At 45.5% G+C, this 1,153,433-nt stretch overlaps 2 long non-coding RNA genes and 1 pseudogene across 3 annotated transcripts; all 3 read left to right on the top strand.

Moving 5' to 3' along the window:
* The first annotated feature begins 65,066 nt into the window (after positions 1-65,066).
* On the top strand, positions 65,067-82,989 carry LOC138452888 (serine/threonine-protein phosphatase 2A regulatory subunit B'' subunit beta-like; annotated as a pseudogene).
* Positions 82,990-217,841: 134,852 nt separating this feature from the next.
* Positions 217,842-985,400, top strand: LOC138453595 (uncharacterized). 2 transcript variants are annotated; one of them, XR_011260476.1, is made up of 4 exons: positions 217,842-218,243; positions 428,721-428,798; positions 628,519-628,627; positions 985,371-985,400. It is a non-coding gene; the product is annotated as an uncharacterized lncRNA (long non-coding RNA). The 2 variants fall into 2 exon arrangements; XR_011260475.1 differs by lacking the exon at positions 985,371-985,400 and adding an exon at positions 809,280-809,351 and having other exon boundaries at positions 217,844-218,243.
* On the top strand, positions 663,056-672,097 carry LOC138453596 (uncharacterized). The gene is made up of 3 exons (XR_011260477.1): positions 663,056-663,576; positions 671,861-671,933; positions 672,025-672,097. It is a non-coding gene; the product is annotated as an uncharacterized lncRNA (long non-coding RNA).
* Positions 985,401-1,153,433: the final 168,033 nt, after the last annotated feature.

Below are 1,153,433 nucleotides of genomic sequence, written 5' to 3'. Positions count from 1 at the left end.
CTCATGAGTAATTAAGTAATATTTGATCTGTCTAGACTAAGTGCAATTATTCTTCTTCTCCATTGTGCTATTCTGGTGTGCAATGGAAAAACAGACTAATAGTTGTTTTCCATCATCTTTTGCTCATGTGAATGGATTTACAGCAATGCGTTTGAGCTAATTTCAGCTATTTTAGGAAAGTGCAATGGGAATGAATGTGAGTGAAGGATTTGCAGACATGAAAATCATATATTGCAGAATTTGGTAACTGCAGGATCCTGAAAAGCAAAAATGAGAACTTTCCAGCCTGGTTGTTATCGTTTTTTGGTTTAAAACTTTATTTGTCATTGTAGAAACATGCATAGAGCAAAGTGAGAGAAAAAAATGACAATTCATTCAGGGAACCTGTGCAGCAATATTTTTCCAGGTACATGCAGTTATTCTGGCGAAGAGCTACAAAGCAAAGATGAAAATCAGAATAGATACTTTCTACATCTGTCCGAGGGGTCCCATCCCCCACCAGACCACGCCCAAAGTGCCAGGTTGGACCCACTGGGCACCAACAAAGAATGATTATAGTATGCCTGGACGCTGGGACTACAAGCTTGCCATATGCGACCACTTGCTCTTTGCAATATGCTGTATCCTGCAACTTGGGGAGGAAGGCAGGCTCTTCATCCGGGACATGGAACAAAACACCCTGAAGGCATTGTGGAATAGTTGGACACGTTCAAGGCAAGTGGAAGAAGTCAGCATCCTGATAGCCACAATGGCCACAGGATTATGATACATGATCTGCGAGGACTCCGCAGACAGTATGTGGAGTTTGGTGTACTTGAGGCATGAATTTAAAGCAAACCAATTTGAACTTTAAAACGTAAGGCCACCCTTTTAGTAATTTGTCTAATGTAGGCCCATTGGTCATTAGCAACGGGCGTGCCAAGAGTTGCCTCACATTTCCATTTTGAACGTCTGTGGGATTTCCTGTTTTGGCGAGTGATGTCAGCCACATATCGGCTCCCATGACATATTCGAGTGGAGGATATTTATTGGGTTGGGCAGAAAAGTCAGGAAACAGGGACTTAATGGGGTTCTCTAGCCTAAAATAAGGAGAGCCCACTAGTGCTGAGGTAGCTCATTTCTGTTAATAAACATCGCGAGATAAGCTCTACCACAGGGAACTGGCCGCCAAACTTGCTCAATCCCATTTTTTCGATGCAGTAACATTATTTAAAGGAAAAGGAGAGTTTGTACATCCTCTTGCACGGTTTCTGTGAGGAGTATTAGATGAATAACCCAGAAGTCCTGATCAAAGTACTCCAAGCCAGGCAGGGCTGAGAAACCACAACAATAGCTTATATCCTCTTGAGGGGAAACTGTGGGCATTATTGGACGTTCAACCCAGAGGCCCTGGCGAATTCACTCATGCCAGGCAGGGACAAGAAACCATATCCTCTCTTGATGGGAATCTGTGGACATTTGTTATGATGTATTGTGGCCCTTGGGTTCTGGAATGTGGTGTGAAGGAGTTCTTTGTCAGTTGGGCAATTGCTGTGGGGATGAGCTGTACTCTGTAGGCTCCATTAAAGAGACGTACCTTTCGATTTGGCTCTGCACGTCCCTTCACCATTATTGGACGTTCAACTCAGATGCCCTGGCGAAGGTCATCCATGGCAGGCAGTATCACGGATGGCACTCTATTAAGAGTGGTACAGGACACCCAGGAAGGGATTGGGTGGTTGTGCCAAAGTAAAGTGGACAGATAAGTACACACACAGCTGAAAGAAAGGAGAACGAAGAGTGGGCAAGTGTAGTAAGGAAAAAGGTACAGAATGGATTCCCTCTTGGGGTGTATGCAGATATAGGAAAAGAGTATTCCACGAACCTTAGGAAAACTCTAACCTTCTGCACAGTTTGCTATAACAGAGGCCCACGCTGTTTGCTCATGGCTTGGAACAACAGCTATGGATGTCTGTAACTTAGAAACTAGACAAGGGAAGGGGCAGAGGTTGCCTGACGGAAACCAACAGACAAGCTCTGTACAAGGGGTCTACAAACAGTACAAGAAAAGACACTAACAGATAGATCCAGGGAAAAGGAAGTCGAATAGCAAACTAGCAGAAGGAAATGAAGGGAAAGCCGTATAACAGGATTGGATAGGGAGAAAGAACTGAGGGTGGAAAACAGGGAAGAAAGCAAGGGAGCAGCTATCAGGAAACAGGGGAACTGGAATAACTGAAAGTAAATAATGAAGGTAAACTGATGTGGATAGCAGAGGACGGTGGGGTACAAGGTAGAAAGCTCAGAAAAGCAGGGGAGCAATGGGCAAGCCCAAAAGGAACAGGGCTGTAAGGAAGGAAGCCCCGAGGGAAAGGGCTTAGGGCAGCGGAGTGAAGCAGGCTGCACGGCAAGGAGCCCAGAAGGGCCGGGCAGCAAGGAGAGAGCCCAGTGGAGTAGGGCCGCTGACTGTAGAAGGCTGCAGGAGGACTGTAGGCTGTAGAAGGCTGCTAGACTGGAAGACCAGCGGACGAAGACTGTAGGTTGAAGGCAGTGGAGCGTGAACTGCTGTAAGGCAGGAGCCTGGGAGGCAATGGCGGAAGGTAGCAGCGGAGCGTGATCGGCTGCAAGGCAGGAGTCTGGAAGGCAAGGGCGGAAGGTAGCAGCGGAGCGTGATCGGCTGCAAGGCAGGAGCCTGGAAGGCAATGGCCGAAGGTAGCAGTGGAGCAGTGGAGCGTGATCGGCTGCTTGGCTGGAGCCTGGAAGGCAAGGACGGAAGGTAGCAGCGGAGCGTAATCGGCTGCAAGGCTGGATCCTGGAAGGCAAGGACGGAGCAGCGGAGCGTGGTCGGCTGCAATGCTGGATCCTGGAAGGCAAGGGCGGAAGGTAGCAGCGGAGTGTGGTCGGCTGCAAGGCTGGATCCTGGAAGGCAAGGATGGAAGGTAGCAGCGGAGCGTGATCGGCTGCTATGCAGATGAACCGCATACAAAGATACGTAGCTCAAAGCAAAAAGGTGCTGGAAGGACTCTTAATGCAAGAGACTGAGCCCCTGCAGGCAGCAGCTTTTATACTGCCCAGCCCAGCACAGAGGCAGGCTAATTGGTTGCACCTGGCTAAGCACACCTGCAGACAATCGGCCACCTCCCTCTCTGTTCCTGAGCTGGTGGAAGCAGAGCAAATCCCTAGGGCTTCTGGGGATTGTAGTTCCGATGATGACCAATAGGAATAGCCAGGAATAGATGGTTATAGCCAAGTGCATTGTGGTAAGTGAAGTTTGTTGGAAAAAATAGAAAAGTACCAAAGTCTCGAAAATGGGAAATAAGGTCCATATTGATCGCCAATGTATGCACCATGGCACAGGCATGACAGGCAGGAGCAAAAAATCCCATCTATATATCTGTGTTTAACACTCAACCCCTTCAAGTCTACGGAAAGGAGAGAGGCAAGAGCTGCAGTGGACATGCAGCTTGTCAGGAAATGCATGTGCTTATGACACTAGATAATACTCCTCCAGGCCTAGTACTGCAAGACCTCATTTGTCATATGACAGCATGAGAGTATTGTAGTTCACCGGAGTCTGTTTCCCTGCCTCCGGCCCATATATGTGTATTTAGTGTGCTGAGTATTTTAGCAAAGAAAGCCTTTTTCAGGACAACTGTTACTTTGAGAATCCTGCCAATTATCTGAAGTGATAATTTCATCCATTCATCAACTTGAGCTTCAAGTGTAGACGGTGATTCTGCAAATGTAATACATATCCCCCGTGGAGTGAGCCTTCTGTTGACTACACCCAAGTACTTGACTGCATCCGGTGCACTTCAGAAGTCCAGGGACGCTGAGCAGCCCACGGTTCCCTAAGACAAACAGAAGATCTCATACTGTATGTCTTTAAACCTGTGATATACCCAAACGTACTCACTTCCTTCATTAAGGAAAGTGGGTTTGAGTCATATTTCTTACAAAAAGCTTTAGGTCATCTGCATACAGACAAATCCTGTGGGTGGAGAGTAGGAGAGCTCTTTATGCATACACTTCAAGCAGCAATACAGCCAATGGGATTACGGGCAAACCTTCTGGGTACACTATTGCAATGGAAACCATTCGTAACTGACCCACTTGTACAGAACTTAACCACGGACGCAGAGAATAGTAAATTTACCAATGAAAGAAATGAATGTCCTACTCCGAATCTGCACAACCCTGCAACAGGAAGGACTATTCTATTTGGTCAAAGTCCTTCTCTGCTTCCAGTCTTACATAGCTAGGTTGATCTTGCAGAGAAGAGAGAACAACCTCCTCAGACTGTATGTGGTCGAATTGTCTTGAATAAAATCAGACTGATCAGCCAGGACTAGGCGTGGAAACAGGGAATTATCAGTGACCCAGGTGAACATTTTTATATCAAGATTAATTAAGAAAATTGAGCAGTATGACAAGCATTATACCGGCGGTTTACCTAGCCCCAAACCTAATATTTCTAGGGCTCCTGGAGCCTTCAGGAGAAGGAAAGACAGAATCAGCTATTCTGGTGTTTTACCTTACCTTGTTCCTGGCGTGACTGTCTGAGTAAAAGTTGCTGTACTCCACATGTAAAGGGTCTTTACATTCTTAAATTGTGAAATTGTTGGATGCAGGGAAGAAGAAAAGGGTAATAGCATGGTCTTCTTAAACCCCTAGGATTTTGTGGGTAATATTTTCTCTCACAGCACAGTCTTTTAAATTCCTTTTTTAGAGTTGTTTTTTTTTGTAACATCTTTTTATTGCAATATTTTTAGAGTTGGTTTGATTGAGGTGTGGGCTATTCAGAGTTTACCTTGCTTCGAGTCTGAAATCCCCTGGATGAGCGTTTGAATCAGGTGCTCATTTAACTGTGTACCTAAGGTCAGGAGTCTCTTTGTAGCTAAAATCAGCCCAGTCCAGACAATGCTAAGTCTGCTAAGGTTGGTAAGAGGCTTTTGCAAGGTGCCGCTGCCCGCTTCCATTTTAAACTCCACTGTCCATCGAACCACCCAACTCTATAAGAGTTAATATAGTCCTTCCAGATGGTTGCAGGGCCGTTTCTCCAGTAATGGCTACTTTTTCATTCCGGACCAAGTGCTGAATTCTCCAGAAATTGATAAGAATTCCAGTACTTGCACTGGTAACATTCATCGATTTAATCAGCATTCTTCCAGATCCCACACCTGATCAAATCCTTTAACAAAAGGATTATGTATCTCCTCAGTACGGCTTGATTGAAGTTATCAGAATCACGGCAAACCCCCCTGGAAGGATAGCAGGCCCTCCATGGTAGCTCTAATTGCTGTTAAGGCTATTCCTTAATCTCCTGGAAAACAGTGCTTGACTCTTCATCATACACTCAACTCTGGGGCACTAGAAAGAATGGGGAGTTTCGCTTGTTGGCACAATGTTTCCATTCAAGGGCATAGTGTAGTCCTTCGTCTAGTGAGGGACTGCACTTGGAAGGCAGGGGAGAATGTCCTGTGCATTGTTCTCTGCAGACATGGGTGGGGTCACAGGAGCCACTCAGACAAGGACTGCAGGGGGTCTTCATATAAAGTATCCTCCACTGCCCCCCCACAACCCCCGCCGCACCCGAGGGATTATTTCACAACTGCCATGAGGGGCAAGCAAAGCAAGAGAGCATGTCATGTCAGATGTGCTTCCAAATTCAGTCGAGGCCCGTCCACTCACGTTTTGCATTTAGCATGGGAGATTTCAGGAATGGACCCTTGCTAAAATGGAGAAGAGGAAGTGTGTATGGAGGCAAGAAGGAAGATCATTTCCTGTTCAAGCCCCTGGTATTCTGCTTTTGAAAAACCTGAGCTGTGATGGCTGTGCTCAATAGGTTAATGCATCCATTGCCACAAACAGTGTTGGGCCTCATCGTGGTCATCAGTTCTAATCAGGGCAGATCTACTTGTAGCAATACAATGATTATCCTTTCAGCTGAGTAACAATACTTATTTGTTCTGCTGCAGCCAAGATACCGAAGGGTGAATGTGTGCTTTACAAACACACGTTATTATATTTGCTAATGTTCTGGACCTTCGCTTGTAACGCCCACATCTTTTACTATTTGTAAAGTAGCTGCCTAGAGAGACGTCACTGAAACTAAAAGGTAAACCTTGCGATGTTATTCCACGGACTAGGGCGGCAGTGGGTTCAGTTATAACCAAAGGTCAGTTACGCAAGGGGCGCGCCATCATCAGACACTGCTTGCACCAAAGTCCCCTGTAAGGATTTCCTATGCTCTCAAGGGAAGCGTCGCTGACAAGCTGGCACAAGGACAGCATGGCATCTTCAAACTCTTCTTGCACCAACTCCTTATTGAAGACATTTCTATGTATTGTGGCACTGAAAGCAGGAACCTCCCCCACGCCTAGTGAAGAAATTATAGAACGGCATAGAGCATTGGTTGGACACCCTCAGCATGCACTGAGCACCTCCAGTTTGGCCGATCAATAACCATGTCCTAAGGTGTCATTGCCTTGTGGCTCAATCTTTACTATTGACTGGCTAATAACTTGCATCAACTTTGATTAATAGTTCTGCTATTTTTCCACTGGCTATTGTGACAAATCTGGACAATTCGTCCATTCTCCCCACAGAGGAGCCACCCCCTTTAGGCTAGGGAGGTGAGCCCGCTAAGAAAAACCCTCCCTAGGGGTCTGGCCAAGTGGGACCACACTGGGTGGGGTGCCCCTCTTGGGGACAAGGACTCCCATTCCAATAAGAATGTCCCAGTCCAAAACACACTTTCTGCCTATATGGGTGTTGAAAAGACTTTGGTATGACTATAACCAACAAAGACCCTTCTTTCACTCTATTGGCTTTAGGTAATGCTGAACATCATCTGAATGCCATAATCAAAGGAGTCTGACACAATTCTTTTTGTTCTGATGACATGCATAAGAGCAGAGTGGACTGCGAATGGAGGAGATTCCCGACGGAGAGAGGAGAGTCATAGTTATGCAGAGAGGAACCTCTGTAGAGATGACCTCCTGCAGGGGCAGAGCTATACCAAGCAGAGCCGGGCAGTTGCATGGGAGAAGTGTGACTCACGAACGGGAGATTGAGAGGCTGAGAGGCGGGCACTCTGACTGAGCAAGAGGCTCTGGTCAGGAGAGGGACGGTGACGGAAAGAAAACCGTCTTTCCTGGTGGCACGACCACTGGAGAACAATGGTGGGCCTGGCACCTGGCAACTAATGCCGACACCAGAGAAAGGAAAGGAGCCTGGGTCCCCAAACTCCACACGGCAAGTGTCTTTGCCGATGAGATGAGTACCAACAGGTACCAACTGCTCCCAAAGCGAGGACGCCAGTGAGGGCTATAAACTTTGTTTTCCAAGATTTCCCAAACCGTCAAAGGTACAAGAGTCTGAGAGATCAGAATGGGCACAAGACCCAGGTAAAACAGAGTGAAAGATATACCAAAACACTGTATATCAAAGCTGGAGAAGTCCCCAACTGTACGTGTGTCAAAGTATGAGAGCTGCTAAGGGCAGTCGAGGACTGAAGCCCTCCTGTAGACATCGAGACCTGTCTCCTCAAATGCCAAAGAAGAGAGAACTAGAAATTACACTACCCTCTCCGGCAGATCAGGTGAAAGGTGGAAATCAGGATCTGTGAATTTCAGAAAAACTGCAAAACCACAGGTACCAGCACACTATGAGTAGTAAGTCATAAAGGTACACAATCGGGATTAGACATAGAAAAAACATAATTTAACTGCCCCCTGGAGTCCAACACCTTACCTGTTCTCTTCCTGAAGGGGAGAAATGATTCTATTACCAATTACTTCAGTAGAAAAAGGGTAAATAGTCTGCAGACCAGGAAACTGCCCACCGTATAGCCATGAAATTAACAACCAAGCAACAAGTGCCAACGTTCAAATGGACCTCACCCAATAGCATGAGGATGTCTTAGAAAATAGCAGAATCAAAGATGATCAGGGCGATTCAGCAGAAGGAAGACTTCTTGTCCAAAATCCAGTGGACCATGTGTAAATAGTTTTTCTTGAAATACTGGTAAGAAATCGGTGTAACTAGGTGTTGTAAAATAAGAACAAAAAGAATAAGCAATATTCCTAGACAGGCACCAAACGGAGAGTTCACCAGTTTTCCCACTAAACAGACAAACAAACAAACAAGGACTGCAAGAGGGTGCCGAGCAGCATTCCGAGAAAAGGTACAGTACTCAATCCAAAGACGAGTCAGGGATGAAATAGGAGGGTCAAGCACAGGATACAAACAGAGTTGCCAGGAGGTAAACGAGAAAAGCAATCAAGAGACAGGCCAAAGTCAATTAAGCACAGAGGCTGAAGGAACTCTCAGGAATCAGGAAGCACCACAAGAAGTTGTTGAGAAGCTCGGTGTTATGGCAAAAGCCAGCATTATTTCCTCCTTTGCTGGTGCACCGCAAGCCTCAACTGACATTGCCAACATGCATGATGGCAAACCATGTTGCATGTGGGCTGCTGGGAACTGTAGTTACTGCCACCACGCTTCAGATGCCACAGCAAATTGCACCTTGCTAAGGCAGTGAGGGGTCGCTGTTGCGACGGACATCGCCTTACAATGGGAGCCTAAAAGAACCGAACGGGCACACCCTCTATGTAAAAAGTAGTGAAAGGGGTACTTGCACTTTACACAAAGGCTGGGAAAGCTGACGAAGATATGAGGAACTTATAAAGTCGCACAGACAAACGTCTTATGTGGAGCAAATGGAAAGGAGTATGAATGCTCTGCAACAACGCTAGCCAAGCCATCTAGTTCACAGGAACATGTAACACTTGAGTCGGCAGAAACCCTGCATTTATTAATTGAACTGAGAACCAATAATCCTGCCAAATAGCCCCAGGACATTGGGGAGTCCCAGTGCCATGAAGGTGGGATTCAGAGAAGTGTGTTTAAACTGATCCTGGAGGGATTAGACCCCTGATAAATATCTGAGAAAAGTAATATAAGAATTCCTCTTTTACAAAGGGAGAAGACATAACAATACAGAAGATATTTGTATTTTTAACCAACAAACTCTATAAGGACACTGTGAACTGTGTCAATAGATCCCAAGGAACTTGGAGACTGAGAATAAGTCATCGACAAGCTGAGCCAGACAGAAGCCCATTCCGAGGCTATCGTGCAAGTCTCCATTTACCTTTTTACCCTTTTAGTTAGACTTTCTAAAGTGGTAGGGCCAGTTAGGTAACTAGGAGTTGGACTCAGGGCTCTTTATTTTTGGACTTAACGAGCATTTGTTTTAGAAGGTAGGGTACTTCCCTCACAGCGATAGGGTTAGATAGGCATTTTTCTTTGAATTTTAATAAACCACACTGAAACATGACCCACTGTAGTCCATGTCGACGTTCCGGTTCGCCACACCATAAATTTAAATGAGCCCTTCGAATAAATTTCAATTACATATTTTTCTTTCATTTATGATATTCACTTATCTTCACTATGGTGAGAAGCTGCTTCAGAGCCCTTTGAAGAAGAGATGGTGGTGGATTAATGTATGGGGAGGCAGGTGACAAGCAAAGTCTGTAATTAGCGGCAGTCCTCCCTCTAAGCTTTCCTGAAAAGGTGATTTGCCAGTCCTTTGACATATTGTCTGATTTTGTGCTTGAGACACATTCTCCATGGTGTTGATCTTGTTCATAGAATGACCTACCACCAAAACATGCAACTCACTTTGAAGTGGGCGAGTCTCTTTGGGAGTACATCCCCTGGCATCTGGTTGGTTGGTTAGAAAAGCAGCTGTTGCATGCATTGGAAAGGATCATGGCCATGAAGGTGTTTGTGGATGAGGCAGAAGGTTTCCAATTCAACACCCTCTTTTATTTGTAGTCAGTGCAGATATTTAAGAGCTGTTTTTTTCTGTTTGCTTCCACCTAAGAATGATGTCGTTTGATGTCATTGTCCGTGTGAAGAAAGAAGAAAGAAGCTGAAACATTGTTCTCCCTCCAGTTCCCTCCTCCTGCCATCTGGAGCAGCATTGCAATTCATTAAGGTAAGCCCAGTGGGGTTTAGAAATCTGCAGGGGACTTGTTTTACATTTAGTCATCAAGTTCCACATTTATTTGCAAAAGTCACCACTGAGCATACAACATACTTCAAAATGGTCTAGCTGAAGCACGATTGAATGTGCTGCGAAGTGTTTCTTCTCTGGGGGCATCTGTCTCGTTTTACATCGATCGGGGTCACAATCCTCTTTCTTCAATTTACTTGGGTGCTTGTGTGCACTCTCCAAGATGGCCACCCCTTCCTAGGGCAGAGGAGCCATCCACTGCTTACAGACTGCCCGCTCTCCAATTGGCTGCCTTACTTTTACTGAAACCAATCAGGGGCACCGGCAGGCGGAAGCCGGCCCCCCATCCAAGGCCAACCTCTAAGACCCTGTCTGTGTCTGTACCGGCCAAGTAGGGCCTGGGGATCCTTATTCCTTCTTGCCCCCACCCTCCTCCTAAAACTATGATTCAGCCTCCAGACTTATACTCAGCTACCTGATGAACATGGACTCATGGCCTTCTATGTTCCCTGCAGATCTGCCAGTGAGTGGTGGCTTAACTCTTCTATTGCCTCCTCCACTAATCTGTCTGAACCAATTACGATGCCTATGCACTCTGCCTTCCTTGCCTCAACTCACCTACTTCTTCTCTTACTACGATTGAGTCTCTATTTTGAAAATCTAATTTAGGTGTGTGTGTGTGCCCTTACATCTGTGTACCTCTTTGCATTTCATTTGTGCCTCTATTTTGAAAATCGAATTTAGGAGTGTGTGCCTTTACATCTGTGCACCTCTTCGCATTGCACTTGGGCCACTTGGTTCTTGTAATCCAATTTCCTTTCTGGACTGCATTTATGCCTTTGTGATTGCTAGGCCACCTGGTGAGTTTAGCTATAACAGTGCTGTGCAGCCACTCTTCTTTCATTCCTCTACTACCCTCTGCCACCCCTATGGCTCTCACCATCTCACCCATTGTCTCTAACTGCTACACTACCCCCCTCTCTCACGAAGGCCAGAAGGAAAAATCACAAAAAAGACAACCTACTGCAAACCCTGGCCTTCCTATCGCAGACACCTACGTCAGCACTTCTTCCAGAGAGGTCTTCACTGATATCATCTTCTCTGTCCCCTCCCCAGATCTATGGACCCCTCATCTCATCTCTACTCTATCTCATCTCATCTCTACTCTATCTCCTTTCTCGTCCTCTCCCATTAACGGTGGCACCAAGTGGGAAGTCACCTTATCTTCACGTTGCTTTTTTTAAATTTTATTTTTATTTTTTTTAAAATTTATTTTCAAAAAGTTCATAACAGAGAAACAGTATGTACATAATATAACATCATGTGATAATCATAACAAAGCCAACAGAACTATATACACCAGAAAACCCCCCTCCCCCCAGGAGTCACCAAACAATCAATAAACTGGTCTAATATAGTAAAAGAAATTTACCCCAAATCTTGTTAAATAATGCTCTTTTCTTATCTCTCCAATACAGCACCTTCTCCATATCCGCCAAAGAGTGCATCTCCGAAATCCATTCCTCAATAGTAATAGGGTTAGATGCTTTCCAATGTCTCAAAATTAGTTTCTTCCCCACCATTGCCCCTCGAAAAATCAATTTCTTCTGAGAAGTCCTCAGGTCATCCAACAAATCCTCACTACCCAACACTGTTGTCTTAAAATCCATATGAACCTTCTCCTCCAAAATCTTTTCACAGATTTGGTCAAACTCAAACCACAAGCCTCTCACCCTTGAGCATTCCCAAGGTGCCCACCTCATGTAAACATGCCCAACATTCAGAGCTGTCAATCATCCCTCTTTTCATCATTCTCTCAGGTGTCCAGTATGTTCTATTCAAAATCTTTATCTGACGAGACCTATCAGCAAGACTCAAAGAACACAATTTCACATTCTCACAAATACGTGTCCAATCATCCTCCGTAATATCCTCACCAATTCTCCGATTCTAATCCAATCTCAAAGCATCATTAGACCGATAGTTCGACACAACCAGTCTACAAACATAGCTAACCAGGCCACATCCACTCACTTCAGGCACCCAACCAAGCATGTCTATGTTGATTCTCTTTTCCAAATCCACCTCCCCCACCGCCTTCCTGATCTTCCGATAGTCTGTCAAACAAAAAGTAGGAATTTCAAACTTCAACCGTATTTCCGTTGCTTTGTTAATGTCTACCACACAGGCACTATCCTGGTTCAGGTTACTCAACCCAACCTCCTTCCCTTTGACCAAATCCTGCTTGTCTCTCATTAACTTCCTTCCTTCGTCTGCCTCTCCCACCACTACTCTCTCTCTCCCTCTCTCCCTCCCCTTCTGACTGGTGTACCAGCCCCCTGTACCGCACCTCAGAAATCCTTCTGGAAGCTCTTTTTTTTTCTTTTATTTATTGTGCAGTTAGTCACATAAAAGGACATTTTACACATTATTTCATCTAATAATTTAACTAGCAAATCTTTAGTATCAAAAAGCATATGTAAAAACAGGGGGAAAGTACATAGGATCAAAAAGAAGAAAAGCAGAAATACATTAAAAAAAAGAAAATTCCATGCTTACATTCCGTACAACATTTTTCAGTTACAGGGAAATTATTATGAAATTCCATTCATTTAAAAGTTTTAACAGTGCGATGGACAACGGTATCTCCTTTCCAGCTGAGACCCTATGCCAAAAATCTTGGGTAGAGATCAAGTCTATATTGTGAACGAAATAGGAGAAATATTTTTCTCTGAGTACAAGAGTAGATGTACATGATGTCAGCAGGTGTATCATGTCCTGAAGAAACCCTTCACCGCACAGAGTACATTCACCTGCAGAGGATTCTAGTTTTTTCAAAATGCATTGCGTTTCGTTGGTTTTAATCAAATTTAGAAAGAAACACAATAGCTCTGCGCGCCAGGTGGGATTAGGGAATCTTCTAATATACGGAAGGACATATTTACTGGATTTTTCATATAGAGTGACATTTTTAGTGTTCTTGAAGTTACTAAATGAGGTTCTAGTTTTTATCCAGTCAGCACGCATAAGAGCACATTTCACCTTATCTGGATTTTCTATTAAAATCTTACTGGTATATTCACAATTTTTTAAGATCTTTTCAGCATTAATGTATGTTCGTCAAATAGAGATTCTTCTGCATGAGAAGATATTCATGAATATCCTCATACAGAGAATGCTCTTGGGGAATTAGAATTAGTCTATAAAGGGCAAGAACTTCCCAGTTGAAATAGGACTGCAGAGAGTGTAAACCCATCTCATACCTCAACCTTGAAATGGGTAGGGACAGGGGTAGAGATAGTGTCATTTTCCATAGACAACCCTCAAGCCGTTCCCAGTTAATATTGTGGTCACTTTGGTTACATTCCATGACATATAAAGCAGCCAGAATGATTTTTACCTTTATATAATTTTATTAAAGGCATTAGAGGAAATCTACAAAACAAGTTCAAAGGTTTTTTCATTTGACACATAAATTGGTGTGTTTTACTCTAAAGTTCCACTGTTAAGTCCTGCACTGAATGGTTAGATCTATGATTAAATCCCAGATATTTTACTTTTTCTCTATTGGGATTACCTGATGGTCCAGTGTCCAATGTGGTTTTGGTGTCCTTTTAGTTGATTTACCAAATATTATTACACTCGATGTGGCAGGATTAATAGCTAAATCATTTTTTTTGCATATACCTCTGTTGCTTTAATTAGATGTTGTCTACCGCAGTATTATCAATGAGGGCTCTTAGCTCATAACTGTCGCTCAGCCAACAAACACTCTGCTGACATCTGCCTCCTTCTTGAAGACATTGATCTAGACATTCTCACTCTTACTGAGACATGGTCAAATGCCAGCTCGGTCACTGCTTTTGACTCTCTCCTCCCTCCTCCCTGACGGCTTTAAGATAATGTCCAAGCCTAAACCTCACCGTGCCAGAGGTGGGGTTGCCTTAATCTCCCTGAATGGGTTCCCTCTTCCATCCTACCTACCCACCTGTACTCTTTCTTTGAGAGCCTGGTTTGCAAGTTGGTCATCTCTCCCTACTCCACAGTGACCATTGGTACCATCTACCGGTCTTCAGGTGATACCACCCTCTACCTCTCTGAATGGGCTGATTTCTGTTTTTCCTTACTTTGATCCACCTCCAATCTCCTCCTCTTAGGGGATTTCAACATACACTTGGACTCCCCGGTCTCAGTATCCACTCTTTTTATTGACCTGTGAACCTCTCTATCCCTCTCCCTTCTCACTTCTGGTCCAACCAACTCAGCTGGAAACACTCTGGAAGCCCTTATACATTCTGACCTCTCTCTCCCCTCCCCACTAGTCATCCCTCTCTCTTAGTCAGACAATTCTCTCCTCTCCTCCAACCTGGGTCCCTTTGGCCCTCTGACCTCACCCCCAAAAGCCCTGCCAACCTTGTTCGTTAACATCTGCCCAATGAAACGAGTGCCAGCTACTGCCTTTGCTTCCTCCTTTATCCCTCCTTGTCCCCTACCTTAGATTCTACCACTGACTCTGCTATAGGCAACCTCCACTTGTCCATCACCAATACTCTTGACATTCTTGCCCCAGTCATGAGGATCCGGCCTGAAACCTGCCTCTAAATTTAACACCCGGTACGATTCCGAACTTGCAGCCCTGAAATGAAATTGCAGATCGGCAAAATGGAAGTGGCAAATCTCAGGCTCATCCTTTGACAAACTGGCCTGCCGCCTGCTCCAAAGGCAATACAGACTCTCTATCCATGGCAAGAAAAGAGCCCACATACAGATGCAGGTTTCCGGTGCATCCAACAACATAGCTGAACTTTTCAAGATCTGCAAGGAACTAGCCAACCCGTCTGCAGTTTCCTCCTCCCTTCTTCCTTCCCAGGCTCTCTGCAATGCACTGGCCACTCACTTCACCACCAAAACTCAAGACATCCTGAACACCCTTGTTACTCACCCTCCCAACCATTCCCACACACCCTTGTCCCATCACCCTCTACATTCCTCCCTCTGCTCCTTTTCCCCTGTCTCACCTGAAGACGTTACCAGAGTTGTCCACTCCATGAAGGTCTCTTCTAAAAAGGTCTCCCCTTGCTCAACAAGAAACATCAAGGATAACATTGGCTCTCTTGCCCCCACACTCGCTGATTTCTGCAATCATTATTTTGCCACTGGATCTTTCCCCTCCTCCCTTAAGCACTCCCTTGTGTGCCCCCTCCTGAAACCTTCAGCAGATCCTACCTGTCCTGCTAACTACCACCCTATTTCCATCACCCCCTTCCTGGGGAAGCTGCTGGAGAAGCTGGCATTGCCACAACTCAACTCGCACACCGAAGTTGTTGGTAGTCTCCACGACCATCAATATGGATTCCGAGTGGAAACTGCTCTTTGGAACACCTGTGAACAACTGATTGACACTCTAGACTCCAACTCCCCTGCTGTCCTCATCCTTCTTGATCTCTCCTCTGCCTTTCACACGGTCAACCATTCCATCCTCATACAAAGGCTCCACGATACCTTTGGTATCTGATAATGGGCAATGGGCTGGCTGACACCCTTCCCAACTGACCGCTCATCCCATTTCATCCTGGGCACCTTCTGCTCTCCTACTTCCTGCTACACATGTGGTGTCCCCCAGGGTTCTATCCTCCCCGCTTGGCTCTTTAACATCTACCATGCTCAGCTTGCACAACTCATCTCCTCCTTTTCCTGTAACTTCCAGTGTTATGCAGGTGACAAACCACTCTTTTTCAAACTTCCTTCTGACCCTTGTGTACCTTCCATCATCCCTGATTGCCTATATGCGATCCAGTCCTGGTGCACCTCCAACGATCTCTGCCTTAATGCTTGTAAAACTGAGATCCTCCCCATCATGACCCCTGCTCCCTCTTTCTTCCCTTCACTCTGGCCTTCCTCCTTGGGCTCTCCCCCTGCTCCTTCTTCGGAAGCCAGAAACCTTGGAGTCTTCTTCGACTCCTCTCTCTCCTTCCTCCCTCACACTCAAACATTGCCAGGAAGTCCCACTTTCAGTTCTACCTTCTCAATGGAATTCTCCCTTTTCTCACTTTCCCCCAGAGGCTCAATGTTACCCGAGCCCTGGTTCTCTCTAGGCTTGACTATTGCAATAGTCCCCTCCTGAATTTACCTTCTTCCACTCTGTGACCCCAACAAGTTTATACAGAATAGCGCAGCGAGACTTGTCCTTGGCCTTAAGCCCAGGGAACGCTACTCTCCTGCCCTAAAAAGTCTTCACTGACTTCCGGTTGCTACACGTATTAAATTCAAACCCCTCTGCATCATCCACAAGGCTGTCTGGGCCCGAGGACCCCACTATCTTCAACTTTATCTTACTAAATACTCTCCCTCTAGACCTCTACGTTCCTCTGGCACCAACTCTTTGTGTGTAAAGCGTTTTGCTAAACAGAGGATAGGTGGTCGATCACTTTCCTCAGCTGGCTCCCTCCTATGGACCAGCCTCCCCCTCCCACTGCACCTTGAGCAGGACTTTCTTTAATTCCGGAAGCTCCTCAAAACCTTCCTCTTTACCTCCTCCTTCCCTTCTTCTCCCCTTTGCCAATCTCATAGTTGCTGTGATTGGTGACCTGGGCCCTTATGCATCCTGGGCCACTGACCTTTGACACCCAATGCCCCAGCTCCTGTCTACCCTGAGCACTTGCCTGGTCAGGCCCTTCGCCCTGGAAGCTCGCAATTACACCTAACACGGCACCATCCGTGTAGCACTCACCATACCATGCACTTCATCTGTGGCTCACCCATGAGCTCGGACACCCCAGAATTTACCCCCTCTGCCCTCTTCCTTGCTGCACTTGCACATTCTGAATTTCTGAATACTCACTAGGCATAGTAGGTTCATCTTTTTTTTCCTTCTCACATCTACTGCTATTAATATTGTGGTTTTAATGTGTTTTACTCCCTTGTTCCCTCCCTTTGCCCCGTGGGTGCTTTGAAACAGTATTTTACTTGCTGTATAAGCGCTTAACAAGCGAACAATAAAATAAATAAAAAACAGTTTGACAATTGGCAGCACAAAAGACTTGGATCTTGCTACTCTTACCTCTTGTCCCCCTCTATCATCGCATCCCCCAAATCACCATGTTGAATACTGGAACATGTTTGTTTTTGCTGGAAGGCCACATAGAATGGATTAAACTAGTCTGGGGGGAGTGAATTACTGCAATATACATGACAATTTGTTAGTGCAATAGTGAAAGACTTCACCTGAGGCCGCAAACGTGCAGCAATATAGTCTTAGTGATATTAACGTGTAGCATGAATGACAGTTCAATATCAAAGAAGTCTTGTGAGGTCTGATCTCTTTTTGGGTGTTGGCTGGGCAAATGAATGCACGGTGGGGTCACAATAGACGCTGATGTTGCTGCAAAAGGCACCAATTTTACTTGCTGAATTTAGTTTTAGAGCAAGCGAGTGAACCAGTGGAGCGAGTGAACCAGTGGAGGACAGGTTGTCTCAAATCAGCAATGGAGTGTGTTGTGATCCATGGTGTTCAGCACTGCAGATCGATCTAGGAGGCTAAGGGCAGAGACTGTTTATTGTGGAGAAGATCAGTTATTTACCTGCATTTCTAGGGGGCTTTTACTGTCACGTTGTTGGCAGAAACTCAATTGAAGGCCACTGTGGAGGCTGTTTTATCTGAATTGTGAGAGAATTGAGATTTAATTGGGGTTTCCACGATCATTGATAAGCCTTGGAGGTCTGATATTGACTTGTATTTGGCCAGGATGTCTGGATTGGCACTGCATATTTTTAAAGATGCTACCCCAATTGAATATCTGAGGATCTAGGGTACGTCTGGAGCACAGAGTCAGCTATTGTCTTGTGATGAAAGGCGTGTAGACAGGTTTGCAGAATATGTTGAATTCTAAATTAGCATCCGGAGCAGGTACGGCAGCTAATTAGGTTGCTCGAAACCCTGGCTGAATCACACAATCCAAGCTTGGGTTCGGAACAAGAAGCGCACTGCTCACACCCACCCTGCAGCTTCTGACCTGCCCACCACCCCCCAGGGTCTCCTCTCCACCTTCTATCTGCTTCCTAATGCCTGCTCTCTTACCTGTGCGTTTACTCGGCTACTGTGCCACTCCTCAATAGCTTGTGGGCCTATGGCAGCTATCTTGAGTGAGTATTTGTTTGAATTAATGGGTTGCGGCAATAAAGTGACCCGTTGAGCCAAACAAATACATTGCTATCAGCACTCTGGTTTATAAACTCGGCGTGCTAATAGCAATAATCACCCACTGCAGAGCTTCACCAGCCAGTTGTGGCACCAGGACCAGCGTTAAGGCCGTCTCTTTGTTCAGGCCTAAGACTTAGTTTTTGCCAGCCAGAGAAGCCCTGAAAGGGCGTGATTTGTGTTATATTGCAGACGTTGGTAAGTCATGCCACAAAATTAATTTGGTTGTTGATCTGTGTAGTTCTTTTCTTTGAAGCAAGCATGAAGTCTTGAAAGCTAATGGGTTAAGCATGTACATCTGTTCCATTTTCTGGCTAGGTTGCCAGAGCATCCGCAACACAAGCTTACAAATAAGACTTTTTCAGTTTGTTGAGGGCTTGTTTATATCTTGGGCGATGAATATGGCAAATCAACTGTTAAGCCTTAGGTTTGGAAATATCCAATTAATTTTAGGCAATTCTCCATTGGTTTTAGGAGACACATCTCATCAGGGAATCCTTTTTTGTATGCAGGTTTACCTGATTTGTTATTGTCTTTTTTCAGATGAGTCCCTTGGTGGAGGGCAATGGTCTTGGCAGCTTTCAGGAACAAAGCAGTTGAAAATCATGATAGGCACTGACTTTGAAGGATTGGAAGGATGCTTAGGTAGGAATATTGTTGAGCTTTCTGGCCATCAGACTATGCAGGTCACTGCAGGGGAGGTGGGATAGGTGCTTATTTTATTGCATGAAAGTAAGTAATGTGGTATTGTATAACACCTTTTTGCCATTTGTTGTTGGCCTCGCTGCATGGATTGGCACTGGAGAAACTAACATGCATATCCTCAGACCAGAAGAGAGAGATATAGATGATGTGATATTAGGAGTGGTATCGAATCTGGGATGTGAGAAGATCAAAGCAATGCCACATCTCATGGTTGTTGTTATCTTCCAAATGAATGACATGGAGCTGATCCATTTAGTCAATCGATCTTTCAGCATGGGAATTTTTGTGGATCCACAGCTGAGAATATTGAAGAATGTCTTCCCAAGCGGAAGGCTTGCATTGTTGCTGCTAATATATGCATGGAGGAAAGGCTCAAGATGTCTGCAGAGAATGAAGCAATAGGTTTTCTGACAGGGTGTGAGACCATTGCAAATGTAAATGAAGCAGCCATGATGTAGTGAATCTAAATATATAGGTTGATAACACGCCATAAAATGAGTCGTTTCCAATCGTGTGAATTTAATTGTGAAGCACCATCAGAAGAGATAGTACATATTAACAACATTGATGAACATAATTTACTCCAAATAACTTTCTGCAGCGACTGTGTAGGGAATGTCAGTGTAGCCTTCGTTGACCATGGGTTCGGAAGCACCTTCCATAAGGATGAGTCAACAGGGATAGAGAACTATCTATACTTACATGTACTCTTATACTCTGGTCAAGTGTTCATAGTGTTCAATTTCCATCACTTGAGAGCTAACTAATGACTTGCTTTAGGCGCCAGGATTCAAGTAAAACAATGACTTTGTTGTTTTGTATTAAAGAACAAAGGATACCAAATATTCAGCACACCTCTATGGCAATACGAACACCTATAATGAACACATTAAAGAAGTAGAGCAATGCTGTGGATGCAAATGGTTAATTTATTCAGCACAGAAAAAAATATTAAGAATGCAAAGTCCATGTTTCAATGGCTCATGGCAGGGATGCTTATTAAAAGGTTTATGCAAGACTTTTATTATAATTATTGTTAGGGTATTTATTGAGAGTGTACTAAGCTCCGGGAAGACCAACTGAATGAAAGCTGAAACTTGATAAATAGTCATTTTATAAAGGAAAGTCAGAAAAGTGGAACCAAATACATGTCAGTGACAATTGTGTTCCATAGCATCAATTCACTAATGCCAGTCGGTGGATGCACGTATGACTCATCACCATTGTGACATAAAGGACATACTTATTTGGCCTCTAAGCGTCAGCCTAAAAAGGCAGGCCTGTAGACGCTTATTCATGTCATGTTGTGATTTTCAGACCCACACATCGGTTCACTGAAGACCAGTTTGTGGTTCTGCTGATTGTGTGCTGCAGTGCTTAATTTGTAAAAGAAATAAGTGTCAGGGCCCAAAAAATCTTGGCTCACTAATGCTGGCACGGTGGTGTTGCGGTGCTGGTGGCCCGGCTCAGTGCTAGATCAGCCAACCACCAGCCCATCACACTGCTGGTGCTCCATGTCCCATGTTTGGTGCTGCAGCAAGTGCTTGCACAGGCTAGTAGTGGGATGGATGGCGAAGGGACACAAATGGGTTTAGGAAGTAAAATGCTTTCAAGTTGGATAAAACATTTATTATGGTAGGTGTAGTGGTTCCGGCACCCCAGGAGGCAAAAGAGTGCATTTGAACACAATTGAACACACTTCTAGACCATACTTGTTACACGTCTGGACCATACTTGCTGTCCTCGAAGTAATAATGCATTTGATAAAATGGTCGAGAACCACTGGACGTTATCTTTTTTGTCAATTTTGTAAAATGCCCCCCAGTGTCCCAAATGGCTCTTAGGGGAGCTGGAGTCTCTTGTGGGAGGATGTTTTTTTTGTGTGGAGGTAAACTAGGAAAATAATAAACTGTAGTTCAAACAGTATGTTTGCTTGAATGAAAGTTAACAGATGCTGCAGTAATTAAAAATCTGATACATTCTCAAAAACACGTTTTTATTTAACCTCTCACTGATTAAAGAATACATAAACATACTAAGAATAAATGAACACATTGAACATAGAACCAAACAAAAAAGCACAAGGTGTCATGTTTTGTTTTCATTTTAAACTTACAAAAGGAGGCAGTGGTGATAGAAGGCATCATAATCTATGTTAATTAAATAGACTGTCAGATGCTATTTAAATGCTGTGTTTGTTCAAAGTGCTTTACATTCTGCCAGGCAAAGTATTTAGCATAACATGCCAACATATTTTATATAACATTTCACAAAATGCCATAACTCCAGTTACAGATTCCATCACAACTTTAACAACAGCTGTTTGGGGTCACAATGGCTAAAATAAACTGCCATAGTCAAGTGCAAATGGCAATATATGAATAAACAAAACAAGCAAATGCAAAGAGCAGTTCATAAATAAAGTACAAATAACATATTCAATAATTACAAGTGCAATAGTGTTTGCATAGCTGTCTCTGTTCGCTCACAATAGCCGATAAAGTGTCTAAATTTTACCTGGCTGTGAACTCCTTTTTTCGTTCCTTACTTCTAGTGTCATCAGCAGCTCTTTGTCCTTTTGCAACCCATGAATTGACATAGAGGATGGGGTTGAACTTATTTGATTTATTTAGCATTTGTAGAGCGCTCCTAGCCCGGGGGCATCTCTGCGCTAGATACATCAAGGTCATAAAATCACAACAAATGGTCATATAATTGCAAAAATTCAGCATTGTTTTGGTGGCTGGTTTCGCTGGAGTGTGCCCAGACCTGAAGTGCTAATACATACATAGAAGAAAATGAGTGTTGGTGTACACTCCAGGTGATATCCCAGGAATGTATTGGTCTTGTGTAAATAGCCATGTCTTGAGGTTTTTTCGGAAGGGCCAAAGGGATGACTCTGATCTTAGTGCTAGCGGGAGTGTGTTCCAGTGTTTATCTGTTACCACAGGGAAGCTGCGGCCGCTAGAATTTTGTTTGTTTGAATTTGGGGATGGATAAGACGTGGAATTGGGCCATCCTGGTAGGTCTAATGGGTGGGCCAACAAGATTAATGAATAATAAGGACAAAATGGTGTCATGCAGGGATGCTCTTGTTGATGTGCAGACAAGATTAATTTGTGAAAACCCTTGTTCACACTCAGCAGTGGAGATAGCAATAGTGTTCACGGCTGTCAAAAGTTCCTTATAGTGTCTATGCACTTCTTTTCCACCTCCCTATGTTCCCTGTGAGCCCGAATGGTTTGACGAGTGTCACTGATATCACATTTTTCACACAGAGACTCTACCTCACTTTCTCCATATGTAGGTGGTAACTCAGCTGGCCAGTACTGCTTGTACAAAACCTTTACTTCGCTTATTAGTTTCTCATACCCAATTTTACTTCGCGTATTAGTTTCTCATACCCAATTTTATTGTCAGCAGCAGCAGAACCTTGTAGTGGGAGCACCCCCCCACAAGTATATCATCGATGGGACTGACGTCACTCTCTGAAGCAGCCCTACAGACCATTAGCGGATCACATCACCAAAGTAATCATGAAGAGGCGACATGGCTGACCCCACACACACACACACACACTGTGCACAGGGAAATGTTCAAGCTTAAAGAACTGCCCACTCGTTTAACGGGCACTCACCACGTACTGGCAGTGTACTGAGTCCTTGGTAAAAGTTCGTATATGGGGGAACATGTCCCCAAGGTTGTTAGTATGTCTCTTAGTTGTCCTTGGTGGTCTAGTGATGTATGTGGGAGCCCTCACCGGTGCATTCAACTGCGACGTTACTGTCTCTGTAATTGCTCTATATGCTCATGACTTCCAGTTGCTTCTCTCTCTTTTCATGGGGCAGTTTTGCACTGGTTTAGGCTGGCGTGAGAGTTGCCTGATAGGACTCGAGGTTCTGATGTGGGTGATGTTACTGCTGCATTTCACTCGGCTCCGTCAGTTTAATAGTCTGGTTCGCGGTGCATTTCCAAAAGAAGAGAAACACAGGCCAGCATCTTTGGTAAGTGGTATGGTAGGAGACATGGTTCTGCACAGCTACATATGGGCACAGGGGAACATAGGAATTGAAGCCTGCTTTACTGCATTTTTCTCATTATTAATCTTGCCTATGGATCACTCCCTTCACATCCCTGTCCCATGGAGAGGGGTTTACCCCTCTTCCTTAGAAGATCAATTCTTTGACCTTGTCACACACGTCCACCCTTTCTTTTCAGCCCTCCTGATCTAGGTACTGTGCCTGTGGTCCATCTGCCTTCGCGTAACATGACAGGAAATCTACATTTGCTAGCTTGGTGCCTGCTGTATGTTCCACCGAAAATGAAAAAGGTGGTAGTCAGTAACCACCTTAAGACTCAGGGGTTCACATCCTTCTTCCTGCTAATCCATACTTAGGGGGCATGGTCTGGGACTAGCCTGAACATTCTTCCTGTTAAGTAATAACAGAGGCTGTAGACCGGTCACTTGAATACCATCACTTCCAGTTCCGCTAGCGGGTAGTTGAGCTTGGGGGGTTGTAATGTCCGACTGATGTAAAACTTTTTTTTCTTGTCTCCATTTTGTTTTCAGCGATAAAACGTCTCCTAACCCGATACTGAAAGAATCTGTCTGCAGGATGAACTCTTTTCCGAAATTTGACATGATGAGGACAGGACTCTTACAGAAGTCGTCCTTCCGATGCTCAAAGGCCTTTTATGCTTGTTCTTTCCAGATAAGGATATTCAGTTGGGCTTTATTTAATCAGTGGATTAGGGGGCTGCAACATCTGAAAAATGGGGTATGAACCACCAGTAGTATCCTACAAGACCTACTAGGATGATATTGTCATATATAGCTCCAACTGCTGTCTGCACCCAACTCCAAAAGCTAGGCTGACTGCTAACCCCACTAAGTGCCATCTTGTCCAGCCTAGTGTAAATTACCTTGGATTGCAAGGGGCAAATGGGAAATAACGACCCAAAGCATTTAAGTAATCAGTAACGGAAATTAGGAAAATGAGTTTCTGATTTCCATTTGAGAATAGGTAAATATCTGGGACTAACCAATCCGATGGTAAACATTCATAATACATATCAAAATGGATGTTGCTTCTGCATATATTCAAATTCAATGTATTAAAAAAAGGTACATCTTGATGGCTGCTCTGTGGTTTCGGCGTTCATCGTAGTTGCAGGTGCCATTTTGTTTCTATATATCTGATAAATATATGGATGGATGCATTCATCTTTTCAATTGGTAAATTGTAGCCAAGTTCCATATAAAAAATTGATACTTAGAGTGAGTGAACTCCAGGACCAGAAAGTGCGTTCAATGTCTTCAAACTCTTCCACCTCATTACTGTGATGTCACACCATTTCATTCTGTGTCACATATCCTTATTCGTTCCTACGGGATGACCAGAAAAAGCACACATATGACACAACAGTAACAGAAATGATATCAATGAGTTTCTGATTTCCATTTAAGAAGTGATCAATATATGAGACTAACCAATCAACTAGACAACAGTCATAATTCATGTCGCACCTACAGATGTTCAAATTCTATATTTACAAGAAAGAATACAATTCATGATCTTGCTTTAATCCCTGATTCTTTGTTCTAAAATGAAAAATAATCTAAGCTTCTTTTTTACGCAGTTGATTTTCCACATTGTCTCTGCGCTCTCTAGTGACAATTCTTTCAATCCCAACACATTTCGGCTTGTTAATATCTTCATCTTTGTGGTCTGTTTGGTAGGTTGGCGCCAACGGGCTTCTCTGATCTCCTATAATATCTGACCTAAGGTGTTCATAAATGCTTATATGTGTCACGGCTCGCTCCCTTCGCTCCCGTTCCCACCACTTGGGGGCATGATTTGGGGTTTATCCCCTACTGGACTTTCCCTCCGAACCTTATTCTACAGTGCTGTCATGAATTGGGAGCGCTAAATCCCTATTTTCCAAGCTACTTCCCTTCCGGATCCATTCCAGGTTTTTGGCAGCCAGCATGCTTCTTTAATCAAATGACTATGCATCCCAGAATGCCTGGCCCACTGCTTCACCTCCTCCCTTGCAGGACAAGGTTGGGTGGAGGATAGGCAACACCTGTGGCTGCAGGTGCAGCAATCAGCACACCTGAGGCGTGTGCTCGTTTAGCAGCTTTAAAAGCCTCATTTTGCTTCAGTCCAGCGCTGGTCATTGATGCAGTGTTCCCGTTTGTGACTGGTCCCTTGTTCCTGGTTCTTAGCTTTGTGCTTAGTTCCTAGTTTCTATTGTTTGTTCCTTACCCTGGATTTCGAATTGTTGAGCTTAATTGATCTCTGCTTTTCAGATTTCCCTTTCTGTCTTCCTCTGTTTACAGGCAGCATTTCTCTGTGCTTTCCCTTTGATGCAGCCAGTTTGCCTGTGTTCTGTATTTCTTTGAATTTGTCCTTTGCTGCTGTAAGCCTTGATGCTTTAGTCTTTCCTGTTAATAGTTTAGCTTCCAGCCCTTTTCCTTTGATGGGTGGGGGGAAGTTTGCCTTTGTAATTTCGTTTTTTCCCTGCTCCTGCTCCTTTACTTTCTCTTGGAATCCATTCCATGTTTTCCCTTGCACTTCTGCATTTATTTCCCACTGATAATTAGGTGTGGTGTGCTGCTGTAGCTAGCTCCTGTGTGAATGCCTATGTTTTCCTCACTATTCTATCATCACTATTCCTACTTGCCCCTTGTCTTGAGTCTTATGTATTTATTTATCCTCCCATTGCTGTTATAGCCTTTCTGGCTCCCTGTTTGATCAACAGGGTCCGTGGGCTTACTGACATTCAAGTGGTATTTCTCGTCCACGTGAGTACTGTTTTTAAGTTCTTTTATTCAATACCATCAAGAGTGTCAGCTCACAGATCCTGTCCTTGCTTGCCCTCTACGTGGGCTTAGTGCTGTCAGTATCTGTAATAGCATAGTGGGTAAGGAGCTTGCCTCATAAGGAGTGTCTAAGTGCTTACCCCGCATCCCTTTTCATATATTTGTCACACTCTGTTTGCACTCCTGGGTTTTAGTATACATGAGTCTTGGTTCCTATGTGCATGTTGTTTTGATTCAAGGCTATTCGTTGTGTGATTTGTGCACATTTCCCTTGCCATATTTGCTGCCTTAGTCCTCACATGACAGAATGACCAGCCCAATATTCCCATTGAATATGGCAAGTTTAAGAAAGAAAGGCAGCAAGGCCTCTAACAAGTTTGTACAGAAAGCTTCCCCTACATTTACCTGTGACAATCAAATCACTAGTCCTGACTTAAATGAACTCCTTGTCACGAATGGACATTTACGTGCAGAGTATTTTTCCCACAGGATGGCCCATCTTACATTGCCTGATCCTAGTTCTGTCTTTTATTCTGATCCAGATTCCATGTCAGCACAAGCCTTAGCAGCAGAAAACAACACACTGTTAGGCTTATTACACAAGAGTACCTCTGTTGTTGAACCCCATGATTCCAGTTGTGCTTCACCTCAGATTGAACAGTTTCATGATTCTAAAATAAAGAATGGAGGGTTTCCTTGGATAACGTCCGTTTTCTACCCTCAGTCTAAAGCATACTCCTTTGCACAAGTACATACTGTGCTCCCTAATGCCAAGAGGTCTGAGGTCAATAGTTTGCTTAAGGGAAACACAGATCAAGTTGGTAAGAGAAAGTATAAATCACAGAACCTGCAAGCAGTAGATGACAATGTACAATCAGTGAACATCCAGATTGCTAGGGCAGGATCCAGCCTTGATGCCACCATGCCTCCCCCTGTGCCTACTGATAGTGATGTACAGTTAATGCAGGGCATGCTAAAAGCTAAGTTTGAGGAGTTAAGACAAGAATTAATTTCTTTACAAGAGGAGAATAAGACCTTGCAGTCTTTACTGAACACACCTCAGACTTTATCTGTTGATGTTGATGAAGTGAACACTGTTCAGCCCCTGAGTGCAGAGACTTTGGTAAACCCTGATATTTGTCAATATGTAAGATCTATTGGGAGTGAAAGTCTTTCTTCTAGCACAGCTCTTAATCTGAGCACAGTTTCTGACAATTGTCCTGCTGTTTGTCAGGGATTGCAGTTAGCTGAAGATTTACTAGGAACTCCTTTACCTAAGGTTTCCAGTGTAGCAGCTCGTCATAACCCTGAGCTAGCACACATACAAGCTTCTGATTTCCAAACACAATCCACAATGGTGGCATACACATATTCAGTCACTACAGTAGGCTTAGACCCTGCTCTTGATCCAGCTGCTGAGACTGAAGTAGAGGTTCAAGATGATGTGGAAAACGATGTTACCTCTGGGTTCACTCTTCCTTCTGTCAATTCTGATCACAACGAACAGTCAGAGGCAGTACAGAATTCATGTTCTGATGGACTCATTCTACAGTATACAGAACCAAAGACTCGGCAGGCGATTCCTGAACTGTTGATTGTTAATCTGCCACTTTCAGAAGCCAAGACAGAGGAATGGACAATTGACGAAATCCTGATTAACAGAGACTTTACTATGGGGATTCCACTGGTTGATTTTGACTTCTACAAAGAAAGAGGCTCTGTGCCACCCACTAAGGAAAGTGACTGCAAGGGTACAGCTCAGTCTTTGGTTACTGGTGCCAAGGTGTGTACTGCCCTAAAGGTGCCCACCATTCCTGAGCCACAAATGTGTCTGTCAACTTCTGAGATTTCTGTCTGTCCTCCTACAAACATTGACTCTTCTATGATCCAATCCACAGCCCTGCAGTCATCTTTGGCACACGTGTCTTCAATCAATGAACCGCTGCCATGTCTGCTATTTACTCAAGAGCCTCCACCATGCACGTGGTCAGTCCCAAAGACCCTGACATGTTTGGATTCAGCTACCGAGATTGCTCCAGCTTGCATGCCTTCAGCCTCAATGTTTCCTCTGGCCTGCCTGTCTTCAGCTACAGTGACTCATCCAGCAGATCATCCTTCAGCCAGAGAGCCTCCGGTAGTCCATCATAAGTGCATGTCTTCAGTCCCAGAGCCTACTGCTTGTTTGCCTTCAGTTCATGAGACACCAGTATCCTGCTTAGCCTCGCTTCCAATATCAGAGGTATACCTGTCTACACCATCAGATCCTGCTGTATTTTCTACTGCTCCAGAGAGTCCTCCTGAATCCCAACCATTTACTGCCGATGAACGTCCAGCCTGCCTTTCTTATGCTGCAGGGGGATCACCAGAATGCCTGCCTTTTATACAAGACGATTCTCCCAACTGCTCCACTTTAGCATCAGAGCCTCCTGAATATGCAGCATCTGAGTTTGAGACTTTTGCCAGCTCCCGCTTCAGAGTCATCAAGTTGGCCGAAGTGATGGGTCAGAACCACTCACCTGAGTATACACAGGGAGTGGTGCAGACCGGCGTATTACCTGCAGGACTTGTGCAACAGAATTCCGCCAAGAAGCACCAGTCGAGTGCTAGCAGCCAAAGGAAGGGAATGACTGCTGCAGTTCAAAATGTGCCTGTTATTGCTCCTGCTGCGAGTGTGCCTGATGTACCAAGTACTGCGTTTATCACTTCTATCAGTACGCCAAATGTCCCTGCTGTTGTATCCCATGTGCAACAAAGTGGCTACACAACTGTCACCAGGAGTACCAGCCTCGTACAACCCATTGGACTTCCAGGCCTCCAAGGAGTAGAACATGTGCAGGCAAACCTTAATCACTTTCAACCACAAGCCTTTTCCCAGATGGATGACAGAAGAAAATCCAAACCTCTACCTCTGCCGCCACCTTCTTTAATTGCTGAACATAAACATTTCCTGAAACCTCCCGCATGTCCGCTCTCGGCAAAAAGGCTAACAGAGCTTCTACCATTGTCTAATGCATGTTGCACTAGCCTGCCTCTCTCCTCAAAGACTTATAAGTGTCCGCTCCCAGTGACCGAGTTTCCTGGGCCTTGCAACTCGGCTTCAGATCCTGCAAGTCCTTCATGCCTTTCTTCGACCCTTGAATATCTTCCTCACCAGACGCCTGCCTATGACTTTTCTAGACTGCAGCCTGATTCTATGCATTCCAGTCCATCTGCCTTTGCCCACAGGCCACCATTTCCATCAGTGCCACCTCCAAAGAAAAAGCACTCCCATCATGGAAAGAAGATGTCTCGTGCGGGTGGCGGGCGCCCGAAGACGGCCGTGGGAGGGGGTATACTGTCACGGCTCGCTCCCTTCGCTCCCGTTCCCACCACTTGGGGGCATGATTTGGGGTTTATCCCCTACTGGACTTTCTCTCCGAACCTTATTCTACAGTACTGTCATGAATTGGGAGCGCTAAATCCCTATTTTCCAAGCTACTTCCCTTCCGGATCCATTCCAGGTATTTGGCAGCCAGCATGCTTCTTTAATCAAATGACTATGCTTCCCAGAATGCCTGGCCCACTGCTTCATCTCCTCCCTTGCAGGACAAGGTTGGGTGGAGGATAGGTAACACCTGTGGCTGCAGGTGCAGCAATCAGCACACCTGAGGCGTGTGCTCGTTTAGCAGCTTTAAAAGCCTCAGTTTGCTTCAGTCCAGCGCTGGTCATTGATGCAGTGTTCCCGTTTGTGACTGGTCCCTTGTTCCTGGTTCTTAGCTTTGTGCTTAGTTCCTAGTTTCTATTGTTTGTTCCTTACCCTGGATTTCGAATTGTTGAGCTTAATTGATCTCTGCTTTTCAGATTTCCCTTTCTGTCTTCCTCTGTTTACAGGCAGCATTTCTCCGTGCTTTCCCTTTGATGCAGCCAGTTTGCCTGTGTTCTTTATTTCTTTGAATTTGTCCTTTGCTGCTGTAAACCTTGATGCTTTAGTCTTTCCTGTTAATAGTTTAGCTTTCAGCCCTTTTCCTTGGATGGGTGGGGGGAGGTTTGCCTTTGTAATTTCATTTTTTCCCTGCTCCTGCTCCTTTACTTTCTCTTGGAATCCATTCCATGTTTTCCCTTCCACTTCTGCATTTATTTCCCATTGATAATTAGGTGTGGTGTGCTGCTGTAGCTAGCTCCTGTGTGAATGCCTATGTTTTCCTCACTATTCTATCATCACTATTCCTACTTGCCCCTTGTCTTGAGTCTTATGTATTTATTTATCCTCCCATTGCTGTTATAGCCTTTCTGGGTCCCTGTTTGATCAACAGGGTCCGTGGGCTTACTGGCATTCAAGTGGTATTTCTCGTCCACGTGAGTACTGTTTTTAAGTTCTTTTATTCAATACGATCAAGAGTGTCAGCTCACAGATCCTGTCCTTGCTTGCCCTCTACGTGGGCTTAGTGCTGTCAGTATCTGTAATAGCATAGTGGGTAAGGAGCTTGCCTCATAAGGAGTGTCTAAGTGCTTACCCCACATCCCTTTTCATATATTTGTCACACTCTGTTTGCACTCCTGGGTTTTAGTATACATGAGTCTTGGTTCCTATGTGCATGTTGTTTTGATTCAAGGCTATTCGGTGTGTGATTTGTGCACATTTCCCTTGCCATATTCGCTGCCTTAGTCCTCACATGACAATATGTAATTGACGAATGGTACTCCAAACATAGTATACATTGCAAATACATTTAATCATGTATATTACCATTCTACTTTTAGAATTAATTAACTGTTTTACTGTACATGTTTTACCAAATAGGTCAACTGTTTCTATTGGAGTTTATTCAACCATGTCTTTTTATCCTGTGATATTTTGTGGAGAAGATTCAGACTCAATACATTTTGTAATGTTCTGGTTTCTTTGTGGATAATTCTAGATTTCTCTCCATTAAACCTCTTGATTTCTTAATCCATTTTAAGTATTTTTGTAAGGTTTTATATACTATATTGGGATTAGAATTGTATTTTGTTATGAATAATATTGGTTATGAATAATACCTGATCTTCAAGAAACTTGTTTTTTTTCTTTGCAACCATTAAAGCTTAGCGATTGTGTAGTCTTTTGTTTGCCAATGCATGCGAGATACATCTGTGATCATACCTAATGTCTATGAGTCTTTGTTTCAGGAAATTGCACTGAAACTTAGTCTTCCTTTTTACTACAATTTTTGCTGGTGAGAATAAATTAGTCTGAAGGAATATTTCTGGTTGCACTTCTTTTGTGAAAAATACCTATCGATACAGTCAAATTTGCCTCAATGTCCGTATGATGTGTCTTCGTTTCTGATAAGAACTGTCTCATTGGATATGTAAACATAAAAATGTTATTTGTTCTTAACTAAATGTCATTGTAAATTTCATTTTCAATTGATTATAATTCAGAAATTCAATACATTCTAATAAACATTATGTACTCTCTGACCATTCTATTAAAATAGCGTCTATGTATCTGGATCAAAGAATTATTTATTTATTTTCTGTTGGTCTGATATATGCTGCTTCCATTCAGCCCATAAAAGATTTGTCACAGAAGGAGCACATTTGGATCCCATTCCAACTCTTGATTGTACATGCTTATATTAAATAGGAACACATTGCTATCCATAATAAAGTTAAGTAAGTCTGTAACCATTTGTAATTATTGAAAATAACTAGGTGATATTTTAGAATAAAAGTTCTGAATTGGTTCTATTTGAAGGATCATGCCCAGCATGCTGTCTCTGGTGTAAGATGGTAATTGTTGTACAATTGATTTATTAATCCATCTATGAAGTCTGATGTATTCTCAATACCAGATTATATTACATTAATTATGGGTTTTAAATTCTTTATGAACATTGGGAAAGATATAAATAGTTATAATTGTTGGAAATGTATTAATAAGTTGTATGCTAAGCTTTTTAGTAATTAGTTCTTCACAGAACCATGCTTCAATTTCCTGATTCAAGATAGTGTAGAGGAGGAGCTAATTGCCTCTACCGGAAGTCCCACCCCCATTTTGCCTATATGTTGGAAACCGAAAACTGCGACATGCACAACGCCAATAATGGTCCCTATACTGCGAAGAGTCCTCGAAAAAAGGTATTCATTGAGAAAACCCTATGTGATGTACCCACAGAGAAATGGCAGTCTTTTAAAAGAAGAAGTGTGAAGATGAATGAAAGAGAGGACTGGTGACGTCACATGAAGCAGAAATGACGCACCCAGAAGAGATACCAATGAAGAGAGTATATAGATCTTATGGGATCTGATGGCGAAAGTAAAGAATTGAACAACATTTCATGAGCAAAATGACGATTGCACTTGTGGAGAGCACTGAAGAAAATAAAAGCTATTTCATAACTGTACAGATGCTGAAACGCAAATAGACTAAGTAATCATGAGGCTTGCTATACATAGTGAATAAACTGTAGGTGGTGCCGCCATTATATATACGTGTATAGGATCTGGATGTTCCACATCGTATTTTAGCAAACTAGGACCCTATGAACTGAAGGGCTGAAAGTGTGGCGCAGTAACTGAAAACAATTGACGAACGAGGAAAGATCCGAGAGAGGTTGTCTGGCCCAGTGTCAATAGTTGGGGCAGACAAAAAAACTGCCTATCCGTTCAAGAAGAACTATTGAGGTGTAATGGAAAAACACTAGAAGTGCCAGGTTGTATTCATTTAATAGTGTTAAATGCGAAGAAGGAGCTCAAAACACGGTCTCCAAGAGACCTCAAGATAAGATCATGCTCACACTCCCTTCTATTCTCAGGTGCAGTTATACTTGCAAGGCCAATTTCAAAGACTAATTCGAATGGCAGACAGTAGGAGTGATGATGGATATTGGGCTAATTGGGCGGGGAGGCATGGTCAAGTCCAACCCTCCAGCACCTGGGGCACCAGCTTGCATGCTGCTAGCGAGTGGAATATTCCAGAAGGGTATAAGCGCTCCAAGCAATCATAGAGGGCCACATAGTAAAGAGCCCTATTGTTTGAAAGCCAATGAAACATGTATTTTATGACAGCGACGATGACTTGCACTAGGTGTGGGCATAGCTGTCCACTTGACTTTGCAGATCCAATCACAGTCCTAGCCCCCACAGAATGTATACCTAGATGTTCCCCTTGAGCCCATCACAACCTCAAGTAGGTTTTCTTATTTTGCCACATAGTATGATGATTTTATGCTATAAAAGTAATGTTTTTTATGAGATGCAAGGAGGCTTATGATGTGCCATGTCTGTTGACGTCCGTTGTACTCCCTGTTTTAGATACTTATTAATAAAGGAAAACTTCCTACAGCACCTCCTCAGAGGTATTCTGCCTTTTCTCTCCTTCACCCAGAAGCTCACAGTCTCTCAAAGCCCTGGTTGTCTGTAGGTTGGATTATTGCAACAGCCTCTTTCTAAATCTACCTGCTTCTACTCTCCGTCCTTTGCACATTTTCCAGAACAGTGCTGCAAGACTTGTCCTTGGCCTCAAGCCCTGGGATCATATCTCTCTAGCCCTGAAATCTATCCACTAGCTGCCAGTGGCTGAAAGGATTAATTTCAGGACCCTTTGCATTGTCCACAAGGCTTTCTGGGGCCTGGGTCCAAATTACCTTCAGCTGTCCCTCCGTAAATACCTTCCCTCCCGAGCTCTTCACTCCTCCACCTCTAACTCCCTCAGCGTCAGTCGTATTTCAAAGAAACAATCTGGGGGTAGATCTCTGTGTTCGACTGGGGCCTCCCTCTGGAACAGCCTCCATGCCACTCTGAAACTTGAGGAGAACCATCTCTGGTTCCAAAAGCACCTCAAGACCTTCCTCTTTGTTTCTGCCTTCTCTCCTCCTCTCCCCTGCGGATCCGCTCTGTTTTGGCATTGCGCACTTGGTCACCCTCTGACTTTCAGGCCTAGGTATCTGCTCACCCTGCCACCCACCCGCATTGGCTCATGTAAATCCCTTGCACTGGGGTCTGTATCTGTAACCCTACAGACCCCCGCCCTTTTTTCTCTGCACTTATCAGACACACCCTTTCTGTTGTCCTAGCACTTGCCACTTGCTGGCTGCACTACCACTTTTGTTACTTTTTATTATTTATTTATTCATGTTTTCTTTATTTTTATTCCTTTGCTCAGCATTTTCCACTTCTCCCATTCTCCATCTCCCATACAGGTATGCATTCTCAATGTCACTGGGCCTAGTAAGATCGCCGTTTTGTTCTTTCTTGTTCCCCTCCCTTGCCTCTGAAAGACTTGTGTATGAGCGCAATACAATTAAAATATCAATATCAAAACAGCTAAAGGTTTTCTAACTTCCTGAGTCAGTCTGATTATTGGTGTCAGAGTAACTTCTGCATCCCCATCCATCCCAGATAGCGCTACCTCGCTTAAAGGGCCTACGGGTTCATGTGGTAGCATTGATTAGTAGGTCTGAACATTTTCTTATAATCGGACACCCTCCACCATCTAGACGGAGGATCGCAAGGTTTCCTGTGGAGAGCGGCCGATATAGAACTCTTGCAAGAAAAGCGATACAGGTGGGACGGGTCCCTCTTTGATGAAATCCCTTCTGGTTTCGACAGGCATTGAGCGGACTGAAGAGGACGGTGGTTGATTGGAGGAGGGGTCTGTACCGAGGGCCTTGAGCTGAAGAACGAATGGTGATTAGATTGAGGGTACTGGCAAAATAAGGGAATGTGATTGTGGTAATGAAGAAAAGTAACGGGGGTTTGTTTAGTGTATAAACGAGGAGAGTCTGAACGAGGAGTGTTCTATAGAGCTTGGTTTCGTACCTCAAGGCAGTTCTAGAAGTAGTCATTTCAAAACCCCAATGTGGTAAATAGGCGGCACAGAAACAGGTTTACACTAGGGAATGACTCAAACTCCAATCAGTGTGTTTTAGGGGGTAGGCTAGGAGAAAAGGAGAACCATGGTGAAAAAGTGAAAGGTTGACTAGTTTGTCTGTGTATTTTGTAAATGAAAAGAGGTGTTGAAAAGCGACGAGAATAAAATTATGAGGTTAAAGAAGAGATACAAAGTTGTTACCTGTCTTAGTCATTGTCGGCGCCAACTGAACAGATAGGTTGAGATAATTGAGAAGTAGAGGCTTTGAGCAGTGAGTGTTGGAGTGCGCTCATATTTGTTGTTTTTCTGAAACGTATCTGTGTAACTAACGGTAAGTATTGACAGTCAATTGAGACTTGTCACAATGGGAGATGTTACTCCACTGATGCATTTCTGCAAGATGCTGCCAAAACATGCGCCTAAGCTCACACAGTATATGCAGAGTGGGTAAAGGGCACATCAGACAACATTTTCATGCCATGGCCACAAGGGAGATTGCTGTCAAAGGCGGTTTTGTAACACATGACCACATACTTGCATGCTGCATACACAGGGAAGAAATTGTAAAAGAGGTTAGCTATTTTAGATCTTAGGAAAATGAAGCAGGAGGAGCGGGAGGATCCGCCTTCTGAGGATTGGATGCTTAATCTGTGTAGGGAGGAAGGTGTTGATCCTTCTGCTCCCCTTACCTCACCTGAAGTAAACGGCGATAGTATAGAAGATGTAGGATTGTATCCGTTAAAGGAACTAAAAGCAGCGACAGGATATAGTAATCCGATATATGAACCGACTGCCTACAACAGTGACAATACTCTAGAAGAGACTAAAAGGAAGGAGGTGATCTTTAAGGTTTTACAGGACAAGGAGGACAAAAGTGAACAACCGAATATATCAGCATACATAGAACGAGAGATTAAGAAATGGAAAGGAGAAAAGGATAAAGCTGATGAGGTAACACTCATATAGTATGAATGGATGGGTGGACAGATATTGTTCAAGCTCGATGGGAAAAGTATTGAGGAAGTTAGGCAAAGGGAAGATCAAGACGAACAGGAGAGAAAAGAAAGGGAACGAGAGAAAAGATTGAAAGAAGATGAGCACATAACAAAGAATAGGTAGAAACGGGAACAGATGCATCAGGAAGAACAGCAGAGAAAGGAAGAAAGGGCAGAGGAGCAAAGGAAGTATGACAACATGCAGAGAGCAATCGAAGAACGGGATAGGCAAGAATAGAAGAGAGAAGAGGAGGAAGCACAGAAATTACAGGATAAAAGAATACAAAGACGAAGGGAAGAAGAGCATAGGGAGAATGAAAGAAGGGAAGAGAAAAGACAAGAAGAGGAAAGGGTTAGACAGGAAGCGAGAAAGCAAAAGGAATTAGACGAAGAAATGGAGTGAAAAAGAAGACAAAGGGAACGTGATATGAAGAGGCGTGCCCCTAGCTGGAGTGTGTTTACCTAGGATGCGAGGTATCAAACATAGAATCCCGCAGCTGACCTGCGAATAGTATGAGACTCACCCACGGAGGAGTAGATTTACAGTTGATCCAAGGGACAGCTGGTTACACTATATACTAAACATCAGAGACCGCAAGAGGGGATGAATGCCCTTATGCTCTTAATGATATGCGAGAGCAAGAAGTCATCAGATACATCACGCTAAGGCTGTCCATAGTGCGTGAAACAAAAAGTGGTGTGGCGCGCCCTACTGCATGAAATAGGATATATTTAGATTCCCGTTTGCCTGTCCTGACAAAGGTTGCATTATCAAATGGACATGATTTATGGAATCCAACTACGACAACCGAAACACGTGTAGACAACATAGACATACAGATTGCGTTACCTGTTAATGGACTAAAGGGAACCAGAAATTGTAAAAGATTGTGAATCTAAGAAGGTGACCGATATGACACATATGTGTGAAATATAGGAAGTGTGTGAAGATTGAATGAGAATGAGTGAATGGTGGCGATTTTTGTGCGTGAGCCAAGAACTTTTGTATTAATCTGTTTTGTAAATTGATTTACTTTTAATTGATTTATATATAATAAAAACTGAAATTGTTTTGAAGACATTGTTTATCAATATATGTGAAATGATAAACTAAGTGCGAAGTGTCATGCCTCACCCGTGGGTCCATATTGTTGTTTTTGTATATGATGTACAGCCTGAAAGACCAGGGTTTATAATCAGGCACCCCTTTTTGTATGATTCTATAGCCATATACTCCACCAGTCCAAGCCCCCGCCGGTTAGCAAACACATAATCTTTGGTAGAGGCACTACCGCCACTCACACGTGTATAAGCTATGTGTACATCTCCAGGACAATAACCATTAAGTCGTATAAAGCCATACTCATCTAATATATCAGCCCACACCTTTCCTTGACGATTAGTCATAATCTGTCTGGCAGGGGCAGAGTTGGCACTCATGCAAGAGTCTATATTACATTCATCTATATGAGCATTGAAGTTGCCCATTAACCAGACTGGAAAATTGTGCAAATTAAATTCTAAAATACGCCTCACTGTCTCAACATTACTTTCAGTTGCCACCCTACTAGGGGGATCACATATGTTTACTAAGATAACAGATAGTTTGATGGCCTGCACCATTGCAGAGTAGCCCTTTAGATCGCCCTAACTGAAATTAATAATCCTCCCTTAGGATGCCCTCTAGGACCTCGGGTCGCCAGACTCTGCAATGTTTTATGGCCATCGAAATGAATGGGGTCAACTAACCAGGTTTCCTGTAGGACAATGATTGAGAAAATATCCATATGAGATACTAGACCTTCATCACCAAAGAGGTGTATAAAACCATGGGTATTCCAGGAACTTATTAGGTTAACATCATCGACACCGTGAGGCAAAAAGAGGTTTTGCCAATATCCATCTCCTACTATTTCTGGTTCTGCACCCTTTTCATTCCCAAGAGGAACATGGGGACACAGAGGTTTATCACAGTCACATGCCATTGTGATGCCTCTGTTCCCAATTGCTTTAGCGTTACTATTTCTCATTATTGAATTATGGCCACTGGAATGTTTGGAGGCACACCTCATATTTGTTTGCTTGGCGACATTTGCACTATCTTACAGGAGTAACCAATCCTATACAATTCATCTTCATATTTCAGTATATATTACAATGTGACCTCAGATTTAAACCATACATTAGATATGAAATTAGATGTGTGTACAACTTGATCGACGATTTTTATATCGTCTGATGAGATGACTCTCAAAGCTGCAGCGGTATGAAGAATACAGAGTACAGCTGCTCTATTAAGCAGCGGAAGATTCACAGTTGGAGACATGGGCTGCAGTTGTAGTGCCTTAAATAATTCACTATTCGTGGAAGAGGAAATAACATGGTCAATTTTCTTGGGATTAGATACAGTAGCTGCCCAAATATCAGTACGTTTAGCTTGTGTCTGTGGTCCAGGTGGGATATAGCAATTTAATCCCTGAACAGGACAACCACCTGTATAGTTTTCGGTCACACTGGGTCAGCAGGCCGTCCAACAGATATAGCACTGTCACCCGGTGGCAGAACTGCCACTGATAGCATCTTGCACTGAGATGATACAACCTCCAGCCTCTGCACTGGGGCCGGAATTAGGACAGGCAGAGGCAGAGGGGGGTTACCACTTGGGACATCGAGTTCTATCTCATTACCAGACACAGTTTTATCAGTCACTACACAGGCATTCTTACGCAATTTAGTATGTTTAGCATACATAAATGCTTGGGAAGTAACTTTGGTCTTGCGTTTTCCAACTTCTCCTTTCTTTATATTTTCAGCACTAGGTTTCAGAGACACACCTACATCTGCCATTTCTTCCTGTACTTTGGTCTCACTTACCATAATTTCAAAAGCCTCAGTATTTGTACATTGATCTTTGACTACTTTCCGGCTTCGATTTATACTCTTATGTAAGAGGGCAGACGACATCCCATTTGAGGAGATTTTTCAAAAGCCCAAAACATATAATTCGAGGTCATACTAGTATTGATCGTATCATTCCTATTATGAACCATTTCAGGCGGGCAGGCTTAAAACATAATTCTTGTTCACACTTACTTCCAGTTGGGGTGCCATACACTAATAAGGGGCTTCATCACCTACATGGTGATTAGCATTGTCTCGGGTTTCAGCTGAGCGTGACTCAAAAAAAGGTGTGCGGATCAACACTAAAGGGACATGGAGTAGATGAAAGATCCATAATTCCATAATGTCACCCATATATTTAACTTCATTCACCTCGTTAGTAATATCTAAACTATTTGTAGAATCAGGGGCGTTGCCAAAACCATCATTTGCCAACTCATGTATCATCACAGTTACAAGAGCCTTTTCAGGTGACAAGCCATGGGTGACATCTATATTGTTACATGGTTGTTGATGTACCTGTTCCTGTCTAGGTAACCCTAATTGTGGGCTCACTAAGTCAGTACCATTGATAGATACAAGGGTAGAATTTTCCCGAACTTTCACAGTTACTGCACCTTCAACATTCAAGGACTCCTCAGGCAGTGCAATCACTGCTTCACGTAGCTTCAGCCCCATACAGCCCAATGAAGCATTCAATTCCACTACAATTTCATTTGCAGCGGTTTCCTCCTCAATTCGGCTTAGAGGGAACACTTTCGGAAAGAAGGTCATCATTTTTTTTTACTTTACACCAGAGTTAGGTTTAGAAATAATTTTTGGGGGGACAAATCCGGCAACAGCACCGCATTGGTTTTAGCGTACATAACAGTGGGGTGTTATCACAAGTCTATAGGTCTATGATGTCACTACGCTCCACCAGCATTGATCCGGAATTCACTAGCATCGCAAACCTCACAGGAGTACCTGTATATCATCTAAAGTTGGGCGCAAGATCGAACCCCAGACAAGAATACAGCGTACAAGTGAGGGACAGGGGGAGGGAGTGTCCTTAAAACGCTTGCAGCAAAAGAAGTAGGCACAACCGTTTAGAATGCTGAAGGTGTATGTTGGCTAACCATACAATTAAATCACCAAAAAATGCAGCCATATACACAATCTCATACAGACCATCCTCAAGGGTAAATGTATCCCCACACCTTCACTAATCATGTGGCGAGATCAGTTGAAAAAAAGTAAACAAAATGGAGGCGCAAGCATAAAACGTACTTGTATGGTAACAATGACGTTCACACTTAGGCTAACTCACTAACTCAATCAGAGACTACGCTCTTAACCATGGAGTCACAGGGATAACCACCACTCGTGCAGGGGCAGGTAAATATTGATTAAATAATCTAAGACTTCGCTGCGAGCAGCACTTGCACCAAGCACTTCCTCCAATGCGCGCGCGCCAATGTGTGCGCGTTACCCCATAAGTAGATGCATCTGTGTCAAGGGGGCAGGGCTACTCGTGGCTACAAGATCTGTTAAGATAAAAAAGAGGGACAGATTATAGGTAAGTCATTCTAAAAGCTATAATATAGTCAAGGTCCACAAAGTCCTGCGAGGAGCTGATAAGCACCTGTGCAATCTATTTCCCAGTAGCATAGTGGGGTGACAGCATCCACAGCATCCACAGCTAACAGCACTTGTACCAAGCACTTCCTCCAATGCGCACCTTTCAAATATACATCAGAACTAAACTGACACTAGGCTGCGAGCAGTAGCTCTCCTGGATAAAACCAATAGGTGCAAGAAACCTTTATGCCGAGATATGCTTTGCTATATTACCTCTACATTATGTAACTAGAAATTGGTCAACACAATCAAATCCATGTTGCCCGGTGTCTGGAGCTGCGAGGATGAATATCAATTCCTCTTTTTCTGCCCGGTCTTAAGGCAACTCAGATGGCTTGTCCCGACACTAAAGGCAAACAATAACAATACTGTTTTAGGGGCTCTGGAGATTTGTAAAACTCCCAAATGGATGCCTAGACTGTATGTGATCTCCAGTTATTAGTCTGAAACCGCCGGAATAAATATTGTAACTGATCATTTCTATCGCTATTCCTTTTGTGGACTACTTGAGGTTTTTACATGCCATGTTTTTGTTTTTATGTATACCTCATCTCTATGAAATTATGAAATATATAACTTACCTTTACATTTTACTCTCTATTTTATTGTAACATTTTATTCTTTTTATCTCTAACTTGCTTTTAGTTTTTTTTCTTAACCGAAATAAAGTATGTATTCATCCATACTACCACTTCTCTACTGCTACCGCTCCTCTACCACTCCTCAACTACTACCACTTCTCCACAACTACCACTTCTCTACTGCTACCGCTCCTCTATCACTCCTCAACTACTACCACTTCTCCACAACTACCACTTCTCTACTGCTACCACTTCTCCACTACGACCACTTCTCCAATGCTACCACTTCTCCACTGCTACCACTACCTCCCTCTTCTTACTACCACTAGCTTTTTCTAATACTACCTCCTACTACCGCTAATCCACTTCTCTCCTCTCACTACCACTCACGCACATTCCAGCCAAAGTACACCTCTCTCCGACATCAACCGCCACACTCCTTTACGCCATCCTCCTGTTGGTTCCTTGGTCCTCCTCCTTTCACATCTGACCTCGCCCTTCTAACCCACCCTGTATCCTGGTATTTTCTTAAATGCTCCACCTCCCACTGGGGATTGGCTGCTGGCACTAGACAATCTAATTGGCTCAATTCTGCAAGGCATGTGGGAGCAGTGGTCAAAGTGGACGGGAGCAGTTGGGAGCGGTGCTCCACTACTTTTTAAAATGAGGTTTTACTGTTCCCATACTTTTATTTTAAAAAGAAACCGTTCTAAAATGGTTTTGTTTTCAAATAAAAGTGTAGGAAGCCGTTGAAACTTGCACTTCAGTGCACTGAACGTTCCGTTAAAGAGCAAGCACATTTTTTTGGGAGTTCGTATTGTTCGTGGGGGAGGGGGCCGTGGCGATGTGGTTTGTGGGGAGCGGATGCAGGTCAGCAGGGAACATAGTTCTACGTCTTCTTTTCATACACTTGAACTACTTTGTGGGACAGAAAAAATAAACTTTGAATGAAGGTTAGGTCCCGCCCCCTTTGTTTTGTTCTGCTAGCCGAGTTCAGGTCATGAAAATCAACCAGTCTTTCCTGTTGCTACGGCCTTCTTGTGGGCCTTTTTTAAATATTAAATATCCCTGTTGATATAGTGGGGGCGTACCCACAAACTGAGATGCAGTATGAAGCTTGGCTAAACCTGTATGCCGCTGGGGCTCCAGGCTGCGTGCGGCCACTGTGACTCTCCTCTCTTCACTGCCGCCTCTCCTCACCAGCCTCCTGCAGTCTTGGTGTCCTCTGCCCGGCCGTGTTGATCCATCGGCGATCTCTGGAGTACAGCGTTGGGGCCTCGGATCAGATGCGGCTGCTGTTTCTTTCCTCCCTGCCCTCTCTGGGCTCCACCAGGTTAGTGTCACAGCTTTTACTTCCGGGGTAACCCTCCTGTCTCTGTGAACTCCCAGCACTCATGCGCCCTGGGTGAGGAGGGAAGGGCGAGTCGGTATCCTTGCATCCAGGCACGCAGGGAGGCGACAGATGTTGCGCTTCCCACTCCCTCCTTTGACAAGACCTGGAGACAGGCCTTGCCAGAGAACGGAATCGTATTTCAGATAGTTTCTGGGGAATCAGGGCTTCCAATGACTTCTTAGGCTTCCTGAATGTTTATGAGTGGATGTTTATGGTGAAGTGATAACGGTTGCCTTGTAAAACAATGTCTTTCACTAAACAAGAAATCAGAAGATGGTCTGTCCAGTCTAGGTGGTGTATTTCTGACAATTAGGCCGCGGCTTGATTATATTGCTCACTGCCTCAGGGAAAGCAGATAAACAAATAATGACACTGAAGCCAGGGTGGAAAGGAGAGTACTTTATTTGGTACTTCTGTGCGTTTCTTTTACTTTTACAGTGGTACCTGCCTGTTTCTCTCCTGGAACTGAACTGTGCCACCAGGCTTCTCTGTGGGGCCATATAAAATGGTGGGAGAGAGGGAATAATGACAGGTCTCCCCTGTCCAAGGAATGGATGGTACAGGAGAGAAATTTGAAGATGAGTTAAGAAAAAGGCAGTTAGGTTTAACGGTTGGAAAAGGAGAGAGAGCAGTGAAGAAGGAGGTGCCTGATAAGACACCGTGGGGGCATGGCTTTGAGCTGACCCCTGGGGCATGAGGATCTCTGATGCCAGAACACGTATGTCAGGAGAGGCCCGGCATGAACTGTGAGCTCCAGGCTGAGGCCTTGGTGCAGCCTGAAAACCCACAGGGTCTGCTGGCAAGTTGGCCCACCTCGGAGCCAGACCAGTGTGGAGGAACAGACATATACGTCATGAAGAGACCCCGCCCCCTCACCTCCGATATACCAAAGACACAAGACTGTACCATGCCTGACAGTGCCAATACCAAAGTGAGTATTTGGGAGGCGGTTCCCATTGAGAGAACCTTATAGACTGTAAACCTGCAAGAACCAATCTCTGAATGAATATAAGACAGCACCAAGCAGGAGGCCTAGTGACGTCATGAGAAGACGTGATACAAAGAAGCATGAATATCACTGATGTTGCAATAAGATGTTATGCTGAAGACGCAATATGAATATTGAAGAAGTGACAAATCAAAGAAATAAAGTATAAAATTAATGCAAAGAGAAAGGAGCATATGCAAATCGAAGATAAACGACAAGAAGCACAATTGATGTGCATATGCTAAAGTGTAGGTAGATAAAATCACCTTAGAGGCTTGCTAAAGTAGTAAATAGAACGCAGGTGAAGCCGCCATTGTAGGGAAAATGGACGTCGATATTGTGAAAATAATAAGCAAGGAATCATAAAGAGAAAAGCTGACACTGCAGAAGTAGAATACAGATCCAGGGAAGAGACCATGGGAGGATGTCCGGCCTGAAGTCAAGATGGGCACAGCAAGGTCAGCTACCCCTATCAAAGAGGACATGTGCATAGGATACATTCTTTTAGATAATGTGCAAGAAAGAACACTGTTGATGCCAAGTTGTGAACAATTACAGACATGGAAACACGTGCAAAATGGACAAAATCGTGGTTTCTCACCACCTGACCCAAACCCTGAAAATAGGATCTATTCTTAAACTCCAGACAAGATAGTGAGCACCTTCACTCCCATCGAATTCTGAATCAGAGAACATTCTGCAAGGCCGAACTACAAGGAAAAAAGTCTTGGCTTAAGGCAAGGGATATGAGAGATAGTGGGCTAATTGGGTGGCACGGCAGCTGTCTGATGTGTTCTTTCCGCACCTGGTTTCTTAGCTTATGTGCTGCTTACAAACCGAATGTCCCAGGTTGGGTACAAGTGTGCCAAATCAATTATAGGAGTCCATATAATGTGGACTATATAGCTTGAAGGGCCAATCAGCTACTGTTTAACAGGTACTTCTTGTGCTTTGCATATTGAGAGAAAGTCTCAGGCTGCCCACATGATAGGAGGCAGCCACTTGCAGAACTAACACATATGTGATTGTATACCTAGACGTATCTCTTGACCAATCCCAACCCCTGAAAGGTTTTGATATTTGCAACAGTGACGCACATCCAAAGTATAAAGGTTGTTACGGAATTGAAGATTGTTGAGAATGAGCGTGCGTCTGTCGATGTCCATTATTGCTCAGTGTTTTAGAGAATTGTTAATGAAACAGTTAATTTGCCATCTTCTCGAGCCTGTCTGGTTATTTGGACTCATAGTTGTTATATGGTAACCCCGTCCACCACAGAAGTACACTTCCAAGGGCTAGTGCTCACCAGGTAGCTGAGAAGATCAGTCAGGGTGGGCAGGAGGATGATGAAGCCCAGAGTCACATAGGAATGGTGGTCTTGGTGACATTGGGCCACCCAGCCAGAGATGCATGTTTGGTGCAGCCTGGGACCAGACTGCACAGCATTAGGAGCTGATGGCCCACGCCAGAGCCAATTGGGGTGTGTCCAGAAGATCCACGCTCCCATACTTCCTCGGGAGCTTGTTGAGTGCTGCTAGCCTACCCATAGCTAGGCCGGCTGGCTGGCAAAAAATATAAGTCCCAGGCTGCGTCTTTGCGATTACCCCGAGATGAGGTGGTATGTCTCTAGTGTTCGAGCCGTGTACCAGCAATGACTGGTGTGGGCCTGCCCATCAGTGCTGCCCAGGCACAGTGATGGCCGAGTCCCCATGCCAATGGTTTGCTACCAAGGACTTGCTCTCTGACCTCTTTAGAGATCTGTCACTCCCACTCACACACCCAATATAACCCTAGACAAGATATTATTAGAATAATTAGCGCTATAATTCAATTACAATGCACAGATCTTTAGATGAAGATACAGGGAATACATACAGAGCTGACGGGCAGAGGGGCAGACTGAAATGTGGCATGAAAAGTATGAGAAAAGAGGCATATAACAAAAATCAAAGCGTAATTCACGTAAATATGGGATGAAATGGTAAAAGAGAAAAACATAAAAGAAAGAGGGATTGTATAAATAGAAAAATACAAATAGCCACGTGACAGTCTTACCGTCACTGTAAGAACAATGGATTTTATTACAGTCATCGTTTTGATGAGCCCTTTGCACCCAAAAGGCCAAACCCCAGAATGATCCTTTGTCATGTGCGTTACACTGTGTGCATTTGTGTGTGGTTGTGTGTGTCTGGCTATCATGGGTAGTACCATTTCAAAGCTCTACCCCTCTTTAAATTACCCGTCCCACTCCTAACTGCACCGCCACTCTCCTATCGACTTCATTCGCGTGTGCACAATCCCCTGCCAATATAAGCCCTTGGTTGGCACTCTGCGTCTTTCAGAACGTGCTGTGCCTTTAGCTTTTGCCAAAAAAACAGACTCAAATTAGATTTAATTGAAGAAGCTGCACTTATCCTCGGACCTAATAGAAATGGAATTCTGAAAGGCCAGTTGCAAGATAATGAACTTAAATATTTCAAGAGCGCATTTAGACCGCTCAATATGGCTGCTGGTCCCATCGCAAGCAAGAGAGCGCAAAGGGCTCCAAAGCGCCTCATTTATTTATGCGGTTTCACATCTGAAACATCTTGCTGGCTGCACACAGGCCACTCTGCGCGTGGCAGAACTAGGCGATGGCCTTGACTTTCTCATGCTTCTCTTGAATCAGTTCAACATCGTAAAATACAGGCAAAAATAGCATCACGCGGCCTCTGATTGTGTATCTAACGGAAAGAACCACGCAGTCAGAGAATAAGTGTACAACGGTGCATAGCCATTCCTCATCCTGGAGACACTGGGCTTGAAAGTGACTCCATCTTCTCTCGTCGCATACGCTGGATGGCTTCCCTGTTGGGACAGCTCTCCTTGAATAATAGGGCCCGGGGTGCCATTTTGCCCCCGTGGACAAGTATTTGTATGGGGCAACCAAAAACGAAAAAAAAAAAAGCTGGAATGAGTGCCATGCTCTTTAAAATCATTGGGCACTGCAGAGCTCCTAGCTTCTCTCGTGCTAGGCCCAGTCTTGAAGAAGTATCAGCGCCATCTTGCAAAGGTACCAAGTGCTGCTCACTTCAAAGTGGGAAGACTTTCGGGGTGCCAAGCTGGCTCCTGGTCATCATTAGACTAGCTGAGCCTTGATAGTGGGGGGCGGGTTAAAGCTGTATCGCAGGAGAAGTCCTGCGCTCGTTCTGCCGAGTGGTGCCCACTTTCAAATTATCTCCGAAGAGGGCAGCAGGAAGAAGGAGCCGCCGGCAGCTCTGCTGCAGGCAAGAATGGCGGATCAAATAACAGCTTGTGAAAGTGTGTCCCTTATGACTGAGACACAGAAATACAGCGTAGCCCTGGCAGGGTTCCATGTGTTAATATCCCCGCAAAAATATCGCGATACAAAAATATCGCCATATTTTTGCGGCGAGATTGAGCCATGGACCCTGAGGGGGACACCCCCGCAACCCCTGCATTATTTTTAAATGTGTGGGGGACCCGCCTGCAACCCCCGCTCCCACAAATGACCCCCCAAAAATATTGCCTATGGCGAGACAAACGACCATATGTACGGCAATATTTTTGGTGGGGATAATATGTAGGGATACCCCTGGCAGCAGTGGCCAAGGTCTGCATGGCCCAGCTGGATACAGAGAGGCATTTGTGGGAAGGATGCTAGGTCTTAGTAGGGCTGTTTCCAATGGAGATGAAAGATACAGCAGAACAACCTCATATTGGGGTGTATTGTACGCAGAGGTGGATTGGGAACCAAAAGAGTCCCTGGAAATCATTTTCAGCAAGCCCAAACATTTTCCTATGGAAAAAAATGGAAATACCGCACAAAAGAGGCCCAGGGTGCAGAGGCCTACCAGGAAATCTTCAGAGTTCCCCATAGACAGTGCACCCCTGATTGTACGACTCGCGATCTGCTACATCCATACAATCTCTCCATGCCCCTGACAGGACTGGCTAACCACTGGTACACGTTTTTATGTTTGCAAAATGTGTGTGCAACTGTAAATGTAATATATTTAAAGTTGTACAAATGAGGATGGATTTATTTCTAAAATAAATGCCAATTCTAATGACCTACAGCTGAAATGCAGTGGGAAGATAGCACAGTGTGTCAATAAATATCCAGAGAGAGTTATTATGAGAAAAAAAAGACTATTTTTTAAAAGTCTGATCCGGGTTACAGTTAAGTAATGCAGGTTTAGGATGTCTCGAGGAGCATTCTTAGATGTTCACCCTGCGTGTTGGGGGGCACTGCTAATTCAAAGGTCTAGCAGGAGCTTCTGATACCAGGCTTCATGGGTCACACCACAGAGATATCCTAGACAAATAATTGTGAAATCAGGATTCATTCTCCCATAGTAAATAGTGGATGAGACAGATAGGCTTTTCATTGGTTGAGTGGGATACTGGCCCTGATACTAAGCATTCTCCACTGGTATCTGAAAGACCCAAAGTTAAAAATAAACAACAATGTTAACAATACAACTCCTCTTTTGGATCATTTGAGGGCGTTTTGGAAGGAAATCGAAGTTGAGGGTAACGTGCACCTGAGTATCTTCAGTCATCATTGGCCTTCCGAGCAATCAACGCTTGGATCCGTGCTTGGCTCCTTGCATCGTGGGCATGAAAAAGCATAGCAGGTTCCCTGTAGTAGCCCAGGTTCCTATTACAGTATGGGCACAATAGAAAGTGGGGACAAGGAATATTGGGAGATTGGACATTGCCAGTAGATGCTGCTTCTCAAAACAGTGTTCAGGTAGGACTGGTAGTTCATTTAAAATAAAGGAAGGGATACAGTGGGAATGTTCTCTTATATAAAACGAGAGGCAGGTTCGTCCGATGACTCATCAGCAGCAGCGACGAATGTAGAGCGTGGGGAATTGTAGGTCACCCAGGTAACATGGTGAGTAGATAGGCAGCAGGGAAGACTTTGATACTGAACTAAAGGCAAATAGTTCACACCACCGAGCTGTATCACCACAGCCCTAAGAGCTGTATGTCCTCCTGAGATATGGAAATGTGCACCTGGGCTGTGTCTATACGCCAACTTTGGGTTGGCAGCTGATGCCATGTTATATGGGTGGGCAATTAGAAGCAGCAGTTATGAAAGCACAAGAAGCAATGGGAGCGGGCTGAAGGGATGAGGAAGGATTAGGGAGAAAGTATGGGAGATGCATGTGGAGAGTAGGTTAAATGGGGACTGGGAGTAAGAGAAGAAGTAAGGAGAGAACTGAGCAGCAGAATAAGAGCTGACTGCAAGTTTGAAGACATGGCCATGACTGGAGGATAGAGGAGCAAGGGTTGAGATGGACATAGTTTCCTGAAAATTGGACAGCAGGAATGTCTACATCAGTACTAGAAACGATTCAGAACACAAAGTGCAATGGGGACAACGCAGGATAAGGAGTGAAGATGCAGAGAGCATCCTCTCCTTCTACTGGGGCGCTCATAAAGAGAAACCCCTTGCCACTCCCACAGAACAAATCACATTCAAAGGTACTCGGCTAGAGACTTGTTTGCCCCAAACCCCCACTTCGTGCGCCCAACTACACTGAAAGTCCTTGTTTCCCACAAAAGTAATCTGAACTATGTGTTTCTCCTCTGAAACATCCAATGATCCCTCAAGACTTGTCAGTCAGGGCCATCGCACACAAAATCGGACCAGATCTCCCTCCCCTTCAATGTCCCCTAAAAAGGATCACCAGGGAACATATACATCTGTAAATGCAACAACAGCAGAGAGCTGAAGAGCAAAAATGGGTTAAAAGAGAGGGGTGTGTGGTTTACAACCTTTGAGAGTTCACAGACTTATTTTGGAGCTACCCAGCCATCCCCTCTCCGATGTGATCACCAGCCCTCTTCCCCCTGCCCCATGTCTCCAGGCCCTGGGGCCTATCTCTTCCTTTCTACACTACCCCATCTAAATCCTCACATAAACATCACCCCAGACCTAACGCCTGGGGCCTGGCAAAAATAACAGCCAGTTCCAAGACAACCCCCAATTCCATCTCCCACTTGCCTTCCCCAAAATGGCGTTGCACCTTCATAGACCACAAACTTGGTCAGCAACGAAAGGTTTTAAGCTGTGTAAGTGGCGTGTAAGCTAGTCACAATGTCCACAGCAACAGCACCCCATCCCCAAAGGCACAGAAAGGTTTGATCATTGATTTCCTAACTTCTGAGTAATACTCGTCAAAGGTTGCCGCTTGAGGTTTCTCTCAATGCCTTTCGTTAACTGAGCATTTCCTCTTTGCTAGCCAACTTTTTACAAAGGACGACAGTTTAAAAGTTTTCTTCATTACGTTTCATCCATATGCAGTTAAAAACACTGGCTATACAGATGGACAACCCATTTTTGGAGCAATTAGGGTTTTGTGCAGAAGCCCCTCTTAAAGGTGACATTGCTCGCTGGCAAGGTTGAAATGTTTACACGGAGCAAGGTGAATCCACAGTAGGTGATGTAATTTGACCTTTGACCCTTATGACATCACAGGGATGACATTGCTGAAGTAATAAAGTAAATAACTGTAATAGCAATAATGAAATAACAAAATGATTTACTATGGCAATTGACAGGCAATCTTAAGGCACTGCAGTGATATACGAGGAGAGTAGCCCTGATGTGTGCCTGGGACACACTGATAGGTGAACTGTGAATGATACACTCACGTATGGCCAGTTACAGCTAAAACTGCACGGTGGAGCCCCATGAGGACATGTGTAGTGTCACAGATGGCCTTAAGAAGGCACCAACTTCCACAGACAGTTAAAGGGTTGCATCTGTCTCTCTAAAGTATTCATGAGCAGTCCCTCCCTAACCCAGGTTTCCTTCAAGCCCAGGCTGTTTCTAGAGATATTGGTTACCCCGCTCATCTGCAAGTTGTCTGCCTTCTTGTGCGAGCCTAAATCCTATCTAAGGGCCCCTACTTAGCAACATTCCCAAAGGTAAATTCAAGGGTTGTGCCTTCCAGACACTCAGATCTTCCCGCCCTCTGGTCCTTCCAGGCGCTGATATTTATGTCCCAATAATTCTCTGTTTCTCTCCCTTATCTCCTCCTCCTCCTCTCTTCCCTCCTACTGCTCCCACCGTCCCTACTCTTTCTCCCTTACATTTACTCTCCTGTCTCCCCAATATTCTGTTATGCCTTTCTCTCTTTGCTGCTCACCTCCACCCTCCAGTCACCACTACTCTCCACATTTGTACTCCCTTTTCCTCACTACTATTACCCTCTCCTCCCCTCACTACTACTACTCTCTCATCTTCCCAACACCAATACCCTCACCTATCCATACTACGACTACTACTATTACCTTGCCACACCACTACTACTCCCCCACTCCAAACTACTACTACTCCCCTCTCCACACCACTAATGTTCTCCCATCTCCACACAACTACTACCCCTCCCACACCCTTTCCCCCAATCACACTCCACTTCCCCAGTCACCCTTTGAGTCACTCCATACTATCCTATTACCAATCTTGCTCACACACCTTGCATGTTCACTTATACAACATTATTACTCTCTCTCACCAGTCAACCTGTTCTATAAATCACCTCCATGCTCCTCCGCACCATCCTTCCCCTTCTGGTCTCTTGGTCCACCTCTACCTTTTCTGACCTCACCCGAAAAACCCACACCTTCCTGTTCCTTTGCCCTGTTTTATCCACCCCAACCTCTTCATTGGTTCTCCCCTGCTGGTTCCCTGGGCCAATCATTCACTATCTTCCCATCCCCGGGATTTGTTAGAATTGGCAAAATACATATAATGCGGTCTAAGCCTCACCCCTATCTCGGCCCTGGGAATGCTGAAGTCTGTCAATGTGGGAACGCTATGGTAAATGTTCCAATTTGTGCAGGAGTTCCTCAAGTCCTTGAAATTGCACATTGAATCTGGGAGCTGCACCTGTAGCATTAACTGTTCATTATTGGGCAAGAGGTCGGTGAGATATGCATAATCAACGTGTTCCTCTACCCAGACAGGCATCATTTGCCATACAAGTGTTGGGACTGAGGTGTCAGGAGCTCGATCTCCATCAGCTCTTCCTTTGGTTTTTCTGGGCAAAGTCTAGTGATTGTCGTGTTTACGACAGATAAAGCATCTTATGATTTCTGGACATGAGCCTATCCTGGGTTTTCTCACGTCGGTCAGGAGAGGATAATTAGTACTTGTTTTAGTTGGTGGTGTAGCAGAAACTGGATTTCCTCTGACTTGGGCCCTCTTTTCTTCTTGGGGACCGAGTTTTCAATTCACCAAATTTATTAGGTGCTAGGATCAATTGCCATGTGTGCATGGTACTTTGCTGAGCATTACCAATTTTAATTGCTTCCTCCAAACAGGGTTCATGAAGTTGCCAGATGACATTTTGCAGATTCAGGGGCAGGCAGTCGATGAATTGCTCTACATGAAGCCTCTCTTTGACTTTGTTGTAGGCTTGGCTGATTAACCATTTGTTCAGGAAGTCTCGAACTCTGTACAACATTTGGCGTGCGGTTTCTCCCTGTCGTAAGCGTAAATGCCTCAGTTGGATTTGGTAGTGCTCCTGATCAAGTTCCAGTCTCTGTAGGATTCTTTGTTTTAATTATTCATAAGGCATTCTCCACCCCGGACTCAGGCCTGTGCTTCACCTGTTCGTAGTGGGGCTATGTACCAGGCTCATTGATCTTGCTGCCAACCTGCATTGTCGACTACCATTTCAAAATTCATGAGGAAGACCGCTGGGGCCTTTCCGTTACCCAATTTTTGCAAAATGGCTGGTGGCGAATTGGGCTGTTCCCTTCTCTCTGTGGTAGTCCATGTAAGGATGTCAGAGTTTCCTGATGCTGGCAACTGAGAGCCTGATGGTGTCCACAATATCTCTGAATAGATCCTGCAAGGGGTTAGGTACTGCATCTTCTTCCGTTGAACTGATGTTTATGTAGCAGGGACTATTTGTTCTGTCACTGCTATGGCACCATGGGTCCACTGGTGACCACTGGTGACCAGGGTGAAAGAGTGAGAAGCAGACCACAAGCTGAAGCAGAAGCGTGTTTAGGAGGCAGGAATTCTATATGACATAGAGATGGCTGCCAGACCTTTTTAGGCCTGATCTGTAACACTATTGTTCCAAGATGTTTCAGGTTACCAGTTCAGACATGTAAAACAATCAAAAGACCCAAGAGGGAGCCCATTAAGAAATGGTCAATGTAAAGCCATGTTCCATACACAGGCAGACAGAGACAGATAAAAGAGGTTCAAGAAAGGAAGAGGGAATGTAGCAAATTCGTACAACCAGTATCCGCAGCACAAGGAAGGGGAAAGAAGAATGAGAGCATCCAGTTATTGAAGGGTAAGAGCTGTGTGGCTCAACAGCACTGACTGGCCTAAAAAAGCTTTTCGTTGGTCCAAGAGTGCTGACTGGACACTGCTGACTAACCCACAAGTCTTGACTGGTCTAAGAGTTCTGAATGGTCTAACCACTCTAAGACAGCTAAGAGCGCTACCTGCTTCAGAAGACCCGAGAGGCCCAATAGATCTGACTGGCCAAAAAGAGCTACGCGGTTCAGGAGGACTGACTAGTCCAACAAGGAAGAGCAGCCCCAGAGATCTGACTGGCCCATGAGAACAGAGAGGACCTACAGCACTGATTGGTCCAAGAGATCTAAGTGGAACATGAGAAGTGATTGGTCCAAGAGGGTAGAGCACCCCATTAAGTCTGAATGGCCCCAGAGAGTGGAGAGGCCCAAGGGCGCTGACTGACCCACCAGATCTGAGTGGATCAAGAGAACTGAATGGCCCAGTGAAGTTAGAGTCCAAAGAAACCTAATAGAACCAATGATTAAAAAGGGCCAGCAAGAGACGAGTGGCCTGAGAGAGAAAAGACACTCAAAATAGAAACGCATAGTCCAAGAGAGCACAGTGGTACAGGAGAGTACAATGTTCTAAAATTCCTCGCTGGCCCAAGGAAGTTGTGTGACCCAATGACTGTGAGAGACTCAAGCAAGATGCATGGCCTAAGAGAATTGAGAGGTCTGATAGATCTGAGGAAGCTAGGAAATCTAAGAGGATGGAGAGAAGAACAAGAACTGAAAACCAGAGTGTTGCTCAATGTGCAACTCTACCAGAAGATGAGAATATCTAGCCTTTGCTGCGAGAGAGAGCTGAGCACTAGGGAGCCGAGCACCACATCCCTGAGAGTTGCAGATTGCGCACTGTGCAATATATCTTTGAGAGATCCCTAACAGGGATTGATAGTGAGCGGGCTGCTATAACACTGAGACTGTGATCAGAGTGCCAAGAACCATGCTGGGCGATAGGTTCCTGTGAATGCGCCTAAGGACTAGCCCAGTTACTGAGGAAAGGAATCTTTATTGGGGAATAAAACTGAAATGCTGAACGCCATCAGAATTCATGAATTCGACATTTTTAAATCCTGTTAATGGGGGTGGAAGGACACATAATTACAGACCTGTTTTAAGTAAGAAACGAGTTGGTGAAAATGTCATGGGAGGCTACATCATAGAATCAAGCTTAGAGTGTCAAGAAGCATGCTGGGTACTATAGCCCTCAGATTGTGTTGTGTTCAAAGTATCAAGAAGCCTGTTGGGTGCTATATCCGTGAGACTCTATTTAACTTTGTTTAAGGTGTTGAGAAGTGAGCTGGGTGCTATAACCCCCAGATCGTGTTGTGTTCAAGGTATCAAGAAGCCTGTCGGGTGCTTCATCAGTGAGACTCTGTTTAGCTGTGTTTAAGGTGACGAGAAGCGAGCTGGGTGCTATAACTCTCAGATTGTGTTGTGTTCAAGGTATCAAGAAGACTGTCGGGTGCTATATTCTTGAGACTCTATTAAACTGTGTTTAAGGTGACGAGAAGCGATCTAGGTGCTATAACCCTCCGATTGTGTGTGTTCAAGGTATCAAGAAGCCTGTCAGGTGCTACATCAGTGAGACTCTATTTAACTGTGTTTAAGGTGATGAGAAGCTAGCTGGGTGCTATAACCCATCCCTGTTTTAAAATAAATGGCCCTACCCTCAAAAGTAACCTCTGTGTCGATAAGTGATCCATCAGGACTGTCCACCCAATGTTTCACTCATCCTTTTGATCCGGAAGGCTAGTTCCTGCAAACCAGTCAATCATATATTTCTCAATCTAGTAGGCTCAACTAGATCTTTGTGAATCTTAAGGATAGGTTTTTCCTAGCCTCCATGGTTCACAGTTCTGCAATCCTTAATAGGAGTTTCGCTACATGCATCTTATGCATCCTCGGGCTCTAACTTGGGAGCTCACACCTCTGTATCCAAAGCCATATGGTACCTATTGAGGATACATCTCTGCTCACCCCAACCTGGTACAAGAGACCCCACCAATGAGACTCAGACCAAATAAGTCAAGTCATCCATTTATTCAATTTAGGCTTTCGCAAAAGGGCATGACTCCCTGCACATTCAGAAGGACTGCGCAGGAGTGAGCTAAGCATTCAAAGTTCATACAGCTTATATACATTTTGGTTCCATTGCATTCAATAGCTGGCACGTAGTCAAGACAAAAATCTGCATAGTTATTGGCAGCTGGTTGCACGCCCTGTTTCTTCGTTCGTGCAAAGGATTTCTTGCAAACTCATTCCAGTAGCTTAATCGTTATATCTGCAGCTGCAGACACACCACGCCTGCCTTAACCTGAGGCGGCCTAGTAAGGGAAAATCGCTTGTGTGGTTGCATAACTAATGCATATCTTCTGCGACAGACATGCGTCCCACCCCTGCTCTGCTCATCTTCTTGGAATACCAAAGGTCTTAGTCATAAACTATCAGCCCTTCCTCCGAAAGTGTAGAATGCTTCTGAGAAGGGTTTATCTTGCTGAAAATGTGAGCACCAACTGAAGCGATATGGCGAGCCCTCCTATTCAGAATCCACACTATGACTGTGCTCTTCTAGTGCTAGCTAGAAACATTATTGTTTCTAGCTGTCATGGCCACAGGCCCAGAACACAAAAACCACACCATGTAGTGATGGGGGCAATGGGTCACTTGACTCACTTATGTCCCTTTAGGACCTATAAGCACAGGGGCCCTGGCTGGACTCAATCCTGTTGCATTTGGCTCCAGGCGCATAAAGACATGTGAGCAGGAACACTTTATTTCAGTGCAGGAGTGCTTTTACTTTATTTCAGTGCAGGAGTGCTTTTATTTTACAAGAACTTTCCAGGAGCTGAAAGCCTTTATTCCAGAGAACATCCTCATGTGCTGACCCATTGGGTGTGGCTCCCTAGGCCTGGTCCTCATGTGCTGACTCATTGGGTGTGGCAGGGTGTGGTAGGCAGGCTGAGCCTGGTGGGCAAGGCTTCGGAAGCTCAGCTATATAAGCTGCTCCATCTTTAAGGCGGGTGCTTCGCGTCACTGTGCACTCGCGTGCAACGTGACACTCACTGTCGCTTGGACTAGTTTACTTACCTTTGAAACCAGGCGTTCTCCTGCATACTCACCTCCAGGAAACCAGTGCTTCTTCGCTTCATCTGCAGGCTCATCTCCTGACATCCCGTGATCTTGTTCCCGACGCCGCAGCACCGCACTCCACATCCACGAACTCGGACCCTGTGAAGAAGAAGAAAGACAAGGTTAGACCATCCGTCCAAGGGCCGCGCTGCATTTGAACCCAGCGCGCCACCTAGTTAACAATTTACCAGCTACTGTACCGCTGCAGCTTTGTTCCTCATTCCCTCCAGCTGTCGCCTCGAGCCCCGCAGCTTCTGCCGGGCTAGCAACATCACCTGCAAGGGAAGAAAGTAAAAGAGCAAACATCAAAAGTGGAACGGACTGCAATACAAGAGAACGAACTTAACAATACAACAAAAACAGACAAGGAAAGACAAAGGCAAACAGGAACACTTACTTGAAGTATAGTGGCTTAGTCGCAGCAGGACTGGACTACCATGTGCAAGGGACCAGTGAAGGAACTCGGTCTAGATCATACAAGCGCCCCTGCCAGAAGCAGCAGGACGGAGTGCTGGCCAAAACTAATCAACAGGTGAGCTTTCCAGGGACAGCGCATCCCACGGGTACCACGGTTTGGAAGAAGGGATCTGGAAGGGGATCAGGCGCACAAGCTGGCATACTCACGCCCCCTATTCTCCACGCAGGAGCAGTCCCGAGCAGCATCACCTATTACCACCAGTCACCACACAAGCGCAGAGGGTGAAGTCAGACCCGTGCAACCTCTCCCCCGGACGGGCTGTAACCGTGCCCCAATGCCTCCGCAGCGACCAGGTGAGCGTAACACTATCTCAGAGGCACTGTGATTACCCCAGGATATAGCTAAAGCTTGGGTTCTGTGACAAGCTACCCACCCTGTGCTAATAGTGGTGGGTATAGCAACTCACAGTGAAGATCCTAATGCTCTATTCAGAAGAGGTGATTAGGTAGCCAAATTAGGGACAGTGGAGCCAAAGTTTTAGGGCCATCCGGCCACTGAACAATATTGTGATCCTGGACAGAGATTCTTATCTTAGTGAATAGTACTGTGTTGTCTATCATGGGATGGTTTGCCTTCTCACATTCTGAAGGCATTCTTTTTCCTATTACCAGCTCTTTCCTTTCACATGGGCCATTTGAGTCGAAAGACAGTAGTCAATCAAATGTCACAGGCCTTTAAGAAGCTTATTTTAAGGTCTGCTTAATTGCCACAAAACAATTTTCTTTTCCTAAATTTCAAAGGTTTTTCTCCATATCACGAATAAATATCTGCAACATATCTGCAAGGCTAGGTCAAACAATGACTATGAGCAGGTTAACTTATCACAAAAGTTCTTTCACTGGGTACGTTTACATCTTTGAAATAGAACAGACAACCCAGATAAGTTCTTTTAGGTTCACATCACATAGAATTCTTACTTGTATTGCTTCCACTTGTGATGGAGAACATAATGTTACAATCATTCTTCATGTGCATAGCATGTTTTTTCACAGATTCTTAAAAAAATACATTGTCATGTCGATTTATTGTGTGATTTGGTTCTTGTTTATAAAACAGTGAACTAATTTTAGTTCATGAAAGTCAAACATTGTCAAATATGTGTACCGTGCTGTTTGACAGTAATTAGGAAACAATGAGGTCAGGTACCACAATTGCAGATGGGCCCAAATTGTGTGATCCAGGGCAACTCATTCAATTTTATAGTGGAAGACCTGTCAAATTTGGCAGTCCCTAAAAGTACAAAGAAGAGCAGGTGGCAGAATAAGTCAAAGTTATCCACAGCGCTTGCACCGATAATTTTGTTGTGCCCAAGAGGCTGCAGGTTCCTGGGAGGTGTGGGTATACTTCCATATACTAGCACAGGCAATTAACAATTAAGAAGTGAGAGTCCCAGTAAGTCTGCGCCAAAGGGATGCAATAGTTGAATTCCAAATGGTGTTTATTTTTTATAACAGCCTGACACGTGTTTTGAGCTTTCCTAGCTCTTCTTCTGAAGCTGATTAAAACACATAAATTACCAATGTATAAGTAAATTGCCCATAGTAAAGTACAAATTCACAGTTGATAATTTCCATTGTATACATGGTCAACAACAGAAGGGAAAAAGACAAATGGCGGGACACCCAAAAGGACAGTAAAAACAATTGAAAATGAAAATAAACATTTGATATTTCATTGCAAAGACACATTGGTCCAACGCATAAAACAAAATAGTAGTTCAAATTGAAGGCAAACGAAGGAGGAGAGTCAAGATAGGGGCGAGAGAAAATACAAAAAAGAAAAAACGCATAAGTATCAACGTATTTTGACTAACGTAACCAAAAGAAACACTTTACCAAGGTGGGAAACTAGAAGAAATTAGCTGGTAACTTGTATCCTATAGTCATAGAGCCAACTGAATTTAGCAGGGATTTGCCTGTTCTGCAAAAAACCTGAATAACATGTTTGATATTTGATGAAAGGGTTAAAACCTGAAATGCTTAGAAATCGAAAATTGCATCGTTGTAATCGGGTAAACATACCTCTAATGCTTCGCAGTTGCAGTGGATTCTAAGAGTAAAGAAAATCAAATTGTTGCGATTTTAATTTTAAATTGGCTAAGTTGCCATACGAATTATATACGACCAAAGTCTAATTGAATATCCTTAATGAAATGTAAACAAACAAAGTACATCTTGTCAGGGAAAAGCTTTCCAAATTCTGTATTGTAAAGTAAGAAAAGTTGCAGAGCGGGCAAAGGCTACCGTAATTGGAATGTCACGCCACTACTGTTAGAATAGGGCAGCTGTGCCACGGGCCATCAAAAAAGAATTCTACCTTCTGGCGAGTATGGTTTCATCAATGAATATCGGGAGCGCGAGCGATCGCGTTCCCGTAAGCAAAAGATAAAGCAGAAAGCCTCTGAGGGACACAGCAACTAGACCGAATTGGTTGCTAAACGCTATGTGGCTCGATTGGAGCTGCCATATTAGGCGAAGTAATGCTTGACAGAGAGAGTACGGAGTATGTGGCCACACTGATGCGTAACCCAGTGAATATTAAGAAAACCCACTGCAAGGGAAACAAGCAGTGGTATTCAGGTGTTAAAAATGTGAAGAGAATGGACTTAAACAATTGCGGAAGACCGTGGTCAAGACCATACATGAAAGCCCGAGAGGGGCCAAAGTCATTGAAGGTGTACCTGAGCATGAAAAAAAAATAAATTTAAAGAGGAAATAACAATAATTGGATATTGAATTCGATTGACCAGTTATAATTGTATTAAGGAACTGAAATTTGAGATGATTCACTATAGGGATAACAATGAAGATAAAAGATCGAGGTCAATACACCTCCAGTGTTTGAAAGAGTATTATTGTGTAAAGTTTGATCATATGGTCGCGTTAACCAAGTACCTATAAAAATACAATTGTATGGATTCCATATAGATTGATAAGTTAATTTGCAGTACACATAAAAAGGGTGAGGTTACACTGGTTGTGAATTCAAAGGCGTAAATGCACAAAATTGCAATTGTTTATGATAATATAATACAACAAAATGTGAGCTCTGTATATTTACGAACATACAGCAAATTCATGGTCTGAATTCAGGCCATTGAATACAGTCCTGTATTTGCATATAAGTCTAGCCTCAAGTTGGCGCAATTTGAGTGTCAGATTGCCACCTCTTTGTGGCAATGTGACTTTGGCGAGACCCACAAATTTAATGTCATCCTTACAGTCTAATTGGTGCTGAGCTTGCCAATGACTAGCCATTGGGTATTTGGGCTCCTGGCTGCCAATGGTAGTCAAATGTTCTCTAATCTGTGTTTTTAATGGTCTAATTGTGCTACCAATATATTGCAACCCGCAGGTACAGATAATACAATAAACCACAACTTTCAAATTGCAGTTAATAAAAGATTGCATGTGATGGTCGCCTTGTAATCCAAAATGGGCAATGGATGTTTCTAATGCATATTTGCACATCGTGCAAGTCCCACATTTGTGGAACCCTTTTATTTGAGCAGAGTGTAACCAACTACCCGCGAGCGGACCTCGTAATGAGGCGGTAGGGCGTTAACGGGGCTGGCAGCTCTACCGGCCCCGTTAACCCCCTACCACCAGGGTTGTAATGACCCCCTATGTGTCAGAAAGTGAATTGATTAAGTCTAGATTTGCATCAAGAGGATATGCTAACCCTCACCTTGATAAGATTGCACAATAAGTACATCAGCTGAAGAGAACTGAATTGTTAGTACCTAAGTCACGAACTTCGTCACTAGCTTCCCAGAAATTGAGGCTCATTACGAGATACAATTCAGACAGTCACCAGGTATACAATATAGTGAGGAAACACTGGCACCTATTACACTTGGACACAGATATGTCCAAGTGGCTTGATCCCATGCCCATCCTTACATACAGCAAAGGCAAGACACTTAAAAACATGCTATGTCCTTCTTTTATGAACATACCCAAACATCCAACCAGTTGGTTACACTTTGCTCAAATAAAAGGGTTCCACAAATGTGGGAGTTGCACGATGTGCAAATATGCATTAGAAACATCCATTGTCGATTTTGGATTACAAGGCGACCATCACGTGCAATCTTTTATTAACTGCAATTCGAAATTTGTGGTTTATTTTATTATCTGTACCTGCGGGTTGCAATATATTGGTAGCACAATTAGACCATTAAAAACACAGATTAGAGAACATTTGACTACCATTGGCAGCCAGGAGCCCAAATACCCACTGGCTAGTCATTGGCAAGCTCAGCACCAATTAGACTGTAAGGATGACATTAAATGTGTGGGTCTCGCCAAAGTCACATTGCCACAAAGAGGTGGCAATCTGACACTCAAATTGCGCCAACTTGAGGCTAGACTTATATGCAAATACCAGACTGTATTCAATGGCCTGAATTCAGACCATGAATTTGCTGTATTTTTGTAAATATACAGAGCTCACATTTTGTTGTATAATATTATCATAAACAATTGCAATTTTTTTGCATTTACGCCTTTTAACTCACAACCAGTGTAACCTCACCCTTTGTATGTGTACTGCAAATTAATTTATCAATCTATATGGAATCCATACAGTTGTATTTTTATAGGTACTTGGTTAACGCGACCACATGATCAACCTTTACCCAATAATACTCTTTCAAACACTGGAGGTGTATTGACCTCGATCTTTTATCTTCATTGTTATCCCTATAGTGAATCATCTCAAATTTCAGTTCCTTAATACAATTATAACTGGTCAATCGACTTCAATATCCAATTATTGTTATTTCCTCTTTAAATATATCTCTTTTTATACTCAGGTACGCCTTCAATGACTTTGACCCTTCTCGGGCTTTCATATTTGGTTTTGACCACAGCTTCCGCAATTGTTTAAGTCCATTCTTTTGACATTTTTAACACCTGAATACCACTGCTTGTTTCCCTTGCAGTGGGTTTTCTTATTATTCACTGGGTTACGCATCAGTGTGGCCACATACTCCATACTCTCTCTGTCAAGCATTACTTCACCTAATATGGCAGCTCCAATCAAGCCACATAGCGTTTAGCAACCGATTTGGTCTAGTTACTGTGTCCCTCAGAGGCTTTCTGCTTTATCTTTTGCTTACGGGAATGCGCTCGATCGCGCTCCCGATATTCATTGCAGAAACCATACTCGCCAGCAGGTACGACTCTTCTCTTTTTTGATGGCCCCTGGCACAGCTGCCCTGTTCTAACAGTAGTTGTGTGACATTCCAATTACGGCGGCCTTTTCCCGATTTGCAACTTCTCTTACTTTGCAATACAGAATTTGGAAAGCTTTTCCCTGACAAGCTGTACTTTGTTTGTTTACATTTCATTAAGGATATTCAATTAGACTTTGGTCGTATACAATTCGTATGGCAACTTAGCCAATTTAAAATTAAAAAGGCAATAATTTGATTTTATTTACTCTTAGAATCTACCGCAACTGCGAAGCATTAGAAGTATGTTTCCCCAATTACAACAATGCCATTTTTTCGATTTCTAAGCATCTCGGGTTTTAATCCTTTAATCAAATATCAAACATGTTATTCAAGTTTTTTGCAGAACAAGACAATCCCTGCAACATTCAATTGGCTCTATGACTATTGAGTACAAGGTACCAGCTAATTTCTTCTAGTTTCCCACCTTGGTAAAATGTTTCTTTTGGTCGCGTTAGTCAAAATATGTTGATACTAATGTGTTTTTTCTTTTTTGTATTTTCTCTCGCTCCTATCTTGACTCTCCTCCTTTGTTTGCCTTCAATTATTTGAACTACTATTTTGTTTTATGCGTTTCACCAATGTGTCTTTGCAATGACATAACAAATGTTTATTTTCATTTTCAATTGTTTTTATTTGCCTTTTTGGTGTCCCAACCTTTGTCTTTTTCCCTTGTGTTGTTGACCATGTATACAATGGAAATTATCAACTGTGAATTTGTACTTTACTTTGGACAATTTACTTATACATTGGTTATTCATGTGTTTTAATCAGCCTCAGAAGAAGATATAGGAAAGCTCGAAACACGTGTCAGGTTAATATAAACACCATTTGGAATTCAACTATTGCATCCCTTTGGTGCAGATCTACTGGGACTCTCACTTCTTAGTCCCTAAAAGTAGTTAAGCTCGCAGGCTACACTCTTAAGAAAATGCACGCTCGTAGTTTAAATGACTGTAGTGTTACTTCATGTATAATAATGGCATGTGGTATGTTGCACACCACAGTTTGTGTCTTGGCACAATCTTGGCACCACCACCTAAAAAACATGTCCTCGTCTAATCTCAGTCTATGTACCTGTACATGCAGCTTAATGGTAATTTCTGATTTGCAACCTCTCTGTGGGCTATGGTACATAACTCGTTGCTTCCAATCTTTCTCAATCATCCATTTGTCAGCAGTTACAGATTCTAGCATGATGTTAATCTGAGTACCCCATGCTGGGGTATGTTTACCTTTGTCACAGGGCTACTGATCTGTGTTCTGCATCTATGCTAAAGTCTGTATGCCTTCCTTGTGGCTGTTACCGTTAGAATGTGTCTTGTACCTATGCTAGAATACAAGGTGTTTTCATCTTGGACACCGAATCTTGCCCTGGTAATGCCACTTTGTTTATTATTTGCATTCCAGCATGGATGATGGCGGTAGGGGCCTTTGAAGGAGTTACTGCACTTTGAATGGCTGCCAAGGTAACACAGCAACCTATGGGTTGGGACTGTGATGAAGGGGTGGGCGAGTGCAACCAGAGATTTCGGGTCCTTTCAATTATTTGTCTCAGGGGGATTCCACAGGTTCTGTGCCACATGCCCCAAAATACAATAAAATGGCCCTGCATTAAAAGGGTCAGACACAAACTCACAGGGTACAGATGACAGCCCGAGAGAGAAGTACACCACCATAGCCCCATCTTGCCGGGGCTCCGCCTGCTGTTCAGTTAGTTCCATTAGATCCAATAATATAATTTCACCAATGCCTTTGCCTTTCATGTATGCAAACCGAGCCTGGGCACATGTGGGGAAGTATTTCCCTTCTCTGATTTCATAGTGAATTCTGGGATATGTAACCTTGCATTTATAATATGTACAGGAACACAACATGGTTTGCAATACACATGCCAGGACTTTTAGGAAATTATGTTAGATCTCTGTCTTGGCACATTTTTAAGAAACAGGAGTGCGCATGAAGGAATGATGCCAGATGAGAACTGGTGATTGTCCTTTTTCCACATTTCATCAGCTAGTACTTTGCATCATATTTAACTACTTGATGACAATTAAAATAATTGAACTGCAGAACTTGGTACTCTAATTAAACAAGCACTGTACAATCATCAAGGATGATACATGCTAAATGCTTATCGTTTTTCACATGAAAAATATGAACATGATACATATTAAAGGCAAAGGGAAACAGAGAACAAGGTCAGCATTGCTGTGACCCGGCTTAAGGTACTGTGGCCCCAAGCTTTCTATTTATGAATCACAAAGGTTGTTTACATGAGCAAGGAATATCATACACAAGTGTCTACACAATTCGATTTGCATTCTAAAGTGTTTTGGGGTGTATCAGTATTTGGTGGAGGGGGTGAGTGTGAGAAAGGACCAGGGTGTCAGGAATTGCTACAAAGAACCTATCACTTGGATGTGTCAAAATGACACCTAAGTGGCAATCCTTAGGAGACACGCAATCAGGGAGTTAGGGCAGTGCTCCAGAGAGTTGGTGAGTTCTGAGATAGTGTACCGGGAGGAGGGATGATAGTCATAAGGTATGGAGTGACCCATAGAAGACGTAGCATACCCCGGGCTTGGTGAGGATGAAACTCAGCCCATCACCCATGGAAACTATTTCCTACGCTGCTATTTGCTCCTTCCTTGTTTACTCTCTGTACAGTTAAGCTGAGGAGGCTTTCTTATTCTGTTGGTATTCCCCACTATTGCCTTAGGCCGTAATCCAACCCTGTCTGTTGAAAATAAAGGTATTGAACCCTGTGTTCTGCACCCAATGTGTTCTGTTGATCTCCAAACAATGCCAGTACATATTCCTAGAGAGCCCACATTCTTTTGCAATAATTTCCAGAGAGCCTAGTTCCCACTGGAGTCGATGCAGGGCAGAGATAAGTATGAAGGGAGAATCTAACATGGTGGAAAACCTTTTTTCCTGTGCCATAGGAGAGATGCTGCTTTAGCTCCACTTATGTTCTACCTCCCTGAGAATCAAGGGCTTTGCCCACAATTATCTTCTCTTGCCCAGATCAACCCTGCTAAACAGACTCCAATATTTTTATGGGTTCAAGTCCTCTATTGAAGTCCCCACCTTCACATCTAGGTGAAGGATCACAAAAAGCTCCTTGGTATGGGCTAAGACTAACGGGTATCAGTTGAAGTACAACTTTCCAGGTAAATTACTCTCTCTTCTTTAGAACCAGTGAGTGAAATGCAAATTTAGTAAGATTTATTGTCCCGTGGTCATTTTGTACTGATAGGGTCAGAGGTATCAAATATATCTTCATAATATTAGTAAATGTTCCTAGTGCAAATTAGATTTTAAAAGAAGATTGCATGAAAAATGGCTACACAGTTTCCACAGTGTGCACATTTGAAGCTGCATGTCTCTTAAACGTAGCCCTGTCACCTTTTAGCTGCTGGGGAGTTTTTGGACCGTGTAGAGCAGAAATAAATTGTAGTATTGTGTCAGCTGGAGTCAGCTGACAAATGCATAGTATGCATGGACTGTTTGGAGTGTGTGAGGTCATGAATGAGAGTTAAGAATGTTACGGTTCAAGTGGGACTGTTAGGATGTAGCAGTTGTACCCTGCTGCTGGTTGGAGGCTGACGGAGCGGTGTCCGTGAGGTTTCTTTCCATTGTACCTGTACTTTGAGACTTGCAAATAAACACCAAAGAACATCTGGTGTGTCGACTTACTTCATTTGGCGACAAGGTTGGTGGCCATCTTGCTCTCCAAAGTACCCTCTGGCACTGGCGGTTCCCAACTGCCCCCCAGAAGAGGACGGTGCCTCACTCTCTGTAAATTTGCTTCCAGAGTACGGAACATGTTGGTGCCAAGTTACAAGCTACTTGACTGGCACAAAAGTAATGGACGAGCTATAGTACATGGCGGATCCAAGCGCACAGAAGTAAGGGACAAGCTGCAGCGGAAGGCGATCCGAGACCCCACAAGTAAGGACCCGGGGGAGGAAGTTTGGCCGCATTCAGGAAAGTTGTGAACGTGCGCAGTGGCACATACTCCTGTGCATGCGTTCTTCCATGCGCATGCTGCACACGTCAGCGCTACCTTGAAGTAGTCGCATCGTTTCTCTGGCAACGTTTGACGCTTTCCAGATGTGCGGAAAGCACTGCACAACGTCGCATATGTGCAGCGGCCATTTTAAGAACAAGTTAATTTCATAAAGTTACCATGACAGCCAGTCACTATGAACAATTGCACTCCAATCTGAACGAAATTGAAGGTTTATGCTATCAGCAGCTAGGTACACAGTTTAACTATTATAAGACATCCATCAAATCTTACACCAATACTGTGTGACAAATGCAAGGTGTAACTATACCCCCCCAACCATTTTTAGCTATAGCTCGAGATCCCCCAATTTCATGCAGAGAATGTAAGGAGTATTGGGGCAACTACATAGGAAGAATTGAAAATGAAAACTTTATACACCAGCTAAAAAGGAAAAGTTACTTTTGCACTCTTGGGCCCTGAATGATATAGAATTTACAGAGAACTGCCACCACTGAGAATAGGTGAAAGGGATGGATTTGATGAATATGAACAAGTATTAAAAAGTTTGGATATTTACTATTACCCCAAAACAAATGTGGCAGTAAATTGGTACTATGTTTATACCAGAAAGCAGGAAACAGACAAAATAGTGGATAACTATGTTAGTACATTGAGGACATTAGCAGTGACATGTCATTTTGGAAGAAGACTGACGCAAGAAAATCTAAACAGGGATCAAAGCATAATACAAACCAATAGCAATGTGGTGCATGAAAGGGTGTGGGTGTGGGGAGATCCCTCGCTAGAAGAAACAATTGCAATTCCAAAAAAGGTAGAGCACACAGCGATTTGCACTAAAGCCTTGATGGAGAAAGACAAAGAGATGACAAGATCTGGGAAAGTCACAGCCGTCAGGCCCAAAGATGTGAAAGACACATCAGTGAAATACAAGGAGCATAACAATTAGGATTATAGTAAAGTAGGAAAATTGGAAGAAGCTGTACATGGAGAGAAATTGAGATTAACCAATGGAAGATGTTATCGTGGAAGAAAGGTTTACTATGCTAGCTCTCAATTTTGTCCAGCTCTGAACAAGAAATTCTCCAATTGTGGCATCAAAGGTCATTTTGGCATAGTGTACAAGAATAAAAAGCAAGCAGGTCAAGTGAAATGGATTCAAGAAAACGAGGACAATGACAATGCGGAACATGGACAGCAAGTGAAAGTGGTTACCATAGTATGTGGCAACAAGAAAAGTGCTCCAAAAAGCATATTTGAATTTGATGGCATAAATAACAAACTAATGGTACACTCAGGTTCCCCATATACCATCATCACAAAGGGGAAATGGGAAGAACTATGCAGAAAAGGATACAAGTCTGAACTTGTGAAGCCTGCTATAAGGAATCCGGGAGCACAATTAAATTGATGGGTTACCAAATGACTATCATTGAATTTAAAGCTAGACAGGCAGAAGTTAAGGTGTATGTTGCAAGAAAAGGAGTAATGTATTAGGATGGGAAGATCAAGCAAAGTTGAAAATTAAGCTTAGTACTGGAAGTGTAGAACCTGTTCAATTGTATTATCACGTGGAGTAAATACCGTTGAGTATGCTCTAGGTAAAGACATTTTTTTTCCCTGGAGTGTTCACATATATTATTGGAAAACTGAAGGGATACTCACATAAAATTGAGCTTAAATGTGGTGCAAAACCCATGGTACATAAAGTGAGGCATATACCCTTTGCTTTGAGAGGAGACGTTAAGGAAGAGTTGGGTAGACTTTAAAGGGAAAGAGTGATTGAAGAAGTGGAAGCTTCAGAGTGGATTTTTCCCATAGTGGTGGCAAGAAAGGTGAATGGTAAAGTGAGGATTTGCATGGATCTTAGGGAACTTAATACAGGGATCGTGGTGGAAAAATACCCTTTACCAGTTATATCGGAAATGTTAAATCTTGTAGGTAATGCTGACATGTTCTCCACAATTTATTTTAATGCAGCGTATCACCAGATGCAGTTACATGCTGAATCATGAAAGTATGCTATGTTCATAGCACCGTTTGGATTATATCACTATCTACGCATGCCATCTGGTTTTTCATCAGCGGCTGCTGTGTTTCAAAGGGTAATGACGCATCTGTTAGAAGGTATACCAGCTGTACAGGTTTTCCAAGATGATATCTTAGTGTATGGACTGGGTGAACAAGAACACAATGAAAGGTTATAAAAAGTGTTGGGAAAACCTGAGGAAAGAGGTTTGACAGTGGAATAAGGTAAATGTAAATTTGGTAGGAATTAAGTGGATTACTTAGGACACACCTTATCCAAGGGAGGTTATAATCCTATGTTTATGGCCATGGAAGAAATTGAGAAAGCACCTTACCCATGCAACAAGGAAGAGTTGGACTAATTTTTAGGTTTAGCTGAATATTATAATATATTTATTGAGAGGTTTGCGGGAATTATTCACCTTTTGAGAGAACTTATGAATGATTGTGTCAAAAGATGTATATGTGTGTCCCCTTTGTTAGGAGGTTTCGTCCCGGGCAGGAAATAGATAATCACTGTAGATGCAAGCTGCAAGGGCTTAGGTGCCGTGTTATCGGAGACGGATGGTGATCAAGAGAAAATAGTGATGTTCACATCCAGAGCTGAGAATGAGATGAGATAATCTGTGATTGAAAATGAATTGTTAGCATGTTTTTCGGATGCAGAACATTACAGACAGTATGTGTGGGGTGATATGTTTTTAATAAGAACTGACCATAAACCTAGTGAAGGTTTTGACTGTCAATGGTATGACAAGGGCTATGCCAAGAATTGCGCGTTTGAGTTTAAGATTGTTAGAGTACAATTGTGTGGTGGAATATTTGCCAGGCAAAAAGAATTCTGTTGCTGATTTTCTATCTTGTATGCAAAGGAACAAAAGCATGTCTAAGGAGGAGCTTAATGAAGTTGAGGAGCGGGTGTGTAGTGTAACAATGGCTTTGAATGAAGAAGAGTGGAAAATGCAAGTTAAGGAGGATGATTTGTCTCATATGGTAAGGGAGTTTATTGCAAGAGGGTGGCCGGAAAAGGAACATATAGAGGAAAGTTTTGTTGGGTGTTACATGGTTAGGGGTGAATTGTTGATTGAGGATGATTGGATTTCGAGACACTCAAGGGTTGTACCTCCAAAAAATGGAGGTTACAGATTGTGCTATTGGCACATGAAGGTAATCCAGGTATTACAGTGACTAAAAAGGAAAGTGAGAGAAACATTTTGGTGGCCAGCAATGGATGTTCAAATTGAAAGAATTCTTCACCGGTGCGTGCCATGTAACAATTGTGATAAGAATATGACAACTAGAAGGTTACTATTGACACCTATTCTTGTACCAACATAACCATGTTTAAGTATTTATCTTTTTGGCCCGTATGAAGGTTTGGGATATGGCAATTGTTTTCTGATTGTGATGATCGATAGGTACACACGTTGGCCAGAAGTGGCAGTTGTGGACAGAGTGACATCAAAGAAAGTAGTGGAGTTTTTGGAAAAGATTTTCAAAAAGGAAGGTGTGCCGAAGGAAATACTGTGTGACAATGGTCCTCAATTTGATTCATGAGAAATAAAGGATTTTGCTACTAAAATGGGTTTTTGTTGGAAACATTCATCAGTTTATCACCCAGAAACCAATGGCATGGTAGAAAAGGCTGAATAGGGTGATAGTTGAATGTATACAGTTGGCTAATTTTCTTAATTGGAAGGATTGTTTTAGTGGTTTGCTTCGAGTGTGAGAGTTTCACCACATAGTGCCACTGGTGTGTCGCCTTTCCGGCTTATGAGAGGCAGAGAGCCTAACAGTAAGTTATCGCCTTCATGGATGAATGGAAGGATTAGGAATTAATAAGGTGAATTAAGGTTTTGTGGTTGACAAAATGCTGGAAATGCAGAGGAAGAACAAAGAGTATCGTGACAGAAAATGTAAAGGTATTATTAACAAGAAAGGTAAGGCGATGGAAACTATGTTGGTTGGTGATTTTGTAAAGGCGAGGAAGGACAGAGAATGTAGGAAAGGTCTATCTAGGTTTTCTGATCCCATGAGAATGGTGCAATGTTTTGGAGATGCTATTAAGGTGGAGGACGGCACAGTCTGGAATCTGGGTAGAGTTGTTAAATGTGGTAATGGTGAAGAAGTATTAAAAAGGAGAGAGAACAGGAGTGAGAACAGTGAGAGGACATGGGATCTTTGGAACTATGAGTTGTGGAAAGAAGGCAGTGATAATAGGAGTGTAATGAAGCTGGTGGCGGTAGTGGGAGTTCACACTGCGAAGTGTTGAATGAGAGGAGAGAGGGTAGAGAAGGTAGTGAAGTGAGGAAGAGTGGAGGGAATAAGATTTTACCAAAGAAAATGCTGATATTTAGTTGTATACAAAAAATGACGAAATGTTGTGTTGTGGTGTTTGGCGTGGTTGTGATATGTTGCTAATATATGTTACATGGATGCGGTAGCGTCCATGTAGTTATGGTTAAGTTGGTGTTTCCATAGGAAGAGCATTTTTTGGGTGGCTTATAACTTCGCTCCCTCTGGACGAATCCTCACCAAACTTTGCAAGTATATGGCCCACTCTGAATTTTTTTGCAAAGTTTGGTGAGGATTCGTCCAGGGGGGAAAAGCTATAGGGGGGTCCCAAAACTTGTGTTTTTTCCTATAGACATAACAGGCCAAACCGCTGGACGGATTTACACCAAATTTGGGGCTTGGTCCCGAAAGCGTGCTTTTGCAAATTTGGTGTAAATCCGTCCAGTAGTTTTTTATAAAATGACCAAAACGTAAGGCAAAAAAATTAGTGATATCTGTGTTCGCTTCGCGGACGGACTTCCCTGTTCGCTCCGCGGACAGCACCCCGATTGGCCCATGGCCTTGCGTCATGTCCGCGGACATGCAACGTGTTCACTGATTGGACGGCGAGGGGCGTGGAGCGCGTCAGATTTTCTGTCGCGTCCGCCATCTTGTATTCGCCGTTGACCGCGTACAGCGCGGTGAAACGTGGATAAAAAATTGTATTTAGTGCCGTGTGTTGGTGTGTAAGAGTGTTTGGGGAGGGTGGGGGAGTATGAGATAGGTTCAATGTTTTGTTTTTTTATGTGCTAGACGTTTTTGTTGCGTTCGATTTGTCCGTGGAGAACATGGCTGTTCTGACATTTTGTAAATAAACTAAATGGTGGGGTGTTTAGAGGACGGAGTATGTGTCATTTTTGTTCGCAAGGAAGGTAAAAATGAGCTATGAACACTCGCAGTGTACTTAATTGTTCGTATATACACAAACTGGGGGTGTCCTCAGGACGCTGTCCGTATTGTAATCTGTCTAGTTGAATGTGTTCTAAGAACACTCGCGGTGTCCTGAAATGGTTGTAATTTCACAAAATGGGGGTGTTCTGAGAACGTTGTTTGTATTGTTCGTTGTCAGGGTGAAAGTGTTTTAAGACCACTCCTTTTGTCCGCTAATAGTACAATTTCCTATGGGCATCAACCGACTTTTTGTCCACTAAAGAAATGATAAATCCGGCTGGTGTGCGCCGACATTATGTGATAATCCTATGACTGGCGCTATTGACCTGGCTGACTTGCTTTTGCGACACTAAATCATATCTCCCGCCCCTAAGCCTGATATTATCAATGCATTCATATTCCCCGCCTCTCTCCGTGACGTTACAGGGTGTGTCATCAAACGCGCCCAGTCCTCTGCAGTCCTTAGTGACTTTACACAGAACCCGGAAGACAACACATATTATGTCACAACACAGCGCGCCACAATTCAGAATATGCAACAGTGATTTAAAAGCAAACAGCAAGATTGTAAATTTTGTAAAGTACATTTATTTGACATCAAATGTTTAGAGAATATTCAGCAATTTGCATTTGTCTTTGTTGTCGATCCGCAAAAGTTCATGTTTAGGCGCGCGATGTTCCTTTGCGGTACAGAGGGTGTTAGATCAGCTTACAACTCAGTGCACCACAATTCGGAATATGAAACTGTGGTTTAAAAGTAAACAGCAGGATTGTACATTTGGTAAAGTACATTTATTTCACATGAAATGTTTAGTGAATATTCAGCGATTTGCTATTGTCTCAGCTGTCGATCAGCAAAAGTTTATTTAGAGCCACGCGTTGTTCCTTTGCGGTAGATAGGCTGTTGGTTTATGATAAAAGCAGTAAATGGTCGCTCTGATAATCGGAAGGTTGCTCCAACAACGAGCCATTAGACCACCCTATTGGTTGGTATGTTGTTTGTATCCGCTAGTACTGCGTAAGGGCATATTGGTCCTTGGCGATTGTCCCATAAAATGGTGAGGGTCATGAAGTTGCATATTTGGACCTGCACCTGGCAGTTGAAGACCCCATCCGCTGGAGTCTGTAAATCGTGACATAGGCAAAATGGGGCCACATAACTGTTTTAAAAAACATAAATTAGTCTCACCAGCTGATCTTCATTAAAAATCATCATTTTATTTATTAGGGCGTGAAACTATTTGCTATCGAAGATAGTGCAACGGAGTATGTTAATAATAAAATAATAATATTTTCCCATTCATATAGCGCTAAGAACCGTGAGGTATCTAAGTGGTGCTTATTATTAACCACAGTGTGTGGTGCTCATTTATCGACCACAGAAGGATGAAAGGCTGAGTTTGGCCTTGCCGGGATTCGTACTTGCGTTAGCAAGCTGTACACGGATGTCAAAGCGAGCATTGTACTCGCTGTGCCACTTGACAGGCTACAGTGAAGTGGCACAGCGAGTAGAGCGCTTGACCGCCTATAGACCGGTTAAATTATTTGTATTAACCCACCCTGTGTCGTCTGCCTTTTTCAGAGGCCTCTAAACGACAGGGGATCAATTCGGCGGTGATAGTGCGCGGTAGAAAACATTATGCCACTTTCAACGAACAAGTTCAACTTGAGCGGTCTTTAATGCTACGCTATTGTAATTATATTTGGTATAAAATAATCTAAAGGGTTACTTACAGTACAATTGCAATTTCCATTGTCTACGAGTAGTGCAGTCCCAAAATACGACTCCGCGTGTACGAACGATCTTTCGCATAGTGATATAATATATAAAAGTGGTTTCGTTTCAGAAATTTCATCCTTATCTTCTCTTACGTTTTAGCAACATTCCTTCAAGGTCAAAACACAATACAACCTTATAGTCCGCTTCGTGAGCCTCTCCGGGGCCCGAGAAAAAAATGGAAGCAGCTGACCTTCACTGTGAACGAGCATAAATTCTTACTTTGCAACATTCTGTGTAAAGCCATCTGTGAGAAGTTGGTTTTTGCACGCCATGTTTGTATATTGTTTGCGTGATATTAAAAAAAGTTTGTTTAAGGGACGTTATGGTTCTAAGTACAGCCGAAAGACCCCTGAAAATCGCAAGTTATGGTAAGCTATGAAAAATAACTCGCGCCACCACTGTGCACTGCTAAGACTAACACCCAGGACATCAAAGATGACATTGCAAATGTCATTGATGAAATCACTGATGACATCACATGTGTATGTACTTTTCACCAGGGATTTTTATTATAATGTTGCGAAAAAAGTGTCAAGGATATTGCAATAAATATCATACCGTTATTAGTGCTTTGAATGATGCATTGATATAAATAGCATTGTATTATGGGATTCTATCTAGTATACTGAGCTACTAATGGAGAAACACAGCATTGTGTGCAGAGTACAAGATGAAAGTATAATATTTGTAATGTTAATATGTTGAATAATGAAATGATAATTATCCTGAAATGTTCGAAAATTCACAAAATGGGGGTGTTCTCAGGACGTTATTCGTATTGTGTGATTGCTTAGCTGTATGCAATGAGGGAATGGCACAGAGAGCAAAGTGGACGCCGTCCGCGGACACCGCGGCTGTTCGTGGACAGGGCGTGCTACATCCGGGTTTTTCCAGGAAATCCAACATGGAAAGAAGACTGTACGGATCAGCCAATCAGATGTCGAGGTTGTGGATTTGTGTTGAAAGAGACTGTGTGTGGTGAAGATGGCAGAAGTAGAGAAAGTCAGGGTGTTGGTGCTTGGAGATATGTTTGTGTATGGTTTACAACAGTACGCTCAATGCAGGCATGTTGCAAAGAACTTTGATGTGAAAGGAGTGGAGGTGGTGTGGAGCACTGTGCCTGATTGCAATGTAGAGGGAATTGTACAAGTTTGTGACGATATGGCCACAATGAACAGTCTGCATGTGGTAGTTTTGCACTATGGTGCTTTCCATTTGGGCAACGTCAGTGCCCCTACTTTGTTGGCTGATTTGGAACGCTTTGTTCAAGCCGTAATGAAGATCCTTCCAAATGTGAAAGTAATTTTTTCTGGATTACTACCTAGGGCAATATGGGACAATAGTTCAGTTTTTTGTCCTCAGCAAAACATTGCTAGGTGTGTCATCAACCAAGGCATGTGTGCCTTCATGCTTAGAGCTGGTATGTTCTTCTCTAATAATGAGAATATTGATGCCATTAATGCTGTTAATTTTAAAGAAGATGGCATTTCTTTATCTTTTACGGGAAATGCCTTTCTATTTTGGAATGTAAGGGTTGCTTTGGAGAAGGTTATGTGAAGATTTTAGGAGTAAAGTAAGAAAAAAACAAGAAAAAAAATACAAAATAACAGGTGTCTGTCAAGCATCTGTAAAAAAAAACGGCTCTTTTCAGAGCCAACTTCAAAGGGGAAATGGGGCACACTATTTAAATTTACATTCACCACGCTCAGATTTTCGATATGTCCGTGGACAGGGCGGTAGTCCGCAGACATGAAAATCACTACGAGGGGGTTAGTATGTACTATGTTACGTGTATATGAAGTCAGGGATATTATGCTTAAGTTGTGCTACCAAAAACCTATGAAATTCAGTAAAAAAACTTTGTTAAAGGGACGTTATGGTTAAGTTGCACTACTAAAAACCTATGAAATTCAGTGAAAAAAAATTGTTAAAGGGACGTTATGGTTCAAAGTAAAACCGAAAAACCCCTGAAATTCGGCAGTTATGGTAACATAAGCAACCATAACTCGCGCCACCGTGCACTGCTAACACTAACACCCAGGACATCAAAGATGACATCACAAATGTTATTGATGACATCACTGATGACATCACATGGCTGGCTCTCCCTTTTTATCCTTTACTGACATATCGAAGCCACATAGTTTTCTTCAGTAACAGTCAGGAAGTAAAAATTGAAAAGGTACTATATTTGTAGACTTAGGGTCAAGTCACATCATATGAAACATACACAAAGCGGAAGACACAGGTTTGAAAGAGAGCAATCCTTTCTGTGCATGAAGATAATCATTAGGGTTATCAGCACTTTCTCATAGTTTTATTTTTATTACTCTACCTTCCCTGTATATGCTCATATTTGTATACATTGTACTCACTCTCCTTTCCTTTGGGTGCAGTCACATCATGTGATACACATACATATGGTAAGTAGCAGCTTTGAAACAGAGCAATAGTTTCTCTGCATAAAGACAATCAGTTAGGTTATGAACTCTTTCTGCTACTACTTCAGCTTTTTTGTTTACTTCACTGTCCCTGTATATACTCATATTTGTATGTGTTGTTGTCTCTTTGTGTTCTGTCTGTAATAATTATGTATTAAGTGGGTTTTATTATCTACTTATTACATGTTTCACAGTACTCAAAACTCTAATAAGAAAGCAGTTATCATTTCAGTATTCAACATGGCAAGATTATGAATATGGCACCTTCATCATGTATGCTGCACACACTGCCTATGTTTCTGCATGAGTAGCTTAGTATACTGGATAGAACTTCATAATAGAATGCTATTTATATCAATGCATTGCTTAATGCACTAATTAGCTCATGATATTTATCCCAATGATCCTTGATAGTTTTTGGTCAGCATTATAAGAATCCCTTGTACAGAGTTTTTATGAAAAGTAAATGCACATATGATGTCATCAGTAATGTCATCAATGACATTTGTGATGTCATCTTTGATGTCCTGGGTGTTAGTGTTAGCAGTGCACGGTGGTGCGAGTTATGGTTGCTTATGTTACCATAACTGCCGAATTTCAGGGTTTTTTCGGTTTTACTTTGAACCATAACGTCCCTTTAACAAAGTTTTTTCACTGAATTTCCATAGGTTTTTAGTAGCGCAACTTAACCATAACGTCCCTTTAACAAAGTTTTTTTACTGAATTTCATAGGTTTTTAGTAGCGCAACTTAACCATAACGTCCCTTTAACAAAGTTTTTTCACTGAATATATATATATATATATATATATAATAGTTGTTGCCATTCATGCATACTTTTTTAATAGTTTTATTATTTTATTAATTGTACATTTTGGGGGGATGTGTAGTATGGTGTCTGTTGGAGTCAGCTGACAGATGCACAGTATGCATGGAATGTTTGGAGTATGCGAGGTCATGAATAAGGGTTAAGAATGTCACGGTTCAAGTGGGATGGTAAGGATATAGCAGTTGTTCGTGCTGCTGATTGGAGGGTGACGGAGCGGCGTTCATGAGGTTTCTTTCCATTGTACCTGTACTTCGAGACTTGCAAATAAACACTAAAGAACCTCTGGTGTGTCGACGATCACTTCAAAAACATGTATCCAACATATGGATTTAAGTGTTTCTTACCCACCCTCTGAGCCAGAAGTTAGCTCCGGTGTAACCACTGACAGCACTTTTTCACCAAAGAGCAAATATTGAACCTGTGCCTATTTAGCAGAGCACACTTTTTTTTTGTTGTTGCAGAAAACGGCATTCATTTTGTGTTTATAGAAACAAAATCTCAAGGGAGTCCATCTTTGTAGATAGCATTCTGTCACACAGCTATATCAACATTCCTTCTCAGAATGTCACGCATAAGTCTCTGACCCATTCTTTTCAGTGACTGCCAATCGTATCTCCTTGTTTGCTACAATGACATTTCAAATTAGTGAGGTAGGCCATTCACTTTCGATGCTTTCCTGCTCTCCATTCACTTGGGTTACCCTGGAGGAGATTGCCAATGAAGCGCGTTGCGTTCTGGGTAAAGCTGTGGATTGTTTGTGATTGATCCTGAATTGCCCTGTATGCCTTACGACTTGGGATATGTGATCCGAGCTTTGTTATTGACCCGTCTAAAGTATGACCTTAAAAGTCTATAGAAATGAAATAAAATAGGAGAAATGCTGGGACATAGTCTGAGGAACATTCTAATACATATACTGTGGGACAGTCTAGTAATAATAATGTGTTCTTAGATACCACTTGCTATTAGATTCTGTCACAACTATGCCGCTCAAACAGCAGCAGGTACCCATTGCGGACCAGCTGGGGCATGCATTTCATTTCATTGTTACAATTCATGCTGAACTACATCCATTCATATTCCTGACCTTACAGTCCCTTTGGAAGGTATTGGAAGTTCCCTCATTATTCAATTTTGAGGGTCTGAGCACTAGACTCCTCAGATGCCATAAAGGCTAGCTCCAGAGCAGAAGGAGGCAGATTGCTGCGTGTGGTCCAGGTGCTGCTCATGAGTTTGCTTAAGCCCTAGGTGTGTCAGTACATATGCAGCAGCCTGAAGGAACACTTTGTCCCTGCACAGAATGTACGTCCTGCCCCTCTTTCTTTGAGCCATGGTTGTCTGTGTCTTGTTGCTGCGGTTCCCATAACCTACTTCAGTTTCAGTGCCTGTGCCCCCTGCCCTCCATGCCTCCTCCTGCATTACTTTCCTCTCTGCCTGAAGCCCTGTAACCTTTGCCCTGCAATCCTATTATTCCTGCCTTGCGGCAAGGTGCCCTCTGCTATGAAACCATGTATTCTCTGCCTGGAGCTGCTCTGCTCCCCTGCCCTGCACCCCTGCTTTTCTGCTTGCTGCTCTGTGCCCTTTGCCCTAGAGTTCTGTTCGCTTTGCCCTGCAGTCCTGCTTCTCTGCCCATGGTCTTGTTCTCTCTGCCTGCAGCACAGAGTCCTCTTCTCTGCAACCCTGTCTGCTCTGCTTGCAGTTCCCCAGCTCCTCTGGCTGCCGTCCTCTTTCCTCTGCCTGCACCGCCCTGCTTTCTGACACCAGCTCTTGTGTTCCCTGCTTGCAGTTCCTTGCTCTGTGCCTGTAGCTCTTGTTATCTGCCCCTAGTGTACTTGATTCTAGTTCAGAACGCACGTGTTGATAGACTGCAGTTCGTTTTTCGTTCTTCCAGTCCTGCTTCAGTTCCCCATTTTCTTCTTACCAGTCTGCAGTTCAGTCCTTGCTATTCTAGTCCTGAGAGTCAGTCCTGAGTTTCCTTGTTCCTAGTCTGTAGTTCAGTCCACAGTTCATTAATTCCAGACCATACTTTCTAGTCTGCACTTTCCGCCCACTCTACCTTTGGGCTTAGTCTTTAATCCTATTGTGTATGCTCTTACTCATTGTTCTCTGTCGTGTACTATGTTTACTTCGACTTCCTGTTGTTTGCCTGGATAGTACTCTGAAGTTTTATGTTACTGTCCTTGTCCTCATTATGCTTATGTAATTCCATGGTTCAGAGTTTGTCTGCTGGGTTTTCCAGAACCCAATCTGTTCCTTTCATTTATCACGTTGCAGTGTTGTCCCATGTGCCGTATTTGTTGACAGTGTGCTGGTTTCTGTTTCAGGAGCCAGTCATTGTTCCTTTCCTGCTGGACCGGTACAGGCTTCGGTCTTGTGAGTATTGTTTTCTTCCTTGTGCCTTAGGGCACTGGCACAGATGTTCACTCCTGCTGCTCCTTTCCGGGAGCATTCAGAGCGAGGCGCTGTAATAGAAACCCACAGAGAAAGCTAGCGTTTCCCCTCACATATGGGAAACTCTGTGACTATTCTGTGTACGCTGTAAATGGCAACCAAACATGTGTGTCTTAGTTCGACTCCGGGACCTTTTCTGATCACCGTCATTGTTACTAGTATATACTTATATACTATTCTTTTGTGTCTGAAGGGCTCTTTTCTTTATTGTGTCTTGTATGTTGTTATAGCTTCCGCTTTGGCTGTACAGGCCCCACATCAAGCCCCTGGTAGAAAATCAGTTATTACTATTATACCACTCCTTTTATCAGCCTTGGACGGATGAATGGTTGTATCAAAGCTAAATGATGTGATTTTTTTTTTTAATTGGTATAGTTTCAAATTAAACAATCCGGGAGAACTTAAAAAACACACTCATAAACAGCCCTATGTTTTGACATGTAGCAGTGTAAGAGTGTATTTTTCCACCTTCTGGGGTATGTAATGTTTATTATTAAAATATCCTTTCAAAAAGTGTAAATCACATAGTTCACTATCTCACCCTTTCTACTTAAAAGGACTGTGTGCAGCTGGTGCAAGCGGATCTAGGATAAGTGAACTCTGTCCACCCACCTGTCCGTCACTGCTGATCATTTGGTGTCTCTTTCTTGGCTCTCTGTTTCATAACGCTGTCTCTTTCTTTCACAACCTAAGCTGATTTCCAACCTCATTTCCTTGGCGGTAAGTCAGCTGACAATAGTGGATTAAGGTCACGTGACCTCTGCCCAGCCCACCTGCTTAGGAATGCACCCTGCTTTCCGGTCTTAGCTCTTCGATCACAGGGCGTCTTTCACTGGGGTTCAGAAGCAAAGGGCAGATGAAGAAAATGGCAATTCATGCTTATTCCTATTAGTGCCTGGAAAAGCCTGGAATCCCTGCTCCTTTCTTCTCAGGTAAGACCCGGCTCTTCCCAACTGAAAACCATCCATTGCTCACCGTGACCACCTTGGGTTTTTGTTAGGAAACACTAGCGGCATAAGCCGATCCCGCCGACGGTAGCAGACATTTATTTATTTTTTTAATGTTGTTGTTTAAAGCGCTGACATAGCTCGAGAGCAGGAGAGCACTGAACAGGGTGTGGGTAGCTAACTTTTGGGCTGTCATCTTTTAACAGTAGCGCAGGAACATGGTAAGAGCGGGTCCCGTGACCCCACTTCCTTCCTTCTACCTGCCATTCACTGCTGACCATGCCCACCTCTGGCTTTATTTATGGGACATCAATGGCATAAACCGATCCAGCCTGTACAAGCCAATGCATTGAGAGCAGGTTATGTGACATTGCTCTTCCTGGCTTCTACCCACTCTTCACTCCTGACCTCTGCCACCACAAGCCGTTTCCCGTAGGCGTCCTCATCATTGAAGATCCTCAGCAAAGGACGTAGCCATTTGTGCCTGTTTGAGCCGGCAGGGGCAAGGTTGGACCCTCTCCACCTTGCTACTGGTGTGAAATAACCATGCGTTTCTCACAAACCCAGCTCTGCCCCACACTCTCCAGTGACCACTCGGACAAATGCACTCATCCCCATTGCACATCTAACCTGGCCAACCTTCCCCAAATACCCCTTGTCACTGATCTTCCTTCCCCCTCATGCCATACACCCTCTTTAATGCTACTTAACTCCCACTCAGCCTTCCTACATGCACCAGAAATGTTGAACTTGATCAATGGCAATAATCTGAGTGCTATCTTTATTACCAAAACCTGGCTTACACCAACGGCCTCCTTTCTGTGATGTCCATGTCCCACTAATACCCAGCGCCCAACGTGTTGATCGGTTGAGAAAAACAGGGGGAAGAGTGGCAGTCATCCACAAAATCAGCTTGCCATGTACGGTACATAATCAATCACCATTGGATTTAATGGAAACTCTCACTTGCCAAATCCCTCTCTCACAGAAGCACTCAGACACTTTTCATCTCATCTATGGACCACTGTACAGGTGTGCTACCTTCCTACATGAGATTACAGACTTGCTTTCTACAGCTTCAGTCTCTCAACTGACCAAAGTCTTCATGAGAGACTTCAACCTCCCCAGGACCAAAAACTCCAAAATACCGGAGAAGCATTAATGTACCTGGCAGAATTGCTGGACATAACCCAACTTGCAGTAGCCCCCAAGTGTATTATGGGTAATACTTTAGACCTCATCTAATCCTCTCCTCCACTCAGCAGTTGTGTGGACCCTAGCACGTGCAACTGGACAGACCATGCAGCCATTCCATTCTCCCCATCACACATTCCCTGGAAGCCCACATGGGACAAGATAAATGCTTGTGGAATGTCACTCTTTCAAAAACGTTCCAGCGAAGGAGCTGAATAAATAGTATTTTCCACTAGGTTGCCCAAAAGGCAACCTGAACATTGATTCTGTAATCTGAAAAATAGAAACGACCTTCTGTCACAGCCATCAGTCCAGTTTCATGTGCACACACTCAGTCATTGGCTTGCCATTCCCATTATGCTGTTGGACTGCCACCCAGAAAGCATACTTGTGGCGCCACCATAGCCAACCCCCGTGGAATGCAGGGAAAAGCCACCTGGACTCTGTCTTTGCGCCTCTGGCACCAAGTTCATAGTGTGAGTGGAGAATAATAGAAGGAACTGGTAACTTCCCTCAACATGGCTGAGTGATGGGCCATGGTCTTTTCCTACAAGCGGTCCAGCGTATGGGTGTGGCTGAATATATAAGCCACACCCTTGCATTCAACCATTTCTTTGCGTTAATCTGCTTCGTTCAGCGTAATGCTCACTGCATCCCGGCAATCTGAAATTAAAAGAAGAAGAAACCATCAGATCCAGGAACCAGCACGAACAACTCCAGTGTAACAGCATTGCACTTACCTGAATTTCCACTCTGCCATCCCGGCTCGGGCATTCCCCATGTCATTCGGAGCACCTAGTCAGTTGCTCATCTCCGTGGCAGCCGCGTTCGATCCGCAGCTTCGGGACCTGCAGAAACAAGACAAGTGAGTAAGGCGGACATAAAACACTGCACATCAAAGGCAGCGCGAGTCTGCATAACGCATGTATACTCACAGCATCAGCTTGAAGGAAAGACTGGCTCACGGACATAAAACACCACGCATCCAAGGCAGCACGAGTCTGCATAACATACGTGTACTCACAGCATCAGCGTGAAGGGAAGACTGGCTCACAAATGCTGCGCACACTACAATATCTGCTGCACCGTGATAAGGAGGCTTCATCACCGCTGAAAGACCAACTCCTAGCTAGGAGCAACAAGGAAAGAGACTGCCAAATCCAACCAAGGAGTAAGCAAGAACTATAACCGACCAAACACGAGCTGAGACTTTTCTACAGCCAATGCCGCAGCTGGACTGGGCTTGGACTTTCAAAACCTTACGAACCAGTGATGTAACTTGGTTTCACCTAAACACAGAAGAACAGACATTGTGCCCCTGCTGAGAAGAAGCAGGACGGAGAGTTTGCCTGCAAATACTACAAGGTGAGCAGAATCCAAAGGGGCAAAAGAAGGGACAAGACACACTGGGGGGTGGGAAAAATATCAGAAAAACATTAACCCCATTCCCTTGTTGTAGGAATTGACCCATGGTAGGAGCTGATCCTAGGACAGACCAGGCACCCAACGTGCGCCCAGCAGATATCCGTGCTAAGGCTCCAGGCGCTCCTGCAGAGATAAAGTGAGCGTAACTCCTTCTGTCAGTTCCCAAAAGAAAAAGCAACACTAGAAGACATGGAGGTAGTAGCAAAGCCTTGTGGTTGCCCCCTGTGCTGGAAAGATCCTCTGTTTTATGGTGCTGAGGAGAGGGGACAGGCTACATTTCTGTCCACAAATGTATGACAATGTGGGGAACTGTTATGATGACGCAGCAAAGATCCTGCAGCTTCTCGCAATGCCTGGCTGCAACTATTTGGAGCAGGAGGACTTCATTCTGTTTTTGCAGGATTTGATGAACAGCAATCCCCTTATAACATTTTTAAAAGAATCATCTGAATTTCACTCCCGCCACATTACTGCAGTAGCTCAGCTGATATTTTACTGAGTCAATAGATCCTGGTCTGGGAAAACAATGTGTGCAGAACCCTGGAAAAGCAACTTTCTATAAAATATGACACTATTGAAAGAGGAAGATATCAACCAGTCAATGGAATAATTCTCCTATGAACATTTCTATGTCATCTACTGAAGGTTTTGGGAACTGGACACTGACCATGACCTCTGTATTGACCAACAGGATCTAGCTCGGCACAGTAATCATGCTATATCAAATCGAATACTACAGATAATATTCTAGGAGCAGTAACAAGGTGCAAGAAGGCACCAAAAGAAGGGGAAATTAATTATGCTGATTTTGTGTGGTTCTGATATCGGAAGAGGATAAAAAGATCCCTACAAGTATTGAGTACTGGTTTTGTTGCATGCACCTGGATGGAGATGGTGTTTTATCAATGCATGAACTGGAGTACTTTTATGAAGATCAGTACCAGAAAATGAAAAGCATGGACATTGAATGTTTATCATTAGAGGACAGCCTTTGCTAGGCGCTGGATCGTGTGAAACCACAGGTGGAAGATATAATAACCCTAAACCCCTTAAGGAAATGTAAACAAGCAGATCTGTTCTTTGACACCATGTTGAACCTTGAAAAGTACCTGGCCCATGGAACAGAAATATACATTATCTGTTCAAAGTTGATGGACATGAAAACCGAGGATATTTCATGCTGGGAGAGATATGCTGCAGAGGAATATGATATCCCGGAAGCTGAGGATGTAGCTGGTGATAACTAGAAAGATGGTAGTGATGCTGAGCTGAGTTCCCCGGGGGATTCAATTGACTAATGAGGAACATTTGTCAGTGGATAAAAGATCTTTCTTTGAAAAGCCACAGGCAGCTGGCTTAGACTTGGGAGACTAGGAGTATGAAGATGACTTTGCGTGATCATCCAGTGCAGAATTTAAAGGACCATGTGCAACTGGTCTGCTTCTGCCCCCAACACGCCTTTGTGCTCTATCAAGAGAGTTCTGACAAGCACAATGTATTCATCATTTGGTTACTGTATGCAATTACAATTGCGTTTAAATGTTCGTTCTGAACGATAAGGATTGATTGTAACTGTTTTCTTTATTGTTTGGAATACAGGCTGAGAATTGGATGTATAGAAATATGTATTTAAATATGTGCTGCACAAATGTGTAGTGGAAAAAAAAACAATGACAACATTTTCTTTTATACAACGTTGTCCCAGTTTTCGGATCTATTTAAAAGAGGTAATGTTTCTGTTGTGGGAACCATTTGTATGTATGTACTATATTGACTGAAAAGTGAATTTGCATATTTTTCGGTGCACCGTGCGTTAGGAGTCTCGCTTTTGCATTCCGCCCCTTCTCTTTAGAGTGGAGACCGTTTGGTAAATGGCCATGGTAAGGTGAATGAAAAGGGAATGACTTTGCTTTTGGGCTCAAACGATAGCCTAAGATTTAAGTGTAAATTGCAGTTTTAGGAGTTCGATTTTTGATGGCTCAGCTTCCTACTTATGATGTTTACAACAGAGGTCAGTTGATCAATATAGACCTTAATAATGCTGTAAGGTTTGCTAAACTGTATGGATGGATATTTGACGGAATACAACTTTTTTGCGTCTTTTGCAGATGTTACACACACGAGCTGTGATTTCAACTGTCAGTTTCTTGCTGGCCTTCAAAAAATGTTTTAACACATTCCGTTAATATTACATTTGTATTCACAAAATCTTGAATTCCGCTGGGATGCTCTTTTCCTCACTGAGTCCCCTGATTTATGAATATCTCAAGGCTTCCTACTTGAACATTCAAAACCTTTTCCGCTAGCCACACACGAGCATGGATTGTATATATAGTAGGCCTTTGCTTGCCTTCATAAATAACCTCCATCACTTTATCCCTGCGTGTTCCTTTCATGCTCTATACAGGTGTTACTACTTAAAAGTGGTGAATTAATGCTTTGGAATTATTCAAATGAGTTTTCAATGTTGATGTCCATCCGATCAAAAAACGGAAGTTGAACAAATGCTGAAGGTCTCCATGCCATTCTCAATGCATGTTTGGACAGATTCCATTTTTGGTGATTGCAAGTCAAACTTTGTGAAATTATTTGAGCCTGGCAGTGCTTCTCATTTAATTGTTTTTTTTTTTTAGATCGCACCTAATACCGTCCCTGGATTCGAACCTCCTTCTGTTGCTTTGCATGGTCTTGCTTGCAAGACCAGAGCGTTGCCCATGTGTTATCCTCCATTCACAAGGACAGCAAGGATATTCACAGCAAGATCCCATACAGTTACTTTGACTTACTTGCGCTCCATCTTTAGTGACACTGTTCTCATCAATGATTTCACTCATGATAGCCTTTATTTAAGAAAAATAAAAAAGGTGTTCATAGTCTTTTTAAGAGCTGAGGCATATATGTGTGGGATGATTTGGGTTGTCAATTGCTATGGCAATGGAGACAAGATGCTTATGGTGTACGCTAAATATATATTGATGGAATGATGATGCTCCAGTATTGATCAGACCTCATCCTATATACAGTCTCTGGTGGATGTGTGACCTCTTCAGCTCAAAGACAATTTTTCCATTCCTTGAACGGTGGCAAATAAGGGGATCTTTCTCTCTCTCTCTCAGGACATCTTTTCCAAGGAACTAAAATGCTAATGTTAAGACCTCAGTAGCTCTCGTGGGTCCAATCTTGATCTATCAATATCAGATAGAGCAGCATCAGTTACTTCAGGACTGTTCTAAAAGGTTCAGTTGTTTAGGATACGTTGTGGTTAAATTCAGAAGTTGCATTCAGTGAAGAAAAGAAGAACATTATTGGTACTTTTTATCATTCTACATTGATTTCAATGGAGAAAATATTTCTTTAAGGATAAAGTTAATATTTACTGTTACTTCAATTGATTGCACCGTTTATAAGGTTGTATTTAGTGCCTTAAAATACACAAATCTTTATTTGTCGATCAAATGGTAACAATATTTTATTACAATTAAGATTTTCATTTTTTAAATGAAAAGGTGTAAACATTTGCTGTGCAGATCTTTCAACCATCTCAGAAAAAAACATGTTTGTACTTTGAAATGAAAATACTTTCTCCCCCCAAAAAGTTTCTCAAGTTTTTCTATCTCTGTGAGCATCACCTCAATGTTAATTAATTATTAGGCCCTGATTTATAGAATTTGAGCGCAGTCCAAAGTCACTGTGCACTGCCAGCGAACACCCTGATTTACAGAACGGCGCAAAGTGCATTTTTTTTTAATTCGTTTTATTGGTGAATCCACATGGTCAACATACATCTATCTGTGGTTACACATTCACCGATAATACTTCGTACCATGAGAACATTTTACATTTTGTTAGAGAAAAGAAAAATCACCCCAACTTCCCCCCCCTTATTCTACTCTCCCTCCCTCCCCCGCTCAAACAACTTGGTCCTTCGGATGAGACTAGCATTCAGTCCACTGGGGCCCGCACGCGTCGGGCCCAGTTTCGCCTCCTCCTTTCATTATTAGGATTCCACTTCTGTCCTTCTCTGATATCTCTGTCTGTGCTTCCCATTCCAAGGTCTGCTGTGGAGTCTACCCATGTTTATCCTGTACTCAATCTCCCCATACTTTTGCCGTTGTGGCTCTTCCCTCCTCTCATCCCGTTGGTATGGTTACCTACACTTAACTGTACACTCAGACTGAACTTCCTGGGGCTATTAGTTGTCTCTTTATTGGGGTCTATCAGGGTCATATTTTCCCAGGAAGGGAGCCCATTCCATTTCTCTTGAGGGAGTCTGGGTACATCAATGCCAGTCTCGCCGGATCCCATTGCCACCTATAAAGAAGCTCTAACCCGTGCAGTTTATATCAACAGGCCACTAAGGTGCGGCGGGCGTTCTCACACAATTTTCACCATTGGTTGTCTTCCAGCTCTATCTCCAAGTCCTTCTCCCATTTTCTCCTGTATGCCTCAATGTCTCCCCCCTGATCCTCCAACAGGGGCTGATACAACCCAGAGATAAGCCCCCTGTTCCTTTCCCTGTGTCCAACACCCTTTCTGTACGTGTCAATTACCTCTGCAGGTTCTCCTTCCAATCCTCGGACATCAGGACCCCTTGGAGCTGCTGGTATTTAAATAACAAAATCTCTCCCCCTTCCAGCTTTTCTGCGAGTTCTGCGAGTTCGTTCAACCCTATAAACCCATCTTTCTTCAGGATGATTCTTCCGCCCTCTAACCAATCTTGAAAATGTTCATGTCTGAGGATCCGGTCTCTTATGGGGGGTGCCCAGATATGGCTTAGGGGGAGGCGCAAGTCGTCACCCCCGCCATCTCCCTCTTGACTCTCCAAAGCACCAGAGTGGGCCCAGGATCCTATGCCTCTGTACCTTACTCGGGGCTGCCTCTCTTGGTGCCCACAGCCATTCCCCAAGTGTCACTGGGGCGGAAAAGGTAATTTTCGATATCTACCCACTGCTTTTGTTTGTCGCCCCTCAGGTGGGGGATTAAAGCTCTAAACTGGGCTGCCCTATAGTACGTGCGCATTTCATGGAGTCCCACTCCTCCGTTTTCCTTGGGTTGTACCAATAGCCTATAGGCTACCCTGTGTGATTTCCCCTCCCATAGGAATGTTATCATTTTCCTCTTCAGTTCCCCAAAGTACGCATCCGGTAATTCTATTGGGAGTGCCTGATAAAGGTAAAGCAACCTCGGGAGAAGAACCATCTTCAACGCGTTTAAGTGTCCCAACCATGATATGGTTAATTTTGCCCAACTATCTAGATCCCTGAAGAGTCGATGCAGCGGGGGGGGGGGGAGTTTTCCTCATAAACTTTGTCCAGCTCCCTTGGGATCCTGACTCCGAGATACTTAAAGCTACGTTCCTCTATATGTATCCCTAACCCTCCCCCATCCCTCTTTTCTGTCACCTCACCTATTGGGAGGAGGATTGACTTATTTACATTTATCTTGAAACCAGACAAGTTCCCATATCTTTCTATCACCCGGAGCACTCTCGGCACTGATTCCGTTATCTCTGAGAGGTAAATCAATATGTCGTCAGCATACATACTTAGTTTATGGGGTACCTCCCCTACCCTTATTCCCCTCAGCAGCATGTCTTTCCGAATCTCCTCCCTCAGGGGTTCCATCGCCAAGGCGAAGAGGAGTGGGGACAGCGGGCTGCACTACATTGTCTCGGCATGGCCAAGGAGGAGAGGAGGCGAGATGGATGCACCTGTGAACACCTGCGGGCGGGATTCTTCTCCTTCACACTGGTCGTGCTGCACCAATCACTCCGCTCTCTCTGTTTCTTTGTGCCACCAGCCTGGGCTGGGGTCAGCGGCCCAGTTTCTGTCGCCTCTCGGGTGCCTCAGAGTGGCCACGGCAGTCTCGGCCGGTCCCGATCAACTCCGCTGCGGATTCAGCAGGGCTGCGCTCCTCGGGGGGCTTCTCCAGGGTGATTTCCACCGCTGTGGTCAGGCGCAGCTCACGGCCACTTTGTGGGTCTGCAGGGTCTTCGGTATCCCCAGTTAGCCCAAGCCTCTTATCTCTCTGTTGCTGGCCTACTGTTCTGCAGGGCTGCAGCCTTGTTCCATCTCCGCGCCGTTTCTGTACTGCCGTCCGCTCTTCTCTGCTTTTCTTTCCGGCAGCCGCTGCCTGCTGCTCTCCGCTTGCTTTTGGGGAAAAATGAGTGTGTCTGTGCCCGTGATTACGCTCGATCTCTTCACCTCTGTGCCTGAGGGAGTGGGAGCTGCGGAGTCAAGCAGCCATCTTGTCCCGCGCCCCCTGGTGGTCTCGCAAAGTGTATTGTTGCAGTGTACAAAGACCCTGATTTACAGAACAGTGCAAAATGTATTTTTGCAGTGCCAAGTCACTTTGCTCTGCAAAAATACACTTTGCACCGTGCTAAATGGGCCTAATTCATGGTGCAAAGAGTACTTTTGCAGTGCAAAAATACACTTTGCACCGTTCTGTAAATCAGGGTGTCTGTTGGCAGTGCAAAGGGACTTCGCACAGTGCAAACAATTCCATAAATAAGCCCCTTAATCTTTTGTAACATGCTTAATACCGGAGATCAGTCTCGAAGGACTGGGCCAGAGCATCTGAGCTAACCTCCTGTCCCATGGACACCTTTAACCAAAATTCAAAGGAGTTGACAGATACTTTCACTCTGGAAAAATGATGCTGCGCCAGAACCAAACCGTCCACCCACTGGTATATTCAAGAGCTCGTTATCAACATATGGTCCATTACAGCTCTTTCGAAATGCTGGCACAAAGCCCATAATCCATGGGACCGCCTATCCTTCAAGTCCTCATGTCCCAAACGGTGAACCCGGATATCTGAGGCCAAGGCTACTTATTACACTAACACCATTATGGCAAAATCTCTTTTCACAGTAGCCAAGCACTGCTCGAACCCAGCATCATACACATGGGTACCGGAATCCTGGCAGATGTGTGAGGGTATCAACATTTTTTTTATCAACAAGATCAATACAACCAGTCCCCACATCGATATCTCAAACTTTTCTGACTCCCACTTCCTACATCCCCCAATGGCCCATTCAAACCTGGACCAACTTCTCTCTCCTTTTGACTGATGACCTCTCATACATGCTCACATCTTTAAAACCAACTTCTTACAAGGTCAACATTCTCTAGGCCACCATCCTTAAAATACATACAGGTCCTGCCCTTTTGGTTCTTCTTAGGATAGTGAATTCCTCCCTGAGCAAGGATACGTTCCCAGACTTCCTAAAACAGAGTTTATACGTCATCTTCGGAAAAACCCAATCTTGGCCCAGCAGACTTCTCACACTACCAGCAAATCACAAACCTTCCATTTATTGGTCAAGTCATCAAGAAGTAGTTTGCTAACCAACTACTTACAAACATTGAGCAACTGTTTCTGGATTACCCCAAATGCAGCACTGAAAGAGCCACCATCCAGGTGTTCAACAACGCCCTTCAGATTATCCACAAAGGGGACTTGTGGGAGTTTTGAGTTTCTTTTGTTTGCTCCCGGCCGTTACTTTTGAAAAATAAAGTAATAAAGCTGGTTTTTCCTTGCAACTGGTGTGCTCTATTATTTTGTTTCATTGCATTGATTTTGTTGGCAACTATACACCCAGAACATTTTTTATGAATTTATTTTGAATTACTGTCAGGCTGCCACAATTGACATCCGCCCATAATTCAGCCCCGCACAAAGCTCCCTGCCTAGCCTGCAATATATATGCATCTATGGAGACTCTAAATGTCCAATTTCCATCTTAATGGGTAAACCTTGCTATGGTCCACTATATCTTGCCAGGTGAGACAAGCCTGAGCTACAACACAAACAAAAAGGCTCACATTGTTTGGTATCAGATGTCTCTACTTTGCAAGATCAACCCCTTCTTTACACCCCAGAACTTCCAAACAGTGGTGTTGGCCCTTCCTTTCTTACATTTCGATGGGGTAATTCCCTCCTATCAGTGTTACTGGCTGCTCACTTGGCACCCCTCAAAGTGGCTCACCATGTCACAGCTTCATTACTGGCTCTAAGAAATTTGACCACAAAACCTCTACCTTACCCAAATTGCACTGGCTTCCCATCTCAGCTAGGATCTGGATCAAAACTGTGTGCCTCACCTATAATGCAACCACCACCTAACTGATGGAAAAACAGAAAACATTGTGGACACACGGTCACCTCGCAGTAAGACCTTCGCCAGATTGGAAACTAGATTGACTTGCAATGAGAAAACTAGGAAACAGTCCTTCTCAGGCTATGCTGAAATCCTCTGAAGCGCCATCCCGGTGACAATCCACACTACTCCAAGTCTCCTTCAGTGTAGGAAAGAACTGAAGACCTGGCCCTTCCAACAACACCTTGGTGTAACCTGAATTACAGCTATTTGTGCATACCCCATCCATATATTGTACTGTGATATTTATAACTAATGTTTACTTGATGACTTGTTAAATTCTCGCTTAAGTGTTTTGCTCTAGGACCTGTACAGCGCGACGTTGTTCCTGAGCTAAGTGCACACTATAAAATATATAATAATAATATATAACATTGCTGTGTCACCCCAGTTCCGATCAATTAAATTAAATCATTCAATATAATGATCCATCACTAAAACCCATCCAATATGCAAAATACGTTATTAAACAAAGCGTGCCAAGAAAAATTGTCACGTCGTTCCTCTTTTTGGCCCCGCCATTATTTAGACAACTTAATTTTGGACATTCATCACAGACACATATCTCAAAAAAGGAACGGTAATGCTCTTGGTATAAGGTAAAACACTCTTGCGTCTTTGCATGCCTCTTCTTGCCTTCGTAACTGGTGGTGGACCTCTTAACATCAACTGGCAACGTCTGTACTATATTTTGTGTCATTTTATAGTTAAATAATCTTGTTTTTTATTCCCATTTTATGTGTGCCCATGTGCACCCTATTCATGTATCTGCACATTTCTAAGGAGATCCCATCTGGTGCCAAATTAGCGGAATGTTGTGCAAAGAAGTGGAGAAAATTAATTTAGCCCCAATTTTGATGCTTGGATTATACGGAATGGAACAATCGGCTTTAGCTTCAGTCTATATTATCTACAAATGTGAATACTAGGGTAAAAATGAAGCTGAATGTTTTATTTACAATTTTTACTGTGTAACGTAAAAGGAAATGTAGTTAAAACCATTTCTTTTTTTGCCATGCACCAAACATAGTACACACATCAGCCTAATGAACGTTTTCTGTAGTGCAATCGTTTTTCCACAATATGGCTTAAGGTAAAACCTATTTCCACCATTCGTGTTATCTAATCCTTTGTTTAATTGTTAGCACCAGCGCAAATATTAGACACTCTGTAACAGATGTACATTTTTCAGTTTTCCACCCTTTGCACGTCATGTTTTTATCTCTCCACGGATTCAGATCTTGTTCCTTTGACTCCTTTACCCAAAATGCTCTGGCGTCTTTTACCCTCACCATGGAACCCTAACGCTGCATATATATATATATATATATATATATATATATATATATATATATACAGTGAAAAAAACCTTGGTTAGGAGAGAGTTAAGATGATCAGATTTAACGCAACAAAACCCCTGAAATTCAGCAATCGCATTATGAGCAAGGCCACGTTAACAATGCGCCCGCTGTTGCGCAGCGTATGACCCCAATCGTGACATCACTGATAACATCACTGATGGCATCACTGGTGACATCACGAATTACATCATACATGACATCAGCGATGAGATCAATAATTATATCAAGTGTGACATTTCTGATTAAATAAGTTAGAATACTTTTGTTCACCTCATTTAATATATATTTCATTTTATTACACTAACAACAATAATAACAACATACCATGAAACTATAAACTGATGCAGAAGTATGACATGATTACGTGTGGGGCATTCATGAGTAATACTTATCAATTTATAAACTTTAAACTAAAAATATGTAACATTATACAACGGTTTGAATTTCATTTATAAGCAAACAATTACAATACGTCATTGCAGGGAAAGTACCCGATTCTGGTAAATATAATTTAGGTATCTCAAACATAATATAATAAATATTGTATTATATTATGTTTGACACACAATAAATATTCTATGGAGCCTAGAACCTGCCTGAACCAGGCAGGCTCTAAACTCCAATTGAACACTGTGGAATTAAGCTCGGAGACAGGTGGATGCTGAAACAATATTTTAATCACTGGTTGAAGGATAGCGTTATGTTTAAGGGAATTATTCTCAAGTCCTCCCGGTTAACTTCACCGGTGTCTTGGCCTTCCAAAATATAACGACGTTAGTCCTGGTCTGGTCTTATCTTGAGGTGTCCGGATAGGCCCACCACTCTGGTTCTCCCCTCTCTCCTTTCTCCGTGTCCTGTGGAATGAGAGCAACCCATTAGTTTTGTTTGGCGCCCTTTTATCATAACAGGAGGTTTCAAACCCCCTCCAATCACTGGGAGCCTGGGCTAACCCCCTTCTCATTGGTACCTGGGACCTTGTCCCGCCTCCCTTAAAGGTTGCCGCCCCGGGCTGTCGCCCTTCCCGTTTCCCTTGAGGTGGTGAGGGTTCACGTTGGCCATGCAGCCGTGGCCGCGTGGTGTAAGGACGCATCCGGACGATGGGCGTCCTTCTCCAGCCACATGAAGTCCTGGCTCCATCAGAAGGAGCACGGAGGCGGCGATCCGGTCGCTGCTCTCCTGTGTCCCGGCACCACCGCGAGCACGGTTCCCCGGACCGGAGTGGAACCCAGGTGAGTGTTCCGCGGGCCCGCCGCGGCTGTCCGCAGAGGCTTCTCTCACGGCTTCGCCGCGGCTGTCTATAGCGGCTCTTTCCGCAGCGTCGCCGCGGCCGCCAGCAACGCGGCTGTCCGCGGCGGCTTCCCCCTTCCTTGATACACCGGGAAGGGCGGGCATGCCGCCAGGGTGTCCAGCGTCTCCGGGCTCGTGCGGGTTGAGGGCATGCCGCGGCACCACCCGAGGCATGACTCCACAAACACCCATTCCAATGGGAGAAGAAGTGGTAACGAGCAGGTTCCGTGTTACAGTTCTAAACAGTGGGGAAAGAAAAAACGCAATAACCATGGCAGCTGCACAATGTGGCATGTGACAGGCAGAACATTGCACACACACTCAAACTCCAGTGCTCTTGAGATCCTTGAGCCTGCACGTTCCGCGGTTTCTCAGCCAGGCTGCTGCATGCACCAAAACGCCAGAAGTACACAAAGGTCAGCACCCGGGCGTCAGGGATGTCTGCAGGGAAATCATAATTGACCCTCCTAAATGTCTCAGGACTTGGCAGTAATCGGGTCAGGTTGCCAGGATATAGAGAAGCACCTAGGTATGGCACCCAATAATGGATCCGTTCTGTCCTCAGCCCTAAGATCAGCAGCCGAGTCCCTGCCGCCTCAGCTACCATGAGATGGTTTCTCAGGAAAATGCCCCAACTCAAGTCAGCTGCTCCAGTCAAGAGCTGACACAGAACAGTGCCCCCCCCCCCCTTCATAACCTCTGTCAGCATGAACTGGACACATTTCAACAAGCAACATTTTGCCCTTGAACTCATGGTCTCAAACATTCTGTGCCCCACAGGAACACTCCAAGTCCCATGTGAATGGCTGCTACTTTATCCTCCCAGGCAGTTCAATGGGTATCGTTTCTCTATCAGACCTTTATAATACCCTGGCATGGAGGAAGTAGAAGGGCAATAAACCCTTGGCATGGAGGAAGTAAAGGGCAATGAAATCCTGGCATGGAGGAAGTAGAAGTGCAATTAACCCTTGGCATGGAGGAAGTAGAAGGGCAATGAAATCCTGGCATGGAGGAAGTAGAAGGGCAATAAACCCTTGGCATGGGTCAAGTTGAAGGGAACTCTAGCTACACTTTACACCCATTACAGTAATCCCAAACATCCATATCTGCAAACGTGGACTAAGGGCTAAGGGTGCAGTTTCAAATACAGTCTTGTTTACATTTCATGTCACTTTAGATTTAATTGGCGTCCCTCGGCTCCTACACCATCCCTTTATAGACCTCAAACACTGTGCTAGAAACATCATACAGGTAACATAACAATAGTAAAAGTACAATATTGTGGCTGGTGTGAGCAGGCACCAGTAACCGGGGGCTGGTATCAGTAAAAAAAATGCATTTGTCACTCCCTGATTGACTGCCTTATTTCAGCTGTGTGCTGATGAAAATCTGCAACATTAAGGCTAGTATTACATTAGATGTTTGTGGCAGTGCAAAGTTTGTACACCACCTTCTGTGTTTCTCAAGCTCAATATTTGTTTTTACTTTTTGCAATTACAATTCTGCACACCAATGTGTTGCCAAGCATGGAGATTGAGAGTGAATACTGCCATGCACTTAAGCGTGACACATCAGACATGTTCACGGTGCACATGCGCCAACACGCACGTGCACGATATCATACTTATGCACATTTGCGCCACAGAATGGTCTGCGAATGCTTTCCTCTGCAACACAAAGTTTACATAATACAAGCCCAGATTCTAGTCCAGTTGTCAATCATCAATGTGGTGAAATTTTAGGATTATTCTGAAATTACGTCTCATGATGCATTCTCTGAATATTTTACACAAAGTATTCATTGCTTTGAGGGTTATCACATTTGGAAAGGAGAACAAAACCTGTTTTGTTAAGGTTATGGGTGAGTGAAAGGCTCATGTACGTACTGCTAACTTCCTTTCTCCCAGACCGAGCCTTTCGCATCAAAGTCCTTACTTTATGTGGTGAGAACTGTGACTAAGTGCTTTAGGGGTTGAGCACCTCCTGCAGTACACCCTTCCCCCACGCGGCAGAAGCCGCCCGGCATCTTCTTAGTGGGGGGGGGCAAAATTCACCTCCCCTTCTCCATGGTCGACGCTGCCTCCTCCCAGAACCCTCGTCGCCATTGTTGCGACTGGACCTGCGGGCACACAGGCCAGTCCATATCTTGCTGGGGGCACCCACTAGACACGCTAACGTCAGTGTGTGCGGGCTGGCTAACGGGCACATGAGCCAGCTCGGGCAGCGGTGGGGGCACCCACTGGACAAGGTTGAGGGAGTCACCCTGCAAGGGCTGTGATCACACGGACCCTACCAGTGGCCTGGGAGCACCCAAGCCACACGGCGTGGGAGGAACCCAGCAGGGACTTCGGAGCCTGCAGACAGAGTTGCCTGGCAGAGGCTCTGTCCCACTCCAACGACTAGGACATCATGGACGGCGTTGCCCCTCAGGGGCACTGTCCAGGCCCAGGGACCTGCAGCAGAAGGCCCTCTGCATGCTGCACAGGGCCAGCCTCATACTGCACCCAGGGCACATACAGCAGGCAGGAGGCAGGATCACGTCGACTGACTAGCTGGAAATTGGCTAGCCCCTTTTATTATGTAGGTCACATGGTAACCACCATGTGACCATCACACAAGCCCTGGGAGATACCATACTCCCAGGAGGGGTGACACATCACGGGGATTGGGTGACCAAGGTGGCCTGGTACCATCACCTGGGCCTGGCCTACTCCTCCTCCACATTTGAGCTTGTCAGGGACTTGTAAGAAGGGCCCAGCTGTCAGGATGGCCCCTTTACGGTTCAGCGTATAGAACTGCAGAGAAATTCAGGAGTATAACCTGCAGAGAAAGAAACAGCACCAGAAAAACATTCCCAAAGGTCTGCTCCTTGTGGTTGCACCCAGGGGTCAAGTCTTAAAAATAAAAGTGGGGGACTCATCAACAAACGCAATGGGATGTGACTCAGCAGAAATTAGCATATCAAGGAGAAATATGCACATTTCATTAAATTGGCTTTGCATATCCACCCACATTGCACAGGATGAATGGCATTTGTCTTTCATAAAATCAACACACACACAAAACCAAAAGAGGATGTTTTCTTCTAATAGTGTTTTTGAAAACGTTAAAAGGTGTGCATGTTTTAAACTCCAAGAACCAACACAAATGTTCTCCTGGAACATGCAGTACTGATATGAGGCTTTTCACCTTTAGTTGTTTGTTATTTTTCATCAGGTTATATAGTGCAGTGGTGAAGTGTCCGGCCTGTATACCTGACAATTGCGGGTCGTTCCCTGAGGTTGGCTTAAATTCATAAATTCTAGGAAGACTTTGATACCCTGATTCATACATTTTTGCGCCATTCTTCACGAAAATCCCCTTACCTCAAACAGAGATTTTCGGGTAGAAAGTCGCGCAAATGTGCGTTTTACGTGCAAATAATTCCATGAATCAGGCTGTGAATGTTTCTCATTTTAGCTGGGGGGGGCTGAGTCCACCCACGGAACAAAGTGGGTGGACTTCGTTCACCCACGTGTACCCTCGCCTTTATCCCTGGTTGCACCTGAGCCTCATGCCCGAAGCACCTTGTTCGTGGACATGTGTACTCAAGAACCCCATGCCCTATTCGACCATACATCATACATTACTATGCAATTCCAGGAAAGCCAAGAAAAGAATGCACACGACTCACACACAGCCATACGCTCTCCCTATTGCGAGGGCAAAATCCAAGATAATGGACCATGCTAAAAGAATACTTGTTTGAAACTATGAAACGCAATACTAGTAATGTATAGAAATAAGAACTTGAAATGTTTTGTTCCTCTTGAGTTATGCAAGCACTTTGAAGAGATACAGAAAGAGGATCAGGTAGCAGTATTTGCCAAGGCACTAATCAAACTAATTTCAAACTTAGCTCTAGGTTCTGAAAGAGATGAATATCAGAGGTGTTTGGCTGATTTTTGCTGGAAGAATCAAGTCCATGAAATGGCCGCACACAGTACAACACAACAAATCCAACTTAGAGGTAACCCTCAAGGTAATTTGTTGAATCAGAAAAACATGCTGAAGGTGAATTCCAAAATCATTGAAGAATGTGGATGCCATCGACCATAAGAACACATGTTCTGCATGAAATATTCTCCCTCTCCCCTTATATCCTGGCTTTCACCTATCCCGATCCCCACCTATTCGCCCCTGTGCCCCCAAATTGTGATTTTGCTTTGTAGTCATATTGAAATAACAGGGTAGATCTACATAAACAGGTAATTTGGGTTCATACACTTCCTGTAGTAACATGGACCTTGACACACTGATAATGATGCTACATATGATAATCCATTCTTGCATGAAATGTATGTCACATTACAGTGGTACCGTAAACATATTTTTCTTAGTTTTACTGAAGGACGATGCTATGTGATGCCACTTCCTGTGATTTAGATTGGTGAAAGGTTGTGTACCACCACGATCTGTGATGTCATCTTGGGGTGGGGTTAAATGGCATCACTTCCTGTGATGTCACTTGGGGTGGGGTCAAATGAGAGCCTTTTCAGGGATGTCATCCAGGAGGTGAAGGGTCATGTGATGTCACTTCCACTACCCCTGGCATTTTGTTGAAATTACGGGCCTTAATTGTAGGTTCAGTCGGGAGCAATAGCGTGCTGATATGGTGACTGTTTCAGATTGTTTCAGGTTTATATGGAGACATTTTATAACCTGCCTTTGGAACATTTCATGGCATGTTTTAGTTTTTTTTGGCTTAAACATGCTTTAAGAATGTATTGTTTTATTAATTTTATTAGTTATTATTTTTGTGGATTGTAGTTGTATCTCTTCAGTCTGTCCGGGTGACAAACAAATATCTTTAAATGTTCTATACATATTGTTGCTGCATTTGTAAAGTTCTCTTGGGAATATCCATTTCTTTTCCTGAAACCTATTTTTGGAGAGGAGTGTGAGCCATAAATGCATTAGAGTACATTAAAGAACGTATAACCTACATTATACTGTCAGCCAACACCCAATGTGCTCTGTGCCACTATAGAACACCCTGCATCTCAGTGAAACAACTTTGTTCATTTCTTTTTCCCACTTGATACGTCTAAGAGAAAACAAACTGCTCATCTCCACTCTCTCTATAGAGTGCTAATAGGCACAAACCGCACAGAGCAGGTGCATGGTTTTCACAATATCCAACAAGTTGGTGATGTAGTATTCAGCAGTGCCCAGCTTAAAGTATTTAAGCTGGTATGCTTGCATATCCTTCCCAATCAGAGCACTGATGCAGAGGTCAGGACACTCAACTTTGAAAGAGCTGCCTTGAGAGCTGTGTACAAACCTCCCAACCACTACTCTAATATGTTATTTTACAATTATTTTATTTCACCAGTTGGTTATACCTAAATGCTTTTGACTTAAAATGGACTGCAATTTATAAAATAATTATCAGGCCGGGTCCCATATCCTGCATGATCTGTCCGGTTGATGTATTGTCCCAGGTGTGGATGGCATTATGATGATATCTTTCTCCTATGCTATTGAAATATTGACAGGGGCCCATGATGATAATGAATCATGTGTTAACCTCCTACAAAGTGCACAGTAAAGCATTGAGGTTGTCTGGGACTGAGACTCTTGGAGTGTGTGGATTAACACTTTTCAGGTATGTGAAGGTGTTGCGGTTTATTACGCGGTCACACTCAACTCAGGGAGTTCCTTTCCCCCCAATGAATGTGGTGCACAATAACTCACTATTATTTGTTAAGGTTCAGTTTGGTAAGGCCTCCAACCTGTCTCGCGCCCAACCCTACCAAATACCTGGTGCTATAATAGACTAGGAACCAGGCCGGTGAGTAGCAAGAATATAGATCTATTAATTTATTTAAACCAAATTTGACAAATACACTAACATCAGCCACCAATGCTGTGCTAACACAAGAATAAAAATGACTTCCGTAATGGCACCAACACAGAGATAATACTGAGATATACAGTCACAATTTCCTGCAGCTTTCTTTTCAAATCACACACCAATACAGAAAAAGAACAATTCAAAACACATAGTGATTGCTGATTTGGTGATAATACTTTTCTCCCAGCAACCCCCGCCCTCCAAAGATCAATTAGACTTTGCCCCTCTGAATTGAAGGCCAGTGGTAGAGAGTGGGAACACAATGGGATAATAATTTTGGGGTTCTGATAAAAATGCACTCTTTGGAAAGGGATTCAGGGGGAAAAATCTTTTTTTCTACTTATTACCACAGATGGAATATGAGGGAAAGAAAAGCAATGAGAACATTTGTTTTGCCACACCTAAAAAGAACAGGCAGGGCTTTGTGGTTTTGGTCAGAGCACAATGGGAACACAGGGGCACTTTCGTTTTGCACCCTGCACTCTCATGTGGAAACATAGTTTTGGGATTAATTCTTTTGGCAAATCTTTATGTCTATACCGGCTCAAAACACACTGGGAAGAGCTTGTTAGTTTCGAATGCGAACAAAACACATCCCATGATTTTTATAGGGGAATTAATTGATTTACTTTAATTAAATATGCAAGGATCTACACAGACAAACATGATATTTTGCTATGGGGAAATAACTAAAACAATACTTGAAAAATGCAGGGCCTACACAGCTTTGGGGACAGTTTTACTTACAGCAGAGGCATTGTAATGAGCTTCAGGGAACAGCAGGGCACCTCTGGAACAGCAAGGGTGTCAGTCCAGGATAGTCCTCTCTGACTCCTCAAAGGGGTCCCAGTCAGCTTCTATGTCTCCTGGTCCCTGTCTCCAATGCAAAATTTGGGGCCTCTCTGCTTGAATGTTTCTTGCAAGAGTTCAGCAGGAGGTTACCTCCTGGAATAAGTGGAAAAAGCCCAGTTCTGATTTAAACTGGTTTACTTATAGGGCAAATTACATCATAAACTTGTCATGATTACCACGAAAGGGATTGGTTGGTTTTCTTTACCCACTTCCCACCTGTGTGCTAATAGGACAAGGAGATGAGGGATGTGAGTTAGGAAAGCTGTGGGAGGAGAAAGCTTTGTCATCCCAAACTGACATGTGGGCTCGCCCTGCTTAGACTCTGAAAATCTACCAACATGGCAAGTATCCTCATTTTTCAAATCTTTCCATGTATGGATATATTTTTAAGAACAACATGTTAAGGTAAATCAGATGATGCTAATCTGAAGTCGGCACGCCCTTCCTATGCAGAGATACGTTTTTTCTTCATTTACTCAGGAGCCTGTATCAGATAAAAATATGCCACTTCATAGTTCCCATATTAATTTTATCCTTCACCCACACACCAACTTTCAAATCGCTCGGAATGAAGTGAAGACCCAAATCAAATTTTCATTAATAACTTTAGTTATGTTTATCACACCTTTAATAAAAGTCTGGAATGACCATTGTGGCATATACGCCACCCTTTTTATGCAATCATATGTATTTTTCTATTAACTGAACTCAAATTTGTTTTCTTTATTCGCTTTCAGTTTCATTTTCCCTTGAGCATGTGATGTGATCAGCCGCAGGCTGGCTCATGTTTATCTTCGCCTCTCCCTTCAAGACCTGTAATTGCCCTGGCTGCAACTCTAATTGGCATTTTATGGGAATTGTGACCTCAAGGTCACTTCTGCTGAAAGAACAGGCATGGCCTTATCTGTTTCCACCATGGTTTAAATCTAGGCAGTGTATTTCTTTCTATATTTTTAAGCAGTGGCCCGATTGAAGGTTGACAACCAGACCTCCCTCTTCAGGATCAGCAGAGGAAAGTTCTTGGAGGTTAAGTTTCATCTTTAGGAGAAATTACCGGCTGTATGTAAAATTCTGCAAGCAATGACTTTTAAACTCACACACAATACATTTTACATGACATTTTATAGGGTGCCTGGGCCTTATATACATGTGTAACATACTTCTTTAATCTTACAGTTGCAAAATACATGAATATCACTTCTGGATTGTCCATATGTATAGATGTGATAACTGGCAGCCCTAATACCATACGATTCACAAATATAAACACCACCAACCTGGATCAAAGGCCGCAGTCTTGCAGATTGGAGAATCCACCTAGTTACCCTATTCTCCCCTGTGACTAAATGGCCAGGGCAGGATAGGACTTCCAGGGAAACCCTCTGGGGAAGAAACCCTGGTTCCTTGTTCTTGATGGATCTGAGCCCACCTGTGGGCTTGGCTTCGCTGGAGGACTTCTCATAGTGGTAAGTGGTCCGTGTCTCCTACAGGCACTGCAAGTATAATGGGGAGAGTTAGTGGAAGATTGGGCTTTACAGCTATTGGTATATTGGTACTATGAAGGTGTGAGTTACCCTCTGCATGGCTTGTAAGGAGAGAAAGATCAAGTCCAATGATGTGTCACTCTTCAGGGGGAGACTGGAGCGTTCGGTAATGTGAAGGTTTGCTGCATAGAGTGGGTAAAGAATGTAGATCACTGGTGAGCGAATGTCGGAGAACCGGGAAATATAATGTGTTTTATTCCTAAACCTACCAGGATGTGTTCTTGGTAGCAGTGTGAGAAGCTCTGCTGCAGTGAGAGAGAGGGTGAGACGGCTGGCTTCCATGTACACAGGGAGCAAGCACTGTTGCCGTGGGAACGCGGTAACGGCTGAAAGTTTCTTCATGAGAGAGAGATTGTTAGGCATGGAAAAGGTAGGCGGGGAGAGAGGATGGATAGTGAGGGGTACAGGTTCAGGAGGAGATGGACCGAATACTGTGACGTCTCCGCATATTCCGCGCTGAGATTGGATCAGAGATCAAAGCTGAAGGAGCCGCGAAAGGCGGGTGAAGTTGCTAGAATACAAGGAATGAGTACGGAAACATCAGAATAAGTACTTCAAAAGGAATCTCAAAAGATCGGGCACAGTTAGTTGAACTTACGGAGCGTAGCTAGGATGAGAGTAGCGTATAACATCCATCTGGCACAGGGGGCAGAGCCAGGATGGTAGGAGCTTTTGGGCGAGTCTGCAGCGCTGCACACACAAAGCAGCGCCATCCTGGGGGAACAGTAACCCAGTAAACCAATCCACTTCCATCTATGCCACACAGACCATTTGCACTGATGAGGCATGACAATAGAGCAGTTATATGAGAAACCCATGTTTGAACTCTGAAAGTGTAGTAAGCACTTCTGTTAGCATACTGTCATTTGGATGAGGAAAAAGGAAGTTCTTTTATTTGTTAAAATTGCAATGAGCTTGTTTTCACTTCAGATGACTGGAGCACAATCTGGTATTACATTGAAGATAACTTTTTCCCATCCTGAGGAGCAGTGCTCTATTCTGCACCCCACTCTTTTCGGAATTTGGGTTTTTGGTCCTGGACCCCTCCCTTTCCCCTGGCCTGTAGAGTCAAGGAGTTAGATAATCTGCCAACAATAAAAGAGAGGTTAAGTATTTAATACAGTACAAATTTCCCCAGTATGATCGACGTGTGAATTGACAAAAAAACAAACGAGTTACACATTACTTTTCACTTGACGTATACAATTTCAGAAATTATCATTGCTTTTGGTACATTCCTGAGAAGTATAAGTTAATTCACTCCAGGTAAATGTGTGATTTTCTCCATCTGGGTTCCCATTCCTTACTTTTATTCTTCAGATTGTTCCGGGACTCTACCCTCACAAGGTTCTGCAATTGGTCACAAGTGCTGTCTGGGATGACAGCTTTTCAACTGATTGATATGAACCCATTTCTCCTCTCCATTTGTTCTTTTTTTGGGATGCAGATCTTATAGGCGAAGGTGAGATTTTGTCGACAATTTCAAAAGCACCATGCCAAGAGGGGAGGAACATCTGCTCTTTGGTCTGGTTCCTTTGTACAGGCACACCCTGTCTCCTACTTCGTACTCTTTCTTGATGGTCTTTAAGTCGTAGTGAGTTTTCATCCCCTCTGCCGACTTTTCTAAATTTCTCTGAGCATAAGCAAAAGTGTGCTGTAGGTGTTTACATACATTTTGAATGTACTCATGGGTCGGGGACGCGTTGACCAGGGTCTGCTCTTGAGTTCTGTAAAGCAGGTGCTGAGGTAGCACCATTTTTCATCCAGTCATGAGCTCGAATGGAGACATTTTGTCACAGAAGATGGTGTAGACCTGATGGCCCTCAGGACAAGCTGTAATCGGATGTCCCAACTGGGTCCAGAGATCCCCAAGAAATTCTTCAAGATGCTCACAATGATTTTATTGTACCTCTCAACTCCCCCGCTCTTAAGAATTTCAATCAGGCACACACCCAGGTCTCGCCTAGCATGTAATGCACAAATGAAATACTTATTTATTATGTCTATAGGTTCAATATTCTGAGTGATATACCACTCATATCACACCCAACTCAAAATACCCCCCCAGGTCACTCTGGACCAGGAATCAGGCTGGTTGGCAAGGGTAAATATTTATTTATTTAAATTCAAATCAACACCAATTTTAATATATATATATATATATGGGCAGCAATCACCAATGTGGCGACAAAACAATTCAGAAAGTAAGTAAAGCAATTGAATTCACTTTTGAACAACACAGAAGATAAAACACAGGGACAAGACAGTTTTGGTTTGTGAACCGTTAGCACTTAGGTTAATATTTCCCCCTGCAAAGTTCTTAATTCACACATGAGCAATTCTACCCAGATGTAAGTGATCAGCAGGTATTCAGGAATCAACACAAAATACAGTGTTGGAATATTATTTTCCCTCCCCAAACAAGAGAGAAAACGTTTTTGGAACTTTGACACCTTAAAAACTGACAGTTGGAAATGGCTTTGTGAACAATGAAAAGTGTGCAAAAATGTTTAAATTGATAAAAATTCCTATGAGAAAAGACACGTGTAAAACCTTTGCAAAATGCAAATTCGTGGCAAAATTTCACTATGCGATTTTTAATAAAAACGGGTCAAATATACTGTTGCGCAATGCGGTTTTTAGTTGTGGATGTAGCTAAGTCATTCTTGAAAAAATTAGAACAGAGAAAAGTAGACATTTGGTTTTAAAAATGACAGATTGGTTTATTTAAACTATATTAATGACCATGAAAAAGAGAATTTCACCCGTGAATCTCCACAGTTACGCCCAGCCGATTGTAACTCCTCACGTATGATACTCTGGTTTCCGTTCTGTATGGGAATTACTTTATTTAACCCAAATCCCTAATGGGTTATGGTTTAATGAAACAAATGAGAAAAGAAATCAGCGCAAGACTGGTTCTGACAATTTTGGAGGTTCTGAAGTTAAAGATGGGATGGGTTAAGATTGGGTTAGGACATGGCAAATATATACTATCGGTTACTATGATTCCTGTTTATACTTACAGTCCACTGTATATTAAGATTGGACCGTCAGGGTTCTGGTCATCCCGGAATGGGTCTACCGGCAGCAGGGCACCTCTGGCAGGGTGGTCAGCTGGGTAGTTCTGGTCAAATTAGACTGCACCTCAGACTGGATTTGTATTGGCCCTTCTGGTCACTGCACACGGTAGATTAGTGGGATGGCGAGTTCAGTAGGCAAGCATGATGGTAGCAAGCCAGACTGGATCAGAATTAATACCTGAAGTTCTTTTGGAATGGTTCTGGATTTGGGCCTAGCTGAAAAGAGTTCAGCAAATGCTGTGCCTTGGTTTTGGCAAAGAAGTCTAGAAGCAGGACAAGATGAAAAGTTCTGCACATGATGAAGAAGTCAGAAACAAAGCGCTGTGCGGAAATCAGGAGGTAGTCAGGAATCAGTGTGTGTCTGTGTGTGGTAAAGTGGAAGTAAATTTATCATGCCAAGTGACATCACAAAGTTTATGGTAGGGGCAGAATTACAAACCACACCCCCACAGCTGTGAGTGGTGAAAGGCACTTGCCTTGTTCTGGTTGGAAGGAAGAAAAGAGCTGTCATCTTTATGATGTGTTGTGGGAACTCCCACATTGATTTCAACCACAATTGCACAAATGCACATTTCTATAATTATGCCCTCCAATAAAATCGGACACATACATTATATATTTTGTGGGTTATCCTTACGTCCAATTCCAATCTCTGTGAGAGCTGTCTTTGTCGTTCTGTGGAATTTTGTCCATTTTAATCATAACGGTTTGGCCTAACAATTTCTAATTCTATACATATCTGGGCAATTACCCCTAGAACATGGGTATACCAATATCATATTTGCAACATCAATAGTTTTGCCACAATTAGGGTTTTGATGTAACTTTGGGTCCTTATGTAGTACAGTGTTCACTAACGTCGCCACAGAAAGAGCATGAAATTAGATTTACCACTGCCAATTTTTAGATTTGTCCTCCTTCATGTTGCAAAGTTAAAAGTTTTCAAAACTTAATCACAAATATGCATTTTAAACAACAGATTGCTTTGAGCAGTTATTTTTCTCTCCTTTCAACAAACAGCTGTCAAATCCCTTTGATCAGGGTGGGGTGTAAAGGTAAGTTTCATGCCCCTCCCCAGAAGGGATCAATGCTCAGCCTGTCCTTTGTCCTTGGCTTAGCCAATGATGAATGACTAATTAGGTCTTTGTTCTAAATATGCGAGAACCTCCAGCATCAATTAAAACATCCTGCTATCAGCAGAGTGTCAACATGAAGTGTCATCTTTCCCAGGTTGGACACTGTCCAATCAGAATTAACCAGTTAACTCCAAACTGGGTTACTTTAAGATTCACCTACAATCTTTCATTTAAAAGATATAAAATGCACAGAGTTTATAGGGGATTTTGACAATTAAAGGAATTAAGCCCTTCACAAAAATTGCTTTTAAACAGGTGAATTTTGCAATTTCTTCATGGAAAAAGCACCATTAAACTGCGTCTTTTACATCAGAGTTTTATTTGCAGCATACACATCTACTCAGCACCATTTCTATCCTTGAGTGGTGGAATTTGTTTGCAATCTGGAAGTAAATATTCAGCCTTTGCTTGGAGTTTTCTCTGTACAGCTGAAATTGTTATATGTTGCCACTTTTAGCTGCATTTTTCTCGTGTAACTGAAAACAATCTGTTTCTGGACTGGTTTGTCATTAAATACATTTCTTAGCTGCTGTCAGTCAGTGAGGCCCGGTTTCTTCTGAGCCAGCTGGAGGATCTGTGATTTCAGCACACTTTTAATTTCAGTAGTTCACTTGGAAAATGACGGAATTTAGCACCAAAACAGCACTTTGAAGGTTGCCATTGGTTGCGGAAGCTGTATTTTAAAAGGCATCTTCGGTTTTTAGCCCACTTCTGTGGCCTTGCTTCATGTTACATGTAACAGCACCCACTGGCATTCTCCTGCAGTGAGTTCTGTTTTTACACCAACTTTGACTCTGTGTGGCAGGGATGTGCAGCCTTTTGTGATTATGAACCATGCGCAATTTTGACGGTTTTTGCGCGCACAGGGGTTAGCGCATCCATTTTTGGCAGTTTCTTTCCCCATTGGGAAAGGGGTGCAGTGGGGCGCATCGGCATGGGTAAAAATATCCCACGCTGCTTGAGGCTAGGCGGAAGGCAATGTGGAGTTTTCTCTTTACCCCTAGTATCTCCCACATCGTTGTCATCACCTCACTGGTAAAATGACTTCCTCTGTCTGACTCAGTCCTTTGGGGAAGGCCGAAATGAGAGAAGATGTGATTGGTCATTAGAGCGGCAGCTGTTTCCACCTTGCAATTTGGGGCGGAAGACAGTCCACCCACTTGGTAAACAAGCATGACATGGTCAACATGTACTTGTTTCCTATAGAGGAGCGAATCACTGGCCCGATGAAATCGACTTGCAAATCCGACAAAGGCAGTGTCATTCCCCTTTTCTGTGGGGGAGCTCAGTGTGTTTGAGGGAACTTGGCTGAAGCTGAGCACACACAAGACACCCCTTTAAGTATAGGTTGAGGTCCGGACCCATGTGTGGCCAGTATGCAACCTCTCGTAAGATTTCTAAGGTTGTATGAAACCCCCTATGACCGGCAGTGGCTGTGTCATGGGCATTACGTAACATCAGGCTTCAGGAATGAGGTAGGTGCTACCCTCTGGTCATACCCAGATATGGATCTCCGTGCCAACAAACCGTCTTGGATTCATAAAATTTTGGAAAACTTCATCAACACCCGGAAATCCTTTTTCCTGATATAATCGGATTCTGTCAGAGGAAAATTCACAGGATCTTCAATATGTTGATAACATTTCCCAATAATCGGGTGCTCTTTTTGTGTAGTAATCAAATCTGCAACTGGGGTTTCTTTACTCCACTGGCCAGTTGAGAGTTCATTTTGGGCATGTGTTTGGGACCTGCTGACTGCAGCGACCTGGATTACCCCAAACAGGGATTCGGTTTCTATGAGATCCCGTGCATGGCTCTGGTTTTGGCCAACTGGTCAGCCATGTCATTTCCAGTTTTGTCTGGTCCCTCTATTTTGGAGTGACCTATAATCTTTTTCCAATAGGTGGTCATCTCATTAGAGGTGACCAGATCATCAATTGAGTGGCTTAATTTCCTGTGCTTGAGCGGTTTGTTATTTGCACACAGCATGCCTCTATTTTTCCAATTAATCAGGTGCTCCACAAACCCATTTCTAACATAATCTGAATCCATGATTATAACCAGTTCTTTGGGTTGGTGTTGCACAGCAGTGAGGATGGCTTGATATACCACCATCAACTCTGACACCTGACTACTTCTGGGACATATTTTGTACCCAGTAGAGGGGCTCTAGGGCATCATTCGCCCAGGCGTTCCCAAAACCAGCCACTAGTTCTTTTTCCCTGTGATTATCAACAGAGGAGCACCCATACACATTAACTTTGGGTATACCCTGGCATGTGTCTTACTTATAGACTGTGTGCAGGGAAGTAAGATATGCCTCCATATTGTCTTTGGTCTTTAGACTTTCGTCCTCAAGACAGTTTTCTTGAGCACAATCATGTAAGTCAGCCTTACCTTGCACTAGGGACTCTTCTTGTTTTGGCCATATCTGACCTCCACAGGAAACCCTTGCATGGACAGAATTCAGGAAGTAATTTTGGAATTACTCACATTCCCTGTTCATATTCGCTCACTTTGGAGATATTGCAAGGTCTGGTGAGGAGTCCCAACAATGATGTGCTCCCCCAGGAAAATGGATGGTAATTCTTCAACGCCCACACTGTTGCCAGGAATGCCTTTTCACAATTGTTGATTTTTTCCTCCACAGAGGACAAGGTCTTGCTTGGGTACGAGATTACTTTGCTGACCTTGTCGTGCTTTTGGTATAATGCTGCTGTTAACCAAGTATTTGAGAATACTGTCTCCAAGAAGAATTCCTTGTTCTTTATGCAGTAGCCAAACAAGATGCTTAGGAAAGGCATTTCTTTAGTTGTTTTACTGCCTTGGATTGTTCCAGACCCCACTCCCACTTGGCCCCGGCCTTTAATAAATGGACCAATTGTCATATGACCTCTGCGTAGTCCTCTATGATCTTTCTACTATAATTAGTGAGTCAAAGAAGGCTTTGTAGTTCTCGCAGAGTAGTAAGGTCTTTTAATTTCAATAATGCTTCCACTTTTTCACCTGAGGACTGAGACCCTCAGGGGTGATTTCATGCCCTAAGAAGTTCACAGGGGTCTTACACCACTGTGCCTTCTGAAAGGACAGTTTTGCTCCAGCTTCCTGAAACTGGGTCAGAACATAGCGTATTTCAACTATGTGTTCCTCCACAGCTCTTGATTAAGACATTGGGCCTCATTACGCGGTAGGCGGTAGCCATGGTGCTATTACTGCCATGGCTACCCCCTTACCTTATTCCGGGTCCGGGTTACCGAAATAGGGACTTACCGGGTCATTCCAACCTTGGAGGACCCGGTGTCACAGCCTAGGTATGGTATCCCAGTTGCCACAGATACTACTCTCCCAGTTATGGAAAAGTATCCTTCTGTCTTCGAACACGAAAGTCTCTAACGTGATATGCCAAAGACTCCCCCCCCCAAGAGCTCAGCCGACAATGAATCTATTCCACCTGTCAGGCTGAGGGCTTGAGTGAAAAGGCAGGAGCAGACTCAGCAGATTGGAAAAGGTAATGACGCCGGGAGCCGTAAAGGACATAGCAAGGTAAACATGCGAAGACGGAAAACACTCACCCGGGCCTGGGATCATTTGACTCGTCCGGAAGGCCCGGTTCAAGGGTGAGTCCTGGCGTTTCCCGATGACTTAGCGGGTCTTTTAGGACACAGACGGATGTAATGACCTGACTGTCCACAGTAGAAACATAGATTATTCACCACCCGCCTTTCTCGTTCAGTCTTGGACAATGGACCCCTAATTGGCCCGATTTGCATAGGTTCAGCTTCTCCCTGAGAAACAGGTGTGCTTCCATCTGGTCGAGGGGTGTTGCGAATATCGGGATAGCGACGTTCGCCACGTCTTTGCCGGAGTCGAGCATCGACTTGTAAGACTAAGTCTAGCAATTCGGGGAAGCCAGGTGGAAGAGCAGGTACCACTGATAGGGCATCTTTCAGGTCGTCTGACAAACCTTTATAAAACACAGCCGATTTCTTCTGTTCTGGCCATGTGGTTTCAGCCGCTAATTGATTAAAACGGGCAAGATACGTCAAGAGATCCGACTTGCCTTGACTAATAGCCAAGAATTCCAGATCCGAGGACTGTGCTTTATATCTCATATCAAAAACACTGTTCATGGCTTGGATTAATCTATCGAAATCATACAGAGCCGGGTCATCTGCTTCTAGCAATGGATTAGCCCATGCTGCAGCAGTGCCACCCAGATGGGAAAGAACAAATGCCGCCTTTGTAGTAGCATCAGGAAATGCCAAGGGACGACAAAGAAAATGAAGGCGACATTGGTTCACAAAGGTCCGATACATTTTGGGATCACCCAAAAAGCGTTCTGGTGGGGCCAAAGGGAATGGCCCAGGGAGGACTACTGGAGCTGGAGCCGGAGGTGGCACAAGTGGTACAGGAGGAGGCGCCGCAGCCGCGGCGTCACCGAATTCCTCGTCATGGGGTAAGGGCTGCACAAAGCTCTGTAAAACATCCATGCGTTGATGTAATGTCGCATGTGCTGATGCCATATCGGTACGAAGAGCAGAAAAAGCCTGCATGAGGGCTGCCAATGGGTCCGATGCAGCCTCCATAAACGAGAGACGGTTAAAATTGAGGCTCCTAAATCTGTCACAGCCTAGGTATGGTATCCCAGTTGCCACAGATACTACTCTCCCAGTTATGGAAATGTATCCTTCTGTCTTCGAACACGAAAGTCTCTAACGTGATATGCCAAAGACTTCCCCCCCAAGAGCTCAGCCGACAATGAATCTATTCCACCTGTCAGGCTGAGGGCTTGAGTCAAAAGGCAGGAGCAGACTCAGCAGAGCTAAAGGAGGGAAGAACAGAGCAGACGTTCAGAATGCAGCCAGGTATTGCCGAATTAACAGCTAACAACACCCCCCAAGTACCCACTCTTACCTGTTCCGTAGCAAAGGAAAGTTCTTGGAGGTTAAGTTTCATCTTTAGGAGAAATTACCGGCTGTATGTAAAATTCTGCAAGCAATGACTTTTAAACTCACACACAATACATTTTACATGACATTTTATAGGGTGCCTGGGCCTTATATACATGTGTAACATACTTCTTTAATCTTACAGTTGCAAAATACATGAATATCACTTCTGGATTGTCCATATGTATAGATGTGATAACTGGCAGCCCTAATACCATACGATTCACAAATATAAACACCACCAACCTGGATCAAAGGCTGCAGTCTTGCAGATTGGAGAATCCACCTAGTTACCCTATTCTCCCCTGTGACTAAATGGCCAGGGCAGGATAGGACTTCCAGGGAAACCCTCTGGGGAGAAACCCTGGTTCCTTGTTCTTGATGGATCTGAGCCCACCTATGGGCTTGGCTTCGCTGGAGGACTTCTCATAGTGGTAAGTGGTCCGTGTCTCCTACAGGCACTGCAAGTATAATGGGGAGAGTTAGTGGAAGATTGGGCTTTACAGCTATTGGTATATTGGTACTATGAAGGTGTGAGTTACCCTCTGCATGGCTTGTAAGGAGAGAAAGATCAAGTCCAATGATGTGTCAGACTCTTCAGGGGGAGACTGGAGCGTTCGGTAATGTGAAGGTTTGCTGCATAGAGTGGGTAAAGAATGTAGATCACTGGTGAGCGAATGTCGGAGAACCGGGAAATATAATGTGTTTTATTCCTAAACCTACCAGGATGTGTTCTTGGTAGCAGTGTGAGAAGCTCTGCTGCATTGAGAGAGAGGGTGAGACGGCTGGCTTCCATGTACACAGGGAGCAAGCACTGTTGCCGTGGGAACGCAGTAATGGCTGAAAGTTTCTTCATGAGAGAGAGATTGTTAGGCATGGAAAAGGTAGGCGGGGAGAGAGGATGGATAGTGAGGGGTACAGGTTCGGGAGGAGATGGACCGAATACTGTGACGTCTCCGCATATTCCGCGCTGAGATTGGATCAGAGATCAAAGCTGAAGGAGCCGCGAAAGGCGGGTGAAGTTGCTACAATACAAGGAATGAGTACGGAAACATCAGAATAAGTACTTCAAAAGGAATCTGAAAAGATCGGGCACAGTTAGTTGAACTTACGGAGCGTAGCTAGGATGAGAGTAGCGTATAACATCCATCTGGCACAGGGGGCAGAGCCAGGATGGTAGGAGCTTTTGGGCGAGTCTGCAGCGCTGCACACACAAAGCAGCGCCATCCTGGGGGAACAGTAACCCAGTAAACCAATCCACTTCCATCTATGCCACACAGACCATTTGCACTGATGAGGCATGACAATAGAGCAGTTATATGAGAAACCCATGTTTGAACTCTGAGAGTGTATTAAGCACTTCTGTTAGCATACTGTCATTTGGATGAGGAAAAAGGAAGTTCTTTTATTTGTTAAAATTGCAATGAGCTTGTTTTCACTTCAGATGACTGGAGCACAATCTGGTATTACATTGAAGATAACTTTTTCCCATCCTGAGGGAGCAGTGCTCTATTCTGCACCCCACTCTTTTCGGAATTTGGGTTTTTGGTCCTGGACCCCTCCCTTTCCCCTGGCCTGTAGAGTCAAGGAGTTAGATATTCTGCCAACAATAAAAGAGAGGTTAAGTATTTAATACAGTACAAATTTCCCCAGTATGATCGACGTGTAAATTGACAAAAAAACAAACGAGTTACACATTACTTTTCACTTGACGTATACAATTTCAGAAATTATCATTGCTTTTGGTACATTCCTGAGAAGTATAAGTTAATTCACTCCAGGTAAATGTGTGATTTTCTCCATCTGGGTTCCCATTCCTTACTTTTATTCTTCAGATTGTTCCGGGACTCTACCCTCACAGGGTTCTGCAATTGGTCACAAGTGCTGTCTGGGATGACAGCTTTTCAACTGATTGATATGAACCCATTTCTCCTCTCCATTTGTTCTTTTTTTGGGATGCAGATCTTATAGGCGAAGGTGAGATTTTGTCGACAATTTCAAAAGCACCGTGCCAAGAGGGGAGGAACATCTGCTCTTTGGTCTGGTTCCTTTGTACAGGCACACCCTGTCTCCTACTTCGTACTCTTTCTTGGTGGTCTTTAAGTCGTAGTGAGTTTTCATCCCCTCTGCCGACTTTTCTAAATTTCTCTGAGCATAAGCAAAAGTGTGCTGTAGGTGTTTACATAGATTTTGAATGTACTCATGGGTCGTGGACGCGTTGACCAGGGTCTGCTCTTGAGTTCTGTAAAGCAGGTGCTGAGGTAGCACCATTTTTCATCCAGTCATGAGCTCGAATGGAGACATTTTGTCACAGAAGATGGTGTAGACCTGATGGCCCTCAGGACAAGCTGTAATCGGATGTCCCAACTGGGTCCAGAGATCCCCAAGAAATTCTTCAAGATGCTCACAATGATTTTATTGTACCTCTCAACTCCCCCGCTCTTAAGAATTTCAATCAGGCACACACCCAGGTCTCGCCTAGCATGTAATGCACAAATGAAATACTTATTTATTATGTCTATAGGTTCAATATTCTGAGTGATATACCACTCATATCACACCCAACTCAAAATACCCCCCCAGGTCACTCTGGACCAGGAATCAGGCTGGTTGGCAAGGGTAAATATTTATTTATTTAAATTCAAATCAACACCAATTTTAATATATATATATATATATATATATATATATATATATATATATATATATATATATATATATATATGGGCAGCAATCACCAATGTGGCGACAAAACAATTCAGAAAGTAAGTAAAGCAATTGAATTCACTTTTGAACAACACAGAAGATAAAACACAGGGACAAGACAGTTTTGGTTTGTGAACCGTTAGCACTTAGGTTAATATTTCCCCCTGCAAAGTTCTTAATTCACACATGAGCAATTCTACCCAGATGTAAGTGATCAGCAGGTATTCAGGAATCAACACAAAATACAGTGTTGGAATATTATCTTCCCTCCCCAAACAAGAGAGAAAACGTTTTTGGAACTTTGACACCTTAAAAACTGACAGTTGGAAATGGCTTTGTGAACAATGAAAAGTGTGCAAAAATGTTTAAATTGATAAAAATTCCTATGAGAAAAGACACGTGTAAAACCTTTGCAAAATGCAAATTCGTGGCAAAATTTCACTATGCGATTTTTAATAAAAACGGGTTAAATATACTGTTGCGCAATGCGGTTTTTAGTTGTGGATGTAGCTAAGTCATTCTTGAAAAAATTAGAACAGAGAAAAGTAGACATTTGGTTTTAAAAATGACAGATTGGTTTATTTAAACTATATTAATGACCATGAAAAAGAGAATTTCACCCGTGAATCTCCACAGTTACGCCTAGCCGATTGTAACTCCTCACGTATGATACTCTGGTTTCTGTTCTGTATGGGAATTACTTTATTTAACCCAAATCCCTAATGGGTTATGGTTTAATGAAACAAATGAGAAAAGAAATCAGCGCAAGACTGGTTCTGACAATTTTGGAGGTTCTGAAGTTAAAGATGGGATGGGTTAAGATTGGGCTAGGACATGGCAAATATATACTATCGGTTACTATGATTCCTGTTTATACTTACAGTCCACTGTATATTAAGATTGGACCGTCAGGGTTCTGGTCATCCCAGAATGGGTCTACCGGCAGCAGGGCACCTCTGGCAGGGTGGTCAGCTGGGCAGTTCTGGTCAAATTAGACTGCACCTCAGACTGGATTTGTATTGGCCCTTCTGGTCACTGCACATGGTAGATTAGTGGGATTGCGAGTTCAGTAGGCAAGCATGATGGTAGCAAGCCAGACTGGATCAGAATTAATACCTGAAGTTCTTTTGGAATGGTTCCGGATTTGGGCCTAGCTGAAAAGAGTTCAGCAAATGCTGTGCCTTGGTTTTGGCAAAGAAGTCTAGAAGCAGGACAAGATGAAAAGTTCTGGACATGATGAAGAAGTCAGAAACAAAGCGCTGTGCGGAAATCAGGAGGTAGTCAGGAATCAGTGTGTGTCTGTGTGTGGTGAAGTGGAAGTAAATTTATCATGCCAAGTGACATCACAAAGTTTATGGTAGGGGCAGAATTACAAACCACACCCCCACAGCTGTGAGTGGTGAAAGGCACTTGCCTTGTTCTGGTTGGAAGTAAGAAAAGAGCTGTCATCTTTATGATGTGTTGTGGGAACTCCCACATTGATTTCAACCACAATTGCACAAATGCACATTTCTATAATTATGCCCTCCAATAAAATCGGACACATACATTATATATTTTGTGGGTTATCCTTACGTCCAATTCCAATCTCTGTGAGAGCTGTCTTTGTCGTTCTGTGGAATTTTGTCCATTTTAATCATAACGGTTTGGCCTAACAATTTCTAATTCTATACATATCTGGGCAATTACCCCTAGAACATGGGTATACCAATATCATATTTGCAACATCAATAGTTTTGCCACAATTAGGGTTTTGGTGTAACTTTGGGTCCTTATGTAGTACAGTGTTCACTAACGTCGCCACAGAAAGAGCATGAAATTAGATTTACCACTGCCAATTTTTAGATTTGTCCTCCTTCATGTTGCAAAGTTAAAAGTTTTCAAAACTTAATCACAAATATGCATTTTAAACAACAGATTGCTTTAAGCAGTTATTTTTCTCTCCTTTCAACAAACAGCTGTCAAATCCCTTTGATCAGGGTGGGGTGTAAAGGTAAGTTTCATGCCCCTCCCCAGAAGGGATCAATGCTCAGCCTGTCCTTTGTCCTTGGCTTAGCCAAAGATGAATGGCTAATTAGGTCTTTGTTCTAAATATGCGAGAACCTCCAGCATCAATTAAAACATCCTGCTATCAGCAGAGTGTCAACATGAAGTGTCATCTTTCCCAGGTTGGACTCTGTCCAATCAGAATTAACCAGTTAACTCCAAACTGGGTTACTTTAAGATTCACCTACAATCTTTTATTTAAAAGATATAAAATGCACAGAGTTTATAGGGGATTTTGACAATTAAAGGAATTAAGCCCTTCACAAAAATTGCTTTTAAACAGGTGAATTTTGCAATTTCTTCATGGAAAAAGCACCATTAAACTGTGTCTTTTACATCAGAGTTTTATTTGCAGCATACACATCTACTCAGCACCATTTCTATCCTTGAGTGGTGGAATTTGTTTGCAATCTGGAAGTAAATATTCAGCCTTTGCTTGGAGTTTTCTCTGTACAGCTGAAATTGTTATATGTTGCCACTTTTAGCTGCATTTTTCTCGTGTAACTGAAAACAATCTGTTTCTGGACTGGTTTGTCATTAAATACATTTCTTAGCTGCTGTCAGTCAGTGAGGCCCGGTTTCTTCTGAGCCAGCTGGAGGATCTGTGATTTCAGCACACTTTTAATTTCAGTAGTTCACTTGGAAAATGACGGAATTTAGCACCAAAACAGCACTTTGAAGGTTGCCATTGGTTGCGGAAGCTGTATTTTAAAAGGCATTTTCGGTTTTTAGCCCACTTCTGTGGCCTTGCTTCATGTTACATGTAACAGCACCCACTGGCATTCTCCTGCAGTGAGTTCTGTTTTTACACCAACTTTGACTCTGTGTGGCAGGGATGTGCAGCCTTTTGTGATTATGAACCATGCGCAATTTTGCCGGTTTTTGCGCGCACAGGGGTTAGCGCATCCATTTTTGGCAGTTTCTTTCCCCATTGGGAAAGGGGTGCAGTGGGGCGCATCGGCATGGGTAAAAATATCCCACGCTGCTTGAGGCTAGGCGGAAGGCAATGTGGAGTTTTCTCTTTACCCCTAGTATCTCCCACATCGTTGTCATCACCTCACTGGTAAAATGACTTCCTCTGTCTGACTCAGTCCTTTGGGGAAGGCCGAAATGAGAGAAGATGTGATTGGTCATTAGAGCGGCAGCTGTTTCCACCTTGCAATTTGGGGCGGAAGACAGTCCACCCACTTGGTAAACAAGCATGTCATGGTCAACATGTACTTGTTTCCTATAGAGGAGCGAATCACTGGCCCGATGAAATCGACTTGCAAATCCGACAAAGGCAGTGTCATTCCCCTTTTCTGTGGGGGAGCTCAGTGTGTTTGAGGGAACTTGGCTGAAGCTGAGCACACACAAGACACCCCTTTAAGTATAGGTTGAGGTCCGGACCCATGTGTGGCCAGTATGCAACCTCTCGTAAGATTTCTAAGGTTGTATGAAACCCCCTATGACCGGCAGTGGCTGTGTCATGGGCATTACTTAACATCAGGCTTCAGGAATGAGGTAGGTGCTACCCTCTGGTCATACCCAGATATGGATCTCCGTGCCAACAAACCGTCTTGGATTCATAAAATTTTGGAAAACTTCATCAACACCCGAAAATCCTTTTTCCTGATATAATCGGATTCTGTCAGAGGAAAATTCACAGGATCTTCAATATGTTGATAACATTTCCCAATAATCGGGTGCTCTTTTTGTGTAGTAATCAAATCTGCAGCTGGGGTTTCTTTACTCCACTGGCCAGTTGAGAGTTCATTTTGGGCATGTGTTTGGGACCTGCTGACTGCAGCGACCTGGATTACCCCAAACAGGGATTCGGTTTCTATGAGATCCCGTGCATGGCTCTGGTTTTGGCCAACTGGTCAGCCATGTCATTTCCAGTTTTGTCTGGTCCCTCTATTTTGGAGTGACCTATAATCTTTTTCCAATAGGTGGTCATCTCATTAGAGGTGACCAGATCATCAATTGAGTGGCTTAATTTCCTGTGCTTGAGCGGTTTGTTATTTGCACACAGCATGCCTCTATTTTTCCAATTAATCAGGTGCTCCACAAACCCATTTCTAACATAATCTGAATCCGTGATTATAACCAGTTCTTTGGGTTGGTGTTGCACAGCAGTGAGGATGGCTTGATATACCACCATCAACTCTGACACCTGACTACTTCTGGGACATATTTTGTACCCAGTAGAGGGGCTCTAGGGCATCATTCGCCCAGGCGTTCCCAAAACCAGCCACTAGTTCTTTTTCCCTGTGATTATCAACAGAGTAGGAGCACCCATCCACATTAACTTTGGGTATACCCTGGCATGTGTCTTACTTATAGACTGTGTGCAGGGAAGTAAGATATGCCTCCATATTGTCTTTGGTCTTTAGACTTTCGTCCTCAAGACAGTTTTCTTGAGCACAACCATGTAAGTCAGCCTTACCTTGCACTAGGGACTCTTCTTGTTTTGGCCATATCTGACCTCCACAGGAAACCCTTGCATGGACAGAATTCAGGAAGTAATTTTGGAATTACTCACATTCCCTGTTCATATTCGCTCACTTTGGAGATATTGCAAGGTCTGGTGAGGAGTCCCAACAATGATGTGCTCCCCCAGGATGAATGGATGGTAATTCTTCAACGCCCACACTGTTGCCAGGAATGCCTTTTCACAATTGTTGATTTTTTCCTCCACAGAGGACAAGGTCTTGCTTGGGTACGAGATTACTTTTCTGACCTTGTCGTGCTTTTGGTATAATGCTGCTGTTAACCAAGTATTTGAGAATACTGTCTCCAAGAAGAATTCCTTGTTCTTTATGCAGTAGCCAAACGAGGTGCTTAGAAAAGGCATTTCTTTAGTTGTTTTACTGCCTTGGATTGTTCCGGACCCCACTCCCACTTGGCCCTGGCCTTTAATAAATGGACCAATTGTCATATGACCTCTACGTAGTCCTCTATGATCTTTCTACTATAATTAGTGAGTCAAAGAAGGCTTTGTAGTTCTCGCAGAGTAGTAAGGTCTTTTAATTTCAATAATGCTTCCACTTTTTCACCTGAGGACTGAGACCCTCAGGGGTGATTTCATGCCCTAAGAAGTTCACAGGGGTCTTACACCACTGTGCCTTCTGAAAGGACAGTTTTGCTCCAGCTTCCTGAAACTGGGTCAGAACATAGCGTATTTCAACTATGTGTTCCTCCACAGCTCTTGATTAAGACATTGGGCCTCATTACGCGGTAGGCGGTAGCCATGGTGCTATTACTGCCATGGCTACCCCCTTACCTTATTCCGGGTCCGGGTTACCGAAATAGGGACTTACCGGGTCATTCCAACCTTGGAGGACCCGGTGTCACAGCCTAGGTATGGTATCCCAGTTGCCACAGATACTTCTCTCCCAGTTATGGAAAAGTATCCTTCTGTCTTCGAACACGAAAGTCTCTAACGTGATATGCCAAAGACTTCCCCCCCCAAGAGCTCAGCCGACAATGAATCTATTCCACCTGTCAGGCTGAGGGCTTGAGTGAAAAGGCAGGAGCAGACTCAGCAGGGCTAAAGGAGGGAAGAACAGAGCAGACGTTCAGAATGCAGCCAGGTATTGCCGAATTAACAGCAAACAACACCCCCCAAGTACCCACTCTTACCTGTTCCGTAGCAAAAATGTACCAGTAACCTACTAGTAATGGACAAAGAGGGGAATTCTTATATCAACGGTGAAGGAGGAGCGCGCCAGTGCCTCAGGACCTCAGTGCTGCAAAGCGTCCCAAGAAGATATCCACAGTGTTCCAAAGTAGACTCAGCAAAGCGTCCCAAAGAATATCCCAAAGTGATCCAAATCGATTTCAGCAAAGCGTCCTAATATGTCCAAAGCAATCCAATTGTAGATTCAGCAAAGCGTCCAAAAAATACCCAGAAATAACTTAAAGAGAATTCAGCAAAGCGTCCAAATTAAACAGTGTCAAAAAAAATGATTGTTGAAGTAAACAAAATTAAGGGCAAAGGAAATAAGCGTTACTTCACGCTAGTTCCTTTATTATCGTGCTCGAGTGAAAAAAGCGTCACAGCCAGAGGACTTTAACAAGTGGAGGTCGAGATGCAAGCCGAGTTCAAGGATTCCGGGGAAATCAGTCGAAGAGGGGCGGGCGTCGGAAACAGGAAGGAAAGGGCAGGGGCAAAGGCTTGGATTCAGCACAGGATTCAAGATCAAACAGGAGTCAGGAAACAACGCTCGAAACTAACACAGTTTAGGAGCGCTGGGCACTCGAACAGACAGTATTAAATACGGTCTTCAGAAGACACGGGAACGTGGTGCGTGCGTGTCACGTGACTAACATAGTAGGAAGATGGGAATTGTAGTTTAGTGGGTTCTGTGTGTTGAAGAGCGCTCATATAAACGCCATGGCAATTTCCAACAAGAACGGGATGTGACAGTACCCCTCCACAAAGGGCGATTTCTCCAGTGCCCGCGCAAGCGATGCAACCAGAAAGCACGCAACAAACGGGGTGCATTCAGATTAGAGGCTGGTTCCCAGGACCTGTCCTCTGGGCCATACCCCACCCAGTCAATGAAATAGGACCGAACCCCACGGCAGAGGCGGGTGTCTAGAATGGCACGCACCTCGTATTCATCCTCGCCACGGACGGTAAGTGGGGCCGGGATGGGAGGCAATCGGGTGCCAGGTACAAAAGGCCGAAGCAAGGAGACATGAAAGACCGGGTGCACCCTCCAATGTACTGGTATGTCCAGACGAACAGCAACGGGGTTGAGACACCGCAGGATCGTGTAAGGACCCACAAAACATGGTAAAAGTTTCCGTTTACCCCGAATGGCCAGGTGCTTTGTTGAGAGCCATACGCGGTCCCCACAGGAATAAGGAGGAGCCGGAGCACGCCGCTTGTCCGCCTGTATCTTGGTGCGATGTTGTGCAGCTTGTAGATGTGCCAATACGGATTTACGGATGGCAATCAATGAATCCCTAACTGCATTGACTGCAGGAATTTGCCGTAGGGAAGGCAAAACAGGTGGAAGGGTCCTTGGATGCAACCCATATAACGCATAGAACGGAGAACAGCCAACCGATGAGTGCAGGGAGTTGTTATAGGCAAATTCCGCGGCACCTAAGACCGACAGCCAATTTGATTGATGTTGTAGACACAGACATCGAAGAAACTGTTCCATGGTGCCATTGGTACGTTCAGTCTGGCCATCCGTTTGGGGGTGGTAGGCCGAGGACAAGCGGGCATCAACACCCAATGAGGAAGTGAGAACGCGCCAAAAGCGCGAGGTAAACTGAGACCCCCGGTCGGAAATCAGAATCGTAGGTAGACCAAAAAAGCGTACCACATGGTCAAAGAATAAGTTTGCTAATGTGGGAGCAGTTGGTATTCCCGAACATGGTATGAACCGAGCCATCTTGGTAAAGACATCCACTACCACAAGAATTGTGGACATACCCCCGATACAGGGGAGTTCTACCACAAAATCCAGGGTCACCGTGTGCCATGGGTGCGGTGGTAAAGGCATACACATTAGAAGACCAACGGGTTTACCAGGTTGTCTTTTGCATTGTGTACATACGGCACACCTACGGACGTATTGTTCGGTATCTTTCTTCATTCCAGGCCACCAGCACCAACGGTGCAAAAGATCGTAGGTTTTTGCCTGGCCAGGATGGGCTGCTAACGGGAGGTCATGGGACCATTCAAGAGCCTTCCGTCTGGTTTGGTTGTCAGGTAGGTATAGTAGACCTTTAACGTAGGGAAGTCCGGAGATCAGTTCAGGGTCCATTTCCTTCAGGACAGAAACATGATCCCTGGCCCATCTCCGTAAACTGACTACAATTGACGGAGAGACCGAACAAACACTTATAACAGCCCCTGATGGTAATACCGGGGTAGATTGTTTGACAGTTTCCGTGTCAGTACCAATGCGGGATAAGGCATCTGCCTTTCCATGTAATGGACCAGGGCGATACGTCACCGTGAAATCAAACATGGTAAAAAACAAATGGCAACGTATCTGTCTGGCGTTGGTGCATTTCACGTGCGACAAGGCCTGAAGGTTTCGATGATCTGTATACACAGTTATCGGGTGTCTTGCACCTAAGAGATGATGCCTCCACTCCTTGAACGCCACCTTGATTGCAAGGAGTTCTCTTTCCATAATCGTATAATTACGTTCAGCTGGGGTAAGTTTTCGATAGTGGAAAGCCACTGGATGTAGGCGTTGAGTAGCGAGGCAAACCTGCGAAAGGATGGCCCCTACTGCAATAGCAGAGGCATCTGCTTCCACAATGAATGGGAGAGCTGGATTGGGGTGCTGTAATACAGGAGCGGTGGTAAAAGCGTCCTTCAGGTTCTGGAATGCTGTTTGCGCTTCTTCATCCCACAAAAAAGGAACATTAGGACTAGTCAACCGAGTTACTGGGGCTACTATTTCAGAAAATGAGGCGATGAAACGCCTATAAAAATTGGCAAAACCCAAGAAGGAGTGAAGAGCTTTTACTGAGCTGGGAACGGGCCAATCCAAAACTGCCCGAACCTTGGAGGTACACATGAGTACTCCTTTTTGGGAAATCTGAAACCCCAAAAACTCTACAGATGATGCATGGAACACACACTTCTCCAGTTTTGCAAAGAGAGAGTATTCCCTTAGACGAAGTAGAACAGAGCACACATGCTGTATATGTTGGGGCAAAGTGTCTGAATATATTAGAATGTCATCCAAATAGATAACAACATAGCAATCCAGCATATCCCTGAAGATGTCATTTACAAAATGCTGAAATGTCGCCGGGGCATTACAAAGCCCAAAGGGCATCACACAATATTCATAAAGCCCATATTTTGTCTTAAAGGCAGTCTTCCACTCATCTCCCTTTCGCATCCTCACCAAATTGTATGCCCCCCGCAAGTCCAACTTGGTGAAGATAGTGGAGGAGGTCATTTTATCGAGGAGCTCAGTAATAAGTGGCAACGGATACTGGTTCTTCACCGTGACTTTATTAAGGGCGCGGTAGTCCACACAGGGGCGCAGATCCCCTTCTTTCTTTGGCACAAAAAATATTGGGGAGGCCGCTGGTGAACGGGACGGACGTATGTGTCCGAAACGTAAGGCGTTGTCAATATAGCTCCGTAGATGTTCTTCCTCCTTCTGTGTAAGGGAGTACATTCGACCATGGGGAATTGTTGCTCCAGGTATCAGGTCGATGGGGCAGTCATAGCATCTGTGTGGGGGAAGTCTTTCTGAAAGTCCTTTGTTAAACACATCAGAAAATTCCTGGTATTCCAAAGGGAGGACCGAAACGGGGTTAGATGACGTGGCGTTGATAGAAGGGAGGCAATCTACCATCGCCAGACAAGGGGACAATACCGCTACATTACGGGAAGTAAAGCACCTGTGTATACAAAAAGAGGAGGAGAACCGTACGGTTTGTTCAACCCAGTCAACTACAGGATTGTGTTTTTGCAACCAAGAAAGCCCCAGAATGATGCCAAATTGAGGGGCCGTGATAAGGTCAAAAGTGATGGATTCCGAATGTCCTTGTAATGTGGACATTTGTAGTGGACCTGTTTGATCCGTCACATGTCCAGATATTAAACGTGAACCGTCTACCGCATGTATTTCCTCAGGTCTTGCTTTAGGAAATATAGGTAGTCCGTAACGTTTGGCCAACTTAAGGTCCATAGAATTCCCGCTAGCCCCTGAGTCTATCATTACCGGATTGGAAAAGGTAATGACGCCGGGAGCCGTAAAGGACATAGCAAGGTAAACATGCGAAGACGGAAAACACTCACCCGGGCCTGGGATCATTTGACTCGTCCGGAAGGCCCGGTTCAAGGGCGAGTCCTGGCGTTTCCCGATGATTTAGCGGGTCTTTTAGGACACAGACGGATGTAATGACCTGACTGTCCACAGTAGAAACATAGATTATTCACAACCCGCCTTTCTCGTTCAGTCTTGGACAATGGACCCCTAATTGGCCCGATTTGCATAGGTTCAGCTTCTCCCTGAGAAACAGGTGTGCTTCCATCTGGTCGAGGGGTGTTGCGAATATCGGGATAGCGACGTTCGCCACGTCTTTGCCGGAGTCGAGCATCGACTTGTAAGACTAAGTCTAGCAATTCGGGGAAGCCAGGTGGAAGAGCAGGTACCACTGATAGGGCATCTTTCAGGTCGTCTGACAAACCTTTATAAAACACAGCCGATTTCTTCTGTTCTGGCCATGTGGTTTCAGCCGCTAATTGATTAAAACGGGCAAGATACGTCAAGAGATCCGACTTGCCTTGACTAATAGCCAAGAATTCCAGATCCGAGGACTGTGCTTTATATCTCATATCAAAAACAATGTTCATGGCTTGGATTAATCTATCGAAATCATACAGAGCCGGGTCATCTGCTTCTAGCAATGGATTAGCCCATGCTGCAGCAGTGCCACCCAGATGGGAAAGAACAAATGCCGCCTTTGTAGTAGCATCAGGAAATGCCAAGGGACGACAAAGAAAATGAAGGTGACATTGGTTCACAAAGGTCCGATACATTTTGGGATCACCCAAAAAGCGTTCTGGTGGGGCCAAAGGGAATGGCCCAGGGAGGACTACTGGAGCTGGAGCCGGAGGTGGCACAAGTGGTACAGGAGGAGGCGCCGCAGCCGCGGCGTCACCGAATTCCTCGTCATGGGGTAAGGGCTGCACAAAGCTCTGTAAAACATCCATGCGTTGATGTAATGTCGCATGTGCTGATGCCATATCGGTACGAAGAGCAGAAAAAGCCTGCATGAGGGCTGCCAATGGGTCCGATGCAGCCTCCATAAACGAGAGACGGTTAAAATTGAGGCTCCTAAATCTGTCACAGCCTAGGTATGGTATCCCAGTTGCCACAGATACTACTCTCCCAGTTATGGAAAAGTATCCTTCTGTCTTCGAACACGAAAGTCTCTAACGTGATATGCCAAAGACTTCCCCCCCAAGAGCTCAGCCGACAATGAATCTATTCCACCTGTCAGGCTGAGGGCTTGAGTGAAAAGGCAGGAGCAGACTCAGCAGAGCTAAAGGAGGGAAGAACAGAGCAGACGTTCAGAATGCAGCCAGGTATTGCCGAATTAACAGCAAACAACACCCCCCAAGTACCCACTCTTACCTGTTCCGTAGCAAAAATGTACCAGTAACCTACTAGTAATGGACAAAGAGGGGAATTCTTATATCAACGGTGAAGGAGGAGCGCGCCAGTGCCTCAGGACCTCAGTGCTGCAAAGCGTCCCAAGAAGATATCCACAGTGTTCCAAAGTAGACTCAGCAAAGCGTCCCAAAGAATATCCCAAAGTGATCCAAATCGATTTCAGCAAAGCGTCCCAATATGTCCAAAGAAATCCAATTGTAGATTCAGCAAAGCGTCAAAAAAATACCCAGAAATAACTTAAAGAGAATTCATCAAAGCGTCCAAATTAAACAGTGTAAAAAAAAATGATTGTTGAAGTAAACAAAATTAAGGGCAAAGGAAATAAGCGTTACTTCACGCTAGTTCCTTTATTATCGTGCTCGAGTGAAAAAAGCGTCACAGCCAGAGGACTTTAACAAGTGGAGGTCGAGATGCAAGCCGAGTTCAAGGATTCTGGGGAAATCAGTCGAAGAGGGGCGGGCGTCGGAAACAGGAAGGAAAGGGCAGGGGCGAAGGCTTGGATTCAGCACAGGATTCAAGATCAAACAGGAGTCAGGAAACAACGCTCGAAACTAACACAGTTTAGGAGCGCTGGGCACTCGAACAGACAGTATTAAATACGGTCTTCAGAAGACACGGCAACGTGGTGCGTGCGTGTCACGTGACTAACATAGTAGGAAGATGGGAATTGTAGTTTAGTGGGTTCTGTGTGTTGAAGAGCGCTCATATAAACGCCATGGCAATTTCCAACAAGAACGGGATGTGACACCCGGTAAAGCCCCATTCCGGAACCATTCCACATTCCCATTCGAGTCCCCATAGGGCTCAATGGGAATGGGGATGGAGCTAATAATGGTACCGCAATTTGCGGTACCGTTATTAGCTCTGAAGTCCCTTAACGGGTCCCTTCCATAACGCCTGGTTAAACCAGGCGTTATGGAAGGGACCCGCTAAGGCACCTCGGAATAGGGTGGTAAGGGATTACCGGCACCGGTGCCCTTACCGGTGCCGGTAATCTCTTACCGCCTACCGCGTAATGAGGCCCATTGTCTACATAGGCTAGGTTTCCCCTTTCGCCCAAGTCGAGCATGGCCTTATGTAGGAAGATATTAAATGTGTTGCCAGTGTTTATGTATGCAAAGGGGATTCAGGTCTACGTGTATTGCTTCCCCCCAGAGGTAAAGGCAAGCTTGTACTGGTTTTCCCTACTCACAGGTACTGTCCAGTAACCATTGGTCAGGTCAATGGTGGTATACCCTTTGATGCTTGGACTTAGGCCAGTCCCTGATCAATGTAGGGAAGGGGCCATCTTGACATGTGGACCCGTTTATTTAACTCCCTAAGGTCTGTGCAAAGTCTCCATTGGCAATTGGGTTTGAGTATCCCCAGTTCCGGGTTCTTAAAGGTACTGTGGACTGGACAAATTATCCCATGGGATTCTAAGTTTTTAATATTCTCCTCCATGAGTGACTCCATAGACGCGAAAGGCAACCGGTATTGCATCACAAACACGGGAGCCATCTTGGGGTCCATAATTATGTAGGTTTAATGAATCTCTGTGCGTCCACAGTCATACAAATCCACGGCAAAGATATCCTGAAAATCCCAAGACACCTGTTTCAGCTTCTGCTCCTCTGTCTCACAGGCATCAGAGAGATTGCTTCATTCTTTGACCATCTGCTTCAAGCCTGGAAAGATCTTAGGTTTGGCAATTTCGGCGGTATCCTCCAGTTGGGTGGCGAGGTCCCTTGTTATGGTGTTGGCCTGGACATGAGGTTTCAAGGATGGGAGGTAGTCACTGTTGACTTGAAATACCTCCTTGTTCTTCCTAACTTGAAATACCACCTAATTCTTCCTGATGTCACAGGTCACCTTTTCCCCACCATAAGGGCATGAGGAGTACATCAGGAAATTCCACCCTTGGCGGGTGAAAATCTTTTGCGGAGGGATATCGTCATCAAAATTGTAACAGTCATTTGGAATTGGTCTGATGATCTCATTACCTAAGTCAATAGAATAATGTTGGGCATCAACCGCCATTCCAATAAAGTTGTCCGCACCCAAAGTGATACTTCTAGGGTCGCTGTTATCCACCCATATTTGAACGGTGTCATGTTGTAGGTCAACTAGGGGTGTCGGATGTAAATACAAACCTTGCTGTTGGAGGTGATAATTCAAATTTATATAAGCATCCTTGTTTTTGAGGTTCTGTCCTCGCTTAATTTTTAGGGGAATTGTAAATTGTCGTACCTGTCCTGGGATAGTGACCTCTTCTCCCAGTTGAACTTCAATCGCATACGGCAGCGATTGAGCTGACCTAAATGTTTTCTCAGTGTTGTCAAAACTCATGGGGTTAACCCCCGTCGGGACCAGGCTTTGTAATTAATTAGGTCCAAATTAATTGTGAAACGATTTAGAAGGTCACTGCCTAAGTAAGAGTTGGAGGGGGCATCTCTCACCACCCAACAATTATGTTCTATGCTTTTGTCAAGCTCAAAGGATTCCTCCCACCCTTTCTCCTCACCTGGATCCTCAGTGTAGCTGTCTGGTGGTTCTGTCTTCTTTGTTCTGCATGCTCAGCCCTTTCTTCCGTCTTTTTCTTGGTCTTCTTGTCGTGCAAATAGGGGCAAGCTCCTTTGGAGGCCACGCTGTCCGGATGTCAAACCTCCTGACAATGGGGATCCCCGGGAGCAAGCCCCTCTACAGGGAAAAAGTCTCCTTGCTGAAAAAATCCTGATGGATCCGGGCTTGAGTGATGCAGGCACTCCGGAAAGGTATGGCTTTCTTAGAGAGGCTGGATATGGTTGGTTTTGTGCTCAGAGAGGGTAACTGTAGTTGCTCTGTATAGAAATGCTGGTGGAGGTCTGGAAGAACACAGTTGATAAAGTCAATTGTATGCCACCATAGGCTGGCAGTAGGCAACCACAATGGTCTGGAGGAATGGTCTGAAATGTCCTCGAAAGAAACCTCCAGGGTGCAGAGTGATGGAGAAGAACTCCAGAGACCAGAGAAATCCCAAGACGGGGAAGAAGGCAACACGTAGAAGCGAGGAAGCACCCCAGTAGTCCAGCGGGCAGAGAAAGGAAAAACAGATAGTAGAACAGAAGGATGGGAAAAATCTGGAGATGACCTCGCAAGAACGTGAGAGGCAGATGGAACCAAAACGGTAGGTGAAGAACGCCCGGAACAAAACAGAAGGTCAGGAGAGAGACGGGAACACATAGAAGAACAGGAGAAAATGAGAGAGCACAGGCAGAGGGACGCCTGTCAAGAGCGAGTCATAGTGGGTGACAATACTCTGAAGAGGGAATGCTCAGAAGCAGCAAAATACAACAGCAGTACCTTCCGAGAGAATCCGCGAAGGTGCAACGCATCAGCTGCCAAACTGCGTCTCGGTAAATGGATGCAGCGGCTAACACAGAAGAAAAACTAGACTGCTCGAACCAAATGGTGGATAGCGTAATGTCACCTCTAATGAAACGCATGACAGCTTTTATCGCCAATGGACATTTTTAGCATGCACCTGCTAGGCAGGAGATGTTTGGAATTTGGAGTTTCCAGGCCCATTTCCCACTTATCAATCAACATAAATGTGGGGATGGTCTGATCTTTTGGGAGGTTCCTGACTAACGCTTAGCTGATGAAGCTTCTTCTGTTATTCAGGCATACTCTGGCGAGTACAGACCCCCCCGCCCCATTTACCTGAATGGGGAAAAATAGCTGTTCACCCTTCATCTGGATGTCGGTCAAACTTTGAGCTGGTTTTTCATCATCTTTTATCATGGGATTTGTGTTTCCTTCCAGTGTGGAATGGCACTTAAAACTGGGAGGGAGTTTGATTTTTAAAAATAGAGAAAGCTTCCCATCACCAGTTTGTTCTTCTACAGAGATGACAGTGATATTTGGGACTTGATTGTCTCTAAAGTGGAATTCTATGATATGATAGGTTATTTATAACATGCTTAAAACCCAGAGGTTTTTAAGTGCGGACCCGGGGATCGAAGCTGTTGTGCTCCATGTTGTCTTGCTTCTAAGACGAGCATGTTGCCCCTGAGCTATCCTCCCAAGACTATTTGGTCAGACCGTTGGTCAAAAATGTGTCATGTGCCCTTTAAACTTTGTTTTAATTTGATTGGCCGGTTAGTCTGAGTCCAGGGGACCTTGTTCGTGCAGTCAATCAGGGGTGATAACCTCTGAAGGAGGAAATTCCCCAGTAGACAAGGTATGCCCTCTGGAGTGACGACTATCACCGGGTGTTTCACCCTATCTCGCCCAATTTTGATCTCCAGATCCACAGTACCTTCAACGGAAATATTCCCATCGAGGTTTTGGAGTTGTTCCCCCTTCCTGAATTCATTTGGTTAAAGGCTTTTTTGGACAGGAGGGTGACTTGGGATCCAGTTTCCACCAACGCTGATAATGCACATTGACCCTGTACCTTGACAGAGGCATAACATCTTCCTTCTCTCTCTTCAAGGGGACAAACAAAATGTGCATTTTGGGCCAGCTTGGCAGTTAATTTTTTAATTTAGAACTCTGACACTGTGTGATCTTGGACAGTTTTCTGTGTCGGAGTCCGGGTTGGTGTTCAAGAATTGGATGCTCTGGGTCAGTCTTCATACTTACCCAGTCTACGTTAGGGTCTTTTGTGACCAATTTTTCCTTGCGCGCGATCCCTCCATCCCTGAAAGAGAAGATTTTCTTCCTTGAATCCTACAGGGATTCTTCCCCTTCGAATGGGATGATGCAGACTTCCTCCACAAAATGAGTTCTCTTTTTCTCTTGATTTCTCCTACTTACACTCTGTTCCCTAAGTTCCAGCTTTTTGGGGGTAGAAGATTTGTATTCAGGCTCTGAGGTTTCCAGGGGTTTTGTTCTGGTGAGAAAGGAAGCTTCCTCTAGGGCTTTGCATCTCCCTTCCCCCCGGGCCGTCTCCTCCGAAACCTGTTGGTTATCAAAGATTTCTTCCGGTCATTGCTCTGGGGCACCAGAACTGGGTGTTGAGCTGTTCTGGGCAGCAATTTCCATTTGAGGGCTCTGCTGAGCCCTCAACATTCGACCCGGGTCTTGTGTTAAATGTTGGACCTGGTGCTCCAGTTGAGACATCCTTTCTGGTTGGTAGGGGGGTCTGGATTCATACCTTTGCTGCTCCTGGAAAGGGTAGCTGTCCCTTCTCCCAGAGTAGCTTGGGTATTGAGAGTTTCCCTGATAATCCTCCATCCTTGATCTCCCTTCTCCCTGATTTGGGAATCTATTGTCCTGAAAGCGGGGAGAGAGAGGAGAATTGTCCTGGAACTTGGGGTTTGAAGGGTATCTGGGAAAGAAACTTAGGTTGGGGGGTGGAGTATTTCTTTCTTCCTGAGGGATGTTCTGAGGGAAGTTTTGAGGTAGGTTTCCTGGAGCAGTACATACATGATTGGATCCCCCCTTGTGCTGGGGGAGTCCATACATACCCCAAGATGGGTCTGTTACTGTTGTATCTAGGGCTAATATAGGTGGCAGGGTCAGATGGAGCGTTGGTCGGATACCCAGTACCCAGCCTGGCTACCACCAGATTGGGTCAGATCAGAGGCTCTCCTCTGCCTCTCATTCTGCTTATTAGTATTAGCAGGAGGAGTATTTTAGGCACCCCCCCATTTCCAAGTCCAATATGGAGGTTTTTTTCACCCCCACCACCTTTGCAGCAGCGGGTGTGGTTGACGGTTTGGGGTTTTTAGGATTTTATTTTCAGTGGGCTTTTGTACTTCATAAATCCAGGTGGCCTGTTCTATCACCCAATCCAGGGTCCTATGCTCATGGAAGTCCCTTACCATTTGGGTCATAATGTATTTTGTGAGTGCATAGAATTAAGTGTTAATGAACTCCCGGCTATTGGTGGTCACCCACCCAGAGGTCTGAGCAAATGCCCGCTTCAGCTCTTGCACAAACTCTCTAAGTGCTTGATGGTCCCCACCCGGGAGGTTGAAGGCCGCCTTGCGGGCCTCCTGAGGGTTCCATTGAATGGAGAAATGCTTTAAGACAGCCGCCTTATAGGTGGACCATCTTTGGTGATCTTAGTCCTCCAGTCCTGCAAAGAAGCTGGAGTATTTTGGGGAGAATGCCCATTTGATGAACTCCATGGAACTTTGATCATTCTTTGATACCAAATTATGTCATCATTGGTCATTGGTCATAAAGTTCTAGATGCTCTCATACTGAGTATTTGGCATTCTTGTGGTAGGGAGTCATAAATCTCTGTGTGGCCTTTATTTGCCGAATTGGGTCTTTCACAAGACCCCTCTTCTGTTTGGCAGACTTTATTTTCCATTGCACCGGAGTCCACTCACCCTCTGACTCAGAGCTGCTACTATTGGTGGTTCCTATCCTCTCGGCGCTCCATACCTCTATGAGACTGGGAGTCCCTACTAGACTGACAGGGTCTGGTCTCTTCTCCCCGGTGGTGCTCTGGGACCTCAGGGTCACTTCCCTTGTACTCCCCTTTTTGTACCGGGGAGTACTCATCTTCCTCATCCCTTCTTCCGAGTATGGTGGAGAATTCCCCCCACCTCCCTGAATGTATGAAGGTTTTTAAAATACTGTTTTTGAGGCCTGGACTTTGGTTCTTTTCTGTCTGCAAAGTGGACCAAGTGGTCCCTTTGTAACTTAAGTTTCTGCCAGTCTAACTCCCTGATCTTCTCATCATAGGTGCCCTTCTGGTCACTTGGTCAGAAGTACATGCTACAGAATTCTTAAATCCGGGTAGAGATTAATACTTATCAATGTCTGATAAGGACTGGCCTTCCTGATCAGTTGGATTAGGCTTGGTTGAGTCCAGCTGCCTCGTTTTTCCCTGTTCTTGAAAACTGGCAGTCATGAAGTTAGCAGCACCCTGTGCGTATAAAGTGGTTTAGGAGACTTTATAAAAAACCAACCTTATAAAAGACCTCTGACTGAAGGAAGCAGGGATGTGTTGGTGACCAACATGTTAACTTTGCACTCTGTATATTAACCCGACCAGAGCGTTTGTATTATAGAAGATCAGACAGTTGACTTGGAAATAACGGAATCGTCTTGAGCTTCAGAAATTGACTTTGGGCCTCTCAGCCCATGCTCTAGCTTTTTTATTCTTTTGTGGAAGCTGTTATGACCTAAAACGAATTGGCTTTCAATTAAAACCCACAGTTTGCTTCATTGAAACACCCTGCAGGGAAGCCCTAAACATCTGCTTGGAATGCAACAAATGCTCCCATCTGGTGTATGGAAGCAAGCTGAAGGTGGGTGTCAACTTTGGAACTGTCACTGTGCTTAAAGCTGGCCAGAGCATCTGGTGCGATGGAAGGGAGGCGGGAGGAGAGCAGCTCTGTCAGTGATTATGCAAATGCCTGTCACTTTCGAAAGCTGTGGGGAGATCTTCGGCCAGTAGTTATACTTTTAAATGTATTGTGCTTCACCCAGATAGGGTAAAGGCAGAAGAAAATCAAGAGATTACCAGAGATTCTATACAGGAGCCAGTAGAAAGGACCTCCCGTTACTTTACAAGGTACACCCTACTTTTCCATACATGCCAACAAGCCAAGTTCTGTTCTTTAGATTCTTGCCCAACTGCAAATAGTCTAGCAATCCCGATAGCCCAAAGTGTGCAAAGCTCTGGGCAGTCCATATGGAGTGAGGGCGGCGAGATCATGGTGAGCAGTGACTTTTAATATAGGTGCTGTTAAGCAGTCAATATGCAAGATGCCCATATTATTGGGGGCAGACCTAGATGCAATGGAATAATCATTCTCGTCTATTTGGCATGCGATGCAACTAAAGGTACCGTGGATGGTAGCTGTGAAGGAGGCTCATGAAAGCAGCACCTTGACACGTTACTGCCGGTGTAACGTCATTCTTTGATAGCGGTCAAAAAATCTGATTCCTGTTGAGCATGTGTAGTGTGTCTGTGCATACTCAGTAATTAATGAACAGGATAGAATTTGTTGATAGTGGATATACTTTCTAACTTTACAAGCCATAAAGCGTTATACTGCAGACAAGGTATGAGTGTTTTCTGATGCTGTCTACACGTTTACTGTGAACAGGGAGGATCTTGTGGTCCTTGGTGCCGCTGCTTCATCCATTGTTGCCAGGTGCCCTCACTGAACAATCTGAAGGAACTGTGTGCTTTCCCGGGGACCACCCCCACACCTTCACAAGCATATTACGGAGGGCCTTTAACAAGAGCTAATACATGCGTGCTAGCTGCGAGCTCAGTTACTTGTTCAAGGCCAATGGGGCTGGGGCACAGTGGGCCCTATTCTCATCCAGGTGTTAAGTACCGAAAAGGACGTTAAAAGGCTTAACGCCTCGAGGAAGGGCACAGTATCGAATATATATAAAATTTTGAATATCATTAACCTCCCCGAGGGGCGGAGCTTCCGCTCATTCTGTAATGATCTGGCAGGGGAGGTCATCTCAGAGGATGCGTGGTCTAGGGTTTTTAAGATAGCCTTCCACGGGAACCTATTCACCCCGGACATGGAACACAATTTTAAGATTTTGCAGGGATGGCACAGGGACCCGGTGAAACTATCGAAAATGTTCTCAGGCGTGTCACTGAGATGCCCGAGGGGATGTGGCCAGGTGGGGTCAAGGAAACACATGTGGTGGCTTTGCCCGAAGGTTCAGGACTTCTGGGGAAGGGTTCGGTCCTGGATTGCGGAGGTGTCGGACGAGCCTCTCCATATGAACCCGCTGTCAATGCTGCTGGGCCTCCCCCCGGAGGACATGGAAATATATAGACACCCAAGGATGACAGAAACAATGTTGCGGGCGGGAAGGGTTGCCCTGGCACAGAAATGGAAAAGCCTGGAAACCCCCTCCAAGGAGGAATGGTTGTAAAAGGTAAAGAACATGTTTTTGATGGACACACTCACTGCAATGTGAACAATGACTCTGGGATTTCCTGGCAAACTGGTATGGAGTGCAGCAGTCCTAGGGATGGGACGTCCACTGATACCAAGCATGTGACCAAGTCCGGGGGGAGAGGAGGTGGGGATTAGGGAGGGACTGTAGACAGACTGAGTGGCCACGCCCCCGAGGAACGGCAACAGTAATTCAGCTAGTAAAAATGCCACCAACCACATCATCTCCAAAGTATAGGAATCGAAGAGAACATTCAACGTCTCCCGAGTTTGAAGTTTTAGTATGTTTGAGGGGGAGGGGGGAGGGCAAGAGTTGGGGAGGGAGGTATGGGGGGGGAGAGGGTCAAGGGTATGGAACGGATCGATTGATTGTTTTGGATGTACCTCGGCTCTGCCCAGTTTGTACCAATAAGAAAATGCTAATAAAACCAAAGTTTAAAAAATAAATTTAAAAAAAAGGCTTAACAACCTTTTCGGTACTTAAGACCTATTCTGAAGGTGACGCATTCCTCCGAAGTCAGAAGGAATGCGCCGCTTTCGGAATACATGTGGCGGTTGCTGGGATGGGTTGGAAACCAACCTAGCAACCCCCACATTCTTAAATGGGCTTTTTGGAAGCCTATTCTTGTGGCACTCTGCCAGAGTGCCACAAGTAGTATCCTGCAACGTTAAAGCATCCTGCAACGTTAAAGCTGCTCGCTTTGGTGTACATGAAGGTGTTCATATACAACACACGGGTGTATATGAACACTTTCATTTACACCAAACCTAGCAGCTTCAAAGTTGCATCCTGCAAAGTTGAAGCTGCTCGCTTTAAATTAAAGTGTTCATATACACTGCACGGGTGTATATGAACACTTTCATTTAAAGCGAGCAGCTCCAACGTTGCAGCCTGCAACGTTGAAGCTGCTCGCTTTAAATTAAAGTGTTCATATACACCGCACAAACACCGTGCTGTGTATATGAACACTTTCCTATACACCAAAGTAAGCAGCTTCAACATCCTGCAATGTTGAAGCTGCTCACTTTGGTGTATAGGAATGTGTTAATCTGTGTTCTCTGCAGCATTTTTGTAAAATTACGAATATGTCGTTATTTTACAAAAATGCTGCCGAGATTGGTTTGCGCCTGTAACACTTTAAAACAGGCACAATCCACACAGAGCACTGTCGTGCTCTACAAGGGCGCCCAGGCCCACCTGAGAATGCTAGTGGAGCCTGGGCATCCTCTTTTGGTGCAGTGAATCATGCTGTTTAGCACCTTCACTGCGCCAAGTTGAGAATAGGGGCCAGTGTGTCTAGTCTGCTAGGAACTTGTAGGAAGGGAAATCATCCACTTCCCCTCCTTCCTCCGCAGGTGTGCTCCGCATGTTTTACCAGTACATCTGTACCAGCTTTAATGCACATCTTCACTTCATTAGCACTTACTGAGGGGGGTACCTGTCTTTTCAAAGGGGTGAAGCTACGTTGCCTTTTATAATGAGTTGAGCTCTAAACTGTATGATAAGAAAGAAGCCAGGTTGTACTGCAAATTGCCAAGCCATAACTCATTCTTGCCAACCCTACCGATTTAGGCAGTTGGATACTGCGTTTTAAGCATTCCTACCGCCTACCGATTTAGTGGCAACAAATACTGATTTATTTATTTATTTTAAATGTTTTTTTTTTGGCCTGGCTGCCTGAGGCCCGGCACAGCATGATCAGCATTCTCTGGTGGAGAGCCGGCCTTACGAAGGGGCGAGCCTGGCGACCGCCCAGGGCACCATGCCCCCCAGGGTGCCATTAGCCCCCGCCACACCAGTTCAGGGGAGTCTTTCAAGGGCTCCCTGAGCTGGCGTAGTGGTTGAAGGCGCGACATGCAGGCTTTTGATGTAAAAGGCGCCCAAGGCGGCGGGTTAAATGCGCCCCTCCGCCGTGGGTGCTTTTGACAAAGGGCGCCATTAGCCCCGCACCACGCTAGCTCGGGGGAGTCTTTCAAGGGCTCCCTGAGCTGGTGTGGTGGCAGAAGGCATGGTAGGCACCTCATCGTCATTGAATGCACCCGCAGCGGCGGGCTCATTCAATGACAATGGGCTGCTGACGCGCCCTATTCCTATCATTACCTCCTCGCCGGACTATTTTTGAAACTATAAGATTCCTACAGATTTTTGGTCACAGAATGTTGGCATGTATGCATAACTTAGAAAAGATTATTCAGCCAATGCGACGAAAGACTGGTGATATGCTGCATTCATGCCAGGGAATAAGAAATGATGGATGTACGTTTGGGACATTGCTTACCCTGGCGTGCACTTTTAAATGACAGTTTATTCTTACTATTTGCACGGTGCCACCCTTCCTTTGGGGTTATGCTACTGGAGGCAGAGGTCTCTAGAGTGAAGGGAGACGGGAGAAGGGGAGGGAATGGTGAGCATGGTTTGTAGGTGGTGGAAAAATATTGTACAAATTGGTGAAGATGATAATAGTAATATGAACTAAGTTTCAGTGGTTTCTACCTGGATATGGAAAGAACAAGTACAAAATGTATATCAATGTTAATAATTGGTTAGAACAAGTGCGGACCCAGGGATCGAACCCGTGTTGCTCTGCATCATCTTGCTGCAAAGGTGAGTGCCTTGCCCCCTCAGCTATGAATTAAGCTGTGCAGAAAAACCTTTCAACTGAGGGTGTTTGAGGTGTCTTTGTGGGGCATATTCAGGACGAGCTGCACGCTGCTTCCCCTTCCCTCAGTAGCCTCATTGGGCTAATATGTACTGTGGGCCCACGCGCCTGTGTTTTAAATCTGCATTTGTCTGTGCGAAGCCTGCTTTATTATGGCCAAAAAGCCCAGCTAGTTCAACAGTGATAAAAAGATAATGGAGGGGTGTCGATGGTGTGATGTATGTTCCTTTAAGCGCACTGTGACGTACTGAGTCATGGGATCTGTGGAATAAAAGGGGGCCACCCGCGTCACGCAGTTAAGTTTGGTTGTCGCTTTTATTCAATGCTGGCATGCCTCACCAGGACGAGGCCCGGCAAACACAACAACTGGTGACGAGGCGGTTGCAACGTCAGATGGAATCTGCATGGTTGTGATCCCTCTAGCCGCCGGCGACAGGATCGCTGCGGCAAAGTCTTTCTGCCTGCTGGTGCTGGCTCCACACATGATCGGGAAACATCGGGAGCAACACTGATTTCTGCGCACAGCGATGGCGCTCCTCTGAGCACAGTGAGACATGAACCCCCCTGTTCAGAATCCCCGGGCCATTGGCAGTGTATGAGCCTCAGTTGGTCCAGGCTAAAGCTCTCCTGCACGGTTCATGGGCCGGGAGAGTGAAAAAAGAAAAAAACAAGTTCATTGGTTAAGTGAAAGTCGACGTTTACTTAATCCTCCACGGACATTAAGCAGGCCCAGCCTGCTAGTCCTGCGCATGCCTGCTGAGTTGACACACCATAACACATAACAGGGTTGCAGCTCCTCCCTGGAGTGAGTGCGCGCCCCACCATGGATACACCATGGATACACTTACAAGTTTGCTGTGACTATAGGCTGAGTAGTGTGGGTTCACGTTGCTTCTCTTACCAGATCCCTACCTAAGTAATAAATTACAGACAACTTATGTGTATGGAAAAATTGTAGGCCGTAGGCATTTTATTTTCTTACAGAAAATCCAACACAACAAAAATAATTACACAGCCATATGCTTTTGGGCACATTGTGTCCAGTTCCGAAGCTGCTCAAGGCTCTTCCTGAGTCCTTGTTATCCCTGAGCCTTCGTTCCTGGGCACATACCGCCTACGATGTTTCTTGGACCGTGTAGCGAAAGAGTACTCGGCGTTCCTTTCTTCTGCCTGCTCCTTCTTTTCTTGGACCGTGTACCGAAAGAGTACTCGGCGTTCTTACTTCTGCTCGCTCCTTCCTTCTTGGACCGTGTACCGAGAGAGTACTCGGCGTACTGGCTCCTGCCTGCACCCCCTCTTCTTCCATTTTTCTTGTAGGGTGGGTTGGGTGGCAAAACGTTTTTCCTTCCCCTTCTCCAGGTACCAAGAGCCTACACGAGAGAGGTGAGCTCTTACCTGGTTTGTGCCGCCTCTCCTTTTCCAGGCTTACTTATACCCCCCCGGCCTTTTGTTCCTTCCTGGGGGTGGCCGGGTTACCCCCTGACCCCTTGGTGTTACAATTTGCACCTTACCAGGTGCTGTTTCCTGCCCTTCCTGGGCTTTTGTTTCTTGTGGCGCCATTCGGACGCCCCTCCCTAAGCTTCCGCGCCGTTTTCCCCCACCCCGCGCCTAAACTCCCAGACCCTCTATCGTCCCGCATTTCATCCGGCTGGGGCCTGGGTCATAGGCTGAGTAGTGTGGGTTCACTTTGCTTCTCTTACCAGATCCCTACCTAAGTAATAAATTACAGACAACTTATGTGTATGGAGAAATTGTAGGCCGTAGGCATTTTATTTTCTTACAGCAAATCCAACACAACAAAAATAATTACACAGCCATATGCTTTTGGGCACATTGTGTCCAGTTCCGAAGCTGCTCAAGGCTCCTCCTGAGTCCTTGTTATCCCTGAGCCTTCGTTCCTGGGCACATACCGCCACACCTGAGTGGGTGTTCCTTACGCCCGCTCAGGTCCCCCCCAAAAGCACCCTACCTACAACCTCGTTCCTGGAGTGCCCTAAAAATGTTGTCGGAAAAAACCCCCATCCCATCCTTTGATAGGTGCACCCCATCCTGGTGAAACATGTCCGGATTGTTCCGGTGTAAGCCATGTCTTATGAAATGCAGCCCTGTGCTCGTGCAGTACTTTTCTACTTATTTATTTAGTTTCTTTCTGGCTATCTCAATTGCGTGCCTCTTCTGTGCCCCATGCCAAACCCTTCTTGGTATTATCTCCGACATAAAAATCTCGGTTTTCCACTAGCTGCGGGCGATGCTATGCAGTGACTCGCAGATATTCCTTTGCAATTTACCCCTGTTCATGCTCACCAGGTCGTTCTCCCCTAGATGTATAACCAGGTACTCGGGGGGGTTCCCTGAAACCTATCAGGTCCGATAATCTGTCGTGGATGTCCTCCCAGTGCATCCCAGGGAGTCCCCACCATGACGTAATTGTGTTCCTAAAATGTAATCCTTGCTTCACCTCTTCCAGCCACCTGCCTGCCCGGGTCACGAAAGTGTGCCCCACTATCCATGCCGATTTGTATGGTCCGGCCTCTGTAGAAACAGGGGACATAAGTGTCATATCAGTTCCTCCCTTATGTATTTCTTAAAACATTGCGACTTCCATCCCCCAATTTGTCTCACCCCCTTTGCTCCCAGTACCCCCGCCCACGCAGAGGTTGCTGCCCCTATCCTGAAAGAGTGTGTCCCAAACTCGGCTGGATCCCAACCCGCTTTCGCCACCGCCTGTTTTAATACTGCCTGAAACTGGTACCTGCTGAGCGCGCTGCCGTCCCTATGGATCAATAACTGTCCGTCAACCTCTGGTCGCAGATCTAGGAATTCTTGGGTGATGCATCTGGGACAGTGGTCCTTTTCTCTGATGCAATTGAGATCTATTGCTCTTCCCTTCCCCATTTGGTCTGTCTTAGATTTCCTTAGCATTATCGACATCCCCTTGATACCCATGCTAACGTCTTTTCTTGCCAGGCCGTCTCTTGCCACCGTATTCCTGGCCACCAGTTCCCCTATTTTGAAAGCCCCATAGTAAGCTAGTGCAAATGCTGCCCTTAACAGCGTGGTTTCGTACGTGCTGCTGCACGTGTCTTGTAGCACTTTCAGCAGAATTATCAATTTCCCAAAATTTACCGGCCTTCTGGTTTCTTCCCCTCTAACTTCGCCCATCCCCTCATAGCGTATTTTATCTTAGCGCTGTCAGTCGGGTCCGGTATGCCCGCCACTTTTGTGGTATATGCCACCGCCGCCAGGTGCGCTGCTGCCCAGCTTTTCTTTTTCCCTTTGGCAAATGCCCCTTCAAGAAATTCACAAATTTTTCCCGTTGAAATTTTTTCCACCTTTTTTTACACCTGTTTCCATCAACACATCTTTCACATGCTTTTCGTACTGCTTACCCGTCTTGTATGTCAGGGCATTTCTGGTCAGCTTTTCGATGACCCTTTCTTTTCTCCGTTCTTCTCCCACCTCTTTTGAGTCGACCTTGAGGCCAACCGTGCTTTCCTTTCTAGTGCCTCCAACGGGACCCAGGCCTTCCGCGGCATGGGCGTTCTTTCCTTGTCGGCGTCCGGTCTCTGCTCCCTGAATTTCTCCCACTGAAAGCGAGAGATTGCACCAGCCACCACATTTTCTTCCCCAGCGATATGCCTCGCCTTTATGCATGTATTCATTTTTAGGCTTTCCAGGGTGATTGCCCTCATTAATGCCAATACTATGCTGCATGACGCACTTCCCTTGTTTAACACGTGCACCACCGCAATGTTATCTGACCATACCGCCAACTCCTTGTTCCCTAGCTCTTCCCTCCATGCGCATAACGCGACCCATATCGGGAAGAGCTCCAGCAGCGTTATGTTCTTTGTCCATTCCGCCACTTGCCATGATTTTGGCCACTTGTCTGCACACCATTTTTTCCCCAGTATTGCGCCAAAACCAAAGCCACCGGCTGCGTCAGTGAACAACACGCTTTTACCTTCATCGTTCACCGGTGAGCGCCATATTACCGCCCCCTTGAAGTTTTTCAGAAATTCTGCCCATACTTCCAGATCTCTCTTGATTCCCCCTCCTAGCCTGACCCTGTGGTGCCCTTTGGTAGCACCTCTCGTTTTCAGTTTGATCCTTCTCTGGAACACCTTCCCCTGAGGTATGACTCTTCCTGCGAAGTTCAGTTTCCCTGCCAGTGCCTGCAATTCTCTCACTGTTGCATTGTTTCTTCCTTGTAGTTCCTTTATTGTCTGCAGTAGCTCCGTCACCTTGTCCTCTGGGATCCGACACCTCCCCTTGTTTGAGTCAATCTCTATACCTAGGAATTGGATAACCTGTGTTGGCCCCATCGTTTTCTCCTTCGCTAGAGGAAAACCCCACTCGCTCGTTATTTCTACGAATTTGTCCAGGGTTGCCCTGCATATATCCGCACCTTTGGGGCAGACGAATAAAAAATCGTCTAGGTAATGCACCATCATGGACTCCCTCATTTCCTGTGCTACTGCCCATTGTCAGAATGAACTCACCCTCTCGAAATATGCGCATGAGATGGCGCACCCCATCGGAAGGCATTTGTCGATGAAGTATTCCCCCTCCCAATGCATGCATAACCATCTTTGTGATCTGCTGTTGACTGGCAACAGGCGAAATGCCGATTTAATGTCTGCTTTTGCCATCCATGCCCCTTCCCCTGCCTTTCTGACCAGTTCCACTGCCTCCTCGAAGTCTGAATATGATACTGTCGCCTCGCTCTGAGCGATGCCGTCGTTCACCGAGGCACCCGGCGGGTAGGACAGGTGGTGTATCAACCTGTATTCCCCCTCCTCTTTTTTCGGCACCATCCCTAGTGTCGAACATAAGAATTCTTCAAATGGTAGGGCCGTGAACGGGCCCCCTACCCTCCCTAGTTCTACTTCCTTCCTGATCTTACTGGTCACTATCTCCCTGTTTTCGCTTGCTGATTTTAGATTCCTAGGAATGTCTTGCACTCCCTGTCCGGTAAACGGGATGTTGAAACCTTCTCCAAAGCCTTGTCTGATTTGTTCTGCTGCTTCTGGGTTGTGGTATTTCCGGAGCCACCTTTCCATCTCCTCGATTTTCACCGGCGTGGCCCCTTTCCTGCCCCAGTTCTTATCTCCACGTCTCATCTCTTCTGCTGCTTGTCGCCGCGGCCCTTGTGCACTTGGAGCTGCTATGGTCACCCTTGCATCTCTCGCACTTGTGGCTGAATTTGCACTTCCATTCCCAACTGCATGGTACTCCCTTTTCAAAGCTCCTGCATTGCCCTGGTTCCGCTCGTGCCGTCCCCGTGTTCCCACTGCCCCCACCCTGTGTTGTTGGGGGCAGGCTGCTCTGCCATCCTCTCCGTGACCCGTAATTTCTGCTCCGAAAAGTCTGGTCTCTATTCCTGTCATAGCTGGATTCGTACCTTCTGCCACTCGATCTATAATCCATTTTGTAATCATTCTGCCAGTACTACCTTCTCTGCTGTCCCCCTGTGCTCAGCTCCTTGGAATCCCATTTCTCTTTTAGCACGTTAAAAATGTAGAGGTTAAAGTTTTCTTCGTCGCAGCCCATGTCCGGAAAGCAGTCCATCACCTTTCTGAACTCATGGTCATACTCCAGCCATGCGTCCCCTCCAAATGCTGCGTGTACCTTCAGCACCCTCTGTTGATATGCCACTAATGCTACCCCGTCTTCCGGGAATTTTTGTAATATGATTGTAGACATTATGGTGAAGGCCGACATCCAATTGTCAAAGTTCCTAACTACTTGCCCCTTTTTTAGTATGCTTTTTTCATCCTCTTTCATGTCCTCCAGTGCTACATTCATCCCCCTCTTTTGACAATCTAATAATGTAAATATATCGATCAATTCTTTTCCCCAGATTTTTTCCTTTACTTTGTCATTTATGTACCAGGCCATCGCTTTCATTGACCTGCCCTGTGCGTCTTTACCTATGGTTGGCCTGCCACATTTTGTCATGAGGGGCGCCTCGTTTTCCGCCGCTGCCACCGGCGGTACTGCCCCCGGTGGTGTGGCCCCTGCCCCTATGCTTGGCCCTACCGGAACCTCTTGTGGTGTTGATAAAATCGGAGCTCCTTGCGGCACCGGGACTACTGGTGCCCCTTGTGGGGCCGGGCCCGGGGCTTCCCTGGGCTCATCTGGTGCTCCCTGTGGTGTAGGGACCGGGGCCTCTCTGGGTTCTGCCCCTGCCCCCCTACCCCACTCCGTCTTTCTTTGCTCACCACTCCTCTCCATTTTACCCAAGCCTTTAGGTGATCCCTTTCTTCGTCATCACTGCTTGATTCATCTTATGAACTCCCCTACCACTCTTCCCTGCTTTTCTTCCCCCGTCTGCTCTTCTTGTCGTTGGTTCTGGGCGATTTACCCGAAACCGTGACGCAATTTTTTAACATTTTTACTATTTTATTCCCCACATTATTATTCACAGTACCTTTCTTTTTATCTTTCTTCTTTCTCTTGGTCGGTGCCTCCGTCTGTTCCTCTGCTCTTTTCGCCTCCGCTCTCCCCCTTTTCTGTCCTTGTGGTACCTCGTCTTCACCTTTGCTGCTGCTGTGCTCTAGGAACAGCAGAGGTGACGTTGTCTTCGCTCTCTCTACTTTCTGCATTACTTCTAGCACCCATTGTGCTCCATACTCCTTCTCCGCCTTTCTTGCCCATTCTGAGAATTCTCTGGCCCTCTTTGCTCTTCCTTCCGCCATCCTTCTCGTCCAAATTCTGTCGGTCGCGCTTCTGTTTGGCCACTGAACAAGTATCCTTCTCTCCTGCTCCGAAAAGTGTCTTGCGTACCGTTGTGGCCGCCGCGGTAGTCTAAACTTCTAGAGAGGTAGAAAATGCGTGAGCCCGCAAGAGCAAAACGTTTTTCCTTCCCCTTCTCCAGGTACCAAGAGCCTACCCGAGAGAGGTGAGCTCTTACCTGGTTTGTGCCGCCTCTCCTTTTCCAGGCTTACTTATACCCCCCCGGCCTTTTGTTCCTTCCTGGGGGCGGCCGGGTTACCCCCTGACACCTTGGTGTTACAATTCGCACCGTACCAGGTGCTGTTTCCTGCACTTCCTGGGCTTTTGTTTCTTGTGGCGCCATTCGGACGCCCCTCCCTACGCTTTCGCGCCGTTTTCCCCCCACCCCGCGCCTAAACTCCCAGACCATCTATCGTCCCGCATTTCATGCGGCCTGGGGCGTGGGTCACGCCCCCACTAGGCTGAGCTCTCCCATCACAGGAGCAGGGTGCTGCATCGATGCTGAGACAAGGTCGATAGCAGCTCCCCTGAGAGTGCTTGTGCCCCCACCTACAGCCCCACGTCAAGCTCAAGCAACAATCAACTGACCACCCAGACGAGAAGCCACAGACCGTCCCCATCTATGGTGGTTGTGTTCGCAGTACACACGCCTACACACCCGCCGGATATGCAGAATGGCGGATGATTCCTGGGTTGCCCACGCAGGCCCAAGAGTGCAATGCCCTGCAACATATCTTGCGCCACTGCAAGAGTTCGATGTATCAGGAGCAGCGTCGGCTTTGGGCCCCAGATGGTCTGCATGGATAAAACGGTTTCAGATGTTCCTGGCAGCCACTGGTGAAGACAATGATGCCACAAAGAAATCCATCATGCTTTACTCAGCTAGCCCTGCTGTCCATAACATTTTCGAGAGCCTTCAACCTGCTGACGACACGTTTGGCGCAGCCAAGATGGCTCTCCAGGATTACTTTGTACCTATGGCGAACCTGGATTACGAAAGGTTCCTGATGAGGATGGCTAAGCAGAAGGAGGGCGAGTCCCTCGATGCGTTCCACTGCAGACTGTGGAGAATGGCTACAACATGTGCATGGCCAAATGAAGACCGCCAACTGCGACAGCAGTTGATGCAATGTTGTTCTTCTGTAAAGGTAAAACAACAAATACTGTGTGAGCCAGGCATCACCCTAGTGCACATCCTGGAACTTGGATGATCCCACGAGTTGACGGATGTCAGGGCAGACAAAATGTGTGCTGCCATTAAATATACCACACTGGAGGAGGCACGCGCTGGATAGATGACAGCCGTGGAACAAGAAAGAAGGGCGAGTCAGTGAGACATCCCCATGCCCTAACTGTGGCTATGATCACCCACACTCCAAAGACTGCCCACCAAAATGCCACGTCTGTGCGAGATACGGCATGCCAAATCATTTTGCGTGGGTCTGCCGAGCCCCAGCACCATCAACATACTCAAGAGGGTAGGCTCCTCCCAGACAGTTATTTCAAAAGCCAACTCGAAGAGTAGCTCAAGTCGAACAGTCACACCCGGAAGAGAACCAGCCTGCAAAGGAGGAGGATGAAGACCAAGACGACGGATTTCTCATTTCAAGCATGCCGGAGCTGCATTCCCAAAAAGACATCAATCTAAATGTTTAATCGACATCTGTGACTCCCAGATCCCCATGCTGACCGACACTGGAGCGCCAGTGAGTGTCATGGTGGATGAACATTACCGAAAATTGACAAATGCCCCACTTCTGAAAGGTACGAAAGTTCATATCACACATTTGGTGGAGAACACCACTACTCCTGGAGGGGGTCTTTACCGCCTCTGTTCGACATAATGATGTCACCATCAGAGCAAGACTCTTTGTCACCAAAGTGAGCCAAGTGACACTGTTGGAATGTTCAGCAGCAGAGGCACTACACACAGTAAACTTCACGTACGGTGTCTGCTTGGAAGATATTGGGCTTCATTACAATATTGTTCCGGAAACAAGGGTGCTGGTAAGCTCACTGGCCACCCTTGTTTCCGGACTGGAAAACTACAAGTCTGCCTGCGGGAGCCGCTGTGCCCGACAGGTCTGACCCTGCCATGTGCAGTGGTCACGGTAGGCAGACTTGATATTGATATTGATATTTTATTTCTATCGCGCTCGTACACAAGTGTTTCAGAGTGCGACAAGGCAAGGGAGGGGAACAGGGGAGAACAAAACAGCGATCTTACTAGGCTCAGTGACATTGAGAACGCGCAAGTGCATAGGAGAGGGGGAGGGGAAAAGTGCATGGAAGGGGAGAAGTGGAAAGTGTGAAGCAGAGGAGAAACAGATAAATAACAATAAATAAATAATAAAGGCAACAAACAATGGTAGTGCAGCCAGCAATTTGCAAGTGCTAGGTTTAAGGCAGCAGACAGGGTAGGTCTGATAAGTGCAGGAAGAAAAGGGGGGGCTGTATGGGTACAGATACAGACCCCAGTGCAAGGAGTGGCCTGGAGGCAGTGCGGGAGGGTGGCCTGGAGAGGCAGTGCGGCAGGATGGTAGGGTGAGCAGGTACCTGGGCCCGGAGGACAGAGCACAGCCAGTTGCATGGTGCCAAGAGAGAACAGATCAGCAGGGGAGAGGGGGAGCGAAGGCAGAAGAAAAGAGGAAAGTCTTGAGGTGCTTCTGGAACCAGAGATGGTTCTCCTCAAGTTTTATAGTGGCAGATAGGCTGTTCCAGAGGAAGGCCACAGCCGAAGACAGAGATCTACCCCCAGCTTGTTTCTTTGAAAAACGACTGACCCTGAGTGAGTTCGAGGTAGAGCAGCGAAGAGCTCGAGGGGGGAGGTATTTGCGGAGGGATAGCTCAAGGTATTTTGGACTCAGGCCCCATAAAGCCTTGTGGACAATGCAGAGGGTTTTGAATGTATTCCTTGCATCCACTGGGAGCCAATGGAGAGATTTCAGAGCTGGAGAGATACGAACCCAGGGCTTGAGGCCAAGGATAAGACTTGCAGTCCTGTTCTGGATTAGTTGCAGAGGGCGGAGAGTAGAGGCAGGTAGATTTAGAAAGAGGCTGTTACATAGTCCAACCTACAGAGAACCAGAGCTTGGGATACCATGAGCTTCAGGGGGAAGGAGAGGAAAGGCAGAGTACCTCTGAGGAGGTGCAGTAGGAGTATAAGGCAGCAGACAGGGTAGGAAACGGTAACCATTGCTAACGGTGCCGGTGCTCCCGTGTCCCCACTCCCATAGAGTCCCATAGGACTCTGGGGGAATGGGGATTAACAAATATACCGGTGCCGGACTTTGGCACCGTTGGCACCGGGAAGTCAGGCACCAGTAAATTATTACGGGACTGGCAGCAACCCACCGGTAGCACCGGCAGGCTTACCGCCAGACCCGTAATGAGGCCCATTCAATCCCTGATGACCCAATATGCGAGTGGGTGCACAGCATCGGCAAACTCACGGGGGACCCCACAGTCCAACTGACTGCGCTAAAGCACAGGCGGGTGCACTTCTATTTGCCCGAGAAGGTTGAAAAAGAACTGGACATCCTAGTGAAGATGGATATTATAGAGGAAGTAGAAGGGCCAACCCTGTGGTTATCCCCCATCGTAATCTGAAGGTAGCCCAAACAGCCCGATGCTATACACATATGTGTAGACATGCGTCTTCCAAACAGGGCGATAAAAAAGAGAAAGGCACCTCACACCAACGCTTGACGATATCCTAGCAGATTTACAGGGAGCAAGATACTTCTCGGAAGCTTGATTTGAGATCGGGGTACCACCAGCTTGTATTGGACCCAGCCTCACATTTTATCACATTCACTATGCACTGAGGGCTATATAGGTACAAACTTCTCAACTTTGGCATATCGTTAGCCATGGAAGTGTTTCAAAACAAAATCCACTGAGCCTTGGCAGGACTTAAAGGGGCCATCAACATAAGCAACAACATTATGGTTTACGCAAAATTGGAACAGGAGCATCTGAAGAGGTTGGGAGGTGTTCTGAGGCGCATACAACAACTAGGCCTCACCCTGCACGAGGACAAGTGTGCCTTCCTGCAGAAGATGATAGAATTCTTCGGATTCGGATTCCAAGAAGGGGGGGATCTATCCGGACCTCTTGAAGGTGAAGGACAAACAAAACGCAGGCCCCCAGATGAATGCTTCTATGGTGCCCAGCTTCCTCAGAATGGTCACATACTGCATAAGATTCATACAGAACCTGGCCACTCTCTCTGAGCACCTCAGAAATCTTACAAAAAAAGTAAGGAGGTGTACCACCCTAGAACAGAATGCATTAGAGGAAATCAAGAACATGCTTACTGCCAACGAGCCACCTTCATCTTGAGCAGCAAGGCGGAAATCATTGTGGCTGCAAGTCTGTTTGGTTTAGGGGCAGTATTGTTGCAGCCTGACGATGGGGGAAATTATCACCTGGTGGCATATGCAAGCAGAGCCCTGTCCGAGACTGAACAAAGATATTCACAAATAGAGCGAGAAGCTCTGGGGCTGCAGACATTTTCACCTCTATATTTATGGAAAGTCAGTAATGGTGATCACTGATCATAAACCCCTAATCCCGATAATGGGGGGGGGATCATCCTCCAAACCCCCAGCTCGCATCGAGCAGTGGATGCTCGCTCTACAGGAATATGACCGCAAGCTGTTATTCCACCCAGGAAACGCCAACGCAGCAGACTATGTATCTCGCCATCCCGCAGAAGTAGGGCAGAGAGAGGTATCCGAATAGGAAGGAGAAACAAAAGCATTTCTGCAGACCTTGGTAGCGGCTGCGACGCCCTTATGTCGTCAATGTACATTGACGACATAAGGGAGGCCTTGGCGAAAGAGGAGTGTTTCCAAATTTTGCAGTCAGCTGGGACCCAAGGAGAATGGATAAGGGTCCTTGAAAAACTGGATCGGTGCACACGTGAGGCGAATCAAACACTGGAACAAATATGGCATGTAAGGAACAAGCTCACATTTATGGACAATGGACTAATCCTTAGAGGGCCCAGAATGGTCATCCCCACAAGTTTGGTGCCACAAGTGCTAGAACTCGCCCACAGAGGACACCAAGGAGTGGCAAAAACAAAAGCACGACTCTGGATGAAAGTCGGGTTCCCAGGCTTTGAGGACAAGGTAGAGGAGTTTATCCGCACACGCGTGTGATGCCATGCCACAATGCCAGGAAGAGCCCTGCATCAAATGTATGACTAGAAGCAGTATGCCCTGGGAGAAAATACACATGGACTTTGGGTCTACCTGCAGTGAATTACATTTTCTAGTCCTAATAGACCAGTGATCGCGGTATCAAGAAGTGGAATTGGTACAGTCCACCTCGCCCAAAGACATGGTGCCTGTTTTGGAGAAGGTATTCTCCACCTATGGACTTCCCACGGAGCTATGCACAGATTATGGCCCACCATTGCAAAGCGCAGGCTTCTCAGAATATCTGCAGGACCTCAGAGTGAGGCACCGGAAAGTGACACTGGTCTGGCCCAGAGCGAATGGTCATGCAGAAAGGCTAATGCGGACAATTAATAAAGTGTTTATGATTGCACACGGACAAGGTGAATATGAACGGAGGGCCCTGTACCAGCTTTTATCAGAATATCGCAACAAACCCCAGTGCTCGACTGGCATTCCGCCAGCGGAAGCCCTATTCCAGCGATGCCCTAGAGGACTACTCCCTGACAATTCACTCCGCAGCCCACGGAGGATCAATGATGACAACGTGGTGGAACAAAGGAGAAGAGCGAACGAGAGGGAGAATGTCAAGAGGAGATTGCATGAGCAACATCTGGAAGTAGGAGAAAGAGTGTTGATTCGCTCCAGACACCTGAAAGCAAAGATGTCACTACCCCTTGAGCCACCCCACTGGAAGTGGTTTGCACCATGAGATCTATGGTCACTGCTTCTGATGTGTGTTCAACTGTGATGAGGAACTCCAGTTTCTTCTGAAGAATTGCAATATCGCCTGAATCCATGGGCGAGAACAGCAGGGTGGTGGGGAGGGCCCCATGATGGCCAGGGCTGTGTAGCAATGAGTCTGATCCTGATGAACCTCAGTCCAGGGGTGACAAAGGTTACCTAATGGATGAAGGAGGAGGCCCTGCTAGTGAAGGGCATGAGGATTCCATCGAAAGTAGACACTATCCTGTGCAAGAACGCCGCAGACCACCAACATACCTGCAAGACTTTGGGCCTCATCATGAGTTGGGCTGTAGCCCGTAGATGCGGCGTTTAAGGTCTGTGCCTATCACAAGTTGGGCGCTAAATGGGCTGTTTTACCTCCAGATTTTTTCTGGAGGTGAAAACCCATTTAGTGATGTGTATTACTGCCGGCCGGCTGTATTAGTGCCAAAAATACCCCATTGGATTCAATGGACTCAATGGGGAATGGGAATTTACCGTTAATACGCAACCCGTGATCCGGCTGTAATACCATCGGACTGGTGGGTTCTAACGCTATTACAGTTGGGCGGTATTGCAGCCGGGATACCGCCCAACTCGTGATGAGGTCCTTTGAAGTTGGGCCCTCTTGACCCACACACCCATCTATTTCACTCATCTGTCAAGTGGTTTTTGAGGATCAGGCTGAACATTGAGTATTTCCACCCATTGTCATAATGTAGGCTACGTGAGCCAAGTTTTGTTATAATTATGAAAAAGGAGGAGTGTGGTGTATGTTCCTTTAAGCCTACCGTGATGCGCTCTGTCATAGTATCTGTGGAATAAAAGGGGGCCACCAGCATCACACAGGTAGTGCACACGGGGACCCCGAGTTACCAACATGGTTTGGTTGTCCCTTTCATTCAGCGCTGGCAGGCCTCCCAGTACGAGGCCCTGCCAACACAACAGGCGGCTATTGACATGGGTAGGCACCTTTAGAAGTGCAAATGGTGGGTGTTTGGAAGGGGATCCTACGTTAAAGCCACATGCTGTGGGGAACAATAACACACTAATGGTTGTCATTTAAATGCATTTTCTTGCACTGTGTTTTCTTCAGTCTTGCTGGAACTGTTGCAAAACACAGTAGGGTCTCCATCCCTCATGGCCTCAAACCCAAGGACTGCATCGCTCCAGCCCTAAAATCTCCCCACTGGCTCCCGGTGACAGCAATGATTAAATTCAAGACCCTTTGCATCATCCACAAGGCTTTCTGGGGACTGGGACCTCTTTACATCCTGCTTTCCCTCCCTAAATACCTCCTGGCCAGAGTCCTTCGTCCTTCGGTCTTCTGGCTCCAAATTTCTGCAGGTCCAACGCTCCTCCCTCTGGAACGCCCCCCCAACCCCCTCAGAATTCAGCCAGATTGTCTTAAGGTCTGGAAAATTCTCAAGACTTTCCTTTTTTCCTCTTCCTTCCCTCTTCCCTTCCCTTGCTAACTCTCCATCTGCTGCTGCGCCTGCGACCGGGTCTCTTCAAAGTCATACATGGACCAGACCACCCCCTACCATTCCTCCCAGCATCCTCTGCCAGCACTTGTCCTTGGGCTCCCTTCACCGTACTAGCCAAACTGGTCCTCCATGTGCACCACACTCATCCTCCCTCCGCGTGTCAAATCTGCAGAGCCGTTAAAAGCCTTGAAGAATCCTTTGTTAGAAGCCTCTCCTGTCGACTGCTGCTGCCAGTTTCCCTCGAGTGTCCATTTCTTCAGTCTCCAGACTGAGAATCCAGGGCCATGGTCCTCTGCTGCTGAATGGGAAAACAACCATATCCAAGCTCTTCTTCTTAGATGGGGTACTGTGTTGGCTTGGGTAATACATACTGAGTGGGTGATTCGTGTGTTTTGGTAGTTTGCCCATACCATTCTCCCAGGCCTAATGCTGAAACTTCTATAGGAAGCCTTCTGTGAAGTCCCTGAACACGTTTCACTAACTCTGAAGCTGATACTTTCTTGTTTGAAGAGATATGCTCTGGAACTCTGACTTTCCTGCATCTGAACTCTAACCTGACCTGCCTACAGCTGCCTTCTAGACCACTAGGATTCCTCCTCAGCCTCTGAGAAAATGCTTGCCATAGAATGGAGAAGGACTTCAAAAGATAAGGTATCGGTCTTGAAATTATAACATGTATTGAAAGTACCATCCTGTAAATGGGCCGCATTACACGGAAGGCGGTAACCATCGCGCTATTAGCGCCATGGTTGCCTCCGGTATTTTACTGAGTCCGCCATGGTGAATGGCGGAATTACCACCCCATTCCAAGGTGTGCGGGGGCGGTAATTCCCCATTCACCATGGCACTTCCCCATTCCCATTTTTGCCCCCATAGGGCTCAATATAATGGGGAAGGCGGTAATTACCATACGGCAAATTGCGGTACCGTAATTACCTTCTGAGTCCCTTTGCGGGTCGCGTACTTAACGGCTGGTAAAACCAGCCGTTAAGGTAGGGACCCACAAAGGGACTTCGTAGGAAGGCGGTAAGGGATTACCAGTACCGGTACCCTTACTGGTATCGGTAATCCCTTACCGCAATCCGTGTAATGAAGCCCAATGTGTTAGTGTGTAACAGTATCCATTCTTAACAGAACAAGTTACAAAGTGTCCTTAAGTTATTACTTAACTTTGAGTTGCATACAGCCCCTCTAATACTTTGGACTGTGTTTTTACCCTTCTAAAAAAGTAATGCGTTGGTACTGTTTTATCATTTCTAAACTGACTGAGTGTAAAAGCCTACTAATAGGGTTTTCTCACCTTGAATAGCTGGTGGCTCTTCTACAAGTGTACTATTAGGTTTTGCTTCCCGTGATATGCTTTCGGGCATTTCTAAAACAGTCTTGAAGTGTTTACTTGTATTAAGAGTGGCATAATGCCCCTCTAAAAAGTATATAGGGCCTTATTTATCTTGAACTGCTGATTGTCTTTCTTAAAAGTCTTCTAGAGTTCCTATTTAACTTAGAATTGTATCCTACACTTCTGAAAAGTATCCTTGGTTAAACTGTCTATTCTTGTATTAGGAATAGTGTTATAAAGTGTATCTACCAATAGGTTTAACTCACCTTGAATAACTGACGCCATTCTAAAAAGTGAAACTGGGTGTGCTTTGCCTGAATTGCTTTAGAGCACTTCTAAAATAGTTTACTGTGTTCATACGTATGCAATGCATATGGGTACTTCCCACTTTTTTGTTAACAAGGTATCAGTCTTATTAGGGGAAGAATCATGTCAGACTATACGCACAACGAGACAGTTAACCCCTCCCTTTTACACCTTAACTACTATTTGTTACACCTATTGATGGCTGGAATTTGACAAATCATCACCACATGTGCCAGAGGGTTTACTAAAAAAAAAGTAATCATTTGTGTGTTTTTTATACAAAATTGGTAAATAACATGATTCATGTGGAAAACAACAAATATGGGCGCAAACCATCAAACGGTTGGTTAGCGTTGTGAAAACAATAATATAAAACTGTCATGCGCCGCATGCCATGGAGCCTCTGGTCCCGGGTGCGGCTGCATCGTGGCCATTGAAGACTCCATTTCGTTCCCTACACTGTGTCTGCAGCGGTCTAGTGTTGTGGATGCAGCGTCCAGAGAAGCTTACCATCTCTGCCCTCCCTGAACGCTGTGCGTTGCAACCCTGCTTGGTCAGCCTCGCTGCTGCCGTGTGCTTTTCTCCGTTGCTACAATGCTAGTTTACTTTTCTTTTCTCTGCTGTTTTCTGCTTTTCCGCGAATATTTTTCCCACTCTTTCAGCCCTCGGCGCTCCTCCGGTGCGCTGCTCTCTTCTTCTGCACTGTGTAACTTGGGGGGCGCCTGTTCTATAGTTCCGCTCTGTCTTACCTCACACAGGGTGTTTCTTCACTCTCTCACTCTTCCTGCTGTTGCTCTCCCTCACGCTTGCTATTCTTCATCTCATTCCTTTACTCGCTCCTGTTTGTATCACATTCCGGGTTCCACATTTTATGTGGATTTCCACTATACTCTTCATCAGTTGCTTGTTCAAATCCCGTGGTGACTTATCTTGGGTAAAAACTTACCTGCATCTCTCTGGAGCCTGCGGAGCCCATTTCCCACTCTGCTTTGGTTAGGTTGGATCTTCAACACCTGCTACCAGTCTACGTGGGATTTTTTGTGCCGGGACTGGCTTTTTCCCCAACTAGTCCCTTACGGGAGAGGAGCCACAGGTTGTGCTGTCGGACAGCTTTTCACTGTGGCTTCCTTCCGAAAGAGGGACACATTCTACGAAAAAAAAGGAAGAAAGAAGAAGGACTACAGAGCCCGAAGACCCCTGTCGTCTGCAACACCAGACTGTAGTCTGTCAGGTGAGGAGGAGGAGGAAGTTCAGGAACTTTGGGTGGTTCAGCCGCAAGGGGTTGACAAAAACATACAGGGGCGAGAAAACAGTGTTTGCACCCATGGGTTGGTACACCAACTGTGTATCTATATATTGAAGATTTTCCAGAATAACTTTTAGAAAAGTCTTGATTCTATTAGAGACACGAAGGTGAGCATTATGGTTCTCTTTCTTTAATTAACATTAAACATAAATAGCTCAGCAGCAAGATTTCAGCAAAGCAACAGTTCCAAGAAAAGCAAAACTTACATAGGTGCTGAAATCCTTGATGAAAAAGTTCCGATTTAACTGAAAAGGTAGCCTGGAGCTGTCCTGAACTCCATTTCCCAGACGTCCTTGGTAATCTGAAATACAGCCACGAAACATGGGACCCAAACCAACCAATTCTTATGCACATGGTCCCTTAAATGTCTGCAGCTCTTCTTCTACTTCTCCTGTCTTTGCTGCTCAGAGCAAGATACAGATAAGTGACATTTTCACTCATGTAGCTTGTGTGTGGTATTCATAGATATTATGATTGTATATGTTCTATGTGATATACATATTAGAAAGGATGCAGGACAGCACACACCTGCATAGGAAACATTCTAGATGCTGCATTACATTAATATTCAGGATTCAGTGCTTACAGCGTATGGAGAGTTTCTTCGCTAGAGCGCATTAGCTCTATTATTGTTTCCCTGCCAGGAAGCAGGCCCAAGACACTGCCTTGGAGCTCCTGAGCTCCAGGCATGCCCCAACGGTCTCTCGCTTCCTTCCCAGCGTAACAGAAGGGAAACCACCCAGGGGCCCCTCGCAGCAGCCGGCTTCTTTCGGCAGGTGGCATCCGTGCACCCTGTAGGGGGAGCTCTGTTCAGGTCGCGGGTCCTAATATATAATCTTTAGACACCATCACAAAGAAGAAAATTAAACAGAGTTTACAATGATATACATCACATGTGCCACACCTAAAGCACAAAAACCGATACAATAATGTAATGTCTAATGTTGTTCAACTCTTCTCATGGGTAACCGATATTGTCACAGTGCAAGGGTGTGGTGCGTTATGAAAAAGGAATTATTGTTCTTCAAGGAGAAGACTAGCAGGCAGACAATATCTAGTCGAATTGTAGGTCGACACTCTGTGTTTCGGCCCTAATTGCAGGATACGTCTATCCTACAACGTTCTAGCCAGATTTCAGTCGGCCTTCATCAGGACATAGAATGTCTTTATGGTTTCAAGAGTCAATCTGGTGAACCCCATTTTCCTTGTGAGAGGGAAACTACAAACAAAACAGACACAAATACTTAAAAACGTGCCTATAGGCTACTTGAGAGAAATTCTTTAATTGATCTCTATGGAAAGATGTAACAAGGAACTAACCTTTATTTTATTGTGACGTATGCACAGCTATCATTATTATTCACTTCTGAAAATAGATGAAGAGAGCTGTAATCTTCCACTAAATGGGACAAGAGAAAAAAGCCTATCATTGTGGTGTAGAGTCAACCATTAATAGTGTATCTCAACCAATGGAGATATAGTATCCATTGGATACTTCCCAATTATTCCCCTGTTCATGGGAGTTAGGGGGGTATTTAAGTGGCCTGTCCTACAATTGCAGGGTCAGCCCATTCAATTGTCCCCCATGGTGGCAAAACATTGCTGCTCCCCTGGAGGGGCAAGTTGGGGGTATTTTCTACCACTTTGCCACCCCCAGGGAGCAGCAATGGCCACTAGACAACTAGGGATTCCTTTTAGGGGAGCGGGAGCGGTCACTTAGCATATAAGCGCCCCTCTCCTTCTCTCGACGCAAAAGGGATGGGGAATGCAATTTTGCACTCTTTGAGATCTGCTCCTATGGAGGGTACATTTTATATGTGTTTGTTATTGTTGGTGCATGGACATTGCTGGAAAAGGACACAATTTACTCTCACCCCCACCTCCCCCCACCTTGATGGACCAAGCATGCCAAATTGTTCCCTTTGAGAGCAGGGAGGCAGATGGATAGGTCCCCCTGCCCTATGCGTGCTGGTCGGCTGTGGTTCTCTTGTCGGCCAGGCACCCTGCTGCCTGGGAAAAAAATGTTGGCCTCTCAGAATCGCGCCCTCAACAAACGCATTGTGGAGGATGAGCAATCTCGCCCGAATGAGTTATCTTCACCAAGCTGCCATAATTCACCCCTAACAGTTAGGTACATTTGATAGTCTTTTTCTACCGCTGAACAAGGGAGAATAAGGGGGTTATCTACATCTTCCTGTCATGTGTCATTGGAATACGCTCATGAGTAGAGATATTTAACAGTTTATGACAAGAATGTAGAGTGACATGATAGAGCATTGGAATTAAAAACATGTTTTAATTTATTCAGTATTAAACAGGTAAAGTTCCAGGCCATCTCATCCTGTGTGGCGACCAGAATACTAAGCGGATGCTACAGAAATACTTCATGCAAAAAGGTATTTCACATTAACATTCAGTACTAGGGTGGCACTGGAGCAAGAAAGTAATCATATGCAATGTGAATATGTACTGTCACTTTTTTATTTCCACCCTTTTCCCCAATTTCAGTTTCCACTGCAGAACAGTAATGAGCATTTATGCCCATACAATTCTGGAAATCCTTGGAAGATTGTGGTACAGGTTCTTTTTATTTTTGGATAAATTAAGCCAAGAGTGTTCTTTCAACCTGTTACTCTGCATGGCGTGAGTAGGTTCCTAACATGAAATTGTGGGTTTTTTTTAAATGTCAAGATTATTGCATTGAAGGACAAACCTCCTCTTTTAATTGATCCAATGGAGGAAGAGGTTAAGCGCAGTTTCAGGATTCTGCAAAACTGGAGGTATGTCAGCATTACTTATTGTTTGTTAAATAGGTGATGTTTTTAAAACAATTTGTTAAAAGATTAATTCTCAGCCATACTTCTCTACAGCCAGCCACGTCTGATAATGCATTTGCTTCTTGTGTGAGGAAGAACGACATCAGCCTGCTGGGATTTAATTTGTTTATTCACTCCTCTTCATAGTCAAAAAAGGAACATCTCTCTCTTATAATACATACACCATGAGTTGTATACACTGGTAAAAGATTGTGCAACTTTGTATGCTAATGTGGACTTTTCATTTGAATACATTCATATTGGTAATTTTACTAAAAGTTCAAAGTATCTTGTGTGTCCCTGTTGGACAAAAAGCACTTCCTGATCAGGATTGTTGGAATTGAAATGATATTATGCCTCATATCGCAGTATTTGAATGTGTATTGGCCTACGCCAAGTTGTCTAAAATATTGTGTAAATAGACTGTGCGGCAAGGTTTTGACCTTAACGAAAAATTGTGTAAGTTGCCATCTTGGATTTAGCCACCATTTTAGGTTCTCTTGTAAAGTAGAAGTCACCCTGAACATCAAAATGGAGGCCGAATAACATTCTGAGTGAGATTCTGGCCGTTGTGACCTCCGCACACACGAATAATTAATATGCCTGCAGGCCACTTGTCGGGGTCGCGAACTGAGACCTTGTCCTATCACTGACCTATGTGTAAATGAACAACTGTATCAGCGGAACTAATCAAAATGCATACATTATGGGATTGACCTGGCAAGGAACCCTAGGCCTGGTCCCAAGAATGGTTAACCCGCGAGGGGGTTGGCCTAGGGCTGGATAAAGGATATAAAAGCCCAAAGCCCAAGTATTCCAATGTACGGTCTCTCTACTAATGCATCGAACCTTCGTTGAAGTTCGTTACGTTACTCTGAGAGCCGAATAGCTATCCGTTTGTCAATTGACTTTTGGTAACTGTTGTAGCTTTTAAATAAAGCACTTGTATGTCCTTTGTAACCTGTGTTGGTGTGTTTCTTTTGGGCTTCCCAGCCACATATCAATTTTTATGTTTTCACAGTTGGCGCCCCAATAGGGACCCTCAAGATTGATGCCGGATCATTGAAGGTTGACGCAGACTATCGAACCGGGATCGGACGGTGTGATTCTGCGGGCCCGACCGAACGAGACGCGATACCTCAGCAGCGCTGCACGATCCGATCCTTGGACGATACTCGTGTGGTCTGACACGGCATCTTGACGAGGGTCCATTTTTGAGGCGGGCAGATTTGTCGAAACCACCAAACACAAGGTAAAATTGGTTAGGTAAGTTCTTTGATAAACCGTACGGTCCTCCTTAGGTTTGGTCAGGTGCAGTCGTGACCCGGCTCTTAATTTAACCCTGACAACTTGAATTTGGCGTATTGTATCTGCAGACACAATTATTGACCAGGTAACACCAATTTTTTGTGAAATGCCTGGGAAATTGTCTAGCTGCTTTAGGGCTCTGTTCCACAGTGATCGACAATCTTTGGAGTTTAGCCGCACGGCACCACAGGAGGGGTCGCCGGCATGTACTATGTACTGTAAGTATGGCATTGGTAGTATAGTATTTAATGATATTTGGCACAGACAGACCAGACATGCCTCCGAATTTCAGTGGCCAATCAATGGCAGTTTTGAGATCTCCCGTATTGAATACCTAGAATCGGTCTTGCTAAAAAAGAAGGCTAGACCTGCAGCCTTTGATGTTTTACAGAATTAGAAAAAAGAAGCGTTACAGCAGCTTAAACGTAGGGATAAACATGCACGTCGTCATAAAACAAATGCAGAAAAAGCGTTGTTATATGATAAAGAAAAACATTCAGAATCAGTCAAAAATATGGATAGGGCTTTTTCACTTGGAATCCAGAAAATTTACCGCTCTAAAGATTTTCATGTTTCTGAAGAATTTATTGAAAAATTGTTAAACGAACGCAGGCCTGGTGCCTCTGCGCCGCCTCCGTATGTTCCTTTCTTGGGCGCTCTGCCCATTTCTGCTGTTGTTCCTGCTGTTATTCCTGTTCCCCCTGTACAACCTATTGTTCCTAGTCCTCTAGTTGTTGTTCCTCCACCTATCGCACCGCCCCTTCCTTCTGCGCCGATAGTTGCACCTTTATTAAATTTACCTGCACCTCCGCTCCCGAGTGGTCCCGTATTGACTGAAGTTGATCAAGGTGCAGGATCAAAGATAGTCACTCGTAATACTGTTTCTGCAGACAAGAAACAGGAATTGTTTGCATGGGCTAAGCACTGTATGGAGAAAGGTGATCAAATTAATGTTTTTTCCACATCATCTCATTTGAACAGTTTTCCCGAGAAAAATGTTTTTATCGAAGGCTTGGGGACTCATTTATGTGTGATGTGGGGTAGATTACAGAATTCGGATCTTCCACAAGGGGTGAGAGATCTAAATGCTTTGGCACTTTCGAGGGACACAGAGCAGAAAGTACATGGTCATGTTGAAAGATTGTTTGAGTATAGGAGGGACTTTGAGAAAGCACGAGATGAGGATGACGAAGACGACAGTATGTATATACAGAAACGGTTCCTTCCGTGTCGTAGATCGGCACCTGAGGAAGTACGAATTTGTACCAAAGATGCGATTCGATGGATCTCGGATTCATCGATTCCGCCAGATGAAGTATATGACACGTATAGTCAGTATACAGTAGAAATGCAAAGAACGTTATTCAGGTAATGGTACAGTACCTGCAAGAAGAATATGTAAGAAAGAAGGTTAGTTGCCCCATAGAATTGTTGGGGATTTGTAAAAGGGCTTTTTCGCCTGACACTTCTTCGGCTGCCTTAGCGCTCGACCTGGCTCTGTTGCTTAGTAAGCGGCCGGAGGTACCTATATCTCAGTTGCCTATGAGAGAGGTTCCTCCGACCTTTGTCCCAAAGGTTGAGATTCCCGCCAACGCTGGGACTGGTGCACCCGCTGTAGATATCCCTGCACATTATGTATCGCAATTCGTTCACATCCCGTTTTCACGACAGGAAGTGAACACTATTAGACACTCAGTTCCCGATATTAGGAAAAACCCGACAGGGTTTTACAAAGAGATAGAGTCCGTCTTGCAGTCCTCTGTGTTCACCTTAAGTGATATTGACTTGCTATTCCCTGTACTCCTACCCATAGATGTATGGAAGCAGGTTCGGACAATAGACGATGTGCCAGGGTTGGGAAATACGTGAGCTAATATGATTAGGATTGATGGGGAAAGACCAGCAGGTGAGAAACCACCACAGGTAATACTTACTTTGCCTGATAGAATTGTCGCAAAATTAAAAACTATAATTCCAGAGAAAAGAATTATTTGGGACAAGCTTACGGCCTGTGTTCAAGGGAAACCTGAAGGCGCCACCGAATTCTTTAACAGATTCGAGCAGGTATTTTCCGACTTCAGTGGGCAGGATTTGGGTACGGAGTCTGGGAAAAGGTTGTTTGTGGACAAATTTGTGCGTGGATTGTTGCCCGACATCCAGTCACAGATTATGTCCTCTGAGAGCGCTTGGCAGGCAAAATCTCAATCTGAGGTTTTGCACATGGCTCAGTATTATGAGAACCGTGTTAATAATGAGAAGGAGAAAATAGAAAAGAGGAAAGGAGATTTGAAAACCAAAGTATTATTACAACAAATTGTTAGAAACCCCAGGGGAGGCACGACACAGACCAGAGGTCAGTATGTCCCAAAAGGAAATGCTCCTTTGGATTCTGTGAATATTAATCAATGTGCTTATTGCCGCCAGGAAGGTCATTGGCGAGCACAGTGCCCTGTCCTTCGACAAAGGTCAAACAGTGCGTTTGGGAGTATGGGTAGACGACCCAGGGGCCGCCCTGGAGCAGGGGGCCCTGATAGAGGTCAGTTTTTGCAAGATCCTCAGCAACCTTTTTCACGGGAAAATCAGACCTCGAGTGTGGACTCGAGGAACATATTTGATCACCCTTCTCCTGCCTACCTTTCTGAAGAGCTTCCTTCTGACGATACTCTCTTTCATTAGCACTGCCCGAAGCAGGGTTTGGAACCTTCACCTATTCCCGTTAATCAGATAGGCCCCTACGTTGAATTATTAGTAGGGAATAGGAAACACCAGTTTTTGATAGACACTGGAGCACAGAAGTGCTCCATTGATCATTCTCGGGTTCCAAACATTCCACTGTCAGGGCAAACCAATGTTTCCGTAGGGTTTTCTGGTATACCAATTGTTTGTCTGGTTTCTTCACCAGTGTCTGTTTCTTTGGGTCCCTTCACGGACCATTGCCCTTTTCTTCTGACTTCGAACTGTAGAGAGAATTTGCTGGGGTTGAATTTGTTAAAGAAATTGAATGCAGTAATTCATTGTTCCTCTGATGGAGTACGGCTGACAGTTTCACCACAGCAACTTCCTAATTCTCAGTTTCTGATTCGACCTTTACCTCCTGAGTTTAACATTGTCCCGGAATGTTTATGGGCGGTTGACGACAATGATGTCGGGGTACTACAGATTGAGCCCGTTAAGATAGTTTTGAAACATGGAATTAAACTACCACGCATTCCGCAGTATAAAATATCAGTTGAGGGCGAGCGTGCTTTAAAATGCATTGTCTCTGATTTTGTGCATAGTGGGGTGATCGAGGAGATTACAGGTAGTTTGTGTAACAGTCCGATCTTGCCTGTATATAAGAAAGGCGACAATGCAATCCCATAACGGTTCATAATTGATCTTCGTGCTATTAACAGAGTTGTCACCCCACAATTTCCAATTGTGCCTGATGTGACGACAATATTGACAATGATCCCTGCTACGGCTACGCACTTCAGCGTTGTGGATTTAAAAAACGCTTTCTTTAGCATCCCTATACATAAGGAAAGTAGATATTTGTTTGCGTTCACCTTTGGGGGACGCTCATTTACATTTACTAGGGCACTTCAAGGGTATACTGAAAGTCCAAGCATTTATAGTAGAACTTTGAAAGAGCAGCTCGATACCCTTGAATTGCCACCTACTTGTACACTGCTTCAATATGTTGATGATTTGCTTTTGGCTGCAGATTCTGAAAGTGCTTGTAAAGAAGGCACTATACTGTTGCTTGTTCATTTAGCCAAAAATGGTCATAAAGCTTCGCTCAAAAAATGTCAATATTGTTGTCAGGAGGTCGCCTATTTAGGGTACCTCCTGTCAAAGGAGGGGAGAAGATTGACATCTGAAAGAATAAAACACATTTCTGGCATGTCTGTTCCAAATACACAGAAGGAAGTCAGAGCCTTAATAGGTATGGCTTCTTACTGTAGGTTGTGGATCCCGAACTTTTCGCTAGTGATAAAAACGATGTTGGCTTTGACGAAGAAGGGCATTTCTCTGCCACTGCCATGGAAATCGGAACATCAACGATCATTTGAGCTTCTCAAAACCGCGTTATGCTCTGCACCGGTTCTGGGTACTCCAAATTATGACAAGGCCTTTGTGTTGTTTGTGCATGAACGTGATGGATGTGCTTTGGCTGTGTTAACACAGGAACACGGAGGGAAGAATAGGCCGTGCGGCTACTACTCCTCCGCCCTTGATCCTGTCGCATGCGCTTTGCCAAGATGTTTGCGAGCTGTCGCTGCTGCTGCCGCGTCTGTAAAACAGAGTGAGGGAATGGTCCTAGGCCATGATTTGATTTTGATGGTACCTCACTCCGTAGATATCCTATTGAACAAAACCCAAACGCAACACCTCACCTCTGCACGGTTAACAAGGTATGAACTAATTCTGTTTGCTCCGCACATTCAAATTAAGAGGTGTTGTGTTCTTAATCCGGCTGAACACTTACCTTTCCCGCAAAACACTGTTTGCGGTGGCGAAGAATTACACGACTGCCTGTATACCACTGAGCAAGAAACGAAGGGCAGGATAGATCTTATAAATACTCCTTTGGACAATGCAGAAGGGGAGCTGTTTTGTGATGGCTCCTGCTTCAAACTCTCAGATGGTACATCTACAGCTGCTTACGCAGTTACTACATTGAGTAAAGTTGTTGAAACTAAGAGAATTTCGCATAACTCCGCGCAGGCCGCACAGATTATAGCATTGACCCGAGCTTGTGAACTCTCCGAAGGGCGTATAGTAAATATATACACCGATAGCCAGTACGCCTTTGGGGTGGCTCACAACTTTGGTAGGCTCTGGTCAGAAAGAGGGTTCCTGACCTCACATGGGACCAAGATTCAGCATGGCCCCTTGATAGTGCAATTGCTCTCGGCACTCTCACTCCCTAGGCAGTTAGCGATCATGAAGTGTGCAGCCCATCGTAAGGTCATAGATGATGTGAGAAAAAGGGAACGCTTTTGCGGACCTCATAGCCAGGCAAACGGCCACAGACCTTAGCACGGACATGTATGCTTTGAGGGAAATAAAAGATGCTTATATAATGGATGAAGGTATTGGGTCTGTGCGAGATATTCAAACTGATGCCACAGCAGAAGAATCTAAAAGGTGGGCCGAAGGAATGGGGAAACTAGATGATGATGGGTGTTGGGTGGATACATCTGAAGGAAAATGGTTGCTCCCTGATTCATATGTACTGGCAATGGTTACGATGGCACACGGTCCTACACATATGTGTGCCCAGCAGATCACGAAAATGTTAGAACAAGTTTGGGTGAATACCAAGATTCTGGAGACTGCAAAAAGACATGTACGAAATTGCATGATCTGCTTACAGCACAATGTGGGTAAGGGGACGGTAACTCCAAGGGGAAGTTTTGGGCCCCCTTCTGTTCCCTTCGAGGTCATTCACTTTGATTTTATTGAGATGGAACGATGTAACAATCTGAAATATGTTCTTGTAATTATTTGTGCCTTCAGTAAATGTGTCGAGGCTTTCCCCGTTAAAGATGCTACCGCCATGACCACTGCAAAGATTATGGTAAAAGAATTCTTTCCTCGATTTGGGCTCCCAAGGGTAATTTGGTCGGATAATGGTCCTCATTTTGTTGCAGCGGTAATTTTGCAGATATGCACATCCTTACGTATTGAGAAACGATTTCACTCAGCTAGACATCCTCAAAGTGCTGGGTTGGTGGAAAGACACAATGGTATCTTAAAGAATAAGCTTGCAAAAACATGTGCCGATACCAAATTGAAATGGTCAGATGCCTTACCTATTGTATCATTGGCTATGCGTACCACACCTCAAACTAAGACTGGGCTTTCTCCATTTGAGGTAGTGATGGGGAGACCTGCTAACATTTGGGGTCTCCCGAAACCTAAAGCCCTGAGGGAGGTGGAAAATGTATTGCTTGTAGACTACTGTAACCAGTTAACTAAAAACCTGTATTTCATTTATCACCAGGTGCACTCAGCTTTACCTGTAAGGTTCACGGGCCCATGACACGATATACAGCCTGGAAGTTGGGTCCTAGTGAAGGCCTACGAAAGGTCTTCCTGTCTCGCTCCTCTTTCGAAGGGACCCTACCAGGTGCTGTTGGTCACCCGGACAGCAGTGTGGGTGGCGGGGAAGAAACACTGGATCCACGCGACGCATGTCAAGAAACTTCCTCACCCGACGCCCACGTTACAGAAGAAGCAGAACCCCTCGCTGATGCTACAGTCTCTGATCTTGGAGTAGCAAACAGCGCTGTGAGTGCGTCGGAGAATCTCTCTGAGCCCGTGGAGTTTGGGGAACAGTCCATTTCGTCTCCGCACTCTCTTGAAAAATCACTTCCGGAAAACACTGTTTCAAGCTCTGCGACTTCCGTCGCCTCCGATACGTCGCTTCCCTCAGGAAGTGACGACACCTTATTTTCGGACCAAATAATCTTGGGTACCACCAGGTACAACCTTCGACGAAGAAAATAGAACTACGGCACGGGTTTTTCCGTGCATTTGAGAAAGGGAAGTGATCGAAAGTTTTCCTTTGTATAAGAAAGTTTCTGTTGATCAAAAGGAAAAAAAAGGGATTCTGCTGGCTAGGGTTGGGAAGGACTAAGAAATCGCGCGACCGTAGCGTCGCCAGCAACGAACATTGGGGTCGTCGATTGAGGAACTACAATGCCTGCCACCTCCACTGCTGCTCCCCGCACTGGACTTGTGAATAAAGGGGTGACCAACTTGGACAATGAACAATGTGCCTAGGCCCCGAAAATGTACTGCTGTGTATTGATAATGATAATTGTTATTTTTGTAATTACTGCTGTAGGACTTTGGTACTTTGAAGAAATCTATCCTCTAAAACCTCTACTACCGACCGAGATTGTACCAACTGCTTTGACTCCCTCTGTACACCTTCACACTCTGTCCCCTAGAGACTCCCAACATAGACAAAAGTATCATAATAACACTCTGATGATAGTAATGAATGCAACGCATGCCATTTTTAATAAGAGCAATTGTTGGATTTGCACTCATTTACCGTTTTGGTGGCAAAACATTGCTGCTCCCCTGGAGGGGCAAGTTGGGGGTATTTTCTACCACTTTGCCACCCCCAGGGAGCAGCAATGGCCACTAGACAACTAGGGATTCCTTTTAGGGGAGCGGGAGCGGTCACTTAGCATATAAGCGCCCCTCTCCTTCTCTCGACGCAAAAGGGATGGGGAATGCAATTTTGCACTCTTTGAGATCTGCTCCTATGGAGGGTACATTTTATATGTGTTTGTTATTGTTGGTGCATGGACATTGCTGGAAAAGGACACAATTTACTCTCACCCCCACCTCCCCCCACCTTGATGGACCAAGCATGCCAAATTGTTCCCTTTGAGAGCAGGGAGGCAGATGGATAGGTCCCCCTGCCCTATGCGTGCTGGTCGGCTGTGGTTCTCTTGTCGGCCAGGCACCCTGCTGCCTGGGAAAAAAATGTTGGCCTCTCAGAATCGCGCCCTCAACAAACGCATTGTGGAGGATGAGCAATCTCGCCCGAATGAGTTATCTTCACCAAGCTGCCATAATTCACCCCTAACAGTTAGGTACATTTGATAGTCTTTTTCTACCGCTGAACAAGGGAGAATAAGGGGGTTATCTACATCTTCCTATCATGTGTCATTGAAATACGCTCATGAGTAGAGATATTTAACAGTTTATGACAAGAATGTAGAGTGACATGATAGAGCATTGGAATTAAAAACATGTTTTAATTTATTCAGTATTAAACAGGTAAAGTTCCAGGCCATCTCATCCTGTGTGGCGACCAGAATACTAAGCGGATGCTACAGAAATACTTCATGCAAAAAGGTATTTCACATTAACATTCAGTACTAGGGTGGCACTGGAGCAAGAAAGTAATCATATGCAATGTGAATATGTACTGTCACTTTTTTATTTCCACCCTTTTCCCCAATTTCAGTTTCCACTGCAGAACAGTAATGAGCATTTATGCCCATACAATTCTGGAAATCCTTGGAAGATTGTGGTACAGGTCCTTTTTATTTTTGGATAAATTAAGCCAAGAGTGTTCTTTCAACCTGTTACTCTGCATGGCGTGAGTGGGTTCCTAACATGAAATTGTGTTTTTTTTTTAAATGTCAAGATTATTGCATTGAAGGACAAACCTCCTCTTTTAATTGATCCAATGGAGGAAGAGGTTAAGCGCAGTTTCAGGATTCTGCAAAACTGGAGGTATGTCAGCATTACTTATTGTTTGTTAAATAGGTGATGTTTTTAAAACAATTTGTTAAAAGATTAATTCTCAGCCATACTTCTCTACAGCCAGCCACGTCTGATAATGCATTTGCTTCTTGTGTGAGGAAGAACGACATCAGCCTGCTGGGATTTAATTTGTTTATTCACTCCTCTTCATAGTCAAAAAAGGAACATCTCTCTCTTATAATACATACACCATGAGTTGTATACACTGGTAAACGATTGTGCAACTTTGTATGCTAATGTGGACTTTTCATTTGAATACATTCATATTGGTAATTTTACTAAAAGTTCAAAGTATCTTGTGTGTCCCTGTTGGACAAAAAGCACTTCCTGATCAGGATTGTTGGAATTGAAATGATATTATGCCTCATATCGCAGTATTTGAATGTGTATTGGCCTACGCCAAGTTGTCTAAAATATTGTGTAAATAGACTGTGCGGCAAGGTTTTGACCTTAACGAAAAATTTTGTAAGTTGCCATCTTGGATTTAGCCACCATTTTAGGTTCTCTTGTAAAGTAGAAGTCACCCTGAACATCAAAATGGAGGCCGAATAACATTCTGAGTGAGATTCTGGCCGTTGTGACCTCCGCACACACGAATAATTAATATGCCTGCAGGCCACTTGTCGGGGTCGCGAACTGAGACCTTGTCCTATCACTGACCTATGTGTAAATGAACAACTGTATCAGCGGAACTAATCAAAATGCATACATTATGGGATTGACCTGGCAAGGAACCCTAGGCCTGGTCCCAAGAATGGTTAACCCGCGAGGGGGTTGGCCTAGGGCTGGATAAAGGATATAAAAGCCCAAGTATTCCAATGTACGGTCTCTCTACTAATGCATCGAACCTTCGTTGAAGTTCGTTACGTTACTCTGAGAGCCGAATAGCTATCCGTTTGTCAATTGACTTTTGGTAACTGTTGTAGCTTTTAAATAAAGCACTTGTATGTCCTTTGTAACCTGTGTTGGTGTGTTTCTTTTGGGCTTCCCAGCCACATATCAATTTTTATGTTTTCACAGTTGGCGCCCGAATAGGGACCCTCAAGATTGATGCCGGATCATTGAAGGTTGACGCAGACTATCGAACCGGGATCGGACGGTGTGATTCTGCGGGCCCGACCGAACGAGACGCGATACCTCAGCAGCGCTGCACGATCCGATCCTTGGACGATACTCGTGTGGTCTGACACGGCATCTTGACGAGGGTCCATTTTTGAGGCGGGCAGATTTGTCGAAACCACCAAACACAAGGTAAAATTCGTTAGGTAAGTTCTTTGATAAACCGTACGGTCCTCCTTAGGTTTGGTCAGGTGCAGTCGTGACCCGGCTCTTAATTTAACCCTGACAACTTGAATTTGGCGTATTGTATCTGCAGACACAATTATTGACCAGGTAACACCAATTTTTTGTGAAATGCCTGGGAAATTGTCTAGCTGCTTTAGGGCTCTGTTCCACAGTGATCGACAATCTTTGGAGTTTAGCCGCACGGCACCACAGGAGGGGTCGCCGGCATGTACTATGTACTGTAAGTATGGCATTGGTAGTATAGTATTTAATGATATTTGGCACAGACAGACCAGACATGCCTCCGAATTTCAGTGGCCAATCAATGGCAGTTTTGAGATCTCCCGTATTGAATACCTAGAATCGGTCTTGCTAAAAAAGAAGGCTAGACCTGAAGCCTTTGATGTTTTACAGAATTAGAAAAAAGAAGCGTTACAGCAGCTTAAAAGTAGGGATAAACATGCACGTCGTCATAAAACAAATGCAGAAAAAGCGTTGTTATATGATAAAGAAAAACATTCAGAATCAGTCAAAAATATGGATAGGGCTTTTTCACTTGGAATCCAGAAAATTTACCGCTCTAAAGATTTTCATGTTTCTGAAGAATTTATTGAAAAATTGTTAAACGAACGCAGGCCTGGTGCCTCTGCGCCGCCTCCGTATGTTCCTTTCTTGGGCGCTCTGCCCATTTCTGCTGTTGTTCCTGCTGTTATTCCTGTTCCCCCTGTACAACCTATTGTTCCTAGTCCTCTAGTTGTTGTTCCTCCACCTATCGCACCGCCCCTTCCTTCTGCGCCGATAGTTGCACCTTTATTAAATTTACCTGCACCTCCGCTCCCGAGTGGTCCCGTATTGACTGAAGTTGATCAAGGTGCAGGATCAAAGATAGTCACTCGTAATACTGTTTCTGCAGACAAGAAACAGGAATTGTTTGCATGGGCTAAGCACTGTATGGAGAAAGGTGATCAAATTAATGTTTTTTCCACATCATCTCATTTGAACAGTTTTCCCGAGAAAAATGTTTTTATCGAAGGCTTGGGGACTCATTTATGTGTGATGTGGGGTAGATTACAGAATTCGGATCTTCCACAAGGGGTGAGAGATCTAAATGCTTTGGCACTTTCGAGGGACACAGAGCAGAAAGTACATGGTCATGTTGAAAGATTGTTTGAGTATAGGAGGGACTTTGAGAAAGCACGAGATGAGGATGACGAAGACGACAGTATGTATATACAGAAACGGTTCCTTCCGTGTCGTAGATCGGCACCTGAGGAAGTACGAATTTGTACCAAAGATGCGATTCGATGGATCTCGGATTCATCGATTCCGCCAGATGAAGTATATGACACGTATAGTCAGTATACAGTAGAAATGCAAAGAACGTTATTCAGGTAATGGTACAATACCTGCAAGAAGAATATGTAAGAAAGAAGGTTAGTTGCCCCATAGAATTGTTGGGGATTTGTAAAAGGGCTTTTTCGCCTGACACTTCTTCGGCTGCCTTAGCGCTCGACCTGGCTCTGTTGCTTACTAAGCGGCCGGAGGTACCTATATCTCAGTTGCCTATGAGAGAGGTTCCTCCGACCTTTGTCCCAAAGGTTGAGATTCCCGCCAACGCTGGGACTGGTGCACCCGCTGTAGATATCCCTGCACATTATGTATCGCAATTCGTTCACATCCCGTTTTCACGACAGGAAGTGAACACTATTAGACACTCAGTTCCCGATATTAGGAAAAACCCGACAGGGTTTTACAAAGAGCTAGAGTCCGTCTTGCAGTCCTCTGTGTTCACCTTAAGTGATATTGACTTGCTATTCCCTGTACTCCTACCCGTAGATGTATGGAAGCAGGTTCGGACAATAGACGATGTGCCAGGGTTGGGAAATACGTGGGCTAATATGATTAGGATTGATGGGGAAAGACCAGCAGGTGAGAAACCACCACAGGTAATACTTACTTTGCCTGATAGAATTGTCACAAAATTAAAAACTATAATTCCAGAGAAAAGAATTATTTGGGACAAGCTTACGGCCTGTGTTCAAGGGAAACCTGAAGGCGCCACCGAATTCTTTAACAGATTCGAGCAGGTATTTTCCGACTTCAGTGGGCAGGATTTGGGTACAGAGTCTGGGAAAAGGTTGTTTGTGGACAAATTTGTGCGTGGATTGTTGCCCGACATCCAGTCACAGATTATGTCCTCTGAGAGCGCTTGGCAGGCAAAATCTCAATCTGAGGTTTTGCACATGGCTCAGTATTATGAGAACCGTGTTAATAATGAGAAGGAGAAAATAGAAAAGAGGAAAGGAGATTTGAAAACCAAAGTATTATTACAACAAATTGTTAGAAACCCCAGGGGAGGCACGACACAGACCAGAGGTCAGTATGTCCCAAAAGGAAATGCTCCTTTGGGTTCTGTGAATATTAATCAATGTGCTTATTGCCGCCAGGAAGGTCATTGGCGAGCACAGTGCCCTGTCCTTCGACAAAGGTCAAACAGTGCGTTTGGGAGTATGGGTAGACGACCCAGGGGCCGCCCTGGAGCAGGGGGCCCTGATAGAGGTCAGTTTTTGCAAGATCCTCAGCAACCTTTTTCACGGGAAAATCAGACCTCGAGTGTGGACTCGAGGAACATATTTGATCACCCTTCTCCTGCCTACCTTTCTGAAGAGCTTCCTTCTGACGATACTCTCTTTCATTAGCACTGCCAGAATGAGGGTTTGGAACTTTCACCTATTCCCGTTAATCAGATAGGCCCCTACGTTGAATTATTAGTAGGGAATAGGAAACACCAGTTTTTGATAGACACTGGAGCACAGAAGTGCTCCATTGATCATTCTCGGGTTCCAAACATTCCACTGTCAGGGCAAACCAATGTTTCCGTAGGGTTTTCTGGTATACCAATTGTTTGTCTGGTTTCTTCACCGGTGTCTGTTTCTTTGGGTCCCTTCACGGACCATTGCCCTTTTCTTCTGACTTCGAACTGTGGAGAGAATTTGCTGGGGTTGAATTTGTTAAAGAAATTGAATGCAGTAATTCATTGTTCCTCTGATGGAGTATGGCTGACAGTTTCACCACAGCAACTTCCTAATTCTCAGTTTCTGATTCGACCTTTACCTCCTGAGTTTAACATTGTCCCGGAATGTTTATGGGCGGTTGACGACAATGATGTCGGGGTACTACAGATTGAGCCCGTTAAGATAGTTTTGAAACATGGAATTAAACTACCACGCATTCCGCAGTATAAAATATCAGTTGAGGGCGAGCGTGCTTTAAAATGCATTGTCTCTGATTTTGTGCATAGTGGGGTGATCGAGGAGATTACAGGTAGTTTGTGTAACAGTCCGATCTTGCCTGTATATAAGAAAGGCGACAATGCAATCCCATAACGGTTCATAATTGATCTTCGTGCTATTAACAGAGTTGTCACCCCACAATTTCCAATTGTGCCTGATGTGACGACAATATTGACAATGATCCCTGCTACGGCTACGCACTTCAGCGTTGTGGATTTAAAAAACGCTTTCTTTAGCATCCCTATACATAAGGAAAGTAGATATTTGTTTGCGTTCACCTTTGGGGGACGCTCATTTACATTTACTAGGGCACTTCAAGGGTATACTGAAAGTCCAAGCATTTATAGTAGAACTTTGAAAGAGCAGCTCGATACCCTTGAATTGCCACCTACTTGTACACTGCTTCAATATGTTGATGATTTGCTTTTGGCTGCAGATTCTGAAAGTGCTTGTAAAGAAGGCACTATACTGTTGCTTGTTCATTTAGCCAAAAATGGTCATAAAGCTTCGCTCAAAAAATTTCAATATTGTTGTCAGGAGGTCGCCTATTTAGGGTACCTCCTGTCAAAGGAGGGGAGAAGATTGACACCTGAAAGAATAAAACACATTTCTGGCATGTCTGTTCCAAATACACAGAAGGAAGTCAGAGCCTTAATAGGTATGGCTTCTTACTGTAGGTTGTGGATCCCGAACTTTTCGCTAGTGATAAAAACGATGTTGGCTTTGACGAAGAAGGGCATTTCTCTGCCACTGCCATGGAAATCGGAACATCAACGATCATTTGAGCTTCTCAAAACCGCGTTATGCTCTGCACCGGTTCTGGGTACTCCAAATTATGACAAGGCCTTTGTGTTGTTTGTGCATGAACGTGATGGATGTGCTTTGGCTGTGTTAACACAGGAACACGGAGGGAAGAATAGGCCGTGCGGCTACTACTCCTCCGCCCTTGATCCTGTCGCATGCGCTTTGCCAAGATGTTTGCGAGCTGTCGCTGCTGCTGCCGCGTCTGTAAAACAGAGTGAGGGAATGGTCCTAGGCCATGATTTGATTTTGATGGTACCTCACTCCGTAGATATCCTATTGAACAAAACCCAAACGCAACACCTCACCTCTGCACGGTTAACAATGTATGAACTAATTCTGTTTGCTCCGCACATTCAAATTAAGAGGTGTTGTGTTCTTAATCCGGCTGAACACTTACCTTTCCCGCAAAACACTGTTTGCGGTGGCGAAGAATTACACGACTGCCTGTATACCACTGAGCAAGAAACGAAGGGCAGGATAGATCTTATAAATACTCCTTTGGACAATGCAGAAGGGGAGCTGTTTTGTGATGGCTCCTGCTTCAAACTCTCAGATGGTACATCTACAGCTGCTTACGCAGTTACTACATTGAGTAAAGTTGTTGAAACTAAGAGAATTTCGCATAACTCCGCGCAGGCCGCAGAGATTATAGCATTGACCCGAGCTTGTGAACTCTCCGAAGGGCGTATAGTAAATATATACACCGATAGCCAGTACGCCTTTGGGGTGGCTCACAACTTTGGTAGGCTCTGGTCGGAAAGAGGGTTCCTGACCTCACATGGGACCAAGATTCAGCATGGCCCCTTGATAGTGCAATTGCTCTCGGCACTCTCACTCCCTAGGCAGTTAGCGATCATGAAGTGTGCAGCCCATCGTAAGGTCATAGATGATGTGAGAAAAAGGGAACGCTTTTGCGGACCTCATAGCCAGGCAAACGGCCACAGACCTTAGCATGGACATGTATGCTTTGAGGGAAATAAAAGATGCTTATATAATGGATGAAGGTATTGGGTCTGTGCGAGATATTCAAACTGATGCCACAGCAGAAGAATCTAAAAGGTGGGCCGAAGGAATGGGGAAACTAGATGATGATGGGTGTTGGGTGGATACATCTGAAGGAAAATGGTTGCTCCCTGATTCATATGTACTGGCAATGGTTACGATGGCACACGGTCCTACACATATGTGTGCCCAGCAGATCACGAAAATGTTAGAACAAGTTTGGGTGAATAACAAGATTCTGGAGACTGCAAAAAGACATGTACGAAATTGCATGATCTGCTTACAGCACAATGTGGGTAAGGGGACGGTAACTCCAAGGGGAAGTTTTGGGCCCCCTTCTGTTCCCTTCGAGGTCATTCACTTTGATTTTATTGAGATGGAACGATGTAACAATCTGAAATATGTTCTTGTAATTATTTGTGCCTTCAGTAAATGTGTCGAGGCTTTCCCCGATAAAGATGCTACCGCCATGACCACTGCAAAGATTATGGTAAAAGAATTCTTTCCTCGATTTGGGCTCCCAAGGGTAATTTGGTCGGATAATGGTCCTCATTTTGTTGCAGCGGTAATTTTGCAGATATGCACAGCCTTACGTATTGAGAAACGATTTCACTCAGCTAGACATCCTCAAAGTGCTGGGTTGGTGGAAAGACACAATGGTATCTTAAAGAATAAGCTTGCAAAAACATGTGCCGATACCAAATTGAAATGGTCAGATGCCTTACCTATTGTATCATTGGCTATGCGTACCACACCTCAAACTAAGACTGGGCTTTCTCCATTTGAGGTAGTGATGGGGAGACCTGCTAACATTTGGGGTCTCCCGAAACCTAAAGCCCTGAGGGAGGTGGAAAATTTATTGCTTGTAGACTACTGTAACCAGTTAACTAAAAACCTGTATTTCATTTATCACCAGGTGCACTCAGCTTTACCTTTAAGGTTCACGGGCCCATGACACGATATACAGCCTGGAAGTTGGGTCCTAGTGAAGGCCTACGAAAGGTCTTCCTGTCTCGCTCCTCGTTGGAAGGGACCCTACCAGGTGCTGTTGGTCACCCGGACAGCAGTGTGGGTGGCGGGGAAGAAACACTGGATCCACACGACGCATGTCAAGAAACTTCCTCACCCGACGCCCACGTTACAGAAGAAGCAGAACCCCTCGCTGATGCTACAGTCTCTGATCTTGGAGTAGCAAACAGCGCTGTGAGTGCGTCGGAGAATCTCTCTGAGGCCGTGGAGCTTGGGGAACAGTCCATTTCGTCTCCGCACTCTCTTGAAAAATCACTTCCGGAAAACACTGTTTCAAGCTCTGCGACTTCCGTCGCCTCCGATACGTCGCTTCCCCCAGGAAGTGACGACACCTTATTTTCGGACCAAATAATCTTGGGTACCACCAGGTACAACCTTCGACAAAGAAAATAGAACTACGGCACAGGTTTTTCCGTGCATTTGAGAAAGGGAAGTGATCGAAAGTTTTCCTTTGTATAAGAAAGTTTCTGTTGATCAAAAGGAAAAAAAAGGGATTCTGCTGGCTAGGGTTGGGAAGGACTAAGAAATCGCGCGACCGTAGCATCGCCAGCAACGAACATTGGGGTCGTCGATTGAGGAACTACAATGCCTGCCACCTCCACTGCTGCTCCCCGCACTGGACTTGTGAATAAAGGGGTGACCAACTTGGACAATGAACAATGTGCCTGGGCCCCGAAAATGTACTGCTGTGTATTGATAATGATAATTGTTATTTTTGTAATTACTGCTGTAGGACTTTGGTACTTTGAAGAAATCTATCCTCTAAAACCTCTACTACCGACCGAGATTGTACCAACTGCTTTGACTCCCTCTGTACACCTTCACACTCTGTCCCCTAGACACTCCCAACATAGATAAAAGTATCATAATAACACTCTGATGATAGTAATGAATGCAACGCATGCCATTTTTAATAAGAGCAATTGTTGGATTTGCACTCATTTACCGCAACATGGGAACAAGGGACTAGGATGGTATATTCACCCTTTACCTTTAACGACTGCTTGCTATGCTTCTCGTAGAGCACTATTCTTTGGCCGTTGGAATGATAGCATCTCAGGGAATTTTGATGGAACTTATTTGAATGATTTCGAGAAACGTGAATTAACTCCCCTGGGATGCTCGCTTTTTGCAAATAGAAGTAAACCTAATGTCGCTTCTATTAGGCCGTCTGATAAACTGTCTCTTCCTTTTCAAACTTTAATTTCCTTTAAAATGGCTCCGATAGGCAATAAGGACGCCGTGCCTCCTTCCTACTCTATAAATCATAGCCCTGACTCGGTCCCCTTTTGTGTACAAAGAAATGGCACTCGGCCAATGGGAGATTTTGAAGGTTGTATGAACATTGTAAATTTGACTGGAGAAAACAGGCCTCTGTATGTAGAGGGGCCTGTATATTTTGTTTGTGGTAGTTTAGCATTTCCCTGGTTGCCCAAGGATTGGCAGGGAACCTGTTATTTAGGAATCCTGTTACCCGGGGTATTTGTAACTAGTACATTGGAGGTTTCTAAGGCTCGCCCACGGCGGGACAAGAACAGAGATACCCCTGGGCAAGTATTGGGAGATATAGCAAAATCAGTTGTGCCCTTTTGGGGACAAATAACAAACTCTGCGAATATTAGGGGATTAGCAAGGGTACTGGAGAGAACGATCAACCGGACCACGGACATACTCTACAATATGACATTAGAACAAAAAGCAATAAGATTGGTAGCACTCCAAAATCGGATGGCATTAGATGTCATTTTGGCGGAACAAGGTGGAGTATGCAAATTGGTGGGGTCCGCTTGCTGTGTTTTCGTACCAGATTCCTCGCCGACAATTTTTAAAGCAATACAGAACTTGCATATTCTTAGTTCTGAAGTACATATCCCTGTAGGAGATTGGAATCTTAGCACCTGGTTCTGGGATTCTTTACGATCTTGGGGTTGGAAGGTGCTTTCTGTTATTCTAGTTATTTTGGGGATCCTGCTATTCCTTTGTTGCTGTTTTCAATGTCTTCCGAGTATATGTGGAATGCTAGGGGGATGTTGTGCCCAAGCAGTGAGCACAATAGGGCATAGAATATATGCCCCAGATACAGCATCCAAAGAGTTTGTGTTACAAGAAGTTCTGATGAACGACCTAATGGCTATAGATATTACAGACAATGATTCCGGATGTATGGATGACAGCACATGGAGTTATTTGCAAAAGTATTAGAAATGATATTAGCACTTGGCATAGGGCAAAAGTATTTGAATGTGTAGTATTTGAATGTGTATTGGCCTACGCCAAGTTGTCTAAAATATTGTGTAAATAGACTCTGCGGCAAGGTTTTGACCTTAACGAAAAATTGTGTAAGTCGCCATCTTGGATTTAGCCGCCATTTTAGGTTCTCTTGTAAAGTAGAAGTCACCCTGAACATCAAAATGGAGGCCGAATAACATTCTGAGTGAGATTCTGGCTGTTGTGACCTCCGCACACACGAATAATTAATATGCCTGCAAGCCACTTGTCGGGGTCGCGAACTGAGACCTTGTCCTATCACTGACCTATGTGTAAATGAACAACTGTATCAGCAGAACTAATCAAAATGCATACATTATGGGATTGACCTGGCAAGGAACCCTAGGCCTGGTCCCAAGAATGGTTAACCCGCAAGGGGGTTGGCCTAGGGCTGGATAAAGGATATAAAAGCCCAAGTATTCCAATGTACGGTCTCTCTACTAATGCATCAAACCTTCGTTGAAGTTCGTTACGTTACTCTGAGAGCCGAATAGCTATCCGTTTGTCAATTGACTTTTGGTAACTGTTGTAGCTTTTAAATAAAGAACTTGTATGTCCTTTGTAACCTGTGTTGGTGTGTTTCTTTTGGGCTTCCCAGCCTCATATCAATTTTTATGTTTTTACAGGATGACTTGCTATCTTTTGCACTTCCTGGATGACAAGACTCCTTATGCAAATTAGCAAGACCAGGTAGTTTCCCAAATGTCACTTTACCATGCAAAATATTTTGAAATCTTTAGACTAAAGAACAAAACAAGTTTCTGAGAATAACTCATTTCTTCAGTGTTTTAGTACACTCTGTTCGAAATACAAATAAACTGTCTGGCTTTCTAGTAGCTAATTTTCCAGCCTGTCATGCCAGGTTTCACTTCATAGGTCACATCATTGAATGCTGCCATCTCAATATACCCTGGCTTCTATTCAGACAAGTTTGCACACAGCAGTATATTTTCTATGTTCTCAGCATTTTCTAAACACTTTGTGGGATTCGGAGATTTGCAGCCATTTGTACTGAGTTTCCATTTCAAAAGAATGGATTATCTTGTTAATGTACCATGCTCTATTTATTTAGGCACTGCATATTGTAGATACATTATTCATAATACAGCTCTGTAGTATCTATTGAGTGTGTGTGATATTCTCCATTTCTAAACATAGTTTAGCCTACTTTCTGTGTTATGTATATTGTATGAAATGTAAGCATACTTTTTATATCCTATTATAGTGGAGGTGTTAGACCTCACCCCCCTCAACCTGAATGCAGATAACTCGTCAGGCTGACGAATAGTTCCAGTATTGCAAAAATCAGCGCTGTAGAGCTTTTTAGGACAAAAAGCACATTTTAGGTCATTACATATTTTTTAGAGTCAGAATGCCCCATGCAGGTGAGGGTATCTCGGGTATTACATATATATTATGAATATTGAAAATCTAGTCTGAAAACTGAACAGAAACCAAGTTATGCCCAAAACCCCCCATTGGTAGCGGCACAGAACATTCAGGCTAGAGAAAAGTCAACTAAAATTCTAAAAACAGATGCTGGAAAACACGATGATGGAAAAACCCATATTCATGCAAGATAATTAAATAATTATCTAACAGCAGTTCATGGATAGTTCACTGCAACTGGTGTATATATTTAGAATTTCTTGCAAGCAATTCTGACATTGATGGGTCGGGGGCCAGTTAGAGGACTAGAAAAGTGCCAATTAGACAGAACAGCTGTTCAAACTGGCAACAAATGTGCTGAGCTCATGGCAGTTCTCACAGTGTAGCCTGCCAAAAAGACCCAGAGGATCTCATAAGGACTGCTCCTTTCCAAACATAAAGGATTTATAATGAGTTTTCAGTTGAGTCTCACGTAAATTATCAGATCAAGTGACAGTCAAACCATGCATGCCAAATTATGTCATGTGGACTTGGTGACTGACAGCTAAACCAGCCAATCATGAGCCAGGAGGGGTTTGTTTTTAGTTAAAAGAAACAAATCAAAATGTATTGCGTAATGAAATGAAAAGTTTAATGAGCCTTGGAAAAGTATAAAAGGGGCTGTTGTTGGGTGCTCATTGCTGTTGTTTTCCTGGTATCCTGTGATGCATTAAAGATGATTTTGAAACACAGCCCTGGTGTCAGTCTCCCTCTCTGGCTGGTCTCCAGTACCTCAGTCAACCGGTGCCAAAGGCTATGGAGGATGCAGGGCCCTCCTCTTCACTTGGTGACCACAAAGGGACCCTGAAGATTGTCTTGCAGGAGCCAAGAACCCAGAAGAACATGCTGGCCGGACTAGGCGATGGGCCCTGGTAAGAGTGGAAGGGTAAGTAAATTAATCTGCAGTTTGCCCACACCATGCCAGTAGGGGTCTCCTAGGACTGACAGCATGGAGCGTTGACACTTGTGGATTGGGGTATTTATTATAGGGGACTGGGGTAAAGAGGGAGAAAATAAAGACATTTATTTTTCAAGGGGTCTGTGGTAGTGCAGAAGAGTAACTGTGGGTGGGGTATTTAGTTAATGACGAAGAGCATCACATAGAGGTATTTAGTTTATGATGAAGAGCGTCACATAGAGGTATTTAGTTAATGATGAAGAGCGTCACGTAAAGGTGTAATGACGAGGAGCATCACATATTAAGCCCATAATCCTACGTTCAAGTAATGTCTACAAGGAGTTATTTCAAAATCCAAGTGGATAAATAGGCAACAAGCGAACAAGGTTTGCTAAAGGGAATAACTCATACCCCCATTGTGGTATTTTTAGCGGCAAGAACAGCAAGGAGGGCTGGAGAGAAGATATATGTTAAGGGCGGGTTGTCTATGTATCTGTTATGTGTTTGTTGTGAAATTTAATTTTTTGAGAAGCAACAATGAATTGTATAAAGATTGAGACAGTCAAGAAATACATTATTTATTTAAGGTAGAGGGTGTGTAGCACCCAAGAGATAGGCAAGGACTAGTAAAAACAAAATAAAAAAGATAGAGGTTTTTGAGTAAGCCATTAATAAAGGCACTCATGTGTTATTTTTGAAATGCTATGAAGAAAGAATCAGGTAAAAAATGAGTTTCAGCCAAAAAGTGTGGCTACTTCGAACCCCTGTAGTAGGCAGTTGCTGGGAGCCACATGGTTAATTTTTTGTAATTTGACATCTTTAGGAATCCCAAAAATCTTGAACGATAAAAAGCCGCAGTGCGGTTCATGTCAACGAAGGAGAGATAAAGTACGACAGAAATGAAAAAGATTACTTTGGCTTTAAAACAGCCAGCTACGCAGTTACAAACAAAGGAATTTAGAAGGTGTAAAATCAAAGTGAAGCAAAAACTGCCATTAGATCTCCTTTCTCTAGTAAGCAGGGACAGGGATGTGATTTATTATGTCTTAAAAGTAAGATTTCACAGAAATCGAGCTATTTCTTAAAGCGATGTGCATAACTTGGTCGACGGCCAGGGCAGGCACACACAGTAAATGATGTTTGAAGCCATGATAAAAGCAACTACGATGCCTGATTCAAGGACTAAGAGATAAAGAAGTTGGGAGAGTTAAAGAAAGTAATTTATGATTTTAGAAAAAAGCAAGGCTGTTGCATAGGAAGACAGAGATAAGTCTTTGAGTTAATATGACTGAGATAACTTGCAGAGGAGAAACAACAATATGTGGTTGCTAAATGGTTGTAGCAAGACTATGAGAGAATTAGGAAACTATTTGTATGTGCAATCATGTTGAAAAAATAGAGAGAAATTATTTTTTCAAAACCATGGAAAAATGTACGGAAAGATGATTGAAATGAGTAGGATTGACACTAATATATGTGTAAACATGCAAGGAAAGTGTTTAGAAATGTAATTTGTGTAATTTTGAAAAATCTCTTTTTTTGGCTGCATGGCTGGAAGTGACCCAGGGCTCACCAGGATGCATATGGAAATATGGACTTTAACCCGAATGCATTAAATTAATTTATGTTTTGAGATTTGTAAGGTATAGATGTGTAGTGGTTATGGTCCTTAGTGGGGACATTTAGTTAGGGGTTGAAATTACTGATATTTATTGAGCAATTGACAGATAAGCACGTTTTGAAAAAACAGCATTTTGCCCATGGCCTTAGTGTATGGTTATAGAAAATAGATGTGGAGGAAAGCTCTGGCTTTCAATTGATATGTTGCGAGGAAAGTTAACCCCAGGTTATCTACCCAAGCAAGATGTATATTTTGAAACTTGGTTGTGTATGTTAGAAGAGTTATATCTATATCTGAAACCTTGTGTTGAATATATTGTTATTGTATTAAGAGGCTATGCCCAGCTATTGTATATGTGTGAGCTGAGGGGCCCCACTGAGTTATTGTTTAGGATTGCAAAAGGCTATTCCTATTTTTAGGGGGTTGGCTGTTCATTCAATGGGGTGGTGATGGATGCTTCATTGTAAGGCACACACCAGAGCGCCCCTGGGTGGCCAGGAGCCATTCCTTATTGAGGAAGGAAGAGGCCCTTTAGAAAGAGCATGGATGTTGAAACATGCACGGGCCAATTATACAGATACGAAAGAAAGAGGAAGAATGTTTTATTAAGCAGTTTCAGTACACTATGAAAGGAAAATACACATTCCAAAAAGAAAACACAGAAGGGTGCTTTAGGTAACCAGAATGATGAAAATGATGCTAGTTGCGATAGAGAGAAGGTATGGGATAGGTATTACAATACAATGCAGAGGCATGAGGTGAAATACATGGAAGTTTAATATTTGCACCAAAAGTTTGGAGCACAGTAGAAGGGTGCCGAGAAGGGGAACTATGTTTCCCTCACCATACATTATGTCTCTGAAATATGGAGACATTTGGAGAAGAAATTGAAAAAAATTGTGTCCAGGATCACAGGTTGGAAAAAGTGTCGCTGAGATTTAAAATGTAATTATGAGTGCAAATTACAGTAAAAAGTATGCAAAACAGGGGGGGTCTGGGAAACCCTCAACCAGCACGAACACAGCCCATTGACTTGTTCTTGGGTGGATGGCCCTGGGAGAGTCTGAACCAAGTCTTTAGCTCACTGTTCTTTTCACAAAGAAGAAGTTTCCGCACATATCAGTCTTTGTACTGCCCAGGGGCAGTCCAGCACCAAAATGCTAGGCAATTCTCCTCTGAACAAGAGTACCACAGCAACCCCATACACGTGTTTCAACCTTGTTGGGCATCATCAGTGAGGTGAAGCTGTGTCTCTCTAAGAGCAGTGAGCAAGGGGTCCACGTCTTGAGTCCCCTGGTAACTTAGGGTGAGACCCAAAGTTACTTGGTATGCAAAACAGGGGGGGTCTGGGAAACCCTCAACCAGCACAAACACAGCCCATTGACTTGTTCTTGGATGGATGGCCCCTGGGAGAGTCTCAACCAGGTCTTTAGATCACTGTTCTTTTCACAGAGAAGAAATTTCCACACATGTCAGTCTTTGTACTGCCCAGGGGCAGTCCAGCACCGAAATGCTAGGCAATTCTCCTCTGAACAAGAGTACCACAGCAACCCCATACACATGTTTCAACCTTGTTGGGCATCATCAGTGAGGTGAAGCTGTGTCTCTCTAAGAGCAGTGAGCAAGGGGTTCACGTCTGGAGTCCCCTGGTAACTTAGGGTGAGACCCAAAGTTACTTGGTATGCAAAACAGGGGGGGGTCTGGGAAACCCTCAACCAGCACGAACACAGCCCATTGACTTGTTCTTGGGTGGATGGCCCCTGGGAGAGTCTCAACCAAGTCTTTAGCTGTAGGCTTATGTTTTAGTGGCTGATATTGAACTAAGTACAATGAACATTTATGAGGAATGACAAGGATAAATAAGACAAAAACACCTTTTTTGGGAAAACATGAGAAATGCATGAAGAGATGAAAACAATTGCATTTAGCATTAGAAACAGTGAGCAATGAGGGAGAGTTCTCGCAAAGCGCAATGAGACTAAAAGCACACACAGAATGAGTAAAAGACATGATACATTTAAACCAGTTGCATTGAGAAAACATTAGGTTGAAAAGTATTTTCATAGAAGTGCACATCTTGATGGTCTTCCTTCTAAGAATAAGGGAAGCTTGGTACATTTATTAGGGAAAAATAGAGTTGACCATGGATAGGATTGCTGTTATGATATGCTTGCAAGAAGAGGGGGAGTGACACGCCCATGCATACACACATGCATGCACAGGCACGCCCATGCATAAACACACACACAGGTACACATGGTTTTATGGAAGTATAGGCGATCCATAAACTATAGGAAATGCACATAAAAGCAAACACAGGTAGTCAGAAAAAGGAACACACAGAGGATGATTTTGTTTGACATTTAGAGTACTAGATGTGAACCTTATATTATATTTGAAAGGAAATGTAAGGATAGTGGTCTTTTTGAAGAAATATTAATGAAAAGTGAAGATTTGCTTGTTTATATTTAGGAGCACTGGAAGTCTTGCAGTACGAAAGCAGGGGTGAAAAACAGTGGTAGACTTTCACCACAGTTTAAGTCAGAGGCTGTTTGAGTAAGTACAGAGACGCTTGGGAAAGCCTGTGAGAGTAGAAGCAAAGTCATGGGTAAGGATACAGTGATAATTGCGAATTTTTGCAGGATGCTGCAAAAGGAGAATAAACAAGGAAAACTTGAGGAAGTCAAGATAGTTCAAAAAGAAAGTGTCAAAATATGCAATAGGAGGGGCAGTACTGACGAGCGGATGAGAGCTGGGAATTCAAAAACCCATGGATGCATCACAGGCAAATAATCAGTGGCAAGTAAATTAAGGAGGGCAAATTAGAAAAGTGCCTCTTGTATGTTGGTCATGTAGCATGAGAGGCCACATTGCACGCATGTAAAAGTCAAGGAGATGCACAAAATAAAAATTCTCAAGAGGGGGGACAGCTTTCCTTCCAGTATATAGCTCACAAACTAGGGAAGGGTTTGCCCAGGATCAGACATTGTATCAGACATGAGTGCGGAGATTGTAACAAGTACATCAGCTAGAGCAAGTGTAAAATGAATTCACTGCAGGGGCAAGTGTAGTGAGCCCCCATGCAGATTCAGTGATATACAAACACAGGATAGGAGGTGCCACTGCGGTAGGACGAAATTCTTTTACAGGACCATGGGTATGCATGCACCCACAATAAGGCGGCCCACAGGGCTACTTGATATGCTCAGAATTATTAGGGACACTATGCCCCAAAGAAGTGCCATGGGTTAATGTGGCAATAGGAGGTGAAATCTTCGTTCTATTGGTAGACGCTGGACTGCACGTCTTTGAAGGAAGGAAGAAAGGTGTCAAATAATGGGAATTATCAGAAGATTGATGCCACAAGTTGAGTTTCTTTTTGTTGATGAATCAGTCCTTATAGGAGAGTGTGTTATGACTGATTTTTGTTTTGTTTGTGACAGACACTAGTTAAATATTTTTGGGAAGGGATCAGATGACAAAACTTAAACATGATGATTTTATTTATTTTGATCAAGGGATAGTGTGTTCCACTTTTGGAATGCACCATTTGAGCGCAGATGAATTTATATTGGCATGTAAAGGGCAAGTAGCTCTGTGAGGTGTTTAACCAGGATCAGAGGGTTTTTTGTATTATGAAGTGAGCATTGTGCTAAACATGGTTGTTTGACATAGTGAAGAAAATGGTGGGACTACCTGATGAATTCTTGTTCAGACCACGAATACCTATGGATAAAGAGGTGGGACAGATAATCCCTATGGAATTGAAAGCAGCCATAGTGTGAAAGAAAATGAACTTGCTAAAAAAAAGTGACAATAAGAGTGGACCGTGGAGGACAGTGATGGTTCTCAAGGAAGGTTCTAGGTTGATTGACGTCACTCATGGCGGCATATCTAGATAGGGCTCAACAGATGATTAAGGGGTTTTTCTTTAGGATCATCACACACTGAAAAAAGAAAAGGGAAAATCTTATAGCATGTGGCAATAATGTAGCAGTGCTCAGCATGCATTCAGGAAAGCTTGTAGGGAATTCCAAGTGTCCCACCACAGACCCTCATGGCATGGGTCTAGTAAAATTAATAGTGGAACAAAATAAAAATATATGCATGCAAGGGATTATAATATGACAAATATGAACGTGTGTCTTACGATTAAACTAATTAGTGCAAGATAATAATAAACAGTTGACCTTAACAGCATAGTAATAAGGAACTCAAAACTAAAAAAAGATTGATGATAAATTCGGGGATTAAATAAAAATAAATAAATGAATAAAAAAAGAATGAATTATTTTTTTTTTTTAAATCAAAAACTATTTGATTTTAAACATGCATCAACATTGCAATTAACACTTTGCATTACAGGGAGGGAAAGGAAACATAAGAGGGAAAACAACCAGGGGAAAAAGAAATAGGAAAGGGGGAATGGGGCCGCAGCCCCTCGGACCATCAAGTCTTTAGCGAGGGATCACATGAAACAAAATGTTTGTATCGGGCCCGCTGGTGCTGGCTAATACATATTACTCGTGTCGTCTCGTCGGGATTTCAATCGTCGTCTTCCCATCTCTGCCATATTTTGCTTGCTTTTTGCGGGCATCCCCTTGCCGCATACACCCTGCATTCCATTATTGCACAAATGTCCACGTCCGTAACCCATTGGTCGTAACTTGGCGTGCTCTCCGATCCCCATAGCTGCGCAATGTTCCTTCTGAGTACCGCTGTAGCGGTTGACCAGAGCAGTTTTTCTTAACGGGACAGATCACATTCATCGGAAATCCCCAATAGGAGCTGTTTTGGTCCCTTATGTATCGGTTTACGCAAGACTCTGGACAGTTTATCACAGCATTTCCGCCATACCTGCTGTATCTTGTCACATTCCCATATGATATGGAAGAAAGTTCCTTCCTCGCGTTTGCAGCGTAGACATCTTGGGTCTGAGGCTCTACCCCATCGAAAGAGTGCCACCCTTGGATAATATATGCGGTGCAGGATCTTCAGTTGGACCAGATGGAGCTTCGACGAAATGGTTACTTCCTGGGGGTACATCAGCACCTCTGTCCAGTCCAGTTGTAGTGGTTCCACGTCCTGTTCCCATTTGGCTTTCAGGCTGGTCAGTTCAGGCGTGGCAAAGGATGTGATCACACTGTACATAGTTGAGGTGATTTTTTGTTTTATCTGGTCCTGGACTATGTTGTGCTCTAGCGGGGTGCGCTCTGGTATGTCTCTAATGATCTGCCGGTGGGTATGCAGTGCATGTTTCAATTGGATGTAATGGTATTTCTCGGCAACTGGAAGGGCGAATTCAGCGTGCAGTGTTTCAAACGGGGCCAGTTTGTCCTCTCGCAGCACATCTCTGACTCTGGTGATTCCAAGCTGGGTCCATGCGGGCCATTTGGGCAGCTTCTGTATTTTGGGGAGAAGGCTGTTATTCCACAGGGGTTGGGCCAGTGTTAGTTTCGTGTCCCACCCCACATATCGATGTGCTTCTGTCCAGATTCGCCTGATATGTGTTTCCATATCGGGAGTTAATGTGCGACCCAGGCCGCAGTACAGGAGTTCCAGGGGTGGTGTTATGCCGTTGGTGTTGATCCTCCTGATGTGCGCTAGGTTCCTATCCCCATGAAGCATATCATTCACCACCACTATCCCAGTAATAAGTTTGCAGCCTGGACAGCCCTATCCCACCCTCCCAGATAGACCTCTGGAGTGTGGAGAGAGCCATCCGTGGGTGGCCCCCGCACCAAAGTAATTTCCGAAGGATGCGATTGATTTAGAGAAATTCATGATGTGGGACGTGCAGTGGTGCATTTTGCAGGATGTACAGAAACTTGGGGAGGGCGATCATTTTGAACAGGGCGGCTCTGCCTAACAGTGTCAGTGGCAGCGAGATCCAGTGGCGAGTGTCCTCTGTGAATCTTGTCACAATTGGGTGGAGATTCAATGCTGTGTAGTCTGTGAGGTGCTTTGTGATTATTACACCAAGGTATTTGAATTGTTCTGTCACAATTTGCTAGGGGCAGTCTGCAGGGACTGTGGCTGTCATACGGCCTGAGGGAAACAAGGTGGATTTGAGCCAGTTGAAGCGTAGACCAATGAAGGCTCTGTATCTCTTCAGCATTTGTGTGACCCTGTGGCAGGAGTTGCTTGGATCTTTCGAGTAGATGAGTAGGTCATCCGCATAGAGTGAAACTCTGTCCTCCCATGTTTCTGACCAGCGGAAGCCCTCCCATAGTGGTGTGTTCCGTAGGAGAATGGCCAGAGGTTCAATAGCGATTGCGAAGATCATGGCCGATAGGGGGCAGCCCTGCCTTGTGCCTCTGCCCAGTCTGAAGGGGACTGATTGCCAGCCATTGACCTTGGTTCTGGCAGTAGGGCAATTGTATAGAAGTTGCATCCAGCTCATAAAGTTTGCACCGATGCCCATGTGCCTCATTATGTCCCAAATAGCCTCCCATTGGACCAAGTTGAAGGCCTTTTCAAAGTCTATTGCTAATAAGGCTAGTGGGCCTTGTATACTGTCTGCTCTTTCCAGGGCTGAGTGCAGTCTATAAAGGTTCATGCGCGTCGATCTCTGGGGCATGAAGCCGCATTGGTCAGGGTGGACCAGGGAGGGGATAACCCGCTGCAATCTGTCTGCCAGTATCTTTGCTAGTATTTTGGTTTCGCTGCTTATATGTTAAATAGGTCTGTATGAGCTGCAGCTTTCAGAGGGTTTGTCCGGTTATGATAATACTATTATTGTGGCTTCTCTTAAGTCTGGAGATAGGGTGCCCTGTGTCCTTGCATATTGGTACATTTGCAGTAGGTGTGGGGCAATTGTGTTGGTTCCCACCTTACGCCACAACTCGATCGAGAAGCCATTTGGGCCTGGGGCTTTGCCAGCTTGGATGCCAGACATGGCGGTCACCACCTCCTCCTCTGTGATGTCTCTCTCTAGCAGCTCTTGTTGTGCTATGTTCAAAATGGGGAGATTCATTTCCTGCATAATTGAAGTGTTTGCACGGGTGATGGGAGCCTTGTAAAGTTCAGCGTAGTAGTCTGCAAAGCCCTGTGTTATGTCTCGATCCGATACCAGAGGGTTTGTGCCCTCCGTCGTTAGCTGCCGGACATGGCTGCGTCCCTGCTCCCTGCGCTCCAGCCATGCTAGCATCTTACCGGCTTTGTTGCCTGTTTCATATATTCGTGCCCACATTGCCGTGTGTGCATGTCTGACGTTTTCTAGTGCTGTGTTTTGCAGTTGTTTCTGTGCTAAGAGTAGGGCTTGGTTTGTGCCGGGCATGTCTTGGGTTATGTGTGATTCTTCCACCCGCTTTACCTGTTGTTCTGCTTCGTGTACCTTGAGTAGATGTTGTTTTCTGTGTGCAGTCATCCATGAAATAAGTTCACCCCTCAGTACTGCTTTGTAGGCCTCCCAAAGTGACTTGGGGTCTGATGCAGACTCTGTATTCAGCTCGAAATATGATTTGGTTGTCTCTTGGAGCTTGTCCACCAGGTCCGGGTTGCCTAGATAGTAGTTGTTCAGGCGCCAGCAGGGCGGGGGGATCGGCATAATCGTTGTAATTTTTAGCACCAGTGGGGAATGGTCGGAGATGCCTCTGGGGAGCAGGTATGCTTTATCGTGCTCTGTGTAAGTCAGTTGCCAGGAGGAGGAAGTAGTCTAACCTGGAGAGTGAGGCGTGAGCCCCAGAGTGGAAGGAGTATTCCCTGGTGCTGGGATGAAGGTCTTTCCATACGTCGCACAGGCCTAGGGCATTTGCGAAGTTGTGGCAAGTTTGGTGGGTATGCTGGGGTTCCTATTGCATAGGTGTGAACGATCTAGGGTTGTGTCCATGACTTCATTAAAAGTACCCTCCTATTATCGTGATGTTGGAAGTGTCGTTTGTGATCAGGGGGGAAATGTCAGTTAGTAGCGGCATTAGCAGGGTGGGTGGTGCATAGATGGCTAACAGTGTGATGGACTGCTCCCATAGCTTTCCCGTCGCGTATATGTATCTACCTCCGGTGTCTTGGGCAACTGTATTCAGGTGGAAGGGGAGATTTTTATGCATGAGTAACATGACGCCCCGTGAGCCCATTGTGAAGCCAGCATGGAGTGCGAGTCTATAGTTTGTACGTTTAAATAGGGTACACTCCGTGCCCGTGAGGTGCATTTTGGACAGAAAGACCACGTCTGGTACATGTCTATTCAGGTATTGCCTTACCAGTCGGCGCTTGATCGCATTGCCGAGGCCGTTAACGTTCCATGTCATGAGTTTGAGCGATCTGGCCAAGTTGGTGTTAGAGTTACGCGATGTCATGTTTACCTATAGTTGAAGAAGTATGTGCTGCTGGTGATGATGCTAGGCGCCGGGCCACTTTGCGGTCATGTGTTGCTGTCCTCATGTTCGATTTTGGTATGTTTCGTGCTTGCTTGGTCCCTGTTGTAACTAACCATAACAGACCCATAACCCCCCACTCCATACTCCTCCCAACTAGAAGCATCGGTCACCCGAACACTAACTTGTGAGTTGTCAACCGGACAGCTTACATAAGACTAACTGGAACTTAAGGAGAAGGGACTCTCCCCTCAAGAGGTATGTCTAGAGGGAGCTACCACTCGTGATAACGTGGGGTTTATTTAATTATCGGGGGGGGCGCTTGACTTGCGGGCGTGGGGTGTTCCCGCGACCGCATCAAGCAAGTGTGTGTTTCCTTTTGTTGGGTGTGAAGGTGTACTGCAGGTGGTTCAGTAATTCAAATTGTATGCCTTGTCAAGTCTCGGGCTTCTATTGGACATTGAGCAGGGGTCAACCACTTAAGTCTTCCAGCGGGTCTTGTGCTGGTGGCTGTCGGGTGCTCGCTGTTGGTCAGGTAGTGGTCTATGATTCCTTCCCCTATTGGAGGTCGACCAGTCACCATCTATGTTTTGTTCAGCCCAGCGCCATGCCTCTTTGGGGTCATTGAAGTGGACTGTAGCTCCTTTGTGGTAGATCTTGAGCTGTGCGGGGAAGAGCAGACCATATTTCACTCCCATTATTTGTAGTTGTTTTTTGAGGTGGTCAAAGGATTGCTTTGCTTTCTGCACTTCCCTAGTATAGTCAGGGAAAAAGGCGATTTTGGAGCCATTGAAAGTGTTGGAGCCCTTGGCGCGTGCATGTTGCAGTAAGGCATCTTGGTCCCTGTAGTTTAGAAGCTTTGCTATTACTGTGCGTGGGGGCGACCCGGGCGCTAGTCTGCCTGTAGGTACTCTGTGCGCCCTTTCTATAGAGAAGAACTTGGAGAAAGTGTCTGGTTCGAACAGGTCGGTGAGCCACTGTTTTAAAAAAAGCTCCATGCAGGAGCCTTCGGCCTTCTCGGGTATGCCGAGTATGCGCACGTTGTTGCGTCTAGATCTACCTTCTCCATCTTCGATTCTGTCCTCTAGCACCTTAAGTTTGGATGTGACGTTCTGGAGCTGCTGCCGCATGTTTTGTATCCCATCCTCTGCATTGGAAATGCGATGTTCAGCTTCACCAGTGCGTGCAGTTAGTTTTTGGAGATCATGCCTGAGGAGGGACACATCCATGCTTATCCCGTCCATTTTCTGTTCCATTGACGTGCGGGAGTCGGCTATGGCGGCCATAATGTCCTTCAGGGAGATTGCCTGGTCTGTTTCCATCTCTTCCGAGGATAGCGAGTGGTGGTCAGGAGCTTGTGATGGAGGAATGGTGTATTGGTCCATTCTGCTTTGAGTGGGGAGTTTTCTAGGTTTGTCTTTCCCCATGGTTCCAATTTCGCTATGTAACTGTGGCTTTTGCGTGGTGGACCCTTTGTGGTAGTTGGCCAGCTGTGTGTTTCGTCCACGCACTTTTCGTACTCTATAGGCGCCGGGATTGCAGTCGGGCACCTCTGTGGAGTGGGATCTAGTTATGGTCCACGTGTCCCGCCCAACACCAGCAGGCTCTTCTTCTTTGGGTTTGTTTCCTCGTAATTGTGCTTGAGGTGCTTCACCCCTGATCTTAGTCCACTTTTACTGGTGCCTTCGGGGGTTGGGATGATGTATGTTGTTTCTGTGACCTATGAGGGCTTGGCGTTATGCTGGTTGTCGGTATCCTGTAGAGTCTGCCCCGGGAGGCGTTCTGCCGCTTCACGGCCGAGTACGTGGGGCTGCAGCCGCCCGCTAGGTCTGCCTGCAGCTTGAGTTGTATGGGCTGGTGTGTACGTTGGGCCTGCCAGGTGACCGCTCAGGCGCACCAACTCCCCCAGGGCCCAGCCTGCTTGTTTCCTAGGGTCTGGCCCACACCTGCTTTGGGCAGCCCGCCACGGAGCTCTTGTCCCACTACCTTTATCGAGCTGGTAGTCCTTCGATTGCTGCCTTCTAGCCTCGCTCCTGGTGCTGTGTGTATGCTGCTTTCTTTCTTCCGGGCTTTTACAGGGTCAGGCTGTTGGCGAGCCCCTCCTGCACCCCGCGGCGCCACTGCTGTCCTCTGCCGGCCCTCTGGCACATGCCCGAGGTGACACGCCTGTCCCACAGCGGGGGCGCAGGCCTCCAGGCCCCGCTCCCGGGGCCGTGTGTGTGTTGCTTCCCTTTGGATGCCTACAGGGCCAGGCCATAGGCGGGCTCGCGTGTGCCCTGCGGTGCCCCAGCGGCCCTCCCCCAGTCCTCCGCTTCACGCTCGAGCTACCACGCTCGTCGCAACCACAGGAGGGGCAGAGCCATCAGGGGGACACTCGCCAGTGCTCCGTTTACATGCCAGTGTTTCCTTCCCCACAGGCAGCACTCGGGCTTGCCTTTCTCGTAGTGCCGCCCGGGAATGTACGTTCTCTGTCCTTGGATGCTGGCACCACTGCCGGGGCTCTGGGCGTGCCACTCCGGCGGATGTGCGCCATGCCTTCTTGCCCGTGGCGGGCCCGCCAAAGTCCGCCCGCTAGTCGGGGCACTGCCGGAGACCCCACAGGGACGGTGCTCCACTCCTGCTGCGCTCAGTGGGCCAGTGACGGACAGGGCCCCGCTGCAGTGCGGCCCCGTATCTCAGCTTCAGAGCGTTCGTCTGTGCGCGCGCAGACGCCCATCTTGGAGACAGGCTGGTTGGTGCTCGTCCCGAGCTTCTCGTGCTCACCGCTCCGAGAATCAAGCGCGGTTTTCGTTGTCCTTCACCCCATTTGTGCCTAAGGGTGTCAGAAGTGTTTTTAGATCCTATTTTATCAGTAATCAGGCGATTTTGTCAGGATGTGTGTTGCGGTCGCGGGAGCCGAAGAGACCTACGTCTTTCCCATCTCGCGGCTAGCCACCCCCCCATGAATGATTGGATGAATTAATAATTGGATATTAAAGCAGCAAGAAGCAAAAATGAATAGAAAATCCAGATTTACAAAACACAATTGAGTGTGCTGGCTATAATTGAATAGTGAAGTATATTTTAATAAACAAGACAATGTGATTACTGAAGGATCAAAGGGGTATGGTTCGCCAAGATTGACTTGATTATACAAGATAATTTATTTTTATACAACTAATCCAAGGAACATATGAGAGTAAGTAACAAAAACATTATTTTGAATGTATATGATGAATGGGGATTTATGTTTTACAGATGAAAGCTATTGTCCTTTCTTGTGCACAAGAGGAATGTCTACATGGCCTAGTAAAGTAGAATAATATAATGGGTGAAAAACATGATGTCACGACAGAGGTAAGTGCTAGTGGACACGTAGGGCTATAAGAGTTAAGTACTGGTTCACAACCAAAGTCTGTGAACCCATTGTTTTTTTTTATACAACATTTTTTATTGTTTTATATCACAAACGCACAAATCACAAAAACCAAAACAAGGAAATAATCAAAAGGGGACCAGCATGTCCAAACAAGGGCTTATGTTTGTGTCTGCATCACCGATCATCAAATTCTTTTCCCACAGCCCTCTTTGTCTTTGTTCAGAGTCCCATCTCCTGTGTCTCTGGGCTCTAGGCCCTTTCCTCTTCCCACCTCCCCCATATTTTGGAGGCTTTGGTAGGCCAGCCCCTAGCATTGTATATCCTTTGTTCTATCATAGCACATATGTCCATGTCCATTACCCACTGCTCCTGCGTCTGGGACTCCGGGACACCCCATTTTTGTGCAATATTGCACTTTATCAGCCCCGCTGCCGTACACAAAAGTAGCCATTCCCACTTATTAAGTCCGCTCTCATCTTGTATGCCCAGGAGTAGTACTTTTGGGTCTAGTGGTATAGTGTGGCCGAGGAGTCTAGTAAGTTAATTGCAGCATGCATTCCAGAGTGAACACATTGTTGATCATTATTAGGAGTAAGAGGACCCAGGTAAGTGCAGAAGAAAGGTAGTAAGGGATACATTATTTTCAAATATTTAGCCTTTTCCTAAGATAGGTACAAACAGTTGTCAGTATAGAATAGCATGCATAGGCAACTATGGCCTTCACAAAGGACGCAGAAGACTTCCGATAAAAGGTGGAGTAACCTTTTTTAAATTTTGATGAATAGCAAAATGCCAAAAAAGTAGATTTGGCAGAAGTGTAGGAAATGTTCAGAATAGGCAAAATGATGTATATCTTATATGTCCCATTTGTATTTATTTAATAGGAACAGTGCTGGGTTCCAAATAAAGGGTAGGCTAGATTAGTATAGGTGGAGCGGCAAGCCGTCAGCGGCGCGCATTGAAATGTGTCAATTATGTCTCAACAGAATCAAGGAACAGCAAAAAGAAGAAGACCGCGGTCCCACGTGACCATAAGGAAGACTTCAAAAGACACAGAGAAGAATAGTCAGCTAAGCAGGAAGAAGCCAAGTACATGCCTGAGTGCTACGTTACTTAATCATTTTTAGGTGTACAAACGATCGAGAAAAAGCCTATAGTTAAATGGGCTGAGAGTGTCAAGAAGTGACCGCAGTAGATATTTTTGATTAACAGCAAGGAGAAAGGGTCTATGCTAGGGAAAAACCTGACCAACTTGCCAGACTTAAACATGACTTTGCCTCTATTTCGGTTTTCTACAGTAAGCAAGAACTCACACCAGCGTTGTCTTCTTCAGCTACGGATGAGCCAAGAAGACAGAGGAGAGAAAACACAAGAAGACCTCCTTTTTGAAGTGTTTTTAATCTGTTATGTTGTCTGTTTGTTGTTTGGTTTTTTTGACTCTTTAGTCTGAGAACGTCGACCTTAGAAGAAATGTGCCCTTTGAAAGGATATGCAGTTTTCAAGGAAAAAAGAAAATAAGGGCAATACAAGACACAGGTGGGTGTATTTATTGCATAAAGCCAGATCATATGACAGGTCCCGACGTAAGCCAGCATGTATTTAAATATAAGTTAAAGATGAGCGAACAGAAAGAAAGGAGTAGTCATTTTGGTATAGTAAAAATGAAGAAAAATGTACTGGAGATTGTTTAGGAGGCAGGAATGTTTGAAAGAAACACATTTAGCTTTTTAATGGTTGGGTTAAAGAGGAAGTACTAATGCTAGAAATAAAGGAAAAAGAGACGTAGTTAAACGTCCAGGGGCACTACTGTATTTCTCATTGACTTCTTTTTCTTCATGTTTCCAGTGCTTATTAGCTTAGAATAAAATTTTGAGATTTCTGGTGCAAGGGAGTATTGTCTCCTAGCCCATGCAGACCAATTCGGACATATACCAAACTACCCTGTTCTCTCCAACAGGTAACCCCTCTGCACTCTGATGGGTGTCTAATGACCTCCTAGGTCATTTGTCCTGTACTTATTTACAAGTGTATTATGTAATATTTTGGCTCAAAGTAAATCATTACAATTGAATTTTTCGGAATAACAATTGCACAATTCCTTAAGTACATCAAACATTTTTACTGAAGTTTATAACATAAAATAAAAATATTGTAACGCTCACCTGACTCCCACGGAGGCGCTGGTCTGGTCTGGGTTGCTGTGGCCTCTTTGAGCGTGATGCGCAGAACTCGGAACACAGACTGAACAGGACCCTCAAATATTGCTTGTCTGGCCCGTAGGAATATCCTTCTGCAGATGAGAAAGGGGATTAACAGTCTGCAGAATAGTGTGCTTGCTCCCCCCTTCCCCCCTTCGTTCTTCTCTAACTTCCTCCGAAATCCCCGGTTGAAGCTCACCTTATGGTTTGAAACGATGAACTCTCCATCCTGCTTCTGGTGCAGGGGCGCGTGTTTGTCCAGTTACTTCACTGGTTTTCAGAATGGCGCTGGCAAAATCCACTTGACGTTTCCCGAGCGGAACGCCTTAAGTATGAAGATTACAAAAGTTCAAGTGTTGAGCCTCCTTTTCTGTTGCCTTCCTAACCTGTGATCTGTCCTTTATTTCAGGTGCAGAATGAAGGCGATGCGTTGAGGGATTGACTTGCCGATGGTAAACTCAGGTGAGTTAGCGATGGGGGCAATCCCTCTTAATGTCTTTATATCCCTCCAATAATCTCTTTTGTCCTTTCCCCATAGGGGCCGGGGTGCGGTACCTGCCAACGAATCGGCGCCGACCCGAAATGAGGAATGATCCACCAACAAAAGACCCGTAAGTGTTATGGCGGAAAATTAGGCTTTCCTCATATGTTCCTTCTGCTCACCTTTTGTCTCTTCTTCTCTCCCTTAGGCGCAGAGATGTGGCGACCGGTGCAGACAGTCGCGGTGGAGCCAGAAGAACTCCCGAGGACCGGTGAGTGAAACACGGCGCTGCAGCGAGCAACGCAGTGCTTTTAAATGAAACTCTTTTCTCAGGAACGCTGGCGTGAAGGTTCCGGATGCAGGTAAGAAGTTTGATAAAATCCTTGTTTTTCACCTTTCTCTTCTCTTCTTTCCTTACAGGTTTTCCAGGATCGAGGCGGGCGTGGCTGGAGACCAGATGCAGGAGCAGACACGGTGAGCGTTCAGCTGCTTGGATGCAGAACAACGCGAAGCGTGAGCTACTGTCTGGGCGTGGCTTAAATAGCCCCCAAAGTAGTTCCAGGTAAGTATCCTTCCCTGGCCACTCCCGAGTGGCAAAATAGTCCCAATGAAAAAATAGTCCCTTTCAGGTCTCAGGGAGGCCTGAATCTTGCAGCATGGTCTGCATCAGGTAAGTGCACCAAAACACCTTCCTTTATGAGCCTAGCGCCTATGGCGCCAGGACTGATGTCCAACATGAGCCTGGCGCCAAAGGCGCCTGGACAGAGTCTAAAGAGCCCCTATAAGGGGCCGCTGGGCTTTTACCCGGGGGCATGATGCCTGCTCCCGGGGGTGCTGGGCCTGGCCTGGTGGTCCGGGGGTAGGCATCATGACAAATATAGGGTTCAATTTCACCATACAAATTACAACGATTTTCATTACAAAGAGATTTCACAGTATAGGGCTATTTCCGTCCTTATGTACATTTGTAAGAGTACCATAGTTTTCAAGCCAAGTTACTCTCCTTTTGTCCAAATGTCAGTAAGTTAACAGTTACATTTCCAATACTATTATTTCACAATTAGCCGATGCGTTTCGGATATAACATCCATTATCAGGGCTGTTTCAACTTAAAACTCTATCATGCCGGATTCAATTCACTTTCATCGGTGTATATGTAATCAACAATAATATATGTTTAAATTCGGAGTGTTCTATACTGTCTGTTACTATGCTACTAGGGTGAGTCTAAGGAAGACTAACCTTATATGGTGTTTCCTCTTTCAAGCTTTGACTGAATGCTCTTGTCCAGTTTCTTCTCAATTCGAACTGTTTAGGAACCTACATAGATATATTTTTTTATTTTTTATTAGCATGTGGTTTGTTTCAAACCTTTGCCAGAATACGTACTTGTAAAGTGCAACATTATTCAAGACGAAGTCAAAACCATTTAAAATTCTGTTCAATATCAATACTGTGAGCAATAAGATACGCGCTTGTCATCCTAGTAAGTTTGTCATTTTACGATGTTTCACTTAGAAAGCATATTGTCCCAAGTGCCCGTAGAAAATATTTCTGGTAGCAGTTTTCCTAGTGCCACAATTAATTTGCAGTCTTTGCTCTCCCCTATTCTGTGCCACCAGTAATTCCATGAGACGAAAGTCACTTGTGAAAATTCCAAGATGCCTTGTTCTCTGGGGCACTAGCTGCTTGCATTGCAGTACTACGTGTCTTAGCGTTTCATAGTCTTCCTTACATAATCGTCTATCTGTTTTCTGAAAAATAATATTTCTTTAATTCAAAATAAATGTAATCTGAAGCGCTTAAATAGGGATCTGTATATTGGAGACATAAATTTGCTTAAATAGCATGGCAAACTATTCTGGGCTTTTACTTCCGTTGTGACCAGTGACTGCAATGTTATTTTGACTCTAGAGTCTTCAGTTCTAATCCAATCATGAGTCCACATTTTTTTGGGTTGTTTATAAGTAATTCTGTTATTATTCCGGTGTTGGTCATTAGGTTCGTGCAGCATATAGACCATGCTTCTAGTGTCCAGTCATTCTGCTGGCCAGCTTTGTGTTTTAAGATCTTAAATTGAATTTCAGAATCATAAGGCAGTATTTTTCGAAACAATGACAGCGAGTTCCACTGGACAGCTGCGTGTAAGGAGCGCAGTCCCAGTTCATGTTGGATGAGTTGTACTGGAAGGCTCTGTGGAAGATGTCAAAAGAATTTCTAGACGTGCCCCTCGATTGTTGCCCAAATTTTCCATGATAGCCTCAATGCTGATTCTGCTCCATATGTTACGATTGGGCACACTTTCTGCTTGTAGAAGCTTAATATTGGAATTAAAGAGTATTTTCCATACTTTTGGTGTATTATCCTGCCTTGAGTTGTTAGCGCCTGGATTCTTGTTTTGATGGCAGTTTGATGATTTATATCAGTCTTGCTTGAGTTGATTATCACTCCCAGGTATTTCGCTTCGGATACTTGGCACAGATGCTGTTTTGCTAAATGCCATTTTAATTTCTTTTTTTCAGCTCTGCCTGTCAATGATTCAAACACAAAAATCACTGTTTTATCCGTGTTGATTCTGAGGCCATTCTGCTTGGTGTAGATATTTAGCATATTTAGTTTTTGCTGAAGGCCGATTTTAGTCTGGTCTAGTAGTAGTAGGTCATCCGCATATAGTAGGCGTCCCAGTCTTTGCCCTTGTATTTTATGAGAAAACGTTGTTTCTTCATGGACTGTGAGGCTCATGTCTGCTATGAAATGCTTGAACAATTCCGAAGCTAGCGGACAGCCTTGTTTGAGGCCTTTAGATGTTTTTATGTCCTCAGATAACAAGTCCTTACAGTTCAGTTTCACCTGAATTGTTGTCTCTATATACAGGGCCATTATGGGTTCTAGGATGTTCCGCAGGCAGTTGACAAATCTTAATTTCTTTTTAAACAGTTCTTTGGGCTTCACCCTTTTTTGTCGGCTTCCCTCTGCCGGGTTCACCCTTGACAACTTTACAACACGCTGTTCATAGGGACTTCAGCAAATGGAACTCATTTCCCTTAGCTTCTCAGTCATCTGTCCGTCAAAGACTTTCGACGATACAGAGGATTTTACAAGACCCCTGTATTACCACTTTGACCTCTTCTTGCCTCTTCCCAAGGACTTCTGGTTACGGTAGTGTCTACCATCAAGTAATTGCCCACAGTTTCCTGCCTGAGCACCCACGTGTTGCTAGACTCCTATGTTGCTGGTTTTCCCCCTCTCTCGTCAATTGTATCTTTAAGCTTCTCAAAGGTTCAAATTAGCCATTGGCTAATTATCGTTCAACACAGTTCGGTTTTTTATTGGCTCTTCCCTCGACCACCGGCTGTGGTAAACTGCTTGGCTTTCTTCTCCTTTGTGTCAAGGTTGGTACCATGGCTTGGTTACCAGCGGAGGAGGGTCTCATGTACCATAGACATCTGCTTCAACAAACGATGGCTATTGTTCGCAGACTTATAATTCCCTCTGCAGAGGTTTCACAGGTCTTGGTCGGAAAAGGCAAGGTTGCTTCTCTTGTTGTCCTCCACTCATTCTGCGCCGTCTTTCTCCTCCTCTTGAACTGGTGTGATGAGTTAGCTCTCACGTCGTGTGGTCTGCCTTGCTCGTCTTGTGCTCTCGTGCTCCACCTTTTATCCCTTTAGGGAAGGGAAAAGGCCGTCAGGTGTGTGTGATTCTGGTCAATTACCTGACTTCGCCTGACCCTTGTATTGGGACAGGCCAGGTAAACGGGTCTGGTGTTAGTCCGTTGTTTTTTGTGTTGTGCAAAGGTGTTCGTGTGGGAAAAGAGGGGGCAGTGGTTTGGAATATCCTAAGTGGTAGGATGGGTAAAAGTTGTTGGAAGAAGGGGGATACCGCATCTCACTCGTCAGTGTCCCCCTCCCACTCGCAAGGACTCCCCATCCAGGTGATCCTCCCTCACTGGTCCACCCCCAGGAACTGGATCCAATAGCAATGGCTGTGTCCTGGCCACCTGGATGACAGATCCCCAGGGACTAGCTGGGAGACACCTTCAGGTTTCTCACACAGGTACAATGTGAGCAATGCAAAAAATGGGAGCATTTGGATTGTCTTCCTTCAACTACTAATACAAAAGACTTATGGTTGCAGGAAGTCCACTTTGTTTGTTGGAAGTGTACAAAAGTGCATTAACATTTTAAGTGGTATGGACATTTTTTATGTAAACTAATGTTGCGAAATGTGAACAATTATTATACTCAGTTGTATGAACAATGCCAATATTTCAGTATGATTAGTGACATTTGATATGAATTGATAAACATTAAACCCATGATTTATTGTTGCATTAAATAGCCCATTCTGGCACTGGCTTTCGTGCTTTTCACATACCAACATGTCCACACGGGCCTCGGCAATCACTCAGAACCTTAACCACTGCACCTGTCCTAGAATGGGATAGTTAATGCTTTTAGCACCTTGGGGTATCTATTGGGCTCTTAACAGTGTTTGATTTTTCAAGTGAAACCAACTTTGCTCTACAGGTGCAGTGTTTTGCCATGAAAATAATCACCAAAAAAAAAAGGGTGGCCTGGAAATAGCAAAGTGACAATGTCCCATATCCATTTTCATTAAGGAAATTTGATTAGCAGAGGGTGCACTGAGCCGCTCCAGGGCAGGAGTCAGAGACAGAGAGAAGTGGTGGTATGGTGTTGAAATTGGTTGTGGAATTCCAGGGGATGGATATGGCAGCGGCATAAAGGGGGAAAGCCGGCCCGGGTTAATGACACACATGGCAAATGGCGACCCACGGAAGACACTAAGGTAGGTAAAATGAAACACGCGTGCGTTTCATCTGTGTTACTATACTGACAGATGTAGACCACTCTCCTGATCACCTGATTGGCTAATGCCTCTTCGATGGATGCTAAATGGATAAATATAATCCACTCACAGACTCCAAATATTGTACTAGCACATGGGACAGAGAACAAAGGAGAAAGAAAACTGAGAAATGTAGGGAACAGGGTGCAGGGAACACTTAAACTCAGGACTGAGACCTCAGGAGAACAGACCCCAAAAACAGTGAAAATAGGCTCACAATGTATTGTATCATTTGAACATCCATCCCATGGTGCTTACTGTGAGGACATGTACCTTGTAGATTTGAATTTCACACTATTATTGATTTACATACTTTATCTTTTGCTGGCTATTGTATGCATCCCATCCTTTGTTAGGCCTTACGTTTCTTCTCTCTTTACAGTTAGAGAGAAGTCATCCTCAGTGGAGCATTCAGCATTCCTTTGTGTCGGTTTCGCACCAACCTGCTTACGAGTGCCATTGTTTCAGAGTTATCACATAAACAAAACCTTGTTGGCTACACTTGCAATTTCTTTTCTGTTTGTACACCTTTCATTTTAAAGAATTAAAAATTACTTGCTTCTTTCTGTTAACATTGATCAAATCAGCGTACCTTTTCCTGTGACAGTTGGCCATGACCACTCCTGAATGTGGGCCAATAAAGCAACTGGGGCCTTGCTGATCTTTGTTTGCAGACATGAATAACCGAGTGGAAAGGAACGTCACATACTGTTCGGTGGGAACCATCTTGCTGCGCCTTGAAACTTTAGCCTGGAGAACTCCTTGTAGTGCTGAAGAACATATAATACATGATCTATACAGTATATATATTTTGAATGCTTTCTATTTTGGGAGTGTACATTCATGGGGTATGAACAGTAAATCATTGCAACAGTGTATTCTATAGTGAAAACAATACCTGCAATCAGAGCAATTTTAGGTGTGTAGAAACTTTATTTTGAAATTGAGAAGGTAATTTTGGATGATTGCATTGGCGGCTGGTGAATGGTTTTGATTGGAGGGGAGTTGAAACTCCCCATGAATTTGCAGTAGCAAACAAGTATAGTGAGGGAGCCCAAACCAATCAGGGGTAAACAAATTTTAAATAATGGGATAAAATGGTGCATTTTGTAGCACACTATCTGTGAAAGATTGCGTAAAATGACACACACAGATAATGGAACCAGGCCTCTTTGATATATTTCAATAACATGCGTGCATATTAAAGGCAAACAGATTCAAGCCTAACACCCACCTAATTTCTGACTAACTCACTCAAGTACATGTGATTAGTAAACCCAAAATCATACTCTCCAAAATGGGAGACAGTGTCAAAGACACCCAAGTCAGAAGAGAATTATTCAAGAGGCAGTCCACTCATACTACAGAAAACATCCACCCATCCACTGCACAGCTTTCCCTCATAACGCCCAACAACAGTGCCCCAGCTGCCTCCGGGGGAGAAAGGTAGACAAACACATCCTTTATGTCTCACTTTACCTCTTGACCTGCCGACCGGCCCCACAAACCTTAACAGGAGGAGGCGGACAGGAAAGTGACAACTAGGTTGGCAACTGTGATTCTATGAAGGCCACTTGTCTGAGGAACTAATGCAGTTGTGCCCTGCTGCAGACCGGGGATGCCCATGTATTCAATTGGAACCTACAGCTCTCTCTAAGTTTATACTTTGCACCCCCCTCCCCCCCCTAGGTCATTGCCCACAGTCACACCAGCTACACAGGATCATTGTCCACATTACACTACATATCAGGAACATAGCAAACTCCTTTTTGTTTACCCAACGGTTCTTATCAAAACTAAACGGGAACACAACACTGGTGGGTCATGTAGTGATAAATGTTGTCTGCGGGGGTACACATTCATTGAGACAGCTCTGTGTACATCCCTGAGCATTCTCCTTGCTTCCCCACCTTTTAGTACATCTTAACCTATCCCCTAACTATTTGAGCTCCAGCAAGCAAATGTTAGGGGAAACGGTCATGGGTATGATCACTGGCAAGTAAAAGATTTGTGTCCAGAAATGTGTTGTCAGCTATGGGTAACTCTCCAATCACATGGAGTTATGTCTCTGAACATATCTGTTGCTTCCTTGTCCCACCTCATAGTCCACTACCACGTCTTTGTTTCAGCTGAAACAGATGGTCTGGGGTACATTCGTAGGTGTGTATATCACACAGTAGCCCCCCCCCCCAATATATCAGCGTGATTCTTTCAGCGCAAAAGATGTTCTGATGTATAGAGCAAAGTGACAAGATTTTTGCTGTCACATTTCCCTCCCTTTAGATTTGAGATTGATAGAGTTGAGATTTATAGAGCACAATTCCCTAAGGACTGAGCAGACACTGCATCTGGAGGTTTTAAAATCCAAGGACCGAACATGGATACATTTGGAGCCTGTTATTGGAAGAGAGACGTTTTTAATCTCTTTCAGAACTGCGGAAGAGATTCGCTTTTGCGGATATCAGCTGGTAACATATTGCAGGCTTGTGGGCCTGCAATGGTAAAACTTCTGTCACCATGATAGGGAAATTTCGACCGCAAAGTGTACTTTTCTTTTAAGAATGAAGGGGACGATTTGGTTGATAGACAACAATTGTGGATGAGAGATAGTGAGGGGCCAGGTTGTGGGGGCACTTAAAAACCAGACAAAGGGTTTTAAAAAGGATGCTCTGCTGCACAGGGTGCCAGTGAAGATCTCTATAATACTGGGACACCGGAAAACCCTTGGGTATCGAATGAGATGCTTGACAGCCACATTTTGAGCAATCTGTAAATGCTGCAATCGAAAGGAGGGAATGCTCAAAAGGAGGGCATTACAATAGTCTTAGAATTGAATAAGGCTCCAACTATCACTGGGCATTCTTTTGCTGCAATAAGGGGCAGAAGAGGCTTCTGCAAATTAAGATGAAAATACACAGATTTTATGGTTTCACTAATTTGCAGATTACAATTTAGATTGGCTTGACATATACATTCAAATTGTTTCACTTTAGTAGAAAAGGTGGTTGGGACCCCAAAGAGTGCTGGACAATGAAGACCGGGCATCATGTTGGTTATTTTTTGTTTGGCTCAAATATGATTAACTTGGTTTTGGAGGGATTTAACTGCAGCTTGTTTTCCGACATCCAGTTCTTTATCTTGCATGCACACGATAATACACAATCTACTACTTCAAGAGGGTGTCATATGTATTTTGCACATTTTCCTGTATGTAGGTATTTCTGACATGTAGAAAAAAATAACAAGACCTTTGATGTCAGATTTTCCTACCCAGTCAAATTTACCTACATCTGTATTTTGTACATTTTCTAACAGGTAGGAATTTCTGATGGGTAAGAAATAATGACAAGACCTACGCTGTCAAATGTTCCTACATCTATATTTTGCTCATTTTCCTGCAGGTAGGAATTTCTGATCGGTTGGAAAAAACGACAAGACCTTTGCTGTCAAATTTTTATACCCTGTCAAATTGTCCTGCATCTGTATTTTGCACATTGTCCTGGAGGTAGGAATGTATGGTGTGTAGGAACAAATGACAGGACCTTTGCTGTCAGATTTTCATACTATGTCAAATTTTTCAACATCCTTAATTTGTAATTTTTCCCTGCAGGTAGGGATTTCCTACGGGTAGGAAAAAATAACAAGTCCTTTGCTGTCAGATTTTCGTACCCTGTCAAATTTTCCTATATATGTATTGTGTACATTTTCCTGCAGGTAGGAATTTCCTATGGGTAGGAAAAACTGATATGTCCGTTGCTGTCGGATTTTCCTACTGTGTCAAATTTTCATACATCTATATTTTCTTCATTTTCCTGCATGCATGAATTTCTGAAGGGTAGGAAAAAATGACAAGACCTTTGCTGTCAAATTTTGCTACCCTGTCAAATTATCCTACATCTGTATTTTGTACATTTTCCAGCAGGTAGGAATTTCTGATGGGTAGGAAAAAATGACAAGACCATTGCTGCCAGATTTTTCTGCCCTGTCAAATTATCCTACATCTGTATTTTGTACATTTTCTAGCAGGTAGACGGGTAGGAAAAAATGACAAGACCTCGCTGTCAGATTTTCCGACCCTGTCAAATTTTCTTACCTGTAGGATTTTCCAACAGATAGGAAAATGTGACATTACCAATGCTGGTGGTGGGGAGAAAGACAGACATAAAATCACGCGATTGGCTTAGCTACTGAACATGTAGCTGCAAAATAATCTTCTGATCACTGTACTGCTTGTATTCATATATTGGCTCGTGCGACAGAATAAGGAATGGTTTAGCGTAACATCAGAGTCTTGGTTTAGTAATGTATCTAAAGTTAGTTCTTCTGTGAAAATCACGCATTAATGTCATGCAGTGATCATGCGTTTTTCAGACGTGATTAACAGAAGTTAGTTACAATCATAAGAAAATCAAGTAGCACTTAGCTTGCACCAAGGGTTCTCGAATTGCACTGGTCGCTCACGCTGTTCTGCAGTCTGTGCGTCTGCAAAATAATGCTACACGTGAGGAACTATTGCATCATAGCCCCTGTGAAGATTATCAAATCATTTCAACTGATGCTGCCTGTTGGGTTGCCATACCATACATGGAGTTTTCCCATACAGTATTGCCTGGTGGCGTACGGCCACCGCGTCGGCGGGCACCACACCTGTTCGGGGCAAGGCAATCTGCACCTTGCTGTGCTGGCACTGCCTGAGGCTGCAGGACTGCATTCCCCCTCTGATCTGCTGGCCCGGGAACAGGATCAGATGTTGTGGAGTGTGACCCTGCATCCGTAACCGCCAAAGGCGGACTTACCAACACTGACATCCCCATAGAGGGTTCTACCCCTGGTGCAGGTGGGTTGGACAGAACAGAATCCCTGCCAGAAACACTCACCTGCGACAACACATAAGTCTCATCATCCGATTCAGCACCTGAATTGAGGTCTGGGGAGGTGCACCCAGAGGCACCCCTGGACAGTATGGTCTGCAGTAAGATTGGGTTTTCACCCACCACCACACCACATCCCCCACTGGTGCCCGTCGTGCCTGAGATTCCTCCTGGGTCTGCACCATCTCCTCAACCTCAACAGCATCAAGTGCGTCATCAGCTGCAAAAACATGAAAGACAAAAAATGGAAACAGGCATTATCACCATAGCACACACATAGGCCTGACAAGCCAGAGATGCAGTACATGATTTACACATGTCCCACATGGCTATAACCCTGGCATGCATGCACTGTCACTGAGTTGGAAGGGGAGGCAAAAAGCAGACACTGATGACACCAAGATGGAAAAGCAACACATTTGCTGCATGCTGGGTAGCACTGGCATCACACATTAGCCTATGAGTGGCATGTCCAATACACATACATGACACATGCCAGCACACAGATGGCATGTAGCATAGCCATGGTACATTTCAAAAGTACAGCCATATGTCAGTGAATGAGTACTGTCAGCCATCCATGTGAGATGGACATGATGAGATGAAAAATGCTACATAGTGTGACAAAATACGCATGTGCCACTCATTGCAACACATCCAGTTTACAAGAATACAGTGATTGCAGGCAGATGTACACATCAATGGTTGGTCACTTAAACTTGACAGGAAACAACTATCATGTACCACATACAAACAGGTACCAAAATCAATGTGAGCAGGCCAATACTCAATCAGCCTGAATGGTCTAATCGTTCACATAACAAGGTAACAAATGTGGGCCAATGTGGGGTGTAATCAATGACAGAAGCATGTCACATATGTGACCATAGGGCTGAAAAATGAATTGCAAAAGTGGGAGAATTGAAACAATCAGCCTGAATGAACACTGAAAAATTCTAAACAATGTTGCACCCCAAAACCAAAAAATAACGTGCACGCAAGCCCACGTAGACCACGTGCGTGGAAAAATGAACCCGCACTACGCTGTGGCACCCAGAAACACAAAATTAAGCGTACGCGTAATACACGCAGCCTACAATTACCTCTGAAGGGGTACGCGACACACGGGGCAAGCACAGTTGGTAAATACGTGCGCGACTCACCGTCTGCCTGGAAAAAGAACATGAAAAAGACACGCGTGTGCGTGTTGGCAACACCCCTGCCAAAAGAAGAATTGTACGCTGTCTGAGGAGACAGGACAAAAGCAGAAGTGAACGCTGTTTGAGGAAACAGGCCCAATAAAAAAATGTGTCGCTGTCAGAGGTAACAGGGAGTACGAACTTGAAACGCTGTGAAGTAATCGCGTGTGAACTGACAAGAAGTACAGAATTCACCCACTCGCTCTCCACGAAAAGCACGTACAAGGAAATGGCGTCCTACACGTACCTTTTAAACCGGCCCACACGTACAACGTCACTTGCGCGTGTACGTGTAGGCCCTTTCCTCCAATTACACAAGCTGACACTCGGACGTGCAGTTTTTGCACGTGTACCATGAACATGCATCCGTGTTGAGGGAAACGCCCTTGCGCGTCACATCACAGACGCGTAAGCCCTTTCCTCGGATTACATGCATCCACACGCGGACGTGCAGTTTTTTCACACGCCCTGAACCACTATGCCCACGTCACGAGGGAAACGCCCGCGCGCGTAACATCACAGACGCGCTTACGCGCTAAGGGCCTTTCCTCGAATTACACGCAGACACGCAGACATGCAATTTTTTCACGTGCCAAATCACTCCGTAACAAGCTGGCCACGCAACAACACACGGAAGACCACGCTCCTGCCCAGAAGGCCGAATTACTGCCCCCCAGAGCCCTGAGCATGCTCCCACCTGCCATCTGCTGCTGCCTGCCTGCCTGCTGCCCACGTGCCCTGCTATTTGCTGCCTGCACATCAGCCATCTGCAGGGGTGCAGTTGTTGTGACCACCCCTGCTGGAACTGAAGACTCCCGACTGGGATACCATCGCTTCACAGCCCAGCCCCAGGACCCAGTTGCCCACCCACCCTTGTCTCTGGGGTTGCCATATCGGGCACACCACCATCTGGCACCACTGGCAACCCCCAGCCAGAGAGGCAGAGGGCCACCAGCTTCAGTGCCAGGGAAGTTGGTGTCCTGGTGGAGCAAGTCCTGGGGCAGTATGATGCCCTCTTTGGAAGTTCTCGCGCCAACTATGAAGGACGGACCAGGATCTGGATGGACATCGTGACTGCCATCAACGAGGAGGGGGTGGCAGTCTGCGACATCAAACATGTCAAGAAGCGCTGGGAGGACTTCAGGTCCTGGATCCTCGACAAGGCCCGGCGCCTCTTGAAGGCAACTGTCCGACCACCAAATGAGGGTCCTGGAACGCATATGCCCAGTGCTCCACGTCCAGGTCCTTGAGAGGCAGACCCGTCTGGAGTCGAGCAGTAAGTGTACATGCATAGTGATTGGACGCTGTGCGTGTCGTGGTGTGCCAGTAGTGTGCAGGTTGCACATGTGTTTTTGTAGGGCCATGTATGGATGTGTATGTACAGGGGCATGAGGCTGACACATGCGAGTCCTCTCATGTGTGAGACACATGGAGGTGTATGTGTGGGTAAGCATGCAGGCCAAATGCAGATGTGGGAGCACACATGTTTGAATTACTGTGTATGTACGTTGGCATGGTTGTGGTGTCACACATGGATGTTGGTTCCAGCTGCATGTATCTGCACTGTGCACATGTGCATGTGTGTGTATTTGGCAAGTGTGCAACTGTGATGCAACATGGATGCATGTGACACTGATATGTAGAAGGCTGAATGCCAGATGTGACATGGATGGCGATCTCATCACTGCGACAGTTGGTGGAGATGTACACATGCATGTAAGTGTGGTGGCGTGTGTGCATGTCTTGTGCACTCCCTGTGTTTCATGTGATGTCAGGCTCACCTTCGGCTGCTCATGCTGTTGTATGTGTATGGATGGTGTGTGAGTTGAAATGACATGTGTTGTGTGGGGATTGTGATGCCATGTCTGAAGTTTGACACTGCCACTCATATGCAACTGTCATGTGTGTATCAGTCCATTGTACAGTGCCCTGATGCCTGTGTCCTATCTCTCCCTGTCTGCAGCGTCAACTGATGAAGAGGGCGGAGAGGGTGCTGTGGAGCAAGGCGGCAGGGATCGCACCGCCAGCCGGAGATGCAAGGCCCGGCTCCCCTCCCAGGTTGTCATCTCGTCAGGGAGTGAGGAGTCCGGTGCCGCGTCCCAGGCCGCAGCTGCCGAGGGTAGGTCCAAGGGGCGGAGGTCGGAGTTGGACTCCTCGGCAGCAGAAGGGGCAGCTGAGACCCCACAGGGTGTGACGGAGGAAGATGGCACGGAGTCATCCAGGTTGGTGGGGGGTTTGGTGGAGGAGGAGGCCGTAGAAGGGACAGACACGGGGTTTGGAGGTGGGGATTCCACTGGTGCTAGTGGTCCAGTGCAGGGGCAGGGACAGGAGGCAGCACAGGCTGCCGCGGAGGTGCCTGTGTGTAATCCTGTCCCCGATCCTGTAACTGCATCATCCTGCACCAGCAGGGATGCCTACATCCAGACCCGTTTTCAGGGAGGGGATCCGCTTACAACAACTGGCCTTCCTCTCCCTGCGGATGTGGCTATCCGGGACCGGGTTGAGCCTGTCCTGAGTGGGATGGCATTGCGTCAACGGGCATGCGAGGTGACCTTCAGTGTTTTCATGAGGACACTGCACGTCATCTCGAATGCCTCGTTGACCGCGTTGACCTACTGGGACGGGTCACCAGGGCCGGATTCCTCCGTTTGCTGGACCTTGTTCCGACCCCCTCCTCACCTGAACCCCTTATGCGCCAGTCATCCTCCATGCCATCTTCCCACCCATGTATCACCTGGTTACCCTGTGGAGCTGCCTCTGACCCTGCGGCCAGGCTGGTGAAGGACACATCCCTGCCACAGTCGGGAGTCGGACGTCCAGCAGGGGTGGCCACCTCAACAACTGCACCCCAGCCGGAGGAGGACGTGCAGGCAGCAAGAGCCAGGGCACAGGCACAGGCTCAGCAGCAGCAGCAACAAGGTGGGAGCCATGATGGCTCGGGGCCTTCAACATCGGAGGGGCAGGCATCGGCCAGAGGGCAGGAGGACCCAGGATTGGAAATGTCTTCCGTGTGGCAGCGGATGGGCCTGCGCATAGATGCGGAGCGGCAGCGGGCGGAAGAGGCACGGCTCACAATGGTCAGGGCGGAGAACTCCATGCGGATTGCTCTGAGGCGGGCCGAGTGCCTCGAGGCAATTCGCAGGGAGTTGGAGGTCCACATGTCATCGTCCCTGCGAACCCTCGGGGCCCTGGAAGAGGACCGCCTCAGGGACATCAAGCAGGAGTTCGATGATGCCCTTGCCCGGGAAATCGGGAAGTGAGCCGTCGGACTAGCCCGCTGCCATTGTAAATAGTTTTTAGAGTTAGGTTTCCTTTTCCTTTTCCTTTGATTTGTGGGGAATGGACTATGCCACACACATTTGTATATAGTTTTTTTTATTAGGTAGTTTCTCAGGTAGGTTTCATTTCTTTCGTTGGGCTCATGGACCCTTGACAATGGATTGTACATAGTTGGACAATGGATTTAATTGAACTTTTTATTTGATTTTGAACATGGATTAATGGATTTTTCTTTTGGACAATGGATTGTACATAGTTGGACAATTAATTATTTTGAACTTTTTCTTTTGATTTCACCATGGATCAATGGATTTTTCTTTTTACATTTCCTTTGGATTTGCATTGGTGGAGGGAGAGTTTGGACTATTTTTCTTTCGGAATTCTTTGGATTGGTTATACTTTTCATTTACTCATCTTTTGCACATGCTTTTCATTTCATGTTTGCTATTCTGTTATGCTTTCATTTCATTGCTTTATTTTTGTACATAATACATTTTCATATTTTAGTTCCATGTGTGGGATTCGCTCATTGGGTTAATGCATGTGAAAATGTGGGTTTACACAATCAATGCCAACCAGTGTGTGTGTGACGGACATGTGTTGATGTACATAGTTGACTTTTGGTTTGTGTCTTGAGATAGGCATGTCAGTGTGGGGTGGATTGGGAAATCATTGCGTCTCAAGAATGGGGTGGCATGCTGTGGTATTTTGGTGTAGAAGTGGGCCATGATTGTGCATCTTTATTTCATGTGGGGGGGGACATGAGTGGGGGCCTGCTGGCAGGTGCCCCTCACTGCTGGGGGGTGGGGGTGCAAGGGGACATGAGTGGGGGCCTGCTGGCAGGTGCCCCTCACTGCTGGGGTGTGGAGGTGCTGGGGGATATGAGTATGGGCCTGCTGGCAGGTGCCCCTCATTGCTGGGGGGTGGGGGTGCAGGGGGACATGAGTGGGGACCTGCTGGCAGGTGCTCCTCACTGCTGGGGGGTGGGGGTGCAGGGGGACATGAGTGGGGGCCTGCTGGCAGGTGCCCCTCACTGCTGGGGGGTGGGGATGCAGGTGGACATGAGTGGGGGCCTGCTGGTAGGTGCCCCTCACTGCTGGGGGGTGGGGGTGCAGGGGGACATGAGTGGGACATGAGTGGGGGCCTGCTGGCAGGTGCACCTCACTGCTAGGGGGTGGGGGTGCTGGGGGACATGAGTGGGGGCCTGCTGGCAGGTGCCCCTCACTGCTGGGGGGTGGGGGTGAAGGGGGACATGAGTGGGGGCCTGCTGGCAGGTGTTCCTCACTGCTGGGGGTGGGGGTGCTGGGGGACATGAGTGGGGGCCTGTTGGCAGGTGCCCCTCACTGCTGGAGGGTGGGGGTGCAAGGGGACATGAGTGGGGGCCTGCTGGCAGGTGCCCCTCACTGCTGGGGGGTGGGGGTGCAGGGGGACATGAGTGGGGGCCTGCTGGCAGGTGCCCCTCACTGCTGGGGGTTGGGGGTGCTGGGGGACATGAGTGGGGGCCTGCTGGCAGGTGCCCCTCACTGCTGGGGGTGGGGGTGCTGGGGGACATGAGTGGGACATGAGTGGAGGCCTGCTGGCAGGTGCCCCTCACTGCTGGGGGGTGGGGGTGCCGGGGGACATGAGTGGGACATGAATGGGGGCCTGCTGGCAGGTGCCCCTCACTGTTGAGGGATGGGGGTGCTGGGGGACATGAGTGGGGGCCTGCTGGCAGGTGCCCCTCACTGCTGGGGGGTGGGAGTGCAGCAGGACATGAGTTGGTGATCATATTGCAACGTGACATGTGGCTTGGCTGGGGGGCATGCCCATGGTGGATGGGCTGCCTGCGGGACATGTCCAGGGGTGCAGGGTAGTCCCCTGTGGTGTGGGCTGCCTGCAGGGGCCGTGGAGGGGGTAGACGGGACACCTGGGAGGACCCACACTGCCAATTCACATGTAGGACTTCCCGCGCACCACACTGGATACACGTACCCCGCACTGACAGCGAAATCGCGTGTGAAACTTCTGACAGTAAAATCGTGTGTGAAACTTCACGCGCACCCCCGAAATACACGTACCCCGCTCTGACAGCAAAATTGCGTGTGAAACTTCACGCGCACCCCCGAAATACATGTACCCCGCTCTGACAGCAAAATCGCATGTGACACTTCCCGCAAACCCCAGTAATACATGTACCCCGCTCGCACAGGGCCAATCGCGTGTGAAACTTCCCGCGAACCCCAGTAATACATGTACCCCGCTAGCACAGGGCCAATCGCGTGTGAAACTTCCTGCGAACCCCAGTTATACACGTACCCTGCTCGCACAGGGCCAATCGCGTGTGAAACTTCCCACGAGCCCAGTTATACACGTACCCTGCTCGCAAAGGGCCAATCGCGTGTGAAACTTCCCACGAACCCCAGTTATACATGTACCCCACTTGCACCGGGCCAATCGCGTGTGACACTTCCCGCGAACCCCAGTTATACACGTACCCTCCTCACACAGATCCAATCGCGTGTGAAACTTCCCGCGAACCCCAGTAATTCACGTATCCCGCTCGCACAGGGCCAATTGCGTGTGAAACTTCCTGCGAACCCCAGTTATACACGTACCCTGCTCACACAGGGCCAATCGCGTGTGAAACTTCCCGCGAACCCCAGTAATACATGTACCCCGCTCGCACAGGGCCAATCGCGTGTGAAACTCCCCGCGAACCCCAGTAATACACGTACCCCGCTCGTACAGGGCCAATTGCGTGTGAAACTCCCCGCGCCGGGGTGTACATGTATTCGGAGGGGTGTGCAGGGAGTTTTACAGGCATTTTCGTGGCTGGGGGGCCTGTGCACCATGTACGGGATTTGTGCGCTGTGCATGGCGCACGGGGAGGGGTTGGCGGCGTAACTGGCGCTGCTGCAGGGTCGATGCGCCACTCTGCACCACGGCTGGTTTTGGATGTTAAAATCCATGAATACGCTGTGCGCAGAAATGGATTTTAGCGCACGCGGCTGGCGCAGACTGTCACACGCGCACACTGTGCACCAGCCGCGTGCGCCACTTGTGCACTGGATTCTATGAATTACCCCCTTTGTCTCCATCTCTTTCATGGGGGCGAGAGTTGAATATGGGCGAGAGTTGCATAGTCAGCTGGGCATTTGCTAGAGTCACCCACTGGTTAATGACAGCTATGTGACCAGAGAAAAAACAGATATATTGGGTGGGCAAACTGTGCTTTTTTGCATTAAATTTACATATGTATGATCATAAAACACCTAGTAATAGAACATCGCCATAAAAAAAACACCTCCTTAGGAATAAAAGCACATAAAACTAATTACAGCAAAAACTTAATGAGAATAGTATGGTCAATCCATGTCATGATGTAATCCAACAAGAACAGTTTTTCTTCTCAGAGCACAGTATAAAAAACATGCACATTTAAATGACCTCTCAAAATCTTTGGCTGATAACAAAAAGAAGGCACAACGCCATTGCCTATAGTCAGAGCTTTTCAAAGAATCATAACAATGTTTATGCAAATCATTGTATAAAGAACAAAATATCACTAAATGAGCCAGTGTTTGGACAGCACCACGGAAACGGGCAGCATTAGTCAAAGACATTGTCAGGATAGATTTTCATTTTTATGCATAATCTCCTCCAGATGTGAGTACCCCAGCAGTTTTTGCTGGGTTTATGGATTTTTAGTCTGTTTCCCTAAGTGAGTGGGAATCTTTTTCCACACTCACTCATTTTTTTACCCTATCTTTTGGGATAATTTGTATTTCTTTGTGTGACTCTTTCTTGGAGAAATACTTTGCTCCAAGTTTGATGGAATCTGTCTTTTGACTTTTGCTGCATACAGCACAGCCCTCTGTGCAGTGTGTGGGATCCCCTTGGGCTTCCTTTTTTATTTTCTGCTGTTTTCCTTGTGAGGACCAATTTTCTCAAGGACAGGGTGATATTAAGGGCCTGATTCACAGAGCGTTTTCCTATGGAATTGCACCATTGTAAAACGCTTCTGTGAATCAGGCCCTTATTATCCTTGCTAACCTTTATGTGAAGATTAGCATGCATCACATCCATACAGACTTGTGAAGGTTAGCATGCATCACGGCCAGATAGAATTGTGAAGGTTAGCATGCATCACATCCATACAGACTTGTGAAGATTAGCATGCATCACATCCATACAGACTTGTGAAGGTTAGCATGCATCACGGCCAGATAGAATTGTGAAGGTTAGCATGCATCACATCCATACAGACTTGTGAAGATTAGCATGCATCACATCCATACAGACTTGTGAAGGTTAGCATGCATCACATCCATACAGACTTGTGAAGGTTAGCATGCATCACATCCATACAGACTTGTGAAGGTTAGCATGCATCACATCCATACAGACTTGTGAAGGTTAGCATGCATCACATCCATACAGACTTGTGAAGGTTAGCATGCATCACATCCATACAGACTTGTGAAGGTTAGCATGCATCACATCCATACAGACTTGTGAAGGTTAGCATGCATCACATCCATACAGACTTGTGAAGGTTAGCATGCATCACATCCATACAGACTTGTGAAGATTAGCATGCATCACATCCATACAGACTTGTGAAGATTAGCATGCATCACATCCATACAGACTTGTGAAGGTTAGCATGGATCACATCCATACAGACTTGTGAAGATTAGCATGCATCACATCCATACAGACTTGTGAAGGTTAGCATGCATCACATCCATACAGACTTGTGAAGGTTAGCATGCATCACATCCATACAGACTTGTGAAGGTTAGCATGCATCACATCCATACAGACTTGTGAAGGTTAGCATGCATCACATCCATACAGACTTGTGAAGATTAGCATGCATCAGATCCATACAGACTTGTGAAGATTAGCATGCATCACATCCATACAGACTTGTGAAGGTTAGCATGGATCACATCCATACAGACTTGTGAAGATTAGCATGCATCACATCCATACAGACTTGTGAAGGTTAGCATGCATCACATCCATACAGACTTGTGAAGGTTAGCATGCATCACATCCATACAGACTTGTGAAGGTTAGCATGCATCACATCCATACAGACTTGTGAAGATTAGCATGCATCACATCCATACAGACTTGTGAAGGTTAGCATGGATCACATCCATACAGACTTGTGAAGATTAGCATGCATCACATCCATACAGACTTGTGAAGATTAGCATGCATCACATCCATACAGACTTGTGAAGGTTAGCATGCATCACATCCATACAGACTTGTGAAGGTTAGCATGCATCACATCCATACAGACTTGTGAAGATTAGCATGCATCACATCCATACAGACTTGTGAAGGTTAGCATGCATCACGGCCAGATAGAATTGTGAAGTTTGGCATGCGTCACATCTAGATGGAATTGTGGAGATCAACATGCGTCACATCTAGATAGTGATGCCACTAACCAACCTTACTAAAAAATCTCACCCCTCTGTATACACCTCTCAAACTCTGAACTAAACACAACCATACCTCTAAAGCCCAACAAACCGCATGGACTTCACTACACTGTAACAACAAAACAGACCACACATAGCCTTGCATAACAGCACATGACGGCTACCATCCGAAAAACACACCTGTGGCTGTGTGAATGCTCACTTCCCAATACACGGACATCGTAAGAGAATTATATATATATAGGAGGAGATCATTGTGTGAAGGATCCACACTGGCTGCACCTTCTCGGCCGCCAGGTGAGGGTTCCAACCCTTGGTCCACCAATGCTATAGCAATAGTGCATATGAGCATGTGCTCTGTAAAGCGCTTTGGATTAAGGCGCTATATGAATAACACATCATTATCATTATCATCATTATCATACATTTAGGCCGGTACCTCTGCATGCATTGTGGACAGAGCGTGCATGTGCAGGCCCTGTTGAATGACAATGAGATGCCTCGTGATGAAAGGAAAGCCAGCTTTTTGCCCAGCTGTATTGGCTAAGTTCTGGGGATAATTGGGGGTCAAAATAGTGGTAATATGTGGCAACGAAACACTAATTCTCGGTGATGAGAAATAGTGAAATGTCCAAATGTGGCTCTCAGGAACAGCAGTGGAGTAACTTTGCTGAAAATGTTGGGGGAGACATGACATTTGAAGAAAAGGTGCCCCAGCCAAATGAATGGAGACAAAATGGTGTACCATGAAAGTTGGGGGGACAAACACCCCTGCCCCCCCTAAAATTATGCCCATGAGGAACAGTATTTTCTTTCTTTAGTGCAATCTCTTGTGCCTCTACACCCCCATCTTTCACAAGTCCTTTTCTAAATTAATATGGTCTCATTTAAAATAAAATATTTATGGGACCATCTAACCCCCTTCTTGCCCCCCCCCCCGCCTTCATGCTTTATTTGTCTTTAATGTACTCGCCATTGAGAGGATGCAGAGTAATTTGGGCGGGAAAATAACGATCAAGTTTTGTTTCTTTTACTGCATTTGTTTCTGCTTTGTTCCCTGCTTTTGTGAGTGATACATGTTTATCAATGACATTCCGTGTTTAATTCTAACCACGGTTTAGCCTTTATCGTTCTTTTGTGCCCTTGGTCCTTGGAGTGGGGTCCAGCCACTCTGCAGCTTTTTCTTTCTTTGTTTAGTGTTTCTTTTATGTAACATGCGCTGTAGGGTTACTCTGAAAACAACTTCTGAAGCTTTTCCTCAAAGTCTCCAGGAAAGATAACCTACGCAGTTATTTCAACAAAGTAAATGGGTCTCTCACAAAAGAACTGAGTGGGAAGCGGCGCTTTGGCTACGATTTACGTGCTAAGGGCGTGACCCTCCGTGTATACACTTTCTTTATGGAAGGCTCAGGGCGTTACAGTTCACACCCTTGGCCCATTCATTATCCCATTTAGCATTGCAGGAGGAAGTCCGCCAGAACTAAAAGGGTTAACATCACGTTTTTTCCCATGAATCCTAGTTACGCTATTCCTGCCGGAAGCAGGGGCGTAGGCAGGGTAGGGTCTTAACGGGCATGCCCCAACCAAAATGTAAAAATGCCCACTCACCAGCGCTGTGTGGCCATTTCCAGATGTGAATGTCACTGTGGCGGGCCCAACTACATTAGCTTCAGGCCCCACCTGTTAGACAAGCCTGGCTACGCCTCTGGCAGGAAGGAGTGGGAACAGAGTTTAAGAGCTTGCCCGCCACCATGCTATCATTGGCTCCCTAAAAAAGAGGGGCATCACCCCTTCCGCAGAAAGCATCCCACATCACTCCTTGCATTAGGAAAGGTTTTCCCATTGGAATGGAGCAGCATCCTGGTAAGGCTGAGTAAATCAAAGCATCTGGTGTCACATGGTGACCCTTGTGACTACATATGGAAAAAGCGCTGGCAACGCTGATGGGGTTGTCTATTTTTAATGCAACACAAACAACAATAGTATGGGGTACCAAGATAAAGAATGTACAACAAAGTTTCTACACAAATGGATTCTTAACTAAATTAACACAAATGCACACAACTTATAAAAACGCCACTGGGCCACCCGGTAGGGAAAAAACAGACTTTAAAGTGTAGGACACTCTGACTTGTAAGACGGAGGTGTGCAGGCAAAGTTGCCAGTAGCAAAATGTCTTTAAAAAAGTAGACAAGGAGGCTTAAAGTGAATAGGGTCCTTGAGGGCAGGCAAGGGGGACAGGGTCTCTTCAGTTTTTGGTTTTTGAGGCTAAATGGCATTGAGGCAGGCTTTTCGCCTGTGAATTCAGAGTCTGGGTGCATTTGGAACTGAGCTGCAGTCAATTATGGAAGCGGCAGCAATGGATTCTACTGATGCAGAGCTGTTCGGCAGCGACAACGGCTTGCAGATCGAAGACGCGTGGAGCGGAAGGCAATGTCGGATTGGTGGTGCTGGAAGACTCTGCAGCCTCAGGTGCGGAGGATAGAAGCTCAGGGGCTACAACCAAAAGGCTAGCTAGCCCCAAGTTCAGACAGGCCTGACATGAGCGTAGCCCCAGATCTTTTCCAGACCTAGCAACACCCCTGGCAATGAGGTGGTTCAGAGATGCAGAGTCAGGGGTCCCTTCCTTGGTTCTGTGATTGCTCGAAGAACCTGACCAAGGTATCAGGCTAAGGTGAGTTCTTTCTTCTGTCCTTGCCAGCCAAGCAGTTTTGTGGGGTACACTTGCAGGGGTGCAATCACCTCCAGTGTCATGAACTTCAGATCACGCCCCTTTTGGACCTCCTGGTCCTTGTCTCAACGGGGCTTACATTCCGTACTACTTCCAACATGGCCGTCCAGAGCTGAAGCCCTTGCTCGCTCCATGCGCTGATCGCGGAGTGATCTATTTATAGACCACGCCCTCCGCGGCTCCGCGCTTCTCAATGCTATTGCAGAGTAGCCCAGACGTGTGTTCTTAGCTTGCGGTATTGTTTCCTTTGTCCCAGTGCTATTACCCGCTCCTGTCCCTTTCCCCCTTCCTGGCTCCGAGCATTTCCAGCCTTTCCCAGACTCCCGGATTCCTGGACTACGCGCTCCCGGAACTAATCGCAACCTGGAACCAGACGAGACTCGAGCAGCGCTGTTCAAGTCCAGGAGCGTTCGCAAGAAGGCAGCGATCGAAGACATCGGCAAACTCCGGACCCAGGTGAGAAGGGGGGTATTCCTTGACATCCAGTGGGAGGGTCCTGTGTACTAGTGCCTTAGATGCAATAGGCCTCACCCAAACAGCAGTTACATCCCAAAAAGCGCCCTTGGACAGGTAGAGAGTAGAGGTTTCCTCCTCCTTGGAGCCTTCTATCTTCACCTCTATGCCAGAGGACATTCGAATAGACTGTATCCACAACAGAGATCCAGGTGAATCCTTCTCGTCGTGAAGGTCAAAGATGAATCAACTAAGGGGAGGGGTCCCCCACCCCTTCTGATATAGACAAAATGTTTCAGTGGATTGGTACAGAGCAAGCCTTTTAACAAGGGTCTAATCCAGGTAGCTGTAAAATGTGTCCTATGCCTGCTGATGCTACACTCTGAGTCCCTTGTCGTAGGAAGTGGGGAGGGGGACAGATGGTGAGACCCTGTGTGGTCTGAACCTCTCCTCTGGGCTACTCTAACTCCACCCCATTTCCCAGCCTGCCTACTTCAAAAGGACTACAGTACACATCACTCTAGAGTGCCAGGGCCATTGTCATGGCAGGATGTCTTTGGCGCTTAAACAAACAGGGTAAGCTAATAGAAGCTATCGGACACGGACAAGCCGTTGTCGTCCTTTTAACCGTTAACAGGATACAATGCAGTAGGATGTCTTTGGCGGATTCACAGAAGACTTGTGTGGCTTTTAACCACATCTTCCACAGAATGTGTACTGCAAAATGCACTATTTTAACCCCTTATTTGAAACATTTTCTCAGAGCCGGGAGGTGGGGAAAACCGCCCTTGGTTGGTTCGGGCTCCCACACCACGTGTGGTCACTCCCCCATAGTCATGGCAAGTCTTTATGCCCACCTCCACCCAATTAATAAAATCACTGGCTGCCACCGCCTTTGAACATGCCCTACTGCTACTGCAGGGCAGATGCTGGGGATGTCAGGAGATGGCCACCACAAGGTACACGTGTGCATTGTTCCTTTGCGCATAGAGCGCAATGAAGTGGGATCTGCATCATATTGTAATACTAAAAAAAAGAACGCCGTCTATTTCACTCTTGCAAACGGCATGCCACCACACTTGGAGACCCCTAGAGCCAGCCACAAAAGGATGGGGGCTGGAGGAACGTTTTTTAAAGTGGGTTTGGGAGTGGGATCATGAGTGATCACCAAATATCCAATGCCCCTGCAGGTCTCTGCATGCCCACTATCAGGGGTGCCTTTGCTTCGTGCACTCTGGTCTCATGCACCATTATGCACAAATGGCCTCTCTGCTCCCAACTGTCCTGAAAAAAAAGTGACGCGTAGGGGTCCGCGTTGGTAACTTACTTGTGCCAAGAACTCCTCCAGGCAATGCGAGGTGACCACAGGTCCCAACATAGCAAGCACACCTGTATAATTTGCTAATACTGTTGAAGTGGAGGGGTGGCCTTCAGGTTACACATAGATCAATGCAGTAGGTGCATTAACCTAGTGCGCTGTCCACCTCTCTCCAGTTCCCCTGAGATCAGGAGGCAGAATACCTGCACCTCCTGCCTTTGGCTTATTATATCCATATATCACCCCAATTCAGAGGATATTTCATTTGATAAGGAGGTGCTGATCATGGGGGGGGGGGGCAGTTAAAAGCTTAGCAGAGCAATGCAGTCTTTGGCTTCCTGCTGGCTGGGGTGTACTGATATTGGCAAGGCAGGCTTCTGTCCTCCGCCACTGTTCCGCCTGAACAGGTGATAGATTGGACAGGCTCTTGCTACAGAGGCCATTTGCTACTGACAGAATCAAGACAGAGTGCTGCCTTCAACCGCCACCCTTTGGAGGGACCCTCCCAAGCCCTTTGCTGCCTCTGCCAATACGTTCTACAACTCAGACCTATCGAAATAGGCGACAGCACTCTTTCCTGGCAAGAGAGATCGTTTCCTTTTAAGAGCGATTTATGAGATGGCAGGGCTCTAAAATTCCAAAATAAAAACAAATGTAAAGGGCAGGAAAAGCAAATAAAGACAGCAAACACCTAATCCCTCAGCATAGCCCTGCAGTCACTGCCTGGGAAAGGTTTGCAGAGGCCGCCGTTTTCATTCACCTCTGGGTCGGGGTTCAGACCAGCTAGTCTGAAACGAGAGCCCAATTTCAGAGTAGACCAATAGGAAGCCTCGGCGTGACCCCGAGTTATATTATTAATCTGCTCCAGCAGAGGGCACGTGAGCCAATGTGGAACGGGTTTACAGGCTGGGAAGCGTTGCCGTGAAAGGCCCGGATTCCCTGCGAAAACCTCGTTCAGCGTCGGCCACTGTCTGCGAGAGAAGCCGGAGAGGGCTCGGGGCTGGAGCGGGGAGGGGAGAGGAGAAGTTCCGCCTCTGTCCTCTCCCCTTGCTTTCTTCCTTTCCTCCCTCCTCCCTCCCCGAGGGATAAGCACACACACGCACACACACACGCACGCACAGGCGGAGTGATGTCATGGGAGCTCTCCACAGCAGCCGGGCTGCTCAGAGAGCCGGCCGCTCCTGCACACTGCGCGCTCGTAGCATGAGCGGCCCGTCCCCGCTTTGCTCTGGATTTTAAAGGCTGAAAGGGAGCGCGAAGTCCTAAGCGGGCGGGAAGAGGCGAGACGGACGCTGCAGCTTCCCTTGGCGGTCCTGACTGGTGAGTGCTAAGCAGCGCCCGGGTTAACGCGCTCCTCTGGGGCTGTGACCCATAAAACAGAGTTTCCAGTTGCGTTCCGCCGCCTGCGAGTCGCAGGCTCACAGGACGAGGATAGGACTTCAACCAGGCGATCCGAAAAGGCTTGGTTCTCTGAGGAATTCAATAGAAATGCAAAAGGTTCTCTTGCCATGCTGACTCTGCTGCCAGTGTCAGGGACAGGGGGTCTGATTTACAAAAGTTTTTTCAATGGGATGTTCCCATTAAAAAGAAAAAGAAAATCATGTGTAAATCAGACCCACCGAGTCATTTTTGAATGATTTCACTGAGAATGCATGCCAGGGGGAGTTGGGACTTGACCTGCCCAGGGGTATCCCAAACTGCTGCTCAAGCTGGCATCCGTGTACTGTAACTCGTTTGACGGCCTGGGTGTGTGATGTTCTGTTTTCCCTCAATTGCTGTGTTTTTATGTCTTTCTCGTGCCATCGCTGAAAGTCTGCCCGCTGGCACGCTGGCACCACTAAGTGCAAAGTGTGGTTCACCTGTTAGCAGGTCTGTTCTCAAGCGCCCCCTGCATCCTGGCACACCATTTAATTGAATTGGGCGGATTAATCTACGTAGACTGTATTTTTCCCTTTGAAGTTATGTTTTCTTCTTACCTCACATTAACGCGCAGGATACGCGGGCATCAACAAGGCTCTTTTTCGTTTCCTGAAGGAAACATGTGGTTTCTAGTTGGGGAGAGCGGTAGAAGCTTCTCGCGCTGTGTGTGGGAATGGCGATTAGGGGCTGGACACCAGGTGAACGCTGGGCACCTGCACGTTGGAATACTGGGACTGGGGGTCGCCGACTGTGCTTTGTGACAGCTTCAACGCTCTAAGCTCCACTGGGCTGGAGTCTCTGTTGATAAAAGTGCACTCAGAAGACAGCTCCGAAAGAAAGCGTTTGCACGTGGATGTGTTCCAGTGCCGCAGAATGCTTTATGATGACATTTTTAATGTCTACTTTTTTATGCACTGTGGTAACAGCGTTGAACCACTTTCTAAGACAATGGTCTTCTGTGGGGCTGGCCCGCCTGGAAGTGGGGGTGGTGCGAGATTAGGGGGAAATGGCCAGGGGAACATGAAGCTCTTTAAAAAAAAAAAAAGGAGTCCGGGGGTAGGGTGTTGACTACTTTTAATAGAATATATAAGCAGGTATTGTATTTGGTAGCGCCCGCCAAAACTATTTTTACTTCCGCGAGGCTCCGAGTTCAAAGGTTTGGATACCGCTGGGTAAGGGCATCGCGTGCTTCTAGTTGACGTGTTCTGCCCAGGATCACACAGTTTCGTCTTAGCTAAGATCGGCTAGTTTTTTTGTTTTGGGTTCGCTTCTGCCAGTCCTGCAGCTTTGGAATGTGGTAGTGTGATGAAGACAAGGGGAGCGATCCGCGCAGACTCACGCGGAAACAGTTATTGATGGCAGGTTACGGATAATTTGCGGAGCTATTTGCAATTGCTGCTGAGGTCCTTCGAGGTTAAATTCCTGTTTAGATGAAAGATCACCCTTTTCACCTTTTCAGTGTCAGGTTGAATTGCAGGCGCCCACTCTGATCAGATCACTAAATAACATGTGGCTTCTAAACGTTTTTTTTTAAAAAGGCACTTTTTGGGGTGGGGGCAATCCTGATTTGCATATTACCTTTTCCCTTCTGTATTGACTTGACAGCCGAAGAACGAGGGCACAGAGGGTTGCCCAGACCAGTTCCCAGAGATTAAAGATGTTTTCTAAACCTTCCAGCCGTCGCCTGTTTTCTTTTGCAAAGCATACATGGCCATGATCTGTTAACACATGAAGCATAGATTTCCCGATGTGTAGTAATTGCCTTTCCGTGATTGGAAAGATTGTTGTCAGTTTTGCAGCCGGGTCCGATGGACTCTAGCTAGGGAAAGACTCAATGAAGCAAGCATTGTCAAAGTCAATACTTTTGGCATTTGTAGGCTGTTCGTTGCATGTCACATTTAGAGCCATGTATGCCCATGAGTGCCATAAAAAATAAGGCAAGCTCAAAGATGACACAAGCTGAAGGGCAGGACGTAAAGTAGCTAATATTGGGTGTACCGTTAGCCTCTGCTGGCTGATGAAACACTTCTAACATTTTACACCGGCATCTAAGGAACGCTGCATGCACCTTACCGAGCCTGCTATCGGGGCCCATAACATGCTTTTGATCTCCTTACTATCCGGCATGACATCAGTGTTGGGAAGGGGACACGATCTTCCCGCACCCCAGACGCTTTAGAATAAGGCATAGGATGTCATCGTTAATGTAAGAAAACCCCGGGGGCAGGGCGGTGCTCTTACAGTCTTCTACACAATCATATTATTGCATGTTTTGTGGGTGTAATGCACATGCGGGAATAGCAGCCATCTTAGATATTAGCAGCCATATTGTGGCACAAAGCTAAACGAAGTGCCCAGGCCGCGAACATGAGAAAAGGAATAGGTTGTGTCCGACACACTGATGAGAAAGACCAGAGCTGCACAGATCTGTAAAACATTTAATTGTCCTAAAATGTTGCCAACCTTCTTGCCCTGTGAACAATGTGCCCTGCAAGGCCACGGGAGGAGCGCTAAGTGTCTGTGAACAATGCAATCCCATGAGAAGGAGGCCACAGGCCTTCAACCCCCACCAGTCCCAATCCTAAATTATAGCACCCCAACACCCTGGCTTTAGGTCCCCTGAATTCCAATATACCAGATAACCCCAGACCACTGACCATAGACCTGCTGGACTCTCCAGCAATCAAAAGATCAGAACGCAGGGCCTTCCTGCCTTCACTCCCAGGTCACGTGATTTGTGCTGTGAAGTGCAGGGAGGGATGAAATTATAGCCACCGAACAGGGATGGGAGACGTTGGAGAGTCTGGGAGTGTGTGAAGCGTGTGAGTTAGTGTGGCCTCGGCTTTCCCCCCCGGGCCTCTGTCTGTTCATACCAGGTGCACTGATGTGTTTTTCTTAGTAATATAATTGTTATTTGGCCGTCCGCTGACCAATGACGAATGCAACATCGCCCATGTGGAAGATGGACGGACAGAGCTGGGACCAATGGCTTGGCATCCTCTATGGACCAGGTGACTTATGTGTAGGGACTCACCAACCAGCAGCGTTGTTTCTCTCTGTATATCATGATGTCACTGATGACGCTGTAGACCTTATTGTGTTGCTCATGCAGATTTTGGCAGAACGTTCCGCGGCAGCAGAGTTCTTTGTTGGCACTTTTCCTTTTGTATGGAAATAAACATTGTTATCCTTACAAAAGGTGTATTGGGCCTTTTTTACCTAATGAGTTGTATTTTTTCCCACAATAGAGGGATATTAGATGACATGAGCATGTCCTTAGCTGCTAAATATAAGGGTAAACAGCTTCAGAAGAGGAAGGATATACTGGATTTGTGGAAAATGGTAGAGGATGTGGAGGACCCTGATGGGGGTGGAGCTCAGAATATTGAAGTAGCTGCCCTACATACGATGTTTGTAACACCACAGGGAACTAGGGCATTGCCCTTGCACACAGGGCTTTACCCACTCACCACTCGCCCTGTCACAGGGTACACAAACCCGATGTATGTGCCCACCCCAGAGACATAACGACACTGAATGTTGTCCCGCTCCAGGACAGTAAGGTACAGAAGGAGGTAGAAGAGGCATTGAAGGCTATGCAGGTAGAATTGACTCAAATGAGGGCGGCCTAGGACGGAGGAGGGAAGAAGGGGATTGGGTTAGATGAATGGAGAGCAGGAGATATTTTGTTCAGATTAGACAGTTCAGCAATCAAGGATGTGCACATCGAGAAGAAGGGAGGCGGTGACGGGCCAACAGGAAGCACATGGTATGGGACTGTAAGGTCGGAAAGGTGTACGGACAGGGAGTTAAGGGAAGAGGAATGGGATACCATAGATGGGTTCGAGGATGATGAATAAAATGAGCAGACACCAGAGATTGTACCACGGATGGAACGTCTGTGAGGACCGCGGTTAAGGAACAGGTTTGGCCGAATGCAGGACCAAGGAAAAAGGGAAGTGTTCGACAGAAAGAAGGAAGGAATCAAGCTGGAGATGTTTGGGTTAAGGCAGTATTTCCCAGGTAAAGCTAGATGATGACGCTCCTGATGGTGCACCCTTCAACAACATCAGGGCACAGGTGAGGGATGCGCTGTGGCGAACGTACCCCGACATGCCAGACTTACAGTGTATCATGCAGTATACCATGGGGGACCATAAGGACCCCCCGCGCAGTACATTATTAAGGTTCAGGAGATGTGGCGTGTGGAAATGGGTGACCAGTGGGACCAATCAGTTCCTCTTTTTTACTTCGTTATTAAAAGGGTCTGCCCAAAGAAGTTCAGAAGGCACTAGAAACATTTTGGTCATTGAAGCGAAGGGGTGGGCAAAGATACAAAATATCATCATATATCACTGCAAAAGAATAAAAGAGCGAGAAAAGGAAACAGCTCAGTGACTGCAGGCGGAGGAAGCAAAACGAGTGCAGAAGAAACTAGCGAAGATAGCAGTTGAGTGGGCAGTACCATCGAGTGCGTGAACGGGGTGTTGGAGCAGAACCCGGCCCTCCAGATGTCACAATAGCAGCATTCTGGCCAGGAGGGACTACAAGGACAGTGGGGAAGTGGGCTGCAGTGCCCCTACCCAGAGTGGCAACTAGAGGTCAGTAGTGAGGGAGGGGGGTTTAGAGGAGGAAGAGGGGGATTTGAAGGGATGGGACCTCAGGGAGCAAGTATGGGTCCCTCACAATGCTGGAGCTGTGGGAAGTGGGGACATGTCTCAAGGGAGTGTAGGAGCAGGCAGGGGGTGGGATACAACTCATTTAGCAACTACTGTCCACCACCCCTGCCCCAACCACAGCTGCCAACCCGGTGGCCAACTACCATACCCTACAAGAAACATCAGGCCTACACTCAACTACCACCACAACCCCCAGGTGCACAGATACAACATCCACAAAACACACAACCATTAATATCCCAACAGAATGCTATGTATGGGAGTAGCATGCCAATCATTGTTGTACCCTACGGAGGGGTGAATGTGGTGGGAAACAACCCCTTGACGTTTCCTGGTACGAATTACATACCCCAACTAAGACAGCACACAGAGAAGTCTTGCGTGACGAGTCCTGTCCATGACAGTCCACCATGATGAGGAACACTTGGTGGGCTTTGAGACAATCAATTAATCTTCATCTCCAAATTGGCAAAGCTTGTTGGTGGGTGCCATCTGACTTCTTTTTCCGACCTGTGATGTCCCCTGAATTGTGGCAGGAACAATATTGTCCCTAGAATTGCAGGGTCTGGTGGTGGTGTAATTGGAACAGACAGGGATGGATGCAAGTGGTCCACAGTGTTTTGTGTTGACCCTACAATGCCCCTCAAGGGAGTGACAGATGCAGATTTCTTTGAAGATATACCAGGCAATGGGGAGATTGTGCTGGCAATTTCTAACCCATGCGACATTATGGTGCACTATCAGAAAGTGCAGTGTCTATTAATGGCCCTCGTAGCAGCGCCCCTCTTCACTGACACAGATTTAGAACAGGTCCCTCAGAGACTGTGTACGACAAATGCCCACGATGTAGGGCTCTAGCAAGAAATGACCCCAGTTTGGATAACTCTGAAGCCAGGAGTAGTGTTGCCTCGGGTAAGACAGTACCTCTTTTTGAGGGAGGCGGAGGTAGGAATAAGGGACACCATTGTTGCCCTACTAAATCAGGGGATAATTGTTACAGCTTCCCCATGCAACACAGCGATCTACCGGATAAAGAAGGCAAAAGGGGGGAGTTGGAGAATAATTCAGGATTTGGGTCATCTAAATGACATTGTACAGGCAGAATTTCCAGTGGACCCGAACCCCGTGACAATACTTTGCAACATCCCAGAAGAGGCGACCCACTTTACTGTGGTGGACTTTAAAAAAGCCTTCTTCTCTGTTCCCCTGCACCCAGATTCACAGTACCATACTGCGTTTACACATATGGCGATGTGCTTTCAACACACAAGATTGCCTCAAGGGTACTGCAAGTCCCCCAGCATTTTCAACAGAATACTACATGCTGATTTAGGCAATATACATGTGCCCAGTACCATCATTCAGTATGTTGACTACTTACTAGTGTGCAGTGTCGGCGAGCACCAGTGCAGACTGGACTCCATTACACTCCTACAACTTCTGGCCCGAAAGGATATAAGGTTAACAAGGCAACATTACAGTATTGTCTCCATGAAGTACTCTACTTGGCTCAGTTAATTTCTATCAATGGCAAAAGAATAATTCCTGATTGCGTGCCTCTATGCATGCCACCTCAAAGCCCAACACATTAAAGGAAACACAAACATTCTTGGGGCTATGCAATTATTGTAGGGCATGGATACTTGATTACGCAGCATACATGAGGCCACTGTTGCAGGGCTTTAAGGAAGCTCAGAAGGGTGACAGCAAATTCATATGGACAGAAGAGATGTGTACCAATTTCAATGACCTCAAAGAGGTCATTTCAACTGCACCAGTGTTAGCAACCCCAGACTACCCTCAAGAGTTATACCTATTCTCCCACTGTACTGGACAGCTGATGATTGCGGTACTGGTGCAGAAAAGCTCCATTGGCCACAAGCCATTGGCCTATTACAGTGGTATCCGAGATTCAGTGATACAGGGGCAATTCGCCTGTGAGCAAGCTCTTGCTGCAGCGGCATTCTCCATTGAGAAAAGCTTGACTATTGTGATGGGGTGCTCCGTAACATGGTGTGTTGAGCATACAGTGTTTGCCACCTTAGAACGCTCTTAATCCACACTGACCATACATCGACCATTCGCATACAAGATCATTCTATCCAGTTTAAACAGTCACATTGTACGATGTAAAACTGCTAATCCTGCCACTTGCTTAACTGAAATGTGTTCTGATGAAGACTTGGCCAACCATGACTGTGTAACTTTTGAGGGTGAGGAAGATGATATTCCTAAAGCAAATGCAGACCATTTGAGAGGGGGAGGTGCTCTTCGTTGACGGGTCAACAACAGTTGACCAGGACACAGTCTTATGACACACTGGTGTGGCAGTGGTCTGCCTAGTGGATGGGGAATACGAGACACTGGTGCAGAAAAGGTTACCAATGCATTTCTCGGCTCAAACAGCCAAGCTCATAGCCCCTATTGAAACATTATAAGCGCCCTAAGGGTTTCACGTGGCCATTTACTCTGACTCAGCATACGTTACCACCACAGTGCATGTAGGGCTTGCACGGTGGAAGAGAAGGGGATTCAGGAGGGTGGACGGATCCCCCATGCAACACGCTGCATTGTTGGACAAGCTCATCCATGCACTCTCCCAGCCATCTGTAGTGGCGGTTGTAAAATGCACCGCCCATTCTAATCACACAGACAAGGTCACGCTCGGTAATGCTGCTGTGGATGCGGCAACAAAAACAGGGAAATACCTTCAGTACCACAAGTATCGGGGTATCCTGTGTTAACTTCTAACACATAACAGTTGCCTACACCGTACAAAACCTTACCAATTGCGCCGCTGATTGAATTACAGGGATGGGCGCCACAAGAAGAGAAGGAGCTCTGGGTGAAGAGAGGGTATAGACAGTCTCCAAAAGCTCTCTTATCGATACAGGAAATATCAGGGAAAGCTGTGATGCCCCATAAGTTATTACAAGCAGCGTTCGATCAATGACATCATCCATCACACGTTTGCAAACAACACAATGCAGCAGACATTCAGGAACACTGGTTCGTCCTCAACCCACAAGAATAATTGATGAACATGGCCACACATTGCACTACATGCCAAAGTCACAACACAGTTCTCACACTAAGGACTATCAGAGGCTCCCTGACCCGCCCTATTGGGCTGTTCTGCAAACTGCACATTGATTATACAGACATGGGTGAAAGGTGTAATGGATCTCGTTACCTCATTGTGGTCGTGTGTCCCTTGTCATGATGGGTGGGGGTGGGACATTGTGTGCATTCAGATGCTAAACGTGCTGTCAAATTTTTAGTGCCAGAAGTTTTCCCTAGATGGGGTGTGTGCGATGTATTAAGGTCAGATAACGGCACACATGTCTTCAATGACCTCTTCAAAGAGATTTCGACATTACTGGGCATAAGGCATCAGATGTGAACCATTTACCGGCTCCAGGCCAATGGGGTCGTAGAGAGGATAAATGGCCTGCTTAAAGGCAAGCTGTCGAAACTGTGCACCACCTTAAATAAGAACTGAGTGTACTGTCTATACCACTCGCATTATTCAGTTTGCGCCCACAGCCCTGTTAAGACCACCAGTTATAGCCCCACAAAGTGGTCACAGGGCGCAGCATGCATACGCTGCTCTCTCCTGTCAGGTGAGCATCAGAAGCTCATAGAGCATCATCCATTTTAGGGGAGGAATTTAGTAGCTACCTGCCCTCCCTACCAAAGGCAATAAAATGCGTGTCCCAACAAATTGCGCCTCCCTCGACAAATGAAGCAACTGGTGCTGCAGCAGACATGCCTACAATGTCAACCCCTCTGCAGCTCTTCCCCAGTGTACTAATTTATGTTAGGAATCTTATTTGCTGATGGAACCAGCCCAGGTATGACGGTCCATTTTGGGTCATTTATGCCACTCCCCTTGCCGTCAAGGTGAAGGAGCTGCGTTACTGGGTGCACCTGTCTGATGTCTGAAAGGCACCTCTTCCCCAACCTGCACTGGCTGTTTGTATTGCACATTACCCACAATATTGAAATTCCACCCTCCATGACCAACCGAGCAGCCTTTTGTAAAGAATAAAGCAGCATCAGCCAATAGCCCCACAGAACGCTGCTATGTGCTACATTTGCACAGGCATTGCACTCTTGCAGTTTCCCATGCTCTCTCTTTCTCAATGTCTCTCTTGATTCCTCTCTCTCTACCTCTCTCTATTGCTATATCTATTTCTCTGTTATGCTCAATATACCTCCTCTCTTCTGCCTCTTATACTTAAGGATTGCTTTGTAGGTGAACATCGGAATGGACCCGGCGAGCTCCAACAGTTCTCTTCATATTAGGAAAAGTAATGTGTATATGTCAAGGTTTTCCTGTTCATATATATGTGCAATGCATTACATTGCTGGACTATTTGCAATATTTATGTTTGGCTTAGTTATTTATATGGGGTGGCTATATACAAGGTGGGGCTATATACAAGCAAATGCTACCATTCATGGGTATATTCAGCATGCTAACTTCACCAAAAAGGGAATTCAAGATGTAAATGTGACCAGGAAACCTTACACACACAACATTGTGGCCACAGACATCAATGTTGTTGATCAAATGAGAATTGACAGCCCCAATCCTAATACTACTGATTGTAGTGCCCCTTCCACAATACCTTTTGATCTCACAAGGTCTCTTGAAAATGTATATAACATGAGGCAACTCAGAAAATATAGGTATGATAAGTAAAATGGACTAGGCCTACATGCAATAGAAGATGTGTATCATCCAGAATTCTCAAACTGTTGCAGACATGAGCTCGGTGGGAAAGGGAAGTGTGAATGGAAGCTGTTATGTCTGTTCGTTGTTACTGCATGCGTCAGGGGTACCTAAGGTATTGATATGACAAGAACTACCAATTTTAGAGGCTCAATGCCTGGTCCATCAGGCACTGTGTGGGCTGTGAGGCACATTCCAGGTGCAAAAAATCTGCAATTAGAAACAATGGATCCTGATCAGCTGCAATGCAAGCAAACACCCAAAAACAACCAATGTCTGCGCACGCCATACCTTAACGTACGAGGAGTACAATACGTAGAGAGAGGGAGGCAAAAAATATCAATGAGTTGCGCAGCAGGACGGTTACTGGGATTCAGAGATTGATTATTGGCTCAAGTGAATAAAGTATGGGCACACTTCTGGAATGAACATATCTCAAAGCTAACGTGTGTCGAAGCAATGGAAAAGCCAGTAAAAGTGCAGCAGCAAGAAACTCATGAACAGTGCTTTTATAATGAAGGAACTGTTTTTGTGGGGTGGTCATCTCAAATGCAATAAGACATTGTTTATCCCAGACCTCAAAAAAGGCAAAGCTGCAGTAATGGAATACTGGGTGTGTGGACAACAGGCATTCTTGCACCTCCCACTATCATGGAGGGGTTATCGCTCACTGGCCACACTCTACTGAGCAATTCTTGTGATCCCTGAAGAACACCTTGTAGTGGGATAGAAAAAACGCTGCCCGCCCCAATCCCAGCTCAAGATGCAATGGGGCCAACCAGAAACCTGTTAACACGCCCCATCTTCTGCATCTGGCCTGAGAAAGAAAAGAGCAGCAAGTTATGCAGGAAAAGAAGATTCAATTATCTGCTTCACGACTCTCCCAAATTTCTCCAAGAAATACCTGATGAATATAGACCGTTTAGCAAAGAAGTAACATTTTTTGCATCTCTACTTCTGCTAGGGGTCCAAACAGCCACGAATGCCAAGTGGCTGCAAATCGTCAGATGGAAGGTCGTGCAGCTGGCGAACAGTGCAGAACAAGGCCACAACGCAACAAAGGTCGAGATGCGCGCCATAGGTTTGATGACCCTTCAGAACCGATATGTGCTTGACCTGCTCACAGCGATGGAAGGAGGGGTTTGTTGAAAAATCAGCGATTCTTGCTACACATTCGTGCCTCCAAACGACACAGAGAATGGCTCCCTGATGAAAATAATAGGAGCACTACACTCCCTTGGATCACACATGCAAATAGAAGCTGGCATACAAGAAGGTGACTGGTTTGATGGACTTTTCACGTGGGCACCATCCTGAATGGGGGCAATCGTGAACATGCTGGTGCCCATTATCATGTTTATATTTGTCCTTTTTTGTGCCTGCCAATTGGGACTTTGATGTTGTGCCAAAGCAGTACCTGGCAGTGCCATGATAATGGTCTCAATTGGGGTATCAAATACACCTTGTGGTACAAGAGATAGTGCTGTCCAAACAGATGACCCAAACAAACCACACATGGTGGTGATAGTACCGGGAGGATTTAACTGCTGTTCTATCACTACATCCCCACCTGACCCCAAGCATTATACAGAGCATTGAGTTGATTTTGCAGGGGATAGGGGTTGTATATACATGACTTGCACCCCTGAGGAGTACGCCCAACCTGGCCAAAGTTTGCGTCACGTATGCAGAACATGGATTCCAAAGGGGGGATCGCTGCCTTATTTGGAGGTGAAAGGTTAGAAGAGGAACGCTACCGGGGGACTAGCAAAGGTGGGCTTATAAGGGAGTTTGTTAATGTAGAATTAACACATGTGGGAATGCTGGAAATGGTGAGAGTGGGACACAATCTTCCTGCAATCCAGGCTCTTTAGAATAAGGCAAAGGCCGTCATCTGTAATGTAAGAAACCAGGGGGAGGAGGTTGCTCTTACAGTCTATCATATTGTTGCATTTTTTGTAGGTGTAGTGCACATGCCGGAATAGCAGCCATCTTAGATATTAGCAGCCAAATTGTGGCACAAAGCTTAAACATAGCGCAGCAGTCAGCACTCCAGGCCCAGACCGCGAAAATGAGTAAGGGAATAGGCTGTGTTCCACACACTGATGAGAAAGCCAGAGCTGCACAGATCCATAAAACCCTATATTGTCCTAAAATGTTGCTAAACTTTGCGTCCTGGGAATTATGTGTCCTGCAAGGCCACGGGAGGAGGGCTGTGTGACTGTGAACAATGCAATCCCATGAGAAGGAGGGCACAAGCCTTTAACCCCCACCCGCCACAATCCTAAATGATAGCACCCCAATGCTCTGGCATTAGGACCCCTGAATTCCAATCTACCAGATAACCCCAGACCACTGACCATAAACCTGCTGGACCCCCAAGCGATCAAAAGATCAGAAAGCAGGTACTTCCTGCCTTCACTCCTAGGTCATGTGATTTATGCTGCAAGGTGCAGGGAGGGATCAATTATAGCCCACAAACGAGGGTGGGAGACATTGGAGAAGTTCTGGCCTGTCTTGGAGCGAGTGAAGTGGGTGAGTTAGTGTGGCCCCGGCTTTCCCCCTGGGCCCCTGTCTGTTCATACCAGGTGCACTGTTACATAAAGATAGATATGTTTTTCTTAGTAATATAATTGTTACTTGGCTGTCCGCTAACCAATGACGACTGCAACATTGCCCACCTGGAAGATGGATGCACAGCGCTGGGACCAATGGCCTGGCATCCCCTATGGAGCAAGTGACCTATGTGATGGATCTCACTGTATATCATTGTGTCCCTGATGACGCTGAAGACCTTCTTATTGTGTTGCTCATGCAGATTTTGGCAGAACGTTTCCGCGACAGCAGCGTAATAATGTTAAAACACACCTTCAAGCCCCAATACCCAGGCCATGAATGATATCCAACAGAATGATTTAACCCCTTACAATCTGTTTACTACTTGGGCAAAAGTATATCTATACCACTCTAACATAGAATATAGACATAAATGACAGCAGACACTATGTATAGGAAGGCATTTACTGCTTGATAACTATTGTTTGCAGCAAGCTGATAATATTGTGCTATGCCAAGACCAAGCCCCAGCTTAGAAGCAGTAAAGAAGGCATCAACATTCATGTAAACACGCTTTATAACTGATGTAAGGAAAATCTAATAGCCTAAAGGCCATATACCCATTCCTGGCTGAGAGACGTTTGGGAAGTATTCACTCCTTACCATTTACCTCCAGAAGAACTGAAGGGGATGCTTTACTCAGTGCTTCCCTAAAAGTTTCACACTTAATAACAGAGTTTAAGTTCTATGCGTACCTCGAACCTTCCATCCAATAAAGGCTCCCTCTTGTAATATGTAGAAATAACTCATGCAGACCCATATGCAGGCTTACTGAGTGATTGTTTCTGCACAACTGAGATTTTCATGCAGCGCGTTACATCACATTTTATGCATTTAGTGTCCAACCCCCTTACCAATTCTTGGCACCACACCCTCAACATAGAGTGAGGGAAAGAGAGAGCAAGCAGGAGAGAAACAGAACAAAGAGAGAAACGAAGAGGCACAAAGATAGCTTAAGTGATATAGAGAGTGGGGTTGAGAGAGAGACTTGGAGAGACAAAGAGACCGATAGACAGACATTGAGAGAGAGAGAACAAGGACGAGAGAGAGACTATGACAGGGAGACCGGGGGATTGTGACTGTGATTACAGTCAGGGCTCTGACAGCGACTAGGACTGATCAGGACTGTGATGGGTTTGCAAAATGTGACATGGACTTGGACTATGACTAGGACTGTTGGAAGGGCTAGAACTGTGTTGAGGACTGGGACTGTAATGAGGACTTTGACTGTGGCATTGTCTGTAATGAGCACTAAGACTCAGATGACGACTAGGACTGTCATGATGGCTATAGGTAGGACCATGATGAGGGCTCGGGCTAGGACTGATAAGGAGAAGGTCTAGGATTATGATGAGGACTAGGACAGATGAGGACAAGTACTAGGATTGTGACAAAGACTATGACTGTATTGAGAACTAGGACAATGGCAAGGGATAGGTCTATGATTGATGAGAAATAGGTCTAGGACTGTGACAAGGACTGTGACAAGAACTAGGACTGTGACAAGGACTAGCAATGTTATAATGACAAGGACTGTGATGAGGACTAAGTCAAAGTCTACGACAGATACGGATAAAGACTAGAATTGTGACAAAGACTAGGACTGTGATGAGAACTAGGACAGTGAAAAGATTGATGAGAACTAGATCTAGGACTCTAATGAGGATTGTGACAAGAACTAGGTCTGTAATTATGACTGGGACTGTGAGCAGGTGTAGTACCGTTTCGATGAGTAGGTCTTTGAAGAGAACTGGGACTGACCAGGACTAAGTCTGTGACAAGGACTACGACTAGGACTAGATCAATGACGACTAGCAGTGCAAGGAGAAGTAGGACTAGGACTGTGAAAAGGGCTGTGACCGGGATTAGGGCTGAAAAGGATTAGTAGAAGGACTCTAATGTAGACCATGACTGCGATGCCTACTAGGACTGTGAAGAGGAGTGCGATTAGAACTGTGATGGGGACTCTCATGAGGACTGTAGCAAGGCCTATAACTAAAGTGAGTACTAGGACGGTAACTAGGACTGTGATGAAGGTCAGAACTGTGACAAGGATTATGTCTATGTCTGTGATGTGAACTAGAACTATGACTGTCGAGGACTGTCACTGGGACTGTGATGAAGACTAGGACTATGGCAAGGACTAGGATGGCGACAAGGACAATGGCCCTCATTACGACCCTTGCGGAAAGCGACTGACCGGAGCGCCACAGCGTAAATAGCGTTTCCGCCATTGCACGAAGGAGCAAAGTGCGGCCCATTCCGACCCATCGGGCACGAGCACCACGCCACGGCGGAAGTGCAAAGTCTGCGATGGCGGAAATGACCCCAAAACGGCCCACACCGCCGCCGTACGGCGCCCTAGGTGCAATACCGCCACCCCTCTTAGCGGTCACCGCAGTGTGCGCCTACCGGAAAGTACGGTGACCGGAAATATACGGAAACGGAAGTAAAAACATGGGCCCGGAACGGGAAACATCCCGGCGTACACCTATAAAACCACTAAAACCACACAACCACTAAAATCACTACCCTGAAACACACCCCAACCCGTCACCCACCCTAGCGAAACCAAGACAAATGGGAAAAGTAGCGAAGAAAGCGTGCGACCGCAAGCGGCAGGTCCACTTCTCCCGCGAGGAACTCACCGTGCTAACAGAGACCCTCCAGGAGAATGCTGCCGTCGTCTTCTCCACGCAAATGACCAGAACGGCACTTGCAAACAAGAAGACCATATGGGCTCTGGTGGCACAGCGGGTAAGTGCGGTGGGGACCGCACCCCGCACCCCACAGCAATGCCGCAAGCGATGGGACGACCTGCGGATACGCGTCCGCAGCATACTCTCTGCCAACCGCAACATTGCCACAGCCACCGGGGGAGGTCCTGAATCACCCATCAAGTTGACCCCCTGGGAAGAAATCTGTGCCTCCACCATCGGAATGGAGAGCATAGAGGGAGTCGGAGGGATGGAGAAAGGAGTGCAGACATCCGAAGATTCAGGTAGGTGTACCAGATAAAACAATGCCAAATCCACACAGTCCATCCATGTGAAGTACCATGCGTCCACATAGTGCAACAGAAACACATGTCCAGGAGAACGGCCACACACATCGGCCTGATAGCGCACGTTAAAACCCACAATAAATACATAAATAATTAAAAACCCCTAATACACGCACTACACGTGCAGCAGGCACACCCTAACTGCAGGCTGCCAAACAACTGCACCCTCACTCCACACACAAATCAAAGCACCTCCAAGGACCCGACCCAAATCACCCTCAGGTACCACCCCAGAGCATGTGATACAATGCCATTCCAATTCCCACAGACCCATCATTAACCCTCGCCCTCCTTTACTCCACCACAGGGTCCGATCCAAACGACGAGCTACAGGACACCCCTACCAGCACACCTGCAAAGAGGGCCAAGACCAACGGCCAGAGACCCTCCACCTCAGCTGCACGCATCAAGACACGGCAGCAGCACAAATCAGGTGGCAGCACAGAGGAGGGAACATCAACAGGCACCCCAGCAGCCAGCATGCCCACAACACCACCACCACAGGTCCCCCCAATGGATGCCACAGAAGGCACTGCCTCTGGTGGCAGCAGCACCATAGGTGACACCCCATTGATGGCAGCATGCTCCGACACAGAAAACGGGGATGTCGAAGTCAGATCCATCCATGACCTGTCCCAATCCCCCTGTCTGTCCCATCCCGTACAACATGAGGATACCACGCAGGGGCACCCACAAGACAACGACTGGCCATCCCCCCCAAGCCCTGTGGCAAGGCAACATGAGGACAACAGCCCCTCTGTGACACCCCCGCAAATGGGCATGGCCCAGCAGAGGCAACAGTCCCTCGACCAGTTAATCGTGCAACAGCAGCAAATGGCCACGCTCCTCAAGGACCATGCCGATGAATGTGGGGGCACTAAGGCAGACATAGAAACATCAACTGAGACACTTAGGGCAGAAATGGAGAGAGGCACAGAGACGCTGAGGGCACAAATGGAGAGTAGCACCGAGAGCCTGAGAGTCCAAATGGAGAGAAGCACCGAGAGCCTGAGGGGGGAACTGCATGCGACGTCCAAAGACGTATGTGCCGAACTTGCCGCAGTGCGCCGTGTGCTCACTGAGCTCTCGCAAACCCTTAGGGACATGCATGGACGTGAGCAGGCAGACACATCATCCGTTGCAAGTTCCGTCCAGGGCAGCCCCCAACGTAGATCTGGAAGGAACCTGCGCTCCACAGGCAGGGGTGCCCCTGATACCCGCAGAGGGGGCTTGCAATAGCGACAGCCCACTGACAATGAGCATCTTTGGACACTGGGGTTCGTGGGGGAGGTAGCTGGGTGGAGGGGGTGTGTTTGGCTCACTTGGGTGGCGGGTCGATAGGGTGTTCAACATGACATCACATATGCCATAAAAAGTGCACGATCAACCAATGAGATGTGTGGACATTGATTTCTGTGTACTAGGCCATCATAGGCGTACAGTCCATATTGTGCATGTCCCAGACACGCACAGTGCCACGAGTCCCGTGTCCATGTATCAGCCACCAGGCGTGAGTGCTAGAAGCATACATCAATGAGATGCTGACGAATGTCACGGGCCTCCGGTGCCTCGCAGACTCCATGAGGTGCTGCCACATCCCCACCCTCATCATGACCATCATCATGTGCTTGCAGTTCTGCGTCAGGGGGCATGGGCACATTTCTACGTACGCACATGTTGTGGAGCATGACACATGCCATGACCATCTTTGCAACCTTCTCATGGCGGTACAGGAGTGCCCCGCCAGACCTGCTGAGGCAGCGGAAACGAGTCTTCAGTAGGCCGAATGCCTGTTCAATGACTACACGGGTACGTGAGTGGGCATGGTTGTAGTCCTCCTCATGCTGGTCCCGTGGGTTCCGGACTGGTGTGAGGAGCCATCTCTTCAGTGGATATCCAGCATCACCTGTATGTGGACGAGAAACGTATGATGTGGAATGCCATTGCTACGTACGCACACCCCCCCCCCTTCCTGCCAGGTCATTGCCAAATCACATTCCCCACATAATCATGCATGTAATGAGACTCACCGAGTAGCCAGGATCTGTTCCCTGCGTGTCGCTCCATGTAGCGTGGTATTGTAGAGTTCCTCAAGACCATAGAATCATGGGTTGATCCAGGGAATCGGGCACAACAATGTGTAATGATCCTGTTGGAGTCACACACCATTTGTACATTCAGGGAATGAAATTGTTTTCTGTTGCGGTACTGGGCCTCCATGGCATGTGGGACGAACAATTCCACATGGGTGCAGTCGATGGCACCAATGCAACCCGGTATGCCGGCAAGTGCATGGAATCCCACTTTTGTGTTGGTAATTTCCTGCTCCGAGCGTGGTAGAGAGATGTAGTCGTCTGCGTGCTGCAGGAGGGCATCGAGCACTTGCGATAGTGTCCGTGAGAACAGTGGCTGAGAAATGCCATGCAACTGTCCGACTGTGTGCTGGTAGGTGCCTGTGGCCAGGAAGTGGAGTACAGACACCACCTTCAGTAGGGGTGGGATGGCGGTTGGGCTATCTATCATGCTGACAAGGTCAGCCTGTGTCATGTCCACAATGGCGGCTATGGTGTCCCGGTCCAGACGGTAGAGGGTGTGGATCTGCTCATCAGTGAGGTTGAACGGATGTGCTCGGAGGCGTGGGATTGCGGGCTGCCTGCGTGGTGGTAGTGGCTGTGCTGGCGGCCCTTGCTGGCCCTGCCTTGGCCTCCTCCTCCTCCTGCGTCTCCTTCGTGCGGCCGGTAGCAGTTGGTGTTCGTCTTCTTCTTGGAGTTGGAGTAGTTGCAGTGCTATCAGGTCCCCCAGGGCCAACATCGCGAGTCCTGCCGGTAGCATTTCGGTGTGGTTGTGGGAGGAGACTGGCTGTGCAATTTATGTGTTTTCAGGCTGTATGGCCTCCACCTGTGGTGATTAATTCCACCTGTGCAAGCTGCTCTCCCCTTTGGCCGAGCACGTCCCGCGCACAACGCTGCAAATCTGGGAATGGCATCTTGCTATTGCAATCATGTATTTGTACCCGATGGCCGTGTAACATTGGTTGACATGTTCATTCTGCTGTGGTCCCATTGTTGCACATACTATCTGTGCAGTCGCGAACAGACTTGTGAAGGGTCAGTGGAACGTAGTACTCGAGTAACGGTGGGCCCTCATGCATCACTGTACCGAGTTGCAATGACGGGCGGGGCGTCCCATTTGTGGGTGAAGGCAGTTGCCATTTTCACACACAGCCGCACTCGATGGAATAATTAGTGATTTCAAACGGCCACAGATGCCTTTTCGGCGTGATGTTGCAAATGTGGAATTCCAAGGGCGGCGCTTTCGGTTTCCAGCTAGCGGCGAGGAGATGCCCACAGGTCTGACTGCAAATATAACGTTCTGTTGTTCAATGTCCTTGAGACAGGGCCCATGGCGAGGAAGCAATGATTGATATGAATAGTTTGGGATGCGCAATTGCTACGTGGGCGATGAGGCCGGCCGTTCCCACATACATGTTACTTCACAACACTGGAATTACGGGCTGGGGCACTGTGGATTTTGCAGGCTGCATAACGCACAGACTCAATGGATGTTTCTAATGTTATGTGAGTAATTATTCAGGCGTTTTGATTCCGGGATGAGGGAATGATGAATGGATGCATGGGCAGGTGATTTGATACAGAGTTTGCCATGTACAGGGCTTCTTGGGATCTATCCGCCTCCCCTACGCTATGTGATGCAGGGCTGCCATGGTGGGACCATCGTCTATCTGGCCTTGTTGAGCCCTCCCTGTCTCGACGCGCCCTCAGACACTTGTGTCCATGCACGTTACCAATCCCATCTGATGGATTCTGTTTTGACAGACGCATGCACAGGTACACTCGCTTTGTGATGGTGTTTGCACCTCGATATAGATGGTTAGGAGTCGCAAGTGGTTTTGGGGTGGTGATGATCCTTTGGAGTGGGCTAGCATGCATATGGCTGTGGATTTCGTGTGATCATTGAAGTGAGTTGTTGGAATGTAGTTCTGATGGCCATTCTGTTCTTTTTCTTTTCTTTTGGTTGACAGGTATCTCCTCCCCTTTTGCCACTGCCATCTGTATGCCACTCCTGCAGATGGGTTTTACTCCCGACACCTGCTGCTTCGTGTTAATCAGTGGAGCAGCATTACGATCTTATGGGACGATCGCCAATGGCCCACATGCCCTTACGCAGTACTGGTGGCTCGGAGCAACATTTCGGCCTTTCAGCTGGACTAGTGCCTCCCCATTGGGACGGCCCTGCGGTTCTGTGCGCTTCCATGTTGCCTTTTCGTACGTGAATGTGGCCCTGTGTACCATGAGGGAACAGGACGACACACAAGTAGTGGCTGGTCATTTCTTGCGGATGCAGCCCACAATGGTGATTGGTGTTTAGGAGTTCATGGCCTGATGGCTGTATGGGCTTGGTGACTTTGATGTGCATTAAATTTCTATTCTGATTTGGCCCGTGTAGCGTTTTTCTTTGCAAGTGATGTGGCATATGCCTATTTGGGGGGCGATGTATTGTGAGGAGATCTGCATTGGGTTCCAGCTTCGGAGTTTAGTTGCGTGGTACTGTACTGGGCGCGTTTGCCTACTAAGCCCGTGAGGTCAGGGATGGGGGCTGCCAATATGACAGTTTGAATGTTGTCATGCTCAGGGGCGGGGGATTGGGTTTTGTGTAACAGATGCCGGTCAGCCAGGTGGACTGGTGGAATGATGTGATTCTCGGAATATGGCTGGTCACAGGTGCCTGTGTTTGCGTGCGTTTCTTGGTGGGGGACTGTGGTCATGTCCATTGGGATGGCTTCTGTATTCGTGCCATCTGTGCCCTGCAGCTCCCATTGGCCCCTCTTGTGTTTCTTTTGTTCGTTGCCATGCATGGGTGACTTGTACATTTCAATGGTTGCATTGTGGCTTCATTGCACCTACGGGGAGTTGTACTTTGTGGGCAGGGAGCGGTGTACAGGCACTCAGTGGGGCCGTTTACGGTTGATTCGCGATGCCGTACTTCTCACCATGGCGGAATGGTACATTACGCCATGCCTGATGGCGTTAGGTACATGTCCGCTAGGGTCGGAATTGGCGTACCGTTGCGCCATGGTGGTGTTTGCGGTTTCGCATGGCGCGCGCGCGCGTGCTTGGTGCAGTTAGCGTTGGCGTTCACTACGGTGTCGCTAATGGCTTCGTACTTTGCGGTGACGGGTCATAGTCGCACCGAGCGCTATTCGATGGCGGTATTGGATTTCCGCCATCGTTTTCCGATTTCCGCAAGGGTCGTAATGAGGGCCAATGACCGCAACTTTACTGGGATCATGCTCTTCAGTTTTCCTTTATTTACTAGTGCCTGGTCTGGGACATGTTGACAGAAGAAAGCATGCTGACTCACACACAGTTACTACAACAATGCCTTATTTGTTTAAATGTCAGAAAACACAAAACTCGGACTAGAACGAGGGACTAAAAAGAGAATAGGTTTTCAACGAGAGACTAGGATGAGGGATTGGGACTAGGACTGGTCTAGGAACTAGGCCGGGGGACGAAGGACTAGAACAAGGTACTAGGGTGTGAAAGGGCTAGAGACCAGAACTAGATATTACAAGTAGGATGCCAGGAAAGGGGCCTGGTATGCGGGAATATGATGGGAACTAGCATGAGATAACATGTCCTAAGATTGGAGACTAGAGTGAGAGACTTGTAGTAGAGACTAGGAGGAGGGACAAGGTTGAGGGAAGGTGACTAGGATCAGACTATGCCTAGGATGAGACTGGGAATCACATTTAATTACAAGGTTTTGCAGTTGTCTTGTGCTTGCTCATGCTTGCCAGCAGACCACAAAAATAAAACTATCGGATGCAGCTGAGGCATGTGAATAGCATTTCCAGTTGCCATGCCAACCAAGCATTTCACTCCCTCCTCTCTCCTCTTTATATCATTGTTCTGGCCACAAGGTTACAATGGAGCGCCACTATATTGGCCAAAATCAAAAAGGGGCCCATGGAAATGGCTGGGGAAATGCTGCGTAGGCACTGGAATATGTCTGGGTTGCAGCCCATTCTTGTCTGTGCCATTCCAAAAAGGACCAACCATGCACAAATCAGTATTGACCGTGCTCCCAGAGGAGAAGGCATGGAAACACAAGCAACTTTATTTATTTATTTATTTTATTTTATTTATTTGTTACAACTGAGGCACATGCCAGCCTTCCTGGGCTTCACCAGTGAGCTGCAGCCTGGGTCCTTATTCGCAGGGAACACAGGAGTTCGCCTCATGTCTAGTTAACCTGAGCTACTGGAAGCTGTTCAATGAAAAGGTTTTCTGAAACTCTCAGACCAAAGAGGGCACAGGCATCTAAGGAAAATACCAAGCAGACAGCCATGGTCGTCAGTTCAAGGGAGTGCTTTAAGTGGCCTGCCAAATCGAGCCAGGGCTCTTAGGAGGGCATCGCCGAAAGGGGGCATGGCCTGCCAGGGGGTCGGCGTCACAACTAAGAGGCTACACTTGTCTCAGCTGAAAGCCGCCTGTTAGGCCATGCCCCCCATAAAATCCCTGGCTCATTTTTGCAAAAGGGCCGTGGCCTAACAGGAGGTATTAACACGGGGTAAGTGTTGACACCTAATTGCAGCCCCCCACCGACCCCCCTGCCAGGCACCACTTTGCATCGATCATCATCCTTGCACCTTGGGCACAAAGGTGATGAACCTTGTATTTCTAATGAATGAGATGACTTGCAGGGGGTTGTTGCCACAATGAAAAGGCAGACTGGGCTTTATTTCCTAAAGCCTGACGCTCTCACGCATACATGACACAATTGACACAATTGTCAGAGCCGGATGGGACTCTGCCCCAGACAGCCCCGGCCCACTTAAAGACCTGGTTCAAGGGTTCCTTATGAAACATGCAAGGCCGCCACGCGGTATGATTGGTTATTACTTCTTAAATGGCTATCTCTGCTTCTTGAAATAGGGTTGGTTCCTGTGACAGACACTGTTAGACTCGAGAGTCGTTACAGTGAAGGGTGGCTCGGGTCCATGCGATCCACAGGCGCAATGTCATTTGGAATTAGTTCACATTTGTATCCCATTTCCAGCTAGTGTGCCACTGTAAAAGTAATTGAGTCAGCATGTTCTTCCTGAAATCTGCCACTCTATTGTGCAGCACTGGAGCAGGATACCCACAGCATGAAGATGGATAGGAACATGTGAACAACGTCCCATCCACGGTTAAAACAAATCCATTCGAAATGGCGCCCATCCTGGGCAGTACCTCGGCGAGTGTACCTTTCTCGTTTACCACACCACCTCCTTTGGTGAAGCCTGCGCTTCCACTCTGTTTTCTGTGTTTGCTGCGGCAGTATAAACAGCAGCAGCTGCCTGAATCCGGCACCAGACTGTGCGTGGGAGAGTGAGAGAGAGAGCGCGCGCGCGCGCGGCGTTCGGCAGCGAGTTCTTAGGAGGCAGGCAGGGGGTGCTGGAAGAGCCTCGTGCAAGAGTGTCCGAGCTTGGGCTGCTGAGGAGGGCCATAATGTGTGCAGGGAGTCTGGTGGCCACACAGGCAAGGGGGGCGAGGAGTGCCCAACGAATCAGAGCGTATGCGTGAAAGGTATATAGCAAGAGACTGCTGAGCACGGGATCAAGGGTTGTGTCAGCGAGACAGCCATCCCAGCAGTGCCTGATAGACATGCCATGAGTCAGTGGTGTTGATGTAATCGAAGAACCTCTTGGCAGGTTTCCTGTCACGTTAAGATGTTTCTCTGCATGCTAACATACATTTCCTAGCTCATTATAAAAAAAAAGCACCAGTAAACGTGTCAATGGAAGGCTTCTCTGTACTGGCATTGCTGCGACCATGTCTAATGTAGTAGTCATGGGGGCCGACTTTGATTTTCAGTACGGGGCGAAATTTGTTTATTTTGTCTATACTGAATCCTTAACCCTAGTGCATGCGTTTTGCCCATTATTTTCCACTGGTGGAAACAATATTGAAACAAAGGGTCCTTTTGCCCAATCGTGCAAATGGCGGTGGTCCCCTCTGCGCAATTTAGGATTATATAACGACCCCATACTTTGTAATCACCATGTTTCTACAATGATGTACATATTGTCAAGTTGGGTTTTCATGTGAATTGTACACTTTTAAAGTCACCCGTCTAAAATGGAGCCTTATTTTAGGTTTTCAAACCCAAACATGAATACATATTTGTACGAATTTGAGATGGGAAGATACGTGCAAGTGCCGGCATTTCAGATTAATCTCAAATTCCAGCTTCACCACATAGCAAAGTGTGTGATCCTGGGAAAATCATTCAATTTCCATGCGACTTACCTGCCAATATAGGTGCCTCTAGAAAGGATTCGGCTTGCAGTTTACGCTATTCCAGAATAGCCACACTCACAGTTTGTATTGCGCTCATACACAAGTGTTCAGAGCGCGACAAGACAAATGAGAGGAAAAAAAGAGGACAAAAACAACGATCTTACTGGGCCCAGTGACATTGAGAACGCACAAGTGCAGGGGAGAGGGAAGGGGGAAAGTGCAAGGGGGAGGGGAGGAGTGGAAAGTGCTGAACAAGGATAAAAACAACAACAGGTAGTGCAGCCAGCAGGTGGCAAGTGCAAGGTTAAAGCGCAGCCCCGGGGTGTCTAATAAGTGGAGATAAGGGGAATGTAGGGTTGCAGATACAGACCCTACATTCGGTGCGGGTGAGTGGCTGGGTGGGCAGGGACCTGGGCCTGAAATCAGAGGGTAACCAGGTGCCCGGTGCCGAATCAGACAGATCAGAAGTGTTGCTCCATGTATAATACTGGTGACCCTTCATATTCACTATACAAAGTAGCAGATGTTGTTTACAAACATGCATGTCTCCCTAAAGGATATTGTTTACATTTACAATTGCCGTTCTACCCTGCGTCTCTCCTGCATAGTACCAATACCTCACACACTCAACTCAATGAAAAATGTGCTGCATAAAAAAAGTTTTTGAGCTTCAAAATGAGAATCTTTAAGCTACAAAATGTCCCTTTTTATGCTGCAGTACTATAGGCGAAGGAGGGAACTGTCTTTCACAAAAAGATGCCAGGTGCCAATAACCCTACTCCCCGAGCTGCTGGGACTAGCCTCAGTGTTCAGGGAGGCTTTGCTGGAGCGCACTGAAGCTGCGATGGAATAAGGGTTGGCGGCCATATTGATCAGGCCTTGCAGAGGAGAGCAGGCGTCATCCTTGATTCTCCTAGCCAGGCTAAGAAGACATGGTGGGGGTGTGTGTACTGCCTGGGAGTGGTGGTAAATGGGATTGGTGGTAATTATGCAGCAGATGTAAGGTGACTGGGGAGGTCAAAGGGGAGTTGATGGAATAGAAAGGGGACAGTGGAGGGGAAGGGAATCATAATAAGCATATGATGAATAAAAGGTACTTACCTTTTTATTCTAAGGGCATGATTAAATGGGATTCACCTCTCAGGCTCTTGTTCAGGGGTTTGTGGTGTACAGATTTTATTTTTCATGCTATGCCAATAGTTTTCCCTACTCTTCCCTCCTTCCAACTCTCCCACTCACACTCCTCAATGTACTTCCGTCCTTCCTCCCCACTCTCCCTTCTTCTCGTCCCTCCTTCTCTCTCTGCACGCCACTCCTCATTTTCCCAATTTTCCCCCCATTTTTCTGTCCTTGCCCACCTCTGATCCCAGACCCACTTACCTGCACTTTTCCACTTCTCCCACTGAGCCTGCACTTCCTCCCTCCTCCACCTTACACATTTCTGTCTGCCGTCCTCTCCTTGCCTATTTCTCTCCCTGTCATTACCTACATTCCTCGCTCCCTTTTTTCTTTCTCTTCCTCCCTCTGTACATCTTTCCCATGGTCTCTATCCTTTCATTTCTCTCTCCTCCAGTCTCTTAGACAACTGCACCCTATGGTTGCTCCAGGAGTTCCACAGCAGGTGTGTTAACATGCCAATCTATATCATTGTAATTGAAAACTGGGGCTTCGAGCTTACACAGATCCCTGCAAAAGGTACTTATATATATTTAATTACTGATGCTGGCCCCTAATACTTCTAGACAAGGTGCATATCATTGCAGCCTGCTGTAGACGTACCCTCCGTCGTCTTACTGGATGGTAAAGGCTACTGCACACCCTTCCCTGTGCTAGCAGTACATTCTTCCCGTGAAGAGGAGACATATAATGTAAAGTTCGGCTCAGGCCCCATGCCTCACCTCCAGCAAAGCGCAGGACTCGCTGTCCTTGCTAGGGTGGCAGCATCCTCATAGGCGACAGAGGGGCATCCTTCAAGCCCTTGGCTCCTTATAGGGAGCGAGGGCAGGTGAGGTTTCTGGCCCAAAACAAGGATTCCCGATTCATGATGCAAGGGATGATGCACTGCGGCCTGGCAGTGGAGGGAACAGGGGAGTTTGCAGGCTGCAAGGGCAAGGGTTGTGGATGGCACTTAATTATGCTGTACAATAGAAAGAAGTAAATCTATAGACGCACCAATGATCTATATATCAGGGTGACGCCCTACCTCTGCAGATGAACAGCGAGGGCACCAGGAAGGCTCCACAGAGGGGGTGAGGTTTGGGAACAAGGGATGGGCTGTTTGAGAGAGCGAGGGACACAGAGAAATTGATGCAAAATCATGGGAAAGTGGGAGGAGAATGACAGAGGCAAAGAAAAAGGGAGTGTTGCCAGGTGAGATGGACAGAAAATAGCAAGTCAAAATGAAAGTGAATGGGAGGCAAGAAAAAATAAAGTGAATTATAGAAATCCAAAGCACGAAAAAGAAAAAAGAGATAGCGAAAGGAGAGACTGAAGGATCAAACATGGAAACTAAAAAGGAAAACCTTATCAATTATCATAAAAGCAGCAAATAGAAATGTGTAGACTTATTTGAATGTAGCTTATAAAAGACACAAGTTAATTCCTAAAAATAAAAAACCTCAACTAATTTCATATTGCACAACCCCAATGTTCCCTTTCTTCCATGATAAATTGGCAGGGAACACCATTTGCAAGGTAGCTAACCCACTTAGATACAATATACACAATACTGCTCGCTCGTCGTCCAGCCAAATAGCTTTGGCCTGTCCCCCAATCAAGACTCAGGTTGTCCACTGACAATCATTAGTCATCTTGATACCCGGCCTTGCCACTTTGAAGTGAGCAACACTTAGTAATTGCTCAAGATGCGTGCTAACACCTTCAACAAGCCTGCACCCAGCATGAGAGGGCACAAAAGTCCTGCCCCCCTGGCTCAATCCGAATTTGTGTTCGTTTTCGTGAGCGTTAGTAAGCATTGCATACGAAAACAAGCAGATACCCAACAGTGGCAAAAAGACACCATTGCCCTGTTGTTCAAGCAGTGTGGGGCAAGTGCCCCGTTTGCCCCATGTACTCGACACCTATGAATGTAGTAGTGGTTTTATATAAAGCCAGACCTGATTGATTTTGAAATGAAAAACCCTCAAGATTTTTGCTGTTTAAGGCACACGCCTAACACTGCATCTAAATGTTAACACTTTGCCATTTCCTCTCCACAGATCAGGGTAAAACATTTATTATACATATATATATGTACATATATATATATTACAGGGCCTGCGGTAGCGGCCCTGTAGTTATGGTTAAGTTGCTCATCTCGTAGAAAGTGCACTTTTTGGGTGGCTTACAGCTTTGCCCCCCCTGGACGAATCCTCACCAAATATTGCACAGACAGTATATGGCACCCTCAGAATGACCTTGCGAAGTGTGGTGCGGTTTCATACAGGGAGGGCAAAGATATAAGGGGGGGTCCCAAAATTGATGTAAATCCTCCTATACACAATGAAAAAAAAATGTGGCTTGTGTCTACAGCTCAAACCGTTGGACAGATTTTCACCACATTTGCACCAGGAGTGGCGGCTTAGTCCCAAAAGCGTGCTTTTGTAAATTTGTTGTAAATCCGTCAAGTCGTTTTCTTTTTAAAATGGTAAAAAAGTAGGTCAACAAAAATTAGGGATATCTGTGTCCGCGGACACCTCTGGACCAATCAGAAGCAGGCATGACGTCCACGGACATCAAACATGCTTGTTGATTGGATGGTGAAAAAGGTGAGCTGCATCAGATATTTTGAAACGGTCGCCATTTTGGATCCACAGACAGCCACCACACACCACGGACAGTGCGGGGAGTAAAAAGTCTGGAAAACACATTTGGGGTTATTTGGTGGCCGAAAGAGGGCCTGGAAAGGCTGGGGAAGTGGAATAAAGTTGACACAGAGCTGTTTTTATGGGTGAAAAAAGGGTTTGCAGGTGCCACTGACTCTGCAGTCAATTTTGGTGTCCGCGGACATCATTTGGATGGCAGGGGATTCTGGGTGAGTCTTGTTATTTGAAGGTGTATTGTATGTATTTGTTATATTGTTTAATTATATTGTGGTGGTTCGGGCCACTGGCCACACATACTATAGTAAGTAATATGTGTATAGTAATTATAGGTTCTATAGGGGGAGTGGACAGTATTTGTAATGTGGTGGAATTATACAATTGAAGTGTATATCATATTTATGATTGTAGTACAATTGAGGATAGTGCTTATGACATATGTATTTGTTTCTATGTGAAGATAACAAATAGGATAATACTTGGTAGGGTTACTTGGTGCATATGGTAATTGTCATGCCGCGGCAGGGTTGGCGGAAGTGGAATCGCTGGCGGTTCGGTCCGCCGTAGCATTCCGCTCCTCGTCTTCCGTTTACCGCTCTAGTCGTTGTACGCGTCCGTGACCCGGAAGTATAAAAATCCTCACTTCCGGGTCGCATACGCGTTGCAACGTTTCCGGGTTTCCTCCTGTGTTGCTGCCGCTCCATCTCCCGGTGATATTTCTTGACTTTCTGCATTTAGTTTCGCTGTTTTCCACTCAGCTGTTTTCCACCCTGCCCAGTGCTTGGTCTCGTCCTTGTCTAGCCTTTTTCTCCTTATTTTCCTTTTCCTTCCTTTTCTCCTTGCTAATTTTTCCCCTTTTCTTAAATTGAATCTACCGGTTGCCAGACCCCTGCCTGCCTACCGGACTGCCTGTGATTATCCCCGGTATCTTCTTGATTCTACCTTTTGCCAGACCCCTGCCCGCCTACTGGACTGCCTGTGATTATCCCCGGTATCTACTTGATTCTACCTGTTGCCAGACCTTTTGCCTGCCTACTGGACTGCCTGTGATTATCCCCTGAGTCCGTTGGATCTACCTTATTCCAGATTTGGTGCCTGCTCATCGGATTGCACTCTCTTCAGCTAACTCATCTTCTGGGATCCTCCACCTGCAATACTACGTCTAGGGGTTTTTTGTGCCTTCCGGCTTTTTTCCCCCTGTGAGGCGTTCTCGGTAGGATAACCCCCGTTGCCCCTATCTTAGTGGCACGGTGGCATCCTATCGAGGGCGTCCTTATCTTCACAAGAAAAAAGAGAAGCCTCCACGACATAAGGACGGAAGGATTAAGCAGAAAGAGGAAGGTGAGGAGTTGGGGGAAGGGGGAGAACTTGTCATCTCATCAGAAGAAGAAGACATAACCGACAATCGTGACAGTAATAAAGCTGGAATCTCTGGTTTGTTTTCTGTGAAAAAAACACAGTATAATAATTATAATTGTTTTTTTTATAACACACTTAATACCGAAGCGGTTTCGAAGCTCGGACCCGGAATTTGAACCTCTGTTGCTCCGAGTCGTCTTGCTTCCAAAACAAGCACGTTGCCACTGAGCTACACTACCCGTGCCAAATGTGAAGTAGAATAGATTAAAAGCCCTAGTTGCATACAATTTTACATATAGGTATAATTTTTGACCCTCATAAACAGTACATTCTATGTGCTATGTTTGGTACAGCATTAGTGTGTGATACTCTGTTGCTGTATTGACATGGAATAATCATTGGATAAACAAAATCCATAGAGGATTAAAAAAATATATTGTAATTGTGTGAGTGTAAGTGTGATAGTATGTTTGTTTGAAGTGTGTTGTAATTAAAGGAATGTTTAAAGTAGTTAGACTAACTATATTGAACTTTAGAAGAAGTTTTGCAGTAAGAATAAGTGTGATGGCATATTTGAAGTGTATTGTAATGAAAGGTATTTTAGAAATAGTTAGTTACATGTTTGCGTATTCTGACTGTTTCAGGTTTTACAAGTACTATCATAGTATTTTAGATGTAGCTAGATACCATTTGGTGTATTCTAACTATTTATTATACTATAGTTTAGTGAGTAAATTTGGGGTGAATGAATATTAAGTAGGCATTTGTTAGAGTTGGTGCAATGTTTGCGTATTCTAATTATATTAGATTTTATATAAGGTATTGTAGTAACAAGAACTGTGATGGCATATTCGAAGTGTATTACAATGAATGGAATTTTTGAAATAGTTGAATACCTGTTGGCATATTCTTACTGTTTATTGCGCCACAGATTAGTGACTAAATTTGGGTTGAAGGAATATTAAGTAGGCATTCGTTACATTTGCTGGCAACCTATGTTTTGGAGTAACGGTGGTGTTGTTACATTCAAACCAACCACTTTCTTTTGACATATGCAGTATATTGGCCTGAAGTGGTTGTAGCACCTTTGTCATAGATTATGATTACTTTTGTGAAGGTTTTCTTGCCAAGAGATACTTGGCCATGTGTGAAGATAGTAAGCTTACATCTGTTTTTGGTACCATTTGCATTGTATCTTAGAAGCCATAGTATCACATATTAGCCATGTGAGTTTATTTCTATTTTGGACCGATTGAAATACAAAAAGGGCATAATATGCCATGATTTGTATTCTGCAGATGCTGGTGAAATAGAATGGGATCAGAATTTGGTATGGATACATACACAAATCATTCATTAAGGATGTGCCCTTGTGTAGCGTGGTTGCAGAGAGTGCAAGCATGTTTCCATGTGTATAAAATCTGAAAGAGTTCATTTATATGGATGTTTAGGGTTTCCAGTACTTGTAGTAAGTACATTTGGAATTCTTGTGGATCTTCCTGTGTAGTTATGGTGACTTTTACCATTCCTGTGCAGCAGTCCAATTCTTGCCTTACACCGGAGACACTGTAAGTGCTGTCAGGATTATTTGTGGCATTTCTATGAAGGATGAGCATTTGCAAACACCACTGGTCCGAGCCATGTAAGTAAGTGTTGTGAACAATTGGGGGCAATTGAAAGAGAAGACTGATTGCTACATTTGCATAACAATTTACTACAATTGTGTTGCTGAATTTAAATGGACCAGAGAGTTGTGCCTCTGCATCCTTTGATGGGCCTGCAGTTGTTTTTTGAAAAGAGACATTTCTCTCTTTGTATTCTGATGAAGGTGCAGTTGATTTTGTAATAGACAGTTTTGTGGTTGTATTATTTGATGGCGCAACAGTTGGTCTCTGTTTCTTTAGCGGTATTGTTGGGAAATCTGTTGTAGATTCTGTTTGTATTAGTTTTCATTTTAAAGGTTTTCTTTTTTGAGGTACAGGGTACATATCTAGATGGAGGATATAAAGTGCACATAGCCGTTGTATTCTAGGAGGCAAGGAATGTCAGCTTTGACTTTGTTTGCATCAAAGTTAACTAGGAATAGACCATTGAGTGTTTGCAGTTGCAAAAGTGCTACCTAACTCATTCCTTCTTTAAAGAATGTGCTGCCAATGTCAATCAATGCGTGACCTAGGGTTAGATCTTGCGATTTGTGAATAGTGACACCATAAGCAAGAGATAGAGAGAATTTTTCTCTGCGTACGTACATGTCTTTGAAAAGGAGGAAACGTGCTTTTGTGCAGCCTATTTTTCTAACTTCTGCAAGTTTGTCAAAGTGGATGTTGACAAACTGAATGTTTTTGTCATGTGGATATAATTGGAAGCCAACAACTGTACCCATTGCTCCATTGACTAAACCTTGTTCTACGTCAAGGTTAAGTATTCGAATTACTCTGTAGTTTAGACACAGAGTTAATACTTTTTCTAATCCAGCTGTGTTGGAGATACATTTAATACATCTAAGCTAGTTAGTCACGCTTTTGCTGTTGACACACAGGGAGTGTCATACTGTGTTTTTCTAGTTTTTCTGTGGCGCTGATATGTAGTATGGGTTGCGTTACGTTTCTCAACATTGTATTATTGAATTGACTACGGCTTGCAAGGGTTGCCATTAAAGGCATGCATTTTACATTTTGTTGAGTTAATTGTTCCATGACATCAGAAGCAGATGTGTTTTGCCCATATAGCTCATCAGTTAGTCTAATATTTAAGATGGACTTTGCATCTTTATTAAGAAGACCAGTTGTAATGCTTTTTAAAATTTTAGCCTATGGGAGATCTGCAGACTGACGCTTGTTTTGAGTTAGTTCTCTGTAGCAAAAATCTTGCCAGAGATTTACATTTCTAATGCTGCTGAGTGTGTTACAGCATTTTGTGTCTTAATGTTTTCAAAATAGTTTGACTTTTTACTGGTTTTAACTGTAGGAGGTCTCTGAAAACAATACTGTGTTTTCCTCCAAACAGTTCTTGGTAGTTGGTTTTTAGGATTTCCTGCATTCTCAGATTAATTAAAGCCAGCATGAGGTTGGAAACAATGCTTATTTCATTTGTCAGGAGCACTTGTTTCAGAATTCTGTGCACTTCAGTAACAGCTTCTGATGATAATTTTTAGTATTCTAATTTGTTTTGGTGTTCCACTGGGAGGAGCAGTAATCAATGTAAATTTACACCTCTTATGTTGTAGGAAGCTAAACCTGTGGGGGCAGTTACAACAGCTGAAAGGTTGTTGTTTATTAAGGGCCTCATTACGATTTTGGCGATAGCCATGCCGCTATTGGTGGCATGGCTGCCACCAAAATTGGGTCCGGGTTCCCAGAATGGGGAATTACTGGGACATTCCGAGTTTGGAGGGCCCTGTAATTCCTCCCTCCAGGAACCCGGACCTTCCCCATTCCCATTTCAGGCCGCATAGGGCCCATTACGAGCGGCCCGTTGTTTGCTCCCTCTTCCCCTCACGGGACCCGGTAGGCACGCTTGTTTAACCAGGCGTTACTTACCGGGTCCCGTGAGGGGAGCATTGTAATGAGGTGGAACGGGTTTACGGATCTGCCTCCTTTAGCGGGTCCCGTTAACCCGTTCCGCTTCACTTGTAATGAGGCCCTAAGTCTTGTAGAAATTTGCTGATTATTTTAATTAAGAACGTTTTGCCAGAACCAGCTTCACCACTTACATACAGGAGCAGATGTTTGAAATTTTTACAGCTAAAATGTTTAGTTTCATGTTTAAAACCATGTTCAATTTCTTCAGTGAATGCTAGATAAATGGTGAGTTGTTCATCATTTAGCTGTGATTTGAGCACCGACTGACATGTTTCGATTGATAAATGGTATTTTCTGCCTCAGTCATGGCTATTTCTGCTTCATTTAGAATGAGTGGTTCTTGGCTTCCTTTAAGGGAAGGTTGACTGCCCTCAGGACTGTCTTTATCTAACGGAGCTTCAATTTCTTCTTCTTGTAAGCGTTCATTGTCCAACATTTCTTCGTTATGTTTGAAATTGACATTGCTATACTGCTTTCATTTGCTTTGAATGCAGCTTCAAATGAGTCATAGTCACCTAATAATTATTGTTCTTTTCTCCAAAATTGAAACATTTGCAGTAGGGTCATGTAATAAAGTTCTCTATGTTGCAGAGATTTAAATGATAACTTTATATGATTAGTAAGGCTGGGTTTGATAACTTTCACTAGGCTTCCATCACAAGTTGAAACTGAATATTTGCCAGTTGTCTCCTCTGGTGTGACATTGTTTTTGCAGGAGTCGTTTTGGGCTATGTCGTCCAGGCACATGTTTTCCAAAGCAGTACTTCTGTTTGGGTAGTATGTGTCAATTAAATTGTTTTCTAAAATGTCCTGGCTTTTGGGAACATTTGTGGCTATTGTTTCTATCTCTTGGTAGGATTTTAGTACTCTTTTCTCAGGATGAAGCTTGACCAAGGTTTCGCCAGACAATGGGCCTCATTACAAGTCACCTGGTATGGAAATAACGGTGGCGGTAAACCCACCGCCACCGTTATTTCCATACCGGGTGATTCGGAGTCCTGCAGGCAGAGGTGTCATTCCCACCAGGTCTGACCTGACGGGTTTAACACTGCCCGCCTGCAGGCAGACGTGGAAACACCGGCACCATCACAGGATGGTGCCGGTGTTTCCATGGTCCCCATTCCCATTGAGTCCTATTGGACTCAATGGGAATGGAGATTTATCGAATTCCGCCCCCGGAATTCCCAGGTTGTAATACCCCACTAATTCCGGGAATCACGGAGGCGGAATGGTAATTCGAGTCCGGCGGTAACCGAGCCAGAAAAACCGGCAGGTTACCGCCGGACTCGTAATGAGGCCCAATGTGTTCAGATTTGCCATAAAAGGCTATACCTATTAAACGTTCTGCAGCTTTGTAGCACCCGCATTCTCTATGAGAGAGCATTTTCATACAGAAGCTGTACAATTTCTGTGACAGTGTTTTGTCAGATGATATGTCATTCCAGAGGTCTTTTAGCTCTGTTTTCTCAGCTTTAGTGAGATAGGCTTAAACATATCTTGCAATCATTGATGTACTTGGATGCTTCGTCCCTTTTAATGTTGTATGTGTTTTTAGGGGATTTGCCTTTTACACTGTGTCTAATAGAAGACATCAAGCTATTTACTTGTCCTTTTTTGCAAACTGGTCTAGGGAAGTCAAAGCGACATTTGGTATAGTATTTACCTTTGCTTTTATATCTACGTCTGCAGTATTTGCCACACTTATGTTCTAGGAAGCGTAAGATTTGTGTGCGTAGGTCACTATGTGTGGTTTCTGAAGGGATGTCACAGGTAATGTATTTTTCAATAAACTGTAAAACAGTGGCATCTCTGTCATGGCCAAATTTGGGAGCATCTTTTATCCACAAAAGCATGTGGATGTGTGGTGCTCCTCTCGATTGATATTCTTTTCTCCAAAAGAAGTGTTTCGCTTCTCCGAGCGTAGGGGTCGTTTTATTGCAGATAAGGTGCAGCATGGCAATGAAGCAATGTTGAAAGTACCTTGATACATTGACATGGTCAAGAGAACAGAGTTCTCCTGGTTTGTATATCTATTGCCTCTTTATTTTGGTTTGCATTGTGTAAGAAGTCGTGCAAGTCATCCCATGCATATTCTGCACAACTTAAAGTAACAAACCATGTGGGTGGGCCTAGGTTCCTTAGCATACAATGTACATCAGCGTGACGTCGGAGCCAGTATTCTTTTGTACCACGCATGTTTGACAAGAGATTTGTGATACTTGAATGCAAAGCTTCACCTTTGTGTTTTATCTTTTGAAGCAGTTGGGTAGCAGACATGTTTACAAAATGAGAGCCTGTCTTTAATGTGTGTGCAACTCCATAACTTAGAATTGCTATTTCAATTTTGAACCGAACATGGAAAATGTATTCTATATTTTGTCTGAATCTGGGGTCTTCAGAATACATTCTGAAAGAGCGATATTCTGATGCAGTAATTTGTGTGGATCGTTCATCATATCTTCCTCCTTTTACTGTAGGAAAGAGTAGAGGAAAAGAACGTGCCTCTACACTTTTTTCGCATATGCTCATTGGGGATCCTTTGGCTTGATGCATTTGATATGATCTAATGTATGTTCAATTGTGTCTTTAGAGTGTAGTGGATAAATTGTATACTGGTCTAAAATGTTGGCTACAGTAGCAGGATCTACATGTTCAAATTGGCCAGTTGCTGGTGAATCTTGAATTATTTGGGTGGTTTCTCTTAGGTTTTCCTCTATGTTTATATCTTTGTAGTATTCATTGTTTTCTTTCAGATATTGTAGTGCTTGCCTAATTTTAAGTTGACGAGTTGGTGCCACTTATTTTTGTCTTTTGTTGGTACACCATTAACTAGTACAATTAAAGATTGCTTTATTGGCCGTTGTACCCACAAGAGTTTCTACATTTTCTTTACGATCTAATGGCAAATATACTGCGTTGCCACATATGCCTTTTAGTAACTCAGATGGAGGCAATTGGCAGTTTTCGGTTGAAGGCATAGTATAGCTTGAAATGGGTGTACTGTTTGGATATAATGCTCTCATACAAGTTAAGTTGTTGGAGAGCCCTTGGAAGTGTGAATGTTTCTAAGTTATCAGTGACAGCACATGATGGCATTTGATTTGGTTATTGTCAAGCTATGTATGGCGGCATGTGCAAACTATTGAGGGGTCCGTTTTTTTGTATTTATTTTCTACTTTTAGATATAAAGCTAATTCGAACCATTGGGCTTCCGCGTTGTTCTCTATTTTGTAGGCCATATCTACTATTTGTGTGCTCTTTTCATAAAATGTTCTGCGATAACAGACACATACTTTGTCTGTCATTTCAGCAGATGTTTTTTTAAACTTAGCTATTTCATTTTTGTATGTGCTTGTTAGGAGGTTGGTGTTTGTGAGGCTTTCACTAATGTTTTCTGAAATTACTGAATGTTCTAAGTCAACTTGTGTTCCAAAATATTTACGTCGCATATACTCTGTTTTCTCGTAGGAGTTCTTTGGCTGTTCCATGTAGGAGAATGTTATTTAAATTGAGCAGTTCTTGCGTAGTATACTCTATGCACAAGATTCCGTATAGCGTAATGGTGTGTTGCTAAAATTTTGATGTGTTGGAATGTGCTTTTGCAAGCAATTCATGAAAGGCTGGCTAATGAATGTCCTCGTCCAGTGTGGCTGCTGTGAGAAACCAGAGGGTGTCTCCCTAGCTAGTCCCGGGGATCTGTCATCCAGGTGGCTAGGGCACTACTATCGCTATTGGATCTAGTTCCTGGGGGTGAACCAGTGAAAGACGATCACCTGGATGGGGGTCCTTGGGGAGTGGGAGTGGTACACTGACAGATGAGACGCGATATCTCCCTTCTTTCAACACCTTTTCCCCATCCTACCACGTAGAACATTGAAAAACACTGCCCCTCCCCTTTCCGACATGAACACTTTCGCAACAACTCGAAAGACAATGGACTAACACCAGAGCCGTTTACCTGACATTGACCAGAATCACACACACCTGAAGGCCCTTTCCCTTCCCCACAGGGATAAAAGGTGGAGCACGAGAGCACTGAACGAGAAAGGCAGTTTGCACGGTGAGACAGCTATCCGGGCACGGCAGTTCAAGAGGAGGAGAAAAACGGCATGAACAGAGAGGGTGACAAGGAAGGAAGCAACCTTGCCCTTTCTGACCAAGGCCCTGAAACATTTTTTTACAAGGAAGTTACACACACTGCTGTTTGATGTTATAAATGTATACACGCATTTCTTAACTTTAATGAAAATGCTCCTAAAAAGAAACATTTTTAAACGCACAACATTTTCCATTTTTAATTCCATATAAATGTCACACTTTCAAATCTTACAGTGCAGTCCTGTTTATTGTTTGCATTCTGGGACTTATAGTTCGATTTGCGTAATGGGAGAAGTGGTATTACAAGTCACAGAATGCAGAGAAAAAAGTAAGACTTGATAAGCAACTATAGATTGGAATGGGTCATGTTGGCCAGTATTCATGTACTACCAACATATAAAACTTCCATACACCAAGTGCCATTTAAAAATGTTGTACACATCTTTTCAATCTGTTTTTCCTTTCTTTTACAAAAAAGTTACACGTATGCATTTTTTTACTTTCATGAAAATGCTCCTAAACAGAAACATTTTATATTTATTTATTTATTATTCTGCATTTGTAAGGCACTTATACAGGATGTAAATAGTGTTTCAAAACACCCACCCACAGGGCAACAGGGAGGGAACATAGGATTAAAAAATCTGTTAAAACACTGAAGGATAAAGATGGACGTACTAGGCCTTGTGAGCATTCAGAACGTGCAAGTGCAGAGAGAAGAGAGGGGAAGAGGGAGTGGGGGGTATGTGCTAGAAGTGCCAGTGCTCGTGCGTGAGCGGCACATATAAGTGCCAAGTGGAGGAAGTGCTAGGGAGTGTTCAGCTGCCAATAAATAGGTAAGGCTGAAGGTGATTGGCCGTGGGAGGCCAGGGCCCAGGAGGACACCTAAGGGCCCTGGTCACCAATCTCAGCAATTGTGGGATTAGCAGAGGAGGGAGGAGGTGAAAATGAAAGTCTTGAGAAGCTTCCAGAATTTGAGATGATCCGGCTCAAGACGGAGAGGAAGGGGGAGGCTGTTTTATAAGAGGGAGCCCACTGTGGGACCAGATCGGCCCCCAGCCCTCCGTTTAGCGAAGTGCTTGACACACAGAGTTGGTACCGGAGGAGCATAAAGAACTAGAGGGAGAGTATTTAGTAGGAGCAAGTTGTAGGTAGCATGGTCCCTTGGCCCCACACAGTCTTATGGATGATGCAGAGGGATTTAAAATTGACTGTTTGAAGTATGACACGCTCCTCGCGCTACTGCCCGTGGCACTCAAATTCTAAGAAATTCAAAAAGCACAATCATATGTGAATACATGAGTTGTTGTGGAAACAAAACCCTATACTGGGAGTGCACACACCTGATATATATTAAATTTGATGTGCAACGTAATTAGAGAAAAGCTGCAGCCGTGTGGTAAATAGGTGATCTTCCACTATCACCTATAATACATACATGAACTAAGAGGTACTGACCTCACAGACTGCGCTCAAACGAAGTTCTGTAAGACATTATTTCACCGTGCTGATGATTAGTATTGGTTTTATTCAAAAGAGATAAAAGGAATCTTAAGGCAACACAAATAGGTATATTCCTTGTTGGTAATCAAACATATATATGGTTAGATGCACATGGGTCATGTAATTTCTGTCAATATGCATTCTATGATGTGTACATTGATCTTAAAGACCACACCTATTTGACTTTGTTTCTTTTTGTTTTGTTTTCTCTCTCCCTCTTGTTTTTTCTCCTTTCCTTCTTCCGTTACAGGAGGTGTTAAAAAGAAACACATACACACTTCAAAGTATAATTGTAGGTCGCATTTAGCTTTTTTACGCCCTGAGGATGACCTTGTTAGGTTAAAACACATGTTGGCGTGTCGTTGTTAGAAATAATGACTCTTATTCACAAATTATATGAAGTATGAATTTAATACTGTTGTATACGGATGTGATCAGAATTACTCTTTCGTTTCATGATTGATTTATATGTGGTACCAATACCTTCAGATGTTCATCTAACCATATATATGTTTGATTACCAACAAGGAATATACCTATTTGTGTTGCATTAAGATTCCTTTTATCTTTTTTGAATAAAACCAATGCTAATCATCAGCACGGTGAAATTATGTCTTACAGAAGTTTGTTTGAGCGCAGTCTGTGAGGTCAGTACCTCTTAGTTCACATATGTGAATACAGTCAAAGTCTATCTTCACTCTTCTTTATTGATGCACAGTGTTTTGATGTTCGTCGTTATCAAGGGAATCTTCAACTAACTCTAGGACCAAATCCTAGATGCGGGTTTGGGTCAAGGTGCTTATTGTAGAGATTATTCTCAAGACAAAGTCTTCCATTCTGAAGTACTGGCGCTAGGTAGATGCACTGAGAGAAGCTGAGGTCAATAGGTGTGATACAGCGGCTAAAATTATGCTGTCTTGCCATTAAGCATATTGATGAAGTGTGTAACCTAATCAAATGGGCTCAATCCCTGTATGGTGCTTGTCATACTTCAAACAGTTTCTCTGCACTATTAGGTGCTAGTGGTATTCCTAATCTTTGACATTCGCAGCACAGCTCAGCCCCTTTTATATTTATTGAAGTGGGCAAAGCACACAACCACATGCCCTCTACCTACAACTATATACCACAGGATTTAAAATTGATCCTTGCAGCAACCGTGAGCCAGTGGAGAGTTTTTAGGGCTGGAGAGATGCGGTCCCTGGGCTTGAGGCCAAGGATAAGTCTTGCTGCCCTATTCTGGATTAGCTGGAGGCGTCTTAAAGAGGAAGAGCGTAGATTCAGGAAAAAGGCTATTGCAGTACTCAAGGCTAGCGAGAACCAGAGCTCTGGAGACATTGAGTTTCTAGGGGTAAAGTGGGAAAAGGGAGAATTCTTTTGAGAAGGAAGAGTTGAAAATGGGATTTCTTGGCATGGTCCTGAATGTGAGGGAGGAAGGAAAGAGAGGAGTTGAAGATGACTCCAAGGTTTTTGGCTTCGGATGAAGGAGATGGGGTAGAGCCCATAGAGGATGGCCAGAGTGAGGGGAAGAAAGAGGGAGCAGGTGTTCCAATAGGAAGGATCTCAGTCTTACTGGTGTTAAGGCAGAGATTGTTGGAAGTGCACCAGGACTGGATGTCAGATAGGCAGTCTGGAATGATGGAAGAGGCAAGGAGAGAGTCAGATGGAAGTTTGAAGAAGTGTTTTGTGTCTTCTGCATAACACTGGAAGTTAGGAGAAAAGGGGGAAATGAGGTGTGCCAGTGGAGCAAGGTAAGTGTTAAAGAGTCAGGGAGAGAGGTTGGAGCCCCGGGGGACACCACAGGTGGAGCAAAATGTAGGGGAGGAGAAAGTGAGCAGAATAACCTGGGAAGGACAGTCACAGAGGAAGGAGATCAGCCAGTCCAGTGCCTGCTCTGAGATCCCCAGGGTATCATGGAGCCGTGTTATGAGGATGGAGTAGTTGACTGTATCAAAAGCAGAGGAGAGGTCAAGTAGAATGAGGATAGCTGGAGAGTTGGAATCCAGAGATGCAAGCAGTTCCTCAAGGTGTTCAGAAGAGCAGTGTCCGTGCCTCTGGATGCTCGGAATCCAGATTAGTGGTCATGGAGGCAACCAATAAGTTCAGTGTGAGATAAGTTGGGGGAAGGCCAGCTTGTCCAGGAGTTTCCCGATGAAGGGGTTGATAGATATAGGGCAGTAGTTGGCTGGACAAGTGGGGTCTGCTGAAGGGTTTTTCAGGAGGGGGAGCACAAGGGAGTGCCTGAGGGACGAGGGGAAAGAACCAGTGGCAAATGAGTGGTTGCAGAAATCAGCAAGTGCAGGGGCGAGAGAGCCAATATTGTCCTTAATGGTTCAGGAGGAGCAAGGGGAAACCTGTTTGGAGGAGACCATCATGGAGCAGACCACTCTGGTGACCTCATCAGGTGTGGTAGGGGAAAAGGAGGAGAGAAAGGAATAAGGGGGGTGGGAGGCCATAGGAGGCAAAGGGGTGGACGGGGGAGAGACACAGGACTGTCTTATTATTTGATGGTCGTAGCTTGTTCCCATCCTTAGATTTAGGTTTAGATAGGCATTCAACCAACCCATTTGAAGTTCAATAAACACCCTTGAACTGTGATCACTTGTGTCTGTCTTCACTGTTTGATAGCATGCCTTTCTTGCAGAACCCATTGTCTCATTTGGCCAACATGCAGAAAAAACACCCCTCTTCTTTCAAATGAAGGCTCAGAAGCCCGATGCTGGCCGCCGCCCGGCTCTAAACGCCATCCAGAAGATGTCTGTAAAAAATTGCTGTGCCACAACAATTCTAATAACTGCTTCAAACAGTAAGATTCCAACGACAGCTTATGACCGGCTCACCTTACTGCCATACCAACAAAATAAGACTACCAGACTTTCCAAATCTCATTTACCATGAATTACCCCAAACCAGGCAAACTACTACCGCTGCTTTGACACCACAAAGCTGCTGAGAAACCTCCAAACAGTTCAGATCATCCACTTAAGCCCTGATGCTCTCTAGACGGCACTACTACAAATCTGAATATCTCGACATCAGGCTCCCAAACCTTCTGATCTTTCATTCAGTCCAAAACACTGCAGCCAACGGCGTAGCAGACCTGAGTAGGAGAGACCATGTCTATGCCACTCCTCACATACATTGTTGACTCCCCGCCAAATCTCAGATAAAATTCACTGAATCGTATTCTAGATCCATCCTCACCAACACAACTGCACTACATAACCTCCTCAATCAGAAAATATTTTCCCCCATAATAATGTAGGCTTCGTTTCATAATCATCCGTTCCTTTCTGGTACTCTTTGTCCCCTTACAACGAAGCAGCTCACAATCTACACACTTGAAGTAAACAACTAAAACCACTCCTCTCCTAACAAGCCCCCAATGCCCCTGATTAACACTAAAACCACCCCAACTCCCCACAATCATCAATTCTACTGGCCAACACTAAGCCACGTTCACAGGCTCTAACTGCTCACCTAACCCTACTTCACTCTCTCTTGTGTCAAAATAGACGGCATTCCCTTTCAAATACATGCCGGGCACTTGTATCCACTACCGAGCAACTTCATGTATGCCACCCAGCTTGATGTTATGTTTTATATGTCTTATAGAGAGCACTAAGACCACTGAGATGGCTTCCTGTTGCTAAAAAACACCTGTAAAAACATGAACCAGAATTACTGATGAAGTCAACTAAAAAGTGAAGGGTCATTTTGAATGCAAATTGATAGTCATCTTTTATGTATCTCAAGGGCAGGAGTGGACTGGGGACCAAAGGTGGTCTTTGAAATGTTTTACAGAGTGGTCCCATATTTCACTGTGTAAACGGATGTAGCAAGCAGGCCGAACACCCAGCATGTTCTGGGCTTTATTCACCCAAGGAAATGTCTTAAGGTGGGTCAAAATAGTGTATTTTAGAGCACATTTGTCCCCACACAGAGATTTAAAAGTAGTTGAACATAACAATGAACGTACACAATACATTTATTAACAGTGAGGAATGATATACAGGACAGTTTTTGCTTCAAAGGGATGTTGGGGATGAGGAGAGATGGGTTGGTGAGGGTGAAGTGACTGGGAGATAGGATAGGGGGGCAGAAAACCCTGGCAGCCACACTAAAGAGGCCCATGGTGTAGAGGCCCACCAGGAAATCTCCAGGGTTCTTTGTAGGCACTGCTCAAGCAGGAGGGGGGGGCGCGAGAGTTCCGGAGTCGGAATGCGTTTATATCACTTTCTTCAACACAGATGTGTAACTGAAGGCCCATAGTACCCTCCTCACTACCTCATATTCCTGCAAGTACCCCACACCTGTTCTTCCTCTGCAGAGCCCTATGACACCGCCCATGTGTGTGATCCTTTGAATCACCCTGACTTGCTTTTAGTCTAGTAACTATCTTCTATTCCTCTTCCTGCATAAGCCCTTATTTCACGATTCCTGCTGTGGTACAAGCCTTTACTGCATGATTTCTGCTGTGGTATAGGCCCTTACTCCATGATTCCGGATGTGGTATAAGCCCTTACTCCACGATTCCTGCTGTGGTATAAGCCTTACTCCACGATTCCTGCTGTGGTATAAGCCCTTACTCCACGATTCCTGCTGTGGTATACGCCTTACTCCACGATTCCTGCTGTGGTATAAGCCCTTATGTCACGGTTCCTACTGTGGTATAAGCCCTTAGTCCACGATTCCTACTTTGGTATAAGCCCTTACTCCATGATTCCTGCTGTGGTATAAGCCCTTACTGCATGATTCCTGGTGTGGTATAAGCCCTTACTCCACGATTCTTGCTGTGGTGTAAGCCCTTACTCCACGATTCCTGCTGTGGTATAAGCCCTTATTCCATGATTCCATCTGTGGTAGAAGCCCTACTCCATGATTCCTACTTTGGTATAAGCCCTTACTGCATGATTCCTGCTGTGGTATAAGCCCTTACTCCACGATTCCTGCTGTGGTATAAGCCTTACTCCACAATTCCTGCTGTGGTATAAGCCCTTTCTCCACAATTCCTGCTGTGGTATAAGCCCTTACTCCACAATTCCTACTGTGGTATAAGCCTTACTCCACGATTCCTGCTGTGGTATAAGCCCTTATGCCATGATTCCTACTGTGGTATAAGCTCTACTCCATGATTCCTACTTTGGTAAGCCCTTACTCCACGATTCCTGCTGTGGTATAAGCCTTACTCCATGATTCCTGTTGTGGTATAAGCCCTTACTCCACGATTCCTGCTGTGGTATAAGCCCTTACTCCACGATTCCTGCTGTGGTATACACCCTTACTCCACAATTGCTGCTGTGCTAAAAGCCCTTACTCCACCATTCCGGCTGTGGTATAGGTCCTTCCTCCACGATTCCTGCTGTGGTATAGGCCCTTATGTCACGATTCCTACTGTGGTATAAGCCCTTAGTCCATGATTCCTACTTTGGTATATGCCCTTACTCCACGATTCCTGCTGTGGTATAAGCCCTTACTGCATGATTCCTGGTGTGGTATAAGCCCTTACTCCACGATTCCTGCTGTGGTATAAGCCCTTAGTCCATGATTCCTACTTTGGTATAAGCCCTTACTCCACGATTCCTACTTTGGTATAAGCCCTTACTGCATGATTCCTGCTGTGGTATAAGCCCTTACTCCACGATTCCTGCTGTGGTATAAGCCCTTACTCCACGATTCCTGCTGTGGTATACGCCTTACTCCACGATTCCTGCTGTGGTATAAGCCCTTATGTCACGGTTCCTACTGTGGTATAAGCCCTTAGTCCACGATTCCTACTTTGGTATAAGCCCTTACTCCATGATTCCTGCTGTGGTATAAGCCCTTACTGCATGATTCCTGGTGTGGTATAAGCCCTTACTCCACGATTCCTGCTGTGTTATAAGCCCTTACTCCACGATTCCTGCTGTGGTATAAGCCCTTATTCCATGATTCCATCTGTGGTAGAAGCCCTACTCCATGATTCCTACTTTGGTATAAGCCCTTACTGCATGATTCCTGCTGTGGTATAAGCCCTTACTCCACGATTCCTGCTGTGGTATAAGCCTTACTCCACAATTCCTGCTGTGGTATAAGCCCTTTCTCCACAATTCCTGCTGTGGTATAAGCCCTTACTCCACAATTCCTACTGTGGTATAAGCCTTACTCCACGATTCCTGCTGTGGTATAAGCCCTTATGCCATGATTCCTACTGTGGTATAAGCTCTACTCCATGATTCCTACTTTGGTAAGCCCTTACTCCACGATTCCTGCTGTGGTATAAGCCTTACTCCATGATTCCTGTTGTGGTATAAGCCCTTACTCCACGATTCCTGCTGTGGTATAAGCCCTTACTTCACGATTCCTGCTGTGGTATACACCCTTACTCCACAATTGCTGCTGTGCTAAAAGCCCTAACTCCACCATTCCGGCTGTGGTATAGGCCCTTCCTCCACGATTCCTGCTGTGGTATAGGCCCTTATGTCACGATTCCTACTGTGGTATAAGCCCTTAGTCCATGATTCCTACTTTGGTATAAGCCCTTACTCCACGATTCCTGCTGTGGTATAAGCCCTTACTGCATGATTCCTGGTGTGGTATAAGCCCTTACTCCACGATTCCTGCTGTGGTATAAGCCCTTAGTCCATGATTCCTACTTTGGTATAAGCCCTTAGTCCACGATTCCTACTTTGGTATAAGCCCTTACTGCATGATTCCTGCTGTGGTATAAGCCCTTACTCCACGATTCCTGCTGTGGTATAAGCCTTACTCCACAATTCCTGCTGTGGTATAAGCCCTTACTCCACAATTCCTGCTGTGGTATAAGCCTTACTCCACGATTCCTGCGGTGGTATAAGCCCTTATGCCATGATTCCTACTGTGGTATAAGCTCTACTCCATGATTCCTACTTTGGTAAGCCCTTACTCCACGATTCCTGCTGTGGTATAAGCCTTACTCCATGATTCCTGTTGTGGTATAAGCCTTACTCCACGATTCCTGCAGTGGTATAAGCCCTTACTCCACGATTCCTGCTGTGCTATAAACCCTTACTCCACGATTCCTGCTGTGGTATAGACCTTTACTCCACAATTCCTGCTGTGGCATAAGCCTTACTCCACAATTCCTGCTGTGGTATAAGCCCTTACCTCACGATTCCTGCTGTGGTATACGCCTTACTCCACGATTCCTGCTGTGGTATAAGCCCTTATGTCACGATTCCTACTGTGGTATAAGCCCTTAGTCCATGATTCCTACTTTGGTATAAGCCCTTACTCCATGATTCCTGCTGTGGTATAAGCCCTTACTGCATGATTCCTGGTGTGGTATAAGCCCTTACTCCACAATTACTGCTGTGGTGTAAGCCCTTACTCCACGATTCCTGCTGTGGTATAAGCCCTTATTCCATGATTCCGTCTGTGGTAGAAGCCCTATTCCATGATTCCTACTTTGGTATAAGCCCTTACTGCATGATTCCTGCTGTGGTATAAGCCCTTACTCCACAATTCCTGCTGTGGTATAAGCCTTACTCCACGATTCCTGCTGTGGTATAAGCCCTTTCTCCACAATTCCTGCTGTGGTAGAAGCCCTTACTCCACAATTCCTACTGTGGTATAAGCCTTACGCCACGATTCCTGCTGTGGTATAAGCCCTTACTCCACGATTCCTGCTGTGGTATAAGCCTTACTCCACAATTCCTGCTGTGGTATAAGCCCTTACTCCATGATTCTTGCTGTGGTATAAGCCTTACTTCACGATTCCTGCTGTGGTATAAGCCCTTACTCCACGATACCTCATGTGGTATAAGCCCTTAGTTCATGATTCCTACTTTGGTATAAGCCCTTACTCCACGATTCTTGTTGTGGTATAAGCCCTTACTGCATGATTCCTACTGTGGTATAAGCCCTACTCCATGATTCCTACTTTGGTAAAAGCCCTTACTCTACGATTCCTGCTGTGGCATAAGCCTTAGTCCATAATTCCTGCTGTGGTATACACCCTTACTCCACGATTCCTGCTGTGGTATAAGTCCTTATTGCACCATTCCTGCTGTGGTATAGGCCCTTACTCCACCATTCCTGCTGTGGTATAGGCCCGTACTCCACGATTCCTGCTGTGGCATAAGCCTTATTCCACAATTCCTGCTGTGATATACGCCCTTACTCCAGGATTCCTGCTGTGGTATAAGCCCTTACTCCACGATTCCTGCTGTGGTATAAGCCTTACTCCACGATTCCTGCTGTGGTATAAGCCTTTATGCCATGATTCCTACTGTGGTATAAACTCTACTCCATGATTCCTTCTTTGGGATAAGCCCTTACTCCACGATTCCTGCTGTGGTATAAGCCTTACTCCAAGATTCCTGTTGTGGTATAAGCCCTTACCCACGATTCCTGCTGTGGCATAAGCCTTATTCCACGATTCCTGCTGTGATATACGCCCTTACTCCACGATTCCTGCTGTGGTATAAGCCCTTGCTCCACCATTCCTGCTGTGGTATAGGCCCTTACTCCACCATTCCTGCTGTGGTATAGGCCCATACTCCACAATTCCTGCTGTGGTATAGGGCTTTAGTCCATGATTCCTGCTGTGGTATAAGCCCTTACTCCATGATTCCTGCTGTGGTATAGGCCCTTACTCCACTATTCCTGCTGTGGCATAAGCCTTACTCCACAATTCCTGCTGTGGTATACAGCCTTACTCCACGATTCCTGATGTGGTATAAGCCCTTATGCCACGATTCCTGCTGTGGTATAAGCCCTTACTCCATGATTCCTACTTTGGGATAAGCCCCTACTCCACGATTCCTGCTGTGGTATAAACCCTTACTGCATGATTCCTTCTGTGGTATAAGCCCTTACTCCACAAATCCTGCTGTGGTATAAGCCTTACTCCACGATTCCTGCTGTGGTATAAGCCCTTACTCCATGATTCCTGCTGTGGTATAAGCCTTACTCCACGATTCCTGTTGTGGTATAAGCCCTTGCTCCACGATACCTGCTGTGGTATAAGCCCTTACTCCACAATTCCTACTGTGGTATAAGCCTTACTCCACGATTCCTGCTGTGGTATAAGCCCTTTCTCCACAATTCCTGCTGTGGTATAAGCCCTTACTCCACAATTCCTACTGTGGTATAAGCCCTTACTCCACGATTCCTGCTGTGGTATAAGCCTTACTCCACAATTCCTGCTGTGGTATAAGCCCTTACTCCATGATTCTTGCTGTGGTATAAGCCTTACTTCACGATTCCTGCTGTGGTATAAGCCCTTACTCCACGATACCTCATGTGGTATAAGCCCTTAGTTCATGATTCCTACTTTGGTGTAAGCCCTTACTCCACGATTCTTGTTGTGGTATAAGCCCTTACTGCATGATTCGTACTGTGGTATAAGCCCTACTCCATGATTCCTACTTTGGTATAAGCCCTTACTCCACGATTCCTGCTGTGGCATAAGCCTTAGTCCATAATTCCTGCTGTGGTATAAGTGCTTACTGCACCATTCCTGCTGTGGTATAGGCCCTTACTCCACCATTCCTGCTGTGGCATAAGCCTTAGTCCATAATTCCTGCTGTGGTATACACCCTTACTCCACGATTCCTGCTGTGGTATAAGTCCTTATTGCACCATTCCTGCTGTGGTATAGGCCCTTACTCCATCATTCCTGCTGTGGTATAGGCCCGTACTCCACGATTCCTGCTGTGGCATAAGCCTTATTCCACAATTCCTGCTGTGATATACGCCCTTACTCCAGGATTCCTGCTGTGGTATAAGCCCTTACTCCACGATTCCTGCTGTGGTATAAGCCTTACTCCACGATTCCTGCTGTGGTATAAGCCTTTATGCCATGATTCCTACTGTGGTATAAACTCTACTCCATGATTCCTTCTTTGGGATAAGCCCTTACTCCACGATTCCTGCTGTGGTATAAGCCTTACTCCAAGATTCCTGTTGTGGTATAAGCCCTTACCCACGATTCCTGCTGTGGCATAAGCCTTATTCCACGATTCCTGTTGTGATATACGCCCTTACTCCACGATTCCTGCTGTGGTATAAGCCCTTGCTCCACCATTCCTGCTGTGGTATAGGCCCTTACTCCACCATTCCTGCTGTGGTATAGGCCCATACTCCACAATTCCTGCTGTGGTATAGGGCTTTAGTCCATGATTCCTGCTGTGGTATAAGCCCTTACTCCATGATTCCTGCTGTGGTATAGGCCCTTACTCCACTATTCCTGCTGTGGCATAAGCCTTACTCCACAATTCCTGCTGTGGTATACAGCCTTACTCCACGATTCCTGATGTGGTATAAGCCCTTATGCCACGATTCCTGCTGTGGTATAAGCCCTTACTCCATGATTCCTACTTTGGGATAAGCCCCTACTCCACGATTCCTGCTGTGGTATAAACCCTTACTGCATGATTCCTTCTGTGGTATAAGCCCTTACTCCACAAATCCTGCTGTGGTATAAGCCTTACTCCACGATTCCTGCTGTGGTATAAGCCCTTTCTCCACGATTCCTGCTGTGGTATAAGCCCTTACTCCATGATTCCTGCTGTGGTATAAGCCTTACTCCACGATTCCTGTTGTGGTATAAGCCCTTGCTCCGCGATGCCTGCTGTGGTATAAGCCCTTACTGCACGATTCCTGCTGTGGCATGAGCCTAACTCCACGATTCCTGCTGTGCTATAGGCCCTTACTCCACCATTCTTACTGTGGTATAAGCCCTGATGCCATGATTCATACTGTGGTATAAGCCCTACTCCATGATTCCTACTTTGGTATAAGTCCTTACTGCATGATTCCTGCCGTGGTATAAGCCCTTACTCCACGATTCCTGCTGTGGTATAAGCCTTACTCCAAGATTCCTGCTGTGGTATAAACCCTTTCTCCATGATTCCTGCTGTGGTATAAGCCCTTACTCCATGATTCCTGCTGTGGTATAAGCCTTACTCCACGATTCCTGCTGTGGAATAAGCCCTTATGCCATGATTCCTACTGTGGTTTAAGCTCTACTCCATGATTCCTACTTTGGTATAAGCCCTTATGCCACGATTCCTGCTGTGGTATAAGCCTTACTCCACGATTCCTGCTGTGGTATAAGCCCTTATTCCATGATTCCATCTGTGGTAGAAGCCCTACTCCATGATTCCTACTTTGGTATAAGCCCTTACTGCATGATTCCTGCTGTGGTATAAGCCCTTACTCCACGATTCCTGCTGTGGTATAAGCCTTACTCCACGATTCCTGCTGTGGTATAAGCCCTTTCTCCACAATTCCTGCTGTGGTATAAGCCCTTACTCCACAATTCCTACTGTGGTATAAGCCTTACTCCACGATTCCTGCTGTGGTATAAGCCCTTTCTCCACAATTCCTGCTGTGGTATAAGCCCTTACTCCACAATTCCTACTGTGGTATAAGCCCTTACTCCACGATTCCTGCTGTGGTATAAGCCTTACTCCACAATTCCTGCTGTGGTATAAGCCCTTACTCCATGATTCTTGCTGTGGTATAAGCCTTACTTCACGATTCCTGCTGTGGTATAAGCCCTTACTCCACGATACCTCATGTGGTATAAGCCCTTAGTTCATGATTCCTACTTTGGTGTAAGCCCTTACTCCACGATTCTTGTTGTGGTATAAGCCCTTACTGCATGATTCGTACTGTGGTATAAGCCCTACTCCATGATTCCTACTTTGGTATAAGCCCTTACTCCACGATTCCTGCTGTGGCATAAGCCTTAGTCCATAATTCCTGCTGTGGTATAAGTGCTTACTGCACCATTCCTGCTGTGGTATAGGCCCTTACTCCACCATTCCTGCTGTGGTATAGGCCCGTACTCCACGATTCCTGCTGTGGCATAAGCTTTATTCCACAATTCCTGCTGTGATATACGCCCTTACTCCACGATTCCTTCTGTGGTATAAGCCCTTACTCCACGATTCCTGCTGTGGTATAAGCCTTACTCCACGATTCCTGCTGTGGTATAAGCCTTTATGCCACGATTCCTACTGTGGTATAAACTCTACTCCATGATTCCTTCTTTGGGATAAGCCCTTACTCCACGATTCCTGCTGTGGTATAAGCCCATACGCCACAATTCCTGCTGTGGTATAGGGCTTTAGTCCATGATTCCTGCTGTGGTATAAGCACTTACTCCATGATTCCTGCTGTGGTATAGGCCCTTACTCCACTATTCCTGCTGTGGCATAAGCCTTACTCCACAATTCCTGCTGTGGTATACAGCCTTACTCCACCATTCCGGCTGTGGTATAGGCCCTTACTCCACGATTCCTGCTGTGGTATAGGCCCTTATGTCACGATTCCTACTGTGGTATAAGCCCTTAGTCCATGATTCCTACTTTGGTATAAGCCCTTACTCCACGATTCCTGCTGTGGTATAAGCCCTTACTGCATGATTCCTGGTGTGGCATAAGCCCTTACTCCATGATTCCTGCTGTGGTATAAGCCCTTAGTCCATGATTCCTACTTTGGTATAAGCCCTTACTCCACGATTCCTACTTTGGTATAAGCCCTTACTGCATGATTCCTGCTGTGGTATAAGCCCTTACTCCACGATTCCTGCTGTGGTATAAGCCTTACTCCACAATTCCTGCTGTGGTATAAGCCCTTACTCCACGATTCCTGCTGTGGTATAAGCCTTACTCCACGATTCCTGCGGTGGTATAAGCCCTTATGCCATGATTCCTACTGTGGTATAAGCTCTACTCCATGATTCCTACTTTGGTAAGCCCTTACTCCACGATTCCTGCTGTGGTATAAGCCTTACTCCATGATTCCTGTTGTGGTATAAGCCTTACTCCACGATTCCTGCTGTGGTATAAGCCCTTACTCCACGATTCCTGCTGTGCTATAAACCCTTACTCCACGATTCCTGCTGTGGTATAGACCTTTACTCCACAATTCCTGCTGTGGCATAAGCCTTACTCCACAATTCCTGCTGTGGTATAAGCCCTTACCCCACGATTCCTGCTGTGGTATACGCCTTACTCCACGATTCCTGCTGTGGTATAAGCCCTTATGTCACGATTCCTACTGTGGTATAAGCCCTTAGTCCATGATTCCTACTTTGGTATAAGCCCTTACTCCATGATTCCTGCTGTGGTATAAGCCCTGACTGCATGATTCCTGGTGTGGTATAAGCCCTTACTCCACAATTACTGCTGTGGTGTAAGCCCTTGCTCCACGATTCCTGCTGTGGTATAAGCCCTTATTCCATGATTCCGTCTGTGGTAGAAGCCCTATTCCATGATTCCTACTTTGGTATAAGCCCTTACTGCATGATTCCTGCTGTGGTATAAGCCCTTAATCCACGATTCCTGCTGTGGTATAAGCCTTACTCCACGATTCCTGATGTGGTATAAGCCCTTTCTCCACAATTCCTGCTGTGGTAGAAGCCCTTACTCCACAATTCCTACTGTGGTATAAGCCTTACTCCACGATTCCTGCTGTGGTATAAGCCCTTACTCCACGATTCCTGCTGTGGTATAAGCCTTACTCCACAATTCCTGCTGTGGTATAAGCCCTTACTCCATGATTCTTGCTGTGGTATAAGCCTTACTTCACGATTCCTGCTGTGGTATAAGCCCTTACTCCACGATACCTCATGTGGTATAAGCCCTTAGTTCATGATTCCTACTTTGGTATAATCCCTTACTCCACGATTCTTGTTGTGGTATAAGCCCTTACTGCATGATTCCTACTGTGGTATAAGCCCTACTCCATGATTCCTACTTTGGTAAAAGCCCTTACTCCACGATTCCTGCTGTGGCATAAGCCTTAGTCCATAATTCCTGCTGTGGTATACACCCTTACTCCACGATTCCTGCTGTGGTATAAGTCCTTATTGCACCATTCCTGCTGTAGTATAGGCCCTTACTCCACCATTCCTGCTGTGGTATAGGCCCGTACTCCACGATTCCTGCTGCGGCATAAGCCTTAGTCCACAATTCCTGCTGTGATATACGCCCTTACTCCAGGATTCCTGCTGTGGTATAAGCCCTTACTCCACGATTCCTGCTTTGATATAAGCCTTACTCCACGATTCCTGCTGTGGTATAAGCCTTTATGCCATGATTCCTACTGTGGTATAAACTCTACTCCATGATTCCTTCTTTGGGATAAGCCCTTACTCCACGATTCCTGCTGTGGTATAAGCCTTACTCCAAGATTCCTGTTGTGGTATAAGCCCTTACCCACGATTCCTGCTGTGGCATAAGCCTTATTCCACGATTCCTGCTGTGATATACGCCCTTACTCCACGATTCCTGCTGTGGTATAAGCCCTTGCTCCACCATTCCTGCTGTGGTATAGGCCCTTACTCCACCATTCCTGCTGTGGTATAGGCCCATACTCCACAATTCCTGCTGTGGTATAGGGCTTTAGTCCATGATTCCTGCTGTGGTATAAGCCCTTACTCCATGATTCCTGCTGTGGTATAGGCCCTTACTCCACTATTCCTGCTGTGGCATAAGCCTTACTCCACAATTCCTGCTGTGGTATACAGCCTTACTCCACGATTCCTGATGTGGTATAAGCCCTTATGCCACGATTCCTGCTGTGGTATAAGCCCTTACTCCATGATTCCTACTTTGGGATAAGCCCCTACTCCACGATTCCTGCTGTGGTATAAACCCTTACTGCATGATTCCTTCTGTGGTATAAGCCCTTACTCCACAAATCCTGTTGTGGTATAAGCCTTACTCCGCGATTCCTGCTGTGGTATAAGCCCTTTCTCCACGATTCCTGCTGTGGTATAAGCCCTTACTCCATGATTCCTGCTGTGGTATAAGCCTTACTCCACGATTCCTGTTGTGGTATAAGCCCTTGTTCCGCGATACCTGCTGTGGTATAAGCCCTTACTGCACGATTCCTGCTGTGGCATGAGCCTAACTCCACGATTCCTGCTGTGCTATAGGCCCTTACTCCACCATTCTTACTGTGGTATAAGCCCTGATGCCATGATTCATACTGTGGTATAAGCCCTACTCCATGATTCCTACTTTGGTATAAGTCCTTACTGCATGATTCCTGCCGTGGTATAAGCCCTTACTCCACGATTCCTGCTGTGGTATAAGCCTTACTCCAAGATTCCTGCTGTGGTATAAGCCCTTACTCCATGATTCCTGCTGTGGTATAAGCCTTACTCCACGATTCCTGCTGTGGAATAAGCCCTTATGCCATGGTTCCTACTGTGGTTTAAGCTCTACTCCATGATTCCTACTTTGGTATAAGCCCTTATGCCACGATTCCTGCTGTGGTATAAGCCTTACTCACCGATTCCTGTTGTGGTATAAGCCCTTACCCACAATTCCTGCTGTGGTGTAAGCCCTTACTCCACGATTCCTGCTGTGGTATAAGCCCTTATTCCATGATTCCATCTGTGGTAGAAGCCCTACTCCATGATTCCTACTTTGGTATAAGCCCTTACTGCATGATTCCTGCTGTGGTATAAGCCCTTACTCCACGATTCCTGCTGTGGTATAAGCCTTACTCCAAGATTCCTGCTGTGGTATAAGCCCTTTCTCCACAATTCCTGCTGTGGTATAAGCCCTTACTCCACAATTCCTACTGTGGTATAAGCCTTACTCCACGATTCCTGCTGTGGTATAAGCCCTTTCTCCACAATTCCTGCTGTGGTATAAGCCCTTACTCCACAATTCCTACTGTGGTATAAGCCCTTACTCCACGATTCCTGCTGTGGTATAAGCCTTACTCCACAATTCCTGCTGTGGTATAAGCCCTTACTCCATGATTCTTGCTGTGGTATAAGCCTTACTTCACGATTCCTGCTGTGGTATAAGCCCTTACTCCACGATTCTTGTTGTGGTATAAGCCCTTACTGCATGATTCGTACTGTGGTATGAGCCCTACTCCATGATTCCTACTTTGGTATAAGACCTTACTCCACGATTCCTGCTGTGGCATAAGCCTTAGTCCATAATTCCTGCTGTGGTATAAGTCCTTACTGCACCATTCCTGCTGTGGTATAGGCCCTTACTCCACCATTCCTGCTGTGGTATAGGCCCGTACTCCACGATTCCTGCTGTGGCATAAGCTTTATTCCACAATTCCTGCTGTGATATACACCCTTACTCCACGATTCCTGCTGTGGTATAAGCCCTTACTCCACGATTCCTGCTGTGGTATAAGCCTTACTCCACGATTCCTGCTGTGGTATAAGCCTTTATGCCACGATTCCTACTGTGGTATAAACTCTACTCCATGATTCCTTCTTTGGGATAAGCCCTTACTCCACGATTCCTGCTGTGGTATAAGCCCATACGCCACAATTCCTGCTGTGGTATAGGGCTTTAGTCCATGATTCCTGCTGTGGTGTAAGCCCTTACTCCATGATTCCTGCTGTGGTATAGGCCCTTACCCCACTATTCCTGCTGTGGCATAAGCCTTACTCCACAATTCCTGCTGTGGTATACAGCCTTACTCCACGATTCCTGATGTGGTATAAGCCCTTATGCCACGATTCCTGCTGTGGTATAAGCCCTTACTCCATGATTCCTACTTTGGGATAAGCCCCTACTCCATGATTCCTGCTGTGGTATAAGCCCTTACTGCATGATTCCTTCTGTGGTATAAGCCCTTACTCCACAAATCCTGCTGTGGTATAAGCCTTACTCCACGATTCCTGCTGTGGTATAAGCCCTTTCTCCATGATTCCTGCTGTGGTATAAGCCCTTACTCCATGATTCCTGCTGTGGTATAAGCCTTACTCCACGATTCCTGTTGTGGTACAAGCCCTTGCTCCGCGATACCTGCTGTGGTATAAGCCCTTACTGCACGATTCCTGCTGTGGCATGAGCCTAACTCCACAATTCCTGCTGTGCTATAGGCCCTTACTCCACCATTCCTACTGTGGTATAAGCCCTTATGCCATGATTCATACTGTGGCATAAGCCCTACTCCATGATTCCTACTTTGGTATAAGTCCTTACTGCATGATTCCTGCCGTGGTATAAGCCCTTACTCCACGATTCCTGCTGTGGCATAAGCCTTACTCAAAGATTCCTGCTGTGGTATAAGCCCTTTCTCCATGATTCCTGCTGTGGTATAAGCCTTACTCCACGATTCCTGCTGTGGAATAAGCCCTTATGCCATGATTCCTACTGTGGTATAAGCTCTACTCCATGATTCCTACTTTGGTATAAGCCCTTATGCCACGATTCCTGCTGTGGTATAAGCCTTACTCCACGATTCCTGTTGTGGTATAAGCCCTTACCCACGATTCCTGCTGGGGCATAAGCCTTATTCCACGATTCATGCTGTGATATACGCCCTTTCTCCACGATTCCTGCTGTGGTATAAGCCCTTACTCCACGATTCCTGCTGTGGTATAAGCCTTACTCCGCGATTCCTGCTGTGGTATAAGCCCTTATGCCATGACTCCTACTGTGGTATAAGCTCTACTCCATGATTCCTACTTTGGTATAAGCCCTTACTCCACGATTCCTGCTGTGGTATAAGCCTTACTCCACGATTCCTGCTGTGGTATAAGCCTTACTCCACGATTCCTGTTGTGGTATAAGCCCTTACCCACGATTCCTGCTGTGGCATAAGCCTTATTCCACGATTCCTGCTGTGATATACGCCCTTACTCCACGATTCCTGCTGTGCTGTAAGCCCTTACTCCACGATTACTGCTGCGGTATAAGCCTTACTCCACGATTCCTGCTGTGGTATAAGCCTTTATGCCATGATTCCTACTGTGGTATAAGCTCTACTCCATGATTCCTACTTTGGTATAAGCCCTTACTCCACGATTCCTGCTGTGGTATAAGCCTTACTCCACGATTCCTGTTCTGGTATAAGCCCTTACCCACGATTCCTGCTGTGGCATACGCCTTATTCCACGATTCCTGCTGTGATATATGCCCTTACTCCACGATTCCTGCTGTGGTATAAGCCCTTGCTCCACCATTCCTGCTGTGGTATAGGCCCATACTCCATGATTCCTGCTGTGGTATAGAGCTTTATTCCATGATTCCTGCTGTGGTATAAGCCCTTACTCCATGATTCCTGCTGTGGTATAGGCCCTTACTCCAATATTCCTGCTGTGGCATAAGCCTTACTCCACAATTCCTGCTGTGGTATACAGCCTTACTCCACGATTCCTACTGTGGTATAAGCCCTTACTGCATGATTCCTACTTTGGGATAAGCCCTTACTGCATGATTCCTTCTGTGGTATAAGCCCTTACTCCACAATTCCTGCTGTGGTATAAGCCTTACTCCACGATTCCTGCTGTGGTATAAGCCCTTTCTCCACGATTCCTGCTGTGGTATAAGCCCTTAATCCATGATTCCTGCTGTGGTATAAGCCTTACTCCATGATTCCTGCTGTGATATAGGCCCTTACTCCACCATTCCTGCTGTGGTATAGGCCCTTACTCCAAGATTCCTGCTGTGGTATAGGGCTTTATTCCACGATTCCTGCTGTGGTATAAGCCCTTACTCCACGATTCCTGCTGTGGCATAAGCCTTACTCCACAATTCCTGCTGTGGTATACAGCCTTACTCCACGATTCCTGCTGTGGTATTAGCCCTTACTCCACGATTCCTGCTGTGGTATAGGCCCTTACTCAACGATTCCTGCTGTGGCATAAGCCTTACTCTGCAATTCCTGCTGTGGTATACGGCATTACTCCACGATTCCTGCTGTGGTATAGGCCATTACTACACGATTCCTGCTGTCATCTCAGATTTAGTTTCTCAAACAGATTTGTCCAAACACAGTTTTTGTTGTCTGTGTGTGTTTGACTGTAAAGTCTGCCTTTATTGATAGCCTAAGGTGCTTTTTTCAGTTTCTTTTGCTTTTCTTGATCATTTCCCTTAGAATTTCCTAGCACTGCTGAGGATGTCATTGGCCTTTGAGTGAGGACGGTGTGGGCAACGTCACTGGGGTGTATATATAGATCATGTACACTCCAACGCTATTCATAAAGTATCAAAATATTTAGTTTTGTTTTAATTCTGAGATCATTTTTAAAAACGGTTTCGTGGCCACCTTCTTAATTCTTCCTGGGTAGGATTAGTGTGATAAAGGGTCTAGTGCAGGGGTCTGCCACCTTTGACTTTCCTGATGTTTTGGGCTACAACTCCTATCAGCCCTAGCAAGCATAGTCCATGATGAGGTATCATGGTAGTGGCAGTCCAAAGCATATGTCGAGCCACCTGTTACAGACCCCTTCTTTCCATTTTATTTTTATCACATATTCCTTTGATTCCTTATCTTTGCATTTGTTTTTTTAAATTAATTTCCAATTGTCCTATTCATTAGTATTACGACTCCTCTTGACATGAGGGTGATTGCTTTGCATATTTAAACTCTCTTGCAAGGTTTTCACCTCCTCCTTATTGTTTCCTCCATAACATTCCATGTCATCATTCATTTTTAGGTTTTGGCTCCCAGGTATTGATTGGACGGCACAAGCCGCATTACAAACTATTGGAGTGGTTAGTGGTGAATGTTAATTGTGTATGACCAACACATCTGCTTTAGTAATGTGTCATTAATCCCTCTGTTTGTGTGTTTCTGGATTTGTGATTGTCTGAAAGTTGAACATTGTGTGTGTGCCTTAGTTACAACTGGTTGCCTCTAATGTCAATTCAATGGGAAGTGTCTTAGGGACCGAATCTTGCCAGAACGCTTTTTGTTTTGCTTTCATGTTTTGTTTGAAGTGAGGGCCTGTTTCATAGTTTAATTAGTCTGTTGCCACTTGTAATGGTGCAAATATGTTTGCTGTTCTTTAATCGTGAGCTGAGGTTTATTGGGGCATTTGAGGCTTCACCTTACACGTGATGCCCAACTCTATTGGCTTTACCAATTCTTCATAATGTATGCAACAAAGAGTTTCTTTTCTTGTCAACTGGGAAGGCACATCCATGATCATTAACACAACGCCCCCCTTCTTCACCCAAGTCATCATTACCGTGGAGAAATGGCCATCTCTCAATAGAAAGCCTGCTTAACTTGTCCCCTCTCTTTATATTCCTTCCAATAAAGGAGGTGCAAAGGGACTCCCCTTACATCAAATCCATATGTATCTATGTTATGCCATTTAGCAGGGCATGAAGTCTCCGGATTCTGCTGAGCAAGCTCACACCCTTGCGTATACAGCGATATGTGGGGAAAACCTCTGAGGACTGGGGGTTGGTGGGGAGGGACGTGTTCCACTGAGCCCCACAGGCAAGGGTCCACAGTGCAAATGAAATCTGGCAGGGAGGAGCCCTGGGAGTCAGGATCAAGTCGGAGACAGATGGCGCCCCTTCTCCCCCCATTGTGCTTAGCTGAACGGTATGGAGAGACTCCCTGCGGAAGATCATGCTATGAGCGTTCGCAGCAGTAGTGAAACAGACGTGGGTGCTCCTCCACCAGCTATATCCTGGTAAGTGCCCAGGTGGGCACAAGTGGGGCTTCCAGGCAACAGCCACACCTCCACTGAGCCTGTGTGCCTACTCTTTCAATCCGGCCCGGAAGGTGGTTTATATTATATACAGCAGTCTATGAGAAAGAAATCTTTTTTTGACGTTTTGCACAGCTGGTAAGGGTAGAAAGGCATCATCAACTTCCTCTAGCAGGTGGCTACCTCTGGCTATACTTTTGCCCTTTTTCTGTTCTGAGTGTCTGTTGCTCCTGAGGATCCTGGGTATATCCACAAGACAAGGGTGCGGGGGGCAGCGAGAGGTCTTCCTGCACACTTTTTGAGACATTTGACCTCATGCCAAGTTTGCCAGTCTGGGAACAATGGTGCTGGTAAACTCACCGGCACCATTGTTTCCGGACCGGCAAACTACGGGTTTCCCAGCCTTGAGCCACTGTGCAGTGGTCATGGTAGGCAAAGCCGTTACTGAAGCACCGGCACCATTAACAACGGTGCCGGTGCTTCCATGTCACCACTCCCTATAGGACTCTATGGGAATGGGGATTAACAAAATTACCAGCGCCTGACTTCTCGTAAAAAATGTTTTCCTGTCTGGCGGCAACCTGCCGGTTAGCAACGGCAGGGTTACCACTGGACCCGTAATGCGGCCCAGTATCTTCTTCAGACTGAAGGCCCTGAGGCAGACGAATTTGATCCTGGAATTCTCTAGACAGTACCTAGGTGATTGGTCGATTTTGCATACACAAAGTACCAAATATTGTCTCCAATGGGGTGGAGAGATTTTTTGTCTTGTATGGTTTTTGGGGATATTCACAGGCTGATACTCATCTAGCTGTGGTATATATCAAAGGTAATAACTGAGACGAGGAAGAGGGGTGTGAGAATAATGCCTGGTTTAATTAATGGTAATTTTCAATTCCTTGAGCACATTTTCTCATCGTCTCTTCCCAGAGCTTTGTAACACAGGAGTTTGTCCTTTTAAACTCCTTAATTATTTGTACTTGTGCTTGTCTTTGTGCTTATATAGCGTAAGCCTAGTAAAGGAGCACTGCACCATGTTGGCTGAGGTCCACAACAAAAGTGTAAGTCAGCTCGAGAGGGAACACATTTCGGTTTGCGAAGTTGGGCGAACCTGATCCACATTGGAGGTTTTCTCCTGGGAGGGGGAGCTAAGAATCCGAGGTGTTCCCTAGGTACTCCCTGAAGAGCACGGTCTTGATGACTTCCCTAAAATGCAAGAACCTTGCCCCCCGCAGCCCTGCTAAATGGGACCGGAATAGTAGCCTTCTAACAAGAAAAGGCTTGGTTTCTGTTTTTTAATTTGTGCAGCGATTGTTTCCTCGAACCTTGCAATGGTCTTACTCTTGTAGATGTGCATGCCACCCAAGTCTCCACTAGCAGGGGGAGTTTAAAAAAGATGGGGTACGGTAAACAGGCTTCCTCTCTAGTGATGGACATTGCTCAGAAGTAATGACTGTGATGAGGAAGAGTAGGACTGAAGACTGCGGAGTGTAATCGAGCATCATCCTACGTTGTACGACCCACTTGGGTCTGATTTTCTTAGTAATTCAGGGCTATAGTCTTGTATAGAAATATTGTATGACAGTACACTCTTAAAATTGTTTGCCCCAGTGCCACGTAGCATTTCTCACAGTATTATCCCATGCCGCTCGCGCTTGCTCCGCTCTGCAGGTTGAGCTGTGATTCCTCTGATCTTCACATCACTCCAGCTGCAGAAAAGAAGTTACTCACCCCAGCATGGTCTCACATTGTCTTCAGTAAAGAAACCATCTTTTCACTGCACTTTATTTTGCAAACGCAAGACCGGGAAATGACGAAAAAATAGAGCAAATTAAAGCTATAGTTTTGATATTTGTTGGAGTGTGACTTACACTCTTGGGTGAGCGGCCGAGCCGCTCCAGTAATTGCACAGCGCCACAGCAATACGGGAGGCCCACATGGAACACGTCCGGTCTAAACTCCTTCTTTATTTCAACTGCCCTTTCCCTGCCCTTTGTCACTTCCCCTCCCTTGGGTTTCGTCCCCGCACTAGCCTGACTTCCACATAACGACGTGGATGAACTTGAAAGTCTAAACATGAAAACCTTCCCCCTTCATAAATACTGAGTCTGGTGCTAGCTCATCTCTTCAATGAGTCTTATGGGTTTAGTCTTCGCCCGGATGGGGCGGCTTGCCCTTGGCAGTTCTGGGCTGTATTGGGGGCGGGGGGTAAGTGCATAAGCCAATCACTGTCATCATCTGTGACCTCACCACCAGAGACGTCCTCATCTCCCCAGTATGGGTCCTCAGCATCTGTCCATGCCCAAGGGTCTTCTCCTGTTCCCCCGCCAAGGCTTCCCAGGGTGCCACATTCCCCCGGCATTCTTTGAAGTGTGAAACGTTCTTTGTGATTGTCTGTCCTTCCACGTCTTCTGCTGTGACCATGGTGCCTTTTACTTTAGTGACTGTGAGGGGGCTAGGTGCAAAGCGGGAGTCTCCCTACCTTCTTTGGGCCTGACGTACCAACACTCTGTCACCTTCCTCGAAACAGTGTTCTTTGGCTCCCCTCTTTCCATCGGCCGCATTCTTCATTTTCCATTTTCCTTCGGCGTCTTTCGCCCTGATTTCATCATCCTCTGGTGTGGCATTGCCCTCCAGGGTTCTCTGTGGCAGCCGTGTCTGCAATCTGCGACCAAACGGGAGGTCGGCTGGGCATTTGCCCATGGTGTTCTGGCGCGTGTGGCGCTAGTCATGAAGGAGCTGTTTTAACATTTGCTCAAAACGTTTGTGGGACAGGTGCGCCACCTGCAACGCTCTCTTGAGATTGCCCATGAAGCGCTCTGACATGCCATTTGCCTGGGGCCAAAGAGGTGTAATTTTCCAGTGTTTGAAACCCATGTACTGGGCGAAATATGCAAAGTCCAGGCTGGTGAACGGGGGGCCATTGTCTGATTTGATTACTTGAGGGATTCCATAGGCCGTGAGTATGCTGTCCAGAGCAGGGATGACAGCTGTTGCTCCCGTAGATGGCACTATTTGTACCTCTGGGTACTTTGAGTACTCATTGATTACCACTAGGGCATACATGCCGTCTCAAAGGGGTCTGAAGAAGTCGACAGCTAGCTCCTCCCATATGCCCCAAGGGAGTGGTGACATGTGTAGTGGATTTGGGTGTGAGGCTGGCGCTGTGGCGCTGCAGATTGCACAGTTCTTTAGGGTGTCCTCCACTTGTGTGTCCATCCCTGGAAACCAGATTTTCTGTCTCAGATGTTTTTTTGTTGAGACTACACCACTGTGTCTTTTGTGGGCCAGATATTGTGATTATTTGGTCTTCTGTTGTAGTGAGTTCCTCGTGGACCAGCAGCATTGCTTTTATGTCCTCTTGCCATGGTTCCTATCAGTGTTTCGTTTGTTCTATTGCATGCTTCACTCTGCCTTGGCTGATGCACTGGCCGAGGATGGCAAGAACGGGGTAGTTCGAGGATTCTTGTTGCAGCGTCTTCCACACTATCGGGAAAGGTTTTACCTGGTGTATGATGTATTGCAGATATGCATCAGCAATTGAATGTTTCAGGAAAGATGGTCCTGTGGGGTGATGGGAAAGATAGTCGGCAGGATTCTTGTCCTTGCCAGGCCTGTGGCGGATAGAGAATTTGTAGTTCTGGAGGTGGAGTCCCCACCTTTCTATCCACTGGGGCATCCAAGCCTGGGGGTTGCCAAAAATGGTGAGGAGGGCTTTGTGGTCGGTGACCACAGTGAATGCTTTTCTATATAAGAGCAGATGGAAATGCTTGCAGGCCCAGGCGACCGCCAGGCTTTCTTTCTCTGCTTGCGAGTATTTTTGTTCGGTTATGGAGAGGTTGCGGCTGGCATATGAAACCACTTTTTGATATGGGCGGTTCTGGGATCATATTGCCCCAGTATCGCGCCTAATCCTACGAAGCTGGCATCCACTGTCACCTCTGTGTCTTAGACTGAGCTAAAGTAGGCCATGCCTGAGGCAAGGCAATGCGAGCACAGATGTCTATGAAGGCAGCCTCACATTCAGCAGTCCAGATGAATTCCTTGGTCAGTTCTCTCAGTGGGGCACTCACTGTCATGAAGTTTTCCAGGTAACATGAACAGTAATTGGCCAGTCTTAGGAATGACGTTAGGTCCGACACGTCTGTTGGCCGCGGGGTGTCTTGTAGTGCCTTGACCTTCTCCAGGTCCGGCCTCATGCCTTGGTCAGAGAATATGTGGCCAAAGAATTTGACGGTTCGCTTTCCAAATTCGCACTTGTCCTTGTTGAGCGTGACGTTGACTGCTACTAGGGCCCTGCAGATTTTGTATAGATTGTCATTGTGGTCTTGGGTTGATTTTCCGAATACCAGGATGTCGTTGCTGTAGTTTAGATACCCTGGAACGTGTTTGATCATCTAGTGGATCTCCTGGAAGATTTCCACCGCCGACGATATGCCAATGTTCAGGCGCTTATAGCGGTATAGCCACTTGTGGGTTACAAAAGTGGTGATGTATCAGGACTCCGGCGCTAGCTCCAGCTGATGGTAGCCCTTGTTGAGGTCAAGCTTCGAGAATACGGTTTCACCATTGAGGAGGTGGATCATGTCCGTTATTCTCGGGGTCTGGTGTCGCTCTCATTGGATTGTCATGTTGGGGCGTCCGAATGCTGACGTGATGAAGTGGAGGTCTAGTAGGCGTCTCACTCCCTCTTCCACCTGTTTTTGAATGTTTATTGGGATGCCCCTGTAGTGCTGGGCAACCGGCTTGACCTCTGGATCAATGCAGAGTCTCACTTTGCAGCTGCACAGTTTGCCGAGACCCTTGAAGAGGTTAGGGTATGTTTTTGTGACGTGTCCTTCAGGGGCCCTATATTTGCAGGCCATTATGTTGTATAAGATGTGGACAAGTCCCATGTCGACCGCCGTCCTGAAGCTCAAGGTGCATCCGCTGTTGGCCTCTGTGGAGAGGGCATGTAGTTGTATTTGAGCCGTGTGCGATTTGTGTGCACAAACGGTGGGAAAAGTGCCCTTGCACGGCAAAGGTGTGTTGGAGTCATAAGGGAAGATGCCCACTTGCGAGGGCCGCAGTTTCGGCTGGTGAGGCAGGCAATTGTAGGCCTCCTTGCTCAGGACATTGACTATTGCGCCCGTGTCGATGAGGAATTCTGTCTGCGTGTTATGTACTTGGAGTGTTAGGATGGGGCTATGTTCCTTCACTGTCTCGTTCCCTAGTGCCCATACGTATCCGTTTCTCCTTTGAATGTCGTGTGAGGAGGAGGAATCACTCCCTGATGGTGATCGTATCTCTACGTAGTGGATGTTCCTTCGGGGTCTGTCAGTGGTTCTCTCGTCAGGGGACCAGAATGATCTTCTGGGGGTTTGGCGGTTGCTCTCTCCCTCTGTGGGGCGATACCTTCTGCGCTCGCGGTTCTCTCTCCTGTCCTGACAGTGAACGGGATGGCATCTGCTGCTCCTCGGGCATGTTGTCGAGACAGGCGGTGTTGGGGTATTTCTGCAGACCGCTCTAAAATGGTCATCACCCCTGCATGCTTTGCACTTCTGGCCGATTGCTGGGCACATGTCTTCATGGGGGAAATCATAGCCGCACCGGTAGCATGATTTTGTGGATTGTGTGGGTTTGTCGTGCTGAGTTGGTGTCAATTTTTGAATGTCCTCCTGATCTTTGGTGTCCGATGATATCTTCACCCATCCTAGCCCGACCACCTGTTGGGTGACTGCCGAGTCAGTGCGAGCCATCGCTAATATTTCCTTGAGAGTCCTCTGTTTCTGGATTAATTTCTGCTTGAATTCAGCGGATTCGCACCCCAGGATGACATGGGAGCGTAGAGCTTCGTCATATGAATATCGATGGAAAGTACAGTGTTTCATGCGGATGCAAAGCCTCATAACATAGTTGTCCATGGTATCGCATTTGGATTTCATGGTTGTGTGAAAGATGTGTCTCTCGTAGTCCACGTTGGTGTGTGGGGCAAAATAAGTGTGCCTCTCGAATGTCCTGGTATGTCGCCTTTTCCTCGTCAACCAGTTCATAGAGGATGTCTCTGATAGCAACCCCCACTGCCAAAGTAAGGATGTTATTTTTTTCTCACCTCGTCCATAGGGCCCATTGCCCCCACATACACCTTGAAGTATTTCATCCATCGGACCCACCAGGGCCCCAGGTTACCTGTGTCTCTGAGGTCGAATGCCTGAGGTAGTTGCCATGGGGTAGTCTCACCCTGGCCTTGAGAAAATGCTTCCAAAAGTCTTCCAGGCACTGTGTTGGGGATGCCTTCCTCCGACATTCTCCTCCACCGTGTGTCTCTTTGCAAACAGGCCACTGGTTCGTGCTGGCAGCACATGTGTATTTATCCTTTTCACTCTGCTTTTTCTTGCTGGCAGTGCATGTGGGTGGGCCACAGCCAACCTTTTCCTGTGGTGTGTCCCTGTACACGTTGCTTGTGCCAAAGTTTGCTTCACGGAACGTTTGGGCCTTCTCCTCACCTCCTCATGCTTATCACATGCGTGGCCACAAGGGGGCGCTGCGGCAGCCTTTGCAGTCAAGGAAGGTCACTGCTGCGGCCCGAGTGGGTGCCTGCCTTGTGGACTGTGTGTGCTGTGCAGTCTCACGAATGGGCAGAATCATTGCCACAGTGCCCGGGTCTATGTGAGCAGTGGAGGTGGGCCACGCCTCCCACTGCCATGCTGAGTGCGGGAACAATAGCTCAGAGGGACCGCACCGGGTCTGTTATCCTCATCGCCAGTGTTGCAGTTTGACTAACACTCTTGAGTGAGCGGCCAAGCCGCTCCAGTAATTCCACAGCGCAGTAGCAATAAGGGAGACCCACACGGAACACGCCCAGTCTCAACTCTTTCTTTATTTCAACTCCCCTTCCCCTTGCCCCGCATCACTTCCCATCCCTTGGGCCCACCCCTGCCATAGCCCAACTTTCACATAACGATGTGGAAGACCCTGAAAGTCTAAACATGACAATATTTTTTGTATTTATTAAAGCTATATGGGAAGTGCACACCGAGAACTATGCGCCGCGGAGCACAGTAAATATTATCAGGGAGTCGTACATAGGATTGGGCTGAAAGCAGGCGAGATACATGGCATTTGAAATTCCATTTCTATATTTTTTCTTTTTTTATTGAACCTTGCTTTAGGGATGTGGGTAAGAGATTGAGCGCTCAGCTTCAATACCAAGTAGAATTTTTTAATTTGCTACAAAAGAATACATATTGACGATATCCCGTTGTTTCCACAAAATAAATTACTTAGTTGTAATTTACTTTAGTTCCTTTGAAATACTTCGAATTTTGATATGTATTTGTGGGTTAAGAGGTAAAGGTGGGGTGGGCAGGGGTTTGGGATAGGCGTGGTAGTGAAGGGGAAGAAGTAATACTCACGGAGTAAGTTACAGCAAAGTCTTTTAATTCGTTGAAATGACATGGAACCTTTATTGAGCTTGACCCTAGCTTCGGAAAGGAACAGAGTGGTGCACTTCACTAGGGGCCACAGGCACACATTATCAGGGGTCTGCAAGCTGCAATTCTCCAGGTGTTTTTAACTACTGCTCCCATGATGCATCAACATTGACTATGCTCGGGAGGGTTGATGGGAGTTGTAGTCCAAACTTCTAGGGACCCAAAGATGGTTACAGGGGAGAAAAGTCCCTAAAAAACGGAGTTCATTCCTGGAAATCCTGACATTGACCATTAAGAAAAGCAGGGAATAGTTAACTATTACAATTAATAGGGAACGTCTCACAAAGGTGCTCAGTTTATGGGTTGCAGGGTCTCAGCTTGGTAACACCTGGATCAGAATGTGCAAAAGATTGAGAAGTGAGGGAACGATGATAAGATAACATCTTGCTTTGCGGGGACCGCCTACTGAATGAAACAATGCAAATAATAGACCATGTTTGTGCCATCAAACATGCCTCACTTGTTTTCCCAGAAAGTGCTCTGGAGTCCAGGTACGAAGAACCCGCGCGGCGCGCGCTCGCATTAACTCGACCAATTTGCGCTGATGGGCTTAGAGGGCAGACTTAATGGAAGCTTTCCGTGAAACGGGCAACGCGAGCCTCTGTTTCCTGAGGCATTACAAAGGGCGCGCAGGCCCAGGCAATGCTCTTCCCCGCTGCCAGCCATTCTATAAACCTGCCCGCCAAGTTAATGCATCCCGAGCAAGCGAGCATTTGCTCGCAAGAGTCTTTAAACAGACAACAGCAGATCCCGCAACGAAGAAAACACATTTCTTGCCAAAGCAGCACATCACGCCGGATTGTGACCTATTGAACTGATGAGGAAGAAGAACAGCGTAGTTCAGGTAGGTTTATTTTAAGTACACTTAACTAAGCCCACCAGCAGCGCGGCGTCTGCCCATGCAGTCTCTCTCATCTCCAACCTTCACCTCTCCATTCTCAACTCTCTGTACAGCCCACCTTGCACACCGCACACCATCGAGCGCACACGCGCAGCCAGCACACTACAGTTATGTTATGTTATTGAGATTTCTACTGCGCGTCACTTCCGTTTTCACGGTCTCCAGGCGCTGGGGGTGGGGGGGGAGGGGATCTGAAAATGAAGGAGGGTTGGGGAGGGTTAGCAGGACGGAGAGGGATATCGCAAGAGAGCTTTTTGCTGTGCTGTTGGTAGCTACAGTTTGGAAAAAAAACGGTCACTGTGTGTTGGTTTTGCTTCTAGATGGTGTGGGTTAGGTGCTGTTTTGGTGTGTGGGACGATATGTGATTGTTTTGTGTGTCTGTGGCGTATTGCTAGAGATTTAGTGCGTTGGGTTGAGTTAGATTAAAGAGGGGGGGCTGCCATTTGCTGTGTGATTTCCGGTGTGTGCTTTGGTAGGGGTATGTGTGGGTTATATTTGGCATTTCAGTGGTGAGTTTGCAGGAAAGTTGAAGGTTTTTAGTAAGTCTAATGGCGAGCGAGGTTCCTGGAATGCATACCCCCAACACATCAACACAACACATCACCCAAAGCACAACATCGAATTCTAAAAGCAACAGCATTATGTAAGCTGAAACTAACGAGGGGGTGGGGAAAAGCCGGAAGCACAGGCTAGAGGCCAGGGGGCAGATCAGGATAGGCAGTGATGTGGGTATGGGGCTTGTTTTTTTAGGGTTCGGTGACTGTGGGCCACACTTCCCTAGTCCGACGGAGGGGAAGTGAGGTAACGTAGCAGTGTAGGGCTGACATGCAGCACTCGGCCTTCTAGCTGCCAGATCCAATACTTCTGCTTAAGAGTACCCAGAGGAAGTGCGGTTGGCTGCGTGATGGTCTCAAGATTTGCTCAACCAGCTCCAAGTAGTTTCTGACTCGAGATCAGATTGCAATGGATGAATGTTTTATAAGGTTCTTTAGCTGAAAATCAAACACCCTAAGAAGGTGGGAATGGCCTAACAGAAAGTGGGCTACATTTACCTCAGCGCTACTATATATAGCATGTGGACAACAAAGTTCTCCTCTGTGCTAGCCTAGTTTTTTCAACAAAATAGAAAAGAACGAGGTTTGATACATTATATTGTGCTTGCGAACAATATTATTATGAGCTGGAGTAGTGCATGAGCTCTCGAAAGCCACATAGATCTTCTTGATCAGATGGTTAAAAGTCAAGTCATTTGCATTATTCCATCTCAGTGATTATTTCCAGTTAGTCCAATAACCGGGATCAAATTCAAACTTTTGTACCATAGTATGGTAAGATTGGCATACCAAGTTTCAAAAGCCACTCTATGGGCCTCATTACAACCCGGGCGGTAAGGGATTACTGGTATCGGTAAGGGCACTGGTGCCGGTAATCCCTTACCACTCAATTCCGAGGTCCCTTTGCGGGTCCTCCCTTAACCTCCCTTAACAATTACCGCCTTCCCCATTTCCATTGAGCCCTATTAGGGCAAAACTGGGAATGGGGAAGGGCCAATGGTGAATGGGGAATTACCGCCCCGCCAAGCTTGGAATGGGGCGGTAATTCCGCCATTCACCATGGCGGAATTGTTAAGTTACCGGCGTCAACTATGGCGCTAATAGTGCCATGGTTAACGCCTGGGTCGTAATGAGGCCCTATGATTGGCAGAGAGCCCGAACATATCAATTACGTAAGTGGTTTATTGTTATTGCTCTTTGGGGTCTACATGTGAACTGGTATGAAGCTTCAGTTTAATAAGATCCGAAGCAGTTCCAGTCCTGATCTGATTCCGCAGGACATTAACTATGTCAGAAAGAGAGGTTTTGACTTGAAATTTCCGAAAGAAAGCACCAATCACATTTATGAAAAGAAGACAAGGTAGATCACTGTGAGTGATCGTCCTTAATGCCTGTTCTTCGGAGGGTTCAGACATGAACCCATAAACTACTGATTCAGGCAGAGTAAAGTCTTGACCCCCAGTACATCACTTGCTTCAGTCCTACCGTGACAAAATGAGAGCTTTCTATGTCAATCAATAGAGTTTATGTATATCCAGCTTAACCATCATTTGCAAAGAGGTATCAAGCTTTAGGCCCATAGGAATATAACACATCCATCCATACATGAACAGAAATAAATCTAAGGCGGTTTTGAAATGTGTAGTGACGGAAGAGGGAAACAGCCTCGCAAGGTTTCACACTCATACCCCACGAGTGACACCTGAGTTAGTGCACTCAATAACACATCCTGCCCGAAGAAGTGAAGTAGGGCTCATCAGTCAATGTGTGTGGACTATTGCCGTGAGCAAGGCAGTCCAGGATTCTAGTAGTGACGCCGATGTTTACTATTATGTATTGAGCGCGGACCTAGCTTCGAGAAACAACTGAGCTTTTTACAGGGGTATACGCCAATACAGATACATAAAAGAGCGCTTTACACAGGTGTACAACATTACAGATGCATAACAGAGCGCTTTTCAGAGGTCACAACAGAACAGATACACAGATGTGTGAGCTGGGCTTGCAGTTAGTGGGGTCTGCAACAGCAAGGTTTTTTTTGGATGGTAAGTGAATTGGATAGCAACAGTTTATCTTGAACACTAGAAGCAAGTTATGCTCTGAGTGCAGTTCTCTGGTTGGAACAGTAATTTGGGGCAGGGGGGGTGCAAGTCTGAGGTGCTATTTGTTCAGGTGTCAAGAAGGGGAAGGGTCACGATGGAGCATCGATGGCGAGTTCTCTTCTTGTACTATTACCTTTTTGAAGAAGGCTAGACGCCTGATTTGCAAAGCATTTTTCGATGGGAAACCCCCATTAAAAAATGCTTTATAAATCAGGCCCAAGGAGTGGGAAATGAAAGGCACAATTTTTAATCTATGGGGTCTGCAAACTTTGGCGCTCCAGATGTTTGGAAATACAACTCCCATCAGCCCTAGCAAGCATACGGAATGGTGAAGGATCATGGGACTCGTAGACCCCCCACTCTTCCCTCCCTATCTCCTGCACTTTTCTTCACTGCACTTGCATGTCTGATTGCCACAAGGCCTGGTAGGACCTTTACTGTTTTGCTATTTAGCTTTGTGGCGCTTTGAAACACATTTCTCTTGTATAAGGTGCCTAACACATGCTCAGTAAAATAACATAAATAAATAGTTCAAAACATTCAGAGAGCTACTGGATGCAAACCTCTTAAATAATTCATGTCTGAGGCGAGAGGCAGAAAGGTGGTGGCAACACGGTGTAGATTTGCCAGCAGTAATAAATAAGCTGCGGGTTTGGATCTTCAGATGAGTGGACCATGACAAGCTCCACTGATGAGTTCTAATGAGATACTCACTGTAGAAGGGACTCTGACTGCAATGAAAACTAGTGTTTACAATTGAAAAGCAGGTAGCAGGCCTGTGTGTCTGTAGTGCTGGCTGGGTGGGGCATGCCTTTGTGCATTTGCAGAGCAAATCACTGTGAAGTGCAACCCATACCAATCAGTCAAACTAGGGTAATTGAAAAGGTTAAAGGTTGGGGTGCGCAACACAAACAAAATAATGAACACTACCAGTCGAATCTCATAAACTGGTGGTAGCAGCTGAAACGTTGCACCTGATTACCTAACAGGTATGTTTCACTGTTCTTATTTTACACAGATTTACACATGCAGGTCCCTGCTCACATTTGACACACACAGAGCTCCAAAAATCCTTCCACTTGGTCTGAGGTGGTAGGGGAGCCGCTGGGGACCCCCTTGGCTGCTAATCAGTGACAGCCGTCCCCTTCCTACCCGGATAGCTCTTCTGACGGAACAGAAGGAAATAAGGGCAAAAGGCGAGCAAATCGGATGGAGGAAAAGCGAGAGGGAACGAAAGGGAGAAACAATCTTGCAAATTAGGAAAGCTCTCCAAAGAAAAGCGTGCACCTGACGGTGAGGTACCTCAGCGGGTTAAGGCAGTGTTGCTGAGATCTGTGTGTGATCTGCAGGCCTCAGATTCGATTTCCAGCCAGGCCAACTCAGCCTTTCATCTTTCTGAGGTTGTTAGAATGACTGCCAACTTCAGTTTCGTAATAAAGTATATATAAAATATTCATTGTAAAGCACTTTGGTGAAATCACAATATAAATAAATGCATGATTAATAGTATTGTATTATTTTGGGTAATTGGGTGAAGGGCTATACCTCTGGCGCAGCCTAAGAGTACTAAGTAAAACACAGACCCAGTTTTAACGGGGAAAACCCAAGGCCACTGTCGTGCACTACCAGTGCTGTACACATGCGCAAAATGGAAATGCTTGCAGTGAGTAATACATGCTGCCTACATTTTTGTGCAGGCAAACACTTTATGTGTTCTGGAATGGTGCTAAACCACAGAAGAGGTATGTTCTAAATAATGCTGTAATCCCTGCAGTGTGTCTGATAATGCCCCTGCATTGGCAAAGCCAACAGTTGTGGCTTTTCTGGAGGCCTGGGAATGGAACTTGCCAGGCACTACTCGAGTGGTATTAACTGGTTATTGATGTTATTGGCTTTGCAAATGCGTGTTCTAAACAGGACTTCCAGTGAAGGACACGCATAGTGCTTATAAATACAGCTGATGAAGCCAGATTTGGTTAAGACTTTTTTTATGATATCAGTAGAACGTTTCCAACATCAATTAAGTCATTAACACTCAGAAGACTGCTTTGAAAAAGCACTTGCCGACATTTTGAGCGTAAAGTTTGATGGTAAGGCTTTGTTAAAACGAGCTCAAAGCTTTCCCATGAGGAGGCGTTTTCGGCAGGGTTTAGAGGGCAGGTGCTGTGTGGGAATGGCCATAGGGATTAGCATGACCAAGGGCAGTTAATGAGTGAGCAACTACCTAAACGACACCTACTAGCTGTGTCGTTCCTCATGTGCCATTTCTTCTTATCTGTACTCTAATGCAATAGTTTTAGCTCATAGTTGATGCTAAAGCGCCACCTAATGGCCCAAACTAAAAATGGAAAAGGTCATTGATGATGCACAGAATTCATCCAATGTCAAGAAAACTTTGCAAGTACGTAAGTATACACACGTCATGTTCACACAGAGGCAAAACAGGGTAAATACACAGCGGAGCACTCATTCGAAGCGGCGGTGTGGATAACGGTGAAAAGAGGGCTGATACTATGCTGCTCTTTCGCTAAGAGCTTCCTCGCGGGCATTTGGATAACTAGCCATGGCCACGTGTCCCTTCTTACAGATCTAATGAGAAAAGAGAATTAAAATCGCAGAGCAATTATGCAAATGGCCCAGACAATGGCATTCATACATATTGAGCACTAATTGGGGTGAATGATAATCACCAGGAGTATTTAGTCTGAAAGTCAGAAGAACAAAGTGGGCATGCAGGTAGCAATGGTTTACGCTACCTTCCCGCCATTTTAATCGAGCGAGCGAGGGAGGCTTCAAAATGGCTCTTCCCGTGGGCGGCATGTGTCCTTGTACTGGGCCATGTGCACGATTGCAAGCCAAAAAAGAATGACTGGCGTTCTTCAATCGAAATTGAAAATGTGTGTGGACTTGTGTTTGGCAGCACACCGGCTTAGCCTATGGCCTCCAGTTCTCTCTCACGCTCTTCCCATGTCATCTCGTAAATATTTATCATTGCAGCCATTTTGTGTAGACTCAGTTTGGTTGTGGTGTCTGGTTTCTTTGGCAGATCGCTTAATGTCCCCTGTCCACTTTGATTTCATGGATGTTTGCCAAATATGTTGTAAACAACATTGAATGTAATCAAGATGAGGATCTTTAAACAGCCATTCCGTTTTCTTAAGTAAGTGGGCTGTTCATCATGTCTGAAAACATCTTGTAGGAAGATTGCACCGTGGTGTCGGGCAGTGCATCTCCGTACACTTTAATGGTACACACAAAACCCTTTGGCCAGGGGGCAGATGGAGGTCTTAAAGGCCATGTGTGTTTTAGGGCTACATAACTAAATATGCATTGGTTCAATGTGAAAATGTTATTTTTTTAAATGGCTTTACCAATAGTGTTTACTTTGGCCTGATCCTTTTTCCCCCCCTCTTTCTCTTTTATGCGGTGCCCCATGTCCCTGTACTTTCACGTCCTTCCTCCTTTAAACCCCACATTGTTTGGTTCCCATTTTTAAACCTTTAACCCTTTCCCCTATGCGCAATGTTCTTATTAGGCAAATCATTTCTGTTCAGGCTTTTTGACTAATGTGTTTTTCAAACGCTGTTACTGTGTATTACATCCCGCAGGAAAATATCAGTCGAAATTCATAATTTTGACCCAAAAATGGGCAAAGCAGCAAGCTATTTTGTGTCAGCAGAGCAGCCAGGGTTAGACTCTTTAAGCAACCGTTATTTGTGTTGGCAGAGCAGCCAGGGTAAGACTCTATGAGCATGAGCTATTTTGTGTCCGCAAAGCAGCCAGGGTTAGACTCTCTCAACACACTCTATTTTGTGTCAGCAGAGCAGCCAGGGTTAGCCTCTCTAAGCACAAGTTGTTTTGTGTCAGCAAAGCAGCAAGGGTTACACTCTCTCAGCAGGACTTATTTTGGGTCAGCAGAGCAGCCAGGGTTAGACTCTATAAACTGTAGGGAAATCTAATTCAAAGAGAAGATGCAGAGCAAGGCACCATGTTAAAAACAAACATATAAGCTGCGTCCTGCGCACAGCATTTGAAAAACACACGTGACAAGTGTTCAAGTCCCTTCACATCAAAATATAATGACAAGCCCTGAGATGAACATTTCAAGTACCAGAAAATATCCTGTAACATTTGTTAAAATGGGTGAACTGCTTAATCTGAGGAGAAAAAGTGCACACATGGTAAAGTGACAGAGAAAAATGGACTTGGGCTTGCATTTTATGCTGCTCTGTGTGTTTATTTCCTTTATAGAAATCAGGGGTTATGGTTATTAAACCTACAGATGTTAAAAATGTGGACCTTTGATGGGAGTTTTGATAGGCCAGTGCAATGGATAGACTGCTGTGTTTTTTGTTGAAAATACAAAATCTAGGGGTACAGAAGTGGCAATTGGGAGAAACCAACTTGAGTGAAGCCTCAGCTATAGGTTTGGACTCCCACAGCTGCTTTTCTGTTCAATTCACCACCCCAGTAAATAAACAACAGAACTGATATGCTTTGCACTATCAAGTGGATACTGACTGGCCTGAAACTAGGTCACTAAAAAGCTGAAATGGCAATTAATCCTAAGGCAGTGTTTTTATGGGCTGCATCTGTGTATGGCTGGCTTAAAATAATGAACAACTAAAGTGGGTTGAGCTTGGCCAGAGGATCTGTGTTGCCTAATCTGAGATTTCCATCTCACAGGAGGAAAGAAGGAATCTTGATACATGGAATAATAAAGTTATCTGAAAATCTACCAGACCTGGGAGCAGTCTAAGAGGAGCAGGGCAAAAGTTATGAACCCCAGAGGACTACAAACTTCAAAATGTCAAAAGACCTTACCACTGCCAGGCCTATGGGTCATAAATAGTATACTTCTAACACGGAACTAACAACTAAAGAACTAAATACACCAAATGCTCTGTTATTGACTGGAATATGTATAATGAAAAAAATGTCTTTTAAAAGTTACATAAAGACGAACTATTTCACCAATAATTCTGGAACGGAATGTCACAGCAGAATAATTATTTATGTAAAGCATTTGGCTTGAGATGCTCTATTTGATGTTATTTAATTATGCAAATTAGGCACATTTGTATTTTGAAGCACAGAAATGGTGTACACTAGTGAATTATAGCTTATTACATCTGTAGGGATGAGCCTGTTGCTTTGAAATGGGAAAATATTTTGAATATAAATATAAAAGTGAGTTAAATTAAGAAATATATAATTCAGTACCCATTGTCCTATGATGAAAATTGTGTTATTTGATTAGCGCCAAAGAGAGAAATCTGGTGAGCCTATTAGTAAAGTGGCCATATGTGTGGAAATTACAAATTCAGATTGTGCAATAATGGGAGGGAAACTTGGTTTTCAAGTTACTCCCATCAAAATGCCTCTTCATTAATATGCCCAGTGATGGCAGAGGGGTATGTCTAGTGTGATGTCACTTTTGGAACACTGTCTAATCACATACATTGACCAATAATATTTTGGAAATTATACACACCTCAAAAAGGCGGGGTTACTGTTCTACAAAGGATTCAATACACTCTCACTCAAGACAGACACTGACTTAACTCACTCATTGACTGATGGAGAGAAAGTAGAATTGATAACAGGAAGGAGAAGGAATCCATTGCTCTCCTTTTGGACCTGTTTTGGACTATTACCAGTATCCTGAAGGTGAGGCATGGGAGGAGTGAAAGTCTCAGGCCTTATTCAGAGGGAGAGACAGCAGACAGGCTATGGAGGAAAGTTGGTCCCATCTTGCTGACTGATGCCCACTAGTTCCTAGATATGGATAATTTAACCAGTCCTTAAGAGGGCACCCACCTGTCTGTGTTACAGCCAAAATTAAATTCAAATGTGAGTATAATATAAAGGGGAAATAATCCTGAGGGGAGTGATACTATAAATGGAATTAGATTAAATCCTGGCCCTCTGATTTGTCAGTACGGAGGGGTGGGAATATATAAATTGTTGGTGCATTCCCGAGAAGTTGGGGAACATTTCAGAAGTGCTTGTGCTTCTGACAAAAAAATATTTTATATACTAGGTGCCTGTTGTGTCTACAGTGAGATCCCCTAACTCTTTCTCTTTTTAATGACATTTACCACGGAAGAATTCTCGAGAGTTAAATAGACATGTCACTTTGTGCATACCTAGAAAAAGAATATAATTAAAGTAATTCCTGTGTATACCATCAATCAGAATATTGTTTTTAGAGGTAAGTTGTTGCGGACAAAACGGAGAGGGTGATTATTTGCTACCCATTCTCTTTCTGTTTAAGGTGTACATTGAATGTGAGAGAGTTACATTTGTATATGGTAATTAAAAAGAAACATCACTAAAGGTAATCTAGTCTACATACATGTTGAACATACCTTTTCTTTTCTACAAGCCAGCTGCATCCATGAAGGTCTAGTAGTTTGTTTGCAATTGAGTAATTGGGATGCTGCTGAAATTCGAACCTGTCTATTGAGTAAGGGGGGGTGGTATCTAGTTGAATAAAGGGGAAGCAGAGAGAATTGGATAGGCAGGGATGCTTTGAGTTCATTTGCTTTTTAACAAATGAAAGATTCATCTTCATCTCTTGTGCATTCTTTCCATGGTGCATGCGTGCTCAGGGTGAATGAAATGTATAGATACCTATGGTGATGTGTGTGTTACAAACGTTTCTATAACTGTAACATTGTAAACTGAGGTGACCAGTGTGTTGATTATTTGTTATCATTGTCCTTTCATGAGAAAAATCAGTTGTTCATCTTTAAATAGATCTTCTGTGCAACTCTGTGTGTTTCTTGTCCCAAAAGGGGAGGGAAGCTGTAAGGAATCCTCCTATTAAATTTGGGTCCCAAATTCATAAAAAGAACTTGATTAAATGTTGATTAAATGAAAGAAAATCATTTGCGCCTGGTTTGGAGTGGGTGGAAAGTTCTGCTGAATTAGATATTGCCAATTAAAACATACTACAAAACATACGCTATTTTGTGTCGGCAGAGCAGCCAGGCTTAGACTCTCTATGCACAAGTGATTTTGTGTCAGCAGAGCAGCCAGGGTTAGACTCTCTATGCACAAGTGATTTTGTGTCAGCATAGCAGCCAGGGTTTAGACTCTCTAAGTATCAGTTATTTTGTGTTTAACTCCACAGACATCACAGAAGCACTGAGACAAATGGGTAGCAAGCAGATTCGGTTAAGGGTGTGGTCCTGGACACGTTCAAGTGGCAGATAAATGGTGCAATATTCCTTGACCAAAGTTTGCTAATATATAGGCCCTTACATAAGGCGCATCATGTAAAAACTGCTGTGAAGGGTTTTCTACAGAGTTTGGGTTGTAGATGACTTCCAGTTGAAAGGCTTTACAATACAATGGTCAAAGTACTCTGTGACTAGAGAACAGTATGAAACATCTCGGACTGGTAATGTCGGCGAATCCTATAAAGGTTTTTAGGAGAAATTAGCAAATATTGGAAGGAAAATCAATATTGGTTTCTACCAGTATGTAAAATGGTTTGGTCCACACCTTTTCTTTCAGTTGGAGTCTTGAGCGTGTGGATTATTCTAAAAATTAGACAAAGGGTAATATTAAACTTGAAGCAATGAGGTTTGTTTTTTCTAAATGTGCGCATTGGTCAGTGAGGAACTGTGAACACATGCCCACTGCTCTGAATAGTTTTGCTATTAACAGGATTAGTGACCTGGGGTGTGGCGGAAATAAGTGAATTAGCAAGTGAATGTCGAACACATTACCTTCTCAGCCCCTGCTATCACTATGTATGCTTTAAGGTTATTATTTACTTTTCACATTTTCATTTATTATTATTATTAACAATGATAATAATAATAATAATAATAATAATAATAATAATAATAATAATAATAATAATAATAATGATAAGTATTTTATAAACAAATCCATGACAAATTCATCATGCTTCTAAGTGCCGTAACAGCATGTGTTATTATTACCCAATATAATGGTACCAATTTTAACGACCTCTGAAGGATGAAAGGCTGAGTCGGCCCGGACATAAGATTCCACCTTGCAAAGTACAGGCTGGCCGGCTGGCTGGCCCTGTCTGAGATGTGAGCTCTTAGCTCGTGTACTCTCCTACCGGTCAGTGCACAGTGGCTGATGAACAGCCAAACTATTCCTGCAAGCTCTTGCAGCTAGTTGGAATACAGGTTGTCTGCACTGCTATGCCCAAATCTATCTTGGGCCCACCTCCTATTAGATCACAAAGATAAACAGTTACTAACGTGCTATATACCCTAAGGGATCGAAACGTTGTATTGATGAGAAGGACGTAAAAGCTCCTGGACATCGTGTAACGCCCAATTAGCAGGAACCACCTCTTGGCAACAAGAAGTTACTACATAGATGCCACAAATCTAACTACATCTTTTTATCCACGATGTATGACCCACTTTAAATGCCTTGCAGTTGTGTCTTACAGCTTATACCACATGGGCCCGTTTTATTGCAGCAGTTGGCCTGAGAAGAGCTCTTGTTACCCCTTAGTGTCAAGCTAACCAGGCTCTTCTAGTCTACATGCAGGAGCTAAATAGCTCCCAAATCCCACCAATTAGCGAACTCTTGTGCCCACAACATAAACACGCAATTCAGGCAATATGAACAAGTGAGGAAACAGTACTGTATGATTTCAGGAGCTTGCCGTGAAGCTTCGTTGAAACCTGGACCAGTTTACTGGCCGCTGCCAGACAGTGAAGCTCGAAGATGGCTCTAGCTACAAAAGGTACCTTTGAAAAGTACTTTTGAAATGTCCAACAACAATTCCCAGTCTTCAACCAGGCTTCCATAGATAAAAAAAAATCAGCAAAGCTTCTAGCAGGAGTTCTGCACTTTGGCGAGAATACAGGTCGGATGCAGTACATGATTAGTACATTGAAGTTTCCATGTCACAGGGATGCAGGGATGCAAAGCCCTACAAATGAAGTATCCAATTATACAGGAGCACATTTTGCTCCGGGCGTAACGTGAGTGAAAGGTGTAAAAGCCTTGCACACGGCCTTTACACCTTTCATTCACGCCACGCCATGCCACGCCACCTTTCCATTCATTTGTATGGAGGCGAGAAGGGCGGAACGCAACTTACGTTTCCATCGCCTTCCTTCCTGTTTGCTGAACAAATACCACAGCATTTGCACCAGCATGCATTTTCATGGTGGCGCAAATGTTGGGGATCCCTATCGAGCCCGCCAGCTTTATGTGCCAGAATAAAGCAGGCCATCCCCACAGGGATCCATTGTAAATGTTGTCTTCCAATGTGTTTCTTCATTCAGGTTTCACCAAGAGGAACACCGTCTCATTTACTTTTTTGATCAAGTGCCTCGGTGTGGCTCTGCTAGCACCATTGTGCCTCTGGCACTCTATAGCGATGGCCGCCCACAACCAGGCCAATGTCTTCCCCTAATCCACATCGTCCAACCACCATGCCCAGATATGAGAGGCATATGGCTAAACTCCAAGGAATGCATTCTATCCACTTACACAAAGATGCGGTCATGCATAATCCCTTTAGTGACACTGAGCTCCATAATCTTCCGTCGTTTCTCTTCCTATCTTTTAAAGTAGGCGCTGCCCAGTCAGTTGACAATCCCGAATCAGTTGAGGTTCCTTAATTTGCATTTGATAACATCACAGGAAATGACATCCTGTATGCAGCAGTGAAAACCTAGTAATATATATATACATATATATTACACGGAAGTGGCCGTGTAGTTATGGTTAAATTGCTGTTTCCATAGGAAGAGCACTTTTTGGGCGGCTTATAACTTTGCTCCCCCTGGACGATTCCTCACCAAACTTTGCAAAGAAAGTATATGGGCCACTTTGAATTTTTTTTACAAAGTTTGGAGATGTTTGGTCCAGGGGGGCAAAAGTTATAGGGGGTCCCAAAATGTATTTTTTCCCCATAGACTGAATGGGGGAAAAAATGTGCGCACGGCTAGAGTTTAAACCGCTGGACGGATTTTCATCTGCGGCAGGTACAGGTGCTTGGTCCAGAAAGCGTGCTTTTGTAAATTTGGTGATCTTCCGTGCAGTTCTTTTCTATAAAATTATCAAAAAGTAGGTCTGAAAAAATTAGTGATATCTATGTCCGCTTCACGGTCACACTTCCCTTTTCGGTCCACGGACAAGATACTGATTGGCTAAGGGGCTGGCGTCATGACCGTGGACACGCAACGTCCCTGCCCATTGGCTGCTGCGAGACGTGTTCTGCGTCAGATTGTTTGGATGCGCCACTCATCTTGGATCCGCCGAAAGCAGAGCAACAACCAGCGTACATATGCTCTATTTATAAAACTCTTTTGCTGTGTCACAGACCGTTGGGAAAGGTTCAGACAGTAAGACATGGGTGATCAATGCATTTTTTCTGGGGGTCGGTCTTCATGATCTTTCCATGGACAGCTTGTACGCACAGAAAATGAGGGGTGTAATAACGATAGCACTTCAGTCCATGCAGTGCAACATTGAAATTGACAACGTGCCGTGATTGCATTACTTTTCCCGATGGCTATTATTATATTCATTCGTACACCGCCATGGGTGTCACATGCTACAGTGGTTGTGGGCAGAGCCTAGAGTCTTGGATGCATGGCCGTCGGCCAAAGGCCTTACTTCCAAGACTGTAGGCCCTGGCCACAACCACTGCAGCATGTCACACCCATGGATACACCTGTAGTATTGCGTTTCGGTTGGCAAGTTGTGGGGAGCGTGTGCAGTCTTGGGCCATGCACCCAAGAACAAAGTTATAAGTACTGGACGTGCAAGCCACTGCACACCCATCCCATGTAATATCTATGGACATACAGCTAGGAGTGAAGCTTCTGGCCAGAAGCACTGAAGGATACCACACCTATAGAAAAAAACCCACTACCACAAATCACTGAGGTGGTTGTGGAGAGACCCTGCACACATCAGTGAGGTGGGTGTGGAGAGACCCTGCACTCTTGGGGCCAAAGGCCATGCACCCAATAACACAGTAATAATCTCTTCATGATGTATTTCCTATGCCCACCTTGTACGCACAGAAAACGAGGGGTCCAATAAGGGCAGTATTTCAGTCCATGCAGTGGACAGGAAACTTCTAACTGTTGATAGCACACGCGTAGTGGTAGCCAACATTGAAATTGACAACAAGCCGTGATTTCATTACTTTTCCCGATGGCTATTATTATATTCATTAGTACGCCGCCATGGGTGGCACATGCTACGGTGGTTGCGGCCAGGGCATAGAGTCTTGGATGCATGGCTGTCGGCCAAAGGCCGAAGGCCTTACTTCCAAAACTCTAGGCCCTGGCCACCAACACTTCAGCATGTCACACCCATGGATACCCCCTTACTAATGCGTATCGATTGCCTGGTTGTGGGGAGTGTGTGTACTCTTGGGTGCAAGGCTGAAGGCCATGCCCCCAACAACCAAGCTATAACCTCTTCACGTACAAGCCCACATGGGTTTCATGTAGTGCAGTGGTTGTGGACAAGATGTGTACTTTTGGGTGCATGGTTGCAGGCTGTATGCCATACACCCAAGCATGCACCCAACAGGAAACTTGTAAGCACTGGAGTTATAAGACACTTCACAATCATATATTGAAATGTATGGCCATACACCTGAAATTTTAGACCCTGCGCACAAACAGTGCAGCATTTCAGAGCTACAGACACACCCCTAGTATTGAACATCAGTCAGGTGGCTGTGGGGAGAGTCTGCAGTCATGAGTGCATGGCCGCATGCCATGCACCCAACAGCACAGTTATATGTAGTGTACTTACAAGGCACAATGGGTATGATATGGTGTGGTAGTGCATCACTCTGGCGGCTGTGGGGAGGGGCTGCAATCATGGGTGCGTGGCCGAAGGCCATGCCCCCAAAAGTACATTTGTTCGTAGTGTACCTATATGCCACAATGGATGTCATGTGGTGTGGTAATAGTGGCCAGGATGAAGAGTATTTGAACAAAGTAATAAGCACTGCTGTTTTAAGTAACTATGCATTTTAAATACTGTATACCCATACATTCATAAAGCTACGGCCTCAAACTCACCTCTGTAGACTGTGGCTACAAACTACTGCACCATATCACAGCTATTGGTACACTTGTACTATGCAACATCATTAAGATGGTTGTGGGGAGGGCGTAGCGTTTTGGGAGCAAGGCCAAAGGCTATGCTCCCAAAACCAAGTTTGTACATAGTAAAATGCCACGGCACAATGGTTCCAATATGCTGTGGTGTTTCTAGCCAGGACCCAGACTCTTGACTGCATGCCCAAAGGCCATGCACCCAAGACTGAAGTCATAAGCAGTGGAGTTACAAGTGAATATGGGTGTGGTGTAATGCGCTAGTTGTGTGGAAGCCCTAGTGTCTTGCCTGCATGGCTGCTGACGATGGTCCGAAAAGTACATTTATAAGTAGCTAATTTACAAGGACCATGGTTTTGATATGCAGCGATGGTTGTGGCTAGGACCTATACTCCTTGTACCTTGGTCGTAAGGCGTAGATGGTAGGTTACACACCGAAGATGCAAGGGCCAGCCTACAGGCACTGCAGCAGATTAGTACCATAGATTGGATGTGTATATTCGCATATGTAGAAAATGACTGCCAATATACTTACTCCTTACTTTGTTCAGAATCCACATACAATTTGTAAATGGTTATCGTACTTGGCGGAAGTATCCCTTTTTTCATTTCTGTGATAAAAATGATAAAAAAACAGGTATGTAAGTCTTTGCATTTTTTGAAAATGTACTACATTGCTTAATAGACAGTTTACCTTTTTTTTTTACCCTCATATTTAGTTTCCAAACCAGTGTACTTGTGCATTGTGATCAGTTTCTGTGTTTGCTTTTCTAATCCTTGGGTCTGGGGGAACAAAATCCTTGTCGGATTAAAAAAAACCTTCATTTACTATGGTACTAACTACTTCCTTGTTTCCTTTGAGTGTTTCCTTCATGTTTCTGATTAATGTTATGTTTGTTGCCTTCCTGCCGATTTTTGCCAACAGTTAAGATACCTGTAGGCGTATTCTAACTGTGCATTTGTTCCTACAGCTTTGTGATATTCATTCATTTGTGTCGTTGTTATATCCTGTTTCCTTCATCTTTCCCATGAATGTTATGTTTGTTGCCTTCCTGCAATTTTTAACAAAAGTTAGATACCTGTAGGCGTATTCTACCTGTGCATTTGTTCCCAACGATCTGTGATATTCATTTATTTGTGTCATTCTTACATCCTCTTGGGTAGTTAGATACCTGTTGGTGTATTCTAACTGTTTGTAGTCTTTCACATAATTTTATAAAAAAATCTTTAAGTACACATTATTTCGTAAATTTTGGCTTTAAAAACATTAAATACGCATTTGTGAGATTAGCTGGCAATCTCTGCTTTAGAGTAATGGTGCTATCATTACATTCGAACCATCCACAATTCTTTTTAATGTATGCAGTGTAGTGACCTGCATTGGTTGCAGCTACTGGTTGTAGCTACTGTGTAGCATGGTAGATTATACCTACTGTTGTAAAGGTTCTCTTTCCAAGTGACACTTGACCGTGTGTGAATCCAGTCAGTTTGCAGTTGTTTTTGGTGCCATCTGCATTATAACGTAGAAGCATAAGTATTATGTAGGCACTGTGTGATTGTATCAGTAAGGTGGGGCGATTGTCTGAATTGCAAATAGTGCATAATCTGCCATGGTTTGCATTTTGTACAAGTTGCTGAAATGGAATGCTCTCACAATTTGGTATGGAAACATACACAAATCGCTCATTTGGGATTTCTTCCTGTATCACTTTGCTACAGAGAGTACATGTATGTTTCCACATGTACGAAATCTGGAAGATTTCATTTACAGGTATGCTTTTGTTTTCCAATACTAATAATATGTACATTAGAAATTCTTGTGGATCTTCTTGTGAGTTCATAGTGAATCTCACCATTCCAGCACAGTTGTCCAATTGTTGCCTTACTCCATGAACACTGTATGAGTTGTCAGGATTGCTTGTTGCATTTCTATGCAGTACTAACATTTGCAAACACAATTGGTCGGTACTGTGCAGGTAAATATTGTTACCAATTGGTGGCAATGAAATAGAATATTCATTGCTACATTTGCATAGCAACTTACCCCACTTTCATTTGCAAATTTTAATGGTCCAGCAAGTTCTGTATCTGTGTGCATTTTTCAGAATTTCTGTTGCTTCTTTGCCGACGTCCCTGGTTTACATTCCCTAATAGGTTCTTCTATGTTTGCGGTAATTGATGAAACTTTAGCTTCTTTTCTTTTCTTTCCAGAATTTGCTGTTATGTATTCTGTTGCAATTCTGTTTCTTTTACCACGTTTTACTTTATCTGGAACAGGGTATTGTTTCAGATGAGGGGTGTACAGTGAACGCAATCTATTGTATTCTAGAATGCAAGGAATATCAGCTTTGACTTTACTTGCATCAAAGTTCATTAGCAGTAGACTGTCAAGTGTATGTAAGCGTGATAATGCTACGTAGCTCATGCCTTCCTTAAAGACTGTGTTTCCTATATCTATCAATGCTTTGTCTAGGGTAAGACTTTGGGATTTATGAATGGTAACTGCATATGCAAGAGTTAAAGAAAATTGCTCTTTACGTATATACATGTCTTTGAAGAGAAGGAATCGAGCAATTGAGCGCCCTATCCTTTTCACTTCTGAAACTTTATCAAAGCAAATATTGACAAACTGAATGTTGCTATCACATGGGTATGAGTGAAAGCCAACAACTGTGCCCAGTGCTCCATTAACTAGCACTTGCTCTACGTCAAGGTTACGTTTAAGCATTACTCTACAATTTAATGATAATTTCAATATTTTTTCCAACCCAGCTGTGTTGGAGATTGAATTTTCTAAACTATTTAGTCTTGTTGTGGCTTGCTCACACATGAGTACTGTCATACCATGTACGTCAAGTTTGTCTGTGGCGCTAATTTCCAGTATTGGTTGCATTTCTTTATTTAACATTGTTTCATTGAATTTGAAACAGCTTGCAAGAGTTGGCATTAAGGCCATACAATTGACATTTTTGTGTGCTATTTGTTCCATAACATCAGTTGCACATGCATTGTCCCCATAAAGTGCATGTATGTGCCGGTTTTTCAATACAACTTGTGCTTCTTGCGATAATACACCAACTCTAATACCTTTTAAGATGTTGGCATAAGTGAGATCTGCAGATTGCCGCATGTTCTCAGTTAATTCTCTATATTGGAAATGTTGCCAAAGGCTAACATTACCTTTGCTTCCAACAGTTTTCCGGCAGAGTTTGTGGCCTAAGGTTTTAAAAATCAGTTCACCTTTCACTGGTGTCAATTGTAGAAGATCTCCGAAAACGATAATGTGTTTCCCTGCAAAGAGTTCTTCATTGTTACTTTTAAGTACTTCTTGCAATCTGAGATGAATCAAAGCCAACATTAGGTTGGAGACCATGCTCACTTTATCTATTAGTAGCATTTTCATTTGTTTCAATACTCTGCGTAATTCCATAGCAGCTTCTGCAGAAAGTTTGTAGTAGTCTAATTTATTGTGATGCTCTACTGAAAGCAGTAGTAATCGGTGTAAAGTGACACCGCCTATGTTGTAGGCAGCTAAACCTGTAGGTGCCGTTACAACAGCTGACAGTTTGTTGTTTGTCAATTGTTGAAGGAACTTGCTGATGATTTTGATTAAGAATGTTTTCCCTGATCCAGCTTCACCACTGACGTACAGCAGTATAGGTTTGTAATTTTGGCAGGTACATTCTTTATTTTCGTGTTGTACACCATGTACAATTTGTTTTGTTACGTCTTCAAAAATGGTGCGCTGATCGTTGTTAAGTTTTGCTTGTTGTACAGTTAACTCTTCTGTATCTTCTTGATACGGATACATGGAGTTTTATACTTCTGCCATAGCTACTTCAGCCTCATTTGCTATTAGTGGTTGTCCTAGTGGTTCTCGACTTCCTGTTACAGAAGGTTGACTACTGTCGGAAGAGTCCTTATCTAGTTGGGCCTGAAGTTCTTATTCCTGTTGCTGCTCATTGTGTAACATTGTTTTGTACTGCATAAAATTCACATTGGTGATAGCGCTTTCATTTGCTTTGAAAGCATCTTCATAGTAGTCATAGTTATCTAGTATGTCTTCCTCTTTTCTCCATGGTTTGAAAAGTTGTAACAGAGGCATGTAATATAGTCCTTTCTGTTGAGGAGTTTATAATGACAATTTTACATGATTAATTATGCTTTGTTTGGTAAGTTTCACTAAGCTCCCTTCACAATCGGTCACTCTATATCTATGTTTGCTTTCATTGGGTTTTACATTATTTTTGTATGCAAAGTTTTGAGCTATGTGGTACAGACACATGCTTTCCAGAGTTCTACTCCTGTTCGGATAGTATGTGTCCAGTAAATTGTTTATTAGAATGTCTTGGCTGTTGGGATCATTTCTGGCAATTGTTTCTATGTCCTCAAATGATTTTAGCACTCTTTTTCTAGATTTTGCAGGACCAAGACTGAGCCATACTATGTTGTCTGATTTTCCATACAAAGCAGTACCGGTTAAACGATCTGCTACCTCATAGGTACCACATTCTCTATGAGAGAGCATTTTTATGCCTAGGCTGTACAATTTCTGTGATAATGTTTTGTCTGATGCTTGGTCATCCCAGAGGTCTTGAAGCTCTGTTTTTTCTGTTTTTGTTAAGTAGGCTGTAACATATCGTGCAACAGCAGTTGAATTGTCTGCAATGTACTGCACATCTATGTTTGCATTCCATAAGAGGGCAATGATTGCATTGTAATCATTGATATATTTTTATTCTTCCCTTCTTTTTATGTAATACGTGTTCTTAGGTGATTTACCTTTAACACTATGTCGAACTGAAGACATGAAGTTGTTTACTTCACCTGTTTCTGCAACTGGTCTAGGGAAACCAAAGCGGCATTTGGTGTAGTATTTACCTTTGTTTTTGTATTTGCAGCGACAATATTTGCCACATTTGTGTCTTTGAAATTGTAAAATCTGCCCATGCAGCTCACTATGTGTCTGTTTAGAAGGGATTTCACAAGGGATATATTTTTGGATAAACTGCAAAACAGTGCTGTCATTGTCGTGACCAAATTTCGGTGCACCTTTGATCCATAACACCATGTGAATATGTGGTGCTCTTCTCGCTTGATATTCTTTTCTCCAAAAGAAGTGTTGCACTTCTCCAAGGGGAGGAACAGTTTTATTGCAAATAAAGTGTTGCATGGCAATGAAACGAAGATGGAAATATCTTGACACATTAACTGGATCTAGAGAGCAAAGTTCTCCAGGTGTTAATATATCTGTGTTGTTTTTGTTGCTGTTTTCTATGCGTAGGAACTCATGTAAATCTTTCCATGCATATTCAGCACAACTTAGCGTAACAAACCAAGTCGGTGGTCCAAGGTTTCTGATCATACAACGCACGTCTCTGTGCCGTCGGAACCAGTATTCCTTGTAGCTGACATATTTTGAAAGTGGGTACCAGATTTAAGAATGTGTGCAACTCCGTAACATAGTGTTGCTAATTCACTTTCATAGAGTAGGTAGAATATGTATTCCACATTTTGTCTAAATCTGGGATCTTGCGAATACATAATGAACGGTATTCTGATGCCCCAATCTGAGTGGGTCTATCATTGTATCTTCCACCTTTGCCAGTAGGAAATAGCAGTGAAAAGCACGTGCTTCTATACCTTTTTCCCATATACTCATTGGTGACCCTTTGGTTTGTCACATTTGGTAAGTTTCTAGTGCATCATCTATATTTTCATTGGAATGCAATGGATACATTGTGTAATGGTCCAAAAGAGTGGATACTGTAGCAGGATCCAGACGTTCGAATTGTCCAGTTTCTGATGGCTCTTGAATTATTTCAGTTGTTTCCCTTAAGCTTTCATCAATATTTATTTCCTTGTAGTACTCATTATTGTCTTTTAGATATTGCAATGCTTGTCTAACTTTGTGTAAGTCCTCTAATTGTTGCCACATTTTTTTTTCCTTTGTTGGTACTCCATTTACCAAGACTATTAAAGAATGAATGCCCTATTGAAAGTTCCACTCCTAGAGTGTGTACATTTTCTGTTAGATCTAATGGCAAATAAACTACTTTAGAAAAAGGGGATAAGTAGGTGCACACCAAGTGTTTTAATTATAAAGTAAACTTTCTAAATGTGTAACAATGTAGATATTCTTTCCAGGTGCGTGGGAGGAAAAGTGATCCTGTCACAGAATCACTATAACTTGTAAGTGAGGAAAAAAACGAGGAACCAAACGTAGGAGCCCTCCCGTCCCCTGCACTCTTTTCATAATCCATCAATTAATGGTTCATCAATGTCAAATAAATTCAACTTAATCATTCCATTGTATTTAGAGTTACATAAATAATGAGAAAAACCACTTGTAAGTTTTTGTAAAAAGAAACCAAACAGGTTTTTAATTTGTAATTAACAATCAGTTCACACTTAGATTCTGAACCGAAAAAGAGCTAAGATAACTGTCAACAAAGTGATAATTAATGGTAGTCCATGTATACAATTGAGTAATGGCTGACGCGTTTCGGGAACAATATCCCTTCTTCTTGAGCCAAGCAGGTTTAAACTGTAAAAAATACATGAATAGAGAGTGTTTCAATCCTTTCAACTATAATCACGTTGAAGTCACGTACATAAATAGAACATAAATAGAAGAATAAGCAAAGGTCAATCAAGAATTGTACTGCCAAGTCTAAAGGAACTTAAAGGCTGCTAGTCCAGTGTACCCTGATTAGAGGAGCCGCCAAAGTGGCCAGTGCGCATCAACATGCTCAATACACGTCCCAAGAGTGGAAAATTACAATTCAAAGTGTGCTTCCAAACCAAATTACAACCATATTGCCTGCTAAAAATACCTTAAGTGTGAAGTAGGAGAGAACTGTGTCGTCCCCGGCAATGGTTGAGGAGGATGTGTTCCAAATCTTAACACACCAATTTATATCGAGGTTCCTATCCTGAATGCGGAGTAGCTAGCAAGTGTGTTCTGTAGTTGGCATTGACTCTGAATTAATGCTAACATTCAATTCAAAGGCAATCGGACATCTTGCACTTAAAAGGGGGAGCGTTGGTATGTATTGCCTATGCACATTTAGCGGCACTAATTTGTCTAAATTAAATCATAAGGGTTGCACATGTTCTCTGATTACAATAAACATACCTGTATGCTATGCTCATGCATGTGCGCGTGCATGGAGCTGTATGTAGAAATTCGCAATACTTGCACAGTAGCTTGTGAAGTAGGTTCAGAATCATCGACAGTAATTTTAAAGTGCGCAATGTTGATGACGGAGTTAGAATTAGCAATGTTCAGTGTGATTGGTGGATGGTTGTGTGACTGCTTAGTTGTGTCCAATGAGGGACTCGACTTGCTACCGCTGTGGAAAGGGTGGAAGGACTGGGTAAGATTTACGTGCCGCACGTAGGCAATGCTTTTCCGCAGGTAGGGCGTGTCACATACGGGTTTCTACAGCAAATCCTGCATGGAAAGGGGACTGTAGGCATCAGCCAATCAGATGTTCATATTACTCTTTTGTGTCGAAAGACGGTGCGTACACTGAAGATGGTGGAGGTGGTCAGGGTTTTGGTGCTTGGAGACATTTTTGTGCATGGCTTGCAACACTATGCCGAGAGTAGGCATGTGGCACACCATTTCGATGTGAGAGGAGTGGAGGTGGTGTGGAGCGCTGACACTGATGCCAATGCTGCGGTAATTCTGCAAGTTTGCAGAGACATGCGTACAATGACCACTCCTCATGTGGTGATTTTGCACTATGGTGCTTCCCATTTGGGATATGTGAGTTCACATACTTTGTTGGCAGATTTGGCACAGTTGGTTGAAGCACTCATGACCATCTTCCCAACAACAAAAGTAATTTTTTCTGCTTTACTCCCTAGAGTAAAATGGGACAACAATTCTGTTTTCTGTCCAGATCAATGTATTGGGAGGTGTATCATCAATCGCGGCATGCGTGCATTCATGTTACGAGCTGGTATGTTTTTCTGCAGCCACGATAACATTGCTTCAAGCAATGCAGATTATTTTGAAGCAGATGGTGTTGCGCTATCTTCTTTGGGAAATGCGATGTTCTTTTGGAACGTATGGCTTGCTTTAGAGAAGGTTTGGTAATGGTTGTAGGAGTAAAGCAAGGACAAAAATACAAAAAATAAATAAAATAACAGATGTCTGTACGGTATCTGGCCAAAAATAAAAAAAGGCTCTTTTCAGAGCCCATCTTAAAGGGGAAAAAGGGGAATAATACTTTAATGTACCGTTGTCAAGCTCTGATCCTATACATGTCCGCGAACATGGCGGTACTTTGCAGCCATCGCATATCACCAACAGGGATTCAGGGGTGGAGACGCATGCAAATGAGAATGAGCAGAGCTAGGGATTGGTTCATAAAGTTCAGTAGGTGTGTTCTGAACGGCGCACTTTAGTAAGACCGTCTTCTCACTGACAGGAGACCACACAGCCATGGGTTTCCATGCTCTAAAACAGATTATCTGGATTTTGGGACACTCATGGATACAATGGTTGAAGGTGCATGCAGAAAGCTGCAGTTTATCTGTAGATCCCGGATTTCCTCTTGTGGAAGTGCACTGGCATGGCGTGCATGGCATGAGGTGGCTGGACTTAGTACCTCTCTGTGTTACTTTACTGACAGAGCGTCCTCCAGATATACTTATCATTCATTGCGGAGGAAACAGTTTAGGCCATGTCTCTGGAATTTCTTTGCAATTTGCAATGAAGGAAGGACTTGCGAAGCTCATGGACATGTTTCCAAATTGTCAAATACTTTTTTCCTGTATTGCACAAAGACAAATATGGCTGCATTCTTCTGCTTTTGGTCCACAAATGGAGAAAGCTAGACGCAATGTGAATAAGGCTGTTTGTGCCTTTTTAAGAGATGGTGGCGTGTCCTCCTTCCACAATGCAAACATTTTGTTTCGCAGCTCTTTCATTTTCCACAGAGATGTAGTCCACCTCACATATGCTGGCAATCAGATTTTTCTTCGCAATGTACAAAATGCATTGCGACCTCTTTCGAATTCACACTAACCTATTTGACAATCCGTTTTATCCAATGCACAGTTTTTGACTCACAGAACACACCACCGAAAGGCTCTTTTCAGAGCCACCACTTACTCCCAACGTACACTTCATTGTGTTTGCTCCGCTTGCACCCTCCCTTTTTTCCCCTACGACTGTCCGCAAACTTTTCCACCACTCCGCGGGGGTCTACGACCGTCACTTCATAGTTCTATCTTTATACTGAGAAAGGCGGCTCTGAAAAGAGCCTTTTCTGTAATTTTTGATGTTTTCACGTTTATTGCTTCACAGCACACGACACACTAGGAGAAGAGGCCAAAGGAGGGTAAGGAAGGGACATCAGCCACGGGGATAAGAAAGGACAAGTGAACAGAGAAAGATATAGGGTGAGCTTTATTTAGGTAAGGAGCAGATCTTCTGGTGCTCTGTGACGGTAGCCTCAAAAGCACTTCGAAAACTCTCCCCCCTGCAGAGTACTGCGTCACAATACTTACACACTATTGTCACCTTTGAAAGGTAAGGGTCAACAGCATTGCGAATGGCTTGTGAGGCAGCTGGAGCGAGGCGCTCCCCCACAGGAGTGTCTCTTGTGGAGGGAGGATCGGACACAGAGGATGCTGTGGAGGAACTCAATCGACTACGCTCTTCACTTGGCACCACCTTGCGAATGTCCGCAGTGTGGAACGAAGTGAGGTGTCGCTTCATGGTTGTCGTACCAAAGCTGTATGAACCAAGTCTCCCGCGATGCTGCACCACCTCGCACTGGTTACACTTCACCAGGTTTGCACATGCTTTTGGTACATTCCCATAAATGGAAAACAACCGCCACACCCACGACTCCCGGCGAGTGCTCCTAGTGCCGAGTTCCTCCACTTCATTCTCTTCCTCCTCTTCTTCCTCGCTCTCTACATCCTCACCCAAATATCCCTCTGCAGGCCCTTGGGGAGGTGGTGGTGGTGGCGGGTTTGGGGGTGGTTCAGAGGCTAATGAACCAACAGCAGCCATGGAAGCCATACCGATTAGTTTCCTTTTGGTCACTACAGCAGTAAAGGAAGTACACCTCAATCTGCTATAGCTAGAAGGACAATGAAGATGCGCTCGGGGGTGTGGCCATTTGTAGGGGTGGAGGGGTGTGCCTCGTGATCGTCTTCATCACTGCAAAGCGGTACAAAAATTTTACACACCAAGTTCTCAGGTCAGCTATTGTCTGAGATATGTGAAATTATATTTTTACACTGTACAATACTTTGCCTTGTGGCTACAAGTTCTTTTGGTCTGTTGTGGAAGCACACAAACTGCGCAAATTAGTCCACACGCTCAGCGTTGGTGCGGTCACATGATGACGTCCTGGACACATCTGCGCCAGAAATGGGAGTCCGCTGGACAGCAAATGCAGAGTACCAAACGTGCGCATGCTCGCAAGTGTCCTACGGACAGTGTTTGGGTTCTCAAACTAATTCAAAGTGCGACACAAGTGAGACGGACAGTTGGGGACAGGCGCGATGTTCGCTATACTTACGGTTGTACTGCGCATGTGCATACATGATATGTTCACTGTACGGACAGTTCCAGTGTCCTTAGGACAACTCCATTTTGTTTGCCTACGAATTTGCCGGCCGCCGCGCCTGTTCTATGGACGGCACCATTTTGGCTGCACCCAATACAGACAGGTATACTGTCCTTCACACATACCCATTTTGCTCATTTACAGCCATCCCGGACATCTGGTGTGTTCTACAAACATGTTTCATCTCGTTTACAAACATGTTTCATCTCGTTTACAAGCGGTAGGGCGAGGTATAATGTCCTTAGGACGCCCTTTTCTGTTTATGTATGCACAACTTCAACAGATGGTGCGGTCAAACATCAAGTCCATCTTACTTGACATTAGTAAGGGTAGGTGTACTGCCTTTACAGCACCCACATTCCATTCCTTACGGATAGGTCGAACAGGCGCACTGTTCGCAAACATTTTATGTCTTTTAAAAAAAATGTTTTTTTACTCACACTCTTTCACTACAACTACTGTACAAAACATTCCAAACACACACACTTCAACCCAAAGAAATAGCGGCAGAAGCGGACACTGACACAAATATGGGTGAATTAGGATTCAACACGGGCTGGTTATGAGGAGAGGATTTGTGAGGGGAAGAAGGGATGGATATTTCGTCAAAACGTCTATTTTCCTCTTGAAGGTTTGGAGAAGGTTCACTACGGAATGGAGAAGTGGGCCAGGTACAGGTGGGGCAATGGTAACAAACTTTTCCTCTCACACAGTCCTCCACAAACTCCCGTAAACTTTTAAAATTCTCGTTCAATATGTCCATTTTCTGCTCAATCCTTTTTATCCTATCTTCTTCTGTCTCGTTTGTTGCCCTTTCTTCTTTTCTTTCCTGGTCTGTTAAAAAAAAATATACATATGTTAAATGCCTGTAAAATACTGGTCATTATTTTGCATATGGAGAGCAATGTGTACCATTATTGTCGCTGTCTTCAGACATTTCCCCATGCGGAAAATACTCCTCCAGCCACTCCAACATACTAGCCATTTCTGAGTCAAAACAACAGAAAGAAATTATTATTTCTGCACCACATACCAAACAAAAAAAAACACACACATACAAAAAAATGACCTCTACTCACTCTTTTGATGTAATCTCCCTTCTTCCTACTGCGTCCGTCCACTGTCGTTCCAGGCTGCCGAGTTTCTGTGAAGTGATTACGATGGAGGCATCCTTTTTTTTTTATGGTACCATCCATTTCATTCTACCTGCTTATTAAATGTGTCCTTTTCTTTTCACATCTTCAGGTTCCATATTTACTTATTACTACTTATAATATCTTTATGTCCTTCTACATTGTACACTTTTTGTGTAAGACAATAGTACATTTTCAGATACCCCCCGCCTCTTTGGGTAATGTTGATCCTCTCCGCCCCCGTCCGCAAACAGGCGCTCAGTCTGTCCCTTTCTATTATCAATAGGGAGGGGGGTCTGTATGTTCTATGTTAAATGTATATCAAGTACGTAGATTATACTACATATCTCCCAAAATCACATCATCAAAGTGTATATTCCACACAACACCTTAATTGACACACTGGCATGATTAAGTTCCCCTTCCAAAAACCTGTACAATTCACTAGAAAAAAAACTTTGTTAAGGGGACTTTATGGTTAAGTTGCCTTCCCAAAAACCTGTAAAATTCACTACAAAAAAAACTTTGTTGAGGGGACGTTATAGGTTAAGTTGCCCTACCAAAAACCTGTGCAGTTCACTAAAAACATAATTTCAACTTCCCCTTTATGGTTCAAATTAAAACCGAAAATACCCCTGAAATTCGACACTTATGTTAACCTAAGCCCCCAAACCTGCCACCGCCCCGGTGCACTGCTAACATTAACACCCAGACCATGAACGATGTCATCTCAAATGATGTCACTGATGACATCACTGACGACATCACATGTTTAGTCCCTTTGTTTTCGTTCCATGCCATATATATATATGTACATTCAGTAAAAAAACTTGGTTAAAGGAATTTTATACTTCACAGTGAAACCAAAAAACACTGCTCATTCCCCCATTATGGTAAGCTAAGCAACCATACTTGCACCATCTACGTGCATTGCTAAGACTAGGTGTCCAGTTATAATGTCGACTGCAAAAAGTCAAATGCAAAAATGTTGAAAAAAAAATGTTGAAAAAAAAATTCAAATGTGTTTTTTTTATTTGTATGTTTTTTTTGGGTCTAACTAGTAAAAATAAACGGGGGGTTGGGGGAACCCCCATTAAAAAAAGAAATTAAAAAAAACACATTTGACATTTTTTTTTCCGGCATTTTTGCAGTTGACATTTTTGCAGTCGACATTTTCACTATAAACCCTAAGACTAATACCCAGGACATCAAAGATGACATCATAAACATAATTGATGACATCACTCATGACATCACATGTCTGTCTCACTTATTTTTGTGCATTGAAAAATGTAGGCCAGGTGGTTTTATTCACTGACAATCACAATATAAAACTTGAAAAGGTACTGTATATCTAAACGTTACCCTTATCGTGTCTTCTTAAAGTACTTTCCTTAGGGTCTGGTCTCAGCTCATGATGCACATGCATGGGGCAATAGCAGGCCTCAAACACACAATTAATTTGTCTACAGGAAGATAAACTTTCTCATGATGCTGTTTCTTTCTTCCTTACTTCAGTTTCCCTGTATGTGCCTCTGATTTATATGCATTGGGTCTTCATATGTATTGTTTGTACTAGCACAAGTGTGTATTAAGTCATGATTTGTTAGCTAGTTATTACATGTTAACATTACACAATCACCCCTGACATCTTGCTCCCAACATAATAGAAAGCACCACCTGCAGGTAGGGACTTTTCATCAACATTCTTTTCACATGTAATGTCATCAATGATGTTTGTGATGTCATCTTTGATGTCCTGGGTGTTAGTCTTAGCAATGCGCGTAGATGGTGCGAGTTATGTTGCTTAGCTTACCATAATGGGGGAATGAGCAGTGTTTTTGGTTTCGCTGTGAAGTATAACATTCCTTTTAACAAAGTGTTTTTTTACTGAATGTACATATATAAATATATATATATATATGGCAGGGAACGAAAACAAAGGGACTGAACATGTGATGTCATCAGTGATGTCATCAGTGACATCACTGATGACATATTTCATGGTCTGGGTGTTAGTGTTGGCAGTGCACAGGGGCGGTGGCAGGTTTGGGGGCTTAGGTTACCATAACTGTCGAATTTCAGGGGTTTTTCGGTTTTAATTTGAACCATAAAGGGGAAGTTGAAATTATTTTTTTAGTGATCTTCACAGGGTTTTGGTAGGGCAACTTAACCATAACGTCCCCTCAACAAAGTTTTTTTTGTAATATATATATATATATGTATATATATATATATATATAAAATCAGAGACGAAGATTTCCAATAACTACACTAGCAAAGTTTAGACACGGTGGCCACCTTTTAAGCCAAACAATTTATAATGAAATATTCCAAAGAAAACAAAATCCTAACATGAGTTTATGTGTTCTTGTTGGTAAGCGTCTGCATTGGAAACATGACAACCTAATGTGAAGTCCTAGTAGCTGATCACTTGAGCAAGCAAACCTTTTTTAAATGCTGGCCTCAAAAACACAGAACCGAGGTTGTGACTACCCATTGAAAAAAGTGGGCGTATGCTGTCCACCCACATGTATCGACTTGTGCCCTGAAAATCAATACAGGGCCAGAACCAGAGAAAATATCCCCTCCAGTCTCCAGGGTGACAAACTCTCTTGTGACATCCTTGGTAAATATTCATGGCTCACTTGCATGCTTCATATACAATGTGAGGAAAATGTTACATTCTACTTAAATGCTTTTTGGCTTGGTAAATATAAACATGTGTAAAGAAGGCAAATAGCCAAAACAGTTTTGCGCAATATGTTTAATTGTGCTGGAGGAAGGCAGAGATTTTAATCAGCTAACTGCTGCTTTGCATGTGCTTTCAAAATAAAAATGCCCCTTTGTTCTTAAGACAACAATGGTCTCTTAAATAGGCCATCAATAGTACATTGCACTCACTTTAAACGCTCTGCTTTAAGAAAGAAAGTGATCAGCAGTGCCTATGAGGCCTGCAGCACCTATTGGGCCCCTGGGATGGGGCGAGTGGGGGCTTTGTCTCAGGTTGACAGGTGGCAAGTTGTCTCTCCTGAAGAAACAAAAGGGAGCCAAACCTTGAGGGACAGCAGCCGCGTTTGAAAAAGATATTCCGGCAAGCTTCCCCATCATCATACATGCTGCAGCATGTGCCGCCCGTAAGCTAAGAGTCCACTGCAGCAAGACCCTAGGTTGGAGCAAAAAAGAGAACTGCTAGGTAGCAAGGTTAACCTAATTCGAAGTCGCGAAACAGGAGAATTAAAAAAGTAATGAAACATTTCCTGTATGACCTCTATCACTCTGGGGCACAGTACATAGCTCCCTTTGAAGTGTTTTTTAACCGTGCGCCTTAGCAGTTCTCTTTTTTGCTCCAAGTTAGTTAGGGCAAGCCTCTTCATCTATCCCCTAACTCTAGATAAGAGGCACACCACCGCAACCTAGGGTCTAGAGACCACAGGAGGGCATAGTTAGTACGATTGGAGGGCTACGTAGGCTGTACTTATTGACAAGACTGAATGATAACAAATAATATTTAGACTTGTTTACTTTTTTGTGTGAGTACGTTAGGGTACAGTTACAGGTCAGTGACCCACCCCCAGTCCTTTAAATGTGTTTATTGCCAAGTGCAGCCGCATATGCTGCACACGCCTAGCGCCGGCCCTAGTTATAGTTCTAAAAGGTTCGAGAAGCATCCATTGGGAAAAAATAAATAGGTACAAGTGGTCCCCGGTGAAGATGTCATCACCTGGGAAGTTTGACATAACATTGTGTAGGTTGGTGTAGACAGTTTAGTGTAGTTTATTTCATTCTTGTAACGCACAACTCGACCTCAGGCCGCTGTGCTCATAGAGCATGTACAGTCTTTGGCTGGAGCTCCATGCTGTTGTGGACCCAGAAAATCCTGTGGCAGTGTGCAGACCCTGATGACAAATATCTATTTTGCTGGCAGCATTAGTGCAACACAAATAGTGAAATGACAAGTTGTGATTAGAAGTCAATATGAATTGGTAGACAAACATCTCCTTGTGTTTGCAGAATCTACCTTTTTAAGATTCATCCTTTGTATAAAAATCTCTTAGGATTTCTGCGCATTGCGAACTGAGCACGTGCAGAGACAGAGCAAAACTTCTGCAATGGGCTGCATGGCCCGAACACCCTCCTGGAGTGATTCATGTCGCATTATCCTCACATCTGCTTGTGTTGCTGTCCTCTCCAGCATATATGATTACCAAGACAAGTGTGCAAACATGCATTATATTCTTAGTGATTCAAGCATGCAACCCCTTTTTCCAAAGGCATATTTGTCAAATATAAAGGTATGTGGTCATTCTTATGTTCCCAAATTCTCTTTGATTTTATTTAAAGTAGGCTGGGTTCCTCAGTGGTGCTATGTGTCCCCTTCCTCTTTCTCATAGGGTTATTTCTCAAGAGCACAAGTGTGGCAGACTCTCCATCTTAGAATGATAACTTGGTTGTGAATGAGATGTATGAATTGCCCTTTTTCATGATTCTCAGAAAAATTAGCAACATTTCAGAATTTCCTTTTTACGCAATTAGTTTACATTTTTCTTAATGGGGTTTCTACCCCCACATACTGGTCTTCGCCTTTACACTTCTCCCACCTCCTTCCTTTAATTCTCCCCTTTTTTGCACCCGTTTTCTTTCCTTTGACCCTTGTTTAACACGTTTGCTTACCTTCAAACCAACCAGATATGAGTGTGGTCGGCACAGAAAACTGATTAGAATGGGGACAAGTAAATTTGGATCTCAGATTTTTTTTTCTGACTGCAAAACAGATAACCTTCTATCAAAATATAATTGATGTGGTAAATCTAGTTTTGATGATAGGCTTTCCACAGCAAGACAAGTCGTACATTTTTGTTATGACTAAAGTAAATACTGGAAGTGATCATTATAAACAAACATTGTAAAGTTTTAAAAAGAGGCAGTTAATTATAATGTTAGTACAATTAAATAATGACTTTTTTCACTGAGGCTAAACTCTGGCAGAGCAAACGAAGTGGCTGATCAACTGTCTGCTGTCTGTCAAAAGGCTGTGCAGACTAAGAATAGGGGATTGTACATGCTTAATGCAAGACATGCAGAGTTATGGAAAACAAGGTTTTAAGGGGAATGACTGGACAAGATAAATATATGAGTATAATGAGTGAAGTATGGAGCATGAAGGGAAAATGTGTTTATATATAAATGTTCATTAGTAACAAAATTATGAAAAATGAAGCTACAGTATATTCTTGCATAAGCTAGCAATATGTTAAGTAGCATGTTCTAAAACAGACATCACCGGCCATGGAGGAAGGAAGACTTGAGCATCCCTTGTAGGAAAGAAGGAGGCTTTTGGATGGGGCCATGTCCATATCCAGAAATGCCACTGCACCAAGATAAGAGTATAAAAGCTCATGCCTGGTGTCAGTCTGGAGGAGCTTGGAGCGGTTGATGGACAGAATATGCCGTTCAGGGAGCAGAGTTGTTTGCCCCATCCTCATTTCTGTAAAATATTAAACTTGTTATCCTTGCAAGATAAGACTCTTGGTTTTGCTTCCCTGGAGGGGTGCATTTATTGTGGTGTGAGCGTGATTAAGGTTAACCTTATAAGTAATGGGTACACCTGTAAGTTGGGCTACCTTTCACACAGAACCAAGGAAGTGAAATCTGGCTCTCCCTTCTTCTCTGTACTGCCTCAACCTTGGTTAGGGCACCTCTGACACCATGCAAGCTGCTGCATCGGAACTGCCAGAGTCATTCTGACCTCGACACTCTAGGACCTCTGCATCTCTGAGTCACTCGATGATGAAGCTCTGCCATGTCTACATCTGAGAGCCAAATTGTTGTGGATTACCATCTACACAGGCTGCGCTTGGTAACCATCTGAAAACCACTGAATGTGGAGAGTTTGAACAGAATGGATGGGGAAGTAGTCACAAATATATTCAGCTGGTTTATTAATTCAAAGAACAAGGTTGTACATTCACAGGTAAAGTATCTCGCATTCAATGTGTTGAATAAATCAAAACTTAAATAAAGTAAACGTCTGTGTGTACACCGTTGTGTTTATACAATTGTAAACGAAAGTGTTTATACTTAAGACTCAGTATATTTCCATGTAATGTCAAAACACCTTATTTGAAACAGGCTATCTGCCAGGTAGCAATAATCAACTTGTATACAATTGCGAAAAAGTGCTTTGTACTAAAGAAATGCCATAATCGCATGTAAGTCCTGCCATGTAATGCCAAATGATACCAAGTATTTTATACTTAAGAAATGCCTGCCATGTAATGCCAAATGATAACAAGTATTTTATACTAAAGAAATGCCAAGTATTTTATACTAAAGAAATGCCAACACGTGTTTCAACCAAAAAGGCCGTCCTCAGGGCATACAAATACATTTGCCGTTTGAACTAATATATAGTTATTGAACCTTGGCTATTATTAAATAGAAACAACCAAAGTAGGAGGTAGTAGGTCAAAAAAGCACGAAGAAACAGGAGAGAAGAGAAAAATAGAAACATAATGTTAGAATGATACGTGCAATTGGTTATTCTAATTATTGATATATAGATAGATGAATCAATTCATACCTTAATTGTGATTTACTAATTCTTGATTGTGCTTTTGATAGTTGGGGAATTAGTAATTCCTACATGCTTGGCTGGACAGGTCTGTAAGCTGTAAAGCCATAAAGTAAAATGGCGCATATTTAGCTTAAAATTCTGCACTGGTAGTTTATTGTGCAGTAATAACATATAATTTGTAAAAAGTATAGAGGTTATAATTACCAGTCTTGCAATCAAGTCGTAGTTGTTGCTCGACTGGTGTGCCGCTAATGCAGTACAAATAAAGTATAACGCACGTTTTTAGCGTCCTTTCCCTTTAATACCGGCCGTGATCTACAAAATGAACATGACAGCGTGTTTAGACGATTGGAAATATAAAAATGCTGCATCAACTTCGCTTGTGAGAAAAGTAAGGGGCAGCTCTGGCTTACCGGCGTATGCTCCAAATGTTAGTGTGCACAATGGCGGGTTGTTTCTCCAATACTGAAGGCATCGGCAAAGTCTGGGGGTTACTATAGTAACCTCCACGGATTAGGTCAGGTGATGTAGTCACATGACCCAGTTGCTTGGAAACTCCTTCCAAGCCGGAAATACTAGAAACAGACATTTGTAGAGCGCTTGCTTTACAGAGATGCACTCATTTAGTGGAACTACATTCGACAATAGTGTTTCAACAGCTTGATTAAGTACAGATATTTGGTATTGGTGCTAAATACCAACACGGCATAAAAAAATGGAAACGGACATAGTCCGCACAGTTTAGGTGCAGGAACTACGGTAATAAGGCTTGGTGTATGCCTTGCAGGGATGCACTCATTCAGTGAAACTACATTCGCCAATACTTATTCAAAAACTGTATTAGGTTCAGATATTTGGTTATTGGTGCTAAATATCAACACGGCATAAAAAGTCGAAATGGATATTGTCCGCACAGTTAACGTGCAGAAACTGCGATAATAAGGCTTGATGTATGCCTAAATTTGAAAACCTTGGCGGTTCAATGTAGGAATATATGGTAATTTTTCATGCAACATATGAATGATTAAATGAGTGTATATTGATACTAGAGTAGTCAACATTTTTTAGGGCATTGTGTAATTTGAGGTGTGGGAAGTCAATTAATTGCCAGTTGAGAGATGATGATCGGTGGAATCTCAAATAGGTTCACTAGACTATGTATAGTCACCTCGGGCATAGCCGGTAAACCCTCTCATTGTTCATAGGCTTAATAGCGTATGTTTAGCATTAGATTAAACATTTGTCAAAGTTGCCACTAGGTTCCAATAGTAACATGACCAATTAAGGCTGAACTAATGAAGCATGGCCACTGTGGCTAAATAATCGGAGCAAAAGCAAATGCAAAGGTCAAATTAATCAGGCTATTTCTGAGTATTTTTGTTCCATGCTAAGCACTACTTGTCTGTGGTTAGGCCCTGTTTAGCGAATATAGTACGGTAGTTAGAAAGGAAAATTCATACACTTATGGGATAAGTAAAAGAGAGTATCATATGCGATGGGGTTGTTAAGACTACTGAAAAATATAAGCCTATTGGAAGTAATGCTTGAGGGTTGGGACATTGAATGGTATACAACACAAATGAACGACAATATTGGAAAGAAATGGCAAAATATGCTTGCAATTGGTAAGTGATAGTTGTCGTGCAACTGATAACCACAACGTATGAGCTAAGCTTGTAACGGATATGCACATATGGTCGTTGATGTCTGTTACCTATAGGAACCCATGGTATCCGAACAATATGTCAACAGTTGGATTTTCACAAAATTATAGAAACACATTGAGTTCATGGTCTTGGTTCAAGCCAAGTGACAGACAACGTAGTTTACAAATCATTCTTGCTTCCTGCCGTCGTAGGGTCAATTCTCTGTTACCACCTCTCTGATGTTGTTTGATGTGTTTAAGTCCAATGAATTTGATATCTTTGATGTTATCCAGTTGATGATGCTTCTGCCAGTGGGAAGCCAATGGGAGTCTGATATCCTGACTGCTGGCTGCGTCCATGTATCCTGTAAACTTAATATCAAATGTGTTGTCATTGAGATAAAGCATGAATGCTTCAAAATCTTCTTTACTACCTTCCCAAATGGCCAGGACATCATCAATATACCTTTTCCACCTGATAATGTGGTGCTTGAAAGGGTTATTCTGAAAAATATATCTTTCCTCAAAAAAGGCCATAAATAAGTTGGCCAAAGAGGGCGCATATTTTGCCCCCATCGCAATCCCTTTGATTTGCGAATAATAGTCACCATTGAAAAGAAACTGATTGTGCGTAAGAGTGAATTCCAAAAAACCTTTAATCATCTGTACATGTGTATAATGGGAAGCAGAGTAAGTTCTGAAACTGAAATCAATCGTTTCCAGGGCCAGTTGGTGTTGGATTGAAGTATATAGTGCTGCCACATCTAGAGTCACTAAATAGTATGTGGGTTTCCAAGTAATCCCTTGTAGTATTTGCAACGTGTGCGTTGTGTCTTTTAGATATGCTGGGATCTCAGGTACCAAGTGTTTAATACTGCTGTCTATGTAATCAGCAAGTGCTTCGGCAACTCCTCCCTGTCCACTCATAATTGGTTGAACTGTTGGGAGAGTCAGAAACGTTTTATGAACCTTGGGTAAGAAGTAGATCGTTGGCATACGTGGTTTGGAAATCGATAGAAACGCCTTTTCATCATCTGAAAGTAATCCTTGGTTGTACCAGAATTGAAGTAAGGTTTGTAATTCTTGTAACGTTAATAATGTAGGGTTGGTAGTGAGTTTCTCATAACATCCCGGCGTAGTTAGATGTTCCATTGCCATTTTAATGTAATCTGATTTATTCAGAATGACAATGTTGCCACCCTTGTCGGCCTCTTTAATGATGATTGAACTGTCTTCACAGTCCGTTTGAACTAATATATAGTTATTGAACCTTGGCTATTATTAAATAGAAACAACCAAAGTAGGGGGTAGTAGGTCAAAAAAGCACGAAGAAACAGGAGAGAAGAGAAAAATAGAAACATAACGTTAGAATGATACGTGCAGTTGGTTATTCTAATTATTGATATATAGATAGATGAATCAATTCATACCTTCATTGTGATTTACTAATTCTTGATTGTGCTTTTGATAGTTGGGGAATTAGTAATTCCTACATGCTTGGCTGGACAGGTCTGTAAGCTGTAAAGCCATAAAGTAAAATGGCGCATATTTAGCTTAAAATTCTGCACTGGTAGTTTATTTTGCATTAATAACATATAATTTGTAAAAAGTATAGAGGTTAAAATTACCAGTCTTGCAATCAAGTCGTAGTTGTTGCTCGAACGGTGTGCCGCTAATGCAGTACAAATAAAGTATAACGCACGTTTTTAGCGTGCTTTCCCTTTAATACCGGCCGTGTTCTACAAAATGAACATGACAGCGTGTTTAGACGATTGGAAATATAAAAATGCTGCATCAACTTCGCTTGTGAGAAAAGTAAGGGGCAGCTCTGGCTTACCGGCGTATGCTCCAAATGTTAGTGTGCACAATGGCGGGTTGTTTCTCCACAAGTCAATTACCAAGGAAATTCACAAACACTTAGATGGATTCCAACAAAATTGCTGCAGTAGGAAACAGCATTTAACCAAGATGGAACGACAGGCATTACAAGACATATGTGAAGACAGTTCATCATTAAAGAGGCCGACAAGGGTGGCAACATTGTCATTCTGAATAAATCAGATTACATTAAAATGGCAATGGAACATCTAACTACGCCGGGATGTTATGGGAAACTCACTACCAACCCTACATTATTAACTTTACAAGAATTACAAACCTTACTTCAATTCTGGTACAACCAAGGATTACTTTCAGATGATGAAAAGGCGTTTCTATCGATTTCCAAACCACTTATGCCAACGATCTACTTCTTACCCAAGCTTCATAAACCGTTTCTGACTCTCCCAACAGTTCGACCAATTATGAGTGGACAGGGAGGAGTTACCGAAGCACTTGCTGATTATATAGACAGCAGTATTAAACACTTGGTACCTGAGATCCCAGCATATCTAAAAGACACAACGCACACGTTGCAAATACTACAAGGGATTACTTGGAAACCCACATACTATTTAGTGACTCTAGATGTGGCAGCACTATATACTTCAATCCAACACCAACTGGCCCTGGAAACGATTGATTTCAGTTTCAGAACTTACTCTGCTTCCCATTATACACATGTACAGATGATTAAAAGTTTTTTGGAATTCACTCTTACGCAAAATCAGTTTCTTTTCAATGGTGACTATTATTCCCAAATCAAAGGGATTTCGATGGGGGCAAAATATGCGCCCTCTTTGGCCAACTTATTTATGGCCTTTTTTGAGGAAAGATATATTTTTCAGAATAACCCTTTCAAGCACCACATTATCAGGTGGAAAAGGTATATTGATGATGTCCTGGCCATTTGGGAAGGTAGTAAAGAAGATTTTGAAGCATTCATGCTTTATCTCAATGACAACACATTTGATATTAAGTTTACAGGATACATGGACGCAGCCAGCAGTCAGGATATCAGACTCCCATTGGCTTCCCAATGGCAGAAGCATCATCAACTGGATAACATCAAAGATATCAAATTCATTGGACTTAAACACATCAAACAACATCAGAGAGGTGGTAACAGAGAATTGATCCTACGACAGCAGGAAGCAAGAATGATTTGTAAACTATGTTGTCTGTCACTTGGCTTGAACCAAGACCATGAACTCAATGTGTTTCTATAATTTTGTGAAAATCCAACTGTTGACATATTGTTCGGATACCATGGGTTCCTATAGGTAACAGACATCAACGACCATATGTGCATATCCGTTACAAGCTTAGCTCATACGTTGTGGTTATCAGTTGCACGACAACTATCACTTACCAATTGCAAGCATATTTTGCCATTTCTTTCCAATATTGTCGTTCATTTGTGTTGTATACCATTCAATGTCCCAACCCTCAAGCATTACTTCCAATAGGCTTATATTTTTCAGTAGTCTTAACAACCCCATCGCATATGATACTCTCTTTTACTTATCCCATAAGTGTATGAATTTTCCTTTCTAACTACCGTACTATATTCGCTAAACAGGGCCTAACCACAGACAAGTAGTGCTTAGCATGGAACAAAAATACTCAGATATAGCCTGATTAATTTGACCTTTGCATTTGCTTTTGCTCCGATTATTTAGCCACAGTGGCCATGCTTCATTAGTTCAGCCTTAATTGGTCATGTTACCATGGGAACCTAGTGGCAACTTTGACAAATTTTTAAACTAATGCTAAACATACGCTATTAAGCCTATGAACAATGAGAGGGTTTACCGGCTATGCCCGAGGTGCCTATACATAGTCTAGTGAACCTATTTGAGATTCCACCGATCATCATCTCTCAACTGGCAATTAATTGCCTTCCCACACCTCAAATTACACAATGCCCTAAAAAATGTTGACTACTCTAGTATCAATATACGCTCATTTAATCATTCATATGTTGCATGAAAAATTACCATATATTCCTACATTGAACCGCCAAGGTTTTCAAATTTAGGCATACATCAAGCCTTATTATCGCAGTTTCTGCACGTTAACTGTGCGGACAATATCCATTTCGACTTTTTATGCCGTGTTGATATTTAGCACCAATAACCAAATATCTGAACCTAATACAGTTTTTGAATAAGTATTGGCGAATGTAGTTTCACTGAATGAGTGCATCCCTGCAAGGCATACACCAAGCCTTATTACCGTAGTTCCTGCACCTAAACTGTGCGGACTATGTCCGTTTCCATTTTTTTATGCCGTGTTGGTATTTAGCACCAATACCAAATATCTGTACTTAATCAAGCTGTTGAAACACTATTGTTGAATGTAGTTCCACTAAATGAGTGCATCTCTGTAAAGCAAGTGCTCTACAAATGTCTGTTTCTAGTATTTCCGGCTTGGAAGGAGTTTCCAAGCAACTGGGTCATGTGACTACATCATCTGACCTAATCCGTGGAGGTTACTATAGTAACCCCCAGACTTTGCCGATGCCTTCAGTATTGGAGAAACAACCCGCCATTGTGCACACTAACATTTGGAGCATACCCCGGTAAGCCAGAGCTGCCCCTTACTTTTCTCACAAGCGAAGTTGATGCAGCATTTTTATATTTCCAATCGTCTAAACACGCTGTCATGTTCATTTTGTAGATCACGGCCGGTATTAAAGGGAAAGCACGCTAAAAACGTGCGTTATACTTTATTTGTACTGCATTAGCGGCACACCGTTCGAGCAACAACTACGACTTGATTGCAAGACTGGTAATTATAACCTCTATACTTTTTACAAATTATATGTTATTACTGCACAATAAACTACCAGTGCAGAATTTTAAGCTAAATATGCGCCATTTTACTTTATGGCTTTAAAGCTTACAGACCTGTCCAGCCAAGCATGTAGGAATTACTAATTCCCCAACTATCAAAAGCACAATCAAGAATTAGTAAATCACAATCACAATTAAGGTATGAATTGATTCATCTATCTATATATCAATAATTAGAATAACCAACTGCACGTATCATTCTAATGTTATTTTTCTATTTTTCTCTTCTCTCCTGTTTCTTCGTGCTTTTTTGACCTACTACCCCCTACTTTGGTTGTTTCTATTTAATAATAGCCAAGGTTCAATAACTATATATTAGTTCAAACGGCAAATGTATTTGTATGCCCTGAGGACGGCCTTTTTGGTTGAAACACGTGTTGGCATTTCTTTAGTATAAAATACTTGGCATTTCTTTAGTATAAAATACTTGTTATCATTTGGCATTACATGGCAGGCATTTCTTAAGTATAAAATACTTGGTATCATTTGGCATTACATGGCAGGACGTACATGCGATTATGGCATTTCTTTAGTACAAAGCACTTTTTCGCAATTGTATACAAGTTGATTATTGCTACCTGGCAGATAGCCTGTTTCAAATAATGTGTTTTGACATTACATGGAAATATACTGAGTCTTAAGTATAAACACTTTCTTTTACAATTGTATAAACACAACGATGTACACACAGACGTTTACTTTATTTAAGTTTTGATTTATTCAACACATTGAATGCGAGATAATTTACCTGTGAATGTACAACCTTGTTCTTTGAATTAATAAATCAGCTGAATATATTTGTGACTACTTCCCCATCCATTCTGTTCAAACTCTCCACATTCAGTGGTTTTCAGATGGTTACCAAGCGCAGCCTGTGTAGATGGTAATCCACAACAATTTGACTTACTTTAAGGTGATAGTGGTAGATCACCTTACCACCTACACAACAGCAGCTCAACCAACTACTGCCTGGTCTCCGGATTCTTCGAGCTTCAGCCGAACACCACTGGAGTACTCCGATGCTGTGTTGAGCCAGCCAAGCCCACTCACCACGAAAGCCAGTCTATGCATCTCCGTTCCTGAGACTGTATAGTCTTCCAGCACCACCGACCTGACATCACCTGCCATTCTTAGCGTCTCCGACCAGAAAGCCATTGCTACTGCTGAACAGCACTGCATTGTTTGACCCAGCTCTGCTGCTTCTTGACTCAACACCAGCCTGGTGCCGAAAGCACCCAGACTCCTCGTTTGGTGCTGAACAACCTGTTACTCCCCAAAGACAAGAACATAAGGTACTGTGATGAGGCTTTGTTAACTTTTGGGATCATAGTGACTTATAAGCCCCCGCTCCTTCACTATCTTGTTCCTAAAGAAATATCCTTTGAACAGTGACATTATTACAATGTTGGACCTGAAGACCCTTGTTCATCTACCCAAAACCTCCTTTCTGCAAATGCCGGCATTCTCTGGGCCTCATTAGGAGGTTGCCCCCAGGGGCTGGTAAAATGTTAGTCCCCATTCCCATATAGTCCCTTAGGACTCTATGGAAGTGGGGACACGGAAGCGCCATTGCTAATGGTGGCAGTGTTTCTTTGAAGAGTCTGCCTACTGTGGCCGCTGCGTCTAATAGTGTCAGACTTGTCGGGTGCAGCGGCCCCGGCAGGCAAACTCGTAGTTTGCCGGTCTGGAAACAAGAGTGCCGGCCCTTGTTTGCGGACCGGCAGACTTGTAATGAGGCCCAGTGGTTTTTTTCTTAGTGATTTCTGATTAGCTGTTTGCATTTTACTGTTTGATTAGATGTCTACATTTCTATAGAACCTTGATTGGACATTCTTTTATTTTGGACTGTTGTATTTAAGTTGCTTGGTTTGCTACAATTATCAGCTCACCCCTCCCCATCAGAGTATAGCATAACCTCAGCCCACATTACAACAAAGTGAAGGAGATATACATGTCAGGCTGTGTCTCTCTCGACCTTTATGATTGGGATCACTGCTTGTTTGAAAGTAGTGTGGGGCTGGACACCTGCAGAGCAGTAGTCATATTGTTACAGAGGGCTTGTTTAATGTGTATTTTGGAGTTGAATTATTCCATGAGAGAGTTGCATACTGCAACGGATGAGGGCATGCTAAGGATGGATGGTGATTTGTAGGTGACTTGGTGATGTTAAAAGATTTGTTGTTTGCTTGGGGCCGTGTTGGAGCTCATGGAGGTAGTGGACAGATTTGACTGTGTGTATTTTTATTTGTAGCAGCATTCTTTGAGGGTTGTCCTGGTGGACGCACACATGTTATTTTGCCAGGCTCTTTCTAGGTGTCTACTTTGCTATTTGATGGTGAGTAGGGCATTATTGACCCATCGCTTGTGGTGGTGCTTGTGTCAAGTTTCTGTGCTTTGAGGGGTGATATTTGCTTGAGCGCCTGGATGATTGAGGTGTTCTAATTGTTGAGGAGAAGTTGAGGTGGGTCTGAAGGAAGGGGGATTGGTATGAGTGGGGCAAATGCTGTGTTTGTGATGTGTTTTATGTACCTGACTGTGGGACAGAGGGGATTTGTGGCAGGTGGGGGATATTTTATGGCAGTGTGAGCGTGAAGGGGGTGACAAAGTGGTCAGCACGCACTAACCAGACTCAATTTGGCACAGAAACTGAACGTTTGCAGGAAATCAGGCCGAGTGTTGCCACCTACATGTGGGTTGGTGTTGTGTTCGTTGGGTGAGGTCGTAGTGGAAAGGTGGAATGAGGACAACCTTCAGTATGGAGTGGTTTTCGGGGAGGGAACTACCAGGGCTGAAATCTCAAATGTAGGTGTTCATGCAGGAGAAGCTGTAGTGGTTCATAGCGAGGTCAGACCGTTCAATGCAGATATTGCGATTGTATGGTGGGGTGGTAAATGAGGTAGATACATGTGGGGCAGGGGTGAGATGGAGTGGGGCACTTCAAATGGTGTGTATGGTGGGAGTGGGGGTTGCTGAGTGTGAGTGAGTCTTTGTGTATGATGGCAATGCCGCCACTTGTTTGGTGTGGGCCGACTCTGTGGTGGATGAGGTAGAGTGGTGGCATGTTGAAATTATGAATAAAAATGTCATGAGTGTGTGCTCACTCTGAAAGGACAGTATTGTCCTAGTATCGAAACCCTGTTCGGAGGTTCCAGTGTCATCACCATATGGCAACACTGTCGCCACATGGCTCTTGTAAAGCTCAGCAGGCCAGCTAAGAAATGCTGCTACAGCTATTTCCTCATGGCTGCTTGTTAGTGATGCTGAGGGAATGTTCAGTGCTAACCCCTTAGTAGAAGGATGGTGGAGCATGTGAACAGGACCAATGCCAGATTGGTGATTGAAATATGGTCTCCCGTTCCATGCACACACCCTGTGATGAAATGCACAGTACGGGCATTTCTCTGAAGCATTTGTACAGTAGTAGCACTTTCGAACAGGACTTACACACTTGCAATGGCTCAGTACCAGCACTTCTCAGCAGGGCTGCTTTACTTAAAAGAGACAGTGCCATCCTTTCTCTGCAGGGTTTCTATATTTTTAATGGGACAGTCCCAGCACTTCTCTGCGGGGCTGTCCCACTTGTAATGGCTCAGCACCAACATTTCTCAGTGAGGCTGCCACACTTGTAATGGCTCAGTACCAGCACTTCTCAGCGGGGCTGCCACACTTGTAATGGCTCAGTACCAGCACTTCTCTGCGGGGCTGTCCCACTTGTAATGGCTCAGTACCAGCACTTCTCAGTGAGGCTGCCACACTTGTAATGGCTCAGTACCAGCACTTCTCACTGGGCCTGCCACACTTGTAATGACCCAGTATCAGCACTTCTTAGCTTCGCTCCTATACTTAAAAGAGACAGTGCCATCCTTTCTCTGCAGGGTTTCTATATTTTTAATGGGACAGTCCCAGCACTTCTCTGGGGGGCTGTCCCACTTGTAATGGCTCAGTACCAGCACTTCTCAGCGGGGTTGCCACACTTGTAATGGCTCAGTACCAGCACTTCTCACTGGGCCTGCCGCACTTGTAATGACTCAGTACCAGCTCTTCTTAGCTTCGCTCCTATACTTAAAAGAGACAGTGCCAGTCTTTTTCTGCAGGGTTTCTATATTTTTAATGGGACAGTCCTAGCACTTCCTAGCAGGGCTGCCACACTTGTAATGGCTCAGTACCAGCACTTCTCAGCGGGGCTGGCACACTTGTAATGGCTCAGTACCAGCACTTCTCAGCGGGGCTGCCACACTTGTAATGGCTCAGTACCAGCACTTCTCAGCGGGGCTGCCACACCTGTAATGGCTCAGTACCAGCACTTCTCAGCGGGGCTGCCACACTTGTAATGGCTCAGTACCAGCACTTCTCAGCGGGGCGGCCACACCTGTAATGGCTCAGTACCAGCACTTCTCAGCGGGGCTGCCACACTTGTAATGGCTCAGTACCAGCACTTCACTGCTATACTGAAAAGAGACAGTGCCAGCCTTTCTCTGCAGGGTTTCTATATTTTTAACAGGACAGTCCAGCACTTCTCTTCAGAGCTGCCTCCATTGTAGCGGACAGTGCGAGAATTTCCCTGCAACACTTGGACAGTATAGCACTTCTGAACTGGACTAATATTTCAGAGTTTTTTCCACTGAAGGAAAGGGATTCCGACCCCAGAGGGCAGCGACGTGTAGCTAGAAACCATGCATAGAACTATACCTATGAATTGTGGAAAGTAACTAATAATGAGCAAATGTTTCAAAACGCAAATGTACTCACTCATTCCTTTTTGGGGGAGGAGCCAGGACTGAACTGGCCGTATCGGTCCATCGGCCACTGGCCGATGACCTTTGGGACCTGGGGGCCAGTTTTTTCCTGAGGCCACCCTTGGGCCGTTTTTTTTTGGTGTAAAAGTCTATTAAATTATCATTTTTGCGAACGCACAAGACACATAACACGTGTCTGCTCTGCTGCTGTGAGGCTGCAAGCCCAAGCTGGGCCTTTTTTTTTTGTTGTGTGTGCTCAGCTCGCCTCGGACCGGGCCCTCTCTCTCTCTGGGAGGGGGACGGACCACCCAGCCCGGGCCCAGGGGAGCCTCAGCCTGGAGCTGCCGGCAGCCGGGCCTCCTGACCTGGAGGGAGCATATTCATCAAAGCAAGGTAACAGCAACACACACGTTGTTACCTTGCTTTGATGATTTGCAGTGCATGCATCATAATCATGATGCATGCATGCATGATCCATCACAATGTGCATATGTTAGAGGGCCGCCCCCCCGTGAGAACGTACAGTCAATGTTAACACAAACAACTACAGACTGCAGCACACAATAGGAGGTTGCTGGCAGGGCTGCGCTCCTTCCGGGCTCCGGCTCCTACAGGGCTGGGCTGGGGGCGGGGCTGCCCCAGGTTCACACACAACAAGTTGCTTTCAACTTTCAGGAAGTATCAACAATTAATTTGTTGCCCTGCAAAGTTGAAAGCAACTTGTGCCTGTGGGGGGCTGGGGCGGCGACAGTCTCAGACAGACTGTGTGTGCCGCCACAATCGGTGGACACATGGGTGACTCTCTGTTATATAGTGGTCCTCCTCCTGACCCTGGCATTATTTTTTGGCCACGAGTCGAAGAGGCAGCCCACAGAGAGTCAGCCAGCTGAGCCAGCCCAGTGCCCCCATTCCCAAGACTGACGACGAGTGGACTCGACGACGAAGACACTGCAGGCAGCAGCAGCCAGCAGGCAGCAAGCCAGCAGACTAGTGGCTGGGGGCCGCCCACATCCTGCCCTGGCCAGTGGCCCCTGAACCCGGCCCAGCCCCCCCAGCAGCAGCAGCAGGCAGACTGAGGCTGAGCCGCCACTTTGCTGTGTGCGCAGCAGCGCATCGAGACCTGCCACACGTCGGCAATGTCACAGAAGTTTAAGTATGGATGGTGAGTGAGGGCCAGTGGGAAATTACCTTATTATTTATTTATTTTATTCTGCACAAAGTCTCCACTAGAATATGATGTGTTGTTGTTAGAATAGCCTCCTGGCCCTTTCGGGTCGATTTGCACAAGTAGCGTTAGTCTCTGATTATGGAGTCACGTGGGTGGTGTGGTGGGACTGGACTGGAAGCCGGATTTGACAGTAAGAGCAGGTTGTGTTTTTGGAGGGTATGGCATTGGCATTATGATTCAGGGAGTTATGTACTGGAATCGGGATGCTTTACTGCAGTGCAGTGCAATCTTGTGATCCTCATCCTGCGCAAATAGTATTCAGCCGGAGCAAGTATGCATCATCACTCTGTATATAAGGCAGGCGTGTCTGCAGGCAGAGGTTCTGCCACTTTATGGATTTAACCCTTTGTGCTCAGGTTCTGCTGGGACAGCTTGACATGGGGGAGCATTCATGGCCTGTTTAGTTTGCTGTGCATATGTTTCATTAGAAACAGCTGCCAGGCTGCACTGAGTAGAAGTGGGAGTGGGTGAGGGATAGGGTTTGCGGCCAGGATGGCGAGGACCTCACCATACCATATCCCTAATAAAGGTGTTTTTCTTTTGTTATAGTGACTGACCTTATAGCCCCTGCACCCCATCAGCAGTTACACATATGTGTACGTAGGTACACTGCACTTAAAAGTAAGATCCGCCCTGTTACCAGTAATTATATCTTTGAGATCCTAGGGGGAGCGTTGATTTTTACTCTTTATGGCACATGTGCGCAACCAACAGAGCTATCTTTGCAGCGTGTGCTCAGGGCTGATGAAAGAAAGAGGGGAGCTAGGAATACGTTCGGCAAAGAAAAGGGGTGCAGGAACTGGAAGTGTTACATCTCGAGGAAGGCCCTGACATGTCACTGCTGGAACACCTTGCCTGTGTCAGGGAGATTGCAGAAGCATCGCTTGGGGGCTAGAAAGTGGCAGTGACTCTCCCTAGTTTTTGGTTTGTACCCCCTGTGAATTGGCTGGCACCAAATATGGCTTAACCACACTCCCAACTCCTGAACATTGAAAAGAAACTCGGTGAACTGCTGCCTTTAGCACGTTTGTATTCTGTGTTCATTGAAGTTTTGGCATAGCTCATATCCTGCTGGGTGGACTCAACAGTGAGAGAAAATGCAGTGGGTGGATTTTTTGACATTCTTAATTTTTTTTTTTAAACAAATGTATACGCAATGTAATTTGATTTTGCCTGAATGAGAACAAGAGTAAACCTCTCTCTGCTACTAGGGTGATGCAAAGGCTTCTTACATTTCAGAGTTTGTGATGTGTACAATCACAAACAAAATGAATTATAAGAAAGTCAACATCTTGTGTCTTGTAAATAAAGCTTTCTTGCAACATGGCCCCTTTGCTTCAGTGTGACAATGGCATGCAAGGTTCAGTGGGTTTATCTCCTTGTACGCGCCCGCCGGCTGCATTGTATCTACGCGCCCGCTTATCTCCCATATCTGCACGGCATGCAGTTCCTGTGATCACAGTCATGCGCGACGGTCTCTAATCTTCCTCTTCTGTCGCACGTGATTACATCCGTGGACAATGAAGAAACAGCCAGTATTGCAAGGCAACGCCATTCTTCTTCTACTGAAGACCCGAAAGCTACAGTTCTTTTTAGAAGGCAACTGACACCGGGAGAAACGAGGCAGGGGATACTGGCAAGGGACTTGTGCGCAAGATCACACAGGGAGTCAAATGCATATCAAACAACAGGAATTCGGGAACCAAGGCACATGCACTCTAACTCTGGGGTTGTGTATGTAGACAGTCCTGCTGAAATATGAAACGGGATGTGTGGTAGGTATTTAGAAGCTCTTGAAGGTTTCATTGAATGTGGACAAGCTCCTCACTTACAATTCCTGTTACAGGTTCCGTCAGCACTAGGTCCACAAGTAGAACTATCAATGCCCGGGTCAGTAAGTGGAGACCTTTGACAGACTCTTGAGAGACAGCCTAAAGACAATACTCAAATGTCAAGGACCACCGTCCACCACCCATGATGCTGTCTAACTTGGCCAATAAAAGTGGGGCCCTAGAATGCAGCTGGGGGCGGGGATAGCTTAATATACAAGACCCTTGACAAGGGGCAAGTAATAGTAGTGCTTAGAAAACAGGCATTCACAAAGACGCAGGAAAGCTCCAAAAACCAAATACCACAGAAAGACGTTGATTCACTTCAGGGTGCACAACCCTTTCAGGCCAGAGACAGTTGGCAACTGGCTGAGAGTGCAGGGCATCAAATCAAAATATGGACATGAGTGAAGGGCATTACATGACACATAAGCATGCCAGTACGGATAGAGGAACAATAGCAAACACTAACATTCCATTCCCCTCCTTGCACTACATGAGAACATTCACAGCTGCTTATGTCGCTAAATTCTCCATGCACGCTGTTTGTCTCCTATGTCTGGTGTGAAGAGGCAGATTCTTCCGGGTGCGTTTGCATTCACTTCCTGTAGACCTCGCAAGGGAGTGCTCCATAACAGGTTTGCTGCTGTTACCTTCATGTCAATTTTACTCCACACCATACCGCTTGCTGAGACCTCCATGTCTTTCTTATCCGGTAAATAGGCTTTTAACCCGTGACCATCAGGGTAGGCCTTCTTACCCTCATCCAGTCATCGTGTTTAGTAACTACTTTCTTGAACCGTGGCGTGGATCATGGTAACTTGTGTACTTTTTCCTTGTTACCTAGTACATTCTGTACGTCTACTTGTTCTTCGTCACTCTCCCTTTCCATCCGTTCTGGGTTTAAACTGGTCCCAGCCTGGAAGTTGGCATCCCCGCCTCTTGCAAAATGGTGCTAAACCAGTAGGTGAATGAGGGGTCATTAAACACGACTGTGGCCTCCCCACAACCTCTCTCCAAGCAAGGGCTCAGGGCAATTGAATACCCCCTTTTTAAAATCTGTCTGCCCTTTCCATTAGCCCATTGGTGGTCGGATGATGCAGTGCGATCCAACTGTGCTCCATACCCATTTCCCTAAGAAAGATCTGCATTTCCTGTGAGCACAGCTGCATACATGTCAGTCAGCCTCAAATCGGGTATCTCCTCCGTTGAGTGTGTCAACAAATGTAAACCTGCATGGGCTTACCCAATCCATCCACGTAGAGGTGTAGACTATTACCACTAGAATATAAGTGTTGTTGTCGGGCCCCTGTGTTTCAAAGGTCCCATTATGTATAATGAAGCGTTGGTCCAGGGGATGATCCTGGGCAAATAATATGCAGCCGGAGCGCTTGTGTTTTATGTGTGTGCATCACTCTGTATATGTAACACAGCATTGATTGTTAGTAACATGGCCTGTCTTAAAGTGAACCACATTGCAAGCAAAATTGCCTGTTCTGACTAAAGTCCATTTGAGTGGCGTTTTCCAAAGCCACCATGATTTCCTCCGAGCCCCAGGGATGAAGGATAATTTGGCGAACCTTACCTTCCTCTCAAACTTTGCTATAACTTCAAACTTTGCACTTGAAGTTCCTGCCAGTATTTTTGCAAAGCAGTTTTCTGAGAGTTCGTGACTTAAAGGAAGCAGTAAAGAGCTACTAGTGTAATACAAATGTCTTCACCAGGTCTGCCTTCAGCCACTCAAATTCTAAGCACTATGCATGTCCTTCACTGAAGTCCTCTTAAAAACAAGCATTGGCAAAGCCAACAGTTTTGGCTTATATAGAAAAAATTAGGCATTTGCCTGGCGGTGCTATTAGTTGTCTGAGTACTCGCACCATTTTGCACCTGCTATCATCAATGGGCAGTTAAAACTGCCTGGCAAATGCCTTTCCCATATATAAACAAAAGGCCAAACTGTTGGCATTGCCAATGTTTGTTTTTCATTTGGTAGGGCGCTGAACACCACCTTTTGACTGTCTATCCCCAGAGATTTAACCAAAAGGGCTGTTTGATTGCAGTTGTACATTTTGAAGATGGAAGCAGGATTTCCAGGAACTGTGGACCCTGTCACAGAACTGTATGCAAAGTTATGTTATTTTATGAGTTCTGTTGTTACGTTGTCATCATTTGGCTGTACTGCTTATTAAATGCAACTCTATTTTCATTACTGGTGGCAACGAGTAGACATGCCTTGAGTCTGGTTCTGCAAAATAAGTATTTTACTATGTGATGAGGATTTTTTTTAAAAAAAAGAACAAAAGGAATGTTATCACTTTCTCAAGCGTAAAGCCGTGAATTGACGTGATTCACGGATGGTTTGAGGGCCACTATTTGAGGTGAGGGGTGGGCCACTTTTCAGAGGTGAGGGGTGGGCCACTTTCTTTTGGGTGTCCGGCCCTATTTCTTGTCTCAGTCCGACCCTGGGAGGAGCGTTGTCAGTGTATGGTGGATGGATGAATAAATAAATGAATGATTCTACACAAAAAATGGCACAGCTGTATGTAACGGTGTGTAGGAGGGGATTTGGGTGTTGGTGCATTTCTCAGCCACATACAAAGATCATGCAAACACCACAACACATCCACAAATTAGATTTTCCACATGCAGTGTTTGTGTATATGCAGAAAACATTGGGCCTCATGACAAGTTTGGCGGTAATTCTGTCAGAATTACCACCAAACTCAAATACTTTTACCGCCACTTGGTCCCACAGATCTACCTCCAGATTAGAAGTGGGGTATCAGTGGAATTAGTTCCAATTTTGGAGACCAAAGTAATCTATGACGATTTTGGTTGATTTACCGCTAGCGGTAATCCTGGTGCAGTAAATCCGCCTATAGCTATTTGCTGCAGGTGAATCCTGTACTTTACATTAATTCTCAGAATTTGGCAGTGTGTTAAGCGGCAGTAAAAGTGGTGGTAATGGAATTAGTGCTACTTAACTGCAGTTTTTCCCCTGCATCTCTCGATCCCTTGAACCATGGAACTCATAATGATGCCCATTGTTGTTTTTGACAGTGTGTAGGAGGAATGACATGTGTATGTGGATGTATGTGGATGTGTACGTGGACCTAGTTTTGTGGGGCAGGACTAATATCGCACACGGTAGCTGGTCTTTGCATCGAATGCCATTGCATCTAATGCTGTTCCATCGAAATTTTTGCATCTAAAAAATGTCTATCGAATGCACATTTTTGGGGGGTAAAGGGTTAATTTTTGTTCAAGTGCATTTCAAAGGGTAAAAAAACAGAGGTTTTGGGGGGACTCTCAGGGGACCCTCCCCCCAAAAAAGGAAAGAAAAAAACAAGAAAAAAATGCATTTGACGGAAATTTTTTAGATGGAAAAACTTCGATGGAATGGCATTAGATGCAATGGCATTCAATGTAAAGACCATAGACCCTCGCATACACCGCAAAGCCTCTCCTCCCAACATATATGAATATGTATAGTGGGTGTCTGTGTGCAGTATTTAATACTTAAATAAAAAAAGATGTGTGTGTGTAAATGAAAAGTAGCCAATCTATCTGCTCTCTCTCTCTCTCTTTCTCTCTCTCCCTTTCTCTCTCACGCACGCGCACACAGACGCCCCTTAATGTACCCACTATGCCCACAATCGCACCAGCACAGGAGCTCAGTGTGTTTGATTGCTTTCTTTGATCTCTATCCGTCAGCTGTAAACACAGGCTGATCAATGACCTGCGGCCAGGGACGTTATCACTGGCGTTCACGCTCTGCCTTCCTGCAGCACCTCCATAGCACGTCTGTGCAATGATGGATGCAAAGTCGATGGAACCTTTATTGCCTGGCCATTTAGGGCCCTGACGCATTGAAAGGTGATTTTCCTGTGCTACATCCCTTCTTCGCCCACCCTGGGCCAATGTTTCAGCCATCTCTTAAATGTCAGGAAGTCGTTTGTGGCCTGAAGATTCACTGGAAGGTTCGAGATCTAGGGCCTGACAACACGTGTTGTGAACTTGCACGCTTCATATAAAACATTCACACAAGAATGGCTGTTGGGTCAAGCCCTAAAAAAAAAAAAAAGTGGGGGGACTCTTTAACATACCAATTGAATGTGGCGTCACCAGAAATTGTGGCGTCACCAGAAATATCAAGGTGCCCTCTGAAAAAAGTGGGGGCACTCCGTCCACCCGCGTGTACCCTCGACTTCAGTCCTGTGACTTGCTCAATTGGGCGCAAGATATGTAGGGTTTCGCTTAAGTATGGGTGCGCGAGCCGCCCAACCTTGGACTGTGCCCTTGTCTCCAATGAGAGCCTCTAAGGCAGTGGTCTTCAGACTGTGGGGCTGGCCCCACTAGGAAGCCCTGGAAGATGGCGTGGGGTGCGCGAGGCTCTTCAAATCTTCAAAAAGGGAGTGCAGTGAGAGCTTTTACTGGACATTATGAGCATGATATGGGATGAGGGGGGCGGGGGGGGGGGCGCCAATGTTTCTATTGCTGCATACCACAATCCGGGACCCTAAATAACACTTATGACTTTAGGTTGGATGGCACTGTATGTACCACGTTGTTAATCATTATTGGCTTAAATGTTTTTTTTAGTCCTTGTACTTAATGCTCTGTTTGATTTTTTGATATGGTATTTTTGATTTTTCTCTTGTGAATATGTATCGTAATATCATGCACTGGGAAAATCCATGCCCCCTTATTGCATAGTTCTCAAATGTACGACCCTCCGTTACCGAGAACGTAACATTTCTTGCACAAATCACTGGTAGTTTGCATGCAGCTGTGGTCCATATAACGCCCGGGCTCAGGCTTCCTTGCCCTGGCCGGGTTTATAGTGATTCTTTCGAAAAAAGTTTCAAAAATCACTAAACCCTCGAAAACAAAGTTTCAAAAGAAAAAGTTTCGAAAAGCTATATTTAACATGCAAAAATGCATTTCTTTCAAAACCAATCCGTCGACAATAGGCATGGACTGGTTTCAATGGAAATGCACCTTTACATGTTAAAAGTAGCATTTCAATGCTTTTTTTGTAAAGTTAAAACGTTACATGCAGCTGTCCAGCGCTGCAATTTCAGCACTGGCCAGCCCCTTCTAACGTTTTAAAGTTTTTGTGTATATTGTGGAGGGGTCCCCCCCAAAACCCCCAACCCTCACGCCATCCCCCCACCCCCAACCCTAACCCTGGCCCCAGCCCTAACCCCAACCCTAGCCCTAACCCTAATTTAACCCCTAAACTAACCCAGGCCCCAACCCTAACCCTATTTTAACACTTAAACTAACCCTAGCCCCAATCCTAACCCCAACCTAACCCTAACCCTAGCCCCAGCCCCAACCCTAACCCTAACCCTAATTTAACCCCGAAACTACCCAAGCCCAAACCCTAACCCTGGCCCCAGCTCTGCACTAATACCATTACACGTCGATGGCACCTTCGAATTTTTTTCAACTAAATGTTCATTCAAAGGAATTGCATTTCGACAAAAAAAAAATTGATGGTTTGCCATTCAAATCTTTTACATTCATAAGAATGACCGGATACCCCCATGGCCGTGCTCTGTGCCGCCATCTTAGTTCAGGCCCTTAAAAACAGGCTTCATTGGTAAATGGAGGTCTTCATTGTTTGGCCCATTGGATCATAAGGCATTTTTGGCGTGAAAGGAAATGATGAGTAAACCGTTATCTTCAGATTCCCTGAGACCAAGTGGATTGTTGTTTCTATACAAGTCACTGGTAACTGTCCCTTCTGTAGGTGACTATGGAATACCAGGGATTCCTACATCCAGAAAAAACTCAGGAGTTTCAAAGATTGATGCTTAAAGACAGACCAAATATTCTGCAAGCTGTTCAAAGGCTTGTAAAGGCAAATCCAGCGATTTGTGGGGAGTAGCTGGTGTGACAGACGATTTGCAATCCCCTTCCAGTATGCATAATGAGATCTCTAGCTTGACATCCAGGCATATCCCTCAGTCCCTTCTGGTATCTCCTCACTAGTCCCACTGACTTCCCCAAAAGCCAAGGGTCTGGTACCGACTAAAATATTGAAGGGTACAAATCTAAGAAATTATTGCCCCGTTATCTGGGGTTCTGTGAGGAGCTATCTTTGCTGCACATCAAGGTGATAAAGAACACTTCCAGTATGCAGCAGGAAGAAAAGGTTTCCCATGATGCATAGGCAGGCCGTCACCATGGTAACAAAGGCCCAGATCTTCATTTTGATTGTTTTCATTCCCAGGCAGGGTTTAATGGAGGGATCAGGCAGAGCACAGCTCAGGGGTTTTTAGCCCTGTCCTGGGACACTCTGCGCTTGGGCAAGCATTGGAACGGGCATCCTTGGACAAGGCTGAGTAGTACATTCCTTTTTTAATATGAGCTGGTCAGGACCTGTCCATGCCCATGCCTGTACCCAATGATGTATCAGAACTGGTGGTCTTTGACATTTGTACAGTCATCAGGCTTCTGTCTCTGGTGATACCCCATCACAGTTCATTCTTTTATCTTGGAATTCCCTCACCCTTTTTTACTGGGCACTGGCATTTCTGATGTCATTACCAATATAATCTTTGGCTACTGCTTTACGGCTATTGGTCACTAATTGTTGTGGCTGCTCATTCGAAGATGGTACAGATGGGCACCCCCTACCATTTCGCAAGGTTTGAATCACCGGCGTTAGGGTTCCAAGCCTAACAGTTGGGTATGGACCCTGATGTTACACCAGAGGAGTGCTAATGCTTTCACCGTATACCTGATAAGATCATGATACGGATGGAACTGGTGCCAGAAGACGCTGTGGTCACTGAGGCATACATGTTGGTTCCCATTTGTCATCCGAAGGCCGAGAAGGTAACACATCCCTACCCAAAGGGATGTACTTGGGGTATCTTCTGAAATCTGGAAGAAGCCAGCCTCCTTCCCCGTCACCAACAAAAAGCTAACAATGAAATACACGCTAACATCTCTCTCTCTTCCCTCAGCCCGAGCCACCCCCCACACTGCCACCCACCTTCTCGGTCATTTGACCCATGAAGTGTGTGTCATGTGAGGCTTTCGCCGCCACTTTCTCTCCTCCTACACCTCTGGCTGACTCACATCCTGACACAGCCCTTTCCATACTCCACTTTTCTATCTCTGATACTCTTGATGTACTTGCCCCTGTCATGAGGATCCGCTTGAAGCCCATAGCCAAGTGCAACTCCTGGTACGACTCAGTCCTTGTCACCAGTAAAGGCAAGTGTAGGATGGCTGAGAGGAAATGTCTTGCTTGCTGTGCATCCTCTGACAAACTGGCTTGCCGCCTGCTCCAAAGGCAATACCGACTCTCTGTCCCCACCAAGAAGAGAGCTCATATCCAAGCCTGCGTCTCTGCAGCATCTAACAATTCGGCTGAACTCTTTAAAATCTACAAGGAGCTGGCCAATCCTACTGCAGTCTCTACCTCTCCTGTGCCCTCCCAGGCATTTTGCACGGCCGTGGCTTCTCATTTCATCTCTAAAACCCAGGGCATCCTGTCCACCCTCTCCTCCTCTCCTCCTTCTCCCTCTACTTTCTCCTCTACCTCTGGCCACTTCTTCTCTACCTTTCCTCTGTTCACCCCTGACAAGGTTTCTAGATAAGTCAGATCTATGAAAGTCTCATCAAAACAGGTTCTTTCCTGTTCTTCCAAAACCATCAAAGACCACACTGACACCCTCACTCCAGCTTTAACCAACTTCTACAACCACTCTTTCACCACTGGAACCTTCCCCTCCCCCCTGAAGCATGCTCTTGTGCACCCTCTTCTCAAGAAACCCTCAGCCGACTCCTTCTGTCTGGCTAACTATTGCCTGATCTCCATTACTCCTTTCCTAGGCAAACTCTTGGAAAAGCTGGCAATCTCCGAGCTTAATCTTCAAACTGAATCTGTTGGTTGTCTCCATGACCATCCATATGGCTTCTGAGCAGTCAGAAGCACAGAAACTGCTTTACTGAACATATGTGAAGACCTGCTCGCTAACCTTGATGCTAATCACCTCTCTGTCCGCACCTTACTTGATCTCTCTTCTGCTTTTGACGCGGTCAACCATTCCATTCTGCTCAACCGGCTCTGTGATAACCTGGGTATCACTGATCAGGCCCTGGCCTGGCTGACATCTTTCCTCTCGGTCCGACCCTCTCAGGTCCAACTTGGGTCCCTCCTCTCCTCTATCTCACTCTCTACCAATGGTGTTCTCCAGGGGTCTAACCTTTCTCCCTGGCTGTTCAACCAATACCTGGCACCTCTCGCCCACAGCATTGCTGCTCTCTGCTCCAACTTTCAGTGCTATGCGGATGACACTTACCTTGCTTTCAGGCTCCTATGCCGCCTCTTCTCCCTCTCTCATCCCGGATAGTCTCTCTGAAATCCAGGAGTGGTGTGCCACCAATGATCTCTGCCTCAATGCCAGTAAGACAGAGATCCTCCTCATTGGCTAACCTGCACCTTCCTTTTCTGTCACTCTCTGGTCGTCCACTCTTGGCCCTCTTCCTGCTCCCACCTGTGAGGCTAAGAACCTCGGGGTCATCTTCAACTCCACACTCTCCTTCTCTCCTCACATCTCTGACATCTCTAAGAAGTCAAACTACCAGCTGCACCTCCTTAGAAGTACTCTTCCTTTCCTCACCTTCCCCAAGGAGCTCACTGTCTCCAGAGCTCTGGTTCTCTCTAGGCTGGACTACTGCAAAAGCCTCTTTTTAAATCTGCCTGCCTCTACTCTCCGCCTCTACAACTCACCCATAACAGGACTGTGAGACTTGTCCTTGGCCTCAAGCCCAGGGATCTTATCTCTCCATTGGCTCCCAGTGGCTGCATGGATCAAGTCCAAGACCCTCTGCATTGTCCGCAAGGCCTTCTGGGGCCTGGGACCTCAATACCTCCAACTCTTTCTTCAGAAATATCTTCCTACTCGAGCTCTTCGCTCCTCCACCTCCAACTCCTTGAGGGTCAGTCGCTTCTCCAAGCAATGAGTTGGGGGTAGATCTCTTTCTTTGGCTGGTGCCTCCCTGCCTCTCTGAAACTTGAGCAGAACCATCTTGGTTCTGGAAGCACCTCAAAACCTTCTTTTTTGCTTCTGCCTCCTCTCTTCCTCTCCCCTGCTGATCTCCTGTCTGATACTGCACTGATCTCCTGGTTACAGTCTGAATTCGGCTCCAGGTCCCTGTCCGCCCAGTTGCACCCCTGCACTGCCTCCTGGCAACCCTTGCACTTTTCTCTGTATTTTCAACCCTACAGTCCCCTTATCTGCACTTATTAGACACCTGCTGTCTGCACTTTAACCCTTGCACTTGCCACTTGCTGGCCGCACTACTTGTGGTTTTTATCCCATGCTCGGCACTTGCCCATCCTCCCCTCCCCCCTGGCACTTTTCCCCCTCCCCTCCCCCCTGCACTAGCTCAATCTCAATGTCACTAGGCCTAGTAAGATCGTTGTCTTTGTCCTCCCTCTGTTTTCCCTCCCTTGCCTCGTCGTGCATTGAAACACTTATAGGCGCGCTACATATGCCATATGCCATATCATATCATATCACTTTATAAAGCCCAAAGCCTCACGTTCAAGCCACCCAAAATACTCCTCTGTGGTTACTATGGCCCACTACTAAGAGAGGAGCATGGAAGATCCTAAGGGTGATCGCCAGGATATGCAAAATTAGCAGATGGATGCTATTGGTTAAAGAATTACAAGAACTCCTCTCTTCACTTACTGTAAGCAAATTGTGATACAATCCATGCAGGGTGTGATGTCTGCATGTGGACAGACTTCAGATTCTTTGCATATGTCCTGCATCCAAATAGCGAGTAAGAGTTTGCATCCATTATTGGGGCGGAGAAACAGATATCCATTGCCTTCATGGAGGCACCCAAAAACTTGTGGATACAGCACCCAGTGGATGGAACCTTGGAATGAATGTATTTCGGCAAGTCTGGCTTATGTCTACCCATCTCCTCCAGGAGGCTAACATTTGAATCCATCCTTGTATGGGAGCGAGCTCTTTGGCACTGAGATGGATGAACAGTTGGCCAAATACAAGAAACGTACAGCTGCTGCTCAATCCCTGGACATACTATCCCTGTCTCTGGGGAACCCATTGAATCATTATCAATGCATGGTGGTGCCCTTTCATTTTTGGATATTTAATGACTAAGCTGCATGGTCCTCACTGATTATTTTGTAGGACCAAGAATGAATATTGAGATTTAGTCTAAATACAACATTTTAATGGAACTGCCGCCTAACAACTCTAACACCTTAAACAGCTACTCCTCGGAACACATGTAGGTGAGCTGAACTTCATGATTAATAAAGACTTTGGCTGGGAATATTTCTTAAAGAAGTATTATATTTTCATAACACAGACGAAACAGCAGTAATTTCAAAATGCAAGATAGCTCCAATGCTAACATAGCATAAGCATACTTTATTCAAGAGAAAAAGCATCTATCAACCCAGGGAAAGTAAGATCAGTGGTCAAGAAAGCTTTTTGATGGCTTTATTCCCCAAATCTGTCCTTGGAGGCAGAGAGAGCTTTGCATCATATTGATGTATAGGGGGCTCCAAATGTTTATATCAAAGAAGGGTGTCAGACTGCCAGATTAGTTTGTGGTGTGAAATACGTTGGCCTTTACTGGAACTGTCCTTCCATGCCTTCTGTGGCACAGTGGGTAGTGGGTTGTTTCTTACATCCATGAGGCATACACCATTCCGAAGACTCCTTCTCTGGAAGGGATACACATAGGCAGCACTAGTGGCATTCCAACTAAACTTTGGCTCTCCAGAAGTTTTGTACAGCTCCCTTCGGTCCTAGCCAGCATAGTCAATGGATTTATCGTCCAAAACATCTCGAGAGACGCAGGTTGCAGACCACTGCTGAGTGTTATTAAGGATATACCACCTGCTTTCTGTAACAATCCTTGGGTCCAAGCTTCACATCTGATACTCTTTGGGCCAGGCTTTACTCAAGAACACTTTTTGGAAAAAAGAGTAGCTTGCTGCCACCTTAACTAATATGTCTTGATGACAGGGTTCGAAATTGAGGGTAGCTGGGAGTTATTTAGCTCGGCTTGTTGCCTAGTAGGGCCTGGTTAGCTTGACGCCAACATCTACCAGGAGCTACTTTTAGCTCCCCAAGCCAACTGATGCCGAACACACCAGAGTTAATTAAACTTGCTTTTGGGACAAACTATAAATAAGCTTTAGGACACATCTGTATGACATTTAATGCATAAGGGGTCATAAATGATTGGCCAAAATTATGTGTTTCCATCTTATGCAGAAGTTAGATTGGTAGAACGTGACCTATTAGCACCTTGTTCCCCAATGGTAGCTCCTGGTCACTGGTGAATGCTGGATACCCAATACCTGCTTTTTGCTTGTGTTTACCCAATGTTAATTTCGAGCCCTGTGTTGATATATCCCAGAAGTCTGGTGGAATGATGTGAGAACATACCAGTAAGTACAAATTGCTCACTGCAGTGTCTCTTGTACACATAGTTCTTGCCCCTTTTTCCAACAGCGGCCCAACCAGTGTCCCCCATTCTCTCAGTTGTGCCATTCACAGAGATAGTGCAACTGGGGTATGAATGCTGGTGTTTGCTTGAGGAGGTTGTGACTGGCATGTGGGTAGAAACCCGCTTTGGCACAGACTTCCATTGTTTTTTCAATGCTTTTTAAGGCAGGCTCTATCCTTGGCACTGAGGGATTACATTATTTCATGAGTCTTTAGGAAGTGGAAAATCGACAAGCAGTACAAGTCACTAGGGTGCGTAGCATGTACTGTAGTATTCACTTAAGTCTTTCTTTTGTACCACAACAGTGACATGAACCTACCATGGTGGAAATTCCAGTTGCCCAGTTGAAATTGGTTACACTTCGATCTAGTTGTTTGCATATTGAGTTTTAAACATCAACTGAATGGAGACTGAAAAAAGTGTGGATTTTGATTGCATGCTTGCATAGGGTATTGGTGTCAAATGGTGATCCCAGTTGATATTTTTAAGTAACCATTAACATTTCAGCTGCTTCTTCTTCCCAAATATAATGCAGTGCTCAAAAACCCTGATACTGCACTGGATCCAGTATAAACCATTTATTATTGGTAAAATGTAATATACAAGAGGACGATGAGAAATGCGGTGGACAGATGCACTACATGAATGCTATTTGGTTGTGCTAGGTGAAAATTGCATTGCAAGACAAGACATGGTGGCAATCATGGTCAGGATTTGTTGTAATGGTCTGTAGTTCCTCTTGGGTTAATCTACTTCCCAATTGTTTCTCTAATCCAGGGATCTTCAACCTTTGGATTAACAGATTCTTTAGACCTGAACTCCCACCAGCTTTAGCCAACACAGTCAGTCATGAGGGATAATATATAATCATATACATAAGGCAAAACTATTGCATTACAGTATAGATACGGAGAAAAGGTATATGAGGGACACACCGCTTGTAGCCATTGTGTGGCTATTTGCTCACCCATTGATTGCCCATGGCCATGCTAATACCTATGGCCATTACCACCGTTTCTACCCCTCTGCGCCCAAAACACATCCTAATGGGAATTCTTACAACTAGCTTTAATCAAGTGTTACCATCAAACATTGCACTCAAAATACATGCCAGTGTTTTTTCAAAGCAGTCTTCTGAGAGTTGGCCCTCATTACGAGTTAGCCGTAAAATCGCCAGTGATTCCCTCATCCCAGTAGCACCGTTTCGGGCTACCGCAGTGACGGAATCTCCAGCACATTACAACCTCGCAGGAGCACCCAATACCGCATTGCCGGAATCAGTGTTACCAACATGATAGAAACACCAGCGAAACCATGAAATGTCAGTGTTTCTGTGTAGAAAACTTATGTTAACAGCAATTCTGGCATGCTAAATCACAGAAACACCGGCAAAAGACCAATCGTTGCCAGCAACAGAATCAGCGGAACCGGAAACAGCGTCATTGCAGGAACTGGATGCTCGCTAGTGGCCATTTTTAAAAGAGTCAATCCATATGTAATCGGGCACTTCCTGTAGCCATCCAGTCACGGAAATACCGGCAACATGGCAGGAACAGCAAAATCACATGTCCCTGAGATCTGTCAATGGAAGTCGCGGTTCTTGGAGCCTGAACTAACTGCATTGACTGATATTATAGTGGCCAGTGTGGACAACTATTTGGGTCAGACAACCGGTGAACTAGCCAGGCAAGAAGTCTGCAATATGTGAGAAGGTGGTCCAGAAGGTCACGGTATTGGACCCTGTCCCCTGCACTCCAAGAGACTCTCGTAAAAGGTGGGATAACCTTCGACACCGAGTAAGGAACCTATTCTCGGCACACTGGAGGGAATGCCTTTTCACTGGAGGCGGGACGGCCTCCCCACTGAAATTGATATGTGGGAGGAGACATGCAGCAGGGTGCTGCACATGGAGGGGATCGAGGGAGTAGGAGTGGCAAAGGCCAGAGCTGGGACTCAACCAGAGGCCAGTTAGTACAACAAGCCATATCAAAATCCAAAACATGAGATGCCTCTCAAATGTAACGCACACATCCTGGAGTTATGTCCAAGTGCATGCCAATGATACATGACTGCAACATGAATATGGGCCATGCACAGACAGATGCCAGGGTCATGGGCGAGGGTAATATATGCACAAGAATTGCACCCAAAATGCATGCACACACACATATGGGCACATGAGTGCCGGTCATGTGCTCAAAGGGACAACATGGCAATAGCACATACACAATACACACACCAGTACAGGGCAGTATGGCAGGACTAAGACCAAAGTGCATCTATACCACACACACATGCATGCACACATCAGAGCAGTCCTGACAACCAGAAACCATGTACAGGCAAGGTCACACACAATGATGTATCTCCCTATAGCAACTTTGTTGAGGTGAAACACAGGTGAATAACTCCATGCCCATCTCATCTTGACATGCACATCCTCTGAAAGTGACCACGCTGGACCCTCCACAGCCCAGTTAGCCACACGGAGGAAAGGGACAACACCACGCGGCACCACATCACAGCTGACTCTGACTAGCAGCACAGCCCTCGGGCCCTGTGCCCAACCACCTGCCCCTGTGCCCCAACCAACTGTCCCAGCAGTGCAGTCCTCGGGCCTCATACCCCAACCACCTGTCCCGGCACCGCAGCCCTCCAGCCCCAACCATCTGCCCCGGGGGCAACAGCTATTGGGCCACCAACATGTCCAGGGCCCACCCAACACCAGCCATAGTCACATCCCTGCACACCAACAGACGATGATGTGGTGTTTGAAGCAGGGGAAAGAAAGGATGGCTCCCCAGACCACAACCCATACCACAGGCCGAGCTTCAGCCCCTCAGACCTGCACAGCCCCCCTCCACCGTTATACCTCCTATGCCAAACATCCGGGAGATGGATGCAAGCATCCGCAGAATCGAGGGAAGGCATGAAGAGATGGCGGATATGGTCAGGCAGCAAATGATGCAGGAATGTGTGCAAGCCAGCAGCCGATGCTGTGCCTGTGCACTGGTCTGCACAACCTCGGCCATGGTGGTCTTAGCAGAGAGGGTCCGGGAGGGGAACAAAGGTTTGTCTGCTCTTGCTGAGTCCCTCGCTCATACCCTGCTGACGGCCCTGAAATGCATGGATGTCCAAGAATCAGACCCCCTCCAGTGTCACCACACCAGCACAATCCCACCATGGCAGCCCAAGGCACCACTCCCAGGGGCTGTCAGGATCACTGGCACATGCCGAGGCCCGTGACGTCAAAAAACATAAGAGTTGACTTTGAACCACACCATTAATGACACTTTGATTTGTGGGGGTGTTTGGTGAGGAGGGTGTTGCGGAGGGAGTGTTTGGGAATGGAGCGGTTGGAGAGAGGGAAGGGGGCACAAGGGCGTTGGTTGTACATAGTTCCATCTTAAAAATACATCTTGTTAAGCACGTATCACACCTGGACATTCCTTATTGGTGTGGTCTGATTTATTGGTTGTGCGCATCACATGCTGTGAGGGGAATGGATCGTGTGCAGTGGATGGGGAGTCAAAAGAAGTTGTCAATTATTTCCTGACGGGCTACACGCCCATCCCTGGCATCCATGCGCACGTGCTGGTGCATGGCTGGACCTGCCTTCCCATCTTCATCATCTTCACCTTCTGATGGTGTCATGTCCATATCCTGGGGTAGGGGTGTGTTGCATCTGACACATATATTGTGCAACATTGCACAGGCCAGGACTATCTTCCCACCTTCTCTGGCCTGTACATGAGTGTACCCCCAGACCGGTGTAGCCATCGGAAATGGGCCTTCAATAATATGCTCAATAGTTGTCCGCGTTCTCACATGTGCATGATTGTAGGCCACTTGCTGCTGTGTCTGGGGATATCTCAGAGGGGCCATCAACCATGGCAGTAGAGCATAGTCAGAATCACTTGCAAGGGTTAGGGCATGAGGTGAGCCATGACATGTATGTGGCTAGACAGAGCTTTTCACAATGACTGTCTGTGTGTGTGTCTAATACATGCATCTGGTACTGTGGACTGGCAGACCCTCGGGAGCCCTGCTGCACCCTGGGACAGCCACTGCTGAACATGCTGTCTGTGCAGGGTTTGGGTACCTGGGATGGGCTGCTGGGAGAAGGGCAGGAATGGCCATTGACTGGCCTTAGTGGGAGTCACTCATACGCCTGTGTGTTCACATTGTCTGGGTTGGACGTTGACGTGCCCCTGCCACAGCTGCGATTGTACATAGTGCATGGCACCCGCAATGCAGATTGGACAGTAAATGACTTGCATGTACAACACATGACAGCTCACATGCATGGAGGGCCAGGAAGGCCAATCTGCACTTTGGACGCTCTTTTATTTTATTTTGTTTATTTGTAACACACTGTAGCTCGAAGTCATCAGAGCACAAGTATACACATAAGACAACAACAATCACATGATACAGGAGGCTGGTATAAATGATGGGGGCAAAGATTACTTGAAGAGGAATGTCTTTAGTGTTTTTTGGCAGTTCTGATGTTCGTATCCGAGCGCATGGTTGCAGGGGGACCATTCCAAATGTTGGCTGAGCAGCTTACAAAGGACTTACTAAGTCCTTTTGATCTTTTGAAATGGGGGTGAGTAGCAAGCTTGGTGTTTGTCGATCTAAGAGATGATAAGCGTTATACCACGAGATAGTTGATATCAGGTAGCTTGGGGAGTTCCCAGAGAGACACTTGTGTAGGCACTTGTGTAGTAGAGTGGCCACTTTAAATTGACATCTAGCTGAGACAGAGAGTCAATGTAGGCGCTGCCGGTAGGTCGAGATGTGGTAACTTCTCAGGACTTCTTTGTGAATCCGAAAGTGTCATTCTGGATGGTTTGTAGTCTCTGGATACTTCTTTTATCAGCACCCACCAATAGCACACTACAATAATCTATTCTAGATGGAATGGTTGCCTGGGCGATTGTGGCGGGGTTGTCCTCATTAAGGTACGGGAAAATGTTCCTGAGCAATTTTAGGTGATATGTGCCGTTTTTTGTAATCAGGCGTACGTGGGATTTTTCACTCAAGGCACAGTCGGTTTACACAAGTGTTTTCATTTTCTCTTTTACTTGGATGTTACAATCCTGGATGGAAAAAGACTGGCAGCAGTCGGTGAGTTTAGCCTTTGCTTGGGAGGAACCAAAGATGAGTAACTCAGTTTTGCCCTTGTTAAGGCACATCCAGCTATCTACCATCCAGGACTCTACTAGATTGTAGATGTTTTGAAGATTTAGGCTGGCAGTTGCGTAGTGCCCAGAGAGCTCCAAGACCAACTGAGTGTCATCTGTGTAGTTGGTCCAAAACACTCTAGATTCCTCTGGGAGACTGCATAAGGATATGATATGTAGATTGAACAATATCGGGGACATGAAAACGTCTTGCGGCAGCCCACAGGTGGACAGAGTGGGGTCTGCGGAGGCATCCCCCGAGCAGAATCTTGATTGTCTCCCAGTCAGGAAGGAGTGGGTCCACCTGCATGTCATTTTAGAGCATTGGCAGATATTCTTTAAGGTGTGTAAGAGTCGCTTGTGGTCCAGTAAATCAAATGCGACCGAAAGGTCTAGTAGGACCAGGAGGCCGGACTTGCCCTGGTCCATAATGCTCAGCATGTGGTTTTGGAGATCAATAAGGGCCGTCTCTGTACTATGAGCGGGGCAGAAACCGGATTGTCTCTGGTGTAATATATTGATAGATTTGATGTCAGTTTGTATCTGGTGGGTGGCCTTGTTAACTAAAACCTTCAGGAAGTAATTGCAGTTGGTGATGGATCTTAGATTTGCTCCATCGTTGAGATCCAGTCCTGTTTTTTTAAGAGGAGTGTTATGGTGACATTTTTTTTGATGCAATCTGGAGTTGTAGTCATGCAGAAGGAAGCATTAATGAATCTTGCGAGAAATGGAGAGAAGATTACCTAAGATCATTTTCAGAGGGTTCACGTTATCTGGACCAGATGATGGGCGCATAATGCTCATGGTTGTTAGCAGTTCAAGGCTGGTCACTTGGGTAAAATTGAAGGTAGTGCGATTTTCCGTTAGAAGCGTAATTGGGAGGGAGGGATAATTTGAAAGGGCAGGGTCAGTGCGTTTAATCGCGAAGTGATCAGGTCTTGAATTGTGTCCCTTGCTTTAAGTATTTTTTTCTTGAAAAGCTAGTTGTATTCTGGTACAATCTGTGTTAGAGGGTGTGAACGGCGTCAGTTGGGCTTTGGGTTTTTCAAGGAGCTTTAATATTTCAAACAGTTTCTTTGGTTTATTATTGGCCTCCAAAATAAGTTTATTGTAGAAATTATTTTTCAACTCAGTGATCATATTCTTGTAGGCTTTCTCAAGGGTCTTCCATGCATTCCTATTGTCAGACGATGAACATTTAAGCCAGCTCTGAAGCCGTTCATGGCACAGCGTGGACATGCTGCCCCGCTCCCTTCGGTTCCCACTGAGATCCAACTTAACTTTGACATTGACATTTGATGTGTATGAGTGATGGTGCACGATAGTGGTGTTGCCTGTGACTATGGATTCTACGCAGTCATGGTGTTTGCATGCATGCACCTTGTCTCATCAGGGTATGTCTTACATGGGCCTAGGTGGGACGATGTACAGGTACGGTTGAATTGGTGAAGTGGCAGTGTTGCATTCTGGTACCTGATGTGCATTGCATGTGCATGTCCATATTCTCAAAATGGAATGGCCTGTCAATGGTACCACTCATGTCTCGTGTTGTTAAAGTGAGTCGTGGGCACACAATCGGGCATGCCGTTGATGGACCTGCATTTGCATGGTGGCTGTGGGACATGCATTGGTGCCAAGCCCCCCCGCCCCATCCCCTTGGCCTATGGCCATGCAGCAATGTGTGTGTGGTTGTACATTTACTCACCCAATATACAGGTCCTCTGTCCCCCATAACGCGCCATGTACGCCGGCAGGACCATGGAGTCGTGGGTTGAGTATGGGAAGCGGGCCCAGCAGTGAGTGATGGTCAAGTCAGCAACACGGGTCATCTGGATGTTTAGTAAATGGTACTGTATACAGTTCTTGTACATCTCCTCTCCTCTGTGGCATGGGAGCCACCAGCTCTACATGTGTGCAGTCCATAGCTGCCAACACATTGGGAATGCCTGCAATTGCATGGTAGCGGGCCATGGTGGCATTTACCTGTACCCTGCTGGTTAGGAGGGCAATGTGCTGGGCCACATGGGTGCACGAGGGCATCCAGGACCTGCACCAGCACTCTGGAGAATGCAGGCTGCGCTATGCCATGCAGCTCGCTCTCAGAGTGCTGGAACGTGACTGTAGCGAGGAAGTGCTGGACTGACACCAGCTTCAACAGGGGTGGTATAGCTGTCCGGGTGCCTATACTGCGCCCAATGTCATCCTGGATGATCTCCACCAGTACAGGATAGTTTCCCTGTTTAGACGGTACAAGGTGTGAATTTGGCCATCTGTCAGGGCCCAGTGTGTTGCCCTTGTGCAGGGAATCACTGCATGCCTCTGCATCGCCACTTGCATGTCATTAATCCTCCTCATCATCATTCTTCAACTCCTCTTCCACTCCCTGTCCTCCTGTTGCCACTTATACAGCTCCAGTTCATACAGCTGGACTCCAGCGTTCAGCAACTCCATGTCCATTACTACAACTATGAGTGGCAGCATGGTTGTGTTGGGCAGTGTTTTTTATGTGGGTGTGGTCCATGTGTGCTGTTTCTGCGTTTATTGGGTGCACCTGGTTCCATTGGGTGCACCTGTGGCCTGTTCTTCCTCACCTGGACCCGTTTTCCGGTTGCTCTGCGGTGCTGGCATTTGTGACACGGATTTGCCCGTAGTACTGGCATGTTTATGCCGGTATTTCCGGCGAATTAATTCTCATAATGACGGCGTATTTTTGTGGTGCTGGTGTTTCCGACATGTGTCCGGGTAGGTGTTGCAACTACCGTTGCCTGTGCTACGGCAACAGTGGCACAGTGTGCAGTGTTACCAGCATTGGTGTTACTGGTGATACAACTCAGAATACTATGGTCTGGAAAAAGTGCTGCTAAACGGAATTACTGGCACTTTATTTCCAGAACAGCACACTTGTAATGCCCCCCAATGACTTAATTGAAGTTGTAAATCCGCTACTAGTGTAATAACATTTTCTTAACCAGGTCTGCCTTCAGCCACTGGATTTAAAAGCACTATATGTGTCTTTCACTGAAGTCCTGTAAAAAACAAGCATTGGCAAAGAGAACAGTTTTGGCTTGTAAGTATTAGGCATTTTCCAGGGACTGCTATTAGATGCCCAGTTACTCACACCACTTTGCACCTGCTACCATCAATGGCCAGTTAAAACCACTACGGCTGTGCCTTTCCCATGCCTACACAAAAGCCCAAGCTCAACTGTTGGCATTGCCAAGGCTTGTTTCACCTTTTAATGAGCTGTGAAAAAAGTTTGCAAATGTGTTTTTTATTGTTTTATAGTTCCTGGGGATTACCACTAAATGGGAGTGAAAGGACTGATCGCTGGCCATGATATTTCCATGAATATTGGCTTATCAAAAGGGAACATTTTATACTGGGCTCTAAGAAAAGAAATGACAGCTTTGATCAAGTATATTCTATCCTTTTCAGCGTTCTCACTATCAAAGGGTAGCTCCTCCATCTGGTTATGTTCTAGTGGTTAATATTATGTGTGATAATGCTGGTTGCATCATCGTATCATAGAAATTAAATGGTGGCATGCACACGTCCTGCCAGGTCCCAGGCCATAAGCAACGTGTGCACGTGCATGTGTTTGTTCCCTGTCGTAGAGGCCAAGCTCCTGCACTATGCTGCAGACTCATGTGGGCCTGTTTGCCAACGAACCCCCGTTATTGATACCCCCCAACAACTTGCATGAAGGAAGGAGACAGCGGGCCACAGTGCAGTACAGTTACACGCACAGAGGACTCCGGCAAGGCACAAGGTGGACATGTTCAGTGCCCCAGCAAGTAACACGGGTTGCATCCCACATTTCCTGTGCAGTGATCCCTGCGGCCCGCAACAGGATTTATTTCTGTCCATGCGAGGTTTAAATTGCTCTGAGTCAATGCAGACTGGACGCAGGGATGATGATTCCTTTCGAGTGTGCTCAGGCACCTGCTCCGTGTCTACAATCGCCAACTGTCACCATTGCATTGCGGCACCCCCCGTAAGAACTAACCACCCACCCAATGGCTACCCCTCTGGTAGTTGCAACCAAACCGAATCAGTCAGAGACGGTAAGGATATGTGTGGACATGCGATTATCAAATAGTAATCAAAAGAGAAAGACATCCTACACCCACTATAGATCTAGTAACTGACATGCCGGGAGTCAAAATGTTTTAAAAATTAGATCTTAGAGAGCCCAGTATCACCAGGAAATTGTGCACCCTGTCTCTAGGGATATAACAACGTTTTCCGCACACTAAGGGCTCTATCAGAACAAGAAACTAAGTTTTGGCATATCATAATAGTTTAGCATTTATATAGCACTACGAACCCTCAGGCATCTGAGCGCGCCCACGGTTTGAGGTGCTCATTTGTTTACCTCGGAAGGATGAAAGGCTGAGTTTGGCCCTGCCGGGATTCGAACCTGCATCAGCATACCCTGCGAGCGCTCTACTCGCTGTGCTATCAGACCGGATATCATCAGTTACTGAGGTATTTGAACATGCAAAAAGATGTCTGCTTTTGGACCTGCCAGGAGTGATAAATGTCAATGACGATACACTTATCCATGCACCCTCCAATCCAGAACATCTACAAAAAAAGAAGTATTGCTGAGACTCTTTTTTCAAGGATTACCAATATACAGGTCAAAATGCCAGGTTTAACAAAGACTGATTTATTTTGGCTACGTGTTCATGGACTCTGTTCTGCTCCCTCTTCTGTTGAGAGCCAATGATGTGCATATGGCTGCAATACACACAACCCCTTCAGACGTGAGAATCTTCCTCGGAATGGCCACATACTGTGGCCGATTTATCAATGACCTCTTTACATTGTCAAAATCACTGATAAGCCCATCAAAAATGATATGTTGTACTGGAGCACTGAAGGGGAAGGCATTTCAAGACTTCAAAAAATAATTAATGGCAGACATGACTATGGCATTTTTCAACTGAGCACTTGTCCATCAGTTGTGGGTTGATGTACTTGGGACTGAGGACAGTGCTTATGCAAATGGACCAAAATGGGGTACCCCTTCTAATTGGCTATGCAGTCGGGCGTTGATGGAGCAAAGGTACTCACAGATTGAGCAAGAAGCTCTTGCTGTTCTTTGGGGCAGCGGCAACCATCATGTTGACATATATGGGCATCCGGTGGAAGAAATATAAAACACAAACCACTTATCCCTATTATGTTGAGTGTAGCATTTGGCCACCCTTAAAAATAGAGAAATCACTGTTACATGTTCAGAAGTACATTGTTAGCCCTCAGCATGTAAACTAACGTGGAAATCTGGTGCATTTCTTGTCACACGGCGAGCAGACACAGACTTAATTGCTCAGGAATATGTACAGCTTGCCGCAACAAGTTATCACAGTCTCAATCCAAATAGAAGTACTGGTCAATGACTCTATTCATGACTAATGTTTACAGTTCAGTTGGTGTGGAGAGCAGGACATTCAGGAGGGTAAAATGACTTGGTAATGCATCAGAAAGGCTGCACCCAATGAAAAGGCAACAATACGGCAAGAACTGACATGCTCTCACAAAGAGATTCCAGGGTAGTAGTACCCTTGGCACTCGTGCACAAGGCCATCACTCTGGCACACAGGGGTCATCAAGGTATGGCAAAGACAAAGGTGAACCTGAGAGAGAAGGTGTCATTCCCTGACCTGGAAGCAAAGTGGAATACACCATGAAAGCCTTCACATGGTGCAAAGCAGCATCAGGGTTGACAGGTCCTCTTCCTACAGGAGCTCCACACCCCCATCCATCTCCAGATGTGTGCATGATCTTGTCTCATGGATGTTTTGCAGCAGTGAGTGACGAATGTACTAGGTACCCAGAAGTAGATTGCAGTAGAACAACGGCAGGTGGAGCCTTTATCTCGGTACTGTAAGGAATCTTTGCCACCCATGGCCTATCAGAGGCATTGTGGGCAGATAACTGGTCCCCTTTCCAGGTGCAGGAATGTGTTCAATCTATTTGCATCATTCACAGGAAGACCCCCCTGACATGGCCCAGGGCAAATGGCAGTGCAGGCTGATTCACGAGGACGCCCAACAAATCATTCAGAATGGCACATAGACAAGGCAGCAGCGTGGACATGGCGCTGTACCATTTCCTGCGGGAATACAGGAGCACAGTCTATGCAGGATGCACCCGCAGTGGCACTGGTGGGCTGTCCAATTAGAGAAACAACACCGGGACATCCCTTCCCGTATCCACACCACACATAGCGAATGACCAAGCAAAGTATGACCAATGAGGAGAATCAGAGATGCAGGACAGTGCCAAAGGGCATCCTTGAAGGAGATGGCATACTGCCACTTCCACCCAAACCTCCTCCCCGACAAACCCCTGGAAGATGTAAGGGTCTGCTTCTGAGTGGTATTTCCGCACCACCTGCTTCAGAGCCCCTCCTGTCACTGCCAATGGCATGTTTCACACTGACGGAAGCTTGCGTCGTTCCGGTCCCCCTGTGCCTGAAGTTTAATTTTTTCTTGGGCACAGAATAACACAGTGTAACGGGAGATGCATGTTTTTTTTGTTGAGTAACTGAAGAAGTTTCACCAGGGTGGGAATACTGTGTGCGAGCGACAAGTATTCACTGGATGCCATCTGCCTCTTCTCCTTTTCTTCTTTCGTTCATTACTTGTGACCATGCAGACTGGCACTTACTGTCCTGTACTTTCTGCCTATTTACATAAAAAGAATCTCGGTGATAGTGGGGCGGCAACGGGGTTGTGTTTATAAAATTCCATGTATAACAATGCAGCTTGAGTACTATATAAGGCCGGCAGGAGCGCGCCTTATAAACGCCTGTGTTCCAGTAACATCAGCGCCTAAGGCTTGGGGGCCCAAGGGAGTGCGTGCTACGGTCAGTAACTCTAGTTACAGCCCGTTTGGGCTGGGCGCCCATAGCACATCTGCCCCATGGGAGAAAGCATAGCTGGAGGTCCCAACTAACTCCTCCCAAGACACAGATCTGCTTTGAAAGTTACCCCTTGACGTTGACCAATAATTGATAGCTGACACATTGGAGGAGTGTGGGGGAGGAAAGCGCTATATTATCAAAACTTTATTCTTGTTAAAAAAAAATTAGCAAATGAATGCTTAGATAAAACGGAATGGAGCTAACAGTTCTAGCATAATCTGTATAATCTATAAATGGTGGACTAGGGCTCTTCACTTTAAACTGTTGGTGCCTTCCTGTTTTGTCGCCCTTTTTCTTTAAGTAAGCAGCCCTCCAGCCTCTTTTTCTTTGCAGTTGGAGAGCAGGTTCAAGTGGATCTAGGTCACGCAGCCTAAGCCCCACCCACGCTCTTTAGCCCTGCCTCTTCCTTTCTGCTCTTAACTCTTAGATCAAGGGCATCTCTCGCCCGGGCATGCAAAGTGAAGGGCAGATGAAAGGGCAATTCCTGTTTGGACCTTTTTCGCACCAGCATGACCCAGGGCCCGAACTCCCACACAGACAACAGGTAAGCACACACTGACATGTGTTTTCTCACTTCATCCTCACAGGCCATCTCCACCATCACCAGGCAACGCCAACAACATTGCCCCTCTTCTAAGGCATGTACTCCGCAATGCAGCAAGCTTACCCACAGAAACCCCAAGAACCATCAGCACCCCCTCACCGTCCACAATAAGATAGTTGATGCTTACCAACGTCAGCTCAGCTATCACTCATGCAACAGACATCACCGACCTCATCACTACACACGACCTTGACACCATCTTCATCACCGAGACCTGGCTGACACCCACATCCTAGACGTTCTTGTCCTTAACGGCTATAGCATCCAACACAGAGACCGGCCAAACAAGGCAGCCATAGGCCTTGCAGTCATCCACAAGATCTCATGGCCTTTGACCAGACTTGACGTCAACAATATTGGCTCCTTCGAAGTCCTCTCCTGGCACTTCCAGCTCTCCCTAACGGACAGTCACCTTCCATCTCATCTACAAACAACCCAAAATCAACACCACCTTCATCAGAGACTTCATCGACCTGATCCCCACCATGTCCCTCATGCACGCCAACATCTTCCTAGGTGACTTTAACCTCCCACACATAAAAAAGAACCTCTGTGATAGTGGGCCACAAAACTGATGAAGGGAGCTATCTGCAGCCTTCTCGACACCCTCAGCCTCACACAGCACATGAAAGACCCAACACACGAGAAAGGTACCATTTTCAATCTAATCATCACAGCACTGTCTTCCTTCCAGTACAGCTCTCCTCTCCCACTTCCCCAAGACTATGGAACCTCCTCCCATCAGCATCAGACTCGCCCTCATGCTCCTACGATTCAGAAAATAACTCAAGGCCCACCTCTTCAGGGAGTCTCTCCTCCTCAACACCTAGGCCATCACATCGCCCCTCGTGCCACCTGACTCGCTAGATGCTGCCCGCCCCTCTCCTCCCCGCCACCTGGTACTGCTGTACCCCAACTCTGTATCCTACCCCCGCTGTATATCTGTTCGGTTGTTACTCTGAAAAGCGCTCCTTTACGTATCTGCACTGTTGTATATCTCTGTAAAGCGATACGTTATGTATCTGTATGGTGTATACCTCTGTAAAGTGTTCTGTTGCTTCTCTAAGCTAGGTATGCACTTAATAAATACCATAATAATAATATTAACAATGATAATGCTGTAAATGGAAATTATTACCTGTGGGATCTCACCAGCGATGCAGAGGATTGGGGGGGTTGTTGATAATAATGTGTTATTTATATAGCGCCTTAATCCAAAGCGCTTTACAGAGCACATATTAACATACAATATCACCCACCCGAAATTGTTACTCATTTATCAACCTCAGAAGGATGAAAGGCCGAGTTGGCCTTGCCAGGATTCAAACCTGCGACCTTCAGATCACACTGAGATCGCAGCTGCGAGTGCTCAACCCGCTGAGCTATCTTACCGGCATCAGCATTGTTGGGGACTCAGGAGATTCTTTTTCTCTCCCCTATAAATAAACATTTCCATTTCAGGACAATTAATTAAATTAAAATGTAAACTAGCCCAAGAAAGCGTTTCCTATTTGTGTCCACACTTTGGCAACAAATGCAGATCAGATCATTTTCATCAGGTTGATTTCCGAGATCTGGAGGGGGAGCACTGGATTTCGGGGGTGGGGAGGACGAAAGAAGCAGATTGTTTTATTTAGTATGCTTGCTGCGAGGTATGAAAAAAAATCGTAATCACATTTTACTTTATGTTATGTAGCAAACATAGTGCAAGCAAGAGTCAGATTGATTTTTGCACTAGTGCTTTTCGATAATATGGAATGTGATCAAACCTATTGGTTGCATTCCGTATTCTCTAAGCATTTGCTCGTTTAGCACCATTGCAAATGAGAGATGATCTGGCTCCAAAAAATGAGTTTCCAAGAGCAAGGGTCTTAGAAGTCTAGTGTGCAACCTGTAAACACGCCTGAGTGTTGCAAAGAATTGGCTGATTATTATCCCCGCTCCCTTACAAAAAATAGTCAATGAGACGTTTTGAGGGCTTTGAAATGTTGAGCCTTTCTTTTTTGCATGATATGATATGGCATTTATAAGGCGCCTTTACACAATACATCTTGTATTAAATATTAGAAACGAAACGCTCATAACCACCGCATATGTTTCCGTCACCGAACACAAACACATTGGGCCTCATTCTGAGTTTGGCGCAGAGGGATACCGGGCACTGGTAAGGACACCGGTGCCCGTAATCTCTTTGCACCCTATTCCGAGTACCCTTAGTGGAGCCCTATGGGGACTCCAATGGGAATGGGGAATGGCTTTTTCAATGGGGACTTACCGGTCCCGCAAAGGTCGGAATAGACCGGTAAGTCCCCACTGAACGAGGGCGGACTCGGTACCGGTATTGGAGATAGTCATGGCAAACTCGGAATGAGGCCCATTGACTTGCCAAACTGGCCTTGTTTCGCTGAGGAAAGTTATGAACATACTGAAGTGATGTTTTTCTTAGTAATGATTTTGATAATATTTGGTTTTCCTATAACACATACTATCACATTTATTTTGTTTGAATGTTCTGTAAATGAAGGGCTGAGACTGGGTGATCTGATCCCCACGGTTTCCTCCCCTGGTTGCTTGAAGATCCATTACTGGCAATTGCCCCCCTGTTGGTAGATCCCCACTCCCTTGTTTCTCTACTCCCTAATCTTGTTCTTCCCCCTATGATTGTAAAGCGCTCTGTTGCTTCATGAAGCTATGTCCATGCTCAATAAGTACCCAAATAATAACAATAATAAACGTGTGAAGAACCAACGTCCGGGGCACCAGTGGTCCAGAGATGAATCCATCTGAACAGAATGCAGAGGACAGACAGTTTCAACGAAGGGAAAGGGATGCACTGGGGATACTGACAGGAGGGTAACTGTTATAGTACATAATCGCCGTATAACCAGTTGGAAATACCAAAAATAAAGTTTTTTTTAAAAAGTACATAATCGCAACAGTTCAAGGATACTTGGTTTCAGCAAAAAGGGAGCAATGGGTCGTAAAATGTCACTTGGGGTCTTTGGAGAAGGACCCGAGGGACAGAACCACAAAGTACCTTGTGCTTGTTGGTGCTCTTTGTGCTCGACAGGGTCAAGTCGATTTCAGGGTGCCTTGTAGCTTCTGTGACAGAGTTCAAGATGGGAGACAGCTGTGGGTATCAGGCGGCAGGCAGTTTGGTGAGCGAAGCTGGATGGACGGCTGCAGGCTGGCCTGCACGGCGGCTCAGGGTTAGGAATCGTTGTCTCAGTGCTGTTCGGCAGTTCTGAAGTGCTGGTAGAGGGGTCTCGGACGGCTTTAGCGACTGCAGCGTAAGAACAGTCAGCAGTGCAGTCGGTTGCAGCTCGAGGGGCTCGACTGGCTCGAAAATGTCTTTTAAGGCAGACTTTTGTAGATGCTTGTCGATGCACTTCTCCTAGCTTCTTCACTGGGCTTGTGTTGTCCTTTAAAGTGGACGGCCCAAAGCTGAGGAGTGTGTTGCAGGTAGCTTCCTTCTCATTGGTTTAGAGTTCAGAGACTCTCTGGCACTTCCCACCTAGGAAGGGTGCTGCAGAGCCTAGCAGGGCATGCTGTGTGCTGGCTGGGTACCGGTTCTGGAGCTGCTAGAGGGTCCTCAGGATTCGGTATCTCTCTCTGTTCCCTAGGAGATGTTAGGGGGAGGGATCTTGCTTCTCTTTTGAAGGTCCTGGCCTTCCTTCACTGCCGGAAGACGTAAGGCAGAATGTACCTTCTGCCTGGTCCAATGCTGAGTTCTTTTTGTTACTATTTGCCTGATTAAAGTGGCAGGTTTTCGTTGAAGATGCGGTGAGACCAGAGTTTCTGGCTTTGCCAAGCCACATTCTCCTACCTTCTGAATAGGGTCCCCCTGTGATGATGACTACTGAAAATATGCAGTCCCAGACATAACATTTCACTGTCAATCGATACTGAGTGCGGCAGCTGGCTTCAGGTTGACACAGTATATATGAAACGGTGTTGGGTTTTCCTGTCTCGTTTATTAGCCTCTGCTGCTAGGCCCAATGTCGGCCTGTTTGAATTATACTCTGATTAGTATGCAAATGCTGACACCAGCTATATGGATCAATAAAAGGACAGGGCGGATCTATGGCGCCTTTGTTAGTTAATTTGGCTGGCCATGGCAGGGGGACGATTTGGCCCTCCCCCTTCTAGAGATGCATTGCTTAGTCCACCTGTCAGATGCCAACTAAATATGACATGGAGGGACTGCGCCTGTAGGCTGTGTCCACCCAGAGTACACAGGTCTATGCGTATGTCATACGGTAAGCATAGGTAAATGTGTGCGGATTAACCCAACACTTTTTTCGAAGATTGATCTACCATCATTCAATTTCATTTCAAATTTCAAAAACACCCAGGTGAGCGCACACCCACTGTGCAAATGGTCTAATTCCTCACAAATAGGGATTGCTATTATCCAATTCAGCGATTCTTTCAGGTATTAATGATTTATTTTGTTTCCCCGTCATTTCTGAGGGGTATTCTTTTCTTGGTCTGCTTCTCATTAGCAGATAAAGAAATGACAGAAAACATGAATGTTATTATTACTGTTGTTATTCACTCTAAAGCAGTTTGTGCCTTCTATTGCCTAGACCCTAGAGTATTATCTCTTTGTAATATTAAAAGCGTTTTTTACAATTATTTTCCTCAACCTTTTCTTCAAACTGTATGTAAATTCCACCCACTTTTCTTCCTTTTTGTAAGCCTACTACTATTTTACCAAAGTATGCCCCCATCCAGTAGAGTGGGAGCAAAATGTCCGCCGACACGCTGTACAGGTGGAATTTGTCAATTTCCACTGCTGCTGAAATCCTGCTGATAATCATCCTAATTCCATTGATTAGAGCGGAGCAAAAATGTTTTCGATTTATAAAGTGTGTGGGAACGAGAAAGAGCACAGCAGGGCAGGTTTCAATTTCTAATAAAGGAAAGAAAAGGCGAGAGAGAGAGGGGGAGGGATTTCAACTTTAAAAAGATTAGGCAGAAAGAGAACAAGAGAGTGGGGATAAAGGATCGCCCATTATTGTGCTGTATTATTTTGTTCAGAGTCTGCTTCTCTACGATGACCGTCCATGTAAGCATGTATTTAATGGAATCCATTTGTGATACCTCCAGAGATAAAGATATGATGAATTTGAGGGGATGTGCGCACGCTCATTTAGTACCCCCAGTGGAATTGAAAGCTGTGGCCTTCTCCTTAATTACCACGGGTTGGTTCACAGGGATGTTACATTTTACTTACCTAGGAGTAAGTCTAATTTACCATTGACCTACGCAGTGTAAGTCTGTGTTACTCATAGTATCCTCGCTGTGCATGTTTAACTCAAGAGTAACATCTTTGTGAATTGGCCCCTGTAAGTTATCCTTAGATGTTGTCATAACATACACCTCTAATCGGTATTCCCACATATGGCAGGTGTAACTTACTACTGATGGGAAGCCTGTGAAAGGTGTAAGTAATTCACAAAACAGGCCCATTTACAACCAGAAGTGTCAGTCGGACGTGGAGCAATTTGTTCCTGAGTAAAGTATTCCATTCCAGACAGGGACAAAAACATTTGACAAAAAGAATTTAGCATCATTTTGATAAGGTACATCCAACAATTGTTTGTGGTTTCTAGGGCAAGTTTGAGTTTTTATTAAGTGAATGTAAAGTTACACTTTTATGACTTTTATGGACGTGTGCCCCTTCCCCATTCAGACACCCGCCTGACAACCTCACAACTCCTTGACATATCCATGGCAATACCCGTTTCCCTGGCCTAGGTGAAAGTCAACAAAAAGTCGTAACAGTTTTGTAAATTCGGAGTAACATTCTCATGAATAATTTGCGACTTTTTCTAGCAGTATGTGAAGCTTAGACCCGAAAAGCTGCGTTGTAAATACACCCCTGAAGATTTTAAGGGGTGCATTAACCCACCGAGTTGCCCCCCAAGCTTCGACCAGTTGGTGGTAAAGTCATCTATGAAATGTTCCCACGGTTATAGTCTATGGTTGAAGTATATGCCTCCCAGTGGCAATTACTTTTCGTGATCATTAGATATGCACTGCAGTTAGTTATCAATTCAATTGCACCCAGCTGCTATCTATTGTGCTTTCTGCTGACTAATAAGGCCAATAGGCGTTTAGAGGTTAGTGTTGAGCAAATATTGATCAATGATTTCATATAATCCAACCCTGCTCTACAAATATTCACTTAGGCATTGTTGGTTAACATTAAACAATGAAACCATGGTAAATCCTGCCAATTGCCGAGCAAATTACGACTCTTCACAAGTGGTTCCTTTCCAGGATGTGTCCTCGATTGATTATGCTGAGGAACTTGAAAGCCCAACGTGTAATGTAAGTCGAGGATGTATTGCCAATTAATTCTTCAGCACTCTCAGGCTGCTGTTTCCAGTATGGCAGCCACATGGGTTTGGTGACGGATTATTGGTGCCTCAATCTCGATTTACGAACAATGGGCCTCATTACTAGGTAGGAGGTAGCCATGGTGCTATTAGAACCATGGCTACCCTCTTACCGCATTCTGGGTCCGGGTTCCCGAAATAGGGACTTATCGGGTCATTTCAACCTTGGAGGACCCAGTAAGTCCCCATTCCGGGAACCATTCCCCATTCCCATTTGAGCCCCCATAGGGCTCAATGGGAATGGGGATGGAGCTAATAACTGTACCGCAATTTGCGGTACCGTTATTAGATCTGAAGTCCCTTATCGGGTCCCTTCCATAACGCCTGGTAAAACCAGGCGTTAAGGAAGGGACCCGCTAAGGGACCTCGGAATAGGGTGGTAAGGGCTTACCGGCACCGGTGTCCTTACCGGTGCCGGTAATCCCTTACCACCTACCTCGTAATGAGGCCCAATGTCTTTCTCCCTTCTTTTCTCAGTCGATTATTGGGATGCGAATGTTACTTTGCTAGATATTTGATTCAGTTTATCCAAATTCCGAGACTCGTTGCACCTTTCAAAATATTCTTGACTGGTGTTTTAAAAACTGCTGTAGTGTATGGGGCTCTGTGGCGGGCACTGGGTCTTACTTAACCAGTGCTGTACTTTAAATCCACTAAAGATTAGTAGCAGTAAAATTAATCGTGTACATTCATTTTTTTTTTTTTCATCGACAAAGCTTTTAGATTCTAGGAGTCTGCAACCTTTGCCTCTTCAGGTCATTTGCATTACAACTCCCATCAGCCCTAGCAGATACTCAATTGTAAGGAATCAGGGGAGTCGTACTTCTAAAAATCTGGCGGACCACAGTTTGCAGACCCCACATTTGTTGGATACCATGTGGGAGAAATCACCCGGGATACAACAACCTTTAACTATCAACACCAGCATGTCAGTACCACGTGACTACTATTGTTCTATTCCAGTCCGCATTAAAGTGGAAATCAGTGGAGTGATCAGAACGGGCGGAAGACCTATGCTTAAGGTATAGGCTCTGCCAAGTGCTCCTTCTGTTTTCATGTGACCATCTCCGGATGGCTGCCTTTCCTGAAGACTCGATTGGAAATCCACATTCTCATACTGTTCTTATTGATTTTGTAAATTGGATCACCTTGAAATTAACAATATAAAAACTAAGGTGATGATTTTCGGTCATGAAAAGGGCAGTGCTGGAAAGTTAATGCTCGTGTATTGGAAGAAAGACTGACTATAGGTATGCCAGCGTGTTGTTTCTTTTCTTTTTTTTTATAGTTATGAAAACCCTTTAACCTGCCTGTCAACAAAAGCACATGAAACAATGAGAGGTCTTTTGTGCTTCTATTTCTAATATGGTGTCTTATCTTCGCGGTATCAGGTAATATTATCCCCACCAAAAATATTGCATATATATATGGTCGTGGGGAACGCCCATAGGTGATATTTTTAGTGGGGATCATTTTGGGGGTTATTGGGAGCGGGGGTTTCTGGGGTGTCCCCCGCTGCCTTTAAAATAATATCGGGGTTGTGGGGGTGTCCCCTCCAGGTTCCATGCCTTAATATCGCCACAAAAATATGGCAATATTTTTGCAGGGATATTAGCACATGGAACCATCTTCACAGCTGTTTGTTCAGGCTTATCAAGTTAAAATCATCCCAGCCATAACCTGTGAAGCATTACATAGCTGCTATTAGCTAACATCACTGGCGCAGCCCGACCACTGTACCCCATCGACCCCAGGGGGCTGGCTTCACAGGGAGCATCCTAAAAGAGACTACAGTAATAAGATGCATTCCCCCACTAAATGCCACCAGAGACACTGTGTCTGTGTCCAGCACATGTTGCTTTCTACTCAGTGCAAGCCTCACAGCTGAAACAAGGTTTTTTCCAAATTGGTATATATGACTAATATTTTACAGTCATTTTACTGTTAGGATGAGTATTGTTCAAATTAAACCCAAGATCTCTATGCATTGCGTCCGTAAAATAGAGCCATGCTCTTAAATCTATATCAAAGACATATGTGTCAGATATAAAAATCTATGTACATTCTTACGTTCCCAAAATGCTCTTTGATTCTATGCAAAACAACCAGGCACTATTGTGTTATATATCCCTGTGTACCTTCCCATAGGAGATTTATTTACAGAAAGTGGGACCTTTACTCACTTTGTGAATTGTTTAACTACTGAGTGAGAGAATATTGTATTTATAAACAGCAAATTATTAATTATTATTATGATTGTATTTATAAAGAGTGGACCTAGCTTTGGGAAGCCACAGAGTGCTTTATAAGTCATAGGGGGAAGTACATGTTGAGGGAAACCAATTGAAAGGAATCGAAAGAGGGAGCAGGGATGGCAGGCAATTTGGCAATAAGCGATCTACAATCATCCAGGATAGGAAAAAAGGAGAAGCAGATCGTCAAGTCTCAGGTTAGGGGGAGAGTGGGGGGTGAGTGGAACTATGCATTAGTGGGAAGCCATTCCATGACGAGAGGGTCTTGAGCTCCCTCCCTGAAATGTAAACGTGAGGGGGCGCATCTGGTGTTGACAGGGATGAGGTTATGGAGTCTGGGGGCATAGATAGAGAAGGCCTGTCTTCTCGTTCTTTCCTTCCTACACACGCAGAGTTAAAGTCTGAACATGTCTTTCCTTCTTGCTTCCGATTTATTGCATGAGTGATGTTTGTGTGTGCAGGTGTTGGGGTGTGTAATGCATTGTTGTGCTTAGCGGCAGCGAGCTGCATCGTGGAACTTATTATTTGTGACAATGCTGGCTTATACTGTTTGTCAACATCATTCAATTTGGTATATTGATAGATTTGAAGTACTTTGTGCCTGTAGTTTCACAAAAGTGATTTACAGTGACCATACAAGTCTAGACTGTGTTCACAGCTTCATAAATGTTATTTACAGTGACTATAATGACATTCATTGGGGCCACAAAATCGAAGTGCTTTTTACACTAGGAATGCCAGCACTTATTATGGACTGAACTTCATTAACTGCTTTACACTGGCAATTTGGGTATATATCGGGGGCACAGCTGCATAAAAATTATTTTAACCACAATGCGTTCACAACTTATGTTGATAAGTTGTGAACTCAGTCATCACAAACATTTTGTCAAATGCTCCTGTATACTGTTGGTGGCATGGCATCTACTCGATTTTTTTCTCATGCATTAACTAAGAGAACATATTGTAAATTGTAAGTCTTTTTAATCAATCTTACTCCAAAAATATGCTGTAAAATGCACAATTTCAGCTGATTATTTTAAAAATGTTTTTGGGAGAAACACCCAGTTTCCCCTACTTTATTCAGGGCTCCCTTGCTATGCTTGCTCTCTTGCACTTATTTGTGGAAGATGTTAACGTTGTACCGGGGTACTAATTGCAATTTTTCGTTCTTGAGTCGTGAAACGACACTGCAACCATTTCTCGACTTGAGACAAAAAAATGTCCGCCAATGATGGGGAGAAGCGACTATGTGTAGTCACTTCTCCCTTTCCATGGCGGCCATTAAAACAAATGCAAAGAAAAAGTCAAGCAAATCGAAGGGCTAAAGGGACTAGCCCCTCCTCCTTTTCCATGTTGGGCACTCACGGAGAGAATTCTGGGACTCGGCAGGCCTGGGAGCCATGTCGGGCAGGTAAGGCCCAGGCAAGGGCCAATGAGCTTTCTTTTTACAAGCTCATTGTCCCTCGCCGGGTACTAATGAGTTGTAATAGACTGAGCTGTGATGGAATTATTCAAGATGGCCATGTGTGTTACTGGCAGATCACTTTTGGGCTTTACATTAAAATTAACTGTACATATCAACTGTGACACCTACATTTGAAAGGGCATCTCGGGTTGATGATTACTTCTAGGTTTTTTGCCCACGCTGATACTGTGGAAATTATTCCAAGGGTGAGGGCAAGTGAAATGGGAGATTTGTGTGGAGGTTAGGTCTGATCACCAACCCTTTTCTTTTGGACCCATTGAAGGTAAGCCAATTAATGTGCATCCACTCAATTAAACAGCCATGACAAGCCTGGGGGTAGTTACTTTCAGTAGCCCTGACCACTTTCCTCCCTGTTCCAAGCTGACCTTCCATACATAAGACCTCACCCCGCAGGCAAATTCAGATATTTCAGAAGAGGGAACGAGTGCAGAGCCCTGGGGAATCCGTAGATTTCTGCATTGCAGCTACCATCTGTGATCTCTGCCTCATAGGCACGATCTCTGCCTCATAGGCACGATCACTCAAAAGAAAGGTTGTCCAATTCAGGGCCAGATCTGAAATCCACTGAAAGAAATCAACCCTTCAATTAATGATGGTCCACCATCTTAATGGTGGACAATAAACGTCCAACACATTTAGGGCCACTGGCTGCCCCTCCACTGCCAAACCCTCCAATTTATCCAACCGGCTGCTGTCACAAGACCTGTTGTCGAACTGGAATTTGGGTCAGCAAGCCTTTGAGTGAATATAGACTTGCAGCTTGAGATTGTTATTATCAGCCACTGCCAGGCAGATGTCAATGTGGTGTAAGTGGTGAACCGCAGCTTTATAAGCAATGTAAGGTTACGGTAAAAACACTTCGACAAGTGCGGCTACTCGGTTTCACCAGGAAAAAGGAAAATGTGGATGCGTCCCCTATTTGAGGAATATTTGATCCTGACTGCAAGGAAAGCATAAAACTGCTCTAGGAGTCCTAGAGCTTGAGGTACTTATCCCAACTCCCAGTGACCACGTGATCCTCTCCGTAGGTGCCTATTTCGACATGTTAGTCTTTCAACCATTGACCTTTGTTTTGATTTCCAAATTCTTAGGAAGACCCTTTTGCCCAACACCAACGCTTTCTCTATCCACAGTACCCCGGATGACGTCCACCTGCCTGGTTTAGGGACAATGTTAAATAAGCCAATGATCCTCATTATGAGTCCGGCAGTAACCGATCCAGTGCGACCGGTGGGTTGCCACCGGACTCGTAAAATGCTACTGGTGCCTGACTTCCTGGTGCCACTGGGAGATTCCAAGACCTGCGGCCCGGGAAGTTAGGTGCCAGTAAAATGTAAGTCCCCATTCCCATAGAGTATAGAGGACTCTATGGGAGTGTGGACACAGAAGCACCGGCACCATTCCTAACGGTGCCGGTGCTTCCTTGAGGGGTCTGCCTAATGTGGCCACTGCACCTGGCAGTGTCAGACCTGTCCGGCACAGCGGTCACGGCAGACAGACTCAGAGTTTGCCCAGCCGGAAACAAGGGTGCCAGTGAGCTTGCTTGCACCCTTGTTTCCGGACCGGCAACCTAATAATGAGGCCCAATTTGTACATCTTATCTCAGGTTCGAGTGTGTGATTAAGTTAATCTGAGAAGAAATGTCCTCCCAGAAGTGTTTTCTCTTTAGAGAAGACGGAAGCATATGCATGCATGACTCTCCTACCTATCAGAGTAACGCGAAGTCAGGTGGGGTATTTTTAGGTCCAGTGCTGGCTGGAAACTTTTTTCACTCGTGAGGCATTAATATTCCTCACTAATGTTTGCCTCTCAACAAGTGAAGCGAGAGAGCCACAACCAACCGATCAGGCCTGGCTGGGGTTCTGACCATGAGAATTATTTCCAAAATAGTGGAATCAATTAGTGGGTTTTGTGAAAGTCAATAACGGACAATTTATTATTTAGGAAAACACATGAAAAAGTCCAATTGATGCCACATCACCAATAGTACAAAGGAGCATTTTATGACACATGTTCCTGAAGCATTTGCCCACATTATAGGTTGTGTTATGTCACTTGGCTTTATGCCACTCGCCGCTGTCATTTGCATGGCGCTCTGGTGGACCTGAAAGAGGGCCAGTATTATGCTGTAGCATTCTGCCCTGCAGCCAATTCCTGTAGTATTCCTGGATGGACAATAGAAAGCACATTGCCAGCATCATTCCCTGCCCTTGAGGTCCACGCCAGTACCTCCATTCACCAGCCCCGCTCCACTCAGCATGGCTACATTCAAACAATACATGTACACAGTAAACCAACACCAACACATGCACGAGCACACACACACACACAAACGCATGCGCGCAGTTTTTGTACCTATCTTTTCCTGATAAATAATCCTCAGCCTGGTCCCCCAGCTCTTCTCACCTGGAGCAAGGCCCAGGAAGTAACAGGAAGCAGGGAGGCAAGTTGATTGGCACGTATCTTTCTGAGTCCCGTCCCCAGCTTGGCCCATAGGAATACACGAGAAGAGTGTCCAGATGGATGCCTTAATGTCTTCCTGTGTGCTCTGTTCCCTTGCTCCCCTACTACCCGCAGGAACAGAGGCCCCCCAATGCCTCCGCCGGGGACAGCTCCCAAATGAGCGCTTGCATGTCCATTTACTGTGCAGCCAGTCGGTAATCCTGCCATGCAGCGCTCCTGAAATGGAGCCCTGTGCATGACAAAATGAGGTGCAGCTGGAGCACCAATGGAGGGGCTGAGCCCCAACACTCATTATGCCCCACTGGTCACTGCCTGAAACACGGTTTCTGCTGGATTAGCCTGCGCTGTAGTTCAACAGTGACCCCACTAATATGAGAAAGCACTCTGTTCGACAAAACCTCATTAAACACAGTGTTAACTTCGCTTCCCGAATACAATATGTTCCTTCCAAAGCATTTACCAGGCTTTATTCTTATTATATTGACTATATTAGAGGCATTTGCTCACCTTATTTTGTTCGAAGGTAAATACATTTTTCAAAATAGCTTTTTGTTTGGAGCATTTAAATTGGCGTTGAACATTCTAGTTTCCAGCTTCAAGCATAGTGATGGGTCTGCCAACGTGTGGGTGAGCATATCTGGGTGGGCCACTTGTGTATCGTAATGGATAAAGTCCCCAGGCTTCCACGTTTCGCCGGTAATGAATGCAGTTCAACCGCCTTCATCAGGGTTGGGTTCAGGACCGCCGTTGGCGCAAACTCCAGGCAGTTGACCCTCAGTGGGGGGCATTGTGCATGATAATGCAAACTATTTAGGTGCCGCATTCCCAGTAGGGGGTGGAAGCCACGTGGGTTCCCAGTGCTGATAAATGTGGCTGGCGGTGGATCTATAGCAGTCTACTCTGTGTGGTTCATCATTGTGACAGTTTCCATGCCTCCGGTTGCTTTGAAGCCAGACTGGTGGTTGTGGAGACAACCAACAGATTCGGTGTGGTGGATCAATTGGGAGATGACCAACTGGTCCAAGAGTTTGCCCAGGAAGGGGGTAATGGAGATAGGGTGGTAGTTAGCCGGGCAGGAAGGGTCAGCAGAAGGCTTTTTAAGGAGTTGGTGCACAAGCAAGTGTCTAAGGGATAGTGGGAAGGAGCCAGTGGCAAAGGAGTGATTGCAGAACTCAGCCAAGGCTGGAGGAAGAGAGGCAATGTTGTCCTTGATAGTACTGGAGGAGCAGGGGACCACCTGTTTGGAGGAGACTTTCATAGAAAGGACTTGCTTAGAGACCTCATCTGGCACTATGGGCGAGAAGGAGGAGAGTAGGAGGGAAGGAGAGAGGGGGGCCAAGGGAGGCCTAAGAGTGGCTGTAGGAGGAGGGAGGGGAGTAGAGGAGAGTGAGGACAGGATGTACTCAGTTTTGGTATTGAAGTAGGAGGCTGGTGCATTGTATGGGTAGATCATTCACGTTTTAAAAAGACGCACATTGATCAGACATCGCTCTGTCCTTTGCAAGGTCCACATTCCCAAAAACCTTGAAGAAGAGGTTGTGAAAAACCATAGCATTGGGAACTAACTGATGTCGGCATTGCCAATACCCAGAAGGAAAGGTTCTGTATCACAACAAAGTTCAGAAATGTGCCTATCTTTTTAAGGAAGAAATATTCCTAAAAGCACAATAAAAACAGTATGTGCAGGTAATTGAGAAAAATAGAATAATGCTGACAGGTTGCGCTATAACATTAAACATTCATATGCTTAACTAATTCCCAAAGAAAGGGAGTTCATCAATAAATTGTCTATGAAAGTATTTTTAATTTTGGTGTCAATCACAGCCGACACGTGTTTCGACCTTCGGTCGTCCTCAAGGCAACTTCATCTGTCGGTTGGTATCCCTGTTATGTGTTTCAGCTGTAAGCTTGTCCAGTCTGAGCTTGAGCTACGTGTTAAGTTCCTTAGTTTCCTCGCACTATCTTCGAATCTAATTCTATTGCTCCCGTCCTGTGGATTCCGTATGGGTATACTTGTATGTCCAATTCAGTGGCTACAGCTAATAGTCTCGCACTCCGTATGCATCAGATGTTCTGATTCAGATTGTATTTGCTTGATGAGAAGTTATCCCAATTCAAGATATACTGAAAAAGATTCAAAATTGCTATAGGTTCATTGGTTCAGATACCATAGATTAAGTATTTCACATGTGGGTTTAATTTTTCACACACACTATAGTTGTTGAAGTTAGGATTCCACTGCGGCAATCAGAGGTATGTACATCTCTGAAATGGATAGGTCTTGTTGATGTTTAGGATGGGCTGGTCCGCAGGACTTGGCGTTGGCCGGTGAGAGGACATGGTGTTGGCCAATCAGCAGGATTTGGCATTGGCTGGTCAGCAGGACTTGGCGTTGGCCAGCAAATCTGCATGTCCACTTTTGCAAGGAGACCATACCACATTTCTTTCTATATTCTCAGTTATGAGCAAGAGAAAATCTTGTTTAGATGATTAGCAATGCGTAGAACTTCAGACAATTATATGGTTGGGGTGTGGCTGATGGTAGGGGCTAGTAAGCATCGCTACAATATGAACAAGCTTAGGAAGGATGTCAATCAAAGACAGGGCATTAAGGGGGAATATAGATCCTGGCTTTGCAGGTCCCTTTTTTACATTACACGGGATAACCTACTTATGTTGGCCACACTATTCAATGGTTTTTACTCTAGAAATTAGGCTATTTGTCTACTTTTTGTTTTGGGAATCTATGTGGAATGTTGTTCAACATTAATAAGAATAGTGGGCCATTTAAGATAACACACAAATGCTTCATATGCAATTTCAAAGAGCTTGTAAACATTGATATACCATATCTTTTTCAGACAGTGAGTTTTCTCTACCAAAACTAGGCTTAGTTAAATAAATTACCATAAATGTGTTCATGAGTTTAGCATTTAGGAGAACTGTGGTCATTTTGAGGGTGTGGAGCATTTGGTGCCCAGCCCTTTTGCTGCCACGGTCATGCCAGAGTCCTGGTGGAGTTCTATGAAGAGTGCCTTATAATGTGACAGGATAAGAGGAAGAGGGGTGAGTTGGTGAAGTTGTCACTCATTGTCTCAGGATACATTGGCACTTATTTCAAGTTGGACGGCAACTAGAAGGTCCACCTAATTGTGCGTTGTAAACCCATTAGGGGGACATACACCGGTGCAAACACCTCTGGCCACAATGAATCACCACTCAACGGCGATCGCAGTAAATATGTTTTCCAGTATTTGCACTGCTCATACCGCCAAACTCGTAATGAGGCCCATTATCTCTTATTGTACTGATTTGTTTTCAGAAAGAAGATTCTTGGCAGATGGCCTCTGGCTTTGTTAGTACTGCCACACACCTTCATCTCACTCAGGCCTATGTTGAGTTACAGAAGTTTGCTCTTCTGCCATTTCTGCTCCACAAAGTGCCACCGTATTTCCAAAAGATGCGCTTCCGATGCGGTGACTGAGCTTTCCCTTCTAGTGCACATCAGGCCTTGTGTGTTTGGGAATGTGTATGAGGGAGCATTTGGGCACATCTAGAAGACATCTGAAGCATAATGGGTCCTATAAAATGGACAAAAAGTCTGGGTCAGGTGTAAAATTAGAGTGGCAGCAGGCCGTGCACTAACTAGCCCGTGGTTCATCAGAGGCCGCTCCTCCTTACCAGGTGATGCCTAACATCCAGCAGCTGCTTTTGACTTCTGACCAACAAATCTTTGTTTTAAAGCTTGAAATGAGACCTGCTCTGCACTCCCCCCTCTCCAGTTTTTACTCTTGAATAAATAAGTACAATAAATATTGTTCTCGCCCATTGGCCCCACACATGGTTTCCTGCTTTGATAGCTTCAAATGTTGAGCTTCAGCTCTGCCTCAAGCGGGCAACAATAATGATGTCATCATAGCAGCTTTCTCCAGGGAACCACCAGTCACAGTTGAACAAATGCTCAGGTTTGTACAGATAAGGAACAATAACTGATGAAATACCCAGTGGAGTGCGTGTCTGGGAATAAGGGACTCGATGCTGCGCGAAGACGGGAGCCAAAACACATCTTCAAACATGCCTTGTATTTCTTTTGCTATTACTGCCTTCTTTTCAGATTTTGTCATTGTGGTATTGCCAGGGTCAATGCTAGAGTGGTCTGTTTGTATGACAGCGGTTGGCGTTTGGTGTCAAGCTAGCCAGGCTCTTCTAGCTTCCAGCTCCCATCAATGTCGAACCATGCGTTCGAGTAGCGCAAGCTTACATTCCTGAGATGATCAAAAATCGCATAGGTGAGCGCCAAAGAAGTAAAAAGGGTAGTGTGGACATTTTAGTCTTGGGTTATGTTGCGGCATAAAGGGGCAGGCACGTTCACTGGCGGTTCCTAGTGCCAGGCAGGGGTGTTGCTGGGTCTGGAAAAGATCCGGGGCTACGCTAATGTTGGAACTGTCGGGAATGGGGGCTGGCTGGCCTTTTGGTTGTAGCTCCTGCGATTCTATCCAGGGCTACAACCAAAAGACCAGGGGCTATAGCCCCCTTTGCACCCCCCGTTCCCCCTAGCAACGCCTCTGGTGCCAGGTTTTAGATATATGCAAACATGTTTAAAAACACAAAGGGAGCGCAGCAGGCCCGGACCTGGGCGTAATTTTAGGGGGGGGCGGGGGTGTTTGTCCCCCCCAACTTTCATGGCACACCAGTTTGTCCCCATGCATTTGATGGGGCACACCTTTTCTTCAGATGTCATGTCCCCCTCAACATTCTCAGCAAAGTTACTCCACTGGGCCCGGATCGCTCTTCTTTAAAACCTGGCGGTTGATAACTGCCACCCCAGGGAGACAGGAGCTGGCAGTTAGTAACCCATACTAATAAGGTCTCCCGAGGAGGCGGGCCTGTCGTCTACTCAGTTGTCACCTGTGGAAGCTGTTGTGAGCGCATTTTCTGGTTATGCCGGTTTTGTTTGTTGAAACGCTTATGGAAATGTTGACCTTGCTCTAATGACAAAAGTACCATTCTTTTAGACAACCAGTTAATCCTGTAAGTAGCAGTAATTGGATAATGCGTCAATTATTTCCTGCACTTTCCCTCTCTCTCTCCACTAACATAACTTACACCCCTCTTCTTCAGACCTGCCAGAGCACCTGGAGACCATACAGCTGGCAGCAATCCACAATATAAATCTCAGTAACATAACATCGTTTTTGTTACTCCTAACTCTATTACTTTCGCGCCTAGAAACACTTGTGTACAGCTGCATTATAAATTCCAAATCACATCATCTAATTTCTCGTCACAGTCCTTTCATTTTGAGGCATGCCACCTCCAGTACAGGAACCATTATTAAAAACACTTTTGACTCTCATCCAGGTGATATGATATGATAGGTTATTTATAACACGCTTAATACCCAGAGGTTTCTAAGCACGGACCCTGGGATCGAACATGTGGTGCTCCGTGCCATTTTGCTTCCAAGGCGAGCACATTGCCCCTGAGCTCTCCTCCCAAGGTGGGTATAACAATCACCATGCACCCGCATCCCTCCTGATCAGTGCAAGCTGTACTAGAGTCAATGTTTTCTTCACCTTAAGAAGGGGTGATAATGGTGTGTGAAAGGTCTGTACCAAGGAAGAGTAGCACCAGCGGTAATGAGAAGTACCTGTAAGTAATCTAAGGATTACCACCATGCCCTTGCTTCTCATCCCAGTGATTACACTGTGAGACACACTCCAGGAAAGCATTAACCTCGAGGAGCAGAAGAAAGAAGACCAACCACACCACAAAGAATGCTGCAAATCAGTGAGGACATTTTAAATAAAATTGGATGAAGTTATTGGGATTCAACCAAATGGCTGCTCTACAAATCCCTCGCAAAGGGTCTCACTGAGCGTCTCCCAGGATGCTCGTAACCCTCTGGTGCTGGCATTTGCAACTTGTGACTTAATCATTGACCACTTGGAGCAGAAAAAGGAGAAAGCCTGCCCCAAGTCAAACCCCACAGGAGAGGAGGATACCACTGTTCTCACACCATGATCAAAATGTCCCCCTCCCCATGTATAGATTACGATTTGGACTTATCGGGGTGCATAGACATTTGGGCAGCCATGCCTAGCTGTTGGGAAAGAGGCTTCCTTCTAAGAACTTTCTTGACAAGTGCAAAGCCTACCAGGGTCGAATTTTGACTTAATAAGAAGGATGCGGAATCAGAAGGAAAGCAGGGAAATCCCCAAGGATTCGACCTCCAGCTGAATCAAAAGAGGGACCTATGGTCTCCTGGAGCAATGAGGGGCCGCTATGATTACCTGAGCAGAGCTGTGCCTCATCTTGGGGAGAACCATGGGAATACATGGCATGGGGGGAGGATACAGGCAACTATGTGGCCATGTTCTAGTCAAGGCATCAGCCCTGCAGTCTAGTTCACCAGTCAAAATCCAAATAAAGGCACCGGAAAGGCCAAAGCTCTTTATCTGGGGAGGCAATTAGTGTAAATGGGAAATAGGACCAGGATTGGAAGATCAAATCCAGAGGACAGTTTTCCGGATAGCATCACTTTGCATTCTGGTATGTGTAGTCTTCCATTTATGGTGGAGAGAATGCCACAAACACTGTAAAAGAATGCAAGTAGCCTGAGCTAAATGACATGCACTGCGGAAGAACACTTGAGCGCCTAGTCTTGGCATATTTTTTTAGAAACTTGCATTGGTGAACACCTGGTGCTAGGTGAGGAAAGTGGGCAGCGGTTGATGAGCATTTTAGCTTTAGTGGCCCCATGAATATCCTTGCTGGGCATTTACTTTGCATTCAGTTTACTGTTGCGCAATAGAAGAGGAACATGAACTACTGATAATTAACCGGTTTCTTTCCATGTTCGCAGATACACACAATGGGCCTGATTACAAGTTTGGTGTTAGTGGTAAAACCTCTGTTAGTTTTGAATACCGATTGTTTTACCACTCCGCCAAACTGTGCGTTTCAAACACAAAATCCCATCTTTTACGCCTGCTTTTGTGTGGTGGGAATTACTGCAACGCAAAAGCCTTACCACGTGTGGTAATAACAAATCCCCATGGAGTCCAATGGGACTCCAAAACAGCTAATAACTTTTGGGCCCACATGACTTGTAATCATGTAGACCTGTACAGGTACCATATTATTAATTCAGGTGGTAATGGTATTAGCATTTTGTGGCATGGCTAATACTGCAGAACCGGTACTCGGGTACTATATCAGTAGATCTCTGCTATCCATGGAGATGTGTGTTCAACCTGAATATACATGTTCGAATTCCAGCAGAGCCAACTCAGCCTTCCACTCTTGATAAAATGAGTAAAATTTGGTTTCGTAATGCTAACAACTATTGCTTACTAGATGATGAAGTAGCAAAACTGCGATAGCAAGTGATATATTAATCAGGTCTTGCAAATTCTTAAAAATCCTACTAGACCTGCAGGGCAGGTTTCTCATTTTACATACTCAACCTAAGAGAAATGCACTTGTCCCAACGTGACTGGTGACAAAATATTTACCATTGCTTTTTTTAAAATAATGCATGTCGCTATAAGCACACTTCACATTTGCTGCAATGCTGTCAAGTATGCACAGTGAAACATGTATTTGCCATTTACTGCAAACAGCATGTTTGCAGTAAATGGAAAATACGTTTCTAACATCCCCATACTCGCCAGCAAAGGTCGAGTATCATGCAAATTGTACTCACCCTGCATAAAAACTACTTGCCAATGCTAGTGGGCTAGTAGATTTTGCGAGCCCTGTTAATGAAAAACCACTAACTGGGAAAAGGGCTGCAGGAGGGAATAGGGAGGGAGGGCATCAAGAAGAAGTTTGAAAGAAGGGGGGATGAAGAAGGGACAGATGGTGGGGGAGGGCGAGCTACTCTGAGAGTGTGAGAATGTGTGTGTGTGTGTGAGTGCGTGCGTGTGTGTTTTGTGTCCTGTTTCACCACAAGTCTTTTCAGTGTGCGATGCATTTGTACTGCTCGTGTTTTCTTGTTAAAACAAGGACACAGCTGCTTGAGATTAGCCAGAACATTTGGACCACTATTACGAAATTAATGGGGGGTAAGGTGGGGGGCGGCTGCAAATCAAATGAACAGTTCCAAATAATAACTCTAAAATATGGCAATACATGGAGAAGAGCAGATTTATTTTTTACAATTTGTTTAATTTCCAGACAACACATTTTCCTTTATTAGTTAAACTTTATGATGTATTTACTTTACCAAGTAATGCATTCATGTCACAGGGAACCCGAAAGCTTGGAATAAACCATGTTTGGCAGTTGCTCACAATCGGAAGGGTGCGCTGATTTAGAAGCATTGTGTGGGGATCTGGGAGGAAACAGAGAGGGACTCGGTATATGTACTGATGAAGTGCTTTTCAACACCCTGAAAGCTCTTATCTTAATCCCTGCTCGCTCCAACGTGGTGTGCCCCGGCCCCGCACTTGACAGCTTTGATGTGTTGCTTAGTTCAGAGGCCCATTGCCGTAGTCATATGCTGCTTTCCCTTCCTTACATTATACATTGCATTATGTAGAACAGGCTTGTCCAACCTTTTTGAATGTGGGGCCGAAGCATTAACTTTTTGTCACCCAGTGGGCCGACGAGCCAAAAGTCAACGCCCTCACCCAAAGCAGTATATTCAAAATCGATGGTGTGTGACCTTTGACACAATAGCATCACATGCAGTGATAGCCATGCAGTCCCAAAGATAGCTTTTGGTGTCATGGACAGTGATCAAAGGTTAGATTCTTGTGATTTCTTCTAGTGTGTATGTGTTGATATTTTTCTGAAATAGTGGGTGAGAGCGAGCATAGCGAGGGAGCTATAATGATCTAGGGAGGGTTTGGGGGGGTCCCCCCTGGGTGTCCCCCCCCAAGATTATTTTTTCTAATATGGGGCTGAAATGGTGCATTTTACAGCAGGAAAAAGTGGCCAAAAAGCCATAAGTTTACAATCCGTTCTTAAGGGGAACATGTACATTCCATGTCACCAACAGCAGACAAGAACATTGTAGGGGGCACCAGAGGCAGTAACAGTGCTCCGCCACGGCCCGGTTTATTTATTTATTTGCTCAATGTTTGTCGGGTCCGTGGACACGATTAATTAATTTATTTCTTCAATGCTGGTCGGACCCAGCATTGCAGAAATAAATTAATTAATCGGGTCCACGGACCCGACAAACATTGAGCAAATAAATAAACCAGGCCATGGCCTCGCAGGCCACATGAAATCGCTCTGAGGGCCACATTGCGGCCCGCGGGCCGTACGTTGGACAACATTGATGTAGAACAACGCAGATGCAACTACTTTAAACCATCTAGTAACCGTGTATAGCAGATAATGGATCTGTGTGCGCACATTTCCTTGTTATGTTTCTGTTACCAACGCAACCATATTTAATCTAAAAACGCACTGTTCTCCTGTAATGCTCCACATTTTACTCGTGCCCCTTGATGGTGTTCCACTTCTTCTTGTAATGCCGCTTCCCATGATGCCCTGTTTATTAAAAGCGGAAACAAGCTTGTCTACGACGTCACTTCCGGTGACATCCCTTTCGTAGACCTTGAACGCCCTCCACTGTACATGGTCAGAAGAATGTAAGACTAGCAGTTTGCATAGTAGCGTTTTTGTGTGTTTGCTATGAAGGTGATGATCTCTTCTGCTGTCCATGTCAAAGAGCCGTGTTACTTTCATGTGTTTGATAGACACAGCAATAATGTTTAGCTCATAACAAAAAGCTGCGTGTTTGCGTAATGTAATCCTATCCGGTTGAGGTGGTTCCAATCTCAGCTGAGCTGCGTGTCACTGATTGAGAAAAAGATGTAAACATGCACCCATTTCATAGGGCATATCAGGCATGTGAGAAAGAGCATTCAAAAGACTCCACCACCGTTCAGAAAATATGTTTTGAAGGGATGGCGGGCATTATAGATCACAGCGTTATATAATTGATATACCATAGGCCTATCTCCCAGAGGCGGAGGAGCTTGTACTGAGAACATTTACTGTAACATGAACAGCTCCAACGTGAGCTGCTAAACGTACATCAACACCCTGATATGTGGGGTCCAGTTAAGACCAGCGTACAGAAACCAGGATGTGATGGGCTCTGGAAACATGTAATGGGACAGACAGAGCCATATAAAGGATTTTTGGGGGCAGAGATATAGACCTATAGTGCCACCCACCCTGCAAACCAAAAATATAAAGGGGACGTTCTTATTGTGGACCTTGAGGGTGATTCATGTAAGCTTCACTCAGAGGGGTTAGACATTAATACATTGAAGAACCTAGACACCTCTGTATGACACCATCACCAGTCCCTAGCCAGAAATGTGGCCAGACCAGCCACATTATACTTCAATAGATCATTCGCCATAGAGCCCCCCGCCGGCAGCAAAGCAAACTACATAATTTTTTCTCATTACCTGCCTAAAAATGTTTAATGTCTTAGTATGTCTAAGTCTTTATGTATCATTCACCCACAGAAGCACAATAAACGAACATGAGTTCACCTTACTTAGTTCATAGTTCGACTCATGAATGATTTTGTTCCTATCTGCCTACCCCTTGGCATACAAAACACAAGCCATTCAAAAGACTTACCATCCCTGCACATAACTGCTGACTGACGGTTGTTTTCCTTATGGCGCTTAGCACCTTGCTGTTTGGAGGAAGGGTGCGGTGACTGTTCGCACCTTACCCTTCCGTGGCTTTTGTGCTGCCGAGACTGCGTGTCTCTGTATCTGGGGGGAGGAGAGAGGCAGGCGCGGGGAGGTTGGGGCTGCCCCTCTCCCAGCTGCTGATGGTAACAGCAGTTACCCTGCCTCGCTTGTGGGATGCCCAGGCAGCATTGCTCAGCCCAGGCCTTCAGTTTCTTCCCGACCGCCCGGCCTGGCATGGGACTTCGTCTCTTGGCCGGCCCGTTTTGACTGATCTTCCCTGGGCTACCATCCCTGCATAGCCCGCGTCTTCAGTTTCTTCCCTACTGCCCTGCATGGCCTGGGACTTTGTCTATTGGCCGCTTGTTTTGACTGATCTTCCCTGGATAAACCATCCCTGCAGAGTGCAGGCCTTCAGTTTCTTCCGGACCGCCATGCCAGTCCTGGAGCAGTCCGTGTAGCACCACAGGCCACTCAGCTCTTCCTGGGCCTCACTGTCTCCCCTGGCAGGATCCTCTTGGCCCACTCAGCCTGGACCCTTGGCGGGATGACACACCCTAAGGTACTATGAGTGCATGGGCTGCACTGGCATGCAGCTTGGGTCTCACGGTAGATGCCGCTTTTCCTCCTGACATGTTCAGTCTGGCTCTTTAGATTCTTGGAGCCTTGGGTGCCTCTTTCGGCCATGCCCCCACAGGCATTTCATTGTCCTACCTGCCTCCTTCTTTCTCTCTGTGGCTGCTTTTTTGACATATTCTTCTTCTGTTGCCAGTTCTCTCTCCTTCCATTTTTGGGACAGGGGAGACCTGGTCATTTTCTTTCTTCTTCAGAATTTCATCCAGCCTCAAGGTGGGAGCTAGATGGTGCTGTCACCAAAAGAACAGCTGCATTCTAATTGGGACCGGGGCTACACGTATGCTTTGTGAAGGTTAGACTTCAGGTAGCTGTGCCCTGTGCTCATGGTGGCTCTCTGTCATGTAGAGTGGTATACATGCGCATGTGTGTTCACTAGGGAGCCACAATAGGGCCTTCTGAGCTAGTGAAAGACCCTTACTAATATTTGAAGGTGAGGAGCAGCCTTGTTACTGTAGTATGGTGTAGTTGCAAGTGTACTGTGGCTTGTCCCACCGCTTCTTGGCCACCATGATACCGAGACCCTGTCTTGTTCCGAGCATGGGATGGCTATACAGGGTGACTTCGTCACAGTACGTCTTTTTTTGAATAAAAACACGAGTCATACAAAGCAGGACAAAGGATGGTTCAGTTTCTTCGAGCCATGGGAATATCCCATTCCTGCTGCCCAGCCATGTGAGAAAAACTACGAAGAGTAAGTAGTACACTGCCAAGTCTGCCTGGAGGCCAGCATGCACGAATCCATGATCCTTTAGAACAGGCAGAAGTTGTTAATGATGTCGGAGAAAGCATGTCAAAAATTAATATTTTACTGGAACATTTCTCTGGATTATATCTCGCAAGCACATAACGATCAGCTTTGCCTAGTTTGTAAAGTTATGCACCTGATTTTATGATGTTGCACAATATGGCACAACATGCCCTTTGCAGCCGCCTGTGGTGAAGTGCCCTGAGGCAAAGGGCAGCTCCTGCAGAAGCAGCTCCACATTGTGTTTGCCAGTGTTCGCCAGCAGAGCATGCAGCCATCAACTGCAGCGACTGACAAAGTAAGTGTGGTTCAGGCAGGGGTGCAGCCATTACTGCTCCCTACTAAACTGACTAAGCGATCTTATTCTCTATAAACTTGTAATCTGATGCATACAGCGCACAGTTTTAGTTTTCGTATCTCGTATTTAGCCATATTGTGTTAGCCATATCTCGCATTTAGCCATATTGTGTTAGTCAGCTATATCTCGACATATTGCGTTAGCCAGCCTTTTCTCGCATTTAGCCATATTGTGTTAGTCAGCCATATCTCGCATCTTGACATATCATGTTAGTCAGCCTTATATCGCTTTTTGACATATTGTATTAGTCAGCCATATATCGCAATTTAGCCGTATTGTGTTAGTTCACCATATCTCGCATCTTGAAATATCATGTTAGTGAGCCTTATCTCGCTTATTGACATATTGTGTTAGCCAGCATTATCTTGCATCTTGACATATTAGTCAGCCTTATCTTGCATTTAGTCGTATTGTGTTAGTCAGCCATATCTCACATTTAGCCATATTATGTCAGTCTGCCATTTTTCGCATCTTGCCATATTGTTAGTCAGCAGTATCTCGCATTTGGGCAGGTTGATTTTGGTAAACTATAATTTCTAGCTGTTACTGCATTTGCTATTGTGCACCCATTTTAGGCGCTTCTCCCTCTATCCAAGTCTAGGTGTTAGTGTATTTACTGTTGTGCACCCATTGTTGGTCCAACTATCCCAAATCTAGGGGCTACTGCATTTGCTGTTGTGCACCCTTTTTAGGCGCTTCTCCCTCTATCCAGATGCACTAGCCACTGTTTCCTGAACTCTGGGCCCTCCGCGCACTGATCAGACTCTCTCACAATCTAACCCTCCCATCTACAGTAGTATCTCAATCACAGCCACCCCCAGTGCCTCCAACCCGCCCATCTCCATCCACACCCTTAAACGACCATGGCAATCAGCATACTTTCAAGCCAGGCACTCGCACTACCTAGGACACTCACCCCCTTCACCTTCCCGTACATCACTACCGCACTCACCCAGACTCATTCATGCACGCACTACCACTTATCACACACCCCCACTCCTACGTACAAGAGCAACTCTCAAGCGCTCCAGAACACACCACAACCACCCTATACGTTGCACCCTCTTTCACTAACCCATTAAAACACTCTCCCAGAATCATGCACACCCACCCACACCACCTCTCACTCCCCTGCCCACCCTACTCACATACACCTGGAGCTCTCAGACCCACCAGAACACAGCCCATCCACATCTCATCTTTCACCCTTGCACCTTCTTTCCCGTACCCAGTACCACAGACACCCAGAATTCCTCACATACACACCCACTCTCACCACACACTACCCCACTCTCACACACACAGAGCTCTCAGCCACTGCCATTTACACCCCACCCAACCTACATCATCCACCCACGCACCCTCATTCATGAACCCTTTTCACAACTCACAAAACCTCACCACCTCCGAGCCATCCATTTGAATCCCACACACATGCCGACCCATTGCCACCACCACTCACTGCACACCCTCCAACTCACTGACCAGAGGAGCTCCCTGGCCCACCTTGAGGCACCCTCTGCATACCCGCCTACGAACTACAAGCACTAGCTCTTCTCCAACCTCCAAACTCTCATTCCTGCTCTCCCACATTGAGAAACCACAGCCTCCCACATCCTCTCAGTGCCTACCCTCCAACTCTCAGACAAGAGGGGCTCTCTGGCACACACAGAACACCTTGCACCTTTCTCTTCAACCCCAGCCTACTCCCTCCCTGTCCTCCACTTCCCGTCTCCAATTCCCCAGGCAGAAGACCTCCCGCCTCCCAAAGTGTCCAACCATCCATGTCCAACTCTCAGACCAGAGGAGCTATCTGGTGCTCCAAAAAACATGGCCCCTCCACCAGCTTTATCCTTGCGCCTACCCTCAGAAACACACCCTGCACCTCTCTCGCCACCCCCCTGTTCCCTGCCCCCTCAGTTGCAAACCCAGAGACCACCACATATCAGCCTCATGAGGGGAAGCTGCCCTCAACCCAACTGCCCCTCCTGTCCCCAGCATCCTCCAAACAGACACCCACCCTCACACACCCTCTCAACCTTTTCCCACACTCTTGCCACAACCAACCCAGAGGAACCATAGAGGTGCTGTGACAGATTACAGCTAACCCTCCTCCTGTCCGGCGATACCTCCACCCCCACGCCCCATCCACACCTCCCTCGGCAAGCATTGCCCACCTACCTACCCCATCTCCATCACACTGACCCCCCCCAAATGGCCAGCCCAGCAACCCCCTTCCCTTCACTGACAGTGGCGCGTCTTTCCCTTTCCTGAACCATCGCCTCCACCCCCTTTCCTGCCAACCCCCCCACCCTCTTGGACACTCCCTGAGCCCCCAAAAACACAGAACTCAGAGGTAGATGATGACCCTCACCCTCAACTCTGCATGCCTCACCTGCCCTAAACCTCTTGATCCACCTGCCCCTCATACCCTCACTACCACATCCCCTCTAATGCCCCTGTACCCCTCCCTTATACTTCTAGACAGCATCCCCCTTCTCACTTCTCCAACAATCTTCCTCCCCCACTTTCCCATCCCCAATGCCCCATCTCATAACATCACCTAGCCAGGCACCTCTGTACCACCCACCACCTCTCACCACTACCCCTGAACCCTCTGTCCCTTTCACTGCCACCCAAACTGCCCATCCCACGCCACCAGGGAGTCAAAGGCCTGTGGCTGCCCACCCTCTCTTCCCAGTTCCTAGCCACATGCGGCCCTCTACGCACCCACTACAGTATCCCCCTGCCCTGACCACCCAAGTCTGTCCTATTACACTGCCGTTCCCACTCAACCTTTTCCCCACCACCATCCCCAAACCTCCGATGACCACGTCCACCCCAGTCCGGCCAAATCCGGACACCTGGGTAAACACTGCCACCACTAACTCTCCCAAAGTCACCTACCACCTCTTAAATGACTGCTCCGTAGCCAAGTACAAACAGAATCTATGATCTCCCAACCTCTGAGAACCTTGATCTTATCTTCATCACCGAAACCTGGTTCTCTGAAGACCTCAAGCCTATAGCTCACAAAGAATTCCCAACTGACTACTCACTCATCACCCACAACAGACCTTCCAGAGGAGGTGGACTAGCCATTCTGCGCAAACCTAACATTTCTATCACCACCACTGAAACTCCGCACAGCTAACTGCGAATCCCTCACAGTCAAACTCTCTCTCTTGCCTACTCTCTCACACAGCTTCCTACTTATCTACAGCCCCACGGGCTACGACAGACACTTCGGCAACAACCTATGCGACTCACTAGCAGCCATTCTAGTTAACCACCCAGCACTCACCCTACTGGGAGACTTTAACATTTTGTTTGACCTCGCCAACAACTCCATGATGCTACCCCTGGTCAACAGCCTAGAGGCACTCAACCTCACCCAGCATATCAGAGAATCAACACATATTGCTGGCTGCACTCTCAACGCCATTTTCAGCTCTTCCAACCTCATCTCCACATACACCCCCTGACCCCTCATCATGACAGACCCTGCTGCCATACCTGTCTCCATCCTCACCCCACAGCCACCCCAAAAGCCATCCTCTACCAGTACCTCTCAGATCAAGTGCTGGAACAAGGTCAAGGTACTACCGAACCTGGCCGAGGCGCTGCTAAACGCCCTCCCATCACTCCCGACCACAGCTAGTCCCTTGCCATAGAGCTCTTAGACTCCTGGATAATCAACTCCCTCATTCCCCTAACCCCCTCCAAGCCTGCTCCCTCCCACAAAGGGCCTACCCCCAAATGGTTCACTCTCCACCTGAAGACTCTAAAAACCCATAACCGCTCACTTGTCCACCCGCTCTTCACCTGCTCTACTAGAACCCCCCTCACCACCGAGAACCCTTCTTTCTGCTCTTTCAACCATATCTCATGTGAGGAGTTTGTGAAACTACTATCCATCAGCTGACCCTCTGGCTCACTGCTTGACCCTTGGCCTGCCTCTCTCCTCAAAGGAATCTTCACATCCAACTGTGCAGGAGAATCGGCGAGATCCATTCTCAATGATTCCCTCACCTCTGGCATCTTCCCAAACTCCTTCAAAAGGTGCACATGTCAAACCTCTGCTTAAAAATCATCCCTCAACCTCCTACTACCAATCAACTACAGGCCAATCAACTCCAACACCAGATTCCTGGCAAAACTCATTGATCACACTGCTTACTCACAGCTCAATGGTTTCGTGGAATGCAACAATCTCCTAGATCCCGCGCGATCAGGTTTCTGTCCGTGCTACGGAACAGAAACCACGCTGATCTCTATCTAGGAGGACCTTAAATTGACAGCAGACTCAGAGGGATGCACAGCTCTTATTGGTCCTGACATCTCGGCATCGGTTGACACCATCAACCACATGATTCTCCTTGACAGACTGCACTCCTTAGGAATCCATGATTCAGCTCTCTCCTGGGTCACCTCATTCCTAATAGATAGCAAATCACCCATCTTCCCCCTTTACTCTCCACTGCCCTCCCAGTAAACACTGGAGTACCCCAAGGTGCCTGCCCCCCCTTCTCTTCAACCTTTACCTGACCCCCCCAGCCCCCGTCCAGGATCATCTGCTCACACAACCTCACTTGCCTTAACTATGCGGATGACACACAAATCATCATGAGAATTCATAAATCAACCACCTACCCCAGCCCTGACCTAGCAGCATGTCTCTCAGACATTGACCGCTGGATGACGACTGACCATCTCCTTCTGAACCTTGGTAAAACAATTGTATGCAGAAAATCTGCTCTATTCCCCCAGCCAACTCCCTGGCCACCCTCGCTCGGCCTCCCCCCGTGACCACCAACACTGTCAAAAACCTTGACTGCACAATAGACTCAGACCTAACTGTCTCAGCAATTCAACAATTGTCAACTCTGGCGACTTGTATAGTATTCAATGATTGAGTTCACTAACCTGGGCAACTGCGGTTCACAATCAAGGCAACAGGCTGATATCAGAAAATCTCCCGTGGATGCCCCGCTCCCTCTCTCCCTGCAGGGAATCTCAGTGAGGAGGGAAGCGGAACCCCCAGGGAAACCCTCCTGGGGAAGAAAACCCTGGATAGCTGGAACTCTTCGGAAGGAAGTGTAGAGTCAGAAAGGATTCCTCTAATTAGTCTGTTAAGCAGGGAGGGTCGATGACCTTTCTATTAGAAAGAGAGAGACAGGTGAGCGTCAGTTCAGGAAGCTACAGTGAGGAGCGAGGTTTGCAAGTAAGCAGGGAAATGTACCATGTATCAATGCTTAAGTCCTCAGTGAGGAAAGAGTGTTCTGGGGTGCTTCCGGCAATCTGAAGAATCCGTTCGCTCTTATCAGAACAGAGGAACTAAGAGGACAAAGAAGGAGGAGAGCAGGATGGCTAAGCGTGTGAGTGCTAAAGGGCTAAAAAGTAGTCAGAGTATAGGATTACTCACTGCTGCTGGAAGAACCTCTCTATCCGAGTGATCGGTGGAGATGAATAACGACCGAGGGAGGTGTCTGTGTGTTTTAGGAGGAAAGAACAGGGCAAAGTTAGAGAAACGAAGGAAAGGCAAAACAATAAGCACTGTGGAAGGAACCCTAGTAACAAACTCACGGAGCGTCAGTAAAGGCAGTAGCGACGTGTCTGCTGGTGGCTCTTCCTTCCTTATCTGGGGTCATGTGAGCCGTCACGTGCGTTGTCACGTGATCCGATGTGAGTGAATCCGTCGTACGCGAAACAACTAGACCGTTGCTTTCTGAAGTAGGTATTGTCGCTTTGGGAAGAGATAGAATAGCGCTCTTCCTATCCTCCTGCTTTGCCCCCACGACCAACGTTGATAGTGTGTAACAACAATACAGCAAAAATCTGTCATTTCCACCTTAGGGTCCTGAAGCGTATCTTCCCTTACCTCACCTACCCGAACAGACTGGCTGCAATTATGTCCATTGCCATGTTCAGACTTGACTAGGCAAACTCTCTCTACCTGGGTGCACCGGCCTACCAGTTAAACAAACTCCAAAGAGTACAAATCTCAGCTGCCAGACTGCTTTTCACATTGGGACGAAGGGATCACGTCTCACCGCCTTTCTGCACCCTACACTGGCTCCCAATTGAATGCAGAGCCACCTTCAAATTCCTATGTATTACCCACCAAGCGGTGCACAAAGCAGGCCCAAAATTCCTACAAGAAAAGATTACGCCTTACCACCCGAGTCGCACCATTAGGTCAAGAACTGCCCTCCTCCTAGTGGTCCCCACCTCCAATTTCGGCAAGCATCAGCCTGCTCAAGCCTGGTGCCAACTTTGTGGAACTCACTGCCTCCCAGAATTAGACACAGTGAACACTACCTGTCTTTCCGGAAAGGCACTGAAAACCTGACTCTTTGCTAAAAAACACATAAGGGAATGCAGTGAAGCACTCGACCTACCACCACGGCCGACACCTGGCGTGGTACCTCGCTGATTACGGACCCTGTCATAAACCGTCAGGGGTATCCAGGCATTGCATCGAATACATAGTAACAAATGCAAAAGCATCGAGAGAAGAAAATGCATCAAAAATGCATATTTTTTTGTAGGTAAAGTTTTATTTTTACTATAATGGGTTTAAAGTGGTAATAAAACAGGGGTTGGGGGACCGCCATTAAAAAAATAAATGCATTTTTTCGATGCATTTTTTTTCAATGGTTTTGCATTCGATGCAATCACTGGGAACCCTGTCAGGCCTGACGATATATAACTCCATTACCTAGAGCCTTTGCCCAGTCTTGAAACCTGAATCGTAGTGGCACCCATGCACCTGACAGAATGTATTAATCACTTTATCCGCAGGAATTCTGTACGCTATAAGACCTAGCAGTATCTATCGCCATTAATCAGGGGCTATTGTTCTAGACTTGTATCCAAGCACCAATAACACTCATGAGCTTGATCAAGGCCATGCAGCTAAGCACTACACAATCAATCCAAGAAGGCACATGTCTGCGAATTATACACACCTGGAAATCCAAGAGCAGAACTAGATACAGGGGGGCCGTTAACCAGCTATTCTGCTAATTACACCTACCAGTAAATGTATACAGCAGAACTACCTACCGGTAATCTATCTAGCAGAACTAGCAACCCAAGCACTAATCGCACTTATGAACTTGATCATTGCCCTGCAAAAATGCACTACGTTACCAGTCCAGGAAATGCCTTTGCCTGCTTGTCCTAAACATCTGGAAATCCCTGTAGAGAATTATATAGCAAAGAACGTTCTTTGCACTTACTCTCTGCTAATCCAGCTATCTGGGAATGTCCTAGTAGAACTACCTATCAGGGATTCTATTTAGCAGAACTGCTCACTGTTTATTACAGTAATAACATGAGTTTTGGGACAGATCTGCCTGTCACCATCCATCATTCTTCGCCAAAACAATCCGACCCATCAATAAACAGGGAGATAGCATGCCCTCAACAGGCACTGTAAGCTCAATAAGAATAAGGCCCCCCTGGAAAACACACGGACACTCAAACACACCACTATGCCAACTCTTGCCTCTGTACCAACAAATAATAGAATGCAGCAACACCCCTCGATTAGTTCGGCCTATCGCACGCATACTGACGCACTTCCACGTTCACCTGAACAGTCTTTAGAATGCAGCTATACCCTTCGAAATTTGCCTAGCTGCACACATAACGTTATTCTCAAACACCAGCGACTCCGGAATGCAGATAGTTCATTGGTCTTGTTGCACACATTCTACTGATCTTACACAACCACTGCATCACACCTAGCACTAGTATGCTTCTACACACCACCTATTGCACAGGAGGTGCACACATACCGAGTGCACCCAAGCATGTTTTACTACACTACTCTCTCTACTGACCTGGCCTGCAGTCGCCGAGCTCATCCAACCCACAGCGCTTTGGAATCATAGCAATGGTAAAAGGCACTATACAAATCCCAAATAACATAACATAACCTGTGTGTGGAAGCAAGGTCCTTCACGTAACCATTATCCATGAAAATCATATACTAAAACACCAAATGCCTCTGTGATGTTCTTTTAAAAATATCCAGCCTTGACTAAAAAAGCCATTTATAGTTACTCCAGTTCTCCCCCTCACCGTTGTGATCCTCTCGAGCCAGGCATCTCATGCATTGATTTCGAATGGACCTGAGACTCTGTCTCTATGCTGATCAGATTGCACGCAGAGGAGACACCAGTTGGGCAATGGTAAGGAAAAGAGTAGGACGGCCTCTGCTTGCCACATGCTCACAATTATAAATGATTGGTTGCAGCAGGTCAGCAGAGCCGCTGCTTCCCAATTGGCTGGTGCTACGGCTGTAATCGGCCGCAGAGAACCCATCACCCAGCAACAGTTGGCGTACAAATTCAAGCACATTATTAAACAAGGTGAGTTGGGAGCAGAGCCAGTGGCGGCATGGCCTGCGCAAGTCTCTAACTTTAAGATAGCCTCAAGAAAGACCTGCAAGGGTCACAGTGCCAAGATGATGGTCAGTATTAGAAGCTAATAGAAAATATAGTCAACTTTGTGTTCCAATAATTTCTAATTCTGACCCGACCCTCCCCAGAGTCCTGAATCTGGCAGCACTCAGCCTATACAATGAAAGAATCTGTTTATTTGAGGCACTGACTCATCTGACTTTAATACCATTGTATGTGTAGTGTCTCCCCGGTGCAGGAACAGCAAAAATAAAATGCCATTGTAGGTGTATGGCAGTGTCCTAAAGGTGGGGTCTAGTCATATGCTCCATTCACCCACGAGTTAAGAAGTCACTTGCCTTTTACACAATTACATTACAACATTACAGACGTTGGCAAAGTGAGGTCCACTGATGCATTAAGTATTACACAATTCAAGTCAAACTCAGCAGCCAGAATAAGGAGCCAGGTCTCCAGGTTTTAAGATCACCAACATGTTGATTATTTGTTTATTTCAGATAGAACACCCATGAAACATAATACATAATAATTTGTTTTAATATACTCACTAATCAAATAGAAATTACCCACACATGACTTCATAGGATCAGTTACAATATAAACTAAACAAAATATTTCATAAACTCCATTCTAATGTAGTTTATACAATCTAAAATCAATTCATAAAGTCAGCCTAATAAACCTAAAAATTACATGATCCTTACAATTTCAGGTAGATCACCAACTCAAAGTAGCAAGTTCAATCCCTTTACTCCAACGGATCAGCAATTAATCAGCGATACAGTAATACATCCAGGCGTATAGCTTTAAACACTGCTGATCGATCAGTCCTTATTTCAATACCAGAGCAGCTTGTTGACTAAAAGCTGATGCCCCAGAGCAGTGAAACTAAATTAAGAATAAATGCTAGGATTCCTGTTAGTGGTGTGAGCATATGCATTTATTTCTCTATTGTGTGTGCCAGGCAGAATGTCACCGACTCCCCAGGTCCCACATCTATCAACAACGCTGGTTGGTCTCAAAGGATATTACGCTCCGGCTGACTCATCTGGAGAAACGCTTGCCTGTCCCTCTGGCACTCGGCGGTTATCTGTCCGTATTGCCACATGAAATAGTTGGCTGCAGGATAAAATGTTGATGTTTCCTCCGGAGAGCAGAAATACATTTGCACAGGAAAGCAAACAATAAAGATAATATCCAGTTCTCTGGCCGTTAAAATGGTGCAGATTAACAAGGGGGGTCCCGGAGTCCCTCTGCCAGACATTAGTCCTGGTTACGAGATACTTACTCAGAGTCTTTAGCTCACTATCTTTCACAGAGAAGAAATATCCTAAACATATCAGTTTTTGTCCTGCCCTGAGGCAGTCCAGCACCGAAATGCTAGGCAATTCTCCTCTGAACATGAGTACCAACAGAAACCCCAGACACGTGTTTCGGTCTGGTTGGACCTCATCAGTAGGGTGGATCTGTGCCTCTCTAAGAATAGTGAGCAAGGGGTCCACGTCTGGATTCCCCTAGTAATTTAGGGTGAGACCCAAAGTTACTTAAATATGCAGATTAACAAGGGGGGTCCTGGGAGTCCCTCTGCCAGACATTACTCCTGGTTACGAGAGACTTACCCAGAGTCTTTAGCTCACTATTTTTCACAGAGAAGAAATATCCTAAACATATCAGTTTTTGTCCTGCCCTGAGGCAGTCCAGCACCGAAATGCTAGGCAATTCTCCTCTGAACATGAGTACCAACAGAAACCCCAGACACGTGTTTCGGTCTGGTTGGACCTCATCAGTAGGGTGGATCTGTGCCTCTCTAAGAATAGTGAGCAAGGGGTCCACGTCTGGATTCCCCTAGTAACTTAGGGTGAGACCCAAAGTTACTTAAATATGCAGATTAACAAGGGGGGTCCTGGGAGTCCCTCTGCCAGACATTAGTCCTGGTTACGAGAGACTTACCCAGAGTCTTTAGCTCACTATCTTTCACAGAGAAGAAATATCCTAAACATATCAGTTTTAGTCCTGCCCTGAGACAGTCCAGCACCGAAATGCTAGGCAATGTTTGGGATATTTCTTCTCTGTGAAAGATAGTGAGCTAAAGACTCTGGGTAAGTCTCTCGTAACCAGGATTAATGTCTGGCAGAGGGACTCCCAGGACCCCCCTTGTTAATTTGCATATTTAAGTAACTTTGGGTCTCACCCTAAATTACTAGGGGAATCCAGACGTGGACCCCTTGCCCACTATTCTTAGAGAGGCACAGCTCCTCCCTACTGATGAGGTCCAACCGGACCGAAACACGTGTCTGGGGATGCTGTTGGTACTCTCGTTCAGAGAAGAATTGCCTAGCATTTCGGTGCTGGACTGCCCCAGGGCAGGACAAAGACTGATATGTTTGGGATATTTCTTCTCTGTGAAAGATAGTGAGCTAAAGACTCTGGGTAAGTCTCTCAGTAACCAGGACTAATGTCTGGCAGAGGGACTCCCAGGACCCCCCCTTGTTAATTTGCATATTTAAGTAACTTTGGGTCTCACCCTAAGTTACTAGGGGAATCCAGACATGGACCCCTTGCTCACTATTCTTAGAGAGGCACAGCTCCTCCCTACTGATGAGGTCCAACCGGACCGAAACACGTGTCTGGGGATGCTGTTGGTACTCTCGTTCAGAGAAGAATTGCCTAGCATTTCGGTGCTGGACTGCCCCAGGGCAGGACAAAGACTGATATGTTTGGGATATTTCTTCTCTGTGAAAGATAGTGAGCTAAAGACTCTGGGTAAGTCTCTCAGTAACCAGGACTAATGTCTGGCAGAGGGACTCCCAGGACCCCCCTTGTTAATTTGCATATTTAAGTAACTTTGGGTCTCACCCTAAGTTACTAGGGGAATCCAGACGTGGACCCCTTGCTCACTATTCTTAGAGAGGCACAGCTCCTCCCTACTGATGAGGTCCAACCAGACCGAAACACGTGTCTGGGGATGCTGTTGGTACTCTCGTTCAGAGGAGAATTGCCTAGCATTTCGGTGCTGGACTGCCCCATGGCAGGACAAAGACTGATATGTTTGGGATATTTCTTCTCTGTGAAAGATAGTGAGCTAAAGACTCTGGGTAAGTCTCTCAGTAACCACGACTAATGTCTGGCAGAGGGACTCCCAGGACCCCCCTTGTTAATTTGCATATTTAAGTAACTTTGGGTCTCACCCTAAGTTACTAGGGGAATCCAGACGTGGACCCCTTGCTCACTATTCTTAGAGAGGCACAGCTCCTCCCTACTGATGAGGTCCAACCAGACCGAAACACGTGTCTGGGGATGCTGTTGGTACTCTCGTTCAGAGGAGAATTGCCTAGCATTTCGGTGCTGGACTGCCCCAGGGCAGGACAAAGACTGATATGTTTGGGATATTTCTTCCCTGTGAAAGATAGTGAGCTAAAGACTCTGGGTAAGTCTCTCGTAACCAGGACTAATGTCTGACAGAGGGACTCCCAGGACCCCCCTTGTTAATTTGCATATTTAATTAACTTTGGGTCTCACCCTAAGTTACTAGGGGAATCCAGACGTGGACCCCTTGCTCACTATTCTTAGAGAGGCACAGCTCCTCCCTACTGATGAGGTCCAACCAGACCGAAACACGTGTCTGGGGATGCTGTTGGTACTCTCGTTCAGAGGAGAATTGCCTAGCGTTTCGGTGCTGGAGTGCCCCAGGGCAGGACAAAGACTGATATGTTTGGGATATTTCTTCTCTGTGAAAGATAGTGAGCTAAAGACTCTGGGTAAGTCTCTCGTAACCAGGACTAATGTCTGGCAGAGGGACTTCCAGGACCCCCCTTGTTAATTTGCATATTTAAGTAACTTTGGGTCTCACCCTAAATTACTAGGGGAATCCAGACGTGGACCCCTTGCTCACTATTCTTAGAGAGGCACAGCTCCTCCCTACTGATGAGGTCCAACCAGACCGAAACACGTGTCTGGGGATGCTGTTGGTACTCTCGTTCAGAGGAGAATTGCCTAGCATTTTGGTGCTGGACTGCCCCAGGGCAGGACAAAGACTGACATGTTTGGGATATTTCTTCTCTGTGAAAGATAGTGAGCTAAAGACTCTGGGTAAGTCTCTCGTAACCAGGACTAATGTCTGGCAGAGGGACTCCCAGGACCCCCCCTTGTTAATTTGCGTTAGAATGGTGCTCCTGGGATTGAGCTGTATTGGTGCGAGTGCTATGAAGATAGTTTGAGAGGCACAAAGGAAAGGACGAGAAGACGCCAGTTCATGTTTAACTGTTAGCTCAGCGCAGCTGTTTGTAGGGTATTCATAGTATATTTCCAATATATACAGATTAAAAGGTCATCACATACAGTGATCAAATCTATACACTAAACATTGTTTTGTAGGAAATCCAATTCATCAACACATTGAGCATTGATCATAGGCATGCATCAGCTCATTTAAACAGTAGTCTGAACCTCCATTCATCGCTACATGGGTTTAAAAGACCTAGTTGAAGTTTACAATGTTTCGGCTTTCAAACATTATCGCTTTCATCAGGGCATAGGTGTGGTGCTAATAACATAAGTGTCATCACTCCAAACTGATGGTGGAGCAGATTCATGTTATGCTGCTGAGTAGAGACAACAGGCTACCATTGTGGCATCAATCTTATAAAAAACGCTTCTAGGTGAAGATAAGGTTACATTTCCATAATCATTGTAATGCAGCTCTCCGTTTAGTGTGTGCCAACAGTATGGACGTACTTAATGCAAATGTCCTATAGCCTTTCATTTCATCTCCAGGCTTAACGCTGAAGGGGGGGCTGTTGGATGGAGACACAACGCATCAGCCTTACCTTGCAACAGTACGCATTTGCTATGAAAGCATTGCATTCACAGAGGCATACAGCTTTCACACTATAGTAGTCTCCTGTCATTAAATATTCATTATATCGTGTTGTACATTACGATCATGCTAGCAAATAGAAGCCCCTAGCTAATGGAATGTTATCTTTTCAGTGCTATTCAGGCCAATGGATGAGGTATTCCCAATTACTGCAACAGCCTCAGGCTCTCTAATTTCTATAGGATGCCGCTAGTTCCGTAATTCCATTAAATATTTAGTAGTGGCCAATGTTGCTCAGTTGCCAAAGAGTTATATGAGCTCAGCTATACCCTAATGACTCAGCCATTGACTGAGAGAGTGAATAGATGGACCTCTTTACCTTTGTCTCTTGCTGGCTTCACTGCCACTTACCTACGTGTGTATATAGGTTCCAAGAGATCCCTTAATCTCTCTCTAGAACTTCTTCAAGGAGTTCAATCAAATCCTTTTTAGTGTTCTATGGGCAGGTGGAGGCTCCAGGGTGAAAGGAGATGTGACAATTAGACCCGTTGGGAAAGGGGGATATGCTGTCCTAGATTTGTATCTCTACACCTTTGCATCACTCACTCACTTTACCTAATGTTGGCTATGGGATGAAACTGACCTCCAGCCGATTAGAGACTTAACCACCTGGAGTGACCACTTCAAAGAAGGCCTGTTTCCTTCTTCAGATACTCTCCCTAGGCAAGTCCACTTTATGGCCGCCATCACACTACTATACAATCCACAATACCTTAAAATCCCATTGGCCTAGTTTTTCTAAGTCTCCCTCAAAATGCTTTGCTTCTCATATTGTGTCATTGGCAATGTGAAATAGTCCATTGATTTATAAGTTATATAGATAATTGCAACTTGACACATAGTTTTCTGATGCTGGCGCTATGCAGAGATGGAACCTGGTACTGGAAGAAACCTTGGCCAGTGAGGATTGGGATAATATTTGCTCTCTTACAAGAAATATTTCTTTGATCCTTGGCCCTTCCTGATACACTAAGTACATACATCGAACATAGTTCAATCCAAATCAGTAATATAAATTAGACTCTTCTGGATCCCATCACTGTCAGAGATGTAACACGGCACATGTGGGTTTTCTGCGCATGGCCTGGGAGTTTAGGTGCATGAGGACATTTTGGCAGGTTTTACTCGACATTAAATAGGTTGTGGGGAATTAGATCACAACTTGGTCAGTTGGGTGCTTATTGGGGCTTTTGGTTAACTAACCCACGAAATGTATACACAGAACTATCTGGCTGGCCTGGCGTAAGAAATGGCATAAACTGGCTGCGGGAAGACCCTCCCAAGTCTTCTGAATGGGATTGGTTCGAAGACATGATAAATTGCAGACCTTGTCACTTTATATAATCCTGATTATCGCCCCAGGGACATCTGGCCTGAGTACAAAACATATCTCATCATCATTGGGTCCACTTCATCAGGTCGAATTATTTGTGGTTCAGTATTTTTATTTTTTATTTTTTTCATCATATATATATATGTGTTTGCAGTGACGGCTGTGGCAAATCCAATTTTGTGTTGTGATATCGTATTAATGAGGGCTGTAATTCTCAGCGCATTGCTTGTCTCTCCAGTAGGGGTCTGGAACAGGAAATTCAGTGTCTCCGCTGGTGAAATGAAATCCTAGCCTCACTCAAACTGTGCTGCCGGTGCAAAAGCCTCGTTAAATCACGTTCTCACAGACAGCTGGACACGTCATTTGATCTGATAGTCATTTTAATCGAGAAAGCCCCGAAAATTCCAAGGCGGGCACCCAACAATATGACACACACACACAAACATGTGTTGTCATGTAAGAGTCCACACTGAGTATACGTCCCCCTGAAATGACCAAACCCACAGGTATACCTCTGCACACGCCTTCATCTACCTAGTGGGCCTGACATGGAACATTTTCCTATGGGATTGCGCCATTATAAAACACTTCCAAGAATCAGGCCCAGTATGGTGAAGGGCCAGTGAGAGGTGACTAAATCCCCATTCTCCAGTGTAGGGTGACCAGCCTAAAATCAGAACAGGTCAGGCCAATATAGGACTTCAATTTACAGCGAGTTGACGCCCCTGCTGATAGCTTGAGCGGCTGCTCAGGTACCACATTTTTTAAAGTTTGTTTGGCTTTTGATAAATGCGCTCAGGTGAAACATTTCTCTCTTAAATTCTTGGGGAACACCTAGGTTTTATGCCAAGTACTGCTTATTTTATTGTGCTTTACAACCAATAATTTGAGAGATTGTTTAATTTAATATACTTGTTTTTTTTCTCTCAGATTTTGTGTTATATACAGGCGCAGAACAGAAAAGGGTCAGATTGCCAGTTTTGTGGTATTTCCTCTGGAAATAGTGCAAAACGTAAGTACGTACATTTTCAGGTTTTCATGATTCCAATCCATGCGGCCCCGAAATATATTCCGTATTTTTATTACTGCACGTGGTAATGACTGCATTTGGTAATGCTTTTGTGTGGCAGTAGTTAACGTATCACAATAGCAGGCGGAGAAGAAGAGTTTCAAGTGCGAAATTTGGAATTTGATGGAGTGGTAAACAGTCAGTTTTAAAAAATACAAGATATTGTACCACTACTGCCAAACACATAATCAGGTGCAAAATAGTTTCTGCTATCCTGTTTTTATGAGGTGTTAAACCTTCATATTGTACGATATAGCCTATAATTTTCAGTTAGTGCAATAAGAGCTATAAACAAGCATTGGCAATGCCAACAGTTTGGGCTTTTGTGTAGGGATGGGAAAGGCACTTCCCAGGCATTGCCCTAGAGGTATTAACTGGCCATTGATGGTAGCACGTACAAAATGGTGTGCATCTTATACCAGTGCCTGCCAAATGCTGTCACGGTTTATTGGATGGTCACTCTCAACCCAGGGAGTCCCCCCCCACCCCAAGCAAAGTGGCACACAACAAAGCGCTTAGCAGATTCAACTTTAATGAAGCCTCCAACCTATATAATACCATTCAGCAGATACATTCTGTACCTCCAATAAGCTGGGAACTAGGCCGGTGTATATATTTATACAATCAAGAATACATCACTCACAAGGACAGCAGCCACCAACTCTGTGGCCCAATACAATATCACAACTTCAACTTACTTGCATCAATTGATGGATATGTATTTCTAACAGACTTTCAGTTACAACAACAACACAGGTAGAATTTAGAGAATTGCAGTCACAACTTACATCGGATTTCTTTGCAAATTAACTAATAGAAACATCTGAAAACACACACAGTGATTGCTTAGTTTATCCCAATGCTCATTTCTTCCAGCAACCCCCACCCTCTAGGCATCAATTATACATGAGCCCTTTAGTTTGAAGGCAAGGTACAGGGAGTGGGAATACAGTGGGAAAATCGTTTTGGCTTTTTATTTGAAAGGCAAGGTTTGGGGAAATAAACCCATTGGGAAAATAATGTTCAACACTCATTCAGATGAAATGCAGGGCTTTGGGCTTTTGATTTGTGAATAAATTGGAACAAATGGGAACAATCGTTTTGCACACACTACATTCACTTGAAAGGCAGATGTTTAGGGATTCTCATTTTGGGATTAAGGACACCCCTCTTCTCTAGGGAAGTCAGAGGTTACAGGAAAATAGGGTCACCCAATTACTTTATTGACTATAATTGCTGTAACACACTGGGAATTACATTTGTTCGTTTCGAATTGTAACAAAACTCATCCCTTGATCTTTTCTGTATGGGAATTCATTGACTTAACGTTTATCTAATGTGCTAAGGGCCTACACAGTTTTGCCACCCTCACCCACAATCAAATGGACAGGGTTAAGGCAGGTAGGTCCCACCATAATACAATTTAAATGGATAGGGGGTTTTGCTATGAGAAATTAATTGAGTTTTCTTTTTAGTCAGATCTGGCCAGGCCCTACACAGTTTTGCACTCCCTCCATACACTATGCAAGAAGGAGATGAAGGCTGGCAGAATCCCCCTCCCACTTTTGTTGTCATCTGAATCAATCTACTTACATGGGAGACCTTGGTTATTGAGCACTCAGGGAAACAGCAGGGCTCATCATGGGAAAGCACAGATCTGGTCAAAGGCTTCTGTCAAGGATAGTCACCAGCACCCAGTCCTCAGCTGGCTCCTCCAATGTCAGGCCTGATTAGGCCCTGTCCCTGCCTCTGCTGTAAGGTTTAAGGTCTCTCCAGTAGACTGCTTTTCTCCTGGCAAGGTGGTACCCCAGTGGTTTTGGTAACTCTCCTTGCTTCTCAGGTTAGTTGTTCCATGCTCGAATGCCCTCTCAGATAGGAAATTGATATTATATAGTGCTGATGACACTTACACATTATCAATATTCCCACGGCATGGATTGGCTACCTCTCTCCCTCCCCCTCCCAGCATTTACGTCCACTGCCTGCTGATAGGACAAGGAGTTTGGAGGTGTGGATTATGGAGACGGAAGTTAGTAGAAAAATGCATCACTCCAAAATGACATGTTGGTTTATAATTTTGGTTTTCTTAAAATCTCCCTAAATGGCAACTATCTTTATTTTTCAGATAACTGCATGAACATATATATTTTTGAATTCTACATTATATGTCGAATCGGGAAATACTAATTTTACTTCGGCATGCCCTTCCTGGGAGGAACTATTGTTTTCCGCGATTTACTCCTGAGTCGAAATAGTGAAAAATAGGCCACTTTACAATTCAAACATTAATTTCACAGCCTATTACCTCACTAACTTTCCACTTCTTCAGAATTATGAGAATGCCAGAATCATGGCTTTCTTTGTAACTTAAATTCTATACCTCGCACATGGTTAATATTCACATGAAACCGGTGGGCTCTGTATGCCATTTATTATGAATCCTGGATGAGTTTACTGGGACGCACAATTCTCTTTTTATGAAGGGAAAAGCAGTGACTGTTAACCATAGGCAACGCATCACATGGGCCACTGAGATCCACATCCAGCCCTCCCCTCATAAGTTTAATTTCTCCCAAGTCACATGACACAGACATCTGCCTGGCTCATGGTATTCCACCCTGCCATTAAGTGTCTTCAAAGGTCTCTGTTCAAAGCTAATGCACAGTTAATGGGGAGGCCTGACCTTAAAGGTCATCTCTGCTGGCCTTCTTATCTGTACCCTCCACAATTCTAATCTACTCTTTATATTTCTTTGCCTTTTAAGCTGAAAACCAGACCTGCTTCTCCTGGTGGGCCCAGCCCAAAGGTCCTGAGGTCAAAGTTTCAGAGGCACAGACCTTTCAGTTCAGTGGGGACAACAAGCTACATACATAATTCTAACAGAATAGCATTTTAAATTGAAAAGATGTATTTTACACATGACATTCTGTATCGCACCTGGGCCTGTCGTCTAGGAATGGAATCTTACTTTAATACAATAATTTAAAAGATATGAGTCTCACTTTCAATATTATTCACACATATGCAACAGTTAACATAGTAAACTAGTGTTACTTCTAACGCAAGTAGGCATCTCTTTTTAAATTATGTCACTTTGAATGTTGAAAAGTAAGTGTTTTCTTTGTGACAAATGCAAAGTGCTTGTCTTCACTTTACATTTCTGGATCACACTATTGTGCTGCATTGAACTCCATGTAACATGCTACTAGCTGTGTCTTTAAGTGAAATTGTAGCTTTTCATATTTTATGAAGACAGCATTTTCAGCCACAACTGTCCTTTTGCAACTGCATTGGGCACACATTCTGCTGCATTAATGTTTTAAGACACACTTTCCTTTACCTTCCCATTTTGGTAACTTTGGGTGGGTCCCACTTGTTCGCATTCACTAGGCATCATGTTGGAAATCATTGTTTGAACTGGCCTGCATATTACAATGGGTTTCATCAGCCAGCTTTATTCTCACAATAGGGCGTTGCATGGCCTCTCAATTTCTGTCACTCCATGGCTGTATTTTCACCCCACAATGCCTAATACTTATTCAGAAGCTAAATCTGTTGGTTTTGCCAATGCTTGTTTTCCACAGAACTTCAGTGAAGGACACACCAGACCTGGTTAAGACATTTTATTTCATCAGTATAATGTTTACAGCTCCAGTTCAGTCATTAACCCTCGGAAGACTGCTTTGAAAAAACACTGGCAGTCGCTTTGAGTGCACAGTTTGATGGTAAGGTTTGTTTAAATCTCAAAGAGTTCCCATGAGGAGGTGTTTTGGGCAGGGAATAGACATGTGGATTGGCATGGCCATGGGCAGTCAATGGGTGAGCAAGTAACCAAACAACACTGCCAAGCTTTGTGTCCCCCTCATATGCCATTTCTCGCTATCTGTACTCTAATGCAGCAGTTTTGTCTTGGAGGTGGCGCTAAGTGCCACCTAAAAAATAGCTCAAACTAAAACCCTGGATCTTTACAAATCTACTACTGGACTAACATGGTGTCTCTGTCAAACATTTGCTTGCATACATATGACCCTGCTTTTGAAAAACAAATGTACTCTGCTACCTAACTAGATTCGAGCTAAAATTCATTCTCTACCTTTTTATCTTTTGCTGCTCCCTGCACATAATTATGACCTAGAAAGTACTAGAAATCACCAGTGGTTATTTCCTGGATATTCTGAGCCAGGGCCCTTCTCACTTCTCCTCCAGAGACGTTGTGTGATGCCAGAGGCGCTGATGAAAGCTTGAGCATGCACAGGTTCTAAAGGGTATGACCACCCGATTCTTTCAAACCAGTGATATGCTTTTAACTTACAATGTATTTTTTAGGACGCTCGGGCGCAGGTAAACTTGAAAAAAACACAACATTCTTATTCAATTCAGGACATCTGTTGTGTTCACTCTACCTACTGAAAGAGAAAGAGAGAGAAAAAAGAGAGAGAGAGAGAGAGACAGAGAGAATAAGGCCCATACTATTTTAGAATGTTAGTACGGGCTAAGTGTGCCCATCAACATTAACTGTTCAAATATTAGGTATTGGAATGCCATAACTGAGGCATTCTTTCATTGGATGGGGCATACGGACAAGAAAATAATAAAGCAAACAACACAAAAGAGAGGAGGCGTCTTTGATTGCCCCACCTGAAGACTGTGTTACTCCTGCTCTGCTGTCAACAAATGTATGTTAATTCTCGCAGAGAGCGCTCATACCCTGCAAAACTGGCCGCAGCCTGCAATGCCACTGTGTATGCAGCATTGTCCCCGTAAGGCCGAGATCTCAATATAGTTAACATGCAATTCTGCATTGTGCCCTCTGAGGGAGTGTTTGATGTGATCTAAATCTGACAGTATTAGGACTTGTTTGTGGTTTATGTCAAAATACCAAACAAGGGGATGTGAGATTTCCTGAGAATTTCCCTCCAGTCATTCAGTACCAAAACCTTCTTGTCTGTCCCATTATCAAGGATTTTCAGCCCCAATCCAAGCCCATGCTTTGATTAAAAGCCAGCTAAATGTACTTTGATTAGGGTGTTCCTTTTCTACTAATTACTTATTTATGCTGGTTTGGTTTGCATGTGCTTTCTATCAGTTCACACAGTATTCTATGCACTTTTTTTTAGTGATTTTTGGTTTAATATAAACCTTCCACATTTACATATACCACATTAAAAGAAAACAAGCAAAGATAATCATAACTTATACAGACATATTGTGCTGCAATTCATTACAATAAACACAATGAGGGTTTAAATGTATGGACGGGTGGCACATCAGCCCCTAACTCCCGCCCCCTGCAGTAAGCAAACAGTGCAGAGCAGCGGAGCAGACCGGAAGGGTGATCTGATCTGTTAATTTATCTGCTATCTCAATGTTTTGGCCTGTACAGGGCCAGTAACAGCCCAACTGACCGAGCCTACGGTAGGCTTGAGTGTCGTGTGAGCCTCGGCGAGGGCTCGGCCCATTACTGGCCCTGTACGCTCCAGAACAAGGGGGTGATGGCTATTCGTATCCCAGGGTTTCTTCTGGGGTGCAAATAGTGGAAAGATATTTTTTTTAATGGAAGATGGGCATGGTGCCCATTGCACATGACCCATGACCCATCAAAAAAATAAAATCAAAGATGTCTTCCGCCATACCAAATTGAAGAGGAACTCGTAATAATTTACCGGCGCCTGACTTCCCGGTGCCACCGGCTCATTATGAGTCCGGCGGCTCGGGAAGTCAGGTACTGGTAAATTATAAGTCCCCATTCGCATGGAGTCCTATAGGACTCTATGGGAGTGGGGACACGGACGCACCAGCACCATTGCTAACAGTGCCGGTGCTTCCATGAAGTGATTACCTACCGTGGCTGCTGCACCTGGCAGGGTCAGACCTGTCAGGCACAGCGGCCACGGCAGGCACACACGCAGTTTGCTGGTCCAGAAACAAGGGTGCCAGTGAGCTTACTGGGACCCTTGTTTCCGAACCGGCAAACTTAGAATGAGGCCCAAAGTCCCTTTTCTATTTCTAAGGCAGTGACGACAGAGAGCTAGCACTGAGGCCTGCCGACCAGCATCTAGTCAGTCTAGGACTGGCTGGCAACAACGGCTCAAGTTCAATCAAAGAGCTGCCAATTTTCTTCACAGAATTTGTGGAATCCTCCTGGGCACCCCCTCTTATTTTACCTTGCTTGCGCATTGCAGCTAATCGGAAATTAGGATATAGCGTTCTCCCTTACAATCCAAAGGGTATGGGTCATCACCAGCCTGCTCCACCAGTGGAAAGCCAGGTAGACAAAGATCAACTAATATTTGGTGCAGGAGTCCTTGATAATTTTCCGACATTTAGCAACTTACTATAATGAGACCTTCTAATTGGTCGGCAATAATGCAGATTATAATACAGGGCTACTATTGTGTCATCATAATGAAACAACATTAAACGCGCTAGCAGGAACTCTATCTGCACCTGAAAGGGGACTTCCCACATCCAACAGTTTAGATGGATTAGCTGTGAGGGGCCTACTGCCAGGATGTCAGAGTTAGATGTCACTGTAAATTAGTGGTTACTGGGTCAGGAGGCACCATGCTCTAGCTGGTACTCATTATGCAAGTTCCTTCGTATGGAAGTAGCGAGTCCTGTAAAACAGAGGTCTAGCCTTTGCCAGTACCAATTTGAACAGAACTGGTGTAAGTGTACACTTGCATTTATGAGTTAACTTAGTTAGAGGGGGATTCCTGGAGTCATAGAAGTACTTGAGGAAGAACTCAACACGGCAGAGAGCTGAGGCAGAAAACATGAGCAAATAGCGACAGCACACTGACGCCCGCAGAAGATTAGGTCAGTGACAAGACATCAGTACTATGACCAAAGAGAAAGCTTCAAGAGGATTGGATCCCAAAGTGGCTAAGGCAAGTAATCTAATTAATGAAGCAATGCATTGTGCAGATATTCGATCATGGGTCTGCTGCCCTTTAGAGTGAAACCATACAAGGGTACAGTACAAGCATGCAAAGGTAGTGCTTGGGTGTGTTGCCCGGGATCGAGCCCTTCTGAATAACACGCACACACACAGAGAGGTGACTGAAACGTACCTTTATTCAAACCGCTACCCAAAACTTAACTGACGCCACAGCGCGCCTTTTTCCCCTAACCCAACTCCCTCAAACTTGCATCACCTAGTTCCGCCCCTTAGTGGGCAGAGCTTCTATTAACCCTGTGACGGCAGCAACACCACCCCCGTACAAATGTCCAAACGCCCCTTTAGCATTCTTCAACCAATCTTGTTGGTCTCTTGATAATTTGTTGCGGTCTCTCATGGCGGACCTCTGCTCCACCGTCACTCTGAGCCTCATCACTTTGAGTTGTTCCGCCTATGTCTTCTTGTGGCGGATTCCACAGGTCGTCTCGGGGAGCCCTTGGTTCTGGAGTGCTGGGTCTCAAAGGAGACTCATATTCCTCTCTCTTGATATAATGTTTGAACTGCTGGCAGTTCCTTGTGATGACCTTATCTTGGTCTTGTGCTGTCAGCATTGTTCCTTTCACGGCCGTGATTCTCATGGGGCTCGGAGCATACTGAGAATCTGTCTTGTGTACCATGGTTTGCTGTACTAACACTTCATCTCCGATCTGAAAGTCTTTGGGCGTAGCTTTGCGCCTGGCATCGGTGTCTTGCTTCGCTACTCGTTTTCGTTCGGCATCTCACAGCAGTATGTCTGTATCTGGTCCTTCTGTTCTTGATGGATTTCGTGGGATGCGAGTGTGTACCTCATACTGGACCATGAGTTCGGCGGGCGTCTTGTTGGTGGTGTCGTGTGGTGTATTTCTGTAGTCTCTAAGGAGCCGGCATAGCGCTTGATGTGGGTTGCTTGCTTCAATTCGTGCTCTCTGGATTGTCTTCTTTATGGATGCCATAAACCGTTCTGCTATCCCATTTGCTTGTGGGTGTCGGGGTGTGATCTTCATGTGTTTGAACCCCAGGTGGTTCGCCAGTGCTGCAAATTCGTGTCCACAAAAAGGGGGCCCATTGTCCGACTTAATCACTCGGGGAGTTCCCCATTCGCTGAGGACTTCCTCAAGTACACCTGCTAATTGTGAGAACGCTGTGGTGGCTACTTTCTTCACTATGGGAAAACGCCAATGCTCATCTATCATGAGTAGTGGATATTCACCTGACTCTATAGGCCTCATTACACAGACGGCAGTAACCATGGCGCTATTAGCGCCATGGTTGCCGCCGGTATTTTACCGAGTCCGCCATGGTGAATGGTGGAATTACTGCCCTTTTCCAAGGTGTGTGGGGGCGGTAATTCCCCATTCACCATGGCACTTCCCCATTCCCATTTTTGCCCCCATAGGGCTCAATGGGAATGGGGAAGGTGGTAATTACAGTACCGCAAATTGCGGTACCGTAATTACCTCCAAGGTCCCTTTGCGGATCCCGTCCTGAACGGCTGGTAAAACCAGCCGTTAAGGTAGGGTCCCACAAAGGGACCTCGTAGTAAGGCGGTAAGGGTTTACCGGCACTGGTACCCTTACCGGTAGCAGTAAACCCTTACCGCCATCCATGTAATGAGGCCCTATGGGTCCATAGAAATCTATGGCCACTCTTTCCCACGGGTGTTCTGGTATCTGTGTATGTTGCATAGGAGCCGGGGTCTCGGCTGGGGACGTGCACTGACATGCGTGGCAGTTTTTCACCCATTCGTCAACTGCAGCGTCTAGGAATGGGAACCAGATGTGACACCTCAGTTGTTTCTTTGTGTATTCGGCTCCTCCATGTCCTTCATGTGCCGTGCGGACAACTTCTTTTCTCAGAGCCGCTGGGATTACAATGCAGCAGCCTCTGAGTAGGATGTTGTGATCTTTCACCGCTAGTTCACTGTGTACTCTCGCTAGTCTCTCAATTTCTTCTCTGCACACCCCCGGGTGAGCCAGCGTCACTCGTCGGTGGTCTCTCCACTTGTTGGCTGACGTCAAACTGATGGCAAGTGCGGTCGTGGGGTCTGCTGCAGACACTGCAGAGACTGTGTCCAATGAGAGCGCTGGTGGTAGGGAGTTTTCAGCTATGTAGTTGACATATGCAACATCTCCTCTCCTTGTTAGTGGGGGCCCCACCGGATGTCGTGACAGGTAGTCGGTGTGGTTTAAGTCACCCCCAGGTCGATGAATGATCTCATAATCGTATTCCTGAAGTCGGATGCCCCAACGTTCTATCCTCGGGGGCACCTTGGTGTGAGGGTTGGCGAACAGGGAAAGCAGGGCTTGATGATCTGTTATCAGTGTAAACCTTTTTCCTATTAGAAAGTTGTGGAAGTGTTCACATGCCCAAACTGCGGCAAGAGTTTCTTTTTACGCTTGAGAGTATGCCGTTTCTGGGGTGGACAGAGCTCTGCTGGCATATGCTACCACATGTCTGGGGTTTACGTCTACTCTGCTAGTCTGCACTAAGATTGCACCTAGGCCAACTGGGCTTGCATCCACAATCACTTCTGTGTGCCAGTCTGGATTGAAATAGGCCAGGCGGTGTGCCTCGGTGAGTGCTTTCCTGATGTCATTGAATGCGTGTTGACATCCTGGAGTCAATGCAAAAATTGCATCCTTCTGTAAGAGTTTTCTGAGCGGTTCAGTGAGGGATGCATAGTGTGGTATATACCTGGCGCAGTAACCCGGCATCCCCAGGAAAGAGCGAATATCGGCAGCTTGTTGTGGTTCCTTGAGACTTGTGATGGTGTCCACTTTCTCAGGGTCAGGCGACATCCCCTCACTGGAGAAAATTTGTCCGAAAAATCTTTGTTTGGCCTTGCTGAACCTACATTTTTCAATATTGAGTGTGAGCCCAGCGGCTTGTATTGCTTCACACGTGGCAAACAGCGCTGCATCATGTGCTTCTTTTGACGAGCCAAAGATGAGAATGTCATTGCTGTAATTTAACGCTCCTCGTATTGGCCTAATGATCTGCCGCACCGCCGCCTGAAAAATTTCAGCGGCTGAGGAGATGCCAAAATTCAGTCTGCGGTATCTGAATAGGCCATCATGTGTTGCAAAGGTTGTGATAGCTCTGGACTCCGGGTGTAATTCCAGTTGGTGGTAGCCTTGTCTTAGATCGAGTTTGGAGAACATGCGTGCATTGTTCAATTGTACAATCATGTCCTCAATGCACGGGCCCGGGTGTCTCTCGCGTTGGATGGCGGTGTTGGCCACCCTCATATCGACACATAGCCGTAGCTTGGCCCCTTCTTTGGGCACTATGACAAGGGGGGAAACCCACGGTGTCGGTCCTGTTGCTGGTTCAATAATGCCGTCAGCCAGTAATTGTTCAAGTTCACGTGACACTGCCTCTTGATGGTGAAACACGACTCTTCTCAGGTGTTGTGGCACCGGTCTCACGTTGTGGTCTATGTGCAATTTGATTGGGGCACCTTTGAGTTTTCCCAAACCCGCACATATGCTTGGGAATTTGTGTTCAATGTCCACCTTCGAGATCAGGTTGTGAGATTGTTCTTGGAGTATTGCCCTGACCTGTTCCTTCGGCTCCTGGCGGATTGTGGTGGAGGTGATGGTGTCTCCTCCACCTACGTGGATCTCAATTAGCCCAAGGGGAGAGGCGGTGTGATAGCTGAACAGGCATCTTCCTTTAGTGAGAGATCTGTTTACGTGGATGGTGGTGTCCACTTGACGTCCATTTAGGAGGAACCTGAGTGTGAAACGTCCGATTGTTTGTAGCGGCATAGCCGCACGCCATTGGAAGATCCCGGAGTGTGAGGGCTCGAGTACTGGTGGCTGGGGGATTCTCATGTACTCTTGTTCGCCCATAATATTCACGGTGGCACCAAGTCCACCATGAAGTGGAAAAGGCAGTTCTCCATTTTGATCGGTATTTTCGGGGCTTCTCTGGCCTCTTCATGGTCAAGTACAAGGTTGACATATTCATCAGGATTATGTGAGTCATATTGCATAAAATATGCTGTCGCTGGCGGATCATAGTATTGTGTGTCTTCGCCATACCCTTCTGGAGGATTGTCATATTCGTCTGTTAGCGGGTGCGGTCGATCTGTGTACTCAGGTGCCTGAGCGTAGTCATGGTCTGGATATTTGTGAACCGCTCTCACATGTCTCCTCTGGTTCTGTTGGTAGTATCCTTGCGCCCCGTATTGTGGAAACGTCGGGCGGAAAGGCGTTCTGACTGGAGCTTGGAGTGGCATTGTGGGGAAAGGCTTCCCTTCCCTACATACTGAATGAAAATGTCCTTCTCGGCCACAATTTGTGCACTTTTGTGACAGTGATGGGCAGGAGCCTGAGTGTGGATATGCCATGCTGCACTGGTAACATTGTCTCTGTCGGCGTGGAATTTGTGGTGCTTGTGGCCTGTAAGGGTGTGGGCCTTTGTCATTGTGGCGAGGGGACTGGATGCGGCTATGAGTTCTGAGTGATGTTCTGTTGAATCCTGTTTTGGGTTGTTGGTGCCGGTCATGGACACAGCCTGCGCATCGACTCTTTCGAAAATGCGGGCGAGTTCGCTGACTTCGGGGATGGAGAGCAGTTTCTTTAACAGCTGCTTTTTAAGTTCGAGTGATAGGCAGCCTTCTATGACTCTCAGGCGTATTGCTTCTTCTAGAGAGAATTCTTTTTTTAATTTTATTAAAATTTTATTGCATTTTCAACAAACAAAACCAATACAAACCCAATATGCAGTGCAAATATCAATACTACAATTTCTCATTGTTCATTACACAGTTTGATCACTGCACCCCTTATCCCACCCCCTTATGAGCCTATTAGTCCTATTCCTCTGTATCCTCACTGCGTGGTGGGGTTTGGTTTTCAGTGGATTCCATCAGATCTGATGTTCCAAACAGTTCCGCTACCAACAATTTCCATGCCAACAGGGTTCCCACCTCTTCTTCTCCCACTATGTTACTTGCCTCCTGCCATACCATAGTCTCAGCCTCCGCCCACTTCTGCAACTCATTCCACCACATCTCCACCCGTGGCCTTTGACAAGCCTTCCAGCCCATGGCAATCCTCCTTTTTGCGAGCACATATGCTAAATCCTTCAGTTGTTGACATGCTTCAGTTTCTGCGACCTAGGGAACCCCCCAGTAAGCAGGCCCAAGCTGAGTCTATAACAATAGTGACCCCTTTTTCTGCTAGTTTCCCGGCTACTTCGCTCCAGAAGTGCTCAATCACCGGACAGGACCAGAACATATGTACCGTATCAGCCTGCTCTTCATCACATTTGGGACATGCTTGTCTGCCGGCATTTTCAAACCTCGATATCTTCAGGGGTGTCATGTAAGCCCTGTGCGTAAGATTCAATTGTATCTGTTTCAACTTAGCATTTCTTGACACCTTTTTATGATACCCCAGGGCACGTTCCCACATCCTGTCCTCTATTAGGGCTCCCACCTCAGCTTCCCAGTCTAGTCTTAGTTGCGTTAGCTCTTTCCCAACCTTGGACATCATCATTTCGTACAATCTAGAAATCTCATGCCCTCCCTCCGTTATATCATATATCATGTCTACCGTACCATCTGGCACTTCTTCGAGTACCGTTTCAGGCCAAGTTTTCTTGATTTCCCGCACCAGTCTATGGTATGTAATATACTGACCCACGTGTATTCCTACTTCCTCACCCAGCTCTTCAAAATTTATAATAGTCCCCTCCCGCCAGACATCTCCCATAGTTACCAACCCCACCGATTCCCAGTGGTTCCTAATTATCATTCGTAGCTGCACATCTCCTCCAGCTAGCGCAACCAGCGGTATCTGCGGGGAGCATGGGGCCGGGTTTTCCATCATCCGGCATGCCCAGCGCCAGATCCTCCACCCAAGCATCATCATCTCACGGCGCGCTTTCATTTCTGTCTTGGGCAACCAAATCATTTCTTTTAAATAAAATGGGGCACAATCTGCCCTAAACAACCTGGATTCGGGGGTCGCTTCATCAGAAAGCCATTTAGCGATGTATTGCAGTTGGCTCGCTACATAGTAGACCTCATAGTTAGGGAGCTTTATCCCTCCTTTTTCGTAAAAGTTCTGCAACTTCCATAGTGCCACCCTATTTCTGGTGCCCTGCCACAGGAAATCCCTGCACATGCCGTTTAGCCAGGTGAAAAACATCCCAGGTATGAGGTATGGGATGTTCCCAAAATAATGCAGAAGCCTGGGTAAAACCACCATCTTAAGCATTGCACTACGCCCCATCATTGGTAGTGGCAGCTTCTCCCAAAATTTCATACTCTTTTCAATTTTAGCTAGAGCTACCTCAGTGTTATTCCTATGTTCTTTTTCAACTGTATGGTACACATCTATTCCAAGGTACCGAAATGTATCAACAGCCCAAGGAGCTTGCAGCGCCGGCAGCTGCCCGATAGGGATCCTTATAGCTGCCTAGCGGGAAAATGATGGACTTCTGAGGGTTCACCGCTATGCCAGACAGCCCTGCATACCTATCCATAACCTCCAGGATGTACTGGAAATTCTCCTCCGGGTACTGCACGTACAGCAACAAATCATCTGCATACAAGGAAATCAAATGTCGTTCCCCTCCCACCTTGATGCCTATAGTATCATACTGTTGTCTTAGGTATGTAGCCAAAGGCTCTAAATCCAGTATGTATAACATAGGGGACCATGGGCACCCCTGTCTAGTACCTCTGCCTAGTCGCAATCTCTCAGAAATCAAGGCTCCAGTTTTGACTCTGGCCAACGGCTCACTATATAGCATCTTTGCCCATCTTATGTATCCAGGCCCCATCCCATAGCCCGCCAAGGCTGCCAGCAACCATGGCCACTTGACAGAATCGAAGGCCTTTACCGCGTCTAAAGACACTATTGCCATTTCACCCTCGTTTTTGCTCGCCCATTCGACAGCCCGCTGGAGTCGCCTGTGGGTATGGGTTATGTTCCTATTCGGAACATAACCTATCTGATCGGGGTGTATTAGTTTGCTTATGACTCTTCGCAGTCTGTTTGCCAAGACAGCTGTCAGTATCTTGCTGTCCTGATTCAGCATTGATAGTGGTCTCTAGGAGCCACAGCTACGTCCAGGCCTGTTGGGCTTAGGAAGCGGTATTATAATTGCTTCTCTGAGCGACTCTGGCAGCCGTCCCGTCTCAAACGCTTCGTTTAGCATATCTAACATCGGGGGGAGCACTTCTGCTTTATACACTTTATAAAACTCACTTGGAAACCCGTCCGCCCCTGGGGCCTTACTAGTAGGTAGCTGTCTCACCACTTCTTCTAACTCCTCTAGGGTAATCGGTGCATCCAGCTACTCTCTTTCCTCGGCACTTATTGTGGGCAGACCTATGTCTTCTAGTGTTTCTTTTATTTCCTCATAACTGCTCTTATCCACATCCCCATATATTTCCCTCTAGTAATTTGCAAACTCCCGATTAACTCCCTCCTGGGTGTCAGCTACACTGCCATCTTCTCTTGTTATTGTCCTAATGGTGGGTCTAGGGTTTTCGCTCTTGTATAACCATGCCAGAAGCCTTCCCGTTTTATCTCCTCCCGCATTCTGCCTCTCTATATATTTCTTATAATTTAGGTTACACAGCCTATCCCAATGCTCCGCACATGTCTGTTGCAATTTGAGTATCAGCTCCGTATCTATTCCCGTATCATCATTCCCCCTCTGCGCTTTTTCCAGCTCCCTTTCAGCTTCGTGTAGATCAGTCAGGATTCCTCCTTGCAGGCTTTTAGATTTTGCTATGACCGCACCCCGCAACACCACCTTAAAAGCTTCCCATAGCGTGCTCGCTGTGTCCACGCTACCCGTATTCACCTCGAAGTAGTTTATGATCTCCTCCCTTATGTCTTCCCTAAAAAGGGGATCTTTAAGCGCCTCTGCCCGGAGCCGCCATGTTGGGATCCTCGCTCTTGTGGGGCGGTATTGCCAGCCAACAACTAGAGGCGAGGCGAGTGGTCTGACAAGACCCTCGCTTTATATTCTGCCTGCACCGTTTCCATCATTATGTCCGAAGTGGCTAAGACATAGTCCAGCCTCGTGTACAGCTGTTGTGGGGCAGAATAGTGAGAGTACTGTCTTTCATGGGGGTGCTTCGTTCTCCACACATCCGCCAGACCAAAGTCGTCTAGCAGTGTTTGCAGCGCTCTTGCCGCCGGGGCAGGTCTATCCAATTTCCGATCTGATTTGTCCACCCTGGGGTTTAGTACACAGTTAAAATCTCCGCCCCAGATCACGGCACTTCCCATACACATGCTAAGGTTAGTGATCAAGGTTCTGAAGTATGATGCCGTATTCTGATTGGGTGCATATGTATTCAATATACTTATCTCCCTATTCTCCACTAATCCCCTCAGTATAACCATTCTCCCATCCGCTTCCGCAGTTTCCTGCAACATGTGAAAGGGGACATGCGGTACCACCCAGATGAGCACTACTCTAGCATAGGCAGAATATGTCGAGCCCGCAACTACCCCTTTCCATTTTTTTGCGACCAGCTTTTCCCATGTCAAATGAGTCTCCTGTAGCAGCGCAATATCTATCTTTTGTCTGCGCAGGTATAACATAACCTTATTTCTTTTTAAATAGCTGTTGAGGCCCCTGACATTCCATGTGATTATCTTAAGGTCCCCCATGGCTTGTTATACTTCCTATCCCCCTCCCATCAGCGCAGTCCAGTTCTCGTTTCTGTTCCTGTCTATATAGGTTTGTTCCCCAATTCAAACTTCCCTTAATTACAAACCCCTCAAACACCCCTCCCCCCCTCCCTCCCTCCCAACACCCTTTCCTTCCCCAACTCACCCAACTCCCCGTCCCCCCCAACCGCCCTCTCTCCCCCAAACCCCCCCCCCCAACTGTTGCCCAGCTCCATCCCTGGATCTCAGGCACCCCCGCATCTAGCTCTTTCTGGCTCCCGCCTGTACTCGAAGCTCCGCAGGGTGAGGCCGCCCTAGTGGCTAACCTGCTACAACTACTACTGTTACTCGGGGGGGGGTAGGGTGCTTGCGTCCTGCCGCTCCTATTTGCTATTGTTCAAACACACTTACATTTTGCGCATGTGTGCGCGCTACTATATTCAAGTCCTTTGAGTTCACCAAAGTCAATGGTATCCCCGCTAAATATCGATCTTGCTCAGTTGCACCCCTTACTAATAATCACCATCATTATTTCTACTCGGGTACCCGCTTTGCATCACATCAACATACATGCAATGTCTCCATCACTTATCGTGTTCCTCTCGAGCTTGCTCTGCATCTCGTTCCGGACAACCCTGAAGGTCTAGCCATGTCGTTGCTTCTTCGGGGGTGTGAAAAAAAAACATCTTGCTCTTGTGCAGCATTTTCAATTTCGCGGGGTACAGAAGCATATATTTTATACCCGCCATGCATAGCCTCCTTTTGATTGCCACATAACTGTACCGCTGTCTCTGGACCAACATTGTATAGTCTGGATATGCTGTGATGGTGCAAGAAGCCCTTTCGATCGTTCCTCCTTTGCGAAAGTACTCCAAGATCCTCTCACAATCCTTGTAGTTCAGTATTTTAGCGATTATTGCCCGGGGGGGGCCCCGGCTTTGGATTCCTCATAAGGGCTCTATGCGCACGCTCCACTGCGAATCCTTGCGAAAGATTTTCGGCCCCTATTTCTTGTAGGAGTAGGTTCTCAACGTAGTCTGTGGGGTCTTGGCCTTCTTCCCCCTCCGGCAGGCCGACCACGCGGATGTTGTTTCTCCTTGCTCTCCCTTCCACTTCCTCCGCACGATTCTCCAGGTTAGCTACCTGCTGCTTTAATATTTGCACCTCCTTTGCATTGTTAGCGCTAGTATCCAAGTTGGTTTTCACCGCACTTTCCAGGCTGCTCGTTCTCTCTGTCAATGCCCTAACATCCTGTCGTAGCAAAGCGACATCAATGCCTACTGCGTCTATCTTGGCCTCCATTGAAGTGCGCAGGTCTGCCATCGCTGTCCCCCATGAGTCTCTCAGCTCTGTGATAGCGGCCAAAATCTGATGGTTTTCCGTCGCTACGGTGCTCTCCGCCAGTGCTGTCGCGCCCTTAGGCTCTGGGGTCGTTGGAGGTAGTTGCGTCTTGGCGAATGCTTCCATTGTGGATTGTTTGTTCTTGTTCTTGCTTATGGCCCCTGGCCCAGTCATCTTGCAGCCTCAGTCTGTGTCCTAGGTTGCTTGACTTTAGATTTGTCGATGCTGCTCCTCCGATTTGATGCTGCCTCAGAGTAGCACCACAGTTCTGGGTCAATTGTTCAGGAAAACCTCTATTTAGCTTGTGCTCGCTGGGTTAATTCTCGAGTGGGTTGTGTCCTCCCACGTTTCATCCTATTTCATTGCATCCTGGGGAACACTATTTCTTTCTGTCTAGTTCACCCAGCTTTTTGGGGCTCTGCGCACGCTATGCACAGCCGCCTGTATCCGCCGCAGTTTTATTCACTTCTTCATTAGCTTGAGTCCACCCCACAGGTCGTGTCTTCCCGTGTTGGCTTTCAGTTTGTGACTCTGTGCAGGGTCATATGCTGATATACAGTCACCACTCGTGCCCCCAGCTCCTGATGCTGCACCCTCTTTTATCTTGAAGGGTGCAAGATCACCACTGCCTGGGCCAGCCCAACAGTGTCAAAATGTCCCCCAGTGGCCGCTACTGCTAAATGCACAATTGCACGTTCTTACTAATATAAGTAAGAACTTATATTGGCCGAATATTGTTTATAAGCCGCCACTTGCTGCCTTAATTACACTTTCTGCTTGAGCGTAATGTTCTACTTCTAGTCCGGTGCACACAAGCTATTGTTTGCCTCACACGCCCATAACAATGTATCAGAGAGTTCGAGCGCACGGCTCTTACCGATTCCGCCACAAGAGCTCCAGGCGGCTGCCCTAGCTGATCATTGCTACAATCCGGGGACTCGCTCGCGCCTCCGTGTGCAGCAATATCCCGCTCCCGGGCTTGCCTCGCCACGACCAAGCCCCGCAACAGACGGCTGCTTTAGTCACTGCGCACCGGCCCACACTCGAGCTGCTGGTCCTCGATCAGCTTCTTCATGTCTTGTTACACAATGTAGCACCCGCTGAATATTCTTCCGATGATCCGCCGAGCACCACGGCCGAAGCGGGCTTCGCAAGCACTGCTGTCAGTGGCCGCTCACGTCAATGTATCTTTCGAACTTCCTCTTCAAGGCTCGCCCCACAGTGCAGCACGTTGCTTAATGCTGTTTCGCGGATTAAGTGTTCCGCTCAGCTCACCGTCCGAAGCGAGTCCTCGGTCACAGCTGACAGCCCTGCTCAGTCGTTCCGGCGATCAGGGTATTTGCTAGACCCAGAGTCTTTGTTAGCCGCCATTTTGTGGGACTTCGTGTTCCCCACAGCAAACCTTGAATTGCTCGTATCTCGGGCCTCCTTGCCACTAATAACTGGTCCTTTGCTACTGTGGCAGGGAACACGTTCCAACACCTCCGCTTATGTTTTCAGAACTTTCAGTCCGTATATGTGCTTCAATACGGATCGACATCGGATCAATAGGAGCAGCCACTCTGGAGCACGTCCTACTCCATGGCTGGCTGGCCACGCCCTCTTCTAAAGAGAATTCATCAAATTGGCAGTGTGTTCCCTTCACTCTTAGGCGGGTTATGAGTTTGTCTACCGTTTCTTGTGGCTTCTGAAAGCACTGGTTGAAGAGGTAGCTCTCATAATCACGGTTTGTCTCGATATGAGTAGTTTGTCTAGGGCACTAATCAGTCATTTTGTTCAGCAGTTGAGACTGTCTTGACGATGGTTTTTACTCCTCCCCCACCACCAGGTTGAGGAAAATGTCAATTATGTAAGGGGAGTCTCCATCCCCTGACCCCCTCACAAAGTGGTGGAAATCTTCCATCCACTCAGTCCACCTTGGCCCTTTGGTGGCTTGTGGTGTTGTGGAGAACGGTGGCGGCATCCTTAGCTGGATGGACTTGGCCGCGCGTGCAGGCTGGGGTGAAGTGGGGTTGCTCATTTTGCGGGGTACTCTGCTTTAATGAGAGCGCTGTTATGCATGACTTTCTAGATGTGGGAATCACTTGTGGGGAAGCTTCTTCAAAATGCTGTAAGCCTGTTAGCGTTAGACGTGTTGGGCCCAGTTACTTTCGCAGGCCCCTACCTTCTGGGTGTCTGTGACCTGGGGTCTGGGCTTCCACTCACCGGTTGCTTCCTTTGGGGCTGCGGAGGCCATGTGTCTCCTGTGTCTGGTGCATGTGTTGTCTTGTGGGGCCTTTTCACCCGGGAGATGGATCAGATGGTGGGCGGACTGCCCAGCAAAAATTACTCCCAGGTCCTCGTCGCCAGTGTTGCTGGGATCGGGCCCTTCTGAATAACACGTACACACACGGAGAGGTGACTGGAACGTACCTTTATTCAAACCGCTACCCAAAACTTAACTGACGCCACAGCGCGCCTTTTCCCCCAAACCCAACTCCCTCAAACGTGCGTCACCTAGTTCTGCTCCTTAGTGGGTGGAGCTTCTATTAATCCTGTGACTGCGGGCAACAGGGTGAATAATTATGGGGGGTGAAGGAGAAGCACATGGCCAGAAGATCAATATCGGCCAGGACATGCATGCACCATTCCATGATCAAGCTTCTTGTAGTTGATTAAGAATCTCCAAGACAATTGACGTTGATGTATTCTGCATCAGGTTGCAAAAAGCCACCCTTCTTAGTGGCAATAACTCTGGAATTGTAAGGTAGGATGACATGTTAAAGCCCGCAATAGAAAGGTCAGTTTTATATCATCTGCATAGAAGTGGTAGCTGAAACAAAAGGAGTGCTAAAGATCTGCAAGAGAAAGACTGCAGTGTGTTAAAGGAATCGACCCAAGCATTGGGCCACGAAGGATGCCAAACGCAAGGTTACACGGGGACGAATAGTAGGTGAGATCAAGCTTAACAGCAAAAGACCAGCTGTGAAGCTAGGAGGACCAGGCTAGAGCATTGGCAAGAGAGTATTAAGCATTAAGACATTTGGTCGACTGAAAACTGGTCGAAAGACATTTGGTCGACGCAATTTGGTCGAAAACCAAATGGTCGAATTTTATTTTTTATTTATATATTTATATTTCGGGTTTTCGTTTTAAAAGAAAAGGTTTTTTTAGAGAAAAAAAAGGGGTTGGAGGGGGACCCCCCCCCCCAAAAAAAAAAAGGGGTGAAAATAATTAAAAAAAAAAATTCGACCATTTGGTTTTCGACCAAATTGGTTCGACCATTTGTCCAGCCGACCAATTTTTTTCGACCAAATGTCTGGTAACCGAACAAGATGATCTACTCTCTAAGGCCACCGAAAGCTGAGCATATCAGCTTGGTCTTCGTCTCTCATTCCTACGAGATCTGTGACGTTTTAATCTGCCTGCTAATTATTTATCTCCCTACCTTCCTCTTACCTCTGCCACTATCAGCGCATGCCGCTCTTGACCACAAACTCCTTTACTGCCACTTTACCACTGTGCTATAGGTATGGCGGTAAAGTGGAGCATCTACCTCCAGCATTTTTCAGGACGTAGATCCTCTTGTTTACCCTCAGAATTCTGTGTATTAACTACACAGTATAACCACTAGTGGTAATTCTGTAAAAAATCCCACAGAGACCTACATAATCCAAAAATGGGGATTTACTCCACCATATAACCACTCATAATCCTGTAGTAATGCCACAGGCCCGATTGGCAGTAATAGGAAGCGATTTTGGCAGTAGATTTGCAGATGCACCTCTTATTTCCCGCCAAACTCATAATGAGGTCCCTCATGCTTTTACCATTGCCATCACTCCCTCCCACCTATTGACAGCATGATAACCATCTGTCCTAACTATCCTTTCCTTTTCCATAGCAGAGCTATGGATTTGTAGCTAATACTCCCACCCCTCCCTTCCCTTTCCCCTCTCTTCTGCCTGCTAGCCACACTCTCACCATCTCTGCTCGTTAGTCCTACAGCACGATTGTCACTTCTCTTGATTTACGTGATCAAAATTGCTCCTTGCCTATTTATTTACTGACCACAACTCTGTTGATAATTTTATTGCATACATAAAATGTGTTGGGCTTAAAGATTTGTTCGACCATGGAATATATTTACGTACAGCCAAAACACTATTTGTGCAGTTCTCTGACGCCCTTTCAGGTCTGATCCGCAGTCCATAATGCTGCATAAATCGAATTGGGTTAAATGTGGATAGGCCTTTCATTTTGACAGTGATCATGAAAGGCTTTTAATAATAGATGTCTCCATAGAGAGGAGATGATTAATATGTGATGATTGACTTTCCAACAAATTATATGTAAAGGGGAGAACAAGTCATTGGGGGCTATGCAATATTTTTCAAACATAGTTATTAAAGGAAAAGAGTTGTAGAGTCAAGGGCGAGATTCGTGAGATGTACTTTATAAAAGTATAAAAAAAAGAAGTGGTGTAATTTCAAATGAGCGTTATGAGGGATGGGGGTGCTAAGAAGGATATAATATGCTCTAAATATGGTTGTATGATGCCGTTTTTTTCTGGTTTCTGGGAACGAGAAACGGGCTTGTTGTACTTAAAAAAAAAAGGTGACGATTGCACTTCCTCATTGGCTTTTGACGGATTAGAGTTTAGCCCCAAAGTCGATGATACACACTTGTAGTGCATCAAATTCTACAACAAATGGCATTTTGTCCATTGGTCCCTCAGTGTCTCTGATGCATCTGTTGTGAAAGCCAATAGAGGGTTGAGCTAGTGCTGGGGATTTGCACTGGGCAGATGAGCTAATGGATCAGTTTAATCAGGTTAAACTGAACTCGACCAAGACCGAATTTGTCTTCATCCGTCCGCCCACCAAACAGAAACATGTGCAACGATGGCTGGATGACATGTGTCTGGAAGGATTCGTCCCTCAGCTGTCAATCTCAGCCAAATCCCTGGGCTTCATTGTTGAAAGTAGACTCTCCTTCCAAAAGCACATAGCCAAAAAGGGCAAAACCGCATGGCTACAGATCCACACCCTGCGCAAACCCTTCATTCCCCCGAACACATTCTGTATGGCGGTCGAAGCCATCGTTATCTCACACATCGATGGGGGAAATGCCCTCCCTAATGGGCTTCCAACCACACATCTGGCTCCCCTCAAAGTAGCACTCCACGCTGCAGCCTGCCTTATTACAGGTGCCCGCATATTCAATCGTATCTTTCCAACACTGCACACGCTTCACTGGCTCACCCTCCCTGCCAGGATCATATTCAAAACTGCATGTATGGCCTACAAAGCAGTCTCAAACTGAACACCCCCATACTTGGCAGCTAATTTCCACACCTCTGGAGGTTCTTGCACCTCTCTTAGTAAAGCTATCAAAAGGTTGGAGTCAAAGCTAGCATGCAAAGAGAAGACCTTCTCCTGCCATGCCCCGACCATCTGGAACTCAATCCCGTTAGATACTTGAAATGCACCCACCATCCTCCAGTTCCACAAAACACTACAAAACATGGCTCTTTCAACAATACCTGCCATAGGAATAAAAATCCTTCTCTCCCTCCACCAACAGTACTGTATTATTGTATAAAATACCAAGCCCAATTCTGGCAACAATCCAGTTGTAGAGCGCTGCGCTGCTCTTAACCTAGGTTTGCGCCATAAGCAATAAAATAAAATAAAGGCAGTGCAAGGGGAAGTTAGAACTATTAGTAATTATGCTGGGAAAAGAGATGCTAGATAGAGGGTCTGATGATGAATGGAAGTGGTTCAAGGTTTTGATATTGTGAAACTGTCAGGATTAGTCAGGCGAGTACAAAGGCAGCGAATATGGCAAGGGAAATGTGCACCCAGGAACTACGACTCAGGTATGCTAGAACCCAGGAGTGCAAATAGAGTGTGACATCAAAACCAATATATGAAAAGGGATGTGGGGTAAGCACCTGACCGCGAGGAAAGTCGGCAAGCGCCTTACCCCCAATTGCTGTTACAGGTACTGACAGCGCTAAACCCACGTGGAGGGCAAGCAATGACAGGATCTGTATACTAACACTCTTGATGGTATTACAGAAGGGAACTTAAGAACTGTACTCACGAGGACGAGATAAACCTCTTGAATGTCAGCTAGCCCACGAATCCTGTTGAAGAAACTGGGACCCCGAAAGGCTAGAACAGCAATGGAAGGAAAACTAAATACCTAAGTGGGAATAGTGTCTACAAAATAGTGAGGAAAACATAAGCATTCACACAGGAGCTAGCTACTACCGCACACCACACCTAATAATCAAAGGGAAAATAAATGCAGAAGTGCAGTGGAAAACATGGAATGGATCCTCTAGAAAGTAAGGATCAGGAGCAGGGAAAAACGAAATAACCTATGCAAACTTCTCCCTACCCCTCCAAGGAAAAGACAGGAAACTAAACTAAGAGGAAGGCTAAGGCAAATGGGTAACAGCAGCAAAGGACAGAGTCAAAGAAATATAGAACACAGACAAACTGGGCTGCATCTAAAAGGGGAAAGCACTGAGAATTGCTGCCTGCAAACAGAGGAAGACAAAAAGGGAAATCAAGGGAGCAGAAATCAATTAGCTCATGAATCCGAAATTCAGGGCGGAGGAAACAAGAAAACAGGAACAAGGAAGTAGGTACAAAGGCAAGGAACCAGGAACCAGGGACTAGTCAAAAACAGGAACACTGCAAACGATGACCAGCGCTGGACTGACGTGAGACTGAGGCTTTTAAAGCTGTTAAACGAGCACACGCCTCAGGTGTGCTGACTGCTGCACCTGCAGCCACAGGTGTTGCCTATCCTCCACCCAACCTTGTCCTGCAAGGGTGGAGGTGGAGCAGTGGGCCAGGCATTCTGGGAAGCACAGTCATTTGGTTAAAGAAGCATGCTGGCTGCCAAAAACCTGGAATGGATCCGGAAGGGAAGTAGTTTGGAAAATAGGGATTTAGCGCTCCCAATTCATTACAGCACTGTGGCATTAGGTTCGGAGGAAATGTCCAGCAAGGAATAAGCCCCAAAACATGCCCCCAAGTGGCGGGAACGGGAGCGAAGGGAGCGAGTCGTGACAGTATACCCCCTCCTACGGCCCTCTTCGGGTGCCCGCCACCCGTACGAGTCTTCTTCTTTCCATGATGGGAGTGCTTTTTCTTTGGAGGTGGCACTGATGGAAATGGTGGCTTGTGGGCAAAGGCAGATGGGCTTCCATGATAGGAGTGTGTTGTCTTTGGAGGTGATACTGATGGAAACGGTGACTTCTGGTGAGGAAGAGACTCATGGTTCGAAGAAAGGCATGAAGAACTTGCAGGACCTGGAGCAGAGTTGGAAGGTCCAGGAAGCTCAGTCACTGGGAGTGGACCCTTGTAAGTCTTTGAGGAGGGAGGCAGGCTGGTGCAACTTGCCTTAGACGATGGTAGAAGTTCTGTTAGCCTTTCTGCCGAGAGCGGACCTGCGGGAGGTGAGGAAGTTGCTGGCTTCAGGAAATGTTCATGTTCAGCCATTAGAGAAGGTGGCGGCTGAGGTAGAGGTTCAGATCTTTTTCTGTCATCCATCTGAGAAAAGGCTTGTGGTTGAAAATGATTAAGGTTTGACTGCACATATTCTACGCCTTGGATGCCTGGAAGTCCCATGGGTTGTACGAGGCTGGTACTCCTGGTGACAGTCGTGTAGCCACTTTGTTGCACGTTGAATACAACAGCAGGGACGTTTGGCATACCGATAGGAGTGATAGACACAGTACTTGGTATTTCAGGCACACTCGCAGAAGGAGCAATAACAGACACATCTTGAACTGCAGCAGTCATTCCCTTCCTTTGGCTACTAGCACCCAACTGGTGCTTCTTGGCGGAATTCTGTTGCACAAGTTCTGTGGGTAATACGCCGGTCTGCACCACCCCCTGTGCACACCCAGGTGAGTGGTTCTAACTCACCACTTGGTCCAGCTTGATGACTCTGAAGCGGGAGCTGGCAAAAGTCTCAAACTCTGATGCTGCATTTTTAGGAGGCTCTGATGCTAAAGTGAAGCAGTTGGGAGAATCGTCTTGTGGAAAAGGCAGGCATTCTGGTGCTCCTCCTGAAGCAAAAGAAAGGCAATCTAAACGTTCATCGACAGTAAATGTTTGGGATTCAGGAGGACTGTCTGGAGCAGTAGAAAATATAGCAGGATCTGATGGTGTAGACAGGTATACCTCTGATGTTGGAAGCGAAGCTAAGCAGGATACCGGTGTATCATGAACTGAAGGCAAACAAGCAATAAACTCTGGAACTGAAGACATGCACATATGATGGACTACCGGAGGCTCTCTGGCTGAAGGATGATCTTCTGGATGAGTCACTGTAGCTGAAGACAGGCAGGCTAGAGGAAACTTTGAAGCTGAAGGCATGCGAGTTGGAGCCATCTCGGTAGCTGAATCCAAACATGTCAGGGTCTTTGGGACTAACCCCGTGCATGGTGGAGGCTCTTGATTAAATGGCAGACATGGCAGCGGTTCATTGATTGAAGACACGTGTACCAAAGATGACTGCAGGGCTGTGGATTGGATCATAGAAGAGTCAATGGTTGTAGGAGGACACACAGAAGTCTCAGAAGTTGATAGACACATTAGTGGCTCAGGAATGGAGGGCACCTTTAGGGCATTAGACTCCTTGGCTCCAGTAACCAAGGACTGAACTGTACCCTTGCAGTCCTTTTCTTTAGTGGGTGACACAGAGTCTCTTTCTTTGTGGAAGTCAAAATCAACCAGTGGAATCACCATAGTAAAGTCTCTGTTAATCAGGATTTCGTCAATTGTCCATTCCTCTGTCTTAGCTTCTGAAAGAGGCAGATTAACAATCAACAGTTCAGGAATCGCCTGCTGGTCTTTTGGTTCTGTATACTGTGGAATGAGTTCATCAGAACATGAAATCTGTACTGTCTCTGACTGTTCGTATTGATCAGAATTGGCAGAAGGAAGAGTGAACCCAGAGGTAAGATCGTCTTCCACATCAGCTTTAACATCTACTTCAGTCTCAGCAGCTGTATCAAGAGCAGGACCTAAGCCTACTGTAGTGACTGAATCTGTGTATGCCACCTTTGTGTATTGTGTTTGGAGATCAGAAGCTTGTATGTGTGCTAGCTCAGAATTATGACAGACTGCTACACAGGAAACTTTAGGTAAAGGAGTGGCTTGTAAATCTTCAGCTAACTGCAATCCCTGACAATCAGCAGAACAATTGTTAGAAACTGTGCCCAGATTGAGCGCTGTGCTAGAAGAAAGACTTTCACTTCCAATAGATCTAACATATTGGCAATTATCATGGTTTACCAAAGTCTCTGCACTCAGGGGCTGAACTGTGTTCACTTCATCAACATCAATGGATAAAGTCTGAGGTGTATTCAGGAATGCGTGCAAGATCTTATTCTCCTCTTGTAAAGAAATGAATTCTTGTGTTAACTCCTCAAGCTTAGCTCTTAGCATGCCCTGCATTAACTGTACATCACTATCAGTAGGCACAGGGGGAGGCATAGTGGCATCAGGGCTGGATCCTGCACTAGCAATCTGGATGTACACCGATTGTGCATTGTCCTCAACTGCTTTCAGGTTCTGAGATTTATACTTTCTCATACTAACTTGGTCTGTATTACCCTTAAGCAATCTATTGACCTTAGACCTCTTGACATTAGGGACTACCGTATGTACTTGTGCAAAGAAGTATTTGGACTGAGGGTAGAAAACTGAAGTTATGCAAGGAACCCCTCCATTCGTTATGTTTGTACCATGAAACTGTTCTATCTGAGGTGAAGCACAACTGGAATCATGGGGTTCAACAACAGAGGTACTCTTGTATAATAAGTCTAACAGTGTGTTGTTTTCTGCGGCTAAGGCTTGCGCTGACATAGAATCGGGATCAGAACAAAAGATCGAACTAGGATCAGGCAATGTAGGATGTGCCATCCTATGGGAAAAATACTTTGCTCGTAAATGCCCATTCGTGACAAGGAGTTCATTTAAGCCAAGACTAGTGATTTGATTGTCACAGGTAAATGTAGGGGAAGCTTTCTGTACTAACTTGTTAGAGGCCTTGCTGCCTTTCTTTCTTAAACTTGCCATATTCAATGGGAATTTTGGGCTGGTCATACTGTCAGGATTAGTCAGGCGAGTACAAAGGCAGCGAATATGGCAAGGGAAATGTGCACCCAGGAACTACGACTCAGGTATGCTAGAACCCAGGAGTGCAAATAGAGTGTGACATCAAAACCAATATATGAAAAGGGATGTGGGGTAAGCACCTGACCGCGAGGAAAGTCGGCAAGCGCCTTACCCCCAATTGCTGTTACAGGTACTGACAGCGCTAAACCCACGTGGAGGGCAAGCAATGACAGGATCTGTGTACTAACACTCTTGATGGTATTACAGAAGGGAACTTAAGAACTGTACTCACGAGGACGAGATAAACCTCTTGAATGTCAGCTAGCCCACGAATCCTGTTGAAGAAACTGGGACCCCGAAAGGCTAGAACAGCAATGGAAGGAAAACTAAATACCTAAGTGGGAATAGTGTCTACAAAATAGTGAGGAAAACATAAGCATTCACACAGGAGCTAGCTACTACCGCACACCACACCTAATAATCAAAGGGAAAATAAATGCAGAAGTGCAGTGGAAAACATGGAATGGATCCTCTAGAAAGTAAGGATCAGGAGCAGGGAAAAACGAAATAACCTATGCAAACTTCTCCCTACCCCTCCAAGGAAAAGACAGGAAACTAAACTAAGAGGAAGGCTAAGGCAAATGGGTAACAGCAGCAAAGGACAGAGTCAAAGAAATATAGAACACAGACAAACTGGGCTGCATCTAAAAGGGGAAAGCACTGAGAATTGCTGCCTGCAAACAGAGGAAGACAAAAAGGGAAATCAAGGGAGCAGAAATCAATTAGCTCATGAATCCGAAATTCAGGGCGGAGGAAACAAGAAAACAGGAACAAGGAAGTAGGTACAAAGGCAAGGAACCAGGAACCAGGGACTAGTCAAAAACAGGAACACTGCAAACAATGACCAGCGCTGGACTGACGTGAGACTGAGGCTTTTAAAGCTGTTAAACGAGCACACGCCTCAGGTGTGCTGACTGCTGCACCTGCAGCCACAGGTGTTGCCTATCCTCCACCCAACCTTGTCCTGCAAGGGTGGAGGTGGAGCAGTGGGCCAGGCATTCTGGGAAGCACAGTCATTTGGTTAAAGAAGCATGCTGGCTGCCAAAAACCTGGAATGGATCCGGAAGGGAAGTAGTTTGGAAAATAGGGATTTAGCGCTCCCAATTCATTACAGCACTGTGGCATTAGGTTCGGAGGAAATGTCCAGCAAGGAATAAGCCCCAAAACATGCCCCCAAGTGGCGGGAACGGGAGCGAAGGGAGCGAGTCGTGACAGAAACGTACTGAAGACAGGACAGGGAGGAGAGAGGGAGAAGAAATAGATCAGCATGTTATACCCCAAAAGAGGGAAATAAAAGATAGTGGATCTCATCAGGAGTCTGGTGGAAATTGTATGAATGATCCCTAGCATTACCTCCAAACTTGTTTACCTTTACTGCCACTCGGTCGGGCAGAATTAACAGTGGTGGTGAGGTGGTGTTATTCCCCATTTACCAAGTCCACAGGACTCCATGGGAGGGGGTTGGGAATTTACATTGAGTAGCTAAATCTTGGAGGTAAATCCTCCACTTCACCTCCAAACTCGGATTTTGGCCATGCAGGAAAGTGACAATAATTACTACCATTTCACCACCCTTTTTGTGTGCACTTCTGACCTCGTAATGGAGCCAGTTATGTAGTTAAGAGTGGTTTGGAAATGCAAGATCATGACTGAGTGTGACCAATCTTGTGTGTTGTGAATGATGCAAATGTAATGAGTTAAAAAGAGGAAGTTGGATACAGTGGATGAGCAGAGTCACAAGGATCATTAGTTTGACAGTTCAACCACCCAAAGCTGGCAGAGGCTGTATCAGAGGAATGGAAAGAAAGTTGATTAGTTGGGCGCCAAGATTCCTGTACGGTGCCTGCTGAACATTTCACAAGGGTGGGACAAAAATAGATGATTGCAGATTCTAAAGGTGGGTGGTGGAAAAAATGAGCAGTGCAGGTTAGAAATACCCAGACAACCCTCCCGCAAATCTCTTGAGGGTTCGGTCTTGGAAGAAGGAGAGAATACAACAGCCGACTGTAGCAACTTGATTATAGATGATTCGTCTTTCAGTGATGGCAGGCAGAGGAGCGTACAGTAGACGAGGCAAACATTGAAAGTTGCTGTCTTAGGGGGAACTAATGGTCATTCCATACGTGACTTTAAAGACACAATAAGAAAGGGAAGATGAGAGAAAAAAAGAACGAGAATGGAGGGTGGGGATTCTCTGTGGAGGGCAGTGCTAGGAAGCTTGCAGCAGGTACTCATGTGTAAGTAGGCTTGGGTGTAGGGACAGAGACAGACCTTGTGGTCTGAACAATAATGAGTGTGTGAGAGCCAAAACAGTTTGTGGGAAAGATCATTAAATAGAGCAGGAGGTTAAGAATGCCTGACAATGCCCTAGGGTGATTTGCAAGAGGCACAGTGATCAAGAATGAGGTGGGAATATGGAAGGTTGATGAAGGTTGATGAATGTAAGTGACAAAAGGAAGCACTGTCTAACAAAGCACCCATAACTAGAGACAAAATAAAATTGAGTTACCTAAAAAACCGTGGGCCTCATTACGTGTCCAGCGGTAGCCGTGCCACTAAAACCTGCAGGCTGCTGCCAGACTTGTAGGGATTTACCAGCGCCGGACTTGCCGGAATTACCGGGGCATTACAGCCCTGGTGGTCCAGTAGTTCCGGCACCGGCATTCCGTTACCCCCCCCATTCCCGTGGAGTCCTATATGACTCCACGGGAATGGGGACCACGGAAACACCGGCACCATGCGGTAATGGTGCCAGTGTTCTGCATCTGTCTGCGGCCGGTGGGTGTGACGCCACACGGCCCCAGAACTCGTAGTTAGCCAGTCTGGAAAACGGTGCTGGTACAGTTTTACCGGCACCGTTATATCCGGACCGGCTAACTTGTTATGAGGCCCAGTGTTTTATCAAAGTACTTGGTCAAAGATGTAGCAGCTCCATGTTGCGGCTTCCATAAACAAACTGTATCTAACAAAATCCAAATTGGACGACCTGGTTTATATCACCTGAACGTCTCCTGTCATATGAAAATGGTCACAGAGCAGAGCACCATGGTGAAGGGGCTATGTTAGATATCCTGGAGCCAAATAGAGTTAAAAAAAAAAGGGAAGGAAGCTCTCGGCCAATCAAGGATCAGGAGGAGGGGTATGAAGAAAGTAGGATTACTTCAAGGCCATTAGTCATTGTCCAGAGCTAGAGGAGGAAGCATTGAGCTGCTCTACTGCTAGGCTGATAGGAACAGCGTTGACTCCCATTCAGGGAAGCTGATTTTGGAAGATCCTCCTGAGTGCTCTGAGAAGTGCCTAGAATCTAAGTGGCTTTATGGACCCCAAAAAGCACGTAGAACCTGACTTCCACTGAGAACCTTGTACAGTGCCTAAAACCTGAGGGGCCTGAGAAGCATGTCAAAATGTCTAGGTTCTATAAGGATTGTTAATGAGGCTGTAAGACACCTAGAACCTGACAGGGGTGTACGTTTTAGACAGCATCTGGAGATTTAGAGGGGCTCTGGGAAGCATGGAAAGTGGCAAGAACTTCCTGATGACTGCTAAAAAGTGAAAAAAGACCTAGAATTTCAGATTAACCTTATTAAGCTTTAGAAATAGTTTGAAAGGACTAGAGGGGCAAGCCTAAAGATGGCTATAATCTGGCAGGGGCATAGAGAAATATTAGAAAGTGCCTTGAGCCTGGGATGGGTACTGGGAAGTCTGAAAGATGCCTAGAATCTGAGAGGGGCATTGAGAAGATTTGAACGAAAATCACCTGCAGCCTGAGGGGACACAGACAAACCCACTGGGCACTCAGAACATGAGAAGGGTATTGAGAGGTTTTGGAAATTCTTCAGAGCCAGAGAAGGGCTCTAGTGAGTCTGAAAGATGACTAAGCCCGAGAAGGGCATTGTGACTTTTCTGCTGAGAAATTAGAAAGTACATGAACCCAGAAGAACTCAGAATTGTTAAATAGATTAAGACACCAAGTAGAGACTGGTAATATCAATAAATAAATAAAGAAGGGAACAACCAGACCAAGAGACTGAGTATGGTAATCCTGATAGAGGAAAGCGAAGTCTAACTATATGTAAGAGGCCTGGTCTTACAAAATAATACAGAATTACATTTAGAGGCAAAGTAACTATGTCCTTGTTCCATTAATACCACTTTGCCACAGCGCCATACAGTTTCCAAGATGGAAAATTACACTTGGAGCAAATCCGAATTTCAAGTTAATTTTAAGTGAGTGTTAAGACCTGCTTCATTGCAAACATTTAGCATTTAATACAAAATGTTAATCGGGGAAAAGATGTGATTATGGATGTATGGGAACAAAACACCTCAACAAACCCGCTTCCAATAAACTGTCCCAGCTAATCAAAGCCCCAAATCACAGCGTCCTAAAATATTATTATTGCTGATTGTTTTTGAAATTTGGTTCGTTGTTTTAATTACATTTTAATCCAAACTCTAATTCATTTTAATTGGCTCTAATTTACAGGTTCATGGTTAACTCTGTTTTTGAGAATTCAGAAACCGGCGGCCCCAAGACACCAGTGGAGCAGAGCGTTGATATTGGGTGAGAAAATATTGCATTATTGCTTACATTGAAACCATGTGCGTCTCTTGCATGAATTGCCCTATTGACATCATGTGCAGTCAATTGTGTGTGACATGTGTACGTGCTATGTGATTCAGTATTCTCTTGTAATTAAGTTTTGCATATGAAGAACTTCATGCAGGTGCCTCATTACTAAACATGCGCTTCCCGCGCAAATGTCTTATGGTGCCAACTTCCCTGGAGAGGGGTGCAAATCACTAATGCATAAGCAGCTGCAAGGACCATTCCTGATAATCTAATAATAAATGGAAGCGCAGTCATTCTGTGGGTACAGACTTTCAAGAGGGAGGTGAGTGCCCGGGCACCATGGGCCAGATTACAGAAACTGCACCATTGCAAATGCAATTTTGCACAGTATTAGTACTAGGGAAAAGTTTGCCCTAGTGCAAAAAACATTTGCACAATATTAGAAAACCTTTGTACAATTACAATTACAAGTGCAGTTTTACATAGTAGTAGCACTAGGGCAAAGTTTTTCCTTGGCAAAATGCTCTTCTTTCAATGATATTGCACCAGGGCAAAGTTTTCCCTAGCGCTAATACGGAATGTTATTAGCACTAGGGCCAACTTTGCCCTGGTGGAAAAATGCATTCAAAGAGTATGTTTTTTGATGTTGCATTAGGGCAGTTTTTGCCTCAGTGTTAATACCATGCAAATGTGCACTTGCCATGGTGCAAAGGTTTTCTAATGTGGCCCCAATGTTTTTGGCAAACTTTGCCCTAGGTCGAACACTGCGCTAAATTGCACACCCACTGGTGCAAAGTTTCTGTAATCTGGACCCATTTGACCACTGCATGAGGGGCGCATCATGGCTTGGATAATCCAGAAGGTTCTATGTGCTTTCATCGTCGGGCAGTATTACGACTGCCTTTTAAAGGTGTATAACATTTCGAAAAATGTCATCAATTAATATTTTTGTTTGGGGTGCAACCCCCCAAATCTCTACTCCTGGCCCTATTTTTTACTATTCCCGACCCCCCAACATCTTATCTATCCTTTTCCACTCCCCAAAAAAATGTAAAGACATTTTTCATATTTGTATTCACGTTTAAAAGGCAGTCGTAATACTGCCTGACGATGAAACAACAGTATACGATCCAGAAGCACCCCAGTATGTTCTGGTTCTAGTCATGTATGTTGTATTGAAAACATGTAGAGTTAGCTTATAGGTCTAACGTTCTGTAACATCCATAATATGATGCCACAATGTAATGCTGAAAATAAAATGTGTGCAAGATTACTACAATATACCACTGCAGAATAAAATGAGCAGGGTTGTTTATAGGAATTGTGCATTCAGTTAATACGAACATTGTTACTCAATATCAGTCATTTATTTAGACCCACCCTTTGAATCACAGCACCCGGTAGTATTTTATAGTTCAATATATCAAGCACCTTGTCATCAGAAGAGCCCCCGGGGCATGGTTATTCCCATACTTCTGCCATGAAGATATGCGATATCTCCTCTTATCGACATGTCACTCCAGAAGGACAGTCGGAAGGCTAACCATGTTAATTAATATGGTGACCTTTCAGCTACGCGAGACACCTGCAACCGTAGGCCCTTCAAGTGTTTTAGACTACTACTTCCGCCAGCCATAGCCGGAATATTCAATGGTAAGGGATCATAGGTGTCATAGTCCAAAGCCTCTGGGGTCCCACAGGTTTCAAACCCCAAGGCTATGCGCTCGTATCACACGCTCACGCACTGGGTACAGCACTTCAGGACAATTCCCTTAAAGAGACTTATCATAATCAGGCATGCACACAGACACGTAGCCCACTCCGTCTCCAGACATGCACTCATTACATACAGGCCAGAACCTATTGTGGTCCACCACACATCATGCTTTCATGTATAGTGTACACGTCGCCCCTTGACCTTCCTCAAGGGCTGTTGCCCTGTTGAATTGTTCAAAAGAAATCAAGAACATGAAGCATATGTCGGCTTTGCCGCCATACTTTTAATGGCTGGCGTTAATATATATGTAATTCCTTTATTTTTTAAAACATTTTCTGAATGCATTATTGCTGGTTGTAAATAGATGAATCTATTCATTGTATTCTTATGTGCAGAGAATGGCAATCACACAATATGTATTTTTGCAATGCATTTTCTGAACATATAAGAATGCATCTAGTGATTCAGATGTGTAAAATGTTCTTACTATTAATCCCAAACATTAATGTGCAACTTTGTGTGATAAGTGTATTGTTTGCAGCCGGGATATTGCACAATTTAACCGCCTCTATTTTTGTGTAATGTTCTGGAGAGAGGCACACCTTTGCACACTCCCAAACAAGCCTGCAGTGCTACAGGCCCTACTAGTGGTAAATGGGCACTGCAGACATGCAAATAACATACCCTCCCATGACATATTGTTGTGAGCATTAAAGGTTTCTGTGTGCTATGGTTTTAATGATATTGATGCGCTTTCCATGGCTTTTTGTGACATTGCGATGCTGGCGTTAATTGGAACTTTCTGCTTTATATCTGTGTGCATTGTTACTCTTTTTGAATGAGCTTGAGACCAGTTGACCAATTTAGAATTATATTGGCATTTCTCCAGCTTTGCTGAAAATGTTTTCGGTTGCAATTTATTCCTATTGTGATATTTAGATTTCATGAATCTTTTCCACTTATTCTATGTTGGGTGATAATGTTGTTTGCTGCCTTTTTTATTTGAGGAATGGACGTTCTTACTCCGTCCATCCATTTCTCGCGAGGACCATGATTTTTACTGCCCCTGAAGCATCCTAGAGAAATGAATGCAGGTGTTTTCTGAATTGTCCCCAACACCTCTTAGTCGTGTCTCCAATTTTGGTTCATGTTTCTTCAAGGTCTGCATTTGTCTTGCAATGATCAGAGTGTGCATTTTTATGGGTCAGGATTCTGTCTCTGCAAGAAATCATTTGGATGTGATGTCAGGCAATATTTTGTTCTGGCCAAGCGTTCTGTGTGCTTTAAATCACGCATGCATCATAAGTCGAATACCGTTGGGAAGTAGCGACCCACTGGTTGAACTACCGTTTTGTGTGATAGCACGTGTGCTCAAAAGCAATACAACTGCCCAGGTTTTCCAGAGGTGTTCTGATTCTAAGCACTCTGTGCCGCTATGGTTCCTTCATATATGAAGTCTCTTAATGTTTAGATCATGGAACGGATGGAGTGCATGGAACGGATGGAGTGCATGGAACGGATGGAGTGCATGGAACGGATGGAGTCGACGGAACATATGGAGCAGATGGAACGGGTGGAGTGGAGTGAATTGAACGGACCAATCGAATGTCTCGGATGGCGTGGATGATGCGGATGACACAGACGGCGCAGATGTCACAGATGTTATGGATGGTACAGATGCTGCGGATGGCGCGGATGTTACGGATCTGACGGATGCTAAGGTTGGTACAGACGTTGCAGACGGTGCGAATATTATGGATGATGCGGATACTACCGACGATGCGGATGCTACGAATGATGCGGATGCTACAGATGGTCCAGGTGCTACGGATAGTGTGGATGCTACGGATGGTGCGGATGCTGCAGACGATACAGATGCTGCGGATGGTACGGATGCTGCGGCAGATGGTACATATCTGTATCTCTTATATATGCTAGGTACCTGTATCCCCATGCTATCTGTATCACATGTTTACCCCTATCCATCCTCTCGCTTTATATACGTATGCCGCTATGTATGCCCCCACTGTCCTGCTCTCGTGCCTGGTCTCAGGCGCTTTACTGACAACCACCATATCACACTTCTATGCTTACTCTCTCCTATACACCATCACTCAACTAGAACACAGCTATACCATGATAAATTCGGACTAGCTGTTCTTATACTAACATGACCCCACGAACACCTCATCATCCTAATAAAACACAGCTAGCTGAGTATATTCCGGCTAGTTTAGGCGTCTCCTCAGGCCTAACGCAGCCAGAACTCATTCTGGGTGTCCACCCTCCAAACTGAACATATCCAACTGATTTCCTCAGCACCACACCTAGTGCTAAGAAGCAGCTATCATGCAACAACTACACCAGCTGCACACATATCCGGTGCGCCCATGCACCATACGACATGCTCTCTCTCTCTCTCTACTGACTTGAAATGCGGTTCCCGAGGGCGTTCAACCTACCAGCACTTTGAGGTCATACCAATGATATATAAGGTTCTATATAAATGCCAAGTGACATAACATAACATAACATAACATGTTCTAGGTAGGTCATAGTGCTGATTCGTGTTCATTCATTTCGGCATAGATGTGATGCCTCACTAGTTTTCAGAAGTCATTCCCTGACGAAGACGTTATAAAGTGTTCATACACGATGAAACGGTTGGGTGTTGTTGAAGACTCCGGTATTGGCCAGCAGTTGGAAATATGAGAAGTTGAAGCAATCCTTGTTGATCTTGGCCATTTAAGCTTGTCAATTTTTTCAGTTTTAAATATTGTTGTCAAATAGTCAGGATGCGTTGGTGGTGGGTTTTGAATGATGTGTGATTGAAGAGTGTGTTTCTTTTGGATGGTTGTCCTGTTGTCTTTTGGGAAGTTTTTATTCTGTTAGGTCCATTTATCACTGTTGTCTGTTTGTCATGTATGATGTTTATTTATGTATGAATGCATTCTTTCACATATTGCATAATTAAAATAATGTAATTTCATAAATAATTTCTCCAGATAATTTTCTGAGACTACAAGATGTCTTTACCCGCATCCGTGCGTAGTAGGGACACATGCTTTCTATTAGCTTCAATATTTTGTTCTGGAACAAAGGAAACGCAACAGGGTGGACACCTAATAAGGCCAGTCGATGAAAAATTGTATGTAGAGTGTTAGTAGGATATGTAATAGGGTGCAGAGGAGGCAAAGCTACAACTTATACTCTGTTTTTTTATGATGGGGTATTTATTATTCTTACTGTTGTACCATTTGAGCCTGTCTAATAAATTCTTCGTACAGTGTCTGAAATACAGTCACACTGTTCATTAACATGCTCCTTCATGTTTAAGTAAGTCTGCAGAACATGGCGGCCACCTTGGACTGGTGTCTGAGAGTATAGTTTATTGCTTTTTACATCTATTTATCAGTTACAGAAACTCCTTACTTTTAGACCTGGGAACTTACTTGAATTTCTTTTCAGCTTTTGCCTACCAAATCTGTTTTGATATATACCACCCAAGGACTATAATGCTTTTTGCCTCATCACGTCTATGCTGATAATTGACATATATAAATATTGCAGCCATTTTGGACCATTTTCCACTCAGCCACTTTGCGTTCTGTCCATGCTGCACTGCCGACCTGGGAAATAGAACCTTAATGATGTCGCTCCTATGTATGCTGTTACATCTGTTCATCGAACTATCTAGAAAACATGTACTTTTAATGTACTTATAGTAGCGAATTACAGCAGTATTCTGGTTGGTATTTTGGCTTGGTGTGCCTTGACGGATACTGTTACTAAAATTTCTCATATTGATCCTCTGGATGTCCTATTTTCAATCTTTGGATTTACTCTGGGTATGACCCTTTTTTTATTACCTTGGCATAGACTTTGGAAACTATACTTGAACCTTGCTGGTAATGATTTGATGTGATTTTTTGGGTGGTCTCTACTGTTGTATATCATGAGGGAACGCTCTGACCTGGCCATACTGTCCACTACGGTATGACTGTACTTGGTATTAATACATATTTCTCATCTCTTCTATGATGTTATTAGATGACTCAACTACACTATCTCCTTACCTCTTCTTGCAGATTATTGGGGAAGACCTTGATTAAAACTACAAGTCGATGTGCTCTTTTTGGATACCTATCTTTTGGATACTATTACTAGGTGTATCAAATTACTACCTCACTTACGCTCAGATTTCAAAAACTATGATTGACTTTGTTTACGAATATTCGTTATGTTTATCAATATTCTAACAGATTAAGTTTTGTGCTCCTAAAGAATGGTGAATACCCAAAACGCGTTGGGCTATAAAAATTTGGTTCGAATTGAATGTTGGGTTCTCTTTCATTTTTTTGAATTGAATTGCTTACTTGACATATTGTGGTCTTATCATAAGTAATGTCATACAATTCCTTTGGATCACCTTTTAACTACTTGCTCTAAATCTCATGATGGTTGACTGTTTTTCAGTAGATTGGTGTGGGGGGCACAAAAGTGTCTTAGTAATTAAGACGCGCATCCGTAAGTGCACCGTAAGTGCTGTGCTGTTGTGCTGGAAAGACTGAGCGTTTGAAGCCTTTTGGAACTTGGCAACTTCTGTTCTACTCTTCGTTTATTGAGGATTATTACTTGGACTCCTATGCACAAGAGGAAGTCCTGTGCTGCCTGATTGCGGCGAAAGTCATTAGAAGACTCCAGTACCCAGAGTAATTATATTGAATGGGACTTTTATGTAGTTATACTCTGTTGGGACCTCTGTGTTGGGACTCTGTGTAGACTCTGTTACGCTGTAACGTAGAATACGTGTCTCATTCTAGTTTTGTTCTCTTCTCTCTCTAGAGTCCTTACTTACGTTTTCTGGCTCCACCCCCCTTGCTCCCAGCAACCCAGCAACTCCATTTAGCACCCGGTGCACGCGCATCCGCGCGTGCATCCGGAAGTGCACCGTAAGTGCGTGATGTTGTGCTGTTTGGGTGTGCGGGGAAGCGAATTGGCGAGAGCTGGTGGTGAATATCTGCTTTATTTTGAAGTACACTGTGTGGTTGAAATTTAAACTGTAGTTTTGTTGGTAAGTAACTGGAAAAATATCAAGTGAGGCTTCTAAGTAAAAATCATGATGAAAGGTCTTTACTCATTACGTACAGATATGCCATCGCCTACACAACTACAGGGCACGAATAGAAAAGCGATTGATATTACGTTCAAAAGACGCGATGTAACTAATACATGTTCTACGCTCAATGCTCGTTCAAAGAAAGCAGTTTTTATGGATTTGTCAAAGACAACTAGACATTCAGACATCCATAAGTTTTGTTGTGATAAGCGTGTAGACGCTCAGGATGTGTTGATTGTAAAGAAAAAACTGTCAGCACTAGCTCAAACACCGGAGTGTTCTGTGGCTGCAGGCTCTGCAAAATCTTCTCTCCAAATCAAGCCGGTAGTAGAGGATAAAATACTCGAGCATAATGAAATGAAAGCCTCGGCTTTAAACAAATCATGTCAACAAGATGGCAACTGGGTAAAAAGCAAGCAGTTGCCAATTGTGAGTAATCAAAGTGAACAAAATGTGGGGGGATGTGTTTGTAATACTTCACTTTCTGTAAGTGTTGTCCTTGAGAATGCGTTAACTGCCCAGGTTGTGGCAGACGGTCTTGGAGATTATGATAAGATTCTATCTCCCATTCCGTCTGATTCACCGCGGGGCAAAAAGTATGGGGAGTGCGGTTGAATCTCTGCACATGGTTGCAAACTCATTAGTTGTGATTGACTTGGAATCAGGTGGCTCTTGCTTTCTGGACCGAGATGAGTCTCAAAATCTTTCCTGTTTACCTGATTTATTCCCAGATTTAAGCCAAAATAATTTGATTATGGCCATTTCATTTACAACCCCTACTCCGCGCAATGTGAATGCCCTAAGTGCTCCTGTAAATTCTACAAACTCATCAGCAAATTCTAATGAAATGATTGAGATCACATTAAATGCCATCAATATGGCGATATTATCATTGTCAAAATTGTTTGAGACACTTGACATGAAATTAAATCTCCAAGCAACCGAAATTAATGCAATTCTTACTTAGCAAAAAGCCTTTGATCTATTAAGAGTTCCAGAGAGCGGAAGCCAGATCTCCCGGTTATGACAGTGGTGCAAAAACTAAATTATGCGCTGAGAAAAGTACTCAACCGAAAGAGCGTTCTAAACTCTCCTCTTCTGCAAAGGGCGTTGAAGTGGTGAGCAGACTTGTTTTTCGATTTTCTAATTCATAAATCCAACTAATGCACATTTTCTTTAGCAAATGTTGGCAATAGCACAATCCTCCAAATTAGTTTAGTGGATTCCACTTATTATATATTATACTGGCCGATTTGATACCATTTATATGAGGGGCATATATATCGATTTATATATTGTGGCAAATCTGGATAGTTTGACCCTTCTCCCGAGAGGAGATCCACCCCCTTTGAGGTTAACGAGGTGAGCCTGCTAAGCAAAGCCCCTCCCTAGGGGTCTAGGCAAGTGATAGTTCATTGGGAGTGACTCCCCTCTTGGGGACAAGGACTCCCCTTGCAATAAGGAACTCTCAGTTCAAAACACACTTTCTGCCTATATGGGTGCTGGAAAGACTTTGATATTTCCTGTTATGACTATTACCAACAAACACCCTTCTTTCACTCTGTTGGCTTCCGGTAATGCTGAACATCACCTGAATACCATAATCAAAGAAGGGCACAATTATTTTGTTCTGATGAAGTGCACAAGATCAGAGTGGACTATGAATTGGAGTCCCCTATGCCGAGGTGGGTCTCTCTAGAGATGACGTCCTGGAGGGGCCAGAGCTATGCCAAGTCACGGAATTAGCATCGACTTGGAGGGAGCAAGACCTGCTAGCTGGAGGCTGAGAGGTGGGTACTCTGACCGAGGAGGAGGCTCCTGTCGGAGAGGAATGTCTTCCATGGTGGCGTGACCACTAGAGAACGGTGGTATCATGCAGCGCTCACTGACCTGTGGTCGATGTATCTGGGAAGAGCTGGAGACGGTGTGCGTAGTGGAAATCCCTTATGCCATCCGGCCCCTGGATAGTAACAGGTGACCGTGTGGTAAAAAGGAAAACCTCAGTTAAACAGAGAAAATGAAGGTCTCTGCTGATCAAACGGTGTAGTATAGTGGAAGCCGCCATGTAAATGACATGCAACCGTGTCCAGCAATCAGGGGTTAGCGGGTGGCAGAGCGGAGAGCAGGTATTGCAAGAAAGACAATTTTGGGAGATAGCGGATGAGCAATAATACAAAGTTCGCAGGGAGAGCAGGACGTAAAGGTTGAAGCGGGTACTAGAGGCTAGATAGTCGTGGAGACTGGAGGGAAGGAAAGCGTGAGACAAGGAAACTGGCATTCTGCTGAGAAGTAGCAACGTGTCATCCTACCTTCCTGAAAGCATTTTTCTATGTGTTTGTGTGTCCTGTGACGTGCGCTGCAGTCCCACAGTGGTTCCCTGTGGTACAGCTAGAGCATTCTTCCAGTGCTCATTTCAAAGGTCAATCTGTTCGCCATCTTGGAGGAAGTACTCTGCAATGATTGCAGAGATTCTTCAACTAGGCCCATAAAGACGATAGATTCTGACAGGTGGTGGGCTTGGTGCCCTGCAACCTATGCCGAGATGAGACAAAGGAAAATAGACCTTGTCCCTGAGCTCCACACGGCAAGTGTTTTTCTCGACGAGTAACAAGCAGGAAGTGGACACTTCAAAAGTGAGGACGCTGGTGAGGGCTAAAAAACTTCGGTTTATAATAGTGCCGTAACCGGCAGCAGTACGAGAGCCTGAGGGAACGGGACAGGCATCCGACCCATCTAAAAAGGAGTGAAAGAGATATGAACACTATATATCAAGGCAGAGGAAGCCACCAACAGCTCAAGAGTCTAAGAGAGCCGAATAGCAACATGACCTATGTACAAAGGAGTGAAATGAATACATGTGCTTTATGTCAAGACTTGGAAAGCCAAAAAATATATGAGGAACTGATCAAATTGGACATGCATACTTCATACAGGGAAGAGTTTATAAAGAGTGTGAATGCTCTCCAGCAAGGCTAGTAAAGCCAACTGGGTAATGGGAACCTGCAATACCCATGCGGGTAGATGCCCTATGTTAGTTTAATTGGACTCAGAACCAATATACATACCAAAGAATCACAGCACTTTGAGGAGTCCCAGTACCACAAAGGTGGGATACAGAGACGTGTGTTTAAAGAGATTCTGGAGGTATTTGACTAGTGGTAAACTCTGAGAAAAGTAAAATAGGATTTCTTCTTCTTATCCAAGGGTGAAGAGAAAACAACACAAATTATATTTGTACTTTTAACCAACATACTCTATACGCATTCTGTGAACTGTGATCATATGAAATTAAATGTGAGTTAAGGGGCTGGAAGGGCTACAGGGGCGCAGGCCCTGTCAGGCTGCTGCAGGGGGAGGGGCCTGGAAGGGCAATTGCAGGTAGGGGGGTGGACCAAGTTCAGGGGTAGACTAGACTAGGGGGGATCTGTTGCCCTGTAAGACTCTGAAGGAACCAGTCAGCCAGTCAAGAGGCAGACAGGGAAATTAGCAGGGGAGGTTGAAAAGGAAGGAAGAAGAGAAAAGGAAGGTCTTGAGGAGCTTCCGGAACTTAAGGAGATCCGGATCAAGTCTGAAAGGGGCAGGGAGGCCATTCGAGATGGAGGCATCTGCAGAGGAGAGAGACCTACCTCTCTGTTTGGAAAAGTGTCTGATCTGCAGAGTTGGAGCTAGATGACCGAAGGGCTCTAGCAGGATGACATCACTGATTACATCACTGATTACATCATGAATGAAATCAATGATGAGATCAGTAATTCCATCAAATATGACATTGCTGATTAAATAAGTTAGAATATTTTTGTTGCGCTCTTTTGATACATATTTTATTTTATTACACTTAACAATAATGACAACATGACATGGAACAATACACTTATACAGAAGAATTATATGATTACGTGTGTAGAATTCATTTGTAGTACTTATCAATTTATAAACTTTAAAATAAAAATATGTAACATTATACAAATGGTTTGAATTTCATATATTGGTGAGCAATTGCAATACTTCATTGCAGGAAAAGTACCTGATTCTGGTGAATATATTGCAGGTATTTCAAACACAATATAATAAGTATAAGTAGTAGTAAAACAAAATCAGACTAGATAGAAGTAAAAATATGTTTAATACTAAGTGTAATGAAAATAGTCAATGTTTACATTAAAATTTACAATTCTCATTATTGTTATAACATTACATGAACACATTGTAATTGTCCTTGTATTCTGATTGTAAATATAATGTACATTTCTTGTAATTATTTTGAAATGTATATTCTGTCTGTGTGAGTTAATGCTCTTGATGTATGTTATGTCCCTGTAACCTAAGAGAGGTGCCCAGATGCCTTTGGGCCAGGCGCGCTCTACAAATAAATAAATACAAATACAAAATACAAATTGTTTTTTAAATGGCAAGTTTTATTTTTTAAAAATCACATATGAAAGAAAGTACGTGCCCATGTGCATTGTGATTGTATATAATCTAAGAGTTCGAAGTTTGGTTAATAGACAAACAAATACAGTTACGTATACTGCATAATTACATGTATAGAAAAGAAATGAAAATTACTAACATTTTTAGTCATTTTTTTTCAAAATAAATAATTAATTTGTATTCAAATATATCAGATTTCATTCAAAAGTACATTAATGCTTACATAATATTCTTCTTTGTAATAATGTTCATATGTACTTACAATTGTATACCGCACACTACATTTAAATAAACCAGGGCAGAATAAATCGTACTGTGTAAATATGAAATATGTAAAAATATATTATGTTAAAAAAACGTTGGCATATTTCAAAATGTAATCAATCAAACCAGTGATATCAGTGATGCCATTAGTGATGTCATCAGTGATGTCACGTATGATGTAATTAGCAATGTCATCAGTGATGTCATCCTTGTGGATTTGTTTGAAATTTTGATTGCTGAATTTCAGGGGTTTTGGCACATTAAATCTAATCACCTTGATTCTCTCATAACCAAGGTTTTTTTCACTGAATAAATATATATACACATATATATATTCACTGAAAAAACGTTGTTAAAGCGACGTTATGGTTACAAGTAAAGCCGAGAAACCTCAGAAATTCGCCAGTTATGGTAAGCTAAGCAACCGTAACTCGCACCACCACCGTGCACTACTGAGACTAACACCCAGGACATCAAAGATGACATCACACATGTCATTGATGACATCACTTATGACATCACTTGTCTGGGCCACTTGTTTTTGTTCACTGACATATCTAGGCCAGGTGGTTTTGTTCACTGACAGTCAGAGTATTCAAATTCAAAAGGTGCTATATAGCTAGACGTTAACCTTGTCATATGTTCTTAAAGTACTTTCCTTAGGGTTTGGTCTCAGCTCATCGTGCACATACATGGGGCCATAAGCAGGCCTCAAGCACGCAATTTATTAGTATACATGAAGATAAACTTTAATGTTATTAACATTTTCTGGTAATGCTGTTTCTTTCTTCCTTACTTTAGTTTCCTTGTATGTGCCTCTGATTTGTATGCATTTTGGGTCTTCATATGTATTGGTTGTACTAGCACAAGTGTGTAGTAAGTCTTGAATTGTTAGCTAGTTATTACATTTTTTACATTACTCCTGATATGGTAACATTCATTATTTTACTATCCAAAATTACAGGTTTATAAATATTGTACTTCTGTGGTGCATGCTGCAGCCATTGCCTATGTTTATGTATGATTAGGTTCCTGTATTAACAACACTCCAATATAATGTTTTGTTTAGATGAGTACATTCTTCAATAGATTAAGTAATTCATGATAGGTCTCCCGATCACCCCTGACATCTTGTTACCAACATTATAAACACAAACCGTTGTAGTGACTTTTCATCAAAATGAATTTCATATGTGATGTCATCAGTAACATTTGTGATGTCATCTTTGATGCCCTCAGTGTTAGTCTTAGCAGTATACTGTGGTGGCGTGAGTTATGGTTGTTTAGCTTGCCATAGCTGGTGAATTTCTGAGGTTTTTTGTTTTTACTTTTAACCATAACATCCCTCTAACAATGTTTTTTCATTGAATTTCATAGGTTTTTATTAGTGCAACTTAACCATAACATACCTTTAAACAAAGTTTTTTTAGTGAATTTCAGAGGTTTTGATTAGTGCAACTTAACCATAAACGTCCCTTCCACAACGTTTTTTCAGTGAATTTCATGGGTTTTTACAAGTGCACCCTTAATTTCCTACAACTTACTAATATTATACTTACCCCAAAATAACAAAGTTCTTGTCCAATTTACAAAGTTTCGCCTTAATACTAAGCCATTTGTCACCTTCTAGCATAATTTTTAATAATTCTATACACTTTTTGCAACTTTTTCCACTGTTTTTACATCCGTCAGTGTCCGCGAATGCCTGACATCATTGCAGAACTTCTGAACAGTGTCACGTGACCACGCACTCGCCAGTGGCATGATGACGTGTTCGCGAATGCGTTCAGCACTTCGCGATCAGGTCCGTGCTTCAAGGACAGTTCAGAACTGCATTTTCTACTGATCTAGAAACTTTGAAGCTATTCTTACTCATTATCCATAAACAATCTAGTACACAGCACATACTTTGAAGAATATTAGCAAAACTGCTATTTATCTTCAAAATGGCATCAGCTATTGCCATTCCTCCTAGCCAAAAGCCACCACCACCGGCTGGAGGACCTACACAACAAAAAAGCACAGTACTTCCAAAGACAATGAAGAGGACCAAGAAGATGAGGTAGAGGAAGTCCCTACCTCTAGCACCAAGATAGAATCATGGGTGTGGCAGTTATTTACAACTGCTGGGAATGTACCAAAGGCTAAAGCTACCAAAATGAAAAGCACTGAGTGTACTCAGTCACGGATTACCTGAACAGTACTCCTACAGGACCACCTTCATGCGCCACCACACCCAATACAACCACTGCAATGCTCTCAGAAATGCTGTTCCTTTCTTAGCAAGTAATAGGCTGTCTTCCTCCACCTCATCTTCCTCAACCAGTACTGTACCTACAACGCCTTCTTCTGTGGGACACAAAATCCCACCAGCTACCTTGCAAGTCTGAAGAACTCATGGTGGCAGCAAGTAAGACAGACACAAGTGTTCACAGTTCAAGGGTGTTAATTGAAGAATGGTTGCAGGGCGGAAAAACACTTGAACTAAACCTAAATATAAAATGGGAGCAAGCGTCAACCATCAAATGAAAATAAGGCAGTCCTAGTGGCATTGTATCAAAATAAAATGGCCTATACTAAGAAACCTATTGCCAAACCTCAAAGCAAATACAAGAAGGGATGTGGGATAGTTTACAAGAAAAGAAAGAAAGAAGTGCTCTCAAATTATGTCAGGATGCAGCAGCTTGGGTCTCCCTTCCCCATGTTTTGAGCACGGGGCAAGATGGGATCTTGGAGCACAGTATAGTCTCAGGCTTCTCCAGCACAAGACAACAGTTCTAATGGCAGCTCTCAGGACCGTCGATGGCCAAGTCTCGTTTCCTTGTAAGTCTCTTGCCTTAGAGGACCTGACGTATTCAAATAACAAAACAAATAAACAGTCTCTTTTCCGGGGGCTTTGGGTGACAACTTGCACAGCGGGATTCCCCTCTTCTGGGTGCAAATCCCCAGAAAGTTCCTTAATGATATCAATACACCGGATAGCTTTGCTCTCTCGCTTTCGTCAGGCCTCTCAGGTTCCAAAATAAAGTTCAAACAAAAGAGTTCCTTCAACAATCGTAATATCCTTTTTAACTGTTCAACTTGGAAATCCCTCAGTCGGGTTCACTCGTGTCAACACACTGTTTCTTGGGAATTCACACTTGCCCCCTTCTCATCAGCATCCCTTGGTCGGATTAACTCTTACCAACTTCATATTCACAAATGGTTACGGGATTAATTTCCCTTGCTTTCCAATGTGGCGGGATTCACTTCCCTTGCTTTCTTTTTAGTTCGTAGATCAAAGACTTTCAATTGTACAGGGATTTTACTAGACCTCCTGTATGACCACTTTGACCTCTTTCGGCAACTCTCCTATGGCCTTCTTGTACCCGTAGTTTTGCTCTGATGGGAATCGACCAGAGTGTCTCAAGTTAGCACCCACGTGGTGCCAGCTTCCCTTTGTAGCTGGTCTCCCCTTAACCATTTTTACAGTCCTTTACACAGTTCATTAAACTTGGTTCAAATTTGCCACTTTGCACTTCTCTTTCAACACAGCCCGGTTCTCATTGGTTCTCCCCTCGACTCACCTGCTGTGTTAAATCGCGTGGCATTCCTCTTCATTGGAGTCAAGGCCGGTACCATGGTCGTGGGAGCTTCCCTCTCTCCTGCTTATCGGCATATGCTTACCCAGTGTACTGTTGACATCTGCTGCAAGACACTTGTGCTATTGTTTGCGGTCTTAGGCTCTCTGCCTCGAAGGTTCTGTGGGTCTGGGACGAAAAAGGCAAGGTCACTTCTCTCCTCACCACTGTCTCGATTCCTGACACCACTCCCCGAGGACCCCATCCAGGTGAACCTCCCTCACTGGTCCACCCCCAGGAACTGGATCCAATAGTGATGGCCGTGTCCTGGCCGCCTGGATGACAGATCCCCGGGGACTAGCTAGCGAGACACCTTTAGGTTTCTCACACAAGCAGTAAAAGAGGCTGTTGATCCATATCTGTCAAAGACAACAGTCCTCTGTATGTACTGCAACATACCATTCTGCGGGGGGGGCAATTTTGAAGTGCTTTTGAAGCTGTAATCAAGGAGCATAAGTAACACTGCACCCTACCTTAGATTTAACACACATGCTACATCTTCCCCTGTCCACCTGCCCCTTCATATTAGTGCTTGGTGCCTCTTCCCTTATGTCCCTTCGTACCTTATGTCTAACCTCTGCTGCCAAAAAAATACAAATAAATAAAAAAACAGAAAAAGCTTCCTTTAGGAACGACCTTTCAAAGTTAAAAAATAGAACAAAAAAATAATCTTATAGACTCCATCTACTTTACATTTCTCAGTAAAGTACATAGACTCAATATTTTCCAACATTACCATTAGCATTTTGTGTTATGCTAATGGGAATAATGTGGCATTCATCCCCCATTCCAGGGTCTGGAACGAGGGATAACGGCCCGCCAGCCCAAGTTATCAGCCCAAGTGAAGCAAGGGCAGATAACAAGGGCTTCGGACCATTATCCCCGTTCCAGCCCATGCAATGAGGGATGAAAGCCATAGCACCCTGGGTTGCCAAAGTGGTAACCCGGGGTGCTAAAAAAAGGATTTTTCTTCCTACACCGGAACACACGCGGCGTCCGACTGTAGGAAGGAAAATCCTTTTCCAAGAAGGCAGTGGCGTCACCAGGAATCAAATTTAGGAGGGGCACAGAGGGGGCCAAAGATGAAAGTAGGGGGGGCAGAGACAAAAGTAGGGGGGGCGCCTATGAAAGGTAATGAGTGACGCAGTGGCGTAACACAAAATGTGGGGGCCCTCCTGCGAGCCATGATGAGGGCCCCCCCCTACTCGGCAACAAATCACGGCTCGCACCACACTCTAGGCCAGCCTAGATTATCACGCTTGCACAATACACACAAGCCTGCTGCTGAAGGGGTATGCCGCACACTGCACTAGGAGAAAGATATAAATGTGTTTTTAATGCAATATACAACACAATTTTATGAAAACATTTGGCTATGAAGCCATAGTGTTTGCAATTGTTTTGTAGCGTAACACCAATCCAATACATGCAAGTCACCAGCAGTGCACAGGAATATTAATTCTTTGCTATTAAAAATGCCATGCCACAATCAAAACACGTCCAACTGACTGCACAATGTAGACCAGTGTAGACACGTAATAACATTACAGTAAAGCATTCCAGGCCACATTTAGACATACCTCGACTGGTTGCACCTAAATGCCAGTCGAAGCAATAACACTCATCAAGAAGAGAGCACACATTAAAGCCTGCGTCTCCACGGCCTCTAACAACACGGCCAAACTCTTTACAATCTGGAAGGAAATGGTCAATACTGTTGCGGTCTCTACCTCTCCTGTTCCCTCCCAGGCCCTCTGTACAGCTATGGCCTCACACTAAATCTCAGGACATCCTGTCCGATATCTCCTGTTCCTCTCCCTCTTCCTCTCTCGGCCTCCTTTGGCCATCTCTACCTCTTATCCTACTTTTTCCTCTTTCTCTCTGACAACACCTGAAAAGGTTTCTAGACAAGTCCGATCTATGAAAATTTCATCCAAACAGGTGCTCCCCTGCTCCTCCCTAGCTATCAAGGACCATATTGACACCCTCTCTCCAGCCTTGGGCGATTTCTGTAATCACTCTTTTGCCACTGGAACATTCCCCTCTCCCCTTAAGCACTCCCTTGTGAACCCACACCTCAAGAAGCCGTCTGCCGATCCTAACTGTCCAGCAAACTATCGGCCATTTTCCATTACCTCTTTCCTGGGCAAATTCTTGGAAAAGCTTGCCATCTCCCAGCTTACTCTCCACACTGAATCTGTTGGTTGTCGCCATGACCATCAGTCTGGCTTCAGAGCTGCCAGAGGCATGGAAAATGCTCTCCTGAAAACCTGTGAAGATCTGCTCACTAACCGTGATTCAAGCATTCCTTCTGTCCTCATCCTCATCCTCCTTCTTTCCTCAGCTTTCGACATGGTCAACCACGCCATCCTGATCAATCGACTCCGTGAGAACCTGGGCATCACGGATTAGGCCCTGTAGTGACTGATCGCCTTCCTATTGGACCACCCCTCCCCTCTCAGGTCCAACTTGGTTCCTTTCTCTCCGCCACCTCTCCCCACCTGTGGCATTCCCCATGGGTCTATCCTCTCACCCTGGTTTTTCAACCTCTACTGGACACTTTGTCCCACCTGATCTCTGCCTTCTCCTCTAACTTTCAGTGTTATGCGGATGACTCAGCTTTCCTTTAGGCTCCCCTCAGCCTCCTCTCCTCTCTCGCTCATTCCTGACTGTCTATCTACGATTCAAGGTTGGTGCACCTCCAACAATCTCTACCTTAATGCCATGAGATCCGTCTCATTGGGACCCCTGCTTTCCTTCTCTCACTCTGGCCTCCCATCTTGGGCCCCCTTCCTTCGCCTTCCTGAGAGGCAAAAAACCTTGGTGTTATCTTCGACTCCACTCTCTCTTTCTCTCCTCACATCTCCGACGTCGCCAAGATGTCCCGCTAGCAGCTGCTCCTCCTCAAAGGGGCTCTTCCCTTTCTTACTTTCCACCAGAGGCTCACTGTATCCAGAGCACTGGCTCCCTCTAGGCTGGACTAATGCAACAGCCTCTTTCTCAATCTGCCTGCCTCTACTCTCCGTCATCTGCAACTAATCCAGAACAAGACTGCAAGTCTTATGCTTGGCCTCAAGCCCAGAGATCATATCTCTTCAGCCTGAAATCTTTCCACTGGCTCGCAGTGGCGGCAAGGATCAAGTTCAAGACCCTTTGCAAGGATTTCTGGGGCCATGGCCCGCACTACATCCAACGCTCTCTTCCAGAATCCCTTCCTTCTCGAGCCCTTCGCTCAGCTACCTCCAACTCTCTAAGGGTTAGACCCTTCTTCAGGCAGAAAGTGGGGGGTATATCTCTCACCTCTGCCGGTGCCTCCCTCTGGAATGGCCTCCCTGCTCCTCTCAAACTTGAGGCAGACCACCTGATGTTTCGGAAGCAGCTCAAAACGTTCCTCTTCTCCTCTGCTTTCTCTCTCTCCCTCCCCTGCTGACCGACCTGTCTGCTGTACCGACTGGTTGCTTGGCTACCCTCAGAGTCCCTCTGAGTCCAGGCACTTTCTTGATCGGTTACCCTTTCACTGCCTCCGGGCCTACCATGCACTTAGGGGCTGTAACTGTAACCCTGAAATCCCTTGTTCTCCTTGCACTACCCAGAGCCGTGCTGCCCTGGCTGCACCTATTCAGAGCATTGCTGCCCTGTTTTTCCCCTCCCCTCCTCCCTTTCCTCTTGCACTTCTCGTTCTCGCACTTGCACCATGTGAATGACACATGGCCTAGTAAGATCGTTTGTCTTGTCCTCCGTCTATCTTCCCTCCCTTGTCTTGTCACGCCTTATGTACGGGCACGTTATAAATTACTTATATCATATCATATAATTTTATCACAGATGCCCAGAAAAATATGCGGCAGTAAGAAGTTACTAGACTGGCAGCACTGAAATGCCAATCTATCCCGGCAATTACACTTAGCATGACTGCTTTATCAGAAATGCCCAGTTAAAAGAAAGTCATACCAAACTGAGGAATGACTAGACTGGCTGCACCAAAATGCCTCTCTAGCCACTAATGCCACATATCATGCCTGCTTAGCCTGGACATGGATAACCATTATGATTTATCACACAATCCCACCCCTCCACACCTCATCTCTCCCACCCCCTACCCCAACCTCCAAAATCAGCTCCTTGGCCCAGAATTACCTCCACGTCCCTCTAAGAGCTTAAGTATGAGGCTCTTTGCCTCATAGGTAAGTACTGGGGTGAGGAAGAGTGGGACTAGGAGTAATGAAGATTACAGGTAGCTAAGTCAGACATTCCCGCCATTACCTCTTCCTCACCCCAGTACTTGTGTATGAGGCAGAGTGCCTCAAACACAAGTACTGCCTCATGCATAAGTACTGGGACGAGGAAGAAAAGGGCTAGGATTAATGAAGATTACCGATAAGTAATTGATGCATTAACACAAGTAATAGTGCAACACCATTGAGTTGACTGTGCTTCCGCACCCCCCCCCCTGAAATTTTGTGCTATGTTGACTCGACCTGGCTGACCTTTAGAGCAGCTGTTGGACAGAATAGGACTCAGATGTTAAACGGCCCTTGGGTTTCACTGTTAACAAGGGCCCAGAAATTACCAATGTAAAGCATTACATTGTCCCACATTTTTAAGGCAGTTGAAATTGTGATGTGGGATTAGTACTTGCATGCCAGGGGAGTGATTGGTAGGGTGGAGAGGGAACAGGAGACCGCTCATTCTCACAGTAGTCCATAGCTGGGTGCTTTTAGACTTAAAGGAGAGAGTTAACTGCTTGTAACATTGAAGCTTCACTAGAATAGTCTCATTAAAATGTGTAAAGAAGTTAGATGCCCCCACACAAATACGTTTGCCCCTCCCCACCGCTCGTGAAGTTAGCACCTCTACCAACATTTGAAGGATTGGCCCACCCGAAATGTAGGTTTTGTTGCACCCCTGAACATAAGCACAGGCACCATTCACCATATACACACACGCACACCCAGCCATCCAAACATTTAAGTGTGCACCCTTTCACCATACAGGCACACTCAGGCAGCCACCCATACATTTAAGTGTGCGCCCTTTCACTATACAAGCACACACGCACAGCCAGCCACCCATACATTTGTGTGCACACTTTCACCATACACTCACACAGGCAGCCACCTATACATTTAAGTGTGCACCCTTTCATCATACACTCTCACACACACACATCATGGGTTTGAGTGGAGCCCTATTACTTCAAAAAGAAATGGTTTTTTTTTAAGTCACTCTGACTTCATTAAGAAATGATTTCCGGTAAGGACCGAACCATAACGGAAATAATTTCTTTATGAAGGCAGAGTGACTTCAAAAATAAACTATGGGCCTCATTCTGAGTCCGGCTGTTGCCAGGGGAGGATTGCCGCCAGACTCGGAATGATTTACGGCACCTGACTTCCCAATGCCACCGGGAGATTACAACCCCGGCAGCCCAGAAAGTCAGGCGCCGGTAAAATGTTTTTCCCTATTCCCATAGGACTCCATTAATTGTTAATGGTGCTGGAGCTTGCATGGCGGTCTGCCTACCATGGGCGCTGTGCTGGGCAGGGTCAGACCTGCCGGCACGGTGGCTATGGCAGGCAGACCTGTAATATGCTGGTCCGGAAACAACGGTGCCGGTAAGCTTACCAGCACCGTTGTTTCCAGACCGGCATAGCTGTAATGAGTCCCTATTTCTTTTTGAAGTTATAGGGACCCCCCAACCCCATGACATGGAAGCCTCAAGCCTAGGGTCTACCATGTCATGGAGTGGGGGAGGTGGGGGAGGGCAGACTTCAAAAAGAACGTTTCTTTTTGTAGTCACTCTGCCTTAATAAAGAAATGAGTTTTGTTAAAGAAATCATTTCTTTATGAATGCAGAGTGATTTCAAAAAGAAACAAAACTTTTTTTGGGGGGGGGGGGAAATGTTTCATTTTTTTCTCCAAGTCGGACCCCCTCCCAGGGGCCCCCTGAACTGTGGGGGCTACGGGGCCCTCAGTATGCCAGTGGTGGCGTCACAAGCACTCCTGCAGAGAGGCTTTTGTGCACACCAACTACCCACACCCCACGCAGCTCCCCTCCCTCCCATCAAAATGCAGGCACGAAACATTCCAGTGACTAATGGCCCATCTTTAGCAGTTTCGTGGCTACATTCTGATGGGAGGGGCTGCAAGCTGCTCGAGCACTACTCGCTTTGAGACAAAAGGAGTATTGCCGTGTGATATGCAGACATTTGCCTCAGTGAGTGTCACAAAACCACAAACAGAGAACATGGTCACTGCGCGCCTTAGGTAGGGGGGGCACAATGGGGGGCACAGGACTTCAGAGGGGGGCACTGGCCGACCCAGGTCCCCCCTTAGCGACACCACTGCAAGAAGGCCACCATGGAAAGGGAAGGCTGGGCTCTGTACAGAGCCCCTCTCTCCTTTCCATGGCGGCCTACAGAAGCCAAAGAGAGAACCCTATGACCAGCAAATTTCTTTTCCTTTTGAAACCTATCCCAATTTATTAAAAAAACATTACCCCATAGACGGTCCCTGGTGGACATGGCTACTTTACCCCCATTGGTGGTCCCTCGTGGTCATGGGTAGTTGCCAGATTGTCCGGGTCATGATCTTGTGCCATAACCCAGACAATCTGGCCATTGCCCATGGCCACAGCCTATACCTCAGTCACCAAAGGTGTATCACTATTTTTTGTACCTACATTAGGACATTTGTCAAAAAATAAAACACTGACACATTTGCAAAATCATGCTTTCAGGTCCCTTACAATGCTCCCTACATGAGTTTGCTGGAAATCCACCCATGTTTTATTTTTTCAAAAATGTCATAATGTACGTACATACAATGGGCATATAACTTAGCCCCCACTTGACAAAATCCATTCAGACTTTGCACAAACATTCAAGTTTGGGTCTCTAATATTTCTGAAAACCTTTGTCCACATTCGTCAAACGGCAACAAAGTTATAAGGCATCTAAAAATGTTGAGGCCCCCTCTCTAATTTAGCCCTCTCTTCACAAAATCCCTCCAAACATTGCTACAACATTCATATTTAGTTATAAAATCCTTTTGCAAACTTTTGTGCAGATTTGTGAAATGGCAGTGTAGAGGAGGAGCCAAGTACCCCTACTCCAACCGCCGCGCCCTTATTACCTGTCTGTTGGAAACCAGAGTATGAGACATACACGGAGCAGTTGAACAGACAAAGAGCAGAGCGTGGACTCTGTGCATTACCAATAAGAATACCAATACCTAAGAAAATCTGCAAGGCAAGGTACCCAGTGAGAAAACCGTACCTGCATACAAGACAATATGACGTCCATTTAAATGAGATTTGTGAAGAAGGAGAGCAGATGAATGGCAAAGGTGATTGGTGTTGCCACACAAAAAGAGATGAAACACACAGAAGAGATGCAGAGGCAAGAGAATGCAGTACCAAGGATAAATGACATCTTGCGATCAAGGTGAAGAAGCTTATGCAGCCAGAACAGATGAAGATAATAAACTAGTTCATACGTGTACAGATGCAAAAGAAACACAAGCAGCAAAGTAATCTTAAAAACTAGCCACAAGCTTTATAGTAAATAGTTTGAGGTAATTGCCAATATATATAGATGTATATGAACGAATAAAGGATGAATGTTTCCACTGCTCATTATGAGCAGTACTGCACATTAAGCAAGAAGGCCTCATTTCAGTGTGTTGCAGTTAAAAAGCAAATTGGATTACAAATGAATCTCAGCAGAAGGTGTTGGATGAGCCAAGAAGCCATGGTCTTATCAAACTGGAATTGGCTGACATTGGATGCAAATCGTGTGAAAGAACAGAGACTCCTGTTCGGAAGGCTTGAGTATAACAAAAGATTTCAGAGGACTATTAGAAAATAATATAAAATACACTAAAAGGCTCGATTCCATGGTCTCCAGTCACGTGGAAGAATGAAGTTGGACGATCAAGGTGGTCACACCTAAGCACGAGGGCAGGCTGTGCCCACACTCCTTAAAATTTCGCAGAGCACAGTACAAACTCAAGGCCAATCTTCAAAACACTAATTGACACTGGACCGTGGAGATGATGATGGATTGATACATTCATTGGTCGGAAGCTAGTGTTAAGACGAGCTCACCAGCACCTGGATGTTCAGTCTGCATGCTGCTAGACATAGGTGGAAAAGTACTGACGGGGGTTAGAAGCCAACCAATTGTAGAGGACTGTGTAATTAAGGGTCCTATAGTTTGTGTAGCCAATGGAACGTTGTGTATTTAGTGACGTTCATAGTGGCCATTTTGAGGGGAGGGCTTAGTTGCCCCACCTGATGTTAAGTACCCTATCACTTTCCATCACTGTTCCATACTGATATGGAACTTATACCTAGATATTCACTTAGAGCCTATCACTCCCTCCAATAGGTTTTGTAGTTTGCCGCGCAGGAAGATGTGGTTAAGTGACGCAGGTCAGCACGCCTCTGTTGACAATTTTGCATGATATAACCTCAGTTTTTACTAAAATAAGTTGAGTAAGAGGATCGAGCAAGTGCTCCCTGTTTTAGATATTTGACATTAAAACAGATTCCCTTTTGCCAAACTACCTGAGTCATCTTGATTATTGATATATACAATCTGCATCCCCATCCATCTCCAGATTATTGCTACTCATCTTAAAGGGCTGGGCAACCCAGTTTAGCACCACATTTATTAGCCTTTAAAATATGGTGGTACCCCCCAACCCCCTCTTATTTTGTTCCCTCTTGACATAATAGCACCACACTTTGCAGAACCATTCAGAGTAAGGTCTAGAATGAAATTCCAAACTTTCATGCAGTTTCATTCATTGAGTGGCACAAAACTTATAAGACATCCAAAAACGGCGTTTCACCAACCCTGTAATGCAGAACTAGACATAGATGCCCCCGAACATTCTAGATTTCCATGAACATCACAGGACTGCCCTGGGCATGCGGACTGTTTGAGGATGTCAGAGTTGAACAAGCACCAATTCTTTGGGCATTTTAAGGCCATATCCCATCCCATCCTCATCGCCCCTCACCTCCCCAAAGATTGTTTGATAAGTTTGACAAGTGCAATGTTGTGTTTTTTAATATGTTTTTACTGCAATGTTCACGGACACTGGTGAATGTTCCCGAATCCAACATGGCGGGTGTTTCCAAAAATCTGACGCACCTCACGATGTTCACCATCCAATCAGCAGGCGCGTCCGATGTCCGTGGATCTCACATCGGCCCCTGGGACAATCGGATGCCTGTTCGCGGACTGAACAGCAAAGTTGGCCAGCGGACCGAACCCACATATCATGAACACAGTCCAGCCATTTGCATATCTTCACGCACTGCATATACTTATTGCAAGGAACCTGAGAGATTATGGAGGACAGTGAGCAGAAAATCCTTACCTCTGTGTGCCCACCCCCACTCTTATGGCAGGAGACATCTGTACCATTTCCTGTGCAGTTTAGATTTTGCTTTTTCACTTCACTGCAGCGCAACACTAGGGTGATAGATTATCTATTTGCTGTCCTGCAAATACCCGTTTCTTTCCAATACCCGTTTCTTTCCAATGGGTGAATGCAGTGCATGAACATATGCAAATGTAACGCTTCTGCCTTGGCCCACAGAGACCTTCATCCGGATGAAATACCAATTCTGCGCTAGAGTTTTGAATGTATGCATGAATTTGGCAGTGCACAACTGTTTTTATTCTCGGTAAGTGTGCTATGTGTTTCCCATGGTACATCTGCTTCCAGTTAGGCATTGCCTCAGTTTCTTATACAATGTGAGTTATCTCTATTGCAATCGAAAGGGAGAGGCAATAAGTGCAATGGTTGGTACCTTCACATGTAGTAGAGGGATACTAAGTCAGGAATGTCCCTCTTGACACCTACTTTTCTTTGGGAGTAACCAATTTATGACACCCTGGGCCAACCACTACAAGGCAGAATATGCATAGCATGTGATTCTAAACTGATACGAGCACCAGCAAGACTATTACTGGGTATGTAACATTTGTAATTTGAACCACACCACACTGGGTAAAACCGTATTTCTAAACATTTGCCTGTTCACATGACCATGTATACTTCGTTTTTAATTGTTTAGCTGTGGTGGGCTATTGTGCCCAACCTTACTTCATTCTTGGCGAGGGTAGTATTGGGCCATGGTGGCAAAAGACCTGAAATGGTTGCTTACAACCTAGTACAATTTGCTTTTTAGGAATTCTACTCGGGGACCTTAAAAGTGCAAAATGTACATCAGGAAAGCTTTGTGAATTCATCATCCCTTGGAGCCCAATAGAGTGGCACTCCTACAAGTAAAAGACTACATTTCCAAATTTTCAATGGGATGGGCTTTCAGGTGTTTTCAAAGAATCATTTATATGGTTGACTTGAGACTTCCTATAGAGGTACTCAGTGGCTTAACACAAAATGTGGGGGCCCCCTTGCCTGCCATACTGAGAGCAAACACACCCCCGCCCAAGCTCAGCAGCAAAGCATGGGTCGTGCCACCATCCGGGCCGGCCTGGACCACCACGCATGCACAACGCTTATGATGATCAGGCTGCTGCCGGTGCATGCCACACTAGGTGAAAGATACAATTGTGTGTTTTAATCAAACCTGAAATCTTTCATCCTATGTAGAAACAAGAGGGCTGTGTCTGGCTCTCAGGCCCGGCTCCAGGAATTTTCATCTGGGGGGGCCAGGGTTGTAATCAGGGGGGCCCACATTCCATTGGGTGCGGGTCTAGGAGTACCATAAACAAAGTGCTGGCATTTATCCAGATTTCCCAGATCCGTGACCAGCAAAACATTTCTTCCCAGGTCTGCAAAAATACATTTGCACCCCTCTATAAAAAACAGTACATGGCAAAAGAGAAGCAATGAAAATAGTGTTGCAACATCAATCTACCCATCTTCCCTTCCCATCTGCTCTCCCCTTTCTGTTATATCTGATCCTCCTTCATCTTTCACCGTTCAGTCACCTTCCTTCAGCTGCCCCTAACCACCATTCCCATTTATCTCCACTCCCACCTACTCCCACCAGCACCCAGCATGCCTTTCCTGGCCTGGCTTGGGAGAATTGAGGGTGATGCCTCCTCTTGCTCCTCTGAGAGGGCTGAGCAGTGAGGCCCCCAGTCTTTGTACCATCTCAGATGGTATCCGCCTAACAATACCTTGCTGAGCACTGTGGCTACTCCCAAGAGGCCCCGGAGGAGATGCTTGTGCTCCCTCCATCTTGTTGGGAAAGACATACCCCCTGCACCTAGAATACCGAAGCAAGGAATATGAGATTTTGTTTCCTATAAAATTACATTTTTTTCCAAACTTCTTTTCATTTCAAGGACAGAACATAACATGTCCAATCAATACAGGTAGCCAAGTTGATCTTAAGAATATTTCGAGCACAACAACATATCCTCCAATAATAAACACATGTATATACAATTCTCCCTTCACCCACCCATTCCACAACCTCCTCCCCCCTCCTTTCCAACTGAACCCCCTACAGTAGTCCCATTCTAAATGTCTCCCATCAATGGTTCATGTCCAAAATTACATTTTAACCACAAAATGTTATTTTGTGTTGCATGCTTACAGCACATTTTAATTGAGTTGAGAGTGCAAGGGCTGTAAGGGCTGCATCAGGAGGCAGACGGTGCTGTTTGAGAGGTTTGTAGCCTCCTGGTATCACTCCTGGTGGGGAGTGCCCCTATACATCATTTTCTGGTACATACTGTTAACATACTGGTTATAATTAAGCAATATGACCCGAGCGGCGGGGGCATTACCGACTCGGGCCCAGAGTCGGTAATGCCCCCGCCACGAGCGTCATATTGCTATTAGTATCCCGGCCCGCAATATTTGCATGACCGGGGTACTAAAAGCAATTTTTTTCTGTCCCGAAACACTGTAGCGTTTCGGGACAGAAAAAAAGAAACGGCCAAGAAAATGGCCGCCGCCATGGAAAGGGAAACAAGTCCGTTTTCCCTTTCCATGGTGGTCATCGGGAGCGGACGCGCTGGGAACACATGTGTTCCCAGCGCGTCCGCTCCCAAAAAAGGATCAAGAAAAAGGTAAGTGGGGTTGGGAGGGGACAAAAAAAAGAAACGTACCTGCGTCCCTGGCGGGGGACGAGGAAAGCCCCCAGCCTTGTGTAGGCACGGAGCGGGGATGGCCCTGCTCCGAGTCTCCACACGGCTGGAGACTTCCCTCGTCCCCCGCCGGAGACGCAGAAACTAGAGGGTAAGTTGGGGGGGCGGGTGGGAGGGAGGAGAGGGAAGGGAGAAAAAAAAATACTTACCCGAGTCCCCAGCGGGGGGCGAAGGCAGCCTCTCAGCCGCGGGGAGGCCCCGCTTCGAGCCTCCCCAGAGGCTGAGGGGTTGCCACCCCCCTCGCCGAGGAAAAAGGCCGTGGAATCCCGACGGAGGGATTCCCGGCCGGGTATGGACCTGGCTAGAGCCAATCAGAATGCTTGTTTCATTCTGATTGTCTCTCGCCGGAGTACTAATATGGAATTGTCCATGATGACTCTTTGTTTGATGTGTTTACTTTGATTTGCTATTGAATGACACAATTCTGTTCAATACATGTGGCCCAGATATTTTCAAAGTTAGATGTGTGTGCATCCTAATGCCTGTGCTGCCCATCTATTAAACCATGAGTGAGGTTTTTTGGAATAGCTTATAATGCAAACTGAATCACTTCTAGGGGCACCTAATTTTAACAGGTAAGGCATAGTGAAATTAAAAAATATGCCAAAGATACACACTTTCGTCAAGTCGTAAAGCCATAATTTGAGCCTAGCCTGAAATTTAGATACTTGTCCACACATCTTCCGAGCTCAAGTTGGTACAAATATGTGTTGAAGTTTGGCTTTGAATAACTAAAATAATACTAAATGTTATGCAGATTACTTTAAAAAATGTACAAGTCACATGATAAACCAACCTGACAATGTATTTATCATTGTAGAAACATATTGATGAAAAGATTAAGAAGGGAGGGGGGCATTTTGTTTTGAATTCTAAATTGCACTGAGCGGAATTCTCCTGTTTGCACCTTTTTTGCAAAAGGGGCCATTCATTAATGTTAATTGTTTTCACCAAGTACTGGAAAAGTAAAGAGTAAATCACAGGCGAAAATTGCATTTGCTCCTTTCTTTACCACTATGTGTCTGGAAAAGTGTAAATTACTTCCACAATTAACAATTGTGGGAGCTATCCACAATGTATTCCTTTGGACTCTGCCCGCTTTTACCAGGTGTAAAAGTCAGGCAGATCCCATAGGAATCCATTGGTTTTCTGCCAATGTAAAAATGCAGGCTGGTGGAACACCAATCGGATTTAGCAGGGGGACCTTGTTAAGTCTGATTTGCTCTCCAACTTCGCCTGTCAAATCATACAAAAACCTGCAGCTCATAAAAAGTGGAACTAAATGCTTTTAGCACCACTTCTTCCACTACGCTTGACCTGGAATATTATCCCCTATGACTGTAGCTTTATTTTCCCCATCCTGAATGGAAGCCTACAAGCTCCAGCATAGCAATTAATGAGAACTTACAAAAAATCTCATACAGACTTTACTTTAAATTATTTGTTAGGCACAGCCAAAGTGTCCCGGAGGCACACGGGCGCCGAAGACAGTAGTTAGCAAGCAGTCAGATTGTAGGAGTCTGAGGACCCCTTTATTTAAACGAGAGTGTTTTAAGTTTGTTCTTGAATAGCTCTAGTGTCGGGCAGTTTCTAAGGCTTGAAGGTAGAGCGTTCCATCTCGCCGGGGCGGCTGCCCAGAAGGCGCCCCTTTTAACGAGTTCCAATGAGGTTTTTGGAATTTGCTCATTTTTGCCATCATTAGAGCGCAGAGTGCGCGCCACCTGTTTGTACTTCAGTCTGTTTGATATATAGGCAGGAAAGGATCCATTGAGGGACTTATACGTGATGGTAAGCAACCTAAATTCAATGCTTTCTGCAATAGGTAGCCAGTGGAGCTTTCTTCTTATCTCCGATACATGTGCAAACTTACATAACCCCATGATGGCTCTGATCATGCTGTTCTGCACCACTTGAAGTTTACAGAGTTCTGTTTTACCCACTCCTATGAGAAGGGACCCACAGTAATCCATTTAATCGCTTGAGCGATCGTTTTCGTAACCCCGTTGGGATAAAAATGGACAAATATGCACAAGGAGCCTGATATAATAGGCCGAGGTTGACAATAGGCTATTAACATGATCGGACATAATCAAGGCCTGATTAAATGTCACCCCTAGGATTTTTATGTTGTCCCTTTCGGGGTGTCGTGATTCGCAATGCAGAAAGATTCGAACTCTGGTGCAAGTTTTCCAATTCTAGGTCTGGATCCGATGATCATAAGCTCGGTCTTGCTATGATTCAATGCCATCCCACTCATTTCCATCCACAAATTCAAATGAAATGCATGACAAGGTTGTTTCACACAGCTTGCTCTGTATCCCCTTAATTACTAATTACCCAACAATCACACTTAAATAGCTTCTTAAAACCCTATATATTTTTTTTTAAAGTGCCACAGCAATGGTCACTGCCTTTTTCCTTTTCTCATCTCTAATAACTTCCTGTTGTAAATAATCTGCCTCTGAGACACGTTAAAAATATAAGATCTCACTGGTAGGGCCTGTTCAGCACTGCTGTTTCTATCTGATGGGAGGGAAATCCACCTCTGATTGCACTCTTTAGAATATATTTAAATACTGCTTTTTATGTACACCTTTTATTCTTTGTCCGTAACATTTTAGAAAATTCTGTTATTTTACGGGTGTTCATGTTTCATTTCCTGCACTGCCTAAACACCCATCCCCCAGGATTTACATCATACTTTCCAAACAAATCCCACAACACATATGACATATTCTGTTTGCATGCAAACTCTGTAAAGTTAATCAAACAGAATGAGGTTATTAAGGCAGTACTTATCAGTTTGAATCATGAAACGTTCTGGCAGAGTAGACTATGCTTCCAAACAAAGATACATTCCATTTAGGTCAGAGCCCCACTGGTAAGTATGCATTAGAAGATCTGAAACTGGTCAATACTTGCCAACCTAGTCTTATCATTTTCAGGTAGGGCCTTGTTGGACCAGCTCAGTGAGGTGCAGCTTGATTCCATAGGCATAGCAAGCAAGACACCAACATCTGGGCATATGCACATTCACTTAGGGAGACAAAGAGACAAACTCAAGGCAAAATGCACTGGCCTAGCCAACAGCTTGGGCTTTTGATTAGGCATGGATTGGCATTTGCCAGGCACTGCCGTAAGGTTACCAGCTGGCCATACAATGGGAAAAGCTGGAAAATGGTGTCAGTAATTGGGCATATGATGGCATGGAAAATGTCTGCTACTACCTATACGCATGCCAAAACTGCTGGCTTTGTGATTGCTTGTTTAAGACAGCACTTCAGTGCAAGTCGGAAGCATTTACAAATATATTGCTTATAAAATCAACTTGCTGAAGACACACATTAAGAGAATTTTACTACAGCAGGTGCTCATTTACAGAGGCAATTAAGTAATTAAACACTCAAAATAATGCCTAGATATAAAACTGGCATTCCCTATACAGCAACACATTTATTGTTACTTTGTGATAGAGCTTGCTCAAAGGGTTCTGGAAAGGTTAGATTTTGGTGGTGAGGCATTAACATAGCCATGGCTAGTAATTAGGTGGGTAAATGACCAGACACACCCATAAGATGTGTGTTTCTCCTCACAGTTTATTGCCATCCTATCTGTGGTCCACAGCATGAGTTCTGGTTGTACCTATTAGGTAAAACGTCTCTGAATCAATTAGAACCACCATCATTGCTCTGGCTAGCCTTCTATACCATTGTTTGCATATCAGTCTTGGCCCCGTCACTAATGTCAGAAGCCCTTCCAAAACTGCTAGACCACAGGGACAAAAAATGCATGTGGTTGTTTGTGTTCCAGTGCAAATGGAACAGGGCCTAGCAATTGAGATTCAACTGCACCTTTTGGTGGCAGCACCAAAAGTAATTTGCTCATGGCTTTTCCCCTTCTCTAATCGCACAGTCATACTACAGAATTATGGCATGGAATGTTGTGCAAAGCAACGCTAGTGGTAATGTTTAATTCAAAGCATTACATCTATCACTTTTTGATTTTACTACACTCTCCCCTCCAAAATTAAATTTGTGTTACTACCAACCTTATTTTTTCACTTAAACTCAAGTAGTTAATGCAGCAGAATATATACTATGAATGTAATTTGTAAGTGCCCCCGTCAGTTGACGCACCTTCTGCAGAAATCTGTATTAGCAATTTTACCTGTCATTTATTGTTTGATATAGTTAACCATTATATTACGCATGATGTAAAAAACCACTTTATTCCCACAAAAAACAAACATACTTTAAATTACGGAAACCAAAATTGTGATTTTAGGTTTCATAAAATAGTTGTAGCCAGCCAGTTTGAATAAGTGTGCTACCTCACTTAGAGGTGTGAATGTCCCTCCATCTCCCTGGTCATTTGTACTTTTATGTCTTTGGGGCATAAATCATTGTCTAGGGTAAGAAAACAAATCCTTGCCGGCCCTACTGCAATTCAGCCTCCCAGAATGTCTCAGAGGTTGCTGCTGAATGTTTAGAGTGACATCCACCTCCACTCCCTTGTTTACCAGTAGTGTATAACACACCACTGACATGGCCTCCTTTCTAGGGGGGGCCAGAGGCTGGCTCTGGGGGGGCCTGGCCCCCCTGCTGGAGCCGGGCCTGCTGGCTCTGGGCACCTTAATGTACCAGCTATCTCGGTGTGTGGCCATTAATATCAAGCCCAGTAATAATAGCTTAAGAAAACATGTTCATGCTGGCTCTGCCAGAATATGCCAGTATCTCCATGAACAAACAAGTTTGCTTTGTTTTTTATGTCAGTAACATTCTCATGCTTAGGAAGAAACATGTTATCGCTGGCAGCACAAATGCTTGCCCATCCCCTGCACCACCATGTAAGAATACTCTTCATGTTGACTTTATTGTAAACACCAGTAAAAAATGTAATGTGACATTAAGGAAGCATTTCCTTGTTTGGCTGCACAAATGCCTCCAGACACCATGTAAGAACACTCACCATGTTGACTTTTCCCTTAACACCAGTAGAACATGCAATGTGACAGTAAGGAAACGTTTACTTGCTGACTCCGCAAGTGCACCGGCCCTCTCCATGTAAGAACACACATCTTGGCATTGCCACTTATGTGAGTAAAAAATGCCATGCCACAGAAAAGGTCCAGTCTGCACTATAAATCCCCAATCAAAATCCTCCTCCATGTAATAACATTCATCAAGTTGGCTTTGCCCAAAAATGCCAGTAAAACATGTGAGAAAACATCCATGTTCCAATGCCCCTTTCCTGGGCCCCAACCTTGCAAGCTCACATTCATACCCATTCACCCACCAGTCACGTAACCAGTGACAGCTGTTGACATTTTTAATTGAAGGGGCGTGCACATTTCCCACAAATATTTCAGAGTGACTGTGAGTAGCAAGGGAGCTCAGATCACCCAAAGATGGTTCAGGGGTGTCCCACCCTCCCCCACCCCTGAGAAAAGTGTCTGCATAATGGGTTAAAATGGGGCATTAAATGACACATTTTTTGCAAAAAATTGGGGAAAAATTCAGACAGTTTAGAAATGCTTTTGTTTGGTAACTCTAATCCAAAGGTACAATACATGCAGGCCACCGACAGTGCGCAGCAGCATTTCCCAACACATTTTTACAATGCTTTTGCCCATAACATATGCCAGTATAAATACATTTCTACTGTGACTTTGCCTGTGCTATTCCATTCTGGATGCACCAAAATATGCCAGTATTACCATAAAAGAGCATACTCATGCTTGCTTTGCACATAAGTCCAGTAATGATACTATAAGAAAACATGCCCATGCAGACTCTGCCAATATATGGCAATATCCCCAGCTAAGGACAAACTAATGTTTGCTTTGCCATTAAGAATATCCAGCCAGAATAAGAAAACATGTCTAAACTGGCTGCACAATGTAGGCCAGTCTAGACGCGTAATAACACATATTATGTTTGCTTTACCCTTGATGATGCCCAGTAATAAATGCCATGCCACAGAGTAAATAGCTGTACTGGCTGCACCAAAATGCCAATCGAGCCAGGTAATAACCAGTGGTCGAAGTGGGTGGAAACGGTTGGGATTGGTGCCCCTCTACTTTTTCTTTATGATTTACTGTTCCTATACCTTTATTTTAAAAAGAAACCATTCTGGAATGGTTTCGTTTTAAAATAAAAGTGTAGGAAGAAGTGGAAACTTGCACTTAAGTGCATTGCACTGAATATTCTCTTAAATAGCAGGTGTGTTTGTTTGGCGGTTTGGATTGCGCATGGGAGGGGGAGTGGCGATGGCTGATGGGGTTTGTGGGTAGTGGGGGCAGGGAACATAGTTCTACTACTTTTTTGTGCACTTCAACAACTGGTGATGACACTTATCATGCTTGCTTTATGTCCAGTAAAAAAAAATGTCAAGCCACTGCATGAAATGACTAGACTGGCTGCACCAAAATGCCAGTCTAGCCACATAATAACACATATCATGGTCTAAACTGCCTGCACAAAAATGCCAACATAGCCAAGTAATAACACGCATCACATCTGCTTTCTCAAAGATACCCAGTAAAAAAAAGGCTAGTCTGGCTGCGCCCAAATACCAGTCTAGCCAGGTAATAGCACTTAAAATGCTTGTTTTTTATCAGAGATGCACAGTTAAAAATGTCATGCCACAGTAAAAAATTACAAGGTTGGCTGCACCAAAATGCCTGTCTAACCCTGTAGTAACACATATCATGCTTGCTTTATAAAAGATGCCCATTGAAAATGACATTTTAGGGCATATGCCCTCCTGGTAATCCCTTTTACACGCTGTCATTCAAGGGGCGATAGACACTTTGCAGTATTTGGCCCCACACTATGGAACAAGCTTCCTGTGCAGCTACACTTGTCTGATACGCTATCCACTTTCTGGAAAAAACTTGACTTTTCTTTTTTAGTGATTGATTGGGTTGTTCCATCTGGTTTCAGTTTTCGAACATCTGCACCAGATACAGGGTCTCCTGTCTGGTCCTTTGGATTTTTTTGCGCATGACAAATATACAAATACAAAATATAAATACATACCCACTACCACTCCTCCTCACCCATCCCCTGACCCCGGTCCACTCCTCCCCCCAAATCCCACCCACCAAAATTAGATCCTCGGCCTAGCATTGAACACAAGCTCATATGCAATCACACACCATTCACTTGCTCATTTTCACACACCATTCACTCGCTCATTTACATGCACACCCACCCATTCACCACACACTCTGTCAAATGTGCACACAGTCACCCATATATCCTACACTGATGCATTCATACATACATTACATAATACTTATACACACCTTTGAACACGAGCATGCATACATGCATACATGCATGCATAGATGCATACAAACAAACATCATGAACATGCAAAAGCCTCGCACACACACACGTTTACAAAAAATACAGTTTAAAGTGCTGGGACCATCAGAATTTTCTTTAAAAGTGGTGCCTTTTCCATTTAGAGGATAGCTCAAGGCCAATGTGCTAATTTTGAGAACAGGACAATGCTATGTGTGATGGGTTTGATGGGTGATGGTTTTAATGGGTTTGATAGCAGGTCTGGTCGACTCAGCCTTTTGAGAAGATGGACACTTCCGCTCCGCCAACTAGCCCAATAAAATGTAACAGAACCTGGATTTTGTGCGAACAAACATTTAAAATGATATGAAATCTTGCATTCATATGGTCATGTCCATATAAACATAATTCTGAAAGAAGTAACCATGCCAATATTTGACACTCTAGAAAAGAGGTCTTGAAACTGTAGGGCGCGCTCCCCTAAGGGGGCACGGCCACATTCCTGTGGGTGCAAGACCCCAGCCTGACATTTAAAAAATAAAAAAAAATTCTAATGGAGGAAATGGGCAGGGCCAGCTCACAGGGTCGGACTGGAGCATAAAACTGTATCGGGCAGCAATGAAAGTGTCCCACAGTCGCAAATGGGAATTCATTCCTCTAGTGACTGATTGTTTGAATAACCAAGGGGGTGTTTTTTGTTAAAATGTAAGCAAATTGTGATATTTAAAGAATATTTAGTGAACAACAATGGTCAAAACTACTAGCTGCATATTGAAGTAACTCATCAAACTGGCCCACATTGGTCAAAAAAATGACCCATTTTGACCCAAACAACTGGGCGACACTAGCATTTTTAGTTCAGGCTTTTCCCTATTGCCCTGTAGGCCAGTCCGAGCCTGGGACTCATCCATAATGTGTGAAGGGGTATCGACCCAGGGGCCTCCTCGGCCATTATGGAGGAGCTGAGTAGCTAGCCCAGTACTCCTAGGCTGGCTGAACTGTCAAAGGGAAACACTGTTTTCCTTTGACAGTTCAGTTCCCCAGCCGCACATGCTCACTGAGCCATGCAAGTCTGTGGCTGTTTTGCTTCACCACCCTTGCATTGCTCATTGGAAACGCTGGCTGGGGAACTGCATGTCTGTATGTGCGAGGGGGAGCTCCTGCACTGCTTCTCACATACGAACAGAGCAGCCTGGACTGGGGGGTTTCAGCACCCACATGCAGGCCCCGTGCAGGAACCAGGAAGCTCTTGCTTCCCGATTCCTGTTCTTGATGCAGGAGCTGGAGCGCTGGGGAGGAACCTTCAGGACCAAGGTAGAAAGTAAGTTTATGTTAATTTATATAAATATGTGTATGGATGCGTGTAAGCTTGTGTTATGAGTGAGTGTATGGTGATGGGTGCTCGTGTGAATGATAGGGTGATTGCTGTGTGAATGTGTGTGTGTTTGTTTTGGTCCATTGAGCTGATTTTGGCAAGTGGAGGGTTTGGGGCAGGAGGGTTATACAACAAAGGTATTTCAAAAATGCCTTTCTTGCACAACCTCCCCTACCCATCTGCCAAAATCAAGCTCTCCTTCTGAGGCGCTGTGGAGCCCAGGGGACAGGGATGGTATTTTTTTGCTGGACATCTATTATAGATGTCCAGTCAAAAATACCATGCTTTCCCCCTGGATCCCCCAGTGCCAATTGCAAACTGATTGGCTTTTTACCCAAATTATTTTTTTAAATATGCTATAAAATGCAACATTTTAACCCATTATTTTAAAGAAATTCCTGGGGGGGAACCCCCAGAACACCACTTGATTGGTTTGGGCTCCCTTAATACGCTCGGTCACTATGGCATTTGTAGGGGAAATATTTATGCCCCTCTACTTACAAAATTCACCAGCTGTCACTGGCTCTGGGCCTGTGCTGAGAGCAAGGTTGGGGAGCCCAGGGACTGCGGTGTAAGCAGGATGGGCGGTAGCCATGGGATAGTGGTGGGAGCAGGGTGAGGAGAGCCCAGGATCTGTGGTAGGGTGGGGAGAGCGCAGGGACTGGGTAGGAGTGGGATGAAGGAGCCCAGACTGTGTGTGATGGGAGCAGGGGGATGGGGGGGCTGGTACTATACTTGCAGTAGGGTGTGGTGACGGCGTGCGATAGTTCATAGCCATTTGGACTTACTGTCCATTTGGTATTTTTGATTATGCTTGGGGGGGCCCAGTCCTAAAAGGTTTGAAGACCACTGCTCTAGAATCCACCGTTGAAACTCACAATAATGAAATAACGTAATTACTGTGTCTATACCACCTGCAATAATATAAAAGGCCAGATTTATATTTGGCTGATGCCGTCATGCACAGTAGAGGCTGTCGGAATGCACTGAATGCTCTGCTAGAGGGAGCTGTTGCCTTAGGATATACAGTGGTCAAAGTTGCATGGCTTCACCTGTCACCACTCGAGCTAGCTGCAGGGTAAGGTTATATAGTGGTCCTTCTGTGTTCATGAAAACCTGCACTTTGGCCCGTGCACACTGGCCTGTACACTACTTTACCATAAAGGATGGGAGCTGCCAAGGTCCCTTTGCTGCCAGTGGGATTTGTGCCAAGATCTGCTCATGATGCAAGGTGAGCAGATTTTGGATACGAGGAGGTTAGGGAATGGATCTGTGGAACAGGTGGAATTTCCTGTTTATTGAAAGCACCAGATCTAAATTTCAGTTAAACAAAACTTACTTTTGATGGCCAAGACAGCTATTTAATGCAAAGCTGCAATTGATGTAGCTTTTAATTCAATTGGTTATTTACAGAAAATTAGGCATCGCTCTAAGTTCTTAGTTAGTGAAAACAGTGAAAAATTACGGAAACCAATATTTGGTGCAAATCAGTGGACTCGGAACAAACACAATCTAAAAAAAACTCCCATTGTGATTAATACAACCACATAGTGATACTCAGTAACCTATTTGATAAAAAAAAAGACATAATCTTTTTCAAAATATATTGTCCACAGAATTTATTTTTTCCTCATGAATTTTTATTAAGCATTTACCATTTTCCAAAAACAGAACATGACTGAAAAAACACTAATAGGAAACAACGTCAAAGAAGCCCCAACCCAACCCAACCCCCTCCCCCCACCCCCAGCACATACCAAAACGAAACCTCCAAAGAATTTTAATCCATTCATAACAATGTTCTTTTTGGTGTGACCTGCATCTTATTCACAGGCACAAGGAAGGCTGTTGGCATTGGAAACTACACTACGTCACCAGGGCCAGATCTGTGTTCAGGATGTGTAGATACAGTCATCTGGACCATATATTGTTCCCACTTCAATATAAGATGCTGTAGTGGTTGTGGGGATAAAAGCAAACTCGCAAGATAGGGAATAATGTTCATGCCGGTCGGGCAGGTTGTTTTGTGACACACATTCCCTATGCTGGGATGTTTGCTTTTATCTTCACAACCACCTTTTAAGTGGCTATTACCGTCTATATATTTGCATATGTTTTTATTTGTTTCAACCAATCAGTACTTTCACATGCGGTACAGTTTAGTTGCTCTCATACATGTGCTAAGGATGGATGATCTGTCTCCCCTGAGCCCAGGCTATTGGTGAATGTATGTGTTCAAATAGGCCTATGTGGAATCGATTTAAGGCATATGTTGTGATCCTGGCCCCTCCTCCAAGGTACTGCAACACCCCCATCTGGCTGATGGAGCTGGACCCCTGCCAATCCACATGATTCCATCAGGAATTTGGGATCCCGATTGATCAGGAGCTCTCTTTGAAACCCCGGATACAGTCCACTAGGAAGGCCAGTTATTACCACCTAGATTTGAAGTTAGTATTTGCTGTCTGGCCCACCCATAATGAGTAACCGCTATTATTTTCCGGAATTCAAAACGTATTGCTGCTTAATGTGTCCACATTTTCATCTGATGAGAACAAGGATGCTTAAATCATGCATCCATGTTGCTAGCTGCTGCCCTGGTATTGTTTATTTAGGCATGTATTTAATGAAATACATAAATCAAGTGACTTCGAATAGTCATTTCATTTCCTGACATATTCTTAGATACATTGCTGCGCTGAAGCAATGTCATTGGGATTGTCAGCTACACACAATGGGCCTCATTACACGGACGGCGGTAAGGGTTAACGGTCACCGTTAATGGCAACGGTGACCGTTAACCCTTACCGCCGTACTACGAGGTCCCTTTGCGGGTTGGAGGAATTAACGCCTGCTTCTTGTAGGCGTTAAAAACCAACCCGCTAAGGGACCTCGGAGCTAATTACGGCACCGCAAAATTGCGGTGCCGTAATTAGCGCCTTCCCCATTCCCATAGAGCCCTATGGGGCAGAAATGGGAATGGGGAAGGGCAATGGCGGAAGGGGGATTCACCGCCCCTCCAACCTTGGAATGGGGCGGTAAATCCCCTTTCCGCCAAGGCGGTGCCGGTAATTTACCGGCATGGTCCAGGTTGCTAATAGCACCCTGGATTACCGCCTTCCGTGTAATGAGGCCCAATAACACTAATTTTCAGGTCAATGAGTATGCGAGAGTCTCGCTCTCGCTCGCTCTCGCATGAAGGAGGAGGAGGAGGAAATGGTAAAAGCTTTTCATGTGCTTTGGCTGATTTTAGATGTGCTCTAACCGAATTCATTTTATTGTTATATTCTGCGTGTACGATAATGGAGAAATCCGAATACACATGTATCACTCCAGCTCTTTTCACATGGATTAAATGCCATCATGTGTAAGGAACTCATCGTGGCAACAGTAAAGACAGACAAAAGTGATCAGAATTCATGGGTGTTTATAAAACTGCATGCAGGTTGGAAAAAGGCCTAATCTAAACATAAATCTTAGGTGGGAGCAGGCGTCGACCATCAAATGAAAAAAAAGACAGTCCTAGTGGCGTGTCAAATAAAAAGGGCCTATAATAAGAAACCTATTGCCAAACCTTACAGCTAATACGAAAAGGGTGTGGGATGATTTTCAAGAAAAGAAAGAAGTGTTCACAAATAATATGTCAGGATGTGATAGCCTGGGTCATCCTTCCCCACGTTTTGAGCACGGGGTAAGGTGGGATCTTGGAGCACAGCACACACTCAAGCTTTTCGAGCACGAGTCGACATTTCCATTCCAGTTTATCAGTAGCCTTGATGGCTAAGTATCCTTCATTTTCAAAGTCTCTTGCCTTCAAGGGTCTGACATCTTCAAAAACCAAAACAAAGATTTCTTCAACAAAATGAAGGTTTGTTTCCTGGTTTCACTTAGGGTGAGGATTCTTCATCCCTGGGTCCCCCTCTTCTGGGCACTGACCCTTGTTTCTCGTGGTGTTGGGGGATAGCTTTTCACCCCTGGATTTCCCTCTTCTGGGCTTGGATCCTAAAACAGTTCTTATCGATATCAAGGCCTTAAGTGGTTGTGGTTTCCTGGTCCCGAGGGCCTGATAGGTTTTACCAAGAAAAAAACAACAAACACAAAGTTCTGTTCTACGTATTTCTCGGGTGATGGATTCACCCTGGGTCCCCCTCTTCCAGGCACAGAACTCTCTTTGCTTTCAGCCTCCCTCCACCAGGTTCACTATGGCTTTCCCTTCGTTCACAAATCTTAATGTCTTTTTAAACAGTTCCAGTGGACATCCTTCGGCCGGGTTCACCCTCGTCAACAGACTGTTTCTTGGGACTTTAGACTTTCCCCCCCTTCTCGTCAGCATCCCTCTTCCGGGTTCACTCTTGCCATCTTCACCTTCACATTTGTTTCCACTATATACAGGATTCACTTTCCTTGCTTTCTCATGTGGCGGGATTCACTTCCTTTACTTTCTTTATAGTTCTTAGGTCAAAGGCTTTCGAATGTACAGGGATTTTGCTTGACCTCCTGTGTGATCACTTTGACCTATCTTTGTGGCTCTCCGATGGCCTTCTGGTAACGGTAGTTTTACTCAGATGGGGATCGACCAGAGTTTCTCAAAGCAATACCCACGTGGTGCCGGACCCCTTCTGCAACTGGTCTCCCCAACAATTTTACAGTTCTTTGACTCCTCTCACTTTGCCACTTTGCGTCTTTCATTCACCACAGCCCGGTTCTTATCGGTTCTCCCTTCGACTCACCGCCTGTGATGAACCACTTGGCTTTCCTTGTAGCTGGAGTTAAGGCCGGTACCATGGTAGCAGGAGTCTCTCTCACTCCGGCTTATCATTGTCGAAACGCTGCGTGTACCGTTGACATCTGCTGCAACACATTTGATGTATGGCAATGGTCCTTACAATTCTATGCTTCTATCATCTCAGGTGTAGCATTGAAGTAGCTCAATACCTGTGCTCCTATATACACCTGGCGATTCAGCCGAGCCCCTTAAAAAGTCACTCAACTGTAAATATGGTAACCAAGCAATTGTTTGTCATAGCCATGTCTACTGTTAGTCAAACCCGAAATAGAGCAATCATACATTTCCCCCTCTTTGTTCCGATTCAGTCCCTTTTCTTCCAGCGTACTACACAGACTCACATTGTCTACCTAATGTAAACATGACCACATGTGCTCATGGAAATCTAGCCTCTCAGTGCAAGTGTGTATTTGGGTCTAATTCTATTCTTCCATCTATGTTTCCAGCTACTAGACACAATGATCTTGATCTTACGGGGTGCTTTCTGTGTCCTCGAAGCTCAGCCTGGGATATCCAGTCCCACTTCAATATGAGTTCTGCAGATTTTCTGTAATACTGCATACTGTGTTTCGGAAGATCTGCAAGTCATGCTTTGTCACCTTTAATAAAGAAATGTATTTGTATCCCTGTTTGGGTGGTGGGAACGAATGTGGTACAGTAGTGGATCATACTGATACGGTACCATGTCCAGTAATGCATAGGAGGGTCTAAAATGACACTTCTGTGCGTTACTCAGCAAAAGGGGTACGAATGTGTGCATCTCAGATGCCCACATTTTCTATTTCTTTACAGTTGAAAAGATAAGCTAGCACATCTTGGTTGGAGGTAATGTGGATTTCTAACGTGAGCACCATGCAAATGGCAGCTTTGCATGGCACACATCCTGATACCGTAAAATAACTTGTGATCATGCTGTTTTTGTCATATGTAGTATTCCCCGAAATATGACATGATTTGAATCCCTTGCGACTTATATAATCAGGCGGTTGGTAAGAACAGGTGGTATTTAAAAAACTGCCTGCTTTTACTACTACCACCTGACTCATTATTTGTAATGCGTCCCTTCTATGTACGGCACTGGGACCGATGGAAGCATGGCCGCCATGGGAGAGTTCCGTTACATTGTTGGCGCAACGCTAGGCTGCGGTCTAGTCTTTTTCAAAATGGCTGCCGCCCGGGATATCAGCGTTTCCTCCCAGTCGGCGGTCGCGTTGCAACTGTGCTCGTTCCTCTGGTTTGTTGTGGCGCTCCCCGTGATTTCTCTTGGTCAGCTGGGCCCCGCTATCCTGACCTGGCCCCCTGCCCACCCTTCAGGTATTTTCTCTGTTTCCTCCTACTGTTCTCCTTGCCCTACCGAGCTGCTCCCCTTCATGCCTTATATCCTTCCCCTCCTTTCGGCACTAGACATCCTGGTTGGGTGCTCACTCGGCTCTCTTCTTTCCCTCTCCTTCTTCTCCGACATTCCCTCAGAGTATATGCTTCCTTTCTACAGTTTGCCTTACCTGGATACTTTGGTACTTCCTAATCAGCTTTCAGCCGACACAGTCACTTGCCTTTGTTTGCCTGGTTACTCTGCGATACTTCATCATCTCTCAGCTGGCATCAGGATTCCCACACACTGGCCTTTAAGGACACTATCAGGGTTTTTTGCCTACCTGTTTTTTTCCCCGTTGGCTACTGCGGATCCGGGGCCACTGGTTTCCGGAAATATCCAATAACCATTGTGGCATCATTCCGCAGTAGACCATACCTTCTAAAAATGAAATCCTCCATCAAGGATAGAAAGAAGAAGTTGACTAAGGCTCCATCATCAGGTGAGGAGGAGGGGGAGGAGACAGAATTGGAAAGTGATATTGATATCACGGACAGAGTTGATATTATTGACAGTTTGCAACGCCCAGCTCATCCCAAAATGGCTACTGCCGAACAGGTCCAAGAACTGGTTGCGGCGGTTCAGTCCCTCAACTTGGAAGTACGGAACTTAAACCAAGAAGTGCAGAATCTCAAAGTGGAGAACAATGTACTCCGTCAATTGGTGGCCAACAGGGAACCGCATAGTTTGGATCTCCCTTCAATGCCCCTCAAAGAATTCATTGAGGCTTGTAATGTGCACTTTGCCTTCCGTCCCACTGCTTTCTCGACTGATCTTAGTATGGTGGGCTTTGTCATATCCAATATGACTGGGAACGCTCTGGCCTGGGCCAATCCCTTGGTAGCCACGGATGATCCAGTCTTACGGGATTGGGGGTCCTTCCTTGCTAAACTCAAACAGACCTTTGAAAGACCAGAAATCAAATACATGGCTTGTGAGGAGTTACTGGAGGTTCACCAAGGTCAGGTGGACCTCTTGTCCTATATTACAAAGTTCAAGCAATTAGCGACAGAATCAAGTTGGCCCAAACAAGCCCAATTCACCATCTTTCACTGAGGACTCAAGGTGGAACTAAAAGATGAACTGGAAAGGGTTCCTCGTCCATCCTCATTCTCATTCTCAGAACTATTATCAGTTACGCTGCAGATTGAGCACCCGATCAATGAACGGAGACGAGAGAAGAAGAAGGGAAGAGGAACCTTTGTATTTCCTGCCCCCTCGCCGACTCCCTCACCTCCTTCTGGAGCCATTAATAAGGAAGAGCCTATGCAGATTGGATCCATGAGATCTCCACTCACTCCTGAAGAACGGAAGAGGCGCAGAGATGCTGGTCTTTGCATGTACTGCGGGTCCTCTTCCCATCTGCCTCGTAACTGTCCAGATGTCCCACCAAGGCAGTGGGGAAATGGACCGCCTCAAACCTAGGTGGGACCACAGTTCGAGGAGTTACAGGAAGTCCCTATGTAACCCTGTCAATAGTTCCTACTAACCGTCAGACAGAAGACACACGCCTGATGGTGGTAACCCTGCATCTGTCCTGGAGGGATCAATCAGTGGAGACTTTGGCCCTCATTGATTACTGCGCTGCAGGCAACTTCGTGGACACCCTATGGGCAGAGAAGATGGGAATCCGTCGTGTTCAAAACCAAGAAAATCTGAAGGTAGAAGGAGTTGACGGAACCCCTCTATGCCCGGGACCCATTACCCATTCCACTGAACAGATTATGATTACTATCCAGCACCATAAGGAGAGGATATCCTTTGATATCAATCGGGCGGCACATTTTCCCATCATCTTAGGCATAGCTTGGCTTCGCCGACACAATCCTACCATAGACTGGTCTAAGAACACACTCGGCTTCCTCTCAGCTTATTGTCAACAGTCTTGCATGGAGTCGCATCGGTACCAACCAGCTATCTTGCAGTCAGCAGAAGTGCAACCTCGAACAATCCATTTGATACCACCCCAATTCCAAGTGTACAACAAGGTCTTCTTGGAAAAGGCAGAACATGACCTGCCCCCCCCCCCCACCGTCCCAAAGACTGCGCCATAGATTTAATCCCAGAAGCCTTGGTGCCTTTTGGTAGGATGTTCTCCTTATCCCTAAGGGAGAAAGAGGTACTTCGAGAATACCTAGATGCCAATCTAAAAAACGGCTTGGTACAACCATCTAAATCTCCCACGGGTGCCCCCTGTTCTTTATCTCTAAGAGGGATTCCACTGAACTCCGACCTTGTATCGATTACCGGGGGCTCAACAAGGTTACCATTTGGGACAGATACCCAATGCCACTCATCTCCGACATTCTTGAGGCCGTAAAAGGCGCAACAGTGTTTACCAAGTTAGACCTTTGGAATGCTTATCATCTCTTACGCATCAGGGCCGGAGACAAATGGAAAACAGCATTTAGGACTCCCTATGGCCTGTACGAGTATAGAGTTATGCCCTTTGGACTGGTTAATGCCCCGGCGGTGTTTCAGAGATTCATGGACCGCACTTTTTCCGATTCGCTGTTTCATTCCGTGATCATTTATCTAGATGGCATCCTGGTTTTTTCGAAAACTCCGCTTCAACACTCTACTCACCTCCATGAAGTCCTTCACCGTCTTCAAGAAAATCATCTATTAGTGAAATCCAGTAAGTGTGAGTTTCAAGTTTCCTCAGTTCCCTATCTGGGATTCATGCTCTCCCGAGAGGGGATAAGAATGGATCCAAGGAAGATCTCTGCCATTCTGGAATGGCCGTCTCCTTCGACTGTAAAGGAGGTCCAGAGGTTTATAGGATTCACTAATTTCTACCGAAAGTTCATCAAGAACTTTTCATCTATGGTAGTTCCCATCACTACTCTACTAAAGAAGGAAAACCAACCCTTTTCATAGTCATCCGAGGCGGAGACTGCCTTTCAAGACTTGAAGAAGAGCTTCAGCTCAGCCCCTATTCTTGTCCAGCCGGATCAATCCAAAAAATGTATTTTGGAAGCAGATGCATCTGCCAATGAGGTGGGAGCGGTACTTCTTCAAGAAAACAAAGGTATGGAACATCCCATTGCTTATCTCTCTAAGACCCTCACAGTCAGCCAGAAGAACTATTCGGTAATTGAACGAGAACTTTTGGCCATCAAACTTGCCTGTGAGGAATTGAGGCATTTCTTGCAGGGAGGAGGAAGTCCCTTTACTATCAGGACAGATCACAAGAACCTCAAGGCATTACAAAATATGGAATGTGCCAATTCTCGTCAGGCGAGGTGGGCTCACTTTTTCGCTCAGTATGATTTTGAGATCACCTACTTCCCGGGCAGCCAAAATGTGGTAGCTGATGCACTCTCTCGCCGATATACATCTGAAGATCATTTGTCGCTCCGTAAGGAAAGACTCTTTCCGAACAGAGTGTTCATCGCCTCCACCGCTTCCTTCCTCTCCCAAGTCAAGACTGCCACCATACTTGTACCTCTTCCCATCTTCTCTTCACCATGGATTCAGGTGGAAATGAAGGAAGGATTATGCTTTGTAGACTGAAGACTGTTTGTGCCCTAGCCTGATTTACAGCGGAAGGTTATGTCTTGGTGTCACGATCACTGTACCGCAGGACATCGGGGCAGTAAGAACACAGAAGAACTGATCAGGAGGTCGTTTTTTTGGCCTGAAATGTCTTCTGACAACAACAAGTACGTTCAAGCCTGTGCACAATGTGCCAGAAGTAAAAATCGGTTCCAAAAGCCCATCGGTCTTCTAGAACAGATCCCCTTACCAGAAAGCCTGTGGGAACAAATTTCCACCGACTTTATTGTAGACCTGCCGGTCTCCCGCGGCCACACGTGCATCATGGTTACGGTGGACTCGCTTACCAAGTTGGCACATTTTTCTCCATTACCGGGATTACCTTCTGCCTCTCAGATGGCAGATGTGTTTGTCCACGACATATTCCGCTTACACGGTTTACCTACCGAGATAATTTCTGACCGTGGAAGTCAATTCACCTTGAAATTTTGGACAGCTCTTTGCCAGAAACTGGGTATTGAAAAGGCACTGTCATCTGGCTTTCACCCACAAACCAATGGACCAAACAGAGAGATTAAATGGGACGTTGGAACAATACCTTCGTTGCTATATCAACTGCACTCAAGATAACTGGTACGATCTATTGTCCACCGCTGAGTTTGCCGACAATAACTCTAAACATACGGCCACTGGCCTCACTCCTTTCTTCAATACCTTTGGTAAACACCCGAGAGGCATCGTGCCTGTTACAACATCCACCACTCTATGTCCTACCACTGATGACCGATTGCAGCAATTTATGGAAACACACAGAACCGCCAAAAAGGCCCTGACCAAAGCTCGTCATCGCTACAAGAGTTTTGCTGACTTAAAACATACCGATGTACCTCCCATTGGAGTAGGTTCCCGTGTTTGGCTGTCTACTAAATATCTACCCAGATGGATCCATCCTTCTAAACTGTCTCTCAGATTTGTGGGACCCTACACCCTGGTCTCCCGGATTAATCCAGTAGCATTTTGCCTCCGTTTGCCTAAAAGCATGAGCAAGGTCCATCCTGTGTTCCATTCATCCCTGTTGCATCCAGCCCTAGGCGGCATTCCCGCCACACCTCTAGATCGACCTAAAGGGGCACGGGAGCCAGAAGATGATGAGTATGACGTGGCGTGGATTAAGGTCTCCCGTTATCGCAAGGGGAGATTGGAATTTCTGCTTTCCTGGAAGGGATACCCATCTTCAGAAGATTCTTGGGAACCCAGTTCCAATGTCCAGGCTCCGCGATTGGTGAGGAAGTTTTACTGGGCTCACCCTGGCAAGCCAGGTTTCTCCCGCACTGGTGGGTGGCATACTGTCATGCGTCCCTTCTGTGTACGGCACTGGGACTGATGGAAGCATGGCCGCCATGGGAGAGTTCAGTTACGTTGTTAGCGCAACGCTAGGCTGCTGTCTAGTCTTTTTCAACATGGCCGCCGCCTGCGATATCAGTGTTTCCTCCCAGTCGGCGGTCGCGTTGCAACTGTGCTCATTCCTCTGGTTTGTTGTGGCACTCCCCGTGATTTCTCTTGGCTCAGCTGGGCCCCGCTATCCTGACCTGGCCCCCTGGCCACCCTTCAGGTATTTTCTCTTTTTCCTCCTACTGTTCTCCTTGCCCTACCAAGCTGCTCCCCTTCATGCCTTACCTCCTTCCCCTCCTTTCGGCACTAGACATCCTGGTTGGGTGCTCACTCGACTCTCTTCTTTCCTTCTCCTCCTTCTCCGACATTCCCTCAGAGTATATGCTTCCTTTCTACAGTTTGCCTTACCTGGATACTTTGGTACTCCCTAATCAGTTTTCAGCCGACACAGTTACTTGCCTTTGTTTACCCGGGTACTCTGCAATACTTCATCATCTCTCAGCCGGCATCAGGATTCCCACGCTTCGGCCTTTAAGGACATTATCAGGGTTTTTTGCCTATCTGTTTTTTTCCCCATTGGCCACTGAGGATCCGGGGCCACTGGTTTCCGGAAATATCCGATAACCATTGTGGCGTCATTCCATGGTAGACCATACCTTCTAAAAAAGAAATCCTCCAAGGATAGAAAGAAGAAGTTGACTAAGGCTCCATCATCAGGTGAGGAGGAGGGGGAGAAGACGGAATTGGAAAGTGATATTGATATCACGGACAGAGTTGATATTATTGACAGTTTGCAACGCCCAACTCATCCCGAAATGGCTACTGCCGAACAGGTCCAAGAACTGGTTGCGGCAGTTCAGTCCCTCAACCTGGAAGTACGGAACTTAAACCAAGAAGTGCAGAATCTCAAAGTGGAGAACAATGTACTCCGTCAATTGGTGGCCAACAGGGAACCGCATAGTTCGGATCTCCCTTCAATGCCCCTCAAAGAATTCATCGAAGCTTGCAATGTGAGGAGGAGGGGGAGGAGACGAAATTGGAAAGCGATATTGATATCACAGACCGAGTTGATATTATTGACATTATTAGGGCCTAAGTGTGTGTCTCAGGCCCAGACATAAAACACCAGCAGTATCCAAACTTGTCATTCCTTTTTCTAGTTTATATATTTAGTTATTTTAGTGTTTTGTAAGGCACTACATGTAGAAATGTTCTACTTCAGATCCTAGCTTGCCTTCCTAGGCAGAATCACCTTGGCCTGAACAGTCGATCTTGGAAGTCCTGAACAATCTAATAGTAGTCCCACAATATACTATTCTGCCCTTTGTCAATATCTTTCCACTATTAAAGCAATAGCACCCGAGGAGTGGGGTGTTACTGGTTGGGTAATGGCACGTGCGATGTAATTAAAAGGCACCAAACCAACTTAACTGAAGGGCCCACTGGGGAAATGACCTGCCAGCATTCAGAAACCTGCATGCTGAAAATGGGCCTATTTAGGCAGACTATTTTAGTGTCCTTCTGCAGTGGAAATCCAGAGAAAGCTAAAACAAAAATGTAATCTGAGTGCAGATGGGAAAAGCACATCACATTGCTGGCTGAGAAATAAATGCAGCATTTTCACTGAAACTGCCACCCATTAAAAGGTAGTGCATTGTGACAATTCAGACCCACTTTTCAGCATAAAAACAATGGCAGATGATTAAAAGTGTATTTTATTAATGACTGAAAGAAACAGCCCTGTGCTTTCAGCTGTCATCTTTAAAAAAAAAAAGAACAGTGCTGTGTGAAAAGAAAGAAGAAATCCATCGATGCTAAAGCAAAGTGAACCCTGATCAGTAAAACACACGGTATGTCAAAGAATAAAGGCTGATGTTAGAGAATGCAATATGTGAGTTCCTTTCAGCCAAGGACAATTGGTGGGTCTCTGTGCAGAATTTACAAATGGCTTCCCCCACTCCACGCCTGGTTTGTGCAGCCCACCTATTTAGAACTGCAATATAATGTGGCCTGCCTAAAGGGTGTTGAAAACCAAGTTTCCCCATACATGCAGTCTCTTAAGGCAGTTCTGTGCAGGCCAAATGTCCTAGTCAGTACGTGACTGGAATGCAGGGAGGGGGATCTCTGTGTTTCCAAGGCCTCCCAGGTTTACCACCTGCAGCTTACCAACTTCAAACAACAAAGAGGTTAATAAAGAAATCTCTGTTCACAGGCTGGCCAAGTGTGGCAAATTACCTGGAGACAGGAGCGATCCAATTTGCATAACATGAAGATGTCCTATTAATTTAAAAGGACTAATATAACGTGTGCATTTTTCTCAGCAACCTTGTGTTGTACTGCCGTCATTTTTCTGTAATCTTTTAGATAATTTTCAGACGATTTTGTTGAAATAAAATGAATCCACCTGCGATTTAGGGAATTGTAATGGCCAGCTAAAAGGTGTTTGTGGCTGCTCTAAACTTCTCCCGAATGGAATTTCAGACTTGACGTGCTGTTGGAGGGTAGAATTAGGCATTTGGAGAGAAAATTGTATGTGCATAACTATTATGCTTTTTGTAAAAATAGCAAAAAATTGCCAAACACCCATGCAAAATGGTGTGGACCCGGCAGTAGTTTTATTTAGTTCTCCGTGATTAGCTGAATTGGAAAATATATACATTATGGCAGTTACTAGTAAATCCAAAGATTTGACACATAGCTAATTTTGGGCTAAAGTTAACATAAGAAAAAAAAGGATAATTTCAAAGAGGAATTGGCATATGTCTGCTCTAGACTCCTAAACCAATCCTTAGAGAGAGGCTGGACTTGGCCGTAGAGAGAAGGGCAATGGTCCAATCCTGGTTATGAGAATTCTTGCAGGGCGCTGCCCAATATTGAAATCTTGATTTGCTGCTAAAAATGACCATCTGACAGCTGCAAAGAAACACAAAAGGGGATTGATGAAATGGCATTTGGTTGGAGCTGTCTATTGCTGGGGAGGCCTATGGGGAAGAGCTGGGCACCATCCTTGAGATTGGAGTGACCTATACCACTGGCCTGTCCTCCAAGAGGGTCCTGAAATGCAGCTGGCTTCCTGAACTTTAAACAAAGGTTTTAAATGTAAGTACATTTGATCCATTTGAAACCAAAAATCAGAGGGAGTCTGCTTCCCTTAAATCCTTTCCCTAGCTCCTTAGCCTAGTTAACTAAAAATATAAATTTAATTAATTCTCCTTGGCAGAACACAACAGGGTGATTTTTGTTAACATTAGAAATTAACAAAGCTCATTCCCAGTGTGCGCTGAAAACTATAGAATGTCATTTAATTGGGAAATCCTTCTATCGATCTTACCCAACACAGTCCTTTAAGTGGAGGGGGCTTGAAATCCAAAGTTCCTAAACCAATGTCTTTCTGTCCAGCTTCTCCAACACAGGCCTTTGAGTGAAGGGGGGGGGTCTGAAATCCAACATTCCAAAACCATCCCAATTTCATTCTGTCCAGCTTCCCCAACACAGGCCTTTAAGTGGAGGAGCTGAAAATCCCAAATTCATAAATCATCCCAATTGTTACTGTCCTGCTTCCCCAACCCAGGCCTTTAAGTGGAGGGGAGTCTGAAATCCAAAATTCTCAAATCATCCCAATTTTTCTGTCCAACCTCTCCAACACAGACCAAAGTAGGGGGGTTCTGAAACACAAATTGCTAAATCAACCTGTGTTCCTTTCAAATCAAAGGGTGTTGGTGAAATCATAATTGCCATCTGCATTTGTACAAATCTGTAAAACAAACTGCTAGCATTCTAAGCGCACAGGAACTTCTAAATTGCACAGCATTGCACATGTAATTGATTTGACTCATTGACCAGTTTGATTATTTCTTGAAGTGAAATCTGTAGAAAGTAAATAATTATGATTTGTGTTTTTCCCAACCAATTTGTGTGATTTATTTGTGTAACAAGAAGTTTAATTGTGAGCCACAAAGAATGTGGCGTGTGTCAATTTAGTGTGATCTCCATTATTTATCATTCAAATAAATTCAAATATATTTCCTGTACACCGGCCTGGTTCTTGGCTCATTGGTTGCTCAGGGGTAGGGATCCAAGAGGTATGAGATGAATTGGAGATAGGGCTGAATAAAGAACTGACACTAAACAGTTTGTTGGGTGACCCCTTAATTGGGGAGGGAAGGACCTCCCTGTGCTGAGGGTGGCCTCTCAATAAACCGTTACAGCCCACGGGGCAAGAGTTACAGACCAGAGCGAAGCAAGGGCTTTAACAAAGCCCCGGTGGCATTATCCAACCATTATCTGACTAATGCCCCCAGTAATGCCTCGCCTCTGAGGGTTCTATTGCTATTAGTACCAATAGTATTTTGACTCTAGCTGAGAAACGATGTGTCAACCGTTTCTCAACTCGAGCAAAATAAATGGCCACCATGGATCAGGGAGAAGGGACTACACATAGTCCTTTTTCTATTTCCATGGTGGCCATTGAAAAGATAGAAAAAAGAAAATGGCCACCCTGGAACAAGGAAGGAGGGACTACACATACTTCCTTCTCCCTTTCCATGGTGGCCGGACGACGAAAGGATAGGAACTCCAAGAGGCTCAGAAATGCAGCAAGTGAGTCTTTGTCAGCCAGGTAACGATCCAGCGAGGGCCAATGAGATTGTTTCTAACAATATTATTGTCCCTGCCCGGGTACTAATTAGATTTAACATACAAGAAATGATTCCCTTTATGCACCAAGTATATATAATTTGTGCCAGTGTAGGCATCAAAAGGTTTGCTGCACTAAATACACTGATTGTAAAGGTTGTGTCACTAGCACAAGCATCAGGAAGGTTCGTCCTAGTGCCTCTGGAGGTCCAGTGCACCTTGAACTGCTATTTTCTGTTTCCTAGCCATCTTTCTGTGGCAGACTGCAGAGAACGCAGAAGCAGCCAGGAGAGACAGCTGTGCCCACACATGGAGATTGGGGCACTGTGGAACTTCGAGACGTACATCACACACCAATTGTAAGTAATTGGAAAGCCTGGGAGAACCCGAGCAGTGGAGCTCGGGGAACATGGCAAGCATGTGAAGTTGTGAATGAAAGGTGGGCAAAGGCTCAATGCTCGGATGGAAAAGAATATGAACATATGAAAGTGTTACAACATTGGCAAAATCCTGGCAGGCGAGTACACCAGGTGCTTTGCATGCGAACCTGGGACCCATACCCAAATAAAAGAAATAAAGAAGTCTGATAATGTCCTGGCAGGAGAGTATACCAGGCACCCTGAATGCGAGTATAGAACCTGGACCCAAATAAAGGAAATAAAGAAGTCTGCTAAAGTGCTGGCAGGAGAGTATACCAGGCAATTTGAATGTAAGTTTGGGGCCCACACCAGAAATACAAGTAGCCAAGCCTTAACCAAATCCTGGTAGGAGAGTGCACCAGTCCCCTTTTGTTTATGAGTCAGGAGACTAACCCCTGAACTGTGCTGAATGCAAACATGGAAAGAAAGCAAGTCTTGGGAAGGATTGAAAAGGATTGGAAAGACCAAGCAGGGAAAGAGCAACTTCTTGGTCTCTTTTTCTTTTATTGTGAACTCGGAGAGAGAGAACTCCTTTCTACCAAGAGAGGCGGGTAATCTCTCCACAAGGCAATCCATTTCCAATTATTTAAAAGTAGTTGAAATACCAAGAGGACGTAAATACGTTTTTTGCAGTTTGGGGTTAAACTTGTAAACCACTGTGCTAAAAGCAAGCAAGAGGAGAAAGTAAAGAAACCTTGTAAACGTGTAAAACCCCAGGTCCCTGTCTCCATGGGCATGACCTTCCGTTGAAGAGTTGGCATGCATCATTCCCTCCCCCTGTGGGGTTCCTTTTGTGTGCCCTCAAAATGGGTTGTTGGTAAATACATGGCTAATTTGTATGATGCTGTAACTATATCTATCTACCCACTCATATTTGTCTCTTGTTGCATGATGTGCATTTTCCCACCCCATGCAGTTTCATGCATCCTTCTGACCAGGATCAGACTGGGGTGTAAAATTGTCTCGGGCACCAATGAAAAGGTGGCCCACAGTTGCAAATGGCAGTTCATTCCTTTTGTGACAGACTCTTTGAGCAGTACCCTAGGGTGAGGTTTTTGATAAAATGTGATGCAAATTGTGCATTTTAAAGAATATTTATTAAGTAACTCAGAACTACTAGCCACATGGTGCAGTAATTTACCAAACTGGCCCACATGGGCAAATAAAGTGGCCCACTTTCACCCAAAAAACTGGGCCATGCTAACATTTTGCGTTTTTGGTTCGGGCATTGCCCTATTGCGCCATAGGCCAGTCCAAGCCTGCTTCCGACCAACTTCTGCACACAGGGTTTCAGTGTGGCTCAACATGCTGCAGGGATATGTGCATGATGCCATGCCTCCTAGTTGGCGGACCTGGTAGTGCGGATTTCTCGGAAGGAGGCTAGGGTTCCCCCCCTGACACCAGGATGCTATGTTTGCCAAAGGGGGGGATTCAAGCTAAGACAGGAGTCTTCAACATTTGGCTCTACAGATGTTTTAGACTGCAACTCCCATGAACCTTAACCAGCATAATCAGTGGTGAGTGATCATGGGAATCATAGTCCAAAACATCCAGAGAGCCACAAGTTGCAGACCCATGGCCTTAGGCAATGTGTTTTGCTGCTATCACCTTACTGGCTATGAAGCCGGCTTGCAACATGTCCCACATGGCACATTTACCTTGCCCGTTTACGTGCACAGGACGTTTCAGTGTTTTTTTGGTTTTTGTTCACTGAATCACCAGGAATGCTATTGAGGAACCTTGGATTCAACTCCTAAGGCACGTCTGTATTGTATCAGGTCTTTGGTGTTGGCTGATATTAAGAAAATGCAGGTCTCAAAGTAGTTTCTGGTTTCCCTATTGCAGAGGTTTCAAAATACCCCCTTCCTGACGACACTCATAATTGCTTGTTCGCTGCAAGCAGTTTGTTGAGGATACATGAAAGCAGTGCCTTAAAATAGATTTCAGAGAATTATCTGTGTTCCCCCTGTCAACGAACAAAATGCCCTGTACATTAGTGCAGTAATTAGCCTGTGCCGTAATGTGTCGTGAGTCAGGAGAGCAGAGTATTTGCACACAGGCAGGGGGCGCGGTGATCACAGTGGGAAGCCATGCTCCCGTGGTGTTTGACAGAGACTGATGTGTACAGTGCTGTGGAGGCTGGGTGGAAGCGGGCGGATCAGGTCCATTGCCAGTCATTGTTTACAGGCTGTGTAGGCTGGGCGGCTGCTTTAGTTGGATGTTCCTCGTGTTTGTTGTTAAGTGGCCTTGTGTACAGCAACATGCTTCTAGAAAGAAGATCCTAGCAGGGGAGGGACGAGCTGCATTTCGAATATATCATGGAAGGTAAAGCAGGGGTCAAGTCCTAAACAAAAAGTGGGAGGACTCATTAACATGCACGATGGGATGTGAGGTCACCAGAATTTGGCATATTTATTTATTTATTTACATTTATAAAGCACACAAAGCGGCCCTCTGACACCGTGGCACTATTAGATTAGGGCTTACTTAGTTGCATGAAAGAAACAGTCTATGCAGTGAGAACAGACAATGACAGACATTACAGGGACAATTAGTTGGTGTTTGGCCTAGTGGTTCCATGGTTATATTCAAGCAGGTCAAAACAGTACTGGACAATTACATGATGTCTTGGGTTAAAGGGGAAACAAGTTAGGCTCAAGGTGATGAAGATCAGGTGTGTGTATCTAAAGGAAGAGTTTGTTTTTTAGAGATTTGCGGAAAACTGCCTAGGAGGTTTCGTTTCTAAGAGCTATGGGAAGAGCATTCCAGTTTTTTGGTGCTAGATATTGGAAGCTGGAGCCTCCCGCTTTAACTCTTTTGAAGGTGGGGACGTAGATCTGGTTGGAATAGTGGGTTTGTTTCAGTCTGGAGGAGGAACTCGTATTATTTTCTCAGAGAGGTATGGGGGGGCTGTGAGAGAGAGGCACTTATGTGTAATGGCCATGGTTTTAAATAGAATGTGCTCTTTAATCGGGAGCCAGTGTGCATCCCTTCTTGCCCCAGTGATATGCTCCCTTTTGGGGATGCTTAGCGCAGCTCTGAGGGCATTGTTTTGAGTGACTTGCATCTTGTTGAGGTTTCTGGCGGATGTGCCCATGAATAGTACATTACAGTAATCCAATATGGCCCCAATGGTAGCCCTGGCTATTGTGAGACAGTTTTTTTTTGGTCGACAGGAATGGTTTAACCGCATTGATGATTTTAGTGGTGAGTGCTGCCGAGGGAGGAATGGCGCTAACCTGGCGCGTCATGGAGAGGGATGAGTCAATGTAGACGCCTAGAGTTTTGACTGCTGGTGACACAGTGATAGTGGTGTTTTCTATGTTAAAGGTTGTGCATTGGGAGTCGAGCTTATTGAGAGTTTCCTTGGTGCCTACCAGGAGGATCTCTGTTTTGTCCCCACTGAGACACATTCCATTGGCTGCCCTCCAAGCCTGGATGGCTGCGTACGTCTTAGACAGTGTGGCTGCGTCTTGTTCGTAAGAGCCACTAAGAGGCAGTAAAACCTGAATGTCGTCGGTATAGTTTGTGTAAGCTATGCCACGTTCATCAAGGTCATTGAAGAGAGGTAGGGTAAAAATATTGTAAGAGTGTGGGTGAGGTGCACGAACCCTGAGGGACTCCACATTTGATGGTGGTAGGTGATACACAGGCATGATCTGAGAACACTCTCATGAGTCTACCTTTCAGAAAGGAGGTGATCCAGGATGTGGCTTCCGAGGACGAGTGGGCGTCATTCTCGAGTTGTCTACATAGGGTCTCGTGATCAACGAGATCAAACGCTGCCAACAAATTGAGGAACAGGAGAAGTTCCGGCTTGCCTTTGTCCATTATTTCACCCAGTTGGATCGTTAAGTCAAGTAAGACAGACTCAGTTCTATGACCTGTGCAGAAGCCTGTTTGCCTCTTTCCCAGAATACTGTTAGCTTCCAAGAAAATAATTGCTGGATTTGAGCAGCTTTATCTAGAATTTTCAAGAGGAATGGCACTGTCGTGATAGGTCTATAGTTGTTGGGTGATTCTGAGTCTAAGGATGGTTTTGTTAGTAGGGGTTGGACCAAGCCTCTTTTAGGCATGATGGGACAGTGTTGGAGTTGACGAGGCATTGATGAATGCTGTCAGAAAAGGGGCTAGTGTGTCTGCGCAATCTTTAATAAGATTGGCCGGGTAGGCATCGCCCTTGCAGTTAGGGGGTTTGATTTGTTGAATGAGGGATAGTACTTCTGTCTCTGTTAGTTCTCTGAAGGAGAAGAGTGTTTTCTCGTTGGTGTCTGTGCTGTTCAACGGTGATGAAGGCAGGTTTGCTTTAGGCAAAGCCTTGTAGTGGGCATTGATCATTTCCTGCAGGATTTATCATGGCAGTTTGGACACTGGAGCACCAGGCCTCATCTTTAACCAGATCCTGGGTGCTTGTAGCTGGTGTGGACAATTCTTTGAATATAGCAAACAGTTCCTTTGATTCCGATTTAGCATTTGAAATCCTGGCATTATAGACTGTCGAATTAGCTAGCCTGATGGCTTTTTTTGTATTGTGAGGCCAGTGATTTGTTGACAACTCGCGTGGATTCCTGTGGGTCCGCTTGACATTTGGTGAGTGCCCTGCGCTTGAGGAAGCATAGTTCTTTGAGTTCTATGCAGAACCAGGAGTTTGCATGTTTTTTCCTTTTAGCTTTATTGCTCTCAAGCGGGGCAATGGTATCTACCGCTGTTTTGATAGTGGTGTTGTATAGCTCAACCAGCACGATGGGGTCATTTGAGAATGGGGGCTTGGTGCCGGAACCTCCAGAAAAGGATGGATCCTATCTTTGGTGAGGTTTCGTGAGTTCCTAGCTGATGCTGGTGGGGCCAGCGTAAAAGGTTTAGGTGGTTGGAATGGAGAAGTGAATCAAGTGGTGGTCAGTCCATAGGGAGGGAGTATTGAAGCTGATGTCAGTTTCACAATTGTGGTCCACTTCCCAGTCCAGAATGCGTCCTTTGGAGGGAGTTGGGTCCAGGATTTTTTGATGGAAGCCCAGGTCCTGGAGCACTTTGGCTAGGCACTTGGCTTGTCCCTGCAATCATTGAATTCCAGTCCCCCATAAGGATGGATTTGGTGGTGTTTTTTAAGTTTTCCCCTGGTAGGTGGAGTAGGTTGTCGTGGAAGTCCATTAGTGGGCCTGGAGGTCTGTAGGCGATATGGATAGTAATAGTAGTATTAGGTGAGAGGGTGAGTTTTACAGATAGCGAGTATGCATTCCCTCCAAGCAGTGATTTGGTTTGTTTTACCGTGAGGGTTTCCTTAACTGTGATTGCTGCTTCCCCACCTTTAGCAGATGGTCTGTGCTGTCGGAAGATGGTGTATCCTGGAGGGAGGGCAAGAGAGATGGCTGGTCCTGAAGCTTCATTGAGCCATGTTTCGGTAATGGCGAGCGCATCTATGTCCAGGTTGGTGATCAGGTCTGGATGGGGTTAGGGGTGTGTGTAGACAGACATAATGGCTTGAGTTTATCTACCGCTGACGCAAAGTGGGTGCGCATGCTTAGAAGTTTGTTTCTAGTAGAGGCAGGTCTGGGGCGGTTGTCTAGATGGAGGGGTTCCGAGCGACTCCTTAGCCTGGCTAGTCTGTCTGCTAATAGGTTAAGGGGGAGGGGGCTAGTGAGGCATGTCAGGGCGTCATGGGCCATGGGTTTGCAGAGGAAGGGTGGCAGGAAGAAGACACATGCAAATGTCATTCAATTGACTTTGCATAAACATGCAAACTACACAGGACAAATGGGAAGGTGCCTTTCATCCAAACAACACAAACAAAAAACGAAGAGAGGATTTTTTCTGCTAATAGGGTTTGAAAATGTTATGCGCTATGTGCATGTTTGAAAACCCGAGAATCAATGACAATGTTTTCCCTAGAGAGTGCAGTCCCGAAATGTGACATTTCACCTTCAGTGGTTTGTTATTTCTCACCAGGTTATATGTTGTAGTGGTGAAGTCCCTGACCTGCGAACCTGGCTACAGTGGTTTGAATCCCCAGATTGCAATTTCAAATCTTCATTTTGAAAATAACAGTCAGTGTATTCATTTATACAAGGCCTCTAAAACACCCCAAGGGACAGTGTCCGCCCTCTGAAAAAAGTGTGAGAACGCCGTCCACCTGTCCGTACCCTCCACTTGAGCCCTGGAAGGCAGATAATAAAATAGGGAGGACACCAGCTATGTTTATAGGGGTCTGCAAGCTGTGGCTCACCAGATCATTTGTACTACAACTCCCATGAAGCCTCACCATTTACTGTGCTGTCTAGGGCTTATGATTTCAGTAGGTGGAAGTTGAATGACCGCCATACGTCTGAACATGTAATAGTGTATCCATCAATAGACTGTGGTCAGCCGGAGCCTGGAATCGGGAGACGGCTGGAGTCTGTGGACGCACGTGCGGTCGGAGAGAGATAGAGAACGACCAATCTAGGCCAATATTTCAGGCCACGCACTAGATGGATTCCTCTTGTAGGCAAAGAGTTTTGTTTTGAACTCCAATCTGTTGAGAGTTGTACATTTGGAGAAGATGTGGCTTGCATATCCTTGCTCTAGAATGCCGGTGCACAATGATTCCTGAACAATCAAAGCAAAACTGTACGTTTTTTTTATAGTGTGCCTGAAAGAGTGTGCCAGATTGCTTTTTTTTAATTAAAAAAAACACTTCCAGCAAGGAAAATGCTAAATTGAGACGTTAATCCAAGGAGGGTAGGATTTTATTTTTCGTTCGTTGGATAACGAACACATTTTATTACTATCACGATCACGTTTTCTTGGGCATCAAGGGTCGTCTCCAAAATGAAGACTATACCAGGGATTATTTTGCCCAGGTGGTGAAGCTGTCCCTTAAGGGCGTTGTCCATTCTATAGTAAGGCAATTCTAGATGCTGGTGACCTAGATCACCACCAGTAGGGGGCACCAGGGGCACCCTATGGGCCTAAAAATAGTAAATCTCACCTGAGTGCAAGGGAGAGGCAGAGAGAGAGAGAGAGGGAGAGAGAAGGGGAGAGAAAGAGAGATAGAGAGAGAGAGAGAGAGAGAGAGAGAGAGAGAGAGAGAGACCAAAATGACCTGGTGCAACGCCAATCCTTACGCCAAACCTGTTAAGGAGTGCAGCCATAGTTCATCTCAGAAAGAAAATCCAGAGGATACAATTTGAAAAATATCGTATTGAGGATTTTATTATACCTAATACATATAATCTAATGTGAGTTTAATCACGATTTAATCTGCACTCAGGCAATTATTTATTTAACATAGCAGGAATAAATTTAAAAAACATCAAAATCAAAAATTCATAAAATTCATACTATTAAATGCATTCATCCACTTCCATACCACATACATCAATCCACTCATACAAGCCAACAATGAATTTAAGATAAAAACATATGACAATTCATCAACAATCCAATTATTATAAAAAAGATTTTTTGTGCAAAACAAGATGCATAGCCACAGTAGATTTTAGAAAAGTGGTCAACAGTAGGGATAGGCCAAAGTTGATAAGTCTTTGAAGTTGGCCTTATCCAAGGAGTGCAGCCATGCCAGCAACCAGAATGGGCAAGGGAATCGGGATATTGCATTTAAACGATTTCTGGTGATGGCAGCACTCAGGTTCCTCGCTTTGGAGTCTCTATGTCACTCAATCCACAACTGAAAATCTGGCACTTAAAGTAGAAGAGCCAGAGCCAGCATACTGCACAAGTACACACCTTAACCTTTTAAACTGAGTTTAAGTGTAATCATGATTTCCTCATTAGTCTGAAGTGTAATATGTCAGTGAGCCAAAAACCCCAAACCAACCCTGCGAACAGTAGCCTGCTTCGCAAAGAAGACCATGCAACACATTGCATAAACTCACTGCGCACAAAAAGCCAGTGTGGTTTTAGGGGGAAAACAATGAGGTGGCGTGTTCCTCTGAGGCAACGCTGCAGCCACATAATTACCACCAGTGCCGGCTGAGGAGGCTCAGGGGTCCGATTTCAACACGACGGTTGGGACCCCCCTTTCTTAGAGAGGAGTATAAGAGTCTGAGCCACGCATTGGGTGAATGCATTATAATGGAGCTAAAGGGTGTACAGGAGGGCAGAGCGTCCTCTGACGGGCCCATAGGTCAGAGCTCACCCTCGAGTACCTGTAAAACAAGATAGCTGCACCTTGAGGAGGCCGGTGTGCAAGATTCTCTTACTCCGACAGAATTCAATAAGGACAACTCAATAGTTTGGCAAAGGGAAGTCTGTATAAAGGATAGTTCCGGGACTTTTTTTTTATTGTCCCTACGGTTCGGCCATGTGTTTTTAAGCATAAATCGGTAGATCGTAGAAAACTTTCCTATGGACCTTACCCGACTTTTCGTCCATTAACGCACTCGAAATCATCCGCCATTTTGTGATAATCCTATCATTTCCCCCCATCGACCTGGCTCACCTGCTTTTGCGGCACTAAATCAAATCCCCCGCCCCTGAAACAGACTTTATCAAAACATTCATATTCCCCACCTCTCTCCGTGACGTGACTGTGCTGCGTAGGCAAACGCGCCCAGGCGTCTTCTACGCGACTCCACACAGAACCCGGAAACCAACACAGATCAGCTCACAACACAGCGCGCCACAATTCGGAATATGAAACTGTACTTTTAAATCAAACCGCAAGATTGTAAATTTGGTAAAGTACATTTATTGGACATCAAATGTTTAGAGAATATTCAGCGATTTGCATTTTTCTTTGCTCTCGATCCAAAATAGTTCGTCTTGAGGCAAGCGATGTTCGTGTGCAGTACACAGGGTGTTGGTTTACGATAAAATAAGCTCTTCGGTCGCACTGATAATCGCATGGCTGTTCCAACAACGAGGCACTATGCCACCACAACGGTCTGTATGTTGCATCTAGCCGTTAGTACCGCGTAAGGGCATACTTGTACTTGGCGATCGTCCCATAAAATGGTCAGGGTGGTAACGTTGTTCACGCGGAGAAGCAACTGGCGGTTGTAGAAGCCATCCGCCGGTGTCTGGTACTCGTGACACATACAATAATGAAGGATGTACCTGTTTTAAAAACATAAAAAATGAAATTAGTCTCACCATCAGATCTTTATTAAAATTATTCATTTTATATATTAGGTCGGGAAATTATTTCATAGCTAGGACAGTGCAACTGGGTATTATACGTCAAGGGGGGGCTGTAGGATACTGAGACAGTCCCCCAGTGCAGGGGTTGACAGGGAGGCAGTGCAGGTGGAGAGTGGAAGGGCCCAGGACCGAGGTCGCAGACAGTGGACAAGTTGTAGCAGGGGAGAGGGAGAGAGAAAGCAGAAGCAAAGAGGAAGGTTTTGAGGTGCTTCCGTAAAAGGAGATGGTTCTCCTCAAGATAGTGCGCGGTACAAAACAATATGCCACATAGAACGAACAAGTACAACTTAACCCGTCTTTAAAGCTACTGTATAGTAATTAAATTGCGGTATAAACTCATCTAAAGAGTTACTTACATTATATTTGCATTTTCCATTGTGTCTGTGCGTAGGGCAGCCCCGAAATACCACTCCTTCTATGCCGACGTTATTTCTTCTAATGAACGAACATTAAATGGCTTTCGTTTCTGAAATTATATGAATTATCTTTTACGTTATTGCACCACACCCCCAAAAAGAAGTCTTTCGGGATGGTCCCGGCCTGTCAAGGTCAAATAACAATAGAACCTTATACTGAGTCGTGGGCCATTCCGGCACCCAGCAAAAAATCAAAGCAGCTGACCTTCACTTTGAACGAGCACACATTCCTAGTTAGCTACATTCAGTGTAAGGCCATCTCACAGGACTTGAAATTTACACTCCATCTTTGCATTTTGTCTGCGTGCATTTGCAGCCCCAGAGAACCATAAATACGGAGACATTCTATATTTTTTGAAAAATGATTTATATTACTGTTTGGTTTAATTTAATGCGCAAATGAACAAGGTTGGATAGACACATTGCATGTACACTGAGCAATCACTTTTATTTACACATTACATAGATACACATATTCAATGGACCTGCAACATGAGGAGACTCGAGAGAACAGACAATCAAATTACAATCATTTAAACCGTGATGTGTATTTCTCAATGAGCTCTGCTTTAGGTGGACATGGAACAGAGGCAATGTTGGGTGGCAATGCAGTTGTCCCCTGCACAGGTTCGTTCACAACTCCATGTATGTGCCTATCTAGGACATCAACAATAAGTCTCTCAATAAACTCATATTGCATATCCTGAAACACTGGTTTGATCACCCATTGTTTACTTCTTTTAGTGAAGGCCTTGTTGTAGCGAAGCGTCCCTAAAGTTCCGGTCGTCCTACTTTGTTGACGGCCAACATTATGGTTATGTGCCAAGACCGCTAGAAGAGTCCGATTTATCATGCCCTCCATGCCAAAATGCAATCGTTTTGGCCTGTACTTTAGGCACATATTGTGGAACACCTCCAAATCTCCTGTGTGGCAGAATTCTGTGAGTCCCCTCAAATCTCTTGTTATAGTTTTATCAAATACAATCTTTTCAATGGCTTTGTGAGTGGGTGATGAAGGAATCAACCACTTCTTCTTCCGTGCCTCCTCTGTGGACAAATGGCCATGTTCACAATTGTGGAAATGTTGGTTTGTGGTCCAGCGGTGAACGTTGCTACAGTGTAGCATTACTGACCGCCATTTTTCCAGTAGAATTTCCAACGACCCTCCACATGTTTTTATAGCTCCACCAAAGATGGTTGCTGATTGACTTGGACCACTGTGAAATACCTTGCATATCTTTTTTTTTACCTGCAGCCGACATTTTTTTATTGATTGTTTTTGCAAGATGCCAAACGTCAAATTGGTGATTTATATTTTTGTACTCTTCTCTCATTGTCTTGGCAATTGAAACGTGTCTGTCCGTGGCTATCAGGTCGATCACCATTCCCCGCGATTGTAGTTCTTGCAATGAAGCTACAAAGCCAACTTTCTCCATGGCCAATGAGGATGTACTTTGTGACACCTGCACGACCACCGAACTCACAATTTTCTTACTTTCCATGTCCTGAAAGTGGTAGGTGCAGTACTTGGCTGAAAATCCTGGGCTGTCGCACTGTCCATCACCGGCTAGCCTGAACCGTTTGCCCGCGAATGTACTATCAATAGACATTTTTTCCATTCTCCAAGCTTCGCTAATGGCTGGAAATAGATAATCGATTTGGTATTTGTAGAACTGAGTTTTCGCAATGAAATGGATTCCCACAAACTGAAAGAAATACTCTAACTTTTTAAAACTTGAACCACTAAAAAGTGCGGCCGCTGCACAAAGTAGATTGCCTGCTGGCAGTTGCCCCAGCATGGGTTGTGCAGACCATGAGAAAGGATGATATTTTGTACAGGTGGCATGTATTTTAAGGTTAGTGCCTCGAATAGCACGAGTCACATTAATCAATGGCTCCCCACATACTTCCCCACCAACCGAATGCCCACATTTCATCCTAATAATAATATCAATCAAACAACTATCGAATACAATGAATTTGGCCTCTTTCCTTATACTGTCACTCTGCATCCCAGCTGGTTCGGCCTGTAACGTTGAGGACATGTCACTCACATGAAAGGTAGAATCTCTGATATCGTCTTCCGCTATGTAGAGTGATATTGATGGTATTTCATTGTCGTCCACTTCATTCTCTTCCATTGCAACATCTGTTCCTTCTCCGGCGATGGGTGAATAAAACAATTTTTTCAACTTTCTCGCGGTCTTAGTTTTTGCAGGTGTGGATTCTGTGAATTGATCTTCGACTGCATCCGAACTACCAGGAGGAAATTCACTATCAATGTCTGGTGGTGGTATAGCTCCGTTGTCAATCACTTCATATTCTTCCCATTGGCACGATGCATCTCCAGTCTCAAGTCCCTGCCAAAAGGTTTGACAAGCAACATCTCTCGTTCGCTTCACTGTCTGTGTAGATCTAGTTCGTACACCCACTCGCAACTAGAGGACAGATTGGAAAAGGGATGTTCAGTTTAAACACAACTTACAGTATTGAACTATTAACAGTGAAAAACAACATAATATAGTGACCAGGACACTAACCTTCTTTTGCTTTCTTTTCTTTGAATCTTTCTTGCCTCGAACTTCAACATCAGGACACTGTTGCTCCGACTCGTGTGTGAATGTCTCCACTTCCTCTTGCGCTGCAACGACTATATTTTCATGATAAGCACATCCATCACGCACTGACGCTCCATCGACTCCCTGAAACATAGAACTTTCATTAGTATGTATAATAATATTGAAAACACAAAATGTGCTTGGGGACCAATACCCACGTACATCTCAATAGCAAAACACGAATGAACGCATTGTGTAGAACATTCAAACGACAATTATTCACGCATTGTTGATCTAGTTAGATGGAACTGTCAAGATCCATACCTCGGGCTCCGCATAGACTTCCATTGATGATATTATTGAAGATGACGCTTCAGCAACTCCCTGAAACACAGTAATTGCATTAGTATGGTTTTCTATTTTGTTAAAAAGAACATAAACTTTGTGCAGGCGTCAACGGCTCATCTAAATAGACCTGCACAAATGATCAGTTGTCTAAAATAAGTAATGGATATCTAAATATAATTCGATTTGCTCGATCGTTGGAAGTGTCACCACCCAGAGATCTGCATCAACTACTAGGGGTGATGTTCTTGTAGAAGAAGCTCCGTCATCTCCCTGAAACATAGTACTTGCGTTAATAAAGAAGGAAGTATAGCGGATGTAATCACGTCATATGATTTCGCTTGATCGAACTGTCAGTATCCATACCTCGAAATGCATAAGAACATCAAGGGACGATGTAACTGCGGTGCACACTTCTGCAAGCTGTTGCGCCGACCCGTAACTGCATGCTCCCCCTTCTTCTTGGACTAATGCTCCATCGACTCCCTGAAACATAGGACTTTCATTAGTAATGAACCACAATATTGAAAAAAGAAGACACATAGGAGGGCGACGACAGAAGGACATATCAATGGCTAAAAACGAAAGAAACATTGTGTGTAACAATCACGCTACAAGAATGCAAGATCTGATGATCTCCATCGATGGAACTGTCCGGAAACGTACCTCGAGCATCTGAGTGACATCAACGGTTGTCGTCAATGCGTTGGACTCCTCAGCATCTCCCTGAAAGACAGTACTTGCATTATTTTGGATAACAATAATTATAACTGAAAACAAAGACTAGAGGACGAGTACAAGGGTGTACCATTAGGTAAAATAATTACACAATAAATTAAAACTATTGATTTACATGCCTAAAACAAGTCAGTGGCAGAATAGCTAAGTAAGATTACCCGATAGGCGCTTGAAGTGGCTGATGACTGCAATAACGACACGGATGGAGAATCTTCCGCCTTCATATTGAGTGGATACATAAATGGGAAAATTATTGTTAGCTAATGCTACACACTACCGCAAGGCCGAGAGCTAAATCCGTAAACTTGACTCACCAGTGGAGGGATGTGGACGAATAGAGTGGGAATAGCGGTTGAGAGCAATTTTCGCTTCGCTCGCGGTGTGTTCTTCTTTATTAGCAATGATGTGGAGTACATGTCTGAGCTAAATTGACTGCTGCAGATGCGGTATCGATCACCCCTCTTGTCCGCAAAGACTTCTAGGACTCTACTTTCAAGCTTAGACGGTGGATATCCGCAATATCGGACCCATTCTCTTATCTGATCTATTGTCTTAGGGAAACATGCATTATAGTACCTTCAGATTTGTTATGGGTCTTCGAAGGGCAACCGCCAATGGAACAGACAGGCATTGTGGAAAGTTCTGAAAAGTAAAGATCAACAATTCTCTATGAATACCAATGTGTTAAAAAATTAAATGACACATAAAAGGTTCAATGCAAGGTTCGTTTTGGTTGTTGGAACTATACACGTTATTCACATGCGGATAAGTATTTGAGTAACTTTAAAAAAATAGAAAAATAATTTGACTAAACTCAGAACATGTGACTAGTTCCTTGCATGTACTGTCTTGAACGAAAAGAAAACATGGATGCAATTTGATGACTACTAGCAAATAGATATAATTTAAAAAAATTGGACGCAAAATGATTATGGTACATGGCCTTACCTTGACGAACAAACAGTTAGATGCAGGGATCAGAGTAGTTTCTTGTCGTAGAACAGGGAGCAGTTCACAGGTTGCAAACTGACGAGTTTGCTCGAAGTGGTCACGGAAGTTCACAGAGAGGAAGAGCAGATAACCAGCACCTTCACGGGTTGACTAGCAAAGCGCAAAGAAGTTCTCATTAGAAATATGAAGTGGGTTATAAAGAATTCGAAACGGGTGTGTTTGTGAATGAATGACGTGAATATGTCGTGGCATTATGCGGTTTGCAGGGGGGCGTCCAGCGTGAGGGGGGACGCTTGGCCGGATACACGGGGTCTGGAGGTAGACATGGGAACAACAACCCATGCTCTATAGACCACTTTGAAGTGTACATGGTCTTTGGCACCTCTTGGCCTTTATCGCTCCCTGACAGCTCCACTTGCCAGCGCAAGTACCCCGGTGCGAACTGCCTTTGATAGGGCGGGGGGGTGGATTGGGGCGGTGGTCGTGCAGACAAGACACAGGAAGACTCGTGAATGGAGACACACTTATGTGGATTGCAGGGGGGCGTCCAGCGTGAGGGGGGATGCTTGGCAGGAGACACGGGGTCTGTAGGTAGACATGGGAACAACAACTCATGCTCTATAGACCACTTTGAAGTGTACATGGTCTTTGGCACCTCTTGGCCTTTATCGCTCCCTGACAGCTCCACTTGCCAGCGCAAGTACCCCGGTGCGAACTGCCTTTGATGGGGGGGGGTGGATTGGGGCGGTGGTCGTGCAGACAGGACTCGTTTGCCGCAGGGCCTCACCAAGGAGAGGCCATCTAACTGCATGTAAGAGGCAGGCTGCAGGATCTAGTACATGAAAGGCAGGGTGGTGAGTTTATAAATACCTCAACCTCCCAGGAGAATATATGGGTGCAGTTCACCCTGGAGACCCTGGATGCCTAGGCAGTTAGTCAGCAGCAGGCTGGCCTGTGGTGGCTAGGCGGCACGGGCCAGAGGGGGTCATCTCTGTACCCGGTGCCCAAAAGGATGATTTATTATGATCAACCATATTGATTATTTACCTATAACCATGTTTTGCATCAATAAAATCCAACGGCCTTTTATTGCCAACGCTTGAACAAAGTGGCGTGGTAACAACCATTGTTAAAATATATGTTGGGTTTTATTTTAGATCTTAATTTCAATTGAACATAAATAATAAATATTACACATTGTAAAGTTCCGGTTGCACCACATCCAGGGAAAATCCGCGGTATTGCCCACTGTCGCTGGGGAAATGTTGTTTAATGGCAAGTACCGCACAGGCAGGTATTACTCTCCGAACGCGGTGTCCGAGCCTCCCGTGAAGCCACCAAGTGAAGCAACGATAGGCCACCAGCCTGTACCACCTGTGAAAAAGAAAGATGCAAACTGTATTAAAATGACAAAACTTTCTTATCAATGTCGATTCAGGTAAAAAATGTCATTCTGCTTTGAAAAAAATTCTATCTAGAAAATGCACAATATGGAACCAAGTGGCATCACTGACATCACAACCAGAGTATACTTACTCGTTACTTGGATTACGCGGACGAACAGTGCCGCGAAGTTCGTGCATAAGCACCATCATCATCCTCAACACGGTCCGTGAGAGGCAGGCTTCCCTCTCAGTGATGCATGGCGGACTTGGCTCGCCTTCCGAAATGTAGGCCAAGCACCCGGAATTTTCACGGCAGCAGCAGTTCTCCTCCTCAGTTGGCATTAGCTCGCACCGATTGCACGTGCACCAGGTGGAGACGCCATCCATGCGACATGGTCCAGGCTCTTCATCCGTTGACTGGTCCTCCCAACTGCCGTCCGAATCCCCATTGTTTTCGCGTGCTTGCCTTTCCAGTAGTTCCTCCTCGGTGTACTCGGGCTCGTACATATACGGCATTATTGTAGCCATTGTGTGGTAAAGAAAGTAAAATAATTTACAGAGATGGTACAGGTGTTCACAAGGCCTACAAGCGGCGAAGGTAGCTGACCAGAGCACAGAAACGAGTCACAGAATACTCAAAGTAACAGAGAGAGAGTAATGGAATCGAAAATCTGCTGCTGTGTGTTGTGAAACGGTGTGTTTATACTTATTGAGGAAAGAGGCGTCCTGCCATTTCCATGGCGACACTTCATTAGCTGAGGCGCAGCGATTGTTGACACGAGACGTGCTTTGGCGTTGGGAAATGGGCGGTACGAGTCTGCTGATGACAGGCTCGGGGGCGGAGGATTTGATTTAGTGCCGCAAAAGCAGGTGAGCCAGGTCGATGGGGGGAAATGATAGGATTATCACAAAATGGCGGATGATTTCGAGTGCGTTAATGGACGAAAAGTCGGGTAAGGTCCATAGGAAAGTTTTCTACGATCTACCGATTTATGCTTAAAAACACATGGCCGAACCGTAGGGACAATAAAAAAAAAGTCCCGGAACTATCCTTTAATGACAAGTACAAAAAACGGGGAAACAAATGGTAATCAACAGTGTCGCGATCGCCTTTCTAGCTTCAACTCCCAACTTCTTCATTCAAACAGCAACTTTTATGGGCAAAGTTCATCATCATTTGACGTGTAAAACTCAAAGTTTGTCATGCAATTTTATTGGTTGGAAAAGGTAACTTAAGTATAGGTGCTATATCTGTATATGGTAACAGAGCATGAGGATTGGATAACTCTTATCGGGTGGGTGTCTACGCCCATCCCACTATATCACCCATGCTAGATGTCACTACAACTACGACGTCTTATTGGTTCTACGAGCTATAGGACCCTAGATTATTTGGTCCATTGTGATTGGGTGGGTTACACCCCTAGGCATAAATCTCCACTTTAATTAGCAGCATGCAGAATGGACACCCAGATGCAGAGTGCCCCAAGATTCACCCTGCCTCCCTTCCATCAATCAGCACCCTTAGGGCTATGTGTCAATTAGTTGGCTGAGGATGGCCTCGAAACTGTAGCTTCTTATCAGGAAAGGTTATGGCATCCTCGAGTTCTGGGTGACATCAGATGTTGGTACCTCTTTGCCCTTGGCTGGTCACGTGTCTGTTCACCGTGAATCTGCTTCATTTTCCTTCTTTTCATGTATTTAATTCTCCTTCGGCCTCGCCACCTGCCTGGGGCCTCTTTATCTCAACCTTCACTGGCTGGCTGGTATGCTCTGAAGTTTTGATTCTCTGAGTTTGCTGCTCTCCTCCCTTCCTTAGTTTGACCTCAAATTCCCAGGCATGAGCTGCTTCTTACTGAGTTTCGATTCCGCGCTTTCCTCTGGCTTTAGCTGGGATATGAATCCTGGCATGGTAGGCCTCTGGCCGCCTGGGCATACTTCTGTTTTACAAAATGGAGTCGCACTTGTATTGTGTGCTTTATTGAGGTAGATATGTGGTTGGCGCTTGCCGCTCTATTCTTCTATTAAGCATTGCAAGCAGTATCGTTTTCTTAGCTTCTTGCGTTCCAAGCCTATTTACATGCGTTAGCTGGTTGGATACTTCCCTTTTGTTCCACAGCAATGTTTCCTTATATTTCAACGTCGTCTCCTCCTCTGTGTCCATTACATCTATTTTCATAGCTACTCGCTCTGGCGTGTTATCTTTGGTTGTCGTTTTCGTTCATCCCTGAGTCTGTCCGGGCCCTCGTGTCATTACCACTGGCTGTCCATTTAGGCTCTTTGGGTCTCTTCGTGGACAATCTGTAGGTACTCTTCATTTCGTGTCAGTTGCTGGTACGTTTGTCTAAGAGGGTACCGTGCAGCCCATGGTTATCTGGTTATGGGTGCTTCAACAGGTATTGCTGTTCTGATGTGCACTGGGCAGAGTCCAAGTGCAGCTCTCTGTTGGTTCATCTTCTCCTCATACGTCACATACCTTGGTGAGTATGTTCCTGGTACCTCAAAATGGGGAGCAGGGGTGCAAGCCATGTCTGGGACTTCCTCTACACTCCCCCCCTCTGGTCGGTTCATCGACCACTTCTGCTTCCTCCTTTGGATTCATCTTCCTTGGTTCTTCTGTGTCATGTTCGTCGTCTTCAGGGTTTGTACTGTACACGATGGTGTGAACGTGTGTATCTTTGGAGTCCATATTTTTATCACACCTTCCAAACTTCCTGCTGTTTTTATATGCTCGTCCTTGTTCCAGGTCATTAGCTGGCATTGTCCATTTGGGCTGCAATAGATCAATTTTCCTTCATACTTCCTTCGTTTCCTGGGATACTTAAACTTTGTTCCTTCTGGCGCAAATTCGCTGGCTTTCACAAAGTCTCTTATTTCTTCATCAGTCAGATCTCTGGGCTTCCAACCTGGTTCGGCATCGACCATGATTTTCATCCCAATGGCTTTCTTCGCAGTTTTCTGGCACTGTGTGATGATTATCTTGATAACACAGAATTCTAGCAGTTTTATTACTAGTAAGGCTCCCAGAAACTTTAATATATCTGCCATCCATTGCGGGACCCATGAGAATAGTGCTCCAAACCAGCTATCATCATCCACTTCGTCAGATTCATCGATCATCTGGTTCTTTAGGTTTGTCAACATGCTTCTGGCTTCTGTTAAGGTTCCATTTTCTTCATCATGCGAAGGTATAAATGTGCAACATGATTGTCCGATTTTTGCGCAAACACCTCCATCCATCGCTGTGATCATGTCAAGTACATATCTGTTCTGGAGGGTCATCAATCGGATTGCAATCAGTTCTTCTTTGATCACGTTAAATCCTTTTATGGTGATGTTGATGGTCTGCAATAACTCCCATCTGGTTATCTGCAACCATTTAGCATTCACTTCGACTTTGATGTGTGGCAAGAGTAGTGTTGTGAATACTGTTGAGGTGAGGCTGAACAGCCTGTGTTCGTATGAGATTGCATAGAATGCTTCTTCTGATTTGGCAGAAAAGTAATTATCTCTCTTCATCCGGGATGCCAGTTCCACAGATCTCCTCTTCCTTAGATGAGCATCTGCTTTTGGGATACTGTCAATACTCTGGTCACTTTTTGGGATCACTAGTGCAGGAACGTGGACGTTCACTAGTGTGCATATGCCTCCCCAGTTTTTCGGTAGTCTTACATATGCCTGGGATCCACACGCCCAGTAATGGTCCATAATAACTGCGGTCCCTTGCGTCATTCCTGGGGCTTCAGAGATTTGTCCGCAGTTTTGATTCTCTCCCATCCTCCTTGTGCCATTGCTTCTGAAGCACAATTTCGGGTTTTCCAGTGGTACTATTTGCAAGGGTCCTCCCCTATCTTCGACCCATGTCAGCAGCTTTACCAGCTTTGGCCATAGAGGTTTGCATAACCTCTGTGAGTTCTCTATCGCTTCTTGGCAGGCTCCAAGGACCATCCAAGCTCGGCAGATTACCACTCCTTCTTCCCATCCGTTTGGGGAAACCACTGTTCCCCAGATCTGCATTTGGCCTCTGTACTTCCAAATTTGAGCTTCTTCTGCAGTCTTTCCTTGGACGTTCAGTCTCAGGTTTATTTCCCATCTCATTCCTGATCCTTTGGTTTCTGGCTTCTCGTACCTGATCACATGATTCTTGGTATGCGCTCTGTTTCTTGTCTTGATATCCTGGACGTAACAGTCTTCATCGGGGTAATCCTTTTCAGTTGCCCATATCAATGAGTCATCTCTCCCCATAAACTGTCCTCTGGTGTTGCACATTGCTACGCGTGACATACCGTGTGCTGTAGGTACATCGATTTCTACAGCCACAAAGATCTTTAATTTTCCCATGCTGTACGGTAGAAGTGCACAGACGAAGCACTCTCCTTCAGCTCTTTGTCTTCCCACTTCCTTCATGTGTTGGTACCAAATGTTGTTTCCTAGGTGTGCTGTGCCATCCAGGTAATGGTTTAGTTCATTGTTGTCTTCATGTGGGCTTCTCTTTATTCTTAGTGTCTTTTTGTAGTTAGCTATAACTATATCTCTAAATGCGTCTGTGCTACTTTTTCTTTCCGGAGGGTTCTCTGGCACGCTTGTCCGTGGAGCAGGCCTCATTATCTGTATCGCTGTGGTGGGAGAAGGTTTTGTGTTTCTCTTCCTCTCCTCTTGTATTCTCTTGTAGAGCTCCTTTAACCACCACTTGTGTACCATCTGTCCAATGTATGGCCGTGTTGTGGGCCTGGTGCTTGTTCCTTGTGTTGGGACTGGTGTGCTTGTCGTTACAGTCTCTGTGGTTCTATTTTTCAGTTCCTCATGCAGTTTCTTCTCTCTAGCTATAAATGGGAACAAATGGTCTATCAGCATTTGTGTCCTTGCAATGAATTCTCTTGTATGTGTCTCTGTCTTCTTGAGGGATTTTGTTATATCTTCCTTAGTTGGTCTTTCACTTGATTCCTCTTGGTCACTTCCACTATTTTCTGGAACTGGTTGTTCGGTAGGCAGTCTCTTACTTTCTGTTGCCATCATTCGAGGTTCTGTAGCCATTGACACTTGCCCTTGTTCGTGTGCATTCAGTGTGTGTGCCCATGTAGTGGTCAGTGCTACATTTTCATTCATTCCGCGCTGACCCTGTCTCCAGCTTTTCTCTTCATTTGTTACCTCAAGAGTGTATGAATCACTGCTAATTACATTCAATTTTAGTTAATTTACTTCACCATCAGGTTTTCTTGGGACTGGAATAACTATATAGGGTCTAGATGCCTTTGTGGGACTCATGTGTACCTTATCCGGTGGGTGCACTGAAATTGGGACGCTTCGTGCACAAATGAAAAAAGCAGTTCTGATTGTTAACGACAGAAAAACAATTATAATTACTACGCATATACACATGATTAATCTGTACGACAGCTGGCAGCATTTCCTTCCCGGGAAGCGGGGGCGCCCCTCTGTTTGCGGGAGGACCAAATTACTGTTCTGGGCCCCCATTTCGATCATGAGTCAAGTGTCAGTGTTTTAATTCGTTTTCACTTACTCCGTTCTTGTTTCTCAAAAGTTTTGCATCAAAGTGTCAAGTGCTTTAAAGAGTCCCCCCTCTTGCGGTGTGGCGATTGTCTCTGGTTATATGAAACAGTTCTCCTACTAGACTATGGAGAAAGATTAGACTAACACCTTTGGTGAATCACATTCATTATGCATATTCAAAATAGGTAAGTTCCCCATGCACTCGCCGAATCTGCTTCAGTCCCGAGGACATGCTGGAACCTGTTTAGATGCGGAAAAATGGAAAAAATGGTATCACTCAAAATCAAATTAAAAAATTTAAAAAATTAAAATAAGATGAAAATAAAGAATAAAATAAATAAAACAAAACAGTGATGTTCTCTTCTCTGCTCTTCTCGATCTGTCCCACGGTGGAAAGATGAAGAACTGTGTCTCTGTCCCCTCGATATGTCGCTCAGCAGAAAGATGAAGAACTGTGTCTAAATCCCCTGGATCTGTCCCTCGGCGGACAGTTTCACTGGAATCTCCTTAGGTACTCTCTTTGAACGTTGGACAGCTCCACCTGGAGCATGTTGCCATGGAGGAGTGTTCCCATGTGTGCAGTGTTAGCTGAATCTCTGAGGAAGGTGATGACGTCAACCTCTGCAGGCCTTCCCACCATTTCTGGATAGTCCGTGACTAGCCGAACAGGACATTGTGTGCCAGCCAGCTGTCCTCGGGTGACAGGGACATTTGTCCTGCTTTGCTGGGTTCTGGATCACAGGCCTTTCTTTTTACGTGAACAGTCTCTGCACTTTCCTGCTGCGTGGATTGCGACCACGTAGTTTAGCTTGATTCACAGTTGATTCAACTGTTCAGTGTTTCTTGGATCTCTGATGTACGTGAGTGTATCCGTTGTTCTCCCGAAGAGTCCTGGGCATTCCTCTATGATGCGAAAGAAAAGCGTGTACGTGACTTCATCGAAGATCACTTGTGGTGGAAGCATTTGTGTCCTTGTCATTGTATTCGGGCAACTCGGCGAAGGCTTCTGCGATGACAGTCAGCAGTTGCCAGATTACTTTCTTGTTGACAGGATCTTGAATAAAGTCTCCCTACAAGTGATGGATATGATATTACTACTACCTGGAAGTAGGTGACTACATCCCATGTGAGATTTCTGCTGGGAGATACCATGAGATCTGCAAAACAAAGTCTTGGTGCTGGTTGCTTCAGGTTACTGTGTTAAGCCTTTGACGAAAAGTCCTTGTGTACAGTCTATCAGAGTCTAGTTTCTTCAGCAATGCCCAGGTGTGGTTTGATTTGAAAGTTCGTATTGTCAGTGCATTGTGGCTTAGATGCGTAATTCTCTTCTTCACCCTGCAACTAGGATGCATAAAGTGCCCATTATGTCCTTATCCCCTTTTTTGCTTAGACGAAATGTCTAGTTTAAAGCCACAATTTTCAAACAGAGTTCATTTATCTTGGCTTTGCTGCTCATGCGTCCTTCTTCCTTGTCATGGATCTCGTATGCACGTGCTGAAGTTCTTCCCCGTTGTCTGTGATTTCTTCACGGTGGGGTGCAGCTAGAGGGATCTCCCCGATATAGGGTTTAATGTCATTGAGGAAGATCCACGCTCTCCTGCCTTGCAGTTTGAAGGCTGAGGGAGTGCATCCTCTACGATGAAAGGGCCAGTGAATCTTGGCTCGTCCCACCTTTTTCTTGTGTGGTTTTTTACCAACACAAAGTCACCAGGGAAGGTGAGAGGCGCACATAGACCTTGAACTGTGTCTGTTTCAGAACCTCCTGTTGTGTTTTGTGCTGTGCTGCACCCTTTTCGCCGTCGCTGCAGTTGGTCTGAAACAACAGAAAGGCTTGATGCCATGCAGTTCAGGTACTCCTGCATTTCGGTTACCAAGACCTCTCTGGTTGGCTGGGCATCACATCTAGCTCTATCTCGGGGGGCAAAGGTGGTCCTCATTCTCCTTCCCGTAACTATCTTGTGCGGCGTAAGATGATGGTCGGAGCCTGGTTGGTTCCGAAGTGCATACAATGCCAGAGGCAGACAGTGCAGCCATCCCCTCTTTAGAGTAAGCTTCAACTTGGCTGTCCTTTCCTTTAACAAGCCGTTGAGCCTCTCACAGATAGCATTACCTTCCGGATGATACGCCGATGAGAACTTGTGCTTTATACCAAGCAGCAAGCTGATCTGTTCAAATACTGCATTAACAAAGTGAGCCCCGTTATCTGACCTCATTACCTCACACACCCCCCATCTAGGGAACACTTCCCTCAACAGGAACTTAGCAGCACAGGTTGAGTCTGGGTGTGTACCGGGACCTGCTTCTATCCATCTAGAGAATGGACACACCACTACAATTAAGTACCTGTAGCCGTTGCACACTTGAATTATGTCGACATGATCGATATGTAAATGCTGAAAAGGCCCATTTAGCCGGGGGATGACTCCTCTCACTACTTTTAATGTGTGCCCAGCGGTGAATTGCAGATTATGCAGTTCACCATAAAGAATGCAAAATGCTCCGCGAAATTCGGTGTCTTCTGCGAGCGTTGCAGCGACATTTTCTTTTGACATGTGAAAAGGGTAATGCAATTGCTCCAATGCTATCTTTAGTAGGGCTACAGGCATTACTGGTTTACCAGTGCTGTCTTGCCACCACAAACCATCACAGGGGTTTAAAGAACACCCTCAACGCTTCCACAGATTCTTCTCATCCTGAGGTGCCTCCCTTTGGTGCTCCATTAGTTGGGTCTGCCCCATGTTGCTATAGGCTTCTGGTGTTCCTCGCGCTACCATCATATGCTCATGGGTGTGTGCCACTTCTGCTTCCATGATCATTTCACTCTTGGATGCCATACCCTTGGCTTCCGTGTCTGTTGCATGGTTTCCGCGTGACACAAAATCTGTCCCTTTGGTGTGGGCGGTGCATTTCACGACCGCTACGCCCACTGGGAGCTGTAGTAAGGCTGCATGTTGCACTGGCGTGCCGTCCGCTCGGAGGTAGCCCCTCCTTTTCCAGCGTGCTAGTCCTGCATGCACGGTTGATGTTACATAGGCGGAGTCACTATACACCGTTACTTTGTGGTCTGCATGATTCTCAATGGCGAGTATCAACGCCAATAGTTCTGCAGCTTGTGCTGAATAATGAGATGGTATTCGTGCACTGACGAGTACTTGAAACTCTCCATTCACTACGTGTTTTACCATGGCCACGCCTGTGTATCTTTGTCCATCTTCTTGGTTGATTCTTGATCAACCGCCAATGAATATGATCTCTCCACTTGCCAGGGCATTTTCCTTTACCCGAGGGATTTCATCATAGAATTCCTCATAGTTTGCACAGTCGTGTATAGGTTCTCCCTCAGTGACTGGCTCAGCTATGAACATAGCGGGGTTTACTGTTTTACATCGAACTACTTTGATCGATGGGTTAGAGATAATCACCTCATAGGCAGACGCTCTCTGAGATGTCAGTGTGCCCTTTGGTTTTTCTAGAATGGCGAATAATGAGTGCTCGACGTATAACGTCATGGAGCATCCCATTACAATGGATGACGCCTTCTCTATGGCGAACGCTGCGGCAGCTAGACTTTGTTCGCATGGGAAGTGGCCTCTCATAACCGGGTCCAGACTCCCACTGTAGTACGCCAGGGGCTTTTACCCCAACGAGGTTCTCTGAGCGAGCACTGCTGTCATAACGCTGCCATTAACGTGTGAGGACAGGTAGAATTCCTCCGCATAATTAGAAATCCCAAGAACTGGGGCCTTACAAATCACCACCTTGAGTTCTGCAAACCCCTTCTCCGTTGCCTCGGTCCATTCAATCTTTTCCTTTGTTGCCTGGGCCATCTTTAGGGCCTGAAGCAAGGGCCTGGTATAAGAGCTGTAATCAAAGACCTATGCTCTGACATAATTGCACAGGCCTAGGAAGCTCTACATTTGCTTTATCGTGATCGGATTAGTAGTGTTCATGATAGCTTCAGCCCTTTCTGGGGTTACCTTTTTCCCCTCGTGTGAGATTAGTTGGCCTATGTATAGCACCTCTTGTTGACAGTATTGTAACTTTTCCTTGTCAACTTTATATCCTTTCTCAGCCAATATAGTCAGTAGCTGGACAGAGTCGCGCCTGCATTGCTCATCAGTGGTGCTGCAGATCAGAATGTCATCCACATACTGCAAAATAATACTGTCTACTGCAATATTGCTTAGGTCTATTTGCAGGACTCTGTTGAAAATGGACAGGGATTCACAATAACCCTGTGGCAATCTCATGCTCTTCAGACGCATTTGTCTGAAGGTAAATGTCATATCTTGTGAGTCATGGTGCAACGGGATTGAGAAAAAAGCATTTTTCAAGTCAATCACCGTGAAATATCTTGCCTCAGTGGGTATGTTGCATAGGATTGCAGATGGATTAGGGACTAGAGGCAACTCGGCTTCAACAATATCGTTTAATGCTCTTAAATCTTGGATTAAATGCCAAGACCCTCCCTTTGATTTCTTGATGGTGTAAATCACCGTATTACAGGGTGATTCTGACGTCACTAGGATGCCCTGATCCATCATGACGGAAAGTGTCTTTGCAATCCCTTCATCTGCCTCTCTGGACATAGGATATTGTCGCGCTCTTGGTAAAATTGCTCCTGGTTTCAGTTTAATTTTCATTTTTCCTGCCCCCTTCAGGAGGCCTACATCATAAGGTCCTGTAGTCCACACAGAGACAGGCACTTGGGCCATGTCATCTTCAAAGTATTCTGGACATACCAGCGCCAACATCATTCTCTGTGGCCCCTCTCGTTGGATCATTTTGACCCAGAATATGAGACTTACTTCCACCCTCGTCTCTTCTATGTCAGGGTGTTCTTCGAACAGATCATCATCAGTGACGTCAGTCACTCGATACCCTTCTTCAATGGCGATAATCGCGCCCCATTGTCTGCCTTCATCATCATATCCTTCGACTAATGCTATCTTCCCTCGCACTGCTGCGGGTAGTATTGTCAAGGGAAATACTTGTCCCTCCTCTTCATACATAGGTATTCTTGGTCTGAATAGAATCTCATCAGGGGTTCTCATGGTTTTATCTGTGAGGCCTGGCAATCCCGCCATAAGCACACACATGCCATATGCAAAGACATCTGGCTCTAATGGTATAGCTCTCATAGCTATGCGTCCGGAGTATGCTTTGATCATTTCGCACATGTTTGAATAATGCATTCCTGGATGGAGCATACTATGCCATCCTCCGTAAACGAGATTGTCATATTCAACTTTGTCATTAAGTCTCGACCCAAAATGTTTACCGGTGTCTGGCGTGAATATAATAAGGGTACATTCATCTCACAATCCCCTACAGAGACTGGGAGATTGTCCATAAAGGGAATTCTGCTGTGAGCTCCTGTGAAACTCTGAATATCTATGGCCGGACAAGGAAAACTTGCCTACTCGTATGCACAAGCGTGTTGCACCCGTGTCAACTAAGAAGGAATATTCTTTCCCCCCTATGACGACATTTACCCTTGGCTCCCTGTTAGGGTCTGGTGTCACTGATAGGATAGAGCACATCAGAATTCCCAGTGAGCTGTCCTATTGCATATATAAGTTCGGTCCACTGTACACTTGTGGATTTCCTCCATTTCCAGGGTTGACTCCCCCTCCGGAGTTTGTTCCCTGAGGCATTTGCGGTGGTGCCTGTTGGGTTTGCCCTTGTGGCGTGTTCCCCAGGTTCGAGGGTTGAACCCCTTGCTGCACACCTTGCTGCAAGCCCGGCACTTGCAGCTGCACTGTGTGCTTCTGTGCACCACCCTGTTGCGGGATGGCAAGCGGATTCACCATGCCTGTTCCCATTCCTTGGCCATTTTGCCACATGCCTTGGCTTCTGCACGCGCGTGCCACATTTCCCGTCATTCCACAAAGCCAACACACCGGCAGTCGTCGGGCCATCTGTCCATTTGGCATATCTGGACTGCCCATCTGAACTTTTTGAAAGCCACCTTGATTATTCTGAAAAACTCCTGGATTACTTTGAACCCCTCCCTGATTACTCTGCCATCCTCTTCCTCTAAATCCTTTTCCCCTCGGGTAAAATCCTGCGTTACCCTGGTTATTCTGCAACGGGTTAGTCGCTTGTTGTGCACTCGGTTCAGCCGGGCTTGTCAACATGGCTCCTTCGAGAGCATACTTTGAGAGTTTCTTTTGCACCAGCTTCGCTTCCTCACCCTTACGAGTTGCCTCCTTTTTTCGATTCTTTTCTTGCAACAATCTACAGTAATGTGCAATTGTCAACTGTATTTCGGCCCATGGTTTAGCTTATACTCCTACCAATTTCTTGAGCTGCTTTTGCACCGGTTCAGGCAACCCTTGGCACAATATATGGTAGAATACAGGGATAGATTTCGTCCAAGATTCATGCGCTTCGAGCATGCGTCTTGAAAATTCTGGATATAAATCAACGGATCCTCTGACTCTTTCATTTTTCGAGTCATTATAGCTCCCATATCGGAAGTGTCTGGGTACAGCACTCGTAGCGCTTTCCACACTGCTGCTCTACAATTATTAAATGGCGCTCCATCATGGGTAGTGTTAATTATGGTTACCCCAGGGTACCCAGCTCGTTTCCATACATCGTCTGTCCTTTCACCAAGTATGGCGATCAGGAGGCCCTTAATGTCCCCTATAGCTAAATTGTTCCTGGGTCCCGAAGTCAGCATTGGGAGCTTGTTTTTCAGGTTCTCTCGATCCATGTGTGGCCATGGAATATATTGTGGTCTTGCTCCCCCTTTTTCTAGCAGCGGGAATTGGAATGCGCGGTCTTCCTTCTCTTTCCCAATAACTCTCCTGTCTATCGCTGGGGTAGCATTCCTGCACCGCTGTCTACCTGGCAATGTCCTCAATCTGTCTACATAGGCAGGTGCTGGCACCCCCCTCTGACCGTGGGGTGTTCCCTCATGTCGGCCAGGCTGCGCGGCGGACTCCGATGCCCTAGGTGCGGACTCGCTAGCGTCTGACCATCGTACCCCCTAGTCCCTTGAGAGCCGCTTTTTGCGCCGTCTCCCTTCTTCGTGTGTTTCATCCTCCGTCTCCCCACCAGAGTCGGACGCTGATTGTTCCCAGTTCACGCAACTCCTTGCATCTTCTTCATTCTTACTAATTTCTAGCCTGTCCAGGGACAGTCCCCTGCTCCCACTACTTCGGGTGACATCCTCTGTGTCATATAGTTGAGTGCTTTCCAAGCGCTTGTCTTCCCTTCCCCCTTGGGGAATTTGTTCCAGCCCCATTTCATCGTATATTTTATCAATTGTTTCCCCGATGCTTCTGGTGTCGAAGTCATCTTCAATATTTGCCCCGCTCATGCCTGGTACTGAGTCATACGCAGGAAAGAATTCTTCGATGTCTTCCCATTCTACAACAGGATTGGGTTTTTTAACTTCACGCTCCAAATTTTCAAGATCCCATGCCCTCTGTCTACGTTTGCGTTCTATATCATCATCGACTTCCTTGCGCTTCCTCGCTTCTTCTCTAGTCTTATCTTCTTCCCTTCTTCTTTCATTTCTACGTTCCTCTGCCCTTCTAACTTGCTCATCTTCCTGTCTCTTTATTCTCTTTTCACATACTCTTTGCTCTTCTTCCAACGTTTGCATGTTCTGCCTGTTCTGTTCATAGGCTGCATAATGTGTGCGACTGAGCGGTATTCCTTGCTCTTCGCGATCTAGTTGTTCTCGCCTCAGCCTATCCTTTCTTTTCATTTTCTCGTGCCTTATTTCCTTATCCTTCTCCTTTTCCTTCCTTTGTGTCTCATCTGACTTCTCTCTCAGTCTCACATTATCACTTCCTTTTCCATCAAGTTTCAACAATATCTGTCCTCCCATCCATTCGTCTTTTGCGAATGCTATCTCATCAGTTCTGTCTTCGCTCCCTTTCCATTTCTTTCCCTCTCTCTCCTTAACGAGAGGTGCACAACTCTGTGCCTGGTCCTTCCTTTCATCATCGCGACTCTCCTTGTCCCTCGGGACTGCGGAGGTAAGATTAATTTCCTGATCCTTCTCCTTGATTTTGTCACTACTGTACGTAGGTGACTCATACGTTGGGGTTGCTATGTCCTGTGGCTGCCATGAGCTCCCTGAGTGGGTAGAGTCCCTCTGACTTCCCTCGATTTCTGTTTCAGGTGGGGCTGGTGGCGTGGTAGGTGGCTCACCCCCCTCCGTGCATACGTTTAATATCCAGTCTGCGGGTGGCTCTTCCTCCCTCGGCTGCTCAAACATTTTCCAAAGTTCAAGAACAGCAAGACGTTAAGCTAGTTTTTTACCTGTATATGTGGCTTGTAAATAAGTTGTCATGTGTTGTAAAATGGCTTTAGAGAAAGACCCGTTCTATCACCACGGCAAAAACATCTTGTGGGTGGTTCCCTTAACCCACTCTGTGCTGTATTTTTTAAGCTTGGGTGCATGTTTAGGCACCTGCTTACATAAGTGGGCGAGTGGTGTAATCTCCTCCATCCTTAAATTCCGTTACCAACAATATTTTATGCAATTTCAACACGTCCAACAGTATGAGCGAGCACCAAATACGCAAGCTCCAATCCAATCCTTCCCGCCAAAATTCTATATCATCAATTCACTCAAGAACATCAATCCATTGGCGATTCCCTCTTAGTTACAGAATCGCGTAAAACCCGACCTTCATTTCAAACAATCAATGATACAGTTCTTTACATTTAACATATAACAGGACACGCATGACAGACATTTGACAGACTAGACGGACACCAGCTGGACACACATATACCTGCCTTCTAATCAATACCCCGACATGGAGTTTAAACAAACCCCTTTAGTGCCGTCTTTAATCGTCACCGTAGACTAATCGTCCCTGATTATGTGGGCTCTGAGTTCACGTTTCTTCTGACTGCTATATTAAAGAGCAGGAACAAGGCGAATCCTCTTACTTTTTTTATCTCAGGTGTCCTTCCTGGTATCCTTCTCGTTTTCTCTCGGGTGTCCCCCCGGTTACCACTTGTTTTTCTCTCGTGTGCCCTCCCGGTAACCACTATTTTTCTCTCGGGTGTCTATCCCAGTAACCACTTTTTGTCTATTATACTCGAGTCATTAACCCCTTATATATGTATACAGTCTTCTCTACTTCTGACTATTTTTATTTTTTCTCCGCCACCCTCCGTTACCTTTCTCTTATTTGTTCTAATGCCTACAAGACATTTGCCAAAGTAATGAGTTTATTATTTCACTCACCGCTCGCATCTTTTCCTCTCTGGAACCTCGGGATCACCGGCCCTCCTTTCCCGCCTCTTGCGGTCTTTTCGTCCGATCAGCTGCCCGTGGGAATGAGAAGGGTTATGCTTTGAATGGCAGGTTCCTTCAGACCACTGCAGATTTTTGAGTTAGCCTATCATTGTCCACGGGAAGCTTCACAGTCTACTCAGCCGAATGACGAAGGACTCGTGATATTGCCGAAGGCCTAGAGTTACTTTGTGCTGTCGGTCTATGGGTGTCTTAGCATTAATTAATAATTAGTAAATCAATAGTTGATGGTCAGAACCATCCTCACGCTACCAAGTGTACAGGAGGGCGAAGCATCCTCTGACGGGCCCATAGGTCAGAGCTCACCCTCGAGTACCTGTAAGACAAGATAGCTGCACCTTGAGGAGGTTGGGGTGCAGGATTCTCTTACTCTGACACAATTCAATAAGGACAACTCAATAGTTTGGCAAAGGGAAGTCTGTTTAAAGACAAGTACAAAAAACGGGGAAACAAATGGTAATCAACAGTGTCACGATCGCCTGTCTCGCTTCAACTCCCAACTTCTTCATTCAAACAGCAACTTTTCTGGACAAAATTCGTCATCATTTGATGTGTAAAACTCAGTTTGTCATGCAATTCTATTGGTTGGAAAAGGTAACTTAAGTATAGGTGCTATTTCTGTATATGGTAACAGAGTGTGAGGATTGGATAACTCTTATCGGGTGGGCGTCTACGCCCATCCCACTACATCACTCGTGCTAGACGTCACTACAACTACGACGTCTTATTGGTTCTACAAGCTATAGGACCCTCGATTATTTGGTCCATTGTGATTGGGTGGGTTACAGCCATAGGCATAAATCTCCACTTTAATTAGCAGCATGCAGAATGGACACCCAGATGCGGAGTGCCCCAAGATTCACCCTGCCTCCCTTCCATCAATCACCTTAGGGCTATGTGTCAATTAGTTGGGTGAGGATGGCCTCGAAACTGTAGCTTCTTATCAGGAAAGGTTATGGCATCCTCGAGTTCTGGGTGACATGACAAGTTGGTACCTCTTTGCCCTTGGCTGGTCACGTGTTTGTTCACTGTGAATCTGCTTCATTTTCCTTCTTTTTGTGTATTTAATTCTCCTTCGGCCTCGCCACCTGCCTGGGGCCTCTTTATCTCGACCTTCACTGGCTGGCTGGTATGCTCTGAAGTTTCGATTCTCTGAGGTTGCTGCTCTCCTCCCTTCCTTAGGTTGACCTCGAACTCCCAGGCATGAGATGCTTCTTACTGAGTTTCGATTCCGTGCTTTCCTCTGGCATTAGCTGGGATATGAATCCTGGCCTGGTAGACCTCTGGCCGCCTGGGCATACTTCTGTTTTACAAAATGGAGTCACACTTGTATAGTGTGCTTTATTGAGGTAGATATGTGGTTGGCGCTTGCCGCTCTATTCTTCTACTAACCATTGCAAGCAGTATCGTTTTCTTCGCTTCTTGTGTTCCTGGCCTATTTACATGCGTTAGCTGGTTGGATACTTCCATTTTGTTCCACAGCAATGTTTCCTTATGTTTCAACGTCGTCTCCTCCTCTATGTCCACTACATCTATTTTCATAGCTACTCGCACTGGCGTGTTATCTTTGGTTGTCGTTTTCGTTCATCCGTGAGTCTGTCCGGGCCCCCGTGTCATTACCACTGGCCGACCATTAAGGCTCTTTGGGTCTCCTTGTGGATAGTCTGTAGGTACTCTTCATTTCGTGTCAGCTGCTGGTACGGTTGTCTAAGAGGGTACCGTGCAGTCCATGGTTGTCTGGTTATGGGTTCTTCAACCGGTATTGCTCTTCTGATGTGCTCTGGGCAGAGTCCAAGTGCAGCTCTCTGTTGGTTTGTCTGCTCCTCATATGTCACATACCTTGGCGAGTACGTTCCTGGTACCTCGAAATGGGGGGCAGGGGTGCAGGTCATGTCTGGTACCTCCTCTACAAGGGGTTAAAAGCCATTGATTATCACAATGTGGCCAGCGAGCAAGGAACGGAAACACTAAATGTCCCCTGATAAGGACACTTAGTTTTTCAGATCCCTGCTCTTAAGGCCGTTTTGTGATTAGTCCTTCTTTGTCAGCAAGGGGCTAATATAAAGAAAACAAGGTACTACAGATGGTTGAGGCCACGCCCTGAAGGGAGCCAACAAATTCAGCTTGTAATGTACTTGCTGCAAAGCACACATTTAAAACCGAGAATGAAAGTTGTAGTGTTTCCGTGCATGAGACTGCTGACTGGCAACGTTGGGGCAGTTGCTGTGAGCCCCCTAGAGGCCTGTGGCCCCTTTTAACTGAAATGATTGAAAGGCCCCGTCGCTGTCCCTGCTTACCATCTTCATCATGGTGTCCTGGGCTCTCCTAACTCCCACCCTCTTTGCACTGCAGGTGTAACATCTAGGCCATTAAGTGCGACTGGGGTGCCATATCTATGTCTAAAGTGAGCCTTTTGCGTGTTATCGATGGAATTAACATGGCCACACCTTTTCCAATAATAGTGGTCTTGTAGATTACATTGCCCCTATCTCTGCTTCCTCTCTATTCCTGTACCCCCTTTATTTCGTTATCTACCCACTGGCTCCTCTCTCGGTTCATTATCTCACCCTCTTTCCATTGTTCCACCCCCTCTTTCCATTTTCACTCTGTGCTTCCTTTGCTGTGTCCCTGCTCTCTCTTAACCATGATTAACTCACTGCCTAATCTTCCCTGACGCCACTCTTGCTTCTCGGTATCAGTGCACCGCTCTCTCCTCTCTGGCTTCCCTTTCAGTCCGACCCTCTTTGCTATGCCACCCTCTACTTACAGTTCCCTGTGCCCCCACTCTCACCACTGTTTTATTTCCATCACCTGAAATATCTGGCATGTGGAGTTTCCTCAAGTGATCCAAGATGAAGGTGGAGGAGGTTGTAGTCATTGCTGGTTCTGGAGGGCCACACAACGTGCTGCATTCCCCCCATTGGACCTGGTCTGCCTTCTTCGATCTGATGCGGAAGTATTCTCTGTCTGCCAAAAAGTATGCATTAATTTCTCCATTCACTTACCCGCACATACAACAGACACTCTCTCATCCATGTGTGCACACATACAGATACAATGAAATACTGGCATGGATGCATATATACATAAATACAATGGGGCGTGCAAGGCTGGGGAAGCAAAATGCTCCGAGCCTTGCATGGCCCACTAGGCATGCACGCTGGGGAACTTAAACTGTCAAAGGGAAACCCCATAGTTATAGAGGGGAGAGGAGTAGAGGAGAAACATCAGGTGCTGAAGAAAGATGAGGAGGGTGAAGTGAAAGCAGAGGAAGAAAGGGGGGACAGCAACAGTTGGAGGCAGAAGGAGGAAGGTGAGAAGAGAGGTCAGGAGAAAAATCAGATGTGGCAGGAAAGAAGAAGAGGAGCAGGGAAGGAAAGCAAAGGGAAAGAGGAAGAACACCAACATTTGGTGAAAAGAGGAGGAGGGCTTGAAGAGTGAGAAGAATAGGAGGAAAACCAGGTGTTTGGAAAAATATGAGCCAGAGAAAAGGAACATAGCAAAGGGTGAAAGGAGGAATGTCACGTGGCAGAGGGAGAAGGGGGAGAGTGAGTGAGGAAGAGAGATGAGTATGTTAACCCTGAAGGCAGTTAAGGGGTTACTGTGGAGAAAAATAAATGCTGGGACTGGCCTTTAAAATGCACAAAATTAACTTCTGAAAACGTTTTTCATGAAAAGTCACAAATTGCTGCTTTTGAATGGAGGCCTCCCACTCATGTCACAGAGGGCAAGTTTGTTAGATAATATGAAGTGCTAAAGTCACGGGTCAGTATCCTGCGGCTCGCCAGATATATTTGACTATGACGCCCATGATCCCCCACCATTGACCCTGCTGGCTAGGGCTGATGGTATTTGTAGTCAAAAACATCTGGATTGCTACCTTCTTTACTATTAATCACAGTGAAAGTGCCATGGTGCCAACAAAGACAAACCTATCCCACTGCGTTTTTATTGTATTTAGAAAAACAAAACGTTTTAGGACAAAATTAATTTTAGCTGCACAATGACACAAAGCATAGTGCCCCTACTCTAGTGTGCCCCCGGTATGTTTTCCAAAGGCTGTACACTTGTTGGATCATTCCCAGCAATGGAAGAAAATGAACCAAAAGGGAAACGTTTGACAAAAACAGTGACGTTCTTTCTCAGCGAGAACTGCATTCAGCACTTACTCGCCCATTTATATTCTGAAGAGTTACACACACTCAGGCACCTATTCTTATCCAGGTGTTAAGTACCGAAAAGGCCGTTAAAAGGCTTACTTAAGGCCTATTCTGAAGGTGGCGCATTCTTCCGAAGTTGGTAGGAATGCGCCACTTTCGGAATGGTATCCAGTCATAATTTCGACTTTTTTCCATTTTATGTGTTAATAATAAATATTTTATTAAACTTTTTTTTAAAAAAATAATTAAAGGTATTTCCATGGGGGGTGGGGGTGATGGGGAGGATGGGGGGGGTTGGGGATAGGGGTTTGGGAGGGTGTTTTTAAATAATTAATTAATTATTTAATATTATATTAAAGATTTTTTTAAAATAATTAAAGGTATATCTATGGGGGGTGGGGGGATGGGGAGGAGTGGGGGGTTGGGGTAGGGGTTTGGGATGGGGGGCTTGGGGGAGGACCCCCCCCATAATAAATGTTACTATCTGGGTAAAAAAAATTAAAAAAAAGTGTTTTGGGTTTTCGATTTTTTTTTCGACATTTTTTTTTCGAAATTATGACTTTTCCTATTATATGTATGTTTTTTCGACTTTTTTACATTCGACATTTTTTTTTCGACATTTTTGCTATTCGACATTATGTTTTCGACTTTTTGACTATAAACCTTTCGGAATACATGTGGCGGTTGCTAGAATGGGTTGGAAACCAACCTAGCAACCGCCACATACGTAAGCTGGCTTTTTGGAAGGGTATTCTTGTGGCACTCCTCCAGTTTAATATGTGCGCTAAAATAGCGCAAATATACAGCACCCTTTTGGTGGCATTAGACTGGAGGAGTGCCACAAGAAGCCTTGTTTGGTGTACATGAAAGTGTTCATATACAGCAGACGGGTGTATATGATCACTTTCCTATACACCAAAGTAAGCAGCTTCAACATCCTGCAACGTTGAAGCTGCTCCCTTTGTGTATAGGAACGTGTTCATACACACCAGTGTTCTCGGCAGCATTTTTGTAAAATAACAAATATGTCGTTATTTTACAAAAATGCTGCCAAGATTGGATTGTGCCCGTTACAACTAAAAACAGGTGCAATCCACAAAGTGCACTGTCGGGCTCTACGAGGACACCCAGGCCCACCTGAGAATGCTAGTGGAGCCTGGGCGTCCTCTTTTGGTGCAGTCAATCATGCTGTTTAGCACCTTCACTGCGCCAAGTTCAGAATAGGGGCCTCAGCAGCAGTTTAAATGGTAGAGTGGTGAATTAGGCGGTAAAAGCAGGGCATCATTCGTTTACGCCTTGAATGACTTATCTGCCTCATTTTGCAACGGTGACAAGACTGAGGATGTGTACTCCTCTTTCATCTTGTCAGTGCATTTTGCTTCACGTCTGCGTGACATTTTCATGCAGGCATCAAATGGAATCCACCTTGATTTTGCACCTGCTCAAAACCATGCAGATTCCATAGGAATCCATAAGTAAACACTTCCTGCCAAAGCGTCTCTTCATGCAGCATTTACCTTTATGCAAAACTGAGGGGAAAACAAAAGGGTAAAAGTAAGTTCATCTCACCTGTACCCTTTCCTTGTCACCTCTGCCTTGCAAATGATTGCAAGCAGGGAACACAACAGCACGTAAGTGCAAAGGATGGGGGTCTCCTGCATGCAATTAACATTTAATTAAAAACGACCATCTCTGTGTGCTGAAGCGAGATCTGGCAGAGCTGTTGATGTGAAGAGGGATTTTCTGAACTCTCCAGGGCACATGGAAAGCCATCATCAAGTGGGAAGGCACATCACTGACAAGCGAGCGAGTTACTCTGGCAACAAGGCTTGCAAAGAACGCGATGAGAAGGAACACTTGCCCTTTGAGTCTTTTGGGCTGGGGAGGACTGCCTAAATGCCATGGAAGCCTTCCTACTGACAGAAATAGAGAAACAGAGGAAACCGAGGTGGTCATTTTAAATGCTTTGGAGTACAAAACTAAGGGTTAAAAGCCAGGTATTAGCCATTTACGCCTTACCTGTACACCCCATAGCATGTTTTTTGCCCTTCTAAGGTGTGGGAAAGGCACACAGTGGAGTTTGCATTGCCGCTTTGCTTTTCTCCTCCCTTTTGGAGGAGAACCCGGTTTTACACCTGCATGAGATTTTCAGGCAGGTGTAAAGCCAATGGATTCCTATGGAATCTGCTTTGCATTTGCAACTGCTAAATAGTAGGCAGAATCCACAGGAATCCATTACAAAATGCCACCTGCAAGGCGTAATTTGCAGGCGGAACTTATATTTTTGTAGAAGAGAGCATGAAAGTGAAGAGTAAACCACTACACTCTGCTTTGTAAATGTTGAAAATGTCATGCAGGAGACCCAACAGCACGCAGGTGGCATCTGGGACGTCATTTCACCAAAATGCCAGGGCTAGCGAAAGTGACATCATTTGTCCCCACCCCAAAGTGACATCACAGGAAGCGATGGAGCACGGCCTTTCACCCCTTTAATAAGTCTAGCAATTATTGTATAGAATTCCAGAAAGACACATTGGGCCTCATTCCGAGTATGGCGGTAAGGGATAGCGGCCACCGGTAACGAGACCGGTGGCGGTGATCCCTTACCGCCATACTCCGAGTTCCCTTTGCGCCCTCGCCCTTAACACCTGCTTTGAGCAGGTGTTAAAGTCGAGGGCGCAAAGGGGCCTCCAAGCCAATAACGGTGACCGTAATGAACGGTCACCGTTATTTGCATCTTCCTCATTCCCATTGAGCCCTATGGGGGCTCATTTGGGAATGGGGAAGAGCCTTGGTGAATGGGGAATTACCGCCCCGCCAACCTTGGAATGGGGCGGTAATTCCGCCATCCACCAAGGCGCTGCCGGTCCTGGTACGGCGTCAACCAAGGCGTTAATAGCGCCATTGGTTAGCGCCGTACTCGGAATGAGGCCCATTATTTGTTATTCCTATTCTTTCTTATTAGGGTCACTGCGCAAAGTGTTATACTTGTGGAACCCTGTTTTTTAAGGGGCCGCAACAAAAAAGCCATCCTTTTCAGAAACAAAGATCCACATGGCACTGGCCACAGCCCAGAAGCTTCAATTTAAAAAAAAGAAAATACTTTATTTTTATAAGGGTAGCAATGGAGACCACAGGTGTAGCAACAGAGACCTCAGGGGTCGCACGTGCGCCCCCTAGCTACTCCCAAAGGACATATTGGCTTGCACATGCAAAAGTGAGATCTCTCAAGATCAGGGTAGGAAATGGGCTGGAACGAGACAGAGCTGTGCTCCAGAAAAGTTTGTCGTGCCCATGGACTGTTCTGCCCCAAGACCAAACTCCTGGGGCTAGGCTAGCCCAGCAGTCCCCAAAATAAGCTCCTAAGGGAGGCGTGGGAGCACTTCAGGAAGCAGCTTCAGAAGACTTGCACAAGGCTAAACGATGACTTTACAATGTGCGCCATGCAGCCCAAGCAGCCCAAGTCTCGCATCCCGTGTGCAAGCTGTCTTGCTATTTACAGACATCTTTTTGTTATTATGTTGAGGAGGGTTTCGTGCTGACTCACTATCACGGGCATATTAAAAAAGGGAAAAGGGGTTATTCTTATGCTCCCAAATGTTATTAGCTTTCATGCAAATCTCTAGCATTGGGTTCCGTGAAGAGATAGGGTAGCGCTCGACCTGGGTTGGGGCTCCGCCCCTCAGCCCCGCCCACATAACTATTCCCTTCCCCTTATTCTCTCCCTACCCCCGTGCACGAAGGGGATGCGGGTCCCACAGTGATTTATTTCAATTACTAGCACTGCTCAGGATAGTGTGCTGGTGAAAAGGACACATCTTGAGATAGTCTGGAGAAATAGGGAGTATTAGCATTGTCAATTTGGCCATTTCCTATCCGTTCCCAATAACATGGCAAATGGGCAGGGCGCCCATACATATGTATGTATCTGCACCGAGGCGCACCCAAATGTTTACGTTCACACCAACCTTTGCGCAGAGCCGATGCCCTTGGGCTATGACTAATTAGCTGTGAAGAGACCCATCCTCATTTGACTTTAATGAATTATTAATAAGAAACTAGTCTGCCATTATTTTCATAATAATTAAAATTGCCCGGTCTTCGTATTAATTGTCAGGCCTGGATTTATTGGATGCCTGCAGAGGGTGTGGTCTGTTTGGGGTATTATGGTTTGTGTGTTTGCAGCTCTTCTCTTCAATTAGACAATCGGCCTTTTCATCCATTCTCTATGTATTTCTATGTATCCGCTCTGATCACAAGGATTCCATTTCACTGCAAGGTTTGTCAATATCTGAGACATGCACGCTTGCCAGCACCCAAGATTCTGTTGTTCAACGGCAACATCCCAAGAGAGGGATAGGCCTAGGTTGCTGCCTTACCCGGCTTGGACTGGACTACAGGGCAATAAGGCAATGCCTGAACCCAAAACGTGAAATGCTAGTGTGGGACACTTTTTTGACTAATGTGGGACAGCTTGATGAGTTACTTCACCATGAGGCTAGTAGTTTTGACCAGTGTCACTGAATACATTTGCATCACAATTTATCAAACAAACACCCCCTTACTTACTACTTTAACAGGCTGCTTCAAAAGGAATTGATTGCCATTTGCAATTGTGGGCCACTTTTTCATTGGTGTCCGAAAACATTTTATGCCCCAGTCTGACCCTGTCCCTTACTGAACCCACACCCCTACCCCGGGTCGAACTCTGCCAAAACATTGAGTGTGCACCAATGAAAAAGTGCCCCACAATCACAAATGGCAATTTGTTCATTTATGGATAGACTGTTCATGAAGGAGGTTTGGGGAGGTTTCTGGGAAAATGTGTTGCAAATAGTTTCAAATAATATGTGTTCACTATGAGTAGCCAAATTCACCAGCTGTGCAATGAAGTAACTCATCAAACTGCCCCACTTTAGCCAAAATACTGGGCCACCTTGGCCAGAAAAACTGGCCCACAAATGTTGGGCCTGTCATTTGGACATTGCTTTATGGCCCTAAATGCCAATCCACGCCTTCCCTTGCCACAAAGGGTGAGACATGAAAGTGGGCGAAACTCTCTGATTGACTGAGGAGGATAACCAATCAGGGAGTAACCTCCTACAACCTTTCCTCACAGGAAGTGAGTCTTCAGGGCAGGCCTGTTAGGCGAAAGAACTGAATAATTGCCCGTGTCCTGTGCCTTACATTATAGGGCCCTTTGACATGATATGATAGGTTATTCATAACGCGCTTAATACCCAGAGGTTTCTAAGCGCGGACCCTGGTATCAAACCTATGTCGCTCTGTGTCGTTTTGCTTCCAAGGCGAGCACGTTTCCCCCGAGCTATCCTCCCGAGACATATGTGTGCGGCCATACAGCTCCAAGCTCTTAGAAGCAGGTTACACAACTCAACATGTAAAAACAATGTGCAGGGCCTTTTCCTAATAGTTTGTCTAGAACCATGAGGATCCTGCAAAAGACCAGCTCAGGGTGACCCCAAAGTCTACAGTGGAGGAGCCAGGGTGGGGGAAGAAGGGACAGCTGCCCCCCACCCCCTCTCCTCCCCAGCACTAAAAGCTGCCTCTGCCACTGGTCTCTCAGTCAAGCCCCTCTGCTTCTGGTTGGGCATGACTTAGATTTTTTTCATTACATTTATCCAGTTCGCAATACCAGAAGCCAGAGTCATAGCGCCGTACATAAACATGATTACATAAAAACCAGACAGATGGCATAAACTGCAGATGAAGGGAGCCCAGAACGTTATAGGCCAGAATAACAGTTTGTTACCCCATAAAAGCTGTGTTCGCTCAAATTAATTTTAAAGTGTATGAAAAACATAACCTGAGAAGGGATAAAATGTAATGAAATGGGCAGTGAGTACCATTGAGCCACGACACAAAATTGGAAGTGATTTTCCCTCCAGGTTTTTCTGATTCACCAGAATGGCAATCAGCCTTTTTTAGTTTGGGGTATTAGGTGTCAGAGCCACCTATAAGCTGAAACTATTGCATTAGAGTACAGTTAGGAAGAAATGCATATGAGGATGGACACACAGCTTGTAGGTGTTGTTTGGTTATTTGCCCACCCATCGACTTCTCATGGCTAAGCTATTCCATGTGGCCATTCCCACCCAGTTCCTACCCCGCCCCACCCGAAATACCTCAATTCCTGTTTTAAACTATGTCTGTAACAGCCTGAATGAAATATAAGGCATAACTAAGTTGGCTAGATTTCACACCCGAGGAAGGGTGATCAGCCATTTTGCCAGTGGGTGCCTGCCTTCTCCCAGCCACCAGTGCTCATACCTGTATTTCTTCTGTTTTTTCTCCCCCGAGCCAGCCTCCTTCCTCCCACTAACCCCCACCTCATCTTGCCCTCCCTACCCCATGGGTACCCCATGACATTCTGCACCACGCCCCCACCCACCACCTTACTGATTTACCAGCAGGTCTATGACTTCCTCCTCCATCTTCCGTGCTCCCATCATGGACGTCCATCCATACAAATAGAAAAGAGACTTAGGCCTATGGCTGCAGATATCTTTTTTTTATGGGAGATTGGGCATGCGCAAAAATACTTTTTCAATCATTCGCACCTCAGGTGCCCCAATCCCATTTCTCAAGCTCATAACCTTGTTGTGTTTGACACAGGCATGGATTGTTTTACACTGCGTCTTCCTTTTCTCCTGCTGCCTCAAGGAACTGCACCGGTCACTGCAGTAATGGTATCATGACTGAATTATTGTTATGCCATTTACACTGGTCTTCCTGAAAAGATGCTACATAGACAGGTGCCCACCTCATCTTTGGCATGAAAAGATCTGCTTATATCACTAGGCCCTGAAATCACTGCACTGGTTGACAGTGAAAAAACATATAGGGCGGTATTACAGAAAGACTGCATCTTTTTTTTTCTCTTTATTTGGTTGGATAATATAACCATCCTTTCAAATATAACAAAACATATCTTTACATCTCTTCAGAACAAGAACAGCAAAGGAACAAGAAATATAAAAAGGAAAAGAAAACATACAAGACTGTACTATTAATATAATTAATTACCTACAAATCATCACATCATTCAAAAAAGAAAAAGAGAGGAGTACATATAATCTAATGTGATATAATATAAAAGACAAGGGACAATTAAGAAGGTGTTTCTACAAAATAGGATAAGAGAATAATTCATACTTCTTCAGGTCAGAGAATATCAAATAAAATGTCACACCATATTATTTCACTGAGAAGCGTTATTGACCCTTCAACTTTCCAGAAAATATGCCATCCAAGAATTGAACAATGGCCACTCGAACCGCTAATTTGGAGCTATTGAATATTTGTTGCCAAATTTCACTCATTTCCATATTACAATAGGAAAGTACCAGTTGTTTTTTTAAATGTATTTTCCGTAGTTGAGACAACATAGGAAAAACCATTATACAATGCTCTAATGTTTCTTTTTCAGCTTTGTTTGCACAAAATCGACAGTAATTTAGTTCCTCTGGTATTAATTTCCTTCTAGCCATGATCTCTCTGGTCGGCCATAAATTCAGCCTTAATCTTAGGTATTGGTTGCGCAAGTGTGGAGACGGACATTTAATAAGTCCACCATTATGCGTGACCGCTTGTGCCTGAACGGGTTGATGTTAAAGTCTTTGTATTTAAGACAGGATTTGCGATTCTCAATCCAATCATGTTGATACAGTTTAAGTTTAGCTCATTGGGGGTTGCTCAATAGCAGATCCAAAGTAATTGATGCATCAGCTAAGACATGCAGTGTGTAATCACACCACAACTTGGTAAATGAATGTTCCCTTTGCTGGAAGAAGTTGGGCGGTAATTCCCAATTTACCACCCAAAGATAATCCTAAAATAGATTTCCTAAGAAAGGCAGACATTCTCCACTTGATTTGGGATTCGAGTGATAATGAGCCTAGTTCATACCAAATTAGCGGTAATGGAACAGATTTGGGTACATTGAGTATTTGCTTCCAAAATCGTGATTCAAGCTTGTACCAGCAATTGTGGTCCTTTGGCAAGAATGTCTTAATGCCACAATTAAGCTAGGAATCACCTTTTGTTTGGGTAAAATTGCATAATGTGAGTTATAGTGAATTTCCCAAATTTGCCTTTCAGTAGTTTTGTTTGTGAAATTAAGGATTGAAGCTTGCTACTCATCTCATGTTCAATAAGTTGATTGGACATTGAGTCCACAATACCTATACCCAGGTTTTATATTGTTGGAGTTTAAGTAAGATTCCTTTTTTGGAGATACCAATTATACGTTCTAACTTTGGTCTACACACCATTATTTGTGTTTTTTGTTAATTGATCGTCAAGTTGTTAATAGAAGCATACAAAACCAGCTTGTTAAGCAAGGATTGCAGTCCAGTGGGTGTTTGTGATATGAGTATAAGGTCATATGCATATAATAGATGACAAATTGAATGATTCCCCAACTTTGGGGGATCAGATTGAACAGACCACAAAGACACACCCAAATCAAGTAAGTACAAATTGAAGATAGATGATGCCAATATGCATCCCTGCTTTAATCCTCGATACGTATGAAACATCGCAGACAGTTTACCTGCTAGGGTTAGCCTAACTTGGATTGTTGTATTGGAATGGAGCCTCATAATCAAGGACAATATTGAAGGAAGGCAATTGCACCGGATGAGTTTATGATACATAATTAGCTGATCAATGGAGTCGAAGGCAGATCGAAAGTCTATGTATGCTATATGCAGAAGTTGATTTGTAGCCGCGTATTTAGATTTCAACATGTTCAAAACCATCAAATTGGGACTGGTTCCCAAACCAGCAACGAATCCTGTTTGAAAGGGGTCTCTAAGCTGATTTTGGGATGTCCATTCTTTGAAGTCTCTCAGAATTATTCTTGTAAAACATTTTCCTGGGGCATCTAATAGGGCTATAGGTCTATAGCTAGTAGGTAAAGTTTGATCCCTTTTTTTGTATATGGGGACTATTATTGAATGTTTCCATGTTTTCGGCAAAATTTGAGTGGTATTAATTAGCGAAAATATATTGAATAATATATTAGCCCATAATTCTGGGTGCTTTTAAAATGTCTGATTTCAGAGACCGTCTGGCCCACATGCTCCCGACTTACTGACTTTTTAAATATAAAATCAGATGTCATCCAGATCAAATTTTAGATGAAAATGCAGATCGCCCTGGGCGAAGTCAAGGTGAGCATTTAAAGGAGCGGCATATAGCTGTGAAAAATGAGTACATTTCTGTTCAGTAACATTATTGGCCTGTGCAACAACCTGTGGATTGTGTGTTACCTGGTTCAGTAAAGACCAGGTGCCCGCAATGCTTTTAGATTGTACAGAGGACAGCATGGTTACTCCATCATTCTGATCTATTTTAGCTCGGGTCGCTTTTAACCGATTCTTATATTTGGTCTTTATATTTGCCAGAAACAATGCTCTCATGGTCGGAGGTACTTTTAATGCTTCTCGTTTTTGCCGACAAAATTCTGCTTTCTTAGCTTTGGTAACACATGTAAGCTAGGTCAAGACATTGTATGGCAATATGCACTCTTACGATTGTTTGCACATTGAAAATGTTGTAACATGTCAGAATAAACAGCCGGCTGTTCAGAAGGTGCCACTTTAGGTTTACAATGTTGGGAAGCCAAATGATCATTGAGCTGAATTAAAGATTTTGCTGACCATCATAGGCGATTTCCACTAGCATTCACCATTAAACATTCATGCAAATAATTTATGTGCTCAATTGGGTTGAACTTCGGACTCAACCATTGAGCTATAAATTGATCATGATCGCTGTGATTATCTTCAAGAACACAAAAATCAAGTTATACAATGAAAAATGTGTGTGTTCATATAAATGAAATCAATTGTAGAGGAGCTGGCGCCTCGGCTCCATGTAGGACGTGGGGGAATATCTGATGGAAAAGCTCCATTTAATTTGATCAAATTATGGTTCGCTGCAAAGGGAAGCCAATTTGCCAATCTATGATTATTATTGGAAGCATTCTCAATTGTGCAGATGAGATTGAAATGTCCTGCGATGATAATTTCAGAACTGGAAGTATCTATTGCAATTACATTTAGTAATTCACCCAGGACTTTTAAGAAGCTTCCATCAGAGATGCCCACAGGATTCCAGTACAAGTTGATCAAACCATACGTGATGTTATGAATTTTAACTTTTATCAATTGCATGAACTCATTCGGTGAGGCCCATTCTTGGGCTGTAATGCCTTGTTCTATGTTAACGGCTATGAGCAGCCCTGATGATGGTCTATCTTTGTTCGCTTTAACAGCAGGGTTCAAAAACAAGTCATAATTATCCCACACAGGAACTGTCATTAACCATGTTTCTTGCATCATAAGAGTGTTATCGTGAGTTAATGAGCTATCATTATTATTTATCAGATGAGTAAAGCCTCTAGTATTCCAGCTAAGAAGAGAGATGTTTTGAACATTTGTTGAATGTACTAGTTAGTTTGACTGAATGATTGGTCCACACGTCCCTTGGTTTGCATGTCGTTGCACTTGATTGTGATGCTGTGAGGTTGACGCTGGTCTTATTGGCTTGATATTGTGGATTTCATCCATGCTCGCCCCCATCCACCGAATCAGTGCTAAGTACAAAACCCAGCATTAGGAGTTCCTTTTTGCCAACCATATAGTATTTTGAACAAGTATGGAGTCCATCCAGATCCATACAGAATGTAAGTTGGTTTTCGATGGGAATTCCACTAAAGCAAGGTCGGCAGAATTGATGTCTTCCAACAAGGGGATATCTGAGAAAATAGCCAATATGGACTGTCTGTTCAATTCATATTGAACTGACATGCTCAGTTTGCAAGCTATCCTAAGTGAGAAGTTTGCTGGATACTTCTTATTGCGAGTCTCCAAGGGTCCCGTATTTTCAAGTTTAACAGGAAAATCTGGGTTAACAATTATCCTCGGTGACTTGGAATTAGTGTTCATAATTGATTGTATTAGTTGAATAATTTCGGGTGCTACTTGTGCCAACAAAGCATGTTTGTTAATTGGTGACATTGGAATATCACTATCTGGTTAGATGATAGATGCCTGCGGCTGGAAATTTGAATCTGAGCCACGTTGGGTTTTTGCACTTACATTCTTCGGGCTTTGCCCTTAGTTAGGTGCAGGCAACATCTCTCTACTCAGAGTAATTGGTGGTGGGATCTCGTTTCCCCTTTTTTTCTGCAAAGCGAACACTCTTGAGGTTGCTGATAAATTGAGCATTTTGTGTTTTGGCACCATTAATTAGGGAAGCTGATGAAGGCTGACTACTCATATATGCGTCAACCGCTTTTCTAATCTCTTGACAATGAAAGTTTCTGATGCTCACTGCTGAGCTCAGATTGGCCTTCATGGGTATTGACTCAGTCGTTGTTATGTCAGCTTTTTCCACATTGCAATTGTTATGCTTTCCTTGTGCTACTGCCTCATTGACTAATTCGTCCAGGGGAGCATAAGGCACGGGAAGGTTTACGCCTTCTGCTTCAGTTCTGATCACTTTATCAGAGATAAGGGGGGTCATTACGAGTTTGGAGGTAGCCATGGTGCTATTAGCTATTAGCACCATGGCTGCCTCCAAAGTCGTGTCTGGGTCCGGGTTCTCTGAATGGGGATTTACCGGGTCATTCCAACCTTGGAGGACCCGGTAAGTCCCCATTCAAAAAACCCTTCCCCATTCCCATTCAAGCCCCCATAGGGCTCAATGGGAATGGGGAGGGAGCTAATAACGGCCCCATAAATTACGGGCCCGTTAGTAGCTCCCTGGTCCCTTAGCGGCTCCCGCTAAGGACGGCTGGTTTTACCAACCGGCCTTAGTGGGACCCGCTAAGGGACCTCGGAATGCGGTGTTAGGAAAGATTTCGTAATTGTAGGTAATTTTCCTTCCATGTGGCAACCCCTAAACTTTTTGCTGTTGTTTTGCACCTTGTTCTTGACTTTGCCAGAGAAGTGCAGCCTTCTGCTGCACTCCTCTGGGCTTTCGCTCTTTCTTACGGGGAAACTGACATGCCCTTAAGACAGTCAGTACCGGGGAACGCTGTTTCCCGTAGTTTCTTTTATCGTGTTGCGGCTTTAGTGCAACATGACACAAGAGGGCACTGTAAGCTAAGTTACAGCTCTCTTGGGTCTCTAGCCTTCTACAGGCCCTAGATACTCTTTTAGGATGGTATTTGATCGGTGCAAGTCATTCAGGGACTCGAATGGTGGCAGCGATCGTTTTGTTTATTTTGAGCTCCTTTTGGCGTTCTGAGCACGTTTTTCGCACTGAACCCAAAATGGTGGCCTGGCTCCCAAAATGGCCAGACCACGAGGCTCCTTTGTCTTGTCCACTGACCGTCTTGCGCCCTTCACCTTCCCCAGGTCGAGCGACCCGGGGCCTTCCTTATTTGGGCATGTACTTTCCCGCGAAACGTGGTTGCTTTCGCGGGCTTCTACATGTCGTTTGTGTGCCTCCAGGGTGTGGGCTGGGATGTCTGGTCCCAATACACATCCTGGGTGCCAGAGAGTCTAGGGTGGTGTGAATGCCTGGGACCACCGTGGTCAGTGATTGGTCCACGTATGGTATGTGTGTTGATGAGCGGATCTCCCATTGGCTCCCCTCCGTTTTGGCACGAAGGGAACCGTGGATAAGAGGGAGCTGGAAACACCACTACCATGTTGATCTCCTGAGTTCTCACGAACGAAGGAATACAGGAGCCAAGTATCCTGCAACCAAGAGGCTGGACCGAGGAATCGCTGGTGACCCGCTGAAGGAATCCTCCTTTGCACTGCTGTCGTCCTGTGAAACCCTTTCCTCCTTTGATCGAACCAGAAGGCCTGTACTGGTGCTTCGACCTTTGGAATAGCAGGAACAGCTATTCCCGGCGACTTCATCATCTCCTGCCAAGTAAGCCTTCGGAAGTGTCTCTGGGCCATCCAGTTGACTGACCAGCTTACAAGGGAGTCCTGCTCTGAAACCGCCGCCAGGTTGTGTTGTATTCCGAGTCCTTGTCACTCTCCCACGCTTCGTACACTTGGCGTTCCCAAGTCTGAAGGGAGGAGTGTACATTTGGCTCCAATACACACGGCCGCTCCGTTGTCCTGCTGCGGCAACAAACTGTGCTGGTTTCGTCGATTGGGACGTCTTTTTGCTCTACACGACTATGAGGCGTTCCCTGCTCTTCTGAACCTTCCAGCTGCTGAAACTAACGTGGAGAAGCCTGGGTCTGCTTGCTTCGGGGACCGGTGAGTAGTTTAGCTAGGATCTGGTCACCCTCCTGCAGTAGCCCATTGCTTTTCCCCGCTGTGTAAAAACAGCACCCTTTTGGCCGTACTCGCGCTCTGCTTCTGCCCGCTGTGGAGGCTGCGCTTGAGTTGCGGCACCTGTTCTCCTTCTGCTGGGCACTAACCCGAACTGCCTGACTTCCTCCGAAGAGCTTCCCCTTGTGCCCGTTGGCACCGGCGTGGCAGGTACTTTGAGCACAAGGCTCCACTCTTCGCAGGGCTCGGACTTCCATATAGTTAGGTGCCTCTGAAGGCGAACTGAGTCTAAAACGTTATCGCACTGCCTGTTTTCCTTCCCTTACAGGTGGACTACATATTTCGTGCTTTTAACGCTAGCGACTGTTGTATTTGTATATATATTGTGTTGATATGGTATGTGTTGGTTTAATATTGTGATATTGTGATTTTCTCGCTACGGTCATTGTTTTAAAGGCCTTAAAATAAATGTGTATATATTTTTGATATAACAACTGTTTGGAGTAGTTTGTAAGCGCTCTTGCTTTGTGTGCTCATTGCGGGCTTTCAGTCACCCTCACCCCTCTTGAGACCTAGTCTTGACCGCCGCGATTGCTACCTTGATTGGTCTGGCTTGTCCAGAGGTTACCCTGTTCCAAGTAATTAGGTTGGCCTTCTGAACTTCTGCGCCACCAGGACAGAGTTCAGAAATCCGTCTTAACAAATTGGTGTACAGCGGTGGGATACGACTGAAGGTAACCAGTGTTGCGCTCGAACTAAGGCATTTCAGGTTATTCCAACCAGTACACGTAGTGAATTGTTGTAGTATAACTTTAAAAAGGCCATAGTCCTATCAAACAGTATGGAAACAAATACCTTGTTAACTTTAAATGCTTCCAAATCAGAAACATTGAAAAAGATGTGTGCGGAGAGAGGTGTTTCCTCTCAAGGCACTAAATTGGAAATGATCCAAAGAATCGTGGCGTGGCAAGAAGCGCAGCTTGACGCTATAACTTCTGAGGACAGTGCGGAAGGTGGTGGGGCTGCTCTCACTGGTAGAACCGATGGTTCTGCCGCCGCACTGATCCATCGCGACCACGAGGACAGGGAGGACGAGATGTCTAATGTTTCCTCTGCCAGTGCTGATGGGGAGGCTATGCTTGAATTCAAGAAGCAAGAGCTGCGGTTTAGGCAGCAGGAGCTTGAATTCAGCATAGCCAAACTAAAAATCGAACAGGCAGAAAAACAGAAAGACAGGGATCACCAGTTGGAACTGGCCAAGCTTCAGGTTGCAAATGGGTCCAAGGGTCCTGGACATGGGTCTGGGGCTTCCTCTCATCCACGGTTTCCGAAAGATCTGCTCAGTGTGTATGAAGAAAGGAATGACATTATGGACTGGCTGAATGCGTTTGAGTATGCATGCGAGGTTCAAGAAGTTGACAATGCTGATAAGATTGCGTGGTTGCTCAGTAGACTGCCCCATTCTGGCTGTAGTGCCATTATGGAAATGTCGAAGGCTGAGCGAGCTGATTTCGCAATGTTAAAGCAAACTCTCATTTTAAAGTTTGGGAAGACTCCGGCCCAATATTTAAAGCGTTTTCGAGAGTATAAGAAAAAGGAAGGTGGTACTTGGGTATCTTATGTCGCTGAATCTTTGAAAAACTTAACTGGCTGGGTCGAAGGTTATAAGGTTTCTACCTTCGAAGGCATGATAAATCTTGTCATGCTGGAACACATTTTTGCTTCTTCTTCCCCGGAGCTTAAGCAGCATTTGGCCGATTCGAAGGAGATAGATCCTAAGAAGCTGGCCATTGCAGCAGACTTATGGGTGTCACATAGAGTGTCCCATAAGGACAAAACTCATCCTGGTAAGCAGGAGGAAGGGAAAAAGTCCAAAGATATGGAGGGTGGGGAATCTGCTAAATCTTCTTCCCATAAGGGCCACAAAAAGAAAAACAAGGGTACGACACAAGAGAACTCACAGGGTAGTGGAGGTCAGCCTCCGAAACAGAACTCTGGTTACAATAAGCCTCCCTACGTAAACAGACCCACTGGGGCTTGTTTTTCTTGTGGAGCAACTGACCACGTGAAGGGGGATCCCCTTTGTAAGGTTAGACCTTTGGGGGTCCACTCCGCTAATCTGGCCTTCTCCTCCTACGAGGAAGAAGAGATTACAGGAGCATCCTTCTCCTCAGACTCATTTCCCAGCGGAATAGAGGCTGAGGTAGTTTTAGTGTCCCTGGGTTCCTGGGAGCCTAAAGTCGCAGAGGCTTATGCTAGGATTCCGGATAATACCAAGCACTACTTTAAAGACAGTGTGCTGATCAATGGAGTGGATACTCCAGCTCTTAGGGATAGTGGCTGCAGTCGCACTGTAGTGGATTCTACCTTGGTAGACTCAGAGGAAGTTGCCAGAGCTACTCTGATGCCCACTAAGTTGGCTGACGGCCCCCTCCGTATGTTTCCCGTAATACCTGTAAATCTTACTTTAAATGGTACAGCAGTCAGGATTCCAGTGAGCATTCAGAGAAACGTCCCGGGAAAGGTCTTGTTGGGTAATGATCTCAGAGCTTTAGGGCTCGTAGGAGACACTGCCGAAAGACCCTACACACGGTCTCAAGCACGGGCAGCATTGGCCAAGTCCAATACGCCGCCCCAGCCAAAGGGGAAACCCAAGGCGAAAGGAGTCTACAAGTCAAAACGAGGGAAAGAGAATATTCCCCCGAGCTCGCCTACCACTGCGGTGGACGAAGTTGGTCAATCGCCCGGGCCTGACGAGGAGGTGGCGATGCCTGAAGTATTCGACCCCAACGATCATCCTGAACTAAAAGACTTGTTAGTTGAAGGAGGTCCTGATAGGGACGAATTCAGTAAAGGCCAACATGAGTGCCCATCTCTGGAAGGCCTAAGGAGACAGGCCTGCTCCCAGCTTGAGGGTGAACCTCCTGGGAAGCATAGGATTTATTGGGAAGGTGGACTCCTGTATAGTGAGCCCACAGAGTCTACAGAAGGAGACCATAGGAGGTTGGTGGTTCCCCTTGCTGTTAGGCCCTTCCTCCTGCAGTTGGCGCATGAAGTTCCCCTTGCTGGTCACCTTGGTATGAAGAGGACCAAGCAAAGGTTATCCATGCACGTCTACTGGCCCAAGATGGGGGTGCAAGTAGAAAGTCACTGCAGGAGTTGTGCCTCCTGCCAGTTGTCTGGTAAGGTTGGCGCGACAATCCAAGCTCCGTTGGTACCGCTCCCAGTTGTGGGGGTACCATTTGAAAGGGTAGGGATCGACATGGTTGGTCCCCTTGACCCGCAAACATCCTCGGGCAATAGGTTTATCCTGGTGCTGGTCGACCATGCAACCAGGTATCCTGAGGCCGTCCCATTTACAACTGTAACTGCCAAGTCAGTTGCAGAAGCTTTACTCGGCATATTTACTAGGGTTGGCTTCCCTAAAGAAGTTGTGTCGGATCATGGCAGCAACTTTATGTCGAAGTATAGGCAGGCTATGTGGAAAGAATGTGGGGTCACCTACAGGTTCTCTTCTGCATACCACCCCCAGACCAATGGTCTGGGGGGGCGTTTCAACAGTACGTTAAAGAGCATGATTGGGGCTCTGGAGGAGCCTCAGAGAAGAAAATGGGATCTTCTTGTTTCATGCTTACTGTTTGCCTACCGAGAGGTACCACAGGAGGGTGTTGGCTTCAGCCCCTTCGAACTTCTGTTCGGTCATCCCGTGCGGGGACCCTTAGCCATCGTCAAAGAGGGATGGGAGATGCCCACTCCCCCTGTTACTACCAACGTAGTTGATTATGTGCTAGGGCTCAGAAAACGGATGGTACTTCTGATGGGCTTGGCTAGTGATAAATTGAAGGCAGGGCAAGCGCTGGTGAAACATTGGTACGACCAGAAAGCTTCCCTCATCAACTTTACACCTGGTCAGCAAGTCCTGATCATGAATCCAATAAGGCCTCGAGCTTTACAGGACAAATGGTCAGGCCCTTACACAGTGGTGGAGCCCCTGGGTGAGGTGAACTATTTAGTGGACCTTGGAAGGCCTGGACAGGCTCCAAAAGTGTTCCACGTGAATAGACTGAAGGCTTTCGTCCCAAGAGTCGAAATCGCAGCACTGCTACTGGCTTCAGACGTTGAGGAAGAGGAGTCTGAACCTCTTCCCGACCTGTTCCAAAGCGGTCCTTCAGATAGCTCCTTTGAGGGTGTCCGAGTGGCCCCTCACCTGACTTCTGATCAGCAGGCTGAGGTGAAAAGTTTGCTTAGGCAGTTTTCCCCCCTGTTTTCACAGTCCCCTGGTTTGACACCTTGGTGCAAACATAACATTGACACAGGAGACAGTGTACCTACCAAAAGTAGGGGATACAGGATGTCAGACAAAGTACGGTCTTATATTAAGACCGAGGTCAACAAGATGTTAGATCTTGGGGTGATTGAACCCTCTAGTAGTCCTTGGTCCAGCCCTGTGGTGTTGGTTCCAAAAGCAGGCACTTCTGAACTGAGGTTCTGCGTGGATTACAGGGCTCTGAATGCTGTCACCAAGACAGATGCCCACCCCTTGCCTCGAACAGATGAGCTGGTGGATACTTTGGGTGCCTCCAAGTACCTCCGCACGTTTGACCTCACTGCTGGCTATTGGCAAATAGCTTTAGCAGAACATGCCAAGGAGAAGACAGCATTTTCTACTCCAGACGGCCTTTACCAATTCCGGGTAATGCCGTTCGGGTTGAAGAATGCACCTGCCACTTTCCAGAGGCTTGTGAATCATGTGTTGAATGGGTTGGATGAATTCTGTCTTGCATATCTGGACGATATAGCAGTTTTCAGTGCCACCTGGGAAGACCATGTGAAACACCTCGGGATTGTGCTCCAGGCTCTTCGGAAAGCCCACTTGACCATAAAGGCTAGTAAATGCCAGATTGGACAAGGCTCAGTGGTTTACCTTGGACATGAAGTAGGTGGAGGGAGGATACAGCCTCTACCCAGTAAAGTACAAGCAGTACAAGACTGGCCTACCCCCACTACGCAAACCCAAGTGAGAGCCTTCTTAGGACTCACGGGGTATTATCGCAATTTTATGGCAGACTATGGCACCATAGCTGCTCTTCTGACTGCCCTCACTACTCCAAAGAAACCCAAGAAGGTAACTTGGACCGACGAGTGTGAGAAGGCCTTCAATGGCTTGAAAGACTCCTTGTGCCAGGCCCCTGTCCTCAGGGCCCCTGATTATCAAAGACCTTTTATCGTGCAGACGGATGCCTCTGACACTGGGATAGGAGCTGTACTATCACATGTAGATGAGAAGGGTAAGGAACACCCTATCGGTTTTATTAGTCGCCAGCTTAAGGACAGAGAGCTCAGATGGTCCACGGTAGAGAAAGAATGTTTCTCTGTTGTGTGGGCCCTAAGGAAGCTGAGGCCCTACCTCTATGGGACCCACTTCACTGTGCAGACTGACCATAAGCCGTTAAAGTGGCTAATGAACATGAAGGGGGAGAATCCAAAGTTGCTTAGGTGGTCCATAAGTCTACAAGGCTTCGACTTCACTATTGAGCATAGGCCAGGTGTCCAACATAGCAATGCTGATGGGTCCAGAATGTTTAACCGACCTGAACAAGAGACTCATCCAGGGGTGGATTAGTTCCCCCTGTCCATAGTCTGGGAGGGGCGAGTGTTAGGAAAGATTTCGTAATTGTAGGTAATTTTCCTTCCATGTGGCAACCCCTAAACTTTTTGCTGTTGTTTTGCACCTTGTTCTTGACTTTGCCAGAGAAGTGCAGCCTTCTGCTGCACTCCTCTGGGCTTTCGCTCTTTCTTACAGGGAAACTGACATGCCCTTAAGACAGTCAGTACCGGGGAACGCTGTTTCCCGTAGTTTCTTTTATCGTGTTGCGGCTTTAGTGCAACATGACACAAGAGGGCACTGTAAGCTAAGTTACAGCTCTCTTGGGTCTCTAGCCTTCTACAGGCCCTAGATACTCTTTTAGGATGGTATTTGATCGGTGCAAGTCATTCAGGGACTCGAATGGTGGCAGCGATTGTTTTGTTTATTTTGAGCTCCTTTTGGCGTTCTGAGCACGTTTTTCGCATTGAACCCAAAATGGTGGCCTGGCTCTCAAAATGGCCAGACCACGAGGCTCCTTTGTCTTGTCCACTGACCGTCTTGCGCCCTTCACCTTCCCCAGGTCGAGCGACCCGGGGCCTTCCTTATTTGGGCATGTACTTTCCCGCGAAACGTGGTTGCTTTCGCGGGCTTCTACATGTCGTTTGTGTGCCTCCAGGGTGTGGGCTGGGATGTCTGGTCCCAATACACATCCTGGGTGCCAGAGAGTCTAGGGTGGTGTGAATGCCTGGGACCACCGTGGTCCGTGATTGGTCCATGTATGGTATGTGTGTTGATGAGCGGATCTCCCATTGGCTCCCCTCCGTTTTGGCGTGAAGGGAACCGTGGATAAGAGGGAGCTGGAAACACCACTACCATGTCGATCTCCTGAGTTCTCACGAACGAAGGAATACAGGAGCCAAGTATCCTGCAACCAAGAGGCTGGACCGAGGAATCACTGGTGACCCGCTGAAGGAATCCTCCTTTGCACTGCTGTCGTCCTGTGAAACCCTTTCCTCCTTTGATCGAACCAGAAGGCCTGTACTGGTGCTTCGACCTTTGGAATAGCAGGAACAGCTATTCCCGGCGACTTCATCATCTCCTGCCAAGTAAGCCTTCGGAAGTGTCTCTGGGCCATCCAGTTGACTGACCAGCTTACAAGGGAGTCCTGCTCTGTAACCGCCGCCAGGTTGTGTTGTATTCCGAGTCCTTGTCACTCTCCCACGCTTCGTACACTTGGCGTTCCCAAGTCTGAAGGGAGGAGTGTACATTTGGCTTGAATACACACGGCCGCTCCGTTGTCCTGCTGCGGCAACAAACTGTGCTGGTTTCGTCGATTGGGACGTCTTTTTGCTCTACACGACTACGAGGCGTTCCCTGCTCTTCTGAACCTGCCAGCTGCTGAAACTAACGTGGAGAAGCCTGGGTCTGCTTGCTTCGGGGACCGGTGAGTAGTTTAGCTAGGATCTGGTCACCCTCCTGCAGTAGCCCATTGCTTTTCCCCGCTGTGTAAAAACAGCACCCTTTTGGCCGTACTCGCGCTCTGCTTCTGCCCGCTGTGGAGGCTGCGCTTGAGTTGCGGCACCTGTTCTCCTTCTGCTGGGCACTAACCCGAACTGCCTGACTTCCTCCGAAGAGCTTCCCCTTGTGCCCGTTGGCACCGGCGTGGCAGGTACTTTGAGCACAAGGCTCCACTCTTCGCAGGGCTCGGACTTCCATCTAGTTAGGTGCCTCTGAAGGCGAGCTGAGTCTAAAACGTTATCGCACTGCCTGTTTTCCTTCCCTTACAGGTGGACTACATATTTCGTGCTTTTAACGCTAGCGACTGTTGTATTTGTATATATATTGTGTTGATATGGTATGTGTTGGTTTAATATTGTGATATTGTGATTTTCTCGCTACGGTCATTGTTTTAAAGGCCTTAAAATAAATGTGTATATATTTTTGATATAACAACTGTTTGGAGTAGTTTGTAAGCGCTCTTGCTTTGTGTGCTCATTGCGGGCTTTCAGTCACCCTCACCCCTCTTGAGACCTAGTCTTGACCGCCGCGATCGCTACCTTGATTGGTCTGGCTTGTCCAGAGGTTACCCTGTTCCAAGTAATTAGGTTGGCCTTCTGAACTTCTGCGCCACCAGGACAGAGTTCAGAAATCCGTCTTAACATGCGGCAGTAAGGGGTTAACGGCACCGGGATCCTTACCGGTGCCGTTAACCTCTTACCGCCGCACTCGTAATGACCACCAATGTGTTGGTATTTTTTGGAAATTGCTCGGGCTGTCGAGATTGTGTTTTTGGCAGGAAGATTCAGTCTTTTAATAACTAGTTTGGTCTTTGCACCGTTGTTGTTCTTTGTTTTGGACTCAGTTTTTGATAGTCTAATTTGAGAGAGAGAAGGCAATGTAGAGCTGCGCTTGGTGTTTTTAGAAAAAATGGTGTACGCAGCTTGCAACGGCTTCTCACTCTCAAGTTGAGTTGATCTCGGGCCCCTTGGATGACTAAGGGGCTCGATATTAAGGCCAGTATCAGGACATAGCAATTCAACATTGGTGTCAGGGACACAGATGATTTTGTCAATTTGCAGAACATTAATAAAGGCTAATTTACAACCAGGAAGTTGTGCATCGGCTGCCCGAAGGGACAGCACATCGTCAACAACCTCGGTGGTGACAGCCGTAGTGGTAGGGACACTTTCAGTTGCAGGACAAATTAAACATGTGCACCGCAACTTATGCGTGACTTTATATTGCCATGAAATCAGTTTTTCAATTTGTGCTGCTTGATTGTTTAATTTGCGTTGAGCGTTTCAAATAGCTTGAGTAGAGTAGTTAGTGATAGCTGCATAGCATTTAATGCGATTTCCACCAGATTTGAGAAATTTTTTATAGTAATTGCCGATACATCGTCACTTTTGGGAACCAGTGTAGCAATAGGTCTTCGAGGAGTGGGTACACAAAACGATACATTAACATAGGAAAACATTACTGGTGATTTAGACATTCTCGGGCAGCAACTGTGGTGAGAAACATGAGTTAGATAAATTTAAGTCGATTGTCGCCACATCAGAGACCCACTCCCATAACAGTGCCATCATTTCCTCCCGCTAAGGCTGTTGAAGGTACATTATCCAAGAGACTAATGTCTGTTATAGAGTTGTGCACCCTAAAATTTTCAACCGGCGGCACTCGGTCGTCACATTAAGCAACTTGGGCTTAAGTTTCCGAGATGGACGACCATTTGGGCCGAGCAGCTTTCAATTGGTCTGACGTTTGTACATCGACTTCCAAGGGGAGTACGGGAAATTAGCCATCAGATTATTAAAACCTTTACTAGGCATTGTTGAAGCTGTGGCAGTGGGTTGCTCTTTACAAAATGTGCGTATGTCCATCAGATCCTTTGGACCAGTTTTCATTAAGATGGGTTTCCGAGATGACTTTGGAGTTGACGTCTGGTTCAAAAAGCATTTTCGAGTGTTAACAACCACCGCCCTAATGGCAGTTCTTTGTTTTTCTGGTATTAAGCCCTTTGGCTTGCCAGATTTTAAAGTGGTACACATGATGGATGAAAAGGGCGTCCCAGCGCTACAGAGGAGTCCACGAGAGTCCGCTCGCCGCAACGCCGAGGCAAAGAGGGACTTCTTGGGACTTGCTTGGTGCGTGCGCGCTGGTGCGCCTGGACGCCTGCTTTTGTAGCCACGTAGAAAATGAAGGCGTGGCTTACACGTTATTTAGTAATTTAAAGCCAGATACAGGCTATATTACAACTTCTATATAAAATACAAAGGAAATAAGTGTCAGATAATGTTTTTAAAGTTATAAGAGGTCTCCTTATACAAAGTTCAGGTTGCAAAAAAAATACCGTAGAGCATCCAGCGAGGAGTTCATCAAACGCAGGCAAGAGAGTTCCGGGTAAAGACGGACTTCTCGGGACTTGCTCGGTACACGCGCCCTGGTGCATGCGGACGGCTGCTTTTGTAGCCACATAGAAAATGAAGGCGCGGCTTACACGTTGTTTAGTAATTTAAAGCCAGATACAGGCTATATTTCAACCTCGTAGAACAGCCAGCGAGGAGCTCATCAAATGCAGACAAGAGAGTTCCGGGCAAAGATGGACTTCTCGGGACTTGCCGGTGCGCGCGCTGCATCTGCCTCAGTGCAAGTGTAACTAGCACTAGGGCACAAAATTGCTCTAGAGTAAAAGACACATTCATTCAATGCACTTTTGCACCAGGGCAATGTCTGTTCTAGTCCTTTGCCCTCGTACAAAAATTAATTGAAGTAATATATTTTCTGCACTAGAGTACTTTTGCTCTAGCACCAATTGCACTTGCACCAGTGTAAAGTTTCTATAATACTGCCCATTGACTTTAAAATTCTGTGCACAACTCACAAAGCCATATATGGTCAGATTGCATCTTACCTAAAGCCATATAGGGTCAGATTGCATCTTATCTAACCAAGGTGCTATCGCTCTACCAGCTGACCAGCTGCCTAAGGACAGCTCACCATAACCTGACTGCCACCAAATCCTCACCTCATTCCAGACCGCACTAAGTTAGACGAGCACTGAAGACTCACTTATGCCGCGTTGCTTACGGATCTTAGAATGTCTTGAACTGCTTTCCACCTCACCCCTTTACTTTCAATTCCTAACTTTCGTGCTGTGAAGTGACCAATCACTGATGTTTAGTGCTGTACCAAAACAACAAATAAAACAAGCATTGGCAATGCCAACAGTTTTTGCTCTTGTGTAGATATGAGAAAGGCAATTTCCCAGCATTTCCGTTACAGTACTACTTGGCCATTAATAGTAGGAGCTTGAAAATGGTGCACATACCTGGGCATATGAAAGCTGTGCCTGGCAAATGTCTATGTATTACCTAAATACAAGTTGAAACGGTTGGCTTTGCTAATGCTTGTTTTTAACAGGACTTCAGTGAAGGGCACACATACTTTGTATAAATCAAGTGGATAAAGGCATATCTGGTTAAAACATTGTTATTACACCAATAGCCTGTTTACAGCACCAATCAAACCATTAGCTCTCAGAAGAATGGCCGAGTCTGTGTCTCAGTGGACTAATGCATCCACTACAGGAGCCTTTGTTTGACCAAGATTGATAAAAGGAGTACCATTAAGTTGAGTAACAATAAACATCTGCTATCTGCCAATTGAACCCAGATACCCCTTTGGTGGATGAACGTGCGCTATACAAATCCACCTGTTATATTATTAATACTGCTTTGAAAACCCCCTGGCAGGCACTTCGATTGCAAAGTTTCATTTTAAGGCTTGATAAAGTTCAAAGAGATCCCACGAGGGCGTGTTTTGAGTGGGAAGCGCCGGAAGTGGGTGGGAATGGCCATAGGGATTAGCATGGCCACGTGCAGGCAGTGGATAGGTAAATAACCAAACAGAACCTACAATCATTGTGTCCCTCGTCATATGCCATCTCTCCCTAGCTGTACTCCAATGCATTCATTTTGGCTTATAGGTGGCGCTAAATTCGCCATCGGCCTTATAGCCAAAACTAATGAAACAAAACCTTAATAAGCATTAAGTTGTGACAGTAATGCTGGCACTATATAAAACACCTATGCAAATATATATAATCATCATGTTCTTAAGTAAATCATTAGGGTGAGGTCCAGTGATGGATAGTTTATCTCTATTGATCCAGATTTGTGGCTGTTCATGGCCCCTGTTTAATAAATAGGATCTGGTATTTGGTCCATGAAATCTTTCACCAGAAGGGCCAGACAATGTTCTTAATGAAAACCCACAAGGATTCTAATTTGCTTAATTTCTTTTGCAGCTACTGTGCTTTTGAAAACCTTAGGGAGCGTGATAGTGTACTCCGGGGAGTCAAACTTTTAAAATTAGGCGTTTGCTTTAACTATTTTGATGATGCCTGTCACACTTCATTAAGTTTATGATAAAAAAAATCCAATTAGACTGAAATCTATGATGAGATCTTCCAAAAGAGTGTTGGGATGGTTGCCAGCTAGGCTCATTAGTGGTTCTTCATGAAAATTCAGCTGGGAGGATGCAAAGCTTTCTTTCCTCTGGTTACTTTAAAAGGCATCTTTCATGCTGTCGGATCCACACCTCTCCTGCCTGCAAACTCGATTAAATGGGGAAGAGATGCAAAAAATAAATAAGCTGCCCTTGCTTACACTATATGCAGACTGTCGGTTACACCAAAAAAGGAGATATTACCAGGATTAGATCACTGTCCTGCAGAAGGTGGGTGCTGCTGATTAGGCTAAATGTACTGCCCACCGAAAAAACGCACACGATGGAAGAATGGGGAAACCAACTGCGTATTGTTAAGTTGGGTTCCTGGCCAAAGATGACACTGACACCACTTTAGGAACAGGTAACATCTCTACTCATGTCCCAGCTCCAGGGTACAGGGATACGTTAGGCCACAACAGGTAAGTTACAGGGACCGAACATTCAGCGGCTGCCCCTCTCAGTCAACCCATCTTCTCAACTGACTTTGACAGAACCATTCCGCACATAACATTCTCACACACAGCATTCCATGTCAGTCACTCACAGCATTAGATGCATACAGGGCCGGGTGCAGGGAAAGACAAGACACAACATGTATGCTAAATGGGGCAGGAAGATGATTTGATTCATTTTCTCTTAATTTGTCCCCGTTTTTAAGCCCTTCGCCGGTTCTTGCTTAGGCCTTTGTTTCGGGCAAATGAAATAAGGAAATACCTAAGAGCGCCGTGTTATGTGGTGAACTGTGGAGACTTGGATTTTATATACAGTCTGGCAGAGTTTCTTAAAGGGGCAGTTCTTTTAAGGTAAAGTAATTTTTATGCCATAAGGGTTTTAAATTGAGGATGATTTATGTTGTTACTGTATGTGTAAACGGAGTAATCCGAATCAAATAGTTATGTATTCTCCTGCCCGCTGTTAAAGTTAGGTGGCGGGGGCTAGCAATGTGATTTCTCTCAGCTCCCGGTCATTGTGGTGCAAGTGCCTTCTCCAAACACCAATCCCCTCTTGTTCCCTTTTCCTTATTCTAGTCTTTGCCGGGGTGCAAGGTGAAGGGGGGGGATCCACAATCTGTGCACCAGCCCTAAATCTGTCCAAATGATCTGGTGCTGATATAGGGAATATGGCTGCATTAATCAGCGCCCTACTATTGCAAATTAGTACCCGGCGAGGGAGCAATCAGAATGAAAGAGCCATTCTGATTGGCCCTCGCCGAGTCGTTACCAGGCAGGGAATCCCTCCGTCAGGATTCCACGGCCTTTGTGGCCGGCGGGGGGCGTGACAGCCCCTCAGCCAATGAGGATGCTCGAAGGCTTCCGTGGACAGAGGTAAGGATTTTGTTTTCTTTCCATCCCTCCTCCCACCTCCCTCCCCACCCCACTTACCTTCTATGCCTTGGTCCCCGGCGGGGGACGATGAATGCCTCCAGCCGTGTGACGACTCGGAGCGGGGCCATCCCCGCTCCGAGCCTCCACACGGCTGGAGACTTCCATCGTCCCCCACCGGGGACCCAGGTACATTATTTTCTCGTTTTTTTTTTCCCCTTTCCCCTCCGTTCTGCCCTCCCAACCCCACTTACCTTCTTTTTTTCAGGAGCGGACGCGCTGGAAACGCTTCTGTTTCCAGCGCGTCCGCTCCCGATTGCCGCCATGGAAAGGGAAAACGGACTCCATTTTCCCTTTCAATGGCGGCCATTTTCTTTGACGTCTTTTTTTTCTTCCCGAAACTCTACAGCGTTTTGGGAAAAAAATAAAGCTTTTAGTGCCCCGGTCACGCAGTTTTTGCAGGTTCGGGGTACTAATAGCTATATGCCCCTCACGGCTGGGGCATTACCGACTCTGGTAATGCCCCGGGGCCTTCGTTAAGGCCCTCGCTTCAATCGGGGCCTATAACTATGGGCCCCAAGGCATTACCTGAGTCAGTAATGCCCCCGCCGCTCGGGGCATATTGCTTAATTAACGCTTTGTCCCCCGGGGCAGATAAAACAATCTTGGCTCCGAATTAAATTGAGAGGATATCAAGAGAAAAAAAAAACATTGAGTACATGGGTTCGGCATAATAATATATTTACATGTGAAAATCTCTTGGTGGACAATTGGTCCACTTCTAAACTTATTACCAGAGGTGAATTGGGGAAAATGGCAGTTAAGCAGTGAAGGGTTTGCAGCCCTTTACTGGAACAGTTTTTTTACATCTGAGGAAGCAAATGTCCACATACGAGCAGTGTTCGAGGAATCGGGAACGCTAGACGTAGATAGCATTGCACAGGTCACATGTAGAAACATGTTGAGAGCTCATACGCGCACCCCTCGAAGCTGTAATGGATGCGTCTATTCCTGCAGTGTTGATCAATTCTTAAACAAGCTGGTTCTAGGAAGACCTGTATTACAGTAACAGAGAATGAAAGTGTGAGGAAGGAATAGGGGGGAAAGGTGAGGTAGAGGTAGAGGAGACATTCTTTTTGATAGTAAATTTTATTCTCCATGGGGATGCATGTTGTCCTAAACCATTCTATGAAGGGGAACCTGTGCTTGCAACCAATGTTTCTCAGTGTCACTGTTGTGGAGTGACGAAAATCACTAGCAGTTCTAGTACTTCAACATTATTCCACTGGTATACTCAAGGGCACGGCTCTGCAACCGTTCACTCTCCAGATCTCTAGGTCTACAACTCCCATCAGACCTATCCAATAAAGTCAATAGTGAGGGATCAAGGGAGTTGGCGTCCAAAACATCTAGAGAGCCGTAAGTTGCTCGAGAGCTTAAAGTAGGAGTGCACTATACTGCTCATGTCAGATCCATGCGAGGTCATATTTGGTACACCCTCCAGCTGCGTGTTCAGCTCCGTGCTCAAGCCTCTGCATGCCGAGTGTCAATAACTCCATTTTGATCGACCAATCTTCCTTCCTTGAACACCAGTCCTGTATTTAACTTAAATGTGATCCAGAGTCCACAGCTGTAGCTTGAAAATATTCTTGGTCTAAACACTTGGAACTACCTCCATCACATAACAAGACACATCTGTGTACCGAATAAAAAGTAAAGCAAAGACAGAAAGAGAAAGATAAATCATGCAGAAAGGACCCATGAGCAAGAACAGTCTTCATTGAATCCATTAGGCGTAAAAGTCCTCGGATGGGAAAACCAGGACACCCTCGCCCTTGAGATCCCTGTACCCCAGCCTTGCCATGTCCGCATGCATGTTAGGGACTTCACTCAGGACATTACGTAGGGATGGCGGGCCATTACCACACGGTACAGTCCTTGCTCCATGGCATTATCGCCATAAGAATCGCATTACAATACATGAAAATTGTGTCTGCAGAGATTTGCTTGCGCGGGCCAGCCATTTTGTGATGATCAAACAATCCACTTGACTGCGCCAAGGCGAATGCAAGGCAGATGCAAATCTTGTTTGTCAAGAGATTGCGCACAAAACTATGAATGTATGCCTCTGTCCTGAAGCAGACGATGACCAGTCACAGTCCCCGAGGTCACGCAGTAAGCCGCAGAATCCGCGCCGGAAGAGGTAAGGGACAATTCCGTTTAAGTCTATTTTTACTAAGCCGGTGAAAAGCAATTAAAAATGCTGAATCTGCATCCAATTTACAGCTGTAAAATAAATGGTATTTAGAGCGGCAATTAACAGATATGTGTGATGGTTTCAGCTGGGGCTTTGTGGAGGCATGGCAAATGTTTTTGCAATTGTCTTGTGTGGAACCGTCGAAGAAGACATTTTGGTAACTGTGGATTACACTCTGCGGTATTGGATGACTTAAGGCCATGAACAGTTATTAGTTTTGTCTATTAGGTGGCACTAAGTGCCACCTAAATGCAAAAACTATTGTATTGGAGCACAGGTAGGAGGGAGCTGACATGTCATACGATAGGTTATTTATAACGCACTTAATATACAGAGAGTTCTAAGCGCGGACCCGGGGATCGATCCTGTGTTGCTCTGTGTCGTCTTGCTTCCAAGGTGAGTATCTTGCCCCCTAAACTATCTTCCTGACACAAAGAAGAAGAAGGATACACAGCTTGTAGGTGCTGTTTGGTTGTTTGCCCACCCATTGACGGCCCTTTACCATGGTAATCCCTATGGCCATTCCCACCGACTACCTGCCCCTCCCCACCCTAAACACATCCTACTGGGATATCTTTGAGCTCGCTCTGTGAAGCATTAACATCAAACTTTAGCCTGACAATGTTTTCTCTAAGCGGTCTGCTGAGAGTTAATGGTTTAATTGCAGCTGTAAATGGCTCCTAGTGTTAATAAAATGTTGTTACCACGTGTGACTTCAGCCATTTGATTGATATATTTTCCATGCACTGAAATCCTATTAAAAACAAACACCAACAAAGCCAACAAGTTTGACTTGAGGTATTATGTGAGCATTTGCAAGGTACTTCCATCCAATGCCCAGGTCCATTTTCCAGCTGTTGAGACCATATGGCTTAGGAGTGCATCATACCAGTGCCCGGTAAATGCCTATCCCATAAAGACACAAAAGCTCAAACTGTTGCCTTTGCCACAGCCGGTTTTTGTTTTAGTACAGTTAATCAATATCGTCCTAGGAGAATTTGTGATAACCCCAAATTACTACCTTGTTTGTTTGTCAGACCCAGGGGTATCAGGACGCAGCAGTTACAAGATAATGCGAAGCTTAGTTACATAGAGTCAAAAGTGTGATACATTATTTACAAAGCTGGGTATACTCTTATTTACAGATATTACAGGCATTATGTACAAAGTTGTAATTATCTCCGCAGGGTAACATATAGTGAGTCATGAAGTGAAATACAGTTATACAATAGCAGGCTATACAATATTTACAATGTTATGATATGATATGATAGTTTATTTATATAGCGCCTATGCACAGTGTGTTTCAAAGCGCTTCAAGGCAAGGGAGGGAACAAGGGAAAAAACAATGACATTCTTACAGGCCATGAACAGTAAGGATGTGAAATTAACTATCTTACTCGGCCTGACGACATTTCAGATAGTGCAAGAGCTAAAACATAGATAAGGAAGGGAGGGGGAGAGTGGGAAGGAAATGGAAACAGATAGGCGACTACCGTACTAGGCCTGACGACATTTCTGGTAGAGCCAGAAAAAAACAAGAGGTGAGGGAGAGGGGTGCAGAAAGCTAGGGGAGGAACAAAACAAGCGACTATCATAATAGGCCTGACGACATTTCAGATACTGCTGGAGGGGTGTTGGGGAGGAAAAAAACAGTAAGGGGAGGGAGGAGGAGACAGACGAAGTTGCTATCAGACTAGGCCCAGGGACAATTCTGATAGAGTAAGTGCATAGAAGAAAGTAAGGGGAGGAGATAGGAAAAGGGAGAAGGGAAAGGAGGAGAGAACAGAGAGTTAGCAGTCAAAAGAGTGGAGAAGCAAGAGGGGAGAGTGAATACAATTGCAGAAGTCAGTAGTAACACATAATGTTGCAAGCCAGGATACAAGATGAAGATGGGAACAGCATGATTCAGGGCCACCATGAGTATAAGATGCAAAGGAAGTCCAGCATGAGAGCTGAGAAAGGGTGACGCACCATGAATGAATGAAGTCCATAAAAGTCAAATCCAGCATTGTCCACAAGACGGTGATGGTGAAACCAGAATGTATCAGGACAGACTCCAGCAGAAATAGGCTTGAGTGGGGTAAGGGGGGAGCAGGGTAGAAGAATCAAGCAAAACAGACAATACCTGTGTGCGAGAATGGGGGGCACAAGGGAACATCACGGGGGGACCACAGGGAATAACACATGTTGGTGCATGCCTACCTGCTGTCTGAGCAGGGGGCCGCGCCCTGGGTCCTCCTGGTCCGAACAGGTCCAAACAGGAATTCCCCTTTTCTTCGTCTGCCCTTCGCTTAGGACGCCCGGGCGAGACACGCCTTTGATCTAATAGTTAGGAGCAGGAAGGAAGAGGCAGGGCTAAGAAGATGGGTGGTGCTTGCTATGTGGTGAAAAAGAGCGGCAAACAGGAAGGCACCAGGTGGGCGTGGCTTGCTAAGTGGTGAAAAAGAGCAGCAAACAGAAAGGCACTAGGTGGGCGGGGCTTGGGCCAGGTGACCTAGATCCACTTGCACCTGCTCTCCATCTGCAAAGGAAAAGAGGCTGGAGGGCTCCTTAAGTAGGGAAAATGAGCGGCAAACAGGAAGGCACCAGGTGGGTGGGGCTTGCTAAGTGGTGAAAAGAGCACAGAGTATAGACAGAGTACACCAAGTAAAGGTTGCAAACTAGAGATGGGCATTGTTTGTTATCATTCAGTTGTGTAGGCAGATGCTTAAACATCATGTCACTTAATGGTCATTGGATTTCAGCCACGGGATGGTGTTGGTTCTAAAGTTAAGCTAGGACTGGTCTATTCTCAGTGTAGGAGGCAAGGAGTTCCATAGTTTAGCCACTTTAACAGGGAAACTGTTACCTCCAATCGTGGATATTTTAAATCTAGGGATGGGCAAGCGGGCCCTGTTTGCTGATCTGGTGGGTCTTGTGGAAGTCAGTTTGTGGAATCTCTCAGAGAGGTAGATGGGGGCGGTGTTATTGAGAGATTCATAGGTAAGCGACAAAGTGTTTAGGAGGATTTTGTCATTAGTTCCTAGCCAGTTATTCTGTCATCTACTCTCAGAAATGTGGTTTCTTTTGGAGATGCCTAGAGCCTCTCTATGGGCATTGTTTTGTAGGGTTTGGATTCTTCTAATAATGGATTTGTTGGAACCTATGTACAGGGCGTTGCAATAGTACAAGCGGGACAGGATGAGGGCTCTGGCCAGGATGGTACATCTGTTATTCGAGAGAAATGGCTTACCTGTTCTTATAGGTTTGCATCTATAGGCCGTAGAGACGCTAGCATGTTAACCTGTTTAGAGAATGAGAGCGTAGAGTCGAGATAAAAACCTAATGTTTTTACCTCATGTGCTACCTTGATACGGTTTCCGTCGATTATAAATGAGGCGTAGTCAGGTCCCAGTTTTTTTAAGTTAGTGGGGGTACCCCGGATGATGAGTTCTGTTTTATCATCATTCAGGCATAGACCGTGCGTGGTCATCCATGCCTGGATGATGATGTACACTCTATTCACCAAGGCCAAATCCTTGTCATAATCCCCTGAAAGTGGGAGGAGGATCTGGGTATCATCTGCATAGTTAATGTAGGTGATACCAAGATGGTCCAGATCATCGAAAAGGGGCTTGGTGAAGATATTGTACAGTGTGGGCGAAACGCAGGACCCCTGTGGTATGCCACAAGTGATGGGTATAGGGTCTGCAGAGGGAGAGAAGACCCTCATAGTTCTGCCACTTAAGAACGATCTGATCCAAGTTATGGCGTCCTTAGAGAAGTGTGCTGCTGTGTCGAGATGGTTGCATAATATTGTATGATCCACCAGATCGAACGCAGCTGAGAGGTCTAGGAGGAGGAGCAAGGCTGATTTGCTGCTGTCTCTAAGCTCATCGATTTGGGTCTTGAGATCAATGAGGGCAGACTCTGTTCTGTGTTGTGGACGGAAGCCTGATTGTCTAGGTCCTAGAAAGTGGTGTAATTCCAAATATTTTTGTATTTGCGTGTAGGCTACCTTGTCTAATATTTTTAGGAGAAAGGGGACAGTTGTTATTGGCCTGTAGTTGGTCGGTGTTAAGGGATCTAACATTGTTTTTTTAGGAGTGGGAGTACCCATGATTGTTTGAGGTTAGTAGGGATAGTGCCAGTGGCAAAGGAAGCGTTGATAAGCTTGGCTATGAAGGGTGATAGGTCCCAAACCCCATCCTTAATGAGCTGTGCAGGGCAGAGATCGCCCTGGCAGTTGGAAGGTTTGAGGGCTAGAATAATTCTTTCCACCTCAAGGATAGATACTTTGGAGAAGTTGAATCGGGGTTGGGCTTCTGTGTTCCCAGTTGTTTTGAGTGATGGTGAGTCTTTTTTTTTGGGATATTTTATTTTGTAAGCTAGATACTTTATTAGTGAGTGCATGTTGGATGTCTGAGCACCACTTTCTATCTTTGTTACAAGTGTCTGGTATTACGATAGGGGTCTCTAATTCTTTGAGTATAGTAAATAATTCTTTCATGTTGGAATTAGCTTGGGACATGCGAGTGTCGTAAGATGCTCGCTTAGCTAGGCAGATTTCTTTTTTCTAGAGGGATGAGAGTTTGGTGAGCTTTCATTTGTTGGCTTCCGAGGGTAGTAGTTTCCAGGCCGCCTCGCAATTTGTTTTTTGTTGCCTTAGATTTTTTAGGAAACGTGTGAACCATTAGTTCAGATGGTTTTTTGGCTTACTTCGCCTAAATTTAAGGGGTGCAATCTGGTCCAAGGAGGAGGTCATAATTTTATTATGCTCCTCAACCAGACTCTCTGGGTCAGCACTGTCAGGAAGAGAGTTAAGGGTAGGGAGTAAGGCAGGGATAAGCCTATCCACTGTGATACTCTATTAGCGTGGGTGGAGCCATGTAGGCAGGAGTGGGCAGGGGTCTATTGATGGAAAGTGTAAATGAAAGTAAGTAGTGGTCGGTCCAGGCTAGCGGTGAGATGGAAAGGATGTTGGCATGACAGTTGTGGTCTGCCACCCAATCTAGTATTCTACCTTTGTTTTGGGTGGGGGTTGTGCTTCTTTGGGTGAAGCCTAATTCTGACAGAGTATTCGCGATTGCCAAGGCAGGCTGATCTGAAGGGTCGTTGAAACCCAGATTAAGGTCACCGAATAGTAATGCTTGCATTGAGTTTTTGAGGTTATTAGCTAGGATTGTATTAATGTCTTCCTCAAATGTCCCAGTTGGGCCGAGGGGGGGGGGCGATATATCAAGTGGATTTTAAGGGTTTGAGAGTTAATCAGAGGTACTTTGACTGACAGTACTTCACATGATTGAATATCGTAAGGGGGGCTAATCTCATAGAGAGGCTGCATTTACAGATAATGGCAATACCTCCTCCTCTAGTCCCTTGTCTATCTTGTCTCAAAATAGTATAGTCATCGGGGACCGCTAACATAAGCATAAGGCCTGCTGCTGCATGTAGCCATGTCTTGGTGATGGCGAGGAAGTCTAAGTTATCCCTCAGAAACCGATTGGCGATCTCCGTGGCATGAGCTGCTAGGGATCTAGAATTTATTAGAGCTCCTTTAATAGGCGGGCTAGTGAGAGCTGTAGTTGCTGGGTGGGAAGTTAGCTGGTCTTTGGGATTCAAGTGCTGGACTATGCATCTTTTTGTTTTAGGAAGGCGGTTGTGTGCTAACACGGTACTTGTGGGCATAGGGCCAGGCAGAGTTTTAGGTGTCCTTCTTCCTATAGAGATGGGTAGCAAGCTTCTAGGGGGCTCATATATTTTAGCTAGTCTAGCTCTAAAACGGTTATTCCTAGATTTGGTTGTACAAGGGTTACTCAACAATCGGTATGGAGGGTCAACCATAGCTAGAGGCTGTTTCGTTATCGTGTTGTTAGGCAGGTCGGGGCTGTCGTAGTAGGTAAATCCCCAAGTGTCTGTGTGTGGTGTCTAGCAAGGCAGAGTGTGAAATTAAAGTATTAAAGTGCAAATAATTTGGCTGGTAGCTTTAGTGAACATGCTGAGACTTAGTGAGTGAGTCACTTTGTCACAATTGCGTATATGCACCATGCAGAAAGTGTGGGTGCATAAATAGAGCTCTTGGTCAATTTAGCATAGTGGTATCTAAGTGTGGGAAGGGGGTAATTAGGTCACCTAACCGTAGTATAGTATGCTAGTATTGTACAGTTCAGTTGGTTAAGAGGCTTCATCATATGCAGGGGATAGCAGGCTATTGCATATTCTATCGGGCAATAGATGCTGGTGGCATTTGGGCACATGGAGCAGGGTGGAGGGGGTACAGCGTGTGAGTTCAACTAAGACAAGCACTATACTGTATACGTGTTTAGTTATCAGGAGAACATGGTAGACAGAGTCAAATGGTATATGGGCTCAGTAAACAGATGTAGCAGGCAGTGGGCAGCATACTATAACACATTGCGGTATTGTATAAGACCAGTGAGCATGAAACCTATCACCTGGTATATGATTACAATAAGCGAATGCAGCAGGCAGTGGGCAGCATACTATAACACATTGCGGTATTGTATAAGACCAGTGAGCATGAAACCTATCACCTGGTATATGATTACAATAAGCGAATGCAGCAGGCAGTGGGCAGCATACTATAACACATTCAAGTACCGTATGAAACCAATGCGCAGATTCATTAGTGCGGTTTGCTATGAGCACGTCAAAGTCAGATGGGTAGTCAAAGAAACAAAATGGGTTAACAAGTGGCTACAATACATGGGCAGGTTCAGCTAGTGGAGGGCAGATGCCACGATCGCATACAGATAGCACGTGGCAGGATCAAGTTCAGCTGACGCAGACGCAATAAGCGAGTTTAAATGGCCCAGGAAAGTTATGCAGAGTGTTGTCTGAAGTACACGGCATTAGTACTAAGCAGAGGGATGTAACAATGTTTATAATGCTATGGTACAGTTATAAGAGACACATTGGAAAGACAGATTGTTTAAGTGTCACTTTCATCAAGTCAAATACTGTTACAGGAGTCGAACCACATTTGCAGTTTGGCGAATTTGGGATTGTGGGGTATACATTAGGATATAATGGCAGAGTCACACGTAACGTCAATGATGAGGTTGCAAATAGTATATGATATTCTCATGGGTCAGTGAAAGGGCGGAGCAGGACTGTTTACCAGCGACTGTTTATCATGCTGTTGGTAAAGGGTAGAGCACGTTCAGTGGGCCGTTGAAGATAACGTAGGAATAAAGGTGTGTGGTATTTTGGCGGCAAATGTATGCACAGGCAGCAGTATCAGTTGTAGATGTTTACATACGGCGACTAGAGGCAACCATGGCTGGTCCATCCTAGGCGTGGTTTAGCATCCTGGGAATATCGGGAGCTATTTGGAGGGAAATCAAACCAGGGCTCGAGTGAAGCCTGGTGGTGGGATTGGAATGCGTGGGCAACGAGGCCAGAAGTGGTCATGTCTCACCTTATGGGTCTCGTGGTGCGTCGTGGCGGGCAGTGATGACAGTCAGCAGTATGGGAGTGGCCCAGAGTGCTCTGGCGTAGGGACGTAGGCATAGCTCCCAACCTTTTTTGTCACGAAGGCGGGTGAAAACACCCGATTTTCTTTTTGGCGGGTGGGAGGCCCATAGAAGTGAATGGGCGTATGAAGAGCTTGGCGGGTGATTCATCAGCTTTCAAGGCGGGTGACAACCGCCAAAAGCGGGTGAGTTGAGAGCTATGCGTAGGGCAGCCCGCAGCATGGCATGCTCAATCAGCTCACTCAGCAGCCTTAGATCCTTGGCCTTAGGTGACGAGGCCGGCTTCGGCTGCCGGCGGGGTCTGATTGACAGAAATGCTTCTGGGCAGCCAATCAGCTACTGGCATTCACCGTAATGCGGAAGTGTGGGCAGATTCAAAATAGAGCTGCCATTTTCGAACATAGTAGCCCTCGTGGTTACTAATGGCGCTTGCCCCGTGATTTGGGCAAAATATGGTGCAAATAAGCAAAGTTGCACTTCGCTGTGCTGGATGCCAAAATTGGTGTAATGTAGCAAGCAGCTACTCGATCTATGCGGAAATGTGCAGCATCAGTCGGGTCGGGTTGAATCAGATTCGTTGTTGATCCAGGTGCTTACCTTCATGCACCTTAATGATTCTCACTTGCATAACTGTTTAGAGAGTCTTTTGAGTACCTACAATCATATGGATCTTCAATAAGCTTGCTTTCAGAATTGTGCTTCTTATTCCCCACTCACTTAGGGTTTACTTTCTCTGGACATTCCTGCCAACACCCAAGTGGAAGGAGTACTCTTGTGACCAGTATGGCACCAGGAACAGCAATAATAGAGACTGCGTATTGTTCCCAGAACTCTGATGCATTTGATTCTGCAAATCCGCATTCAGACATTTGCTCTGGGTGGGTCAACTCTTTGATATGATGTGGCATTTATAATGCGCCATTACACAAGTGTTTCTAGGCGTGACAATACAAGGAGGGGGATAGAAAGGTAGGATCAAATAACGATCTTACTAGGCCCTGTGTCATCCAGATCATGCAAGTGCAGGGAAGAAGGAAGGGGAGAAGTTCCAGGGGTAGTGGAAGGGGGAAGTGCAGTTAAGTCACAGGTGCAGCCAGCGGGTGACTCATAATTGCAGAGAGAAGGGACTGTAGGGTTGCAGATACAGACCCTTAAGTGCTGGGGAGCCCAGAGGCAGTGCAAGGGCACCTGGACATGCAGGAACCTGGGCCCAAGTTCAGAAGCTGACCAGGTGACCAGTGCGAGGAGCAGTCGGGTACATAAGCAGGGGAGAGGAAGAGAGAAAGCGGAAGCGAAAATGAAGGTCTTGAGTTGCTTCCAGAACCAGAGGTGGTTCTGCTTAAGTTTGAGAGAGGTAGGGAGGCTGTTCCTGAGGGCAGCACTAGCCCAGGAGGGTTCCATGTCATTTCATGGCCGGAATTTCAAAGCCTGGCATTTCAATGTCGAAATGTTCATTGAATTTAAAAAAGAAAATTTTGGGGGGGTGGGCCAAAACCCCCCTTCCGCCACCTATTTTACCTATTCCCTAACCCCCTAAACCCTTAACTGCCCTTTCCCACCCCCCTAAAAAATTTGATGAACATTAGTGCACGTTGAAGTGGCAGGACGTCATACGCCGAGGAGATAGATCTACCACCAAATTTCTGCTTGAAGAAGCGTCTGACCCTAAGAGAGTTAGAGGTGGATGAGTGTAGCGCTCGAGAAGGAAAATGTTTTGGAAGAGAAGGTTGGAGGTAGAGTGGTCCCAGGCCCCAGAAAGCCTTGTGGGCGATGCGGAGGGTCTTGAACTTCATCCTTGCAGCCACGGGGAGCCAGTGAAGTTCAGAGCTGCAGAGATACGAATACTGGGCTTGAGGCCAAGGACAAGTCTTGAAGTCCTGTTCTGGATAAGTTGTAAAGGTCGAAGAGTAGAGGCAGGAAGATTTAGTAGTAGGCTGTTGCAATAGTCAAGCCTAGAGAGGACCAGAGCTCTGGAGACAGTGAGCTCCTGGGGGAAAGTGAGAAAAGGAAGACTACCTCTGAGGAGGTGCAGCTGATAGTTTGACTTCTTAGAGACATCAGAGATGTGAGGAGAGAAGGAGAGGGTGGAGTCGAAGATGACACCAAGGTTCTTAGCCTCACAGGAAGGAGCAGGAAGAGGGCCCAGAGTAGGCGGCCAGAGAGAGAGAGGAAAGGAGGGAGCAGGTGTCACAATGAGGAGGATCTCAGTGTTACTGGCATTAAGGAAGAGATCATTTGCGGCACACCATTCCTGAATTGCAGCCAGACAGTCTGGTATGAGAGAAGAAGCAGAGGTGGCTGATGGGAGCCTGAAAGAGGGCTTAGTGTCATCCGCATAACATTGAAAATTGGAGCAGAAAGTAGCGATGCAGTGAGCAAGAGGTGCCAGGTAGTGGTTGAAGAGCCAGGGAGAGAGGTTAGACCCCTGGGGAACACCACAAGTAGAGAGAGATAGACGAGAGGAAAGACCCCAGTTGGGCCTGAGAGGGTCGGTCTGTGAGAAAGGAGGTCAACCAGGCCAGGGCCTGATCAGTAATACCAAGGTTGTCCTGGAGACGATTGAGCAGGATGGCATGGCTCACTGTGTCAAAAGCAGTTTCCATGCTTCTGGCAGCTCTGAAGCCAGGCTGGTGGTCATGGAGGCAACCAACAGATTCAGTATGTAGATTAAGCTGGGAGATGGGCAGCTTTTCCAAGAGTTTGCCCCAGAAAGGAGTGATGGAGATCAGATCATAGTTAGCTGGAGAGGAAGGATCGGCCGAGGGCTTCTTTAGAAGGTGGTACACAAGAGAATGTTTAAGGGGGAGGGGAAAGTTCCAGTGGCAAATGAGTGATTGTAGAACTCAGCCAAAGCTGGAGCAAGAGTGTCGATGTGGTCCTTGATGGTTCTGTATGAGCAGGGGAGAACCTGTTTTGATGAGACTTTTATAGATCGGATTTGTCTAGAAACAATTGTCAGGGGGGAACAGGGGAAAGGAGGATGATTGATGGCTGCAGACGAGGCAGGAGTGATAGAGTAGGAGCAAGAGGAGGTAGAGGAAGAGAGGGTGGACAGGATGTCCTGAGCTTTAGTAATGAACTGAGAGCCCAAGGCCGTGCAGAGGACCTGAGAGGGATCAGGAGAGGTAGAGACTGCAGCATGATTGGCCAGCTCCTTGCAGTTTTTGAAAAGTTCGGCTGAGTTGTTAGATGCTACAGAGATGTGGGCTTAGATGTAGGCTCTCATCTTAGAGAGGTCTGTACTGCCTTTGGAGCAGGCAGCAGGCAAGTTTGTCAGGGGGTGCCCCCGAGGCCCTCCACTCCCTCTCTGCAGCCCTAAACTTGCGTTTAAGGGCGGTGATGTCGGAATCGTACCAAGAGTTACACTTGGATTTGGGCTTCAAGCAGATCGTCATGACAGGGGCAAGGACATCCAGAGTGTTAGAGATGGAGAGGTGATGGTTAGAGAGGGCTGTGTCGGGGTGTGAGTCAGCCAAAGGTGCAGGAGGAGGAGAGAAAGTAGCGGAGAAAGCCTCAACTGAAACACGCTTTCACGCATCCTCTAAGAGTAATTTCTGATCAAAGATTTAAACCACACATTGCCCTATATCCCTTACGAATGACACCGGATTCAGAATTCCAGATCCAAAATGAGGATTTTGTTATCATCCCTGGCTGGATAAGCAGATCATTTCATGTTATTTGGTGAGATTGATTGGCTGCACCCTTGCCTTAACTTCGGTTCAGACTTTCCTCTGCTCATGTAAGTGTATCACCTGCCGTGAGTAAAGAGCATGTGGTATTTCAAATACCTCCTCTTTTTAAAATACCACCTGATTATGAGATGGGATCACATTAGCTATGCACCACATTGGTTTTGTATGGAGTTTATATGAGTTATTACCCCAAGCAATTCTATGTACCCGATCATGTAAATATCCCATGTGATCCCAGCTGATAATGAGGTGGTATTTAAACTATGGAAGGTATTTAAAACACCGCATGTTTCTACCATCGACAGTGCTCATGTAATGAGGCCCTACATTGAGACAGGAGCCTTTCTTTGTTCTTCATTCCTTGGCATCCACGTGCTGTTCCAGGATTTTGCTGCTACCGGATGTTTTCTGTGTGACGCCGAATGAACAAATGAATGGCTGGCATTGTTCAAAGGAGGATAACTGTATCTGTGGCAGGCATGAAACGCAAGGTCAACCACCCATTTGTTTCTGTTGACTGGAATGCTTTTGCGCTGAGCTTGGAAGCTTTGACGTTTTCGTTGCTTGTATTTTTATCTCCGCAGCGGATTATGAGGGATAACAAGCATCCATCAGGATGTGACTAAAGAAGTGAGGTTGTTTTTTTTCCGTAGGTGCTGCTCTGAAGATGCATGTGTGAAACAGAAAATCAACTGTTGGCGTCTTTTGCGCACACTGGGCCTATTTTTATACGCGCATTCATATGTTTTCGTAAGTGCTGCTGAGGTGGGCCCTTGAGCGAGACCCTGGGAATGGAAGGTAGAGCCTATTAGAGCTTGTCAGACAAAAATACAGAACATTTTTTTCCTGTAGAAAAGATGTTCTATTTCCTTCATGTGTGCCACCTGTATTCAGTGAAGGCCTCATCTGCCAGGGACGAGTGCAGGGGCAGAAGAGGTAGGTTGGGGGCCCATTGCTTTCAATTGGTATTTTTTCCCCTATTTCTCAAAACCTTTTTCGGATTACTGTACTACACTGTACTGTGTAAGCTTGCATATTCAATTAATATCCTCGGTTCTAATAAAGCAACGTACACAACAACTTCATATCCATTTATGTTCACATACCCTTCAAATGTATATACTCATGTCCTGCTGTGTCTATCCATGCACTCTTAAACATTCTGGCTTTCACCTCGAGTGAATGTGCAGAGCCTCAGCAATTGAGCATGTGTATTTATTTATTTATTTATTTATTTATTTATTTATTTATTTATTTATTTATATAAAGTGCCCAAGCAACCCAGTGGCATCGTGGAGCTGCTACACACAGGCTTACTTAGTTCCATAAAAAAAACAACAACAAAAAAAGCAGTGGGGGGAGGCATAGGATACACAATGAGACAGCCTGACTGTGGTTACAGTGAACCTGCTAGCAGTGAAGTAACAAAGTGATACATGTATAACGAGGGGGTGGGTTCTTCAGTGCAGAAGGTGGAACAGTGCAGGAAGGTGAGAGTCCGTAGGGGGTGAGACTAAGGACGGTGATTAGGGCTGGAGATGGTAACTAGTTAAAGAGCATGGTTTTTAACGATTTCCGAAAGGACAAGTGTGAGGTCTCTTCTCTGAGGGTGTTAGGTAGGGAGTTCCAAAGCTTAGGAGCAATGTAAGGAAAGCTGGCAGTGCCTGCTTTGACCCTTTTTATAGTGAGGATGTACAACTGGTTGGCGTGACGCGTTCTCTTAGGTCTGGCGGAGGTAGCGCTGAGAATATTCTCAGACAGGTATGTGGGAGCTGTGAGCGCTATGCACTTATGAGTTATGGGTAGCGTCTTGAAAGTGATCTGTTCTGCGACGGGGAGCCAGTGGGCCAGGCATCTGGCTTGTGAGATGTGATCTCTTTTGCTGCTTAGACAGGAAAGGTTTCACTGCATGTATTAGTTTAGTTGTGAATGAGGCAGAAGAAGTGATTGCGCTTACCTGGCGTGACATGAATAGTGTGGAGTCCAGGTATACCCCTAAGGTCTTCACACAGACAGCGATTATTGTATTGTCAATGGTGAAGTCGCTGTATGATTTGCTAAGTTTGCTGAGAGTTTCTTAAGGGCCGACTATGAGAATCTCAGTCTTGTCTCCATTGAGACAAAGCCTGCTTGCTGCCATCCATGCTTAGATGAAGGCGTATATCTCTTGTAGGGCCTTGGCATCTTGGTCGTAAGAGCCCGAGAGAGGTATGAGGACCTTAGTGTCATCGGCATAGTTTGTGTTTGCTATGCCGAGAGTGTCCAGATTGTCGAAGAAAGGTTTATTGAATAGATTTTACAGAGTTGGTGCCATGCTGGAGCCCTGGGGGGACTCCGAAGTGGATGGTGGTTGGTGCTGCACATGCCTGGTTAGAGAAAACCTACATGGCTCTCTCTTCCAAGAAAGAAGTAATGCAGGTTGTGGCTTCTGGACAGAATTGCGCTGCGTTGGTAAGATGACTGCTGAGAGTCTTATGATTCAAAAGATCAAATGCAGCAGATACAAGAGGAGGAGAAGCACTGGCTTGCCTACGTCCATGATTTCCAATATTTGTTTTTGAGGACGAGAAGCGCAGACTCCGTCCTGTGATCTTGTCGGACCCAGATTGCCTCTTACCAAGGATAAGGTTGGACTCAAGGAAGTACTGAATTTGATTGTACTCTGCCTAGTCGAGGATTTTGAGGAGGAAGGGGACCGTAGTAATAGTACGGTATTTGATTGGAGAGGTAGGGTCTACAGAGTTTTTTTTTAGAAGAGGTCGTACCCATGCTTCTTTAAGACTAGGTGGGACAAGGCAGGAATCGAATGAGGCATTAATGAAGGCAGTCAAGAAGGGAGCAAGGGATTCAGCACAATCTTTTTTTTTTTCAACTTTAGTTTTTATTTGCATTTTTATATGACAGACAACAAAAGAAAAACCGAACAACCCCCCCCCCCTTTGTAGCCCCCCAAACCCCTCCCACCCCCCCTCCCCGTGTCCATTCCGGCGATTTGTTCATGGGAGACTCCCTGTGTTGGCTCCGTCTCTCGAGCCTCGAGGGCGATGCGATTCGTGACCGTGTCTTTAGCTGACTAATGCCTCCGTTCCCCAGGTCGTGGGGACCCAATCCATAGTGTCCTGTCTTACGGGGCTTAACCCGTTCCCTTATGGATAGGCACCTTCCCTTAGGTTCAATGGACATCCCATCCCCAGGATTGCTGCACCCCGTACCAGTCTGTGAGGAATGAGCTTGTGTCATTGTTCATCATGGCAGTTAGTTTGTCCATCAGGAACATGTTTTTTACTTTTTTCAGCCAGTCTTCCTTGGATGGGGGTTCAGGACCCTTCCATTTCTGGGCCAGGGCTACCCTGCCTGCTCTCAGCATGGTTTCCCACATCCTTGGGTATCGGTGGAGCTCTGTGTCCTCCGGGGGAGGCCCAGCAGCATCGTTAAAGGATTTAGCGGCAGACTGTCCTCTGTTACTTCCTTTATCCAGCCCCTCACCGACTCCCAGTAGGTCTGTACTTTCGGGCAGTGCCACCACATATGGCTTCTAGATCCCATCTGACCGCAACCTCTCGGGCACCTCAGTGACACCCTTGAGAACATTTTAGACAGTTTTATAGGGTCTCTGTGCCACCCCTGTATTATCTTAAAGTTATGCTCCATGTCCGAGGTGAATAGGTTCCCATGGAATGCTATCTTGAATATTTTGGCCCAGGCGTCCTCAGAGATCTCCTCGCCTGCCAGGTCGTTCCAGAACATGCGGAAGCTCCTTCTTCCTTGAAGGTTGTAGGTATTTAGTATTTTATACACACTGGACAACGCCCCCTTCCTGGACGTCGCTGAGTCTAGAAGCTTCTCAAAAGGAGTCAACTGCCTCCTCAGGTTTGGGCCCCATGATTGGGCGCACAGGATGCCCTTCAGGCAGATGTACTCGAAGATGGAAAGTGATCCTTGTCCGAGAGCATCTTTTAAGTCCTCTTAAGGCATGAATTTGCCTTCTCTGAACATCTGCCCAGCCCACTCCAGTCCCTTGTCTGACCAGATTTGAGAGTGCCTGAACCCCTGCCCTCCCAGGTTGATAGGGTGGCCCCAGAGAGAGGACATTGGAGACGGCCATGTGGTAAGGTGAGCGGTGCTGGGGCCCTCTTTCCAGATGTCCCAGAGGACTCCCAGGGTCGGATGGGATCTTAGGTGTTTCGGGATCGTCCTGCGTGGTGCCCATAGGAGATCTCGGACCTTCAGGGGGTGGGTGTCCATGTCCTCTAAGTAAGACCAGTACGTTCTCAGCCCCTCTTTCATGTGCTCCAGGAGGACACGCAGTTGGGCCGCGCAGAAGTATAGGTGGAAATCCGGTAGCCCAAATCCCCCCTTCTCCCTTGGCAGGGTCAGTGTGGCCCTTCCGGTTCTCGGGGTTTTCCCCTGCCATACAAAGTCTCGTACCCCGTTCTGTAAATCTCTGAAGCTCTGTGCTGGGACTCTAGTCGGGAGTGCAGTAAAGAGGTACAGGAGCCATGGGAGTACGTTCATTTTGATTGCAGTCATTCGGCTGTACCAAGAAAGGATCATCTTCCCCCATCTCCTCAAGTCTGAAGTGATCACCGCAATCATGGGGTTGTAATTGGCTGCTCCCAAATTCGCTAGATCCCTGGTGAGAAGTACCCCTAGATACCTTATGACAACCTTGCCCACCTTAATCCCGTGAAACCTGTCCAGAGGGTCTAGCACTGGGTCTATTGTTCTCATTGGTAGCATGACAGATTTCCCAGTCTTTATTTTTAGGGCCAGAGAAGCGTCCAAAAGCAGAAACCAGGGCCAGGAAGGGGGGGGGAGCGAGGAGTCCGGGTCCACCAGGTAGGCCAGGACATCGTCCGCAAACAGGGAGAGCTTGAATTCTACCTCACCCCTTTTAATACCCCTGATATCCGGGTTGGCTCTGACCGCTATTGCCAACGCCTCCATCGTGAGGACGATATCGTATATCCCATTCACCTGTACCCTTGCCGTTGGGGCTCTATAGAGGGCGGTTATCCAAAGCATGATGTGAGTTCCAAAGCCCATCCTGCGGAGGAGGAGTTCCATGTAGCGCCACTCCACCCTGTCGAAGGCCTTCTCTGAGTCCAAGGAAAGGACGCATGCATCCAATTCCGACGACTGAGCGAAGTGGAGAAGGTCTATTGTTTTGCGGATGTTATCTGACCCCGGCCTTCCTCTTATAAAGCTCACCTGGTCCCCATGTACTAACTTCGGCATTATACCTTCCAACCTCCTCCCCACCACCTTGGCCAAGATCTTGACATCAATGTTTAATAATGATATTGGGCGATAGGAAGAACAATCCGCTGGATCCCTTCCCTCTTTGGGCAAGACCGCTATAACGGCTCCCATCATGGATTCTGGGAGGATGTCCCCCTCTAGCACCACGTTGAAGACCCTTGCTAGGTAAGGGGCCAGGGAGGAGCAAAATCTCTTGTAAAAGAGGACGGAGAAGCCGTCCTCCCCCGGGGTAGTGCCCACCTTCATCCCACTAATCACCTTGTCCACCTCATCCTCGGTTATCGGGCCCTCCAACCCCTCTGTCATTTCCCGGGAGAGGGATGGAATCTGTATGGAGTTCAGGAAGTTTTCTATCTGGGTGCCGTCCCCATCGTATTCGGAAGAGTAGAGGGTTCTGTAGTATTGTCGGAAAGCCTCTCCTATATGGGGAGAGTCGCAGCCAAGGAGTCCCCGGGCTTCTCTCACCTCCTTCGCCCTCCTGCTTTTCTGTACCTCCCTTAACTTCCAGGCAAGGATCCCGTCCGCCTTGTCCCCTTTCTCATAATATTTTTGCTTAACCATTTGAAGACTCCTCTCCGTTTTGTGTAGGAGGAGGTCTTTTAGTTGGAGCCTATAGTCCTCCAGTGCTGCCACCCGGTCACGGTCTAGGGGTTGGGTCAGAGATCCACCCGATTGGAGACGGGCTATTTTTTCTCACAGGGCTTTCTCCTGGGCCTCTCTCCCCCTCTTCTTTAGAGCGCTTATTTTTATCAGGACTCCTCGTAGGGTTGCCTTGAAGGCGTCCCAGAGCGAGTACGTGGTCACCTTCCCGTTATCATTAAGCTCAAAGAACTCTGTTATGGAGTCCGAGACCTCCTGAGCAATGACCTCATCCTTTAACAGGGCGTCATTGCATTTCCAGCGCCCTCTGCTTTCCCTATTCCAGCCCATTGTGATGGTGACTCGGGTCATGTCGTGGTCCGACCAGGGGACTGGGTCTATCCTGTAGCCTGCTACATACGGACAAAGAATTTCGTCCGTTAGGATGTAGTCTATCCTGGAAAATGAATTATGTATGGCTGAGTAATAAGTAAAGGAGGGGATCCCTGTCCTAGGTGTCGGGATGGTGTCTATCAGGCCCAGGTCCTCATTCACTCTACGAAACCTCTCTGCCATGGCCTCTTCTGTGGACCTGGGGCTGAGGGGGCCCATCCGGTTCCTATCTATGGAGGGATCCAGGACCATGTTGAAGTCACCCCCCACCACCAGTGGGCCCTGCGTGAATAGTCTGAGCTTGTCCCTGGTTTCCTCCCAGAATTGGGCCTGGTTCTCATTCGGGCCGTACACCACCGCCAGGGTAATGGGGGACCCCTGTAGGGCGCCCCATATCAGCAGGTAATGGCCTTCGGGATCTTTCAAGATCGCCTCCTTCTCGAACCCTACGTTCCTTCCTATCAATATGGCCACCCCCCCTTTTCTTAGTCCTGTGGGATGTATGGAAGACCTCCTCAATTCCTCCCCCCTGCAGCCTGGGCTCCTTCCCCCTTGCCCAGTGTGTCTCTTGCACAAACAGTACGTCTAATTTCGCCCGCTTAAACTCTCTGCAAATCAGAGATCTTTTTGTGGGGGTGTTCAGCCCTGCGCATTCAGGGTACCCACTCCCAGGGCAGGACGGCTGTCAGCCATAATCAATGTTTCCTGCCCTACTGGTCAACAACTTCGCATCGGTTCTCCCTTTTCGCCCCCCTTGATTCACCGGTTGGACGCTATTGAAATGAACCCCCAACTGCCCCCTAACCCTTTCCCCAACAAACGAACCCCAACTTGATCGTGACCCCCCACCCCCTACCCCGGCGTCCAGCCAGATAGTTCCACCATTGCTGGCATTTTGGCCGGACCACCAGCCTGCCCCTCTCGGCCAGGCGGTCATTGCAAAACCTCCTTCTTGTGAGCCCCCCCCTGATTTCGTTCCCGTAATTGCCCCCATTGTACTTGCTGTTCAGCCTGATTCTGGTACCGTTCTTGCCTTTTGGTGATCCCCGGATTACCGCCCTGTAGGTGGTTAGCTAACTCCGGTCATCCCAGGAGACCATTCTTTCACGCCAGTGCTGGCTGGGACCCCTTGGTAGTCATCCCTCTGAGTCATTCCGCTCTGCCTCTTTCGCTGGTGAGGGTGTGTTCATTTTCCTAAATTTCCGTGCCCCAGATTTCTTCCTTCTTTCGCTCACCGGGCCCAGGCCTCTTGCTCCACCCGTCGCCGGTCCTGATGGCTCCCTTCGCGGGGGTGGGTCCACCACGTAGTCCTGGATGGCTCCTTTGATGTCTTCCTCCGTGATCAACGTCGTCCGTTGGCCCTGGTATTCGAAGGTTAGGGAGAAGGGGAAGCCCCATCTATATCGTACTCCCTTCTCTTTCAGCAGCTGTGTGAGGGGGCGGCACATCCTGCGTTTGGATAGTGTGTATGCGGAGAAGTCTTGAAAGATGGAGACCTGTGAGTTGTTGTACGTTATCTCTTGGGCTCTCCTGGCTGCTTCCAGTACCCGTGTCTTCTCCAGATAGTAGTGGAACCGGACCAGAATCGAACGAGGGCCCCCTGCTCGTCCTCCCGCCCTGTGTACCCGGTCAAATGTGAGTTCAGCGGTCATCTCCTCTTCGAAGAGGAGGGCTATTATGTTCCGCACCGTTCGGGTAAGCTCTCTCTCCATTTCCCCCTCTGCCTCCGGGACCCCAAAAAACCTGAGGTTGTTTCTCCGTTCCCTATTCTCAAAATCGTCCATTTGTCTTGACCTCTCTTCCTCCTTCTTCTCCAGGGCTGATAACCTCATATTAGTCTCTATCTCCAGGGTTGTTGAGGAGGATTGGTTGGATTCAACCTGTAGGAGTCTGTCCTCAACTTTGTCAACCCGTTGGTCCATCTTCTCAAACTTCTGGGCAATGTCGGAGCGCATGTCTCTAATTTCTTGCAAGATAGACGCAAAGCCCCTTTCCATTGCCTCCGTTGCGGGGGCAGCGGCCTCTGAGTGGGCCATCTCCCTGACTCGGACCGGGTCTTTTCCGTAGGGGCCTGGGTCTCGGTAGCAGTATTTCTGCAAGTTCCTCTGCCAGTCCATTCAGTCCCCCCCTGGGCTCTCCGTTGGGTGTACTTGTGCTGGGGGGAGCTCCTGGTGGGTCACTTTGCGGGTCCACCTGTGCCACACTGGTGGAAGGGCGGGCACACGCCCCGCCGGCCTCGGGCGGGGGCCTCACACCCGGTGTCCTCAGGGCCTTCCGCGCCCTTTGTGTCTTCCTTGGGGGGGTGCTTGTTTGCCGCGTTGATCACTGCGTGGTGGTGGGCCGCATGCCCTGTTAGCGTGGTCCTTGAGCCCGAAGCCCTCTCTGGTGGTGGGGTTGGGGGCCCGAGGGGGTAGGCTGCCTCTCTCTCCTTCCACTGGTCTCTGCTGTGCGGGGGCCTCACACCCGGCGTCCTCTGGGCCTTCCTTGCCCTTTGTGTCTTCCTTGCCGCAGGTGGGGTGCCCGGCCGCGGACGCGGCCTGCGTGCACCAGTCGTGGGGGCACCTCCTCCGCTGTTTGTGGCCCACTATGGGGTTGAGGGGGCAGAGGAGCTGTCGCCCGTCCCGCGGACAGCCCGCCGTCCCTCACCGGGGGCCTCTGAGTCCGCTCCGGAGCTCTCACCTCTCAGTGGCCTATTCGGGCCGGCGCTCCTCTCCCCGGTCGGGCGCGTCCCCCGCGCGGTCCCCGCCGACTTCGCTTGGGAGGTGTCGGCAGACCTCTCCCCAGGGTGGGTCCCGCCGGTTCCCGCTCTGTGTTGGCGCCGCGGGGGACGGGTGTCCACTGCGGCGTAGGAGGACGACCCTCCCGTCCCGATCTCCTGTGCGATGGGCTGCGGCTCCGACTTCAGGCTTCACGCCGCCCGGGCCCTCTGCGGCGCTCCCGCTGCTGGATCTGCAGCCCCGGATCTCCGCTCTCCCTGGGTCCTTCGACCCCGCTGTTTCGTTCCGCAGGGGCACCAGGTCTTCTCCCTGCTCTTCGGCCCTCTCTTTCGCCTCGGGATGGTCTTTGGGGGGGGCTCAGTCCCGGTTAAGACCTGGCCGTGGCGGAGCACGGGAATCAGGCAGCCATTGCCTGTGCGCCCCCTGGTGGCCTCCTCAGCACAATCTTTAATGATGTTGGCTGGACAGAAGTCGCCTTTGCAGATGGAAGGTTTTAGGTGTTTGAGGATGTCTAGGACTTCTATTTCAGTAACATCTCGGAAGGAGAAAAGGCTCTTGTCTAGTTGAGAGGACGCGAGAGTTGGGTCGGACCTGGGTAGAGCATCATGACGAGCTCGAATTTAGTTCTGAAGCAAGTCTATTTTCTTGAGCAAAGCTGGTTGAATACCTGAACAACATGCTTCATCTTTAACGATGTCATCAATGCTCGTAGTCGGAGTAATTAGGTCTCTGAAGATGGTGAACATTTCCTTAGATTAGGATTTGGCATTAGTTATTCTATTGTTGAAAGAGTTGGCCTTGGCTTGGAAAATGGCTTTTTTGTAGTTGGCAGACAACGTATTGAATTCAGTCTTAGTGGCGTCACTAGGCTTACTTTGCCAGTTGGTCAAGGCTTACTTTTGAGTATGCAAAGGGCTAGAAGTTTTGCAGTGAACCTGGAGTTGACGTGCCTGGATTTTTGTGTCGTTGTATAGATCTGCTAGCAAACCTGGATCATTAGAGAATGGATGCTTAAATGTGGGAGTTTCAAGAAAGGGTAAGAGGTTGTTCTTGGAAAGTTTATGAGCACTTCTAACCCACGCTGGTGGTGCAGAAGGGAATGTTTTAGTTGCAGAGGCTATACGAATGGTGAATTGGATGAGGTGGTGGTCAGTCCATGGGCATGGGGTGTTGGAGGTGACGGTAGTAGAGCAGTTGTGATCGGCCACCCAGTCTAGAGTGCGACCCTTGCAATGGGTTAGTGATTCTTTGCACGAAACCCATGTCCTTGAGTTCCTTTGCCAAAGCGTTGGCTACTTTGTCCTTAGGGTCTGTGAGGCCCAAATTAAAGTTGCCAAGTAAGATGGATTTAGTAGCTGTCTTGATGTTCTCTTCTAAGAGATGGAGGAGGTTACCCTGGAATTCAGAGGCCGGGCCTGGAGGCCGGTAGACTATATGCATGGTAATAGTGCAATTAGGAGGGATGGATAATTTGGCAGAGATGGTATCAGCATTACCTTCCTTACAGGGGGTAACTACTCTGCGAGATAGGGCTTCTTTGATTATAATAGCTACTCCACCTCCTTTCATATGCTGTCTTTCTTGCCGTTTAATGGTGTAACCTGGAGGGAGGGCTAATGAAATAGCTGGGCCGGCTGCTCATGCAGCCAGGACTCTGTGATGGCTACGATGTCGAGGTCGAGATTGGCGAGAAGGTCATGGATCTCAATGGCATGGGTGGGTGGTAGCGAACGTGTGTTAACGAGGGTGCATTTGAGTGACGGGGATTAGTGCTTTTAATGATAGGTGGGATAACTGATGGTGGTGTAGGAGGGTGGAGGAGAGCTCCCATTGTGCTGGTCATAGGTAGGTGGTTGGAGGCGAGAGACGACGGGACTGAGAGAAGCATGGGTGAGGTAGGAGTATTGTTAATAGATGAACTGGACCCCGTAGAGAGTATTTTAGTGGAGACAGTGGGCATGAGACATTTGGCATCTAGGTGCTTGGATGCAGTAAGGCGAGAGGAACGTGTGCCCACAAAAAGGTTCCTGAGAGCCGTTGGTGTTGTGTGGATTTAGTTCGGGACCTGAGCCTGTGTAATGTAAGTGTCAAGAAGATAGAGCGAATGGAAGTGGTGGCAGCACGCAAGGTGGATGCATTAATGCTAGGGCAGGTGAGAGGGGTAAAAAGGGTGTGGGGTTATTTTGTTAGAGTTGGGGAGGGAGGTGGCCATCTCCAGCATGGACAGGTTAGAGTGAGCGGTTGGAGGAGGTTCAATATGGCAGAAGTGAGAAGTGGGGGAGTGAATTAAAAAGGGTGCACGCTGTTGAACCGTAAGTAGGCTGGAGGGGAAGGATCCTTGGTACGAGCGCAATGGCAGGCAATGGCAGTAATGGGGCAGGCAATCGCAGTATGCACTTGGCCAATGGCAAAGGTATAGTGAAGTACAGCATAAAGAGCAGAGTGCTCAGCAACGTTGGTAAACTGCACGAGTCTAGGTTGTGAGCGTAAACATTTTGTAAGGTAGCAAAGATGAAATAACTGATAAGCTGCACAGGAAAGGTAAGAGGCAGGCAGATATGTTAGGCTGTGAAAAAATACGTTATGTGCTGTTGCAGTGATACAAAGAAGAGCAGCTGCACAAGAACGGTATAAGGCCGGCACAGATGCTAGTATAACGCAGTATACGTTTTGATCAATGTCACAAACACAATGGTAAGAAGCTACTCGAGCGCGGCAATGAGCAGGCAGGAAGGTGTGGGTAGAGAGGCTTTAGCTGGCGCGGTAGAACTTGTGCAGCGTATGGGCGACTAAGGGCTGTGTAGTCATAGATGATGTGCCTTTAAACAGTGAAACATTAATCAGGCCAGTAATAGAGTCTGAACTCGGCCACGGCAATGCTGTAGGGGGGAGGTTAAGATCCGCTACTGTAGGACAGACATCACAGCGTCTGTGAACAGGAGCGACAAGCAACAAGCACTCAATATAGCGCTCGTAGACCATTAAGGGCAATGAAAAATACAGAATAGAGTACTTTGGTGCTAGAGCAAAGGCAGGAAAGCAGCAGCTACAAAGTCAGTGAGTACTTGTACTCGGGTCAAATGCTAACAAAAAGAAAGTAGGGTACTCATTAACATATCAATGGAATGTGGTGTCACCAGAACTTAACAAATCAAGGTGAAATATGCACATTTCATTCAATTGACTTTGTATAACCATACAAATGGCACAGGACGAATGGCATTTGCCTTTTTATAATATTAACACACAAAAAATCAAGAGTGGATATTTTCTTACACTAGTGTTTTGAAAAGGTTAAAAGGTGTGCATGTTTTAAACTCCAAGAACCAATACCAAAGTGAACCGGGAAAGCTGACCCAGCCCTTTAAGACGAGGTAGCAATACTTTGAGATGGATGGGGCTGCAGAAGTTACTCAAACATCAATAATCAAAACGACTAAGGAAGTTGGCAAAGTTGACTGTTGTATTATCAATTATCTAAAACAGGGAGTACAACAGACATCAAGGGACGTCTCATAACATGGTCTCTCAATTTGTTTCATAAAAAACATCATACTTATAGCAAAAACTTGTCATTGGTGACGTTAACCTACGTATCTACTAACGTCATCCGACGTGACAAACTACAAAAACTTGGTGGCAAATGTGATAGGTTTAGAGGGAACATCTAGGTATACATTCCATACTAGTCTAAGAATGTGATAGGCTCCTTAACGTCACTAAATACACAACGTCCCATTGGTTACATAAACTATAGGGCTCTTAATCATGCTGCCCCTTACTATTGGTTGTCACTCTTACATCCGTCAGTACTTTTCCACCCACGTGAGCAGCATGCAGGCTTCACTTCAGGTGCTGGTGAGCTGGTCATAACCATAGCTTCCCACCAATTAGCATATCATCACCTCAGTGGTCTGCACGTCAATTAAGGCTTTGAACTTGGCCTTGGAAATGTTCTTTGCTCTGGAGAATTCAGGGTAGTAGAGGCACGCTCTGCCCTTCTGCGTAGGTGTGGTTTGTCATGTTTGTCCAACTTCATCCATTCACGTGACTGAATACCACAAATTTGAGCTCTGGTGCATTTAAAATCCTATTTTTTAATAAACCTGTGACATTTTCCTCGTTTTTGTCCATGCCTTCTGAACAAGAGTTTCATTCTTTCACACGATTGTAACTAATGTCTGCTCATCCTAATCCGATAAAACCTTGTCTTCTTGGGGCTGATCCAGCTCACCTTTCTGAGATTCACTTCTGTAATTTCATTGTTTTTTCAACTGCGACACACTGGAAAAGGCCTTCCTTCTCTGGCCCAGCTTTGCTATAATACGTCGTGGAAACATCCATACTTTACTAACTCCTATATATGTGTACATTGGCGCATGCCACAATCTATTCACTATAAAGCTAGCCTCAAGAATACTTTGTCTGCTTGCATTTCTTTGCATATGTACACGTGTAAAATAACTTGATATCTTCATCGTTTCTGTAGTATAAGTTTCTTCATCTCGAGCCCGAGATGTCACTTACGCTTTTGATACTCTCTTGATGCCTTATACAATACCTTCATTCTCTCGTCTCTGCATCTCTTCTATACACATCAGTCTGGCTTTGTGTGACATCACCAATCTGCTTGTTCATTCATTGATCCTGCTTCTTCTAGGATTTCATTCAAATGGCCATCATACTGTCTCATATGCACATATGGCTTATCCAATGGGAACCTTGCCTCCAGGATTCTCCTTGGTATCGGTATTTTCACTGGTACTGTCACACTTTGGTTCCCAACATATAGGCACTATGGGCGAGATCGTTGAGGTGGGGGTACTTGGCTCCTTCTCTACAAATGTTTTCTCTGGAGCATGCAGTCCTGCAACTTGCCAATTCACCTTTGTGTGTTGTATTTCAACAGGTTATATGGTGCAGTGGTGAAGGGCCTGGCCTGCGAACCTGGCGACCGTTTGAGTCCCGAGGTCGGTGTAAAAAAAGACTGTCAATGTTTCTTGTTTTACACATGCCTCTAAAATACCTGGGGGACGGCCTCTGAAAAGAAATTGGGGGACTCCGTCCACCTGCTTGTACCCTCGATTTGAGCCCTTCTTGTACTCTGGTCTATCCTATTCTGCTTCTGTCTTTCCGTGTAATTTTTACTGTTTTGCGTGGGAATTGCTCAATACTACCTTAAAGTGTGATGAGACCTGATCTACACTATAAATAAACATCTTCAAAACGTAACCCAATAATAGGCCCTGTGGATAAGCTGTCTAATTGTTTTACTAGTGTAGGAGTTTATCATTTCGCAGTTATGCCTTCTCTGTTCTGCTGCTGACCAGGGAAGTTAAAACAACAGTCATAATTTTCGGGTCATAGCAAGTGGCTCAGCGGACCTGGTCTTGCTATCCGGGAGAGCTGAGGCCGACAGGGCTATTCTCATCTGGCACTTTGCTGCACTCAGACATTCACGCAGATGAAGTGCCAGGTGAGAATAGCCTTGTCGGCCGCAGCTCTCCGGAATAGCAAGACCAAGTCCGCTGTGCCACCTGCTACGACCCAAACATTGTGACTGTCGTTTTAACTTCCCCTGGATCACCATAAGGGAGACTATCATCCAGCTCAAGATGAGAGACAGTGATCGTTGATATTGGATACTGAGCCAGATCCACATGCACAATAACACTTAAAAGAACAAAGGAACCCTCCAAGAGGGAACCAAATGACCCTTCTGTCCTGATGAAGGCTGCTTAAAGCTGAGCATGTGTCAACTGTTCAAGCAGCCGAAACACCTGTGTGTCGACAAGCCAAGTATATGAGTAGTGTTACATGAACACTACTTCATCTGAGACTTAGCTTACCCTTCCTTGTGAGTTACAATCAAATAGACATGTAATGTATTTTATTATGTATACCTGTGGTGCTAGGTGTATGAGTTTTGAATTGTATGTTATAACTTTTGGATTTATAAATGTGCAGCGTTTATATTGACATGATTGAAAAATAAATTGAATATGAATCAATCGAAATGTATTTAGATGGGGTGTATAGTGTATTTGGAATCGCCCTGTCCAGTTGTGTTCCTTAACAGTATATTGATACCTTGAAGGGACAGGGAAGAGCCAGGTGTCCCGCTTCTGACGAATGTGTCTAAAGTAAGCAAGTATTACCACTGAAACACATTCTCATGCTTGCTTTGTCCAGTATATGCTAGCCCGCCACTGTAAAACACATTTCCATACCGGCTGTGCCCAGTGTCGGATGCTTCATGCTGGAGGTGGCTGACATAGGCCGGTATTCCCACTGTAAATCATCCCCATGCTGCCTCGGGTATATATATGCTAGCATGCCACCGTAAAACACGCATTTTCATGCTTCCAGTGCCGTCCGATCGATTTAATACTGCCACCAGCATCCACCCTCTCCTATTAAACACTGACACATACACACACGAGCACACACTCATTCACACACACAATCATACTCTTCCAAACAGTCCCTCTCTCTCTCGAACACACACAAACACACAGAAATACACACTCACAACAAGCATGCACAAAAAAAGTTTCTCCTTTTTTTACGGTTACCTTTGCTTTGCTCATGGTGATGTTGTCCTCTCTCCATTTGGTCTGGCCTTGGTTCATCCGCAGGTGGCGGAAACCCGCAGGGGTGGGAGGGCAGGCGCTTTCCTTCACCATTTCCTTTCCCTGCTCATGGATCAAGCTGAGAGGTGAATCAGCATTCTGGCTCTGTCCCCTGCCTGGAACAAGCAGGCAGACAAAGGGGTGACGAATCCTCCATTGTGTCCAACAGGTCTGGCTGTAATGTAACCTTTCTTCATTCACGCTGAAGGTTGTGTCATCACTGACGTCGGGGCTCCCTGGTTCTTGCTCAGTCTTGTGCAAGTATCAAGGTCTGCGCTGCTGTGTTACAGCCCCGATCCTGGCAAAGGCGCAGAACTGTGCAGGGTAATAGGGACCACCAGTCTATGCATTTGCAAATAACCTATGCGTTGGCATTCTTCTGACATGCAGACTCTACACTGATGTTCAGCTGTCCATGCATTCCAGAGCGAGTGAAAGATACTCTCCCCAATGCGCAGGACGCCAAGAGGTGTGTGGTGCCCGGAGGTTCTCGATCAGTGGAGGGCTAGCACTCTACCATCCATAATAAACCAGTTGCCACTGCTTCTAATCTCCCATCACATTCATTCAGGTGCCTCTTTAGTGTTCTCCTTGTAGATGCAGTGCTGCACTGTTATGCCACGTGAGATGCCTCTGCAGGACAGGCTGAGCATCTAACACCTGGCACAGCACAAAGTGAGCTAGCACTCCTGTAGCACCAGCTTAAATGACGGACTAAAGATAGTGATGAGAAAACCACCAGTAAGGGTGAAATTGGCATGAACTAAACACATCCGGCCATATTCTCAGAACATGTTTTGGTGCAAGTGATGTGATGCGCCAAATAAAGGAGCAGATCTATTTACAAATGGCAGCTGAATTAGCGCATCTTAGCTGCGCTCACTTCAGGTAACGTTTTCACCCCTTTGCGTATTTACGCAAATCAGGAGGCGTTTGAGCACATTCTACGGTGCATACCGAATTCACAAATGGGATGTGCTTTTAAACGCGCAGAAGTGAAGGTCTTCCTCAGGCGCAGGGGGAGGAGCAAATCATGACAGGGTTATTTGCGACCCTGTTATGTTTTTTTCTACTTTAAGTGTGACAGCCGCTTCACAGGTCGCTCCTGGCAACCAGGTGTTTGTTGGGAGCCGGTCATACATCAGTGACGGGAGCACGCTTCTGACACTAATGTATGCCTGGGGTTATTCAGTGCATCTTTGCGCTCATGTCCAGCCCCTTCTGAAATGCGCTCGTCTTTGAGAGCAAGTTGACTTGCGTATTACAGCAATGAACGCAATTTTCATTTCTGCTCATTTTTGAGAATCCGGCCCATTCTGTCCAATTCTATTTTTAGCTTAATGGATCCAACATATTTTTAAAATCACTGGACAAATAAAAAGAGAGATGATTGGCTAACAGCTACCAGAAAACCAAAAGGTATGTGGGCACTACATGTCTTTCTGTAAGCATGTCGCTGACACAATACTGATACTTGAACCTTGGTTATACTTATCTCCGAAAATCGAAGCTGAATACGACAGCAGGGACATCCTTATTAAGGGAGGGAATCCAAACACAGAAAACGGGTCTCAGACTACTCATAACTGTGATAATGCCAGTGTGCATTTTGATGAAGGGCACAGAATGTTCTAAGTCTTTATAGCTGCAGTCAAGAAGACAATGGGCCTCATTACAAGCTTGCCGGTCCGGAAACAAGGGTGTCGGTAAGCTCACTGGAACCCTTGATCCCAGACCGGCAAACTACGTGTTGCCTGCCGAGGCCGCTGCGCCCGACAGGTCTGACCCTGCCAGGCGCAGCGGCCATGGCAGGCAGACTCTTCACAGAAGCGCTGGCACTGTTAACAATGGTGCCGGCGTTTCCGAGTCGACTCTATGGAAATGGGGACTTACATTTCACTGGCACTTGACTTCCCGGGCCACCGGACTTGTAATCTCCCGGTGGCACCAGGAAGTCAGGAGGCGGTAAAATTTTACGAGTACGGCGCCAACCCGCCGGAAGCATCCGGGAGCGTTACCGCTGGACTCATAATGAGGCCCAATGCCTTTTACCAATGGCTGTGTAACGATTGGTAGACTGAGCCACAGCTCCACTGAAGCGGATGCTCTGTGGTGCACACCCATTACCCCGGGGAAAGTGGCTCATTGCCCTACAGAGCTCCCTTGCTGCTGTGCACCTTGTCTTTGGACCAGGTTACCAATGACCCCCTCGACCCTACGCTTCCGGAAGGACCTGAAGACCCTACTTCAAAGAACATCTCGCCAATTCCTGATTGCTCCACCCAACTCCATTTCTCCCTCTCTGGACCTTCCCCCCTTGTCTTTTCCCCCATCCCAGCAACCATGTCACGTACTTGTAACCCCCGGGAGCGTCCCCTTTGTGCAGGGCTCCATTGTGCTGAGCTAAGTTTGCACCATATAAATCACATACATAGCTATGAAGGCAACCATGGGCATAATATTAAGGGGGGACATGGGTGTTTGCCCCCCCAACTTTCGTGGCACACTATTTTGTCCCCCTCATTTGGCAGGAGCCCCTTTCCTTTAGATGTCACCCCCCCACAACATTTTCAGCAAAAGTTACTCCACTGAAGGCAACAATCACTGGCTTGTATTTCACACTGAAAACCACTGAAAAGCAGTGCATATGTTGCAAGATGAGGGTAATATACATGAAGCACGAGAGATGAAGCAACACAGAGCAGCAGCTACCTTCAAAAGCCAGGCTCTTCGGGATCGGTGCATTCGATGCATATAGTGCATTCGCGTGTTTGATGCATATAGTGCATGTTTGATGCATATAGTGCATTCGCGTGTTCAGTGCATTCGCGTGTTTGATGCATATAGTGCATTCGCGTGTTCGGAGCATATAGTGCATTCGCGTGTTTGATGCATATAGTGCATTCGCGTAGTCAAGCAGCATCAGCATGAAAGCTGGGATGATTGCTTCCTCATTTGTAGAGGGAAAGAGAGGGCACACGCCTCTGAATGTTAAAAGATAGAAATACCCACCTTTGATGTCCACAGGAACCTGTCCTTGCATTTCAAAGCTGTGGTTCCCCAGGGCACTGACACTGTTTTACAGGGAGAGATAACACACCAATAATTAATGGCAGCTCACATACTGTCTTGCCTAACCTGAGGCCCACTCCCAACCCATAAGCATTATTTCTGTTTTACCTTGGTTTAATGCCAACCAATTTGCCTCCATCCATTCAGTCAATTAAATTATCAGGAACTACAGCTGCGTCTCAGAGGTAACTTGGAATGGGGCATGCATGATCAGCAAGCGGATGGCATTGCAGGCCATGCCTCTGAATGATGTGACCACCTGTCTTGGCATGCATATTTCACGGTTCCATGTCATTTTACCGACAGGGATTCCTTTGAAGTAATTCACTTTGAAGGGATTCCTCTGAAAAAAAGTATCTTATTTTTTATTTTATTTGATAGGGCTTCCCCCCAACCCCTTCTCCTTTCCCTATACTAGTCCCCCTTCACCATCCCACCCCACCCCTTTGAGCCCCTTAACCCCAACACCCTATATAATTAGATGAGTTTTTTGGCAGAATTCCTTTGAAGTAAATTACTTCAAAGGAATTCCGGTCGGCAAAACGACGGGATCCGTATTTTACATTAGAGGGGAGAGGACTGATCAACACAGAACCCCATAAGGGACAGAATCCACTGGCATGACATAGGAACCCACTCTCACCTGCTGGGTCCTGTCTGATGGGAGGAGAACATCCATTCAAGGACAATTCCTCCAGATCATGCTGGGTCCTGAATACTACAATTACGGCTGCTATCCCCAAACTGACAGGACCCGAGGCGCAGATTGAGTTATACAAAACATGTTCCCGCCTTATCGTACGACAATGCAATATTGATTTATTGATTCATACAAAAGCCATTAAAAACATTTGAAACCAACAGGACATTCCAAAACGTTATTTTTCAATGTATACAGTACTTAGGTTAGACGTAAAAACCAAACAATGTGCCTGGGTGCTACAGATCACAAACAGGCCGAAAGTGACAGTGCTAATTGTACAAACAAAGTGCAAATCACAAGGTTGGAAACAACCAACAATAGTTCCCCAGCCTTAAATTAAACCATGGTTAGGAACAGTGCACTCACGGCACATTTAAAAGGAATTTTAGATGACCCCTTATAGGGTTATCAATTCCATATGTAATCGGTGGACTAGTAGGTCTATGTCACATCAGCATATTGCCCCTCATTACAACACCGGCACTAAACCATGGCGCTATTAGCACCATGGTTGGTGCCGGTGTTGTAACAGGTCCGCCATGGTTCAATGGGCAATTACCACCCCATTCCAAGGTTGGCAGGGCGGTAATTCCCCATTGAACCATGGCCCTTCCCCATTCCCATTTTCGCCCCATAGGGCTCTATGGGAATGGGGAAGGCGCTTAGTGCGGTACCGCAAATTGCAGTACCGTACTTAGCACCAAAGTCCCTTTGCAGGTCCCTACTTTACGGCTGGTGTAGACCAGACGTTAAGGTTGGGTCCCGCAAAGGGACCTCGTAGTAAGGCGCTAAGTGGTTAACGGTGCCGCAGCCTTTCACAGCGCCGTTAACCACTTAGCGCCTGGGTCGTAATGAGGCCCATTGTCTTTTGCATCCACCTTCCTCAGGACCCATAGAGCTTTTTATGGATTTTAGTAAAGTTTCCTTTAAATGACTTAAGGACTCCTCTATAGGTCTGATGTTCGCTCACATCTCAAGAACCTGAATGAAACTGACATGCAATTCGTCTTGTATATCTCTCTTTTTCTTATGGTTATTGACTTTGGCTGTCCAACCAAATAGGGAGCACTAGCGGCAGCCACATAATATCGCTGTATATCAGTCACCTAGACAGAAGAGGTGACATGCTCGTCATTGTAGTCTGCATCAACTAGACTGTTACTGCTTGTGCTTCACAGTGATGTTTTTCTTTATGAAAGGACAAAAAAGCACCTCTGTATTAGGAAACCACCAACTTAATATATTGGTTCCAAGTTACCAAATAATTTCCTACAGGATAAGATTGGCAAATATTTTATTTTCTCTTGTGGGACCCTCTTATTGCCATAGCATTGCTATTGGACCAGAAATATGTTGGTGGGTCCTCTTTTCTCTTTAAGGGGCGCGGCCATTATTGTAGCAATACAATGATATTATAGTGGTTTAAAGTAATAGGCTTTTTTTCTGTATTTGTTTGTGTTAAAAGCTTGTTAGAAAATAACTTGCTAGGAAAAAGGTTGACATGTACGATTTGTCACATCTACAATATTGGACTGTGTGTGTGGGCTTCACACTCGGTTGCCCAAAGCTTCTGATTTTTTCTATCTTTCTTTTGCAAAAAAGCCCAATTATAGAGAGGGTAGGCTGTGTCAGATGGTATTGTTTTAAATGTATAATGTTTAATGATGATGTTTTTCAAAAATGTGTACACGCATATTAGATTGTGGCATCACAATGCGAGAAAGCATTGTCAAGACCACCTTAAAAAAGTTTGGCCAAAATTTGCGTCACAGGAAAGGTTGCCGGCAGAGGCGTTGTTAGGAGGGGGCTATAGCCCCGGGTCTTTTGGTTGATCCCCCGGATAGAATCTCAGGGTCTACAACCAAAAGGCTAGCTCTCCCTGAGTCCCGTCAATCCCGACATTAGTTTAGCCCCGGACCTTTTCCATATCTAGCAACACCCCTGGTTGCTGGGATAGTACTCCAGGAGCAACCCACAAGTCGCCAAACTAAAATGAAAAAGTATACCGCTGTTGAGGGCTTGGTTTTGGCCTTTCTTGCAGTTAGAGCTGCCGAAACTCCATTTCTGTAGGTGTTTAGTGCCCCTACTTACTTACGAAGTGCTGCAATCGTCTGTCATCTCTCTTCGCGGGATGTCCATGCTCTTCTCTCCTGATTCCAAACAGCCTGTTTTGCCGATGGCATTTTGTAAACTTATTTTACATTCCCTAGACTAGACAGCAGCCCTTCCAGATCATTGGGGTCCAAGGTAGCTGAGAGGTTCAACATTACCCCCTAGCCCAACCCCCTGCATAGACATAGTAGGCTGAATGGTGCCAAGGATGCTGAGCGGTCTAACATTCCCCTAGCCCAACCCCCTGCATAGAGATTGGAGGCTTCACGGGGCCATGGATGCTGAGGGGTCCAACATTACCTCCTACCCCAACCCCCTGCATAGAGATAGGAGGCTTCACGGGGCCATGGATGCTGAGGGGTCCAACATTACCTCCTACCCCAACCCCCTGCATAGAGATAGGAGGTTTCACGGGGCCATGGATGCCGAGGGGTTCAACATTACCCCCTAGCCCAACCCCCTGCATAGAGATAGGAGGCTTCACGGGGCCATGGATGCTGAGGGGTCCAACATTACCTCCTAACCCAACCCCCTGCATAGAGATAAGAGGCTTCACGGGGCCATGGATGCCGAGGGGTTCAACATTACCTCCTAGCCCAACCCCCGGCTTAGCGATAGGAGGCTGAAGGGTGCCACGATTTCAGGGTACATTATTCGGCATTTCAGGGGCGGAAGTGGGCTTCTGCATGAGACATATGGCAGAGATCGTGAGCCAATGGCAACCATCCCTAGGGTACCTATTCCTGCTCGATGCTTAACAAAATCAAATCAGAGGCCCCAGGGAAATTGCTTGGGGGCAGGGACTCACATTTTTTTTTAAACCTACATTTAACTTCCCATTTCCCTTTAAGTGCTAGGGGCGTCTATGTTCATCCTGAATTCCCAGAAGGAATCCTTGCAGGCTCCGCCCACTCATCAGTTATAACTGCCCTGGGAAGAGCTGCCATAGCATAACAGAGGCTGGGGGGCACGTGCTGGGGTAGTTATCTGTGCAATGTTCGGCCTGTGCATTCTGGATTCGGCTGTTTGAGGAAAGGTGCTGTCTCAGACGCGATTGACAGGACGTGTGACTAGAAATCTGTTTTTGAAATGCATGTGCAAAGGCTACTGGGATAATCAGTGTTTGGGAAATGAAGGCTCTGCCCTCGTTGATGTTAGCCGTCTCAGCAAAGCACGTGTAGTTTCTAAACCTTGCCTTTTGTAATAGAGCACCTGGTTGTAATTCATATGAGTCTCACCATGGGGGTAATTTTAGGGGGCACACGGGTATTTATCCCCCCACCAACTGTCTTGGCACACCACTTTGTCCCCCTCATTTGGGCCCCTTTCCTTTTGAAATCATGCCTCCCCTCCCCCACATGTTCAGCAAAGTTACTCCACTGAGTCTTGTGAGCATAGAAAAGGGAGTTTCGCCCAGTTTGACGGTTCAGACATTTAAAATGCAGCAAGCAACTGTCTCCCAATTTCCTACAGGTAAACGTTGTGAGCCAATCGGTGTCTGATTGGGTAAACAGTTAGACATAATCACGTGACCATGTTACAAAATCCTATCAAGTGATTCCCATCGTGGTGGGGTTGCTTGCAACAGAAGGCACGTGACTACGCAGTTTGGACAGGATGGGACCAACACTGATTTGCATAGGGTTTTCCCTTCTGTATTGGCACAGGGAGTTGGCCAGAGCAATGGCAGTGGCTATGATTCATGCAAAACATTCCAGCCATCACTGCAGTTTTGCATCGGTGCTGCCTGGAACCCTGCTGTGGGCACAGTGCATTGGCTGCAGACTTTAGAATTCCAACAACTGTCTCTCAATTTCTATATATGAGAGATGTGAGTAAAGCGGTTTCTTTGTTTAACTTCTTCCGCAGCTCAGTCATAGGAACACAATACAGTAAGCAATGCAGAAGACACCATGGCACCATTCACGACAGAAACACCCTAAGCACGCTATACATTCATCCCAGCAATATTAAAAAGCGATAAACAACCGCCCATACACATTTCTAAGGAAAAATAAAAGTTGAAATGAAAAATAAAAGAATCACAAAGAGACAGCAAAACACGCCCCAAGCACACCCCACATTCCCACACACCCCACCAATCAAGCCTCCATCAATTCCCGACTCACAAACCAACCCAGAGACCCCCCCCCCGCCCCAGCCATACAAATCATTAAAGGGCCCCCACATTAGGTAAATCCGTTTTTGATTTAGTAAACAGGGCTACACAGAACCAAGTTGTTGTGTCACACAAACTTATTACATAGTGACGCTTTTTCGTCAGTTACACAACGCTCTCCAGATGCAGATCAATCGTTTGCATTGTTTGGCATTAATATGCTGAGTCACTCAGAAGGCAGAATCTCTTCAGCATTTTACTGCATGGCCAGTGAGGTGGCTTGCAAACTTTGAACCAGGCGGGCAGAAATCCGAGCGCGTGACCCGTTGGGATTAGGGAACCAATCTCCTCCACAGTCAAGTTAAGGGAGGAGTGTCCTCCCTCCAAGAACATGTTTTAAAGAGCAACTCTAAACAGTGCAGTTTGCTTGCATGTGTGGCCGAATGCGGACAAGATATGACCAACACTTCACATGGCAGATCTACCACGCTACACATAAGTATTACTACTGCAAAAAAAGCTCCTAAACCTTTGAGGTTTTAGTTAATACCTTTTTTTTAACGAATAACTTTGAAATGCATTGTTTACAGCTATTTTTAGTTTTAGTTTGGGGATACTATGTGGCACTTGCTCCGCCTATAAGATGAAACGATTGCATTAGAGCACAGATAGGGAGAAATGGCACATGAGGGGGGACACACAGCTTGTAGGTGTTGTTTGGTTACTTGCCTACCCATTCACTGCCCATGGCCAGGCTAATTCCTATGGCCATTCTTACCCACTTCTTGTCCCTCTCTGCCCAAAACACCTCCTCCTAGCACCTCTTTAGGCTACATTTATCAAGCCTTACAATCAATGTGGTCGAAGTGCCTGACAGTGTTTTTTCAAAGCAGTCTTCTCAGATTTATTGACTTATTTGGAGCTGCAACCCCTCTACTGGTGTAATATAAATGTCTTAACCAGATCTGCCTTCGGCCACTCAATTTATGAGCGCTATGGATGTCCTTAACGGAAATCCCGTTCAAAACAAGCACTGACAAAGCCAACCGTTTTGGCTTGTTTATACGCTTTAGGCATTTGTCAACTACTGGTGTCAAGATGCCCAGGTACTCGCACCATTTTGCACCTGCTACCATCAATGGCCAGTTAATAGCACTACGGCAGTGTATGTCAAGTTCCGTTCCCATGTCTACACAAAAACCCAAACTGTTGTCATTGCTAATCCTTGTTAAGGTTTCTTAGGAAAGAAAACCTGCACACCCCATTCCCAGCAGCACCTTCTCTCTGTTCAAAACGCCCAGAAAAACGCGTGACTTGGTCACATCGATGACTCGCGCCGTGCCTTGCCCTGTATGCAGTCCTTATGACTTTACCTGTTGATTGCTTCCATAGCTGCAGGAATATCCAGGGCGCAGCTGTGGATGGGTTTGAGGAAAACCATAGGGCCTGATTCACAGAACATTTTCAAATGGCATTGCGCCCTTATAAACCACTTCCATGAATCAGGCCCATAGACTGCATTGTATTTGTTTGTGCCATTTATTAGGAAGGGGGAAGAGCTTTAGGGAAACGGTCTATGCACAAGGACATATAGTCTGTCGGGCAATCACAGATCCAGGGGGCCTTAAAATAAAGTCTAAGATGCATTAGTGAACATAGAGAGGGATGGCATAAACATACAATGAGTCCAAAAGGACAAACACACAGGCTACCATGTACAGAATGTCCAGTATTCAGGCATGACTCATGCGGTGGGGCAGTGTGGGGGTTCAGAGGGAAGGAGTGATGCTACCAGGTGACTCAGGTGTACCTTCCAAGGAAAAGAGGTGTCTCTTCAGCTCAGTCTTGAATCCCTATAGAGTGGAAATGACTTGATTCCAGAGGGCATGGAGATCCAATGGATGGATGCAAGAGGGGTGAAGCAGCAAAAGCAGGAGGTGGCACAGGGAGGAGATGACCCTGCCAGGTTGAGAAGAGCTTCAGAGATCCCAGAGTGCGAGGGCACATTTAACTTAACGGCAGATGGAGGTCGTCGTGTGGGGTGTGGCGTCGAGGCCTGTACATTGATTTAAACACAAGAAGAAGGAATTCAAAGAGGGCGGGATTGTGTAAGGCAGTGCGCACATGTGCCTGAGGATCAAGTGTGGGCGGAAGAGGATGCAGGTGGTACATTTCCGTACCTTGTCAAGAGGAGTAAAGGAGAGCAAGGGAAGTTCCACGAGGAGGCTGGAGCCGCACCTCGAATTTCCGAGGACTAACTTAAGGCCATAGGGGACTGAAAAGTGAGGTGAGGTGAATCTTATGGATATTCACAAGGCTAAGCCTTTCTGCCATAGCTCCGGAGGCAACACAAGGTCACAGTTTCCGATTGCTGCCAAAATTGCCCATTAGTTTGTAATCCTTGGGGGATGGAGTGAAGGTGCTTGGCTGGGGGAGGATAGGGGCTGGGGACGAAGAAGCAATTATATGCTCAGGGTAGAGCATGTCTGGGGATGCTGGTGGTCTCGTGCAGGATGGATGTGACCTAGCAGTTCGGACTGGACTGCCCCTTTTGGGATGGGACAAAACCTGATTTGCATGTGGTCTTTCCCCTTTCTGTAATGGCTTGGCAGGCTGAAGAACAATGGTTTGGAGGGTTGCTCAGAGCAGCACGAGAGGTTAAGATTCATTCAAAACCTTCCAGCCATCACCTTTTGTTTTGTCGGCGGTAGAGCACATAAGTTTTTGGTATTGAAAAATTAGACAGCAAAGTGCAATCCAAGGGCAGTCACTAATGCAGGAAAGTAATTCATGGGTAAAGGACGGGAACGATTTGTGCATTCTTGGCAAAGAGGTGATACAAGGAGACAAAAGAGGGCGTGAGATTACCAAGCGATGAGATGTAGTCAATGAAATCAGAGGAGACAATCAAGAAAAATAGATCCTTGAAAGACCCTGACTGGAAGAGCATGTTTTGACATTTCTGGAGATGGAAAAAGAACGGGCGGGCTGACTAGGAGGCAATCCTTGCAAGGATAGGGCCGTGGAAGCCGAGATGAGAAAGATTTCTGATGAGAGAGGAGTATTTGGAGGTCTCGGAGGCAGCGGAGAGATCAAGTAGGATAAGGATACATGCTAAGGAAGAGCACTAGTACGAACCTTAGAACCCAACATAGGAAGCAGTCACTGGGCCTCATTACAAGTATGCTGGTCCAGTAACAACGGGGCCGGTAAGCTACCAGCACCATTGTTATCGGACCGGCATACTCTGAGTTGTGCAAGCGGGTGCCTTTCAGCCCGCCAGGTCTGACCTGGCGGGTGGAACGGCACCCGCTCGCCGACCTTGACGGTAGCACCGGAACCATTCATGAATGATGCCGGTGCTACCGTCCTCCCCATTCCCAATGAAATCCAATGGGACTTAAATGGGAATGAGAAGTAATATTTTATGGCGCCTGCCAATGGGGGATTACCGGGACCGCCGGGGCTGTAATGCCCCGGTAAGTCCACACTGCCGGGCGCCGGAAAAAAAATGACTTCGATGGCAGTCGTGCCATTTCCATAATGAGACCCATTGAGTCCAGTCTGTTTCCAAGTAGGTGATGACGTGTTGATTCATTGTAATGAAAATGATTTAAATCAAACATATCAATATACTGTTAAGCCTACACTTAAAGGTGTGTCCTCCAGCCAAAACGAGAAACTATCCCGGGCAAAGTGATCATGGTGATAATTCCGCCAAAGCCCAATGGAATCCTATGGACTCCATGATAGGGAATACGATAACATGTAGCAGATTTTCCATCATGATGGCCAGAGGTAAAAGCAAACGAATTTGGCAGTATTTGCAGAGCAAGTGCAGCCCAACTTGTGATGAAGGCCCACATGATTAGATGTGCTTAGGGGCAGAAACAGCAATAAATAAAAGGCAAGATGGAGAGGTGTATGCAGGGTAAGGCGATCTGAAGGGAGATATGGATATGTGGGAATGTCTCTCATTGAAATCTGAATAGGGAGGAAACTTTCTATCTATTCTGTTCTTTTGTTAAGTGCAGGTGAAATAATGAAAGAGAAAAGGTAAAATGGAAAGGATCAAAGAAAGATCATCAATTAAGAATATCTGATATGACTCAGATAAGAGATTTGACAAATGTCTACTCACAACATACAGGGCAATGGATACAAACAGAGGGCTGATTGGTCCTGTATTATATTACAAGTTACAAAGAAGGAGCAATGAATAATAATTTACCATTTATTTGTGCACAAATATAAAGCTTCTGATTAAAGGCCAAGTTAGTGTGGTAATAACTGAGAAATGTTTAAATGTATGGAAGAAGTGTCTGGCATTGTTTGTTTATATTGTTTCTAATTAAGTACAATGTATGATGTTGAATATTCACAAAATGAAGTGTAACTGGTATTCTAATAGTTGTTATGTATAAGTATCCTGACGAATATTCATGAAAATATAAAGAACAGAAACATGTTGATGGATGGGTGGTGGCTCAAGAGAATCTGGTTGCAGAGTGGAAATTAGACGTGTATGTACAATACTCCGAGGGAGAACGGATACGTAGCACAATTCTAATCGATGATGGAAATTAAATGCAATATTGAATGATATCTTAGTTATTTAGAAGGGCACATTTGTGTTCAGGTAAAGTGGGTTTACTACTGGTTATCTTGCTTAAGATTTTTGAATTGATTCTTTCTAACACAGTAGTTGATGCGATACAAGTTCGCTTTTATTGTTGATATTCTGAGCGGTTTTTCTCAATACAATGGTGTTTTTGAAAACACTACTTTAGCATTTGTGCGCTTGATTGGTCAGCCGACACGTGTTTCGACCCTGAGGGTCTTTCTCAAGGCATGTAAGCATTCCATGAGGAGCCGCACAGAAGCCGCACAGGACGAGATCCGACTTGCGCACAGGGCCCAACAGGAGCCAAGACTGCCTCAAGGACAGCCACTACAACGTTACCAGGACCCCACTTGGGGCTTATAGCAATGCTTACATGCCTTGAGAAAGATAACCAGGAGTAAACCCACTTTACCTACTTACCAAATTGGGGTCCAGGCTAAACCCCAACCCACTCCTGTGATCTTGCGACACCGGAACACTCATCCAACTCAGATAAAAGTGGAGCTCAGCACGGCAGGTTCCAATTCTAGAGCCAATCCAGACCCCACATTTGTGTTCACATTGGTGATGTTTGGTAACGTAAAAACAAGATTTTCTGCATTATGATACAATTGTGGAAGTAGAATAATGTATTGGAATGTTTTAAAATTGTTTATGTAAAAACAATACATTCAAAAATTCATATCTGTATAAAGAAGGATTAATGTTAATGTTAAAGGACATTTGTACTGCGCACTATCACCACCGGAGTGGTCCCCTGGCGCTCTGGCGGCTCTGAAAGTGATACCTGAAATGTATTATTGGCAAAAATATGACTAGCACGTTGGCCCGACTTATAAATTAGTTTATATATTCTTCTACAGGTGAATAAATCAAATAAGGATGACTGACTGGACCATTCCAGTTTTTAAATCATTTTGCATCGATCTGTTTAAAAAAAGGTATCAATCTTGAAGCGAATTCATGTTGCTAAAGCAATGATCCCAAAGCAGCTGTCTTAACCTCCGAGTCCGGATTTAGAAGGCCATCAAACGTCGCCCATCCCGCCTTCTTCATTCTCTGACATCTTGAACGTGTATGGGTCTCCGGGCACGGCAGCGGCATCATATTTAACCAACACCATTCTTCAAGCATCCCACAGCTGGAACACAAATGAAACCCTGCACCCAAGAGACATGTAGTGAAACATGGCCGCCATTCGGCCCAGGAACTAGTTACAACGTTTCTTGCATGATGTGTGCATGTAAACCTGAGTTCCGATAAGTGCGACGTGGCATGTGTTTTACACAAGCCAATTTACTCCGAACAGCAGAGTTCACATGGAGTAAAAGTACTTTCCTCCTGCATCCTCATGAATGCCCATTGGGCCTTTCTGGGCGCGCACTTGGTGCTCTGTCGCCTCCCTAATGCTATGTGGGACTATGCAATAGCTCATGCAGATGTCCAGCACAACCGTGGGTGAACTCCTAGCACTCCTGTTACTTTCCACAGATTCCAGCCTCAGGGCACTCTTATGCATGTGCACACGGAAATGATGGGCAGGGCCACATGTTTAATGTTCATGTCTATGGCCATGGGACCCAACAGGGCCATCCACTTGTTTTGCAAAAGGTGGCACTGTGCATGCCCAATGTGTGCTGTCAGCACATGGGCATCCATAGTGATCACATAGTTGCCTATCACTGGCAACCCTCAAAGCATTGGGGTCCCATGTTTTACTGCTTTACCGGTGTACCAGAGGCAGAGCCAGACCATACAAAGTAGGATACACAGACATGTAATGCAAAGATACCTTGCCATTTTGAGGGGGCCACGCTGCATGTGGTAGAAGAGCGGGAGGGAGAAGCATACCTTAACAGCTGGGGAGCTCTTAGAGGCAGGCACACACACACACACGCACACACACGTACGCGCGTTCGTGGAGTTCTCCCAGTAGTGCCAGTAGTGGAGCCAGTGGAGGGGCAATGACCCACCCACCCCCAAACCCCTCCAGACATCCCCTGGTGCCCAGCGTGCCCCACACCCTCCCACTGGTGCCCTCCCATCCGGCCCCTCCCCCTAGCGAAAGCTACCTCTGCTACTGGGCTCTCCTCACAGGTGGCTGTGCAATTGCATAATGAGGATGGCTCAGCAACTTCTGTGCACTCCTCAGGGACCTGTGGCTTTGTTACCTGCTATCGTAAGTTCAAATCCTGACAGGCTCGACTCATCCCGTCATCCTTCCGAGATCATTACATTGAGTACCATTGTGTTGGGTAATAATAAAACCTGCAATTGGTTGGAGTTATCTGGGTCGGGAATCCCTACCTACCGCGCACCTTTCTTAAGAAACACTAGGTAAGTCAACCTGCAGCCTCACTCCCAGTTCGTCTGGGGACCAACTCCAGATCCCCAAATGGCTGAATGGTTAATGGGATGACAAACTGCGGATAATGTTGGGCGCTGGGGGGCTTCAATGGCCCAGGCATGTAGCAATTATGTTTAGATATAGGTTCATGGTCAGATCAGAAGAATCTTCTTGTGCTTAAAACTTATTGCTTTATTATTGCTTTTGCAATTCCACACAGTAAAAATGAAGCATCATAGTGGCAGATAACGACAGTCATTAACCCATTGGTGAGTGCAAACAGCCGACGCGCGTTTCGACCTAAGTCTTTTTCAGGGCAAGTAGAGTAGTAAGATGAGCTCTAAATAGGGCTGGTGTGGAATTGCAAAAGCAATAATAAAGCAATAAGTTTTAAGCACAAGAAGATTGTTCTGATCTGACCATGAACCTATATCTAAACATAATTGCTACATGCCTGGGCCATTGAAGCCCCCCAGCGCCCAACATTATCCGCAGTTTGTCATCCCACTAATAATAAAACCTATCGTAAGTGCCAAGGTACAATTTGGTTTGTGGTGTGTGCTTTATAATTATTATCATTAGAGGCGTCAAAAATGCTATGGTAGCCTCGCATTTTAAAATGTGTCTGGCTAGTGTGCTGGCTCTGCGGGTACTGTTGCATGACGGGAAATGTAGTTCTACTGCGAAGCCGCCTTCCCCGGGCCCATTGGATAATGCCTTCTGCCGCATGCCCCTGAGAGGCCTGCCTGTTGCTCAAATTGGTTATTGGTGGCTTGGAAAGCGAAATCCTAACTTTCAAATGCGATTGAGTATTCTCGGCTAGAAAATGAACACAAATACAAACGTTTTGAGCATGCGCGCCATTTAGGATGCACTTTTACAGAGGACATTTTCTTTGCACCTACATTACACTCACAAAAAACAGCTTCCTGTGCCCAGTTATCCCCATACCTTTCTCCTTGTGTGTCCTGCCATGGGCCCTTTCTCCATGTGTGTCCTGCCATGGGCCCTTTCTCCTTGTGTGTCCTGCCATGATTGCTGAGAGTCGATTAAGCCATATAGGGCTTTGCTTCCCGGCCGGTGTACACATGCTGAGTGCCTCCTCGGACCAAAGCATTAGTGCATCACATCTTGTGTCCTCCATTATGCGTTCTCGTGAAGAGGCGCATTGCGCGCATTTTGCAGGGGTGTAGGAGACCCATACAATCTGGGGGGGAGGGCAGAGGACATTCTTTCTCTCACATGGTTCAACAGCCGTGTGCCAAGTTAACATATGAACTTGTCAGTAACTAATAAAAGTGTAACATTTCCATCAGGGCCTAGCATCTAGATAGTCATTACATTTGATTGATCTCATGGAACATTGCGGATGTAGCAACAAAGGTGATGTGGTTTCCTTTCATTATGTTACACAACAAAATCTGTCAATTGTTCTAAACGGATTCCTTTCACTTTGTTATGGTTACAGGAGTTAAAGCCTGGGCACAAGGAATTCTGGGGGATTGTGACATGAAGTATCATTGAATATATTGCTCAATCATAATTTAGATGAAGCTGCCTCTATTTCTGTGTGCTGGGTGAGGTTAACAACAAAGGAGAGGTCGAGTTAGTTGGTTCTTTAAAGGTATTTGGACAACTTCCCTCCGACCTTCACCTCACCTGCCATTGCTGGTTTATCTTAGGTAACTGGCATAAGAAAAGGGGGCCAGGTGCTCACTGTGATTAAGGAAGTAATGTGAACTACCTTGTTTTCCTTTGTATTCAGCTGCCACTGCACTGCAACTATGCACGTGAGCCCGGTGCACACAGCCTTGGTAGTCAAATGCAGATAGACGCACAGGAAGTCTCACATATGACTTCAGACTTGGGGGAATTCTGGGAGAGAAGCTGGCAGTAACTATAAATGCGTATGGATTTTGCCTGGTTTTTACAAGTGTAAAACAGAGATTGAAACCAAAGGGATTCCTTCCGGGTCGAGCTGCAGGCTGATTGTGTGCACTGAGCTGTGTTAAATTGCCTGGTTTTTACAAGTGCAAAACAGAGATTGAAACCAAAGGGATTCCTTCCGGGTCGAGCTGCAGGCTGATTGTGTGCACCGAGCTGTGTTAAGTTGCCTGGTTTTTACAAGTGCAAAACAGAGATTGAAACCAAAGGGATTCCTTCCAGGTCGAGCTGCAGGCTGATTGTGTGCACCAAGCTGTGTTAGGTTGCCTGGTTTTTACAAGTGCAAAACAGAGATTGAAACCAAAGGGATTCCTTCCGGGTCGAGCTGCAGGCTGATTGTGTGCACCGAGCTGTGTTAAGGGGCAGAAATGGCTTTCTGCCACGTGCTTAAGCTCTGGGCATTAGGTCCACTGGAAATCGCCAGAGCATACTTGACTGGGGGAGGGCTTCTCTTTGCCAGTTACTCTAGGCCAGTATATGCCATCAGTAAAAGGAGATTATCGTAAAGCCCAGTGGATTCAAAAGCGGAAGCAACTCATGAACTTAGTTCAGAAACATGTTAATAGGGCTGTGCATCATCTTGGGCAACTCAAAAAGGTATGAATGGCACGAAAAGTCTTCTGAAGTGAAATATTTCTTCGTGCACAGTCTCTCTGGGTCTCTCTGTGGAGTCACGCACAGTCTCGGGTATATATGCTTTGAAGACAGTTGCTCCGGTTGCCGGCTGTTTCTTTTCTTGGTGGACTATGGCTGGAGTAGGGTTACCCAGATATTGCATGTATTGGCTCTTAGTTATGTTCCACACTATATCCCAGAGGTGAACTAATTGGAGTCTCTTTGGATGCTTGGTAAGCATGTGGCACTCTTCTCTGTCTTAATTTCCTCTTTGTTGAGTCAGTGCCCACCGATGACTTCAGGTCTTTTGCTAAGCCTTGCCTCTTGCCCTTGAGCTGGCTGTTGACTAACCTCTTCAATGTTCTGCCACATGCTTCTTCCTTCTCCCACTCCTCCCAGACTATGCACAGACTGGCGTTGCCTTACTTTCGGGATGTCAATGTCCTTGCACCTTCAAGGGACGGGCCACCATCCCCCCATCTTACATCCTGCCCCTTATCTACTACTCCAACTGCTGGCCTTTTCTCTGTGCTATTAGGCTTCTCTTCCCTCCTCTCCTTTCTTTAAATTTTTCTCTATGTCCACTTCTTTACCTCCTCTAATCACTCTTGCCCCCTCCCCACCACCTCGTTCTTCCGTTCTTTTGACTACTTTTGCACTGCCCCCAATTATCAGCTCTTTCACCTGCCTGCTGTTTTCTCCCCTCACCCTTCTCATTTAACTCCTTCTACACCTGTACCTCATATTGCCTCTTCAACTCCTTCTACACCTGTACCTCCTACTGCCACTTCAACTGCTTCTACACCTGTACCTCCGACTGCCCCTTCAACTGCTTCAACACCTGTACCTCCTACTGCCCCTTCAACTGCTTCTGCACCTGTACCCCCTACTGCCCCTTCAACTGCTTCGCACCTCCACCTCGTCTTGTACTTTCAGCCCCTTCTTCCCTCCTTTTCCTCCTACACCTTGATCTCCTTCTGCACTGACACGCCCTCTTGCACCTTCCACTTCTTTTGCGCCACCACGTGTTCCTGCAACGTAACCTCTTCTAATCTCTGCACCTACCCATTCTCCTATCCACCACTCTCTGCTGCCCACCCTACCTGCAACTCTACCTAGGCTTCCATAGGGCTTTTGGTTCCCAAGGACCGGAATTCTTCCAACGAGATTCACGTGTGCCTGATAATACGTTGGTTTTTGATAGTGATCAGGCTGTAAGGAATTGGGGAAATCATTTGTGTGTACTTCTTGCCTCATAGCAGGCTTTACAATTCAGACTGATGCTGGAATAGGCCAATTCTCCAATTTGGAATTCTCATTCTCACAAGTGCGCGTGGGAGAGCATAAGAGGAGTTCACAAAGTGGGTTGCTGCACTTGTGGGAGAGATGTCATGCTGGAGACTCTGTTTGGTAAATTCCGACTTCCCATTGTCAGTGTGTGAATTCCATGGGTCCACACAGAAACTTATTGTAAGTGAATTCAAGGAAGTATTTCCCTACTGCAGGACGCAGTGTTGTGGGGTTTCAAAGAAGTCTCCCCAGACTGCCACAAGGCCCCACATTACATAGCAAGTGGTGGGGCTTGAGACCACGAGTCACTAACACAGACACCCTAATAGCTACGAAGGAGACATCATCACAAGCCCCTTAATGTCTCCAGCTCTGGTCTCATCAAAATCTGCTTAATTATATTAACTTACTCACATGACTATGTGCAGTACCCAACAATGGGACTAACCCAACTATCTATACACCATTTGAACAGTTTCTTGCTTTAATTTTCAATAAATAGAAACAAGGAATATAATGCACAGGGCACAGTTCATGAGTAATGCACCATGTTTATTGACATCCACTGCACTTCAAGCAAAGTTTGCCAAGAGATGTAAAGTAGATACATACCGCCTTTATGGTAAACATAATAGAAGAAAGCATGTGCTTGTTGGCCTCTCAACTAATCATGTTACTTCAAGTTGTGCTGCTAAATGTAATACCACCACACCTGTCTCACCCATGAGCAAATAATGCTGCCCGACCCTCTGGCACTAAGCCAAAAGAATGCTTAAGACACTGGGGATAAGTGCCAGGAGATCATGAACATGGTAGTAGTGCCCCTGTGTAAAGCTCATTGCTTTAACATAAAAAGCCTAGCATTCCTGTTTTCTGTCCCCTGCTTTACCTGACGTAAACGACTAGTCCAGAGCACAGCTCATTACATCCGTCACCCTTGAACTGAGCACACAACACTGTTCCAAGACCCCTTCCCGTGCAAGGACAAAACAACATGAAAAACGGGCGACTTAACACAGTAGCGCTAATTCTGAGAGGAGAAAATGTGAGAAAAACATGCTCCTGCTGAACTTTTATTGTCTCTGCTTCCTTCACTGCTTATTGCCAACTGGGTGGGATCTGGCGGCCCCGAAATGAGCCAGGTGGAATGCCGAAACAGGAGGCCAACCCTCGCTCCTGACTATCCAGCTTTAATAGAACAGAATACCCATTGCCTCGCCAGCCACACGTATAATTACAGAAATGCACTATACCCCATTTATTTCCCTATCTAAACTAAATTTGCCTCCCGCAATACCTTAGGCACCCAGCAGCAAGAGCATTGAGCAGAAATAGAGACAGAGCTCAGAAACAGGGAGAGGGATCAGGACCGTGGACGGAGGGCAGCAGCGTGGACACCCGTCAGAGCTAAAGAAAGGGTCCCCTTTGCCATGCATGTAGATCTGTAACAGAGACAGCGCAGGTGCCAGGGTGTTTGCCACCTAGGGAATAGACAGTTTGATGCACAGGTGCACAGATGTTTGCATGCTCAGACCAAGTAAGCCTTGTCCGATCACAGGCACGTGCTGCCCCTCACATTGGATGGATGTGAATGGCCCCGGAGACAGGCGCATCTGTGCACGCTTTATTCTCACACAGAGGGCAGAGCATGTGCTGTAGCTTTGCAAGCGTCCCTTCCTGAGAACTGGAAGAGCATTGGTAGCATTACTACAGCAGCACAACGCACAAATATAGCAGGCATAGGGTTGGCCATGGCATGCTCAATTCTTTCCTCACTTGGGATGGGGCCATGCCTGAACGCAGTCAGAGGCGCATGTTGTCTCTTCAAATACTTGCAGCAGCCAGGGTACCTGAAACAATTTTTCTTTCTCCAAAAGAGCAAAATGGAAATCCATGCCTCGGAGTGAACCGGCACAGGGGGGGCCACTTGACTTACCTTATTACAGTAGCTGCTGAGGTCTCAGGAGGTCGAGAGTTGCAGTCGGAGTCTCACTCTGTCTCCCATACTCTGCTGTCAATCAGTCACTGGAGCACGCGTCGCTACCTGGCTTCTCCTTCATTCTAGAACCACCGAAAGCTGAGGCTGCGCAGCAGTGCACTGCGCAGCCGGGGCACGTACAGTTTGTTCCCCGGCCTGGGCACGTTGAAAATGCGCAGGCACAGGGCACGTGATACATGAGAATGCAGCAGAAGTTTGTGTTTTAGCTTGCTGCAGAGTACGAAGAGTTAACTTTGTACTTTAAATTTTGCAGTCTGCATATGTAACACTGCAAAGACACAATTCCAAACCAAATTCTGGGGGGGATAAATGACATTATATCCCCCCACCTAAAATTGTGGGGGGGGTTTGTCCCCTGTTGCCCCCCATGTCCTACGCCCATGCACATTAGTTTACCTCCAAATGCCTCAAAGTATGGGGATGCCACAGGGATGTCATTTCACCAAAATGCAAGGGTTCCAAAAGTGACATCGCCCGCCCCTTAACCTCAGATGACACCACAGGAAGTGATGTCATTTGACCCCACCATGAAGTGATATCACGGGAAGCGATGGAACACAGACGTTCACCCCTTAATAAAACGGTAAGTGGCATCGCATAGCATTGTTTTAAGTACACTACAAAAAATATGGTTACGATATCGCTATAATGCGATATACATTTCATACAAGAATTGTTCGCCATGTGTAATGTTAAGATCAGTGTGTATAGGCCATATTACCAAATTACTGTGAATACAAGCAGACATCCATGGCCAAATGATAATGGTGTGTTATTATATGGCACTTAAGCGCTTTATATGGAAACCTATACATACAATATCACCCAACCTGTGTTGCTACTCATTTATCGACCTTAGAAGGATGAAAGGCTGAGTTGAGGTGTTTAAGAATAGACTAATTCAGTGGCTCACCCCCTGAAGTGTGCCTGAAATAAACCTTAAATGAGTCTAGCAATTATTGTATAGAATTCCAGAAAGACACATTATATTGAAGTGTTAGACTTGTGGAACCCCTTTTCATTTTATTTTAAGAGGCCTGAACAAAAAAGTCAGCCACTCCAGAAGCAAAGAGCCACATGGCACTGACCACAGCCCAGGAGCTTGAATTTAAAAAATAAAAAAACACCTTATTTTTTTTAAAAAACTTTTTTTAGGGGCAGTAAGGTGACCTCAGGTGTCGCAATTGCGACCCCTGGCGACCTCTAAATTACATCCCTGGGATGCCAGTTATTCTGCCCCACTGATGGTCGATTTTTCGATCCTGCACTCAGTCTCCCATGTGCACATTATCTCCAGTGGTGGACTGGCCTACAGGGAACTCTGGAGATTTCCTGGTGGGCCTCTGCTCCCTGGACGTCTTTTGTGTGGTAACCTATTTATTTCCAAATGTTCTCATAGGAAAAGGGTTCAGCTTGCTGAAAATGTGTACTATGAGGCCACTTAGAAAATTCTTTTCAGAGCCTCTTTTGCTCCCCAATCCACGCCTGATTATTTCAGTCATACTTGCGCTCTCACGTGGTTCATTGGTGCTAGCTTCGAGGGTGCCATGGAGCTATTCTGTCCTCAGGCCACCTGAGCCCAAGTGCTGCCTTTCCATTAGGTCACTAGTCTTCTGAGGTGGCCTTCTGGGCACATTTCATGGAGTCCTTTTGTGTTCGGCCTGTGGCTTCATGAGCAGTTACATCTAACATTGCAAGTGAAGGAATTTCCAATCACTCCGCCTTGCGCCAGTAGAGACATGTTGTGATGTTGTATCCATAAAGTGATTGGTAGGTTTGTGCATTAAAAAGCATATTATCAAAAACATCCATGCTGAAATCGTAAAGTAAAAGAGGTCTTGGCAGTGCATATTTCATGCTTATCTGTGCACTTTTCAAGGCATGCTATTAGTTTTTGTTTTTGACAATTCATATTAATTTTACCACTTGAGGTATTTCCCCAAATGTGTTGCCATTTGCACATATACAGACACTCACCAACGTTATTAGACTACTCATTTGTTATATTTAAAGCATTTGTTTCTACTACACACATACACACACACACTCTCTGAAAGGTGCCTCAAAATAGTAGGATTAACAGGAATTGATCCAAAATTGATTTGAAGTTTGAACATTTTAATTGGATCCTGCAATCCTCGTATGATCTTTTACTGCACGAGGACGCCATTTTGAAACCTAAGAAAGCTTCCTAATCATTTGTCACACCGATCTTATTTCATTTTGTTTAGAAGCTTTGTGATACACCAAATTGTAGAAATCCTCTTTGAAGCAGTAATGACCTCGTTTATCCTCACACATATGGTGTTCTTTGCCTTTAGGTTTTGATCTACTGGTATGATGGTTTTGTTGATTTCAGATGTGTTGCTTTTTGATTTGTCTCAGGTGTTCCAATATCAGGCACTGATCTACATGGATGGAGTTGTTTTCCTTTAATTCAATTCCGAGTTTCACAAAGAATATGCACTCATTGAGACATGCTGGACTACGATTAACATTGCCATTAAAGGAAGAGCTCCAACGATGTCTTATTCTCTGAAAAGTCCAGATTTCTGTTTGAGGGCTCGGAATAATGTAATTCTCCTGCTACTCAGCATGTTTCGTGCAAGATACAGTAATGGTTTTGTCCAGTCAGGCTACAGTTAACAAAGATTTCTCCATTCATTTTCATTCAATGACTTTTCCAACTATCAGATTGTTGTGTTGAGTAGAGTAAAATATTTAGATTTGTCGAATTTTTGCATAGCGTTGAGAATGAAAGTATGCCATTCAGCTTACATAATATACATTTTGAAGTATTGCTTAAGACTTGTAGACAGTAGGAGTAGCTATTATCATGAAATAATAGCCATCCCTTAAGTCTTGGCCTATGGTGAGGCAGAGTGCCATAAGAGGGTGAAGGGCAGTTACTCAGGCAGGCTCGGACTGGCCCATAGGGCAATAGGGCAACGCCCAAAGGGTCAGTCAGACAGGACAGTGCAGGCCAGTTTTCTAGGCCAATGCACTTTTTTTGTATTTATTTGAAGAATGGGGATGTCAATTTCAAACAAAAAATGACGTACAATAACAAATGTATAGATAGGGGAGGCATTGCCAGGAAGGGTGCCTGTACAATAGCACAAAGATTAGAACAAGTGGTGAGCCAGTTTGAGGGTTTAAAATAGTGGGACATATACCAGGGACAAAAGAAAACAAATAGAAAAACTTTCTAGGGCAGTGTTCGCCGCCCTACAATTAAGGTGAGTCGGAGTTACAAAGGAATGTGAAAAAATGAATCGCTAATAGCGTTTAACTCGTGTGATGGATTTGGCCAAAATGTTGTACAGACAGCCCACCCCAGACTGGAAAGTTTAGAAAAGATTCTTTACAAAATAATAAAGTTATTAAGAAAACCAAAAAAAAGCACTTTTGGAATAGGCCCCATTCATTTTTCCATAGACAAAAAAGGTCAATTTTTGCTTGACCACACAGCCAAAGCCGCTGAAAAAATTTGGACCTGGTTTGAAACAACTTGGGCACGAAGCGTTGGCTTGCAATCCTTTCGTGGTTCGGGGTTATTCCATCCAGTACTTTTTTAAATATTTGACGGAGAAGGGGGTACTAAGGGAGTGTTTAGGGCGTTTATAAATTAAACAGCTGCCATCTTTTTTGTTTCTCAATACGAGAGTTAGCCGTGGTTATATCCCAGGTGATACCCCAGAGTATGGGAAAAATCACACACATAAAAAAGCCATTTGCAGGTCAAAAAACATGCAAATGCCATCAGGCTTCAGGTGTGGGGGAGGCAAGAGGACACCAAGGGAAATTTGGGAGTTGGAGGGGGGCTAGGGAACAAGTTTGCAACACAAGGCTGAAATATTTTTCTCATACCCTCGGGTATAACCTGGGGTATCACCGCAGCTTCCCGACATTTCAACTGAAACTCTGTCACAGAAACAACAAGTGTTTTGGGGGGAATGGGAGAGGGAAGGGGAGGTGAGGGGGCCATAAGGTAGCAGGGAAAACTGGCATACATGAGGGGGGCACTTGGTGAGGGCCTGGCAGGGCAGGGAAGCATTTCCTTTGTTGACATTTTTTCCGATAACCGCAGAAATACAACTACAATACCTATGGGTAAATGTAGTGCATACTACAAATACCCTCGGGTATAACTTGGGGTATACCCGCAGCTATGGGAAAAAAGTTATTAAAAAAAAGAAAATAGTAATTGGGACATATAGAGCGAGGTTGGGGGTGAAAAATCACAGCGACTCATTAGTGTTTTAAAGTAGTGTGGGCACGGATGACTGTATGTGATGTAAAATGGTCAGGGCCATAGGCCGCGGCCACTGGTCATCGCAGACGGCCATGGTCAGTGCAAGTGTTTTAAAATATTCAATGTACACAGCCAAAGACTGTGCCGTGGGCTGCATAAAGTGTGCACGATCGAAGGCATGTTACAGTATTAAAAAAATAGAAAGGCCAGGGCTAGTGTTCTGGTAGTGTTGTAAACTATACAGTGGACATGGCCTAAGGCCGTGAGCACTGACCATGGCCAAAGGCCATGGCTAGTGGCCTATTAATGTTTTGAAAAATACATTGGGCATGGCCAAACGCTGTGCCCACTGGCCATGGCAAAAAAGGCCATGGCTAGTGGCATAATAGGGCTAGTGCTCTGGTAGTGTTCTAAAATATACAGTGGGCCTGGCCGAAGGCCACTGAAAAACATGGCCGAAAGCCATTGGCAGTGGCACGGGAAAAAATATGGTGTAACAAAAGGTCTGGTAGTGTTCTGCAATATACAATGTTCTAAATAAAATAAAATAAAAGTGTTCTAAAATATACAGTGGGCACGGCGGAAGCTTGCCATGGCCGTAGACCATGCCTAGTGTTCTGGTACTGTTGTAAAATGCACAGTGGCCACGGACGAAGGCTGTGCCCCCTGGCCATGGTCAAAGGCCAGGGCTAGTGTTCTGGTAGTGTTCTAAAATATACAGTGGGCCTGGCCGTGCCACTGAAAAACATGGCCGAAAGCCATGGCCAGTGGCACAGGAAAAAATTATGGTGTAACAAAAGGTCTGGTAGTGTTCTAAAATATACAGTGGCCACGGACGAAGACTGTGCCCACAAGCCATGGCCAAATGGCTACTGCTCTGGTAGTGTTCTAAAATAAACAGTGGGGATGGGCGAAAGCCATGGCCACTGGCCATGGGTGAAAGCCTTGCCAGTGGTGCAGAAAAAAAATGATGGTGTAAGAAAAGGTCTGGTAGTGTTCTAAAATATACAGTTGCCACGGATGAAGACTGTGCCCACAAGCCATGGCCAAATGGCTAGTGGTCTGGTAGTGTTCTAAAATATAAAGTGGGCACGGGCGAAAGCCATGGCCACTGGCCATGGGCAAAAGCCTTGCAGTGGTGCAGAAATAAAATGATGGTGTAAGAAAAGGTCTGGTAGTTTTCTAAAATATACAGTAGCCACGGACGAAGACTGTGCTCACAAGCCATGGCCAAATGGCTACTGCTCTGGTAGTGTTCTAAAATAAACAGTGGGGATGGGCGAAAGCCATGGCCACTGGCCATGGGTGAAAACCTTGCCAGTGGTGCAGAAAAAAAATGATGGCATAAGAAAAGGTCTGGTAGTGTTCCAAAATATACAGTTGCCACGGACGAAGGCCGTACACACTTGCCATGGCATAGGCCAGGGCTAGTGTTCTGGTAGGGTTCTAAAATAAACAATGGGCCTGGCTGTGACAATGAAAAACATGGGCGAAAGCCATGGCCAGTGGCACGGGAAAAAATGATGGTGTAACAAAAGGTCTGGTAGTTTTCTAAAATATACAGTGGCCACGGACGAAGGCCGTGCCCACAAGCCATGGCCAAATGGCTACTGCTCTGGTAGTGTTCTAAAATAAACAGTGGGGATGGGCAAAAGCCATGGCCACTGGCCATGGGTGAAAACCTTGCCAGTGGTGCAGAAAAAAATGATGGCATAAGAAAAGGTCTGGTAGTGTTCCAAAATATACAGTTGCCACGGACGAAGGCCGTGCCCGCTGGTCTGGTAGTGTTCTCAAATATACAGTGGGCACAGCCGAAGGCTGTGGCCAGTGGCCAGGCCATGACCAGTGGTGCAGAAAAAAACTGTGGTATAACAAAACATTTGAGATTCAGGTAACACATTTTATTTGTAGGGACGTTAAAGTGAGCAATACATTGCAACATCTTTTTCAGGGAAAAAACGTTAGTTTGACAGGATGTTAAGGTGATAATTTAACGCAACAAAAACCCTGAAATTCCGCTAAGGCCACTTTAACTTCACACACCCTATTGCGCAGCCTAGGACCACAATGATGACATCACAGAGGACATCACTGGTACACAATGTCAAGCCACAAATGTGACACACACACACAAAGACACACAAATGCACACATGCGTGTGTGTGGGTGCACTGCAGATAATTTACACTTTCTCCTAGTAGGACTCTTGAACTGCTGTGTGGTACAACAGATGCCAGTGCTGGGGGGGAAGGGACTGTGGGATGTGACGGCCATGCAATGACACTAGCCTGGCATTGGAGAAAGAGGAACCCTGCATGGCAGCAGATGTGCACTTGTGCTGGAAAGTGTGTGTGTGTGTGTGTGTGTGTCTGTACTGATATTTTTCAGCAGACCTCCCTTTGACCTTGAACCCAGCGATTTCTTAAAATGTGAGTGCTGAGCAATGAGCAAGAGTATGGCCTTCTGTTTCCTTATCCGAGGACCAATCGTATGCCACCTCATTTCCCCAGAATGAACTTCATTTCCTATTACTATTTTTAACCTGTAACTCAGTCAATTTCTAACCCAACACAAGCCGAGGACCCATCGGAAAGCTACCTAGATTGCTCGCGAGTCATTTGTTCAAATTAGCATCAAAGGTTTCGCTCGGTACCCACAGTGTACACTCTAAACGATTCCAAAATAGCCCTATATGGTTGCATTTCAACATTACGCTCAGCTGAGTGAAAACTAGCTAGTTTCTCCATCGAGTTGCCGAGCGTCCCGTGCAGACCACGGTGCCCTGGTCCCTTAATATACCAAATTGTTTATCATTGTGTTCTCTTCGGCAAAAATAACATTTCCATTTCGGAATAAAGGAAATAGCTTTGCGGGGATTTTCTCTCCGGCAAATTCGAGTGATTCGAGAAAAGTACTTTTAGATTTTGCTCGCATTGCCAGTCCTGGTATGGCATTTTGAATTGTTGTACAACACTTCCATTCCCTTTCAATTTATTAGATTTCTGTCAAGGAAGCCAGTTGCACAATGACCTCCAGGTTACCCCCAAAAAAATGAATTGAAGGGGAGAATGGAAAGTCCTGTATTTATAACGTGAAACAGGTGCCTAGGCAGTGCACAAAAGGGTCAGCCGTCTGAGTCGTGCTGTAAAAGGAAGGCCAGCCTTGAGGTGACATTAAGCAAGAGCCCGGAACCTTCGATTCCTTCCCAGGGGTGGTGGGCACAAGCTAACAGTAAATAGCCTGGGAATAAGCCCCATGTAGATGAGCAAGGAGATTTGCAGCGATTAAGGAATCAAAGCTTCTTATGGGGATTGCCAGGCACCCAGAGAAAGGAGGCGAAAGGCTACCACACACACACACACACTCGCAGATGCATGCACACACTCAAATGCATGCACACATGCACGCATGCACTCGCACGCACACGCACACACAAACACACACTATTCGGTTTTGTGGTGGCTTGTGTTGGTAAGTCTCACAGGGTTCTTCCTTAGGATATGAGACAGTCACTCGATGGCAGGTGGTAGAGCGTTCTCAGAGCAAGCCAGCTGTTATTGGATAAAGGCGGAAACATGCCCTCCTCCCCCACCTTTTCAGATCCTAATACTTCTTACTTGGACAACTGATCTTGTGACACAATAAGCAAATGTTTCATTGGCCAGGGTTCTTTTTTTTAATAAGATTGCATTACTGAAGGGTAAAGAAACATCCAGAACAAACTAAATGTGCTTCATGCAACAAAAGCACAGTCATTTCTTTTCATTGAATTGTTTTATTGGTAAAAAAAAAAAATACCCTTTAACACTACAAACAATTTAGCATTCATAGAAACAAAATAACACAGAAATTGGCAGCAAACCAACAAAGACAATTAGCTGAGAAAAAAGTCAAGAATAAGAAAAAAGAACAAAAGAAAACAAGACATAATACAAGACATAATACAAGGAATGCAAGACGTCTCGCGTAAAGTTAAAACCTCGCTATCCCACAACGGTTAATAAGTTCAGGACCTTTTGGCATACCCATTTTCATAAATTCAAAACACTTACAAAATTCACTGCAGCTATCACAATGGAAGTAGTATGGCCAGCCAACCATGGTTCCCACAAATGCGCGGTGCGGTATCTGTTCTCTGAAAACAATCGATGTGGTTCCTAAAGGCCTTGGCCCGTTTTCCTGACAACACTGCACATCCTGCTAGGAGTTGTTTTAATGTTTCCTTCTGCGACCTCATGTGACAGAATCTGCAATAAAGATGCTCAGTATTCTGAAGGCCATAGCGTGGTAACATTTCTTCGGTATGCAAGATATGCCAGCAAAATCTTAGAAACTGGTTCTGCACTCCCCTTTCAGGATAGATCCCAGAAAAGGGGACAAGATGCCACTTTTCTTGGGATCATGCTGGGGATGCATCATGGAGGGGTACCCATGAAAGGCCTCAATTGTTTGAATCCAATCCCAGAAGATCAAGGATTTCTTGACCCTGCAAAGATTCCCCACCAGCTTATGTGGAGAACTTCCCATGTCTAAGAGGAGCTGGTTACAGTAGTCTGCCCATTCTGTCAGGATCTTCGAAGTGAGGCACCTTTTGTAACAAAAATCATCCGATATAGTGTCAGGTGCTTCCATTGGGCTCTTGCCAACAGAGAAGTCAAGCCCAAATTATATCGAACCACGACCAGGGGAAAAGAGGGCGGCAGTCGGAAAACGCCCCTCCACATCTGTCCCTCCAAGACTGGCAAATAAGCAAGAATTGATAGATCGCAGACTTCAATCCCATACAGGATTTTCGGGACGATTTTTGCGTCGTAAAAATGAATACAAGGTACAGGAGAAAATGTCCTGAATTTTAAATCTATTCTCTGTAATTGATTAGCCAGCCCTGCGGCTTTAGATTGAAGCCATTTCTTGGTAGTTATGCCCGATATGTTTTAGTTTATCAGGAAGCCCAGGTATAGAAGGGCGTCCACCCTCTACACCCTTTCCCCTCGAACATGCCAAAAGAAGGAAACTCTTTTCCTAGTATTCGAAAACTGGATAACTTTGGTCTTAGAGGGAATAATAGCACGTGTGCCGCTACAAAATCAAGAAAACCGTCCAGTAGGGGTTGCAAACCTATAGGTGCATTGTCGAATATTAAAAGGACATTGTCATAGGACAGCCACAGGGGGCAAAGGTGATGCAATTTCAGAGTTACCATGGCCCTAGGTGGTTGCAGGTGTCGGTTAATGTCTGCCATGTATAAATTATAGAGACACGGAGCCAGCACACAACCTTGCCGAACGCCCCTGGCCGTTCTAATGGGTGTGGACAGTTTGCCTTGCCGATCTAAACACACCTGACTTGTGGAGTTTTCTTGCAGACCTACCAGCAATCTTAGCAAGCCCTCAGGAATGCCCCACTACTGCAGTTTTTGGCAAAACAATGGGCGATCGACAGTGTCGAAGGCAGCCGTAAGGTCAACCAAGGCTACATAAACTGGATTTCCATCTTATGTCCATGCTGAGTGTTGAATACATTCAAAAATGGTGCCATTAAGGGAAGTTCCCATTCCCCGGCGGAATCCTGTTTGCCACTTGCTGAGGATCCCAGTGGATGTGGCCCACTGCTCCAAATGCCCTAACAGGACAGAGGCAAATACTTTGGAATCAGCATCCATCAACGCTAAAGGGCGATAATTACAGGGAGACGATCTTGCACCCTTTTTATATATTGGAATTACGTGAGCCTGACTCCAGGCCACAGGAAACCTTTCTGTCTTTATTATGTCCAAAACCCAGGCTGTAAGTACCTCAGACCACAGCCTTGGATTGGATTTAAAGGAGAAATTCAACCGTGTGTTAGGCCCAGGAGCCTGGGAGCAGCTCAGAGCCAAGATGACCTTCTGAACAACTTCAAGATTGAATTCTGTTCCGCCCCCTTCCTTTGCGGGACGTTTACCAAGCCTAAGACTTGACATGGGGGAATCAACCCAGGCGTACAGTGCTTCAAAGTGGGATACCCAGTCCGTTTCTCCCACTGCATTGACCATTCTTCCCGATTGAGCGCCTGTCAGCCCATTAATTAAGGCTCAAAACGCTTTAGAGTTTTATTACTGAGCGCTTTCAGCATTCATTCTGCATCTAGTTGTAAGATATGTGCTTTGGATGCTTGCTGCCCGTTTTCATATGGCTGTCAAGCTTTTTTTTGAAAGGGCAATCTTCTCAAAGAGCATGGTGTTAGGATCACCCTTTATTTTACGAACTAAGATTCTCAGACTTTTCCTCTGGGTAACACGCTTAGAATTATGCGCATGTCTGTGGATCTTGGGCACTGAGTTCAGATTCCCTGCACTAGGAAAGGCGGCCCCAATAGCATCTTTTGCAAAACATTCCAAGTTGTCAGAAGCTAATAGCTCTGATCAACGAGCCAATAGTTAATCTGCCAAAAGATCTACAAAGAAATTGCTCCCCAACCTTGCACGATTAGTGGTCCACGCAATGCGGTTGTCCTCTGTGTTCAAGACTAAGGACTCCTTGGCCATATTTCCTTCTGCTGGCATTATGAACCAAATCACTATGCCAAAATGTACTGATATTAAAGCATGATCACTCATGGTCATTTGTTTCATCGAGAACTCACTGCGGAGGTTGTGTAGTTCCTTGTTTACATAGGCATAATCTAAGGTTGAGCTAGTGACTCCATTAGTCCAGGGGGGATGTGGAGGGATGTCCCCCCTGACTGTACCATTCACAACCATCAACCCCAGGCTTGAGAAAGCGCTATCCCACATCTGGCCATGCTTTAATTTAGACTTAGACGAGGTTGCAGTGGTCCGCGGGTTAATGCAGCCTTGACCATTCAGACAATCAGAGTTTAAATCCACCTTCCCCCACAAAAACGTGGCCCTTTGGCTCTTGGTCATAACAGTCTAGAACATAGGTGGTAATGAGTTCCAGATCCTCAGTTAGTGAACACATTCCCTGATGCCAGTAAATGTTCAAAATAAGGATATTAACTATGGTCCTCCGGCCAATTCTGACGTGAGTTGCCGTTATTCCAAAAACTATGGTCAAATTGCACACCACCCATATATTCGGGACAGATATGATCACAGTTAATAAGCCCCCCGTAAGGAGGTCCTCTCTCACCTTGGCATGCCTCTTGAAATAGAGTCAAGTAGCCATCAAAGGACGGTGAAATTGTTAACCACGTTTCCTGTAAAATGATGAATGTGTGTTGCCTGCCGATTTGAGAGCGGTCGTTATTATTGAAGTGATGGGTATTTTCCCTGGAGATAACAAGCATAAACGTCAAACAGGTATAATTCTCATCCAGAGGCAAACCAGAGCTCACTCCGACAATCTAATTTGCGGCCAACCCCTGAAGCCACGACCAGTCACTGTTCTCGTCGGAGGCAAGAATCCTCCTCTTTAGCTCCAAAACCTGTTCCTCCATGGATTGTCCAGAACCCTGAGGGCGCTGTGTAACTTGAGTGATTGACCTCGTTTTTTGGGCAAGAATTCCCCCTTCGTCGGCCTGCTCCACCCAGGGGGATAGATCAAAGCCCATTTGTCTAAGTGAGTCTTTTTTCTTTAGCAGAATGTCCCGCACTATCTTAGAATTTAGGGAAATCACTGCTCTATGTCTCTGAAACAGGAGCACCCTTGCTAGGTCACTGGAGGTAATACTAGTCAAGGCCGGACTCTCCCGAAGGATATGCAGCATCGCTCTGTTCATGGTTATCTGGCGTGTTTCAGGAAGCACACTTTCAAATAGAATGTTATAGAAGTGATCTTTCTCTTTCCCCTCTTGGTGAAGCTGAGGTTAGAGATGGTAGGAGTGGCCACTAAAGCTGGCCCTACAGGGTATCCTTCTTGGGGTCTCCGGTTTTGTTTTGTGTTGTATAATAAGCTCTGCAAACTAGCCAATTGTTGTGGTGCAGATTTCCAAAGTGGCGCAGTTGGTGAATGTTTCCCAGGTGATTGTTTGAAGTTATCTGGTCTCAGCAGCTGCCCGGCGGCAGTATCAGTTTGATCAGGGCCATGAGTGTTGATTTCCGCCAGATCCAGCACTTTCTCAGCAGCACAAGGACGCGGGACAAATGCCTGCAAGGTTCTCTGCAGAGCCCCTAAAGCAATGCTGAGAGGGGAACTCTTCTCTGTTGCCAGTGCTTGAAGTGTTTTAGTGATCATCGAGAGGTTTGGACCTCCACATTCAATGCAAGCTTACTTGCACTTCCTGCATCGCCAAAGGCAATGTTTTCCTTTCAACGTACTGCCACATCTTTAGTTTGTAACAGCGCTGCTTGCACCGTGGGTTGAGAACGTAGTGCGTGTGTACATTTTTTGCGCTGTTTGCTTTTTGACTGGTTTCTGTACTCTGTTTTTTGCCTTTTTCATCTGGGGGGCTGGTTTTTTGGAGCGACTCTCAAATTTACTCTTGGCCCCCTTCGATTGAACAGATGGTGAAATGCTGATTGATATAATAGAGTCTCCCCCCCTGGAAGAACAATGTGCTGGGGGATTCCTGCTGTTTTCTGCTGTGCAGTGATTCCCTTCTGAGGTGCTAGAGGATGGGGCTGATTTTCAGCAAAAGCCACACGTCTCTCCATAGATTAGAGAGTCCAAGTTTGCGTTTTTTGAAATTGGTTAAGGATTTGCTGGGACGAAATTGTTTGTCTGGCATGTTTGCACTTGACTCCCAAGTGCAGGAGTTACCATAGAGGGGTTCAGACATGTAGTATTTTGTGCACGTGTCACGTAAACTAGGGTGCCATTCTCATCCCCCTTTCCGGTTTTAGCCTTTCCAGTATGTGAAAGAGTGTTTCCAAACAGAAATTCTTTGACCACTAGATGCATTTTTACATTATCAAATTTGAATACTATTGACTCCAAGAGTGCTGTGTTTGCCTTAGCTTCACGCTGAAGACCCTCATAGAGCGAAACCAAAATACAAATTACTTGATTTATTTCAGCCAGGCCGCCTTCGCTGTTGTATTTTGTAATGTCATCCATCTTGCTCATCACTGGGGGGAGACGTCCCAGTTCCAGACAAGTAGTGGTCAGTGTGTGTTGGCATTTTAGGTGAAAGGCTCAGTCAGGAGGCATATCATCCATGAGCATGCCTATGGAGCCATAGTCTAAACTCTTTTTGGACGTCATACTGGTTTCCTCAGTTAGGAGGCTACCTAAATCTTTTGTCCACCTCCCCTCCCCACAGACAAGGATTCAATGATTGCCACAGAGTAAGACTCTTTATCCCTTACTGATGAAAAAAAATAAGTTATCAGGCAGGCTTTCAACTTTGGAGTCATTCATTTAGGATCTGAGCTCCTAGATGCATTGGAGGAGAGAGTGTGTACTGCAGCCTGCTCAGTGGGAGAAGGTGGGAGTGGTAAGCTAGCCGCTGCCAGCACCTCCTTTTCAGATAGTGGAGCTGAAGACACAGTTGACATGGAGCCCCCGCTGCGAAGATCGTACATGTTACATCACGGGTATAAAGGCAAAAGTTGAGCGAAATTACTTCTGCACTCACTGTCTGATGTCTCGGTGGATTGAAGAGTATCTGAAGACAAGCAGGTTGCGAGAGTTCCGTCCCTTCTCCCTCCATTTCAAACACTCCCAACACACTACGCAAACCGCATGCGCTCTGCGCTGGAAAGGTGTTTTTGGCTGGAAAACTCCTCATTCACGTGCCATACAGTGAGAACAGACTCTGCCGACAAAATGGTCCTGCCAGTTCTGCCACTCCCAACACATTGTGGACATCACACGCACTCCGCACTGGAAAGGTGTTTTTGTCTGCAAAACTCCTTCATTTGACAAACAGTGAGAACATACACTGCCGACGAAATGGTCCTGCCAATTCTGCCATTCCCAACACACTGCGCACACCGTTATCCTCTATGAGACAGCCCGGAAGCACAGTAATTTCAACAGATTCAGTTGAAGAAGCAATTATTATTATTATTATTATTATTATTATTATTATTATTATTGTATTTATTGAGCACAGGCCTAGCTTCGAGAAGCAAAGAGCACTTTACAGAGGTATGCACCAATACAGATGCATAACAGAGTGCTTTAAAGGAGTGTGCAACAGTACAGATGCATAACGGAATGCTTTACAGGGGTATGCAACATTACATGCAACATCTGGTCAGATAGCACAGAGAGCTTAGCGCTCTGCCCTGATATCTGTCGGCATCCTGCTGTGGCAGGTTCAAATCCTGGCAGGGTCAACTCAGCATTTCATTCTTCCGAGGACAATAAAATGAGTACCACTTGGTGGGATAATAATGTCTTCTGTTATTTGAGCGCTCTGAGACCTATAGGTGTGTAGCGCTATATAAGAAATACTTTATTATTATTACAGATGCATAACAGAGCGCTTTTCAGAGGTAACAACAGAACAGGTATACAGCCGGAGGTATATGATGATGTGATAGGTTATTTATAACACGCTTAATACCTTGAGGTTTCTAAGCGCGGACCCGGGGATCAAAACTGCGTTACTCTGTGTCGTCTTGCTTCCCAGTCGAGCACTTTGCCCCTGAGCTATCCTCCCGAGAATACAGAGGGGCACAGAGGAGGGGTAAAGCTGTACATGATGGCTGGAAGGAGAGGGGTGGGCAGCATCTAGCGAGTCAGGTGGCACGGTGGGCGACGTCATGGACTAGGTTTTGAGGAGGAGAGACTCCTTGAAGAGGCAGTTCTTGAGTTTGTTTCTGAATTGTAGGAGCATGGGGGTGAGTCTGATACTGACAGGGAGGAGGTTCTGTAGTCTTGGGGCGTGGGCAGAGAAGGCTTGTTTTCTGGTCCTTCCCTTTTTGCAGCAGTGGATTTCATGTGTGCACGTGTCCTGGCTTCTGATGGTGCACTGTCCGACAGAGATGTTGAGTCTCTCCATAAGGTAGGTAGGTGACTTGAGGGCGACTGCCTTATAGATGATGTAGCAACACGTGAAGGTGATTCGAACATGCAGTGGGAGCCAGTGAAGGTTGATGAGGGCCGGGTTGATGTGGTTGTATTTACGGAGACCCTTGATAAGGCGTGCTGCCGCATTTATGACAGTTCTCGTGCACAAGGGCAGACCACAGGAGGCCTTTAAGGAGGGCATTGCCCCCATCCGGGTGAGATAGTACCAGTGCTTGACCGGTGGATCAAAAGCTGTCCAGAGGGAGGACTTGACTTTCCGCAGGAGGGAGAGCTGATACCAAGCTGTCTGAGTTTTCTTAGTTATGTGTCTCTTGAAGGAGAGGTGTTTGTTGATGTGGAACCGAAGGGATTTGACAAAGGAGGTGAGCTCTGGTGTGAAGCCCTCAAGGTTCATGGTAGATAGCCAGGTCTATGTGTCTGGGTGTTTGGTGTTGTTGGTGAGGAGGAGGAATTCAGTCTTAGAGGGGTTTAGTTTCAAGTATGCACTTGTAAAACCAAAATCTGGTAACTGTACTGCAAATGAGATAAGATCAGCAGACACAGAGATGAGTATATGATATGATATGATAGGTTATTTATAACGTGCTTAATACCCAGAGGTTTCTAAGCGCGGACCCGGGGATCGAACCTGCAGAGCTCTGTGTTATCTTGCTTCCAAGGCAAACCTGTTGCCCCTGAGCTATCCTCCTGAGACAACAAAGTGTATTTGCTTCAAGCGGACTCAGGTTCTACCCAGCAATATCTGTGCAGAAGTGAGCAATTTACAGAAAGAAAATCACATCCTTTTATGCACCCCAGTTTACATGAGTTCTGCTGATAAATGCCATGTAATAGATAGTTTACAGCTTCATGCTACATATAGGGTTTTCTGTGAAAACATAAATACATACATTTCGTCAGTGATTTTCATGCCAGCACATTCTAAATTTCTGACGTTACAAGACAACAGACTGTTCTCACGGAAAGGAAAACATTCCTACCAACATCATCTTTTGTTTTCATGACCGAGTGTTACTGTACTGTGTAGCGCCATGTTTTTATAGTTTGTTTAGGATAACCCTTTCCTGGTTAGAACAGAACAGAACATCTCCTGTGTCATAAACTATCCTTATTATTTTTACATGCATTTGTGAGACCCATGCAATTAAGAGCTGCAGACAAATTTATTTTATCACGCTTGGTCCGGCCTGTGCAAGATTCAAGGCTTTAATAATAATAAGCTAATTTCTTTGCAACAGCATACACAGCACTCTTGTGCGACGATTACTTGCAGTTCCAAATAGGAGATTTTTGCAAGATGGAGAGAGTGCATGAAACAAGATGGGGGAGCTTAAGGCTATCCTGAATAAGTGCATTTTCACACACTGGACATTCCAGACTAAATCAGTGAGAGGCAGGTTTTGAGCCTGTGGATGTTCTTGATGGAGTCGATCTTGAGGTATAGCTGTGCATCGTTGGCGTATTGGTGGATGTGGATGTTGTGTGTGGCTAGGAGGGCTCCCAGCGGCTCTGTTTATATATTGAAGATTCCTGGGGAGAGGATAGAGCCCTGCGGGACTACACAGGTAACAGGTAACATTGGTGATCTAGAGGAGTCCATCTAAACAAACTGCTGGCGGTTGGCGAGGTAGGGCTTGAACCAGCATGGGACAAGGTTGCTGATCCACATGCGCTTATGTAGGGTGTCTGTGAGCACCTGGTAGTCCACTGTCTCGAAAGCAGCCGAGAGGTCGAGTAGCACCAGGAGACAAGGGTGGCCGTCATCAAGGATGTTAAGGGTGCCGTCGACCACCTGCATGGTTGCCTTCTCTGTGCTGCATCTGGGTCTGTACACGGATTGGTAGGTTTAGAGGAGTTTGTTGGTGTCAATGTGTTACTGCAGTTGCACAACTAGCGCTTTCCCGATGATCTTACCTAGGAAGGGAAGATGGGTGATGGGGCAATAGTTACCTAGGTTGTCAGGATCCAGATGGGTTTCTTTAGTAGAGGGAGCATTTTTCCTGTATTTCGGGTCGATGGGAAGGTGCCTTGAGTTAGGGAGCAGTTGATAATCTCCAGGTGGGAGGGAGAGCTTCTGAGGGGAAGGTGTGCTGTAGCACCATGAAGCCTCTTTTGTGCAAGATGGAATTACAATAATGGTCACAAATCCAATAACCAGCTAGACCCAAGGAATATGGCAAAGTACTACTTTATTTTCAGTTTAATAAAGCAGGGTCAACTGGCAGACATTGGACTGATGCATGCACTCTCACAAACAAGTTTGATTGCGTTGAGGTTTTATACCCCAATATGCGTCATCTATGTTGTCATTCTATGTGGCAAAATACAAAACCTATGAAGGTTAGGGACTGATGAAAAGAATATATCTACTTATAAAACATATAAGTGCTAGTGCTTCAGTGGCTACCACTTGTCTGTAGGGTACGCCTTGAACTACCTCTAAATGCATACAGTACTGATTATAGCAGACAAAACATCAGTGGATTGGCTCCTGCAACATTGTGTGTTTGGTTGTCCCCCAATCCCACTGATTGGTTGGCATACTATCCCAACCTTGCACTTTCGGCTTCTTAGCAGCACTTACGTGAAATGAAACTTAGGTGCTCGAATCCCATCAGTCTACTCCCCATTTTCCCAATTAGTCCATCATCTCTCATTGGTAAGCCATGAGCCAAAGTCTCTCATTTGTAGTTTGACCTTGTTGCTGCTCACTGTCCTGGAACGTTCAAGGAAGTGTGAGCACACCACTATCTTAGCTTGAGGCTCTAATGAATAGTCTTTGTTTTCAACTTCTGAGTCACGTGTGAGTGGACCATGAATTTGTCCACTTCAACCTTCCATTTACTGCTATTTGATTTAATTATAGGGGGTGCTGTTGCTCCTTCTGGCCTCTAGAGACTTGCTCACCCTACCTCATATGAACTTTGTGTACTTTTAAGTGACCAGCACTTTGGCTCTCACAGATGTTTTTGTCTTCCTTCATCTATGAGGAATGTCTCACATTCAGAGCTTATCCAAGTTCTCCCGTTGTGCTCTGAGCTTCTCCTTTGAAAATAGCATCTTTGCTTTGGGCCAATCTTGACTCATTGTTGGGTCTGCTCACGGGCTGTTTGTCCATGTCTCCTGATTCTTGCAGCCTCAGCCTGTTTCTGAGGTAGTTTTGGTTACATTCAATGTGAGTTGTCGTTCATTTTCCTAATATGGCCTCCACGCCACGATATATATTGCTCTATAGCAAACTTCTATATGTTTTCTTTCTACCTTGGATTACTGTGTATTTACAGTTAATGGTCAGTAAGTTACTTCATCTGCTTTTAGATCTGTGATTACTTTAGCTTCAAGTTCATGTTACTCTTAATGCTTTTACTTCGTTACTTAGTATTTTCATATCATTTCAGCATAGGTTTATAAATCTTCTTCATGACATCACTTTATCTTTGTCGGATTTCACTTTAACGTTCATCCACGATATTCATTGAGACATTCAGACATCGTGGCAGATGACATCCTTCCATATAACTTTTTTCCATGCGCTATCCTTCCACACTTTCAGTGCGAGGGTACATTCTGTATGACTGTCTGAGTGCATAGCATCTCTCATACACTCGATGCGGCATAGGAACGATGCAGGGGGTTCCTTCTATAGCTTTTCTCCAACTGTTACAGTATCACAGTGGTGAGGGGGCGGGGACTGGCGGGATAGCATGTAGATGCTCTTTTACAAGGTTCTTGAGGATGGATACTGGGAGGATGTCGACTGTATATGATGTGGCTTTGAGGGTAGCCATGGTTTCTACCAGGTCCTCTGTAGATGGTGTCTTGAATGTTGTCCAGGGTGTGGAGATTTTGTGAGGAGGGTCGTGAGATGGGTCTGTTAATGCAGAGCCGGTGTCTAAGTTCTTACCAATCTTGCTGACTTTGTCGATGAAGAAAGTGTTGATGGCAGTGGATTTTTCAATGGCTTGTGGTATGGCAGGGTCTGGTAGTGGGTTGATGCAGTGCTTGACCCCTTTGAAGTGGGCTCTGCTTTTGTTGTCGGCTTCTGCTGTGGTGTTCTGATAGTAGGAGGCTTTGGCTGTGTTGATTAGTTGTCAGCTGATTGCTCAGAGATCCTTGAGGAGTGTCAAGGTTGGATACAGTCCTGGAGCGGCATCAGGTTTTCTCTTGTTTCCTGATGACTCTTTTGTTGATTTTGAGTTCTTTCATGTGCCAGGGGGCTGACGATTTCAGTTTGCAAGTGCGTTGTTTCAGAGGTGCGTTTCGGTCGATGGGGGCAGAGAAGCAAAGAAAGAGTAAGAAAAAGGCCACAGAACTGCTACGTTAAGGGGACCAGTGATAACTTGAAAAGGTTCTGAAATATAGATGGAAAAACTTGACTGTGGAGCAGAAGTTAGAGTTCAGTTTTTCAACCACCCCTCCCACCTCCTCCACCACTCGGAAAATACTCCAGGACAAGAAAAGGACCTTTAAGAACTCCCAATCATGGAGCTTCCTAAATACCCACACATACAGACTGATATTTACAAAAGTAACATTTGTACCACTCAGAGGCCCTTCAAGTGTCTGTTTATTATTACATTGCATGGTATTCTAGGGTTTGATTATTTTTGTATTACTGTATTACTGATACCTCAAGCAATAGCCATGTCAGGTTGCCCGTTAGCAGACTGAAAATAGGAAAATGGGGAAAGAGAGCGGGTAGAAGAAAGAAAGGTTAGAGTGAAATGGTAGAGCAAGTGAAGAGTAGATTGGTATATAGGTCAAAAATGCTTTTGGTACAGCACTGATTAAGATCTTATAAAAGGTGAGGTGATCTACAATGTAGATGAAAGAAAAGAAAAGTGCATTGCAGACATGGGAAATATGAGGGATGGGCATAGGTCAAAGTGAGCGGGAACTAGCATGAACTGAGTTCAGCTATTATGATTGTTTACTTGTAACTGCTCTGCTACTGTTTACGACCATTGTCATAGTTCCGGAACAGTTGTTTTTACAGTTAAAGCATGTCTCTTCATTTAACTTAATATTCTCTTTGAAGCTAATCCCTTATCTTGGGCCCTGGGTGAGATGGTAAGCTTTAAAACAATATGTACGACCCTGACAAGTGCTGTCTAGATCTTGTATGTGTGTGTATTGGACTGCAAGGTGAGGTTGCTTTCCCTAAAGAAGCAAAGTTTCTTAAGTATACCGTACAAGGGTAAAACCACATATTCAACATATTAGGCCTCTTTGTTGTTAGTCTTGGCTTTTAGGTTGCGCTCAAGCACCACATACAAGCCGAAACTATTGCATTGGAGTCCAGCAAGGAGAGAGATGACATTTGAAGAGGGACACAAAGCTTGTGGGTGCTATTTTGTTATTTACCCTGCCATTAACTGACCATTGCCATGGTAATCCGTACAGTCTTTCCCACCAAGTACCTCCTCCTCCCTGCCTAACACCTATTTTCCTGGGACCACTTTGAGCTAGTTCTAGCAATCAGTAACATCAAACTCTGGCTGCCCAGTGTTATTTCTTGCCAGTCTGCTGAGAGTTAATGGCCGAATTACATATATTAATGTGCTACAGGTGTAAAAAAACATGTATCAACCAAGTGTGCCTTTAGATACTTGGTTTATATCTGTTCCTTTCACTCAAGTCCTGTTAACATAGGCATTGACAAAGACAACCATCTTTAGAGATTAGTAAATTGAAAGCTGATGCCCCTCGCCTTAATGGGGATAGTTTGTGCATCCTTCTATATGTGGATCGCAGTTCTCAAATCCAGAACTCCATCAGGACTCCAGAAACAGCATAATGGACATCAGTACCCAGCAAGGGGGATGTGGCAGCCTCCCAGCCAATGAGGAGGCTGAGAACAGTATCTATGCCACCAGGATAGACCCCGCTCCGAGCCTCCTGAGAGCGGGAGGCCGACCTCTTCCGTCACCTGGAATTAGGTAAGTGTGCTCCCCTACATTCCCTTCCCCTTTCACCCGCCCTCAGCCCCCTTTTCCACACATCCAATCCCCTCCACCGCTGTGCCACTTACCTTGCGGTACCTTATCGCTCGCCGGCTGCAGTTATAAGGTGCCAGGGTACTAATAACGATATAACACTTGTAGAGGGGAATTACCGGTTAGGTACTGTCCCGGGGCTAAATTTAAAGCCCTCGCTTCTCTCGGGCTTCTATCCTATGCCCCCCTGCTCGGGATATATTGTTTAAGTAACACCCAACATTTGTTTGCATGCCCTGTGATTAGATAGTCACTCCAAAACTCCCTGCTATCACTAAAAGGGACACATATTGACAACCTCCCAGTCTTTGATTACTGTTTAAGAGTAATTGTCCCTGGGGCGACCAGGTAGTGAGAAGTAACTTAATTTTTTCAATGATGAGGCAAATGAACACGGTTTATACATCCCAAGCTTAATTAGTAGCTTTGTATGGTGCTGAGCTATGGGGCCACGTGAAAGATGTTAGCCTCAACAGAGAAGAAATTGCTGTAACATTTGATAGTACAGCCGTCAAGCATCCAGAGCCTACCGTTGAGCATAAAGCTCAGAAAATACTGCATAACTCACAGAGCCTATATAACGCCCCTGCTGTCTTTGGCTCAATTATAGCGATCTACATATCTGAGCCAGTACAGAGCAACTCTGTGGATGTAATTTCCTCATCCGGTGCCTCCTCTCTGACCTGGGTAACCTACATCAGGCAGGTGCTGACTAGGTAAAATCTTTTCTGTCTATGGAAAATCTCTCCCAGACCTAAGGAAAATTGTTCCATGTTAAGTGAATAGGCTTTCCACGATCAGGCCATTGGTATTACAGTGGGCAGCTACTGGGGAGTCTCCTGGCTAACTCATATTTCGACTGTAGGTGTATATTGGGCCCAGAGCCCTAACAGGTGGCCGAAATCCCCCTGTTATTCAATAACAGGCTCCCATGAGAATACATCTCTCTTCCACAATAGCAGTATGCCATAAAGCAGGTTTGGTCAAAACTGACCGTGGCTCTCCCTCTCGGCCTTCAATCTTGTAATACCAGTTTCCTGGCCATTCAGAGTTTCACCTTGCTGCAGATCCAGGTTTCAGTGATTCACACAAACTCCCCACACTGAGGGGGCACACGGCACATATCCCCCATATCTCCCAACTATCCCAAAAAGCTTCCCGTGTATGTATGTTCATGCATGTGTGTGTTATGGACTACTGTGTCCCCTCATCACAATCTCCATTCACAACCTTCTTCCTTGCACGCGCATATTTATCTCTTTGCTCCTCATTAAGGCTGAGTGACCCTCCTTGCATTTATATTGTATCTATATCATATCAACAAAGTTGTCATTATATTGCTGCGTGCATGCAAATCTAAAAATATATCATTTTACACAAATAACCCTAAAAGTAACGTTTACTACACTATATTTGTGCCAATTTACATCATCGCCTTCAACCCAGTCCCCAATATGGCGCAGTTAATTCAAAGTTCTCTTTACCCGTGGGACCTTTATTAACTACCCCAACAGGGGCCTCGTGGATAAAAATGGACGCACAGCCATCTATCGAAACGCTTCAAAGATTATAGGCACATATGTGCTGTGTGCTTTGATGAGATGCATTGATTCTATATTGCAGAGATAGCTCTCTTGTTTTAGACCATGAGAGAACTATACAGAGCCAGGAAGAGCGTCTAATGGATAAAGAGCAAGGCCCGAATGCCATAGATCTGAAGGAGAAAGAACCCAAGATATTGAACAACAAACATTGATCTTAAAAAAAGCCCAATAGCATTATTTAAGGGTAGAGACGGAACAACAAAAAAAAACAGAGTACTTAGGAAGCATATCTTCCAGAAGGGACACGTGAATGGATGAGCCGACATGTTGTGTCATAGGGCCTCATCACGACTTGGGCGGTAACGGTAACGGTAACGCTATTAGCACGGGCGGTATTAGCCCTACCCCCGAACTCCCCGGCCCTAATAGCGCCGGATCACGAGTTTGGCGGTAATGTAAGTCCCCATTCCCCACTGAGCCCATTCGGGAATGCCCCATTTCCCATTGGGCTCAATGGGGAATCTTCGCGCTAATACCGCCGGTAGATTTCCCGCCGGCGGTAATAGCGCAAATTTTCTGCGGATTTCCCCCCAGCTCTGAGCTGGGGCGAAATCTGCCAAAGCCCTGATTTGGCGGACCCTTAATTCCAGCGGTAATAGTGCTACTGCCGGATTTAAGGTTTACCGCCGAAGTTGTGATGAGGCCCATAATCACTAGCTACCGCGGACCCATGGCAACTCCTGGAGGAAACTGCTTTGCGCAACACATGTCTTATGGACAGCAAGCAATGCACATTGGAATCTCTACAGAGTGAGGGTAATAAGGTTAGAGTTACCTCATAAATGCCAAATGCATTCCGTCACAGTGAGAGGTTGGGGGATGCAAGGCAGTCAGTGTTACCGGATGACACTGTGCGACGACACATTGCTTTTCCAGTCCTGGGCGATCCTTTTGGAAACCATTGGTATCAGGTGCTGAAGTTCAGTTTGTTCATTTCAAGTGAACTAATACTACAGCTCCCAAGATTCAATCTTTTTTTATTGAAAGCCCTTAACTGGCAACGTGCTGTTGCTGGTATCATGAATGTGGTTGACTTTCCTCGTTGGAATGTTAGTGTGGAACCAGGAAGAAATAAAACAGCCATGAACTTGCCATTTGACCAGTAAATTGCGACATGTAAAGATAATTGTAGTCCGCAAACCAATTACAATCACGTTGCGATGCTGATTATTATTGTTATTTTCAATGCATATGATCAAGCCCCCACACAGCACATAAACTTTTTTATTGTTCAGGAGCATGTGCAGCTACAGATGCAGTGCGCAGAAAGATCTTGGGCCTCATCACAAGGTTGCCGGTCCGGAAACAACAGTACCGGTTAGATTACCGGCAAACTACGAGTTTGGCTCGCGGGTGCCTTTCCACCCGCCAGGTCTGACCTGGCAGGTGTACCGGCACCCGCGAGCAGACCTCGACGGATGCACCCGCACCATTCATGAATGGTGCCGGTGCATCCGGCCTCCCCATTCCCATTGAGTCCAATGCAACTCAAATGGGAATGGGGAGTAATAAATACCGGCACCCGGCAATGGGGATTTACTAGGTCCGTCTGGGCTGGCTCCTGTAAATCCCCATTGCCGGGTGCTGGTAAATTCATGACTCCAGCGGCAGCCATGCCGGTATTTACCGTCATGGTTACCCCCCGACTCATAATGAGGCCCATTGGTTCTAGTTGGATCCAGATTACAGAAACCTGAATGTGATGTGACCATGTAATTGTGACAGTGCTTGGCACCACTAACAGCAGAGCTATTTTTCACATATTGAAAGAATAAGACAAGATATTGTCTCTTGCTTTTAAGTGTCAGGATAAGTGCGCTCCTTTTTACTTATCGAGAAGATTGTCACTGAAACCAGTCCGTAGAATGTTGTGCTACTCATCTGACAATCCTCAGCTACAACCCCATTTTCATGCCCCACTGAAATGGAATGCTTTACCTTCCACCATTAAAGCATCTCAATCTTTGACTACTTTCAAGAGAAGTATCCAAACTTTACTCTTTAATTCAGCTAATTTATAACCTCTATCTTCCGGTCTGTCTTTGCCGCTGATGCTCACTCTGGCTCTTTCTTGCTGCGCTCTGTGGCCTTCGGGCATGCAGCGCCCTTCCCAAAAACTAAAATAAATAAATGAATAAATCTCAAATATTCTGAATTTGCAGCACAGGCAGAAAAAGTGATTTGTACAAAATGAAACGGTTTTGAGTCAGGGCTGAAGCCAAACCTACAGTCCAGTTCTCTCAAGGTCCGCCACTGAGCACACAAGACCCCATTGTCTGGGCTCAATGAGGAAGGGTTATTTGCAGGTAGCCTTCGCGTGCAGATACGGGGTCAGCCGTGGACATCCTCGTGCCGGTCTATTGGTGACCTTTATCATGGCGCTCCACAGCCCTTTGATGGGAGATGGTGGCATGAGACGCCATGTGAACTTTTACTGGGCTCTGCGATCGATGCGGTGTAATGCAGGGCACCCATTGAAGATTGCATCCTCTCCTTCATGTGTGTGCCAAAGTTATCCACGATCTACATCAAATGCTTTGTTGTTGCTTCCATCAAACAGGGCCAATTGGGTCACATTTCTGGGAGTTCGTTGCATCAGCAGTTAGGCGCGGTATATCCTCCGCGGCGCGGCGGGGCGGATCCTCTGCGGCGCGGCGGCGGGGCCTTCAATCCCCATTCGGACATGCAGAAAGCACACAATTCCCGCATCAAAGCCGGTGGCAGCGATGGAATCATGTGTGCATGGGATTCTCTCGAAGGACAGAGGGCTCGATGGCGGCAGGCCAGGGATTTGAAGATGAAACACCTGCCGGGTGGGAAATCGTGTTTTTTGTAGTTCTTATTTTTCACAGGCTGGTGGTGACTGTCAAGACCTCGCATCTCACAGTTGTTGATCCCTGGAGACTCGGCAGCAAATTGCATTTACAGATTTGGCAGAGCGGTGGCATTTGCCCTGCGGGGGCTCACAGGCGTGATGCCTTTTCTAGATCTGCGGTATAGAGTGTTTCATTTCTGGGCCTCCTTCGAGGGAATTATGAGCTGGCACCATGTTGCCTTCTGACCTATCAGTAAAGGAAAAAATGCCTTGGCGGAGACAAATCTTTCCAATCGATTTGGCATATTTTGTGCTTTGCTAATTAGAATTGTGTTGACATTGTTATTTCACATCTGTGCCATGGCACACTCTAAGCTTGCATTCACTATACAGATAGGGGGACCAATGCAAAATGGAACTGTCTGCTTTTTTTGTATAGCGCTTAATAACTGGCCAGCCTGCTTCTAAGTGCTACCAGTGCTTGGCAAATCAAGTAAATAATGGATAGAGGGATGCAATGTTTTGCGCTGGATCACAGAATGTGGTGAAGTGACGCTGCTGGGCAAGTTCGTCTGGCTGCGCTGTTGACAACCTAAGACAATGTTCCCGTGAGGTACTTGAATAAAGAAGACATGTTCCCTCACATCTCCGGTGTACCAGTGGAGTCACTTTGCTAAAAATGTTGGGGGGGGGCACAGGTGGGGTGATCATTTTGGCTAAATTGTTTGAAAAACTTTGGTTGAATGGTAGATTTGACTGAATTCTGTCACCATCATTAGTTCGAAGCCGAAGATACCGAACATGAAGAGCTGGGATTGTGGGGCTGTCCCCCGCTCCCCATGTTCGGTATTTCTGGCTTTGGCGGTTGCGGGGGTGTCCCCCGCTTCCTCAGCATTGGTGGCAGGGGACCCACCAAAAAAAAAGACGAAAAAGGGACCATGCAGTGTCCGATCCGACCCGTGTTAGATGGATGGATCTGACGCTGCAGGGTACAGGAGAGGCAGCGGATGGAGAAAAGGTAAGTAGGGGGCGGGTTTATGGGGGTACTGGCGGTTTGGGGATACATGGGTTTGGTTTTTTGTACCGAGGTAAAAACGTATTCGGAGCAAAAATGACTACGGTCAATTCCACCATGATTTTGTACCTAGGTCAAACAACCTAAATCCTTGAGGGATAACACTAGACTACTACACCACAAGAGTCCATTGCTGACGCTTTGTTATTACTTTCATAAGACTGGTGGCACATTTTAAAAATTTCATTGGCCCACCACACGTCTTCAGCCGACCTGCCATGCACCCAGTGACACAACATAACATTCACAAACTTAATTCCAATAGAACATTCAAACATTGCATTATCTATCATTCATTCAGACACAAAAGTCGACACACATTTGCTTGCATACACTCTCACACACAAATGCACCCAGCACCTCCATTTACATACACTGTGTGCACACAACATTTATATGTACATATACAATAACACATGGAAACAGTGGCACAACGTCCATTGAGCCGACCAGACCTTATCACCCCCTGATCCCTGAAATGTTGGGCTAAGTTGACTTGACATACCTGAACTATAGATCCATGGCCGGCCGAAAGGAACAGATTCACTGGAATGTCAGTAATTCCCTTGATTTTGCCTTTCATTCAAAGGCAGAAGCCATCGGTTAATGCAGTGCAGTGGGTGACCAAGTATACTTGGTATACATTTTTAAATGCCATATATCTCCAAACATGGGTTCTGCACAGCACCTTATATGTGTATGTGCTGATAGATTTTTTCTACAAGATTCTGACTGATTAAAATTAAGGTATGTTTTCATGTGTGCAAATGGCTCCAAGCAGTGGAGTTCCGAGCGGGAGAGGCGGGGGGCAGGGGGAGCTGCCCCTATGGATCTTTTAAGAGCCAGACCGGGACATTTGTCATTGGGACACCTCTCCCGTTCGCCACCTCAAAGAGGGCACCCAACAGCAAAGGTGTCCCGCTGGCAGGACAATGTGTGCTGAGCAATTCCTGCTCAGCACGCTCATTGTCCTGGTAGCAGGACACTTTACCCGTTCCGAATGGTAGTGGTGTCCCGCTGCCAGGACAATTGTCATGCCGCCGTCTTTTGGTGGTCGCTGGCGGTTATGGAAGGCTTGGCGTTGGCGGCGCCATTAGAAGCTCCGTGTGTTTTTTCTTTCGCTTCCTGGTTTGGCGGTCTAGTCTTTTTCTTCTGTGTGTCTTTCCTTTCACTTCCTGGTTTAACTGTCTAGCCTTTTCTCTTGTTTCCGTATTTAACCACGCCCCTCTCAGGGCTCTGTGCGTTGCAACTTTGTTTCTTTCGCTTTGTTGCCGTGCTACTGTGTTTTCAGTACTTCTGCCTGTTGCCTGATTTACTCAGTACCTTAAGCAGTATTCCTTTCTACTGCTCCTTCCCCTTACTTGAATTTTCCTGTTTTTTCCGTTCTAACGGTTCCCGTGCCTTTCGGGGCTCCTCTATCCCTTCCTGTTTTCCGGATCTCGTTCCGGTTTCTGGCAGTGGTTTGTACTTCCATCCCGGTTCCTCGGGCTTCTCCTGCTCCAACTTCTACTATCCCGGACTATACTACAGCTTTGACTTCATCGGATAGCCTTTCCTGTTTTCACCTGCATTCCGGACTCACCAGTCAACTCCTCCGGCACTGATTCGTTACCAACAAACATCCGGTGAGAGGTTTTTTTAAGCGGCTGCTTTTTTCCTCTCTTCCTGGCATCTTCGGGACAGGGGCCGGCTGCTTCCCTGTTTATCAGGGAAGCAGGGTGGCTTCTTCCCGCGGACGACCGTATCTCTTCACAAAGAAGAAAAGACCAAAGGACAAGTCCTACAGACGAGGAAGTCTTCTGGAAGAGACAGGTGAGGAGAAAGGGGAGGTGGACATAGACTTATCTGATTTGGAGGATTCTCCGTTATATCCCAGCACTTGTGACAGTTTGCAACGCCCAGAGAAGAACACAATGTCTATTTCGGAACAGGTCCAAGATTTGCTCACTGCAATGCAGAATGTGACATTAGAATTACAGGCTGTGAAAGCCGAAAACGCTGCTTTGAGGCAGCGTGTCGATCACTTCGAACAGTCCCGGAGTGATCTGCCTCCCATGCCCTTAGCCTGCGGTAAATACGATGGCTCTCCAGCTAGATTCAAAGAGTTCATGGAGGCATGCATAATCTATTTCACTTTCAGACCACAAACATATGCCTCAGACTCAGCCCGTATAGGTTTTCTAATTTCTAACCTTACGGGTAACGCTCTTTCTTGGGCTACCCCTCTGGTGACCAGTGCCAGCCCTTTACTCCAAGATTATGCCGGGTTCACCGCCCAATTCAAATTGGCGTTTGAAAGGCAAGAGTCTGCGGTAGTCGCCAGTGAACAGTTACTGGATATTCGACAAGGAAGTTCGGATCTTCTGTCATACATCTCCCGTTTTAAACGGGTGGCTGCTGACGCAGGCTGGCAAGAGAACGCTCAGTACACCATCTTTCGCAGAGGATTAAGGGAGGACCTTAAAGATGAATTAGCAAGGGTTAACCGACCAGCTACTTTAACCGACTTGTGGTCTACTGTTATTCAGCTGGACTTCCGCATCTCAGAACGACGGTCTGAACGTCGAAAACAGCGTGGATTTCCTGCTACACCTGATCCTGGGATTCCCTCTCCCTCTCCCACCTGTATGTCGAAAGAGGAACCAATGCAAATTGGAACTACCCGAGGGCCACTTACCTCGGAAGAAAGAAGAAGACGCAGAGAGAACAACCTGTGTATGTATTGTGGATCCAATCAACATATTCTTAGAGACTGTCCTAACGTGCCTCCAAGACGTTCGGGAAACGCCAGTCCTCGGAACTAGTTGGGACAAGTTACTGAGGGGGATTTCCTGGTCCCTTCGTCTCTTTATCAGTCACACCCACGCCGTCCACAGAAGACAACCGTCTTATGGTAGTTGGAGTAGAGTTATGCCTCTCTCAGCAGTCCTATGAGGTTTTGGCACTACTGGACTGTGGTGCTGCCGGTTGCTTTATGGATTTGGTTTGGGCAGAAAAGGTTGGCATTCGCCGTTTGCAAAAAGACGAGGATCAAAAGGTAGAGGGTGTAGATGGTAGACCACTCAGCTCGGGCCTTATCACTCATACTACACCTCCTATGCAGATGAAGATCCTACATCACAACGAAACCATTCAATTTGACCTCATCCGAGCAGCACATTTTCCATTAATCCTGGGAGTCTCGTGGCTTCGGAAGCATAATCCGACCATAGATTGGACAAAGAATCAACTGTCATTTACATCAGCCTTTTGTCGTAGTTCATGTTCCTCACAAACCCAACATACTGCGATTCATGTTTTTCCGGAGTTAAACTCTAGTTCGGAGGTATTAAAGGTAAACAGCATCCCCAGAGAATATCTCCGCTACCAGGAGGTGTTTACGGACGATGGTCCTCAGAAGTTACCACCTCATAGACCAGAGGATTGTCAGATCGTTCTCCAGCCCAACGCTGTTGTACCTTTTGGAAGGATGTTTTCTCTTTCCCTCAAGGAAAAGAAGGCACTTAAAGAATACCTGGATGCTAATTCACATCATGGCCTGATCCGACCTTCGTTTTCTCCTGCTGGGGCTTCACTTTTTTTTGTTCCAAAGAAAGGTTCCGATGAACTTCGCCCTTGCATTGATTATAGAGGTCTTAACCAAGTTACTCTCAGAGATAGGTATCCCATGCCACTGATCGGAGACATCCTGGAAGCTGTTCAAGGGGCGAAGATCTTCTCAAAGATTGATTTAAGAAGAGCCTACCACCTTTTGAGGATACGAGCCGGTGATGAATGGAAGACGGCCTTTCGCACTCCCTTCGGACACTATGAATATTGTGTTATGCCGTTTGGTCTTGTCAATGCTCCATCTGTATTTCAAAGATTCATGGATCGCATTTTCTCCGATCTACTTTTTCATTGTGCTGTCGTCTATCTCGACGACATTTTGGTTTACTCTAAAGACGCTCAACTTCATGCTAATCATCTCCACCAAGTCCTTCAAAGATTGCAAGACAATCTACTCAAGGCCAATGCTGACAAGTGCATTTTTCAAGTCTCCGAGGTCAACTATCTTGGCTTTATCCTGTCTTCAGAAGGTATCCGCATGGATCCCGCTAAGATCGACGCCATCTTGCAATGGCCAACACCTCATACCATCAGAGACGTCCAAAGGTTTTTAGGTTTAGCCAATTTTTATCGCAAATTCATCCAAGGATTTTCGGATCGAGTTCTACCCATTACAAGGTTGCTAAAGAAGTCATCCATGCCCTTTACCTGGTCTTCTGAGGCAAACCGGGCTTTCCAACTTCTCAAGGAGGAATTCTGCTCTGCTCCGGTACTTCATCAACCCGATCAGAATCTAAGATTCATTGTGGAAACTGACGCCTCTTCTGCAGCAATTGGGGCAGCTCTCCTACAGGAACATGAAGGGTTAGAATATCCCGTTGCCTACATGTCCAAAACACTGAATGACAGCCAGACACATTATTCGGTAATAGAAAAAGAACTACTGGCAATGAAATCCGCATGCGAAGAATGGCGACATCTCCTACAAGGAGCTAATCATCCTTTTGAAATCAAAACAGATCATAAGAATCTTAAAATTCTGCAAAAGATGGAATGCGTCAACTCACGTCAAGCTCGCTGGGCACATTTTTTCTCCCAATATGATTTCGTACTGACTTACTTACCAGGTTCCAAGAACATACTTGCTGATGCCCTTTCCAGAAGACCAGATCCAGACAGGGTTCTGAAGGAATTTCCCAGCCTCATGCTACCAGAAGTTAAAGTGATCTGTTCTGTGGAGTCCTTCTTGGACAGAGTCCGTAAGGTCACGCGGTCCACTTACCCTCTCCCGAAGGATCTATCCATGCAAGATGGTTTATGTTTTCAACAACAACGATTATTTCTACCAGACAGTCTCACCCGTCAGTCGGCTTTAAAATGGTGCCATGATGATCCAACAGCAGGACACAGAGGTGTAAAGAACACTTTGGAGTTGCTTCTTCGCAGGTTCTGGTGGCCTGGGATGGCCAAAGAAGTTACAACCTACGTCAAGTCATGCCCGGTATGTTGTCGATCCAAACACAGCACTCAAAAGGCAATTGGGTATCTCCAACAACAGGACCTTCCAAAGAGGCCCTGGAGCGTTATTTCTACAGACTTCATTGTGGATCTGCCACCTTCAGAAGGTTGTTCATGCATCATGGTAACGGTCGACTGCTTCACTAAGATGGCACATTTCACTCCCTTGGCGGGTCTTCCTACTGCAGCTGAGATGGCGGCTGTATTTGCCAGAGAGATATTTCGCTTACATGGTACCCCGGACAAGATTATTTCTGACAGGGGATCTCAGTATACCTCGAAGTTCTGGAAGGAACTTTGTGAAAGACTGGGTATGGAACGTGCTTTGTCATCCGGTTTCCACCCACAGACCAATGGACAGACAGAAAGAACGAATGCCACTCTGGAGCAATATCTTCGATGCTTCACTAATGCCCAACAGGACAACTGGGTTAGTCTGTTGGTTACTGCAGAGTTTGCCTATAACAATGCAGAGCACAGTGCCACTGGTCTCAGTCCTTTCTTTTGTTCCTATGGTTTCCATCCCAACTTTATTCCTTCTCTCTCTTTTCCTCCTTCTACAACTCCATCTGTTGATGCCCTACTTACCAGTATCTCGGATGCTCACAAGTCTGCCACAAGTTGCTTGCGAGCTAGCAGTCTCCGGTATCGATCTTACTGCAACCTTAAGCGCCAGCCGGTTCCGGCATGGCGTAAGGGCACCAAGGTCTGGTTGTCTACTAGGTTTCTGCCTCGTTGGCTTCGCGCCTCTAAACTATCTCCCCGCTATCTGGGTCCTTTCCCTATACTTCACCAGATCAATCCTGTGGCCTTTCGTCTCCAGTTGCCAAAACATATGCACCGTCTCCATCCTGTGTTTCATTCCTCTCTCCTAAGGGAATGCAAGGGTGATCCCTACCATCGCACTTTGCCACGAGATCCGGTTCCCAAGGTGGTTCCTTCTGATGAGTATGAGGTGGCCTCCATTCGGGACTCCCGCTATCATCGGGGTCGCTTGGAGTATCTCATCCACTGGAAAGGATATCCACACTCAGAGGACTCCTGGGAACCGGTATCTCATGTTCACGCTCCGGCGTTGATTCAGCGGTTTCACCGTCTGTTCCCGGGTAAACCGGGGGGGGTGCCGCTTGGGAGGGGGCATACTGTCATGCCGCCGTCTTTTGGTGGTCGCTGGCGGTTATGGAAGGCTTGGCGTTGGCGGCGCCATTAGAAGCTCTGTGTGTTTTTTCTTTCGCTTCCTGGTTTGGCGGTCTAGTCTTTTTCTTCTGTGTGTCTTTCCTTTCACTTCCTGGTTTTACGGTCTAGCCTTTTCTCTTGTTTCCGTATTTAACCACGCCCCTCTCTGGGCTCTGTGGATTGCAACTTTGTTTCTTTCGCTTTGTTGCCGTGCTACTGTGTTTCCAGTACTTCTGCCTGTTGCCTGATTTACTCAGTACCTTAAGCAGTATTCCTTTCTACTGCTCCTTCCCCTTCCTTGAATTTTCCTGTTTTTTCCGTTCTAACGGTTCCCGTGCCTTTCGGGGCTCCTCTATGTCTTCCTGTTTTCCGGATCTCGTTCCGGTTTCTGGCAGTGGTTTGTACTTCCATCCCGGTTCCTCGGGCTTCTCCTGCTCCAACTTCTACTATCCCGGACTATACTACAGCTTTGACTTCATCGGATAGCCTTTCCTGTTTTCACCTGCATTCCGGACTCACCAGTCAACTCCTCCGGCACTGATTCGTTACCAACAAACATCCGGTGAGAGGTTTTTTTAAGCGGCTGCTTTTTTCCTCTCTTCCTGGCATCTTCGGGACAGGGGCCGGCTGCTTCCCTGTTTATCAGGGAAGCAGGGTGGCTTCTTCCCGCGGACGACCGTATCTCTTCACAAAGAAGAAAAGACCAAAGGACAAGTCCTACAGACGAGGAAGTCTTCTGGAAGAGACAGGTGAGGAGAAAGGGGAGGTGGACATAGACTTATCTGATTTGGAGGATTCTCCGTTATATCCCAGCACTTGTGACAACAATGTCCCAAGGAGCTCTGGGCAGCAGAGGGTCCTCATGCTGCTCTGTATCAACAGAGTATTACAATGTGAGCCATTAGGCACTGGTGGGAGGGAGGGTGGTACTATTAGCAGGGATTTTTGTCCCTTTAGAAATGTGAATGGGAGGGAGTGATCAAATGTGAGAAGGGTGCATGATGTTGCATGATTTATGAAATAATGACTATGGCTTTAAAACCAAAGGGGATTTGTTAGGCTCACATTAATCTGTGCCTCATCCAACCTCCTACTCAGTGACAGGAGACAACTGCATCTAGCTGGGGTTGAGGTGTATCACCAGAGGTTGTGAGGTGTGCATATCTCCACTACCACTACAGGTCTGCGTTTGGTACCATTCACGCGTTGGGTCTCATCATTGAAGTGATTCCCCAAGTGATTACTTCCAACAACTCCAGCACTGAAGGTCTTGTAAGGTGAGGGCATACTCAAATGGCCTCTTCACAGTGGCAAGGGACGAATGCCGTTGATTCGTCTCAAGACACATCTGAGTGTTGTATGGCTGGAACAAGTCTGGGAGATGGGATCAGGGCCCATGAATAAAAGGGGCTTTGGCAGAAGGGTTCAGAAGTTGTGAGAAGTAGTACATTTGGGAATGGCTGGAGGAAAGAGCAGAAGAACAGTTTGCGGGAGGCAGGAGGCTACAAAGAGGACGTGTGTGAAAAGAGTGGTCAGGAAGAGAGGAAAAATATCATTCAAGCACAGCCGGGGGGGTGACAGGAGTGTAAGGGAAGAGAGGAGAACCATCAGGTGGAGAGATGAGGAAGGTGACAGGTTGATAGCAGGAGATGCGGAACAACAGTGGAGCAAAGGAGGAGAGGCAGAACAACAGCACAGGGAGGAGGAGAGGCAGAACAACAGTAGAGCAGAGGAAAGATCCCAAACCCGAATTTGTAGAGATTCAGAGACTTTTTATTCTACCTTTGTCCAGAGACACTCAATTAAGTAGTGAACCGGGAGGAGAGCACTGGGAGGAGGCCGATCCCTTTGGCACACTATCCTGACCAATCATTGAGTTTGTTTGTACACCCTGTTGGCTCAGTTGAACAACCACTAGTGTGACGACCGCAAATAAAACCTTGATACATGTATACACATTGTTCTGGCATGTAACTGATCGATGTCCCCTTTGTGAGAGGGGGTAGAGGGAGCTGCAGATGTCAAACCTCTGGTGTTGAGGGGTCCAGACTGGAAGCAATTCAGTACTGAAGGATGAAAGATATCATTGTGTTTGTGGCATGACACTTGCGTCTATGATAACACAAGGTCTATTAGCTTTCAGCACAGGGATACCGGGAGAGACACTATTCTGGGATGAGGAGTGCATGATAGGGATAGCGATGTTGCCATCGAGGCAGTGAGCTCTAAGTGGCTCTGCAGTGTTTAATGTGGTGAACAGTGGTGCCAGCAGCTGTAAGACCTCGGTGCGGTTGGGGGCTGAGGGGTTCCGCTTGTGTAGATGTGATAAAATGAAAGGTGAGCAGATTATTTGGGGGAAGGACATGTGGGGACGTGTTGTTTGGCGTTCACAGGCTGTCAGTCTGCGGTTGCATGAAAGTAGAGGGCCTGTAGTTGCATTAGTCAGGACACAACAGTTCTTGTTGTTCATGGACCTATTTGTGCGATGATTGTTTGGTGACGGTAGTTCAGGAGGATTTTCATTAATCTAGGATCCCTGGTGGATGGGTTAGGCTGACCTGGTACGGTTTTGTAGGGTTTAAGCTAAGGGGTGTGAAAAGGTTAATTTGCAGTGGAGGAGACGGCTTCAGTTCCTGTGTGTTGGTGGAGGGGGGTAGCAGTGAAGAAAGAGAGGGTTGTGGGGCTGTTGTTGCTTCTGGTCCCAGGCTTGCCTTTGTTTAAGGGTTGGGTTTGTTGTTCTGTGTCTGTGATTAGAAGGTACTGGAGAGGCTGACCTTCTTGAGTCTGGTGTCGTTCTTGAGTAGTACGTTATGCACCATTGTGTTTGCCCCAGTGGCTGAGACTGCTGTGACTGAGTCTAGTCTTCACTGTGTCCTTCTTTGAGACGTTGGCGAGGTAGTGGTTCTTTGGGCGGAGTCTGTGATGGCTAGTACATTGTAACAACCTGGGTGGTTAAGATTGTGGAAGGGGCATGTGCGTGCTGATCTGTCTGTGGTGGTTTCATAAACAAACAGATGTTGGGAGATTTTCTGAAGGCCAGGTGGTTTCCCTCTGTGTAGAATCACCTAGGCAGAGTGATCCATGCATTGGTTGCTAGGAATGAGAAAGAAGGCCCTTCTCCTTGTTTCTAGTTGAAGTGTGTAACTGTTACTAGTGCAGTGCTTCTGGATCAAAGACTTTTTACAGGATGTAGTGGATGAATTTCTTCCTGGTGGATTTTGGGCCCTTGCTGTGGGAAGCACTGTTGGCTATACGGAGAGTTTTGAATTGAATTCTGCATTTGACCGCAGCCCAGTGACATGTTTGGAAAGCAGGGGCGCGGCCTTGTGATCTTTCCAGTCTTAGGCTGAGGCTGGCTGCTGTGTTAGGAGCTATTTGTAGGCAGTTTAGCACATATTCTGGGAGCTATTGTCATATTCCAGTCCTTAGAGTAGATGGGTGATGACTGCCATGGTTCTTTGTGGGAAAGTCGGGTGTGGCATGATGCACTGGGTGAGATCTGAGTTGAAAGGATCAACTTCTTCCTATGGCTTTAATTTGGGGTTCGGGGGTGAGGGTACTGCCCATGATAAATCATTGGTGTTTGGCTGCTGCATTTGGTTGGTTGGTGGGATGTTCACATTTCTTTAAGCCAGGTAGTGATTGTGAGGTGGATTCTTTAAGTATCTAGCTGCAGTCAATGCTGATAATGCCTTTGCAATTTACAGTGCATTTATTTATTTATTTATGTTGTTGCTTATATAGAGCGCCAAGACCAAAGGCATCTGGGCACTGTCAAATTCTGGAAACTGCAAGTAAATGCAGTTGTCAATCTGTACACAGAACCTCATTGTCTACTGCATTCTGCTCCTAAATGGCGAGGGCTCCTCCTTTCTTTTAATAATAGTGGTGAAGATTGGACGTGCCGCAGCGTTGGTGTAATTTTCACCAGCAAGCATTTTCCAAAAGGAGGCAGACTGGAAACTGTGTTAACACTTTTCTGTATGTTCAGGAAGCAGTAACCCTGCCCACCAGCATTTCTCGCCCTGGTAGTGGTAGTGGTTGATGACGTCCATGCCATGTTCTCCATATTGCTGAGTGTACTTTATCTGTTTGCCCTGATTTATAATGCGGCCCAACAATGCAGCGTTCACATGTTATTTGCCAATGTGTGTTGTGAACATTGTGATCATTTGTAATAAGGTCTTTCGTGTCTGTAGGTGTTTTTGATCAGAAGATACTTGAGCTCCTTCGCTGGCAATCCTAGAGAAGCCGGCTGGTTACAACCGAGCAAGCCAGAGAAGAACCAAAAGTCACCTGCTGCCCCAGGTAAGAGGGCTGTGAGCCACCACCATGATATATTGGTCACTGTCGCCATCGCTTAGGTACAGTCTAGACGATTGGTTGCGTGCGTGTCCACACTGTAATACAACCTTACATTAGGAAATATGCACCTGAATTGCCATTTATTTCAGCTTATGTGTCCACCCAGCAATTGCAGGAAAAGCAAAAGCTTGTAGAAAATCACACCCACTGGGCTCAGATCCCTGCCATAATATCGACAGACTTATTGTCGACAGTATTGATTGCATTGACATATTAATGTTTCAAATGCTTTTACTTTGCAATGTACAATCAAACCTCTTGCCTATAGTGCTTTTGTGTTATAGTTACAAGATAAAAATGTCCCCATCTTGAATGGAAAACACACTCTACACTCCTGCTACCCATTATTCGACCCACTTCCTGACCCCCCCTCTCTGTAGAACCTCCCCTGTCTTCTCAAGATGTGTCATCCAGGATACCATTCCCTTTGGTGCTTCCACCAGCCCGTTCTACCTACTACCACGTCCTCTGCGCCTTCCCCATTTCCTCCATGCTACTTGACCCCTTCCCCCCTCATACCTATCCAACAGGCCAACCTCCTGCACTAAGGTATGGCTGTTGTAAGGGCCACTGCTCCCCTGACCACAACTGTTATTTTCTACCACCCAAACTGATTTGCTTTATAAAATCAATGTACATGTGTTCCAAGAAAATGCTTTCTCCATATGCGTTGTTTTTCACGTTAAAGTTTCAACATTTGTAAGCCAGTAGGAGGATTGGGACAGCAGTCAGAATTTGGACTCATTGAAATGTGTCCAGGTCAAGATTGTAGCAATATTTTTTTTTCAGGCACTATATGGGCAGAACCTTTAATCTCTGCAGGGAATTGAGTAAATACTAAAATAGAAATATTGAAAAGGTTTTATACATATCAACTTAATATTTCCAAAACATTATTATAAACTTTATTGCACAAATATTGACATAATTAGAAAAAGCATTCCACCACCTAATAGAAATGAAAATAAACATTAACAGAAAATATTGTTTACAAAAGCACAATAACATGCAGAAAAAGTAACCTAAATCCTAAACGTTTGACTTGTATATCTTAATCCATGCAAGCACAACTTGATACATTGATTTTCAAAATATATTTGATATATTTACAAAATATTTTTGAAGTACTCACTGGAAACAAACGTGAGTACTTGTAAAAGTATCTTTAATTCAAGATTTATAAACCGGCGCCCTGCATTGTGACCATCCCTTATTCTTCTCCTTGCTTCACCCTTAACTGACTCGAACCCTCCGGTTCTTCCAATCTAAACATTCCATGAACTCGCAGTGCGGGGGAAAACATTCTAACAAGGAATACTACACCACTCCTCCCCTTTTAATATTGACTAAAAACATATGATCAACATTATAGCGTACATATCGTAGAGTATTAAGAAAATAAACATGTAACAACGATTACTTAAATAACATATATGAACATTGAAGACCTATATGCTATGCATAATATATATACATCTCATGAAAATAGTTTGTGAACAAATTTGGTAATGTTCACAAAGTGTGGACGATACATTTAACTACGCATAACATAATCCCTAGACCAATATGGTAATCTCCTTTCTCTTGAACTACGTATAAAATTACTTCCAGATACATCATTACTTTGTCGCACATCCACATTAATTTCTTCACCTTGTCTAGCTACGTCCCTGTCAACATTCTCCATTTCATCTACATTCTCCATTCTAAATAGAACTTCATCTCCAAGCAAGTCATTTGCTCTTCTCTTTTTACAATAGTGCCTAGATTCTTCATGCTTACCTCCCCATCTCCATTTACTTACCCTATCCAAATTCCATACCGCTCCCCCAGCAACTTTAACTGCTCTTCTGAACACCTGTATGACCTTAACTGGATTGCTGTATTTAGAGTCACCCTTCCTCACACTACGACCAATCTTAATCCGCACATAATCTCCTGGCGAGATTCTCAACTTGGGTCCTCTGATAGACAGTTGTCCAATAGGCATGTTATCTTTATTTTGATATTTAAACAAACTATGTTTTCCATCATGCACCACCCTCCTACGATTAACTCATTCCGGATTAAGTAAAGTATTGGGAGCCCTTCCCCTCATTAATTCAAAAGGTGAAATATTCATTCCTCTCTTAACAGACATCCTACTACACCACACCTTCTCCTTGAGTACTTCATCCACCGACAAGTTATTACTCAATGCCAATTCTACTGCTTCTACAATCACCCGATTGCATCTCTCCACTAACCCATTAGTTTGGGGATGATATAAAGCTGAAAACCTCCATTCAATTCCTGATCTCTTAGCGAATTCTCTTATCTCTCTGCTCTTGAATTGAACTCCGTTGTCACTCGTTATCACTTTGGGGAATCCTTCCCTCCTGCATATTTGCATTATGAATTTCATAATCTCATGACTATCAATCCTACTTACTGCTTTAACTTCAAGCCATCCTGAATAATAATCAACCAGTACTATCAAAAACTTTTTCTCACCAATTCATTTCCCATATGGTCCAACGATATCAATACCTACCATTTCCCATGGTGCTTCACCTTTGTGAATGTCAATAGGTTTTGACTTTACAATCTTACAACTCTTATCACTGTTCTGACACGGCCAACAATTCCTAACCATTCTTTCTACCATAAGATCCATACCTGGCCACCAATATTTCAATCTTATATTATTCTTTGTGCCTGTAATACCAGGATGACCCTGATGTGCTTTCTCAATAAGTTCATCATATAACTTGCGTGGGGGAATCAATTTGTCTCCCCTTACCAAAAATCCATCCTCCATTGACAATTCATCCCTTACCTACCAAAATCTCAAACATGCTTCCTGAACTGCTTTCTTTTCAGGCCATCCAGATCTCATGTATTCGCCAATTTGTTGAAGCTCATCATCCTTACCCAACTCCTCAATCCACATATCCTTGGACGTAACTTCAAACACAACAGCTACCATTTCGTCATCCATCTCCACTGCCATCTGCTTACTTCCCAATGGTAATCTCGATAGAAAATCAGCCACAACATTCCTTTTTCCAGGCACATATTTCACAGAAAAATTATAATCCTGCATTTTAAGACTTAGCCTTGCTAACCTCGGCAAAGCTCTGCACATTCCGTTGCTAGTAAGAACATCAATCAATGGTTTATGGTCTGTCTGAATCACAAATTTTGTTCCCCACAAATATCTCCTGAAATAATTCACCGGCCAAGAACAAGCCAACAACTCTTTTTCGATCAACGAGTATCTATTCTCTGTATCTGAAATGGCTCTTGAGGCATGACTGATTATCCTCTCATTTGCATTTTCATCTACCTGTGATAAAACTGCTCCCAAACCATTGCTACTGGCATCTACTGTAATTTTAGTCATTCTACCAAACTCAAACCCTCCTAACTCCAATGCATTGCAAATTTCACTTTTTATGCACTGTACCGCCTTGTTGCAATCATCATTCCATACAAACTTAGCATCCTTTTTCAGCAGTTTTCTCAAGGGTTCTGTGACACTCGCAAAGTTTCTTACAATCCTATTATAATATAACATAATCCCAAAATTGACCTTAACTCATCTTTGTTCTTAGGATTAGGTGACTTCTTGATTGCTTCCATGGCATCTCCTTTTGGTTTATACCCTTTGCCATTTACAGTATGTCCTAAATATTCTACCTCATCTACTCCAATCTTACACTTGCTCTGTTCAATTTTCAATCCCACATCTTCTAATCTTTTTAATACCTTTTTCAACCTGTTATCATGTTCCTCAATTCCTTTTCCAAATACAATAATACCATCTTGATACACAAAGATCCCACTTACTCCTTTAAGCACATGCATCATCACCCTTTGAAATACAGCTGCCGCAGAAGCTAAACCAAACGGCATGCGTTTATACCTATACAGACCATGTGGCGTAATAAAATCTGTAATGTCTCTGCAATCTTCAGTGAGTGAAATTTGATGATAGGCTTTTGAGAGATATAACGTTGAAAACACATCCGCATCACCAATACAATTCAACATTTCAGAAATAATGGGAAGGGGAAATATCTCAGTTATTATGTTCTTGTTGACGTCCCTCAAGTCTACGCAAATCCTGGGTTTGCCATTCTTCTTTAGCGCCACAACGATGGGACTCACCCACTCCGAACATTCAATTTTTTCTATGACACCTTCAGATTCCATTAATGTCAATTCCTGCTCAACTTTGTCAGCAATGGCAAATGCAACGGGCCTCGACTTTGTGTGCCCAACCGGTACAGCTCCTTTCTTGAGGCGAATTCTGTGCGCAAAATCCTTTAACAAACCCAACTCTGATTTGAGTTCATTCTTTTTCACTGACACATCGTTTCTCTGTTGTTGACTACTATTGACCAACAGAATCTGCTCTTCCGTACATGGATCTAACCTGGTTCTCAAACCAGCTTGATCTCTCCATCCTATGATGTTAACGCCTTTTTCTGCCACATAAACTTTAACTTGGGCTCGTCTGTCTTTAAATTGAATGATACAGGGAAACCACCCAATCATTTCTATCCGTGACCCTTCAAATCCACCCGGATTTCTAATGTCTGATGCATTCAATTCGCCTCTTAGACCACATGTCACAAGATTCTGCCATGTTTTCTTGGTGATAAATGTCCAGGGCGAACAACTATCCACCTTCATCCTAAGCTTCCAGTTATCTAAAATCACCTCGCAACTTGGGCACTTAAATTCTCCTTCTGGGGGTTCTTGTATGAAAAACACCTTTTATTCCTCTGACTCTTCCTCTTCGTCTATGATGACAGAAACTCTTTTCTTTTTCTTACAACTGCAAAATGACCTTTTATGCCACAATTTCCACATTTCTGTCCTAGAGCAGGACACTGTTTTGCATTTGCGTAATGACCAAATCTGCCACAGTTGTAACACCTGTTACCATCCCTTGGTTGGTAATTCTGAAATCTTTTATCATATTGTGTACAAGGTTCATTCTTAGTCCAACTCTTTCCATGAACTTTACCTGAACTTCCTCTGTACTCTGGAATTTTTGTTTTGTTGTTCTTTCCTGGAGTAGCTTCAGCCTTGTCTTTATTTCGAGTGCATTGACTTGGCTTTGCTCCTCTTTCTCCTGTATTACCTTTGTTGTGTTTTGTTGCATGCTCTGTGCAGCCTCTTCTTTCTTGTCTTTCATTTCCTTAGAGCATAATTGACTATGTTCCACCCGCTTAGCAATGGCTATAGTTTCAAGTAGTGATGGATTGCCAATCATCCACAGCCTGTCTTGAACTATATTATCCTTTGAGTGAATTATTATCTGATCTCGTATTAGTTCGTCCAGTGTGATGCCGTTGCCAAATTGACAGGTTCTAGATAAGACTCTTAATGCTGAAACATATTCCTCGATACTTTCATTTTTTTTTTGCACCCTGGTCTAAAATTTATATCTATTTATGGCCACATTAGTTTTAGGAGCATAGTATTTGTCTAATTGTCTTATGGCTCTGTCATGCTCATCAGCATCTCCAGCTTCATCTCTTGTCAACTCTGGAAGTTCTCTAAGCTTCCTTTGGCCTTCTAATCCAAGTGCATGCAATAGTAATAATTTCTTTTTTCGGGATGTGAGTTCTTCTTGATTCACGGCTTGAATATAATTCAGCCAAAATTCCTTCCATTCTGACCAGACAACTGCTGGTTGTCCTGGAGTCGGCAAAAAGCTTGCAGGAGGCTGAATACTGATGCCTTGCATTTTTGTATATCAAAACAGTATTTCAACTTGCATATGTCTGTGGTAATATGAGGTTCCTCTAAGGTCGTGCAAATAACAGGAAGGGACGTTTTTTCTTTTTTTTTAAGTACTGGGACGAGGATGAAGATGTCTAATCCTCACCCTCCCCAGACTTCCTGGTCATGATCCGGCCGGATCACGTGACCGCGAACTATTGAAAGGTCCTTTACTCTAACACGCACGATGAAGCAATCATACGCACGTTAGCCCAGCAGTGATCGCTAAACGTAGCATAGCGTTGTGAGTCTGTTCCAAGGGACTGCTCTGTTTCCCTCAGTCCAACAATCAGATAATCAAAAGGGGCTGAAAAGGGCTTCCCGGACAGTAGGGGATAATGTCCGGAAGTTCTGCACAAACCAACACAATCCTGAGTATTGGCTCGGAGCGTCTGCTCTTAACTGTAACCCTTTACGGATCAGAACCACAGAACAGCACAAACCGACACAGTTTCATGTTGGTTTGGAGCGTCCGCTCTCCGTTAATCCCACGTTTCTGTGTGGTGATATGTCTGCACAAGCCTGCGCGGCGCTGCGCCTTGGCTCGGAGCAGCTGCTCTCGTCTTTCCGGCACACCGTGGGTCCTCTGGACGCCGCTATCCTCGTCGCCAACTGAAGTATTCACTGGAAACAAACGTGAGTACTTGTAAAAGTATCTTTAATTCAAGATTTATAAACAGGCGCCACGCCCTTACTCTTCTCCTTGCTTCACCCTTAACTGACTCGAATCCTCCGGTTCTTCCAATCTAAACATTCCATGAACTCGCAATGCGTGGGAAAACATTCTAACAAGGAATACTACAATTTTTCTAGAGAGATAAATCCTCATTATCAATTGTCACGGCAGTTGATACAGACTTCCATATGATGCCAACCATGTTTCGACTCTGAAGGTCATAACAATTTCACTTGACCAAACCTTCTTCCAGGCCACACTGCTCTCTGTGAGGAATCATTATGTACTCAAACGCAGAATTTCTCTTATGACCAAAATATTTAAGACAACGTTCAACCACGTTACGGCTCTAATGGACTTAAGAAGTTTGCTTGACAAAACCTTCTTCAGGGCCACCTGGCCCTATGCAGTGAAAGTTTGCATACTGATATGCAGAGTTTCTATATCCTAAAATTGACCCATATTACAACCAATAAACCTACTAAAAATCAGACTATGGGCCTCATTACACGGTAGGCGGTAGGGGATTACTGGCACCGGTAAGGGCACTGGTGCCGGTAATCCCCTACCGCCCTACTACAAGGTCCCTCAGCGGGTCCCGTCCTTAACGTGTGGTCGGACCACACGTTAAGGAAGGGACCCGCTGAGGGACTTCAGAGCAAATAATGGTACCGCTAATATCGGTACCGTTATTAGCTCTTTCCCCATTCCCATTGAGTCCTATGGGGGCTCGAATGGGAATGGGGAATGGCAATTGGCATGGGGACTTACCGGGTCCTCAAGGGTCTGAATGACCCGGTAAGTCCCCATACCGCCTACCCGGACCCAGAAGGCGGTAGGGGGTAGCCATGGCGCTAATTGCACCATGGTTACCTCCTACTGTGTAATGAGGCCCTATGATTGTTTACAGCTATATATCTTATATTTTATAACAGTATATATGTCTGACCCAATTACTGGTCAGACCCCAAACCTATCAACTGTTTATTATTTTGATACCCCTTAATTATTACCTGGTAGTGGGGCACGAGTCTCAAATCTGTCAACCAGAAACCAGATGACCTGTGAACCTCACACGTAAGAAGGACATCCAAAGAGAAGACATTTGCTTTTATAGCTGCAAAGCTTATTTCTCCTCAGGGGTCAATATTTTTCCTTGACAGAATTTTAAGGGAATATTGAGATAACTGGGCAATTGCAGGATTAGCATGCATCAGCTGAGCTATGTGTCTGGAATGGCCCTAGCTTTTTAATTACATGTGTGAGGCACGGCGGGATTGTTGTGCAGTGGCAAAGCTGCGCGACTGTACGTACAGCTCCTGGATAATAAAGTGCAGTATTGAGGCGTTTCAGCTGACCTGTTTGTGATGAGAACTCTACAGTAACAGGCAGAGGTGCTACAGTGCAGGAATGAGGTACACCAGAGAAGTGTGCGAGGACAGGATCCAATCTGCCTCTACAGTGATCTGTGTGTTATCTGCAGGTAACAGGTTCTGATCCCAGTAACATGGCTCAGTGGAGTGATGTGACGGCTGTATGCACCTCTGTAGATAAGACAACACACAGTGTATGGACGGTAACATAACTAACTGGGTTGCTAACCTCCTGCTGTCCAGATCTGTGTCTAACAGGCAGCATTATTAAATATATCCTGCTGTATTTGCATTGCGTGTTTCCTTCATTCTACTTCTTGCCAATTAGATAATGGACTCTTGTCTCCCACTCTCTTATAAATGGGTCCTCACACAACCATTTGTGCACTGGTTGAGTGGTGAGAACCACCGGAGCCTACAACAGCACCTGCACTTCAGCGACCAATCGGGAGCAGGCAAAAGGTGTTCTTCCGCTTCCTGCCACACCCATGCATCGTTGCTCTCTGCAGCGCCACCCCTCACCTTTTTACCAAACCTTTCCACCTTCCCATCCAAACTCACCACCAACCCACCTCTCCTGCTTTCTGCCATCAGTATCAACCTATAATTGGTATAGGTGTACCTTTTCGCCTAACGCTGTCAAAGGTCAAATATGATGTTCTCGAGTCTCACTGTCCTTGGTTTACTGTCCCACTCTTACCCCTTTACCACCGGTTACACATCCTTGAGTCCAAGGATACTCTCATGGAAATCCACCGTACCCTAGGACTGCGTCTACTCTCTGTCATTCTCTACGTTGTAAGTCATTTCTCTTCCAGATGACACCATGTTCTTCTTCAATAAATATCATGAATAGAATAAATGCAAAAGCATACAGTAACCTAACTCCAGTCCTAGAATATTTGGGGAAAGTAATGGATGGTGATGAAGGTGCAATTAGGAATGCATTTGTTCCAGTGATATTATCACTCGATACCCTCAAGGTTTTCTGGCTCTCTGTAGGAGAGATTCAGAGTTTTCTTGCCATGGGTAGGAGAGACATAGGGGTTTCTGGATCTGCGTTGGAGCAGTGGTAGAAGTGCACCAAAGAAAGTAGTGGAACTGTGGTCTCGGCAGGGTAGAGGGTAGATGGAAGCATAGTGACTAGTAACTAGGGCGCCTATCACAACTTTATACGTGCACAGGGACTTGAATGACAAATCCTCTGTATAGAATGGTGAATATGGTCCTAAAAAGTAGAGGAATGGTAAACAGAAAAAGTAAAAGTAGTCGAACACTGCTCCCGACCGTCCCCACTCACTTTGATCACTGGGTTGGAGGGATTCAGGGTTTTCTGGATCTGGGCAGGAGAGAGTCGGTGTTTTCTGGATCTGGATTTTCTTGCCATGGGTCAGAGAGACTCATGGTTTTCCAGCCTTGGAGATTCATGGTTTTTTGGCCATGGGTAGGAGCGACTCAGGGGTTTCCTGGCCATGTGTAGGAGACACATAGGGGTTTCTGGATCTGGGTTAGAGGGACTCAGGGTTTTCTGGATCTGGGTAGGAGAGAGTCTGGGTTTTCTGGATCTGGGTGGGAGAGAGTCTGGGTTTTCTGGATCTGGGTAGGAGAGAGTCTGGGTTTTGTTGCCATGGGTAGGAGCGACTCAGGGGTTTCCTGGCCATGGGTAGGAGACACATAGGGGTTTCTGGATCTGGGTTAGAGGGACTCAGGGTTTTCTGGATTGGGTAGGAGAGAGTCTGGGTTTTCTGGATCTGTGTAGGAGAGAGTCTGGGTTTTCTGGATCTGGGTAGGAGAGAGTTTGGGTTTTCTGGACCTGGGTAATAGAGAGTGAGGGTTTTGTTGCCATGGGTAGGAGCGACTCAGGGGTTTCCTGGCCATGGGTAGGGGATACACAGGGATGTCTGGTCCTCATCAGGAGATACTATGTCCTGCCTGTTTCTTGAGGGTTGAGACAGATTGCAGAAAGGTAAAAAAAAAAAAAGTTAAGAGCTTTGTACAAGATTTGCCATTTAAAATGTACAGTCATTTGCTCACAAAACAATGTGTCATATGATGAATTGGCTTCAACCCTGTGGTTGAACCAACAGTTTGAATGGGAGCTTGAGGCTAACTTTGGCAGGTGTCCACCTTACTAGACATGCGGGCGGGAAGCCATGCTGATGTCTCAGGTTCCAAGCATGGAGGTAAGAGGCAGGCCACTGGCAGAGGGAGCACAGCAAGGACAACAGAACGCTTTCAGGAAGTGGGTGATTTCACAGGGAGAGGGTAATGTAGACTGCTATCAAATAGGAACATAAGATGTATGCACCATTATCCAAGATGAACCCCTATCTCTGTGACTGTGCCCCTCCAGATGTTTTGGACTTCAGCTCCCATGATCCCTAACCACCACAGTCAGCATTGAAGGATCCTGTGAGGTGTAGTTCAAAGAACCCAGAAGGCTACATAATGAGTAACCATGATCTACAGGAAGAATAGGGAAAAACAGAACTAGCCCTCTTCCCCATGTTCCAAGATGAATGCTAAGCCACTGCTACGAGCAGATGAGCTCTACACACGCGTGATTTCCTCTGCTAAAAAGGGTGTGTCTAAAATTATGAAAGGGGATAATGGAAAATAATAATACAATATGTTTTATTTATTTTTTATTTAGGCATTTAGTTTATTTAAACGTTTGTCAAAGACTTTCATACAAGATCAGCAAGAAGTCTGGTCCAGCCGGTAAAATCATATGAACACACGGAAGCCACTTTATGGAATGAAGAAGTAAAAAGAAAAGTACAAAGGCAGAGGCAAAGCAGAGCACCTGTATCAGACAGTGGAGGCACAAACAATGATTCTGCTTCACAGTCTCCCTCTCTTTTCAGAATAATTTCCAAAAATGTCACAAGTGCAAAATTAAGTTTGGTGTCCATCCCACCATACAGTGCTTCCTCCCAGGCCTCTGCGCCCGTTTTGTATTGGTTTTTCATTCGTTTATACAAGAGTACTGTTCTCAAAGTCCTTAATTTTGGGCAGAAAAAGGGTAGATGTTTTAGGCTTACCTGGACAGTCTTAGACAGGCGGCATCGATCGTCCGCAACGTCTTCTCCATATCTAAGAAGGGTTACCTTATGCGTAAGATGTTTAAGCGAAACACGAGGAATAGGTCTCTTTGTTTCACATTGGGATATTTCTTCAGATAAACGGGTCTCACATTGTGGGCAGCCGTTAGTAATCCTAAAAGTGTGTGGACTTTTGAATTAGATCTTCTTTGTTCTGTTTCCCGCCAGTCGTCTTCCCATAGGATCTTTCTAGCCAACAGAGGGTTCTAGCACAGCGTTTCCATAGACACACCCAGATTTGACATTGGGTTTGCCCTGCATTCAGTATCGGATCTTGTCTTCCAGGCTTTTTTCAAACCTAAAATGCAAACTGCGGTGGATGCGTAGGAAGGTTTAGCTTATGGAATAAAAGGAGCTGGTTCCACACCACTCTTGTATAAAGTGATGAGGCACACTTTGTGCCTAACTATCGCCATGGGCACGCACGCTGGAAGTTTCAGGACTTTTTTCCAAAAGTAACCCTCCAGGACCTTCCAGGATTCCCAAGGGAGGCCGCCTCAGCGGCATAGGTGAGCGATTGTGCAACCTTTTGGTTGTAGAATTTTATGATTAGGACAGGTATTTGCGCCCAATCACTAGAGCCTGTACGGTTACATTTTTTATTTTTCCTTTTAAGCAAACTGCCCATGGAGCATCGCAGGCACTGGCACTTATTGTTAGTCCTAAATATTTTATGTGCTCAACGGGTCATATCCGATTTCCGTTCAACTGCCCACTAAATCGTCCGCGTATAGTAACCAACCCACTGCTATTTCGTTTATTATTAGTGAGAAGGCTCTGCCCTGGTATAAAACTTCTTTCAGGTATTCTATGTAGAATTTGAATAGAGCTGTGGCCACCGGACAGCACTGTATCAGGCCTTTCATTGTAGGCATCATTTTAGTTAGTGTCCCCGCTTGATCGAGTCTCCCTTGCACGGATGTACCGAGTATGGATCTTTTATCACCGAAAGCAAGTCCTTTGGACGCCTTTTAGTTTCCAGTTTGGACCAAAGGGTCTCTCTGTTTATTCTGTCTAACGCATATTCAAGGTCGATGCAAGCTAAATATATCTTGCTGGATTCCTTGCTTTCTCTCATCTTCAGCAGGTTGATTAATAGGAGATTCAGCAACCTACTTCTTTGATGATTATTTATGACACCTGCATACGCTCTCTGAAAGAGAAGGGAAAGTGACACACAGTAACTACAATGCAACATCTTTTCTGTTTTTACAAAACCTTGCTTTTCCTTCCAAATAGAAATCAATATTTCCATCTTGCCTGTTTTAACCAAGCTTCCCTTTCCCCTTTACACACCATAAAATGCAATTGGAATGAATCCAGAATAATGAAAGCAAAGCTTCGTCTAGAGGGTAAAATGCATTGTTTTGGTTAAACGCCTTTACAAAGCACGTGTGTACGCATCCATCTGCTGTCCTCCAAACACAAATACAGAAAATGACAACATGTTAGATACCTCTTATTTTTCCTATCTACGAAGTACAGCCCTGTGGGATTATCTTGTGTGAGCGTACCAAACACAGAACCTAAAGACTGTTTATCCGCCCATGTTTCATGGGCTTTTAAATTCATAACATGCCTAAAGTATAGTAGCCTCAGTGCCTTATGTCACTAAAATGTAAATTCATAGCAGGAGGTGTTCGATTCCACAACAGTGTTTCCATCGTTGGGCAGAACATCTCACCAATCACTGATCACTGCACTAGCCCCTTTCTCCCCCTCTAGAGCTGCCCCCTCTCCTGCTTTTGCTACCCACCCCTGCTCCTATGGTTCCCCGGCATCCTACGCACAACCGCTGGGTGCGCCCCATTTCCTAACTAGGTTTCCGGTTTATAAATCCCATACATAGAATACATTTGTAGCCTGATTGGCTGACATAGTAGGCCCATGGCAGCTATGTCAGACAGACAATCACCATACACGCACAGCCCGGAGCCTCAGAGGTGCCACCTCCTTCTCCCGTTGGTGCGAGTGCATTTTGTATGGTATTAGCACTAGGGCAAAATGTTAGGCTGTGCTATTCCTTGGGTATAAAAATGATCCCCAGGTACATGTAATTATCTGGTTGTTCCTAGGTTTCACAGGCGCACCCTAAGCAGTGCTTTCATACAACAATGAGAACCAAAGCTTTGTGCTTATTAAAAACTGAAACGTGTGTCAGTAATGTTATTGTAGCCTGTTCAGCTGACATAGAAGACCTACACAGCTACATCAGCCAGAAAATTACCAAAACCCACCAGGAGAACTAAGCTATGCACATTTCTTCTCCCTCATGAAGAAAAAGAAATGTTGGGCGGTGCGGTAATGCAGCGGTAATGCTATTACCGCTGGATTGTTATTGGACCGCCCATCTCGTGATGAAGCCCATGAGGTGCAGATCTACTGAGATCAGGCGGAGGTTTAGAGATTTTATGGATCTGAGAACGGCTCTGAGACCGTTCAGCAGCAATTCACACTTTACATCGCAGCATCGTGCTGGATCTTCTGGACCCAGTAGCTTGGGTCTCGAGAATGACACTAAAGGGATATAGATCTTTCTTTACTATCCTGCGGGTGAAGCGGGGGATCACTGCTGTAATCCATCAAGTTCTTCTGAGTATGGGATCATAAAGACTTCCCACTCTTCTCCTTAAACCACTCTGTAACCCGTGTTATATGCAGATGACGAACAAATCTATCGACGGGTCACTAGTCCATGAGAGAGTATTTCCACTGTGTCTGATTGAGCGAGTACAGGAGTATGACATCCAGAAAGCATGGAATTCAAGGAAGCATTAAGGCATGATTTTGCAACCTTTGACTCTTCAGATGCTTTGAACTACAAATCCCGTCAGCCCTAGTCAGCACAGTCAATGATGAGGTATCATGGCATTTGTAGTCCAAAACATCTGGTGCTCAACAGATTTCAGACCTCTCATGACCAGATTCTCAATAGGTCATGTGACAGTGTGAATATGTTTTCAGTTTTTACTGTAAAACACCATACCATAAAAGTAAAATGGGGGCTCCAAGTGTAGGTGTGACTCCTGTATGGTTTGGCTCAACCTGAATGGGGCTCCTAACTCCCTAGCTCGATCTCCCTACTCTCAAATGTTTTTGCACCACAGAGGTGCCCTACTGTCTAGCCTGGTCCTAATTTAAGGGATAAAAAATCTGTAGCCTTTTCTCTCTAGCTCCTCAGGGACTTCCTTGGTGACTAAATGATTTAGTCTGGTCGCCCTGTCTTACCTTTTCTTCTGATGATAGTCTTTCAATCCTAATTCTCCCTCTCTCCCTGCTGCTCCTGTCTCTACTCTTCTTCCCCCTCCTGATTCCACCTCCCACTGTCAGACTCCACCTCACACACCGCTTCTCTGCTCTCCTTCTCCTGGTGTTATCAATTCCCTCTTCTCTGCTTTCCACTCTCCACCTCTCTGCTGGCCTTATCCGCCTCGCTCCTGATCCTACTCCTCCACTCTTATCGCCTGTTTCCACTCTTCTCCTGACTCTGCCTCTCACACTCTTGTCTCCATTCCCCATTAAGTCATCTGATCTTACTACACTCTCTCACGCTCCCTGCCTTATTCACATCCAGACAAATGCCACAATTGGCACCACTCTCTCAATTCCAACAGCTTACCTTCACTCTCTCCAAACATGCCAAAAATCTGCTTCAAGCACTCCTTCACCTGAGGCACACTTCTCTCTGGTCTCTTCGTCCTCCTTCACCTCCTCCAGCCTCACTCGAACACCTTTCACTTTAGGATGTTTTTGCTGAATATTGATAGCCCTCTCCATACTATCTAGACATTTTTCTCAGATAGCTTCCATTTGGTACTTGAGTCAGCTGCTTCCTTGGGCCAATCTTTTTCTAGTATATTCCCCAACTCCTCCATCTCCTCACCTTCTAGGCAGGGGGGCCTCCGGGTAGTCTTCATAAGGGCCTTTAGCACTGCCCCCTTTCCAGTCTCCATTTCTGTCCAACCTGCCATGCAGTCTCTGGCATCGGTTGGCCTCTTGTTCTCTCTTGTAGTCAGTGAGTCATTGCCCATACAGGGTGTGGGGCGTGTTCCATAGTCTCCGCCATGTATTCTGTATTTCCTTGGCTAGTTCCAGACCAGCTCTGCCGTTGCTGCTCCACTGCTCCCCGATAGCAAATCTGGGGTTGTGTGGTAGGTGTTGGGTTTCTCATTCAGCTACTGAGCGGGGGCGGATAGTCCATTTGATCAGAACAACTATTTCTTTGTGATCTGGGGCCATTGAACGCAGATGCATTGTGGAACTTGTAGTCTTTTGTCTCTGGGCTGTCCTGCCTCCCGGTATCCAACATCCATTACAGCGGTCTGAGGATTCTGGTGCATGTTGGTAGCTGGCATACTACGCTGATCTGTTCACCCAGCATGTAGGGAATCCACTGCAAAATTGTAAAGAGAGACCTGGCCTGGCCTGGGCAGAGGCTAGTAGGCATCGGCTCAGGGAAGGAGGGACCGACCTATATATGTAAGTTTGGATTATCTAGAAGGATTAAGTAATCCAATAGAGCTGCTATGTGTATGAGCCAGAATGTGGATTCATGAATTGTTTTAATTGAATTGATTTAATTGAATATAAACAACATGTGTTTTTTTAACTTCATGGTGGATGTAAATTGCAATGTTTTCTGTGAAAGGTCTTATAAACCAAACACGATTATCTAATAAAATATCATCTGCCATTTTACCAACTCCAGCATTTTAATTAAGTGTAGCCAAGCATTGCGAAGAACACGAACAATGGCAGGCCCATTAGTCTGTTGTCAGTGTCTATGGGCTGACTGAGTTTGCGGGTTCGCAGAGCAAAGGAAATAAGTCTTACAGAAACCAAGATGCAATGTTTTTCTGAGGTGAGCTGAGGACAACATGAAGACCTGTCATGTTTGTGAGTTACTAAATCCTGGCACGAGGAAGCCTTGTGAGAGCTCTGACTTCTTGAGAAGAGGAATGGGACAAGATCCAGTCTGAGGATATAGTTTCGACTTGAAGCTGGTGGAAGAAGCAACGCCGATGGACAAGAGGAACGAGCGGCAAGAAGCAAAGGGAGCAGAAACAGAGCTAGTGTGCAATGAGGGAAAGGCACGGAGAGCATGCTAAAGCGCCAAGAGGATGGAGAAACACAAGCAGCGCCGAGAAACTGAAAGCAGACTAAGGAGATTCGTATACCGGGAGTTTTCATCCAGTCCCCAGCAAAGTGTAAGAGGCACAGTGATAAAGAGAAGAACGAGCAGTGCTGAGAAAATGGAGGAAAGCTTAAGAGAACTGGATTCTTGGAATTCGTAATCCTGTCTTGCACCAATGCAGTGCAGGAGGCGCTGAGAGAGAGGATGTCAACCAGAGGGAGGTGTTCGGTTGAAGGTATGGTTCTAACATGTCATAAGCGCGTGGCATTCAGAGGTCTACGGAGTCTGGCAGAGTCTGAGGAGTGATTGCCAGTAACTCTACTCTTTCTACTTTCCACTGTGGGAGTGCCTTCAAAAGCTGTTTATCCCCGCGGAGCGGGCGCGGAGTCTGGCAGAGTCTGAGGAGTGATTGCCAGTAACTCTACTCTTTCTACTTTCCACTGTGGGAGTGCCTTCAAAAGCTGTTTATCCCCGTGGAGCGGGCGCGGAGTCTGGCAGAGTCTGAGGAGTGATTGCCAGTAACTCTACTCTTTCTACTTTCCACTGTGGGAGTGCCTTCAAAAGCTGTTTATCCCCGTGGAGCGGGCGCGGAGTCTGGCAGAGTCTGAGGAGTGATTGCCAGTAACTCTACTCTTTCTACTTTCCACTGTGGGAGTGCCTTCAAAAGCTGTTTATCCCCGCGGAACGAGGCGCAGTCTGGCAGAGTCTGAGGAGTGATTGCCAGTAACTCTACTCTTTCTACTTTCCACTGTGGGAGTGCCTTCAAAAGCTGTTATACCCGCGGAGCGGGTGCGGAGTCTGGCAGAGTCTGAGGAGTGATTGCCAGTAACTCTACTCTTTCTACTTTCCACTGTGGGAGTGCCTTCAAAAGCTGTTTATCCCCGCGGAGCGGGCGCAGAGTCTGGCAGAGTCTGAGGAGTCCGAGGAAGTCCGCGGAATCTCGGACTCCCCTGTGGGCTCCTCCTCCCCTCTGCCTACTCTCCCTATCTACCGCGACTATGCGTGTAAAAGTCGCTGCTGCCGTGGCTAAAGGTAAAGCAGCGTGTACATCGATGAAGACACGGGCCCAAAGGAAGCGAGTGCGGGAGTCGCCGTGTATGCCGTGCACTGACTTGGAACAATCTTGGACATCAGCGGCTTCCCCTGAATCCCCTGACGCCCCTCGGCAGGTGGCTTCTAAAGATGCACTCGAGCCTGTTTCGGCTCCGTTCATAGCTGAGTATGACCGCGCCCCAGAAGAAAAACGACCGGCGCCGACGACTTCGAAACAGACAACAACAACTATCACAAAAGTAAGTGAGTGTGTGTATATTCCATCTAAACCAGCGCTGGTGCTGCCTGCTGTCTGTACTGTGTTGATGGACAGTGTTGCTAGAGGCATGAGTTGTGATCCTGCGGCGGATTCTTCCGCACTTTCTGTACAACCATTAACACACTCTGCCGCGGTGTTAACACACATTTCTGATAGCCGCGTTACGCAAGAGGCTTTACCTACCTCTTTGTTAAACGGAAACTCCACCCAAGCTGAAGCTCGGGAAACTGTGTTCGTTACGGCCACAGGACACAGCCCCACCAAGTCTTTCACTGGCACTCCACCAAGCGATCTCAGCGAACTGCGATCTGAGACTGACCTGATGCCTGTAATCACAATGCCGACGTGTGAAATTATTGGCGAACAAGCTCATAAATTGAACACATGTGCGCTGGATATAACACGCAACATAGCTCAGGAAGAAATAAGTATGGGCTCGCATCGACCAAGATTCTTCACTGCGTATGACAATCTAATACCTTCGCATGTCACATCTCCTAACAGGTCTCAGGCTGCTGTCTCTCATAGTGTTGCTTCCACCTATAGGGACACTGCGGAGCATGTCTTTGAGCCGTGCCTAGAGACCCTTAACTGTCACTCACCTGTAAGAGATGTTTGGGAAACATCGAAGATATCGGAGGACAAAGGCGTTACTAACCGCAGAAACTCTCTAGATATCGTTAACAAGCTCCTAACAGATCTGAAGCAGATAAATAAAGAAAGACTCTTTACCTCAGCCACAAAGGACACTATAATGGGAGATGCTGAACCAAGGGAGGCCGCATCGGAACCTTTGAACATGGCAAATATACATGAATCTGAATTTATGGCAAATTCTAAACCACAGGCACTGGCAAGCAAATGCCAACTGCAGAGCCCCCTTAAAAACAACCTGATGAAAAGGAGAAGAGTGTATTCGAGCATATCTCCAAGCGTTCAATGTTCACAGAGGAAGCTCCTTAAAATAGGTCTCGTGGCTGCAACGCAAAAGCAAAATTGCTCACTGAATACCGCACGTAAGGATGCGTGTGGCTTTCTAATCGATGATGGGTGTGCTGAATCGTCAACTGACTCTTTATCCTCAGACTCTTCCCTAATGGAGCGACCCTTTCCTAAAATCAGACGACTTCCATTAAGTAGAAAACGTCAGGCCGGTCACACAACAGAGTCTATTTCCAACGCACACCAAATTCCGAACATGCAAGATCTCCAGACCATCATCATGTCTTCAACAACGATGTCGTTGACACCTTTTCTCAAAATGTATGAACATTTGAACGAAAGCTTAAAAGATCTGACAGTAGCAGTCTCTGGAATGAATACAAAGATTGCAGTGCTCGAAAACACGCACACGTCCCATATGGACGCAGTGCTGAACACCAACAAGAAGGCTGAAATGGCTTTGGGGACCCTAACAGACTGCAACAAAAATGCCTACTTAGACAGAAAATTATTGGCAGAAGTGGCGAAACAAGCACTCAATCTGTTTCAACAAAAGTCAGCAAACCACTCGTGCAATGGCCTCTTAGACGACAGAGGAAACGGGACCTCTTGCAGCATACACCAGTCGACACTCGGTCTCTCAAGTAGTCTGACTGAGACCTCCCGCGTGCAGCCTGTGGCGAATCTTGTAACAGCTCACACAGGTAGTAAGATTCTGCCGATTACAGTGGAAAAAGCTTCTCCTAAAAGTATTCAAGACCTGACGACTGTGGCGGTGATCACTGCTGATAATCAACCTGGGGCTCAAATAAGTAACAACCTTCCTGCTCTGGTCGGGCCAAACCAAAGCCACCCCATACAGTTTCAGGACATTTTGTTGGCAACTCAAGCCGCTGGAAACTTGGCTCTATTAGATCCTCAACCGGCTTCCTCCTCGACCCAGATCCAAAATCTAGATTTGGTCGGCGAGGAGCCTATACTTGTATCTGAAGAGGCGAATAACGTTGCCTCGGCTGTCTATGATATTTTTAAATCTGTCAAGAATGATCCTCCAGTTGGACCTAGAGTTTAATACTGCAGAGGAAACGGGCTTAAAAAACCTAAAAACATGCCCTCGAGAAAAACAAAACGAGGCAACGATTCGAGGAAATTTCTGAGAAATTTGAAAACAGTTAATGTAACTGTCAACAAGACGTTCCTGAAAGAAAAAAGTGGAGTGTCGGACACCAACTCTGGAAAAGTCGTCATCGATTTGGACCAACCGAATGGAGCCAAAATCAACTCATGTGTTACTTCTGAAGAGCTACTAAACATGTCAGTATATGAGGATGTAGAGACTGAAGACCTGGGTGAGATAGAAGAAATAAACACCTCACACGGTAATCCTGCCAAAGTAGTTGAGTTTGCAGAGATCAACTCAGATTCTCTGGCAGCAGACTGTGCAAATCCAGAGGCCAATGGAGCCGCAGTTGTAAACCATCCTTGTTCAAATAAGTCGCTTTCCTATGCACCATTTCAGTCATCAAATAGAGTGGTCACATTATGTGAAATTGGACAGTCTAAAATAGATCCAGCGGACAACTGGGACTGTCAAAAGAAGACGTTCTTGACGTTAGATGAAAAGCGCTCTAGGATGTCAACATTATCCCACAAACTGGATTGTCAACTAGATGAGACCAGTGCCCAGATAGTGTTGGACGTTCGTGGAAAGACGCCAGTGCCTGAGTCTGTCAATTTGGACTCCGCAAATAAAGTCACAGGGGTTTTTACTATGCCTACGCCCCTGCAATCGAACTCAAATGTGAGTCCATCATTAAGATCGACAAGAAGTAACCTACTAAATGACTCCAATAAGGTCAATCCTCGCAAAAAAAAAAATGAACTATTGCTTCATCAGGTGCTCTTGGAACGTATTGACTCTGCAGATGATTTGATCATGAATCGGCACAACGTCTTACGGTTATGCCATCTCGTTCCAAGTCTTAGAGCAATTGAATCTGAAGATCTAAAAATAGTGGAATTCTTCGAGACGAAAAATGATGCAGTCATTTTACACGTGCAGTCCAAAACTGATAGTTGATATATTTCTTCAAGCTGGTCCGGTGCTAATGTCGCTGGGTTTTGACATCTCCATGGCACCGTCTCGCGCCCTCACTGGCGCACCAAAAGTAGTACTCAACACAGTACAAGATGGTAAAGAGAATCAAGTTCACAACAAGAGGACAACTGAACTTGCTAAAACAACTTCTTTTGACAATTCACAATGTCCTGCACTAAACAACTGGAAGCCATCTTTCGACCCATCCAGCAGCAATCGGATAAGGATAACAATTCAAGGAGCCAACCTAGCTCATGCTAAAACTGAAGCAATTGATCACTGCTTGTCGCAAAAAACGAGTGGAAAAGACTAGTCCTGGCTCGCTGAAACTTTAAACAACGATCAGTCATGTTAATGTTAATGCCAGGCCCCCTTTTCACGCAAAAACTACACACTAGGTTCCTGGAACACCAGGGGCTTCAGTCACCTTTTCAATACTGCCTGGTCTAGTGAATTGGATATTGTTTGCTTGCAGGAGACGTGGCTTTGTGATAAACCGATACTAGAAGGTTTTGAAATTGTCCATAACCCTGCAATTAAATGGTGTAAGGGCAGACCTATGGCAGGTCTTCTGGTGGCAGTTAAGCTTGACTCAGGCCTTCGGATCTTAAGCTCTGCCAATATTTCTTCCTTTAGCCAAGTGGTAAAGATTGTCACTGGAAAGGCAGTCGACCGCTCGGTCCTAAATCTTCACATCGTCAATCTTTATTGGAATCATGGAGCTGCTGAGTCTAAACACTTCGTAGATGAAGTTACAACTGCATTGGACGGGATTTTGGAAGCTGGCCCACAATACGAGCTGATCATATGTGGCGATCTCAACATCGACTGCATTAATTACTTAAACCCATCTGGGAATAAGAAGAGAGTAAATAACTTGGGACTCCAACTGACATCTCAGTGGTGTCTATAAATGGAGTTACGTGATTTGACGATGTTAAATGGACAAACCCAGGGTGATACATCTTTGTATCTGAAACGATTCATAAAAGAACTGACAGGTTCGCTGTCATAAAAATGACTCATAGTGACCACGACATGGTGGTCCATAAGTTTGCTTTGAATGTTCACCCTTCCCAGGATCAATGATCTCACTCTGTCAGAATAGGAACCTGCCGGGTTCGTTTAAATCTCGAACCGAGTGAGGTGAGTCACATTCTGGCGAGATTTCAGTGTTCTGACTCTCTGGAGTATGACCACTTGCTGACGCAATACCAAGAACCAAAAAATAATCTAAGACACACCCAATTCATACCTAAACACAAATTTGATCTTGAAGTACAACAACGGAAACGCCTTCTACGCCGGCAGCTGAGAATGATACAAAAACACCCTCGAGTAGATGACGGAAGCCAAGCTCAAAAGATCAAACAAGGCTATAAGAACTGGATAAAATCCCACAAGTCCATTATGCTGCAAAATGATGCAGAGCTTATGCTGGCAAAAATGGAGTCCGCTAACCCAGCTGAATATTGGAGACTTATAAACGATCATCTTGCTCCTCAACATGCCCTTCAGGCTAACTTGGTGCCTGAGTCAGAATGGACAGCTTTTTATGCTGATCTTTTTCGCAAGGGTAATCACAATTACATCTGGAAGTCCCTAAATTTACCACACTGGGACCTCGCATTTGGATATGAAGACATCCTGAGAGTCATTAAGAATGTGCACGACTCTAGAGCGCCAGGCCCTGATGGGTTAACAAACTTTACGATTAAGCACCAGCCCGAACATTGGGCAACCTTCTGCGAATCACTGTTCAACAGGATCATTGAGTGTCGTAAGACCCCTAGCTCATGGAAATCTGCAGTGATCATCCCAATCTTCAAAAAAGGAGACCGCAGTAACCCTAAAAATTATAGACCTATTGCACTCCTTGACGTGTTGGGAAAGGTGTATGCCACCCTTCTTCAGCAAAAACTGCTGGAGTGGTCTACTAACAACCAGCGGGTAGATCCTAGACAGACAGGTTTTGTAAAGGGTGTAGGTTGCTGCGTTAATCTCCTATTACTGAATCTAATGAAGATGGAAGCGCTTCGCTCAAATTCTAAGATCTATCTTGTGCTGGTAGACTTATCTCAGGCGTTTGATAGTATAAACAGAGAGCTACTATGGGGAAAAATGTCCAAATGGAACTGTCCACCAAGTCTGTTGGCCGCCATTTGCGAACTCCATACAAACACCTCAATCGGAGTGCGATTAGATCTAAAGGGCAATTTAACAGCTCCTATTGTCACTTCTAGAGGCGTGAAACAAGGCTGTCCCCTAGCAGCAAGCATCTTTAACCTGTTTATATCAGACATCAAAGACGGTTTCATTGGGTTACGCACATTCCCACCCAAAATTCACGGCACACATGTAGACTATTTAGTCTACGCGGACGATATCATCTTGTTAGACTCAACACCTATAGGCCTACAACGTAAACTAACTGCTGTGGCAAAATACTTAACAGAGAATGGTTTGAACATCAATAGGGGGAAATGCGAAATCATTGTCTTTGAAAAACTACAAGGCGCAAAAACAAACAAGCCGAAATTCAAATGGTACCTAGATAAAGAACCCATCGGGCGCGTGTTAAACACCCGCTACTTAGGGATGCGATTAAGTGCGAGTAGAAACGACGCTCCATGGGTTGAAGAAGTAAAGAGAAAATGCCACCAATTGGCATGTCAAGCGTCTTTAATTAATAGAAAATTTGGAAAATTTTCTCTAAAACCGACGTTAAATTTCTTCCAGCAGAAGGCTGTTCCCTCACTAATCTATGCTGGTGAAAATGCCTTTGGCTGTGGGAATGAAGTGTGGAACTCGCTTGAAAACATCTTTTGGTCTAAAGTTCTACATCTTCCAAAAGGTAATTCTACGGTTTGTATTAGATATGAGATTGGGTACATTTCTATACAAGCAAGGGTTGCTTGGAACCTGCTAAACCTCTACAGGAAACTAAATCAAACAAAACCTATGCTCCAAACTGCAATTCTCCAAAATCCAGAGTATGACAAAGCGTCGTCAATTGTCCATCAATGGAACGAGCTATGTCAGGAGGTTCTTACCTCATATGACATTACGCTACAATTACTGTTAGAAAATCCCGATGCTGCCAAACTGAAGCTCTGGAGAAACGACTGGATAAACACCTGTGACCAAAGAGCGACATCAAGGTCAATGCAAGAAGCTCCTGGAGAAGCTAGAGCCTATGGCTGTGTGCCGACCTATTTGTCATGTTTTCCGGATCAGTGGTTGCGTTCACTATATTTACAATTCAGATTGAACGCTCTGCCGACGAAGGAACGGCTATGCCATTGGTCTCAACGACCTGATTTAGACCTCATGTGTCGCTTTTGTAACATCACAAACGAAACGCTGAAACATTTGACGATGTCATGCTCTGGACTTGAGCAAGAAAGAAATTGCATCTTTAGCACAGTTACAAATAACTTTAAATGCTTAACTCGTGACGATTGGTGGAAAGCCTTGTTCGATGGGTCTAACAAACATGTATTGTATGCTCTGGTCTCCTTTCTTCAGGCAGCGAAAGATCGTCTAAATGCTATGTTGGTTTTAAAAAAGGGGGCTTGAGACACGGGGTTATTGATGAGTGTGGGGTGTTGACATATGCACCAAATCTAAAGTGCAGAGTTAAGTGGGTTGTCTTGAAAGCTTTGTAAGGCTGCTTTTATTTTTAAAGGTTTGTATAAAAACCAAATAAAAAAAATAAAAAAAAAAAGAAGCCCTACGTGAACTGTGTACTGGGAGCGGGAATCCTGTCACTCCCCAATGTGGAGCAAAAGGGAGAGAATGGGAGTGTTCAATAGACATGGCCTGATTAAATGAGTAATCCAAGCACAGGGCGTCCTGGGATGCAGCGCAGGAGGGCCTATGAAAGAAGGAAAGGTCATCTGAGAGAGAGAGAGAGAGAGAGAGAGATAGAGACAGAGAAAGAGAGAGAGAGAGCGCGAGAGAGACATTTGCAAAAGAAAGAGAACTTGAGACTTTATTAGAGTAAAGACCTTCTTTTGTTTTGACTTGAAGAAAAGAAAATTGTGTATCTTTATTTGCTTTGTGACATCATGACATCATGTATGCGCCCAGATACCTCTGGGTTAGGTGCGCCATAGAAATACCCAAACAAATAAATAAATATATAAATAAATGATTGGTGGCCAACCACCACATCTGTTTTTTTGGTTTAATGGTAGATTTCCATTTGCATTTGTCCAACTGCTACGATAGCGATGGGCGCTGGGGGAGTAACTTTGCTGAAAATGTTGGGGTGACATGACATTTTAAGGAAAGGGGCCCCTTCCAAATAAGGAGGACAAAATGGTGTGCCACGGAAGTTGGGGGGGACAAACCCCCCTGTCCCTCCTTAAAATGACACCCATGATGGGCACAGTATAAAAGGTATTTTACATAATGAATACATTCCTCTTTTTTGCACACTTCAATACCGGAGTCAGCCTCTAAGCGTGGGACTGGGATGCGAACTTGTGTTCCTCTGCACAGTCGTGTTTCCAAGACAAACGCCTTGCCCCTAAGTCATTTGTTCTCTATGTATTCATATTTAGTTTTTGTAAAGCATGTTAAACTGGTAGTTGTCCACTCCGAATCAAATGAAAGAATTGTATTAGCCCTGCAATGCCTGCAATGGGCCCCTCATTGACTTAAATTCCTGTGGGTGAAGCCAAACTCCATGTTCCCCCTAAAAGCAAAGGGCAGCTCCTGTCGTTGCTGCTAACCTGAGCTGTGCCTCCGCCTCCATGCCTCACAGGGAACCCGCTTCCCTTTTTTCAGTCTCCTTGTGGTTAGTTTGCACGCTCACTGATGTGCTAGCAGGCCCACTTCCATGGGCTGGCAAAGCGTGAAACGGCCCAGGGCACAGTTGGGGGCAAGGGGCACAACCGCCAGCCTGCTAATCTCTCTCCTGTGAGGGCTTGAAGGGCTTCCCATCGCTCAGCACTACATGGACAGAGGCAGGGGGGCAAAAGACTGCTATGCCCAAAGCCACCTGCTTCCCAGGATGCATCCAATAGTTTAATACTCTGCTGAGAGGTTTTCTAAGAAGCTCCCACCCACATGAGCTTCTCTTTGTGAAACTAATCAGGCTTAAACATGTGATCATGTTTGCATAGCACTGCCACGCCAGGATGGAGGTTTGGGCCTGTATGGTGGACTGAAAGAGCCTTTTTGTTGTTGTTTGTTGTTTGCTGACTTATCAAAAGGGCCAGAGATAGCCCGCAGGTGTAGGCGGTTGCGGGTGCAGGAGTGGGGGACCAAAGCACATGGGGAAGGAAGGTGCCATATGAGGAGGGGATGAATTGACGTTAATTCATGGTATTTTAGTAGGTCAAGACTCATTTTCCTGTTTGAGGAATGTTTTAGGGCAATCAAACGAGTGACTCCGTGTCATTTGAGCACCACTGGGGTTTCTTTTGAATATCTTTGTTGCCTTGTATGTTAATTCAGTTGAAACAAAAGACTACTACTCTTAGAGCGCATTCATCTGTTGCGCAAAAGACCAGGACTGGAAACACGTGTTCAGGCGACATGGTGTCACCTTGCCAAACTATGCTCGTTACTGGGAGGCAAGTATTAATCACAGTAAGTATGGGAAAAACCATATGTGTACACATTACGCTTGTTGCTGCCCTTTAGCAAAGGGCTCAGGAGTTGGAAAATGGAAGGGGCAAAGGCTGGGGGGATTGCAGTTGCGGGGATTACACCCTTTGTTTTGAGGGGTGTGTGTGTATTTTATTTACTGTGTAAAAAATGTATGTGCAAAAGTAGAAAGCAATTGTTGTAGGAACAATTATTGACAAAACCAACAGTTTGTCTAGTGACAAGATGTTCTTTCTTGCTACTGTAGGTATTGAGATCACATGCCCGAGTACATTCATAATGTGCCCAGTGCTGTCCAGTCATTTGGTCGAAAGACATTTGGTCGAAAGACAAATGGTCGACGGAATTTGGTCGAAAGCCAAATGGTTGAATTTTTTTTTTATTTATATATATATATTTTTTAGGTTTTCGGTTAGGGAAAAAAAGGGTTTTTTAGAAAAAAAAGGGGGTTGAGGGGACCCCCCCAAAAAAAAAAGTGAAAATACAAAAAAAAAAAAAATTCGCCCATTTGTCTTTTGACCAAATGGTGTCGACCATTTGTCCTGCCGACCTTTTTTTTCGACCAAATGACTGGTAACCGTGCCCAGCATTAGAATTGCATGTTCAAGACACCATTATAGGTTTTGCCATGATATGTTAATATAATACCTATTACACATGTTGTCATCATACAATAAGGAACTCTCACCATTTCCACCTATTCTCTCAAATGGGCAGCTTTTCCCATTGGACAACAGCACCTAGTGCAATTTGCTGGGCATTTCAATATGTTGCTAGTGTACTTGTATCATATCATTATAATGTGATTTGTATGGGACTCCATGTAGATCTACATGGGGCTACTTTCTACATTCTCTACATTCTAAGCTCTGTATTAAACAGCCTTATTATTACCCACTGATGTACTCAATGAATCGCCCTCAGAATGAAGAAGGCTCCAGTCAGTGCCACCAGGGTTTCAAACTTGTTATATGGCCCTGTCCGCTTCCAAAGGCAGCAGTAGCAGAAGAGCTATCCATCTGGCATGAAACTATTGGCCTATTTGCCAGAAGTTAACATTATGGGCCTCATCACGAGTTGGGTGGTATCTCGGTGGTATTCCCGCTGGGATACTGCCTGCGCTAATAGCGCTACCGCCAAACCTCACAGCGCTATTAGCGCCGGATCACGGGTTTGGCAGACCAGGAATTCCCCATTCCCCAAAGGGCACATCCCCCATTGGGCCCAAAGGAGAATTTTCAGCGCGACTACCGTCAGCGGTATCTCCGTGTGCTAATTGCACCAGAAATCAGCAAATGTGCGGCGGATTTCCCTTGTGATTTGGAGGACCCTTAAATGCGGCGGTAATAGCGTTACTGCCTCATTTAAGGGTTACTGCTAAATTTGTGACGACCCAGTATGTATTTTATTTATTGGATATTTGTAAGGCTCCTACACCCCATTAGGTAGCTCTTGCCATTACATGCCTAAGTACTCGCACGCTTTTGTAGATATCATCTTCCTATGCTCCGGTACTCTCACTATATGTCAGGTTTTCGCAGTAAATGCTCATGCACCCCCACCAGTGGCAAGTATTGTTATGCTTTGTCGGCGTACACATATCATATGTTAACATTACTGCTTCACCTCATAGGCTGCATTCTTCTTTGCTCTTCCCTTATAGCGCTTTGAAGTCGTTTCAAGGCCTTCTTTAAGACCTAACCTTACTTAATATAGCTGGGAACTGCCTTCTCTTTCACTGCCACCTCAATCTTGCACTTTACTTCACCCCCATCATCAATTCTTCTGCCGGAGCATTGGGAACGGCCACTGAGCGGGGCAATGGGAATGGTCACTGAGCAGAGCATTGGGAATGGACACTGAGCGGAGCACTGGGAACGGCCACTGAGCGGGCATTGGAAATGGACACTGAGCGGAGCATTGGGAACGGCCACTGAGCGGGGCATTGAAAATGGACACTGAGCAGAGCATTGGGAACGGCCACTGAGCGGGGCATTGGGAATGGTCACTGAGCAGAGCATTGGGAATGGTCACTGAGCGGGGCATTGGGAATGGCCACTGAGCGGGGCATTGGGAATGGTCACTGAGCGGAGCATTGGGAATGGCCACTGAGCGGAGCATTGGGAACGGCCACTGAGCGGGGCAATGGGAATGGCCACTGAGCGGGGCATTGGGAATGGTCACTGAGCGGAGCATTGGGAACGGCAACAACCACTGAGCGGAGCATTGGGAATGGCCACTGAGCGGGCATTGGGAATGGTCACTGAGCGGAGCATTGGGAACAGCAACGACCACTGAGTGCAGCATTGGGATGGCCACGGCCACTGAGCAGAGCATTGGGAATGGCCACTGAGCGCTGTGCTCACCAACTCAGGAGAGCTTTTGGTTCTTGCTGTGCTTTTAGTTGAAAGCAAAATTGTAGGAAAAATAGATTATGCATCAGCAAACGATGCTTTTGCCGAAGCATCTAGGAAAGTTCCCTTCATTTAGACAACAAGTGAAAACATGAGAGAGAATGTAAATTCCTGTTTGAAATATCGTTGTATACGTTGTCTACTTATTAATGTTCAGTCACGGCTGTTTTGAGGGCTCCGTTGGACCAGTCACATTTAAAATTCCCGCTTTAACTTGCAAGTGCCTGCATGGCTTTGCTCCTGCTTACTTAGGGAGGAAAGCGGAACGGTAAATTCCCGCGCATGCGCCGCAGCCACCCAGATCAACTCCTCTTACAGGTATCAATATCTCCTGGAAAGGCCCGGGGAGACTGTAGCTTTGCTTTTGAAGCCCCACGATTGTGCATTTCTCCTTCGTTGCCTCCCTTTATTGTTTTCCCTGAGGAAGGCCTCAAAGACCTGCGTTTGCCCTATGGCAGCATTTACCACTTCAGCTGCTGTTGCCAACCTGCTCCGAGGCGCCTGGAGGTGCTTCAGTCTGCTATGTGCGCTACACCAATGCTCGGATCAAATCAAATGTGAGCCACCGCTGAGTGGCCTGGCAGTGAGCGTACTGTAGGGATGGGTGAGATAGTATAAAATGACTAACAACTATACAATGTTTTCCTGCACCAACTCAATAAACACAGGAAGCCATTTTAGGGAAGCGAAAATAAAACAGGGAAGTCGCGGATTTAAGGTCAGACAGGAAAGGTCGGCGTTTACAACATGTGTTTCAACATATTGATGGGATCACAGCGTAAGGGGAAGTGTTCCCCGCCGTCCCAGCGTTCTAGAATGTGTTCAGTTTGCAGCTGCATTCACAACACTAGGACACCTTTGCGGGTCACGATTCCTGGCATTACAAACACCAGAAAACCCGCTTCCACCAAACATAAGGCCCCGTGAAATGTATCCCCCTGAAGTACAGATGCTTTAAAATGTTAAAATGTGCTCCTCATGGACCCAACCAATCTGTCTTACTATGGCTACCCCTGAAGCTGCACACAGGGGCGGCGTCGGAGCCTTTCAACTTTTTCTGATGAAATGGGCCCCGAGCGGGCGGGGGAGAGGGCGGGCACTCCAACAGTGCCACATGTTACCAGTCTTTGACACAGCAACCTACTCCTGTGCACTTCGCAGGGCTCACGCTACAGGCTGCCTTTGCTAGCACACTCTGGCCTCTTTTAGTATCCAGCAGCGTTCTTATCACGTCCTTTGTGTTTACTCTGCTTTCTTTCCCCTACTTTAGCCTCTTGCTGTTAAAAAATGTTTTATAGCTTTGGAGCAGATATTCTGGAGCTCATTTCAAATGAGCACGCAGTGTAATCAAATTGCGTAAAAGCATTGCTTAAGGCTTCTATGCATTTCGTTTGGGCACGGCCCATTTGTATGCATTTGTATGGCGCGGCAGGTGGGGGGCTGTATGCATTTGTATGGCGCGGCAGGTGGGGGGCTGTATGCATTTGTATGGCGCGGCAGGTGGGGGGCTGTATGCATTTGTATGGCGCGGCAGGTGGGGGGCTGTATGCATTTGTATGGCGCGGCAGGTGGGGGGCGCGGTGCAGATCTTAAATTGCAATTCCACTTTCCGCCATACAAATACTGCAGCATTTCTCGCCCGTATGCATTTCCATGACGGAACAGATGCTAGGGACTCCATAGGAATCGATTGTAAACGCTGCCTGCTATGCGTACATGGCATGTGCCGCTTACGCCATTTACACAGCGCAGTGCATAAGGGCGGCATGCAAGCTCGTACGCCCTCCTCTGATGCACTCCTCTGTGGAAATGAGTAGCATTCGGTGGTGGAAACCTGTTTACACAATATTGTAAACGTAATAGGTCCCCAACACCAGGGCCAATTACGGGAAACTCGAAAATGAGCCCTTTCGGTTTTCAGCTCCCTCCTGTCTGCCTGGCCAGTGTTAATCCACAGCTATTAACCACCTTGCTGCATTCTTTTGACTCCATTATGATTTAAGCACCCACAGATGCCTCCGGCTGTTTCTTCCAGGTGCAGGCAAGGCGGCCTCCAAACATATTCAAGTTGCCTTCCGCTAGACCCCGCACATATTCAGCCAGCTCCGGCTACACATGAAGGGAGGACTTTGAACCAAGAGTCCCTAGAAATAATGTTTAAAGTGGCCCCACATTACACATTTTCAGCAAGCCCAACCCTTTTCCTAGGAGAGAAAGTGGAAATGAAATATGGTACCCCATAAAAGAGGCCCAAGGTGCAGAGGCCTACCGGGAAATCTCCAGAGATCCCCATTGGCGTGTCCAGCCCTGCACACATGCCCAGTAACATACTGAATTTAAATTTAGGACCAGGTTTCGTCTGAAAACCAGTGGTCGAAGTGGGCGGGAGCGGTTGGGAGTGGTGTTCCTCTACTTTCTAAAATTAGGTTTTACTGTTCCTTTACGTTTATTTTAAAAAGAAACCGTTCCGGAATGGCTTCATTTTAAAATAAAAGTGTAGGAAGAAGTTGAAACTTGCACTTTTAGTGCACTAGACCGAATGTTCCTTTAAACAGCAGGTGCATGTGTTTGGGGGTTTGTATTGTGTGTTGGCGGAGGCGTGGTGATGGGTTTTGGAAGGAGTGGGTGCAGGCTAGCAGGGAACATAGTTCCACTACTTTTCATACACTTCGACCATTGCTGAAAACTCCATCCTGAGCAGCGACAACGAAAGCAACTGCCCTGCCCTGCTCCAGGTGGGCAGCGTTTCCCTGTTCTCAATAGTGTTCCGCCAGGACTGCACACCCGACCACAGGATACAGCGCCTTCTTACTGGCTAGCCATGCCTGTGTTGCCCTTGAGTGGGGGTTGGGTCCCCTCCTGCGCCCGTCTTTCCACCGTGTGCTTAGTGGTGTGAAGAGGTGGTGGGCAAGGCCTGCATCCTTTTCCACAAAGCCGGACTTGGCAAATGGCAGGCCGGGGAGGGGGTAGGTCTGGTGGCGGGGGCGGCTGTCGCTGTTCATGAGTTACACAGGAATTCTGCTCACAGTGTACGGATGCATGAGGACACGAGAAGGGTCGGATATATCTCAGAGGCGACAGACAGTAGATGAGGGAAATGAACGCCCAGACCTCCGTCAGACCCAGGTCCCTGTTTGGAATCGGGTATTTCTTTTAGATACAATAAATTATCTCACCTTTTTCTGCACCTTCCATGAGTGGAAATGGAGCACGAGCACAGGATAAAAGACACGTCTATTGGCAAGCATTTCCATTCTCTGACAGCAGTATGTTAGATGTTCATTTTACAATATATACATGCGCACAGGAACTGTCCTTCCATATTAAGAGCCCTTTCCAGGTGGATGCCTCTACAAGAAAGGAAAGCCCCTGGAACCTCCTGCTACCATCAAATACAAATGAAGGCCAGAATATGCACAGCTTGGGCTCAGGCAGGGCACACTAGCTGGACATCTGGAGAAAGGATTTTAAGAACTAAGCCAATGTTCTGAAATCTTGCATGATAATGGCATGTTTCAAGCAATGACTACAGGCAGGTTACTTTCACACAGGCTCTTCTGGATGCTGTGTAAATCTGCATGTTGTATATCCACATGGTTGTTTGTACAGATCTGAAATGGTGCCATGATAGGTGTTAAGTTAAACACCGATGCTGACCTTTAGGGTCATGTCATATACTGCATTTTGGTACATGGGGTGCTGCATTTATTAAGTGCACAGGAATGAACGCAGACTGGTATGAGCTACACATGCCCGGAATTATAGAGCAGGATTTGAGACCTCTGCTTCAGGACATGACCAGAAGTGTGCATGAAGTAGTTAGGTGTTTGTCATTGGTTCAGCATTATTAGCTCCAGTAGGTGGTAGGCATCCCCTATTCTTCCATTACTTTGCATGCATGTTACTGGTGTAAATTTCACAGGGCCGCCTCTCACTTTCATCTTTATGCTGTTGTCCCAATAAATAGCATTTATTTGACGGACCTTAGCATGCATTTTTTTACATGTTCTATAGCTGCCGGTACTCACTATGGCACAGGGAAGTATAATTCCTTACCTGTGGCCAGCAGTGGCAATATAGGAGTGAGTCCCACTGCAACAGCTGCATCTCCACTGAAAGTCCACACACACCGCAATTCATTCTTTCAAGACAACAACCCGAGTTACAATGTAACACCCCTTTCTTTTTAAACTGCTTAGTTTAATTTTTATTTTTTACATTTTTTTATTAGCATATAGTTTATTACAAACTTTTGCTCAGGAATTCCTTCCTTAGATAAATCAGATTAAAACGTAACTAGAAAGAAAAATGCAGAAAAAGAACAGGGTAGGAGATATAAACACAAAACCACCCAGAAACGAGGGGAAAAAGTGAAAGTTTACTTTATAGATTCTCTCTTGTTAGGCAAAAACGGTTTGCTTTTTTAAAAAGCACTTCACATCTTTTGGCAGATTATACACAACAACGGGTTATGTGCACTTGTCAAACAACGGTTACAAGCAGGTGCCCTTATTACACCGTGTCTTGTACTTTGTGTCTTGAAAGAACACTAGTAAAACTCAGAGGCGATTTTTGTGGCTCATATCTGGTACAATGAAAGGGGGTTGTTCTGGTTAACTGTGACTTAATTTTTGGCAAAAAGTATACAATAGTCTATAATACTTCGAACGTTGTTCTAGTTTGACGGACCATGCACAATAAAGGACCCTGTTAAAACAATATGCATCGTCCTTATTTGCTGCAACCCCTGCCCTAGGCCCATGTGTATACTTGTTAGGCCTGCTCCGTCACTAAATCCTGGCTACAACACTGCCCATACTAGCCATCTGCTTTCTCTCTCCCTGTTTTACCCAGCGAAGTGCACGTTTTAGCTTAATGGCATTTTGCTCTTATTTTTCACTTTTTGTCCTGGAATTAGATGCAAACACGTGCAGTAGGTGGTGCAGGGCCAGGTGAAGTGGTGACCCCGGAGACCGTGTGTTTAGAGATGCTGGGGCTAGGCGCCCTGTTACTTGATGTAGGGGGGCCTTCGAATGGGGGTGCTGACTTGTGAATGGCATGCCTGGGCCGCCTTTCTCCTATCTGTATGTTTGACTGTCGCCATTTGGAAATACCAGGATGGGAGCATTTGTGCTCGAAGGTAAAACAAATACTACAACTCAGAACAAAAGGTTTTCGCTTTTCTTCTAAACTGACACATTTCTTTAATGGACACAATATTTTCAGCACCTGGGGCCTGTCTGTTGTCAGTGGTTAGCATCCAGCATGAGCCGCTGTAGTGCAGGTTTCATCTACTCTATGTAGACAGTTCTTTGCAGGAACAACCCTTTCCAGGTCAAAGGCCACTCGGGCTCAGCCGGATGTGACACATCATGTCATCCTGAGGACAGGATCTGGTATGCAACACCCCAACCGGAAGTTACCTAACACCGGCCAAGAAGGATATTCCCAGCATGCTCCGCCCATACGTGAGTTGGTCCTGTCTCGGGACCGCCTTTGGATACATTTTGATGGAGTGAATCTCAACTGTTTCGGAGTTGTGGAGTACTTTCAAGATGGTGTCTGTCCCATGAGAACAGTGTATATAATCCTAGAAAAAAAAAAGCATAAGTCACAAGGGTTCAGCCTCCTGCATCCCTGGGAGCCAGGGAGTCTGTGCAGAGCATTCGCTCTGTCTGAAACTAGAGGCCAAGTGTCCACCATTTCCAGATCTGAACATTATTAAACGGGGGGCTGCAACCTGTGGCTCGCCGGAGGTTTTCCTAACACTTGCACTAGCCAGCCTAGTCAAGGGGGAAGCATCATGCAAATCAGAGTCCAGAACATCTGGGGAGACACAGTTTGCAGACCCCTGCTATAAAAGTAACCACCCCCTTTCCCTTAGATTGTTGCGCCCGAAGTTGGCTTGTTGGTTGCGCAGTTCTTCTGCAATGACTGTTTGCATTGGTGTTTCCTACTACTGAATATATTTGTAATTTTCTCCTTTTGTTAACAATCCTTGCAAATGTCTTCAAGTTCCATCCTTTTTCTTTTTCCACCCGCACCCTCCTTCCTGCCCCTGGTTGTGCAAGTCAAGAGTGGTATGCTGCTCCAACACTCATTGTTAGGCGAATGTGGCGCCACCGGCTTTCGGAGGATGATTCTACTCGAACACCCTGAAGGCAAGACACAGCTGTTGGCAAGCCAACCCGTTGCTTCTTCTTTTGCAATGCAGACAGACAAGCCTGCCAATTGGGACGGCAGAGTTATTGACACAAAGGAGCTAGACAATAGAAGCCGCACAGCGATCAACGCTGCAGTTCCTTATGCAAGCCCCGGACATTGATGCCGACTGAAAGAAGCTTCAAATGATGCATGGATTTAAGGCAACAGGTCTGGAAACTTTGCCTCTTCAAATGTTTTGGACTACAACTCCCATCAGCCCTATCCAGCATTGCCAATGGTAAGGGGTCATGGAATTGGTAGTTTAAGACATCTAGAGAGCTACAGGTTGCAGATCACTGATGTAAGGCCAGGCTAGTGGGTCAGTAACCGGGTAACGACCAGGCATCGTTTGGCACTGCACGCTGCTTTGTGATAATCTGCTGCTAACATACACTTATATTAAGTATTGTGAAGACCAATTGATTAATGCATTTGTTGTTAGTGAAGCACGTGGATGTTTTCTTTTGATTGATTTGTTCGCTAGTATGAACCCTTGTAAAAATGATACTATTGTATATGTATTTTCCATTAGTGTAGCAATAAAGTGTGAATAATGTCATGGTCGCTGTTCTGTTCTACTCAGTTGTGCTAAATATCTATTATGTTTTCCAAAAAAGGTAGCAGGCACCCCTCTCTAGAAAGAACATGGCATGATAACCTGTCCTGTGGTTTTTACCCACTTTGAGAGTCCGCAGCCATCGCGTTTTGCTCACTGTACTTTTCACAAAGGAGGAATAACCATTTGCATATCAGTCTTTGTCCCGCCCACAGGGTCAGTCCAGCACCGAAATGCCAGGCAAACCTCCTTTGAACAAGAGTACCAACAGCAACCCCAGACACGTGTTTCGGCCTAGTCGGGCTTCATCAGTGAGGTGGAGCTGTGCCTCTCTGAGCACAGTGAGTAAGGGTTCCACGTCTGGGTTCCCCCAGGTAACTTAGCGTGACCAACCCCAAGCTCCTTGCAAAAATACAAAAAAGGTAGCAGGCGCCCCACTCTAGAAAGAACATGGGATGATAACCTGATGGCATGATAACAAAGACTGATATGCAATGGATATTCCTCCTTTGTGAAAAGTACAGTGAGCAAAAAGCGATGACTGCGGACTCTCAAAGTGGGTAAAAACCACAGAACAGGTAAAACTGTATCAAGTCAGGTGACATGGGAAGTAGGAACAGTAAAGTACATGATGCCATGTGTTCTGGATAACAGTACAGCGTAAGACGTCAGTTTACCCAGGTACACCAAAAGAGTGTCCCTTCTGCCGCCCTCCCCTCACCCCCAAAGGATTGCATTATTGCAGATGAGCAGACAGTCAAGAGGCCAGCTCTGCTTAGAACCCTAAGACTGAGTTGTTAAAACTGATCACCTCTGAGTTGCCCCCGGCCAAATAAAGCAGATGCAGCATCTCCTACCCACACACAACTGTAAGACTCTTTTGTTAAGTAAGGATATTTTAGAGGGTTGTAATGCTGTACCAGTCCAAGAGAGAGGGACCAGAGGGGCCACGTGTTTGCGGTCGCCACTGTGGCGATGCGATGGTTTACCTTAAACCGAGCGATAGGAACTCCTGGAGTCCAATGGAACTCGTCACGTGCCTTGTAATTGGCGAGACATTGGCTAGTTTCACGCGGTTCCCTTACGCACAGCAATTACCGAGCGTTGGGCGCAGCGCTCGCGCATCGCTTGCGTTGCTTATTAGAAACATTCAGGTGAGCTCACAGGTCATGGGGGGAAACATCTGAATTCATGTTCTCTCATTATTATCTCTCGGTGCTCGGGGGCTGCTCCGAGTGGGTTTTTCACGGCACATCCGAGCATTAACCTTTCGACTGAAGCACTGAGGCCGAGCGTTGGCAGGAGCGCGCATGACCGCGTTTGCATCTGAGGGACGCGAGACGCACTCCCGCGCAGGACACTTGGCAGTTTGCCGTTGCAGCTCCCGGCGTTTACTGCCACGGGTTGGCAGTGGCTTATTGGCAGTGACTTATTAAATGTCGTGGCTTCATTCTCTCCTGTCACTTTATACCGGCGCCCTTCGCAGACATGGTGCTAAATACCTCTTGCCCTGGAGCGTTGAGCTTAGTTTTTTTCCGTCCGTCTCGGGGACCTATTTATTACTATGGTGTGAATAGCAGAACGCGTGTGATATTTTCAATACAACTTGCTTTTAAAAATACAACCCAGTTAGGTGTTGAGATTGCATGCTATATATATAGCTTGGAGCCATAGAAAACATTGCGTGGGGTAAATAACCCATGTATCCATACATTACTTCTATATGCCCAATGTATAAAATAGTCCATGAGTCCCCCAATTCATAATTAAGTGGTAATTTAAAAACTAGTGACATTTAAAATACCACATGCCTTTATTGTTACTACCACCCTCATAGTGAGGCCCTGTCTTTTTTTGCTGCATCTCTTTTTTGGAGCAACATGTTCTATTCACTGCAGCTTCTCTCTGTATTCTTCTGTCACTTTCACAACATACCCCTGGTGTTGATCTGTCGAGGTATCTTGTCTGTCATTTTGCCTGTTTCTGCTTGCTGTGCGCTGACCTGGTAGTTTTTATAAAATTGCTCAAATGTGAATTAGAGAGGCTCAGCTTCACCTCACCGAGGAGGCCCAATAAGGCCAAAACACGTGCTCGTGGTTGGTGCGGCTACTCTTGTTCAGAGGAGAGTTGTCTAGTATTTAGGTGCTGGGCTGCCCAGCTGGGTGGAACCAGACCGATTTGTAAATGGATATTTCTCCTCTGTGAAGGGTCAGTGAGCTAAAACGTGGTTGTAGGCCTTTCGGAATGGAAGAAATTCCACAGAAGCGGTTATTTGGCTCTAATACTCCTGTCAATTCTGTTAGGTTTTCATGACAAGCTCAGAAAATAACACTTGATTTTTCTATGCAAAGAACAAGGAAGGAAGAGTGAATCCTGCACAATTAATCACCCAGCTACCTGCCTGACGAGGCAGAAACTGGATCCACTTTGCAGCCTCTTAAAGAATAAAACAAATCTGGGTTCTACATAGCACTGGCTGCAGGACTCCTTGCTTGGAAGAGCTGTGATATTAGCCAGTATTATTATTTAATTTAACAGTGCTCAATGTATTGACCTCTGAATGATGAAGCACGTGTTGGGCATGCCTGGATTCAAACTCGCAAAGTACAGCCAGGTGAGCACTTAACTTGGGTGCTATCCTCACTGGATCGTTATTTACTGTCCCAGTTTTTCATGAGGAATAAACTGGGGACTTAAACACAGAAGATTGAGAGCCATCTAAAACATTGGATAATCATATTTAAGAAAAGGATTAGGAGGATCCCAAAAAAGGCTACAGAAACTGTAAACATCCTCCTTTCCCCACCCCGAAAAAGGCAGAAGTACACTTACAATATGAGCACCACTCTACTTCTTCTTGCTAACCTCTCATTGTAACCCTGCCATTCAACTCTCGATCCCCATTAGGCCTTCCCCCCTTTCAGCAGCCCCTCATATCTGTGCAGTCAGGGGTGTTGCCAGGTCTGGAAAAGATCCAGGGCTACGCTAGTGTTGGGACTGTCGGGACCCGGGGCTAGCTAGCCTTTTGGTTGTAGCCCCTGAGCTTCTATTCGGCGCTACAACCAAAAGACCCAGGGCTATAGACCTCCATAGCCCGCCCAAGCAGCGCCGATGTGTGCCGTTCTACTTAGACTTTTGTTTATGAACATGTACCCCCTAAACATAATTGGGCTGGAGAGTCATTGTAATGGACTTCTTTTCTTTCTTTCCTAAATCTTATAGGGAGTTTAGGGTATACTGACAGCTTTGCGGAGCTTGTCTCCCAGAAGCATTGCCTCCAAGGAGTCTCCCATGCGTAACATCGAGAGCTACCTCTCAGTGTTCATGCCTGCTCTCGTCATGGTGAGGTTGTCTGCTATCCCTAAAGTCGACACTGGATCTCCGTATTCTTAATTTTTTGTTATGAATGTTGTGAGTTGCCTTTAAAACCCTTCTATGACTACAGTTGTCCCTTCGGCACGGGAGCAACCATTACACATAGCTTAAATTGGTGAGCAGCCTATTTGCGTGTCGCTACCGAAAGATTCAGGGATTTAAGATGTTCAAGAGCTTTAAATGAATTTCAAGAGCTCCAACAAAGAAGGCCAGTAGACTCCAGAGGGTGAGGGCCATGCCAAAAAATCTCGTCCACTAGCGCATGAACAGTAACCCTGTAAAACCATCCGCAGTTTACAATGGGCAGAATGGAGGCATCTGCTCAGGGTGAGCTTGCTGGTTTAATTTGTGAAAATGGACGTCCCAGCCAATAGGATGAGCAATGGTGTGACAAAGCCCTTTGGAAAAGGGTGAGTTTTTCGATGGGGACCTTCTCAAAATGAAGGTGCCTCATATACCATTGCCGGTTGGTTTTTTAAACAAAGGATGCACAAATCTCCCTTTCTTTCAGTGGAAAGGCAAAGGAATCTCACATCTATTTTGCATCACAAAAACATACAGGTGGTTCCTTCACGCTTGAATTCTCGCCTTTTTGCTAAGTGGGTGGAGGGAGGCTTGAGGAGGATAGGCCAGTTATTTGTTAACGGGCATCCCAGGTCCTTTCAAAAATGTAAAAAAACTTTATTCTCTCGGACTTAGGTAAGTATACCTACATACAATTGAGATACTGGATTGGGAGTTCAAAGTCTACTAACGGGGGTAGCAGAGAAATGTCACAATATACTATGCAGCACAAGCAAGTCAGGGATCTCTTTCCCCTGAAATGAGTGTGCGCACAATAAAACCACTTTTTATTTTTACAATCAGATTCTTTTAAGTAGGCCTCCAACCCGTCTCGCACCCAACCTCCACCAGCACCCCTTGTCACAATAGACCAGGAACCAGATCGGTGTGTTGTCAATGAATATTTTATTAATTTATGATTTAATGGGAAAATTGAATAAACTGTTACAATAGCCACCAAAGTGTGGCAACACAAGCTTCAGAGTATGCTTAGGCAAGTGGCACCCTAAGACAACTCAACATGGATGGCACAAGGATGCACTTTCCTGATTTCACCACTACTACCAAGAGTTCAAAACACCATGAAATGAATGCAACCCACAGGAAAGTGCATGTGCATGCAAAAGATTCTTGGGCCCCAGCAACCCTTGCATGCCCCCCCCAGACATCCGCTAGGCTTGTCAGCTTTGAAGGGAAGGCAGTGGCAAGGACCGGGAACATCAGGTTAAAATCGGATTTGGAATGGGGTTTTTAGAAACAATGGGAACAGCACTGTATGGGACAGTTCGTTTTTCTGAACCAGGTAAAATGGGGTTTCACTTTATCAGGACAACTGCTATGGGACAGCACACAAGAGCACTTTGTGCTGCTTAGACTAGAAAACAAATAGGGCTTGAGAACAGACTAGCTAGCACACTCGATTTTAGTACATGCAACACATGAAAAAATAAAAAGGGAATGCAATTGTAAATCTGTTATCAATATACAGTAGGGGAAGAGGAATAGATTAGGAAAAATGGTTTAAGACAAGTTAAGCGAAATTTTCATGAAAACGAAAATGCAAATGACACTCGTTTTTACTAAGGCTGCAAATGACAGACACGCTTTAAGCAATGGGGAACTCGCATAGGAAAATCGGTTTTCAGTTAAAATGACAAAGGCACATAAAAGGTAGGCTCAGGGCAAAGGGATTACTCACAATAGGAAAAATGGTTTGGGTTTAAAATGACAGATGCAAGTAGAAATTTGTTTGGTAAAACACCTTTTACAAACACAGACAAATTTGTTTTTAGCTCGCAATGAATTTGATTATTTGGGGAAACACTTTAAGACTATAATGACTCATAGGACACTTTCGAAGAGAGAGTTCGTTTTGAATTCTAACTCTGTCGATCCCGTGAAATAATGTGGAAATCTATTGATTTACTGAAACAGATACACTATGGATCTACACAAGCAACTGGAGATTCTTCAATGGGAAATGAGAGAAATAAATGTACGGGCAAATAATGGATTTTCACTGGAAACAATTTACTACAATGCACAGACAAGTGACATTTTTTCAATGGGAAAATGACTTCATTACACAAAGAAGATAGGGGGGGTTTCCATGGGGGAATCCCTATGGCAATGCTGAAGAAAATAGGACTTATTTAATCTATTGCTGGGTATGTCTATACTTACAAGAGAGGGCTGGATGACATCAAGGGGACACAAGGGCCTCACTGCAGGGACAATCAAGGGTTCAGTCTAGGCCTCTCTCTGTACTCCAAAAAGGTCCCACTCCAGCTCCTGGTTTCACAGCAAGACTTAGGCCCAACTCTGCAAGGATGGTTCCAAATTTGGTCAGCTGCACACCTCGAGATCTGGTAGGGAGAGTCCTGATTTGAGGCTGAGTGGCCTATTTAGAAGGCAAATGACATAACTGATTCGTCATAGTTCTCGTAGAATTGATAAGGCAGTGTTCAAGGGTTCCCTCCTATCTGTGGGCCAATAGGTCCAGAGAAGGTGAGCGTGTTTTGGGAAGCCAAGGGAGGATACCCCATCAATCATCTAACTTAGACAATGGGCTGGGTCTGGTTTTTGTGCATGGAAATCTCACTGTATGACAAATGCCCTTTCTCTTCATATTATGACACATATGTCAGCATTTCTTAATACTACAATTTTCAGGGAATCACATAAACCTTGTTTTATGTCTGCAAGACCTATTGGTGTGAAGCTACAGTATTTTCTCATTTTCTCCTAAACTATATTTCTGAAATATCCGACAATCGGTGGGCAGAATATTGATAACATTTAGCATCTTTTCTCAAGTTTGTAAGGTTGTTCCATTTATATAGAGATGACAATCAAATTTTCCCTCGTAGCTTTGGTGTATTGGTGTCACCAGGAGCAGCTCACTAACAGCTTTTCAGAAATCCGAACATGAATAGTGTATGATTAATATTTCCCAAGTTATCCCCTAAACAACATATATCTCATTCTGTGCAATGGGTGTGAAACTACTGCAGACTCTACCTCCACCCTTGGAAGAGATCTGGTTTTGGCTCTGACTCCAAGAGGGGGCTTTTGTTTAGGTTATCCCAGAGCTTCAAAGGGCTGGGGGCCAGTTTTTATGATTGCCGAAGTGGTTTTAGTCATAAAACCTGGAAGCAGTAGAATTCCTCAACTGGTGCCCCTGACAACGGAGCTTGGAATCTAGTTTCACACTTGGGGGATTCACAGCAAAGAAATGGTACCAGGATTCCGGCCTACCTCGGCTGCAAGCATTTTAAATTTACATTAACTGTTAGAATTGCACACTTTCACACTTTCAAATGTAAAACCCTCGCACAGTGGTTACCTGCAAAACAGTAATTACAGGAGGGCAACATAATGTATATTTAAAGACTTTAGCTACACATGTGAAAGTTCAAAGTATCCCTTTAAGGCATAATTGAAATGTCCTTTGTCATTTCCAGCCATGAATGGCTTTCACTCTGCTGCTCTCCATGTAGATTCTGCACATTATTGTGTCTTCTCTTGATGGGCTCATGATGAACAAAATTACAGTTCCTTTATCACACTTTTGCACACCTTTTGAAGAGCATGTCTTTAATATAAAGGGAAAAACTGATTGTGCATGCAATGATTTCTGTCATAGTGAAAAGCTCCAATCTGCTGTGCAGGCTTGCACACAATCTGGTCATTTTTATTACATGCAGGATGCCGCCATTTCTGACAACAGGACTTCAGCCATTTGAGACTTTTTGCAAATGTTTTCTCGTGTCCTCCCCTAGGTAGGGCAATCAACATTTTTAGGCATCTCCAAGTTTTGATGCCTAAATTCGCTCCTTTTTGCTTTGAAATTGCAAGGACTTATTTCCATGTCAATTCAGAACAGGCCTTTCATTTTGGGGAGCCCTCATACTGATTCCAGCCTTTACTTATGGCAGTCAGGGCTATTACACCCCACAGAAACCACAACATTTGAGCATCTAATCATTGTGGACCCACCAAGGCTGAAGATATCAGTGTTGTGCAAGATATATAAAAGGAATTGATGGTGAATATACCCGTTGTCCTTTGCAATACAACTGTTTTTGTCCTTCTAAAATTAGTGTGGGAATTTTTATACATAAAAACTGGGTCATTTTTCCCCCCATAATCATGCTGAATTTTATAAAGCCACAGTAGTATTAGGAAAGAACATGGGTGAGTTCTAGAGCCCTAAACAGGTCAACATCCTTTTTTGTATTGCTAGTAGCCATGGTAAGATGGTGCTCATCAAAAACACCTTACAACTAAGCGAGACACAGGTTGGGTTGCTAGGCAACGCGCTAACTGCAAACAACAAACACATGTGGTTCAATGGTAATGGGTCTGCGATTACATTTGGAAGCCAATCCTAGATACAAAGAGAGATACAGAGGAGGCAATGTTTCAAAAAATGACCCCACAACACCACAACCTCATAAACAAATGAATAGAGCCTGCATACTCGCCAGCAGGTTAAGCTAATACTGATGCGATATTCGTTTTCTAGACCGCCGAGAATAAGGAGAAACTGCGGGTGATCGGTAATCATAAAACACGTGGTGGGGAACCTCTGGAAGGAAGTAAGTGGAGGTGTCCTATGCCATACTTTAAGTTAAGTTGGACACATCTTTTTCTTAATTCATTGCACTTACAACACTATTTGTATTGTAGATGACAAGCCTTAAAAAGTACCTGAAATACTGGTATCCGGAATACAGTGGGGATTGTTGGAATTTAAACACAAGTAAGTGAAGGCGCTAATGAAGGAGAACATTTGTGTTGCTTCAAAAGAGAGTGCATGCAGTACAATGATATAGACTTTTCTCTATATGTGTCCACAAGAGCAGTCATGAACGGGCTAGCACACTCACGAGCAGAGGCATTGCTAGGGGGGGGGGGGCTGAGGGAGCTATAGCCCTGGGTCTTTTGGTTGTAGCCCCGGATAGAAGCTCAGGGACTACAACCAAAAGGCTATAGCTAGCCGCGAATCCCACCAGTCCCGACATTAGCTTAGCCCCTGATCTTTTCCAGACCTAGCAACACCCCGGCTCAGGAGAAAAGTTAAAGTAGTGTACAGGAATGTAAGTAAAATATCTTAAATAGGTATGTGAATGTTACATTGCACACCAGAATAGAATGTAATGGAGGTCTATTATGACTTGTTCACAGAAGGTTATTGGGCGGTGAATAGCGAGAAGCAGGATACTGTCTCATTGTTGCAGAGCCGACTAAGAGGGCTCAAAAAAACCAAGACAAGCAGTTCACTAAAAGAGGCTGTTTTAATGTATAAATTACAAAGAGGGTGAATAAATAGCCCCTCAGAGTGTAGGAAAAGAGGATTACCTGTTTTAAACTCTGTGAGAGGGACGAATGTGCAAGATTGTACGACTCCCAGTAGAATAGCAGTGAACATACATAGCACCCTAGAAATCAGTGTCTGTGAATGGGTTCAGAAGGGGCATTCGCCCCTGAAGAAGTTCTAGGGATTGATTCCAATATTGTGAGAAAGAAACAACATGTTGTGCAGATGAAGTGTAGATAGGTCCACAATAGGGTTTATACAATTTCTGCAGTTGTTGCACAGGGTTGTAGTAGAGTTTACATGAGTAAGTACTCAACGCAGGGACTTCAGAGCACAGTACACTTTATGATTGATTTTATTACATGCGTTTTAAGATCGTGTTTGTTTTAGGATGTTAAGGTCGCATGTAATGTCTCCTTTATGTTGAACCTAAGGATACAAATGTTTCCTATATATACTGTTGTTTCAAATGTTTTTCGAATTAAATTCTTAGGAGTAAAATAAATGGTGACCTCCTCCTACATTAGCAGTCCAGTCAGGTTTCAAGTGTTTCGGAGGCTACGAGGTGACACCATGTTGTAGGTTTCTTATTACCTTAAATGGGCGATTTAACACTCACATCATCAGTATAATTTTTTTTCTGCTTTTTTTTTTTTTTAAACACGCCATAATATTGATGGTGCTAGGTAAACATGCTTTCCTACTCAGAGATATATGTTTTAGTTGACGAAAAATTGATTCTAAAGGTATTCACAATTTACATCAAGGTAAACTCTGGACAACATGCAGCTCCATTCACCATGTTAAAAAGGCTTGGTGCCATTCCAACTTTACAATTTCCCCAAAAAAGCTTGACGAACCTTGGGTATACACAAGAACGTTCAAGAATACTCAGAATACACAACCAATATGAACATTGGAACATCTCTTTTTGGATGTAGTTCGTTATTTATAACACCAGACCGTTCACCTGACAGCTACGTCGGTGCTCTTTAGCCCCCACAAGAAAACAAAAGAACTAAGAGTCAAACAATGAAAGCCTGGGGAGGAGGTCACCTTCAACCTTTAGTGAAACACTTCTGATTGCAGACAACATTGTAATTCTTGATGTAAATGAAGTCCAAATGTTCAAAGATTGCCAACATGTGTTTGACTTGATGAACTTGCCTCTTCGGGGCGCAACAGAGAATAACAGTGCTTTAGTTTGGTCAGTGCAATTCCATCTCAGAACGTGGAGATACTTGTCCAACATGTGTACACTTGCAGTAAGGTGGTTGCAGTTATCATGAAACAGTGCCTCCGTATTGTTATGGTTTATCGCAGAATGTCTCGAAGGGACGCTTCCATGTGCTGGATAATTATCTCCACCATACAACACAGAACATGACTGAACAAATGAACTCTCTGCTATTCATTGTCCCGCCCAAAAGGAGTGTTTTCACTATGTGAAACATCTGTTGTCAATCTTTGCACATATGCCATTCATTTATTTGAAGAACAGAAATGTTTGCTCTATATTAAGAACAGACTTGATTTGATTGTACATTAATAAAGCACAACTCGGGAGATAGGGGAGTGATTTTTCCTAAAAATTAACATTGTATCTGGTGTAACTTCTCTTGAAATGTAACATTGCTGATATCGCCATATCACATTATTCTATCTGAATACAGGTGGGTACACTCGTGAAATTGTGCACCCACCTGTAGTTATGGATATTTTCTCCACGCCTTCTATGCAGAGGTTGAAGTGGAAGGGAACTATAGTGTAACATGTTCCTCTACTTTTTGGGAAAATGTGCCACCGTTCCCATACTTTTTATCAAGGAAGATTTGTTTTCTGCTTCCCCACCTACTTGGGATTCGAACCTGGGCACTGCTGGGAATGCTCGAGTGTCACATTCTGCTCAGCTATCTTTCAGGAGCTGGCTCCGGCTGTTCTTTCAATAGCCTGCTTAGCATGCATCACTTATACACAAGCCGCCACATAGCCCTGCACTGCATCGATTAGTGTTTTTCTTTTGGATTTAAGCACGATTAACATGAAAGTGCTGCAGGAATAGTTGTGTGTACAGGTAATGAGTGCGTGGGGAGGTTGCTATGGTGCGTGGCATGTCCCTGAAGAGCTGCAAATGGTGGGTGATTAGAAATAGGAGGGTGTAAAAAGCTGCATGCTGTGAGGGACAATGACGGAAAGTCATGGTGGCCGTTTACGCTGCATCTTTATGTCACCGAGTTTCTTGACATCTTGCGAGTACGGTTGTAAAACAGAGTGTTGTGTGGTGGAGTGGAACAGGTATGGGGTTTGTATTGAGGGAGGGAGAGTGGCAAGAGGGTTGGTGGGGAGCGGATAGAAGGGACCATAGTTCCATTATGTTTTTTTTTACACTTTGACCTCTTTTTCTATGATTGCACAGGACATATGTTTCTCTGAACCAGAGAGAAAGTTTGCGTTGTCGGTGCCATTTCTGTTCCCACTGCACACCACTGTGTGATGTGGAAGACCTGGACACCACCAGAATGTCCGATCTGGTCGCGCACTAGATCAGGGTGGCACACTGGAGACATGACACTGTGGGGACTGCATGCTTTCTGTAGTGGTCGAAGTGTACAAATAGAAGTAGTGGAACTATTGTGCCTGCTGGCCTGCTCCCAGCTCCTCACAAACCCCATCACCAACCCCCCTCCCACAAGCAATCCAACCCCTCAAATACACACCTTCTGTTTAAGGGAATGTTCAGTGCAGTGCACTGAAGTGCAAGTTTCAACTTCTTACTACACTTTTATTTTAAAAACAAAACCATTCCGGAACAGTTTATTTTTAAAATAAAAGTATAGGAACAGTAAAACGTTTTTTTTATAAGTAGAGGAGCACCTCTCCAAACTGTTCCAGCCCACTTCGACCTCTGGCTTTCTAGCATTTACACCTAAGCTCTCAGATGTTCAAGCAGGGGGGAACATTTAAACTGAGGTCTTGTGTAAGCACGGGCACATACAATATTGTGGGACCTCCCAGCCAGGGAGGGACAGCGCAGTATTCAGCAACCTGCACAGCTGCTTAGTCACACATTGCAACTGTTAGCCTCATTCTTTTGAGTTTTTGGGCAGCACGCTCTGCATGCGTGATCTGGCGGCACACATGAAACACTAAATATATTTCAAAAGGTGTGCAGTCATAATGTCGAAAAAAAAATGTCGAATGACAAAAATGTCGAAAAAGAAATGTTGAAAAAAAAAAAGTCAAATATATTATTTTTTTATTTATATGTATTTTTTGGGTTTGGTAAGTATAAAAAATGGGTAAAGTATAAACAAAAAAAGGGGGTTTGGAAGGAACCCCCCCATTTCGAAAAAAAAAACGTATTGAAAAAAAAAATTCGACATTATGACTTTCGACATTTTTGTTTTCGACCAAATGACTATAAACCATTTCAAAATCATCCCACGTTCCGGCATTTTAAAGGTACATATATTCATAGCTCTTTTGCATTCTTTCCTAATACCAATGTTTAAAGTCTCATTAAAACTGGATGGGTTACATTAGCTCACACGTGTAGCCTCATTCACTCTGTGCTCTCGCAAGATGGCCGACAGTTTCACATGTATTGCCTGTAATATAGCTCTGCGTTGCCGGGAAGATAGTGCAGGGGATACTGTAGCCAGTGATCTGTCTGTGACTTCGGTGCTCACTGGTGCATTCCGACTGGACATGTAGGTTGAAGGCTTAAACTTTGGCAGGGTGGACTCAATCTTTCCTCATAGGGTGATAAAATAAGTACCAATTTTGACTGGAATATATTGGCTATCGTTATCACTCTATAATAAGGTGCACTAATAATGCATTAGTGAAAGTATAATTAATAATCAACAAAAGTTTAACAACCATTTACTAATGAGTTACTAACAAAACAAATGTGTAACTAAACTTTTGTAATGTATATCTAATTACTAATTAATGTGTCGCATATACAGGGACTGGCTCTGGAGTCTTTCTAGACAGAATGATTATCCACCAGCATTAAAGCGGGAATGCCACTTACTTGTGTATACTGCAAACTGTTCAGACCTCTCCTGCCCTCCTGATGGAACCCTTTCACTGGCTCTGTTAAATCTTATATATTTCCCAACTGCGAAATGCGCCAGGGACAGCAGTTTTGTGCTATACTGGGCTCTACACAATGCACGTAGAAAGGGTCTCATTTGTGGTCTCCACAGTTTGGTCTTGATGCAACCATGTGGGACTCCCTCTTTCACCACTGGTGAATTATGTGAGAAACCGGAAGTTGTCTCATCCGCTAGTCCCCAGGGATCTGTCATCCAGGTGGCCAGGACACGGCCATCACTTTTTGATCCAGATCCTGGGGGTAGACCAGTGCGAGAGGCTCACCTGGGTCAGGGTCTTTGGGGAGTGGAAGTGGGACACTGGATGGCGAGACATAGTATCCCCTTCCCTGTAACACCTTTACCCCATCCTACCAAGTAGGATACTTATGAACTCACCCCACCCCCTTTCCCCAACATGAACACTTTCTCACGGACAGCTCACTGTGAGAGAAAATCGACTAGCACCCGAGCCGTATACCTGACATGTCCCAATACAATGTCATTCAGGGTCAGGCAATTACTGACCATTACACACACCTGACTTCCATCACACTTCCCCACACAGATAAAAGGCGGAGCACGAAAGCACACTGTGAGCAAAGCAAAACACATGAAGAAGCAGCAGTTCCAAGATGGCAGTTTAATACAAAGAGAAAGACAGCAGAACCGAAGAGGATTGAAAGGAGGGAAGTGCCCTTGACCTTTTCAACGAAAGACTGTTACTTTCATAAACCTTCAAGAATAGAAGATGTAAGACCCATAGTTAAGGTGAAGAATCCTGCATTGTGTGTTGGAGGTACCTGGGGCTCTCCCGTGTCGATAAGGTGGGGAGAATCATTTCTCGCTGTGGTACTGTCCTTGGCTCCTACAACAAAGCAGCACGAGTAAAGTCTGTACAGCCGGTGAGTTGGAGAGACTGATACTAGACTGGTCTGTGTGGAAGCCAAGGTTGCAACATTGTATAGGGAAAACTAAAGAGAACAGTGCTTGACGCATATATGGCAAGCAACGTGAATACAATTTAAACAGCAGTGAGTGATTGAACTTTGAAATCCAGATACAATACCATAGACAGACTGGTCCGGCATCAAGTGGGTGCTCATTCGAAAGTCTCTGTTAGGTATCCAACTGAAAGTGGCAAATGTGAAGAATGATAAAGAATTGTGAAATCGAAGTGGTACTGCAATGGGTAATGTAAAACCTTGTGTACATTCAAAATTCTTCGATAGTTGATGAAAAAGGATATCAAGTTAATACAAGCCCGGCGGAAGGAGATCAGCTAACGGCTTCTAGTTAAAGCAAATTGGTGTAGAGTTATGTTGGAAATTGGAATTAGGCCGAGCCTGGTAGAGGAAGACTAATTGACATTGTGTTAAACAGGAGATCTGAGCCCGACTGAGGGGATCCGAGATCTGAGCCCAACTGAAGGGGGATCAGGGGTGAACCGCGAGTCAACCGAAAAGAGAATATCCTAAAAGAAATTGGATGCATAAATAATTTACAAACAATGTGTTAAGAGGATCTGAGCCTGGCTGAGGGGGATCCGAGGTGAATAGTGAATCGCCTAGGAAATTGAGTACTTGTGAAAGTCTGAAAGAGAAGGGAACATATTGTTTATTTGTCGCATCAGTCTCTCTGAATAAAGAGACTTTGAAGGGCAGAGAGACTTGGGCACTGAGGGCCCTGATGCTGGTGATTGAACTGTATCCTCGTGCTGGAGGAGCCAGTGACTGGGCTAAGCTCGAGTGTGCCGCCTTGTCCCGTGCTGAAGGCTTGAACATCCTGACTTATCATTTTGTGAACACTTCTTTCTTTTTGTAACATTGTTTCCCACACTATTTGTATTTAGAGGCAAGGATTGACAATAGGGTTAGTAGTATAGGCCCATTTATTTTGACAAGACACCACTAGGACAGTGTTATTATTATTTGATGGTCGTAGCTCGCTCCCATCTGTTGCTTTCGGATTAAATAGCCGTTTTTCCAGCCCTTATTTGAAGTTCAATAAACACCCTTGTTAGTAAATGGTTGTTACACTTTAGTTACATGTTATTTATACATTAAATAATGCATTAGTGCACCTTATTATAAAGTGATACTGTTTTTATTAAGTATTCGCAGACTTGCGCAACAAGGAGTAGTTGAAAGTGCAAAAGTCAAAGGGGGGGTAAATGAAAAGAAAAAAGAAACATTCACAGTGAAAGGTGATAGAGAAGTATGGTCAGAAAAATATGGCTGCACAGAATCGGGGAGACATGCTGAATTGCGTTGTAATTTTAAATCTCAAAATGGGAGGAGCCCTGATGGAAGTTTCTCAGTTTCTCAATCACCATCTGTGTGTGTGTCTGGTGCGAGATCTGCGGAAAGGATATAGCCACAAATAGTGGCAGAAGGGCGTTCTACAAGACCACTTACAACACTGTTAACACAGGGACATGTGGCCTACTGTGAAGCCTGCTATGCCAATGCTTTTAACACATGCAGCCTATTGTGAGGCCTACATTGCCAATGCTGTTAAGACACGCGCATGTGGCCTATTTTGAGGCCTGTTTTCCAATAAACAATAAGGTGTGCAGCAATAGCACTGCTGGGTCAAGGTAAGAGATCTGCTCAATTTGTATTGCATGTGAAGGCATATCATTCACTGTGAACGTACGTTGCATGTAGCACATCGCCCCACAGCATGTAGATGAGTCTCACGAGAAATTTGGTCCAGCTGTCACATAGTGTCTACCATTTGCATGTAGAGTGCATGTAAAGTGTAGCAGATCCCTCAACTGTAGGCCGTTGCCCTAGGTGTTCATACACTATTCATTCCTGCCACATTTCTCTTATAGCACTGTGCCCCATAGCTTACAGCTGAATCATGTGTAAACAAATGTGTCTAGTTGTCAAATAGTTTGTCAACTTTAAAGGACTTATTACATCTTCTCCATCCTATTTCCGACTTCCAGTGTCTCCACACTAGACTTCTCAGCTTTCCATAAAGTGCCTAAACTACAATTTCTGCTGCATGCATTATGCTGCTCCTCTCTCTTGCCATTTCATACTGTGGTTCTGCTGAAGGGCCATGCATCCTACAGTGCTTCAACACTGTAGCAATCACGATCCAGCAGGGGGGCGTACATGGCCGGTAATGGCCCACCAGCCTGAGCCTAGGCAGGTCTGAGTGAAGCTGTTACCAGCCTGCACACCCCCCTACTGGGACGTGATTGCTATTCGCACCCCAGGTTTTCCCGGGGTGCAAATAGTTTATTTAATTTTCTCGGGAGAGTGGCTATGCTTATTGCGCGACACCAACCTCCCACGGGAAAAGATGGGCACTGCCATCGGAAAAGGGACTATGACAGCCGGGAGTGGGAGGAGCTCCGGACTGGAGCACAAAGCTTTGGTCCAGCAGGTAAGTGGGGAGGGGGTTTGGAGATGGGGTAGGGTTTTGTTTTGTTTTGTTTTGGGGTGGGGAGGTTCCCTGTTGCCTCCCCAGATTCGAAAGAGAAAAAATATGGTGCCATCTTGGGAAGGGCCTTGGGTGGCTGGAAACAGCAGGCGGGGGCGATAGGTGTTCCCACCCGCTGTTCCAGTCACCTAATTGACTGAGCGTCCTTCCCCGGGTACGTATGTTACATATGGCAGGACACATTATATAAATATAACAACATAACATACATTTGAAACTGCTGTTTCTCCAGCATTGGATCTTTCATGGATTCACAGGCTGTGAATATTCCCCCGTCGTCAGGCTGGGAATCCCCGGTTACTGTAATTTAGTACTTTTCCTATGGAAAAAGTTTTACACCTTGAGTGTCCCATCGAGGTTGTTGTGGGTGCTTTTGGTCCCCACCAATGGGACATCGAGTGTATAGCTCCGCCCCAGCAGCTTCCCTTCAGATTTCAACCATCGTTCTAGCTGGTGGGATTCCTCAAGCTCTTCTCTTCAAAGGGAAATTGTCTTTCCACACAAAATATATATTTTTTCAACTTATACTCTAACTGGAACATCCGACGACTCATCTACTGTCCCCTTTATGAACATGGAGACTACTGGATCGAAAAAATCCTTGTTCAGGGCTCGTGGGACTTGCGGCCTAAAGAACGTCTATGATGGTGACAGGCATGTAGACTGTTTATACTGCCTCTATCCTTACCATTCACTGGAGGAATGTGAAATCTGTCAGGGTTTTTCACAGAAAATCCTTAAAGACAGAAACCGTCGACAATTTTTTGGGCTTGATGAAGGAGCCTACCCGGCGTCGGAAGTGCACTCTTCAAGGAGTGGGAGAGCTACCACCCCCTCTGACAAGTGTTCGCCGTCAAGCCACAGGTCCAGGTCTAAAGAATGGCAAGCGAAAAAACCAAAAAAAGTTGAGCCAAAATCATTGACAAGCCACGATAAGACCTCGTCACATCCCCACTCTCTTGCAAAAAAAATGTCAGGTAGCAGTGAAGGCTCCCGGTCGGCATCTAAGCAGTTGTCTAAAGTCTGACGACAAAAACACCGTTGTCGAAAGGGTTCACGCCTGTCACGCCTGTCAACCAAGTCCATCTCCCACTGTTCGAGAACATCCTCTCCGACGAAGGAGAAACACAAGTCCAAATCGCCCACAAAGACCCCATCTTCGTCCTCAAAAAAGAAACACCATTCGTCTTCGGAGTCTAGCACTTCTAAAAGAAGGTCACAAATCCTCCTCTGGACAAGAGTCGTCCACAAAGCACCCTGCGATGATGAAATCGTCTATGATAATCACTTTGACATCAAAATTGACCATGAAATTGGGGTTCATAGTGATAATCTCGAAAGTCAAAATCTCGAAAGTCAAAATGTCGAAAAGAAAATGTTGAAAAAAAAATGTCTAATTTTTTTTAATGACGTTTTTTGTTTGAAAATGGGGGGGTTCCCCCCGAAACCCCCCTTTTTTTTTTTTTTAGTTTTTACCTATGTTTTATATATATACTAGAGCCAAAAAAAAATATAGAAAAAACAAATAATTCGACATTTGAAAACACAAATCTTCCGGCAGTGAGGCTGCAGTTCCCACAACCCCTTCAACCACTACCACGGCTGAAGCCGCGGTTCATATGGAACTACCTACCCATCAACTACATCAAGACAATATATCATCCTGCAGTAAAGGAATACTAAAAGCCCCTACAGAGGATCCTGTGGCACACAGGCAACTTCCTCTAGGTGTGTCTCCTATAACCTACTCCGCCATCATGCCAGATGAAATCGCACAGCATGAAATAACATCGGATTTTGAGCCTTCACGAGAGGAATGCCCGGGGGTCACGGATTCTGATTCCAAAGAATGCATGATCCAACCTCATGTACAGGACATGTCGTCTGGTCGCCTCCAGTCAAGAGGAGAAGAAACACCTCTACGGCTTTATGATGCACCATTTGGTCTTCCATCTACACCATCGGGAACAGGAGGTATGACACCATCATATCCCCTTTTAAACCCGCAATCTCTACTCCCCCTGCTGGTACTATCAACCTGCAAACGCTGCTAGGGCAACTCAATGCAAGGCTCCCACCTCCTCCGCCTCAGGGGGTCCATCTATGCAGAAATTACCTGGGTATACCAGGCCAGCAAGAAGAATGGGATCAAGGGCATTCATCCAGGGACTGTGCCTAATGTTCACGTTTGGCACATAGAGCCCAATCTCCACCAGGACCTCCACCTCCAAGAAGGCATAGCCCGCGAATAGGCGAGCAAGATGAGGGGGACTAGTGGATACAGATCAAGACACAGTTCCAAGGGACATGAGCTCTACCGCCCCTCGCTGAGACGATACGTGGAATAAGGAGGACCCGGACCAGGATACAGGATTGTCTGCAGCACAACCCTCTCCTCCAGACGCCATTAGTGCTTTCCACGCCATGATATCCAAGGCATGCCAGGAATTTGGTTTAACTCCTGCAGAGGAAAAGAAAGACTGCTTTCTTTTTGATCACATGGGTAAGCGCAGAAAGGCTGTGTTTTCTATACCCATCCAAGATCATGTTTGGCAAGAAGGGCTATGAACCCTCAAACATCCTTTCTCAGAACCGGCACTGAAAGGGAGACTAGACAAAAAATGTAAGGCAATGGATGCAACACAAAAATGTCTAACTTCACAGCCCTCTCCAGAGTCGGCAGTGTCAGCGGCAGCAGGTCACAAGGCGCGTACACAGCACAAATGCGCCACTCCCCCAGACAATGAAGGCAGGAAAATGTATGTGCTCACCATCGGTGCAACAACAGTTAAAGCGCCCAATGTCCTTGCAATAGTGGTTCGTTATGACAGAAATGTGGCACCGCTTGGCTATTGTATTAGAGCACTTTCCAGAGCAACAGCGGAAAGAAGCCATGACACTTGTACGGGAGAGTAGGGAGGCCTCAAACCATAGTATCAACATTGCAGTGGATCTCGCAGAAATGGGATCCAAGTAAATTGGTAATGGGGTCGCCCTGAGAAGGCAAGGATGACTACGCTGCACCGACTTTAGACAGGAGGGACAACATAAAGTTTTCGACATGCCTTTTGAGGGAGAAAAGGTTTTCGGTGACAAAATTGATGAGGCCCTTAAAACAATGAAAGCAGACTTCGATACTGCTAGATCACTAACAGCGCTACATGGCAGAAGGTCTTTTTGTTCCTTTCGAGGTGCCTCAGGTCTATCTAGGTTCTTGTCCTCAAAGGACAACAAGAACTATGGTAGATTCGGGTACTACTGCCAGGGATATAAAATGAACTAACAGTCCTCACAGCGCAGCACAGAGTATCACCAAGTACAACGCAAAAGTGGATCAACCACCTCTCAAAGAGGTAGACAGAACAAGGGCACACCGGTGAGAGGAAATGTGGCATTTCATCTCCACAGGTGGCAAGCAATTACAAAAGACAGATGGGTGCTAGATGCCATCAAGCACAGCCACCTCTTGGAGTTCAAGCGCGCACAGAAACATTTACCTCCCATAAAGGTGTCACACCCACACCTTCCAATTCTACAACAGGAAGTGCACCAAATATTTAAAAAATGGGCACTCAAAAGAGTTCCTCCTTCATTGAGGCAAAAAGGGGCATATTTAAGATGCATCCCCGTAAAGAAACCAGGCAGGAAGTGGTGTCCAATCCAGGAATTACGAAAGTTAAATAAAAACATCAAAAAGCAAAAGTTCAAAATGGTCACACTACAGATTTCATAAAGGCTGTACACCCCCACCAGTATCTAGCGACCTTAGTCCTGAAAAACACTTACTTTCACATGCCAATACATCAGAAAAACTGAAAGTATCTTAGATTCAAGGTTGGCGAAAGTCATTACCATTTTTTAGTCCTTCCATTCGGCCTCAAATCAGCCCCCACGACTTTCACTAAATGACTAGCACCAGTGGCAGCTTTCCTCAGAAAACAGGGTGACCACGTCTACCTATACCTAGACGGCTAGGCTGGTTCGAGGTCCAACATATCAAGAAACCCCGGTTTGCCTGAAACAAACAGAAGCTCTTCTCCAACAATTGCGATTTGCAATCAATTCCACAAAATCTTGCATAGTTCCATCAAAAGGTTTGGTGTTCATGGGCGCACAATTTCTCATGGGACAAAGCCTTGTCAAACCCTCAACTGACACAGTGAAAAAATTAATAACCCTAACAAATTCCTTCGCTCTGAACAAACAAATCACGGTGCGCAAATACATGGCTCTACAAGAGACCATGTTGTCCTGCAGACAAAATAACCATCACACCGGCTCTCACAAAGACACTGAAATGGTGGGCAATCCTCGACAACATCTCGAAAGGGATGCCCATTAAAGAACCCACTCACCATCTCACTATAGTAAACAATGCTTCCCTGGTGGTTTGGGGAGCTCACCTAGGCAAGCACCAAGCCAAAAGCCTGTGGACTCCCGAAGAATGCCTCCTCCACATAAATGTCCTGGCACTGCGTGCGGTCCATTGAGCTCTAAAGTCTTTCCTTCCTCTAATCAGGAATTCAGTAGTGCGAATCCTCACGGACAATACCACCACAATGTTTTACCTGCGCAAGCAAGGCAGAACAAGGTCAAACACCCTGTTTCAAGAAGCGCAGTCCATTTGGCACTGGTCCATTCACACCAACATTGTGTTACAAGCATTCCGCCTCCCGGGGATACACAACCAACAAGCGGACATCCTCAGCAGGGACTCGACTCAGTCCCACAAATGGCAACTGCACAGAAACCAGATATCCAGAATCTTCTTGGGATGAGGCCATCCCCCTCTCAACCTCTTTGCCATGCAGGGCAACAAGCAGTGCAAGGAATTTGCAAGCAGGATTCCACAACCGGGCTCTCAAGGGGACGCATTCTCGTTCCCATGGATCGGCATCTTCGCATATGTATTCCTTCTATTCCCTCTCATCAGGCAGACAATTCGGGTGATCAGCAAGATTCAATGCAAGTCAATTCTGGTGGCACCGTACTGGCACAGACCAACCTGGTTCTTGGACCTCCTTCAACTGTTGGCGGAAAATCCAATCCATCTGGGAACTCACGCCAATCTCCTATCGCAGAACGACTCTACATCATGACCCAGGCTCCCTCAATCTGACAGCGTGGCTCTAAAATGGCAAAAGTTTCTAATCTTTGCCTGAATTTTCTCCTCTCGACATGTATACTGCTACAAAATCTATTCACTGCATGTGAATTCATGAAAGATCCAATGCTGGTAAAGGGAGTAGTTTCTTACCTGTAGCTCCATTTTTCCAGTGTTGGTATCTTTCATGGTTGCAGGTCAGAAACTACTCCCTTAAGGGCATTTCAGGGAGGAGAATATTCCTCACTTCCTTTTGTTCATTATTTAACCCTTAGATCCCTTCTTTGAATGAAGCGCATTCACCATTATGCACAGGGCAGATGGAAATTTCATTAGCTAGAGTGAGGGGATATCGAAGCGGTTTCCAGACCGATTGCATAATTTGTCTAGACTGGTTAATTGTCATTTGCAGGATCGCTCTTAATGAATACGGTGGAAGGTGTCTCTTTCCTACTGTGAGACAAAGTTCCATTCCTTCCCATATGGATTTAACCGTGTGCCTCATCCCGGGCCTCAATACATTTTCTGAAAAATATGTTCCTTCTTTCTACTCTAGTTAGCAAAATCTTGTACAGTACTTTGGAATTCTTTGGGCCTTGTGAAGCAGGCGGAGGAGTAAACCTGACAAGGGACTTTACGGGATGGGATCATTCCAATTCTGGCTGATGGGGTGAGGTGCTCAAGCGTGTGCTTTTAAATATTGGGGCCACCTATTAGCCGGCAGTAAATGCTTTCTATGGTACAATGACTTTGTGTTGAGGGCAGACCTTTTTTAACTTTGTGCTGAGATTCAGGAAACCCGTGAGAATGCCACTGGCACAGCCAATTGTGATGCAACCCCCTCTCCAGGCTGCATCCAGGGACACCAGTCCTTATTGCTAGACCCATGTGATCTGTGTTCATGAAACTATGGCCTATTTTTGCCTAAAGCCACAGGAGGCCCTGGTTGCATAAAGCTTCCGGGAAGCTCTATTTTGTTAGTTTTTGGGATATTGGTAATACCAAGGTTTCTCTGGTGTTAGGCAAGATTGTATGCAGTACCCTTTGGGTGGACCACAACAGCCCTGACCTCCTGGCAATAGAAACCCAATCTTTGGTATAAGTCTGCACTACACAGGTTGGTAGCGTGTGGAGCAGCCAGGCTTATCTCAAGAGGGGTCAACGTGAGCTGTAGGGGAGTTGCACAGAGATTCACAATAGCAAGTGTTCAAATAAACTCTTACACACAGGGTTTGTTGATAAAACAATTATCAATTTATTTATCAGTCAGTTAGAATACACCTTCAGAATAAAACAAGTATTCATACAGTTATTCTTAAATAGGCCAGTACTTTCAATACAACTCACCAATGCAAAGTCAGTTAACCCTTTCCTGGAAGGAAGGCAAAACACATAAGCAGAAGAGAGAAGAGTCCTTCATGGAGCCTAGGCCAGCCAATGTTAAGTTAGCAAGAGTCAAGGGGAACTGAAGTACTTCTTGCAGTTAAGTAGAAAGTATTTTCCAATGTTTAAGAAGTCTTGGTAGAATAGAAGAAAATCAAAGTAGGGCCACAAGCTGATTAGGCTTGTGAAGTAAAGAAGCTGACGGCAACTCTACACATGCAACCAAGCAAGTCTCTAACAAGGACAAGTGGCTACGCAACAAGAGGTAAGTTCTCTTAGACTTTACAGTACCTTTAGGTTGAAGAAAAGGTGCAGCAGATGACTTCTGTTGCTGTGCAGATCTGCAGATCTCGCTGTTCCTGGGCCTCTGTCGTGGAGACAAGAGGGAGGACTTCTGGGGACTCCGGCACTGCAATGAGACGGTCACCGCTCGCAACTGGCAAACTTCAAACAAGTGGCTGTTCAGTGTTTCAGCTCCTCGCGTCTACCGCAAATAGCAACACCGTGGTTCCTGGCTGTCGAGATGGGCTATCCTTGTGTCTGGTGTCCCACACTCTGTTGAGGGGGCTCAGGCTTGGTCAGTCCTGCTTCCCGGGAGTCCGGAGGATATTCCTGGAGCTCTTGGCTAGCTTAAAAGCAACGCACACAAACTATTGTTCCTCTCCGTGGCTATCCGGTTCCAGCAGCGACTGTAGTGGATACTCAACCAGCTATGAGAGGATGTCCAGGTGGCTTACTTTGGAGTTGATTGGTCCCACCGACTCAAAGGGAGAAGTCGTCCTTGCGGGAGCTTCTCTGTCGATACGAATTTGGAGTTTCAGCACAGCAGCAGGGCTTCACCGGGCAAATCAACAGTCCAGGAGTTGCAGCAGGCATCTTCTTTAAGTTCTTCTTCGGATTCCTTCGTCCAGTGGTCGAATTTGCCTTCCAAGCCAAAAAAGCCTCGCCTTATATAATGCTTGCTCCCATTCCTTCCAGCCTAGCTGTCTGTGACCCAGCAGGGTGGCTGTCCTTGCTGGATGGCCAGTCAGCCAATCACCTAAGAGTGCATTCCTGTCTCCTAGAAGATTAAGCACAGGGAGTTTCGGGCACCTCCCTCGCTTCCTGCCCGCCCCAGACACCCTGGAGCCAGAGGTGGGTTTCACTCGTGAAGCCCGCCAAAGACAAAACAAACAAAGGGACCAAACCTGGTAAATCTCAGGAAGGACCTTTCCACAAAGAAATGTCGAAATAAGAAGACCGGGGCCATTGTAACAAAAATGGCACTCATGGGTGCTTTACCGTGGCTGCGGAAGTAGCCCGCAGTAAAATCCCATAATGGTAGTAAAAAGTAAACCACTGCCACCAGCCAATCAGTGAGGAAAGGGTAACATACAAATGTTACACAAGAAGCTAGACAAAGGGGATACTAAGTAACCCCTCCAGCACCCTATTGTTAGATAGTGTGTGATGGGTCTAGAAAGTTACAAATGTAAGTAAAGTCAATTTCACTTTACTGCTCTGGGAAACAGTAGTTTATCCCAGAGAATGTATTTAAACCTTTGGGAAATCTGAAAGACTTCCCTGTGTTACTGCACTGAAGGTGCTGTGTGACACCATGTAAAAGATGATACCTATGGAGTTTGTCAGACTCTACAACCAAAAAGAAACACAGTGTACAAAATCACATTAAATACAAAACAGAGTGGGAAAAAATGGTCTCACTCTCTCCAGGTTAAAAAAAATTAAGTCCTCAAAATCCAGCAAAGTTGCTGGGGGTCTCTAAGGTAGAGGGAATTAGCACATTTCTGAGAATTCTCCCTAACATCCGGTAATTAATCATTTCTATCCTGGATCTTTGGCATGAAGGTTTTAGCTATCAGGACAGCGCCTTTCATCTTGGTAATGGTTTGACATGGCACCCATCTGTTTACTCTCAGGGATTTCTCTCTTATGTCATTGGGAGCCAAGAGTGCAACCTGTATTTTATTTGCATGGTTAGGACCTAAGTGTAGGAGTGCAGAGGGAACTTAACGATTTAAAGTATATCATAGTTTTAGCAAAAGTGAAGGCTAATGGCTGGAAGGATTTGAATGAATAATACTCACTGCCATTGCTCTGGGCCATCATTGTTCAGCCTGCCATGCCATTACAGAAGGGAAAAGACCACATTCAATTAGGTATTGGTCCCACTCCAAAAGGGGCTGCCCTGACCCCAGATCATAGGTCACATCCCTTCTTCACAAGACCACAAGGTGTCAGATTGCCAGGAAAATGAATTGCCTTTCCATCTAAGTGGATTTATCTACAAACTGTGTGATCTTATTTTATGGGCAATGTTCCCTCTAAGCAGTGCGCACGTGCGCTTGCCAAGCTTCCTCCTGGGTGCCGCTCAGAAGAATTCTAGCAGCGCAAACAGAAAATTCACACCAGTTCAAAAAGATTTAATAAGGCACAAGCCACAACAGGTACCTAATATTTGCTTTCTCACAAAATAAAGCTAAATTGGACTAACTATTCTTGATATTCTGGTCTAGCCTATTTTCATTGCCCTACTATGCAAGTTTGACCTTAAAAAACCTAAGAATCCTAAAAACAGAATACACCCACAAAAGGTTCAAAACTAAAATGAAAAGGTGAATCCACAAACAGAAGATATTGCTAAGATATGCCTGCACACATTAACTAAATAAGTTATCCCCCACCCATGACTCCTATGCTTGACTCTACCACCCTTAAACCTTATGACTCGAACATATGCCCCAGGTCACATTCAGATATTACCAGAGAACGGTCACTATGCCTACCTTGGCTCTGCAAACGTTTACCAGACTTGTACCTACATCCACTTGTTTTCTGTTTGTTATAATAGGAATGAAGTTAAAGCACAATAATTTCTGTTACTCGTGGTGCCTCAGCAAAAGCGTCACCCAGACTATGCAACCCAACTGTCGTCTCAAATTTTGCATACTGACTTTAAGTAAGCTAACATTACCCTATAAGTGGAGAACAACATTGCAACATCATTTACTTGGCCTGCGAGGAATAATAGGTATGGGCTATGCCTGCCATTTTTGTATGAAGTATTAGGGCAACACATAGTCAAATAACTAGCATGATTTTTACACAATATATGCAACATATGCATCCGTTCCATGTTTTCAGAATTCCATGGGGCATAGACCTTAACATTATTTGTGGTAATTCTCTGCTTTACAAAAACAGTTTCACTGAGCACTTTTCCTACCCAACAAATTAAAGGTGGGGTATGTTGCAAACAATATTTTATTCATTTCATGGTAATTGTGCACATGCAGATTAATGACATGTTCTTAAACTTCATATAATGTCATGATAAAGCTTTAAATATGTTTTGCTTGCAAAGTATTGTGGGTATGCGAATATCTGAATTAGTGCTTTGCTACTACAATCTCTCACTTTTTACAGAGCCCTGTCAACTAGTATTGAGGACAGCAAAGGAGCCGGGGAGGGGAATGGGTGCAAGGGCACAGAGAATACTCGTTCAGGTTGAAGAACAAATCAGCAACTTTCAAAAATCAAATCAGATGTTTTTGCAGTACAAGACAGTGAAGCAAATTAGTTGTTTGCTAAAGGATAAGAAACTATAGTAACAGTCTAGGAAACTGCACCTTCTGTTTCTTCCTATTCTCCACTGCTGAGGGATTTTCAATATAATCATGTGTTTGCATTTAGTGCCTGTAGCATCCCCATGCATCGTCTTTAAATTATATCTGTGAATTTCAAAAGAGAGGTCTCTAGTCAAACAAAAAGGCACTCAATCTGTTGTACCCCTGAGGATTGCTGCTATTGACTTAAAAGGCAAATATATGTGATATTCTTCAATGGGTCTCCTGAAAAAAACACAGTAAGACTTTTTTTAAGTTTATCTCTGCTGTAGCGAGGAAGGGTGGGCAAAACTATAAGCTGCATTATGTGCCCTGTCATTTCACCTTCTATTTCAGGGTTAAAAGCAGGGCTCTGATATGATTTTACTCTCTTCTTGGAATCAAATTACTTTTGAGGGAGTAAGAAAATAATTCACTTTGACAGTAGGGATATTTCATGCTCATTAAAATAAGTTCTTTCCCCTTAAAATTCCTCTTGACATTGGGCAGTAATATTATTAGAGCTCCTACCGATGCCACTGCTCTGCTGGTCACTGATTCAAATAAATATCAGTGGAACCTTGTGGGTAGAGGTAGGAGGAAGACTCCCATGTGTTCTTGGTTTCTCGTTTTTGTTGGGCCCATTTCCCTGTTTTTAGAGAGTAAACATTGATGTTTATATGCCTTGTAGCCGTAAGGATTGTTTTGAGCAAATGTTGTCACAACTCACAGGACAACATAATGTGGATAGTTAACAGAGACCCAGGAATTCTGATCATATTCTGTGGTGGTTATTCTGATGCAATTATCATCCTTATAGAACTAGAGGCATGTTCCCCTGGGCCTTGAATTACTTCATTAAATACATTAATTAATTAAGTGGCACATGTACTCCTATTGGGATGTATTCTTACACACTCCTTTTAGTTGCCATTTTTCCTTTTGCAAAAATTAGATCCTATCTGAATTCTCTGACTTTGACAATCACATTTGTGATAAGCAATATATATTTTTGTAATAAACTAGTGTTTTATTTCAATGGCATTAAACACGTTCTGCATTGTCTCTGGGCGGTGTCGATAAATGAATAGCCACAACTACCCCTATTGTTTATCCTGAGTATACAAAGCTTTTTCTGTGCATACACATTTTCTTCTCTGTACTGGAGTACTTTTGGTAGGTACTATGGCATATCTTGAAGTCATGGACTAGTTGATAAGCTCTCCTTATAATCACATATAAAATATTTCTTTTTTTAGCCTATATATGTTTGGAAAAAATGTTGTAAAATGCACCTTTTACACTAATTTGTAAAGAATTGCAGTGGTTAGGAAGGGGACATGCCCTTCCAAACTCTTCAGAAATGGTAACTCACTAGGTTTGCAAACTCACAAAGTGACTTACCTCGTTGTTAAGTTGCGCACGTGGAAAATAAAGTGCGCACAAAAGCTAACCATTCCTGCACTTAGGGAAAAATAATTAGAGGGAACATTGCTTATGGGGGGTCAGTGTTTTCAAGGATTGATCAGAGCTAGATGTGTTCATGGCACGCTCCCCTGTGGGTTGAATGGCTGATTGAATTCATATGCACTACTCCCGTAGGAATGTTATCCTTTGTTTTAGCAAGAAAATGATGGCCCACGTCTTCCTGGGGTTCACTCGCTCACTATTCTTCCATCACCCGTTTTTTTTGTATGTGCCCTCGCTTTGTTCTGAGAGAGCAGTGGTCTCGGTGAAGCCCTTAACGTCTACGTATGGCTATTCAAGAAGCTGCTGTTTCACTGAGGGGTCTCCAGTGCATGGCGGTGATTTTGCCAGCATAGAAGTGTATCCTGGCACTGAGATAGGTGCTGCCTCTGTTTGTTTTCACAGGTGAAGGCCTGTCAGCTTCTGGGTGTGCTTGGTCCCTGGTGTCCTTCATGGATCATTGCTCTTATCGGCCTCTTTGACCACCTCCAACCTTCTTGAGCTCTGTGCACTCCTCATAAGGACTGCATGCGCAGTGGGGTAACTTTGCTGAAAATGTTGGGGGCGGGGGACATGACATCTAAATGAAAGGGGCACTGCCAAATGAGTGGGACAAAATGGTGTGCAACAAAAGTTGAGGGAACGAACACCCTTATCCCCCCTAAAACTACACCCACTTGTATGTAGGCTATGCGTCGTCAGTGAGATCATTGATAGTTCCAACTGACTCCCCTTGTAGCTAAACCTTTGCTGTCCTGTGAAGCTTCAAGGGGAGGCTTTGTGGGGTGCTTTGTGCCATCATTTCACAATGGCCTCTTGTTGTCTGTATTTTGGACTTGTTTAGGCCTCGCCTCTCATCGCCGTTTGTTGTCAAGATGAATGCTCACAGGTGTTTGCTTTCTGGAAATTGGCGGGACTGGACATTTCTCCAATGGCTCCCCTTTGTGGCAAGAGCAGAAAACCCCCTTCTGTTGTTCTGTGGTTGGGAGAGACTGGCACTTCCCTCACATTGTACCCTGACGCGCTTGGAGACACCGCCATCTTGACACATTGTTTACTGCGTTTTGCCACCATCCCGACACATTCTATTAGTCTATATAAAAAAAGGTTAATAAAAATCCTTAAGACATACTTTGTGTTGGAGTCTTAGCTCTGGGAACCCGGTGATAGGCAGTCGCTCTACTGACCTGTCACAGCCTCGTGCGTTCTCTTGGGGGCTGTTTTTTTAAAGTCTGAATCAATTCCGTAGGCCATATTCCTAATACACGTGAAGCGGTGCCGACTGAGAATGAAAGCAAATTATTGAGGCTAATGCGATGTAAGGCGCGCCATCAAAGAAAGGGATATTAGAAAGGGGATGGGAAGGAAAGAGATAATAGGTCTGGGAAATGGGAACTTTCTGGCGTATTACAGAAGCAATTGAAAGTGAAAAGAGCTGTATGTGGCTGCCTGAACAACAAGGCTTTAACAGGCAGTAGCGTCATCTGAGAACAACAAAGGGGCGAGCAAGAAAGCACAGAGATGAAAAGAAGCTAATAAGACATTCTCTAGTGGAGGAGGCCACAGAAACGGAGGAAAAACCAACACCGTTTTCTTTCCTACATCTTCAGCACTACGTGTGACTTAAAGAAGCTGGTACTCGGTGACCCGTTTTGGAGGGCTATGCAGAGGAAGTTCTAATTTCTTGCTCCTTTTAGTTCTTGTGGCTTCTCTTTTCAAATCTTTTATTTTATTGGTGTCAAAATCAGCACCGACAGGTTTAAGCTCAAAGAAAACTGGGTGTCTACTGTACTGTCATTATGTAGCTCTTGTTTCAGAGAGCACCCTGTTTCTCATCTCTTATATTGACTTCCGGCTCTCTCGAGACCCGCAAAGGACCCTCCCGGAAGTTGGCGTCTGCATTGCTGTGCCCTCCCAGTGAATTTGGGCTTTTTACGATTCCCCCTGCACTTATAGCACCACTTTCCCCATTCCTTGATGCCACCCCTCGGCCTAGCTTTGCTGCCAGCTGCTCACAATCACAACCACTGATTGGTGTTCCATTGTGGTGATGTGACCCAGAACACCGACCTCCAGTGAGTCAGAATCTCCAGTGCTCTGCCCTCTCTGGGGATTTGGCATTACAGCTCTGCTTTCGGCATCTTTAATAATTGTCACTTGGCTGGTCTTGCTTCCACCCCTTGGAACTATGTATTAGGTTCCCTTGCAGTCATGGCACTCGCACCTTCCCACAAACTTGAACTCCCCAAGACATACCGCCCAGGAAGCTGGCAAAGGGCAAAGGCAAAGGGTGGCACCTGTTTGCCTGACCGCTGTGTCACTCAAGCTCCGCTCCTGCCACCCACATATTCTGCAGGCCGGTCTACACCCAGGTAAGGGACAATGACCTATTAACTTTGCTTTTGGTTACCCCAGATTGTTTCATGCTAGTTTATTTATTTGCTTGGCTGGATGGAAATGTTGCATAGCTAGATTTATGATTGTATAAGTAGATCAATTTTGCATTTCCAGAATAATTATTGCATTCCTTTAGCTTATAGGGTCGACTAATGGTTCCATAAAAATAATAATTTAATACACAGCTATATTAATTCTTACTTAAATTGATACATTTTTTGCATATCCATTTTAATCTTTACATAGGTTGATTTGTTGTGGTTGGGAGTTTGATTACATATCCCTATTGCATTGATGCACAGCTACTTGAATGACCACATAAGTAGATTAATTGCTGCATAGCTAGATTCATTATTGCACATATGGATCTATTGTTCCATAGCTAGATTTGTTGTTTCACACATGTATTTTGCTCTTTGGTTGACCAGATTAATTGCTTTATCTCGAGATTAGCTGCTGCATAGTTAGACAAATTGCGGCACAGCTAGATTAATTGCTGCCCAACTGTACTTCACACATTGGTTTCCTGTATTGTTTCAACGCTAGATGAATCATTGGATAGCTGTATGGATCTTTTGTACAGATGGGTACATTTTTGTATTAATAGATTAATATTACATTTTCAGATTAATTATTGAATACCTTATTTATTGCACAGGCAGACTAATGGTTGAATGGTTATACTATATTCATGTATATCTAGATTAAATATTAGATAAATAGGTCAACTGCTAGATAGCTAGAGTAACTGTTGTCCAATTGTACTTCACTCTTTGGTTGTCTACATTAATCGATTTACCGCTAGATTAATTGTTGTCCAGCTATACGTGGCTCCTTGATTACCTACAACAATTTGTTTCACCCTTAGTTTACTTATTGCATAGATACATTATTCACATTCAGCCAATTAGGTGGCTGTAATTACATGCAAGAACTGCCAGTGTCCCGTCCGCGTTCCACTAGCCACCAGATCTCCTTCCCCAGGTGCTGCCATTTTTCTGGTGCTCGAGTCCTTACACCAGCCCTCCTGCTGGGCCACCCTTGCTCCATGTGGCCCCCAAATTATTTACTATGTCCCCACCACTACTCGCCTGCTGGGGCTCCCGGCGTCGCTGCTCCTTTCCCCCAGGCTGCCATAGACATAGAAAAGGGATGCTTCATATGGCAGTGGCCATCTTGTTTTGTTTTTTTCAAAGGATATTGGGTAACTCTTTGACAACATCCCTGACTGGAAATCTCTCCTATCTTTCTTAGCCGTACACATATCCACTCAGAGGTTCCTTCTCATCTACAGCCCCTACCTACTCCCCCTCCTTCTTCTGTGGTTAGCACTTTCCTCGCCACCACTTTTCTCCCTCCTTCCGACTCTGTTTTACCTCAATAGCACTTACCTGATATGCATTTTCAGACCACCATTGCAGTTTTATCTCTTCAGTAAACTACACTTACTTTCATTTCATCCCATCCCTTCCCTCCTTTCATTTCTCCTCTCCCTGCCCACCCACTACCCCCTCTATGTCTCCTTAGCATTTCTGGAACATTCTCTCTTGTGCCTTGAAAAGAATTTGCTTACTAACACTAATTCAATGTCAATGCTCTGTACATGCTTTTACATCCTGGCTGCAACCAGGTGAATTCAGAGCCTTAAAGTACTCGTGCAATCTGGCACCTGTATATAATATACCAATAAAATAAAAAATAAATAAATGAGATAAAAATACAGACCACGCTTTTAACTCTTCTTTCACAAACTGGCTGATGCAGTCGCTAATCCTTCAGTAGACGGACAACACCTCAGCATACTGAGAGACTTGAACATTTGGCTAGAAACAGAGACCCATGCAGCCACTGAGTCCCTCTATGCAAAAACCCAGGCACCAATCATCAAACAACTGGTTAAAGGTTCCACGCGTGAAGCTGTGTACACCTTGGATGGTGTCTTTTGTAACAAGAACTGCACTACCAGCTCTCGTGTCTGCTTACCCTGGGGGTAGGACCTCTCTATCCCATTCACTATCTTCACTGAAGAAGCACCACTTGCAAAATCAAGAAAAACACCCCCAATTTTAACTAGACGTTGGAAAGAGAGCCAACCTAAAATACTTCTGGAAAAACATTAGGCTTCCAAATCCCAGCATATCACTGAAAACCAGACGAAAACACAGGATGTTCCACACTTAAATAACCAGTAACCCTGAAACAATTCCCAAAACGGTTTACTCTCAAACCTAATATAATCAAAAAAGCAAACCGAAGGCTTGAGAAATTCTGTAGAAGCAATCACCTTTCTACAGACAAATTTGCTTTCCATCAACAGCTTGAGTTTTCCAGAGAGGAATCTGTTAGAGCAATAAAAGCCTGTTTCTGACGTTGAACAGAATCTGGACACTATCTGTCATGGGATCTTACTAAAAAGACTAGAGGACACTGGAGTGAAATACATTTCCCTGTGTTGGATTGCCTCGCTTCTTACTGAGACTACTGAAACCGTGCACATGGTGCTTTCAGGTCACATCATCACATGCTGACAAATGGAGTAGCCTAAAGAGCCAGATCATCGCCTCTACTACTCACCATCTACATGGCGCTGCTATTGAGATTGTTTAACAACTCAGGCCTCATATACTTAAGCTATGCAGATAACGCGCAAATCGTTTACATGCTCTAAAATGGCTCTACAATGAACTCATCAGACCCAAGCACATGCTTCCCACTCATGGACTCGTGGATGGTCACTAACAGAGTTAAACTCACCCCAAACAAAACGGATCTTATCATCTGTGGCATGACGCCACTAAACCCAACATCAATCCACTGGTCTGCTGCAATGGGCCCACCATCTGCCCATGACAACTGTCAGAAATCTCAGAAGCATGAGAGACCGTGATCTCAGACAGGAACTACAGGTTAATGCCATTGCAGGAAGTTTCTTCCTCGTCGAGCGCCATACTATGTGATGCACAATATCCTATCCGACCTTCACACACAGAACCATGGCAGAAATTGCACTAAACTCGTAAGACTAGACTACACCAAGAACCTTTATCTTGGAACCCTGGACGACCTATGCAACAGACTGCATGGAGTCCAAAACCTAGAACCAGACGACTCCTGAGACTGGAGAGATACCAACACAACACATCAGGGAGCTGGACACCCCATTGGCTGCCAATCAAACAGTGGATTCACTTCAAAACTCATAGCATTGCTCACAGCACCTTTTATGGCAGGGATCCTACATTGACCACAAGGAAATTCTCCCTTTACCAACCATCGATAACCCTTCGATCCAGCAACAATGCTACTGTACCGGTGCTTAGCATCAATTGGAAATGGCAAGGAGGATCTGCTTTCACTTACCTTTACAAAACAGCTTAAAATGTGGTTATTCAACTGACTAAACCACAAGACCAGCACTAAAAGCACAACAAACTATACTTACTTTCTGCAACTCGAATCCAACAGAGGGCAACCCTAAAGTTGCATGAACCTAACAGAAACCCACATACAACTCTCTGACAAAGACTAAGTGGAGAATAGACTAATTCAGGCCCGATTCCACGCAACTGAGATGGTATTGAATGAGCATGACCACAGTCAACAGAACATCCTCATCAGTTCCCTGTATTATGCCGGCTGCCTCAATCCCGAATAGTGCCGTACTCTTCCCCTGCTTCATGCACCCTTTGTTGTGTCTACCGCCACTTCTCCCAAACCCGCTGCCCTTGAACATCTCCTACCACTTTACACTACACACACAGCGCCCATACACGGCAACCTCAGGCCAATCAGTTTCCAGACTAATTGAGCGTTTACAAAGCTCACCTCTTTAACTCTAAAACCCCCTAACCCCACATCAGCGGTTAAACCCAGAAAGAGAGCTCTGTGATTTATCCGATCTTAGGCTCCCCTCTCTTGATAAACATATTTGCAAGTGTTACCGCCAAACACAATGGGTCAAAGAGGCCCTCACGCATCAGGTACTTCAGACCTGCACCCATCAACACAGCAGGTTTGGTATCTGGCTTTCCTTCTAACCAATGAGCAACCCGCCCCTCACCCCCAGGTTCTGTTACAGGGCCATGTGCAGACAGACCACTAAAATGGCTGAATGGCCTTCTACAAAACCCCTTTCCTTTCCTTTACATTACATCTCTCTATTGTCTTGCACCAAACATGCTTTGCAGTTGTGCATCATTGACAACAAGCTCACAGATTTACTCTGCTCTGTCATTTGGTGCAAGTGGCCTGATTCGTTTGTTGGGGACCCACGAGGGTGGACCCAGCTCCTGACAGCAACCACACTAGTGGTGACCTGAGAGCCCCCTCAGATATCATGATTTGGAATGCCTATATGTGGTGGCCCGCCCCCTGTCACCAGGTCGGGCCACAGATGCTGTCGGGGCACACGACAAGCACCAAGGACGCTGCGCTCACGCAGCGTATGGACCACCGGGATCACCCACTTGCCTCCAGTTCACTGGAGGGATTCCTTCTGCAGCTGGGGGCACCCCGCCCTAATCGGTCCTAGCGGTGGGGGCACCCAGGCAGGACCAGTGAACCAGGCCACAACCACGTGGCAACCGCACCAAAATGAGGACACACAGACACGAGTTGCCACTTCCTGGGGCTCTGCTGCACTGCCTTATGCGTGCCCGCAGAGCCCCTTTTATTAGAGAGGCGTCATGACATCGTCATGACGCACTCTCACATCCCAGCACTAGACCGACACACAACACTATATGCAAATGGCATCAGTGTAGCTGAGCAAAGATCGAGGCACCGGGATGCTCCTCCCTCCTTGGTGCCACGGTATGGGGCGATCTGTCTGCTTCCGGGGTACATACAGAAATATTCGAAGTGGTCCAGGGCTGGGATCCATTAATGGAGCAAAATTGATCAGACACAAATCACCTCCAGCTGAAAGACACCCTTCAGACTTCAGGGAGTCCTGTACCGAGCATCAGGAAACAGCCAAAACATAAGCAATCATGGAGGCAAAGAACAGAAGATGCAACATGGCTTCCCGCCTACCAGCAGCTCCTGACACACACGACATGGAGCAAGAACCATCATACCTGCAGGGAGAACAACCCTAAACATCAAAGCATATATATATATAAACCAAACCAACCACTCTATAAAGGAGGCGGTCATATCTCAACAGCCACTGAAGACCCTGCATCCAGGGGCTCTCGACCACAGCTCCAGCCCCGCCTCTTATGAATCCTAGGCTCACTGGCGCAATGCCACAAGCCACTCTGCAGGTTGCCATAAAGCCTGCGGCGAATGAGTGGCTACTGCCTCACTGGTCCAGTTTTTAGAAGGACGTTAATTGTAGAGACCTCCAGACAGAATTTTGGACCGTCCATGGCCCCTCCCAAAGGACGCCCTGAGAGTGCACCCTCCTCTGCAAATGAGGGGCTACCCACTCTGCATTGTGTGGCTCAACAGAAATGGGCTCGCAGTTTATACTACAGAAGGAGCCCCCACTTCATCAAACCACAGTGGTGATAACGTCGTTGAAGAGGAGTTCCCTCTACCCAACCATTGGACTGTATGGGGCAGGGCTAGCATATCTTTTGCTAAACTGGAAAGGAGGCTACAGCAACCAGCAGGTATTTCGTACTGAACATATTGGGATTTTGTGGGAGAGAAAAAGATGGTTATTTTGTTGGGACCTGTTGCTTGAGCCAGACAGTGAGAGAGGTCTCTGTAACCTTGGCCCCTTTCTGCTTCCACTATATTTTAGTTTTTGCTATAAAGCGCCCCCTATAAGCCGACACTATTCCATTGGAGTACACATAGGAGGGAGATGAGATATAAAGGAAGACACAAAACTTGTGGGTGTTGTTATACTTTTTACCCAGCCATATGCTGCCCTCAGACATGTTAATCCCTAGGGTCACTCCCACCCACTATCTATCCCTCTCTGTCAAAAAAAAACCTCGTGACATGCCCATAATCCGGAAACAGCTGGAAAATGGTGTCAGTACCTGGACATGTGATAGCTGTGTGCCTAGCAAATGCCTATCTAATACTTACACACAAGCCACAGCGCTGCGCTTTGCCACAGGAGTTCAGTGCAAGGAAGAGATGCAAGGCAACACATATTGGCAGAAGAAAAACTTGGCTAAGACTTTTTTTTAGTACACCAGGAGCTCATTTACAGCTTCATATAACAGTGGCAGTACTTGTATTCTTATACAGCAGACAGCTTCATGTTACTGCATGATAGAGGTTGCACACTGTGCAAATTGTGTACAGTACAGGCCCAAGTTTTTGGTGTGTTCCTTTTTGTTCTTACTTATTTACTCACTTTAGGCACCCAGCTTTGCATCTAACTCCAGATTGCACTCCTTGTTGTGTTGCATTTGTAACTAGGATCCCACAAAAATCATCATCACTCCAGAAAAGGAGAATTTTAAGCGCATTAACTGTTTTCTGTACATGGCAAAGAGGTGCACATTCAAAACGTAATCTAAATGAGTGCTTAATTTGTGCCTGGGTTGTCTGGTGGTCAGCTCCAGGACTTATTTTGAAACATGCGCCAAGCCCTGGCAATTCTGGCAACTGCTGTTTTTAGTGCCATCTCCATCCCAGTCTGCCCATTGCAAAGCAGCTGTTTCTGATCAAAGAATGATCCTTTCACCAATTACATTTCTTTCCAGCAGGGAAATAATATTGTTTATGGATACTGTTTTACAGTTTAAAGTTTTGGATTGTTGCGCCATCACCCTTTGCTAAGTCTCTCTATTTCTTTAACTGTGAAGCCAGTACAGTTGGAAACAAATGCTTTCAGATCCCACCTTTGAGCCGATCTTCTCAAATGTCTGTAAACTGCTTGTGGCACACTAACTGGCATAGTGGCACCCTGCACCTCTCATTTGCACAGACAGCTGGAAAAAGTATGCCCCCACATTCCAAAGCTGCAGAATGAGAAGAAAATGAGTAGAGGACACTGTCAAACTAGAAATTATATCGTGCCTCCTATTGCTATGAATATATGTATATTGGCCTACGCCAAGCTGCTAACAAGCTGCTTATAAACTACATGTGAATAAACTCGCATTGCAAGGTCCTGACCTTAGAAACCATGTAAACTGTCATTTTGTGTCAAGCCGCCATTTTAGGTTTTCTTGCTCTATAAAGTCACCATGTGAGCTAAAATGGTAGCCTATGTTATTCAGAACAGAACTTGATTGTCATGACCTCTGTACAGCTAATGTATAACTTGCCTGCAGGCCACTTGTTAGGGTCATGAGCTGAGACCTTGTCCTTCTGCTGACCTGTGTGCAATGGATTACCTGTATCACCGAAACTGATCTATAATTGAATGAGAACACCTGCTTAACTATATTGTATAAATTAAGTCCCGCATTGTAATGTTAGGCCTAGAGCATACATTATTACCATTTCTTCTTGTTAATGTATAAACCTAAGATGAACTAGATTTGACCTGGCAAGGGACCCTAGAGCAGTAACTTATTTATGGAATGGTTAACCTGAAGAAAGGCTGGACAAAAGGCTGGAGAAATGTATAAAAGCCTGACTGTTTCAATGAATATTTGCACTCACTGAGCACACCGAACCACGCCGGAGTTCGCTGTGTTGTACTGAGGGTCGATAGCTATCTGAATTTTGTTCTGTTCTTTTGTAACTGGATTCAGTATAAAATAAAGAACTTTGTATGCTCCTTTGTAACCTGTGTTTGGTGTGTTTCCTTTTTGGTTACCCTGCCTCATATTATTTCCTTGTTTTCACAGTTGGCGCCCGGAATAGGGACCCTCAAGATTGATGGCGGATTATTGAAGGTTGACGCACGCTATCGGACCGGGATCGGACGGTGTGACATAACGGGCCCGACTGAACGAGACGCGACACCTCAACAGCGCTGCACGATCCGTTCCCTGGACGATAGCCGTGTGGTCTGAGACGGCATCTTGACGAGGGTCAATTTTTTGAGGCGGGCAGATTTGCCGAAATCACCTTACACAAGGTAAAATTCGTTAGGTAAGTCCTTTGTAAACCGATCGGTCCTCCTTAGGTTTGGTCAGGTGAGTTGTTACCCGACTCTTAATTCAACCCTGACCATTTGAATTTGGCGCATTGTATCTGCAGACACAATTATTGACCAGTTAACACTGAGTATTTGAGAAATGCCTGGGAAATTGTCTAGCTGCTTTAGGGCATTATGCCGCAGCGATAGACAATCTTTGGAATTTAGCCGTCCGGCACCACAGGAGGGGTCACCAGCATGTACTATGTACTGTAAGCATGGCATTGGAAGTGTAGTATTTAATAAAATTTGGCACAGACAAACCAAACATGCCTCCGAACGTCAGTGGCCAGTCAATGGTAGTTTTGAGATCCCTCGTATTGAATATTTAGAGTCAGTCTTGTTAAAAAAGAAGGCCAGACCAGCAGCATTTGATGTTTTGCAAAATTGGAAAAGAGAAGCGTTGCAACAGCTTAAAAGTAGGGAAGAAGGGAGTAGTTTCTTACCTGTAACTCCATTTCTCCAGCATTGGTATCTTTCATGGATTCACATGCTTAGAATATTCCCCGTCGTCAGACTGGGAACCCTCGGTACACATATATATAGTCATTTCCAATAGGAAAAAACTTCTGCCCTATCCCCGTCTGCGTCCTCTACGGGGCCGCCCACGTACACCCCGTTGGACGTGATGGTATATAAGCCCCGCCCCCGCGGGTCCCTTCAGATTTCGACCCCTCCAAGATAACGGGGGAAAACTTGCTTACATACCAATCTTCCACATTGCAGTCCGGGGAGGCCGGAGGGCGCATGTGAATCCATGAAAGATACCAATGCTGGAGAAATGGAGTTACAGGTAAGAAACTACTCCCTTCTCCAGCATTGGATCTTTCATGGATTCACATGCTTAGAATAGATTGTAAAGCAGTAACATCAAGAAGGAGGTGAGAGTGCAATGTAACTTACATTCGTAGAGACACCCCCAAACACTGCCGTTTACACCATGTATGTAAGCAACAACTTATTATACTGATACGAAACGGATTTCCGCCATACAATGCTATGTCATATGACTCAGTATGCACCCCTTGCGCATATATCTACCCGACCACTTATGTTTAGGTCAATAAACTATGTACATTCATGTATACACTCTGAAAAAACAGCTGAGGCCAAATAATAGGCAGCATTATTCTTGAAACTTTGGCTTACCTCATTGAAAAAGGTGGCGAAGCACTGCCCTTCCCATTTGTACCTCATCCGCGTGCTGCTTTTCCAGGCAGTAGTGGCGCGTAAACGTGTGTGGAACAGACCATGCCGCCGCCTGGCAGATGTCCGTCAGCGGAATTCCTGCCCATAGTGCCACGGAGGAAGATGTCGATCTCGTGGAATGGGCTCTGGGACGATGTAGTAGAGGTCTCCCGGCCTTGGAATGACACAGGGTAATCGCCGAGGAGACCCAGCGAGCCAGACCTTGTTTGGAGATAGCCTTATCCCTAGCCGAGGGGCCGTAGGCGACGAATAGCTGTCTGGTGGCTCTGATATCTTGCGTTTTTTGCAGGTAAAATTTTAGCGCCCTTTTGACGTCCAGAGTGTGAAGAGCCTTCTCCGCCGTCGACGAAGGAGATGCAAAGAAAGTAGGGAGTACCAGGGTCGAGTGCTTATGATAGACCGACGGTACTTTTGGGATGAATGAAGGGTTAGTTGATAAAATAACTTTGTCCTTAAAGAACCTCAGATATGGAGGGTCTATGACCAGTGCCTGTAGTTCCGACATTCTTCTAGCCGAAGTGATGGCAACTAGGAACGCGAGTTTCCAAGATAGAAATTGTAGAGATGAAGAGGACATTGGCTCAAAGGGAGGCTTCATTAAGGCAGCTAGAACCGTGTTCAGACTCCACGACGGTGGGAACCGTTTTTCCGGAGGGAAGGTTCTAAACAGACCCTTCATGAAATGCTTCACTAGCCTGTCACTGAATAGTGGAGGGGACTGTCTTCTTCTTGTAAATCTCGAAACAGCCGCCAGGTGCACTTTGATTGACGATGATGACAGTCCGCTCTCCGCAAGATGAAGAAGATACGGGAGGATTTGCTCCGGAGTTACTTCCAAAGGTTGTATATTTTGTTGTGTTTGACACCATATACAGAACCTTTTCCATTTGCTTACATATGATTTGTTAGTGGACGGGGCCCTGGCCGCCTGCAGAATCCTTCGGCAATCAGTCGAGACTTTTAGGTTCCCGAACTCCGAGAAGTCAGGAGCCATGCAGTTAAGTTCAGGCTGTCCGGATTGTGGTGCCACACGGTCCCCTCGTCCCTGGACAGGAGGTTCGGCACTTTCCTGAATGGTATCGGCTGATCCAGCGACAGATGAAGGAGGTCTGAGAACCATGGTTGCCTCGGCCAGCGCGGGGCCACTAGGATGACCCGGCAATTGTACCTGTGGATCCCCTGGATCGTCCTCCGTATGAGGGGAAATGGAGGGAAGGCGTAGAGGAACTTGCCTGTCCACGGAAACGAGAACGCTTCCCCCAGGGAGCCTGTTTGGGGCCATCTGCTCGCGAACTGAACACATTTTCGGTTTCTTTCCGTGGCGAAGAGATCGATCGACGGGGTCCCCCATCTTTCGAAGATTTTCCCGAGTTGAGTGGAGTCCAGCTCCCACTCGTGTATTTGTGACATAGTCCTGCTCAGGGAATCCGCCTGTACGTTCTTCGCTCCCGGTAGGTGGTATGCCACTAGGGAGATGTGGTGTTTTAAAGCCCAATGCCAGATCTTTTGAGCTTCCTTCGAGAGGGTCCTGGATCTGGTGCCACCCTGTTTTATCAGGTAGAACATAGCTGTCGTATTGTCCGTGAGCACTCTTACTTTTGACCCCTTGATGTGTGGGAGGAAAGATTTCAGGGCCCATCTCACCGCCCTTAGCTCCAGGACGTTGATATGTAGGCGAGATTCGGTCGACGACCACCTGCCTTGGGTTTGGTGACGTGACATGTGTGCTCCCCAGCCCGACAGAGAGGCGTCTGTAATGATGGTGTTCTGAAATTCCGGCTCCTGCAGGGGGACCCCTCTGTCCAGGTTGCGCGCCACTTTCCACCATCGGAGGGCTTTGATAACTCGTTCGTCGTCGACTATTATCTTGTCCGACCAGCGGCCTGTGGCCTGCTTCCATCTGTCTGATAGGAACTCCTGTAGAGGTCTCATGAACAACCGGCAGTTCGCGACTAGGTGGATGCACGATGCCATGGAGCCGAGGAGAGCCGCATATTTTCTTACTGACAACCTGCTCTGTAAACGAAGTTGGCTTGTCAGGTGTTTGATCTTCAACAACCTTTCCAGGGATGGTTTCACTAGTCCCGTGTGGGTGTCGAATTGAGCACCTAGGAACTTCAAGCTCTTCGAGGGCTTTAGTGAAGACTTTTCGTAGTTCACTGCAAATCCCAGACGCTGTAGCAGTCGCAAGGTGGTCAATAGGCTGTCGTTGGTCGACGCTGGGGAGGATCCCCTCACGAGCCAGTCGTCGAGGTACGGGTAAACGTGATGCCCTTCCTTCCGCAGCCAGGCTGCTACGGGTGCTAGGCACTTTGTAAAGGTTCTTGGGGAGGACTTCAGGCCGAAAGGGAGCACAGTAAATTGGTAGTGTGTTTGGCCGACTAGGAACCTCAGGAACCTCCTGTGGTGAGTGCGCACCGGAATGTGAAAATACGCATCTTGGAGGTCCAGAGACGCCAGGAAATCGTTCTTTTGGACCGATCTGATTACTTCCTGTAGAGTAAGCATCTTGAACTTTTGACTCAGCAGGGTTTTGTTGAGGTCCCGTAGGTCGAGGATGGGGCGCCACTTCCCGTTTGGTTTCTTTACTACGAAGCAGCGTGAGTAAACCCCTAAGCCTCTCTGCGAAGCAGGGACTAACTCGATGGCGCCTTTTTTTAGCATGAGCGCAACCTCTCGACGCAAGACGCTTAGGTGTGGTTGAGACAGGCGTATCGGTGGACGTCTTGGAGGTCTGGATTTGAATCTTAGGGAATGTCCCAGTCTCACCGTGTCCAGAACCCACCGATCTGTCGTAATTGACTCCCATTCCTCGACGCAACTTGACACTCTCCCTCCTAGAACGTCATTGTTGATCTTTTTGTTTTCCCGTCGACGACGAGTAAGTGGGACGTCTCTTGGAGGCCTGGAAATTTCTGCGTCGGGTCGAGGACTGTGAGGCGCGCCTATAGCCTTGGGACGGATATGAGGACCTCCCGAATGCTCTATCCCTGGATCCCGCAAATCGTGCGTTTCCCGTAGCTCCTCTAAAGGGGCGAAAGGAACGAAAGGGCTTACCGCTTTGGAGAGAGCCCAGTGAGCGCGCCGTCTCAGAGTCCTCCTTCATTCCTTTCAAGGCCTCATCCACCTTTTCGCCAAACAGGTGGTCACCTTCGAAAGGCATGTCGACGACCTTATATTGCACCTCGGGTCTAAAGTTGGTGCACTTGAGCCAGGCCTGGCGTCATAGAACCACTCCGTTGTTAATTTGTTTGAACCCCGAATCTGCCAGGTCCACCGCTATATTGATAGCATGGTTCGAGGCTTCTTCTCCTTCACGAACCAGGGACATAGCTGATTTTCTGTGTTCTTCTGGGAGGTGGTCCATAATGGGTGCCAGTCTGTGCCACATCTCCCTGTCATACCTGGCCATGATTGCCAGGGAGTTCGCTGCTTTCACTGTTGACGCTCCCACTGACAGGATCTTCTTACCGAAAGCGTCTTGGCGTCTAGCTTCGGAATCCGGAGGGGTAGAGCATTTATGCTGGGCCTTTGCCTTTCTCGTCGCCGCCGCCGATACCACCGAGTCAGGCGTGGGTTGCGCAGAGAGGCATTTTGGCGTCGAATCTGGAACTTTACATTTTTTCTCTACGCGGCCCTTGACCGCAGGTTCCGAGAATGGATGCCGCATGGTTTGGACGCCCTCTTTCCATACGTGGTCCAGTATCGGTATCGAAAAAACGGAACGCCTATTCTTGCCCATGTGGTCAAAGAGGAAGCAGTCCTTCTTTTCTTCTTGTTGGGTCAAACCGAACTCCTTGCAGGCCTTTTCCATCATGGAATGGAAGGCCCCTATGTCATCCGGTGGAGACGGGTGAATGGGACTTTTCGGAGGATCCACCTCCACATCCGAAACCCATGACGGGTCTCTCGCCGGCGAGAGGGAGATACCAGAAGCTGACCCCTGTTCAGAGAGGGAGTCCGAGAGCTCACCTTCTTCCTGGACTGTTGGAGCAGTTGGGCCCACGACCGATCTAGTCGGGCGGTGTGAAGGTCCGGGCTCGTCGACGAGGGGAGTCGTCGGAACAGGTGGGAGCCTTTCGTCCAGGGACTTCAAGAGCGAGTGTAAGGAGGAAAGTACCTCCATGGAGAGAGTAGCCTGGGCGTTTGGAGGCTGGGTGAAAACTTGAGAGCAGGTTGCACCAGAAGGAAATCTGGGCCGTAGCCCCAGGTCTTCCGGGCTCACTATTCTGAAGCCGTCGTCTTCTTTGGAGGCGATCGAAACTGCCTGTTCTTGCAGCAGTGTGTCGGGTAGCCCCATGTCGAACACTTCTGGCCTCCAGGCCTGGAACTCCGTCGACGAGGGAATCGTCGTCGACGATGAGCCCGTTTGAAAGGCGGGGGACTGTGACGGAGTGGGCACTTGGATCGTCGCCGTCGTCGACGGAGGGCCTGCAGGTGGCTTAGGCGGTCCCGCCTTCGCGGAGCTCTCCCTGCGTTTATCCGCCTCTCTACTCGTAGCTGATCTTTTCTGATCGCTCGAGGAGGATTTTGGCCTGTCCTTATCTTTCTTCGACGAAGAAGAAGAGGAAGATGATTTCTTCGTCGATTCTTTCGATGAGGCCTTAGAGGAATGACTTCGAGGCACGTCCTTCTCCGTAGGTCGTGATTTTTTGGCCGGAGGTTCCGACGGATGTGAGCGTCGGGGGGCTTCTGATGTTTTCGCTGAGGCGATACTGCGCACCGATCCTACCTCCGACTGAGGGTACGCTCCAGCGCCGTCGTTCAGCCACGAGACCAGTCGCCGATTCCGGTCCTTCAGGGTTTTTTGGGAAAACCCCTTGCAAATATCACATTGGTCCGCCGAGTGGTGGGGGTGAAGGCAGTAGATGCAGTCAAGATGGCCATCCCCTTCATAAACCTTCTTTAGACCGCACGTGGCACACGGGCGGAAAAGAGGCTTACCCGACATTATTGCCAGCCCAACAAACAAAACTCGTAGGAGTTAGAAGTGGACCAAACAGACAAACTCGCAGGAGTTAGAAACAATTCGATAAGTATTTGAAGAAAATACACGAGGAGATCCCACTATCTTTGGAGACGGTTGAAATCTGAAGGGACCCGCGGGGGCGGGGCTTATATACCATCACGTCCAACGGGGTGTACGTGGGCGGCCCCGTAGAGGACGCAGACGGGGATAGGGCAGAAGTTTTTTCCTATTGGAAATGACTATATATATGTGTACCGAGGGTTCCCAGTCTGACGACGGGGAATATTCTAAGCATGTGAATCCATGAAAGATCCAATGCTGGAGAACATGTGCGCAGTCATAAAACAAATGCTGAAAAGGCGTTGTTATATGATCAGGACAAACAGTCTGAGTCGGTTAGGAATATGGACAGGGCTTTCTAACTCTGTATTCAGAAAATGTATCCTTCTAAAGATCTTCATGTTTCTGATGAGTTTATCGACAAATTGTTAAATGAACGAAGGCCTGGTGCCTCTGCACCACCTCCGTATGTTCCTCTTCCTCCTGCTGTACCTCTTCCTGCTGTTATACCTGCTCTTCCTGCTCAACCTGTTGTTCCTATTCCTCCGGTTGTTGTTCCTCCACCTGCTCCTCTGCCTCTTCCCATTGCACCAGTAATAGTACCTCCATTGAATTTGCCTGCACCCTCACTCCCAAGTAGTCCTGTACCGCTTGTAGTTGATCAGGGTGCGGGGTCGAGGATTGTTACTCGTAATACTGTTCCTACAGAAAAGAAACAGGATTTGTTTGCATGGGCTAAGCATTGTATGGAGAGAGATGATCGAGCTAATGTTCTTGCCACACTTTCTAATATGGATAATTTTCATGAGAAAAATGTTTTCATTGAAGGTTTAGGGATTCATTTATGTGTAATGTGGGGTAAATTAAATAATGCAGACCTCCCACAAGGGTTGAGGGACCTGAATACTTTAGCGTTTTCAAGAGACACTGTGGAGAAGGTACATGAGCATGTTGAGAGGATATTTGAGTATAGAAAGGAGTTGGAAAGGTTACGGAATGAGGATGACGAAGAAGAAAGTATGTATGTACAGAAACAATTTCTTCCGTGTCGTAAATCGACATCTGAGGAGGCGCGAATTTGTACAAAAGATGCGATTAGATGGATTTCAGACATATCGGTAACTCCAGTTGAGGTATATGACACATACAGTCAATATACGCTAGAAATGCAGAGGAAAGTGATACAGGTAATGGTAGAGTACCTGCAGGATGAATGTTTAAAGAGAAAGGTTAGCTGTCCCACAGAGTTATTGAGCATTTATAAGGGAGCTTTTTCACTTGACACTTCTTCAACTGCTTTAGCGCTCGACTTAGCTCTGTTGCTTAGTAAGCATTTGGAGTTGCCTACATCTCAGTTGCCTATGAGAGAAGTTCCTCCGACATTTGTCCCAAAGGTTGAGATTCCTGCTAATGCTGCAGCAGGTACACCTGCTGTGGACATTCCTGCACATTATGTATTGCAGTTTGTTCACGTCCCGTTTTCACGACAGGAAGTGAATACTATTAGACAAACTATTCCTGACATTAGGAAAAATCCGACAGGGTTCTATAAAGAGATAGAGTCCGTTTTGCAGTCCTCAGTGTTTACCCTAGGCAACATTGATTTTCTATTCCCTGTACTCCTGCCTGTAGATTTGTGGAAACAAGTTAGTACTATAGACGATGTACCAGGGTTGGGAGATACATGGGCTAACATAGTTAGGCTTGATGGGGAAAGGCCAGCTGGTGAGAAACCTCCTCAGGTGATACTAACTTTGCCTGACAGAATCATTGCAAAACTGAAAACTATAATCCCCGAAAAGAGAATTATTTGGGACAAGCTTACGGCCTGTGTCCAAGGAAAATCTGAGGGTGCCACCGAGTTCTTTAATCGGTTCGAACAGGTATTCTCGGATTTCAGTGGACAAGACTTAGGCACAGAGTCTGGGAAAAGATTATTTGTGGACAAATTTGTACGTGGATTGCTGCCTGACATCCAGTCACAAATGATGTCTTCTGAGACCGCTTGGCAGGCGAAATCCCAATCAGAAGTACTGCACATGGCTCAGTACTACGAGAACCGTGTCAATAATGAAAAAGATAGAGTCGAGAAGAGAAAAGGCGATTTGAAGACTAAAGTATTGTTACAGCAAATTGTTAGAGGCCCCAGAGGGGGTAGTTCGCAGATTAGAGGTCAGTATGTTCTACAAGGGAATGTGCCCTTGGGTTCTGTGAATATTAACCAGTGTGCCTATTGTCGCCAGGAGGGTCATTGGCGTGCACAATGCCCCGTCCTTCGACAGAGGTCGAATAACACATTTGGAAATATGGGTAGACGATCCAGAGGTCGCCCGTGTGCAGGGGGTCCTGGTAGAGGCCAGTTTGCGCAGGATCCCCAACAACCTTTTTCACAGGATAATCAGACTTCGAGTGTGGATACTAGAAACATATTTGATCATCCTTCTGCTGCATATCTATCTGAAGAGCTTCCTTTTGATGATATTTTGTTTTGTTAGGATTGCCCGAAGCAGGGTTTTGAACCTACACCTATTCCCGTTAATCAGAAAGGTCCCTACGTTGAAATGGTAGTGGGAAATAGGAAACATCAATTTTTGATAGACACTGGAGCACAGAAGTGCTCCATTGATCATTCTCGGGTTCCAAACATTCCACTGTCAGGGCAAACCAATTTTTCTGTAGGGTTTTCTGGCACACCAGTTGTTTGTCCGGTTTCTTCACCGGTACCTATTTCTTTGGGTCCCTTTACGGACCACTGTCCATTTCTCTTGACTTCGAATTGTGGAGAGAATTTGCTGGGGTTGAATCTGTTGAAGGAATTAAATGCAGTAATTCATTGTTCTTCTGATGGAGTGCGTTTGACGATTTCACCACAGCAATGTTCTGTTTCGCAATTCTTGACTAGACCTTTGCCGCCAGAATTCAGTAATGTACCAGAGTGTTTGTGGGCAGTTGATGACAATGATGTCAGTGTTTTTCAGATTGAGCCTGTTAAAATAGTTTTGAAACGTGGAATTAAGCTGCCCCGTATTCCACAGTATAAGATCTCAGTTGAAGGCGAGCGAGCTTTGAAGAGCATTGTTTCCGATTTTGTGCATCGTGGGGTGATTGAGGAGATTGCAGGAAGTTTGTGCAATAGTCCGATTTTACCCGTGTACAAAAAAGGTGATAATGCAATTCCATTTTGTTTTATAATTGATTTACGTGCCATTAATAAAGTAGTCGCTCCGCAATTTCCAATTGTGCCTGATGTGACGACAATATTAACCATGATTCCAGCTACGGCTACTCACTTCAGTGTTGTGGACCTAAAGAATGCTTTCTTCAGTATTCCTATACATGAGGATAGTAGATACTTGTTCGCGTTCACCTTAGGGGGACTCTCATTCACATTTACTCGTGCACCTCAAGGTTATACTGAGAGTCATAGTATTTATAGTAGGGCTTTGAAAGAGCAGCTTGATACACTTGGATTGCCCCCTACTTGTACGTTGCTTCAATATGTTGATGATTTGCTTTTAGCCGCTGACTCTGAGAGCTCTTTTAAAGAGGGCACTGTGTTGTTGCTCATCCATCTAGCTAAGCATGGTCACAAAGCTTCGCTTAAAAAGTTTCAATATTGTTGCCAGGAGGTTGCCTATTTAGGCTATCTCCTCTCAAAGGAGGGAAGAAGATTGACACCTGAAAGAATAAAACACATTTCTGGCATGTCTGTCCCAAATACACAAAAGGAAGTTAGAGCCTTGATAGGTATGGCTTCTTACTATAGGTTATGGATCCCAAACTTCTCACTAGTGATAAAACCGATGTTGGCCTTGAAGAAGAAGGGTATTTCTTCACCATTGCCATGGAATACGGAGCATCAACATTCATTCGAGTTGCTCAAGACTGCATTATGTTCGGCGCCAGTTTTGGGCACACCGAACTATGAGAAGGCCTTTGTGTTGTTTGTGCATGAATGTGATGGATGTGCTTTGGCTGTATTAACGCAGGAACATGGAGGGAAGAATAGGCCATGCGGTTACTACTCTTCCGCCCTTGATCCTGTTGCATGCGCTTTGCCAAGATGTTTGCGCGCTGTCGCTGCTGCTGCTGGGTCTGTAAAACAGAGTGAGGGAATGGTCCTAGGCCATGATTTAACCCTGATGGTGCCTCACTCTGTAGATATTCTATTGAACAAAACCCAAACGCAACACCTCACTTCCGCACGACTGACAAGATATGAATTAATCTTGTTTGCTCCCCACATTCAAATAAGGAGGTACTGCGTTCTTAATCTGGCTGAACTCCTACTTTTCCCGCAAAATACTGTTTGCGGTGACGAAGAGTCACATGACTGCCTGTATACTACTGAACAAGATACAAAAGGCAGAGTTGATTTGAGGGACACTCCTTTGGATAACCCACAAGGGGAGCTGTTTTGTGATGGCTCCTGCTTCAAACTACTGGATGGTACATCCATAGCTGCTTATGCAGTCACTACATTGAGTACGGTTGTGGAGACCAAGAGAATTACGCATAACTCTGCGCAGGCCGCAGAGAATATAGCATTGACTCGAGCTTGTGAGCTTCCCGAAGGGCTAACAGTAAACATATATACTGATAGCCAGTATGCCTTTGGGGTGGCTCACAACTTTGGGAGACTTTGGTCAGAGAGAGGGTTTTTAACTTCGCATGGCACCAAGATCCAACATGGCTCCCTGATAGTACAATTGCTTGCGCTCCCTAGTCAGTTAGCAATCATTAAGTGCGCAGCACATCGCAAGATTATAGATGATGTAGGGAAAGGGAATGCTTTCGCTGATCAAATAGCTAGACAAACTGCCTCTGATCTCTTCACGGAGATGTATGTTTCAAGGGAGACTGTAGATGCCTATGCAATGGATGAGGGTGTTGGGTCTGTACGGGATATCCAGCCAATGCCACATTAGAAGAATCCAAGAGGTGGGCTGAGGGCTTGGGGAAACTCGATGATGATGGGTGTTGGGTGGACATGGTTGAAGGGAAATGGTTGCTGTCAGAATCGGAAGCTACCACCCTCGAATGCTCCTCACCTGACTCCTTAGAGGAATCCTCCTGGGTTGATGTCTTTGGTCTTCTTCTCCCCTCCTTCGTGATCTCCTGCGGTTCTTCGTCCGACTTAGTGCTCTTCCTTTCCTTCTTTTCCTTCTTGCGCTCGTAGAGATAGGGACGAGCTCCGCTTGAGGCCACCCTGACAGTGGAAGGAACAAGCTGTCGGGTGGACCCAGGGGAGCCAGTCCCGTAACACCAGGGAAAAAGCCAGTTATGGCAGAAAAAACCCTGTAGATGGCGAGCCCTTGCTGGCAGGGAGTGTGTCAGAAGTGGAAGAGGCTGGAGACTTGTGTACGGTAACCGTACTTGAATCCTAGTATTTCCAGACGAGGTAGACTGGTGTCGAGTAGGATTGGGCGAGAGTCCACTGCGATCCAAGGAGGGCAAAGCGGAGGCTGCACAAGAGCTGTCAGCAAGGAAGGTGAGTCTATACTGCAGGTAAGAGTGAGAGAGCGGAGAATGAGAAAGCGAACACCGGAGAGCGAGAGAGAGAGAGAGAGGAGAGCGAACACCGGAGAGCGAGAGAGAGAGAGAGAGAGAGAGAGAGGGCCAACACCGGAGAGCGAGAGAGAGAGAGAGAGGAGAGCGAACACCGGAGAGAGAGAGAGAGAGAGGAGAGCGAACACCGGAGAGCGAGAGAGAGAGAGGAGAGCGAACACCGGAGAGCGAGAGAGAGAGAGAGAGGGAGAGAGGGCCAACACCGGAGAGCGAGAGAGAGAGAGAGAGGAGAGCGAACACCGGAGAGCGAGAGAGAGAGAGAGAGGAGAGCGAACACCGGAGAGCGAGAGAGAGAGATAGAGGAGAGCGAACAGAAGCAGGATCGGGCAAGGAAGGGAGAGAGCGTGCAGGAGCAAAGGCGGGCGAACAAGCGCCAGAGAGAGAGAGAGAGAGAGCGAACAGAAGCGGGATTGGGCAAGGAAGGGAGAGGGCGAGCGGGAGTAAAGGACAGCCTTATGTACGGGCACCCGTACAGAAGGAAAGAGCCTAGAAACTGGGAAAGCCTAAGCGGTCTGAGTACTAGAGAGGAAGTATCCAAGGACCAAGCTCAAGGAGCGGCACTGCAGGCGAAGTTAGCGAAAGGCTGACAATGCAAGTTGCAACGCACAGCGTTGTGGGCGTGGCTGCCTTTTAAAGGAAAAGGACCAAAAAGACTAGAACGGTAAGGACCGCAAGGAGCCTAAACTAGCCTCCATCTTTTCCACAGTGTCCAGGGTCGCGTTGTGACAGTATGCCCCCTTCCCAGCCGGGATCCCCCGGGCTTACCCGGATGACGGCGGTGAAAAAGACGTAACAAGCGAGGGGCATGGATGTGGCTTCTAGGTTCCCAGGTACGCTCTGCAGAGGAATACCCCTTCCAATGTACCAGGTATTGAATAGTACCATGTCTGTAGCCAGAATCCACCAGCCTCTCCACCTCGTATTCCTCAGGTTCTGGGTTATCTGGAATTGATGAGCGTGGCACTGTCCGACCATGCAGGTCCGATAGATAGGCCTTGAGAAGGGACGAGTGGAACACTGGATGGATGCGCTTCATACTGTGAGGAAGTTTCAGGCGAAAGGCCACCGGATTGACCAGTGAGGAAATGGGGAAAGGCCCAATGAATCGGGCAGAAAACTTCCCTGGGTGTAACCAGCGTGGCAAGAATTTAGTGGACAACCACACCTTAGTGCGGATCATCAATTTGGGGTTCGGAGATCTCTTCCTGACGGCGTACTTCTTTTGGAGCTCCCTGCTAGTCTCCAAGTTCTTTTTAGCCTCCCCTTGTATACGTCTTAGTTCACTAAGCCTTTGTTCAACCGCAGGGACAGCAGTCGATGGTATTCCGACCAAGGGGATATGCATGGGATGAAAGCCATAGGAGAAAAAGAATGGACTGGTTCCTAAGGAAGAGTGTACTGTGTTATTGTAGGCGAATTCCGCTGTGGAGAGAAAAGACCTCCAACTCTCCTGTTCTTGACCACAGAAACAACGAAGGTACTGCTCTAAAGTGGAGTTCAGACGCTCAGTTTGTCCGTTACTCTGGGGGTGATATCCAGAAGAGAGAGCTCTACTGATCCCCAGAGTCTTGCACAGTGTAGACCAGAAACGAGAAGTGAATTGAGAGCCTCTGTCGGAAACAATAGTTTGGGGTAGACCGTGAAGCCTAACTACATCTCTCAGAAAAACCTCTGCCAATTCCGGAGCCGATGGTAGGCCAGGTAGAGGAGAAAAGTGTGCCATCTTACTTAGGGAATCTACGGTAACCATGATATACCCAGTATTATTGGGAAGTGTGCAGCTCTTATCACATTGAAAACAATCTGTTCTTGGTGTTGAAAAAGAAGCATAGTAGCGGGTATGGTTTCTTGTACAATAGGCCCGGAGGAGAGTGGAGTTCCATCCACCCCTTCTACGGGCAAGGAACTGCTCTTCTGCAAAAATGGCACCCCCTGATCTTGAGCCCATTGGACATCGATGAAATTACCCGCAGCACCGCAGTCCAACATAGCCAAGACATCTACGGTGGGATTGGGCTCGAAAGTGAGATGAATGGTGAATACCAGCAATCTATTGTCATCTTCGATAACCTTCTGACAAGTAATGTTGCAGGGATTGGTCGTCTCTGCTCGGTTCTTATCCCTGCTCAAGACCGAGGAGAAGCGTTTCCCGAACGTCTTGGAGGTACTTCGGGGCAATTCCAGAGCAAATGCTTAGAAGATCCACAGTACATGCAGAGACCCAGATCTCTACGTCTCTTTCTCTCCTCTGGAGTCAGGGGGCCTCTAGTAGTCCCGATCTGCATCGGTTCTTCAGTCTGGTGCCGATTTGGAAGAGGAACCGGAGTAGTGCTGGCAGAAGGAAGGTTTCGGAACCTCCTCCTTTCTTGTCTTTGCTCTTGAAGTCGGTATTCCAGCTGAAGAGTCAGGGTCACTAGTTCTTGGAAGGAGGATGGACGAGCCACTCTGGCTAGTTCGTCTTTGAAATCGTCATGGAGTCCCCGGCGAAAGAGGGTTTGTTAAGCAGAATCAGGCCATCCTGCATCCTTTGGCAGTCTGATGAAAGCAGAAGCAAAAGTTTGAACATCTTGATTCCCTTGACGAATGTCCAAGAGGGCTTCATAAGAGGAGAACAGAACCTCAGGTCTGTCGAATCTGACTCTCATCTGCTGGGTAAACAGGGAATAATCGTTGACTGCTGGATCGGATTGGGATATCAACGGGGTGGCCCAAGCCAAGGCGTTTCCAACGAGATTAGCAATGAGGAAACCAACCTTGGACCTGTCTAGTTCGTAGGCCTTTGGTCTAAAAGTGAAATAGACCATGCAAGCATCCAGGAACTCCTTCAAATGCTTCTCATCTGACTCCTTAGAGGAATCCTCCTGGGTTGATGTCTTTGGCCTTCTTCTCCCCTCCTTCGTGATCTCCTGCGGTTCTTCGTCCGCCTTAGTGCTCTTCCTTTCCTTCTTTTCCTTCTTGCGCTCGTAGAGATAGGGACGAGCTCCGCTTGAGGCCACCCTGACAGTGATAGGAACAAGCTGTCGGGTGGACCCAGGGGAGCCAGTCCCGTAACACCAGGGAAAAAGCCAGTTATGGCAGAAAAAACCCTGTAGATGGCGAGCCCTTGCTGGCAGGGAGTGTGTCAGAAGTGGAAGAGGCTGGAGACTTGTGTACGGTAATCGTACTTGAATCCTAGTATTTCCAGACGAGGTAGACTGGTGTCGAGAAGGATTGGGCGAGAGTCCACTGCGATCCAAGGAGGGCAAAGCGGAGGCTGCACAAGAGCTGTCAGCAAGGAAGGTGAGTCTATACTGCAGGTAAGAGTGACAGAGCGGAGAATGAGAAAGCGAACACCGGAGAGCGAGAGAGAGAGAGAGGAGAGCGAACACCGGAGAGCGAGAGAGAGAGAGAGAGAGAGGGCCAACACCGGAGAGCGAGAGAGAGAGAGAGAGGAGAGCGAACACCGGAGAGCGAGAGAGAGAGGAGAGCGAACACCGGAGAGCGAGAGAGAGAGAGACAGGAGAGCGAACACCGGAGAGCGAGAGAGAGAGAGAGAGAGGGCCAACACCGGAGAGCGAGAGAGAGAGAGAGAGAGAGGAGAGTGAACACCGGAGAGCGAGAGAGAGAGAGAGAGAGAGGAGAGCGAACACCGGAGAGCGAGAGAGAGAGATAGAGGAGAGCAAACAGAAGCAGGATCGGGCAAGGAAGGGAGAGAGCGTGCAGGAGCAAAGGCGGGCGAACAAGCGCCAGAGAGAGAGAGAGAGCGAACAGAAGCGGGATCGGGCAAGGAAGGGAGAGGGCGAGCGGGAGCAAAGGACAGCCTTATGTACGGGCACCCGTACAGAAGGAAAGAGCCTAGAAACTGGGAAAGCCTAAGCGGTCTGAGTACTAGAGAGGAAGTATCCAAGGACCAAGCTCAAGGAGCGGCACTGCAGGCGAAGTTAGCGAAAGGCTGACAATGCAAGTTGCAACGCACAGCGTTGTGGGCGTGGCTGCCTTTTAAAGGAAAAGGACCAAAAAGACTAGAACGGTAAGGACCGCAAGGAGCCTAAACTAGCCTCCATCTTTTCCACAGTGTCCAGGGTCGCGTTGTGACAGTTGCTTCCTAATGCCTATATAGTAATGATGGTTACCATGGCACACGGTCCCACACATGTGTGCGCTCAACAGATCACGAGAATGTTAGAGAAAGTCTGGGTAAATGATAAGATTTCAAAAATTGCCCAGCATTATGTCCAGAATTGCATGATTTGCCTACAACACAATGTGGGAAAGGGGACAGCAACTCCAAGAGGTAGCTTTGGGCCTCCTTCTGTCCCGTTTGAAGTGATTCACTTTGACTTTATTGAAATGGAGCGATGTAACAATCTAAAATATGTCCTTGTGGTCATTTGCGCCTTTAGTAAGTGGGTCGAGGCTTTCCCTGTTAAAGAGGCTACAGCCATGACCACTGCAAAGACCATGTTAAAGGAATTCTTCCCACGGTTCGGTTTGCCGAGAGTTATCTGGTCGGATAATGGTCCGCATTTTATCACTGCTGTAATTCCACAGATATGTACGGCATTGCAAATTGACAAACGATTCCATTCGGCCAGACATGCTCAGAGCGCCGGATTAGTGGAAAGACACAATGGTATCATAAAAAACAAGCTCGCTAAGACGTATGCCGGCACCAAACTAAAATGGCCGGACGCCTTACCGATCGTGTTACTTTCAATGCGGACAACCCCTCAAACTAAGACTGGGCTCTCTCCCTTTGAGGTGGTAATGGGGAGACCTGCTAATATTTGGGGTTTGCCTAAAAGCTGCGCATTGCGCGATGTAGAAAATGTACTTCTCTCCGACTATTGTAACCAATTGACTAAAAACCTGTTTTCAATTTATCACCAGGTGCGAGAGGCATTGCCGGTGAGGTACGAGGGCCCCGGTCACAGTCTACGACCAGGGGATTGTATCCTCGTTAAAACCTTCAATAGAGCGTCTTGCCTCGCACCATGTTGGAGGGGCCCCTACCAGGTGCTCCTGGTCACTCAGACTGCGGTGCGGGTAGGAGGACGACGCCACTGGATCCACGGCAGCCACACCAAACGGATCCCACACCCAGTGCCATATGATACAGAAGACGCAGAACCCCTTTCCGGCATTGAAACCAATGTACCCGAAACGGCAGACGGTGGAAAGAGAGTATCGAAGGCCGTTCCGGAAGTTGTAAGGCCCGACAAAACGGCCACCCTGCCTCCTTGCTCTCCCACTGCATCGTTTGTGGATCATTCATCTTCTGATCCAACTTCCGTTCACTCGCCACCTCCTTTGGGAAGTGACAACATCCTGTCGGCTGATTCTTTTGCACCGGAAACTGTGAAGTATAATCTACGCCCAAAGAGATAGGTTTGCAATACGGCTCTTGCTGTACAATTGAAAGAATTTGAGGGCTTGCCTTTTTTTGGCCCAATTGCATAAAGGGTTCTGCTGGCTAAGGGTTGTGGGAAAAGACATTAAGAAGACGCGCGACCGGAGTCGCCATCAAACGAACAATTGGTGTTTCTCGATTGAAGATGACAATGCCCGCATCCACTACCGTTCGTACTGAACTTTTGGACAAAAATGTGACTAGGAGAGACAATGAGCAGATATGTATGGGGGCCCCGAAAATGTTTTGTTGTCTACTGGTGATAATGACGGGACTTTTAGTAACTGTTAGTTGTGGGTTTTGGTATTTGGAGAGAATGTACCCTTTGAATGATTTCCTACCTGTTGAAAATATAACTGTTGTTCCCACTCCTTCTGTGCAACTACATACCTTGTCACCTAGAGATCTTTTGCATAGACGGAATTATCAAAATAACACTCTACTTCTAATTATGAATGCTACCCATGCAATCTTTAACAGAACCAATTGTTGGATCTGCTCGCATTTACCGCAACATGGGGATAAGCGGCTAGGTTGGTATATTCACCCTTTACCTTTGACAACTGCTTGTTATGCTTCACTTAGAGCACTGTTCTTTGGCCGATGGAACGATAGCATCTCGGGGAACTTTGATGGGACTAATTTGAATAGTTTTGAGAAACGTGTTCTGACTCCCCTGGGATGCTCGCTTTTTGCAAATAGGAGTAAGCTCAATATTGCTTCTATTAGGCCTTCTGATAGACTGTCTCGTCCTTTCCAATCTTTGATTTCCTTTAAAATGGCTCTGATAGGCAATAATGATGCCGTGCCTCCTTCTTATACTGTTAACCCTAGCCCCGATTCAGTTTCTTTCTTCATACAGAGCAATGGCACCCGGTCAATGGGAGATTGTAAAGGTTGTGCCAGCGTTGCAAATTTGACTGGGGAAGACAGACCTTTGTATGTAGGCAAACCTATATATTTTGTTTGCGGTAATGTAGCATTTCCATGGTTGCCCAGGGATTGGCAGGGAACTTGTTATCTAGGAATCCTGTTACCTGGGGTGTTTATAGCAAGTATTGTAGAGGTTTCGAAGGCTCGTCCACGGCGGGACGAGAATGGCGACACTCCAGCACAGGTTTTAGGAGATGTAGCAAAATCATTCCTTCCATTCTTTGGGCAGACAGCGAATTCCGAGGATATCAGGAAACTAGCGAGAGTACTGGAGAGAACCATCAACCGGACCACAGATATACTCTATAATATGACTTTAGAGCAGAAAGCGATCAGATTGGTAGCGCTTCAGAACAGGATGGCATTAGATGTCATTCTGGCTGAACGTGGTGGAGTATGTAAACTAGTGGGGTCCGCTTGCTGTGTTTTCGTACCGGATTCCTCCCCAACTATTTTTAAGGCAATACAGAATCTGCACATTCTTAGTTCAGAAGTGCATATTCCCGAGGGAAATTGGGATCTTAGCGCTTGGTTCTGGGACTTCTTGCGGTCTTGGGGTTGGAAAGTGCTTTCAGTCTTGCTGATTATTTTGGGAATTCTGCTATTTCTTTGTTGTTGTATCCAATGTCTACCAAGTATATGTTCAATGCTAGGGGGATGTTGCGCTCAGGCGATAGGTACAATAGGACATAAAGTGTATGCCCCGGATAAAACCTCTAAGGAGTATGTACTGAAAGAGATCTTAGTAAAAGATATAATGGCGATAGATATTTCTGACAGCTATTCAGGGTGTATGGACGATGACACATGGAGTTATTTGCAAGGAGATCAGAAGTAGTTTAGCACTTGGCATAGGCCAAAAGGAGGGTTTGTCAAACTAGAAATTATATCGTGCCTCCTATTGCTATGAATATATGTATATTGGCCTACGCCAAGCTGCTAACAAGCTGCTTATAAACTACATGTGAATAAAATCGCATTGCAAGGTCCTGACCTTAGAAACCATGTAAACTGTCATTTTGTGTCAATCCGCCATTTTAGGTTTTCTTGCTCTATAAGTCACCATGTGAGCTAAAATGGTAGCCTATGTTATTCAGAACAGAACTTGATTGTCATGACCTCTGTACAGCTAATGTATAACTTGCCTGCAGGCCACTTGTTAGGGTCATGAGCTGAGACCTTGTCCTTCTGCTGACCTGTGTGCAATGGATTACCTGTATCACCGAAACTGATCTATAATTGAATGAGAACACCTGCTTAACTATATTGTATAAATTAAGTCCCGCATTGTAATGTTAGGCCTAGAGCATACATTATTACCATTTCTTCTTGTTAATGTATAAACCTAAGATGAACTAGATTTGACCTGGCAAGGGACCCTAGAGCAGTAACTTATTTATGGAATGGTTAACCTGAAGAAAGGCTGGACAACAGGCTGGAGAAATGTATAAAAGCCTGACTGTTTCAATTAATATTTGAACTCACTGAGCACACCGAACCACGCCGGAGTTCGCTGTGTTGTACTGAGGGTCGATAGCTATCTGAATTTTGTTCTGTTCTTTTGTAACTGGATTCAGTATAAAATAAAGTACTTTGTATGTTCCTTTGTAACCTGTGTTTGGTGTGTTTCCTTTTTGGTTAACCTGCCTCATATTATTTCCTTGTTTTCACAACACGTGCAGGGAGGCACTGATGTGTCCCCACCACTAGCAAAGACCTGTGTCCTTCGGGGAATCAGGCACCGAGTTCCATGAGTGCCTTAATTGCCCAGAGAAAAGATCTTTTAAATACACCATTTTGCTTCCATTTCAAATACTTAATATGTGATCCGCATTCTTACATTTTATGAGGGGAAAATAGTGCCCAAAATTTGATATGTAAAAGAGGTCCACGCGGCCTGGATTTTAGATGTATTGCCCTACCTGGAAGGAATGATCTGGGGGTGAGCCGTCAGGGTCCGCCACTCTGTCCCTTAGCAGCAGTAAGATACGAGCTTGGACTATACTTGTTAAGATGGAGGACGCAGTGGAAGTTTTTATCTCTTTTTAGCACCACAAAACTTTTCTCTTTGCTTCTACTTTTTCCCCTCCTCTCCTCTGCTGACCTCTTGGCTGATACTGAAACTGCACTGGTTACCTGGTCAGCCTCCGATCTTCGGCCTAGGTCCCTCCGCCGCCATTCTCTCACACCTGCACTGCCTGCCTGGCATCCCCCTAACTTGGGGACTGTCTGTATCCCTACAGTCCCACTACCAGCACTTGATACCTGATTTCTGCACTTACCTTGCACTTGCCACCAGCTGGCCGTTACTTTTACCTATTCTTTTTATTCTATTCCCATGTAGTGCACTCTCCCTTCCCCGTCCCCCCTGCACTTTCCCCTTCCCCATCTTATGCACTTGCGCGATCTGAATGACACCTGACCTAGTAGGATCGTTGTCTGTCCTCCCTTCGTTCCCCTTCCCTTGCTCGTCGCGCCTTAAAACAATAAAGATTTCTCTTTTTTAAAGCATATACTGGATGCGAATGGGGGCGCTTTGGTTTCTGAATTTTCCAGCCATTGTTCCACCCAGCTCGAGAAAGTAGAGTTATGTAGTAATGACTTGGTGGTGAACCAGGGGCGAGTGAAGCGGGTCCTCTGTGAAATTGATTGTGCCACTAGCATGGATGAAATGCATGGCTGTGAATCTTCAAAACATCTGGCCTGAGATTATAAAAGAGCAGGGATCCGGTCCCCGTACCTGGCAGTCGATCCTGATGAAAGTGCCAGGCGGAGCTTTTTAAGATTTAAGTGGAAACTGGTTCTAACTAGGGAAGTGCAGGTGAGATACAGCCTTTTGCTTCCCGAGCAGGCAGCCTGTAGGGTCTGCATGGAGAGTGGTCATCAGGAGTCATTGAAACATCTGCTTACCTCTTGCCCTGCCGTCCAGGGGAAGAGAATGACCCACTCTAAAAGATTTAGCAACTTACGAGGTCCGAGCGAGAAAGAGATGGTGTGGAAACATTGCCTCGCAGGAAGGACCACCTCCACAGTATTAGCAGTAATTGGGTTTTTGAAGTCAATACCGTTAGAGTGCACCAACTTGGACGGAGCTGTATAGGACTGATGTATTTTATGAATGGAATTAATTTATTGGTCTCTGAAGGGGTACATAACGTGGAGTTGCTATTAATGAAATGGATGATGAAATGATTACATGATGGTATTTTAAGAATATTGCATTGTGATATATTTAGTGGTATAGAAGCGTTAATAGTGTGTAGATATGATGATGGATTAAGCGAAGTAAGAAGGAAATGTGCTTTTTATAACATTTCTTCTTAAATGACAATGTTAAAAGTTATTTTGTAACTGTATAACATAATAAACAAATATTTAATATGATTTATAAAGGTATGACATACTGTTAAATAGTTGTAAGATGCAGAAACAAAACAAGCCCCTCCTCCTTAACTCCCACCAGCGAGAAAGTACAGGACGCCAGGGGGCCGGCTCGGGCAGCTGCAGGGGCCAGGACATTATTATTATATTTTAGTTCAAATTAAACTCCGTGTTACATAAACAGATAGCGACTACTTCACACCTGCAGCCCATGTGTTCTAGGATTCACATGTCTTACACATCCCATTCATATTGGCCTACGGTGGGAGTGCAGCAGCAGATCAGTGGAAGGTGGATACATGTATCAATAAGCAATCTATTCTTTCCTGTATCAACGTTTGTAAAATCTCTCCATTTATCAATTTCTTGGAGAAGTTATCATTTTGGCAACAATGTTGAGCTCATGCACTTATTTTGTGAAATTCAGTATATGGAGGCCTTGAAATTGACATTTGGGGCAGGGAAACCTAAACAGCCTGTGTGGGCCTAGGGCGGTGCACTGTGCGAACAGCACACTGGGGCCATGCATCCAAAAGAGAACCCATAGGCCAACTAAGATGCTGGTGCACACTGGAATATTGCTGCACAAGTTATGCAGATGTGGCATGACCAGTTTGTGGGTCCAATGCATTCCATATAATGGCTGCCGGTGCCCTCATGTGCTTCCCTCTTTGCTACTTGCTTGGGAGAATCCACATAGCACAGCCTGGCCAGCTCTTCCGAACGGCAGGTTCTGGCTGTGGATGGGATGGGAAACGAATTTTCACAGCTATTTTTGCCCTCTCCTTTACCACTAAAAGATGTATACAGAGTGCAAAACATGTTAAACTTGATTCCGTGCTCCACCCGGAGCTACAGATAAGTGGTCCTATTCCTTTTGGTTTCCGAATATGGATGCTTTGCTCTGACTCCTTTAGAGTTTTTGATCATCCTTCTTTGGAGCCACAGCACAGACTGTGCTAGAGTAGCCCTGGTGGCTGATGAGGACTCGAGTCCCCAGCCTATGCAGAACATGGCTGCTGAAATGCCAATGGCGTGTTTCGCCCTTTCAGCATATCCCCCGACATCCTAAGCTATCTGCAACTGGCTTTCTTCTTGCTCGCCATCATAGCCTTCAAAGCTTTGCAGGGGGCTGGCCTATCCTCTGCAGCTGTGATTGGTGTGCCTGAAGTACAACGATAAGCAAGCCTAGGTCCTCTGCGGAAGCCTGCCCCACTGGGCCAAGGGGGTTCACACAATGCGTTGGGGTAGTGCTTGCTCGAGTGTGGCTGTGGTGATAGAGTTGGGCAATCCAGACGGGTCTCGAGCCAGCCCAGCTTTGTGGCTGGCATCAGCCTGACTCTAACTTCGAGCCAATGGGCCCTGGGGCCCGACCTGAGACCCTCCTGCTGTTTCCACCTGCCACCTCCACCATGACTAAATAAAACATGCGAGGCAAATACAACACTTGCTTGGTCTGGGCTGAGCGGTGCTTGCCTGTTACCCGCTAGCCACAGCATGGAATCATGCTCAAAAACCCAGAAGCCTATGTAGACTCATCGTCACTCTCTCACTCACCTATGCACAGGAATGCAGCCAATCAGGAGTCAACAGTGTGGCTTAATTGATTGCTTGACTCCACTTCTTAATTCTTTTTATCTATCGCAATGTCCAACTCCGCTCTCCCATTTATCTGCGTCCTCTCTTGATTGAATGTTCACCTCCTTCTCCTGCAAAACTTCTGCTCAGGCGCAATCCATTAATTCTTCAGATCATTTCCTTCTTTCCTTCTCTTCCTACTCCCTCCTTCTTACCTCCCTCTCTTATTCCTCTCTTGCGTCTTGACATGCGCTCTGTTGATTCTTCTTCTTTTCTTTCTTCTCTTTTCTCTACTCTTATTCCTATCAATGATCTTTCCTCTTTCTCTGCTGACACTGCTGCTTCCCATCGTGACTCTTTGTGCTCCACCCGCAACTGCCTCTTCCCATCTCGCCCCTTCACTCCCTCTCAGAAACCTTCTCAGCCCTGGCTATCTCCCTCTCTTCACTCTCTTCTCTTTGTAAAGCTGAGCACCAGAAGTCCAACACTCCTGACAATCTCCACTCTCTGTCTTCTCTTCATTCCTCTAATGATTCTCTCCTACTCTCTGCTAAGGGCAGTATTTTTCTTTGCATACTCTTTCCCTTTTTCATCACCCTCGCCGCCTCTTTTAGCTACTTAACTCTATTCTCTCCCCTTGTTCTCCTGATCCCTCCCTTTCTTTTAAACTCTCACCCGCTAACTTTTTCACTTCGAAAGTCACATTCTTGCACTCTTATTTCTCTGTCTCCACCCTTGTTTCTTCTCCTCTGACAATCTCCTCTTCTCCTTGTTCTCCCACTCTCTCTCCGTATGTTTCTCTTCTTTGTTCTCCCCCCTTGCCCTCTTCTTCTGGCTTGGTTCTTGCTTACCCTCCTTGACAATTCAGACACCTTTTTTCATTTGGCACATGCTCACCCCACGGCTTCTCGCCTAGATCCTATTTCTTCATCGCTCATTCCTTCCATCTATCCATCTTTGATTCCTTATCTCACTTCTGTTGTCAATTTATCTCTGGCTTCCTCTACCTTCCCTTCTTCCTTCAAGCATGCAGTTGTCATTCCTATTGTCAAAAAGCCTACTCGCAACTCTTCTCTGCCATCTAACTTTCGCCCAATCTCCCTCCTCCCTTTCCTATGTAAACCTCTCAAGAGGGTTGTATACTCTCAGATCCTATTTGCACCTTTACTCTCTTCTTCCCCCTTTTCAATCCGTCTTTCGTGCAGCCCACTCCTCTGAGTCTGCACGTCTACTTGTCTCAAACGTATTCCTCTGCTCAGCACAGTAAGTTATCCTCAATTCTTATCCTCCTCCATCTTTCTGCTGCTTTTCATACTGTTGATCACTCTATTCTTCTCTCTTCTCTTTCCTCTATGGGTCTTTCTGTGTGTGCCGTTAAATGGTTCATATCCTATCTTCCTAACCATTCTTATCAGTCTCTTGGGCTGGACAACTCTCCCCTCCCGCCCACTTCTTTTTGGGGTCCCACAGGGTTCTGTCCTTGGCCGCCTTCTTTTCTCCTTTCTCTGCTCTCATCAGCTCCTTCAATCTCTTGTGTCACTTTTACGCTGATGACACCGACATTTTATTTTCCTTCTCTTCTTTCTCTTCCAATCTTCAAGATACTGTTTCCTCCTGTCTCTGCGGTCAAGGCATGGATCGTTTTCGGCTTTCTTCATTTCAACCCTTCTAAGACCGAGGTCCTTTACTTTCCTACTGCCTTCACCCTCACCTTTACCCTCTGGTATCTACTTTGCCCCGTCCGTGTTTCCCTTCTCCCCCTCTACTTGCAATCTCAGGGTCATTATTGACCCCTCTCTTTCTTTCTCTCTTCACATCTCTACTACTGCTCGCTATCATCTATATAATGTACGACGTGCCCATCCTTTCCCATCCTTTTGGGTCGACTAAGCACCTGGTCTACTCCCTAGTCTTTTCCTGGCTTAACTATTGTTCTGTTATGTTTCTTGGCCTTCCCTCTTCTCACCTCGCCCCTTTGCGTTCTGTTTTTAATTCTGCTATTCATTTACTCTCTCAGCTCCTTCGCTGCACCTCTGTTATTCTTTCTCTAATTTAGACCTCTATCCTCTCCTTTGATCTTTATATTCTTTTTCACTTTCTTTTACTTTGTATATAAAATGTTGCATGATCTTGTACCTCCCTATCTCTGTTTTTTGGTATGATATGATAGGTTATTTATAACGCACTTAATACCCAGAGGTTTCTCTCTGTCTTTTTTGGTGTCTTTATGTATCCCTACATGCTCTCTTCACTCTCAGTGCCCTATCCTTCTCTCTGTCCCCAAACCACCTTGAGCCTCCTCTCGTCTTGGTTCATTCACGCTCCTTGCACCCACACATTGGTATGCCCCTCCTTTACATATTTGCTCTTCCTCTTCTTTCATGTCTTTCGGCTTGGCTAAAAACTCATCCGTTTCAGTGTCTTACACATACATAATGTCTGCTATTATGCCTTCCTTCAAGCTTCCCTCCTCTTCCTCCTCTTCCTCCTCTCTCATCCCTGGCTGACTGACATTCAGTCATGGTACGCTGCCAATGATCTCTGTCCTAATGCCAGTAAGACTGAGATCCTTTTCATTGGTACCCCAGATACCTCTACCCCCCCTCTATGTGTCCCCTCGCATCACCCTCTTGTGAGGCAAAAAACCTTGGTGTCATCTTTGATTCCTCTCTCTCCTTCTCTCCAAACATCACAGACCTTGCCAAGAAGGCCCACTATCAGCTGCATCGCCTCTGAGATATTCTCTCTTTCCTCACCTTCTGCCAAAAACGAATTGACTCCAGAGCTCTGGTCCTCTCTAGGCTTGACTACTGTAACAGCCTCTTCCTCAATCTACCTCCCTTCGTCCTCTCCAACTAATCCAGAATGGGACTCCGAGACTTATCCTTGGTATCAAGCCCAGGGACCACATCTCTCCAGCCCTAATATCTCTCCACTGGATTCTTGTGGCTGCTAGGATCAAATTCAAGACCCTCTGCCTCATCCACAAGGCTTTCTGGCACCTGGGCCGCTGCTACAATCAACTCTTCCTAAATGCCTCCCTGCTAGAGTCCTTCGGTCTGCTAGCGTCAACACTCTGCTAATCAGACAAATCTTTAAGCAAAGCGTGGGGGGAGTACATCTCTCTCCTTCGCAGGAGCCTCCCTCTGGAATAGCCTCCCTGCCCCTCTCAGGCTTGAGCCGGATTTCCTTAAGTTCCGGAAGCTCCTCAAGTCCCTCCTTTTCTCCTCCTCCTTCACTCTCCCCATCCCTTGCTAACACCTCCTTCTGACTCAGTGACTGGCTGCCTGGCTCCCTCTCAGTACTACAGGGCGCAAGGCCGCCCTCCCAGTCCGCCCCCTTTCCCTGCACTGACCTGCACTCCCTGGCACATGCCCTCTGGCCTCCCCTTAGCACTTGCACCTCGCCTCTTCACCCTTCTTCCCATCTTATCACTGCGTTTTTTTCGCATACCGGCACTCACCCACCCCTCGCACCTTTTATTCTGCACTTGCAGTATCCGGAAGTCACAAGGTCTGGTAGGACCGTTTTTGTTTCGTTCTCCCTCATACCACCTCACCCTATTTTGTCTTGTCGCCTCAAAACACTATTTGTTGTTTAGGCGCCTTACAAATATCCAATAAGTAAAATAAAATTTAATTCCACATCATTCATTGCAATTCTTTACCGTTCTTTGATCATTTGTTTTATTATTGTGAAAGTGCTTTGTCGAAAGCACTCTACAAATAAAAATCTTTGCTGCACCACGCTCTGGGGCCTGAAAGCGCCTTTCTTTTTGCACCTCAGTGTTAACAGCTGAGGCGCTTTGGCTGCAGGCAAAGGAACTTTGTTCTCCAGGACGTGTTCATACGTTTATGAAAGCCCACTGAAGCTTCCCCCTCAAGCTTAAAGCTTAGTTTCTAACTTTCTGTCCCTCCAGCAGCTGTAATGTGGCTTCTGGCTCCCCATCTCCGCACCCGTTCCCCCAAAACGCTGCATGGCGTAGCTGATTTATATTGATTTTAAGAAACCAGAAAATGGGGTTTCTTTTGTGGAACATACCATGCTCTTCAGGACCTGACCTTTGCAGTTTTGGTATTATCTTGAAGACACATTGGTTGTCATCACTTTGCATTATCTGTAGAGTTCATTCTGGATGTGGAAACTGAAAGCTATAATCAAACTCTTTTTGCTTCACATATGAATGTACATATTTTTCAGGTTGGTGCATTATCTGCTGCATACATTAAAACATATGTGCATACACGCCAGCATTTCCCTTTCGATTTGGGCATTTCGAGTTCATGCCTGTATTTTTCTTTGCAGTCTGGGACTTGTAGTGCTGAATTTCAGCATTAGAAATCCAGCATTAAAAGACCAAGAATGTAATAAAAAGAACAGGACTGGGCTACCATCCTCTGCATTGAATAGAGCATGTTGGCACGCATGCCATGTTATGTATCTTGATATTTGTATAGCGCCTACTGACATTGTCATGGACTTGAAGCACTGACAGGGCGAGTTGCCAGCTTGGTTCATATTTCCCTTAATAGCCACGCCAGACTCCCTGGTTCAGGCCTAGTCATGAAATCCCTTGATCCCTGTCTGGAGGCGTGGAATGCTCTGTCACCTGCACTCAGGGCCACACGTAGGCTCCCCAAGTTCCAGAACACCCACTCTTTCCATTTGGTTTTGATGATGATTTAATTTGTTTTTATTATTGTTTTATTGTTAATTTTGAACTTTGTGCAGTTTTTTTATCATCCCCCTACGCTGGGGGTCTGTATCCCTTTAATAAAGGTGACCTTTAACCATTGGTTTGGTCGCTCAGCCATTCTTAGCATCATCAGTTCATGGAGGGTGGGCTGCAATACAGCTGTGTCTGATGAGAGGAGAAGTCTGCATCTAACCAGACTGTAAGGTTTCTGACTTTCTGCATGGGCGAGGGTCCTAGCTCTTGAGACCCCAGGCTAATTACAACAGTTTAGGGTGACCAGACGTCCCTGTTTTCCCGGGACAGTCTGGGAAAATCACCCTTCGTCCCGGGGTCCTGGAAGTTTTTTGATTTTATAAACCCTGTCTGGGTTTTGCCGGGACCCGATTTCAAAATCCCGAAATCGGGTACCGGCGCAACTCTTACTGCGCGAATGGGGGCATTAAATGCTTTTCACGCCCCCATTTCCTCCCCCTTCCCCTCCCAGGCACTCTCCTCCAATGAGAGGAGTGTGCCTTTGAGCACCCCCATCCCTGCCCCTGCAACAGGCCGGTGACATAGAAGTAGGACTAACGTTTTATTTGTATTTACTTTAGTACTACTTCTATTTCTATGACCTGTTTCGTTTTTCTTTTTTTTATCTGTTCACCCTACAACAGTTCTGCAATAACTTCCTGGTTGGTTCAACCTCTAGCGCCCCCCCCAGGCCTAAGGATGAAGCACCAACCCTGTGGAACACACTGAAGGCCCTCTAGCTAGGCCTAGCTTGAGGCATAGCGTGTTCTCATTTGTGATGGAACAGTCCAGAATGCTACCTCTTGACTTTGCCCATTCCTTGGCTTCTTTATGGAGCTTTCCAAGGAGATCTTTCAGGTATCCGTGCCTACCAAGGGGCTGGAGACACTGCAGATTGCAGTGCTGTGGGATTGCCGTTGTACCCCTGCCTCCCATCCGCACAGCCTCCATTCTTCCACTTCGGCATGCGACTCTCATGGCAGTCCCTTTAGGTGGGGGGATGGGGTGCACCCATCTTTGTGGAGAGCCATAAGGAATCTACACCTCATCATTCATCTTGCCTCACCTCACGGATCCCCTTGCGACGGGCTCCCCTGCAGGGTTTCTGCCTCAATCTGAAACGGAGGCTATGGAGCCACATCAGAACCGTGTGAGGGGGATGGATCGGTGCAGGGATTCATTTTTGGCATCTGTCTGTGTGCGCTGTGGAAGGAGGGTTTGAGGGGTTGTGCAGACACGGGGTTAGGCGTCGGAGTGAAACAACCAGGGGTTCTGGACCATGCCCCAATCACATGGCAAACGACAGGCATGTCGTTCATAAGCAAAAGTGCAAGCAGGGCCCACTGAACACAGCACCTTGCAAATAGAGTAAGGTCTGAGAAGGCCCTCCGCTCGCTGCCAACCAGCTGACTCAAGAAGGTGCCATGAGTGCCCGGGGTTCTATCTCTGAGGCAGACTTTCCTTCTGAAATTAAAGTTCATGCCTCCAATAACCCTTAGCACTCTGCTTATGCTGATGAGTGATGTCTCCAGACTGGCTACTCCCTTCATCATGCTAATCTCCAGATCTTTGCTGCACACAGTTCACAATGTATCCATCTGTGAGATAGGGAGACAGAGAAGAAAGAGAGAGAGAGAGAGAGAGAGACACGGAGAGAGAGAGAAAGAGAGAGAGAGAGAGAGAGAGAGAGATAGAGAGAGAGAGAGAGAGAGATGGGCAGTGGCAGAGTGAGAAAGAGAAATGGCAGCTGTCTACATAGTGGTAGGAGTGTAGGGGGGAGACAAGGCTGTCCTCCCTTGTATGGCCTTTTCATTCTTGGCTATGACTTATATGTAACGCTTTGCCTGGTCATTCCCTTAACATGCCTTGCTCGGCCAAGTTATCACGTGCTAGGTGTGGCTTGATAGTTTGTGCCACTCACTCGATAACTTGCTCACCATTCCATTTTCTACCTCATGCTGTGCTGCGCCCAGAGGCCGCCCTGTTATTCCTCTCTCTGGGATTTGTTCCCACTTGTCCAACTGTAATTTCGCCCCATGAGGCTTTAGTCCCTGGTGTCCCACTGTGATTTTTCCCTCTAGTACCCAAGTCCATTAGCGCCCAATCGTGTGTTACCCTCCAATCGCCAATGTAATTCACGTGATTGTCTCTTAGACATGCCACCGGACTATATCACTGGGGTTAATGCCCGTTTCCGCGCACTGGTAACTTTTGTGCTTTTTTCAAAATGAAGGCCATCGCAATACAGTCCAAAGGTCAGCGGATACAACCCATGGTGAAGCAATGCAAACAGCACAAGGTAGTCCAAGTTCTTTATTGGGAGAATGTTAAGACTTGATGGTCGTGTAGATGATGAAACCTCCGTCCCCAAGTACCACACAGGCAAGTATAGAATAAAACTGCTCGTGCAATCTTTGGGGCCACAGGTGTGGAGTACCGTCAGCCTGGAACCAGGAATGCCGGAAGTGAACCCCCTGACCACTGTAAGGCAAGCAACTAGGTTAGAGAAAGCAAGGCAAGACAGTGAATGGTTACAAGAACAAGTCACACTCTTTCTTACCCCAATGGCAGTGGCCAGATACCCTGGGTGAAGTACTGGGCAGGATTCTATTATGGTCGACGGCAGCAGGCAGTAGATGGTAATGTGGCACTCTTGATGGAAGAAACACCTGATTTTGCCAAGAAACGTAAGCAAAGTACTATGATGGGAAATCCGTAATCAGTCCAAGATGTAGTCTGTGGTCAGAAAACCGGCCGGTCACGACAATAACAATGGATGATCCAAAAGCAAGTCCAAGGGAAAAACCAAGTTTGTATATTGATCCAGGAAAGATCGCCAAAGCAAAGGTACCGAGGAGAAGCAGAGCGGGTCCGTGAAGGCAGTCCGTGATCAAGGATTCCAAGGAACAGAAGCAGGGAAAGCGCTCTACAAAACTTGCCGTAAGCAGCAGTGAAGCGACGTGTGAGCATTCGCTCGAATCTTTTGAAAGGCAAAAATATGTCATGTGAGCGCGTCACGTGTTATGCTCCGTGTCACGTCAGCGCGTCAATTCTTCCTTTCTGATCACATGATGCGTGCTCCTCGTCTCGTGTAACCAATCGAGCCTGTCACTTCCTGATCACGTGTCACTTAACGCGACGGGGCCCAAAACCAATCCGAAGACCATGAAGTGGCGTGGACAGTCTTCATGGTAACCGCCACTGGAGGTAAGGGGCTCGTGTCGGAAAGGAGTTTCTCTTGAGTCGTTTGCTATGCCAACATGAGCTGTAGTCCAACCGCCGTCGGGAATTACATGGGGACATGGTGGTAGTGCGATGTGTGACCGGGGACGTGACAGAGAATGCTGCTTGTCAGAAGTACTTGCGCCGTTAAACTATGTTTTGCACAGCTGGGGAACTCCTACACAAAATGTTTTCTTGCCATTAAGCGCAGTCACTTTGCGGCAACAAAAATAGCTTGTTATTTTTTAAATAATCCAATACGAAATCCTTATGCTTTTAAACATCAACACAACATTCTAGGTGGGCCAATGCTTTTGGGAAGATTGCAATGAATTGTTATCTATATTGTTACCGAGTAAAAAAAGTAGTAATTGTCATTTTGCATTGCAGATTGATTGGTTCCTCTCAGGGGCAGGCACAGTCATGGTCATTAATCACTATCAACGTTTTTATTGCAGAAATGTACCCAATGCACACAAGTATTCTTCCTTTATCCCTCGCAAACGTTGCCATAGCAATACCCAAGAAACATCATGTGGCATCTCTGGTCAACGTGCAGGCTGGGAGGATAGCTCAGGGGCAAGGCGCTCATCTTGGAAATAAGACCGCATGGGTTTGATACCTGTTCCTGCGCTCTGAGGCTGGAGTCTGGCATGTAGTGGAGGAGTGAGTCTAGACACCAACCTATGTCTGTCAGAGTGTACTCTCATCAGCTGCTCGGACCATAGAACAATGTCAGCAGCATGATCTAGGACGGCCGTGGGAACTGGGGACGACTGGTGTACATTGAACGGCATCACTTGCTTATTGACGTGATAGCTGGACAGAACATATCAAGATCAGATGAACATTGATTTAGGACGCATTTAATCGGTGAGGAATCAGCGTGCTCTCGGGAGACTTGCACATTCTTTTTTGCCCTCCCTCATTAGCTTGGACCAACATCACCAAGCCATTCATGATGATTATGATAGGTTATTTATAACGCGCTTAATACCCGGAGGTTTCTAAGCGCAGACCCGGGGATCGAACCTGTGTTGCTCCTTGTTATCTTGCTTCCAAGGCGAGCGCTTTGCCCCTAAGCTATCCTCCAGAGACATTGATGCATAGATCTTTGAACACACTTTTCTCCCCATAGGATTGCAGCAAAGATGAATTCCTCCCTGAGCCAAGGGCCATTTTGGTGCCCTCCCTCTTTAATTATGTGGAAAGATTTCATGTTTTGGGGCCAAGATGGTACCCACTGGAGCCTCTCGGCTGGTGGCGCCTCAGGAAGCCGCATAGAATGGCCTTACTCTTGCACTGGCCTTGGATCCCAGGCTCGATTTTAGCATATCTTAACAGAATTTTGTAGTCAGTGGATGGTTCAGAATCTGTATCTAATCAATTAGGTGCCAATTCTATACGTCATCGTGGTCTTTGAGTTCCGAGAAGGACGGGACATTGAGTAGTGGTGTCAACATTCTCCCATAGTCTCGCCATTTGTCTTTGAGTTCCAAGAAGGATGGGCCAGTAAGTATTGGCTTTAACGTCCTGCCATATCACCCCCGTTTGTTTTTAAGCCCGAAACCATATCATCGTCAAGCTCGGAGTGGGATAGGCCAGTGTGCGTTGACGTCAACATCCTTATTGTCTTGCTCTTCTTTTCAGATGATAGAAGGTCCAGTAGCAGCACCTTAAATTTTAGTCCCCGCCCAATCAAAAATCTCTAACCTAGATATATGACAATAACGAAGACGTGTTATTTACGTAGAATCTGCCGCTGTGGCCATGTCAGAGCTTTATGATATTACACCCCTCTCCATGTCAGTGATGCAGTCCCACCAATGAGGGGTTGCGGGGAGGCACTCTCTGCAGCATACTTTTCTCCAGCAGCCGCGTCCATCGCCTTTGAGCTTCTTCACTACCGAGTCAGTGGAACTCTCCACATGTCCTTTCCGATTAGCAATTCAAACATGTTTATGTCTTATTCGAGTCCCTCTTTCACAGTCACGCTGCAATAAGGATTCTTTGATCTTGTTCAGCCTCATGCTAATTTCTTCTATTTTGTTCTCCTCTGTTTCATAATACTTGGCAGGGCTCGGAGAACATTTATAGCCTCCTTATTCTCTCTATGCTAATTCAGGCTCCGCGTGGTTCTTTATTTTATGCCAGATCTTGGTCCCCCATTTAAATAATCTTGCTTCTTTGCATAACAGGACCCTGGCCGTAAACCGCAAATGCTAAATCTTGCCCAGGCGTATCCCATCCCTGACCCTAAAAGAGTGGGGTGCAAGAAATAATGAACAACTTGAGCAGGGGAGAGGGTGAGCAGAGAGGCGCCTGCATTGGGTGATAATTGCTTATTTACCAACTGTAATTATGAGATTGTTTAATTTCATTTCATTTTATTTATAGAATGCTTTCGTCAAAGCAGTGTACGAATGAACAAGCAGTACAAATATCTGTAAAATACGATAGTCTGCTATGTCATAAAGGGCCCTACTTATGAATTCACTGATGTGGTACATTATTTACAGTCATTCTGATACTGCCACTTTCTTAGGAGGTAACAGAATTTACACAAATTCTACTGCACTGCCGAATTCTGGGATTGGAGGTAAAGTGGAGCATCATCCCAAGCATGCAACTCCAAAAATCAGTGGATTTGCCACAGCAGAATCTGATTTCCTTCTCGCAGTACATCCTCAAACATTCCCCATGGAGTCCAAAAATGGTCATCAATGATGCCATACCACCACTCATAGGCAAATCCACACCATACACCCAGCAGTAAATCTGCCAGGCCGAGTGGCTTTAATGGTAAACAAAGTTGGTGGTAATTCCACAAAAGAATTGTGGAATAAGCTTAATAATAGTGATAAGGACCAATGCCCAATAATAATAAGTTAGGTGGGGGAGGGAAAGGCACAAGATAAGAGGGACGTTTTAATAAGTGAGTGGACTAAGGTGATAACATTGATTTAACAGGTTAACTGCAACAAAGACTAGATCACAGTGGAATTGTCTAGTTACATGTACAGTGTCCTTCAACTGTGGTGTTGTGTCGCGAGCCCCCTGTATCCTGAAGAACGGCCTCTTAATAAAGCTCCCCAGAAGTAGCGAAGCAGTTTACGGGAAAGAGATCCACTAGTTCGGGGCATCTGGTCTTCCATGTTGTAAAATACTAGATTTTTGGGGAAATTGTTTGGCTCAAAATCTCTCTGTCTTGGGTAATAAATGCAAGAGTTTTCTCATTATTCATTCCTGCATTTGTTTTGCTGTACTTCTAGCAGTGAATATATTTAGAGGAATCCTTGGGAGAGATGGATCTTAACAAATCTTTAAAGACTAGACTTATTCTTTCCTAAGGACATTGCATTGGGGACTATTCTCGCAATAAAAGGAAGGCTTTGTAGAAACCACACTGGCATTGCTTTAACCTTAGCGAACAGTGCATATCTCCCATTGGTATCCTTACAACACTGATTATTCGCAGAGGTTATGAATCAGCATCAAATGTGTCTCCATGCCATCTGCCAATGATAGCTTTACCTGTAAACAAAGCGCTGGTAAAATTAGAAATTATAGTACCAAAACAAGAAATCCTTATGATTTTCTGATAGTTGATAAAAAAAGAAAATGTACCGGAAAGCTAGAGCTGCAATTAAGACAAACCCAATCGTGAACTGGGACAAAAAACAGAATCGTATTAAAAACATAGCCACTAAATATAATAATTGGAGAAAGCAACAGAAGTACTCAACCAAAAATTCAAACTGACTTCTTTTGTTTGGCTTGTTGCCATCATATGATAGATTTTGTTCCAACTTCAATGAGTACAAGAAGGGAATATCGCCGGGCGATTTAAACCCCATTCCAGAAAGCAAATGGTATGATATGATATGATATGATATGGCATTTGTAACGCGCCTATACACAAGTGTTTCAAGGCGCGACGATGGTGGCCTACCTAGAAGAACTATACTATGATAGAGAATACCATACTATACTGATCACACTGGAAGAAACTAAAGTTAGCATGGCAAGTCTGGATGTGGAAGAGGAGTCTGTATTTAATATTATGATGTAACTAAAGAGTTTGCATACCCTGGGCCCTGATGGCATACCAAACATTGTCATGAAAGCTCATCCAGCATTATGGGCCCGGGTCCTAACACATATATAAACATATAGAATCATCTGGCAGTATACCAGCCACATGGCATAAATCTGTGGTTCCCATCTTTAAAAAAGGCGATAGATTGGACCCGCACAATTATCGCTTGTTAGCCATGATGGATAGTAGCCAGAAGATTTTCGCCACAATTCTTTTAAAAGTGCTCACTCACTGGACTGAGGAAAACAAAATACTCAGTAATTCCAGACAGGTTTTAGGAAAAGTTACAACACAATCAGTAACACGTGCATATTGCAGTACCTCATAGCTGACGAAAATAGGCCAAACCTTTACTGTTGTTATATAGATTTTAGCAAAGCATTCAACCTCATCCCCAGAGATTTGCTCGGGCGCAAACCTATTCCCTGGGGGATAGTCGAAAACGTACTATATTATATCCAACAGCTGTACACAAATACATCCATTACGGTTCATCTAAATCGTGCAAGACTGTGTACAAAATACCAAACCACAAAATGTGGCCTTAAACAAGGGTGCGTATTGGCCCCGATTTTGTACAATTTATATACTGCAGATTTGAATCCGGTCTTTGTTTCAATTCGAAAATTTCCACCGAAAATAAACAGCATGCAGACACCATGGCTTTCGCACGGCAATGACATTATAATGTTATACCTCACACAAATTGGCTTAGAATGACATATTGTGGAGAGAGGGCTATTGCTAAAACTTGAAAAAAATGGTTGACAATCAAGCACTATATAGCGCATTATGGTGGATACAATATCGAGGGCCTTCTTGAGATTTACCGGTCAAGCACGGTGCCAAGCATCCTATATGGATTGGTGCCCCTAAAATACATGCAAGTATGTGAGTGGAAACTACTGAGATCTGTGATTAATGTACCAAACTCTATGCGGGCCGAGGCTCTGAGATTGGAATTTGAGTTAATCTCACAAATACCAATTTAGCGTGTTCAAAAAACATTGTTATACGTGAAGTTTTTGAAGGACAGTCAAAATACCAATGAGTTATTTCAGTTAATGGGAAGAAGCATTTGCACCGCAGACAAAAATATTTTTATTACTGAACTACAAATGACAGCAGACACATTTTAAAGAAGCGCTAGATCTGGAGTCAGATATTTTAAGCAGTGATCCCAATTTCGAAATTAAGATAAAAAATAAATCCAGATGTTGGGACAGGTCGATAAATGTCAATAAGCTTTCTGGGAGCAAGGTACATAGAATATTCACGGCAAAGCTTCACATGGTATAGACTATGTGGCTATCTGACTAAGTTATGCACAATGGAACTAAAACGTTTCATATTATATCTGAACCTAAATCTATTACCAACAATGGACTATATTGGCTCATGGCAAAACACTCCTCTTGAAGCATTTCTATTGTATGACAAATATTGAGGATATCGCTAAGGATCAGATTTGGTCAAGAGTTGGGGCAAATTCGATAGTGATACCAGCACCAGCTTTTAACATATGGAAGGAATTATTGAAGGAATTTTAAATTTATAGAATACACTATTTGAATCTTTTAATTATTATATACCAATGATTTTAAATGGTCTATATATATATTTCTGAGGCTTGTGGAATCTGCTTAGATCACATGCTGTGCATAGGCCGACATCTAGTGGAAGCTGCAGAGTATTACAGTTTGTTTTTCGAAACTCGAAAATGGGCGTCGACACAGGGCGTGCCAGTAATACTATCCCTAGTGTGACGTCCACTGTACCCAAGATCCCTCACGCGTCTAGGATCCTCAGATTGTTTTTATCCGCCATACTGGTCGGAAGCATCTTGCGGAGACCCCTGGCCTTAGCCATACTTTTGCTAAAATTTAAAATTATTAATCTATTGACATCCTTCCCCACCCCAACGTCGAACTTCGACACTCGACGCCGGCTGGAGAAGAAATCGACCGTCGGCTGCTGCACGACGGATTTGGGCCTCGGAAGGCCGCTGGCCTCGGCCCGGGCCTGGTAGGCCGCTGGCCTCGGCCCTGCAAGTAGGGAGAGTGGGGGGTGGTACATACTCTACACTCTTGGTATATAGGTACACCTTATACATTTCCTACACTTAACAGCCCGCTGCCTAAAGGTGCATATGGAGGGTACCCCTTTTCAATTCTGCCCCAAGTGCAACCGCAAATACCCTTGGGTCGACAGGCACGCCACGTGCAATCTCTGCTTGCCGAGGGACCACCCCCAAGCGAACTGCAGAGCGTGTAGTAGGTTTAAACCTAAGACACTTAAGGACCGTTCGACGAAGCGTTGGGCCCACCACGCCAGGCAGGCGGCCATGGCAGCGGAGGGCGCCTTCAGCGATGGCAGCAACGCCGTACTTTCGGACGGCGAGGGCATTACGGCGTCGAAAGACAGCGAGCGCAGGTCCCCGACCTCGGAAGGTCGTCCGGCAGGGCGGCTATGGGGAAGACCCCCGGCGACGCAAGCGCTTCACATACTACACACACTAAACACACTAAGTCCAACCGAGACTCGACGACGTCGAGTTCTCGGAAAGAGGCACAGACAGAACGGTCCGATTCGGTGTCCTCTGGGCGCTCTCGATCAAGATCGCCGCATGACTCCAGGCAATCATCCACTCTTGCCAAGAGTGCCTCGCTCCCTAGGCTAACAGAAGTTCGATCGTCGGAAGACGAAGACGACTTCCACCCCCAGGCTGCGCTCCAGGAGGCGGAGCCCGTAATTAAAGCCAGCGAGGCCCCACGCTTGAAGGACAGGGACACCTCTCCCGATCCTCGACGCCAGGCGTCGAAAAACTCCGGAGCCACTAAGGGGCAGGGAAAACATTTTTCTACGCACGGGGAGGGGGGAAAACAGCAGAAGAAACTACCTGTACATTCTTCCACACCTGTGAAACACTCCACCCCCCCTAAACAGACAGACAAGCCCAGGTCTGCTGATAGGTCCACAACCAGCAAAGCTACTCAAGATAAATCCCATAGACTTGCTGAGAGAGTCATTCCCAGTTCCAAAAAATGGTCCAGTGAAGACATAGATAGGGTCATGTCAAGAATGTCTTCTTTGGCTGATTTTTATGATAAAAATCCAGAACATTTCCTCTCGTATGATCCACAAGGGGCTACACCCTCAGGCTCTACTGATCCTATCCCCCCGAGTAAGAAGGCCCGGTTTGAAACCCCGATGAGGTCTGAACCCTTCGAGGTACAACCTTACACAACACCATACTCACGGTATCAAGAAGAGGCTTCCTTTTGTGGAGACCAAGAATTTGGTATGATAGAAGAGCAAACCGGGACGGGCTACTATGGGGATGATGAGGAACAGGAAGAAGAAGAGGATAACCCGGAAACATACAGAGTAGATTCCCCGGTAGAGAACGAAGCCCCGGTTACCGACTCCCCGGTCGATAATCAGCCCCTCCTAAATGAGGTTCTCGCTCGTGCAGCAGAACATTTCCACATTGACACCCACGGGTACAGGAGGAAAGGGACTTCGCAGAAGAGTTAGTGGGAGAAAGGAGGCCGGTTGCCGAGACCATCCCTATCCTTAAATCCATTCAGCGGAGAATAGATCCGTCCCTGGTGAACCCAAACCTCACCAGAGCAGTCAATCAAAGGGTTGAAAAACTTTTCAGGGCAGCTCAGTCTGACCCTCTCTATATAAGAGTGCATCTGAAGCCAGACTCCCTAGTTGTTACCAACACTCGTAAGAGGGCTGGAACACCCTTGTCTTCGTCAGAAGCTCCTCCCGACAAGGAGAGCAAAAAACTATACGGTTTCGGCAGGAAGGTAGCCTCAACGTCCGCCTATCAAGCAAGGATTGCTAACTCCACCACCCTGTTGGCCAGCTACAACTGCCATAAGTGGTAAGAAGTCGCGGCTCTCATAGCCTCTGCTCCTGAACCGTTAAAGGGCCAACTAGCTTGGATTTCCGCAGAGGGTAGAGCCGTGTCTGGTTGCATTTTGAAAGCAACCTTCGACGCCGCGGATAACGCAGGCAGATTGATAGCAGAAGGTACTGTTATCAAGAGACATGCGTGGTTACGGCAGTCTGGTTTTAAGGCAGAAACTCAGGCATCATTGTTAGACAAACCAGTGGAAGCCGATCTGTTGTTTGGTAAGGCGGTCGAGGACGCACTGAAAAATGCCAAGGACAAATTCGAGACACTCAAATCCCTTGGCCAGTTAACCAATAAACCCCCTAACCAGAGAGGGAATAGTAATTTTCGTCGCCCACGCGGCCAAAATTCCCAGAGAGGATCGAACTATTCCCAGGGGCAGGGTACACAGTGGAACAACAACCAACAGTCTACCCAGGGTTACGGCAGAGGTAATAGGAGAGGTCGTGGTAAAGGCAGAGGCAGCCCCAGCAAGGGAGGCGGCACGCCTCCACCAAAGCAGTGACGCTCAGTTCAGGGTCCCTTCTCACGCAACCCCAGTAGGGGGACGCATTTCAAACTTCACCCAGGCTTGGGAAGGGATCACATCAGACAGATGGATGCTGTCAACAGTATCCACGGGATATTGTATAGAGCTACTGTAGCGTCCCCGGAACCATCCTCCACGACAAAGAGTACACTCCTTAGAACATCAGAAGATTCTCCTCGAGGAGATCGCCATTCTTCTACAAAAGGACGCGATAGAACTCGTCCCGGGACACCAAGTAAACAAGGGTATTTATTCAACTTACTTCCTTGTGCCAAAGAAAGACTTAACAATGCGCCCAGTATTGGACTTACGGCCTGCCAACAAGTATGTCAAGCCCCAAAAATTTCGTATGACCACGCTACAAGAGGTAATCCCCCTCCTAAAAAAGGGGGATTACATGGCAACCTTGGATATGAAAGATGCTTATTTTCATATTTCCATGTTCCCAGCGCACAGAAAGTACTTGCGCTTCAAGGTGGACAGTCGCCACTACCAATTCAAGGTACTGCCCTTCGGGATAGCTTCAGCACCAAGGGTATTCACCAAGGTACTGGCGGTGGCGGCTGCACACCTACGCGGGGAGGCAATCCCAGTGTACCCTTATCTGGACGACTGGCTCATAACGGGGGAAACCCCAGAAATTTGCAGGACAAACATTCAAAGGACTATCGACCTCCTCCACGAATTAGGCTTCTCAATCAACGAGAAGAAGTCAAGCCTGGTGCCAAGCACCTCAAAACAATTCCTAGGAGCAATCCTGGATACCCAGGAGGGGTTGACCTTTCCTTCAGAAGAAAGAATTCGGAATATACTTCTGCAAATTCCGCATTATCAGTCCGGTCAACAAATAACAGCACGCAAAGCAATGCGTTTACTGGGCATGATGGCGTCATGCATTTACCTGGTCCCCCACGCGCGCCTGCGCATGCGTCCCATGCAGGAATGGTTGGCGAAACAGTGGTCTCAGGCAAGTGGTCAGTGGGACGATCTAGTGGTCGTTTCGCCAACACTGGTACAAAGCCTTCACTGGTGGACAAGAGAGAATCTCGCAAAGGGGAAACCCTTTTACGATCCCGAAGTACAGGCAGTAGTCACTACAGATGCATGTCTGACGGGGTGGGGAGCTCACCATCTCCACCACACAGCTCAGGGTCTCTGGTCTCACTCAGTGGCCAAGAACCACATCAACCTGCTAGAGCTTCTGGCAGTATTCAGAGCCCTTCAGGCGTTCGAGCCCCATCTACTAAACCTGTCAGTGCAAATCTGGACGGACAGCACTACAGCCATGTTCTACCTGAACAAGCAAGGAGGGACTCGCTCGCCAAATCTGTCCAAGCTTGCCCAGAAAATCTGGATATGGGCACTCAGACGGAACATCTTCCTGTCATCACAACATGTTCCAGGGGAGCTCAATTCCCTAGCGGATGCTCTGAGCAGAGACTCCCTCCCAGAGGAACACGAATGGGTTCTTCACAGAGAGGTCGTAGAAGATCTCTTCTCTCAGCGGGGTTTCCCCACTATAGACTTATTCGCCACAAGCGAAAACAAACAATGCCCAGGATTTGCATCCAGGTTCCCCCAACCAGACTCCCAGGGGAACGCCCTGTGGATGAACTGGTCAGGGATGTTTGCGTACGCTTTTCCACCAACTCCTCTCATCAGGAAAGTGGTGAACAAGATAAACAGGGAATCGATGACGCTCGTCCTAGTTGCTCCCATGTGGGCAAGACAACCGTGGTTCCCACACCTACGCAGGATGGCGGTGTGCGAGCCCATCAAACTTCCAGCCTGGTACAACCTACTGTCCCAGCACCAAGGTCAAACAGTGCACCAGCAACCCAACTCAATGAACCTGGCAGCATGGCTCCTGAGGTCATAGAGTTTGGACACCTCAAATTGCCACAGAGGTGTATGGACATCCTAAAGGAATCTAGGAAGCTAAACACAAGGCACTGTTACTTTGACAAGTGGAAGAGGTTCGTTATCTGGTGCCAGAGTGGACAAATCAACCCAGTTGATTGCACTCCTTCCACTATTGTTACATACATGCTCCACCTGCTAGATGCAGGATTGGTTTTTAACTCACTGAAAGTACACCCGGCAGCTCTCTCGGCTTACACCACTTCCCATAGCAAGGTGTTGTGGTGGAAAGTACCAGTAGTTAAAGCCTTCATGGAAGGAGTAAAGAGACTTCACCCTCCTATTTCAAACCCACCGCCAGGGTGGGACCTTAATGTGGTGCTAGCCAAGCTCATGGGCCCCCCTTTCGAACCCATGCATAAAAGCAGTCTCAAACACCTGACTTATAAAAACGGCCTTCTTAGTAGCTATTACTTCTATAAGAAGGGTCAGTGAAATTCAGGCTCTGTCAGTGCAGGATCCCTTCTTTACTATCCATAAAGACAAACTGGTTTTACGCACACACCCTAGGTTCTCACCTAAATTGATATCAAAATTCCATGAAAAACCAGTCCATCGAGCTTCCGGCTTTCTTCCAGAACCTGCAAAGCTCGGCTGATGTGAAACTACACACCCTAGATGTGCGTAGGGCGGTCCTCTACTATGTAAATAAAACAAGACCGCTAAGGAAAACAGATCAACTGTTTGTCTCCGTAGCTACAGGCAGAGAGGGGGATCGCGTCTCTAAAGGTGCCAACTCGAAGTGGATTATTCACTGTATCCAGCTGTGTTACTCACTCTCTGAAAAGACTCTGCCTTATACGCCAAGGGCCCACTCTACTAGAGGCATTGGGGACACTCTGGCTTTCATTGCAAATGTTCCCCTCGACACCATTTGCAAAGCAGCTACTTGGAGCTCTATTTACACTTTTACTCAGCATTACTGCATTGACACCCATTCCAAGACAGATACTCAAGTGGGACAAGCGGTTCTAAGACACTTATTTGCTTATGACCCTTCTCACATCCCACCTCCTTCTTCTGGTACTGCTCGCTAATCTATGCACAGCATGTGATCTAAGCAGATTCCACAAGCCTCAGAAGGGATACATTACTCACCGTTATCGTATTACTGATGCTTGTATCTGCTTAGATTCACATGCGACCCACCCTTCCTCCCCTCCGAGAGAAGGCGCATGATTGCTTGTAGTCTTACCTTTCTGTATATCTGCTTGGATTATCTGTACTCACGCTACTTCTCATGCTACCTCATGTCAGAAAAAATACAATCTGAGGATCCTAGACGCGTGAGGGATCTTGGGTACAGTGGACGTCACACTAGGGATAGTATTACTGGCACGCCCTGTGTCGACGCCCATTTTCGAGTTTTGAAAAACAAACTGTAATACTTAGCAGCTTCCACTAGATGTCGGCCTATGCACAGCATGTGAATCTAAGCAGATACAAGCATCAGAAATACGATTACGGTGAGTAATGTATCCCATATATATATATATATATCTTACCCTATTATCAGGATAAAATAGCGAAATTGAAAAGTATTTTTATCTCAATATCAGATTATATTACGTAAATAGATAAATTATGAAATGTCCTTCTTTTTACTGTTCTTATATATTATTTTTGTACGCATGTGCTTAAGGTTTATGTAAAAAAATGAACTGCACAAACTGCACAAATTAAACAAATAAAAAATATGCCACAGTTGACCTCAGGGCACTTTTATCATGTACTGAAAATGCTTTTATGTTATGTCTCCTTAACCAAATAGCTTTTTTCCACAAATAATTGACAAGTTCAGACCAATCATTATTAAAATCAGGCAATAGGTTTTCGGTAATATTTGCACTTGTTTGAGACCACAGTTTTTGAGGACTAATCATTGAAAACATCAGAGATTAGACACCCCTCGATACTGGCCAAGGAATTCCATTATGTATGCTCTTTCCTTTGGTGCCAGCAGTAGACACGTAGTATCTCACTCAGCAATGCCACGTGATCGGCGCAGAACTCGCAATGCGGGTGCGGCGGGCACTCCTAAGGAAGGCCCTGCCCTTTTTAACAAAACGTGTGCCAACAGACGACTTTACCAAAGCTTTTTGGAGTGTCAGCCATTCTTGCATTCTCTACTGCTTTTGCATTTGGCCACATTAATTCTATGCTGATTTGGTTTCCACTGCTTTTTGACAGGGCCACTTTAGGGCTGCATTATTTAGCCGCTGCTGCCCTCGCATTTAGCTACTCTAAAACGGCACTAACTTGTTTCCTCCTGTCTTGAGCCTAGCCACTTTAAAACTGTATTGGTTTAATCTGGGCAGTGCCGATCTGATTTCTGCTACTTTTGGGGCTGTACTGACTTAATCTTGACCACTTATGAATTTTGGCCACTTTGGAGCTGTACTGGTTTAGCCTCAACTGCCTCCAAACCTCGCCTCTAAGAACTATGCTGGTGTGTTTGCTGCTTATTTTAACCTAAGCAACATGAAATTGTACCAGTTTGAATTTCTGCCGCTCTGAATAGTGCCACCCTGCACTCTGCCGCCTTCTGAATTTAACCAATTTAAACCCACTTGCTTCTAGCCTGCTGTTTATGAATTTTGCTAAACTACAACCATGACGTCTGGCTCTTTGCCACTTTGAACTTTGACGTTCTGTAAGTTTGACATCTTGAACTTTCTGCCCAAAAACCTTGCTGACTAGAACTCTGCCCCTCTGAACTTTGACATTGCTGACTTGTGCCACTTTCCAACTAAGCTATCATCAACCCTGACAATCGGAACTTCGACCACCCAAATCCTGTCACTTGATCCTACAACATTTTAAATCCAGCCTTTGTTAACTTTGAGACTCTGATTCTTTACCTCTCTGAAATGTCCTGCTTACTACAAATCTCGGTGCTTCACCCCTCAGAGCCTACTTTTTCCAACCACTACTACATCCATTGCCACAAACCTTACCAATCCTAACAACGCCACAACTGAGTTTTGTCACTTCAAACCCTCTGCCTTTTGTACCAAGACACCACGGAATTATACCTGCTTTAACTTAGCCACTCTAACCTATACTCCCTTGAATTAGCCACCTTCTGAATCTTCACAACCACCATCTTCACACGTTGAACCTAAACACCTTGGACTGTGTCCCTTGGACCTCTGCCCCTGGAAACCCAACCTTACCCACTGCAACTCCAACCGCTTCCGAAACATATCACTACCAACCTCAGAAAACTCCAGAGACCAAGAAACAACTCGTCATAGGAGGGCTTTTGCCTCTGTAATCATAAAAGCATATGAGACCCTGACGAGACAAATACGGGTCTCTCCTTCCCTATAACCAGAGCGAGGCATTCGCCACTGTGTTAAGCCAACAAACGCAGTTGATTCCATTTAGTATATGCCCAACAACATGGCATGACCGGCGTAATTACAATCAACAGTACCTATCAACATCCGTGAAAGCCCCCAACCAGGAAACCTACCACTGGAGCAGTTTGGCGCACAGCCACAACATCAATTGACCACCAACCCACAACAATCACTAAACATCCACAACTGTAAAGATGCCCCAATACAAGAAGGAAAAACGAACAAGGATAGAAAACAACAAAAAAGACCCAAAATGAAACCACCACCGGACAACAAGAACAATCTACTGGAACTCACAACACCTCTAAGTCACTATCCACCGCCACTAAATAAACTAAAGATCCAGACTAAGACTAGAACAAAGACATCGTACATCTTCTGCTACCTCTCCACCTCCAAGGCAGCCAGACCGGAAGTCAAAACAGCCCACAACCAATGACCCAGGCAACACTAGAAGAGACCCCACTTTACTATTAAACCACAGCCACAACACACAGAACCCAATAACGGAGAAAACAGTATCAGAAAGACACCCAGCAGAACAAGAGCTCGACTGGAATGCCTCACCACCCACACCCCTTAGATAACCATAGATTGGAAAAAAAGACCACCAAGACAACCAAAGATCTGATTACGACTCGGAACAGAGAAACCCAACGCGCAGCCTAATGGAACTCCTCAACGAATGGACAAATCAGAAAACCACACACCTGACAATAAACAGGCCAGCCCAACAGAAAGTCGAAGGACCAACAAATGCTACTCCCTCTGAGACACCAGCAATAACTCCTAGGAAAGAAAAAGCCAGACCGCACACACTACACGGCAGCCTATTCAACGTGCGAACTATGGCAAAGCACAAAACAAAAATGTACGACCTCCTAAGCAAAGGTGGTATGGGCGCTCTATTCTTCACAGAAACATGGCTCTGAGACAATTACAAGTAATCGCTCATGAAGCCATAGCCAAAAGTTACAAACTATTCTAATCTAACAGTGAGATCACATCAGCTCCTCCCCACTAGCCTCAACGGACATAGAAGACTGAGAATCACTACTAGTCAACCTCAAGCTCCATTAGTAATTCAACTTACTCTTCCTTCTGATCTACACACCATCCACCTATAACCATAATTTTGTCATTAAAGTCACTGATGCCCTAACTAATCTTTCTACAAATCACAATAATCGTATTGTTCTGGGAAATTTCAACATCTGGTTTTAAAGAGAACGTGAAACAACAACAAACTCCCTCAGTGCCCTACTGGAATCTCTTCATGTCAACCAAATAGGGAACAGACCCACTCAAAGAGTTGGACATACACTAGATGCAATTTTCTGCAGGGATGGACTTTCATAAGATTCTGTTCAACGTAAAAATCCAGAGCTGCATGATGGCCACAAACGCAGAACTGCCGGCAACTAACAAAAGGAGCTGGAAAAGACTTGACCGTGAAACATTTACACAAATATTACAAACTTCCAAACCAGACACCTCCCATCAAAACAAGTACCTTCACACCTGGATCACATATGCGTTAGACCAACTAACACCCTTAAAATCTTCAAACCTACACTGAAAAGAATTGCAGCACGATGGTTCACAGAGGAAGTAAGGGGGACTGAAAAAAACAGACCGGAAGCTAGAAATGTGATGGAGGAAGCACAACCACCAAATAGACAAAATTAAGTACCAGTGACAAATCCGGCTATATAAATCGACAGTTCTGAAAAACAAGAAAACATACTACACCACGAGAATCCAATCGGCAACAACCCCACAAAAAGAAATGTTTAGAATCATCAAGGATATTTCAAAAAAACTTCATGCAACAACAGCATCATACCCTTGCAAACCCTATGCAACAGCATCATGGCCCAACGAAGAGCAAAAATAGAAGCAATACAACAGGCCAACGACACATGCGCAAGTCCACAAATAACACTCTCCCAGAAAGCAGCACTCCAACAGCCATCACAACACTCAATCGATTAGAACCTATAAGCGAGGACATCTTTGACAAACTTTTAAAAGATATGGATCTCGCAGCGACCCGTGCCCACCGAATATCTACAAAAAGCTACTCTCCCATCAAAACACCAGCCCTCTAGATCCAACTAATAATCAACCTATCACTAAACACTGGAATAGTACCAAAATCATTCAAATCAGTGTACATCAAACCTTTTCTAGACGATAAGACGGGTAATACAGATGACCCTACTAACTACAGGCCCATATCAAACCTACCATTCCGAGCGAAAATCCTGGAGAACCATGTGTACAAATAACTATTCAATCATGTAGAAAGCAATGGAATACTTGACCAACTCCAGGTTGGTTTCAGAGGAACAGAATCAGCACTCCTCTCCATAATCGGACAACATAAAGTTAACGCGGACAACAACAAAGCCAATCCACCCTTGTACTACTGGACATATCAGCAACCTTCGATACGATCAGGCACACAATACTAATAAAGAGATTTGAGGAATCTGGTATGCACAGCTCTGCCCTGCTATGTCTGAAAACTTTCCTCAGTGATCGAACAGAAAAAACCTGCATTCCACCATTCACATCAAACACATGAGGTGTACCACAAGGATGAAGCCTCTCCCCACTCCTCCTCAACATCTATATGACCCCCCTAATGAAACTCATTCAAACACATGGACTAGCAGCCTACAACTACACAGACAACGCACCCCTCATCTTCAAGATAATTAACAACAATGACCCGGACATCGCCCTCAATAAATGCCTCACTGACAAACACCTGGATGGTGAAAAACAACCTCAAACTAAACCCAATCAAAACAGAAATATTAACCACCCCACAAGAAAACAGTCCAACACAGACATCCCTCAGATGGACCCCAACCATGGGAAGCTAACCGAAGATGTCAATAGTGATATGTAATCTGGCAATCCTCATGTACAACAGCCTCACCTTGGAATTACAGGTGAACCCAATTGCCAAATGCTTCTATATCCTCCAACTAATAAGAAGGATCCTCCCATACCCCAACTTCCCATACAGAACCCTTGCAATCATCTCCTTGGTATTATCAAGGATAGACTACGCAAATAGTCTATACCTGGGAATTCCCTAACGTTTCACCAATAAACTACAATGCATGAAAAATACTACAGCAAGACTACACCTGAGACTTAATAGAAGAGACCAAATCACACCAGCCCTGAGAAGCCCCCACTGGCTACAGGTAAAGAAGCACATCAACTTCAAATCCCTCTTCATGCCCCAAGAATCCCTACACGGAGAAGGAGCCAAATTCATCCAAACAAAAATCTGCCAATACCAGCTGAGGAGAGACTTAAGATCCAGCACCGACCTCCAAATAGAACCAGCACACTATGAGAAAAGAGCATTCAGAGGAACTGCCTTTTACTATCTGATAGCTAAGCTATGGAACTCAACCCATAAGGAAACAACAACCACAGAAGATCCCCTCACCTTCAGGAAAAGTCTTCAAACCTGGCTTTTCAACTTGCTGAGATAAACACCTGCCAACCATTTAACAAACACTCCATGAACTGACTGCCCAAACCCATAAAATCCCTGCTTCTACTAAGCATGAACCAGAAACAAAGAAATCAAGGGATACATTCAGAATGGAAAACAATAACATAACTACAAATAACCAGCGATCACCCAAATCCTGCTAACCACTTCTCTCCCATACAAATCACAGTCTTCTCCTACAACACACACCCAGAGGGCTAGTGAATGAACCCAATAAAAACACAAACCACACATCACTCTAAACAAGCTACAAACCCAATCGCCTCAGACAACAAAAAAGTTAAAAAAAACTGGATGCTGCCCTTCCAGACACAACAAGCCCAGTGCACACAAAAAAGCACATCGAGAAAGCTCACACACACAGACGCCAGTTGCTCCTGATTCTACACACATCAGAAGATGAGCACAACATGTATTCTATCCCCTACCACTCACTAACCAGCCCTTCCCACTTTTGCTTACAGAGCCACCTGAGCACCTCGAGACCATGAAAATGACAATCAACTCAACATAAAATAACAATGCATTCTCAAAAGCATGGGTAGCCTTGGGGACACTCAAGAGAAGGAGGGCTTCTTAAATTCCTGAGCACAGAGGAATGTGCTTTCTTTGCCGGAGACCTCTCACCTTGCTTCCCCTCATGCTGTCATTGCTGGTTTCTTCTTGGGATCACCTGCCTCACCAATCCTTCCCAACACCCGTGCCTGTGCTGCAGTAGCCTCCTTGATTAACCTCTGAATGCCTGCCCAAGGGATTTACATCAAAACTGCTTGGATCCCTACACTTTTATGCTGCTTTATACACTTCATCCTAGAATTATCCATGGTAACTCCACCTCCTCTTCCCGCTCCTCTCCTGATAATTACGCTTGGTGAGCCTGATTCCCAAAGATTTGCAATCAAGTACATGAGGAGTTTGTTGTGGCTACTTATTTACACCTGATGCCCAACAACTAGTTCACAAAGGGTAAAAGAGGAGCAGATCTTGCTATACTGAGAGCATACCCAATTTTCAGAGCTTTGCTTGAGTGCGTCCCAGAGAAGCTCCAAGCATCTCCAGATTTGCTGCTGTCTTAAGCTTTTTGAATCAGGTATACGGGAGCAGGTGCAAATCTGTGATGCGCGGGAGCCTCTCCCGATTCGCTCCAATGCACACGTTTCTAAACATGATCCATTATGAGGTTGCCATTGCCCCCAAACCTGTCTTTGTTGTGAACGGTAGCGGATCTAGGGAGAGCAGCCTTATCTGCAACAACGCTGACAGCCAATAGAAGGCGCGGTGCAAAAGGTGACAGCTGCATCGGTTTACCAGACCCAAACGATTGTTTTTTTTTTTGTAGCAACCCAGCAGTTTTTATTTGCAGGAAACGCTATTAAATGTAAAGACCACCGACTGTGAAGCGCCAGAAACTAGGACGCGTCCGGAGATTGCATTCGGAGGCGTGCAAGTGATTTCTCTTCGGGGCGCTGTTAATGAACTATCGATCTGTGGAGGGACATGCACCTGTCAGCAACCTGCTCGACAGAGCTGTCGGTGATCCCATCTAGCAGGGTCTTAACATCTGGGAGGTACAGGGCGATATATCTTAAGAGGAAGGGATAAATTATCATTTATCCCACCCATATACGAGTGTCGCAGGTGAAGAAACCCAGCCATGCTGCACTACGACAATTGCAACAGTAAAAGCTGCATTTAAAAAACAAATGCAGTTTACTTTTGCAATTGTACTGTTGAAAATGATTGACAACAAATGAAGAGTCAGATGAAGCAAAGAGAGGCTGCCCCAGTCTGTCACAGATCATTGATCAGACAGTGTCGCACTATAGACCAGACCCACAACAAGCATTGGGCAACAACTGGGGCTTTATGACAGGATGTTAGCATTTGCATCTCATTTCAGAGACTGATGGCTGCTTTTAACATTGAAGCTTCAGCAGAAGAGTCTCACTAGAATGTGTGAAGCAGTTCAATGCCACAAGCACCACATTTGGTCAGGGATGCCCACAGAAAGAAAGTGACTAACAAAGTAAAGCTACGTTTAAAAGATGCGTTTGTTTATATCCATGAGGTCTAGTAGTTTAAGTTGAAAAGACAAGTAGGTTTGCATTCTGGAACTTGTAGTCTGCAGTTCAGGGTGCGACAAAACAGCTACAAAGATAACCTTTTGGTAAAATATTAGGCTTCACATATGGTACGGTTGCTTTGGATGATTTGTGTGCAAGTAAACTCTATAATACAGTATTTTTTTTTTAATTGGGTAGTTGATAAAATCAACTTTTCAAATATTTTACAAGAACAGAAAAAAACACTAATACATTAAGAAAAGCAAATTAGTGATCAATTTACAATCCTCTCATAATCAATTACATAATAATAACTCAAAGGCGGAAAAAAAACAAATACGATAACAGAAAAGAAAATATAAAATTAGAGTTAAACATTTTTTTAAAAATGAACCAGTGATACGACACCAATCATACATTTACATTCAAAATTACAGTTTATGAGACCTTTTAAAACACAGTAATATAATATTGTGGTTCTTGAAAGCCCAAACAAATATTTGTACTAACTACAGCTTGGAAGGTATGCAGTAAATTGCCTAAAATGCTGGGGTCAGATCCAGGTTTCTCAGCGCAACTAAAATGTGTGATCCTGAGCACATCATTTAATCAATCGCAACAACAGCATTAGCATGCTGGCAAGTCCATCAATCCTGTCATGTTTAGAGGCTGCGCCACTGGCCTTATGTGCACTGAATTGCCCAATTTGCTGCTAACTTGACACTGATTCCTACAAACCTGCATGGTCCCACACAAGAACGTTTGCCCCCCCCCCCACAATCTCTGACGTCAGTTCCTCTCCCAACATATGAAGTCCCCCCCACCCCCCGCCAGGTTGTACTCTACTTGCAGCCCGGCTATAAGCAGAGTGAAGTAGCCTGTGAGCGGCACACCAAATCACGCCTACCTTTATCTGCTGCAGGTCAAGGATATCACCAACCCATGACCAGTGACCAGGCTAGTGAAAACAATAGATGATGTGAGCCACTGCTGAGCACCAAATGCAGCAAACACCTGTCAGATGCCCACATGCTATTGGGGAATATCAATCATGTTAGAGGCGTGGGTGCCCAGGATCCCCTGAATACTCAGCCCAAAGGGGCTTCTTCTTTGTATGTGTTGTTTTCATCTTGCGCCTAAAGCTTCTTCTATGGGTTCAGCAAGTCTGGGGCTGGGTAGTATGCACACTGTTGAGGAAAACAAACAAACATACATACAACAATCTTGATTGTACAGCATGAATCTGTTTTTTTTTCTGACACAAAAAGCACTTAGCTTAAGTATAATGTGCCGTTTTTCACCCGCTCCATGGCCAACACTGGGGGTAATGGCCAATTTGCTCAAGTTAACCGGCTGAGCAAACTGAGTGCGGTTAACTGGAGCCTCCGGGCACTTACCTCCCGGTGTTGCCCGTGAAACAGGTGCATAATGCCATTAGCACCCCGAGTTACCAAAGTGGCGGTAACCCGGGGTGCTAAAAAAAATAAAAATTGTATTCATCGAACGGGGCGCTAAATCCTTTGCTTAGATGGACGCAGTGGTTGTAGAGGGCAAGGCTCCATACAGAGCCCCTCTTCCATTACTATAGCGGCGGGAAAAGTGAAGCTGCACCGGCGCAGCAATCAGGTAACTGAGGTTGGAGAGGGGGTTGGGGAATAGTTTAAAAAAACATACAAAAAATAGGATGGTGGGGGAAGGTGGCCTTGCAGGGCGTGGGAGGCAGCCACTGGGTTCCTTGCAACGCTGGTTGAGATCAGAGGTTTCAGCCCGCTATTTGCGGAACCTGATTGGCTGCGCCCCCTGCACCGGGTACTAATGCAAGCTTTGGGCTCCCAAATGCATTAAAAATATAAACAACTGGATCAGTAGAATGATATCTGTACATGGCACTGGAGTCAGCAAAGGGAACTCCACCTTTATTTAAGCCATGTTTGATAGCCTTTGCATTTTGTAACAGGAAAATATCATGGCTCAGTGGTTAGAGCACTTGTGCCATAGATAAACTTGTAACACACAGGTCAGATTGTGTTGTGTGCTGTAACATGCTTCACCTACAGTGTGTGAGTCTGTTTGTAGGTTTACATCACAACAAACATTTGTTTCAGGTTTCTTCCTTCTAGGGTTGATGCAATGAGCACCAGTTAGGTATTAGTTGCACCCATTATCCGAATAGCAAGAAAGCATTCTGTTTTTCAGAGTCTGGCGGTCTCTTGCACTGCTGGACAGCTAGCCCCTTGCTGTCTGGCCATTTGCTATCTGTCTTGATGGGAAACAATCCTCACACAGATGTCCTGGTGCAGAAACCTTCTACCACCAAATCTACCTTATTATGTTATGCGGGCTGCTTGTATGGCGCTTTACTTTGCCGTCTGCCAGTCTGCAAGTGCTGAAGGTCAAGAGTAGAGATTGCATGAGGTGTATGGGCTGGAGAACGGGCATTTTGTTCACCTTTGTTTAAACCATTGAAGGCAGTCCAATTCCTTTTTTTAATGGTATTGGCTAATGCCATAGCTTTTGCAAATCCAGAATAGAGCGGCAAGTAGAGCCAACCTGTCACGTCACTTTCGCAAGTGTCAGTTACACACATTAGGAGTAGCAGGCCTGGAGAGTAATAGACTGCTTTAGTGACACATTCACCCATTAGGCTATGTGTCTGCTTTTCTCTCCCCGTAGCCCATCTCACTTTATATTCACCAGAATAGTACTGTGTACACTAAACATTTGCCTGAAGGAATTTGTCATGTGTTTAATAAGGTAATAGAAGATGGGTGTCACATTGGGGAGGTCCACAGTTATAGGTGGGGCCAATAGAGAGTGAAAGAGCAGGCTAAATAGTAAGTAGGTTATAGTGAGTGAAAGAGCAGGCTAAATAGTAAGTAGGTTATAGTGAGTGAAAGAGCAGGCTAAATAGTAGGTAGGTTATAGTGAGTGAAAGAGCAGGCTAAATAGTAAGTAGGTGATAGTGAGTGAAAGAGCAGGCTAAATAGTAAGTAGGTTATAGTGAGTGAAAGAGAAGGCTAAATAGTAAGTATCAAAGTCAGTAGCCAAAGCAGTGTTTCATTTGACAAAGGTAAGATTGATGGAGTAGTGGAGAGGGAGTTTGGTAGGACGTCATCACTTGGTCACAGTAGAGGGCCATGGAGGCGGGCTTGAATTTCTGTTTGGTGATGGATGAGGGAGGGAACAGTGCAAGCATTGGGGTGGGGACGATGAAATGAATGAGTGGTTAGAAGGTGAAGCATCAAAAGTACATCACAGCATGTGTGCACGTGTATGTGAGTGCAGGTGTGTGTGAGAGAAGGGGCCATGCATCTTGATTACAAGGCAATGCGAGCCTATTTTGTGGGAAGCAGGTGAGCAAGGCAACATGACAGTATTTTAATGTGGCAATGCTGGTATACATTGTGCTGGTTTATATTGGGCACAGTCAGCTTAAATATGGGTACCCATAGGGGAATGCTGGCATAATTTGAGCACATCCAGCTTTAATGTGTTCTTACAGAGGCATTCAGACATACACAATAAGATTCTTCTATCATAGCAGGGGTGTTGCTAGGTCTGGAAAAGATCTGGGACTATGCTAATGTCGGGACTCGGGGCTAGCTAGCTTTTGGTTGTAGCTCCTGAGCTTCTACCCGGGGCTACAACCATAAGACCCAGGGCTATAGCCCCCTCAGCCCCCGCACTCCTAGCAACGCCTCTGTATCATAGTGGTAGCTGACTCATAGATACATTTATAACCAAGTAATTTTGTTGATACTAAATCTTGGTCAATGATTTAATTTTCAGGCTTTAGCAATTTGCTCGTTGGTAAACAACCAGCGCACGCCACCCGAGGTCAGTGCTTTTTTGGTTTGTTTAAAACATCAATGCCACAGATAACAAGTACTTCTGTGTCCATTGATCTATAGATGTTTCATACACTATCTGTAGCCTGCATTAGAGATTTCTGTTACCCTGTTACATGTACTGCATTATGTATGTTTTACATACAGGCTCCATGTCGAATTTGGAAAATGGCATTCCCCAAATGTGTGATCATGGACAAATCTTGCCTCCCTCTGTATGTCTGTTCTTATATCTGGCTGAAATGAGAGTGCCTGGAAAGACAGGTGTTACACGCATCTGAAGGTTGTGTGCCATCACTTCCTGCAATGTCACTTTAGGTGGGGCCAAATGACATCAAGTCGTGTGATGTCACTTCCGCTACCCCTGCCATTTTGGTGAAATGACATCCCTGCATGCTGTCCAGGAAGAAATTATTTGTTGCTCCCCCCAAATTGCCCTTAACCCTGGGCCATATTTGACACGCCAACCCAGGGATAGACCTACTACAGCAATCCCCAGCAGCTATCCTTAGTCCGGGCAAAACAAGAACAAACTCCCCACACCATACTACATTTGGCGTATTAGCGTGTCACTAGACAGTTCATATATGATTTACAGCACACAATTTGAATCAATTATTAATTGTACTCTTATTTTTGTACACAATATTAAACAGGATGTTACAACCAGAACAATTTCATAGACTAAAATTCATACAAAAACCAGTTAAGCATGCATTATACATACATCTCAATCGCCACGCGATGCAGATGTATGTAAACACACTCTCAGTCATACATAAAAAAACAAGTTCACCACTTATGCAATAAATATCACAATAGAAAATGTGCAAAGAGTAGCAATTGATGTAAACAAATCTGACATCAATAAGTGCAGTGTGCCCAGAAATTACTTCTGCCGGTGTCGCAGATTCAAGCCACTCTGCATTGGCTCAGGGCGACAAACAACTTCTGAACATTGTTGGTGAAAACAACCTTTAACAAAATATACACCACATATCAACATGATAACAGCATTCGTACATAACCATCATTAACAACGGTTAGCTTCACAAAATGACTAATCCCCGGCCTGGTTTCATTAGGATAAGAGACAAGATAGGAGGAGTGGGGGGGTCACATGAACTCACATCCCAAGTAGCGCAGCCAGCCGTGCAAAAGGGGGCAGCGTCCAGCGGAGGCAAAGAAAGCTACCCTGATTTGGAGACATAAGAAGGGCTTCCTCTTAGCTATTGCCTACATCTACAGTTCAAACACATTATACATAGTGCCACGTCTGTAGGTGTGGGTGAAAACTAACCTCACACATTCGCATCACAGGTACATTCTCCCCCCAACCCCCGTGGGTGCTGCAGCCCTAGTGCCATACTTCACGCCAAAGTTGAGCAAAGTTTTTTCAGCTGACTAAGCGTTGATACGTATGATGCACACCTGTGATTAAAACACAGACTGTAACAATCACAATATATGCTCTTTCAATTATTTTTCTTGTATGGCAGCGCTTTACCTTGGAACTATCTTTTCTGTTCTTAGCATCAAACCAATTCAACAAATCTGAGCAATAGCAACAACACTATGCCTGATTCATGGAATTATTTGCGTGAAAAACGCAGATGTGCACGCCTTTCTGGCCGAAAATCCCTGTTTGAAGTATGGGGATTTTTGGGCAGAAAGGCGCGCAAATATGTGTTATTCACGCAAATAATTCCATGAATCAGACTGGAAATTGTTGATGGTTAGCTGTGTGTGCTCTTCAAGTTACATGCACACACATCAAATGACAGTCCCTTGCGAAATGTTATTGCTGCCATCGAAGGTGAAACCTACCTTATTGTTTCACAGTCCTAACGCGGCAATCGGTGTCTTATCCGCCGGGACGACTAACTCCAAGCTTCACCATTCTGTGCGAACAGTAGCCATCAGCAACTATCGGTAGACAACGATACGGCCTCTCCAGTCAGCACCAGCGTGATGCACGTAATCGTCATCCCGTAGGTCTGCCATACTAATAGTGTATGGAGGTGGCGCCACCTTCAAGGGGAGCCTCCAATGGTATTATAGGCAGATGGCCTCAAAAGTGTCCAAGGGATCCTTACTACGATCATATCACGGTTCCCTTTCAAGATGAATTTGCGGTATAGCATTAGTGTTCGAGTTGGCGCACACAATCGTCATCCCATAGGGCTACCATATTAATGATGTATATACGTGGCAAAGAAAATTGAAAAGAGTCTCCAATCAAATGCTCCTTGATAAATTGCCTTTGTCCGGGCTGCACCTGGCATACGTGGCCCAGGGAAATACATCTTTGGGGCCTTCTGCTAGAGCTTCTCCCTCTGGGCCGCTCAGGCAACACAGGATGGAGCAACATGATCTCTGGGCCTCTCACCTAGGCCACTCACCCCGTGTGGCCCGGCCTAGCTATCCCCTCTCAGTCCATCAGGGGCCAGCCCAAAAACAGTCTGCTGCGAGGTCCCCAATCTCCAAGAGTCAACCTATCCAAGCGGGAGCCCTGGACAGACTGCCTGCCCAAAGTAAGGACCTTTTATCTTCAAAGAGGGTTCCACACTTTAAAGCCTGCATATTTTTTTAATGATTCATATTTTTAGCAGCTGCTTTGTTAAGAGGTAGGGTTTTAAATAGAGACAGATAGTTTTTGATATGCTTTGTTTAAAGAAAGTGTGCTTGTTTAGCTTTTTATATAAAACAGGAAAGAAGCACTTGTGTATTTGGAGAGGCTCTGCCCCATACCAGTTAGGGCAAAGCGAGAGACCGCATGCATCTTAATAACTAAATAGGCCGTACACTTCTGCTCAGAGTGGTCAGAGTGCTATTGTATCGTGTGTTAAAATAGTGTTTGATTCAGTTAGGGGAGTTGAACACGTCCTTCGCTCCCTCTCTTCCCCACTACCCTGCCTACCAGCTCCTAGCCACACTTTCCACCACGGCACAAACCGTGGTTGGTCTGCGGACTGCGGTAAGAGTGGGGCACACAAGACAGGTAAGAGGTGCGGCAAGAGTGTTGTCAAGTGTTATAAAAGTAAAGGGTATTACCATACCCGTAAAAGCCTGTCTCCTGTCCCAATCCATCACGGCGAAGAGCCTGTGAAAAAAGACTTCCTGTGACAAGTCCACACAGACCATGAAGAGATCCAACCCACGACTACACACTCAATCCGAGTGGATGGAGTAAGGAGGCTCAAAACTTGGTATCCAATAATCACTGCTGATGGATAAAATCTGTCAGCAAGGAGAAGAAAGCTGCCCGCGCTCCGATAGGATCCCACCCGGTGCAGTGCGCTGCTTGTATAGCACGTCATTTCCGCCAATCACATTCCTTCCACTGTAGGTGAAGAGACAAAATAGATGGGGCAGCGGCGAGAGGTGAGGAGAAGGAAGAGGAGATACATGCTGGACACATATTGGGAATGGGGGATGTGTAGCGTAAACATTATGTAAACAGTGCCACAATGGTGTTTCCCCGATTAAGTTTCTTCTCTTGGGAGGTCTGCGACGTGGATAGGCCCAGGAAAGTGTTCTGTGTGCTCGGTAGACATGAGGAAACTGCCCAGTCACGAACTTCTGCCGAAACTGCCATCTTCTGGGCCTTATTCCATCGGCCGTTTGGGGAAAATACTAAATCAATATCAATACTCATGTAGACTTTCCCACAGTGGTTACATAATTAATGATTGGCCCTTTTACCAGTTGCACCTCGTTGTTGTTTTCTGTCTTGGCAGTTTCTTATTTTCTTTCTTTTTTTGCATGTGTGTATTTGCTTCCCTGCAGCAATCCAGTGATCTGATAGCGAAGGCTTCACTGCCGGTCCAGTACCTCCAGCCCCTGAAGGCAGGTGCAGATGGGGCTGGCAAGGGTCAACAGATCTGCCCAGGTACCTAAGAAAGTGGCCCCCATTTCCATATCGCAATTTCTAACTTTTCAGGCCATAATGATCCAGGAGTACATGGTAGATCCGTACTGGTAAAACGTATGGGAAATGATGCATTTTAAAGTGCAATCGGTAATAACACTAGTCAGCAATATTAAATGCATAGTCATTACACTGGCCAACAAAACCGTGCCACACCGGCCTGACCAATCCGCTCTGCGGAAATGTCCCGATTGCTCTATAAGCTGGTCCTACTCTGGGTGCTGCTGCCCAGGAGTGGATACGAGGTCAAGGGGCTGGGGTTTGGACAGCGAATTAAATGTGGGAGCACTGAAGAGATCTAGGAGCTCCCACAAACTGAGCCAGTGCGCCCATCCTACCAACGCCATGCCGTTCCACTCCATCTCTGGCAGAGGATTAGCATGTGCAAGTTCATATGTAAGCATCAGGAGGGTTACTAGACTAAAACTTTAGGGCGGGGCTATCCCTACAAATGTTAGAAGAGGGGCTAACTTCAGAGGCTTTAGGGGAAGGGCAAACACACTCAGACCAGGGATGTTTGCAGAATCTAGAATTAAGTCAGCAGCAAATTGCGCAATTTCAAGTACATACGGCCACTGGCCCTGCCCCCAAGCAAGATAGGATCATGGGCCAAATGGACATTTCTATTGTTGGTTGCCAGCACGGTAATGCTGTGGTTGGGTTGTGGTGTGTGGTTGGCTTTGTCATTGTGCATTTCCTGCTGCATTGTAGTATAATCCCATTTAAACCAGAGTCTCTCTACGGGTGGCGTTTTCTTTCCATTTTACATTAGCCAGCCTCATGGATATAAACTGGGATTTAAAAATTACCTTTGTTCTTTGAGCCACTTTCTGTGGGCATTCTTGACTAAATGTGGTGCTTAGGGCATATAAGATCTTTGAAGCTTCAATGTTAGAAGCAGCCATAACTCTCCCATTCACGTCCAAAACCAGACACTTAAGGACTGCTGTGAGGATGTGTTGTCTCTTGTCCCCTTTTACCCTTCCAAGCACTCCCCTGACCTGCAAGTGCTAACATCTGATCATGATTTCAATTGCCTGAAAATGTATACATGAGAAAAGCCCAGTTGCTAACAATGCGATGGTATACTGAACAGGGGAGCGACCACCATTAAAATGTTGAGGGGGACCAATATTGCCAGATGCACATTTAGCATTGCAGTGTTGGTGCGTGTTAGAAGCATTACTTTGCAAAATGACTGTGCAGTTACTGTTGCAAAGCAAAGAAGCTGTGCACAGTTAGACCATGTTTGCACCTTGCAGGAAGTAACGAAGGACCCATCACCTGAAGGAAGGATGTATTCAGTGAGGACTGCCTTTCATCTAGGAAAGATGGGTTTTTGAGAAAGGTTTTTGAAAGCATGATTTACGGTGCTTCATAAAACTCCTTGCGCAGTCACCTGAAAGATTGTTGGACTTGAAAAGTTTGGGTATGGATAGAAAATTGTCCCTTTTGGGGTGTAGGGTCTGGACATTTGCTCATGGACCAACTACCTTTCACCCTCAGGTGTGGATGAATTGCGGGCATGGTCACCGGGCCAAAAGACAACATGCCACCTCTAAGAAGTATCGATCTGCTCATTGTCCAACGGGAAAACATTGCATTTCACTGGTTAGATTCCTATCGTTGTCTCACTCAAAGGAGGGATGTGTAACATGTTTACCGGTTGAAATAATTGGTGCAGGGGAATTTCCAGAAACAAAACATGACCTTTAACCTGAAGGATGTATTGCTCTGCAGGTTCATAAGAAGATAGATAAGCTGTCCCCTGTTGTCATGCAGCCGAGTTCCTGGCGTCTATGGAGCCGCTGGCGACGCGGAACTTAGTACCGTTTGCTTTCGGCCACGCCCCCTGTTTCCTGGTTTCTCTTCCTCCGATTCCTATTGGTTGGGCGCTCCGCGGCCCGGTGTTTTAACTGGCCACTTCCGGGTCACGGATGCGTCGCAACGCTTCCGGTTTCGTCCGTTAGCCCTGAGTTGCTTGCTGCCTGTTGCTATCTTCCGAGTTACTCGCTTGTCTGCCGGTCGGGTCCTCGTGCCCAGTCCGGCCCCTTCTGTTCTTCCTTCGTCCTTCCGCTAGTCCTATCTGCCTTTCTCTCACTCCCTTGGCTTTGCTTTCACTCGTCCGCCTCCCTTGCCCTCCTTCCAACTTGCTTACCCTCCCTCCTTCCCATCTTCACTTACCGCTTTTTCTCCTCTTGTCTGTTCCGCTTATTCCGCTCTTCTATTTCCTTCTTCCTCTCGCTCTGCTCCGTTCCTTCCGTGTTCCAGTACCCTGCCTTGTCCTTTTGGACTTCTCTCGCCTACCTTCAGTATTGTTTGCTGTGACCTTCTGTGTACCAGACTCCGGCCTGTTCCCCTGGACTGCCTTTGCTTGCTGTATTTGTTACTTCCACTTCTAGCCTTGTGAACCAGATCCTCACTCCAGGTATTCACTCCACGTGTTGCCTCCAGACACTTTCCACCAGCTCTCACCCTTCAAGGATTCCTGGTTCCACACCTCCAAGACACCCAACGATAACACAGGGGTTTTTTGTGCCTAAGGGCTTTTTTTTCCCCTCTTGGTCGATCCCGGGGGAGGGGCCCCCTGGTCTCCCCTCTTGGGGGGCACGGTGGCTTCCTTCCGGGGTCGTCCCTATCTACATAAAAAAAAGGCGCAAGCTCGAAGAAAGGAAAAGAAGGGTTCTTGGAAGGAAGAAGAAGGTGAGGAGTCGGGGGAGGGGGAGATCTCAGAATCTACACTGTCGGACGAAGATATCACCGACCCCGGTGACACCTGTGGCTAGGGTGAATTCTGAGATAAGAGGGTATACACATTATTTATTGGTTATACATCATGTAAGGAGCTCTCCCTTTTCTTTCCTCTCTCTCCGAACTCAACCACCATCTCTGTCTCCCTGCATTCTCCTTCTAAAATCCTCCTTCTAGGAGAGATCTTCTTCCACAATCAGATCCAATAGGTCGTGGGTTCATGGCTCAGCAAAAGCTATTGGGCATCTCGCGCTATAGCAACTGGAAGCCCGAAGGCCTCAAGGCCCTTGTCAGGCTCCCCTTAACGCAGATCTCCGTGGACTCTACCATGCTATAAGGTCAGGCACTGTCCGGTCTTCCTTCTTCACTTTGTAAGCAGTTTTATTATCCCACCTTTCTGTATATAGTAGTGGATTTCTATTCCAGGACGAACACACTCTCCTTCAATATATCAAATTTACTTTCTAGCCTGGAGATGGAGCCTTCTATCCTTCCAATGCCAAAATAACTGGGGCTAAGGCTAGTTAAGGGTTTCTGGAGGTCTCCTGTCCCTTGTTTTGTTGTTTCTGTCCCACTGCTGGTGAAGTCACTGGCCTCCCTCCCACTTCCATTTCGGACTCTTCCCGGCATGATCCCACTCTGCTGTTTTTGCTGAAATCAAACCAATTTACACAGTATGGCTGCATCTGTTCATTCCTTCGATTTACCAAAGCATTGCAAAATCACAGAGCACGTGGGAGGCATCTGCAAATGAGACTCCCATTATATCCCAGCATGAAGAGGATTTAGGCAGCACAGAGATCTAGCCAATCAAGGCAAATACAGAATAAATATCTATATATAGTTCAGGATTTTAGGCACGGTTGGGTTTCTAGACAGCGGCCCTTCGGGTCTGACTGCCCCTTGTTCTGGTGCATCTCCTTTATCAACACTGATCGAGCACGTACTGTCTTGCTCTGGTCCCTCACTGCACTTTGCAGCTCTACTATGTTGTTTGTAGAACATCAGATCAGTTTGCTGTGTTATTATTATGCCATTAAAACGGTGTAACCAGATTTCTGATAAAGTGTGGCCAGCCAGCAAAGTCTCCCAGAAGGCATATCTGTTGAGGGAAATGAACTCTATGGTCTTTCATCTTGGCCTTTGCCTTGAACTCCACCTTTTCCAAAATGGCAGCGCCCCTTCCAAGGATGCCTTATTGGTGTGGGCACTTACTGCAATTTGTAACCTGTACTTTGTGCTGATATCACAGCAGTGGGGACCAGGAGATAAATGGCCACCTCCCTGGACAGGGAGGACACCCACCTGACCCAGCACACCTAATTAAGAGTTAATTGCTCCTTCTGCCTTTGTGGTCGCCAGAGTATTTGCCCTAGCAAAGGTCTGCTCTCACTCGAGATATGGACTTTGGTGCCGACAGCATTCAGAAACTAGTCTGCTCACCAATACCCAGCTGCACAGTGGGTCCAACATCAGATAGCGTTAAAGCAGGCCGCGACCTGGGAGCCCTGCCGGACCAATCATCCTCAACAGCATGATGGCGGGCCCCACGCCTTAAGAGCACCCCACCCCAGCAAAGCGATCCACCTATGTTGGACCTGAATACCCAGATCCATTTTGAGAGAGACTGCCACCGCGACCTCAGTTATATCAGGTACTGCTGGGCTCTGGGGGTAATGCATCACTTGCATTTTATAAGTTGATATGTATGTCAAGGGTATGTCTATTTTGAAGCTGCATGGGTCAGCAACTTTGGAGTGCTGCAAAGTGGCTGCTGCTAGGTTGCCATCTTGGCTGCGCCCCTTTTAACTTAGTTTTGAATTAATTGTGCGGCTATTCAGTTGAATGAATGCGGGATATGGCTTTACTACTTGAGAAAACGAGGGACATAGGAGGAGGAAACTAATCCTCGGTTGCCACCAGCCAGTTTAGCAGAACTTGGTAAGCGATGAGAAAAAGCTAGGCCGCGAGAGGAAGGAAGCTGCAGGAAAGGCCGGTCGTCACCTCTCCCTGTGTAATAAACACGCCTGTGTTCAAGGTTGCAGAAGACTCACCAATCTTATTTCATGAAATTAAGACCTCCGAGTAGGAATGAGACATTGCACTTTCCCTCGTCCCGACAATCTCTGAAACATATTAGGAACAATGTATGGTTATTCCATCTAAGATGCATTCTACTCTATAGGGGGCATTTAAATGTGTTTGAGTTCGCAATGGGGAAGTCCTGCAGCCACATTTGAAAAGCACTGACTCCTGTTCTTGATCACACTTATACTCTTCCTCTCCCTCTCCATGCTACTCCAACACTATCGCTATTTATATCCAACCTCAAAGCCCTGAGGTTTCTGAAAACCTGTTTCCTACCAGTCTACGCTATTGCATCACCCGGTTTTCCTCTCTCCATACCCTTCATAGACAACCCTACAGCATGTTTCCATCGCCCCACTATCCTTAATTCAGCAATACCTCCACCATCCCGTTCCTATGTCATTCTGTCCTGTCCTCATCCCTGGTTTATGTTTCCAGCTTCCCCTGCAACATCTGGTCTTCAAGTCACATTCTCTCACCCCATTGTAAAGGACCCACGTCCTCCGCTCTGCTATCAATGATACATTCGGTAAGCATTTTTGTGACTATACAGCATTGCTTTCCCTGTGATTTAAATAAATAAATACAATGTTATAAATAAATAAATAAATAAATGATGCATTCCTTTTGGGCGAGACGCAATTGTCGCTCAGGAAGGGCACTGTCCAGGACCATGCCAGAAACATTCATTGGGAGGTAAAGTTAAGAAAACCAGTATCAGTGCCAAGAGGCTGAGATTGGCACGTCAACCTACCATAAAGTGGGCACAGAACAATATTTCATTGAAGAACTGTATACCAGTGTGTCACCTCTTTCTTCGTGTAAACATTGGCACGATGATAAAAGTTCAACAGCTCTGCCTCAGGCCGAGCGTGCGGCAACATCACGTTTGGCAGCCACTCTACCACCTGGCACATGCAAGGCCGTACCAGACTGCCAGTGAGCGCGGAGACCTCGATTGCGAGACACTGGTTAATGAATTACTTTCAAGAGCTTCCAGGTGGTGCAGAATGATCAACAGTGTTTAATATGGCACCAAATACTTGTCTTCAATTTGGCTGTACGCTGTCCCTATTTTAACTGATGGTGCACTGAGGATTAGAACACTTGGATGATTTTCCCCAGGATCAGACCCATTTGGTTAGGTGGGGAACAGGGTATTAAAGCCAGTCTCTCACTTTCCAGGATCCCTGAGTCCCTCTCCCTGCATTATAAGGATCTCCAAAATGGGCTTCAGGGATCCTAACATATTTCTGCCTCTCCAATAACAAATACGTAAGGGCCATGGCCAGCAAAGCACCACCGCAGTGGACCTTAGAATGGAATTGGTTAGATATTCACCGGCTATTAATGCAGAGTACGGGTCTGGTGTATGGGCTGAGGGTTACATCTATCGACAGGAAATGTTATGAGGAACTCATTGAAGCAAGAGGCTGCGCCCTTTTACTAAACACCCCAATGATAAACCAGCTACCGATCATGGAATATTCTTTAGACAGAGCTAGCCCCGACTCAAGGATAACAGGATTTACAAACTGTCAACAAAATGTGTACACTGAGGCAGCTGGGTAGGTTGCCCTCTGAGCTAGAGGGCTCCTGTTAGAGCACCATTTCAATCCTTAGCCCTGCAGCAAGATTTCACTACTCTCTATGTTAACTTGACAAGACCCTGTGCAGTGCTGGGTGGCTGAGTAGGGTTCGCATTGCACTCAAGGGGTGAAGATTGCTATTCTGCATATGTAAGGGTGTGCCATAAAAAGATTCCACCTGTGCATTATCCAGCTTGACAACGTTGCACGTTTTTCCCTTCAATTGCAAACATGGAGTGGAGTGAAATAGTGTTTTTTTTAATTAGTTTATTACAAAGTTTAAAAATAAATTGAAATCACATTTTGAAAATTGAAATCACATTTTACAACCTCTATCAATTTATGAACACTGTTTACAACTTTTCTTGTCACTTCACTCTTCTCCGGTCTATTAGGAGTTAGCTAAATAAACCCTAACAAACAGACTAGCAAAAAAAAAAATACGATATAATGCAAAACTCCTAGTTACATTTTCCCTCTTAGTTAATTAGTAGTCCTCTTTAATTAGTAGTTATAACAAGACCACAAAAGGCATTCGTACTGAGAGCTAAGTATGCATGTCCTCATTTGTGGACCTTTCCTGGCTAAATACTGTATTATGCGAAACAAAACTTGTATAAACCCATTTGCAAACGATGACTTGCATTAAAGGAATGGTTCTGTCAACATTTTTTATTGGCCCTACGGGTCGGCCATGTGTTTTTAAGCCTAAGTCGCTCGATTTTAGAAAAATTTCCTATGGACCTTACCCGAGTTTTCGTCCATTAAACGCACGCGAAAACAGGCATCAGGGCGCTGTCATTTTGTGATAATCCTATCACTTGCCGCATCGCCCTGGCTGACCTGCTTTTGCGGCACTAAATCATATCCCCCGCCCCTGAGCCTGACATTATCAAAACATTTGAAGAGGGAAAATTGAGATCAAACCCATGCCCCCTCACCCCAGGTGCATATACAGAAGAACAGCAGGAAGAACAAGGAGCGCACTTATCATTTGAACCAGGCCCCAGCGCACCCATGGGTGACAAATATGCTGAAGCACACCCACTTCACCAACAGTGCAACTTCCATGCTACATTAGAATCAATGCTGCAATATCAGAATCTACAAACACAAAAATCCCTGTTTAAAGGCTTGCAAATGCCTATATGAATTAACATGGTCTAATTGCACAGTGTAAAGCCATGTTTCAGGAAAATTACCACCAAGTTCATTTCTCTCACTGAACACTGGCTGCAGAAGCCTTCAGCAATGTTCCTCGCAAAACCCCCGAGCTGCCATAGTCGCACATTCAAGATAAGATTGCTTTCTGCAGACAAACATTTTTAATTCTCCACAAATGCGAATAAACCACGGCAACCCAGTGTGTTTTTTTTCTTTCTATGCGACTTCACACAGAACCCGGAAACCAACACAGATCAACTCACAACACAGCGCGCCACAATTCGGAATATGAAACTGTACTTTCAAATTAAACAGCAACACGGTACATTTGGTAAAGTACATTTATTTAACATTAAATGTTTATAGAATATTCAGCAATTGGCATATTAAATCGGAATGTCATTTTTTTTCTTTTCTCTCTATCCCAAATCCTGTTCCGTTTTATAGTCACGCGCTGTTACTTTATGGTACACAGGGTGTTGGTTTTCGTTAAAAGAAGCACTTTGGTCGCATGGTGAACCGCAAGGCTGTTCCATCAACTAGGCACTAGGCCAGCCTAAATGTTGATATGTTGCTTCTAGCCGCTAGTACCGCGTAAGGGCATATGGGCCCTTGGCGATCGTACCATAAGATCGTCAAAGTGGTGCAGTTGTTTACGATAAGCTGCAGCTGGCGGTTGAAGAAACCATCTGCCGGGGTCTGAAACTGGTGGCAGTAGCAGTAGGGTAGGATATACCTGTTTTGAAAACATAAAAATTATAATTAGTCTCGCCAGCCGATCTTTATTAATATTATTCATTTTATTTATTACGGCCGATCTGACACTATTTGCTTTCAAGGATAGTGCAATGGAGTATGTTCGGCTCTAAAATCAATGCGAAAACTAACTAAATAAATCGAGGTTAACACACAATGAGAAACGACTGTTTGTCTACATGCGTGTGGAATGTGGACCTGCATGCCCATGTGCCCAGTACAAAGACGATCCCACAAACGTTTTACTTGCTCTTCATTCATTAATTCATCCATTCATTAATTCTTAATTCCGGTATAAAAGCGTCTAAAGAGTTACTTACATTATATTTGCAATTTCCATTGTGTCTCTGTGTAATGCAGTCCGTAAATCCCACTGTGCTCTTGACAATGATTTTTCGTATACTGAACTAACATGAAACTCTGTCTAGTTTCAGAATTTTCTGCCTTATCGTCTTTTACGTTATTGCACCCCTCCTTCAAATGAAGTCCTGTCGGCATGGTCCCTGCCTCTCAAGGTCAAAAAACAATAGAACCTTATACTGCCAGTGTGAGTTGTGGGCCTCTTCAGGCCGCCAGCTGAAAATCAAAGCCGCTGACCTTCAATCTAAATGAGCATACATTCTTACTTTGCAACATCCCGTAGTAAAGCCATCTGTGAGAACTTGAATTTTCGAATCCATCTATGTACTAGGCCTCAATGTGCAAATGTGAACTGGCTTCTCTCCCATCTGCAACGGCTCGCTTGGCGCGTTCTGAGGCCCCCAATTTTGTCCTCTTTGTCCGCGAGCTTTGCAGCCCTAGAGAACCATAACTATGGAGACATTGACTTTTTGGGGGAAGGTCAGGGAAAGTATAACGTACCCGAGGAGTTGAGTTGAAAGTGAGATTTATTGTTTGTTTGTTTTATTATTTGCTATACGCAAGCCTTGTGAAACTTAGTTACAGCAACAAAAATATATACATACACATATTGGCAAGGTCAGCGATATGAGGAGAATAGAGAGAGAAGTCAAACATGACACCCAGGTTGTTCGCCACCCAGGATGGTGAAGGGATGGGTTAGGGTTAGCATACTTTGTATGTACACTGTACAATAACATTTATTCTCAAAAAGACAATCATATTACAATTATTTAAACCGGGATTTGTACTTCACAAGCAGCTCTGCTTTGGGTGGACATGGCACAGTGGCAATGTTTGGTGGCAATGCATCAGTGCTCTGCACAGAAACGTTCAAAATTCCAGATCTGTGCTTCTCGAGTACAGCAACAATAAGGCTTTTTACAAAGTCGAACTCCATTTCCTCATAGACTGGTTTGATGACCCATTGCTTACTTCTTTTAGAAAACACCTTAGTGTAGCGAGGCATCCTACAGGACAGCTTGGAAAAGGGATATTCAGTTTAAACACAAGATAAAGTATAGTACTTGTATTAGTATGGATAACACTAATTATAACTGAAAACAAACCCCAGGGGACGACAACTAAGGTGTATATCAATTGGAAAGCACTAACCAAACAATTGGTAAAATAATCACACGATACATAAAAACTATTACTTGACATGCATAAAACAAGTCTGTAGCGGAATAGCCAAGTATGATTACCTGACACGCGCTAGAAGTGGTTGATAACTGCGGGCACGTCACGGATGTAGAATGTTCTTGCTTCAGATTCAGTGGCTAGTCAAGCAGTTGTAAAGGTAAATTATTGTTTGATAATGAAATGCAAATATTAAAAAATTGCCATGTAAACCGACAGAATACTTGAGAATAATGCTATTGAAAATGCGCAATATAGCACAGTTCCCTGTGCCCATAAATAGATTTCCTTTGGGGGTTATAAAATCGAAAAATAATTTATTGATAAATGTCATTATTCAAAAAGCTATACACTCATATCAATATCGAAAGTATTACAAGGGACACAACACCTAAAATATCAATTAATCCATTCGGCTACCTACACACTACTGCAAGGCCTAAAGCTAAATCTGGACACTCGACTCACCAGTGGCGGAATGTGGACGAATAGAGTTGGAATAGCGTTTGCAAGCAATTTTCGTGTCGTTCACCGTTTATTCTTCTTTGTTACCCAAGATGTGGCGTACATGTTCGAGGAAAAGTGCTGGCTGCAGATGCGGTATCGATCACCCCTCTTGTCCTCAAAGACTTGCTGGACTCTACTTTCAAGCTGTTCCGATGGATATCCGCAATGTCTGACTCATTCTCTTATTCGATCAACAGTTTTAGGGAATACATGCATTGTAGTGCCTTCAGATTTAGCATGGGTCTTCGAAGGGCAACCGCTAATCGAACAGGCAGGCATTGTTGAAAATTCTGAAAAGTAAATATCAAGATTATTATAAAACCTTGATGAATAAAAATGTCATAAAAAAGTAAATGATCCATACCATGTTCAATGCAAGGTTTGTTTTGGTCGCCAGACCTACACCTGTTCATCATGTGCCGCTTAGTATTTGCATAAGTTACAGACATTTTTTAAATGATGTGACTAAACTCTGAAACTCTGGACATGTGACTCGTCCCTTGGATGTTCTGTCTTGCACAAGAAGGAAACGTGCCTACATTATAGACTGGACCCCCGAAGGATGCAATTCGATGACAATTGACACACATGAAAATAAATAGATCTATTGATAGCATAACAATTGAAACTCAAGTCAATAGCAATGAGACCAATGACCATAGCACTATTGGGTACTGTAATCTCAAATAGTTAGAAATGTAAAAATGACCGAAATATGACTAGGATACATGACCTTACCTTGACCAACAAACAGTTGGATTCAGCAGGCCGAGCAGTATGTTGCAGGAGAACAGGTAGATGGCCACAGGTAGCACACTGACGAGTTTGCTCGAAGCGGTCACAGATAGCACGACGACGAGCAGATTAGCATAGATCTCAGTGCTTCTCAGGTAGAAGGTTCAGGAGTTGACTTGCAAAGCACAAGGATGTTCTCATGAGACATATCAAGTGGTTTATAAAGTATTAGAAACAGGGATGTGTTTGTGAATGAATGACGTGGTATTATGTGGTTTGCAGGGGGGCGGCCTGCCTCAGGGGAGGCCTGCCTGGAGACACGGGGTCTGAGGAGGCCATGGCATGGGCATGGGATACCTTTTGAAGTGTACATGCTGTTTGGCACCTTGGCCGTTTGCACCCGTGCAGCCCCCCATGCCAGCGCTCATCCCCGGGTGCAAACGCCTTTGATAGAGGGGGGTGGGATGGATGGGCCTGGGGCGTGCAGGCAAGTGTGTGGGAGCGAGGGGCCATCAGGCCCCTCTCATCCTTTACTTCTCAGTAGAAACTCGAACCAAGTGCCTCCAGTAGTGGGTTCGCCCCTTGCCCTTATGTGATGTTAACTTTGGTTCACATTCGCGTAGATAGGACCACTGAGCAGGACACGGGGCATCCATTTTTGTAGCCCCTTTCCACTCCATCTTGGTGACCAGGCCTCACTGCACAGAGCACATGGTCCCCACCCTCGTTCCCACTCTGACTGGAAAACTCCAGAGGTATTTGCAACAGCTAATAAATGTAACACATCACTGTTCCTCTGAGATCACTGTCCTGCATGTGAACCAGCCTGAACTAAGCACATAGCTCGTTCATCTCCACAAACGTGTCCTTGCCCACGCACCCTCGCCAGTGGACACTTACTGCCATTCTGACCCTGTGTCCCTGCAAGGTATTCTCTTCATGTGCCAGACCACTGAGCACGCCATGATGGCCACCTAGCAGATCCGGAACTAACATTAGACCCCTACTGCAGTATATCGTTGCCTATCAATAACAAATGCCACATATCGGAGATTCTTGTGAGCACAGACCCACACTTCAAACAGTGTATTATAGTGGTCAAGATCCTTAACCTAAGGCCTGTATAATCCAATGTTAATTGATAGTATAGATATATGGGTGACTTTTGTAGAGACATAACCGACTGAAAGACTTTGAACAAGTGTTATTTAGTGCATGCATTATTGAGAAAATGTTATGTTAGCTTAGATAGTGACCACCCTGCTTCACAGCGACCTGACCTTCACCCATTCGGAGCACAGATGTCTGACGTCCATCCTTGAATGGAGACACACTTGATTCATTTAAAAAATCGAAACCGTTGTTAAAATATATGTGGTGTTTTATTATGTACCTTATTTTGATGTCACAAAAATACAAGACTTTACACATTGTACAGGTCAGGTTGCAGCACAGTGAGAGAAAATCCCCTGTACTGACCTCTGTCACTTGGGAAAGTTTCTCTTATGGCACGAACGGCACAGGCGGGTATTACTCTTCGAACGCGGTGTCCAAGCCTCCCGTGAAGCCACCATGTAAAGGAACGATAGGCCACCAGCCTGTACCACCTGTGAAAAGGAATGAAACAAACTGTTTTTAAATGACCAAGATAAGTTTAATAAACATTTGTTGTCAATGACAATTGTTGTAACTAATGGCATTCTGCTCGGACAAATGTTATCTAGACACTGCACACTATTGAACGACTTTCATGCGTTACAATGATATGTAAATATAATTTTGGATAAGTAGAAGACCATGAAATAGGAGTGGCATGACAAGCAGAGTATACTTACTCGTTACTCGGATTACGAGGACGAACAGTTGCGCGAAGTTCTTGCATAAGCACCATCATTATCCTCGACACGGACCGTGTGAGGCAGGCTGCCCTGAAGTCTGGCAGCTCGGTGATGCATTGCGGTCGTGGCTTGCCTTCCGAAATGTAGGCCACGCATCCAGAGTTTTCACAGCAGCAGCAGTTCTCGTCCTCGGTTGGCATTAGCTCGCACCGATTGAATGTGCACCAGGTGGAAACACCGTCCATGCGACTAGGTCCAGGCTCTTCAGCTGTTGAATTGTCCTCCCAACTGCCGTCCGAAGACCCATCGTTTTCGCGTGTTTCCCTTTCCAGTAGTTCCTCCTCGGTATACTCGGGCTCGTACATGTAGGGCATTATTGTAGCCATTGTGTGTTAAACAAACTAAAATAATTTATAGTGGTGGTACTGGTATCTGTTCACATGGGCTACAAGCAACAAAGGTAGCTGACCAGAGCACAGAAACGAGTCACAGAATACTCAAAGTAACACAGAGAGAGGAATGGAATCAAAAATCTGCTGCTGTGTGTTGTGAAACGGTCTGTTTATACTTATTGAGGAAAGAGGCGTCCTGCCATTTCCATGGCGACATGTCATTCGCTGAAGCGCAGCGAATGTTTGCACGAGACGTGCTTTGGCGTTGTGAAATGGGCGGTACGCGTCTGCTGATGACAGGCTCAGGGGCGGGGGATATGATTTAGTGCCGCAAAAGCAGGTCAGCCAGGGCGATGGGGCAAGTGATAGGATTATCACAAAATGGCAGCGCCCTGATGCCTGTTTTCGCGTGCGTTTAATGGACAAAAACTCGGGTAAGGTCCATGGGAAATTTTTCTAAAATCGAGCGACTTAGGCTTAAAAACACATGGCCGACCCGTAGGGACAAAAAAGTTTTTTGACCGAACCATTCCTTTAATAGTGCGCACACATGACATACATGGGAGTCCATATACGCAGAGTACACAGAAGTCCCTCACTGCTATTGGTGAGATCACTTGACTCGACCTGGTTACTGAGTTAGGTGAGGAGAGCTTGGGCCTGGCCGAACGCGCCTCTGAACCCCAGGAGACTGAAAGCAAAATGTGGGAGTCCTGGTCCAGTGCTCTAGTTCCTTCCCCTGCCTGGGAAGGGAGATCGGGACTTAAGGCGCGGGGAGTTTCAGGGTTCACCTGTATACCTCCTCGGGACCCCGTATCACAGATCTGGTTCACATTCCCGAGTTCCCCCCAGTCCCATCACCCAGCCTCTGTCATGGGACTTCGTCACACCTCCAAATATGCATCTGTGACCCAATGTTCCCATACTCTGCTCCTACCCCTTTCCCTTTCTCCTACACGCTCACTCTCTTACACTCCACTCACTCTATGATCCTTCTCTCGCTGCTCATGCTCCCTCACCCTGCTAGTGTCCTCTCTCTGTCCCTACCCCTTCACTACTCTCACCCTACACTCACGCTCTGCCTTACCTTACTCTCAATCTCCTACTTTGGCACATAAAGACTGCTGATCATGTGACTGGTGCAGTCCATGTGCCAAGTGAAAGGTCAGGTATGAATGATGAATGCTATGAGGACAAGGCACATATGGGGGGTGGGGGGGGTGGGAATTGCCTTTCAATTTCAACGCTAACATGTTTTTCACCATTGTGATCTAACCCCAACAGTTTCTTTGCCCCCCCCCTTGCCTCTCTCCTCTATCAGTCTCTGTCCCCTTTGCCATTTTTGTGTGCGGGTCCCTACCTCTAATCATCTCAGGACACGTTTCTGTGCCAGTCTCCACCACCCCTTGCCAATCTGATATTTCCTGTACCAGTATGTTTCTCCCTGTGCTAGTCTCTGCTATCCAATTTGCCTCTATGCAACCCCCCCCAGATGTTCGCCCCCTACACCCTGGCCAATCATTTGCACTGAGCCAGCGTCTGTTTCAATTTCGCGCTCTGTTTCTCTGCCTCACTGGGCAAAACATAAAAACACATCTCCCGCGCAAGGGTTTACCCCTGCACCATTTCGAGGGCGCCTGTGCCAATTGCTCTGCCTTTTGTCAGTCTTTGTCTGTGCCAGTCTCAATGCCCCTGTCCCAGTCTATCTGACTGTCCATCTGTAACAGTGCCAGACTGTCTACCTCTTTGGACCTCTCTGTGCCCTCTTCAGGTCTTTCTGTCCTTCTGTAACGCTCACCTGGTTACCACGGAGGCGCGGCGTCGAAGGCGCAGAACTCTGAAGATGGACAGGAAGGGCCCCTCTATTCTGGTTTCCCTGGCTCGTTGGATACCCTCCTGTGCGTGAAAAGGGAGTATTACCAACTGTGGAACAATGCTCAAGCCTCCCACTCCCTTCCAACCCTCCACGATACCCCCTCCACGATTCCCAGTGAAGCCTCACCTTAGGGTTTGGAAGGATGAGCTCTCCATCCTGCTTCTGATGCAGGGGCACATTGAAACCCAGTTACTTCACTGGATTGAGGATTGATGGGAGTTCAGGTAAGCTTGACTGTTCAGGTAAGGCGCTGTAAAAGTTCTGTTCAAAAGTTCAAGCTTAATAATAATGTTTGTTGTCTAATTGCAGCAAGCGCTAATGCTTATGTCTTTTTCCCCTTAGGGGCCGGGGTTCGGAGTGCCGGAGATATGGCGCCGACCCGAAGTGAAACAGTTCTGGATGAGCGCTCAGGTAATGTCTTTGCATTCGCTCATTCAATGTCTTTGTCTTTTTTCCCCATAGGGGTCCGGAGATGCCAGGAAGCGGCAGGACCCGAAATACAGTGGGAATAATCCAACAGGTAAGACTTAAAAGGAAACTGAGCTTTCCTTATTCCTTTTCTCCCTCTCACCTTTGTTCTTGTCTTTTTCCTCTAGGCGCCGGGGCGTAGCTGAATCCGGAAGATCGCTGCTGAAGATGGAAGCGCCTTGCAAAGGTGAGTAAAATGCAGCGCTGCAGCGATCGAAACAAAATGCCTTTAAAATGATGTCTTCCTTTTCAGGGCCGTTGGAGAAATGACTCCGGGATGCAGATTTAGCAGGTAAGGGCTTTTCTTCTCCTATTCTCTTCCTTTCTCCCCTTGCAGATGTTCCAGGGTGCTGGCAGGCGTGGCTGAAGTCAGGATGCAGGAGCTGACACGGTGAGCGTCCAGCTGCTAGGTGCAGAACAACGCGAAGCACGTGTGGCTGTTCGGGTGGGGTTTAAATAGCCTTGGAAGAAGTTCCTGGTATGTATCCTTCCACCAATCAGGTATGTATCCTTCCCCGACCACACCCGGGTGGTGAAGTAGTCCTACAGGTAAAGTAGTCCCATTCAGGCCTCAAGAGGGCCTGGATGAAGCAGCAAGGTCTGCATCAGGTAAGTGTGCACCCAAGCACTTAAACACATATCCTCTTCTATGAGCCTGGCGCCTAAGGTGCCAGGACTGGGGTCCGCTATGAGCCTGGCGCCTAAGGCGCCAGGACTGAGTCCAGAGGGCCCCGACTTGGGCCCGCTGAGACTTCCCTGGGGAAAATGATGTCTGCCTCTGGGGTTGCTGGGCCCGGCCTGGCTCCTTGGAGGTAGGCATCACAGTACCCCCCCTCAAGGCCCCTCCCAAGGTCTTTTCCTCCGGGGGTTTTGGTTTGTGCGGGAATCTTCGATGGAATCGTTGAATTAATCATCGTGGTGCGTGAACATAGTTACTGGGTTCCCAAGATCTTTCCTGAGGTCCATATCCTTTCCAATCAACAAGATAGAAGAGTTTCGACTTAACTATCTTGGAATCTAAAATGTCTTTCACTTCGAATTCCAATTCTCCATCAATTTGGACAGGGCCTGGGGGCTCAGACAGTCTGGTTCCAGGTTGTACTGGTTTTAGAAGAGATGCGTGAAAAACGGGATGAATCCCCATGTTGGATGGTAAATCGAGTTTAAAGGCCTCTGGGTTGATAATAGCTTTGATGGGGTAAGGCCCAATGAATCTGGGATTAAAAATTTGCTGACCCTTGAGGGGTAGATGTTTAGTTGCTAGCCATACCTGATCTCCTACTTGGTAAGGAGGAGTTTTACTTCGGTGCAAATCAGCGTTTTCTTTATACTTTTTCTTGGCTTGCTGTAAGTGGGTTGTAGCTTCTTTGAAGGCTTGGGTTATTGTGGAATGTAGGTGATTTACTGCAGGCATCTCCAGGGTCAGAGGTGGATCTAGGTCAGAGGTCCGAGGATGGTGACCATACAGGGTATAAAAAGGAGTCTGTCCGGTTCCAGAATGCACTGAATTGTTGTATGCATATTCTGCAATCCAAAGGATGTCTTTCCAATTTAACTCAGATTGGTGTAACATGCACCGCAGATATTGCTCGAGAGTCTGATTGGTTCTCTCGGTTTGTCCGTCGGTCTGGGGGTGGTGGCTGGTGGATAACCGCACGTCTATTTGTGCTAGTTGGCAATATTTCTTCCAAAAGTGGGAGATAAATTGACTTCCACGGTCTGAGACTAATATGGAAGGGAAACCATGTAACCGCACTATATTTTCCATAAATTCCTTGGCCAAGGTGGAAGCTGATGGCAATCCTTTTAAAGGGATAAAATGGGCCATTTTGGAGAATAGATCCACTATTACGAGAATCGTGTTGTAACCACCACAAGGAGGCAGGTCAGTTATAAAGTCCATTGACAAGGTGTGCCAAGGTGCTGGTGGAATGTCCAAAGGTTGAAGTAGGCCGGCTGGCCTTTTCTTTTGACTCTTATTTTGGGCACAGATTCCGCAAGACAACACAAATGACTTTATGTCTTTTCTCCAAGAAGGCCACCAGAAGTGGCGTTTGATCTTTTCTTCTGTTTTCGCGATACCGGGGTGTCCTTCCATTAATGATTCATGATGACGGTAATGACAAGTTCCTGCAATTCTTTACTTGGCAGAAATAACCGCTCTTGGAAGTAGGGTAAATCATCCTTAACGGTGTAGTGAGGACCCTTTTGACTCCATTCCAGTAAGGCAGAAGAGTCAAAAAGCTGTTTTACTTGAGCTTGGATGTCCTCAATGGTTTGCAATGAAGTCAAGCCCAGAATTCTTTGTTCCGGTATGATTGGCACAGGTTCTAAACTCGAATTGGGTTCTTCCATGCCTATCCGGGATAAGGCATCTGCCTTACCATTCTTGCAGCCAGGGCGATAGGTAATTACAAAATCAAATTCCGCAAAGAATAAAGCCCATCGGAGTTGTCGCGAAGATTGAGCTTTGGCCGTCTTTAAATACTGCAAATTTCTGTGGTCCGTAATTACGGTGATGGTGTGTCTTGCACCGAGAAGATAGTGACGCCAAGCCTTGAAAGCTGATTTAATAGCCAGTAGTTCTTTGTCAGTAATTGCGTAATTGAGTTCAGGTGGAGAGAATTTTCTGGACCAAAAGGCTACTGGGTGTAGTTGGTTGGTTTCTGGGTCTCTTTGCGACAGGACAGCTCCCATGGCCGAACTGGATGCATCGGTTTCCACGATGTAAGGGAGATCTGGGCGCGGGTGCTTCAATACAGGTGCAGAGGTGAATTTGGTTTTCAGGTCCTGCAAGGCTTGTTCAGCCTCAAGAGTCCATTCAAAGCGTTTATTTTTCTTTAGGAGAGCTGTGATGGGTTGAACAGTTCGAGAAAGTTCTGGGATGAACCTTCGATAGAAATTGGCAAAGCCAAGCATGCTTTGCACTCCCTTCACAGAGCTAGGAGATGGCCATTTGAGAATGGCGTCCACTTTCCGCGAGTCCATTCGGATTCCTTGAGGTGTCAGGATGAATCCGAGAAACTCCACTTCTGTGGTATGAAAAACGCATTTTTCGAGCTTGGCAAATAATTTGTGCTGGCGCAATTTCTCAAGAACTGCCCTAACATGGTTTCTGTGATCAGATTCTGAGGAGGAATACACCAGGATGTCGTCAATATAAACGATGACACAAACATCGATAAGTTCCCGAAGAACATCATTCATGAAGTACTGAAAGGCGGCAGGTGCGTTGCACAAACCGAAGGGCATTACTTGATATTCGAAGAGCCCAAATTTGCACTCACCTTTGCAAGGCGCTTCCATCTTCAGCAGCGATCTTCCGGATTCAGCTACGCCCCGGCGCCTAGAGGAAAAAGACAAGAACAGGTGGTAAGCTCCTCGGAGATCTAGCTTGGTGTACACACGAGCATCTTTTACTTGGTCGATAAGCTCAGGTATCAGGGGCAAAGGGTAACGATTCTTAATCGTTATCTGATTTAGGGCGCGGTAGTCAATACAGGCCCTAAGGTCTCCTCCCTTTTTAGGTACGAAGAACAAAGCGGAAGAGACTGGTGACTTTGATGGGCGAATGAAGCCATTGGCCAGGTATTGATCCAAATACTGGCGCAAATGCAGGTTCTCAGGTTCAGTAAGAGCATAAATCCTACTACAAGGTAGTTGTGCATTGGGTACCAAGTCGATTTGGCAATCGTAAGATCGATGGGGAGGTAAGGTGTTAGCCTGCTCTTTCTGAAAAACGTCTTGGAATTCTTGGTATTCAGATGGTAGCTGTACAGGGGTGGAAGTTACAGAGGCTAGACCCATAGCTGGATTCCTTGGGTAACAGGTTGGTTCACAATCAGGAAAAGTTATCTTCTTTGCTCGCCAGTCTATTCTCGGATTATGTGTTTCTAACCAAGTGATACCAAGAAGTACTTGAAATTGTGGGGCCTTGATCACATCAAACACGATTGCTTCCCGATGTCCGTCCTGACCCACCAGAGTGATTTCAACTGTGGAATGCGTTACAGGCCCTGAGGCTATTTCGGTTCCATCAACTGTAGTAATTACATCTTGGATTACTTTCGGGCGGAGAGGAAGCTTAATCCTGGAAGCCAATTCACGGTCTATGTAATTTCCAATAGCTCCACTGTCTATGTATGCTTTTATAGCATGCAACTGCTGAGGCTGTTTTGGGTTCACAAGCACCATTGGCATGACAAAATGCGAGGTCAAAGAGTTTGTTTTCAAGCTCGGCAAGCGGACCCCTACGCTTGTCGGGCTAGGTCGTTTCCCGAACCAGGTGTCAATAACTCGTTATCAGTGGCTCCAACCACCTTCTTGGGTGGTTTAACTGGACAACTTTGAAGAAAGTGACCGGAAGTTCCGCAATACAGACAAAGTTGCATTTGTCGCCTTCTCTCTCGTTCCTTCTGCGTTAATGGTCCTTTAACACTGCCAATTTGCATAGGTTCGGAAACGTCAGTACTCTTGGAGTTAACGTGGGTCTTGATAGGTACTCTGGTTTCATACTTGAGCCGATCTGCTTTTCTAATTTGAAGTCTGTGATCAAGTTGAACCACTAAGTCTATGTAGTCTGCGCAGGCCTGGGGTGGATCTACTATCTGAGCTATAACATCTTTAAGCTCTCCGCGCAGGCCTCGATGAAACAATGTGATCCTTTTATTTTCAGGCCATCCGGTTTCCACAACTATTCTATTAAAGGTGGCGATATAGGACAAAAGATCCTGATTACCTTGTCGTAAGGATAGCAGTTCGTTGTCAAGGGCCTGTCCCTGCGAGTGTCGAGCGAACAATCTTTCCATGCTGGCCTGGAAGCCCTGGAAATCCCGGAGAATGGGATCATCCTGATTTACCAATGGAATAGACCAATCGGCAGCACAGCCACTGAGGTAAGATAGTACAAAGGCTACTTTGGTCCGGTCGTTGGGGAAGGCCCCGGGCCTGCATAAAAAGTGTAAACGGCATTGGTTCATAAAAACGACATATTTCTTGGGATCCCCCGCAAAACGTTCCGGCGGAGCCAAAGGCATGTGTCCAGGTAGATTGATTTGTACCGGGTTATTCGAACCCATTGTTGTAGAAATATCTCCGGAAACAGGTAAAGGAGTGTACTCTGCCTGGCCCTGCAATAACCTTTTGGCCAGATCATCAGTTCTTTCCTTGGATAGGATTAGTTCCCTTCTGAGAGCATTAGTCTCCTGGCGGGCTAAGTGCACTTCTGCCCGTAATTCCCCTAAAAGATGGGCCAGCTGATCTGTCTCGGAAGTCTCCATAGCGCCCAGGTGGGAAATTGTGGTAAGGCTTCGCGTTCTGTAACGCTCACCTGGTTACCATGGAGGTGCGGCGTCGAAGGCGCAGAACTCTGAAGATGGACAGGAAGGGCCCCTCTATTCTGGTTTCCCTGGCTCGTTGGATACCCTCCTGTGCGTGAAAAGGGAGTATTACCAACTGTGGAACAATGCTCAAGCCTCCCACTCCCTTCCAACCCTCCACGATACCTCCTCCACGATTCCCCGTGAAGCCTCACCTTAGGGTTTGGAAGGATGAGCTCTCCATCCTGCTTCTGATGCAGGGGCGCGTTGAAACCCAGTTACTTCACTGGATTGAGGATTGATGGGAGTTCAGGTAAGCTTGACTGTTCAGGTAAGGCGCTGTACAAGTTCTGTTCAAAAGTTCAAGCTTAATAATAATGTTTGTTGTCTAATTGCAGCAAGTGCTAATGCTTATGTCTTTTTCCCCTTAGGGGCCGGGGTTCGGAGAGCCGGAGATATGGCGCCGACCCGAAGTGAAACAGTTCTGGATGAGCGCTCAGGTAATGTCTTTGCATTCGCTCATTCAATGTCTTTGTCTTTTTTCCCCATAGGGGCCGGGGTCCGGAGATGCCAGGAAGCGGCAGGACCCGAAATACAGTGGGAATAATCCAACAGGTAAGACTTAAAAGGAAACTGAGCTTTCCTTATTCCTTTTCTCCCTCTCACCTTTGTTCTTGTCTTTTTCCTCTAGGCGCCGGGGCGTAGCTGAATCCGGAAGATCGCTGCTGAAGATGGAAGCGCCTTGCAAAGGTGAGTAAAATGCAGCGCTGCAGCGATCGAAACAAAATGCCTTTAAAATGATGTCTTCCTTTTCAGGGCCGTTGGAGAAATGACTCCGGGATGCAGATTTAGCAGGTAAGGGCTTTTCTTCTCCTATTCTCTTCCTTTCTCCCCTTGCAGATGTTCCAGGGTGCTGGCAGGCGTGGCTGAAGTCAGGATGCAGGAGCTGACAGGGTGAGCGTCCAGCTGCTAGGTGCAGAACAATGCGAAGCACGTGTGACTGTTCGGGTGGGGTTTAAATAGCCTTGGAAGAAGTTCCTGGTATGTATCCTTCCACCAATCAGGTATGTATCCTTCCCCGACCACACCCGGGTGGTGAAGTAGTCCTACAGGTAAAGTAGTCCCATTCAGGCCTCAAGAGGGCCTGGATGAAGCAGCAAGGTCTGCATCAGGTAAGTGTGCACCCAAGCACTTAAACACATATCCTCTTCTATGAGCCTGGCGCCTAAGGCGCCAGGACTGGGGTCCGCTATGAGCCTGGCGCCTAAGGCGCCAGGACTGAGTCCAAAGGGCCCCGACTTGGGCCCGCTGAGACTTCCCTGGGGAAAATGATGTCTGCCTCTGGGGTTGCTGGGCCCGGCCTGGCTCCTTGGAGGTAGGCATCATGACACCTTCTGTTGGTCCTTCTGTGCCAGGCTCCTTCCTGCTGCTCTTGTCTTTATGCTACTGTCTTTTTTCCTCCATTTAAGTCTGTCTGCCCATGGCAGTCGTTCAACGTACATGTGCCCGCCTCTTTGCCAGTGCGCCAGTCAGTCGAGGTGCCCCAGTGGCAGTCTTTCTCACCCTGTACACAGTAGCGTAACACAACATTTGGTGGCCCCCTTGCGAGCCATGCTGAGCCCCCCACCTAAGCTCTTCAACAAAGCATGGGACACGCCACACTCTAGGCCGACCTGGACCACCATGCATGTGCAAAGCCCATGATGATCATGCCCCTGCAGGGCCACGCGCACACACCGGTAGGTGAAAGATGTAAGCACGTTTTTTTAATCAAACCTTAAAACTTTCACCTCCTTAAACAGTGGCAGTGCCAGGCCAGTGGCACCAAACTGTACCAGCCACCAGTGGTGGCTGGTCAATTGTTTAATTGGAGGCACGTAAATATTTGCCAGAAATATGCAACTGAGCGGATCGAGGGAGCCCAAACCAACGAAAGGCTGTTCACAGGGAATTCTCCCTCCAAGAATAGTTTTTGTATAAATGGTACATTATACATCACACTTTCTGTAAAAGATTTGGTAAAAAGACAGGCAGTTCTTAGTTGGTTTTGTAGAGTATCACATCAATAAATCCAATAGATGCAAGTCACTAATTGGGCACAGGAGCATTTCCCAACACATGTTCATGCCTTTCCACAATGTATGCCAGTATAAAAAACATGTTCATGCTGGCTGTGCATACATGTTCATGCTGGCTGCACCAATATATGTCAGTATGACCATATAAGAACATAGTCCTTTTTGCTTTGCGCATAATGCCAGTCGCAATAATATAAGAAAACAAGTCCAATTGGCTCTGCCAATATATGCCAGTACCCCCACGTAAGAACACCCTCCTGCTGGCTTTGCTCTTAAAAATGCCATGCCACAAAAAAAACATGATAAATCTGTATGCCAATCTAGTCACATAAGAACAGTTATCATGCTTGCTTTATAATAGATACTCAGTAAAAATGTCATGCAACAGTAAGAAATGACTAGACTGGCTGTGCCAAAATGCCATTCTAGACACATAATTGCAATTATCATGCTTGCTTTATGATAGATGCTCAGTAAAAAATGGCGTGCCACAGTACGAATTGGCTAGAATGGCTACCAAAAGGCCAGTCTAGCCACATAATAACACTTATCATGCTTGTGTTATCGTAGAAGCCCAGTACAAAATGTCATGCCACAGTATGAATTGGCTAGAGTGGCTGCACCGAAATGCCAGTCTAGTCACGTGATACCACTTATCATGCTTGCTTGTTTTATCATAGATGACCAGTATAAAATGTCTGTCTTCACCAAAATACCACTCTAGCTATGTAATAATACTTATGATGCTTGTGTTAGCATAGATGCACAATGAAAAAAGTCATGCTACAGTAAGAATCAGATAGACTGGCTATTCCAACATGCCAGTCTACCCATTTAATAACACTCATCAAGTTGGCTTTGCCCAAAAATGCCAGTAGAACATGCCATGTCACTTTAAGAAAATGTTAACAATGCTCCAGTGCTCTCCGGAACACCCAGCACCTCGCACCCGCACATAATTACATTCATACCCATTCACCCACCAATCACTCACCTTCTCTGACATTCACTCACACACGCACCCAGAACATTCACACTGCATTCTCCACACCAGCACTCACCCAGACCATTCATACATAATCACAATCATACCCATTCAACCACAAGTCACTCACCCATATACCTTCTCTCACATTCACTTACACATGCACCCAGAACATTTACACTGCATTCTCCACATGTGTACCATCCAGAAAATTCACATACACGCACAATCACATTGATAACTATTCACCAACCAGTTACTCACATAGACACCTTCTCCCTCATGCACTCATACATGCACCCAGAACATTCACACTGCATTCCCTAAATGGGCACACAAACACACACAATTAGATTCATACCCATTCACCCACCAGTCACTCACCCACGCACCTTCTCTCACATCCACTCGCACTGCATTCTCTAATGTGCACTCACCCAGGACATTCACACAGTCACATTCAGACCCATTCTCCCACCAGTCACTCACCCATACACCTTCACTCACATGCAATCACACTGCATTCTCCACACGAACGTCCACTCAGAACGTTCACACACACTGCATTCTTATTCACATTCACATGATGACATGCCACTCACAAGTAGACATACATACACATCCGGCACGCACGCATCATACACACACATACACAAAACAACCTTTCTTACCTGTTTCCCACGTTCGGTCTGTCAGACTCAACGTTCCATCGCCATCGCCAGGCTTCCGGTTCCTGCGATCCATGCAGACAGAAACCAGCAAACAGGGAGACCTTTTTTGTTCCTGTCTGTCGTGCACAGGGAGCTGGAGATGGAGCAGCCCCATCCTGCACCATTACCCAGCCGCAGCCAGCCCCATCCTCACCCTGACTACAGTCAGGGTGGGTGCTGAGGCAGGGCCCCCCTTGAACATGGGGTATCGCCCCCAACTATTCCACTGCTTGTAGCCAATCTCTGAGTGCCACTTGGGTCTTACTGACACAATTTGCCCATCTCTGCTGGCCTCTCCATTCTCTGTGCTTGTGGGTGTGCCTCCTCTGCAAGAGGAGGGTGTTGAAGTCCAGTCATAGTACAATATGTCTTTGTAGTCTCTGATTCTGCCCTTTCTGTTGACAGTATGAACAATCAGAGCAGTGGCCCTCTGGGTGTGCCCTTTTATCTGTGAGATGGACACTCCATCCCCAGAGGGCCCTTGATCCTTTACAGATGTGTTTTTCTCCCCCTTGGCTGCTCTATTTTCCAGGAAGACGTTTCCCTTAATTCCATTCTCAGTATAACTAGAGGGGTGCCAAGATTTAGATAGAGCGATTGAAAGAGAGAGAGAGAGAAAGAGAGAGCGAGAGAGAGCGAGAGAGTGCGCGCGTGTGTGTGTGTGTGTGATCTTCATGTGTGTAGTGCTTTTAAGTGTGACATTTCCACCCCTTTGGTGTGCGCCTTGAGTGGCTCTTTATCAGACAATGAGCAAGGAGGAGCATACTATTACTAAATACAGAAATTACCCTCTTGCTCTGTTTTCTGTGTTTTCTCCCGTGCTCCTCCTGTGCTAATTGTCCACTCTATTCTCTTCAGTGATGTCTACCTATTTTCCTAGTGCCATATGGCAATTTTCTATCCCTTTTTCTTTTCCTCTCCTTTTGTTTCCAGTTGTTCTCTTTCTCACTCCAGTCACTCAGTTTCACTTTGTCCTTTGTCCAGTGTCTGTCTATTTCTTAGCTCCTCTAGTCCTTATGTCTCTTTCCTCTTTGATCTACTAGGCCTCGGACTTACTCTACTTCCACTCTCTAATTAATCTCTCATTCTCCACCTCATTGCTCTATTATTGCTGCAGCTGCTTGTCCTCGCTACCCAGTTATCTCGACCAGATGTTTTCTCAGTCCCATGCTATTCTCTTTCATCCACTCTTCTCTCCCTTTTTTCTGTTCTTGATTCTCGCCCTGCGTCCACTAAAGAGCTGGGTGAGCCAAGAAAGGCTCTCACTGACCCAGGTCAAAACTGCGGTTCTGGTTTGACCCTCCTTTTGGGTCAGTGACTGCCCAAAGCATGGGTCTACCAGCAAACCCACCTGCTTCTCACTGTGCCTGACGTGATTTTGACACATACAGGAGCGCTGCCAGCTGACTTCCTGTCCTGATCCTCTGCCACTCATTGATTGGCTGGGGCAGGACAGGGAGTCCAAGCACTTGCTGTTATGTCATTGGGGGAGCTGAACGGTGTATTGCGAGCAGGCTGAAAGTGACAATGACGCATGTTGCTTCACAAGGTAAGTGCTGTGCTCCAGGCCACCTCCTTCAGCTCCTCTTGACCTATGACTCCCCTGAGTGTTGACATCCCCTTTTCTCTTCCCCAGCCCTTTTTCCCCATTTCACCATCCAAAGGTTATGGGTTCTTAACCCCCCCAGCACCGCCATACTGTTTTCTTTCCCCCACTTTCTGTCCCCTGGGACACCATCCAAAAAATGCAGGCGCTGAATCCCACCCCTTCCCTGAGAACCACCATCACAATTTCGCTCCCCCAGCCCTTGGCCCCCGAGCCACCTTGCAAATAACATTCTGGCGATGGTCACTGATTTTATGTGCCCATTTTCCTGGCTCGGATCGCATGTGGCCCTTAGAACCGGGCCAAGTCCTATGCCGCGAACCTGGCTTGGCCCTACAAATGAGTACCCTCGGTCTCCCAACGCTAATCCCCTAAAGCTCTTTGGGACCTTATGGGGGGAGTGCATTGGGCTCTCATGGGCCTGGTCGCTGGGTCGACAATTCTCAGCAGAAGCAGCTTGTCAAGGCACTAAAAGGGAGGGAGGCAGGCAGAGGTAGCATGGCGTGGAGCACCGAGCACAGTGTGGCCAAGTGCAGAAAGCAACTCACTTCCGCATAGTGGATGGTTACCTGGTGACCACAGACAGAGCCGGCCTTAGGAGGGGCGAGCCGGGCAACTGCCCGGTGCGTCACTCCCCCTCAGGGTGCCATTAGCCCCCACCACGCCAGCTCGTAGGAGTCTTTCAAGGGCTCCCCCGAGCTGGTGTAGCGGGAGAAGGCGCGGCATGCAGCCTTTTCATGTAAAAGATGCACACGGCGGCGGGCTAAATGCGAGTAGGCAGCAAAATATGATGAGTGCATACCACACGGAGGGCGGGAATGGCATCTATAGAGCGTACCACCCACCGGTCAGAGGGGTGTCACCCGTCTCAGAGATCTGGGAGAGGTAGCGAGTTGTAAAAGGGACACTGATGTATGCGGCGGTGCTTGGGTGAGGGTACACAAAGTTAGCACCCGGGAAGCAGGAACACTTTGCCCTCTAGGTGGGTATCTGCTGAATCAGGGTGCACCTGGGAATGGGAATCCTGTGAGAATGGTCATGAGCTGGTATTGGAAGAGAATAGTGTGGAGTGCTGCTTGTGAGGGACGGCACGTGAGGGCTAGCTGTTTTAAAATTACTTGGCTTGGTCTTCTAAGATGCTGTATCTATGATCTGGGAGGATCAGAGGGCCTGTCCAGATAATCACAGGGCTTGCCCTTATTTCCAATTAAATAGATATCAGACAAAACACATACAAGTAAAAGAACGAAAAAATTAAAACAACATTTCTGAAAAGCTCTCATACCTCTACTAATTGATACATATCAAATATATGGAACTACTCATGCCTCCTTTTCTCTCAGCTACTACTTCTATACAATGCACAAATAATATTTCCAACCCCCAAACTATAGGCTTTGTTGATTTTAAAGGGTCCGGCTTGGGTCCTGTGTCCTTGCTCCTAGCAAGATGGGCGCTCGAGTGTTAAGCCGTGTACTTCCTCAACTCGGAAAAAAAGCCTCTAGACTCATTACAACACGCTTGGGAATTCTAAATGCCCTTTAACAGTTATATGTCTACTCAAGACCCATTTTGGGATGCCAGCTCATCTACGGTCCATGATTCATGCCCCCCTAACGATTGTTTTGCATTAGCAAGATATGTTTTTAAATATTTCATGGCTTTCTCTGACAGATTTATTTCCATAGCTAGGACCACAATAGGGGATTGGCAGTATTTCACGTCAAGCAAAGCTATGCGCGTTCAGCTGGTTGTACTGTGAGCCTTTTAACATTCCACAAACATGCATTACCCTGCAGATACCCAGTCTTAAAGGCCCCCTAAAGGTCAATCGGACGGTATTCAGCAACGCATTTTTAAATTAACCATTTACAATCGCTATTGTTGCTGTTAACTGTGCACACTGCTTTCTTTCTTTTTTTTAACCTTTATTTATCGGCGCACACAAGCAGAGCAAATACATGTACATTTAACAGAACTGCAGACATTGTACCGCACTCCCTTATTCCTGATCTGATTCCGATCTTGCCGCTTCAGCCTTCTCCAATAGATACTGTTGATACCTGGCCCATATATGCCTGGGTCTGGATGTGGGCAGCACTGAGTCTATATACAGTTCTTCTGTATCATTTGTCCATAGCATGTCTCTGTCCCAATCTGCCCTCCTCTCATATTTCATAATTTTGAGTGAGCTTGTGAGAAAGTCTGCCATGTCTTTTACGCTGGCAACCCAAGAAATAGCTGCATAAGCGCACCCTCTCCGAGGACGGGATGGTGGTGTATTTGGATCTTGGAATTGAAAACCTTGCCACTGTATTGCGACAATTGGAATAAATACTGTCAATTCTTTCCCTAAGTGGCCCCAACGTGGTCAAAACCTCCCTCATGCCGTGCTCTCTCTCCATGGTGATTTCAATCTCCCCTGTTTTCTCTAACTTCTTTTCTATCACCTATCCTATGTCAAGAGCAAAGTCTGGAAGTAAATCATTCAAGAAGGATCTCCTGGTCTCCAATTCAGGCCGGCCATCACTGACAGCTGTGTCAACGCTTCTTCCAGGCAGACTGTTAATGGCATCCTCTTTCTCGTTCCCTTTCCGGACTTTTTGGATTCCCCATATGGTCTCAGTACTCTCCCCTTTCTTGTCCTCTTCCATTAATGGTGGCACCCATTGGGGAGTACTCTTTGCATGCTTCCTTTCCTCGAGGACCATCATTGATGTCTACCTGAATGGCACTGTCCTGGTCCAGGGCTCTCAGCCCAACCTCCTCCTTCTTGATAGACATCTTCCGTCTCTCATGAACGCCCTCCCTTCTGCTGCCACTCCACCTCCTTTCACCCCTGTGGTCCCTCTACCACCACCGACGGGTGTACCACACTCCTGTGCCCCTCATCGGAAGACCTTCAAAAGTGGCAACCAGCTCCACTTAGCTACCCTCAACTCTCGCTCTGCCGTCAAACACTCCTCCGACGTCTACCATCATCTTGAAGACCTCGACCTGGATGTCCTCGCGTTCAATGAGATGTGATTCACAGGCAGCTCTGTCACAGGTTTTGACGCTCTCCTCCCAGAGGGCTACAAGATCCTCTCTAAACCCACGCCTAACCGGTCCAGGGGCAGAGTGGCCCTGATCTTCCCTAAATGGTCCCTGCTGCTATCATTCCAACTCAGTCCTACTCCTCCATCAAATGCCTTGTCTGCAGGCTTGGTGTCTCTCCTAATCTCTTGCTGACTCTGACCACCATCCACAAGCCCCCTGGCCCAGTCTCTGTCTTCCTCCCTGAGTGGTCTGACCTCACCTCTTGTCTCCTGGCCTCCACCTCCAAGCTTTTCATCTTAGAGTTTAATATTCATCTTGACTCCCCTGATGCGGCCTCTGGACCCTTCTGCAACCTCTGTGACTATCTTTCCCTCTCCATTCTTCCCTCTGGTCAAACACACTCACCCAGACACACCTTGGATGCTCTCACCTCTGCAGACATCCCCATCTCCAACCCACTCACTACTCTCCTCTCCTGGTCTGATAATGCTCTGCTGTCCTCTCACCTGGACCTCCTAGGTCTCCCGGCTAAGCCCCCACCCACACTGCCAGTCTCCTCCATCATTCGACCTATGAAGCGAGTGTCAGTTGCTACTTTTTCCCACCACCTTCATTCTCCCTCCAACACTAACTCTCACTCTGACACAGCCCTTGCTAGCCTTCAACACTCCATCTCCAACACTCTGGACATCCTTGCCCCTGTCATGAGGATTCGCATGAAGCCTGCCTCCAAGTGCAATGACTCCGAACTGGCCTCTCTGAAACGCAAGTGCAGAGCAGCTGAGCGGAAGTGACAGGCTTTGAGTACATCCTCTGACAAACCGGCCTGCAGCCTGCTCCATAGACAATACCGATTTTCCATTTGCTTGAAGAAGAGGGCCTATATCCAACCCTGCATCTCTGGGGCCACTAACAACAAGGCTGAACTTTTCAAAATCTGCAAGGAGCTTGCCAATCCTACTGCAGTCTCCTTTTCCCCTCTGCCTTCTCTGGCCCGCTGCACTACAGTGGCCTCTCACCTCATTTCTAAAACCCAAGACATCCTGCCCTTCTTCTCCTCTACACCACTCCCTTCTCGCTCACCCTTTCTTAGGCCTCCCTTTGCTCCCTCTCCCTTCCCTCCTACTCTCCTCTTGCACTCCCATATCACCTGATGAGCTTTCTAGACAAGTCAGCTCTATGAAGGTCTCATTCAAAAAGGTGCTCCCATGCTCCTCCAGAACTATCAAGGACAACAATGTCTCCTTTTCTCCAGTATTGGCCGTTTTAAGCAATTGCTTCAGTGCTCCTTCCTGCTACTGCTCAAGCACTACCTTGTGCACCCTCTCCTCAAAAAGCCTTCTCGCGACCCTTCCTGTCTGGCTAACTACCACCCTATCTCCATTACCCCTTTCCTGGGCAAACTCTTGGAGTAGCTGGCCATTTGCCAGCTTGTCACCACACTGAATCTGTTGGTTGTCTCCACAACCACCAGTCTGGCTTCAGAGCTACCAGAGGCACGGAAACTGCATGCCTGAACACCCGTGAAGACTTGCTCTCTAATCTTGATACAAACTCTCCTTCCGTTCTCATCCTTCTTGACATTTCCTCTGCCTTTGAAATGGTCAATCATGCCACCCTTATAAATCGGCTCTGTGATACCCTTGGTGTCAAGGACCTGGCTCTGGACTGGTTGACCTTCCTCCCTTTTCTCTCCTCCATCTCATTCTCCACCTGTGGTGTCCCCCAACGCTCTATCCTCTCGCCTTGGCCTTTCAACATCTACATTGCCTGTCTAGCCCATTTGTTCTCAGCCTTCTCTCCTAACTTCCAGTGTTATGCAGATGACATGCATCTCTCCTTCAAGCTCCTCCTTTGCCTCCTCCTCTTCCTCTCTCATTCCTGACTGTTTGTCTGCTTTTCAGGCATGGAGCACTGCTCTGCCTTACTACAAAAAGAGGGCGAGAGTGCACAGCTATTGCTTTTATCAATATGTAATAGTTTAATGCGTCTGTACTTCCAATTAAGAGTTCATTAGTAGGGTGCAGCCCACTATCAAGTGCCACTGTGTAGGGCACTAAAAGTGAACTAAAAGAAGAGACCAAGACTATTGAGTCTTCGGTGTGGGCCGCACACCCTTTACCCACTTTGGGTTCAGCAATTTTGTTGAGTAAATCAATAGAAACAGAAATCTGAACAGAGGAGAGATGTCTATAATTCAGAACTTATATTCAGACGACGCAATAACTATAAGACCAGCAGACAAAGGTGGAGCTTTAGTGCTACAAAATACAGAAGATTACGAGAAGGAATACAAAAGACAACTTGACAACCACAATGTCTATTCTAAAATAGATCACAATCCAATCGTAGAAATACGAAAACATTTAGAAGATTTGCTCGACAAAGCAGAAGAAAGAGAAATGATATTGAAGAAAACCAAGGCATATCTACTCAACTCGAATCCTAAAACTCCACATTTTTACCTCTTGCCAAAAATTCGTAAAAGCCTCAACAGCCCACCCGGGAGACCAATAGTGGCCGCCACTGGCAGCATTCTACAACCATTAGGAACCTACATTGATTATTTTCTTCAGCCACTGATACAAAAAACACCTACTTATGTAAAAGACAGCACTCACTTTTTAAATATCTTGGAAGAAATACGCCTAACGGAACAAGATATCCTCTTCACCGTCGACGTAACCAATTTATACACAAGCATTCCCCATGATTTGGGGCAAGAAGCAGTAGAGTGGATACTCTTACAGGAAGGAGAAAGAGGCGCAGTAAAAGAATTCATCCTCACCTTACTGACATTCATATCAATGAACTCTTACTTCGAATACAAAAAGGATTTCTATCTACAAACTTCAGGAACTGCTATGGGCGCAACGATGGCACCTGCGTACGCCAACGCATTCATGTACAGATTTGAGACCACACACATATTACAGAAACCCGAATGGAAAAAACAACTGATAAAATGGGTACGATACATCGACGACATTTTTGGCATTTGGCAAGGAACAAAGGAGTCACTTAACGAATTCATGGTCTATATCAACAATATAGACCCACGTATCCAACTCACCTCAGAAATTGGCACTCCTGGCATACATTACCTTGACGTAAAAGTAAATGTACACAACAATCAGATTACAACCTCTCTTTTTACTAAACCAACTGACAGAAACAATTTATTACACCGTATGAGTTTTCACCCTCAGAACACCTTGAAGAATCTACCTTATGGACAGATGTTACGCTTGAAAAGGATCATCAGTGACCATCAAGAATGTGAACAAGAGTTGGAAAAATTGAAAGAAAGATTGAAAGAAAGGGGATACCCTAACGAAGATTTACAAACAGCAAAGGATAAGGTGGATGCAAAAACCAGAAAAAGTACACTTACACCTAAGGACAAGAAACAGTCACCAACTCTCGTATATTTGTCAAAATTCTCATCATAGAGCATGCAGATCAAAAGATGCATCAACAAGCATTGGACAATACTGAAAAATGACGAAAAAACCAAAAATCTCTGTTCAGATGCCCCTACCTTTGCCTATCAAAGATCCAGCAACTTGAGAGATATGTTAGTGGACACCAGAGACATAGTAAAGAAGAAGAATAATCCCAAAAAACAGGAACTTTTCCTTGCTTGAATTGCAGCAACTGCAACAACATCATTAAAGGAGGAGTGGCTCCCCACCCATACACCGGTGAAAAGATCACAATTAAATGTTATGCCAAGTGCAACACAGAGAATTGCATTTACTGCATACAATGCCCATGTGGGCTGTACTACGTAGGTGAAACGGGCAGAAAATGTTTAATTCGAATGAACGAGCACAAGTCATGCATACGCAACCATAATACAAACTCAGCAGTTGCAAGACACTTTAATGACAAGAAACACAGTATCGCACAAGTCAAGTTTCAGGTTTTGGAAATTATAGAAACACAAGGCTCCTAAGTGGACACCAAAAAAAGAAGACAACAGAAAGAAGCCTACTGGATAGACCGATTAGAGGCACTGTGCTCGAAAGGTCTCAATGAAGAATTGGATCTTAATTGTTTTTTATAAATTCAATGTGTTTTTGACTTTGTTCTACCATTACAATATGATGACGTGAAAAGTAATCTTCGGAAAAGTTATATTCACATAACCACTTTAAGTCACACTTGATCGAAATGTCTAGACATCAGCATCATGAAGATACAAATAATAGTACTAGGTTCTTTAACAAGTGGCTTGATTGGTAATTCCCTTGCGTATGTCTTAAGAATTTTATAGCTCACTTGCACCGTGTTGACTTTTGCTCACACTGTTTTTAGGTAAGCAACATCATTGATTGATTTACGATATTTTATCTGCTCTGCCAATTTATCCATTGATTATGCAAATGCTTGCACTCGCTCAAGCATTTTGAAAACTTATTATCAACCCTCTAGTCATTACTGCTTTAGCCCTCTCTAAGATGCTGACAACAGAAATATGTATACATGCACATTTATAATTGATACACACGACGAGTGACAACAATATTAACATTGGAATAAAAATGCCCCTACCAAGATGGCTGACACGCGTAACTGCATGCAGCCATATTGGTACCTAGTGTTGACATAGCAACGCTTGGAATCCCGGGTATCATTTGCTACCGGCGCGCGAGAAAGAACGTTCGGACGCTCCCGAAAGGTAAGAGATTTCGAACGAACAGCGATCAGCAATCGCTATTCACAACAATAAGCTCATTAGTATGTTGCTAATACGATCTGCACTTATGATTATCTTAGAGTGAAAATTACGAGATTTCGAATCTCCGTACTGACAGAGTACACAACGGCAAACAGGTCAGTGGCCTCCTTAGGGTGCACACTTCTACTGTAACTATTCACAATTTTATTTAAGGAACTATTTAAGGGCAGCACATATAATGTTGATTTTCACACTGAACAAACTGCACGGACTAAGCCAGTAGGTAAACATGGACACGGTTTAAAACACAAAAGAAAACATAGCGATAGACATGGTCATAACCACGAGCATGTTATGTAACGATACAAGCATGTGGTACAACGTTAAGTGTACAGCATAGAATAAACACAAAGAATCTAGAGGTGACATAATGTACTGAAGGATAATATTCGCACTGGGCAGAATAAATTAAGTTGATCTACATGTGTTATGATAAATGGGAATTACGATCCGCCATAACAAATGCACTGATGAGACTTTCTTTTTCTTTTTTATGTTTTTCTTATCTGTTGATTGTGTGTATGTAACTGTGGGCGCCCTGCATATTTTGAATTGACCAAATGTATTACACACAATGTTAATGCATGAAATTGATGTGAACATTTGAATATACAACATATGTTTTTGTGTTTATGAATTAGTCATAACTTCATAACCCGGCTCTGAAGAAGGATTTATAATCCGAAATGCATTAGCCAAATAGGGTTGAATTTGTGTTTGCCGCAGCACCTGCATTAGCCTAAATGGTTAAGCTACAATTCTATAATTTCGGAAATTTCTAATGAAATGAATATTTGAGAAAAATAAAGGATCTTAATACAACTACACCTGAATGAAAATCTATTGATTTACTCAAAAAAATTGCTGAACCCAAAGTGGGTAAAGGGTGTGCGGCCCACACCGAAGACTCAATAGTCTTGGTCTCTTGTTTTAATCTCTGCCTTACTGCCAGTAAGACTGAGTTCCTTCTCCTTGAGACCCCAGCTCCCTCCGTCCCTCCTACACTCTCGCCGCCCTCCATGGTCCTCCTCCCCTCACCCACCTCAATGTCTCCAGAGCTCTAGTCCTCTCCGTGCTGGACTACTGCAACATCCTCTTCCTCAGTCTAGCTAACTCCTCCCTTCGCCCCCTTCAACTAATCCAGAATAGGACTGCAAGACTTATCCTTGGCCTGAAGCCCAGGTACCACATCTCTCCAGCCCTAAAATCTCTACACCAGCTCCCGGTTGCTGCAAGCGTCAAGTTCAAGACCCTCTGCATCACCCACAAGGCTTTCTGGGGCCTGAGACCCCGCTACATCGAACTCTTTCTCCGTAAGTACCTCCCTGCTAGAGGTATTTTAGCTCCAACTCTTTGCAGATCAGATGCTTGTTCTAGTAGAGAGTGGGGGTAGATCTCTCTCTTCTGCATGTGCCTCCCTCTAGAATGGCCTCCCGGCCCCTCTCAGACTTGCGTCGGATCTCCTTACGTTCCAGAAGCTTCTTAAGACCGTCTTTTTCTCTTCCTCCTTCCTTCTCCCCCTCCCCTGCTAGTGGTCCCCCTCTGCCTCTTGACTGGCTGCCTGGTCCCTTCAGACTCTTAAAGGGCACCAGGCCCTCCTCAACCAGTATACCCCTGCACTTGGTCTTCCGTGACCCCCGCCCCTCAACCTGCCCTTGCCCTTCCGGACTCCCTCCCCCTGCACTTTCCTGTCTGGGCCAAACCCCTTAGGCTCTTCCAGACCCGTTCCTCGCACTTAGCACATGGACCTTTCTTCCCCTGCACACTCTGCATTCCCTGGCTCTCTCCACCTTGCCTCCGCTGGCACCCTCTCACTCTCTTAAACCAATGGCTCGTCCTCCCTTCCAGCACTTCTTGTTACTGCACTTGTACAATCTGAATGTCACAAGGTGTAGTAGGACAGTTTTAGTTGTTGTCATCCCTGCCCCCCCCTCTAGTCTTGTTGCACCTTGAAACACATTGGCCCTCATTACGACCCTGGCGGAGAGGGGTTTACGCCAGCGTAATGCATGGCGTACCTCTCTGCCAGACTACGACATTCCGTAGCGCCATGGAGATTTTTACGCCTGCTTTTTGCAGGCGGAAAAATCCATGGCGCTACGGGACTTGTTGTTAATTACGCCACCGTAATTTACGGTGGCGTAATTAACGCCTTCCCCACTCCCATTATACCCTACGGGGCAAAAATGGGAATGGGGAAGGGTAAATGGGGATTGGGGACTTACCGCCCCGCCAACCTCGGAATGGGGCGGTAAGTCCGCCAACCCCCATGGCGGTGTTGGCAGCTCTGCGCCATGGTCCATGGTGCAAATTGCACCATGGACCTCCGCCAGGGTCGTAATGAGGGCCATTGTGTATAGCTGCATTATAAATATCCAATAAATAAAAAGGTAAACAGCCCCCCACTACCTGTCCCAGTTACCTGAACTGAAACAGAAGGTTCCCCGCCCATACTGTATACATCTTCGGATGATCCTAGACTCCAAGCTACCCTGCATGTCTCGGTTAGCAAAATCCAACATCCAACTCCACGTACTTAGACTGATCATGTCTAAATAGACAGTCCAGCTCCAACTCGTCCAGAATAACACAGTCAGAATTATCATGGGCCTGAAAGTGACTGACCACACCACACCTATTCTGAACACTCTCCACTGTCTCCAGGGGCTCAGAGAATAGAAGTTAAAATATTAAGCCTTGATATGATATGATTTGATTTATAATGTACCTGTACCCAAGTGTTTCTAGGCGTGACAAGACATGGGGGTGGAGACAGAGGGAGGACAAGACACACGTTCTTACTAGGCCTTTTGCCATTCAGATTGTGCAAGAGCCATTTTGGCCATTCAGTTTGATCACAGAGCCATTTGGAATTGAGGCATTGCCTACCTTTGCCAATATTACAACTATTACCTGACAAACAACTTGAGATCATCAGACACATCACCACAGTCAAGCAGATTTGTCACGCAGGAAATACTAATTTTACATTTCCTAAAATATTTGAACATTCTGGCGTCACCTCTTAGATCAATGGAAGACCACAGGGAGTTCACAAAGGTGTTAAAACGCCAGTGCTGGTGCCTGCGTTTGTTATGTTATGTTATGTTAAGGTAACTTGTTAAGCGCTCGTTCACGCTAGGGCATCATGTCATGGTTATGTCCAATAACATTGTAAATGTTAGCCCAATATGTATGAGAAAAGGGATGCCTGGCAATCCATAAACATAATTCTGTTTATGGACCTAGAGAATTCCCACAGTGAATCTAGTGGCCTGTTGGCACTCCGACAGCATGGGGAGCTAGATATCACACTGTGGGGAAACAATGCTGATGCAGCAACAGGTTTAACTGTCTGTGGGGTGCTTGTTTGGTGGTGGTAGATTAAAGTTACCCCGAATGATAACTAGTGAGGAAACATCATGTTGCATTGCAGTAGAAGTTTAGTGGTTTTACCATTTTTCAGGCATTATATTTTATGAGGACATTTCTTGCAAACCAGAGAGGAGGATACTAGTCTCCCCGGTCGTACAGTAGTGCTAGAGCAGCATGTCGGATAGTATGCCAAGGCGGATGGAATCTCAGGCGTGTGTTGCCATGTGTTCCTCCGCAGCAGGGCCTCCCTCTGGAACAGCCTTCCTGCCTCCCTGAAACTTGAGGAGAACCATCTCCGGTTCCGGAAGCACCTCAAAACCTTCCTCTTTGCCTCTGCTTTCTCTTCCTCTCTCCCCTGCTAAAATCACTGAATCTGCAACTAGCCACTCACCGATCTCGGTCCTTGGCCCTGCCACTCTTCCCTGCACTGCCTACCTGCACTACGGGACTGTCTCTGTATCCTACAGCCCCTTCTCCCGGCACTTACCTTGCACTTGCCACCAGCTGGCCCTATTATTTAATTTGTATTCTACTAACCATGTACTGCACTCTCCTTGCACTTGCCACCAGCTGGCCCTATTACTTATCTTGTATTCTACTAACCATGTACTGCACTTCCCCTCTCCCCTTCCCCTTGCACTTTTCCCAGTCCCCCTACCCTTGGACTTGCGCAATCTGAATGACACCTGTCCTAGAAGGATTGTTGTCTGTTCTCCCCTTGTCCCCCCCCGCCTCGTCGCGCCTTGAAACACTTGTGTATAGGCGCGTTACAAATGCCATTTCATATCATATCATAAGACAGGAGCTCCAAGTACGGGTTTACTGAGAGATGCAAAGGGCGGTCACAAGTGGTGTGTTGCAAGAGGGATTGGATATCCCTCAGTATTTGCAAGAGGTTGTTTCATAGGCAGGGACCAATCAGTGTTTGCTTGTACATCTGGGGTGTCAAGGAGGTTGGCAAAAGTACAGAAGGAGGCCTTCAGAAGAAGGCGCAGGAGCAGGGTTGGACTGGGACAAGAAATAGGCCCTGGCACCTAAGAAAAGAGTGGCCGGGCCCTCGCCTAAAAAAAGTGATCTTCAAACCATCATCTGTGAATCGCGTCAATTCATGACTTTGAATACACTGGTAAGATAACCAAATGGGTGACTACGCCTGCTGCAGAAATCGGTGGAGGCATGTTATGGTATCAGGTGTGACCTGCCCTACAGAGGCATCTCACATCTTGGAGGCTGTACTTGAGTACCTGGCACACACTGCCCACATTTACCCTACTTTGCTGGTGCCACCTGGTACCACTGGCATCCCCACAACTCTCTGAACTTGCAGGGCATAGCTCCTGCAAGAACAGGTTATACTTGATAGTAGGCACAAGTGAGATAATCCAGTGGGTGAACACACCTGCTGCATAAATCTGATTAATTAGGGTGTATGTTGCACAGGCATCACCCGCTCCTACAGAAGAATCACAGATGCACCCCATGTCCTGGATGTGAGTTCCTGGGCTGGCCCACGCTCCCTGAATCTACCCCTCTCCATTGGTGCCACTGGGTACCCCAAGTCAATCCGAAACATACTTTGCATGAAAAGGAGTGGGTTATTGCACATGCTGGTCAATTCTGGGGACTGTGATGTGTGCAGTGGTGGAAGTGGAAAAAAGAAATAAGTGGTCCTCTGGATGCATGCAAAAAGGAGGGAGTGGGATGGCCGGACAGCTGGTGGAGGGGGAGGGGAATGGAGTGAGAGGATCACAAACGTTGGCTTAACAGTGAAGCGTCACTCTTCAAATTTGACTACATACCTTCCAAGCTTGACTGGGTACAAATAGTTTGGATTTCAAGTAATAATGTTTTTATTTACAAAAAACACAAATTGTATAATCAAGCCACATCATGACATATGTAAATCCTTATAGCAACATGTTAAGACAAAATAATATTGTGGCCTTAATTGTCACATCCTGAATAGTAAACTATAAGTCCCAGAATGCAAGATAATGCCAACCTGATAATCTAGTTAAGCCCACTGTACTTTCAGTGATTTAAGACATGCAATAAAATAAGTTGTGTAATAAACTCTGATATGGAGATTCTTTGTTACAAACCTCCAGCTTGCTCAACTCCCATCTGCCCATCCATCCATGGATCTATTGATATATACACCAACCTATGCCATCTATCCATTCATTCTTCCATCCATCGATCAGGTCTCTCCGTAGCGCATTTAGGAATTCAGGTGGGAATGCATGAACCTTGAAGAGCATTTTTTTAAACAGGTCCTTTTGGTCGGTGAAGCTCTGTTGCTGGCACACAGATAGCTGCATCATGAGAGCAGCAGATTTGTTTCTCAATGATGCTTCTGTTAAGGGAGTCTACTTCAAAAATGCACATAATTAGAATAATAAATAAATGCACTTTCTGGCTCCATATTTACAGTCTCGTTCCCAGGATTGAGTAAAATCTGCAGTAAACTGCATGCACCTGCAGTTTTGGGGATTTTAGTGTAAAGCACACCCACTTGCTGAGTGGCGATAGACAGGAACTCTACACCTGCAAAGTTCACATTGCCATCAACTCTCAGATCCTTCAGCACATAGCTGGCACTGGCAGCAGTAGTGGTGGAAGGGTGCATCACACTGGCTGTGCTAGCCCACAACTGTGTGAAGTGTACTCGGCTCTGAGTGAATGAGCTACGTTTCTAGAGAGCTAAAACTGCACAGATCTAATCTTTGGCCTTGCATTTCCATGCACTAATTCAACCTACCTTTTCATCAGAAGTATAAACATTGAATCCCCACTCTGCCATCTGTCTACCTACCCCAGGCTAACCACAAGTTACTCTCCCCAGAGAACTGGACCTGATGCATCCGCAGATTAATAATTGCTGGACGCCTCATCTACTCATTGTTATTCATGAATCTGATGTTGAAAACATTTGATTAGTGACATAAAGCAACTTTCTTTTTTTTTGTGCATGTCAAGTTAATAGTCATCGTGTATACAAACAAATCTTTAAATGGGTTCTTTGTGTTGCTCACTTTAACTTTCACAGCAAGGTAACTGGTGCTTTGAGAGCTCTTTGAGTTGGAAATGTTCCATCATGCAGATGAAAGGCTGCCACTGATAAAATAAATGGTTTTTTTGCGAATTGCAACCTGAGCACCGTAATGACCTGCAGAGCCACCCACGGACGCTGTGTGTGTGTGTGTGTCTGCCTGTGCCGAGAATTAGGAAACTGCCAGTGCTTGAATGTGATGTCCCTCCGCCTGACTGAGCCCCCTGCCCTGAGCCGATTATATATTTTGGTTCAGGAGAAATAGAAAGCGCAGAAAGCACAGCAAGTGCCCACCACTTCCAGGATGCATTTCTTGAGCCTGGCCTGAACTAAAGTAAAGGTACACTGAAAAAGAAAACAAACTAGTGGTACGGGCATCCGGCATACCGTTTATTCCAATGATTTATATTACACTTCCATCTCTGGATGTGTGGTGTTGGCGTACACACACATATCAGATAGATCACCTCCTCCAGAAGCGTTGTTGACGCAAACTCACTGATCTGCGCCCCTGACCAGACCAGTGAAAGGGCACAGGGAACAGCATTGGCAATGGCCTGGGGCCTGCTGCTTGTGCTCCACCAGACCACTGCTCCCTCCGCCCCCTGAAATAAATGCCCTGGCCTGACCAGCAATGACCACAGTGAGTAAGCGACCAGGGAAAGGGAACTGGGCTGGTGCCGGCCCGGTGCTCACAGTCAGTCACTCACCACCCAAAACAACAGGATGCATGATGCATCTGCAACGTTAGGAGAAGGGGTGATAATATCATAACGCACGCAGTGGTAGTGCTCCGACCGACCTCGGCTCCTCAGACTGACTACTACTAACCTGGGCCAGGGCTAGTCACGTGAGTGACTCGTGAGTCAGTCGGGCCTCAAGTAGTCTGTCGGCTTGCACTGCCGCCTGCCTCCCTCTCTCCTGCTGCTGCAAACACTGTGCACTGCAGAGACTAGTGGTCACACAGATCCACATCCAGCTGGACTTTCCTGGTGCCTGCTGGCTCGCAGCCACACCCTGCTGCAGCGGGCTGGTGCACTAGACCCAAAGAAATGTAACCGAATGTCTGACCCGAGCCTGCCATGTGCCATGATGATGCCAAATGTTTGCTTCCCTGCAGGCAGCCTGGGTGGGTGACGATGTTGGTGCCAAGGTGGCGGGGCCGGGCAGAGGAGAGGCAGCAGATCACAGGGCTGGGCGGGGCGGCCTCTGCCAGGGCCTGTTATTTTGTTACCAAGCACTGGCAGCCAGTAACCCAGGCCAGCCCAGGTGCAAGTTACTTTTACACCACACAACAATAAACACACCGACTAGCTGCACGCGATGGCAGGCAGCCCCGTCAGACACTGTCTGAAGCAACTGAACAGGTCAGTCGGCCCAGGAAAAAGTTGTGCTGCACATATTTATAACAGTAAAACACATATATATATGGTGTGTATTTTCTCGGCACCCACGCTCCTTGTAAATAAAACGGCCCACATGCATGAGTCTGACTCGGCCCTTGGCTGAATGACCGAGTGAGTAGTCCACCCCTGGACAGCAGGCATGTGTAGATCTTGTTTTGGAGTTAGGTAGAGGTCATAAAATGGGGGGTGTAGAGGACAAACTAGTACCAACTACACATGGGTGGCTAGGAGAGACTTGGCCATCCCTTATATCCTCGCGTTGGCTATAATGCATACACACGTGCTAGCACCACCTTGATTTTCCCATACCTTGGACTTCGGTGTCCTGAGGGCATGCAACTTGCAGTGCATTTTGACCATACAAATGGTGAAACGCGCTATACAAATGACGCATTATTCTACATTGCATTACAAAGCGTGAGACTTTGATGTTTATCCTTGCATGAAATAGGAGTCAATGGACTGTTAGTAGTTGGGAGGTCACAGGTTGCCTTTTTTATGTCCAGGATGAGGTGCCCACCCACGTTTTCATCCCATTACAAGGCTTGTATTATTAGGAAGACTGGAAGCCCAGCTTAAATCATTATTCGTTCAAATACTCCATCTGGCCGTTTTGCATGACCTGGGTCTTTTCTAATTTCATGTTGTCATGATTTGGTGTGGCAGAGGTCGTACTTTCTCTTTGCGGTTTTATCAGGAAGTGGTAACTAGTTCTGTGGGTTGTTTAAATGAAGACATATGGACAATGGTTTGGGGGATACATTTCTATTTTAGTTGATTATCAGTATAATAATTTGGGCCCTGAAATGTTAGTGTGCCGATGCAATAGAATTAACTGGTGTAGCTTTGCAAACACCTGATGGAAGCGACAGCAGATAAAGGGTGTACCAGACACTTTTACCCCCCTAAAATTGGCAAATACTCTCAGAAAAAAAGGCAGTGAAAATACTCCGAACAAGAAACAACAGACACATAGCTCCATGGATATGTTTGTATCAGAGATGCCAGTAGAGGAGCGCCCCAGGAAGGAGCTCTAACATTATTACTGCCTGATCTGAAGAAGAATCTTATGGTAAAATGCAGCTTTTAATTTGCATGAGCTACTAGGTCTGTTATACAGAGAAAATATGGTTTGACAAAAATACCCTTATTTTGAATGAAAATTCCCCTTTTGCTCCCCAATATTAATGTTACTGCCATCTTTAAAAAATAGGGAGGGAAAAACTCCCATTTCAGAATCTTATATGGAGCCCAGCCTGAGGTCCTAGCCAATGAACTCCACTGACTATGTCCATACTTCCCCAAAGTAGATTTCCGCCTCGGATGAAACACAGCAACTATTTAGCATGCCTTTAGAACCATCAGCATCCATAGGCAAAGCTGCATACATAAGACTGGAGCTCCAGAAGGCTGTACCCTTCACTCCTACCACTCCCCCACCGGCATACCACCACCCCATCTCTTTACCTTCGGTGCATCTCTCCAGGCTGTGGTTCCCGCCCCGCAAGGCCGAAGTGTAAAGCACTGTGCGTCGTCGGCCTATGAGCGCAGAGCGACATTCTTATGTGTGTCGCGCTTTAGGCCTGCGGGCTGGAGACAGCAACCGTTGCATACATCATTGGCCGCTGATATTGTGGGCAGGCCACATATGTATTTGTTCAATCGCTTCTCTGTAACAGTGCGTGTTATTATTATCTGGTTTAAGGTGCTCAATTTATCACCCTCAGAAGCAGTGCAGGCCTTAGCACTGCCAGTGCCCGCGGTGAATCAACAAAATTTGGCGCACCCACTTCCCTCCCCTGGAGCCCCAGGAGTTAGGGGGGTGCCAAATTAAAAAGAGCGCTGTGGCAAAACTAGCAGCAGCGCTGTCTTTAATTAAATGATTAACTCCCGGCTCCGTGCTGCAGTGGGGAGTTGATAGCTTCAATAGAGCTGCGGTGTCAAACCAGCATGGGGCTGTCTTTCAAAGGCGTCCCCTATGCTGGTTTGACATATGCAACCTATTGTGATAAAATGCACTCCGCTTTCGTGCTGGCACGAGAGTGGGTCGCATTTCGGTTCAATAAGGCACCTCCTGCGCATTCTCCGACTGCGCCAGCTGGGGGAAGCCCTTGAAAGACTCCCCCGAGCTAGCATGGCGGGGGGCAAATGACACCCCAGACGGTCTCCCAGGCGGCCCCGCCCCAAGGCCGGCCCTGTTGAGACTGATGAAGAGCTGAGTCTGCTGCGGAGATTCAGACTGGTGTTGTGCAGAATTAACACAAATGGCATAAGGCATGGGCTTCAAATTATGCTAAAAGTTGTGCATGTAATGTAGCACAGCAATGCCCATGCTCTGATTGTTCGCTGGCAAACATTTGTTTGTCCTTGCATGATAATGTTGCTTTTTCCTCCAGCATCTGACCGAACAAATGAGGAAAACCTGACCATTCTTTTTAGTGTCCGAGCCACAGATCCTTATGTAATACATTCTTATGTGCCCAAAAAGACAGGCAACCAAGGGGGCCTTTTAGGGTGTGTGGTTCGTTGATTGTAGTTGTGCACTGTTTTTTGTAACACATATGTTTCTATTTCTACATTTAGAGGTCGATTTAAACTTGGAGGGGACTATTTGATTCACAAATCAGTTACCGGAAGTGATGTTGGCATAGTCAGGAGTAAGGCAAAGTTCCTGGCGGGAAATTCTTTGAGAATCAAGTCGCCCTCTCCGGGTTGGAGTGAAGGGTATGTCAGAGTTCCTCATGGTGATTTCTTGGTGAATCAGCCTCTTGGCATCCATTTGCCTCTCCTGAGCATGGCACAGGATTTTGGCAGTTAGGAGCGTGATTTAATTAAACATACTGGTTTTGTTCCGTGTGTTCATATTTCTCCACTACTATCATTTTATATATTGCTAAGATTCAGAATTTGAATCAATGAAATGAAGCAAATAAAGCACATATTTCCTGTCATCAAAAGCCATCTTTATGATGCTTTTTGTCATGATCTGATACTTTGCTGTGGATTTGTACTTAAAGTGCTGTTTTGAAATGACCTCTCTGTTACTATTTGTCGGTGGTTTAGTGCATATTTTGTCTTTGTTCTTCAGGGCAAAGAGGGAGTAAGTGTTTGCTCAATTAATTGTAGTGCAGGGAGGTTTATTAGGTCCAGCACAAAGGAAGAGCTGCACTGATGCCAGGGCTGTCGGGGTGAGTGGCATGCAAATTAACAAGAGGGGTTCCTGGGAGTCTCTCTGTCAGACATTAGTCCTGTTTATGAGAGCCTTGCCTAGATTCTTTAGCTCACTATCTTTCACAGCGGATAAATATCCAAAACTTATCAGTCTTTGTCCTGCCCTGGGGCAGTCCAGCACCAAAATGCTAGGCAATTTTCCTCTGAACAAGAGAACCAACACGTGTTTTGGTCTGGTTGGACTACATCAGTAGGGTGGAGCAGTGCCTCTCTAAGAAAAGTGAGCAAGGGCTCCACGTCTGGATTCCCCTAGGGATGAGTGCCATGCACAGTGTGGGCATGGGATGTATGGTGTCATAAGTAGAGGTCGAACTGAGATGGCTGGAGGTTCCCCCTCTATGGCATACTTATCAACAGTAAAGGGTATACAGTGTTTATATTGAATCCTTTATACTGAATGCCCATATTTAGAATCTTTTTTCTTGAAAACCTTTATAGTGAATGTATTTAGGGTGGAGTAAAGGGTTAAATATTTTTTGGAAACGGTGGGGATGGGTTTTTAGCGGTGGGTGATGGGGATGTGTGGGGGGGACCCCCAAACATTTTTCTTTAAGAATGCATTCACTATAAGAGTTTTCAAGATAAAAGATTCGATATATAGTCATTCGTTATACATTACCTCAATATAAAGACATGTAGCCCAGTAAACTTTATGAGGAATGCAAAGAACAAATCCACACATATGCATGTGACCCAAGGTTTATGTGGCCCAAGTGATCGGATATTTTTCATCAAATTTGAAGCAGATTTTAATTTTAAATGTAAGAGATGGTCTTTCTGTGCTTGCCACAATGGTGTGTTTGAAGAAGTTACCTCTTCGGTGTCAAAACAAGAGGTACTATGCTGTTTCAGTACATTACTTCTATGTCTAAGGAATCAGTATTATTGACTGCAGAGCCAGTCAATAACAGTGGTTACTGGCCCTCACCTGAACAATCGGACGGGTGAGGGGATATAAGGAGGGTAAGGGCAATAACTAGGGTTTTTTTTCGGCCAGCTCCAAGGTCAGCAATGCTGACAATGCATGAATTTGACAGTGGTGCTGCCCTCCACTTTCTGCTCCTCCATTCCACCCTCTCCCAACCATCCTCTTCCTCCCTTCACCCGTTTCGAACTCTGCTCATAGCCAGTTATTTGAATGGGCTGTGTTCTGAGACAGATTCCAAAGGCCTATAGATGCAGTAATCTATGGAATGCAATCAGAGCATTAAAACCGGCTGCTAGGCTTTCAACATTCCAGTGGATGGTATACCGTCCTTTCCAGGGCCAGCCCTAGGATTTGCGGGTCCTTGTGGCATAAAATGTGGGGGCCCCCTTTTTTGATTGGTGACATCAGTGATATGACAGAAAATGAAATCACAGAATGAGTATTTAATACGCAAAGGTATCAGGGGAAGTAAAATCGAAATCACGTTGCCATGAGTTGGGCAGGAGATAAATACATGGTGGCTTCCAGTGTATGAATTGGTGATGTTCATATTTGCCCATGGGAAAATGTCAGGAGTGAGACATTTTCGGAAGTAGCAGACAGTGTGTGCTGAATACCCAGACTTCTAATGTTGGCAGATATGGCACATGATATAAAAGTAATTGCCCATGTGCACACCCTTTGGTAAAGTGGTGAAGCCGGGATTTGAGACTTGTCTGCAATTCAGGCACTTGAACACATGGAAACTGCTCTCCTGAACATCTGTGAAGATCTGCTCTCCAACCTTGACTCTAGCATTCCCTCTGTCCTTATCCTACTTGATCTCTCCTCTGCCTTCGACACGGTCAACCACACCACCCTGCTCAACCGTCTCCGTGACAACCTGGGTATCACTGATCAGGCTCTGGCCTGGCTGACCTCTTTCCTCTCTGATCGACCCTCCCAGGTACAACTTGGGTCATTCCTTTCATCGATCTCCCTCTCTACCTGTGGTGTTCCCCAGGGGTCTAACCTCTCGCCCTGGTTTTTCAACCAATACCTGGCAGCTCTCGCCCACTGCATTTCCATTTTCTGCTCAAACTTCCAGTGCTATGCTGATGACACTCAACTCATTTTCAGGCTGCCTCGGCCACCTCCTCTCCCTCCCTCATTTCCGATTGCCTAATTGCCATTCAAAATTGGTGTACTGCCAACGATCTTTGTCTAAATGCCAACAAGACTGAGATCCTCCTCATCGGTACACCTTCACCATCCTTTCCCCTTACTCTATGGCCGGCCTCCATTGGCCCTCCTCCTACCCCCACCTACGAAGCCAAGAACCTCGGGGTCATCTTTGACTCCACAATTTCCTTCTCTGCACACATTTCTAACGTCTCTAAAAAGTCAAATTTCTTACTCCACCTCCTCAGAGGTACTGTGCCTTTCCTCTCCTTCCCTCAGAAGCTCACTGTCTCTCAAGCTCTGGTTCTCTCCAGGTTGGACTACTGTAACAGCCTCTTTCTAAATCTACCTGCCTCCACTCTCCGCCCTCTACAACTAATCCAGAACAGGACTGCAAGACTTGTCCTTGGCCTCAAGCCCTGGGATCGTATCTCTCCAGCTGTGAATTAACTTCATTGGCTCCCAGTGGATGCAAGGATTACATTTAAAACCCTCTGCATTGTCCACAAGGCTTTCTGGGGCCTGGGTCCAAAATACCTTCAACTATCCCTCCACAAATACCTCCCCTCTCGAGCCCTTTGCTCCTCTACCTCTAACTCCCTCAGGGTCAGTCGTTTTTCAAAGAAATGAGCTGGGGGCAGATCTCTGTCTTCGTCTGCGGCCTCCCTTCGGAACAGCCTACCAGCCACCTTGAAACTTGAGGAGAACCGTCTCCGGTTCCAGAAGCACCTCAAGACCTTCCTCTTTGGTTCCGCCTTCGCCCTTCTTCTCCCCTGCTGACCTGTGTTGCTCTCTTGGCACTGTGCACCTGGACACCCTCTGTCCTTCGGGACCAGTTACCTGCTCACCCTGCCTCCCTCCTGCACTGCCTCCAGGCCTCCCATTGCACTGGGTTCTGTATCTGTACCCATACAGTCCCCCACTCTTCCTCTGCACTTGTCAGATATACCCTATCTGACTAATCTTGCACTTGCCACTTGCTGGCTGCACTACCACTTTTTCATTGCCTGTATTTATTCATTTATTTAACTTATACTTTTCTCTCCTCTGTTCTGCGCTTTCCACTTCTCCCACTTCCACACACTTTCCCCCTTTCCCCTTTTCCATGCACTTGCGCGTTCTTAATGTCACTGGGCCTAGTAAGATGGTTGTTTTTATTTTTTGTTCTCCCTTGTTCCCTCACTTTGCTTGGTCGCGCTCTGAAACACTTGTGTACGAGCGCAATATAAATAAAACATCATATCATATCTCTTCCCACATATAATTGTTTAAAACATTGTTTGCAAAAGGTCTTTTCGAAATTTTGGTATGAAAACACCATCTGACTGAACGGCATTGCAAAAATGTTGTGATTGTGTTTTGCTAACTGAAGTTATCTGCTGTTTTTTCAGAAGTTTCACGATTGTTTTTATTTTTGTGCATATGTTTGGTCAATTTTCTTTGTCTTTGTCTATGCTTTTATTTCAGAACCTACAGATCATTGCTTTGACTGTGAAAAGAAGTAAACTCCAAGAAGGTTCCAAGAGTGTCAGGGCAGGTATTGGGCCTGGGGCCAGCAGGGCAGGTTGCGTATTCTGAATGATTGCGTTATAGTGAGATAGAGCCTATTTACCTGTGAGGTCTTTGGCCAGTGAGGGTATGCAATGTTGCAGGTCTTCAAATGTTAATAAAATTAACAGGTCTGAAGTCATAAAAAAAGTTTGGAGTTTAGTAATATACACATAGGAGCCGAGTATGTAGGGGAGGAGGCACAGTTGCACCTGTTCTCCTTCAACAAAGTGGCCAGGAGTGTAATTTTGCCTCTGTGGAGATTCTGCAAAGTATTTGCACGGGGCAACCAAAAATTAAAAAGATATCCGGATTGAGTGCAGTGCTCCGCTGAATCATTGTGGGACAGCATTTCAGACTCCTCTCCTGCTAGGTTCAGGCTTGGTGACGTGTTAGCTAGCATGCATCTTGCAAATTGTGTGTTGCTCCCTTCCAAATGAGAAGGGAGCCCCATCAATGTACTCCCTGAACCTTGATTGGAGGGGGGTGAGCAGGCCAAAACTATTTGGCGGGGGACACGATTTGCAAAATCAACTGAGCATTGAACATGTTAGGAGAATGTTGCTGAGATGTGTTTCTACCTTCCTGTAGATCATACGGCTTTTCTCCTATTCCAGCTGCAAAATGTGCTGTAAAATGGGGTGTTTGGACCTGGGGATGGGCACGCTTCCCTTGCTTCACTCGGTGTGGAAACCTCTGCCGCCATAGCAAAAATCAAAAGCTGGCACCTATGTATATAGGAACAGTAAGGGAACATCTCTACACTTTAGTTCAATGGACCTTACCTCTTGGAAGAAAGTACACAAGACATAGAGTAATTGCCTTTAAAAAACAAAATCAACACCGGAAAAATAACCTGAGAGGGGAGATTGTCCAATAAGTATGCAAGCAAAGTATTTAAAACCAACACTCTATAGTGAAATATTCCATGGAAAACAAAATTCCAAAACGAAACATGTGCTTTGATGACACTTTTATGTGATCTTGTGGGTAAGTGTCTGAACTGGGAGCATGACATCCTGGGTGAAATCCCGGCAGCGAAACACTTCAGTAAGTCTGCCGACCTCAAAAACACCCAGGCAGGTAGCGTCCGGCGTCCGGAAAAAAGTGTGCCCACCCACTGGTATCCTCTACTTGTGTCCTGAAAGGCAACAAATAGTCGCAATGAGGGAAAATAACCTCTCCAAGTTTGCAGCCTGTTTTGCCACATCCTGGTCAAATATTCATGACTCACTTGCCCTATCATCATTTCTCCTCTGCATCCCCGTGTTTGGCTTTTGAAGATGACTTGAAAAGTACACAAACCATAGTAAAGTACACTCACAAATATATAAAGCCTTCTAGAAATATGTTAGGCAAAGCGTGTACAATCGTGGCCTTTTTTCACATATCTTGAATGGGAGACTACAAATACCAGAATGTAAATCAGCAGAAGGCAAAAAATGGCCTTTGGGTTTTGAAAATGTGCTCATTGACAAAAGGTAATGTGTGAAGAGGTTACATGTTTGCGTTTCAATGTTTGGCAAATGCAGGCTTCATATATGGTGTGATGAAGATATTACATTCTACCAAAAATAAATGCTTTTTGGTTACTAAATATGAGATCTGTCAATAATGTAGTTTTTTTTTTTACTTTTTGTGTGATTTATTGTAATTGGACTAGAGTGGGGGTGTAGGTTTTTGTGTGTGCTTTCAGAATACAAATGCCCCTTTGTATTTCTTAACACAGAAACCTAAGAACGTTTTTCCCAAAACAACGTTCTCTTGTACCCAAAGCTATTATTATTCGGTATCTGGGAAGAGGGGGACACCACGCATTATGAGAAACTGCTGCTCCCCTCGGCTACGGCGTTGATTAAACGCAACATAGCGAAGCTGTGGGGCTCTGGGAATACCCCACTTTTTGGGCAGTGGGTGTCAGATGTTGAAATATGTATGGCAATGGAGAAGCGCATATATACGGCTAGAGGTTGCCCTGGGAAAGTGAACAAAATCTGGCAGAAATGGGCGGATGCGAACTGACTAGGCTATGTTACTTTTTACTGAAATGTGTAATATGTAATGGTTGTATCAAAATGTGGCATTTGACATGTGGATTTATTTGTAGTGTATGGTGGGATGTATAAGTTTATGGGAGTCATTACGAGTTGGCCGGTAATGGGTTAACGGCGCCGGTAAAGGTGCCGGAGCCGTCAACCCCTTACCGCCTCATTACGAGTCTGCTCACGGGAACCCGCTAAGGATGCCTGGTTTTACCAGGCGCCCTTAGCGGGTCCCGCAAGCAGACCAGGGTGCTAACAACGGGCCTGTTGTTAGCACCCTCCCCATTCCCTTCCCCATTCGGGAATTATGGGGCCTGCAGCGTTTGATGGGCGCTAGGAGTGGGAATTTGTCTTCAGAGTGTCACAGTGGCTTGTTAGGTACTGCCGTTGCATCCCTCTGAAAACATAGAAGCAGCACAGCCCCCTTTAAATATTAATTGGTATAGTCAAGGCTTGCACTGATGCCTGGGGGCGGGCCCGCTTGACAGCGGGATCCTGGAAAACTGCACAGGCAGCCCATGCCTCGTGCTGGCTCTGGTCCTTTCTTGGAGCAGCTTCATTCGTGCAAGGGATATCCCTTCACAATGCACATCATGTCTTTGTGCATGGATTAATTAGGGGCGCGCTCTTCGTTGTCAACGCGCCATGGCCCATGTCTATAGTGAGAATGCAATAAAGACTAACAGCTTATGCAAATATAAAACACAAAGAAGAATCTTCTAGATTTTAAAAATCCTTTTTGCCTGAGGAAGCTCTGTGTGGCTCGAGCACAACAACCACTCAAATCACTGCGATTGTCGCTTTGGAGTTTTTTTTTATATTGCTTGGGGAATGTTGCAGAGTAAACACGGTTTCCATAGCAACAATAATGTGATTACTGTATGTGCTAAACAACTGTTTGATTACATGGAAATTAAATGAACACTTCGCCGACGCAGTGCATTATACATTATTGCTCTGTACAAATTGGTAGTGACACTTGGCACCTAAAGCTGTTTATCCAGACTACTGCCAAGCAGCCGGCAGCTAGGTGCCATTGGCCTTCGAGAGAGAGACTCATTGTGGAAAGTACATTAACACCCACAATGCACAAATGGAAGGAGAAATTCCGCACCTGATGCTAAATTCATTGCAAACTATGCTTCTGCAGGAAAGCAGCTCTCAGTGCCAGACTTCCGGTTCTTCGTACGGGTGGAGAGAATGTCCAGAAAGAAACAAAAAGCATTTCTCCTGCATCTGAGCACAGTTGGCTATTCTGAGCATGTCCGCAATATTGATAAGGTATTAAACAAGATGTTTTTGTATGGAATTTTCTACGGAACGTTGGACCAGTTGTTACTTGGTTTGAAAATGGCTGCAGTTCTCAGCAAAGGCAGTGAACCTGGGATTTATGGTAACACATTGATGCAAAAAATTCAAAATTTGTCCTAAAATACGTCCTATGGAATGTCCCTAGTGCCGGTTCTTAAATAAAACAATTACATGCAGAAGCCTATTGCCCAATCAACAGGGAGCTTCCATTACAAGGCGGGGGAGTGCCACAGTGACACTTCGCCTATAAAGGTGTGCCCTGCCCTGGGTGTTGGCAATCATTTCAACGGGTGCTCCACCCTGGACAAGGCAGCAGATCGCCATCGTGACCTGGGTATGGAAATGCTAGACAAACATCTCCTAAAACTGAACAAAAAGTTCCCGAAGAATTGAATCAGAAAGAAAACCCCCTGATCAGGAAACGTGCTGGTATCACAACATACCCGTTTGACTGCTACCCGCGGCATTGAACTTGTGAACTACCACATGCCCACTGCGTAGCGATGTAATGCAGACCAAGATGTATTACTAAACGTGACTTAAAACTTCATCCAGCTTCAATGGAGTAATGAGGCAAAAGCCTCGTCATCCAAAAACGAAGTGCCACAATATCTGCGGCAGCGAGAAAGAAGAAAGCGTGTGTTAGTATTTTTCACACCTCTCAAAATAGTTTGAAATCCTTGACCATTCTTCTTCAAACTTCACAGTCAATGCGTAAGACCATTTATTATAGTAGTTCTTTTGCTGAACGAGGATTTCAAAGGCACTACTGTCCAAGTGGTTTCTCTCGGTGTGCTTTGATGTATGCCTTTAAAACTAGTGCTCTCCTCAGTTGCTCAGACTGACCTCCCAGAGGTGGCTACATGGAGGTTCCAGGGTTCTGAAACCTTTGGCTCTCTAGATATTTCTGGACTACAACTCCCATCAGCCCTAGCTGGCACAGTAAAATGTGAGTGCTCATGGGAATTGTAGTCCAAAACATATGGAGAGTCGAAGGTTGCAGTCCCTAGCACTTGGAACACGCCAGATAGGGATGGTCACACTGTGTTCGATTGTCACTATTGAAGAGCATTTATCTTAGAAATATGATTGGAAACATAGAGCCTGGAAGCAACTGGAAGCCCATAATTAATACACACGACCTCTTGTGGAGAGAGGGATTCGTAGGGTCATACGGATTTATTAACTGGCACTCCCTCCCTTCAGATGTGTGTAGAAATACAGGGAAAATGAGTGGAGTCACTGTTAGCTGGTTTCTGGCATATATTTGTAAGGCCACAATAAATTAATGTCTTGATCTATGTATGGATTGTTGAGTGAGGAATCGGGAGGGAGGATTTGAGTAATTCTGTTTTCTCACACTGCGATAACACACACACTGCTAAATTGCGACAGACACCGTGGCCTGCACCAAGAGACAACCGCAGAGACAAACACCAAGAATAAAACATGCTCAGGCTCATAAACGAGCACATGCCGGAGCTCTCTGGTGATGTACGCGAGGGTGTCTAGCCCAAATGCTTCCTATCCTGTCACCACCTAATATGTATCAACTCCAAGCCCTTTCGAGGAGACTTCAAGTTGTGCTAGCATTGAAATGGAAGGAGTACATTAAACTGTGGCTGCCATGTCTCCCTTTTCAAGGCTCCTCCCAGGTCCCGAATTGCCTTTTGCCAGCATGTGTGCCTTTTGATCTCCAGCAGGTGCATTAATCAATTGAGTCACCCATTGGGCTCGTGGGCCTTTGTTGTCTACTGATCACAGGTTACAGGTGTGTTCCTAATTCAACTCGTGATGAATTCCAGGTAGGGTAAAAAAAAGGTTTACATTTACGATATGTTAAGTAACTTTGACAACTGCAACATTTCTGTCGAACGCAGCATGGAAAGGCGGTTTCTTGAGTGACAGAATAACTGCAAGCAATAGGTATACTGTCTGAAAGGCTTACCTTTTCAGCCAGCAGCACTTCGTATGTGTGACGTGCAAAGTGCTTGAAAGTGTCACAAATAGCATGGATGAACTGGGCAGCCACACAACACCTGCAAACCCAACATACATGGCACTCTCGTGCAAGAAATCCCTTTTCATTTCTTTGGCCCATTAGTTACCATAACAACACTTCAAATGTATTTTTTTCACTGGGCTGTCAACTCGCAACTGCATTTTTCAAATGTCATGTCGTTCCTAAGGGACTTGCTCTGGACTCACAAAGGAAGAAATACAGGAGACTTGCATTCTGAAAATAGGAAGAAACTGTTGATTGGCCAGTGAAGCATTATGATGAACAGTGTTACATTTCTGAAAAGCATTTAATTATTTGTTTATAGTGAGGAACAATGCTCTTTTGATCACAAAAGAACATTACGTAGATAGGAAATCAGATTCGACGGGAAGTGGTGAGCTTTTTACAATGAGGTGAGTCTGAGTGACATTCTGACCAGGTTGTGGAGAGGACTAAATGGAACAGTCACCGGGGACAGTAAATGTATTCGAGTGACTAGTCCAAAGGACTGAAACTACTTTCCATTACTTATGACTGATGTCTAAAGTGCAGCTTTGCTAACACAGAGGAAACTCCTTGGCCTGAACCATTCCAATGTATACTATAATGTGAAGTTGTACATTGATGGCCTGATGGAACTACATTAAAAAAAGGCATCATGTGTAAAGAAATTGTAACATTTAAAGGTACATGTTTTCTGTGCATGAAGAAAAGCTGTGTTCAACCCAACAAAACATTTTCTCATGCGATTTGAAGCCAAAAACTGCACACCACCACACTAACCTTATTCGATTCCAGGAATGTCTTTGAAGCTGTGGCAGAGCCAGGAAGAGAGGTTTTATGTGGGGTGATTTAACCCACACTGTGAAAACAATGACCCAGCTAATGGATGTGAACTCTGAATAATTCCCCAAAATTGAAGTACATTTGTGGTCCCTCCTTGGGCTGACTGACAGAAGACATGCAACAGGAGACCACCACATGATGACATGAGGCAGAGCTATCCTCTCTGCTCTCATAGATGAGAGAACAGATGGGCATTAGCCCTGAACATGCTTTTATGGCAGGCTTGGGTCAACAAAGGCCGTAGGTCAGATCTACACACAGATCTTGGGAACACAAATATGGCACTTAATTGAAGGGGAAAAATATGCCTGTCAATAGGTTTCACATAGGATTGTATGCAGGATCTTACTTTGGCCATTTTCTCAAGTACCCTAACTCTCATTGAAATGATGCAAATATCACCAAACAGCTTATGAACATATCCATCTAATTATAAAAATCCCTAAAAAGTTGCCATTGAGAACAAGAGTTACAAGCTCAAATGTGATGATAGCTTCCCAGAAAATGGCATGAAGCAGAGATTCAGGGAGAGGATGGCTTGTTGAATTAAATATATTTATAGAAAATCTCATGTTAATAACTGTTATCTTTGTTGAATAAATTACAAAAATCTGCTATTTGAACCTGCAACACTGTGCCAAAATGAGACAAATTTCATTAAGTCCGGCATAACTGGACCATTTCGGAAAAATTGTTTGTGACTCTTATTTGTAAATTACAAATGTTTGCCATGTGAGGGGTGGAGTCATAAACTCCCAAGAATAGAGTCCAGTAACTAGAAGGGACTAATCAGAGAAAAGGGGAGGACAGTAGATATCCAATCCCAGATTGAGAGCCAGTAAACTGGCATCTGTTAATTTAGATAATTTAGGGGGTGGTTAAAGATTTATAATGAGACGCACATTGGAAAAGGGTAGAGCTGTCTGAAATCATATGAGTAGTAACTGATGGAAAAAGTGCTTGCTGGAGAACCAAGAGAACCAAGATTTCCTGAGAGGTGGATTGGACCAGGAGAAAGACAAACCCTGGAGAGGCAAATACAGGGATGGATCCTGATATCCATGAGTGAACCTGGAGAGGCCACCTAACCAGATCCCTGTCCTTTGCCCATGTCTTTTCCTGAGCATAAAACCCAGATATATTCTATGTAAGTGACCTGTCCAACCAAACTAAATCTTATGGGGATCTGTTTGATTTAACATCTCCCCTTACTGATTGCCCATGGTGATTTTGTTGAAATTCAAAATCAACATCACTGACAGTGTGGATAGAAATACAGTCTGTTAAAGTAATTGGGTACTCCAATTTCACATTGCCAACCCCAAAATTCCCTGAATGGAGGGTTGCATACAAACTAAATTCCCAAAGGCTCCCTATTCCCCAGACACTGCCAGCAGAGGGGTTTCCATAGTAAACTTAATATCTGGGGTTGGGCTGGGGCAGCAAGGTGCCAACTTAAATAGAGTGAAGTCACTGATTTAAGAGCCCATCTCTTCAGAGGGTGAGAAAGTGACCGCTGATAGAAGAGAGATTCTTCATTGCATATTGGTGGAGGATAAAGGGTTCCATATATATATATATATATATGGTGTTTTGTTTTGAAGGTGCTACATGTTATAAAGTAATCCCTGTTCAAAGTATTTGGTGAAGTCAAATTGTTCTTTCATGTCCATGGTGCTGCACAATTTTGTACATTAAGAATATTTTGTGAGTGATCCAGGTTTCCAAAGTATTCTATAGACGTGTGTTTCTATGTACCATGGTGAAAAATAACCCATGAAGGAAAACTGTACATGTTGTGGGGTTAAAGAATCTGTGATCTGTGTTATACTAAACCAACTAGTGTTTTCAATTTGTGTGAAAAGTGAATTGTTAGTTAAGAAAAGCATTTGGGCCACGGAGTGAGGTGACCTGATTTGTGATTTTTGTACAAATATCAACTTTCCCATTCATTAATAAATATATATTCTTCGTACACACTGACCTGATTCTTGGTTTATCTATGGCACAGGGGTGAGAGATCTATATGCTATAACATGGTACAGAGACAGGGCTAGATTGAATAATATAATTAGGTATATTGGTGTGCCACTTTTGATTGGGGGGGAACAACTCCCTGCATTAATGGTTCCCCATAGATATCTCCTAAAGGTTAAGGACAACAAACATTAGGAATTTTTAAGTTCAGGTTGTAAGTAAAATCAGCGAGTCTCCTCTCATCAGCTCTACGCACAGCTGTTTTTTCTAGCAGCTCTATACATGTTGTGACTTAAAGAAGCATACGTATAATTGTATAAGCAAAGCTATTCAAGTCCCAGAATGCAAAGTTCTTTTGAACGAGAAAAACAGACTGGCAGAAGGTACAACACGGGACCACTTGGTAGCTATGCTTTAGTTGGGTCACTAGGTAGACTCTAACTTGAAGGAAATTGTGCAAGTCGCGCAGTTGGGTACGATAGCTGAAGGCATTTTAATATAGGTACATGAGGAGCACAAATGATAGCTGCGCACAAAGTCGCCGAAGCAAATTGGACATCAAAGGAAAACAAATGACAAAGTGATGGCTGCTTATTGGGGGGTATCTAAAAGATGATCTAGGTGAGATGGCAGAGTATGTAAATGTATTTACCGCAGAGGGGGGTGTGGCTGTTTGTGAGCATGTGCGTGTTTGTGTACAGCATTGCACCGGCCTTGCTTTCTTACAAGGGTGATCAAGTATTTTGGCTAATAGTTTGTTTTAAAATTTAAACAGTTCCTTGTGTGATTTGAGTATATACCAATTGATGTAAATAACTGTTGTATGCTGTGAGTTTCTAGGAATACCTGTTATACTTCAAAATACCCAGTAACATAAACACGCTCACTGCTTCAAAAAAAAAAAACCTCAAACTGTTGGCTTTGCAAATGCCCAGTCTTCCTGCCTCCAACTCTACATTACTGTTATTTTTCAATGCCTTAGACGGGCGATGAGAAACTCCACACCTAGTTTTATCTCTGACTCTGCTTGACTTAGTAGAGGTGCTGGTTCAGTTGTGCAATATAATTCCCATTTGCTGCGAGCTGCTGTGCAAAGTAAAAACCGGAAACTGTACATTTGCAGTTGTGACTCCTGAGATGGAAAATTCAATTTCTCTTCACCTAACTGATTAGAAAGAGGAAACAGGTTTGAGTTTGTTTGTGAGTTGTAATGTGTGACAGTGAGTGTATCTGTGGGCTTTGGTATTGCTATGCGTGTGAGGAACAGACCTTTAACATTGTGAGGGTAAACGTTCTCATGCAGGCACTACAATTTGGGTATATATCTATAGGCTATTTAGGATGTCCAGTCTTCAACAGCTTTGGCACAATCCAATTACTGGTGTTGAGTTTGTGGGTAAGCTGCTAACTGGGGCTATGTCCTGTGACTGGTCAGGACTATGGATAACCAAGAAAAGTATTGCAAGCCCTAAATTGCGCTAGTCCCAAAAAGAGTCTTTAGATTGTTATTATGTAGTTGCAGTATGTCTTTAGTTAATCCGACATAGATTGAAAAATAAATGTTTATCATATGATACTTGAGGCAAAAAAGAGAAAGAACCAAAACTTACATGGACTGAGATTACAGTTACTTCACTGTTAAGCTTTCAAATTCCAATTAGGATACTTGAGTCAAAAACAGACATCAATATATAGTGCAGTTGCTCCAAGGGTAGATTTTCAAAGTTCCAATGTTGTGTAACAAAATGAGAATTGAGGTTGCTATGCTGATGAGTTTATGCAGTTGTAGTTTGTGGAATCACCTTGACCTTACAATCTTTGTGCATTTGCAAAATGTCTCTTGTGGAATTGCAAAAGATAATTGGGTATCTTGCTGTTCTTTAGCAGTACTAGTGCTTCTTGGTGCCTCGACACGTGTTTCCCCACCCTGGATGGGGGTGGTTCTTCAGGAGGCATAACGATATATCTGAAAGTGACTCTCCTTTCTTAGATTACTAATTTAGTGGGTGATGTCCCTGAGGGTCAAGAACAAAAGAAAGGGGTATTATCTAAGTGAAGTATAGGGGCCTTATGGTGAGTATCAATAGAACACATTCAATATTGTTAAATATCTAAGGGAAAGTTTGTACTTGCAATATTGTTGAACTTGATATGTGTAGGATGATGAACCAGCCAAAGTTGCTGGGAATAACGTGAATTTGGACAGTAGTAGGTCCTGAAAAGTAACATAAGGTAAATTGTACCAGAGTGCAATGATAGCATCTAAAAGAGTGATGTTATCCCAGTTGAGTACTGGTTTTTACCTAGGCACCCCAAAAGAATACACTGCACAGATATGCTGAAACTATATGCTCTTGTTATAGGGTTGCACATAAAACACACAAGTGGGGAGGCCACCAGGGGGCGCACAGGCAATGGCTGCCTGAAGACGCTGCTCCCGCCGAATTTGAGCTACGATGAGTGACTGAGCCCCCCTACATTACCCCCTACGGGACAATCAAGGTCCGCTGAGGCAGTGAGCCTTGGGGGACCCCCCCGGCCGAGAAGAGTGACGTCGGAGGACCCCCCGGTGCCTGAGATCGAGGCCCCGCGGCCCAACGAGTGGAACCACGAGCAGCCCGAACGGCATCTGGGCAGCGTGAAGGGACCCGGTGCGACGGAGCCGCGGGAGCTGCCGCACCTCACAACCTCTCCCCCCCAGCCCCGTTCATGTGGGCACCGGCGTACCAGCGAAGGATCCACTAGTGGAGGCCTGCGGCGGTGGGGGACGGCACCAGTGCGAAGCGGGTGCCCCTCCCCCCAGGTGGCTGTGCTCTATGCCACAGGCCCGGACCCGTTGGCGGGGAGGACACCTACCCACCTCGGGCCCGAGCACTGAATCGAGCAACATGGGCACCGGGACCCCGTCCCACGGACCCTGGGAAGGACCTTTGGAGCTGAGACACTGCGGACTTGGGCCCGCGGCCCCACCGGAGCACGCATAGTTCCAGAAGGTGAGGAAGACCCGCCCCAGCCCACACACTGCTGCTGCCCCGGCGGGAGGGTGCCTGGGCCAGCGGAGTCCTTTTGGACACAGTAGGGCTGTCAGAGGGATACCGCGGCTGCTGGGCTCTCAGCCCCCCCACCCCCAAAGGGAGCAATTAAAGGGTGAAAAACCCTACACTCACCGAACAGCAAGAATTCGAAGGGGTGGAGACCCCGAACACGGATTCCACACAGGTGGTGGCCCCTGGTTTCCTTCCCAGGGCGTGTGCCCGCCTGGAGGCGAAGCTAGAAGGGAGCACAGTCAGCCGGAATAGGCCCAACGAGTGGAACCACGAGCAGCCCGAACGGCATCTGGGCAGCGTGAAGGGACCCGGTGCGACGGAGCCGCGGGAGCTGCCGCACCTCACAACCTCTCCCCCCCAGCCCCGTTCATGTGGGCACCGGCGTACCAGCGAAGGATCCACTAGTGGAGGCCTGCGGCGGTGGGGGACGGCACCAGTGCGAAGCGGGTGCCCCTCCCCCCAGGTGGCTGTGCTCTATGCCACAGGCCCGGACCCGTTGGCGGGGAGGACACCTACCCACCTCGGGCCCGAGCACTGAATCGAGCAACATGGGCACCGGGACCCCGTCCCACGGACCCTGGGAAGGACCTTTGGAGCTGAGACACTGCGGACTTGGGCCCGCGGCCCCACCGGAGCACGCATAGTTCCAGAAGGTGAGGAAGACCCGCCCCAGCCCACACACTGCTGCTGCCCCGGCGGGAGGGTGCCTGGGCCAGCGGAGTCCTTTTGGACACAGTAGGGCTGTCAGAGGGATACCGCGGCTGCTGGGCTCTCAGCCCCCCCACCCCCAAAGGGAGCAATTAAAGGGTGAAAAACCCTGCACTCACCGAACAGCAAGAATTCGAAGGGGTGGAGACCCCGAACACGGATTCCACACAGGTGGTGGCCCCTGGTTTCCTTCCCAGGGCGTGTGCCCGCCTGGAGGCGAAGCTAGAAGGGAGCACAGTCAGCCGGAATAGGCCAATGCACCGTGGACCCTGAACCCCCCTCCCCCCGGGGCCACATACTGGAGCTCTACCCGGGCAGGATCCGGCACACATTGCCCCCCCACCACAGGAGCAGCAGGGGGACCCAGGCAAATACAAGCCAAAAGAAAAGGGTGTGTGGCCCCCACCAGAGGCCGGTGGGGTGTGTGCCCGCCCAAAGGCTGCCCTCTAGAAGCAATTTGGCCTGAAGGAGAGAGGGTGGACTTCCAGCTTGGTCCTCTCACTCACCCCCCGGGGGGTGCCGGCCAGAGGAGGTAGAGGGGGGGCCTGATGAGCTGGCGAAAACCTCTCCAGGAATATCGTTACCAGGAGGCCAGAGGAGAGAACAGCGGCCCGGGCCGAAAGAGTGCAATGGCCCAGTCGGAGACCTCGCCCCCGCCCACCCTCACAATGGAAAAGGGTTTTGCCTCGGTCCTGCAGGAGATCAGGGACATGCGAGCGGACATTACCCAGAAGATGGAAAAGATGGACCAAAGGGTGGACAAGGTTGAGGACAGACTGTTACAGCTAGAGACCAACCAATCGTCATCAGTGACCCAGGAGATGGAAATGGCCCTGAGACTGTCTGCCCTAGAAAAGAGGGACGAGGAGAGGGCCAGGCAAATGACGATTTTGAAAATAGGGAACAGAGAAACAATCTCAGAATTTTTGGGGTTCCGGAGACAGAGGGAGAAACGGAGAGATTTGGCCCGGGCGGTGAGAGACATCATCACCCTCCTCTTCTCGGAGGAGATGACAACGGAACCAATGTTTGATCGGGTTCACAGAGCGGGAGGCAGAGCAGGGGGTCCCCGGTCCATCTTGGTCCGATTTCACTATTACACGGAAAAAGCGAAGTTGCTGGAGGAGGCCAGGAAGGCCCGGGAGATAACATACAACAATGCACAGGTGTCCGTATTCCAGACCCAAGCAGCAGGAGGTCCAATATAATTTGGCCAGCCAACAAAGAATGGGTCCATGGTGAAAACATCTGGGGGTGACCCAGGATGGCCCGTAATAGAGCTGGTGCAGAGTAATGGTGACCCATCACTCTTGTGCGCAACAGAGCTTCCTAACTTGAAGGGACTAGTCAAAGAGGAACATCAGCTACCCAGGGACAGCAACATTGCAGCTACTCGGTTATGGTCCCAGCACAGGACAGCCACTCCAGCTAGCAAGGAGAGCAAGGAAGTGGACGAGGAAAAGCCCAGGGTGGGCATCCAGCATCCAAAACAAGAAACATGGAGATTATGCAAAGGAAGCAAGCTCAGCCAGTACGGCTAATCTTGGTCCTGTAACATCAGAAGCCCATCTTCATGACAAAATGCTCCAGCAATTCAGGTAAAAAGCCACTGGTCTGAGCAGTGGAAAGGATCTTCCCTAGATATCTACATTCACTCATGGACCTTTCTGTGCCAGCCCTCCAATTATGCACCAGGCAGACACAGAAAGGTCGTAGCAGCCAGCCAATCAAGCTGGCCCCAATAAATGCCACCTACACTGCATGTGTACTGGGACTGTCTGGGGCAGGGGACCAGTTCAAATCACAACATTCTGGTCTACAGGGGGCAGGACTAGATTTAGAGTGAGTCCGTGTATGCACAATCGCCATTTTAGACCAGCCTCCTGCAGCCAGAAATAAAATTGACAAGACCAGGACTTAAAAAAATATATTGGTATCCCCATATCTATCATAATGGTATACTGGGCAATGAATGTGGTAATAACAGCTGCACCGCTGCTGTAGCCAAAACTAAATGACTTCTGTCAACAGCCTTTTCCACAACACCATTGTAGAATGATCAAATCTCCCAGGATCTAAAATGGTGCCTTTGAAAAACACACCTCTGTCATAGGAGCCATATTGGCTTCAACAGGTGGTACATCAAAAACTCTTGCATTGACAGGAGGACTTCAGTAGAAGTCCTTCTGACCACAAAAATAAGGTCAAAGATCCAAGAAACCAACCAGCAGGAAAAGAAAAATGTTTAGAGGTCTGTCATGAGTCAGGAGATCTCGTCCCTTCTGGTAGGAGAGGGAATCCCACCGCCATACCCAAACCTAGACGTTTCCTAAAGGTTTCCACAACTTCCTCCCACTCTAAACCCTCAATTATCATGTATCTTCATGTACTTATGTAATAGGACACAAACGTGAAAAAATAGTACTGAAATGAGGAGGCCCTTTGGGGATGAATCAGACATACAGAAGAACCACAGTCCACGCTCTAGTCTTTTTACTCCCACTAAAACGAAATGAGAATAAAAACTGAAGATGGAAAAACCCCACGGAGAAGTAGTTAGAGCAGTAGAGGCAGTGGAAACTGGAGGAGCAGCAGAAGTGCACCGAGCTGACATCAGTGTGAAAGAGAGAGTGCAGCACACAGAAAGACGCTGGCCGAGCAGGTGTCAGGAAAAGAAATAGAAGATCACTGGGGAACCGTGACGACGTTCCCCAACAGAAGACGCTCCCTGGGATGCATGGTGAACGAGAGGTAAGACATCAAGCCCCCATTAACAGAACAACGCCAAAGTCGCTGCAAATCTATGAAGCGGACAACCCCGCAAAGCCAATGTTCCCTATGAGGATGGCGAGAAGCAGGGTAAGCGTTAGCGAAGAACGCAATCGCAGTTGAAGGCCCCATGTTCGTACGCCGCTACTGAGAGCAGGGAACACTCTGCAAAGTAGCATAGAAAGCATTTGCCAAGAGCGTGGATGCAGCTGAGGCGCCGCCAGTACGGGGCAGACCTTCATAGCCGTGTAACTCCAAAAGCCGCAAAGGCTTGTTGGATTAAAACAATCTGCTGAGCGAAGCTGAGAAAAGAGCACAGGGAGAAGAGCTTTGGAGAGCGGAGTATGTGGCAGCCAACCAGAAGGGCGAAAACAGACCAGAAGAAGCCGGTCTGGAACCACGTTCTCCCTGATACCAAGCATAAAACCCCCATCCATCAGAGGCGATAAGAAGAAAACAGGCAATGGGGAAATCGCTTGTAAACCACTGAAGAGTTCATTCTTTCTTCCTTGTTTTTTTTGTTTTTTTTTTAAATAAAAGTTCATACTTGGCAGGTTACTGAACCAAGTACAGTGGACAACTGAAAAGACACATAGACCTTGGCAGGAGAATGCACCAAGAATGTGAATCATTGTGAAGCCCGACAGAGAACCCAGGCTATCAAAAGAACCTATAAACACAGTAGGTTCACAAAGACCTTGGTAGGAGAGTAAACCAAGACTGTGAATCAACCTAAAGTGAAACTTTTCATTGGAGCACTTAAGTTGTCATGACAGAACCTTTTGGAACTTTCTTTTGGAACTGAATGGCTGCAGAAGACCAGCCAAAAGAGATTGTTTCCCCTGTGCACATATTCTTGAGTTTAGAGTGTGATCGGCAGATAAAAAGTTTAACAAAGGACAGAGACTGTGGACATTCTGACACTGACATTAGTTTTGTTGAGGCATGGAAACCCCTTTAGGATTAGGGAAAGTTAGGAATTCCTCCCAAACCCCTTTCTTTTACTTTAAATAAAGGAATACAAAGTATACCAGCACTCCTGTGTCGGTCTCCTACCTCCACACCCTCACGTCCCACACAATGGGACTGAGGAACCCTCAAAAATGGAATTCTGCCCCAGTAGCATAAATATTATAACGGTTAGCAGCTAACTCCATGTCACAGGGAACATCATTCTCCAGTGCTGGCATAAAACTCAATGTCATCTGTATTCTAAGAGCAGTCTTGGTTCATCACATTTTGGACATTCTCAATAGATACTTCTGTGTGCAAAGACACAGGAAAACACTGCCCGTTCCTTTTTGGCCTGGGCCTTGCACTATTTTACCGAGTACATCTGTAGAAGGAGAGAGAGCATGACAGCAGACAGAACAAACATTGGCCAAGCCAACAGTTTGGACTTTTTTATGTTGATTAATTCATCTTTTATAACGTGCTTACTTAACACCGGAGACCAGTCTCAATAGGGAGTACGGGATTCGAACCTGTGTTGCTCTGCGTTGTCTTGCTTACAAGACAAAAGTGTTGATGCTGAGCTATCCTCCCGGTGTTACCTGGCCATATGATTGCAACAGCTGAAAAATGGAGTGATTACCTGGGAATATAATTTCAGTACCTGGCAAATGCCTATGTAATGCCTATATAATGTCTCAAGCCAAAACTGTTGGCTGTGTTACTGCTTGTTTTTAACAGTGCAAGAGACAGGTATAAAACAAGTGGCTAAAGGCACACTTGGTTAAGACTTATTTATTATACCAGTAGCCATTTACAGCTGCAATGAAGCCACTAACTCACAGCAGACTGATTAGAAAAGCACTGGCTGGCTGAAGCTTGATTTTAATACTTGATAGAGTGAGGTCAAAGAGATCTCAGGGGGGATGTATTTTGGGCAGGGGGGTAAAAAGTGTGGGTAGGAATGGCCCTAGAGATTAGAATGGCCATGGGCAGTCAATGGGTGCATAACCATTGTGTCAATATGATGATGTCCTCCAAAATGGCAATTAATAATAATGTACTCATTTACAAAAAGCCAGTTTGAGTTTACCATCTCTTAAAATTATTAAGGTGTCACTGAAACCTTCCCTTCCCCTAAGAGTGTGATCTGCCAGGATCTAAATATAGTTTGATCTGTGCCTGTGAACTAAAAATACATCTTGTCACTGATTGAAGACATTGGCAATAAAAATGTAAAATGCAGAGTAGTGCCTAAATCTGTCCAAGGGTCACGCTTTATCATTCTAGTAAGTAACCCCTTTCAACCTTTATCTCTGTCAATTTCCTGTAACCATGCCTACGTTTTCTTGTAACCTTTTCTTTGCAAGGCGCCCAGTTACCCCCGGGTCAGGTGCGCAATACAAATAAATAAATAAATAAACAAACAACCAATTTAGTTTAGTTTATTCATGTATGTATTTAGTACACCAGGCGCACTGGGGACTATTTTGGAATGAACAGGTAATTGTACAAAGAGGTCTGCTTATTCTTACACTTACACATAAGCAGTTCTCTACGTGAAATGTTGATTGTTTTCCTGAATGAGTGCATATTGTGCACAGAAAAAACTTGTTTAAGGCGATGTTATGGTTAAGTTGCACTAATAAAAACCTATGAAATTCACTGGAAAAACATTGTTACAGGGACGTTATGGTTACAGGTAAAACCGAAAAACCTCAGAAATTCACCAGTTATGGTAAGATAAGCAACCATAACTCACGCCACCACCGTGCACTGCTAAGACTAACACCCAGGACATCAAAGATGACATCACAAATGTCATTGATGACATCACTGATGACATCACATGTGAAATGAATGTTGATGAAAAGTCCCTACCTCCAAGGGGTTGTTTTCATTATGTTGGTAACAAGATGTCAGGGGTGATTGTGTAATGCTAAACATGTAATAACTAGCTAACAATTGAAGACTTAATACACACTTGTGCTAGTACAAACAATACATATGAAGACCCACAATGCATATAAATGAGAGACACATACAGCGATACTAAAGTAAGGTAAACTAAAGTAAGGAAGAAAGAAACAGCACCATCAGAAAATGTTAATAGCATTAAAGTTTATCTTCCTGCATACAAATGGATTGTGTGTTTTGAGGCCTGCTATTGCCCCATGCATGTGCACCATGAGCCAAACCTAAGGAAAGTACTTTAAGAACATAGGACAAGGTTAACGTTTTGATATACAGCACCTTTTGAATTTTAATATTCTGATTGTCAGTAAATAAAACCACCTGGCCTAGATTTTTCAGTGAACCAAAATAAGTGAGCCAGATACGGGATGTCATCCGTGATGTCATCAATGACATTTGTGATGTCATCTTTGATGTCCTGGGTGTTAGTCTTAGCAGTGCACGGTGGTGGCGCGAGTTATGGTATCCCTCCTCCTCAAGAGCCACCACCACCACCAGCTGGAGGACCTTCACAACAAAAAAGCGCAGTACTTCCAAAGACAATGAAGAGGACCAAGAAGATGAGAGAGAGGAAGTGCCTACTTCTAGCACCAACATCGAATCATGGGTGTGCCAGTTCTTTGCTACTGTTGGGAGTGTACCAAAGTCTAAAGCTACCAAAGTGAAATGCACTGAGTGCAATTTTGTACTCAGTCGCAGACTACCTGGACAGTACTCCTACGGGACCACCTCCATGCGCCGCCACACCAAATCCAATGACCGCAATGCTCTGGGAAAGGTTGTTCCTTTCTTAGGAAGTAGTAGGCTGTCTTCCTCCACCTCATCTTCCTCAACAAATACTGTAACCACACAGCCTGATGTCTGAGGGTTTTGGCGCGTTATAAATAAATGAGAAGCGCTACGGACCATTATCGCCCATTGCAGCCCCTGAAATGATGGATAAAGGCCATTAGCACTCCTGGCTCCCAAAGCGGGAACCCAGGGTGCTAAAACATAGATTTTTCTTCCTATAGCGGGACCCCTCAGGCATCCCGCTGTAGGAAGGAAAATCCCTTTCCAAGACAGCCAACATGGAAAGAGAAGGTGGGGCTCCATACACAGCCCCTCTTCCCTTGCCATGGCAGCCTGCAAAACCCTATGAACATATTACCACAAGCACTTTTTTTCCCTTTCAAACCTGTCCTACCTTCGAATAACTTTACCACATAGCCAGTCCCACGTAGACATAGCCACTTTAACACAATTTTTCATCCCTAGCGGTTATGGCCAGTACCAGATTGTCCGCATCATGACCTTATGCCATGACCCAGACAATCTGGCTACTGTCCACGGTCACAGGCTATACCTCAGTCACCAAAGGTATATGACTATTTTTTGTACCTACATTATGGCACTTGTCAAAAATTAAAACATGGGCACATTTGCAAAACCATGCTTTAATGTCCTTGCCAATGCTCCTCACGAGTTTGCTCGAAATCCGCCCATGTTTTATTTTTTTTAAAGTGTCAAAATGTATGTACATACAATAGTCATATAACTTAGCCTCCACTTGACAAAGTCCATTCAGTCTTTACACAAACATTGAAGGTTGGGTCTATAATCTTTCTCAAAGCTTTTGTCCACATTCGTCAAATAGCAACAAAGTTATAAGCCATCTAAAAATGTTGAGACCCCCCCTCTAATTTCGCCCCTCTTCAGAAAATCCCACCAAACTTTAGAAAACTATTTATATCTAGATCCAAAATCGTTTGCCAAATGTTGTGCAGATTCGTCAAATGACACCACATTTATATGCCTTTACAATATTTTGGGACCCCCTTCTAATTTTGCCCCCTCTTGACAGAATCCCACAAAACTTTGCAACACCATTCAGGATTAGTTCTAGCATAAAATTGCAAAATTACATGCAGTGTCATTGAGTGGCGCAAAAGTTATAAGCCATCCAAAAACTGCTTTTCTCCAACCATGTAATGCAGAAATAGGTACAGATGTCCTAGGACCTCTGAAGTGTCCGCAAACACCACAGGACTGCCCCAGCACATCTGGAGTGTTTGTGGACTGTCGGGGGGAGGGGTGAAACAACCCATTGTTTGCCTTCTTATGGCCATATCCCATCCCATCCTCATCCCCCCCACATCCCCAGAGATTGTTTGTTGAGTTTGAAAAGTGCAATGTTGCTTTTTTTTTTATGTTTTCACTGCGCTGTCCGCGGACCCCAAAAAAGTCAGCAAATCCAAGATGGCGGCATTTCAGGAAAACCGACGCATTTCACGTTTTCTCACCACCCAATCAGCGACCACGTCCCCATGTCCGCGGACAACTCAAAAACTCTGCACATTTTTCTGGCCAATCAGAGTCCAGTACGCAGACAGAACAGGGAAGTGAGTCCGCAGAGAGGACATAGATATCACAAATTATTTTGCCTTATGTTTTGGTTGTTTAAAAAAAACTACTGGACGGAGTTACACCAAATTAACAAAAGCACGATTTCGGGACCAAGCTGCCGCTCCTGCCACAAATTTGGTGAAAATCTGTCCAGCGGTTTGGGCTGTAGGCGTGACAGAAAGTTTTTCCATTTATGTCTATGGGAAAAAAAGAAATGTTGGCACCCCCCCTATAATTTTGCCCCCCCTTGACCAAACATCACCAAACTTTGCAATTCGTAGTGGGCCATATACTTTATTTGCAAAGTTTGGTGAGGATTCATCCAGGAGGAGCAAAGTTATAAGCCACACAAAAAGGCTCTTCCTATGGGTTTAGCAACTTAACCATAACCACACGGCCGATACGGCAGGCCATGTAATTACTCACCATGCCCATTGTGCTGACTACCCAAAACTCATCACCTTCTAGGCCCTTCCATTCAGTTTCCCTGTAACATAAAGCGTACTCCTGTGGGGCCAAAGCAATCCCTCTGCCCTCTGGGGATCTACAAGGTGTCATCTGACAACGCTCTTTACTCACGAGGGCCTTTGCTCCCACCTCAACAAGGTCTTTGACGGAGAAAGACATTCTTTTAAAAAGGAGGACCTTTTCTTCTCAGTCTTTAAGATCCGTAGTGTACTGCTGCCTGCCAATGACACAGTGTAAGACTTCCATTCTGGATCTCACCTCTTTAAAATTCTAGCATCTAAAGTGTGGTTCTTCACAGGTACTTTATCTGCATGTTGTTCAATCAAACCCCTCTATGCAGCACTAACTCAGCACTCACACCTCGCCTTGCTGCCACAATGGAAACCAGTGTATCTGGTATACCAGTTCCCTGCTAATTCTGACCAGTACATCTTTCCACTTCTTCCCCGTCGTCACCAGTGGTCGGGAGCGTTGCTCCTCTACTTCTTTTATTTAAGTTCTACTGTTCCTATACTTTTATTTTAAAAAGAAACAGTTCTGGAACGGTTTCGTTTTAAAACAAAAGTGTAGGAAGAATTTAAAACTTTCAGTGCACTGCACTGAGCGTTCCCCTAAAGAGCAGGTGACTGTTTTTTGGGGTTTGTATTGTGCGTGGGAGGGGCGTGGCGATGGGGTTTGTGGGGAGTGGGTGCAGGCCAGTAGGGAACATAGTTCCACTACTTCTTTTGTGCACTTCGACCACTGGTCCTCATCTATACAATCAATAGATAGATACAAGGAGAGCCATCTATTTTGGGCTAGTGATGGTTCAACATCACTCAGTCTCTTTCAGACTCTTAATCTCGACCTGTACATAAGCACATTTGACGGATGTAAAACGCCTGCGCTGCAATTGACAGGATTTTACTGAGCAGCTAGCGCATAATTTAAACTCCTTCACAAAAAATTCTGTCCAGCTGTCACATAGTCACTGACCTAGCATTCCACATGACTACATTGCACAGCTTGTATAATATCCCTAGACTATCTCTGCTAATGAGTGAACTGTCGCGTGAACCATATATACTCGGGAGGATAGCTCAGGGGCAACGCGCTCGCCTTGGAAACAGAATGACAGGAAGCTACACAGGTTTGATCCCCGGGTCCACGCTTAGAACCCTCTGGGTATTAAGTGCGTTACAAATAATACTATTGCATGCAATGTAATATTCTTTCATGTCATGTTTGTTCAGACCACGGTCTGCTGAAGTGCTACTCACCCTACAGCGCTTTGCTGCTATGACAATGGTAGTGGGCGCTATACAAATTACAAATATTGTAACATAGCATCAGTGTCTACTTGGTGGAATCGAGGGTGGGGAGGAATCAAATTGGAGGTGTGTTTTCTCTTGTTCACTTATCAGGGAACAATTGGGAGGGCTGCATACATCGAGAGAAGACACAGGGCCTTGATTAGAGTTGTGAGAGCACATGGCTGGTGCGTGATTTCATCCGGGTGATCAAAGCAGGAAAAGTAACATATGAACGTTCCGATGTTTCTTTCTTTTTAATCCCTTGCCTTCCCTCGCTTTTTCCTTTGGATTTAGTTTATTACAAAAGTTCACAATTATCACAGTACATTCATCCAATCCCTCTGGAATAAAAGGAATGAAATTAAAAAAAGATAGCCGAGCAGCGCTTTCCACGTCTGGCTTCTTTTTCCCTCGAGTCCTGTTTTCCCCCCTTGGTATATCCATTTAATTGCATTTCAGGTTTTTTTAGTTTTTCAAACATTGCTTCCACGAATATTTTTTTCTGCATCTAACCCCACCTTTTCAAACATTTGGTCGTATAAGTGGATCGATCTTAGATCTTTCACCTTGGGACAGAACAGTGTCAATTGTTTTAGGGATTCCCTCCGAGCTCCACAAAGGCGGCACTTTTCATTTTCTTGTTAATTTCCCTTTAGTGTGGTCATAGTATGGAGGACGTTCAACCTGAATCTCAAAAACAAGTCTCTCTGCTTGTTGTTAGGACATTTCTTCAGGGACGGTGTTCATAGTTATTTTTTGGAGAGGGTGTGGGTGGCAGAGTTTGCTCTTTTTCTTCAGTCAACCTCCAATTGTCTGGCCACAAAATCCTTTTTGCACATGTCAGGTTTTTGCATAGGGTTTCCTCTGAAATACCCAAATCCTGTAAGGTGGTTACACAAAGATTCTGCCGCTGACTTAGAGCCCAGTCCTTCCGCTCAGGAATTTTAGTCTTAATTATGTCAAATTGGGAAAGGATGTTTGTCATGATGGTTTTTCCGAAGAGCTGTAACGCCCTCCATGTAACTCTCAGATATTATGATGGAAGGCCTAACTCTTGGCGGATGACTGCCACAGGAATGGCCTTTGAAGGGTGCAATATTGTTTTCCAAACGAAGCCTTCCAGATAATCCCATATTTCCCAGTGTAGTCCGAGACACGTCTCTACCCCATACATGAGAACCGCGGCAACCTTTTGGTTGTAGAAAATCACCACTGGTTGAATTGAACATTTCCAAATCTGTGGTTGATCGTCATTCCTTGAGAGGTTAGATATCTAACGTTCCTCTTTCGGCAGTCACTACAGGCTTTTTCCCTAATTGTCGTGCTAAGAATTGTCCCGAGATACTTCATCTCATTTGTAGAAATCTGACGTATCCCATTTAGGGTCTAGCTTTCTCTTTTCTTTTTTTTCTCCATTTAAGGCCCCAAATAACATTATTTCCAAATTTGGACAGATTTATCCTCAAACTGTTTTAATTCACATACTTTTGTAAGGTGTCCAATTTTCTTTGCAGACCGATTTGTGTCTGGTCCACTAGCACCAGATCGTCTGCATAGAGCAGCGATCCCAAGGCTGATTCATTTATCTTGGGTCGGAAAGTTGTTGTAGCCACCAGATCGATCTTTAAGTCTTCAACAAAGAGATTAAATAGTATGGGCGCTAGAGGACATCCTTGCTTCAGGTCTTTTTGCGATGTTATTTTTACCAGTCAGGTTTCCCTGATTATCTGGCTTGATCTGCATGCTATTTTCTGTATATAGATCTTTGATGGCAGTTAACCGATCATTTGGGCATCCTTTAGATTGTAGCTTTTGCCAAAGCAGGTTTCGAACTATACTATCAAATACCTGTTCTAAATCTATACAGGCTAGATAGATTTTTCCTTTGGTCTTTTTACTTGGATTTTCAATAGATTGATTAGTAGCAGATTTAAACTGCATCCTACCTCCTTGACAAAGCCTGCTTGTCTACTATTGTACCTCTTTGTTGCTAGTACCCACTCATTCAGCCGTCTCTGGAGTATAGTTGTAAAGACCTTTCCCACAACGTCTATGAGGGCTATAGGTCTGTAGTTTGTTGGTAGTATTCGATCTCACTTTTTAAATATAGGGACTACTATTGCCTCTTTCCAGGATTTTGGAGTCTTTCCTTTTTCAATAATTCTGCTAAATAACACTTGGCAAAATTCGGCCCATGATTCTGAATCAGCTTTCAGTATGGCATTTGAGAGACCGTTCGGTCCAGGGGCTCGGGACCAGCTTGCTTTTTTTATTAGCAGTAGGATTTATTCCCTGTCAATGTCGAAGTTCCATCTATGACCACCTGGCTCATGTTTTGCTTTTTTGAGATTTTTCTCTTCAAACAGCTTCCCATAATGTTTTAGCCATAGGTCTTCTGATATGGGGTTTAGCTGGGAGGGGCACATTGAGTTTCCCTTTCCATTTTCATTCATAAGCTGCCATAAGGTCTTGCTTTTATTGTTGTTAAGGGCCTTAGTCATCACTTCTGCATCAGTTTGGAGTATCAATGTGTTGTGTTCTTTAATCCAATGTCTGTATTGTTGCCTCCTTTTTCGTAGCTTATCTTTTATATTCGTAGAATTCGAGATCAGTATCTTTCTTAGGTCCATCCTCAGAGGTTTTTTTGTGCAACTATTTCCTTATCATAGACATGGAACGGTTTATAGGTAGGCCTCACATCTCTATGTCTTGTTTCTTTAAAGGCAATCAAAACCCTATCATATTTGACATTGTTTATGTCTTGTTTTTGCCAAGCTGCTAGACCCATTGTTAATACAGGAATATCTTTGGGTGACAAACGTAATCTATTTCTTCCTCCTTCTAGCTTGACCCGTACCTTCCAATTGGATGATAGTGCCTGTGCCATTCCTATACATGACATAATAATTAAATCATAGTTACTGTGCCAAACTGGATGTACAATTAAGGAACTTATTTCTTGGAGGAGATTTTCTGAGACGAAGAAATAGTCCAGGATTGCCTTTTTTGCTCCATTTGTCCAGGTTGCCACTGCCGGGATGTCTCCCTCAATATTTCCATTAAGCAGATGTAACCCTCTCATTTCCATTTCCTCTAGCCATTCCAATCCTCTGCGTCTCTTAGGGCTATCTGATATGTCACCCGCTTCCCGTCTTCCTGGAAGGAAATCTGAATTAAGGTCTCCACATATTATTGTTCGGATGTTCGTGTGAGTTAAGTACATTTTGTCGATCCAATCAGTCACTAGGTCCACAAATGTCTCCCCCTCCTTGACATCAGTATTCCAGTACAGATTGAATAAAAACAGCAAATCCTGGTCTTTCTTCTCTCCTTCATCCAGGCTAATAAGCAAAATCTGTATGTAGGGCTTCGGGTTGATGGACTGTAGAATTCTCATTTGGAGGCCGTTTTTTATCATCACCAAGAGGTCTGACGATGGTCTACCCATCAAACCCCTTATGGCTGGATTTAAGAACACTAGATAGCCATCAAACATAGAAGCCTCCATCAGCCATGCTTCTTGAATACAAATTATATCTAATTCGGATAGTGCTGGGTCCATTTCGTCAAATAGATGGGCGTGACCTCCGGTGTTCCAGGACCCGAATTCCAGGATTCTTGGCCCTCCTAGCTTTTGGCTCTAATCGGGATCTTTCGCTACTAAAGCACCTGCTAACCAACTCCATGAATGAAGGTCTTGTTGCAAAGGGGTAGTAATTTGTTCTTGTATCACTGTCCTTTTTTGTTTTTCAGATACCACCTTTCCCGGTATGGTGATCTTTATTAGAGACGGGCCTGATTTTCCATTCCCTTGAGACATGAGAGGAAATATATTCATTCTATTTCCTGAATCAAGTCTCTGTCGGCACCCTGGTATTGGTCAATCAATTATTTTCTCCGGTTTTGTTGGGGTCTTTCTCATCCACTCTCAGGTTCTATCCCTTCGGTTTTCATCTTTACTCAGATCAAAGCTCAGGATTCACAATTTGTCATTTGCATCGACGAGTAACGTAGTCAAGGAGACTGAGCCCAGGAGTAATTTTACTCATTCGTTTACTTTTCCATCTGTGAAGTCAACTACTTTGATGTCATCTGTGTTGACCACTCTCATCTTGGGGATATGATAGAAAAGAGTCATTATATTAGACCTATTTAAAGTTAAACCAATCCGAAGCTCTTAGTGTTCTTTCCAAAGTAATTGTATATCTAGGGTCCCACTCTGGGTTGGAATTCACCCCCTCTGCTTGGGATGTTTCTTCTTTGCACCACTTGTCCTTTAATCACTTTTTCCTGCCAAGTCTTCTTTTGGGGTACAGGCAGGCGGTCTAAATTGGTCTTTTCGAGTAATTTACTCATTAGTGGTTCCAGCTTCGAAGGACTGTGATCTTTATCCTTGGAGGTCCTTAATTTCAATCTTCTTTCTTCCATAGTGAGGAACAGAGATATCAGACTTTTCTCCCATGGGAGGGAGGGGCTCCTTTGTGATGTCCTTGGACCTACTGAGTCCAGAGGAGTCCCTGCAATCTCCTCCCTTTCCATCGCTTCATCTTCTTCATATACCGATAGGTCAATGAGATCCATCCCGTCATCAGCTTGCTGCTGTGTATCTGGGCACAACATTAGCTGCTCGTAGCTAATTTGACATTGCGAGCTAATGTCTATTTTTTGCGAAGGGCAAGCTATCACACTTCTTAGCCCCATTTTGGCGTAGTTTCAGTTGTTGGTTGTTTCAAGTTTCTCAGGAAACTTCGCAAGCCATTTGGCTTTGAGAAGCTGGATTTCTTCACGTTTTTTGTTTTTTTTTTATTTGCAAAACAGGTTTGCCTGTTGTTTTGTCAGCACCTTTCATTTTTGCTGGCTCGAGGATGGGGAAAGGATTTTATTAAGGTTTTTTGGGTCACATGCTTCTCTTAACTCTGTAGGATTTATTTCAGCAATCCGGTCAGTAGTTCCTTGAATGTTTTCTGGGGATCCTGATGTTCTTTTGGACTTTGCAATCATTGAAATGTCAGGCTATATGTTTTCCTGTTCACATGGAATTTGTCCTAGTTCCTGTACTTTTCCATTCTGGACAGTTGTTGTTTTTGGCCTTAACATTTTTCCCAGTGTGGCTTTAGCTCGTGGGGGAGATATTCTGGTGTCTACAGCATATTTCTCTTTCTCTTCTGCTAGTGCATCTTGTATAACATCAGAATCTTCCTTTTTGTTCTTCTGAGTCTTATAGCCGGAGGCGATTTTCCTAAACCCCCGCCAAGAAGATGCGTTTATCCGTTTTAGCATCTTGTAAAAGGTCAATCAGTGATTCACCTTTATGACTCTTCCACTCTTGCACTAGGCCTCTGATTTAAGATTGGCTTGGCAGTCCCAGAAGTACCATTCAGGAAATATGTGCAGTCATTTAAATGGATGCAGCAGATATATTCATCCAACACCTCTAACAGGATTGCCCGAACCTGCTCTCAAGCCGGTGACACAACCAGCACTAATCAATATTTAATACATAGCTCTCGAAACGGCCGGAGAACCAAATTACCTATGTTATCTCAACACAAATATCTAGTCTCTAACTTTTTGACACACATCCATCCTTACACAAAGCGCTTCCCTTTGCCCAATTTCCCAAATGTCCTTCTTTTCTTCCCTCTCTCTGCTCTTGCAGTCCTCAGTTTTTGGTCCCTATTCCCCAAGCAGACTAAGGTCTGGAGCACCCCTGGTAGCGGGCACCATATAACACGGACAAGGATCCAGCACTCTGAAACTACTACAGTGAGAATTTGGTGCAGATTAAAAGCAGAGTTACTTAACAAAAAACTGTTTTTCTAGCAAAATACCTCTCCCTGCCACCACTGATCAATTGACTAGGTCACATAATTTTGAAAAAAGACTTGTTGCCACATGAAGAAGAAGGTGGAAAAGGTGATGCCATATATTGCTGACCATATGGTCATACCGCTGTTGTGAGTGACCAGTGTTATCATTTCTGATCCTTTTTATGTGATGTCCTAATATATCTCAGGAAATCAGTGCTACTGGCTAATGTGAAGCATTCGGTCATCGGGTCACTGGAGATGCTTTCTGGGAGGGACGTCATGTGTGATGTCAGTAACAGACATTTCTTGAAAGGGAATTTAGGCTTCATTGGCACTATCCCTTTTATATTTTGTGAAACGCAGCCCCTTATGTGATTTCTTATTTCTTATAATAGAAGTCTGCATACTGGCACAATTGTTATTCGCTCTACAAAAAGTACCAATACCCAAAGGTATGTACTGACTCTCTTGGCATTCAATTATTTAAAGAAGAACCATTGAGATACAATCCCTTCAAATTCTAATTTATTGATAATTTAATTCTTTTTCCATTCATATACACATTATTATCACAAGAAACAGCAATATAAAGAATACAAAAGATACAAAAAACCACAATTACTAATCACCCATGTCCATGTGCCTGAAAAAATCAGGCTAAAGAACAATTGCACCTAAAAACTAATGTCATACCATTTCATATTCGTAAAAACACCACACACATTCATGATCTCATCCATGCAGCACTCATCTCCTTCACTCACAACCTCATTCACCAAAAAAAAACAATTCATGCATGTGCAAAAATGACGCAATTGTTTCATTTTTTATATTAAAACGAACCCATAGGCCAAATCATTAGACCCTTGATGTTAGACACAATTTCCTTGTCAAAGAAAATACATCACTCTTATTTTATATTACTGGCTGACATTGCCACATAAATATACACATGCCATAGCCCTCATCAGGACAAAAAAGAAGACAATGCATGTCCAATTTCCTTTCACACTGGTATTGGTTGTCGTGGTTTTAATCGCTAGGTGCTTTGTTCCTTTTTACACAGATTCCTATTTCCCATCACTGTGAAGTCTGGTTGGTAAGGTTTCTTGTAATGGGCTACTCTCGTCCATTGGTGGCGATACCCTTGCTGTATCAAGGTCGTCCTCACCGCTTTTCCATGGACAAAAATCTTGACCAAATAAATCTTAATACTTGCAACTTTCGCCTGAGCCTGCCCTGCAGTTTCATCAGCTCTATTGATTTCTGAACAGCAGGGGCAGTGCCGAATCCCAGCTTGATTCTGCACTCCAATACTGGAAAGAATCCGAATTTTGGTGTCACCAAAATGTCTCCTCCCTGAAGGTTCGTGGGGGGATCTTTCCTGTCTGCGCTGCTGCAGATTTCGTTTAGCCTCGGGTGAGCCCAAAACAAAGGCTCACATCTCGCCTTGCCACATCAATCTGTCTGGCTATACAATTGTTATTGGCAGCAGTGATTAGAAGCTTGCCTCTTTTTGAAAACGCTATTTTGCAACTCATTTTATCTGTTTTTTGGTGAAGAAATGATTGCGGGTTTCGGAGCGGAATTTTGTTTTTCTGATTGGTTGAACGCAAGTGTGCTTGTTACACCTTATGGGGTCAAGTGTCCACGACCGTTGTTTAGTGAAGGCTGCGTTCATGGGCGTAATTATAGGCGGGACAGGGGTTTTTTGTCCCCCCCCCCAACTTCTGTGGAATGCCTTTTTGTCCCCCCATCTTTTGGAGGGAGGGCAGGAGGGTCCTCACTTTGCTCTGTATCAACAGAGCATTAAAATGTGGGCCATCAGGCACTGATGGGAGGGAGGGCGTTACTATTAGCAGGGACTTTTGTCCCTTTAGCAATGTTAATGGGAGGGAGTGATCAGAATTGAGAAGGGTGCATAATGTTCCATGCTTTATGAAATAATGACTATGCCATTTGTTAGGCTCACATTAATATACATGATGCTATATTGACTTAAGCCATACTCCCATTGCTCAACATATTTCTATGACAATGAATATAGTGTACGGTTAGTTTACTATGAAAGGTTACTTTATTATGTAATGTGGTTTGCTTCCAAAGCATTGCTATAAATAATTATTTAAGCACATGAAATGTAAAGCAAAACCTTCATAAATATCTATATTAACTAAACCTGGAAAGATGTGCGTGGTCGCTTAAATTGTCCACATCCCAGTTTCACCATTTAACCAAAGTGTGCGATCCTGAGCAAATCATTTAATCACATTGTGCCTTTTCTGCAGCTCTGCAAGTGATTCTGATTCACTTCAAAGCTTATGTCAATGTATCATGGTATTATAATGGAAAAGTCTAACGACTATAGAGTTGCTCCACATATAACTATAGTGCAATTTAGGTATGTTGCACCACCAAGTTAATTGTCACTTGGCTTATTTATGGCAACTTATTCTAAAGTCACTTCCATGGTGCCTCCAAGTATCAAAGACTGATGATGCGCCTTTCAATGTCCTTTTCTGTGAAGTCATTTCTGTTGGTGCAATCCATATAATACGTAGGAAGTGTGCATGTATTTTGCCTCAGAGGGCCTGGACAGAGTTCTAATAGATGAGTTTTGTGCATCGTGAATGATCCTGCAGTTTTATTTTTTTTGTTGTGTGTTAAAATGCCATCTTCCACTAATGTTACCAAAAAAGTAGATTAGGCCAGGGGTGAGCGGTTTGGGGGTGCCAATGCTGGATACTCCCCTGCTTAGTTTGGTAAGTGAAGCAGTTTTTGGTGGCCTGTAACCAGAACCATGACACTCATTTACTCATTTGCATCAAACCGACCTTACAAAGTGTCTGCAAAACTCGAAATACTTTTTGACAGTTTGGTGAAAATTATTTTTGGGGGCAGGGGAAGGCCTCTTAAACGTGTGCTTTTAACAAAATCCCATACGATTCCTCCTGCGCACCGAGAGCAAAAAACTGCTTAACAAAAGTTCACCATGTTTAGAAGGCGTACAGCACTCAGATTAATTTCACAGAATTTGCAGAGTACCACAGTTTTGGCTCACAGGTTTTCTCAGCTTGACTCTTTCCTGTCTACTTGGGGAGGGCGCACCTTTTGCCAACTTTATTTTGAAATTAGGATGGTGGTGCTTTAGTAGCATCTGAAAAGTGGCAAGACTAATTTTAAAGGCATTGTAGAGCTGTGGCTTGCCACAGAGCATGCACCATTTGTTATTGCTTGTGTGTCTTCATACCTGGGGCCTTAATGTGTACTAAGAGCTCTGCTCACATTGTTCAAGTGTGACACGCGCCCTCACTTGGGTCAGCCAGCAGCCCAGCCCCCCAACAAACATACACAAACACAATTAAAAATTATAAAAAAACAACAAAAAAAGTACCCCTGCTCTGCTTTCAGATGCCACCCGGGCCACGTCTCCTGTTACATCGACCTAACCTTGCACTCACGCACCTCCAGACGCAGGGCATCTCACTGCCCTGAATGTGGTGATTGTGGCCCGCCTGCACCTCCAGACAGAAAACAGCAAGCTGAATGAGCTTCCTAGTTCCTGTCTGTGTGTCGCACGAACACAAAGCCAGAAAACGATTCTCTGCGCTGCTGCCCCTGGAAGTGCTACTGCTAGTGTGGCAGCGCAGGCGCCAGGCCCTGCAACACCCAGTTCAGCTCCCTGGCTGCTGATTTTGAGTCAGGCCAGACAGGGTGAGGGACCTGACATACGTAGATGGTAGTTTTGGAGGTGATTCCTTACAGGGCGCTTCAAGTATCAAATCTGCTAATGCATCAAGAATTTAATAGCCTTGAAAAAGACATCCTGTCGAAACACGTGTTGGCTGGTCTTTTGCACAAGAAAATAAAATGGACTGAACAAGCCCACTTAAGATTATATGGGCCTCATTACGACCCAGGCGGTTGGCGGACTTACCACCCCATTCCGAGGTTGGCGGGGCGGTAAGTCCCCAATCCCCATTTACCCTACCCCATTCCCATATTTGCCCCATAGGGCATAATGGGAGTGGGGAAGGCGTTAATTACGCCACCGTAAATTACGGTGGCGTAATTAACATCAAGGTCCCGTAGCGCCATGGATTTTAACACCTGCTAAAAGCAGGTGTTAAAACCTCCATGGCGCTAAGGGACCTCGGAATCAGGCGGTAAGGGTCGGCGCTGTTTACGCCGCCGTAAACCCATTACCGCCTGAGTCGTAATGAGGCCCAATGACTTTTAACTCAAGCTTTACTAAAACTGAATAACCTTTTGTAAAACATGTTGTAGAGCTGCATTTACCAAGCGAGAAGTGTGAGGGGTTTTCTTCTTTCTATTGGATTTAAGTTTGGAATGTTATGTTGTGTCACTGGGTGCATGGCAGGCCGGCTGAAGATGTGTGGGGTCCCAATTGAATTTAAAAAATATGCCACCAGTCTTATGAAAGTTATAAAAGAGCGTCAGCAATGGACTCTTGTGGTGTAGTAGTTTAGTGTGATTCCTCAAGGATTTAGGATGTTTGACCAACCCATGTCCCCGCAAACAGCCAGTACACCCATAACCACCCCCCCTACTTACCTTTTCTCCATCTGTCGCCTCTCCAGTACCCTGCAGCGTCAGATCCATCCATCTAACGCGGGTCGGATCTGACGCTGAAAGGACCCTTTTTCTTTTTTTGTTGGGTCCCCTGCCACCAATGCTGAGGAAGCGGGGGACACCCCTGCAACCGCCAAAGCCAAAAATACCGAACATAGGGAGAGGGGGACAACCCGCAACCCCAGCTATTTATGTCCGGTATCTTCGGCTTCGAACTAATGGTGGTGAGTAAATTCAGTCAAATCTACCATTTGACCAAATTCTTTCAAGCAATTTGGCCGAAACGATATCTAAGAGCCACCACCCGCCATCCATCCACCTCACCCCTTTACCCCCCAACATTTTCATCAAAGTTACTCCACTGGCTGTGTTGCATTGTCATTGTGGGAAAGCTTTTCTCCCTTAAATGAAAGTAAGCTATAATAAGCACACTCTTTTTAACAGAGAGCTTGGCACTGTAGTTGTTGGTGCTTCTATTTGCTGTAGATAACAGCTCTTTTATTATCCAATGTAACAGAATTATATTTATGGACCTTGTAAAGATAAAAGGCTGAGTGCGTCCTACCAGTATTCAAACATCTTATGTGCAGGTGAAATTAACATTTTCCCAGCAAGAACTTTACTTACAGAACTATCGGGCTGTTATTCACCCATATATGGCTTCCCTTTGTTTGGTAAAGAAAGTTGCGCGGTGGCCTAGGACTGTGTTTTCTATCCACTGTGTTTCTCTGAGTATGTGGGTGCAAGTGAGTGTATTACCCGTTAGGGGTGTAGTTGCATCATTCAGCCACAGAGTGAGATATGTTATAGTCTGTGACGTATTTCCCCAATGATGTGCCATAACCAGGGCTTTAAGTGGGCCCGGGGCTGGCTGGGGCGGTGCCCCGACAGGCTCGGAAATATGATTGTGAGGCAGGGACCTGTCGGGTCCCACTAATGCCCCCTGGCAGCCCTAGTCGCTAGAGGGCAAGGCTTTTTTTCTAAAGCCTGAAGCTCTCGCTCATGTGGGAGAGCCGTAGGCTTAAAAAAAGCCTTTTCTCTATTATGGTGGCACTGGCACATGTGAGACATCCTTTAATCGAAAGATCCCCGCCGGTCAGTGCCACCATTATAGAAGACAAGGTGAGGCTGCTGGAAGCTGAGGACTTTTTTTCCAAAGCCTGAAGCTCCCGCTCATTCGTAGGAGCTTTAGGCCGGAAGACGAGGACTTTTTTTTCCAAAGCCTGAAGCTCTCGCTCGTTCGCAGGAGCTTTAGGCTTTCGGCTTTCGGTTTAGGAAAAAAAGACCTCGGCTTACAGCAGCCTCACCTTTTCAGCCTTAATGGTGCTGCTGCTCTTGTCAAATGCATGACGAGGGGCAGTGCAACCATTAAGGCTGAAAACATGTGGCTTCTGTCCCCCGCCAGTCATCCTTTTAGGTAGTAATTATAATTATAATTAGATGCAGAGATCAGCACCCTCGCATCCCTACAAAGGCCTGCCTGGTTGGGGTGCCTGTAGTTTATTAAGCCCGGGCTGTTAGCGTGGACTTTTCCTCAGGCAGTCTCACTTATATTTAAACATTCTTAGCAGGGTTTTCCACATATAGGATTTTTGGAATGCTCAGAATTCACCAGGCTCTCAGGGTTTTCAGAATTCTCAGACTTCAGCAGCCAATGCTAATGGTTTGTCCTTGGGAGCATGGGCGGTGCCAGACCCTGGCTAGCCCGCTTTATGGAGGTTGCAGACCGAATGCAACCCTCTGCTGGGTCTCTGATGGGGAAAGGGCTGCTACTGCAAGAGCTTGTCTAAGTTCTCGCCTGGAAGAGCAGACCATTCACATTAAAACGTTCCTTAACGTATTAGCAGCAGACATACAGAGGCAGAAAACAAAAGCCTGTCCCGGTTTTAGCACCTATGATGAGGCCAAAGGCTTAACTGCTGGGCTCAGCTTTTAGTTAGCCACACCTCCAATGATTAGCATCGCCTTGTGAAAATAAATAGCTTCTAAAATGGATGCAAGAAGCATCAGATGGGCAAAGGAAGGCCTGATAGCTATTCAGCCTCCTGGGCACAATGGCTTGGGGGGCGGGGTGGCGATTGCAATGGGGTAAGGGCCCCACTCACGACCAGCCCCCGCAAAATGTTGAGGCAGGCTCACCCCTAATTGGGAAGGGGTGGTCACTTTTTTAACTGTAAACGTGACCATTACAACCCCAAGAACAAAGCAGTAGCATTGGGATTGCACAGGGCACGACTGACAGATCTGCCTGTCTTCTTTGAGTTGTCCGAATGGCAAAGTTCAGGGGCAGTGGTGGAAATGGAAACTAATAGTGTGGGGATCCCACAAGGGCCGCGGTGGGGGCAGAGTTTGGGGGGGCGCTGTCCGAGGAGGCGGAGATTAGGGGGGCGGAGCTGGCAGTTGACTGCCGATCAAAGGAAATGTCCAAAATAATGTTTTCAAACGGCGCTATTTCTTTCATGTTGCTTATTTTCCAAACTATGTATCAATTCCACTTTAAACCACTTCCATGGCGATGAGTTACTTCACTATGCGCATAATAGTTTTGACCAGTGTTGCTGAGAAAATATTCTTTAAAATGCACAACTTGCATCCCATTTTATTAAAAGAACTCCCCCTTGGGTACTATTCAAACAGGGTGATTTCTGTTCGCTATAAGCAACGTTTTCTTTTACTTGAACCACACCCGGCACCGCTCCTGCAGCTCCCCTCTGAAAGCAGTTGGGTGGCCGCATTGTGTGGGCATGGACCCAGATTATTTATTTATTCATGCAATGTTTGGCGGATACCTGTATATTTATTTATTAATGCAATGTTTGTCGGATACCTGTATCCGACATGATCAGTAGATCAGCGCCCCCCCCCCCCCAAACTCTGCCCCAACCGCGGCCCTTGTGGGATCCCCACCAAATAATCTGGTCCATGCATCTGACAAACACTGCACAAATAAGTAAATAAACTGGGTCCTGGTTGAGGAACGTTCATGGCTGAGGACTGTAACTTCCTCTTGTGACCCCTTGCGCAGGGTCACTGGAGGACGTTACAGTTTGCTTGCAAGCACATTTTTTTTTCCCCCATCGCTGACTCTGGCTGGATCCCGAGATCCTGCTACACATCTGGTGCCGGGTCTCGGATCTGGTGAGAGCCGGCTACCTAGAGCCTTAGAGCTTCTCAAATGAGGTCAACAAATCCGTCTGCCAGGAACTCTCTGCGCAGGTGCACAGGCGCTGTCGTGCTTATGCTTGCGTGTGAACTATAAGCGAGTGCCTGCTCTTTCTTCGTAGGCAGAACAAACTGTGCCAGGGTTACTTCATAACAGAGGAAAAGTGATCCTGGAAAGGAATTGGGGGCTGAATGGCCAGGTGGTGACAAAGGCAGCTGACAATGAGGCCCTGATTGCGGCTAGCTATTGTTCCCGGGTGGCATCACAGCCTCGCAATTTCCGGGCCTTTATGCTATTGCCTTCCGCCTCGCTAATGACTGACAAGCAATTTATGAATACATTATAAGCTCTTTATTTAAGTGTATTTCAGGGAACCTGAGCCTTTGTCAACCCGTGAGAGCTATTGTATGGAAAGGCATAACTATGCACTGAACTAGAATGCTGCTCTTTAATCGCAACCCTTTAACTTCCCGCTATCCCATTTTCCTCACTAAGCGCTTTCTCTTGCTGTTTGTGTCTCTCTAACCCTCTCCTTCGTTGCATTTTCTCTTCAGACTTTTGCTTTGCCTTTTCTGTTGAAAACTACTGGCTCCAGCCCAGTGCTGTACATTTATTATTGTACTGGGGCATCCCACTAGGCACCAGCGGGGGAGTGGGGAGGGAGGCAGTGTGAATGGCGGGGGGGGGGTACGCCCACCCCATAAACATTTGGCTCTCAGAAGATTAATCTGGCTCCTCGGCCACCTCTTCCTCCCCCACCTCTCTGGCACTCTTTGCTGCTTCTTTGGTCGCTCTGCTGCCTCCTTCCTCTGCCACCTCTCTGGCACCCTCCACTGCTTCTCTGGCCGTTCTGCCTTCTCCTTCCTCTGCCACCTCTTCGGCACCCTCTTCTTCCTCTCTGACAACCCTGCCATCTCCTCCTTCCTCCTCTGCCCATTCTCGGGCACCTCTAACACTTATCTCATGCCTGTACCCTTCCACGGAAGTCTTGTAAAGGTGGCAATCTGCTCCACGTCGCTACTCTTAACTCTTGCTCCGCTTTCAGACACTCCTCGGACATCTGCCGTCTCCTCGCAGAGTTCGATTTGAATGTTCTCGGTCTCACTGAGACTTAGTTCACGGCCAGCTCTGTCATGAGTTTTGACACTCTCTTACCGGATGGCTACAAGATCCTCTCCAAACCCAGAACCAACCATCCTGGAGGGGGGAGTAACCCTGATCTTCCTGGAGTGGATTCCTGCTTCTGGCATTCATATGTAGGCTTACTCCTCCTTTGAATGCCTGGTCTGCAGGCTCTCTATCTCTCCTGGCCTCTCACTGTGGCCATCTACAGGCCGCCTGGCCAGGTTGTCCTCTTCCTCTCTGAGTGGGCTGACCTTTCCTCCTCCCTCCTTGCCTCTGCCTCTCAACTTCTCCTCCTCAGAGACCTCAACATCCACTTGGATGCATCTAGCCCTTCTCAGGGCTCTTTCACAACCTGTGCGACTCTCTCTCTCTCTATATATATTCTTCCCTCTGGCCCGACTCACTCTGCAGGGCACACCCTGGATGTTCTGAACTCATCAACCCTCCCCCTCTCCAGACCTCTCACCACTCCTCTCTCTTGGACTGACCACTTTCTTCTCTCCCCTCTCCTGTAGCTCTCTGCCCCTCAGGTTAAGCCGACTCCAGCACTGCAACACACCTTCTTGGTCATTGTGCCCATGAAGCGTGTGTCATGGAGGTTTTCGCTGCTACTTTCTCCCCTCCTACACCTTTGGCTGACTCATACACTGACACAGCCCTTTCCAACTTCATCTCTCAATCTCTAACACTCTGGATGTCCATGCCCCTGTCATGAGGATCCGTTTAAAGCCTGCATCCAAGTGCAACTTTTGGTACGATTCCGACCTCGCTACCATTAAGCGCCCAAGTGTAGCGTGGTTGAGAGAAAGTGGAGAGCATCAGGCTCATGCTCTGACAAACTGGCCTAACACCTGCTCCAAAGGCAATAAAGACTCTCTGGCCTTTCTAAGAAGAGAGCCCACATCCAAGCCCACGTCTCAGCCTCTAACAACTCGAACGAACATTTAAAAATCTGCAAGTAGCAGGCCAATCCTGCTGCAATCTCCAACTCTCCTGATCCCTCCCAGGCCCTTTGCATGGCTCTGGCATCTCATTTCACCACTAAAACTCATGACATCCTGTCCACTCTCTCCTCTTCCTCTATCTCCTATTCCTCTCCCTCTACCATTCCAGGCCCCTCTTCGGCCATATCTCCTCTTCCTTTCACCTTCTCCCAGTTCACTCCCAATGATGTTTATAGACAAGTGCGATCTATGAAAGTCTCAACAAAGCAGGTGCTCCCCTGCCATTAAGGTCCAGATCGACACCCTTGATCCAGCATTGGCCGATTTCTGCAATCCCTCTTTTGCCACTAGAACCTTGCCCTGCCCCCTTAAGCACTCCCTTATGCACCTCCTCCTTAAGAAGCCCTCTGCCGATCCTTCCTCTCTGGCAAACTATCGCCCGATCGCCATCACTCCTTTCCTGGGTAAACTCCTGAAAAAGCTGGCCATCTCTCAGCGTAATCTACATACTGAATCTGTTGGTTGTCTCCATGACCACCAGTCAGGCTTCAGAGCAGCCACAAGCACAGAAACTGCTCTCCTGAACACCCGAGAAGACTTTCTATCTTATCTAGACTCTACCTTTCCTTCTGTCCTCATTCTCCTTGATCTATCCTCTGCTTTTGACATGGTCAATGACGCCATCCTGCTCAATCGTCTCTGTGACAACCTGGGAATATCTGGTCAGGCCCTAGCCTGGTTGACCTCCTTTCTCTCAGATCGGCCCTCCAAGGTCGTTGGGTTTTTCATCTCTTCTATCCCTCTCTCTACATGTCGTGAGCTCCAGGGTTCTAACGTCTTTCCCTGGCTTTTTAACAACTACCTGGCACCTCTGGCCAGCCGCATCTCTACCTTCTATTCTACCTTTCATTTTTATGCAGATGACACCCAGCTCTCCTTCAGGCTCCCCTCAGCCTCTTCTGCTCCTTCTCTCGTACCTGACTCTCTGTCCGCAATTCAGGAATGGTATGCCTCCAACGATCACTGCCTTGATGCCAGTAAGGCTGAGATCCTGCACATTGGGACACCTGCTCCCGCCTTCCCTCTCTCACTTTGCCCGCCCACACTGGGCCCTCTACCTGCACCTTCCTGTGAGGCTAAGAACCTTGGTGTCATCTTCGACTCCACCCTCTCCTTCTCTCCTCAAATCTCTGATGTCTCTAAGAAGCCACACTATCAGCTGCACATCCTCAGAGGTATTCTACCTTTCCTCACTTTCCCCCAGTAGCTCACTGTCTCCAGAGCCCTAGTCCTCTCTAGCCTGGACTACTGCAACAGCCTCTTTCTAAATCTGCCTGCCTCTACTCTTCGCCCTTTACAACTAATCCAGAACAGAACTGCAAGACTTGTCCTTGGCCTAAAGCCCAGAGATCGTATCTATCTAGCCCTGAAGTCTCTCCACTGGCTCCCAGTGGCTGCAAGAATCACGTTCAAGACTCTGCATCATCCACAAGGCTTTCAGCGGCCGGGCACTACACTACATCAAACTTTCCCTTCCTAAGCATCTTCTTCTCAAGCCCTCCGCTTATCCACCTCCAACTCTCTGAGGGTCAGACACTACTCCAGGCAAAGAGTGGGGGGTAGACCTCTGTCCTTGGCTGGGGCCTCCCTCTCGAACAGCCTCACTGCCTCCCTCAAACTTGAGCAGGAACACCTAAGTTTCTGGATGCAACGCAAGACCTTCCTTTTCACTTCTGCTTTCTCTCTCCCGCTCCCTTGCTGATGTCCCTGTCTGCTGCGCATACTGACCTGGCCACCCACTGAACTTTTGGGACCATGTTCCTGCACGACCAGTTGCCCTTGCACTGCCTATGGGCCTCCCAACCACTTAGGGACTGTATCTGCAACCCTACAGTGCCCTGACTCTCTGCACTTATGAGCCTCCTGCCTGGCCTGGCAACACTTATGAGGCCTTTTGCACACTTCCCTCCCACCTTTCCCCCTGGCACTTCTCCCCTTCCCCCCACACTTGCACGATCGAATGACACAAGGCCTAGTAAGAGCATTGTTTTGTCCTCCTTCTGTCTTCCCTTCCTTGTCTTGCCGCACCTTGAAACACTTCTGTACAGGCTCGTTATAAATGACTTATCATATCATAAGAACTCCTGGAAAATAGCACAGTTTCCTATAAAGTTGTAAGTAAAGCGTAAAAGGTTGACACCTTTTAAACCTAAAAAGCTGTACTTAAATATTTTCTGTAGCGTGCAATCTTTACAAGTGATTCACAGGAAAACCTACCAGAAAGTCAAATGGTTGTGTGGGTAAGTGTCCCGCCCTTGACCCTAAAGACCACGTTCGAATTCTGGAATTAGCGCAGTATAGTTTAAAGCAACCCACACACGCTAAAATAAATGTAGCGTGCAAACAGATTTACCCGGATCGGGGAGCAATATCTACGATATTGGAAGACTTTTTTTACTGGATCTCGGATTTGGGAAGATCCAGCCCAATGCCAGCTCTGCTACAGCCCCTTCATTATCTCAACATCTCTCCCTTCCTTCGGCCTTCACGCATCCACTCTGTCGTCACTCGCCACAGCCCTTGAGTTCTTCTGAATCCCCTAACTCTTCAACACCACATCCCATCTCCCAGCTTCCAGTGGGACATGCAATGGAGGGGGAAGATGTTTGTTAGTGAGCCCTAAAAAGTGTCAGCATGGCCTCGTAATTGCAAATAATTAAGGAATGTTTACAAGAATGGTGGGTGGTGGCCTATGTGACCGAAGGCAGCGTCTAACCGATGTGGTCAAGTTTTAGTGCTTTGCATGATATTTATCAACTAAAGGTTTGTTAAATAAAAGATACTTTGAATTAAAGCATCTACTAAAATAAAAATATTCAAATAAAACAAAAATCAAAATAAGTCAATGAAGGTTCCAATCCCTGTAAAACAGTGTTAAATCTCTCAGCCTTTACACATATAATCCCCACAGGAAACCAGGCAGCAAAGTTAGAGACATGGTTTATTTCCAATCAGCTATGCAAAAGTGGCAAGGAACCAGCTGTTCCATGTGTAAATATCCCTGCAAAATTATTGCCATATTTTTGCAGCAATATTAAGCCATGGAACCTGCAGGGGACACCCCCGCAACTGACATATTTTTTTAAAGGGAGTGGGAGACATCCCTGCAACCCCCGGTCCCATTTACCCCATAAATTATCCCCACCAATAATATTGCCTATGGCCTTATCCCAGGACCATATATAAGGCAATATTATTGGTGGGGATAATATTACCTGATACTGAACCAGCATAGAATCCCAATCTCAGAATTGTGGCACAGAGCACAGAAACCTCGGGGTTTTAATAGGGTTGTACACAATGAGCTTCAGACAGAAAGTTAACATGGTACATTTAGCCTCCGACATTAACAATTAATTTACTAATGGTACAACCTCCGACCATAAAAGGCTTGTTTTCCAACATCATCCTGGAACTGAAGAATTCTGCTCGGTCGGCCAACAAGATACGACCACCCAGCTCTACAGATAAAGGGTGTATCGCCCACTTTTAGTGCCTAAATTAGGCAAATAATCCACAAAAACAAAACTAAGGAGTACAAATACTCCCCCCCAAAAAAAATAGGAAACTGACTCATAGGGTCCAGTCCCCCTGCTTTCATTTGCGCAGCTCCATGGATATGTTTGGACTAGTAATGCACATAGGAAGAGACTCTACTGTTATTACCGCCTCATCTGGAAAGATTAAAAGTTATATTTGAAGGTGCATGAATAACAGAATGCAAATAAATATTTATTGTAAAACATTTCTGTTTTACAGTCAAAACATATTTGTACTCGCTTACTAAATACTCCCACTGGGATTGAGACTTCCTTTTTACTCCCTAAAAATAATTTTACTCCCATCTTTAAATAAATAGGGAGTTAAAAACTCCCACTTCAAGATCTTATCTGGAGCACTGAGACCACCCTTCTACCAGATTGTTCCACCACACGTAATGGTACCTGACTCAGCAACTAAAACCCATGTGATTCTCTATTCTAGGTCCCAGTCAGTAAATGGGGAAGCAGATGCAGTAACAACACATTCCTGCCTCCTGGAAAGATGACATAACGCCTGCCCTGCGTTATGGGGTCTTTCTTGTGTGCCAACCAATCAACTTTATTTCTGTTTCAATCGCGGCTGCGTTTCACCAAGTCATCTCTAAATATTCCTGGGGCTCAGCACAGTCCATGGCTCATTTACACCCAGGACCCCATATCAAATAAATACTGTTGGTTTCAACGCTAGTTTAGGCTATTAAATTCCTAATTGTGGAGATATCCCTGCACCTTGCAGATCAGAATGTCATCAACTTGTCTTATTGTTTGTCTCTTGATGAATTTTGAAGTGAAGAAGAATGGCCGGTTTCTCCCAAGTCACGAGAAGTCCAGAGGAAGACATTCTTTGGCACAAGTCGCTAGAAGTCTTGGGGGCAGAGAGAACCTTTGGCACAAGTTACGGGAAGTCCAACCGAAGAGATCCTTTGGCACAAGTCACGAAAATACTATTGTAAAGGAGAGCCTGAGAAAGGATTGGGGAAGGGTGATGCCTTCCTAAGGTTGTTTTGGAACTTGAACATTGAAACTTTGCTGGGAAGGTCTGGAGAAAGATGGACCTCCTCCCCAACCATGGGGAACAACACATCAAAAGTCTAGAGACGGCTAGGGGAGAAGAATGTTCCCCCACGATTGATGAACTTCCTGAAATATCCCAAAGGAGGGATTCCTCCTGTTATAACCAAGGTATCACTACATAATATCCCCAACAGAAATATCGCCGTAGATGTGGCCGTTTGGTTCGCCATAGGCAATATTTTTGTCAGGGATATTATGTGGGAGCAGGGGTTGCGGGGGTGTCCCCCGCACATTAAAAAATGATGCGGGGGTTGCGGGGGTGTCCACCGCAGGGTCCATGTGTGAATTTCGCCGGAAAAATATGGCGATATTTTTGCATTGCTATATTTTCGCGGCGAAATTAACACATGGAACCATAAGCAGGATATAGTCTTAGTTATAGGTTTTCTGTTTAAGTTTAAGGAACGGAAATAGGTTTGGGACGTAGGACAGCGGACTACTTAATTTTGACCGAATTCTGACATCTTGCTTAGTTTTGTTTGAGGCAGGGATACCCATCTTAGTTATAGGGAAAGGTAGGGTATTTTTCCTTACTTTTAAGTTCAATAAAAGTTTATGCCAGCAAGAATGCCACAGTTGTGTCCCACGTCTACCTTTGCAGCCTTACACTTGGGTAATATTTGTTGCGTTTAAGCTTCCCTTTATTCAAGTACCACAGAAACAACACTGCGACTTTCACTGAAACAATGCCCCCTAGACTTGGCAGCTGTGACTTGCGCAGGACATTCAGAGCTGCTAGTGCCGTCCTTGCTGGGGCTTATTCATTCCATTTCTTGCCCTAATGAAGGCATCCCATCTCTGCTATACCCTTGGGTCCACAGTGCTATTCTAATCCCCTCCCCTGGTCACCAAGCTTTCCTCTCACCACCTTGTGCTGCCCCTCTTGCCAGAGCACCATGTTACATGTACCCAGAACTGAACCATCTAACCATCAATGCTTATCAAGACCCAGGTGTGTGAGTCTGCATGTGAAGCCGGGTATCTGCTTCAGATTGAAATGGATTTGTATATGTGGGATGATCTTTATGGCATTGCAAGTTGAGGGCAGGCTTATGTGTGTAGGAAAGTGATGCCAATTTGTGTGCACAGTGTCTATGTGGGGGAAGTCTTTGTAGGGAGTGTGTTGGGGGGTCTGCATGTATGTGGCAAGTGGCTGACAGAATGTGTGTGGGGGACACATGTGTGTCTAGGAGGCTGTAGAAGAGGCCATGAAGGAAATGGATGGAGAATGGAGGAATAAGGTTGTATGGTGGAAGGGAAAAGGAGGAAAGAATGCCCGAAGAAACATTGGAGGGAACAACAAGGATGAAGTTGCAAGTTGGTGAGAGGGACAGTAGAAAGGACACTAAAGAGCGGGTGGCAGAAGAATCACCAAACAATGTGCCAAGGATCTGTGAGAAGGTTGGTAAAAGGCACACTCCAAAGAGGAGGCACAAGAAGTTGGAAGGAGGGTGTTAGAAAGATCATCAGAGAAAGGATTGACAAAAGCTGAAATGAGGTCGTTGGAAGGAGTTGGGAGGAGGATTGAGAGGTAATGAAGGAAGAGGTAGTGCTGATTATTAGGAGGAAGGTGGAAAGGAATACATCAGAGGTGTTAGAAGGGAACCACGTTGGTGAAGTTAGAGAGATATGAGAAGGGGTTCAGGAGGATTGCCAAACGAGTGAACGTAGTAAAGGAGAAAGAAGCAAAATGGGAGGAGGAGTTAGGAGAGGCTAGAGAGGCTCCCTTGGGGGAAAAGACTGTTGCAAACTGTTGAGGTGGAGCATTATCAGATTTTGGGAAGCAGAGCCACTGCCCTGCTGAATATATGTAGCACACAAAATACACAAGGAGAGACTAGGATAGCAAGTCCCTGCTTCACACTATGGGGACATTTGAGCCTGCTGAGATCACAACCCAGGTCCCTGGATATCCTACAGTAAAGGTGCTTGTGACCCTGGAGAACCCTGGGAGGGGATCTCCCACAATGTTACGGATGGGAAGCTGATGACAAGGCCCTGAGGAACAAGGAGACAAAAAAGAACTGTTGAGGATACTTAAAACCCCAGGACTGTTAATGATTCTGAGTTAATTAACCTCTCTCAGATTGAGACTTGTTGATCTAAGAACTGAATCTTGAATTATGACAGTACAGAAAAGAAAGAGAAGACCAGCCTTCTCTCTCTCTACGCTCCAAGACCCTGGAGTCTCCTCCCTTTCAACACCAGACTTGTCCCATCACTTCTACAGTTTGGGAAAGAGCTTGCGGTCTTCAGCTTCTAGGAATGGCTCCTCCTTAACAGATCCCTTGCTGCCAATATTACCTACCCTCGCCCTCCCCTGTTAGCTCCCTGCTACTTTTTTATCTGCTTCCCTCACTGTGTTCTTCCCCCTATGATTTTAAAGCACTCCGTTGCTTCCGGAAGCTAGGTCCACGCTCAGTAAATACCCCAATAATAATAACAATCTTGTTCTTGCTAAGTATTTTCATAAGTTGCTTTTAATCATTTATTTGCCCAACCCTGGAACTATCCCATTAAATCCTATTTGAAGGGTACAGCTCTGTGTCTTCCTACTGCTGACCCTGATTGGCTTTGTGATACACCGCACCCCAGAAGTAGCAACTGAAGGCTGAGGCAGCAATAGACCGTCTAAATACAATGCTTGTGAGCCACCAGCTGTGGCCAAAACACTGACAAATATCCTTTCACGTTCTTATAATGAGTGTACTCTTCTTATAATCAACTGTACAGAATCATTTGAGAACTGCACCTATTTAGTATTAATTTCAAATATGTTTCTTAAAATGTATGAATGCCTTGATATTATTGAGTAACCTCCATTTTGCTAAAATCTCATGGTTCCATGATCCCCCCATCTTCTCTTTTTGTCACATTACACTTACATTATGTAAAATCTTTCAATATCTCAGAATCCTAACAGATGATTTGTTCCTGGCAGCTTATACTCACTTCACTGCCTGCACTGTAATAGCTGACAATGTGTCTCACACAATTCTGTGTGTACATCATAGTAATATACTATTAGCACACGGGCACTGCTTGTGAGATGACACTGATTGTTATAATACTACAATGAAAAGAATATTTTACGAGGCTGCTGACATTTATTTTTTGTTAAATCTTTTTAATAAAAATTCAAACCAATACAGTCAGTAGTAGACAGTGAGCAGATACAACAGCAGACCGTTAATTTACATCGTGATTGTGGTTCTCTCAGCCCGAAAACCATCATACTGCAGTAAAACAGTTGACTTGCCCACCTCTACAACTGTGGTAACTATCCCCCCACCCCCTGATCCTCCCCCTATCACCCGAATATTCCAAAAGTCCTGTGATGGGACACATAAATCAGTTCCCATTCATTTACCATTTAATACTGAGATCCTGGCCCCTCCCACAATTGGCTGCTGAAATGATTCCACCTCAATATTGTGGTCAATTGGGGATTTAGGCTTAACCCTCACACCAGGTGCCCAATGCCAGCTCTGCTACAGCCCCTTCATTATCTCAACATCTCTCCCTTCCTTCGGCCTTCACGCATCCACTCTGTCGTCACTCGCCACAGCCCTTGAGTTCTTCTGAATCCCCTAACTCTTCAACACCACATCCCATCTCCCAGCTTCCAGTGGGACATGCAATGGAGGGGGAAGATGTTTGTTAGTGAGCCCTAAAAAGTGTCAGCATGGCCTCGTAATTGCAAATAATTAAGGAATGTTTACAAGAATGGTGGGTGGTGGCCTATGTGACCGAAGGCAGCGTCTAACCGATGTGGTCAAGTTTTAGTGCTTTGCATGATATTTATCAACTAAAGGTTTGTTAAATAAAAGATACTTTGAATTAAAGCATCTACTAAAATAAAAATATTCAAATAAAACAAAAATCAAAATAAGTCAATGAAGGTTCCAATCCCTGTAAAACAGTGTTAAATCTCTCAGCCTTTACACATATAATCCCCACAGGAAACCAGGCAGCAAAGTTAGAGACATGGTTTATTTCCAATCAGCTATGCAAAAGTGGCAAGGAACCAGCTGTTCCATGTGTAAATATCCCTGCAAAATTATTGCCATATTTTTGCAGCAATATTAAGCCATGGAACCTGCAGGGGACACCCCCGCAACTGACATATTTTTTTAAAGGGAGTGGGAGACATCCCTGCAACCCCCGGTCCCATTTACCCCATAAATTATCCCCACCAATAATATTGCCTATGGCCTTATCCCAGGACCATATATAAGGCAATATTATTGGTGGGGATAATATTACCTGATACTGAACCAGCATAGAATCCCAATCTCAGAATTGTGGCACAGAGCACAGAAACCTCAGGGTTTTAATAGGGTTGTACACAATGAGCTTCAGACAGAAAGTTAACATGGTACATTTAGCCTCCGACATTAACAATTAATTTACTAATGGTACAACCTCCGACCATAAAAGGCTTGTTTTCCAACATCATCCTGGAACTGAAGAATTCTGCTCGGTCGGCCAACAAGATACGACCACCCAGCTCTACAGATAAAGGGTGTATCGCCCACTTTTAGTGCCTAAATTAGGCAAATAATCCACAAAAACAAAACTAAGGAGTACAAATACTCCCCCCCAAAAAAAATAGGAAACTGACTCATAGGGTCCAGTCCCCCTGCTTTCATTTGCGCAGCTCCATGGATATGTTTGGACTAGTAATGCACATAGGAAGAGACTCTACTGTTATTACCGCCTCATCTGGAAAGATTAAAAGTTATATTTGAAGGTGCATGAATAACAGAATGCACATAAATATTTATTGTAAAACATTTCTGTTTTACAGTCAAAACATATTTGTACTCGCTTACTAAATACTCCCACTGGGATTGAGACTTCCTTTTTACTCCCTAAAAATAATTTTACTCCCATCTTTAAATAAATAGGGAGTTAAAAACTCCCACTTCAAGATCTTATCTGGAGCACTGAGACCACCCTTCTACCAGATTGTTCCACCACACGTAATGGTACCTGACTCAGCAACTAAAACCCATGTGATTCTCTATTCTAGGTCCCAGTCAGTAAATGGGGAAGCAGATGCAGTAACAACACATTCCTGCCTCCTGGAAAGATGACATAACGCCTGCCCTGCGTTATGGGGTCTTTCTTGTGTGGCAACCAATCAACTTTATTTCTGTTTCAATCGCGGCTGCGTTTCACCAAGTCATCTCTAAATATTCCTGGGGCTCAGCACAGTCCATGGCTCATTTACACCCAGGACCCCATATCAAATAAATACTGTTGGTTTCAACGCTAGTTTAGGCTATTAAATTCCTAATTGTGGAGATATCCCTGCACCTTGCAGATCAGAATGTCATCAACTTGTCTTATTGTTTGTCTCTTGATGAATTTTGAAGTGAAGAAGAATGGCCGGTTTCTCCCAAGTCACGAGAAGTCCAGAGGAAGACATTCTTTGGCACAAGTCGCTAGAAGTCTTGGGGGCAGAGAGAACCTTTGGCACAAGTTACGGGAAGTCCAACCGAAGAGATCCTTTGGCACAAGTCACGAAAATACTATTGTAAAGGAGAGCCTGAGAAAGGATTGGGGAAGGGTGATGCCTTCCTAAGGTTGTTTTGGAACTTGAACATTGAAACTTTGCTGGGAAGGTCTGGAGAAAGATGGACCTCCTCCCCAACCATGGGGAACAACACATCAAAAGTCTAGAGACGGCTAGGGGAGAAGAATGTTCCCCCACGATTGATGAACTTCCTGAAATATCCCAAAGGAGGGATTCCTCCTGTTATAACCAAGGTATCACTACATAATATCCCCAACAGAAATATCGCCGTAGATGTGGCCGTTTGGTTCGCCATAGGCAATATTTTTGTCAGGGATATTATGTGGGAGCAGGGGTTGCGGGGGTGTCCCCCGCACATTAAAAAATGATGCGGGGGTTGCGGGGGTGTCCACCGCAGGGTCCATGTGTGAATTTCGCCGGAAAAATATGGCGATATTTTTGCATTGCTATATTTTCGCGGCGAAATTAACACATGGAACCATAAGCAGGATATAGTCTTAGTTATAGGTTTTCTGTTTAAGTTTAAGGAACGGAAATAGGTTTGGGACGTAGGACAGCGGACTACTTAATTTTGACCGAATTCTGACATCTTGCTTAGTTTTGTTTGAGGCAGGGACACCCATCTTAGTTATAGGGAAAGGTAGGGTATTTTTCCTTACTTTTAAGTTCAATAAAAGTTTATGCCAGCAAGAATGCCACAGTTGTGTCCCACGTCTACCTTTGCAGCCTTACACTTGGGTAATATTTGTTGCGTTTAAGCTTCCCTTTATTCAAGTACCACAGAAACAACACTGCGACTTTCACTGAAACAATGCCCCCTAGACTTGGCAGCTGTGACTTGCGCAGGACATTCAGAGCTGCTAGTGCCGTCCTTGCTGGGGCTTATTCATTCCATTTCATGCCCTAATGAAGGCATCCCATCTCTGCTATACCCTTGGGTCCACAGTGCTATTCTAATCCCCTCCCCTGGTCACCAAGCTTTCCTCTCACCACCTTGTGCTGCCCCTCTTGCCAGAGCACCATGTTACATGTACCCAGAACTGAACCATCTAACCATCAATGCTTATCAAGACCCAGGTGTGTGAGTCTGCAAGTGAAGCCGGGTATCTGCTTCAGATTGAAATGGATTTGTATATGTGGGATGATCTTTATGGCATTGCAAGTTGAGGGCAGGCTTATGTGTGTAGGAAAGTGATGCCAATTTGTGTGCACAGTGTCTATGTGGGGGAAGTCTTTGTAGGGAGTGTGTTGGGGGGTCTGCATGTATGTGGCAAGTGGCTGACAGAATGTGTGTGGGGGACACATGTGTGTCTAGGAGGCTGTAGAAGAGGCCATGAAGGAAATGGATGGAGAATGGAGGAATAAGGTTGTATGGTGGAAGGGAAAAGGAGGAAAGAATGCCCGAAGAAACATTGGAGGGAACAACAAGGATGAAGTTGCAAGTTGGTGAGAGGGACAGTAGAAAGGACACTAAAGAGCGGGTGGCAGAAGAATCACCAAACAATGTGCCAAGGATCTGTGAGAAGGTTGGTAAAAGGCACACTCCAAAGAGGAGGCACAAGAAGTTGGAAGGAGGGTGTTAGAAAGATCATCAGAGAAAGGATTGACAGAAGCTGAAATGAGGTCGTTGGAAGGAGTTGGGAGGAGGATTGAGAGGTAATGAAGGAAGAGGTAGTGCTGATTATTAGGAGGAAGGTGGAAAGGAATACATCAGAGGTGTTAGAAGGGAACCACGTTGGTGAAGTTAGAGAGATATGAGAAGGGGTTCAGGAGGATTGCCAAACGAGTGAACGTAGTAAAGGAGAAAGAAGCAAAATGGGAGGAGGAGTTAGGAGAGGCTAGAGAGGCTCCCTTGGGGGAAAAGACTGTTGCAAACTGTTGAGGTGGAGCATTATCAGATTTTGGGAAGCAGAGCCACTGCCCTGCTGAATATATGTAGCACACAAAATACACAAGGAGAGACTAGGATAGCAAGTCCCTGCTTCACACTATGGGGACATTTGAGCCTGCTGAGATCACAACCCAGGTCCCTGGATATCCTACAGTAAAGGTGCGTGTGACCCTGGAGAACCCTGGGAGGGGATCTCCCACAATGTTACGGATGGGAAGCTGATGACAAGGCCCTGAGGAACAAGGAGACAAAAAAGAACTGTTGAGGATACTTAAAACCCCAGGACTGTTAATGATTCTGAGTTAATTAACCTCTCTCAGATTGAGACTTGTTGATCTAAGAACTGAATCTTGAATTATGACAGTACAGAAAAGAAAGAGAAGACCAGCCTTCTCTCTCTCTACGCTCCAAGACCCTGGAGTCTCCTCCCTTTCAACACCAGACTTGTCCCATCACTTCTACAGTTTGGGAAAGAGCTTGCGGTCTTCAGCTTCTAGGAATGGCTCCTCCTTAACAGATCCCTTGCTGCCAATATTACCTACCCTCGCCCTCCCCTGTTAGCTCCCTGCTACTTTTTTATCTGCTTCCCTCAATGTGTTCTTCCCCCTATGATTTTAAAGCACTCCGTTGCTTCCGGAAGCTAGGTCCACGCTCAGTAAATACCCCAATAATAATAACAATCTTGTTCTTGCTAAGTATTTTCATAAGTTGCTTTTAATCATTTATTTGCCCAACCCTGGAACTATCCCATTAAATCCTATTTGAAGGGTACAGCTCTGTGTCTTCCTACTGCTGACCCTGATTGGCTTTGTGATACACCGCACCCCAGAAGTAGCAACTGAAGGCTGAGGCAGCAATAGACCGTCTAAATACAATGCTTGTGAGCCACCAGCTGTGGCCAAAACACTGACAAATATCCTTTCACGTTCTTATAATGAGTGTACTCTTCTTATAATCAACTGTACAGAATCATTTGAGAACTGCACCTATTTAGTATTAATTTCAAATATGTTTCTTAAAATGTATGAATGCCTTGATATTATTGAGTAACCTCCATTTTGCTAAAATCTCATGGTTCCATGATCCCCCCATCTTCTCTTTTTGTCACATTACACTTACATTATGTAAAATCTTTCAATATCTCAGAATCCTAACAGATGATTTGTTCCTGGCAGCTTATACTCACTTCACTGCCTGCACTGTAATAGCTGACAATGTGTCTCACACAATTCTGTGTGTACATCATAGTAATATACTATTAGCACACGGGCACTGCTTGTGAGATGACACTGATTGTTATAATACTACAATGAAAAGAATATTTTACGAGGCTGCTGACATTTATTTTTTGTTAAATCTTTTTAATAAAAATTCAAACCAATACAGTCAGTAGTAGACAGTGAGCAGATACAACAGCAGACCGTTAATTTACATCGTGATTGTGGTTCTCTCAGCCCGAAAACCATCATACTGCAGTAAAACAGTTGACTTGCCCACCTCTACAACTGTGGTAACTATCCCCCCACCCCCTGATCCTCCCCCTATCACCCGAATATTCCAAAAGTCCTGTGATGGGACACATAAATCAGTTCCCATTCATTTACCATTTAATACTGAGATCCTGGCCCCTCCCACAATTGGCTGCTGAAATGATTCCACCTCAATATTGTGGTCAATTGGGGATTTAGGCTTAACCCTCACACCAGGTGTCAGTACACATTTTCTATTTCTCAAATATGAGAATTCTCAACACTTTGTTAATGAAATACTTGCCATCAACTGTAGCGCGTATCGCCCGAGGATCAAACAGTACAACTTGGATGCAGGCACTGGTAGGAGCACTACCAGTTGTCCATTTCAAAATATAAAATATGAGGCCACACAAAGATTATCCTCTGTGGGTTTTACAATTAAATATTAAGGTTTTTGTTAATGTTGTTCCTTAATACACTAACCTACGTTTATCGCATTGCAACTTAGAATACAACTGAATTTTCAATACTTGGAACCTGAACAACTATCATTCCCCATGCCTATGGTCATAATAGCGTATCCCATTTGGATTTCATATTTTCCAAGCAAGGAATTTGATTATTTTATTAAATTGCAGCTGATACCTGAATATCGTACTGGATAAAGCACAGTGTAAGCTGTTCATAGATATGGCAACACAAATATGGGTTTCCACTACAAGATGGCGACCACATAACCTTCTTTTGTAAAACAATGACATTACCTCTTAAGGCCATGGGCCTCCCATTTAAGAATCCTTGTAATTCCACCATTTCCAAACACTCATGGTGCCCATTGTTGTAATAACCCAACACATCTGGACACTTCAAATTCTATAAAGGAATTTATGAGGTGACGGTGGTGATTTCACCACTAAACATTGACTAGGCCTTGAAATTTAACTTGGACACTATGATTCACCTAATTCTTCTTGCAGGCACCCAGAACATCTACAGCTATAATGTGTCTCATTTCAATAGGACGTTCAGATTCAACTCATAAATTCAGTAATTACATGGGCCACTTCTACGTTCATTAAGCAGCCCAATGGTGAAACTATTACCAAGGCCACATTAATGACCTACTTTGTTCTGAGTATTATGCATTCAATAACACGATTGAACACAGGCTGATTTGATGCTTGAATTTCATTTGGCAACAATAGATGTTAGTTTATTAATAAGACAATCATGAAGGTTATGTGTTTTTAATGTATAATTCACAATTTACTTTTAGTTGTACTTATTTGTGTTCTAAGGAAATAACTAAATGTTTTACTGTCTGGAGACTAGAACAGTTACATACATTTTGGTTTAAAAGTTAATAATGTTAACTTCAAATTTAAATGTTTTCCTCGTCTAATTATTTTTTATTATACACTTCAATGTGTAAACATATTTGCCTTGAGAAACACAAGTTGTGCCAAACATGTGTTGGCATCTCACGTCACCCTGCAGTCATTGAAGTTATTTGAAAATGACTTTTTTTACAATCACTTACGTTTTTGAACTAGCCAGGAAATGTTCAAAACACAGCCCTTATTGTGGGAGAATTTGCATTTTGACGAGGATCTGTGGTTGCCCTAACAATACCTCACTGGCAGCGCGCTGTGTGGTGAATCCAGCAAACTTCATTTCATTTTACCAATTTTGGACTCGGTGCAATTTCAGAGGAGGACAAATTCCATCTTGGTGGGGTTAAGCTTAAACTGGCAATTGATATCCAGGCCTGTATGCGAGAGAGACAGAGTTCCAATCGTATCCATTGATGCTATGATAGGCATTCCAATCGTACGACTATCACCGGCATATTGGTGTAACTGTCCTGTGAGGCTGTGGTTGACCAGCGGTCCCCAAGTGCTTCATTTGATGTTGGTGACAAGATTGATCCCAGAGAAACTCTGCAAGTTTCCTGGTGACAGACGGATCTGGTGGCTCCCATCTCGTAAATTTGATGTCTGTTGGGGATCTAAGAAGCTACGTCTAATTCATCCTTTGGTGTCTAGGCTCCTGCCACAATGAGCCACAATGAGCCAGAAGACAGTCAGTGGCATTTCTCTAACCGTTACCAGGTTGCAAGAAAGACTCAGTTTGATGTGGATATGCATTAGATGCAGTTCTGGCTCTGATGATGGACAGTGTTCCGAAATGCATTGGCTTCTGCACTGCATATTGCCACTTTTTTAATGATGCAAAAAACTATTACTGAGTCGAATTATTGGACTAATGAGATGTGATTGAAGTAAAACAGAGTATTCAAACATGTAGAAGGAAATATACGAATGAATCATTGAACATTGTTATGTGAGCGTTTGGACAGGAACGGGTTTTCTCTGAACCTTTAATTTTGACATCAGAAGTGAACCATTTTAGAATAGCTTAATCAGATCACATGCTGGATCGTATCATATTGAGAAGTGCCCTGTCGTTGACTGTGTCGAAGTTCACAGAGAGGTTTAAAATCGCCAGAAGGCAAGGCTCACTGTTGTACCAGAATGAATTGATATCCCAGGAAGTCAATTAAACCTTCCTTCCGACTGTATCATGTACGATATGGTGACAGTGGACCTGGGTTGGGCAGGCAATGGCCCAGGGGGATCCGAGTGGAGATGCAACTAGTCCTTATGGACGGACCCTGTGTTCCCTCAGGAGTAGGCTGGGGAATTCAAGGAGTTTTTCATTACTAACCACACAGCACAGGTGGACATAAGGACGGTGTGGGAAGTGCAGAATGCCACCTGGAGGGGGGTTTTGATTAGGGGAGGGGCACAGAAGAAACGGGAGCGGGGTCTGATTGAGATTAGGCTGTGGGAGGAGATGAAATGCCTGGATAAACGAGCGCAGGAGCAAGGAAAGGGGAGGGAGGAGAGTATTAAGGAGACTAGGGGGAAATCGGAGGAACTGCGGCTCCTTGAGGAAGGTAAGATAATATGCATCCTGCAATTCCTTAAACAGAAATTCTACGAGAAAGGGGATAAGGCAGACGTGCTCCTTGCAGCCAGATTAAGAGGGCAGAGAGCAAAGAAATGGGTGGTAGAGATAGATGGGGAGAGTTAAATGAGACACCCACAGAGAGGATCCAGGAGGTGTTTGCCTCCTTCTATGACACCCTATATATCAGACCGTACTCCAGGAGCCAGAGGAATCACAGAGTATTTGGTGAATACTCACCTGCCCAGATTGAAAGGAGAGGAAACAGCCGTGCTGGAAGCCCCATAACAGCAGAGGAAATTCGGAAGGCAGTGGGGAGACTGCCGCTGGGGAAGGTCCCGGGGGAAGATGGGTTCACTGCGGTATTCTACAAACCCTTTCTCAATGTCTTATTACCATTTATGACAGAATTGTTTACCGATGTGACGAAGACGGGTAAAGCCCCAGAGTCTTTCTTGAGGGCATTCATCTCTGTGATACCAAAGGAGGGGAGGGACCCCAAGAAATGTGGCGCATATAACCCAATCTCCCTCCTAAATATAGATGCTAAAATATATACTGTGGTGATGGTAGCCAGGCTCGAGGGCTACATGCCGCGTTTAATCCACCCAGACCAGGTGGGCTTCATCAGGGGTAGACTGGGGCGAACACTATGAGGAAGACCTTGCACCTCATGCACAAAGCCCGCGGATGGGGTGGGAATCCCTCCCTTCTCTCGGTCGATGCTGAAAAGGCCTTTGATCGGGTGGAATGGGAATTTCTCGAAGAAGTGCTTGTCAAATTTGGAATAGGGAGCGGCTTCCTCCGTGGGATAATACCACTGTACACCTCCCCAAGGGCCAGTGTAGTGGTGAATGGGGGATACTCCTGATGGTTTGACCTGGGGAGGGGGACTAGGCAGGGTTGTACTTGCTCCACATCGTTGTATGCACTCTCTCTGGAACCCCTTGCCCAGAGGATTAGGGAAGACAGCAGAGTGGAGGGAATCCATGTTGGAGGGGAGGAATATATGCTTGCCCTGTATGCAGATGAAACCTGCTGCACATAGTGAACCCTCTGACATCCATCCCAGTGGCGGTCCAGCAGATAGAATCATACAGCACACTCACCGAACTGAAGAATAATAAATTCAAATCGATCCTCTTCTCACTGAACAGAGAAAGAAAGGATGACACAGGAAGATTTGCAACTCTGGGTATGCAGGTTAGTTGGGGCACATTAAGATACCTGGTTATTAATCTTACCATAGACTTGGTGGAACTCTTTGAGGCAAATTTCACCCCACTGAAGGCCACGATTGAACTGGACCTGATGAAGTGAAGTAAGCCTACAGTATAATGGTTGGAGCAACTTAATGCAATAAAAATGGTAGTCCTCCCAAGACTTTTGTATCTATTTCAGATGCTCTCTATTTGCATCCCAGATTCCTTCTTCTGATAGACAAAGGATTCCCTATCAAGATTCTTATGTCAGGGGAAAAAGGCCAGGTTAACATGGGAAGTACTCATGCTTGCCAGGGGAAAAGATGTGCTGGGTCTCCCAGACCTGGAACGGTACTACAAGGCAGCCCAAACTAGGGTGCTGATACCATACCTTAGGGCCCAGGGGGACCTCCAGTGGGTCGCATTGGACAACCGTCACCTGCGACCAGCTAAGGTGAGAGAATGGTTATGGGTACCAAGGGATAGAATCCCCATAGAATCCAGGAACACCCTAGGCTGGGGACCATATGGAACATTTGGAGGAAAGGGGCGGAAATGAGGGGAGTCACAACATCTCCTTCCCCACTTGGACACATATGGGTCCTGGGAGTCAGAGACGCGATTCCAAATTCGGAAAGGTTCCAGACATGGTTTGAAGCTCGACTTGAGAGTACAGGCCAGCTATGGAGAGGGGACATGTTCATAGATATTCTTGAGTTGGCGGAGGCTCTGGGCATAGCAAAATGATCTGTCTTCCTGTACTTACAACTAAGGGGCCTCACAGACCTGGAGCGAACAAATACAGTGGAACCTGACCCCCTTTGAAAGTCTTCTGACACTAGGACAGAGATGAAGGGACTAATCTCAGCAATGTATGGGAACCTTGTAGAATCCAGAGGGGGGTCAACAGAGAAACTAAGGGAGAGGTGGGAGCAGGAACTTGATGGGAGAATAGAGCCCACAATGTGGGGACGTCTCTGTAAGGGTGTCTACCAGAGCTCGATTTCAAGTCAATATAAACAACACGGGATAAAAGCTCCTACATGGGTGGCAACTCAACCCAGTCAGATTGGCGAAAATGTACCAAGACGTCAGCCCACTTTGTTGGTGGGATTGTGGAAATAGGGCAGACTACTAGCACATGTGGTGGGGCTGCCTAAGGGTGCAGTTTTACTGGGATGTATTCTTGGGGTGGATTAAGGAGGTGGATGGAATCTGCCGGGCCAAATCCCCATTGTTAGTCTTGTTTGGTGTAGAGGGGCAAGACGGGGAATACTGACTGTCAGGGATGGCCTTGGGTTTACTATTAGCAGTGAGGGCATGCCTTGCCACGAAATGGAAAAGCCCCCGCAAACCGGATAAAAAGGAGTGGAAAATTTGGCAAAGAATCTATACGGGATTCAACGGATAACTGCGGGATTCCATGGCCGTGCAGGCCCACTAGAGATGGAATGGGGAGGTTTTGTCAATAAATACTTCAGGGCGGATGAGAGGCAGGGTGCGGGGAGACGAGAGGGGCACAGAACCCTACATGCCAATAAACATTATATTGGGCCGGCAGTGCTAAGGAAACAGGAGAATGAGGGACGCCAGGGCAGAGAACAAACGCCAATGGTTATTGCATTAAATAGTTAGAGGGGAATAACGGTTTAAATAAGTGTTTTTTATAGAAGTGGATGGTAGAAGAGGGGGCTGGGGGGTAGGGGCAGAGGGAGGTGGAGGGAGGAGGGTTGTTAGTTGTTCCTTGTTGAATCCTATCAGAAGAAGGCAGACAACAGGTGCTTTCCTTCATGTTGTCAAAACTGTCTAAATGTATGCTTCATAAAGTCGTGTTGACACTTGTACCAAAACGTTTAATAAAGACGAATTTGAAAAAATAAAAAAAAGAGTCCTTAAGGTGTACCTTCATTTAGCGCAGGACTGGGTGGGGCTTACAATGATTCCCTATATAATTCTGGACGAAAATATACACCCTTAGCATTAAGAATGTTTTTTTAATAGTCATTTAGGACCTTATACCTTATATTCAATTAATGTTAATATGCGTGTATAGGGTTGTATTGTGCTACTTTTTGGCAGAACCTGTGTTCAATGTGTGCTTCTTTTGGTAGGTAGTTGTGCTTGTTTTCTGAGTTGAAGGTGGCAATCTCGTGTTTGAGCAAACATGACTTGCATGTCACTTTCTGAATTCGCACAGCAGGAAGAGCAGTGGTAATGAAGGAACACAATACCATTACATATCAACTCTTTGGGGAAAAACGATGACAACATTCCTCTAATATTGCCCTGCTTAAACAATCAAACTTAGTACCCACTCGAGGAACCACCCTCTTAGCCCATTTTTGGTGGTTGACATTATAAGCACATAACATGATTCTGTCTCCAAAACACTGCAAACTAAAGGGGAGCACAAATTTGATTGCCAATTTCCCGAGGCACATACTTGATTTGATAACCACAATGAAGATCTCGGGAAAGTCTGGCTCAACCACACGCAATACAGAATGATGCACCATTGTCACTGGGTCTCATGTAAAACACATAGAGCAGGGGACACTGGACAAAATGAATGCTGCAGATGTGGAACATGCAATGCTGATGTCACACAAATACTATGCTCCTGCGTGACCTTAGAATGAAGTTGGAATATAATCTGCTCCTTGTTAGGCAAAGTACTAGGGCACACGTTCCCAAAGAGTGCACGTGTAATCATGTTGCCTGATTACATCAGAGCTTGAAGATTCAACATACATTGGTCTACACCAGGGGTCTGCAAACTGTGTCTCACCAATTGTTGTGGACTACGACTCGCATAATAGCTCACCATTGACTATGCTGGTTAGAGCTGATGGGAGTTGTAGTCCAGAACATCTGGAGAGGCAGAAGTTGCAGACTCCTGGCCTACACAGAGAGTCACAGCGCTCATTGTGGCTAACCTTTGCACCCTCAGACCGTGGAGGTTGCAGTATATCGCAGCACTTCATGGCTGGCTGCTAAAAATTCCCAGCATATCTGCCTAGGCATGCATTATTTACCACCCACATGGTGCAGGATATATGTTCCTACATATATGGGGTGGGTGTATAGATCATGTGTACCGTAGTTAATCAGAAAAGTCTATCATGCACACCAACCGATTTTCAAGAACTGTCCACGAGGTCACACCACAAGCGGCAAGAATGATGCTCTTCTAGTACCTGAAGTTTGTTTCACATTTTCTTCCTTACATGCGCAGCAACCTAACTCGTTTGTCAATCATTCGACAGCTGCGTTAGAGAAAGTGCCCTACCTTTCAACTCTTGCCTTTATACTGGTCCTTACTTTGCATTATATTTGCATGTTTTGTCCACAACACTCCGGCACATATTTCCTTAGCAATACAACGATATTTGCACAGGATGTCAAGACAAAAGAAGCAGAACAGGAATTCGTTTGGTTTATGCGTAATTAAGGTAAATAATCATGACTCTGAACCACTGAATGTCGACCGGAATAGTGATGAAGCATGAACATTGCCCCCTTTTTTCTTTGGTTCAAATATAATATGGTTCGCCTCAAGAGTTCTGCGGCACTACTGGGCCACGCAAGCCTCATATACCTATCAAAGATTCATAGCAGTATCATATACATTTGTGTGCACATGAAGCCGATTTATAGGTGCATTCATTGTCCTTGGCTTGACTCGGATTTTGCTGAGCTCCATTGCTGATAACCAGAGATATCTACCCCACGTGAAATTGCACATGAAATGGATGGTATAAATAAAGACTTCATATTCAAAAAGAAAAAAAGAAAGCATGGGGTTTAGGCCCAGTGAGCTCCTAAGGAGGTCGTGGCTATGCTATGTGCATAGGTCTGTCACTATAGCAATGCTATGTGCATAGGTCTGTCACTAAGGAGATCATGGCAATGCTATGTGCATAGGTCTGTCACTAAGGAGATCATAGCAATGCTATGTGCATAGGTCTGTCACTAAGGAGATCATAGCAATGCTATGTGAATAGGTCTGTCACTAAGGAGATCATGGCAATGCTATGTGCATAGGTCTGTCACTAAGGAGATCATGGCAATGCTATGTGCATAGGTCTGTCACCAAGGAGATCATGGCAATGCTATGTGCATAGGTCTGTCACTATAGCAATGCTATGTGCATAGGTCTGTCACTAAGGAGATCATGGCAATGCTATGTGAATAGGTCTGTCACTAAGGAGATCATAGCAATGCTATGTGAATAGGTCTGTCACTAAGGAGATCATGGCAATGCTATGTGCATAGGTCTGTCACTAAGGAGATCATGGCAATGCTATGTGCATAGGTCTGTCACTAAGGAGATCATGGCACTGCTATGTGCATAGGTCTGTCACCAAGGAGATCATGGCAATGCTATGTGCATAGGTCTGTCACTATAGCAATGCTATGTGCATAGGTCTGTCACTAAGGAGATCATGGCAATGCTATGTGAATAGGTCTGTCACTAAGGAGATCATAGCAATGCTATGTGAATAGGTCTGTCACTAAGGAGATCATGGCAATGCTATGTGCATAGGTCTGTCACTAAGGAGATCATGGCAATGCTATTTGCATAGGTCTGTCACTATAGCAATGCTATGTGCATAGGTCTGTCACTAAGGAGATCATGGCAATGCTATGTGAATAGGTCTGTCACTAAGGAGATCATAGCAATGCTATGTGAATAGGTCTGTCACTAAGGAGATCATGGCAATGCTATGTGCATAGGTCTGTCACTAAGGAGATCATGGCAATGCTATGTGCATAGGTCTGTCACTAAGGAGGTCATGGCAATGCTATGTGCATAGGTCTGTCACCAAGGAGATCATGGCAATGCTATGTGCATAGGTCTGTCACTAAGGAGATCATGGCAATGCTATGTGCATAGGTCTGTCACTATAGCAATGCTATGTGCATAGGTCTGTCACTAAGGAGATCATAGCAATGCTATGTGCATAGGTCTGTCACTAAGGAGATCATAGCAATGCTATGTGCATAGGTCTGTCTAAGCAGGCTACTCCCATATGTGATAACATGCCCCATCCATTCTGGCGATGTTGGTACAGTCCTGATTTTTTTCTTCGAATTCTGGGACTTGTTCAAAGGCTTGTTGCTTAGTTCCGGTTGCCTTTATCATGCCCTTGTTTCTGTGGGATCCATTCCTTTCTTTTGGTGAAGTTAGTAGTTTTGGTGAAGAAGTTTTTGAAATCTTTACTTACAGCTGGAAGGATGTTCTTTAATGAGACAGATGAGGAGCTGAACGCAAAGGTAAAATGTAAGATGTTTTAATGAAGCACACGGTGGGTTGAGGTATCTCCTAACTCTAGCGTCTCTTCTCATAGAATACATGAGGCCTGCTGGCCCCCCTCGGACTCACAATACAAAAATTACCTCCACCCCCACCTTTTTCTTTTGTCTGCTTTTGTTTAGTTTTCAGGGAAGGGTGTTCTCTGATAGTCTTTTAGTTCCAATGTATTAAAATGTAGTGCTTCTAAAGTGTAGCCAATACATTGAATCTAGGTGAAGTTTAGTGCAAATCCAGTGTTTTGAATCCAGGCGAATATTAGCATGTAGCCACGATACTGAATCTAGGTGAATATCAGAGTGTAACCAATGTTTTGAATTTAGGTGATTATCAGAGTGTAGTCAATGTATACATTAGGTGCATTTAGAGTGTAGCCCTGTACCGAATCTAGGTGAACATTAGTGTGTAGCCAATGTATTGAATCTAGGAATTCAGAGTGCAGCCAAAATATTAAACTTAAGTGCATCTAGAGAGTAGCCAATGTATCCAATCTAGGCGAACATTAGTTCGCAGCCAATGTATTGAATCTAGGTGAATATCAGAGCGTAGCCAATGAATTGAAGTTAGATGAATATCGGAGTGTAGCCAACTGTATTAATCTTAAGTGCATTTAGAGTGTAGCCAATGTAGTAGATATAGGTGAATACTAGCGTATTGCCAATGTATTGAATCTAGGTGGGTATCGGTGTTTAGCCAATGTACTGAATTTTAGGCAATGTTAAAATGCAGCCACTGTGTAGTCTTAGATGGTTATCAGACTGTAGGCAATGTGAGGCTAACTCCAGCTGCACCTACGAAACCAAGAAACCAGCCAGGACATATGGGTACGTATCACACTCCAGGCTTATGGAAGCTAGCCAAAGGCACAGCCACCTAGACACACACATCTGCTATCCTACACTACTCAACACGCATCATTCAACACCCGAGCCATTATAATGCAGCTAGTACCCAGGACACAACATCTGGTCTATATGTACACATAATGAGTTTCCCGCTTTTGCATACTCTCTTGGCTACCTCTCAGCACCCATCCACATGCCAACTCAACATGGGTAGCTAGCTAGGACATGTCCACCCCTACCTACTTTCATACTGACTAAAATCACACACTTATTCTAAACTCCTCTGACGAATGTGCCATACCTGGACTTCGGTCACCCGAGTGCATTCAACCAACAGCGCTTTGGGACCATACCAATGGTAAAAGGCGCTTACAAATGTCAATTACAATACAATAGTATCCTGGCATCCTTTTATTTGGTTGTGGATGACCACTGACAATCTTAATTCTAAATCCGTCTCTCCACGGGTTACACTTTAGTTGTCGTCACTTCCTTGTATGTACCTCGGACTAGGTTTTTACCAGGCTTTATTTTGTAATACATTGGTGATTTAAGAACATAATATGGCTTCACATCAAGTTTATATTATTGCCTTTAAATGGCTCATATCTTTGGAAAAGTTTAAATCTATCTTCATCCTTGTTTTGGAGAGTTTCAATAACTCTGAGACTTAAACACGTGTTCGTCTCAGCGTGTACTTTAATTTGGATGCTTTCATAAATGCAAGACTCATACAAATGTTCACTCCACAATGGCATTTACTTTTTATCATCACACTGTGCTTTCCTTCTCAAGGCCAGTCTGATCCAAAATGTATCAATTATTCTAATTCTCACAATTTCTGGCTTGATCAGAATTCAGTGCCCAAACCTTTGGTGTTCCTAGTCTTTATTTGAATCATGCATCAGGCTCACTCATTTGCAAGGCTTGCTGCACTCACATCCTGTGTTGCTTCAGAAATGTGCTCTACTCTTAAGAGTTTCCTCATGTGCAACTCTTCTCCACATCAAATGGGATAATCTCTCAACCAGCTAACTTCCTTCCTCTCTCCTCCCCATTGCTCAAGCGTATCCAAATGCTCTTTGTTACATGCAAGAGATTTCTCCTGGACTGGGATTTTGGTGCCTTGCGCTGCCTCGTCTTTAGCCTTCTGGTACACTGTGCGTGTTAGTGTTGGCTTGGCAACTTTTGTCCATGGTCGTTGGAACAACTTTTCACCTCACTGCATGTCTCAGCAATGTGTAGGCTTCAGCTCTGAGTATACCCGGAGTATACCCGCTGCCGGCACCGTGTTGTCGCTTAAGGATGCCTGCATGAACCTTGCAGTGCTTGTTCCTCTCTCTTTGGATCAGCTGATCTCAATAATGGCACTGACAGTTGGCATCTCCATCCACAAAAACGTGTCTCCTCAATCACCATACACTAGTCAGAGTATTTGGTCTGACATGCATAGAGGTATTTACAACAAGGGGCAGGATTATATTTTGAATGTACTGGTTGTCCTTTTCTAAATATGAAACCAGTTTTTTTTTTCTCTGAGTGTGGCTGATCCATTAGACTGCAAGTAATTTTGAGCTGTTCGCAGTCATTCCACTCTGCCAGCTAAAACCTTTGATGGCCAAACCTGAATACATGCTTGATATTTGCAAAAGCTTTATTTTTAGAGTGACTTGTTTATTTAAAAAACATTTTTTTAAATCGAATCGTGTACCAAACCCTGCGTGCTTTAGCTCTAGGTATTTAGTTATTCAGTTATAAAACTCTCACAGACCTATACGACAGATATAAACTCTTTGGCCATTATTATCTTCTCAAAATGCTCTTTAATATGCAAAACAGCCAAAACCTCATTGGTTTTATTGGTGCCACTTCACGTTATCATTGGGGTTCTTTCTAATCAATACACACATACACTGTGTTAAGTAATCACAAATGAGGGTTTTTCCTTCAGAAAAGTAAAGGTTAAAAATGATGCATCATTTTACAATATTAAACGAATGCCTATGATTAGGTCAAGCATAGAGTTCCCACAGGTGGCACTAAAATGATGTTCAGAAGCAATCACTAATTTCCCGCACCGGCCCCATATCCATAGAAGGGTGAGATCAAAAATGTACACACTGCCAAAGGTACACTCTGTTTCACAGCTATGAAGATGTCCCGTAAAGATATCGACTCAACCATCTTTACAGAAGCTGCCCAGGGCTAAGCAGGCAAATGGCATCCCTGCTGGGATTATCATGCGTCTTTCATGACATTCTGCTGCACGCTCAGTACTACCAGGAGACCAACTGCAAAGGATGTCACACAATGCATATTTGTGATGCTTATAAGTAATCCTTACATTAATTATATTTTAAATACAAGGTAGGACTTTTACTGTGAAACAGTACTTGAAACGACGGCAGAACATCTATATCTATATCGGCACATCTCAAAATGTTCCTATGTGTTGAACAGGCCAAAAAACTCTACGGAGTTAAATTACCTTAAAAGCAAGCTGGCAAAACCCATAAACCATAGCCTAAACCATACCCACAAAGGTAATGTACTGGAACGCTCGATCCGTTGCTCAATTTTACTCTTGGCGTATTCGGTATTTTGAACATTTGTACAAACAGCAATGATGTAAACCATATGTACCACTTCATTTGTTATAATAGGCACCTGCATTGTGCAGCTACGTGGAATGCTGTTGCTTCCCTGCACATGAATGTTCAGGGTCACCCTTATCCATTACTCCACCGTGAGAATGCAGAGCCAAAGATTCCAAGAAACTTCAACTGTCTTTACTCTACTGAGGTGCTTAAGCCCAGGCAGAGTTTGCAAATTTCACTTGTGATTTTGCCAAATGCCATTTGGCTGCAGCAGGTAACTTGCCTTATTTCTATCCGCCCCCCACCCCCTGCTAACATTAGAGCTGTAACCATGAGAAGCGGGTGGAGTTCTTTTTATTCAACATTTTCATAAGATATGACTGTAACACTTGCTTATATTTCATATGTAAACTTTACCATTTGACAAGACCCGATATAAAAATGTAGTTATGGTGCATTAATATTACAGACCAGTCGAGGGGCTTCTCGTAGAGTGATCGCATTTGTAAGAGAAACCAGGTATTCACATTCAAACCAACATTCCTCATTCCAACCTTCTCTCACTTGTGTCCAGTTGGCAGACAGCTTATGTTCTTATCTCTTCCTCTAAAAGATTGTTTTCAGAGTTAACCGAAGGTAGACAATTAGCTGTAACAATTACCTCTTGTGCACTCAACTATAGAACACACTGCATTCTCCAAATCCTGGGCAGCAGAGATCTGAAAACAGTCTTTCAACTAATATAACATATTAGATGGCAGGCTTGAATTAATAGAGAGGACGCAATAACTTTCTTATCCCAGCAACCTTAGAAGTTTTCATATAATGTTATGGGGACAAAATGGGCATGAAAGGGCGTAGTTTGGCCAACGCGGACAGAGTTTTTTAAAGGGGCGGAATCTGGTGAAGGTGCAGAGTCTGGCAGAGGTGGAGTAAAGTTGGGGTGGCGCATGCACTTATTTGGGCCTATGGCAGCAGAAAGCCTAAATACGCCACTGCTGGCGTGCCTCCTTCCTTCGAATCTGTACCTCTGCATTTTGAAAGGACCAACGCTGTGTGGGCCTGGTCACATGTTACTTGGCAGAGATAACATACTAGCAACACCAGCAGTGCTTCGCTGACGAGACCAACCCTGCCCACCAAATATCCAATGCTAGGTCCCGCCTGACAGTGTTTCTGATCCTACATGCTATCTCTCCGTGTCGGTGATTAGCTAAGACAGTAATACAAGTGAATGCAAATATCAGGGAGGTGGAAGTAAGAAAGCCAATGGAATGCCCCTTGAACCTTGTATGCACATGAAAGACAATTGGATATTGATATTGATATTTTATTTGTATTGCGCTCATACACAAGTGTTTCAGAGCGCGACGAGGCAAAGGGAGGGGAACAAAGGAGAACAAAAACAACGATCTTACTAGGCCCCGTGACATTGAGAACGCGCAGGTGCAGAGGGGAGGGAAGGGGTAAAGTGCAGGGGGCTCAACTGGTCCTGCTTCTAGCTGCCATTCATGGGTTTTTGCTGCTAATCAGTAGACTAAAACTTTGTTGAAACTATTTAAAGTTACCTTCATAATAAGGGCCAGTTCAGGGGCTTTATTAACCGGTGTCCACCAGTCAAGTGGATCTCCTTCCTTGCGGCATCTTCCAGTTACATTACAAACACAGTTTCCTATCTTGACAGTTGCTATGGATCCGTTTTTGTATCTTTTTGTATGTTTAGTACTTTATCTCCCTGCTGGGGGTAACTTTAAGATAGATCTGCCCCCCAAGATCGCAAAGCAGGACACTCAAGGCAGTCTAATGCTGCTTGGCCTACTGGGGTTTCCACAGATCTATGGGATCACTGCGCCTCCCGTAACTTCGGCGACCAAAATGGCGAATCCGAAAATGGAGGCGCGCTGTGATCAAATAGATCCCACTTTTCTGCGTTCTACTTACCCCCAACCTGTCTACCCAAATGTACTTCTTGTGGGTTCACTTACCTTCCTTCCGGGGGCTCGCCTCACCCATCTTCACGCGCTGCAAGTTTACATTCCCTACTGTGGGTGAGAACTTTTGCTGCGGTTCTCTTTTACTTTTTCTGTAAAACTTTATTCTCCGCCATACTTTGTGTAATGGAAGCGAGGGTGGGGCACAACCACTGACACCTCTTAACCCCTGCTCGGATTATGGGATTTGTGTAACTGCTGAATGTGCAGTGAATGCGCATTCAGCATTTATTTTTTGTCATTTTCTGGCGATACCGTTTCTATCACATCCTGTGTATGGCCATTGGCGGGAACTCACATTGCCACCCTGGTATTGATTCTGTGTAATGTGCCATTCCTTCTAAATGTAATAAAAGATGCAACCAAACCCTCCTAAAATTACTTTCTTCCCTGTATAAAAACTATGGGTGAGCCTCAAACCCTTCCATCACATCATTGCCTCACCATGGAAGTGCCATTCATGTCCAATGAGGGTTTCATCAAATAGAACTGGCATGAGTTGCACTGGAAGTGGGTAACAGTCTAAATTAGGTCGAAATTAATTATCGAAATGTGTCTGAATAGCTTTTAGCATATTGATTTAATGTGAAACCAAATACTTAAATACATGAATCTGTCGGACCGCCCTGATACTCTCTTTGATGGCTGAAGATCTTCCAGTCTGCGGCTCATGAATTTGAGAGTACATCCTCTGGCCATTATATACTTCATAAAGGATGATAAACAATTCCAGGAGTCCTAATATCAGGGCAGATTGTTCTCAAGGATCAATGGACTCACCTGCTCCTCAATCCTATTTTTTATTGATAAAATGAGAAGCCTCTCTTGCTGCCACAATGCCACTTCTGGGCTCTACTCGGCTGTATGTTGAGTGGCACAGGGATGAGACTCCTGAAGGAGGAAAAAGCTACAAGTATAAAAAAAACTCCAGATCAGAGTTGTACGTCTGATCCAACATCAAGGACCCTTGTAGTAGAAACTATGCAAAGACCAACAATACTGAGACCACTAGGCGAAGTAAAAGAAGCGTTGTGACATGACTTTGTTCCTGCTGGGATTGTTTTTATATGGTAGCGCTCGAATCTTACAGTAGACACGCACTTGCTGGCCCATGAGGGTGTCGTGATGGGGGAACCCTTCTACTCTCTGATCCCTTTTGGTGCGTAGGAAAGGTTGATCCTTCCCCAATGCCTTTATGACGTTTTTGGAAAAACCACAAATGTGTGCAAGTAGGGTGGCCAACTGTCCCATATTTTGCAGGATTGTCCGTAATTGGGGACTCTGTTCCACAGTTTGCAGTGTGGTGCTTTGTTCTCTGGAGTGTGACTCTCGGGAGACAGCAAGTCGGGACAACCTGCGTCCAGCACAGCCACTCTGCAAACTGAAGTGGCCGTCTACACACCACTGTGCTGCAAATTGCTGCTTTCTTTCTCTGGGCCGCTCCCCAGCCCAGCGGCCCCGCTTCTTTTGAGCCTGCAGGTCGAGCTGCTAATGCTCTGACAACTGGCTTAATTCAAATGCTAATGCTTTGTTCCTGGGGTCCTGATGGTCATGTTTGCAGTTAAAAAACGTGACCATCACCTCCCAAGGACAAACCATTTGCATTGCAATTAAGCCAGGTGTTAAGAGCCATTAACAAATTTGAATTACAAATGGGGTGGGCCAAACGTGAATGACGCTGTGACGTCATCACTGCCTTGTGGGCAAGTGTCCCGCAAAAGGATATCAAAAGTTGGCAGCCCAATGTGCAAGTGATCCCAGTGGCAAGAGCCACACCTGGAGGAAAATGCACCAGGCATAAGAAGCCTCCAGTTATATGAAGTACTTTGATCCATGTTCCCAAGACGGAACCAGCAGACTATCCAGCTTCCTTTAAAGCCAGCCTGGGAACCAAATGACAGGAAGGAAGGAGATGAACGCCATACTGGCTTGGGAAGGCTCCCAGCCATCTAACGACAACCAAGGGCACAGCATAAAGCAGAAGGCAAGTCAAAATGGTGGGCCCACCTATAATGTCAGGACCTAGATCCCAGTCACTGTTGCGCACCCCAGATACCAGTGACCCCAGCATCACACCGTGCTGACCCATGAGTGGCCAGGAGGGGCACTACTAGGCAGCCAACACCCACCCCCGATAACCCACCTAACACTGCTTGCACACCGCCCCTGAGGCAGTGACATCCATGATAACCACAGCACATAAAATATGAAATGGGACACGGCAGACATATTGAAAACAAGAAACACACCTGAAAAATCAGCTACCTTCTCCAGGTTGCCACTGCAGATGACAAGCGCCACAGTGAAACCAAATGCCACACACTGCTGTAGGACAATCCCACTTCCTCTCCCGCTCCACACACACACGCACACACACCCTCAACGACTGCTGCCCCCAGTGCTGCAAGCTGCAAGGATGATCGTGGCGCAGAGCAATGTTCACGTTTGTGAAGGAAAACACTATTTGCATGAACCAATAACAGCGTGGCACTTGAAGAAGAGCCTGGCAGTTCCGGCATTCATTCTGGAGTGATCATGTTTCTGGCATCTGGGAAGGAAAGGGCATTGCTCGGTGCAGTCGAGCTCTCCCTCGAGAGATGACTCACTTTATAATAAAGCCATCAGAAAGAAACGTTCCTCTTGTTTTGCCTGACACAGTAGGCATGGGAGATTCATTTCCACTTACTAGTGTGAGCTTTAATACAATTATAAAGGCAAGGCTAAAAATGAGAACTTGAATCTGCTCCAACAGTGAGAAAGGTGCTCGAGGTCAGGTCTAACCGACGGAGGCATGATTGAGCTGAGTGTGACCTGTCAGCCATGCATCAGCACAGGGACAGCACAGGGCACACATTAGAACATCCCGTCATTTCTCCTAATTGCGGCCTCTGACGTGTCATTAAACAATTAAGCCTTTAGCATTGTTATTGTATTCAAGAGCAGGCCCAGAACATGCATTATTTATTTGTACAGGCACATAATATTCACAGATGACGATTGTGTGTGCAGGATGCAGGGTTTCCCACATGCATCTCATACATACGTCTACTGTAGCATTGCCAGAGATTCACTGTGCACTCATGTCCTGGACCTCTGCGGGACACAGCCATGGATGTAAAGTAGTAGAAACCACTGGAGCCAGCTGCTGCCTCATGCAATATCCTTGTCCCCGCACCCCCCTCTATACCGCCCAGGTACTGCTTCTGCGATCCCTGGACTACTGCTCTCACACCTAGATGTCAAAAGGTGATCCAGTGCACAGTGAAAATAATATTAGCCTGAAATAGGTAACTTTGCATTTTACACTTTAAGTGTGTGTAGTCTCATTCAGCCTTTCAAAATTGCGTTGCGTCTGTGTTTCGCAGTTTGTCTAAGTGTGACTGTTTAGTTTGGTCTTTTAGGCGGTGCTTGCGCCACCTCTAAGCCAAAACTATTGCATTAGAATACAGATAGGGAGAAATGGCATATGAGGAGGAACACACAGTTTGTTGGGGTTGTTTGGTCATTTGGCCTATGTCCAGAGTGGGGGTGAGGGGGCACCGCTTGGTTTCTTTTCTTTTTGATTAGTTAATACAGAATTTCATTGTGTTGTTTGGTCCTGTCACCAGAAACCTCCCCGCTTGCATGGTGGGGTAGTATGAAATAATGACAAGTATATGACCAGGTTAGTTGGCCCAGTCGGCTGGACCCACGTGGTATTAGACTGTTATTTATTCCTTTTTTCTTGGTATAAAGTGAGTAATCTTGTTGTAAGAAAATACGTTCAGACTTGATGTTCATTCAATCGTACTTTTCTTTATTAATAGAAATTATTTTGAGATAGGCCTGTTGCAGTAATTACTTCGTGTCCAATTCATTTCGGTCATTAAATTGACCTTCTTCAGTGACTGTTACAGAAAAATCGATGGATGAAAATAACTAAATAGTCAAGTAAGCTGAAACAAATATTCCAATTCATTCATTGCAATTTTAACAGAATTCTAATTTATCACTTCAAAACATCATTGTTGCTAGTACCTGCGTGTGTAATTTTCCTTATCTTTTTTTATTTTTTTATTTAATGAATTTAGTTGAATTTAATCAACTTTTTTCAATTTAAAACAAGAATTTATCAAAAAGGTTTACATATAAAACACAGTGGCCCTCATTACGACCCTTGCGGAAATCGGAAAACGATGGCGGAAATGCAATACCGCCATCGAATAGCGCTCGGTGCGACTATGACCCGTCACCGCAAAGTACGAAGCCATTAGCGACACCGTAGTGAAAGCCAACGCTAACTGCACCAAGCACGCGCGCGCGCGCCATGCGAAACCGCAAACACCACCATGGCGCAACGGTACGCCAATTCCGACCCTAGCGGACATGTACCTAACGCCATCAGGCATGGCGTAATGTACCATTCCGCCATGGTGAGAAGTACGGCATCGCGAATCAACCGTAAACGGCCCCACTGAGTGCCTGTACACCGCTCCCTGCCCACAAAGTACAACTCCCCGTAGGCGCAATGAAGCCACAATGCAACCATTGAAATGTACAAGTCACCCATGCATGGCAACGAACAAAAGAAACACAAGAGGGGCCAATGGGAGCTGCAGGGCACAGATGGCACGAATACAGAAGCCATCCCAATGGACATGACCACAGTCCCCCACCAAGAAACGCACGCAAACACAGGCACCTGTGACCAGCCATATTCCGAGAATCACATCATTCCACCAGTCCACCTGGCTGACCGGCATCTGTTACACAAAACCCAATCCCCCGCCCCTGAGCATGACAACATTCAAACTGTCATATTGGCAGCCCCCATCCCTGACCTCACGGGCTTAGTAGGCAAACGCGCACAGTACAGTACCACGCAACTAAACTCCGAAGCTGGAACCCAATGCAGATCTCCTCACAATACATCGCCCCCCAAATAGGCATATGCCACATCACTTGCAAAGAATAACGCTACACGGGCCAAATCAGAATAGAAATTTAATGCACATCAAAGTCACCAAGCCCATACAGCCATCAGGCCATGAACTCCTAAACACCAATCACCATTGTGGGCTGCATCCGCAAGAAATGACCAGCCACTACTTGTGTGTCGTCCTGTTCCCTCATGGTACACAGAGCCACATTCACGTACGAAAAGGCAACATGGAAGCGCACAGAACCGCAGGGCCGTCCCAATGGGGAGGCACTAGTCCAGCTGAAAGGCCGAAAGGTTGCTCCGAGCCACCAGTACTGCGTAAGGGCATGTGGGCCATTGGCGATCGTCCCATAAGATCGTAATGCTGCTCCACTGATTAACACGAAGCAGCAGGTGTCGGGAGTAAAACCCATCTGCAGGAGTGGCATACAGATGGCAGTGGCAAAAGGGGAGGAGATACCTGTCAACCAAAAGAAAAGAAAAAGAACAGAATGGCCATCAGAACTACATTCCAACAACTCACTTCAATGATCACACTAAATCCACAGCCATATGCATGCTAGCCCACTCCAAAGGATCATCACCACCCCAAAACCACTTGCGACTCCTAACCATCGATATCGAGGTGCAAACACCATCACAAACGAGTGTACCTGTGCATGCGTCTGTCAAAACAGAATCCATCAGATGGGAATGTTAATGTGCATGGACACAAGTGTCTGAGGGCGTGTCGAGACAGGGAGGGCTCAACAAGGCCAGATAGACGATGGTCCCACCATGGCAGCCCTGCATCACATAGCGTAGGGGAGGCGGATAGATCCCAAGAAGCCCTGTACATGGCAAACTCTGTATCAAATCCCCTGCCCATGCATCCATTCATCATTCCCTCACCCCGGAATCAAAACGCCTGAATAATTACTCACATAACATTAGAAACATCCATTGAGTCTGTGCGTTATGCAGCCTGCAAAATCCACAGTGCCCCAGCCCGTAATTCCAGTGTTGTGAAGTAACATGTATGTGGGAACGGCCGGCCTCATCGCCCACGTAGCAATTGCGCATCCCAAACTATTCATATCAATCATTGCTTCCTCGCCATGGGCCCTGTCTCAAGGACATTGAACAACAGAACGTTATATTTGCAGTCAGACCTGTGGGCATCTCCTCGCCGCTAGCTGGAAACCGAAAGCGCCGCCCTTGGAATTCCACATTTGCAACATCACGCCGAAAAGGCATCTGTGGCCGTTCGAAATCACTAATTATTCCATCGAGTGCGGCTGTGTGTGAAAATGTCAACTGCCTTCACCCACAAATGGGACGCCCCGCCCGTCATTGCAACTCGGTAAAGTGATGCATGAGGGCCCACCGTTACTCGAGTACTACGTTCCACTGACCCTTCACAAGTCTGTTCGCGACTGCACAGATAGTATGTGCAACAATGGGACCACAGCAGAATGAACATGTCAACCAATGTTACACGGCCATCGGGTAAAAATACATGATTGCAATAGCAAGATGCCATTCCCAGATTTGCAGCGTTGTGCGCGGGACGTGCTCGGCCAAAGGGGAGAGCAGCTTGCACAGGTGGAATTAATCACCACAGGTGGAGGCCATACAGCCTGAAAACACATAAATTGCACAGCCAGTCTCCTCCCACAACCACACCGAAATGCTACCGGCAGGACTCGCGATGTTGGCCCTGGGTGACCTGATAGCACTGCAACTACTCCAACTCCAAGAAGAAGACGAACACCAACTGCTACCGGCCGCACGAAGGAGACGCAGGAGGAGGAGGAGGCCAAGGCAGGGCCAGCAAGGGCCGCCAGCACAGCCACTACCACCACGCAGGCAGCCCGCAATCCCACGCCTCCGAGCACATCCGTTCAACCTCACTGATGAGCAGATCCACACCCTCTACCGTCTGGACCGGGACACCATAGCCGCCATTGTGGACATGACACAGGCTGACCTTGTCAGCATGATAAATAGCCCTACCGCCATCCCACCCCTACTGAAGGTGGTGTCTGTACTCCACTTCCTGGCCACAGGCACCTACCAGCACACAGTCGGACAGTTACATGGCATTTCTCAGCCACTGTTCTCACGGACACTATTGCAAGTGCTCGATGCCCTCCTGCAGCACGCAGACGACTACATCTCTCTACCACGCTCGGAGCAGGAAATTACCAACACAAAAGTGGGATTCCATGCACTTGCCGGCATACCGGGTTGCATTGGTGCCATCGACTGCACCCATGTGGAATTGGTCGTCCCACATGCCATGGAGGCCCAGTACCGCAACCGAAAACAATTTCATTCCCTGAATGTACAAATGGTGTGTGACTCCAACAGGATCATTACACATTGTTGTGCCCGATTCCCTGGATCAACCCATGATTCTATGGTCTTGAGGAACTCTACAATACCACGCTACATGGAGCGACACGCAGGGAACAGATCCTGGCTACTCGGTGAGTCTCATTACATGCATGATTATGTGGGGAATGTGATTTTGCAATGACCTGGCAGGAAGGGGGGGGGGTGTGCGTACGTAGCAATGGCATTCCACATCATACGTTTCTCGTCCACATACAGGTGATGCTGGATATCCACTGAAGAGATGGCTCCTCACACCAGTCCGGAAACCACGGGACCAGCATGAGGAGGACTACAACCATGCCCACTCACGTACCCGTGTAGTCATTGAACAGGCATTCGGCCTACTGAAGACTCGTTTCCGCTGCCTCAGCAGGTCTGGCGGGGCACTCCTGTACCGCCATGAGAAGGTTGCAAAGATGGTGATGGCATGTGTCATGCTCCACAACATGTGCGTACGTAGAAATGTGCCCATGCCCCCTGACGCAGAACTGCAAGCACCTGATGATGGTCATGATGAGGGTGGGGATGTGGCAGCACCTCATGGAGTCTGCGAGGCACCGGAGGCCCGTGACATTCGTCAGCATCTCATTGATGCATGCTTCTAGCACTCACGCCTGGTGGCTGATACATGGACACGGGACTCGTGGCACTGTGCGTGTCTTGGACATGCACAACATGGACTGTACGCCTATGATGGCCTAGTACACAGAAATCAATGTCCACACATCTCATTGGTTGATCGTGCACTTTTTATGGCATATGTGATGTCATGTTGAACACCCTATCGACCCGCCACCCAAGTGAGCCCAACACACCCCCTCCACCCTCCTACCTCCCCCACGAACCCCAGTGTCCAAAGATGCTCATTGTCAGTGTGCTGTCGCTATTGCAAGCCCCCTCTGCGGGTATCAGGGGCACCCCTGCCTGTGGAGCGCAGGTTCCTTCCAGATCTACGTTGGGGGCTGCCCTGGACGGAACTTGCAACGGATGATGTGTCTGCCTGCTCACGTCCATGCATGTCCCTAAGGGTTTGCGAGAGCTCAGTGAGCACACGGCGCACTGCGGCAAGTTCGGCACATACGTCTTTGGACGTCGCATGCAGTTCCCCCCTCAGGCTCTCGGTGCTTCTCTCCATTTGGACTCTCAGGCTCTCGGTGCTACTCTCCATTTGTGCCCTCAGCGTCTCTGTGCCTCTCTCCATTTCTGCCCTAAGTGTCTCAGTTGATGTTTCTATGTCTGCCTTAGTGCCCCCACATTCATCGGCATGGTCCTTGAGGAGCGTGGCCATTTGCTGCTGTTGCACGATTAACTGGTCGAGGGACTGTTGCCTCTGCTGGGCCATGCCCATTTGCGGGGGTGTCACAGAGGGGCTGTTGTCCTCATGTTGCCTTGCCACAGGGCTTGGGGGGGATGGCCAGTCGTTGTCTTGTGGGTGCCCCTGCGTGGTATCCTCATGTTGTACGGGATGGGACAGACAGGGGGATTGGGACAGGTCATGGATGGATCTGACTTCGACATCCCCGTTTTCTGTGTCCGAGCATGCTGCCATCAATGGGGTGTCACCTATGGTGCTGCTGCCACCAGAGGCAGTGCCTTCTGTGGCATCCATTGGGGGGACCTGTGGTGGTGGTGTTGTGGGCATGCTGGCTGCTGGGGTGCCTGTTGATGTTCCCTCCTCTGTGCTGCCACCTGATTTGTGCTGCTGCCGTGTCTTGATGCGTGCAGCTGAGGTGGAGGGTCTCTGGCCGTTGGTCTTGGCCCTCTTTGCAGGTGTGCTGGTAGGGGTGTCCTGTAGCTCGTCGTTTGGATCGGACCCTGTGGTGGAGTAAAGGAGGGCGAGGGTTAATGATGGGTCTGTGCGAATTGGAATGGCATTGTATCACATGCTCTGGGGTGGTACCTGAGGGTGATTTGGGTCGGGTCCTTGGAGGTGCTTTGATTTGTGTGTGGAGTGAGGGTGCAGTTGTTTGGCAGCCTGCAGTTAGGGTGTGCCTGCTGCACGTGTAGTGCGTGTATTAGGGGTTTTTAATTATTTATGTATTTATTGTGGGTTTTAACGTGCGCTATCAGGCTGATGTGTGTGGACGTTCTCCTGGACATGTGTTTCTGTTGCACTATGTGGACGCATGGTACTTCACATGGATGGACTGTGTGGATTTGGCATTGTTTTATCGGGCCCACCTACCTGAATCTTCGGATGTCTGCACTCCTTTCTCCATCCCTCCGACTCCCTCTATGCTCTCCATTCCGATGGTGGAGGCACAGATTTCTTCCCAGGGGGTCAACTTGATGGGTGATTCAGGACCTCCCCCGGTGGCTGTGGCAATGTTGCGGTTGGCAGAGAGTATGCTGCGGACGCGTATCCGCAGGTCGTCCCATCGCTTGCGGCATTGCTGTGGGGTGCGGGGTGCGGTCCCCACCGCACTTACCCGCTGTGCCACCAGAGCCCATATGGTCTTCTTGTTTGCAAGTGCCGTTCTGGTCATTTGCGTGGAGAAGACGACGGCAGCATTCTCCTGGAGGGTCTCTGTTAGCACGGTGAGTTCCTCGCGGGAGAAGTGGACCTGCCGCTTGCGGTCGCACGCTTTCTTCGCTACTTTTCCCATTTGTCTTGGTTTCGCTAGGGTGGGTGACGGGTTGGGGTGTGTTTCAGGGTAGTGATTTTAGTGGTTGTGTGGTTTTAGTGTTTTTATAGGTGTACGCCGGGATGTTTCCCGTTCCGGGCCCATGTTTTAACTTCCGTTTCCGTATATTTCCGGTCACCGTACTTTCCGGTAGGCGCACACTGCGGTGACCGCTAAGAGGGGTGGCGGTATTGCACCTAGGGCGCCGTACGGCGGCGGTGTGGGCCGTTTTGGGGTCATTTCCGCCATCGCGGACTTTGCACTTCCGCCGTGGCGTGGTGCTCGTGCCCGATGGGTCGGAATGGGCCGCACTTTGCTCCTTCGTGCAATGGCGGAAACGCTATTTACGCTGTGGCGCTCCGGTCAGTCGCTTTCCGCAAGGGTCGTAATGAGGGCCAGTGAATTATAAAGCATACAATCATAAAACCCCACAAAACATCCCAAATGTCACACCATCACTTCCAAGGCTAATAATTACATTTGGGTTTGGCATTCTTAAACGATTGATACGCAATGAACAGGTATGACAATCATTGTTCCATATAGCAGCTATTGTTAAAAATCGGGCTATTTTAGTAGATTTAAGGCTTGCAGAAAGTGAATTGTAGCCAGCCTTATACTCATGCAGGTGGTACTGGAAATAGCAAGCCATCTATGCTCATGTCTCATCTGGCTAAAATAAGGCAAATGTTTACTAAAGTGACTTTGTCTTAGGTTCATAAGTTCAGGGCAGTCCACAATAACATGCTCCAAAGTTTCAATAGTTGTTGCGTTGTTGCAAAAACGACATCCTGATGATTCCCGCAGGATTTCTTTTCTACGGGCTTGAATTTCACGGGTAGGACATAAATTAAAACGCATGCGTAACAAAGCATTCCTAACAGCAGGAGAAGGAGATTTGCATAAATAGAAGGCCATGTCTCTATAACACTTTGCTGAGAAAACAGCTGGATCAAAGTCTTTATACTTCAAACACAGATCTCTAGTGTCAATCCAATCCATCATGTAGAGTTTTTTCTTAGCTCTATCAGGATCGGTGACAAAGAGTTTCAATGGAGATATCTGCGTTTAATACTATGGAAAGAATGTTTTTAGACCATGTTTTCGGAAACAGATGAGAGGAAAACATCAGATAGCTCGCAACTGTGGCTAAAGTTGATTTATCAAGAGCAGATAATAGACATTTTCTAAACAAACTGCATAAGCGCCAGTTATACATTGCCAAAAGTGAGGTCAAACCTACTTCATATCGAATGATCGGGCCTGGAATGCATTGTGGCAGATTTAGAATAGCACGCCAATATTTTGCTTCCAAAGCATGTAGGAATGCTGGATCACTTGTACTATATGTCTCTAGACCATATAAGATGGTAGGGATGACATTCTGAATCCAGAAGATCAGAGCAGGTTTAATGGAGAATTTCCCAAATTTATGCATGATTAGACGAGTCTGGCGGATTGCTGCAAGAATTTTAACTTCAGTTATCATTAACTGAGAATGAGCGTTCGACGATCCGTCAAACAGGATACCCAAGTATGTATAATTGGGAACCACCTCTAAATTTATGTGCTCTATCTTCCAGGTCATACGATGACTGCGCTTGCCTTTCGGAGTGTAGACTACGATTTGGGTTTTCTTGTCATTTACTACCAACTCATTCACTCGAAAATATTGACATAATGCTGTTAAAAGATTTTGCAGGCCAATGGGAGTTTTAGATATTAGTACCAAATTTTCCTTATCTCGTTGGCCTTGCTCTCATGTTTTGTGTTTTTGGGAAGTAAATCCAAAAAATATTTTATCCACACATTTAATAGTCCAACATATATTAGTGAATGGATGTTATACTTACAATATGCCATATGATAAATTCAAATGATGTTCTTATTGTGTTACCAGCATAATAAAGATGAAAATAGAAAGACATACTATGGGGGTCATTACGATATGGGCAGTAGCCATGGTGCTAATAGAACCATGGCTGCCTCCCATACCGTGACCGAGTCCAGTCTTGTTCAAAGGGGACTTACCGGTCCATTCCGACCCTGGAGGGGCTGGTAGGTCCCCATTGAACAAGCCATTCCCCATTCCCATTTGAGCCCCTATAGGGATCAATGGGAATGGGGAGGGTGCTAATAACAGGCTCGCGACTAGCAAGCCCGTTATTAGCGCCCTGGTCCCTTCGCGGGACCCGTAAGGGACGTGTGGTCAGACCACACGTTCCTTACAGTTCCCACTAAGGGACCTCGGAATTGGGCGGTAAGGGATTAACAGCACCGGTCTCCTTACCGGTGCCCGGTATCCCTTACCGCCCAACTCGGAATGAGGCCCTATATTGCATCAGGTTGGCTAAATGCCTTTCATTTGGCTGACATGTCATTGAGGCACTACTTTTTGATCTTGATGATGATATTTCTTCATTGTCCAGTTCTTGTTTCTTTATTCTTTCAGAAAGTTCAAAAGATGTTTTTAAAGTAAATATATGTAATTGCATTCCTTGTTAAGTCCTCCAGGGTACAGCGAGTTGAGTCTCTCAATCCATTAAGTTTCTTTTTGGTTGAGAAGTCTATTGATGTCTACGTTCGTTCCTTTTCTTGTTTCGATCACATCCAGTATTTGAAATCTCATTTGTGCTATCTGGTGTCTCGCTTCTTTAAAGTGTCTAGACACCGGAGATTTAATATTACCGGTCCATATGTTTGACCGATGTTCATTCCACCGCAGCTTAGCCTTCCTTGTAGTTTGTCCCACGTAATATTTCCCACAGCGGCATTTGATGCTATATAATACGTTTGTTGTGTCACATGTCGCATAGTTCCTTAGGTGGATTTTCTTTCCCGAATTACGGTGAAATATGGTATCTCCTTTCTGGACCATGTTGCAGTTAGAGCAATTCAAACAGGGATATGTCCCTTTCTTTTGGATTTCTTCTTCTGCGCTTGAGCGTCACTCCATATTAACATATCTTTAATGTTTTTACTCCTGGTGTATGCACACATGGGTGGAGATGTGTATAGATTGCCCAGAGTTCTGTCTTGTGACAAGTAGTGCCAATGTTTTTCAACAATTTTCTTTATTGTGTTGCTTTCAGTAGAGTACTTTGTTACATATATTAAGGGTGTTTCTTTAACGGTCTTTTCTTTTTCAAGTATTGGTTTTCTGTCTATTGCCTCTACCTTGGCTATTGAGTTGTGGATCTCTTGCTTTTGATATCCTCTTTGTTGAAATCTTGTGGCCATCTCTTTCATCTGTTGGGCACATTCTATTTCATCTTGCACTATTTTCTTGACACGTAAAAATTGGCTGTAAGGGAGACTTTTAAGAGTGTTTGGAGAATGAAAGCTCAATTGGTGTAAAAGATTGTTGCGGTCGCTAGGTTTGCGATAAAGAGTCGTGCTGAGATTGGAGTTTTTGTACATCACAGTAACATCCAAGAAGTTAACCTCCTGTTGGCTGTGAGTTGTGGTAAATTGTACGCGTTCATCTATTGTGTTGAGAAATTCTGCGAACTGATTAAACTCGTCTTCTGTTCCTTGCCAAATTCCAAAAACATCATCAATATACCTGCCCCAATAATGGAGGTGTTGTTTCCAAATTATGTGGTTAAGAATATTTTCGGTTTCAAACTTATGCATGAAAGTATTGGCATAACTTGGAGCCATAGTTTCTCCCATCGAAGTACCGCCAGTCTGTAAATAGTACTGTTCTTTGTATCTGAAGTAGGAGTTCTGAGAGATGAGTTCCAGTAACATCATTAAGAATTCTTTGGATGCTCCTAATTCTCGGGGCTGTAGAAAAAGCCATTCTACTGATTCCTGTCCTTGATTGTGGGGTATCAAAGTATATAGACTCCATATGCCAGCAGTGAAAAATATAGTGTTGTCTTCTATTTTCAAGGTTGATAAAATGTTGAGAAAATGGGTAGTGTCTTTTATGTAGGTCTTGGTGTTTTGTATGATAGGTTGAAGAAAGAAGTCAAGGTATGTTCCTGGCTGTTTAAGAATGCCATTTGCAGCAGATACAATGGGTCTTCCTGGGAGTCTGATCATTTTCTTGTGAATTTTCAGAATGGTATAAAAAACAGGTAATCTTGGATTTGTGGTGGTTAGGAAGCAGCGTGTTTTCTCTGTTATCCAATCATTCTCCTCAGCTATGTCCAGGTTTTTCTGTATCTCGTTTGTAGGTTCTGATTTTATTGGACTGTATACTGTGTTATCCTTTAATTGTTGTAGACATTCTGAGTTGTAGTCCTTGGTGTTCTGTATGACTAAGGCGCCCCCTTTATCTGCTGGTTTAAAAGTAATGTTTTCATTAGAAAACATTTTCTGAATAATGTTCAAATCTTTTTTGCTGAAATTAAAATTTTCTTTTCAATGGTTTATAGGACAGTTTTTTGAAGTCATTACTCACCATTCTTTGGAATAGGTCGATAATGGGATAATGAATCGGTGGTATGAATGTACTCTTGGGCTTAAATTTTATGTAGTTTGTATCTTCAGATTGATTTTCCATAGTATCTTCTTGCATTGTAGCAAAAAAGGCTTTTAATGTTAGTTTTCTTGAAAATTTGAAAAGTTCTATTTTTTTTCTCAAATAAGTTTGAGTTATATGTTGGAACAAAATGTAATCCTTTCTGTAATAGATTATTATGGATAGCTCGAGAGATTGATTACCAAGTTGTCCTGGGGTTCTGCCGGGTGTTCGGGCATTGTTGATCTCTGTCTCCGTCCCCTCCTGGTCCTTTGTAATTTTCGTAAAGACACGTACGGCTACTTGAACGAGGAGGTTTACAGCTGGATGAACAAATACAATCAGAAACAGACTCTGACCAGTTCCACAAGCTCTTCAGATCAAGATAATAGTGGACCAGAAACATCTGGGACAGAACAACAAGGAGATGGTGAAGGAACCAGCACCAATACAAGACAACGAGTAAAAACAATTTAGGACGAGGCCCAAGAGGCAAAGGACCAGGAGGGGACAGAGACTATCTACAGAGCTGTGTATGAATTTTCTTTGTGTGTGCACATGCGTATCTGTGTAACATCGTGCAGGGATGCGAGTTTGCTTTGTGGCTAACATTACTATGTCATGGTGTCTCTAATGATGTCAGCATGGCTGAATATTTATCATTAGTCAACCTATTCTAGTGATGTGGCATCTGTGTCTGCGAAAACAGCTGGATATGGTTTGAACTGTTATCTAAGAGAATATCTGCTCACATATGTAGAATGTACTGGCCCTCCTGGGGGCTGGCCAAACGGAGACTGGCATCTCTCGTTTCTCTGTCTTTGGGCTGTCATGCGTATTGAGGGCACGAGGGCCATTCCAGGTACCCTCTCTTCACACCCTGGTAAATATAATGATTGAACCAAACACCTTATTTGGGAAGGCAGTCGAGTAAAAAGTGATAAAGAGGAATATGACACCCTCAAGTCCCGGTGACAGCTCACAAATAAACCCTTTGTGCGAAGAGACGCATTTAATACATAATGGGCCTCATTACGAGTCCGGCGGTAACCGAGCCAGAAAAACCAGCAGGTTACCGCCGTATTCGTATTACCATTCTGCCTCCGTGATTCCCGGAATTACCGGGGCATTACGACCCCGGAGCCCCGGGAATTCCAGAGGCGGAATTGTGTAAGTCCCCATTCCCATGGAGCCCTATAGGACTCCATGGGGATGGGGACGTTGGAAAGACCGGTTCCGTCTATGGCAGAGCCGGTGTTTCCATGTCCGCCTGCAGACGGGTGGTGTTAAACCCGCCAGGTCAGACCTGGCAGGAGTGACACCTCCCATTTGCAGGACTCTTAATCATCCGGTCCGGAAAGAACGGTGGTGGCGGTTTTACCATCTTTGTTCTTTCCGGACCGGCAGAGTCGTAATGAGGCCCAATGTTTTCGAGGAAAGAACACCCAGTGTCCTCTAACTATAACTATAACCAGGTGGGACAAGCTTCATCTTGGGGTACCTCGCAGGGGCAATCCACTCAACAAAATGTTCAAAGGGGGCACAAAAGGTCAAGAAGTAGAGGCAGATCCTCCTCCACCAGAGGCTCCACCCCACCAAAGCAATGACCACCCGCTCCAGGTCCCCTCCCATGCTTCTCCAGTAGGAGGTTACATGTGTCATTTTGCCCATGCATGGGAGGGGATCACATCAGACAAGTGGGTACTTTCCACTGTGGCGGAAGGCTATTGCATAGAACTCATGCAGTCACCAACCAACCACCCGCCAAGACGAAGACAGACAATGCTGGAGGAACAGCGCATTCTGCTAGAAGAGGTCAAAGCACTGCTGGAAAAGGATGCCACAGAGATCGTCCTGGCAAATCAGGTAAACGAGGTTATCTATTCAATATACTTCCTTGTGCCAAAGAAAGACCTTACAATGCTCCCTGTCCTAGACCTATGCCCTGCAAAAACACATGTCAAGACACAAAGGTTTTGCATGACAACTCTACAAGAAGTAATCCCACTGCTAAGACAAGGGGTTCTGCAGAGCAACATTGGACATGAAAGATGCTTACTTTCATATTTCAATGTTCAAAGTGCACTGAAAATTCCTGTGCTTCAATATATCAAATCAGCACTACCAATTCAAAGTGTTGTCCTTCGGTATAGCCTCCGCTCCATTGGTGTTCACCAAAGTATTGGTGGTAGTGGCGGCGCACTTACACAGACAATCACTCCCAGTGTACCCTTTTCTGGACAACTGGCTAATAACAGGGGATTCTCCCCAAATTTGCAAGCAAAATACTCAAAAAACAATCAACATTCTGTTCCAATTGGGTTTCTCAATCAACAATAAAAAATGAAGCCTCGTTCCAAGTCAAACCAAACAGTTCCTAGGAGCTATTATAAAGACAAAAGAGGGGCTTGTCTTCCCCTCAAACAAAAGAGTCCAAAACATACTGCTGCAAATACCTAATTATCTGGCCGGTCGCCAAATAATCATACGCCAGGTAATGCGCCTGCTCGAGATGATGGCATCATGCATTTATATGGTTCCACATGCATGGTTGCGCATGCGTCCAATGCAAGAGGGCTTAGCGAAACAGTAGTCTTAGGCAAGCGGTCAGTGGGACGATCTAGTGGTTGTTTCGCTAGCACTAGTACAAGCACTCCACTGGTGGTCAAAGGAAAATCTGTTAAAAGGGAAACCCTTTCACAATTCTCCAATTCAGGTGATAGTTACAACAGACGCTTTACTCTCCGGATGGGGAGCCCACTACCAGCACCACACAGTGTATGGCCTGTGGACACAAATCGTAGCCCACAACCACATCAACCTTCTAGAACTATTGGCGGTGCTAACAGCCCTGCAAGCTTTACAATTGCATCTGACAAGCCAAACCGTGCAAGTCCTAACAGACAGAACCACTGCCATGTTCTACATAAACAAGCAGGGAGGCACACACTTTCCAAGTCTGTCCAGGCTATCCCAGAAAATATGGAAGTGGGCACTCAAGCAGAGCATGTTCCTAGTGTCTCAACACGTTCCAGGAGAACTCAATTCCCTGCCAGACTCTCTAAGCAGAGATCCTCTACCCGAATAACACAAGTGGCAACTCAACAAAGACATTCTAGACAATGTCTTCTCCCTCTGGGGTTATCCTCCTTTAGACTTGTTCGCCACAAGCCTAAACGCACAATGCCCAGACTTTGCATCCAGGTCCCCCTAACCCAAATCCAAAGGGAACGCCATGTGGATGAGCTGGTCAGGGAAATCTGCTTACGCTTTTCCACCAGCACTGCTCCTGAGCAGGTTAGTGCACAAGATGCACCAGGAACAAGCAACTCTAATCCTGGTTCCTCCTTTGAGGGATAGACAACCTTGGTTTCCACATCTGCTCAAACTGGCGATATGCAAACCAATCAAAATCATGTGCCCCCTACAACATGCTATCCCAGCACGGGGGACAACAATCCACCCACATCCTCAGTCTATAAACTTGGCAGCTTGGCTCCTGAAGTCATAGAGTTTGGACATTTAAAATTACCTCAAAGGTGTATGGAAATCTTCAAGGATGCATGCAAACCTAACACCAGGCACTGCTACTTCAATAAATTGAATATGGTGCAGATAAAAGGATATCAACCTTATTAAATGTACTCCTTTACACATTCTTCACTACATACTCCACTTACTAGACTCTGGCCTAGTATTTAAATCCATCAAAGTTCACCTAGAAGCTCTATCCGCGTACACCACTTCACAGAACAAGGTTTCCTGGTGGAAAGTCTCTGTTGTTAAGGCTTTCATGAAGGGAGTAAAGAGACTTTAGCTGCCCATTTCCAATCTGTCTCCAGGTTGGGATCTCAATATGGTGCTCTCAAAGCTCATGGGTCCTCTTTTTAAGCCTATGCACAAATCCAGCCTTAAACACCTAACATACAAGACAGCTTTTCTGGTAGCCATCACGTCCGTAAGAAGGATTAGTGAGCTACAAGCTTTGCCAGTGCAAGACCCCTTCTTTGTTACCCACAAAGAAAAGTTGGTACTAAAAACACACCCTAGGTTTTCAACTAAATTCATATCCCAGTTCCATGTTAACCAATCCATTGAACTACCCGCTTTCTTTCAAAATCCTTCAAGCTCAGCTGAGAAAAACCTACATTCACTGGATGTAAGGAGAGCAGTTCTGTACTATGTAAACAAAACCGCTAAGAAAAACAGATCAACTGTGTCTATAGTAGCTGGGAGAGAAGGTGACCCTGTTTCAAAGAACGCCATCTCCAGATGGATAGTAAAATGCACACAGCTCTGCTACTGCCTATCAAACAAGACTCTGCCTTTCACACCAAGAGCTCACTCTACCAGAGGTAGAGGAGCTACTCTGGCTTTTATTGCAAGCGTCCCTCTAAATGCCATTTGCAAAGCAGCTACATGGAGTTCCATACATAACTTTACTCAGAATTACTGCATTGACACACATTCTAAAGCAGAGTCACAGATGGGATAAGCAGTGCTAAAACATCTGTTTGCTGCCGTATCTTCTAACAACCCACCTCCTTCTCCTCATACTGCTTGCTAGTATATGCATAGCATGCGATCTAAGCAGATCCACAAGCCTCAGAAGAGATACATTACTCACAGTAATCATATTTGTGATGCTTGCATTGGTTAGATTCACATGTGCCGGCCCTTCCTCCCCTTAGAGTACAATGTGCATACATGTCTTCTAGCTTATAGACTCTTATCTGCTTTATTACATCTGTACTCACGCTACATTTCATGCTACCTCATGTCAGAAACAAAACAATCTGAGGGACCATGACGTGTGAAGGACCATGGGTACAGGGAACGTCACACTAGGGATAGTATTACTGGCATGTCCTGTTGACGCCCCTTTTCGAGTTTCAAAAACAAATAATGTAATACTCTGCGGCTACCGCTAGATGTCGGCCTATGCATAGCATGTGAATCTAAGCAGATACAAGCATCAGAAATACGATTACAGTAAGTAATATATCCCATTCAGAGAGAGCATTAAAGATGAGTAGGGAAGGCTAAATGGACCACACATAGAAATTCCCTGATTTTAAAGTGATAGAGGAATTTTACAGATATTTTTGCTAAATTTGATTAACCTGGTTTCATGGATATTACTGTATGAAGTTGATTCTGTGAACGTTTTATGAATTTGTATGTGTATAAACATAAATTCCCAAAGGATGGGTAGCTATCAGCAACTGGAATCCGAGTGACATCCGATGCAGAACGGGAGTGTTAGGATGTCAATCAGAGCCCATAGAAGGAATACACATGTGTATGATGCGCACGCGGGTGTACGGGGTCCACCCACTTTTTTCAGAGGGTGGATGCAGTCCCCCTGGGTATATTAGAGGGTGTGTGTAAAATGAGAACATTTGACAGCCTTCTTTGGATCTATTCCAACCTGGGAATCCGAACAGCAGTCGCCAGGTTCGCAGGCCAGGCACTTCACCACTGCACCATATAACCTGATGGAAAATACAATACAACTAAAGTTGAAATGACATATTTCTGGACTGCATTGGTATTGATTCGTGGAGTTTAAAACATGCACACCTTTTAACATTTTTAAACACTATTAGAAGAAAATATCCTCTTTGTTTTTGGTGGGTGTTGATTTTATGAAAGGCAAATGCCATTCATCCTGTGCAATTTTTATGGTTATGGGAGGCCAATTGAACGAAATTTGCATATGTCACCTTGATATGCTAATTTCTGGTGATGTCACACTCCACTAAGTATGGTAAAGAGTCCCCTCACTTTTATTTTTAGGACTTGACCCCTGATGTTGGGTATCAACCTCCTAGGTCCCTTTTCGCTTGGCCTTTGGCAGTGCAGGAGTTGCAGCTTTCTGAAACTGTCCGGTTTGGGAATCCCTCATTGTTGGGGAGTCGTGTATTCATGTAGGTCAGGGCATGGGCCCTCTTTGCTTCTTTTGGGTCCAAGGGAACCCGGGGAGGCAGGAAAATGGCATGCTCCACCACCACGCTGTAACTCTCCCGTGACATCACAATACGCCATTTCAAAACGATTTTAGTTGGTAGCATCCTCTAAGCCGTACACTGCAATTAAACAGTCTGCTTTTCGATGCCAGCGTGCATCTATTCCCGCTCCTACCCTGGCAATGCTCCTCTTGTCCACCCCCAAAGAAATGGATGGACGCCTCCAACGCCAGCTATGGGGTTGAGAGGTTGAAATGTTACAAACGCAGCTAGGCCGACCTTTCAGCGTGTGCGCAGTAACAGCTTCCTCCACTCTGATACATGTTTTCTTATCGCTCAACGGCACGAATGTGTGCCTTTTTGTTCTGCGATTTGATTTACGAGATCAGCAGGGTGCATCTTGGCCCACGTCACTCCAATTGCCTAGGTCTCCTTTGATTATGGCGAGCAAAGGCACATGCTTTCATGTTGTTTTTCAGAGAGGTGCCAACAAACGTTGACATGGCGACAGGGGGTGCGAATACGGAGCAGAACTAATTTAAATGTTTAGGATTTTAAATGCATGGCCGTTACACCGTTCTGATTTTAAATAACACCAACAGAGGGCTATTGTTGTCATTTAAGAAAAATATTGAAGCTACGGGTTTACTGGATAATGACACGCTCTAACGCGGTTGACTCCACTTGCCATGTGTCCCAGGGGCGGCTCCTCTATAATGGGTGACAGAGAGGCTTTAAGTGGGCCGGGGCTAGACGGCAGAGCCGGCTAGAGCTATGGTCATTCTGTGCAGTGGCCCGAGGCCCCCTGTCAGAGGGGGGCCCGCAGGCACCAGTGCCTGCCTCAACTATAACACAAATAATGTTTTAAGGGGGGCTGTGCGGCCTACTCACACAAGGCCACAGAGTCTCCTCCCGACTTACTGTGGCTCTCTAGAGACGAACACCCACTCCCAGTGGCCCATCAGACACTGCAGCCCCCTCAATGACTACTTATCACTTAAAAGTGGGGACCCATTTAAGAGAGCATTGTTTTGAAGGAGGTTTTTGTAAAATGTCTGTGTTAAGAAATGCAAATAGGCATTTTCATTCCAAAAGCACACACAAAGCACAAGTTAGCTGTCTAAATCTACGCTCTCCTCCAAGTCAATTAAAATATATCCCAAAACAGTTTTAAATTAGCTACTTTATATTCAGATGTTCATCTTTAATGCACCAAAACGTTTTTGTTTGTGGTCAAATGTGATTTTTTCCTCACATCACATATATGAGCACCTTTTATACTTTGCCAGCGTATTTATTGGAACATTTCCTCTCTCAGGTTATTTTTCTGTTGTTGATTACATTTTTTGAAAGGCCATTGCTCTTTTATCTAGTGCACTTTCTTCTAAGGGGAACAGTCAGTTGAACTAAATTTGTATCTTTCGCTTTAAGATATTTTCCCTTACTTTGCATAATATCCATAGGAGCTAGCATTCGATTTTCTATATGTGGCAAAAGTTCCCATACTGAGTGAATCGGGGGAGCGGTACTCATCCCCATGTCAAAACACCACATTTTACAGCACATGTTGCCGCAGGAATAGGAAAGAAGACATATGATTTACAGTTTAAGTTCTAAATGTAGAATATCGCAGCAAACAGTATCCCAACCCGCTCCTTTGCCTTTGCAACTTTCTGCTATAGGATCCCCTGCTATTCTACACTGGCAAACAGTTTTGGCCTGCTCCCCCACTCCAATCGAGGCACGGGGGGGGGGGTACATTAATGAGGCTCCCTTCTCATTTTGTAGTGAGCAGCACTCCATAAACATAGTTATTATTTGATTTCGATTTTTACAGTCAAAATAATCCTTAGCTATAGCTTCGGAAATCAAAGCATATTGCTAATTTGGACAATATGTATCTGTTTTGTATGTATTCATTTTTACATTTGTAAAGCACACTAAGCCCGTAGGCATCTAGCCGCTAGTATTGCCCAAATATACACACAATAAAAATATAAACAATCGTGAAACCTAAGCAAAAACAGCAGCTAGTTTCAGTTAGCAAAACACAATCACAATATAGTTGCAATGCCTTACACAGATAGTGTTTTCAAACCAAAATTTCAAAAATACCTTTTGCAAACAGTATTTCTACCAATTACATCTGGGAAGAGATGCGTTCAAGTTCCTGAAACGCAGACCGGTCTCAAATCGCGGCATCTCTATTTAACCAAAGTGTGTGCCCGTGGCCAAATCCTTTTTTTTTACCACATTATGCCTTATCTGCCAAACTTAGAAGTCTGTACAAGGTATTCAGCTGTCTGCTACCTCAAAAAAATGTCTAACTCCTGATATTGCCACACAGGTAAATATTAATATTGACAATTCATATACTGGACGTCAGTGTATTTGTCTACTACCTTACGCATAGCAAAATGTTTCTAACTTAACTTCCCATGATATCTTTGAGTACTAAAGATGAATTCTTTGATATCACTATTTATGCAAATGAGACGGGTCCACACATCTTTTCAGCCCTGGGCCCTGCACTGCACATCCTAGGGCCGGCCCTGCTAGCCGGGGCCAAGCACCAGCAGTCTCCAGAAACTTTGATCAAGCCTGGGCTCTGCCGGGGCTCCCTCGGCGCCCACCATAAAGGAAAGGCACTTTTAAAAAAAAAAACCTTTTTTCTTTGCTGGGGATTTGAATCTCCAGCCCTTGCGGGTCTCGGTTGTAAGCCACTGTCAAGTAGCACTGTGCTATTTCAGAGATGTGGGCTCTTTCTTTCATTCAATAGACAGTTTGACACATAGAGCTTTTTTATGGGTTGTATGTGTCAAGCAGTCAACTGAAAAAACAAAACAAATTGAGCATCTATGATATAGCACAAGCGGAGTCGGCACAGAGTCTTTTGTGTCTTGAATTGAGGCGTTGTGACCTGCGCTTTTACCCTGATTCAGAGTCTGTCTTCCAGCGTACTGCCAGGAGGCGGGGCTATAGACTCTTATACACACCAAACCCGCGGAGCAGCGCAGAGTCGGCACAGAGTCTTGTGTGTCTTGAATTGAGGTGCTGTGAGCTGCGCTTTTACCCTGATTCAGAGTCTGTCTTTCAGAGTACTGCCAGGAGGCGGGGCTATAGACTCTTATACACACCAAACCCACGGAGCGGTGCAGAGTCAGCACAGAGTCTTGTGTGTCTTTGGTGTTGCAGGAGCTGCAGGAGCTCCTTGGTGTTGTTTATACTCTGTGCCGTCTTGATAAAGTTGGATTGTCATCTATCGACGATATCGACCCTTCTGGTCTGCCAGGTCCTTCAGTCAATAGACTTTATACCGTGCACCTTCAACATGGCCGACGCTATGTCCTAGTGCGGTCTAGTTGTCCGTGCGGACCTCATGCTCCCTTGAAAACAGTGACGCCCCCGCACCTCCGTGCGTCTCAACGCTCTGCTTGCCTGCTTCGCCTGGCAAGTTGTGTTCTCGTGTTAGCCCTTTTTCCTCCGTAAACCCTGGTTTCCAATTCACTTCCTTCCTGGTTCCCCCTTCCTCCCAGTGCTCATTCGGAACCCTTTTACCCCGTATCCTTGTCCTGGTTCCGTCCTGGTCTCTTCCTGGATTCTTCCTGGAACAACTGAACGTACCCGAGCCTCGGCGTCATTGCGACCGGGAGCCGCAAACCTCTGCGCTCTCTGAAGTCCAGCAGACTGGATTCAGAAGACTCCAGAGCTTAACTTTACAAAGCACGCTCATCCAGGAAAAAGAAACCCGTGCACTCAAATAAGAAACCTGCAAGAAGCAAACAGGTGGGTCACGAATCCGAGGACTCGGATTCTGACAGTTTGAGACGCCAGCTGACTACAACTGTACCCGTCATGGAGGCAGCCGTTCAAGACCTAATGAGAGGCATGCAGGAAGTCACTACTGAAGTGCAGAATCTAAGGCTGAAAATGGTGTCCTAAAACAGCTTGTTTTATCCAAAGACTCAGCATATCAGGAAAGTGCATCGGTAGGGGGCATTGTGGACAAGTATGATGGGAATCCAAGGGGGCGTGGCCTAAGCCTATGGAGTAAGGTTGTCCTGAGACCAAGCTCCCGTCAAGATCCGCGCATAAATCCGGCTTAGCGACATCCTAGCGAAGGCTGCAACGACCCGAATGCAGGGTGAAGTGGAAGAAGAAATCCTCCAGCTGTTGAGCGAACTTTGGAACAAAATCAGAGCATCTATCCAGAAAAATGCTCGATTACAAAAAAGGCCCGTGAAAATACAACATGGTGGACGGAGCCGCAGCCTCAGGGTGAAGAGAAGGAGGAGCCCGCAACGATACTGCCGTACTAGGAGAAGTTGGCCTGCTGACGACCCCTGCGACGGCCGAACCCCCGGGAGAAAACAGAAGCCATCCGGAGGGAGACAGGCACAGCCTGTGTGGGCGAGAAGGACGCAGGTGCTCCAGCGAAGGAAGAGCGGCTCTGGGGGTGAGAAGCATGGCCGGGAGCTGGCGTCAGACCAGACGAGATAGAGCCCACAGAGGAGCCGATACACCCGGACAGTGCGGGGGAGGCCAAAGGAGACAAAAGTAATCGCGGAGCGGGCCGCTTGGAACCCTGCTGCGGACCTCCAACAGTGGGCAGGCCCGGGCCAGCGGGGAGGACTGCTGGTACGCCTGAAGCCGCACACACCCAGCAAGTGGAGTGGGGGGACCCCCGGCTCTGGACCATTGAGGTGAGCGGCATAGGAGAAGAATCTCCCAGCGCCAGCAGCGCAACCCCAGAACGGAGCAGCGGTGGTTCACCTCCCCAGGCACCAACACGCGCCTGGAGCAATGGACGGTAGGGAGGCTGGGCCGCCGAGCGGGGACGGCCTCCCACACCAAAGCAGGGAGCCAGCCCATTCCGGAGGCACCTCAGGCTAACCACTACTACCAAAACACCTTCAAGGCTGGAAGGCGACAGGCACACCTCAGCGGGGAAGCCCAGTAGCTTACAAGGCTAAAGAGAAAGGGGTGCACGCACCTGAACAATAAACCACCAAAGTGCTCATGACACTGTGGCGCCGGGGATAGTCGGACCCAGTAACGGAATACGAGGCAAGAGCTTGAGCCCCTAACTGACCCACGTGGCATCTACGCAATACGGCAAAGGGCCACAGGAGGAGTGCACAACCAAGTAAACCTATGGGAAGAGGAGGGGGAGTTGAGAAGGGAGAAACGGAGGCCACCCCACGTGGCACATCAAGGGGCACATAGCCGGACCCGGCACTGGCAATCCACACCTGGGACAGCATCCCCACTTCAATTCAGCTGGCCCACCGAAGCCAGAAGGGGACGAGCACACATAGGCATAATGCCAAACAAGAAAATTGAAGGGAAAGCCAAGCAGAGTACCATGGACACCTTCACTAAGACGCTCGGGCATAAACAGTTGACGCCAACAGACACGGAAATGGCTGCAGCTAATGCCCCCACCTGGCAGATGGCGCAAACAAGGGCACAATCCTGGAAGCAATAGCAGCCATGAAGGCATCTCTTGAAAATCAAATGGACACAGCAATAGGAGCCCTGAAGGCATCGCTGGAAAACAAATTGGATACAGTGATGGTGGATGTGGGCCTACTCCACAGGACACAAGAAACTTGACAGAGAGGGTGGCAGCGACAGAACAGCAGGTGCAACAAAACACGGCGGGGGTCACCACAACACAGACGCAAATGTCGGAAGTACTGCAAAGAGTCAAGGCCCTGGAACGTAGAGCAGAGGATGCGGAGGGAAGAGCTAGGAGGAACAACATCCGTATAATTGAACTTCCGGAGGGCGAGGGAGGCAACGATCCCACAGAGTACATAGAAAACATGCTGCTCCAAGAGATAGGGGCGGGAGCACTATCTCAGGGTTTCGTGGTGGAGAGGGCACACAGAGCACTGACTAAAAGACCCCAACCGGGTAAACCTCCGAGAGCGATAATCGGCAGGATTATGAACTTTAAAGACAGAGACAAAATACTGGCATTCTCAAGGGGGGGGTGATCGTCAGACACTCCTCCAAGATCACTATGTACCCGGATTACACAGCTATGGTCCAAAAGCAGAGAGCACAGTTCGGCCCAACAAAGGAACGTCTCAGGTGTACAGGGGTGAGATACATGCGACTGTTCCCCACCAAACTCAAGGTGATACATCAGGACAAAACATGCTTCTATGATTCCACAGACGAAGCCCACAGGTGGATGGACGTACAGGGCATCCCCCAGCTGAGGCAAAGAAACGCCAACAATAATGGAAACACACCCTGATAAGACGAAAAAGGGGAAAAATGCAGCCAAGCACAACGATACCAAACATTTGATAAACTAAGCCAGAAGTAAAGTATGAAGGAGCGATCAACCCCACTTCAGTCAAAGTTGGCTGAGAAAGGCGACGCCCCAGCAGAGAGAGTGATCTACGAGTTTAGATGTCAGTTTTAAGGCATCACGCTGCTGCAAGTCGGCCCCGTCTAAGGGAACACGATGAGGGAAGCGGCGGAGCCCGAGTAGGGGGAGAGTGGCTGGGCGTTAGTTCATCAGTTTTTGTTTGGGTTAAAGACGTTGAATGGTGTGAATGGACAGCATATGGCGCAGGCAACAGAAAAAGGACCACAAAAGACAATGGGGAGACATGAGTAGAAGGTGACCAGAGCAGCATAAAGCAAAAAACAGGGAACAATTATAGCTGCACCAAGAAGGAGGGCCCCGCAATGGGGACCGCAAGAGACTCCCACACAGGGATGGAGAAGGGCAGAGCGCAAAGATATGGCTGTGGGACGAGGAAGCCAGACCGTAAGAAGAGGACATGGGGCCAGATGGCACGACAATAGTCACCTGGAACGTGAGAGGCCTTAATGCGTATATCAAGAGACTCAGGGTCTACGCATGGCTAAATCGGATGAATGTCAAGATAGCGATGCTACAGGAAACACACCTAACCTCAGAAAAGCAGACCAAGGTAAACAAGAAATGGGGTGGGCAAACATACAGCGCCACGTATTCGAACTATGCACGGGGAGTACTAATATGGATTGCCCCGGGGGTCCCATTTCAGATGCTCCAGCAGGAGACAGAACCAGACGGAAGGCTGGTACTGGTGCATGGCATGCTGGAACATAGAGAAGTGTGCCTGGTTAACGCCTACGCTCCAAACTGCGATGCAACGGATTTCTTTAAAAGGTTGGCGCCCAGGCTGGCCCAGTACAGGGAGGCGACGTTCATCTGGGCCAGCGACTTCCACTGCACCTTGAATCCACTCCTTGACAGGTCGGACGACAAGCACAGGAAGCCAGCACCCCCGGCCAAGGAACTGCACAGGACCCTCGAGGGACTGCAGCTGGTCGACATCTGGAGACAGGTACATGGAGAGGGGAGAGGGTACACACACTACAATGCACCGCATGGAACATTCACACAAATAGATTACATATTCATGGGTAGGGAATCACTATAAGATTTTACAGAAATTACCATTGAAGCACGCACACTCTCCAATCATGCCCCAGTACTGGTGACATGGGCACACACCCACAGGAAAGCCCCGATACCAACCTGGCAGCTCCGAGCGGAGGCCCCGAGAGAGGGCGAGCTGGAGGAACACCTCCAAGAGTCGATAGAGGACTACTTCGAGCAGAATGAAGGTAGTGTTGAAAGTAGCGCCACAGTATCGGACGCGTTCAAAGTGGTGATAAGAGGGGTGGCAATAGGCAGAACAGGGGGGCTGACGGGAGCAACCATGAAAGTGCTCAGTGAACTTGAGAAGGTGATAGAAACAAGGGAGTGACGAGCAGAGACAGAGTGGAGAGTGCCCCGAGAGCTAGTGGAGTTGAGAACAGATTGTATGGTACTCTGGGAAAAACTAGGGAGGCTGAATTATGGGAGGTACCTACAGCGCCTAAACGCGGAAGGGGATAAACCCAGTAGACATTTACCGTGGCTCACTAGACAGGAAAGCAAAAAAGACCCCATAACAGTGTTAGAAGACCACACAGGAAAGGAGATTAGAAACCAGGAGCACATTAACAACCTATTTGCTCAATTCTATGAGCAATTATATGCCCCAAACCCGGAGATAGACCCGGAGGATATAGCGGATGCACTGGCAGAAATAAGACTACCAAAACTGGCAGAAGAACAGGCTCAGTTGTTGGGCGCACCCCTCACGGTAGGGGAAATAGAAGGCGTGATTACAGAGCTTCCCACCGGCAGGTCCCCGGGCCCGGACGGACTCCCGGGGGAGTTCTACAAAACATTTAAGAGTACTATTTCCCAGAAGTTACTTGACACATATCAAGGCACATATGAGAGCAATCAGCTGCCGACTAGCATGTCCGAATCAACAATTGTCCCGATCCTTAAACCCAGGAAGTCGCCTCGGGAATGTGCCTCCTACAGGCCAATCTCCCTCATCAACCAGGACGCTAAAATACTGACGGAGGTTCTAGCCAACCGCGTAAAACAAGTAGTGCCCACCTTGATCCATCTGGACCAAACGGGTTACGTCCCAGGGAGGAATACGTCATGGAATCTTCATAGATTGCACCATGTAATAGATGAGACAAACCAAAAACAGACCAAGAGCGCAATAGTGTCCCTGGACGCTGTTAAAGCTTTTGATTCGGTGCGTTGGGAGTGGCTGATGAGCGTACTCGCCCATTTTGGCATTGGAGAGGGGTTCCTCAGGTGGATCAAACTGCTATACTGCGATCCTAGAGCAAGGGTGAAGACAGGGCGATTCATCTCAAAGGAGTGGAGGATATATAGGGGAACCAAGCAGGGATGCCCAATGTCATCAATGTTATATATCCTGGCCCGAGAGCCGCTCGCGGTTTTTCTCAGAGCACAATATGGGGACACCGGAATAGACATAGAAGGAGTGCTCCATCAAATCTTGCTGTACGCGGATGACATGCTGCTATTCGTAAAGAATCCAGCCGTTAATCTACCATGCCTCCTAGAGGTGATCGGGGCATATACCAGATTATCGGGCATAGCAATTAATAAAGAAAAGTCCCTGATCTTCCCTGTGGCAGGGCTGAGGCGGGTTTCCCTGGGCGGTCTCCCGGATCTGGGCCTGACATGGGCGCTGAGCTCCTTCAGATACCTGGGAATAGAGATGCACCACGACACTGCTGACACCCACAGAACAAATACATTGGCGGCGCTGGAGAAGACACAGAAATCAATGGCCTTCTGGGGAACACTTCCACTGGGAATGATGGGGAGAGCAGCCCTCCTGAAAATGGTGGTGTTGCCGCGCCTACTATATTATTTCACGAACATCCCATGCACCATTCCCAGAGCCTTCTTCAACAAATTAAACACGATAACACGGAACTACCTATGGGGGGGGGGGGAACAAGATTGCAATGGGGACTCTCCAGAAGGACTATGTAGATGGTGGTATTAGATTACCGGACTTTGAAAAGTACTATCTAGCAGGGCAGTTGCAGTTTGCAGTCAAGTGGCTGGGGGAGGACGAAACAATAGACACAATCATCTTTCAGCCAGCACTGAAACGATACTACTTGAGAGAAATACTGTGGCGTAACAAACCCCTGCTCAAGACCCTACCGAACATGCTCAACATTGCAGCTGGGCCATGGAAAAGGGCATGGAGACTCCAGGGGACGAAAGACCCGTGCTCGGCACAGATCCCTTTGGCGGGCCTCCTGGGGGGGAACACAAACACGCTGGCGACATACCGGGCGCACTGGGAAGCCAAAGGTGTAGCATAAATTGGAGACCTGACGATAGAGGAAAGGTGGCCAGACTTTCAAGAAATGGTAGATGACCATGAGATACATGAAGGCCAATTCATCCTCTATAACTGCATGATACGAAACATCAAAAAAAGATGGCCAGAGTGGACAAACCAGGAGGAGGAGATGACAAAGCTAGACGCATGGTATGATATCTCAGAGGGAACCCACACAACCTCCAGGTTATATGAACAATTGTTAAAAACAGTAGACCCGCAGGAATCACACACGAGGCAGCGTTGGGGGGAGGAGCTTCAGAGGCCCTTTAGCGACCAGGAATGGGCCAGGGTGCTAAGACACCCAAAAAAAGTGTCAAGGAATGCACGGTTCAGGCAGGCACAGCTATACATAACGCACCAAGCATACCTCACGCCCAAGAGGATGAACAAGATGCGGACGGACAACCAAAACAGATGCCCCCGCTGCCTGGCACAGGACGCTGACATGATACACATGTTCTGGACCTGTCCAGTGATACAGGCCTTCTGGGACAAGATCAGAAACAAAATAGCACAAAGTGGACTCCAAATACAAGCAGAACATCCGGAAAAACACCTACTGGGCCTCTTCCCAAGAGGAAGTAGACATGAGTCCCACCAAGCAAAAATGAGAGACTTAATATGCATTGTGGCTAAAAGAAGAATAGCAATGACATGGAAGTCAAGGGAGGGTCCGAACATAGAAGCATGGTGGTCAGACCTCCAAAACTGGGCACTGGCAGAGACTGTAGTGTGGATAAGAGCAGTGAAAAGAGGGGAAGGGGAAACAGTGCAAAAACTTACCGCATGGAACTCTCTGATGCAGGACCTATTCGACACAAGAGAAGAGGGAGACAGCGATGACCCCATAGGGACAGAAGACTAACGAGTGAAAACTAGGAAGCCTGGTATAAAGCCCCATGGTGGGGCACCTCTTGTAATGGACTCTGCGTTAGACCCAACAAAGGTACTGGACATGAACGGTACGGTCACCTGAGATCCCCAACATTACGGATGTACAGCAGGTTCCGAGAAACATGCCAACGCGCCAGTTATTTTGTGTTATGAGAGTTCGTATGTTCTGTTTTTGTTGTTTTGTTGTTGTTGAAAACCAATAAAGACATTTTTTTTAAAAAGTATGATGGGAATCCATAAACCTTCCACTCCTTCCTGGACTCTTGTTTGGTTCATTTTACCTTTAAACCATACTACTTCTCTACCCCCAGAGCTAAGGTGGGGTTGATGATCTCTCATCTATCTGGCAATGCACTGGCCTGGGATACTCCTTTGGTCTCCTCTGGGGATTCGGTACTTGATAATTACGATGCATTTGTTTCTGCCCTCAAGACCATGTTTGACCGCCCAGATCAGGTGTACTCCGCCGAGGAAAAATTGTTAGAGTTTCGGCAAGGAAATCAGGATATGTTGACATATGTTACTCGTTTCAAACAATTGGCTAAGGACGCTAACTGGAATTCAGAAGCCTGTTTTACCTTGTTCAGGTGTGGGTTAAGCAAAGAAGTCAAGGATGAACTAGCCAGAGTAGCCTGCCCAGCCTCCTATCAGGCCTTCTTAGATCTATCCTTACAAGAGAGAAAGGCTGAGAAAAAGAAGACACGGAACCTGCCACCCAAACCTCTACCTGAATACAATAGTCCCGGGGAACAGGAACCCTCACTCCAAACTCAATCCGAACCTGAACCCATGCAACTCGGGTCCCTGAGAGGCCCCATATCTAACCAGGAAAGAACACGAAGAATCAATAGTGGTCTCTGCATGTACTGCGCGTCAGATAAACACTTAGTGCGTAATTGCCCGATTGCCCCTCCTCGTCGCTTGGGAAACGCCAGCTCCCGATCCTTAACGGAGCCTAGTTTTGGGAAAAGGAATCCTGATCCGACATTTCACCTTCTCAAGACTGTTCTTTGACCAATACCTTGGTGCTACTCCAGGTAAATCTTTCACCACCCAACCAAGAAATACATTCAATACTGGCCCTGGTGGATTGCGGTGCCGTGGGTCTTTTTTTGGATGACGAGTGGGCACAGAGACATCACATTCCCCGAGAAAACAAGGATGTTTTCCAGGCAGTGGAAGGAATCGACGGAAAACACTTGTCCTCCGGTCCCATAACTCAACAAACATCAGAGCTTGTGTTGTCTATTCACAATCACCAGGAAATTTTGCGTTTTGACATTATCAGAGCAGCTCACTATCCCATAGTGCTTGGCATGCCATGGTTGAGGAAACACAATCCATATATCAACTGGACAGCTGGATCCTTGTTCCTGGGTTCCGAGTTCTGCCACACTAACTGTTTATCTGGGAAACCCAAACAGTCTACCAGAGTGAAGCTTCCAAAACCACAACACCTCACTGTCTCTGCCATTACCCAGGTACCTGAGGAGTACCATCAATTTTCAGATGTATTTTCTTCTGCCATTGTTCAATCACTCCCTCCTCATCGTCCAGAAGATTGTGCATTGGACACAGAAGAGAATGCAGTTATTCCATTTGGAAGGATGTTCATTCTATCAGAACCCGAGAAAGTTGCCTTGCAAGAGTATCTAGACACCAATCTTTCCAATGGAACTATTAGTCCATCCAAGTCCCCAGCCGGAGCATCTCTATTTTGTGTACCCAAGAAGGATACCAAGGAACTCCGTCCATGCTTGGACTACCGAGGTTTGAATAAATGTACCCTGAAAGACAGGTACCCCTTGCCTCTTATCTCAGATATCCTGGATGCCCTATGTCGAGCCGTCATTTTCACCAAGTTGGATTTAAGAGGGGCTTACCATCTGATTCGCATAAAGGAGGGCGATGAATGGAAGACGGCCTTTCAGACCCCCTTTGGTCACTACGAATATCGGATGATACCATTCGGCCTAGCAAATGCTCCTGCCGTGTTCCAGCGTTTCATGGGCCAGGTCTTTTCTGACATGTTGTTCCTTTTTTGTCATTGTCTACCAAGATGATATTTTGATCTATTCCCAAGACTTGGCCTTACATCAGAAACACGTCTCCTTGGCCTTAGAAAGGTTACGCCAACACCATCTGTTGGCCAAACCCGAGAAATATATTTTCCACGTGTCCACAGTCAAATACTTAGGATTTGTTTTGAGTGCCCTAGGAGTAGCCATGGACCCGTCTAAAGTGGAAGCAATCCTTTCTTGGCCAGCCCCAACCACAGTGAAACAAGTGTAGTCGTTCCTAGGACTTCCACATTTTTATCGGAAATTCATTCCTTCATTTTCCGCTATCGTTCAACCCATTGTCCGTCTTTTAAGGAAAGATACTCCCGTCCAATGGACTGCCAGTCAAGAAGCAGCCTTTCAGAGACTTAAACATCTTTTTACCAGTGAACCCATCCTGGCTCAACCAGACACAACCAAGCCCTCCCTGGTAGAAACTGATGCTTCCGAACATGCTATCGGGGCCGTTCCCAAGCAAGCTACAGGAGACGGATTGGAACAGCCAATTGCTTATTTTTCACGCACATTACAACCTAGTGAAACTCATTACTCAGTCCTGGAGAAAGAACTACTAGCCATCAGACAAGCCTTCACAGATTGGCGTCAACTCCTTTTGGGTGCAAGGCATCCGGTCGTGGTAAGGACCGACCATCGGAATCTCCAAGTTCTACAGGCCATGGAATGCCGAAACAGTCACCAGGCAAGATGGGCCTACTTTTTTGCCCAATATCAATTCAACATCCAACCCATCCCTGGCCCATCCAATGTAGTAGCGGATGCTCTGTCCCGAAGACCGGATTACATAAAAGAGGGTGATCCACTCCTTCCCAAGAAGTTTCCCGACAAGGTGCTCATGGCACAGGCTACCTCTCTCTTGGAACTGATACGTGAAGAGACTGCAACTTTGGATATTTGGAAGGAGTTCAATACCGATAATCCTTGGGCTCTCTCAATCACGGATGGATACCTCTTTAAGGACAAATGTTTGGTTGTTCCTACCCCAAAAGCTCAATCCAAGATCATGGCCCTCATTACAACCCAGGCGTTAAGGGGTTTACGGCGCTGTAAAAGGTGGCGGTGCCGTTAAACCCTTAACGCCTGATTACGAGGTCCCTTTGCAGGTTGGAGACTTTAACGCATGCTTTTTGCAGGCGTTAAAAACCAACCCGCAAAGGGACCTTGGTGCTAAGTACGGTGCCGCAATTTGCAGCACCATACTTAGCGCCTTCCCCATTCCCCTATGGGGCAAAAATGGGAATGGGGAAGGGCCATGGCGGCATGGGGAATTACCGCCCGCCAACCTCGGAATGGGGCGGTAATTCCCCATTCCGCCATGGCGGAGTCGGTAAGTTACCGGCATGGACCATGGTGCTATTAGCACCATGGTCCAACGCCAGGGTTGTAATGAGGGCCCATGAGTCTCTTTGTCATGAGACAATCAGAAGAAACTTTTGGTGGCCTCAGTTGCGCTCTGACGTAAGTGCTTATATACAAGCGTGTTCAGTCTGCAACCAGAATAAGATCGACAATAGGAAACCAGTAGGTTTGCTTCAACAACCAGAGTTACCATCTCGACCCTGGGAATTCATTGCCACTGACTTTATTGTGGACCTTTCACCCTCCAGAGGATTTACCACTATAATGGTCACTATAGACCTCTTCTCTCACATGGCCCATTTTACCCCCTTAACCAAGCTCCCTTCAGCTCCCGAGATTGCAGAGGTCTTTGTCTCTCACATATTCCAGTTACATGGGCTACCCTCTAAAATCATCTCTGATCGTGGACCTCAAATGTTTCCAAGTTCTGAAAGCATCTTTGTAAGCAATTGGGTATTCAATGGGCATTGTCATCAGGTTATCACCCACAAACAAATGGGATTACTGAGAGAGTAAACCAAACCCTGGAACAGTATCTACGTTGTTTTGCATCTAAGGTACAAGATGAATGGTCGCTCCCTATTCCTGTAGCCAAATTTGCCTACAATAATTCAGACCATTCCACAACAAGGATAAGTCAGTTTCTGTGTACTCAAGGATTTCACCCTTCAGTGATACCCACACTTCTTCCTCCCCCCACATTGACTCCTTCAGTAGATGCATGGATTGCTCAACTAACTTCCATCCACAAGCAAGTTAAGGAACATCTAGAAAAGGCCAGGATGGACATAAAGAGATTTGCGTATATCAAAATGCGTCCCGGGCCTTCTTACACTGTCAGAGATAAAGTTTGGCTCTCATCTCGTTATCTACCCAGACACCTAAGGCCCAACAAGTTGGCTCCTCGCTTCTACGGACCCTTCACGGTAATTGAGATTATCAACCCAACCCACCACCTGGAAGAAGATCCACCCTGTCTTTCATACTTCACTGTTAAAATCCTTCCATCAGTCAAGTAAGCCAAGACCTCAACCTCCTCCACTTCTTTTTGACAACCAAATCGAGTTTGAAGTGTCCTGGATTTGTGATTCCAGATACAGAAAAGGTTGTCTTCAATATTTGGTGGAATGGAAAGGCTATCCTCCTAGCGAGCGAACGTGGGAACCAGTCTCCAATTTAAATGCACTACGCCTAATGCTACGTTTTCACCGGTCTCACCCAGGCAAGCCGGGTGGACTGGAGTTTAGGAGGAGGCATGCTGTCATGTATCAATGATATCGACCCTTCTGGTCTGCCTGGTCCTTCAGTCAATAGACTTTATACCGTTCACCTTCAACATGGCCGACACTATGTCCTAGTGCAGTCTAGTTGTCCGTGCGGACCTAATGCTCCATTGAAAACAGTCATGCCCCCGCGTTTCTGCGCGTCTCAACGCTCTGCTTGCCTGCTTCGCCCAGGAAGTTGTGTTCTCGTGTTAGCCCTTTTTCCTCCGTAAACCCTGGTTTCCAATTCACTTCCTTCCTGGTTCCCCCTTCTTCCCAGTGCTCATTCGGAACCCTTTTACCCTGTATCCTTGTCCTGGTTCTGTCCTGGTCTCTTCTTGGATTCTTCCTGGAACAACTGAACGTATCCGAGCCTCGGCGTCACTGCGACAGTGAGCCACAAACCTCTGCGCTCTCCGAAGCCCAGCAGACTGGATTCAGAAGACTCCAGAGCTTACCTTTACAAGGCACGCTCATCCAGGAAAAAGAAAACCGCGCACTCAATGAAGAAACCTGCAAGAAGCAAACAGGTGAGTCATGAATCCGAGGACTCGGATTCTGACATGGATTTACTTGGTTTAATATCCCCCTGATGGAACCGAGAGAAGCTGCGGAACCGGCACAGACACGGTTTCGTCTGCGAAGTGGAATTTTGTTCACACGCGCACCTGCGTCCACTTGCGCGCCAAGAAAGAAATCATCACAAACTCAAGTAAGCGTTAACACATTCACATCCACTGTCTGCACTTAGCCATTCATATTAGACATGCCAAGTGCAACTGAGCTACAAAATTCAGATGATTATAGTGAATCTGAATCCATGAATGCTAATAAGGGTTTGCACTGGCGAGTGCTCGAAAAACAGGGGAGGAAAATGTGTAGATTGCAAGCGTGAGCCTGACGAGATCTGTGTGGTTACGCCAAGCGATATGGCAAAAGAAAACGACAATGATTGTTTCATCAACGAAACAAATAGAATACCACATCCAACGTGCACTACCTCTCCTGGGGGTTCTACTACAAAAAATGGTTTTAAAGGATGCAAATACTATTCTTGCTCTGAATTCCCTTTTGAATGTAACACGATAGATACAAATTTAGCATTATCAGATGCCATTCCACAACTCCGCGCCCTGGCTGCAAAAATAACCTCTGACTTGTCTTATGGACAGGAGCCAGGTAGCGAGCAAGGCATTTATAAGAGCCCTCAAAAAAGCGGAAAAACGCTTTTCAGTAAAGTGTTGGATCAACATGATGTCTACAACATACATGTGTCTAAATACAATTACCAAATGGAACTCTTGATACAAAAAATTGCGCCATCAATAAGAGATGACAATCAGCATCTAGCATGTGGCGTCGAAACTTTAGAAGTGCAGATTAACACTAACAATAACGATACCAACACCAATGAAAGAAGGAATTCTCTTAATTTGGCAGACAAATTGTTAAAAGGTCTGACAAAAATGAATTTTGACTTCAACAATCGTATGAATAACCAATTGAAGAACACACCTACCCCAAGCAGGGATAGCACGCCGTAGCGGCCGGGGTCTCATGCGCTAGTACATGCCAGTGGACGCGGTGTTGAAGTAAACCTTTCTCCACAAGAAAGCATTTTCAAAATCATTCATAATCCAGAACGCAAAAGGAAAAGAACTGCAAATAGTCTTTCGGAAGAAGTTGCATGCTCGCAGGCAAGGAGGCAACAACAGCCATATATGCTGAAATCGCCCATAAGATTTACTTCAATGGAAAACACACAGTTGCTAGACGACAAAGGGCCTAAAGAGACCTTAACATCAGCTAATGCAAGAAAGGGCAGTTACTCTAGCTCATCGTCCCTTTCCACGTCCTACACTGACGATTCATCCTTGATTGCACGACCGTTTCCTAAAATAAGACGTGCACAATGGTAAAAGAAAACTTCCAAGCTGCAAATTAAATCAAACAAAGTAGACACAATGACATCGGATTCACAAGCTGTAATTATGTCTGCTATGAACATAGCACTGGCTCCTTATCTTAAATTATATGAACAAAACAGATGGTAACATCAAAGACCTAACAACGTTGACAGCACTGCTGAACTCTAAAGTAACTAAAATGGAACACGAATTACAAACAAATTATGAAAATTCGAGACATGACAACATCCAAAATGATAACTTTCTGAATTTGATTTTGAATGCAAATCAAAACTCAAGTGAAGATAAACAATTGTTAGCAGAAGTTGCACGTGAAGCTTTGAAGCTTCTTAATAAACCCCATTCAGACGTCACGAAGGAGAGTGCGAACAGCAGTAGCTGTACGGACAGTTGTAAGAACAACGTGGCCATGGGAAAAAAAAACTGCCAACAGCACAGCCGAAAACCGATCTCCGAAATATCAAAGTGGTGCCAAAAAAGAAACGACAATTACCACTAGAGAAAGAAAAAGGGAATTCAATTATGCCAAATGAAAGTGCTAAAGAGGAGGACTGGCAAGTGTACCTCCCGCTCTCGGAGGAGTCCTTTGCTGCACACGAGATTTTAATGGATGGCCTTCATGAAAAAAAAGCTGGAGGTGACAAAATGTGATATGAACGATCACATAACTGAAAGGGCCAGTGTCACGAATCTTCAATTCAGCGACCATACAAATGACAAATGCTTGGAGGTGCTGCAACTGGATGAAATAATTGAAATACGAGATTCCCAAAATGAAAAGGTTGACCAAACAAAAACCATTATGAAGGATGGGGCCAAGGTGCAATGAATGCAATGACTAATAATGCAAAAAACAAGATGAAAGGTAGCCCCATTGAAACTGAAGCCCTGCGTGAAAACACGCAAGCAACAAAAGGGCTGTTTGACATATTTGCAAAAGACAGAAATAAGCAAAGTACCCCAAAAGAAGAAAACCAAAGGTTTTAAAAAAGGAAAAATATCCAATGGTGCAAGAGCGTTTTTAAGGAATCTCAAACCAGTTATGGTCAATGTCTCGGCCAATGGTTGTGGTGCTGTGCAAAATCAATCAGATGTTGCTATAGCACAAGGAAAGCAAAAAATAACTCCCACAGGATCAAACAACGGAGGAGCCCAAGCCCCTGTATCTTCCCATATTGACCATGAACCGGAAATGGGGCCTGAAGACACTGACATCGAGAGTCTAATGAATCTATCTACATATGAAGATGTGCAAGAAGATAAACAAATGCGAAGCCATAAGGAAAGCGTGGCGGTTGAGCCCGTCGCCCCAGAATTCGGCCGGTCCCGAAGGGCCAATAATAAAAGCTTGTGTACGATCAACAGGGCGCCTTTGTGAACTGATCAAACAACCGAAATTGGCAATCACTGACAATCACGAAAATATAATAAATAAGTTCTTTCCAAACATTGGATGAAAAAAGACAAAAATCTACATTGAAGATGACGCAACAGGAGACCAACCCTTTACCGGTGCATATGGCTCCTCTTGAAAGAACTGCAGATGATGAAAAGCCATTGGAACAGGGAAGCTCACTTTGCAACAAAAAAAAACGGGAATGGCAATGTTCCAACTAATACCAACACTCGTAAAGAGAAAGTGAGCTTTACTAAGAATCAAGGCATTAATGGTAATCAAAATGCTCACCAAGGCAAAGTGCATAAAATAAAGGCAAAATATTGTCTAAGCCTAGAAAGAATACTAAACATCCATGATGGACTAATAATGAACAGAACAAATGTACTAATCTTATTTCATCATGTCCCTGTGGTACGAACTATTGAGTCTAGTGTTATTCAGGCCATAGAATTTAAGGAAGACATTGTTTTCGATAAAGTGTATTTATACGTAAATTCAAGACTAGTCTGTGAAACCCTGCTACAGGGTGCGTCAGCATTGCTACCCTGTGGTTTCGACATTGTAGAAGTGGATCCTCTGAGTGTGGATAAAGAAGCTAAGGATGTGGCACCTACTACCAAATCTCTGTCCAACCCATCGCTGAAGAAAACTTATAATGAAACACAATCTATGTTGGATGAAAAATGGAAATCAGATTACAAGATCATGTAGGTATGCAAGAAACAAAACAAGCTGACCAAATTAGAATTACAGTAAAAAACTCTCCCCAGTTTACACAATCAGATGAAAAAGAGGAGAGTCAAGTGGCCAATAGAGAGTGGAATTGGCTAGCAGCTACTTTGGCAAATAACACCCGGAGCTAATGCTCAAAAGACTCAAAAGAAGAACTGCTCGCCATCGGCTCTTGGAATACAAGAGGATTTTCTCACTTGTTCAATTCAAAAGAGAAATGGGCAAGCGAAGTGGACCTGCTATGTTTGCAGGACACCTGGTTGGACATATGTCCTCTTGCGGAGAATTTTGAAATAGCAATTAATCCGGCAATCAAAAGAAACAAAGGTCGCCCAAGCGCTGGTCTGCTCACACTTGTAAAAAAAACCATCTGGCTGTAGATTGCAGGAGTATAAAAATGTTTCCCCCTATATGCAAGTAGTAACTATCACAAGGAACAGTGTTATTGAAAATTAAGACTTGACATTCTTTGTCGTAAATCTATATTGGCAGCATTGCAAAGCAGGAACACTGTCCTTTGCTGAACAAGTTATTGACCTAATTGATGAATTAATGATTGCAGATAACTCTACACGCATTATCATATGCGGCGACTCCAAGTTAAACTTCATAGAGAACTGTAAGAATGATACACTGACGAAACAAAATCTGGCGCAAAAATGGTGTGAAGAGCTAACCTTATGGAGCTTCTCAAGGCAAAACGGCAACGTTGAGGGAGATATACCAACCAAACCCACTTGGCAAAGAAACAATCAAAAATCCATATTGGATTACATTTTTGTATTGGAAAACTTATCGATACATACCACAAATCTCCAAGTGCATAATTTGCAAGTCAGTGACCATAATATGGTCCTAGCACATTTTAAGATGCCCTGGCAAGCCATTTCTCTGATATGGAATCATGATATAACGCCAAACTGCGGTGGAAATAGACTCAAACTTAACTCAAAGCAGGTGAACATAATAAAAAATGAATATCAGACGCATATTGATTCCTTAGGTGTAGATTATACGCCTCTGCTGGAGATCTTGAGAAAGACAAATGGTGCTCAGACATATAAGTAAATACACACCTATAACCCTGAAATTGCCATAAGAAAGGGGGAAATGCGTAGGGCCTTGCGATAACTCAAAAACTACACCAAATTGGTACAGCTCGAGATGAATCAAAAGATCAAACAAAAGTATAAGAATTGGTCAACAGCACATCGTTCCTTGATGGAGCAACATGACGCAGAAAATATAATGAAATGTTTAAAAGAGAAGAACTCTTCAGATTTCTGGTCAGTGATTAATAACGAATGCGGTGTAGAACGGGCACCGCAAAAAAACATAGGCACCGAAAAGAAAAGGAATCGAGCATTTCTCCACATTGTTCTCAAAAAAGGGGAAAAACCTCTGATCCTCCAATGTCACTTCTTCATACTGGGACATTCATTTTGACCAAGATGACATTCTGATGAATATAAAAAAACTTTCAAACTCACTTGCACCGGGCCCGGATGGCATTACAAATGCTATCCTTAAATCTAATCCGGAAGCTTGGGCAGAGTTTTGTAAAGCGCTATTTGACAGAATCGCAGCAGAAGGCGCCACACCAGACTCCTGGAAGAAGGCTATTGTCGTGCCTATTTTCAAGAAAGGCAATAGATCAAATCCAATGGACTATCGTCCAATTGCCTTACTCGATGTTATAGGAAAAATATATGCGACACAACTCCAGCACAAACTGATGGAATGGCTTGTTCTAACTAACCATCTACATGTTAGACAAATTAGGTTTGTGAAAGGTGTGGGGTGCTGTTTAAATCTTATACTCCTTAATCTATTGAAAATGGATGCTATTAGGAAAGGTTCAAAAGTGTATCTTGCATTTGTTGACCTGTCTCATGCTTTTGATAGCATAGACAGGGAAATGCTTTGGACAAAATTAAAATCTTGGAATTGTCCTGATAGCCTTCTATCTGCTATCAAACATTTACACACAAATACTGAGATTAGCATCCGTTTGGACGCAATAGGTTTTACTCTGTCAAAACCTATTCGTACCTTTTGCGGGGTTAAACAAGGGTGTCCGTTGGCAGCCATAATTTTCAATGCATTCCTCTCAGACATTGGTGAAAATTTCGAAAACATACAAGGTTTCGCACCCAAAATAGACAACTCCGACCTGAACTGGATTCTTTATGCAGACAATCTATTGTTGATGGATCTTACACCAATTGGATTGCAACGGAAGCTTCATGCTTTGGAGCAATATGTTGGGAACAATGGTCTGTAATTAAATCCAAGTAAATCAGTTGTTCCAACTTTACAAAACCTTACCAAAAGTGCATCCAATGCAAAGATGTTTAAATGGCATCTTGACGGAGAACCACTGCAACATATAAAACAGCTAAAATATCTAGGTATGTGGCTGAACTCAAATGTAAACGAACATATTTGGGTAGAAAAAAACAAAGCTAAATGTCGTCAATTTAGCGCCCAAGCTACAGTTCTTGATAAAAAATATGGCAAGTTTTCTTTGGTTCCCACAATAAAGTTTAACAATCAAAAGGCTGTGCCAGCTTTAATCTTCAGTGCAGAAACTGCATTTGGATGCCCATCTACCTAGTGGGATAACCTTGAAAATATTTTTGGGGCAGAATTTTGAAAGTACCAGCTGCGGTGGTGAGATACGAATTGGGGCTAATCTCCATAAATGCAAAGGTCATCCGGAACACTCTGTCAATTTTCCGCAAAATAATTCTGCCAAATTGTGCACCACAGATGAAAATCCTACACGATCTGGTAAATAAACAATCAAACACAGTTTTCTCGGCTTGGATAAAACAATGCCATCAAATTCTTACAGATATAAACAGTGATATGGACACTCTGGCAGCAAATCCAGATGCCGTAAAGAAAAAAATGTGGGAACACGATTGGATAAGTACTGGCATAAACAGAGCAAAATACTTGCTGATGAAAAACGTTTCGTTGGAAGGAAAAGCCTATAATTCCATTTACAAATATCTCGAGAAATGTCCAGATAAACAAAAAAGAACGCTGCTTATGAAATTCAGGTTGAATCAATTTAAGACCAAAGAAGTGATCATGCGATGGCCCAAATATAAGAAGCTGGATCCCAAATGTAGGTTTTGTAACCATCATGAAGAAAACATCAAACATCTAATTCTCACTTGCAAAGCCTTTTTTTCAATAAGAAAGACACTGTTCGAAACAATTGTTGCAAATAGAGCTCATCCTAGAATGGAAGAATGGTGGGAGGAATGTTTTACAGAAGCAAACAAAAAACTAAGGTATGCTCTGATATTTCTCCTAAAAAACATTGAAGAAGAACTAACTAAATTGATTCCTTAGTTTCGATTTAAGTTTTGCTCCCGTTTAGTTTTCCATTTGCACAAATGAGTGTTCTTTTGACTTTTTATCTGCGCTTGTATTATTATCTTCATTTTTTTGTATTTTTTTTGTTTTGTATGATGATGCTTTTGCTTGTATTGTGTGATTTGTTAGATGTAGTCATTATGTCTCTTGTTTTTTTAAAGGTTTGAATAAACCAATTAAAAACATTTTTTTTAAAATATAGCACAATGCATGACACCGGCTAGTGAGAGAGGGCTCGGGTTGGAATCCCCAGGATGGGACAAAAAAATGTCCTGTACTGGGAATTTGAACCTGAGGGCTACCAGTGACAAGCCAATGTTGCATTTTGTGCTATTTCGAGCTCAATTTCAGTTGTTTTATTCAATAAACACCCGTAAATGTGTCAACGAGTCTATTGAATGAAACAAAGGCAACTGAGTACTGATGAAATAGCACAGTGCAAGGCGACACTGGCTGATTAGCAGCAGTATCCCCAGCTGAGCACAATAAAAATAAAAGCAACCAGATAGCAAGGAAAGACACGTTTTTTTATTGGCCTGTGCTGGGAACACTTCAGGCCATGCCCATCATTTAGGCCAAACCCCCTCATTATAGCGCCCCCCTCGATTTCTCACCTCACTTAAAGCAGTGGGCAACGGTGCGCCATTTTACCAGACACCCATTATGGATGAGCCACAGCTAGCTCAGGGAAAGAGCTTGCAAGTGCTCCTGGGCTGGCTTTAACCGTCAAAGGGAAATGTGGTTTCTCTTTGTCAGTTTAAATTCCCTCACCTGCATGCCCAATGGGCCGAGCAAGTCTGGGGGTGGTTTTGCTTCCCCAGCCGGATGCTGCCTGGGGAGCCCAGGCCTAAATGTGCCACCTCTCCCCACACATTTAGGCATTCCAGAGCGATGTATTGGAGGCGCTCTGGCTCCCCCGCGCATACTCTCAGGAACCAGTAAGTTCTCTCTGCTTTCTGGTTCCTGTTATGCTGCGCGGGAGGGAAGACAGCCTCTGGATCAGGGTTGCAGGTAAGGAGAATGTTTTAGGCATGTCTGTACGTGTGCATGTATCTGAAAGTGTGCATGATTATTATTATAATTGTTTTTTATTACACGCTTAATACCAGCGAATGGTTTATAGGCACAGGATCGGGATTCGGACCTGTGTTGCGCTGCATTGTCTTGCTTCCAAGACAAACTCACTGCCCCTGAGCTATCATTCCTCGCCATGGGAGACCGTCTGTTGTATGGGTGCGCGAGTGAATGGAAAAATGAAGTGATGCATAAATGTGTATTTGAATGAAAGAAATGGATGAATTGATGAATGTGTATGAATGCTTGTGTGTGTTCCAGGAACCGGGCCAGCCTCTGATTATCTGTGGGGAAGAGAAGGGGATTCCCGAAGCGATGTGTGAAGCTGCAATGTCATGCCCTGGCATACCCCGCTCATCCTCATAGTAATGGTGAGGGGGTTGGCATATCAGGACATGACAGTCCATGATTTCTATGGTGTTCAAGAGTAAAGCAAGCATGATGAGTGTTATTATGTGGCAAGTCTGACCTATGTTGCAAGGCTGGGGGTAGTTTTGCTTCCCCAGACTTGCACGGCCCAGTGGGTATGCAGAATGGGGAGCCTCGGCCTAAATGTGCCTTGAGGGCACTCCCGCCCTTGCCCGCACATTTAGACATCCTGGGGAAATGTATAGGAGGCGCACTGGCTCCCCCACGTATGTTCTCTGGAATCAGGAAGCTCTCTGTGCTTCCTGGTTCCAGCTATGCTCTGCAGGAGCCGGAGGACCTCCCTGGAAGACAGCGTCTGGAACAGGGCTGCGGGTGAGGAAAATGCTTTAGTTATGCATGTATTTGTGCCTGCATGAATGCAAGTGTTTGTATCTGAAAGAGTGAGTCTGTTGTATGTGTGCGTGAGTGAGTGCAGAAATTAATGGATGTATGAATGTGGGTTTGAATGAGAGAAATTGATATATTAATGAATATGTATGAATGCTTGTGTGTGTTCTGAGAACCGGTCCAGCCTCTGATTACCTGCGTGGAAGTGAGGGGGATGAGTGAAGCTGCAATGTCATGTCCTGGTATACCCCTCTTACCCTCCCCTCAGTGGCATACCAGAACATGACCATCCATGTTTTCTATGGCGATCAAGAGTAAAGCAAGCATGACGAGTGTTATTACGTGGCAAGACTGGCCTACGTTGGTGGGCCAGTCCGGATATATTTTTATCTGTGGCACAGTAAAATGGACATCAAGAGTAAAGCAAACATGATATGTGTTATGATATCATGTTTGCTTTACTCTTGATGTCCATTTTACTGTGCCACAGATAAAAATATATCCGGACTGGCCCACCAACGTAGGCCAGTCTTGCAACATAATAAGACTTATTATGTTTGCTTTACTCTGAAATAGTAAAGAAAACATTTAATGTGACTTACTTTGAAAGAGTAAAGCAAACATGATAAGTGCTATTACGTGGCAAGACTGGCCTACGTTGGTGGGCCAGTCCGGATATATTTTTATCTGTGGCACAGTAAAATGGACATCAAGAGTAAAGCAAACATGATATGTGTTATGATATCATGTTTGCTTTACTCTTGATGTCCATTTTACTGTGCCACAGATAAAAATATATCCGGACTGGCCCACCAACGTAGGCCAGTCTTGCAACATAATAAGACTTATTATGTTTGCTTTACTCTGAAATAGTAAAGAAAACATTTAATGTGACTTACTTTGAAAGAGTAAAGCAAACATGATAAGTGCTATTACGTGGCAAGACTGGCCTACGTTGGTGATCCAGTATGCATATGTGTTGATACTGTGGTATGGCATGTTTTAACAGGCATCAAGAATAAAACAAAGTGATTCATGTTTGCTTTATTCTTGATGCCCATGTTGTTATTACGTGGCAAGACTGGCCTACGTTGGTAGGCCAGTCTGGATATATTTTCTTATTGTGGCATGGCATGATTTAATGGGCATCAAGAGCAACGCAGTAGCGATTCCCAGTGTCGTCAGTTCCCTGCGTAATTTTCGCTGCTCAGTTAATCATAATTTGTGACATTCCTTCAATTGTAAATCATTTTTAGACACCAATTTCCATTTATATAACATATATAATTTGTAATAAAGAGACAGAACAGGAATAGTGGAAGTCCAATCCATTTTAGACTATAGAAAGTCCTTCAACAGGGTTCAAAAGGGACAACATCAGTCTCCTTTCTACAAAACTCCTCCCAATGCCATATTGAATCTGTGGCGGTTTTTGTTTTTTGGAATGAAGGTATACAAACGCTGGTAAAATCTTAAGTGATGGCCGGTGGCTGTCTCTCGGGTATGTTATTGGGCATGATTTACAATTGAAGGAATATCACAATTTATGATTAACTGAGTAGCAAAATGTTCACAAGGGAGCAGACGGCACTGGGGATCTTCACCCCGGTCTCTGGTTCAAAGTAGTAGTTTAGCCACGGTCTGCTCAGTGGCATACTGTCATGTTCCAAGCACTATGATTGAATGACTGAACATTGTTAGAATTAGCTTACGATTTAAGTGATGCCTGCTTCTCAAGTAGCCGTCAAGAGTAACACAAGCATGATCATTGTTTTTAACCTTGCTAGACTGGTCTACTTTGGTGCAGTCAGTCGGAATATATATTTTCTGATGTGGCATTGCATTTTTTATTGGCATCAAGGGTAAAGCCAGGAGGATGAGTGTTCTTATTTGGCGAGACTGGCCTATTTTGGTGCAGCCAATCTTGACATGTTTTCTTATTGTGTGGTATGTCTTTTTTTCTGGCAAAGCCAGCAGCATTGTTTTCTTACGTGTGGGGACTGCTATCTATTGACAGAGCCAGCATTGGCATATTTTCCTATAGTATCATTACTGCAATTATGCGCATACATGGGAATGCTAGCAGATACTGATGCAGGCAGCGTGTAGATGTATGGGCACAGCCAGCGTGAAAAGGCTTTTCATACTGGCATATAAGTATTGTTGGAAGAGGCATCATGAAAATGCTTCTGTGCACTGTTTGTGACTTTCATCTATGGGATATTTTCATGAGTTACCCAAATTGCAAACTGTATGGCTTTTTACCCAATAATTTTAAAGTTTACTGTAAAATGCACCCTTTTAAGCTATTATTTTAAACATGTTCTTTGCGGCAGAACCTCCCTGAACCACCCTTTGTTGGTTCACGCTACCTCGCTACTCAGTCGCTCACGCATATTTGGGGGAAACATATACGCCACTCCAATTAAACAATCCATCAGTCACCACTGATGTGTCCAAAAGACTTGAACCCGCCAATATTTACCTACGCCTGGGCTGGCTAGTGCAGGCATAGAGATCTGTGATTTTCCGAGAAATGAGTGGCAGGAAAGCAGCGTATTCCGGCCTCCATCTCTTCTTTATTTCCGTTCAAAGCGCCTCCACAGAATGCCTCTCAAGGCACCGCCATCAGCAGTGGAAAGCATTTGGTTTGCATGGCAGAGCAACCTTGCTGCGTGGACTGTAAGAAAAACCACTGGGCCAAGTGGCTGCGCGTAGGTTGCGCTCCGTGTTATTCATTGTGGACATCATGGCTGCCCAGAGAGGCCTCTTTTAGACCCCGGAATTCTTCATTGAGTGCACCCCTTCATGATTGGACCACAGTTCATTTGTGATTAATGCGCAAAATGCTGTCCTTTCATCACGCTCAGTGCATTAAGTGGGATTAGAAATCGAGGGGGAGAGGGGGCTCCCCTCGCCTAAATTTGGGGGGTGCTGGTAATAGAAGTAGAGCTGGCGTGCACTGGCATTATTTACCTTTGATGCGCCCCAGAACCTCCTTTTAAACAAATGAAGGGGCTGGGCGCACCAAAGGTGCGATAGCAGTGTGCCCCAGCTCACACACAGCAGGCAGTCCTTTCATCCAAGGAGCTGGTGGTAGGCAACGCTTTAACCACCAGCTCCTTGAATGAAAGGTCACCCTGCTGCGTGATGACTATTTACTCGGAAACAAATGGAGAGCTGGGCAGCCCAGCCCTCCTCCTGTTTCTGAGTACAGAGACATCAAGCAGCCCGTGTAGTCAAAGCCTGCACGGTTACACAAGATGCCTGCAGGTGTCAGTACTTCCAAAGTGCTGACACCTGCAGGCAGCTTGTGCAACTGCAGCGCTTCGGCTACACAGGCTGCCTGACGAAGGTGTCGGTGTGGCTGGGGCTAGTCGGGGGTGGGCCCTGGCATGGCTTTGGCTCGGGAGCCCTTTTTGGAGACGGCCGGGACTCGTCCCCGGCTAGCCGTGGCCCACTTAAAACCCTGAATTCATGCCCTTCTTTCATGTTTACATATTTAAAAAGAAACAACTCTGTGAGTGGCTCATGGCAACAAAGTTAATGTTGCTGCATACAGCGCCACCACATCCCAGGGATTAAAGTCCTTCCAGGGGACACCAGTGCTGCCACCTGCATTTGTCCAGTGTGCTGCCGCCTGCCCCCGAAGACCAAAGGTAAGTGTGGGTTCTGCGATTATGTATTTATTTCTGTAAGGTCTGGTATGCATGATATGTTATGTATGCGTGTATGTATGTATTATATGTGCCAAGGGATTTACAGTGACCAGCCTCACATGTTGTCTGGTTGGTCACTGTAAACCACGTGTGTAGACTGCTGACATAGACAGGCTGTGGCAGTAGCTTGCTTCATGTGTGTTAAAGTGACCCTATTGGCATAGATGGGTTTGTACAGCAGCCTCATGGGCGCGATTTACACTGACCTTCACTGGCATAGATAGGCTGTGGCTGCAGCCACATGAAAATGGTATAAGGTGCTCCTGCGTGCTGTGCCGCGCTTACTCATATTTGTAATGTTACCCTAAAGAACCAGCTGTAAATTGTATGGCTTTTTATATCATTTTTTTTTTCAAAAATGGTGCTGCACAATGAATTATTTCGGCACATTATTTTTCACCCTATCCCCTCCCCCACCTACAATCTCCCTTATTTCTTTTGGGCTTCCTGACTACGTGGCTCACGCTGATTTGAGGAAACATTTAGGACCCTCCACTGAAATCATTCACACCCCGCTATCCGCTCACCCCCCAAAACCTCCATCCAAAGTCTGCACCTGCCACTACACGTCTCCCTTCCATACTCGCTTAGTGACTGCCATCATTGTCACACTGCAAAGCCATGCCGCCATTGCTCTCTGCTTGCTGTTTGGACTTTTCCCCTGCGCCCAACTCCTGAGCTAACCATCATTGCCACACTGCAAAGCTATGCAGCCATTGCACTCTGCTTGCTGTTTGGACTTTTCCCCTGCGCCCAACTCCTGAGCTAACCATCATTGCCACACTGCAAAGCTATGCCGCCATTGCTCTCTGCTTGCTGTTTGGACTTTTCCCCTGCGCCCAACTCCTGAGCTAACCATCATTGCCACACTGCAAAGCTATGCCGTCATTGCTCTCTGCTTGCTGTTTGGACTTTTCCCCTGCGCCCAACTCCTGAGCTAACCATCATTGCCACACTGCAAAGCTATGCAGCCATTGCACTCTGCTTGCTGTTTGGACTTTTTCCCTGCGCCCAACTCCTGAGCTAACCATCATTGCCACACTGCACTGTTACTTTTGGAACTTTTTATAAATTGTTAAATTAATTGGAATTTTGTAAAATTTGAATGAAATGTTAAATTTGATAAAAGTTGAGTTTTCTCAGCTAAATTCAATAAAAAATAATAAATAAAAAAGCCATTGCTCTCTGCTTGCTGTTTGGACTGTTCCCCTGCGCCCAACTCCGGAGCTACTGTCCACTCCTATGCAAATAGAACGAGCATACTCGCCCCTGGCACGGAAGGGGTGGACGCAGTCTTCTGATTTGCTGTGGGCACTGCCAGGCGGGGTAATAGGACCCAGAGAAGCAAGCTTTGGAACACCACATTGGCCTGCAGGCAGCTGTATTGTTATTGCACGCTGCCCAGATGCCAACCCATCTCCTCTTTCCGTCCTTTATCCGCCATGCCCACGGGCATCGGGGGTGTAAAAGGATCTTCTGTATTCTGGGAGAAGCCGTGTGAAAGAATGACAACAGAAAATGAGTGTCATCAAATATGGCGTTCTCCCTGTGTGTGGAATGCCCGTCATCCCTGTGGGGGCTGCCCTACATTTGCTTTAATTACAGCACGACAACACCAAGGCGGGGCCTTTTCAGATGCTGACCTCAATTCGTCACCGGATGGAAAACATTTATGGAATTTCCCAAAGTTGTATTGCATTTATTTCTCAAATATTGTGCATAATTATTTTAAAATATCAGCACTGTAATGATAGCTTGATGAGGAGCATGCCTGGCATAGCTCCTTGAACTACCCACACATTTAAGAGTTACCCACTGGGCATGCAGACACATGTCTTTGAGGGTTAGTGCAATGCAGCGTGGTCATTATGAGTAAGCGACGAGCATACATACATTCTTTGCATGTTAATCTTCATTAGATAGAACCCTGCAGCTTTGCAGCCCATGGCTGGGCCAATCACAATGCTCGGAATGTTCTCTTACTCTCTATAACTCGCAGCCTGCATCATTTTGCCTCACCTGGACCCCCACCTGTGCACTTACCTCTCCCGTCGTGACCGCATCCTCGTCGGCGTCTCCTAATTCACCCCCACCCGCAATCACTGCCGACATCAGTCACGCCAGTGTGACTCCCCTGGAAATCAAAACCTGGACGTGGTCATCGCTGCCGCCAAACATCATTTGCTCAAGACCGCCTTGCAATGGAATGTTTCTTTCCCTGGCCATCTTTTCTCTGCCCTGGACGCACTGCACGGAGGAGCAAGTAGACGGGTACATCTGTGCCGTCAAAGTGCAAAAGAAAAGTAGCACACTACACGAGGGGGGTCTCTTGACATAACGCCATTCCCCAAGTTATTGTCTGAGGCGAACTTGGGACGGGCATTAACAAGCAATAATGCCCACCCATCTCTGTATAATGCTTAAAAACACAATGTTTTTCCCTACATACGGGAAAGGTCAGACAAGGCAATACATGCTCTCACGCCAGCGTTCCTTTGTAAAAGACAAAAAATGCACAAACAATGAGGGCCGTCAGGGAAAATAGAACATGAGGTTATAAAATAGTCCCTTTTCTATGTGCATGGTAGCCGCCGCGGGGCAGAGAAAAAAGTAAGTGTCGGGAGCTGGAAGAGGATGGAGAGCAGAGAGTTGGACCAGGGGCGTAGAAAGCGGAAGGCATCGCTGGGCCGCTTGTGGGGGCCTGCCCTTTCACTTTGGGTGCATTGAATGCAGTCTTGGATGAGCAGGTAAAGCTTGTGTTCTGCGCTCGCGGATTGGCTGCCGCACAGTAGCCGCGTGCTAATATTTAACAGATGGTGTGCCCTAGTGCCCCCTTTACTACGAACTTCATAGCCCCAGATTTTCAGAAGATCACAAATCATTTCAAAATGAAGAAAAACATTTAAACTGACGTTTTCCTCCAAAGATAGCCGCATGGCCAGAACCCTGGAGCGGCGCATACAAGTGTAATAATACACATGAGGACCCTGCTGGCACCCTCTGTTGATATGTGTCTTGTGTTGGGGAGAATGTTCCATCCTGTTAGTGCCCATTTTAGCTGGTCTTTGTTGGGGGGCCGGTGGTGGTCACACGACCGGCCTCACTAGTGCTGTGGGACCCAGCGCCTTGGTGGGTTGCTGGGGTCACCCGGACTTACATGAGTTGCAGGGCAGACCCTGGTAGCCCATGGGGACATGGCCTGGGGTGCCGGGGCACCGTGGATGCCAGGAGCATCCGGGATGTAGGGTGTCCTGGGCCGACCCAGGGCACCTTGCTTATATGGGGGGGCCCAGAGCGACAGGACCCGCAGGACTGTGATCACACAGTTTGGGCCTGCAGGCCTGGGCTGCAGGACCATGATCACACAGTGTGTGGGCCTGCATGCCTGAAATGAGAGACGGAGACAGTAGGTCCATTGTTGGAGTCTGCCCCCATTCTAAGGCACGTCCTTGAAGGAGCTTCCTTTATTCACATGGTGTCATGACATAGTCATGACACCTCTTAAAGGGGCGTTGCACACTGCGGGGGTCACAGATAACAGTCTTGTCCTTCCTGTGGGGGTGCCCACCAGTAATTCCCCAATCCATTATATAGATAGTGTACTCCTTTCCTGTCACATAACTCAGTGGGAGTGTACATGTTTGTTGTTGACAAAAGGAAGGTGCGTCACAGATCCCCTCACTTCCATGCTCACCACAGGTCGTTCTTCTGCCGGCTGGTCTCACTTTGGCCTAGATCTTTAATCCAGTCTGGATTTCTCTGCGCTTGGTGCTTTTCCCCCCAAGGAGTTCCAACCTCGTCCCGTCACAGGCAGCAGCAATAGTTCTATGGGGACCCCCCATATCCCAAACAAACTAAGTGGGAATGGGGGATTTTTAGAGCCCCCCAAACCAGCCAAAACACGTTAGAAAACACATTTGTTAAATTGTATCTTAGCCTATCAGGACACAGAAAACCTTTCAACCCACATGGCAGGAGAAACACACGCGCATGTACAACAACCAAATCCCTGAGAAGTTGCTTAAAGCTGACATGTTTGCCTTGCTACCAAACAAATATTGAAATTAATCTTTTAACCGATAATACCATAAAGAAGACAACTGCAGCTGATACTCTGGCTTGTGGCTTCCTTCCAGATGTAATTGAGTCTGTTCGTATTACTTGATATGGGAGTAGTCGGAAAAAGTGCAGTAGCACGAGGAGGTTGTGTCCATGCTAGGCTGGGGAAAACCTGGCGCCAAAACTACTCTTCACCTCCAGCAAGGCCGGAAGATACGTGTTGTGTTAGGAGTTCATCATCAATGGTATTTTCCAAATCCATCCCAAGGGACTCTGTGCTCTTGCTCGACATCCAGCACCTGTACCCATTGCAAGCCAAAGCAGTGGTTTAATGCCAGCAGGAGCCATACACCCGGACCAATCACGATGGTAAGGACCAGTTTTTCTGTCCACTTCATACTTCTCGGTTCCCCAATGCATATACTCAAGGCCTCTTCCAATGCAATGATCAGAGCCCTGACCAGTTATTACATGGTACAGTTCTATGAACTCTTGGGATGTTTTTTTTAATGCCGAAGGTACAGAATGATACAGCCGGGCTGTTGCTCTAACTGGATCATCATGTAGAGTTCACATCTCCCCCCATCTCAAAGTCCTTCTCTGGGCCGATGGCTCAGTTTGGCATATCTTCTTCAGTAACATGCTTGCTCTGTGACGCATTTGATGATACCGTCCTATTGTACTACTGCCTGCCGTTGGATGTTGATGGTGTCCAACGCTGTCCCAATTGATGCGATACGTTATGAACTTGGGATAACTTCCCGGAATGCACGTGTTGAGTGGAAGCAGCTGTCCTTATTGAGGAAAATAATGATGCCTTTGGGGAGATCTTTGTTTGAAGACCTAAAAAGTATCCTGGATAGTAGCAGCAGATGACGGATTAATGAGACATATGACCACTGTGTATTGGTGCTACGTAAAGGGAATAGCTCATTGAGGGAATGATGTGATAACCCAAAGCGCTTAAGGAATCCCTATTTTATCAAGATTGGATTACAACCGTGGAAAAAATGCATGGAAACTCTTCTCTTTCGCACCTTATGTGTGATCACAAGAAATTGGGAATTTTGGCACCATTTATGTCTGTGTATCCTGCAAGGTGGGCTCGTGGGCTACATTGCTGTGGATCGGTGGGGTGGCGGTATCACAAGAATGAGGCAACACTTGAAACTTTGCAGCATGTTATTATTGTTTGTCCAGCATTGGGTGATCTGAGATCAAAATATCTTGAAAAAGTTAGTGCCCTCTCTGACTTTGGGGGATACCGAGGCGATCTGGTCTACCTGTCTATTTGGCCCCTCAACCTCCACCTTAATTGATGTGATCACCTTCCTAAAAGCACTTAGGTTGGAGGGGAACATGGAATAGTTTGAAGATCGCTCCTACTTATCTATGTAGAAGGAGCTTCCTTATTGTTATTTTAGTTATGGGTTTGTCTCTTTTTTTCTGCATTTTTCAGTTTTTTGTATGTGATTATAATTATAATTCTCCTTTTTTTGGGTTCCGCTTGATTCCCATGCAGTTTACTTGAACATCTTTTTTTAAGATGATTCATTTGTCTTTTTAACTTATTGTATTATCAAGTTTGTTAAAGGTTACATTTATTTAACCATAAAACAATAAAAACAAAACAAAATGTACTTAATTACAGAGGGCTGTCCTTAATGCTTGAGTATATTCCTCAGATCATGTGATGACTTCTGCCTTTTTCTACTACAGACCTGACAAATGCAATGTCTGGCGCCTATTTCTCTGTGGCAGACATAGCACCCCGCAAACCACTGTCCCTGTTCCTATGCTCACTCACAGGGCCCTGATAACATACATTTAATGTGGCCTTTCTGAGTGACCTGAAAACCCCATGACTTTCTTCGGCCAGTGGACAGGGTCGTTTCCCTTCTTTTCACTCTGCTTTGACAAGTCCTTTCGATAGGCCGTGAGTTACCCAAAGAAGGTGCGTACGCTTTGGGCGGCCACCATGACACTGGCACCAGGGGCACAGAATTTAACTACGGGAATAAAAAGCGTTTTTACAGCGTTTCTAAAAGTCACCAATATTCCTCATAATATTCATTCTTTCCTCCCTGATTCTCTATCTTTTGGTGGTTCAGGATCTTCTTGTCACTGCGCTGCTTTCCACACTCAATCGTTTTACGGTCATTTGTTTTACACGCCACCCTCCCCATTCCCAAAACCCACCTATAGGCCACTGCTGACCTCCAGCCCCACAGTCTGGCCATAGCCATGCTCCCTGTAGCCACACTCCCTGTCGCTCCTGCCACACCCCGCCTGCCACTCTCGCTATGTTTCTCATGTATCCACAGAAGGCCTCCCCGCGCCCATAAACCCATTCCTGTCTCTACCCCTTCATCGTCCACCCTTCTCATTTCGGGTCAGACACAGGGCTAGCATAGAGATCTTGGCTCAGTTATCCCGCGGCAAGGACTTTAAGTGGGCCGGGACTAGCAGAGATCCAGCCACAGAAGTCTCCAGAAATGTCCCACTAGTTAGGGCTATGCCAGGTGATTTGGGGTTGTTCTTCCGTGACTGAAAAGTTTGCGACGGAAATGACCACGTGAGAAATGTACATAATACAAAATTGTTCGTACATTTCTCATTCGGTCATTTAAGGTAAAACAACCCCAAATCTATAGAAATCCTAACTGCCTCCCAGAACCCCACCCCCTTACTTACCCATCCTTCCGTCTCGCTGGTCCCTGCAACGCCAGTTTCCTCTCACTTCTGTGATCGGGAACCAGCGCCAAAAGGTCTTTTTCTTTTTTTTTTTTTTTTGGTTGGGTCAGCTGCAGGGGTGTCCCCCGCAATCCTCGCTCACTATACTATCAAGTATAGTGAGTGGGGTGTTGCAGGGGACATCCCTGCAGCCTCTTTTCTTTGTTTTTGTTTTTTTGATCGGAACAGCTGCAGGGGTGTTCCCCGCAATCCCCGCTCACTACACTGAATAGTACAGTGAGCTGGGTGTTGCGGGGGATACCCTGCAGCTGTTCCTAACAAAAAAAGAAAAGGAGCATTTAGTCAGTAGGACATTGAGTAGTATATATTTTAGGTAATTTGGTGCTGCAGGTCATTTGGATTCGGTCATGTTGACCGGATCCATGCCGGGTCCCCAGCCTTACTTCCCCCACACAGAGTAACAATACTGCTCTTCCTGACTAGATACCACTGTTACCCATGCCATGGACCACATAATATGTCCGACAGTTGAAGTTAGGTCATTACTTCCCAAGTACTCTGAAGGGAAAATATAACACAGAGTACTTATTATTTGATTGGCACAGAATATTATATTATCCAGTATTGTGGTCATGCCATTAGAATGAATTAATAAATGCCTTCATACAGACAAATCACGGATTTCCTGAAACAAAACGGAGGCACTGGAACCGTCGTGCACCATATTTTATTTCTATATTTGAATATGTTTCTTTTACCCAGTTTTTAACTCCTTTTAAAACCGATTTGTCTCCCTTTCATGCCAAAGACAAAAACACAACGTCATCTGTTAAGGTCGCCTGAGTAGTCACGCAGTCCAAGCATCTCAGCTTATCAAAGTACGGCGGAACAGGGGCGGGGGGGGGGCGGGTGAATGAGGGCGGTCACTTCGTAGGACCTGCCCCCAAAAATTGTTTTGCCACTCCTTTACAGCCCGCCCCCTCCTCAGTCCCACCCCCCGCCGCACACTTCACCACCGCTACCTATCCCACTTTAAGCACCGCCACAGTGACAAGACTGACAGCGCAAACTGGACCTGCTCACCCTTTGCTGTCACATCTGGAGACACACAGCTGCATCACTACTTCAGATAAATGCTCATGACGACGTGTATGGCTTGGCATATTGCCCTGTGCTTACGTGGGTACCTTTGGGACGGGCCGTGGGGCTATTCTAGTAGCAAAGCAGCTATTGTTGGCCATAGGAAGATAACCTTGACACACTTGTAATGGGATGTAGGTTTGGCATTGTCGCCCATCTTGCACCAGTTTTAAAACTATGTTGCTTAGCAACGGTGACGTCACGTTGAGTGTATAAATACATCTGCCAAGGTGACATTTGACTCTGTGTGTTTTTAAGATGGAAAACAAATGTAACGCTATACTGTTGGGGGTTTGGGGGGGGGCTGTCAACATTCAGCCTGTTAATCAGTGCGTCTCCATAGTGACCCCTGTTTCCGCTCTCTTTCCATCTCACATCCAGCCACACGTGCATGCGCCTCTCCATTAGTAGCTGGACCCCTCACAAAGGGTCATAACCCCCCTTCCTGCGGGCGTGAATGCCAAGGTGTTACATAAAGCATGCACTTAAGATGTTGAGGAAGCATTTGTGTTAATATTTCTATATTACAGTGAAATCACAGGAATTCATTCCGCACTCAGCGCCTCATTTTCCGGTAGCTGCTCACCTGATGATCATTGAGTACTCACACATTCCATGATCAACTGAGCTCCAAAGAAGCAGCCCCCACAAGGCCTTGCGTGGGGCCTCCATCTGAGCGTTAGGAGATACATGGTAAAGGGGTGACGGGTAAGGGTTGATCGGGAGTTAAGACTGCTTATTTTTCGTGTTTTAATTTACTTACGATTTTTTGTACAGTGCTGAAAATAGAAAGCACATTGAGAAATACTTAAGTTAGAATACCTGAAGGAACACTGTACATACATGGCATTTGCAAAGCCATCATGTAACATTGTTATGGCCTTGCATTTGTGTGGGTTGGCTTGGTGTGGAGTTCCGCTCGGTTCTGGGTTTTCCAGTAGACCATTGATAGACAATATAAAAGACAATCGCTATAGATACATTATCTAGCGATAATGACCTGAACACCGCAACCCGTAAGGTGAAGCTGACGACAGTTACTTCTCCCAAGGTCTACAAAGCTAATATGAGAGCTGGAGTGGTAATCCTCACAGCAAAGACCCTGTGAGACCAGCCTTACTGTGACAAGTCCGCACAGACCATGAAGCAATCCATCCCATGACTACACACTCAAGAGGGTGGAGTAATGAGGCTCAAGCCTCGGTATCCAATGATCAGCAAGAGGAGGAAAGAAGGGCTCGGAGTGGTGATCTGGGTTGGGAGCTGAGTGAGTGACATGCAGTACAGAATGCAGGTACATGGACTTCAAGCACAGAAAGAGGAATAAACAATATTAGTGGAAAGCCTTTTTCTTCTAAATAAAATATAGAACTAGTGCCATGATAGGTGATTGGAGGGGTCACTGGAGGATGGAAACAAATGCACCTCAACACATGACAATAACACTAGAATGGCAGTGGCGGTGCCCGTCTTGTGTGAGGTGAATTTGCTTCAGTCAAGCAGTGAGGACAGTGCTTCCGTTAATGGTTTGGAGAGGAAGTCAAACAATTCCAACCTGAAACATTTGGAAGTCTTTCCTTGCTTTAGAAAGTCAAACTACATACAGGCTTAAAATTCCACTGGAAACAAACAACCTTCTGGACAAAACAATTGAAAGTCAGTTTGCAGGTAAAAAAAGACATCTACACCCAGGAAAGACAGATTATTCAATCAGAGACTAGATCCCTTTTCAAAAGGGGGTTGACTATTTTTTCAATTTTGTAAACTTGTTTTGTTTTCCTCAGGAGGTAGGCTTGCGCACTCTGCACATGGCCATGTACCACCCTCCCCCGTCTAGGGGGTGAAAGCCATATTCTGAATTCTCCTATTCCTGTTTTTCAAGTTTGACAACAAAATAAAAATAGTACACTCAATTGCCACTGGGTATGTAGAAAATTAAAATAAATTAATATATAAATCCTTTATCACTTTTCCCCAGTATTATACAAAAAAATCCCTCCCACCTTCGTTTGTCAATTTGATGCTCTATACTTACATTGTTGGATCTGCTGAGGCCTTCGGTATTGAACGTCCCTCAATTGGCCACACTGCCTTCACCTTGCGGGCGCCCCGTGGGTATGGGCCAGAATTTCCTCTAAGGGTGCCCCTGAAGACTGTCTCAGTTCACGCGTGATTTTCCAGTCTCCATGGGTCACTCCGCAGTCCTCAGGCTCGCAGCGGGAAGATTCGACAATCCGAGGGGGCAGGTCAGCACCATCACCTGCTACATATGTAATCGAGGGGTTGGAAATCCCCAGTCCTGAGTGGAACAGACAGGTCAGGAAATCCTGCACCCAATAACGGAGGAGTCATGTTAACTGACAAAGGCCTGTTTTATTAATAGTCCAGATAAAACAGGGACAGCAGTGTGGCAAATCAACATTCCGGGGCACCAGTGGTGCAGGGATGAATATCGGTTTCTAAACCATCAATCAGCCCCACACCTCTAGTACACCAGAAAGGATCTGAGCAGATTGGAAATGCAAGCAAATTATAAACATCCTTCTACAATGTTGGTAATGTGGACATAACAGCAGGCCTATCTCTGCAAGGTCGTGGATTGTTGGTTAGTTGCAACACACTGTCCAGTCAAGGTTGTATAGAAATATCTACTTTATTATTATTCAACAGACAGTTCTAGCACACTACAAAATACAAATCACGCTGTCAAGGAACGCAAAGGACAGTTTCACAAAGGAAAAGGGATGGACTCTGGATACTGACAGGAGGGTAGTCAGTAAAGTAATTAATCTCAGTAGTTCAAGGATACTTGGTTTCAACACAAGGGGAGCAATGGGTCATAGAATGTCACCAGGGGCCTACGGAGAAGGAACAGGGGGACAGAACCATAATGTATCTTGTGCTTGTAGAAGTTCTTGGTGCTCGACAGGGTTGAGTCGGTTTCAGGGCACTTTCCAGCTTCTGCGACAGAGTTCAAGATGGGAGACAGCTGTGGTTATCATGCGGCAGGCAGTTTGGCGAGCGAGGCTGGATGGACGGCTGCAGGCTGGCCTACATGGCGACTCTGGGTCAGGGATCATTGTCTCAGTACTGGTTGGTGGGTTTGAAGCACTGGTCGAGGAGTCTCGGACAGCGTGAGCGACTGCAGTGTGACAACAGTCAGCCGTGCAGTCTGTTGCAGCTTGAGGGGCTCGACTGCCTCGAAAATGTCCTTTAAGGTGGTTGCTGGTTAATGCTGGTCAGTGCACTACTCCTAGCTTCTTCGCTGGGCTTGTGTCGTCCTTTAAGACTGACAGGCCAAAGCTGAGGACAATGTTGCAGGCAACAGCCTTGTCCTTGGTTTGGTTCAGCGATGCTTTGGCACTTCCCACAGAGGAAGCTTGCTTGCAGAGCCTAGCAGGACATGCTGTGTGCTGGCTGAGTACCGGTTCTGGAGCTGCTGAAGGGCCCTCTGGATTCAGTATCTCCCTCTGTTCCCTGGGAGATGTTTAAGAGAGGGATTTTGCTTCCCTCTTGGAAATCCTGGCCTTCCTTCACTGGCAAAAGCTGTAAGGCAGAATGTACCTTCAGCCAAGGTCCCAATGAGTTATTCTTGCGAGTCCTTGCAAAAAGCTTCAGATGATCTGCCAAAAGAGGGGCCCCAGTGATTGGTGTAGGCTAAGCCTACCTTAATGAACCAATCCTGGGTCTCCACCAACAATCTTCTGATATGCGTGAGGTCATAACCAAAGTGCTTTGCAAGAGGAAAGGTAAAGGGGTGAAAACATGTACTACTAAGTCCCACCCATCTTCCTGTATGTTGTGGATCAAAGGGCCTCTCTGGTTAATTGAGTTCTCTGTGGTTCCTGATTAAAGGCACGTCTCCCTTGAAGTTGTGGTGAGCACAGACTTTCTGTCTCATCAAATCACATACTCCTACCCTCTGAATGTGGTCGCCCTGAGGGGGTGGCCTAATGTAAACACATGTACCAGACATGACAGCTCACTGTCATTGATACTAACTGCCTTCAGGTTGACACAGATGCATATCAAAGGTGATGGGGTTTCCTTTCTTTTGTTAGCCCTGTGACCAGCCTTGTCGTGGGCCTGCTTAAATTAGCTCATCAGTATGCATCACTGCCACCAGCAGAGCAAAAAAAGGATAGGATGGATCCATGGAGCCTTTGTTATTTAATTAGGCTGTCCATGGCAGGGGGAAGGTTTTGCCCTCCCCCTTTTGACATCCCTTGATGTACTCCTGGGTGTCACATTCCAACTAAACGTGACAGGGAGGACTGCGCCTGTAGGCTGTTTCCACCCAGAGTACACAGGTGTTTGTGTATGTCGTCCGGTGAGCATAGGAAAATGTGTGCAGATTAGCCCCACACTGTTTCCTAAGGTTGACCTACCCTCATTCAATGGTTGAATTCCTCACAAGCAATAAACACCTAAACATCTCCACGCTCTCGTCCTTCTCGAACTTGACAACAGTTTAAGAATAGAAAATGAGTCACAACTGACGTCTTGTTACATTTGTGGCTACAAAAACCTATGGGAAGGTGGGATTGGTTAGGGGTATTGTCTATGTATATAATGTATAGGGGTTAGTTTCTTCATTGGTACTACTTATCTACTGGCTACACCTCGGACCACCTCTAAATAGATTATAGGTGAGAAGACATCATCACTACACCAACCTTTGGCTATTGCAACAGTTACAAGATGGCATGAGTTGAGAACAGTGATTGGGTGACAGGAGTCTTACCAACCTTGACTACTTGGCAGGTCATCAGCACATGAGCAACAACATTGGCAGCGGGAGCAGCATCAAGATGCTGCTTTTTCCAATTAATAAGACACCTTCTCTGCTTTCCTAGTCCACAGGCCAGGATTTTAGCTTTGAACTTGGCTTTGTCTGTTATCTTTGTCCTAAGAACTCGAGGGGAGTGAAGGCCTGAGCCTATCTGCGACTGGAGGTAATGAAAAGCCATTGTTCTCCAACTGTCGGTCACGTGTGAGTAGACCACGTTTTGAATTATTCTGCTCGACTTTTACTAGGACTTTATCCCTTATTATTATCGGTGGCCTTACCCTTCTTGGACACTGCAGATGTGTTCAACCTACTTTTCTTTCAATATTAAACCTTAAGTAGCAAGCACCTGGCTTTCAAGGGCTGTTTGTTTCTTTACTTAATCCAAGAGAAATGTGTCTTATGCTTGGGAATTATTGTCTTCTGTTCTCCTTTGTGCTAGTCCAAGCCTCCCTTTTCCACAATAACCTTGGCATGAGTTCTGCAGCTATTGTCTGGTCTGCTCGGGTCTGTATTTACAGCTAATTCAGCAAGTCTGATCTCCCTGCAGCTTTGAGGCTTCTTCGATGCTTCCCATTCATTTGAATGTGGCTGCATGTTCCATTTTATCCAGAATGTCTGCTCGTTACTGTTGCATTTCTACATTAAGCAAGCTTTGTGTTTATCTCATTTGCCTTGCATTTCAGCATATACATTGATGATATGTTTTCTAGTGTCTATTCGTGCAGGTAACATTCTTCATTTCTAAATGCAAGTTTGACCTAATCGCTGTGTATCTTTATGGTGTTTGCATATCTGCTTCGTGTCTAGTGCGTCTACGTGTGTCAGTTTCGGCAGTGATATCATTTGCTCTCTTCATCTTTAGTAACATGTTCATTTCTGCTAGAGCTTGCAGATCCATCTCTTCTTCGGTCTCGCCAGGATAAGGTTGTTAGGTTTGCCTTAGTGTCTCTTGTACTTGCGGTGTGGAGTTGGAGAGGGGGGCAGACGCCATAAATCATGCACTCCTTTCGTTCTTACAATACAAAGGCGGGAGAGGGGTCGGCCCTATGCGTGTTGTACTCATCTGCCTCTCGACAATGCTCACTCTTTTTACGGTCTATTTTTTTTACACGCCATCCTCCACATTCCCAAAACCCACCTCTGTGTCTATGCGGACACCCAGCCCGCACTCGGTCCATAGCCATGCTCCCTTGTAGCCACACTTCCTGTTGCTCCTGCTACACCCCACCTGCCACTCTCACTGTTTCTGATGTATTTGCAGAAGGCCCCCCCACCCCATAAACCCATTCCTGTCTCTCCCCCTCTATCGCCCACCCTACTCATTTCAAGGGATGACGAAGAGATCTCGGTATGCGGAGCCCATGCCAAGAACTTTAAATGTGCCAGGACTAGCACTGACTCACCCACTGAAGTCTCCAAAAACTGACCTCTAGTCAGGGCTAAGCCGGGTACCCAGGCGTATTTCCTGACACAGAGTAACAATACTGCTCTTCCTAAGTAGATGCCACTACTACTAAATAGATGCCACTATTGCCTGTGCTGTGGACAACATAATATGTCTGACTGTTGAAGTTAGATCATTTTTTCCCAAATACTCTGAAGGGAAAATGTAATACAGAAAGCACATTATTTGATTTTGACAACATATTACACTGCAGTCGTGCCATTAGAAGGAGTTAATGCAGTTATACAGAAGAATCATGGATTTCCTTAAAGAAAACGGAGGCATTGGAACCGTCATTCATCATATTGGGCCTCATTACGACCCAGGCGGTAAGGGGTTAACGGCAGCGTTAACAGCGCCGACCCCTTCCGCCTTACTACGAGGTCCCTTAGCGCCATGGTGATTTTAACGCCTGCTTTTTGCAGGCGTTAAAATCCATGGCGCTAAGGGACCATGGAGTTAATTACGCCACCGTAATTTACGGTGGCGTAATTAACGCCTTCCCCACTCCCATTATGCCCTATGGGGCAAGAATGGGAATGGGTAAAATGGGGATTGGGGACTTACCGCCCCGCCAAGGTCGGAATGGGGCGGTAAGTCCGCCAACCACCATGGCGGAGTTGGCAGCTTAGCGCCATGGACCATGGTGCTTATAGCGCCATGGTCCTCCGCCATGGTCGTAATGAGGCCCATTGTGTTTCTATATTTGAATATGTTTGTTTTACCCAATTTCATGACTGCTAATACATTATATCACATTGTAAACTGATTGTAAAATCGATTTTTCTCCCTTTCATGCCAAATACAAAAATACAACCTCATCTGTTCGGCCGCCTGTATAGTCATATAGCATGGGCGTGTCCAGGGAGTGGCCTGGGGTGGCACGTGCTACCCCTGGAATCTGATTGGCCACCCCAGGTGCCACCCCATTATCCTAAACTATGATCATTATGTGTGTGAGTGCTCGTACTTCATGCCACCCCTGCATAAGTCAGTGCCCCACTGGGGCCACCCCAGTCAAAAGCGTCTGGGCACGCCACTGTCACGTAGGCCAAGCATCTCATCTTATCAAAGTACCTTCACTGCTTGAGAGGGGGTGCCAGACACTTCTTAGGACCTGCCCCCAAATATTGTTTTGCGACTTCTTTGAGACTCAGCCTCCTCCACCCCTAAAGTCTCCCCCTCGAGCCACCGGGTCCCATCCCACTTTAAGCACAGCTGGTGTGATACATTTGCCAGTGTAAGGCTGACAGCACAAACTGGACCTGCTCACCCTTTGCTGTCACATCTGGACCCACACAGCTGCATCACTACTTCAGATGAATGCTCATGCCAACGTGTATGGCTTGGCATATTGCCCTGTGCTTACGTGGGTACCTTTGGGACGGGCCATGGGGCTATTCTAGTAACAAAGCAACTACTGCCGGCCATAGGAAGATAACCTTGCCAAACTTCCAATGGATGTAGGTTTGCCATTGTCGCCCATCTTGCACCAGTTTTTAAACTCTGTTGCTTAGCAACGGTGACGTCACGTTGATTGTATAAATACATCTGCCAAGGTGACATTTGACTCTGTGTGTTTTTAAGATGGTAAACAACTGTACCGCTATCTGTTGGGGGAGGGAGGGGTGTCAGCGTTCAGCCTGTTAATCAGTGCGTCTCCATAGTGACCCTCTGTTTCCTCTCTCCTTTCATCTCACATCCACCCACACGTGCATGCGCCTCCCCCTCAGCAGCTGGACCCCTCACAAAGGGTCCTTCTTGGCGGCGTGTTTAATAAAGCATGCACTAATGATGTTGAGGAAGCATTTGTGTTAATATTTCTATATTACAGTGAAATCACAGGAATTCATTCCGCACTCAGCGCATCATTTTCCGGCAGCTGCTCACCTGACGATCATTGAGTACTCACACATTCCATGATCAACTGAGCTCCAAAGAAGCAGCCCCCACAAGGCGTTGCGCGGGGCCTCCATCTGAGCGTTAGGAGATACATGCTAAGGGTTGATTGGGAGTTACTGATAGGCCGGTTGAATGAGCAGTTTTTAGACTACTTATTTTTATTTTTTTATTTATTTACGATGTTTGTATGGTGCTGAACTTGGCGTTGACTGCCAGCTTCAGAGCTCTTTCAACTGGAAAGCACATTGCTAAATAGTTCATTTAGAATACCTGAAGGAACACTGTACATACATGGCATTTGCAAAGCCATCATGTAACATTGTTATGGCCTTGCATTTGTGTGGGTTGGCTTGGTGTGGAGTTCCGCTCGGTTCTGGGTTTTCCAGTAGACCACTGACAGAATAAAAAAAGGCAACCGCTATAAATACATTATCTAGCGGTAATGACCTGAACACCCCCAGCCTCCAAGGTGAAGCAGACAGCAATGACTTCTCCCAAGGTCTATAAAGGTAATATGAGAGCTGAAATGGCAATCGTCACCACGACGACCCTGTGAGACCAGCCTTACTGTGACAAGTCCACACAGACCATGAAGAAATCCATCCCATGACTACACACTCAAGAGGGTGGAGTAATGAGGTTCAAGCCTCGGTCGGTATCCAATAATCACGGCTGATGGATCTAATCTGCCAGCAAGAAGAGGAAAGAAGGGCTCGGAGTGGTGATCTGGGTTGGTCGCTGAGCGAGTGACATGCAGCAGAGAATGCAGGTACATGGATCTCACGCAGAGAAAGAGGAATAATCGATATTAGTGGAAAGCCTTTTTTATCTAAATAAAATAAAGAACTAGTGCCATGATAGGTGATTTGAGGGGTCACTGGAGGACGGATACAAATGCACCTCAACACATGACACTAACGCTGGAATTGCAGTGGCGGTGCCCGCTCTTGTGTGAGGCCAATTTGCTTCAGTCCAGCAGTGAGGACAGTGCTTCCGTTAATGTTTTTTGAGAGGAAGTCATAAAATTCCAAGCTGAAACATTTGGAAGTCTTTCCTTGCTTAAGAAAGTCAAACTATTTACAGGATTAAAATTCTGCTGGAACAAAACAACCTCCTGGTCAAAACAATTGATAGTCAGTTTACATTTTCACCCGGAAAAGACAGTTTATCCAATCAGAACATGTCTTTCCTGGGCGTGATTCCATAATCACCGCCCACACCAGCAGCATAACGTTGAAAAGGGGCTAGCTGCCTTTTCAAATAGCAGCGGAAAATAAAACTTTGTTTGCATTTTCCTCAGAAGATGGGCTCACGCACTCTGATCTGAGCTCATCTCCTGACGAAAAAAAGAAAGAAAAAAACATTCTCACCCCTGTTAAATCCGGGGTGCAAATGGCTTTTGCCCCCACGGCGGGGGCACGGACATGGCCGGTAGCAGCCCACAGCCCAAACCGATGCTCTCGATTCGCTTGGGCCTACCATGATTCAGACTGGTGGGCTGTTACTGGCCATACCAGCACCCCCTCCTTGGGGCTGAAAGCCATATTCTGAATTCTCCTATCTCCTGTTTTTCAAGATTGACAACAAAATACAAAATAGTATACTCACTAGCCACCAGGTTTGTTCAAATTCATATCTGACCGCTGGAAGTGGAGGGAGCAACTCAGAAGACATTAAACAAGCAAATATGTGTACCATTAGAATTCTTAAGAATAACTGTGCGACTTCACAGTGGGAATTTGTATTTTAAACACTGTGCAATCTTTAACGATTGCCTGGGTCTGATTTATTTTGTGTTTTTGTGATATTATCTCGACCTAAAAACACCCAAAGAGAGCCTCGATGAAGCATTGAGTGTGTTCCACCTTTCAGTATTGCAGGGGCGATGTCCTTTTCACAGTTAGGTGCCCCTCTTCCAGTTCCACAGTGAGGGTCCTCTTTCAGCATTAGAATGTTGGTGCGCTTTGCGAGACACACATGTTTCATTCGTGCAGTGAGAGAATGCCTTCCATTATTTTAATGGTAGTTGGGGTGATAAATGCCCACATTATTGGGAAGAGATACACCCCCGAGTTTGGTCAGAAGGACAAACCAGAAGTAAGAGAGGAAGGTGGTAAACAAAAAAAGAATAATAATACTTCTATGTTCCTTCGAGTCTAGCAAATAATGAAGCACCGGGACAGTGTTAGTTTTAGACTGGTTTATTTTAACAGCTGCAGCCTTACTCAGTGTGGTGTATAGACATCATCTGAGCCCTCTCTCTCTGTCTCTGCTCCTCTTCCATTCATAAAGGGAGTTTATATACAATTTACAACATAGATTAAATTACAGCAGCCATTGACTTAGTGCTAAAATTGAACTGCAGCCTGAGTTTCACATTTCCTCCTCCAGCTGCTCCTGGCTAATTTAACACTCTTCGTACGTGATCTCGACGCAGGCCCAACAGCTGTGACCTAGCAAGGACAGTATGTGTTTTTGCAGGCTAAGGCTTTTAAAAACATGTTCGCATTTAACTGTTTCAGAAGCGAATTTATGTTAAACACTGGCAAAGTCTACAATTTTAATACATATTGCTAACAAAGCTTCAACTAGGGTTGGATAGCGATGCACCCCAGAGATTTGGGATAAATGCACTGTGAGGTTAGCAAAGAAGATCCCCTTAGGATTGAACAAAGGTATGCCCCAGTGGTTAGGGAGATATTCACATCGAGGCTGAGAGAAAGTCCCCAAAGCTTGGGGAGGGTTACACTCACTCCAGAGTTAGAGCAGAGATACACCTCACAGGTAGGTAAGGGACACCCTCCACGCAGCGGGAGAGAACAACCCAGAGACTGAGGAGAGAGAGTGCACCCTAGGATTGGAGAAGGAATTGCCTTTGTTGATCAGGAATGAAACCTCCTTTATGACCACACTTTACGTCAGTGTGTTATGATCACTCAGCTGTGTAACATGCCCATCCTGTGTGTGGTGTCTGCAATTCAATCTCAGAGTGACTGTCACTTGATAGTATTGCAGCGATGGTTTCCTGTCCTGCGTGGTGCGCACCTGTGTGAGTCCTGCACTGGGTGTCCCATATCATATTACAGTGATTCTGTCTTGTGCAGTGTGTGGCACACATGTTTTACTACTGCAGTGTTACATTGCAGGTTTGCCATGGAGATAAGTTGTCGTATGTGAGACATAGCTTTCTTGGTAGCACAACCATGGTCCCCGATCACTATTTCAGTGCTGGTGTCCTGTTCTTTTTAGGGCATACCTGTCTAAGGTATGTGGTCCATGTCACCTTTAGTTTTGCCCTCAGTATTGCCTTCGGTGTTGAGGTGCGGAGTCCTACATGAGCGGCACTTGTTCAGCCTGGCTGAAAACCTTACCTTGTGAAGGATGGAGTCCCTACCGCATTTGCTCCTTCATTAAATACCATCTTCTTGTGTGTATTCCATCAGTGGGCCACCTCCACCTTACCTGGCTAACTCTGTTCCTGTTGTTCACTCCCTCAGATCTGAAGGCCATTTCAACCTCTCCCTTCCCCTATCCACCCTGTGATATCTCTGGGTTTCACTCCTTCACCTTTCTTGCGTCCCAGCGCAGGAACATTTTACCCCTGATATTAAGTCCATCCCCATTCAATCAGGCTCCGTGATGGCCTTAAAACAACACTCTTGTCCCTGGAAGCAGCACCTGAGCTCATCAAGGGTTTTTTCTGCAGACGATTTCGTCCATTTCATTTTCTTTTACAACATTTTGCTGCCAATGTATGCGGGGAGACCATCGCAATCCCCACCCCCTCACCTTTATTACTACTATAACCCACCCCCCACATACATTTGCAGTGACATTTGGCAAAAACAAATTGGCGAATTCGTATGTGGCAAAAGCGAACTCGATGGAATCTACCTATATTCTCCAGCCACCAAGATCCTACTCAACCACCTGTACGTACAGACAAATACTGCAAATGGATGATTTGATTTAAAAGCACATGTAAATGCTCCAAATGTTTATTGGGGAACCTGTTAGACCTAAATCCTTCTGTGCTAGTGCTGCTCCCACCCCTCTCTTCCACACCGGGTTAATGGATCTGTCCTTGAATCTTATTTGCTCTTGAAAGGCGCTCAGCCACCGTTCTGATTGTCCATAAGCACGCATGGCTGACTGAGCAGCATTTCTTGTGGCGGATATTTTCCCTATGCTATTGCATCCAAAAACAAATAAATCGGTGAATGTGTTACCTCTGACATAACTGTTCTGAGCAAACTAGAGGTTACTTCCATTGTAATGCGGTGCTATACATCTGATACCCAAAGGGCATGCATGTCTTGTGTGTGCAAATGTATGCACACAGTGTTTTTTGGTGGACGAACTCCAGATTTGATATTTTAGGGAGTTTGAAAGACACATATTTTGCATTTACCTTCAAAGAGCAAAAACAAAGCCTTTAGGGCTGCAAGTATTACCTTTGCTTGGTAACCGGAACATAATTCCACATTATCACCCAGAGCGGGGCTACCAGGCAATCCGTGTCCTGGAACGCTGGACTGAAACCCACAATATAAGTCCACATTCCAGGACAGCTGATCTCATGCACCAGGCTCCTTCTCCATCCCTGCCGTGGCTGTACGCAGCCCACCAGTCCCCGCTACCTGCCTGTCCTTACCTAGCGGCAGGCGTGTTGCTAGGTCTGGAAAAGACCTGGGGCTGTGCTACTGTCGGAACTGTCAGGACTGGCGGCTAGCTAGCCTTTTGGTTGTAGCTCCTGAGATTCTATATGGGGCTACAACCAAAAGACCAGGGGCTATAGCCCCCTTAGCCCCCCCCCTAGCAACGCCTCTGCCTAGCGGCCCCACAACGGCACTGCTCCCGCCCTCCATCTCGTACTACACAGCTGCCATGGACAGTGAGAATGGACTCGCTCCTGGCCCCTTCTCCAGTATCCACGGCTTGATGTTCCCTTTGGTGGATGGGAGCACAGCGCATCCATCAATTACACAGAAAATCTTGTTCTCATATAACAAACACTGTAAAATGTTCTGGATGCTATTCATGGCATCCCGGTCTCGAGTGGGTTTAGGCAGTAATATCCCTATGTTCTGGCTGTGGGCCTCACTTTGCTTGGGCCTACCTGGGCTCGGTCTAGAAAGCCGTTACTGCCTATGCCTACCGCCCAACGCCAAGCTTAACGCTATATTAATGCTGCGTTCACAGCCGCCTGTTCTATAAACATCTGGTCAGACTTGGTCCAATCCAGTTTTCAGTATATTTCAAGAGGCAGAATAATCACAATCGTGTTTTGTATACATTGCTGAATGCAGAAGGCTGTTGTGCAGCGATATTCACAGATATTGACGAAGAATGCCCATTTGTGTCCAAAGTGGAGCAAAACAGGACGTGTTATAGTAGAGGTCATATTCTCTAAAGCGAGGTCGCTGGTCAGGTCACTCTGCAAGCACTTTTCCGCAAGTGTATGGAGTGCACTGCACTGAGATCAGCCAGCAAACACCACCACATCAGGAAACAGGGAGATCCTTATAAAAGGTTGGAAAGGCCAAGTTCCTCTTTTGCCCAGGCCCCAAGAAATCCAGCCAATAGAATCCCCTTCAGCAAATGATGGAGCTGTGAGCACTAACACACCCCCCGCCTCTGTCTGCCCCCTAACAAACACACCTTAAATAAAAGGTGCAGTAAACATTGTTAAGCTCCTATCAACATATCACAGATGTTGCAGACATGAAAGCTGGATGCTTATCAGTGCATCTATTCCATGATGCTTTGGCATTAGATCGCATTGACACCAGAATTTGGGAACAGCTTGGAGTGGGCCTCATCACAAGTTGGGTGCTAACTCTGGCGGTATTACCGCTGGGGCAATTAGCCCTACCGCCAAATCTCCCAGATCATGGGTTTCGCGGAACGGTAAGTCCCCATTCCCCATTGGGCCCATTCAGGAATTTCCCATTCCCCATTGGGCCCAAAGGGGAATGTTCGGCGGTAATAGCGGCAAAAATCAGCAAAATCGCAGGGGATTTGCCTCCAGCTCAGAGCTGGGGGTAAATCTGCCAAGCCTGTGATTTGGCGGACCCTTAAATATGGCGGTAATATTGTTACCGCCACATTTAAGGGTTACCGCCAGACTTTACATACTGTTTAACTCTATGCAAGTTTGACATATTTTTTTAGGCTGGGCAGGATGGAGCGTGGACATGCATTGCAAGTTTCTGTTCGCCATTTTATCCACCCTGCATGTCAAATCCAGCAGCCTTTCCGATTCTGTGTGATTCTCCTGGAAAACACCTGATTTTAGCACCTGCTCAAGGCCGGAGGATTCCATAGGAATCCATGTGAATGTCTCTGCCAGGCCTAGGCATGGATGGAGGAATTTACGGTTTGTTTTGGAAATGAGTGCAAAGTTCAATGGAAAACCCACAACTCTGTTTCGGCATTACATTTGTTTTTCCAAAAGGAATCAAAGTAGCCCGTAGGTGACTGCTTCCACGTAAGTGGAAACATGCGCAATCCCCTCCATGTTAACTAAGTGTTAATTAAACTGAGTCCGTTCACGGTGCTGCTCTGGCTCCTACCTGGCAGGCCCACATTAGTCCTTCTCATCTGTTTGTCAACTGGATTTAAATCAATCAATCAACCAGCTATTTGTATAGCGCTCTTTCACCCAAGGCATCATGGCGCTTGAAAACAACCGATAGTCAGGACAGATGTAAAAAGAGTCACAGGTGGGCGTGTGAGAAAAATGTATCTAAAGTGAAAGGTTTTCAAATTTTGTTTAAATGAAGGGCCGACTGGGCTGATTCATTGCCACGAAGAGGGTCTCCGTGGTGGGGGTCAGTGATTTGATGGTCAGTGTGACCCCCGCAAACGGGAGGAAGAAGTCAAACCCACAAACACCTTCACATTTCTAGCCGTTTCAGACTGCACTTCATCAGAACTATTTATAAAACTCAAGTTGTGACCAAAATATTTCTTTTAAAAACAGGAAGAGTTCCCTCGGACCCACAAACATTTTAATATAAGCAACTATGCTTTGCACGCAATTTTCTCCATGTGTTTTTTAATGTTTGCAATTGTCTTTCTTTTTGTTGCAAGTAGCTTATTCTTGAATTCCTTTTCAGGTGAACCCTAGTCTCTTGATTCATTAAAATGAGTGATGAGTCCCATATTTTGGTTCAGACCCATTGGTGGATAACAACCAGTTTAATGTGTACCAAACACTGCGTATAATTTCCTTTTTCATTTCACCAGCAACATTTGTTTCTAAGCTCTATTTTTCTTGGAAAGTACAATTGTATTCATACTTTATTTGGGCACTACCCCCTGCCAAGTGGCAGAGGAAACCTTTTGTGGTGGGGTGAGGTTGCTTCATGTGGGTGGGGGCCATGGACATCATTTCACCAAAATGCCAGGGGTAGCGGAAGTGACACCCCACGACCCTTGACCTCTGATGACATCACTGGAAGTTATTTCATTTGACCCCACCCCGAAGTGATATCACGGGAAGCGATGGAACACAACCTTTCACCCCTCGTCAAAACAAGAAGTGGCATCAGATAGTATTGTTTCTAAGTACACTACGAAAATATGGTTACAATATCACTATAATGTGATATACATTTCATACAAGAATGGACCGCCACCTGTATCGTTAACAAGAGGGTGTATAGGCCCATCTTACCAAATGACTGTGAATGCAAGCAGAGGTCCAAGGGCAAATGATAATGATGTGTTATTACATAGCACTTACGCTTAAGCTCTTTATATAGAACAAATATACATACAATATCACCCAACCTGTGTTGGTACTCATTTATCGACCTCAGAAGGGTGAAAGGCTGAGTTGAGGCGTTTAAGAACAGACGAAATCAGTGACTCACCCCCTGAAGTGTGCCTGAATTAAACCTTTAATGAGTCTAGCAATTATTGTATAGAATTCCAGAAAGACACATTGGGCCTCATTACACGGTAGGCGGTGAGCCATGGCGCTATTAGCGCCATGGCCCATGCCGGTAAAATACCGGCACCGCCTTGGCGGAAAGGGGATTTACCGCCCCATTCCAAGGTTGGTGGGGCGGTAAATCCCCCTTCCGCCATTGCCCTTCCCCATTCCCATTTCTGCCCCATAGGGCTCTATGGGAATGGGGAAGGCGCTAATTACGGCACCGCAATTTTGCGGTGCCGTAATTAGCTCCGAGGTCCCTTAGCGGGTTGATTTTTAACGCCTGCAAAAAGCAGGCGTTAAAGCACCAACCCGCTAAGGGATCTCGTAGTAAGGCGGTAATGGTTAATGGTCACCGTTACCATTAACGGTGGCCGTTAACCATTACCGCCTTCCGTGTAATGAGGCCCATTATGTGGTATTCCTATTCTTTCTTATTTAGGATCACTGGTGAAAGTGATAGACTTGTGGAAGCACTGTTCTTTTTTTCTTCTTTTTTTTTCAGAGGCCTGAACAAGAAAGCCAGCCACTTCACAAGTTAAGAGCCACATGGCGCTAGCCACAGACAAGGAACTTTCATTAGTGGTAGCAAGGGAGACCTCAGGGGTAGCAAGGGAGACCTCAGGGGTCGCAGTTACGACCCTGGGTGACCGCTAAATGACGTCCCCGGTGGGGCCACTGGCATTGTAAACAATTGCAGGCCAGTGGGAGGTGGTGAATATTGTTAGTGGCTGGGCTTTAGCATCGCCCAGGTATTAGTACAAGCGGCCACATTTCTCTAGGAGGCACTTGCAAATGTACAGGTGTATGGAAAGTGGGTTTTCCCCCTGAGATAATTTTAAAAATAATGGGTAGGAAAGAGTGCATTTGACAACACAACCTTTTATAAAAAAAATGGTTGCAAACTTACAATTTACAAATACTTGCCTAGGGTAACACTGGGGAAGAAAACGACTGCTAACAGGAGCATTTACAACAATATACAATTAATTATCTTCTAGGGTAACACATGGCGGAAATCCAACAGATCCTATGTCATCAACAGTACACAAGAGTGTTTTACAACATTTTCATGACACCTGAGTCGACTATGTGCCAGCATTGTCACCATAAATCACTTTCATGATGCAAAATTAAGTGGCAGTTTATCTAGTGTACATCACTTTGATGTTGGACCCATGAAATAAATATGCCAGCAGTGACTCTGTACATGACGTTTCTGAATCTGCACCCACGATAAATGCCAGTATTGCCAGTGTAATCTCTTTCTTCAAGATAAACCACCATTTCCATCGAACATCACTTTCACAATGATCCACCCACAGTAGGCCAGAATTCATGGTTTATGGTTCTGTGTCTGTTTGCAGCGCAGATTCCAGCACAAAAGGCTGCATCCCTCTGGTGTGACCGTTTGTGCACAGCCCTCTTCCCTTCCTTGTTGGGCCCCCCACCCAGAACTCCCGGACGCTATGCGGCACCCTCCGCCTCCCTCCACCCGCTCTCGCCCCTCCCCACTTACCTGCTGCAGGCTCTCGCCCGGGCTCTTGGCTTCCCTGCTCTATTTGCAGTCTTCACAGCGTGGCACCGGAAGCCCGGGGCACAGCATGGTGTGCTTCTGTGCGCTACCTTTTGTGCCCCAGGCTTCCGGTGCTGCCCTCTGCAGACTGCAAGCAGAATTCATACTGTAAATCACTTTGTTATCATGCCCCAATACATGCCATTATCACTGATGTAAATCACTTAATCAAGGGACCGGCTGTGGGGTGTCCTACTCGAATATTCCATCTGGCCGTAAAAACACATGGAGCCCAATGGTTCCTAGTCATTGCATCGAATTCCAAACCGTCGAATGCCATACCATAGAAAAAAAGGCATCGAAAAAAAGAATTGAATGCATTTTTATAATTCCCCCCACAACCCCTGCTTTTTTAACCTTTAAAACCCATTATAATTAAATTAAAGACTTTACCATTTAAAAAAATGCATTGAATGCCTTTTTTTCGAAGCATTTTTTTCTATGGTATGGCATTCAACAGTTTGGCATTCGATGCAATGACCAGATACCAGACCAATGATATCTAGTGGTCAGACAGGTATAGTACCCGATTAGGGGGCACTTCTGATGTTCGCTCGCATTCACAGTTTCGTTGCATATTTTGTACTCATATTGACTTTAGAGATGTCGTCCTCACAAGTTTCAGGGCCATCAGAACAATCATTTATTATTTATTTCATGCTCATTTCACTTTGAGGGCTAATGGTATTGATGGGGGGTGCCTTTGGTTTATTATTCACACATGTCTAGTTGTTGATGTGAGCTTTGTAATTATGCGTTAAAACTGTGAGACCAAACCCTCAAAACTTAAAATATTTTTTTATGTTTTGCTGCTATTACTTTTTGGTCAAAACAATTATTTTCCCTTATTAGTTGGTTGGCCTGGAAAATCTCTATATTCTCCCATGTACAACAGCATCATAATAGCCCTTTTGTGTTCTTTTATCTTTAGAACCATTATATATCTAAAAGAAGTACTCAGTGTCAACTTGTCACTGCTAAACTGACCTTTTAGAGAGTTAACATGCATTAGCACCTCTGGGAGAAGCACCAGCCAATCAAATGTACAGCAATGAGGTCAGAATCTGACGTTGAAAGGCCACACTTATTCTGACTGCCAGTGCCTCTCCCAAAGGCCACCATCTTGTTTTTGAATGCATACCCCAACAGACACCCAACACCCTCCCAGAATCCTACAACCCTCTGTCCTGCACATCACCGCACCCCCTCAGATCACTTACATGGCCTCCTGCTCCCAGCTGCCTCCATGTCGCCATCTTCCTCAGCACGCCACTGCACGCTGCCATGGAAATAGTAAAATTACTCATCCCTTAATATGTCATGGGACAACTTGTAATTTATTTTCAAGGAAAATCGGTTTGGATCCAATTTCCTGTCAAATGGGGGTTCACTAGCACCATGGGTTTTCAGTCCAGGTGCTAGTAGCATTAATGGTGGGGACTGTTGGTGTCTGCATGACCAGCCTCTATCGTTCCTAAACCATCAGTGAATGCACTCACAGGTGGGCCGTAACCATTCGGGTAAGCCGGCACCGCCGGTCATTAACTCTATGAGGATTCTGTTGCCAATGACTGCATTGTTTAAAACTATATTTCTTTATATGTTTTCTTCTCAATTTTAGTCTTTATTTGTTTTGATTATTAATATTAATTGTAATGCTTATAGAAATAAGTTTTAATTGTAAAATGAATTATTTTATGTAACTTCTGTTGAAAGGTTGAACATTTCAGCCAAAGCAATAAAAACACATTTCTTTTTAAATCAGCCAGGCATCTGGTTCAATGGTCATACATGTTGCCTATAACACACTGAGCCATCAAAGTCTATTTTAAGAGTTGTTAGGTTTGCGTTTTAAATTTCTGTTGATGGCATTGGTCCCCGCTAGGCTTGCACTGGAAGCAGATATAGTAATAAAAGACGTCACTATAAAAAGAACTTGATCAACATATTTGTTGAATCTATGAATTCCCTTTGTCTTTCTTTTTACTCTACTTGAATAGTGGTCTCAAGCTCTAAGGATGGCTGCATCAGCCCCATAAGGCAGGGCATCCAATTTGTTTGGGTGGCTAGTAAAACAAAAGCTGCCTGCTTAGTAATAAAGGGAGGCTGCCCTAAACATCTTTATGAGAACCCATTATGGATGCCAACAAGAGCATTAGATAAAGATGCACACCCTAGAAATGTGCATTACCTTAAAAATCGCAAAGTTATTACAACTATTTCAATAATTAAAACGGTTGCCGCTTACTCTTAATATTTGACGTTCTGCCACATTTCTAATTCAGCAATTCTTTTCATCGATCTAATTTTCACATTTTGTAATCGTTTTTATAACTTAGTCTTTCCCCCATTTTGTAAGCAGAAGTCTTTCCCCCATTTTGTAAGCACACTTCACCCCCTGACAATGCTACTGATATCAAAAGGAGGCAAAGAGCACAGTGTGCAGTTCCTTTCAACGATGAACATTGAAATAGAGTCTGCACATTCCGACCCACGATAGGAATTTCACTCTGCTAGAATCCACTCTGCATTTCACAGCCGCATCCAGTGTCCCCAGCTCTCGTGGAAATGTAGCACACATCTTGTGCTGAGAAACGCATATGCAAACCTTCAGTAGGCGGTCGCAGGCATCACCCTCCTGCTTTAAGTGCAGCAGGGTGTACAGTAAGACTGTCACCCATGACAGTGTGTGTAAGAAGTGTACTCAGGAGATACGATAACGGGTTTACCCCAAAAGTTCGAAACAAAATGTCGCATGCACGTTTACTGTGCATTCGACCTGGTATAAATAATCGAAGCCCATAATTCCTAACAAGGGGAGCGGAAGTTGCGGGAGTGTCCGCCGCTCCCCTAATTCAGTATTCTGGGCCGCAGAGGTTGGGGGGAAAAAAATCAAATCCCCCAAAACTCATATTATAAAATGCGAACACGTGGGCTACATCATTTTGTAATTGGAGTTTTTGAGATTCGGTTTTATAACGCAGAACCATAATAACACTCCCTAAGCATGTAATATTCTCGAGAAATTGCACACCTAATTAAGGACAACATGGTTCCCACACCAGAAAAGGCTCCATGTGTCTAGATTCAGTTTTTATATGCATGTAGATGTTTGTGTGTATGTGTACATATGCGTGTCTGCACTCGTGTGCATGTTGTGTAGTCAGTGAATGATAGAGTAGTGAGAGCATTGACAATTAAATTAATAATTGAGACATGCCCAAGGTACAGCTCAGATGGCAGCGGTGCTAGCCCCCTAAATCTGCCCATATAAGGGGGAGGAGGTAAAGACATTCTGCATCTCCCTTCACAGTTCACTCTAAAGCAGTGGTATTCAAACTGTGGGTCGCGACCCCCTAGGGGTCCCCGGGTGCATCCCAGGGGGGCCCTGAGAGCTCAGCATGAAAAAAGATTTTTTTTTTTTTTTTAGATTGGAAGAAATGGGCAGGGGTGGCCCACATGGGCGGGCTGAAGCATGAAACTGTCTCAGGCAACAATGAAAAAGTGGCCCACAGTTGTAAATGGATATTCATTCCTTTAGTCACAGACTGGGCCTCATTACTACTATGGCGGACCAGTAACAACGGTGCTGGTAAGCTACCGGCACCGTTACTACCGTTCCGCCATAGTAAGAGTTGTGCTCGTGGGTGCTTGACAGCCCCCGCAAGGTCTGACCTCAGCTCGTCGGATGCACCAGCACCGTTATTAACGGTGCCGGTGCATCCGAGCTCCCCCTTCCCATTTGAGCCATATGGGGCTCAAATGGGAATGGGGATCTACCGGCACCTTCGAAAGGGCAATTATCATGTCCGCCTAACTCGGCATGACCTAGTAATTGCCCATTCGCGGGTGCCAGACCCGGATGCAACTCCAGTGGCAGCCGTGCCGGTTTTACCGGCACAGCTACCGCCAGAGTAGTTATGAAGCCCACTGTTTCAATAGTACCCAAAGGGGTGCTTTGTGTTAAAATGTAAGTAAATTGTGATATATTCAGCAACAATGGTCAACATTACTAACTGCATAGTGGCCCCTCACCCATTATGGAGGAGCTAAGGAGCCAGCCCAGTGAAACAATGAGCACTCCCTCAGCTGCTTTATCCAGCTAATGGAGTGCTCCTGGGCTGGCTGAACTGTCAAAGGGAAACACTGTTTCCCTTTGACAGTTCAGTTTAGTTCCCCAGCCGCACATGCTCACTGAGCCATGCAAGTGCTGGGGCGTTTTGCTTCACCAGCATTGCATAGCTCATTGGAAATGCTGGCTGGGGCACGGCATGTCTGTATGTCCGAGGGGGAGCTCCTGCGCCTCCTCGCACATACGGACAGAGCAGCTGGAGCAGCACCCACACACAGGCCAATGCAGAAGGTACGTTTATGTTCATTGTTTTTATTTAAACATGTGTATGGATGCGTTATGAGTGAGTGTATGGTGATGGATGCTCATGTGAATGATAGAGTGATTGCTGTATGAATGTGCAGCGCCTTGCATATACACATAATCATGTTCATTGTGTTAGGACCAGTGGGGCCCAGGGGACAGGGATGGTATCTTTTTACCGGACATCTATCATTCAAAACCCTCTGCCTTGTCCACAAGGCTTTCTGGGGCCTCGGTCCAAAATACCTTCAGCTATTCCTCCGCAAATACCTCCCCTCTCGAGCTCTTCACTCCTCTACCTCCAACTCCCTCAGGGTCAGTCGTTTATCAAAGAAACGAGCTGGGGGTAGATCTCCGTCTTCGGCTGGGGCCTCCCTCTGGAACAGCGCCCTGCCACTCTAAAACTTGAGGAGAACCATCTTTCTTCCTGCACTTATCAGACCTACCCTGTCTGCTGCCTTAAACGTAGCACTTGCAAATTGCTGGCTGCACTACCACTGTTTGTTGCCTTTATTATTTATTTATTGTTATTTATCTGTTTCTCCTCTGCTTCGCACTTTCCACTTCTCCCCCCTTCCATGCACTTTTCCCCTCACACTTGCGCGTTCTCAATGTCACTGGGCCTAGTAAGATCGCTGTTTTATTCTCCTCTGTTCCCCTCCCTTGCCTTGTCACGCTCTGAAACACTTGTGTACGAGCGCGATAGAAATAAAATATCAATGCCTGCCCCCTGGACTCCCAGCAACAATTGCAAACTGTTTGGCTATTTACCCATTTTTTGTTAAAAGTATGCTCTACAATGCAACATTTTAACCTATTATTTAAAAAAAAATTCACAGGGGGAAACCCCCCCGAACCTCCCCTTAATGCCCCTCCGCTTAAAAAAGATTCACCAGCCGCCACTGGCCCTCAGACTGTGTTGGGAACGGGATGGGGGAACCGAGGGACTATGGTGGGAGCACAATGGGCGGGAACCATGGGATAGTGATGGGAGCAGAGTGGGGAGAGCCCTGGGTGTGTGATGGGGTGGGGAGAGACCAGCGACTGGGTAGGAGTGGGATGAGGGAGCCCAGCGACTTTGATGGGAGCAGGTGACGGCGCGCAATATATACTGTCCATTTGGCATTTCTGGGGGGTCCCGACCTGCCCAAATTTTGCTCAGGGGGGCCCTGGCCAAAAAAGTTTGAAGACCACTGCTCTAAAGGAACATGTTGGGCATTGTCTCTTAAAATAAAAATACATTTTATTCTGTATAGTGGCGCTTAGTCTGATGAAAGGCTGAGCCTCCCCTGCCAGAATTGGAAACGTTCACCTTTAGAACAGACACAGGTATCCCCATAGAGTACATCATTTCGGGGGTCATCTAATAAAGTGCTTCTGGTTGTGATGCTGGCTTTAGTGATGCTGACAGCTGTTCCCCAGGGCCTTATTTTCTTATACAAGTTGTGAACTTGCTGTTGGTGATGTTTAAGTTACTACAGCCCTGCTCTGGCAATAGCAATCTAGAAGCGGAAGGTCTTTGATGCCTGGAGCCGTACCACTCAGACTTCCAGAGCTCTTCTTTTCAGGTGCTTCTTAGCATTGATACTTTTCTACATAATACGAAATACAATATTTAATGCATGGTAGTTCTAAGATGACTGCATCAATTGCTTTTCAACCCTACTCCAGCACTTACATTCCATTTGAGTCCTCAGCTGTATTCGATGTCCCTTTAGCTGAGGCATTGCTAGGGGGTGGGGGGTAGGGCTGAGGGGGCTATAGCCCCGGGTCTTTTGATTGTAGCCCCGGATAGAAGCTCAGGGCACCCAGTCCTGCCAGTCCCAAAACTAGCGTAGCCCCTGATCTTTTCCAGACCTAGCAACACCCCTGCCCTTTTGCCTTCTTCCTGGCCATGTATGTAGGTGATTTAAATAGTGCGTACCTAGGTAGAAATAGAAACAGGGCTGTCTAATAGAGGGAGAGGTACATAGGGGGGGCGCAGTAGAATCGTCTTGCCTGTCTAGGTGTTGCTTGAAGAGCAGGGTCTACAGTTCTTTCCAGAATCGCAGGAGGGAGCCAGCCTGATGCCAGCAGGGAGTTTGCTTCAGAGCATGTGAGCACAGCAGGAGCATTTCTGGTCCTCTCCTTCTTGCACTTCTTGGATTCTAGGTTCAAAATGGTTTTCATACTAGAATTTCATCAAGAAAGTCAATAAAACCGAATCACACATATATTACATAAAAACTTCAAAATACTCTTTGACATCTTCTAAAAGCCGATTGTTATAATTTATAATCATTGGCATATCGTCGAAGAGTACCCTAATAGTATTTCTAGTCAAATTAGGTTGAATTAATTTTCTTCTTAGGTCTAAATAATTCTTCCATATCAGTGCATTTTTTTTCAATATCTTCATCATTCCCTGATCTGCAAATACATTTCTTGTTACTGTCCAACAAGTCCATACGGGGCTTCAAGGGGAGCACATTTAACCAGCTCATTATCATGATCCGCCTACATTCCGGCAACTTGATTTTACTGATAACATTTTTGGGCTCCACACCCATATCATCTACATAGGGTTTCAGTGAAGAGAAATGTTTAGTAGGACCCCAGGTCTCACTGAACTCCATTGCTACATTGACCCTTGGATATATCATTAAAAGCTCAGATATTTCCAAAACCCCACTTTAATAGCAAGACCGTACCATTTCTGGACCAGCTATATTTATTCTTGATGGAGGGGGCCGTCGTCTCTGTGTGTGTTACCTATATTATAGTTGACACAGGCATCAAGGTGACGCTTCAGGAAAGAATTCCCAAAACCTCCTCTGTATCTGTATCTTTGTACTGGGCACTCTCAGCTCGTGCCTGAGAGCATCTTCGGGGAATATATTCTAAATAACCTCAAAACAACTACTGTTTGCATACCTCCGTATCTCCCTCCCATGTAGCACTTATCAACTCGCTATCCCCTGTATAGCCGGTAGAAGCATAGCAGCCCACCATGCATGGGGGCTGCATACTTTGCTACACTTTTCATATGTGGGGTCCCGCTACCACTGCTTGGAAAAAACGAGCCCCAAATAATCAAACTGTCTGACTGCCTCGATTTTGTTGTTGTTTTGCCCGGTTATACTTTGCCGTCCCCACCTCACCTTTGCCAAAAATCATGCTCTTTGTCTTAGCTAGATTTAATCTATGGCTATGATCAATAAAGAATGTGTCCTCATACACTAGACTCGGTTGAAGACTGCCTGGAGAAAGATCCTATAAGACTGTACCATCAGCGTTCAGCAACGTGTTGATTTTTGTACAATTTAGCGACGGAGGTACAAGCCTAACTGATGACCTCTGAGGATTAAAGTCAGACAGGAAAAGAATAAATAATAGAGGTGCTAGTGGACATTGCTGACAGGAACTCCAATTGCATCTAATATTTTCCATAATATCTTACATTGAACAGAATCAAATTCCTTTGCTAAATCGAGAAAGGTCACATATAACCGGACCAACCTTAGTTTCGTATATTTCTCTGCTATAATTTTCATCACAAACCACTGATCCTTTGTGGAGAAGCCCTTCCTAAAACCAGCGTATATGGTATTTGTAGACAGCTCGCAAAGATTTTGTTTGACACAGCCAGTAAAAATTTGGTCGGTAACAACGTGGGTCAATTACAAATCAGTACAATCAAACTCATTTTCCAAGACGCTGGATTCCAGTCGTGCAATATCTTGGCAGTGCGTTGTCTTCCTGATGTTATTATCATTATTTAATTTTTATAATGCGTAACATGCCCAAATGCCTCGTAAGTCTGGTCAAACAAGAAGAAGAGAAATGGAGCCAGGGACAAGGCAGACAGTGGAAGAAAAATGAATCGTTGGAATTAAAGAGGTGTGCTATTTAATACTCTCTTGAAGGTAGAGACACAAGGAAGATTCCCAATTTGAGGGGGGAGAGAGTTCCATTCAAGTTGGAGCATACACTTGAAACCAGGTGCCACCAAAATGGGTCAGATTGCGTCTAGGTACAAAATGATTATTGGCCCTACTGGAGCAAAGTGTACACCCCATAGTTGCCTTAGTCAGCCGGTTCTTGAGGTACCGAGGAGTCTTGTCAGTCATGCATTTGTACGTCAGAGTGAGCATTTTATGAGTGATGCTCCGGCTAACAGGAAGCCAATGCAGCGCTTTCCTTGATTCAGATATGGTCCTGGGCACCCAGATTGCAAACAGCTATTACTGCCCCGTTCTGGGCAGTGTGGAGGCTTTTCAGATTATGTTTGGATGGGTCGGCGAGGAGACTATTACAATAGTTAAGCCGAGAGTTAACACACACTGTTGCCAAAGAGGAGAGGTGATCAGAATATAAGTATGGTTTAATTTGTCTAAGCACAGGACGTCTTGACACGGCTAACATGTTGCTTCATTGTTAGCCCAGAATCTAAGATGACACCCAGTGTTTTGACAAAGGGACCTACTGAGATAACACAATCGGATATAGTGAAGTAGCTATTCCTTGGGTCTAACTTTTTTATTCTCTGACTAGAGCCAACAATCATCACCTCTATTTTTTCTTTGTTCAATGCCAAGGAATTTGATGACATACTTTCTTTGATCACATTGTATGTATCATTAATGAGAATGGAATCCATGTCAAAGTCACCCAAGAGCTCAAAGACAAGCTGGATGTCGTCGGCATAGTTGGTATATGTGATGCCGATGCTGTCATGCTGGTCAAAAAATGCATGTATATATTGAACAGTAGAGGCAAGAGGCAGGCACCCTGAGGAACGCCACTGGATAATATCTCTGGATGAGCTAGGAATCCACCAATTGGTTTTCCCGCTGATCTGGGACCAAGAAAGGAGTCAAACCAGGCGATGGTTGACTCAGAGCAATTGACAATTGTATTTTCTCAAGATATGGTGATCTTTTCAGCTAAGTATGTTGGCATCTTGGAAATTAGGTGCCCGATTTATGGAAATGTGCGCAGAAATCCTGCAATAGCTGCACGCTGAGAAGGACATGGAGCAAGCCTGCACGCAGAATAAAAAATGCGTGCCCCGTGTATTCGTGGAATTCAGTGCGCAAAGTAACTGTATTCACAAGTCGCACCCAGAACGGCCCCAACACGCTCCCAGGCAAAGCAAAAACTTCTGAACAGTCTCCTTTGCGTGCTCACCCAGGTGCGATTACATGCACTCTTCAAACAGTGCGTGGGGTCTGCCACAAGCAGGCCTGCATCTTGGGGACCCCGCGCAGGGTTCCCCATAGCTGTTTCCGGCCCCCTGACAACATGCGTATGAAAAATCGTAACTCGTTAATTACTCTGGGAAATCTGCGTGCGAACCCCCGTAAACCGTTCCTGCACCCCGACTGCATGGACACACCCCATAATCCGAATTGCGATCTGTACGCATGCCTTCGGGTGGCGGATAGTATGAAGCACTTGCGTGGCCAATTCCCTGCCGAGAGATTGCACGCTCGAATCCATGAATACGTCTCATGCCGCGCAATTGTGGGCATGCGATGGACTGTCTGCGGGCCGTACCTCGTAACTCCCATTTTTGCATTTCCGTCCCCATTTCCGTGTTCCACCAGCTACTCCACCCTCTGTGCAGGCCTCACCCATGGTCTGTGCGCTGTCTCACGCAAGGAGTTCGATGGCTTGCAGAGACCTGCCGAGCATGCACGAACTTCATGCAAGGTCTGGAAAAATACCATGCATTTCATTCCATGAATCGATGAACGCGAATTTGTGTGCAGTTTGGGGTGCAAATACCCTATTTTCCACACAAATAATTCCATGATTCGCGCCCCAGATCTTTATAGATGATGCAGGCTGTCTTGAAGTGAATGTGAGCTTGAGGTGTAACCTGTCTAGTTCCTTGAAGTGGTGATGAGGCAGGCTACATTTCTTCAGTCCCGTGGGGAGGCGTGCCACAGTGTTTCTGTTGGTGTTTGTGATTTGAACAATTCTGTTGCCAGAGGTGAAATTCTTGCCTTGGTTTTTGTAGTTAATGGGAAAACTCCTTGAGGTTTGGTTGTTTTCCTGATTTGGCCTTTGCTTGTGCTTCTTTCCACCACCATGCTGAAATACAAACCCAGCCACTGAATGCAACACGGGATTGTGTGTACAGTGGTCACTTGGCAGTAACTGGGGAGGGTCTATTCTAGTCTAGAAAAGCAGTGTCTGCTGCGTGAGGTGCATTTAGAAATGCACAGTATTAACAATGTGCAGTCATTTTGTCTTGGTGTGTTGCAAGTTTGAAAACAGTAGAGCTTCCCTTTCCTGTGTTCACCAGACAGATAATTAAGGCCGTCTTTTGCAAAGGTCGCAAACGCAACAAACCCTGAAACCTGCTCTGCAACATTAATCTGGCTCTCCCTACGCTCTTACTTTCCTCTGTTCTTTTTTCGATCACCTTTATCTGACTAGCTGCCATCCAACTGGCCTATAGGCAGTCACCTTCTTTGCCTCTGCTAGTGCCCAAACTCAAAATCAACCTTTCCATTATGCCCCTTCACTTGAACTTCACTCACTTCACCCCTCAGAAACACTCTTACTCAAAGACAACCACCGGTATCACTGTATCGTCTTTCATTCTTTCGATGTTATTTATTTATTTATTTAAATTTTTGTAACGTGCCACATGCCCGTGGGCCTCGGGGCGCACACTGTCTGACTACCTCTATTGTGGTGTTCAACATTGCGTTACCCTGTTCCACCCCTTCTGTCAAATAGTTCCCCCACTCACAAAATAGAGCCTGCCCAAGTAATGCCTATTCTCAAAGAAACAGATTATGGACTCATTGGATCGCTTAGTCTGCCGTGCTAACTTTCTTCTCACCTTGTTGCCACAACATAGCCCATTTAGTGTTTATTTCTATTAGATTTGCTTTTGAACCACTATGCCAACATCCTCCCTTATGGAAGCCATTTTCTTTCAGTACATGGAAAATGCCCTCAATCATGTACTTTTCTCTGCCCAGGCATGTTGCTGTACGCTGATAATATGGTCTTAATGGATCTCTCGCCAGGCGCGCCGCAACAGAGTTTCGTGTACGAGGACACATTTTTGACCAATAATAGCCTGAAATTAAATCCAGCTACGACAAAGGTCGTGATTTTTGGCAAAAGGGCGGGGAGGCAGGCAAAGCATAGCTGGTCCATTAAAACAACACAATAGAGGTAGTCAGACAGTTTAATTATTTGGGGCTAGTTTTTTAAGCAGAGGTAGCTGGACCCCACAGAGTGCAGAAAAGTATGCAGGCCCCGCCTGCATTGACTTAGACACTTTTAATTCGCCTTACCTTTACTTGTCCTGTCTTTCACTTTTACAAACATTCAATGTGTCATTACAGTGGGGAGAATCCTTGCACCCCCCTTCTTTTCTACCGCATATTCAGCAACCCTCCCACCTTCTTGGCCCCAACCCTACCCTTGAGCTAATCTTAGCCACATGCAGTGACACCATCACAATGTGAAGATGCAGACGAAGAAAAGGCATGAAGATGCAAATGCATGACAAAGAAAATGTCAGGTGAAGCGAATGTAGACAACATTTTCTGGGTGAAGTACAGGGGTGATACCCCCTTCCAGTGGGGTCACCCTGACCCTACCATAGGATCCCTTCAGAGGAGGAATGATCTATGTAAACATTAGGTCTATTTCCTGCAATCTGGTATCTCTGAGATGTGAGTGTGGGGCATACAGTTGTTTCATCGACAGGCATTTTTACGACCGCCTTTTTTACGTGGACACTATTACGAAAAAGTCATTGAAAATTTGGGGGGAGTGGGAAACGGCAAATAAGGGGCTGGGGGGGCAACTTTTTTCGTAATAGTGTCCACGTAAAAAAGGCTGTCGTAAAAATGCCTGTTGGTGAAATGACATGGAACCGTGAGTGGCTATGGCAGTCAGTAGTTGTGACAAAAACAGAACTATGTATCGCTACACAGTGGGCCCAAGTGCACTCTTACGGGGACGATTGTCCCAATGTAGTTCAGTCAATCACACAATCAGGTCTAGTAAAGGCCAGGGGCACCGGGACAGCGTTCTGCCAGCCTTGCAGAGGAACCGACCAATCAGGAATTCTTCAGACTTTCATACACAGCAGATTGACTCAGAGTCCCTTCAAATCACCTGCTCTGCCCCAGCCTGCAGCACTTAACTAATGAGCACACCCTCTGGGCTTTGCAGTAGCCAAATTACACAGCACCCATGGATATTGTAATCACTGCCGTCTAATTAGAGACTAATATTAGACTGTCCCTCCTGGCATCTTATGACTGAAAAACAGAACCAACCACGTGTTCTGTTAAACACCAGGGGTAAGTGAGGCATGGGGTAAAGTAACAGTAAAAATACCAGTACAGGTAAAAAGACAATTTAAGACAAGGTTTACTATAATTCTGCCCAAAAATAAGCAAAGGCTGTCCTCTTTACTCTTTTGACCCCGACAACAAAATACGCAACTTTGTAACCTGCTCTCTATACAACCGCCTTTGCTCCGGTCCTACCTTTATCCATCTCCCTGCCTGGGTTGGGTCTCCCATTTAAATTCTTGATGGGCCACCTTTCCCCCCCCCCCAACCGCCTTCCCCAACCACGTAGCTCCCTCTACTCCCCATCTCGCACCCTACTCTCTGAATGCAAGCCTTGCTCATTCAGCATATCCATTTAGCCTTTATGTAACTAGACATAGCATATCATGGGATTACCAATGGGTGGATATCAACTATGGGGATAGATTACACACAGGGGTTATATCCCACTCCAACCCCTGGCTCTTTTCCACCCTATGGTCTCGGGAGGATAGCTCAGCGGCAACGTGCTCTCCTTGGAAGCAAGGCGACGCAGAGCAACAAAGGTTTGATTCCCGGGTCCGCGCTCTGAAACCTCCGGGTATTACGCACGTTATAAATAGCCTATCATATCATATCATATATCATATGCACTGTCGGGAGAAATTAAGGTTGTATAAAACATTAAGAAACACCAGGTGCCCACCCCTTGCAGCAAGGTAAATGAGAACAGAACTGACAGAAAGAATAGCCTCCCCCCTGCTGTGATGCGAAGGCAGCAGAATATGAATTCCATAATTCTCTACCCTGACATCACAGCGGGACGGTGTCGCATTCAGAAAGGCAAATCGTTGCTAATGGCAGCCTCTTGCAGCCATATACAACCAAACCTGTGAACCACTGCCTTTCTCAAGGTAGAGCGTGGATTTCGAGAGAACACGCTAGAAAAGTGTTTATCGACTACTGCAGTGCCACAAGGTCGTGCAAAAGGCTGAGGTGTGCTATACAAATCTCACGTAACATACCATTACTGGCATGACTACATTACATTTTTCAAACCATTTCACTGACGCTATCAAAAGATGACTTCATAAACTAACTGCATCTCTTTGTCTCAACAATCCACTTTCTGAGCCTTCACGACTGAATTTGTATTTATTTATTTATAAAGCGCAACCAGGCCCGGAGGCATAAAAGGATGAAAATGCAACTCTACAAGGTTGTCGTCTCTCCAGCGCATTATTCACACATCATCTGGAGGAACCTCTTTTCTGTGTAATTAAGAACAATCCCATCCCTTTGCCATACACGGTCTGCTAGACTGATTTCTTGCTTCAGCTCTTGCAGACAACATAGCAATATCTGCTTCTCGAATGAGAACATTCGACTTGCTCGGAAATCAAGCAAAGCTCCCAGGCGCAAGAGTGGGGCACTGCGCATGCGGCCCAACTCACAGGCTTAGTAATCACTAGCTTGGGAATGGGGCACAGCTACCAGGTCCAGCAATGGGGAATAACCCCAGGAGTGGGGCACAACTCATAGGCTCAGGAGTGGAACACAACTCACAGGCAGCAACTGATGCAGAGACGCAGAAAGTGGAAACACAGCTGACAGACTTAGGCAAGTGGCAGAAGCTCCAGATGCGAGTACAGCTGTTTCTGAAAAGCAAAGAACCATTCTAGGCAAGAGGACAAGTGCAGGTGGGTGGAGCGATAAATCACATTGCATTGATCCATTGGGGAGGATCGGAAGACTGTGGGGATCAACAGAAGTCACCCACTACATGTTGCATTCCCTGGAGATGGCGTATGAGGGATCCCCCAGAGTCCTCATACTCGCCCGAAGTTCCAGACAGATATTCAGAGTGCCCTTCCCTCACAATGCCAATACCCACCCATTGCATGTAATAGAACACCCACTTCTTATTCAGGGAACAGAGGGCAAGGTACACCCCAACAGAGGACAAGGTACACCCCAGCAGAGGGTCTGAACGTCTGGACACTCCCAGCAAAGTCTTCCCAAGACCCCAGGAGACTCGCCCTTCTCCTAACCACCAAATCCAGCAGGGAACTGGCCACACTCTTCATAGAACAAAGTGAAGTACACCAACACCAAATGGGGAGAAGTAAAATGCACACCCGCCCCCACTTTTCCTGCAGAAATAATGCCTCCCCCACAGTGTGTGGAAAACATATCTCTCCCAATTCTGCAGCTGGGCATGCACAAACAAAACATTTATTTTCCCTTACAACCTAATCGGAAACACCAACTTCCCAGGGAAATGGAAACAAAAGGCATCAGGAATTCAAAATAACATGCTGAATCCATTGTATTTGCAGAAACGTCTACTTGCTTGGGAGAGATGTAGACCCTTTTCGCACCATACACACTTCCAGGTCACATGGCATGGATTGAAAATGGCGACCAATCTCTTTAATATGCTACCCTCTGAGTTTCAAAGCCTCACTCTCAATCAGAACGCTGCAAGGAACCACCTGAAAGTCCCAGTCAATCAGAGAGCAGACGTCCATGCCGTATTATAAAAGAGTCTCAGCTTCCTGCGGCGAGCCAGAAGGAGGACACAAACTCTGACTTTCCATCTCACTGGTACTTTTTATTAACGGAGAGAAGCAAACACCTATCTTTCTCTATGGTAAGGGTTTCCCTACCTAACAAAACTAGCTATGGTGCTCGTCAGTCGTCAGTGAGAGTCCAAATCTGGATCAGTCCACTGTCCCAACAAACCTATTCTAAACCTACCACTATTATAACAAAAAAAGAATGACTCCCTTCTCTTGTGAGCTGATTCTTCACCAACTTCCATTCAATAAAGTAGTTTTAAGTATTTCTAGCTAACTACTTTTATTAAGTCACACAGTTCAACTACTGGGTTCTTCAAGGTTTCAAGAGTTTCTTTCCTTTGATCACTCTTTCCTTCCTTCTTGTTCTCCTGTCTTACTCTACTTGTATTTATCCCTTGCCCTTGACGTCCTGGGTTCTTAATCTTTACTTCACAGACTTTAGTTTATCTTTGGCCGTGGCCCTTGTTTTCACTTTCAATCTGTTCTCTCAGTTTGTCCCTCTCAAGTTATCTCCTATTCGGCAATATCTCAGGGTTGTCTCCTTGATCTTCTTTAAACCTTCTAATAAGGATTATCATTCCACAATAGTATTTTAACTCGAATGGGATGAGTATGATTTCTCTTTTCTGACTTTTGCTCTTGATGCTTAATCCTTTCTGGGACAAGTACGAGCGTTGCAGTAACGATTCTCTTACTCTTCCTCCAATATCAATATTTGATCTTGACTGGGACAAGTATGATCATACCAGTAATGATTCTCCTTCTCATCATTCAGTCTCAATATCTGATCTGAACTGGGATAAGTAGGGGTGTCCCAGTAATGATTTGCTCCAGTCCCCCTACCGGGTCTCCCGTTTTCCCCGTTACCTCTTGTGCCCGAGGACGACGTCACTGAGTCTTTCAACGGATTGGGAATTTGTTTTGCACATGTCAGGTTAGCCTCTGATTGTTCTTGCAGTTTCATACACAGGGCCTCATTACGAGGCTGGCGGCAGCCGTGCCTGTATTCATTTTTTTCTGGCGCCCAGAAAAGGGCAATTACCGGGTCATTACGACCTTGTCGGACCCAGTAATTGCCCTTTTCTGGGCGCCAGAAACAATTATTCCCCATTCCCACTGAGCCCATTAGGGCTCAATGGGAATGGGGACGGTGGTAGCACCGGTACCGTTATTACCGTCATGTTCTGCTCGTGGGTGCCGGCACGGCCACCAGGTCAGACCTGGTGGCTGCAAGGGCACCCACCAGCAGAACTCGTAGTATGGCGGTACGGTAGCAATGGTACCGGTAGTGCTTCTGGCACCGTTGTTGCCTTACCGCCATACTTATGAGGCCCACAGTCTCTGCAGTTTCTGATTTACCAGTTCTTTTCTCCTTGCATTCAATTAAGTGGTATCAGCGTTGTTCACGGACCTGCTGGTCCACCTCTGCTTGGCTTTGGTCATGCCACAACTTAACTCTTGTTCTGGACTAGGACACATTGCCTTTACTTCGGTTTCTCTCGTCCCTTCTCTTCTCCAACGCCAGACTGCAGAAACTTAAGCTGGATTCAGCCTTCACACAAGACGACGCACCTGCATCTTTCCATCAGGATACTTAAAGCCAGTTAGTAACTCGTAGGTTCTATCACTCTTCTCCCAGTCTCCGTCTACTTACTTTATTACACTTTCCTGGGCCTTCCCTAGCGTAACCTTAGTCCTTTCTCTCTTTTTGCTTCATGATCTGTATTGCTGCACATGTCTTTTCCCTCGTTTCAGTATCGGGTAGTTTTTCCCTTAGAGGAATAATCAGTGTATCTTGATGGCAATAACAGATTTTGGTATGTTCTTCATACCTATCTTTGCTGTATGTTTTTCGAGGTATGTTGGTGGTGTGTTTCTTAGGGAGTTCTTCATCAGAACGGGAATCCTTGTCCACAAAGGGAGAGTCTCTCCCGGTGAGGTCCCGCTTGCCTCTACCCCTTGGGAGGGTATTGCGGAGTGGGCTCACCTCCCTAGCCTCACAGGGAAAGGCTCCCCCTGGGGGAGAAGTGACATATTCTTCTGATACGTCCCATTCCTCAGTTTGTTTCATGAGATGCTGGGGTGCAGTTGTGCCTTGCAGAGCTGTTCCAGAGGAAAAAGGTCTAGTAGAGTTGAAAGGAACTTAGAGGGACAAGAGTCCTGGAGGGTGCAGGGACAAAAGAAACATAACCCACAAAGGATGAGAAGAGCCACATATCCAGTGCAAAGTAATGACAGCAAGTGAGAGGTTGGGCTTGGAGAAAGGAAAAATCAAGGAGGAGCAAGTCTTGCATGAGAGACATTTTTTTTGGAGGCATGAAAGGCAAATGAGAGAGTGAGTGCGAGAGAGTGTGAATTGAGGTGGAGAACCGAAGCAGGTCTATGTGGGAGGGGTTGACATTTGGAGGCGGAAGAGATGAGGAAGAGGTGGAAGGAAAGCCTGAAAATGTGGAGGTTTGAGAAGAAGGAGTACCTCTGGCGCAGGGAGAGATTGAAGACAGAGCAGGGTCAGAAAGAAGGAGAAAGTGGATGTAGACGTGAAAAGCAGACAACCAGCAATGCAAACCAAGAATGACATAAGCTAAAGGGCGGCTTTGAGGCAGTTGGTGATGCTAGTGGGGTGTGAACTGGGACAGACCAAGGCACAAGAGAACTGGGAAGGCGTATTGACTTGTGCTGTGAGATTGGTAGAGTCAAATCCTAAAGAACCTCAGAGAGGCAAAAAAATAGACCATTGAGGCTAGCCAAATGCCTTCCCGCCTGCTCACTTAGATCCCAAGCTAGACAAGCTCATTGAGAATTGGTGGGCCAGGAGGGCTTTCTCGGGAACAGCGAGGCATGCTTACCCAGAAGCCAAAGGTTGTGCTGGGTTCTTGATCGACCTAAGCCAGTGCCTAGCTTATCACTCGGCACACTGCACTTGGTTGCTTCATGCCGGAACAATGAATGCAACCTCACAATCCACACAGGACAGAACAGGGGAAAATCAACAGTCATCTGTCACGTCTCTTCTGTTTGTCCTTTTGTGTCTGTGTTGTGCCCGATGCCTGCTGGCATTTAGGCGTGTAAGAAGTAAATAAATAAATATAAAAAAATAAACAAGCTACAAAGTCGAGGAGGGCCAGCATTGTCAATCAGCCACAGAAGGGACCCAAAACTCTTGAAATATTGGCACCCCACACAAACATTTAGTGACTTTGAGTGATCCACTCTGCAACTGTGCGAACCACACTGGAAATGTGTATGACTTGGAGTGAATCATTCATGACCATACAACCCTGATCACATATCCTCAGGACCACCACAATACCTTAGAGTATTTATTTGATTTCATTGTTGAAAATTATAATAGGTTTAAAAAAACATGAAAGTATCTCTAGAAGTAAAAATATATGCAACATATCTTTCATAGTTTATAAAATACAATATCATTCTTATATTTCATTTTCTTGCTTTTTTGAAACACGTATTTTTAAGTGAGTGCATTTTTTTAAATCTCTGAAAAAAAATCACATAGGTTAAAGGATATGTGATTAGTTTCACCTCATAAAAATGGTCCATAGTATGGTCTGAGGTATAAGCTTGCCGTCTCCCCAAGATTTCTCCTTTCCACGTTTCTCTCGAATTACTGGAGATTAACATAATTTAGAAAAATATGCATGACAGAGACTACATGTTCCTTACATAGATTGCAATAGTGCTCCTTCATGGGAACCCTCCAACAGGCACCCCCAACCTCCCAAACTGGAAGAGGATTTAGGGGAAAAGTGTGCAGAAATAATCTGGTTTGTTTGTTTGGCATTTCGCATTCTCTATGGGAGGCCATATTTTCGTTTTTTTATTAGCTTTACAAAAGTCCTTTCTCTTGGTAGGATGCAGAAGATCCAGCAACCAATTTACTAAGGCAAGTCTACTCTTGACTATAGTTTTCAATATATATGAGTTTTATTTCTAATCAATAAAATGGTATAGCCCTTTGCTTTCATTGATTATCCTAGTCATCGTTGTACCTTTAAGCCAACCATTCATACAGAATACTCGAAATAAATGATTTTCAAGATACACATTTTTATCATTTCCTGCCAAAACTTAACAATAGCAGTTTCCACCTGGAAAAAAAATGTTTGTCAATAACAAACCTTCGAATCAATCAACCCAAGTCATATCTTTATCGTATATAACTGGCAGGTCACACAACAATAGTGGCACTACTTTAAGTTCATGCAGTTTAATAAGAGAGATCAATGATTTAGTTCCAAAGGGTTTTTTTTTGTAAGATTTTCCTTAAAACATGTTTTATACTAAGTAATTCTCTTAAGGGACTCTCGTTTTTATCAATGGTAACTCTCCTAAGTATTTATATTGGACTAGCACAATGGTGTTGTTATCAATATTCCAGTTAAGCTTAGTAAAGTTCCTTCTGCCATTGAATATCATTATAGCAGGTATTTTATGTTAACCTCCAGATTATTCCTCTGGAAATATTCCTTAAACTCGTCCATTGATCTGTATGTGAAACGGATAGAAAGACACGGATTACAAGCTCTCCGAGTGTGACAGACGATTGGATTAAGAACCGCCAACAACAACTAGATGCAGCGCTGTCCTACAAAACAGAATTAAAATCTCGAAAGAACAGGAGACATAATAACCATACAGCTCTAATACACTGGTCAACTGAATACTCCATGATAAGACTCTTGAAGTTTGAACCTACAAATGAAATGAGAGAAATACAAAACCAAATTCTGGTCTACTTAATACTCCATGGTAGACTCTTGAAGTTTGAACCTACAAACGAAATGAGAAGAATACAAACCAATTTCCAGGAACCCGGAACCGAGACGCCTGTAGAAGAAATCAGGAGACGCCTCCCTCCGTTACAGAAAATGGAGACCAAGACATGAATAATGATGTTTGTCTTTTTTTAAATATGTTTGACACTTGACAAATGGTGTCTAAGTTAGAGTCCTGAAGAAAGCCGTAAATGATATCTATCCCGCTGAAATCGGTTGACCAGAAAAAGTTCAGGGTGATGACCTGACCTCTGAGACATGCTGATGAACTCGCAAGCTCAGGCGAATACAGACGAAACATGTCAAAAAAGACAAAAATATAGCAATCTGTTTTTGAATTATTGTTGTTTTAAAATTGATAAACCACACATTGAGGACGGAAGAATAATAAAGAAATAGACTTGACTTCCGAAAAGTGTGCACTATTTTTAGATGTCAGGAAAGTAATGAGAGAGGATATGGCGAGTCTCTTATCTATCCCCTAACCTAGACAGGCATTACACCAGCGCTCACTAAGGAACTAGCATCCAACTGAGGGATAGTTAGTCTTTGGTTGAAGGGATATCTAGCCAGTTTTAGGTGATTTTAGATGCAGAAGTTGTAATTAATAAATTGTTCTGTCTGTTTTGTGAAAAAAAGCTACGGGCTCAGACAGAATCTGTTTGCCTATAAACTTCTGTTGCAGTTTACTTAAACTCGTCCTAACCATGTTGCAGACCTCCCAGTGTGAAAGCCATTTAAAAGTATTGTCTGCGAAGGATAAACGTGGTATTCTGAAATGGCTGATTTTAGGACGATAACTTTTCCCTTCTCTCTAAGCATTTTCCCTATATCTGCAGTAGATACGTTGTATGATAGGAGAGCCAACAGGAAGCCGTCCCTGTTGGGCTAATATGACCATAGCCCAGCTTTCATTATGCATTTCAATCATACGGTCAATAAAGAAAATGGCATACCCCAACTTTCTCCAAAGAGTGTTCCTGTCAACCTTAACATACGCCTATGATAGGTCAATATTAATATGGAGCCGGCATAGACTACTGTGCAAGCCTTCTCCAGGGGACCTGAATGGTGAGCTGGCCCACCTTCAGGTTGTTCAAAACAATGCTGTGAGAATGGTTGAAGGCCTGAAGAAATCCGATTATGTCTCCAACGCCAGGAGGGCCCTTCATTGGCAGTGGAAAGGAGAGTGACCTATCAGACCCTGTGCATCACATATCAATGTCTTCATGGGAAAAGTCCCAGCTACCTCACAGACAGGCTAGAATGGCTACCGGCAAGGAGAGTTCCTCGGTCAAATAACTTCAACCTCTTTCTTATTCCCAAGGATAAGCTGGCCATTTTAGCCCGGGGTTCTTTCCCCCTTATTGCGCCAAGACAGTGGAATGACCTACCTCCCGACCTAAGAGCCTGCACAAGCTTTGGGAAATTTAAACACAACCTCACAACTTCCTTTCAGTTCTCCTGAGCTGCCCTGTCTGTGTACTTGCAGGTTTTTTTCTGCCATATCCTTGCGCTATTATGCCTGCGGGCCCTGTCTACGTGCATTAATGATATAATATGATAAATGATTTATAACGCATCTATACACAAGTGTGTCTAGGTGCGACAAGACAAAGAAGGGTGGACAGAGGGAGGACAAAACAATGATCTTACTGGTCCTTGTGTCACTCAAATTGTGCAAGTGTGAGAGGAAGGGAAGATGAGAAGTGCAAGAGGGGTAGGGGGAGAGTGCAGTGGCAAAAACACAGTAAGTGCTGCCAGGGTAGTGGCTCAAGTAAGTGCAGGGAAACAGATGACCGTAGGGTTGAAGATACAGTCCCTAAGTGGATGGGCGGCCCGGAGGCACTGCAGGGGGCTACTGGTCATGCAGGTAGCCTGGTGCCCATGAGGTTCAGTGGGTATCCAGGTAACCAGTTAGCGCAGCGGACAGGAGCTTCAGCAAGGGAGAGAGAGAGAGAAGCCGGAAGCAAATAGGAAGGTTTGCGTTGCTTCAGGAATCTTAGGTGGTCCTGCTCAAGTTTGAGAGAGGCAGGGAGGCTGTTCCAGAGGGAGGCCCCAGCCAAGGATAGAGATCTCTCTGTCTGGAGAAGCGTCTGACCCTCAAATATTTGCAGTTGAATGAGCGGAGGGCTTGAGAAGGAAGATGCTTAGGAAGAGTGAGTTGGATGTAGGGTAGTCCCCGGCCGCAGAACGCCTTGTGGACGGTGCAGAGGGTCTTGAACTTGATCTTTGCAGCTACTGGGAGAGAGTGGAGAGATTTCAGGGCTGGAGAGATACGATCCTTGGGCTTGAGGCCATGGACAAGTCTTGCATTCCTGTTCTAGATTAGTTGCAAACAAAAGGCGAAGAGTAGAGGCAGGCAGATTTAGAAAGAGGCTGTTGCAATAGTCCAGCCTAGAGAGAACCAGGGCTCTGGCGACAGTAAGCTTCTGGGGTAAAGTAAGAAAAGGAAGTATACATCTGAGGGGGTGTAGCTGGTAGTGTGACTTCTTAGAGATGTCAGAGATGTGAGGAGAGTGTGGAGTTGAAGATGACCCCAAGGTTCTTCGCCTCACAGGAAGGTGAGGGTAGAGGGCCCAGGGTGGGCGGCAAGAGTGAAAGAGGGAAAGCGGGAGCAGGGGTCCCAATGAGAAGGATCTCAGTATTACTGCCATTAAGGCAGAGATCGATGGAGGCCCATCATACCTGATCCGCGGATAGACAGTCAGGTATGAGCAAGAGAGCAGAGGAGGCTGAGGGGAGCCTGAAGGAAAACTGGGTGTCATCCGCATAACACTGAAAGTTAGAACAGAAGGTAGAGATGAGGTTGGCCACAGGTGCCAAGTAATGGTTGAAGAGCCAGGGTGAGAGGTTAGAGCCCTGTGGAACACCACAGGTAGGGATAGAGGTGGTAGAGAGAAAGGAACCAAGTTGGACCTGTCAGGGTTGATCGGTGATGCCCAGGTTGTCACAGAGATGATTGATCAGGATGGCGTGGTTGATCGTATCAGAAGCAGAGGATAGATAAGGAGAATGAGGTTAGTATCGAGATTAGAGAGCAAGTCTTCATGGGTGTTCAGGAGCGCAGTTTCCGTGCTTCTGGCTACTCTAAATCCACACTGGATGTCATCGAAACAACCAATAGATTCAGTATGGAGAATAAACTGGGAGATGGCCAGCTTTTCCAAGAGTTTGCCCATAAAAGGAGTGATGGAGATCGGGCGGTAGTTTGCCGGCAAGGAAGGATCGGCAGAGGGCTTCTTGAGGAGGGGGCGCACAAGGGAGTGATTTAGGAAGGAAGGGAAGCTTCCAGTATAAAAGAGTGATTGCAGAAATTGGCCAAAGCTGGAGCGAGGGTGTCGATGTGGTCCTTGATGGTTACAAATTGAAGAAAGAAAGAAAAGAAAAGAAAAAATAATGCAATTGTTTTTAGTAACTAAATATTTTTATATATATCAAATGATAAATTGCCATCAGATTATCACTGTGGCGCGTTCCTTTCTAAATTGTGTTGAAGGATTGGGATCAGGTTGTGAGATTCCACCCATTTAGACAAATATCCCAAAAGATTTTGTATAACTTGTTTTTAATACTGAATTCTTTGACTAGGGTTTGAATAGCCCTTTCACTTGATGTGTTTTCCTTAAACCTCTGCAGGCCTTACTCCAACCTTCGTACTTTGCATCAGTGTTTGTCTTAAGTCTTCTGTTGGTCCCCAGTCTGTGGCAAGAGTAACAGTCACCTGTGGAGGAATGATGATTTCAGGCAGGAACTGGCAAAATCCAGGCAGGAACCTTGGACAATGGTTCTACAGGAAATAGCCGACTGGATGGGGACATGGGGAGGGGGGGGGGGTGATAAGCTAATCAGAGAGACATTTGTCCAGGGCAATAAGCACACCAGGGAGGGGAGAGGACACCATAATGCTAATCATGGAGACGAAAGGCAAGGGGAGTGAGTACACCAGGGATGGGAGTGGTCAGAGTGAAACCCCAAGACCGTGGAGCCAAACCACCTATATCCTGACCTTCATCGTTGTGTTACTTTCAATAGATTGTGCTCTTGTCTCATGGTCAAGGGCACATAACAAACGCTTGATTAGGTTTATGATGTGGACTTTCTCTTAACTGAAAAATGCAAGTGCTTTCTGCCAAGACATCCTCTGCGATCAGGTATGCGTCCCGTATGCCTCTTGCTATTACTACTTAAAGAAACCTTTATTCCTGATATAGGATATCAAAAACAGGGATAATGGCTTGCTAAAGGGCAATGGGAGGTCTTGAAAGGTCTCTTTTTTGTACAGCAATAGCAAACATGCCCAGATTGACTAGAGCTGGATATGCTAGTTCATGTTGCCTACATTTTCCCACAATTCCAAGTGGAATGCTCACGTGATTGCTCTGTGCTCTGATTGGTCCCCGACTCTCCCGCTTGTCAAATTGTAGAAATGGCATGGAATGGACACTTCCACACCTTCCCAAAACTGGGGGAATCGGGTGGATAGCGGCAGGTAGGAAACCCATAGTGTATACCAGTGCCATGACCTTACGCATCCTCAGTGCTGGAAATTAAAAAGTTTGGAGGGGGATCCCACAAGGGCCGGGCAGTGGGGGCAGAATTTGGAGGAAGGGCGGAGTCCGAGGAGGCAGGGTTCAGAGGGGGCGGAGCTGGCAGTTGACCACCGATCAAATTAAATGTTCAAAGTAATAGTTTAAAAACTGTGCAATTTCTTTCATGCTGCTTCTTTTCCAAAACCCACACTATGTATCAATTCCATTAAAAAATATACAATTACAATAAAACGCTTTCATATCCATTCAAACTGAATTCCTCTCCCTTCTATGTGCTGTAACAACATGACTCCTTTTTCACACTCACTTTTTTGTGTATGCTTTAGACCTGTTTCGCAACACTGTAAATAAAAATGCAGATTAGATTAGATTAGAGCAAGGTGGGGGTCTCAGAGATGTAATCTCCCCTGTGCGAGCACTGTGCACAGCGAGCAATCCGCTTTGTGTATGAACAGTGGGCTCACACAGGGGAGGGCAGATTCGATCACCGAGCTGGCTCCCACCTTCGTGGGCTTGGTAATGTAATCATTACATTACCAGGCCCGCAAAGGTACATTGTAATCTGCTGCGTGGATGCGGCCTGCAGTCATGGCAAATTGCTTACCGACGAGTATGGCTCAGGCTCCAGAAGCACTTCTGAAGCAGATTGATGGCAGTGGCGGCTCCTCAAAATGGCATGCCATCCTTAAGAAGACCTTTGGCCTGGTTTCCTGCTGTGTGACATACGTGGGGGGCGGAGCCAGAAACGCGCTCTTGGCGCCAATGTGCTGGTCCGCTCCCCTACTCCATAACGCTGCGGGCGAGCGTTATGTTTTTATTTTTGTAACAATCCCGCCGGCGCAGAGCGATTTCATGGCATGGGTTGTTTGGGGCTGACTATGGCCAGATCCGGCGATCCAGCTCCACATCGGGTGCCGGATCTCGGACCCAGCGAGAGCCGGCCCGTTGGCCAGCGCTGCGCGTCCCCTGTAATTACCCTGCCCAACAGCCAGGGCACAGAGATGTGCCAACCAACAGACTGGCCATTATATTTTAACTCTGACCTCGCCTCACTTTCTCCATGCTCCATGAACCCTGACATGCTCTGTTTTTGCCAAGGTAGGACACAGGAGGCAAAGAGGTGCTGAAGCTAGGAAGCAACCCCTATGCAATGCGTGATCCAAGAAGCGGAGAAAGGACAAGAGTTCAAGTCACACTGCACACGGCAGGCTGTGGTGGTCCATTCCATGCCCCTATGCTCCTCCTTTTCTAGGTAGAGGTGTGTCTCCAATGGCACACGCGTGACTACATTGTGCACTCATGATAATAGTCTTTTGAATGAAATCGGAAAGAGGTTCTCTTTTTTGTCATATTTCTTGTGGTCTCTGAGCTCACGCTTGCGAGTGCTTGACTGGACCTGGCAGCACCCACGAGTGATCAAAGACGGCAGGAAAAATTGTCATCACTTTATGGTCATTATTAAGTGAAGAAGTTGTCATGCAAAATTTAGAAATATCTACAAAAAGCGGAAACCATTCTAAGAGTAAAAAAAAGAAATATCTAGGATTATATGGCAAGGGTAGTATAAAGGAGGCAATGTTTTGATATTATTTTCGAAAGGTGTAAGCTAAGTGTGTCTTACTTGTGTTTATTTCTTCTGTTTTTTCCAACAAGGTGAATCTCCTGAGTAGGTCCTCAATTCAATGAATTGAATTGAGGTCCTCAATGATGGTTTGTACTGGTTCTGTTCACAATTTTGGACTAGTAAAGTCAATGGTGACTTTACATGCCCTGGGAGACAGTAGTCAGTCCCAGGGTATGGAGTCTATGTTTGGGGGTCACTATGTCACCCCTGTGTAACTGCACTGAGGGTGCTGTGTAACACACACACAAAAATAGATGATACCCTATGGAGTAAAATACCCCATAGCCCATAAGTACACAAAGTCAAAGACCTACCTCAAATCATGCCTTAGAGTGGGAGGAAAAGAGTCTCGCTCTTAGCAGGAGAAAAAACAAACCCCAAAAATCCAGCAAAGCTGCAGGGGGACTCACTAGGTTTGGGAAATTAGCCTTATAAGATAATTCTCCCTAACAACTATATCATCTGTGTAAAATTGTTTTGGAGACGAAATAAAATAGTTTCCAAATCAGATAGCTGTCTACCGATCTCCCACCCTGATTTCTAGTATTTTATATACAAGTATCCTTTCCCTGAAATCTCCAGCCCCTGTTACCTCTTTCTGAGCTTGTTTTCCCAATTGCACTTGCTTGCTGGGTTTCTGGGCCTTTACTAGGAGGGATCGTAGGGACTGGAGAGCACTGCTGTAAGCAGGCACACTGTTTTAGATCAGAGAAAGGGTATTCAAGTGGAACAGGAGCATTTTTTCCCTTTGGTACGGCAGAAGAGCATCTCGCCAAGTAAAGCATGTGCTGTCAGTGACACTGTTTATTATACTAAAATTGAAGAATGGGAGAGGGTGCACAGCTTGTTTCTTTTGATTTTGAATAGATTAGTATCTGTTGAGTATGCTTTTAGATTTTACTTCAAAGGGTGCAGCCCATTATACCGTGTCACCGTGTGGGACACTCGTTATGTGCTGAAAGAGAAAGGACCTAGGCTTATTAGCCTTCGGTGTGGGCTGCACACCTAAATTACCCCAATAGGGTTAGAACATTTGTTTTTAGAATATAAATGACAGTAAAACCATCTTTGATCAAGTTGCTTCAAAGTGCTTTTATTCTGCAAATTGCAATTCAATTCGATTTCTCATTTAGTTAACGAATGGTTAAACTTCACCAATTCGTTTTGTGCTGATACAATGGCAAAGAAAAAAAACCTAGGGCTAATGCATTTCGGAATGGTAACATTCCTTCCTCAGAGCCAGGTTAAATGTACACGAGCATACAAAAAAAATCTTTCTGTTAGAATATTTTGAAAAACATCAAATATATATGCATTCAGGAGAACAGGGTACCCACAATTGACAAACACGTACATGTAGACAGAGAGAAGAGAACAGAACATTGTCAGTGATTTGTAAACATTACATTGCATTAATGCGTTCTTTAAAAGACTATTATCATCCGACATTCAAATTGCACTTCCGTCAAGGTTTACATTAGATCTATTACTAAGTGTCTTCTGGTCAAGTATTCAGAAGCCTAGGTCCTTTCTCTTTCAACTGTTTATTATACTTCCAACATCAGGTAAAACAGCATACCTTACTGTTTTGTATCCAGGGCACCAAGCAGTGTGGGGTGTGGTGCAAAGCTCAGATTCTGATCTTTTCTCGAGTCTGTGCCACAACAACCTCCTGTCACTAGTTTGGCATGTTAATGTTGTGTGCCTCTCACAGCGCTAGCTGGCAATCCGGTAGCTGTTGGGCACATCTGCAAGACAAGCAGCCTGGGCAGACTGCCACTCAGCCTGGGTGCAACAGAAAGCCATTGCAGTCTTTACTGGGTGTGCACGTGCACTATATTACAAAAGCAGGATGAGGCTTCACTGCCCGTCCCAAATTCTGTAAATGGGTGTAAACCATGCAATGGTTATAATAGGTCAATTAAATTGGTCCCGGTATTCCTACCGGTAAAATGGTTTACCGTTACACCCCAATCCTGAAGCAACTTAATGTCCGATATGGTCACCATCCATGCTTGTTCATGGTCACCATCAATGGTAGAACTTCAGACATAGATCCTACTGACCTCAAAGCCTTCATCGGATTCCTAAAATCTGAAAGTTTTGATACAGAACTACCACCAATTGCTCCAGCAACAATCTCCTGAGTGTTTACTTATGTTGCCTTCGATCTCATTTTATTTTGTCAAGGGTATTACGGATTTCACATATCTATGTAAATCTGAAAAATTGCAGGTGGTGGTGTCTGATGGTTGCCTGCTCTCCCGTGGAGTCTCTTCATGACCCTTCTGGTGCCACCTTGCCCTACATGTCTTCTCTCTTTCGTCTCCTATTGTGAACTTGACTCTCTTTATAATATTCTTTTCTCCTCTTTTATGCAATCCTATGTGGTTACTCGCTTTTCTTAAAGTCGCTTAATTATGATAAGTTCTACAGCATCCCTATCCCTTTTGTGTGTCTCTGCCTCTGTGTCATATTCAATTTGCTCGGTTTGGTGCAACACCCGATCATTTTATCAACACGCCCAGAGACACTCCTTGGGTGATAGCAGTGCGTGGTATTAATCAACATAACATAACGTGCAAAGATTTCTTATGCCTGGTCTGTCCACCACCACTATTGTAACATGATTATTTATTTTATTCATTAGTGATTTTTAAATTCTTTTAATGGTGTTCCGATATATCTAATTGGAATGTTAAAGGTATCAATAATCCAATGAAAAGATACAAGATAATATCACACTTGAAGAAATTCAACCCATCAGTCGCATGTATTCAAGAAACCCATCTGCCCATGCTTGAGTCTATGAAAGTTACATCTTTTTGGGTTCAAGATGTCATTGCTAGCCCAGTTAATGGTAAAACAAATGATGGTGTAGCTATACTAATTAACAAGAATCTACCTCATAAGTTCCTTAGAGACTCTGACAATAAGGGAAGGTGGGTCTGGGTTGAATTACAAATTGGAACAGATATCTTATCCAGTGGAGAGCAGATGGCGGATGAGTGTGGGGAGCGGTTGAGTGTGGGGAGCGGTTGAGCGAAGGGACCTGAAGAGAGTGGGGGAGCGTGGAGAAGGAACAAGTGTGGAGAGCAGATTAGTGCGAAGCGGACGATTGTGGAGAGCGGATGAATGAGGAGAGCAGAAAAGTAAACGTGTAGCGTGGATGGACGTGTGGAACGGATATGTTTACGGAGCGAACGAGTGTCTGATGCAGATGAATATATGGAGCGGACGATTGGTTGAAGCGGGTAAATGTGTGGTGCGGACGAGTGTGACTAGCAGATGAATCCATGGAGCGGACAAAAAACATAGAGCAGATAAGTGTATGGTATGGATGAACAGACAGAGCAGACGAGTAGTTGGCTTTTCCGATGAGTGGATGGACCTGACGACCATTGTGGACTGAACGAGTGCCCTAACTGGAGCCGGTATGTAGACTAGACGAGTATAAACTACAAGAGTGTGCGGACTGGACGAGTGTACGGACTGGACGAGTGTGCGGACTGGACAAGGGTGTGAACTAGACGATAATAATGACTGGACGAATGTGTGGAGCGGACGAGTATGAGGAACGGACGAATATGTGCAACGGACGATACTTAATATGCTTTGGAATGAAGGAAACACTTGAAAACATACATCATATCACACCCCACGCTTACTCTCCCCCTTACACCACCACTCATCTAGAACACAGAGATACTATGACACCATTCGGTATAACTGTTCTCATATCTACATCTCCCGCTTACTCCACATCACTCTAAGTAATCATTGCTGGTTTCACAACCCCCCAGCCAGGCGTTCTCCTCAGGCCTAACGCAGCCACACTCGTTCTGGGTAAAACCGACCAGAGCGAACACATACTCCTGACTTCTCAACCACCACACCTACAGCTAAGAAGCAGCTACCACTCGATTTCTGCACCAGCTGCACACATACCTGGTGCGCACACGCACATTTGGACTCCCTCTACTCTCTCTACTGACCTGAACTTCGGTTCCCAAGGGCGTTCAACCTACCGGCGCCTTCAGACCATACCAATGGTATATAAGGCGCTATATAAATGCAAAATAACATAACATAACATAACAATGTGCATTGGATATTTTTTATCTAGACTTTTAAAAATAAAAATAAAACAGATTAGATATTGCAAAATGTGAAAATCTTAAACAACATCATCATTTCTATTCCTACTCCTTTTCCAGCCTCCAGGCATTTGATGACCAATGCATTGAGGTGGCTTGTCCTATATTGCGTGAAACATAAACAACCACATTCCCCTCATGCAAAGGGGCTCAAGCATGAAAATCACTGTTAGCAAAGGTGTGGAAACACCTCAACTGAGGATGAACACTGCCAAAAACCTGTGCAATGGGTACGTTCCCACTCAGGGGGGTCTACAACCACGCTTTGGCTCATTGTACCTTTGACAGTTGAGAAATATCCATTTGCATCAATCTGGTCCCAGACACCTGGGCTGTCAACCATAGAAAGGCCAGGCAATTCCCTGTCTGAACAAGAGTACCAACAGCAACCTCCAGACATGTGTTATGGTGTTGTCGAGCCTCATCAATGAGGTGACGCTGTGCTTCTCTTAGCAGAGTGAGCAAGGGATCCACGTCTGGATTACCTTTGGTAATTTAGGGCTAAACCCCAAGTATTACAAAATGATCAAAGGTGTGGGATTGCTGATGTTGCTCTTCTTCAGAGAATTGCCTAGCATTTGGGCGCTGGACTGCCCTTGTGGGTGGGACCAGACTGATAAGCAAATGGGTATTCCTCCTTTGTGAAGGGTGCAGTGAGCTAAAAGGTGGGTGTATGCCCTCCTGGGTGGAATGCATTCCAAAGAACAGAGTATTTACACTGTGTTCATTCTCAGTAGAGAGACTCCCAGATTCTTGTACATTTTGTAAAACTTGGGGTTTGACCCTAGGTCACTATGGGTAATTCAGACGTGGACCCCTTGCTCGCCAAGAGACTGAGCTGCACCTCACGAATGAGGTTGTGATGGTATTCTTGTTCAGAGGAGAATTGCCTTGCATGTCGATGCTGGACTGCTTTTGTGGGTGGGGCCAGACTGATATGCAAATGGATATTTCTCCTCTTTGAAGGGCGAAGTGAAATAAAGCATGGCTATAGAACCTGACGGGAATACATTCCATAGAACAGGATCATTTTACCATGGCTGTTCTCAGTAGAGGAGCTCCCATACTCATAGTATGGTAAATACTGACCATTAACCCAATCTGAATGTTGAGTGGGAAATTATGAGTTACCTGTGCACTTTGCGGTTTAATGTGGTGACAAGATTTAGAAGGGAAGGTGCTGTGAGGATGGTGTTAGGTCTGATGTTTTGCTTGGGATTAAGTAACAGAACTTCTGTTTTGGACCTGATATACATGAAAAAGCCTACGGACATCCATACTTTGATAGATGGCAGGCAGTTTTCCAAGACTTATTATTTGCTGCACAATAAGAATGGTTTGTATAGCAGTATTATGGAGTTAACCGTTTCTGATGATGTTCAGGAATTCCATATTGTCCAAAATGCTTGTCACACCCAAGTTGCCTTTCTTTATTTCCCTCATTAGATTGCTTCATTTTTGTAGTATGACAAAAACATTACAGATCTCAGCAAACTCTCCAATAATCTGTTCAATTCCCCCAATCAATCACAAAAAATGGCATCAGGTCTACAACAAGTTGGAAGTAGCCAACAATAGCTCCTTATAAATCCTTTCATGCCGCATTCTACTCTTAACTACATAGACCTCAGAATTCACCAATTCCTTAATCAATGACTTCTCCAACCTCTTAACCATCATTCCATATTAAAACTTGAATACATCTGTCTGCAGCACACCTCAACTCTTGGTCACCGCTAATGTAAAATCATTACCTGACTCCAAAAGACGTGCAGAAACCGCGTGGAAAAACCATCTTACAACCTCAAATAAAGACGCCTTCTTAAAAGCTGCAAGCGGCTACAAAACAGCCATCCTCCAATCCAAAAGTGAGACATACAACAATACAATCTCCAATGCCAATTCAAGCTCTAGGTAACTTTTCCCTATTCTTAGGGACCTTGAATCACCTGTACCACCCATCGAAACGTGCACTAAAGATAAATCATGGTGCACCAAGATCCAAGTCTCCACCTCAATAAAATATTGATGCTCCAAACCTAAATAGAAAACAAAAAACTTAAAATCTCTTCAGAATCTTTAGCAAACAAAATTCAGCCCACCGCAGCAAATCCTTGCAGCCAATTCAAATTCACTCTCCTCTCGGTTATAGAGGTTGAAATTTAAATCACCAGCCTCAAACCCTCCAGATGTAAGGGAGAAATCTGTCTGCCAAATATCATTCAAGAGGCAGTGAGAGATCTGGCCCCTTTCATAACCACCTCTACAAACCATTCCTTCAGAACCTGCACAGTCCCAACCAATCTAAAAGATGCCTGTGTACTTCCTCTACTGAAAAAACCCAACCTGGACCAAAACACCCCCACAAACTACAGCCCCATTACAACTGTGCCTTTTCTGCTGAAAATACTAAACCGTGCTGCATTTATTCAGATTCAGGCTCACCTAGAAGCTTACAATCTGCAAGGCTTACGGCAATCAGTGTTTGGACCCAGACATGGCAAAGAAACGGCCTTAATAGTCCTGAAGACACAAATGGACGACCAAATAGATAAAGGAAACCTATCCATTCTGTTACTGCTAGACTTATCGGCCGCATTTGACTTGGTCAATCACAAAGTACTATGCACCCACTTGTCCTCAGCTCTCATCTCCGACAAAGTCACTACATGGATCCAATCATTCCTGAATCAGAGAACAATGAGGGTCTTCTCACCCAACGCTTCTGCGGACCCAGCAGAGGTGACTTGTGAAGTACCTCAAGGGTTGTGTGTATCACCAACGCTGTATAATATATTTACTAAGCCGTTGTTTGACGACCTTGGCCATTTGGGTGTCACCTACACTAACTATGCAGTTGACACCCACATTTTCATTCCCATCACTGGGAACTATGACCTTGGTGCTAACCTTCTGAATAAAATCTATCTTGTCATCCAGGCATGGATGGCCACACATGGCCTCTGCCCCAATGATGACGAGACAGAATTAGTCCTCATCGGCTTCCAGACAAAACTAAATAAACTGGACAACAATTTCAAAGCCTTCAACATCGGCGGCAACATTATACCGGTATCCAAAGAAGTCAAAACTATGGGTTTCTGCTTGGACTCCTCCTTGACTTTGAACAGACACGTTAATGCGACCGCCTCTGCCACAGCATAAACTTGTAAATTAATAAACTCCTGCAGGCCTTTCCTGACCCCAGCAAGTTGTTTGTCTCTGGACAGAGCTCTCATTCTTTCAAAGCTAGATTATTGTAGTGCGCTATATCTGGGCACATCCAAAAGAAACCTAAATTAACTTCAAATATTGCAAAATAGCACCCTTAGATCGGCCCTCTACATTCCCAGATTGCTTCACATCCCTGACACCAAACGCAACCACCACTGGCTGTCTATGAAGAGCAGACTCACTGGCAAATACTAAGCCTAACCCATAAATGCTTAGCCAACTTAGCACCTAAATATCTGACTTGCTAATTCTCTAAAAACCTCTCCAACCGCCCAACTAGAACGGCCCAGCAACACTGCCTGAGAGTCCCCTGATTTAACCTCTAAAAATCAGGGGGCTGCAGTTTCTCCGCCGCAGCTCCTAAACTATGGAACTCCCTACCTACGAACCTAAGAGCAGAACCTTCTTTCTTTTGTTTCAGAAAGAAAGTAAAAAACTGACTTCTCACCCATGAGCTGCCATAAAGCTCTCTTACCTGTGCCTATCAGCTGCCTTCTCTGCATAAACTGCATTCAAGACATATACGCCCATACTGTACATAAACTGCCTCCAAGACATATACGCCCATACTGTACATAAACTGCCTCCAAGACATATACGCCTATATTGCATAAAACTCATTTGTATATTCCACATCTCATGTACATATTGTATAAACCATTACCATTACTGTACGTTTTTGTATTTGTATGTATACCCATTGTAAACGTTTGAATGTATCTGTAACCTAATGTTTGAATGTATCTGTAACCTAATGCGCCTAGATGCCTGAGGGTTTGGTGCCCTTTATAAATGAATAAACTAAACTAAACTCAGTGACTTTGACTACACAGGAGAGATTACTACCAAATCTATGTAAGAAGACCTATTGAGCATCCTCAACACACTGAATATCAGGGATGTGAATCTCTGTGAGATTAGTTCAGTAAATCTTTAATAGCAGCACTGCAGGGTGAATACAGGAAGGGACAGCACACAATCCCCAAGCAATCCAAAAACTGTGTTACTCCTCCCTTTGTCAGCAACTTTTTATAGTTTTTCAGTACATTGACTTCAATTGGAGGAGATGATTCTTTTACTACAATATAGAGGATTTCAGCGCTCCCAACTAGCACAATGGCACTGTATGTGGAGACAGGCACTTCATCAGACTTCAAGAGAACCGGCACAGATGTGTGCCCTTAATGCAATAAAGACTCACATTCTCTATGATCATTCATTTGAAGCTGTTTCTTTTTATGAAACATGGGTATATTCTTGGAGGTGTAAGCAAATTTCTAAAATAACTTGTCAAGTGATCAGTATACAAAATATGTCTGTAAAAGCAGCATTAGTTGCTAAGCTCATTTCTCCATCCTGACTTTAAGCATATACTTCAAGATGGGGTTCTCTCTCCCCAGTACTGAACATAAAGGCATAAGGCCTCATTACGGGGTTGCCAGTAACCCGACTATACTACTTGCAGGTTACCAGTAAACCCGCCTTACCGTTACTAGCGCGCGATAGCCTGGTGTTACCGGGATATTATGGGTGCCAGCAATTGCTGTAAGTTCCCATTCTATGGAGTCCTTTAGGACTCCATGGAATGGGATTGCCACAATAACTGGTACTACCGGTGCTGGTTATTGGGGCAATTATTTGCTGGTAGGGGCCTGAACTCCCGGTAGACCAGGCCTGCCGGTAGTTCACTGCCCCTACTGGCAAACTCGGAGTGTGCCGGTCTGGTAAAAAAGCTGGATCCGGTATTACTGCCCGTTTTACCAGCATTCTTAACAGACCGGCGCACTCATAATCAGGCCCATAGTCTTTCTGTTATCAGTATAGTTCTTTCTCATCAGCATTCTCTGAGACATTAATTTGCGATTTCACAATTTACACTGTAGATCCAATTCCAACACCCAACCTAAATCTATAAAACAACTCTCACAATTGTTCAAGAACTCACCACATTTACACTCACTTCCCCTTCACCATATGGCATAGACATATGTTAACAAGCTCAACCTCTTGCTCTAATACAAAACGGACAAAATCCCCTACAGGTTCTAAAAACTTGCTGAGCAGACAGAAATAGTTTGGGAAAATGAGTTCCTCAAAGTATAGCATGTCTGGTGGCCAGGCATCAGGGACTTTATACGCCTCCAAAAGTAACACATCTCATTCTGTGTGCAGCAGGAAAATGTCCACTAGTCACATTATGCTTGTCATGTGTTTCCCCCTCTGCAGATGTTGCTATGAAGACAGAGGTCAGAAATGACTGATGTGGAGCCAGTGGTCACAGATTTTGCGTCTTCGGGAAGGGCAGGTCGCCGAAATGCCTTACCAGACATTCTGGGCTCACCAGCTGGGGCAGAGGCCTCGGACCTGCCGCACAAACTAGCAGAACTCTCAGTGTCCCAAGGTAAGCCCTGCTGTCACGTGACTGAATATGTGCGGTTTATTCTGCCTAATAATAGACAAGGATGTCATTTTCACAGATTTTAATCAAAATGGCTGATCTGTTACATGGTATGTGCTCCCAAAGGGAGTGGCAAAAGCATTGGAACAGTTGCTAGGTCAGGAAAAGATCCGGGGCTACGCTGATGTCGGAACTGTTGGGACTGGGGGCTAGCTAGTCTTTTGGCTGCAGCTCCTGAGATTCTATCCGGGGCTACAACCAAAAGATCAGGGGCTATAGCCCCCTCAGCCCCCCCCTAGCAACGCCATGCATTGAAGCCCATGCATGGATTTGTGTCTGGCAATGCATGGCGCCCCGGCTGGGAGGAAGGATATCTGCACGCACATGTATACGCTCTGGGGATAGTGTGGAAAGCTTTCAGTTGCCTCCAACGAATTACTGTTAGCGGAGCATTCGGACAGCAATGAAAAAAGGGCGGTTGGTGCGCGTGAGGAAAGCGTGAGCGATGTGCATCCAGTTCTGTCATTGGTACATTTGTAACTGGTACCCCACCTCCAGGCCAACCCATAGAGCAGAATCAACATTCTAACCCGCTGCCTTCCTGAAAACACCCGTTTGGAGGTGAAACTAGCATGGAAGGAAAAGGTGCCATCGGACCCAGCTCCCCGGAAGTAAAAAGAATCACTTGCAGTAGTGTGGAATTCAACTAAGTAAAACACGCACAGCCAGCACGTTGAATGTCTTTTCCTCCAGCGCCCTACAGGCGGCCCCAGGAACATCACACATGCCACAGCAGAAAGGGACAGGTATCTGCAACGGCCCTCTCTCTCACACATGCAAGCACGCACGCACACGCGCACACGCACACACACGCACGCGCACGCACGCACGCACGCGCAGCTCAGTGCGGGCACTGCTTGCAGGATTGTGTCTTACAAGCACGCCTGATGGCAGACGCATTGTGTGAGAAACTGCAGAACAAAAATACAAGACAAGACCCAACACAGTGAAAGATAAAAGACGCTGGGGTGGACTGGCCTAATGGGAACACTGGAGATTTCCCAGTGGGCCTTTGCATCACAGGCCTCTTTCGTTTGCTCGCCTATTTTATTTCCAAATGTTCTTATTGGAAAGGGATTGGGCTTGCCTTGCACAAACTGTGTAATACGGGGCCACGGCCTCTATTGGTTGTCCACCCCTGTGAAAGAGCAAATATAACGCGGCCAGAGGGCAATTGGTTGATAAAGGTTGGGTTTCTAATGAAGAGGTCACTCCAACCCCTGCTCCCAGAAGTGAGGTTCACTGATGGCTCCGTCAGTCAGAGCAGAGTAACCAAAGAGGGTGGGTCTTGGGCAATATGAAGTTCTCGATGTGCTGCGAAGCGTCCCTTGCCCACTGGTGCCAGGTGGGTGGAGGTAGATGAGCAGGGGAATGGCGATGGAAGAGCGCAAGGAGGAGCCTGGGAGCTGCGGAGCCAGAAGTGCAGGAAGCATTAGAGACCAGCTGGCCACTAGCATTAGGAATGACTTAGAGCCCTGTTTTCCAATCGTTTTATGCTGCTCCTCTACCCTGTGGGCGGCAGCGGTTGGGAGCGGCGCTCCTCTGCTTTAAAAAAAAGTTGTACTGTTCCTATACTTTTATTTTAACAAAGAACCCGTCCCGTGATGGCTTATTTGTAAAATAAAAGTATAGGAAGCAGTTGAAACTTGCACTTCAGTGCATTGCACTGTCCCTTAAACAGCAGGCATATTTGTTTGGGGGTTTGGATTGCGCGTGGGAGGGAGGGTGGCGATGGGGTTTGTGGGGACCTGAGACAGGCCAGGCGGTTCTTTCATACACTTCGACCACTGCTTCTACCGCCCCCACAACCCTTTGCTTCACGTGAAAACATTCCCATTGGCGCACATAATGAACAGTGAACATTTTCACGCAACTAATTGCAAATTCCCAGTAAAGTGTGAATGTCAATCATTGATTGAATGTTTCCATACAAATGATAACGCTCACCTTTTCAATAATGTACACAACAAGCTCGCTCATAATAAAAGTAAATTAGCTCCATTTCTCCTAGCCCGCATGTAAGGTTGACGTCTCCGTGACAACGAGGGGGACGGGAGGAACCAAAAGAGAAAGGGAAGTGACGCAAGGGGGTGGGGTCAGGAAGTTGAATGTTGAAGGCGAATAAAGTAAGACGTGTGTTTGAAGAGCTCCGTGTCCGGCTCCTTTATGGCTGCGCCATAGCCCGCGATGCCACGCGCCCCCACCACAATGGCAACGGGGATGGGATGGCGGGCAGGGCAACACTCCTGAGAGCGCAGCAGCCTGCCACAGCAACTGTAACTGGAGCGCTCGCAAGTGCGGGCCCGCCCAGCTGGTGCACTGTAACATGCGGACCGGGCCGCGGCGGTGATCGCACACTGAAGAGTGCATCGGTGCTCGGAAAGAGGCACTGCCACGTGGCGCAGAGCGGGGAAAGTAAACCTCGCACAGCGGTCGGCTGCAAACAGGGGCTCACGTGTTTGTGCAGCGGTCGGCTGCAAACAGGGGCCCACGTGTTCTCCTGCGCAAAGGACGCACCGGGCCAGCAGGCCCAAAGAAGGGAGAATCAAAAAATAGGGCTCCTGGTGTGGAACCTATTCTACCCAGGAGGGTTAACTAGGAAAACAAAAGATACAAATGAATAGGTCCAAGGATGCTAGGCTCAGAACAACACCTCCACATGTATTATCAAACTCTGCATTGCTAAGGAAGGAATCACTCTTCAATAGTATGTTGTAGAGATAAATCTCATTTTTTTATATTAAAGTTGTGTGCAAAAAGACATAAATCCAACATTTACCAACGCTTTGCAGTCAGGCCCCTGCAGTCTCAACTGTGACACAGCAGCCTGAGGAGCTCCAGCTCGTACTTTTTTGGCAGACAGGCTGCCCATGCTGCAACCCTCACAGCTGTGCAAGCCGTGTCTGTTTCCCACTGATACCACCCTGGATCAGTATTTTTCAACCTCCAGCGAGAGGACCATACAGAGACCAGCCCATGCGGCTAGCCGATCTCAAATTTAGCGCCTGTGAAATCTATTAACCCATAGTACAGACGTCAATCTACACAGAACTCCATCCTGATGAAGGCCGTGTTAAAGATGAGGCACACCTAGCCCACCTAGAAACGGCTGAAACACCTGGTGTAGACGCACTACTCCCCCCAAAACTACAGCACATTAATGCTGTTTTCGCAAGAAAAATAATTTTGTGTACCTACCATTGTTCTATGTGTTTTCCACAAATGTTGACTTGAATATGTACACTGCAATATGTGAATTTCTTGGCAAATCCTAATAGGAGTCGGGTTTGTTACACACACACAATTTGGAGATTGTCCTAAAAAATGTTTTTTTGGCACTGTGTGTTGTAAATATATTTTTTTTGTCTGATTGTTCTGTTTTAGCAGACCATTTTGATGTCTTAATTTCTCTAAATGTTGGATTTATGTCTTTTTGCACACAACTTTAATATAAAAAAATGAGATTCATCTCTACAACATACTATTGAAGAGTGATTCCTTCCTTAGCAATGCAGAGTTTGATAATACATGTGGAGGTGTTGTTCTGAGCCTAGCATCCTTGGACCTATTCATTTGTATCTTTTGTTTTCCAAAGAAGGGAGAGGCACACAGCACACACGTGAGGCCAGGCAAAAGAAGCCCTGCAAGCAGCAGCAGACGCCCCAAGCACATGAGGGCCACAGTGCATGGTGCCCAGTAACACGGACGCCCCAGGAGGGGTCAGTGTGTCTTTGTCTCTTCGATGGTGTTCGTGCCACGTGTGACGGCCACCCAACACTAGCAGAAGGCAGGACCCCCTGAAGTGAGGCGAGAGGATAACCAGAGAAGCTTCCTCACAGACATCCAGCACATCCACGGAGCAGGGCTTGTGGCAACATAAGAAGTAAGAACCACACCCTTCACCATGTCAGGTCAAGATGATGGCCAAGGAGGGCAAGCGCAAGGGAATGCGCCCCAGGGGCACACACACCAGACCATATACCATAACAACTGCCAGACACCCTGGCAGCTCAAATGCCGGGAGCATTTGACGTGACAGACACAAGCAACATGGGCCCTCGGTGGACCAAGTGGATCAGGGATTTTGACCTGTACATGGGAGTCACAGGGCCAGTCGCCAACGCAAGACAAGTATGTCTCCTAAAACTAGCTGTAGGATCAGCGACCAGAGACATAATCGATGAGATGCCTCAATATTCCATAGACTCAATCCAAGACCTCAAGGACGCGCTAGCTGCGTACTTCGCACCCCATACTAATGTAGATTATGAAAGACACCTGTTTCACAGCACCAAGCAGGCCAAAGGGGAAACTATGGATGCATATGTGATGCGATTACACACCAAACTAAAGCACTGTGACTTCGCAAATTACTCGAACACTGAAGCCTTAAGATCACAAATCATCTCCGAATGCGAGTCTCAAGCTTTCCGCAGGAAGCTACTTCAGAAGTCCCATACGCTAGAAGAAATCCTAGCGCTAGCGAGAGTTGAGAGAGCCATTGACTCCCAAGTTGAGAGCTTTGGCAACACCAATACAGGAGAAAACATCAACAGATTACAACTGGAGAAGAAATCTGAAGAACTCTTCTGTTACAAATGTGGGTTTGAATACCCGCACAAAGGGACCTGCCCAGCCGTAGGTCAAAGATGCACCTTGTGTGGCGAAGGACATTTCAAAGCAGTGTGTAGATTATTCCGTGATCGAGCCAGAGACAGACCCAAAGAAAATACATCTCGCCCAAGAAGTAGATACGGAGGGTCGTGAACCAGTAACCCAGCCCCCAATACCCCGAACCCTCAAAATCAACCCACAGGTGATCAGCGAGATAGAGAATCGGGAGAAGACCGGCAGAGGAGAAGAGAAAGAAGAAGGTTGGTGATGCGCACAAGACCTGAACGCAGATCTCGACGCAACGTGCATTACTTGGTGGAACAGTCCCCCACAGACTCTGACTCCAGCTTGTCAGGGAGTGACCAAGAGAAAAAGGCCTATGCGCTGGGCAACCCCACAGCAACGTGACACAGCCAACGCTCATCATTAAACTGCAAGAGAGGTCGGTGGAATTTCTCATAGACACAGGAGCCACCGTCAATGTGGTGAGTGAAAAGATATACAATGATCTTCCGCAAAAACCCAAGTTACACACAGCAACCATGGACATATATGCATATGGAGCCAAGACACCCTTAAAATGCCTGGGACAATTCAGCAGACTTTGCCGGTATAAAGGCCACGAAATGAGGGTACCAATACATGTCTTAGCCACCGAGACAGACAGTGGTTGCGTCCTCAGTTTCAGGGCAGCCGCTGACATGGGCCTAATACATATCCTCTACAACATAATGGTCCACAAATACATATACCTGGTTGAAATGATAAACAACCTGTACCCCAAAATCTTCAAAGGAATAGGAAAACTCTGAAACAGGCAAATAAAACTCCATGTAGATGATTCAATCCGCCCTGTAGCCCAGCCATTCCGCGGGATTCCAGTCAACATTCAGAAGAAAGTTGAAGATGAACTCCAAAAACTACTGGAACAAGATATCATTGAAAGGGCCACCGGACCCACTACGTGGGTATCACCGATTGTCCCCGTTCCAAAGAAAGGCTCTGAGGCCATAAGATTGTGCGTGGACATGGCCCGAATCAGGCCATCAAAAGGGAGAGGCACCCCGAGCCATGCATCACGGACATGATACACCTGCTGAACGGGGCAAAAGTCTTTTCCAAACTGGACCTGAAAAAAGGGTATCATCAGCTAGTCCTACACCCTGAGAGAAGAAACATCACGAGTACTCACGATATCCTGACGTGCAGCTCATATCATCTACCGCAGCTCATCATGTCATCCCAGCTTTGGACCACATGTTCTCGGCCTATGGAGTACCTAAAGTACTTAAGATAGACAACGGGGGCCCATTCTGTGGACATCAGTTCACCCAATTCGCAGAATATCTTGGGTTTCATCACAGGAAAGTCACTCCCCTGTGGCCACAAGCCAACGGGATGATTGAGCGATTCATGGCCAACCTGAAGAGAGCACTCCAGACTGCCAGACTCACCGGCCAACCTTATGAACAAGTACTGAACCAATTTATGAGAGACTATCGAGGAACTCCTCATAGCACCACTGGGAGGACACCGGGCGAACTGATGTTTGGACGAAACACCCAAACACGTATACCACAGGCAGAAATCATCACCCCATCACCAACTCTGGACCAGGAGGTGCGAGAAAGAGATGAAGCAGCCAAAGCTCGAATGAAGGAGTATGCGGACAGTCGCAGGTGAGCACAGACCTCACAAATAGAGGTAGGGGACGTAGTGGCGGTCCGGCAACCGGTAACGCACAAGCATACGGCCCAGTTTCGTGAGGAACCTCTGCTTGTCACTCAAAGGAAGGGGTCCATGATCACAGCCCTAGGGTCAGAGGGATCTGTCACGAGAAACTTGTCCCACTTCAAAGAACTTCCACCAAGAGGAGCCAGACGGCTAAGTGGAAGAGTACATGTACACCTGGACTATGAGTCAGATGACTCCTATCAAGCAGATCAGTGGGACTCGAAGGAGTCAGAGCCGGAGGTGGGGCAAGAGACTGTGGAGAGCGGGCCATCGCCAGGGCGGAGTCAGGCATGTCCGTAGAGGGCTTGGAACAGACTTTGCCGATGGTTTGAGGAAATAGACTAGAAGCCCACCAGACCGCCGCTCGTTGCGAAGAGTCTGGTAACTGTTTAAAAAGGGGGGAGATGTCACATTAATGTCTCCGTGACAACGGGGGCAGGAGGAATCGAAGGGAAAGGGAAGTGATGCAAGGGGGTGGGGTCGGGGAGTTGAATGTTGAAGGCGAATAAAGTAAGACGTGTGTTTGAAGAGCTCCGGGTCCGGCTCCTTTATTGCTGCGCCATAGCCCGCGATGCCGCGTGCCACCACCACGCCGCAACAACAGCACTAGGTTGTGGAAGGATCGTGAACTACACAGGAACATTCTGGCTGGCACACTCAAAGCCCGAAGATATCCTAAAAAAGTTATCCATCATGCCTGGAAGCGTGCTCTAAATCCACAATCAAAGCTAGAAAACTCGGACTGTAACTACTTGTGAACCGCTAAATAGCTATTTGTTCTGGCATTGAGCCGCAGAACTGTCTGGCACTTGAGTATAGTTGGTGGAAATCAAACCATATAATAATCCTCAGTTTGCAATATAAAGAGGCACTTTCAGAAAAAGAATGGAAAATCGACACACTCACACATAAGACTGCGTCAGTTGATTTTACACATATGGATTTAATTTGAAAAAAATGTAATTCATATGATTGCCCTTTGTGATGACACATGTTTCGGTTCTGGCTGCCTTTTTCAAATCAGGGCTCATGCTGAAATGTACATTGGAAACACTTTCACGTTTTCTCTTTGTTATCTTGGTCTCTTGTTCTATCCGCGTAGGGCACCCTATGAAGAGATTGACCGAGATAGAACAAGGGACAAAGATAAACCGTGAAAGTGTTTTCAATGTACATTTCAGCATGAGCCCTGATTTGAAAAAGTGTGTTGATTTTCCATTATTTCTAGGAGTTCCTTTGGCTTTCTAACCACCGAGTAGAGCGTTCGCTTTCACATCCGTGCAGAGCTTGCTAACGCAGGTTCGAATCCCGGCAGGGATAAACTCAGCCTTTCATCCTTCCGAGGTGGATAAATGAGCACCACACACCGTGGGTAATAATAAGCAACGCTCAGATACCCAAGGGTTCGTAGCGCTATATAAATGCGAAATTATTATTATTATTATTATTACCATACTCAGCATGACGAGACAGCAATACTGAAAATTAAAGTACTAACGGAAATTGCACAAGAGAAACAAGGTAGAAGTGGATAAGTGTCGCCAAGCAGACCAGCCCTACCAAAGGCCAAAACTGTGATTTACTACTTTCTGAAAAAGAAGCTTGTGAGGACGTCACCGGTTCCCGGAAGTTTCCTCCCAATGTCGGGCACTACAGATGGCGTAACTCTATATTCTTACAAAGGTTTCACACGGACCGTTGAAACCCACTGAAACTGTAAAAATAGCGACATGGTATGAGGGTTTGTTTCCCCAGGAAGCCCACTTTTTGAAGATATGACGTGCCGTAAAGGGCATGTCTGTGTCAGGGGAAATCAGAGCAGCATTTGACGGCTTTATGCTACAAAACCACTTGTGCAACATTTCATGACTAAACCCACAATCAAAATAACCTTAAGTGGTTTGTAATTGCAAACTCACACCTCACACAAGAGGCGTCCCTTTGAAAAAATCTCTGCATGGTGCGGCAGCGTATGGCCGGAATTACTGCATCGAATGAAATTTATCGGCTACTCAACCTCGGTCCTCACCCAACATGGATTCTCCTGGTGAGAGACTTGCAGCATTCCAATTCCACATCAGGCTGCAGAGAACAGGTAGGCAACCACAACTGGGACTCCATTTTGGCTGCGTCCATAGAACCCTACAATACAATCAGCCGTAGCCAGTCCCATCGCTTGACATCATCCAGGTGCGCCGGCATGTTCCTTGCAGATCATTGCCCTTAACTTACAATGGCACCCGCTCATGAGTGTGCATCAAATACTGAAGCCCAGCACTGCAGAACGGAAAAGGGTATCTTTTCCTCCTTTCAGAATCCCACCATCCACCTCTTTTTCACTGAAATGAACAAAGCCTCTTGAGCTTTCCTTTGAATCACTTTTTTGAATCACTTTGAAGCTCGTTTGATACCCCACTCTTGAGTGGTTGTGTCATTTTCGCTTTATGCAACCTTTCTGAAGCGGGTGGTACTAGGTGTGCTCTAGCACAGGACATAAAACGTGCAAACCATCCCTTTGCTTGCAGAAACCACAAATAGCCTTACCTGTCTGGCTCCTTCTAGCACTCCTTACTTGCTTTGGTTGGACCCCACTAGACTCTGTAGGAGCTGGTAGAAGCGGAGGATAGTTGTCAAATAAAAGGGTTAAACCCCAGAGTGCCATCAACAGGAAGCATGGGAAACACTGTAAACATCACACAGGACACAGATTTCAGCAAAGCGTTTTTTGCGCAGGGTCAGCAGACATGAACTACGTACGCTACGCAGAATGAGGTCTGGTGCACTTACCTTTATAAGCACATGGAGATCGTGCTTGACCTCCTCTCAGCCAATCAGAATGTTCAGAGTGCAGTCAATAACTACTGGTATTGACTGCATTCTGATCATTCTGTGTCCAAAAGCAAACAAGCAAGCAAGATTATTTTTGCATTTTCAACAAGGTACTTCTCTGGGTGATCTTTTTATGTTGCTGCAACAACCTATTAAAAACAACAGAGAAAGCTAAAACATGCTTTCACTTTCTTCTAGAGAATTGTGTACAACCTTTGACAACATGACATCGATTGCATGCTCATGTGAAACCTGCTGCCGTATAATGACGTTTGCACTTTAAGTGCTATACCTATGAAGACAATCTTATTTAAAGACTACAAAATAAAAACACGTTTTATTGACTGTACTCACTATAAAAAGTGACTTTTTATCTCACCCACGAAAATTCCAAAATATGTATTGCTGTTACCACTATGTGCTAATAGCCTTATAGACCTCGAGAGGGGTCATTCGCTTGGGATATTGGCCCGCCACCAAGTTATGGCACGAGGCAAATGACCCCTTCCTCTGTCTATAAATCTATAGTCAAACCTGGGAATTCTGATGGTTTCCAGATTAACTGTCAGACATAGGAAATGTGGTACACATAGCTTGCAACCTCTGTTGACCACATTAGCCACTGACCGGGTCAAACAGTGTGTAACTGTTGCAAAGATGAACTGCAAGGCCCAGAATGCACTGGTGTGAGATATAGAACTTAGTCTCAGTCCTTGGTTAGTAGTGCACACGATTTAACCCCAACACTTGTACGTGCTAAAACATAAATTCTGTCTGCCGGCTTGGAGAGAAAGCAGAAAGTCCATGATGCCTGAACTCCTGGATGATGGTGTCCAGATAGATCAGGCGGGTGCTCAGGCCTCCAGGGGGCAGATACACCGTCCCCTAGTCCCTACACTGACCCTCTGTAATGTAATGAAGTGAGAACTCACAGCAAATAAGGTCGTTGGCAGGTACAGAGAAGTTTTACCTCAATGAGTTCTTCCTGGGTTTGACGTCATGGCGTTCCCCTGGCGTGCCTCAGATCACGCTCTGAGTTGATTTCAGCCAGTGCCTGAGAGAGAGAGCATCTTGATGTAGCATGCACCCCTGAAAGTGTACATCAGCAAGCCCCTTCAGCACTAGCCCTGGACCCCTCTAGAGGTAGTGTCCCGGACGAGCTGCCAGCAGCAGGTGAATTAAAATAAAACCCTTGAAAGCATAAGGCTTATGCCACAACCCCTTACAATCTGTTACCAGGGGCCAAATGCTGTTTTCAAACAGGTCTCTCCATTCTATCAGCTTCTTTCCCAGAACTCTCCATGTCAGCCATGGGGGTTCTTAGTCCATACCAAGTGCAAACATGAGGGAGAATAATGAGGGAGGGTGGCCTAGCCTTATAGACAGGTGTCAGAAATGATACCAACAGAAGGAAACCCTGGGGAAATCAGCAACCAGGGGAAACCGCTAGAATAAGCATATGCGCGGAGCGCGCTGAGCCCATTCAAAAGCAGGAAAACGTGCCCTCAGCATTTCCAGCGCTGACACTGGAGTGCTTGGCTGCCATGACACCACTGCCTGATGCCAAGTTGGAGGACAGGTTTTTTGCATTCAATCACTAAAACGAACACCACACATGGAATTAAGTGAACTAAGGCCAGACAGCCGAGGAGGAGGTGGGCATTTATGGGGACACGGTTCCACAACCAGAACTTTCAATGACAAAATCACTGTCATAGCTTAACTTTAAAAAGAGGCAGAAGCTTTTTGATTTTAAGAGTGTTAGAATGGTATTTCAGAGTGGTGTAGCAGGAAGAGGAGAGACGGTTACCAAGAACCTGAAGTGGCCAAGCCAAACAGGCAACATAATAGGACGACTACAGAAGAGGAGATGGCAGAGTCAAGGGAGCCGCCCTTTAGAACAGGCAAGGTTTGGCGGGAAAGCTAGAAGTGGAGAGTCTGCTGGGAGCCTTGGCTATAAGGTTGGTAGGAGAAGAAGCTGGGGTGCGTATCCTCCTGGAGGCTCCAGTCTAGATTCTGGTCAATAGCTGCAATTTAGCTTGCGTCCTAGGAGGAACCCTTGGCTGGGAGAGTGTTGGATCATAGTTACTGCAGCCTGAAAAAACTTTATTAGGGGGTAAATCCTCCCCAGAAGACCCCCCTATGTCAGGGATCTGCAACATTTGGATCACCAGATGTTTTGGACTACAACTACCATCAGCCTTATGAAGCATAGTCAATGGATCATGGGAGTCATAGACCAAAACATCTGGAGGGCCACAGGTTTCAGACCCTGGCCCTAGGGCAACTGGGGGAGGTGCAGGTCTTGCCTCGCTAATGCATCAGAGATTCCTACTGCAAAAGTAGAAGCGTTCGGAGACCCCTAGGGCAAGATGGGTAATGCAACTGAACATGGCTTGCCTGGTTTGACTTCATCAAGGCTACATCATGCCAGGAGACTACTCAATATTGGAATTGTCTGAAAAGGCCAACTCATGGAAATGTGCTGGGGCCTTTCTTGGGTGCCGATTCACGTGAGCTGAGGCTTAGCAAAGGGGATGCCATTCGACTGAGGCCTCAGGGTCCTCTTAGAACAGACTCTTCAATGAACTTGATTCATCCCTCCCTCCCTACTCCCACGGTTTTCTTAGCATCTCACTTTTGATCTGGTTCTCCATCCAATAAGCGTTCCTCCAACCCCTTACCAGCACGTAGTTGAAACCTTCCTATGTGTTGAGTGTTCTGGGCTACCTTCCAGATGGGAACATGAACAGGCTGTTTTCACAGCCTTCTATTTTGTTGTAAATAGAGTTATGTGGAGTGTGGAATGCATTTCTTTGGTTTCTTAAATAGTATGCTCCAGATCCATTATTTCTCTTCAAAGTGGCCAAAGGGGCACAATGTGGAGCCAGCAGGGGTGCCAGAGGTGTTCGGAGAAGGATGCTCCAATAAGATGCAGCAGATCTGTTGTCTTGCAAAGGGACACATCTGAAAGAGAAGGGAACATTCAAATGCATATGAGAAGACTGAACAAACCTCAAAGTCGTGGGCAGGGTGATGAGGTTGGAACGATATTCAAGTGGGATTTCCCCAAGAACTTTGAGGATCAAAGCAAGAACTTAATATTGACTTCTATGCTTGAGAGTTATCCAAGGCAGTCACTGAAAAACAAGAGACATGTGAATACAGGGTTCAGAGTTAGTGATGAGTCTGGCAACCAAGGCCATTTAGAGGTTCCATGTGTTAATATCCCCGCATGAAGCCCGCATGGAGGAAAGGGTGCGCTGTTAACTGCTGTTCGGCTGGAGGACTGGAATCTCCTTCACTTACCTTCATTGACTGAATCTCTGTCATCGCTCCGAGTCTCATAAGTCTGTCAGTGTACATCAGCTGACAGCAGTTGAGGAGAGCGAGACGCGAAGCAGACTGATTTGCACTCTCACGTGACACGAGTCACGTGGCATCCAGAAGTCACGCCCCCTGGACAATCCCATTTAAGCATAACAGCACGACCCTTGCGGGGTGAAGTCCACGTGGGGGAAAGGGCGCGCTGTTAACTGCTGTTTACGGCTGGAGTCGGCGCGATCGGCTGGTAAGTGTATACTAAACACCCAAATCTTATTTCTTAAGTTGCTAGAAGTTTCACTTGCCTAATCAGCTCTCACCCCCAATAGATAAGATGGATACTGCCAAACCCCATACAAGACTACAAGAGAAACTAGAAGAATCTGTAGCCTTGAACAATAGACTGACATCACACGCAAATACCAACCCTCTGACAACTATTTCATCTATAGAGGAGAGGCCCAGATCAGTTAAAAATAAAGTGAATATCGTTCAAATACCTGAGATAAAAGATAAAATCAGTGATTTAACACTAAAGACACCCGTGCCTATGGTTGACAACATGGATGAACACATCCATTCTACAGTTGGAAGTACTACAGAGCCGACATGCATATTACCAACTGAAACTTCATCCAAGTTAACAGAAGCAGATCTTACAGCAGCTACAGTATCATCAAGTCAAAGAAAAGCCCAAAGCGAAAAATTACGAAAAACAAGAGCCGAAGATTCCTGTTTTACTCCATCATTACAAGAGAGAGCAAGGATAGCAAAACTGCATTGGCAGTCAACATATTGTCCAACCAATTCCATCTCTGACAATAACATGCAGTCTTTACCTATCAGGTTAGCACGCCTGTCGCTTGATATCACCGAGATAGATGCAATAATGGACTCCCAAGAGAAAAGAAATGAAGTTTTCATGGGAATCCGTCCAACTGCACAAATCAATCAAATAAACACGTCAACCGTTCCGGAACGGTTTCGTTTTAGAATAAAAGTGTAGGAAGAAGTTCAAACTTGCACTTTCAGTGCACTGCACAGGACGTTTCCTTAAAGAGCAGGCAAATGTGTTTTGGGGTTTTTATTGTCCACATACCTCCACTACTTCTTTTCATACACTTCGACCACTGGTTGAAAGACATTATGCAAAATATTATTGGGTATCCAAAATATTGGCTTCGGGAGTCTCTGTGATTATCCTGACAGGGCACAGTACCCCACGCCTTCCCTTCACACTGGAATTTAAACTGAATTGTAGAGTGGTTTGCCATAGATTACTAATTAGATGTAAGATATCCATAAGCTTTCCTTCAATCCTCTCGTTAGGCTTAGTATCCACCCAGGAACAGCCATCAGTGCCCAAGCCATGATCAGGCAACATCATAGATTCGGACCTTCACCCTTTCTGGAGACCAAAGAAAACGCGTAACAGACTGCCCTACCCCTTCAGCAGCCCACGCATGCGCTAAGTCTATTCAGGACTCGCAATGTCTCAAACGTAATTAAATCCGCAAGACAGGAGCTGGATTTTTCTCTAGGTCTAGCCTAGCTTCAAGTTAGAAATCTGGTGATGGAATGCCCAAAATGAAGCAGACTAATTGGTATTCAAATCATCTTTTAACAGTGAACCCAATCAGAAATTGTACCACATCGAATGGTGTCTTAACAGGACCTCAAGCGCCAAAAGCAACTCCAAATAAATATTTCAGGTTGCCCCTGAAAATGCCCATCCAATTTGCCAGAGGCCTGAACTACCCCCATCTGGGGAACAGTGTGACGGCATGGCTCGTGTCTGTCAAAACACAAAACAGGCACCGCCAGAAAGTTAAAATCACATTTTAAAAAAATTCCCAGTCTTCCCTCTACCCCTACATTGTGTCAAAGACAACAACATTGTACTGTAGGTCTGTTATGCTTGATGCAATGTCTACCATATTGCATTCCCTAGTAACTTACCTGCCATCGTAATATCTTTTAGAGTGAATAAAGACCATCCCCTAACTGAAAATCATCCCCATCATTTCTGTCCTCAAAAAACCCACGCTACACCGTACATTAGCGAAAAAGATGATTGTGAAAGAATAGGTGTTGGCTGTCATATGTGAAGTGTAGCCTTAAATGGTGCAATCAACTTTACACTGTGACCAAAGGACACCGACAAAGTTCCATCAATTTCATGTGATAGCTATCCTTAATATACTTCATGCAAACCAGGCCCACAATTTAAACAAACATAGTAGAGCAAAACAGTCACTGGTCTGTGAACCCGGACACCTGGGACTATTTTCATTACATTGACAGCAGAGGCAACAAATTGCAAATAAGAACACAGAACACAGAGAAGGTCCACCGTTTAGCAAATCACAATGTCAGAAGGAAACATGAACACATCACTAAGGAGAATGGATATCAACATATGTTTACCCGCTACCACTACCCATGCCGATATGCTTTGCTCTACTAGGTGTTGCAAAATGGGCGCCAACAGTATTTGAGGGCAACATTTGTGCATATCGCTTTTTGTAAATGGCCGAATCGACCACCTCACCAACAGTCTCTGCAATATTTTGGCCAAACACACGCCAGACACAGCCATCTGAGATGTTAATAATTTAACTACTAAATGGGTCCTTGTCATTATACAGTGATACAATGGTCCACACCTTCATACCCTGGACACAAATGCACTGTGTGATATAGGCACTCCTTCCCAGCTTTTCAGACGCCAGTCATTCTAACAGTGCTGCCAAGCACGTCATTTGGGGGTGTCCAGGGGTAGCAGCCTTGGCTCCCCATCAGCTACCCCTAGACCCGACCTTGCGACCCCTGGGCCACTGGAAAAAGAGGCAGTGCCAATAGAAGATATCTGTGTTGTACCTGAAAAAGGCGGTTATAAATGCAGCTAAATGTGCCATAGCTTTTTTCACCTGGAATCTAGATCTCGTTACCTGGAGAAATAACAGGGATGCAGGAAATCCATGAATCCGCCATCACTCACAGGTTGGCAGTCCATTAACGAAAAATGCCTGAATGGTTGTGTTCAGATGCAGGGTTGTCTGTGCAGCTCATACACAGTACTGTAGCATCAGGAAGGGTGTGGGGGCTAGATCTAGCTAGCTGAGAATGGGTCAGAGCAGCCTGCAGTACTCAGTGACAGCACAGCATGAACACAAATCTCAGTGTTTCTCGTCTGCTTTGCACATCAAGTGAGCCACTGGGCCTGTGATGAGCTGGGTGTGCCCCACAGGCTTCTGCCACTAATCCTGCCTGGGCACTTTGTGACCTGACCCAGATCTGCCAGACCTGCACCACAGACACACTGTAGATAGACAGAAGGTGAGATAATTGATGTACATGAAGTTTCCCATCCTCCTTTGAAGTAAACCATCTATTTCACCCTCAAACAAAACAAATATATATTTGGAAGGATAGCTCTGGGGCAACTCACTTTCTTTGGGCTCAAGAGGATGCTGGGCAACATGGGTTCAGTTCCTGGTCCAGTGCTTAGAAGCTGGAGGAGGCTGGCATTAAGCAAGATATAAAGGACCAAAGAAAATAATAAAATGGGCCTTTTCTAGGGGTAATGTCATGGAGCTCCTGCTGTTGTTTACATTTTTTTTTAAAAAAAAACCTGCAATTACTGTGACCTGCAACACATCCTTTCTAACTATCTCCCATCTAACAAAATAAACTGGGGGCAAAACAGAAAGATAATGGGTGGAAGGTTTCAAATCATTCATAACCACTGGCACAGCTCTGGGCAACCCTCCGGACCATCCTTTTTCTAGTTGGACTTGTATTGCTTAGTTGCTGTTTCCAGTTTGTGGCCATACACTTGGCTGGCATTGGATGTCTGTGCTTTGGGATTTAGGCATCTTCGAGATGCTCTGTCTGTATACAGTTCAGGCCGAGTGATGTACAATAATCCAGGTTGTTGTGTTGACGCCTCCTTGAATTCACAATAATTTGGTAATATGGGCCTATGCAAACTGATATTAATGCTACATATGGTGGTGATCCATTCTTGTAGGAAATGTATATCATATGACAGTGATATCATAACCATATTGTTGTACTGAAGAACAATGCTATGTGATGCCACTTCCTGTTTTGTCAAGGGCTGAAAGGTCGTGTGCCATCACGTCCCATTATGTCACTCAGTGGCGGGGGTCAATTGACATCACTTCCTGTGATGTCATCAGGGGTTAAAGGGTCGTGTGATGTCACTTCCGCTACCCCTGGTATATTGATGAAATGGCGTCCCTGTGTGCTGGTCATGGGTTTAAGCACCCACCTGCCCAACCTTCAACAAACTGGGGGCAGGTTCGAATCTGGTGTGTGTGTAACTTAGTCGATACTAAATGCCCTTGGGCCCAGGTATCTATCTGCTCTACCATTGTTATTTTGTATTGCATTGTATTGTAGAATGATTTATAAAGCCCGAGACCAAGGCCCTGAGGCATCTGGGTGCTGCTGCACCTAAGACCACTAGTAGAAAAAAAGACAAAGAAAAGGAGAAGGAAAAAGGAGTCCCTGAAACAGAGCCTAGACAAAAAGAAATGTCTTCAGAGCTTTACGAAAAAGGAGCTGGTGAGACTGCTCGCGGAGGTGAGAAGGAAGAGAGTTCCATAGATTTGGCACCAAAACAGAGAAGGAACCCCCACCTTTGTGAGCCCTATACAATCTAGGAACAATCAACAGGGTTTGATGGAAAAAATCAACAAAGTTTCTGTTCAAGGAAAGGGGGGCCCACATGCTGAGCAGCGCAATGGACGATACAGAGGATCTTAAACTCAATGTGCTGCTTGACAGGAAGTCAGTGTAGCTGATGGAGAAAAGGCAAGGTGTGAGTCAATCTGGGGACATTGAGTGCAAGACGGGCTGCAGAGTTCTGCAGTGTCTGGAGACGATGCCATAAGAACTCTGGCTGTCCTGGGTAAATCCCATTGCAATAATCGAGTCATCCCATAAGAGAAGCTGTGACCACGCGGTAAAGAAGATGTGAAGGGATAAAAGGCAGCACTTTCCTTAAGAGTTTAAGTTTCAGAATGCCAGTTCTGCATATGAAGGCAATCTGCACCTCTCTAGATCCCAACGACAGAAGTTTGATGCCCAGGCTTCTGACCAATGCACAGGCCTCTGGACGATGGGCCAATGAATTAGGTGAAAATTCAGCATTCCAAAGGATACACTCAGCCTGAGTGCCGACCATCAAGATCTCTGTCTTTTCAGCATTTGACCTCAACCAGTTTTACACTATTCAATCCCGAATATCAACCAGACAAGATCTTAATTGTCCTGGGAGGTCAACATTGAGACGAAAAAACAGTTGGCTGTCATCGGCGTAGGTATAAAACGGCACGCCGTTGGACAGGATCATATCTGTCAAATGGCAGAGATATATGCTAAAAGAATGTGCGATAGGGAAGGTCTCTGGGGAAGGCCAAATGTAACAGGTCTAGCCTTTGACTTAAACAGAAACAGGGAAATTGTTTGGTACAGACCCAACAGCTGCATTTCTATTTTTATCATCCTTGGACTACATGTCCCAGAGTGCATGGGGCACGCTGGGATGAACTATATGATCAAAATGGAGAACGGGGAATACCATCCTTAGTGCCATGTGAACTCCATGCAGGAAATTCACAGAATGAATATGAATCTGTGCCTGTCTAGCTCCTGGAGTATGTGCATAAACAGCCACTAGTGTGGCTCCACGGTCCCAAGCCTTAAGCCAGAGACAATGGGCCTAATTCACAACAGATGTTCAGAGGAGCAGATAAGGCCATGCGCTGAGCATATCCTATCTGGTCCCGCTATCTCAGAACTGATTCTCAAAGAGTAAAACTGAGCAAACGCCGACCTGCCATCTCTGAGATGCATTTGAGCAAATCTTTGTGAATGAACTTTGCACTTGAGCATCTCAATGATCCTCCAGGCAGCTCCAGATTTGCTCTACCTTTAGGCTTTGAGAAAAATGTATAAGATGAATTATCAGACACAGCTGTGTTACTCAACAAAGCATGCACTGACCCAGAATGCAAGGCATGATGCCTGCCTGCGGGTGGGTGCAGAGAGTTGTCTATGACTTTGATCTGGGGGGCGGAGGGGACTACTTACAGCACCTAAACCTGCATTGTTCCACAGTCTGAGTCATGTCCCCTCAAGCATGGGCACCACGCTTTCCGGCTAGCATCACACCATATAAGTGAGGTGCCCTCACCCCAAGCAATTCAATCTAACATTCAAATGAAAGAAATGAACATAGGGGTGAGCTATGTACCAAATTACGAGAGTAACTGGGCAGGGGGAAGCCAGCCAGTGCAAGGGACCCTCTGAACAATCAGTATGGCTTCGGTGACATGGGCAGCCCCTGCACACATTCAGCTGGTGCTCCCCAGAAGTAGGAAAACATGGGAATCGTACCAAAATTTCGACTGCACTACTGCGCCCCGCAGTTACTGCGCCTTTAGGTGCGCACAAAATCCCGACTCCCATTACTGAGCCCAAGCAGAGCAGGGTTTGCAGGGGTGTCTCCTGCTCCTCTTTGACGCAGTAACTGGAGTTGGGGTTGCAGGGGTGTCCCCCACTTACCGTAATGGTAAGCGGGGTGTAAGAAGTTTTAAAAAAAGGACCCTGCAGCGTCAGTATCGACCCACACAAGTGAGTGTTAGTCGAAATTTTGGTACGACCACACCCTGCATAATGGGTCCGGAGCTTAAAGGACGGCCATCCACACCTTCAACCTTCTGCTCCTCAATCTTATCGACCAAATGGATACCTTCTTGTTTAGCTTTGCCACAATCCCCACTTGGGCATAAGGTGCTCCGATAGTCCAAGCTGATGGTGATTTTTGGACCACACATTTTCAATCTTTCTCTACGGAAAACTGTAATATTTTCTTGAGGTTTCTCAGGTAGAAGAAACAGGGTTTATCTGCATTAGAGCTAGCCGCTGGCCTAAGAACAATTCTGCAGTTATTTCAGTTTAAACGAGCTCTGAAGACTCACTTTTTCAGTTTTGACTGAGGCGTCTGCTTGATTGACTGATGTTCTAGGTCCAGGGTTATGAGCGCTATATTGTTGGCGGTTTGACTGCTTACTGCCCCAGATATGTTTGTCTTCTTTAGTGTTTTTTTGTGTGCCCTGAGGCCTCTGGTTGTGTGACGCTATATACAAATATAATAAATAAAAAATAAATACATATAAATAAAATAAATACATTTGATAGTTGAACCTATTTTTTCTTCCCTAGTTAGATGCACAGTTTCAAGTTGATTTAATCTAGATATGGTGTTTACCATGTTATAGGAGTGAGGGAGCCTAGCGAAGAACAGGCATTTGAATTGGGCATTTGGTCCCAATACTGTAGAAATATCTGAAAGAGATTTATTGGTAGCGAGCATCCAGATCAAAAACGACTCTCTTGGTCAATTTAAAAAGCAAGTGGATATATAATCCAAATCAGAATAAGGTAGAGGTCAAAATGTTGAGTTGGTTCGTATATACACGAGTGTCAGGTAGAGCGCAGTGCACCGGTTTTCTCTGTTAAAAGAAGCAGCTCTTATTATTCACCAAGTTTAACTTGTTGGTTGTGGTTAGACTGGTAACCATTGAACTGCTCTAGGAATTCGCCTTACACTGTCCAAATGGGTATGGAGGTATCTGCTGTGTATTCAAGGCTGCTACCAATTCAAGAAATTGTAGAAAGGTAAAGTCACCTCTGCCAGCAAATTGTAGTCACTTATACTGGGGATTAACCAATGCTATTTTTGTACTTGTTTCCTGCCCAGCTAACTATCGTCCAATCTCTATCACTCCCTTCCTGGGCAAGCTTCTGGAGAAACTGGCCATCTCCCAGCTTAATCTCCATGCTGAATCTGTTGGTAGCCTTCATGACCATCAGTCTGGCTTCAGAGCCGCCAGAAGCACGGAAACTGCTCTCCTGAACATCCGTGAGGATCTACTCTCGAACCTTGACGCTAACATTCCATGTGTTCTCATTTTGCTTGATCTCTCTTCTGCCTTTGACACTGTCAACCATACCATCCTGCTGAACCGTCTCCGTGATAACCTGGGTATCACTGGTCAGGCTCTGGCTTGGCTGACCTCTTTCCTCTCAAATCGACCCTCCCAGGTCCAACTGGGGTCTTTCCTCTCTGACATCGTTTTCTCTACCTGTGGTGTCCCCCAGGGTTCTAACCTCTCTCCCTGGCTGTTCAACCAGTATCTGGCACTTCTTGCCCACTGCATCGCTGCTCTCTGCCCCAACTTTCAGTGCTATGCGGACGATACCCAGCTCATTTTCAGGCTACCCTCGGCCTCCTCTTCTCCTTCCCTCATCTCTGACTGTCTTTCTGCTATCCAGGAATGCTGTGCCACCAACGACCTCTGCCTTAATGCCAGTAAGACTGAGATTCTACTCATCGGCACACCCACTCCCTCCTTCCCTGCAGCTCTCTGGCCAGCCTCTCTTGGCCCTCTTCCTGCTCCTACCTGCAAGGCGAAAAATCTTGGGGTCATCTTCGACTCCACACTCTCCTTCTCTCCTCACATTTCTGACGCTTCTAAGAAGTCACACTACCAGCTGCACCTCCTCAGAGGTATCCTTCCTTTCCTCTCCTTCCCCCAGAAGCTCACTGTCTCCAGAGCCCTGGTTCTCTCGAAGCTGGACTACTGTAACAGCCTCTATCTAAATCTGCCTGCCTCTACTCTCCGCCCTCTGCAACTCATCCAGAACAGGACTGCAAGACTTGTCCTTGGCCTCAAGCCCAGGGACCGTATCTCTCCATGACTGAAATCGCTACACTGGCTCCCTGTGGCTGCGAGGATTAAGTTCAAAACCCTCTGCATTGTCCACAAGGCCTTCTGGGGCCTTGGGCCGAAATACCTTCAACTCTCTCTTCCTAAATATCTTCCTTCTCGAGCTCTTCGCTCTTCCTCCTCCAACTCCCTTAGGGTCAGCCGCTTCTCCAAGCAACGAGTTGGGGGGAGATCTCTCTCCGCAGCAGGGGCCTCCCTCTGGAACAGCCTTCCTGCCTCCCTGAAACTTGAGGAGAACCATCTACGGTTCCGGAAGCACCTCAAAACCTTCCTCTTTGCTTCTGCTTTCTCTCCCCCTCTCTCCTGCTAAATCACTGTAACTGTACTGAATCAGCAACTGGGCCACTCACCAATTTCAGTCCTTGGCCCAGCCACTCTCCCCTGCACTGCCTCCCTGGCAACCCCTGCACTGCGGGACTGTCTCTGTATCCCTAGAGCCCCCTTTCCCAGCACTTATCTGCACTTATCCTGCACTTGCCACCAGCTGGCCCTCATTATTTATCTTGTATTTTACTAATCACTTTGTACTGCACTTCCCCTCTCCCTTTCCCCCTGCACTTTTCTCGTCCCCTTACCCCTCCACTTGCGCGATCTGAATGACACAGGATCGCTGTCTCTGTCTCCCCTGTTCCCCCCTCCCTGCCTCATCGCGCCTTGAAACACTTGTGTATAGGCGCGTTACAAATGCCATATCATATCATATATCATATCATACTATGTCTGGGTCTAAACCCAGATTGTCATTGGGTATAATACATTCTCTTGGACTAATTGGTGATGATGGTAGCCTCCCACTTAAGAATGTTCTTTCTCGAAAAGGGATGTTAATGATGGCACTGATGGGTTTAGCTCATACACTACTTGCCATTGATATTTGAAATACCAGGCAACACACTGGGCATTTATTTATGTTATGTCACCACCAATCCACCAATAGACCTAAAGATAAGTTAATGAGACCTCACCACACTCTCCACGCTTCTATGTTCTTAGATTGACAGGTTTTTGTTCAATTATTTTGGTAACCAATTTTGCCATGGCCAAACTCTGCAAATCTATACACCCCAGCCCCCAAATTCACCCCCACTTACCTGTTGCATGTCCACTTCCTACTCCTGACCCTGCAGCATCAGTTCTGTCCCACTTACGCGGATAGGATCTGATGGCGCGGGGGCCCCTTTTCTAATTTATTTTTCATCCCCCGTCTCCAATCCTTAGGAAGCGGGGGACACCCCTGCAACTACCCAAGGCCATCAATACCAAACATGGGGGCCGGGAGACACCCGCCTAACCCCTGCTCCTCATGTTTGGTATTGATTACCCAATTTGATCGAATCAAATCGATCGAATGGTACTGGCTGAATCCCGCCAGATGTACCATTCCATCAATCAAATTTGATCAAATTGGGTAATACCTTTAAAACAACCCCTAAACCCAGCTCCCTTTGTCGACGCGGTGCTGGTAACAGTGTTTGAGGACTCTGGGTTCTGTGGTTCCTCCGGTGTGTGCTCTCCTGTTCGCTGTGGGTGAGATAGCTGCATTTCTGGTGTGCAGTAAACTGTTCTCTTCCAAATCTCCAAAAGCTGCGTGTACCGCTACAGTTCTCTCTCATGGGTCATTATTTGCTTATTTCTTTTCCACAGGTGTTTCTGAGATCTACAGTTCTGTAAAAGAAAATAGAGAACATAGGCCAGAATGGAGTAGGCAGGCAATGGGTGATTGAGCGTGATACCTTTCATCTGTGACAACGCATATGGTGGGGAGGGCAGAGACTGGGCCCCTCCCTCACCCCAACTCTAGGACAGGACTGGCTCTTACAACCACCCTGGTAGGCCTCCCGACTCAGCTTGAGAAGGGTACCTACCTCCCTGACAGGGTCAAGGGGGGTAGGTGGAAACCAGGCACCAGAGCTATTCCTTGACTTCAGGGTTGCTGGGAGGCTCTGACCAGGCTTATCGGGGCAAAATGAGTCCTGTGTTCTGGTCTTCCAGTCCAGCAAGGTTGCCAGAAAGTACCTGCAGTGATGTTTCACCTCCAGTGCGCAGGCCTGGTTCCAGTGTTCAAGAAGCAGAGTGTCTTGTCCACACATCTTTCACCCCAATTGGTCCTTCTTGGAGCTCCTTGTATTCACCTCTCCCACAGAGTACTTAAGGATAGACTGTACTCCCAACCAGGATTCAGCGGATTCTTCTTCTTGGTATCCAAAGATGAATCAAGTAATTGGAGGATCTCCCCCCTCATATAGGCAAACTGCTACAGCAGACTAGTCCACTACAAGTCTGTTGTTAGGGGTCCAATCCTGACTGCTGTAACAACTGTCCTTTGCATGGTGATGTCATAGCCAGAGTGACTTGTCTGCAGGAAATGGGGAGCGTGCACAAAAGGTTTGGGTGTCCTAGCAAAAACTAAGATGGTGAGACCCTCTGTGGAGTGAACCACTCTTCTGGGGGTACTGTAACTTGCCTTTCTTCCTCTGTCTGCCTACATCAAAAAGTCTCCAGCAATCAGCAACGTGGTGTGAGATGTCCATTAACAGAAAAAAAGGCTCATTAAAACCTAATAAGAAACCCTTAAGCACTCCAAACGGCAAATTTACCAAAATAAGATGCTTAAAATACATACCCAACATTTTTTATGTAATAAAAATTAACACACAAATACTTTGAACTCCTCATTTACATTGTTTCTACGATGTTTTATATTTGGGTGAAATCCGGACAATTTCAAAATAACATTCCTATGTTATTTATACATCAATTTCCATAAACCATGTACCATTTACATAGATCATTCCTGTACATATTTTTACAAGTTTTGATCAACCAAAGTTCTCCTTTAGGTATAAGTACAATTTTGGATAGATTATAAGTCCCCTGTCCTACTCTTGCCCGTTTTAATTTTGTCCAACCCGTTTTGGATCACTGTTTTTTCTTCAGGGGAACACAAACTTTGCTTCCTATGTCCTTGTCACATTCTTCACTAGCCATAAAGTCTACTATCTTGTCAGACTTCCTCTGAATATATCCATCAAGAAAAGGAAGATTGCTTGTTCTTCATCACCAACGGTGAACACGCCCTCCAACTCATTTAATCGTACAATACGAGCAGTGGGGCAGACAAACTGGAAACACCAGTGAAATGTCCATTGTCATGACAGGACTGTGTTTGAAGTAACTTCCTATAGAAGGTTTCTGATCCCTGGAGCAAAGTGTCAACCCGCCTTAGGGGAAGTTTCCTGGGCTGGACTCAACATGGATGTTGTGGGCACACCGAGCCCAGACAGATATTACATGTCAGGGCTTGTAATACATGGGTCAATGACCACCAACCTGACAATGAAATTACATCCACTGATTGTGGTTGTATAGGTTTGTAATGTCAGAAGCCACCATGATATAACTGGACATGGCTTATATTTAGAATGTATTAACTGCCATTAGGCTTGCACGGTACATAATTATATTTGGAGCCAGAGGTGCAGACGGTTAAAAAGCCACCTCTGCCTGTTGGAACTTTGTGTTCCAGCAGCTATGTTCGTGAATACACATGTGATTGAACCTGCCTGCTGTCACTGCAGAACAGCTGCTCGGGTTTTCAGGAGGCAGTCACAGCAAGGTACGTGTTTGGATTATGCTTTTTGTCATGGAGCATTTTAAAAGTGGGATCTAATTAGAAGATCTCACTTTCAGAAACAGAATTACCTGCACCAGTTTCTGGTAAATCTTTTTTTTTTATCTCAGGCTATTTCACTGTTGCATATGGCGTTCTATCACAGTTATGCTCAAGCAGGTGCTGCTGGTTCTTGCATGAAATAAACATTGAACCTGCCTACCTGAATCTGGACTTTAAATCTCACACTGTTATGCGTGTTTCCCATTTGTAGAGTACTGTTACAAAGCCAAGTAGGATCAATATGGGGCAGAACGAGAAGCTAAGGTTCAACAAAGGCTTATTGGGGATTATTGAGGGTTTGGACCAAATCAGTAAAACGTGCAGCATAGAACTTCAGGCTAACAACAGGATGACTTCTCCTTGTTTGTAATAGTTTCAATTTTGAATTGCATTTCAGTTTCCATTCTCAGTATGGAAGATATGATCACAGTCCCTCACAGAATTGGGGTTTTTAAGATTCCCCACCCTTCTTTCTTGACTACAGAGTGTATGGTCTGTAGTCCTCTGTCTCTTGTCTTTGATCCAGGTTCTCTGGTTCTTGTAATAGGCTCTGTAGTTAACTCTCAAGGGAGTCTCAGGGCTCTGTGTGTCTGCTGTCGCAGAGGGCTGGCCCGTGAAGTTATGTGCTTCTCAAAATCCCACCCAGACTGCCCGGACTATTCGCGGCAACGCCCAAGACACACAACAGGAGACGCAGCGTAAGCAGACCAGCAACCCACCAAGTCTGTAAGGGAGAAACGAGGCAACAGTAAGTAGTCACAATGAAGACCTCAAAACCTCATCCCTTTTTCCTTGCCCTCTCAGGATAACAATACCTGTGCACTAGTAGGTGAAAACCCCTCTAACAGGGGAAAAAAGGTCAGAAGGCAGTATAGTCCATCCAAAGTAGGGAAATGTCCAGAGGTAAGACAACAACCACTGGAGGATGCCCAAAAGAACGTCAGAAAATGTCCATAGAAGTCGCAATGAGGCAGAAGAAATCCCTGCAGGCAAAGAAAGGACCAAATCCAGAAGGGTTCCAAGACGTCCCTGGAGATCTGCGACGCAGTGTAGAAAGTACGAGGGTGAGACCAATAAGCGCTGGGCCGGTGAAGGAGACGCCAAAAGGAAATCAGATGAACAAACCAAATCCAGAGGCAAAAGAACTGATCAGATGACCCAAGCCAAGACATGATGCAACAGCAGTCCAAAAAGCAAGCAGAAATCCGGGTACCAAAGGATTACCAAAGGAACCGATGATGGAGCAATCAGTGACTTACCAGCATTGTTGAGCACAGGACCTGGAACAGTGAAATCCTGAAGTAACTCGCTCCCATCTGGGTTCAACCTGGAAGCACAAGCGGGGTGGCCAGTCAGGCTTTGTACGGGCACGATTCTGCATACAAAGGCATGTCCATCAGAGGCCAGGGCTCCTGGTAGTAGTCTCAGCCGCGGAACGTCACAGGGTAGGACAATGAAACCTATATTCTAGGCTTGACTAGAAGGAAGAAGCTGGGGTATGACAACGAACCCCAGAACTTCTTCCAAAAGGCCTGTTTTTTAAGGTAATCTTAAAGCTTCGTTTCTACCCTCTGACCGGCTGCTTGTCTCAGGGGGTCATTCAGAGACTGGCGGTATTATCTTTAGTAATGCCACCAAGTGGCAATACTGTTAATGCATGCGGTAAGCCTGCAGTAATGGCAAAGGTCCAAATGATTCATAGTAATGCAGCCCCTTGAGTTAATCCCCATTTTAGAGTCCCACATTACTCTATGGGGATCAGTGATTACCGCGTGAGGCTAGTACTGCATGTGATAACGCTTTTATGTGGTAGTAATTACCACTGCACAAAAGCAGACACGTTTGAGAGTTTCAGATTTCAACTCCGAATTTGGCAAAGCAGTGACACACGTGATATTTCCAAATACCACATGCTTTACCATTATTGCCAAACTCTGAATGACCCCCTCAGTGTATTGGCACTCTTCCTGAACCCCCATGTCTACCTTCCTTGATGGGTTGCCACCTTCTCCTAATTGTGGGGATCCCTCTAGTTCCACCTATGATCCTCCTCTTTGACCTGTCTTACTTCAGACACCTCCTAAACACTCCACCACCTGCTCGTCCGTCCGTCTGTCCGTCCATCCCCCTCACATGCAACTTGCGGGTGATCGAGTGAGCCTGCCCTTCCTCTGATTCTCCTCTAGGGCTTCTGCGAAGCCCCTCCTGACACCTTCTTCCCTTCTAATTGACATCCATCTATTCTGCAGAACAACAACTTCCAACTACCTTCTGTTCCCTTATACTTTATCTGACTTGATTCAGTTGACTTATGCAAACCTCCTTCCCCTCTCTGATGTTTCGCATCCTCTGCCTTTGTCTCTTCAATGCCTCTCCCAATGTAGCTTCCTAGCCTCCATACTGGCTGCTCTTTCTCCTCCAACTTTCCTTTCTAAGCTCCTCTGGATGTGCCCTGCAGAACTCCTCTCTGTCCCTAAGGCCTCCTCCAGGTATGTCAACAGACGTGGCGGATACTACCCCCTGGCAATTCCCATTGTACTCTTGGATTATCCTCTGCCACCTCTGAGACAAAGCAATTGGTGATGTAAGGAAGGCAGAGGCGTCGCTAGAGGGAGTTTGCTTGGGGGGCTATAGCCCTGGGTCTTTTGGTCACGGGGCGGCACTGCCCAGGCCCCGCAGAAAGGCAGTAGGCTGAGCCAGCAGCAGGCTGCAGCCAGCTAAGAGCGAACCACCCAGGCTGGCCTAAATGATCCGCTTAAGATTCCCAATATATTCATGTATCCTTCCGCAAAGAACCCTGCAAGCTAGAAAAGAGGCCCTTTACCCAGAGGCCTACCGGGGAACGTCCCAGTGTCCCGGTGGGCCTGTCCAGCCCTGGTTGTAGCCCAGGATAGAAGCTCAGGGGCTACAACCAAAAGACGAGCTAGCCCTGAGTACCGACAGTCCCGACACTAGCGTAGCCCCGGTTCTTTTCCAGACCAAGCAACACCCATGAAGGGAAGTGAGTAGTGCAGCAGCCAGTGCCCGAACCAAAGCGCCAGTTACCATACACGGAGATGAACTGCAATTCTGGAGTGGCATATTGGCCGATGGGCATGCTGCAGTTGGGATGCTGAGCATGGCACAAGGAAAGCAACTCAAATGCAGTGACTAGATAGCACTGGGGCCTTGCCGGCTATGGAGCTTGTGTGTGCCTGGCCTAGGGAAATCAGCTTGTGCACTGTGATTGAGGAGCAATTGGTGAGTGCATGGGGTTTGTGTAGCGGTGAGCAAGAGGTCCATGCGAAAGAATGGTGCACTGTGCATGTAAGAGGGAGGTGCAGGCAGGGGTTGATGTTGCCGTGGAAGAGGGATGTGTGGTCGAAGAGGGGTTGCAGGCCATTCTGGGGTGCGGGAAGTGAGGGATGTAAGGCAAGAATGGAGTAGTACTAGAGAGGTGCGCAGGGCTGCAAGTGGTGCAAATAAGTGGGGGCAGGAATGCGAAAAATGGGGAGAGAGTTTCAAGAGGCGTTGGGTAGTGTAGGAGAGGTGCAGCTGAGAGTGGGGTACAGGGTAAAAGGTATGCAGAGGAATGGTGTTTAAAGGTGAATCGGGAGGTGGAGAGAGTGTAAGAGAGAGAGAGAGAGAGAGCAGAAGCAACCACTGGGAGAGATGGTTGCATGAGCGAGGATCACAGATGGTAGAAAAGAATGCGTGACGGATAATGTTGCATCACTGTGCGATACCCGGCTAGTGAGCTGTAAGTGGCATTATTATTTATTTATTATTTATTTATTTATTTGTTTGTATAGCGCTAAAAGCCCACAGGCATCAGAGCGCAGACAAAGAGACAAGACAACAGTTAGTGGGAAAACAGGACAGAGTGTGAATGACCAATTTGCTCATGATCGAACGGGCCTGTTACCCGAAGTTAGTTGAAAAGTACTGTTTTCAATTTCTTCCGAAAAAGGATGTAGTTGAATTCGAGCTTCAGTGAGGTGGGAAGTTCGTTCCATTTTTTTATGCTTAATGTCGGGAAAACCTTGCCAAGGCTGTGTTGTTTTTTTGTTATGGTGGTTTGCAATTGGCTTGTGTTGGAGGATCTAAGCCGCCTTGGTGGCTCATACCACTTGAATTGTTTCTTGAGGCAGGCCGGTGCTTTGCCGTATAAGCAACGATGAACCATGGTGAGAGACTTAAAAGTAATTCTTTCTTTCATAGCCAACCAATGGAGGGCCTTCCTTTCTCCAGTGATATGTTCCCTCCAGGTTCTTCCTGTGATGGTCCTGATGGCGTTATTTTGGATTGTTTGACATTTCTTCACACATTTGCTATTTGCTCCTAAGAGTAGGGAATTTCCATAATCTAGTCTAGATAGTATAGTGGCTCTAGCGATGGTCGTGCTGTTTTTTTGGTCTAGCAATGGTCTGATTTTTTTTATTAGCATTTGGTGGTATTGGCAATTTATCTTTAGGTAGGCTGTGTCTGCTTCAGCACCTAACGAGGCTTGTAGATATACTCCTAGTGTCTTCACTTTTTCTGATATCGGGATTTGGGTATTTTTAATAGAGAATGTGGAGTAGAGTGGGCTCAATTTCTTTCTGGCCTGTGTGGCATAACATGGCATCACATGAGCCTTTCAGTCTACACCTGTCCTATGAAGGAAGCTCCTTTGCATGTAAGCCTGTAAGTGGCATGACATGACGGTACTGTGGCATTGGAGGCTACGGATGATGGCACTGGTACATGCGATGCTGTGCTGTATGTTAGGTGACTACACCAGGCATGTGAGCAGTGCGTAACTGCCCTACGACGGCATTGCTCGGCATTTGAGACTTCATCTGAGGGTGCATCTTGACGTATGATGACTACACCTGTCCTATGATGGAATGACCTCATTGTGGGAGGTCATGCCTTACACAAGATGGTTATACAGGCTGTGAATAGCAATCGCTGGTAAAAGGTGTAGGTCATTGTCCATGTGCTGATGTACTACTGTACATGAATGCAGTCTCCTTGGCTTACAATGGTTATTTTTGTTGAGTTTCTCTTATTGTCTTGTCTGTGCCAATGGAATATCAGAGAGCATCTGAGTTAATATATGGTTTGAAACTAAAATAGCTTTTTATCTGCTTAAGCACATTCGTATCTGTATTAATGTACTCATATATGAGGAGGCGAGCCCAGCAGGATAATAATGGGCCAGAATATGTTTGAAAGGAGCACATGCCCATGGCTCTAATCCCACCTGGAACTTGTGCTGGTACTAAAACCTTTGATTAGGAATATGAGAGGTAAACGGATTCCAAGAAAGGCAGCAAAGTACCCTCAAAGCATTGCCTCCATCAGCCTTAGGTATCCCCATCACTCTCGTTCCTTCCTGGGCAAGCACTCCACCTCGCAAAGGTCCCCTAGGACTGTTCATGAAATCTACATGTTGGCATCCTAGTTGCACAACAACAAGCAATTAAGACCTTACTCTAAACATGAGGTTCCTACTAGACAAATTCTGCTGTGTTTTTTTCCCACCAGCTCCTTTTTTTGTTCCATTTCTGCGGCTGCAGATGGTGCCTCGGGTTTTGCCAAGAGCTTTTGTGCTCTAGAGAACATCAAGTCACGTTTTTTTTTCTGAAACTGATTTTGTTTCAGGAAGCAGCAGCTCTTCTTTGAATGTTCCTCTTCTTGTGCCAGATTGCTCGAAAAATGCTCATTGATCAGCCATTCATTAATAGAGCGGGGAACAATCTCCTTCCTGGGGCGGCACTGCGGGGCATTCCGGGAGGCAGTCCGCTGCCAGTGCTCAAGCCGCTCTTTGCAGGCTCGAGTACGAATCTGCAGCAGCCTCTTCCGGGTATTGAGGCCAAACGAGCCGGGGGAAATGACACCAGAGGGAGAGTGGAAATGAATGACGGCACCAGGAGGTCCCGGATGGCAGCGGCAGGGACTATGGAATGAACTTGAGGCTGTGCATACACTAGTACGGGAACTCGTCTACCAATGCTAGATTGCTTTCCAGGAGAGTATCAAGTCAGACATAACACTGCATTCTGCTTCCCAGATTCTTTTTTGGGATGCTCCAAAAGGCATTCCTAGTTTGCTATTTTAAGGCCGACCTCCACACTTGGGAGTGACAGCACTCCTAAGCGTTTTCTCTAGAGTAATCTCAAAATCAGGACAGTTTCTTCTGGGATGGCAGCACACTTGTATTGGCCAGCCTTTCACCTCTTAGGAGCTTCTGGAAATGCGGTGCCCTGTTATCAAGGTAACATTTGCCATCCTGTGTCTGCATTGACATGTTGCCTGATGTCTTAACCTATGCAGTGAGGCCTGCCTGTGCTGAAGGTTAAGGGTCCGTGTAGTATGGACTGGCCCAAGAAAATGGGACTACAGGAACTGACTTGCTGGTTCACCTTAATCAATATGTATCCTTTGAAGTTTTCCCAACAAAATAGAGCAGAGGCACAAAAAAGGTTCCACGGTGTTATGTTCCACCCTGCGTCCCGCTACGCGGTGACGCAGGGCGTGCCAAATAAAAGCCCCGCCCCCGCGCTCGGGAGGCAGTTCCGGGGCAGACCATCCACCCGTGTGCGTGTGAGTTATTGAAGCTCCCGCTGGAGCTGCGCCACAGGCCGTGCGGCCTTGCATAACCCCTCCAGCCCTCGTGCGCGCACGCCGAGGGCTGGAACATAACAATGGCGACGAGGTGGAACGAGGACCAACACGCGCTCGGTGTTCATGGCGCCTAGATGGCCCGCAGCCATCGCGGCAACATTTTTGGACACCGGGGGGGGGGGGGGGGGAATCGCACACGTGAACCACCCCAAAAAAAAAAAAATTAAAATTTTTTTTTTTGTGCCTTCTATCTTCTCATTATCACTCGCCCTATAAGTGCTGGCCGGGCAGTGTGGAGCCATCTGACATCTGGCCTCCCACACCAGGGGCAGCAACACGACGTGGCATCGGAACCACATGGGAAAACCAGCACCTGAATTTTCCGCCACAGCGGTTGGACACCACAGCAACTCCAGGGAAGGCCCAACTTCACCGCGCTAGTGGTTGCCCGAAGAGCTCACGCCAGCACTGAACAGGTACACGACGACATGGCGACCGGCACGTCCACCCCCGGGCCCACTACGCCATCAAGAATTGCGGCAAACCTATCGCTGACGTCCCCACAGCCTCGCACACAAGGACGCTCATCGACACTGGTCCAGCCTTTTGACCCCTTTACCGACCCATCTTCGAGTGGACCCAGATGGCAGCTGTGGATCCAGAAATTCGAGATGGCGATGGAGTGCAAAGATGTGACGTCAGCCAGGAAGATGAAGGCGCACCTACTACTCAGTGAGGGTGACGTGGTACTGCGCATTTTCAACTCCTTGAATGTGGCCGATGGCCAAGATGCGTACCAAAGTGCAAAAGATGCCCTCACGGCTCACTTTCTCCCCAAACTGAACCCGGACTATGAGACTTTCATTTTCTGCACCACCATACAGGCAGCAGACGAGACCCTGGATGCCTACCACACTCGGTTAAGAAAATTGGCCATGTCCTGCGAGTTCACAAATGTTGAGAGGGAGATCAGGAGGCAGATCATTAACGGCGTACAATCAGAAAAACTAAGGTGCCTAATACTCAGCGAGAGAGGCATCCCCCTGCAACGAATCCTTGAATTAGGACGACAAAGGGAACTAGCCCACACCAGAGCGGCCAACATGGAGGCCACACTGCACAGATTGCAACCTGCCCTCAACACAGCCATGGTGGCCCAGATCACCAACAAACAATCCTTGAGGGATGAATACATTGGGGGCTATGGCCAGAACAGGTGGCAACCGCGCATTCCTGGGCCCACAGAGTGTGGCTGGTGTGGTGGCCCACGACATGGCCGCCGCAACTGTCCTGCGCAAGGCACCACCTGCGGCGCCTGCGGCAGGAAGGATCATTATGCAAAGGTGTGCAGATCATCGGGCGCCTCCACGCAGCCCCCACAGAACCTTTCAGACAAAAACGCGACCAAGAAAAAGAAGCAAGCCAGTGCAAGGAGGGTCGCAGTGGCCAACTCTTCCACGGAGGAAGAAGGGGATGATGTCTCGACAGGGCAGCAGTATCCCGGCAAGGACAACGAGAGGAAAGGGAGAAAGATATACCTGGTGTCCGCATTAAGCCAAGGTCAAGAAACACAAAGAAACTCTGTCCGAAGGCGCAAGTGCATGGTCACCGTCCAAGACCAGCGCATTCTCATGACCATTGACACTGGCGCTTCGGTGAATGTTATGCCCACAAGCATATTCCAGACTCTAAAGCCCCAACCAGTCCTGAAAAGCACAGACACGCTGTTGTATGCATACGGCAGCCGGAAGCCCCTACCAGTTATGGGCAGGTTCCGCACCACGCTGGAGCACGGCGAAAACAGACTATGGTCGAAAGTCTATGTCGTGAAGGCAGGAATTGAAAGCCTCCTGAGTGGGGACGCCGCAGAAGATCTGGGAGTGGTCAAATTCATCTGCCACATTGATGAGGCCGAAGAGGTGGAGAAAATGCTGAGTCAATACCCCAAGCTGCAAGATGGAATAGGCTGCTTGAAGGGAAAAACCATCCGGCTGCACATTGACGAAACAGTACAGCCGAAGGCCGTACGGCATCGGAGGACACCTTTCCACATGAGAGAACAAGTGGAGCAGGAACTCAAGGCTCTGGAGGAAGCTGGCATCATAGAGGCGGTTACAGGGCCCACACCATGGGTCTCCCCGATGGTCATCACGCGAAAGCCTAAACAGCCCGGAAAGGTCCGGATTTGCATTGATATGCGTCTACCTAACACTGCCATCAAACGAGACCGCCAGCCAAGTTAAATGACTATGTGTGGTAGTGTGAGGTACCGGGACCACGGACATTAATGGCCTGGCAGTTATTGGTTAAGAGCGTGAGCCGATGTTTGAACTCACAGTTGATGCAAGTTAGTGTTATGTTTGTTTGTTTTATAATAAAGGAGGAATGTTATGTTCCGCCCTGCGTCCCGCTACTCGGTGACGCAGGGCGTGCCAAATAAAAGCCCCGCCCCCGCGCTCGGGAGGCAGTTCCGGGGCAGACCATCCACCGGTGTGTGTGTGAGTTATTGAAGCTCCCGCTGGAGCTGCGCCACAGGCCGTGCGGCCTTGCATAATCCCTCCAGCCCTCGTGCGCGCACGCCGAGGGCTGGAACATAACACACGGGTCCACCCACTCAAGAAACTCATGCCGTGTACCCACTGGCTACGGAGAAAGATAAGATTTAAAGTGGGTATCTGTCATTCTGGGCAGACTAAAGCGGAAGCTGGCAGTGCTTCTAAAACATTTTCAAGTGTATGGAGCACATTTTCTTAGGTAACACATTGTATAGCGCAAGACACATTACTGCACTACCTACTTGCATATCACATTGGAGTGACAAGTGCAGGAATATAAATATGGCGATAAGCCACTGGGTCAATAGGGTTAGCATAGGTTTGTTGCCATAGTGTCAAATATTTACAAAATGGATGAAATCATTTTAATGGTTGTGGGCCCTGGAGAAGCCAGACCTGATATTTTTTTATCCCTAGGACCTTGCCACCCAATGTTAGACATACACAAAAAAATGTAAGACGCTCTCTACTCATGCTGCTTGGTGCAATATAAACGCCTAATAACATAACATAACATTTCACAGGAGACTGTCACTCTCCAGATGTAAACGTGACTATGTTAGTCCAGGTAGAGGGACTGTACTTTCAGATGACAGACAAGGTTGGTAACATATAGTTGTCCAATTCACAGTTTCGAGCCCTGCGAGATTCAGGACTATTGGGATTTGAATCTGTACCTGAGTATGTGTGGCTAAGTATGTGAGGCTGCGTATGTGAGGCTGAGTATGTGTGGCTGAGTATGTGAGGCTGAGTATGTGTGGCTGAGTATGTGAGGCTGAGTAGGTGTGGCTGAGTATGTGAGGCTGAGTATGTGTGGCTGAGTACGTGAGGCTGAGTAGGTGTGGATGTGGCCATGAGGCTGTTCCTGACATATCAAGCTGTGTCCTAGCATATGCGGCTGCAGCTGGGCCTAGGAGGCTGTTCCTGGCATATTAATCTTTACCTGTTAATGTGCCTGGACATATCAGGTGGCATAAGACAATGTGGGGCTGTGCCTGGCATATAACGATGGGCATGGGGCTATGAGACTGTACTTGCATCAATGAGGCTGTTCCTAACATGTGTCTGTACCTGTGCATATTATCACAGTACTAATGCCTACAAGGCTGTTGTTGGCCATATGATGTTCGAACCTGAATATATTGTACAGGGACTATGAGGCTACCCTGCCATATGAAGCTGATACTGCAAATACGCTGGTGGTGGTTGAGCCTGTATAGGGGGTGAGAGGCTGTTCCTGAAACACAAAGCTGTACCCAGGCATATAATGATGTATATATCTCTAGGTCACGGTTTGAGAGGCCGCCCACAACACAGGGAGCTCCTTTCCTCCCCAAGCCAGGTGTCACACAATAAGCGGTTAATGTCCGTTATTTTCTTCAGCCCTATCTCAGCCTCATATCATGCCCCAAGGATCCCCCCTCCTTAGCTACCAATGAGCCAAGAACCAGGCCGGTGTACAGGAAATATATTTGTATTTATTTGAATCACAGGTCATAGAAATCATACTAACCTACACATGCCAACTAATTTGTGGCTCACAATTAACTTCTTGTTACACAAATAAATCACACCAATGGGTGAGGAAAAACAAATGACAATATTTTTCTTTCTACAGATTTCAATTCAAGAAATAATTAGTGCTGGTCAGTGAACACAATGGGCCTCATTACACGGACGGCGGTAAGGGTTAACGGTCACCGTTAATGGCAACGGTGACCGTTAACCCTTACCGCCGTACTACGAGGTCCCTTTGCGGGTTGGAGGAATTAACGCCTGCTTCTTGCAGGCGTTAAGTACCAACCCGCTAAGGGACCTCGGAGCTAATTACGGCACCGCAAAATTGCGGTGCCGTAATTAGCGCCTTCCCCATTCCCATAGAGCCCTATGGGGCAGAAATGGGAATGGGGAAGGGCAATGGCGGAAGGGGGATTTACCGCCCCTCCAACCTTGGAATGGGGCGGTAAATCCCCTTTCCGCCAAGGCGGTGCCGGTAATTTACCGGCATGGTCCAGGGTGCTAATAGCACCCTGGATTACCGCCTTCCGTGTAATGAGGCCCAATCAATTTACAGATGTAGTGCTGTGCAATTTCGATTTTCATGCTTGCTTAAAAGGCTAGCAGTTTGGATTACAGATTTGTACAAATGCATATGACAATTACTATTTCACTCACACTTTTGCTCAGAATAAACACAGGGTGATTTAGCAGTGGGGTTTTCAGACCCCCCCCCTACTTTGGTCTGTGTTGGGGAAGTCTGACAGAAAAACTGGGATGATTGAAGAATTTTGGATTTCAGACTCCCTCCACTTAAAGGCCTGTGGTGGGGAAGCTGGATGGTAAAAACAGGGATGATTTGAGAATGTTGGTTTAGGAACAAAGGCACCCCTCCTACTAAAAGAAGTCGAAGTTAACAGTCAAAATAGGATTATCTATTACATTACAGTCTATAGTTTTCATCGCACACCGGGAATATGCTCTGTTAATTTCGAATTTTAACAAAATCACCCTGTGGTGTTCAACCAAGGGGAATTAATTCAATTAATATTTTTAGTTAAATAGGCTAAGGATCTACACATTTTGAGGCCCGCCCCCCTCACCCACTATAAAGGGAAAGGATATAAGGCAGGAAGATTCACCCACCGATTGGTTGCAAAGGGGCTAAAGTCTACTTACATTGAAAACCTATGTTTAAAGTTCTGGAAAGCCAGCTGCATTCAGGACCCTCTGGAAAGATAGGGAGGGGTCTGGTCACCATACTCGCAAGGATGGCCTCCAGCTCTCCACCACAGGACCTAGTCATCATTTAGGCCTTCCCAGCAATAGACAGCTGTACCCAGAGGCATTCTCTGCAAAGTCTCCTTTTGATGTTTCCTTGTGGCTGTCAGATGGTAAATTTTAGAAGCTGCTTTCACGATGGTAACTTTAGGAGCCCTTTTTTCCCCCTTATAGTGCATCCACTTTATATAGCATTGATGACACCATCAATTTTACAATCTTGGGCGGCTCCCTGCAAGAGTTCCCGCACCCAGGATTGGACTGTTACCCTTCTCTCTCCTTCTAAATCCAGCCCCTCTCTAAGGATTGGTTTATGAGTCTGAAACAGACATATGGCAACTTCCCTTTGAAATCCCCTTTTGTTTCTATGTCTGCTTTTGGGATAAACTTAGTTTTGTAGCAGAACTTCATAATTTTAGTAGTAACTGCCATAATATACATATATTCTGCTACAGCTACTCATGGGGAATTTAATAAAACAACAGACATTTCTGCATCATTTTGCATGGCCGTGTGGCAATCTTCCGCCGTTTACACAAAAAGCATGACAATTATAAACACACAATGTACTCCCCACATTCCTAATTTTACCCTCCACCAGTTTGCCAACTCTTAAATTCGGGACATTTTCAGATCAGCCAGAAACCCATTTTAGGTGGTCATTACAGTACCCTAAGACGCAGATGGATGAATTTTATTTCAAAATAATCGCCTGGAAAATATCTAAAAAATGACACATAAATCAATGCAGTACGACTTGTGGTTGCTGGGGAAAAGGCCTATGTTATATTAGTTCTTTTAAATTAATAGTACATTTTTATGTTATGTTAATGCAAATAGGTGCTCTGCTTCCTACAAGTCATTTGTCTCTCTCTGCCAGCCCGTGAACAGTTTGGTTTAGTCTCTTTGTTGTTTGGAGTCGGTGGCTTCAGATCATAAATGGGGGATGCATTGGCTACACAGAGTTTGCCCACTCCAGATAATGAGCTGGGCTGGCCCTGTGATATCACAAGGCATGTCCTCTTATCTGAAGGGGGCCATCCTTCCGATCTGAAAGACTTCTATTTCTTATATTTCTTTCAAAGTTTCAGCTTCCCTTGATTGCAGCCCCTGTTTTCACACCTCTCACTAAATTCTGGTCATGCACGAGCTAGGGCCAATCGTACTGCAGAGACAGCAAGTCTAGAGAAAGCATGTTTTCCAACACCCTTCAGGCAGGACACATTTTATTTCAGTTGTAAACAGTTGGGATGCACAAACCAGGCTGGCAGTGGGGGAAGCCACTTTCAAATTTTGTCCATTGCCCTTGGCTGAAATGAACTCACATACTTCATTTTCTAACATCAGCCTTTATTCTTTGACACACAGTGTTTTTGACTGACCGGAGTTCACTTTACTTTCATGGTGCAAGTGCAGGGATGTTTCTTTGATTCATTAACAAATTACTTTTTTAATTACTTGCCGTTCGTTTTTCTGCTGAATAGTGGATCTCAATGGTCAAAGTGCACCCCCAGTTTCAGTGAAAAAATTGCTGCGTTAATTTCTCAGCCAGCAATGTGATGTGCTTTTGCAATCTGCACTCGGATTACATTTTCTTTTATCCTTCTCTGGATTTCTCCTGCAGAAAGACACCTGCATAGTCTGTCTAAATAGGCCCCATTTTTCAGGGTGCAGGTTTCTGGATGCTGGCAGGTCAGTTTCCCAGTGGGCCCTTCTGTTCCCTTGGTTTGGGGACTTTGATTACACCCCACATGCTCCCCCCACTCTGTTCTTCCAGGATTCTTTGGTGGGGAAGAGTAGGGCAGAGTGGAGTTTCATCTGCAGTCCCCTTTTCTTTTTCTTATATTTCTGTTTTCGTTAGAGCCTGTCCGGCTCAATTTCCTTTATTAGGGAGTGGGCACTCCAGTCTCCTTTTCTGTCTCTGGGTTAGGGGTATAGCATGGCACCCCCTTTCTTCATTCATCAGGGAGTGGGCACTCAAGGCTCCCATTCCATCTCTGGGTTTGGGGGTGTAGCCCAGCACCCCCTTTATTCTTTCCTTCCAGGGTCCCTAGGCTCCTCTCCAGACTCCCTGCTTGCCTCCAGGCTGGAAGTTAAGGAAGTTAGTTATCTAACAATAGAAATAAAAAGAGGTTCAGTACCTTTTACACACCACATTTACCCAGACGATGGACATGGCATTTGAGTGAAAATATTTACATAGAAATAGACATCAAGTTTAAGACTTCCATTCGAAAGAGAAAAACATTGCATAAAACTATACACAATATTTGAGAACATCAATTTTGCACATTTTTCTTTTTTATATATTTCCAAAGAATATTAATTAAAATACTCACCTGTTATAATTCTCCATCTGGGGTTTTCACTCCGCGGATGGTTCCTCTGCTCGACCTTCATTTGACTCCTCAATCAGTCAACGTATTGATGTGGAGCCATTTTTCTTCTGTCTGTTCTCCTTTTGGGATGCAGATCTTGTAGGCAACCAGTGACATTTATCTACAATTTCAAAGGCACCACACTAAGATGGAAGAAATTTCCGCTCATTGGCCTGATTCCTTTGAAAATTGTGCAGCCATCTTGTCTACTTCATATTCTTTCTTGGTGGTCTTTAGATCATAATGGGTCTTCATTCCTTCAGCCGACTTTTCTAAATTGCGCTGAGCATAAGCAAAAGCGTGCTGCAGATGCTGGCTTAAATTGTTAATGTACTCATGAATAGTGGTTTGCTCCTGGGTTCTGTAGAGCAGATGCTGATGTAACACAATTTTTCATCCGCTCATGAGCTCAAATGGCGACATCTTGGTTGCAGAAGATGGTGTAGACCTAATAGCCATCAGGACAAGCGGTAATCGGATGTCCCAACTTGGTCCAGAGTCTGCCACAAACCTCTGTAAGAGAATTGTTTTTTTGTATCTCTCTAGCCCCGACCCCTGCTTGAGGCCTGGTGGTAGGCAATGTGGAGTTTCAATCCTTTGTGGGAGGCCAAAACGAGAGAACATGCAATTGATCATTACTGCAGCAGTTGTCTCTACCTTACAATTCGGGGCTGGAAGACATTCTACCCACTTTGAGAACAAGCATGTCACAATCATCATGTACGAATCACTGGCCTGATAAAATTGACTTGCAAATCTGACCAAGGCAGTGTCATTCCCCTTTTTTTTATAGGGGAACTGTGTGTGTGAGTGAACTGGGTTGAAATGGAGCACACACATAAAACCCCTTTAGGTAAGTGTCGAGGTCCTGGCCCATGTGTGGCCAGTAGGCAACCCCGCACAAGATTTCTGGTCATGTGAAACCCGCTATGACCAGCAGTGGCTTTGTCAAGGGTGTTGTGGAACATCAGGCTTTGCGAATGAGGTAGGTACCACCCACTGGTCAGAGCCAGATATGGATACCCTTACCAACAAACTGTCTTGGATTTGGAACATCTTGGAAAACTTCCTCAACAACTGGAGATCCTCTTTAGCGTATAATCCGATTGTCATGAACCATCGGACGCGTCCCTTCTGGACTTCATGGTCCCTGACATGTAGGGGCTTGCACTCAGCAGTACTTCTAACATGGCCGTCAAACACGGAACGCTGTTTACCAGATTCTGCGTCGGACGCATCACGTTCTATAAAGCAGACACGCCCCCGTGGCCCTGTGCGTCTCAACGCTACCGCTTGCAGTGGCTAGACGTGTGCTGTCGTAGTTCGCTCTTGCTAACTTCATCGATTCCTGGTTCCCTTATTACTTCCTCCTCATTCATTCCTTCCCTTTTTGTCCTCACTTGCATCCCAGATCTCCGTGCACTCGCTTTCCGAGTACATGCTTTGCTGTTTCCTGGACTTCCCGGACATTCTGAACGATCCAGGAATCGGATGCTGAATGCACGCTGGAACCCGAGGACATACGCACAGGGTTATACAAGACCCGCACTGTGTGCAAGAAGACTCCACTGAAGAACTCTACTAAACAACGCAGACAGGTGAGAAGGGGGGAAACCTGTGACAGATTGAGACGCCAACAAACCCGAAACTGACACGGACATGGAGGCAGCAGTCCAAGACCTCATGCGCGGCATGCAGGAGTTAACAACAGAAGTTCAGAATCTCAAAGCCGAGAATGGCGCATTAAAACAATTAGTCTTGTCACGTGATTCCGCGACCAAGGAAAGTGTATTGCTGGGCAGAGTAGTGGATAAATATGATGGTTCATCAAAAAACCTTCGTGGATTCCTAAAATTCTGTTTAGTCCACTTTACCTTTAAGCCCTACTACTTCTCCACCCCCAAGGCAAAGGTGGGCTTTATGATCTCGCATCTTTCCGGGAATGCATTAACTTGGGCTACGCCCCTGGTTAATTCTGGAGATGCCCTCCTGGATGACTATGATGGGTTTTTACAGGCTCTAAAGACCATGTTTGACCGCCCAGAAAAGGTCTACAGCACCCAGGAACACCTACTGGATTCCCAACAAGGTTCCCAGGATATGCTTACCTGTGTGACACGCTTTAAACAACTGGCCAAGGAAAAAGATTGGTCCTCGGAGGCCTGCTTTACCCTTTTTTTTCGAAGAGGACTGAATGAAGAAATAAAAGATGAGCTAGCCAGGGTAGCTCGCCCAGGTTCCTTCCAAGCTCTTATAACCTCTCTCTACAAATAGACTTCCGTATTCAGGAAAGGAAGGCAGAAAAGAAGAAGACTAAAGTGCCTTACCAAAAGACCTCCATAAAACCTTCCTCTAAAAACGAGCCCACTCCTGCCCCCACTACAGACCCAGAACCCATGCAACTGGGGGCCTTCCGCGGACCTATATCCCCGCAAGAAAGATTGTGACGGATTCACACTGGGCTGTGTATGTATTGTGCCTCAGATAAACATCTTGTAAGAGAATGTCCCTTAGCTCCTCCACGGCGTTGGGGAAACGCCTGCTCCCGATCCTAGATGGAGCACAGCTTTGGGAGAGAGATGTTTGCTCCACATCTATTCCATCCTTGAACTCTCCTGGACAAAACAATCTTGTGATCTTACAGGCCTTTCTATCGTCATCCAAGAAAGAAACTTACCCCATTTTGGCATTGGTGGATTGTGGAGCCATGGGAATATTTATAGATCAAGATTGGGTCACTACCCACCACGTTCCATATGAAACTCGAGGCATCATGCAACCTGTAGAGGCTATTGATGGAAGACCTCTCTCTTCAGGACCCATAACCCTACAAACCAAAGAGATCCAACTCTCGATAAACCATCATCGAGAGGTGATCAAAATTGACATCATAAAGTCTGACCACTATCCAATGGTACTGGGTATGCCCTGGTTACAGAAGCACAACCCATACATCAACTGGGCAGCAGGATCCTTGTTTCTTGGTTCTGAGCAGTGTATGTCTCACTGTCTATCCCTGGATTCCTCGTCGACATCCTCTGAAGGTACGCTTACAGACCAGCAGGCCCCATTCACGGTCTCAAATATTATCCAGGTCCCCAGGGCCTATCAGGAGTACACTGATGTGTTTTCAACTGCCTTAGTTCAGGCCGTACCTCCTCACAGACCTGAAGATTGCGCTATTGATACTGAACCCTCAGCGGTGATTCCTTTCGGAAGGATGTTCATTCTATCCGAACCTGAAAAAAGGGCCCTCCGAGAATACTTGGATACCAACCTTGAAATTGGCACCATACAACCATCCAAATCTCCGGCGGGAGCTTCGTTGTTCTTTGTTCCAAAGAAGGATACTAAGGAGCTTAGGCCTTGTCTTGATTATCATGGTATAAATCAATGCACCCTCAAGGATCGCTACCCATTGCCCTTAATCTCGGATATCCTGGAAGCGGTGAGAGGAGCTGTAATCTTCACGAAGTTGGATCTCAGAGGTGCCTACCATCTGATCCGTATAAAGGAGGGTGACGAATGGAACACAGCCTTTAGAACACCCTTTGGTCACTTTGAATACCTGGTCATGCCCTTCGGACTCGCCAATGCCCCAGCGGTCTTCCAACATTTCATGGACCGGGTGTTCTCCAACATGCTATTCCTCTTCGTCATAGTCTACCTGGACGATATTCTGATATATTCCAAGGACCATCTTAAGCATGAAGAGCATGTTAAGGCAGTCTTACAGCGGCTACGTGAACATAAACTCCTGCTAAACCAGAGAAATGCCTTTTCCATGTCTCTACTGTTCACTATCTAGGATTTGTTCTTTGTCCAGAAGGAATTGGCATGGACCCCTCAAAGGTAAAAGCCATACTATCCTGGCCTGTTCCAACTACCGTGAAACAGATTCAATCCTTCCTGGGGCTTGCCAACTTTTACCGGAAATTCATACCTTCCTTTTCTGAGATAGTTCAACCGATTATTACATTGTTGAAAAAGGATACTCCCTTTCTTTGGACAGGAGCCCAAGATGAAGCGTTCCAACGACTGAAGGCGGAGTTTACACAAGCCCCCGTCCTGGCTCAACCTGATATCAATTGACCTTTCTTAGTGAAGACGGATGCCTCCAACTACACCATCGGAGCAGTTCTAAAGCAGGAATTCGAGGACAACTTAGAACACCCCATTGCTTATCTCTCGCGAACCCTAACTCCCAGTGAACTCATTATTCTGTCTTGGAAAAGGAACTGTTAGCCATCCGGCAAGCCTTCACAGAGTGGCATCATCTGCTCCTGGGAGCAAAACATCCTGTTCAGGTCCGTACAGACTATCGGAATCTTCAAGTTTTACAATCTCTGGAATGTAGGAATAGTCGGCAAGCCCTTCGGGCCTTCTTCTTCGCCCAGTACCAGTTCCAAATCCATCATGTCCCTGGAACACACAACATAATTGCTGACGCCTTATCCCGACGTCCCGACTACGAGACTCTTGAAGATCGGTCCTTCCCAAAAATGTTTCCCCACACAATTTTTGTAGCCCAAGCAATCCATCTCCTGGAAGACATTAGGATTCAAACCCAGTCCTCTGAGATCTGGAAGGAATTTACAGGGAAGAATCGATGGAATCTTCAAACAAAGGGCGGGTATTTATTCAAGGATAATGGCCTGGTCATCCCCACACAGAGACTGCGACAAAGGATTATAAGCCTCTGTCACAATACTCTTCACTCAGGACATCGTGGCATCACCAACACTCTCCGTTTGATACAAAGACAATTTTGGTGGCCACAGATGAAGGTTGATGTCCAACTGTACATCCAAGCCTGTGCAGTCTGCAATCAAAACAAGCATGATAACAAGAGACCGGCGGGTCTCCTACTTCAACCAACACTACCAACAAGGCCCTGGGAATACATCGCTACAGACTTTATTGTGGAATTGGCACCCTCCATGGGATACACGACTATCATGGTCACCATTGATCTATTCACTCACATGCTCATTTTACACCATTATACAAACTGCCATCTTCCTCAGAACTCGCTGGAATCTTCCTGGAACACATATTCCGACTTCATGGACTCCCTTCCAAGATCATATCAGACAGAGGACCTCAATACATATCCCAATTTTGGAAACACATATGCCGTATACTAGGAATCCAACGTGCCCTCTCCTCAGGTTATCATCCACAGATTAATGGAGCTACAGAACGTGTGAACCAAACCCTAGAGCAATATGTTCATTGTTTCACCACCAAGGTCCAGGAAGGATTGGTCACTCTTAATACCTGTGGCTGAATTCGCCTACAACAATTTGGATCACTCGGCTGTCAAGACCAGCTCTTTTTTATGCAGCCAAGGATTCAACCCTTCGGTTCTACCATCCATTCTCCCACATCCTACACCAGTACCTACAGTTGACTCCTGGATTGAAACTCTCATCAACGTACAATGTTCAACGTGCCTTCCAAAAGGACCATTTTGCTCTGGCTTTCTGCAACTCTGTTAGAACATAGCAGATTTCTGCTATATGTTCCTCCACAGTTGGGCTCTTGATCAGAACTATGTAGGCCAGGGTTCCCCTTTTGCCCAAGTTGGCCATGGCCTTATGTAGAAAGATGTTGAACTCATTGTCGGGGTTGATGTTTCCAAAGGGGGTTTGGTTCCATGTGTATTGCTGCTCCCACAGGTAAAGGCAAGCTTGCACTGGTCTTCCCTACTCCCGGGTACTGTCCAGTAGCCGTTGGTCAGGTCAATGGCGGTGTACACCTTAGACCCTTGCATCTGGGCCAGTCCATGATCGATGTAGGGAAGGGGCCATCTTGACACGTGGATCCGTTTGCTTAAAACTCCCTCAGGTCTGACCGGGTTGTTGAAGGTTCTCTGGATAGGACGAATTATCCCAAGGGATTCTAAGTTCTTAATAATCTCTGTGAGTGACTCCATGGTCGTGAGAGGTAACCGGTACTGTTTCACAAATACTGGCGCCATCTCGGGGTCCTTGGGTATGGTGGTTGAATGAATGGAGGTGCCTCCACAGTCGTATGAGTTGTAAGGAAGGCATGGTATCAACAGTAAGACAGACACAAGTGACCACAGTTCAAAGGTGTTGTTTGAACTTCAACAAGGGTATGATAAAAGCCTATCTAATCATAAATCTACAGATGAGAGCAAGCTACGACCATCCAATAATAATAATGCAGTCCGATTGGTGTCTTGTCAAAATAAAAGGACCTATACTAAAAAAACTATTGCCAATCCTTACCTCTAAATACAAAAAGTGTGAGGAAGTGTTTATGAAAAAGAAAGAAGTGTTCATAAAATCATATGTCAGGATGTTCAGGCTGTTGGCCTCCCTTCCCCAAATTTTCATCACGAGATAAGGCGGTTCACTCGAGCGTAGCACAATCTCTGGCTTCTTTAGCACAAGGATGTAGTTCAATCATAAGCATCAGGGCCTTCCTTGCCCAAGTCTCTCTGCCTATCAAAATCTCCTCATGCAGAGGGCCTGATACGACAAAACAAATGATAAGTCCTTTTCCTCTTACAAATACTCAATTCAGGTGATTTACTATTCACCCTGGATCCCCCTCAGCCGGGTTCAGATCCCTTTAATACAGCGATCGTCACTTTGGATCCCCCTCTTTTGGGCTCAGATCCCCTTTCACAATGTTCATAGGATATTCTTTCTCAGGTGACTCACGGTTCACCACGGATCCCCCTCAGCCGGGCTCAGCGGATCCCCTTCTTAAAACAATTAGTCTCCCTTAGCCGGCTCAGACCAATTTCAGTTAGTATCCCCTATCAAAGACTTTTGATTGTGGCTTGACCCATTGCAGGACCACTTCAATTTCACAATTCCTTTTTACATTTGTCACCTTTCAGTTGGATACCTAACAGAGACCTTCGAATGAGCACTGACGTGGCACCGGACCACTCTGTTTATGGTATCTGTCTTGGCTTCAAAGGTTCACTCACTCATCTGCTATTTAATTATATTTGCGTCTGTTGTCTCATACGCTTCACACACTGTTCTCTTCCGTTTTCTCTATAAAATGTTGCTGCTTGCAACCTTGGCTTTAACACAGAACGGTCTGGTATCAGTCTCCCCAACTCACCAGCTGTGCGGACTTTACTTGTGCTGCTTTGTTGTAGGAGCCAAGGACAGTAGCACAGTGGCAAACGATCCTCCCCACCTTGGTATCGGTGCGGGTGAGCCCCGGGCACCTCTGACACACAATGCAGGTTTCTTCAGCTTTGATTCCGGGTCTTACTTTTCTTATTCTCGAAGGCTCTTGAAAGTAATGGTCGTTCTCTAAAAAGGGTCAAGGGCACTTCCCTACTGGCAACCCTCTTGGATCTTGCCATCTTCTCCTTGTTTTAAACTGCCATCTTGGAACAACTGTTGCCTTTTGTGCTTTGCATTGCTCAGCGTGTGCGTTCATGCTCCGCCTTTTATTTGTGTGGGGAGTGTGATGGAAATCAGGTGTGTATAATGATCATTAATTGCGTGACCCTGCCGAACCATCGTATTGGGACATGTCAGGTATACGTCTCGGGTGTTAGTCTGTTTTCTTTCACAGTGTGCTGTCCATGAGAAAGTGTGTGTCGGAAAAGGGTGGGGGGGGGTTGAGTTCCTAAGTATGTGTTACAGGGAAGGGGATACCACGTCTCGCTGTCCCGTGTTGCAATTCCACTCCATGAAGACCCCTCATCTAGGTGATCCTCCCGCACTGGTCCACCCCTAGGAACTGGATCCAAAAGTGATGGCTGTGTCCTGGCCACCTGGATGACGGATCCCCGGGACTAGCGGGTGAGACACCTTCAGGTTTCTCACAGAATCCACTGAAAAGATATCTTGGAATTCCAGGAAGACCTGCTTCAAACCTTGTCTTTGCTCCTCAGTCTCACAGGCATCAGCAAGATTGATCCTTTCCTCAACCATCTGCTTGAAACCGGGAAAGACCTTGTGTTTGGCAATTTCAGTGTTATCCTCCAATTGGGTGGAGAGATCTCTTTTGATGGTGTCAACCTGGACAATAGCTTCCAGGGATTTGAGGTAGTGGTCCTTGACTCTGAACACTACCTCCTCCTTCCTAATGTCACAGGTCACCTCTTCCACACTGTAGGGGCAGGAAGAGTACACCATGAAATTCGCCCCATGCCTAGTAAAAATCTTTTCTGGAGGAATACATTGCTGATGTCGAAGGGATTGATCCCATCATTTCCATTCCTAAATCAATAGACTAATGTTGGGCATGAACGGCCATTCCAATAAAGGTATCTGCATCCATAGTGACACTTCGAGGGCCATTGTTATCCACCAATATCTGAATGGCATGGTGTCCTAGGTCTACTAGAGGTGTCCTTAATTTTGAGGGGAATAGTGAATTTTCAGACCTGTCTTGGGATGGTAACCTCTTCTTGCACTTGAACTTCAATGGCATAAGGCAGCAATTGAGCTACCTGAAATTCTTTTATAGTGCTGTCAAATACCATGGGGTTACCCCCACAGTCGGGACCAGGCTTTATTATTATATTAGGTCCAAATTGATTGCGAAAAGGTTAGGAATGTCACTTCCCAGATGAAAGGCGGAAGGGACATCTCTCACGACACAGCAACTATGTTCTATGCTTTTGTCGCCAATGGAAATTCTTAGCATACACCTTCTAGGGAGGAAATGTTTGGAATTTGGTGTTTGGTTTCCAGACCTACATCCCCTGGGGAGATCATGTATCTATCTCGTTTTACTGTGACACCATGCCTTGCAGTACCGGAAAGGCTATTTATCAAGACCAGACCATGCAAAGGAATGCACATCAACTCCTTACTAGAAAGATTAGAAGCAACCAAATCTACCATGCAAAACTCCACAACATTCACAGCAATGACTCATGCAACCAATCAGTATCTGCTGAAGATCCATGTCCTTCCCCAATCTTTACGAATTTATCATGAAATCTCCAGACTTAAGGCCCATCTTTTTATACCTCTTCAAAGACTGCATCACCCCCAGAAGAGTGCCAGTTGAAATCTGCTTACAAAGACCAGAGCTGACCCATATGACACAGCCAGCTATCCCCCTCTCGCAAACGCCCCTTTCATCTGGAGACTTCTGCAAAAATGTATATATAGTCAACTCTGGGATTTCCCCAAAATAAACAACCTCCTGAATGCGGCACATTGCACATTTAGACTTTCGAGGAATCCCAAATCGGATCTTTGCTGCATCTGGGTTACACTTAAAAACAATACGGATGAAAACTCCAAAACTGCACTCATCCTGCTAGATATCTCAGCCACTTTTAACATCATCGGCCATGAGAACCTCCTAAAAGACTTAAGATAATGGTATTAAAGAAACAGCTTTACGCTGAATCACCTCCTTCTTCACAGTTTGAAGAAAAACGACTATCTTGAACCCCTACCATTCCCAGTTTTGCCCACCTACCTGCGGAGTACCCCAAGGATCCACACTCTCACCTCTACTTTTCATCAGGAACATGACACACCTACTAGACATTATCAGTAGATCTGGTCTCTCCTGCTACAGCTACATGGATTCCGCAAAAATAATATACACATTTGTGAACCACCCATCACCAAACGCTCCTGGCATTACACACTGCCTTGCACAGGTGGACACGTGGATGGCAGCAAACAGACTAAAACTCAGCACTAGCAAAACAGAACTGATGCTCTGCAATCCTACAGGTTCTAACTCCTCCACAATCCCCTGGCGTAACGAGATAGGCGCTTAGCCCATCCAGTCAACGCAGTAAGGGATCTGGAAACCACAATGGAAAACACCCTCACACTTGATCCTCAGATCAGAGCCATCGTCAGAAGCTGTTTCTTCCAGCTGTGCATGCTAGAGCGCATCTTAACTTAACATTCACCCACGGGGTAGTGGTCATAATTTCTCTAATAGTATATAAACAAAACTAGGTGAACAGCCTCTATCTTAGACTCCCAGATTACCTAATGAGGAAGCTTCAAAGAGTTCAAAATATAGCTGCAAGACTACTTCTCAGAATTAAGCAATTTGAATATATCACGACAGCATTATGTATTCGCCACTGGCCACCCATCAAGAAAATGTTCCTTTCATAACCTTATGCATTGGCCATCGTTCATACCATGGAGGAGGCCCTTTCTCCTTCAGAAGTAAGTTTCAACACTACACTCCCTCCAGAACTCTTAGGTCCAGCAATTTAGCACAAGTACTAGTTTCCACCTTTAACAAGAAATGGCAAAGACCATCCTCTTTTTCAATTCTGGCCACAAAACTGTGGAACATACTATCCATAACTCTCTGGCCTGGGAGCAAACCACCTGACTTTCAGGAAACAACTCAAGACTTGGCTTTTCAACCAACCACTAGAAAAGAAATGAAACATAATAGCAAACAACTAAAACTGTGCACCAGATACATGAGCTACTTTACCATCAGTAATTGTGAAACACTTTGCAGTACCATCTGTGAGAAAGCATGGATACTCTGCTACATGACACTGGTCTGCACATGAATCTCAGTGACATCTATAACCTTGAGCCAGGAAGCAACACCCTAAATCCCTTCTCCCACCACACCATCTCATCCCTCAACTAACCGCTCACTACTAAAATCTTGAATTCCTACACTACCCACACTCCTTCAGATGACTGACCAGTTCTAGTACACTTAACAAGCTCAGACCCTATCCATTGTCTATCAAAAACCATTCTGTCAATGTGTGCAATCCACATTCCGGGGGCAGCCTATATGTCTAACTTGCCCGGTTTGTACAAACAACAACCAACATAGAGATGTTGATATCAGCGAACAGCTAACTGGTACTTCTGACCTGCATCCATCAACACCAGAGGTTTTCTGCATCTGCCTTCCCTCAATCCGGCTAACACCCGCTGCCCTAATTCCTTACCGAGCCATGTGCAGTGAGGCCAACATTATTAGCAGAAAGACCCTATATAAGACCACTTTACATTACATTAAATTCCAACTATTCATATTTTTATAATTTTGAGATCAGCCTCCCTACCGAAGGGTCAAACAGTAGCCTCAGTCTGTAAAAATCATTGCATGCAGGGTATCATGATCACTTTTTATTTCAGGTGGGAGAATAGCAAGCATTTAATTAGATCTTAAAAAAGGCTCCATTACCTTTACAGTGTGTGATGTTTTTCCATAAACACAATATATACAGTACTTCTGACAGATGCAGACTTGCAGGATGTTGCCAGTTTAGGATCCTTATTCACACATTTATTAAATACCCAGTTCAGTCCTAGGGTACCAATGCTCATAGAAGCACTGGCAAACTCAGGCCTAATAATCATGCCTCATGTCAGGCTTTCAAAGTTCAGTTGAAGAATGATTTTTTTCCCTTTGATTTTGTGCAACTCTACCTCTCCTTGTATAATATGAAAAAAAATATTTTTAATTGCTGGCCCTTTGTAAACCTTTTTAGGTCATAACAGTTTACATAAAACAAAGCACTGATGGAGAGGCTCGAGCTCAGCTCACCAGACTGCTCTGTTTTCAAAGTTAAGTGTACGATTCTCTACAGTGCCAATATATGTGTGTAAGATAGACTGGCACGACAAGGAATCCATTGGAAGGACTCAATTCGGGAGCAGAGAGTAACAAATGCTTGCCCTCTGGCTCTTCTAACCAACACTTCTAGAATCTTGTCTGCTGCCAAGAATCCAAGTTCTAGAGCAGTGAGGAGCTTGACAGCAGGCTAGTGAATACCACTCCAACATTCCAAATAAACAGCATTGCATCATAAAACAAGAGCAACATCATCAACGGTAACAAATATAAAGTACAACCAGACAGAAGAAAAAGCAGAATTCACATTCCTACTTAACAAGAAAACTAATAAAGAAGAATTTGAACATCTGATTAAGGCAACGGTAAGCTCTGCTTTTGGGTGAATCTACTAGAATCCTAACTGCAATGTGATCTTGACTCTGTCTGCTAGAGACCCTGCAGAATTGTCCAGTGGCATGTTTGGCTACTATGGCAATGCGATGGTTACCTGAGTGAATGGAATGGGACTGCAGATGGCTGACTCAACTCCTAATGTCCTAATGTCCTGAAGGTGCGGGAATCATGCAGAAAGATAATCTTCAATGCTGTTTGGAGGATATTGGAATGTGGGATGTGTCCTCACCTGGTCAAGGACAATAGAGAATATTGAATTTAGGGGCCACTATTTGCATGTGGCCAGGCAGAGTGATCCTAACCCAGTTGCCTGACATAAGCATCGGGTCTTGGGTTCCACTGGATCTACTGTGCAGCTCCTGCATGTGTTCCTTACTGGCAACTAAGTTAGCATACACTTTCTGTACCTCAAGGGGAGCTGCCATATCACCATTACATTGGTTAGGCAACCACCAACGCTTAGATGGTAGGCAGGTACTCTCTTGCCTCTCATCACTTCAAAAAGAGTGATTCCACTAATAACGTGTGGTATGGGCCTACACATAAATAACATGCTATGTATTGTTTCCTAAACATTGATGTTGTTTTGGATGGCTGCCTGGGCGGTGGCCTTGAGGATCCTGTTGAATCTTTAAATTATTCCATTCCCTTTGGGATGACAGAGGCAGGTACACCTGGCCTTGAGAAAGTTGTCATCGAAAGTGAGCTGGACGCCATTGTATGAGATCACGGTCTCCCTCAGAAACTCCATAACAGTGTGCTTAGCAATGTAGTTAACAAACATAACCTCAGGCCACTTACAGAAGTGGTCCATGCGAACTATGAACAACTTCTCCCCTGGGTTAGAGTAATGCATGGGCCTCCCAGGTCAAGAGCTAATTTTTGACATTGGCCTTCCAGGGCTGGTAGGTGTGTAATAGGTGTTTGTCTGGTAACTAGGGGTTTCTCAGCATCTATACAAATGGGGATTTGTGTACAAATCATCCATTATCTATACCTATGGCTGACCAACCAGTAATACATGTGGATCACCTTCTTTGTGATCCCAGGCTGCTCTTGGGGTGCAGCATTCAACTGCATGTTTCTGATTCCCAAATGTGGCACAATTTGATCAGATCTACAAAATATGCAGTTTTGTCTTAACAGTTCCTGCTTGGTCTACGAAGGGTAGAATGTCAGGATCATTGTCTTTCACAGGTGGCCAACCTGTGGGCAGATATGAGCCACTTTCTGCAACCCATTGGCATTGGCTTCCTCTACAGTACCCTCATTCTGCATTTGAAGAGTAAGTCACGACAGGCAGTCAGCAGCAATAATATGCCTTCCAGGCTTGTATTCAATATCATAAATATACTGTTGTAACAGGCCAGACAATCTGGCAAGCCCGGGTTATATCCGACTGATGCATGCAGATGTGAGAACTTGTAATAGGGATATGTTATCAGTTCGGAGAAGGAATGCTGTTCCCCATGGGTATTCGCAGAAATGTCACATGGCTTGAGACATGCCAGATCCTCACTCTCTGCGACTGAGTGGTTCTTATCTGGGGCTGGATGTAAAGCCTACAGTATTTCTCCTTGTGCCATAGAAGTGCACTAGTCCTGTACCCAAGCCTTAATTGATGGCGTTGACCTGGAGCATGGTGGAGTCTTGGCTGAAGAATGGGTGCTAGGTTAGTTAACTGCACAATGAGTTGCTTCACCTATAAGAACTGTAAGGGTGCAGAAGTACGAGTTTGACACAATAGTTGCACGGTGAATGGCAAATAAATGTATTCAGGCAAACATAAAGAGGAAACCTAACTCTCTCTAACTCTAAAAGGGGTTTTCCTACCTCTAGTAAAGAACAAATGAGTTGGTCAGAATGTCCAAGTAAATAAAAATAGTCAATCGGCGTGTCAAAATAACTACTACTTTCTCTCTCACTTAAAAATAAGAAGAAAAATGGAAGTGGGTTTTCTTCGTCCAGAAGAATGACTCGCTTCTTCTGGACAATGAGCCACAGTTCCAATCGTAGGAGGGAATTTGCCTGTGAGAATGACTCCCTTCTCCAGGTCTCAGTTCCTTTTTAAGAAAACAAAGTTACAGCTCGTAGCGTCTGAAGGGTTCAGTTCCAATGCAAAAGAAAACGTCTTAACTTAAACACTATTCCTTCTTGAACATTGTTGTAATTCAGTATCGGGTTCCTGGGGCATGCCTCCCTTCTCCAGGTATGTGGTTCTCAATGTCCTCACAGATCCCAGAGAATGACTCCCTTTTGTGTGCCTTCTTTTGACTGGTTTCACGATTCCCAATCTTCTGAGAAGACAGTAGGAGGTATTGCCTCCTTCTCCTGAGATCTACTTGCTTTCCAGTTCACAAAGGATGGGCAGAACAACTCCATTCCCCCAAGCCCTTCTTAGACGTTCACAATTCACAGTTCACACACAATCTTCTGGGAGGGCTCCGATGCTTCCCCCTGCTTGCTTTGCACTTCAAAAGTTCTTATTTCATATGAGTTCCCAATCTTATGGATGCAGGTCCCAGACACATGTGTTCCTCTTGACTGGGTCTGGCAGTCCTGGCTCACTATCTTGCCAGGTGCTGCGACTATGAAGATGACTGGGGTTGATCTTTAAAAGAGGTTGCATGTCCCAGACACGTGGGAGTCTTCCCTTTTGGTACTGCAGACCTGGTTCACTATCCTGCCAGGTACTGTGACGATGAAGATGACTAGGGTTGATCTTCATAAGAGGATGCGGGTCCCAGACCCATGGGATTTTCTCCCCTTGCTATTGCAGTTCCTTTTCGATACGGGTCTTAGCTTGTACGCCAGGGGCTTCCCTTAGGCTCCAATACCAGCACTTGCGAGTGCCTTCTGGTACTCCTTCCAACCGCCCTGGTAGTCCTTGTATCTTTAGGGTCTCTACAGTCTCGGCCCCGTTGGTCTATGGGTTCTCTGCCGTTGGCTTCATGCTTCTCTGGGCTTCTCCTCTCTTCCGGCGTGCTGCAGCATCTCTGCTGCACTCACAAATTCTCAGCGGGTGCACCTTCCTGCAACTGTGCAGTCCTCTACTTGGCTGGCCAGGACATCCGCTGCTCTACTTCGCAGAATGGTCCTTCCACCTCGCACCGTCTCTGCCAGCATTCTCCACGCTCACAGTTCCTCCAGGGAGGGCCTCTCTCTCTTTCCTGGTTTACCACTTCAGCTTTAAATGGGACTTGCCCAATTTGTTTTCACGAACGACGCTGTTCATTCAGGTTCTCATGAGTGCTCTCTATGCTACTGCACTGCTTCTTCGTACCAGTACTGATCTTTAGGACTTCCAGTGAGTCAATTAGTCTCTCCCTCGTCTCAGTACTTAAGTTTGAATAGTCCACACTGTTCCTCATCTCAGTACTTCCTATATTGGTGTCATGACAGAAACATATAAAAATACTAGGGAACGTGTTGGTGGAGGGCTAGGAAGGTGTGTTAGGGTTGGGTGGGCTGTGAGGATACCATGTTCTCCCCAGGTCGTTACTAATCCTATAGAAGCCATCCTTCTTCATGAGATCCACCCACTGAGTACCACCCCCAGGGGGAGTATCAGGTAGCAGCCTCCCCTCCCTGGCCTCATAGGAAAGGCTCCCCGCAGGGAGAAGCAACGACATCTGGGAATGTCTCGCAGAACACACATTTTTTGTTTACCCAAATAAAATGAAGCCCCTTTTTGTCAATCTGGGAAGAGGTGTAGAGGCTTAAACACAAAATGGTATGTCACTCTTCGCCGGGTAACATCACAGCCCTAATTCCTTTTATGAAAGTGCGTATTTATTAATAACAAAGTATGATAAATGATGAGTAGATTTAGGGGTGGGGGGCTGGTCTATTTCCTAAAAGTAAAGCAACGCCTGCACACTTCATTAATGGTTTCCCTCTCTTTCCTTTGTTGGTTTTCAAATGTCTTCTTGTGTCCAATTTTGATTTGTGTTGTGAGGTAGGGGCTTAAGAGCAGCGTGTATACTAACCAAAGCTGTCAGGAAGTGGGGCATTCACAGCTAGTGAATTTGCACCTCCCTTTTAGTGCCTATGTGTCATGGCACCTTTGTATTATATCTTTTGGTTTATCTTTTGGTTTATCTTGTCATTCATTCAATCTGTTTACAAACAATAGTGCACATTTCAATCAAACAGTGACTTTGAACTGTGGGTCTTTTGACAGTACATGTAAAATAGTCACACACTTGCGGAGAAATTCCAAAATAGCAAGTAAGCCAGATTGATTTTCCTTCAGAGTGATATTCTGTACAAGTGTTCATACTATAATTTTATATTTTATTTGAACCCATTATAGGACATAACAATTCACCTAAATAAATCATTGATAGGAGAGTTTTGAATCCAACGTACAGGGTTGATACTTTTTTCCTGGATATAGCGTCTGATACTCTACACTACCAATTATGTGGTTATGTAACGTGCACAAACTATGAACAATAAGGAAATGCCCGCAAAACTATGCTCCGTGATTCCGGGCCGCCATTGGCGTACACAGCCTGCCAGCCCCTCCCCTCCTGCTTTAAATGGAGTGGGAGGAGGCCGACAGGCGAAGCCGCCGGGAGAAGGCCTAGGGAAAAGACCTTCTCCCCTCTCCACAGCTCCGCTGCGAGGAAGTCTGCACGCAACTGACCACAGCTACATTCATCCAGAGAAGCCTTCACCTGCTCCCCTTTCACGGCCGCTACACCCCCAGCACATGCAGTCTGTGCGTGAGCCTGGCAGTAAAATGGCTGACCGGGTTACCCAGGCAACCTACATTAACAATCCCGAGCCCGGGAACAATAAGGAAATGCCCGCGAAACTATGCTCCGTGATTCCGGGCCACCATTGGCGTACACAGCCTGCCAGCCCCTACCCTCCTGCTTTAAATGGAGTAGGAGGAGGCCGACAGGCGAAGCCGCCGGGAGAAGGCCAACGGAAAAGGCCTTCTCCCCTCTCTGCAGCTCTCCGCTGCTCGACAACGCTGGACGGCGGGGATTGCCGCACCGCCCAAGGTAAGGCTGCTAACTTGAGCCGCAATGCCTACACGTGCCTCCAAGAGCCACCCCCCACTGCTGCAAGGTACCTACGACTACGAGCACACACTGTGCCTCCAAGAGCCACCCCCCACCGCTGCAAGGTACCTACGACTATGAGCGTGCACTCCTCCCTCCCGCATACCGCTCCTGCACTCACAGAACTTACACCTCGGAGCAAGGACATCGCTCCATGCTCGATATCACAAAGGAGCCCCGACCCCAATCTCCAGGCCCCACACGCTTTCCCCCTGTCCTATGACACCTGCGACGCTAACAGCTCCACTTCGCCACTCCTCAGGAACTCTGGCGGCAGATGTCGTCTCTAGAGAAGCCTTTTACCTCACCCAGGTTACTCACAGGCCACCTCCTGCATTTTTTACACTAGCTGAACAAGAGCCACACGCCCCCATCAACACTATCGTACCTATGCCTCATGCACCTTGTGTTGGTACTATGTCTGATGCTGCTGCCCCTAATGCCACTGCTGTGCCCGTGCCTAATGCCATTGTAATGCCTGTGCCTCATGCACCTTGTGTTGGTACTATGCCTGATGCTGCTGCCCTCACGGCCACTGTTATGCCTGTGCCTCATGCACCTTGTGTTGGTTCTATGCCTGATGCTGCTGCCCTCACGGCCATTGTTATGCCCGTGCCTCATGCCACTGTTATGCCTGTGCCTCATGCACCTTGTGTTAGTTCTATGTCTGATGCTACTTCCCCTAATGCCATTGTTGTGCCTGTGCCTCATGCACCTTGTGTTGTTACTATGCCTGATGCCCCCCAGCCACCGGCGCCCCAGCCCCTCCCCAAGCCCCTAAACTGGCACACCCTACTGCTACCCCCACCTCTTTGAAATGTGGTTTGGTCAATGCCAGATCCATCCCAGCCCATGCCCTGGATATCCACGACCTCATTCTTCATTTCTACAGGAAAGGGCCATGAAAGTCTTTTCCGACTCGGCATGCGCTTCTCCTAGCAACATCAAATGTGGAGTACCCAAGGGATCCTGCATCGCACCCACCCTCTACAATCTATTTACTAGGCCCCTTTTTAACCTTCTCGACACCTTGGGCATCTCATACACCAATTACGCTGATGATACTCAGGTGTTCATCCCTCTCACAGGCGACTACGAGGCAGACAGGATCAGCCTTAACTCCATTTACTGCACCATCCAAGCCTGGATGGCAGAAAATTGGCTATGCCTCAACAGTGACAAAACCGAGCTCTTACTCATTGGGTCACCATCCATCCTGGGTAAACTCGGCAAGAACTATCGCTCCTTCACCATCGATAATATACCCATCGAAGCATCCCACACAATTAAAACTCTGGGAGTCTACCTAGACTCCAACCTCACCATGAAGAGGCAGGTCAACGCCATTGCCTCCTCATCGGCCTACTACTCTAAACTGCTCAATGCAGCAAGACCCTTCCTAACCACACAGAACTGCCTTACTATTGCCAGGGCCACTATCGGCTCAAGACTGGACTATTGTAATGCTCTCCTCTGAGGCACATCCAGCAAAAACATTGCCAAACTCCAGCTTGTCCAAAACAACGCACTTAGGGCCGCCACAGGATTTCCTAAAAAAGACCACATATCGGACCTTAGGAGACAGGTGCATTGGGTTCCTGTTAAACAGAGTATTTTCAAAATCCTCTCCATTACTCACAAATGCCTCCATGATCTAGCACCCCCCTACCTCACCCAGCGCATTTCCATGCCCACATCCACCAGGCCTTCTAGGCTAGCCTACACCAACCTGATCACCAAGCCCAAAACATGCAGAGTGCGTGCTGGAGGCTCCAGCTTCCCAGCTATTGCTGCCACCCACTTGAACTCACTACCCGCTCACATCAGGGCTATCGACTCCCACCTGGCATTCCGCAAAGCATTCAAAACCAACCAATCTATTTGTTTGAAATGTTCATGCCTAGCTCATACTCTGTATCCAACTGAAACCCACCATGTTTGCCTCAATGTACTCTGCCACCTTCCGCCTATGATGTAACTAAGTAACTGCATACTCCAAATTCATATTCTTGCCTATGTACACTTTCTTGAAAAGCGGCTCACTGCCCGTGGGCTGTAGTGCGCTATACAAATGTAAAAATAAATAAAAATAAATATGACAAAATGCCCTGCCTGACTGCAATGGTGGATGGTGGGGTCGCCAATGGGGCCAAGTGCCACCTCAAGTGGCATGATGGTGAGCCATGCGGCAGCATGGGGAGGATCCCAGGGCTTAACCCATCTCGCCACATGCAGAAGGCAGAAGCTCGTCACAGGTTAACCGTAGCCACTCCTGCCCCTTTAGAAAATGCAGGAGCAGCTTTTCTGCAGATGCAGCAGTACGCGTATGCTTGTCTTCCCTCCAGCGGGTGCTGAAGCCGCTCCAGAATTTCACCTAAAGAAATAGGGGGATCTGAGCTTCACCAAAGGATCCCAGGCACAATCAGTCAGGCCCTATGTCAGAGGCATAAAGGGAAAGAGAGTTTCGAACTCCAATAGGGTGGGCATGGTTCTCAAAGCTGCAGTCCGGACCCATCAAGGCCTGAGAACTACGTTTGCCAAGATTCCTATAAGAAACCACCAAACATGCATATCCTTTACCAAGAGAAAGACTGGGAGTGAGATGCCAGGGTTTGGCAGGCAGAAATAGGTCCGACCACGGGGAAAGACAAAGCGATCCTAAATCCCACAGCAGGGCAATAAGCCAGCCCCACAGGCAGAGCCTTGCAGTCAATTCCCATCTCATCTGCCACATCTGAGACCCATTCCATCAAAAGGAGTCTGGAAGGAAGGGCCAAAGCCGTATAGATCCTGAAGGACTCAGTCAATAGTTAGGAAGAAGGGCTCATTTGGTGCTGGCTGCAGAGGTGTAGAGAAGAAGCTGAAGAAGGAGCTGGGGGGGAGAAGAGTGGGGTAGAGTCTCTGGAGGGTAGACGGCAGGGGATAGGAGGCTGGAGAAGATATGCAGAAGACTGGCATAAGGAGCCATAATTCAGACAGGAGGCTGCAGGGTGGGCCCAGGAAGCTGGGTAAAGGACAGAGCCAGAGGTTGGGCATCAAGAGGCCCATTGGGCTGGAAGAAGCAATGCCCAGAAGACTGGGGAGGAAAAGGTCAAGGAGGTTTAGAGGAGTTTGTCTGAGAGAGCAGGAAGAGAAAGGCCCAGAGAAGTGGAGGGAAGAGGTTATGCAAAGGGAGCGGGGGATGGAGAGAGCGATAGCAAGTCTGAATTGTTGTAAGGGTGGTGCCCAAAGGGCTGAAGCAGGTACCCAAAGGGGTGAAGTAGAGAGTGGTATTAGGAAACTGGAGAATCAAAACTATTTCATGGGAGTTGTCCAAAAGGGTGAAAAGGGAGAGAGAATAGCAGGCAATTGGAAAATCATAGTGATGAGAGATGGATATGGAAAGAACAAGAGCTAGAGGAAAGTGAGGCAGATTGGTTATAGGAAGCATTGAAAGTTGTGGAGGACTGGAGAAAATTCAGGAACATGAAAGGAGGTGACAGAAGAAAGTGAGGGGGAAACATTGGGTAACCTCCAGAAGGCAATAGAAAACACTAAAGAGGTGAACCTAAGGACTGTGGGAGGAGTTAGTACAGGGAGATGTGGGGTGGGACTATATTGAAGAGGAGTTAAAAGACGCTAAGAGCAAAAGGAGTACACCTAGGAAAACTGGTAACCAGGTGAGAAGCTTTGTGGATGCGAGGGTTGAGGAGAAACTTAGGAGAGAGAGTTTCAATGACCTGGCTGGAGAAATGCAACACTGATGGGGAGCAAAAGAGGAAGATTAGATGCATGGAAGGTCGTTTCTTTTGTCGTTAACTCTAGTGTTGCCTGATAAAACTCCTTGTGCGAAATCGGGCACCTCTTAATGTTTGTCATGTTTAAATACAGCCACTGGGTTGCAAGGGTTATTTAAAGCACCTCTGGTGGTTATTTATTCTAGACCTATAAGACAATGTTTTTACTATGTCTATATCAAAGAGGAGTTTTCTGGCCTTACATTTTTTAGTATATAATTGTCGGGCAAAAGATGTTGGTTCTTACAGACGATTATATGTAATAGGTATTATGTAGCTTTTGCCTATGGGTGATGCTTCCACTTCAGTCACCTTTAGAGAGGTTCGAATTCCAGATCGGTGCTTGGAAACCGAACTCGGGTATTAAGCGCATTTTTAAAAAACAATTAAAAATAAAATAAAAAAAACACTAAGCTAAACGATTGAGTTGAAATGGTGCAGTTAAAGAAATGAATGATACACACTGAGTTATATGGTCCAATTGTGTACGAATATCTAAGAAGTAATTGTTGTTGCCCCAAATGGTCACACAGAGCCCAGGGTTTGGAATTATTGCTTTATCTGCCAGCCAAATATATGTACCACACAGTTGCATCACACTGGGACATGAACATATATACCTAATGTCTGGGCTATGAGTCTCTATTTTGGCAGGGATGGCTTGGTGATGAGTCTCTGTGGAGGAGTGCCGGGGCCGCAGTGGTCTCCCAGTTCTGTTCACGCTCAAATTGCCATCCCCTGCGCTGGCGTCGCTCCTTGCACTTCAAGTCTTGCGAGAGGTCGCGACTGCTGCCTCTTGCGATGTTACGTCTCTTCATGCCTCCTTTTGTTGAGTAGCATGGTGCTACTCCAAAACCAAATCTGCACATCTGGCAGGTCTTTTCCTTGCTCTTTGGGGGCGGGTCCTTCCTGACTCCCCGCTCTGCTGCAGGCTCTCTGCCTCCTCAGTTGGCTCCATTTGCAGCTCGCCTTCTGTCTGAAAGGTGTCTTCTTGCTCATTGCGGTTCTCTGACATCTCGCTTCCAGGGAGTTGCTGAGCTTCGCTGATTTACTTGTCACCTCTTGTCTCCTTCTCATTGTGCACTTTCTCGTGACCCACTGGGTCATGCGATTCTTGGTCTTCTTTTCGAATGGTGCTACACGTTTCAAGTTCAATCTTCTCCCATCTTGAGTGCACACATGGTTAGTCCCTCTTTGACACACTATGAGAGGTCTGCTGAACCTTGACCCTGTCACAGGGTCTTTGCGAGACAACTTTATTTTAACCCAGTCGCCTTCCTGAACGTCACTACTCTGGGTATTCTCCTTTTCTCATTCTAGAGTTTCATGCAAGTCTTCCTTTCCTTATCCTCCAGACTAATTCATCCATGTCTATGTTGTCATCCTCCCTTACTCTTGACAACCAAGGAGGAACCAATGTGGATGCAGGTCTGCACCCTCTCAGCAAGTGAAACAGGGAAATGTTTGTAGTCCCATTGGGGGTCAGGCAATGAGCCGCAAGGGCCTCTTTGACCGTGCCTTACAGGTCCATGCTGGACGCCTTGGTCAGTTGCATTTCCCCTTTGATGAATCTATCAGTCTGTTCAACCAACCCATTGCCCTGGGGTTGATACAGCGCAGCCTTTATCTGATGTATATTATTGTCCTTCAATAACTTTTCCATCTCTCTGGAGACATGTTACACTCCATTGTCTGTGACAAGTTCCTTGTGCAATCCTTCTCTTTGAAAGATTTCTTTTAGAACTCCTATAATTGTGGCAATCGTGATGTCAGGTACAGACTCTTCTTCCACTCACTTCGGCAGAAAGTTGGCTATGACAATACCGTGCCTCTGTTCCGGCTGCATTAACTCCAAAGCATCTATAAAGTCCAGTCCCAGTTTTTGCCACACACCTTCTGGCATCTCTGTGGGGTGCAACGGAACTTGCCTCACTTTCAACTTTTATCACTGTTGAGGCACTCATGACACCTTTCTGTCATTATTCATATATCCTGATCCATACTGGGCCACCAATAGGACTCGCCGCTCACTCATCTCCTCGTCATGTTGCTCCTGAAGTGTCCTGCATGGGCCCTGCACAGGATGGTCTTCCTCACCGCAACCGGTGGAATAGCTTGATCTCCTCTCATCAACATGCCCTTGCATTCGAAGATTTCTTCCGACACTTTCCAATAAGGGTGCAGGCGTTCGGGGTTCGTTCTCTCGTCCAGCCAACCTTTCCATTACCCATTCTGTGAAATTCCTCATTGTTGCATCATTTGCCGGCTCCTTTTTCCAATGTTTTTCACTAATTTCAAGGAATGCCTTGCTTCTGCGATCTCCCAAAGACGCGCCTACGCACTCATCCTTGAGGAAGCTGGTCGCTGCCTCACTTCCCTCCGGCACCCTGGACATGCAGACTGCATGGGCATTTTCCCACCCTGCAACATGCATGATTTTGTAGGTATATTCCTATAACTTAGCTGCAATGCGGGCAAGATGAGGCAAGGATGTTCTGGTCCCTCCTGGAATAAGCATGTGCACCAATGGTTTGTGGTCTGTCACCAATTGAAAATTTGTGCCCCACACATATATCCAGAAATAGTCCACCACCCATGCACACACCAAAGGCCACTATGTGTTTCACGTGTCCCCTCTTCTGGGTCAGCGTTGCCCCTAGTCCATGCAAGCTAGCGTCAGTGGTTATAACTGTTTTCCACTGGGGATTAAATGTCTGCAAGCAGGGAGCGTGTATGATACTCTCCTTAACTTTCTCAAATGCTTTTAGCTGCTCTCCTCCCCATAGATACTCAACTAGGCAGATGGGGAGCAGGTGCAAGTGGATCTAGGTCACCTGGCCTAAACCAAGCCCACCTGGTGCCTTCCTGCCTGCTGCTCTTTTTCACCACTTAGCAAGCACCGCCCACCTGGTGTCTTCCTGTTTGCCGCTCTTTTTCCCTACTTAAGGAGCCCTCCAGCCTCTTTTCCTTTGCAGATGGGGAGCAGGTGCAAGTGTATCTAGGTCACCTGGCCTAAGCCCCTCCCACCTGGTGCCTTCCTGTTTGCCGCTCTTTTTCACCATTTAGCAAGCCCCGCCCACCTGGTGCCTTCCTGTATGCCGCTCTTTTTCACCACTTAGCAAGCCTCACCCCACCTGGTGCCTTCCTGTTTGCTGCTCCTTTTCCCTACTTAAGGAGCCCCCCCAGCCTCTTTTCCTTTGCAAATGGGGAGCAGGTGCAAGTGGATCTAGGTCACCTGGCCTAAGCCCCGCACACCTCGTGCCTTCCTGTTTGGCGCTCTTTTTAACCACTTAGCAAGCGCGCCCACCTGGTGCCTTCCTGTTTGCCGCTCTTTTTCACCACTTAGCAAGCCCCGTCCACCTGGTGCCTTCCTTTTTGCCGCTCTTTTTCCCTACTTAAGGAGCCCTCCATCATCTTTTCCTTTGCAGATGGGGAGCTGGTGCAAGTGGATCTAGGTCACCTGGTCTAAGCCCCGCCCACCTGGTGCCTTCCTGCCTGCCGCTCTTTTTCACCACTTAGCAAGCCCTGCCCACCTGGTGCCTTCCTGTATGCCGCTCTTTTTCCCTACTTAAGGAGCCCTCCAGCCTCTTTTCCTTTGCAGATGGGGAGCAGGTGCAAGTGGATCTAGGTCACCTGGCCTAAGCCCCGCCCACCTGGTGCCTTCCTGTTTGCCGCTCTTTTTCACCACTTAGCAAGCCCCGCCCACCTGGTGGCTTCCTGTTTGCTGCTCTTTTTCACCATTTAGCAAGCCCTGCCCACCTGGTGCCTTCCTGTTTGCCGCTCCTTTTCCCTACTTAAGGAGCCCTCCAGCCTCTTTTCCTTTGCAGATGGGGAGCAGGTGCAAGTGGATCTAGGTCACCTGGCCTAAGCCCCGCCCACCTGGTGCCTTCCTGTTTGCCGCTCTTTTTCACCACTTAGCAAGCCCCGCCCACCTGGTGCCTTCCTGTTTGCCGCTCCTTTTCCCTACTTAAGGAGCCCTCCAGCCTCTTTTCCTTTGCAGATGGGGAGCAGGTGCAAGTGGATCTAGGTAACCTGGCCTAAGCCCCGCCCACCTAGTGCCTTTCTGTTTGCTGCTCTTTTTCACCACTTAGCAAGCCACGCCCACCTGGTGCCTTCCTGTTTGCCGCTCTTTTTCACCACGTAGCAAGCACCACCCATCTTCTTAGCCCTGCCTCTTCCTTCCTGCTCCTTACTATTAGATCAAGGGCGTGTCTCGCCTGGGCGTCCTAAGCGAAGGGCAGACGAAGAAAAGGGGAATTCCTGTTTGGACCTGTTCGGACCAGGAGGACCCAGGGCCCGACCCCCTGCTCAAACAGCAGGTAGGCATGCACCAACATGTGTTACTCCCTCTGGTCCCACTGTGATGTTCCCTTGTGCCCCCCATTCTCGCACACAGGTGTTGCCTCTTTTGCTTGATTCTTCTACCATGCTCCCCCCTCACCCCACTCCAGCCTATTTCTGCAGGAGTCTGTCCTGATACATTCTGGTTTCACCATCACCGTCTTGTGAACAATGCTGGATTTGACTTTTATGGACTTCATTCATTCATGGTGCGTCACCCTTTCTCAACTCTCATGCTGGACTTCCTTAGCATCTTGTACTCATGGTGGCCCTGAATCATGCTGTTCCCATCTTCATCTTGTATCCTGGCTTGCAACATTATGTGTTACTACTGACTTCTGCAATTGTATTCACTCTCTGCTCTTGCTTCTCCACTCTTTTGACTGCTAACTCTCTGTTCTCTCCTCCTTTCCCTTCTCCCTTTTCCTATCTCCTCCCCTTACTTTCTTCTATGCACTTACTCTATCAGAATTGCCCATGGGCCTAGTATAATAGCAACCTTGTCTGTCTCCTCCTCCCTCCCCTTACTGGTTTTTTCCTCCCCAACCCCCCTCCAGCACTATCTGAAATGTCAGGCCTATTATGATAGTCGCTTGTTTTGTTCCTCCCCTACCTTTCTGCACCCCTCTCCTTCACCTCTTGTTTTTTTCCGGCTCTACCAGAAATGTCGTCAGGCCTAGTACGGTAGTCGCCTGTCTGTTTCCATTTCCTTCCCACTCTCCCCCTCCCTTCCTTATCTATGTTTTAGCTCTTGCACTATCTGAAATGTCGTCAGGCCGAGTATGATAGTTAATTTCACATCCTTACTGTTCATGGCCTGTAAGAATATCATTGTTTTTTCCCTTGTTCCCTCCCTTGCCTTGAAGCGCTTTGAAACACACTGTGTATAGGCGCTATATAAATAAACTATCATATCATATCATAACACCTTTTTTTAATAACTCCCTCATGGGGGCTGTGGCCTCTGAGAAGTTTGGCACAAATTTTGCGTAATATTCCATCTGTCCTAGCAATGACCGCAGTTCTTCTTTGCTTGTCGGTGCTGGTGCCTTCACAATGGTCTGTAACAGATTCCTTTTTGGGCTAATTCCTGCCCTGGAGATCTTGTAGCCTGGTTATTCAACTTCTTAGGCTTTTATCACGCACTTGTTGAAACGAAACATGACATCTGCTTCATGTAGTTTTGCCAACACTTTCTGGAGCACTCTGTCATGAGTCTCCCCGTCCTCTGCGTATATTAAGATATCGTACTGAAAGTATGATAAGTTCCATATGTGTCGTAAAAGAGAGTCTATCTTGAGCTGAATCGTTGATGCTGCTGAAGAGAGGCCGAATGGCATGCAAATTAACTGGTAGGTGCCAACAGGGTTTATGAACGCTGGCAACTGTCTCAACTCTCTATGTAAGCTGATTTGATGGTTGGCATCCCTCATATCGAGCATTGAGAACACTTTGGCCTCTTTAATTAGCAGGATCAGCACATTTATACTGGGTACCAGGGAGCTGTCCGCCACTACTTCAAGATTCAGGATGTGCAAATCAATGCAGATGCGTAGGTCATCTGAGTGTTGTTTTTTTTATTAGGACTACTGAACTCAGCCATCCGGATGATTCGGCGTTTCTATCTTCCCATCCTTTAGCGTTTTCTCCAGTTGTGCTTGCAAAGCACACCTTGCCATCGCCGGCACAGTTCTCAATTTGTGTTTTACTGGGACTGCTCCTTGCTTCAGCTTTATTTTATGCACATCATTTTTGAGTTTTCCTGGTTTGTCGCAAAATAAGTCTGGAAATTCTTCTCTGGACACTGATGCTCCTCCTGTGTTGATGGACAACACTTGTCCTCTACGCTGGGATCCACCAATTTGATCTGTAGTTTGGCTTCAGCATCCCAGCCTAACACAGCTGGGCCCTCCTCCGAGAAGTAAACTTTGGTGTTCACTACTCTTCCCTTGAATTTGACTGTGCCCAGAATGTAGCCCAACAGGTTCACAGTGGCACCTCCGAAAACAGCCGGCTTGTGTTTCATCATGCGCACTTCCACTTTGTCCTTGCCAACCATGTCTATGTACTTGTCCAGGTGTAATATGGTACGGTCCGAGCCGGAGTCCGCCATCACTCGTGTTTCATGGTCATCAATCACGCTGAAACACAACGCAGCTTTCCTCTGTGAGCTGTGACACTGTTAACCATGATGACGGTAGGCTACCCATCTTCCTCTGATGACTCTCCATTCCTGACCTCATCACTTTGCACTGAAGCCACCACTTTCTTTCCTCTCCATGTGCAAGTTATGGTAATATATCCAAACCTCCTGCACTTCGAACACACCTTGTTCCTTGCTGGACATTCACTGCTATTTGCCAGGTGACTGGTGCATCTGTGACACTTTTGTGGTTCACGTCTTCCTGTTCTCTCTTTTTCTGGAATTGTGCTGCCACCTGTTTCACCTCCCCTTGAATTGCACGGCCTGCACTTTCGGCCCCCGGAGGCTTCCCACCAACTCCTTCTGACTACACCAGGTTTTCTCCACTGCTCTAGCTATTTGGATAATCGTATTCAGTTGCAGCTTTTTCCAGTATGAATTTGTCTTGTATTTTTCGACTGTTATTGTGCACGAATCAGCATGTCACATATTTGGTATTCCGATGCCTCACCGAAAGCACACATCGCTTCAATTTCCCTCAGATTGATGATGTAGTCGTCCACTGGTTCGGCTGGCTCCTGCTTTTTGCTGTAAAATCTGATCCTGTGTAAGATGATGTTTTCATTGGATGAAAACCTTTTTACTATCCTACTCACTGCTTCTTTGTACACATCATTGTCATGCAATTCCACCACCCCAGGCTTTAAGCCTGTGAATATTATTTGTCCTTCTACACCCAATGCGTTAAGCAGCATGGCCCTTTTTCTCATTGCGGCGTAACGTGCTCCTCCAACAACCTCCAAGTTCATCTCAAACAGCGGTTCTCACTGTAGCCATGGTATGGTTGGCCTACCTGGCGACTGTAGGAACGCCGGTAGTGGTGTGGCTCCTTGCATCATCACTGCGGTGGGCCAGTTCCCAGGTCCTCGTTGCCAATTGTGTTGTAGCCCCAAATGATCACACAGAGCCCAGGGTTTGGAATTCTGGCTTTATTCTGCCAACCAATTATATGTACCACACAGTTGTTTTACAGTGGGACATGAACATATATGTATACATAAAGTCTGGGCTATGAGTCTCTATTTTGGCAGGGATGGCTTGGTGGTGAGTCACTGTGGAGGTGCGCTGGGCCCGTAGTGTTCTCCACGCTAAGCCCACACCAATATTCTAAGTGCGGCAGGAACCTAGAATATTTTAGATACACTTCGGAGTCACGTAGCGAACAAATGTGGTAGACACCGGCTTGTGTTCATAATTGATACAGCCAAAGAAGTAACCAAGGACATTTGATCAGATTTAGTCCACTTTCTTGCAGATCCACGTGAGCCCCTGGAGACTGCTCTTGGGTGGTATTGGTTTGCGGTATAAATCAACATAACATAACACTATAAATCATTGATGTTTAGAAAGTAATAAATAGTTGTTTTGCTATAAGGCTGTAGATTATAATTGTCAGGCAAATAAGGAAGATTTGATGCACAGAAGTTGGTTTTGTTTGTCTTTTACTAAAATAATTGAAACAGAATTTGACATTCTAAAGCTGATAAACAAGACAAGTGAAACATCAGCTGTTAAAGGAATGTGTAATCCCAGCGCTAGTGTTTACAAGTGAGGAAGAGAACATGCAATTAGTCAAAGTGCCTAATGAGGTACAGATGCAAATTAATCTGTAAACCCCTCTCTGATATGCATGCATAAATAAATTCATGTTTAGATTTGCTAACCTAGGAAAGACAATTTGAGGCAAAGATTTAAAAAAGGCAGGAAGGAGGAATCCAATAAGAATTAATTTACAACAGGGGGCTCGGTTTATTTTTAACATATGTGGCATGTTTTAACAGTATCCAGCAGTTATATCTACTGGAAAGAACATTGTTGGAGAAGCATTGTTTTCCCACTATCCAACATTTTATCCACATATTCTAGGTCTCCAATGTGTTAATATAATTATACCAGCCTCAGAATATTTTGAGATTATTGATATGTAGGAGAAAAAAATGGTTGGACCCAACAATGTTTTTTTGTGGAAATGTGATGACAAATTTCAGCATAGTAGATTAGATCGAAGCCCATAATACCGAACAGGGGAGCAGGGTTTGCATGGGTGTCCCCGCATACATTACATTAAAGGCAGTGAGGGGGACAAACAGGCAAAATCCCACAAGATCGTATTACAAAATGCAGGCAAGTGGGTTCCATCCTTTTGTAATTCGATCTTTTGGGATACCTAGGTCTATGAGGCTATTAGCACGTAGTGATAGTAGCAATACATGTTTTGGAGTTTTGGTGGTGAAGTTAAAATGTTACCTTAATAGCGAGAACGTAAGTAGACAAACTGAGTTAGTAAATTAAATGTGGTTTTATGTTGTATTTAAATAACAGGGTTGTCTCTATAAGAAACTGATAGCATGGTGCCATGTTTTAGCTTTGTCATCAGTGAATTTGATGTAGCAACAAAAGAAAAGGCCCCACAGAGGGGAGGTTTCTTGATGAAATATTGCCAGGAAATTGCATTGTAGTTTCCCTGTGTCAGAATATTCAGATAGCAGCCGATACCAGTAGTTATTGACTGCAGTCTTAACATTGTGATTGGCTAAGGGGAGGTCAATAATAATCTCTAGGTGATAATACCAGTTATAGTTTACCCGTCTCGTCATGTTGTACCTTGACCCTGATGGAGAGTCACTCAATAGGGGCAACATGTTCCTATTTAATGGAATTCTTCTCTGCGCTTATTGTGTTATCTAATCATTACATTTAGATGATTCAACTCAAACTAGTATTGTGAGACACATTCAAAATATCTTGATCTAAAATTGATGAGAATGTACATCAATGACATATTTGTAATTCAGAGTGAGTTTGGCAAAGTGAGAAAGAGAGAGTGATAGTGTAGGGAAAGGTTGAAGGTGGAGGGGAGAATGAGACAGAGAGCCTGAGAGACAGAGTGAAAGACATGGAAAGAAGGAGTTGGAGGGATGGCAAAGAGAGGACGAAATAGTGAGAGAAGGGAAGAAACACAAAAGAGAGAGAGAGAGAAGGGGGAAGAAAGAAGGGAATTGGTGATAGAGATAGAATGGGGAGAGAGTCCAACAAATAGAGTGGAAGGAAGCATGGATTATTCCCCTCGCCTGGGTCTCTAGTTTAAGTCCAGCCTATACACATTGCATTACCTTAAAATACTAACCCAGAGTGCAATTGTCCTAAACTCTTGCAATTCACAAGTAAGCGCCGTTGTCAGTCAGATAAACCAGAAAGATGAAGTTGGCCTCAAAATGCCTGGTCTCCTCTGATCCGCCAACCCCTGTTTCAATACCATGAGTGAGATGGGCCAAAAAGCAACCAAGTTATAACTGTAGGGCCTGGTAAGTATGTCCCTGCAGTGTGAATGAACATCATTGTCTGTAGATCATGAATGCTGCAAGTCTGAAATATACTGGAGGTCGAAATGATGTATGTATAGGCACTCGTAAAAGACAGGCGATTGGGTCCTATGGATGTACCTGTCGAGAAATAGTGGATGTAAATGAGTGTTCGTATAAATGGTAATTTGACATGAGCATGCATTACCCATGTGTGCTGAGCTGTTGGCGGCCAGTGGCTATAGAGGCTATTAAAACAACATTTCCCTGTGTGGTGGTGATACATTCTGAGGTGAATGGGAGAGCCCCAGGTCCAGACTTGAGGCTTCCACCATCTGAGGCACCTGGGGGCCTCATTGGGCCTCAGGAAACAGATAAATACTCAGGAGGGGGAGAACAACTAAGCCCGGGAAATAGAGTCTTGACCTGGGTGCCATATGAAGCCAACGCAACCAGGTTCCTAATAAGAGACACCTGGACACGTGTGCAAAAATAAAGGACCTCTTTTAAAGTTTGGTGGTGTGGTAAAAAAGTGCCATTAATAGAATTACTGCCACTTTTAACGCACTGCCAAATTCCGAGTTCCAATAATGAAACTCTCTAAACATCACCTGGTTTTGTGTGGAGGAAATATCCTTCACACAACACCATGACTGCAGGCTTTATCACTAAATGCGATAGGCAATACACAGTGCCCCACTGAGTCCAGTGAGACTTTAATATGGGGAATACCACAAGGGTCCACACAACTTTAAAGTATGTGGACCCTTCCCATACCACATTGTTAATGCATGCAGTAATGGTATCTAGTTTGGTGGTATTTTCAGGGGAAAAACTGTCAAACTCGAAATGAGTCCCAAAATAAGGTGTGATGTTAGTGGTTGTAAACGAGGGAAACTCTCTACTTTTGAAGTTCTTAGACCACTACCCTGCACCAAACCGCATTAGAGTGCCAATTAAGTAATACGTTCACCACAAACGCATAACCTTATTCTTGTTTCCAAAAATGTGAATTTGTATGTTACATGTGTATAATCACCCCCACCCCATATATGCCCGGCGTTGGATATGTCTGGAGTTTTCCTTAAAATTGCTATAGTAACTGTGACAATGGGCCTCATTCAAAGGTTGGCGGTAATCCGCTAGTGCTACCGGCGGGTTCCTGCCGACCTCGTAACACCGTTCCGCCGCCAGGGATCCCGGTGCCACCGGGACATCACAAGTGCCGGCAGCCCGGGATGTCAGGCGGCGAAAACTGTAAGTTCCATTCCTGTGGAATCACATAGGACTCCACGGGAATGGGGACACGGAGACACCAGCACCGTGCTTCCATGAAAACCATGCCGGCAGGGGCCAGTGCTCCTGGCAGGTCAGACCCGGCTCCTGCAGGCATTCTCGTAGTCTGGCGGTCCGGAAAGGGCGCCGGTGCATTGCTACCGACACCCTTATTTCCGGACCGCCAGACTTGGAATGAGGCCCAATGCGTTGTATGAGAATTCACCAGACCCTCAGTTACCAATGTGCTGCTCTTGTTTCTGCCATTGAAAGGTCTACCTTTGCTCATGGTATAAAAACATCCCCTTGGTACCAGCCTCAAATGCCTTCTTTGAGCGGTGATCATTAATGGAAAATATGCATATACTGTTTTGGGGGTTTGGGAGTTTTGCAGAAGAGTGGGACATTTAGAGAAAGTGAGGGGAGAGAGAGAGGGGGGAGAGAAAAAAGACAGGGGGCTCATTATAGGTTCCTCCGGTCTGGACAAAAATGACAGTATTTCCGGCACCAGCATTTCCACCAGACCGGGGAAGCATACGTTTGCCAGTGGTGACAGTGATCTACAGGCAGGCCTGACCTGCTTGGAGTTCAGACACCTACTGGCAAATAAATGGCAGAATCACTGGCACTGATACTACAGGTGCCAGTAATTCTGTAGGACTCCCTGGACTCCATGGAACCGGAACTTACTGGCATCTCTGCCGCCTGTAATATCCGAACAATACCAGAATATCGGGCAGCAGAAATGGTAAGGCAGTTTTGCCGGTATCCCGCCGGTAGTTCTGGCAAAACTGTAATGAGGTCCAGGATAACCATCACATGGGCATTGCTTTGAAAGAGGTTGGCCTTTTTCTGAATACAGAAGAGCAGGGTGAAAGCACTGTCACAGATGGCCTTAAGAATGCCCAGACTTCGAAAGGTAGTTCAAGGGTTTTTATTTTCAAAGTAGTCAAATCATTGTTTTTATTCTGGCCAGGGTGTGGGCAGGATGTTCTAATGGGCTTCCCTCTCTCGTCTCCTCTGGGCTTCTCACCACCCTAACAAAGGTACCCCCAAGTCCTAGATTTCCAAGCTAGAGATCAGTAACACCTACCCTACTGTCTAATACTGACTTTTGGTGATAGCCTAAAGGCGAAAGCCTTATCTATGTTGCTGCCTCCGGAGTTCTTCTAGGATTGCCATGACTTTACACTTCCCAGGTTTCTCAACAGGAAATGATGTTTCTAGTGCCAGCAACAGACACCTTGGATGGCTGTCCCACGCATGCACTCCCTCTATCCCCTTCTGATGTACATTTCTCTTTCTCTCGTCAGGTTTGCAATGCAGTTTCTGTCTTTCCCTTCTGATACCTCAGTTTTAACTTTAAAAAATATATATATTTCAGCCCCATGATACACATAAATGAAAGTGGTAATGCCTTGTCAGGGCAATGTATCACAAATGTTACAATTACAATATTAGAGAAATAATAAAAAAAGTACCTCAAAGTCTATGGCCCTCATTACAACACAGGCGTTAAGGGGTTAACGGCGCCGTAAAAGGTGGCAGCGAAACGAGTTGTGCATCCCTTTCTAATATATTGTTCCCTTCCTTATTCTAGCCCCTTCCCCCTCCATCGGTTCCAGCAATCGCCTGACTCTGTGGGGTAAGCAGTACCTGTATTTTCCCTAGTGGCTGGGTTGTGTAAAAATCCTTCTTAGCTCCACCCCTCTTCAGACTCTGGTTGCAGGGTAGCGGCCAGTTGCTCACGCTGCTCATTTACCAGGTGGCTTTTTTTTACCAATTTGGCTCGGGGAGGGCTTCTGTTTCTCTCCTGTTGCCCTGCAGTCTCCCCTCACTTCCTGTTAGTTTTCCATTGCCTCACCATATGCCTGAAATCCATCTGATGTTGGCAGGTCGGGTGTTGGGTGACTCATTTCTGCAGAGCAAGAAACTGTCCTGCCTGTTCCCTTCTCGTTCTCGGTTCCATTCCCCTGGTTCCAGTGCGGGGGTGGGGGGTGGTGGTGCGGGGAGGTTCCAGGGGGGGCTTGGGTGTGTGTGTGTGTGTGTGTGTGTGTGTGTGTGTGTATGTATGTATGTATGTATATATATATATATATATAGTTTCAGGACATTCGCCCAAGCAACTACCAGGCAGATTGGAAAGGACCTGGAGTGTTTGAGATGCAGGGAGTGGGGACCCAATCCCTTGAGTTGGATCCATGAGAGTGTGGACGTTAGCACTACAGCAGAGAGAGAAGCTGTAGGTCCCTTGGGGTGAAGACTGGAGGAGGAAGGAGGTGGTCCTGCAAGTCTGGAGTAGTTAGGCGGCCCATGAGTAGCTTGTGACTATGGGAATCCATGTAATAGAGTGGCTCGGCCCCACGCCTTGATACAGCAAAGAGTCCTCATTAATGCTTCCTGCAACATCAGAGCAGGCCCTGAACCACAATGGAGGGACACCACAGAAAGAGAGGAGTTTCATTTTTCGGAGCCTCTGGATTGATCTGTGTGCCCACCGTGATCCAGGCACTAATGGCAGAGGAGAGATACCAGTACTACTGTGAACTACACAATAGGCCCAGTGTGTGTTTTCCAAAGCCTGAATGCTACTGTTCCCTGGGATGGGCACCGGGAGGCGGCTATGTTGCATGTTTACTTTAAAAAGGGCCCCTCCGGTTATAGTCCTCCCTTAAAGGCCTGGAGGCAGTGTCTCCTTCTCTTCATCCTTTATTTAGGTGAATTTGCAGACGGCCCCCAAATTGGATCCTGGTGCTGCTGAGCTTGACCCAATTATATTCGCCTGTGGGCACTATTCCACCCAGGGGGGTCAGTTTCTCAGATAGCCATTTGTGTCCAGGGTAATAAGGGTGCCTCCGCACATGTAGGAAGTGGCCCTGAACGCTGGACAACCCCTAATCCTAATGCATGTCCTGGGCAAAATAGATCTCCCACAGAGGTCTCCTGGGCATGGAGGATTCTTCTTTTTAATGTTATTGGTGTTTTATATTCTGCTTTATGCCTGACTCTTCCAGCTTCTAAGCACTGGACCGGGTTTTAAACCCATGGTGCATGGCAACGTCTTGTTTCCGAAGCAAGCGCATTGCCTGTGAGCTAGCCCCCCAGCCTAAACATACAAGGTTGGCCAGAAACTGGAAGGCACATCTCAAAGGTCCCTACCAAATGTACTAATCAATAAAGACTAAGGCAAGGATGCATGTGTTAAATACTTATTTTATAGTATCCCAGTAAGTAGTCTTTCATTAGCAGTTCCTGTGTGCATGTTTAGCACGTGTATATGAGCAGATGTATATATGTAGTTATTGCTGCCAGATACACCTCCCTTATTCCTATTTGAATGGGCCGTTTAGCCTATGTGTAAGGTAACCGTACTTTGCCTTCAGCCCGCTTGTGTCAGTCAGCCATCTCTTACGTTTAGCCCAATTGTGCAAAGTACACACTAGAAGGAACTTGGGACGACAATCACTCACCCGAAGAACCTCTCAGAGGGTGAGTATTATGTATTCATCGAGCACTTAGATCGCCTGTGAAACATAGCACTACTCCCTGTACATAGATGGAACCCAGTAAGTAGACATTGTGGTTTGTACAGCTAACCCATTCCTCCCCTCGCACACCACACCTTTGCAACTTAGCGGAAGGCTCAGTCTCACTCCACACACCCTGCCCTCACATACAACACAAACAGTAGTGCACATCACGTCTGCCATAAGAATGAAGCTACTTTTAACAACAAAAATGCATACTGTGGCTTCCCACATAACTCGCTATCTCCTTAAACACAATTCCCCCTTTAGTCCGTAGGATACCTCTGCTGCACCCATACACACTCCATTAGACATGGGTGACTACCCGGGTCTTAGCCACCCTTGCAAAACTGTAATGGATGAAATACACATACGCATAATAGCACCTCCCAAATTCTCCCAAATATTTGGACTCCGGTCCCTCCGAGGGCGTTCAACCAAAAGCACGTTGGGACCATAATTATGGTGAAAGGCGCTATAACAAAAGACAAAATGAATGAATGAATGAGTCTGAGCTCCATAGAGGTTAAAACACCACATAAGACACTTGAGGAGGGAAACCCACACTGGTAAGTGACTAGGAGCAGAGCGGGCGATGGACATTCACGGAAACTTAGGTGGGCATTAACTCAACAACCTGTCTCCTGTTGAACCTCATAGAGAGCTCCCAAAAACAAGGAAACTTGGGTTTCGTAATTAGTAAAAGACATGAGGAAGGGAAGTAGGCTAGGAAGGGGTTGCTACAGTGGGCCGCGTTCCTGCAACAGTAGGCAGTGGATGGAATGTTATGTTATGTATGTAGCGCCCTATATATCATTGGTATGATCTCAAAGCACTGGTGGGTTGAACGGCCTTGGGCGCTGTAGTCCAGGTCAATCAAGACAGTAGGGTAGAATACAGTGCCTGGGTGCACTCAATATGTGGCTCGAACCACCAAATGTTATTCTTTCACAAAATGCTGCCGCTATTTATATAGTTTGTATGGAAGTCCTGTATCTTACCAAACAATTACTCAACAGAGTTCAGAGAAATTAGTGAAACACATGGTTTTGGGACATTTTCCAGATATGCTGCACGGTGCATAGTTGTACCCAAGATGGTCACACGCTGATAAGTTTCATTATGTAGAAGCATAAAAGGGGTGACTGTGTATTGTCCACTTGATTTACTAGTTCAGCTGCATGGGTGGCCTGCAGAAGTTAGAAGCACCATCATTGGTCTATTCCCTGCATTCCCTTTCCCAAATCTCCTTCTAGAATGAGGGAAAAGCTTTGTGGTAACTTTGCAGACCACAGGTTCCTCTGACTTGTGCGTACTGCACTCATCTGACTCCGCTAAGCTTGAGCTCACATGGCCATCAGGGACCTCAATCCGCGGCACCTGAAAGAAGCACTTCCCCGATTCTGGGGAACTGTCCTGGCACAGTGGGACAGTGAATTGTGTTATCCCAGAAGCAAACCTTCCATCTACACCAATATTTCTTTGGTTCCAAATTAAAAGGAGAGTCTATTTTGAATTGTTATTACCGCCTAGTGTAGGGTTTTAAAGAATCCGGACTAAACTAGCAACCATTTCACAAAACATCACCACACAAGGTCCCATGATCTGCACTGCCATAGAAATGCCCCCGTCTTAAATAGATGCACACATGACAACGACTGGGATGTAGAATTCAGTCAGTATGTTGGTCGGTGTTTTCAATTGAACTCTCACACAAAAATGTCCAGAATCCTATCAAACGAAACCCATCTTTGTTAAATTACCTTTTTCTTTGGCCCCTTAATGGAGGCCACTCTAAGGGTTTAGGCCACCTTAGGTGGCACGACATCCTGGCACCCTTGCCCTGGCATTGGGCACAGCTTTACTGCGTATAGGGCCCATCTACTGCTGGCTGGCATCTCTAATCGGCCTACTATAATTGTCCTGTCATAGAACTGGCCTGACTTCTGTAAATCTTCTTTTCACCACGCAACATGATATGATATGATAGGTTATTTATAACGCGCTTTAATACCCAGAGGTTTCTAAGCGTGGACTCAGGGATCGAACCTGTGTTGCTCCATGTCGTCTTGCTTCCAAGGCGAGCACGCTGCCCCTGAGCTATCCTCCCGAGACAATAGGTCCAGTTACTTCTAGAAAGATCTCCCTGTAATATACTTGATTGTGAACCAGAGAGCTCCAAGACATGGTAGTTCTGTGCATGGCTAAGTGCGCAGCTACTTACACAATCCCTGAGAAACCACACACATGCATGACTTGGGAGAAGTAGAGGGATCCAGCTTGTGGCAGATGGGATCTTCTCACTGCTGGGCTCAGCAACCCTGGTACATTTGCACAGAGGACGATTATCATAACAGGTATTTGCTTGTGTGTGACTGGCGGATCAATCACCTGGCTAGTTGAGCTGCACCTGCACTAATCGCTTTGAATAACAGGCAGGCCACTGGTTGCGGTTGGGTGACAGACTGACATTTCTTTTGCATGCACAACTAGATGTTTGCCTCACCATGTAAATCTCTGTTTTTTTCTAGATGGAGGAGCTGAAGGCGGGGAAGAGGCGCCGTCGGAAGCCCCTGTGGAAAATCAAGAGGAGGAAAAGTGAGGAGACCTGAGAGCGAGCGAGTGAGCGCGCACCCGGATTTATATGCACGGACATGAAATTGATTGTGCAGTTTTCCCAAATCCTGAGACCAAGTAGCCACTGTAGTTAGTGCTCTATGCCGGACTATGCAACACGTTTCTATCTGGATAGTGCTACACACCGAACTACTGTATTTACCTTTGCTTTAAGACCAATTTTCTACCGTACCCCAAACCCAGAGAGCAAGTTATCCCTCAGTCTCAAGCAAGAAAGAGCTGAAGAAGAATGTGTCCCAGATTACTTTCAAAAGTAAACCTTTGCCTGCCAAATGGTTACTATCAACTAAGCCCTCTTTCATATTTAATGTCTTTTAATAGCAAACCCATTGTGCCGGGTCAAGTAAAAGCTGCTTTATAAAGAATGTTGACAATATTTTCCAAAATTAACCTTGCTGCTGGGTGGGGCTGAGTCTGAGCTATAGTACTGGGGCAGGGATAGGCAACCTCTGGCTTTCCAGATGTTTGGACCTGCAGCGTCCTTCAGCCCTAGCCAGCATAGTCAGTGGTGAGACATCACCGGAACCATAGACCACAACATCTGGGGAGCCTCAGGTTGCCGACCCCTGCATGAAGACACAGTTCAGCACAGTTAATCGAGCTTAGTGGTTCGCAGTGTGAAAATTGAGTCTAGCTCGTCTTCTGTCTTCACAACAGGCCTCCAGTCCTTGACACAGAGGATGGTGCGCCATGTGTTTACGTACATTGTATCCGGGAGCAAGAAGCCACATTTGTAAGTGATTTCAGTTGTTTGATATAAACGTGGACATGAAATAGAAACAGCCTCTGTTGTATACTGTTCCTGTTCTATGCGCCGTCTCCTGTTCTATGCCGAGAATTGCTTTTGGAATGAGGCAATGGATCTAGTTTGCTTTTCCTGGTACCTTACACTTGCCCCGATGACTGTCCCCCTTTGCAGTACTAGAATGTTTTTAGCGTTGACAAAAGAAGACAAGGGAAACTAGCTTAAATGGGTCTACATTGTGAAAATAGTGGGAAGAAGAAACTGGAAATTTGTTAGATTCCACTAAGTAGAAGGTTTCATAAATGATGCAGGACGGGCTAGGATTCCCAGAGCCTGCTTGCTGCTGTTGTGAAATATTCATAACCACTGCATAACTCGTAGCGTAGAATAAATTGCAATACCATGTCCTGCAGAAAATGGCCAGCGAGTCGAACATGCTCTCCGGCTGGTACGGCAGCCTCCTTATGCGCAAGAGCTTTATAATATCAAAGTGGGTAGGCATAAGGAAGGTGGCGTTGGGCGTAACAGCAAAACCACACACATTTTGTGAAATTCAGAAAGCAGGCAACACACATCTCCTAACAATGTGTCTAGTAGGTAAAATGCCTAGAAGGGTTTTGTTTACAGTGCTAAACTACAATAGAGCATACTTGTTCGCCCGTCTGTGTCTAATTTTCAGTGAGCATAAGACTGTTGGAGCAGTCGGATGGGGCCTAAGACTGATGTGGCAGTGTCCGTGCTGCATCATGGATGGACCGTGAGGCACAGTGTCAGCACAGAATCATGGATGGACCGTGAGGCACAGTGTCAGCACAGCATTATGGATGGACTGTGGGGCACAGTGTCAGCACAGCATTATGGATGGACTGTGGGGCATAGTGCCATTACACCCTCCTAGATGATGGCTACATTCAACTGTTCTTTGAGGTCAAGGTTTGGGTCAATGGGCCTCATTACGAACTTGGTGGTATTCTGGTGGTAAATCTGCCAAAATACTGGCAAACGGAATTACTGTTGCCGCCACTTGGTTCTGTAGATTTACCACAGGAGCATAAGTGGTGGTAGGTGGTGTAAATCCCCATTCTTGGAGTACATAGGACTACGTGGGGATTCTGCTGCGTTAATTCCACTGATTCTTGGCGCTAGGGAGGAAGTTTTACCTCCAACTTTTAGTTGGGGACAAACTTACCCCCCTACCACCAACCTCATAGTTTTGTGGTGCAGTAATGCAGTGGAAACGAAATTACTGCTGCATTACCGCCATTTTTTCCCGCTCCAATGTCTAAACATTCACTTAAAATTATGAGTTTCAAAACAGCCTCAAAGCTCAAAAAAATTCCCCAAAACTATTTTACTCCATAGCGATAATGGCTTCCATGTGAGAGATAATTGCACTAAGGCCAATATGGGTGCATACATAGATGATATATACAAATGCATCTTTGAAGAGTGGAGCACCAATCAACACCAGACAACAGTGGGCAGTTACAAATTGGTGACACTCTTTTACCCCCTCAAATTCCATAGAAAAACAAATGGCATACAATGGAAAGATGGCAAAGCCAGACCGATAAAGCAAGAAGCAACATCTGAAGTTGATGACTGGCAGGTGAGAGCGAACAAGGCCCAGGTGCGTATGATTCTGCGGAAAAGCGGACTCCACAGAAAAACAGGTATGAGACTGGCATATAAACAGGCATGATGATCTTTGAGGGAGACATTTTCTTTCCTTGAAACTAATCAAGGAAATACCAAGGCACTCTTATAGCTAAAACTCCCTATATGTCAAAATAACATGCTTTGTGTCACTCACTAGATCAGCAAAGAACACCATTCAAAGTGTATTGATGAAAAGTGTTTTTTCATGCATTTTTTTTAAACTCATAAATAGGAACAATGTATAGGTTCTGTAAACTTCAAAACAAAACATTAATTGAACAATTTAATTGCAAAAAAGAACAAGGGTTAATATGCACTCTGTTACATTTATATTCTCAAACATGTATCCAAGCAGGGGAAATATTCAAACAGCTAATCAAACTCATTGATTATACAAAGAATTAATGTAGTCATTGTCTGTGACTGAATTGAGTTCCCTTAGGACTGATCCCATAACTTAGCTCAAATGTGTTCTGTGACAAGTCGGGATTCCTGTTATCACTACACAATTCGAAATGTACTCCCTCCTTCGGTGAATAGAACTCACTCCCTTCCTGGAATCAGAATTTAATAACAATTTAAATCGAAACCTCTTTCTAAATCATCAATAAAATACAGATGGATCTCTTGATGGGTCTGTTGAGGGTTCCTAGTGATTGCATTGAATGCAAAAGCCTCGAATGCAAATGCATTGAAAAAAATGCATCTAAAAAATGCATTTATTTTAAATTGGGGGGTCCCTCTCCAACCCCCGTTTTTTTAACCCCTTAAAACCCATTAAAATACAAATAAAACCTTTACCTTTAAAAAAATGCATTTTTTTCGATGCATTGTTTTTCGATGCTTTTGCATTCAATGCTATGTTTTCGAGGGAATCACTGGATGTTGAGGGAATGCTAACCTTATTGTTTGTTAATGGTAAACGTGACAACAAGTTAAATGGCTGTTGACATTGATAAGCCACAAATGTCAATTGAACTGATGAAAAAAGAAAGAAAGACGTCTGAGGAAACTGAATCTCACTAAGAAGTACTGGTTAAATCAGATTGAATTGAAATAGTCGTTTGCTTGAGGGAGACCAGAGGGAGCATGAGAGCCTGGTCAGGGGAGAAGGAGAAGATGGTGGGTCCCTGCCCAAGTCCATATTCCTGGCAGCCCAGCAATGAGCAAATACTGACGGTATACAGGCTGGATAAAAAGGCCATGACATCTAGCCTCTAGCCATTCAGGATGACACAGCAACATCCTCGTGCACATGCCCTCCTCCACTTCTGAGCCAGCATAAGAGGCGTTGCAGGGCACTGTGGGACATACTCCATGGAATGTCCAAGCCAATATTCTCTGTTTTAGTTACACAGGTCCAGGATGCCTCCATTCCCAAATCATGGATACCTCTCCCTCCCACAAAGCAGCAGAACATCAGTTTAAAGGCAGATACTTCACCATTGCTGGTGTCCCTAATGTGCTGGGGGCACTGCTCTGCTCACGCATAATCTTGATCCCCCGCCCTCCACACTCGAGCGTCTGTGCAAGGAGCATCTGTTCATGAACGAAAAATAGCAACATCCCATCCATGCACAAATGACCTGTGAGGCCACCTCCTGCATCAACTACTACTTTTCCCAGTTTTCCACACTTAACTTCCGGATCTAATACTTCAGCAATCTCTATAAATCGGGGTCCTTGAGCCACTGTCTCTTACTCTCAACGTCAAGACAATTGAAGGTTGTATCAGGTTTGTGGACACTCACCAAATGTGTGGTTGATTTACCTTTCTGTCTTGGTGCCCCTACACTAGGTTGCTGAAGTATCTCTGCTACAATACAAGGCATGCAATCCTTCACAACTTGGGTTGCTCTTGTCTGTTCTTGTGTAGACGGTTCACTTGTCTAGGTCACATTCTCTTTAGCCATTTCCCTTGGCTTCATGAACTTCTTTATGCGATCCATTTGTGACGGAGTCAAGTGAACGGTCATGTGAGCGCAACGGCATTGTTCGCCGTCACGGATGCGTTTTAATAAAGGGGCGGACCGGCTCTCGGCAGAGCGCGCCAGGAACCCGTTAGAGGCCGACCTGTTTCCGGCGTTTGATTCATGGTACGGGAGGGCAGGGACCTGATTATGGGGGTTCCAGGTGCAGATTAAAGGCTATCACACCAATTACTTGGTTAGCACTCTCACACTAGGCGCACATGGATTTCGCAGTGCTTGCACTGTCAATGAAATTGAATGGGTGAGTGTTCTACAACTTTGCCTGTATTTCTTAATACTTGTACAATTGACTTCAATAGAGCGTGTGCCTTCATTAAGATGACTGGACAACAACTCTCCAAAGGCAATGCATTCACTGGGCAATTTTTCTTTATTAGCACCTCCGCACATACATCAACCTCTTCTGGTTTCTCTTGGTCTGTCAACGCCAATTCACTCTTGAAGTGTTGAAACCTGAACTCCCATAAAGCAACATTTTAACGGGTTCACTTGGTTTGACAGCATCTCTGCCCACTTGAAGGTTTGGAACCACAGCTCCCATAATGCATCTCTTCTTCTTTGTGCTCTTTCTCACTGGATTCCCTTAATTCATCTTCAGGGCTTCAAACCTACTTGGGCTTTGAGTTCCAGCTCCTGCGCAACTCCGCAAGTACTCTTTCCTTCTTGACCCTTTGTTGCCATTTTACCAAGGATGTTCAAGGTCTCTTCCACTAGTCACTCCTGTACCACAAATGTTCAGTGTCTGATTTCTCTCACAGCCTCACCCTGTTTTACTCGCGTTTCCACAGCAGGCACATGCACGAGCTTGTGCTACTCTGTCCGCTGATCCAGACCTTTCTGGTTCCTCTGGACTGCTCAGCAGACTTAGGGGGTCATTACGACCCCGGCGTTAAGGGGTTAACGGCGCAGTAAAAGGCTGCGGCGCCGTTAACCCCTTAACGCCTTACTACGAGGTCCCTTTGCGGCTCCCGACCTGAACGGCTGGTCTGGACCAGCCGTTAAAGTAGGGACCCGCAAAGGGAACTTGATGGCAATTACGGTACCGCAATTTGCGGTACCGTAATTGCCGCCTTCCCCATTCCCAATGAGCCCTATGGGACAAAAATGGGGAAGGGCCATGGAGAAAGGGGGAATTACCGCCCCGCCAACCTTAGAATGGGGTGGTAATTCCCCCTTTCTCCATTGCGGACTCCGGCATGGACCATGGTGCTAATAGCACCATGGTTTAGAGTCGGAGTCCTAATGAGGGCCTTAGTGTCTCCCATTCACTGGTCTCCCTGCGCCTGTGTCTTGGCAGCCTCCTGCACTCTGGCTAGGCATGCAATGTTTGGACTGCTGCTGATCTTTATCAGCTTAACCCATCATGCACTGCTCTCTGGTTTTCGTGTTCTGGGTCCACCATCACCTCCACAAACTCCCCCTATCCATCTCGGGTTGCTTTTGCTTTCTGTCATGCTACTCTCCAACTTACTTTACTTCTGTAACCCACTTTATTTTTCACTGAGTAGCGGCTCCACGCACAGTGTTAGGTGTTTATTGCCATTAGAAAAATACTCATTTGTTCTTGTTCTCTGTGAAATAAAATGGGCAAACTTCTTTACATTACCCATTCCTCCAATGACTGCATACCCTCATTTAAGCAATGTACCCAATATGAGGAATACTACAACAGAGCACATTTGTAGACACGTTCCCCATAGAGCAGGCCTTTGGTCTTCTGAAGGCTCAATTCAGGCACCAGCCTCAGATAGGCGGTGCACTGCACTACAACCTACACAAGGTTGACAAGATTAACATCATGTGCTGCACGTTTCACAATCAGGTGCCATGTGTCCAAGCCTGATCTGGCGGAGAGCGTGATCTAGAGGAGCATGTGACTAAATAGATACAAGTACCAGAAAGACTATTACTGAGTAACAACTGGCAAATATATATATTTATATTTTCAGTGAAAAAACTTTAGCTAAAGGAGAGGGGAGATACACTAACCTATCACAACAAAACTTATTAAATTCAGCGATTGTGTGAATGGATTACAATCTTAACTTAGAGTCACCTCTATATATGTCACACATGGTGTAATTTTTGATCTAATTGTTGATCCCGGGTTTGATGTCATATGTTCTTATGAGCTGAGCAATGGGGCCGTACTATACATTGTTTCTTGAAAAAAAGTTATTAGCAATAAGATTTTCGAAAAAGCCAATGCTGATTGGTTATACATTAACTATAGGGTGATAGGGTGCTTATTACTGCCCTATAATACTATAGGACGCTTATTGCCGCCCTAATTTATGGGCCTCATTCCGAGTATGGAGGTAATCATGGCGCTATTTGCGCCATGACTACCTCCCATACCGGTACCGAGTCCGCCCTGGTTCAAGGGGACTTACTGGTCCATTCCGACCTTGGAGGGACCGGTAAGTCCCCATTGAATAAGGCAATCCTCATTCCCATTTGAGCCCCCATGGGGCTCAATGTGAATGGGGAGGGAGCTAATAACGGTACCACAATTTGGGGTACTGTTATTTTCTCCCTGGTCCCTTTGCGGCTCCCTCTAAGGGACCCCAGAATAGGGCGCAAAGGGATTGCCGGCACAGATGTCCTTAACGGTGCCCGGTATCCCTGTGCGCCCACCTCGTAATGGGGCCCTATGTGTGTGTGTATATGTATGTATATATATATGTATATATATATATATTTATATATATATACATACATATATATATATACATATATATGTGTATATATATGTGTATATATGTGTGTGTATATATATATATATATATATATATATATATATATATATATATATATATATATATATACACAAAACCCATGCAATCAACATATATGTATATGCTGTACCAAGTTAAGTTACCCATTTTATTTGAATGTTGAAAGTTTGATATTTCACGTGCATTGTATGTAAAGTGTGAGATGGAAGAGTGTTTTTTGCAACATGGTGGATAATAAGCCAGAAGCCTGGGTCCAGAGCACCGCACATTATGTACTCTCTCTTTGCATTACCCTTTCCCTAGTCACCAAACTTAAAAAGTTCATTGCACATTATCTCTAGTCTATGACACCACCCCACAGTGGCGACAATTTAGGGAATGGCATATATATATATATATATATATATATATATCTGGTATGGCAAGTAGACAAGCCTTTTTAGCCCCAATCCCAAAACCAGTGTTTAAGAACTGTGCACGCCCATCCCTCTCTCACATTACCTGATTTATTTCCTTGCCTGCAGTATCTTCCCAATCCGTGTACTCCTTTGCACCTACCCCGTGGGCCTCTTCCTAAAACCCAACCTCAGACACTCTGAGACTATGCAAAAGGTGGTCCATTGAACGCAATAATCAAGGCAACACTGCATGTTGACCTTCCATTTCAAGGCCTGCTGAATTGCACAAATGTGAGGCTATAGGCAGATGTGAAAATAAAACATTGCAATAGGTAATGAGAGGAAAACGTCAGCAGAGGTACATTACAACGTAATGAAGTTTCCACCCTGATGTGCTGCTGGCAACAACAGAAACTCCAACCGTTAGGCTTAAAAGTGGTGGGATGTGGCTGCACTCTCAATGATTTCTTTCCCCCCAGGCTGGGTCAGTTAAGGTTCCTTCCTGTTTGTAATACACATCAAGCTTAATCCAGCCTGTGGCGGTAAGTTTTTGATATTGATGAATGAAATATATATATATATATATATATATATATATATATATATATATATATATATATTCAGTGAAAAAACTTTGTTAAAGGGACGTTATGGTTAAGTTGCGCTACTAAAAACCTATGAAATTCAGTGAAAAAAACTTTGTTAAAGGGACGTTATGGTTAAGTTGCGCTACTAAAAACCTATGAAATTCAGTGAAAAAACTTTGTTAAAGGGACGTTATGGTTCCAAGTAAAACCGAAAAACCCTTGAAATCCGCCAGTTATGGTAAACTAAGCAACCATAACTCGCGCCACCACCGTGCACTGCTAAGACTAACACCCAGGACATCAAAGAACTTGGAACCATAACGTCCCTTTAACAAAGTTTTTTCACTGAATTTCATAGTTTTTTAGCAGCACAACTTAACAATAATGACTTTGACTTTATATACATGTCATATGGAACTGACTAGATCTCTTCTTATGAACTTGATGTCCGCGAACTTATTTAATGTTCGCGGACATGTTCGGAGAACAGTACCACTACCTAAAAACTGTGGGGGGGAGGGGGGGTGGGGGGGTATGTTTGATTGTTATATCATAATATAGGAACATTTAACAAATTCAAAAAGCAGCACACAAACACATTATATATAGTAATACATAAGAAATGTAACCCATATATGTAACACACTAACCATTCATTTAAATACAATATGTTCTGAAATGGAATATACCACAAGAAGATAAATTGGCTTCCAACATAATTACCTCACAGACACAACAGAACTGAGAACAAGACCAGACCCACTGAATACATAGGACTTATCTTACCAGAAATAGTAAGTGTACTTCATTTTACTCATATATTTATAAACTTTCTGTATTAGATTAAAAAATATATTATCTTTTTTTTTTTTTCTCACAGAAATGTCTAGTACTCTGGAATGGCTAGAGGACAATTTCCCACATGAAGAAATGTCACAAGATAGTGAAACTAATGGTAAACACTTTATAATATAAACCATTTATTTATTATTTTTTTTATATACATTTAACATATATATTATTTTTTTGTACAGAGCATACCAGAATAGAAAAAACTTCAGAAAACCCTGTTATGGATAACAGTCTTCACAATATAGAAGAAAAAATGGATGTATTGTTGGCTAATTTTAATAATTTAAAAACGTTTGTAGAAAATCATTTCAAACCAAAAACCTCGTACCATTGCCCCACATGTACTTGTCCCTCCTCACCATATCCCAGTCAATTATCCCCAAACCCTCTCCATAATCCAAAACGTTTTGATGAGATTTCCATCCCTTCTTCACCTAATACCAATCATGTTGAAACCCCAAATTCTCCTGTTTTTGTTTCTGTTTCTGCCTCACCTTCTCGGTCATAAATTATTAATATATGTTAAATAAAGTTTAATTTTTATATTGTATTGTGAATAGTTTCCGTTTTTTTTTTAAAAAACAATAAAAGTGTCCGCGGACAGTGCGAGTGTTCTGAAATGTTCGTACATAAACGAAAATGGAGGTGTCCTGAAGAACACCACACCTGTTCGTACTGTTCGCTAGCAAGTTGAAACTGTTCTAAGAACACACGTGGTGTCCTGAAATGTTCGTAAAGAAACAAAAATTAAAGTGTTCTAAAGAACACTATATCTGTCCGTAATGTTCGCTATCAACTTAAAACTGTCCTAAGAACACAATTGGTGTCCTGAAATGTTCGTAAATAAACGAAAATGATGTGTCCTGAACAACAGTACAACTGTTCGTAGTGTTCGCTAGCAACATGAAACTGTACTAAGAACACACGTGGTGTCCTGAATTGTTCGTAAACAAACAAAAATAAAGTGTCCTAAAGAACACTATACCTGTCCGGTAATGTTCGCTAGCAAGTTCAAACTGTTTTAAGAACGCTATTGGTGTCCTGAAATGTTCATAGGTAAATGAAAATGGAGGTGTCCTGAAGAACACTATACCTGTTCGTAGTGTTCGCTACCCAATTGAAACTGTTCTAAGAACACAATTGGTGTCCTGAAATGTTCGTACATAAACTAAATTACACGTGTCCTGAAGAACACTATATCTGTCCTTACTGTTCGCTACCAAGTTTAAACTGTTCTGAGAACACACGCGGTGTCCTGAAATGTTCGTTTCACGTGTGACGCACTTTTAATTACTTCAGAACCCGAACAGTGTCCATAGGACATCAATGCGCATGCGCTAACCAATCTCTGTGCACTTGGTGTCCTGCGGACAGGCGCTTCCTTCGCGGACTAGTTCGCAAACAGATCATATGACCGCGCCCACGCTCATCGTGTGTCCTGAAATGCGGACACTGTTCGTGTCCCCGAACAATTTAAAAGTACATTTTCAGTTAATCCATAATATTTTTCAATAAAATCTCACCATGGCACAAGTCCCACATAGCAATCTTGAGTTTCTATATACCTTTTGAAACTTTCCGATCCTTTTTTTGTGTTCGATCTGTCCGCGGACAGTGCGCATGTACGCAGACCGCGCACAAGCACCCCTATAAAAGACCACGCCCAAGAGCTTATTCCCATTGTGTTTCTGGCTATTCTTCAGAACACAGTGATTTTTGCTGCCACCTGCAGACTACACCATCATCGAGATGGCATCCTTGGCTGCTGAACTGCCACTTGGTGCTGCACCTGCTTCAGCACCACCCCCACCCCCTCCACCACCACCACCTCCCCAAGGGCCTGAAGAGGGGAACAGGAGTGAATATGCAGAGGAGGAAGAAGAGGTTGATGAGAATGAGGTAGAGGAAATCCCTACTACCCGCACTAGGCGTGAGTCTTGGGTGTGGCGGTTATTTACCATTCATGGGAATGGTCCTAAGGCTCGTGCGAACCGTGTTACCTGCAATGAGTGCAAAATGATACTCAGTCGCGGGAAGCACGGTAAGTACAGCTTTGGGACCACTACTATGAAGCGACACCTGAGGTCATTTCACTCTGGGGCTATTCGCAGGGTTGTACCTTGCGAAGAACGTAGCAGGCTGATTTCCTCTACTTCATCCTCTGTTTCTGATCCTGTCACCACAAGGACCACCTCTGTGGGACAGTGTCTTTCTCAAGCTGCCTCACAGGCCATACAGAATGCTGATGACCCTTACCTTTCGAGGGTCACAGTTGTATGTATGTACTGTGACACAGTACTCTGCAGGGGGGAGTGACTTTGGAGTGCTTTTGAGACTATCGTCTCAGAGCACGAGAAGACCTGCTCACTACCCAAATAAAACCCACTCTACATCTTCCTCTCTCAGCTCGCCCTTTCTTATCCCTGTGGTTGGTGTCCCCCCCTTTTACCCTCCTCTCCTAGTGTGTTGTGTCTGAAAAACCAAAAAAAATACAAAATTACAAAAATCAAAAAAAAATAAGGCTCTTTTCAGAGCCGCCTTTCCCAGTTAAAAAATAGAAGTGAAAATAAATGAAGCAGGGCTCTTTGTATTTTTTAGAAGTCCGCGGACAGTTCGCGAACATTAAAAAAATTGGGTTGCTACTCCATCACAAACATTGTAACTTTCTCTGGAAAGAAGTGGTGGCTCTGAAAAGAGCCTTTGGGTGGTGTTTGTAAGTCAAAAATTGTAAATGCTTAACATCTACTTCAAAATCGTTGTTGTAATTCCAAAAAAGGTCACAATGCATTTTGTACATTTCTCAGAAAAATCTGATTGCCAGCATAAGTAAGATGGACTCCATCTCTGCGAAAAATGTATGTACTACAAAACATAATATTTTCATTGTGAAAAGAAGACATGCCAAAATCTCTTAGAAAGCCACAAACAGCCTTATTAACATTGCGCCTTGCTTTTTCCATTTGTGGACCAAATGAAGAAGAACGAAGCCACATTTGTCTCTGCGCAATCCGTGAAAATATCACTTGAGAATTAGGAAACATGTCCATAACCTTCCTAAGTCCTTCTTTCATAGCAAATTGCAAAAAAATTCCAGTCACATGTCCTAAACTGTTCCCTCCGTAATGAATTACAATTATGTCTGGATGTTGCTCTGTCTCCAAAGTAGCACAGAGAGGTAGCAAGTCCAACTACTTCATTCCACGTACTCCATGCCAGTGTACTTCCACATGTGGGAATCCAAGATCTACAGCTACTCCACAGCTTTCTGCATGCACCTTCAACCAATGTATCCACGAATCTCCTAAAATCCAAACAATCTGTTTTCTGAAACACACAGCCATAACTATCTTTTGTTCTCTCAGCAAAAAGAGTATCTGAGAAAATCTCTCCTGGCACAACACACCCACCAAACATTCCTGACCAATCCCTTTCAGTGCTTATTCTCATTTGCATGACTTCTGAACCCAAAAATCCCCGGATGTAACTCCCCGATGTCCGCGAACTACCACCATGTCCGCGGACATATCGTAACATGAACAGCCCTTCTACCATTTCCACTACACTCTCTCTGCCATTCCCTCATTGGATGTACCTCAAAAAGCACATGACCATGCACCAATCACATTCAAGACCTCTACATCTAAATGCATCATCATAGATCAGCACTGCAAATGTACTCTGAATCTCTCTGAGTACAAGTGTCATATCATTGGCAAGCAGCATCTACCAGAAATACTGTACAAGTCTTCAAGATTTCTACTTGCAGCTCCATGCATATCCATATGCATGAACACAAACTTCAGGTATGCATATTTTCTTTATAGTAGATGAACACATTTTCAAACAGACTTTTACCTTGTAAAATCTGTAAAATGAATTTACTGTACTTTTTCAATTTCCTAAAATCAACTATCACTTATAAACCTTTATACTTTTTACTTTCGTTATACACACACACTCAAATCATGTTAAACTAACATTTTTTAAATTAAATATATAGACTACATATATTCAAACAAAATTGCATGCAAACACAATCTATGTTTAAACCTTTATAAAAATACTTATACAATTTCATATTTTTTGTTTTTATTTATTTATTTACTTAATTACTTTAAATCAGACATGACATTGAGGCGCTATTAGCTAGAACAGTTTACTTACAGAAATAGTGGTATTCACTAATATATTATAAATTTCACAAGACATAGTAAAGATATTTTTTTTTTGCTACAGTTAGTCATTCAATACAATTTGTTCATTAAGAACATATCATATGTACTGAACTGATGCAATGTATCTTATGTAAATAAATTAGTTTAATGGTTTTACAGAAGGCACTGAGGATTTCAATTAAAAAAATCAATATCTAAATTAAAAACAGTGCTATATACAAACAAAGTTACTAATTTGAAGCTTTTACAATTGCAGTGAAGACCAGTTTCCTGAAAAGAAGCAGCCGAATTCGAAGAAGAAAGAAAAACTAAGAAGTTACCTGTTAATTTAAAAAAAGTAAGTAAAATATCACCATAATATTTGTATTATTAATCAAATATACTATAACATTAATAGGAGCTATTTCGGTTTCTAAAAATAGAGATTTTGTACCATTTTGTCCAAAGATTTCCATGTCTTAAACAGCGATTTACAGCCAGAATAGCCCACACATTTCTATTTTTGGACACACAAATTACCCAACTGAACCACTACAATTTTCATATTATAGAACAAACAACTGTTTTAATTGTATACATTAGATTTACTATTTGTACTTTTCCACACCACTAGCTTACTTTTTTTTTGTCATCTGAACCCCAGTTTAGTAACACATAAATTCAAGAATACCTATCCCTACTAGTTTTAGTTCCCAATGCACAATCACACACCATTACATACATCTTTATCATCTTACTCAAACACTCATGCACACAGCACACATACATTCCAGAACACCCCAACCCATATCTTCTTTATTTTTTTCAACAGACCCTAAAGAATGCCTACCAAAAGTCAAGTCCGTAGAAAGCAACGCAAAAGTAGAGCAAATGAAAATAAAGGTGTCCAACATAAGCATCCATCTCTAGCAGAATTTGTAAAAAAAGTTGAAACAAAACAGCTAATACAATCATTTAGTGAAACACAAGAAGTTTCAAGTACAACAACTTTGCTTCCTCTATCAAAATGTAAAACAAACCAAAAAACAATTAACAGAAAATCAGCTATCAGTACAGATAAAACTACTTCTTCAAATTTTAATATAGTGCAAAGTAAGCATACCAAGAAAAGTATTTTAGCCAAAATATACCGTCACAAAGTCCTTCAAAATCTTATAAAAACAGGAGAGAAATCAGGTTCAAAGCTTAAAACCTATCGTAGGAAATTAATCTTAGAAGCATTGATGGACAGTGCAATTCTTCTCAAAAGAAATGTATTTATTTTACTGTTAAACAAAATGAAACCACTAACAAAACTAATAACTAAATTACAAAAAAGACTTCTCAATAAGCGAAATATCAACAGAAAGAACTTCTTAAGTATCAGCGGAGGTGAATGGAATCACACTACAAGCACAGAACCATATTTTAATGAAGAAGCGTACAAACAAAAGCAAACTAATACAATTGCCATACATAGCAGTGGTCGAGGTTATGAAAAACTGAATAATACCATAATGGAACAAGAAGTACTTCTTACAAAAATATGCCCTGAAAACTTAGAATTACCCCTCCATTCAACTGAATCAGAACGTCTAGTGTACAAATGGCCATGCACGTCAATGTGTAACATTCCCAAACAATGTTTCAAATCTTTACGCCAATTCCTCAATAAATATGTAAAAAGCAAAGACAAAATCAAAATTAAATTACTGCAAAATATAGATACCTGTCCAGTGCGCAAGTACACAGGACTACAAGGACATTCATTGGCCTGCATTACAGGATCTACTTGTAAAACCACTTTCCATGATATCAAAAGGATATCAACACATCATTCAACTATAAGAAATCTAGTCTATAAACTGTACTATGCTAAAAGTCCTGCTTTAGCACTAGCAAAGTTAAATAACATCCTTCTACATGGTACAGCAAAAGACCTACTTGAAGAAATTCACTATATCCAGAAAAAATATTTTGGAAGTGAAAGCCATTTACAGAATGACATAGCTTTAAACCAATTAAGCAACAATTCTACACATGGCAACCTTTTGCTAAACACATACAAAAAAGAAATACTAAAATTTAAAAGTACATCAGCTGAAGTACCAAACCATGTATGTGTATGTTGCCGTAGAATTTTTTATAAAAGTAACACAAAAACTGTGGACCTATCATACAAAATAGAAGACAATGAAGATTCTAAATGGTTTGAATTAGCTCTCTACCTTGTAGCAGAAAACAAATATGAAATAACTGAGCCCTTAATACTTTGCAGTTATTGCACTACAAACCTTGACAACAACCAAACTCCTTCACGTTCTATCACAAATAATTTGGAATTATACCCAGTACCAAAACCTCTACAACAACTTAATTTATATGAGAGCATCATAATTCAAACAATACACCCATTTCAAGCAATAATACGCCTTCAACCAAAAACAGCAAAATTACCTCCCTCTGAATTGGTAAAAGGCATTCGTGGAAAAGTAGTTTATTTACCATTAAATCTAAAAGAAAATGTGCATACTCTAGGAGTGCAACGTCCAATGCAGCAATCTTTAATTATATTAGTAAATGGAGAACCTACAAAAGACAACAAAATATGGCAACAGCTGGTAGATTTATATAAAGTTAGACAAGCCTTCCAATATCTTAAAGAGAATAATGAATATTACAAAGAAATTAATATTGAAGAAAACTTGAAAGATACAACTGAAATAATTCAAGAAACACAAGAAGCTGGTCAATTTGAGCTACTAGATCCTGCTACAATATGAAATACTTAAGACCATTATACAATTCATCCTTTGCACTGTAATGACACCGTACAAGATGTACTGGAAACTTACCAAATGCGTCAAACAAAAGGATCGCCAATCAGTATATGGGAAAAAAGTATAGAAGCACATGCTTTTCCTCTACTCTTTCCTACTGGCAAAGGAGGAAGGTATGATGATAGACCTATTCAAATATCAGCTTCAGAATACCGCTCATTAAAGATGTATTCTGAAGATCCCAGATTTAGACAAAATGTGGAATACATATTCCACCTACTCTTTGAAAGTGAACTAGCAACTTTATGTTACGGAGTTGCACACATATTAAAATCAGGATCACACTTTCAAAATATGACAGCTACACAATTATTAGAGAAAGTGCAAGAAAAGGATGAGGTTTTACAATCAAATATTACAAATCTATTAGCAAATATGCGTGGTACTAAAGAGTACTGGTTTCAACGTCATGGAGATGTACGTTGTATGATCAGAAACCTTGGCCCACCCACTTGGTTTGTTACATTAAGTTGTGCAGAATATGCATGGGAAGATTTACATGATTTCCTACGCATATCAAATAAAAACAAAACAAACATAGATATTCTAACACCTGGAGAACTTTGTTCTTTGGATCCTGTTAATGTTTCAAGATATTTTCACCATCGCTTCATTGCTATGCTACATTTTATTTGTAATAAAACTGTTCCTCCCCTTGGAGAAGTGCAACACTTCTTTTGGAGAAAAGAATACCAAGCCAGAGGAGCACCACATATCCACATGCTTTTATGGATTAAAGATGCTCCTAAATTTGGTCAAGACAGTGATGCCACTGTTTTACAGTTTATTGAAAAATATGTCACTTGTGAAATTCCATCAGAAGCCACAAATAGTGATCTTCGTGCACAAATTTTACAATTTCAAAGACACAAATGTGGAAAATATTGTCGTTGCAAATACAAAAACAAAGGCAAATACTACACCAAATGCCGATTAGGTTTCCCTAGACCAGTTACAAATACAGGTCAAGTAAACAACCTCATGTCTTCAGTTAGACATAGTGTTAAAGGTAAGTCACCTAAAAATACATATTACATAAAAAGAAAAGAAGAAGAAAAATATATCAATGATTATAATGCAATCATTACCCACTTATGGAATGCAAACATAGATGTGCAGTACATTGCAGACAATTCTACTGCAGTTGCACGATATGTCACAGCATACTTAACTAAAGCAGAAAAGACAGAGCTCCAAGACCTCTGGAATGACCTGTCATCAGATAAAACAGTATCTCAGAAATTATACAGCTTGGGCATAAAAATGCTCACCCATAGAGAATGTGGATCTTATGAAGCAGCTGATCGTTTAACTGGTACTTCATTGTATGGTAAATCTGAAAATATAGTATGGCTAAGAATTGGTCCAGCTAAATCTAGAAAAAGAGTTCTAAAATCATATGAAGATATAGAAACAATAGCCAAACATGATCCCAACAGCCAAGACATTTTAAAAAACAATTTATTGAACACATACTACCCAAACAGAAGTAATACTTTGGAAAACATGTGTCTATACCAAATAGCCCAAAACTACACATACAAAAATAATATGAAACCTGATGAAAAAAAAGGTAAATATAGAGTGACAGACTGTGAAGGCAGCTTAGTTAAACTCACTAAACCAAATTTAATTAATCATATCAAATTGTCATTGAAGACTCCTCAACATAAAGAAGTATATTACATGTCCCTGCTACAACTCTTCAAACCATGGAGAAAAGAAGAACAATTACTAGATAACTATGACTCATATGAGGATGCTTTCAAAGCAAATGAAAGCACTATAACTGATGTAAACTTTACACAGTACAAAACAATGTTGCACAATGAACAGCAACATGAAGAAGAACTCCAAGCCCAACTAGATAAGGATACTCCTGACAGTAGTCAACCTTCTGTAACAGGAAGCCAAGAACCACTGGGAGAACCACTAATAACAAATGAGGCAGAATTAGCTATGATAGAAGTAGAAAACGCCATGTGTCAGTATGAAGATAAGGAAGACTTAACTATACTACAATCAAAACTAAACAATGAGCAAAGTAGCATTTTTCGAGAAGTAACAAAACAAATTGCACATGGTGTAAAACATTAAAATAAAGAATATTCCTGCCATAATTATAAACCTATACTACTGTACGTCAGTGGGGAAGCTGGTTCTGGCAAAACATTCCTAATCAAAATCATTAGTAAGTTCCTTCAACAATTGTCAAACAACAAACTGTCAGCTGTTGTCACTGCCCCCACAGGTTTAGCTGCCTACAACATAGGTGGTGTTACATTACACCGATTACTACTATTACCAGTAGAACACCAGAACAAATTAGACTATTACAAACTTTCTGCAGAAGCTGCAATGGAATTACGCAGAGTATTGAAACATGAAAATGCTACTAATAGATGAAGTGAGCATGGTCTCCAACCTGATGTTAGCTTTGATTCACCTCAGATTACAAGAAGTACTCAAAACAGACTATGAAGAGCTCTTTGCAGGAAAACACATTATTGTTTTTGGAGATCTGCTTCAATTAACACCAGTAAAAGGTGAACCTATTTTTAAAACATTAGGGCTAGGCACCATCAATCCAGGGCTAGGCATAGTCAATTATGGCTAGGCACCATCAATTCAGGTCTAGGCACAATCAACTAGGCTTAATCAATTCAGGGCTAGGCACCATCAATTCAGGGCTAGGCACCATCAATTCAGGGCTAGGCACAATCAACTAGGCACCATCAATTCAGGGCTAGGCACAATCAATTCAGTGTAGGTAAAATCAATTCAGGGCTATGCACAATCAATTTAGGGCAAGTGACAATCAATTCAGGGCTAGGCACAATCAATTCAGGGCTAGGTACAGTCAATTCACAGCTAGGTACAATCAATTTACGGCTAGCAACAATCAATTCAGGGCCAGGCACAGTCAATTAAGGGCTATGCACAATCAATTTAGGGGTAGGCACAGTCAATTCTGGGCTAGGCACAATCAATTTAAAGCTAGGCACAATCAATGTAGGGCTAGCACAATCAATTTATGGCTAGGCACAGTCAATGTAGGGCTAGGCACAGTCAATTCAGACCTAGGCACCATCGATTCAGGGCTAGGCACAATCAATTCAGGGCTAGGAACCACCAATTCAGGGCTAGGCACCACCAATTCAGGGCCAGGCACCATCAATTCAGGGCTAGGCATAATCAATTTAGGGCTAGGCACTATCAATTCAGGGCTAGGCACCATCAATACAGGTCTAGGCACAATCAACTAGGCACCATCAATTCCGGGCTAGGCACCATCAATTCAGGGCTAGGCACAATCAATGTAAGGCTAGGCATAATCAATTTAGGGCTAGGAATCATCAATTCAGGGCTAGCCACCATCAATTTAGGGCTAGGCACAATCAACTAGGCACCATCAATTCAGGGCTAGGCACAATCAATTCAGTGTAGGTAAAATCAATTCAGGGCTATGCACAATCAATTTAGGGCTAGGTACAATCAATTCAGTGCTAGGCACAATCAATTTAGGGCTAGGCACAATCAATTCAGGGCTAGGTACAGTCAATTCACGGCTAGGCACAATCAATTTAGAGCTAGCAACAATCAATTCAGGGCCAGGCACAGTCAATTAAGGGCTAGGCACAATCATTTTAGGACTAGGCACAGTCAATTCTGGGCTAGGCACAATCAATGTAGGGCTAGGCATAATCATTTTAGGGCTAAGAACCATCACTTCAGGGCTAGGCACCATCAATTCAGGGCTAGGCATAGTTAAGTTAGGGCTAGGCACCATCAATTCAGGGCTAGGCACCATCAATTCAGGTCTAGGCACAATCAACTAGGCACCATCAATTCAGGGCTAGGCACCATCAATTCAGGGCTAGGCACCATCAAATCAGGGCTAGGCACAATCAACTAGGCACCATCAATTCAGGGCTAGGCACAATCAATTCAGTGTAGGTACAATCAATTCAGGGCTAGGCATAATCAATTTAGGGCTAGGCACCATCAATTCAGGTCTAGGCACAATCAACTAGGCACCATCTATTCAGGGCTAGGCACCATAAATTCAGGGATAGGCACAATTAATGTAGGGCTAGACATAATCAATTTAGGGCTAGGCACCATCAATTCAGGGCTAGGCACCATTATTTTAGGGCTAGGCACAATCACCTAGGCACCATCAATTCAGGGCTAGGCACAATCAATTCAGTGTAGGTAAAATCAATTCAGAGCTATGCAGCACAATCAATTTAGGGCTAGGTACAATCAATTCAGGGCTAGCCACAATCAATCCAGGGCTAGGTACAGTCAATTCACGGCTAGGCACAATCAATTCAGGGCTAGGTACAGTCAATTCACAGCTAGGCACAATCAATTTAGAGCTAGCAACAATCATTCAGGCCAGGCACAGTCAATTAAGGGCTAGGCACAATCAATTTAGGGCTAGGCACAGTCAAATCTGGGCTAGGCATCATCGATTCAGGGCTAGGCACAATCAATTCAGGGCTAGGAACCACCAATTCAGGGATAGGCACCACCAATTCAGGGCCAGGCACCATCAATTCAGGGCTAGGCATAATCAATTTAGGGCTAGGCACTATCAATTCAGGGCTAGGCACCATCAATACAGGTCTAGGCACAATCAACTAGGCACCATCAATTCCGGGCTAGGCACCATCAATTCAGGGCTAGGCACAATCAATGTAAGGCTAGGCATAATCAATTTAGGGCTAGGAATCATCAATTCAGGGCTAGCCACCATCAATTTAGGGCTAGGCACAATCAACTAGGCACCATCAATTCAGGGCTAGGCACAATCAATTCAGTGTAGGTAAAATCAATTCAGGGCTATGCACAATCAATTTAGGGCTAGGTACAATCAATTCAGTGCTAGGCACAATCAATTTAGGGCTAGGCACAATCAATTCAGGGCTAGGTACAGTCAATTCACAGCTAGGTACAATCAATTTAGGGCTAGCAACAATCAATTCAGGGCCAGGCACAGTCAATTAAGGGCTATGTACAATCAATTTAGGGCTAGGCACAGTCAATTCTGGGCTAGGCACAATCAATTTAAGGCTAGGCACAATCAATGTAGGGCTTGCACAATCAATTTATGGCTAGGCACAGTCAATGTAGGGCTAGGCACAATCAATTCAGGGCTAGGCACAATCAATTTAGGGCTAGGCACAATCAACTCAGAGCTAGGCCAATCAATTCAGGTCTAGGTACAGTCAATTCAAGGGTAGGAACAATCAATTTAGTGCTAGCCATAATCAATTAAAGTCCAGGCACAGTCAATTAAGGTCTAGGCACAATCAATTTAGGGCTAGGCACAGTCAATTCTGGCTTAGGCACAATCAATGTAAGGCTAGGCACAATCAATGTAGGGCTAGGCACAATCAATGTAGGGCTAGGAAAAATCAATATAGGGCTAGGCACAATCAATTCAGGGCTAGGCACAGTCAATTCAATTCAAGGCTAGGTACAATCAATTTATGGCTAGCCACCATCAATTCAGGGCTAGGCACCATTGATTCAGGGCTAGGCACAATCAATATAGGGCTAGGCATAATCATTTTAGGGCTAGGCACCATCAATTCAGGGCTAGGCACCATCAATTCAGGGCTAGGCATAATCAATTTAGGGCTAGGCACAATCAATTCAGGGCTAGGCACCATCAATTCAGGTCTAGGCACAATCAACTAGGCACCATCAATTCAGGGCTAGGCACCATCGATTCAGGGCTAGGCACAATTAATGTAGGGGTAGGCTTAATCAATTTAGGGCTAGGCACCATCAATTCAGGGCTAGGCACAATCAACTAGGCACCATCAATTCAGGGCTAGGCACAATCAATTCAGTGTAGGTAAAATCAATTCAGGGCTATGCACAATCAATTTAGGGCAAGTGACAATCAATTCAGGGCTAGGCACAATCAATTCAGGGCTAGGTACAGTCAATTCACAGCTAGGTACAATCAATTTACGGCTAGCAACAATCAATTCAGGGCCAGGCACAGTCAATTAAGGGCTATGCCCAATCAATTTAGGGCTAGGCACAGTCAATTCTGGGCTAGGCACAATCAATTTAAAGCTAGGCACAATCAATGTAGGGCTAGCACAATCAATTTATGGCTAGGCACAGTCAATATAGGGGTATGCACAATCAATTCAGGGCTAGGGCCAATCAATTTAGGGCTAGGCACAATCAATTCAGAGCTAGGCACCATCGATTCAGGGCTAGGTACAATCAATTCAGGGCTAGGAACCACCAATTCAGGGCTAGGCACCACCAATTCAGGGCCAGGCACCACCAATTCAGGGCCAGGCACCATCAATTCAGGGCTAGGCATAATCAATTTAGGGCTAGGCACTATCAATTCAGGGCTAGGCACCATCAATACAGGTCTAGGCACAATCAACTAGGCACCATCAATTCCGGGCTAGGCACCATCAATTCAGGGCTAGGCACCATCAATTCAGGGCTAGGCACAATCAATGTAGGGCTAGGCATAATCAATTTAGGGCTAGGAACCATCAATTCAGGGCTAGCCACCATCAATTTAGGGCTAGGCACAATCAACTAGGCACCATCAATTCAGGGCTAGGCACAATCAATTCAGTGTAGGTAAAATCAATTCAGGGCTATGCACAATCAATTTAGGGCTAGGTACAATCAATTCAGGGCTAGGCACAATCAATTTAGAGCTAGGCACAATCAATTCAGGGCTAGGTACAGTCAATTCACGGCTAGGCACAATCAATTTAGAGCTAGCAACAATCAATTCAGGGCCAGGCACAGTCAATTAAGGGCTGGGCACAGTCAATTTAGGGCTAGGCACAGACAATTCTGGGCTAGGCACAATCAATGTAGGGCTAGGCATAATCATTTTAGGGCTAAGCACCATCACTTCAGGGCCAGGCACTATCAATTCAGGGCTAGGCATAGTCAATTTAGGGCTAGGCACCATCAATTCAGGGCTAGGCACAATCAATTCAGTGTAGGTAAAATCAATTCAGGGCTATGCACAATCAATTTAGGGCAAGTGACAATCAATTCAGGGCTAGGCACAATCAATTCAGGGCTAGGTACAGTCAATTCACAGCTAGGTACAATCAATTTACGGCTAGCAACAATCAATTCAGGGCCAGGCACAATCAATTAAGGGCTATGCACAATCAATTTAGGGCTAGGCACAGTCAATTCTGGGCTAGGCACAATCAATGTAGGGCTAGGCATAATCATTTTAGGGCTAAGAACCATCACTTCAGGGCTAGGCACCATCAATTCAGGGCTAGGCATAGTCAAGTTAGGGCTAGGCACCATCAATTCAGGGCCAGGCACAGTCAATTAAGGGCTAGGCACAATCAATTTAGGGCTAGGCACAGTCAATTCTGGGCTAGGCACCATCGATTCAAGGCTAGGCACAATCAATTCAGGGCTAGGAACCACCAATTCAGGGCTAGGCACCACCAATTCAGGGCCAGGCACCATCAATTCAGGGCTAGGCATAATCAATTTAGGGCTAGGCACTATCAATTCAGGGCTAGGCACCATCAATACAGGTCTAGGCACAATCAACTAGGCAACATCAATTCCGGGCTAGGCACCATCAATTCAGGGCTAGGCACAATCAATGTAAGGCTAGGCATAATCAATTTAGGGCTAGGAATCATCAATTCAGGGCTAGCCACCATCAATTTAGGGCTAGGCACAATCAACTAGGCACCATCAATTCAGGGCTAGGCACAATCAATTCAGTGTAGGTAAAATCAATTCAGGGCTATGCACAATCAATTTAGGGCTAGGTACAATCAATTCAGTGCTAGGCACAATCAATTTAGGGCTAGGCACAATCAATTCAGGGCTAGGTACAGTCAATTCACGGCTAGGCACAATCAATTTAGAGCTAGCAACAATCAATTCAGGGCCAGGCACAGTCAATTAAGGGCTAGGCACAATCATTTTAGGACTAGGCACAGTCAATTCTGGGCTAGGCACAATCAATGTAGGGCTAGGCATAATCATTTTAGGGCTAAGCACCATCACTTCAGGGCTAGGCACCATCAATTCAGGGCTAGGCATAGTCAAGTTAGGGCTAGGCACCATCAATTCAGGGCTAGGCACCATCAATTCAGGTCTAGGCACAATCAACTAGGCACCATCAATTCAGGGCTAGGCACCATCAATTCAGGGCTAGGCACCATCAAATCAGGGCTAGGCACAATCAACTAGGCACCATCAATTCAGGGCTAGGCACAATCAATTCAGTGTAGGTACAATCAATTCAGGGCTAGGCATAATCAATTTAGGGCTAGGCACCATCAATTCAGGTCTAGGCACAATCAACTAGGCACCATCAATTCAGGGCTAGGCACCATCAATTCAGGGCTAGGCACCATCAAATCAGGGCTAGGCACAATCACCTAGGCACCATCAATTCAGGGCTAGGCACAATCAATTCAGTGTAGGTAAAATCAATTCAGAGCTACGCAGCACAATCAATTTAGGGCTAGGTACAATCAATTCAGGGCTAGCCACAATCAATCCAGGGCTAGGTACAGTCAATTCACGGCTAGGCACAATCAATTCAGGGCTAGGTACAGTCAATTCACAGCTAGGCACAATCAATTTAGAGCTAGCAACAATCATTCAGGCCAGGCACAGTCAATTTAGGGCTAGGCACAATCAATTTAGGGCTAGGCACAGTCAATTCTGGGCTAGGCACAATCAATGTAGGGCTAGGCATAATCATTTTAGGGCTAAGCACCATCAATTCAGGGCTAGGCACCATCAATTCAGGAATAGGCATAGTCAATTCAGTGTAGGTAAAATCAATTCAGGGCTATGCACAATCAATTTAGGGCTAGGTACAATCAATTCAGTGCTAGGCACAATCAATTTAGGGCTAGGCACAATCAATTCAGGGCTAGGTACAGTCAATTCACGGCTAGGCACAATCAATTTAGAGCTAGCAACAATCAATTCAGGGCCAGGCACAGTCAATTAAGGGCTAGGCACAATCATTTTAGGACTAGGCACAGTCAATTCTGGGCTAGGCACAATCAATGTAGGGCTAGGCATAATCATTTTAGGGCTAAGCACCATCACTTCAGGGCTAGGCACCATCAATTCAGGGCTAGGCATAGTCAAGTTAGGGCTAGGCACCATCAATTCAGGGCTAGGCACCATCAATTCAGGTCTAGGCACAATCAACTAGGCACCATCAATTCAGGGCTAGGCACCATCAATTCAGGGCTAGGCACCATCAAATCAGGGCTAGGCACAATCAACTAGGCACCATCAATTCAGGGCTAGGCACCATTATTTTAGGGCTAGGCACAATCACCTAGGCACCATCAATTCAGGGCTAGGCACAATCAATTCAGTGTAGGTAAAATCAATTCAGAGCTACGCAGCACAATCAATTTAGGGCTAGGTACAATCAATTCAGGGCTAGCCACAATCAATCCAGGGCTAGGTACAGTCAATTCACGGCTAGGCACAATCAATTCAGGGCTAGGTACAGTCAATTCACAGCTAGGCACAATCAATTTAGAGCTAGCAACAATCATTCAGGCCAGGCACAGTCAATTTAGGGCTAGGCACAATCAATTTAGGGCTAGGCACAGTCAATTCTGGGCTAGGCACAATCAATGTAGGGCTAGGCATAATCATTTTAGGGCTAAGCACCATCAATTCAGGGCTAGGCACCATCAATTCAGGGATAGGCATAGTCAATTTAGGGCTAGGCACCATCAATTCAGGGCTAGGCACCATCAATTCAGGGCTAGGCACAATCAACTAGGCACCATCAATTCAGGGCTAGGCACCATCAATTCAGGGCTAGGCACCATCAATTCAGGGCTAGGCACAATCAACTAGGCACCATCAATTCAGGGCTAGGCACAATCAATTCAGTGTAGGGCCAATCAATTTAGGGCTAGGCACAATCAATTCAGAGCTAGGCACCATCGATTCAGGGCTAGGTACAATCAATTCAGGGCTAGGAACCACCAATTCAGGGCTAGGCACCACCAATTCAGGGCCAGGCACCACCAATTCAGGGCCAGGCAGCACCATCAATTCAGGGCTAGGCATAATCAATTTAGGGCTAGGCACTATCAATTCAGGGCTAGGCACCATCAATACAGGTCTAGGCACAATCAACTAGGCACCATCAATTCCGGGCTAGGCACCATCAATTCAGGGCTAGGCACCATCAATTCAGGGCTAGGCACAATCAATGTAGGGCTAGGCATAATCAATTTAGGGCTAGGAACCATCAATTCAGGGCTAGCCACCATCAATTTAGGGCTAGGCACAATCAACTAGGCACCATCAATTCAGGGCTAGGCACAATCAATTCAGTGTAGGTAAAATCAATTCAGGGCTATGCACAATCAATTTAGGGCTAGGTACAATCAATTCAGGGCTAGGCACAATCAATTTAGAGCTAGGCACAATCAATTCAGGGCTAGGTACAGTCAATTCACGGCTAGGCACAATCAATTTAGAGCTAGCAACAATCAATTCAGGGCCAGGCACAGTCAATTAAGGGCTGGGCACAGTCAATTTAGGGCTAGGCACAGACAATTCTGGGCTAGGCACAATCAATGTAGGGCTAGGCATAATCATTTTAGGGCTAAGCACCATCACTTCAGGGCTAGGCACCATCAATTCAGGGCTAGGCATAGTCAATTTAGGGCTAGGCACCATCAATTCAGGGCTAGGCACAATCAACTAGGCACCATCAATTCAGGGCTAGGCACAATCAATTCAGTGTAGGTAAAATCAATTCAGGGCTATGCACAATCAATTTAGGGCAAGTGACAATCAATTCAGGGCTAGGCACAATCAATTCAGGGCTAGGTACAGTCAATTCACAGCTAGGTACAATCAATTTACGGCTAGCAACAATCAATTCAGGGCCAGGCACAATCAATTAAGGGCTATGCACAATCAATTTAGGGCTAGGCACAGTCAATTCTGGGCTAGGCACAATCAATGTAGGGCTAGGCATAATCATTTTAGGGCTAAGAACCATCACTTCAGGGCTAGGCACCATCAATTCAGGGCTAGGCATAGTCAAGTTAGGGCTAGGCACCATCAATTCAGGGCCAGGCACAGTCAATTAAGGGCTAGGCACAATCAATTTAGGGCTAGGCACAGTCAATTCTGGGCTAGGCACCATCGATTCAAGGCTAGGCACAATCAATTCAGGGCTAGGAACCACCAATTCAGGGCTAGGCACCACCAATTCAGGGCCAGGCACCATCAATTCAGGGCTAGGCATAATCAATTTAGGGCTAGGCACTATCAATTCAGGGCTAGGCACCATCAATACAGGTCTAGGCACAATCAACTAGGCACCATCAATTCCGGGCTAGGCACCATCAATTCAGGGCTAGGCACAATCAATGTAAGGCTAGGCATAATCAATTTAGGGCTAGGAATCATCAATTCAGGGCTAGCCACCATCAATTTAGGGCTAGGCACAATCAACTAGGCACCATCAATTCAGGGCTAGGCACAATCAATTCAGTGTAGGTAAAATCAATTCAGGGCTATGCACAATCAATTTAGGGCTAGGTACAATCAATTCAGTGCTAGGCACAATCAATTTAGGGCTAGGCACAATCAATTCAGGGCTAGGTACAGTCAATTCACGGCTAGGCACAATCAATTTAGGACTAGGCACAGTCAATTCTGGGCTAGGCACAATCAATGTAGGGCTAGGCATAATCATTTTAGGGCTAAGCACCATCACTTCAGGGCTAGGCACCATCAATTCAGGGCTAGGCATAGTCAAGTTAGGGCTAGGCACCATCAATTCAGGGCTAGGCACCATCAATTCAGGTCTAGGCACAATCAACTAGGCACCATCAATTCAGGGCTAGGCACCATCAATTCAGGGCTAGGCACCATCAAATCAGGGCTAGGCACAATCAACTAGGCACCATCAATTCAGTGTAGGTACAATCAATTCAGGGCTAGGCATAATCAATTTAGGGCTAGGCACCATCAATTCAGGTCTAGGCACAATCAACTAGGCACCATCTATTCAGGGCTAGGCACCATAAATTCAGCGATAGGCACAATTAATGTAGGGCTAGACATAATCAATTTAGGGCTAGGCACCATCAATTCAGGGCTAGGCACCATTATTTTAGGGCTAGGCACAATCACCTAGGCACCATCAATTCAGGGCTAGGCACAATCAATTCAGTGTAGGTAAAATCAATTCAGAGCTATGCAGCACAATCAATTTAGGGCTAGGTACAATCAATTCAGGGCTAGCCACAATCAATCCAGGGCTAGGTACAGTCAATTCACGGCTAGGCACAATCAATTCAGGGCTAGGTACAGTCAATTCACAGCTAGGCACAATCAATTTAGAGCTAGCAACAATCATTCAGGCCAGGCACAGTCAATTTAGGGCTAGGCACAATCAATTTAGGGCTAGGCACAGTCAATTCTGGGCTAGGCACAATCAATGTAGGGCTAGACATAATCATTTTAGGGCTAAGCACCATCAATTCAGGGCTAGGCACCATCAATTCAGGGATAGGCATAGTCAATTTAGGGCTAGGCACCATCAATTCAGGGCTAGGCACCATCAATTCAGGGCTAGGCACAATCAACTAGGCACCATCAATTCAGGGCTAGGCACCATCAATTCAGGGCTAGGCACAATCAACTAGGCACCATCAATTCAGGGCTAGGCACCATCAATTCAGGGCTAGGCACCATCAATTCAGGGCTAGGCACAATCAACTAGGCACCACGAATTCAGGGCCATGCACCATCAATTCAGGGCTAGGCACCATAAATTCAGGGCTAGGCACCATAAATTCAGGGCTAGGCACAATCAATGTAGGGCTAGACATAATCATTTTAGGGCTAAGCACCATCAATTCATGGCTATGCACAGTCAATTTAGGACACGGGACAATCAATTCAGGGCTAGGCACAATCAATTCAGGGCTAGTTACTGTCAATTCACGGCTAGGCACAATCAATGTAGGGCTAGCAACAATCAATTCAGGGCCAGGCACAGTCAATTAAGGGCTAGGCACAGTCAATGTAGGGCTAGGCACAATCAATTCAGTACTAGGCACAATAAATTCAGGGCTAGGCACAATCAATTTAGGGCTAAGCACAATCAATTCAGAGCTAGGCACAATCAATTCAGGTCTAGGGACAGCCAATTCAAGGCTAGGCACAATCAATTCAGGGCTAGCCCCCATCAATTCAGGGCTAAGCACCATCGATTCAGGGCTAGGCACAATCAATTCAGGGCTAGGCACCACCAATTCAGGGCTAGGCACCACCAATTCAGGGCCATGCACCATCAATTCAGGGCTAGGCACCATAAATTCAGGGCTAGGCACCATAATTTCAGGGCTAGGCACAATTAATGTAGGGCTACACCTAATCAATTTAAGGCTAGGCACCATCAATTCAGGGCTAGGCACCATCATTTTAGGGCTAGGCACAATCACCTAGGCACCATCAATTCAGGGCTAGGCACAATCAACTCAGTGTAGGTAAAATCAATTCAGAGCTATGCACAATCAATTTAGGGCTAGGTACAATCAATTCAGGGCCAGCCACAATCAATTCAGGGCTAGGTACAGTCAATTCACGGCTAGGCACAATCAATTTAGGGCTAGGCACAGTCAATTCTGGCCTAGGCACAAGCAATTTCGGGCTAGCCACCATCAATTCAGGGCTAGGCACCATTGATTCAAGGCTAGGCACCATCAATTCAGGGCTAGGCACCATCAATTCAGGGTTAGGCACCACCAATTCAGGGCTAGGCACCATCAATTCATGGGTAGGCATAATCAATTTAGGGCTAGGCTTCATCAATTCAGGGCTAGGCACCATCAATTCAGGGCTAGGCACAATCAATTCAGTGTAGGTAAAATCAATTCAGGGCTATGCACAATCAATTTATGGCTAGGTACAATCAATTCAGGGCTAGGCACAATCAATTCAGGGCTAGGTACAATCAATTTGCGGCTAGGCACAATCAATTTAGGGCTAGCAACAATCAATTTAGGGCCAGGCACAGTCAATTAAGGGCTAGGCACAGTCATGTCAGGGCTAGGCACAGCCAATTCAGGGCTCGGCACAGCCAATTCAGGGCCAGGCACGTTCAATTAAAAGTTAGACACAATAAATGTGGGGCTAGGCACAATCAATGTAGGGCTAGGCACAATCAATGTAGGGCTAGGCACAATCAATATAGGGCTAGGCACAATCAATTCAGGGCTAGGCACAATCAATTCAGGGCTAGGCACAATCCATTTTGGGCTAGGCAAAATCAATTTAGGGCTAGGCACAATCTATTTAGGGCTAGGCACCATCAATTCAGGGTTAGCAACAGTCAATTTAGGGCTAAGCACAATCAATTCAGGGCTAGGCACAATCAATTCAGGGCTAGGCACAATCAATTTAGGGCTAGGCACAGTCAATTTAGGGCTAGGCATAATCATTTCAGGGCTAGGTGTGGTCAATTCTAGGCTAGACACAGTCAATTTGGGGCTAGGCATGGTCCATTCTAGGCTAGGCACAGTCAATTTAGGGTAAGGCACAATCAATTCTAGGCTAGGCACAATCAATTCAGGGCTAGGCGCCATCAATTCAGGGCTAGGTGCCATCAATGTAGGTCTAGGCACAATCAATGTAGGGCTAGGCACAATCAAATTAGGGGTAGGCACAATCAATGGAGGGCTAAGCACAATCAATTTAGACCTAGGCACAATCAATTCAGGGCTAGGCGTGGTCAATTCTAGGCTAGGCACAATCAATTTAGGGCTAGGCACAATCAGTTTAGGGCTAGACACAGTCAATTTAGGGCTAGGTATGTTCAATTCTAGGCTAGGCACAATCCATTTAGGGCTAAAATCATTAGAGTCTGGGATAGGCATAATCAGTTCATGGGGGGAGAGCTCGGAGTGCATGGGGATTGGTGTAAACCAGTTTGTGTGTTTTGTTGCTATAACGTTGTTCTGGTAGATTCATACCTTCTCCTATATTGCACCGAAACTCTGGAACTCATTCCCTGCCACCCTTAGAGCTGAAACTTCCATCTCTGTCTTCGCAACAACCTCAAGGCCACTCTCCTCAACTAGCAAGTGGAGGACTGCCTCCTCCACTTCTGCCATGTATATTGTAATATAACACAAATGTAATATAACTATATTGTAACCTGTATATATACTGCTAATGACTATGTAACTATATTGCAACCTGTATATATATTGCTAATGACCATGTAACTAAGTAACTAAGCTTTGTACTGTAACAAGTGCCACGATGTCCTCGGGCTGTTGTGCGCTATATAAATATGAATAAAACAAAACAAATAAAACAAACCTTGGAATGAGGCATACTGGCTTTGTTGCAATCATGGTAGCTTATACAGGTAGATGCCTCTGAAGGCGTAGCATACATTGCATTGAAGGATGGATACTTTGGATACATTAGCTGATAAAATACAGATGCAGAACTATAAGACCAACAGTGAGGTACCTAAACTTAAAAAGACCATCAGAGAATGTTGTGAGACTCAATGACACTTTGTTTAGACATAGGTGATAGGCACTTGTCTCATGAAGCGTACAGAATATTTTTGCTTATCACAACAGTGCCATTTGTTCCTCTGGGTTAAGGAGAAAGTAGCCATCTACTATTACACATTCATCTACTCAACCAAGGTCAACACACAACATGAGCTTCACATCCGACTTCTTGGAAATCACCATCAGTGATACCTATTCCAAGCTTTTAATTGGCTTGATAATTTCCTTCCTAATCAGCTACTCAAGCATGCTACCAAGTTCCTTTCAAATAGGTATGGCCATCTTGTGAACCCTATATTTACAAGGAACAAAAACAGCTCCATGCGGCAAAACACTATGTTATAATCAAATCCTTAGATTGTCCCCTACTCCATCCAGGTACTGGTACTTTATACTCTCCATGTGATCTTTATACATGCTCTATACCTGCACCCGCTCTACTGGATGTATTTTTTCTTTTTTAAATGTCAGATTTTTATTGATTTTAGATGTTACATAAGAAATTAAAAATATGGCACATAATCAACAGACTAATTCCATACCCCTCCCGTTACCTTGCCCCTCCTACCTCCACTCCTCCCTGCAGCATTCCCGTGAACTACCAAAACTACGGAACACTCATTGCATCATAACAGGTCAACCTAACCCTTCAGGAGCATAGTGTTTGCTACAGTCCATCACACGAGGCATTGTAACCTCATAGTCAGGGAAGCCAATTGGAGGAGGAAGCAGAACAATGTACAACTTCACCCTCCTTGGATTCCCTGAGAGGACCATCACACCAGTTGATATTTCATACTGAAGCCCAACCAGCTCTCATTTCAACCTCCACCTCTCAGTACCAGACCTCCCACTTCCAGGAATGCCCCATACAAGGCTGAAATCAGGTGCTTCCAGTTGAGAATCCAAGATACGCTCTGTGGGAGTCAGCTCCCTCTGAATGTGGTGCTTTCACCTCTCCGCTGCAAGTACCCTCTTGATCTGCAGGTAGAGAAATACCAATAGACTTCCTATGTGCAATGCAGCTTCCAGCTCCTGGATCCAGATAAACCCCCCATCTGGCCACAACTGACCAATCCTTGTCAACCCAGCCTTGAAGCATGATATCTACCCGCGTCCCGGATTGCCTCTCACACCCCCAGTGTCCACAGGTGGCTCATAGGAGAGGGCCACATTGTGATCCCATGCATCCCGTCCTCTGGATGCCACAAGCAAGGGTGTTTATTGAACTTTCACAAGGGGGTGATGACCCTAAACCTACAGATGGGAGCAAGCTACGACCATAAAATGATAATAGAGCAGTCCTAGTGGAATCTTGTCAAATAAAAAGGGTCTATACGAAAAAAAGAATATTGGCAATCCTTACCACTAATTTACAAATAATGTTGGGTAATGTTCATGAAAACGAAAGAAGTGCCCACAAAATGATATGTCAGGGTTCTCAGACCGATGGCCTCCTTTCCCCACATTTTCAGTATGGGGCAAGGTGGGTCCCTCAAGCACAGCACACACTCTGGATTCTGGGGCACAAGGATGCAGTTCAATTTCCACAGTTCGAGATCTTATGTATTCAAGTCTCTTTACTTTTTGCAAGTATCTTTGCTCAGAGAGCCTGCTGCACAAAACAATAACGAAACGTTCTTTCCCCTTCAGTATTTCACAAGTACACACTTTGGATGTTCACTCTGGATCCCCCTCAGCCGGGCTCAGATCCTTTCAAAGCAAAATTTTAACTCAAAAGTTCCGAATTGGATCCGCCTCTGCCCGGCTCAGATCCCGCTCAATTAGTCTCCCTCACCCAGGCTCGGACCAATGGCGATGTACTTTAATGATCGAAGACTTTCGAATGTGCACATGATTTAGCTTGACCCGCTGCATGCCCACTACAATCTCAATCTTCCTTTTAATTCATTCAGCATCAGTTGGATACCAGACAGAGACTTTCGAATGTTAGCCCAGGGGGCACCGGACCACTCTGAATAGGTTATCTTGACTTGACCTCCAAAAATCCAATTACACTTGTTAGTTTCCATCTACATTTGCGTCGCTCATCGCCAACGCCTCACACACTGTTCTCTTTATACAAAGTTGCTGCTTGCAACCTTGCTTCAAAATACCAGCTGGTTTGGTATCAGTCTCTCCGACTCACTAGCTGTGCTGTCTTTTCTGACGCTGCTTTGTTGTAAGAGCCAAGGACAGTACCACAGCTGCAATCGCTCCTCCCTGGCTGGGTTATCGATGTGGGAGAGCCCCTGGTACCTCCAACATATTGCACAGGTTTGATCAGCCTTCGTTGCTGGTCTTTGGTTTCTTACGTTCCAAGGTTCACGAAAGTAACCGTCCTTAGAGTTCCACGGTACTTCCCTCCTTGTGACCCTCTCTGGTCTAGCCGTCTTCCTCCTTGTATTAAACTGCCATCTCGGAACTGCTTTTCCCTTGTGTGTTTTGCCTCGTTCAGAGTGTGCTTGCGTGCTCCGCCTTTTATCCGTGTGGGGAGGTGTGATGGAAGTTAGGTGTGTGTAATGATCCATAATTGTCTGTCCTTGCCAGATCATGGTTTTGGGACATGTCAGGTATACGACCCTGGTGTTAGTCCATTGTCGCTCACGGTGGGCTGTCCGTGAGAAAGTGTTTTTGTTGGGAAAGGTGGGGGGGGCTTGAGTTCCCAAGTATCCGACCTAATAGGTTGGGGGAAAGGTGTCATAAGGAAGGGGATAACGCGTCTCACACTTCAGTGTCTCATTTCACACCCCGAAGACCCCTCATCCAGGTGATCCTCCCACACTGGTCCACCCCCCGGAACGGGATCCAAAGCGAAGGCTGTGTCCTGGCCACCTGGATGACAGATCCCCGGAGGCTAGCGGGTGAGGAACCTCCAGGTTTCTCACATTACCAACATCCTCCCGGTGTGGGACCAGCATCCTTAACTGTGCTGTCCTGTAATACCACCGGAGGTCAGGGAATCCCACCGCCCCCCCTCTTCTTGGCTTGAATAAAGGTAATATACGCAACCCATGGTTTCTTTCCCTGCCATAGAAACCTCAACATGCACCCCTTTTCCTCCCTCAGTAACGTCTCCGGGACTGCTGTCGAGAGCATCGGAAATAGATACAGTATCGAAATTCATATCGAAGGCCTTCTCTGCATCTCTATTCCAATAGCGTTGGGTTGGCCTCTTTCCCCGAGGTCATACCCATCAAATGCAGAGCTTTGCTCAATGTATCAGCTCCTTGTCTCCCACAAATGAAACCCACCTGATCTGAAAGGATTAATCGGGGTATCAGTGTCTCAAACTGGGAACTCAGCACCCTGGTAAAAATCTTTGCATCAACATTCAGTAAGATATGGGTAGGTAGGACACACACGCCCTGGCGTCCCTCCTCGCTTGGGAATCACCTTTATCAAGGCCCAGCCAAAAGACTCTGGTGCTCTCCCTGTCTCCTGGATAAGGTTAAATAACGTTACCAGATGTGTAGCGAGCAGCCCCTAGAAGGACATATAAAACCTGATTGTGAAACCATCTTTCCCCGGTGCCTTCCCAGCCTGCATCTCCCAAATGGCCAATGGCACCTCTTCCAGGCATAATGTCCCGTCCACCATCCTCCTTTCCTCCTCTGTCACAGTCGGGAATGTAATCTCCCCCAAATATGAATCCAGCTCCTCCCTGTCAGCACGCATCTCAAACCCGTAGAGCTCATTGTAGAATCTTGCAAAGCAGCCCGCTATCCCGATAGGGGACGTCTCAACCCGCCCATCAGATCCGATAATTTCATCAACCCATCTTGCCGCCCTCTGAGCTGGGCTTCTAAGAGCCCATCAGCCTGGTTCCCTTTCTCATAATACTTTTGTTTCGGAAATTGTAACTGTCGAACCGCCTTTCCCAGCTGCAGCGATTTCAACTCTGCCCTGTTGGCCTTGCCTCTTGCAACAATCCTGACCTGCCCATGCCCCCCACCTGTATCCTACATTTTAAGGAGACAATATCCTTCCTCAAGGTACCTTCACAAATGTTTCTTTCCCTCTTATTATAGACATTTTCTTTAATCAACAGGCCGTTCTAGGTAGCCTTAGCCACCTCCCAGATCATGCAATAGGCCACCTCCACCTCACCTGTATCATTTATACTAAAGTATTTCTTGATCCCTGTCTCTAATTCCTCCCGGAGCCTCACATCCTTCCACAGAGAGTCATTGCACTGCCAGATTGAGTCCCAACCCTGCATCCCATCTAAAGAGACCCCCATTTGTTTGTTCGTATATTTGTAACGTGCACCAGACCTGGAGGTATCAGGGCGCAAACCTTATCACCATATCGTGGTCTGTCCAGCTAAATGTCACATGGACACAATCCACTACGTGGCCCAACAGTTCTCTGCCCACGCACATATAATCAATATGGATTTAGGTACCGTGAGGAGGAGAGAAAAAAGTGTATCCCAGATCGCACGAGTGGAACCATCTCCAAACATCCTGCAACCCGTATAGGTTCAAGCAATCAGCTAAACCACCTTGACCGCCAGGGTCACCTGCCACCCTCCTTCCCCAGGGCCCTCCTATCAAACTTGGGGTCAGCCCACATATTAAAGTATCCACCCAGTATGAGGATAACATTAGCCTCACCCATCAATTGGCCCAAAGTCTCCACCAGAAACGCCCTCTGGCCCCTGATTTGGTCAATATACCATTGCAAATGACCTCTGTGATGCTGGAAATGCATCGGAGGGACAGGGCCTCCGTATCCTCGTCCTTTACTGCTTTTTATCGTGTGTTCTGTCGTGTTTTCAGCGCAGGAGTTCATGTGGGACTCCTGACGGTGCAGCTCTCTCTCTTTTGGTTTGGTGAACGGACCCGTGGGATACCCTTATGGCACCCATACGTGGGGGTACAACCCTGTGCCCCTAGTGTATGTTTTTGGGCACCTGTGGGTGTCCCGCAGAGCAGGGTATGGGCTGGTGGCAGCTCCATGCTGAAGTTTACAGGTGCGCGGAGTATCCTCCATTTTGGGTTACCCCGGCCCTGCCATTGGGATCAGTTGATTCCTGATGGAAAACAAGATGGCCCCTGTGGCCTCTTGCTTTCTATTACCCATTACCTTGTTTTCCCAAAGTCCTGGGAAGCCCTGACTCTGTCCCTTCCCCCTGACTGGCTGTTGGGTGGAAATGCCATATATGGTGTTGTTATGAAGGCCCGGCGAGACTAGCTAGAGCCTTCCCGGTGATGTATGTTGTGGGTACCTCCTGTGGGTGGGACCTGGGTGAATAGAGTGTGTGACGAATATGCATTCTGTGTTGTGGATGTCTAGTATCTGGTGGTTGACAAAATGACTGAGACAGCCCTGCCCGAAACCGGTATGAATGCAGCTTGGAGTGTTGAATGGCTCGGTACTTGTCCCAATACACATAACTTGTTGTGAGTGTCTGGAGATAAGTGAATGGCCTGAATACCTTTTGTGCCTGTTTGGCTGCCTGCCTGCATGAATGCCCGTAGTCGTGATTGGATGCTTGAGTGTGACCCAGCGGAAACAATGGGAGATCAACAGTATGCCTGGGGACCTCCCACTGCTAGGAATCGTGTTCAGAAGCTGAAGTACACTACGACGAGTAACTGGAGTAACTGAAGCTTGACCATGAAGCCCGGCTGGACAAGAAGAATTGCTGTTGCTCTCCTTCGCAATCTGAAAGCTGCTGTGCCTCCAAGGACTGGCCCAGAGAGGACCTGGTAAGGCGCCCTCTTCCCGAGCTGTGCGGGACCATCGTGCACAGCTGATCTTTGCCAAGGCTCCCTGGTAGACAGACCTTCGACAGGCTGCCGACCCGATACAGAGACTGCTGCGGAACTCCAAGGAGAAGCGCCCGGACTGTTGTCCGCCACTGTTGACGACCGCCGTCGCCGACCGGAGCTGCCGTGCTCCCGTTTGCCTAAGAACTTCAATTGATCATCGGACGCTCTCGTCTGCATCGTCACCCGCTTGTCTCCCGCTGGAGAAGGCCCGACCGTCGACGTGCCGAGGAGCATCCACCGGTGGGTTTCCCGCCACCTAAAGACCACACAGACGCCGACGACTCAACGCCCTTGCGTGGCCACAGTTCATCATCTCTTTGTGGTCCAGAAGTATCGTCACCGAGGTGCCCCACACGCCTCTTCCATTGGGGGGGTAAAACCTTAATAGGAGGAAGTAAGACTATTGAACATTATATGGACTGGGCTTGTGCTATATATCTTTATTTACAGGTTGCCCAGGTGTGGGGATATCCACACAGAACTGTGCCTAGTGGTAGGGGTCAGCATTCTGCCTACTGTTTCAACCATCTTGGGTTCCTTCCTATCTCTATTGCTGGTTTCCTCGTTATTGATCTGTGTGACATTTTTACCGTACAGTTGATGCACTTTAATGAGATTCGATAACATTGGTGGTAACACTTTAGAATTGGATATATTTATCATTATTGACTTCCGAGTACAAAGTGCGTTATTGTGATCGTGTACATACCTTTGAATATTAATTATATAAAGACTGTGTTTTCAGTAATACAGTGTGTGGACATTCCTTTGTGGGGGCTCGGGGACCACACTGTACTTAAGAACCACCCTGCATCACCTCTGAGAAGCTAGGCCTTGATTGCTCAACCACGTACCAATAATAGAGAATCTTGGCTTGGGTCCTCTGTGCCTCTCCTCTACCATATAGAGAGCGGAAGTACAGACACACCCTACCAGTGTTTACAACCTCCATGTCCCATTTCTTCTGCCTGCTACAAGCAGGGCCCTTCCGTCCCAACATCTCCAGACCTTGACCTCAGTTAATCTCAATCTCTTGTGCAGCAGGATCCCTAATCCTCCTTTCTTCACCCGCCCAGATGCCCAAAACCCCCCACCAATCAGCCCCAACGGAATGTGTCTCTCTTCACCCTCCACCAACCTGGTCTCTTGCAACATCCACACATCCAACTCATCTCTCTTAAATTCCCTGGCTACAAACGTACTTTTAGTCAGGGAGTTTAAACCTTTCACATTCAAGACCCCACCGCCATGTGGCCGCCCTTTCCCCCTATTACCTCCTACCATTGCCATCACTCCTTCCGTCTCATCTCAAGCTGGCTGTAGCACACCCTGCAGCCATATTCTCCAAACCATCCCTTATGCCGCCCGTCCCCCCAACTCCCAAAGAACACAACGGACTACCCCCCCCTTTACCCACGCCCCAAAATCCCAGAGACGCCCATCAAACACTTGGCCACCATGGACAGAACAACCTCCCATCCCGTGCCCCCCCCCATATAACCACACTCAATGCGAACAAAGGCATAACCATAAACCACCACCACAAAGATCTTAACACTCCATTCATAGGCACGCAGTAACATCTACTCTGTTCACTTCACTGGCGGGGGAGTATTAAGCTTTAAAAACCTCCTACCCCTTGAGACCCTTTTACGTTAACTGAGGCCCCTCAATGCCTCCTGTCTCCCTCCCGGCCAAACCCTCCTCCCTCACTCAAGTACGCCCCCCTGCGTTCTTTTAACACTCCGAGAGGTATCGTAGGGCCTGCTCTGCTTCTGCGCCTTTAGTGATAGAGCAGTACACTTCATTAATCATGAAGACCAGTGCGAATGGAAATGTCCACCTACACCGTATACTGCTTTCCGACAACCAGGCCGTGAGAGGTTGGCAGTCCCTATGCCTTGTGAGAAACCAGAGGGTGTCTCTGGTACTTATCCCTGGGGATCTTTCATCCAGGTTGCCAGGACACAGTTATCACTGGTGGATACAGTTCCTTGGGGTGGACGAGTGCAGGAGGATCACCTGGCTGAGGGATCCTCGGGAAGTAGGGTAGGGGCACCCGATGGTGAGACGCGGTATCATCTTTCTTTTCAAACCTCTTCCCATCCTACTGTGCAAGATTTACTGGCTTTCCAATTTACACTCCAATCCCCCTTTCCATGTAAACACTTAGACGCGGAGGCGAGGGACTGGGGGGGGGGGATAAAGATTAGTGACAGAAAACACAGTCAGACACAGAAAAAAAGACTCTTTCCCCCTTGACAGCAGACTGCCCCAGTAATGAGCCCAGGCAAAGTTATGCCTCCCTTTTCAAATACTCACACCTGACTCCACTTTACTCTCCCAGGAAGTATAAAAGGAGGAGCAGGAGAGCACACTTTGAGCGAGCTGGGGATTCTGTAAGGTGCCGCAAAGTCAGAGGAAGACTAAGTGAGCTGCAGAGACCCTGGGAGACCTGAAAGGAGGAGAAAACCACCCAGACACTGGCCCACAGAGTACAGGGGAGGCTGCAGTGTGTAGAGGGAACTGTACCGGGTATAGCTGTTGAGCTGGGGCGACCACTTTTTTGATAGGGGCTTGTGGGATGTGGTCAGAAAATCATAGACGAAAAAGGGGTTTTCCCAGAAACAAGCTACCTGTTGTTGTCACAATCTCGGGCGCAAGGTCTAGATAAAGATGAGGAACATGCAGGAGAAACATAATCTTATTATAGAATCAATCTGTACAAAAGCTAGTATTTTACTCAAAAAACATGATTTTTTTTGATTACATAAAAAGATTGAACATAATTAGTTCGATTAAAAAAACACCAAAGATGACCAAAATCACAATCCTGTTTAACAGAAACGGTTAGATAATAGAGGTAGTCATGTGGGACCACTTCATTTCATCCAATCATGTATCAGGCCTATTTTCTTTTATGAATATAGGTGATGTTAGTAGTTGTGTAAGTGACTTTTCAACACAAACAATGACTCATGAAAACATTTTTGAACGACCACTAATGGTACAGTATATGGGCATAAGCCCATCTGTAAACAGTGTCGACGGGTTAGCTCTGTTTCCAGCCTTATAGGTCAACACCAGTCTTTTGTGAGTGGCTGTCGTCGTGGGATGGAAGTGAGACCATATAAGACTTTCGTCAGGACACGTTAAGGCGGTGTTAGTAACCCCAGCATCGAAATCTTCATACTGGGCTGAGAGTATCAAAAGATGTATTTCTAAAAACAAACAAACACAATAGGTTCAAAACTAGCTAAGTTCTAAATGTCATTCATCAGCAAGCCTCATCAGTATTTCTATGACCTGCACTGTCTTATTTTAGTGGGTGTGCAACCAAGAAAACTGAGTGGTTAATCCCCTCAGTCTCGATCAAAGTTAGTTAAATAACTTATATTTTTGGAGTATCTTATTACTGATGTAGAGAGATTTTATCGTTTTCTTATTTAAGCATTCTTCATAAAAGTGTTATTCATGTTATTTCTATAGAGCGATGTTATTTTTTGTACCTTCAAGTGGAGCTCCATTTTCACGATATTTGATGGAGTATTACAAGGTCCAAGAGTAATTAATGACTTTGTTTCCTTTTTGAAGCAAAGGGTGTCGATCAATGGCTTATAGTGACTAGAGGAAAAAGGAAAAAGAGGAATGCATGTAATGCACATCAGTGTTGTAGCGATTGCCTCGCTACAGATACATTATGGAGGGAATATATGTGAGTCCTCATACCTTTAATCCATAGTGATGCTGTTGCCATCAGTACAAAGGCAAAATGCGGTGTTGTTGGAATCCGTATAAACGAAAAACGGGGCAGTACGTAACAAATATCGCGTGTGTACCCGATCTACAAATTCAAAAGGTACACAAAAGGACTATGAATGAAAAGGAATCCAATCTACTTTTCAATACAAAAAAACTCTAAATGCGGGAGACTTACTTGTACGTATGGAACAGGACTATTTGTTCTCTGTCCAGACGGTCGCGTACCATGTCGGTGATCATGTGATTTATATGGCGCCTTTATACATGATCACACGTTAGCGTTGGCGTGATGACGTGTTTTCTAATGGCTAGCCTGATGCGAATGAAAACGCAAAAGACAACACGCAAAAGGGACGGAGGAAATCGGCCATTTCTGAATGGTTGCCCAAGATCTAGATGGATGTGTGTTAAAAATATGGCTGTTTCTGAAAGGCGAGGGAACTGTACCTCCAGAAGGCAAAACCAGGTGCAGCCGGGGTTGCCTGGAAGTACCCACATCAATGCCCCTCCCCTGGGCCAAACAGGTGAGCCCAGGTCTTTGAGGGGTATGCGGCAAGACACTTACCTCATTTCAACATTCCCTTTTACCTCCTGCAGCTTCCAGAGCCAGAGAATGCCATATTTGGGAGCTGGGAAGTGGGAGCAAAAATAACCAGGTGAATTCTGGGACTTGAAGTCCAAAGACATTTTATTTTTGGAAAATAAAAAGAACTTGAAGAAGGGTCTGCGTCTGGCAGAGGGAGACCTTTTGAGCAAGGCGAGGAGCCAGACGTAAGTCCCAGCTGTAGCGACGGCAAACTACTGGCCTGAAAGTGAGACCTGATCAAGGCCCTACTGTGTGGTTGAACGAAGCAGCGAGGAGCTGTGGCTGCTGAAGCATCGTCTTTGGCTCCGAGAACAAAAGCCACCGATCAAAAAGGCTTCACGCAACTGGTGAATTAAAAGCAACTGTGAGATACCGGTTTGCGTTGAAAGTGAAGGCTGTGAGGAGCAAGAGTGTTGCAAAGTGAACAATTCGTTTAAACTTTCTAAATTAAGAAGCATGAGTAAATGCCAGATGGCGAGAGGGACTTTTCAATTGAAGTAAAAAGAAGACGATTCAGAGAGAAGCAGGTGCAGAGTGGTCCGGCACCCGAGATCTCTGTGGCCGTTTCACCACTGGAATTTCATTACAAAAAGCCTTCACTTACTCTCAGGCCGCCATGGGGGACAATGGTGTGCAGAGCTCCTCTAAAGCATGGCCATGTTGGTCCGCGCCCCCTGATAGTCTCCACCTGGATGCATTTTGATTCCTTATCTCCCCGGAATGGATGTATCCACTTAAATATTACAGCAGTGACGTGACCTTCATACTTGAAATTTGTGACAAAGTCCCCTGCCTGACTCTGAGGAAAAACACAGAGTGGCCATGGCCGCCAGTTGCTTCCACCAGCTACATGATGCTGAGCCGGTACGGTGCAGGAGGATCAGCTTGCCTACTCCACCATGACCTAATCCTTTGGCACAGGCTCGTCACAATGATCAGAAATATGCTCCTGTCCCTTTAAAACTGAAACAAAGCATGGGTAGTACCTTGAAAACACAGGTAACCCTGCAGGACAACCATTCCCAAAGTGTTGTCACATTCGCTGGTCATCTTCTGCGATGTGCACCTGAATACTGGCACAGATTACCCCAAGAACATAACACCTCCCTAAGAAAGGTCAATGGTTTTTATTTTTAGAATATTAAAGTCACTGCTAAGGGTGGCCCTGCTATCTCTCTCGACTGCAGGCTATTCCTTCCTCAGCCCAGGCATCCAACAACCCCCTCTCAACTGCCACAACCCCCTCTCAACTGCCACCGCCCCCCACTCGGGTAAGACTGGCTCTGGCTTCCACCCTAGTAGGCCTCCTGGTGTTATAGATAAACAAAAGCACAAAAAGGGGTTTTAAACCGTGCCCCTTTCTGGTACGCAAGTCCACTGTCATCTGTAAGTGGCAGTCCGCTGTAGCAAGAATCAACTTCAATGTCCCAGTTCGTCTGACTGTTTCCTGGCGGGTGCAAGATGCTGCTTTAGCATGGAGACCGCACCACGGCTCCAGAGCAGGTAAGAATATTGGCCTTGTGGCTTGAACTATGAAGTCAGCGCTCCACAACCTCGCTGCTGCTGGAGCTTTTTTCCTCACGCTGACCCATGTCGCCTAGTATACCTGTTTTCTGCACTGTGGATTGCTCAGATGCTGGTGGCTTTCTGCCCTCTCTCTCCCATGCCAGCTGCTTCCTCATTCCTCCACCGCTGTGCATGCTGAATCTTAAGGTCCTACAGGACAAGAAAGAAACTGGCAAGCGTTGTGCATTACAGGTATGGGGTAAGAAGAAGTGGTACTCAATTCCAACATGCAGCCACAAGAGAAGGATCAAGGCTGGGGTCCTTCCGACTACAAAACCCCACCTCTGGCATAACTGGTTCTGGCAACAACCCTGGTTGGCCTCCCACCAGAGACTGAGAGGGGTCCCCATACCTTCTTGACAGGGTCAGGTCCTTGACTCTGTCAAAATATGGGTCAGGAACCCCCAGGGGCAAGGGTTTGCCATATCTGGCCCACAAATAGACTACTGTACCAGAAGCAGAAGAACGGCTCTTCGAAGAGGTAGACAAGGACAGGATGTTAGGGACTGACCCAACCTGTCGAGGTTCCGAGGTAGCTAGCTTCTTGGAGCGAGTTCTGGAATCACCCTTCTGTCGTTATCTAGGCCTAGCATACAAGTGCATGTGGGCCTTGAGTTCCTGGCGAGGGTTCTCACAGCAGACAAGGACGAGCACCAGAAGAACTGATTCAAAGGTACAAAGAACATCTCCAGACTGACTGAGAAATCTGGGTATGTCCTGGCAAGGGATCCTGGAGTGGTGTTTACGAAAGCTAGCAACTTTGCTGTTTGAATCTCAAGTCACACATATTCTATTGTTGAGTTATATTGTCCTTAGATGGCCCACTTGTGTAAGGATCCCTAATAAAAGGGTATACTTAAAACCTAAGTGTCTACCTTATATTAATCCTACACCGCTTCATGACAGAATGCATTACATGGTACCAGTCATCTATATTCTGCTTGTACCAAACATTCCGGGAGCAATAAAAGCCTCTTCAACCTATAGTCCCCAAACGACTTCTAAGAAATCCCCAAACCCCTAAATGCTGTGTTTGGAACAAGAATCTTGCATCACTCTTTTAGAGGCGTCATTACATTGAATTATGCACATTGGTTTCTCACTGTCAGTATTCACACATTTGTCCTGTACCACTGAAGAATAGTATTTCCCTTTAGTGGCACTTGCTGCATGGCTGCTGCTCACAAGGTTTACTCTGCCACCTGCTTTCACATGAGAGACCCTTCTAAAACGACGCCTCCTCTTACAGATACAACATATGTTATCAATAGCAGGCCATTGTTTGTAATCTGCCAGGGGGATCTGGACATCCACAGGTAAAGCAATTCCTGCTACTTATATAGGGATGACTGGCCCTTATTTACATTCCCACTTTTTTTTTCTTAAGACAATCCTGGACACTCATGCGAAACCACACAAAATAAGTCTTTACTTGAATCCTCCATTTCCTGGATATTGTCATGAGGGGTTTCGATACAGCAGGCAATGTCAACTGCAGCAGCTAAATCCAGATTTGGACCAGTTCACAGATGATTCCTACATTTTCCGATGAATGCTTTTATGTGAATTTGCTCCTAAAGCCATCCTCACGGCCACAAATAAGCATTGTAAGAAAATTCAATTGACTGTGTTTTTGAGGGAAACTTGGAAAAATATACATGTAATGCTGGGCTCGGAGGCTTTGAAAACTTCCCATGCTTCTATTTGGTTGAATCCGGGAATAGTTGAGAGGGGTAAACCTTTATTTTGGCCGGAATGGTCCCTCAGTGGAATAAATTGGATTGGTGATGCTAATAAGGAAGGTAGATTGATTGAGGAGGAGGAGTTATGTGCCAAATTTACCATGGACGGCTATTCCAGTAGTGATTTCAGGAAATTTAAAAGATGTATAAAGGAGATGGATGAGCAAGGAGATACTATTGTGGACCTCTTTCTAAAGAAAAGTGAACCAGGTTGCGGTTCAATTGCCAGTAGAATATACAATCGGATTGTGTCCAATTATAGAGAGAATACAGAACTAAGAGAAGAATGGGGCAGGAGATTGGACTGTGTGATTTCTTCTGAGATGTGGATGGGGATGTGTGCTAACATTAAACTTTGCTCGATTAACTTAGAAGAACGTTCAAGGCAAATTAAAATCCTCAACAGAGTGTACTGGAGCCCGGAAAGATTGAAGATGAGCGGTTTGATGGATTCGGATGACTGCTGGAGCTGTGGAAATGCAGTGGGAAGCTTGGAACATATAATCTGGGACTGTATACGTGTCTGTGGATTATGGCAGGATGTGTGTAACATTTGCCTATGGTTTTTACATCAGGATATTGCTCTAGATTTCAAAACAATGGTCTTGGGTTGTGATGAGTTACTTGAAGATCTTTCAGTCTCTCAGAAAAAATTTCTATTTAGAGGGGCTTGTATATGCAAAAAAATGATATTGAGGAGTTGGAAGTCTCGTATAGCACCATCGGTTGTCAATTGGATCGAGGAGATGAATTGTCTTGCCAATATGGAAAGAATGATCTACAGGAAACAAAAGAAGCTTAACTTGTATGCTAAAATTTGGGATGAGTTTCTAGATATGTACTAGTTCTATGTTTGTAATTATGTGCTCTCTTATCTGCATGTATTTCAATTGTTTTAATTATCATTAATTGTTCTTTGCTGTTTTGTCAAAATTACAAATAAATAAATAAAGAATTTATTCCACACGACCTGATTGTGTGTGATGTATTCAAAATTCCATTTAGAGGCTAAACCTATAAGCACTTGCGCACAGTCGTCTATTCTTTCCCGATGCTGTTATTTCCCAGAGTAAAAATTTATTCTTTCCAGGAGTCCTGTGCTCACTTTTTCTTGGACCTTTACTCAAGGAGCTATGCATTATAGTGTATGGATCTTTCTCTTCTTTGTGTTCACCTGTCAGTAGGTGCTGCAGTGAGATAGAGGCACTGCCCATCCTCTCGGCTGTCCCGGGGCGAGCAACAGGGGAATGGGATGGACAGGCCATAACCCAATGTGCCTCCTAGAAAGTGGACGCAGCCGGATTCTCTCAGCTTTTCACCCCTCCATGACATGTTTTATAAGTTCCCCTTTGAGGACACCAACACATCAAGCATTTCACAGGGACTTTAAGTGCCAGAGCAGGAGAGATCTTGGAGCAGAGTTAGCTCCGAGCCAAGAGAGTTCAGCAGAACCACCTTACACACGTATCTGAAGAGGCTTCTCTCCTCGGTTTCTCCCTGGTTTCCCCCCTAGCCCCAGGGAGACTGCACCCTCCCATTCAGGGCAGGCTAAAGCAGAGTCAGTGTGGGAACAGATCGCAGAGGACGCTGACGCTGCTGTAGTTGCCCTGAACCCAGGCACTGGCCCAGGCTAGAGGAAGCTTTAATGCTTAATGATGCTAAGCCTGACCAACACTCATGACGTGGGTCCTCCCAACCCCCGCCTCCCTGTGAGTAAGGCTGTGCCATGTGGGCTATCTTTCACTTCCATCCGCAGCCTGCAACTAAGGAAGAAGGGCCTGCACCTTGATGATAAGGCCATCTTCTGCCCGTGCACCAACGTTGTTGTTCTTGCCAATGCGTTTTCCCTTGGTTCTTGGGTGGGCACCAGGTGCGGTTATCCTTTTGTTCTTGTGTGGACAGCCATATCAGATCTGACCACAATGGCATGACAGGCCCTGCTTTGCTGCTCCTCCTTCTCCTCGCAATGCGGTATTAGCCTCTCCCGATAACTACTGCTCCAGCATATGTCTTGCTGCATGGTGCGCTTCACTCTGGCCTTGCTAGGCCTGCTGGCACCTTGCACACTTCTTTGGAGTCCTTTCATCACCTACTGAAACTCCTTTTTTGTGCCTAGTGCCTCACCAGCCCCCACCAGCTGGTGAGGCATATTCTGTGCATATTGCAATGACCAAAGCAACAACCAAACAATGGAACTTAGGAAAGACACCCACGACATACCGAGCGACCAACTGAGAGATAGCCATGTTAGGAGGACACAAAGACGGAATACATAGGCTGACCAAGATGGACGTACTGGGACGACTGGTCAATAGCATCCTGGCCCTGAACCACACCAAGCTCCAACAGACCAATGTCACAATAGATAGCAAGGGAAAAGGGAGCACCCAACCTCAGCTCCCACACTAGAGGGAGAGAAATTAGACACACCCAATCTCAGTATACAATGCTCATTAGGATACAGCTGGGACTGCGCTGCACCATTACACACTACAGTCAGACGGCCAATAAGAAATCAGCAACAACCCCACCCACAGGAATACAACTCAAATGGAACAAGAAGTATTAGAACCAGGATACAGACCCCATTAACCCAACTTTCGAATCTCTGCATACCCAACCCACCCAAAACTCACACAACCATCTCTCACCCAGCAATCCGCATGCACTTTACCACACTGCATCAACAACATACAAACAGCACATAAAATGCATCTGCAGCACACAAGGTTTCGCCCGGTCTGATACTCGCACCAAAGCTTAGTGCACAGTGTATACCGAACTGAGCCGGCCACAGCACACCACTTCTCCCACTCTTCAACTCCCCCACCATCCTACTAACCCTACCCGCTGTCTTTCTTGTTTACAGATCCACCAGAGCGCCTGGGGAACAATTCTGTTGGTGACTGTGCGCTATATAAGTACCTTTAACATAACATAACATTGACTTTGCCTGACTTTCATGCATTATGTGACTTTTGGAGCCTACCGTGACCTTTGCCACCTCCGTCTTTCTATGGGCTTCCTTGTTCTGCCGCATTTATTGTGAGCCCTTTGCATCTGTTGTTTCCTGCCTTGCTGTAGGAGCCTGATCTGCCTGTACTTTTATGTCCCTGGGCGTCCTGTTGCTCTTACTCCTCGGGTAGTGCTAAAATACTATGGGCCTCATTACAACTCAGGCGTTAAGGGTTAACGCCACCGTTAACCCTTAACGCTTATTCTGATTTTAACGCCTGCTTTTAGCAGGCGTTAAAATCCATGGCGCTAACCTGCCATGGTGCTAATTACGCCGCCGTAATTTACGGCGGCGTAATTAGCGCCTTCCCCACTCCCATTATGCCCTATGGGGCAAAAATGGGAATGGGGAAGGGAAAATGGGAAATGGGGATTTACCGCCCCACTCACCTTGGAATGGGGCGGTAAATCCGCCATCCACCATGGTGTAAACAGAGTTTACACCATGGTGGTAAAGTTGGTGCACTTAGCACCAAGGTTGTAATGAGGCCCTATGGGCCCGATTGATGGAATTATTTGCACAGTTCAAAGTCACCCTGCACTGCTGAGAAGTGACTTTGCACTGCCGACACAAACCCTGATTGATGGAACTGTGCAAAGTGTATTTTTGCAATGCAAAGTCAGTGCAAAGTCAGTACAAAGTAGTTTGCACTGCGAAAATACACTTTGCACGGTTCCATGAATCAGGGTTGTGTTGGCAGTGCAAAGTCACTTCTCAGCAGTGCAAAGTCACTTTGAACTGTGCAAATAATTCCATCAATCGCGCCCTATGCCTTTCTAGCTATTTGTGTAAATCAATCAGATTTCCATATGTAAAATACTGCTTTGCCAATTACTAGGCCTTTTTTTTATCTTACCTTAACTTCCTCTTCTGAATGTTCACTTTACTAACTGTGCCTCCGCATTTGTGAACTGTTCTTTCTCCCCGTTGCCTTTTTGTAACCTAGACCTTATTACAGTTTTACTGTTTTCATTGTTGCATGTTATTCCTCCTCAACTTGCTGCTAGGTAGCCTGGTGGGTCCTCGTGCATTGTGCAGCCCCTTCCCCGGCTCTCCGCCCCCTACCTTGGAACCATGTTTCTATCCATCTCTCCTATCTACTCCAATTGATACTCTATCACCTTTCCTAAACCTCTCTCGAAGCCTGGACTGAAATAAATTAAGAAAGCACTCCTGGGGTCAGATTACAGAAACTTTGCACCAGTGCAAATGCAATGTTTGCATAGTATTTGCACTAGGGCAAAGTTTGCCCTATTTTAAAAACACTGGCATGCATTCAAAATATTGCACCTTAACATGTGCAGTTTGCCATATTAAAAGCACCAGAACTAAAATTGCCCTAGTGCTAAAAAGATGCATTTTCACTACATTTTTGCACCAAGGCAAAGTTTACCCTAGTGCTAACACGGAATGCCATTAGCTCTATGGCAAACTTTGCCCTGATGCAAAAATGCATCAAAACGATATCTTTTCAGCACTAGGGGCATCTAATCCTGGTGCTTTGAGTATGCCAAACTACACTTGTTGAGGTGCAATGGTTTTTTAATGTGTCGCAGTGTTTTTAAAATAGGGCAAACTTTGCCCTAGTGCTAATACCGTGCAAACCTTGCACTTGCACCGATGCAAAGTTTCTGTAATCTGGCCCCTGGTCTCCAATCCAGGATTGCCCCTTGCTGACACCTACATCAATGCTTCCTCCAGGCAGACTATTACTGACATTCTCTTTACTGTCCCCTCTCCTGACCTATGGACTCCCCATTTGGTCTCTATCCTCTCCCCCTTTTCCTCCTTTCCCATTAATGGTGCAACCAGAAGGGAAGTTCTCTTGTCTACCAGAATGGCACTATCATGGACCAGGGCTCTCAGACCAACCTCCTCCTTCTTGACAGGCGTCTTTCATCTGTCATTAACTTCCTCCCTTCTCCTGCCTTTCCTCTGGCTGCCTTTCCTCTGGCCCATTCGCCCCCACTGAAAGGTGTACCATGCTCTGTACCCCACCTCGGAAGACTTTTAAAGGTGGCAATCGTCTCCACTTCGCTACCCTTAATTCTCGCTCTGCTGTCAAACACTCTTCTGATATCTGTCACCTCCTTGAAGACTTTGACCTCGACGTCCTCGCCCTCACTTAGACGTGGTTCAATGCCAGCTCTGTCACTGCTTTTGACCGTCTCCTTCCTGAGCGTTACAAGATCCTTTCCAAGTCCAGATCAAACCAGTCTGGTGACGGAGTGGCCCTTGTCTACCCTGAATGGGTCCCTGCTTCCATCATACCTTGCTGTCCCGTCACCTGTCTTGGCCAGTCCGGCCAGAGAGGGTGAGAACAGCTCAGGAGAGCTTGTACCCCCTGATGTCCATTGAGTGCCCCCTCCACCACCACTGATGTCCCTACAGATTTTCAACCATCGAAGCCACTCCAAAATGTCTGCTGCATCATCCCCGGACCCGCTCTGCACCCAGAGAGCCATGGAACAGGCCTCTGGTGCCCAACGCACTGATTGGCTGACTGCTAGTCAAATGAGGAGAGCCTACCTGTGCTGGGAGGTGCAGCTGGGCCATCCCAAAGGGCCATTCTCAAGGGCCGCGTCGCCTGTCTGGCCGGAGAGGGTGAGAACAGCTCAGGAGAGCTTGTACCCCCTGATGTCCATCGAGTGACGCTACACCACCACTGGTGTCCCTACAGATTTTCAACCATCAAGGCCACTCCAAAATGGCCACTGCATCATGCCCGGACCCGCTCAGCACCCAGAGAGCCATGGAACATGCCTCCGGTGCTGAGCGCACTGATTGGCTGCCTGCTAGTCAAATGAGGAAAGCCTCCCAGTGCCGGGAGGCGCAGCCGGGCCATCCCAAAGGGCCATTCTCAAAGGCTGCGTCGCTTGTCTTTGACTGTCCGGCTGGAGAGGGTGAGAACGGCTCAGGAGAGCTTGTACCCCCTGATCCATCGAATGCCCCCTCCAACACCAATGATGTCCCTACAGATTTTCAACCATCGAGGCCACTCCAAAATGGCTGCTGCATCATCACCAGACCTGCTCGGCACCCACCAGAGAGCCATGGAACAGGCCTGCGGTGCCGAGCGCACTGATTGCTGCCTACTATTCAAATAAGGATAGGCTCCCTGTGCCGGGAGGCACAGCCGGGCCATCCCAAAGGGCCATTCCCAAGAGCCGCGTCGCCTGTCCGGGCTGGATCGGGCCACAGTACTCCTTCCATGTCGCATCCCAGAAATGCAAAACGCCTTACTTCGATGTCGCTGATGCGCGGACCCATCACATACTATAACAAAAAGGTAACAATCCAGCTGCCTTATCCAAATTAGAAATGCAAGGTCGTACACGCATGCTCCCCGCACACCTATCCAACCTGCCACCCCCAACTTGCTTCCCTCCTCCTCATCGGCAACACGGAGAAACCTCCCCACTGCTAATCCGAATACTCCCATTCGGCAGACCCTTCACCACTACCACCCATCCCAGGAAGAATGATCATCCCCGGTATCAGAGCAGCAGACCCCGCCTTACCGCTTCCCACACCATTCCTGCCACACCTTCTGCCCTTTAATAGCCACCATATACCAACATCAGACAGCAACCAGCCCCCCTTATGCACTACCCCGCCATCCACCCTCATCCCTACATGACCATGCACTGCACACACATTCCCAAATACCGACCACCCAGTCTCATCTTCTCTTCCACATTGACTAAACCTCCCCTCACGCTGTTTTCTTTGCCACACAGTGCAGGCTCCAGAAACAACCGCCCCAGGAGCTGCACAGCTACCTTGCAACACACCAACCTCCCCCTCACGCTCTCTTCTTTGCCTCACAGTGCAGGCTCCTGAAACAACCACCTCAGGAACCGTACAGCCACCACCCTAAATATCCATCCCAAACTTACTGCTGATGGCAACCGACAAAAAGCCAAGCACCATGCTGACAAAAAAAGCCACACCCGCAATCAGCATGCCAGCCAGACACCCCCACTCAAAGGTGCACTAATTAATTCTAGGTCTATCCATGCACATGCAATGGACATTAACAAACTATTATTCTCGCAAGACCTATACTTCCAAGCAACCTCGGAAACGTGGCTACAACAGGCTTCTGGCCCAACACTCTCCATTGCTCTGCCCCCTGGATATACCATATACCGGACTGACAGACAGAATGCAAAGGGAGGGGGAGTTGCACTAATTGCAAAAGATACAATTCCCATTAGAATCACCAACTCTGCGATGCCAGACAATTGTGACATACTCTCCACCAAACTAACCATATCAGACTCAGATACTATCTCTATCCACATCATCTACCATCCCCCCGGCCCAGCCACTACATTTGAAGAGAACCTCCTGCACACAATAAGAGCCTCCATCAAACCATCATCCAAAATGATACTCCTATGAGACTTTAACCTTGGATATAATGACACTGACGGCACCGCAGCTACCTCACTCTCCAATTCCCTCAACGCTCTTGGTTTACCCCAATGTGTTAACACCCCAACCCACAGCAAAGGCTGAATCCTAGATTGGATCATTAACCTCAACTGCCAAGTCAACATTCTTTCTAACTACCCATGCCTCTGGTCTGACCACAACATTGTTCAATTCACTATCTCCCCATCCATGCACGACCCCCACAACCCCATACCCATTCCGCCTTCTCTCACACATACCTCCAAATCCCTCACCAAGGAACACTTGGCCCCCATGCTCACCTCACTCCTTCCTCTCTCACACATAGCTCCAAATCCCTCACCAAGAAACACTTGGCCCCCATGCTCACCTCACTCCTTCCTATACACACCCTCACCACAGATCCCAGCCCATTGACAGATTTATACACCAAAACTCTATCTGATGCTATCAACACCATAGCTCCACTCAAGCCACGCAAAACTAAACCTTCAGCCCACGTCAACTCTTGGTTCACCCCCAAACTGCAAACTCTTCACGCTCGATGGAAGCCAACTGGAAAAAATCACCCTCTAAGGAGAACAAATCACTGTTTACATTAGCATCCAATATGTACACCAAAGCAATCTGCCAGGCCAAATCATCCACATACAACACCTGCAACACTAACGCCAAGTTCAACACCAGGGAAATGTTCGCTATCCTTAGGGAACTGGAAACCCTGACATCCCCACCAATCACTATATCAAAAGATGACGCTTGGTGCGTCAGCATTCAGAATACTATGCTCAGAAAAATGAACACACTGCACAACAAAGTTGACACCAAACAATCCCTCATCGACCTCTCACAAGTACCAACATCCACCACTCCTCTTCCCCCCACACCTCACACCACTCCCAGATTCCACTTTACCAATGACTCTCAAGAGGAAGTAAAAACCATCCTCAAAGGCCTCAAACCCTCTCACTGTAAAGGAGACATTTGCCCCCCCACCCTGATCAAAGAAAGTGCAGATGCCCTCGCTCCACAAATCATAGCCTTCATCAATGCCTCATTTAATACAGGCTGTGTCTACTCCAACCTCAAAGAAGCCTGGGTTCTCCTATTAATCAAAAAACGCTCTTTAGACCCGGCCATCCCCACCAACTATCGCCCAATCACCACAGTCCCCTTCCTATTAAAGATCCTGGACAGAGCAGCATACCTGAAAATCCAACGCCATCTAGAAACCAACAAGATCCTAGGCATATCAGGTTAGCGCCCTGGGCACGGAACTGAGTCAGCTCTTTTCGACCTAAAAATCCAGATTGACGAAATCAGAGATGAAGGCAAGTCTGCGCTGTTACTCCTGCTTGACATATCAACAGCATTTGACCTTGTAGATCATAAAATCCTAGGTCAACACCTCACACATCAGCCTACTTCCCCCATGAAGCCATCACCTGGATCCTCTCCTTCTTAGGAGACAGACCCATCCGAGTCTTTGCAGAAAACGCATGTGCGCCCCCCCCCTACTCCCATCTCCTGTGGTGTCCCACAAGGCTCCTGCATGTCCCCTACCCTGTACAACATATTCACCCCCCCTTTCACCCTTCTGGACTCCCTCTGCATTTCTTATACAAATTATGCAATGACACACACATCCTCCTACCCCTCTCAGGCAACTACACAGAAGATTCTACTACCTTAAGCTCTGTCTACCTAATCATCAGGCCTGGATGGCCACACACCGTCTGTGTCTCAACGGCGATAAGACGGAGCTACTCAAAGTGGGCCCCCCCCAGAGCCATAAAAAGATTTGATCCCCTGCATGCCTCATTTAATATCGATGGCCTCCCCATTCCGGTCTCTCCCTTCGTGAAAACCCTAGGCGTATACATTGACGCCTTCCTGTCCATATCACGGCCAGTCAATGCCATAGCATCCGCCGGAGCATATTCTACCAAACTGATCAATGCATCCAGACGGTTTCTCTCCCCAGACAGCTGCCTTACCATTGCCCGACCCACTATTGGATCCAAGCTTGACACTTTGCAGGCACCACTGAGCAAAATATACGAAAAATGCAAGTCATTCAGAACAATGCTCTCCGAGTGGCCCTGAACATCCCAAAGAAAGACCACATCACGGCATCCCGTAAAACAGCACACTGGCTCCCGATCTGTGAACGGATCACCTTTAAAACACTTTCCATCACCCACAGATGTCTGTCCATGGATGCCCCCCCTACCTGTCTCAAGAACTGACCAGAAGCAACTCACCAAGACCCACCAGAGAAGCATACACCAACCGCATCACTCAGCCCAAGTTCAAAAGAACCAAAGCCGGTGAATTCAGCTTCCCGGCCATAGCTGCCAAACACTGGAACACCCTCCCCCCCACCTTGAGGGCTGAACGCTGGTACTGGACCTTTTAAAAGGCAATGAAAACACTGCTATTCGCCTAACAGATCATTTCAACTATCTGCTTATGACTTTTCACCCCCTAACTTACGACTAATGTTTTACTGCTCTCTGTCTATGTAACCTGCAATATAAAAGTGCCTTGATGCCACAGGTTTTAGCACGTTATATAAATGTAAAAATAAATAAATAAATACCCACTCAATCCTACTCCTCCTTTGAATGCCTTATCTGCAAGCTTTGCGTCTCTCCCACTCCATTGCTCAAACTTGCTATCATCTATAGGACTCCTGGGCCGATCTCTGCTTCCTTTCAGAGTGGGCCGACCTCGCCTCCTTTCTTCTAACCTCTACCTCTAAGCTTCTCTTCCTTGAAGACTTAAATATTCATTGTGATTCTCTTGAAGCAGCCACTCCACACTACTGCAGTCTCTGCAACTCTCCCTCACTATTCTTCCCTCTTGCCCTGCGCACTCAGCTGGGCACACCTTGGATGCACTCATCTCAGCTGATATCTCCTTCTCCAACCCTCTTACTACTCCTCTCTCCTGGTCTGACCACGCCCTCCTCTACTTCCATCTGGAGCTCCTTGGCTCCCCGGCTAAGCATCCGCCTGCACCGCCTGTCTCCTTCTATGTCATTCGACCTACGAAGTGAGTGTCAGTTGCTGCTTTTGCCACCTCCTTCACTCCCCCCACTCCTACTTTTCACTCCCACACTGATTCAGGTCTTACTATCCTTCACCTCTCCATCTCCAACACTCTTGACATCTTTTTCTCCACCATAAGGATCTGTATGAAGCCTGCTTCCAAGTGCAACAGTTTGTATGATTCAGATTTAGCCTTGTTGAAACGCAAGTGTAAAGCGGCGAAACAGAAGTGGTTGGCTTCTAGCACATCCTCTGACAAACTGGTCTATCGCCTGCTCCAATGACAATACAGACTCTCCATCCGGTCCAAGAAATGGGCCCACAGCCAATTCCCCATCTTTGGGGCCACTAACAACATGGCTGAACTTTTCGAAAACAGTAAGGAACTTGCCAATCCTACTGCAGGCTCCACTTCTCCTCTTCCTTATCAGGCCCTCTGCACAGTGCTGGCTAGCCATTTCACAAAACACAGGACATCCTGCCCTCTCTCTCCTCTAAGCCTCCTTATATCCCCCACCTACTGGCAGGCCTCCCATGGCCTCCTCCTCTGCTTCCCCCTTCTCTCTGCCTTCTTACCCATAGCACCTGATGAGGTCACAGAGATAGTCTGCTCTATGAAAGTCTCCTCCAAACAGGTGCATCCCTGCTCCTCTAGAACTATCAATGACAATATTGCCTCTCTCTCTCCCTCCTTGCTGAGTTCTGTAACCACTCTTTCACCACTGGCTCCTTCCCCTCACCCCTCAAGCACTCCTGTGTGCACCCCCTCCTAAAAAAGCCACCTGAGGACCCTTCCTGCCCGGCTAATTACCATCCTATCTCCACTACACCCTTCTTGGGCAAACTCTAGGCGAAGTTGGTTATCTCCCAACTAACGCATCACACTGATTCTGTTGGTTTCCTCCATGACCATGAGTCTGGCTTCAGAGCATCCAGAGGAACAGAAACTGCTCTCCTGAACACCCATGATGACCTGCTCTCAAACCTTCACTCCTTATCCTCCTCAATCTGTCCTCTGCTTTTGACACAGTCAATCATTCCATCCTCATAATCTGGCTCTGCGATACCCTGGGTATCATGGATAGGGTAATGGTTGACCTCTTTCATCTCTAATCAGCCCTCTCAATTTTAACTGGACCCTTTTCTCTCTAACATCTCACTCTCGACCTGCAGTGTCCCTCAGGGCTCTATCCTCTCACCGTGGCTTTTCAACATTTACCATGTTTGATCCCCACCTTCTCTCCTCATTTCCAGTGTTATACTAATGACAAACAGCTTTCCTTTAAGCTTCCCTCCGCTTCCTCCTCTCCTTTCTCTCTCATTCGTGACTGCTATTCAGGCATGGTGCGCTGCCAATAGTCTTTGCCTCAACGCCAGTAAGACTAAGATCCTTCTCATGGGGACTCCTCTCCCCTCTCTCCCTCCTACACTCTGCTGCCCTCCTCGAGCCCCCTCCCCTGGCCATCGTGTGAGGCAAAAGAATTGGGTGTCATCTTTGACTCCTCTCTCTCATTCTCACCACATATCGCTGAAGGCCCACTATCAGCTTTAACACCTCAGAGGCATTCTCCCTTTCCTCATCTTTCTCCAGAAACTCAGAGCTCTGGTTCTCTCAAGGCTTGACTACTGCAATAGCCTCTTCCTTAATCTGCCTCTTTGCTCGCTCCGCCCTCTTAAACTCATCCAGAACAGGACTTCAAGACTTATCCTTGGCCTCAAGCCCAGAGACTGCATCTCTCCAGCCCTAAAATCCCACCACTTGCTCTGGGTGGCTGCAAGGATCAAATTCAAGACCCTCTGCATCATCTACAAGGCTTTCTGGGGCCTGGTCCTCTCTACATCCAGCACTCTACACTCTCTCTTCCTAAATACCTCCCTGCTAGAGGCCTCCGATCCTCTAGCTCCACCTCTATGCAAATTAGATGTTTCTCCAAGCAGAGAGTAGGGGATACATCTCTCTCCTCTGCAGGTGCCTCCCTCTGCAACAGCCTCCCGGCCCCTACCCGCCTTGAGCCGGATGTCCTTAAGTTGCAGAAACTTCTCAAGACCTTCCCTTTCTCCTCCTCATTTTCTCTCCCGCTGCTAGTCTCCTCCTGCTGCTGTGACTGGTTGCCTGTGTCCCTTATCAGTCTCACCGGGGTCAGGCCCTCTATCGACCAGTCCCCCCAGGCATCCATGCCTACCGGCACTTGCCCTTGCCCTTGTGCACCCTCTCCTGATTAGCCTTCTGAGGCTGGTCCACCCGTCATCCCTTGCACTTTTAACCCATACACCCGGCTCCCCCAGGCACTTCCCTCCTGGGCACCCTTTAGCACTCGCCCTCAGGGATCTAACCTCTCTCCCTGGCTGCTCAACCAGTACCTGGCAGTCCTTGCCCACCGCATTGCCACTCGCTGCCCCAACTTTCAGTGCTATGCGGATGACACACAGCTCATTTTCAGGCTACCCTCGGCCTCCTCCTCCCCTTCCCTCATCTCTGTCTGTCTGCTATCCAGGATTGGTGTGCCGCAAATGACCTCTGCCTTAATGCCAGTAAGACTGAGATCCTACTCATCGGCACACCAACTCCCTCCTTCCCTGCAGCCCCCTGGCCGGCCTCTCTTGGCCCACTTCCTGCTCCCAACTGCAAGGCTAAGAATCTTGGGGTTATCTTCGACTCCACACTATCCTTCTCACCTCACATCTCCAACGTCTCTAAGAAGTCACACTACCAGCTGCACCTCCTCAGAGGTATTCTTCCTTTCCTCTCCTTCCCCAGACGCTCACCGTCTCCAGAGCCCTGGTTCACTCTAGGCTGCACTATTGTAACAGCCTCTATCTAAATTTGCCTGCCTCTACTCTCCGCCCTTTGCAACTTATCCAGAACAGGACTGCAAGACTTGTCCCCGGCCTCAACCCCAGGGATCGTATCTCTCCAGGACTGAAATCTCTGCACTGGCTCCCGGTGTCTGCGAGAATTAAGTTCAAAACCCTCTGCATTGTCCACAAGGCCTACTGGGGCCGGGGGCCGAATTACCCTCAACTCTCTCTTCCCAAATATCTTCCTTCTCGAGCTCTTCACTCATCTGCCTCCAACTCCCTCAGTGTCAGTCGCTTCTCTAAGCAACGAGTTGGTGGTAGATCTCTCTCTTCGGCAGGGGCCTCCCTCTGGAACAGCCTTCCTGCTTCCCTGAAACTTGAGGAGAACCATCTCCGGTTCCGTAAGCACCTCAAAACCTTCCTCTTCGCTTCTGCTTTCTCTCCCTCTCTCCTCTGCTGAATTCCTGGCTAAATCTGCACTGTTCAAAATCACCTCCCCACCCTGTCTGATTCGGGCTCAGGCACTGCCAGTTGCACACCTGCACTGCCTTCCCTGGCAACCCTGCACCAAGGGACTGTTTCTGTCTCCCTACAGTCCCCCTACCAGCACTTATGTCTGCACTTACATTGCACTTGCCACCACATGGCTGTTTTATTATCTTATTTATTCTACTAGCCCTTGTACTGCACTTTCCCCTCTACTTTCCCCCTCGCACTTTTCCTTCCCCCGCCCCCTCCCATGCACTTGCGCGAACTGAATGACAACTGGCCTAGTAGGATCGTTGTCTGTCGTCCCTTTGTTTCCCCCCCCCACTTGCCTCGTCGCGCCTTGAAACACTTGTGTATAGGCGCGTCATAAATGCCATCTCATATCATATCCTTGGGTCCCCTCCCTCCAGTAGTCCTCCCTTCACCCTTCGGCCTCTCCCTATCCCTCCCTCTCGCCCTAATCTGCCCCCCCTGCACTTCCCGACAATGCACTTGCATGATCCGAATGTCACAACACCTAGTAGGACCGTTATTGTTGTTGTTCATATTTTTTCACACAGTCTTAAATGCTTGATTGCGTTTCGAATACAAAAATATCCTTCTTCAGATGCTAAATGCCATGTTATTAATCACAGTTTCACAAAGCCCTAAAAGAGAAAATGATAATAATGATAATAATAATAATAATAATGATGATGATGATGATGATGATGATGATGATGATGATGATGATGATAATAATAATAATAATAATCGTAATGGTAACGGTTTTTCAGTATCCTCAATCATGATTTAACACATTTTTCAAACAATCTATTCCTTTCCAACTTATTGCACCACACTAACCTCTTGTGAATGTCCACGTCACTCCTTTCGTATATACCTAAAAACAGAAAAAATAAAACTAGACTCAATCTCTTTGCTGATTCAGAATGTATGATTAGAGCGCCATTAGGTGGCTTTGAACAGATGTTACCCGACGTTCCTGTCGGTTATGGGAACACTTAATCTGGTTTATTTATTGGTTGTTTATATAGCGAATATACACAAGGAACAAGTGTTTCAAAGCGCTGCAAAGCGGGGGGAACAGAGGAAATAAACATTCTTACAAGGCCTTAAGACATTCTGAATGTGCAAGTGCAGCGCGGTATAAAGGTACAACATACATCACAAACCAAAGACTGATAATACAAATAACAGACTATCCTAGGGGCCCGAAGACATATCAGATAGGTAAGAGTTAATCACACTAATAGGAAGGACAGGGAGAGGGGGGGGGGAGCGAAGGAAAGGCCATCGAGAACAATAAACTATCATACGGGCCAAGTGACCTTTCGGATAGGTAAGAGCTACTAGCCTAACATAAAGGGGAACGAGGAAGGGGGGAGGTGAGGGGTAAGGACAGACAAGAAAGGTAGAGAGGAGGAAGATGAAACGGAAGCAGGAACAGTGCAGCAGGGTGAGGGGTGAGGTGTGGGGCAGAGCAGGCAGGGGGTGCAGAGATAAAACACATCATGAATCAAGTGTCCAGGGAGCACACAATTATGCATACAAGATGGAGGGTGCAGGGATAAAACACACCATGAATCAAGTGTCCAGGGAGCACAATATTATGCATACAGGATGGAGGGTGCAGGGATAAAACACACCATGAATCAAGTGTCTAGGGAGCACACAATTATGCATACAGGATAGAGGGGGGAGGGATAAAACACACCATCGAGTGTCCAGGGAGCACAATATTATGCATATGAGATGGAGGGTGCACGGATAAAACACACCATGAATCAAGTGTCCAGGGAGCACAATATTATGCATACAGGATGGAGGGTGCAGGGATAAAACACACCATGAATCAAGTGTCCAGGGAGCACAATATTATGCATACAGGATGGAGGGTGCAGGGATAAAACACACCATGAATCAAGTGTCCAGGGAGCACACAATTATGCATACAGGATGGAGGGTGCAGGGATAAAACACACCATGAATCAAGTGTCTAGGGAGCACACAATTATGCATACAGGATAGAGGGGGGGGATAAAACACACCATCGAGTGTCCAGGGAGCACAATATTATGCATATAAGATGGAGGGTGCACGGATAAAACACACCATGAATCAAGTGTCCAGGGAGCACAATATTATGCATACAGGATGGAGGGTGCAGGGATAAAACACACCATGAATCAAGTGTCCAGGGAGCACACAATTATGCATACAGGATGGAGGGTGCAGGGATAAAACACACCATGAATCAAGTGTCCAGGGAGCACACAATTATGCATACAGGATGGAGGGTGCAGGGATAAAACACACCATGAATCAAGTGTCCAGGGAGCAGACAATTATGCATACAGGATGGAGGGTGCAGGGATAAAACACACCATCGAGTGTCCAGGGAGCACAATATTATGCATATAAGATGCAGGGTGCATGGATAAAACACACCATGAATCAAGTGTCCAGGGAGCACAATATTATGCATACAGGATGGAGGGTGCAGGGATAAAACACACCATGAATCAAGTCTCCAGGGAGCACAATATTATGCATACAGGATGGAGGGTGCAGGGATAAAACACACCATGAATCAAGTGTCCAGGGAGCACAATATTATGCATACAGGATGGAGGGTGCAGGGATAAAACACACCATGAATCAAGTGTCTAGGGAGCACACAATTATGCATACAGGATAGAGGGGGAGGGATAAAACACACCATCGAGTGTCCAGGGAGCACAATATTATGCATATAAGATGCAGGGTGCATGGATAAAACACACCATGAATCAAGTGTCCAGGGAGCACAATATTATGCATACAGGATGGAGGGTGCAGGGATAAAGCACACCATGAATCAAGTGTCCAGGGAGCACAATATTATGCATACAGGATGGAGGGTGCAGGGATAAAACACACCATGAATCAAGTCTCCAGGGAGCACAATATTATGCATACAGGATGGAGGGTGCAGGGATAAAACACACCATGAATCAAGTGTCCAGGGAGCACACAATTATGCATACAGGATGGAGGGTGCAGGGATAAAACACACCATGAATCAAGTGTCCAGGGAGCACACAATTATGCATACAGGATGGAGGGTGCAGGGATAAAACACACCATGAATCAAGTGTCCAGGGAGCACACAATTATGCATACAGGATGGAGGGTGCAGGGATAAAACACACCATGAATCAAGTGTTCGGTATTAACCTGGATGCATACCATAGGTACTGGAATCAATACCCTCCATGGGCAATGTGGATTGTCACTCGCCTATGCTCACGATTATAATCATCACTTCCTGTATATTTACTCTGTTACTATGGTGACACCTCGTGCTTGGCGGCAGTAAAAGGATCAAGATTTCCACCTTGATCCTACACGATCATTTGCTCAGTTGCTACGGTGGCAGTACATGAAACAAAATCTCCATCTTGGTCCTACCCGATCATTCAGAGTCTGTGTCCAGTATCTGAACTGTCCACATGACTCACCCTGGTCTGAATGAAAAGTTACCTGGACCATCTTGCCCGTTGTTTACAATGCTTGTGTGCAACTTTATGTTCTAGCTTTGCCAGGATGCCATAACAAAGGTGGTTGTTGCTTGAGAATGTATTAAGGGGTAGGATCGCTACGTCCTCTCTCTGCGGATTCCATGTGTGATCCCCAAGAGATGGAGTGGACATCCATTCTTACCACAGCGCTCACAATGTAAGGCCGAGCATCTTCCTCATTTCGAAGCTAGTCGTTGAGCGTATCTAGCAACCTCTAGCAACCGCTAGCAGACCTCTGCCAGAAAGCCCATCTTTTCACCATCTAGCTTTCCTTATGTACCGTGTATTCACAATTAACATCAAATCGTTTGCATTTTGAAACCTGTGGTCACATATCGTGCCATTGTCCAATTCCCATCTCTTCGCCTAATCCTGCCGGAGTATAAATCTGTTCACAATCTATCTCTCGTGGGGTATCATCACATGATTTTGAATTTACATGATCTCTCCCCTGATCTTAGGTCCCCTCATGGATTGCAGATTTTTATTGTTTCCACCACTGGACAGAACCACTGCTACCTCACCCTTTGGAGACAGAATTACAAGAAACATGAGAGATCCCACTCAGAATACATTCCCCTTGGCGCCAAACAGTTTAGTCTCTCTATCCATGCTGTTTCTTTTTATGGAAGCAATCTTTGTACATTGATCCCTCATGTCGGGACCATCGCATTTTCTAAGATTACACACTTCAGTTCTGCAATATTATGTTTAGCTTCTGAAAAATGAACCGTCACTGGGGACTTCTGATTTTGTAGCCTAATGTTCGACTTGTGTTTGTTCTAACCGGTCTTGGCTTTGTGTTTTTTTATCCCTACTTAATAGAAACCGCAAGGGCATTTCAAGCCATAGACCACGTTGGCTGAGTCACAAGTACCCGAAATGCCGCAGGTACATTTTCTTGCCTGTATGAGGGTGTAAAGTTCCCCTTCATGATGTTGCCACAATACTGACAGTTGTGGCGCGGTTGCGTTCCCAGGTGTGTGACCTTTTTAGGGTATCAGGTAATATTATCCCCATATATATGGTCGCCGTAAATAATATCACCGGGAAAAAGTCATGGTGATATTATTTGGGTGACCATATATATGAGGACAGGGGCAGCGGGGGTTGCGGGCTGTCCCCCGCTCCCCATGAAGAATAAACAAAGGTTTGGGGGTTGCGGGGGTGTCCCCCGCATGTTCCATGTAATAATGTCCACACAAAAAACTGCCATTTTTCGGCGATGTTTTTGCATGGCGATATTTTTGCAGGGACATTATTACATGGAACCCTTTTTAGAGTCTGATTGTTTATACTAACATGTTTCTCAAAGCGGAGTTCTTTTTTAGGCAAAAACCAGTGGAGCTGGAAAGAGCTTCTCTAGGGTAGAGTCCAGCTTCAGAATTGGCCAGGACTTTTGTACGATCCGCTTAATCTTCCGACTCTGTCCGGAATAAGTTGTGACATATACTAATGGAGGATTAGTTTTGGTGGATTTATACTTTACCAGGTCCCCTCTTGGAATCTGTTAATCTTTCCTTGCCACCTCATTAAAGAGTTTGATGTCATACTTTCCTTCTATAAATGTGCCCTTCAATTTGGTCGCTTGAGTCTCATACTCAGTTTGTGATGAGATATTTCTCTGATATCTCATGAATTGGCTCAATGGCACACTAGCTAGTGTCCGCTGAGGGTGGAAGCTTATGGCATGTAACAGGGTGTTCCTGTATGCTTTCTTAGTAAAGATCCTGGTCTTCAGTGATTCAGCGTATACCTCCACATCAAGAAAGTTTACCTTCATTCAACTTGATTCTGTGGTAAATTTCAATTGCGGATGCATGTGGTCCATCATTTCAAAAATTGCTCTAGCTCACTTTGTGAGCTCCTCCGTATACTGAACACATCATCAATATAATGGGTGTAGAGCTTCAGATGTTTACTCCATCTCTCAGGTGTCAAGACACGTTCTGTTTCAAGATCTAAGATATATGTGTTAGCATAGTTCGGTGCCATGGTTGCCCCTATACTGGTGCCTGAGATCTGAACAAAATGTCTGTCTCCAAATCTGAAGAAATTGTTTGTAAGAACTAACTTCAGCAATGACAGCAGAAAGAGCTTGTTTGCTTTACAAGAGTCTATAGAGAGTAGAAGCCACTCAATTGCCTCTATCCCCGCCTCATGTACAATGTTTGTATAAAGTGAAGTGACATCCATCGTGAATAGGATGTCCTTGCCTTGTTCAAACTCTGTCTCTTCCAGTTTTGATAGCAAATTAGTGTTGTCACGTAAGTAGGATGCACGTGACTCCTGTATGACGCGCAGCCAAAGTGTGTTGCCTGGTTACGCTCTACGAGCCAACAACGTCCACTGGAAAACTGGCATTGCTTGGCAATAATGATTGCTGTAAATCTTCTTCATCTTGGTTGCTGTTGCTTCTTACATTTCCGACATTGAAGACATCGCCCATAAGGAAAGGGCAACTTGTAAATAAAAAACAATAAGAAAGGGAACAGATGAAACTGTCTTCTTTATACATTGGCACCGTTTACATGTCTAGTTTTCATTTTTCTGAGCACATTCTTGGGATTAAAGCCATTTTTACAAAGTGATCATACTGAAGGAAGAAGAAAAGAGATATTTTATCATTTCATAAGACATATTTACTTTGTTACGCTTAGGCACAGTTTACCACAGTGATATGGCCATGCAGCACTAAGATTCACCACCAACATTTTTACAGAATCCTGGAAGGCCTGCCATGCCTTGGCGACGATGGAAGGCGCGGTTTGAAATCTATCTGGAAGCAATAGATGGGAACACATTATCTGCACATTGGAAGAAAGCAATTATTATTCACAATCTTGGCTCGCAGGGCCAGGAAGTTTGCAGACACATCTCCAGTGCTGGAAACTCAAGAAGGCGACAGACTCAGTGTTTATGATGAAGTTGTTGCGCGGACGGAAAAACACGATACGAAAAAAGAGAGTGCGGTCCTAGAGAGGCACACATTTTATACCAGGGACCTGTTACCGGGTGAATCCATTGATGAATTTCTAACAGCCTTGAGTAGCATTGCCACAAGATGCAACTTTGGTCGGTTTTTAAATGAAGTTTTGAGAGACCTAATAATGGTTCACATATCCAGCAATGAAATAAGTGAACGCATACGGGAGGAATCGGAACCTACGAAGGATGAGGTAATCCAAATTGCAAAAAGTATGGAAAGGTCTACAGAAGCTTATAAAAAACTAGCTAAAGAAAAAAGCGCAGACTGCTCACCCTGGGTGTGTGTAACGCACATCAAATCAGAAAGCTGCAATAACCAATAGAATGACACGAAAGACAAAAGGTTGCTTCGTCGTCAGATGCTTCAGGTGCTGTGCTAAGGACCACATAGCGACTTCCAAGAACTGTCCTGCAATTGGCAAAACCTGTGACAAATGTGGAAGGATTTGCCATATTACAAAAGCATGTAGGAACAAGTTCTATAAACCGAATACTGTGACTGAAAGAAAGGAAATGTCACTAATAGATGAAGATGAAAACAATAGAGATGAAGTGGATAGGGAAGAACCACCCAATGAAAATGTGCATAGGTGAGATGTTCTAATGCTGTGGGATCCAGATGAGGATTCCAGTGGATTTGGCAGTATTGAGAGACCAAGATGTCAAATAGAAATTACTGTGGTGAAGATGCAATTGATGGTGGGATCCCTAGACATCATAATTCCACATGAAATGCACAAGGGACAACTGCAGCAAATTGTGCAGAATCTCAGTCCGGTCACGAAAGCGCCCTGTGCGTATCCGGGGCATCAGTTGGGAAGGATCAGATGGTTTGTGGTAAAACTGAAATTCCAAGAGAGTGAACTAATGGGAAAAGTGAATGTAGTGGGTAAAGGACCACCTGTTCTGAGTTGGAGACACCCAGCAGAATTTGGCCTGGAATTAAAGGCTGGAGCCATGGAGCAAGTCAAGTTTATGGCGAAGCCATGAGCCTGGGATACATTGTGGCAGGGAGAGAATGCTTCTCCAGAATTTCTCTTCCAATTTGTCAAATGAGGATTGAGGCCAGATCGGCTGTGTTTCAAGGACGTAAAGAATACATGGAATGGCTTTTTGATTCCAGTAGGATAAAGCAGGGTTCAGAGTGAATTTACCATATTGATGTAAAATTATCTTGGTTTGTGATATGGCAGTGGCTAGTTTTCACTCCACGCAATCTACTTGGCTTACAGCATGTAGTCTTCCCTCAAAAGACATACCCAAATACATGTAACTGGGAACAGTCAACAGTTTGGTTTCTTTAACTGACCATGTCAATTTATTATGAGTAGTTCTGGTGGGAGAATAAACTACGATTTGTGTTTTACTGGTATTGATTATGAGTTGGTTTAAATCAATGTAGGTACTGAATGCGGTTAATAGTTTTTGCAGACCTATTGGTGTTTTTGCATTAAGAACTAGGTCGTTGGCATACATTAATGTTTTGATGGCCGATCCATTTCAAATTGGGGAATCTGAATCTACAAAAGTGAAAGTCTGGCTAACATCATAGATGAAATAGTTAAAGATTGAAGAAGCGAGTAGACAGCCTTGTTTGAGGCCCCAGGCAGTATGAATTGGAGAAGATAGTTAACCGTCTAGGTTCAGATGGATGTGAATAGAAGTTTGGGAATGTAGGGCATAGATGATTTCACGTATGGGGGCAGGACAGCGGTCTCTCTCCAACTTCGACATCAGCATTACCTGGGATATTGAGTCGAAGGCGGCGTGTAGGTCTATGAATGCAAAGTAGACTGATTGTTTGGATATGTGGCACTGAGCTTTGAGGGCATTGAGGGATAATAGATTGATGTGAGTACCAAAGCCAGCAACAAACCCTGATTGATGTGGATCTCTAAATTGACCGGCTTTCGTCCATGCATTAAAATCATGGGGTATGAGTTTTGCAAATAATTTGCCCGTGGCATCCAACAAGGCGATCGGCCTGTAATTCTGCAACAGGGTACGGTCACCTTTTTTGTAGATTGGAACAATGATCAATGTTTTCCATGATCGGGGTATCTCTTTAGATAGTACAACTTGTTTGAATATTTTGTCCAAAATCACAGCCCATGATCTTGGGTTAGATTTGAACATTAAATTATTGTGAAGTCCATCAGGGCCAGCTGCCCTAGATGAGCTTATCTCCCGAATAAATTGTTCCAAGATGAAAGTAGAACAGTCTACGGACCACGCTACTGCTATACTGGTGACCGGAGTGAACAGATCGAAGTCAGCGTCAGTGTATAGAGCAGTGAAGTGAGCTAGCCATTGACGTTCTTTAACAGAATTAACTTGTGATACAGAGCAAGTATTGTCCATTGATGGTGATTTACAGCAACACGAATTGGTCGAGAAATGTCCCCAAGTATTGTCAGGGGAGATAGGTATCTTGAAGGGTTACCAACATCACATCAAACTAATAGAAAGTGCAACACCAGTCAGGACTACAATGAGGAAAATCCCTTTGAGATTGGTGGTTGCCTTACAGATATTGCTAAGGGGCATGATGCAGCAAGGAATCCCCTTTTTGTTGAGGACAGACCATAAATCCTTGTTGAAGATACTGAAAGGGGGTGAGGGGCTGAGGAAGCATCTCCTAAATAGTTCAGGCTGGCATTGAGATTGATTGAGGACAACTACACAGTTGAATATAGGGAAGAACAGCACAATAATGTTGTGGATTGCTTGTCCAGATTGCCAGTTGATGATGTACAGGAGCGGGATGTTGTTGTGTATGATGCAATATCAATAGGAGAGGTTTGCGTATTATAATGTGACTTCTAGGGAAGCATGGTTGGGCACACAAAGCAGAGATAAGGTGCTGCAAACGGTGAGAAAATATGTTGCAGAAGGATGGCTGTTAGGCAGAAATCAGGAAATCAGTATCAAGCCTTGTGGTATGATTTGTGATGAATTGTCCATGGAGGATAGAGCTCTATTGAGGGGAGAGAGGGTAATTCCCCCTGAGGAGGTGAGAGGAGGTATTATTAAAAATGCACATATTGGTCACTCAGGCATAACGAACATCAAATGATTGGTGCAAAAACATTTATGGTGGCCAGGAGTAGACAGAGATGTTGACATGTATGTCAAAGAATGTAGGCAGTGTAATGAGAGTGCCAAGACTTTGATAATAAGGACTACGCTGTTGGTTTCACCTAAATTGCAAACAGAGCCATGGCTATAATAGGGCAATTTCGTTGGTTTAAGATCAGAGAAAATAAATTTGGTTTTGGTGGACTACTATAGTCATTGGCCAGAGGTGAAGTTTGTCAGAGAAGTTGAACACAGAGAGTGTAATAACATTTTTACAGGACGTCTTCTGAAGGGAAGGCATACCCAATGAGATTGTGACAGATAATGGGACTCAAGTTGTGTCCAGTAAAATGGTCAATTTCATGACTGGAAAGGGGATTTGGCACATTAACACACCATTATACCATCTTCAAGCCAATTGGTTAGTGGAAAGGTTCAATAGAGTGGTGAAAGGTGTGGTACAATTGAGAAGGGAATCTAGTTCGGACCTTGATGATGTAATGGACATGATGTTATGTGCATATAGGGTGAGGAAACATCTGGTTACAGTTAAAACACTGTTTGAATTGATCAGAGGAAGGAAGTGTAGGGACATCAGGTTTCCCATATGGTTGGAGGAACTTCTGAAGAGGGTGATGTGCAGTGATAGTGTGGGAGTATGATGTGACTGGAAGAAAAAAAGGAAACAAATGCAAAGGAGTTTTGATGTTGATAAGAGGGCTGGTTACACTGAGATAAAAGTAGGTGATGTTATGAAAATAAAGCTACCTGGTAATGTGCAGAAATCACAATCTGTGTACAGTAAAGCTATTAAGGTAGTTACGGTCACCAAAACCAGCGTATTGACCAGTAATGGTCGGTGGTGGGATTTCAGTAGGGTGGCAAAGGTGAGGATGTGAGGGGAGACAGATGTGTTGTGTTCTGCTTCTGTAGTCAGAATGCAATGATTCAGAAGGTTGTGAGTATTCTGAATTGTTGAGAAGGAAGGAGGACAAGATGGGAGAAGGACTGTAGCTGCACTGCTAGCACTAAACTGCACAACGTATATGGAATAAAATATGAATCCTGCACACTCCTGTTGTATGGACTTCGTGATTTACATGATTTGAGTGAATGCTAAAGTTTCCCTTTTGAATTTGTGTATTTTTATATTGCACACCACACCTTACAAGGCAGAGCAATGGGGATACCTTTGTATCTGTGTGTCAGAGCCTTCGGAAATGTCCCTGGACTGACCATCTCTCTCATAGGCTATCTCACCAGAACCATCACCGTTCTGCATTCAAGCCCATCACTTTTGAGGTCGTCGGCTTGTGCCACAGGTCACCTTTTCCCCGAATTCCAGCATCTTATTTTCAAGGGAACCTGTCCTTGAGCAGCTTCTGTGACCACGGGTGGAAAGATGTCTGTCATCGTCTGCAAACTGTGATCATCGCTGGAACTCGCCTTCCTCCCTTCTCTGAAGTGTCCTGGAGAGGTCTGCATTGTAGAATTCTGCATTTCTTCGGCAACAGGGATTACATTCATCTTGCAGTTGCACCTGGCAGGAAGAATCCTCGAACCTGTGATCCTGGGCACCGCTCACCAGAACAAAGGGTGGAAGATTGAGCCTGCAGCGACCCCCAGATGATCCATAATGACATAACGATATCTGGGAAAATCATAGTCAGGGGGTAAGTAAGCATACTTGTGCATGCCCCCCCCACCATTATCCTCAATAGGAGAACATTGGGGACAAGTCCCCTTGTCTCCTATCTCTCTCCCACTAACCTCTGGTCATGAAATCCCGGTCGGGTATCTGTCCCAGGCTTAGCCTTGGGTCTGGAAAAAAGTAAAGAACGTACCTATTTTTGGGTAAATTCTTATTGAACTTTGTATTTATTTGAAACTGAGCACCACCACAAGCGCATTGCATCATTTTTAAAGAGAACTCGTACCTATGAGAAACATTGCAGCAGACCCTGTGACATTTGGGCACAAGGCCCAATTCATCTGAAGGTTTGGACTTCTAAAGTTAGGATATTGCACCTGTGACTGGTTCCCTTCATATTACTGCATCTGCTTTACTTCCCTGCAATGCTTGGTTGAGTTATTTGGGGAAGTATATTCAGTGAGCATACTGGTGATTCTAAATATTTGTACTAGCAGGTGTAACTGAACCAATGCTTCTTTGTAGACAATTATGCTATTCTTTCCTGTAGGAGCTGGTTGGAACAAATTGTCTTTGTTTCTAACTCTGAAGCAAGCCACATAAAGCTGCCATGAGATAAGCATGAATCCCGTAGATCAGTTGCAGCTACTTTGAGTTAGAGCGTTGAGATTGCGTAGCAACAAAATTGGGGTCCCAATCTAAGGCCGAGGCAGCAGCAACCTCAACATAAGTGCTGTATGTGTAGGGCTGAAGCCTGTAAGCTTGAACTGCCATACCTGTATGTGTATGGCTGCAGAATGTAAGCTTTGTATTGTTGAGATGGCATACATTCATCAACTTCCGTCTAAAATGACGTTTCTGTAATTATCATGAGAGATTTGCCATAGTGTGATGGACAACGTCATTGCGGATACTAAAGTAGATGCATGCACTGCTTCCTTTCACCCGCATTACTACAAAAGCACTGTATTGTCACATGCATGAGTTCAAAAGTGGGTGCCGCTAATGTCAGCTAGAATGCTGATAGTGTGGAAAGTGTAGGAGCAATGAACTGCTGAAGTTTTCATGAACTGCGGAATTTTAGGAACAATGAACATAGAACTACGGCAGAACTATGGCGTGAAGAGCCATATGGTATGGCAAGCATTGCAGACTGATTTTAAAAAGAAAATCAGAAAAGGGTATATTTTATAATTGTTACATTGGCTACACCATGGAACCTACCCACATGCCAAATTTCAAGTTTGAAGCATGTTGAGAAAAATGCGGAACATTTCAAACAGATACACACACATATCCACACATTTCCCTTTTATACAGAGAGATTATAGAATATTGTGTGATATTACTACCTGCTAGTTTCATTTTTCAGTGTGTTCTAAAGGGCTAAAAAACGGTATTTTTATAACTGACTGTCTAAATTGAATATTGTGATATGATATGATACATTTTATGTATAGCGTGCCTATACAGAAGTGTTTCAAGGCACGACGAGGCAAGGGGGGAACATAGAGGGCAAGACAGCAATCTCACTAGGCCAAGTGACATTGAGATCATGCAAGTGCGGGGGAGAGGGAAGGGGGAAAGGTGCAAGGGCAAGGGGAGGAGGAGAAGTGCGAGACATAGGATCAAGACAAAGGAAAAAGAGTGGGGCCAACAAGTGGCAGTGCAGGGGTTAAGTGCAAACAACAAGTGATGGATAAGTGCAAGTAGGGGGACTGTAGGGATGCATATGTGTGTTATATTGGGTGGACTCATTGAAGGCCATAGCCCCAATACCACTCTCCTGAAACTAAGGCTTGACTGTTCTTCACTCTACCTACATTGGAGTTTGGCTAAACTGTCTGAGCTCACTGTTCAACATAACTAGTGTGGCCTCCTAGAATCTGTCTACAAAGCCAGATTCCAGAATCCATCTTAACAAACATGGATGCAATGCTTTCTGGTCCGCTATGGCTTCATTGCGGCAAGCCCATGCAGAGAATGTGGGCAGGGATTAGAGCCCTTTTGAAGCTTATGTCCGCACATACACGCCCTGGGATGAAAAAGAGAGAAGCAGATTGGTTAGGGATGAATGGCACAGGAAGAGGGATATTTAAGCAGGGAACAGTAGGTGTGTGTAGCGCAGATGAGGTAATAGGAGTGGAGGTGGTTGAACAAGAGAGCAACAGAAGGAAGAAAGGAGCAGTGGACTGTGGAGGAATTTTCTGGATCAGGTGAGGCATGGAATGTTGAGAGTCCTTCTGCAGTTTGAGTACATGTCTGTGTGGCAAGTGAGTATAAGAAGTTAGTGTAAGGACTGAATGTGAGGTGAATGGTACCGGGAGAAAGGCGGGTGGTTGAGCAGTAGTGGTGGAAGGGCAGTAGTAGTGGTGGGGAGGACATTAGTAGTACTGGGAGAAGAGTAGTAATAGTGGGAGGAGAGTAGTAGTGTGAGAGGAGGAGAAGTACTAGTGTAGAAGGAGGAGAAGTCGTATGGGAGGAGCAGTTGTAGTAGTTTGGGAGGAGTAGTAGTGAAGGGGGAACAGAAGTGGGAGAGAGTTAACATCAAAGGGTGGAGGCAGGTGACAGGGAGTGAAACATCTGAGGGCGAGAAGGTTGGTGGGGAGGAGTCATGGGAGAGGAAGTAGGTAGAGAAGAAGGGTAAGGTGACAGTGGGCGTGAGTGAAAGCAGCTGCATCCTAGAGAGCAATTGCAAGGCACAATCTCCATCTCTATAAGAACACTAACCTTTGGTGAGAGCAGGGAACGTTAGGAAGTCCCTCACTCAATGAGCCTGCATTCAGGGAACCATCACTAGGCAAAGCCAGAACTTAGACAGTCAGGCTCAGAAATCGGAAGCACTACCAGCGTTATGGATGCCTGGGTTAGGCAGGAGCGTTGTGGCAAGACGAGAGAGGGACAGCACAAGGCCCCACAAGGATCTCAATAAAGAGCCTTGAACCGTCCTTGAGACTCTGGAGTGTTTTCTGTGCCATCTGTGAGAGTAGGTTGGATTTTTCTGTTGGTCATCACCTTTACATTTCATTTGGTAGAATAGGGTGTCCCTGGAGGGGCAGACACTTGCTGAGATTAGGTTTGAGACATTTATGTTTATTGGAATCATCACCCCCAAGGCGCTGTAAACACCTCAAGAAACCCACATTTGTTATTGCATTTATTTTTTTTTATTTGATTTATTTCACCATTTGTAGGAGCGCACCTAGCCCACAGGCATCTGGGCGCTAATTACTCTGAGGCAGAGAAAGACGGTGAGGAAAAGTGGAGGAAGGAGAAGGGGAAGAAAGCAAAATGTCAGTTGAAGAGATGAGTTTTGAGCTTTTTTCTGAAGATGTGATACAATGGTTCACTTCGCAAGTGAGTGGCTAGCGTGTTCCAAAGGGTAGAGGTCCGTATTGGGAAGGTCGCCCCCTCCCTGCCCCCTTGCAGTGGAACTTGTGGATGGCGAGGCAGTGCTTGTAGGTGGATCTCAGGGGCCTCACCGGTGATTGCCTTTTGAGCTTGTTTGCGAGGTAGGCTGGGGCATTGTTGGAGAGGCAGCGGTGTGTGGTGGAAAGGACTTTGAAGTTGATACAGTGCTTTACCGGTAGCAAATGGGCAGTTTTTCCCACTTCAGTGATGTGGTCGCTTTTCAAGTGCTGCACAAAGTGCATCGATTTGAATTGTCTGAAGTTTGCTCAGGTTTTTGCTGGAAAATCCTCAGAGCAGTGAGTTGCAATAGTCAAGTTTTGAGCAAACAAGTGTGCATGCTACGTCTAATCGGTTTTCAGTGGAGAGGAACAGTCGGCTGGCAGTAATGAGTTTGGTGGCGGATGACGATATGGAGGCAATATGATTGATGTGGCGGGTCAGGGTGAGGGAGGCATCTAGATAGCCTCTGAGGGTCTTTACCGTGGTGGCGATTAGAATAATGTGGCCATTGATGGTGCATGGTTGTGCATGATGGTGCATGCTTCGTACTCCTTGGAAAGCTTAGCTAAACGTGGGGTGGCGATGAGACAGTCCTTGACACAGTTTTACTGATTAATTCCCTATTATTTGTAGGCCATTCCCTATTTTCTGAAGGTCTTTTGGCAACCCGATCCTTAACTTACTTGTAATAAAGAAAAACCATGTGAACTCAGAAACGTTTCATCCCTTGCATCCTTGATCAATCGGTCTACAGCGCCTCATTGTTCGCGCGGCCTCTGCAACAATACCATTTTATATCATTGACAATTTTTTCATAAGGTGGAACAGTCCTCTATCCTGTGCATCTATGAAGACTTCGAAGGGTTCACGTCAAAGCTCCCATTTCACACTCGGCACACCAGGGCATGGTAAATGCGGAAGGTGGGACAACAGCCAGCAACAAAACCCACTGGGGATTCACCTGCACTGATTCCTCGTCTTCCATTGGGCCGGTTGAAATTAAAAGAACTGGGAAATAATGAAGCCTAATGCCCACAGGAGCAGCACCCCTAAAGGTGGGAATACCCTATGGAGCACTGGCATTTAGAAGATAAACGTAAGGATTAACGCCAACCAGTAATTGTGGATGGAGTGTAAATCCAATGGCAATTGGCCTTCAGAATAGGTAGATCTTGCTGCCCCCAAGCTGTCTCACTCTCCAGAAACGCAGTAAAGGTGGCAGTTCCTGCACAAGCTATTCCCTTTAGTAAAGGATGGCTTTGAAACCAAATCACTTGAAGACCAGCTGGAGGAATGCTTTTAATGGCACCTGACAGTTGTTGTCCCTCCCCTCACATAATTAATCAGTCAGAGACAGAACGATGTTCCTCAGGAAACAAGCTAAATCAAGCTCGCCACATCTTGTAGGAAGAATGATCAACTGTGCAGGTGTTAGGTCATTTAGGGGTCGCCAGAGGTCGCAACTGCGACCTCTGGGGTCTCTCTTGCGACCTCTAGAAAAAAAAAAGATTTTTTTTTTTTTTGGTAATGCAAGCTTCCTGGGCTGTGGCCAGCACCATGTGGCTCTTTACTTCTGGAGTGGCTGGCTTTCTTGTTCAGGCCCCTTTAAAAAAAGAAAAATAAGAACAGGAGTGACACAAGTCTAACACTTTCAGCACTGACCCTAAATAAGAAAGAATAGGAATGCCAAAAAATGTGTCTTTCAGGAATTCTATACAATAATTGATAGAATCATTAAAGGTTTATTTCAGGCACACTTCAGGGGGTGAGTCACTGATTTAGTCTGTTCTTAAACGCCTCAACTCAGCCTTTCATCCTTACTGAGGTCGATAAATGAGTACCAACACAGGTTGGGTGATATTGGGTGTATATTTTTTCTATATAAAGTGCTTAAGCGTAAGTGCTATATAATAACTCATATCATTTGGTCATGGAGGTCTGCTTGCATTCACAGTAATTTGGTAATATGGGCCTATATACACTGATCTTAACGATACATCTTTCACCAAGTGCAGTAAATGCGCGTTCCCCTGCAACAGCATGGTCATCGTGGACATTGCGCATGCGTGGTCAGTGCTTTGTTAAGGAGCTGGGGGTCCGGATGGCTCACAGGGGGTGGGGGCACGTGGGACAGATTTTGTGCTACACTAGAGGGACTGAGGCCTTTTCAGTCTCCTGTGAGTAACTGTCAAGTGACTCAGCACACTGTCCCTTTTCTGTTTAACACAACAGCAGTTGACCTTTCAGCATAAATTCTCTCTCACATGTGCAGCACGTGCTCTCCTCGGGCTTCCATAAAATGTCAGTCATTCAATCCAGCTGCCACACAGATGTGCACATAACTATGGGAATAAAAGTTGGAATGCCTGAATTGTCTCCAGGACGCTTCCAGGGCCCAACATGTAAACTCTTTTCGCCTGTTTCTTACTTCTGTGGCGGAAGGAGTAGAATGCACTGCACATCAATTCTGGGTGTTCTAACGCCACATACAATAGTAACCCGTGAATGTTAAAATACGTGCGTTCGTCCAATTCAACCATCGCCCCAACGGCTGAGAACACAGCAAGCGCCACTATACCTATTCACGTACGCACTATTACAAAACACACAGCCGAGCTGCAGATAAACAACACAAAATGGTTTCACTTGTAAACAAAAAAAAAACAAAAAAAAACAGATCGCTGGGCTCTCTCAAAGCTTGGTAGTAAGGCAGCGTGCAGTTAGAGAACTTAAGTAACCGAACTAAGAACTGTAACGTTCTCTTGCCACCTAGCGGCTAATTTGTATACTGGAGCATTCATATCATAAATAGAAAGTTAGAGCATAGTTTGGTTCGGGTATTCCTAGCCATCAAATAAGGTTAAAAAATCCACAACAACATTATAAAGGTAGTTTTGCCGTTTATGTCAAGCTAAATACCTGCATAGTGCGATAAAGTCCCCTGCCTGGTTCTGGAGAGTTCTAGTGTGCCCACCAAGGCGGTGGGGCATCCCCCAAAGGTAGAGGTTGATGATCAAAGGATGATGGTCCCAATGATGGCATGGACGGAATCAGTGTCAGATTCCAGGCAACGGGCCCAGTTGGCAAAATTGACAGAGGGCCCTGGGTAAGGTGGAGCTTAGGGTGGGGGGGAGTTAATGGCTGTCACTGATTAACTTTAATGGCAAATGTTCCATGCATTGCAGCTTCTATTTTCTACTGTCAAGTTGTGTGTTTAGGGGGTATGACTGGCTGGAAACAGCCTGGTCCCCTCGCTAAGTCTTGCTGAAAAAAGTGATTTGTCGGGGATCAATTTGTTCCAGTGGAAATGTCTCTTTCGCCTTCCATCTGTTCATCCCTTCCACAATCGTCAGCTCTCCTCTTCCATCCATCCCTCATCTCCTCCCCTAAGCCCCTCCACTCATTTCACCTTCCATTCTCTATTCTCCGTCCATTATCTGTCCCGCATCCTTCTCACCGCCGACCCACTTACTATCATTACCTTTCATCCTCTCTCCCCTTCCCCATAAGGAAGCTGCCTTTGCCTCAGTATAAAACATTAAAACTGTTCATGGCAGAGCCCTGACAAGTGCCGGAGAGGTGAGTCCTAATTAATCACATCGTGAAAATAAAAGTTGTGTACCTTTTATTCAGCATACATGCATAAACAGACCTAAAAAAAAAAAACAACAGTACCAATCTAGCCTCAAAGAGAAGCAAGACAAATAATGTGGACACCTCAATCTACTAATCTTTCCGTTTGCTCTCCCCTTTCTATTTCATCCACTTTCCCTTCAAATTGTACACCCAGCCACCTTCCATCCACTCTCCCTTACCACAATTCCTGTTTACGACCACTCCAAAGCAACCACCCCTTGTCCTCATTGCCTGCCTGGGTAGATACGAGGATGATTCCGCCTCTTCTATGTGAGGACGGAACAACCAGGTCCCCACATCTCATTCCATCTCAGCTGCAGTGTGCTCCTTCCATGTGCCCCTGAACACTGGATGCTCCCAGCTTGCCGCAGAGGAGGGGCTTCCGGGCTGGGCATCTTGCTAGGAGAGATAGACCCCTCCCAGAACACTTCAGCTTGGATTAGGACATTTTCAGCTTAATGAATGCCATTTTGAAGAACAAAATTGTATTTTAGCTGCATGTTTGCAGCAGATTGTTTATTGTGTTGAGGTTGTGAAGGAGTGCGATTGTGCTGGAGAGAGAGCTAGGGTACAACAGCAATTGGAAATGTAGCCAACATCCTCAGGGTGACATACACGTTTGGAAACCAGATCTGCTACTTTTGATAGGATAAGTCACTATTAATATATATGGAGCAAAACTAGTCTATTTAACCTTGAGTGAGGCTTATTTTGAGTGTACACCGAGAACAGAAACACTTCAAGAGGCCTCTAAGTGTGTCAGGTAAATACACTGTGAGATTAAATGATTTGTCTATGATAACACACTTTGGTTAAGTGGTGAAGCCGAATTTCAAATTTGTATTAATGTTTGAGTTTGAAGACCTAAAATAATAGTTTGCTTTATTCAGATGACTTGAAGAGGGTGCAAGTGACACGATAAACCAATCTGACAACATAAAGATCATTGGAGAAACCTGTTGATCAAAAAGTGTATGGGGTCTTTTTGTTTTGAATCTTAAGTTGCACACTTGCATGAATAGGACCACTTCTGTCTGCACTTTTGTGCAAAAGGTCCTCTGCGTGGAATTTTAATTGTTTCCACCACCTGGTGGTAAAGTAAATAGTAAATCACAGGACTCTTCACCTTTCAACTATGTGTCTGGAAAAGTGTAAATGCTACCCACAATTAAGGATTGTGGGAGCCAGCCATCTATAATGGACTGCTTTGGAATCCGCCTGCTTTTACCAGGTGTAAAAGTCAGATTGATTCCATAGGAATCTAATGGTTTTCCACCAGCATAAAAATACACACTGGTGAAAAACCAAGCAGATTTGGCAGGTAGGCCTGGGAGAGCAAGGACACGTTTTAAGCCCAGTCTGCTCTCACCTGCCAAATCATACAAAATCATGTGCCATACAAAAAGAGGTGGTAAGCGCTTTTACCGCCAGTTTTACCACTGCGCTGTACGTGGAAAATGACCCCACACGATTGAAGCTTTATTTTTCCCATCCTGAATGAAAGTGTGCAAGTTAAAGCATGCAAATTAAAAAGAACATACAAAAAATCTCCTAAAGACACAAAGTGAAATAAAATGCATGGTAAGGTCATTGTTTCACAATGCTTCCGATGTGTTCTGTACCCCCGTGATATATAACCTCCCAAAAATCATAGCTTATTAAAACCATCTCAAATTCTAAGGAGAAAGGGCCACAGTAATGGTCACTGCCCTTTACCTATTAACATAACTGATGGCCTCCTGTTGTAAATGGTCTAGTTGCTGAGATCTTTAGAAGCTAAGCTCTCAGTAAGAGGGCCTGTGTAGCCCCGGCTGTTTGCCTTTGAGGTGAGAAAGCAGAACTGGGTGTCCCTGTGGCCATTTGTCCCTTGTCCGACTGCCAAATACTCCTCTGAAAGGAACCCCTTGTCACCCCGCTTAGCCGCCTCCATAATTCAGGGGTCACAGAGAACACGATAATGAACCACCAACTTTTGATTATGTTGACATTATAATGTTGTTATGCAAGCATGTCCACTTGGACTTATTTTTCACCATAGATGGCTTTTCTGCTACAACATTAAACCTCAATAGACAGTAGATCCACAGAGGTATCACCTCGAAACGCGTCAAGCCATTGAGAGTGGAATTTCCACCAACTTTTGATTATGTTGACATTATAATGTTGTTATGCAATTTCTCCTGTCTTCACTACATTTTTATGTATAAATAAATAGGTGCTCACTTCATCCCTGTACACCTAAAATACAGAAACCATTGTTCCTCTGTTTGATGTTATAAATTTTGTCGAATCAATTCTTTAAAGAGTGCTTAAAAACAAATTTTGCTAACTATATCCTTAAGAATCTGCGCCCTTGTTGTGTAGTCCAAGAGTGTGCAGGGGACGGGAGGACTCGAACTTTGGGTCCTCTTCCCTTACCCCTTGGCCAAGCAACCCGTCCCCACCCCCATACCTTCAAAGAACTTTTCTTGTGGCACTGTCCATTTTCAAAAGGGAGGCTGTTCATGCAGGCATTGCCTAGACTTTGCTTAGTACTTATGACACAATATATATGGGCCTCATTTCAAGTGTGGCGATCTGGTAGAAAAGTGCCGGTATTTGCGGATACCAGCACTTTACCAAACTGCCCGACTACGGGTTTGCCGGTGGGGCAGCTGGAGGTAAGCCAAGGTGCCCTACCGGCAAACAAAGCCCTCATTGGTGCCGGTAATCACAGCAAATCCCTATGGGACTCCATGAATGGGGATTTACTCCGTCCCTCTGGCACTCGTAATCCACCGGCAATGCCGACGGACTGAGTACCGGACACAGTAACACCCTTTGCTGGTCTCCTAGCGGGTTTAACCTCAGGATACCAGCAAGGAAGTAGTGAGGCCCATTGTCTCTTTACGACAGGGATTGAAATTACAAAGAAACATGAATGGTAAACTGTTAACTGGGTATAGGCTGTTCACCTTCGCACCGCCAGTCGAATTCTGATACAAGAATATCTCGACACAACACCAACTCTAGATATGCTATGCAGTACTTCTTAAGATGTTCTTCAAAATAATGTTTCCCTAAACCTCCTGCTCTGATAGGTTATCTGTGATCATAGAATAAACCTTCATGGCTGCAATGATACTTACATTGCTTATTCATTGTCTCCATCGGGAACCTCTCATTACTCGCAGTTTCTTCTATGACTGCCACATTTTCAGGCTGATTTAGGGGAGGGATTCCTTTTAAGAGGGGTAATAACTTCAAGTGTCAAACTAATAGCAAGGCATTAAAAAGTACTTTGCCACCAATTCTCTGCATGTACGTGGAGTGGCACTCATTCTCACCTGCCCATCAGCTGCCAACCTGGTTTCGGACATGTCAGGTGAATTTCTGGTCGACTTCCCACTATCGCTCCTTTATTGTGGCATCCAGCATTCATTCTGCACCCAACCAATCCTTGGCTCTGATACCTCAGTCCATCGGCTTGGAATGACCAGATGCCCTTTCTGGTTGCACCAGGAAGGAATTCAATCGGATTATTTGGTGAGAAGAAGCCTACACAACTCATAGTCCCTCAAGCACATCTCAAGACCAGCATACATAGACTGCTACCACTCTGTACTAGTAACTGCCTCCATGAAAGCTTGCCCGTATGATATTTTCTTTGTATTAAAATGCCTATAACTTAACATACATGCCGGCGATCATTATCATTCACCCCATGTGTTATATGTTCCTGTACTCTCTGTCTTAGGTCTACCTGTTCCGCTTCAGCCCATGCCCGTTTACCCCCCTGCTCATTTTATTCCTTTTCACCTTACAGACAATGGTCTGGTTTATGCCCCGGCTGGGGTCACAATTCACCTGTAGGTCTGGGCAAGGCGCCAAAATGTTAGGCCACTATTGTGATGCAGTGCGCAGTACAAAAGATACATAACGTAACATACTGCATGAAAGGTCAATGTCTGTTCTTGGAACCCAAATGAACATCACAAGCTCTTCATGAATTCTGGCGCAACCTCTGTCTCGGGCTCACACACACATCTGCCGAGTTTGAGAAAATCTCCTGCCAGCCCACAGAGTTAGTTTGCAAAGGACCACAGATGGCAGGGTTCAATCCACAAATGGGGCAATCACCAGGGAAGCAGGGGATTAAGACACTCAACTCGCCCTCCATAGGCAGCGCAATAGCACTCAGCAGCTCCTGCATCTCCCTGCCGACCTTAGAAATAACATCTATGAAATCCCAGATGGGAGATCAGCCATTTAAAGGCCCTCTACACCCCTCCCCCAATCAATTAGTCAGCACAACTGAACCAATGAACAATAGCTAATCCATGTCCCACCAGGTGCAGGCCCTCCCAGTAGATCCAGCCGTCAGGGAATTATTACAGGGCTATTCAAGCCTGGGGTCCCAGTCAGTCAATCTGGGTGTTTGAAGAAGAAACTATTAGAATGGTTTTGGACAGGGGTGTTGGTAGGTCTGGAAAAGATCTGGGGCTCAGCTAATGTCAAGATTGTCGGGACTCGGGGCTAGCTATAGCCTTTTGGTTGTAGTCCCTGAGGTTTTATCAGGGGCTACAACCAAAAGAACCGGGACTATAGCCCCCCCCAGACCCCCTAGCAACGGGGACCTGGAAGAAGAGAGGATCCAGAGGACTTTGAGAGTAGAAAAAGGTTATGACAGAGGAGAAGTGAGGAAAGGAGGCTGGAGACCAGAAGAGGAGGAGGAGGCGATGGAAGGAGGAAGTAAGAAGTCAAGGTATCACAATCAGAAAGAGGTGGAAAGTGGAGTTAAAGAAGAGCGTTGTGGAGCCCAGATGGGGTTCAAGGAGTAGATTAAGAGGAGAGACATCAACAGCAGAAGTAGCAGGAAGGAAGAATGGACAATGAGGCGTGTGAGCCTCACAAGGTGATGGGGGAAACAAAAAAGAAGATGGTTGGTGGAAATCAGAAGGAGGTGGTAAAGGAAAGTAGAGCAGGAAGCAGTGAACAACAGAAGGAGGTTGCTGAATGAAGCAAAGAGTGGGGTGACGATCGGGAAGAGGTGATGGAGAAAGAAGAGGTGGAGGTTAGGGGACATCAGATGGCAAGAGGATATAAGGCAAACACCTATGAAGATCAGGAGGAAGTGGAAGAAGAAGAAGAGCAGGAGTAATTAGACAGATGGTCGAGGAAGGTGTGAGGAGGCTGGTTTGGCTCAAGGTAGGGGAAATACCCTAAGTCAAAGGAAATAGACCCTTGGTGCGAGGATGTAAAAGAGCATGGTGCAGTGTTGAGGAGAGTCAGGACCAGCATAGAGGGAGTTGCAAGAGCAGAGACTCTCAGTCTCTAGGAACCATGGAACCTTCCTGGAGCTTGTCCGAAAAAACAGGGACTAGTCCAGGCTTCTCAAATCTGCATAAGGCTCCCAGAGAAGATATACGTGGTTTCACAGAATTTGAAGACAACACCCCATTGCCTGCAAGAGTACCTGCTTCCCCAGCACCGACCAGGAGCATACGCCCAATAGACTGGTGGAGAGAAAAGTGCTGCAGGAAACCTTCATGCCTGAGAGGCAGAGAGAGAAAAGAGGGTGGGAATCTCTCAAGACTGAAAAAGAGGCAGAATGCGAAAATGGTGCCAGAACCTGGAAGCCACAGGATGGGAGAAAGAAGAATGTCTGGGAACCCTGAAGCCTGACTTAAAATGGCCGAGAGGGCCTTGTCCTGAGAACCAAGAAAAGACAAGAACCCCTCATCCTGAATTTAGCATCACTTCCTTGACATAAGTCTTGAGGTGTCTAACCTGAACCTATTTCCCAATTTTGTTATTGTGCCCTCTTGTGCTACTTCCCTCAACAAAAATGTAAGTTCTAAGATGTTGTCTTTGTCTGATGTCAAATTCTTGTCAGTTCTGTGTCAATAATAAAACATGCTTAAAACTCGGCCCACCATACAGATAGCGTCACTTTCTATGCACTAGCAATATGAAACATGCAGGTTTAAAGTAACTTGCTGGTGCGCGCCTGCCGGGCTGCAAACTGAGAATGTGGAAAGCTTTAAAGAAACGAATCTGCTTCTATCTACAATGCAGAAAATTATCGTGGCATGTCCATCTCAAGATTGAGGTCATTCATCTCATATGCTTAGTATAAAACAAACCCATCTTGGAGACACTGACCCCATAGGAGGCCAGCAGCAAGAAGATACCCGAGGACTCTGAATTCTGACCTTCTCTTGTGCTTTCAGACACAGCCCATTCCACTCACACACAACTCTTATAGAACTTGCATATCAATGGCGTGGACCAAGGCTTATTAGGGGTCACAGTTTATGACCCGCAAATCAAGGGTCAATCTTGGCAAAAACAGAGTTCACCCTGACAAGGATACTGAGGGCTTTTTTGAGAGCGTTTGTGAATACCTTCATGTATCTTTTAGTTCTGGAAAGTCAAAGGCCATGGTCATCGGACAGTGGAAACATCCGAAATGTAGTTTCATGTTAAAGGACAATATCCTGGAGCTGGTTCAGACCTTATCTAGAAGTCGTCTTTGCAACAAGTACATTTTGGGCTTCTGAAGTTGAAAGAGCATAGTTGCTAATGAAACTTTGTAGGGCAGGGGTCTGCAACCAGCGGCTCCCCAGATGTTTTGGACCCAGGATTCCTTAGCATTAACTATGCTGGATAAGTCTGATGGGAGTTGTAGTTAAACACATCTGGAGAGCCAAAGGTTGCAGACCCCTGCTGCCTATCCTTGAACATAAACAAATGGGTGGCTTCTACTTGTTAATGCTGCACTCAAGGTTTACAAGGCTTAGGCAGTTTTCCCAGGCTCTCTTTGGGGGGGGGGGGAGTTAGGGGAAGGCATGTACGTGTTATGTTTTGCCCTCATTGAAAACAAGCTCTTTAAGCTCGTCCACCTCCCTTGCTAGTTCCCCAACATAGTAATTCGTAATGAAACCTCAACAGCCTATATTGACGACCTGATCAGGTTAGGAATGGTGAAATGTTGGGGCAAATTGTATAACGTGGAAAGACAATCCATATTTTTTATGTTTAAATATTTTTTTTATGAACATCAGTAGACATACAAGACTTATACAATAAAAATGTGAACAAGTAATAATAAGTATGTAATTAATACAGAAGAACCATACATCTAAGCATGTTTTAACATTATAGGTGTCTTATATGACATCACATATGTGATTTCTGACTAAAGCATAAAAATCCTGTTTAAAAATAAACTCATAGATATATATATATCACATAATATGAACTTTACATGAACAAAGACGCACAGGACAGACATACACATGAGGATAGGGGGGGTGATGCGATCCAGGGACTAGAATGGCAATAAGTTATGATAATATTTTCCTATCAACTAACAGAAGCATTTTGTAAGTATTCTACAAATGACTGCCACTTTGACTCATGCTTGAATAGTAAAAGTGGAGTCGTAGCATTGCATTTTTCCATTCTACGTATGTTACATAATGAGTTCCACCATATCTTACAATGTAAACGTTTGAAGTCTTTCCAATTGGATGTAATTGTTTGGATAGAGATTACAATTAGGAGGTCAAACAGGTAACAATTATTTCTATGCATCTTAGGTTGAACTATGGTACTTGCATGGAGAAGGAAGGAGAAACACAAATCTTGTCGCATATGAAAAATACCTATGATAGTCTTCCACACCATTTCCCAAATTTGTGTTACCAAAAACACATTCGAAAAACATATGTTTGAAGTAACCTTGAACGCATAAACAACTCCAACAATTGTCATTTTGGGATATCCACCTTTGAAAAGAGTATGTGGGGTGGTAAAGGCTCTATGGTGAAAAAAGTACAAAGTTTGAAGTAAACTTGCTAATACAATAATTTTTGAGATAATTTTTCCAGACAAAAAGGCCATACTGTTAAATAGTCATGAAGGGAACATTCTAGTTTCCAAGCCATTTGGCAATTAAATGGCTGTGCAACTGTTGGATTAGATAAACATGTTTTATAGAACTCGGAGGCCGTTAGCATTGGATTGGATAGGTGTCTAACTTTTTCAGCATGGTGATCCTCCACATTACATGTTAATAAGCCAAGCTATAGCATTCATCAAACCTAAGTATTGTTGTACAAGTGACATTGGAGCATTGTATTCAGCCAATATTTCTTCAAATGTATGAGGTGTTCCTTGAAGAAACAGCTGCCCAACATATTTAATGCCATGAGAGAGCCATGGCTTCCAACATAGAATTCTCTTATTTATCTTAATCAGGGGGTTCAACCATAAATATTGCGAGGTAAACTGAGATTTTTTTGTAATTAAGGGAAATAAATAGGATCTTAGATAAATAATAGATACATTAATGCTTGTACTATTAAAGTATCACTTATTGTCTATAATGTAAGGGCAATCTACAAGAGAATGGGGTGAAACCGTTGCTCTCTCTATAAGAAGCCAATTAGGCAAACAAGGATTGGCAGGGAAAACCCACAATTGTGTCTGCCTCAAAACAAAGGCCATATGATATTTCCTAAAGTCTGGAAATTTTACACCTCCCTCAATTCTAAACGTTTTGATCTTATTTAGTGGGATTTTGTGTCTCTTTTTCCCACAGAGGAATTTGAGGATGCAGGAATCTAATGATTTAAAAAATTAGGCAGGAAAGGGAATAGGAAGCATATATAGAAAATAAAGTATAATGGGGGAGATCATCATTTTAATTGATTCAAGTCTACCCCAACATAATAAGAACAGGGGTTACCATGAGTTACTAAGCTCTTTAACTTTACTTAGGATATATGCCATATTTAGTTTGGTTATACTTTCAATAGAAGATGTTATATGGATACCCAGATATGCCCGCAGGGCACCACTTCATTCTGGAGCCTAAATATGGTGTTTGGTACAGTGTATGTTAAGTGGTAGTATCTCTGACTTATCTGTATTAAGTTTGTATCATGCTGCCAAAGAAAATTGTCTAACAGTATGGAGTAACTTGCCTAGACATATATGCAAAAGCATACACAGCAGTTTTAATTTGAATACCTCCAAAGTGAATTCCTGTTATGTTTTCATCTTGTCCAATTGCCTCAAGGAAGGGTTCTAGTGCCAGAATGAAAACCAGGGGAGAAAGGGGACATCCTTGCCGGGTTCCTCTATGAAGAGAGAAAGAGGAAGACATGTGCCCATTAATAAAAACAGATGTTTTTGGATTAGAATATAGTACTTTGATCATAATTATAAAAGGATTAGGAATACTATGCCACTTTAAAGCTTCAAACATGTAATTGCACTCAACCCTATCAAAAGCCTTTTCGGCATGAAGTGCAATGGCAGCATATGGATTAGTAGATTTCTGAATAATATTATGAACGTTAGTAAAGAGTCTAATATCACCTGAAGACAGTCATCCTCTAACATAGCCTAACTGATCATTCTTAATGAGTGTTGGAAGAAAGGGAATTAATCTATTAGCGACAATTTAGGCAAAAATGTTGCAATCAGTATTAATCAAGGATATTGGTCTATCATGTTGGACTAATTCTGCATCTTTATTGGGAAAACAATAAGCATAGCTTCTGTAAAGGACCCTTTGGCTTTCCCATTTGAAATAAAGGAAGAATACAGATCATCAAGCTTAGGTACTAGCAGATCTTTAAAGAGGGCAAAATAATTGGTTGAAAGACCATCCGGTCCAGGAGCTTTCCCTTTATTGAGATCTCCAATGGATTTATATATTTCACTTGCCGACATGGGGGCATTCAGTGTCTGCAGATTGGTACTAACATATGAGTTATGATGTATATGTTTTAAGAAATCAGATGCATGATTATTATTGGGTGTAGTATCCGAAGAGTATAATTTTTGATAAAAATGTGACAATACTTTTAAAATGTCTTTATCATTAAAGGTTCTATTGCCATTATGGTCTTTAATGACAGTAATCTTAGCGTTGTTTCTTTTCAATTCAAGGTAAGACGCTAGTGACTTACTAGATTTATTTGAGAACTGATAGATTTTAGATGTGTACTTTAAGAGGTAGGTACATGAGTATTGCATAGCCAAATTATTATATTGTATTCTTAGTTTAGTATTTTTTGTAGGGTAGAGATAGAGTTGGAGCGTATTTGTGTTCTATAGATTTAATTAATTTCATAATATCATCGTTTTCTTGTTTAAGTGTTTTCCTTTTATTAGCAGTATATGATATAATATGTCCCCCTTAATACCACTTTATAACAATCCCAGTTATTGCCTATGGATGTATCAATGTTGAGGTTTTCAGAGAAGAAATGAGAATGTTGTTGCTGAATACATTTAGTGAAGAGATCATCTTTCAAGAGTGTTGGATTGAATCTCCATCTGTTACGTTTGTTATCATTGTGTAGATTAGAAAGTTGAATATGAACATGAGCATGATCAGACAGGGTAATGGGTTCTATTTTGGCATCCAACAGGCAATTGGTCAAAGATTAAGATATAAAAATATAATCGATTCTTGAAAAGGAATTATGAGGTGGAGAGTAAAATGTATAATCCAAATCAGAGGGATGAGCTATGCGCCAAGTATCAATCAAGGTAAATTTGGAAACAAAATTGGCAAACTGTTGATGGGACTTAGTTATCTCAAAACGTAAATTGGTTTTTTTGTCAAGAAGGGGATCTAAGACTTAATTACAGTCACCACACTTAGATGAGTCCCGAAAACATTATCAGCATTGGTAAGACCATATACATGTCATATGGAGTATTCAACAGAATCAATGAGAAGTTTAACCAAAACCCATCTTCGCATATTATCTGAGTCAGTGGAGATGACCTTACATTGAAGATGTGTGTTAATAAGGATAGTAACCCAATTTTTCCTTCCATTTGCGGCGCTCGAGAAGACCTGACCCACCCATAAACGTTTCAGTTTAGCCGCTTCTTCTTGTGAGAGGTGGGATTCTTGCAAACAAGCAATTGCAGGTTATCCCTATTAAGTGTGAGAGAATTTTCTGTCGTTTGATAGGGTTATGTAATCCCTTAACGTTCCATGAAGATATATTAAGAGACATGAATAGCAAATAGGGTGAAATATGCATACTTATGGTCAATGCTGACAAGTGTTACATTAATGAACATATAAGGAGGGCACATAAGGGAGAGGGAAAGACTAACAAGTACAACATGGAATTTTATAACTTCCAAAAAAAACATGATATAATGTGAAAAGTAGTGGCTAGCAGGAAACAGCCACTCCAAACCATGTCAGAGTTGTGACGATGAATCAAAGGGGTGGAGAGCCAGATCCAGAGGTGCTCATCCAGTGTCCCACTCTGGCGAAGACGTCATGTGATGACAGAGGGTTTAATGAAAGATTCAAATTCATGTATGTGGTTTAGACATATTCATTTCCTCTCTTCTATGACTTTGGATAAAATTGTATAAGTCCATTGGGTTTTGAAATGTGAACATATTGCCATTAAGAGTTACTTTCAGTGAGGCAGGATGGATGATTCCATATCTGGCATTTAGTTGCCTTAGGGCTGGTCTAAATATCAATAATTATTTTTGTCTTGCTGCGGTGACATTGGAAACATGTTGTGAAATAAAGATCTTGATACATTCCCACATGAGTTGCCTTTTTTGCTTAGCATTTTCCAGCATAAGTACTACATGAGTACAATCAAGTAATGCTAAAATTAAAGTTCTTGCGGCATTCCGAGATGAACTGTTGGGTCCAACATGATCGGCTCTTTGGATATTGAGTTGCAAGGGCGTAGGGATGTCCAGAAGTATAGGAAGCATGTAATATAGAAATTGAATAGGATCATCTTTCAATATTTTCTCCGGAAGGCCTACAATCCGGTTGTTTCTCCTATTCCTATTCTCTAAATTTTCTGCTTGCTTCTGCAGAGATATAACAGACTTTTCCAGTGACAGCACTCTTTCTGTAACATCTTCTGTGTTGCTGACCCTTCAATTGTAGGTTTACAGTTGTGGCTTCCATGAAGGGTTTGAGCGCCTTGATCTCTGACAAAATAGCTAGCATAACTGGATCTTGTGTATCATCCTTGTGTGTGGAAGAGTCACTTTTCTGTCTCTTAGGAGCACTATTCATCGATGTTGAGGGCGGGTCTTTAGTTTTCCCTTTTGTTTAAGCCATATTTGTGCCAAGTATGTGACACCAAACTGATGATGACGTACTGCTAACATCTTGTAATATTGGAGACAGCTGCCTACTGAATGTGCTGCGTTTGAAGTAACTTTGGTAGATGTGCACAAATAGATCCCACACACAGCTCAGCAGCTTGTTCAACAATCTATTCTAAGCAGCAATGCCTTAAAAATGCCTTTTTCCAAAATAGCTGCACTGAAGTTACTTAAGTATACTTTATTTGTGCCAGAGTATTGATTAGCAAGAACGAAGCCAGGCAGCCATGTATGACATAGATACTTTCTTCACATATTTATCAGCAGACTCTTTAACAGCATTTCCCCAAAATAGGGCTGCATTTATCCTTGAGATTTCCCAACAATTATGTGCCTCAAAGCTATATTTTTCTCTTTAAATCACATAAAATATGTTGTGCAGCATTAATTAAATCCTGATACACTTCCCATTGCAGAAAATGGTATGCTTCATGTGCCTTAATCCATATAGCTGCAGTAATAGATGCACACTTTGTGCATGAAGTGTTAAAAAAGAGAAAATAAAAAAAGCACATTTACTATATAAATAACTTTGCTGTGTGCTCAAAATACCTTGTAATCCTTGTGTTACGTTTGTAGTAGGAATTCAGCCTTTGTGGTCCAAAAATCGTGCTTCCTAACTTTAGCGGGCTGCCCACATCGCGCCTGTAGTGTCAGCTGACAGGACGCGTCGGTTTAGAAATAACGCAACCTTGCTGTCAGGAGGACGAGCCCTTGGGTCTCTTCTCAGATCCCTTGCTGCATCTCACGGGCCTGAATGAGGGACAGGAACCTCTCCACACACTGTAGAAGTGCTTTGGTCAGAACCTCAGCGGACTACACAATGTTTTACTTCATTTACAAATAAAAAATAAGTATAGTTAAATTCACGGGAGCGCAAATTATGCTTCCATCTGCATCAGTGCTTAGCCACGCCCCCGAAAGACAATCCATATTACGAGACCTCGTAATAGAACTTCACAGCCATAAGCAGATTCATAAAATATCTTGGTTTGAAGGATTGAGAGAGATCTTAAAGCCATCACATAGAAGAGAATGATTTGTCTCTCCCTTAAATATCCCCCATCAGGCAAAGTGGTTTCTTAGGTCTTCCTTCGTGGTGAACACATTTGAAGAATGTTGGAAAAGAGAAAAACGCAAATCACGATTGCAAAATATCAAACGATATCTATATGTGCCCCCCT

The sequence above is a fragment of the Ambystoma mexicanum genome, chromosome 4p (genome assembly GCF_040938575.1).
Source record: "Ambystoma mexicanum isolate Mex_15411 chromosome 4p, UKY_AmexF1_1, whole genome shotgun sequence".
NCBI lineage: Eukaryota > Metazoa > Chordata > Amphibia > Caudata > Ambystomatidae > Ambystoma > Ambystoma mexicanum.
This window is presented reverse-complemented; position numbering and strand designations above follow the sequence as displayed.